At 42.4% G+C, this 1,153,433-nt stretch overlaps 7 protein-coding genes, 1 long non-coding RNA gene, 3 other non-coding genes and 2 pseudogenes across 26 annotated transcripts in view; 4 read left to right on the forward strand and 9 right to left on the reverse strand.

Moving 5' to 3' along the window:
* Positions 1 to 26,807: 26,807 nt before the first annotated feature.
* On the reverse strand, positions 26,808 to 29,641 carry LOC136315394 (uncharacterized). Of its 2 annotated transcripts, none has more exons than XR_010727491.1 (3): positions 29,040 to 29,641; positions 28,694 to 28,843; positions 26,808 to 27,991 (listed from the first exon to the last, which is right to left on the reverse strand). It is a non-coding gene; the product is annotated as an uncharacterized lncRNA (long non-coding RNA). The 2 variants fall into 2 exon arrangements; XR_010727490.1 differs by having other exon boundaries at positions 28,675 to 28,843.
* An 89,832-nt stretch (positions 29,642 to 119,473) lies between these two features.
* Positions 119,474 to 128,418, forward strand: MC2R (melanocortin 2 receptor). 2 transcript variants are annotated; one of them, XM_066246774.1, is made up of 3 exons: positions 119,493 to 119,518; positions 124,022 to 124,173; positions 125,853 to 128,418. In XM_066246774.1, exon 3 carries the CDS (start codon positions 125,969 to 125,971, stop codon positions 126,860 to 126,862), a length of 894 nt encoding a protein of 297 aa, XP_066102871.1. In that variant the 5' UTR covers positions 119,493 to 119,518; positions 124,022 to 124,173; positions 125,853 to 125,968; the 3' UTR covers positions 126,863 to 128,418. The 2 variants fall into 2 exon arrangements, with proteins under 2 accessions (XP_066102870.1, XP_066102871.1); XM_066246773.1 differs by lacking the exon at positions 124,022 to 124,173 and having other exon boundaries at positions 119,474 to 119,518.
* A 39,916-nt stretch (positions 128,419 to 168,334) lies between these two features.
* MC5R (melanocortin 5 receptor) lies at positions 168,335 to 169,315 on the reverse strand. The gene has a single exon (XM_066247044.1). It carries the CDS (start codon positions 169,313 to 169,315, stop codon positions 168,335 to 168,337), a length of 981 nt encoding a protein of 326 aa, XP_066103141.1.
* A 22,733-nt stretch (positions 169,316 to 192,048) lies between these two features.
* RNMT (RNA guanine-7 methyltransferase) lies at positions 192,049 to 221,541 on the reverse strand. 2 transcript variants are annotated; one of them, XM_066246175.1, is made up of 11 exons: positions 221,469 to 221,541; positions 217,986 to 218,438; positions 216,133 to 216,268; positions 212,603 to 212,728; positions 209,866 to 209,978; positions 208,157 to 208,338; positions 207,413 to 207,577; positions 203,687 to 203,804; positions 199,543 to 199,644; positions 197,812 to 197,845; positions 192,049 to 193,849 (listed from the first exon to the last, which is right to left on the reverse strand). In XM_066246175.1, the coding sequence occupies exons 2-11, from the start codon at positions 218,397 to 218,399 to the stop codon at positions 193,812 to 193,814; spliced, it is 1,428 nt and encodes a 475-aa protein (XP_066102272.1). In that variant the 5' UTR covers positions 218,400 to 218,438; positions 221,469 to 221,541; the 3' UTR covers positions 192,049 to 193,811. The 2 variants fall into 2 exon arrangements, with proteins under 2 accessions (XP_066102272.1, XP_066102273.1); XM_066246176.1 differs by having other exon boundaries at positions 216,133 to 216,261; positions 217,982 to 218,438.
* Positions 221,542 to 221,673: 132 nt separating this feature from the next.
* On the forward strand, positions 221,674 to 265,997 carry FAM210A (family with sequence similarity 210 member A). The gene is made up of 4 exons (XM_066246679.1): positions 221,674 to 221,877; positions 253,674 to 254,181; positions 260,342 to 260,453; positions 264,333 to 265,997. The coding sequence occupies exons 2-4, from the start codon at positions 253,706 to 253,708 to the stop codon at positions 264,564 to 264,566; spliced, it is 822 nt and encodes a 273-aa protein (XP_066102776.1). The 5' UTR covers positions 221,674 to 221,877; positions 253,674 to 253,705; the 3' UTR covers positions 264,567 to 265,997.
* Positions 265,998 to 309,893: 43,896 nt separating this feature from the next.
* LDLRAD4 (low density lipoprotein receptor class A domain containing 4) lies at positions 309,894 to 906,955 on the reverse strand. 8 transcript variants are annotated; one of them, XM_066246384.1, is made up of 8 exons: positions 905,985 to 906,111; positions 812,799 to 812,887; positions 689,417 to 689,523; positions 650,077 to 650,546; positions 551,540 to 551,680; positions 346,492 to 346,646; positions 318,672 to 318,785; positions 309,894 to 317,337 (listed from the first exon to the last, which is right to left on the reverse strand). In XM_066246384.1, the coding sequence occupies exons 4-8, from the start codon at positions 650,114 to 650,116 to the stop codon at positions 316,804 to 316,806; spliced, it is 984 nt and encodes a 327-aa protein (XP_066102481.1). In that variant the 5' UTR covers positions 650,117 to 650,546; positions 689,417 to 689,523; positions 812,799 to 812,887; positions 905,985 to 906,111; the 3' UTR covers positions 309,894 to 316,803. The 8 variants fall into 8 exon arrangements, with proteins under 8 accessions (XP_066102481.1, XP_066102480.1, XP_066102482.1 ...); XM_066246383.1 differs by lacking the exon at positions 689,417 to 689,523; XM_066246385.1 differs by lacking the exons at positions 689,417 to 689,523; positions 905,985 to 906,111 and adding an exon at positions 905,641 to 905,843.
* LOC136315614 (autophagy protein 5 pseudogene) lies at positions 322,565 to 323,105 on the forward strand (annotated as a pseudogene).
* On the reverse strand, positions 483,389 to 483,495 carry LOC136315778 (U6 spliceosomal RNA). The gene has a single exon (XR_010727567.1). It is a non-coding gene; the product is annotated as a U6 spliceosomal RNA (small nuclear RNA).
* On the forward strand, positions 716,540 to 716,666 carry LOC136315816 (small nucleolar RNA SNORA69). Its single transcript, XR_010727595.1, has one exon. It is a non-coding gene; the product is annotated as a small nucleolar RNA SNORA69 (small nucleolar RNA).
* On the reverse strand, positions 821,778 to 821,853 carry TRNAT-AGU (transfer RNA threonine (anticodon AGU)). The gene has a single exon. It is a non-coding gene; the product is annotated as a tRNA-Thr (tRNA).
* Positions 906,956 to 969,708: 62,753 nt separating the features above from the next.
* On the reverse strand, positions 969,709 to 1,131,477 carry CEP192 (centrosomal protein 192). Of its 5 annotated transcripts, XM_066246798.1 has the most exons (47): positions 1,131,257 to 1,131,477; positions 1,122,007 to 1,122,098; positions 1,121,831 to 1,121,895; positions 1,121,574 to 1,121,741; positions 1,117,166 to 1,117,294; positions 1,110,683 to 1,110,846; positions 1,107,458 to 1,107,507; positions 1,101,578 to 1,101,695; positions 1,098,445 to 1,098,593; positions 1,097,228 to 1,097,372; positions 1,095,856 to 1,095,992; positions 1,075,437 to 1,075,767; positions 1,072,735 to 1,072,878; positions 1,064,016 to 1,064,080; positions 1,063,027 to 1,063,236; positions 1,061,851 to 1,061,977; positions 1,060,527 to 1,060,657; positions 1,052,265 to 1,053,087; positions 1,052,051 to 1,052,174; positions 1,043,570 to 1,043,741; positions 1,039,139 to 1,040,069; positions 1,038,114 to 1,038,262; positions 1,036,492 to 1,036,722; positions 1,027,984 to 1,028,109; positions 1,027,659 to 1,027,814; positions 1,027,471 to 1,027,534; positions 1,026,672 to 1,026,811; positions 1,026,480 to 1,026,572; positions 1,025,438 to 1,025,556; positions 1,024,485 to 1,024,661; positions 1,018,532 to 1,018,622; positions 1,018,192 to 1,018,368; positions 1,016,415 to 1,016,675; positions 1,016,059 to 1,016,174; positions 1,011,765 to 1,011,877; positions 998,312 to 998,462; positions 995,040 to 995,215; positions 993,618 to 993,741; positions 989,174 to 989,279; positions 988,549 to 988,756; positions 986,143 to 986,222; positions 985,033 to 985,128; positions 982,103 to 982,222; positions 981,532 to 981,656; positions 978,665 to 978,794; positions 977,789 to 977,847; positions 969,709 to 970,144 (listed from the first exon to the last, which is right to left on the reverse strand). In XM_066246798.1, exons 3-47 carry the CDS (start codon positions 1,121,857 to 1,121,859, stop codon positions 970,006 to 970,008), a joined length of 7,674 nt encoding a protein of 2,557 aa, XP_066102895.1. In that variant the 5' UTR covers positions 1,121,860 to 1,121,895; positions 1,122,007 to 1,122,098; positions 1,131,257 to 1,131,477; the 3' UTR covers positions 969,709 to 970,005. The 5 variants fall into 5 exon arrangements, with proteins under 5 accessions (XP_066102895.1, XP_066102894.1, XP_066102896.1 ...); XM_066246797.1 differs by lacking the exon at positions 1,122,007 to 1,122,098 and having other exon boundaries at positions 1,110,683 to 1,110,858; positions 1,131,346 to 1,131,477; XM_066246799.1 differs by lacking the exons at positions 1,121,831 to 1,121,895; positions 1,122,007 to 1,122,098 and having other exon boundaries at positions 1,110,683 to 1,110,858; positions 1,131,346 to 1,131,477.
* On the reverse strand, positions 1,073,809 to 1,075,277 carry LOC136315615 (reticulocalbin-2 pseudogene; annotated as a pseudogene).
* A 6,368-nt stretch (positions 1,131,478 to 1,137,845) lies between the features above and the next one.
* The window catches only part of SEH1L (SEH1 like nucleoporin), a 35,229-nt gene continuing 19,641 nt past the window's right edge, over positions 1,137,846 to 1,153,433 (reverse strand). Inside the window, exons 5-10 of one of the 2 annotated variants that reach the window (XM_066246806.1) lie at positions 1,151,049 to 1,151,147; positions 1,148,071 to 1,148,211; positions 1,145,328 to 1,145,485; positions 1,141,928 to 1,142,078; positions 1,138,622 to 1,138,699; positions 1,137,846 to 1,138,566 (exon numbers count right to left, since the gene is read on the reverse strand). In XM_066246806.1, coding sequence (XP_066102903.1) covers positions 1,138,437 to 1,138,566; positions 1,138,622 to 1,138,699; positions 1,141,928 to 1,142,078; positions 1,145,328 to 1,145,485; positions 1,148,071 to 1,148,211; positions 1,151,049 to 1,151,147 — 757 coding nt within the window. In that variant the 3' untranslated portion in view covers positions 1,137,846 to 1,138,436. Of the gene's footprint in view, positions 1,138,567 to 1,138,621; positions 1,138,700 to 1,139,321; positions 1,140,680 to 1,141,927; positions 1,142,079 to 1,145,327; positions 1,145,486 to 1,148,070; positions 1,148,212 to 1,151,048; positions 1,151,148 to 1,153,433 lie in introns of those variants that run through there. The other variant, XM_066246804.1, reaches the window with a different exon arrangement.

Raw genomic sequence — 1,153,433 nt, forward strand, 5'->3', positions numbered from 1 at the left:
ATTGGCTGTGAGAGAGGATAAGAGAGAAGGGGAAGAGAAGCAGATGGTATAGCTTCTCATGTGTGCCTTGACCTGGGATCCAACTTGGGACATCCACATGCTAGGCCAACGCTCTGTACACTAAGCCAACTGGCAAGGGCCAAGATCTTTATGTATAAGGCTTTGAGTCACTGTCCAGTGTCCTTTTATTCCAACCTGAAAGACTCCGTTCATGTCGAGCATGTCTAGCAGTAAAGACCTTCTTAGCTTTGGTTTATCTAGGAATGGCTTAATTTCTTGCTCATTTTTTGAAGGACAGTTTTGCCAGATATAGAATTCATGGTTGACATATTCTTTTCTTTTTATACTTTGAATACATCAACCTGCTGCCATTGGGCCTCCAAAGTTTATAATGAAAAATCTGCTAAGATCACATTGGGATAAATATGATGAAGGCTATCTTTCTTTCAAGAAGATCATTAACAAGAGTCAGCAGAGCTCCAGCCTCCAAAGACTTCCATAAAATTTAGAGTATGAGGGCCTTGCATGACACCAGTATGGTAAAATTGTTCCCCTTGATTGACTCAGCAGAAACATTCTTCTTAGTCTCAGAGCATGTTAGCAGGGAGACATGTTTGATTATTTACAGAACCATAGCTGCATGACAGAGAAAGAGGCCTGAGGAGAATTCTGCCAGTTAGTATATGTTGTACAGTATTGCCACCAGGAGAGCAATGTTCATAGGAACTTGAAAGTAGGTGTGCTTTTTGGTGGTGAGATAAGTAGAAAAAGTACAGACTTCGACCTCAGCAATGAGTTTGTCAGCCACCAGCTGAACACCTATGTGGCAGCCCCACTTGATGTCACCCAGAGCTCTTCCAGGGCCAGAACTGCAACAGCTCCACAGTGGATTTGGGAAGCCTGGGAGTTGTTCTGTATTTCATGGTCCCTGGATCCCTGCCTCCCTATCAAGGGAGAGGACTGCTAGGAGCTATGGGAACGGATGCTAAGCGGACACTACCATGCTTTTTTTTTCTTATCATTTGAATGTGGAAACCTTGAATTCAATGGCCCTTGATCCCAGCAACAAGAAACTTTAGAGGAAATAAAGAGGGACCTGAGGATAAACATGGGCCCGGAGGACAAACTCAGACCTTACAGTGAGCCATCCTGTGATGAAAAGGACCCTCAGGTGACAGAGATGATAATATCTATGGACTTTGAGTAGGAATACATCCAGGACTCATTAACTTGCAGGAGATGTGAGAGTGTGATGGTCATATACCTGATCCTGAGATCCAAGAAACCCAAGATAGAGGGCCACACCATCATAGTAAGGGCTTCTCCTCCCATGACCCAAACAGCTGCAGTTCTTCGCCAACCCTCAAGTTTCAGTCAGAAGTCTGCACACCCACTGAAACAGCTGTAGTGAGCCTCCTCTTTCCATCTGCATATGCAAGGCCAAAAATCAGTGGCCTGGGGACCAGCAGTCAGGGAAGAAGGCCAAAGAGCTTACCAGTCCCCCACACAACACGGAGTCAAGGACCACCATCCCCAGCCTAAACTCCTAGCATAACTTTGGAGCCTCCCCTTCCCCCACAATAGCAAGAGCAGTAGCAGTAGTGGAGCCCCAAAGGGAATCAACTGTCCTCGGGCTGTGTCCCACAATGGAAACACGCTCTGTGCTAGGCAGCCTAATGGTGTGACCTGAGTCTTTCCTTCTGGCCGCAGCCAGGACTAGTTTTGGGTAACAGGGAAGTTCTTGAACTTATACCCTAAGACACCTCTACTTTAGGTCGCCCAGCAAGAACCAGCATGAGAAGTGGAAAATGAATGGGGGAGGGAGGTGCGAGGTTGGGCGGGGAAAGGGGGCAGCCTGGAGGCATTGTAAGGTGGCCCCTGCAGAACTGGCTGAGTACATGGTCTGTCCAGTGAGGAAAAGAAGAGAATCAAGAACAAATTCTAGTGTTTGTACAGCAGTACTTTTTACTGAGGCGGAGAAGATGGAGAAGAAACAGGATTGGAGGGAGAAAGCCAGGAGTCCACTTTGAGACCTAGTAAGTCTAACACAGTGGTCCCCGACCTTTTTTGGGCCACGGAGCGGTTTAATGTCAGAAAATATTTTCAGGGACCGGCCTTTAGGGTGGGATGGATAAATGTATCACGTGACTGAGACAAGCGTCAAGAATGAGTCTTAGAAGGATGTAACAGAGGGAATCTGGTCATTTTTTAAAAATAAAACATCGTTCAGACTTAAACATAAATAAAATGGAAATTATGTAAGTTATTTATTCTTTCTCTGCATACTGGTACCAAATGGCCCACGGACCAGTACCGGTCTGTGGCCCGGGGGGCTGGCGACCACTGGTCTAACAGACTTCTTTAGAAAGCACCAGCATACTTCTCCACGGTGCCAAAATTCCTTCAAAACATTATTTTTAAGCAATATAGTATTTATTGTATAGTACATCCTGATTGTCTTTACAGTTTTCTTATTGATAGTTAATTTGTGTTGCTTCCAGTTTTTGGTAATATACATAACACAGCAGTGAACATTTTGTACATAAATCTTTGTCAGCATTTCTGATGATTTTCGTCCTATAAATTCCCAGAAGTAGAATTGCTAGATAAAAAGGTATAAACATCTTACATCTTTTTCATATGCCAAAGGAAGTCCCAGAAAAATGGTAACTAGGAGTGCTGGTCCCATTTTCTCCTCACCACCCTGACTAATGCAAGTTTTTTGAATCCTTCATCAGATTTGGAAAATAAGGTGTTAGTCTAGAATCAGGGGTCCCCAAACTTTTTACACAGGGGGACAGTTCACTGTCCCTCAGACCGTTGGAGGGCCGCCACATACAGTGCTCCTCTCACTGACCACCAGTGAAAGAGGTGCCCCTTCCGGAAGTGCGGTGGGGGCCGGATAAATGGCCTCAGGGGGCCGCATGCGGCCCGCGGGGCCGTAGTTTGGGGACGCCTGGTAGTTGCAGTGCCCAGGGAGGTCTGATTAATGGTCCATAGAGGAAGAGGATCCTCTCCAGGGGTTTAGATGTAGCTTCACTGAACTGTAAATGTTTCCTTCCTGCAACATTGTCTCCGGACGAATGTAGAACTGTGCTTATGTTACCTTCCTGCTGGGGTTTGGAGCCTCCTCCTGAGGCCCTCCCATTCCCATTAGATGCTTTGCTATTATTCTCCCATTTCCCTCCTCTTGCCTTTGCTGGCCAGAGGGCCTCAGAGTTAGTAGTGGATTTCCACCAGTAATTTGCCAGCAAGTCTAATAATAAGCACTCACTGGCCCATGATTTTCAGCTGGTTCCTGAATTATGAACTACTTCATGCAATGTATCTGATGGACAGTCTCTCATAAAACATGAACTTGGGGTAAGGAATGGTAAGACTGTGGGAGGGAAACATTAAGGGGGGTGTGGCAGAGATGTCTAGTTGGCTCCCAGTGGCCTTGTCCACTTCTCAGAGCAACTAAATACCTGAGTTTTAATGCGGCACAAGACTACAGAACTTCCCAACCTCCTGAAGCTAGGTTGGTTGTGTGAGCTCTCCCTCCAGGTTGGGAGGGAAAGCAGTTTGTGTGACTGCTAGAATATTGCCTAGGAGGGGGACGCAGGCCCTTTCCACTTCTCCCTCTGTCCTGCTTCTAGGAGTGGAAACTCTGAAGCTACGCCCTGGCTCATGTCCATCCAGGACGAGGGCAGTTCCACTGGAGACAGAGCACTGAGGAAGAGCAGCTTCCTGGAGCAGCTCCGATAGATTAGCCTGGACTGTCTGCCTCCAGACCCAAATGTGAGAGAGATGCAAACTTCTCTGTGCCTGCCACTCTCACAGGGGGCCTCTGTTACAGCGGCTAAACTCTGCCCTAACCAGGATGGCAGTCTTCAAGGGGACTTCTCTGCATGATCCTCTTGGGTCAGGCTGCTCTAAGAACCATAGCTGTCTGGACTGTTCAGTCCTCCGTTCCATTTGGTGACAGCCAAGCTCAGCTGCAGCCTACTCCCCTCTGCAGGTGCTTCTCTGGAAGTTTAATGTGTGAAGATTGATGCTCCCAGCTAAGTTAATCTGGAACTAACATCTACCGGGGACGTCATCTTGGTCTTCCTCCCACACTTCTGCAGCCCTCACGCGTTCCTAAACAGGTAGCTGCTTTTGAAATATGCTGTGCTGTTTCTTTCCCTGATAATATCAACAGATTCTGATTAAATAACTCAGGGAACAGGCCATCTCCTGGGTGCTGTAACTTGATTACTGCTGGAAAGGTGACTTTGGAACTGACAAGTTTCCTGCTAAACCAATAACTTTAAAAGCTTAAGTTGGAAAGCCAGCCAATTCTATTTACCGTATGAAGGCAGAAAGTGGGACTTGGTCAAGTATTGTCTCCTCACTAGGAGAAGACAGATATTTAGGACTTCCCAGGTGTCAGGTATAGTCTATATAATTTTTATATGTCTCCCACCCTTATAGGAACTGCCACTTTATGGTGGGGGAAAAAAAAACCTGTAATATATATTTAGTGAGAGGAAGGAAGACAGAGACAGACTCCCACATGTGCCCCAACTGGAATCCACCTAGCAAGCCCACTAGGGGGCGATGCTCTGCACATCTGGGGCTTTGTTCCGTTGCTCAGCAACTGAGCTTTTCTTAGTGCCAGAGGCAGTGGCTCCATGGAGCAATCCTAAGTGCCTGGTGCTTTCCTTGAACCAATTGAACCATGAATATGGGAGAGGAAGAGAGAGAAAGAAGGGGGAGGGGTGGAGAAGCAGATGGGAGCTTCTCCTATGTGCCCTGACCAGGAATGGGACTCCCCAGACATCCAATGCCAGGCAGACGCTCTACCACTGAGCCAAACGGCCAGGGCCTGCAGGTTACTTTTATGTTTGGGTTTGAACATAAATGGGTTTGAACATGCTTGGATAATATAAAACTGATTTTTGTGACTTAGATAATATTAACTATGCATTCGGAGTTAGTGAACAGATATGAGTGAGAATTCTGTGACATTAAAAGGGTAGGAAAAGGATCTTGGTCCTCTTTCAAATTTTAGGTGCGGGTACAGCAACAGAGTCAACTAGAAAGACAAAGTGGTAGACTGTTTGTGAAACTGGACTGGAGAGAACTCACAAAGAACCTTAGGTTTGAATAAACTTCCAAGGGGAGTGGAGTATTAAAACAGGGAAGATGGAAGGCATGTGAGGCAGGCATGTGGGTGACCATTCACTGGAGCAGGGAGTAGATCCAAGCAGTGCAGTTAGGCAGAAAGACGGTAGCTAATGCTAATGAACTGTATACTTCAAATGGTTAAAGTGAAAAATTTATATCTATTTTCCACAATTAAAAAAAAGACTTTGGCCTGACCTGTGGTGGCGCAGTGGATAAAGCGTCAACCTGGAAATGCTGAGGTCGCCGGTTCGAAACCCTGGGCTTGCCTGGTCAAGGTACATATGGGAGTTGATGCTTCCAGCTCCTCCCCCCCTTCTCTCTCCCTCTCCTCTCTAAAATGAATAAAAAAGAAAGAAAAGAAAAAAAAAAGACTTTGGTAGCATATGATTATATATATATATAATCATATATATATATATATATATATATATATATATAATCTTATAGCTTAGAATGTAAAATTATTAAGCCAAACAAAGGAATGAGTTACCCATACATGCTAAAACATGGATGAACTTGAAAAACATGGTAAGTGTAAACAGCCAGATATAAAGGCCCCATACTGTATGATTCCATTTACATGGAATATTCAGAACAGGCAAATCCATTGACTCAGCACACTGGCGAAAGTTTCACCAGCACTGGGCTTCTTTCTGCGGTAAAGAAAATATTCTGAAATTAGTGATGATGGTGGCACAACCTGTGAATAGACTGAACTGTACATTTGTAAAATGGTGCTTTTTATGGCATGTAAATTAGATTTCATTTTTTTTTAAATTGTGTAATAAATACATTTTTTTAAAAAAAGAACACAGAAAGCATGTATTTCCCTGGGTATTTGGTTCCCACTCTATTAGCCTCTGTAGACATAAACAAAGACTGCCCACATGAGAACAAACACTGTATTCGGAGCTTGTTATGTAGCAAGGGGGTCAGCCACCAGCACTGGCTTTGGGCAGAGACTCAAAGGCAAGGAGAGGAGCGGGAAAGCTTTGTGGTTAAAATGAAAGGAAAGAACCTCCTGCCCCTTGGCTGAGATGGGGGGAGCCACAGGCCACCGACTGAAAGTAGCCGTCTTAGCTGGTTGTTTGGGGGGAACATATTTGGCTTTCCCCTGTTTAGATTCAAGTCAAAAGGGGGGGGGGAGGGATTGTGGGTCAAGACCTTCCTGGTTGGAAGGAGTGGGCCCCTCGCTCCCAGATGGATTTAAATTTTTCCAGCGACCAAAACCCCTCCATTGTCATTTGCAGTCAGTAGACTATTCTTTACAGCAGGGGTCCCCAAACTTTTTACACAGGGGGCCAGTTCACTGTCCCTCAGACCATTGGAGGGCCGGACTATAAAAAAAACTATGAACAAATCCCTATGCACACTGCACATATCTTATTTTAAAGTAAAAAAAAGGGGGGGGGAACAAATACAATATTTAAAATAAAGAACAAGTAAATTTAAATCAACAAACTGACCAGTATTTCAATGGAAACTATGCTCCTCTCACTGACCACCAATGAAAGAGGTGCCCCTTCCGGAAGTGCGGCAGGGGCCGGATAAATGGCCTCAGGGGGCCGCATACAGCCGGCGGGCCGTAGTTTGGGGACCCCTGCTTTTTGGAAACCTTATTCAATGCTTTTATAAAAACAGTTACAGTTAAATGCAATCAATGGTAGTAGTTAGAATAAAGAGTAAAAACAAAGGTCATTTTTATTACTATAAACCTTACGAGTTCTTACTCGGCTATTCTTCAACCTGTAATGAACCTGAAATTTATTTTAAAAAATTCTCAAGTTGTGTTTTCCCACCTCCACCACTGTCTTGCCATGTGGCCCACCTTCTGGGAGCAGCTGCCCTGTGACACCCAGCGACAGGGGCAAACCTCAGCGGGAAAGGTCGGGATGCAAGCAGGCTAAGGTCCCTGCAGCTGCAGCGGTGGCCACTGGTCGTGTTTCTGGGGTTACGGCGGGTGTCCTCTGCATCCACCTTCGAGTGAAGAGGCCGCTCCTTGTCGATGGATTGGTTCTTACAATTCCCTGGAAGCACCCTCTACAGCAGTGCTGGTCAACCTGGTTCCCACCGCCCACCAGTGGGCGTTCCAGCTTTCATGGTGGGCGGTAGTGGAGCAACCAAAGTATAAATAAAAAGATAGATTTAACCATAGTAAGTTGTTTTATAAAGATTTATTCTGCCAAACTTAGTGAAAATCCGACATAAAGTACTTGGTAATTATTATTATATGCTTTAACTTGCTGTAACTCTGCTTTATAAATTTTATAAAGTAAAGTTACTTCCCTACTTTATAAATCACCATTACTGTGGAACCAGTGGGCAGTTAGAAAATTTTACTACTAACAGATACAAAAGTGGGCGGTAGGTATAACAAGATTGTCTATACCCCTGCTCTACAGCCTACCGCCACGCGGGCTGCAGAAGGGCGCTCGGCCACCTACACGTCTGTGGATTAGAGTGCGGTGGTCCCGGGAGGGCACTCCCCTGCAGGAGGAACCCATAGACACCCAAGCCCGTGAGGGAGGCCTCCTCCTGACAGTTTGCTGCTGCGGAACCGGCCTCGCTACCGCCCCTGAACTCAGACTGAGTTCAAAGCCAGACCACCTCCGGGCGGTTTGCCAGAGAGCCCGGGAATAGAAGACAGCCGCCACAAGGCAGCAAACGAGGGTCGACCCGAGGCCGGAGGGCCTCTCCGGGAAGAAGACGGAAGCCCTGGGTGCCTTGCGCCGGGTCTCTGGGAATGGAGGACATGCTGATGTCCTGGCACAGGGTAGCCCCTGCGCGCCACCTGGAACTCACACCTGACTCCGCAGTCAGACCCACCCTGCAACACCCGTGGCGGAGGCGGAGGCGGAGGCAGGCTCGCATCGGACACCAGAGATGGTAGAGGAACTAACTGCACCCAGTAAAGCGTGGGGAAGGTCCCCTTTATTGGAGACTCGCAGAGACAGAGGAGCGAATAAACAAAGGAAAACTGTGTTTTGTAGTGGAGGGCAAGGGATTAGGAAAACCACCTGTAGGTGAAACAGCTGTGTTAGGCTTGCTCGCTTGCGCTTTGCATGATTAGTGCGTGAGCACATGGCAGAGTCACGTGTGTATGGCCTATGTAAGACCATGGGTACTGACACTCAGGGAGATTGCAGATGGCTGACTGCCTGCCACTGTGAGAGGCCCTTTTTGCTATTTGTTTGCCTGAGATCTGTTTTCTCTGCCTGTTTGCTCCATTGCCATTTAGGAGACTTTATTAAGCCGGAATGGCCCAAAGCTTTCTTGCTCCACAGTTTCTCTACTGTCTGGGAAATTCCAATGTAGACCTGCCTGGCCTCTGCACTGGCATTACAGCGCCCCTCACAGTGGCCACTGAGAGAGTCAGGTAATCCCCAGGTGGTCAACAGAGTGATCTGGGAGAATCGCCAGGAGGGAAAGCACCTATGACTTTTCATAGAGACTCACACATGGCTTTCTGCCATGTGCTCACGCACTAATAGTGCAGAGTGCTAGCAGGAGGGAAACCAGTGAGCAAGCCTCACACAGCTGTTTCCCCTACATATTTGAATTACTTAATTCAATTAAGTTTGGCATTAAGATAAAGATTGGTTGACACAGATGTTTGAGGAGTATTGTCAATGTACTGGAGATTCTCCTGGCAGTTGGGGTCAGAGAAGAAATAAAACAATAATGTTGTATAACAAGGCTTAATTAACTCCATGGTATGCATTTCCTTTAAGTAAATTTTGTATATTAACATATCCCTTGTGAGCAGCAGAAGCCAAAGCTGCCTTATTTTTTTTTCTTTTTTCTTTTCCCCTTTCTTTTTAATTTGACTCTGGGAAAGGAGAATTCTCCCTGTGTCTTTTAGACCACAGGGGATGGTTTGAGAATTCATGACTGATAGGTCTAAGAATTGTAGACAAGACTCAACTCTCATGACTTCTCTGTCTTTCCTCAGATCTGCCTGTGTAGAGTATAGACTGTCTCTGAGAGAGAATATAGAGGAGAACAGGTGGCAGCTGAGTTCTTAACAATGCATCTCCGGGTGGCCAGGGCCTGTCGCTTTCTGCTGAACTAACAGCCCGGTTTCCAGTGGACAGAAAGGTGCCCTGACTTGACAGAGCCATTGTGGGGGAAACAGCTGTGTTAGGCTTGCTCACTGGTTTCCTGGCTGCAGGCACTTTGCATTATTAATGCATGAGCACATGGCAGCGCCACATGTGTGTCTCTATGTAAGGTTATGGGTGCTTTTCCTTGGGGGCAATTCTACAAGATCACTCTCCCATCACTGCGAGGTGTGGTTCGCTGATTCCCTCAGCTGCCACCATGAGAGGCAGTATTCCTGATCCCTTGCCTTCCACTGTGAAAAGAAGTTTTTCTTTGCTTATTTGCTCGCTTGCTTCTGCGAGCCTCCAATAAAGAGGTAACGGCCCAACCCTTTGTGACTCTAGTTCCTCTACTGTCTGCCCAAATTCAATGTGAACCTGCCTGGCCTCGGCCACTGGCAGTGCAGACCATATAACTGTATGTAGGAGGCACACAGGGCTCAGAACTCTAGTCCTGTCATTCCACATCTCTGAGGATCTTGGAGGTTAGATTGGTGCTGAAATACTCTCTTTCCCAACATTTATTTACACTAAGGTGACCCGAAACTCCACAAACTCCTGTGAAGCCCATGCTTGCAAAGAGAGAATATTAGAGGTTGTATTTTTTTTTAACCTTTGTCCTTGATGGGAAAGTAATTTACTCGTTAACAAGGTCTGTGGCTGTAGTGAACTTACGTGATGGACACAGGTGGGAGAGATCAGAAAGAGGAGATGCTCAAGGTTTGGTTGGAGAGGCAGGTGGGTCAGTAGGTGAGCTCAGTCAGCCCAGGGCCACAGGGGTGGCAAGGGCTGTGCAGGATGAGGGAGCTGGAGAAAGAGAAGCACTTCTATAGGATAGCGTTGGTCATCCAGCACAGAATCAGTTTTGCTTTTTTTTTTTTTTTTTTAATTTTTTCTTAAAATACAATTGAACATTTTAAAAACTCCAAAAATCTTTGTTCCAATCTACACACTTTTCACTTTACAAATAGCCTTTGTTCGGAAAATGAAGGCAAGCTAGAAAGAGTATTATTAATTATGTAGCATATTGAGAAGAAATGTAATAGTAAAATTAGAAAAGAGCAGTGTGGGGCAGCTGTGTAAGGCTTGCTCACTGGTGTACCAGCTGCAAGCACTCTGCTTGATTGGTGCGTGGGCACGTGTCAAAGGCATGTATGCATAGCCTGTATAAGGCTATGGGTGCTTGCGCTCAAGAGAGATTGGGAATCACGGATGCGCAGATTCCCTGCCCGCCACTGTGAGTGGCCATTTTGCTGTTTGTTTGCCTGAGAAGTGGTTTCCCTGCCTGTGTGCTTGTCCGCCCTTGTGAGACTTGATTAAATGGAATGGCCCAACCCTTTCCGGTTCTGCAGTTTTTCCATCATCTGCCTGAATCCATTGTGAACCTGCCTGGCCTCAGCCACCAGCTTTATAAGTCGCTACATAAAAAAACAAGCGGTTGAACCCATCAAAAGGCTTTTATTACTTTGTGAGCAAGAAGACAGGATGAAGCTATGGGAGAGACCATGATAATTAAAGCTGTGAGGTCCCAGAGGAAACAGGAGGAAAAGGGAGACCTTCTCCTAATGCAAGGGTCAGATCTGAACTGTCCTTCAGTCCCATGTCCCCAGGACCCCCTGGCTTGTGAAACTATACCTGTCTGTCATTGTAGCTGGTAACGATGCCTGATTTGTGTTGAGACGGGTGGCAGCTGTTTTGTAGACCTCTTCAGTTATGCAGAACGGTGGTCATTGCATCAAGCTTCTCTGACACTAATGGATAATGTACCAGTAGCTTTTATTTATTGGGTTCTGCTATGTAAGAAGCACTTAGCCTATTAATTCATTTAGCCACTCAATATTATCAAGAGGTTATTAAACCATTTCATACATGATAATTGTGAGGTTCATTATGAGGAATAATTTGCCCACAGAGGATAAGTAGCAGATTGTGGATATTGATTACTGTGAGGGACTAGTTGTGAGCTAGAGCTGGTGGCGCTTGCACAGCAGCTATGCCAAGGGACATGACACAGAAACGGGAGCGCATGCGCTGTTGTTTCCACAGTTATATAACCTGCTGTTTTATTTATAGTTTACTTCAATAGGAGAAGGAGGTGCATGCACAAATCCTTTTACAATATATAAAACTGGCCTTAAAAAATAAAGGGCACAACAACTTCTATAACCTTCTCTCTCCCTATGTCAGCTCCACATACATTCTTTTCTCTCAGCACCACCCCTCCCAAGGGGCCCCAGGACCCCGAAAAGTGGCACAGCAAGCAGGATAGGCAGGATGGGGTGAGCAGTGCTGGGGAACGCCCCATGGAGATGCAGCCCCACGTGGAGCACGAGGAGAGATCGCCCCCAAGCTCGTTAGCACATCTGGTACCAGGGTGCCTACTAAACTGGCACTGCCAGTGGGCTGAAACATAGTCCGTCCCTGGCCAAATGGGATCCAGAGAGCTTCCGGGCAATTGGAGCCGAACGTCTCAGCAGCCCACAGAGAAGGGGTGGGCTGGGTGGCTTAGCTACAGCACCAGGAAAAGACTTGAAGCTGCGCCCGGACAGTGTGAAAATGCACCACCAAGGTCAGTCTTTCTTGGTATGAGCGAGTGAGAAGCTGCAGCTGCGAGATGGAAAGGGGAGGGCCCTGAAAATTAACCTGCGTCAGCTGTGGCATGATTTACTGGTGGCAGCCAAGGCCGTTTGGGACAATGCGGGGAATATGCTGGAGCAGCAATTTCTTCTTTGGCACAAGGTGGCAAAGTCCATGAAATGCAAGAGGCAAGCCCGCTCTGGCTAATTATCTACCTCACTGGTGGTGGTGCGGGCGGGGGGTGTGTGTGTGGAGAACAGAGATCTCATATTGAACTGACCATTTATCCCCCCCCCCCCTGCAATGTCCAGCATATTCCAGCCTTGCTGGACCCAAAATACATTCTGGGGGGTGGATGTGCTGCCCAGACTAGCTGTAAACATCACCCAGAAAAAAATTCTGCTTACAGGTACGAATAGTAAAAACGGTGGACAACCAAAAGCTAAACAAAGTCACCCCGCCTCTATATGCTGCTGTCACGGACATCACTAAGCTGATGGATCAGTTGTCGGTGAAACTGGGCCAATACCACTATATAGTTAACTAATACTTTCTTTTCTATTGACACGGATACTACTAGTCAAAAGCAGTTTGCCTTTACATGGGAAGGTCGACAACAGGCATTTCAAGCATTGCCATAAAAACAGCTGCATAGCTCCACCCTGTGTCAGGTCCTGGTGGCCCAAAACATGGCCACATGAAACCACCCTGAAACGGTACCATTGTTCCATTACATTAATAACAGGATACTAACCTTTGATTATTTTACAAATCTCAAAATGACAGCCCAAGGTCAAGAGGCCCTGACGGGCGGGAGGGTGGGCTGTCCACAAAGACAAGGTCCAGGGATCTGGTTATTCTATCAAGTTCGTTAAGTGTTGTTTGGTTGGCCAAAACAAAGGTTATGCCTAAAACGGTAATTAACAAAATTCAAACATACCCCCGACCAAAACCTGTCAAACAGTTGCAGACCCATGTAGGCCTGCTAGGGTTCTGGCAAATCATCATACCGCACTTGACCTTGTTGGCCAAACCATTGTATTGGTTAACTAAAAAGGGTAAGCTCTAGAACTGTACCCCCAAAACAAAACATGCTTCAGTGCCACCAAAGGGTGGTGGCACAAGCCCAGACATTATGGGTACTAGCCTACCATTCCTACTGACGGTTCAAGCCCTTCAATAGAAGACTGGATAAAGAAGATGTGGCACATATACACTATGGAATACTACTCAGCCATAAGAAATGATGACATCAGATCATTTACAGCAAAATGGTGGGATCTTGATACCATTATACGGAGTGAAATAAGTAAATCAGAAAAAAACAAGAACTACATGATTCCATACATTGGTGGAACATAAAAACGAGACTAAGAGACATGGACAAGAGTGTGGTGGTTACCAGGGATGGGGGGAGGGAGGACGCAGGAGGGAAGGAGGGAGAGAGTTAGGGGGAGGGGGAGGGGCACAGAGAACTAGATAGAGGGTGACGGAGGACAATCTGACTCTGGGCGAGGGGTATGCAACATAATTTTATGACAAGATAACCTAGACATGTTTTCTTTGAATATATGTACCCTGATTTATTAATGTCATCCCATTAACATTAATAAAAATTTATTTAAAAAAATAAAAAAAAATAAAACAGGGTTCAGCTGGGTCTTTAACAAAAACAGGGGAGTCAAAAAATACCCGTTGGCTTTTGGTCCCAAAGGTAAAAGGGAGCCGCTGTGCGGTGTTCCCTTGTTAAAAAGCAGTTAACAATGACGCCCGCTGCCTTGCTGACCTGGGGAAGCATCACAGGACCCCAGCCAGTCACAGTACAGACCGTGTATCCTGTCAAAGGCCGCCTCTGTTCCTGGGCTACGCACCCCTGATGTGGGGTAGTGCAGACTCCCACCTTGACCAAGTGGGGTACGGATTTTAAACAGTGGCCCAGTTCTCATCTAGTCCCCTGATGCAGGAGCTGCACTCCTTGTTGGGACCAATACGATTTATAACAAAAAAAACCCACAAAAAATAGAACCAGTCCTAAATAAAATACGCAAAAGTCCATAACAAAAAAACAACAACAAAAAAAGAGCCACCTTCCCCTGCAAAAACAATATACAGATAGCGCCTATAAGGGACAGCCACCAACATGGACGGCTGCTGCCTTGCTGCCTCAAACAGAGACCTTTGGGGTTGAGACAGATACAGGCCAATCCAATCAATGGGCCAATCCAGTCAATGGGCCAAGCCACAAACAGTATGACTGATCCTAACAGAAAAAAATAACTGGACATCTTCATATCTACACAATCACCTGGACTGTATACTGTGGCCTAACTCTGTGGTTGCCCTGTTGGGCTGCTCATAACTGGCTTATTGGGCACTGCCCTCTGTAAAAAAAAAAAAAAATATATATATATATATATATATATATATATATATATATATATATGTATATCTCAAAACCTGTAAAAATATGGCTTACAAAAAGGAGCCATGATTTACCTAAACATAAACCTGCATAGGCCCCTAATAGTACTATAGTACTATAAATGCCTTGGCATGGGTCTGAGCGACAGTGTAGACCCCAGGGCCAGCCATGATCACTATGTGGTTACATAAAAAACCAAAACATGTGGGGACTCATACAATGGCCTTGTTATGCAATGCTGGGGACTAACTGTGCCCTGGACACAGGCCAAAAAGGCCTTGAGACAGTGCCCATGGTGTGCACAACAATACCCATAAAAAAGATGTCTGGCTACCACCCCAGATCAAATACCTAAAAAAAAAAAAAGCCATCACAATCATGACAGGTAAATTACATAGGCCTCATGCCAAAAAACAAGAAGTCCAATATGTCTTCACAACAGTAAATACTGCCATCAGCTTAAAATATGCCTATCTTGTAGCCAGGACTAATCAGAAACACACCACACAGGCTTTGGAGGGCCTTTCAGTGGCCTACGGCTGCCCACTAGCAGTTGCTAGTGGCCAAGGGGCTCCTTTTACTGGGTAAACTACCCAGAGATGGGCTAAAAACAATGACATACACTGACAGTTAAATGTACCGTATCGCCCTCAAGCTGCCAACATAATTAAATGCTTCAACAAACTGTTAAAAACAAAACAAAAAAACTAAAAACACTGGTGCCCTCAAAAAAAATGGTAAAAGCAGCAGCTTCCCATCACGGTGTGGCTGCTCCATAAGCAGCCTTGCCAAACAGAAAAAAAGCCCTCAAAAAAAGACAATTCATTGCCTTAAGTTAACCCCTTCTAAATCCACAAACCTACGTACACAAATACAGGATGGAGCCTTAGTGCTAACAGCTCCATCCACGGTGACCCCAAGACAAAAAATAAAATAAAACTGGCCATAAAAACTAAAAAACAAAAAGGTCTCCATAAATAGCGTTACTAAAACCTTAAAAAGCAGGCCTAAAGAAAGACAACCCTCATTCCCTGGCTTGCCAAGTGGCCGGTAAAGGTACAAACAACTTTGCCTCCCACAGCTCCCTTTTCCCTTCTGAGAGGCATGGTTACCATAAACTGTGTCCTTATACACAGTGACTCTTAATAAGGACCCCCTTCCCCAACTACAGGTGTATAAGTCTGGAATCACCAACCAGGAGGCTGTTCAGTCCCCGCCACCATTCCCTCACAGGATGAGAAGGTGGCTTGCATTCTCCCTGAGGAAAAGAACTTGGCCTAGGATGGTTTCACTTCCTGCTCTGTCATATCATCCAGGTTGACTGCTGGCAACAGTTTCATGTCTTGGGCCCACACTTTTACACGAGTACATCAGGTGTCCCGTTGCTAAATTTACACCAAAATGCCTTCAAAAATGACAAAAAGTCTTCCTTAACGTATCGTCCCTGCCTTCCGCCAAAACTGGACTAAGTTACACGCCTGAAACGCCTACCACACGAGTTCGGAGTAAAACACACGTCAGCAAACTATTGAAACACTTCTCCAAAACTCTCGCCACAATAAGCTGCCCTTGCTAAAAAATAAATAAATAAATAAATAAATAAATAAATAAATAAATAAATAAATAAAAAATAAAAAAAAATAAAACCTGTATATTATAACAGTTAGGGGTGACAAACATTTATATAAAACTTTTACAGGTAGCCCCCTTTTACATAAAACAACACAGTAACAGTCTGCCCAGCCATACCATGGACTGCCTGCCCATAAACTTGTGTGCCAACCTGACAGTGTCTCCCACCACTAACCACTGGTGGGATCAGAAAAAGCTTCTAAATACAAAGCCTACAAATTTTCTGCCAACACATAGGTTATGAGTCTGTGGCAGATATGGCTGGCCCTATCTGCTGACTCACTAAACTGGCCACTATAATTGGGGTCACCTGTTTATCTATAACAAAATGGTACAAACATTGCCACAAAAAAACCCTAAAATTGGGACCGTGTGTATCACCACTGACATAAAAAATAATAATAAATAAGTAAATAAATAAATAAAAAGCTGCCTAGTAGTTTTACCCTCTGACTTTCTTTTTTTTTTTAATTTAAATCTTTTTTTTCTTTTTTTCTTTATTCATTTTTAGAGAGGAGAGAGAGAGAGAGAAAGACAGAGAGGGAGAGAGAGACAGAGAGAGAGAAGGGGGGAGGAGCTGGAAGCATCAACTCCCATATTTGCCTTGACCAGGCAAGCCCAGGGTTTCAAACCGGCGACCTCAGCATTTCCAGGTCAATGCGTTATCCACTGCGCCACCACAGGTCAGGCTGACTTTCTTTATACCAGAGGATAACACTATTAATATAAAACTACAAGTTAAGACAGCCCAACAAGTAGCCCAAGCCTTAAATGTCACTCACCACTCCCTGAGTCTGCTCCTTAATAAAACGACCCAAATACAAAAGGCAGTCTTATAAAACCACATGGCCTTAAACTTACCAACACACAAAATGGTACGTGTGCTCTTATACATATAAACTACTACATCTATATCCCCGACAATCAACAACGAATCCAAAAGACTTTACAAGAAATAAATACTAAACTATCAGCTATCCAGGCCCTGTCAGAAGACCCTCTCTCCCACTGGTGAGAAAGCCTGAAAACGTCCTAAAAATGTACCTTACTTATTTTAATAAATATAACAGGGAAACTAATAATAGTCTGTTGTTCCCTCTACTACTGTTGTGGCCTCTGGGCCCAAGGAAATGCCCTTTAAAAAAAAAGGCCAGGCGACGCCTGACCTGTGGTGGCGCAGTGGATAAAGCGTCTACCTGGAACGCTGAGGTCGCTGGTTCAAAACCCTGGGCTTGCCTGGTCAAGGCACATATGGGAGTTGATGCTTCCTGCTCCTCCCTCCCCCTTCTCTCTCTCTCTCTCTCTCTCTCTCTCCTCTCTAAAAATTAATAAAAGAAAAAAATTAAAAAAAAAAAACAAGTGCAAAAAAAGGCCAGGCGAGAGTGAGGGTCTAGCTGTGAGCTAGAGCCCTTCACGCTTGCTGTGCAGTAGCTGCGCCAGAAAGGACACCACCCAGAAATGGGAGCGCATGCGCTGCTGCTCCCACAGTTATATAACCTGCTGTCTTAGCTTGGTTTACTTCAGTGATGAGCAATCTTTTTTTTTTTTTTTTGCGTATTTTTCCGAAGCCAGAAACAGGGAGGCAGTCAGACAGACTCTAGCATGCGCCTGACCGGGATCCATCCGGCATGCCCACCAGGGGGCGATGCTCTGCCCATCTGGGGCATCGCTCTGTTGCACCCAGAGCCATTCTAGCGCCCTAGGCAGAGGCCATGGAGCCATCCCCAGCGCCCGGGCCATCTTTGCTCCAATGGAGCCTCGGCTGCGGGAGGGGAAGAGAGAGACAGAGAGGAAGGAGAGGGGGAGGGGTGGAGAAGCAGATGGGTGCTTCTCCTGTGTGCCCTGGCCAGGAATCAAACCTAGGACTACTGCACGCCAGGCCGACGCTCCACCACTGAGCCAACTGGCCAGGGCCGCAACTTGCAGAATTTCAAGACAGCATCTGGGCTCAGGTGTTAGTCGACTTGAGGTCCAAGCTTGAGAATTGCCCGATGGGCAATCTTTTGAGCTTGGTGTGTCAAAATTCGCCAAAAAAACAAGCATAACTAGGATGGTGTGTCACTTCGAGAAAAAAAAACCCATAATTTCATGATATTTATAGTTTAAATAACAAAAATGTATAATTGTAATATATAACTGTATTTAATAAACCAAAAACTAATTATTTAACTTACCTGCTTAGTGACTTCTTTGTTCATCTGTCAGTCGGTTTTTTTTGTTGGTCTTGATATTATTTAACTTGTGTGGGGTGCCCTGAACTAAGATAAGTGAGGGGGAGGGGGAATTCTTTAACTAACCTGCCTACTAGTGACTTTTTTGTTGCTGAATTTCATTGGCTAAATCTTTCATTGAAGGTTGGTATTTTGTACACTTCAAGCCCAAGCAAGCGCTACTAACTTCCATTTGTCAATCTGTTTCTTTTGTTGGTTTTGATATTATTTAATGCTGAGAATAAGATCTCACAAAAGTACGTAGAGGGAAAAATTGGGAGTAAAGCCATTGCTATATTTTTCAGGGTGCTAAAAGTGTTTGGTAATTGGTTCCAGGCACTCCAAATTTCCTGTTCGTAGTGGCACTCCTCTTGATTCTCCAAGCGACACCTTTCCAGATTCTCAAGCTTGGACCTCAAGTCGACTAACACCTGAGCCCAGATGCTGTCTTGAAATTCTGCAAGTTGCGGCCCTGGCCAGTTGGCTCAGTGGTAGAGCGTCAGCCTGGCGTGCAGGAGTCCTGGGTTCGACTCCCGGCCAGGGCACACAGGAGAAGTGCTCATCTGCTTCTCCACTCCTCCCTTTCTCCTTCCTCTCTGTCTCTCTTTTCCCCTCCTGCAGCCAAGGCTTCATTGGAGCAAAGTTGGCTTGGGCGCTGAGGATGGCTCTATGGCCTCTGCCTCAAGCGCTAGAATGGCTCTGGTTGCAACAGAGCGATGCCCCGGATGGGCAAAGCATCGCCCCCTGGTAGGCATGCCGGGTGGATCCCGGTCGGGCGCATGCGGAAGTCTGTCTGACTGCCTCCCCATTTCCGACTTCGGAAAAATACAAAAATAAATAAATTCTGCAAGTTGCATCGTATGTAAATTAAGGTGGCTGCCGCTATTTCTAATGGCGGTAAATGGCACCCATAGCATAGGCTCTTACCTCTCCCAGCCTCCCCCTCACTTATCTCAGTAATGATGGTCAATTAGAAATCCACAACACCCCAGAACAGTAGATTGGATGATGGTTGCTGTGGTTATGTGGCTGCTGGTAATGGTGATCACAGGGCCCCCAGAGATGCGTCCCCCGAGGCATTCTGCTGCTCCCTGCTCCGCCTGCCGGAAGTGAGGTCAAAGATCCCCTAACGGCCTAACCGGAAGTCCCAGAACTAGATGCTCTGTGCCGGAGTTCTGTTGTTTTGGCCTACAGACCTCCGGCACAGAGTGTCTACACTACAGCAAATGTTTTATCCTCGGCTACTGCACCTGGCCATGCAGGAGCCGAGGATGAAACGTCCTTCTTGGCATGCGGCCCCACACTTCTCTGGTATGTGGCTGCATGTGGCTGCGTGTCATCAAAAATGGCTACGTTGGCCCTGGCCGGTTGGCTCAGCAGTAGAGCGTCGGCCTGGCGTGCGGGGGACCCGGGTTCGATTCCCAGCCAGGGTACATAGGAGAAGCGCCCATTTGCTTCTCCCCCCCCCTCCTTCCTCTCTGTCTCTCTCTTCCCCTCCCGCAGCCAAGGCTCCATTGGAGCAAAGATGGTCCGGGCACTGGGGATGGCTCCTTGGCCTCTGCCCCAAGCGCTAGAGTGGCTCTGGTCAAGGCAGAGCGATGCCCCGGAGGGGCAGAGCATCGCCCCCTGATGGGCAGAGCATCGCCCCTGGTGGGCGTGCCAGGTGGATCCCGGTTGGGCGCATGTGGGAGTCTGTCTGACTGTCTCTCCCCGTTTCCAGCTTCAGAAAAATACAAAAAATAAAAATGGCTACGCGTGTCAATGCTGACACACGTCATAGGTTCGCCATCACGGATTTACTTCAACAGGAGGAGGAAGTACATGCGCAAGTCCTCCTATACTATATAAAACTGGCCTTAAAAAGTAAAATACACAACTTCTATAGCACCCCCCCGCCCAAAGGGCACCCAAACCCTGACAATTGCCTTGTGATTAGTGTGTAGATTTAATTAAAATTAGTAAGGAGCAGAGTTTATTTCTGAATTCTAAATTATATATTTTGTAACAACCAGTCTGGAATCAGAGTTAACATCCTGTCATGAAATATTTAGGTTACTTTATACCACACCTCATGTGATGTTTCTTTACAATGAAGCTACTGTGTGTGCCCTCAGAGTGTGCAAAGCTCTGTGATGCATCTGACAGGTTTATGCCAGACAGTCCAGAGAAGGATTTGACTGGACCTCGAGCAGGATTTGAGCTTTTGGATTCACATAGCATCCTTCTCCCAATGCAATAATCATTGACCATTGCCTCTAGACATTCTTAGGGACGGTGCAGCCTGAACTAGAATTTCCACCATATTTTTAGGAATCAGTGACCACAAGGATATGGCTACAGCATTCACCCCAAAAGAGGGGGATCTTCTGGACACACCCAGAAAGAAGCTGTATAGAGATGTGCTGTGAAAGAATGTCAGTCATCTGGTCTCTATGGGTGGGACTCACTTTCATTTACTTAATCAATAATTACCCTAAATGGCTTCCTCATATTTCATATCCCCCTCTGCTCTGACTCGTATGTACTCATATTGCATTTATATCTACCCAAAATGAGTGTGTTTACTTATTACTTACTTCCATCTATTTGTCATCCCACAAAGTTGTAGACTTCCTGACCACAATTTTGTGTCTTTCTTGCTCCTCCATGTGTCACACCCAGAACAGTGCCAGGCACTCACTGCCTGCATGCAGTAAGTAGATGAATAAATGCCTTAAATATTTACTAAACAACTATACTGTTCTGCCAACCATAGTGGGACTTGACACAGTCGTAGAATTCATAAGGTTCTGATTGAGCTTAGTTATTTATTTTTATATTTTTAGAAAATCCAGTTCAATTACTATGGAAACTATTGATTCATGCTGTTTGAAAAAAAAAAAAAATCAAAGCTTACTGCAGTCTGTCTCTGACCTGGGACATGAGCATCAGCAAACAGTTCTTTAATGTCTCTGAGCTCAAGGTCAGTGTTCTTCCTGCTCTCCTAAAAAGTCATCAGGGGCCCTGGCCGGTTGGCTCAGTGGTAGAGCATCAGCCTGGCGTGCGGAAGTCCCGGGTTCGATTCCCGGCCAGGGCACACAGGAGAAGCGCCCATCTGCTTCTCCACCCCTCCCCCTCTCCTTCCTCTCTGTCTCTCTCTTCCCCTCCCGCAGCCAAGGTTCCATTGGAGCAAAGATGGCCCGGGCGCTGGGGATGGCTCCATGGCTTCTGCCTCAGGCGCTAGAGTGGCTCTGGTCGCAACAGAGCGATGCCCCGAATGGGCAGAGCATCGCCCCCTGGTGGGTGTGCCGGGTGGATCCCGGCCGGGTGCATGCGGGAGTCTGTCTGACTGCCTCCCTGTTTCCAACTTCAGAAAATACAAAAAAAAAAAAAAAATGTCATCAGGGTTTCCAGTGCACCTGATATTTTTCCCCGTGTTGTCTGTTACTATCCACCTTGTTCTTCCTCCTGCCTCGGACTTGAAGATCATGCACAAAACTCAAAATCCATCTATTTTGTTTCACAAATAGATTTTAAGCTCTACAACTCAGATGAGATTTTTCCAGCTGAATCCAGGAGAAGAGATTAGAAGGGAAGGAGGAAGATTTCTCAGAGTCCAGATGGGCCCAGGTTCATGTGAGACAGTGTGGGGAAAATGCCTGATCAGTGAAAGAACAGGACCAGGTAATGTCAACAGCAGACTTCCTTGAAGGAATGATTTTTCCACCATCTTGTAAGATCATTGTGGAAATATCCCTCCGACAGTGTCGCAATTCTTTAAACATATAAATTGGTATTCATCTAATCTACACATTCTTTGACCTCAGAGAAAAAGATCTGTTATTACTGGAGTGAAACACACACATTTTACTTATGTTTCGGTCCCTCCTTTCTGTTGATTTTCTGTCTTAATCTATCCAACATCCCATCATCATTTACCCTTAAAATTTTATCTCATGGTTAATGGTTTAGAATGTGTTTCTAATTGGTGGTATGGTCTTCCATTATGCTTCTTTTTTCTGTTAAAGGTCAATATTTGAAACAAAATGACAGGTGCCTTACAAGGATTTGCAACAATTTTCTTCCCTTAGCTGTTTCCCTTATCATTTTTTTCTGGAATCAAAGGTGAACTTAAAAACACAAAATAATATCCACACAGGATATGTTCAGAAAGAATCCTTTTCTCTGCGTGTCAGTGGTAAATTTTATGGGAATCGACTCTGGTCATCCACATTAGAGGTCTGGTTATGGGATAAATTAGAAATTCAGAACAATCAACTGAATAAAAATAGAGTTGAATATAAGCACAGTCTCATCAGAAAAACTTAAATAGTGAATTTGGGGATAAAGATGGCCTGAAGTCAAAGTGTAACATGAGATTCTACAAAATGGTATTCTGTGTAACCATAGCTCACATATGTAGTATCTAATACATAAAGAAGACCTAACACTTAAAAGAAAACTGTGCAGGTAGGAGGCTACAGATAGAAATGCAGGGAAGTAACATTTCATGTGAATGCAACTGATAGGGGTAGACTTTAAGTAGAGATTCACCAAAGGAACAATCTAGAATACATATGCAGAGAAATGAATGAATGAATGAATGAGTATACGTGAGCATTCCTTTAATAGCCTCTCCTTTCTTTGCCAGGAACAGAAATTTCACATTGAAGAGCAGCCCATTGGATATAATGAATATGAGAAGATTTCACACACATTCAACTTTGACTGGACATGTATTGACTCACACAAAAGAGAAGCCCTATATTTGCAATCAGTATTGAAGAGCTTGCTGTCGTTATCCATCATTTAATCAACTTAAAATAATTCATACTGGAGAGAAACCGCATGAATATCATGTATGTGGGAAAGCATTCAATCAAAGCTATGACTTTAGGTAGCATGAGAGATTTTGCAATGGAAAGAATCCCTGTAAATGTTTATGCACATCAGAGACCTCATACAAAGGGGAAACCTGGTATGTAGTACAGCCTTTAACCAGAGCTCCCACCTTTATTAAACACCAGAGAATGCAGAGTCAGAAACCTGTGTCAATGAGGTGGAATGTTCAGCCAAAAATTTTCCCCTTTAAGCACCCAGAGAACTCAGGGGAAGGGAAAACTTAGCCCTGTCATTGCAACAGGACCTTCAGCTGGAGCTCCAGCCTTCACATGCACAGGAATTCAGAGTGGGCATCGTCTTTGAAACAGTAAAGAAGGCAGGACAAAGTTTGGGAGGACCCTCTTGGGGTACATCAGATAATTTACACTGTAAAAAAAAGTCCAATAAAATAAATGTTGAAATACTATTATTCATGAGCAACAATTGTAGGACACGGGAGGATTCACACTGAACAAAAATACTCTAGGTGGAATGAATGAAGGAAATTCTTTAGTAATCTCTCGTTCCTTAGTGAACATGAAAGTCCTCACTGAAAGAGTTGCCAATTCTAAAGTCAAAGTGGAAAATCCTTCACCTGGCATTCACATCAGACTATGCATACTGGGAAAATACTTTATAAAGAACATTTAGCATGCAATTGAGACAAGAATTCGGACTTTTGCCAAATGTCTTATTATAATATGTAACATAAAGGCATAGAATGGTGAAGTGTTTTGAGAAATGGTGAATGTAGTATTTGGTAACAAGCAACAAGAAATGAAGTAAACTCCTTTCAATAGATAAGTATTTGCAAATATGTAGGCACTACAGACCGTGTGTTTTTCAAAGCCATGAAACATTATGTTGAGTAATAGGGGTCAGTTTTTCTTTAATACTCTGTCACGGTTGATCAGTTAGTCACTCTCAATCTTTATGAAATTGTAAACGTTATTACAAATACTAGGCTATCAGAGGATAACTCTGAATGTTAACCGAGAAATGGAGATTACAGAATGCTGTGTAATAACTGTTATGTTAGTGTTCCACTATATATGCATGAAACCAGGATGAATGGCAACAAGAATAAACAAACACATGCTTTGTGATTAAAGTCTGATTTTTTTTTTTTTTTTTGTATTTTTCTGAAGCCGGAAACGGGGAGAGACAGTCAGACAGACTCCCGCATGCGCCCGACCGGGATCCACCCGGCACGCCCACCAGGGGCGACGCTCTGCCCCTCCGGGGGGTCGCTCTGCCGCGACCAGAGCCACTCTAGCGCCTGGGGCAGAGGCCAAGGAGCCATCCCCAGCGCCCGGGCCATGTTTGCTCCAATGGAGCCTTGGCTGTGGGAGGGGAAGAGAGAGACAGAGAGGAAGGAGGGGGGGAGGGGATGGAGAAGCAAATGGGCGCTTCTCCTATGTGCCCTGGCCAGGAATCGAACCCGGGTCCCCCACACGCCAGGCCGACGCTCTACCGCTGAGCCAACCAGCCAGGGCTAAAGTCTAATGTTTTATTAATTCTATTACTTGCAAATTTTCATTTAATGCCTTATCCCATAATTTATAAGAGAATGAAAAATCAATTTAATCTTTAACAAGGGAGCTAGACCTAGAGAACTATGGGTACCTGGGCAGAAAAATCCCTGGAATCCAGAGCCAGGTATTGGTTCATTGCCAGTGGCCAAGGGCTGCTTTTTAACCAAGAATAAACAAACCGCTCAGAGACTAAGATGGCAGAAGGTCGCTGTAGACATTGGGAGAGTCCCACTTTTAGACTGTGGTAGAACAGCAAGAGCTACATACACTTAATTCATGTCAACACAAAGCACTGCCCCTTTAAGATCTATTTTATAAGTGAATCCTTCAAAGATCCACCCTATGTTCTGGCTGAATGGTCCTAAAAGAACTGGGAGAAAGATCATCATAAAGAGAATGTTTAGTTTGTTAGTTAGACTTACTTGCAAGGCTAGTCAGGGGGCAGGTAGGAGCTGCAATGTGAGTTCTGGCCTTTCTTCCGGTCAATTGCTTTTCCCTTGTTGGCTAAAGCATTCATTATAAACCTGAAGTTCATTGATGTTGAATAGGTTAAAGGATGGTTTTCAAGAGGTCTATACAATACATGATTCTGACTGTGTATAAGGCACATGATGTTCACACACACACACACACACACACACACACACGAGAGTCTATAGCGTCCATCTGCTCCTTTAGGGAAAATGTGACTCATAGGAGTCAATGGCATACATGTACTATGCAGAAGAATCATCTAAATTACTTTATTAATTTTCTGTAGAAATGACAGCCAGGCAAGTTTTGGACTAAGAGAGAGCAATTCTGTAGAGATGCATGAAATAAGAAATTTTCCAGGAAAAATTATGTCAAGTAGAAGGTGCAAAAGTCTTAAGACAGAAAGGACTCAGTTCCAGGAATTGACTGTAGGCCATTATAACACAAGCACAGTGAATTCAGCAAACTGGTCACCATGCTCTGCAGAGGTCAAAAAGAGCATAATGGTGGCAGGTATGAAATGTGGACAAGTTTAAGATATACTTCCTGTCAGCCTGAGGTTGCTATGAGGGGAAACAGATTGTCAAAAGTAACTTCTAGAACACAGTGAGAGGTTGGTCATAAGAGCCACTATCCGATATGTAGAGACCCCAGGAGTACAAGACATGGAATCATTCAAAGATTCCCTGTGGATGTTTGATTTGGAAGCTTTGAGTCTTTGGTGTGGCGAGGTCAGGGAACAGTTGAGTAGACAAACTCCTGTGTATAGAACAATCTCAGGCCCGTTACTAGTAGAGAGACTCATTGTACATTAAATTGGATCCCCTTGCCTTACAGTCCCAAACCTCTATCATGGTGGATATTTTATCATAGGCATCTACAATCCCCTCTTATATTTGTTTACAGAAAATGTTACTGCATTGTTTTAGAAACCCTTGGCTCTAAAAAATTTGTTCAGATAGAGCAAATTCCATTTGTAAGATCTTCTGAATAACTAGATATGGCTCAGTCAAAACTGAAGGCTCAAAAAGCTATGCCTCTTCCTTCATTGTCATTATCAGTGTCCATCTGCTCAGGCCAGAATCTGCAGGGATTGGGGGAGAATGAGCCCAGGTGAGGGGCCCAAACAGGCATTTCATCTACTCTACCTTCCCACAGCTCTAGATCATATGGGTGTCATTTCAGGCAAGGGCAGCCCCTGGCCTGAGAACCCAATATCTTTACAACCCATCTTGAAGGCATTGTTTCCTCTGCCAGAAAAATCCAGTCTTTCAAGGCATGTTGCATCAATGCCTAAATGCCTAAGGTTATTTCAATGACTGGCTGATAAACGGCAAAAGTTCAAAATGACTCAGAATTCTGGTAACATAAGTAACTTCTAGTCAGATATTTTTTGTGTGTGTTGGGAAAAGATTTTCAGATTTATCTATTTTCACCAAAAGAATAAATTGTATTTTATCATTAAATATTTGTCTACAATTTAATATCCAAGTATTTATTATATAAGGTCTACCAGAAAGTTCTGTCCATTTCTATCACAACAAGTTTCGACACGTAAGCACATATTTGGCTCATATGTGCCTATTTTTATCACTTAATGTATACATACTGACGTAGCAAATTAACTAAAACAAAGTTGATTCACGTTAGTCTTATGTGTGAAGCGATAGTGTACCCATGGCTACTGATAAAGTTCATTTACGCCACTGTATTGTATATGAATTTCAACAAGGAAGAAATGCTACAGAAGCATGTAGAAATTTATTGAAAGTGTTTGATTAAGGTACAGTTTCTGATAGGACATGCAGAAGATGGTTCGAAAAATTCGAAACAGGTGATTTCGACCTTTCTGATAAGCCATGTTCTGGGCGACCATCTTTGATTGATAATGTTGTTAAGACCATGTTGGAGCAAGATCCTTTTCTGACAACATCAGAGATCGCAGAAAGGCTTCATTCAGCTCAGCAAACCATTTTGGACCATATTCGGAAGATAGGATTGGTGTGGAAATATATTATTTAATAAAGTTTATTGACAGTAAGAAAAATTTGTATTTTGTTTTATTCCAAAAACAGAACTTTCCGGTAGACCTTATATTTATAAATAGACTAGTGTTCTTCAAACTCAGTTGGAGTTATAAATTTACAGTGCTAGTACAGCAAATAGTATCTCACTAATAATAGTAACTGCACTTAAATTGTGACACGGGTGGTGACACAGGCTCTTGGGTTTTCTGGCTAAAAAAAATGTCACATCAAAAAAAGTTGCCTGCAGCCCTGGCCGGTTGGCTCAGTGGATAGAGCATCGAACAGCACGCAGACCCCCAGGTTCAATTCCCATTCAGAGCACACAGGAGAGGCAACCATCTGCTTCTACCTCTCCCACTCCAGTTTCTCTCTCTCTCTCTCTCTTTCCCTTCCCCTTTTGCAGCCATGGCTCATTAATTCTAGCACTTTCCAAGCCCCTGTCTCAGGTGCTAAAAATAGCTCGGTTAGAGGGGACCCCCAGACCGGGTTGCCAGGTGTATCCCCATAGGACACATGTGGCAGGCAGTCTGTCTCTGTATCTCCCCTACTTTCACTTAAAAATAAAAAAAGTTGCCTGCAATCAGTGCATGAAAACATGACTGCTCCTTAATTAGACTGACTGGAACACATAAATTCACTTTCTTTTTAAATAATGTAAAACTTAGAAATAAACCTAACTCTCTCTTAGATCTTCTACGGAGTACTGCAAGGTGGTCCCTTTAAAAAGCCATTATTTTCTCATGACTATAAACTTCTCCCCTGTTGGAGTGGATGCTTCTTCAACATAACATGGTGTACCTATCTGTAGAAAAGTTGTCTGCAGGATTTGCTTATGACTTTCCAACTTGGAAGTTGAATGTTTCAAGCTTAGTTCATTAAATCATCCACCTTCATTTGATTCAATCCAGATTTTCAGGTCAAATTTCCCACTTCAGGTTAAGTTAGGTTGCTGTTAACTCTCCTTGGGAAATGACATCAGGTAACAAGTTTCAAAGGATAGGACCTGAGGAATATCAACAATATGAATAAGATGAGTGAATACAATCAAGAGGAAATTATACTGGTTCAATTTCTTTAAATGTCTCTATTATTCTATAATATCTTTATCAGAGATGTTTATATGTATTATAGATTTCTCAGTTGACTGGCTCTGAACTCCTAACTTAAATAAAATGTAATAGATTATATTCTTAATAGAATTTTAATATGGTTTGATTCTTTTTTAAAAGAATATTTTTAATTTATTAGTTTGACATGGTTCACCAAACCATACAGGTTTCAAGTGTACAACTCAGTACAACACCATCTACACACCACATCGTTATTTGATTCTTACATAGAATTCTATTAGATTCCCTAGACAAATCTCACTAGCACATCTTGAAAGTAAGCCCTTGATCCTTGCTAAATTTTGCTTGCGCACAGATGGCCAAGGTGAAGGAGCCAAACACCAGAAAATGCAAATTCAAAGTCTACAGACAAGATCCAAAGGAGTTTAGATCCTAAGTAGCCTACACTTAGGGCGTTTCTCCAGAATGTAAGCATCCCAACAACCATCCCTTGGAAGAATCAAGGACCATTTCAGGCTGCGTTCTGATCTCTCTCCTGACCAGCAAACACTGTCAAAGTCAAAAGAGATGTCCCCAAATCAAAGTGCAAGCTAAATAATTTTAGTTTCAGACATACCATTTTGAGGCGCGAATACCTAGCAGTTTTTACAGCTGATGCCAATACAGATGGGTGTTGTATTTCAGTTACACTGAATTGTGATTATTTCTTAGATGAAAACAGGCAGCAGGTGGATTCTTCTCCCCAGTACAGTAATAACTGCACATTTTGTGTCTCCGCGTTTATTCTAACCAAGATGATTGAGAGTGATAAAAACTAGTTAGTTTCACCTTTACTCAAAAGAGGTTTATTTTAAGTGGCAAAATTCACTAAAAATACTACTCTAGAGCAGATGTTGGCAAACTTTCTAAAAAGTTCCAAAGACGAAATAATTTAGACTTTGCGTTAATCTCTGTTGTAGTTACTCAATTTAGTACTTGCACCTGGAAGAGCAGCTGGCGCCGCCGCCCCCTGGCCCGGAGCTGCTCCAGGTCCCAGGCGCGCAGGGGAAGCCGCGGAGCCAGGAGGACCGCGGGCCGCACTGGCGATTCCTCGTCCTTGCTTCCCAGTAGCTGGGCTCAGCCCCAGCGCCGGAGCGAAGAGCACCCGCTTCCACTACTTGGCACTGCAGCGGCCGCGTCCTCCTCCGCTCGCCGCGTCCTCCTCCGCTCGCCGCCTCCGCCCCCGCGCAGCCGTGGAGCCGAGAAATTTGACCTGAAAATCTGGATTGAATCAAAGGAAGGTGGATGATTTAATGAACTACGCTTGAAACATTCAACCTCCAAGTTGGAAAGTCCTAAACCGCGGAGGAGCAGAAATGGCCGAGAAGGGTCAGCCCGCAGAGAAAAGGAGCGCGCGTTGCGGCGCTATTCCAGCTGCTGCTTCTGCTCCAGGAGTTGTCCTAGAGGCGGTCTCTTCCTCCAATGACGGACGCCTAAGCCGGGGCTGGCTGATCGTCCGGGCTCGGACCTCACATGTGGTGACTCTGTCCTCACCGCCACTCAGACGACCCCGGGGCGGACAGCACCTTTTCCGGGGGCCTCCAAAGGGCACAGGCCAACCTGACACATTTATGGACCCATGTGAGGGCAGGTGAGGGGGAGGGAGGAGCCCAGGCTGACTCAGGATCAGACTTGCACAGTTGGCTGAGACAGCAGCAGGCGCTGGGGCAGGGAACACCAAGGAACAAAAGGAGGGCAAGAACCTGTGCGGGTCTAACCAAGGGTCCCCAAACTTTTTACACAGGGGGCCAGTTCACTGTCCCTCAGACCGTTGGAGGGCCAGACTATAAAAAAACTATGAATAAATCCCTATGCACACTGTATGTATCTTATTTTAAAGTAAAAAACAAAATAGGAATACAATATTTAAAATAAAGAAAAAGTAAATTTAAATCAACAAACTGACCAGTATTTCAACGGGAACTAAAAATAAGACAGCCCCGGTCATTTGGGGGTAAATTAATATAAGACAGGGCTTTATAATAGGGGAAACATGGTGTGTAGTAATGTGGGGGCAGACTTTTGTGCAAAGGGAGGTTATAGGGGCCATTATGTTGTTGTACATTTGGGGGAGTATGGGGGCCATTGTACTGTGTAGTAATGGTTATAGCGCTTTGCCTTCCTACTTCTGCTGTTATTTCACACTGCTTCCGGTGATGTGGGGCGCCACAGCCGCAGACCGGATGTGCGTCATATGCACTTCCGGGGTGGTGAGGCGTGAGTCCTGCGTCTCCGGAAGTAGTAGTATACCTGAGCTACGCAGCGTTTTGGGGTGCCGCCAGATACAGTGCTCCTCTCACTGACCACCAATGAAAGAGATGCCCCTTCCGGAAGTGCGGAGGGGGTAGATAAATGGCCTCAGGGTGCCGCATCCGGCCTGAGGGCGTAGTTTGGGGACCCCTGGTCTAGAGTGTAAGGGAGAAGAGGGAAGGGCCCAGCACTGAGCTTTCAACAACTCCGACACTCAAAGTCCAGGAAGGGAAGGATGAGCCCACAAAGGGATAATGAGCAGCCAGAAGGGCTGGAGGAAATGAGAGACAGTTGGTTATTCCTCTGAAGCCAGGCAAGACTTCGGAAGTAAGAGAGGCATACGCCCCACTTTGGGCCCCCAGAAACTGGGATCCTGTCCCTTCCTGAAAGGTGCGGAAGCGATGAGTGTTCTCTGGCTCCCATCCTACAACTCTGCTCTGGCACACCGGGTGGTGCGGAAGGCTTCTCTCCCAGGCTCTCTGTCTCCTAACCTTCCATCCAAGACAGGGCCCAGGTCTCCTCTACTCTGCAATCCAAATCCCTGAAGTTAATCGTTAAATGACGCAGCATGCAAAATATCTTTTTGAAATTTAGACCAGTAGTCCCCATAAATGTGTTTAGTCCTACTTCGAATATCATGTGCCTCTGCTGGGCATCATCAGCTTCTGGAGTCCGCCTCAGAGCTTTCCTCTTCCACAGCGGGGCCCCTGCAGCACCAGGTGGGATGGGAAAGTGTTTTCACCAGGTCCTTGGCATCGTCGCTGCCAGAATGCTAAGGACAGTTGGGCAGGTTTTCCATATGATTCCTGGACTGGTCTCCGGCCCCAACGTGGAAAATTCCCAGGAGTTACAGAGGCACGGCTTTCTAGAGCCGCCTGCGTGATTCCCCCAGCTCCCGCGAGGATTTAGAACATTCTTCGGGCTAAAACCGGCGTGGATTATAAAACGGAAACTAAAAGTACTGGCACAAAAATATGAATGAATAGTTTTTATTCTATAATCTTGAATGGAGAAGGTCCTTCTAAAGCATACAAAGCCCAGAAGCCATAAGGGAAATGACTGATATATGTGACCAAATAAAAGTTAACCGAATTCTGTCTGCACATACAACACAGGTGTGGGGAACATTGGTGAAAATCCATGCGTGGTTATATGATTATTTATTTCAGCATTACTTATCATAATAACAAAAAGTGTAAAGGAGGATAATTCATGGCCATTTACTAAATTAAGTTCCAGTACAATGCAATACTGTTGTTTTTTAAATGAGGTAAATGTTGTGAACCCCGAAATACAAACAGAAACATACAAGAAGGGATCCTGGAGCAAGCTGGGCTCAAATTTAAAACAAACAAACCCAACATAAAAACCCTCAAAAGTAAATAAATAAACCCGCCTAGGAGCTATTTCTGTTCAGTGGCCTCTCACACAAACTGCACTTCACTGAGAAGCCTCTGTGCTAACTGCCTGCCTGCACTGTTTCTGCCATCTGAGACAGCCTTTATGAAGGAGGTTCCCAGAGTCCTATTTCAACCAATAGGACTGAGGCTTTTCCCATTCTGACCAATCAGAGTGGCTCTATTCTGACCAATCAGGGACCAGAGGCAAGGACTTCTATTTATACAAGCAGCTTCCCTCCGCTGGGGAGTGCATTTTCCACCAAAGATTGGTGGCGTGTTTTCCTGGCTATAGCTGATTCGGAGTGGACAAAACGAACTTGGTGCACAGCTGCCTAGCTGATGAGAGACTTGGCCCTGGAGGGGTCTCCCATCATGCTGTTTACACAGCTGCACTGTAGCACTAGTGAGGTGTTCAACAGCAATGCTATTTTCACAGCCATGCTGTACTACCTTTGAGCTGCTTGCTCTCAATAAAGTAACCTTCATTGCACCCCAAATTAGGGGTTCCTGTTGATGTTGAGTTGGCGCCAGTGACCATCAGTTGACAATGTTGATGATGAACTGTTCAATGATAAAATAATTTGTAGAACTTCCTTTGGTGTAAAAAAAAAAAGTAGATGTATTTATTTTTAAAACTATGTGGGCTGGAGAAGGAACTAGAAAAGCTACAGTGATTTCAAAAAATAACAAAGTCATCCCTAATATAACACTTATAAAGACATGTGATGTTGTTGGCAAACAAACCCACTGAAAAGTGGAACAGGACACCAGAACAGCTGTGCCCAAGCCCAGTAAGAGGAAGATGTATATATAATTTCTTAGAAAACATTATAAGATTTCTTTACAGTGGATTTTTCAAGTCTGGTTTCCACTGTGTATTTTACTTTAACATAGGTTATTGTCACTACAGCAGGCCAAAGTGCTCTGGGTCACTGGTCTGGATGCGGATTATTCCTGGGTAAATTCTCGAGGAGTTAAGTGCCTTGACAGTAAGTGTGCCACAGCGCACGCTTTCCTCTGCAGAGAGTAGTGCGGACGCCTCAGGAGCACAACCCCTTTGGGAAAGGACACACTGTGTTGCTGTGGGATGAGAAAGGGTCAGGAATGGGGACTCTGCACTGAGTCTGCACTGCGTCCCCGTCCCCACCTTCCTCTTCAGAAAAGCTGTGGCAGGGTGGAAGCAGAAGAAACACGCACAGTTTTTTTTCTGATTTGTTTTTGCTCTGGTGTGAAAGGACCCAAGGGCTTGTGAAGGGGACAGCGGAGTTGGTTGGGTGGGAGGGTACTGAAAACGTAAAAGAAGAGGATCTTGAGCACAGAGAAGCAGGGGAGAATGTGGTGCTCTACCCTCCCCCATGAAAGTCCTGGAGGAGGAGGAGAGAGGAGGGTGTGGGTCCCCCAGAAAGGACCTGGCCTAGGCTTTCTGGCTGTGCTGATAAGAGCAACTGCTGGACTCTGAACAGCTTCACAGAAGATTCTGCTCATTCCAGTGAGGTGCAGGCGCAGTGCAGTGTCTTCATTCCTGAAGAGAACACCCCTTCTCATCCCACAGCAACACAGTGTGTTCTCTCCCAAAGGGGTTGTGCTCCTGAGGCATCCTCACTCTTCTCTCTGCAGAAGAAAGTGTGCGCTGTGGCACACTTACTGTCAAGGCACGTAACTCCTCAGAATTTACCCAGGAATAATCCGCATCCGGACTAGAGACGCAGAGCACTTTGGCCTGCTGTAGTGACAATAACCTATGTTAAAGTAAAATACACAGTGGAAACCAGACTTGAAAATGCCCTGAGCAAACAACACCATCAAAGCCACAGAGGCAAAATGAAACATAGCTTATTTCATCAACATAAGTGAAATTTAGGCTTTCTTTTGAAATGCCTCTGATAAACATAAAAGAATTTAAGTCATCTTCCTAAAAATAGTACAAAGTAATCACTTTTAACCTACCCCCTGCTTTCTGAGAAGTCTCATTGGAAAAAGTAATCATTGTCAAGATTAAATAACTTCCTCATTTTGACTTTAGAAGCCATCCTGTAGCATCATGGCCCTGAGCTTCATATCGGTTTTGGGCTTAACAGCTCCCAGTTCTCAAACTGTTTTTTTTGGTTTTTTTTACAGAGACAGAGAGAGAGTCAGAGAGAGGGATAGACAGGGACAGACAGACAGGAACGGAGAGATGAGAAGCATCAATCATTCGTTTTTCATTGCGCATTATAACACCTTAGTTGTTCATTGACTGCTTTCTCATATGTGCCTTGACCGCGGCCTTCAGCAGACCAAGTAACCCCTTTCTTGAGCCAGTGACCTTGGGTCCAGGCTGGTGAGCTTTTTGCTCAAACCAGATGAGCCTGCGCTCAAGCTGGCAACCTCGGGGTCTCAAACTTGGGTCCTTCCGCATCCCAGTTCGACGCTCTATCCACTGCGCCACCGCCTGGCCAGACTCAAACTGTTCTTATATACACAATACATTTTTATTAATTATTATTTTATTGATCTGGTGGTTTTAATTTTGCTGTTTCTGTAGTTTTGACAAAAGGCAACACAGTATTCTGTTAATTTGCAGGCTAGATTCTTAAGGAGGATCTGAGATTCTTCTATAAACATTTACATTTTTAACACCCAAATAAACTCTCTTTTTTTTTTTTTTTGCCTCTAGAAGATTCTGAGGTCTGCCTTCCTCAGTAACATGTAGTTTATCAACATTTTATTAGAGAGCTCAGGAAGGATGCTGACCTCAGGATCTAGTTTTTATACAAGGATGATGGGAGATGACTCCAAATGGTTGCTGTACCCATGTTCCTCCATAATAATCTTCCAAAGGTTTTTTTGTTTGTTTGTTTTTTCCAGAAGAGCCCAGTGCTTGCCACTCACTGTCGATATTTTGCTTTGACCTTTGTTACCCACTCTAGTTGTTACACTAGTTTTCCAATGGCTGCCATAACAAAGTACTACAAACCGAGTGGCTTAAAATGACAGAAATTAATTTATTTACAGCTCTGGAGGCCAGAAGTTTGAAATCAAGGTGTCGGCAGGGCCAAGCTCCTTCCCAAGGTTCTAAGGAAGAATCTGTTCCGTGCCCCTCTTCTTCTTTCTGGAGGTTGCTGACAATCCTTGGCTTACAGATCTATCATACCAATCTCTGCCTCTGTACTCACATGGTCTTCTTCCTGTGGTTCCGTCTCTGTGTTTGGATTTTCCTGTTCTCTTAAGACACTAGTCATTGGATTAGTGCCCATTCTAATCTCTTACGACTTAACTTGATTACATCTGTAAAGAAAACCAATTTCCAATAAGGTCACATTCAACACATACTAGGGACTTATTTCATAAATAGAAATTTTATATCTTTCTCCATTTTTATTCATGTTTCCTTAGAATATTAGAATACCATCCCTTTAATTTTTTCTTTTTCCTTTTTGACATTTTTTTGAGTACTATCTGTCATTTAAAAAATAATTTTTTCTTCTTCTTTTCCAAGTGAGAGGAAGGGAGAGAGAGAGACACTTCTGCATGTGCCCCAACCAGGATTCACCCGGCAACCAACCCCCGTCTGGGGCTGATGCTCTGCTCATCTGGGGCCATGCTTGCAACCAAGCTATTTTCAGCACCTGAGATGGAGAGACCTCTCTGCTTTAGAAGGTATTTAAATACACAGTGACTGATTATACACAGAATGTAATGGAAAGTCCATAGTTTAAAACCACACTTACTGGAAAAACATGCAAGAATGGATATAGAATTAATTATAGAGGTGTAGAGAACTTTCACAGAGAAAAATAACACCTTAAATGAATAACCTATAAAAACACACAAATAACTAAATCACACAAGTTTTCCATTTCTTCCTTGAAATCTTGTGAAGCAATACAACATATGGGGTGGTCAAAAAGTAATAAATAGGACTCAGAAGATCCCTCTTCTATTTGCTAATGATGTACCTTGTGTGAGTTCTCTATAAAGAAGCAAAGTAAATTTTTCCTTGAGACCCTGGCTGGGTTGCTCAGTGGATAGAGCATTGGCCCGGCATCCAGACGTCCCAGGTTCAATCCCCAGTTAAAGCAAACATGAGAAGTGACCATCTGCTCCTCTCCCCCTCCCCCTTCTCTCTTTCTTCCTCTCTCATAGCCAGTGGCTCAGTTGGTTCAAATATCATCCCCAGGTGCTAAGGATGGCTTGGTTGATTTGAACATTGGCCCCAGATGGGTTGCTGGGTGGATCCCGGTCAGGGCACATGCGGGAGTCTGTCTGTCTCCCCTCCTCTCACTTAAAAACAAACAAAAATAACCCCCCAAAACTATTCATTGATTCAAAAATTTATAAAATACCCATTAATCTCCCCATTTTTTTACACAGGTATTTTCAGGATACAAAAATAAACATCAAAGAACCCTGTTTCTCAGAAGTGTACATCCACTTGAGCGGATATGACAGTTAACTAAATGAAACACAGAAAAAGATACAAAATTATAAGATAACAAGGGAAATTATGGATGAAGATATAGTGATTTTATTGTAATTAACTATTCTTATTAAACATCAGCTCTGTTAAATCTATAAATAGGGTTACTAGAAACTCTTTATAATTCTGTCTGATTTATCACTGTGTAAAAGCAGTGTTCCCTCAATACTTTCTTACATTAATGTGTGTTTAGCTCACTAGATGGCATCTTTTCTCTTTCAGAATCAGAAAATTGAAAGCCAATTTTTATTTGCAAAAATAATACGCTGTTAAATTTAATTTTCTAAATAAAATTAAAAAATAATAAAGGATTACTTTTGAAAATAATGGCAATAAAACAGACTGGTTTTTAGTTTCTTCTTTAACTATAAAGCACCAGAATTTGTGCATTTATGTATATTTTCCTTGTAAGAAATCAGCTTGAAAAAATATATCCTGTAGACCTTAGAAGCTGCAATTATTTTCCAAAACTTTAGAATTTCTAAAAATTTCCTTCAGAGGCTGTTTGAGAATCATACAGAAATGTTTCATTATAGACATATTTATAACACATTTTTTTTGCTATTATCTTTTACATTGTTTTTCAAATAAAGTTTTTTGAACTTTAAGTGGTATATTGCAAAATACAAATTTTCAGTGACACAGTCATATAGGTTCCCATGATGAATTACTTTTATTTAAAGAGAAACAGAAAATAAAAAGAACATATCAAATTAGAGAAGGTGGATTGACAACATGAAGTAGTGGGGAAAACATGACATTTCGGAACAAATGAATCCCAGGACAAATTGTGATGTGACTTTGGGTAGTTTTTTAACTGACATGTGCTTTACTTCTCTCATCTTTAAAACAGTGATGCTAATTCTAGCAAATAGCTATGGCTCCTTTTTTATTTAATTGAGTTTATTCAGGTGACATTTGTTCACAAAATTATATAGGTTTCCTCTCTCTTCCCCTCCCGCAGCAAGGCTCCATTGGAGCAAAGTTGGCCCGGGCGCTGAGGATGGCTCTGTGGCCTCTGCCTCAGGTGCTAGAGTGGCTCTGGTTGCAACAGAGCAACGCCCCGGATGGGCAGAGCATCGCCCCCTGGTGGGCGTGCCTGGTGGATCCCGGTCAGGTGCATGCAGGAGTCTGTCTGACTGCCTACCTGTTTCCAACTTCAGAAAAATACAAAAAAAACCTCACAAAACTATATAGGTTTCAAGTGTACAACTTAATAAAACATCATCTGCACATGGCCCCAAGCAAAGTCTCTTTCCCCACCCTGCCCACCTTCACCTACCCTAGCCGCCTTGCCCTCTGGCTATCCCCACACTGTTTTCTGTGTTTATGTGTTATGTATATAAGTTTTTTAGTTAATCTATTCAGTTTCTTTCATCCAGCCTCCCAATCCCCCACTCTGACAGCTGTCAATCTTTTCCATGTATCCATGCCTCTGTTTCTATTTTGTTCACCGGTTTGTTTTGTTTATTAGGTGCCACATATATAAGTGAGATTATGTGGGATTTGTTTTTCTCTGACTGACTTATTTCACTTTAGCTGTGAATTCGTGAAGTGACTAGTGGAGGCCTCCACTGTGAAAGAAGTAAGGATTTGTGACTATTCAAAACAATCAACAAGTTTATTTAAAGATAAAGGACATCACATTTTATCTCTTCCTCCAACTACTCTTCTGCTTCCAAGGCCACTGTTAGACTCAACCATAATTCTCTGTTGCCTCATTTATATATATCACACCTGCTCAGCAAAATTCTGAGGTTCATGATGGCAGAATCTATTGCCTGAATTATTTTTTAAAACATTTCATGTGCTTTTATTTTTTTTAATTATTTTTATTTATTTATTCATTTTAGAGAAGAGAGAGAGAGAGAGAAGGGGAGGAGGAGCAGGAAGCATCAACTTCCATATGTGCCTTGACTGGGCAAGCCCAGAATTTTGAACCAGGGATCTCAGCATTCCAGGTCAACATTTGATCCACTGTGCCACCACAGGTCAGGCTGAATTATTTTTGTTTTGAACAATATTCTATAAATATTGCTGCTTCTCATTTCACATTTATTAATAAGAATTAAGTGATTTAGTTTTTGTCTTTTTTTCTTAGGCATGCTATATGTCAATTTTTTCAGCTATTTATCTATCTATCCACCTATCACATCTATCTATCATCTATCTATCTATGTATCTATCTATCTATCTATCTATCAAAGTTACATGTCACATTTATTGACTCAGAACAAGCTCATGGAAGTCTTAAGTTACAAAATTAGCCATTTGAATTATTCACCTAGATTCTGATTGATTAGACAAAGTAGAAGAATCTCAGATGCAATCTTCAAGTAAATAAAATGTAAAATGTCATGTTATATATTTAACCAACATTTTAGATGATTTGTGGAAAGCTACATGAAAGTTCTTCTATTATTATAAATTTCCTCTATTATTAACGATATCTGTTTAAAAAATTTATGATTAGCTATATTCCTACAAAAAGAAAAAAAATTCAGACCCAGATGGCTTCACAGGAGGAATCTATAAAACATTAAAAGAAAAAATAAGGCCCTGGCCATTTGACTCAGTGGTAGAGCGTTGGCCTGGCATGTGGAAGTCCTGGGTTTGATTCCTAGTCAGGGCACATAGGAGAAACACCCATCTGCTTCTCCACCCCCACCCCCTCCTTCCTCTCTGTCTCTCTCTTCCACTCTCTCAGCCAAGGCTCCATTGGAGCAAAGTTGGCCCAGGCACTGAGGACGGCTCCATGGCCTCTGCCTCAGGTGCTAGAATGGCTCCAATTGCAGCGAGCAACTCCCCAGAGGGGCTGAGAATTGCATGCTGGGTGGATCCCGGTCGGGCGCATGCGGGAGTCTGTCTGACTGCCTCCCCACTTCTTATTTCAGATAAATACAAAAACCAAAAAAAAAGAAGAAATAACACCAATCTTAACAGAAACTTTCATAATATAAAAATAAACTTTTCCAACACTTTTCATGTCAGCCTATATCAAAATCTGTCAAGAATATCAAAAATAAATAAAACTACACACCAATATCTCCCACACACAAAAATCCTAACAAAATTTAGCAAATCATATTTATTGATCCATTTATCTACCTATCATCTATCTATCTAATCTATATTCAACTACACAGTTTACATTAATTATCTCGCGGAGTCTTTACACAATTCTATACAATGAGTATTACTGTTAAGCTCCATTTTGTACATGAGGACACTAAGAGCCAAAGAACTTAGGTGGTCAAAATTAATATCACTAGTATAAATTAGAGGCAGGATTTGAATCCAGAGCAACCTAAATACTGATTCTGGGCTCTGAGGCACTGACCACACTGCCACCAAATCAGCTAGAAATAACTTTTATTTTCTAACCATAACTCTACCCTAAACTTTTTTTTTTTTTTTGCTACAGAGAGAGAGAGAGAGAGAGAGAGAGAGAGAGACAAAGGGACAGTTAGGGGCAGACAGACAGGAAGGGAGAGAGATGAGAAGCATCAAGTGTTCATTGTGCCACCTTAGTTGTTCATTCTATTTTTTTTATTTTTTTTATTTTTTTTGTATTTTTCTGAAGCTGGAAACAGGGAGAGACAGTCAGACAGACTCCCACATGCGCCCGACCGGGATCCACCCAGCATGCCCACCAGGGGTGACGTTCTGCCCCCCAGGGGGCAATGCTCTGCCCCTCTGGGGCATCGCTCTGCCGCGACCAGAGCCACTCTAGCGCCTGGGGCAGAGGCCAAGGAGCCATCCCCAGCGCCCGGGCCATCTTTGCTCCAATGGAGCCTTGGCTGCGGGAGGGGAAGAGAGAGACAGAGAGGAAGGAGGGGGTGGGGGTGGAGAAGCAAATGGGCGCTTCTCCTATGTGCCCTGGCCGGGAATCGAACCCGGGTCCCCCGCACGCCAGGCCGATGCTCTAGCACTGAGCCAACCGGCCAGGGCTAGTTGTTCATTCTAACCTAAACCTTAATTTTAATTCCATGCCTTAACCCAGTGGTGGGATTCAAATAATTTAACAACTGGGTTTCTTCTTTAATGACCATTTTAAGTATAAAAAAACCAATATTCTGAAAGGTAGTTTGTTATTTTATGCATTTAATACTTAAATAAGAACAATAAAAGAGGTACACAAAACTAGACTGTGTTATAAGAGAGAGTTTTAAAATATTAAATAATACCTGACAAATAACAATAGAACTGTTAAGATATTTCTATATTACTTCTTGACTGGCGTCTTCACTTCCTCCCAAAGTAACAAACGTGATGAAATTAAAATGTAGTATTTCATCAAAGGTATAATGAATTTTATGAAATGAATAAATAAATATCACAAGCATAGTTACATCAAATTTTTTTCACCTATGAACAGAATGAACATTACTAAGTGCACTTAGAATATACTGTTGCGCTCAGCGGTAGAGCGTCGGCCTAGCGTGCGGAGGACCTGGGTTCGATTCCCGGCCAGGGCACACAGGAGAAGCGCCCATTTGCTTCTCCACCCCTCCGCCGCGCTTTCCTCTCTGTCTCTCTCTTCCTCTCCCGCAGCCAAGGCTCCATTGGAGCAGAGATGGCCCGGGCGCTGGGGATGGCTCTGTGGCCTCTGCCTCAGGCGCTAGAGTGGCTCTGGTCGCAATATGGCGACGCCCAGGATGGGCAGAGCATCGCCCCCTGGTGGGCAGAGCGTCGCCCCTGGTGGGCGTGCCGGGTGGATCCCGGTCGGGCGCATGCGGGAGTCTGTCTGACTGTCTCTCCCCGTTTCCAGCTTCAGAAAAATGAAAAAATGAAAAAAAAAAAAAAAAAAGAATATACTGTTGCGCTGATGAACATTAAAAAAGAGTAAAAAATGTGATTTCCACATAGGGTGGCTTCCCAGATGCCCACCTTAGGGAGAACCCTGATTACAAGTGCCATTTTAACAAAACCCGTTTGCTGAACTCAACAAAATATTAGGTATTGGTTCTGCCTAACTGGTGCGAACTGGCCGAATCCCACCACTGGTCCTGTTCCTTGCGTTAACCCTATATGTAACACTAACTCTAACTATAGACCAAGCTCCGCACTAATCATAACACTAAACCTAACTCTAGCAAACCGGAACCCTCACCCTGTTTCTAATCATAAACCTCGACCTGGCCCTGGCACTTACACTAACACTAAACCTAACCCTAGCCCTAACATTATATCAGACTCTAAACCTCACAATAACCCTAGCCATAGCTTTATCCCTAACCCTAAACCTAACCCTCAACCTAGCCCTAGATTTAGCCCAAGCCCTAAACCTAATCCTAGCCTCAGCAGTAGCCCTACTCTGTAAAAATGGCGCCTACTGTTACCATCAACGTAAATTAACCTAAAAGAAATCCTACAAGGCAGAGCGTCAATTATGAAGCATAACTCTTATTAAATATAACTACAGGATATTTATCCTTATTTATTCTGCAATGAATAAAATAAACTTAACATAATTAAGTAGTCACTTGTAAACATTGTACACCATTATTCAGTGAGTGCATGTATGTACGGAATAATTTTTAATTTTATTATTATTATTATTATTATTATTATTGAATTTATTGGGATGACATGGCTTGCTAAACCATACAGGTTTCAAGTGTATAACTACATATAACACCATCTACATACTGCATCATGCACCCTCTGCCCCAAGCAAGAGATTACAGGTCACTTTTTAAATAACTTGATACAGTAATTTTCAAATAATGTTCTGAGGTGAACCAGGGGTACCGAACACATGACTCAGGCTTAGAAAAAAGCAGATTTGGGTTGCCTGGAGATGGAGACTTCCCCTTATTATGAACTCCTGCCCAACTTCAGCTAGAATGCCTCCATTTTTACCCATTTTTGTAAACTGTTCTCCTTTAAACACTTTGCTTTCTAAAGTTATTTTCTTGTCCAAAAAAGGGTTTATAACTATCAGTCTAGGCTAGCACAAGACTCCAAGCATCAGTATTATTTTACAAAAAAGAAAATGCTGGCTAGAGGACTCTGGGAAAATGGCACAGTAGGAAGGCCCAGGAATCTGTCCCCACACCTAGACAGTGGTACTAGCAGGATCCGTCAGATGTAACTATTTTGAGACTTTGGAGTTAATTGAAAGCTTGAAACTTTCAGGAGAAGGTTTGGAGAATAAGTTGTGATGAATTTTTTCTCAATTTCAGCTGTCAACACTGTAGCAGATAGACACCCATCTCCTATCCCCAGCTCTGGAGCAGACGTGTGTGCACGTGTTCTTAGAACAGCTTGCACACAGCTTTCTGGAACCCGTGGGCAAAAGGACCCTGACTTCTGAATATAAGGAATCTGTGCTCTGATGGCTGATTGCTACTTCTGATCGCAGAGGTCACAGAGGCCTGCAGTCTCTGTCCTCGCATGGATGCAGGCCTTTTCCCTCAGCTGGAAGCACTTCCAGGGGATTTAAAGGGCTGGGACCCTTTTTCTCCACACATACCTCTTCTCTTTTTCCTCTTTTGGGGGCCAGACACAAAAGACCACGGCATTTCAAAAACAGTTGCATAAAAACTGCATTTCAAACAACTGAGAAAATTAGAAAGTGACCCCGCATGCCCAAGAAAAAAATCCAGAAAAGACCCAAAAAAACCTTAAGTTTACAAGTCAGGCGGATCCTTGGCTCAGCCTACAATAACCAATAAAATAAAATAAAAATAAGAAACAAAAACAATAACAAGACACAGCAAGTCTCAAGGAAGTGAGAAGACTCCGATTTACAGAATTATCACATAATTAGATTTAAATATCCTGTTTTCAACAAAAAATTACAGGGCATACAAATAAACAGAAAGTAGGATTCATTCAAAAGAAAAAAAAAAACCCAAATCAACAGAGATGGGGCCAGGATCTCGAAAGCCGAGGAGGACTCCACCGTTAGGGGTCAGTGGGAGCACTGCAGCTGTGGCTCCACCTGTGGGGAACCCCTACCTGCCACTCCACCCACTGAGGAGGTCCAGAGGGACCTCAGGGCAGAAGCAGACACTCAGCACCTTTCCTTGGTGGCATCAGCTGTCCCTCAGGCCCGGTGGCCTGGTGAGCCCTAAGAGGCTGGGCTCACAGATGGACTGCAGCCCCCAAATACCCAGGACTCGGTGGGATACACTTTGGTTACAAGTGCCCTGATGGCTGATAGTTTCTGGGCACCCTGGCTGCAGAGGAAGTCAGAGGAGCCCCAGCCCCAGCTGAGATTGGCCTTATTGGGCTCAGATGGAACACTAGGCTGGTGGCCCCACCACAATGCTGGCCTGGAGTCCTCACAGGCCCTCCACCGCAAAAGGGGCTAGAATTGCAGCTGGCCACTGGAAGGCTGAGTCAGAGGGGTACCGTTTGCCTGTACAAAGAGGGGCTTTGGCCTCTGGGCTACAGTGTCCTCGGAGATGACACTGGGGATGGTGACACATGGCCTGTGGTTCCATAGTGACTTTAAGGAAACAGAAGAACAACTATGACAAAAAGGCAGAAGAAATGGCGAGACATGTGGCACCAGCCTGCATGTGTCATCTCTCGTAAGAACTTATCAAACTGTCCTTTGCATTTGGAAATACCTGTTCCTGAACATGAAATCCTTCCACCTGGAAGGCACAGTGCAGTAGGTGGCAAAATCAGCAAAAGCCATTTGGAAATTTCAGGAGAGCAATGGATAGTAGAACTTAACTTGTCAGAGCATGCTCACAGAAGAGCACAGACTAGTAAACAAGGGATATTTTATTTTATTTTATTTTTTTCCTTTATGTATTTTTCTGAAGCTGGAAACGGGGAGGCAGTCAGACAGACTCCCGCATGCGCCGGACTGGGATCCACCTGGCATGCCCACCAGGGGGCGATGCTCTGCCCATCTGGGGCATCGCTCTGTTGCAACCAGAGCCATTCTAGCGCCTGAGGCAGAGGCCATAGAGCCATCCCCAGCACCCTGGCCAACTTTGCTCCAATGGAGCCTTGGCTGCAGGAGGGGAAGAGAGAGACAGAGAGGAAGGAGAGGGGGAGGGGTGGAGAAGCAGATGGGCGCTTCTCCTGTGAGCCCTGGCCAGGAATTGAACCCGGGCCTCCTGCACACCAGGCCAACGCTCTACCACTGAACCAACTGGCCAGAGCCAAGGGATATTTTATTTATGAGGTTAACTCCATTTCCCCACCTGCAACACAAGAAGGGTAACGGCACCATCTCCTAGGACTGTTGCGAGGATGAACACGGATCACAGCTCCTGGCACATGTAACGGTGGTAAACAAGGAGGCTTCAGGAGTGCTCCACCCAAGGGCAGGTTACAAGAGAGGCCACTGTCTGTAGAGAATTTAAAAACAATAACAAAACTTAACCGAAGCCAGTCTGTTTTTCATTAGTGCCATGTACAATAACATACCCCTGGCCATGAGGACAGTCTGTTCCCAGGGCGGACACCTCCTTTCTTACGCCAGAGGCACTGCTAACAGCACTCTTAAAAGTAAAGAGACACGAAATTTGGACTTATAAAGTAGAAGATATCCCAAAAAAGACAAAGTGTACTTCTTTAACAGGTTCTAAACTGCAAGGTAAAAATGTATAGTTTATCTTCAAAAAAGTCAGTAGATATAAAATAAATGGAGATAAGACCATAGAATTTACTGTCAGTAACAAATGAGCTTTTCATGCACCCCTACGATAACCTGACCCAGCCCCCCCAGAATTCTAGAAAGAGCTAACACACTCTGCCAAAACGGGGAGAAGAAACTGGAGTTGCTGGAGACAGGGATAGAGGCCCTTATGAGGAGTGAAGCCGGGAGGGTGGAGGTGAGGGGCAGGCTGTCATTCTTCTTTGAAGGAGCAGAAAATGGTAACTTTTCTTTCTTCTTTTTCCTGTGTAATAGAGTGAGTGATAATTTAGTCTATAGGAATTGTTGGCAGCATTATTTTCAGGACATATTATATATATTTTTGCCATTAATTGAAAACTTCTTTTACATTGTTAGCAGTTACTGGGTTCAAGGAGACCAGTACTCTATAGTTTTGTAATATATTTAGAAGGAAATCAGTATTAAGTTGCTAATATTTAGAATGTTTGTTTTAGATATTGAGACATAAGTGCATGATTCCATGATGAGTATGCTATAGGTATGAAAGATTTCTTTCATAACCATTCTCCTTTGCTTCCTTACTGCTTCTTAGAAAACTGATTTCCCCATAGCTCTGGGTCTTTTCTTTGTTGTGAATCATTTCTTGCCTCTTTGGACATAACTGATAAGGATGTACACCAGGGTCCCCAAACTTTTTACATAGGGGGCCAGTTCTCTGTCCCTCAGACCGTTGGAGAGCCGGAGTATAAAAAAAAAACTATGAACAAATCCCTGTGCACACTGCACATATCTTATTTTTAAGTAAAAAACAAAACGGGAACAAATACAATATTTAAAATAAAGAACAAGTAAATTTAAATCAACAAACTGACCAGTATTTCAATGGGAACTATGCTCCTCTCACTGACTACCAATGAAACAGGTGCCCCTTCCGGAAGTGCGGTGGGGGCCAGATAAATGGCCTCAGGGGGCCACATGTGGCCCGCGGGCCGTAGTTTGGGGACCCCTGGTGTACACGAAACCCCACAGATACCAGGCTGGGTTCTAGGCCTGAAGAAGTTTAGTAAGTGAAATAGCAGAACTGCAGTTGGGACAGCCATTGCCTCCCCTAGGCATGCTCAGGCAGGGAAGCTGGCCCCTTGGCGTGCCCCTCAGAGTGGAGTGGGAGGGAGATGCAGAGAGAGCAGAGCAGAGGGAACCGTTTGGAGAGAATTGGAACACTTTCCGGTTCCTGCTCTGTTGAGCTCCTCCTTGGCTTCCTGTCCTTCAGTTTTGTGAGATAAGTATGTTTCTTTTCAACCAACACCCTGGTTTTTCCTTCAGCTAACTTGACTTGGTTTGTGATTTTTGGTGGAGAGGGGATGAGCTAGGAGAAGATGTGGGAAAACAAATGATCCTAGGACAATGAAGAGTTTGCTTCACACTGATGCTAAGAGTAGCCAGATCATGTTCGAGTCCGCTGCTTTCCTGGTCCAGCACTGCAATCCTATGTGAGCCTCACATGTGAACCAGTGTGTGTATTTACAGGTTGTAGGGGATGAGCATGGAACGTGCATTTACTCTCCCTATAAACACTGCAAAAATGAAATGACGAGTTGCATATAAAAGCCATTCCCAGAACCACCCAGGACAAAACTGGCACTAAGAAAGCAACAGAATTTGCTGTGGTTACATATCTACACAGGGACCTCATGGGATCTTGAAGGCAAGGGTGACAGCGACTCACTGAATACCTGGTCCAGCACAGCCGCACATCAGGGCAGAAGCCTGAGCCGCGCGCCGGAGCCAGGCCAGGATTACAAGGCCCCGTGCTTTATGCTTTGTGGCAGAATTGCGTGGAGGTTTCAGGATTCCTGGGAGAGAGGTACAAGCTGCCCCACACCCAAAGGTGGGAAACGGATGCTCAGGAACCTTAGAGCTGCGGCTCCTTGCTGACTAGCACAGAGGTATCGTGGGATTTTAGCCACTGTTACATCCATTCCGGTGCCTGAATATCCACCGTGCCTGAACACGGCTCATGACTTCAAGTCAAGCCTGATTCCACAACACAGAATCAAACAATGTGCTCTTCCAAGCTCAGACTTACTCTGTCATAAGTATGAAGTAAAAAGCATGGTCACATGACTCACCGAAGATGCAAGCACTTGCTTTCCATGAGAGGTTTGCATAATTTATAATCTTAGGCACCCTTAGACTGAAAAGTAAAGAGCAGAGAGGATGGCAGCTGTTCTACATAGGAAGGCTCAGTGGACTTTCAGGTCCAATGTCATCGAAGCCATCAACTTGACCTTTTGAAATACTCTACAACAGTATCAATAAGAAGAGGTTCTTTGCTTACTGTCATGAACCAATGTAAAGACAATATCTTCTTGGATTACCTAGAGACACCTTCCAACCAGCAAATCTAAGTAGACATGGGGGTGCATGTGTCTTTATGTACCAATGTTTTTGAGTTTTTTGGTAGATACCCAGTAGAGGAATTGTTGGGTTACATGGTCGTTCAATTCTTAATTTTTTGAGGAACAGTCTTCCATAATGGCTGTATGAGTTTATATTCCCAGTGGCAGTGAATGAAGGTTCCTTTTTCTCCACAGTCTCTCCAACACTGGTCATTACCTGCCTTGTTGATAATAGCCAATCTAACAGGTGCGAGGTGGTATCTCATTGTGGTTTTGCTTTGCATTTCTCTAATAGCTAGTGAAGATGAGCATCTTACACATATCTATTTATTATTTTTATGCCTTCATAAGAGAAGTGTTTGTTTAGGTCCTTTCCCAAGTTTTTAATTGGATTGTTTGCTGGTTTGTTCTTAAATTTTGTGAGTTCTTAATATATTTTGAATATTAATTCCTTGTCAGACCAGTTGTTTGTGAACATCAACTCCCACTTAGTTAGCTGTTTTGCTGTCAGTTTCTTTTGCTGTGCATATGCTATTTAGTTTGATATAGTCCCATTCATTTACTTTTGCTTTTTACTTCCCTTGCCTTTGAAATTAAATTCATAAAAGGTTCTCTACTGTCAAGGTCCATAAGTTTAGTACTTATGTTTTCTTTTATGTAATTTACTGTTTTATATTTTATATTTTTGTCTTTGTCTCCTTTCAAATTAATTTTTATGAATAAGGACAAATTATAATCAACTTTCATTCTTTTGCATGTAGCTTTCCATTTTTCCAACACCATTTATTAAAGAGGATTTCTTTTCTCCATGTGTGTTTTTGTCTCCTTTGTTAAAGATTATTAGTTTATATATATTTGGTTTTACTTCTGGGCTCTAGATTCTGTTCTGCTGGTGTGTTTGTCTTTTCTTGCTAATACCATGCTGCTTTTGTTTGTTTGTTTGTATTTTTCTAAAGTGAGAAGTGGAGAGGCAGAGAGAAAGACTCCCACATGTGCCCAACTAGGATCTACCTGGCAAGCCCACTAGGGGGAATGCTCTGCCTATCTGGGGGGTTGCTCTGTTGTAACCGGAACCATTCTAGTACCTGAGGAGGAGGCCATGGAGCCATCCTCTGCGCCCTGGGCCAACTTTGCTCCAATGGAGCCTTGGCTGCAGGAGGAGAAGAGAGAGAGAGAGAAAGAAAAGAGGGGGGGAAGGGTGGAGAAGCAGATGGGCACTTCTTCTGTGTGCCCTGGCTCAGAGTCAAACCTGGGACATCCACATGCTGGGCCAATGTTCTACCACTGAGCCAACTGGCCAGGGCCTGCCAGGGCATGCTGTTTTGATTATCATGGTTCTATAGCAGAGGTCAGGAACCTTTTTGGCTGAGAGAGCCATGAACGCCACATATTTTAAAATGTAATTCCATGAGAGCCATACAACGACCCATGTACGTTATGCATTATCCAATAAAAATTTAATGTTGTCCTGGACGACAGCTGTGATTAGCTCCAGCCACCCGCAACCATGAACATGAGTGGTAGGAAATGAATGAATTGTAATACATGAGAATGTTTTATATTTTTAACATTATTTTTTTATTAAAGATCTGTCTGTGAACCAGATGCAGCCATCAAAAGAGCCACATCTAGCTCACGAGCCGTAAGTTCCCAACCCCTGTTCTATAGTATAATTTGAAGTCAGGTACTGTGATACCTCTGGCTTCATTTTCTTTTCCTCAGGATTGCTTTGACTATTAGGGTCTTTTATGATTCAATAAAATCTGGTGATTTTTTTTATGTTCTATTTCTTTAAAAAGTGACACTGGGATTTTGATGGGGATTGCATTAAATTTGTGTATTGTTTTTGGTAATATGGCCATTTTAAGTATGTTGACTCTTTAATCCATGAACATAAGATATTTTTCCACTTTATTGTGTCTCTTTCAATTTCTTTTAATAATGATTTGTACACATTGAGTATAATATTGGTTGATGGCTTTCATATGTGGCCTTTATTATGTTGAGGTACTTTTTTCTGTAACCGTTTTATTGAGTGTTTTAAATATAAATGAATGCTCTATCTTATCAAATACCTTTTCTGCATCTATTGATAGGATCATATGATTTTTGTCCGTTGTTTTTTTTTGATGTGGTATATTACACTGATCAATTTGGGTATGTTGAACAATCTTTGTGCTCCGGGAATGAATACCACTTGATCATGAAGTATTAATTTTATTTTTAGAAAATTAAATTGAATGTAGTGACACTGACCAATAAGAGTACATAGGTTTCAGATAAACATCTGTATAGCATTTGAACTATTGACTGTGTTATGTACCCAACACCCAAAGTCAAATTACTTTCTGTCACCGTATACTTGTCCCTATTTAATTCCCTCTCTCACACCCCTCCTCCTATACCCCCTCTTTCTGGTAACCAGTTCACTTTTATCTATGTACATGAGTCTCAGTTTTATATCCCACTTATGTGTAAAATGCATATAGTTCTTAACTTGTTCTGATTTACTTATTTCACTCAGTATAATGTTCTCAAAATCTATCCGTGTTGTCATAAATGAAAATATGCAGTGGTGTAATTAAAAAAATTTAACAACCAGTTCTCTGCTCTAATGACTGTTTTAAGTATACAAAAGTGATATACTAAAGGGTAGTTTATTATTTCATGCATTTAATGCTTAAATAAAAACAATGAAAGAGGTACACAAAACTAGATTATCTTATAAGAAAGTTTTAAAATATTAAAGAAATATATTAATGTAACATACATTTTCACATTTTATTGATACTAAATGAAATTTCTAGGCTGAATTAATACATGACATAAGACTATATAGATTAAATGTGATAGAATAATATGTACAATAGACTTGTTTGTAGGAACACTCAAAGATGACGACAGAGTAGGCAGACGTTCCAACTGCCACCTCCCAGGACAAACTGGATTACAACTTAATTTAAGAACAAACATCTTGAAAAACCAACTTTGGACTAAACGAAGAGGAGTCTATAACCACGGATCACAGAGGAAGCCACACCCGGACTGGGAGGAGGGGATGAGACATGGAAAGGGCTGCCCCACTCAAGGAGCAAGTGGTAACTGAGGGTCTCGAGGGACTCTCACTGCAGGGAGGATCGCCCTGAGAGGAGTGGGTCCTCAGCCCCAGGCATAGAGCCCCAGAGCCTAGAAGAGGCGCCCAGACAGCATTTGGCAGTGAAAAGTGCTGGGTTTCTGTCTGTGAGAAAGAGACGGAGTTCTCTAAGATGCAGGCTCCATCTTAAAGGACCCATGCAAAAAATCTTGTTGACAGCCACTTCCCTGGGGCTCCGGTTGTGGGAGAGCTGAGAGGGCTGGCGTTGCTTGGGGAAAGGGTAAGTTGGAAGCCAAGGGAGAGACACTGTGGGAGATGGCCACTGGAACCTCTGTGCTGAGGCATTCTCCAGTACTGCAGTCAGCATCTTACTTGGGTAGAACAGTCCCCTCTGGGTGGCACTAGCCAGGGAAGAAGCAACAGCTCCACCCTTGGCCTTGGAAGTCTCTCTCTTACTCCAGTCATGGCGACTGGGTCATGCTGAGAAGCCAGGAGGCAGGGGCACATCAGTGACTCAGTTTTCTGTTATTGACGCCGGAGCTTCTGATAAGAAGGCATGACAATTGCACAGTCAATACATGTTAGAAAATGCCTACTTGGGGTCATTCTTTTCAGTCATTTTTCTCGGTCATGCATGATTCCAGGGACACTGCTTGGATTTCCTTCTGGGAGCTGGAAATCTCAGCATGCCACCCTGAAGCACAGGACAGTCAAAAAGGGAAGCACTTCATTTTGTTCATTGCTTCATATGCCAGTTGTTAAATTATTTAAAAATCTAAATAGGCATATATAATGGAATTATTTAATAAAAAACATTAAAATAAGTTTATTGCTAAATATTTAAACAACAAAATGTCTCAAATAATTATAGAAAACACTAAATTTGTATAATAACATTAAAACTGAAAACCATTTGAAAAAACCCTGTTTTATGTTTATTCCCCTCAGTTTTAATCACTGCTGTCTTGCTTTTGCTATTATTCTGAAGTCAGAAGTTTATGTGGTCAGTGCTGGTGTTTGTCAAATGCTTTTATGCTATCTAGAAAAAATTAACTAATGTTTTGTTTCTTCTCACATAAAATAGTGATGGATTTATTTGCCTTTGTTTAATTATAATAACAAAACATCATTTATTTATTTATTTATTTATTTAAAGGAGAGGAGAGTGCTTTTTCATATAAATACAATTAGAAACCTTATATAATAGTTTATAGTCAGATTTGGGCAGATAGTTAGCTCTCCAGTAAATCAAGTACCAACCGTATGCCTGATACAATCACAATTTTAGTCTTCTTTATGCATTTTTTCAGAACTGAGTCTAGGAGAATTTAGATTCTGAAGGACATAATGATTGTCAATACAAAAAGATTTTATAGCAAGTGTCCATAATATTTATAAATATTAGTTATATTAGTATTAAGTGTATTAGATAGTATATGATTTATATAATATATGCTATTAAACAATATAAGACTACTATTATTTTAAACTATTGTTAATAACCTAAATAAATTATAATAATATTACATGCTTTTGGACCAAATTTAAAACCTCATTTTATTTAATCTCACCAGAGTTTTTGACAAACTGCTGAATTTTTTGTTTTATTCCATTCAGTTAAAACTAAATGAGTTTGCTTCTTTAATGCTATGAAACTATTTTAAGTCAGTCCTAAATTTTCTTACAAATTCAAAAGCCACACCAGTACAAACATTTCCTTTGCAATTGAGTTGATGGTTATAATACCAGTGAATACATAGAATTAAAGAGTTTGGACACCAAAGGAACTGTAATAGATGCTCAAACATGGCATGTGATATAATCATTACACTGGTGTCACAGAAGACCAGGTCATGGTGTAGAATCCCAATGGTGTAAATATTAAATATGTACTTTATGATAATACATATTTTTTATATTTATTATAACAAATAAGCAGAAATAGTCATGTATAAATATACATGGAAAGACAGTTGAGTATTTATCTCTGCATGATAAATTTATAGATTTTCTTTCCACTTTTGTTTATTTCAGTTTTCTAATTTTTGTACATGATAGACATCATACATTTAAGAAAAATAGCGTTTTGACATATCTAATATTTTGATTATTTTAAACTTTTATTAATTATTTTTATAAAAGTGAAAAATGTTATGAAAATCTTATCACAGCATATGATTTAAGTATAAAACATTAAAAATGTAATTTATTACAAAGATACATTTAAAAGAAACACACATGCCAAGAGATAAACTTTCTGTTGCTCTTCTGAATACCCACTAAAACTCCCTCTTTACTAACATTGTCAGGCCTCAGAAGGTGAGATGACCAGCCCAGCGCAGGCTGGTGTGACTATGAAAGTGAGTGTGACACTGAGGACCTGGAGCAGGCCACCCCAATCCACAACACATCATGTTTTAGATGCATTCATTCTAATGTTTAGCTGCAAAAATGCAGTAGAGATGTAAGTGCAGGAAAATTCTCTTTTCTGTTGTGAGTTTTCCTGTAGAGTGTGGGGGTTTTGCAACCATCAGAAGAGGGATGGAATGTACTTGTGAAAACGTCTCAAAGGACTATTTAAAACAAGCTTCTTACTGCCAGTTCCTACTATACTGAGTAAAGTTATGTACCTTAGAGATCATTTCCAAATGCCTATTTTTAACACCAACATGAAGAAATCTCTTAGAAGAACTCTATGTGCTCTCATAATTTTTTAAAAGTGGTTTGTTTGTTTTTTATAAAATTCTTGTTAAAAAAACAATCCCTGTCTTCTTCTCCTGAGTTTATTCTATGCTCTCACTACCCTGCTCAGAACACCTCTGACACAAGATAATGTGGGAGAGTTTTCTTATCAAGCAATTCTCTGTGGCACAGCTGGGTGACGTGTCCACTGGGATATAGCATTAGATTCCACAGGCTAAGGGCTCCTCACAAGACTGCTTCCCACTTCAGATTCCAGTCGCAAGTACTGGGTCCTCAGGTTACCCACCGCTTCTGTCTAACATGGCGACAGATCAAAGGTTCCCACAATTCCCTCCACTGGTTCAATTAATTTGCTCAAGTGGCTAACAGAACCCAGGGAAACACTTGCTTATGTTGACCAGTTTATTATATAATAGTGGATATGATAAAGGATACAGATGAACAGCCAGAAAAAGATATACATAAGACAAGGTTTAGGAAGATGGCAAGTACAGGGGTTCCTGCTTCTGTAGAGTTGGGGGTGCATCATCGTCCTGGCATGTGGATGCATTCACCAACCTGGAAGATCTCCAAACCCCATACCACTGGGATTTTTATAAAGGCTTTCTCACATAAGCACAATCAGTTGTTAACTCCATTTTCAGACACCCCCCCTACCCTGCTTCTCTATAGGTTAAAGGGTGGGGCTGAAAGTTCCAAACTTCTACCCAGGAGCCATCCAGGACCCTACCCAGAGTCACCTCATTAAAGCAAAAGATGCTCCTGGTGCTCTTATCACTTAGAAATTTACAAAGGTTTTAGGAGCTCTGTTTCAGGGACTAGGGACAAAGACCAAATCTATATTTCTTTTAAAAATCACAATATCACAATGCTACAGTTACTTATAAACAGGTCTGTGTCCATATGCCAATTTCTCTCCAGCATCAAGTCAGTTCTTGACACCTAGCAGGAATTCCAGTGTTTGAGGAAGGAAGGCAAGAAGAGGAAAAGATAGCTCTCAAGTTTGGGAAATCTGGACAACACCAGAATATGGGTATTCATGTCACTGAATGGGCAGTGTGTTCAAAAGCCTACAGTTTCAAGGTTACTTGGCAATTTTATAGGATAAACCAGAGCCAGACAGCCATATCCATGATAATAGAGAGGGGCTTTGTGTTCTTATTAGTTCTTTTATAAAAGTGAAGTAAATGGAAAACACATCATCTTCAAACACTAGATGAATTAGTAAGAAGGCAACACAAACCCATAGGAAATGCTTCTCTTTATAAGATCAAGTGTCACTTTTTTTTAAGTAAGAGGCGAGGAGGCAGGGAGGCAGAGAGACAGACTCTGTCATGCACCCTGACTGGGATTCCCCAGGCAAGTCTCATACAGGCCAATGCTCTGCCCATTTGGGGCCGCTGCTCTGTTGCTCAGCAACTGAGCTATTTCAGCACTAGAGGTGAGGCCATGGAGCTATCCTCAGCACCTGGAGCCAAATTGGTCAAACCATTCAAGCCATGACTGCAGGAAGAAAGGAGAGAAAGAAAAAGAGGGGGGGGGGAGTATAGAAGCAGATGGTCACTTCTCCTCTGTGTCCTGACCAGGAATTGAACTCAGGACTTCCACACACTGGGATGCTATTCTACTGCTGAGCCAACTGGCGAGGGCCAACTGTCATTTTTAAAAGTTTAGCTGCAAATACCCCCAAGACCTGATTTAAATGTATTTGGACCCCAAGAATAAAGGAGCTAACCAAAGATTTATTTAAGTTACTGATTAAGGTAAAAAAAAGACTTATTTAAATTGAAAATGATGAGGAATATAATAAAAACCAGGATGAGTATTTCCAAAATATTCTAATTTCTTAGTATAATCTTAAATATCAGAAGAAGTATAAAGATTCCAAGATGGCAACAGAGTAGGCAAAAGTTCCAACTGCTACCTCCCAGGACCAAATTGGATTACAACTTAATTTAAAAACAATCATCTTGAAAAACCAAATTTGGTCTAAAGGAAGAGGAAGCTATAACCAAGGATCACAGAAGAAGTCACACCGAGACTGGTAGGAAGGGCGGAGACGCAGAGAGGGCTGCCCCATTCCCAGGACCGAGTGGCGGATGAGGGTCTGGAGGGACTTTCACTGTGGGAAGGGTTTCCCTGATAGGCGTGGGTCCTCAGCACGAGGACGGAGATCCAGCCTAGAGCCTTAGAGCCTAGAAGAGGTGCCTAGACAGCATTTGGCAGTAAAAAGAGCCAGCGTTCTGTCTGCAAGAAAAAGACTGAGCTCTCAGAGACGCAGGCTCAGTCTTAAAGCCCAGAGAAGAAAATTTCATTCACAGCCACTTACCCAGGGCTCTGGAGGAGGGAGAACTGAGAGGAATGGAGTTGCATGAGGAGAATGTAAAGTTGGAAGCCCAGGGAGAGACACTGCGGGGGACAGGCACTGGAAACCCTGTGCTGAGTCATTCTCCAATACTGCAGTTGCCATCTTTCTTGGGCAAAGCATCGCCCCTGTGCAGTATCAGCCAGGGGCAAAAGGGGAAAGCAACTTCTCTGCACTCAGGAGCCTTTCCTACCCCAGTCATGGCTACAGGTTGTTCTGAGAGGCCAGGAAACAGGGGGTGTATCAGTGACTCATTTTTCTGGTGTTGAGACTGGAGCTGCCCCCACCCCATGCTCCTAAGTCTAAGACTGGTGCTTTCAACTCATAGGAGACTCAGTTGAAACTGTCTAGAGCAGGGGTCGGGAACCTATGGCTTGCAAGCCAGATGTGGCTCTTTTGATGGCTGCATCTGCCTTGCAGACAAATCTTTAATAAAAAAAATAATGTTAAAAATATAAAACATTCTCATGGATTACAATCCATTCATTTCCTACTGCTCATGTTCATGGTTGCAGGTGGCTGGAGCCAATCACAGCTGTCCTCCAGGACAACACCAAATTTTTATTAGATAATGTGTAACGTACATGGGTCATTGTATGGCTCTCACTGAATTACATTTTAAAACGTGTGGCATTCATGGCTCTCTCAGCCAAAAAGTTTCCCGACCCCTGGTCTAGAGAGTGGACCAACTTCATCTTTGGGTTTCAGAAACCACACCCACCAGACTCCCAGGGCCACACCCTACTGAGGTCTGTGAAAAAAGTCTGGACAGATTGACACCTGGGGCCAAGGGGCAGAGCCACACCTACCACCTTTCCTAATCCCTGAATTGCTTCAGGTGCTACATTCTAGCAGAGGTTTTTCAGTGGTCAAGCCCAATAAGCACCCAGCAGACAGAGGCTGCAGGAGGTGGGACTCAGGAAAACTTGCAACTTAAAGCAGAACTGCCCAAAGACCCAGTGTGGGTAAAAGCCAGCCTAGGACTGCAGCTTGGAATTTTCATGTACACCTGGGCCCAGCAGAGGCAGCCACAAACTCTGGATTGCTTACAGCTCCAAGAAGGTTGCTGAGGGCCAATCACAGGCAGTATCTCTCTGTGGTCTGAACCAGATTCCTGTTAGGGAGGCCCAGGGCTGGCTCATCTAGAGGTCAGCTTCAGAAATCATTGGTTCAGGACCTAACAACCCTTGATAGAGTGGTATCCTAAGTAAAGGCTCCTCACACCTGGCTCAGCTGAGGTGAGATCCACGCTCTGTGATCAGCACTGGCACAGTGGCTCATGTGCATTGGATAGGGTGGAGCTCCACAGTCAGCTGGCCTGGGCACTGAACATCCTGCCCTGCTAGGCTAGATTCCGAAGGGAGAAGGGAGAGAGGCTTGGAGCATGGAAATTTAACTTGTGGTTCCCTGTGAGTCTCTTGTTAGAACTTGTCGAGGTATCCAGTCACCTTTATCACCTCTACAGGAGGCACAGTCAGCCCCGGGAGAAGACTCTCTCAGTCTTCCTCCCTGAGACCAGGGTCTCAACAGCTGAAAGAACTTCTGCAGAGTGGAATGTTGGTCACATTTGGTCTCAACCTGCTGCTCACCTTGCTGGGGAGAAATAAAATTTGAATATCCAGCAGTGACTGAGGGATTAAGCTCTGGAGTAGGGGCCACATTCCCCATACTGAGCTCCTGACCAAGAGACTCCTGAAGTAGGGGGTCCCACTAATGTTGTATTCCCAACCTCAGCTGCCCTAACCCACCAAGCATGTAACCTGTAGAGGGTTGGGTGGGTGAGGCCAGTCTGAGCCTACACTACAGTCTTACTACAGAAGACTGTGGGAAGACTAGGCAGCTACAAGAGGAGGTGGAGCCCCTAAAAAGTGGAGACAAATCTAACAGAGCTTGGGGATTTTAAGAAGCTGCTGTCATTCTAAGCAAGAGGAAGCTGATTCTTATACACAAGTTGGTCCCTGCCACACTACACAGGCACAGAAAACACAAACAGCAAAAAAGGCTGTAGCTGCAGACAGGTAGCCCACAGCAGGTTATAAACAACAGCTGATGCCAACCCAAGGAGATCTAGAGCCAACACAACTAGTAGAGGATGGCAGACAGCACCAACCCTAGACTCAGCTACCTATACAAGCAGCAAGCCCTAAAGAGGAGTCTAGCAGGCACCAGACACTGTGGAGAGTAAATATGCCCAATAGAACAGACATTGCAGTGTGTAATACACATGATGAAGGTTGACCCTTAGGATCAGCCAGCCTGAAGAAATAACAGTAGCCATGAAAGAACCAACTGAATTCAATACTCACATGCAACAAGAGGAAAAATAGTACCCTCAAGAAGCATTCCTACAGCAATCAAAACAGGTGGCCTGGAGGTCAGTACCACCAAGCCCATATTCCTCATAAAGACAGCACAAAAAATTCAAAGTCAGACAACACCACACTGACAAAATGAGCAGACAGAGAAATGCAACTCAAATGAATCAACAAGAGAAATTCCCAGAAAAAGAACTGAATAAGATGGAAGTAACCAAATTACCAGATGCACAGTTTAAAATAATAAATTTTAGGATGCTCAAGGATCTTATAGCAACAATGGATGGTCAGAATAAATACCTAAATAAAGAGATAGCAAGCAAAGAAAGAAGACTTTGAAATCATTAAAAACAACCAGTGAGAAATGACAAATACAATATCAGAAATGAAGGTGGCAGTAGAAGGAATCACCAGCAGGCTGGATGAAGCAGAGGTTCACATCAGAAATTTAGAGGACAGGATAAATTAAAACACAAAAGCAGAGCAGCAAAAAGAAAGAGGCACAAAAAGAATGAGGAAATTCTAAGAGACCTCTGTGACAACATGAAGAGAAATAACATCTGCATTACAGGAGTTGCTGAGGGAGAAGAGAATGAACAAGGCATAGAGAACCTGTTTGAAAAAATTATAGCTGAAAACTTCCCTAAATTGATGAAGGAAAATGTCACACAAGTTCAAGAAGCACAGAGTCTCATTAAAGAGGAACCCAAAGAGGCCTACACCAAGACACATCATAATTAAAATGCCAAAGAGACAAAAAATAATAATAATAAAAGCTACAAGAGAAAAGCAGTTAATTACCTACAGAGGAACACCATAAGGATAACATTTGACTTCTCTACAGAAACATTTGAGGCCAGAAGGGATTGGCAAGAAATATTTAAAGTGATGCAAAACAAGAACCTACAATGAAGACTTCTTTATCCAGCAAGTCTATTGTTTAAAATTGAAGGAGAAATAAAAAACTTCCCAGACCAAAAAAAACCCCCACAAAACTCAAGGAATTCATTATAACTAAACCAGTACTGAAAAAAATGTTCAGGGGCCTGCTATAAAAAAAACAAAGGAAATAAAAAGAAATAGAGAAAAAAAAGAAATGTAGATTTAAAGGAAAAAATGGCAATAAATAAGAACATGTCAAAAATAACCTTAAATCTAAATTGATTAAATGCTTCAATCAAAAGACATGGGGTAGCTGCATGGATAAGAAAACAAGACCCATGCATATACTGTCTACAAGAGACCCACTTCAGAACAAAAGATACAGATAGACTGAAAGTGAAAGGATGGAAAAAATTATTTCACAGAAATGGAAATTTAAAAAAAAGCTGGGGTAGCAATACTTGTATCTGACAAAATAGCCTTTAAAGAAAAGCTATAATAAGGGATAAAGGTCACTACATAATAATAAAGGGAGCAATGCAACAGAAGGATATAACCATTATAAATATTTATGCACCTAATATAGGAGGCAAAGGGATGGTAATGGAGAAAAAGGGAGTGGGGGCAGAGGGAATTATATTGAGTGGGACACTTGAATCCAAGTTAACACAATAAATTAAAATTAATTTTAAAAAAGTATAAAAATTGATATTCAACCACCTATCTTTTCACTGTGATATTTGCTAGAATAACTAATATATTTTTATTTTATATAATCAGTTATAGCCTTTAGTTAACTCAGGACAAAGCCCCAATTGCTAACTTTTTCATATTATCCATGATCTTTTCACCCCTCACTTATATTTTTATTCTCCCCCTGTGCTCAGCATCCTGGCTCACCTCACTGAACTTAGCAGATTGCAACCATTGACTCTCATGGGCGAGTATACTAAACACTTCATTTTGATTTAGGTAAAATCATAAATTTGGGCCCCTTTACTCCCCTTACTCTCCCACTCAAATAAGCCCTAACATTGCTTCAGATAAAAACCTTCTTGTTTTTGCAGACCACCTAACAGAGTCTGGTTACACATGCTCACCACAAATTTAAGTAAAACTTAAAATATATTCACTAAAAAAATTAAATTAGCCCTGGCCAGTTGGCTCAGTGGTAGAGCATCGGCCTGGCGTGCAGGGGACCCGGGTTCGATTCCCGGCCAGGGCACATAGGAGAAGCGCCCATTTGCTTCTCCACCCCCCCTCCTTCCTCTCTGTCTCTCTCTTCCCCTCCCGCAGCCAAGGCTCCATTGGAGCAAAGATGGCCCGGGCGCTGGGGATGGCTCCTTGGCCTCTGCCCCAGGCGCTAGAGTGGCTCTGGTTGGACAGAGCGACGCCCCGGAGGGGCAGAGCATCGTCCCCTGGTGGGCAGAGCGTCGCCCCTGGTGGGCGTGCCGGGTGGATCCCGGTCGGGCGCATGCGGGAGTCTGTCTGACTGTCTCTCCCCGTTTCCAGCTTCAGAAAAAGAAAAAAAAATTATACCTCAACCTTAGAAGTATTAATATATACTTATTTTATTTTGGCAAAGGGATAGTATTATTATAGCCTTTCACTAAAGCATTTATAGTAAAGGAAAAGTTCAGATTCCAAACCCGGTGGATTCCTTTCACATTTTTCTTTCTACTAAATTATAAAATCCTGATTTAAATTACAGATGATCAACAATACCATCAAGTGTTTTGCAGCTGTGGTAGGTTGTAGAGGGTGTTTCCATGCAACTTGGACCCCAAAGCCACAGAAATTTCTGACTGAAAGAAAATTTGTTTTTTGTTTGTTCTTTTGTTTGTTTTTGTGACAGAGACAGAGAGAAAGAGAGACAAAGAGAGAGGGACAGACACACAGGAAGGGAGAGAGATGATAAGTATCAATTCTTCATTGCGACACCTTAGTTGTTCATTGATTGCTTTCTCATATGTATGCTTTCTCATATAGACCAGGGACTACAATAGACCAAATGACTCTTTGCTAAGCCAGCAACCTTGGGTTCAAGCTGGTGAGCTCAAACTAGATCAGCCCACACTCAATCCGGCGACCTTAGAGTTTCAAACCTGGGTCCTCTGCATCCCAGTCCAATGCTCTATCCACTGTGTGAAAGGCAATTTGTTTTTCAGATGCTAACTCCATGAGCATACTGTCTTCAAAGGCTCTTTATTTCAATGTGAAGATAGGAGCTTTTGGTTAAAATATACTGACAGTGCAGAATCTTTTCTGTTGCCAAAAGCACACATAAAGTTGTTACATACAACTTTATGGTAATTTCTCTATCATAATCATTGTCTTTTTGTAGCATCAATTAGTAGCAGCAATGTAAGATTATTTTGCCCCAAGTAAGTCATGGTCACGCTCTTCCCTAAAATACTGAAACTAAACTTTTCAAAGTGCCTATTAACTACTTGTACATAAGAGTCTGCAGTTGAAAACAGAAGCAATTGTGAATGTCTGAGTAGGGGAGAGCAATAAGGAGATGAGTGGCAATGCCTGTACGAGCATTCAATGCAGGCTCAGTATTGGTATCTTTGGGTATAAAAGAGAGTCTATAGCAATCGTCAGAGAAAGGCAAGTCTGGATGCCAATTACGGGCAAAACCCAAGAAATATTGCACAGCATACATTTGAAGGTAGAATCCATAGGGATTGTCAATGGTCCTAGAACTCAGGCCTGGTTCTGCATCTCCACCCTTCCTACCAGCCTTGATGTGGCTTCTTTATATCCTTGGTTTTAGGACTTCTGTTCAACTAAGTTTCAGGTGGTTATGAATAATATTGTTCTGTAGTTGAGCTGTAATTCTGATGTGGTTGTAAAATAATTCAAGTACTGCGTTTACCTATGCCTCCATCTTGACTGGAAGCCTGAGTTTATTCTGTAGCACAGAAATGCATGTGTGTGAAATTAATTCAATTATAATATATTACTACTACTACAGCTAGGAGAGAAGACTAAAGCAGAAACACTATGACAGAGAAATGAAAAAAGTGATCATGATTAATAAAAGAGTAATTGCTTCAATTACTTAGGTACAGCTATATAAATATATATACTCATGTATGTGCCTTTGATATCCATGTATATGCAAAATAATTTTTCTTATTCTTTTACTTCTAACCAATAACCAGTGTTCAAGAGAGACAGAATCTCAAATTCTTCAATTCATGAATCAGACCCTTATCGTCACCACAGATTCTAGGGGAACGTCCCCGTGGGAGAATCTGCCTAACTGAGAAGAACAAGCTACAAGGCTCCTTTCTCCTCTCTGCCTTAAGGTATAAAATAAAGCCAACTGAACAGCTTCCTAGGCCCCTTTGCATTAAGCCCGCTCTGAAACTTGTCCCCAGGTATCCTAGCGCTCTGAGGTAAGCAGTACATGGGAAAAAGATGAAGAAACAAGCCAGTGTACCCTGAGGCCACAGAGCTGGCCTAAACTTCTTATTTAATCTGATCTTCCTGCTGGTCCCTCTCACAATCTAGCTAGGATTTTTATTTATTCCTCAGCAATAGTTAACCCCAAGTTTTACCAAAGACCAGGGAAAACAAAAGACTGACAAGAGAAGCAATCAAATGAGAGTGATCACGTTAAAGAGGTGCTTAGCACAGTTTGGCTTTCCCTGGTGGAGCAGGTGCGCCGATACTGCTTGTCCTGATTTTCATCGAAGCACCTCTTCTCTGGGAGTGGAGTGGAGCAGGGGTAGCTAACTTCCCCCACTGATTAGAGTGGGCCACTGACGTCTGCCTATTTTAAAGAAGTCTATAAATTGTACATATGAAGATGTATAATGGCTAGATCAATTAGAACCGTCTCACATTATAGATAGAAAAAAAAGGAAGGGAGGAAGGGAAGAAAGGGAGGGAAGAAAGGGAGGGAGGAAGAGGAAAGGATGGAAGGAGAGAGGAAGAGCCTAAAAGAGATAACCTCCAAAAAGCCCATGCCTTCAAAGCCTGCTACACAGTTGACCTCAATCTAAGAGTCAGCCACAGGGTCCCTGGGAGACTTAAGTGTCAAGTATGATTGCACAGAAAATAATTCAGTGTGCCGCGTTCTAGTGGTGATTAGACACACTATCAAGGAGGATTCACCCCCAGAAGTAGTGGAATCCTCACTGAGTGGGAACTAGTGAGAAGCCATCTCACATGTGGTGAGTCAAAGCATTAGCTATGAGAAAGTCAAGAGGGAAGGGATTGGAAAGGGCCAGGGTTGGAGGGCAGTCTTATGCAAGCACAGTAATAAAGGAGTAGGAATCCCCTTGAAGGGATGAAGTGACCTTTGGAGGCTGCGGTAGAAGTAAAGGATGCTGCTAAAGGTGAGCGTTATGGACACCAAGATAGTGGCAACAAGGAATCAGAAGACAGACCAGGAAGAAAAGGGGTCCTGTAAGTAGAGGAATTGTTCTTCACTGTGTCAGCAGTAAAGGGTGCTCTCTAAATAAGAATCCAAGCCACCACCTGAATGCCTTTCCACCACCTCCTTACTTACAAGATCAGTAGCTATTTGGGTGGGTGAGACTGGGTTTAAAGTCTAGGTGGGCAGTATTAACATATCAGGCATTCAGGTGATTAATACGTGCTTTTGAAAGAGGCAAAGACTGACTTTTTTTCTTTTAGATTCATAGATAAACAATGATATTTCTGGGCAGTGTGACTTTAGACTTGTCTCTCACATTTCATTCACCCATCTATGAAGTAAAATTTACAATGTCTCATAGGCCAGCAATGATATTTAAAGTGTAGCCTGTCACACAGGCCTCAGAGACACATGGAACTGAAGCAAGAAATCACACAGGGTCTTCACCCTCATAAATAAATTGCATGCACTTATCACTGCTATTACATGAGAAACACATGAGTGATTTTATTCTCCCAAATTTGCAAATTTGGGACAGAAGTCACTTTCAGCATATAGAAACTTGATATTTTATAGTAATAATGAGTAATATTCCAAATTTCACCTCAGCCACTGGCAGAATTTGATTTTTTTTTAACTTCAATAAGGAAATGGAACAGGGGTCAGTGGCATGCACCCCACTTTTTTCCTGATTTCCTTTTATTCTGTATGACTTTTTACTAAAAAATGATGTTGAAACAGAAGAAATGGGAGCTAAGACAGAGTGTATGTACAGGGAAGTGACGGTAAAGACCTATCTTCTCCGTTGTGACCTGATTTCCATATCTGCTCTGGGGCAGGTCTCAGCACTGTCTACTCTCACCCGGGGACAGGTACTGAGGCACTTCCTCAGTAACTGAAATGTCCTGAGTGTCGGGTTCCCCACCCCCTACTTCAGGGGCATCACCGGAGTTCTACCATTTAAAATAAGAAGTGTTCTCACAGTTCAATCTTTAATGGGCTCGGCAGTTTCTCAAGCAGAAACATGGATCCCAATACACCACTTATATCCGAAACACCATCTCAGGCCCATCAACCTAGACCCCTCAGTTTGGCATTTAAACTATTCCCTTACATCTCACTGACTATATTTTTGCACCTGTCTAAAATGCATTTTGTCATGTAGGTGGTCCTCTCCACCTTCCAAAAAGGTAGGGAAGAGAGTAATGTTCTCCATCTTACTCTGCCCACCCCAGTTTGCTTAGTTTTCTAGAAGACTGCTTCTTTCCCCCACTGACTCTTCCGTCTCCATCAAAAGAACACAAGTCTAACCTTTAAATTTAGGCAGAATTGTGTAACTGACTCAGCAGAACATTTGGAATGCTTAACAACACTCCAGGTCACTGAAGAAGGGGAATTTCTAATTAGAATTCAAAGAGTCTCAGGGAAAAGGTAAGCTTTGCTTCGTTGGATGGTACATGAGACACAAGGAGAGCACCTGACCAGGACCACCAGAAACTAGGGAGAGCAGAGCAGCCAATGTGCTCCAGAGAAGCGATGCTCACTCAGTTAGCAGAGGGCTGCAGACCCTGCTGCGCTTCCAGATGTTCTGCACCACTGGGAGGGATGCTGCCTCTCCGTGATGACACTTATCAGGAAACCAGGCCAAGTATCCTGTTCCCTGCACCCTCAAATCCCACCCAGATCAGCTCTCAGTCACCCACTTTTCCTTTCTCAACCAGAATGAACCTTGTCCCCTCACCCAGGACAAGGTGGTCTGTGTCCTTCTCTACTCTCCTGTTGTTGAGACAGTTTACTTCAAAGTGCTCTTCTTCTTCTATGGTCTTCTCACTTGTATTTTCAAGGGACTCCTCATCATTCAATAAATTTCATCTTTGTCAAAGCAAAAGCATTGCCTTTCAAAACTTTCTTTGCTGATCTGGACTTTAAAAGCCTATTTTGAACACTGGGCTCCTGAAGAATGATGATGGGACTATAGGCAGCAGACAGAAAACATAGCAGCAAAATGAGCTCTGAAGTGTCCCACTTGTGGCTAATCTTGGTCAGTTGTTCTTACTTTGAGTGACTGGGCATTTCACATTTACCACAGTTGGAGATGGAACTCAACACGGAGCGAGATAAACACTGACAATATCAAAGGTGGGAAAGAGGGAAGAGAACTGGACAAGAACAAGAATGCAAGCCAAGATGGAGAAGAATAAAGATCAAGTGAGGATGTTTGCTGCTCCGCAGTGCAGAGAGGTGAAGAAAATCTATCTGCATGCCTGGTCCAGTTACCATGATGCTTTTTATAAAAAGTGTCTGACTTCACACCAAAAATATAAAATTAATAAGTATGATAACACTACATACCTGTAATGGCACAAACACTGTAGAATTTCACATGTACTTTCTTTTCCAAACTTCTAGTTAATATTATACTTTTTTTTTAGAAGTTAAATTTAATGGGGTGATGTTGATCAATAAGATTACATTTGAACTGCTGATTGCACTGTGTGCCAATCATCCAAAGTCAAATTATTTTTTGTCACCATATATCTGTCCCTCTTTATTCCCTTCCCCCTCCCTCTGTTAACCACTTTACTTTTATCTACGTCCATGAGTTACAGGTTTGTATCTCACCTATGTGTGAAATCATATAGTTCTTAGTGTTTTTTTTCTTTTTAATTTTTACTAATATTAATTTATTGTGTTAGCATGGATTCAAGTTAACCCCATCCCCATGTCCCCCGTTTACACCCCCTTTGCTCCCCTCACCCTCTCTCCCCCCTTCCCTCTGGGATTTGCTGTCCTGTTATCTGTATCTCTGTGTTATGTGTATATAATTTCACTGATCCCTTCACCTTCTCTGATCCCATCCCTTCCTCCCCCTTCCCTCTGACAACTGTCCCTCTGCTCCCGGTGACCCCACCTCTGCCTCTATTTCTCATTCCTTAGTTCACTTTTTCATTAGATTCCACACATAAGTAAGATATGATATTTGTCTTTCTCTGCCTGGCTTATTTCACTTAGCTTAATAATCTCCAGGTCCATCCATGCTGTTGCAAAAGGAAAGATTTCCTTCTTTTTCATGGCCACATAGTATTCCATTGTGTATATGTACCACAGCTTTTTAATCCACTCATCCACTGATGGACACTTGGCTATTGTAAACAATGCTGTAATAAACATGGAAATGCATACATTCTTTTAAATCAGTGTTTTGGAATTCTTAGGGTATATTCCTAAAAGTGAGATAGCTGGGTCAAAAGGCAGTTCCACTTTTAATTATTTGAGGAAACCCCATACAATTCTCCACAGTAGCTGCACAAGTCTGCATGTGGGAGTCTGTTTGACTGCCTCCCCGTTTCCAGCTTCGGGGAAAAAAAATTAAAAATATATATATATATACACACAAAGACAGGTAATCTCTGCTAGGTAAACTTTCTGGATTGTGGTATTGATTATGGGTGAATTTAGATTCTTCCTTCATTTTTATTAATATTTTTCAAGTTTGTTATAATAAATATATTTTGGTAATAAGAGAAAGCCATACAAGCTACTTCAAGAGAAGCATGAATGCAGCCACTGACCTCTGAGCAGGGCAAGTGGCAGGGGGCTGTGGGAAGTGAGCTTTGGGGTTTTTTGTTTTGTTTTGTATTTTTCTGAAGTTGGAAACAGGGAGGCAGTCAGACAGACTCCCGCATGAGCCCGACCGGGATCCACCCAGCATGCCCACCAGAGGGCAATGCTCTGCCCATCTGGGGCATTGCTCTGTTGCAACCAGGGCCATTCTAGCGCCTGAGGCAGAAGCCACAGAGCCATCCTCAGTGCCCGGGCTAACTTTGCTCCAGTGGAGCCTTGGCTGTGGGAGGGGAAGAGAGAGACAGAGAGGAAGGAGATGGGGAGAGGTGGAGAAGCAGATGGGTGCTTCTCCTGTGTGCCCTGGCCAGGAATCAAACCCAGGACTCCTGCATGCTAGGCCAACGCTCTATCACTGAGCCAATCAGCCAGGGCCTGCTTTTTAGGTTTTTGAGCCCAGGAATCAGACTTGCCTCAGCTTGTATCTTGGTTCTTGGTCAGTCATTTTCTATCTCTGTGATCTTGGCCAAGTTACTATATGCCCCAAGTCTCAATTTTGTCATCTGGAAAACAAGGAAAGTAGTCATACTTCCTCAGTCTTGTTATGAGGAGTAAATGCATGAATTAAAGACATAAAGGGCACAGGGTGGGCACAGGGGAAGGCTGCTTCCCACCCCCTTCTGACCACATGCAAAAAAAAGTGGAGTTTCCACTGGGAGTGATTAGGTCACTGTGGATCCTGGGGTATGTGGAAGTAAAAACAGGCCATGAGATATGGGGAAGATCCAGAGGACCAGAACCCAACGGACACTCGCTGCCCAATTAGAGAACTAATAATTACCTCTACTCATTCACTGGGATTATTGAGGATGGCTCTGTGCCCTTACATATGTGCTAATACACACATTATTTCATGCAATTCTCCATACCGCTCTATGCGACAGCAGTATTGTCATCTCTCTTGTAGAAATAAGGAAACCAAGTCTCCAAACTTTTTACACAGGGGGCCAGTTCACTGTCCCTCAGACCATTGGAGGGCTGCCAAATACAGTGCTCCTCTCACTGACCACCAATGAAAGAGGTGCCCCTTCCAGAAGTGCAGTGGGGGCTGGATAAATGGCCTCAGGGGGCCGCATTGCGGCCCGCGGGCCGTAGTTTGGGGATGCCTGGGTTAGACAGATATACTCTGTCCAACATCACCCACATAGGAAGGGCTAGCTCTAAGATTTTCATTTTTTTGTGCAATTCAGACCCAGCTGTTGTATTTTTATAAGCACCCCCATTTCTAAATGGATAAGACACATCTAACACATGCACACCTTAATTCAGGTTTGGGAACCTGTGAGAAGTAGTGGCCTCCTACTTAATAAACCGGCAGGTCGTTAGCATCTACCCACAGCTCTTTGTCGGTAGAGTGGCGCCTGAACTCATTTTTCAGAAGAAACGTATTATGAGTGATGTGTTTCCTCATCCTAACTTCCTGATACAAGGAAATTCCACTTACCAATATTATAAGTCTCCACTGTTAAGAAAGGATATACTTCACTACTTGTATTAGTTTCCTATTGCTGATGTAACAAATTACCACAAATTTATTCTCTTACAATTCTGGAAATCAGAAGTCCTCTCAAGTGCTAGTCAGCTGTTGTCAGCTGGCCTGCATTCCTCCCGGAGTCTTTGGAGGAGAGTCTGTCCTTCGCTTTTCTAGCTTCGGAAGGTTGTCACTGTCCCTGACTGTGGCCCCAGTCAGCTATCCCATCATTCACAATATGCTTTTGTCCTCACACTTTCTTCTCTGAGTCTGACCCTCCTGCTTCCCACTTTAACTTCTGAGGACTTTTGTAATTACACTTCACCACACAAAAGAATCTAGGAGAGTTTTCCCCTCCCAAGACCCTTAATTCAGTCACACCTTTGAAAAGTCTCTTTTGCCATGTAAGAAACACGTTCACGGGGTATGAGGATTAGGATGTGGACATCTTTGGGGAGCATTTTTCTGCTAACCATATTATTCTTTCTGCAAAATTTGAAAGAAAGTTATTTTACACAATTAGAAAATTTCTTCACAATAGTGAAAAATATAATCAACTAGTGAAATATGAGGTACAGATAAGAAAAATAGAGTGATCAATGTGGATCACAACAAGCAGAATAATGTTTTTCTAATTTTTACCGGAAAGGAAGGAACAAGAAGAGGACTCTACTCGGATCACTCCCTCTCAGAGAAGTTTGACGGAGGAGGAGGTAGAAAGGATAGGTGGGGTCTGCACAGCTTGAGACGATCAAGGAGAGAACTTGGGTGAATGCAGGTAGAGGAGGGCAACTAGTCTTTTTTTTTTTTTTTCTGAAGCTGTAAACGGGGAGAGACAGTCAGACAGACTCCCACATGCGCCCCACCGGGATCCACCCGGCACGCCTACCAGGGGGCGACGCTCTGCCCACCAGGGGGCGATGCTCTGCCCCTTCAGAGCTTCGCTCTGCCGAGACCAGAGCCACTCTAGCGCCTGGGGCAGAGGCCAAGGAGCCATCCCCAGCGCCCGGGCCATCTTTGCTCCAATGGAGCCTCGGCTGCAGGAGGGGAAGAGAGAGACAGAGAGGAAGGAGGGGAGGGGGGTGGAGAAGCAAATGGGCGCTTCTCCTATGTGCCCTGGCCGGGAATCGAACCCGGGTCCCCCGCACGCCAGGCCGACGCTCTACCGTTGAGCCAACCGGCCAGGGCTGCAACTAGTCTTCTTGAAGGGTTTCTGCAGGAGGAGATCAAGACACTAGGATTTCTGGGCGGGATTGGCAGTATGTAGCTGTGGACATGGGTTATCCCGAAGCGCTAAGGCTTCTCGTTTCAGTTACTTATGCAAGTGCCCTGCCTTCTTAACATCCAGTCTCACCTTGATTTCTTCATTTAGTTGATTCAAAACAAAAAGAAAAAGCAGCAAAATGGTGTGGACCACAGAGGGATATCAGGACCACTAGGGTCATGGAGAAAGACTCATAAATGCAAAAGCTTTTAAGTTAAGAATGGTAAAGCCTATTTTCATTTTTATTTTCTCATGCTTTCATTTTTTTTGCAGATGATCATTGTAATTAGACAAGCTCATTTCTTCCACTCTTTTTTATCTTCTAGCCAAGGGTCCCCAACTTTTTACACAGGGAGCCAGTTCACTGTCCCTCAGACCATTGGAGGGCCGCCACATACAGTGCTCCTCTCACTGACCACCAATGAAAGAGGTGCCCCTTCCGGAAGTGCGGTGGGGGCGGGATAAATGGCCTCAGGGTAGATTTTTAGCAAGTATTAATTTTGCAAGTAAAATTCTATAATTAAGTATATATTAAAAGACACAGTGGTCCAAATATTTTAATAGTTTCCCAAGTCATTAAATCAAGGAGGACATTATTACTGAAATTAAAATGGACTTGGTTACTTTATTTTCTGTATGTGTACTGAATAGCAAGAAGTATGGTCTGATACTGGTTATCCACCATAAGCTTCCTAGTCAGTAGTACAATATTCAGAATATCATCACCTAGTATGTATTTAAAAACACACACATGCACGCACATACATATTTATACTCCTTTAGGGAGATAACTACAAGCAATGTCAGATTCTGAAAAAATGAGTCCCAGACTTGTTCAAGATACATTCAACACTGAAGGAACATTTCTTCAGGCTGATGAGGCAGTCTTCATGATCAGATCATATCTCCATAAAGATCTGTGAAGCCAGCCTCGAATCTCCATGCTTGCCAGCCAAGGATCACGAAGAAAACACCAAGTTGGGTCACTAATCCTTGTTCCTTGCTGCATCACAGTTGGCCACATACCATGGAGACAATAAGGCTTTCAGGAGAGGCTGGCAGGTCATGCTGTGATAGAGTTCAGGCTCGTCTCGGTTATTGGAAGAGTTAAGGAAGCGTGGTTACTTTCTGGGTCAGTTCTACAAGCGGGCATCTTCATGTTGCTTCTCCAGAAGCAAGAGAAGCACAGTAGGGCTACAGGTGTAACGGGTAAAGAGGAAGCAGTTGTCAGGTAGCTGGATGAGGAAGACATTTGATAAAATTTGTGATCTGTGACTTGCATGTGTTTTTATTTTTGTCCACATATGATTGCGTAATGCTCTTAATTTTTACTCACTTTCTAACGGTCACTGAGTGAATTCGTCTGATTTTGGTGTTCTAGCAAATTGTTTATGTTCAATGGGAACACACCATGGCCTAGCCCTTCGAGCCAGACCAGCCCCTGGTTTATGGCAGTCCTGGAGTGTTTTCTTTCTCGGGATCTGGAACTGGAGTTGTATGCTGGGACATAGTAGCGTAGGGAAAACAGACCTCTGACCCCCTTCATCTCTCCAGCTGTAGTTCCATCCTGCTCTGAGTGGAATCATATGCATGCAGGGAATAGCGCAGCGTATAGGTCCAAACTCCATCTCTACCTCCTGTTGTTATATCAGGCACAGTCCCTGCTCAGAATAACAGACCCAAGCGAGAGGACTGACCCAAAGGCCCATGCAGGCCCTAAACCCACGTTTCAACCAACGTTATTTTCTGTGACGACTGTATGTGGTTTCCAGATGGACTTGATGAGCATGGGTCTGAGGTTGAAGAACCTGCTGCTACTCAGCCCGGCTCATGCATTTTTCAGGTATAGAGCAAGTTACTCACACTCTCTTATAAGCCACAGGTTTTTCAGAAACAAGATATAAGAACAATAATAGCACTTAACGATGAGTTGTTCCATGAATTGAATGAAAACAAATATTTTATATATTTTCTAATATAATTTATTTTTCCATTAGAATTGCTTTTATTTTCATTATTAAATTAAATATTCTAAAAAGCATTCTAGTGACTGGGATGATTTCCAGAGGCCTCAAAATCCAGCTTAGATGTGGAAATCAGCTGGTTTAAGCATAGTGTTTTTCTTTCTACTGCTATTAAAAGAGGGTTTTTTTTCGCACTTAAAAAGCAACGTTCTATTACTGTTTAGGAATATTTCTGTGGCTAACCCTTTATTCCATAAAGACAAGACTGTGGCCTGACCAGGCTGTGGCGCAATAGATAGAGTGTCGGACTGGGATGCCGAGGACCCAGGTTCGAGACCCCGAGGTTGCCAGCTTGAGCGCGGGCTCATCTGGTTTGAGCAAAGCTCACCAGCTTGGATCCAAAGTCACTAGGTCGAGCAAGGGGTTACTTGGTCTGTTGAAGGCCCATGGTCAACGTACATATGAGAAAGCAATCAATGAACAACTAAGGTGTTGCAACACGCAACGAAAAACTAATGATTGATGCTTCTCATCTCTCTCCACTCCTGTCTGTCTGTCCCTCTCTCTGACTCTCTCTCTGTCTCTGTTAAAAAAAAAAAAAGATTATGTGCAGAATTACCAAAGGCTATATGCCAAGACACGTATGATCTCACCATTTTGTGGACTATAAGAGGCAAATGAGGGTGGAGGAGGAGAAGTAGGTGCTCTGGCCAAGAGGCACAGGGTCCTGGCATCTGCCATAGGTTTGTTTCCTGAAAAACAGGTTTGTCTATACACCAGGAGCTGCTTTTCTATCACAATCTCATCCTGTTATCTCATTCTATTTAGGCCAAGGGACACCATTCAGGGATCCATCGCGACCTGGCGATCATTCATTGCTCCAGTTTACTTTTGCTCAGTCTATTTCATTCCTAGATGTCTAATATTACTTGTCAGTACATTATAACAAGAGAAAAATATTAGTAAGAACTAGTAAAAGAAAAAATATCTAACAGCTTGATCATATCAGAATGCTAGCTCACACCAACCCGCTGCGACCAGCCTCTCCGGGCACAGGCCCACTGTGAACACAGTCTCCACCTCTCCTCGGCCCTCTCATGCTCGCCCAGGAGGGGGCGCAGCAACACTGGTCAGCGAACTGACCCGACCTCACGTACAGGTCTGACTGCTTCGTGGAGACTGTAGACACCAAATCCTTCTGAGTGTGTCATTGTCTAATTCTCATTTCTCAGCTCTAAAACTGCTTTTAGTGTGACTAAATCAGTGCTGCCTCGCCCCCTGCAGGCGAGCCGCAGCAATGTTCCATCCCCAGAAAATCAGCCTGACTATCCGGGAAGAGCCGGAAGCGCCTGAGAGAGTCCTCTGGGTCCGCCCTCCCGGCCGCTCTAACAGCTGGGGCGACACAGTGGACATACCCAAAGCTCTTCTCAGCATGATTGAGTTTATCTCATTTTAACAATCATAGTTAAAAATGGTAAACCAAGTGGTGAAAAACAAGACTTAAAGAAGTTGCACAGTTTGCCCAGATCTTTGACTTCAAATCCTGCACCCATTTCCAGAAAGAACGTCTGCAGTTGTGTCACCGTACGATGCGGAGAGAAAGCACTCCGAGTTCACCTCTACTCCTCTCGTCTTATTATGAGAGAGTGAAGAAAGTAAACAATTTTACAGTCTCCAGCCCATCAGCGTTCCTGCACCAGCGCCAGCGATGTAGCAGGGTGGGAAGGAAGCACTGCCCTCCCATCGAATGCTCCTCAGTCACCGCCAGTGCCCTGGGGAATCCATGCAGGAAGGTCTAGGGAAGGCCATCCCGGTTATAGTACCCTGCACTATTGCAAAGAATTTCCAAAAGCTGATTAAATGTTTGGCTATGAAAATAAGAGTCTGTCTAATAGCTAATATCTGCACTGAAATGCTTATTTAAATTAAGCACACCCTTCTTTCCTCAGTACTTGCCTTTCAGTTTGTCAGGACAGCCTGTTTTCTAACTTAATGAAGTTGCACCATCTTAATGTTTTTCCTTGAACACCCTTAGGGTTTTTTTTTCTCAGAAATATGATTATTAGCTTTTTCCACTGAACTTTGTCTGCATGTCGAAAGAAAGCAATATTTGCAACATTGCTGTCTAAAAAAAAACCACAATAAAAAAACCCACTGTTTGAAAGGCCAGGCTCTGCTGCTAAAACCCAGCAGCGTTTAATGACAATCATCAATTGGTTATTCATGTTTAATAACCACTTATTCAGTGGCCCATTACCATATGTAGCAACAGACATGAAACATTCAGAAAACTATCAATCCCATGTTAGATTTTGCCATTCTGTGACATTCTAAGAGGAGATTGCCATAACAGATAAGACTAGCAATATCACTTGTCTCATTACTTAGAAAGTAATGTGCTGTGAATATGCAATGCTGGATTGAAAGACCATACGAATATCTGTTTTTTGAGAATATTCATTAATTGACTGATGATTCTGTTACAGCAGCGGTTCTCAACCTGTGGGTCGCGACCCCAGCGGGGTCGCCTAAAGCCATCGGAAAATACATAATGCATATCAGGTATTTACATTTCAAATCATAACTGTAGCAAAATTACAGTTATGAAGTAGCCACCAAAATTATTTTTTGGTTTGGGGTCACCGCAACATGAGGAACTGTACTGCGGGGTCACGGCATTAGAAAGGTTGAGAACCACTGTGTTATGGGATATTGGATGGACAGATCAAGTCACAGAAAATTCTAGAATACTTAAAATTCATTTCCAAAATATTAGTAAGGGATTTTTCCAGTTGCCTCATGGAGGTTTATGAAAAATGGTTTTCAAAATTGTAGTAATAACTATTTTAACCTTTCTAATAAAAAAACAATATATCATTTTCAACATGAAAAGTTAAATTCATCAGAGAAAGGTAGAAAATAATGGCAGAAGGAATTTTCCAGGACTTTGTAATTATATCTATCTGGCATCTTAACAAGAAAAAATTATTTGTACTGAGAGTTTTCCAGGGTAAAGTTGAATTTTCAATATTTTCTGAGCCCTTTGAATGTTAAAGCCCTATGTTTTTCTATAGACTGAATAGTTCAACTGGAGCACTTTTTCTACTTCCATGGGAAAAATTCTCTCCTGTCACTTAAACAGATATATTCTTTTATGCAAAGAGAAACAGTAACCACTCAATTGCATATCAGAGCTGGAAAGCTATTTCTAAAGCATCTAGCTTATTGGTTATCAATCTATATGTGGCTTTCGTTATCTGAGGGATACACTACATTCTTGTCACATGCATATACCATGTTGAGAACCATGCCACTAGAAATGAGGTGCCTTCTAGCTTAGACCAGTGGCATTTCCAAATAGCCACAAAGCACAAGCAACCTAGTATGGACACAGGAGTCCACAAGGCCCAAGCAGGGTAAAGAGAGTGTCCATGCAGCTCAATGCCAGGTGTCAAAGCCAGAGCCAGGGTGGGTGTCAGAACCTCAGCAAGGTATGCAGAGCATCCATGTGGGAGACTGAAGACTGAATTGGAATGCTGATACCCACATGAGGTGAAGGGGCATCTGAAAGACAGAGTACATAGTATCACAGCTCAAAGGTGACAGGGAGAGCACTCACTTCAGGAGCAATGACCACCCACGTCAATGAGCACACCTAGCACCCACGTCTTGGTTTCTAAATGTCATTTTCTGCTAAGCAGAGTTGGGGTACTTAAAAGAAATAGCTGATTCTAGTCCTGAGGTAAGAGATTCAAAATGAATCTGGAACATTGTGTGATGCAAGAAACTAAGTGCTAAAAATAAAAAGAAAGTATGAAAAGAAAAGGAAAGAAAATGATAAGAATATTTCAAAAGGACATAAAAGTTAGCTTGACAGGGCTCCCACCATCTAAATCTGGGAAGTTGAGCATTGAACTAAGTAATGACAGTAATGGATTATTACTCACTGAATAAAATAGGAGTCTATGAGCCTATAATATTATAAGTAAATAAATGAATAACAGAGAGGATAAAGCTTTGAGTTGAATGCTAATAAAGGTCAAAGGAATGAATTTGATAATTCAAGAAATACCAAAGGATGCTAAACTTAGTGGATGAAATTTGCTGAAGAATGATATATTTGCAGCATCTCGTCATTCTTCCTCTGCACTTCCTGTCAATATGTATTAATTACAAAGGGGGAAAGAGTAGCTAGTGTGAAGAAGGCTGGCAGACATTGTCTTAATGAAGTGATCAGAAGACCCATGACCAGTAATGGAACATGCGACTCCTGATAAGAATGGCATACAATACCAGGCGTCCCCAAACTACGGCCCGCGGGCCGCAATGTGGCCCCCTGAGGCCATTTATCCAGCCCCCACTGCACTTCTGGAAGGGGCACCTCTTTCATTGGTGGTCAGTGAGAGGATCACTGTATTTGGCAGCCCTCCAATGGTCTGAGGGATAGTGAACTGGCCCCCTGTGTAAAAAGTTTGGAGACCTCTGCATAGACATATCACTTCTGGTAGATTCTTACTGAAAATGCATGATCTAAATTTAAGGACATTTCAGACAAACTGAAATTAAGAATACTCTTTTAAAGAACTGTCTTGAACTTCAAAAGTGACAAGTCACAATTGTCAAGAGAAGGCCAGCAGTGTAGGGAATGGTCTTGCTGTTATCAACCTCAACTCCTAGTGCCATGCACAAAGCTTCTTGTTCCTTTGGATGCTTATGCTGATGTGCAGTGGGCCAAGTCCCCGTGTGAGGAAGAGGGGAAGTCCTAGTCTGGAAGGTAAAAACAGTGATGCCTCAGTTTTCAGCAATAATCTCTCTGAAAACAATCGGCGAAATTCGAACCAATGAAAACCAAGGCAATTATTTCCATATGAATCAATGTAAATCCAATTACTGTCCACAGTAATCATTTACATGTATTGATAATTGTAGTATTAGCACTCACAGTCAATTAAAAGAAAAGCCCCAAAACACTAGAAAGCAATGGAATTGTTTGGCTAGACGCGCGGGGTGATGCTCACACAACAAGAAACAATGCCACACTGAGCAGGAGAACTCGTGGGTCACCCTTTGTTCTTGCAAAATTAACAGCAAGGTCACGTGGGCACACCAACAAAATCTGAGACAAATTTTTTGTGGAAAAAGTCGAGGAAAACTGAAACTGATAATAACCAAAGTCAACAAAAACCGAGGCATCACTGTACTGGCTCACATGAAACAGATTGCCAAAAGAGCAAAGGTGTGGACTTAGCCTCCCAGTTAGCTGGCCCAGGAACTCTCCATCCCTTTCGCTCTATCTCATTTCTACTCCCTCTGCCTTTTGCTTCATTTTCTAAAGTATGTTGTACACATTCAACTAGAACCCTTGCCACAGAGAGCTAAAAGTATAGATTTAAACTTGGAGAATGGGAGGATCCTTTTCACCAGTGCAATTAGGAAAACCCCAGGAAAGATTATGAATAGCTCAGGCTATGTCAAAGAACACATAAATTTTAAAAATAAGTGTGCCTGTGTTTTTTATTTTTCATTTATTTTTTAAATTTTGTATATTTTTCATTGTTTTCCATTTTTATTTTTATTTTTTAGCTGTTTTTATTAAAGTTCTTAATAATATCACTCTCAGATGCTATCAAGGAAGAAATTAGATACCGTGACTGCACAAGACAGAGGTGTAGTTGAGAAAGAAAAAAAAATCTCCAGAAAGCAATTTCAGTCACATGGAAACCTTGGAATTAAATGATAAAAAATTCAAAATTAAAGTCCTGAAAACACTCAATAAGATGCAAGAACACAGATAGGCAATTTAATGAGCTCAGAAAACAAATTAATGAACAAAATGATTATTTCACCAAGGATTTTATAACTTTAAAATCAGAGGTTAAGAACTCAGTACATGCACTGGAAAATGAGGTAGCAAGTTTAGCTAAAAGAACAGGTCAGATAAAGGAGAGAATTAGTGACATTGACAACAGGCAAGTAGAGACACTAAAGAGAGAATAAAAAGACTCGTGATTTTTTTTTAAGAAAAATGTGAGAGATCTAAGAGAATTGTATGACTCCATCAGAAAGAGCAATATAAGAATAATGGGTATATCTTAAGAAGAAAGGGAGAAGAAAATGGAGAGCTATTCAAACAAATAATTGATGAGAACATCCAAGGCTATGGAGTTAAATCCTTAAATCCAAAAAGCAACAGAACACCTAGTTACCTCAACCCAAACAGGCATTCTCCAAGGCACATTGTAATAAAACTGTCAAAAATCAGTGTCAAAAAAGAATCCTCAAGACAGCTAAAGAAAAGAAGAACATAACATATAAAGAAGTCCATCAGGTTATCATCAGACTTCTCAACAGAAACTCTAAAAGCCAGAAGAGAGTAAACAAACATTCAAAGTACTGAAAGAAAGGAATTATGAGCCAAGATTACTATAGCCACAAAAGTAATCCTTCAAATTTGAAAAAGAAATAAAACATTTCCAGACATACAAAAGCTAGGGAATTTATCACCAGAAAACCTCCCCTTCCAGAAATACTCAGAGGTTTTTCTACCAGATACAGAGAAAAAAAACAACAACACAAATGACAAGTAAAGGATCCAACAAGTTTACAATATAAACAAGGATAATCTTTGACAGAAAAAATATCAAAAGGGAGAGGATAAAGGTCTGAAGTAGCAAAGGAAGATGGAGTGCAGAAGCACTCATATGACAAAGGACTCTTGTATATATGAAACGCTTTTCTCAATAACCTAATAGCAACAATCAACAAAAAACCAATACTGAAACACATAACTTAAAAAAAAAAAAAGAGGACATCAGAGAAATGGCAGCATGAGAGATACTCCTGATCTCTCCCCTTGAAATTTCAACAAATTTGACAACTGTACCCAGAGTAAAAACTCCAGGTCTTCCTGAAATATACACACACCAGATGCACAAAGGTATAATTTGTTGAGAAGGTGGGCCAAAAATAGAATCTGCTCATGGAGAAAAAATATTGGAGGACAGAGTTTTTCTCTTTCCTCACTGATCTCAGGGAGGGAAGCACTTTTGGGGTGGGTACTGTTTCAGAGTGGGGAGAAGTGTAGAGACTGAGGGGCAGAGGGGAAGGAGCTGAATTAAGGTGGGCACACAACTGGGAGCAGGAATACAGAACATGGCCAATCCTGGCGTCTGCCTGCCTTGCCGGGCTACATCTGCAATTGCAGGTGCTGGACGCACAGATAGCATGTGGTGGACTCCTAAGATCCACTTGTGAACAGCCCATGGATACTGCCCCTGGAGTGCTGAGGTGTGCTTAATCTGCCTGTGGCCTATGGAGTTTGAATTTGGCCTGTGTGGTGTCAGGGAGATATGCTTGATTTGTGATCTGCACCCCCCCACACACCCACCCTGCTTGGAAGCTCAGGTGCTGACTCACAGCCTGCAGCCCCTGCCATGCCCAGGGCTGTGCTTTCAGTGGTATCAAAGGAAAAACCTGGCTGCATCTCCCCCAGCCTCCAAAGTTCCACATTGTTCCCCTTGCTGTGCGAACAGTGGTGGTAGTGGATCCCACACAAATGAATCTCCAGGTCACTATCTCCTATGAGAGGCAGAGATGCCAAATGTTTGAACCTCTGCTCTGTTGGGACACAGAGAGAGGTGCCAGGAGACCTGAAACTTCCATTGTTAGAACCATAAAATTGCAAAGCCCTAACAAAAAGCCCCTCCTACCAACATGACTGAAGTACTGTCTACACCAATAAGACAGTGATGCCTCAGCAGAATTCCACACCAGAATCTCACAGAGGCAAAACTTATAGTGCAGCACCACCTGCCAGAAAAAGAAAAAAGTTACCTCTCAAAACTGGAAAAAAATACTGTACCTTTTTTTTTGGCCTTTTCTCATTTTTTTTTCTTATTTCTCTTTTTCCTATTTTAACTTCATTATCCTTAGTTGTTATACTTTTTATTCTTGTTTTTTTGTGAGGGTTTCATTTCTGACACTATCTCTTTTATTTGTTTTTTTTCTCTCTTCCCTTTTCTTCTCCTTTTTTTCTTTTTTATTCTCATCTAAATGTCATTTTTTATCAAAATATTATATTTTAGACTTATACTTTCTTGTGGCATTTTGCTTGTTTTTTACTTCATTTTTTCTCTCTTTCTTCTCCTTGTTCTCTGTAGTTTTTATTCTACTTATCACTATTTATAGAATTTTTATTTTCCACTGTATTTTTAAAATTTTTATTCATTTTAGTAAAATCTTGTTAGGGTTATTAACAATACCATTCTCAAATGCCATCAAGAAAAAAGAATTAAAATATGATGGATGCACAAGACAGAGCCATAGCTCAGATAGATGATGAAAAATCTCCAGAAAAAAAAATCTCAATTACATGGAAACCTTGGAGGTAAACAACAAAAAATTCAAAATTAAAGCTCTAAAAATACTTAATGAGATACAAAATATAATGAACAAAAAGAGTACTTCACCAAGAAAATTAAATCTATAAAAAAGAATGAAAAATAGATGAAAAACTCAATACAAGAACTGAAAAATGAGGCAATAAGCTTAGGTAATAGAACAGGCCATATGGAAGAAGAATTAACAAAATTGAAGACAAGTAACTAGAGATACTACAAAGAGAAGAAGAGAGAGTCTCACAAATTTTAAAAAATGAAAAAGCCCTACAAGAATTCTCTGACTCCATAAGAAAGAGCAATATAAGAATAATGGGTATATCAGAAGAAAAGGAGAGTAAAAAGAATGGAAAACATATTCAAACAAAAAATTGAGAACTTCCCTAGCCTATAGAAAGAGTTAGAGCCTTGAATCCAAGAAATAAACAGAACACCAAGTTATCTCAAACAAAACATCATAATAAAATCATCACACATCAAGGCACATCATAATAAAATTATCACAAATCAATGACAAAGAGAGAATCCTCAAGGAAGCTAGGGAAAAGAAGAATATGACATGTAAAGGAAGGTATATTAGACTATCACTAGATTTCTCAGCAGAAACACTACAAGCCAAAAGAGAGTGGACCCCAACATTTAAAGTACTGAAAGAGAGGAACTATCAGCCAAGAATACTATATTCATCAAAGCTATTCTTTAAATATAAAGAGGAAATAAAAACATTTACAGTCATAGAGCAGCTGACAGAATTTATCACCAGAAAACTTCCACTACAGGAAATACTAAAGGGGTTATCTTACCAGATACAAAGAACAGAACAAAACTATAAGTAAAAGCTCCAACAAGACCACAATAAAAATAAGGATAATCTGTGACAATGACATATACAGGGGGATAGGACAAAGATCAGCAATAGCAAAAGAAGATGGAATGCAGAAGCACTCATGAGATAATGGATTCTAATAAATATGATAATTCTTTAAAATAACTTAATGGTAACCACCTGTAAAAATGTGACTGCTGAAACACATAGCTTATAAAAAGAAGAAACAGAAGAAAGAAGTATGCAGTAACACCAAACAAAAACAAATGACAGAAAAACAAAAACTAAGAACCAAACAAGACACAGAGCTATCAGAGAGCAATACATAAATTGGCAATAGGAAACCCTCAAGTATCAATAATTACATTAAATGTAAATAGATTGAGTTCACCAATAAAAAGACAGAGAGTAGCAGATTGGATCAAAAAGAAAAGCACAACTGTATGTTGCCTTCAAGAGACACATCTAAGCTACAAGGGTAAAAACAAATTCAAAGTGAAAGTTTGGAAAACAATACTCCAAGCAAATAACATCCAAAAAAAAAAAAAAAAAAAAAAAGCAGGTGTAGTCATACTCATATCTGACAGTGCTGACTACAAGACAACAAAGGTAACCAGATAAAAAGATGGACATTTCATAATGATAAAGGGGACATTGTATCAAGAAAATATAACATTTCTTAATATATACACACTAAACCAGGTAGCACCAAAATATATAAGACATCTACTAACTGATATAAAAATAGAAACTGACAAAAAGACATTCATATTTGGAGATCTCAATATGCCATTGATGATTCTACATCATTCATCCAAACAGAAAATCAATAAAGAAACATCAGCCTTAAATGAAACAGTAGAACAAATGGATATAATAGACATTTACATGACATTTTATCCCAGAACATCAGAGTATACATTTTTCTTTAGTGTACATAAAACATCCTCAAGAACAGACCATATGTTGGGCACAAAGCTAACATCAATTAATTTAGAAAGATTGAAATTATACCAAGCATATTCTCTGACCATAAGGTTTTGAAACTAGAATTCAATTGCAAAGAAGAAGTAAACACACCCATAAAAATGTGAAAATTAAACAACATACTTCTAAAAAATGGCTGTGTCAAAAAAGAAATAAAAGCAGAGATCAATAGATATATACAGACAAACAAAAATGACAACAAAACAGATCAAAATCTCTGGGATGTAGTAAGCAATAATAAGAGGAAAGTTCATATCATTACAGGCTTATGTCAAAAAACAAGAGACAGCATAAGTAAACAACTTAATATCACATCTTAAGGAACTAGAAAAAGAAGAACAAAGGCAACCCAAAACCAACAGAAAAGGAAATAATAATAAAGCAGAAATAAATGAAATCGAGAACAGAAAAACTATAGAAAAAATTAATGGAACAAAGAGACAGTTCTTTGAAAAGATCAACAAAGTTGAGAAACCCTTAGCAAGAATCCTAAGAAAAAAAGATAAAGGACTCATATAAATAAAATTCAAAATGAAAGAGAAGAAATTACCACAGATACCATAGACATACAAAGGATCATTATAGAATATTATGAAAAACTATATGCCACAAAATTCAACAATCTAAAAGAAATGGATAAATTCCTAGAACTATACAATCTTTCTAGACTGAATCACAAAGAAGTGAAAAGCCTAAATAGACACATAATCAGGGAGGAAATAGAAACAACTGTCAAAAACCTCCCTCAAAATATAAACCCAGGGCCAGACAGCTACACTAGTGAATTCTACCAAACATTCAAAGCAGATTTGGTTCCTATCCTTCTCAAAGTCTTCCAAAATATTGAAGAGAAAGCAATACTCCCAAGCACATTTTATGAAGCCAACATAACCTTCATACCAAAACCTGGCAAGGACAATACAAAAAAACTACAGACCAATATCTCTAATGAATACAGATGCAAAAATCCTGAACAAAATATTAGCAAATTAAATACAATAACACATTAAAAAATAATACATCATAATCAAGTGGAATTCATCCCTGAAGCACAAGGATGGTTCAACATACATAAAACAATTAACATAATACATCATATCAAAAAAACCCCACAAAAATCATGTGATCCTATCAATAGATGCAGAAAAGGCATTTGATAAAATATATCATTTTTATGTTTAAAACACTCCATAAAATGGGTATAAAAATACCTCAAAATAATAAAAGCCATATGTTACAAACTATCAGCTAACATCATACTAAATGGTAAAAAAACTGAAAGCTTTTTCTCTAAAATTAGGAACAATAAAAGGCCGCTCACTCTCTCCACTCCTATTCAACATAGTGCTAGAAGTTCCAGTCAGAGCAATCAGACAAGAGAAAGAAATAAAAGGCATTTATATTGAAAAAGAAGAAGTAAAGGCTTCACTCTTTGCAGATAACAGGATCCTGTATATAGAAAACTCCAAAGGCTCCACAGAAAGACTGTTAGAAACAATAAACCAATACAGTAAGGTCACAGGATAAAGAATTAATGCACAGATGTCTATTGCTTTCATATATGCCAACAATAAAACTTCAGAAAATGAGCTCAAAAAATAATTACTTTTACAGTTGCAACAAAAAATAAAATACCTAGGAATAAACTTAACATAAAATGTAAAGTGGCCCTGTCTGGTTAGCTCAATGGTAGAGCGTCGGCCTGGCGTGCGGGAGTCCTGGGTTCGATTCCTGGCCAGGGCACACAGGAGAAGAGTCCATCTGCTTCTCCACCCCTCCCCCTCTCCTTCCTCTCTGTCTCTTTCTTCCCCTCCCACAGCCGAGGCTCCATTGGAGCAAAGTTTGCCCGGGCACTGAGGATGGCTCTGTGGCCTCTGCCTCAGGCGCCAGAATGGCTCTGATTGCGGCAAAGCGACGCCCCAGATGGGCAGAGCATCGCCCCCTGGTGGGCATGCTGGGTGGATCCCAGTTGGGCGCATGCAGGAGTCTGTCTGACTGCCTCTCCGTTTCCAGCTTCAGAAAAATACTAAAAAAAAAAATAAAAAAAAAAAAAAAAAAAAAAAAGGGTTTAAAGTACTTATATACTGAAAACTACAAAATATTATTTTAAAAAATCAAAAAAGACATAATGAAATGGAAAAATATTCTATGTTCTTGGATAGAAAAAATAAATATAGTTAAATGGCCATATTACCCAAAGCAATACACAAATTTAATGCAATTTCCATCAAAATTCCAATGATATTTTAAAAAAATGGAAAAAAAAGACATCAGGTTTGTATGGAACCCTAAAAAATCCTGAATAACCAAAGTAATCCTGAAAAAAAAAACCCAAAGCTGGAGACATTACAATATCAAACTTCAATTTATACTACAGAGTCATGATAATCAAAACAGTGTAGTATTGGCAGAAAAATAAGACAGACCAATGGAATAGAATCAAAAGCCCAAAAATAAAACCACATATATATGGTCAAATCATCTTTGATGAAGAAGCCAAAAACACACAATGAGTGAAATAAGTAAATCAGAAAAAAACAAGAACTACATGATTCCATATGTTGGTGGAACATAAAAATGAGACTAAGAGACATGGACAAGAGTGTGGTGGTTACCAGGGGTGGGGGAGGGAGGACGCAGGAGGGAGGGAGGGAGAGAGTTAGGGGGAGGGGGAGGGACACAAAGAAAAATAGATAGAGGGTGACAGAGGACAATCTGACTCTGGGCGAGGGGTATGCAACATAATTTAATGACAAGATAACCTAGACATATTTTCTTTGAATATATGTACCCTGATTTATTAATGTCATCCCATTAACATTAATAAAAATTTATTTTTTTAAAAAAAGTGCAGTTTTAGTTTATGTGTCTACAGTGCCTGCATCCCTTCCTCCCTTCCTCCTCCTCTGCCATTTACCTCCGTTAGCCGCACTCGTCTGTTTCCAAGGTAAGAATACAGTACTAAATAACACTTTTATTTTATTTTATGTATTTTGTTATGCATTGGTAAAGTAGACATTTGTGTTTTCTAATTAAAAATATGTCTGTTTTCATAATTTAGGATGGTTTGGGGATGTTTCACAGGGCTGGAATGGATTAAATCTATTTCAGTTATTTTAAATGGGAGAAATTTGTTTGATACACGAGTTGACCGACTTACAAGCTCGGTTACAGAACTAATTAAACTCGTATCTCGAGGTACCACTGTACTGCTCTTACGTCACATATTACTCCTTAGAACTGAACAGGCTTGTTTTAAAAAGCTTAAAAACCTGTAATAAAGTACAGAGTTTGTGAAGAGTAGCGGTACTCTGCTTAATGCTCAAAATGGTGTGCGCAGAGGTAAAGCAAGTATTATTAAATATAAATATAATTGTTACCAACACAAATCGAACCTTTCTTTCAATAAAAAAGCTAGTCCAACCTGACCTGTGGTGGCGCAGTGGATAAAGCGTTGACCTGGAAATGCTGAGGTCGCCAGTTCAAAACCCTGGGCTTGCCTGGTCAAGGCACATATGGGAGTTGATGCTTCCAGCTCCTCCCCCCTTCTCTCTCTCTGTCTCTCCCTCTCCTCTCTAAAATGAATAAAAAAGAGTGGCCTTCTTGCTAAAAAAAAAAAAAAAAAAAAAAGCTAGTCCAATAGACAGTCTTATTCTATAAAGATATACCACTCTCAAATCACAGTGAAAGAACTTGAATAATTTACCTATTTTTTCTATTTTATGACTTAGAGATACCTCACCGAAAACTGGTATCGAACATAACAAAATGACATTTGTAGAATGTAATATTGTAGTGACTGTACTGAAAATGATTGTTACAAACTCTTTGAGTATTAAATGGTTATATCCTAATTACTGTGTTTCCCCATTTATAAGATGCATCTTTTTTCAATAGTGTTAGGGTTTAAAACCTGGGTGCATTTTATGCAGTGGCTGTAGGTATTTTTACATGCATCTCTCGCTCTTTTGTGCTTGTAGTCTTTGTGCTCATTGCTTAATGATGAATAAAACCTGAGTTCAATAACTTTATGTAATACATTATTCCTGAGTCAAATTATCGTTTAATTATAAAGAGAAATAAGATCACAAAAAGAGCTTGAGAAAGATTTGTCCACAGGTTGGAGTGCCAGGAAGAACTAAAAGTAAAATATTGTATGAAAATTCAATAGACAGAAAATGATTTGTTTTGGGGTGATAGGCACACAACATAATCAACAATTCAAATGCTATAGAAATGTTTATCTGAAACTTATGCACTTATATTGACCAATATCACCACGTTAAATTTAATTTTCTAAACAAAAAAATATTTAAAAACTCAATAGAAATAAATTTGTGCAACTCAATGCAAATTAATGTGCAGGTGTAGATGACACATCTTCTAAGAATGTAAATTTTATCAAAATTTACTCCAATAAAAATAGAGTTTTAAAATGAACAGTATCCATAGAAAAAATATTTATCAGTTTTCTCACACACAAGGAAACACCGAGTTGAAATAGTTCAAGAAGAAACTTTTACTAATTGATAAACTAATGCAAGATAAATTATTCAAGAGTTTGAAAGTAGCCAATCTTTTCAGTGCTTTTTTTTTTTTTTTTTTTTTTTTGTATTTATCTGAAGCTAGAAACCGGGAGAGACAGACAGACTCCCGCATGCGCCCGACTGGGATCCACCTGGCACGCCCACCAGGGGGCGACGCTCTGCCCACCAGTGGGCGATGCTCTGCCCCTCCGGGGCGTCACTCTGCCCCGACCAGAGCCACTCTAGTGCCTGGGGCAGAGGCCAAGGAGCCATCCCCAGCGCCCGGGCCATCTTTGCTCCAATGGAGCCTCGGCTGCAGGAGGGGAAGAGAGAGACAGAGAGGAAGGAGAGGGGGAGGGGTGGAGAAGCAGATGGGCGCTTCTCCTGTGTGCCCTGGCCGGGAATCGAACCCGGGACCCCTGCACGCCAGGCCGATGCTCTACCACTGAGCCAACCAGCCAGGGCCTCAATGCTTTTAATAAAGAGTATAGAGGGTAAAACGAGAACTTTGTTTAGATGGAGCCATATAGAACAATAGAGACAAAATTGACACATGAATATAAATGTAACAATATTAATTATTAAAAGCCATTGAGTCAACACATTAAGGTAGTATATCATGATCATTATACTTTATTTCAGAAGTGCAAATGGGATTCAGCTTTAGGAAATCCATTAATAAAGTGTCATATTAATGGAATTTGAAATGTCATGTGATCATTTTCACCAATGCAACAATGATATTGGCAGAATTCTACAAAAATTTAAAAAGTCAATCAATAAAGATTTATTGTAGCCTGACCAGGCAGTGGCGCAGTGGAAAAGGGCATCGGACTGGGACACAGAGGACCCTGAGGTTGCCAGCTTGAGCACAGGCTCATCTGGTTTGAGCAAGGCGCACAAGCTTGAGCCCAAGGATGCTGGCTTGAGCAAGGGGTCACTCAGTCTGCAGTAGCACTCCAGTCAAGGCACATATGAGAAAGCAATCAATGAACAACTAAGATGCTGCAACAAAGAATTGATGCTTCTCATCTCTCTCCCTTCCTGTCTGTCCCTATCAGTCCCTCTCTCTGTCTTTCTCTGTCTCTGTCACACACACAAAAAATAAATTTGTATAAATTAAAAATAATGCCACTGTGTGCTGTTATCAAGATGTCAATGATCCTCTAATCAACTTATAAATTGAGTTTGACCCCAGAGATACTATCTGGTTGTTCTCTCAAGACAGAAATGTTATTGGGATGAAGAATAAACAAAAATATCCATGAAAAGTATGTAAAGGAAAAGATAGTGAACTCTACGACAATATATTATAAAGAATCAAAAATTAAAATTGTGTAGTGTTGATTCATGAATAGACTGAGAGACCAATGGAATACAAAATTCAAAAACAGAATATGACATAAATGGAAATTTACTATACAAAAAAAAAAAAAGCAGTGGTTAAAAAGCCGATGTGATTTATTGGAGACTATGCCCATAAATCTAAGCTTTTGTCTCACCATGTGTTTGCTCCCAGCAGGGCTCATGTTTTCACACGTGTGGAGAGGACATGTAACAGTTGAGCAAGAGCAGCTTTGGCTATTGAGTGATCTATGAGATCGCTGCTGGCTCAATACATATTGTAACATGTTCTCAGGGCCCACATGTAGTTCTCTGGTGAGCTGAGATGTTACTGCAGGCAGTAGGGCTTTATTACCCCCTTTCTCTGTTTGGGAGCTTTGGGGTCAGCCACATGTTTTTCCAGTAATTCCATCAGATGACTTGCCTGATGCAGGACTATGGAGGTACTGTTCCCCAACCCCAGGCAGTAAGAGTCTGTGAATAGTCCAGAAAGGGACCAATTGTGTGGGGACATGGGGCCAGCCCACTCCAAAGTGGGAGACTCTTAACTATACCCCAAACCAGCACAGGCAGAAGGCACCACACTCATTTAGAAAAAAAACAACATATATATTTGGAAATAATAAACATTCCTGGTTATAAGAAACAGACACAATCTTCTTCAGAGGATATGCCAAAATAAAAACTAATAGATGTTTTCTGCATAGTTCTGAGAAATTTTCCTCCAAAGAAGAAATAAAAGCATGAAGGATTTCCCCTCTGGGATAAAGCCACTAAAATATATATATATATATATATATATATATATATATATATATATATATATATATATATATATATATATATATGCCTCATCCACTTTCTGAATTTACATCTTGGAGGAGCTGTCCCTTTGGTAGCAGAAACTGGGTCCTCTTGATCACAGTGTTTCTGTATTCCTCTATCCAGGGATGTTGCAGTCACCTCTAGGGTGGGAGTTCCCCAGTCACACATCTTCTGCTCAATGCTTCTCTGCTTTCAGTCTCTTGGGCTTTCTTTTCCTAGCTATTTGGGGCCTGAAACTTTAGGTCTTAGGGATCCAGCTACTTCTAGCTGCCCCTCCTTGCCTCCATGTGGGACCCCGATTGCTTTTTATTTGTAATGTTCATTGTTTCATATAATGTTCACTGAACATGTATCATAGAAAGAATGCTGCTTCTCAGCATGTACAGAGAGGATCTAGAACAGAAGAATCAAGTATCCAGTGTAGTTGGGAGCTCTTATTTAAGCTTCATCCACCTGGAGTTCCTGGGGCTAGAAGATACTGAAGAGGCAGGAGCTGCAACTAGACACCGCCTCTATCCAATCTAAAAACAAGTTTGAATTCAAAACTCACTGAGGAAATATTTCAACCCCAAAATTATCATTGTCTGCAATAACATTATAAGACTCCCTTAGAGAAAAGGGATGGTGTTGGCTAAAGTCACATGCTTGAAAATCAAATCTGTGAACCTTGATGTGCATCCGGTAAAATAAAGTAATATTTTTGTCTCATTCCATGTTACAGGCTGTACCATTTGGCCTAACACTTTCAGAATCTATTTCCATATGCATCACCTGGGTTTACACCAATATAAATTAATGAAAAGTTTTAGTGCTGTTGATGTGTAAGCTATTGCCTCCTTTATCAGACTTTGTTGCCCTTACACTTTTAAAGCATAATAAAATTTGATCCTTATTCCGGGACTACTAGCAGGAAGGCAACGGGTGGATGAAGTGGACCTTGACTAGATTAGACATCCACTTACGGTGCAGCTGGCTTGGATCACATTATTTGATAGTCTTCAAGCAAATCTCAGACATAAGAACAGGCTTCTTCATTGACATGGAAATAACTCAGAGGTTCAAGAGTCTTGGCTTCATTTGAGTTCAACAACATACAGGAGCATACAGAAAAATTACCCCTGTGTCTCTTGAATTCTGAGACACTGGTCTCACCTGATTGTCCCTCTAAACCTATCCCCCTGTTTGCACAGGTTCTCTTCTTCCTTGGCATTTCAGCCAAATTTCTCTTTCAACCACACCAGTGATATTATTCATGAGCATAACAGATGTTGAAAATTGTCTTTCGTTTTCAGATTAGTAGTTTCCAAGATACATGGATTAGTTAGAAATGTGATATAGGTACCCCGATTCCCCTTATATGATCCAAATAGCCTATATACTTCAAAATCATGTCCTTGGTTTAAATGTTATAGATTCTGTGTCCTAGCCACTGACCTGAGGAAGCTGTTAACTGATTCTATCTGGAAGGTTGGTTGAATCTCACCACTGTAATGCTGGAGCAGCATCAGCTGAAACTACCACGGGTTGCTGAGGACAGGAAGCTGGGACTTCATTGAGCAAACAGAAGAGGTTATAACCAGTATTATACCTGCTTGCTTGTGTATTTATGTATCTCAGAATTTGGTCTGAAATTTGCTTTCATTGTAACATAATATCTGACTGTGGGGTTTAAAATGTGTATACTAGAAAAGGTAGGCTTCCCTGTAGTTTTCATCCAAATCAGGATGCTTTTTGATAAAGTAGACTCAACTGTTTTTTTGAATGTTTTAATTTTAATTTATTGTGTTAACATGGATTCAAGTGTCCCACTAGATACAACTCCCTCAAACCGACCCCTTTGTCCCCCATTATCCCCCTTTCATCCCCTCCCCCTAACTTTCTCCCCCCTTCCCTCTAGAATTTGCTGTCCTGTTATCTGTATCTATGTATTATGTATATATATAATTTCACTAATCCCTTCACCTTTTCTGATCCCATTCTATCATCCTCCTTTCCTCTGACTGCTGTCCCTCTGGTCTCTGTGACCACACCTCTGCCTCTATTTTGTTCCTCAGTTCACTTTATTCATTAGATTCCACATATAAGTGAGATCATATAGTATTTGTTTTCTCTGGCTTATTTCACTTACCATAATAATCCCCAGATCTATCCATGCCATCGCAAAAGGTAAGATTTCCTTCTTTTTCACAGCCACATAGTATTCCATCGTGTATATGCACCACAGCTTTTAAATCCACTCACATCCACTAACGGATACTTGGGCTGTTTCCAGATTTTGGCTATTGTAAACAATGCTACAATAAACATGGGGGTGCATTTCTTCTTTTGAATCTGTAATTTGGTATTCTTAGGATATATTCCTAAAGGTGGGACAGCTGGGTCAAAGGCAGTTCCATTTTTACTTTAATGAGAAAAAATTCCATTCTGTTTTCCACACTGCCTGCCCAAGTCTGCATTCCCACAGCAGTGCAGAAGGGTTCCCTTTTCTCCACATCCTCACCAGCACTTACGTGTGTTGATTTGTTAATGAGCGCCATTCTGATAGGTGTGAACTGGCATCTCATTGTGGTTTTAATTTGCATTTTTCTGATGATTAGTGATGTTGAACATTTTTTCATATGCCTATTGGCCATCTGTATGTCTTCTTTGGAGAAGCGCCTATTCAGTTCTTTGGCCCATTTTTTAATTAGATTGTTTACCTTCTTGGTGTTGAGTTTTAGAAGTTCTTTTTAATTTTGGTTATTAACCCCTTATCAGACATATTGGTGAATGTTTTCCCATTGTGTGGGTTGTATTTTTATTTTGTTCATGGTGTCTTTTGCTGTGCAAAAGCTTTTTAGTTTGATATGGTATCATTTGTTTATTCTGTCCTTTATTTCACTTGTCTGTGGAGATAAATTGGCAAAAATATTGCTAAAAAAGACATCAAAGAATTTGCTGCCTATGTTTTCTTCCAAGATATTTACAATTTCACAACTTACATTTAAGTCTTTTATCTATTTTGAGTTTATTTTTGTAAATGGTGTAAGTTGGTGGTTTATTTTTATTTTTATTTTATTTTTTGATGTACCTGTCCAGTTTTCCCAATACCATTTATTAAAGAGACTATCTTTACTCCACTGTATGCTCTTACCTTCTATGTCAAATATCAATTGACCATAAAGGTGTGGGTTTATTTCTGGGTTCTCTATTCTGTTCCATTAATCTGTATGACTGTTCTTGTGTCAGTACCAAGCTGTTTTGATTACTTTGGCCTTGTACTATAACTTGATATCAGGAAATGTGATATTTCCAACTTTATTCTTCATTTTCAAGACTGCTGAGGTTATTCATGTTCTTTTTAGGTTCCATGTAAATTTTTGGAATATTTGTTTTATATCTTTGAAGTATGCCATTTGTATTTTAATAGGAATTGCATTGATTTTATAGATTTCTCTGGATAATATAGACATTTTAATGATGTTTATTCTTCCTATCCACGACCATGGTATATGCTTCCACTTGTTTGTATCTTCCTTGATTTTTTTTTATCAATGTTTTATAATTTTCCGAGTACAGCTCTTTAACCTCCTTGGTTAAATTCACTCCTAGATACTTTATTTTTTTTGTTGTTGCAATAGTGTAGGGGATTGTTTCCTTAATTTCTCTTTCAGACAGTTTATTCTTGGTGTATAAAATTGCCACTGATTTCTGAATATTAATTTTATATCCTGCCACCTTGTTGAATTTATTTATCAGATCTAGTAGGGTTTTTTTTACTGAGAGTTAAGGGTTTTCTATGTACAGTATCACGTCATCAGAAAATAATGATAGTTTTAGTTCTTCTTTTTTAATTTGGATGCCTTTTATTTCTTCTTCTTTTCTGATTGATGTGGCTATGACCTGCAGAACTATGTTGAATAAGAGTAGTGAAAGAAGGCACCCCTGCCTTTTTCTTGATTTCAAGGGGAAACCTTTTAATTTTGTCTGTTTAGTATGATGTTGGCTGTGTATTTTTCATAGGTGGCCTTTATTATGTTGAGGTATATTTCCTGTTTTCCAATTTGCTGAGAGTTTTTATCATAAACAAGTGCTGGATTTTATCAAGTACTTTTTCTTTATCTATTGATATGATCACGTGATTTTTATTCTTCCTTTTGTTTATGTGATGAATCACATTGATTCATCTGTGAATATTTTACAAGCCTTGCCTCCCTCGAATAAATCCTACTTAATCATGACTTTTTTAATGCATTGCTGGATTTGGTTTGCTAATATTTTGTTAAAAATTTTAGCATCTATGTTCATCAGGAATATTAGTCTATAGTTTTTTTTTCTTTGTAGTGTCTTTACCTAGTTTTGGAATGAGAATAATGCTTGCCTCATAAAAGGAACTTGGAAGTCTTCCCTCCTCTTGAATTTTTTGAAATAACTTGAGGATAGGTGTTAGATCTTCTTTGAATACTTGGTAAAATTCATTTGTGAAACCATCCAGTCCATGACTTTTGTTTGTTGGGAGGTTTTTGATAACTGTTTCAATTTCATTTGTTGTAATTTGTCTGTTTAGGTTTTCTGATTCTTCCATATTGATTCTTGGAAGATTGTATTATATATTTCTAGGAATTTATCCATTTTACTTAGGTTGTCCAATTTTTTGGCATATGGATCTTCATAGTATTTTCTTACAATATTTTGTATTTCTGCAGTGTCAGTTGTTACTTCTCCATTTTCATTATTAATTTTATTTATTTGAGTCCTCTCTTTTCTTGATGAGTCTGATTAAAAGTTTTACAATCTTGTTTACCTTTTCAAAGAGCCTACTATTGGTTTCATTGATCTTTTGTATTGCTTTTTTTAGCCTCTATGTCACTTATTTTCATGCTATCTTTATTATTTCCTTCCTTCTACTTCCTCTGGGCTTTATTTATTGTTCTTTTTCTAGTTCTTTTAGATGCAAGGTTAAGCTGTTTGAGTTTTTTTCTTGCTTCTTAAGGTATGCTTGTAATGCTATCAACTTACCTCTCAGGACTGCTTTTGCTGTGTCCCATAAATTTTGAGTTGTTCTATGTTCATTGTTTTGTTTCAAGAAAATTTTTTATTTCTTCCTCAATCTCGTTAACTCATTCATTATTTAATAAGGTGCTATATAGCCTCCAAGTGTTTGATTGTTTTTCAATTTTTCTATTGTAGTTGATTTCTAGTTTCATGCCATCATGATCAGAGAAGATGCTCGATATGATTTCAATCTTCTTAAATTTATGGAGACTTGTTTTGTGTCTTAACATGTGGTCTAACCTAGAGACTGTACCATGGACACTTGAAAAGAATGTATATTTTGCTGCTTTGGGGTGAAATGTTCTGAAGGTGTCAATTAAATCCTGTTGATCTAGTGTGTCATTTAAGGCCACTGTTTCTTTGTTAATTTTTTGTCTGAAGGATCTATCCATTAATGATAGTGGGGTATTAAAATACCCTATAATTATAGTATTACTGTTGATCTCATCCATTATGTCCATCAAAATCTGTTTTATATATTTAGGTGCTCCTATATTGGATGCATAAATATTTACAATGGTTATATATTCCTCTTGCATTGCTTCTTTTATCATTATGTAGTAACCTTTTTTATCCCTTACTATAGCCTTTGTTTTAAAGTCTATTTTTTTAGATATAAGAATTGCTACCCCAGCTTTTTTTAAATTTCCATTTCCATGAAATATTTTTTCATCCCTTCACTTTCAGTCTATGTGTATCTTTTGTCTGAGGTGGGTCACTTGTAGACAGCATATGTACAGGTCCTATTTTCTTTTCTATGCAACTACTCTGTGTCTTTTGATTGGAGCATTTAATCCATTTACATTTAAGGTTATTATTGTCATGTAGTTGTTTATTGCCATTTTATTCTTGGAATCTATAATCCTCTTCTTTTCCTTTTTTTTTTTTTTTTTTTGCTTTTTTTACTATGGGCCTTTTAACATTTCTTGCAGTACTGGTTTTGTTGTAATTAACTCCTTAAGTTTTTTTGTTTTGTTTTTTTGTCTGAGAAGCTTTTTATTTCTCCTTCAATTTTATTTTATTTTATTTTTAAGATTTTTATTCATTTTAGAGAAGGGGAGAAAGAGAGAGGGAGAGAGAGAAGAGGGAGAGAAGGGGGAAGAGCAGGAAGCATCAACTTCCATATGTGCCTTGGTCAAGCCCAGGGTTTCAAACTGGTGACCTCAGCATTCCAGGTCAATGCTTTATCCACTGCGCAACCACAGGTCAGGCCTCTCCTTCAATTTTAAATAATAGCCTTGCTGGATGAAGAAATTTTGGTTGTAGGTTCTTGTTTTGTATCATTTTGGATATTTTTTGCCAATCCTTCTGGCCTCAAGGGTTTCTGTTGAGAAGTCTGATGTCATCCTTATGGGAGCTCCTCTGTAGGTAATTAACTGCTTTTCTCTTGCAGCTTTTGGTATTCTTTCTTTGTCTACTAACTTTGGCACTTTAATTATAATGTGTCTTGGTGTAGGCCTCCTTGGGTTCCTCTTTAATGGAACTCTCTGTATTTCTTAAACTTTTATGATTTTTTTCCCTCATAAATTTAGGGAAATTTTCAGCTATGATTTCTTCAAACAGGTTCTCTATTCCTTGTTCATTCTCTTCTTCTTCAGTAACTGTAAGATCGGTGGATAGAGGGATGGTCACGTGGGGAACCCAGGCCCGCGAACTTTGGCTAAGACTGCCCACAATCAAGCCCGCCAAAGGAAGCTTCCCAGGAACCATTTGGAAAGAAGCGATCGTCTGCCAGCCAGTGAAATTTCACCACGTCATGTTAGTTCCACTTCCCTAGAAGGACCCCTTTAAATATCTCCCACGCGGTTTAATCCGTGCAACTTCTCTGGCCTCCATCTTTCTTCGGGGCCAGGGAACCTTGCCGGGTGGGATGCGTGCTCTGTACTCAATAAAGCCATTTACTTATTCCACACTTTGCGGCTCCGGCCCATTCCTTCCTTCTCGGCAGGGAAAAATACTTTACAGTAACCCTTATGATGTAGATGTTGTTTCTTTTTATATTGTCATAGAGGTGTCTTAGAGTTTCTTCAGTCTCTTTGAACCTCTATTCTTTTTTGCTTTGCTTCCATATTTTCATTTATCTTGTTTTATAAATTTCTGATTCAATCCTCTGCTCCATCTAGCCTGCTGTTGGTTCCTTCTAGTGAAGTTTTTATTTTGGATATTGTATTTGTCATTTCTGACTGGATTTTTTATTTATGATTTTAATGTCCTTTTTGATGCTTGCTATCTCTTTATATAGGTGCTCATTATGTCCATCCATTGTTGCTATAAGATCCTTGAGCATCCTAATAATCATTATTTTAAACTCTGCATCTGGTAGTTTAGTTACTTCCATCTCATTCAGTTTTTTTTCTGGGGATTTCTGTTGATTCATTTGGGTCGCATTTCTGTCTGCCCATATTGTTTGTTTATTAGGTAGTGCTGTCTGACGTTGAAATTTCTGTGGTGTCTTTATGAAGAAGATGAGCTCAGCGGTACTGACCTCCAGGCCATCTGTTTTTTCTTTTTCTAAGAATGCTTCTTGAGGTTACAATTTTTCCTCTTGCTGCATATGACTATCAAATGCAGTTGGTCCTTTCATGAGTATCATTATCCCTTCAGGCTGGCTGGCTCTAAGGTCAACCTTGATCGTGTGTATTACACATCGTGCAATGTCATTTCTGTTGTGCATATTATTCTTCACAGTGTCTAGCACCTGCTAGACTGCAACTTTGGGCATACTGCTTGTGTAAATAGCTAAGTCTAGGGTTGGTGCTGTGTGCCACCCACTACCAGTTTTGTTGGTTCTAGATCTTCTTGGGTTGGCATCAGCTGTTGTTTATATTCTACTGTGGGCTACCTGTCTGCAGCTACTGTACTTTTTGCTATTTGTGTCTGTGTTTTCTGTGTGGGAGGGCCAATCTTTGTATAATGATCAGCTTCCTTCTGCTTAGAGATGACAACAGCTTCTTAAAAGCCCCAGGCTCTGTAAGATTTGTCTCCACTTTTCAGCAGCTCCTCCTCCTCTTGCAGCTGTCTGGTCTTCCCACAGAGTCTTCTGTAGTAAGACTGTTTTGTGGGTTCAGACTAGCCTCACCCAAACAACCCCTCTACAGGTTGCATGCTTGGTGGGTTCGGGCAGCTGAGGTTGTGAACACAACATGTGGGACCCCCTACTTCAGGGTTCTCTTGGTTAGGATCTCAGTACAGGGAATGTGGCCTCTACTCCAGAGCTCAATCCCTCAGCCACTGCCAGATACCCAAATTTTATTTTTCCCCAACAAGGTGAGCTGCAGGTTTAGACCACATGTGGCTAACAGTCTCTTCTGCAGAAGTTCTTTCAGCTGGTGAGATCCTGGTATTAGGGAGGAAGACTGAGAGTGTAGTCTCCTGGGGCTGATTGTGCCCCCCTGCAGGTAACTAGTCCCTCAACCAGATCCAGCAATAAGTTCACAGGGACCCACACATTATATGTCCATGCTCCAAGCCTCTCCCTCTTCCCCTTGTGGAATCTAACCCAGAAGGACAGGATATTCAGTGCCTAGGCCAGCTGACTGTGAAGCTCCACCTTATCCAATGCACATGAGGTGCTATGCCAGCACTGATTACAGAGAGTAGAATTTGCCTCAGCTGGGCCAGATGTGAAAAGCCTCTCCTTAGGGTACCTCTCTAGCAATTTTTGTTATGTTTTGAACCAATGCTTTCTGCAGCTGGCCCCTGGATGTGTCAGCCCTGGGTCTCCCTGGAAAAAACCTGGCACATACCAGTAGGAGACACTGCCTGTGACTGGCCCTCAGCAACCTTCTTGGAGCTACAAGCAATCCAGAGTTTGTGGCTGCCTCTGCTGGGCCCAGCTGTATATAGAAATACCAAGCTGCACTCTTAGGCTGGCTTTTACCCATACTGGTCCTGGGGGAATGACTGCTTAAAAGGCCAAGTTTTCCTGAGTCCTGCCTCCTGCAGCCTCTGTCTTCTGGCTACTTGTTGGGCTCAGCCACAGGAAAAACCTCTGCTAGAGTTTAGCGCCTGCAGCAATTCAGGGATTAGAAAGCATGGTGGATGTGGCTCTGCCCCTTGGTCCCAAATGTCAGTCTGTCCAGACTATTTTCACAGATTTCAGTACAATATGGTCCCAGAAGTCCAGTAGGTATGGCCTCTGAGATTCAGAGGTGTGGTCTGCCTGAAATTTGGACAGTTTCTACTGAGTCTCCCATGAGGTGGAAGCACCAATCTTAGAGTCAGGAGCATGTGTAGAAAGCTCTGGTCTCAACACCAGAAAACTGAGTCACTCATGCACCCCTTGCTTCCTGGCCTCTGAGATTGATCTGTTGCCATGACTGGGATAGGATAGACTCCCGAGGGATGAGCTGTTCCTTTTCCCCAGGCTGATGCCACACAGAGGGGATGCTTCACCCAAGAAAGATGGTGACTGCAGTATTGAAGAATTACTCAGCACAGGGGTTCTGGTGGCCATTTCACACAGTGTTTCTCCTTGGGCCTCCAACTTTACACTCTCCTCATGCAACTCCAGTCCTCTCAGCTCTCCCTCCACCGGAGCACCAGGTAAGTGATTGTAAACAAGATTTTCTGTGTGGGCCTTTTAGAAGGAGTTTACATCTCTAAGAGCTCAGTCTCTTTTTCACAGACAGAAACTCTGCTCTTTTTGCTATTGGGGCAAATGCTGTCTGGGCTCCTCTTCTAGGTGCTGGGGCTCTGGGCCTGGGGCTGAGCACCTGTATCTTTCAGGGAGACCCTCCCCATTCTGAGAGTCCTTCTGGACCCTCCACCACCACTCACTCCAGGAAGTGCGGCAGCCCTTTCCATGACTCTGCCCTTTCTACCAGTCTCAGTGTGGCTTCTTCTGTGATTCTTGGTTATAGACTCCTCTTTCTTTTGTCCACAAGTCAATTGTTTTTGATACCAAGTTGCTAGCATAGTATAAGCAAGGTATCAAAAAGATTGACAGTGAACACACTTTATGAACGTGTTACTTAGAAGGGGAAACGAACAAACTCGGGAAGACTGCAAAATCAGCAATTTAGTCTCCCAATAAAACAAAATGCCATTTCAGGATAACCTTTCTCATCATCACCAAAATCTCTGCAGCCAGTCCCACTTCTCTTGTGATAAGTGGTGAGGAAGGAGTGCCTGTGGAGTTCAAATAATACTGACTCATATGTGGGACAATGCTGCCACAAGAGCATAATGGTGACATCTGGCCTGGAGAAGGAGTTGGTCAGCTCTGATTTCCAAAGATCTGCATACAGCCTTAGGGAGGGTCCTGTTCATAATAAATCAGATCAGAAAAGATCCCAAGCTTTCTACTTAAACTTTCCATTTGACTTGGAAATAAAATGTGTGCCATTTCAGTAATGTCTAGAACTAATAATCCAGAGAGTTCTCAGGAGCAGTTATATCTATTTGACATTTCTTCTGTACTATTAGTCAATAAGATTAGATTTTATTTCTCAAATTAGTTTTTGTTTAATTGAGGACAAACTAACATGCTTTCTGATTTTTTACATTTCTCCACAGCATTTAAAATATAATAGGTGCTCAAAAATATTTATAAATTAACCAATTAACTGATAGATTATTCTCAGTCAGGTGTGAGCAATTTGCCAGCTGCAAGGCATTCCAGCATCAGAGAAAAAGTCCTTATGTTGAGGGAGGAAGGGCTCAAAGGGCTGACTGAGTTAGTTTAAAAAGTAACAAACCACAGCTGTGCAGCCCTTTTATCAGCTCCCTGAAATAACTTGCAACACATGGGGGGGGGGGGAACAGGATATATGAAAAGTAAAAAACAAATGGTTCAAACCTCTTCTCATACCCTCTCCCCTCCTGGTGACATGAAAGTCACATAGGGCTGCAGAGAAAGAAGTAAAAGAAATCAGGCAACTTTCACATGTCAGCTAAAGCTGTAAAGGTATATGAGACTCAGAAAAGCAAACTTCAAGGAGCTCATGACTTGGGGCCTATTAGGCTACATGGCTAATAAATTCTTTTCCTCCAGCACACTGTCTGAGTGTCTTTGTCCTCCAGGAGTCACCCTTTGTTCCTGCAACAATGTCAGGAGGTCCAAGGTACACGCCAGCTTCTTGGATGTCTCTTGATTAAAAGGAAAGCAGTTATTTAAGCCCCTTTAACACTTCCGTCCCAGACTGCATAGATGATCCTTTCTTGGCTTTCAAGAAGAGCTGAGACAAGTTTGAGAGTTTGAAAAAGACTATTCAGGCTTAGAAAGAAAAAAGCAAACAGACGCTTGAAGTTACCGGCGATTACATACTTAGGTTCTCCAGGTCTGTTTCACTCTGGCCGAGGCTTTCAGTAATCCCTGCCACAGAGGGTTTTCCAGCGTGTCTAGACTCCTGAAGTTCAGAATGAACAGATGAGACCAAAAGAGATAGGAGTTCCCTGTCACATCTAAGCCTAAACTCCTCTCTACTGATAAGGCCATAGATGTGCCCTTTGCCTTCAACAAGACAACAAAATCAGAATCCAACCTAATGTGCCTGAGGGATCTACAAGGTATACTGCACAGTGTGGCAGACAGTTCTTTTCATTGCCAGAAAGTTTGCTTCTGTCACCCTGGTGAGGGAAAATAGAAAATACATGCTAAGCCTTTCATTAAGGTACTGAGTTGTCACTTGACTTTTTGCATTTGTCAGCTTTGAGTAGAACAGTACAACAACAGAAATGTTTTAAAGTCTTGTAGAAACCAAAGAACATGCAAAGCATAAAGTCCTCAAAGTTCATGATAAGATTATAGTAATCAGTAGAAAGTAATCCTGCTAGATATCATATGCAGTACAGGTGGTCAAAGAAATCCTCCAGAGAAGACTTAGAAACAATGTTCCTAGGAATCCTTTGGCCAAATTTCCCTTAGGTTTGAGATCCACTAATCTTCATCTTATGATTGATATTTTTCTTCCCTAGAGAGAAAGCAAATAGAATTAGCTAATTGTGTCTGGTCATTGTTAAAGCAGGTGTTACTAAGATCTAGATGAGCCTTTCACAAAAAATAGACATGTAATTCTTTTTTTTTTTTTGTATTTATTTTTAATGGGGTGACATCAGTAAATCAAGATACATATATTCAAAGATAACATGTCCAGGTTATCTTAAAGTTCAATTATGTTGCATACCCATCACCCAAAGTCAGATTGTCCTGTCACCCTCTATCTAGTTCTCTTTGTGCCCCTCCCCCTCCCCCTTCCCTCTCCCTCTCCCCCCTCCCCCCGTAACCACCACACTCTTATCAATGTCTCTTAGTCTCACTTTTATGTCCCATCTACGTATGGAAAAATGCAGTTCCTGGTTTTTTCTGATTTACTTATTTCACTCCGTATAATGTTGTCAAGATCCCACCATTTTGCTATAAATGATCCAATGTCATCATTTCTTATGGCTGAGTAGTATTCCATAGTGTATATGTGCCACATCTTCTTTATCCAGTCATCTATTGATGGGCTTTTTGGTTGTTTCCATGTCCGGGCCACTGTGAACAATGCTGCAATGAACATGGGGCTGCATGTTAGACATGTAATTCTTACCAAGTTTCTATAAGAAACCTGGTTGCATCCTGACACTGGCCAGTTTGTTGTTTGATGTTATTAGAAAACAAATAAAGTAAGGTTGCATCTCATTAGAACTAAATACAGACAACATTTTCTCCCCAAGGGAGATTTTAAAAATGATCAAAGCAGCTTATTTTATTTTTTAAACAGATATTTGTTTTAGCTAAAATTACTGTGTTCACTCCTCCAAAGGAGAAGATGTTGATTTCTTCCTAAATATCTAAAGAGAAGAAGGAGGAGAAGGAAGAAGAAGGAGGGGGAAAATTGTCAACAAGCAGAAAACTAAAACATATTGTATCAATATGTGAATGGTGTTCAGGGCACAGAGCAAAGGAGAATAAAAGAAAAGGTGGACTGACCAATCTGGGTGTCTTGTTCTGAAATCTCAGTTCCATTGCTTAATTTTAAAAGGTTGGTTCCAAAGTGTCCTTCACAGAGGATTGGATAAAAAGATGTGATGCATATATACAATGGAATACTACTCAGTCATAAGGAATGATGACATAGTGCCATTTACAACAACATAAATAGACCTTGAGGACATTATACTGAGTGAAGTAAGTAAATCAAATAAAGCTAAGAACTATGGGATTTCATACATAGGTGGAATATAAAACTGAGACTCATGGACATAGATAAAAGTGAAGTAGTTAACAGGAGGAGGGAGGTGTGGGGAAGGGGGTGGGGGAAAGGCAGTAAAAAGGGACAAATATACAATGATAGTAACTAATTTGACTTTGGGTAATGGGTATACAATATAATCAACAATTCAAATGCTGTACTCTTATTGATCAATGTCACCCTGTTAAATTTAATTTTCTAAATAAAATTTTTAAAAATTTGAAAGGTTGGTTCTTTTCCAATAAAGCCATTTCTAACTTAGATAAGTGCGTTCAAAGGTCCTAAGTGCAAAAACCCATTAATAAGGTGGTAGGACAATGGCAGAGAATTTCAGAGAAAGCATCAGAAAATTGTGTTGGAGAGGGAAAGCATACCAATAAGGAGACCCGTCTGCCTTCCTTCACCTGAGCTACCTGATACTTCACACAAGATTGAGTACTAGACTTTGTCACATGGAAAAATGGGTGAAGGACTAGCAATCGTTGAATCATTATTGTTTTCTGTCAATTATACTTACTAATATAAACTATGATAAGGTTTTCTATTCATTTGCTAGGGCTGTCATAATAAAATACTACATACTGGGTGAATTAAACAGAAATAAATTCCTTCATAGTTCTGGAAGCTTAAAGTCCAAGATCAAGACATTGGCAGGTTTGATTCTCTCTGAGGCTTCTCTCCTTGGCTTACAGATGGGCCCTTGGTCTGTGTTGTCTGTGTCCCAATCTCCTTTTTTTATACAGACACCAGTAATATTGGGATAGGACCCAGCCATATAACCTTTTCTCCTTAAAGATACTATCTCCAAATGCAGTCACATTTTGCAGTTTTAGGGTTAACATTTCAATATATGAGTTTATGGAGACACAATTCAACTCATACCAGATTTCCTATATTATGTTTTGGATGTGATAAGACATAATGGGAATAAGGGAGTGGAGGAAGAGAAGTGGCAATATGCAGGCTAAATATGACAGCAAGATCTAAAGAAAATAATAACCTAGGCAATATTTAAATCTACAGAATGACTGTGGATATCAGAACCTGGAAGATCCATCCAAGTTGTAAATGTCACTGTCATCATTTCTTTTTTTTTTTCTTTGTGGCAGAGACAGAGAGAGTCAGAAAGAGGGACAGATAGGGACAGACAGACAGAAAGGGAGAAAGATGAGAAACATCAATTCTTCATTGTGGTTCCTTAGTTGTCTGTTGATTGATTTCTCATATGTGCCTTGACCAGGGGGCTACAGCAGACCAAGTGACCCCTTGCTCAAGCCAGCAACCTTGGGCTCAAGCTTGTGAGCCTTGCTCAAACCCAATAAGCCTGCACTCAAGCTGGTGACTTCAGGGTCTCAAACCCGGGTCCTCTACATCCCAGTCTGATGCTCTATCCACTGCGCCACCGCCTGGTCAGGCACTATGTCATCTTTTCTTCTGACTGAGTAGTATTCCATTGTATATATGTACCATTTCTTCTTTATCCAATCCTCTATCAAGGTACATTTTGGTTGTTTCCATGTCTTGGCTACTGTGAATAATGCTATGATGAACATGGGGGTGCATGTGCCTTTACTTACCAATATTTTTTAAGTTTGGGGGGTAGATACCCAGTGGAAGTTTTGCTGGGTCATGTGGCAGTTCTGTTCTTAATTTTTTGAGGAACCACCACACTTTCTTCCATAATGATTGTACTAATTTGCATTCCCACCAACAGTGAACAAGGATTCCTTTTTCTCCACAGCCTCTCCAACACTTCTTATTACTTGTCTTATTTCTAATAGCCAATCTAATAGGTGTGAGGTGGTATCTCATTGTAGTTTTGATTTGCATTTCTCAAATAGCTAATGAAGATGAGCATCTTTTTATATATCTGTTGGCCATTTATATTTTTTCTTAGGAGAACTGTCTGTTCAATTCCTCTCCCATTTTTAATTGGATTGTTTGCTTGTTCACTGCTGAGTTTTGTGAGTTTTTTTTAAATATATTTTGGATATTAACCCTTATTGGAGCTGTTTGCAAATATCATCTCTCACTCAGCTGCCTATTTGTTTTGTTTCAGTTTCTTTGCTATGCATATACTCTGGTTTTTCTTCAGATCGCATAAATCTTTTGCCTTTTACTTTGCTGTGCAGAGCTTTTTTGTTTGCTATAGTGTCATTTTTTTTTTTTTTTGCCTTTACTTCCCTTGCCTTTGGGGTCAAATTCATGAATTGTTCTCTACAGCCAAGGTCCATGACTTCAATACCTATGTTTTGTTTTATGTAATTTATTGTTTTAAATCCTTTATTTAGGTCTTTGATCCATTTTGAATTAATTTTTGTGCAAGGGGACACACTATAGTCAAGTTTTATTCTTTTGCATGTGTCTTTCCAATTTTCCCAGCACCATTTACTAAAGAGGTTTTCATTTTCCCATTGTGTGTTTTTGGCTCCTTTGTTGAAGATTATTTGTCCATATATCAATATATGTAGTTTTATTTCTGAGGTCTTGATTCTGTTCCATTGGTCTGTATGTCTGTTTTTCTGCCAATACCATGCTGTTTTGATTATCATGGCTCTGTAGTATAATTTGAAGTTAGGTAGCTTTTGCATCTATATTCACAAGAGATGTTGGTCTGTAGTTTTCTTTTTTTGTGTGTTGTCCTTTCCAGGTTTTGGTATCAGGGAGATGTTGGCCTCAATAAATGTGTTAGGAAGTATTGCTTCTTCTTCTATTTTTTGGAAGACTTTGAAAAAAATAGGTACCAAATCTTCTTTGAATGTTTGGTGGAATTCACTAGTGTAACCATCTGGTTCTGGACTTTTGTTTTGGGAAAGTTTTTGATGGCTGTTTCTATTTCCTTCCTGCTTATGGGTCTATTAGGTTTTCTAGTACTTTGTGACTCAATCTAAGAAATTTGTATAGGTCTAGAAATTTATCATTTCTTCTAGGTTGTTGAATTTGGTGGCATATAATCATTCCTCATATTCTATCATGATCCTTTATTTATTTATGATATCTGTGGTGGTTTCCCCTTCCCTTTTAGATTTTATTTATGAGTCTTTTTTTTTTTCTTAGTGAGTCTAGCCAGGGCTTTGTCAATTTTCTTGATTTTTTTCAAAGAACCAGCTCTTTGTTGTATAAATTTTCTTTATAGTTTTTTGTTCTCTGTTTTATTTAGTTCTGCTTTAATTTTTACTCTTTTCTTTCTTCTGCTGACTTCAGATTGCCTTTGCTCTTTTTTTTTTCCTAGTTCTTTAAGATGTGATGTTAGTTTGATTACATGGGATTTCTCTTGTGTTTTTTTATATAAACCTGTAATTATATAAACTTTCCTCTTACTACTGCATTTGCTATATCCCAGAAGTTTTAATATGTAGTGTTCTGTAGAAATATGCTATGAAAATATGCAGAGTTAGGTAAACAATCAGAGACAGTGAGGTTCCGTAGGGTGAAAGCCCTGAGCAGATGAGAGTCCAGGGGCTTCTCTGACCCTGTGCTAGAAACAGAAAAACATCAAGATAAGATTCAGCAAAAGAGAATTGTGTAGGCTCTCAGAACAGAGATTAAAAGTTAGCATGTTCCTTGTCCTTTACTTCACCCCTGAAATTTTCTGCTGTCTGCTTCCTTGAGTTATTTGTACTGGCTAATAAATATCTGAGTAATGTTGGGGATGGGGCTTCAGTCTTTCACTCTGCTGACTGGGGCTGTTGGCTCCCCTCAGAACATTCCATCTGGTCTCCAAATAGTTTCTTTTTACCACAACAAGTGGTGCCCCAGTGTGAAGAACCAGACAGAATAATCTCCCAAAGCCTGGCAAAGGAAAAGGATATCTACTCATTCCATTTGGTAAGAGACACAGCAGCATGATAATAGTGCTTGAATGCTTGCTGCGGAGGTCACCATTAGGGATCAAGCCAGGGGATTTTCCTTTCCCTTCATCTCTCCTTTATCATGGCAAATTCCCTTTCCCCTGAACAGTTGAGTCTCAAATTACAGGTATGGGAACTCCTCAGAGCTGCAAGGTGTCAGATTGGAATTTAATTGCCCTCTTACTCACAGATATGATCTGATAACAATGTGCTTGGTATCCAAAGGAGAAAAGTTCAGATTTAGAAGATTGGAAAAGCACTTTTACCAAGGGAATGGTTGAAGCAATCAGTACAGGATATGAAGTGACCCCTTGTGATTGGAAAAAGCTTGTAGAAACTGTTCTCACCACATAACCCAAACCCCAGATCAGCCGTCCCTCTAGATATTTCACCAACCCTAACCAGCAGGAAGTAGCTACAGAAGACAAGACATTTGCCCCTTTTTCTTAAACAACAAAAGGCGAGAATGTTAGATTTGGTTCCAGGGCTCCTTTAAACCCAGAACCCCTTTAAAAACTCAAATACTCTTTGAAAAAATAAATAACTAAGGATAATTTTAAGAAGAAGAAAAAACTAAGTCATTTAAATATCTTAGAGCCTTTTTCTAGAAACCTGAACACTACTGTAATCCTGAGAACAACAGGAGAATTAATGGAGAAGTCTTAATGGGAGAAGTCATGCCAGGACCTCTATGGTAAAAAAAAAAAAAAAAAAAAAAAAGACACTTTTAAAATCCAAGCAGCTCATTAGCCCATCCTCCTCTCTGCTTTTTGATCATCCTGGAAGGTTGCCAAGGACCAATAAAAAATTATTGACTTCTCTGCAATTAATAATACTGTAAAATATAAAATTATGCCAAAATGTTTTAACCAGGTGGTCTAGTAAAGCATTTGATATCACTACTAGTTTAAATTTGATTGTCTTTTGAAGTTCTTAACAAAAAATATGTGTTGTCCCTAGGTTTACAAAAGGTTCCTGTTATCTCTGATCTGTCTTCTAAAATATAAGTTTGTTTGCCTGGAAAGAACCTGTTTCTAAAGGTCATAAAATATGTTCATAAAAATATCAATCTAAAATTGCTAATTACTGCCTGACCAGGCAGTGGCACAGTGGATAGAGCATTGAACAGGGACATAAAGAACCCAGATTTGAAACCCTGAAGTCACCAGCTTGAGTATGGGCTCACCAGCTTGAGTGTGGGGTCACTAACTTGAGCATAGGATCATAAACATGACTCCATGGTCACTGACTTGAGCCCAAAGGTCACAGCCTTGAAGCCAAGGTTGCTGGCTTGAACTCAAGGTCACTAGCTTAAGCAAGGGGTCACTCACTCTGCTGAAGCCCCCCTGGTCAAGGCACATATGAGAAAGCAATCAATGAACAAGTAAGGAGCTACAATGAAGAATTGATTCTTCTCATCCCTGTCCCTTCTGCCTGTCTGTCCCTAACTGTCCCTCTTTCTGTCTCTCTCTGTCTCTGTCTATACTTGCCTTTTACCTTCCACTGAAAATGTAACCATTTTACTCTCTGTTAATCATTAGTAAAACAAAAAAGGGGTGTGTGTAAGAATATACTATGAAAATATGCAAAGTTAGATAAACAACACTGGGGAACAAAATTTTTGTTGCATCCACAAAAACACTTGTTCTTACCTAATTCAAGTGTGCTGATCTCAAATCGGACAGTTTTTCTCTGTAAGAGACAGTTATTTTGCAATTCTAGATTTTAGGTTTTCATCTTATTGTAAAATTTTCAACATTTAGTATAACATAATGAAGTAGAATGTCTTCTTGGACATCATCTTTGTGAAAATATAATAATTTGTATAATGCAGTAAATACACTAATACAGTAAAAGATATGATTGCATCAGAATCTGTCTACAATTTTGAAATAGAACATATTAAAACATTTATTTTAATCATAAAATTTGTGTAAAACTTATTTAAATTCTATTCAGACAAAAATTTGCATTTGTAGCTCTTGCATTTGTGTACTTGTTGAGGACAATCTCGTTTGATGCTCCAGCAGTAGTTTGCTCATCACTAACAGCTCCAAGATTTTTGGGAAACTTAACAAGGTGACTGTTCAATAAGTGAATCTTAACGCTCATGTTACATCCAATGTCGCAGAAAGCCAACAGCATCCTTTGAACCTGAAGTTCATAGTTTTCTGCTTTTTTGTTGCCAAGGAAGTTCTTTGTAACTGCCACAAAAGACTGCCATATTGCTTTCTCCTCCTTATTCATCTTTCTGGAAAATTCTTCGTCACATATGAGGGTTCAAATTTGAGGTCCATCGAATATACCTGCTTTTATCTTCTTGAAAGACAAGGCAGGAAAAGTAGAAATAATATGTTGAAAGCATTCACTTTCTCTATTCAAAGTCTGAACAAACTGCTTCACTAAGCCAAGTTTGATATGAAGTGGAGGAAAAATGATCCTGTCTCAATTAACTACAGGTTCATTCACAATATTTTGCATCCCTACTTCCAGAGCTTCACGTTTTGGCCACTCCTTCTGGGTTCAGGTAACTCAGAGTTCTGTTTGCTTCTTGGATTTGAGGATCCAACTCTTTCCATAGGCTTGGGATGCTCTCATCAACTATTTTGTTTGAATAGGCTCTCTATTTCCTCCTCCCTCTCTTTTTCTTTGATATACTCATTATTCTTATATTGCTCTATCTTATAGAGTCAGAGAATTTTTGTAGAGCTCAATCATTGCTTATAAATTTGTGATTCTCTCTCTTCTCTTCTCTGTATCACCTTTAGTTGACTGTATTCAATGTCACTGATTCTCTCCTCAATCTGGCTAGTTCCATTCATGTATTGAGTTCTTCATCTATGTTTGATTCTTTTTTAAAGTTTCAATCTCCTTGGTGAAGTACTCATTTTGTTTATTAATTTGAATTTTGAGCTCATTAAATTGCTTATCAGTGTTTTTTTCACATCTCATTGTATATTTTCAGAATTCAGTTTTGAATTCTTAACCATTTAACTTCAAGTTTTCCATGTGATTGAAATTGCTTTCTGGAGATTTTTTACTTTCTTTCTGAATTACATCTCTTTCTTATGTAGCCATGATTTTCATTTTCTTCTTCTTTGATAGCATTTGAAAGTACTATTGTTAATCTGACAAAAATAAATAAATAAAAATATCTTATTTTTTGCTCCATAAGATGCACTCCCCCCCCAAAAAAAAAATAAACAGAGGAGAAAATGATCATGCATCTTACGGAGTAAAAAATATAGTGTTTTATTAAATATTTTAACACACCATTTGGGTCAGAATATTTTTTATTTTTCTCCTTAAAACCCTAGGTGTGTCTTATGGTCAGGTGCATCTTATGGAGTGAAAAACACGGTAAGTAATACAATAAAAAAATAGAAAATTTAAAATAATAAAAAATGAGAAAGATCACAAAAAACCTCAGGCTTTCTAGAGAAAAATGGTCTCAAAGTGTTCCATGAGTTTGCTTCATTGTTTGATAGTTTGATTATTGGTTAAGTTCAAAACAAAACCAAATGTTGAAATGTGCATTACTTCTGAAATTTTTTAGTGGTCCCTAACTTAAAACTTATATTCTTATTTTTTGAGAATTCAGGCCAACCACTGAAACCAAATTTTTAATGACATCACAAACAAGGATGTCATATTAGTAATTGATGTTAACATTTTTATTTTAATTTTCTTCTATGAAGTTAAATGTTTTTAAATAAACTTATTAATAGCAAAATAAAAATAAATTTATGACAAAATTTTTATTTTTTAATAAAATGTTGAACTATTGTTTAGATCCTTTGCCCCCTATTCATGACATTCCAGATAAATATTGTGTTGTTACAGTCCGCCGAATCCTAACTTGATAAGAAGAGTCTATCAATTTGCTTTGCTTTAACTATTCCTCCCCTGTGAAGTTAAGATGAAATCCCCTCTAAACTCCATTCACTACATTCTATCTTCTTTATAACATCCTTGTCTACTGACTGTCTTAAAATTATGAGTGTTTTCTAAATAGTGTGAACTTGAATCATGATTTGCTTATAGAATGCTCATTTGGCTAAACTGAATATTTTAAACACAATTTAGCCTGGATTTTGTCAATTTGAGTCCTTCTCTGTTCATTTTAGGATGAATTCGGAAATAAGAAAGGCTTCATCCTTGAAATAATCACAAGGAGGAGCCATAGCCCTTAGGTGTTAGCAGCTAACAGCAATTTTTGTTTGGTTGGTTTTTTTGTTTTTTTGTTTGGTTTTTCTTTCTGTTTTTTTGTTTGTTTGTTTTTACAGAGACAGAGAGAGTCAGAGAGAGGGATAGATAGGGACAGACAGGAACGGAGAGATGAGAAGCATCAATCATCAGTTTTTCGTTGTGACACCTTAGTTGTTCATTGATTGCTTTCACATATGTGCCTTGACCGTGGGACTTCAGCAAACTGAGTAACCCCTTGCTCTAGCCAAAGACCTTGGGTTTAAGCTGGTGAGCTTTGCTCAAGCCAGATGAGCCCGCGCTCAAGCTGGGGACCTCGGGGTCTCAAACCTGGGTCCTCTGCGTCCCAGTCAGACGCTCTATCCACTGCGCCACCGCTTGATCAGGCGGCAATTTTTGGAGGTACAACTTTCTTGGAATTCTCAGTCTTGTCTACCCACATTGCATAAGCCAATTTATAAAATCTCTTGCAGTGGTTGTGTCATTTTCTCTCACCTACAACAAATAGCTGTTTAATTTTTTGTCCATGACTTAATTATTAATAACAGTAAGTTAATAATTATAAAAGCTTATATTTATTATTTACCATCTTCCAAATATTATTCTTATATGGATTATATTCAAGCTGCATCACAAGGCTAAAAGCTGAATACATGGATTCTCCACACTCATCAGATGAGAACCCTGAGGTTCAGAGAGATGTGGGAGCCCTGACCACAGATGTGGGCGCACACCCTCCCCCTGTGCACACTGCCTCCCTGGGGGCTGCTGTAGCACAGAACTGTGGGAAAGCAGACCAGTCACTGAGTATGGCTTCTGTTCCAAGTGGCCCAAGGGTGAAAACAAATCTTTTTACCACCCCAAACTGTATGTAGGCCAATAACTTCTCTTTTGCACACATTTTAGCTTTTCTCATACTCTCCAAAAACCCAAACAAAGAAACAAAGCGGGAACACTAACAAAGCAAGTCACTGAGAGAACAAAAATTACTAGTACAGATAGATAGATGGATAGATAGTTAGATAGATCCACTGATAATTGGTAATGTTAAAGGGAGTACAAAGATAAATTTGCCAGCAGTCCCCACCACAATTTCCTCAAACTTTTTAAAATTCCCTAAAAAATTAATATTATTGGATAAATATTAAATCTGAATAATTAGCAAATGTTTAATCTAATAGGCATGGGAAAGTATAACTTTCATTCTAATTAGTGTCAAAATAGTGTAAGAAAATACTATGGGTATAATGTCCTCAGATTTTTCTGAAACCACCAATTCAATCTGAGGTTTGCAGCATGCTGTTACACACAGGCTAACCTAGGAGCTCTAGGACAGTGGTCCCCAGCCCCTGGGCCACGGACCGGTACTGGTTTGTGGACCATTTGGTATTGGTCCACAGAGAAAGAATAAATAACTTACATTATTTCCGTTTTATTTATATTTAAGTCTGAACGATGTTTTATTTTTAAAAAATGACCAGATTCCCTGTTACATCCGTCTAAGACTCACTATTGACGTTTGTCTCGGTCACGTGATACATTTATCCATCCCACCCTAAAGGCCGGTCCGTGAAAATATTTTCTGACATTAAACCAGTCCATGGCTCAAAAGAGGTTGGGGACCACTGCTCTAGGACTTCCAGGAGAATTTGGTTTTTATTTTCCTAAAGCTTTCAGATCCTGAGGAATGTAGCATAAGAAGGTCCTAAGAGGAGATAGTAGCACACTGTGCTGCCCTCTCCTCCTTCTTGAAAATCCATTTTCTATGAGGAATCCTGTGCAGTGAAGAGAAGGGGCTCCGAAGTCTTCCCAGATGGTTCTGCCTGCAGGTCTTGATCTACAGTTTGAGGATAAGTATCTCTATTTCTATAAAATAATGAAAACTAGGCAATCAAAGAAGACACAAAATATCAGCTAAATGAATTATAACCTCAAAAGATCTTCATTCAGACATATTCATAAGAAAAGCAAGCTATAAGTCATGTGATACGAAGAAGTCTCAGCTGTCAGTTTCAGCCTAGTGTCAATATGGAAGAAGTAACAGAACTTAAGACATTTGCCAGAGTACTGTGTTTCCCCATGATCTTTTTATCAGAATCCACGAAACCATTTTTTTAAATACCTATTCCATGAAGCTCACTTCAAATCGCATAAACCATAATCTCTTGGCAAACCTGCTCTTTTGACAAGTTCCCCAGGTTACACTTTGAGACACTAAACCACTGGTAATGACTTGCTGTCTTCTACCAACAGCACGATGGGCATCCTCCGGTGAAAAGGAGAAGCACCCAAAGTCCTGTGCTCTGATTAGTGGTTATTCTTCTTGGTATAGCTACATCTTGCCTTCTCAGAGCAGGTCCTGGAACAGCCTGGAAATCTTCAAGAATAAAACTTCATAAATATGTTCCTGTTGTATAACCCTAGATTGCTTCACCCTAGAAGTAGTGCACACTCAGCCACAGTGTCAGTGACTCTTAGTCCCCTAAGGCCGTATGTCCTTTACTGACTGACTAGCATAATGGGGGACAGTCTCAGCAGAGCACAGCCTCTTCTGTTTCTGGCTTTCAGCCTCGGCATTCAGGAGACCCAACAATGGTGGATACTTAGCCAGCCTTTACTTTGTCATGTTCTAAAATGCAAGTATCTAAAAATTAAGTATAAACAATTCTCCCTTAACAAGCCACTCATAAGAACCCATGAAGGAAAAGCCTTATCCCTAAAACTTACCCCAACGAGACAGCTCTCTTTAAGCCCCTAACTGGAGAAAAGCAACACCATTGGTGCTACTGGTGATACTAGGAGGCGACTATAATTCAGCCTCTCTACTCTAATTTTTAATGTATTTATTTATGTATTTATTATCAAGTTTTTTAATTTATTGTGTTAAAATAGATTCAGGTGTCCACTCAGTATAGCACCCTCACCCCCAACAACATGCTCCCATTACACCCCTTTGCCCCCTTCCTCCTGACTCCCTTCCCCCCTTCCCTCTAGGATTAGCTGTCCTGTTATCTGTACCTATGTATTATGTATATATAATTTCACTAATCCCTTCACCTTCTCTGATTCTGTCCCCTCATCCCCCTTTCCCTCTGACAGCTGTCCCTCTGCTCCCTGTGACCCTGCCTCTGCCTCTATTCCGTTCCTCAGTTCACTTTGTTCATTAGATTCCCACATATAAGTGAGATCATACAATTTTTTTTCTTTCTCTGCCTGGCTGATTTCACTTAGCATAATAATCTCCAGGTCCATCCATGAAAAAGAGGTAAGATTTCCTTCTTTTTCAAGGCTACATAGTATTCCATCATGTATATGTACCACATATTTTTTATTCATTCATCCACTGGTGTACACTTTGGGTTGTTTCCATATCTTGGCTACTGTAAACAATCCTGCAATAAACACGGGGGTGTATATCTTCTTTTGAATTAATGTTTTAGGATTCTTAGAATATATTCCTAAAAGTGGGATAGCTGAGTCATAAGGCAGTTCTATTTTTAATTTTTTGAGAAAACACCATACTGTTTTCCACAGTGGCTGCACCAGTCTGCATTCCCACCAGCAGTGCAGGAGGGTTCCCTTTACTCCACACCCTCACCAGTACTTATTGTGTGTTGATTTGTAATGAGCGCCATTCTGACAGGTGTGAGGTGATATCTCATATTTGTTTTAATTTGCATTTCTCTAATGATTAGTGATACTGAACATTTTTTCATATGTCTATTGGCCATCTCTAAGTTCTCTTTGGAGAAGTGTCTCTTCAGTTCTTTTGCCCATTTTTTTAATTGAATTGTTTACCTTCCTGGTGTTGAGTTTTAGAAGTTCTTTATAAATTTTGGTTAACAGCTTATCAAACATATTGGTGAATATGTTCTCCCATTGTGTGGGTTGTCTTTTTATTTTGTTAATGGTGTATTTTCTGTGCAAAAATTTCTTAAGTTGATATAGTTCCATTTATTTATCTTGTCCTTTATTTCACTTGCCCATAGAGATATATCAGCAAAAATACTGCTCTGAGAGATATCAGAGAGTTTACTGCCTGTTTTTCTTCCAAGATATTTATGGTTTTGCAACTTACACTTAAGTGTCTTATCCATTTTGAGTTTATTTTCGTGAATGGTGTAAGTTGGTGGTCTAGTTTCATTTTTTGCATGTACCTGTCCAATTTTCCCAACACCATTTATTAAAGAGACTGTCTTTACTCCACTGTATGCTCTTACCTCCTTTGTCAAAAATCAATTGACCATAAAGGTGTGGGTTTATTTCTGGGTTTTCTGTTCTGTTCTATTGATCTCTATGCCTGTTCTTGTGCCAGTACCAGGCTGTTTTGATTACTTTGACCTTGTAGTATAACTTGATATCCGGAAGTGTGATACCTCCCACTTTGTTCTTCATTTTCAAGACTGCTGAGGCTATTCGTGTTCTTTTTTGGTTCTATATAAATTTTTGGAATATTTGTTCTATATCTTTGAAGTATCCATTGTTATTTTAATAGGAATTGCATTGATTTTATTGATTGCTTTGGGTAATATAGACATTTTAATGATGTTTATTCTTCCTATCCATGAACACGGGATATGTTTCCATTTGTTTGTATCTTCCTTGATTTCCTTTAACAATGTTTTATAATTTTCCGAGTTCAAGTCTTTAACCTCTTTGGTTAAATTTACTTCTAGGTACTTTATTTTTTGTTGTTGTTGCAAGTGAAGGGGTTGTTTCCTTAATTTCTCTTTTAGACAGTTCATTGTTGGTGTATAAAAATGCCACTGATTTCTGAATATTGATTTTATATCCTGCCACCTTGCTGAATTCATTTATAAGGTCTAGTAGTTTTTTGACTGCTTTAAGAATGTTTCTTGAGAGTTCTGCTTACCCTCCTGTTGTACGTAAGTCTTGAATGCTGTTGGCCATTTTGTGGTGGTTAACACTTCAGGCTGGCTGGTTTCAGGAGTCAACATTGATCATGTGTATTAGATACTATGCAGTGTCTGTCCTCTGGAGCGTAGTTATTCTCAGCAGGGTCTGGTGCCTGCTGGACTCTTTTGGGCATTGAGCTTGTATGGCTACTTGAGTCTAGCATTTGTGCAGTCTGCAACCCTCTACTGGTTGTATTGGTTCCGGGTTTTCTTGGGTGGGGTTCATGTATAGGTTGATGTCAGACATTGTTTATATCCCACTGTGGGCCATTTGTTTGTGGCTACCACTCTGTTTACTGTTTGTGTCTGTATTTTTTTTGTGCCTGGGTGTGTGTGGGAAATGCCAACCTTTGTATAAGGATCAACGTAGTCCTACTTAGAGATGACAGCAGCTCCATTAAAGGGCCAAGTTTCTTAAGATTTGCCTTCACTTTTCAGCTGCTCTACCTCCTCTTACAGCTGCCTGGTCTTCCCAAAGGGTCTTCTATAGAAAGACTGTAGGTTAGACTCAGACTGGCCTCACCCCACCAACCTATCCACAGGTTGCAAGCATGGTGGGTTAGAGCAACTGAGGTCAAGGGGACAACATTAGTGAGACACTCTACTTAGGACTTCTCTTGGTCTGGAGCTCAGTGCATGAAAAAAAGATTCAGAGCTTAAAACCCTAAGCCATTGCTAGATACTCTAATAGTATTTCTCTCCAGAGAGGTGAATAGGAGGTTCAGGTTGGGTGGGGCTGACTGTCCCCTCTGAAGAAGTTTTTCATCTGAGGAGCCCTGGTCTCAGGCAGAAAGATTGAGAGAGTTTTCCACTGTGGCTGCTTGTGATCCTTGCCCCATGAGGTGACTAAGCCCTTTGACCAATTCCAACAATAGGCTCCAAGGAAGTCACACTTTGAATGCCTGAGCTCTGAGCCTCTCTCTCTTTCCCCTATAGAACTTAGCCCAGCAGGACAGAGTAGCTAGGACTTGGGCTGGCTGACTGTGAGGCTCTATTTCATCCAATGAGAATGTACAACTGTGCACGTGCTGACCATAGAAAGTGGAATTTACCTCAGTTTGGTTTGTTGTCTTCCAAGCTCTCCCTTTGGATATGCTGCTAGTAATACTCATTGAATTCTTCTCTGATGTCTGTAGCTGGCTACTGGATGTGTTGGTTCTAGGCCTCTTAAGAGCAAACCTGTTGTAGACCAGTGTAAGACAGTACCTATGACTGGCCCTCAGCAAACCTTCTTAGAGCTATAAGCAATCTAGAGTTTGTGGCTGCCAGTGTTGGACTTAGTTGCACATGAAAGACCAAGCTGCACACTTGGACTGGCTCTGACCAACACCGGGGCTAGAGGCAAGTCAGCAGAAGACCCAAGTTTGCCTGAGAACAGCCTCCTGCTGCCTTTGTCCACTGGCTATTTGTTAGGTTTGGCCCCTGAAACAACCTCTAGTACAGTGTAGAGGTTGTGGCTAATCAGGCATCAGGAATGGTGGTGGGTGTGGTTCCCAACCCAGGACCCAAGTGTTGATCTGTCCTGAATTTTTTCACAGACCTCAGTAGAGTCTAACTTGTCCAGTGGTGGTAGTTTCTAAGACCCAGAAATTTGGTCTGCCCACGGTCTGGACATTTTCTACTGAATCTTTCATGAGGCAGAAGGATCAGTCATATTCTCAAGAAAGTTTGAGGTAAAGCTTCAACCTCAATGCCAGAAAACTGAGTCATCATCACCCCCTGAGTCTTTTCCACCCCCTGTTTTCTGGCCAAGGCTGTTTACTTCTCAGCAGTGCCCAATCTCCATTGAGTGGGGCAAGAGAGATTCTTCAGGGTAGGGTAGTTGCTTTCCTCCAGGCTGATGCTGCACAAAGAGGACTGCTTCACCCAAGAAAGATGGCAACTGTAAGGTATTTTCCTTGCCTAGGAAGAAAGAAGGGCATAGCCACCAAGTGTGGAAGAACAAAAGCTTCATTTAGTAGAGCACTTCCCGGATGAGGTTCTCTGGTCTGCAATACAGGGGCCAGAGAAGCCGCGCCGCCTCCCCTGTTTGGGGGTAATTTATAGCATCAGTAGGGTGGTCAGGTTGATATGACGTGGCAAAATTTCATTGGCTGACAGATGGTCATTCTTTTTCAAAGGGCTCCTGGGAAGTTTTTTTTTGGTGTGCAAGGGTGTGGGCGGTTCCAGCCAAAGTTCCCAGGCCTGGTTCCCCACGTGACCTTCCCCCATTGCCAACCGACCTCACAGCAGATTCTGGTGGCTGTCCCCCACTCGGTATGGGATTCAGCTGGTTTGCACTGGATCAGCAGAACTGATACCTACTTTTTTGTTGAGTTTGGTGATCTGGTTGTTTAAATGGCACTTATAATCTGGGTTCTCTATAAGGTGAGAGCCTGGGCAGCTGCCCAATATGGAAATCACAAATTTAAATTCCTTACTCTTTTTTAACATTCATCTGTGCAACAGCATATTCTAAGCACCTGTAGTAATGTTCATTCCATCCATAAGTGAAAAAAAATTGCAAGTGAGGATGTCAGTCAAGAAGCAGTATGGAAATACCTTAAATAACAGTTTTATTGATTTTTGTCAAGTATTAATATTTTTTCACTAATATTTTAAAACTCACAATCTAGTTTTGTGTACCTCTTTTATTGTTCTTATTTAAGTATTAAATGCATGAAATAATAAACTACCTTTCAGAATATTGTTTTTTTATACTTCAAACAGTCATTAGGGCAGAGAACCAGTTGTTAATTTATTTGAATCCCACCACTGCTCCCACCCTGTCTCTCCCTAATGCTGCCAATTCCACACGCTCTTCATGTGACTCTAGCCCTTCTAGCTCTTCCTCCACTGGAGCCCAGGGTAAGTGGCTGTGAACAAGATTTCATGCATTGGCTTTTTAAAAAGATGCCTGCCTCTCTGAGATTTCCTGTCTCTCATGCAGACAGAAACTTCACCTCTTTTTACTGCCACATGCTATGCCGACCCCTCTTCCAGGCTCTGGTGCTCCAGGCTGGAGCATCTGGCCTGAGGCTTAGGACCCACACCTCTCAGGGGAACCCTCCCTGCAGCAGAGATATCCCTCTGGCAACTCAGCTGTTGCTCACACGTGGAAGTGGGTGCCTCTCCTTTCTTCTCTCTGCACTTTCTACCAATCTTGATGTGGCTTTTTCTGTAAATCCTTGGTTATAGACTCCTCTTCATCTAGTCCTGAGTTGGTTTTTCAAGATAATTGTTCTTAAATTTAGTTATAATCTCAGGTTTGTACTGGGTGGAACATCCATCTACCTACTCTGTCACCATCTTGTGTGGACAGAAAAGGCCACATGCTAAGCCTGACAAGCTCAAGGAAAGCCTGCATGGTGGCCTTACAGACTCTGGGACCTAAAGTAAACACACAGGATGGTCTGAAATGAAAACTTTCTAATTAAAATCGGTTCATGGTGGGTAGTCATGTCCTAGGGAAGTATTTTTCTCTAACAAAGGTCAATGCTTACCTTAATTGAGCCTGTCTGTTGCTTTTGCATCTGCAATAACATACCTGATAACATACCTTTGCAATGTAAGAGTAATCATCTTTTCCTGCCTGCCTCAGGGTGCAGCCAGCCCACCAGAGCAGAAACCACATTGATTGTTAACTGTTAACTATCTCATACCTGCCTATGTAAAAGAAGTTTGAGTATATACACTTTTACTTTTTATCCAGTCCCAGAGATTTCCCAGTTTTGCTTTCTCCTGCCTCCTAATCTATCACCAATCAATTTTGTATAACCCCATTATGTCCTCCTTTTTTATTCTAATGTATAAAATAAGTGGTGAAACCGCTATTTTCTGGAGCATCTTCTCAAACCATTGAGGGTTTGCTTCCCTGCAACTGTTGACAGTTTGACTCAAATAAACTCATAAGAATTCTTAGAAGTTTGGACATTTCCTATGTGGACACTTGGATCCACTGCCCAGCTTTTATACACTGTTTCAACTGTGTGGCTTTTGTGGGGGCGAAGACCTATGGCATACCCTCAGCTGAGCCCTGGCGCATGCTGCCAGGCACACTGCCACTCACAAACAGTCCTAAGCCTGGGATGACCCTGAGCCCGGCAGTGCCCAGGGAGAACATGCTCTGCCTCAGGGACAAGCCAGAGGAAAGGGACTTCATAAAATTGCATTTCGCTGCCTGGGAAATCAAACTCAAACTTCTATTCTCAGCCTTTTCCAGACCACCCACATGTGAACATCTTTCAGCTTGGGGCTGGAGCTAATATTTTTAGAAATAGTTACTGGTTTGGAATCCACCCCAAAGCTCCAGTTCATCCTCAAACTTGGCCTCATGCCATACTTAGGCATTCAGGTTGATGTGCCTGATACTGATAGCCATTCCTCACATTTCTGTTTCCCAAGGCCACCTTGAGATAACTCTACCTCCCCATTCTCCTCACAAACACATGCGTGTACACATTCACATACACATACATACACGTACATATACATGTACACACATACATATCAGTCATTCCCGGCAGGCATTGCCAAACAGAAGACCAACAATATTGTGCCCTAAAACTATACACTTTTGCTTTGAATGATGAAAGTGTTGATGTTGGTTCAGAAAACTCAGGACATGAGGGTTTTCCTCTTGTTCTGACCTGTGCTCCATTAGCGGCCCTTGAACCCACATTTTCCTCTGTCTCACTGTTGTCTTGTGAAATATGGATAATAAGATTATTTACTTCTTCTTAATGAAATTAATGAATCAAATGCTTGCAAGATGTGTTTAAAAGTTTGTTGGAAATTTTAAAATAAATTCTTCCAAAACCATCTCCTCAAAACTCCAATTTATTAAATTTCTTAGTTTGAAATTAAACGCAAGTCTCCAATGATGCTAAGAAGGAACAAGGTCACAAGTGTGTGATCTGCCGTAGACATATCATAAACTTTGGAAACAACTCTGTTTAGCTCAACTCATGGAAATTATATCTGTTTCTTCATTTTCACATTAGCAGAAACATGCAGTCCACTTCATATGACATTTATTCAAGGTTATGATAACAAACTAACCGTCTCTCCCAATGATGCATCTGTTCCGGTCTCGCTGGCCCAAGGTCTATTCACTGACTTTTCTTTCAAACCTCATTCGTTCTCAGGCATTTCAGCCAGAAAGTTTCTTCTTCAAAACTGAAGGTAAGTACATTTTTTAGTATTTTCTTAGGTTCTTAAATGTTTGGGAATGATAAATAGAACAGTTAGAAACAAGTCTGAGAAAGGTTATATTCAGAATTCTTCCTAATAGCTTATCCTTTTCATCATAATTTTTCATTCTTCCTGAGGGAATATATCATTTTTATAATTGATTTATAACAATAAAATCTATTACTTGTTTTTCTAATTAAATCAACCTTCCCTGTTAATGTATTTATTTGCTTGTTTATATTCTTAGCCTTTATATTATCATCAAGCTCTACTGAAGGGTTATGACCGGGTTTTCCCTAATGGAAATAGGGGTGAAAAAATTATGCTTCTTTGGCCTTGCATAAGAGTCGCTCTTTTAAAAAGCATGACAGTTTTGCTATCATGGCACTCAGAAAAGCTGGTATACAGGTGGCTTCTTGAAATTCTGCCAACAGGATATGCATGTAGATTATTTGTGATTCCGGGCGATGTACACTCTCTCTGCCTTTCTTGTCCATCTATAGTTCTCTGACTTCCCTGGCGGCAACACAGAGTATAGTATAAATAAGAATTAAAAGCATGTCCATTATCACAAACTCCTTCAAAGTGTTTATCACTTAGAAAGCCGTGCAGCCTCTGCAGAGTTGAGACATTCACTCTTTGGTTCTGTCATGGAAGACATAAATTCTTTAGGATAAAGGTCCCACTCTTTTCATAAAAACAGCTAGTCGTTACATTTTCATTTCCCTAGGCTGCCTTGAGATAATCCTACCACACTTTCTCCTCCCAAACATAAGCATGTACACACATACACATGTACACATACATGCATATACATGTACACACATACACATATATGCACACACACGAAGTCCTAAAGGTATAGGAATGGCAAGACCCTGAGAAAGATTGGGAAGAGGCGAGCTCCCTTCAGCGCACTCTGAGCAGAAGTGCAGAAGGTGGTGACAAGCTGTGGTTGCTCATTCATGTATTTATCAAAAATGTCCACTGGCTACTTCATGCCAGGCCTTGCTGCAAGCCCCAGCCAGAGTGCCAGCTGCCCGCCTCTAGGAGCACTAGGGGACAAACAGACAGCCACAGCATCCTGTATCTCTCATGGCAGAGTAAGTGTTTTGCTTCAACTGAGCTTTCACTGCCTCAAAGAAACTTAGGATAGTTCAGTGTAAAAAAATTTAAGGCATTTTATTATTTATCTTGTTCATTTTTCTAGCTATGCTTCCCATCTGAACTTAATGGCTAACTAACCTTTACTAAGATTTTTTTTTTTCAGTGTAAGCAGCACTTATTTTGCACTGATTGTGCAAATATTGCAATGGCCAGGTTCTCTGCTAGGCATCAAGCATACGGAGATGGCAAGGACAGTTCTCATCCTAAATAACTCAGAATCCATTCATGAGGGAAGACCATGTGCTTTTCTGTGAATAAGGCCATCAGAGAAAGAAAGACAAATAGTATAGAGGAGCACAGATGGGGAGCCCTTTCATTCTCCTTTGAGAAAGGGGAGGCCATTTAAGAACATCTGCACAATGACAAGAATGCGTGTGTTGATCATGAAAAGGTGATGAAAGTGGGGAAGGGACATTACGTGGCCATCATACCACCATGACAAGAAAGAGCAGAATGAGGCTGCCTCATACTCCAAAATACTAGGTCAGTTCAAGGTCCCTTATTATTGATGCTAGACAGAATTTAAAATAGGGCGTGCATTGAATTCAGAAGAGCCATTATTTATTACTAATGAGCACTGCCACATGAATAGCCACACTGTAGAGGCAGACATGCTTCTATTCAGTAACATCAAGAAATTGGCTTTAGCTGGTGAAGGTAATTCAGTGCTAGCAAAGACTGTTGGGATAGCTCAGGATCAGTAAGTGAAACAGAAATTTATCTATTTTCTCCTTGCCTTTTCTTTCAACAGAATACTGATTATCCACAAGTCTTATTATGATGCTATTTTATTTCATTTTATTTAGCACAAAAACAGCCTTAGAGTCAGTAGCAGCTAGTCCCCAGGATCTCCCACCACTCGTGCCCAAACTAGCACGCCCCTTACATTCCCATGTGCTTGGGGGAGGGGAAGCAGAACCAGCACCTAGTCAGACTGCCTCATGGACTGAAATTCTGCTGCTTCCACTTATGCCAGCTTTCAGGGCCTGTTTGGAAAAAGGAGAAAGCATGGGCCTTGGAACAAAGCACATTTAGCAGCTGAATACCTTGAGCAAGCTATTTAACCTCTCTGAGCCTCAGTTTTCTCTTCTATAAAATTGGTAGGTTAGCAGAAATTAGGAATAATATCCCTTATATTTGATTAGAGCATTGAAAGAGAATACCTTGGGCTGCACATCCTCCCTGACCTCTAACTCAAAGACCACTGTAAGAGAAGCCATGGCAAAACCAAATTGTCTTTATTTTTTTTTTTCTGTATTTTTCTGAAGCCGGAAACGGGGAGAGACAGTCAGACAGACTCCCGCATGCGCCCGACCAGGATCCACCCAGCACGCCCACCAGGGGGCGATGCTCTGCCCACCAGGGGTGATGCTCTGCCCCTCCGGGACATTGCTCTGTTGCAACCAGAGCCACTCTAGCGCCTGGGGCAGAGGCCGAGGAGCCATCCCCAGCGCCCGGGCCATCTTTGCTCCAATGGAGCCTCGGCTGCGGGAGGGGAAGAGAGAGACAGAGAGGAAGGAGAGGGGGAGGGATGGAGAAGCAGATGGGCGCTTCTCCTGTGTGCCCTGGCCGGGAATCGAACCCGGGACTTCTGCACGCCAGGCCGACACTCTACCACTGAGCCAACCGGCCAGGGCCCCAAATTGTCTTTAAAGTGAACTTTAGAATGCAATGATGCCTTGGCAACTTCTTTTCATCTGTTAGAATATTAATTAAACTTGCTAAACACACATTGGGGTCCTACACAGTAGACAATGAGTTACCTGCAGTAGGCAAGCCACCATGTAGCAGCCATGACTCATTATCAAGTCACCATAACATTACCTGTTCTTTCTCAGGTGTGTGTCTTATCTCCTCAGTTAGATTTTGGTGGCCACTATGCTGTTTCCTATCTTTTTTATTCCCAACCACATATAACCTAAAGTTGTATCCTAAAAGGTGTTTTTTAAAAGCCAATTTTTTAATGCAATTACTTGGATTAAAGCCAAAAGATCCTAAAGCTTTCCTCCCTCCTAATCCTTCCATAAACCCACTCATGCCATGTCCCTTGGGTAACAACCGCCCTGTTAGCTAACAGCCCTTCATCCCCTGGAACTGAGACCCACTGTAGACTATACAAAGGCAGTGACCCCTAGTTCTTCAACACTCCAGAGCAAGGTCCAGAGACCACAAGCTGCCCAACATGCTCATAATGGCCCTGGGGTCCCGTTAGGCTGGGGTTAGCTCACTTCCCAAAGGTAGTGAGTGATACCTGAAGCCAGGTGAGGCGAAGAAAGCATTGAGTCAACCATCCAAAGATATAAAGTAAGTTTAAAATTCTTCATCTGGAAAAGGAAAGCAGTTGTTCACTATTGTTTTATTTAATGACATTTGTTCAGCTCACTGAACCAGTCAAAAACTATTTCATGTTTTTGCAAAAGAAAGACGATTTGGATCTATTTCAGGGATGGGAATCAAAACAGAACTGTTTAGTGAAGAATCTAATATTCATTTTTAAGGTATACTACGACACATTTATTCAATTAAAAAAAGTGTCCTTCAATAGAGGATTGGATAAAGAAGATGTGGTACATATATACAATGGAATACTACTCAGCCATAAAAAATGATGACATGGTGACATTTACAACAACATGGACAGACATTGAGGACATTATGCTAAGTGAAATAAGTAAATCAGAAAAAGCTAAGAACCACATGCTTTCACACATAGGGGGATATAAAAATGAGACTAATGAACATAAATAAAAGTAAAATGGTTACCAGGGGGAGGGTGTTGTAGGTGGGGAGGGGAGTAAAGAAGGACAAATATATGGTGATTGAAAATGATTTGACTTTGGCTCATGGGCAAATAACACAATGAACAGTTCAAATGTTATAGAAATGTTTACCTGAAACTTGTGTACACTGATTGATCAATGTCACCCTATTAAGTTTAATTTTATAAATAAAATTTTTAAAAGCTCTAAGAAAGGAGCTTTGAGCCCCAGAAAAGCCACAAAAAAGAATGAACTCCTACTGTTTGCAACAGTATAAATGAATCTAGAGCAGGGGTCTCAAACTCACAGCCCGCAGGCCGCATGCGGCCCGCCGAACAATTTTGTGCGGCCTGCAGACTAATCCACGAAGTTCAAAATATTTTGGATAAAATTAAGTAAGCCTAGGGGCCTACTTGTATTTTTTATTTCTCTAGCATCCTAGCTAGATATTAGCTTAGTTAACAGCAGTTGTGATGCAAACTACAGTTTCTGGTCGTTTTGTGACACTGAGTAAACTGCATGTACGATTGTGCTTGTTGTACTGATTTTTTTTTGTTTTCAACTGCAGTGAGAAAAGTGTTGTGTAACAGTTGCCTTTTGTAGACCTAGTGCGGGCCGCCGAACGGCTGTGATCTTGCTCTGCGGCCCACATGCTGAGTTGAGTTTGAGACCCCTGATCTAGAGGGTGGCGGCTAAGTGAAGTAAGATAGTCACAGAAAGGCAAGTACAGTATGATCTCACTTATATGTGGAATCTAAACAAGCTAAACAAACAAAACGAAAACTGACAGGTGCAGGGAACAGACTGATGGTTGTCAGAGGGGAGGTGGGTTGGAGGACTGGATGAAAAAGGTAAAGGGATCAAGAAATATAAATTGGTAATTTCAAAATAGTCACAGGGATGTAAAGTACAGCATAGAAATAGAGTCAATAACATTGTAATAACTGTGTATGCTGTCAGATGTGTACTTGAAATATCAGGGGGAACACTTCATAAAAGTATATAATTGTCCGACCACTATGCTCTACTCCTGAAACTAATACAAAATAATATTGAATGTAAACAGTAATTGAAAAAATTAAAAAATATATAAAGTGACGTCAGAGAAATGGCGGCATAAGAGATACATACTCCCGATCTCTCCCCTTGAAATTTCAACAAATTCTACAACTATATGCAGAGAATAAACCCCAGCTGAACCTTAAAAGTACACATACCAGGTAGACAACGGTTTGATTGTGCGAGAAGGCGAGCCAAAGATAAAATCTGCTCACGGAAGAAAAAAAAGCCAGAGGACTGAGTTTTTCTATTTCCTCAGAGACCTGAGGGACGGAGGCACCGTTAGCACGGGCTTTGTCTCAGAACCGGGAGAGGAGAGTCTGGCAGGGGTCGTCAAACTTTTTATAAAAATCGCCCACTTTTGCAGTGCTCGTCAACCTGGTCCATACCACGCTGGGACCAGGTTGACCAGCACTGCAAAAGTGGGCAAAGGGTAATGTTTATTTTTATCTCCGGCCTCAAAATTCCAGTCAAGATTTGTCACAGAGCTGGTAGGATGAACGTCCAGTAAATTATTTTATTTAAATTACTTCACCATTATATTTCATTGAGGTTATAAAGCTCAGCGGTAGAGCGTCGGCCTGGCGTGCGGGGAACCCGGGTTCGATTCCTGGCCAGGGCACATAGGAGAAGCGCCCATTTGCTTCTCCACCCCCACCCCCTCCTTCCTCTCTGTCTCTCTCTTCCCCTCCCGCAGCCAAGGCTACATTGGAGCAAAGATGGCCCAGGCGCTGGGGATGGCTCCTTGGCCTCTGCCCCAGGCGCTAGAGTGGCTCTGGTTGTGGCAGAGCGACGCCCAGAGGGGCAGAGCATCGCCCCCTGGTGGGCAGAGCATCGCCCCTGGTGGGCGTGCCGGGTGGATCCCGGTCGGGCGCATGCGGGAGTCTGTCTGACTGTCTCTCCCCGTTTCCAGCTTCAGAAAAATACAAAAAAAAAAAAAAATTAACATGACCTTACCAGGCGGTGGTGCAGTGGATAGAGTGTAGGACTGGGATGCGGAGGACCCAGGTTTGAGACCTCCAGGTCTCCACCTTGAGCGCGGGCTCATCTGGCTTGAGCAGGCTCACCAGCTTGGACCCAAGGTCACTGGCTCGAGCAAGGGGTTACTCGGTCTGCTGCAGGCCCACAGTCAAGGCACATATGAGAAAGCAATCAATGAACAACTTAAGGTGTCACAACAAAAAACTAATGATTGATGCTTCTCATCTCTGTCTGTTCCTGTCTGTCTGTCTGTCCCTATCTATCACTCTCTCTGACTTTTTCTCTATCTCTGTAAAAAAAAAAAATTAACATGGCTTGTTTTTATTTTGCAACTGATATTTCTACATATTCTTTCTTAGGTGATCGTGTGATTTTACCTCAGACCTTCCGTACAAAGAAAAAAAGACTGAAGAATCAGTCACGTTTTAATTTGTCAAGACCAAGTAAATCACTATCGTAACCACAAGAAGGAGAAATGAAGCACATAATCAATCTATATGAAAAAATCAATGATACAGCAAGAAATAATTCAGACTGTCCTCATGTGGTTTTGCCAGAAGAGATATTTTTTACAATATCCATCATCGGTGTTTTGGAGAATCTGACTGTCCTTCTCGCTGTGATCAAGAATAAAAATCTCCAGGCACCCATGTACTTTTTTATTTGCAGCTTGGCCATTTCTGATATGTTGGGAAGCCTGTATAAGATCTTGGAAAATATTCTGATTATGTTCAGAAACATGGGTTATCTCAAACCTCGTGGCAATTTTGAAACCACAGCAGATGACATCATTGACTCCCTGTTCATTCTTTCCCTACTTGGCTCCATTTTCAGCCTGTCTGTGATTGCTGCTGACCGCTACATCACAATTTTCCATGCTTTGCAGTACCACAGCATTGTGACCATGCGCCGTGCCATTATTGTCCTGATAGTCATCTGGACGTGCTGCACGTGCAGTGGCATCACCATAGTGATCTTCTCCCATCACATTCCCACAGTGGTCACCTTTACATCATTGTTCCCTCTGATGTTGGTTTTCATCCTGTGTCTCTATGTGCACATGTTTTTGCTGGCCCATTATCACGCTAGGAAGATCTCAACACTTCCCAGAGCCAACATGAAAGGAGCCATCACATTGACCATCTTGCTTGGGGTCTTCATTTTCTGTTGGGCCCCATTCGTCCTTCATGTCCTCTTAATGACATTCTGCCCAAATAACCCTTACTGTATCTGTTACATGTCCCTCTTCCAGGTGAATGGCATGTTGATCATGTGCAATGCAGTCATTGATCCCTTTATATATGCCTTTCGAAGCCCAGAGCTCAGGGAAGCATTCAAAAAAATGATCTTCCGCAGCAGGTACCAGTAGAATTATTGGTTCCTGATTTTAGGAACCATGATGATACTATTGTCAAGTGATAGAATACTATGACATACCAACAAATATTAATGCTCCTAACTGTTATCGTAGGTAGGTATATATTAATTTAAAAAAAGGGAGCAAAGGCATTCAGACATTATTAAGCATAATAAACTAGGGAGCTGAATCAGATAATAAACCTGCTTCACTAAGAAGTTGCACAATTCATAGGCTCCCTAGGGGACCTCTGCATCCTTTGCCCTTGGGACCTAATCCCCAAAGCCAGCAGAAAGGATCATTGCTGGTCTCTGCTGGGGAAGGAATAAAAATAGTAGTCCTTGGCCGGTTGGCTCAGTGGTAGAGTGTCGGCCCGGCATGTGGAAGTCTCAGGTTCAATTCCCAATCAGGGCACACAGGAGAAGCACCCATCTATTTCTCCACCCCCACTTTTCTCCTCCCCTCCTGCAGCCATGGCTCAAATAGAGCAAGTTGACCCCAGGCACTGATGCTGAGGATGGCTCTATGGCCTCCACCTCAGGTGCTAAAAAAAAAAAAAAAAAGAAAGAAAAAAGAAAATTGTTCCTGTTGCAACAAGTTGCAAGGACCCCAGATGGGTAGAGCATTGCCCCCTAGTGGGCTTGCTGGGTAGATCAGGCACACACAGGAGTCTGTCTCTGCTGGGTACATGCCCAGTAAAAACAAGATGGTGCAGGGGGAGGTAAACACATGTGCAGCAGGAACTAAGATGGCAGTCATAAGGGGCGGAGCCTAGTCTTGGAAAAGGATAATTGGATAAGGGGCGCAGAACCTCAGATGAACTAGGAAATAGTTTGGTTAAGGGAAGAACCCAAGGGCAAGCCCAGAAAAATTGGGAAATCGGTTAGTTTGAAAAAGTGCCTGCTCCTTCCCAAGCCCAGGATAATATAATCAAGTGGTTTTCAACTACCAGTCTGCCAGGAATTTTGTGCACATCTGCAAGTTAACCACCCTGATGTTGCATGAAGATTATAGAGTCTATAATAATTGAGTCTATAATCTTCATACAACATAAGAGTAGTTAACTCTTTCATGGATGGGCATAGAATTTCTGGCAGACAGCCAATGCTCTGTGGACTGGTGGTTGAAAACCACTGATATAATTCAAGCTTAACAAACTTTTCTCTAGGTGGCTCTTTCTCTCTCTCTCTCTCTCTCTGACTCCCTCTCTCTTTCTGTAACACATGCTCACCACATGCACTCACGCATTCTCTCTCCATAACAGCTTTATGGGCCTAGCAGCCGCCTGGGCTATAAGCACTGACTCCAAGACAGGCTCAAAGCACAAGCCTGGGCACAGCACCTGGAGAAGCACAGCTGGGAACAGACTGAGCTAGCAGAATGGGGACAAAGACTAACCTGGACTAAATCTTGGCATAGTAGAGAATCGCTGAACACTGGCCTTTCTCCTGGGCTTGATGAAAACAAGGTTGGACTCCCCACCCCACCCCCCATGGAGGAAGATAAGACACTGGGAACCTGGAGGCAGGCCTTTGATTTTGCTTCTACAATAAATCTTATCATTACAATTTGTCTTCCCATGTGTGGTCCCTGGAATACTTTCTTTGTGACTCCATGAAAGAGCCCCATTTCCACCAGCAACACAACTGTCCTTTCCTTCCCTGGTGTGCATGAGGATTATCCTTCTTATTAGTATTCATAATAGTTTGGTTCTATGGGAACAGTCTTGCTGCTGTACTCCTTTTATAACTAGAAAGATAAAATAATGTACTAAAAAGGAAGACAGAATACAAGGGATATACAGAAATACAAATTTGAGAACTTTGGGCTAAGGGAAAAACTTGTTCTTCTATAGATATCTAGCAAACCTATTACTGAAGTGACCTTTCTAGGCTGGAGGCCACTGTAACTGATTTCTAGAAGGTAAAGTATCAGGGTCCTCAGTGCTCAGAATTACTGGTGAAAAATAAATATGGTTTTCTCCTCTACCTTCACATGTAATTCAAACAAAGACAGTGTTGAAGTGCATTCGTTTGAATAAGGAAGACCAGCAAGCCTCAGATTTTCCCCATAATTGTTACTTTAATTCTTCTATGAAAACACCAAATTTTAAAATTGCTTTGCTAATACCATAAGCATATTTTCAGTTTTGTTGATGATCTAGCCTTGAGTCATACCGCTGAGCATGTTAGTAAAAACAGGAAGTACTATAGTTGATTTGATGTCCTCTTTAGTGCAGAAATATACTACTTCTGTGCCCTTTCTAATAAAAATGGAGAGAAATTTCCTCTCCTTTCTCTCATTTCTCCATTGCTATGGTATGAATGTTTCTCCTCCCACCCCCAAAATCCACACATGATGAAATCTTACTCCTGAAAGATGTTAGTATTAGGAGGTGGGGCCTTTGGGAATACTTAGGTCATGAGGGTGGAGCCCTCATGAATGGGATTAGTGCCCTTATAAAAAAGGTCACAGCAACATCCCTTACTATTTCTGCCATGTGAGTACAGTGAGAGAAAGCACCAGCTAGGAGCCGGGAAAAGGAACCTCACCCCACCATGCTGCACCCCACCTTCCAGCCTCCGTAACTGTGAGAAATAAATTTCTGATGTTCATAAGCAATCCAGTCAGTTGCATTTTATTGTAGCATCCAGAACACACACATATTCATGAACAGACATCAGTAATGCAATAAAAATCCCACTCCTTCAACCACACATTCACTGGGCTGTGGTAGAACAGAGGCTGAGAGGGCAGTAAAGGAGCACCCCCAGACCATTTGATTAAGACCTACTGAGAAGCATAAGCAAATCAATAAAGAATCTTGAAAAACTGTAGTCAATGTTGCCTAGAATGTGGAGACATACAGTAATATCAACAACAATAATGCCTACCTATTACCAAACAGTTACAACAAGCCAGGTAGTATTCTGAGCTTTGCATAGATTACTTCTCACAACAGCCTTAAGACTAAGTACTATTACTATCATCATTTTTTTTTAGGTGAATAAACTGAAGTTCAGAGATACTAAGTGATTTCAGTGGCAGCGGACTCTAACGTAGTTCTTTTGATCCCTGCCTCCTGGTATTTGGCATTTCTGCGTAACCCCTCCCTGCCTTTTGAATGTGGGTAGACTGTGACTTGTTTCTAATTCACAGAATATGGCAAATGGGGTGGAATGTCGTTCTCATAATTATATAACATTATATAAAATACCATCTTGCTAAGGGATTTTTTAGAGGAACTCTGCTTACTGGCTTGATAAAGTAAGTAGACGTTCTGGGAAATCCATGTGGCGAGGAATGACAGGCAGCCTCTAGTTCCTGGGCAAACAATGCAGGATCTCAGCCCTGAATGCTGCTGACAGCCGCGTGAGTCTGGAAGCAGACCCTGAGCATCAGATGACAGGACAGTCCACCCCACACCTTGACTGCAGCCTTGTGAGATCCTGAGCAGAGGATCTAGATAAACTATGCCCCATTATGATCCATGGAAACTATGAGATAGCATACATGTGCTGTTTCAAGCCTCTAAGTTTGTGGAAATTTGTTATGCAATCATGGAAAACTAATACACCTACCCAAATCAAGTTAGTGAGTGGCAGAGTTAAGACTCAACTCCAGGCTGCAGAGTGTCCCCAAAGTCCACGACAGAATGACTATTCATTTTGTTTCATTCCATGTCAGGATAGGCAAGCAGGGCCCCCAAGTTAAGAATATTGGGGGCCCTGCTTTCCCAACTAAGCACTTAGTTCCTAATATAGGAGTGTCACTCAGAGAGAAGGGCACCATTGTCCCCACCCTAAATCCAAAGCTCTTGATCAGAGATGTTGCCTGAAAGGGGAAGCAGGCCATAATACAAACAGCTCCTAATACCTACTCAAAGTAACTGACTTCATTTTCAACAGAGTGTAGAAAAGTCCCAGCACTCTCAGCACTCTCAAGAACAGAAGAGATCTGGGCAAAAGTCAGTTGTGAAAAGAACAATAGATTTATTAAAAATACAGACAGATCTATAAGCTATGCAGTTTGCTGAGAAAAAGAGAGAGCAGTGAGGGCCTTCCTGTGGTCAGAACACATCTCAATCACTTACTCAAGAACTATCCCAAATTTGGTCCTGGCAGTTGGCTCAGTGGTAGAGGGTCAGCCCAGCATGTGGAAGTCCCAGGTTCGATTCCCAGTCAGGGCACACAGGAGAAGCTCCCATCTGCTTCTCCACCCCCTTCTCATTTCTCTCTCTGTCTTTTTCTCTCTCTTCTCTTCCCCTCCTGCAGCCATGGCTCAATTGGAGGGAGTTGGCCCAGGGCGCTCAGGCACTAAATAAATGGCTCTGGTTGCAACAGATCAAGGGCCTCAGGTGGGCAGAGCATTGCCTTCTAGTGGGCTTGCCAGGTGGATCCCAGTCAGGGGGCATGTAGGAGACGTCTCTGTCTCTCCTCCTCTCACTAAATAAAAAATGAAAGAAAGAAAGAAAGAAAGAAAGAAAGAAAGAAAGAAAGAAAGAAAGAAAGGAGAGAGAAAGAATGAATGAAAGAAAGAATTATCCCAAATTTAATTAGTCTTTGGAGCCCAACTTTGATTAGCTTTTGGATCATTTTATGCCCCAGGACATTGTTGAAAACAATAAAGAGTCAGTCAGAAATTAGGGGAGTATAATATCTGGGTATGGTCAGGGAAGGAGCAGTCAAATACACTGTCAGTCATTCCCTGGTGATTATAAGCAAGGTCAAGTCTGTACCCCCTGAGGAGAACATCAGAGACATAATACTACAAAGTGGAGTGGCAGGGGTGGGGGGTAAACCTCACTAAAATAATTCAGCCAGTCACCAAACAAGTAAAGAAGCAACTAAGATAGCAAACCTCAGAAGGGGAAAGGGACCAGTTCCCAGAGTACTACATTGTATTATCTAAAATATCCAGTTTTCAACAAAAACTACACGACATGCAAAGAAACAGAAAATATAATCTATATACCGGGAAGGGGGTGGGGGGGAAGCTGGCAACAGAACTGCCTGTGAGAGCCAACCAGATGTCAAACTTAGTAAAGATATCAAAGTAGAAGTTACAAATATGTTCAAAAAATTAAACACAGAAATCAAGGGAGTGCTTAATGAAGAAAGGGATAGGTAAATTTCAGTAAGAAATCCCAGTGGCATTTTTAATTACCTATTATTCTCCAGTCCCCACCTTGCCAGTGGTCATGAAAATGGTTCCAGGATCTTGTTCTCAAAAAATTGGGGTTGCGTTTTTGACTACTCTGGTGGTTCCCTGAGGAAATAGCACAGAAGCTGGCCTTTGTTTAATGTTCCTCAATCTGGCATGAGGTCCCAGAAGGTATCTAATAAAACATGTAAAGACAGCCTGACCTGTGGTGGCGCAGTGGATAAAGTGTCGACCTGGAAATGCTGAGGTCGCCGGTTCGAAACCCTGGGCTTGCCTGGTCAAGGCACATATGGGAGTTGATGCTTCCTGCTCCTCCCCCCTTCTCTCTCTATCTCTCTCCTCTCTCTCTCTCTCCCTCTCTCTCTCCTTTCTAAAATGAATAAATAAAATTAAAATAAAAAAATTTTTAAAAAAAGATGGAAGTAATCCTCAAAAAAAAAAAAAAAATGTAAAGACAGAGTTACTATGGAGAGCCACTATGTGCTATATCCATAGCCACCACAGTTGAGGGATGGAGAATGGGACAAGCAGCAGACAGACCTAAAATCCTGTGAAAGAGGATGCGAAGAAGGAAGATTTTGGGTAAATAAGGGCTTTCAGGGGCACCATGTACACCAGAGAATCTGGAGTGCAACATGCATATTCATGGTTCAAAAATGACCTGAGAGGACCCTAAACTTATACTTCTGACTGACCCTTGGGCACAGCACAAACAAAAACTAAAAGCTAACGCAAAGTTTAAACAATCTGACTCAATGTTAAAAGAGTGTCCCAGCTCAGAGCCAATCTGTAAAGATCGGAAATGTTTTTCTTTTTTCCTCCTGTATTTAAGGAAATTTCTGTTGGGTCACTGGCTGAACATAGATAAAGGAACAGAAACATCAGTGACTGCACCCAAAACAAACACAGTCTTTATAAAAATTGTTTGGAAAAAAATCACTAAACAAGTGGATGGCTGTAGCCCTCAATAGTAAACAATACAAAACTCTTGGGAGGGGAGAGAATCTGATTTTCAGAGTTACCACATTATAGTACTTAAAGTGTCCAATTTTCGACAAAATAAATGTAAGGCATATGAAGAAATAGGAAAGTATGGCCCATTCACAGGGAAAAAGGAAATGGATAGAAACACTCCCTAAGGAAGTCCAGACATTGAACTTACAAGACAAAAACTTTAAATCAACTGTCCTAAATGTGTTCAAAGTGCTAAAAAAAAAAAAAACAACCATGGATAAAGAAGTAAGGGAAACCATGAAAATAATGTGTATGAAATGTATATTTAAAAAATATATGAAAGGAGGGGAAGAGAGAGACAGAGAGGAAGGAGAGGGGGACGGGTGGAGAAGCAGATGGGCCCCTCCCACAGCCGAGGCTCCATTGGAGCAAGAGATGGCCCAGGCGCTGGGGATAGCTCCTTGGCCTCTGCCTCAGGCGCTAGAATGGCTCTGGTCGCAACAGAGCGAAGCAACGCCCCGGATGGGCAGAGCATCGCCCCCTGGTGGGCGTGCCGGGTGAATCCCGGTGGGGCACATGCGGGAGTCTGTCTGACTACCTCCCCGTTTCCAGCTTCAGAAAAATACAAAAAAATAAATAAAAAAAATATATATATATGAAAGGAGATTTAAAAAGAGAGTAAATTAAAATTCTGGAGCTGAAAAGCACAATATTAGAAATGAAAATTTTATTAGAGAGGGATTCAAAAGCATATTTGAGAAGACAAAAGGAATACTCATCAAATGTGAAAACAAGACAAAATTATCCAGTCTGAGGAGCAAAAATTAATTAATTAATTAATTACAGAAGAAGAACAGAGCTTAAGGGATCTGTGGGACATCATCAAGTATATCAACATATGCATTATGGAGTCCCAGAAGGAAAAGACAGAGAGAAATGGCAAAAAGCATACTTGAAGAAATACAGGCAAAAAACTTCCCAAATAATATAAAATACATGAGCCTAACATCTAAGTTCATCAAACTTCAAGTAGAATAAATTCGAAGACATTCACTATGAGACACATTATAATCAAAGGGAGAATCTTGAAACCAACGTGAGAAAAAGGACTTGTCATTCTCTGACCTATTTTAAATGCTGATAGAAGAAGAAACTGTCAACTAGGAATTCTAAATCCAGCAAGATTTGTTTTTTCTTTTTGTATTTTTCTGAAGCTGGAAACGGGGAGGCAGTAAGACAGACTCCCGCATGCGCCCGACCGGAATCCACCCGGCACGCCCACCAGGGGGCGATGCTCTGCCCATCTGGGGTGTTGCTCTGTTGCGACCAAAGCCACTCTAGCGCCAGCAAGATTAACATTTGAAAAATCACTAGGATGGCTAGAGTCAGATGTCAGATAATAACAAGTGTTGAGGAGGATGTGGAGAAACCAAAACCCTCATTCTGCTGGTGAAAATGGGAAGTGCTGAAGCCTCCTTAGTGAATAATCTGGCTGTTCTTCAAATGGTTATAAAATTACCATATGATCCAGAAATTCCTCTCCTAGGTATATCTCCCAAAGAACTGAAAACACATGACCTCACAAAACATGTACACAATGGCATCCTATTGACAAACTATTATACATCAAAACTCCACGTCTAGCCCTGTGAACCACGTTACAATCCTAGTTAGTATCTATAGACCCCCATCTCCTTAAGATGGGATAAGAATAGGAAATTATGAAAGTCTTGCCCTTGTCCTAGAGTTTAAAGTATGACTCTCAAAATTTAAACTATTTTATTTTTTTAATTGCTATTTATTGGTCTTAGAGAAAGAAAGAAAGAAAGAAAGAAAGAAAGAAAGAGAGAGAGAGAGAGAGAGAGAGAGAAAGAAAGAAAGAAAGAAAGAAAGAAAGAAAGAAAGAAAGAAAGAAAGAAAGAAAAATCGGTTTGTTGTTCCACTTATTTATGAATTCATTGGTTGATTCTTATATGTGCCCTGAGCAGGGATAGAACTTTGCTCTATCAGAATGATGCTCTAGCCAATTGAGCTACCTGGCCAGGGCTAAAATGTAGACTATTTTTAAGACAAATACCTCATACCATTTGTTTGTTTTAATGTTATTTTTAAGGGGGTAAAAAAAAAAACCCACAACACACTGTGAAGAGTCTTTCCCACCAAGTTTCCACTCCCTCTGCATTCCCCATGGGCAATGATATTCATTTATTTCTTGTATATTTTTCCAGACTCTATTTCTGCACATAATAAGAAAATACAGATATGTATTCTTATTTTATCCTATTTTTACACAAAATATATTCTTCACCTTGTTTTTTGTTTGTTTGTTTGTTTTTTTACTTCCCAATCTGTCTTAGGGATCTTTCTACATTAATATGTATACATAGAAAATGTCACTCTTTTGTACAGTGGCATAATATCCTATTGTACAATGGGCCATCATTTCTTTAACCAATACCCTATTACTGGCTATTTAAACAAAAGATTTGAACAGTCTATATGCATCCAATGCAAATGACTCCTAAGCATATGAAAAGATGCATATTTTGATAAGAGAAACGCAAATTATAAGTATTTAATGAAACCATTTTTTGTCTACCAGACACTCAATAATCCAAAGGTTTGTTAACACACTTTGTTGATGAAGATATGGGGAAACTGACCCACCTATATATTTTGGGGAGATGTGTAAGCTGGTACAATCCTTAAAAAGCAAAATATGCAATAGTTATAGATATAAAAATTACAAATACACACACTCTTTAATGTAACATTCCACTTCTAGGAATTCATCCTACATACATAACTGTACAGAGGTAAACTAACATATGTAAATGTGAACTAACATATGTAAATGTTACTGATATAACATAGACTGTAACAGCAAAAGACTGGAAACAAGTCAAATATCTATTCTGTGATTTCTGATGCTTATCTAACCATTAGTTTAATTAATCTTTAAAAATGTTGAGTGAGGGTTGGGAACATAGGTTACTTCTTCTTCATTTAGCCTTGGGTTAACGAATAACAAATGAGCAGATATATTGACTGACTTCTCACCCTGGATGCAGAATAAACAGATGTGCCCATAGCTTAGATGTAGAGGGAAAAGTATAGAAAGGAACCTGAGATGGCCCTAGATCTGACTTGAGTTACAGAGAGAGCATATAGGGATGGGCAAACAGAAAAGAAGTGTGTTGAGTGTCAGGTGCCCAACAAACAGTGTAGAGATGAAATAGGCACTTGGCGTTTTGAGTGGGGAGCACCGGTGAGGCAGGAGCAGGACTGAGCTGGGAGTCAAGAGTGGAGTGAAGGCACATAGTGAAGTTGCACAAGGGCAGAGGCAGATTTCACAGCAGGCATACCAGGTGTACGCCCACGCCTTGGGCCCCGATTTCTGAAGGGCCCCACAAAACCCCAACTTTACACTTTTTTTCTAATGACACCAAGTTTGGTTTCATATGTGCAATTTTAACATTAATAGTACATAATATTTTTTATTTATTTAAAAATATGGTTAAGGCCCTGGCTGGTTGGCTCAGTGGTAGAACATTGGCCTGGCGTGTGGAAATCCCAGGTTCGATTCCTGGTCAGGGCACACAGGAGAAGCACCCATCTGCTTCTCTACCCCTCCCCCTCTCCTTCCTCACTATCTGTCTCTTCCCCTCCTGCAGCCAAGGCTCCACTGAAGCAAAGCTGGCCTGAGCACTGAGGACGGCTCCATGGCCTCCACCTCAGGTGCTAGAATGTCTCCGGCCGCAATGGAGCAATGCCCCAGATGGGCAGAGCATCACCCCCTAGTGGGCATGCTGGGTGAATCCCGGTCAGGCACATGTGGAAGTCTGTCTGACTGCATCCCTGCTTCTCATTTCAGAAAAAATGCAATAAAAAAATAAAAATATATATATATATATAATATATATATAACCATATATATAAATATGTGTGTGTGTGTGTGTGTGTGTGTATGGTTAACATATGTATTTTTATTTTCCCTATCTCTCTTTTTTTTAAGGGGCCCAATATTTTGGTTGAGGTACCCAGGGCCTCAACCAACCTTAATCACCCTCTGATCAGGGGGCATTTTGTAGAGAGCAGGGCATGAAAACTGAGCTTGGAAAACTGTTAAATCCACAGAAAGGTTCCCAAAGCTGCATGTGTTTGGGCTGCTGGTGAGAGCTGATCTGTGCCGAAGCATCAGAATCCCTCTCCTGGGCTCTGTCTTAACACTTCTTATGCCACTGTGTCATGAGATGAATGACAGAAAGTGTTCCCTCAGCATTTGCCTTTAATCTGAGTCTCCACGAGAGCCTTGTGCCAGGGCTGGAGTAATTCTGGGTGCTACTCCATTTTCTCTGCTCACCTTAATTTCCTCTTTCTCTCAGATTCTTATGAACAAAACATTTCTCCTTCTCCTTCAACTCAAAAGAGAAGTCCTCAAGAATAAGAAATAATGAAAAATGCCATATTGCCAGAAATTCCCCAGCCCACCTCCACAAGGAGCCTAATTTTGGGTTCAGCTCTGATGTGTTGCTGTCTGTGTGTTAAATGTTCCTCTGTAGGGAATACAGCACACTACACTGCCCTGTCGCAGCCATCCCCAAACATCATGAGGGACACGGAGCACAGAGCATCGTTTCATTGACAGCAACAACACAATAAATCAACCCTTTACTCATTTTACAGGAAGAATTGTGGTGCGGTAGAGAAATGTACTTAGCTCAGGGCAGGAAACCGGGATTCTTTCTCTAACGATGAATCTTCAGTAACTGCATACTCTTTGGTAATTCCTTCACTTTACATGTACTTGCTGGGTTTGAAGAGGCCAGTGGTTTTAAAAATTCCAGCAGAAGGTGCCCAGGGCTGTCAGCCCCATCTACGACACTGTGGACAAGCCTAGGGTATTTCTTCCAAGAAGCAGGTAAACTGATCTCATTTGCACAAGGGCCACTTAACTATGTCTTGCCTGAATAGTCAGGTTTTTTATTCTTCCCATGAAGATCTCTGTTGTGGGTGTTGATAGTCCTATTTTCTGCTGCTTTGTTTAATATATAGTGTTTCCTTTATTCCTCCTACATCAATGCCCCACTCATATTTCAGGCTGGGACCTACTCCTAATTTAGAGCTCTCTTTCCCCCTTTTGCCAACTTCTATTATAAATCTACCTTTGCCACCCAGCTTAGTGTATTCCAAGGTTCTCTTTACCAAGCCACAGTCACAGAGCTCCAGGGAAAAGCAACCTGGTCTCATCTCTCCAGGCAGAGGAGAACAGAAGCTCCATATCCACACATGCTGCAGATGGCTTTTCTAGTCTACCTGAATCATTACCAGCTAGAAGCAGTGGTCATTGGGACTTGGACCTGAGCTGCAAAGTATAGAATTGTGACAACAATTCCAGTGCCATGCGGACTTTTCCTGGATGTGGACTTTTCCTGGACTCCTGCTCCTTGTGACAGCTCCTAACAGACTGAACTGGGGTTGGGTTGCATTTTTCAGGGATTTGGAATGGTGTTGGTGCCAACTTGGACTTGGTGAACATGTTAAGGACACTACTCTTTTATGGATTCTTGCTGTATTGGCCAAGAGTTTGCTTAAAGGCTTTAATCACTGTAAAAAAAAATAGAAGACTAGATAAAGAATATGAGGCACATATAAAAAAAAATTCCAGCAGAGTCCTCTAAGCCCCTAGGAACTAGAAAATGATAACACCCTGAGAAGGAGGGGCTTAGACTCACCACTTCCCAACCTCATTCAGAAGGCTTTCCCCTAACTGACTGCTACTAAAAGCCATTTGGTCTGTGTGATCAATGAGATCCTTCCAGTTCTAAAAGTTCAGATTAATCTTTTTTTTAAATATTCTTAGGAATAATAACCATGATTTTTAATACAAGCAAGAAGTCCAATACATTTGACAGCTACAGTAGAAACCAGTAGAGAGAAAATGAAAAGCTTCCCATGCACATTTAAGTCAGTGTGTTCACCTCTCATGTTTTGCTCTTTTGCTTCAAGCAGAGTCTAAGTATAGAAAAAAGGCAACGGCTCTTACAACGATAATACAAGAAAAGCGTCGTCTGGCCACACTGCAGCCTCTAGCCTCAGGTGTTTACCTGATAGGAATTACACTGGCCTTTCCTACACAAAATTCATGGATAAAAAAAAGTGCCTGGATCAGCAAAAATTAAGGCAGAGCATCCCAGAGGTCAGCTGTGGGCACTGCGCACAAGTACAGACCCCTCCCACAGCCTTCTACCTGGCAGGCAGGTGCACAGACAGGCTATATGAAAAAAACACCACTTATGTGGCCATTCTTTTCTTCTCAATTACATGCTGCCCTAAAGGTTCAAAACTAATGGTGATGCCCCACCAACAGAAAGTAAAGCCTGTGGATATTGTGTCCGGTTTTCCAGGGCCCAACACCAAAAACACCCAGCAGAGCTTTATTGATTTTCAGGAGAAACATCACAAATAGTGCGTCCCCGGCACCAGGCTCATACCGACTGGACACACAGACCACACGATAGTCCAGTAGGTGAGCAAGGTGAATTTCATTGAGAGCATGTCTAATTCTGACTTTTATTTAAAAAAGAGAACAGCAGTGAGGTATAATTTCAGAAGCAGGTCATTTTAATTTTCTTCTTTTGGGTTCAAATTATCTGAACTGAATTTCAAAGGGGACACATTAACATGGTTCAACTAATTACTGTAAATTCATTCAAAAAAAGCATTTCTTATTTCTCTCTTCACAAAAGTATTCTGAATACAGTGAAGCTAAATTTGAGACCTCTGGAAGAATGCATGTATTCATTTACTCAGTGCTTGTAGGCACACAGATGTAAGAAAATATGCATTAACGAAAACAATGAGTAAATATTGTGGAACACAATGTATCCCCCCCAAAATGGACTTATTTAAGCACCATTTTGGAAAAGATATTCCTACCTAATCCACTGAGTTGAGGCACTGGGCATTTAGTGAATCTACCATGCTCAAACACTTGAACATTCTTCATTTCTTCACCAATGTTTTTAAATATTTAATATTTTAAGAGATATAAGACATGACAAGTAATATCAGATGCATTTCTAGTAAATATGTGGTTACTTATCAACTTCTCTTCTTCAGGATATTGGTGAAAATCTTAGGAGTATCTTGCATGCCATTACTCTGCTCCTACCCTCAACTTTCTTTCTGCACCTGCAATGTCTTCTGCTCCACAATGGATACATCAGATAAGCCACACCTTTGCATCACAACTGATATTATGCACAGAGATGGCATTTTCTTTTCCCTCTGCAACTATTTAAAGTACAGTCTTAAAAATTCAGAGACCTCTATGTCAATTACATGGATTTCTACTATTTCTATAGCTCAAATTATTTCCAGTAGTTTTGCCAAATAAAGATTTCATCTTTATTGGTAAAATGCTAGTGATACAATCCCTTTTAAAGAAATAAACTCTGCCAAATGCTCCTACCAAGTTCCTTCCTTCAATGAATGTCTGAAACCTACAACAAAATACAGTGTGTCAGTAAAGTCATGGTGCACTTTTGACCGGTCACAGGAAAGCAACAAAAGACAATAGAAATGTGAAATCTGCACCAAATAAAAGGAAAACCCTCCCAGTTTCTGTAGGATGATGTGGCAGCATGTGTGCATGTGCAGATGATGACGTAACACCGTGTATACAGCGGAGCAGCCCACGGCCATGCCAGTCGAGATGTGGACGGTACAGAGGAAAGTTCAGTGTGTTCTGTGGCTTGCTAAATTTGAATCCTTGACCAAAGTGCAACGTGAATATCGGCGCATTTATAACGAAGTGCCACCACATAGGAATAACATTACTCGGTGGGATAAGCAGTTGAGGGAAACCGGCAGTTTGGTGGAGAAACCCCATTCTGGTAGGCCATCAGTCAGTGACGAGTCTGTAGAGGCTATACGGGATAGCTACCTAAGGAGCCCTAAAAAATCTGTGTGTGAGCTCACATCGAATTGCACTGAATAGGTATGAAACTGGGAGTTTTCCTTTTATTTGGTGCAGATTTCACATTTCTATCATCTTTTGTTGCTTTCCTGTGACCGGTCAAAAGTGCACCATGACTTTACAGACACCCTGTAGTATTTTGGGATTTAGTGGTTTCATATAAAATACTTCAAAGGGAAAATGCAATGGTACAAATAATTCAAAATTGTACATATTTCTATTTGACTTTGAAATATGTTGTACAGTTTTATTCCAAAATTAACCTAGTTGCTGCCTTAACTAGTTTGGTGCTGAGGCTAAATTAAATTTTATTCCTTGAGCATAAAAAAGCCCTTTCATTTTTTGTTCTGTATACATATACACAGACTCAGTTTCCCTCTCTGAGTGTGACCATATTGAAAAAACATTTTTTACAAATGATAGTTTCTTTGCATAGAAACACAAATGAGATAAAATTAAATCCTTCTGACCATGGGTCTTATTTAATCTGGTGTTGACTTCTTTTTATTTAATATTTTTATTAAATGTTTCAAACCTATAGTATAGAAAACACATAATACATCTATGTTATCCAGTTTTATGAAATTATAACTTTTGTCTATGTCTGTTTCATATATTTAAAGAAAATAAAACATTACAGATAGACTGAAGGTCTATAGAACTCCTTGTTGCTCCATTCTCCTCTCCCAGAGCCACCCACCAAAGGTCTTGCATTGCATAACTTCAGGAAGTGTCATTCATATTGTATGGGATGGGAATACCATTGTAAATGAAGTCATGTGAATAGTACTCCTTGAAGTAGTAAGAGATAGTGCAACTCTTAATCCTATTAGCATTCTTGTATCTGTATGACTGACCATACATGATATTGTTTTGCATTTTTTAAATTTTATATCAGTGCTAACATACTGGATATATTTATCTATAACCTTTTTTTTCTCCTGTTCTTGGTAATTTTCCACATTGATATCAATAGCAGTAGTTCATTCATTTCTCCACTGTACATTATTCCATTGTATGAATACAACATAATTTGTCTTCTCTCTTGTTTGATATTCAGGTTGTCTCAGATTGCTTACCATTATGAACAAAGCTTCTATGAACATTCTTATATATGTCTGCTTGTGGACATGTTGAAGACTTTCTCCACAGCATGTCTACACTACGAGCATCCTTCAAATTCACTAGTAAATGCACACTTATCTTTCAAAATTATTGTGCCAATTTACAATTCAACCACCAATGGATAGAAATTCCTGTTTGCCTGTATCCTCACCAACTGATGATATCCTCAGACTTTTGTCAATTTAATGTATCCAGTGTCTGTCCCTGGTGACTAATGAGGCTGAATAGATTCTCATGTTTGTTAATCATTTGTATTTCATAAAATCTTGATGATATTTAGTTTTTATCACTTGTTTTTGGACTCTGGGATTTTCTATGTATACATTAAGAATATTTGCAAATATACCCTTATTCTTTTTCTACTCACTGCTTTTCCTAAAATTTCCAGTACAATGGTGAAAAGAAGCAATGATTGAAGGATTCCATATATTTTTCAAACTGTAATTGGAACGCATTTTAGAATTTACCATATTTCCCCATGTATAAGATACACATTTTTAAAAAAATTTGGGGTCTAAAAACTGGATGCAAATTATACAGTGGTAGTAGATCTTTTTACTTGCATTTCCTGCTTTTTCATGCAGATGAGAAAAATGTATGAATTTTATGATGAATAATACTTGAGTTCAATAACTTTATGTAATATATTTTTTTGCAAACATTGGACCCCAAAATTAATGTATGTCTTATACATGGGAGCATCTTATACATGGGGAAATACAATATATGCAAGATAATACTTCTCAATTAATCAGACATTGCCAAATACCCACTAAAAAAATAAAATCTCGAAATCCTCTGTTGAAGGCCTGGCAGATTGACTCAGTGGTAGAGCATCAGCCCAGCGTGTGAATGTCCCAGGCTCGATTTCTGGTCAGGGTACACAGGAGAAATGCCCATCTGCTTCTTCACCCCTCTCCCTCATGCTTCTTTCTCTCTCTCTCTTCCCCTCCTACAGCCATGGCTCAACTAAGGTGACTTGACCCCGGACCTGAGGATGGCTCCCAGGCCTCCACTTCAGGTGCTGAGAAGGGCTCGGTTGTTGAGCAACAGAGCAATGCTCCATATGGGCACAGCATCACCCACTAGTGGGTTTGCCAGGTAGATCCCAGTTGGGGTGTATGCATGAGTCTGTCTCTCTGCCTCCCCTTCTCTCATTGATTAAAAAAAAAAGGCTTTGCTGAACAAACAGATGGATAGCAATATGCTTGATAAAGTGGCAGGATAGTTTATTAGTCTAAAAAATAATGCACCTGAGTGTATAAATGCTGGGGAAAAGATATCATCGATAGACTATCACATACCATTGTAAGTCTTAATTGTTTTCTGGGTGTTATTAACCATGCTTCTTCAACAGTCACCTGATATAATGTGCAGGTGTAACTCAGGTGAGCAGTGTGGCTTCCAAGGTTATGTTTTTCATATTTGTTTCTAGATAGAATCCAATACTGACACCTAGTTAGTGTCTACATCTGGCAACAGAACTAGCATTCCAGCATTAAAAAGAAAAAAAAGAAAAAAGGAAAAAGAAATGAAAGGCAGGGAAGGGAAGGAAAAGGGAAAAGAAAAGGGAAAGGAAAAGTAAAGGGAAAGAAAATAAAGTAAGGGAAAGAAAAGGAAAAGAAAGGAAAGAAAGGAAAAGAAAAGAAAGGAAAAGAAGGCAAAGTGAGAAGAGAAAAACAAATGAGATAGAAAATAGCAATAATATAAATTCAACCATATAAATACATTGACCCTTGAACAATGTGGAGGTTAAGGCTACTGACTCCCCACCATGCAGTGAAAAATCTGAGTGTAGTTAAATTTTGGATCCTTGAAAATTTAATTACTAATAGATTATTGTTGACTGGACACTTACATAAGCAGTTAGTTACACATATTTTGTATGTTATATGTATTACATACTATATATAGTCTTACAATAAAATAAGCCAAGGAAATAAATTGTTAAGAAATGCATAAGGGCCTGACCTGTGGTGGTGCAGTGGATAAAGCGTCAACCTGGAAATGCTGAGGTTGCCGGTTCGAAACCCTGGGCTTGCCTGGTCAAGGCACATATGGGAGTTGATGCTTCCAGCTCCTCCCCCCTTCTCTCTCTCTGTCTCTCTCTCCTCTCTCTCTTTCTCTGTCTCTTTCTCTCCCTCTCTCTCTCCTCTCTAAAAATGAATAAATAAAATAAAATAAATACATCAAAAAAAAGAAATGCTTAAGGAAGTAAACATTTACAATATTGTATGTATTTATGGAAAAAAATTATATATAACTGGAACTGCACATTTTAAACCCATGTTGTACAAAGGTCAACTGGAATCTAAACAATTTAATAAAATAGCTGAAGTTATTAAATTGGATAGAAAAGTACAACCCAACTATATGGTTTAAGTATAAAGACATAGATGGGTTGACAGTAAAATAATAGGAATAAATATTTTATGAAGCATGAATCAATAAAAACAATGGAGTGGCTACATTAGTTTTACAAAGTTGAAACCAAAACAAAAAAATATTACTCAGGATTCCAAGATGGTGACAGACTAGGCAGATGTTCCAACTGCCGCCTCCTAGGACCAAATTGGATTACAACTTAATTTAAGAACAATCATCTTGAAAAACCAGCTTTGGACTAAACTAAGAGGAGTCTATAACCAAGGATCACAGGAGAAGCCACACCCAGAATGGTAGGAAGGGCAGAGAAGTGGAAATGGCTGCCCTGCTCCCAGGAGTGAGCAGTGGCTGAAGGTTCAGAGGGTCTCTCACTGCGGGGAGGTTAGCCCTGAGATGTGTGGGTCTAATTCCCAGGCCAAGAGCCCCAGCCTAGAGCTCCAGAGCCTAGAAGAAGTGTCCACACAGCATTTGGAGGTATAAAGAGCTGAGTTTCTGTCTGTGAGAAAGAGATGGAGCTCCTGGAGACACAGGCTCTATCTTAAAGGAACAGCACAGAAAATCTTGTTCACAGCCACTTATCTGGAGATCTGATGGAAAGAGAGCTGAGAGAACTAGAGTTGCATGAAAAGAGTATATAGTTGAAGGCCTGGGGAGAGACAATGTGGATGATGGTCACCAGAAACCCTGTTCTGAGTCATTCTCCAATACCACAGTCGCCATCTTTCTTGGTTGGAGCAGTCCCCTCTAAGCAGCATCAGCCTGGGGAAAAGCAACTGCTCCAGCCTCAGGAGTCTCTCCTGTTCCAGTCATGGAGACTGGGTCATTCTGAGAATCCAGAGAGAGGTGGCACATCAGTGACTCAGTTTTGTGGTATTGAATTTAGAGCTTTCCATCACGTGCCCCTGAATCTAACACTGGTGATTCCGCCCTAAAGAAGACTCAGTAGAAACTGTTCAGAGTGCAGGCAAACCACAACTCCAGGTCTCAGAGGCCACATTCATTGGACTCCTGAGGCCACACCTACCAGACTCCTGGTGGCCACACCCTACTGAGGTTTATGAAAAAAGTCTGGACACACTGACACCTGGGGCCAAGGGGCAGAGCTATACCCACCACCCTTCCTAATCCTTAAATTGCCACAGGTTCTAGACTCTACCAGAGGTTTTTTTCAGTGGCTGAGCCCACAGGCAGCCAGCAGACAGAGGCTGCAAGAGGCTGAACCCAGGGAACTTTGGCTATTTAAGTGGACCCTCCCCCAAACCGAGTGTGGGTAAAAACTAGTTTAGGTGTGCAGATTGGTATTTTCATGAGCACTTGGACCCAGCAGAAGCAGCCTCAAACTCTGAATTGCTCGTAGCTCCAAGAAGGTTGCTGAGGGACAGTCACAGGCAGTATCTCCTACTGGTCTGCGCTGGATTCCTGCCAGGGACATGCAGGGCTGGCACATCAGTGGCCAGCTGTGGATAGCATCGGTAAAGTGAAGTGAGTTCCATTCTCTGTGATCAGAGCTGTCACAGCGACTCATGTGCATTAGACCTAATACAGCTTCCCAGTCAGCCAGCTTGTGTGCTGGACATCCTACCTTGCTGGGCTAGATTTTATAGGGGGAAAGGAGAGAGGCTTGGAGCATGGACATTTAAAGTGTGAGTCCCTGTGAGCCTATTATTCAATCTGGATGAGGGGCTTAGCCACTTTCTGGGAAGGCACAGTTAGCCTCAGGAGAGGACTCTCTCAGTCTTCCTCCCTGAGACCAGGGTCTCATCAGTTCTAAGAACTTCTGTAGAGGGGAATGTTGGCCTCACTCAATCTAAACCTGCTGATAACCTTGTTGGGGAGAAATAAAATGTGAGTATCCAGCAGTAGTTGAGGGATTAGGCTTTGCAGTAGAGACCACATTCCTTGTACTAAATTTCTGGCCAAGAGACCCCTAAATTGGAGGGTCCCACTAACATTGTATTTCCAAACTCAGCTGCCCTAACCCAAAAAGCTTGCAACCTATATAAGGGTTGGATAGGTGAGGCCAGTCTGAGCCCACACTACAATCTTTCTGCAGAAGACTCTGTGGGATGACCAGGTAGCTTCAAGAGGAGGTTGAGCTGCTGAAAAGTAGAGGCAAATCTTACAGAGCTTGGGGCTTTTATGGAGCTGCTGTCATCTCTAAGCAGGAGGAAGCTGATCTTCATACACAGGTTCCCCCCCCCACACTAATCAGGTACTGAAAATGCAGACACAAACAGCAAAAAGAGCAGTAGCTGCAGACAGGTGGCCCACAGCAGGTTACAAATAACAGCTGATGCCAACCCAAAAAGATCTAAAACCAACACAGCTGATAGTGGGTGGCAGAAATCACCAATCTTAGATGCAGCTAGTTACACAAGCAGCATACTCAAAGGAGGAGTCTAGCAGGCATCAGACACTGTAAAGAATAAATACACCCAAAAGGACAGACACGGCACAGTGTGTAATACATATGACCAAGGTTGACCCTTAGAGCCAGCTGGCTAAAACAATAACTGTACTCACAAAAGGACCGACTGTATTCAATACTCCCAGACAATAGAAGGGAAGATAGCACCCTCAAGAAGCATTCCTCATATAAGGAAAACAGGTAGCCTGGAGGTCAGTACCACCAAGGCCATCTCCCACATAAAGACACCACAAGAAGTTCAAAGTCAGACAGCACTACATAATACACAGACAAAATAGGCAGACAAAGGAATGCTACCCAAATGAATCAACAAACGAGATCCTCAGAAAAAGAACTATGGTAAGTAAAATGGAAGTAACCAAACCAACAGATACAGAGTTTAAAATAATGATTTTTAGGATGCTCAAGGATCTTAGAGCAACAATGGATGAACATAATGAGTACCTAAATAAAGTGATAACAAACATCAAAAAGGATATTGAAATCATAAAAAAAAAACCCATTCAGAAATGACAAATACAATATCATAAATGAAGACTTCACTAGCAGGCTGGATGGAGCAGAGGATCAAATCAGTGATTTAAAAGATAAGATAAACATAAGCACAGAAGAAGAGCAGCAAAATAAAAAGAGTCACAAAAAGACTGAGGAAACTCTAAGAGACCGTTGTGACAACATGAAAAGGAACAAAATCCACATTATAGGGATTCCTGAAGGAAAAGAGAATGAACAAGGGATAGAGAATCTGTTTGAAGCAATTATAACTAAATTTCCCTAAATTAATGAAGGTAAAAGTCACCCAAGTTCAAAAAGCACAGAAAGTCCCATTAAAGAGGAATTGAAAGAGGTCTACGCAAAGACACACCATAATTAAAATGCCAAAGTTAAGAGACAAAGAAAGAATACTAAAAGCAACAAGAGAAAAGCACTTAATTACCTACAGGGGAGCCCCCATAAAGATAACATTTGACTTCCCAACTGAAACACTTGAGGCCAGAAGGGATTGGCAAGAAATATTCAAAGTGATGCAAAATAAGAACCTACAACCAAGACTACTTTATCCAGAGAGGCGATGGTTTAAAATTGAAGGAGAAATGATAAGCTTCCAAGAAGAAAAAAATAAACTCAAAGAATCCATTACAGCCAAACCTGTACTACAAGAAATGTTCATGGGCCTGGTGTAAAAAGAGCAAAAAAAAAAAAAAAAAAGAAATCGAGAAAAACAGGATTGTAGATTCAAAGAATAAAATGAAAATAAATAAATACATATCAATAATAACCTTAAATGTAAATGATGTAAGTGCTCCAATCAGAAGACATAGGGTAGCTGCATTAATATGAAAACAGGATCCATACATATGCTGTCCACAAGAGACCTACCTCAGAACAAAAGATACACACAGACTAAAAGTGAAGAGATGGAAAAACGTGTTTCATGCAAATGGAAATGAAAAAAAATGCTGGGGTAGCAATACTTATATCTGACAAAATAGACTTTAAAGCAGATGCTTTATTAAGGGATAAACAAGGTCACTACATAATGATAAAGGGAGCAATCCAACAGTAGGATATAACCATTGTAAATATTTATGTACCTAATATAGGAGCACCTAAATATATAAAGCAGATTTTGATGGACATAAAGGACGAGATTGATAGCAATACTATAATAGTAGGGGATTTTAATACCCCACTAACATCAATGAATAGATCCTTCGGACAGAAAATTAACAAAGAAACAGTGGCCTTAAATGACACACTAGATCAACTGGATTTAATATATATCTTCAGAACATTTCACCCCAAAGCAGCAGAATATACATTCTTTTCAAGTGCTCATGGTACGTTCTCTAGGATAAACCACATGTCAGGACACAAAACAAGTCTCAATAAATTTAAGAAGATTAAAATCATGTCAAGCATCTTCTCTGATCACAATAGCATGAAACTAGAAATCAACTACAATAAGAAAACTGAAAAACATTCAAACACTTGGAGGCTAAATAGCATGTTATTAAACAATGAATGGGTTGACAATGAGATCAAGGAAGGAATGAAAAATTTCCTTGAAACATATGGAAACGAACATCCAACAACTCAAAATCTATGGGACACAGCAAAAGCAGTCCTGAGAGGGAAGTTCATAGCACTACAGGCATACCTTAAGAAGCTAGAAAAAGCTCAAATCAACAAGTTAACCCTGAATGTAAAAGATCTAGAAAAAGAACATCAAATAAAGCCCAGCAGAAGTAGAAGAAAGGAAATAATAAAGATCAGAGTGGAAATAAATGACATAGAGGCTAAAAAAAAGAAATACAAACGATCAATGAAACCAAGAGCTGGTTCTTTGAAAAGGTTAACAAGATCGAAGAACCTTTAACCAGACTCATCAAGAAAAAAAAATGAATAAAATTAGAAATAAAAGTGGAGGAAAAAAAGTGGAGAAATAACAACTGACACCACAGAAATAGGAAGGACTGTAAGAAAATATTATGAAAATCTATATGCCAAAAAATTGGATAACCTAAGTGAAATGGATAAATTCCTAGAATCATACAATCTTCCAAAACTCAATCAGAAAGAATCATAAAACCTAAACAGACCTATTATAACAAATGAAATTGAAACAGTTATTTAAAAACTCCCAGCAAACAAATGGCCTGGACCAATGGCTACACAAGCAAATTTTACCAAATATTCAAAGAAAAACTAACACCTATCCATCTCAAGTTTTTCAAAAAATTCAAGAGAAGGGAAAACTTTCCTTTTATGAGACAAGCATTATCATCATTCCAAAACCAGGTAAAGACATTACAAAGAATAAAAGCTATATACCAATATCCCTGATGAACATAGATGTTAAAATTTTCAACAGAATATTAGCAAACCGAGTCCAGCAATACATTATAAAAGTGATATATCATGACCAAGTGAGATTTACTTCAGGGAGGCAAGGCCAGTATAATACTTTTAAATCAATGAATGTGATTCATCACATAAACAAAAGGAAGAATAAAAATCACATGACTATATCAAAAGATGCAGACAAAGCATTTGATAAAATCTAGCACCCATTTATGATCAAAACTCTCAGCAAAGTGGGAATACAGGGAACATACCTCAACATAATAAAGGCCATCTATAACAAACCAATAGCCAACATCATATTCAACAGGCAAAAATGAAAAGCAATCTCCTTAATTTAATTCAAGAAAAAGGCTGAAGTGCTCCCTTTCACTACTCAAATTCAACATAGTTCTGGACATCTTAGCCACAGCAATCAGACAAAAAGAAGAAATAAAAGGCATCCAAACTGGAAAAGAAGAAGTAAAACTATCATTATCTGCTGATGAATTGATACTATATGTAGAATACCCTAAAATCTCAGTCAAAAAACTACTAGACCTGATAAATGAATTTGGCAAGGTGGCAGGATATAAAATTAATATTCTGAAATCAGTGCCATTTTATACACCAACAATAAACTGTCTGAAAGAGAAATTAAGGAAACAATCCTCTTCACTGTTGCAATAAATAAATAAATAAATAATGTACCTAAGAGTAAATTTAACCAAGGAAGTAAAAGACTTCTACTCAGAAAATTATAAAACATTGAAAAAAGAAATCAAGGAAGATACAAACAAGTAGAAGCATATACCATGTTCATGAATAGGAAGAATAAACATCATTATAATGTCGATATTACCCAAAGCAATCTATAGATTTAACACTATCCCTATTCAAACATCAATGCCATACTTCAAAGATATGGAACAAATATTCCAAAAATTTATATGAAACCAAAAGAGAACACAAATAGCCTCAGCAATCTTGAAAATGAAGAATAAAGTGGAAGGTATCACACTTCCTGATACCAAGTTATACTACAAGGCTATTGAACTCAAAACAACTTAGTACTGGCATAAAAACAGGTATTCAGATCAATGAAACAGAACAGAGAACCCAGAAATAAACCCACAATAATGGTCAATTAATATTTGACAAAGGAGGTAAGAGCATACAATGGATAAAGACAGTCTCTTTAGTAAATGGTGTTGGGAAAATTGGACAGGTACATGGAAAAAAATGAAACTACACCACCAACTTACACCATTCACAAAAATAAACTCAAAATGGATAAAAGACTTAAATGTAAGTCATGAAACCCTAAACATCTTGGGAAAAAATATAAGCAGTTCCATTTTGCTAAGTGAAATAAGCCAGACAGAGGAAGAAAAATATCATATGATCTCACATATATGTGGAATCTAATGAACAAAGTGAACTAGAAATGGAATAGAGGCAGAGGCGGGGACACAGGGACCAGAGAGACAGCAGTCAGAGGGAAGGGGAGGAGAGGATGGGATCAGAGAAGGTGAAAGGAATAGTGAAACTATATATACATAACACAGAGATACAGATAACAGGACAGCAAATCCTGGAGGGGAAGGGGGCAAAAGGGTATTAAAAAGGACACAGAAGTGGGGGGTGAGGGAGTTATATGCAGTGGGACACATAAATCCATGTAAACAGAAGAAATTAAAAATTAATAAAAATTTAAAAAGAAACATAAGCAGTAAACTCTTCGATATCTCTCATAGCAATATTTTTTCCAATTTATCTCCATGGGCAAGTGAAATAAAGGATAAAATAAACAAATGGGACTATATCAAACTAAAAAGCTTTTGCATAGCAAAAGACACCATGAACAAAATAAAAAGACAACACACACAATGGGAGAACATATTTGCCAATACATCTGATTAAGGGATTAATAACCAAAATTTATAAAGAACTTCTAAAACTCAACACCAGGAAGGTAAACAATACAATTAAAAAATGGGTAAAGAACCTGAATAGACACTTCTTCAAAGAGGACCAACAGATGGTCAATAGGCATATAAAAAAATGTTCAACATCACTAATTATCAGAGAAGAGTAAATTAAAACCATGATGAGATACCACCTCACACCTGTCAGAATGGTGCTCATTAACAAATCACACAATAAGTGCTGGCAAGGATGTGGAGAAAGGGGAACCCTCCCGCACTGCTGGTGGGAATGCAGACTGGTGCAGCCTCTGTGGAAAACAGTATGGAGATTCCTTAAAAAATTAAAAATGGGACTGCCATTTGACCCAGCTATCCCACATTTAGGAATATACCCTAAGAACACCAAATCACTGATTTAAAATAAGATATTCATTCTTGTGTTTATTGCAGCATTGTTTACAATAGCCAAGACCTGGAAACAGCTGAAGTGTCTATCAGTGGACGACTGGACTAAATAGCTGTGGTACATATATACAATAGAATACTACACGGCTGTGAAAAAGAAGGAAATCTTACCTTTTGCAATGTGATGGATGGACCTGGAGATTATTATGCTAAGTGAAGTAAGTCAGGCAGATAAAAATATAATATGATCTCACTTATATGTGGAATCTAATGAACAAAGTGAAGTGAGGAACAGAATAGAGGCAGAGGCGGGGTCACAGGGACCAGCTGTCAGAGCAAATGGAGATAAGGGTATAGGATCAGGGAAGATAAAGGGATTAGTGAAACTATAAATACATAACACAGAGATACAAATAACAGGACAGCAAATCCCATAGGGAAGAGAGGATGGAGTTAGGGGTAGGGGGGCAGAAAGGGCATAACGGGGTACATGGGGATGGAGCATGCGGGTGTTAGATTGAGTGGAGTACTTGAATCCAAGTTAACATAATAAATTAAAATTAATAAAAATTAAAATAAAATAACTTTAAATATATATTATTCAGAATAAGGAGGATCAAGTTATCAAGAAGATATAACAATTCTAAATGCATATGCACCTAACAATAAAGTTTCAAAATTCAGAAGCAAAAATTGATAGAACTGAAGAGAAATAGACAAATACAAAAATAAATTTCTTTCTCAGTAAATGATTGGATTAAAATGGAAGAGTTCTGTGAAATCTCAGAATGCAATGAAAAACATTTATGTTTTTCTCGGGAAATGAAACCAGTACCTGAACTGGATAAAATACTTAGTCACAGATATTCTTGAATGTCATATAATCTCTGTGGTATTTAGATTTTCAAGAAAGGCAAAACCAGTAAAACACTTTTTTTTTTTTTTTGTATTTCTCTGAAGCTGGAAACAGGGAGAGACAGTCAGACAGACTCCCACATGCGCCCGACGGGGATCCACCCGGCACGCCCACCAGGGGCGATGCTCTGCCCACCAGGGGGCGAGGCTCTGCTCCTCCGGGGCACCACTCCGCAGCGACCAGAGCCACTTCAGCGCCTGGGGCAGAGGCCAAGGAGCCATCCTCAGCGCCCGGGCCATCCCCGCTCCAATGGAGCCCCGGCTGCGGGAGGGGAAGAGAGAGACAGAGAGGAAGGGGGGGGGGGGGGCGGAGAAGCAAATGGGCGCCTCTCCTATGAGCCCTGGCCAGGAATCGAACCCGGGTCCCCCGCACGCCAGGCCGACGCTCTACCGCTGAGCCAACCTGCCAGGGCCCAGTAAAACACTTTTAACTACAATTTTTTAGTACTGTCAATTACATAAGAAACACTTATTCTTAAAATATTTAGGCTTGGGACATAATAGTGAAACTAAGAGACATTGATAAGAGTGTGGTGGTTACGGGGGGAATGGGAGAGGGATAGGGGGTGGGGAGGGGCACAAAGAAAACAAGATAGAAGGTGACAGAGGACAATCTGACTTTGGGTGGTGGGTATGCAACATAATTGAACGACAAGATAACCTGGACTTGTTATCTTTGAATATATGTATCCTGATTTATTGATGTCACCCCATTAAAAAAATAAAATTAAAAAAATATATATTTAGGCTTTTTTTTACTAATATAACTGTGCTTTTTCTCAATATTATTTTTGTAACATTGGATCATTTCATAGCAAAATCAAAGAAAACAAACCTTTCATTATTATAGCAATATCATGAAGAATTTGACACCAAAACTTTTCTAAAACTTAATTCAATCACTAAGGAAAATATGATTGTTAAAAAAGATATGAGAAATAATTTGATTAAACGTGTCAATTTTTTCTATCATGTTTTATTTTAAAAGTTATAGAGAAAAAAACAACAAAATAAAATTATATTTTGTCATTATCTTTGGAGAGGAAAAATCCTGTTTATTTTCCCTTCCACCTACTGAGATCCCTGTAGTAGAAAATAATTCCTCCCCATAAGAAATGTAATTTGACAAATTAAAAAAACAACTGTTTTCAAAGCTTCTACTGATTGTGTGATTCAAAGTGTTTCCTTCCAGGACAGATAGCAAAATTATTTACAAAATTATTATAATGATCTGTTTTGTTATTTGTTGTTTATGTTTGAATTTTTTTAAAAAAGCATAATTCAGGAAAAAAAAGGTTTAGCAAAAGAAAGCTAATATGATCTGCACAATAAAGTTAATACCATTTTGAGTTTTCCAGCAGCTCTGCATGGCAGTTATGAGAAAAATTTCAGGACTGGGAGTTTAAGAGTGGAGCTCAAGAAATCATAACAATCTGGTAACTACTGAAGACCCATGACATGGAGCAGGGGTCCCCAAACTTTTTACACAGGGGGCCAGTTCACTGTCCCTCAGACCGTTGGAGGGCTGGACTATAAAAAAAACTATGAACAAATCCCTATGCACACTGCACATATCTTATTTTAAAGTAAAAAAACCCAACAAAATGGGAACAAATACAATATTTAAAATAAAGAACACGTAAATTTAAATCAACAAACTGACCAGTATTTCAAAGTGGGGTTCCACAGCCGCAGACCGGATGTGTGTCATATGACGCGCTTCCAGAGCCTTGACGCGTGTGTCCCGCGTCACCGGAAGTAGTACTGTACGTGAGCAACGCCACGCTTTGCGGAGCCGCCACAAACAGTACTCCAGGAGCACAGGATGCATCCACATCCTGTGCTCCTCTCACTGACCACCAATGAAAGAGTTGCCCCTTCCGGAAGTGCGGCGGGGGGGCCTGATAAATGGCCTCAGGGGGCCGCAGTTTGGGGACACCTGACATGGAAGAATGGAAGATGACACTGGTGGATTTTTATTTAAATCTGATCAACCAAGAGGAGCTGCAACTGATGGTGCCTGGAGCATGCTCAGGACAGAAGTGGTGCCAATGGAAAGGCTTCTCAAGGCCCTGCTCGTATAGAAAAATGCTTTACATTTGAAGTCATTCTGAAAATTCAGTGCCTCATCAGGTCTGGAGACACCAAAAGCACCACAATTAGTAGCATCACTATGTGAATGAGGGCTAAACAGGTGATCCAGTTGGTGGTCTTAAATCTACAATCCAGAAGGAATATAAAGATGCAGAAGAGGAATAGAAAGGTATTGGAGATTCTAATGTCAGCTTGGGGAACAATGCATTTATTAGCGCAAACATTAAATGGAAAGAAAACTCATCTTAATGGTAAAGAAACAACATGTTTGTATATTTGAAAGAAAAATAGACCTTACATCAACAATATTACGCCTTACATTACCAAAATTATCATCACCATCACCATTTATATTGTAGTCAATATTCTTATTTAAAATGACTATTCTTGGCCCTGGCCAATTGGCTGAGTGGTAGAGCGTCCGCCTGGCGTGCAGAAGTCCCAGGTTCGATTCCCGGCCAGGGCACACAGGAGATGCGCCCATCTGCTTCTCCACCCCTCCCCCTCTCCTTCCTCTCTGTTTCTCTCTTCCCCTCCCGCAGCCAAGGCTCCATTGGAGCAAAGATGGCCCGGGCGCTGAGGATGGCTCTGTGGCCTCTGCCTCAGGCGCTAGAGTGGCTCTGGTCACAGCATAGCGAAGCCCAGGATGGGCAGAGCATCGCCCCCTGGTGGGCAGAGCAGTGCCCCTGGTGGGCGTGCCGGGTGGATCCCGGTCGGGCGCATGCGGGAGTCTGTCTGTCTCTCCCTGTTTCCAGCTTCAGAAAAATACAAAAAATAATAATAATAATGATAATAAAATTAAAATAAATAAATAAATAAAACGACTATTCTTTACCTACTCAGCCATAAGAAATGATATCGATCATTTACAACAACATGGATGGACCTTGATAACATTATATGGAGTGAAATAAGTAAATCAGAAAAATCTAAGAACTATATAATTCCATTCATAGGTGGAACATCAAAATGAGACTCAGAGACATGGACAAGAGTGTGGTGGTTATAGGGAGGGGCACAGAGAAAACCAATAGAAGGTAACGAAAGACAATTTGACTTTGGGTGATGGGTATGCAACATAATCAAATGTCAAAATAACCTGGAGATGTTTTCTCTGAACCTATGTACCCTGATTGATCAATGTCACCCCATTAAAATTAATAAAAAAATAAATAAAATTAAAAAAATAAAATGACTATTTTTTATAAATTCCTTTTTAAAAGAAATTATAGCAAACCAAATCCTTAGTAGAAAGAGGGGAAGTCAGAAATTTCTTTTTTAACATTTTTTATTTTGAAATTAAATTTAATGGGGTAACATTGATCAATAAGAGTACATAGATTTCAGATGAAAATCTCTATAGCATTTGAACTGTTGATTACATTGTGTGGCCATCACCCAAAGTCAAATCATTTCCCATCACCATATATTTGTTTCTCTTCACTCCCCTCTCTCCAAGTCTGAAAAATTTCTTTTTATAACAAAGATGGCCAAGAAAGTTAGAGACTCTGTATGCACTTTCTAGTAGAGTCTTATTCTACTGCAGGGGGTAAAACTTCTCAGCCCAAATAATCGAGAAAAGCTTTTGCACACATCAGCTTTACATTAGTGCTACTTTGGTGAATAAAGTAAAGAGATTCTGGCCATAGTACAGAGAAACAGAACTAGTGAGGAAGGCTGGAGAAGTCCGTAATGGCCAGAGATCTAAAAGGCAGCCATCAGAAGTAATCTCTGGAAATCCTGAGAAAGGTTGTAATGTGTTGGTCTTTCAACAGGATGTGGGATGTGAAATTAGTGCTGTCTTATTAAATATTGAAAGAAGGATGATCTCCCAAAGCTGGAAAAACACAACTTACAAGAACATAAATCTTATTGGAAAAAATTCTCTGCAAAGTTCATTGAAATTTAATATAATATGGTAGTTGCAAAACCAAATATTTATTTAATATTTTTGCTTTAAATATAAGTGCCTTTTTCAGTCATGTGCTCTTCTTAATTTTTCGTTTCATGTGATCTATGTGGAAAGAGCTTGTGAAAAAAAATTATTATATCAAATTTTAAAAATCAAAGTAATATTTGCTTTTTAACCCTGACCACTAGGAGACTAATGGTTATTGCTCAAAATTCTCAAATGATCCTCAAACCAGTCACCATTCTCAGGCTTCTTACCCTAGCAACATCCTAACACATCTAATTCTCGGCAAAACTTAAGAAAGAAATAAACCCTTTGGCAAAATTTAACCATAGTTGCTAAGATTCCTTATAGCTAAATTCCTTATGGTAAATAAAAGACTATGTAAAAAAAAAAAAAAAAGCATTCCTAGTCATTTTCTTCAGAATTTTACATCTGAGAAAATAAGCCCAGAATTCCAGGGACCACAGTCACCTGTTAACTAAAAAGGTGAATAATTCCAAGAAAACCTGGACTCCTAACTTATTTTGCGATTTTATAAAAAATACGTTTTTTCCAAGATTTTTCCTAAGAATGATAGTGTCTATCTGCAAAGCCCACTGAAGTCCTTACTTTGCTGGCACAGTCCATCAATGCGAAGTATCACTATAAATTATAATCACTATAAATAAAGCAGCTCATAACTCAGTAGCAACAAGTCAGGAAATTTAATACAATATTGTAGTTGCAAAACCAAAATACTTATTTAATTTTTTGATATTCAAATTTACCACAAAAGCCTCATAATTCTATGTTTCCTTTTCTCTGTCTTTCTTTTTTCTTTCTGACCTGTTAATGGCCTTCAAGTCTTAATGGTTTTCACACACATGCCTCTAGTTTACTTAGCCCAAGGACAATCATCAGGTAGACTCTTCTAAGTACATGAGGGCATCTGGATGAGTTTCAATCATAGTCCACTTGGGAGTGGTAATAGTCTTTGGTTGCCTGGAGGAAGCAAAGAACTTGTGCTTGCAACAACTTTGCTATAAATTTGATACACTTTATCACCCAGAGTTAATTTCTTCCAGCAAATGGCTGGCTGCAGCTCAAATGTTCAGAAATTTGCTTATTTTCCATAATTGGGACTCCAGCCACTAGTCATCAACAAATTCAAGCAAGTTTTTAACATGTCTTTAAAAATTCATTTCAAGAAAAGAAAAAGGAAAATCAATTGTAGAGTGACCTAATAACAACAATAACAAAAAGGCTCATCTTGAAAATTGACAAATATATTTTCTCAAGTTACCTTACATAAAGTTGCGAATTGCAGAATTTATAATCATAGCTGTGTTCATCCTAAAGATTTTGTATATATTCAGTGAAAAACTAGCTGAACAACAGACTTCTATTTTATATTCTTAAAGAGTAGGCAAAATCTTATACTATTAAAGAAATTAATGTGCATAGAGAAATCAATAAAATTCTTTTTAATTAAGAGAAAGAAATTAACTCTTTTTACCTGATGTTTTCATTGAAGAATGTTCTCTCCTTTTGAATCTGGGTTTGTGACTGCTCCAAGCTCCAACCAATAGACTATGGCAGACACTTCTGAGGCTAAATGTGTAAGATTCAACTTCTACCTGGTTCACTTTTTGTAGAAACATTCATTCTTGGAACAAGGCCCAAACCAGCCGACAGAGGGAGGCCTGCATGAAGAGGTACTGAATTCCCCAGCTGACAGCCAGCATCAAACACCAAAAGGGGGGTGAACCGGTCTGCCGATGACTCCAAACCAGCCATCCAGCCTGCCCAAACATCGTGAAGCAGAGACAAAGCCATCCTTGCTATTCCCCTTCACCCAAATTCCTGACCCATATAGTTGGTGAACATGATAAACGATCAGTTTCCACCACTAAGCTTGGGAATAATTTGTTATGCTACTACAGAAACAATAATAGGAATGAGAAAGGAGCTATCATTAAGAAGGATGCCAAGAGCCCATGTGCTGCTGAAGCCAGAGAAGAAGGGTATCACAGTGAAGAAGGAGTCTCTGCAGGACACGAAGCTGAATAAAGGCAAGGAGGGTGACAGTTAGGGACAAGTCTTTGGGCTTTGCAACTAGTGGAAATCTGGTTTGATTCTTGGTCAGGGCACACAGGAGAAGTGACCAACTGCTTTTCCACCCCTCCCGCTCCCCCTTCTCTTTCTTTCACTCCTGCAGCCATGGCTCCATTGGTTTGAGCACATGCTCCAGGCGCTAATAATGGCTCTGGGGAGCCTCCACTCAGGTGCTAAAAACAGCTCGGTTGCCAGCATGGCTCCAGATGGGCAGAGCATTGACCCCAGACAGGGGTTGCTGGGTGGATCCAAGTCAGGATGCATGCAGGAGTCTGTCTCTCTAGCTCCCCTTTTCTCACTTGGAAAAAAGAGAAAAGAAAAATAAATATAATAAATAAATAAATAATAGATAGATAGATAGATAGATAGATAGATAGATGATAGAACAGTGAAAATAAGGGCAAGTCAATGGAAGATTATAAACAGAGGTAGACATTGGGAAGAAGTCAATGACAAAAGTGAAGTAGTGTATCAGGAGCAAGGGAGGAGCGCAGAGGCAAAGGATAGTGCAAAGGACAAGATCAATCAGAGGGGAGGGAAGGTTAGACAAAGACAAGATCAGTCTTAAAAAGTAAAAAACATTTGAGACTAGAAAATAAGAAAAAAATTAGTAAAGAGTAAAAATTTGAGACAAATAAAAGTCAAAATTTTTATTTAAGTAGCCTTTTGCCCTTTAGTAAAATAAGAGAAACTTATCTAAATGGCTAAAAAAAAAAAGGGAGTGAATGCTTGAGGATTGTGTATAATTTGTTTCCTTCCTATCCTCACTGTTTAATTTACCAAAAAACTATTAGAAACAATAAACCAATACAAGAAAGTCACAGGATACAAAATCAATATACAAAAGTCTATTGCTTTTCTATAAGCAAATGATAAAACTTCAGAAAATTAACGTTAAAAAAACAATTCTTTTAACAATTGCAACCAAAAAATAAAATAAAATATCTAAGAATAAACTTAACAAAGGATGTGAAGAACCTATATACTGAAAGCTACAAAATATTATTAAAAGAAATGGAAAAAAACACAATGAAATAAAAAAATATTTCATGTTTATGAATTGGAAGACTCAACATAGTTAAAATGGCCATATTTCCCAAAACAATATACAAATTTAATGCAGTCTCCATCAAAATCTCAATGTCATTTTTAAAAGAAAGAGAACAAAAAATTATCAGGTTTATCTGAAACCACAAGAAACCCCCAAATAGCCAAAGCAATCCTGAGGAAAAGAAATGAAGCTGGAGGTATCACACTACCTGACTTCAAATTATATTATAGCCTGACCAGGTGGTGGCGCAGTGGATAGAGCGTCGGACTGGGATGTGGAAGGACCCAGGTTCGAGACCCCGAGGTCGCCAGCTTGAGCTTGGGCTCATCTGGCTTGAGCAAAAAAACTCACCAGCTTGGACCCAAGGTCTCTGGCTCCAGCAAGGGGTTACTCGGTCTGCTGAAGGCCCGCGGTCAAGGCACATATGAGAAAGCAATCAATGAACAACTAAGAAGTCACAACGCACAACGAGAAACTAATGATTGATGCTTCTCATCTCTCTCTCCGTTCCTGTCTGTCTGTCCCTGTCTATCTCTGCCTATGTAAAATAATAATAATAATAATAATTATAGAATCACGATAATTAAAACAGCATGGTATTGGCAGAGAAATAAACATACAGACCAATGGAACAGAATCAAGAGTTGAGAAATAAAATCACAAATATATGGACAAGTCATCTTTGACAAAAGAACCAAAAACACACAATGAAGAAAAGAAAGCCTCTTCAATAAATAGTGCTGGGAAAACTGGAAAGCCACGTGTAAAAGAATGAAACTTGACTACAGTTTGTCCCCATGCACAAAAATTAATTCAAAATGGATCAAAGACCTAAATATAAGATCTGAAACAATAAATTACATAGAACAAAACATAAGTACTAAGCTCATGGACCTTGGTCGTAGAAAACAATTTATGAACTTGACCCAAAGGCAAGAGAAGTAGAGGCAAAAATAAATGAATAGCACTATATCAAACTACAAAGCTTCTACACAGCAAAAGAAACAACAAAACAAATAGGAAACCAACTAAATGGGAGATGATATTTTCAAACAATAGCTTTGATAAGGGGTTAATATTCAAAATATGTAAAGAACTCACAAAGCTCAGCAACAAACAAGCAAACAATCCAATTAAAAAATGGGGAGAGGACCTGAACAGACACTTCTCCCAAAAGGACATACAAATAGCCAATAGATATATAAAAAGATGCTCATCTTCACTAGCTATTAGAGAAATGCAAATCAAAACTACAATGAGATGCCACCTCACACCTGTTAGATTAGCTATTATCAACAACACAGATAATTGTTGAAGAGACTGTGGAGAAAAAGGAACCCTTATTCACTGCTGGTGGGAATATAAAGTAGTACAACCATTATGGAAGAAAGTACGGTGGTTCCTTAAAAATTTAAGAATAGGATTACCATATGACCAAGCAATCCCTCTACTGAGTATCTATCCCAAAAACTCAAAAACAGTGGTATGTAAAGACCACTCCATGTTTTTCGCAGCATTATTCACAGTGGCCAAGACATAGAAACAACCAAAATGTGCCTCGATAGAGGATTAGAAAAAGAAGATGTGGTAGATATATATATACAATGAAATGCTACTAAACCATAAGAAATGATGACATAGTGACATTTACAACATGGATGGACTTTGAGAACATTATACTGAGTGAAATAAATAAATCAGTAAGAGCTAAGAAGTATATGATTTCACACATAGGTGTGATATAAAATTGAGATTCGTGGACGTAGATAAGAGTGAAGTGGTTACCAGGGAGAGAGGGATAAGGGGAGGGATAGGGAGAAGGGTATAAAGAGGGACAAATATAAGATGACAGAAAATGATTTGATTTTGGGTGTGGATATACAACATAATAAATAGTTCAAATGCTATAGAAATGTTTACCTGAAATTTATATACTTTTATCAATGTCTCCCTGTTCAAGTTCATTTTCTAAATAAAATTTTTTTAAATGGAAAAAATATAATTTACTGTTCTAATATTTTTTCATTCCTTCTGAAAAATACTAAAAGAAAAGGCTACCTTAAAATGAATCATCTGATAGAGAATCAAGTTATCACTAGTGATTTTTCAGAATGCTCACTTTTGGGCCCCTGTTGAGTCATAAAATATTTTATTTCTTTTTTTTTTTTTTTTTTTTGTATTTTTCTGAAGCTGGAAATGGGGAGAGACAGTCAGACAGACTCCCGCATGCGCCCGACCACCCGGCACGCCCACCAGGGGCAACGCTCTGCCCACCAGGGGGCGATGCTCTGCCCCTCCGGGGCTTCGCTCTGCCGCTACCAGAGCCACTCTAGCGCCTGGGGCAGAGGCCAAGGAGCCATCCCCAGCGCCCGGGCCATCTTTGCTCCAATGGAGCCTTGGCTGCGGGAGGGGAAGAGAGAGACAGAGAGGAAGGGGGGGGTGGGGGTGGAAAAGCAAATGGGCGCTTCTCCTATGTGCCCTGGCAGGGAATTGAACCCGGGTCCGCCGCACGCCAGGCCGATGCTCTACCGCTGAGCCAACCGGCCAGGGCAAATATTTTATTTCTTAGAGATATATTTCCTCTAAATCAGGGGTCTCAAACTCGCGGCCCGCCGAACAATTTTGTGAGGCCCGCAGACTAATCCACGAAGTTCAAAATATTTTGGATAAAATTAAGTAAGCCTAGGGGCCTACTTGTATTTTTCATTTCTCTAGCATCCTAGCTAGATATTAGCTTAGTTAACAGCAGTTGTGATGCGAACTACAGTTTCTGGTCGTTTTGTGACACTGAGTAAACTGCATGTACGATTGTGCTTGTTGTACTGATTTTTTTTTGTTTTCAACTGCAGTGAGAAAAGTGTTGCGTAACAGTTGCCTTTTGTAGACCTAGTGCGGCCCGCCGAACGGCTGTGATCTTGCTCTGCGGCCCACATGCTGAGTTGAGTTTGAGACCCCTGTTCTAGATATATGGTAGGATTAGATTTCTCTGGCTCATTTTGATATTAGACCATGGGACTTACTTTGACAAAAGAATTCTATAAAATAGAAATTCACATGCAAGTATGTGTTAGGATAGGGCTTCCATTATCTTGGGTTCCTGAATAACTACAATTAGATTCCCTGCTACTTTATGTGAACCATGTAACGTGATGGAAAAATAAAATTTTGTTATGTTAATACATTGAGTCATTGGAGCTGTTTGTTTCTATAAGATGATGCTGTTTATCAAAGTGGGATCCTTGGACCAATGGCATCTGAGACCTTATTTAAAATGCAAACTCTCGCCTGATCAAGTGGTAGCGTAGTGGATAGAGCGTCAGACTGGGATGCAGAGAACCCAGGTTTGAGACCCCGAGGTCGCCAGCTTGAGTGTGGGCTCATCTGGTTTGAGCAAGGCTCGCCAGCTTGAGCCCAAGGTCGCTGGCACAAACAAGGGGTCACTCAGTCTGCTGTAGCGCTCCAGTCAAGGCACACATGAGAAAGCAATCAATGAACTAAGGTGTTGCAATGAAGAATTGATGCTTCTCATCTCTTTTCCTTCTTGTCTGTCTGTCTCTATCTGTCCCTCTCTGACTCTCTCTGTCTTTGTCAGAAAATAAAATAAAACAAATAAAATGCAAACTCTCAGCTCCTGCTCCAGACCCATCAAATCTAAACCCACATTTTAACAAGTTCTCTTCATGTTTCATATCTTCACTAGTACAGAAATTGCTACTTAAAAGTGGCTTGATCTGAATTTAAAAAGTAGGTACACAAAGAGCAGGGAAAGATGGCGATGCATGTGACGTGGTGAAAACGCAGTAAGCCTGAATCATGGAGACTGCACATAATCGAATGGGGAAGGTCTGAAAACAGGACATGAGTAGTGTGTGTTGGTGACTATGGGCTGTATTTAATGAAATACTACAAGGAAGTGATGAACTAAGGAAATAATTGAAGGCAAGCAGGAATGAAAGGGATTCAAATGGTAGAACAACAATATGAATGCAGTTAGCACCACTGAGCTATAAACTGAAAACTGTTAAGATGGTAAATATATGTTATATGCATTTTACCACAATTTAAAACACAAGCAAACAAATAAATAAATAGTATATTTTACTATTCCATTTGAGACCAAATATTTTTTTAAATTTTGTTTTCAAGAAAATCCAGACTCAAGGACTTCAGCATGAGATAAGACGAGACAGGTCTTCTCAACCCGATAAGTAAAAGATGAAATTTAAAAAGTTAAATGGCATAATCTAATTAAAACTCAGGCTTGACACCAGGATCAAATCAACGGGACAGCTTTCATCATCATCGCAAATCCTCTGAGTAGATTAAGGAAGCTGTTTCAGGATAAATATCAAAAAGGATGTGGTAAGACCCTGGCCGGTTGGCTCAGTGGTAGAGTGTCGACCTGGCGTGCAGGAGTCCTGGGTTTGATTCCCGGCCAGGGCACACAGGAGAAACGCTCATCTGCTTCTCCACCCCTCCCCCTCTCCTTCCTCTCTGTCTCTCTCTTCCCCTCCTGCAGCCGGGGCTCCATTGGAGCAAAATTGCCCCGGGCGCTGAGGATGGCTCTATGGCCTCTGCCTCAGGCGCTAGAGTGGCTCTGTTGCAACAGAGCAATGCCCCAGAAGGGCAGAACATCGCCCCCTGGTGGGCATGCCGGGTGGATCCCGGTCTGGCGCATGCGGGAGTCTGTCTGACTGCCTCCCCGTTTCCAACTTCAGAAAAATACAAAAAAAAAAAAAGGATGTGGTAAAAGGATCGAGGAATTTTTTCAATTGGAACAAAGGGCTCTGGGAAAAGAAACTAAAAGCATGACTCTCCTTCACAGCCTACTAGCCTCCAAGTATACATCAATAGGATGAGAGGAAGAAAAAGTCATAAGAGCAAGAAAGGAGAAAGAGCCAGCAAGCCTAGGAGACAAGCACAGATCTGCACTGTCCGATGCGTTCGCACCAGCCACAGGTGTTGTTGAGTCCTGCAAGTGCAATGCTCTGCCTCTCGCTCTTCTGTGTCTGAATTGGAGAGTCTGTGGGGTCCTTTGTCCCACCATCATTTCTTAGCTTGGGGAAAGGTATCAGGTGACTTGTCCTTTCAGTATCTTGGTCTCCAGCTCAAGAGGAGTCACATCTAAACCTGATGTAGAGATGATCTGGGAGACTTTTCAAAGTTATACTTTCATCCAAAACTCGGATATGCATCCCATAGTCACCAATGAAAACTGCCATTACAGACATGAGGTTTACCATAGCCCTCATTTTATAACAGGTATAGGCTATGTTCATAAATTCACATTTATATGTAGCATCTTGAACTGTAGACAGTGTTTCCACATATCTTAAAATATTCATGACTTGAAATATATAATTTGTCCCAAAAGCTCTTTGATGAAAGAAAGTATTTAATGGCCACTGCTGCTAGCCCCATACTGAGTAAAGCCATATCCCAAAATACTCACTTGTTTACTAAGAGACAGACTTTAAAACAATATATAATGTCAAGTGTATAATTTTATTTTATTTTTAGGAGTTAAATCATTTTGAACTGAGAAATGGTCATCATTAAGGCAATAAATATTGTCAGGGAAACTTCATCATAATTCACCGATGAATGTCCTTTCTTATCTTGCAGCAGCTGCTGACAAATTGGCAGGAACACCAAACGCACTCTGGATATTACACATTATAATGATCGATTCAAAGGTTGGTCTGGTTCTTTCATTTTATTAACCATTTCTTTGAACACATGTTGTTATACCAAATGAAGTTCCTACAGAAGCAGAAAGGGTTAGTACACAATGCCATACCGTATTTGACAATTATATGGCTTCTTTGTTTACGGAACTTTGTGTTAGGGTCCAGGGCTTGCCTCATTGACAGATATTTACTGAATCGCTATATTATATGTATTCCTTCCAATTGAAGACACATCTGAATACTTGGGTTATTTCTGCTCTGTTTATATAGAGATTCAAAGACATTTGAGCATTTCCTTAAAGACTTTTATAGAAAAGGTCACACTTTGTCTGAAGACATGAAACCCCCCAGAACAGAGAGTTAGCACCTCCATGCAGATGGCGCCAACTGGGAGCCACACGGGCTGGAGTTTGGTCACAAAGTGTTGGAACCTTGTGATCTCCCTGAGCACTCAGGGCTGCTAGGCAGCAGAGAGGGTATACAATTATTATTGTTATTTATTTAGAAAATGGAATTTAACAGGATGTTTAGTAACAATAGCAAATATCAGTTCAGTGTCTTTTCTGTACCAGAAAGTACTGCAGGCAACAAAGCCACAGAGATGAACAGGACAGCAGGGAGGCTGGCTTTCATGAGACATCCCATGTAAACACGGACTGTGGTTTCCCATCATAATTACACAGAGACCGTTGACTTCTCATTCATGCGCGCGCATGCAGCACACTGTGCTAAAGGGAACAGGAAACCTTTAAAAGGCTCGCTGACCCTTTATAACTCATTTGCTGACAACCTGCTAACTTGCCATTTTCCAAAGATTTGGATGTCTTATGCACTTTCCTGTTCATGCCAGCACCATATTTTTTTTTTCTGAATTCTGAGCTGCCAGTGGTACGGGTAACATCTATAAATTATTTATGTCCTATGCCAGGAAGTTCATCTGCTCCAACAGGCTTCTGAGTTCATCATTAAATGACCCCAGTAACCCACTGTTTTATTTATACTTCTCCTTCACTGGAAACAGTATAGACATGAATATTCACAATGAAAGAGAAGTCATTAACACCAAAAATAGCAGAATGGAATACGAAACCTCTAAAGACCAAGCACTTCACTTCAGATGAGAACGGTCACACAGCTGCTCTGTAACAGAGCAGGCCTCCTGCTTGCCGGACTACTGCTCGCACCACTGTCCTCTGCATCAGCCCCTAGTATTCTCCTCATCTGCATCATTTATTTAAAATAAACAGCCGATGCCTATGGAGCTTGACTAGTTTTCAAGGTGTTCTCACATTTTCTCATGCAGTTCTTATGACCCATCCTGTGAGGTCAGCACAGATAGGGAACCTGAAATGAGATGATGAGGACAACATCACCTGTTAATAAGAGTCGGAACCTGAAATCAGATTTTTGACCTCCATTCTACATTGGAGGAAGATTGGACTCCCTGGTTTAGAGATGGGTACCTGGCCTTCTCGGGTTGCTGGAGTCAGATTGTGATGTGCAAAGTATACAGTGACAGGGTGTCATTCTCAAAGACAGACCTAGTCTGAGAATTTCAAAAATAGCTGGGCTATGGGCATGTGCTACAGTGGGAAAGGGGAGTGTTAGAGTGGGGGGAAATGGGGCCTCTCAGAACCCATGACATGTTCCCAAAACACTCATCTGGAAACCCTGAATGGAGCAAGAATAAGACAGTAAGGAGAATCACAGAAACCTGAACATCACATGACGTCAAGTTTGTAGATGAGTTCTCTTATATATGAGTAAGAGCAAAAACCTGACTGACAAATATAATTAAGAAAGTTTCATCCTTGGGTCAATTATGGACACAAGTCATAAAACCAAAAGTTCAAGAAAGAAAGGGCTGTAGAGACATCCCATAACAACTACACAGGACATTTCAAGTGGAAAGAATTTGACCATTGTATTCTGCCTACAGAACAGTTTCTGGGGAGAGAAAGCAATCACACATGATGCAGATATTCACAAGTTGTTGTTGTTTACATTATGCTTAGACCTGCATCTGCATCCAGGATGTTTCTTTTTTCTTTTTTTTTTTTCCTGAGCACACACTTACTAGATGGAAGATGTATGGGAGCACGACAAAAAGTAGTAAGAAAGTGAGACAATGATACATTGTCACTGACCATTCCTAAAACGGATAAGTGGCATGTTTACATCTGACCCAACAACCACCACAGGCAAAAGGAGGAGGAGAAGGAGGAAGAGAAGGAGGAGAAGAAAAAGAGGAGGAAGAAGAGGAAGAGAAGAAGGAGGAGGAGGAGGAGGAGGAGGAAGAGGAGAAGGAGGAAAAGGAGAAGAAGAAGGAAGAGGAGGAAGAGGAGGAGAAGAAGAAAAGAAGAAGGAGAAGGAGGAGGAGGAAGAGGAGGAGGAGGAGGAAGAAGAGGAATAATAATAATAATAATAATTTGATTTTGAGTTATCTTGCTCGCGCCTGACATTATCATAAGGTAAAGGAAGGAGAAAGAAAAGCTGCAGAGAACACTTTTGTTTAATACCTGCTAGGGAACCTATAGGGTATTCTGAAGCCATGGCAACAAATAATCTCTTTAAAGGTCTTCCGCATCTCTTGACTGCGGAAGGCATATATCAGAGGATCAATTACAGAATTGCACATGATGAGTATGAGGTACATATTGAAGTGAGACATAAAGCAAGAACAGTAGAGATTCTGAGGGCAAGAGATCATCAAAATGAGATGAAGGAAGAACGGAGCCCAGCACACAATGAAAATGCCCAACAGCATGGTCAGGGTGATGGCACCTTTCATGCTGGTCCTCTGCCGCACAGAACTACGTCCAGGCAGAGCTGCTATCTTCTTGACATGAGTTCGTGCCAGGAGGAACATGTGTATATACAGAGACACCATGAGGAACAACATGGTGAAGAACATGGAGATGAGGCAAATGATGACGTAAGTGGATTCGTAGTAAATGATGAAAACAATGCCACAGCTTGTGCAAAAGGTCCAGATGCATGCAATAATCACCCCAGAACGCTTCACTGTCACGATGTGGTGGTAGCGCAGGGCGTAAAAGATAGTGACATACCTATCCACTGCAATGGCCAGCAGACTGCACATGGAAGCCACCACAGAAATGCAGATCATGGAGTCGAAAACATTGTCAATGTGTCGCACAAAGGCATCTGCTATCACCAGGTACTTATTATTTATTAAGTATATGGTAATGGTCTCCCAGGCGTTGGACATGCTCACCAGCATGTCAGCTACTGCTAAACTACACACGAAGAAATACATGGGAGAGTGCAAGTTCTTGTTCTTTACTATGGCACTTATGACCAAGATGTTCTCCAAGAGGCTGATGAGACCCAAAATCAAAAACACCTCCACAGCGATGCCCATGCCTTCTTCACAAGGCGAGGATTTGTTCTTGACATTTGGTCCTGAAAGGTTGCCCTCTGTAGCATTCAGGTTAAGATCCAAGAAACAGAGGTGAAATGAGGAATTCATTGCTCCTCTTCTTGGCAGCAAATTTACTGCAAAACAGGTTTTCGTTTAGGATTCAGAGAGATTAACAGTCTAACAAAGAGCACAACAGCAAGCTGGAAGCAAGTATAACCTGAGAATAGGAATGAATGGACTCAGAGCGTTCACTGACACTAGAATGCTATGTATTAGAATATACTACATCCTGCCTTGTGCCGGGATCCCTGCAATAGAGTCCCTTCAACACGCAGGTTTAGAATTTTCACCAGCCTTCTGGTCCTCCTTCCCTTAGTCTCCCACTCTTTCACGGAATTCTTAATAGACGGACCATACAACTCAATGTGCCTGAGGCACTTTCAGTTTTTATGCTTGTTGTCCTGGTACCCAAGATCACTCTCAAAAGTGTTCCCAACTCACAGCCTACAAAACCCCTTCCCGCCTCCCGATTTTCACATCCCTAAGGCTGCAATGCATTTTCCTCAGGTGATCTTGATTTCTGAAGAATATACAGGCGCAGTTCTCTTAAGAGAGACAGATGTCTTTTTTTTTTTTTTTTTTGTAATCTAATATTTCAAATAAATCTAAACGCCATGACTTGTTGGTATTAATAACATTTTTAAGACAACTTATTAGATAAGGGTAGTAACATTATGCTTATACAAATATTTATAGTATTCATTCCTAGGATGGCAGAACAATCTTTTTTAATTTTTCAATTACAGTTTACATTCAATATTATTTTCTATTAGTTTCATGTATACAGCATAGTGGTTAGACAGTCATCTACTTTACAAAGGAGTCCCTCAGATATTTCAAGTAAGATAGATGTCTTCTTAACATTTGTCTTGACACTTCTAAAATCCACTAGGATTCAGTCTCCACAGTTATAATTAAAATTGTAACCAAGGTGATTCATTAATTTGGATATAATCATAAATAAAAAGTTATTTTCAATTCATAAACTTAGTTGCACGTACATGTTAAAATTGAGACACACAGCTCTTTTTCCCCTCAATAAATATTTTCCTTGACTTCCACAGTTGTAACTCCAGAAAGTCTGATTGATAGTGTTATAAGTTCCACATAAGCTGGTAGGAAGAAACAAGGGATTTAAATTTACCAGGAACTACAGCAAGATCACTCCTCTGTTGCCCAATTTCTCTCCCTTGATTTATTTATATTCAAAAACCTTTTTGCCCTCCAAACTCAGCACATCTGGAGAGCGAATTTCTGTTATCATTCTCATCATCAGTAAGTTCTTGCTGAAATGTAATCATTTGTCATTTTGTCTAGTTCTATCTCAACGACAGTGATCAATTATATTATCACACCCTATCAAGCTGTTTAAATATTCAAGTAGCTCTCCTCCGCTGGTTGGTTAGGCATGATTTGCATTCCTTTCAAGGCGATTTTAAGTAAATAGAAAGCATGGCTATTTACCAGTGCTCTCCCCTTGTGCCTCTTCTGCACAGCAGCCCGTGGGCCCTTCGCTCTGGACACTGGCTCAGCCCGGACGCCTGGCACTCACAGGCTGGGACCGCTGCCCGGAGCTAATTGCCATCACCCTAGGACGGGGCTTCTCGAACAGCGCAAAGGCACCTGGCGTCTGTCCGTCGCACCCGCGCCTTTATGCGGCCTCGCGGCCCCGCCCCCACGCTGGGGTCCCTGGACCTGGAGTGGCCGTTGCGCGCCGGGGACTTGCTGTCCTCAGCAGCGGGCCTGAAGCACCACCTCGCGGTCAGAGTCGCGGAGGACGACTCTTGGTTCCCAGGCCTACGTGGCTCTGGCTGCGGGCCTTTGGAGCTCATTGGGGACACCTGCTTAGAACAACGTTCTTCCGTTTACGGGAAATCCTTCCCCAACTGTGCGTTCAAATGTGTTTTCTAGATGGCTTTTCTTTTTTATTTTGCTTTTCTCTTCCTCTTATGCACTGATTAAAATGCTGCTAGATCATGTGACAGCTCAATTTCTCCCATCCCTCTGTCAGTCCGTCTCTCCAAATGGTCTCCAATGGGCCTGACCTGTGGTGGCGCAGTGGATAAAGCGTCAACCTGGAAACGCTGAGGTTGCCGGTTCAAAACCCTGGGCTTGCCTGATCAAGGCACATATGGGAGTTGATGCTTCCTGCTCCAACCCCCCCTCCCCTCTCTATAGTGAATAAATAAAATCTAAAAAAAAAAAATGGTCCCCAATGGTGCCCTGAGAAAGCAGAGCCAGGAACCCTGGCTGTGACCTTGATTCACACTCCTGCCAGTTCAGACTTTAACTCTTTGTTGGGCAAATGAGTTTGTAAAATTTGTATTTTTTGAGTTTGCTCACTTTTATTGTTACAAAATGGTGCTGGGCAATGCCAGGTATATGTGGTCTGTGAAATTGCAAATTACCTCCCTGCTTAGGAGGGGCCATTGTTTTGCTCATGTTTGCTGGAGGAGAGGTTTTCACACCAGAAAGTTTTGGAGAGCAGGAAAAGAGGCAGAAAAAAGCGATATTTTTGCAGAGATAGAGCAGAGAGAATGCAGAGTGCTGAAGAAGCCAGTTTGTGCAGAGAGAGAGAAGGTGTGCAGATGGGGAACCAGAGCTGAGGGACTTTGGGAGCTTGTGGGGGACTTTGATTCTAGGAGGAATCAGAGAAGATTCTCCTGGTTGTGGAACCGGAGAATGTGTCAGTTGCTTTGGGAGCCCTGAGTGAAAGGGAAGTGTTTTCCCTGTGTGTTGCTTGTTGGACGGTGTGAGAGTTTAATAAAGGAATGGCCCACTATTCCTTGGCTCCACTGTTTCTACCGTCTGTCCGAATTCAATGAGAACCTGCATGTGAAGGGCCGCAACTACTGGCCATACACCCCTCCACAAGAACTGTGTCTGCCATACTAGGTCTAACGCTTCCAACATGCTTTTGTTATTCAAGCGAAAAGAGAAAAGAGACTTTACTCTGACCAGATATTCTAGCTTTTGGCAGTAGTTTCTAGACCTCCCATTTCTTTGGTCCCTAAAACACTGACCTGCAGCCCTTCAAAGGATCTTTATGACACAACAAAGAAGAAAGACTTGCCCAAGTGACTGCGGGACAAACCCAGGCCAGAAATGCACGGGGCTTCTCTCCTATAACAAACCTGAACAGACAAGGCTTCAGTCTGGAAGGTCCAGTGTCACTGGTGTCCTATTGCCATGCTGAGAGCTGCAGGCAGCACGCTGTCAAGAGATTTCTCATGCTGAGAACAGAGCTGTGTGCTTGCAAAGCACTGGCTGACAAAAACGAAGTTTCAAGCATTCCTTATTTGTTCCTCCTTTCCAGCATCAGTCTTGAGAGCATCCTACCTGACCTCACACCTTTCAGAGGCAGCTTCCTTCCGGTGACTGAGCCTTGAGAGCATCCTACCTGACATCACACCTTCCCAGAGGCAGCTTCCTTCCGGTGACTGAGTCTTGAGTGCATCCTACATGACCTCACACCTTCCCAGAGGCAGCTTCCTTCCGGGGACTGAGCCTTGAGTGCATCCTACATGACCTCACACCTTCCCAGAGGCAGCTTCCTTCCGGGGACTGAGCCTTGAGTGCATCCTACATGACCTCACACCTTCCCAGAGGCAGCTTGCTCCTGGTGACTGAGCCTTGAGTGCATCCTACATGACCTCACACCTTCCCAGAGGCAGCTTGCTCCTGGTGACTGAGCCTTGAGTGCATCCTACATGACATCACACCTTCCCAGAGGCAGCTTCCTTCCGGGGACTGAGCCTTGAGTGCATCCTACATGACCTCACACCTTCCCAGAGGCAGCTTGCTCCTGGTGACTGAGCCTTGAGTGCATCCTACATGACCTCACACCTTCCCAGAGACAGCTTGCTCCTGGTAACTGAGCCTTGAGAGCATCCTACCTGACCTCACACCTTCCCAGAGGCAGCTTGCTCCTGGTAACTGAGCCTTGAGAGCATCCTACATGACCTCACACCTTCCCAGAGACAGCTTCCTTCCGGGGACTGAGCCTTGAGCACATCCTACACGACCTCACACCTTCCCAGAGGCAGCTTGCTCCTGGTAACTGAGCCAGGCAGAGTGTAAAGGCAGAGCCCATTTTGAGAGGACTCTGCAAAAGACCCTGGTTTCCCAGTAAAGTGGTAAAAGTGGAGACTTCTTTAATAATTATTAAAGATAATTAATTGTCCAGACTTCATAGCACAGCTGCCTTTGAGGCTGGTCAGACAGTGCACCTCTCTAAGCCCTATCTATTATACAAATGCTATTGTGAATTACCCTCTTCATCTTTACAGAAACCCTAGGAAATGGGTCTTTTCATTGTTCCCATTTCATAAAGGAGGAAACACGTGGAGAGGATACATAGCAGACCCATGGTCCAATGCTCAAAAGCAGCACAGGTGTGGCTTGAACCCTGGCAGCCCAACTCAGAGCCCAAGCACATGGCCAGCATGTTGCTGCCTCTCCAAAGAGCCCTGGTAGTCATCATGTTTATTCTTTTAAAATGCTGCTGTGTTTGATTTCCAGTTTCCTTGCCTTGGTATGTTTTTATCAGATTTTGGTATTTAGATTACCTTTACTTTGTTAAATGGGGATACATTTAAATTATTTTTCTATTTTGAAACCAGCTTTCAGTGTGTGGGGATTTCTATTTCTTGCAGGACAATAATTAAATCAAGGTCACTAGTGCTAAGAGAATACAGACTAAGCTCTTCAATTGTCTCTGTCACTAGAAACTTTCTGCCTCCTAAATAGCATCCTAGGAACACTGCTTAACACACACATCAGGTATTCCATGAGCCACTGAATCTCACATCATGGATACTCTTCTTCTCAATGAAAAGGCAGAGTAGCCATGCATGCAGTAAGCCACATGTTTTACTTTGTTTCATTGTTTAAGGAATGACAACAGACAGAGGTGGATTAAGGTCAGTTGAGGCCCCGGGCACAGAAGAAAATATTGCGCCCCTTAAAAAAAAAGAGAGACCGAAAATAAAAATACATGTTAACCATATTTTTAAATAAATAAAAAACATTATGTACTATTAATGTTAAAATTGCACATATGAAACTAAATTTGGTGTCATTAGAAAAAATATAAAGTTGGGGTTTTGCAGGGCCCTTCAGAAGTTGGGCCCAGGGCAATCCCATCTAGGCTGATGCTTGAGTAGCAAACTATTTTTAGTACCTGAGGCTCACACCCTCAGACCAACCTAGCTATCCTCAGCACCCAGGGTCATGCTCTAACCAATCAAGACCCTGGCTGTGGGAGGGGAGGAGAGAAGGGGGACAGAAGCAGACAGTTGCTTCTCCTATGCGACCTGACCAGGAGTTGAACCCAGGACTCAAACCTACAACATTCATACACTGACAACACTCTATCCACTGAGCCACCAGACAGGCTGAAGGAGTTTTATTATTTATTTATTTAGAAAATTAAATTTAATGGGGTGACATTAATCAATAAGAGTACATAGGTTTCAGGCAAACATCTCTAAAGTATTTGAATTTATTTCTTGGTGGTAGCTACCAAAAAAAGATATACTCTTTCTCTTCTACTAAGTATCATTTAAAGCCTTATATAAGGTCCTCGTGGTTGCAAACCCTAACTCTCACCCCAAGAATAGCCAGTCTTAGGATGTACCAACACTGTGAAAACAAAGCCTAATGGTCAGAAAACCAGGATCTGATTGATGTTGACCCGCAAAGTCCAGCTCTTCTTCAAGTCTGACTTTTTCTGTACTTTTCAGTCATGTAAGTTCGTATCTTCCCTTCACCAGATAATCAAGTTTATTTTGGCTTTCTTTTATTTGCAGTTGAAAAGAGTCTGCAGTTTTTAAAATTTGACTTTCTCTTGATTATCCTATTGTAACACAACTTCAGAGTACATCTGCATTCTTACATACCAATGCATGAATTCTCTATGTTTTGACAAATACCCTGACTGGTTCACCAGTAGAGCCATACAAACTGTTCTATGGAAAAAAATTTTTTCTTTACATCAAGAATACTTTGGTATTCCAGTTGGCTCGTTGGCTATGCTTCCAGCCAACCAACAGGCCTATTGGTCCATGCAGACTCTTTCTTTATCATGAACTACCAGAAAGTTCATTTTTACATTTGTAGTCAGGGACATACTGTACTTTTTACAATAGTCTCTGAGTCCTTAACAACCTGAACAGCTTTTAAGTTAAATAGCTTTCACTCCTTTCTCATTTTATATCATGACTACATTGTAAGAATACTAATTTAAATTATTAGCACTTAAATCCAGCACTTTTCATTTTATCACTACACATTCCTTTCCTAAATTTAGCAACAAATTTACTCAAGATATTGAGTAAATATCTTGAGTAATTCCAAAATTACAAAATTCCACTTTGTAAAAAAAAAAAAAATTGGGAAATAGATTAGCAGACATTTGGTCTTATCCAAAATGTCCACAGAGGCATTTGAACCAAACCAAAAGGTGCTTGATATTTGGTTCTGTCCAAAACATCCACTGAGATATTTGATCTACACCAACTCACCTAATCCCATGAGCAGTTATCAGCTAGGCAACCTAAGTGACAGGATTAAAGGGTTATAATTATATTTTTTTTTGAGAGAGAGATGAGAAACATCAACTTGTAGTTGCATCATTTTAATTGTTCATTGTTTTATATATGCCTTGACTGGGGAGGATAAAGCCAAGCCAGTGACCCCTGGCTCAAGCCAGTGGCCTTGGGCTCAAGCCAGCGACCTTGGGCTTCAAGCTACTGACCGCTGGGCTCAAATCAGCAAACTTGGGGTCATACTGATGATCCTGTTCTAAAGCCGGTGACTCTGCGCTCAAGCTGGTAAACCTATGCTCAAGCCAGCAACCTTGGGGTCTGAACCTGGAACCTCAGCATCCCAGGTTGAGGCTCTATCCACTGCGCCACTACTAGTCAGGCAAGAGACAGAGGGTTATTATTAACAGTATAGCCCAACACAATTATTGAACCAATAAAACATGATAGTATTTTTTGATGTATTCATCCTGCAAACCAAAAGTAGAAATAAATGTAATGAGCAGTTTGAACCCAAGTACATTTTAAAAATGTGAAAGTTTGGGACAGGGCCAAATTTCAAAGACATTTTAGCATGGACCAAGTGTCTTCATGGATGTTTTGGATGAGACCAAATATCCTATAAGGGGGAAAATACATGCCACACATCTGTCTAAGAGTAACATCCTTTTTTCTAGACCATTTTAAAATCAGTCCCCCAAAACAACTCTCCCCTGGAGAAAGGAATGGCCACCCCAGTCCCGAGCCTGAATGATCTGCCATCCTCAAGAAGTACAATCAAATAAATCCTACTTATTTCCTATTCATTTATTGTCCTATTCATTTATTTCCTATTCATAATGCTACATAATAAACTGTGCTAAAATGAAGAAGCTTAAAATAAAAATATTCTCATGCTCATTTCAACTGCAACCCATCTAGGTTACACTAAAACTCGGGCTTCTAAACTCCAGAGTGGTGGTTATTTCAGCTCTGCTCAGACTTTTCGCCTGTTGCTACCAAGCCAGTGACCCCTGGCTCAAGCCAGTGACCTTGGGCTCAAGCCAGCGACCTTGGGCTTCAAGCTAGTGACCGCTGGGCTCAAATCAGCGACCTTGGGGTCATACTGATGATCCTGAGCTGATAACTGCTCATGGGATAGTGAATAGCATCTTCCTATTTCATTCTCGGGTTCAAGATGAAAAGACAATGGTGATCTGAGGTATATTCTTTTGCCAGACTGTTTTTTTCTAGGAGTTTTATGGTTTCACAACTTACATTTAGGTATTTAATCCATTTTCAGCATATTCTTGTATACAGTGTTAAGTTGGTGTTCGTTTCATTTTTTTGCATGTACCTGTCCAATTTTTCCAACACCATTTATTGAAGAGACTGTCTTTACTCCATTGTATTCTCTTGCATCCTTTGTCAAATATTAATTGACCATAAAGGTGTGGGTTTATTTCTGGGGTCTCTATTCTGTCCCATTAATCAATATGCCTGTTCATGTGCCACTACCATACTGTTTTGCTTTTTTTTTTTTTTTTAGAGACAGAGAGAGAGTCGGAGAAAGGGATAGATAGAGACAGACAGACAGGAATGGAGAGAGATGAGAAGCATCAATCATTAGTTTTTTGTTGCGACTCCTTAGACGTTCATTTATTGTTTTCTCATATGTGCCTTGACCGTAGGGCCACAGCAGACCAAGTAACCTCTTGCTCGAGCCAGCGACCTTGGGTCCAAGCTGGTGAGCTTTGCTCAAACCAGATGAGCTCATGCTTAAGCTGGCGACCTCAGGGTCTCGAACCTGGGTCCTCCAACTTTGTTATTCTTTTGCAAGATTGCTCAGGCGATTCAGGTTCCTTTTTGGTTACATATAAATTTTTGGAATATTTTTTCTAGATCTGTGGGATATGCTATTGATATTTTAATAAGAATTGCATTGCCCTGGCTGGTTGGCTCAGTGGTAGAGCATCAGCTCAGCATGTGGGTGTCCTGGCTTTGATTCCTGGTCAGGGCACACAGGAGAAGCACCCACTTTCTTCTCCACCACTCCCCTCTCCCATCTCTCTCTCTTTTCCCCTCCTGCAGCCATGGCTTGACTGGAGCAAGTTGGCCCCGGGCACTGAGGATGGCGCCGTGGCCTCCACCTCAGGTGCTAAGAAGAGCTTGGTCACTGAGCAAGAGCAATGCCCCAGATGGGCAGAACACCACCCTCTAGTGCAGGGATCGGGAACCTTTTTGGCTGAGAGAGCCATAAACACCACATATTTTAATATGTAACTCCATGAGAGCCATACAATGACCCGTGTACATTATGCATTATCCAATAAAAATTTGGTGTTGTCCCGGAAGACAGCTGTGATTGGCTCCAGCCACTTGCAACCATGAACATGAGCGGTAGGAAATGAATAGATTGTAATACATGAGAATGTTTTATATTTTTAAAGTTTTTTTTTTAATTAAAGATTTGTCTATGAGCCAGATGCAGCCATCAAAATAGCCACATCTGGCTCGCGAGCCATAGGTTCCTGACCCCTGCTCTAGTGGGCTTGCTGGGTGGATCCCGGTTTTGGCACATGCGGAAGTCATGTGGGACACTCTGTCTCCCCGCCTCTTACTGAATAAAAAAATAATGCATTGAATCTGTAGATTGCTTTGGGTAGTATGAACATTTAAATAATGTTAATTATTCCTATCCATGAACACAATATATGCTTCAACTTATTTTTACCTTCCTCAATTTCTTTCTTCAATATCTTATTATTCCAGGTAAAACATTTTAATGTTTTACCTTCCTGAGTTGAATTTATTCCTAGAGTCTCATTATGTTTGTTGCAATAGCAAATGGAATTTTCTTAGTTTTTTATTTTTAAAAATTTATTGCATTTACATAGATTCTAGTGTCTCCCCAAATGCATCCCTCCTCTCCCGTATTCCCCTCACATCTCCCTTCCCTCCCTCCCAACAGCTCCCCCCCTTCCTTTCAGGTTTAATTCCATTCCTCAGTTTACATTGTTCCTTGGATTCCTCAAATGAGTGAGGTCATATGATATTTTTTTCTCTGCCTGGCTCATTTCATTTAACATGATAGTTTTCAGGTCCATCCATGTTATTGCAAAAGGTAATATTTCCTTCTTTTTCATGGCCCCATAGTATTCCATTGTATATATATGTACCACTGCTTTTTAATCCACTCATCCACTGATGGGCACTTGGGTTGTTTCCAGATCTTCACTATTGTGAACAATGCTGCCATAAACATGGGGTTGAATTTCTTTTTTTGAGTCAGTGATATGGTGTTCTTGGGATATATTCCTAAAAGTGGGAGGGCTGGGTCAAAAAGCAGTTCCATTTTTAATTTCTTAAAGAATCTCCATACTGTTTACCACAGTGGCTGCACCAGTCTGCATTCCCACCAGCAGTGCAGGAGGGTTCCCTTTTTTCCACATCCTCATCAGCACCTATCATGTGTTGTTTTGTTAATGAGCACCATTCTGACTGCTGTGAGGTGATATCTCATTGTAGTTTTAATTAGCATTTCTCTAATGATTAGTGATGTTGAACATTTTTTCATCTATTGGCCATCTGTATGTCCTCTTTGGAGAAGTGTCCATTTCTTTTGCCCATTTTTTGATTGGACTGTTTGTCTTCCAGATGTTGAGTTTTACAAGTTCTTTATAAATTTTGGTTATTAACCCCTTATCAGATGCATTGTCAAATATGTTCTCCCATTGTGTGGCTTGTCTTTTTATTCTGTTCATATTGTCTTTAGCTGTGTAAAAGCTTTTTAGTTTGATATAGTCCCATTTGTTTATCCTTTTATTTCACTTGCCCGTGGAGATAAATCAGCAAATATATTGCTGCGATAGATGTCGGTGAGCTTACTGCCTATGTTTTCTTCTAATATGCTTATGGTTTCATGACTTATATTTAAGTACTTTATCCATTTTGAGTTTATTTTTGTGAATCGTGTAAGTTAGTGGTCTAGTTTCATTTTTTTGCAGGTAGCTGTCCAATTTTCCCAACACCATTTGTTAAAGAGACTGTCTCTACTCTACTGTATGTTCTTACCTCCTTTGTCAAATATCAATTGTCCATATAGGTGTGGGTTTATTTCTGGGTTCTCTGTTCTGTTCCATTGATCTATATGCCTGTTTTTATTAAGTGGCGCAGTGAATAGAGCATTGGACTGGGATTCAGAGGACCCAGGTTTGAAACCTTGAGGTAGCCAGCTTGAGTGTGGGCTGATCCAGCTTGAGTATCAGTTCACTGGCTTCAGTGTGGGATCATAGACATAACCCCATGGTCACTGGCTTGAGACCAAAGGTCACTGGTTTGAAGCTCAAGGTCACTGGCTTGAGCAAGGGGTCATTCAGTCTGCTGTAGGCCCCCCCCATCAAGGCACATATAAAATAGCAATCAGAAAATAACTGAGGAGCTGCAACAAATTGATGCTTCTCATATCTCTCCCTTCCTATCTGCCCCTATCTGTCTCTCTCTCTGTCTCTGTCACAAAAAAATTAATGACAAAGAATCTTCAAGGCAGCTAAAAAAGAAGAAAATGGCAGATAAAGGAAGGCCAATCATTGGAACTCTTAGCTGAAACCCTACAAGCTAGAAGAGAGAAACCCTACTAATTTTCAAACTACTAAAAGAGAGGAATTACCAACCAAGAATACTATACCCATCAAAATAATCCTTTAAATGCAAAGGAAAAATAAATACTTATTGAGAAATACAAAAGGGAATTTAGCACCAGAAAGCTCCCACTGCAGGAAATACTCAAGGGGGTTAGGCAATTAGATACAAAGAACAAAACAAGACAAAACTACAAGTAAAAGCCCCAACAAGTTTACAACACAAACAAGGATAATCTGTGACAACAATAACATAAAAGGGGAAAGAACAAAGTTCTAAAATAGCAAAAGAGGATGGAGTGCAGAAGCACTCATAAGACAAAGGACTCTTGTATATATAAAACATTTTTTCTTAATAACCTAATGGTAACAACCCATGAAAAATCTACTACTGAAACACATAGCTTAAAGAAAGAGAGAGAGAGAGAAGTATGGAATAGTACTAGCAAACAAAAATAACTGACAGAAACACAAAAGAGAAGAACCAAAGGAGACACAGAGCTACCAGAAAACAAAACATAAAATAGCTATAAGAAATGCTATGTCAATAATTACCCTAAATGTAAATGAACTGAACTCACCAATAAAGATTCACTGAGAAGCCGATCAAAAAACAAAACCCAACCACATGCTTCCTTCGAAGACACATCTAACCTGCACAGACAAAAGTACACTTACAGTGAAAGATTGGACTGATTTTTCAAACAAATAATACCCAAAGGAAAGCAGGAATACCCATACTTACATCTGACAATACCAATTTCAAGACAACAAAGAAAACGAGAGACAAAGATGAACATTTTATAATGATAAGGGGACACTACATCAAGAAGACAGAACACTTCTTAATATATATGCACCAAATCAGGGGGCACCAAAATATATAAAACTACTAACAGAAATAAAAGGAGAAACAGACAAAAATACAGTCATAGTTGGAGATGTCAATAGTCCATTGACAGTTCTAGATAGATCATCCAAACAGAATCAATACAAAATATTGGCCTTAAATGATAAACTAGACCAAATTGACATACTTGACATTTATAGAACTTTTCATCCCAGAACTTCATATTATACGTTTTTCTCCAGTGCATATGGAACATTCTTGAGTATGAAACATATGTTGGGCCACAAAACTAGCCTCAACGAATTCAAGAAGATTGAAATTATACAAAGCATATTCTCTGATCATAATGTTCTAAAATTAGAATTCAATTGCAAAAAGGAAATAAGGAAACCCACAAAAAATGTGCAAATTAAACAACATACTTCTATAGATGATTGGACCAAAAAAGAAATAAAAGCAGAGATCAAAAGATATATACAGAAAAATTATAATGACATGACATAACAAAACTTGGATGCAGAGAAAGCAATAATAAAAAAAATTTATATCATTATAGGTCTATCTTAAGAAACAAAAGAGATCCCAAGTAGACAACCTAACATTATATTGTAAAGAACTAGAAAAAAAAGAACAAAGGCAACTCAGAGTCAGGAGAAAAAGGGAAATAAAAATTAGAGCAGAACTAAGTGAAATAAAGAATGAAAACAATTAAAAAATATGGCCTGGCAGAGAGCTCAGTTGGTTGGGGCATCTGAAAGTGTAGAAGATGCCAATTTGATCCACGGTCAGAGCACATACAGGATCATCATTCCTGTCTCTCTCGTCCTCTTTCTCTCTCAAGAAAATCAATCAACACCACAGATAAAAATTAAAAAAAATTACTACAGCAAAGAGCTGGTTCTTTAAAATAATCATTAAAATTGACAAACCTCTGGCTAGACCACTAAGGAAAAAGAGAAATGACTTGTATAAACAAAACTGGAAATGAAAGGAGATTGTACCATAGACATCACAGATATAGAATCATACCAGAATACTATGAAAGACTATATGCTACTAAATTAAACAATCTAGAACATAATCAGTAAGTTCCTAGAACTACAGAATCTACTTAGACTGAGTCAGAAAAAAGTGGAAAATCTAAATAGATTGATAAACAATGAGGAAATAGAAACAACTATCAAAAATCTCCCCAAAAATAAAAGTCCAGGATCAGATAACTTCACTAGTGAATTCTACCAAACATTTAAAGAAGATTTGGTACCTATCATTCTCAAAGTCTTCCAAAATATTGAAGAAAAGGCAATATTTCCTAACACATTTTATAAGGCCAACATAACTCTGATACCAACATCTGGCAAGGATAACACAAAAAAAGAAAACTACAGACCAATACCTCTAATACAGATGCAAAAATACTAAACAAAATACTAGCAAATCAAATACACAATACATAAAATAATACATCATGAACAAGTGAAATTTATTCCAGGAGCACAAGGATAGTTCAACATATGCAAATTGATCAATGTAATACACCATATCAACAAAACAAAGGACAAAAATCAAATGATCTTATCAATAGATGAAGAAAAGGCATCCAGTAAGATACAACATTCTTTTATGTTTAGAACACTCAATAAAATGAGTATAAAAGAAAAGTACCTCAACATAAAAAAAGGCCATGTATGACAAACTCTCGGCCAATATCATACTAAATGATGAAATACTGAAGGGTTTTCCATGAAAATAAGAAACAAGATACAAATGCCCACTTTCACTGCTCTTATTCAATATAGTTTTGGAAGTCTTAGCCACAGCAATCAGGCAAGAAAAAGAAGTAAAAGGCATATTGGGAAAGAAGTAAATGTATCATTTTGTGCTGATGACATAATTCTGTGTATAGAAACCCCTTAAGATTCCACCAAAGAGAGCTATTAGAAACACAAATACAGTCAAGTTGCAGAATACAAAAAAATGAATATTAAAAAGTCTACCACTTGCCCTGGCCGGTTGGCTCAGCGGTAGAGTGTCGGCCTAGCGTGCGGAGGACCCGGGTTCGATTACTGGCCAGGGCACACAGGAGAAGCGCCCATCTGCTTCTCCACCCCTCCGCCGCGCTTTCCTCTCTGTCTCTCTCTTCCCCTCCCGCAGCTAAGGCTCCATTGGAGCAAAGATGGCCCGGGCGCTGGGGATGGCTCTGTGGCCTCTGCCCCAGGCGCTAGAGTGGCTCTGGTTGCAACATGGCGACGCCCAGGATGGGCAGAGCATCGCCCCCTGGTGGGCAGAGCGTCGCCCCTGGTGGGCGTGCCAGGTGAATCCCGGTCGGGCGCATGCGGGAGTCTGTCTGACTGTCTCTCCCCGTTTCTAGCTTCAGAAAAATGAAAAAAAAAAAGTCTACCACTTTGCTATATGCCAACAATAAAATCCGAAAAAATGAACTGAAAAATTTTAAAAATTTCCTTTACAAAAAAATACAAAAAAACCCTAGGAATAAATTTAACAAAGAATATGAAGGACTTATATACTGAAAACCACAAAGCATTATTTAAAAAAAATTATGTAAAGACAATGAAATGGAACGATATCTTATGTGGATTGGAAGATCGATCAACTCAGTTAAAGTGGCCATATTACTCAAAGCAATGTACAGATTTAATGCAAAACTCATTAAAATCCCAGTCATTTTTTAAAGATATAAAGTTATATTTATATAGAACTATAAAAAACCCTGAATAGCCAAAGCAATCCTGAGAAAAAAGAGTGAAGGTAGAGGTATCACACTACCTGACTTCAAATTATACTATAGATCCATGATCATCAAAGTAGCATGGTATTGGCAGAAAAATAGCCCAATGGAACAGAATCAAGAGCCCAGAAATAAAACCACATATATATGGGCAAATACCTCTGAAAGGAGCCAAAAACACAGAATGGAGAAAAAAAAGCCTCTTCAATAAATGGTGCTGAGAATATTAAAAAGCCATACGCGAAAGAATGAAACTTGACTACAGTTTGATCCCATGCACAAAAAATAATTCAAAATGGATCAAAGACCTAAATATTATATCTGAAACAATATATTACATAGAAAAAAACATAGGTACACTAAACTTATGGACCATGGCTATAGAGAACATTTTATGAATCAAACTGCAAAGGCAAGGGAAGTAAAGGCAAAAATAAACAAATGGGACTATATTAAGCTAAAAAGCTTCTGCACAGAAAAAAATAATTTAAAAAGGCAGCCCACCAAATGGGAGTTGATACAAACAGCTCTGACAATGGATTAATACACAAACTATATAAAGGACTCACAAAGTGCAACAAAAAATAAACAATCAAAATTAAAAATGGGGAGAGGACCTAAACAGACACTTTTCTCATGAAGACATAAAAAGAAATAGACATATGAATAGATGCTCATCTTCACTAGCTATTCAAGAAATACGAATCAGAACTACAATGAGATACCTCCTCACACCTGCTAGATTGGCGGCTATCAACAAGACAGGTAATAACCAGTGTTAGAGAGGCTGTGGAGAAAATGAATCCTCATTCACAGCTGGTAGAAATGTAAACTGGAAGACAGTATGGTGGTTCCTCAAAAAATTAAGAATAGAGATATCACATGATCCAGCAATCCCTATACTGGGAATCTACCTAAAATACTCAAAAACATTGGTACACAAAGACACATGCACCTCCATGTTCATTGTAGCATTATTACAATGGCCAAGACATGGAAACAACCAAAGTATCCCTTAATAGAAGATTGAATAAAGAAGATGTGTGTTGTAGGCCCTGGCCGGTTGGCCCAGTGGTAGAGCATCGGCCTGGCGTTCAGAAGTCCCGGGTTTGATTCCTAGCCAGGGTGGAGAAGCACCCATCTGCTTCTCCACCCCTCCATCTGCTTCTCCACCCCTCCCCCTCTCCTTCTCCATCCCTCCCCTTCTCCTTCCTCTCTGTCTCTCTCCCCCTCCAGCAGCCAAGGCTCCATTGGAGCAAAGTTGGCTCGGGCGCTGAGGATGGCTCTGTGGCCTCTGCCTCAGGCTCTAGAATGGCTCTGGTTGCAACAGAGTGACGCCCCAGATGGGCAGAGCATCGCCCCCTGGTGGGCGTGCCGGGTAGAACCCGGTCGGGCGCATGCGGGAGTCTGACTGCCTCCCCGTTTCCAACTTCAGAAAAATACACACACAAAAAAAGATGTGTACTGTAGATGTATACAATGGAATACTACAAGCCATAAAAAATGATACATGGTCATTTACGACAACATGGATGGGTTTTGAGATTATACTAAGTGAAATAAGTAAAACAGAAAAAGCAAATAACTATATGATTTCACACACAGGTGGGATATAATACTGAGAGTCATGGACATGGACAAAAGTACTGTTTATAAGTCTGCAGTAATTGGGCAAAATGTTTTTCAAATTAAGCCTAGAATATGAAAGGTATAGCAAATGGCAGCTCCATTCTTTATGGAGGGCCCTGTGTGGTAAACACACTCTTCTGTAGACTTTCCTATTGGCATTCCTGTTGTGGAGGGGACATTTAAAGACAACCACCCTTCAGAGATGTTAACTTGAGGCAAAACTGGTTCACACTGGTTTGTCAAAACCGATACCTAATGTTTTGTTGAGTTCGGCAAACTGGTTGTTAAAATGGCACCTGTAACCAGGGTTTCTGCTAAGGTGGGCCACCTGGGCAGCCGTCCAATATGGAAATTGCAAATTTACATTCCTGACCTTTTTTTAACATTCATCTGCACAACAGCGTATTCTAAGTGCCTGTAATAATATTCATTACATCCATAGGTAAAAAAAAATTGTCAGTGAGGATGCCAATCAAGAAGCAAGGTGGAAGCTGACCTGTGGTGGTGCAGTGGATAAAGCGTCGACCTTGGAACGCTGAGGTCGCCAGTTCGAAACCCTGTACTTGTCTGGTCAAGGCACATATGGGAGTTGACGCTTCCTGTTCCTCCCCACTTTCCCCTTTTCCTCCCCCCACTCTTCTCTAAAATGAATAAATAAATTTTAAAAAAAGCAATATGAAATATCTTAAATAATAGTTTTATTGTTTGTCAGGTACTATTTAATGTTTTTTCATCAATATTTTAAAACATTTTTATAACAATCTAGTTTTGTGTACCTCTATTATTGTTCTTATTTAAGTATTAAATGCATGAAATAATAAACAACCTTTTGGTATAATTTTTTTTTTTACCTTAAAATGGTCATTAGGGCAGAGAACCGGTTGTTAAATTATTTGAATCCCACCACTGAAACTAGATCACCTTCTTACACCATACTCAAGAATAAACTCAAAATGGATTAAAGATTTAAATGTTGGACTCAAAACCATAAAGATTGTGGAAAAAAACACAGGCAGTAGAATCTTGGACATTTCTAGTAGCAACATTTTTTTTCTGATATAGCTCCTAAGGATAGGGAAACAAAAGAAAAAATAAACAAATGGGACTATATCAAACCAAAAAGATTTTGCACAGCAAAGGAAACCATCAACAAAATTAAAAGACAACCCACTAAATGGGAGAACATATTCACTGATGCATCTGATAAGGGATTAATAACCAAAATTTATTTAAAAACTTATAAAACTCAACACCAGAAAAAGAAACAATCCAATTAAAAAATGGACAAAGAATCTGAATAGACACTTTTCTAAAGAGAACATACAGATGGCCAATAGATATGAAAAGATGCTCAATGTCACTGATAATCAAAAAAATGCAAATTAAAACCACAATGAAACATCACCTGACACTGGTCAGAATTGTTATCATCAATAAATCAACAAAACACTAGTGTTGGTGAGGGTGGGGAGAAAAGGGAACCCTTGTGCACTGTTGATGGAAATGCAGACTGGTACAGCCACCATGGACAAGTATGCAATTACCTCTACAAAAATTACAACGCAACTGCCTTTTGCCCCAGTGACCCCACATTTAGGAACATATTCTAAGAATCCCCAAACACTAATTGAAAAGAACATATGCATCCTTATGCTCATTGTAGCACTATTTTTATTTTTTTGCGAGACAGACAGGAAGGGAGAGAGATGAGAAGCATCAACTTGAAGTTGAGTTGCTTTACTTACTTGTTCACTGATGGTTTCTCATATGTGCCTTGACTGAGGTTCTCCAGCTGAACCAGTGACCCCTTATTCAAGCCACTGATGTTGGGCTTAGAAGCCAGCAACCTTTGGCCTCAACCCAGCGACTACGGGAACATGTTGATGATCCCACGTTCAAGTTGGTGAGCCTGCATTAAAGCCCAAAGAGCCCACCCTCAAGTGGGGACCTTAGGGTTTTGAACCTGGGTCCTCTGCATCCCAGTCCGATGCTCTATCTACTGTGCCTCCACTAGTCAGGCCGCAGCATTATTTACAATAGTCAAGAGTGTCAAGATCTGGAAACTGCCAGGTGCCCGTCAGTAAATGAGTGGATAAAAAAGCTGTGGTACATTTATATAATGGAATATTACACATCCATAAAAATGAAGAAAATCTTACCTTCTACACAGCATTGATGGACCCGAAGATCATTATGCTCAGTGAAATAAGCCAGTCAGAGGAAGACAAGTACCATACGATTTCACACATGTGGAATCTAATGGACAAAAGGAACTAACAAGCAAAACAGAGACAGACCCATATAGAGAGAGCAAACTGACAGCTGTTGGGGGTTGCGGGTGGTGTTTGGGTGAGGGGATGTTGGGACTGAGCAAAAAAAGACAAAAAAGAAAAAACTCACGGACATGAACAACAATGTGGTGAGTGCCAGGGGAAGTGGGGGAGGTGGGAGAAGTTATGGGGGGATAATGGTGATGGATAAAGACTTGAATTGGAGGGGTAAACACACAATGCAGTGTAGAGATGTGTTGTTAAATTGAGCATCTGAAACCTGTATGTCATCCAGTGTCACCCCAACAAATTCAATTGAAAATATAATAAAATAAAAAACACCAGTAAGTCTACATGAAACGTACTCAATCTTATTAGTAATGAACATCAAGTCACACTGAAATAATGCCTGCTAGAAAAAATGGAAAAGAATGACACCATCAAGTGTTAGCAAAACTGTAGGACAAATGGAACTTGGGACAATGGTTTCGCAGTAAAGCTGAAAATATTGTATGTACTGCGACCCTGCAATTCCACTCTTAGGCAGAACTGTGTACCAAAATTCATGTACAAGAATATTCAAGCAGTACTATTAATAATTGTTCCCAAACTGGGAATGAAGCAAACATCCATCAAATAAATATGTGGTTTATTCATGCAGTGGAATACTAAAGAGCCATGAATCAAACCATGAACAATTATATGCAAAAAAACCCCCACAAAATGTTGAGCAAATAAATACAAAAGAATACAAACTGATCTATTTGCATAATGTCCCCAGCCAGACAAAAATAATCTAGACTCTTGGAAATTAGGATAGTGCCTGCCCAGGCAGTGACGCTGTGGATAGAGCATTGGACTGGGATGCAGATAACCCCGGTTCGAAACCCCAAGGTTGCCAGCTTGAGAACAGGCTCATCTGCTTTGAGCAAAGCTCACCAGCTTGAGCCCAAGGTCGCTGGCTTGAGCAAGAGGTCACTCAGTCTACTGGAGTCCCCCGGTCAAGGCACATATGAGAAAGCAATCAATGAACTAAGGTGCTGCAACAAAGAATTGATGCTTCTCATCTCTCTCCCCTTCTCCCTGTCCCTATCTCTCTTTGTCATAAAAAAATAAAATTGGATAGTGGTTATCCTTGGGGAGGTAGTAACTGAAAGGGAGCGTGAGGGTGGCTCCCAGGGTGCTGGTAACATTGTTTGATGATCTGGGCTAAGGTGGTATTTCATGTTTCATTTGTGAAAAATCAATTACACTTCAATAAAAAGTTAAAATTACTGATATTTGCCTCAGCTTGTATAATCAACTGCAGAAATGATTTTCTTTTGGACTCTTGCTTTGGCTACACTCTCTCACACTTGCACTCTCAACTCCCGGCACTTTCAATGAGGGCAGGAAGAGAAGCACCCCCCACCATACACTCTAATCTACATCTGCTACAGGTCTGGTTGCTGAAGGAGGTCTACCAAAATATGAAAGCAAGCCTCTCTTTTTGCCTGATTATACTCCTTCCCTTCTTCCTCTAGTAGCCAGATGTCCTCCTGCTCTCTCTGCCCCAAAGCTTTACTCAAGAGTAAATGCTCCTCTCAGGGAACATTTAAATAAGTATCTAAGTTTTGCATAAATAGGATGGAGTGTTCCAATAGTTAGCATTTCAAGTTTTAGGTAGTGGATGGGCAAGGAGTCATCTGAGCCTTGTTAACACCGCTGGAGGAACAGAACATGCAACTGAAACATAAACCTGATTGAGGGATGTGGAATATTCAAATCTCGGCTCTGCCTTGGGCAAGTTTGTATCCTGTGCCTCAGTTTCCTCATTAAAATAATTATCGCTATCTTTACCTCATACAGTTGTTACAAGAATCAAAATGAATTACATACAAAAGTTGGAAAATATGATTGACAGGAGCTTAATGTGAGCTGTCAACTTGATTACATCCAAGTTATGCTGTCCCCAAGGAAGCAGGGCCGGGGAATTCAGGGCGCAGAGGGCTGCGGGACTAAGCCCAAGTCTCCCATGAGGGCTGAGGCGAGTACTCCCAGTGTCCCATGCTTGCCTGGCATCGCAGGTAAAAGCAGGCACCTGTGCTTCAGGCTATGGAGGCAGAGGAGGAACTGAGGACACAGGGTAGAGGAGTTGGTTGTCCCAGCCCCATTTACACTTGCTAAAGAAGTCTACCACCAAATAAACAAGTATAGCACCCACTGTACGTATTGCCTTAAAAAAAACAAAACAGGAATGATGCTTTGTTAGAAAGTAGAAAATAAAGAAACTTCTTATGAGGTGTGGCATTTGATATATTGTATAATAGTAGTTAAGGAGGTGATGACATTAAATACTTATGCTTCCTAGTTGACCAAAGAGCCAGTAGATGTCACAGGAATTTAGGTATTTTTTTATACAGCCTAGTTCTTGGATCTGATCTCTATTTTGAAAACCCAGAGACCTTGTCAGTGATTGGCTCGTGGTACATACAAAGAGGTAAACAGCAAAAAGTCATTTTATGAACAGTGAAAAATGTTCTATTAAATATTCACTAGAATATTCACACTGGCATTTTATCCCTGAAGGTAGACAGAGCCAAATGTTCACTAGAAGGACACTTGAAGACATATCAAAATAACATAATGGAGGCCCTGGCCGGTTGGCTCAGTGGTAGAGTGTCAGCCTGGCATGCAGGAGTCCCGGGTTCCATTCCCGGCCAGGGCACACAGGAGAAGCGCCCATCTGTTTCTCCACCCCTCCTCTCCTTCCTCTCTGTCTCTCTCTCTTCCCCTCCCGCAGCCAAGGCTCCACTGGAGCAAAGTTGGCCCGAGCGCTGAGGATGGCTCTGTGGCCTCTGCCTCAGGTGCTAGAATGGCTCTGGTTGCAGCAGAGCGATGCCCTGGATGGGCAGAGCATCGCCACCTGGTGGGCATGCCGGGTGGATCGTGGTTGGGCGCATGCGGGAGTCTGTCTGCCTCCCCGTTCCCAGCTTCAGAAAAATACAAAAAAGGAAAACAAAAACAAAAACAAAACATAATGGCAATATGCTAATAAAGGCTAAAGAATGAATTTCCAGAAGAGCTAACAGAACCAGAGAACTGGAGATCTGATAGCTGACGCCTTTTCTGCCTAATGATGATCAGCACTGCACCCTGCCTCAAAGACTGTCTCACTTTGTACACCTCTGCTCTAATGCCCTTAAAGCTATTAACATAAATTTAGACAATATTTCCAACTTTGGGGGGGGGGGGGCTAGGAAACTGTACTGATAATTACAAGGATTAGTTAACAGAAGTCTCTAATCAATGCCTTCTCTCCCTGAAAGCAAATTTCTTCGGGGAGTCACTAGAATCTGCAGTGATTACCCAGAGGCTACCTACTGTCCATAGGTTAGAATTCCACCACTTTGAATGCAGCTGGAATTGGTCAGTTCCTCTCCCAGAAACATTCAATATTCAACTATGACCTTACCTTTAGCATATTCTAGGACCAAAGAATGCAATTTGAGCATTTCCAGTTGTACCACAATACAGCCATGTCCCCAGAGCAATCCTTCTGATCTCTGGCTGTGTTCTGTCCACAAATGGCTGATTCGATACTCATTTTTACTTTCATCCTGAGGACCAACTGAATAGCAGGTCTGGGAGTACTGCAGTCATCCCATGAACCACTTACATCTCTGACGTTTCGGGGGAAAGCATGCCCTTCCCTTTCCAACAGTTACAAGTCTTGAACAGAAAATCACCAAATGTTCAGATTACAGGGGTGTGTATGTGTGTGTGTGCAGGGGGCGGAGGTCCTACCAGCTTCGGCCTTGTTGATGGCAGTCCGGGGCCACCTTTTCCTAACAGTTCTTGAGTCACTGCCCAGACACTGCGAGGTTGCAGCAAGAGACACTGGGGAGCGGAGGGAAGCGCAGAGGAGGCAATGAGGCTGTAGCTAAGCTCAAGGGCAAGGGTAACTTCTGAATCCACGTTCTTGGGTGACTGCGCCTCTCCTGCATTTACGACAGTGTGCTCAGACCTTGGAGACCAGCTCCATCCATTCAGGAGCTGCTTTGTATTACCGACAATTACTCCATTCTTTGGGGAACTCATCTTTTCCCCAAATTATCCATGGAGTAGAAAGAGCAGAAGGAGGCTAAAAATGTTTTATTATTTACTCAGAATTAATTAAGACCATTAAATGAAAACAGTGATAGAAATAATAAGGAAGCTTTTCATGTTTTACTGAACTTTCACAATACTTTCTGGTACTTCCTCCAGAAATAAAATAAACCTGGATTTGTAATATACTGCTCACAAAAATTAGGGAATATTTCAAAATAAATAAGAAGCACTAAAATCTGTGCTAATTTTTGCGAGCAGTGTACTAAGAGCTCACTATCTTTGTGTCCTCAGCACCATTACAGAAACCTTAGCTAGCTAACGGCAGCTGCCAAAAAAAAAGTACTGTCATTTATTTCCCCAAATGACTTATGACTACCACTACTGAGGCAAAAAGAATTAATTTTGTATGCTGGTAACAGTGTAGAAATTGACAGATTGCAGAAGAAACAGAAATTATGTAATCCATGTTTCTTGCTAGAAGATTTGCTACTCCAACACCAAGAACGACATATACGAAAAAACTGAGAACTACATCTTTTAAACAAGTACTCAGGATAATTACAGAAATTGTCTTTGTAAACATGCTTTATGGAACTTATTTTTAGAAGAATATGCAATAATTACTCTGCTTTGACTTTAAGTTTTTTACTACATCTACAAATTGGCCATTTTTCTAAACAGTGACTGTAAGGACAACAGTTCACCTAGCAGTCAGCTTTGGAAGAGTAGGCAAACAAGAAGCCAGGGATGACGGTAACAGTTTTTAAATGGCAAACACAAATTCTGACTGGTGATGAGACACTGGAGCCTACTACGCAAAGTACAACACCGCAACTGAGAAAAAGCAAGCCGGGCCGAAGGGAGTAATGGATCTACAGCACCAGTAACCTAGATCTCACATGAGGAGAATTAATCTTCAGTCTTTCGGCTGGTTTCTCCAGTCACATCCTATGACTGCAGGTCCCTATCTAAATCTGAGGATAATGTGCGACAGGTTTACATGGAAGAGGCTCTCATTATATCTTGAGAAAAAACAACTATGGCATTTCTGTTCAATGGAGAAAGGTAAATCTAATTGCACTCTTGATACCTAGAAACATTAATTGGTAGGGTAAGAAATTCTTCAGAGAAATCCCCAAAATAAAAGGCAATTCTATGCTGGCATCCAAAATAGTCTCTCCAGTTCTAGAATTGCATCCTGTTAATAAGCAAATAAAGTAGGTACTATCTATAACAAAATGAAATAACTGGCAAAAATTCTAGGTTTACTATAATGGTCATCTCAAATTTAGTTTCAAACTTACAACTTTAGCAATAGATATTGAACATTTACATTCAATTGTACAGAAATATAATCCATTTAATCTTGAAAAACACTATATAATTAAACTATGGAAATGAGAGCACACACCTGCAAACCAGCACACTCCCTCAGCAATCCTGCAACTGTAATAAATTCAATACTGTAAACAGACTGAACAAATCAGATAACTGTGGAAAGAGTTCGGCAGCTTTAACAAGTCATAGTATAATTTTTATGAGCTAAGAGAGTAGAGGCAAATGAAATTCTTAGAACATTAAAAATAGATTTTTAAAGACAAAGGTCCCAACTCATTCTTATACACACATATACACACAAGTTCATCTGTCACAGACAGCAAATACTGAATGTATACACTGAAGATTACAGCAGCATCCTGTACATTGAGAATAATTAAACAAACAGAAAGTTGTCAAATCTAAGGTGGGTCATATAAATCTGTTAAGATGGAACACAGCCATTCTGGTTCTCACTGCTGCTTCTCAAATGCAAAAACCAAGTAAATACCTAAAAAGAAAATAAATAAAAGTTAGAGTTTGGTTTCTCATATCTCAAGAGTAAACAAAACAATATCAATTCTATTCATAATTTGGTGAAAATTCTTAAGCCTTCAAGCAGCTTTTTTTGATAAAAAAAAATCCCATTATTTCTAAGAATTTCTCAATTATTTTGAGTCATGTAAGCACAAATGGGATTTTATACAATGTATACTTGAAAACAAGTGTCTACTTACAGTAACACTTACTGACATCACAACTCCTGAAAAAACTAATTCAACAGCTCTAAAAAATCTTTCCTTGGTCGGCTGGCTCAGTGGTAGAGCCTTGGCCTGGCATGTGGATGCCTCAGGTTCAATTCCTGGTCAGGGCACATAGGAGAAGCACCCATCTGCTTCTCCACCCCTCCCTCTTGCTTCTCTCTTTCTTCCCGCAGCCATGGCTCCATTCGAGTGATTTGGCTCCAGGTGCTGAGAATGGCTGCACGGTCTCTGCCTCAGACACTAAGAAGAGCTTGGTTGCTGACCAATGGAGTAAAGCCCCACATGGGCAGAGCATCACCCCCTAGTGGGTTGGCCAGGTGCATCATGGTTGGGGCATATGTGGGAGTCTGTCTCTGCCTCCTCTACCCTCACTAAATTAAGAAAAAAAGTAAACCAATTCAACAGCTCTAAAAATGTCTCTAAGAACAATTAAAGATAAAAAAATTTAAGAGTATAAAAGCAAAGAAAATTAAAACTAATAAATCTTATAACCTTTTTTTTTACTCAGAGCAAGATGGGTAGAATAAGTTCTCTATTCAGAAAAAAGTTTTTAAGAATTATAAGGAATATATATAACAGACATGTTAAAATTCCAATGATTGAATTGTTGTGTTGTAAGGCCTGGTAAGGAAAGTGAGCCAAAAGCTACTATCATGATAAGTAACCTTGGAGATGTTCATCTGACCCCAACAGTGATACTCCTCCTTGAATCAAGCCCCAAAGGTACGCACTTCTGCTTTTGATGTTTTCACTCAAACACATCTAGATGCAGCTAAGGTTCTCTATTCTGAATCATACTGAAATTCAAACCTCCAACATCTTCTAATAAAAGACTAATATATTTTATGGTAAGAAAATAATTGAAAAGATGACATCCTCAAAACATCACAAGGAAATGTTCAGGGTGTGTGTGTACCAGGACATTCATTCAACTAGTTGTAACAGGCTGCAAACCTTGGAGTCCTTGCTCCTGAGTTAATGTTTGAACAGGGAACAGATGAAGGATGGTAGACCATTCAACAGCCTACTGATCCTTCAGCTTTTTGCCCTTCCAACCCAGCTGTACAGGAGAACCATCACACCAGTTTTTCCAAACACTACTCTGTCCTGTAATTCTCTACTCCTTATCTGCTGGTTCCCCAATATTTTTTAGGAGCACTGATACATGGCTGGTAATATAAACAGGTGAACAGAAAACTGGCAAGATAACCATCATCATTGTAGATTTTTCTAGCAGATTTTTTTTTTTTTATTTATTCATTTTAGAGAGGAGAGATAGAGGGAGATAGAGAGACAAAGAGAGAGAAAGACAGAGGGGAGGAGCTGGAAGCATCAACTCCCATATGTGCCTTGACCAGGCAAGCCCAGGGTTTCAAACCGGCGACCTCAGCATTTCCAGGTCGACGCTTTATCCACTGCACCACCACAGGTCAGGCCTTTTCTAGCAGATTAAGAAGCAAAATAGTCTAAATCTTCATAAGAGATTTAGAACAGACCAGCAATACTTAACCTTACTGCACTTCCAAGGGTGCAGTGCACAACTGTGCCCAACCCACCCCAAAACATCAATGACCACTGCAAATAACCCAGAAGTCCTGTCCTTCCCTCATCAAGGGTCATTTAAAACCACTAAGATGCCATGTTGAATTTCAGAGTAGCAATTAGTAGCTTTCCTTTCCAAATCAAACATTCTGAAAGTCTCACTCATATAAAAACGCCTCTTGCCTGTGGTGGCGCACTGGACAAAGCATTGACCTGAAACACTGAGGTCACTGGTTCGAAACCCTGCGCTTGTCTGGTCAAGACACACATGGGAGTTGATGCTTCCTGCTCCTCCCCTCCCCTTTCTTCTATCTAAAATGAATAAATATTTTTTAAAAATGCCTCTTGGCCCAGGCATTTCAACTGGGATTTAAAGAAAACAAATCTTAAACCACTTCTAAAAGCAACTCAGCAACAATTCTCTCCTTTCTTTGAACAATTAAAGCACCGTCGAGAGGAGCAACAGTGTGAGAATGCAAGCTCAATGATTAAACCAGCAAGAGTTCAAAATCTAACTTTGTACATTTGTTAGACTGTGACACTAGGCAAGAGACTGTCCAGCCCACAAAGCCCCCTCACCCCCCAGTTTAGAAAAGTGTACCTTATCAAAAAGCTGAGTGATCCTCGCTGCAATTTGGCCACTGCTCCTTTCATATTGTTTTTTACACCTCTAAGCCATCTCCTCCTCAACTGACTGAGGCAATCTAATTCATTAGTATGGTATCACTAAAGTCTACAATTACATAAAAATACAACTATAAGCTACAGCCATCACATCATCACGGCCTTAGACCAAAGCTGTCTGCCCTCACACTGCACTCTGGGACTGGTGGCATACCTAAGATAGCTATCCCATCCCCAGTTTGGGGAAAGTAACAAAACATGTTGGTCTATGCACATATCTCAAGTGCCAAAGATTATATAAGTCTCAACCACAGCTTCCAGTCCCATGTCTACCAAGGATACCAATACTCTGAGACAAGCTCAAAACGCTGGCCCATCTGTCCTCTTTCCTTCTCCTCTCTATCCAACTAAGCAAGTCCTGAGCAATTTTTCGTCTAGGCTTCCATGAGGCCGTGGTTACGAGTATGCAACACTTGGATTAGCTCTGTGACCTTAGCCAAGTTATTTAACTGCTTTCTCACCTGTGAAAAAGTAGATATAAATAGTAGCCTACTCATAAAGTTGTAAGAATTGAATTACAACATATGAAAAGCTTAAAATAATGCCTGGGCACATGTTAAACACTTGATAATATCAAGTATTATTATTTCTCAGGTTTCACAAGTTGTCATTAACCTCTCTTTCACCTATTTTTCCCATTATAGTAAATTTAGCTTTAGAACTGTTTACCCAGCTAGTGTGTTTACTCCTGTCTGTTTCTTCCATTAGATAGTATATTTATGGAAGGGAGAGTGTATAACTTTACTTTTTTATTGCTTAAAGCCCTTTCATAAAACTTTACATAAGTCAGTACTCAATGTTTATCAAATGGATTGTCTCTGATTACTACTTGTATCTTCAACATTATCAACAAGTATTTAAATGAACAGTGAGAAGTACCTTCTAAGTCCATAGGGCAACCACACAAGTATGTTGCCATTATCCTAACAGTGAGGCTCTGGGACCTGACTTCCTCAGCATCCATTTGCTGAAAAACCACAGGACTCTCCGATTTGCCAGGCCTCTGACTTCTCTTCCACGACAGTATCTCACTCTAGACTGTCTCCATACAGGCTGCTGTGCCCACTCTTCTAAAATATCTGCTCAGTGCTCCTTCACTAACTGTTCTAATACTTATTATGCCTTCACAGTCAACATCTGAATGCCAGAATCAAACAAAATACATAGAAGTGTTCTATAAGTCAAATCTTTCAATAGAAATCTGAGGTAAAAACATCAAAAACAGATGGCTATGTAGTTAATGAGTTTAAGAAAGTTATTGGAAGTTTATGTTAAGCAACATTCTGCAGATATTTTTCTCTGGGCACTAAACAGCTGTGCAAAAAAGGGGAAATAGGCCATATACAGGAATTGTGTAGAAATATAATACATACACACACACACCCTAATATGTTTGAGAAAAAGTCTACAATTTTCAGATTTTAATGATCACTTTGAAACAATCTTTGAAAATGTCAGTAAATCTACACTGATGAATACTTACTTGTAGCTTCCCATTCTGATTTACTTAAGGTTCCCTAAAATTACAAAAAAAAGGGAAAAAAAAAGAAAATTTCAGATTGAATATGGAAGTACAGTTGACTCTTAAACACTACAGGTTCGACTGCATGGGTCCAGTTACTTATATATGGATCTCTTCAATAAATACTGTAAGTTTATCTTCCTTATGATTTTAATAACTTTTCCTTTCTTCTAGCCTATTTTATATAATACATATAACATGCAAAATATGTGTTAATTAACTGTTTATGTTATCAGTAAGGCTTTGATCAATATAGGCTATTGGTAGTTAAACCTGGGAGGAATTAAATTATACATAGATTGGACTGTGCAAGGGGTTGGTGCCCCTGACTCCCGTGATGTTCAAGGGTCAACGGTGTATACATATAGATAGATATAGATATATTAGATATATGCATTTATTTTTCAATAATGGGCTGAGGAATCCAAACAACTCTATCTTTGCTATAAATATGCATACAAATTACTGTAAATATCACTGTGATCTAAACACATAAATCAATGAGATTAACCCATAATACCATCATAACTTTTTTGCCCTCCTACCAAATTCTCTAAACACTGATTCTCAACTAAAGGTAAGTTTGTGTTGTGTAAAGAGGGTATTTGTGTGTGAGTGTGTGTTAACTGGAAAAAGCCTCTATCTGCCTGACCAAGAGGTAGCACAGTGGATAGAACATCAGACTGGGACGCAGAGGACCCAAGTTCGAAACCCCGAGGTTGCTGGCTTGAGCATGGGGTCATGACCCCAAGGTCACTGGCTTGAGCAAGGGGTCACTCACTCTACTGTAGCCCCTGGTCAAGGCACATATGAGAAAGCAATCATTGAACAATTAAGGTATTGCAACAAATAATTGATGCTTCTTATCTCTCTCCCTTCCAGTCTGTCTATCCCTATCTGTCCCTCTCTTTGACTCTGTCTCTGTCAACAACAACAAAATTTTTTTTTAAAGTGTCTATCTTACACATTTACTTGGGGGGGAAAAATGCTTATCTCAACACATCAAATAGCCCTGTAGGAAGGAATAAAATTTTTGTGTTTTCACAAAGGAACTACAAAATAAAGTACATATTATGCAAAGAAAGTGAATTATATTTAGAATAGTAATCAAAATATTAAAAAACATTTTGATATAGTAACACAATACTAGTAAGATATAGTGGCAATTCTAGTAACTAGTATATTTAAAAGAAATGATGAATATAAACAAATTTTAAAATGTCAGCAGAAATGTGCTATGCAAATATGTGTAATTTCTATTAATAACAAAGTCATGGCTACTGATAATACCACTGTGGTATTTGGTGCATTCAAAGTAATGTAAACTTCCATGTAGAAGTCAGTAAAAATGAAAATGTAATTTTTCACCATCTAAGTTTATGAGCTGCCCAATTTTATCTATGGAATACCACGGGTTAGTAGATTAAGATATGCTGATATAGCAAGGACACCCAAACCAGCCTATAAATTTTTCCTCATCTTTACTGCTTCATATATAGATAGCACTCTATTCTCAATACATTAAAGTATATTTTATTCTATATTCTATGGTTATAAAATATCATAGCTTAGGGGAAACGGACTAACATGTATCTGATTTGTAACCAGTGAACCCTAATCCTGTTAAACAGCAAATAATTTCCTAAACTTTTTTCATTTTTTAATATAATATGTTGAAAAATGTAAACTTACCAAAGGTAACCTTACTTGACTGTTCTTCATGTACTGTTTTGCATGTTCATAGTCGTCCACCCTTTCCGAGGCGAGTCTGGAATTCTCATTTGCAGGATATGGCTAGGGAAGCAAGTGAAACTCCTGGTGAAGATAGCACACTAAAATTTACAATTTAGAATTAAAAATACTAAATCACTGAAATAAATAATTAATACAATAATCCCTAAGTATTACTTCAGAAAGACAAACTACATATACTTGTGAAATGGGAAAAACCAAACAAAAACGGGTGGCATCTTCTAACACAACAGCTGTTATGGTGAATTTTGATCATACTCTTAGACTATTTAAAGCTGGACTAAACTGCATCATTTAATCACCACCAAGACCATGCAGCAACAAGCATTTGCATCAACCTGACTCTCAAAGCCTTTTTCTAACAGAAAAACACAAAGCTGAAGGTATTACCAAAGGAGCTAAATAGTAATTTGAGCATTGTCTCTCTTTAATAGCCATGGAAGGCATGAACAGCAACTATAAATAATACAAATGAAAAACAAGTCAAAGAGAACCGTGTGAGTTTAAGAAAATGAGGATAATAAGCCAGCCTCCAAAATACAGGCACTCATCACATTTCCCTAAGAATTTGTGAGAGCGCACGCGCGCGCGCACACACACACACACACACGGCTGTTTTTAAGGGTATGCTGGCCAAATGTTTATTCAAATTACCTCAAGCAATATTTATAATCCATTTTAACTAATTTCTCTTTATACTATGAAAATAGTGCTTTGTAAGTACATGTAAATCAATACATAAATTACATAGAATATTTAACATAAGCATCACCTACTGTATAAAAGTTATATACTCTTTATAATTTCTTTGTTTTTTTACAACAAAGCAGCTGGCAAGGAGCAACTTCAGACCTAGATCTCCCTGACACATTTTTAAGAAAATGATCCAGGAATGTCTACTTTGCTATCGTTTTTTTTCTTTTTTTCTATAAATATCCCACTGAACATTAGAAAGTTAGCTATTTGCTGTTCAAAAAATATTTAGCCTTTTGTACTTCCATGTTATTACCATTAGCAATTTTACCCTTTATCGCATCTTAACACAAGATATAAGAAACATTGCTTGTGATTACTAACTTCTTTTGAACCTTCAATCCTGCATCGTGTGATTTTTAACACATAACAAACTTCAAAATTTTAATTTGAATATGTGCCAAACTATTCTGTTGAAAATTTTTTCTTCAGAAAAAACTGATCAGCATAAAAAGGACTCTTCCATGTGATTACCTGTCTGTCAACAAACTCCCATTATTTTGAAAGATCAAACAACATGATTATAAAGCTGCAAAAAATGGTTGTTTTTCTAAATTTGCTAAAATGTATTATGTCCTATTAAGTGTCTCTCTCAAAGCAGTCATCTTTCAAGAACTGTTGCCAGCAGAGATAAAAGAAAACAGGTGCCAGGACTTTCCAGCTCTAGTTCCTTCACTCACGTCCTTCTTCCTTCCACCTGCTGCCCTGCTCCAGGAGAGCAAAGCAGTTCTACTGGTTCCGCTGTCGGAACTCTGGGCCAGCTGAAAGCTGGCAGCTTTAGGAAAGGACTTTTTATAGCAAACGTTAGAAAACAGATCCATTTTAAATCTGATCTGGATTAAAGCAATAGCATCCTGACTGCTCTTTCTGCCTCCGGTCTCAACATCCCTCCAAATCATCCTTCACACTGCTGCCTGAGTCATGTCCTCACTCGTTTGGTCATGTCCTCTCCTACTCCAAGTCCTTTACAAGCCTGCAAAAGTGACTTGGTAGTAAAGAAAGAAACTAAAGGACTTTTCAAACTGCACACTATTACTATTCATAGGTCATACCCTCAAGCACAGTAATGGGAGAGAAGAAAGCCTGGAGACCTACTGTGCTGAGAAATACTGAGTTATTAGTACTTCCTTACACATTATCTGCTCTCTCATGTTTCTCTGCCTTAACTCTTAGTCTTTTTTCTCAAAAGGTGCATTCTTATATATTCACCGCACTTGATGATTTCTTCATTACTGTAATTCTCACATTATACTGAATTATCTGCTTATATGTTTATCTCCATAATATACCATAAGATCCTTAAAGGGGACCATTATCCCATATTGCACTGTCTCCATATATTTTTGAATAAAATCATTCATTCCACAAATCAATTCATTTCCCACATGCAAAGAGAAAGTATAAATAACTCATCACTGTCCATGCAAAGCACCGTAAAGATGATATACTAAATGCATATATGCATATATGTGGTGATCTATGCATACACTTTTCCTATACTTTTCTCCTCTCCCTCCAAACAAAGAAAACAAGCCTCTCCTCCTAATATAAGGCAAATTCAAACATTCCTAATTCTAAAATATAAGAAATATAACCAAAGAACATTTCAATTACTGGTTTTAAAGACAATTTAGGATTTGCTTTCTTTTTTTAATTTTTTTTACATTTTATGTATCCATTTTAGAAAGGGAGGGAGGGCAGAAAGAGAGGAGAGGGAGCGGGAAAGGGAGAGGGAGAGGGAGGAGCAAGAAGCGTAACACCGTATGTGCCGAGTTTTGAACCGGCAACCTCAGCATTCCAGGTTGACACTTTATGCACTGCACTACCATAGGTCATAATTTAGGATTTAAAGGTGACCCTCCCACTCAAAATCAGAGACGACAGGAAGGAATGTAACTACAACAGGAGACTTTTGATGAAATATCTATAAAAACTAAAGAAAATCTGAATGTTAACAGCCATGAAGCCATGTGACCTCAAATAAGCCATTTGTCATTTCTGAGCCTTAGGCTGCCCACTTAAAAATAGAAAAAGTGGCTGCTTTGCCTACTTCTGGGGTAATTATGAGGGTAAATAAGAGTATGCTTAGGCCCTGGCCGGTTGGCTCAGTGGTAGAGCGTCAGCCCAGCATGTACTGGGTTTGATTTCCAGCCAGGGCACACAAGAGAAGCGCCAATCTGCTTCTCTACCCTTCCTCCTCTCCTTTCTCTCTGTCTCTCTCTTCCCCTCCCACAGCCATGGCTCCATTGGAGCAAAGCTGGCCTGGGCACTGAGAATGGCTCCATGGCCTCTGCCTCAGGCACGAGAATGGCTCCGGTTGCAAGGGAGCAACAGCCCAGATGGTCAGAGCATCGCCCCCTAGTGGGCATGTTGGGTGGATCCTGGTCGTGGGCACATGTGGGAGTCTGTCTCTCTGCCTTCCCTCTTCTCACTTCAGAAAAATACAAAAAAAATTAAAAATACAAAAAAAAGAGTATGCTTAAAATACTTTTAAAATATGCTAAACTGAACAAACACTCTAAATAAGCTTAATGACTATTTTGTTAATATGACTGCTGATCAATTAGAAAAATGCTCCCTGTCAATTTTAGATCTATCCAATTAAATACTGATAAAATATATAAGAAAAACTAATTAATTAGTGGTTGGACACTGTTGAAAACTAGTGTAGATACCCTGACTACTGCATTAGAGGAAGCAGAGAAGAGTCTGGGAGTTAAAGGATCAATAAAGTTTAAAAGATTGGAATTTTGCTAGACAGTTACAAAGAACAAACTTATACATGATATGAGCTTGTCTTGGACCCTGGACAGGTAGATTTTAAATTACTGATGTCACCAAAGGGCATTACTGTAAAGAAATTCTCAACGGGGTTGAGTCAGAGTCTTGGGAGACATTTGGCAGTGTCTGGAGACACTTTCGCCTGTCACATCTGGGGAAAGAGGTGCTACTGGCATTCAGTGATCACAGGCCAGGGACGCTGCTGAACATCCTACAGTGCACAGCATAGCCCCCATGGCACAGACTTCTCCAGTCCAAATGCCAACAGTCCTGAGGTTGAGAAATCTTATTTTTGAAGTACTGTATAGAAAGTAAAATTTGGTGACAGCATCACTCCTTCATTTATTCACTAAGTATTTACTAAGCACCCGCCCTAGGAAGTCTCTGTACCAAGCTCAGTCCTAGGTGCTGAAGAGCCTAGAGTAGTTACAAATAATCCACAATAATTTACATCAGTATTAAGCGTTTACATGGCCTTGAACAGAATCTTAGAAGCAGCCAAACAAGTTTACTACAATCTGAAATTTTTATGCCTTTTCTAAATACTTACCTCCAAGGCTTGCATTCGTTTTAACAGCATTTTATTCTCATTGTTCTTAATCTTTTCTTCATAGAATTCCAGAAATGTTTTTCTGTAGACTAGTTTCATATTATACTTCTTCACCATCCTGATCAAAAAAAGATTACTTAATGAAAAGCCTAAAATATCTGTAATTCCTCAATAGCTCACTGTTACACAAAAGTGCCATCTTCCGGACCTTAACTAAAAAAGCTACCACATGTACTTCAAATATCACAATAAAATAATGCAAAATGAATGATGAGCAACATACCACTAACACTGCCTATAAGAAAATATACCTTCTAAATCTCAATGGGTTACCGGGGGCTCTGTTAATGTAACAACTGGGCCAGGGAGTAAAATGCAAGGCTGGGAGATGGGAATCATGAGCTACAAGGAACACTTTTCTATAGAATCCATTTTATTTAACTTTATACTTCACAGCAGTACTAAAAACAGCTGCCAACTTCCTTATAATTTTCTTCCTCTCACCTGACCTGTGGTGATGCAGTGGACAGAGCATCAGCTTGGAATGCTGAGGTCACTGGCTCAAAACCCCAGGCCTGCCTGGTCAAAGCACACAAGAGAAACAACTACTAAAATGTTTCCTGCTGCTCCCCAACCCCCATCTCTCTGCCTCTCTCCTGTCATTAAAGTCAATACAGACAACCTTTAAATATGTGTACATATTCTTCCTTTGAGTCCTGTGACAAGATAAACTATTACTATTTCTCCTACAGCGTGGGCTGCTTCTTCAGTTTGTTTCATAGGTTTCTTTAACCCAACTTCTAAATTGTAAGGTTCTATAAAGTTTGGCTCAGAGCCTTTACTCCTCTAATTTTACCCAGCATGCCAACAGCTATCTGTGCTGAGCCCTCTCTTCTGTCCCACTGGTTTATTCCACTGATTATCAGAACTCTCCACCAGGGATCCTGTGGCACAGGTTTCTCCAGCTTCCCATATCCAAAGCTGAACTCACTGGACCGTTCCTCTGCCAGCCTTTGCTATTTCAGTAAATTTTGTATCATGATTTTTGCTAGCTTAAACGATTCATGCTAGAAATCCTGGGAGGCCTCCATGCCATCGCCCTCTGTCCACTGCCCACTGCATTCAACATGCCACCGCATCCTCTCAATTAAACTTACAATGTATTTTAGTGGCTTTCGTTCAGTATCTTAAACTAGCCAAGCTCTTTCCCACTTTGGGTCCTTCGTATCTACTGTCCCTTGTGCCTGGAAGATTCCTTGTTTCCAGTCTTTAACTGGCCAACTCATACTCATCCTTTAGATTTTGACTTAAATATCACTTCTTCACAGATGGCTTCCTTGAATCCTCAACTACATTAGGTCTACCTGTTATACTTTCTTTTTTCACTGCACTTACCAAAGTGTGTAATTATGTATCTGTAGACAACCAAAGGGAGCCTAGGGATGATTCTAGGGAGAAAACCCTGAGGGCTTATGAGGTGACAGTTGAGGGACAGGACGAAAGAAAACATATGAGGGCACTGGCTTTCATGTGTTAAAGACATATGTAAGGGACTGTAATTTAAATTAGCCCTCCTTAGAAAAACATGAGTAAAGACTAAAATCTATTCTACTCCAGGCAGTTCCTTTTCTACCATAAATTCTCCAAAATAAGCCTTAGAAATGAAACTGAGTTTTATAACTAAGAAATATAATTACAGCCTGACCAGGCAGTGGCGCAGTAAATAGAGCATCGAACTGAGATGCGGAGGACCCAGGTTCGAAACCCCGAGGTCGCCAGCTTGAGCACAGGCTCATCTGGTTTGAGCAAAAGCTCACCAGCTTGGACCCAAGGTCGCTGGCTTGAGCAAGGGGTCACTCTGTCTGCTATAGCCCCCTGGTCAAGGCACATATGAGAAAGTAATCAATGAGAAACTAAGGTGCCGCAACAAAGGATTGATGCTTCTCATCTCTCCCTTCCGGTCCGTCTGTCCCCATCTGACCCTCTCTCTGTCTCTGTCACAAAAAAAAAAAAAAAAAAAAAAAAAAAAAAAAAATATATATATATATATATATATATATATATATAATTACAAATAACTGAAACTCAATTTGACCAATTTAATAGTTTTGCCACATAAAAGCTAGTTATATTTTTGTTCTGTTTCGTCATGAAATGGCAAGAAGACACCTCAGAAATCCCTATGCATTGGAATCTGTCTCATCAAATAAATAGCTGTTTCGATAAATCATTAAACAAACACTGAAATTAAAGTGATGACTTGTGACTTTATAGGTCTATCCTCATTAGAAAGTTGAAAAGATTACTAGTACTTGCTTAGCACTAAAAAAAAAATAAATCACCAACTTTGTTAACCAAAAACATCAAGTTAACATATTAAACATATGAAACAATACACTAAAAATATTTAATTTCTTATATTATAAAGCTTAAGAGCAGTAACATTTCCTAAAGGTTTACTACTTTGAAGAAAAATGTGACTTAAATTTTTAATGTCAGTTTATATTTATAAATTGTACATACTATTTTTCTTATGTTTAGTCACATTCTACTTTACTTTCTTGTGTTATATAAAAATTATACATATTGTAAAGCTCCTAAAAATCCTATATCCCCAATTTACCAGCTGACTGAGACACAATTCACACAATCATCAACTAAAAGTAAGCAAACAGTAAAGCTCTTTCTTTTCCCTTCAGTTAAAAAGAAGACTTTTGTTTTAAAAAGTAGGAAATAAAGATTGGTCAACTGTGACATGGCCCACATTTAAGTTGATTCTTCTACCCTCCCTATCAAGGAAAGTGCCAAGACCAAGGTACTCATAAGGCCTTGAACCTGCCTGACCAAGTCTGGGACCCCACTGTCCCCTTGTCTGTGGAGTCCTCAGGACTCTTAGGAAGTCAGGGGCATGAACGAACACATTCTGGTATCGTGATTTTATTATCAATACTGACTAGAGACACAGGTGATTTCAGAGCTACACTGAAATGTAAAACGACTTTTACTACCCATCCCTGTCAAAAAAGGAATCATATGGTATTTCCAAGTAGCAGTTATTTCAAAAAATCTTTTGCGACCCTGGCCGGTTGGCTCAGAGGCAGAGCGTTGGCCTGGTGTGCAGGAGTCCCAGGTTCGATCCCCGGCCAGGGCACACAGGAGAGGCGCCCATCTGCTTCTCCACCCCTCCCCCTCTCCTTCCTCTCTGTTGTCTCTTCCCCTCCCGCAGCCAAGGCTCCACTGGAACAAAGTTGGCCCGGGTGCTGAGGATGGCTCTGTGGCCTCTGCCTCAGGTGCTAGAATGGCTCTGATTGCAGCAGAGGTTTGCCCCAGATGGGCAGAGCATCGCCCCCTGGTGGGCGTGCCGGGTGGATCCCGATCAGGTGCATGCGGGAGTCTGTCTGACTGCCTTCCCGTTTCCAACTTCAGGAAAAAAAAATCTTTTGCTATTTGTAATGTCAGGTATTTTTTTGCCACAAGCTAAATGTAATAGGCTTCCTTTCTTACCTACAGTATAATAAAATAATTCCAGGAATAAAACAACCTAAGTAACGCTGTGAGAGACCTACAGTATTAACCCTAGATTTGAGATTTTTTTTTTAACAAGGCTGTATTTTTTCTTTGGGTCCCCTCTAAAGTAAGAAATGCCCAGAAATACAGATTTCCCTGCCTTTTTCCCTCTCTAACGGCAAAAATTCTGTAGTAGTAACAGATTAATGACATTCTTACTCATTTAGCAATGGAAAATAGACCAGGAATTCAGGAACATCCACAACACCTTCCAAGTTGAAGTCATATTTGCAGCCAAATAATGGATAATCTCCCTTCTTCTGAAATTTCACAGTATATATTTCATTTCCAAATGATTCAGTTTCTGAAGCTTCAAGGCGTCTTCTATAATGGTTTTCCCCAAATCAAAATAAAAAAGATTAAAACTGTCATTAGCTCAGATTATGCATGCGAAAAAAAAATACATGATGCAACTTTAAAAAGACGACTGATTAGCTTTTTAATAGACTGTAAACTACTTTTAAGAAACAATATACTAAAAGATCACTAACAATCACACTAATAATAAAATTAGGCTGGAGAGTAGGGTTCTCTACCTTGATGATTGGCTAATTCACTGTGTCTTAAAATCTGATCTGTAGCTTATCTAGCACTACAACCTCTGGCTCGGTCTAACATCAGCCTCCAACCTACACACTGAAATTTAAAATGGTAAACATTGAAATTTATACATTAAAGTGATGACTTGTGACTTTATATGTCTTAAAATGTTTAAAGGTTCACCTATAAATCTGTCTTTTGAACTTAAATTCTAAGTATTTACTCAAATACATTATGAAAATGTTTAGCCCTTGTAAGGTCAATATAACATGTTTTATAAAAACCCTCTGATAAACACTGCGATTTTAAAATAAGCTTAATACTAAGTTCGTTGTAAACCACAGTGTATTTGAAAGTACTTACATCAGTTCAAAGCTATTGGGAGTGGTACCAATAAAATAGCCTCCAGGGCTAAGTCTCTCGCAAGCATTTCTGAGCATCATGTCAGCCTGCTCATAGGACTCAAATGAGTAATGACAGACAAACTGACAACTGCAGATGTCAAACTGCATTTTGGGGTCACGAAATTTGTCAATCAAAAGTTCCTAAAAGAAATTAAAATGAGTAAATATTTTAAAAGTACAACATAAAAATTTTTTAGTAAATTGATAAGGAGCCCTGGCCAGTTGGCTCAGTGGTAGAGCGTCAGCCCGGCATGTGGAAGTCCCGGGTTCAATTACCAGCCAGGGCACACAAGAGAAGCACCCATCTGCTTCTCTACCCTTCCCCTTCTCTTTTTTCTCTCTCTTTTCTCTCTTCCCCTCCCACAGCCAAAGCTCCAATGGAGCAAAGTTGACCCGGGCCTTGTGGATGGCTCCATGGCCTCCACCTCAGGCACTAGAATTGCTCCAGTTGCAACGGAGCAATGGCCCAGATGGGCAGAGCACTGCCCCCCTAGTGGGCATTTCAGGTGGATCCTGGTCCTGGCCGGGCGCATGCAGGAGTCTGTCTCTCTGCCTCCCCACTTCTCACTTCAGAAAAATACAAAAAAAGTAATTTGGTAAGGACACTAAGTTCTGTCTGATTCTGACTGAGAGCCAGATTCACCTGTCGGCTTGCTATTACAGTATAAGACCAAATGAGAGCTCCTGCCCAAATGGAAATACAAGTCATCCACAGCCTCTGCCCTGGTTGCATAAAATGTCTATGTATTCAAGAAATAAATCAGTTTAACGAGGGGAATAAATAAAAAAGTAAATAGTAGACATGCCCTCCAACCAACCAACCCTTTCCTTATTATAACAGGAGAAATCAATGAAATCATTCTTCCATTCTTGTTCAACAGAATCTGATTCCCATTTTCATAGTAATTTTAAAAAACTAGAAATTCTGAAATCTGTTAAAAATGTATCAATCAAGTATGACATGAAGGAGTTGATCCTTTCTCTTGGCTTTACTTAAAAGCTCAAGTAAAATGCTCCATTTCCAATGCAAAGAGGTGTGTTGAATCTCCTTTTAAACAATAACCTGGGTTAAAAAAAACCCACAAAGCTGGCCTTAGGGACATTTAAAAGAAAATACCCCAATCTTTTTAAAGGTTTCCAATATTCCAGCAGTATACTACCACTTTCCCTCTCACTTTCAAAACTGCTAACGTGTAGAACTAACGGTATTTCTGATCACTTAATCAGCTAACAAGTCAAGGAACATGAAGTTCAAGGTCAAACTTTCACCATTCAAGTGTCTCTGTAGTTCTTAAATTTCATAGCTGTTAAGTAATTCAGAAATAGATAAAAGGTGAAAAAAAAAAACCCAAACTATAATGTTGGGAAACTACCTTCATACAGCAGTACAAGGTGAACAATATAAATTCAGTTCTATTTCAAACACTGGAAAATAAATCTTGTCCAAATGTTAAAGCAGCAAGTGATTTCAAAAGTTCAAATTATTAAAAGCAAAAAATTCACAGTACTCAGTGATTTTATCATGACAGTTTCTAACTGAAACTGAAAACGCATAGTAAAATTTTTAATGTTTCAAAGCACATTTTAAAAGCGGTGATTTTTAAAACCAACCACTTACCCAGACTAAATATATAAAAATAAATTGCCAAATTTGAAGAAATCCCATACCTTTGAACAATCAGCTGTTATAAATTCTGCATTGAAAAGATATTCACTATCTCGACGATTTTTCATATCCTCATACCTCTGCTGACACTGTTTCACAGAAACATCAGCAATATCTGGAAGGGGGAAGAGGTGCTAGAAACTGTCAACAAAGACCCACAGAGATAACAAAATGTAAAGCAAAGACGGCACAACTCTAGACAATAATCGCAATGGATAAATTTTCCCATGAAATCTAGCTTTACTATAAGCAAAAAGGTTCTATTTTCTTCAAAACAAAAGAGAAGTCTTTGTTTCAATGTAAATGTCCTATTCTTTTTCAAAGACAGTAGAAGCTTTCTAAATAGGTATCTTCAACAGAAAAATTCTATGATTTTTAAATGCTTATTCAAAGTTAAAAGCAAGAAGTTTAGATTCCAATTTGAGTTATAAAACCTAACATTAAACTCCCAGTTTTGGGAATATCAAATTTATATTTTCTTAATAAAGTGTTATTTGCCCTTTCCCTTATATGTTGAGATTTGCACTGATAGAGCAAAAGCAATAGTGGGTAAAATGATGGCACCTTATCATGACTACAAGCTAGTGGCACCAAATGGTACTGGTGACACTGATATTCTTCACCACCACAAAACTAGCATGGGAAAAAAAAAAGTTTCATTTAAGAATATCCTTGATAAAGCAGTAAAAACTAATTTTATTAAATCTTGGATCTTAAATACATCTTTTTAATATGCTATGTGATACAATGGAAAGAAACAAAATCTCTATGCTATGTAACAATGTTTGAACAGGACTGGTGTAACTGCACTGTGAGCTGTTCTGGTCCCTTTTTTCAGAGAAAATTGTTTTCAGTTGGAAGAATCACTGACAGACAAACTGGGTATTCAGATGTCGTAATATGGCAGACATTTTCTTAAAAATACACAGAGTGAGCCTGTCACTTAAAGAAAAACAATGAACATATTTTTTTTAACCAATGATAAAATTTGATATTTCAAGTGAAAATTACAATTCTGAAAAACTTAGATCTACCACCATTGGCTGGGCAACTTGCCATTACTTTTCTGATTGGTGGTGATAATTAAATGCAGTTTTTTTATGTCAACACAAAAAAATCCACATAACTTTAGTGAATTTATTTTCCAAATATTACAAAATCTCATGGGACAAAAGAGCCATTCAAAATGAAAGACAGACCAATGGAATTAAGTGTAACATTATGAAAAGTTCATTAATATGGTCTCAGATTATATACTGTACCAGGCGTCCCCAAACTACGGCCCGCGGGCCGCATGCAGCCCCCTGAGGCCATTTATCCGGCCCCCCACCGCACTTCTGGAAGGGGCACCTCTTTCATTGGTGGTCAGTGAGAGGAGCACTGTATGTGGCAGCCCTCCAACGGTCTGAGGGACAGTGAACTGGCCTTCTGTGTAAAAAGTTTGGGGACCCCTGCGCGACTTGTCAAGTTCTGATGTAGTATCAAAGATGAATATCCTCATTTATCTGAAAAAGCTATTAAAATATTCCTTTATTTCACAACTACTGATCAAATAACAAATCACAACATACTGAATGTAGAAATGGGTGTGATAATCCAGTTGTCTCTTATTATTCCAGACTCTAAAGGAATTTGCAAAAATAGTTTTAAAATGCCAGTCTTCTCACTAAATTTTATTTTTAATGGATTAAAAATACTTTCAAAATTCATTTTAATTTCTATAATAACATGCACAAAAGCTTTCTGGGGTCCTCAAGCATTTTTAAGAGTGTATAGTAGTCATAAAAGCAAAAAATTTGAGTAGTACCAATTTAGGCAATACTTCACAGGCGGTGCTGTGCTTCCTACTGCTCATCACACTGGGAAGAACAAGACACCTGTTCCACTTCAGTGTGAAGACTGACCAGTGGGTTCAGGTGATTCATTCATTCAATTAAGTTTCTCTCAACTTCACCTAATAACTTTAACATTTTTCTATGATTATTGCTTAGGTTTATTATTTCATCAAGGTGGAAAAATTGTGATTTTCATTATTCCTCCTGCATTTATTCATTATGATTTTTCAAAAAAGAGGACTTTCCCTTTTCAACCATTTGGTTACGGTACATTTAAATATGATTCATATAGATTAGGGAACATAAATAATCTATGCCTCCCTATTTAAGAATTTCAGAATAGTGAGTTTCACAACAACCTTTTAAGGGTGAACAATAAAACATTTTTCCTTTAGTTGATGAGTTTCAATCCACTGTAATCACTATTCTCTTTGATATGAAACTGTCCTCTTTTCCAGTTTGTCCTTTAGACATGAGTCCACTCATCGCTGACTGCTTCCTTCCTTTTAGGTGTTTTTCAATCCCCAGTCCATGGACGAGTTTGCTAGAAATTTGGGGCCCACGAACGGTTAACCATCCTGATGGGTGTACAAAGATTACAGACCTAATGATTTTAGCTTGTTTATGCTCAAGGTGATTTCTGCCTTAGTGGTCCCTGAAATAATTCTATTTTTACCAGTCCCCAAGTGTAAAAAGGTTGAAAACCACTGTTCTAGACTGATTAACCAGCAAAACACCATCAGTAAAAAGTTTCATGTCTTAGTTTAAAAACACCCATTGCATGCATAGCCCCAGATATCTTGAAAATATTTATATTTTAGTGTCATTTTGATGGGACCCATCTTCTTTTTCATTTTCCTAACTAAACACAAGTTACTCGTTTCCACAGCATTATTTTTCTTACCAGTACAAACTAGCTTGTTAATTCTTCCCTTTTTCCACTTGAGCAAATCTCCACCTTTACCACATCCCAGGTCCAAAACAGTAATGGCATGTTTTTTTTTCTGTCGTAATTTTTCTAAAAATTCCCCTAAAACAAAGAAATGTCATAATAACTCCATTTTCACTATAACATAAACAATATCTCCAAATAACCTATTAACTTCTGCCTGATGTATAATATGAACTTTTATATTTTATTTATACTATATTGATGTAACTCATAACTTGGCAAACATCTCAAAATGACTAAGCTAATTAACTTAACCCTATATGAGTAAAAATAAAAAACATGTATCTAGTATTTTAGAAATTAAGATAAATTTTTAAATGTTACTTTCAGAATCTGATTCAACATTAAATAGCAGACATTTTAAATTCTTAAATCCTAATTATAATATAAGACTCAGTAATTGTTCAAAAGAGAAAAACTAATCATTCAAAATTTTTTAGTTTTCCCTTTTCAAAAGTAAGCTTATATACACCTAAAGTAATTTAAAAATTATGAAATAAGATATCAGGCTTACCACCAAAAAATATATATATGCTGCTCACAAAAACTAGGGGATATTTCAAAGTGATTATGAAGTGATAAAACATCCCCTAATTTTTGTGAGCCATATATATACAAGAACTAGTCAAAAACTATACATACCTCTTCATTTTACTACCAACAGAATTCTTAAACACTCTGAAGTAAAAACGGAATCTTCCATCTCAATCTACCATATCACATTAGTATCCAACAAATAATATCAGTAGGTCCTCATATATCAATAGCCAGATGCTTCAAATACCACTTACAGGCATTTTAATATTCTTAGATAATTGGCATATTTGGCAATTCTAAAACTTGACAACACTACTGCATCCTAGATCCACTTATCTTTATCATTCTGAATTTAACACTTTCTATTTCATGTGTTTATTATTTTTGATTGCTAGCACATTCTGTACAAATGTTTCTGCCCTGCACTGCCCATATGATCTTAGAGAAATTTCAGCAGAAGTGCAAGTGTGCCATACTTAACCCTGTGCTATCAATCAAAAAAATAGGCCCTGGCTGGTTGGCTCAGTGGTAGAGCATTGGCCTGGCATGAAGAAGTCCCGGGTTCGATTCCCGGCCAGGGCACACAGGAGAAGCACCCATCTGCTTCTCTACCCCTCCCCCTCTCCTTCCTCTCCGTCCCTCTCTTCCCCTCCCGCAGCGAGGCTCCATTGGAGCAAAGATGGCCCGGGCGCTGGGGATGGCTCCTTGGCCTCTGCCCCAGGCGCTAGAGTGGCTCTGGTCGCAACAGAGCGACGCCCCGGAGGGGCAGAGCATCGCCCCCTGGTGGGCAGAGCGTCGCCCCCTGGTGGGCGTGCTGGGTGGATCCCGGTTGGGTGCATGCGGGAGTCTGACTGCCTCCCCATTTCCAACTTCAGAAAAATATTTTTAAAAAAACAAAAAAAAAAAGAAAATGGATGTTTGCCTGACCAGGTGGTGATGCAGTGAATAAAGCATCAGTCTGGGACACTAAGGACCCAGGTTCAAAACCCTGAGGTCGCTGGCTCAGCTGGAGCCCTCGCCCCCCTCCCTGCCCTGTGGTCAAGGCACATATGAAAAAGCAATCAAAAGTGAACTAAGGTGCCGCAACTATGAGTTGGTGCTTCTCATCTCTCTGCCTTCCTCTCTTTGTCTGTCTGTCTCTCTCTTAAAAAAAAAAAAAAAAAGATGTTGAGAAGAGAAAGGAAAAAGCCAGAGGTTGTTTGGCATAGACCACAAGACTGCACTGGGACCAGAAAGACAGGTTCAGATGGCAAAGCACCCACTGAGAGAGTTGCTGAGGCAGCTGAAGAAGGAAAATAATATGAATACAGTGAGATAAATTTTTGCTACATCTGACTTGTCTTTTTATGAATAAATACATGAATAAATGACACATCATTAAAAAATACCCAATGATAAGTTATCTGCATCATTGGATCGGAATAAGAAAAGAAAATATAAATTAGGACAAAGTTACGATTACTTTAAATGTATAGGCTGCGCCTGACCAGGTGGTGGTGCAGTGGATAGAGTGTCAGACTGAGAAACAGAGAACCCAGGTTCGAAACCCTGAGGTCACTGGCTTGAGCACGGGCTCACCAGCTTGAGTGTGGGATTGCCGGCTTGAGCATGGGATCATAGACATGAACCCATGGGCAGTGGCTTGAGCCCAAAGGTCACTGGATGGAAGCCCAAGGTCGCTGGCTTGAGCCCAAGGTCACTGGCTTGAAAAAGTCACTCACTCTTCTGAAGTTGTCGTGTCACATCCCCATCTCCCCACCCCCACCCCCTTGTGTCAAGGCACATATGAGAAAGCAATCAATGAACAACTAAGGAGACTAAGAAGCTGCCACGAAGAAGTGATGCTTTTTTATCTCTTTCCCTTCCTGTCTGTCTGCCCTGATCTATCTCTCTGTGTCTGTCAGACACACACACAAGTACAAGCTATAAGTAACATTTAAAAAAAAAATAAAGACAAAAGAAAGCTGAAACTAAATTACCCTAGCTGACAACTGGCAGAATCAAATAAATATCTATAAATAATAAAACATGAATATTAAAAAAAATGATAGAAAATATTGCAATGTGTCTGAAAAAAAATGAATCTAGTTTCCACTCCTAATACTTCTCAGAATGTCTAATTTACCTTTAAAAGTTAGTAAATCATCATCAAACCTTAGTAAGAAGTATCCATAACTAGGCACTTTCCTTCCAGTGTAATGAGGAATGTATTTTCCTAAAACTGGCTTTAAAAAAACAAAAAACCTTACTGTGAAAAACTTTGAGATACACTGTCTTTTAAAAATTCTAAACTTATGTAATAATCTACTTGATGTACTAGATATACAAAGCAATGACTATATCCTGAATCACATTTCCTCCACGAACTTCCATTTTAATTGCAAAGATGAGCTTCCATAGATAACATGGCTGGATCCAAAAAGTTGAATGTCTTCATTAATCCTAAACATAACTTTTATTTTCTCCTCGAAGATCATAAAGAAAAGTAAGTACAATGAACAATCAACAAACATATGATCTTTACCAACTCATTAAAGGCCTTGAAATAAAAAATCGTGATATTGCCAATTTCCTTAACTGAATGTTTAATCCAACAATGTCATTGCTCCAAAACTATTAGAGTAAAATAGCATTACTTAATAGCATCACCTGTAAGTATAAAAGGAACATACTACCTTTTGAAAGTCTGGTTAACTTTTCAACTTACTACCCATTAAACATTCATTAATATCTTATATAGTCAACCAAAATTAAACATAAAAAAGAATTTATCTCAAAGCTCTATTATTAGTTTTAGCTCCAGTTTTACTAAGCCAACATTTGATAATTAAATGAACAGGAATTAAAGATCTAACAACTTGATGTATGATTTACCCTTTAGGGAGAAAAATGAGACATAAACTGAAATATAAAATTCCAAACTAGAAATAAAAAAACAATCATACCAATGAGGACGCTTTTCATCCAATTATTAAAGTTTCTTAAGTAAAAAATACGACTTTGGCTCCGCTTCTCCAAACCAACTTCCTGAAGTTCATTGTAGTGGGCCGCCACTGTTGAGCTATGTCCTTCTTCTAAGTTCTGAAAATAAAATAGAACACAATAAAGATTAGAATATGGCAAAAATAAACCTACAAGAGCATCTGACCTATATAAGGATAAAATACTACCCAAATTGGTAAATTTTATAAACAGTGGCATTAACCACAGAAATCCCAATAATTATATTAGACATAAGACTTGTTTCCCTGTTCCCTATTTTTAAAAACAACTCTTGACTTAAAATTTTCATTTTGCCTTTTCTTCAGTATAATTCTGGTATCAATGTTAATAATAAAACAAGTACTCTTCCAGAGACCTGATTTATTTAAGTCAATAAATGCCAGTCAGTGAATGGGGTTCCTACAAGAAAAGAAAATACAAATAAGTTGTATTTATTATACAATTATAAAATATTTGTAACTGTTAAATAAAATCATACACACAAAGGGATTAGAACTCAACAGGCTATGTTCAATGTCAATGATTCCTACTATTACTTGCTGTTAATGTAATTCAACTTTTCCAATTTGTGCTCCCGACTTAAGGCCCTGAGCATTCTGCAAAATTCCCATGGTAGGCAAGGGGCTTCAGAACACTTCATGGTCAACCAATGAGGTTTACCTTTTATCTATTTTACATATCAGGTTTAAGTTTAAGATTTTCACTTGAGAAAAGGGTTCTCTTGCCAGTAAAAGTTTGAAAACTACATTTATAATACAAGCTCCCTCTGTTGGAAGAATTAACATTCCACTAATGACAAATGCTTGGCCTATCTGCACTTTCCTCTGCACCGCTGATGGCAGAATTTTACTCATTCATTGAAGCTCTTTCCTTCCAAATCCAGATTCTGCCTAGATTCCTTCACTATTAATGTATTCCCAGATAGAAATGACTTGCTACTCTTTGATCTACACAGGGGGTCTTCGGGTTCCAACACAGTTCCATTCCTACAACAGTGAGGTGACCCGAACTGTGGTGTAAGTGGAACCACACCCTAGCCTAAGTCACTTGTATCCTAACAGTTTTAGAATGATAATCTAGAACATAAAAACAGACATGCCCATTACTGCATATTCTTCCGCCACGTGCAACCAAAATGGTTCGCCCATGTCCGTAAATATAAATATTTATATGTACAACACTAACGTCTCAATTTTTTAAAGTTTTTATGGGAGTGAGCATTGTAAACTCAAGATGTCCTATGTTGAGACATGATGTCATAACTGGAGGACCCTCTGTGGTATCCCTGCTGACTATCGGGCTTTTGAATCCACTTAGCTAAAATTGTATGTAAAGACCCAAACAAGAAGCTGAAACAATAGAGTTAAAGGAATTATATTTATATTAAGAAAGGAATGTAAAGCTGGGTATGATTTTGAAATTTATCATTTTAAGTGGTAATCTCAACTATTTCAGATACAAAATGAACACCTAATAAAAAATGAAAAAAGGTAAATCATCTGGACCTCATATTCTTATCTTTTTATAAAACACTAAGAAAAAGCAACTATAAAAACTAGCTTTCAAGTTCCTAGACAAATAAGAGTTCTGATAACCTAAAAAATGCTCATCAGCAGAAGTTTTACCTAAATAAAAACAATTAAAATACAAAAGTTAAAAGCTTACATATCTTAACACAATAAAAAGGAACATTCTGAAGTTAAGATTATGTAAAAACTAGTATTATTTCAAAACTGCTCTCCATTTCAATTTGACTTATTCCTTATGAATGAAAGAAAATACACATTCAACTTACTTTTTGCTTTTCAGGAACATCCTCAAGTTCTATTTTCCTCTTTTTCTGAGTACCATCTCCAGGAGAAGGTTCATCTTTGGGAAAATCATCAGTTTCTATTTTTCTTTTCCTTGAAATGTCTTCATCATTGCCAGATCCTTTTTCTTCTGGGACAAGTTCAACATCATCAAGTTTTCTTTTCTTGGATGGAGTGTCTTCCTCACAAATGGAACTCTCTTTTACAAGATTATCCATTTTTCTCTTGTTTGGAGTGGCTACTTGCCCACAGGTAGGAGACTTTTCAAAGAGACCAGTCCCAGGAGTGGTTGTGTTCTCATTAACACTGAATGAAGATTCTGCTTCTGAATCTATTAATGCTTTTACTACTTCAAGAGAGATCTTTTCACATTCCTCTGCTTTTGTTAAACTTTCCATTTTTTGATTGCTTAAATAGATGGTAAAACTTCATGAACACTGAAATGGCAAAAATATGATATAATTTATAAACACTTTAAACAAATTTAACCAGAAACTAACGATTTAATTTCAGTGATCAACTAGGAGATTAAGAAAATCTCATGAGTCTGACCAGGCGGTGGCGCAGTGGACTGAGCATTGGACTGAGACGCAGGGGAGCCAGGTTTGAAACCCCGAGGTCGCCAGCTTGTTTGAGCATGTCTCACCAGCTTGAGCTCAAGGTCGCTGGCTGGAGCAAAGAATCACTCGGTCTGCTATAGTCCCCTGGTCAAGGCACATATGAGAAAGCAACCAGTGAACAACTAAGGTGCCGCTACAAAGAATTGATGCTTCTCATCTCTCTCCCTTCCTGTCTGTCTGTTCCTATCTGTCCCACTCTCTGTCTCTGTCACAAAAGAAAGAGACTCTCATGAAAACAATGTTAATATTAATATAAATTTCTGAATATGCTAATTGGGAGTACTAATTATAATCCCCAAACATTTCTACAATCTTACCCATAAAAGTCACTATTGGCATTAAAACTGACAAATGAAGTGGAGGCATACAAGTTCCTTTTCTATTCTGATCCTTACCCTACTGCCTTGGTTCCTAAATTGTGTGCTGGGCACTATAACAAACTCATACAGGCACAGCAGGACAGCCTAAATTTTAAGGGAAGCATAGTGAGATCTGATACCTAGATGATATCACAGATATAGCTTCAAGTAGAGCACAGTTTCAGCTAAGTACACTGTACCATATCCCTTTCAATGACATCATAACTTTGCAAAGCCGAAATTTTTGTGGCACTAAAGAAAATCAGTTAAACAGGAAATGAAATTGGTGATGTCGAATGTTATTTCAAAGCTTGAGAAGTGGTACAGTACCTAAAAGGTGAACAGATTCCATTAGTAAGTACTCGTGGTTAACTAAGAGTTAAATATTTTTCTTTTCAGTTTGTGTATTATTTTTTAAAACAACGTTAGGATATAAATACTTAAATTATTTAGACTAAACTAATTATGAGTGGTATTATATTTCTTTTTGCTTAGAGACACTGAGGGGGTAAAAACAGACACACTTAAGGCACCAGGAACAAGAGAAGTCTGGGAACCTACAGTTGACTTCTGATATCCTTATTTGGTAATAGATGCCAGAAATAGGTAAAAAGTGAAGAGAGTGGCTTTGGACAAGAAGTTTCAAGACTCAGTTTGCAACTTAATTAACCATTAAGTCTTTCAAATGTTCTTATGCCTAATGGGATTGGGAGGGAAATAGGTGAACTATCTATTGCAGTGGTCCCCAACCCACGGGCCGCAGACCAGTCCGTGGGCCATTTGGTACCGATCCGCAGAGAAAGAATAAATAACTTACATTATTTCCGTTTTATTTATATTTAAGTCTGAACGATGTTTTATTTTTAAAAAATGACCAGATTCCCTATGTTACATCCGTCTAAGACTCACTCTTGACGCTTGTCTCGATCACGTGATACATTTATCCGTCCCACCCTAAAGGCCGGTCCATGAAAATATTTTCTGACATTAAACCGGTCCGTGGCCCAAAAAAAGTTGGGGACCACTGATCTATTGGACAGGAATTGTTATGGTGATCTATTTACTGTCACTAAACAAATTTACTGAGCTCCTACTACCGAGGAGCTCAAGGAGGTACTGTGTGAATGAGTATTCAAGAAGCTCACAGCTTATATTCCACCCTTAAAACGAGAGGCTGTATTATTCAAAACAAATGGAGAAGGGAGAAGAAGTCCAAAACTCAGCGATACTAAGTAAATTCAGAACCTGAAAGTTATGAAGGGAAAGTGGGAGCGTTTTGAGTAAAGAAATTTCTGAATATGCTAATGTGGGCGTATTAACAAGAAATAAAGTTGCTTAAGGGAATGGGTAAAAACAAGTCACTATTCACTGGGAACGGTTTCAAGGGATATGAACTTTCACTGCCCAAGGTTTGAGGTAACAAAATATTTATACTAAGACGTTTCAAAATATAAGGAGCCAAATCAGAGGGAGGAAAATTCACCCGGAAAATAATTTTCAGAATGACTCCTTAAAATGATTGTCTAGTAAAACTAGCCTCCAAATTATCAAATCCTTATCTTCTCTCTGTCATTTATTCCCTAAAAGGAACAGAAATAGGTCTTAAATAGAAATAAAACTGTGATTATCAACTTTAGCCGTAATTAATCCCTGAATTTAGTACTGTGAATAGGTGTGGAGTTTTATTTACATACGCAACTCTACTGGCCTGGATGAGATGGCATAAAAGCAATTCGGTCAAAATAAATGACAAAGAATTCCAAACGATGGCACAAGTTAGGTAAGCATGTTTGAAACCGAGTGTCAGAGTGGAAGAATGAATAAATTCCAAATCCAAGAGAGCTAGCTGCCTGGAAGAAAGAGCTACGGGAAAAGAGGCAAGCGACGTCGTTTTGGATATGCAATCAATGACCGGACAGACATGTCCACCTGGAATCCCAGTCCCCTCGGAGGCCGGAAGTCTCTGTCATCTCAGCTCCTCCGGGAGCGACCGAGCGGAGCGCTAGGAAAAGCTCTCCGTCCCCACCTGCTAGCTAGACCGGGTCAATTCGAGGGCCCGAGAAGACGCGACAAGGCGAGAAGGAACATTTTCAGCCAAGTTCACCCTCTTCCGTCATTGACGCGGCCTAGCCCTGAACCAAACCGGCTCAGGTTTCTCGTTCGCAGCTCAAAACATTCAGACGCTTCCTCCCATCTGACACCCCGCGCCCGGCCCGACCCCACAGCAGCCCCGAGGCGCGGCTTTGGGCTTCCCCCGACCCCGACGCGCAGGGTCAGCAGGAGCAGCAGCGCCCGCCGACTCCCACAGATATTGCCCATGTTGTTCCGCGCTGAGGTCACAATACAGCCCTCGAGAAGCGCACGGAAGACGCAAGGCAATAGAGCGAGCCCACGTCAGGGGTCGGGGTGCCCCCTCCTCCTCCTCGAAGCCCGCGGAGGCCCCAAAGACAAAGACAGGAAGGGCCGCGGTACCAGCGCCCACACTCACCGACACAGAAGCCCACGGTTCTGTTTGCGGAGGTGGCGTGCCGCAACACGCATGTGTACATACGCCACTTCCGGGGGGGGGGGAGGTACGCGGTCACGTGACGTCACTCTCGGCGGGTAGCGGAGCGTCGCGTGAAGTGCGCGCCGAAACTACGAGTCCCGTCGTGCTGCGCGCAGCGGCGTGCTGAGGGACGTGCCCAGCGGGCTCGGGCAGTCGCGAGCACGTTGTTAGTGGGCGCGGCCGGCTGGGCTGAGGGTGGTGGGAGGCGAGTGTCCGCCTGTGCCCTGCGGGTTCCAGCACCCTGCTCCACGCTCGGACTGGTCACTCTGTAGAGTGACATCGCCGTGGCATCTGAGCAGCTGTCCGGCTTGTGCGGCCGGAAACGGTGGCGGCCTCCACGTCCTGAAAGGTAGCCTGGGCCCCAAACCTCTAAGGGCAGCGGGAGAGGTGGAGAGGGCACCTTCAGCCGTGGAGCGGTGGGGAGCAGCCCCGGGGCGCGAACCCGCCCCCTGCCCGGCGTGCGCGGCTCCTCCGGCTGGGGCAGCGATCCGCCTGCGGGCGGGAGTCCGCACCCTGCCCGCCCACCGCCCCCGGCGGCCGGGAGAGGTCACTCCCGCCCTTCTCTGTCGGGCAGTGTGCTGGCCAGTCTTGCCTTTACGGTTGTGTGTTTTAGCTCTCTGCTCTGTAACCCCTCGCCTCCTGCTCTCCCTATCTCGTGCTCGGCGTTGTCGCCGGGCAGCCGCGTCTCTCCCGCTCCGGGACTTGCGCTGCACCCCTCCGCCGTGCGGGAAGCCGGGCCGGGCCCCCGTCCCGGGACGCGTTCTCGGCTGTTTACATTGTGGAAAAGGGGCAGCCCGAACCCGTCCTTGAGGAAAGCCTCCTGGGGTAGTGTCCTGCGGTCTGAACTTTGGAATGGGATGGTGGGGGAGACACTTTCTTTGTCCGTCCCCCTGATTTCCACTGGAGAGTCGAAGGCATCTCCGGTACTGAAACTGGAAAGCTCCATCGTTGAGGGCTTGGAGTTTGAGACTGGGGTCAAAACTGCACCCGTGGACTAAGATAATTGATGTGTGTACGTATTACCTTTGTTGCGCCTTAGCATCTCCCCACCTTAAGGGTGATCAGATTTACAATCCATCTTGAATTATTCTCTGCTAAAATCGATCCCTTTGAAAACAGCTTTGGAAATGTGTTTGACCGGCCTTTTTGCTTGTCAGTAGGGCTGTTAGAGTTAGGACGCCGACGTTCGCAGTGTGCGCTTCCTTCCAGTCGCTTCTAAATTGTGGGCGTTAACTTGCTGATGATGTTGACCCCTTATAAACTTTGGACCAAGAATGAATGAGGCCTATTTTTAACAAACGAGGATGAGCCCTCAATGTTAGATGACTGCACTTGTATTTTTATTCAGTGAGCTAGATTGAGAATTAACTCGAATTTATGTGTATTGGCAGCTGCAAACATATAGGTCTTAAAGATGAACATACTATATATTTACACACCCAGGCGTTAGAAATAGGCAATTACATAGTCCCTATTTGCTAGTTCTGATACTCAAGTTTCTTGAGATAATTGCAGTTGTAATTTTAAAGAAAATGAGTCAAAATTTTTTAAAGAAATTTTCTCGTTACATTGAAAGCCTCTTACTATGTGTTTATGCAGACTGCACCATGGATTGATGTTGTATATGAAATATACAGAGGTCACATTTGTAGTTTTTATCAAACTTAACTGGAAGCCCTGTTTTTGTGTGTAGAGTAGAAAAACTCTTGAAAGTAGTAATAATGGAGGGAGTAAATGAACCAGATAAAAATGTTTTAGAATTTACTACTGGAGTTATTTTTTCTATAACTACATGTGTAGTATCAGGTTTTCTGAAAATTGAGTTAAAATGAGCATAGCTAATACATTTTAGTACCTTCTATGTGCTACATTAAGTGCTTGACACATGTGAACTCTTTTCATTGTTACATAATCCCATGTTATGATTTTTTTTGTGTGTTGTAGATGAAGGTTAAAGCATTTGGCCATGGTCATGTATCTGGGAATTAGTGGAACTAGGATTTGGACCCAGGCAGTCTAGCTCTGGAGACTCTATGCTAATAATGAAACAGTGCCTGCCAGAAGCCAAGCTCAGAACTGGAGGTTGGCTGACACATAGTAGATTTTCAGAAAATGTGTTTATACTTCTTAATGCTTGGGTTATTGTGTTAAGGGGAAAAAAGTTGGATAAGGATATCTTGCTAGAATGTGAGATCTACCAAGAAAGGATAATTTTGTCCATCGATTTAAGCCAGGTGCTTATTGAGTGAATGAATTGACAAGAAAGGTTTTTAAAAATCAGTGTTTTAAAAAAGGTCAGATGAATATGTCAACCCAATTATAAGATTTGTTTATGTGCTCTTTTGATTATGTGGCCCATTATTCACCCCCTTACACCACCTGGTTTGGATTTCTCCTGTTCAGATTACATTTTATCGTTGAGAGAAGATGAAAAGGCAACTTGTAAGTTTTCTGGTCAGAGTAAGGGCAAGCAACAGATTGAATAGATACCATCTCTCAATTTAAGTCATTAGGTCTCAAAGTGACACTCTGACTTGCAATTTTTTTTTTTGAAACAGACAGAAAGAGGGACAGATAGGGACAGACCGACAGAAAGGGAGATGAGAAGCATGAATTCTTTGTTGAAACACTTTAGTTCAGCGGTTCTCAACCTGTGGGTCACGACCCACAGGTTGAGAACCGCTGCTTTAGTTGTTCATTGATTACTTTCTCGTGCCGGGGGGGGGGCAGCAGAGCGAGTGAGCCTGGGTTCAAGCCAGTGACCATGGGGTCATGTCTACGATCCTATGCTCAAGCCAGCGATCCACGCTCAAGCCGGACAAGCCCATACTCAAGCCGTACAATGTTCCTTGGGGTTTCGAACCTGGGTCCTCTGCATCCCAGTCCGACGCTCTATGCTCTGCTCCACCACCTGGTCAGGCTGACTTGCAATTTTAGTGTGATTTCTGATATAGAGTTGAATATCATGTTTTTAAAACATAAAACAGTTTTAAAAATGAAGATACAATGTTATGGTTTCCTAAGAATGATGTTCTTGGAGGTAGAAAGGAAAAGTGGTTTATGGAAGGTTTGTTTCTCCATTCTTTTGGAGGATGGACTGTCCTCTCACTGGTCCATTCACAGAGTGCCTTTACTAGAATTTTACTACCTATTTAGAGCACATAAAATATTTTTATTTAAAAGGTTGAAAGTAAGATTGGTGATGAATATCTAAGTTTATTGTGTGTAGTAATTCGTTTTATATGTTAACTAAGCTATACTACCTAGTTTTTAAATCAAACTCTGGTGTTTTGAAGATGCAGTTAACACCTACAATTAATTGACTTTAATAAAGGAGATTACCCCCAATAATGTGGGTGGATCTTATCAAATCAATTAAAGGCCTAAATTTCAATTTGAAGTGTCTTGAAAAAATTCTTCCTCAAAACTGCAGCATCGGCCTGACCTGTGATGGCGCATTGGATCAGGCATTGACCTGGAACGCTGAGGTCTTTGGTTCAAAACCCTGGGCTTGCCTGATCAGGGCACATAGGGGAGTTGATGCTTCCTCCTCCACCCCCCCTTCTCTCTCTCTCTCTCTCTCTCTCTCTCTCTCTGTCTTCTCTAAAATGAATAAATAATTTTTTAAATAAAGACCACTCTTTAAAAAAGAACACAAAAAACTGCAGCATCTATTTCTGCCTGTGTTTCTAGCCTTCGTATCTGCCCTTCACATTTCAGCGTTGCCAGCCCCAAAAGTGTGTGAGCCAGTTCCTTAACCCTTTGAGTAGTATGAACGTTCGTGAACGTCCTCGTACCTCCTGACCATCCAGAGTACGAGCGTAACAAAAAATTTTATATTAAAAATGTGTAAGGCAACATTAAAAAAAAGCAAATGTATGTTCTTCTTGTTTCCATAAATTGGTTATCAAACAAACATGATTTTAAGTTAATAAAACTGTAACTGGAGCTAATCTCATTTTTTGAAAAAGAACTCACTCCCGGGGGTCAGTGAGCATGAAAAAAACTATCTATCTATCTATCTATATTGCTCACAAAAATTAGGAGATATTTTATAGTTTCATATCCCCTAATTTTTGTGAGCAGTATATTTAATAACAATAGATTTCTAATAGAAATATCTATTTATCTAAAGAGAGATAGCTCGATATATTTTCTCCTTTGGTTCTGTCTACCTGGAGAATTCTTTCTGATTCAGATTTTATACCATGTTTATATTTGATAACAATAGAGTGGTTCTAGGGGAACAGAATCTTAAGAATGAGTTGTCTGAATTAGTTATGGTGTTCGTGGAATTGGTTCCTGAGTCTGATTAGATTTAAGGGCACTAAAGGGTATTTCCAGTGGTAAAGAGGGCACTGATAGTTCAGGGTGTGGTCTAGCAATAGAGATACACAAAATATCACCATTGGATACTCCTACTTAAAAACTTAAGAAAGACAGGGTTCTAGATGATCATGTATCTGATGACTTAAAACAGTTCTGTCAAATTAACAAATCTAATGAGACTGGCTGGTTGCTCCTAACTGTGCTGGAAAAAGTGAGGAAAGAAAAGGACAAGCTCAGGTCTTCAAACCCCTACATAATTAACTTGACAGTTTCTGTGTCTGCTTTAAAGAAATTCTTCTCTCCTATAGCTGCAGAGCTGAGATTGCTGAAAACCAAAGAGCCAAATTACAGTGCAAAATGAATCCCCAATCACAAAGGGTGTCTGCTGTTAAAATGAGGGCATTGATTAGAAAGGAATGAGAACCCAAAAAATATATAGGGGTACTGAGCCCCTAAATTTTTATTAGTCTTTTTGTCACCTGTTTGAGGAAAGTAATCTGCTTTGCCTGCAGAAGCTGTAATGGCCTTTCCAGAGGTAATTTGCCTTGTAAATATTGCTGATTCTCCTCTAGAACTGCCCTTGCTTTTAGACCTGTAACTAGAGTCAAATCTCAGCAGGCCGCCAAGGATAAGCTACAAAGTGTGACCCGTGAAAAGGTGCTAAACTCTTAAAAAATTGACTTTTTAAAAAATTTACACAGAAATCTGGGGAATATATGTGGGAATGGGTATTAAGAGTGTGGTGTAGGTCAGGTCAGGTCAAATGTATTGATACAGAACCACCAAGCAGAGATTCTAGCTTTAGTGTTATAGCTTGAGGGCTTAGAAAGGGCTCTAATAGTTTGATTGTTTGGCTGAAACATGGGACAAAAGGTGACCTATGCTAAATAAAATGAATTAAGGTACCAGGCCTCCCTTGGTACGCTGTAGAGGAAAGGATCTAAAGGCTTAGGGAGTGGGATGGTAGAGTGCATTGATCATATAAGACCTGCTCACTCACCTTTGGGAAGTCCAGAGAAGATACCCTTCACCATGTGCTGTGACCAGCACAGCCAGTAATCCCAGGTCCTGAGTGGGAATGGCGCGGAATTAAGAAAATAGGCTTAAAGAAATAAAGGATGGGGTCGGGAGGGCTCTGCAATTGCTGCTGGCAAGAAGAGAGGGCTCCACATAACAGCCTTTTGCAACCTAATCAGGCAAGTGAGGTGGGGGGCTGGGCAGACTGTCAGTTTACAGCCAATTCCCCGCACCCCTGTCCCCCTAAAATCTAAACTGCAAAAACCCTGTTGGCTTTTCGGTCCCCAACATATCCCCTTTTCTATTTTTTAACTTTATGTGCTGTGATTCACACTCATCTATTCCCATGTTCTGATATGGAGGCAGACTGGAAAAATATAAAATAAACACAAAATTAAAATAGCCAATGCTGACAGATGCCAAGCCTTTTAGATTATCAAGCAAATTCTTAGCTAATACAGCAGGATCTAAAATAAAATCGTTGCAGTTTTGAATGTCCTTAACATGTTAATGTAATTTCACCAAGTCCATGTTGACACCATCACTGCTCTACATTATTTGTAAATGTACCTAACCCCACTTCAGTCAGAACTGCCCCAAGGAGCAGAAGTCACACACATTAAGGAAAAGTCCACAGGTACTGGAATTGTTGTCACATTTCCACACTCTGCAGCTAGCGTCCAAATCCCAATGACCTCTGCTTCTAGCACATTAAGTTTTTGTCTCAAGCTTAATGTCAATACTGGATTTCTGGCAATGATTCAGGTAGACTGGAAGGGCCATCTGCAGCATGTATAGAGATGGAGCTTCTGTTTTCTTTAACCTGGAGAGTTGAAACCAGGGGGCCTTTTCCTGGTATTCACTATACTGGGGAATTCGTAACAGAAGTAGGCAAAAAGAAGAGAGATAGAGGTTCTAAATTTGGAGTAGGTCCCGGCCTAAAATAGGCATGGGACATTGAGGCAGGAGGAGAAAAGAGTGTGTAAAGGAGACACTATGTATTAAACAAAGAGTGTGTAAAGGAGACACTATGTATTAAACAAGGCAGCGGATCCGTGGCAAATGGGGAGGAAAATAAGACCATCAACACCCACAACAGAGATCTTCAAGGGATGAGCAGAACCCGAATATTCAGGCAAGGCAGAGTAAATGGCCCTCGTGTCTATAAGAAATGAAATCAGCTTACCCACTACTTGGATGATTACCCTAGGCTCAACGGTGTCATGAGATGGGGCCGATGGCCCTGGGCACCGTCAGTCTTCAGTGGCAATTCCCAGCAGGCTGGGCAAGGTTAGGTCAGAGGTGGCTGGAACAGGGCTGGAAGAGACTGAACCCTCCCTTGGAGGAGCGAGGGGACAGCCTACCTTCCACTGTCCCTTTTTCCAGAAGGGCATGATCCTGGCGGGGGCTGAGAAGCCAGGCAGACTTTAACCCAGTGACCTTCCTTTCCACTTTTGAAGCAGGGCCCTGGTGGAGTTCTTTGAGGTCCCTTAGGGACGTTGGAGCCTTTAAGGACGTATGCCAAGAGCTAGTATTTTGCCTGATCTCTTTGGGCTCTGTCTGCCTTTTTCCTGTTCCTCTCGGTCATTATAGACCTTAAAAGCCATGCTCAGAAGATCTCATTGAGGGGTTTAAGGATCCTCCTTTACCTATATAAACTTTTTTCCGTATATCTGGAGCTTTTTAGAAAAAGACAGGACAGTGTTATCAGCTGGATCAAATGAAGGAGGGGAGGGGAGGAATTTGCAGGAGAAAAAGATTTGGAGTGTGCTAAGAGAATTTGATTGATGGAACAGGTTTGACAGAGAAAGGGATAAAAGCATAGTAAAATAAGCCTTATACAATTGCTCTTGTGAAGTGAGTCTCTCATCCTGGCTCATGGTGTCTTACAAATGTTCAGGAGCCCACCAGGGAGCCTCAGGAGACCTAGGAAACACACACACATATCCTCAGCCCCATAGGAGAACAAGGTCTGGCCCTTGCCAGATTCCTGTGAGCGGGTCCCTCCATCGCGCTTCAGGGAAGGCTTTCCCTGTGGGATTCCAGAGTCTCGGCTGCTGAATGATCCTGAACATCAGCATTCAAAAATTTTTTAAAGTAAAAAGTGTGATAAAGATTTGCAGGAGTTCCAGGATATGACTCCCCCTTTTTTATTTTTATATTTGACCTTTAAGCATTTGCTGGGCACACTTTATAATGCCTTGACCTGATGATTGTAAGGAAATACCTGTCCTCAGGTTAATTGTAAAAGTCTGACAAAATATAGTAAATGCTTTTCTAAGTAACACTAATATTTTTCAAAACATTTCTATTCCATTAATTAACAGGCAATCTAGAGAGCACATTAAGGCTGAAAAAAATCCAGTGTGACTTTAGTTATCTTCCCATTGTAAAACAAAAAACCTTACACCTTTGTTAGGCAAATCCACCCTGCCCCAAGCCTTGCAGCTTGCAGCTCAGCAACTGCTTTTTGAGTGAGTAACCAATGTTGCTTAGCAATAACATGCATCAGCTCAACCAAAGCAATAAGTCTTCAGGATTCACATTCCATTCTATTAAAATTTAAATGAGCGTGCCTTATAAGTTCCAATTTTAAAAAATGTGAGGATGAAATCATTTTATTTTTTTAATATTAGAGCCGGCATTATAATTTTTGCATGCAAGAACTTAATTCAGGCCTTTAGAATTAGACGAACCAGACAAACCAGAGAGAAACCCGGGATTTCAGAGCACAATCAGATTAGAAAGATGCCTGCCTGATCTTAGGGCATTTTTTGACAGAGGGAATAAACAACGGATCAGACTAATCAAAACTTTCTCGAGAAAAATCTCAGGTGGCCTCATGAAAATTTTGTATAGTCAGATCCAATAGGCGTCCCCTGCCCTAATTTCCAGGCAAGGAATAAGAAAAAAACAAAATGATAGTTCAGAGGGTTGTAGCTAAAACACTCAAGAAAATTAGACAATAAGAAAAGCTGTAACTTTCCTAACACCGAGTCTCCCATCCATTCTCATATTCCAATAGCTGCTGCAACTGGCAGTTCAGATTGATTATGCTGAGATTTCTCTACCTCAATTTTAGCTGAGCGGCAAACTTAGTTGACAGGGGTAGGGAAGGCTCCATTGTCTGTTTCCCTGATTCACCTGCCCTTCGGCAATATACTTAGATTTACAATCATTCGCCCAATGTTTCCCTCTCCTACAGCATGGGCAGAGGTCCAGAGCTTTAGGAGCTGCCTGCCCTTGAGGGAGAGGCCGAGACTGACATCTGGGGAGAGCAGGGCAATTTCTAGCAAAATATCCCAAACCCCCACATTGGAAACAAGATCTACAGGCAGAAGTACTTCCCTGACCTTCCTTCTTTTGTTTGTTCTGCCTTTTATCAAAATATTGTCCTGGAAGCCTCCCCTGAAACACTGAGGCAATAGCCAGACCTTGCATATATGAAGGCCCAATATCAGCACATATTCTGATGTAATCCCCTCTGTCTCAAGCCTGATCTAAAGCTTGTTGGAGCGGGAATCTCCAAAGGTCTGAGACAAAGATCCTGGGAGCAACCCAATAAGCATAAGAAAGAGCAGAGGGCTGAGGATGCTCAAAGGTTAAGGTGGCCACAGCCGCGACGTCCTCATAATCTCCCGAATCATCCTCAAACTCCAAGGTTTTCTCATATTTACATCCCTCTAGCTCACTCTGATCAAGCAACATCTTCTCCTCAAATGAAAACATTTGTACAAAAAGAAAAAGGTCCCTCACTTTTGACCCTAACTGTCCCATAGTTTATTAGTCCCGATTGTACTCTCCCCCCAAACTCTACTCAAAAATTTTACTTACTGCGTTCACTTGGGGAGTTCCGTCACCTGCCTTTAGTTTCAGGGGTCCCCAAACTTTTTACACAGAGGGCCAGTTCACTGTCCCTTAGACCACTGGAGGGCCGCCACATACAGTGCTCCTCTCACTGACCACCAATGAAAGAGGTGGCCCTTCCGGAAGTGCGGTGGGGGGCCGGATAAATGGCCTCAGGGGGCTGCATGCAGCCCGCAGGCCGTAGTTTGGGGACGCCTGGAGTTTTTCCTTTCTCAGGAGCCTGCTTGGGCGCCACTTGCCGCCAACCAGTGCAGCTAGTAATTCCAGGTCCTGGGTGAGAATGGTGCGGAATTAAGAAAATAGGCTTAAAAAATAAAGGATGGGGTCGGGAGGGCTCTGCAATTGCTGCTGGCAAGAAGAGAACGCGCTCCATGACTGCTTCCTGCTTTCTTTATAGGGCAAAGGGAGGCCATTAGCAAATCAGAGATCTTTGATCACATTTCCAAGGCAACCCAAGAATTTTATGAAGTGTAGAAAACTCCCATCATACATAACATCTTAACTTCACACAAAACAAAGGGTAGAAGAAACTTGCCTCCAGTCTTTCCAGGGAACATGGGGGTAGGATGAGTATAAACAATGCAGCACCGCAGCTTAACAGCCTTTTGCAACCTAATCAGGCAAGTGAGGTAGGGGGTTGGGCAGACTGTCGGCTTACAGCTAGTACCCCATACCTCTGTTGCCCTAAAATCTAAACTACAAAAACCCTGTTGGCTTTTCAGCCCCCAACAACCATGGTTTTGAGAAGTATTGCTAATCCTATCCCTACTGTGTGCTGTGTTCAGCACAGTTCTGTGTTCAGTACTTTTCTTCTCAGTGACAGCACTGTGGATTTTGCTTCAGGGCACTGAACTGTTTCTGTTCTGTGTTCCTATTCAGGGCCTCTACAGAGAGACACGATCTGATGTATATTAGATACATATCTGTATTACTGTGTGTGTGTGTATGATATGTAATTTGTATATTTTGTATACAAATTATATGTATATGTATACAAATTACATATCATATATTTTATCACCAGCTGAAGGTGTAATATAAAAGGCTTGAGGAGATTGGGAAAGGTCTGGAATGGTCATTCAGAGGAGTGGGAGAGGAAGCCAATCAGGAACCATCATGGGTTGTCACGTAGCATTCAGAGCCGTTGCAAGATAAGGGTGATGTACTATCAATATATGCTGATTCTAAATTTACTCATTTATGGTTTCTGTTAGCTGTGCTGATGTAGTTGTGGGAAAAAATAGTTGGAGTGGCTCAAGATTAGATTTTGTGGGTTGATATTGCAGAAAGACAAAGGAGTACTTCAAATTACACACTGTAGAATCTAGAGTGGATAAAAACTTCAGAGTGAAATCAGGAGTTATTAGATTTGAAGGAAAAGGGGTGGGGTGAGGGAGAGCAGGTTCCTGGAACTAGAGTAAGGAGTGGTGGCTGGAAGTAGGAAAGGGTAGAGAGTGAGGTAAAATAGTTTCAGGATTTCAGTTGTGGAACTATATCCAATGGTTTCAAGGTCAAAGACATGACCAGTGCAGTGACTTGCTAAAGAAGAGAGGATTTTTATGGGTCATCCAAATAGAATAATAGAAGTTTAGATGAAACAAGAATATGAGCTTGGTTTGACCAGCTCAGTAGATGAGAAGATGAAGAAGGGGAATTAGAACTATTGATACGACATCCTGAGTGCTAGATGTTTACCATACTTTATCTTATTTACTCATCACAAATACCATAGTATGAAAGTATGAGGGGAAAAACTAAGTAAAGTAATGCCAGAAGGAATTGGAACTCAGAACTTTCTGATAGCAAAGGCTGTATTCTTCCAGTCACAATGGGATAGCACCTGCCAGAGCTGAAAAGGTGCAAGTGGAACCGTGTGGAGTCTGGGTCAGTGTTACTTTTACAGATCACTACAGAAGTCTGTACAGATCACAGGCTTGCCTTATAGAGCTTAGACTCTCTGAAAAGAGAGAAAGATGTAAACATTTTGTGTACGTTGATATATTTATAAAGTAATTTTGGAAAAATCATTGATTTTCTTTACAAGTAACACATTTCACATTTAAGGCTGCTCTGGAATCAGTGACTGAAATTCCTTGGGGATTCACTAGAGGGCAAAATCGGTCCTTTTATGAAGAGTAGGGATATAACTATGGCTCCATCATTACCACAACTTGTTTATGTACCTCAGTTATGTTATTAGAAAGCTCAAACGCAGAATAGCTTGAAGATGGCTTATATAATAGAGATTAAATTGAATCTATCAAGTACATTAGAGATCAGTAAAGTAACAGCCCAGAAAATGCTATACTTATATGATGCTTTTACTTTTTCTAAGCAGCAAATTAAATTTGATTGAAAATAGCAGTCAAGGTGTGATAGAAAAGATTGAAATGAATAAATTAAAATATTAATCTGTTGAAAGGAGGAAAACTTCCTTCTATTTATGATAATTGAGAGAGTTTGTATAATTAGAGGCAATTCTTTTCTTCACTTATCCCTTTTATTAAGTTTCTACCAGATGAGTTCTACATTCACCCCTTGCTCATATCTGTACTTCAGGTTAAGGCTATACTAAGTGTCAGTTGTATATGTCAAGGCCCCAGTACACTTTTTTAAAAACTTAGAGATATACTACATAGTATTCCCATATTATGCCCCCTCCCATTCTGTTTCCCGTATTATTATGGTTTCTTGTATTAGTATGGTACATTGTTAGAATTGACCAACCAATGTTGATACATTAATATTAACTCTTTGTTTTATACGATTTTTTTTTTATTATTAAGTGAGAGGTGGGGAGGCAGAGACAGACAACTCAATGCGCCCCAACTGGGATCCACCTGGCAAGCCCAGTACCAGGCGATGCTCTACCCATTTGGGCCCTTCTCCATTACTCAGCAACCAAGTTATTTTAGAGCCTGAGGCAAGGCCATGGAGCCATCCTCAGTGCCTGGGGCCAACTTTGCTCAAACCATTGGAGCCATGACTTCTAGAGGGGATAAGGGGAAGGGAGAAGGGTGGAGAAGCAGATGTTCACTTATCTGTATGCCCTGACCAGGAATCAAACCCAAAACTTCCACACACCTGGCCAATGCTCTACCACTGAGCAATGTGCCCAAGCCACCACTGATCTTTTACTGTGTGTCTAGTTTTGCCCTTTTCAGAATGTCATATAGTTGGAATTGTACAGCCTTTTCAGACTGATTTCTTTCACTTAGCACCATGCATTTAAAATTCCTTGTCTTCTCATGGCTTGACAGCTCATTTCTTTTTATTATTAAATAATAATTCTGTTGTATGGAGGTACCCCAGTTTGCTTATCCATTCACATATTAATAGGTACTTCTTGATTGCTTCCAGTTTTTGGCAATTTTGAATAAAGCTACTATAAGCAATTGTGTGCACATTTTTCTGTGGACATAACTTTTCAACTCATTTGAGTAAGCAACTAGGAGTGCTGTTGATGGATAGGATGGTAAGCCTATGTTTAGCTTTGTACGAAACTGCTAGACTGTCTTCCAGAGTGACCATACCATTTTGCATTCCCACCAGCAATGATTGAGAGTTCCTGCTGCTCCACATCCTCCCAGCGTTTGGTGTTATCAGTGTTTTGGATACTAGTTATTTTAAATGGTGTGTAATGATACCTCCTTGTTTCAGTTTGCAACTCTCTAGTGAAATATGATGTTTGAGCATCCTTTTTTTTTAACTGAGATATAATTAACATTATGTAAGTTCCAGTTATAGTTATATAACATAACAATTGTATATTTGTATATATGTGGAATGTTCAGCCCAATAAGTCTAGCTTAACATGCATCACCACATGTAGTTACAATTTTTTTCTTGGATGAGAACTTCTAAGGTTTCTTTTCTTAACTTTCAAATATACAATATAGTATTATTAACTATAGTCCACATGCTATACATTACATCCCTGTGACTTATCTACTTTATAACTGGAAGTTTTTACCTTTTATGCCCATTTTGCCCCCCACCCTACCTCTGGCAACCACCAGTCTGTTCTCTGTATTTTTGAATCTGGGATGTTGTGGGTGTTCTTTTGTTTTAAGATTCCACATAACAGTGAAATCATTTAGTGTTTGTCTTTTTCTGTCTGACCTGTTTCACTTAGCATAATGCTGTCCAGGTCCATTCATGTTGTTGCAAGTAGCAAGATTTTTGTATGTTTATTGCAAGATTATTGTCTGTATGTATATATACACACAGACACACAAACACCCATATATATTTAATTTTTTGAGGAACCTCCGTACTATTTCTCATACTGGTACACCAGTTTGCATTTCTACTAGTAGTGCACAAGGGTTTCTTTTTCTCCATGTCCATGCCAATACTAGTTATTTTTTCTCTTTTTGGTAATAGCCATTCTAATAGGTGTAGGGTGATTTGAGCATTTCTTAAGATGCTTATTTGCCGCCTCTGTATCTTCTTTAGTGAAGTGTCCAGATCTTTAGCCCATTTCTTTTTGTTGAGTTTAAGGAGTTCTTTGTATATTTTAGATACAAGTGTTTTATCTAATATGTGTTTTGCAAATATTTCCTCCCAGTGTGTGATTTGTCTTTTAATTCTCTTAACAGTGTCTCTCATAGAGCAGAAGTTTTTAATATTAATGAAGTACAACTTACCATTTTTTCTTTCATGAGTTATAGTTTTGGTGGTATATGTGAAAAGTCATTGCCAAATCCAAGGTCACATAGAGTTTCTTCCATGTTTCCTTTTAGAAATTGTATAGTTTTGCTTTTTACATTCAGGCCTATGATCCATTTTGAGTCAAGTCTTGTGAAAGGTGTAAGATCTGTATCTAGGTTCTCTTTTCCTTTTGTATGTAGACATCTGGTTGTTCTAGCCAATGTGTTGGAAAGACTATCCTTTCTCCATTGAATTGCTTTAGCTTCTTTGTCAACGAGCAGTTGACTTTATATGTGTATATATATTTTTCTGGACTGTATTCTGTTCCACTAACAGTATGTCTTTTCCTGTCTTTCCATTTATTTAGATCTGATTTCTTTCATTAGAGTTTTATAGTTTTCCTCATATAGGTCTTGTACATACTTATTAGATTTATACCTTAGTTCTTTTTGGGGAGGTACTTTTATAAGTAGTATTGTTTTCACTTTAAATTCCTATATTTCATTGCTAGTAATTGATTTTTATAGTATCAGGTCTACCGGAAAGTTCTGTCCATTTCTGTCACAAGTTTCGACACGTAAGCACATGTTTATTTGGTGCATGTGTGCCTCTCTATTTTATCACTTAATGTATACATACTGACAGCAAATTAACTAAAAGTTGATTCACGTTAGTCTTATGTGTGAAGCGATAGTGTACCCATGGCTACTGATAAAGTTCATTTATGCCACTGTAATTTTTACAAATTTCAACAAGGAAGAAATGCTACAGAAGCATGTAGAAATTTATTGAAAGTGTTTGGTGAAGGTACAGTTTCTGATAGGACATGCAGAAGATGGTTCGAAAAATTCGAAACAGGTGACTTTGACCTTTCTGATAAGCCACGTTCTGGGCGACCATCTTTGATCGATGATAATGTTGTTAAGACCATGTTGGAGCAAGATCCTTTTCTGACAACATCGGAGATTGCACAAAGGCTTAATTCAGCTCAGCAAACCATTTTGGATCATATTCGGAAGATAGGATTGGTGTGGAAATATTCAAGATGGGTGCCACATGAATTAAGTCAGAAGAATTTGGATGATCGAGTTGTCATATGCACATCTCTGCTTGCTCAGAACAAAATCAAGCCCTTCTTGAACCGGATGATAACTGGGGATGAAGAGTAGATTACCTACGAAAACATCGTAAGGAAAAGGGCGTATTGTAAACCCAGAAAACCTAGCCCTTCCACCTCTAAACCAAATTTGACTCTGAATAAGAGAATGTTGTGTATATGGTGGGACATTCAAGGACCAATACATTATGAGCTTTTAAAACCGAATGAAAAGCTCAATTCGGAAAAGTATTGTCAGCAACTGGATAATTTAAAGACAGCAGTCCAAAAAAAGAGGCCGGCAATGTTCAATAGGAAGAACATCATACTGCATCATGATAATGCCAGGCCACATGCTGCTTTGGGGACTCGTCAAAAAATTGGAGAACTAGGCTGGGAAATTCTGTCACATCCACCATATTCCCCGGACTTAGCACCCTCCGACTATCACTTGTTTTTGTCCTTACAAAATTTTTTGAAGGGCAAAAAATTCAAAAATGAAGAGGATATCAAACAAGCACTGGTTCAATTTTTCGCATCAAAAGATAAAACATTTTTCAAAAATGGGATATACAAATTGCCCTCACGCTGGCAAGAAATCATTAATAATAATGGCAATTATATTATTTAATAAAGTTTATTGACGGTAAGAAAAATTTGTAGTTTGTTTTATTCCAAAAACGGACAGAACTTTCCAGTAGACTGTATATATTGACTTTGTATCCTGTAACTTTGCTATATTTGCTTATTGGCTTCAGGACTCTTTTTTGTAGATTCTTTGGAATATTCTACATAGACGGTCATGACATCTGCAAATAAAGACAGTTTTATTCTTTCTTTACAAGCTATATGATTTTTTAATTTGTATTGCACTGGCTAGGAGTTGCAGTATAATGTTGAATAGGAGTGGTTAGAGAGTACATCCTTGCCTTGTACCTGCCTAGTCTTAAGAGGAAAGTGTACCATTAAGTGTCAGATTAGCTATAAATCTGTTGTAGATGTTCTGCATCAGGTTGAAGAAATTCCCCTGTACTCTTAGTTTGCTGAGAGTTTTTAAAATCATAAATAGGAATTGGATTTTGTCAAATACTTTGGCTCCATCAATTCAGATGATCATATGATTTTTCTTTAGCTTTTTATGATTGATTTTCAAATATTGTATAAACCACTCTTCCTACCTGGATTAAATCCCACTTGGTTGGGGTATATAATTATTTTTAAACATTGTTGGGTTGAGCCTGACCAGGCGGTGGCGCAGTGGATAGAGCGTCAGACTGGGATGCGGAAGACCCAGGTTCAAGACCCCAAGGTTGCCAGCTTGAGCATGGGCTCATCTGGTTTGAGCAAAAATTCACCAGCTTGGACCCAAGGTCGCTGGCTCAAGCAAGGGGTTACTCGGTCTGCTGAAGACCCATGGTCAAGGCACAGATGAGAAAGCAATCAATGAACAACTAAGGTGTCGCAATGCGCAACGAAAAACTAATAATTGATGCTTCTCATCTCTCCGTTCCTGTCTGTCCCTGTCTATCCCTCACTCTGACTCTCTCTCTGTCTCTGTAAAAAATAAAATAAAATAAAATAAAATAAAATAAAATAAAGAGTTTTAAACATTGTTGGGTTGGGTTTGCTAATATTTTATTGAGGATTTTTACATCTATGTTCATGCTATGTATTGGTTTATAGACTTGTTTCTTGAATATTTTTATCTGGTTCTAATATTAAGGTAATGCTGGCCTCATAGAATAAGTTATGACGTCTTCCTTCTGTTTTCTGGAAGACATTGTAGAGAATTGATAGTATTTATTATCCCTTTGCTAGAACTCATCAGTGAATATCTGGGCTTGATGCATGCTTGCTTGCTTTTTTTTTTTTTGAAATGAGTATTATTGATTAAATTTCTTTAATGGAAAAGGGCTATTCAGGTCATCTGTTTCTTCTTGTATTTGGTAGTTTATGTTTTTTAAATAATTTAGTATATTTCATCTAAGTTACCACATTTGTTAGCATAGAGTTGTTTATAGTATATCTTTATTTATACCTTTATTACTTTTTAATTGTCTATGGGCCCAGTTGTCATGACTCCTGTTTCATTTCTGATATCAGTAATGTGTGTTTTCTTTCTTGGTTAGCCTGGCTAGAGATTTATCAATTTAGTTAGGTTTCAAAGAACCAGATTTTGTTTTTGTTGTATTTTCTAATGTTTTTTATTTTAATTTCATTGAATGTGGTCTGATTTTTTTTCCTGCTTCCTTTAGGTTTTTATTGCTTTTTAATTTTTTTCTAGTTTTCTGAGGTGGAAGCTTTACTTACTGAGTTTAGAGCATTTTTCTTTTCTAATATGTGTATTCAGGGTTATAAATTTTCCTGTAAACACTGCTTAGCTATAGACCACAAAATTTGATCAAGTGCATTGCCATTTTCATTTACTTCAAAATATTTTAAAATTTCTTTTTAGACTTCTTTGACCTGTGGATTATTTAGAATTATGTTGTTTAATTTCAAGATATTTAGGGGTTTTTCAGCTATCTTTTGTCAATGATTTCTAGTTTAATTCCATTATAATCTGAGAGCATACATTGCATGATTTCTATTCTTTTAAATGTTGGGTATATTTTATGGCCCAGAATGTGGTCTGTTTTGTTGAATGCTATATAATCTTGGATAGAATGTATATTTTGCTGTTGCTCGATGGGGTATTCTATAAATGTCAGGTCAAGTTGATTCAGAGTGTTGTTTAATTCAACTGTATCCTCATTGATTTTGTGTTTGCTTGATCTATCAAGTACTGACAGAGGAGTATTGAAGTCTCCTATCTCTCCTTTCATTTCTCTCAATTTTTGCCTTAGGTATTTTGACCATCTCTGTTAGATGTATATATGTTTAAGATTGTTTTCTTTACATTATCATCACATTCTTATTATGAAATACTCCTCTTTTTCTGGTAATCAAGGAATTTCTGAGATCTGCTTTGTCTGAAGTTAATATAGCTACTCCAGCTTTTCCTTTTTTTCTGATTTGTATTAATGTGATATATCTTTCTCCATTTCTTGTAACTTATATCTGAGTCTGTATTTAATATGGGTGTTTTTTAGAGAACAAATATACGTGGCCTTACTTTTTAAATTCACTCTGGTAGGGTTTTAATTGGCATATTTAGATCATTTACTGTTAAGGTTCTTGGTAGATTTTTGGATTAATATCGCGGTGTTTGTAAATGCCTTTATTCATATTTGTCCTTGGTCTTCCCCTTCTTTTAGCCATCTGGTTTTAGTTGAGAATTTTGTGACTCTATTTTATTTTCTCTGTTTATCAATTGTCCTTTTAAAATAAATATTTCAGTAGTTTTCCTAGAGTTTATAATATATATTTTTATTTAATCGAAGTCCACTTTTAAATAACACTGTTCTACTTCCTGTGTAGCTGCAAGTACCTTATCTTAGTTTTCTCAGTTCCTCCTTCCTGTTAATTGTGACAACAGTCTTTTATTTTACTTATTCATATGCTATTAATCACTTAATTCATTGTTACTATTACTTTACAGAGACAGAGAGAGAGTCAGAGAGAGGGATAAACAGGGACAGACAGACAGGAACAGAGAGATGAGAAGCATCAATCATTAGTTTTTCATTGAGCATTGCAACACCTTAATTGTTCATTAATTGCTTTCTCATATGTGCCTTGACCGTGAGCCTTCAGCAGACCAAGTAACCCCTTGCTCAAGCCAGCAACCTTGGGCTCAAGCTGGTGAGCTTTTGCTCAAACCAGATGAGCCCGTGCTCAAGCTGGCGACCTCAGGGTCTCGAACCTGGGTCTTCCACATCCCAGTCTGACGCTCTATCCACTGTGCCACCGCCTAGTCAGGCATCATTGTTACTATTACTTTAAATAGTTATCTATTAAGTCAATTAAGAATACAAAAGATTTTTTAATTTACCTTTATTAATTTCTTCTTTCTTTATGTAGATCCTAGTTCCTGTATTATTTCCTTCTTGAAAGGGTAGTCTATTGGCAATGAATTCCCTCAATTTTTTTTTGTTTGATAAAGTATTTATCTACCACTTTTGATGGAGAATTTTGCTGCAAGACTTCTAGTTTGATGGATTTTATTTATACTTTAATTATTCACTTCATTCTCTTTCTTGCCTGGTTTCTGATAAGAAGTTGTTTCTCTTATCCTTGACCCCCCCTCTAGGTAAGGTAGTTTATTCTCCCTTTGGTTTCTTTTAAGATTTTTTTTTTGCCCTTGGATTTTGTTTTATGAAGCTTGAATGTCATATGCCTAGATATGGATTTTAGATATTTATCCTGTTTGGTGTTCTCTAAACTTCCAGGACCCGGGTTTTGTTATTTGTTAGTAGTTTTGGGAAATTCTCAAACTTCATATTGCTTCAAATATTTCTTCTGCTTTTTCTCCTTCTGGCATTTCTACTGTGTGTATGTTATACTTTGAAATTGTCCCATAGTACTTGGATAGTTTCTGTTTGAGTTGAGCTGGGGTCTTTTTTTCTCTTTGCATTCCAGTTTGGGATGTTCCTGTTGAAACTCCTTTCAGGCTCACTGATTCTTTCCTTGGCTCTGTCAAGTCTGAGTCTGCCATGAATCTTTTATTAAAGACATTCTTCATTTCTGTTACAGTGTTTTTGCTTTGTAGCATTTCTTTCTGATTCTTTCTTAGAATTTCCATTCTGCTTACATTGCATATTGTTTTACTTTTTCTGTTTGAGCTTTTAACATACATGGTGGGGTTGTTAGTATGGAAAACAATATAATAATTAATACATAATAATATAAAAATAATATAAAAATAAACTGTTTCACATACTAATAACTATAAGCCTACTTTTGCTCTACCCTGTACTTAGAATTAGGTACCATTAATCATATTTCAGCCACTTACAGTGTCAAAGGCTTTAATGACATAATTCTAAAATTCAAACAGGTAGCCACAACAGCAGTGTATGTAATCCTTACTTTATTTGGGTCCAGTGATATATTTCATCATCTATTTCCATAACTTGAATCAATAAGCAATTTAGAGCACTGCCCCCCATGTATAGGTATGAAAATTTCTTGCTGCTAGGGCAGAAAAACAACAGGTAACTTTTGTGTAAGAAATAACCTACATCTCATAATTATGAAATTTATTACTGAAATGATTGCGTTTCATTGGAAGAAATTTAAGATTAAATTGTTCATCACTCTGGGTTCTCCAGCTGTTTCAGAAAAATTGTAGGGACCTGTTAGTTCACAATTTCTTTAGGTCTGCTCATCCATCTGTCCAGATGTTCCTGGCTTGATCTGGCTAGGGCTTATGGGGAATGGCACCTCTATCATTGACAAATAACCAAACACTTTTATCCTTGATTGTAAAGGTGAGCGAGTAGCGAAATTCGGAAGTGGAAGCTGCCTGTTCGCTAAGGCCATTGTGCACAAGTGCTGTCTGTGAAACAAGATAATTCTTACCTTGCTTTGGTTTCTGTTATACCTGGAATCTAGTCGTTCTAGAATATTTATGCTACCACTCAGTTTGTACCTGCCCTCTGCTTTTACTTGCACTCAGCTGAAGTAGGTTTGTTTCTTGGAATCTATTGAGCCTTATTTCATATGTCATCAGTATTGTGATGTTTACCTTCGGAAGTCTAGAGCTTCTTTGTCAAATATGGTAGCACTTACCCATATATTGCTATTTTAATTTAAATAATTCAATTCTGATTTAATTTTAATTTTTTAATTTAAAACTTAATACTCATTTTTTGGGCCTTATGTTTCTTTAGGAAACTTTTACCATGTTTCTTGATCTACTCAAAATTGGCACTTTTTCTTCTAAAAGTGGCTGTATAGCTTTGTGACTCAGCATGGGCCTGGGAACAAACTGGGTTCGAACCCCAGCTCCTACATTCACCAGTTGGACATTGGGCAAATTATGTTCTCTGTCTGTGCTTCAGTGTTATCAAATATAAAATGTTGACAATACAGGAGGGTCTGAGACTGCAGCAGAGTAAGTGGAAGCTACACTCACCTCCTTTCAGGACCAAACTGGAATTACAACTTAAACACAAAGCAGTCAACCTGAATAACTAACTGAAGACCAGCTGAAGAGAAGTCTTACTACCAAGAATTTACACATCGAGACTGGTAGGACGTGTGGACACACAGAAAGGGCTGGCCCCTCCCACAGGTGGTATCTGAGATTCCAGAGGTTTATCTCAGCTGCAAAGGTTCCCTCTGAGGAACGTGGGGTCTCAACCCCACACCAGGCTCCCCAGGACAGAGCATGAGAGCCAAGAAGAGGCACTCACATAACACCTGGTTGTGAAAATCAGCCGGTATTCTGTCTGCCAGGGATATTTTAAAGGCCAACACAAAATCTTGTTCACATCCATTCACCCAGGGCTCCAGTGGAGTGAGGGTGGAGCAGCCTAGAGTCTTGTGACAAATAACCAAACACTGACTCTGGAGAGAGACCTGAGGGGACAGCTGCAGGGACCCCCTGTGCTGAGTCACTCTACTGCACTGCCGATAACATCTTTCTTGGTTGAGGGTCACCCCTTCTTAGGACATCAGCCTGGGGGAATGCAGTAGCCTCACCCTCTGGGCTCCCTGTCGTCCCACCCTGCCGAGCTCACACCCTGCTGAGGAGTCAGCGCCTGGATTGGGTGTAAGGTCTGGGCAGACTCAGCGGATGTCAGTGACTAACTAGTCATGGCCAACATACGGCCCGCAGGCTGGATTCGGCCCGCGTAATAAGTTTATGCGACCCGCAATTAAATTTTTAATATTCTTTGCACGACGCACTGTGGAAATGAAATAAGTGGTACTTTTAAATCATTATACATAAACTACGATATCTTCAGTAATCTTCAGCTCAACTTATATTTGTGAACAAACTTTTTCTTTAATGAATCTAAATAAAAGTACAAGATCAAGATTGAATGATTTACATTTGGAGGCTCTGTTAAGAATACGGTATAGAGCCAGATATTAAAAAAATAATAGGCGATGCAAAGCGCCTCAACACGTTACATTAGTTTTTTTTGTTAATTTGTTGTACTAAATTACTTACATTTATTTATAAACAAGTTACTTAATAAAATTTTGTTTACTTAAACGAATCATTTTTGTATTTAACATTTTTTAATTTTAGTATTTCGTCTGGCTTGTGAATAAAGTTTTCTTTCTAATCTGGCCTGGGGGCAAAAACTGTTGGCCGCACCTGGACTAACCTGTCTGGCTTTAGGATGGGGCCATTCGCCTACTTTCCCATGAACCAGACTGGCACCTCCATCTCTCTTGACTCTCAGCAACCCTGCCTTGTTGAGATCCAGCTCCTGGCAGATTTTGGGACAGACTGAGTTGTGTGGTTCTAGAACAGCTGGAATTTTCCCCTTACACACTCAACCAGTGCAAAGCCTTCTTTTCACACAGCCAAATTTGGTCTTTTAGGGCCTGATGACTGGCTACACCATAATAATTCTCTGAGACCCCACTCTACCACAATGGTATGCAAACATCAGCAGGTGGCAGCTGGACCTGGTAGACCTGATGACTATAGCTAAGTGCTTTCAGACCCAGCACTGGCACCGAGTTTAAACTTTATTAATCTAGTGAACACACTCACCCTTACCTGGTGAATCACTGAGAACCTGTCTCATGCAATTCGTGTGCTACTGGAGGCTCTTTCAGTAACTGAGGCTAACAGGCTCGGTTATAGGCTCAGGAAGACTGAGGCAGGCACAGGTGTATCTCAGAGTTCCTTGGGACTTTTGTTGACTGGCCCCAGGCCTGGTGCTGGTAAAAGCCAGCTTTGGTGCACAGCTTGATTCTTCCCACATACACCCAGGCCTAACAGAGGGAGCCACAGACTGTGGCTTGCTTTGTAGCTGTAAATGGGTTGCCCAGGGCCAGAGTTTCCTCCAGGAGTCCCTCAAACCAGTACACCCAGTGACCAGCTTCAGACAACATCACAGCAGGATCCAGTTAGCTTCACAAGTGGCATTTCCAAAGGGAGATTACAGCAGGCACTATAAACCTTGTTCTGGTAACTTTCATTTTCTGTGGTCAACACATACACAGCAGCTCATACAATGTGGTCAGAGTTGATTCTCACAGTCAGCCAGCCCAATGGTTGGACTCATGCACAAATGGGCCAATATCAATCAAGACTCAGTTACAACAGGAAGGCCCAAATAACCTACACAATGGTCATTCCTAGAGCACCCAGCACAGGTAGTTGAAGAGACTGCACCATGGATTCCCATAGGACACATACTCTATAAGGCTATTCTGCAAAGACTGGGAGTCAGAGCAGACCTACCTAATACATATAAAAGAACACAGGAGGCAGCTGAAATGGTAAGACAAAGAAACAGGCTCTGAATGAAAGAAGAAGAGAAATCTCTAGAGAAAGAGCTAAATGAAGGCAAGCATTTTATAAGATATAGAATTCAGAAAAATGGTTATAAGGATACTCAAGGAACTTAGAACTACAAAGAAGTTAGTGAGGCCCTGGCCGGTTGGCTCAGCGGTAGAGCGTCGGCCTGGCGTGCGTGGGACCCGGGTTCAATTCCCGGCCAGGGCACATAGGAGAAGCGCCCATTTGCTTCTCCATCTCCCCCTCCTTCCTCTCTGTCTCTCTCTTCCCCTCCCGCAGCCAAGGCTCCATTGGAGCAGGGATGGCCCGGGCGCTGGGGATGGCTCCTTGGCCTCTGCCCCAGGCTCTAGAGTGGCTCTGGTTGCGGCAGAGCGACACCCCAGAGGGGCAGAGCATCACCCCCTGGTGGGCAGAGCGTCGCCCCTGGTGGGCGTGCCAGGTGGATCCCGGTCGGGCGCATGCAGGAGTCTGTCTGACTGCTTCTCCCCGTTTCCAGCTTCAGAAAAATACACACACACACAAAAAAAGAAGTTAGTGAGAACATGAAAAAGGACATAGAAGTTATAAAAAAGAACCAGTTAGAAATGAAGAATACAGTATCTGAAAAGATTACACTAGAAGAAATAAACAATAGGTTGGATGAAGCAGAGGATCGAATCTTCTGTTTGGAAGACAAGAAAAAAACCAATCAGCAGCAAAAAGAGAAAAGAATTTAAAAGAATGATGATAGTTTAAGGCAGAGGTCCCCAACCTTTTTTGGGCCACAGACCGGTTTAATGTCAGAAAATATTTTCACGGACTGTCTTTTAGGGTGGGACAGATAAATGTATCATGTGACCAAGACAAGTGTCAAGAGTGAGTCTTAGACGGATGTAACAGAAGGAATCTGGTCATTTTTAAAATATAAAACATCGTTCAGACTTAAATATAAATAAAACAGAAATAATGTAAGATATTTATTCTTTCTATGCGGACCAGTACCAAATGGCCCACGGACCGGTACTGGTCTGGGGGGGTGGGGGGCCACTGGTTTAAGGGATTTGGGGGACAACATTAAACAAACCAACATCTGCATCATTAGTGGTATCAGAAGGAAAAGCGAGTAAGCAAAGGATCAATTACCTATTTGAATTAATAATGACAAAAAACACCCCTAACTTGGTGAAGGAAAGTGACACATAAGCCCAGGAAGTGTAGAGAGTCGCAAACTAGATGAACCCAAAGAGGCCAACACCAAGACATAATTAAAGTGGCAAAGGTTCAAGACAAAGAATCTTAAAAGCAGCAAGAGAAAGACAGTTACCTCCAAGGGAGCTCCCATAAGATGGTCAGATTTCTTAACAGAAATATTTCAGGCCAGAAGAGATTGGCATGAAATATTCAAAGAGATAAGCAAGGACCTACAACTGGCTGATCCAGCAAGGCTATTATTTAAAATTGAAGGAGACAAAGAGCTTCACAGACAAGAAAACGCTTACGGAGTTTGCTACCTCCACAGAAGTATTACAAGAAAATTTAAGGGGCTTGCTCTAAAAAAAAAAGAGGGAGAAGAAAAGAAAGGAAGGAAGGGAAGGAGGAGGAAGAAGAGAAGTAATAATTATAAAGAATAAAGCAGCAATAAATCTATACCTATCAGTAATCACTTTAAATGTAAAAGACTTAACTGCCCCAATGAAAGACGTGGGGTAGGTGAATGGATAAGAAAACATGATCCTTTTATATGTTGTCCATAAGAGACCCACATCAGAATGAGAAATGCACATAGAATAAATTAAAAGGGTAGAAAAAGTTATTTTGTCCAAATGGAAATGAAAACAAATCTGGAGCAACAATACTTATATCTGACAAAATAGACTTTAAAACAAAGACTATATATAGTAAGAGACAAAGAAGGTCACTACATAATGATAGAACAGTCCAACAAGAAAATATAACCCTTGTAAACATTTATGCACTCAACGTAGGAACAGCTAAATATATAAAGTAAGTCTTGATGGTCAATGGAGAGAGATCAATAGTAATACACTCATGGTAGGGGACTTTAACACTCTATTGACATCAATAGATAGATCTTCCAGACAGAAAATCAACAAGAAAACTGACATTAAATGACACACTAGATCAGATAGATTTAATCGATAGCTTCAGAGCATTTCACCCCTAGGCAGCAGAATATACATTCTTTTCAAGTGTATATGGAACAGTTTCTAGGATAGACCACATGTTAGAACACAAAAAAAAAGTCTCAGTAAATTTAGGAAGATTGAAATTATATCAGGCATCTTCTCTGACCATAATGGTATGAAACAAGAAATCAATTACAGGGGGAAAAATGGAGAACACAAAAGACATGAAGATAACATCACCTGTAACTAAACAATGAATAAGTTAACAATGAGATCAAGGAAGAAATCAAAAGATATCGTGAAACAAATGAAAATGAGAACACAACAGCCCAAAATCTATGGGACACAGTGAAAGCAATCCTAAAAGGGAAATGTATAGCATTATAGGCCTATTTCAAGAAACAAGAAAAATCTCAAACAATCTATTCACTTAAAGAACTTTTTTTTTTTTTTAAGTCCAAGATAGACTTTTTTTTTTTTTTTTTCCATTTTTCTGAAGCTGGAAACAGGGAGAGACAGTCAGACAGACTCCCGCATGCACCCGACCGGGATCCACCCGGCACGCCCACCAGGGGCGACGCTCTGCCCACCAGGGGGCGATGCTCTGCCCATCCTGGGCGTCGCCATGTTGCAACCAGAGCCACTCTAGCGCCTGGGGCAGAGGCCACAGAGCCATCCCCAGCGCCCGGGCCATCTTTGCTCCAATGGAGCCTTAGCTGCGGGAGGGGAAGAGAGAGACAGAAAGGGAAAGCGCGGCGGAGGGGTGGAGAAGCAAATGGGCGCTTCTCCTGTGTGCCCTGGCCGGGAATCGAACCCGGGTCCTCCGCACGCTAGGCCGACGCTCTACCGCTGAGCCAACTGGCCAGGGCCTTAAAGAACTTTAAAAAGTACAATAAACAAAGTCCAGTGTGAGTAGAAGAACTAGAAAAGAAGGTAAAGGACCCAAATAAATAAAATCAGAAATGAAAGAGAAGTTATAATTGACACCAAAGAAATACAAAGGATTAAAAGAAAATATTATGAACAACTGTATGCCAACAATTGGACAATCTGGAAAAATGGATAAATTCCTATAAGCATGTACTCTCTAAAACTGAATCAGCAAGAATTAAAGAATCTGAATAGACAGATTACAACTAGTGAAATTGAAGTGGTAATCAAAAAACTTTCACCAAACAAAAGTCCTAGATCAGGTGATTTTACAGTTGAATTTTACCAAACTTTCAAAGATGAGCTAACACCTCTCCTCAAACTATTCCAAAAAAATTTAAGAGGAAGGAAGGCTCTCCGGCTCATTTTACGAGGCCAGCATTATCCTAATTTCAAAACCAGGTAAAGATATTACAAAGAAAGAAAATTATAGGCCAATATCCCTAATGAGCATAGATGTAAAAGTCCTCAATAAAATATTAGCAAACTGGACCCAGCGATACATTAAAAAGATCATACACTATGATCAAGTGGGATTTATTCTGGGATGCAAGGATGGTATGTATGATAACTGTAAATCAATAAATGTGATAAACCAAATAAACAAAAGGAAAGATAAAAATCACACAATCATATAAATAGGCGCAGGAAATACATTTGACAAAATCCAGCACCAATATAAAATAAAAACCCTCAACAAAGTGGGAATAGAGGGAGTATATCTCAACAAAATAAGGCTATGTATCACAGACCCTTAGCCAACATCATACTCAACAGGCAAAACCTAGAAGCATTTCTCTTAAGATCGGGACCAAGACAGGGATGCCCACCTTTACAACTCTTATTCAACATTGTACTGGAAGTCTTAGCCACAGTCAATCAGACAAGACGAAGAAATAAAAAGGCATTCAAATATTCAAATTGGAAAGTAAAACTGTAATTATTTGCAGATGACATGGTACTCTATATATAGAACCCTTAAGGTTCCACCAAAAAAATTACTAGAACTGACAAATGAATTTAGGAAAGTAGCAGGACATAAAACAAATATGTAGAAATCAGTGGCATTTTTTCAGCAATAATGAACTATCAGAAAGGGAAACAAAGAAATCAATTCCATTTAAAGTTTCATCAAATAAAATCAAATACCTAGAAAAAAATGAACCAGGAATGTAAAAAACTGTTATTAGAAAATTATGCCTGACCTGTGGTGGCGGAGTGGATAAAGCATCAACCTGGAACGCTGAGGTCGCTGATTTGAAACCCTGGGCTTGCCTGGTCAAGGCACATAGGGGAGTTGATGCTTCTTCCTGCTTCCCCCCTTCTCTCTCTCTGTCCTCTCTAAAATGAATAAATTTAAAATATCAAAAAAAAATTTTTTTCTGATCTAGCTCGTTGGGCAAGGGAAACAAAAAATACACACAAAGGGACTACATCAAACTAAAAAGTTTTTGCATAGGAAAGGAAGCCATCAACAAAATGAAAAAACACACTAAATGAGAGAAGATATTTGCCAATGATACATCTCATTTGGAGTTAATATCCAAAATTTATAAAGAACTTATAAAACTCAACACCAAAAAATTAATCCAATTAAAACTGGCCAAAGCACCTGAACAGTCATGTTTCCAAAAGAATGTATGGCCAGTAGACATGAAAAGGTGCTCAACATCACTAATCATCAAAGAAATGCAAATTAAAACCACAAAGAGATACCACTTCGCACTTGTTAGAGTGGCTGTCATCAGTAAATGAACAGACAAGTGTTGGCGAGGATGTGGAGAAAAGGGAACCCCCATGCACTGCTGGTGGGAATGTAGGTTGGTGCGGCCACTGTGGAAAGCAGTGTGGAGTTATTTCAAATAATTAAAAATGGAACTGCCTTATGACTCAGCAATTCTACTTCTGGGAAATACATCTGCAGAAACATGAAACTTAATTTCAAAGAATATATGCACCCCTCTATTATTGTAGTGTTATTTTAAAAAGGAAATCTTACCTTTTGCTTCATGTATAGACCTGGATAATATTACGTGAAATAAGCCAACCAGAGAAAGACAAAAAGATAAATACCATGTGATTTCACTTATATGTGGAATCTAATGAAGAAAATAAAGTAAAAATTAAAGTAGAAACAACAAACTCATAGATACAGAGAACAGCTGTATCTGACAGCTGTCAAAGTGGAGAAGGTTGTAGGGGTGGATGCAAATGGTGAAGGGAGTAAGCAAAAATAAAACTTCTCATAGACAAGCCACAGTTATGGTGACTTACAGGGGAAGGGTAGTTGGGGAGCAGGTGGGAGAGGGTAAATGGTGATGTCAAGAAAACTGACCGAGTGGTGAACACACAATACAATATACAGATGATGTGTTAATAGAATTGTACTCCTGGAATCAGTATAATTTTATTAACTAACGTCACCACAGTAAATTCAATAACAAATAAGTAAATAAAATGTTGACAGTAGTTTCTCCTGCATAGGGTTGCTATGAGAGTAATGTGGATTACACCTAAAGTGTTTACAAAGCCCCTGTCACATGTTATCATTATGGTGATGATGGATGATACCTTGCCACCATGCTGCCTCTGGTACTGGAGCAAGTTGCTGTGCCTGGAGAAATGATATGTTTTGTCATTTTGATCTGGCTACAGGCCTTTCTGATTTATTAGGTCTAGATGGAGACCAGTAATGTGCCTTTTTCAAACCATCTCTACTCCCCTGCAACATCCCTGACCCTATGATTTTGATTCATATCGTTTTGGAAGCTGCAGCCCAAAGGTTTCTCTGGAAACAGATGTAAATACTAGCCCAAGTGATAATACAGGGGTGACCCGGAAGACACTATGCTAAGTGAAAGAAGCCACAAAAGATCACATACTGTGATTCTGTTTATATAAAATGTACAGAATAGACAAATATAAAAAGACAGAAAGTAGATTAGTGTTTGCCTGGTGCTGGGAGGGTAAGGGAATGCTGAATAACTGCTAACTGATGTGGGGTTTCTTTTGGGGATGATGAAGTTTCTAAACAGATCATGGTAATAGTTGCAAAACTGTGCATATACTAAAAATCAGTGACTTGTACACCTTAAAGGTGTGAATATATGTATAGTATAGTATAGTAAAGTATAGTACAGTATAGTTTAGTATAGTATAGTGTGGTACAGTATAGTATAGTACAGTACTGTATAGTACAGTATAGTATAGTATAGTACTGTATAGTACAGTATAGTATAGTATATAGTATACTATAGTGTAGTATAGTACAGTATAGTATAGTATAGTATAGTATAGTACAGTATAGTATAGTACAGTACAGGATATATATGTTCTTAAAAATAGGCAACAAGTAGCAAGTACGAAAAGAAAGTTTGCAAATGTGAGGAGGTAGCTGGGGAAACCAGGAGAAAGGGTGCAAACTGGAAGCTTGGAAAGAGGCCCTATGTTTTGTTTGCTTTAATCCTTTTTTTTATTATTTTATATACACTCACAAATACATAAAAATCTAGTTGTCTGAAAGTTAGACTTCCATGGGTTTCAATTCCTGGAAGGCTGTCCTGTAAAGGAAATACATTTAAAAGAAAAATTTTTTGCATTCAGAAAACACCTACGCTAAAGCCATAGATAGGAATCATTAAAAAATAATAGTGCTAGAGAAAAGCTTCAAGATAAATTCAACTAAATTAGAAACCAAAAACTCGTGATAAAAAAAAATTTTTTTTGCGTGAAATAGGAGCTAAACCTTATATTTGAAAATTTTTAGGTAATAATTCCAACTGAGCTAATTTTTAGAATACAAAACCAGTTGGTGTTTCCCCCCTTGGCATAGCCAAAGCATAAACTTATATATAAAAATAAGGATATGATAAACTTTGTGGAAGAATACAATAATATATTCTTTTTTTAAAAAATTTTTTATTTATTCATTTTTAGAGAGGAGAGCGAGAGAGGGAGAGAGAGAAACAGAGAGAAAGAAGGGGGGAGGAGCTGGAAGCATCAACTCCCATATGTGCCTTGACCAGGCAAGCCCAGGGTTTCGAACAGGCGACCTCACCATTTCCAGGTCGACACTTTATGGTCGCCACCACAGGTCAGGCATAATATATTCTTTACTCAATGTTTGACTTTCAGAACAAACAATTGTTTTGTAGGAATAATTAAGGGCTTAAACATTCTTTACCTATGGCCTTTTTAAGTCATTTAATATATATATAAATCATTCTTTATTTGAAGCACCTATCTATCCCCGTAGCCTTTCTCCTTGGTTCAGATTATGATTTGACATTGACTTTGCTTTTGATTGTAGCAATTTCCAGTATCACCTTTAAAGGCTTCCTGGGAGCTTGTTTTGAGAGATTTGCAATTTCATTTCGTAACATTTTTGCAATGTGTCTTTGGATTATCTGTGAGAGCCTGATAGGAATTGATGTTAACTATTAATTAGGGTTGGATGAGTTAGGGAATTAATTTTATATAAGGGACAATACATTAGTGGGTGGTTTTATATGATAACAGTCAACTTTGCACCCAGATAACAAATATTCATGCAAAATGGAGTAGAGTAGCTGTGTATATTGGAGTGCTGATTTACTGGGATGCTAACTTAGGTCTTGCAGGCTTACTTAGTATACAATTTAAAAAGTAAGATTATCTATTCTCAGTGTATTAGAAGTAATAAATTAGCAGGTGTGGGATGGGGATAGAGATTATGGATCAGGTGGTACTGCCTGATGCTGAGTGAAGGGAACTGACTTGCTATAAAGTAATACATACTATAATTCTATTTTACCAATGGGGACACCTGTATCTGGAAAAGCCAAGTCATTTGCTCCAAATCAGGGGTCTCCAAACTTTTTACACAGGGGGCCAGTTCACTGTCCCTCACACCATTGGAGGGCTGCCAAATACAGTGGTCCTCTCACTGACCACCAATGAAAGAGGTGCCCCTTCCAGAAGTGCAGTGGGTGCTGGATAAATGGCCTCAGGGGGCCACATTGCAGCCCGCGGGCCGTAGTTTGGGGATGCCTGCTCCAAATAATACCTCTGTTAACTCAGTTGGGTCCATCTTACTCCAAAGTTCATGTTGTTTTAAAATTACATTGTAACTTTTTCTGACAAAAAGTTATAGATATCTGGAAAAGTTCATCTCTCTTCTCACCAGCCAGTGACATGTGATTTACGTTTTATATAATTTAGTCTAAAGGCATTATAGAAGAATGGTACTGATATTAACTATTTATTAGACCTTAACATTTGCAATAACTAACACTTATACGATGCTTGTTAATTTACAAAAGCACTTTTACATCAGAAGTTTCATGTAATTCCTGTAGCAATCTGTGAAGTAGTCATTTTGCTAGTGGACTTGGGGTTGGTATCTAAGAAAGAATCACGTGAAATTATGTCCCCAAGACATTAAGGCCCACGTCTTTTGCTTCCAGAATTTAAGACTTTTTTCCATTATATTATATCACTTCCTTGTAGAGTAACAGAGCCCTAAAAATACTCATTTTGTAGTAATAAAATAGCCTGAAACATTATTCTCTTTGTCTGCTAGACTCATTTACTATTCGTATTTAAATGATGTGTTCTTATGAGATTTTAAAAATGCGTTATGTTACAACTGTATAAGCTTATTATTTCATGGATTTCGTAGCAATATCTATCCTTTCACTTCCTAATCATTATTTATTTTAAGTGGATTAGTTTAATGGAAATTTATATAATCTAATTTTGTAATCTGTTCTCTGTAGAAACTGAAATCCATTTATCACCATTCTTCAAAATGCAATGGAATGTATCAAGGACTGTATTCCAACTGGCACATAGGACGTATGTGGAGCCACATAAAGCTGCTCTTTTTGGACACTGTCAATATGTAAAGGGACCATTACTTTTGTATGAAGCTGAATCCAGAGTGGTTTTGGTACAGGGCCCTCAAAAACAGTGGCTGCACTTACCTGCTGCCCAGTGTACGGCCAAGGAAAGGAAGCCATGCAGTGCTTCCTCACTCCAGCGGGGGGTCCTTCCTCAGAAACCGTGGGAGCAACATACTTCCTCCAGCAGGGTTCTGTCCTCCAGTGCCACATCTCCGGGAACGCCTTCAGAAAAGAAGGAAGAACCTGATCCTTTACAAGACAAATCTATTAGTCTTTATCAACGATTTAAGAAAACATTTAGACAATATGGAAAAGTTTTGATTCCAGTGCATCTAATAACTTCTGGTGTTTGGTTTGGAACATTTTATTATGCAGCCATAAAGTAAGTTTCTGCTTGTTGAGCACCTTTCCCTGTTTTATCAGAATGTTACTCTTCATGTTAATCTTCTTAATTATACTAGTGAAATACTTGGTTTTTTAAATGCTTTAATATCTAATTAATAGAGAATGACTACTTTTCATAACTTTCGCATTTTCATATAGCTAACTAACATTTGCTTACTGTGTACAGCAAGCATTGCTAAATTTTGTAACTGTATTATCTCATTTAATCCTTATAGTAATCATACGAAGCAAGTAGTGCAATTATTTCCATTTTATTAATGAGAAAACAGATTAAGAATAAGTCAAAATAACTGAGCTTTTTTCAGACTAACTCAGAGTTTGACCACAGCTCATGCTTTTCATCACTGCTCATCTATCAACATTTAGGATAGCACAGACATACAGTCATACTGTAGAAATTTGGCAGCACCGTGAGTTCTGCACTCATGTTTCTTACACTGTTCTGAAGTGTAAGAAGATACCTATTATTTTTCCTTGTGAATGATTTTGGGGGGAAATTATATATTTTTGCTAAAGCCTGGTTAATATCTGTTATAGATACAAAATTGAACAAATTACTGTCTTATATTTTAATGTTACTTTTTTTGACACTTGATAATTGTCAACATCATATCGTTTATTCTGATCAGAAGTTAATTCATTGTACACTTGAAGTCTGGTGTTAAGAGACACCTCATGTAAGGTGATCTTACCACAATAAAATAAACTTTTTTCAAAAAAATGAATTTTGGCCTGACCAGGCTGTGGTGCAGTAGATAGAGCATCGGACTGGGATGCGAAGGACCCAGGTTCAAACCTCAAGGTCCCCGGCTTGAGCATGGGATCACCAGCTTGAGCACAGGGTCACTGGCTTGAGCAAGGGGTCACTCGCTTTGCTGCAGCCCCCCCCCCTTCAAGGTACATATGAGAAAGCAATCAATAAACAACTAAGAAGCCGCAGAGAAGAATTGATGCTTCTCATCTCTCTCCCTTTCTGTCTGTCTGTCCCTATCTGTCTCTTTCTCTGTCACAAAAATTAAAAAGTGAATTTTGTAGGCCTAGCCTGCTGATACTGTAAAACATAGAATTTCTTAATGTTCCTTTCTTGTTAATACTGTTCCTTTCTTTTAAGGTAAGTTATATTATTAACACTGTTTTAGGAGCAGGAGTACACACAGACCCAATGATTTTCAGTTTGTTTCTGCCTCTAGCAGAATCCAGTGGGTACCAGCCTGTGCCTGCTCCTTTGAATCTGCCGTGTGGGCTTTTCTTGTCCTGGTCTGGATGTGACCAAGCCCAGTAGGCTCCTTGTCCTGAGGACCATGAGACAGCACAATGTAGATGACATTTTAGTAAACTCTCCTAACGGGATTAGAATTATTTTAGACTTTCTAAAAGTCCACCAATTTTCAGTGTTTGGTTATATTTCTTAGCTTGATAGTAAAGAATTAATAAAATGTAATTTCATATATGAATCTCACTCCTTGAAAAAAGCTTATTATTTACTAAATTAAAAGATGATAAAGTTAAGATTGTACTTATTCTTGGAAACCTGGGATTAGAGATGTTTCTTTTTTAAAATAAATTTTTCTTTTTTTTTTTTTTTTTTTTTTTTTTTAGTGAGAGAAGGGGAGACAGAAACAGACTCCTGCATGCACCCTGACCGGGACCCACCCGGTACCCCCGTCCAGGGCCAGTGCTCAAATCTACCAAACTACCCTCAGGGCCCAGGGCTACTGCTTGAACCAATTGAGCTACTGGCTGCGGGAGGAGAAGAGAGAGAGAAAGGAGAAGGGGAGGGGTAGAGAAACAGATGGGTGCTTCTCCTGTGTGCCCTGGCCAAACCCGGGACATCACATGCCAGGCTGACAATCTATCCACTGAACAACTGACCATGGCCTTAAACAACTATCTATATATATATATATACACACACACACACACACACACATACACATATATATATGTTATTGTTTTTTTGTTTTTTGGGGGGTTTTTTAGAGAGACAAAAAGAGGGAGAGAGAGACAGAAACATCAGTCTGTCCCTGTATGTGCCCTGCCAGGCATCAAATCCACCACCTTTGTGTATCGGGACAGTGCTAACCAACCCAGCTATCGGGCCAGGGCTAGAGATGTTCCTTTACAAAATTTCTAAAAGGATTTTTTTTCCTTATGTGTAATTGATGCTGTTTCGTTTCTCTATATCTTTCTCTCTGTTGTTTTTGCTATTTAATTATATCTTTATTATGTATTATTGTCTTTAAGAATTGTTTTTCCTTCACAGAAGGTTCTTGTATGTACATTTATAGAATTCTTTCTTGGATTATTAATGACATTTTCTGGACATGTATTATTTTTATAGAAGTCTTAAAAACTGCCCTTAGTTTATTAGCAGAGCATAAAATTATATACCATTTTGCATAAAAGTTACTATAGATAGTTTTTTATACATAATGGTTTTCTACATATTAAGTTTCCTTTTTTGAGCCATTCAGGATTTTTATGATTCAGTATTGTGGAAAATGATATGAGTGATATTTGTTTCTTCTGCCTTCCTTAGGTTGTCATTAGTAAGCATTCAGTCCCCTGGCTTTAGAGGGAGAAATCTAAGCTTTTAATTAATTGAACATGAGAGTCTCATTTGGACTATTATAAAGAGTACTTTTGTTCCCTTTATTTTTCCTTCTTTAGTTAAAAAGTCAGACCCCAGATAACCTGGTGATACTAATTATTCTTAAGATTTTTTTCAGCCTGACCAGGCAGTGGTGCAGTGGATAGAGCATCGAACTGGGATGCGTAGGACCCAGGTTCGAGACCCCGAGGTCACCAGCTTGAGCACGGGCTCATCTGGTTTGAGCAAAGCTCACCAGCTTGCACCCCAGGCCACTGGCTCGAGCAAGGGGTTACTCGGTCTGCTGAAGGCCCACGGTCAAGGCACATATGAGAAAGCAATCAATGAGCAACTAAGGTGTTGCAAGGAAAAACTAATGATTGATGCTTCTCATCTCTCTGTTCCTGTCTGTCCCTGTCTCTCCCTCTCTCTGACTCTCTCTCTGTAAAAACAAAAAAAAAATTTTTTTCTTTTTTTTCAGTGCTATCTGGTACCTGGGGCAGTTGTGACATTCTGCCATTCCCTGTGGCATACACTTTTCTTAGCTTTTCCTTCCTCCCTTTTTTCTGCAGAATGTTTTTAAGTGTGGTGATAAGACCATCCATTTTAAAATCACATCTCTTCTCCTTCAGAACTTGTCTTTTGGCTGTTTGCCAGTATGCAGATTGAGTTGCCAGACCCACCAGCACTGCCCAGCTTTACTACTGGTCCACTTCTGTTTTAGCATCTCAGCTAAAAATTTGTCTTTTATATGATGTATTACCTCCCAGAGCAATCCTTAATACTTTCATTGAATCCTTCCTACTTCAGAGGTTGAAAGTTGATTTGTTCTAAGTGAAGATCTTATCGCAAGTAATACTTAATAAGGTTTTAGAATATGTTTGAATGGCAGTGTATCTTTCATTGTGAGATGATTTTATTGTACAATTGGAGTTGATTATATTAAATATGGCTTTTTTTTTATTTAACTGACAAGAGGCTGGCTTTATTTTATTTAGTTTTAGCTAGAAAAGGTTCTCTAGCAACTATTATTTCCTTGTTGCCTACTTACTATTAAAAAAGAAGAAATAGTTTGTAACTTGAAGGGTGGGCATTAAAAGTCACACTGCATTTCTGACCAGTGTTTGTTTTAGTCACTGACAACTAACCTACTCCCTTGCTAGTCACCATAAAGCAACGTGCTTTAACTAAATCTTAATTTAGTTAACTCAGTGGGCAAGATCTCCGGCTTTTGAAACATTTTATTTCTAAATTGCGCATGCTAATAGATTTTATTTTAAACTAAGTTTTGTTGTCACTTCTGCCTGGCAGAAACTTGCAGTTATATTTTGTCTCTAACCAGAAGCCCTCTCTTTGGCCAGCTGGCTCTGTGATGTCGGTTTTGGCCCTCTGTTTAGATGCCTCGTGTTTTGGGTCTGAAGTTCCTAAAACTACAGATCTGCTCTCAGGCAAAATCCTGACTGATTTCTACTGCACTTTATCCAGACTGTGAATGTGCCTTTGCCCTTGCGTGGCACAAAGCTGGCAGTTTGTGAAACATTTTTGTCAGGCTGTGGGAAATTCAGAGTAAAAAGTGGCAAAAAATAGATATTATTAGTTAAATCAAATCCTCATTAATACTGCATATTTAGCAATTCCAAAGAAAATAAAAGTTTTTTTTTAAAGTCAAGCGAACAAATTAGTATGTTAGAAATAAGTGGAACCAGGTGCTTTATTTTACAAAGGATACTTATGCAAAGTGTCTGAGTTAACTGTGTTTGCTCTTTATGATAATTTTTCTTTAATCACCCAGTTTTACCTTATATTTGGCCAAATGTTTGTCTTTTTTTCCCCTTCATGATTGCTGTTAAATATGTAGGTTTTACATACTGAGCTTAGTCAACTAAGAAATGATTAATGAAATAGTTTTATAATTGTATTGGTACTGAAAGATAATTAGTATGTTGTGGTAAATTTACAGTCTTGCTTTAATAGAATTCTTTCTAAAAAAAAAGTTTTTAAAGGAACTGATAGTGGAGATAGAAGAAAGCAGATTGGATTTGTAATTGCTGTTTTCCTTGAAGTCTTTAAAGATTACTCCAGTTATCTGGTTTCATCTTATACATGATAGGTAATTTTCTTTGATGATATACAGCCATATCTATTGAGTAATCACTGGTTTCTTAGTACTTGGTGAAATCACAGAGAGGGACACCTTTCCCTAGTTAGTCAAATTATTTTTTAATATTAAAAATAAATTAGGAGTTTGCCACTACCATAATAATAGTGGATCCAGGCAGCTTCTTTCTGAATTAGAAAGAGAAAGAATATGTGTACAGTGGAACCATCTGTGGACCCCACCTTCAACAAGAATCAGACTTACATCAGTGAGGGAAAAGACTGACACATGGCTCCTGTTCATGTACCGAAATGAACTGTGCAGAATCAACTGTGCAGTTTTCCTGTTGGAAAATATTTAGCCAGAATCTAATCATGAAAAAGCAATCAGACAAATCCACATTGAGGGATAGTCGACTGTGCAGTGGCCTGAAAGCTTAAAGATCTCAGTGTCAATAAGACATGCTACCTCCCTTTTCTCAACAAAGATGTTCCGGGGAGCATTTCTAGAGAAAAGGAGACTGGAGAGACAGGACAGCATAGCGTTATCGGGCCAATTCAGGAAATTTTAATACTAATATTTTATTAGCTACCTACTATTGCATATGTTAAATTTTCTGAGTATGATAATTATGTTTATGGAGGAGAATCACAGGACAAGAACCTTGTTCTGATTTAGAGGGGAAGGGTCACAGTATCTGCAAAAGTACATGGTGAGAACACACGAGTGAGTGCGTGCATCTGAGCATGTGCCAATGTAATAAATGTTGATAATCAGGAAAACTACAAATAAATTGGGCTCAATGGCACTTTCTGTGCCTTCTCTCCCTCCCTTCAAATATTTGTTACAATTTATGGTAATTTTCTTCACCTGCCTATAAAGTCTGTTAATATATAGTATAGAAGCATCCTTTTAGAATACTTGAAATTTTCACCAAACCCATAGAATCATTTATTCTTTGCATAGTAATGCAATAAGTGATGTTATGTTCCTTGCTTTCACAATAATAGTATAGTTTGACGTGTAATATTAGAGATAAAAATCTTAGGTCTTGAAGTTTGAGTTGGAACAGCCTGAGGAAGTGGTGTTTAGTTGAGGAAACTAAGATCAGGTAAATGATTCAGATCCTTTTCTCTTAGATTACTTAAGGTATTAATTTTGGTCTAATAAAAAATGCTTCTGTTTTTCTGAATATGCTAAGTAGGGATGTCTACATATAGACGCAGCGTTGTACTCAGCAAGCTATAACATGGCATTGGTGTTTGGGTAGATGTTGCTCTTTAGACTGAGGGTAAGTAACTGATAAAGTAGAACTGACTTTTAAACAAAATTTGGTTTTGATGTTTTCAGATAATCTTTTGAAACTATCCCTAGAAATTTGTTTGTGTGTGTATATGTACATATATATAAATACATAGAGATATAAATTACTTTCTGTTTCTTTCTTAGAGGAGTGAATGTCATTCCTTTTCTAGAACTGATTGGGTTACCTGACAGCATAGTAGACATTCTGAAAAATTCCCAGAGTGGAAATGCACTAACAGCATATGCCTTGTTTAAGGTAGGTACTATTATAAATAGATTACTCCTCATACTTAATCAATGATCTGCTCAGTTCCCCAGAAAACTCATTGTTAGCACCCAATAGTTCTCTTTTGTTACTTAAAATATTGTATCTCTTACATGTCTAATAATTAAAGTTTAAAAAAATTTAAGTGTAAATAATAGTTCATCTTTTTTTTTTTTTTTTTTTTGTATTTTTCTGAAGCTGGAAACGGGGAGAGACAGTCAGACAGACTCCCGCATGCCCGGCACGCCCACCAGGGGCGACGCTCTGCCCACCAGGGGGCGATGCTCTGCCCCTCCAGGGCGTCGCTCTGCCACGACCAGAGCCACTCTAGTGCCTGGGGCAGAGGCCAAGGAGCCATCCCCAGCGCCCAGGCCATCTTTGCTCCAATGGAGCCTTGGCTGCAGGAGGGGAAGAGAGAGACAGAGAGGAAGGAGGGGGTGGGGGTGGAGAAGCAAATGGGCGCTTCTCCTATGTGCCCTGGCCGGGAATCGAACCCGGTTCCCCCGCATGCCAGGCCAATGCTCTACCGCTGAGCCAACCGGCCAGGGCAATAGTTCATCTTTTTAATAAGTAAAATAGTAGTTTAATTCAAGTTTTTTGAAGTGATAACCCTTAGACTTAGTTGTTAGATGTCATGTATGTTTATAACTTTTCGGGATTTTAACAGTGACGTCTTCGTAAACAGTGTCTGCAGCTGTAGGACTTTGTTTCAGAAGAGGAGACTCACTGTAAACTGTGGAATTTAGCCGTATTAATCTCACTTTTCTCAGTTGACAATTAATGATAAGGTTCTTGGGTTCTTTCATCCTAAGAAAGAAAATAGGTAGAAAGCACTTGGAAACTAAATGTTATTTTACTTTTATTGTATAAAAATACTTAGAATTATAGTAACACTCAGAACTGAAGTTGCTTTCTGCTGTCATCCTCATTAGAATCCTCGGAGAGCTTGGGAAAGTTCTTGTATTATCATTTGACTAGCAGGCTAAGCTTGATTGCTGAGTTTTTCAACATTGCAACATTAAATTCATAAATTATCTAGTTTATAATTATAGTGCATATAGTTTAACCTTAACAAATCAGACTGTTGGCTGATGAACCGTATTCTGCACTGGAACTGCTCCCTGCCCTGTGCCCCCGTGTGTGTGGCACTGCCCCCGTGTGTGTGGCACCGCCATAGTTCTGTCACGGCCTCCGTGCTGCTTTCACTGGCTGATGTTTGCTTTTGTAATTTGATTATGAGTGCCTAGGAATTCAGAATCATGTGTTTTTTCTCTCTGTGTTTTCAGTGTGCCTGGCATTATGCTTTGTAGGCAATTCAGTGCTCAGTGCATATTTGCTGGGTTGGGATTAAAACATGAAATTCCATGTAGGGAGATTAGTGTTAGCAGTGTTTCTTCTTACTCGTCATTCCTGTGCAAGGTGGGAAGGATGGAGGGGGTTCTCCTGGGGATTTGCTGTAACCCCCCATTTCTCAAGTAGACCAACCAACATTGCACTTACTGCTTTGATAAGGCAAAGTCCTACGGAGTTGTGGCAGAGATGAATAAACCTGTGAGCATGGCCTTGGGTCCTTGGCTAGGACACACTCATAACCCACTTGCATTATCCTTGAAATGCACCATTGTTTCAGTTTATAAAAATCTGTTGAGCCCCTACTATGTGCCAAGTGCCAATTTTAGGTACTGGGAATACTGTAATTTTACTAAAATGGTGCAAAATACCTGCCCTTGTGGAATTTATATTCTAACATTGGGAGGCAGTTGGAGAGACAAAGAAGGGAAAATGAAAACACACGCACACAGTGCGTTTCGATGATGGTAAGTTCTAAGAAGAAACAAACCAGTGATGGGGATGTGACTGTGTTGTTGCTTTGGTGTTTGTTTTTCAGAAGGAAGGTTGCAAGAAGGTGAGAGTTAATCAGGCAGCTGTGTGGGAGAACAGTGTTCCAAGCAGGGGAACCCCAAGTACAGAGTCCTAGGCTACAGGATAGCTGGAGTATGTGAGGGCACAGGAGGAACCAGCGGAGCCAGACCAAGTTCGCAGGGCCACCGGCAAAATAGTGGCCGCATCAGGGCAGCCTGACAGGCTGTTGGGAGCACTCTGACTTTTACTGAGGGTCAGATGGCAAGTCTCCTGAGCAATTTGGAGCATCGACTTAACAAGATCTTAAGCTGCTACATTGTACACAGTCTTACAGAGCAAGGGTAGAATCCTATCTGCCTGCCAGGAGGTCATTGCAGTGGTCTGAGAGCTGGTAGTGGGCAGGACCAGGTGGTAGCAGGAGAGGCAGAAAGAAGTAGGTAGATTCTGGACATATTTTGGAAGTACCGAACAGTTTGGGGGCCTGAGCAACTAAAGGATATAGTTGCCACTTCCTGAGGTGCAGGCAACTTTGAGAGGAGCAGGTTTTGGGTAGGACCATTGAGCATCAAGAGGTCAGTTTTGAACAGATGAGATTTTGAGATCCTGTTAGACATACAGGTGGAAACGAGTAGGTGGTTGTATACAGTGGTACCTTGAGATACGAATTTAATTCATTCTGTAACCGAGCTCGTAAGTCAGTCAACTCGTATATCAAACTGCCGATACTGGACCCATGCGCCAACACGCCAACTAGCGGCAGCTTCCCAAATCGTGACTCATATCTCGGAATTTCGCTCGGATCTCGAACAAAAATACGGACCGAGTCGCAGCTCGTGGCTTAAAAACAAAATTCGTATGTTGGTTTGTTCGTATCTCAAGGTACCACTGTATACCGAATTTAGGGAAAAGGCTAAGTCTAGAAATCTAAATTTAAGAATCAATATACAGATGGCACTACAGACTTAAAAATGTACAAAACCGCCAAGGGAATGAGGTAGGTGGAGAAAAGAAGGGGTCTAGGCACTGATTGCTGTCCCACTGTAGCCAGAGGTAGGCGGCATGCGGGCGAGGGGAAGGATGACTGGAAAGGGGCAGCGCTGAGACAGAAGGAAGCCAGGGAAGTCGGGGCCTGGCAGCCGACGGGAACGAGAACGTGCGCTGAAGAGCTGCCTCGAGTGCTCTCGGCGTTCAGGGAACTCGGCTTGATGTGCGGAGCCGTTTTCGTGGAGGCGGAGGGGTAGAAGCTTAGAGAGACTTGGTTCAAGAGAAAATGAAGAGGGAAATTCTTTCAAAAACTTGTGGTACCAATACACCTACTACAGTTAGGACTCTGACTTTTAATACAAACCCCTCAATGTGATGCAGACTGCTTTTCCAGTTCTTTGGCCAGTTTGTCTGCTATTTAGTTCTGGCTAAATCTCTCATCAGAGTTAAACCTGTGCATGTCTGCAACATACGTACCATTTACCACTTTGCCTCACGGAGGTTCTGTTTGGGATTCCAGACCCAGGGCAGATTGTAATGAGGGAGGAGCCTAAGTCCTGGAAATGTCAAAGGAAAGAGATTTGGAAGCGAAACTAAGTTCAGTAAAGAAACATTTGGCCCATGCTTGCCTCTCACTGTCTAAAGTAGTTTGGTTCTGGTTTAGTTCTAGATAGTGTCTGTGGGTAGACAGGGTTTCAAGCAAAATAGAAAGCTGTGCGCCTTCGTTATTGGAAGTCGTCCCAAGTCCTCTGATTTCCCAGTGAGTCCTCACCACCGCCAGGTTCACTAGCACGTGGTCATAGACTTTAGTGCTGCCACTAAGAATATTCTGTAATCCTGGGTCAGCATCTGAGTAACAAATATATATGAAATGATTTTACAGAAGCATGCCTTGTCAGGAGGGAGAATCATATAGAATGAAACTTGATTAGCCTTGTGAAGCAATAAAGTGATTTCAGATTGTTTTTCCTGTGAAGATATTGGTAGTCAGGTGTCATCTGCCTGTTTGCTTTTTCCCTTCAGATTGCAACACCTGCCCGATACACTGTGACTTTGGCGGGAACCTCCTTCACTGTGAAGTATTTGCGTAGTCATGGCTACATGTCAACACCGCCTCCGGTTAAGGAGTATCTGCAGGACAGGATGGAAGAAACAAAAGAGCTTCTCACAGAGAAAATGGAAGAAACGAAAGACAGACTCACTGAAAAATTACAAGAAACCAAAGGAAAAGTTTCTTTCAAAAAAAAAGTAGAATAGGGTGCCTTAAATAACGTTATAAACAATTTCTGCACTTTAACCCTTTAGAGACTAGGGACACACATACATGCTCCTGATTATATTCTTGGTTAGTTACCTGAATGTGCAAGTTCTCTGAGGGTTAAAGAACCAAGATAACCTTTTTAATGTTAAATGTCACTAGAAAAATCAGTGTTTTTTGAAAAGAAAAAAATGAACCCAGTATAAGAATTTCATATCAGTGGCAGCATTGAGCAGCAGTTAATGTCTCGTAGGCAGAGCTCTGCCATGGTCTTCAGACTCATACTTGCTTTATGCTTCGTTGCGGCTCTAATTTAGGCAGATGAGGCAGCTGACTTCTTGAATCCCTGATGTGACCCTAGATAGGAAGTTAAGATTGGGTCTTCATCTTGATGTTATACATTGATGTTTTAACTAGATTCACTTCCCAATGTGGAGACATAAACTATTCTCATCAAAACTGCCCGTGAATAAGAGAATATTTAGTGTTCCTATAAAAAGTGTATGACAGTTACATACCAGTTAAAATACAGAATACATATGAAGAAAGTTGAATAAAAATTGAGCATAAATGTAAATAAGATGTATTGGTTATATGTAAATGAAAAAAATTGACCATTTAAAAATAATTTTTACCTGAAGCTTGTCACAATCAAATTTTTTAAAGCAAATATATATATATGTCCATAGTACCTTTTTACTTAGAACATAAAACTACTGTGAATTGTTTATGTCCTCTTAAACTAATTTTTCAGAGGAAAAGTGAAAATAATTATACCTTATGTATATTGTTGAAATCAGACTTTTTAAAGCAGCGACTCAAGTTTGTGGTTCTCAAGAAAATATAAATTTAGAAGGATGGAAAATGGCACCAGGCTATCTGGAGCTGACTCAGTCTCCCTGCCCTGGGGCAGGTCTGTGTCTCCGCAAGCCAGGAGATGGAGCTGACTCAGTCTCCCTGCCCTGGGGCGGGTCTGCGTCTCCGCAAGCCAGGAGATGGAGCTGACTCAGTCTCCCTGCCCTGGGGCGGGTCTGCGTCTCCGCAAGCCAGGAGATGGAGCTGACTCAGTCTCCCTGCCCTGGGGCGGGTCTGTGTTTCCGCAAGCCAGGAGATGGAGCTGACTCAGTCTCCCTGCCCTGGGGCGGGTCTGCGTCTCCGCAAGCCAGGAGATGGAGCTGACTCAGTCTCCCTGCCCTGGGGCGGGTCTGCGTCTCCGCAAGCCAGGAGATGGAGCTGACTCAGTCTCCCTGCCCTGGGGCGGGTCTGCGTCTCAGCAAGCCAGGTCTTTCCTATTGTCTTTGTTCCAGAATTCATGCTGATCTCATTACAGAATAAATTTTGAAGTTGTAGCTGCTGCTTTTTACCTGGTATTGAATCCTTGCTTGAGCCTTTTACTTGAATTTTTTTATAGTAAAGCTATCATTAAATTATCTTCTTGGAATGAAATTCAGTCATTATCGGATATGAAAGTTGCCATGATTGTGTGGATGTGTTCAAGGCTGTCTGTGTATTTCTTTTGGTTTTAACTGTTGTTTACTTCAGTTCTAACCTTTGAATTGATATTGGAAGAGGGAATGGCTTCTTTTGGATTCTCAGAGGGACCGCCAGAAACAATTCTGCAAGAATCGCTGCTGTTTGTCGGAATTTTTGTATCTAATATTTAGTTTGGCCAAATTTAGAGAATACTTTAAAGTGAAAAAAGTGTTTACATTTGATACTTATAATTATTATATTGGAACACTTCTTAAATAAATATGCTGTGGTTGGAATCTTGTGTGGATAGGGCAGAGTAGTGAGGGAAATAATTCAAATTTTTCAGATATTATATGCTAAAATATTAAAGAATTGTTTATTCTCATTTTTTTAACCACTGAGTCTGTGCCTGTTTTAAAATCTTGTAGTATTATATGAAAAGAAAGAAATGAACCCAGTATAAGAATTTCACATCAATATCAGCATTAAGCAGTGGTTAATGTCTTATAAGTCAGAGGTCTGCCATGGTCAGGATTTTCTTTCACTGTGTACACTGCACAAGACATATTTTCCAATGGGAATAAATTGTGGGTTCTCAGAAGTCACTAATAATCCTGAGCCATCTTTTGTTCAGTTCATTTGCATTTTATTGCCATCCATTTTTATAATCATGTTGCATTTATTCAGTTATAGAAAGTGAAATGCTGATGGGTGCTTTGAAATTCTCTAGTAGAGTATTCTCTGAAGATGTGAATTTATTTTGACATTATTTGGCATCAGAAATATTTGTGGCACGTCAAATGCAATTACTAGCATATTGCTAACCTAGTCCTTTACACATTGCAGAGCAGTAGTTTTATTGCTAGCTTTACCCACTGGCCAGATAAGTTTCCATTGAACGAATATAAAAAACATTTTACATAAATGTTGAAGGCATACTTTAAAATTAAATACCCATTGCATTTTGAAGTTATTACATGTTCTTATAAGCTAATACCTTTTTAAACTATGATATTTTGTAAAACACTGTCATGAAGTGGAACTAAACAAAGCTGGCAGAAAGAAAGTCTTTGTATCTTACTCTGTTCTCTGGATTGAGTGGTTGATAAATCCTGAATGAATTAAATAGTCCACAGTTAATCAGGTAAACACTACTTTCTTTGTCCATATACATGTTGAGAGATATTGGTCGGCAGGATCAACACCTTTATATATATAGTTACACTGCACAATGGAAACTGGCTTCTTTATTTCCTCTCCAGTATGCCAATTTGTCTTTTCTATTTCACAAGAGGAAGCATCATGGATAGTTGAAATAATTTGAACTTCTATCCTTCCAAATCAATAATAAAACGTCACCTTTTCTTCAGAAAGCTATTTCACCTCTCTTAAGTGTAGATACTTCATCTTTCAAACATTTTGACAAGCCTCTATTTATTCAAATTGTTCTGCAAACTCTTTGTTTTATATAGTAATAAAGTTTCTGCAATTGAAACGTTATTGTAATAGTTTTGTTGGTATATGTGATGCCCCAATTCCAGATATGGCAGAAGTAGTGACAAATAGAGTCATTCTGTTTTTTTCCTTCACCTGTGTAAATTTCCTTATTGCAAATATACCCAGTCTTGCTCTCACGTACCATTCTTACAAGTGAACCATGTTTAATAATTTTAGCTGGGTTGTAAGTTTGAAATAGAAGACATCCCCTCCAGGAAATCATGCCTTCATCTAATGATAATTCTCACATAAGTTTATCTATTGTTTGAAATTTACTAATAAAGTGGTTGAGTACGGATTAAATTTTAAATAGCCTGGATGAACATTTAGTCATGTTTGCATTGTCATTGAAATGCCAATAATTCTAGGTTTGTTCAAAAACAATTTCGACTCATTTTCTGAGGAAATATTGGAACAGCTAGAACTGGATTTGTAGACCAATATTCTTTCCAAGTATCCTTTCGTGTATGCCCCATTAGCACTGTAAGTCCTAAAAAAATTTTCATATCTGTTGTAGTAACAGGAGACCATTTTATTGCTTTTGAAGTTTTGTGCTTTCCCAAATTTTGGTTATAATATATGTTCAATTGATGATAAAATTGTCCAAACAGATTGTTGTCAAAAATCAAGTTGGTGACTTCAGTGATGTTCTTAGATGGGATAACTGTAACCCCAGAATTACCTTCACATTTTCCCATTAGGTCAGAAGTCTTCTTTCAACCAATCATTATCTCGGCAACCAAGAGGCAAATTCATGTGTGGGATTGTTCAAATTTTCAGGTTCAGAATCACTTGAAATTACAGTATTTTTTGCCTTTTTGAAGGAATAACTATATCACTAACCCTGTCAAAGCTTTCATCAATTTCACTTGAAATTTGGAATATCTGATAAATTGTCAGCAAACATATCCAGAATTTTATCATGTTCTTCATCACTATCCATGGTTACTGAGCACTTTAAAAATATCAAATTGATCTTAAAAAGTTATTTTTATTGCTAACAACAAGAGACTAATCACTTTTAATTCCTTTTGTAGCTTTTAACTTCAGCGAATGTGTTTTCTGTTACACTGTTTCTCTCTAAATTACAACAATGAAGGGCCAAGGATTATTATGATCCATCTGCAATGTGTTAAGGAAAGCTACTGATAGCTTAAGAGGGGACTCCTGTGATTTGTTGTATGAAATTAAATTGTTAAGCTATATACAGAATACATAAATATAGTTTGCAATATATACAATAAAGCCCATTTCATTTACAGTAAACCTTATCTTTTGGAAAATTGGCCCATAACTTCTGTGAGCAAGGCACAGTGGCTCCCCCTGCATGTCTTTTTAAGTACCATATTTTCACATGTATAAGATCTACCTTTTTCTCAAAAAGCTTGGGGTCAAAAAACCATGTGTCTTATATAGTGGTTGTAGTTTCTTTTACTTACATTTCCTGCTTTTCTGCACTTGTTTTTGTTCTCATTGTTGACAGTGATTTGTCCTCAGACATAGATGAAGACAAGCTAATGGATGGGAGTCCTGACAGTGATGAGGAGTTGTATGAATTTTATGATGAATAAAACTTGACTTCAATAACTTTATGTAATAAATTTTTTCTTTAATTTCAAGCCCCCAAATTAAGGTACGTCTTATACATGGAAGTGTCTAATACATGGGAGTGTCTTATACATGGGGAAATACGGTAGGGTGTGTTGACAAGGGAAAGAGGCTAAGACTGAGATTTAACTTATGTAAACTGGATGAAAAGAGTTTGCTCATCAATTTAACAATTGAAGTAAAAAGATTAGGTAAGAGATGTAGTTTATTCAAGAATAATAACAAAGACAACCTTTAAAAGTACCAAAAACGTGTCCTCTACTGAAACCTTTTATGTACAAGAAGTACTATTTACAGATTTTAACGATGGAGAAAAAGAATATATACCTTGAGATTACCTCCCTCCCAGTAGTGAAAATAGTAAAATTATGCCTTCAAATATAATCTTCAGTTTATTTTTACAGAATCTCCCACCCACCCCCATTTATTTACAAATGAAAGATACTACTGTAGTCCTGTATGCTCCAGGATGAAATGAGTTATTGGCTGTTTTATTTAGATGATTTTAGAAGAAAATTCCAGGAATTTAAAAAATCTTAATACAGATGATGTCAGAGTAATGGCGGCATGAGAGAGACCCCTGATTTCTCCCCTTGAACTTTCAACAAATTGAAAAGCTATAACAGCAGAGCAACCCCAGGTGGGCTGGCAGGTGCACCTGAAAGATCCACGCACCAAATGGACTAAAGGTGGGAAAGGTTGAAAAGGGGGCAGAAGATAAGCCACACTTGCAGTCAGCTCTGGAGAAGAGGGAGGCCTGGACTATCCAGGTTTTCATCTGCTGGGAAAACCTGGAGTGACTGTGTTTGTTTGTTTTTCCCTTCCAGGGCTCTGGATAGGAAGGAAGCTTGGACTGTTTTGTCTGCAGGGGCTCTGGAGAAGGGAGAAGCCTGGACTGTGGGTTTTTCTCTGCCAGGGCTCTGGCAAGGGGAGAAGCCCAGGGTGACGGGATCTCCTTCTGTCAGGAAAAGCAGTGAGATTGAAGGACAAAGGGGGAGATAATAAAGCAGCAGCAGAAACAGGTCATGGCCAGTGTTCCCATGCTCTGGCCATAGCCCACACAGCAGAGAGAGAAAGCCAAAGTGCATCCCCGCCGCCCAGCATCTCAGATCTCACTTTCCTCACCTTGCAGGGTACAGAGGCAGGCAGAAACAGAAACCACAGCTAACGCCAGAGCCACTCTCTCCCCTGAAGGACATACGTGGTCCGTGTCTGGTCCCCTGGTCTGTTAAGACATGGGGAAGAGCACCCAGAGGCCTGAGATCACCGTTACTAAGGCCATAAGCCCTCATATGTCCCACCTACCAAAACGACTTTAGCACCACCTACATCATTGCAACAGCAACATCTCAGCAGAGGTCAGCCCATGAATTTCACAGAGCTAAAATGTATAACACTGCCAACTACTGGGGGGGAAAAAACTCAATTTTTTTTCCTTCTTTTGAATTTTATTTAATTGTAAAATTTTGTATTCTTACATTTATGTAGGTGTTTTCTTTCTTATTTTTTGGGTTTTTTTTGAGGTTTTTCTTATAAATTTTTAATATTTTTATTGTATTTTTCATTTTTTTAGAGTTCTCATAGTTGTTTTTTGTTAGAGTTCTTAACAGTACCACTTAAATAACATCAAGGAAGAAGAACTCTACTATGATGACTACAGAAGAAAGATACAGTTCAGAAAGAAAATGAAAAATCTCCAGAAAGCAAGCTCAATCACATGGAAACCTTGGGGTTAAATGATAAGAGTATTCAAAATTGAAGTTCTGAAAATACAAAATGAGATGCGAAGAAACACTGATAGCAATTTAATGAGTTCAAAAAAACAAATTAATGAACTAATGGCATACTTCAACAAGGAGACTGAAACTTTAAAAACAGCTGAAGAACTAAATACATGAATTAAACACTGAGGTAGGAAGTTTAGCTAATAGAACAGGCCAGAAAGAGGAGAGACTAATTGACATCAAAGACAGGCAACTAGAGATGCTACAGAAAGAAGAAAAAGACTCAAAAATTAAAAAAAAAAAAAAAGCTCTACAAGAATTGCCTTACTCTATCATAAAGAGCAATATAAAAATGGGTATATCGGGCCCTGGCCAGTTGGCTCAGTGGTAGAGCATTGGCCTGGCATGTGGGGGTCCCGGGTTTGATTTCTGGCCAGGGCACACAGGAGAGGCACCCATCTGCTTCTCCACCCCTCCCCCTCTCCTTCCTCTGTCTCTCTCTTCCCCTCCCGCAGCCGAGGCTCCATTGGAGCAAAGTTTGCCCGGGCACTGAGGATGGCTCTGTGGCCTCTGCCTCAGGTGCTAGAATGGCTCTGATTGCAGCAGAGCGACGCCCCAGATGAGCAGAGCATCGCCCCCTGGTGGGCATGCCGGGTGGGTCCCAGTCGGGCTCATGCAGGAGTCTGTCTGACTGCCTCCCCGTTTCCAACCTCAGGAAAAAGAAAAAGAATGGGTATATCGGAAGAAGAAGAGAAGGAGAAGGGGAGGGAGAGCCTATTCAAATAAATAATGAATGAGAACTTCCCAAGCCTGTGGAAAGAGCCTCGAATCCAAGAAGCAAACAGAACACCAAGTTACCTCAACCCAAACAGACCTTCTCCAAGGCACATTATAATAAAATTGTCAAAAATCAATGACAAATAAAGAATCCTCAAGGTAGCTGGGGAAAAGAACATAACCTATAAAAGAAGGCTCATTAGGTTGTCAGACTTCTCAGCAGAAACTCTACAAGCTAGAAGAGAGTGGGTCCAAACATTCAAATACTGAAAGAATTACCAGCCAAGAATACTCTATCCATCGAAGTTATCCTTTTATATGAAGAAGTGAAAAATTTTGCAGAAATGCAGAAACTGAAGGAATTGATCACCAGAAAACCTCCACTGCAGAAAATGCTCAAGGGCGTTGTTTCACCAGATACAAGGAACAAAACAAATCAAAACTACAAGTAAAAGCTCCAACAAAGTCACAATAAAAACAAGAATATTCTGTGAAAATACCATAAATAGAGGATAAAAATCTGCAGTAGCAAAGGAGGATAGAGTGCAGAAGCACTCATAAGACAAAGGAATCTTGTACATGCAACAATGTTTCTCTTAATAACCTAATGGTAACCACCCATGAAAAATCCACTACTGAAACCTGTAGCTTAAAAAAAGAAGAAACGGGGCCCTGGCCGGTTGGCTCAGTGGTAGAGCGTCAGCCTGGCGTGCAGAAGTCCCGGGTTCGATTCCCGGCCAGGGCACACAAGAGAAGCGCCCATCTGCTTCTCCACCCCTCCCCCTCTCCTTCCTCTCTGTCTCTCTCTTCCCCTCCTGCAGCCGAGGCTCCATTGGAGCAAAGATGGCCCGGGCACTGGGGATGGTTCCTTGGCCTCTGCCCCAGGCGCTAGAGTGGCTCTGGTTGCAACAGAGCGATGCTCCAGAGGGGCAGAGCATCGCCCCCTGGTGGGCAGAGCATCGCCCCTGGTGGGCATGCCGGGTGGATCCTGGTCGGGCGCATGTGGGAGTCTCTCTGTCTCTCCCCGTTTCCAGCTTCAGAAAAATACAAAATAAAGAAGAAACGGGAAAGAAGTATGGAATACCACCAAACATAAACAACCAACAGAAACAAAAAAAGAACCAAAGGAGACATAGAGCTACCACAAAATAAAACAAAATAGCTATAAGAAATCCTCAAGCGCCAATAATTACCCTAAATGTAAATGGACTGAATTCACCAATAAAGATTCACAGAGTAGCAGATTGAATCCAAAAGCAAAACCCCACAATATGCTGCCTTCAAGAGACACATCTAAGTTGCAAGGACAAAAGTAGACATAGAGAGATTGGAAAATGATTCTCCAAGCAAATAATATCCAGAGAAAGTAGGTATAGCCATACTCATATTTGACAATGCTGACTTCAAGACAACAAAGGTTACCCAGAGACAAAGATGGGTATTTCATAATGATAAAGGGGACATTGTATCAAGAAGACATAACACTTCTTAATATATATGCACTGAATTAGGGATCACCAAAATATATAAAATATCTACTAACTGATCTAAAAATAGAAGCAGACAAAACCAAAGTCATACTTGGAGAAGTCAACACAATTGATGGCTTTACATAGATCATCCAAACAGAAAATCAATAAAGAAATATTGACCTTAAATGACACATGTCATGAAATGGATATAATAGACATTTACAGGACATTTCATCCAAAACTTCAGATAATACATTATTCTCCAGTGTGCATGGAATAGTCTTAAGGATAGACCATATGTTGGACCACAAAACTAACATAAAAAAATCAGGATGGTTGAAATTATACCAAACGTATTATCTGACCATAAGGCTTTGAAATTAAAATTCAACTGTAAAAAGCAGGAGTCCCCAAACTACAGCCCGCAGGCCGCACGCGGCCCCCTGAGGCCATTTATCCAGCCCCGCTGCACTTCTGGAAGGGGCACCTCTTTTATTGGTGGTCAGTGAGTACTCCTGGAATACTGTATGTGGCAAGGCCGCAAAGCCAAAAGCAGGCCCATAGTTCCCATTGAAATACTGGTCAGTTTGTTGATTTAAATTTACTTGTTCTTTATTTTAAATATTGTATTTGTTCCCGTTTTGTTTTTTTTACTTTAAAGTAAGATATGTGCAGTGTGCATAGGGATTTGCTCATAGTTTTTTTTATAGTCCGGCCCTGCAACAGTCCGAGGGTCAGTGAACTGGCCCCCTGTGTAAAAAGTTTGGGGACCCCTGGTAAAAAGGAAGTAAAGAAACCAAAAAAAATTTGGAAATAAACAACATACTTCTAAAAAGTTATTGGGTTAAAGAAAAAATAAAAGATCAAAAGATACAAATGAGAATGACAGCACTACATATCAAAGTTTCTAGGATGCAGTGAAAGCAGTAATAAGGGTGAAGTTTATATCATTATAGGCTTATATCAAGAAACAAGAGAGATCCCAAGTAAACAACCTAACATCACATCTTAAAGAACTAAATAAAGAAGAACAAAGGCAACCCAAATTCAGCAGAAAAAAGGAAATGGTAAAAATTAGAACAGAACTAAATGAAAAAGAGAACAAAACACTATAAAACAATTCACACAACAAAGAGATGTTTCTTTGAAAAGATGAATAAAATTGACAAAACCCTGGCTAGACTCACTAAAGAAAAAAAGGACTGACATAAACAAAATTCAAAATGTAACAGGAGAAAGAAATTACCACAGACATCATATCTTTACAAAAGATCATACTAAAACAGAAGATTATATGCCACCAAATTTAAAAATCTAGAAGAAATGGACAATTTTCTAGAACTATACAATCTTCCAAATGACTCATAAAGAAGTGGAAAACCTAAATAGACCCATAAGCAGGGAAGAAATAGAAACATCAAAAGCATCCCCCCCCCAAAAAAAAATTCCAGAACCTGAATGGCAACACTAGTGAATTTGACCAAACATTGAAAGATTTAGTAGCTATCCTTCTTAAAGACTTCCAAAAAATAGAAGAAGCGATACTCCCTAACATATTTTATAAGGCCAAATAACCCTGACACCAAAACCTGGCAAGGACAACACACACAAAAAACACAGATCAATATCCCTACTGAATACATCAGAAATCCTAAACAAAATACACTGCTCACGAAAATTAGGGGATCAGGGAACATGCAGATACTCTATCTTTCAGCCTTTTGTATAGTGCATTTTCACCAAGGAAATAAAGGTTGGTTTTGCATCTCATTTGCATAATTGAATAACTTTCTTTGACTTGTCTGCTTTTCTGATGTTCTTGTTTAATAAAAAAAATCAAATGCTTTTTTTTTTATCGCTTCATATTCATTTTGAAATATCCTCTAATTTTTGTGAGCAGTATATTTACAAAGAACAGCTTTGATAAGGGGTTAATATCCAAAATATGTAAACTCAAAGCTCAGCAACAAGCAAACAATCTAATTTAAAAATGGGGAGAGGACCTGAACTGACACTTCTCCCAAGAAGACAAACAAATGGCCAATAGATATATGAAAAAATGCTCATCTTCACTAGCTATTAGGGGAATGCAAATCAAAACTACAATGAGATACCACCTCTCACCTGTTAGATTAGCTATTATCAACAAGACAGGTAATAACAAGAGTTGGAGAGGCTGTGGAGAAAAAGAAACCCTCATCCACTGTTGATAGGAATGTAAAGTAGTACAACCATTATGGAAGAAAGTATGGTGGTTACTCAAAGAATTAAGACTAAACTAACATGACCAGTGGTGGGATAATAATTTAACAATCAGTTCTCTGCCCTAATGACCGTTTTAAGTGTAAGAAAGGTATACAAAGGGTATTTTATTATTTCATGTATTTAATACTTAAATAAGAACAATAAAAGAGGAACACAAAACTAGATTGTTATAAGAAAGAGTTTTAAAATATTAATGAAAAAATATTAAATAATACCTGACAAAAAACAATAAAGTTGTCACCCCCCAGTTGTTTGACACTTTTTCTCCTTATATGTTAGTTTACTAAAGTAACAAATGTGAGGGAATTAAAATGTAGTATTTCATCAAAAGTATAATGAGTTTTATGATATGAACAAATACTACAAGCACAGTTCTTTCACATTTTTCCACTTATGTACAGAATGAACATTACTATGAGCACTTAGAATAAGCTGTTCCACAGATGAACATTTTAAAAAAGAGTAACGAATATAAATATGTGATTTTCACATTGGGAGGCTGCCCAGGCACCCACCTTAGAACCCTGATTACAAGTGCCATTTTAACAACCCGTTCTCCAAACTGAACAAAAGATTAGGTATTGGCTCTGCTGAACGGTGTGAGTTGGCTGAATCCCACCACTGAAGATGACCCACCAATCCCTCTGCTGGGTATCTACCCCCAAAACTCAAAAAACACTGATAGGTAAAGACACATGCACCCCCATGTTCATCGCAGCATTGTTCACAGTGGCCAACACATGGAAACAATGAAGTGCCCTCCAACAGAGGATTGGATAAAGAAGATGTGGTACATATATACAATGGAATACTACTCAGCCATAAGAAATGATGGCATAGTGACATTTACAACAACATGGATGGACCTTGAGAACATTATTATACTGTGTGAAACAAATAAATCAGAAAATGCTAGGAACTATATGATTTCACACATAGGTGGGATATAAAACTGAGATGTATGGACATAGATAAAAGTGAAGCTGTTACCAATATAAGGGTGGGAGGAGGGGGGAAGGGAGTAAAGAGGGAAAAATACACGGTGATGGAAAATGTGTCTTTGGGTGATGGGTACGCACATAATCAACAGTTCAAATGTTTTAGAAATGTTTACCTGAAACCTATGTACTCTTATTGATAGTGTCACCCTGTTAAATTTAATTTTCAATTAAAATTTAAAAAGTAAAGGATCTTAATAGTTTGTGCAGAAGAGGTGTTTGAAGAAAAGAAGCAGGCTGTACATTAGACTCATGTAGCTTTTCCCTGTGTTCTTTCCAGGATTTCTTAACCAGTTCAGACACTGTAACAGGGCCACTGAAGAATCTGGTGATGATAATGAAATGGAAAGAAGGTTAAGGCAGAAAATGTGAGTGTCCGTTTCCTGGCATTTTTGAAATGATATTGTTACAAAATATATGTGTGAGATACACATATATATTAAAGAGTTCTTTCTGAAAAACACTTGTTTGCATGGTAATGTTAGACGTATTATTTCTGAGGGCTACCTTTACTTTCTGTTAAATGGGGACCTTCATTTACTTCAGATTTTCAAAACTGAGTCTTCATAAGGCCTAAACTAAAGCAGATTAAATGTTACCGAAGTCGATTGGAAGTATCTTTCAGCATTAAAATCTTACTACCTAACTTGGCTTTTTCTGTGACGTGGTCAACAATGCATCAGATTACATTAGCCTAGATGCCCAGGTAGCATAGGAGGATCCCTGTAGAAAAGTGTGGACCTCTCCACCACCTTTGAATTTAACCACCTGCACCAGCATCTGTAGAACCAGAGGTAAGTACTTTTAATTATTCATTGTAAAGCCAGTGGCCTCCACGTGGGCAGCGCCATCTTTAACAAAGTGAGCAGGTCTTACATTGTGCCAAAGAGGAGCACATGGCAATGGCAGTCAGCATTTCCATCTCTGCTCTGGAGAGCATGATAGCGTTCAACCCTATGTCCCAAAATCGCAGACCTACCAGGGCCGTAGTAGGTGCTGCTTCCAGCTGGGCTTTCACCTTCTGGAGACTGCGAATTGCAACTCCAGCCCGATTCTCCTCATCCTCCAAAGAGGAACTGAAAACACCAGCTCCGGCTGCCGGGCTCGAGCCCCGGGCCGCTGCCGCCTTCTGCTCTGCAGACCTTGCAGCTCCGGACCCAGCCTCAGCCTCAGCCTCAGCCTCAGCCTCAGCCTCAGCTCCGGCCTCCTGCCGCTGCTGGCTCTCCACAACATCCAGGGCAATCTGCAACTCACGAACCTGTGATTCCTCCTCCAGCAGCTGCTCCATTTCCAGGTGAATCTCGCAAACCTGGTTGGCCTCCTCCTCCAGCGCTTCCTCCAGCTCCAGGGTCAGCATCTTTTACTTCCGCGTTTGCTCCAGGTCCTTCCACTGCTCGGTTGGCAGGTCCCGGGCAGCCTCTTCCACAGAGCTCTCGGTTTCCTCACGCATGGGTGTCAAAGTCAGCCAGCCTACGGTCCCCAAAAGGACAGCCATGGGGAACCATAACACTAGCCAGTCCTCTACTCCACCACTCAAAGGTGGTGGTGGCTCCTTGCCGATCTGTTCGAATCCTGCCACAGACTATGCCAAATGTGTAGCCAGCAGCCAAGGCCACCATCATAGCAGCCGCCTGGCCCATGCAGGTTCACATTGGATTCGGACAGTCGGTAAAGAAACAACGGAGCCAAAAACTGGTGGGCCATCACCTTTAATCCTAGCTTGCACCCAGCGGGCAAATAAAAACACACACTGGGCTCCAAAACCCACTCACATTCAGTGCTCACAAAGCTACTGACTTATCTGAGTTTCCTAGAATCAAAGGTTTCTAGCTCACCAGCCTTATTCACCTCTGTTCCCCATCTCCTTCCTTCTCTCTGCACAAACTGGCTTTTCCTTCAGTACTCTGCCATCTTAGCTGCTTCTCCTGGCCTCCTCCACGTGGCCTCTCTCTGCTCTCCTCTAATATTCATCTCAGGAACCAAGAGAGCAAGCTCCTGTTCTGCCCCCATTTTATAGTGTAGAAATTAAAACCTTTAATCCAATATACAAAATAGGGACGTCTCTAATACAAGTCACTTATCAGAGACATGATGGGATTGTACCACCCCACATCAAAAAGGGTGGAAAAGGCTTAATCCCAAAACCAAGCCCCAGGCTGCAAGGATTCTGCCTGCCCACAGCCCGCCCCCAACACAAATTAATATCACCTGGGTGACGGCCTCCACGTGGGCAGCGCCATCTTTAACAAAGTGAGCATAATATATTTTATCTGCCCAACATTCATCCTGCAAATATTAATTTTCTATTAGTCCATGTTATATAGTACCAAGTTAGTATTAACTGGGATTCCAAAAGATTCTGCATCATCTACCTGAAGGTACATTAGACTCAAGACTTCATTCACCTTTCCTTAGACCCGTGATGGCGAGCCTATGACACACATGTCAGCACTGACACCGTAGCCGTTTTCAATGACACACGGCCACATGCGGCCACATACCAGAGAAGTGTGGGGCTGCATGCCAAGAAGGACGTTTCAGGCGCTGGCCAGTTGGCTCAGTGGTAGAGCGTCGGCCTGGCATGCAGGAATCTCGGGTTCGATTCCCGGCCAGGGCACACAGGAGAAGCACCCATCTGCTTCTCCACCCCTCCCCCTCTCCTTCCTCTCTGTCTCTCTCTTCCCCTCCCGCAGCCGAGGCTCCATTGGAGCAAAGATGGCCCGGGCGCTGAGGATGGCTCTATGGCCTCTGCCTCAGGCGCTAGAATGGCTCTGGATGCAACAGAGACACCCTGGATGGGCAGAGCATCGCCCCCTGGTGGGTGTGCCGGGTGGATCCCGGTCGGGTGCATGTGGGAGTCTGTCTGACTGCCTCCCCATTTCCAGCTTCAGAAAAATGCAAAAAAAAAAAAGAAGGACGTTTCACCCTCGGCAGGAGCCAATGATAAGACATTTGCTGTAGTGTAAACACTCTGTGCTGGAGGTCTGTAGGCCAAAACAACAGAACTCCGGCACAGAGCGTCTGGTTCTGGGACTTCCGGTTAGGCCCTAGGGGTCCTTGACCTCACTTCCGGCAGGCGGAGCAGGGAGCAGCGGAATGCCTCGGAGGACGCATCTCTGGGGCCCTGTGATCGCCATTACCAGCAACCACATAACCATAGCAACCATCATCCAATCTACTGTTCTGGGGTGTCGTGGATTTCTAATTGACCATCATTACTGAGATAAGTGAGGGGGAGGCTGGGAGAGGCGAGGGCCTGTGCTACAGGTGCCGTTTCCCGCCATTAGAAATAGCGGCAGCCATCTTAATTTACATAAGATGCAACTTGCAGATTTTAAGACAGCATCTGGGCTCAGGTGTTTGTCGACTTGAGGTCAAAGCTTGAGAATCTGGAAAGGTGCTGCTTGGAGAATCAAGAGGTGTGCCACTACAAACAGGAAATTTGGAGTGCCTGGAACCGATTACCAGACACTTTTAGCACCCTGAAAAATAGAGCAATGGCTTTACTCACAACTTTTCCCTCTACGTACTTTTGTGAGACCTTATTCTCAGCGTTAAATAATATCAAAACCAACAAAAGAAACAGATTGACAGATGAAGTTAGTAGCACTTGCTTGGGCTTGAAGTATACAAAATACCAACCTTCAATTGAACATTTAGCCAGTGAAATTCAGCAACAAAAAAGTCACTAATAGGCAGGTTAAAGAATTACCCCTCCCCCTCACTTATCTTAGTTCACGACACCCCACACAAGTTAAATAATATCAAGACCAACAAAAGAAACCGACTGACAGATGAACAAAGAAGTCACTAAACAGGTAAGTTAAATAATTAGTTTTTTGTTTATTAAATACAGTTATATATTACAATTATACATTTTGTTATTTAAACTATAAATATCACAAAATTATGGGGTTTTTTTCTCGAAGTGACACACCACCCGAGTTATGCTTGGTTTTCTGGCGAATTTTGACACACCAAGCTCAAAAGATTTCCCACCACTGCCTTAGACACTTGAATGATCTAGAAGAGTGGTTTTTGACCTTTTTAACCTTGGAGACTGGCAAAAATAGAATTATTTCAGGGACTGCTAAGACAGATATCACTCTGAGCATAAATGAATTCAACTAAGATCACTAGGTCTATAATCTTCATACAACATCAGGGTGGTTAATTCTTTTGTGGACTGGCCTGGAATTTCTGGCAGATCAGTCTGCACACCAGTGGTTGAAAAGCACTAGTCTAGAGCAGAGGTCCCCAACCCCTGGGCCGTGGACCGGTACCAGTCTGTGGGCCATTTGGTACCAGTCCGCAGAGAAAGAATAAATAACTGATATTATTTCCGTTTTATTTATATTTAAGTCTGAACGATGTTTTATTTTTAAAAAAATGACCAGATTCCCTCTGTTACATCCATCTAAGACACTCACTTTTGACTCTTGTCTCGGTCACGTGATACATTTATCCGTCCCACCCTAAAGGCCGGTCCATAAAAATATTTTCTGACATTAAACCGGTCCGTGGCCCAAAAAAGGTTGGGGACCACTGGTCTAGAGTACCCACTCATTCCTAGAATTTGTCAGCCCTGTATTTTGTCCTGGCCTTCTGATGGTTGAAAGATCTTTCTTCTGAACTTTGAGCTTGTAACTCAGTTGAGAAGTGCTAAATCAGGCCTATTGGATATATTTTTTCCCTTTGTGAGATTTTCCTATGAGACTTTTGTGTCAAGTTGGCTTATTTTAAATAGACAAAACAAGTTTTTGATCATCTTGCTTCTTCAGGGTTAGGCTTTGAAAATCAAGCTGTATTCTTCCCTATGCATCACTGACAGTAACCAACAATAATAATTACAGATCATGATTATCTTGTGGCATTTATTTGCCTATTTTGATAAAAATTATCTTCTTAGTAGAAAGAATGCACCTTGATTTCAGCAACCTTCAGGGCAGAGTATAAAGCCTCTCTATTCTGATCACTTGATTGGACAGCCATCATGGGGAGGTACACAGGCCAGCCAAGTCAGTGTCAGGCTGTGTAGCTCCCGTTTACAGATAAGAGTGCTTGCAGAGAATAGGACAGGGTTCAGGAACCTATGGCTCGCGAGCCAGATGTGGCTCTTTTGATGGCTGCATCTGGCTCGCAGACAAATCTTTAATAAAAAATAATGATAACGTTAAAAATATAAAACATTCTCACATATTACAATCCATTCATTTCCTACCACTCATGTTCATGGTTGCGGGTGGCTGGAGCCAATCACAGCTGTCCTCCGGGACAACACCACATTTTTACTGGATAATGCGTAACGTACATGGGTCGTTGTATGGCTCTCACGGAATTACATTTTAAAATATGTGGCGTTCATGGCTCTCTCAGCCAGAAAGGTTCCCGCCCCCTGGAATAGGTTGAGGTAGAAAACATTTGCTCGTTGTGTTTTCTGTGGGACAGCATGGTCCCCGAGAGCAGAAGCCCTAGGGTGGCTGAAAGGTGTCCTGCATGCTGCCAAGGTGAAAGTACAGTCTCGTTCTGCCCCAAAATGAGGATTGCAAAGAACCTTTTAAACTTTCCTTCTCCCTCCCTCCGTCCAGCATTTTTCTGTTTTAAATTTTGACCAATTGAAATGTTAGGAAACTCTCTGAAGTGAGACAGATACAGGCAAGTTTGCAAATGAGCAGGCCTGGCTTTCTGTGTGGTGACACTCCCGTCCTCCCTCTCTGTCTCTGGGGGAGGTGCCACATGGCCCGTTCGTCATGAGAGTGGGACAGGAAACCTGCAGTTGTTCCCTGGCTTTTTAGTACATGTTGAAAATCAACCTTTCATTCTGTTGAGATAGTAACAAATTTACTTTAAGCAGATGACATGAAATCATGGCAACTCTTTAATCCTCCCTTATACCAGTTAGACTCCTGGAATGAAAAAAAAACAGCAGCAGCATTTTCTCTATACACACAGATACCTCAGTTATTACTTCGTATGTGCTTCTAGATTTGAGATTCTGTAATGATTGAACTATATATTTTGAGTATGTTTTGTTGAATTTAAGTCAGTATTTTCTTTGGACGCAGCACGGTGACTTAATTGTCACGGTTGTTTTACTTTACTAAGAATAGCAGAGACTTCGGTTCTCTCTTATGCTTGGAGTGCCAAAAGCAAGGTCTGTAAGTCCTCACCTGCCGGCAGCCGCTCTGGTGCCCTTCAGCTCTGTCTGCAGATAAAATTACAGGGCTCGGTTGCCATGGCGCTCCATCAACATGCGCTTTTTATTTCCCTGTTGGAGAAGATGCAGGATACGCTGGGTGGAATTGGCATTCCTCACAGAAATAAGGTAATAAGTAAAGGACAAGTCTTAGTTTCTCAAAAAAGCTAAAAATACTGCCTAACACTTCAGTTCCTAAAACCTAATAATGTGACTTTGTTGAGAAATCTAGGCCATTTAGTAACTGCATTATTTTGGAAGCATTTTATTTATTTATTTATTTATATTTTTCTGAAGTTGGAAACGGGGAGGTAGTCAGACAGACTCCCACATGTGCCCGACTGGGACCCACCCAGCATGCCCAACAGGGGCTGATGCTCCGCCCATCTGGGGCATCGCTCCGCAGCAACTAGAGCCATTCTAGTGCCTGAGGCAGAGGCCACGGAGCCATCCTCAGCGCCCGGGCCAACCTTGCTCCAATGGAGCCTTGACTGCGGGAGGGGAAGAAAGAGACAGAGTGGAAGGAGAGGGGGAGGGGTGGAGAAGCAAATGGGCGCTTCTCCTGTGTGCCCTGGCCAGGAATCGAACCCGGGACTACCACTGAGCCAACCAGCCAGGGCCTGGAAGCATTTTAGATTAATAGGAGTTTTGAGTCAAACGCCAGGCTTATAGCGATTTTATATAGAATTTTGTCTTTAGTGGGTCACCTTAGGAACCCAAAGCTGCTGTTCTCCCTGGAGAAGGAGGCACAGGAGAGCTGACTCTGAAGGCTGAGTCTCCCTGCCAGTGAAGGCGTCTCCTCTAGTCCAGGCACTAAGGTGAAGCAAGACCACGCTTCAGCATTTTTGAAATTCTTTGTATTTTTTGGAGCTAAAGCCAATTTATGAATATTCCTTGATCTCTTTCCTACTGGTGCCTTTCATCTTTAGGCTTTTGGCTTAATTTTTCTTTCATTCTTTTAGATTTTATTCCCATCACCTTTTTCTTTAAAATGATAGAAGGAGGTGAGAATAGCTGTTCTTTTCCCTCATTTATGATCACAGGAAAGAGGCATTCATTCATTTCTCTCCTGCTCCCACCTCCTTTTCCTCTCAGACTGCAAGATGGGGAAGGCTCACCGTGGCCAGCTCTGTGCTAGCGTCTTGTTACTGTCTAGTCTGACCTTGGCAAAGCAGTTAGTAGCTCGGATTGTGACAGTCTCGACATACATTTTGAGTTTAAGACACTCACTCCCATAAAAAATAAATTGAGACGTGTTTCCGCTCACCCCGTCAGTGTTATACTTATGAGCTACATGAGAGAACTAGCTTGGATGCGCACGGCAGAAGAACTGCATTCCCCCGTGAATAAGACACACATTTTTTCAAAAAATGTGGGGTCTAAAAACTGGGTGCGTCTTGTACAGTGGTTGTAGATATTTTACTTGCATTTCCCGCTTTTTCACGCTTGTTTTTTGCACTCATTGTTGAAGATAGTGATTCGTCATCAGACACAGATGAGGACAAGCTAATGGATGGGAGTTTTGATGTTTTGACAGTGATGAGGAGTTGTATGAATTTTATGATGAATAAAACTTGAGTTCAATAACTTTACGTAATACTTTCTTTTTCTTTCAAATTTCAAGCCCCAAACTTAAGGTGTGTCTTATACATGAGAGCGTCTTATACATAGGGAAATACAATATGTCCTTTTCCTTTTTCTGTGGCTTCGTTGTGTTTTCATGTTCTAGATTATGATTTTACAATTGTATTAAGATAGGTAGGTGACTTAGACTAGGGTGTGTTTCGACTTACACCACAATTTGGGTCACGTCTCTGTCGTAGGCACAGAACCGTGGCGTAACCCAAGGACCCCCTGTGTTTTCAAACACTTAAATATATGTTTGAGAGCAAGTAATCTGAACTTCAGTAATTAGATCTAGTCTTTGTGTATCTGCACATGTTTAATATTTCATATATTCAAAGAGGACTTGACCTCAGGAAATACCATGTTGCCTTCTTGTTAAAAGTGGTTGGCTTTTTCCTATTGTCCCTGAGTGGAGGGTCATGAGGTGTGAGTCTGTATTTGTGGCATACTTGGAGCCAGCTCAGATTAGAATTTTCCATTTACTTGGGGCCCAGCCCTGGAATATCTGAAGTGATCAGAAGCTGGCATTGGTGGAAAATTTTAGCATTGAGAAGTTAAGTATTTGCCTAAGAATTTTAGTTTTCTTTAAAGGACCGAGGTTGGCTTCTCTTAATCCCATGAAAATGAAACTTGAAACAGTGACACTTCACACTCCCTGTGACCATCTCCGCAGTACCATGAAGTGGTAGAGAAAGCTGTGTTCTGCAGAGTCTTGTTGCTACATGGGCTCTGTGCAGGGGACAGTGTCTATTGGACCTGATAGGCTAAAGTTTGCTGTGCTGCATTTGCCTGTGTCACTCGCACGTGGGTATCACGCATACACACTTCACAATTACACAGCGAGGGTGGAGAACTCAATATGCCTCTATCGTGGGCAGCAGCCCCTCCCTCTGAACGCAGAGGCCCAGATGGCTGCAACATCTTACCTCTCCCTTCCTTTAGCTGTGCTTAGCTGACACGCAGCAGCAGAACTAGCAGGCAATGAGAGAAATGTCAGCGTTGAGAAAAGAAGAACGTTTATGTTTAGAGCAGGTTGATGGTAAGGCAGGAGCCCGAGTGCCTGCGGCTAGTATTCCAGAAGAGAGTGGTGGTGCTAATGTTACCAAGGAGACGCGAAGAACGTGGCATGAGTTCTCATGTGAAAAGGCACGGGTGCCCTGAAGTGCAAAGTCCCAGCACTTGGAGCCTGAGGCTCACCCAGGGTCTACTTCCGGTCTAAACTGGGGAAGTGAAGAGAATGCTAAGTAACAGTGCTCAAACAAACATTTAAAACTATTTCTTCTCCCTTTGGAATTTTTTTTTCTTTTTCTTTTTCTTTTTTTTAACTAAGGCTGTAAGAAACACTAACACACACCCCTTTCCCCGCAATATGGTTCGATTAACTAAAAATTATGTGTATGTCTAGAATACATGGGAAAATAAACAGATGTGTTTTACTTAAAACCTATGGGAAAGAAGTTTCGGGCCTGCTGATTTAGTCTTCATCTTGATGTCAGGTACTCCAAGCCCACATGGTACTAGGCTAGATAGAGCATTAAACTGGTGCCTGTGTCTTTCACTGGCACTGGAAATGGCCATAGTTAGTGTATAAAGCATTCTAGGGCAAAGTGCTGTTTGTAAGTCTGCAGTAATTGGGCAAAATGTTTCTTAAATTAAGCCTAGAATATGAAAGGTACAGCAAACAAATGGCAGCTCCATTCTTTATGGAGGGCCCTGTGTGGCAAACACACCCTTCTCCAGACTTCCTATGGGCGTTCCTGTTGTGCAGGGGACACTTAAAGACAACCACCCTTCAGGGATGTTAACTTGAGGCAACGCCAGTAGTGGGATGCAGCTGGTTTGCACCGGTTCAGCAGAACTGATACCTAATTTTTTGTTGAGTTTGGTGAACTGGTTGTTAAAATGGCAGTTGTAATCAGGGTTCTCTCAAAGGTGGGCACCTGGACAGCCGCTTAATGTGGAAATCACAAATTTACATTCCTTACTCTTTTTTAATGTTCACCTGAGCAACAGCATATTCTAAGCTTCCATAGTAATGTCCATTCCATCCTATAGGTGAAAAAAAATTGCAAGTGAGGACACCAATCAAGAAGCAATACGGCCCTGGCCGGTTGGCTCAGCGGTAGAGCGTCGGCCTAGCGTGCGGAGGACCCGGGTTCGATTACCGGCCAGGGCACACAGGAGAAGCGCCCATTTGCTTCTCCACCCCTCCGCCGCACTTTCCTCTCTGTCTCTCTCTTCCCCTCCCGCAGCCAAGGCTCCATTGGAGCAAAGATGGCCCGGGCGCTGGGGATGGCTCTGTGGCCTCTGCCTCAGGCGCTAGAGTGGCTCTGGTCGCAACATGGTGACGCCCAGGATGGGCAGAGCATCACCCCCTGGTGGGCAGAGCATTGCCCCTGCTGGGCGTGCCGGGTGGATCCCAGTCGGGCGCATGCGGGAGTCTGTCTGACTGTCTCTGTTTCCAGCTTCAGAAAAATGAAAAAAAAAAAAAAAAAAAAAAAAAAAGAAGCAATACGGAAATATCTTAAATAACAGTTTTATTGTTTTTTATCAGGTATTATTTAATATTTTTTCATTAATATTTTAAAACCCTTCATCTAGTTTTCTGTACCTCTTTTATTGTTCTTATTTAAATATTAAATGCATGAAATAATAAACTACCTTTCGGTATATTGTTTTTTTATACTTAAAATGGTCATTAGGGCAAAGAATTAGTTGTTAAATTATTTGAATCCCACCACTGGGCAACGCTAATGTTTGAACTACCCAGGTTTGTGGTGAATCTGACAGAAGTGGGACAGATGCTAAATCACCTCTGAGTCCCGTGCCAAAGTCGGCATGACTAATGGGGCTCTTGTTCAGGCAGCAGCTCACGGAGGAGAACACGCTGGCGTAGGGGGAGGCCCTCCCCAGCACAGTGGAGAGACCCAGTGTTTGTCCTTTGGTTTCAAAGCATGCTTACTCTGTCTGCCAGGGCATTTGGTGCTTACAGATGCCAGATAACAAGAGCAACAGTACAACTGTATAGATGCAAACGGCTTTGTAAAGAGGTTAAGTTATACAAAAGCTACTGCACACAACGGTCAGTATATATGAATGCTTCCTGCTAAGGCCATTCAAGTCCTGTATTTCAGTCACCACGGTGCTGTGTTCAAAGGATTAATTAAAACTTTCTTTTGCACTAGCTGGTGATCAGAAGCTACATAAGGTTACTTATGCTAAGAGCCTTCTTGCTTCATTCCCTATGGTTTTGTATACATATTGTAGAATCAAATTGTGTATATGTGTTATATTGGAACCAAAAGAAACAGATATTTGCCACACAATTAAGTAGTCAAATTAATGCATCTTTATTACAAAAAGCCGGTGACCAACGAGTGGACTAATGTCCTAAAGAAACTTGTGGCCCCGAGTTGATTCTTCTAGATCTGGATCTGGGTCCTGAGTAGTTAGTGGGTTATACTGTCTTCTGATAATCATAAGCTTGACAGAGTTTCTGTGATTCTGAATAAATTTAGTTATGAAGTTTATGAGACAGGGTCCTCCAAATAAGCCTACCAGAATTAAAGTAAGGGGACCTGTGGCTGCTGACAGAAGGGTGGTGAGCCATGGGGACCAGTTGAACATACGCTGGAACCAATGTTGGGATTGTTCTAAGATTCTTTTTCTGCTTCCTATATTATTTCTAACTAGGGAGAGATTTTCTTGGATTAATCCAGTATTATTAGCATAAAAACAATTTTCCCCTAAGGCGGCATGCATAAAGTCCTCCCTATTGAAAAAAAAAGAAGATCTAAACCTCATCTATTTTGGAGAACCATTTCAGCTAAAGAATCTAAAATATTGCTAGACTTACGACCTATGCAACTTACGACCATTCGACTTTACGACCACAATCACTAGCCACGACTGCTCCACGTCTGGCAGTGCGAGCATTGTCCAGCTGGGCATACGACAGTGTACGCCCAGCTTCCGGCAGCACTACCATCTCCGCGTGTACCATTTCAACTGTTATTATCCTAGACTCGGTACAGCAATTTGGTTTTGTGTCTTGGATATTTTTCACCAAACCCCTCCCAAGATGTCTACCAAGAAGAAATTGTCTTTGCAAATATTAAACCAGTTGTATTGGTAATGCAGTGTTTTACTTAAACCCGACAAATGTAAAAATAAGAAACAAATGGTGTAGAGATGATACAAATGGCATAAAATAACAAAGAAAATTATGATATATAACAATAATGAAAGAAAATTATGATAAAATATGACTTAAAGATTTTTATAACATCATTTCACAGTACTGTACATACAGCCTACTCAACTTACGACCAAATTGTGTTGACAGGTCTGTTGGAACCAGTTGTGGTCCTAAGTCGAGCACTAGCTGTACTTGTTTGTTTAGTTGGGAAATTGATCTTTCAAGGTGACCAGGGTCTGCATTCACTTGGCTAGTAAGCGCTTCTATATGAATCTCCCCTTTGATTATAGCAGCTGTTCCTATGGCTGCAGACCCTGCCAGCCCTAACCCTACTAATATGGGGACCAAAATTGAGGCCCTTTTGTAATTATCAATAGTAGAAATAGTTTTGCAACCCTAGTGGGAGCAAAATACTATCCTGCATTTATGCCGTTGCAATTAAGTTTTCCTGAACCTGGGCAGATAAGAATCCTAATCTCTGTAAGGCTTTTCCTGCTGATATAGTTCCACAGCCCCGGTTTCTATCTCCTATGTAGTGGCTGAGTACATACGAGTCCCCACTTGGAATAGCCTCTTTAAACAGACTACAGAGATCAGTATTTATAGTGACACCTGCCCAACCCCGAGTGAATAGAGTTGACAAGGACTTCCCCGTTCTTCCACTCTGGAGTTCATAGATGCTTTTTGGTGGGGGTCTATGGGGGACCCTTGGCAGGTTATGAAAATGACTACTACGAGCGCAAGAGAAAAGGGAGGCATGAAAGTCTTAGCTTTAACATGTTTGGCGTCGTTTTGACTTTCCATTCTGGATCAGCTGGCTTGAGCTGGGAGGGGTGGATCCATGCAGGTATTCCTTCTACCTTCACGGAGGTTGGAGTGGTCAGGGTGACGGTGTAGGGTCCATTCCAGGCAGGAGTCAGTCCCTCCTTGATAAACTTCTTGATGAACCCCAGGTTGGAAAGGATGAACGGCATCAGAGCTGGGTGAAAGTTGAGTCCCCCAGACTTATTTATGAACGAGTGCCTGAGTGGACGGTAGAACCGGTAAGGACTTAAGTAGTGAAGCGTTGTGGATTTCGGCAGAAATTCGTCATGGAGTTTAAGGAGAAGGGGGGTTGCCCTACCAATACAATTTCATATGGGGTGAATCCTGCTCAGTAGAGGGAGCATCTGGCTTTTGACAGAGCCAGAGGGAGCAGGCTGGCCCAGTTTTCACCGGTTTCTAGAATGAATTTAGTTAAAATTTCTTTTAAGGTTCAGTTCATTCTTTCTACTTGCCCTGAGCGTTTGGGTTCATAGGCACAGTATAATTTCTAATTGATATTTAAAACCTCACCTATTAGTTGAGAAATTTTAGAAACAAAAGCGGGTCTATTATCAGAACCTATAGCTAGAGGCAAACCAAACCGGGGTATAATTTCACGTAAGACTTCTTAATAATTGTGACGGCAGTCTCTTTTCTAGTAGGAAAGGCCCCTACGCAGCCGGAGAAGGTATCTACAAAAACTGAGAGGTAACGAGACCCTGCTGCCGGGGGCTGGACCTCAGTGAAATCTGCTTCCCAGGGCTCTGCTGGCATTGCTCCTCTAGCCCGTATACCTGAGGAAGAAGGGTTTGTTTTTCTTGTCTAGCACTTACCTCAGCATACGTTAGACATTTAGATACTAGACTGTCTCCTATAGAGTCTAATTTGGGTAAACAGGAAGTTTTCCTCAACAGTTCAGCTAACTTAGTGTACCCAAGGTGCGGAGCCTGGTGGAGCTGGTTCCTTATCATTCTTCCGAGGGCCTCAGGCAGGAATGGTCTCCCGTCTGGGAGGATCAGCCATCCCTCGGAGTTGAAATGTGCTCCTTTTTCTGCTGCCAAGGCTTGGTCCTCCTCGGTGTACTCTGGGGTAGTAGGGAGCTGGGGGTCTGGAACAACCAATAGGATGTCAGGGGGCCCTACTGGTTTTAGGGCTGCCTCTTCGGCAGCAGCTGCTCGGTTTCCTTGGGCTTCGAGGGAGTTTCCCTCTGGTGCCCTGGACAGGGAATGAGGGCCACTGCTCTCAGTAGCCACATGGCCTCGAGTAGAGCTAAGACTTTTGTTTCTTTTCCTGCAGATGTCAGTAGGCCTCTCTCGTTGTGTATGGCCGCACGGATGTGTGCGGTGGCAAAAGCACACCTGCTGTCTGTTTTGGATCCGAAAAATCAACAGGGTATTTTGCAGTTTGGATTTTGAGGACAGAGCTGACTGTAAGCTGACAGTCTGCCCAACCCCTCTTCTCACCTGCCCGATTGAGTTGCAAGAGGCTGTGCTTCTGTACTCGTCCTGTCCGCCCATGTGCCCTGGAAGGACTGGAAGTTAGTGACTTCTTTGTGTAAAGTTAAGATGGTGGGGGTTTTTCTGCACCTGGTGGTTTTCTTGTGTTGCCTTGGAAATGTGATTGATTTACTAATGGCCCACCCACCTTGCCCAGTAAATAAAGGGTGTCTTTCTGGGGGCAGCCATGTTTTGCAGCTCAGCTAAGGCGAAAAGTTACTGCTGGCTGAGGCTGTGAAAATCCTCCCAAAACCCATCTTATATATGTCTTGAAGTCTTTGTCTATTTTTCATTAATTCATACCGTTCTTGCACGGGACCATGGAATAGACTCCTCCCGTGTGTCGCGACAGCTGTCCATATAAATGTTCACAGCCTTCCCTTTCGCCCACCTCACGGTCTGTGTAAGTGTGATGAGCTCAGCCCGTTGAGCTGATGTTCCATGGGGTAAAGCTTGAGCCCAAATAGTCAGCTCCAGGGTGACTCCCCGCTGCACCCACATGCCGAACTCCATCCTGCATGAAGCTACTGCCGTCTGTAAAGAGCTGCCCATCCAGCTTGGTCAGAGGAACATCAGTTAGGCCAGGGCGGGCTGACTAGCTGAGAAAGAGTTCCTGCCTAAGGGTGAGCTTTATCAGCTTCTCCAACCAACATTGCAGTGGCTGCTACTGCCCGTAAGCAAGAGGGCCAGCCTGATGCAACCGGGTCAAGCCTTTCTGAGACGCAAGCTACCGGCCTATGCCAAGGTCCTAGGGTCTGAGTCAGAACCCCTTCTGCAATTGCTTTTGCTTCATACACAAACAAATGGAACGGCTGTGATATCTGGCAGGGCTAAAGCAGGGCAGAGACAAGGGCTTGTTTTAACTGCTCAAAAGTTTGCTCCTCTGTATCAGTCTAGGTTCGGGCCTGAGTTCCCCTGTGGCTCCTAGGGGCTGATGGGAGCGGAGCCCTGGTCCCACCAGTCCTCCTGTAAGAAGAACTTCTGAGTAAGACTGTCCCTGTGGCTGCTTATCTTCCCCTTTTGGGGGCACTCATTCCTCCAGTGTTCTTCCTCTCCGCAATATGCACATTGATTTTTACCTAATTTTGGTCTTTCTCCTTTTTTATTATTCCTAATACTTTTGCTAACTTTTTTTTTTTTCTTCTCAGTGGGAATATATTACTGAAAACTTTTTGTGCTATTTCAACTAATTGTGATAGGTTCATTCTGAGAAAGCCTTCTAATTCTTGTAGTTTCTTCCTAATGTTTGGGGCTGACTGAGACACAGAAGCTAAGTTGATTGCCCTGGCATTTTCGGGAGCATCTGGGACTATAGGCGTGTATACCCTGTAGGCCTCTTGTAGTCTCTCTAAGTAGGCTGCAGGTGACTCCTGTGGTCCCTGTATTGTCTCTGAGAGCTTAGGTAAATTTATTGGCTTCCTCGCTGCCCCCCTTACGCCTGCTAGCAGAAAACGATAAAAAGTGTCCAGGGAGGCTATTCCCCCAGTCGTATTTGGGTCCCATCGGGGTCTAATGGAAGGAAAAATTTCTTCCATATGCTCTCGGTTTTCCTCCAACGAGCCCCTCTGGTTCCAACCACGACTTTCCTTGCCTCAGCCCTAATTCTTTCTCTTTCTCAGAGGTGAACAAGGTGACTAGGAGTTGCTGACAGTCGTCCCAAGTGGGATGATGAGTATGGAAAACAGACTCGAGGAGCCCAATCAGGGCTTGTGGCTTCTCAGAAAATGGGGGGTTTTGAGTTCTCCAATTATATAGGTCGCTTGAGGAAAAGGAGACTGTAAAGCCAGCAACCAGGGCCACCATCACAGCAGCCTGGCCCATGCAGGTTCGCATTGGATTCGGACAGTCTGTAAAGAAACAATGGAGCCAAAAACTGGTGGGCCATCATCTTTAATCCTAGCTTGCACCTGGCGAGCAAGTAAAAACACACACTGGGCTCCAAAACCCACTCACATTCAGTGCTCACAAAGCTACTGACTTATCCGAGTTTCCTAGAATCAAAGGTTTCTAGCTCACCAGACTTATTCACCTCTGTTCCCCATCTCCTTCCTTCTCCCTGTACAAACTCTGCACTAACTCTCTTCTCACTCAGCACTCCGCCATCTTGGCTGCTTCTGACCTCCTCCACGTGGCCTTTCTCTGCTTTGCTCTCTGCTCTGCTCTCTAATGCTAATCTCAGGAACCAAGAGAGCAAGCTCCCGTTCTGCCTCCATTTTATAGTGTTGAAATCCAAACCTTTAATCCAATATACAAAATAGAGAAGTCTCTAATACAAAGTCACTTATCAGAGACATGATGGGATTGTACCACTCCACATCAAAACGGGTGGGAAAGGCTTAATCCCAAAACCAAGCCCCAGGCTACAAGGATTCTGCCTGCCCACAGCCCGCCCCCAACACAAATTAATATCACCTGGGCGACGGCCTCCACGTGGACAGCGCCATCTTTAACAAAGTGAGCAAAATCTATTTTATCTGCCCAACAAACCACCCCTATGCTCACTTTACTACCCACAATCTACATCACCGGCATCCCTGTGCAAGGAAATTAGGCACATTACACAAATTACAACAGCAGAAATCATACAGTTTCAACAATTACAAAGGTACACTTCACCAGTCTGAGCACAGCCCAAAGCGCAAAATGTCCTCAGCCTTCTTTCTAGCCATGCGAAAAGCTTCCCGGGGCAGGGGAGTGCTTCCAGCAAAGCCACCCCCCACCCCCATCAAGGTATTTCACATTGTCCAAAATCCGTAATCTGTAAGTCCATCCAACAAAGGAGTCAGTGCCCACTCCAGTCGTAGTCCAGGAAATCAGTCCACGCACATGGGGCGTCAGCCACCCCCCCCTCATTCCTGCTGTCCTGGCAGGTCCTACACTGTCGCAAAGAGGGGCACATGGCAATGGCAGTCAGCATTTCCATCTCTGCTCCAGAGATGGTGTTCAGCCCTATGTCCCAAAATCGCAGACCTACCAGGGCCGTAGTAGGTGCTGCTTCCAGCTGGGCTTTCACCTTCTGGAGACTGTGGATTGCAACTCCAGCCCGATTCTCCTCATCCTCCAAAGAGGAACTGAAAACACCAGCTCCCACTGCCAGGCTCAAGCCCCGGGCTGCCGCCGCCTTCTGCTCCGCAGACCTTGCAGCTCCAGACCCAGCCTCAGCCTCAGCCTCAGCCTCAGCTCCGGCTTCCTGCCGCTGCTGGCTCTCCACAACATCCAGGGCAATCTGCAACTCACGAACCTGTGAATCCTCCTCCAGCAGCTGCTCCATTTCCAGGCGAATCTCGCAAACCTGGTCAGGCTCCTCCTCCTCCAGCTCCAGGGTCAGCATCTGTTTCTCCCACGTTTGCTCCAGCTCCTTCCGCTGCTCGGTTGGCAGGTCCCGGGCAGCCTCTTCCACAGAGCTCTCGGTTTCCTCACGCATGGCTATAAAAGTCAGCCAGCCTACGGTCCCCAAAAGGACAGCCATGGGGAACCATAACAGCAGCCAGTCCTCTACTCCACCGCTCAAAGGTGGTGGTGGTGGCTCCATACTGAACTGTATCGAATCCTGCCTCAGACTATGCCAAATGTAAGGCCAGGAGCCACCATCGTGGCCATTCACATGCAGGTTCGCATTGGATTCGGACAGTCAGTAAAGAAACAACGGAGCCAAAAACTGGTGGGCCATCATCTTTAATCCTAGCTTGCACTTGTCGGGCAAGTAAAAACACACACTGGGCCCCAAAACCCACTCACATTCAGTGCTCACAAAGCTACTGACTTATCCGAGTTTCCTAGAATCAAAGGTTTCTAGCTCACCAGACTTATTCACCTCTGTTCCCCATCTCCTTCCTTCTCCCTGAACAAACTCTGCACTAACTCTCTTCTCACTCAGCACTCCGCCATCTTGGCTGCTTCTCCTGACCTCCTCCACGTGGCCTTTCTCTGCTTTGCTCTCTGCTCTGCTCTCTAATGCTAATCTCAGGAACCAAGAGAGCAAGCTCCCGTTCTGCCTCCATTTTATAGTGTTGAAATCCAAACCTTTAATCCAATATACAAAATAGAGAAGTCTCTAATACAAAGTCACTTATCAGAGACATGATGGGATTGTACCACTCCACATCAAAACGGGTGGGAAAGGCTTAATCCCAAAACCAAGCCCCAGGCTACAAGGATTCTGCCTGCCCACAGCCCGCCCCCAACACAAATTAATATCACCTGGGCGACGGCCTCCACGTGGGTGGCGCCATCTTTAACAAAGTGAGCATAATATATTTTATCTGCCCAACAGAGACATACACCATGAAGGGCGCCCCCCCCCCTTGGCAACCCATCAACAGGCGGGGCTTCCCTCAGGGGTAAAGTGGGTTCAGAAGAGGCAGCGTTCCCCAAGTCCTCCTTTTGGGTTTGGCTCTGGGTATGAAGTGGTGAAAAAGTGGCCTCTTGTTTATTCCCTGGAGCCAATTCAGAGGAGGTAGGTGGGGCTGTGGCTGGGGAGTGGTAAGGGGCTGGTAGCCTGGATTCCTCCGAGGTGGTTTGCAAAACACGAAGCTATTTGGGAATGCAAATGTCTCTGGCTGACCGTGCTACTAATACCTTTTGTCCTGATCACATGGCTCAGCCCTTGAGCCAAGAAGGAGGGTTCTTTACTAGAGCATTCCGCTAGTCAATATAGGGGAACTATTCAGGGTGCCGGGATTCCCAGGGAAGGTGGCAGACACCAGGAGCTGCGTGAGTAGCCACCATTCCAAGCCATGGAGCGCAAGTGAGCATGGAGTGGGTCCAGCCGACCCAGGACAACATGGAGGTGGCACCGCCCTGGCCGCTGCTTGAGCTCTGCTGCAGCCCAGCCCCCACCACAGGTAAGTGTGCCCGGTCTGTAGGGACAGTGGCCTAGGCGCCCAGGAGGCCCGGTGATAATATTCCAAACTTCCCGCACTTTCCACAGGTCTAGAGATCCTTGACTGGGCCAATCTACCTCGAAGTTGGCCACTTTAATTCACAGAGAGTTTTCAATGTACCTTTAGACAATTTTATACCATAATCATCAGAAAATCCCAACTTAAAATTCTTTTTTTTTTTTTTTTTGTATTTTTCTGAAGTTGGAAACCGAGAGGCAGTCAGATGGACTCCCGCATGCGCCTGACCGGGATCCACCCGGCATGTCCACCAGGGGGCAATGCTCTGCCCATCTGAGGTGTTGCTCTGTTGCAACCAGAGCCATTCTAGCACCTGAGGCAGAGGCCACAGAGCCATCCTCAGTGCCGGGGTGAACTTTGCTCCAATGGAGCCTTGGCTGCGGGAGGGGAAGAGAGAGACAGAGAGGAAGGAGAGGGGGAGGGGTGGAGAAGCAGATGGGCGCTTCTCCTGTGTGCCCTGGCTGGGAATTGAACCCGGGACTCCTGCACGCCAGGCCGATGCTCTACCACTGAGCCAACCGGCAAGGACCTAACGTAAAATTCTTAAGCATGCACTGAAGGGGGAGTCTGTGGAGTAGTAGAACCTCCACCCATCGTAAAACAGAAGGTCACAATAGCTATGGATAGCAGGAGGAGTGGCATCAAAATCCGTGGCGATGTCCAGTGACCAATGAAGAAGGAGTCCCTTGCTGGACTCTGTCCTATAGGGAAAACAGAGTAAGGACAAACAAGGGTTGGGCTCCTCTTAGAAAGGGACTACAAAGATGCCTGCCTGGCTACATCCCTTGTGAAAACTGAGGCACCTCTTAGCATTGGCAAGTCAGTATAAAACCCCAACTGAGATTAGGCTATGCCTAATACTGCCCTGAGCCATATGAGGTTGCCATGGAACCCGCAGGATAGGGCCCACTCAGACTCCCTAGCTTATGCTGTTGAGCCACAAACTGGAAACTCAGGTGCAGGCACCTTGAGAGCCTCTCACACACATCATTCACTCAGGGGTTTTTGGTGTAGAGACAGAATAACAAAGCAAAAGTGAAGAATGAGGTCTTGGCAGGAGCTAAGTTGGAGAGGGATCCTTGAAAATAAAGGTCCTCAGTCCAGTGAAGAATGCAGAAGGGAGATCCCAAAGAGGGACCAAACCAGGAGATGTCCTCTAGGATAGTTTGTAAAAATGAACAAAAGCAACAAAACAAGTAGAGGGTAAACATAGAAAGCGAAACAAAACAGGTCCTGGGAAGCCCAAGGTGGGACTTAATTCAGTCCCTGCCAATGTCTTCCTGAGACCATGACAAACTCCCCATTAACATCTTAGCCTTGAGGAGCCTACTGTGCAGGTCTGATGGCATCTAATCCCCAGCCACAATAGTTTCAAATTGACTAGTCACTGACAAATTGCTCTACTCACCTCCAGAGGATCTTCTAATGGCTCCAAATGGGTTGATAGGCATGCTGGTTGTCCCTGTGCTGACTGTCGGTCCACAGAAACACCAGTGGGGCCCTGGAACATCTAAGGGGTCACATCCCTTATGGGTTGTCTGTTCCTTGGCAGTCCACTGGGGAGGCCATCCACCTGTGGCAGAACCAAATGTGTCCAGAAGACATGATCTCCCTGGGGCCTCCAAATGTTATATCAGAACAGTGAGAAACAGACATCTGCCACACAATTAAGTAATCAAATTAAGGAGTCTTTATTACAAAAAGCCGGTGATGAACAAGTGGACTAATGTCCTAAAGAAACTTGCCGTCTGGGGTCAGCTTTTTTCTTTTTTTTTTTGCATTTTTTTTTTTTTTTTCTGAAGCTGGAAACAGGGAGAGACAGTCAAGACAGACTCCCGCATGCGCCCGACCAGGATCCACCTGGCACGCCCACCAGGGGCGATGCTCTGCCCATCCTGGGCGTCGCCATGTTGCGACCAGAGCCACTCTAGCACCTGAGGCAGAGGCCACAGAGCCATCCCCAGCGCCTGGGCCATCTTTGCTCCAATGGAGCCTTGGCTGCGGGAGGGGAAGAGAGAGACAGAGAGGAAGGCGCGGCGGAGGGGTGGAGAAGCAAATGGGCGCTTCTCCTGTGTGCCCTGGCCGGGAATCGAACCCGGGTCCTCCGCACGCTAGGCCGACGCTCTACCGCTGAGCCAACCGGCCAGGGCCTGGGGTCAGCTTTTAAAGACAAAATTACATGCTGGTTGAGATATGGGGAGAAGGGGGAGCCTTGCGAAGCATGGTACAAAAGCAATAAAACAAGCTTATTAATCTTGCTAACAAGCTCATTAAATATTACTGACTTTTTACAATGTTTGTCTATAGGAACAATTTAGGGAGAAACATCTGGAGTTTTATGACCCTATATACATTCCTATACATATCTGCAATCTTGCAAACCAAGCTCTGAGGCCAGGGTTAGAGATCTTTTAGAAAAAGCAAGTTCTGGGGTTACTTTAGAGTTCAAGATAGTAGTCAGAAGCTACATAAAGTTACTTATGCTAAGAGCCTCCTTGCTTCATATGCACCACAGCTTTTTTATCCACTGGTCCACTGACAGACACTTGGGCTGTTTCCAGATCTTGGCTATTGTAAACAATACTGCAATAAGCATGGAGGTGCATATCTTTTTTTTGAATTAGTATTTTGGGATTCTTAGGATATATTCCTAAAATTAGGATAGCTGGGTCAAAAGGCAGTTTCATTTTTAATTTTTTGAGGAAACTCCCTACCTTTTTCCACAGTGGCTGCACAAGTCCGCATTCCCACCAGCAGTACAGGAGGGTTCCCTTTTCTCCACATACTCACCAGCCCTTGTTGTGTGTTGATTTGTTAATGAGCACCATTCTGACAGGTGTGAGGTTATATCTCATTTTGGTTTTAATTTGCATTTCTCTGATGATTAGTGAACATTTTTTCATCTGTGTATTGGCCATCTGCATGTCCTCTTTGGAGAAGTATCTATTCAGTTCCTTTGCCCATTTTTTAATTGAATTGTGTATGTTGGTCAAATAAGTTTGTGAATATGATCTATATGTTTGCTCACTTTGGGTGTGGTAGACAGGCTGTAAGCTAGCAAAGCCATTATAGGCTAAGGCTTAGTCTTAAAACTAAGCCTTTCCCTCCTTTCTAATATTAAGGTCTTCTCAAAACTAAGCTTTTCCCCTCACCCTTGACTGTTGCATGATAGGGGGTGGTGCACTCTTATGAGGAATCCCATTTATGCTTCAGACAAGTGGCTTTGTATCACAGACTTCTTTATTTGTATATTGGCTTAAAGGCTTTAATTTTCTACACTATAAAATGAGACAGACTAGGGCAGTGGTTGGCAAACTCATTAGTCAACAGAGCCAAATATGAACAGTACAATGATTGAAATTTCTTTTGAGAGCCAAATTTTTTAAACTTAAACTATATAGGTAGGTAATCAAGGGGCCAACGAGCCACATGTGGCTCATGAGCTGCAGTTTGCTGACCAGTGGACTAGGGGCTTTCTCTCTCGGTTCCTGCCATCAGCATTGCAGAGGCCTCCCTGATCCCTTGCCCTCTATGGGCTTCTCTTGTGGCTTGCCTGTCTTGGTGAGAAACCAATGGACAGAATGGCCCACCATCCTCCGACTCTGCCATTTCTTTATCGTCTGCCCAAGTTCAATGAGAACCTGCACGTGAATGGCCACGATGGTGGCCCCTGGCCATGCAGTGTTCCTTTCTGGTGTTGAATTTTGGAAGGTTTTTTTTTATAAATTTGGGTTATTGTAAGGCCAGTGGCCATTGCTGTGGCCATGCAGATGCAGGTACACATTGGATTTGGGCAGATGGTAAGGGAACTACGGAGCCAGAAATGGTGGGCTATTCTGTTTATTAAAGTCTCGTAACAGTGGATGAGCAAACAGGCAGGGAAGACTGCTTCCATTTCTCTCAGAGCTCCCAAGCCCGACTCACCTCTCTGGACTTACTGGACTCATTCTCCAGACTTACCCAGACTCACAGGCCCCCACCAGCCTCAGCACTCTCTAGCAAAACATGCTGGGAGAAAATACCCCTTTTCTGGCAAACAATAGCAAATGGCAAATAATCATCCTTCCCCATGGAGCCAGGCAATCCACAATTTGCAATCTGCTGCCCTGAAGGCAAGTACCTGCAGCCTTTCACAGACACCACACACACACACACACACACACACACACACACGGCACTGCCTCACACCGATGCAAAATACAAGGAGCAAACCTAAACACACTTGTTTACCCAACATTCCACCCCTTTGGGATTGCTTGCTTCAAAATCTCCACCACAGGTATCCCTGTCTGAGGAAGGAGGTACATTACATAAACAGACTACAGCAACAGCACAAGTTATACAGTTGCAACAATCACAAAGGTGCCCTTCACAATATCTCCCTGAGCACTCTGCTCAAGGTGTAAACTGAAGGCCTATCCCTAGCCCCATACACCATGGTAGGTGGGAGGGCTTCAGGGTTGTGTCCATGGAAACCTTAAAGTGTCCTTGGTGTGTTTCTCCAACTGGATGAAAAGCTTTCCGGTGCAGGAGGGCCCCCACCAGAGCTGCCCACCCCCCTTTCAGGGTCTCTCATACAGTCCAAAAGCAGCATGTCCATTCAACAAAGGAGCCAGTGCCCCTTCTGGTCATAGTCCAAGAGTCCATTACACTGCTCAATGACCAGTCCACAATAGATAGACCAGCTGTCTGTGGAAATTACAAGCTAAAGGTCCATCACAGGCAACTAGGTTCACATGGGCCTCAGGCTTCCCCCTCATCTCTGCCATCACAGCAGCTCTGAAGATGCTGTCCCAAGGAGGAGTGTGTGGCAACGGTGGCCAACTCCTCTCTCTCTGCTCCAGAGAGGATGATGCCATTCACCCCTGTGTCCCACAATCGCAGCAACTCTACCGGGGGCTCAGTAGGTACTCTTTGCTGCTGGGTTTTCGTCTTCTGGAGCATGTGGATGGCAGCTTCAGCCTGAGCCTCCTCACCCTCAGAAGAGGAGCTGGAAATGCCCGCACCCATCGATTCAGAGCCACTCCACTGGAACAGCTCCATTTGGCTGCCAGCTCTTGGCCTGAAACTGAACCTACCTGGTTCCTCCAACAACTGCCACTACCAACGTGCAACTTCCAGGGCAAACTGTGACACACAAACCCGTTCAGCCTCCTTTTCCAGAGACCATTCCAGCTCCAGGTGCCATACCTGGAGTTCTCAGAACTGCAGCTCTTTCTCTTGTGACCATTCTAGCTCGTGTTGCCACTGCTCAGTTTGCAGATCCTGGGCAGCTTCTTGCAGAGAGCTCTTGGTTTCCTCTCTCAGGGCTGTAAAAAGAAGCCAGCCTACAGTGCCCAAAAGAAGTGCCAAGGGGAAGCATACTCTGGGGAGCAACGACCACTCCCCCACCCCACTCCTCAAGGGTGTCTGTGGCTCCATACCAATCTGGTACAAATTCTGCTGGCTGTGCAAATGTAAGGCCTGTGGCCATTGCCGTGGCCATGCAGAAGCAGGTTCATATTAGAGATTTAGGAAGACGGTAAAGGAACTGTAGAGCCAGAAAATGGTGAGCCATTTTATTTATTAAAGTCTCATAATGGTGGATAAGCAAACAGGCAGGAAGACTGCTTCCATTTCTCTCAGGGATCCCAAGCCCGACTCACCTCTCTGTACTTACTGGACTCATTCTCCAGACTTACCCAGACTCACAGGCCCCCACCAGCCTCAGCACTCTCTAGCAAAACACGCTGGGAGAAAATACCCCTTTGCTGGCAAACAATAGCAAACAATCATCCCTCCCCCACGGAGCTAGGCAATCTGCAATTTGCAATCTGCAGCTCTGAGGGCAAGTACCTGCAGCCTTTCACAGACACCACACACACACACACACACACACACACACACACACACACACCATTGCCCCACACCAATGCAAAATAAAAGTGAGCAAACCTAAACACACTTGTTAACCCCTTATCACATATTGGTGAATATGTCCTCCCATTGTGTGAGTTGTCTTTTTATTTTGTTAATGGTGTCTTTTGCTGTGCAAAAGCTTTTTAACTTGATATAGTCCCATTTGTTTATTTTGTCCGTCATTTCACTTACCTGTGGAGGTAAATCAGCAAAAATATTGCTATGAGGAATATTGGAGAGTTTACTACCTATGTTTTCTTCCAAAATGTTTATGGTTCGTGACTTATATTTAAGTGTTTTATTCATTTTTAGTTTATTTTTGTGAATGGTGTAAGTTGATGGTCTAGTTTCATTTTTTTTGCAAGTATTTGTCCAATTTTCCCAGCACCATTTATTAAAAAGACTATCTTTATACTCCATTGTATACTCTTGCCTCTTTTCTCAAATAACAATTGACCGTAAAGGCATGGGTTTATTTCTGGGTTCTCTGTTCTCTTCCATTGATATGTTTTCCTGTTCTTATGCCAGTACCAAGCTGTTTTGAGTACAATGGCCTTGTAGTATAACTTGATATCAGGAAGTGTGATACCTCCCACTTTATTCTTCATTTTCAAGTATGCTGAGGCTATTTGAAGGGGGGGTTGGCTCCATATAAATTTTTAGAATATTTGTTCTATATCTTTGAAGTATGCCACTGGTATTTTAATAGGAATTGCATTGAATCTATAGATTGCTTTGGGTAGTATAAACATTTTAATGTTTATTTCTCCTATCTATGAACATGATATATGTTTCCACTTGTTTGGATCTTCCTTGATTTCTTTTTTTCAATGTCTTATAATTTTCTGAGTACAAGTATTTTACCTCCTTGGTTAAATTTATTCCTAGGTATTTTATTTTTTATTGTTGCAATAGTGAAGGGGATTGTTACCTTAATTTCTCTTTTTGACAGTTTATTGTTGGTGTATAAAAATGTCACTGATTTCTTAATATTAATTTTATGTCCTGCTACCTTGACAAATTCATTTATCAGGTGTAGTAGTTTTCTGACTGAGACTTTAGGGTTTTCTATATATAGTATCATGTCATCAGCAAATAATGATCATTTTACTTCTTCTTTTCAATTTGAATGCCTTTTATTTCTTCTTGTCTGATTACTGTGATGAGGACTTTCAGAACTATGTTGAATAAGAGTGGTGAAAGGGGGCACTTCTGTCTTGTTTCTGATCTTAAGAGGATTGCTTTTAATTTTTGCCCATTGAGTATGATGTTGGCTGTGGGTTTGTCAGAGATGGCCTTTATTATGTTAGGTATGTTCCCTGTATTCCCACTTTGCTGAGAGTTTTGATCATAAATCAGTGCTGGATTTTATCAGATGCTTTTTCTGCATCTATTGATGTAATCATGTGATTTTTATCCTACATTTTGTTTATGTGATCAATCACATTTCTGATTGTGAATACTGTACCAGTATTGCCTCCCTAGAATAAATCATACTTGATCATGATGTATGACTTTTTTAACGTGTTACTGGATCTGGTTGGCTCATGTTTTGGTGACGATTTTCGCATCTAAGTTCATTAGGGATATTGGCCTATGGTTTTCTTTCTTTGTAGTGTCTTTACCTGCTTTTGGAACGAGGATAATGCTTGCCTCATAAAATGAACTTGGAAATCTTCCCTCCTCTTGAATTTTTTGGAATAGCTTGAGAAGGATAGGTGTTAGTTCTTCTTTGAATGTTTGGTAAAATTTGCCTGTGAAGCCTTCTGGTCCAGGATGTTTGTTTGCTGGCAGTTTTTTTTATAACTGTTACCATATCATTTGTTGTAATTGGTCACTTTAGGTTTTCTGTTTCTTCCATATTGAGTTTTGGAAGATTGTATGTTTCTAGGAATTTGTCCATTTCACCTAGGTTGTTCAATTTTTTGGCATATAGATCTTCATACCATGTTTCCCTGAAAATAAGACAGTGTCTTATATTAATTTTAGCTCCTAAACACTGGCGAGGTCTTATTTTCAGGAGATGTCTTATTTTTCCATGAACAAAAATTCACATTTATTGTTGAACAAAAAAAAATCAACATTTATCAATATACTGTAGTCATGTCATCACAAACATCAGCATAACCAGCCAAACTCTGAATTCCATCAAGAATTTCTTGTGACTCTATTTCCATAAACAACAATCTACTCTGTTTCCCTGAACATAAGACAGTGTCTTATATTAATTTTTGCTCCTAAAGATGCGGTAGGTCTTATTTTTAGGGGAGACCTTATATTTCTAAGCTTGAAAAAAATTGCACTAGGTCTTATATTCTAAGGATGTCTTATTTTTGGGGAAATGGTAGTATTTTCATACAATCCTAAGTTGTTACTTCTCCACTTTCATTTCTAATTTTATTTGGATCCTCTCTCTTTTTTCCTTGATGAGTCTGGTTAAAGGTTTGTCAATCTTGTTTATCTTTTCAAAGAACCAGCTCTTGGTTTCATTGATACCTGTATTCTGTATTTTTTTTAGCCTCTATGTCATTTATTTCCACTCTGATCACTATTACTTCCTTCCTTCTACTTCCTCTGGGCTTTATTTATTGTTCTTTTTCTAGTTCTTTTAGATGTGGGGTTGTTTATTTGAACTTTTTCTTGCTTCTTAAGGTATGCCTATAATGCTACAAACTTCCCTTTATTTTTTTTCTTTTTTTTTTTTTCTGTATCCCTCCGAAGCCGGAAACGGGGAGAGACAGTCAGACAGACTCCCGCATGCGCCCGACCGGGATCCACCCGGCACGCCCACCAGGGGGTGACGCTCTGCCCACCAGGGGGCGATACTCTGCCCCTCCGGGGCGTCGCTCTGTTGCGACCAGAGCCACTCCAGCGCCTGGGGCAGAGGCTGAGGAGCCATCCCCAGCGCCCGGGCCATCTTTGCTCCAGTGGAGCCTGGGCTGCGGGAGGGGAAGAGAGAGAAAGGAGACGGGGAGGGGTGGAGAAGCAGATGGGTGCTTCTCCTGTGTGCCCTGGCCGGGAATCGAACCCGGGACCTCTGCACGCCAGGCCAACGCTCTACCACTGAGCCAACCGGCCAGGGCCCAAACTTCCCTTTCAAGACTGCTTTTGGTGTGTTCCATAGATTTTGAGTGCTGTATGTTCATTTTCATGTTTCAAGGAAAATTTTGATTTCTTCCTTTATCTCATTGTTAACTCATTCATTATTTAATAACATGCTATTTAGCCTCCAAGTGTTTGAGTGTTTTTCAGTTTTTCTGTAGTAGTTGATTTCTAGTTTCATGCCATTGATGCTTGATCAGAGAAAATGCTTGATATGATTTGAATCTTCTTAAATTTATCAAGACTTGTTTTGTGTTCTAACATGTGGTCTATACTAGAGAATGTACCATGAGCACTTGAAAAGAATGTATATTCTGCTGCTTTGGGGTGAAATGTTCTGAAGATACCATTTAATTCCAGTTGATCTAGTGCAGTGGTAGTCAACCTGGTCCCTACCGCCCACGAGTGGGCATTCCAGCTTTCATGGAGCAACCAAAGTATAAATAAAAAGATAGATTTAACTATGTAAATTGTTTTATAAAGATTTATTCTGCCAAACTTAGCGAAAATCTGACATAAAGTACTTGGTAAGTAATTATAATTATATGCTTTAACTTGTTGTAACTCTGCTTTATAAATTTTATAAAGTAAATTTACTTCCCTACTTTATAATCACCATTACTGTGGAACTGGTGGGCAGTTAGAAAATTTTACTACTAACAGAGATACAAAAGTGGGTGGTAGGTATAAAAAGGTTGACTACCCCTGATCTAGTGTGTCATTTAAGGTTGCAATTTCTTTGTTAATTTTCTGTCTGCAGGATCTATCCATTGATTTTAGTGGGGTATTAAAATCCCCTATTATAGTATTGCTGTTGACCTTGCTCTTTATAGTCCATCAAAATCTGCTTTATATATTTAGGTGCTCCTATATTAGGCACATAGATATATACAATGATTATATCCTCCTGTTGAATTGCTCCCTTTATCATAATGTAGTGACCTTCTTTATCCCTCACTACAGCCTTTGTTTTAAAGGCTATTTTGTCAGATATAAGTATTGCTACCCCAGATTTTCATTTCCATTTTCATAAGATACTTTTTATATTCCTTCACTTTCAGTCTATGTGTATCTTTTGTTCTGAAGCGGGTCTCGTGTAGACAGCATATGTATGGGTTCTGTTTTCTTATCAATGCAGCTACGCTATGTCTTTTGATTGGAGCATTTAATCCATTTACATTTAACGTTATTATTGATATGTACTTATTTATTGCCATTTTATTTTTTAAACCTACAATCCTCTTTCTCTCTATTTCTTTTTTCCTTTGCTCTTTTTACAGCAGGCACCTTAACATTTCTTGCAGTATTGCTTTGGTTGTAATGAATTCCTTGAGTTTTTTGTTTGGGAAGCTTTTTATTTCCCCTTCAATTTTAAATGATAGCCTCGTTGGATAAAGTAGTCTTGGTTGTACGTTCTTGTTTTGCATCACTTTGAATATTTCTTGCCAATCCCTTCTGGCCTCAAGTGTTTCTGTTGAGAAATCATATGTCATCCTCATTAGGGCTCCTCTGTAGGTAATTAACTGCTTTTCTCTTGCAGCTTTTAGGATTCTTTTTTTTTGTCTCTTAACTTTGGTACTTTAAAAATAATGTGTCTTGGTGTAGGCTTCTTTGGGTTTCTTTTTAATGGAACTCTCTGTGTTTCTTGAACTTGTATGACTTTTTCCTTCATCAATTTAGGGAAATTTTTAGTCATGATGTCTTTAAACACTTTCTCTATCTCTTGTTCATTCTCTTCTCCTTCAAGAACCTCTATGATGAGGATGATGTTTCCCTTCATGTTGTCACAGAGATTTCTTAGTTTCCTCAGTTTTTTTGAGTCTCTTTTGTTTCTGATACTCTGCTTCTGTGCTTTCATTTATCTTGTCCTCTAAATTGCAGATTCAATCCTCTGCTTCATCCAGGCTGCTCATGATTCCTCTTGTGCAGTCTTCATTTTTTATATTGTATTTGTCATTTGTTTTTTTTTTGTTTGTTTTGTTTTGTTGTTTTACAGAGTCAGAGAGAGGGATAGATAGGGACAGACAGACAGGAACGAAGAGAGATGAGAAGCATCAATCATTAGTTTTTTGTTGAGACACCTTAGTTGTTCATTGATTGCTTTCTCATATGTGCCTTGACCGTGGGCCTTCAGCAGACCGAGTAACCCCTTGCTCAAGCCAGCGACCTTGGGTCCAAGCTGGTGAGCTTTTGCTCAAACCAGATGAGCCGGTGCTCAAGCTGGTGACCTTGGGGTCTCGAACCTGGGTCCTCTGCATCCTAGTCCGACACTCTATCCACTGCGCCACTGCCTGGTCAGGCTCATTCGTTTTTTTAAAATTATTTCAGTGTCCTTTTTGGTGCATGATATCTCTTTGTTTAAGTTTTTATTGTGACCATTGTTGCTCTAATATCCTTGAGCATCCCAAAAATCATTAATTTAAATTGTGTCTAGTAGTTTGGTTACTTCCATTTCAGTTAGTTCTCTTTCTGAGGATATCTCTTGTTGATTCATTTGGCTCATATTTCTTTGTCTGATCATTTTGTTTGTGTATTAGATAGTGCTGACTTTACATTTTTCTGATATCTTTATGAAGAAGATGGGTTCGGTGGTTCTGACCTCCAGACCACCTAATTTCCTTGCTCTAGGAATTCTTCTTGAGGGTAGTATTTACCTTCCTGTTGTATGTGAGTATTGAATGCAGTTGGTCCTTTCTTGGGTAGGATTATCCCTTCAGGCTAGGTGGTTCTAAGGGTTAACCTTGATAATGTGTATTAGACACTGTGCAGTGTCTGTTCTGTCAAGTATATTTATTCTCCACAGGGTCTGGTGCCTGCTGGACTTCTCTTTTGGGTGTGCTGCTTGTGTAGCTATCTGAGTCTAGCACTGGTGCTGTCTGCTACCCACTACTTGGTTGTATTGGTTCTAAATCTTCTTGGGTTGCCATCAGCGGTAGTTTGTAACCTGCCATGGGCTACCTGTCTGAAGCTACTTCTGTTCACTGTTTGTCTGCATTTTCTGTGTCTGGGTAGCATGGGAGGGGCCAACCTGTATATAAGAATCAGTTTCTTCCTGCTTAGAGATTAGAGCAGTTCTGTAAAAGCTCTAAGCTTCATAAGATTTGCCTCTACTTTTCAGCTGTTTCACCTCTTCTTAAAGCTGCTTGGTCTTCCCACATAGTCTTCGGTAGAAAGCCTAGTGTGGGCTCAGACTGGCCTCACCCAACCAACCCCTCTACAGGTTGCAAGCTTGGTGGGTTAGAGCATCTGAAGTTGGGGATACAACATTAGTGGGACTCCTTACTTCAGAGGTTTCTTAGTCAGGAGTTTGGTATGGGGAAGGTGGCCCCTACTCCAGAGCCTAATCTATTAGCCAATGCTGGACACTCAAATTTTATTTCTCCCCAGCGAGGCGAGCAGCAGGTTCAGATTGAGTGGGGCTATGCAGAAGTTCTTAGAACTGGTGAGACCCTGGTCTCAGGGAGGAAGACTGAGAGACTCCTTCCCTGGGGTTGACTGTGCCTGCTCTCCCCCCCAGAAAGTAGCTAATCCCCTTGACCAGACCCAACAATAGGCTTGCAGGGACCCACACTTTAAATGCCCATGCTTTCTCTCTTCCCCTGGGAACCTTGCCCAGCAGGACAGGATATCCAGCACCCAGGCTGGCTGACTGTGAAGTTCTACCATGTCCAATGCACATGAGCCGCTGTGCTGGTGCTGATCACAGATAGTGGAACTCGCCTCAGCCAGGCCAGGTGTGAGGAACCTTTTCTTGGACACACCAGCAGCAAGGGCTGTTAGATCCTGAACTGATGCTGCTCTCTGCATGTGCTGGCCCTGGGCCTCCCTGGAGGGAACCCAGCACAGACCAGTGGAGGATACTGTGACTGGCCCTCAGCAACCTTCTTGGAGCTACATGCAACTCAGAGTTTGTGGAGAGTTTTTGGCTACCTCTGTCGGGCCCAGGTGCTCATGGAAATACTAACACATGCACGTAGGCTGGCTTTTACCCACACTGGCCTGGGGGAAGGTCTGCTTAAAAGGACAAGGTTCCCTGAGTCCCACCTTCTGTAGCCTCTGTCTGTTGGCTGCTTTTTGGGCTCAGCCACTGAAAACACCTCTGGTAGAGTCTAGAGCCTGGGGCTATTCAGAGATTAGGAAGGGTGGTGGGTGTGGCTCAGCCTGTCAGCCCCAAGTATCAGTTTGTCCAGACTTTTTTCATAGCCCTCAGTAGGGTGTGGCCTCTGAGACCCAGAGATGTGGTCTGTCTGCAGTTGAAACAGGTTCTACTGAACCTCCCATAAGGCAGAAGCACCAGTCATAGACTTGAGAGAGTATTGGGGAGGGGAAATGTCAGCGGCAGGGGGAAGCTCTGGCCTTATCACCAGAAAACTGAGTCACTAATGAGCCCCCTGCTTTCTGGCTGACTTCTCAGAATGGCTCAGTTTCCATTGGCTGGGGCAGGAGAGAGTCCCGAGGGGGGGCAGTTGCTTTCCCCCAGGCTGATGCCTCCAGAGGAGACTGCTCCACCCGAGAAAGATGGTGACTGCGGTATTGGAGAATGACTCAGCACGGGGGCTCCGGTGGCCATCCCCCATGTCTCTTCCACAAACTTCACACTCTCTTCACACAACTCTGTTCCTCTCAGCCCTCCCTCTGCAGGAGTCCTGGGAAGTGGCTGTGGTTGAGATTTTCTAAGAGCTCCATCTCTTTCTTGCAGATAGAAACTCTGGCTCTTTTCACTGCCAAATGCTGTGTGACTGCCTCTTCTAGGCTCTGGGGCTCTAGGCTGGGGTGTCATCCTGGGGCTCAGGACCCACACCTCTCAAAGTGAACCTCCCTGCAGTGAGAGTCCCTTAGACCCTCAGCCCTGCTTGCTCCTGGGAGCGAGTCAGCTCTTTCTGGGACTCCACCCTTCCTACCAGCCTGGGGTGTGGCTTCTTCTGTGATCCTTGGTTATAGACTCCTCTTTGTTTAGTCCAAAGTTGGTTTATCAAGATGACTGTTCTTAAAATAAGTTGTAATCCAATTTGGTCCTGGGAGGTGGCAGTTGAAATGTCCATCTAATCCATCACCATGTTGACCAGAGTTGTTTATAGCAGAATATAATGATTAAAAAATAAAAAAAAAATCAGAATGAATAAAAACTGAATGGGAAGGTTAACTAGGGGACCATAGAAGTGTTTTTCTGAGATGGGTTTTAAAACACCTGTAGTTTTCTCCCACACACATGTGCTTTGCTTTTGAAAAATTAAAAAACAATCCAGGAGACATGTATATCACTGATTATTTTTAATAATTTTGTGCTATGGTTTGACCACAGCATTAAGAACAAGCAGAAAAAGCTGATTTTATAACTTTAACAGCACTTAGAGCAACATCTTTCTTTAAAAGTAATGCAATTACAGACCTTAGGTCTAACAACTACATCACCAACGCTCAGTTAAAAAGAGGCAGATACACAAGAGTTGGGAATCTTTTTTGTATATAACTGGGAATTATGTTGAAACGTAAGCACAAATGGCTGTTAAAGACTTTAATGACATCTGATTATCATAGCTTACATAATCAAGTACTGAAAAGTTCAAGTACAGCTATACTTTTTAGTAGGCTGCTTTATAATAATTAAATGAACTAAATGCTGTGAATAGTATTACATATTTTTAAACAACTTTAAACTAGACAATTATACAATTAGAATATGCGAGTTTGAAAGCCATGAAATGCAAAATAGGAATATACCAATAAGCACATTAAAATGAACCAGTAACATCAACAATAAAGTTTAAGCCTTGGTTAGTTCTAGGAAAAGAAAGTAATGGTGGTAACAGAATTCAGTACCTCCGAGTCCTGAACGTTCTCTGATGACACCCACACTCAACGGTTCTCCCAAGAGATTGAACCTGGAGGGTGGGAGTGTTCCTGATGGTAATGAGCCTCTGATCTTAATGCTGGGCCATGGGGGAGCCCTGTAGTATACAATGGGCAGACAGTGGAGGCTGCACAGGACAGAGAACACACAGAATAATGATCTTTTCGTGGCCCTTTCAAACAGATAATACAAGAAGGGCTGACGTTTAGTTCATTCTGCATTAAGAACTGCATTGTAGAAGTGTTTTCAGTTTAAGGATAACTGGTAATATTTTGTTTGTTGAAGGGTAAGGGTATGATCCTATTGAAATTTTCAAGATCAGAACATATACCACTGAGCAAATAAAAGCCATATTTTATCAGAATTCATATACTCTTGTGACAGAAAGCACTGGAAATACAGATCAAATGGGTAAAATTTCACTGACGGCCTTTGTGGACAATGCTGGAAAGGATGCTCACACCCACGATTCAACAGAGGTTAGGTGAGCATGATCTAGGATTTTCTTTTTTCATAGTAGAATATTTGAAGATAAATGCAGAGGTCACAGTCAGACACTAAAAACTGAGCTGGATGTAGACACTGTAAGAGAGGTGTGACAGTCGCAACTGGAAACGTTATCCTTAACCGGTGACAAACCTAGTTTGATTTTTGAGTCAAGATCAGCATGAGACACCGAAAGGAAGAGATGAAAGAGTCTTCACTTGGCTGCTGATAGCTAATTCTCTGCTAATGAGAACCCAGAACCCAGAACCCAGACATAGCAAGGCGTTTGTTTGAAGAATGGGGTCTCCTCAAGTGGATTCATTTTTCCTGAGGTATTCTTCTACTCTAATTTCATTGGCTCCACAGCTTCAATTTGTCAAAGCAAAAGCCAGAGAGAGACTTGGGACACAGAGGGTCCTAACTGTCTCTGTACTGAACACAGCCCTTGACTGCAGGCCGATTTACTCTGCATGTAAGTTTTGCAATGTTAACAAAAATGTGCACTTTCTCTGGGGTCTGACATCTTCATTATTCTACATGACGTAATGATTTTTCAGAAAACAATTGAAAAATCAACATTTCTTTTCTCACTATAACTAATACTGGTTCAACTGAGCATTAAAAGAGATTAAAAGAAGAAACATCTAGAGGCAACCAAAAAGCTACAAAATTTTATAACATTTTTTTTTAAGTGTTTTCACAGCAGAGATGCAGCTCTCAATCGCTACACACTTGCTGGTCATAAACTGTGGCTTGCTTGTTCAGACTTCTTTCCCTTGTGTTATAATATTGATATTTAATAGGAAAATAAACTACATAGACTTTTATCTATGTGCATCCATTTGCAAATTTCCTTACAAAAGAGGACAAAGCACATAGGCATTCACAAATTCTATGCCATTTCTGTTAAAATTGGTATCTATACATTATATTACAGTATTAACAATGTCTGTTCTACCCATTGGGTAGGATATGTGCATAATATATTCAAGTTATATACAGCACCTTACAAATAAAAACATAAGAAAAGACAGACAACTGAAGAAGCACCATTGTAAGTGAGGCACAACGAAGATGGGAGCACAGAGTGCGGGGTGGGGGGAAGGGGGGCTCGGTTCTCGCGTCTGCTGAAAGCAGAACCGGAGACACACGTTACTTAAAAGCTACCGACATGCAGAGCTCCCTGCGGTGCTGTGGGGCTTACAAGATGCATGGGTCGAGCGGCGAAAATCTCTAAGGCCCACCACAGCACACTTACCAAGCACACACCGAGGAAGGAAAGAAGGGATGAAAGGAAGACGGCTTTCTCAGCAAGGAATCCCACTCACACCCCAGCTTCCAAATGCAGCCAATTCGAAAAGCAACAGCAGCAGCAGCAGCAAATGACTGTCTAACCCAGGCAGAAATGATAAACTTGAACTAGGCAAAAAACACGGCGCTTTCGGTAGTAACATAACCTCGGCTGAAATGTACATTATCTCAAGGCAGGAGAGGACTTTCCATCCCCATCCGCCTCTCTGATCTCTGGCAGCTGGTTGCATGGCCCCTCGTTGAAATCCATACAAGTTAGTGAGCCCCAAGGCTGCCGAGACAAACGCGTGTGACCTGCGGTGATAGCAGCTTCTCAATCTGTGACTGGGGTGCCCCTGTAGACTCAGCGTTCCTCACGCTGCAGGGGCAGACTCGCCCACTCGTTACCTGATCGGGTTTTTGTCTAAATCTGCCTGGGGCCGTGGTGGCCCGGGGAAGGTAGGCAGAACACGAGCCTGCGTCCCTGCTCTCCAGCTAAGGTTGGGGAGGTTGAGGGACAGCGGTCACTGCACTGACGCTCGGTGCCAAGCCCTGGCACGTCTGTTTTTAGTGACTTAGACCAAGTTAAAATGTTAACAAAAACCAAGGGTCTTTCCCAGGTTGTTTTCCTTCATACACTGCTGAGCTTTCGAAGCTTTAAGAAGAATGAATGGCGTGCCAGTTAACATGCAGTGAATGTTGCCGTCCTAAGTAGCAGACCTCAACGAGTGGCCGCCAGCGCAGCAGACAAGGCAGGGTGGCTTGGAGCATGCAGAAGCCTCATGTGGCCACAGCATGGATGGATATTCTTCTGAGGGCTGGGGGTGGACGGGTGGACCTCTGTGCTATGGACCAGTGTCTGAAGGCCATTGGGCCAGCACTCTTCCTAGAAAGGACTTCCTTGAGAGATGAGCAATGGATGGAAGACACAGGCTCACCCGTCAGGATGTAACTGCTTGTTCTGAGCAGAAGGCAGGAATTTGAGTGCATGCTTCTGCATAAGAGAAGCTTTCTGAAAGTAACTGTTTGTTGACACCTCCTCATTCTTATGGAGATAGAAGTGAAGAAGATCAGAAGGAGATATTTAGAAGCCCCAGACGCACTCATCTGTGTCCCACACCCTGATGCCCGTGTTAGAAAGCCACCAGTTTACTGTTGGCCCGTTTCTTCCCCTGTAAGTTTAGTGGATAGAAGCGTATCCTCATGACAGATCTGTGCAAGTTTTACGTCTTAGTCTCTGCTACCTTGAAGGGTCTTGCGGATTGTGTCTGTGTGTACACATTAAGGGGAGGGCAGAGGGGATGCCTGTCAAGCTTCTTTAACACTGAATTTTGGTCAGAAAGACAAACAATAGTTTAAGCTTTTAAATGCATAATTTGTTTAGCAAAATCTTTTTTGTACTAAAGACTGCTTCAGTTTCTGAAGAACACCAGATTTTCTGAAAAAGCAGATATATGCCTAAAGACTGTGTTCCTATAGATGGGACTCAACATGTGTTCAGTTTTTCTGCTCCTAGAAGTCCCAGGGACAATGGGCAAGTCACAGAGGGATGCAGAGAGGATCAGTTCCCATCAACTGTTCTTTTGAACAATGCAATTTCTTTGTTTTAACACTCCACTGAAACAATCACCCTATGATTGATCACCTAAATTAGTGCTTTCTACACTGGGCTAGGGGCTTTCTAAGCTCACAGGCTTCTCGAACATCACACCCCACTGCACAAGTCGCCTCTTACTGTCACTCCTCTTTGCATACCAGGCCAGCCAGGAGGCGATGTGGTATGGACAGGTCGGGCACAACCTTCAAAAGAGCAAGTGATCAAAATCACCTTTTCCCTGTGTCAAAGGGAAATTGACTATTAATTCAATTTATGACCTTGGCTTTTAAACAGGGGCCTAGCCTCAAGACCATTCAAGTCATGATTTCATATGTCTCTGTCTTTAAATAACTATTTACCTTAATGGGTAATTCTCTAGAGTGGCTGAATGGGAGAAGCCTCTCTTTTGAAGACTAATTAAAATTACTTGAACTAAATCACTGTTTTGCCAATACTGTGGGCATCCGCAAAACATCCATAATACTCGCAAAGTGACTGAGAGCTGACGAGTTTCTGACCTTCGTTCGTTCTTGCAGCAGGTAGGAAAGTTAAGGGCTGTAAAACCACTCTGAGTTAGTTACAGGGTGGGTTCACTCCCTGTACAAAAATTGCAGGCAGGGTTTGGGATGATATCATTATCTAACCTTGTCATTTTTCATCTGAGGGGAAACCTGACCAATAATCTGCCCTCAAACCTCCACCAGTGGGGTCCTGTCTGGGCCGGTGCTCCCTAGTGTTCATGTGACAGGGTGCGACAAGTCTTCATGCCCCAAAGGTTGCCAGCTTCCTTCAAGCGCAGGCTGTGCTCCAGGTAATGAGCTGAGCAGTCCAGAGGCTGGCCCGGGGACAGGGCTCCGGGCCTCTGCCCAATGTTGGAATTGCCACGGCAGCTCCCAGCATACACACTTCCACACAGAGTCTGGGGTAGGGGTGACAGCTGTTGCTACCTTTCGTCCCTCTCTTCCTAAGAGTTTGAATAGTTCTGTGGCTATTACTGGGTGAAATGAAAAAAATCTAAGGAAGAGTCCAATCCTTAAAACAGAACAAAACCCAGACACCTACCAACCGACCGAGAAAAGCAGCAGAAAGGAGCAGAGAGCAGCAGGCAGGATGCGTGGTCAGAACAGTCTCTCCTGTTCCCAGCCAGCAGCACAAGGTCACTTCACCGACAGACTGTCACCGAGACCCAGGGACAGACTCAGGCACACGTGTTATTCAGCTTTAAAACTGCAGAGATCAGAGTCACCGAGTCATCATTCAAACCCATTTTGTTCCACGCAGAGGCCAGAGGGGCCTCACCTGTGCAAAGCAGGCCGGTCGCTACAGACAAGCCGTCCCTTGGCATGGCAGAGGCTGAACTTATTGGCTGGTGCTATTGTAAAAACCAGATGCTTATTTCCAAGCAAGTTATTGTATATAATAAATGTTTGTAAATATCAGGAATATTAAAACAAACAATATTGAAAATTAGTTTCTCGTTGCACTTTAAATGCATGTTGTGCTTTTTATCCTGTGCTTTTAAAGTCGTTCCCGGCCCAGCACTGTTTTGTGAATGACTGTCCAGTTCTGGCCACCACTGCAAAGGCTGAGTGAACTCCCAGAGAAATGTAGGTTTGGAGCACTGCATTCCCCCAAGAATGCTCTGCCAATACTAGTGAAGTGCAATGGCCAATTATGCTCAGCAATGTGGGATTCTTTGGCCAGTGCCTGGGGTTTCCTATGCATAAGGAGGCCACTGCCAGCACCACTCACATACCAAGGCTGGGCAGGCTCCCTGGGAGTGACCACTGAGCCTCGCGAGCACTGACCAGCTGTCCGTGACTGAACTGAACTGTCTAGGAAAGGAGAGCGACAACAGAATACACTGAGAACTCACATATTTCAACAGTATTAAAAATAACCACCTTGCATTGAAACAATTTATTGCATAAAATAATGTATGTATCTGAGTATACTTCATGCTACAGTGAAAAGAATCTAAATGATTGGAAGGACTCACTGCTGGAGGAAGAGGGCGGCGGCACGACCCCGGATGTGTGAGTGCACGGCGGCTTCAGTTTCCAAGACACAGGCAGCCTCAGGCTAGCAGAAGAACTCCGCGAGTCAGAGGTGCCGAAGCTGAGTATTTCCTACCTTCCGTCCCAAAGTCTCCCAATGCTTCAGTGATGCACTGCTATCTGACGCCAAGTCTTCCAGTCAGAACGACTTTCTGGTTTATCTAAGTTGGCAGGTTAGACTACAGCCCCAAACCTCTTTTCTTGCACCGATTACGGGGAGCACTCCAGGGTATCCCTTGGGCCTACTAATCATCCACAGGTGAAAAAACATACAGAACGTCACATAAAACAGTTCCCTCATATATATTTTAAACATTAAGATAGTGCAACTTTTAAGAACACATCATCATAGCAACACATAGTAACTCCTTGCATTCATCTGACTTCTCCACTTTATACCTTGGCACAAAAAAACAGGAATTTTGAATCATATTTTTAAAACAAAATAAAAGTTCTACACCTTGGGAGAAAAAGCAAACTGGACAATTCTTCCCCATGATAATGTATAATAATAATGCTTCCTTCTTTATTAATTATAAAATGGGCCATTTTGGCCTCTTTCTCAGCAGTCTCTTTTCATAATTAAATAAATCAAATACCTCTGGGTTTTATTTCCTATCTTCAAAGCATCCCTTTCTCCGTGTTCCCATGCCCACCCTTTGCCAAAACCATCCCCCCTCCCGACACCTCCCCCCCCAAATAAACACTGTTTATGGTCAGACCGGATGGAAGTTTGTATTATTTCAGTCTAGTTTCCATGCACTTCCCCTGAAAGGAATCAGAAAGAAAGACAACACGTGCCCATTTGGTTTTACTTAGTTGTAGCAGGTAAAACTGAATGGCACTGTGCCGGCACGGAAGATCATGCAATCCTCCTCCCTCCTCCGTTTCTTTCTCTCAGCCCACGTGCATGCTGGGGATCAGACAAGACTGCTCGGCTTCGGGTCCTTGCTCTGGACCGGCACCGCGGTGCTGCCCAGGCCGTCCTGCTGGAACGGCGGGGGCCTGCTCCCTCTGTGTGCGCTGCTGTGCTGGTGATGAAAGAAAGAGGCTCCTGGGTAGTGGCCCATCACCTCGCTGTACGTCGGTGGTGGCCCCTCCATCCTCCCGTTGCTGCTGCAGGTGCTGGCACTTATGCCCGAATTGCTGCTGGGTGGGCACGGGCCCCCACTGTACACAGAAATGTCTATCAAATCGCTGTCAAATATGGTCCGGTTGGGCGGGGCCCTCACAGATTCTCGGTTGAGTTCCATCTGCTGTTCGGGGTCCCTGAGCTGCAGGGCGCAGGGCCCCTGGTACGGAGGCGGCTCCTCCCCATCAGACAGGGAGATGGTGGGGGGAAGGTCGATCTCGTGCTGCACGTAAGGGTAGGTGGGCTGGAAGCGGCTGAACCGGTCCCTCTGGATAAAGGACGGGGCGGGAAACCTGTCCCTAGATCGAGGGGCGTACATGATCTGCAAGGAAAAGAGGAGAGGCTTGCAGGCATTCTTGCCATAATAACAACCACAACCGTGATGGTATCAAGAAATCACACTGGGTCTGTGTTCTCACCTGCCTGAAACCTTACCCCCTCCAACAGAACAGAAAAAGGTTGTGCCAGGAAAAAAATACAGTTTTCTTATACTCATGAGTTTGACCACTCACCTTGTCAAACTAGAGTTGATCCGAGTTGGTTCAACAGTGGAGAACTGTGGTTGACTGAAAATTTGGATTTAAATGGGAGTTATTGTGTATGTTATGTACAAGTTTGCCACTGAGTCAAGTGGATACCACAGTCACTTCCCGAGAGCAGTCAAGAGTCACCTAGTAGACGAGTGCCCTGCATATGAGGCTGGTCCTGCTCACCCGTGGCCTGGTCTGGCTGCCACGCCTTCCCAGATACAGTGAGAGGACAGGCCTGCCTGCTCTCTCAGCCCCCTTCCCGCCCTCCTGCCTAGGGTTCAGTAGACTGAGGAGAGGCTCGGTTTCCACGGTAAATATAAGTTGTCACTTCACACGATGGTACTTAGAACAGCTGCACTGGCTCAATTTATGAATTATTTATAGGAGCTTGTTTGCCCTATCAAGTACTTAGAAAAAAATACGGAACAAGTGACTTCTTTTTCTCTCTGGTTTCTAAACCTTTCCTGCTACTTCTTTCTAGAAAAAAAGTTTCCTTTTGTTATTTTTAGTAACTGATATGGAACATGTTTTATATTTCAAAGTAAACATGGTTATAGATTTTTTTAAAAAGTGAATTCTTACACAATCCTCTCATTTATTATTCCACTGTCCATTCATTGGCTTTTTTCCATACCATATTTTTAACTTAAAGACAAAAAACTATGTTATTTTTTAAGTCATAATATTAAATTTGGGGATGTGGAAATGAGTCATGCTATATTTATAAACTGTGCCCACTTCTGCCAAGCCTCTTCATTAGCAGCCTGTGGGATCATGGACAGATCAGTGACCCTTAGCCTGTTTTCTGTGGGAGCTGCAGACTAGCACAGACCATCTCCAGGAGAGGATAAAGAGCCCCTCCCCGGCTGGTCCGATGGTAGTGGGTTATTAGAACTTATTAACTTAGTGTCACTAAAAAAGCCCCTCCCCCACTTTTAAAAACAAAGTTATAAAAGTTATAGGCATATGCCTTCATCTAAATGTTATTTCTTACTCTATGTGGCCATACACTGAACTTTTCCACCATTCTGTTGTCATGGTTTACTTCCCTCCTCCGTGCCCTACGCACAGCGGGTTCAGCAGCCACCTGAAGCCACCCATCCTCCTCCCTTGTCCAGCCCCTTACCTCTGAGGCACCTGGCCGAGGACCGGAGCTGTCGGAAGGCCACAAACGTCCTTCCTGGAAAGGCGTGGGAGGGGGGAACACCACAAGAATATCGTTAGTTTCGTGTGGCAGCACCTAAACTCAAGGAACCACATTCCTCTTTAACAGCAGCAGATCTGTTTAAGTCACAGAGCAACAAAGAACTGATTGTTTTTGTTTTTTAAATACCAAACATCTAAAAGGAGAATTGTGAATTGTGACCATCAGGAAAAGTTAGAAATGTTAGGTTTCTTCCAGATTTGAAATAGACTACATTTGAAATTAAACAGCTTTCAAACTAGACACATGTGTTTGAAATATATTCCAAATGCCACCCAACCCTGTTGTCACTACCTAGATGTGGGTGGAGTCTGGGTGAAAGTGCTTATGCAAATGTGCAGCATCACCACCGGAGGCCCAGGGCCATCTGAGGCCCTCCTCAGCCAAGGCTCCGACTCCACAGCGGAAAGAAGAGCATGCCCAGCCACACTGGTTGACTTTCAAACTGAAAACAGTTTCCAAAGCCTGACTGTCCTTCGAGAGTTTTCTAGTCAATTTATTCTTCAGTCTTGTACTCCCAAGATAGATATAACTTGACATCTAGTTGTTTAACATCTATTGTCATAAAGGTTTGGTCAGGCCGGCAAGGTGACAGGTGAACAGTAGGCATTATCAGGGTCATTTGTAACATCATAAACTTGTTTGCCAAGCACTTAATTATTTTTCCCTTTTGAGCCTAAATTGGTGGCTACTAGCAAAGGTTTGTTGGGCTATGAGCTGAAGGCCTATTCTTGTAATAAAGAGAGGAACTATGGGGGAGTGGCCAGATGTCTATTTTTGGATTCTCAGGAATATTCACACATCATCTTGTGCAATCATTTAGTCTCCTGAGAACCTATAAGTGCCCCAAAACAGATCTGTGAGGTAAGACACCCCAAATCTCTCTTGCTTTCCTTTGTAGGCAGCATCTAGTAAAAAAAACACACCTCATTAAGACATCAGAGTGTATGTCCGGTACATTTGATCCAAAGATACCCGCAAGACATCGTGGACTCAGCAGCAGACATATCAACAGACTTGGCAGAGTGGAGACTAAGTCTGGGTTAAGGTTTGACTATAAAAGTATGCAATGGTCCATTACAGCTCTGGCCTGGCGACAGGGGACAGACCTAACTGCATCTAATGAAGGTGCCGGTCCACACCCACAGACAGTCCTGCCTGGGTGGAAGCAGCATGCACAGAGCTCGTGTTCCTACTGACCAAACTGGCATCCTGGGTTTTCTCACATTGAAAATGGCATAAAAACTCATCCTTGGATGTTGCTAAGACTCATAATTCTCTCGCTGGCCGGTTGGCTCAGTGGTAGAGCGTCGGCCTGGCGTGTGGAAGTCCCGGGTTCGATTCCCGGCCAGGGCACACAGGAGAGGCGCCCATCTGCTTCTTCACCCCTCCCCCTCTCCTTCCTCTCTGTCTCTCTCTTCCCCTCCCGCAGCCAAGGCTCCACTGGAGCAAGGATGGCCCGGGCGCTGGGGATGGCTCCTTGGCCTCTGCCCCAGGCGCTAGAGTGGCTCTGGTTGTGAAAGAGCGACGCCCCAGATGGGCAGAGCATTGCTCCCTGGGTGGATCCCGGTCGGGCGCATGCGGAAGTCTGTCTGACTGCCTCCCCGTTTCCAGCTTCAGAAAAATACAAAAAAAAAAAAAAAAAAAAGACTCATAATTCTGCCCTAGCTTCCTCCTCCTTCCTTCAGATGGTGCCTGGTACCGCACAGGATGACAGCACGTGACCCAGCAGTAGGGGGTGGCACATTTTCTGAAAATGGCAATAACTGTCCTCAATGACCTTATTCTCCTAGAAAGGAGCAAAACTGAAAAAAAGCCTAAAGAGATGAAGCCTTGTGCACACTCAATCTTACCTTTTTCCAAATGCACATCCCACTCCTTCTCACTAAGCTCATTCGGCACCTCTGGCCCCCCTCTCGCCCAGCATCCCAGCTGTCCCGCTTCCTCTCTTGGGGACCTCAGGAATATTACCCGTCTGGTTCATACTCTGCCGGCTCTGTCCACACTGCCTGCTCTTTGGGGCAAGAGGGCTCTAACTCTGAATTTTGATTAAAAGCCGGCGTTCCTGAGAGCCCTGATGGGGGCCCCTCTCCACTGACTGCCGCCTCCCTGGGCCACCTCATTCCCTGCACAGCTTACAGGGCCACCCTCACAGGCATGTGTCTATCTCTGACCCCACCTTCTTGTATGAGCTCCAGACACGTCTGACCATGAGAGCCTCCTGGATTCCAACAGACTCCTAAAATTGGGCGTGTCTAAAGTGGAACTCATTGGCTTCTCCCCCAAACCGCTCATTCCTTTGAACGGCTGTGGTCTCATCAACTCACCACCTTCCTTCACCCTATTCCATTTCCCTCTGTTGCCATCAGATTTCAATAATGATGTATTTATTCACTGACAGTTGCCCTCCCCCCCCCCCAGAATTTATTCACCTTTATAGGACACTGATTTTTCAGGTCTTTCACCATGTGATTCACAGGAGTCATCAAAACTATATAAGATGTTAACTGACAGAACTGCTTAATGCCAACAGCCCAGAAAGCGGCCAGTCCAGTTGTGTGCCCAGCGCTGATATGCAAAGAATCCAGACATAGAACATGACCAGAATTCTAGAAAGGCTGGTTCCGGGTCATCTTGCTGCAAACAGAATTGCTTCGCACTGGCACCCCTGTCACAGCCTGCTCTGGTGGCCCACGCTGCCCATTGCCAGATGGCCCTCATTAGCACACTGCTGCAGGATCCTGCTGATTCCTGCTTGCCTAAATGAGACGGAGTCCTTTGACTATGGTCTCCTGCAAGGAGCAGCCCTGTAATGTCTGCGAGCCTGTAAGCAGAATTCAAAGACATGAGTCCTCTTGTCTAGACCTGTCAGTTTCTTCATCTCCAAATGCTAGTGACGACATTTTCAGGGACAAGGTTCACTGAACTGCTGACATCTACACTCAAATGGCTACATTTCTGCATCCTCATTATGGAATCAATTTTTATCTCAACAGTGAAGGTTCTAATGTTCTTGGCTAATGTTGGTATTGTTGCATTGCATTTTACTCAGAATAAGCTGTGAAACAAGACTGTAATTGAAGTAGTTCACAAAATTTTGAGCAATAGGAACAACATTTTGCTAAGGTTTTTTACACAGGTTTAAATTCATTCCCTCTCTTAAAGCTGTTTTCTTATGAAAATACTAAGTACAAGGAAGGGAAGCATCCACCATCCACTCGTTCGTTACTTCACTATACTTCTACTGAGTACTGTACTTCCTGGCAACGGGCTCAATGCTTTTCCATTGCAACATGTGAGATGGACCCTGGCCGATTGGCTCAGTGGTAGAGCGTCGGCCTGGTGTGCGGGAGTCCTGGGTTCAGTTCTCGGCCAGGACACACAGGAGAAGTGCCCATCTGCTTCTCCACCCCTCCCCCTCTCCTTCCTCTCTGTCTCTCTCTTCCCCTCCCACAGCCAAGGCTCCACTGGAGCAAAGTTGGCCCGGGCGCTGAGGATGGCTCTGTGGCCTCTGCCTCAGGCGCTAGAATGGCTCTGATTGTGGTAGAGCGACGTCCCAGATGGGCAGAGCATCGCCCCCTGGTGGGCATGCCGGGTGGATCCCGGGGCGCATGCAGGAGTCTGTCTGACTGCCTCCCTGTTTCCAACCTCAGAAAAATACAAAAACAAAAACATGTGAGATGATGTGCACACATAACCTAACAGGCACTGTGCCACACCTTCCCTGCAGGACGCTTGAGGATGAGCCAGTGCTTCTGTCTGAGTTTGGTTGAAAAAGAACTTAGCCTATGTGTACTGCTTTAAACACTGGAAGAATGACAGATGACAAAGATGTGCTTCGAGATACGGGGTTTGGAGAAATTCCGACCTACTTCACCCTATATCAGGATGAAATAAATGATCAGAAGGCAGAACCATATTATTTGCTTTTTGCCAAGAGTAAGTTATTTGACGTTGGTAACTGATGAAATGAAAAGGCACTTTCAGAAGTTTATGAGACATTAGTGAGATACAGTTTGACTATGAGGGCACACCACTGAAATGGCATCATACCCACTCGATTTGCTATTTGATCTTCTTGCATCAAGTTCAGCTTTTCCATGGAACATCACAGTACATTTTAAGGGTTTTCCAGGAAAAGGCTGTCAGCACTGTCCATCTAAGGATACAGTTGGAGCTCATTTTATCTCTCATGTGAAAGAAGCTTATGTTTCAAAGTGCAAAAGTCAAGTAGTCCATGACATGGAGAGAAGAGATCACAAGCAGCTCTGGGCGGGGTTACATAATGACAGCCACGCATTTGGCTCTGTGACCCCCTTGTCCTCAGCGATGATAAGCGCAACGAACATTTTGTAACACTAGATAATCGAAAGAGGGCCAAGAAAAGTGAAAATAAAGCAAAGAAAGAAAAAGTGACAATCTGGAAGTGAAGTTTGAATAGAACGTACTAGGATTATAGATGACATAACTGACTATGAGAATGTGACCCCTCGCTGTCTGAGAGAGTCTCCATAGCAGCATCAGGAAATCGGTGAAGGTGAACGTTGCCACATGAATGGGGAATGTGGTTGTGATAAAAAGGATGAAGTTATCCCAGAGGAAGTGATGCTGGCAAAAAATTCATTTAAAGGGACAGAGATACTTCATGATAGCGAAAGTGCAAATGATAGTATGTTAAAAATTGATCCAGACTTGGAGGCGTATGACAGTTCACCATGGCTTATGAAAGATACTTGCTTCTAAGTTAAATGTCAAGGAAGCAAGTACTATTCAAACATGCTGAAGTTATTTTTAAACAAATAAATAAAACACTTTAACTAAAAAAATGTAATTTTAATCATTTAAAAGTGTTCAGTTCTGTGCCATTAAGTACATTCATATTGTCATGCAACTATTACCACCATCGACTCCAGAACTTTTCCATTTTCCCAAACTGAAACGCTATACTCATTAAACCACTAAACACTAACTCCCAACCCTTTCTCCCCTCAGCCCCTGGTAACCACACCCTATGCGCTCTGTCTCCATGAATTTGACTGTTCTAGGCACCTCATGTAAATGGAATATATATAAAAATATATATATATATTTTTTTGTGGATACATTTAATATTATGTCCTTATTTCATTTTAGCATTATGTCTTTAAGGTTCATGCATTTAATTAAAATAAAAGATTCATCCATGTTGTAGCATCCCCTTTTAAGGTGAAATAATATTCCATTGTAGGAATATACCATTTTAATTTTTTATTTATTTATTTATTTTTTCATTTTTCTGAAGCTGGAAACAGGGAGAGACAGTCAGACAGACTCCCGCATGCGCCCTACCGGGATCCACCCGGCACGCCCATCAGGGGCGACGCTCTGCTCACCAGGGGGCGATGCTCTGCCCATCCTGGGCATCGCCATGTTGCGACCAGAGCCACTCCAGCGCCTGGGGCAGAGGCCACAGAGCCATCCCCAGCGCCTGGGCCATCTTTGCTCCAATGGAGCCTTGGCTGCGGGAGGGGAAGAGAGAGACAGAGAGGAAAGCGCAGCGGAGGGGTGGAGAAGCAAATGGGCGCTTCTCCTGTGTGCCCTGGCCGGGAATCGAACCCGGGTCCTCCGCACGCTAGGCCAAGGAATATACCATTTTAAAAATTCATTCATTTATTGATGAATGGTTTGTTTCCTTTTGGGTTATTGTGCTTAATGCTGCTATGAAGGGGAATATGTAAATATCTCTTTGAGTCTCTACTTTAAATTCTTTTGGGTATATACTCAAGTGAAATTGCTGGATCATATGGTAATTTTATGTTTAATTTTTTTATTTAGAAATTTAATTTAATGAGGTGACATCAGAAAGAGTACATAGCTTTCAGGGAAACATTTCTATAGTGTTTGAACTGTTGATTGCATTGTGTGCCCATCACCCAAAATCAAATCATCTTCTATCACTGTATATTTCTCCCTCTTAACTTCCCTTTCCCTGACACCCTCTCCCCCTGGAAACCACTTCACTTTTATCTATGTCCATGAGTCTCAGTTTTATATCCCACGTATGTGTAAAATAATATAGTTCTTAGCTTTTTCTGATTTACTTATTTCACTTAGTAGAATGTTCTCAAGATCCATATATGTCGCTGTAAATGGCAGTATGTCCTAATTTCTTATGGCTGAGTAGTATTCCATTGTAGATATGTACCACATCTTCTTTATCCAACCCTCTACTGAGGGACACTTTGTTTCCATGTCTTGGCCACTGTGAATAATGCTGCAATGAACATGGTGGTGCATGTGTCTTTGTGTTGCAATGTTTTCAAGTTTTTTGGGTAAATACCCAGTAGGGGGGTTGGTAGGTCATACAGTAATTCTATTCTTAATTTTTTGAGGAACCACCATACTGTCTTCCATAGTGGTTGTACTACTTTACATTCCCACCAACAGTGAATAAGGGTTCCTTTTTCTCCACAGCCTCTCCAACACTTGTTATTACCTGTCTTGCTGATAATGGTCCATCTAACAGGTATGAGGTGGTATCTCATTGTAGTTTTGATTTGCATTTCTCTAATAGCTAATGAAGAAGAGCATCTTTTCATATATCTATTTATTGTTTGTATGTTTTCAAAAGAGAAATGTCTGTTTAGGTCCTTTCCCTATTTTTTAATTGAATTGCTTGCTTATTTGTTGCTGAGCTTTATGAGTTCTTTATATTTTTTGGATATTAAACCCTGTCAGAGCTGTTTGTGAATATCAACTCCCACTGGTTGGCAGTCTGTTTGTTTTGTTGTTGGGTTCTTTTGCTGTGCAAAAGCTTTTAAGTTTGATATAGTCCCATACATTTATTGTTGCCTTTACTTCCCTTGCCTTTGGGGTCAAATTCATAAATTGTTCTCTATGGCCAAGGTCCATAAGTTTAGTGCATATGCTTTCTTCTATGTAATTTATTGTTTCAGATCTTATATTTAGATCATGAATCCATTTTGAATTAATTTTTGTGCATGGGGACTAATTATAGTCAAGTTTTATTCTTTTTCATGTGGCTTTCCAATTTCCCCAGCACCATTTATTGAAGGGGTTTTCTTTTCTCCATTGTGACTTTTTGGCTCCTTTGTCAAAGATTATCTGTCCATACATATGTGGGTTTTTTTTTCTGGGTTCTTGATTCTGTTCTATTGGTCTATGTGTCTGTTTTTCTACCAATACCATGCTGTTTTGATTATCGTGGCTCTGTAGTATAATTTGAAGTCAGATAGTGGCTTTATTCTCTTTTCTCAAGATTGTTCTGATTGTTCAAGGTTTTTTTACGGTTATGGTGATATTTTGTTTTATTTCACCACAAATTGGTGATTTTTTTGTTTTATTTCTTTAAAGAATGACATTGGGAGTTTAATGGGTATTGTATTAAATTTGTGTCTTGGTTTGGAGAATATAGGTCATTTTAACTATGTTGATTCTTCCACTTCATGAACACAGAATATTTTTCCATTTCATTGGGTCTTTTTCAATTTCTTTCAGTAATGCTTTGTAGTTTTCAGTGTATATGTCCTTCACAGCCTTTGTTAAGTTTATTTTTAGGTATTTCATTTTATTTTTTGTTGCAATTGTAAAAGAAATTGTTTTTTTTAATTCATTTACTGAAGTTTCATCGTTGGCATATAGGAGAGCAGTAGACTTTCATATACTGATTTTTGTATCCTAAAACTTTACTGTATTTGTTTATTGTTTCTAACAGTTTTCCAGTGGAATCCCTGGGGTTTTCTATATGTAGGATTATGTCATCTGTGTATAGTGATACCTTTACTTCATCTTTCTGGAAATGAATGCTTTTTATTTCCTTCTCTTGCCTGATTGCTCTGGCTAAAACTTCCAGGACTATATTGAGTAAGAGTGGAGAGAGTGGGCAACCTTGTCTCATTCCTGATTTTAGTGGAAAAGCCTTCAGTTTTTTACCATTTAGTATGATATTGGCTAATGGTTTGTCATAAAAGTCCTTTATTATGTTGAGGTACTTTCCTTCTAGACCCATTTCATTGAATGTTTTAAACATAAAGGGTTGTATCTTACTGAATGTCTTTTCTGCATCTATTGATAGAATCATATTGTTTTTGTACTTTGTTTTGTTGATATGGTATATTATGTTGATAGATTTACTTATGTTGAACCTTCCTTGCACTTCTGGAATGAATCTCACTTGATTGTGATGTATTATTATTATTATTTTTTCTTTTTTCTCTTTTCCAAAGCTGGAAACGAGGAGAGACAGTCAGACAGACTCCCGCATGCGCCTGACCGGGATCCACCTGGCACGCCCGCCCCTTCGGGGCGTCGCTCTGCCACGACCAGAGCCACTCTAGCACCTGGGGCAGAGGCCAAGGAGCCATCCCCAGCGCCCGGGCCATCCTGGCTCCAATGGAGCCCTGGCTGCGGGAGAGGAAGAAAGAGACAGAGAGGAAGGAGGGGGGGGTGGAGAAGCAAATGGGCACTTCTCCTATGTGCCCTGGCTGGGAATTGAACCCGGGTCCCCTGCACGCCAGGCCGACGCTCCACCGCTGAGCCAACCAGCCAGGGTTGATGTATTTTTTTTTAATGTGTTGTTGTATTTGATTTGCTAGTATTTTGTCTAGGATTTTTGCATCTATTAGACATTGGTCTGTAGTTTTCTTTTTCTGTGTTGTCCTTGGCAGTTTTTGCTGTCAGGGTTATGTTGGCCTCATAAAATGTGTTAAGGAGCCTGATTGGGTGGTTGCACAGTGGATAGAGCATCGGACTGGGATGCGGAAGACCCAGGTTCAAGACCCAAGGTCGCCAGCTTGAGCGAGGGCTCATCTGGTTTGAGCAAAAGGCTCACCAGCTTGAGCCCTAGGTTGCTGGCTTGAGCAAGGGGTTACTCAGTCTGCTGAAGGCCCACAGTCAAGGCACGTATGAGAAAGCAATCAATGAACAATTAAGGTGTTGTAACGTGCAGTGAAAAACTAATGATTGATGCTTCTCATCTCTCCTTTCCTGTCTGTCTATCCCTCACTCTGACTCTCTCTCTGTAAAAAAAAAAAAAAAAAAAAATTTGTTAAGGAGTATTGCTTCTTCTATTTTTGTAAGACTTTGAGAAGGATAGGAACCAGATCTTCTTGGAATGTTTGGTAGAATTCACTAATGTAGCCAACTGGTCCTGTACTTTTATTTGGGGGGAGGGTTTTGATAGTTTTTTCTATTACCTCCCTTATTGGTCTATCTAGGTTTTCCACTTTTTTGTGACTCAGTTTAGGAGATGGTATTGTTCTAGGAACTTATCCTTTTCTTCTAGATTGTTGAATTTGGTGGCATATAATCTTTCATGGTATTCTACAATAATCCTTTGTATATCTATGAGGTTTGTGGTGATTTCTCCTCTTTCTTTTAGGATTTTGCTTATATAAGTTCTCTTTTTTCCTTAGTGAATCTCACCAGGGGTTTGTCAATTTTATTAATCTTTTCAAAGAACTGGCTTTTTGTTCTATTAATTTTCTTTTTGTTCTCTATTCCATTTAGTTCCACTCTAACTTTTACTATTTTCTTCCTTCTGCTGACTTTGGGTTGCCTTTGTTCTTCATTTTCTAGTTTTTTAAGATGTGATGTTAGGCTGTTTACTTGGGATCTCTCTTGTTTCTTGAGATAGACCTGTAGTAATATAAATTTTCTTTTTATTATTGCTTTTGATGCATCCCAGAAGTTTTCATATGTCATGCTGTCATCCTCATTTGTCTGTATGTATCTTTTTTTTGTTTGTTTGTTTGTTTGTTTTTTCCATTTTTCTGAAGGTGGAAACAGGGAGAGACAGTCAAACAGACTCCCACATGCGCCCGACCGGGATCCACCCGGCACGCCCACCAGGGGGCGATGCTCTGCCCATCCTGGGCGTCACCATGTTGCGACCAGAGCCACTCTAGCGCCTGAGGCAGAGGCCACAGAGCCATCCCCAGCGCCCGGGCCATCTTTGCTCCAATGGAGCCTTGGCTGCGGGAGGGGAAGAGAGAGACAGAGAGGAAAGCGCGGCGGAGGGGTGGAGAAGCAAATGGGCGCTTCTCCTGTGTGCCCTGGCCGGGAATCGAACCCGGGTCCTCCGCACGCTAGGCCAACGCTCTACCGCTGAGCCAACCGGCCAGGGCCTGTATGTATCTTTTAATCTCTGCTTTTATTTCTCCTTTGACCCAAACACTTCTTAGAAGTATGTTAATTTCACATTTTTGTGAGTTTCTTTACTTAACTTTTTTCAGTGTGAGAAAGCAAGAGAGTAAAGAGAGAGGGATAGACATACAGGAAGGGAGAGAGATGTGAAGCATCAATACTTCATTGCAGCACCTTAGTTGTTCATTGATCGCTTTTTCATATGTGCCTTGACCAGGAGGCTCCAGCCAAGCCTGTGACCTCTAGCTCAAGTCAACAACCTTCGACTCAAACCAGTGACCTTTGGGCTCAAGCCAGTGACCTTTGGGTCATGTCTATGAACCCATGTTCAAGCTCGTGATCCCACATTCAAGCCAGATGAGCCAGTGCTCAAGTCAGCAACCTTGGGGTTTCAAACCTGGGTCCTCAGCATCCCAGGTTGATGGTCTATCCACTGCACCACCACCTAGTCAGGCGGTTTCTTTCCTTTCTTGCCTTTGAATTCTAATTTCAGAGCATGATGATAAGAGAATATTGTTGATAAAATTTCAATTGTCTTGAATTTGTTGAAGCTAGTTTTGTGCCCCAACACATGGTCTATACTTGAGAATGTTCCATCCAAACTAGAAAAGTATGTATAATCTGATGTTCTGGGGTGAAATGATTTGTAAATGTCTAGTGTATCCTTTTGGGCTAGTGTGTCATTTTTTTAAAAATTTATTTTTATTTATTTATTTATTTATTTATTTTTTCATTTTTCTGAAGCTGGAAACAGGGAGAGACAGTCAGACAGACTCCCGCATGCGCCCGACCGGGATCCACCCGGCACGCCCACCAGGGGCGATGCTCTGCCCACCAGGGGGTGATGCTCTGCCCATCCTGGGCGTCACCATGTTGCGACCAGAGCCACTCTAGCGCCTGAGGCAGAGGCCACAGAGCCATCCCCAACGCCCGGGCCATCTTTGCTCCATTGGAGCCTTGGCTGCAGGAGGGGAAGAGAGAGACAGAGAGGAAAGTGTGGCGGAGGGGTGGAGAAGCAAATGGGCGCTTCTCCTGTGTGCCCTGGCCGGGAATCGAACCCGGGTCCCCCACATGCCAGGCCGACGCTCTACCGCTGAGCCAACCGGCCAGGACCTGCTAGTGTGTCATTTAACTGATAACTTCTTTATTGATTTTGTTTGGGTGCTCTATCTAAAGCCATCAATGATGTGTTGGTATCTCTAAGTATGATTGTGTTTTTGTCTGCTTCTATTTTTAAATTAGTTTGTAGATGTCTTATATATTTTGGTGCTCCCTGATTTAGTGCATATATAGTAAGAAGTGTTATGTATTCTTGATATAATGTCCCCTTGATCATTATGAAATGTCCACCTTCGTCTCTTGTTACCTTTGTTGTCTTGAAGTCAACATTGTCAGCTATAAGTGTGGCTACAACTGCTTTTCTCTGGGTATTATTTGCTTGGAGAATCATTTTCCAACCTTCTGTTTTAAATCTACTTTTGTCTGTGCAGTTTAGATGTGTTTCCTGAAGGCAGTATATGGTTGGGTTTTGCTTTTTATTGCAATATGCTACTCTGTGACTCTTCATTGGTAAGTTTAGTCCATTTCATTTAGGGTAATTATTGATGCATAAGGATTTCCTATAGCTATTTTATATTTTGTTTTCTGGTAGCCCTGTGTCTCCTTTGGTTCTGTCAATTGTTTTTGTTTTGTTGTATTCCATACTTGTTTTCAGCTTCCTCTTTTTTTATGCTATGTATTTCATTTTCTCCCCCATGCATTGTTACTATTAGGTTATTAAGAAAAACATTTTTATATATATGAGTCCTTCATCTTATGAGTGCTTCTACACTCCATTGTCCTTTGCTACTACAGATCTTTGTCTTCTTCCCTTTTATGTTATTGTCACAGATTATCCTTATTTTTATTGTGACCTGTTGGAGCTTTTACTTGTAGTTTTAATTTGTTTTGTTTTGTGTGTGTGTGTGTCTGGTCCAATAACCTCTTAGAGCATTTCCTGTAGTGGGAGTTTTCTGGTGATAAATTTCCTCAGCTTCTGTATGTCTGCAAAAGTTTCTACTTCTCCTTCATATTTGAAAGATAACTTTGATGGATCTAGTATTCTTGGCTATTAATTCCTCTCTTTCAGTACTTTGAATGTTTGGGTCTGCTCTCTTCTGGCTTGTAGAGTTTCTGCTGAGAAGTCTGATGATAACCTAATGGGACTTCCTTTATGTTATGTTCTCCTTTTCCCTAGCTGCCTTGAGGATTCTTTGTCATTGATTTTTTACTATTTTATTACAACGTGCTTTGGAGAAGGCCTGTTTGTGTTAAGATAACTGAATTCATGAATCTAACTCTTTACACAGGCTTGGTAAGTTCTCATTATTTGTTTCAATAGGCTCTCCATTCCCTTTACCTTCTCTTCTTCTTCTAATATGCCCATTATTCTTATAGTGCTCTTCCTGATGTAGTCAGAAATTCTAATAGAGCTTTCTAATTTTTTAAAAATTCTTGAGTCTCAGCCCACATTAGTTGGCTCAGTGGTACAGTATCGACTTGATTCCTAGTCAGGACACACAGGAGAATTAACCATCTGCTTCTCCAACCCTTCCCCTCCTCCTTTTCTCTATCTCTCTTCTCCTCCTGCAGCATGGCTTGAATGGTCGAGCAAGTTGGCCCTGGAAGCTGAGGATAGCTTCATGGCCTCGCCTTAGGTGCTAAAATAGCTCGGTTGCTAAGCAATGGAGCAGCAGCCCCAGATGGGCAGAGCATAGTTCAGTAGGGGGCTTGCTGGGTAAATCCGGATCGGAGCACCTGCAGGAGTCTGTCTCTATGCTTCCCTGCCTCTTACTTAAAAAAAAGTTCTTGAGCTTCCCTCTCCTCTTCCCTCTGTATCATCTCTAGTAGCCTGTCCTTGACGTCGCTGATTCTCTCCACTATCTGGCACGTTCTATTATACTACTCACAAAAATTGAGGATATTTCAAAATGAATATGAAGTAATAAAAAAAAAGCATTTGATTTTTTATTATTAAACAAGAACATCAGAAAAGCAAACGACAAGTAAAAGAAAGTTGTCCAATGATGCAAATGAGATGCAAAACCAACTTTTATTTCATTGGTGAAAATGCACTATACAAAAGGCTGAAAGTACTGGAGTATCTGCACATTCCCTGATCCCCTAATTTTTGTGAGCAGGTAGTTAAACTTGCTACCTCAGTATTCAATTCATGTTGAGTTCTTCATCTCTGTTTATACAGTTTCAACCTCCTTGGTGAAGTATTCGTTTTCTTTTCTCAGCTCCTTAAATTGCCTAGCATTGTTTTCTTGTAACTCTTTGATTTTTTTCAGTACTTCAATACTGAACTATCAATTAACTCCAAGGTATCCATGTGTTTAAAGTAGCTTTCTGGAGATTTTCAATTTTCTTCCTGAACTGCATCTCTTTTTTTGTATAGTCTTGATATTTATTTTTTTCTGCCTTGATGGCATTTGAGAGTGGTATTATTAAGATATCAAACACAAAACAGTAACATAAAATAAAAATAAAAGATAAAAATTCAAATTAATTAAAAAAATAAAAGACAAAAGAGAAAAAGAATGAAAACTAAAAACAGTCCCAAACAAATAGAAAAAGGAGAGGTTTTTCTATTATTTCATAGTAGATGGTGCTGGATTACAAGTATTAGTTAGCTCTGTGAAATTCCCTGGCTGACCTCCACTGAGAAGCTGCTGTCGTGATGATGGAGGTGGGGCTGCAATCACAATAATGTGTGGGGTGTGCTGTGAGGTTTACGGCTTTAGCAATGGCAACCTCAGGCCTTCGTATGCTCCTCCTCCCTGTGTCTCAACAGACTAGCGAATAAGACATAGAGCACTTCTGATCTTCAGGGGAAATAGTGGCCCTGTAGAACTTGCTGTGGGGTACGTCTCTGCCATTCTCCATAAGCATGAGGGGAGAGAGATGGGAACTGGAAGTCTGGGGGACACACATTATATATCTTTGTTTTTGTCTAGAGGGCAGGCTGCCAGAAGCCCGTCGGAACACCGGCAGTGACCCCTTGCTCTGTCACCACTTTGGTTCAGTGTCTCTCCAAATGCTCCCCAATCTCCACTCCTCCCAGCTGAAGAAGGCCCAGTAACTCTGTGTTTCTCCCCCTTCCTGAGCCCTGGCAGACAAAAACCCAGACAAACCAGGTTTATCCTCTCTCCGGAGCCCTATCATCAGCGTTTCTTATCCTGATGTAAGTTTTAAACTCCAAATGCCCAAGGTCCAGGAGCTCCAATGTCAGAGGGCAAGAGAATAGAATGTCCCACTTCAAGAAGAAAAAGATTTGCCTTCCTCCAACTTTTTGTTTTATTTAGGTCCTTGAGGAGCTGGAAGATGCACATCTACATTGGTGAGGGCAGAATTTCTTTATTCATACTACTGAGTCAAATATTAATCTCTTCTGGAATTACTCTCACGGGAACATCCAGAAATAATGTTTAATCAGCCATCTGGGTATTGCTTAGCACAGTCATGCTGACATATAAAATTAGCCATCACAATGAGAGATACTGAGCTCTTCCCATATGCTTATTGGCCATTTGTGTATCTTCTTTGGAAAAATGTCTATTCAAATCCTTTGCCTATTATCTTGTTGTTAAGTTGTAGGAGTTCTTTTTTTTTTTTTTTTTTTTTTTAATTCAGTGAGAGGAGGGGAGGCAGAGAGACAGACTCCTATATGTACCACAACCAGGATCCATCTGGCAAGCCCACTAGGGGGCGATGCTCTGCCCATCTGTTGCTGAGTGACAGAGCTCTTCTAGTGTCTGAGGCAGAGACCACGGAGCTGGGGCCAACTCACTCCAATTGAGCCATGGCTGCAGGAGGAGAAGTGAGAGAGTGAGAGAAGCAAGAGGGGGAGGAGTAGAGAGGCAGATAGGCTCTTCTCCTATGTGTCCTGACCAGGACTAGAACCCAGGACATTCACACACCAGGCTGATGTTTTACCACTGAGACACTGGCCAGGGCCAGGAGTTCTTTGCATATTCTGAATATTAACACTTATCAGATACATGATTTGCAAATATTTTCTCCCATTATATGAGTTCCCTTTCACACTCTTTTTTTTTTCTTTTTCTCTTTTTTTCTCTGATGAGAAGCATCAATCATTAGTTTTTCATTGCGTGTTGCAACACCTTAGTTGTTCATTGATTGCTTTCTCATATGTGCCTTGACAACGGTCCTTCAGCAGACCGAGTAACCCCTTGCTCAAGCCAGTGACCTTGGGTCCAAGCTGGTGAGCTTTTGCTCAAACCAGATAAGCCTGCACTCAAGCTGGCGACCTCGGGGTCTCGAGCTTGAGTCTTCCGCATCCCAATCCGACGCTCTATCCACTGCGCCACCACTTGGTCAGGCCCCTTTCACACTCTTGATAGTGTACTTTGACAAACCAACATTTTTAATTTCTAAAGGCCAGTTTTATATTCTTTTTCTGCTGTACTTCTGGTGTCATATCCAAGAAATCCTTCCCAAAACCAATGTCATGAAGTTTTCTCACCAGTTTTCTTTAAGAGTTTTATAGTTTTAGTTTTTACATTTAGGTTTTTGATCCATATGGAGTTATTTTATATATATATATATATGGTATAAAATATTTTGCATGTCGATATCCAGTTTTAACAGTTTTGAAAATACTGTCCTTTCTCTTTGAATGGTCTTGGCACCATTGTCAAAAGTCATTTGATGCTGAGGTCGCCGGTTTGAAACCCTGGGGCTTGCCTGGTCAAGGTACATATGGGAGTCGATGCTTCCAGCTCCTCCCCCTTCTCTCTCTGTCTCTCTCTCCACTCTGTCTCTCTCTCTCCTCTCTAAAATAAATAAATTAATAATAATAAAAAAAAAGGCAAATGTATCTTCTTTTAAAAAAAAAAAAGTCATTTGACCATTGTAAAGCCAGCAGCCAGGGCCACCATCAGAGCAGCCTTCTGGCAGGTTCACATTGGATTCGGACAGTCGGTAAAGAAACAACGGAGCCACAAACTGGTGGGCCATAGTCTTTAATCCTAGCTTGCACCCAGCAAGCAAGTAAAAACACACACTGGGCTCCAAAACCCACTCACATTCAGTGCTCACAAAGCCACTGACTTATCCGAGTTTCCTAGAATCAAAGGTTTCTAGCTCACCAGACTTATTCACCTCAGTTCCCCATCTCCTTCCTTCTCCCAGATACAAACTCTACACAAACTGGCATCTCACTCAGCACTCCGCCATCTTGGCTGCTTCTCCTGGCCTCCTCCACGTGGCCTCCTTCTGCTCTCTGCTCTGCTCTCTCCTCTAATGATAATCTCAGGAACCAAGAGCGCAAACTCTCCTTCTGCCCCCATTTTATATTGTAGCTTCACAACCTCTAATCCAATATACAAAATAGGGAAGTCTCTAATACAAAGTCACTTCTCTGAGGCATGATTGGATTGTACCAGCCCACATCAAAAAGGGTGGGAAAGGCTTAATCCCAAAACCAAGCCCCAGGCTACAAGGATTCTCAACACACATTAATATCACCTGGGCAACAGCCTCCTCGTGGGCAGCGTAATCTTTAACAAAGTGAGCATAATACATTTTATCTGCCCAACAACCATATATGGGAAAGTTTGTTGCTGGGCTCTATTCTATTCCATTGGTTTACATGTCTCTTTATGTTAATACTGTAATGTTTGTTATTGTAGTTTAGTGGTAAGTTTTGAAACCAGAAAGTGTGAGATGTCCAACTTTGTTATTCTTTTCCAATATTATTTTGGCTATTTGGGAATGGGGGTTCCTTGAGATAGCTCATGAACTTTAGGTTGGACTTTTCTATTTCTGCAAGAAACATTGAGATTTTGATAGGGATTGCACTAAATCTGTGTTCTTTGTTTGTTGGAATCTTTAGGTTTCCTTCATATAAGATCATGTCATCTGTGAACAGAGATAACTTCTCCTTTATAGTTGGAATGCCTTTTTTTTTTTCCTTAATTGTTCTGGCTAAAACTTCCGATAAATACTATGTTGAAAAGAAGTGGTTAAAGCATGTCTCCTTGTCCTTTTCCTGATCTTAGAGGAATAGCTTTCCGTACTTCACCATTGAGTACAAGGTTAACTGTGGGCTTTCCATAGATGCCTTTCTTATGTTGTGATAATTTCCATCTATCCTTGTTTGATGGATGTTTTTATCATGAAAAAGTACTGAATTATGTTAAATACTTTTTCTGTATGATGAGATGATCATGTATTTTTCCCCTTTGTTTTGTTAATTGGTGTATTACACTGATTTTCATATGTAAAACCATCCTTGCATTACAAAAATAAACTCCACTTGGTCATGGTATGTAACCCTTTTAGTATGTTGCCAAATTCAGTTTGCTAGTATTTTGTTGAGGATTTCTACATAATACTCATAAGAAATAATGGTGTTTTGTTTCTTTGTTTTTTCCTGTTGTGTTTTTGTCTGGCTTTGGTATTAGAGTAAAAATGCTGGCTTCACAGAATGAATGAGAAACTGTTCCTTTCTCTTCGTTTTTTGGAATGAGTTTGAAAACTATTGGTGTCAATTCTTTGTTAAGTGTTTGGTAGAACTCATCAGTGAAGCCATCTGGTCTAGGGATTTTCCTTGGGAGATTTTCAAAGATTGAGTCATTCTACTTACTAGTTACAGGATCTATTCAGATTTTCGGTTTCTTCAAGATTCAGTCTCACTAGAGTGTATTTCTAGGAATCTGTCCATTTCATCTAGGCTATTATATTTGTTGATAACTAACTGTTCATAGTACTCTTTTATAATCTTTCTTATTTCTATATCTCTTGGATCTTTTTCCACCCAAAAGATAGGTTGATATTGTTTTTTAGATTTTTTTTATTTATTCATTTTTGGAAAGAGAGAGAGAGAGAGACAGACAGATAGACAGACTATGAGGTGGAGCAGGAAGCATCAACTCCCATATGTGCCTTGACCAAGCAAGCCCAGGGTTTCGAACCAGCAACTTCAGCATTCCAGGTGGATGCTCTATCCACTGTGCCACCACAGGTCAGGCCAAGATATGTTGATATTGTTAAATGAGAGTAAATGTCATAGTTATGACTGTGATTTACTGGCACTCCCGCTGTGAGCTGTGGTTGAAGCCTGCTGCCTTGGTTCATGTGCACTGTGACCATGTGTGAGGCCATTCTCATACCCTGAACCTTCTTGGCTTTGTGTATTGCACTAAACTCTCCTTACCACATGCCAGGGACCACAGGATCATCAGGTTTGGGGACTGAAAACATCTAATACAACATTTTCCAAACTGTGAGTTGCAACCTCACAGAAAGCTAGAAAATCCACTTAAGTGGGTCACAGCCAGCATTTGAAAAAATGAAACAATAGAAAATATCATTGTCTGTAAATATTGTTTGGTGAAACCTTTGTCTTAATATAAGTATTGTGGATTGTGGTATCAAATGTATTTCTTACTGTTCTTCATAGTCAAAAACAATCTGAAAGTCTCTGATTTAAGCCAATAATTCCTCATTTTAGATAGGATGACACTGAGGCCCCCTTGGGAACATTACTCACTAGAGGTAAGATAGTCTATTTGTGGTAAAGCAAGGCCATTGGTGGGTAATTTGGCTTCTACTCAAGGGTTCCTCTCAATGAATAAATGTATTGTATGGCCTCAAATATTTGGAAATATATATTTCTTCCTGTCCAAGGGTAAGAATTTCAAAGCATAGGTAAGACTGATCTTTGGATATTCAGCAACACCTTTACCTTCTGATAAAAATAAATTTTCTTTCTTCCCTTTTCTCATGGAACCTCTCTACCATCCAAATGCTTCAGCATTACTACCTTTCCCACCCTAGATGGCAGTAACAGTTTACATGTAAAGGCAGTGCCTCTAGATATCAATCACCATGTTCTCTCCAGCATTTCCCCTTCTATTACTCCTTGGGAATCCATCATCAGACTTCTCAAGACTTAATATTTCCCTCCCAACTCTACTCAATTTAGGGCATGTCCCTTAAGAGAAAGATAAATCATTCAGGAAGGCATGTTGGGAAGAAAGGAAAAGAAATCCTTTCTATGTCCAGAATAGTATACTAGATCAGGGAGGTCTGTAAGCCTGGAGGAACAAGCAGAAAAGGAGTTAGGGCTTGGTGCTAAAGGAGAGTGAGCAGTGGGACTGCATGAGAGACCAGCCTGGGAAACAGAGAGCTCAGGGCAACAAGGAAATCGGGAACTGTCACACTATGTCCACCTAATATCAGTGGTCGGCAAACTCATTAGTCAGCAAAGCCAATATCAACAGTACAACGACTGGAATTTCTTTTGAGAGCCAAATTTTTTAAACTTAAACTATATAGGTAGGTACACTTTTGTTAACTTAATTAGGGTACTCCTAAGCTGGCCTTTGCTAAACACTCAAGGGGCCAAAGAGCCGCATGTGGCTCGCGAGTCGCGGTTTGTTGACCAAGGGCCTAGGTGGGCACAGTCACCTCCTTAGGGTGCGAGAGGAAGCTCAGATACAGGGCAAATGCTTTCCCCAAGGTCAAGAAGCTGGTAGGGAATTAACACAGGGCCAGAACCTGGCTTCCTTCCTTGGCATCTCTGACAGCTCTGGGGAGTCCTCTAACAAGTACCACTCAGAATTAGAGTAATTTAGAACACTTTCCCCCCCCTCAAAATAGACCACACCAACTTTCAAGGGCTAAGTAAAATCAAACAAAAGAAACCAACTACATCATTAGATTATTAATGCTAATACCTATTTAAAAGATTATTAAAGTTCTTTGGTTTACAAAATTTTTCATTACTTTTATTTAAAAATCTAATTTTAGCACATTTTGGTCACGATATAAAACCATGTTCAAATGAGTTACCTTGGGAGTCTACAGATACTCAGAACATTATTGGAATTGTCTTGAACATTAGTTTATGTGAGTTGAGGATAGTTTTAGTTGTAAAAACAATACATTAATTCATTCTTACCATACAAATTTTAACAACACAGACCAGACTCCCTTTGGCCACCTCTTCCCATCCTGGCTCCTCCCCAGAGGGAGCCGTCAGTTTCTCTGTGGGTCCTTCCTGACCTTTCTCTACAATATCAGTTTGTAACTCAAACAACATCATTTTTACTAATTGAGTCATACTTGGCTGTGCACCAACACTGTATCATTTAACTTGATCAGTCTCACATCATTCATAAAATTTAACTCCAAATAGATTTTGGTTGGTACCAAAAATCAAATCAACCCTCAAAGAACAAATAAGAAAAAGGAACACCTGCCATTATCAGATAGAATTAAAAAAAAAAAAAAAAATCCCTGAAAATTTTCCAAAACATGAACTGCAAGCTTTGAAGGTAATTTCAAAACTGTTGTGAGCAATGCCGGCCTAAGCAGGACCGTCTGCCCTACTCTCGGTGCTTTAAAGACGACTCTTGACTACTGGAAAGCCCTGTCACTCCTGTTCAGATGAGAATCTGCTGTGTAACTGACGGCCCAGCGCCCTTATCCAGTTTTTGCCAGCAACATGGCCTCCTGCTTCTCATACTGGAAGGGGACACTCTCATTTTGAAGCCGTGAAAATGATCAACCTTTTCATTTTCCATTGGAAACACTAAAGCGTAAAACTTTTTCAATGACCAGTCTGGCAGCCTGACTGCGCGAATACACTCTTAGCGCGAGAAACAGCGTGGCTGATGGTAGGAAGCCGTGCTTGGAGCTGGCAGTAGCAGCTGACCTGTCCCTTGGAGTCCCCTCAACCTCTGGAAATGCATTTAGGTGGCTCATGAAATAACGGAGAATTGTGACTGCACACGGTTGACAACAAATGTTCGGGTCTTATGTTGCAGCAAGAATCTGCCTCACCCACAGGCAAACTGTCCCCTGCCGCCTTTCATCCCACCGGACGCCACATGAAGCCTGTGGCGCTCTTCTCCTCAGTCCGGAATGTCAGAGACATACCTACGATCAATGCATCTTCAGCCCTTTAGTTCCCTGCGTGGTACCTTACTGGATGAAAATAGCTCATTTCTATCATCCTAGAAATGCTTTTATAAATTCAGATGAAGTAGGTAGAAATATGAAAAGGCAGGTGCACAGTGGTCTAGCTCTTCAGAAACAGCGGCAATGAACTGGATGCGTGGTGACTCCCCCGCCCTGTGCCCTTCACTGGACCTCAGGGTACAGCCTGGGGGCTCCTCAGGCTCTGTGAGCTCTGAGCTCAGTGTGATGGGTTCCTGTCCCGCTTCTTAGAGGTGACCAGAACTGCCCGTCCTTAGGCCAACCCTGGTCCCAAGGCCAACAGAAAGGAGCCCGCAGCCTACTCTGGCCACAGACTCAGCCACAGAGAGGAGGGCCCTACCCTGGGGTGATTACTGGCAGCAGGGGCCGGGAGGAACACAAGGGCCGGGCACAGGAAATGCCATACTCCGTGGGCTCAGACACAGTGGGTTAAGCGCCTAACCTCATGGAAATGATCTTTATATCCACAAGGAAATTCTCTCCATTTTTATGGAAATCAGTGGCGCCCAATCTTTTGTTTTCACCCTTTTGGTAAAAGCACGAGTACAGAATAATATTTTCTCTAAAAACAAGCCACAAAGAAAGATGGAACCGCAGCCAGAAGGTGGGCACCAGCCCGTCCCGAGTGGTCGCTCCTCTGCAGCCCCAGGCTGGGGGTGCAGGAAGAAGTCGAGGCCAGTGTGTGATCTGCTGACTGTTCCGGAAAAGATGTACATTCCAATATTGATGTGAAATCTCAAGTTTTACAAGCTCATTCGAGTTTTGTCAAAACACCCTGTGAAGCAACCACATACACTGGCCACACTCCAGGCTAGGTCTGCAGCTTCTGTAGAGAGGGTCTCAGGGCCCTTTGGATCTAAGGAACTCAAGTTTCTGTACCAACACAGCTGGCATCTTAGTCTTCATCCTTCTTCCCAACAGCTGGGGGGAAGCCATGGCTCCTTCCCTGCCCCCACCCCCGGCCCAGACTAGGGTAGCCCTGGTTGCATCAAGAGCCAGCCTGATGATTTCTCCACAGGGAGGCCCAGGCATCCACATTTTCACCATGATTTAAACCTTGCAGCAGTTAGTAATGAAGCAATACCTGATGTCACTCCTTTTGTTAATTTTTAATTGAAATTGCTGTTTTTATAGGTCAAAATAGTTGAATATCCACTGTTTCATACGGCTCAAACTAAGTAAAATGTTCCCATTTCTCTGCCACTCCTTGGTAAATGGCCACATGGGACTTGCCCAGGACCCACCAAGCCCTGGGCTGTCCAGGCAGGCTGGCTGGCACCCCCAGGCTGGGCTGCAGAGCATCCGAGAAGGCTGCTCAGGCCTTTGCCAACTCTGGCAAGAAAGGCGCCAGCGACGCGTGTACACCCCCCCGCCCCCGGGCTGTGTCTGGAATATTTATGTCCCTTGTATTGTTTTCCTGTTACTTGGCAGTCTAAGGTAGTGAAAAGACATCTAGACAGTCTCAAAACTCTGCAATCACATAAACCAGGCTCGAAAAAAATAAGCCAAGGCTACCTCAGAAAGGACACATCGAGTTTCTATCACAAACCCACTCACTGCTGTTTGCTGTGATTGACAGGATTCACTTTTTCTGTAATCGGACTTTCATTTTCATTCAGAGATGGCTGCTTCCACTAACTTCAGAGCTGGTCTGCCCCATCCGCTGGCCTCCCTTGGAGCAGTTTCTCAGAGACACCGGGGGGTGAAGGCTGACGGGCCTCAGCCAATGCAACTCCCTCTGTTCCTGCCTTGGCCAGAGGGGACCTGGCACAGGAAGTGTGTTCTTCCTTCAGGCGCTGTTGGAGTTAGCCAGAGAGGAAACTGAGGAGAGGCTGGGGCGTGAGGAGGAGAGGGCATGGGAAAGTCAGGGTGAGGGCTCTGCTCTCACTGAGGAAGGTGCCTCTGACTGTACCAAGAAAACCTTCCCGAATCAGGATGAGCCTGGCGCTTGGCCCAAAGGGGCAACTGGTCCACCCATCATTTCCCAGAAGGAGACTTTCTCTGAAAACTGGGGTTATTCAGAGTTACTAAGGTCTTCTTGACCTTAGCCTGGCTTTTCCGTTTGGGTTTGTGGAAAACCCACGAGCGAGGAGAGGGCAGCTGAGCTGGGGTGGGGAAGTCCACTCAACCAAATCCTAACCCCTGCATGTTCAGCAAGCCTCTTTCTCAGGAACAAACCCAACTCTTGTCCTTTATTTCTCCATCTTGGCTATCAAGTCTTCCGGCAGAAATATATTAAAATAAAATTTAACCAACGGTGTTAAACCAAATTACCTAGAAGTTGATAAATTAGATGCCCAACCCTTTTCACACCAGTCTAAAATAAATATATACCTTCTACTAACATGCTTAGGGAGACCGCAAATAGTTCTAGAACAAATGGGCCCAAAGGGCCCTAGAAGTAAGTGGGTCCCAGCAATGCACAGGCTCACTCACCGGGACCCTGGTGGTGGTGCCCACACCCACAAGCTGCCAACCAGCTGAGCCCCACCACTGAGGCTCTTGGGAAGGCAGGATTTAGATACTGACAAAGTGAAAGGCGCTTCAGGAGCACTGAGGTACTTGGACAACAGAGATGAAACCACACGGACAGCAACAACCGCAAACCTTCATCTTTACCAATCACTTTTGCTGCAAGGAGTGCAAATCTGCACTGTGCCAGGGCGGGTCCCGAGGCCACCACTGCGTGCTTTGTGAGTAAGAGCGGGGCCTTCCCCCTACACTGTCACCGTCCAGCCATGCCCCTGCCTAGCTCCTTCTGAGCCCCTTAGGACAGGAGGCTGCTTGGCACAGGACATCACCATGGGACACTGTGGAACAGCCATCGCTGGGGGGGGGGGGGGAGGACTGTCCCCAAGGCAGAATCCCAGACTAGGACCCTCTGAACATGCAGTGTCTCTGAGGACCCCAACGCTCTCCGTTGAACTGCTGGGAAGTGTGGCATTCAACACTTGAAAGACAGGGATTCCCTATCACAGCACAACTGGCTCTGGGGTCAGACCACTCTGTGGTGGGGGCTGACCTGTGCGGGGGGTGTGTGTGTGTGTTAGAGCATCCCTGTAGCAACTCTCCGTTGAGCTGACCAACAAAGAGTCTTCTGACATTGACAAATGTCCCCTAGAGGTGAAAACCACCCCTGGTTGGAAATCATGAGTGTAAATGAATCAGATAGCTTTCCTAGGGGGGTCCTCAGGTTACAACAGTCTCAACATACAACATTTTGAGTTTACAATGCTTATTCCCATAAAAACTTGGAAAAATTGAGACATTGAGTGTTTTGGCTTACACTGTTAGCATCACACTTACGGACTACAGGGGCGAACTAGTATGGTTGTGCGTGTCGGAAGGATACGCAGTAACACGTACAGTATATTATGCCCTTTTCCTTTTTCTGTGGCTTAGTTGTGTTTTTATGCTCTAGATCAGTGGTTCCCAACCCCTGGGGCCATGGACCGGCACCGGTCCGTGGGCCATTTGGTACTAGTCCGCAGAGAAAGAATAAATAACTGACATTATTTCCGTTTTATTTATATATACTTAAGTCTGAACGATGTTTTATTTTTAAAAAAACGACCAGATTCCTTCTGTTACATCCATCTAAGACTCACTCTTGACACTTGTCTTGGTCACGTGATACATTTATCCATCCCACCCTAAAGGCCGGTCCGTGAAAATATTTTCTGACATTAAACCGGTCCGTGGCCCGAAAAAGGTTGAAGACCACTGCTCTAGATTATGATTTTACCACTGTGTTAGGACAGGTAAGTGACTTAGGCTAGGGTGTGTTTTGACTTACACCAAAATTCGAATTACGTCACTGTGATAGGAATGGAACTGTGTCATAACCCGAGGACCCCCTGTACTGTATGTATTATGGAAACTGGCATTTCTTCAAGAAGTTTTAGAAAGGACATGTAGGTGACTGGGAGGCAGGAAGCCTGGCGAGGAAGCACGTTCGTATCAGGCGGGCTGCACACGAACGACGGTGCAGCACAATGTTACCTAGAGCTCCGCCCCCGGGAGAGAAGTCAGGTTTTCTCCTTACCCTCTGTCCTCCGTGCTTGGACTATAAACTAGGCTAATGGTCCCAGTCATGAGGTGGAGCTACAGCCGGGACTAGCCTGTTTCTGTCCCTGTGTCGAAATACAAACTGAGTTTATGAAACGTCGAACAGAGCCCACTGCTAAGCAGTGTAAGATGTACATTCCCATTTTACGGAAAAGGACAGTCCCAGCCCTGAGAAGCAACAACACCTGTAATGAGCTCTCAGGGGCCAAACCTTCAAGCGCTAGTTAACGAATGAGACATGGCCAGTGACGGAGATGTCCACAGACACAATCTCAGCACTGACTGTCTCCACTTGCCGTAAGCGGGCAGCCCTGAAGGAACCTCTGCAAGTCACTTAATTACTTTCTCGGGTTTGAGAATAGGAGGCCCTGCTACCCATCAGCCCTGGAGCAGGGAGGACACAGGCGAAGTGCTGTCCCTGTGGAGGGCTCCAGGGGGACCCACTTCCCAATGAAATAGAACACATGCCCCAAGGGAAAACACTTGAGTTTTTCTATTTTTTTCTCTTTGTAAAGCTGTCTTCCTGTTTCCCCTCTTTGTTGGTCCTTATATCATACTATACAGTGTGACTAGCTGTGTGCCTGTCCCGTCACCTGACTGGGCAGGGAGCTCCCAGTCAGGGGACAGAGGCCAGTGAGTAGACACTAAGGCAACAACGAATGGGAACAGTGAGAGGAGGCATGGGTAGGTCTGCATCGAGGAGTAGAGATAGGAGCTGCCTTACCGTCCACGACAGGGCAAATCAGGTGGGAGGAAGATCCCAGAAGCCAATCTGAGGGAGGCCGGCGGGCGGGCGGGGGGGGGGGGGGGGATCAGGCCAGACACTGGAAAAGCAGCTTGAGCAGCGACTCCCAGCACTGTGGGGCTCGGAGCAGAAAGTATAAGACGAGGAAAGATGAGGAACTTGGACGAATCGGTGGCAGGTACTCCCTGGAAACGTGATGATGACAACGAGTGGGACAGTTTTGCTTATTTCTTCGGGGGGGGGGGGGTCGGCCTTTATAGTCCTGCATTAAGGCTGAGGCAAAGTGATGACAGCTGATTCTTTTACAGTTCTGAAACTGCCGCCGTGTCCTCTCTATTAAAACTCAGAAGACTGACATGAATTTTGTGTTCAGAACTTCAGAAGAATTAGCTCCCTCTTTCAGGTAACAGAGCTGCTTTTCTATAAGCGGGCTGGAGGACCCCGGTGTCCAGTGAGTCTGGACCCCGGGCGGCAGCCTGCTAGGACAACAGAGGGGAAGCCATCCTGGTGTGATGAAAGCCACGTGAACAAGGCTGCGGGGGGCTTGTGGATGAACTGGGGACCCAGGGAAGTGGAGGAAGGGGACAGCAGACGACAAGAGAAAGCAAGAGGGGACAGCGGTCCTTGTCAGAACTGACCCCACAGCTATCATGGCATGCTGTCTCGTCTCTGTGCCTCTGATGGTGGCACATAGAAGCCCTGTCCCTTCTCCCCCTTGCCACGCTACAGACACGGCACGCTTGGCCAGCCCCGAGTCCCACCCACAGGGAGAACAGAACTGAGGGTTAAGTGAACAACCCTGCAGCCCCAACAAAGCAGGGCTCTGACCTCCGAAGGGGCGCTGGGCTGGGAGGGCTGCACCCAGCAGGACGGCTGCACCCCCACACTCGTGACGGTCTCCCGAAGGCAGGCGGTCACCAGTCACCCTGGTCCTGACACACACTCAGAGGCTGAGTACTACGGGGGAATGCTGCCTCCTTTGCCCTCCACCAAAACCAAGAATTTACAGGCGCCTAAATCCACCATTCCCAAGCCTTTCACTGAAAGCCACCAGAATCACAGATTATAAAACTAGCTCAGCAGAGAAAGTTCTAGCAGCCCTTGGTCTACCAGGTGGAGAGAGATCCCAGAGCAGCTTAACTGACTATCAGTGTTTTACTTTCCAGAGGAAGAGGTGGCTCAGAAGTAGCTAGAATCCTTGAGATGCCAACCTGCAGAGCCTTCCTAGGGGCCGCTCTGTAAGCGCCAACAGGGCCCAGCCTGCGCTGTCAGGGAGGAGGCCGGGCCCGGTGTCCACCGCCGCTCCGCAGAGCCTTACCGGCGCAGATCGCGAGCCCCGTGCACTAGGGGCAGCCTTCTCCAGAACAGCACGGATGGACCTCCCAGGTGTGATGGGTGTAAAAGAAGGCAGACCCCTACTGTGCAACTCTACTGTTACAAAGTTCACAGGCAGGTGAGGGAAAGCAGCTCTCTGTGCTTACAGCCGTCCAGGCCGTTGCTGTCTCCAGCCCAGCGGGCCTGGAACGGGGCCCAGCACGTTTCTGGCGGCTGCTCCTGTCACTTTGCTGACTGGGTGCTGGCTACTACACAGGTGTGCTCAATTTGTGAGAATTCACTGATGCACATGCTTGTCTGAAAGTGTATGAACCTCCACTAGAGAGTCTGCAGGGTTTCTGAACTGTGGTGGGCTGACAGGAGAGGCCGTCCTGCTTCGCGGCGCTCCGGGCCCCCAGCGGCACCCCGGCAGCTGTCCAGAGGCCTGGGCGGCACACTTACCTGCTGCAGCCTGTCCTCTCGCCTCCTGCTCTGACTCGGGCGGTTGATGAAAGACCGCGTGGATACTTTGTAGTGATTCAGCAGGCAGACAATGACCACAACCATCACTGTTACCACCACAACGATGATGATGATCTGGGCGAACTCCAGCTCGGCTGCGATGTAAGAGGAGACCGTGTTACCACCCTCTGCACCGCCGTCCCCTCGGCCACCATGTGCCCCTCTGCACTGCCGCCCTCTTAGATCTCCACACCCCAGCTCCTCGGGGCCCTCTGACCAGGACAGCCACCGGGCATGGAAGGCCTCTGGCATGAATCTGGTCCTCACAAGAACCTCTGGAGAGAGAGACTGTTTTTCCCCAGGTCTGCTACCCAGCCAATGCCAGACTTTGACATTCGGATAACATTTAAATAGAGGGAGACGCAGGCATGGGCTCACGTTCTGGCAGACCTGTGGCACTCAGCTTAACCTTGGTGCTCAGACAAACCTTGTCTTTGCAATTCTATAATGAGAAGAGCCTTAGGAACATGTATTCCATGGGCCCTACAAGACCCCCAGAGCCGCTGTGCTGTAACTGACACTATTCCACACACGAACGAAACTCAGACACAAGCCCAGGCTGCCTGCCGCAGGCTGCCTGCCGCACGCCGGCCCCTTCCGACGGGCAGGCAAGCTGTGAGGGCCACCTCTGGGCTTAGGAAAAGCTTTCCATCACCTCGACTCTGTCCTGCCAGATGACATCCTCCCCACCCCTGCAGGGGAGTTAAGACAGTCTCTCAGAACTGAAGCTTTTCTCCCGGCGTAACCTCTCTAGGAAAACTAAACCCCTCTTCATAGTTGAGTCAAGTTTCCCAAAGCATATCCACAAAGAATCCACACAGCACACTGAACAAAAAGTGCATGTTGATAAAAAGCTCCGACCTCCTCTCCTCAAAGCCACTGCCTTCGGACGCAATGTAGCAAATACATCTCCACTGTCTCCAATCCCGCCCCATGCTCGGTGGGCAGTCAGGGCGCCGCTGGGCTTCTCACATGGCCATTACAAGAGGTGTTCTAGATTCCGTTACCATACACTTCACACAAGCACAGCGTCATGGAGCCACTTCCGGAATAAACAGGCATGGGGTTGCCAATAAGGGGCCGCTGATTCAAGCCCTTTGGTTTGGCAGGAGGAAGCAGAGGCTCAGTGCTCAAGGTCAGGTCTAGAACCCAGACTCTCTGCTTTCTGGCTTCCAGCGCATGGTTCTGCTGAGTGCTGGCCGCCTGTTGTCCTCTGAGTCTGCCCACACACTGGAGGGAAGTGACTGCGCAGGGCCATCAGTTTAAAGGGTGAGAGGCCCAGGAAGAGGGTGAGAATAGTGCACAGCTTTTGTTGTGAGGTGGATAGGGAGGTGTGGGGTATAATTAAGGGCAAGAGGAAGAGGGAGAGTGCTCTCAAGTTGTGCTATTGCCTCAAACTTGCAGCACATCCACGCATGCACACTCACATGGACATGAACACAGCAAGACACACACAACTGTGTGCATGCATGCACATGCACACAAAACACATGTGGACAGACAAGTATACGTATGGGCATGATGCATTCATGTAGACATATACACACATGTCTACAAACACACATGCACACTTGCACATGTACACACAATGCACATGCTAGTGGGGAAGCATCATCTCTCAGCACAGGGCTCTCACTGGGGATGACGCACAAGGGGAGTGGGTGGCACCTTCGCCCGTATCTTCAGCTGTGTGCTTCCACCATCATGCCCTGGGAACAGAGGGGCAGGGCCTGGGATGGGGGCAGAGGAAGGGTCTACCTGAGTCCCACCACACCTTGTCCTGTAGCACTGTCCTTCACTCCTGTCCTGGGCCCCACACAGCCAAGGGGCCAAGACTTCCCCTGTGCTCTCCTGAGGGCTGGCTGCCCTCGGCACTGGGTCTGTACGGCTGATCTAGAGGTGTGCCTTGGAGAATGGAAAGCTGGCTGTGAGGAAACGGAACTGCTGAGCCCCGTGCAGTGAGCAGTGGAGGCCAGGTAGGCTTGTGGGTGCACACCCAGCTGGCAGTGAAGGGGCAGATACCAGCAGGCACTGCTGGCTGAGACTGGTGGTCAGCGAGACCCAGGGGGCTCCCTATGGCCCCTTCAGTGTTAGTGTTCTGGATACTTCTGATGTCTAGTGGCTGATTGGCAAGGCCTCCAGAGGGCCTGGGTGCCCAGATCATCCCCAAGGACTTAAGCATCTACTTCCTGTGAGGAGGAAGCCCCAGGGAGCCACCACATTCATGTATATATATCCAGACCTCTCCCAGGGACCATCGGGAATCTCCTGGAAAAGGCTGGAATTTCTCCCAACCATCGGGAATAGGCTAGGAACTCTGCCTTTGGGGTACAGATATAAATGTGACCTCATTTATCCTCACAGGCTGTGGGAGGTGGACAGGCTTGTTAACTCGGAAACACTGTCCTCATGACTCTGCCTCTGCACATTACATTTCTACGTCCAGAACACCCTGTGTCTTCCAGCGCCACGTCACACTGTGCTTGTGTGAAGCTTTCCTGGACATGTGGTTGGATCCCTGTCTTCACGCTGATAGGAGATGCTGACGGTACTTTTTCAGTCTGTCCCTTACAACAAACCATTATCAGAAACCGACTTTTCTTTATTTTGTATTTTTGCTGTCAGACACGGGATGGTGTCTGGCAGGTAGCTAAGTGACTTCATCACTCAGAGAGTAATCAATGGGGCACACCTATCGAGGCCAAGATCTCTTCTGGAACACCTGGCTCCGCCTGCACCCGTGTGCTGACAGGACAGAGGCCTGCGCTGGCCTGAGAGCACAGGAGTGCCGCTCAGCGGAGCAGTGAGGATCCGGGCACAGGGGTGTGCTACCAACCCAAGGACCGCCACCCAGTGAAGAGCAACCGCTGACCTGCGCAGGGCGTTAACTCTGCTGAGGTCAAGGTGGCCAACGGAGCATTAAGACTGAACCCAAAATAATGCCTTGTTTTTACCAACCTTCATTTCATTTTGTGAATGAACAGCAAATTGCCATTCAGGTTAAACCATGCTCAGAAATGGCCACATGCTTTTGTTTCTCAAGAACACTTCCTTGCTTTATAGCCATCAAAAGAGAGGGCAGTGAGAACTACAGTGGAGGATCCCACACAAAGTCTTCATGGGTTAATTCTTCACTCCGAGAGTGTCTTTCTAGGTCATCTTCTCCTGAATATGAAAAGCTGTGCAGATAGTGATTTATACTACAGCAATCCAGTTATAAATATATTTTCATAATTTTATGGACATAATTTGGGTATACTTGTGTTTCTTTTGAAAAGGATTTTTATTATAAAGATGACCTTTAAAATTTAAACAACATAGAAGGAAATAGTGTGCGATGTGAAAGATCCCCTCGATGGCCTGGAGCACGCCCTGAGCCTCATCCAAACCCCTGCTGTTCTGGGGGTGGGGGCACAGCCCACCCACTGTGTATCTCTGTGCCTTTGCCTATGGAATAAGGGCTTTCTTCTTATTAATGAATGGAATCACTGTACAAACATATTGTTCTAGTCTTTTTCACTTAACGTATCACAGACATCTTAAAACAAGAATATATACGTATAAACCAACCTCACTCTTTATGGTGGCTATCTATTTCAGAATACGAATATACTAGAACTTATAGTTTCCAAGTAATGAATGTTTAGGTGTTTTATTTCTGTTTTTCTATTATGACCCTTGGAGCCATATATATGTGTGTGTGTGTGTGTGTATATATATATATAGTGTGTGTGTGTGTGTGTGTGTATATATATATAGTGTGTGTGTGTGTGTGTGTGTATATATATATAGTGTGTGTGTGTGTGTTTGTGCATCACTATCAATGTGTGTGTTGACCCACAGTTGTAAGTACCCAGTAGGAAAGATTCCTAAGATTGAAATTTCTGGGTCACGAATATATCCTTTTAAAACTGATGGCTACCAAGACTGTGCCTTATGAAAAGGCCCCTGTCAAGGAGAGGGCACCCTCTTCCACAATTTCATCAACAACGAACACTCACTCTTCATTTGTGCTAATCTGATGGGCAAAAATATGTATCTTGTTTTAATTTATATTTACCGAATTACTAGTAATTTTACATCCTGGTAATTTATATTTGTCTTTTTCATAATATTAGTTTATTTGTAGTTTTCTCATTTCTTTCTTTCTCATTAATTTGTAAGCAATCTTTACATAATAGGACGATAAATCTTTGTTACATGTGGTGCAAATATATTTTCCCCAGTCTTTACTTCTTTAAACTTTGCTATGAGTTTCTCTATAAAAAAATATATAAATTTTTTTGTCATCAAATACTGTCTCTTTTCCTTTATCGATTCTAAGCTTCTTGTTTGATTAGAAAAGTCTTCTCCATCTCCACTAGTCTAAGGATATTTTTCTTCTAAGATTTTTGTAGCGTGTATTTTTATGTTTAGATCTGCAGTCGGTCTGGATTTGATCTGTCTTGGTCTGAGTCAGCAGATAGAACATTTAATATTGTCTGAAAGGCATGAATCTTCTTACCTCATATCATACTAAAAAGTTCGCTGAAAGCAAGGGTAAGAACGATCTCAGCTATGGGAACAGTGTATGGCAGTGGTCCCCAACCCCTGGGCCGCAGACCGGTACCGGTCCGTGGGCCATTTGGTACCGGTTCGCAGAAAAAGAATAAATAACTTACATTATTTTCGTTTTATTTATATTTAAGTCTGAACGATGTTTTATTTTAAGAAATGCCCAGATTCCCTCTGTTACATCCGTCTAAGACTCACTCTTGAGGCTTGTCTCGGTCACGTACATTTATCTGTCCCACCCTAAAGGCCGGTCCGTGAAAATATTTTCTGCCATTAAACCGGTCCGTGGCCCAAAAAAGGTTGGGGACCCCTGCTGTATAGCATCCCCACCACCCTTCTGTGCCTGGGGACTACTTGCTCTTAGGCTGTGCTTAGTCAGCTTTCCTGTCAACATGCGGGGCCGACCAGGCCCTGCCCTGACCCTGGAGGCCCGACCCACACCCGCTGTGCTCAGACCTGCTGTGCTTCCTTCCTGGGCTCTGCCCTCCTGATCTGCTCAGACCCACAGCTCAGGATTCTTCTATACTCCATACTCTTAGAAGTTACCGACTGCTCTCAGGGAGCTTTGTTTGTGTGATGCCCACCGGTACTTAAAATTAAAACGGAAAATTTTTAATATTTATTCACTAAAAAGAAACTCATTACATATCAACATATAGAACACTTAATAAAAATAACTATATTTCTCAAAACAAAAAAAAAATGTAGCGATAAGAGTGGTGCTTCTTTACACTTTACCCTGCTTTAGGGTCCGTCTTCCCAGAAGGCAGCTGCGTTCGCCTCTCTGCCTCACTTCCCATCTGCTGTGACACGCTGCATTGGTTGGGGTATATGAAAAAGATCTGGCCTCAGTGACCACCTGGGAGGGTCTTGGGGACCTTCTAGAACCTTTGGCCATACTTGGAGAACTGACGACAGGCATTCTAGGACAAACACTAGCAGCCTGGACTTCCTGGGGATGTTCTAGATGCCAGGACTTGAGATGTGGTCAGAGTAGCTCCAGCGTCATGGTCCTGAGTTCTCATGCATGAGTACAGTCCCGGCAGGTGTGCCTGCGACACAGGGGATACGTGCTGACCCTAGGGGTTCATGGGCGTTTGAAGTGTGAAACTTGCCTGAGGCAGGGTGAGGGCACAGGCTGGCAGGACAGGGTCCCCAGGGCATCACTCATGGAGGCAAGCTGTGAAGCCCCACTGGCCACCCTGGGTGACAGAAACCTAATCATAGCTTGAGCTACTATAGCCTTTGGACTAGGGTGACAGGCAGGTCCTCCTATAGGAATTGGCCAGGGTCCCAAAGGCCTCTGTCCTAACAACCCAGTCCTAATCAGGTGCAGGAGCTACAGCAAGTGCAGCAGCAGCAGCAAGTTGGCCCCTGGAAGCATGTCAGGGTCACCTGTGGTGCTCCCGGGAGCCCCCAACATCAGGGACCCATGAGACACTGTAAAGGCACTGGGTGTGGAGCCCCCGCAGAGCCGGGCAGTCCCTGTCAAATGTGCAGCAGGCTTCTGCTTTGAAGTCTGGGCAAAACCACTCAACGAAAACAGACGTTTTTCTTTAACCCTAACAACTGGAAAATATGAAGCTTTTATTCTCTTTGGGGCTACAAATACTTTCCCAAGAGGGGTCCAGAGGGTCCTCAGAGTGAGAATTCGAGTGAACAGAGAGAGGACTCTGGGAAAGAAGCCTGCTGACTTCCAGACCCCAGAGGCCTGTGCTACCAATAAGCTCTCCCTTCAAGATCCCTATTCAAGCTCATGAGCAGGAATGCCCGCAATTCCCATACCTGGCCTCCCTCTCTCACTTCAAACAGGAACATTCTACTAAAAACCATTGTAAAGAGCAAATTAAGTTACTACCAGCCCAGGGTAAGCCTCGCAGCCTGGATGGCAGATGAGAAGGATGGGAGGGTGGGTGGGGCAGGGCTGGGGCTCACAAACCCAGGTGGCCAGGCCTCCACCACTCTCTCCACACACCCTGTAAGAACCGTGATGGGGGGTTCCTGTCTCCCCTTTCGTGATTCCTGAATCTTCCCTCATTGTCCCTCCACCCAGGCTTTGGGACTGCTCGGAGCAGTCAGGGCCTCTGAAGTGTCCCGTCAGCGCCCGACTTGACTCTGTTGCCAAAGGCCTGCCTTCACATCTTCTCAAGAAAATAACTTTCACAGAACAAGCAAAAGAAATTTGTATTAAAAAGACCCCCAACAACCCTGCATTCCCACTTCTAAATATGAGTATCAGATGAATTTCAGCATACCTTTCCTCAAAGGGTCCCTTTTCAAGATTTCTGTGCTCCTGATCTTGCCCACACACACTTTCAGGGCTCCCGGGGACCTCCCCCAGCAATTCCCTGTCCTGGTCCCTCAGGACTCTGGCAGGCGAAGCCCCCTCCACATCCTGCTGGAAACACCTTCCCTCTATGGTGGCCGTGCCTGGCCCAGTTTCCCCAAGCTTCACACACATCCGTGTCTCCCCTCCTTGCTCTTCATTCACTTCTCTTCCATGTGCTCCAAGCTTGGGGGGCCCAGGGTACAAAGGCTGTGCGCGGGGCAGCAGAGGGTGCAGCAAGGCCTGTTACCCCACCTTGGGGACTCTTTGGACAGGGACTGAAGAGGCATATTTATGAGGCAGATGCATGCGCACTACTGCTCCGGAGAAGCCATGCACCCCACCCTGTGGAGCAGCAGCCGTCAGCACTCAGAGGTGAGGCAGATGCCAGCTGACACTGGGCCAACACATGGCCTTGCTGCCCCTCTCTGTCCCGGTCTGCCCACGCCTGGCCCTACAAGATGTGTCCATTTCATGTTATAGGGGGCAGGTTATGTGCAAGGGCGCAGAGAACTCGGGGTACATAGAAAGGAAAAATGCTAAGAACCTCTCCCTTCAACACCCTATTCAAGCTTTAGTTCAGAGGACAGGAGGGGAAGGGCAGACCAAGAAGAGAGTGAATTCCAGAAGAACTATTAAAACACATGTTTTAAAAAAAACCTTAAGAAATGGTAGAGTTCTGAGAAAATAACCAGGATACTTTAGGGTTTCCAAAATCTCATGTGCCAAATAGGGATTTTTAAATACTGCCCACTAGTCAGTTTTCCTTGATTTCAACAGTTTCGGATGTTGACAGGACAAGGCCAAAAAGCAGGCCACGCAAGGAGAGAATTTTAGGCCAAAGTCAAATTATCACACGCCCCCTCTTCTCATGGGGCTACGCAGCTCATGACGTAGTGGATGAGTCGCAGGCGTTGTCAAACTTTTTATAAAAAGTGCCCACATTTGCAGTGCTCGCCAACCTGGTCCCTCCCGCCCACTACTGGGCGTTTCAGCTTTCATGGTGGGTGGTAGCGGGGCAACCAGAGGACGCTGCGATTGGCCCACCATGAAAGCTGGATCGCCCACTAGTGGGCGTGAGGGACCAGGTTGACCAGCACTGCAAAAGTGGGCGGTTTTTATAAAAAGTTGGACGCCTGAGTCAGTGCAATGGGAACACCGGACATTTTATAATAAATCCAGCCTGAAATTTGCAGGAAGGCATCCCAGCACTTTATTACTGTGAAACAGGGACAGTGATGACCTCGATGATGGCATCGCTGTGTTTTTATAGCAACATCTCCAAGAAATTCCAAGATGCACAGCGGAGAACTACAGAGACAGAAGAGACGGTGTGAGGTCTGTTCCCTGGTTCAATGAAGAGCTGAACTGACTCATACTAGACGCATGAGTATCTGTGCTATTTTGAAAGAACTCTGGGGAAGTGCAGTTCTACTTCCTTCGTTTCCTAATATAATACTAATTTATATTTGTGGTATGGTGAACACCATCTTCCATTTAGTCTTTCCTTCATTAATATAGCATCCTTCATGAAGTCCTCATTTCTAAATGTTTAATTACTTTAAAGCTCCAGATATACAATTGATGCCCTTTCTGACCCTGTACGGGGGAGATTCTGAGCCTCTCATTGGCCCCATCCCTCCATCAGATCAAGTCAGCGCCTGGCAGCATGCGGGAAGGTTGTGATGCAGAACACAAAGCCACCGTTGAAAGGGCTGAAGGCTTTCCACAAATCCCTGCTCACCACCCCGAATGGCTCCTCCCCCACCCGAACCAATGGCAGCAGGACCTCCTCCTCAGTACCCCAGTGCTAGAACCTGCTGGGAACACCAGGGCCCGCTGAGCTCCAGGCAGCCCCTTTCCCGGAGCGCTCTCCTCCTCCTCACCATGGCTCGGGCACAGTGAACGGGAGTCTGCATTTCCTGCCTCTCTGTCTTCCTGAACAGAGGTGGGTGTGGCGAGAAGATGACAGCCTTGGGGTGTCTTATCCTTTCTTTATGGCTCTGTGATACTATTAAAGTGCTGAATGCCCTAGGGCTGCTATAGTCTTACCCAAACCCTGTAGAGACTGGGCGGTGGGGGCAGAGAGCAGAGGCGGGCGAGAGCAGAGTCAGGATCTACATCGACCACAACTGCCTCAAGTGTGTGAACGCTTAGTACAAAAAGACTCTTGGAGACCTTAATGGTTAAATGAAAATTCACACCCATGAAACACCATGGTTGATAGGGTGCGTGTGAGCGCGGGGAGATTCAGTCCGTGTTATAAGAATAACTTCACAGCCTGAAGTTCAGAAGGCAGAACAGGAAGAGCTATAAAAGATCTTATTATATACAGGGTGGGGCAAAAGTAGGTGTCCAGTTGTGAGTACACGAAAGAGTTCATCCTTGTAGTGGTAGTTATTAATTCTTGTATGATTTTCCATGTGAACAACTGTATACCTACTTTTGGCAGCATTACCTCCAACTGTATAACTCCCCCCCCTATATTTTGAGCTTTCTTTCTCTTGGGGTGGGGTGGCTACTCCGACCTGTCTCGCAAGTAGAACCACAGAAGGGGAAATGGACCCCACAGACTTGGCACCACTCCCAGCTTCATTTTCCCTTAGAAGCTCTTTTCCTAACTCCCTGAAGGGCTCACTACCACGGGGCACTACCATGAGTGCCTCTGAACCCTGTCACAGCACTTGTCATCATCTCGTTAGTGCCCGTTTCCTGGTCTTCCTCCCTCATGGACTGAGCCCTTGCAAGTAGGCAGTACCCTCAGAGGCAGCATGAGCCCGGCATAGAGCCGGTGTCCGTTACAGAAACTGATGAGGAAATCCCTGGAGGGAAGGGGCCCAACTACTTATCCTGCTTTGAACAGTGTCCACTATAGAACCATATTCCACCAAACATTTACCAGTAACTTCAGTGATGAAGTTTTGCAGAAGGTTTTCATGTTCTGTAATAGTTATTCAACTATTTCTACTTATTGTCGGCAGTGTGAGCTGTCACTGGAAAGAGCCTCATGGCTACTGCAGGTTACCTGTTTATAGAGCCCTATTTATAATCATATACTTATATAAAATGTTTAGCATGACAATAACCGTGGAAGGTGAGACTCATAATCTGTAGGAGGTGAGCTGAAAGCAGACCACAGTCAAATGGCACGGGCCCTCTGGGGCGTGAGGTCAGGGCACACCTGCCACCCCCAGGCTGAGGCAGGTGCCTTGGATGGCTCTGGCAAGTAGTCAGAGACAATTAGACTAATTATGTAGTTCCTAGAACGCAGATACTGTATGATCATACAGAGAGAAGAACATCTTTTCAATTTACTAAGACCTGAGCACACAGCCAATACAACTTCTCACCATGCATTTTAGAGTCTAGAGCAGTGGTAGTCAACCTGGTCCCTTCTGCCCACTAGTGGGCGTTCCAGCTTTCATGGTGGGCAGTAGTGGAGCAACCAAAGTATAAATAAAAAGATAGATTTAACTATAGTAAGTTGTTTTATAAAGATTTATTCTGCCAAACTTAGCAAAAATCCGACATAAAGTACTTGGTAAGTAATCATTATTATATGCTTGAACTTGCTGTAACTCTGCTTTATAAATTTTATAAAGTAAAGTTACTTCCCTACTTTATAAATCACCATTACTGTGGAACCGGTGGGCGGTTAGAAAATTTTACTACTAACAGATACAAAAGTGGGCGGTAGGTATAAAAAGGTTAACTACCCCTGGTTTAGAGCTTTACGATCTCTTCAGAAAGAAATATAGCTAAATACGTTCTAGTCAAAGATAAGTGGCAGAATTTTCTGAAAACACAGCAGAGTAGTAAGAGTAGCTATGAGCCTTTTAAGAATCTATCCCTCTGCATGCTATACATGGAAAAAGACACACATCAGACCTTGACTCCTTCTATCTGAGTCATTTAAAACCCACCCTCACCCCACCCCACGTTATTAAAATAGAAAAGGGTATCAGAAAAAAAATACAGATGCCTAAGTAACTGTCTTGTTCACAGTCCAGGGCAGTGGTCTGTGAGTGCTCCCTGGCCAGCAGCTTTGCTTGGTTCTCTCTGTCTCCTGCTCAGAGTCCCAGTTCTCTTTCTGACATCTGCTGTTACTGCACTGGTGGCCCGAGAAACTGCCCAGTGAACTACCCGCATTCTGAGAAACACAGCTTTTCTTTAAAATGCTGTTTTCAGTGATTCAGGGTGAAAAACGGTACCCATAAGTCACAGAATATCCAGGGGGTGGTGTTAGCCTCACTTACAGAGCATTTGAGAACCCCACACTCAAAAGCCACAAACCTATCTATTTATGTATAACATCTCCAACACAAACAAAATTATTACAGACAAGAAAAAAGTAAAAAGCCTAGAATATATCTTCCTAAAGAGAGGCCGGTCCTGAGTGTTCTGGGAGCTGACAGGCCCCTCTCAGGAAACAGAGACTTCTTAGTTTTCTCAACTCTATCCTTAGACGAAATTCCAGGAACAATCACAACAAACCCCAGAGAGCAGGGACTGCCCACAGCTGGCCTTTGGACGTGTACCTTTTGTCAAGAGCAGATCTTTCAATGGGGCCTCCTTCTGTGTGTTGTTGTTCAGGTGGTCACTGGACATAATCGAGGCTTTTTGCAAGGGGGAGTCCAACTTTGATGCTGACCCCCCGCCCCCCAGTTCAAAGTATCCCTTCAGCCTCAAGCAATCTCCTCTCCAGGCAGCTCAGAGGTGTAGTTATAGCTAGCATGGTGTGTGTGTGTGTGTGTGTGTGTGTGTGTGTGTGTGTGTGTTTCTGTCTGTCTCTCTTTCTACTGTATCAGCGGGCCCTGCCCAGGTGCTAGACTTGAACGCTGTGGTTGCGACCACAGACTGTGGCCAATTATCAACTGCCATCCACAGAAACCAGGAGCTCTGCGGCGGGAAGCCAGTGGTGTCAGAGAACAGATAATAAGGCCAAGGTCTGAAATCCCGAGAGCGTCTGAACGCCTAGTGTTTTATACAGCAGCACAGCCAATAATTAGTCTGCGTTTCTTGTGTCTGGCCTCCCACGGGTCATGTCACACACACGGAGGAGCGGAATGCTGCGAGACAGACCTTGTTCTATTCCATTCAATAATCTTTTTCACAGGCAAGTATCAGACCAGCAAGGGAGAAAGGGGACATCTGTAACTCTCCACACAGCATTTCCTCCCACAAGTCCTGCTAGAAGCTGCCAGGTTGAAGGAGTAGAAAGGCAGAGCTCACCGAGGCAGCGCACGGCACGGCACGTGTGCACAGGCAGGACGCTCGGCCACTCCGCTTCTCTGCCGGGGATCCAGCTGCAAGAGCGCGTCCACGCTCAGACGGCTTTCCTCACACCAGCAGCCAAGCTGTGGGCTGTCCTCTGGGTCCCTCTCTCTGCAAAGTCTAACTGATGGGAGCAGTTAAGCAGAGCTAAGCTCTGCTCTGGCGACTGGCACAGTCATAGCCACAGCAGGAAACACAGCTTCTCTCCCTCTCTTCCCTGCCAGCTCTTCCCCTTGCCCCGTCTTCTCTCCTTCTTCTCTTTCTCTCTCCCTCCCTCCAGCCCTCCCCCACTCGTTCTTCCTTGTCATCATTATTTCTCAATGCATGGGAACGCAATGTACCCCAGAGAATCCTATAAAATCAGGACTCTCAATCTTACTCTGCAGTTTTAGTTTACAAGGTTCAGAAATTACAGAAAACAATCTCAGGTAATGAGAAAAGGCAATTCAAATACTAAAGCAGAGACAGATCCCAGGAGGGCGCTTTGTCCTGGTTCATTTTGTGCAAGCACAGTCTCTTCTCCCCCGAGGAGGTCTGCAGTTTCTTTCATATGTATATAAAACATCTCCGGTGCATTCTGATACCCTGGGGCTGTGGAGAGAGACTGAAGAGAAAGCGAGCGTCTTCATGCACTAGACAGAAAAAGTCAGCGCGTGGCCTCAGTGAAAAGGGCAGCACGCCACAGTGATATTGCAAATAACCCCAGACACCAGCACCGCTCCGTGCTCAGAATAGCCTTTGTTTTCCCTTATTTAGGGTGAATAGCAATGATGCGGTTCATAACAATAGTTTTGGCTGCAGGAGGAGTTGTCAAAGCAAAACTAAACTGTTGGTTACTACCAGCATTAGAAACAAGAACAGTTACATCAGCAGCTGGTGGCTGCTGTCTGCACTAACAGTCCCCTGGGGCCAAGGAGAGCGTCTGGGCTTGATGTCACCTCTGGGTCCTCAGGCTGGCCAGAAACTGTTCTAGTTACTAGGGGATTGGCGGGGGAGGGGAGGTGGGAAGAACAAAAGAATCATCAAGAAGATTTTTCAGAGATTTCGAGTGAATCAAGAGATGGGAATTTCAGCAGGAAAATGAACAGTTGTATACATTTGCATGTGCCAATCAAGACAGACACATTTTTTTCTTGAGCAATTTCCACATTTAAAATGTAACTTCCTTCTCTTATGTTGCGTTTCCCCCAGATTTCTTCTAAATCACACAGCTAGGTGAATGAAGAGGGCAAGGCTCCAGTGACGGGCTGGAATGTGGTCACTCAGCTCAGGGAATCCCCTTCAGAGAACAGCCAGCTGCAGAAAGTACAGAGACTGCTCCTACTTCCAGCTGGACCTCCTGGCTTTTCCTTGGCCCCTGCAGCCCTCGGGCCCTTGCCCTCCGGGATGGCAGTGTCTGGTCAGTTTAGTTGCAATGATAGGATACACTGTGAAGTCAGGTTCTTCAAGAGGAACATTCCCAAGATTGCATATGACTGTCATTATAAGAAAACAGCTGTTAGGCTTGCTCGCTTGCACTTTGCCTGATTATAGTGCCTGAGCACGAGGCGGCGCCACGTATATAGTCTATGTAAGGCCACTGGCGATTCCCCTCAGGGCAGATGGTCCATCTGCCACTACGAGGTGCAGATCGCTTGCCCCCCACTGTGAGGGGCCATTTTTCTGTTCTCTAGCCTGCTGTGGTGAGAAGAGGTTTTCCCCTGCCTGTTTGCTTGTCCACTGTTGTGACTCTAATAAACAGGAAGGACCCTATGCTTTTCAGCTCCGCAGTTCCTCTACCGTCTGCCTGAATCCACCATGAACCTGCCTGGCCTTGGCCACCGGCATTACGGTCACGCAGGTCTATTTTTTGAAAGTTTGGACTTAAAAAATCTATTCTGTCAGCCCTGGCTGGTTTGCTCAGTGGTAGAGCGTCGGCCTGGCGTGCGGAAGTCCCGGGTTCGATTCCCGGCCAGGGCACACAGGAGAAGCGCCCATCTGCTTCTCCAACCGCCCCCTCCTTCCTCTCTGTCTCTCTCTTCCCCTCCCGCAGCCGAGGCTCCATTGGAGCAAAGATGGCCCGGGCGCTGGGGATGGCTCCTTGGCCTCTGCCCCAGGCGCTAGAGTGGCTCTGGTCGCAACAGAGCGATGCCCCGGAGGGGCAGAGCATCGCCCCCTGGTGGGCAGAGCGTTGCCCCTGGTAGGCGTGCCGGGTGGATCCCGGTCGGGCGCATGCGGGAGTCTGTCTGACTGTCTCTCCCCGTTTCCAGCTTCAGAAAAAAAAAAAAATCTATTCTGTCACTCACTTAATAGAGATATTAGTGTTTTAACATGTGGCAAATAGTCCTCTTTGGGGACTATTATTTAAAATACATATTTCATGTATCAAAACAATCAACTTGTTTTTCATTTGAAATGGCTGCGGAGTATTCCACTCTGCCTGAACACACTTATTTTGTTTGGCTGGCTTCCTTATCAACTGGGCAGTTGGGTTCTGAAAAATCAATCTTAATTAAGCTCCTTGTTCATTCTGTTTAATCATTCTCAGTGTCTAATCTGTTTTTAAGAATCACTTTAAAAGCCTTTGACTTTATGAATGACTGTTTATTTTCAAAACATCACCCAGCCCTTGTGCTGGGCGGGCGTACGTTCCTGCAGATGTGAGCGGACTCCGGGCGGAGGGCGCATCCGTCAGAGCGTACCGGGCTGTGTGTGACATGTGTTTGCCAGGCTGTTCATCGTTAACTCGGCACTGCACCATCTCTCTGCATTCACTGCAGGGCTGTGGGGCGAGGTCTCCCAGTGGCCGTTTTAGTTTGTTCCTCTTCCCTTTTAAGCACCAGCCTGAAGCAGATGCTTCCAGAGGAAAACATAAGATAAACATTTTTTTTTCCTTTTTATTGAACTTATTGGGGTGATACTGGTTAACAAAATTCTACAGGTTTCAGGCGACCAATGCTACAAACACAGCATCTGTACACTATACTGTGTGTTCACCCCCCTCCCCAAGTCAAGTCTCCTTCCATCACGATTTATCCCGCAGTACCCTCCTCTGCTGCCTCCTAAACATCTTCTAGCTGGCCCCAAAGATATGTGAGTCGCTGGGGCTTTTTTTTTTTTAATTAAAAAAAAAAATTTTTTTTTCATTTTTCCAAAGCTGGAAACGGGGAGGCAGTCAGACAGACTCCCGCATGTGCCCGACCGGGATCCACACGACATGCCCACCAGGGGGTGATGCTCTGCCCATCTGGGGCGTCGCTCTGCCACAATCAGAGCCATTCTAGCACCTGAGGCAGAGGCCACAGAGCCATCCTCAGTGCCCGGACCAACTTTGCTCCAATGGAGCCTTGGCTGCAGGAGGGGAAGAGAGAGACAGAGAGGAAGGAGAGGGGGAGGGATGGAGAAGCAGATGGGCAGTTAGTTCTCCTGTGTGCCCTGGCCGGAAATTGAACCCAGGACTCCTGCACGCCAGGCCAACGCTCTACTGCTGAGCCAACTGGCCAGGGCCCGCTGGGGCTTTTTAAATGGCAGGTGCCAATCTCTCTCCTCCCCGAGTTCAGAGGAAACGGCAGCCCTCACGGCAGAAAGCTGTGGGAAGAAACAGGGCTGCTGAAGCAAACACAGGAGTAGGAAAATGTGAAGAACACTTGCACTCAAGAACTCTTTCCTCCCTCCTTCTCTTTAAATACACATCTTTAAAATGAGCATTCTGATGGGTGAGTTTACCAATGTAAGTTTTTTGTGTAGCTAATAACACGTCCCCAAGCTGTGTGAGGCTCCCCGTGTAGGGCGCGGGCCTTGCAGATGGTACAGGAGATCTAAGACAGACATTTTCACAAGGGTCTGTTGACAGCACCAAGGACCCGAAGAGCCTCTGCCTTAACAAGCTCACTCTGTCAACATCTTCAAGGTTTCCTGTATAAAGGTCTCCGTTCATTAATTTAGCTGATAAATATTTACTAAGCGGTTACAGTCTTTAGGAGGAAATATACATATTAGACCTTCAATGTGATCTGACAGACGAGCATTTACTGTGGAGCTGAACTTGTCTCAGCTTCCGTCTGTAGGTAGTTGCTTATGTAAGGAACTGAACAAGCTCTGAGAATTGGCTCCCAGCCAAGACCTGAATATGACAAGCTGAGGTGGCTGGAAACACCTGTGTCAAGGGCAGGGAGTTTAGCTCAGAGGCTGCTCAGAGCTCAATAGCTTTGGAAAAAATCTCTGGGTGGTCCAGGGGTACTCTGCTCTACCAGGATCTTTCTCTGCCACATACAACCTGGGTGGGTTAGCACCCAGCTGGGTCCAATCCGCTGACAAACACAATGGATGCTCAGTCATGCCCTGCTGTCTGTCCACTCCACACCCATTCTCCCCACCTTCCATGGGTATCCCATTCACAATAGAAATGTTCACAGATACAGATCGTTTGGAGAGTTGGGAATAACTTTACAATGGTTACACAGTATACACCGAGCATGTAAAAACATTTATACACTGTTAAGTTCTAGATACTCGTGAGCACTGTAGTGTATCTTTTATCTTCACACCACCCTGTGAGATACTTTTTCTTACTTCCACCTTATGGAGAAGGGAGCTGGACTCTCAGAGAGGGTCTTTTGTCCAAGGTCAAATGGCTGTTAAGCGGCAGGCTGGGAGTCTGAACCCTGGGCAGTCTGACTTACCCTCTCATCCCCACCATCCTGCTCAGTGAGCAGTGCACTCAGAACTACCTGACAATCAACAAACTAAAGTTGCTGGAAACTAACCAAAGGATGTCAGTCGATTCATATTGACTTATCTGGATAATTTAGCCTGATTGCCGGATTCCTTTTGGGCACTAACTTGCAAATACATGTTAAAGATTCTGTATCTTCCATGTTGCCAGAGGCTCTTAGAGAGCCATTTTATATGTCTCCTCTGCCTGTGAATGTGACCCCTCTTAAGAATCGATAGCCCTGTCCATTACAGATTCTTACTCTTTGAGGTTTATAACTATACTGTAGAATTCTTCTCCACAGAACTTGCCATATAAAAATTAAGCTCTGGAATTTGGCCTTTAGAAAACACAGCAGTGTATTTTAAATAAGGTTGCTATGCTTAAAGTCATGAATGAGGATTTTAAAAGAACACACACTTTGTGTTAAGCATACTTAAAACACAGTAACAGCTTGTTGATATTTGTGGACATTAGCCTATAGCATAGAACAATGCACTAATGTATTCTCGGCACTTAAGGATTTTCTGTAGAACCACGAACGCTCTGCAGGTGGTCCAACCACAGTGGTTGGCACCCCGTCATGTTGTAGAAATGTCAGCAAATACAAAACGGGAGACCTAACGGAGCTAGCAGGCTAAGGTGGATTAAAAGTTTATTAAATAAATTAGTTTAAATAGCCTTGAAATAGGTTCCTAATATGCAACAATAATCCCTGTTATTAACAGAACTGAAGTTTACCTTACGCATCATCTATGCCACTACAGTGTTTTTTCCTTTAATGAAAAAAAATAATTATGTATTATTCTGCGTTTATGGCAATTTTAATTTTCATTATGGCTAAGTAATACGTGGGTTATATACCTTTTAAAAGTGCAGCTACTCTTTTCAGCTGTAACTCACCAGTGGCTGAGGCCAGGCAGGCTCACATTGGATTCGGGCAGACGGTAGAGGAACGGCGGGAGCCAGAAAGTGTTGGGCCATTCCGTTTATTAGATTCTCACAATGGCGGCGAGCAAACAGGCAGGGGAAACCTCTTCACCTGGTGGCAGGTGAGCGATCAGGAACACGGCCCCTTCTGGTGGCAGGCAAGGGATCCACCCTGGGGAAGTACTCTTAGCCTGACATAGACAACACACACGTGGCTCTGCCAGGTGCTCATGCACTCATCATGCAAAGTGCAGGAGAGCAAGCCTAACACAGCTGTTTTCCCTAATATAAGCCCCAGAAGAAAATGAAAGGCAGTATAAGGTTCTTATAGTCACTAAATTCAGGAGCCAGCTAGACCTCAGTTAGGGAGCCAGTTCTGCTATCTGTCTGTCTGTCTCAGCTTCAGCGAAACCCCTGCTTCCTCCTCTTTAAAATGAGGCTAAGAATACCTATATCATAGCGTGATTGAGAGGATACAGTAAGATAGCACGTAACACTTGCTCCTCCGAGTGTGGTCTAAGGACCAGCAGCAGCACCGTCCGGGAGTGGCTAGGAATGCAGGACCTTGGTGCTGGGCCAGGCCCAGCCCTGCCAACCCAGAGGTTGCCTTTGAACAGAGTCCCAGCTGGTTTATCCGCACTTCAAAGCTTCTTCCGAACCTTTGGTTTAATCCAAACTCCTGATTTGGATTAAATGAGCAAACTGGGGCTCAGAGAATTTATGTCTTTTGCACACCACACAGAGGAAATGGGACTGAAACCCAGGTCTCCAGTTTTGAGCCAAAGTAATTGCTCCTCAACAATGACTTTAAGAAATGGTCCTCAACATGGACGTGTTTGTGAGCACATGTGTGTGAGGTCATAATGCTGCCCTCCTGGGCTGAGGGCAGGGCCCAGTACCACGCAGGCCAGGTGTTCCGAGCTGTCTTCTGACCTGTCCCAATGGGCTGTAACTGATCCTCCACCCCCTTCAGGAGAAGCAGTAGGGCTTGGCGGTGCTGTCAGGGCTCATCAGAACGGCACAGCCAACCAGCTTATGTTAACAGAGGCTCTGTTGTCGGAATACAATTTCTAGGATAGTTGGCATGCCTTATATAACCTCCAGAAGTCCTTCAGGGATTCTGGATACCACACGCTGAGGAGGAATTCTAATTTTACCTTTGGGGAAATGCTCAAATGCCATGAGTAGACTCTCCCTAAAGAGAGAATGATGAGTCTGCCTTTGGCCCCGGCACTGAAACGGCCCGGTTCTCTCCTTCCTCTCTGACCTCCCTGCTGCCTGAGACCAGAGTCCTGGAGAGTCTGGGGAACAGCTTCCCCTTCTTGTTGTATGTGTGTGATCTGCCGGTGGTCAGCTGCTGGCACCCTGAACTGTTCTCGCTGTCAACAAGGCTATTTGACGGCGCCTTCATTAAACCGACATATCACCACCAAGGGGTGGTAGAAATGATCTACTCTGTGCACTTTAATTTCAGCTGAAATAGACACACATCCTCTATGTAAATTACACTAAATCTTTTTTTTTTTTTTTAAGTTAGAAGAGGGGAGACTGTAAGACAGATTCCCACATGCATGCTGAATGGATCCACCTGGCAACCCTGTCTGTCTGAGGCCGATGCTTAATCAACCAAGATACTATTTAGTACCTGAGGCTGATGCGCTTGGACCAACCGAGCTATCCTGCGCCCAAGGCTACGCTCAAACCAACCAAGCTGTCCCTCAGTGCCCGAGGCCAACACTTGAACCAATCAAACCACTGGCTGTGGGAGGGGAAGAGGAAGAAAAAGAGGAAAGAGAAGGGGAGAGAAGCAGATGGTTGCTTCTCTTGTGTGCCCTGACCAGGTATGACGTCCACACACCAGGCCGACACTCTATCCACTGAGCCAAATGGACAGGGCTCATGCTAAATATTTTCATATTTAATATATTCAATATGGTTATTCAGAAAAATATTTTATTTTGCTTTTCCAATATATTACACTTCTTGATTTCATCCAAAACCTGGAAGTCTGAAGAACCATCACAAGTTACCCTATTTCTGGATAGATCACAAAAAAATGAGGCTCAGATGTTTCTAACTCGGATCCCAGATACTACTGTCCTGTTCTAGTTCCCAGTTCTTAAGCCCTTAAACACTTTGAGTGCCCTCTGGGAGATGTAAACCCACTTACATTAGCACTATAGTTCAGGTGAACATTGTGCACTTTTGTACACAGACAGTATACGGCACACAGGTGGCATCCATGCTGGGTGTGTGTTCTTGCTAAAACTAAACATCCCTGTGGTCATCACTCTTGAGGATTCTAAGACAGTGGTCCCTTTGCAGTCACATGCCTTTCCTGGGTGATCTGACCATGGGGTAAGGGTCACACTATCATCTCTGAGTGCCTCTTTGTCTTGCTTACATATTCCAGGGTGTGTCCGGCTAGTTCTGAGACCTTTAGATTCCTGCCTTTCCCCAAAGCATTCCTTTCTTCATAAGCTGAGGTAGAGTAACAGCACATCCCAAGGTATTATCAGTGCAGCAGAGTGTATGCTTAGGCAAGCACTAGAAAAACCAAAGGCCAGAAATCTAAATTAATTCAAAAGTCTACATAACCATACTCTCTCTTCTTCTTTGGCACTTGAAGACTAGTCTAGTACGTATATGCTTTAAACACAAGAATCACTGCTCTCTCGTACTGGATGGCCTTTGAAAATGTGAGGTGAACTCACCCCACTTATGTCAGTTTTTAGAGCTGAGCACTCACTATGTGCCTCCTACTGTGAGGGGACAAGAGATACAGAGAAAACCAGAAGCCGTCCTTGTCTATTATGTCTCTAGTCCATTCCCTGAGCAGGAGCTGGTGAAACAGACCCAGGGGCGCAGCACAGAGTGGGAAGAACAAATGAGTAAGTGAATGGGGGTCCTGTCAGAGCAAACAGAGGGGACACTCAACCCAAATAATAATATCACAATAGCTAACACTTTCTAGTGCTTACTACGTGCCAGGTGGTATTCCAGAGCATATTACTCATTGAATTAAGCCTTACAAGTGTCATAGGAGATGAGTACCAGTTATTATCCCAGTCTTACAGATGAGGAAACTGAGGCACAGAGAGTTTATGTGACTTGTCCAACGTCACACCAGCTAGTTAGTGGCAATGCCAGAACTTGAACCAGGTAATCTCACTCCAGAATCTACTAACCACTAATCAGGCTCATTGTAAATGAGGTAGGTTCAAGGATGACCCTGAGCCAAATCCAATTTTTAGAAGAACTCTGACCTATAGAATGGGGCAAAAGTCGGTTTATAGTTATTTGTATGGAAAATAATACAATAATTAATAAATAATAACTCAAGAATAAACTGTGCTTTGCATAGTCACAACTGTAAACCTACTTTTGCCCCACCCTGTATAAGCCCCACTTAGAAGATTCAAAAAATGAATTACTTCTCTGAGACCAGGGCTCTTGGAAAGACTAGAAGTGCACAGAGACCATTTTACCTCCACCACCTGAGAATCAAGACTTCAGTCTCAGGGAAGACACTGTTGGAAGTTTATGTTAAACTGAACTTGTTTACTGGAAAATTAAGGCTATTGCCTTTAATAATTTTCTTTTACTTTGGCTCTGAGAAAATGAAGCAGCTGGCTCTATACTGATAGTATAAAAGGGTAAATAAAATTAAAAGTATATATTTATTTTAGAAAACCAGACTTTTCAAAAAAAAAATGGATCCTTCCTTTTTTGTTTCTATTTCTAATTTATTGTGTCCATAACACCTTCTTTCCTTTAAGACTCCAAATGTACTCTTCATTTAGGGATTCATTGAAACCTATTCTAATACTAAACATTACAATGTGCCTGAGGAAAATTTTCAGTTTAATATCATCTTGTTCATCTTTGAATGGAAAGAGTATTGAAACAAAAAGATAATTCTTAAATACACTACGATGTCAGATTTCTTGGTTTAAATGAGGAATCATCCTACATAGGCAATGAAATCAGCACACAGAAACACAAAGAATTTGGTGCACATATGAGGCCCCTGATTTACCAGAGATAATGAAGAGCAATTGGCCTTTATGACGACATCTTGCCACCATGAGACAGGCAGAAACCAAACTGGTTAGGAGAGCAGGCACCCACTGCTCAAAAACCCTGAGAATGCCTTTGATGTGGATAAGGAGAAATGTGGCTTTGTTTGGATTAACAGTGGCCTTAATCAAGTCTGTTACTCTCATCGTCAATAAACACCCAAATTAGGAAAGCAATAAAACACAACACAATAGGATGTCCATAATACAAACCTTGAAACTTTCTATAGAAAGAATGTTTTTTTCTGGTGGAAACTCACTTAATCTTGGTTACACAAATAAAACTAAATTTTAAAAAATGTAAAGGGCCAGAAATGGTAATATTATAAATGTTTTACAATTGTTTTCCTGTAATGTACCTTACAAAAAGCTTTGTGAAAATTACCTATTACCATTTAGTCCTCTGAGAGGCAGCTATAGCCTTAGAAAATGGATTACTTAAACAATAAGACTTAAAAATTGAAATCAGTCCTTGACTCCTGGGCTGCAGAATGGATGCTGTGTTAGCAGGCATGAGAACTACATTAATCTCCTTGTACGTCTTCTTCAGAACTCCTGGGTGTCCAGGGGCGTTATCAATGAGCAGTAATACTTTGAAAGGGATCTATTTTTCTAAGCAGAAATTTTCAACAGTGGGCTTAAAATATTCAGTAAACTACATCATCTAGGCCAGAGGTCTCAAACTCGCGGCCTCCGGCCGCATGCGGCCCGCCCACCAATTTTGTGCGGCCAGCAGACTGGCCCGCAGATTAATCCACGAAGTTTGATTAGTCTGCAGGCCGCACAAAATTGGTGGGCGGGCCGCATGGCAACGAGTTTGAGATCCCTGATCTAGGCTTTGTTGTTCCATTTATAGAGGACAGGTAGAGTAGATTTAGCATAATTGTTAAGGGCCCTAGGATTTCCAGGATGCTAATTAATGGGCATCGGCTTCCACTTAAAGTCGCCAGCTGCATTAGCCCCTAAAAAGAGAGCCAGCCTGTCCTTTTAAGCTTTGAAGGCAGGCATCGACTTTTCATCTCTAGCTATAAAAGTGCTAGATGGCATCTTCTTCTAATATAAAGTTGTTTCATCTACATGGAAAATCCGTTGTTTAGTGTAGCCATCTTCATTAATCTTCTTTGCTAATCTTCTGGATAACTTGCTGCAGCTACTATATACCAGCACTTGCTGCTTCACCTTGTACTTTATGTTACAGCTTCATGGACCAAGCTCTGCTATCTTTCAGCTTTTCTTCTGCAGCTTCCTCACCTCTCTTAGCCTTCACAGAATTGAAGAGAGTCAGGGACTTGCTCTGAATTGAGCTTTGGCTTAACTGAATGTTGTGGCTGGTTTGATCTTCTATCAAGACCATTAAAAACTTTCTCCAGATCTGCAATAGGCTGTTTTATTTTCTTATCATTTGTGTATTCACTGGAGTAGCACTTTTAATTTCCTTCAAGAACTTTTCATTTCCATTCACAACTTGGCTAACTGGTACAAGAGGCCTAGTTATGGACCTACCTCAGCTTTGACATGCGTTCCTCTCTGAGCTTGATCATTTCTAGCTTTAAAGCGAGAGCTGTGCTACTTTCCCTTTCATTTGAACACTCACAGACCACTGTAAAGTTATTCACTGGCCTAATTTCAATATCACTGTGTTCCAGGGAATAGGAAAGCCCAAGCAGAAGGAGAGAGACTGGAGAATAACTGGTCAGTGGAGCAGTGAGAACACATACAACATCTATTGATTAAGTCCACTGTCATATGCGCATGGTTTGTGGCACCCCCAAACAATTACAATTGTTATATCACAGATCAGCATAAGATAATAATGGAAAGGTTTGAAATATTGGGAAAATTACCATAATGTGACACAGAAGCATGAAGTGAGCAAATGCTGTTGGAAAAAGTGGTGCCAGTATATTTGCGTAACCCAGGGTTGCCACAACCCTTCAATTCACAGTACCTGCGAAGTGCAATTAAGTGAAGGGCAAGAAAGTGAGTTGTGTCTATAGTGTGTTTGAAATTGAACACATTTACAATAGAATATGGAAGATTTACTTCCAGAGTTGTGGGGAAAAGAGCTCCGTGGACACACTTCCTAGGAAAAAAAAAATCATTAAAAAAAAAAAACACTTTTACACATTTAGCCCCATATTCATTGCAGCTTTGTTCACTGTGGCCAAGACATGGAAACAACCAAAAAGCCCTTCAATAGAAGACTGGATAAAGAAGATGTGGCACATATACACTATGGAATACTACTCAGCCATAAGAAATGATGACATCAGATCATTTACAACAAAATGGTGGAATCAGCTGATTGTAAGTACATCCTGAGCTTTCAACATGTCTGCAGGTTTGGTGGCTAGAGAGAGAGCTCGTCCTAAACCAGGATCAAACAAGACAGACCCATGATGGGTCAGATGGTTTGCAGAAATTACAAATGATGTAGATTTCAAGATGAAGTCAGTGAGGACTGTGCTGGCTGGAAGGGTGGGTGCTACAGGAACATGTACATTTCGAACACAAATTCAGAACATATAGGAGGGGCCTGTCCGCATGTGTGATGCTTTAGAGTTAGGCTCATTTTGATTTCCTCCTACACACAAGGGGACTCTCAACTCTCTCCCGGTCTCCTACTCTCTCAGTCCCTGACTGGTGTCTTTCTTCATTCACTGCACGCTTGAGCCTGCAGGATGGGGCCAGCGCCCCGCGCAGTTAGCTCCCTTCGGTCCTTCTGTCCACTTCCTCTGCCCACCACTGCCACGGCACCCCAATGACCTCCCCTGGACCTGCCTTACTTCTCAAGGCGCCTTGCGCTAAACCCCTCTGAACTCCTCTTCTCCCTTCTCTGAGTGTCTTCTCTCCTTTGACTTTCCCTCTTTCTAGCTTCACTACAGAAAGTCTGATCAATACCGGCAATCCAAGGCTGGTTATGCCTGTGGCGACCCTGGGTGTGGGGATGCCACGTGGGGAAAGACAAACGGGTGAGGCTGGAAGCAGCTGTGGATTCTGCTCGGGGACCGGACTACCATCCGCCCCTGCCCGCGACCCTGACTCGACCTTCCGGACCTCTGCAGTCTGTGTGAGGGCACAGCAGCAGTGCCACAAACCCTCAAACAAACAAACAAACAAACAAACGTCTACCAAGGACTGACAAGCGAGAGTGAACATCCTAAGTCTTGCAGGATGAGGCCGAGCATGTCATGGGGTCCGAGCTCCACTACACACAGGACAGACGCAGGCAGAGGAGCGCAGCCTGGGGCGGCATCGCACTGCTATTTCACTGCCTCCCTTCCGCCACAGATTGTTCTCAACAACCAGAGAGAGATTCTGGAGACGGGAGCTAACAGCAAGAGAAAAAGATGGCCGAGTGATGAGTGATTCAGCGGGGCCTCCGGAGTGCACGCATAGCTGAATGTGGACACAGCAACATAAAAATCAATGTTGCTGGACTCTGGGGTTAGGGAAACTTTTCTTCTGAAATTGGGCCAAGATAGTCCAAGGAACCAGTGGTGATCACACATTCCTTGTGCGGAGACTGTTGACAGCACAGAACAATTCAGTCCTAAGGATACAGAGGCAGTAGGTCTAAGAAACGTTTCCGGAACTGGAGCTGCTCACGGGAAACACCCGGTTAGCCTGCTGCAGACCGACCGCGGGGAGAACACGCGCCTCTTGTTCCTCACGCGGTGAGGTAACGACCACCTTACACTTTCCTAAAACAATTCTAGGGAAAAGGAGGAAACTAAAATTTAAAAAAAGAACACATTATTTTGATAATATATTTGAGAATATATTCCTTATTGCAGTTCCATTTGCGAATTTATTTTGACATTCTATTGAAAAAGGATGGTAATCTAAACATTTCTAGAAAATGGAGAAAACAATAGGTAGGTTTATTTTTCCAGCTTCCAAACATTATTTTATAGCTATAAAATCCCTGTTTAAAATATACGGCTCCGATTGGGTAAGTCAGAGCAGAGAAGCTTGAAAGGACATTCAGAGGGGGAAGACTAAAGAAACCCCTCCAGGGGGGGAGAGAAGGCACGAGGGCGTCCCCAAACACAGCGATGTCACCTCTAGAGGAACTGTCACTAGTGGTTTAACCTCAAGAAGGGGTGAGTCTGTCTTCTCACAGTATGTTCGTAAAGCGTCTCAGTTTCAGTGGGGTGGGGAGATGATGAAATTACTCCTGTGACAATATTATTTCACAGATGAGTGATGTTGGATCATGTCCTCTTTGGGAACCTAGAAACTGCAATCTATATAAAACGACTTTCTGGATTCCAGACGTAAGATGCTCCCTGAGTCTAAGATAAATAAATTATTAATAACGACCAGCCATCTGATGTACATAAAAGACAGCCAAGATCAGTCAGCTATGATTACTTAAATGTATTTTGGGACTAAATTTTTAAGGTCTAAAGTGACCCCATTTTCTTTGTAGACACTGTAAAGCTAAAGAAATGTACAATGGATTTAATATGAGGAAACAGAATTACGAATGAGATTGAGCTCAATCATAAATAACAGTTCTTAAATATTGGCGAAAAATAACCACACTATGTACCCAGCCTGGGCACTGGCCCTAGAAGGGATCCAGGGACCCGGGAATCTGTACAAAGATCTAGCTATTCCAGAGACAGCTTACTCTGCACAGCCTCCCCATCTCCAGGAGATGGGAAGAGGTCTGGTAACGAAAGGCAAAAGTACCTGGAGGTGTTTAGCTCCCTGTGTCTTGAACCATGCCAGCCCATTAAACTCAGTACAGACTGGTGAGTTCGCAGGTCCTCAGCTGATCCCCACCGGCAGGCTGAAGGCGAACGTAGCTGATGGATGATGAACAGTGGCTGCCCTCAATGCAGGCCAGGACTGTGTGTCTCTCCTATTTCCTGAAGCTAGCACAGTGCCTGGTATCTGGTAAGTACTCAGTAAATACTTGCAACCTATTATGAGCATGAGACCATCTAGCATGAATAGAATTCTTGAGTATGATGCCCAGAGCGGTGCTCCCCACAGTGTGGTTCTTGGGCCAGAGGCATCTTGACCAGCCTCACCTGGGAGCCTGTGAGAAACACACATTTCTTAGGCCCACCTCAGACCCACTGAATCAGAAACTCCAGGCGTGGGACCAACAGTCGGGTTTTATGGAGTCCCCTAGGAGACTAACACACGCCAGAGTTTGAGAGCTGCTGACCTAGGGAAGTTGTGGCATTTCAAGAGTGAAACTCTCCAAGGAGAGAATGAATCCACAGACCGTTTTGACATGACCAGCTGCCCAGACACTTTGCCTTCCCTAGGTCCCTCATTCTCACGACCCTGGACCTGCAGTCCCTTTTGTCTTTTGGAGAAGATGCAACATCACAGGGCACATGCACATACAGGTCCACCCTAATGTTTTTAGGCATCCAGGCTGTTTCAAGGTTGACTTGTCTGAAAGTTAGATCCTTGAGTATTTTAGAGTGTGTTTGCAAGTACACACGTATGTGTATATGAGTGTACAGGTGTGTTGTAAATATGTATGGAATTAGAAAGTATACACTATCTTCAACTGACCCATTCTAAAAACAAAACAAAAACTCTATGATAAGAAATAATTTTTTTGAAAAGAACTCTTGTACAATCACAACCTTGTCACATGAACTACAATTTCCAACGAGACTCTCTGGGAACACAGCCTTGGGGAAGCCCTCACCAACATAAGACAGCCTATTTTCCTAACTAGGGCCTCTTTATTTCAGTTATTTTTTTAGCAGTCTATTACTGTATTTAAAATTAATAATGTGACTGAATCAATTTCTTCTCCCTTTAACATCTCTCACTTCTGCTCATTTCAAATGAAGGTCTAATTTTTTCAAGAATCTCACTGACCATATTAAACATAGGTCATTCTGTGTTTTGAATTTCTTCCTTAAATTCCATTTTGATTCAGCATTCATTTTCATCTACAATGGATGATGTAGAATTTAGAGCTATATTAATGAAAATAAATAAAAAAAATACTACTGAGCCAAAATATCTTGTTTTATTTAGCAATTAAATGTAATGGGGTAACATTGATCAATAAGAGAACATAGGTTTCAGGTAAACATTTCTATAGAATTTGGACGGTAGACTGTGTTGTGTGCCCATCGCCCAAAGTCAAATCATTTTCTGTCACCATATATTTGTCCCTCTTTATTCCCCTTCCCCTGGTAACCACTTCACTTTTGTCTAGGTTCAAGTCGCAGTTTTATATCCCACCTATGTGTGAAATCATACAGTTCTTAGTTTTTCCTGATTTACTTATTTCACTCAGTATAATGTTCTCAAGGTCCAATCTCTTAATGATTGAAAGACGACTGTACTTCTGATCACACTGAACCCCCCTCTGCTTTCCCCCTTGCCTGTTTTTGTTTTTTTTTTTTTTCATTTTTCTGAAGCTGGAAACAGGGAGAGACAGTCAGACAGACTCCCACATGCGCCCGACCGGGATCCACCCGGCACGCCCACCAGGGGCGGTGCTCTTCCCCCCAGGGGGCGATGCTCTGCCCATCCTGGGCGTCGCCATATTGCGACCAGAGCCACTCTAGCGCCTGAGGCAGAGGCCACAGAGCCATCCCCAGCGCCCGGGCCATCTTTGCTCCAATGGAGCCTCGGCTGCGGGAGGGGAAGAGAGAGACAGAGAGGAAAGCGCGGCGGAGGGGTGGAGAAGCAAATGGGCGCTTCTCCTGTGTGCCCTGGCCAGGAATCGAACCCGGGTCCTCCGCACGCTAGGCCGACGCTCTACCGCTGAGCCAACCGGCCAGGGCCCCCTTGCCTGTTATTTTGGCTGAGGGAATGAAGTTCCTCATTACATCATTTCAAAACCAGCATGGACGTCACAGAAAAACTGAGGTCAGGAGGGCATTTCGGTGCTAGAGGAAGGAAGGATAAATAATGCATGGGGGGAAAAAGCTTTCTACTTTCAGTCCTCATGCTTATATTTTAGTTAAAGCAACTGGCCAGTTCTTCTTTAGTAATGACTCTAATACATGTCATAATATTGTCATTAGACTGTGACTGTTATATAGTTTTTCATTCTGTCACCTCTGAAGGATATAAAAAGCAACTGTTTAGTATTTACACCCTAGGAAGTGAAGCTCTAAAGTCCCAGGCTTCTATCTCACACTGTCAAACTCCTAATGCGTGACAGAGAACTTTTTAAGAAAGTAACCTCTTTCTCATCTGAAGTCATACTGTAAACTTTCTACTTAACATCTTCAGGGTTTAGAACACTGAAATGAAATAGAAAAGCCTTTTTCTACATTCTAGGTTGGAAAAAAGAATTCTTAGCTGATGTTAGTTATCTCCTCTCTTTTTACTTTGCATTGTCTGTTTTGCCTGAGCTCAAATGATAGTCTTGATACTGTATACTTACAGAGGTCAGACAAGTCCATAAGAAATGAGAAACTGGGAGCCCTGGCTGGTTGGCTCAGCTGTAGAGCGTCGGCCTAGCGTGCGGAGGACCCGAGTTCGATTCCTGGCCAGGGCACACAGGAGAAGCGCCCATTTGCTTCTCCACCCCTCCCCCTCTCCTTCCTCTCTGTCTCTCTCTTCCCCTCCCGCAGTCAAGGCTCCATTGGAGCGGGGATGACCCGGGCGCTGGGGATGGCTCTGTGGCCTCTGCCTCAGGCGCTGGAGTGGCTCTGATCGCAACATGGCGACGCCCAGGATGGGCAGAGCATCGCCCCCTGGTGGGCAGAGCATCGCCCCTGGTGGGCGTGCCGGGTGGATCCCGGTTGGGCGCATGCGGGAGTCTGTCTGACTGTCTCTCCCTGTTTCCAGCTTCAGAAAAAAGAAAAAAAAAAAAAGAAATGAGAAACTACTTAGTATCTAGGCAAGGGGTGAGAGAAGGGGAGAGAAGGGGAGACTGTGCGTCTGCACGCCCATGTCTCAGGGCTCTAGGGCTTCTCCTAACAGTGGGCAGCTGCTCTCACAAGCTGACTTCTCTTGCCCTGTAGAAGAAAGACAAAATACTAACTGTGACTCAGAACCCTTCTCAGCTCGTTTTCTTTACTAAGCACCTCTTCCTGACAGTAATTTCAGCCTCCAGGACTTTGCCACACTTTCAACTTTCATTCACTTTAACTCATCAGCTTTTTGGGTATTAGCTAGTTTGTGCATTACAAAAGGTATGCGATCTGCTTCTTTAAGGGAAGGAGCAGTGGAAATGTGAGGGTCTGATGCACAAGTTCCTTCATGAAGAAGTCATTTTGTAGACATCAGCTACCTTTCAGTTTCCCTATTTGATTGGTCTCCCTGGCTTGTTTCAATGCTAAGAAATTTTTCTTTTCTATTTTCTTTTAAATTTTATTTAGAAAATTAACTTTAACAGGGTGACATTGATCCATGAGAGTACATAGGTTTCGGGTAAACGTTTCTATTGTATTTGAACTGTTGATTATGTTGTATGCCCATCACCCAAAGTCAAATCATTTTCCGTCACCTCACAGTTGTTCCTCTTTCCACCCCTCCCCCTCCCCCTAGTACTCACTTCCCTTTTATCTATGTCCGTGAGACTCAGGTTTATATCCTGTTACTCCCCAAACTTGAAAACATGGGCACGTAAAGACACAGGCAGCCCCGTGTTCATCGCAGCATTGTTCACGGTGCCCAAGACCTGGAAACGGCCCAAGCTGGGATATTTTTCATCCAGCACAGAACTTACTACTCTGTAATGTCCTACCAGGATCCTGCAATCTCCACATAATCGAACTCCAGCCTGTGCTAAGTGACAGATATTTTGGTTGGCGGAGCAGTTGTGCTTACATTTGGAGAGAACCTGGGAGCGCAGTTGTCTGCATCCGTAAGATTCATCACTAAAATGAAATGTTTTAATCTTCCTAATGGGCGTCCGAGGGGCAGGGAAACCACATGTGCTTTTGAATGATAATCTCCTGGCAGAGGAAGTCTGTACAGAGGCTTAATCAAATCTGGGGCAGAAGTTATGTTGCCAAAATGACTAATCATCAAAATGACCCTTCTTTCTCCTTTGTGCATTAATAAGTACGGGCGTCTTTCAGCTGGAGCGAGCTGCTAATCCCTGCGGTCAAGCGTAATCCACTGCTTCTCCCCTCTCTTCCAACTGACAGTAAAGGCTTAGAAAGACTCCCCCTTCCCTTAAAAACAAAATCCAGAAGGCACTGTTACTTACCACCAAAGATACATATTGATGCAGCTTACAGCACTTAGGCCATAATAAAGGGAGCTGGTAACAAATTCGTTCCTGATGCGTTACAAATGAACCTCATTACAAACCCCTGCTAAAGCTGAAGTATTGACTAGACAGGTAGCTGTGAGGTGCTCAGGCTGTTGGGTGCTATGGAAATCCCATCCTGTGCCTATGACCATTGGCAACAGAGCCAGACAGGCTTGAGGCTCATTCTTATTCTAGCCAGGGACGCGGCCTCGTCTGCACTTGGCTTGTCACTGAAAGGCTGCCATATGTGTCAGCTCAGACGGGTAGGATAAGCTCTGTCCTCGTTATCTAATATTTCACCAGGCAGCAGAACCGAAGGATAAGGACAATCTAAATGCCCACATGGTCAGAAAAGCTTGAGTGCCATCAGGCCCAGCACAAAGCCTGAACCCGAACCAGAGAAGGTTTACAGCAGAAGTTAATCATGTCATTTGGAAGGAGAGCTCGGAGGGACTTAGGCAAACAATGATGATTTATCTTGGTTACACAGTGAATCAGGAGACAGACCCTACGACGGGTGCTGCCGTGTTATCCCAGACACGCTTTTTACTTTCTTCCCCACAACACACTAGTAACTTAAATTTCATCTAAAGTAGACAGGATTGAAAGAAGGGCATATATGTAGCCTGTTGGTCCAGAGTTAACGAGGCATGGGTATGAGGAGAGATCCCTTTGCCGCCATCCCTCTGCTTGGCTGCCCAGTGTCCCATCCAGTCATGGACCCTCCGTGAGTGAGCAGCACAGTGATCGCCACAGAGAAGAACAGGGCGGTTCCTGTTCTCTGAGAACCTGGACTGGCTGGGGAAGGGGGAGGGCAGAAACCGAGAGTTAAAACCAACTGGCAAGGACTGTAATACAGATACTACAGCCCACAGTGGGGAAAGATAGAGAAAGTACCTAGCAAGGGGGAAGAAGAGCTGAGCAGGCTTCCTGGAGGCGGTGACCATTCATTTGATGTTAAGGTAGAAATAACATGTAGCCAGCCCTGGCCGGTTGGCTCAGCGGTAGAGCGTCGGCCTAGCGTGCGGAGGACCCGGGTTCGATTCCTGGCCAGGGCACACAGGAGAAGCGCCCATTTGCTTCTCCACCCCTCCGCCGCGCCTTCCTCTCTGTCTCTCTCTTCCCCTCCCGCAGCCAAGGCTCCATTGGAGCAAAGATGGCCCGGGCGCTGGGGATGGCTCTGTGGCCTCTGCCTCAGGCGCTGGAGTGGCTCTGATCACAACATGGCGACGCCCAGGATGGGCAGAGCATCGCCCCTTGGTGGGCAGAGCGTCGCCCCATGGTGGGCGTGCCGGGTGGATCCCGGTTGGGCGCATGCGGGAGTCTGTCTGACTGTCTCTCCCCGTTTCCAGCTTCAGAAAAATGCAAAAAAAAAAAAAAAAAAAAAGGAAAAAAAACATGTAGCCAGATGAAACAGGGAGGGGAGAAGGATATAGGATCCAAAGGGAGAGACTACTATGAAACAAGGGCTTAGAGATGACAAAAAGCATGGCACGTCTGGGGCAATTGTCAGCAGGGCGATGCGGCCAGGGCATTATGACAAAAAGGCTAGAGGGTGAATGTAGACTCCGGAACCCGTGGGGTGTGGGATTCAACTTGGGCATCAGATCAACTGAGGTCTGTGGAACATGGGCTCTGGAGGAAAGGGATTAAAGGACAACAGGAAATGGGTTTTAATATCTACAGCGATACCGAAGGGAAGAAGAGATGAAGCATGAGCCACACAAGTAGAGTGGGCAGACTGTGGAAATGCACAGGAAGTGCAATGATAGCATTCAGACAGGAAGGAGCAGGTAGCAAAAAGGATTCCCACATGTCAGACAGTGGCACAGAATGGTCACAAGTACAATTCTCTCGAAGCATAACATTTACTAAGCTCAACAATACACCAGAATTGTAGAACTGAAAGGAGGCCCCAAAGAAAGCCAAAAGCGAAGCTAGAAAACCTTGCAAAAGGCATTACAGCAAGGCCAAGAGGTAGCAGTACTTAGCCTCCGGTGTGACCTGTTTAAGGACTTCTGTGACAGCTGAGCCTATACCCACAACAATTCAAGCAGTCCTTGGCAGATGATGGGTACCCCAAAACTACCCACTAAGTGAATGAGTAAATTAAAACCACATCAGTGAGCAAACCATCTAGCTTTTTACTCTGTGTCTCTTTGGGCAAATGGCGGTGTTTTTCAAAATCTCATTTCACAGTTGAAAGTGACAAGAATAATGTGTCCCCCTAAATATCTTGGGAGCCAAACTACTTTCTTTGTTTTTGTAACTCAAATAAAACATTATTTTTGCAACTTACTTAGGTTCCCAAGCCTATGTTTTCTAGAACTACTAATTAGATTCTAGGCATCTGAAAAGCAGTGCGTGGGCTACGTCCTTCCCAGAGGGCTCAGCAGAGAAAGGCACTCCCCAAATACCCGGAGATCAGGAGGTCAGGCCCAGTCCTGCAATAGGAGCTTGGTATCCTTAAATCGGTTGGCCATAATTTCTGCACCTTACATAGCAAGGGTAGGCAAACTATATTTCCTCTACCTATTTCTTAGAGTTGTTTAAAAAAGTAAAATCATACGAAAGAAACACTTAGAGTTCTTAAATTACATTTATTTATATGATTCAATGATATCACAAAAGCAACTAGTTTTTGGATAGCAACTAGCTTGCTCTGGTTAGTTAGTAAACCTTAAAATAAGAGCTAGAACTCACAGTCTTACAGTACAGATAAAATAAACTAAAAAAAAAAAATTCTAAAAAAACGAAAGAATTCCTGGGCAGCGAAATGTATTAAGGTTTGATTAGATGAGTGTTGAGATGAAGTGAGGCCACGTGGGTTCGAAGCCCAGCGGTGGGGCTGGTGAGGACACGGGCCCAGGTCTGTGCCTGTTGCCAACCATGCAAGCGTTTGGCCCAGTGGGTACAGGGCATTGAAACCAACATGCTGCCAAATGCCTCATCACACCCATTCCCAGGAGCCAAAGGGGCAAATGGAAGAGTTGCATACATTAACCCGAGAGCCTGAGCTACTTCCCCAGCTCAGCTAGGCTAAGTTCTAAGTCAGGGGTCCCCAAACCTTTTACACAGGGGGCCAGTTCACTGTCCCTCAGACCGTTGGAGGGCCAAACTAAAAAAAAACAAAACTGTGAACAAATCCCTATGCACACTGCACATATCTTATTTTAAAGTAAAAAAACAAAATGAGAAGAAATACAATATTTAAAATAAAGAACAAGTAAATTTAAATCAATAAACTGACCAGTATTTCAATGGGAACTATGCTTCTCTCACTGACCACCAATGAAAGAGGTGCCCCTTCTGGAAGTGCAGCGGGGAGTGGGGGTGGATAAATGACCTCTGGGGGCTACATGCAGCCCGCAGGCCATAGTTTGGGGACCCCTGTCCTAAATGCTAAGTGCTGACCTTGGGATGAGTCCCGGGGAGAGAATAACACTGGCTCTGAAATGGACGCTCCCCTCCAGCAAATTCACATTCAGAGGGTGGGCTAGATGTCATTCTTTGTGCAAGTACCATGCACTGCGCAGAATGCTCATTCAGGGCTCCGCACGGTGCCCAGCACAGCACAGAACTGCTACGGAGACAGATTTATTCCTGCCCCCTCTCTTGCCAATAGCTGCTGCCCTTTAGGCAGCTCACAAGTGAATGGAACTGACATCTGCTGGGTGCTTTCGTGCCACATATTGTGCCAACTGCTTTCTGCTTTTCCCCTTTGCTTTCATTAGAAATCACTATGCCCATTTTCTATAGAGGGAGATATTGAGGCTGAGCAAAATGTCACTTGACTAAAGATGAATGGCTAGCAAATGACAGTGACTTTAACACTCAAAGGCTATGCTCATTTCAGGGTGAAATAAACCATGGAAAGACATATGCATTTTTCAAAAAGTTCTAAAATGCTATGGCCTGCCCCCTGCATACACCACACACACACACGTTCACATATGCATGCATGCATGTGCACACAGCACACATGCATGTGTACTCATGCACACAGGCTTGGGAAGCATGTCAGCCGAGCTCACAGTGCTCAGGTACCAGCAGAACAGTGAGTCCTCAGCCTCTCCTTACTCACACACCCACCGAGACGGGCTTGCAATTTATATATATTTTTATTTTTTTGGTATTTTTCTGAAGTTGGAAACGGGGAGGCAGTCAGACAGACTCCCACATGCGCCCGACCGGGATCCACCCGGCATGCCCACCAGGGGGCGATGCTCTGCCCATCTGGGGTGTTGCTCTGTTGCATCCAGAGCCATTCTAGCGCCTGAGGCAGAGGCCATAGAGCCATCCTCAGCGCCCGGGCCAACTTTGCTCCAATGGAGCCTTGGCTGCGGGAAGGGAAGAGAGAGACAGAGAGGAAGGAGAGGGGGAGGGGTGGAGAAGCAGATGGGCGCTTCTCCTGTGTGCCCTGGCCGGGAGTCGAACCCAGGACTCCTGCACGCCAGGCCGACACTCTACCACTGAGCCAACCGGCCAGGGTCTACAATTTATATTTTTAACCACTGGATAAGGGTTTGGGAGCCAATAGAAACCACAGGACTAAAATGACCAGGTTCAAATTACTGATAAAACTTTAGAAAAGGATGAATAGAAAATGAGTGGTAGACAAAACAGAGGCTGATACTAAGATGTAATTTTTTTTGTTTGTTTTTTTTTTGTTTTTTGCATTTTTTCTGAAGCTGGAAACAGGGAGAGACAGTCAGACAGACTCCCGCATGCGCCCAACCGGGATCCACCCGGCACGCCCACCATGGGGCGAGGCTCTGCCCACCAGGGGGCGATGCTCTGCCCATCCTGGGCGTCGCCATGTTGCGACCAGAGCCACTCTAGCGCCTGAGGCATAGGCCACAGAGCCATCCCCAGCGCCCGGGCCATCTCTGCTCCAATGGAGCCTCGGCTGCGGGAGGGGAATAGAGAGACAGAGAGGAAAGCGCGGCGGAGGGGTGGAGAAGCAAATGGGCGCTTCTCCTGTGTGCCCTGGCCGGGAATCGAACCCGGGTCCTCTGCACGCTAGGCCGACGCTCTACCGCTGAGCCAACCGGCCAGGGCAAGATGTAATTTTTATAGCTGGATGATCTCTGGTTTCTTTTATAACTGCCTGAGTCCCTCTTCCATGTTCCCTAAGAGAAGGCTCCGAAGAATTTAGAAAAGTCTACCCAGAGAAGCCAGAATGAAGGTAGCTCAGCTGTTTGAAATATGCTAGACTATTCCAGACAGTTGACTAGGGAGACAGAAAAAGAGAGACAAGCCTCTGTAAAAACTGCATTACAAGGTAAACAAACCAGAGGAAATGAATTACACAGAGCACAGATTCAGGTGTTGACCAATTGAAAACCCAATAATTATCCAATTTCAGAACTAAAAGTTATATTATTTTAAAATGTGAACTTGTTACAATTAAGTGATGCTGCTCTTCTCTTTGGTAAAGGCTTCCTTAAAAGACAGCTATAGCCTGACCAGGCAGTGTATGGTGGATAGAGTGTCAGACTGAGACTCAGAGGACCCAGGTTCGCGACCCTGAGGTTGCTGGCTTGAGTGCGGGCTCATCTAGTTTGAGCGCAGGCTCACTAGCTCGAGCCCAAGGTCGCTGGCTTGAGCAAGGGGTTACTCACTCTGCTGCAGCACCCCGGTCAAGGCACATATGAGAAAGCAATCAATGAACAAGCAATCACTGAACAACTAAGATGCTGCAACAAAGAATTGATGCTTCTCATTTCTCTCCCTTCCTATCTGTCCATCCCTATCTGTCCCTCTCTCTGATTTCTCTCTCTGTCCCTATAAAATAAAATAAAATAAAATAAAAAGACAGCTATAGTTCAAAGACATTTTAATGATGTTATAAACCAGGAAAATACAAAATCCTTAGTGACCATTATTAGGTCCAGAACCCCACCTCTGGACAAGGCCATGACTCAGTCAACCAGGAGCAGAGGTGACTGGTGGTCAGTGAGGGAAGAAGAAAAGGGAGGTGTGAGGTAGGGAGGTGTGAGGTAGGGAGGTGTGAGGTAGGTAGGAAGGAGAGAAGGAGAAGAAAGAAGAAAGGAAGAGGAGGAAGCAGGAAGGAGGAGGAGGAGGAGAATGAGGAGGAGGAGGAGAATGAGGAGGAGCAGGAGAAGGAGGAAGGGGGAAGAGGAGAAAATAATAGAAATGTTGGTCTGGCAGGTCACAGGTGAGACTAGACAGTCATTCTCATATACTAGGACAAATAGAGTCCCTGATTAATCTAATTTAAGGGAAAATTTCAAGGTGTTCCACAGAAATATGAATCGTTAACATTAGAAAATGTAATAGTAAAGTGATCATTTATCAGAAAGATGATGTAACCAATTACTTTATTTTTAAAAAAGAGGTATCTATTGAGTTTGCAGCAAGTGCTTTTAACTGAAAATCCATGGATGGGCTTCAGGGGTGTGTAAACCCCATAATTATACATAGAACTTGGTATATTTGCATTCTTCTAAAATGAGGGTTGTTGGCTTGCATCACATTGTCAAAAGTTAAGAACCACTGGTTATTAGAGACTGAATCTCCTCTCCACTTCTCTCACTCCACAAAAAGGAAGTAGAAAGGCACTGACCTCCCTCTCCTTACTCCCAGTCCAGCCTCATTTGGGTGTGGAAGGCGTGTGCGGTCTCTATTTAAAGACACAACTTGTAGCTCAGTTTAGAGATAATAGAAAAGCCCAGCCAAGATTGAAGAGCAAGTAAAAAAGTTCAGGATAAAACTGCTACGTCATTAGTGCTTTTTCACCTTGAAAACAAGTCTGTTTTCAGGTAACGTGACTTTGTTTTCTTAAGAAGTACACTTCACACAGCCGATTTATGTTAGAATTAGCCTACAGCAGATCAATTTGAGACTGAGAATGCAGCTGGTAGTTTTCCTTATTAAGGTTCCATTTATTCGTTAAAAGAATATTTCTGTAATGTTAAGGATATTACACACAGAAGCTTCCCTCTTCTCTCACTTTTTCTCTTTCCCTCACTATCACCAAGGATGAATTCTATGTTAGTTTTCTGAAAATAGTAACATCTCCATTTCTTATGTTTTCCCTTAGGATTCTTCTCAAAAGTTGTTCTTTTTTCTAATTATAATCAACAGAATCCCTAACTATGAAATCTGAGAGGGGTAAAAAGACCTGCTAAGAAGGGGTCCTGATGGATAACCGGGCTCAAATAATAATAAAAAAAAGCAACCCAGCGTAGCAGCCATTCTGTACAGGGGCTTCTCACACAAACTGTACAGCACTGAGGAGCCTATACCTGCCTGAACTGTTTAAGTGTCATCTGAGACAGCCTTATAAAGAGTTCCTGGGATTCTATTTCAACCAATAGGACTGAGGCTTTCCTCATCCAATCAGAGCAGCTCTATTCTAACAGTACCTTCTGAACCAATCAAACTGCAAGGATTTGGAATTCTCATTCGCATGAGGAGAGATCGCTCAGGGATGGGGGCAGGGACTCCGGTCAGTATAAGCCAGCTCCCCTCTGGCTCGGAGAGCGTCCTTTCCCTTTCCATGGAAGACAGAACCCTGCCTCCATAGCTGAGCTGAAACGCTGAAGATGTCTTGGCAGAGCAGGCCAGAGCAGAGCAGAGTGGACCAGGGAGGAGCGAGGTAGAGCAGAGCAGAGCTGTGTAGCCCTAGAGGGGATGAGACGCAGGGCCGCCTGGCCCACAGCTGTTCTGCAGCAGGGCCATATCACAGTTTGAGCTGTTCTGCACTGAAAGTTTCCTTCTTCACTGCACTGTTGGTGTTGAATTGGTGCTAAGGACCACTGGTTGACACAACTCACTCTGCCCACATTTCTAGTATCACCGCACTGGCCTCAAGTGAGCAAAGGTTTGTCACTGGCAGCTCTAGGCATTCCCCAGCCACCTGCAAACCAATTTCAATACAAGCCACTCTCTGAGACTCTCAGTACTATAATCTCAGTTCAAAAAAGCTGGCCAATATGACTTTTTTGCCCATTATACAACCAGTGAAGTATTAGTCTAATTTCCCAAACTAATTAAATTTCTTCCCAGTCAATGCAAACATGGAACAGCATGCCCAAGAGTTTACTCTCCCATTATGAACCCTGTTTGTGTTTACCATCACATCTGCCTTAAATCACATGGCTTGGAATGTGCAGAAACATGAAGACAAATCTCATGAAAATTCAGATACAGTGGTACCTTGAGATACAAACAGACCAACATACAAATTTTTTAAGATACGAACTGCGACTCAGTTCGTAGTTTTGTTTGAGATCTGAGCAAAATTCTGAGATACGAGTCGTGATACCGGAAGCTGCCGCTAGTTGGCGCATTGGCACACGGGTCCAGTATCGGCAGTTTGATATAAGAGTTGACTGACTTACAAGCTCGGTTACAGAACGAATTAAATTCGTATCTCAAGGTACCACTGTACTTATAAAAAAGCTAAGCCACAAAGCAAAGAAAAAATATTCTACCAGAAAATTAAACACAGAACTTACTAGATAAGTGTCAAGTCAATATATACGATATTTTAAAAATTTATGCTAAGGATTCCTTTCCACAGAAAGCTAGGTATCATTTTTCTTAATGTCATTTTTTCTTCAAAGCAACCAAATCAGCAGGTTTCCCTAAGCAGTGCTCATGGCCAGCCACCCTGAGGGTCTCTCTCCCAACACTCCACTGTCAACATACCTCACTTAACACTCTACCTTCTCCTGTCACTAGACATCCTCCTACTATGGCCTTCAATCATGATTTAACTCATTATGTGTCTTTGTTCTCTCACCCAACAAATCTGGAAGTTCTGAGCTCAAAGGGCTTACTAGGGTGTCATGAACAGCAGATCACCCAATCTGCTAAGTGAAGGGAGGATGAAAATATGATTAAATAACCCAGGATGGCATTTATCATCTAGCTCATAAGCTTAGTTACAACAATTTTTAATTCCAATGAGAAAGGTTTAAAATCAGAGCTCTCAGGACATGATTTGGTGAACATTCAATGAGGGGCTATGAAGTAGGCAAGAAATTGAGCGAGGAACCTACTCTCTTAACACTTGCAATAACTTTAAGGAAACAATATATTTTCCCAAAGACTTTCTTCATAATAACCCTCCCTTCAAACTTTTCCTTTGTATTTGTTTTGTTTTTGTTTTATTGCTGTTGTTGTTTTTTAGTATAAGTGGTGACTCACCTGGAGAAGGAAAACCTGGGATGACAGACCACCTCTTCCTTCAAAAAGAGCTTTGTGCTCTAAGCATGCAAGAGACAAAAAGGGAGGGGACTCCCATACAAATATCCGCATCAGAAACACAAATTTCAGATTCCGAATTCTTGCCTTTTGGCTGCTGCCTGCACTCTGGCAGAACCTGATTCAGGAGAAGCACGCAGATCTTTGTTTCTAAGACTTCACAATCATTTGTAAGGAAATTCTGAGAATACTTGCCACAGTGAGAACTCCTTCTAAATTGTGAAATTTCAGAGAGGCAAGGGTGGTCTGGGCAGTGAGCACAGCCACTGCCAGAGTTCTACCAGCGTCAAAGCTCAGGACTCTAAAGCAGCAAGGTGTCAGGAAGAGCCCCTGCAATTCTGCAACGCACTGTATGGTATATGTTTTTAGAGGGCTTAGGTACCAGGTGCTGAGGGTACAAAGGTGAACATGACATAGTTTCTGCCCCAAAGGAGCTAATGCGTGGTGAAGATGTCCAGGTGTGCGAATCCCAATGTGACTGCAGTCTGGATAGCACACTGTCGGTGGTAAAGGGGGCGGTTCCTCTGCTGGGCTGAGGACAGAGCCAGAGAAGTGCTGTTGTGGCTGGCTTAGCCGAGCCACATTCTGCTTTTTCCCCTATTAGACTTTCTAATAATACAGTAATAATCAAGTAACAGGTAAACATGAGTGATAGAACAGCCATTATTAAGTTTGATAACAGATGTGCTTCTGCAAATCTGATCATTTTAAAGCCTTCTTTCTCAATTATCAAAGAAGATAAGTGAGCATTTGGAATGACTGAGTGTTAATAGACTTCTACTAGGTGGTCAAGGAATTAGCTTACTTCAGTGTCTTCATTGACAATGTCCATCTGAGGCTATGCATGAAGCCTCCAGAGCTCAAACTGGTTATGGGTACCAGACTGGAAAAAATGCAACCTCTCTTTTAAGAAGTTACTGACGAGAAAAGAGTGAAACTGGGAGATGAGATGGAGCATCTCAACCATTAAATATTTGGCTTCTCTTCCTTTCAGAAAATCTAAAGCTGTGGCCTTTCATCAACCAAGGGTGTTCTAAACTTGATGTCAGTCTCTTCACGGTTGGCTTCAATTATTTCTACCACAATTATTACCCTCCTCCCCATTCTAACAGGAAATGAATTCAATCCAAAGCTTGTTTGCTTACAACATATGTTTTGTCAGCTTATTCAGTTTTTTTCTTTTTTTTTTTTTTTTTGACAGAGACAGAGTCAGAGAGAGGGACAGACAGACAGGAAGGGAGAGAGATGAGAAGCATCAATTCTTTGTTGTGGCATCTTAGTTGCTCATTGATTGCTTGTTCATTGATTGCTTTCTCATATGTGCCTTGATCAGGGTGCTGCAACAGAGCGAGTGACCCTTTGCTCAAGTCAGAGACCTTGGCTTCAAGCCAGTGACCTTTGAGCTCAAGCCAGTGACCTTGGGTCATGTCTATGATCCCACATTCAAGCCAATGACCCCATGCTCAAGCCAGATGAGTCCGCGCTCAAGCCAGCAACTTCGGGGTTTTGAACCTGGGTCTTCCGAGTCCCAGTCTGATGCTCTATCGATTGTGCCACTGCCTGGTCAGGATGTCAGCCTATTCCTATGTCAACATCTCACTTTAGCCCAGCATACTACTAGGATTTCTAAAATAAATAAATAAAGAGAGGAAAACCTTACAGGAAAATCACTGTGAAACAAACCTTACGAAGCAACGACTCCTTCCCAAATGCACACTGCTCTTCAAGGCGTCCCATGGCCAGTGTCCCGTGCAGAAAGGAGCAGTTCTACCCACACAAAGCAAGCACATGTATGTCCCGGACTTCCCTGGGAACTTGTAAGTCTAATTTGTCTTGTACTCTTTGTGATCCTACTATTAGTAGAGAAAACTGCAAGTCATTCAGCTAGAATTCTCACCAGTGGAACTGTTGAAAAATTCTCTGTTCTATGAGGGTCCACATAAAAATGATCACTTCTGGATGAACAATGAATGGTTCAATGAGCTACTCTAAAACACCACCTGACATTTACCAGGATTCAGTAGCTGCAATTTAACGAAACAATGGTGCTCTCTGGGCATTGGGAGATATTACCAAGAGGCACGAGTTAGAAAACCTAAGACCACTCTGAGCACATCTACTTTTTCCTACCGATTGTTCCTTTTCTGCTTTCTGTCTGGGGTTTCTTGCTTTATGTGCATTAAAGCACACCAAAAGATACAGGGAGCCCCTTGAAAAGTACTGAAGGATCCCTGAATCTTCTAAGGCAAACACAAAAATGAGTAAAAAGGCTGAAGGGCTCTTGGAGTCTCCTTCCATTCCAAGCCCAGGTCCACAAGCACTGTCATCTGGATTCACATGGAGTTGGGGAGCTGAAGGAATTCATAGTACTCTTCAGCAGTTTCAGAATGACAGTGGTTGAGAAGGTAGCCAAGGTGAGGGCCTGTGATGGGGATGGTTCCTTAAGTTATTTAACATCACCCATCAAGAAACCTACACTTTTAAATCTACTCTACAATCCCTCCCCCTCCCCAAACAATATGAGGGCTGTTCTAAAAAATGAATCCATATATGCTTCACCCACATTAGTAATGATTAATGAAGTAGTTTATGAATAATCGCTCTACTTTTTTGTTCAGAATTCTGAGCAATACTGGCATGTAAATGGCATCAAGAAACCTTGAACTGCCAGAAACAATCCTCTACAATTTTAGAAGGACACATTTTCTCTGACCCCGATACAGATCATGCCCAGGTCTTTACATCATTGGTTACCAGCAACAGCAGTGGGCATGGAAGAGGTGTGGCTTCCCAAAAAATGCTTCTCAAGTTTAGCAGCTTGATTCTGGTAAAGATCAGCTGTTTTGCTTCACTCATGCACAACAAAGAAAACAAATAAATAAAAATAAATAGTTCCTTATTTTTCCATGGGAAATTTAATACAATTCAATCAAATTGTCGGTATAGTCATCAGTTAGTATCAAAAGGGATATTAATTCAAAATAAAGCTAATCATTAGTACAATAAACTTTTTTAAAGAATAGTTCTTCCTTGAAAGATAGAAAAGAGATTCCTTTTAAAATAAGGTAAATATACAGAGAGTCCAACTTAGGAAACAGATTGATTTCCAAAGTTCAATTATAACTGACTTATCGTACAACTAGATAATCATTTTATCCTATGGAAACAAGAATACAATGATTTGTGCCCTTGATGACTCAGCTCTGTTGCTGAGCTAAGGTTTTAGTACTGAGCCTGAGCCCATAAGCCTGCAGGAGGCTGGATGGCTGGGGCGGGCGGAGAGCTGGGGAGGAGCTTCTGGGGCTGAGCAGAATGAGGTGAAGACTTCAGTGGCAAGGAGGAGGGAAGAGGACGCTTCTCCAGTTTCTACTCTGTGCCAGGCTTCTTACACGTAAGACATCATCTAAGAAGAGCATCTCAAACACAATATAGCTCCTAACATCAGGTTGTTATGACAGCTTCCCATACCTTCTTATAATGTTTTTCTTAGATTATGCATTTATTTCTCTTAATCCACTGAAATCGATTCATTCATAAACATGTATGTACTGAGTGCCCATGAAGAAAATTAGATTGAGTAGAGCAGGGGTCCCCAAACTATGGCCCGTGGGCCGCATGCGGCCCCCTGAGGCCATTTATCCGGCCCCCGCTGCACTTCCGGAAGGGGCACCTCTTTCATTGGTGGTCAGTGAGAGGAGCACATTGACCATTTCATTAGCCAAAAGCAGGCCCATAGTTCCCATTCAAATACTGGTCAGTTTGTTGATTTAAATTTATTGTTCTTTATTTTAATATTGTATTTGTTCCCATTGTGTTTTTTTACTTTAAAATAAGATATGTGCAGTGTGCATAGGGATATGTTCATAGTTTTTTTTATAGTCCAGCCCTTCAGTGGTCTGAGGGACAGTGAGCTGACCCCCTGTGTACAAAGTTTGGGGACCCCGGAGTAGAGGACGCAGAGTGAGTGGAGCTCACCTAGGTCCTTATGGAGGCCTTTTCACGCGCCCTTTCAGGACAACCGTGCAGACTAGGCATACTTATGTTGACTGCATAGATGAGCTTAACGAAGCTGTAAACTTAAAAAGCTTGACTAAGGTAAAAGGAAGTTAGATCTAAAAACTAGAACCAACTGGCCTCCAAACAAATGCTTTGTCTCCTACAAACTGTGAACCCTAAATCATAATTAAGGTCACATATCCTAATGTGGCAGGAACTTCTCTGGCTTTAGTTCCTCCTCTTCAGCAAGATGAGGCTTTGCCTAGCCTCTCTTGCAGCTAGGTGTGGCCAAATGATGACCTTCTGGCCATATGATCTTTATAGATGTGTTGTGTGATTTCTGGGAAGGAGGTGTATATCATTTTGAACCTCTGCTCTTCCTCCACAGTCCAGCCCTCAATGTGGATATCATGGGTGGAGTTCCTAGACCACAGATAAACCTCAAAGTAGCAGCTATATGCTGTGAGGGTAAAGCCAAAAGAGAAAAGACTCTGGGTCCCCAAGGATTTAACGGAACCATTACAAGCCTCATACTACCTTTTTCCAGAGCTGTTTTTAATGTAAGGGAAAAAATGCTTGTGCTTTTAAGGCATCATAGTCAGATGTCTGTAACTCACAATTCCTAATGGTTACAACTAATGTAATAGCAAACACACAGTGTATAAGTGTATTAAACAACTATATTCTTTTTTTTTAGTGCATGTGCACTTGTGTGCGAGAGAGAGACAGAGAGAGAAAGAGACAGACAGACAGACACGAACAGACAGATAGGAAGGGAGAGATGAGAGACATCAACTTGTAGTTGTGGTACTTTAGTTGTTCATTGCTTCTCATATGTGCCTTGACTGGGTGCTCCAGCTGAGCCGTGACCCCTTGCTCAAGCCAGCGACCTTGGGCTTCAAGCCAGCGACCACGGGGGCATGTCTATGATCCCACGCTCAAGCTAGCGACCCTGCATTCAAGCTGGTGAGCCCACACTCAAGCCAGATGAGCCTGAGCTCAAGCAGCGACCTTGGAGTTTTGAACCCGGGTTTTCAGCGTCCCAGGTGGAAGCTCTATTCACTGCGCCACCACCTGATCAGTCCATTTTCTTTAAAAAAAATTTTTTTTATTGAATTTATTGGGTGAGACTGGTTAGTAAAACTGTACACATTTTAAGCGTACCGTTCTATACTACATCCCCTGTATGTTGTATTGTGTGTTCACCACCCAAAGCCAGTCTCCTTCTGCTGCCATTATTCCCTCTACAGTCTCCTATCTCCCCGCCCTGCTCTCCCTCGGGCAATCCCAACACTGCTGTCTGTGTCTCTAGGGGTTTTTCTGTTTCGCTTAATTCCTTCAACTATTTCACCAAGCCCACCAATACCCCTCCCCTCTGACGGCTGTCCGTCTGTTCTCCACCCAGGAGTCTATTTCCATTTTGTTAGTTTATTTTGTTTATTAGATTCCAACATATCAGTGAAATCATGTGGTCCTTGTCTTTCTCTGCCTGGCTTATTTCACTTAGTGTAATGCTCTCTAGGTCCATCCATGCTGTCACAAAAGGAAAGATTTCCTTCCTTTTTATGGTTGAGTGGTATTCCACTGTGTAAATGTATCACAGCTTTTTTATCCGCTCATCTACTGACGGACACTTGGGCTGTTTCCCGATCCTGGCTATTGTAAAGAACACTGGAGTTAGCGAGCCTAGGGGTGCATGTATTCTTTTCAATAAGCCAAAATACTTTCAAGCTAGGGTTGAAAAGCAGTAGTTATCATTGTGTTATTTTTCCTTTAAAATAAACAAATACTTTAATGTCTTTGGCAAAAAGTTCCACAGTTCCATTTTTTAAAGAGAGAACTTTCTCTATCAAACCGACATACCAATTAGGAACAGTAAGATGCCCACAAAGCGGCAGAGCAGGTTCATTTGCATTCAGGAGAACGAGAAAAGGGAGCCGAGAGAAAACTCTCAGTTTGGTGCTAGTAGTCTCAAATCTTCAGAGAATTTCAATGCCGAGAAAAATGATTTTTTTAAAGCTGTAAACAGTTGGAGAGTTTTTATTTTTATTTAGGCAGTTGGGTCTTCTGCAGAGGAGTAAATTCCTCAAGACCTCTGCAGTGACAGAGGAAGGCCATGTTTCTGCGAGCCCCAGGGGACAGCCGGGCACACACACGGCTGGGCACACAGCTCCGCACCCAGGGGACGGCCGGGCACACAGCTCCGCACCCAGGGGACGGCCGGGCACGCGGCTCCGCACCCAGGGGACGGCCGGGCACGTGGCTCCGCACCCAGGGGACGGCCGGGCACACAGCTCCACGCCAGTAACCGAGAGGAGAAACACGAGCTATAAGAGCTCCTGGGCGAACACTCGGGCACAGGTGAAAATGCCTCGGGTCTGCTGTCTGTACACCTCTGCAGGAATGTCACACAATCCAGATACCTTTGAATCAGGAATATACAAGATACATACTTTTCTTTCTGAAGGGTATTTGCCTCAGCCACTTCCACGAAGGATTGTTGTACCCACGGGAGTTCACATCATGGCTTAAGACAGTGAGGCTAGAGGAAATGTGAATGTCGAACACAGTAACTCAAGAGAAGAAGGTCAGTGAGTCGGAAACAGGAGCAGCTCTGAGCAGCCTCGGTAGCTCCCCCCCACCCACCCAAAGCGTGGCCAGCCTGGCCCGTCCCCATCAGCTGTGACACTGGGCAAGGCACGTAAGCCCGCTGGGCTTCAGAGCTCTGGTCAGGGCAGTGAGTGCAGCCACGTTCTCTGTGGAGGGGTACAGACCAAACCCCGCATAGCACTCATCAAACAGCAGGTGTCAATAAATCTGTTATTTTCCACCTTCCATGACACTTCCATATGCTATAGGGCAGATGTTTATAAATAAACAAAACAAATGAATACATATTTTCACTCCTCCTTTTTTGAGGGGACGCCTCATGTGTCAAGGTCAGTTTAAAGTCATAAAACCATAGTATAACACCACCTTCAGTATTTTCATTGGGCCAAGACACACCTGTTGTCATTGAATACACAGTAAGCGCATCAGGCACACTGTTCTATTAGAAACAGAAGAAGAAAGCCAAGCAGAAGTCATTTCTGGGGTAGGTGGACTCAAGCAGTCGAGTTCCACTCCAGTGTTCTACCGACGTTCAAGGGACAGGGAAGCAGCAGCCAGGGACACCTGGTTCACCTTGCTCAATGACCTTCCCTACGATTTCTTCTTCACTGACTGCAGGTCGCTGCCTGAGGCCTTTCAGTCTTATCATGAATTCCTACGGAACAGATGTGACTGGTAAAAGCCCCCCCTCCCCCAATTTAGACACCTGTCCACTTCTACTAGACGTCACACTCCCGGAAGCAAGGCTGTGTGTGCAGGTGTAGTTCCGTGTTCCCACGAGGAGACAGTGCCTGTACCCGGGAAGTCTGCAGGCCAGGTGTGTTGCGTGTCTGAGCTGCTGGCTGGCACCGCAGGGCAGCGCCTGAGCTCTGCTCTGATGCCGCGCAGAACATCCCTGGAGCCTGCAGGGCCACATCTGCTCAAAAGGTGAAGCCTTCCCTCAGAGACAAAGACAGACCATTGAAGGCTCCATCCAAAATGTGTGACCCCCCACAAGTAAACAGGAGCTCTGTCCTAAGCGTTATAAAAATACAAAAGACTACAATTTCTCCACTTCACACAAAAATAAGGTTTAGGTCCAGAATTCTGCTATAAATGAGTACGACTACTTCTCTGCCTCGGCTGAGAAGTGTTCTGCTCGCTGTATGAACCCCAGTATCATCCCTTTTGTTTGTTGACAAGGGAGAGCGGGAGGGGAGAAAGGAATGAGTGTTTCAGTGCAGCTGGGCTGGCTCCCTCCCGGGCCCGAGACCCAGTGCCAGCATGGCCCAGCTGGGAGGGGCAGCTCGTGCCAATGTCACGACCCCATTACCACAAGAGGCTGCTACTTCCTGCGCTGGTGCGTCTGGGATCTGCAGTCCCCTCTGTCCAGCGCCCTGGAGGGCTGCCAGGCTGTTCTCAGAGTAGCGTTGGCGGGCCCTGACTCAGCTCCGTGCTGGGGACGGCTCTGTTCCTGTCTGCTGCCTGGGCCTCTAGCCGTACAAATGCCTGTCAGAGAGGGCATCTAAGATCACGGAAGACTCATCAGTAATGGCTCTGGCCCCAACTCTGCATACCCTTTGCCACCCCTCTATTATAGACAACCGTAGACTTAAAACGCAGTGCATTATTATTTTACAAAAACTCTGAGATATAACTAGCTCGGGATACTTTATGTTTTACCCTTTTTAGGAGTGACAGTCCTAAAAAGCCTATTTCTTTGGTGGTATGGCTTTGTTTACATCGCTGCTCTGAGCTCCATTCATGATGACCCGAGATTTCATTACCTTTATTTTTCAGAAAAGAGTACGCCCTATGTTCTAAAACAGCAACGTCAGCATGACAGGCAGGCAATGATTTTCACTGTCCGTTCCCAGTGGCTGAGTCTCTCTTTCAATGTGCCTTTTTCCTTTTCTATTTTGGGGAAGAGAAGGGCAGTATGGGCAAAACACAGAAAGTAAGAATTCTTCAGAAGAGTGAGGGGAGTCAAGCCTAAAGAGCAACATACACCCTGAACACTGAATGACCCCACAAGCTACAGGGAAATGAGCAAGGCGGCAGTGGAGGGCCATTGTTGTCATGAAGGAAAAGTGGTTCCAGGCCAACTTCCAAGTCAGAAGAGGGAAGAGACAGCAGGAGCAGAGGAAGGTCATTGGGCCCCGTGGTGTGTCTTGCCTGCTGTGGCTGAACACTCCCTGAGTTAGTCCCCACAGAAGTTTGGGGTTTGGGGATTTTCTTTCTTTTTCTTTTCTTTTTTTTTTATTTTTATAAAATGTAATAATCTAGACGAACTGTTTACATTCTCAAAAACACAAACATCAGGGAGAGTAGGGTGGGGATAAGGTGCTCAGTACACGGATCATACAGGTCTGAGCAGACAGGGAAGATAATGCACCCCAACCCTCCAGGGCTGGCCTGCTCGGCAGAGGCGGCCAGGGTGGCCGCTGGCCTCCGGCTGCAACTGGGGAGTAAAAATTGCCAGGGATGTGCAATTTGCCTTCAGACATAACTTATTCTTGCTTCTGACAAGGACTACTTGAATAATAACCATTCTTCAATCCGGAATACTACTACTACATTTGGTGGGGTGGGACAAAATTTCTGTAACTACCAACAAAAAAAATCATAAAAAGGGGAGGAATCCGGCAGTTTGCAAATGGTCCAGCTATAACCTGGCTATCAGTGGTTAAAGCAGAGCTCAGAAAATCATTAAAGGGTCTTTAAAGGCCATCTGTTTGAAGATCTGTGAGAACTAGGATCTGTCTTGTGGCTTTCCGATCTCCCATGGGGCCAGGTATTTGACAAGTATTTAAGTATTTATTGACGTATGAGAACTACAGATGCTTCTGTTTAACAGCACTAGTAGCGAGGACCATCAATCTCTATTGACCTGCTAAGATTACGACCCTAAGGGCATTCTATAAGTAAGCTCTGTAGCCTATATTTCTTTTGCTGAGTTGAAGAAAGTAATGTGGAAAAGCCACAGAATGTTCATTCTTTTTTATAGACTTAAGAATCCCTAAATGCAAAAAATAGCTCCTTTATGCCACAGTATCTAGAAGGCCATTTTTGTGTGGACAGATTTTGAGAGTCAGGACACTAGTCACTCATCAGTAAATCTTTAAGTCGGTTTACCGTCCAATGATACAGAATCCACCCTCTCCTCCTACTGGCAATCACAGGATTAATCAGGTGTTGTAAACACGCTCACGTTACTAAAAAGAATCATTAGTTATCCCTAAAACAAAGATACCTGTCATCTTCAGTGATAAAAATGTTTTATTGAAAAAGATGAGCGACAGGAACCAGTAACCCTTCAGGTACGCCTACGTAAAACCATCAGGTCTGTCACCAGAGAGTCAGAAATGGGAAGTGGGGGGTTAAGTTTCTCGGTTTCCTAACGGAGAACTGTATAATGACACGTGATCAAGTAAAGCCAGTCTCAGTATGGAGGTGACGGTGGGCCTGCGTCCCCCCTTTCTTTCTCAGCCTGGTCTGTTTTCAGTCTGCGCAGAGGAAACTCGGCAGCTGGACGTGCAGTCACGCAGGAGGGCGCAGCCTGGGAGTGTGGAGACTCGGGAGGGGAGCAAACGCCAGCTCGGAGCTCACAGATCTTATAAGTTCATCAGTGTCCTATCAAATAGCCTTTGCTGAATTTTTATTGACAGTTATTGCAAAGTTAATTTGAAAAGGAAAGGAGCTATTAAGAGGGTGGAGAAATGGGAAAGACTCGGATTTAACTGGTTCGGGTCAGCAGAGGTAGCTGAAAGTCACGTCTCCAGATGGTCAGTCTGGGTCCTCGGGGTCAAGGAGGATGACATTCATGATGTCCCTCTAACACAGTGTATTTAACTGGTTCGGGTCAGCAGAGGTAGCTGAAAGTCACGTCTCCAGATGGTCAGTCTGGGTCCTCGGGGTCAAGGAGGATGACATTCATGATGTCCCTCTAACGCACTGTATTTAACTGATTCGGGTCAGCAGAGGTAGCTGAAAGTCACATCTCCAGATGGTCAGTCTGGGTCCTTGGGGTCAAGGAGGATGACATTCATGATGTCCCTTTAACGCACTGTATTTAACTGATTCGGGTCAGCAGAGGTAGCTGAAAGTCACATCTCCAGATGGTCAGTCTGGGTCCTCGGGGTCAAGGAGGATGACATTCATGATGTCCCTCTAACACAGTGTACATTGACATTTACTCTCACAACACTCTACATCTATCAAAAAGGGAGTATAATTATCACCTTTTTACAAATGAAGACATGGAAGCTTAGAGACATTAAACAACTTGCCTGAGGGCGCATATCTTAAAAAGTGACAAAGCCATGATTTTGTATTCTGAATCGCCTTAACCCCCCAGCTCTTCTTCTTCTTTTTTTTTCTTTCTTTTTTTTGTATTTTTCTGAAGCTGGAAACGGGGAGGCAGTCAGACAGACTCCCGCATGTGCCCGACCGGGATCCACCCGGCACGCCCACCAGGGGGCGATGCTCTGCCCATCTGGGGCGTCGCTCTGTTGCGACCAGAGCCACTCTAGCGCCTGGGGCAGAGGCCAAGGAGCCATCCCCAGCACCCGGGCCATCTTTTGCTCCAATGGAGCCTCGCTGTGGGAGGGGAAGAGAGAGACAGAGAGGAAGGAGAGGGGGAGGAGTGGAGAAGCAGATGGGCGCTTCTCCTGTGTGCCCTGGCCGGGAATCAAACCTGGGACTTCCGCACGCCAGGCCGACGCTCTACCACTGAGCCAACCGGCCAGGGTAACCCCACAGCTCTTAATCACTTCGCAATGCCAGAGGTGAGGGAGGTTTCTGAGGGCAGGTGGTTGAGTAAAATTAAGAAGCTATATGGCCCTTATTGGGTATTTTACACTTTCTACATTTTTCTTCCTTCCTGTTACTCATTGTATATCATTGGTTTTTAAGTTTTCTCTAGTATAAATAAAACAATGATTTTATGATTCCTGGAGGATCTGACAACCAGGAAAACTTTTAGGTTCAACTTTTCCAAAATTAATGTCAGCTTCACAGTGTGTCCTCCACAGGCCGTGACACTGTCACAAACAAATGCATGTTCTAGTGTCTGCTCTCTCACCAGGCCCGAGAAACTCAAGATGCCCCATCAAACAAGAGTCAGTCTCAGTCTGTGTGTTTGCGAATGGATGTCATCACACTTGAATTCTCTGATCATGTTTCTTGAACTGTAACAAGACACCACTCATGATGATCAAGTGCACTTCCAGCAGATGACTCCTCTACTCATCAAGTATCTCAGCTGTCGTGTTTAATCACTTGGCAGAAACCATTTATTTTCTCATATTCTTCTCTTTCTTAAAAAATCTTTTAATTATCTCATTTACTCCAAAATAAAATGGTGCTCAAAAGTTTAATTACAAGTGAAAAATCTTTTTTTTTAAATTCAGTGAGAGGATGGAAGGCAGAGGCAGACTCCTGCATGCGCCCCAACTAGGATCCACCCAGCAAACACACTAGGGGGTGATACTCTGCCCATCTGGGGCTTTGCTCCATTGCTCAGCAACTGAGCTTTTCTTAGCGCCTGAGGTGGAGGCCATAGAGCCATCCTCAGTGCCTGGGCCAACTCCCTCCAATTGAGCCATGGCTGCAGAAAGGGAATACAGAAAGAGAGAGAGAGAGAGAGAGGCAAGAGGGGTAAGAGGAGGTATGGAGAAGTAGATGGGCGCTTCTCCTGTGTACCTTGACTGGGAATTGAACCCAGGACATCCACATGCCAGGCAGACACTCTACTATTGAACCAGCCTGCCAGGGCCAAGTGCAAAATCTTAAGGCGTGGTAAAGTGTGCATCTATTTCTCATTGAGAAATTTTCAAAATTCCAAATTCTATGACCTGAGGAAAATAACTGGATGATAGTCTAAGAAAAGGGTAAAAGACAATAAGATATATGAACAGGAGCCTATTTTAAAAAGGAACAAACAAAACTACTTATATATTGTCCTCCCAAATAATTTTACCTATTAACAATCAGGTTAAAAATTTAGAAATCTTTTGACCTTTCTAACACAGAACCCGAAGAACGGCTACACTGTAGAGCTCCTAATATCTACCGGGACAGTAAGGTCTGGAAATGGTCCTGTGACAAGATCATAAGCTGTTTTACACGTGAGAAAATAGACACGGAGCTCTGAAGAGACTTTTCCTAAGGTCACCCAGGCATGTGGTAAATGTGGGACTAAATTCATAATTTTCTGTTATTCTACACGGACTTAAAGTTTCCTTCTGTTGAGAGCCACAGTTATGGGCACCAACACTTGCCCACTGTGGGTAACTGACCACAGCTCTGCTTTCTGTTTCCTATATTCTTGTCAACCATTCCAACAACAGCAACTGCTTCTTGAATACTCAATGATGAAATGAGTCTTCTTTAATTATTATTCTTAAAATAAAAGGTTGAGGTTGAAAGAGGAAGATAGATCTCATTAAGACCTTTTCATAGACTAAGAGGATGAACTCTCTGCTTTCTTATTTTCTGGAAAAAGATTAAATTAAAAAATCATAGATAAGAAGAAACATTTTTGGTTTCAAGATATTTTTTTTTCCCCTAGATGAGAGGAGAGAAGATAGTGAGACTGACACCCGCATGCACCCTGACCAGGATCCACCTGGCAACCCCATCTGGGGCCAATGCCAGAGTACTGACCTATTTTTACCACCTGAGGCTGATGTGCTTGGACCAACTGAGCTATCCTCAGAGCCTGGGCCACACTCAAACCAATGGAGCCACTGGTTGCATGAGGGGAAGAGGGTGAGAAGGGGGGAGAAGCAGATGATAGCTTCTCTTGTGTGCCCTCACTGGGGATTAAACCTGGGACACCCATACGCTAGGCTGATGCTCTACCACCCATACGCTAGGCTGATGCTTAAGATTTTTACGTCAGCAACTCAGAATCCTACTGGTTCACCTGAAATGCAAGTCCTTGGGGCCCTTTGGAAGAGTTGTGAGTTCCACCTCTTCCCACTGGCACAGAGACTATAATACTTAATGTTTAGATCCCTTCTAGGGCTGGGCCAAACAGTAGTTACAGCCAGGTTGGTAAGAACCCAGAATTCCTGGGCTCTGAGATTGTGCCAGGTTACTTATGACTTCCAAATATTTGCTCAGAGGGCACAGAGAAAAAGTCAGAAGAGCAGCCAGACAGACTCTTCATGACTTAGGTTGTCAACATCCTTTCCTTCAGCGGTCTCACCTCTAGTATTTTGGGGGACGTGGCTGGCTTATGACAATAGACACAAAAGCAAAGGGACAGTCTTACAATCACTTCATTTACTGAGGGCTTCAGTTCCCTGAAAATAATACCCTGGTTCTTCTATTTGTTTTGAATAACATGAATTTATAAACAAAACAAACTGAGGACTTATACTCTTTCTGCTAGTAGTAAATCTAAAAGCTAAAAATCACTCAAGATACTTGAAAACTATTAGACAAAAGAACTGGGCTAGAAATTCCTTGTTAGGCTTTAACACTCAATTTGATAGACTATTCAATGGAAGACTGAGCCTCTCCCAGACAGAAGATTTGATGGCTTCTGGTGAGAGGGCATTAGGGCAGTGCCCAGATACATGCAGCAATCATGCAAGCCATATAGTCTCTGACCTAGAAGAGGCCTCACAGATCTCTAGCCGACTCCTCTGATGGGGAAGTTAAGGCCAGGAGAAGGGAAGTGATTTAGGTAAGGTCACTGAAAAAGTAAATCACGGAGCTGCTACCAAACTCCCATTTCTTGACTCTCAAGCAGTATGATAATGGTCTTTAGACTTTGAGCAAATAAAAGATAGGTTATATGTACATCTATACATATACACATACATATATATGCACACAAACATATATTTAGAAATTCCAAAGACAAATAGAGGCTAATAATTGTGTTGCATTTTTGTGTGTGTATGAATTGGGTTTTATTATTTTTATTTTATTTTATTATTTTTTTTTAGATTTTATTTATTTTAGAGAGAGGAGACACAGAGAGAGAGAGAGACAGAGAGATAGAGAAAAGGGAGGGAGGAGCAGAAAGCATCAATTCCCATATGTGCCTTGACCAGGCAAGCCTGGGATTTCGAACCGGCAACCTCAGCGTTCCAGGTCGATGCTTTACCCACTGCGCCACTGCAGGTCAGGCGATTGGGTTTTATACGTAATTAACAATTATGAAAATAACTTGGCTTAAGTATCTAGATATTTTCCATGAATGCTATTTCAAGGTAGGTAGGTGCCGCTTTCCAGGTCTCTGTCATTCATTTACTCATTTACTCATTCACTCATTCATTCAGTGTCTAAGAAGATGCATCAAAAATGTAGCTAGTAACACTTCAGAGACCATTGTGATGAAATAGCTATGCAGATGTTGTTCGAATCACCTATGAGGCATTGAAATATCTTTTTGCTATTAATTAGTCAACAATTTGAAGAAAAATAAAAGTAGGAATTCTTTCCTTACAGAGAGACCTTTACAGCCTGGTGATTCACAATCTAGACTCATCGATTAGTTTTATTAATTTTACATTGTTCTTGCAGATAGCGGATGCTACTGCATTCTGGAGTAATAGCAGTGATATAACACTGAAGTTCCTGAAAATTAGTAAGCCATCGCTGAGGAAAAAGATATCAACCAGCTAGTTCACGTACTTCACAATCTTATGATTCTCCAAGCTCACAGGATGGCCAGTGGACGCCTTTCTCTTTACCATGTTGGGGAAAGGGGTAGTCACTTTTGGGAAAATTAGAGGTATATACTTATTAAATAAGTTAAATCACACTAGGATGTTTATTCTTTTAAAAAGAATTTTAACTGATTTTTTTATGGAAAGAGGAAAGGGAAAAGAGACAGAGAGAGAGAGAGAGAGAGAGACATCGTTTTGTTCCACTTATTTATGCATTCATTAGTTGTCTCTTGTATGTACCCTGACCAGGGCTTGAACCTGTAACCTTGATGTATGGGGAAGACATTCTAACCAACTGTGTTATGTAGCCAGGGCCATGTTTATTCTTAATTATACCTATTAATAGAAAATAACATTGGCATAAATATTCTTTGGGAATTAATGTATTAATACTGAAATAATTTTCTTAGTTAAAATGTATTTAACTAATATCAAAATTATTTTGCATTTCTCAGCAAACACTAACTGATATGAAAGATTATCCAGAAACATAAAGTCCCTGTGGGAATCCTTCAGCTAGCCAATGAAAACTTATGACTGAAGCCCTACATGCACCTATCCTATCAGAAATAAAAATGTGCCACTCATATACCAGTGCCGCCCATTATTCACGTTTTGCCTACATAGATAATAGCTTGTCCTTTTATTGCTATTCTACTGCTTTATGAGTAAGTCGAGTTGCTTATGGCCAAAGTATGGGGTGCAGAACAGTATCTTCCATGAATGTTCCCGTACACATTGCCTTGACAACCTGGCTTGGTGGTCAAAAAAGCCTGGGAGAGAATCGAAGAATTAAGTCCTGAACAGGGACCTCTGTGTGCTCGACCTTACGGCTGGTCTCCCAGGGATGTCTTTCCGTTTTTCAGAATGTATTTGCTTATTTTCTTCTGCCAGAGTGACACCTACTGGAAAGTATGCATGAATGCAGCCCATTCCTGTGGCCGAGTGCCACATTCTCCCTGGTCTATTTTTGTACAAGGATAAGAATGTCAACCAGCTTGGATAAACGTACAAGTTGTGTGATGTGAAGATAAATTTGGCAATGGTTGCCTAGGAACTGCAAACAGTGCAATCAATATCCAGTTTCCCAGAGCACTCTGCTCTAACACCTTTTAAAGCGCCAATCAGTTTGGAAAACGTGTGAACTTTGCTTATATCTTGAAAAAATGATTACATTTAGTTGTAGTTTAATAACATTTATTTGTTTGCTGTTTGTTTATTTATTTATTTGTTTTAGTGAGGGGAGAGAGAAAGACACACATACACAGAGAGAGAGAGAGAGAGAGAGAGAGAGAGAGGGAGGAGGAGCAGGAAGCATCGACTTCCATATGTGCCTTGACCAGACAAGCCTGGAGTTTCAACCAGCAGCCTCTGCATTCCAGGTCGATGCCTTATCCAATGCACTACCACAGGTCAGGCCTGATACATTTTTATAATTCAAATTCAAAGTAGAAATAATAAAACTGATTATCAAGAATTAGGGTACAATGGTGTCTGTTGTCTGAATGCTTCAGCTATTGAATGAAAGTAATGATCATGACAATGATGACCTTGATGGTGATGATGTCAAAAATGATGGCTAACACTCACATAGTCATTATCACATGTAAGATGCTAAGATAAGTGTCATTTCTTGACTTGTTTCTTAACAACGTCTGGTCTCCCTATAAAAATTTTTGTCTAAAGGAAACCACCTTTAGGTACTAGTGTTTGATAAGGGCAAGTCTAGATTAAGATCTTTCTCAAAGTTTAGGCAAAGTCTAATATTTGCTTATTATTTTCTTAAGTCTGATGAAGGATCTGAAACACCCATGATTTTAATCACAACACACTGATAATACTTGTATTTCATAGAGCACTAATCACCTTTTAGAGGGTGATTCCCTTTAAACAAGGGGGGGGGGAGAGTGACTGATAGTGGAGAAACCTGACAAATGTGACTTCTGACTGGTGATAAAGACCAACATCAACAGCCCTAAGTCATGGTGACTATATGTACCCTTGACCCGATGTACAAATACTAGGAGCCAATCAGCAACAACTGATCCTCCATCTTGGGGTTTTTCAGATATATTCCAACTTTCCCTATTGGCATGTCTTTCTTTACCAGCTGAAATTCCTTTTTCTTCAAATGGATCCCCTACCTCTAAAAAGTTACTCATACTTTAAAGGCCAGGGTTACATGCTCTCTCCACAAAGCTGTCCTTGCTCTTTAAGTCAGAAGTTATTTTTCTCTTCTTCATCTATGTGGCTATCTGATACAGGCTCATAATTCCTCTTATTATAAAAAGTTTGTCTGGGTTCAGGCATAGGCAAAGCACCATGCCTTATTCTCCTAATGCATCCACTTTAACCCTCACATGATTAACAAGATTTATAAACTGCTGATAATCATGTGTCTTCACTGGATTGTAAGCAGCCTGAAAGCACAATTTACACCTACCTAATTTCTTTCAACTCAAATTTTCTCTTTCCAGTGAGGCCTGTAGCCTCCTAATGATATGTACCCATTTTAATAATGACCCATTAAAAGAATGTGTCCTCTAAAAGTGTTCCCTGATATCTGGAAATTAAAATCAATAGTCTCATATACTCAAAGTGACCATAAATAACTTATATTTAAATTGTTTTCAGGCCCTGGCTGATGGCTTGGCTCAGTGGATAGAGTGTTGGCCAAGCATATGAATATCCAAGGTTCAAACCCCAGTCAGGGCACACAGAAAAAGCAACCATCTGCTTCTCCTCCATCCCCTTCCCCTTTCTCTCCCTCTTCCCTTTCTGCAGCTAGTTGCTCAATTGGTTCAAACATGGTCCAGGGTGCTGAGGATAGCTCAGCTAGTACAAGCACATCAGCCTCAGGTGCTAAAAATAGTCTGGTACTCAAGCATTGGCCCCAGACAGGGGTTGCCAGGTGGATTCTGGATGGGCACATGTGGGAGTCTGCCGCACTATCTCCCCTCCTCTCACATAAATTGTTTCTAGACATAAATTCTGGAAAACAACATACACTAATGCTAAGAAACATGGGTTTTATTTACCCAATTTATAAGTATGCAAATTATGTCTCAGTGACTAACTATTATAGAAGGGCAGGAATGCATTCCAAAATGATCATTTGCCCCATGCTAGATAGATAATAAATCTAAAGCTTAATATAAATTTGCATCCTTTCTATAATAAAGAAGCCACAAGGAAAACACCGACGAAGAGATTAATTCACACACAAAAGACTACTTAGAAAATAATACAACTCCTAAACAAGCTCTAAGTAATAATATAAGCCCCAATTTTACTCCATCTATTAAATAAGATAATTTAATTATATATTCTATGAACTTTCAATTTGTAATTTTGTCTTTGTCTAATTATAGTTGAGTGTCTTTGAGGCATACTTGGCTTACTTACTAGGACAGACCATGTAATTTTCAACTCAGGAACCAACTGATCTACATTTCTTTGTACCCTGAGGTAATGACTGCTTATAGTTTTCTGTCTTCTAGACCATTGCAAATGAAAATTATAATCTGAAAATCAACAATTTATTTAATATTATGTCCCAAAACAAAGAGAACTCAAGGTGTTTCATGAAAGGTAATCTAGCTGAATAATTTCTAAAAATAGAAAGAGAGAGAAGGCAAACTGACTAATTGCATTGTACTTAAAATTTTGTATCCCAAACTAATTCAGAAAGGTAGTGTTCAAATAAAATGACTACTGTATGTAATCATCTTACAACTTACAATTAAAAGAAAAATTAACTGAAGTCCAGAGTGTATTTATATTTCCTTACTTCTTTTACATAATGTTATTTTTATGTTTCAGGATCCTACCTACGATACCACATTACATTTAGTCATCGTTACTCCTTAAACTCCCCTTGGCTGTGACAGTTTCTCAGACTTTCCTTGTTTTTAATGACCTTGACAATTTTGAGGAAAACTGTTAAAGCATTTTTCAGAATTCCTCTTGATTGTGATTTGTCTCATTTCCCCCCCCCCCTCATAATTAAGGTAATATGTTTTGGGGAGGAAGACCACAAAGGCATAATGCCATTTTTGTCATATCATAGCAAAAGTATACACTATCAGTGTGACTCCTCACTGTTGATGTTAGCCTTGATGAACTGGCTGTGGAAGTGTCTGCCATGTTTCTCTACTATATAAATTACTCCCGTCTACGGCCAGACCATCCTGAACGCGCCCGATCTCGTCTGATCTCGGAAGGTCTAACTTACTCCCCTGCTCCTCGATACTACACATTTGAAAGGCAGTCATTATGCAGAACCCACACCTAAAGAGAGAGGAGATATGCTCCCCCTCCTTCTTAGATATTTATATAAACTACTGACTACCTTTTGAAAATACGCACAAGTATAAATTATTAAAATTTAAATTCTTATAGTGTTCCTGAATATTAGTTATCCCTAAAGGAAATAGTTACTGTAAAGGGAAATAGTTACTGTACCAAAAAAATTAAGTAGATTTATTTGAAAGTATTTTTGTACTCTTGAGTATTTGGTGTCTAGACATTCATGTGTAGATTTGGCATCTACAAGTTCCACACATTACCCTTTCCAGATAGACCTGACCATATAAAGGTGAAATATTAAAAAAAAAAAGGTCCCATCTAAAGCCATATTTAAATTAAATGAATGAAATAGAACTACCAAAATATACAACTCCAAATATGGACTTTCTGACTTAGAAAAACACAAAAACAACTAATCAGTCTTTACCTTCTTAGTTCTATTTATTACTATGGGTTAATTATGGATTTGGGCTATAATTTGTAATACTTTCATAACAAAATTGTGTCTAATTCACCCAACTGACATTGAGCAAACAGCTAGGATACAAAACACTTATAATGCTTTTACTGCCTATGAATCATTCATCAATCTATTGATTCAATAACCATTTACTTATGGAGTGCCTACTGTGTGGCAGGTGGCAGGGAAGCAGAGAAAAACAAGGTAATCATATTATGTATTCAAGCACAAGATGGATAACAAATGGGATAATGAGATTAAACTCTAATTATGAGACTATAATAATTAGAAGATATAAAACATACTAAGAGGTAAAAAATGGTCTGGAAAAGGCAAGATTGCCCATTCTCATCACTGTTATTCAACATAACACTAGAAGTCTCACCCAGAGCAACCAGGCAAGAGAAAAAATAAAAAGAATCCAAACTGGGAATGAAAAAGTAAAATTGTCACTTTCTGCAAACAACACGATTCTTTATATAGAAACACCTAAAGATCCCACTAAAAAACTATTAGAAACAAAAAAAAAAGTTGCAGGATACACAATCAATGTACAAAAATCCATTGTGTTCCTATATATTTATAATAAAATACAATTCCTTCTGCAATTGCAACAAAAATAACAAAATATTAAGAAATAAACTTAAAAAAGGATATGAAGAGCCTATACATTTAAAACTATAAGACCTTTTTTTTAATTGAAGAAGACACAAAAAAATTAGAAAGATATTTTGTGTTCATAGATTGGAAGAATCAACATAGTTAAAATGGCCATGTTACCTAAGGCAATATACAGATGTAATAAAGTCTCCATCACATTCCCAATGGCATTTCCTTAAAGAAATAGAACAAAAAAATAATCAGATTTGCATGGAACCACAAAAGACCCCCAAAAGCCAAAGCAATCCTAAGAAAGAGAAAGAACAAACCCAAAGATATCATACTCTCTTACTTCAAATTATATTACAAAGCAACAATAATCAAAACAGACACACAAACCAATAGAACATAATTGAGAACTAGAAATAAATCCACATATACAGAGCCAAAAACATACAATAAAAAAAAAGAAAGCTTCTTTAATAAATGGTACTAGAAAAATCGGAAAGCCACATGTAAAGAATGAAAGTAGACTGTTATTTGTCACCATACAAAAAAATTATTTTAAAATGGATCAATGATCTAAATAAAAGACATGAAACAATAAATTACATAGAAGAAAACATAAGTACTGAACTTATGGCCTTGGTCCAAGAGAGGATTTTATGAATTTGACCTCAAAGGCAAGGGAAGGAAAAAAAGAAAAATAATAATAAAATAGAAAAGAATGAGACTATATCAAACTGAAAGCTTCTGAACAGCAAAAGAAGTTGTCAACAAAACAAAAAGGCAACCAGCCAAATGGACAAAGATATTTATAAACAACACCTCTGATAAGGGATCCAAAATATATAAAGAACACATACACCTCAACAACAAAAAAACCCAAACAATCCAATCTAATAACGGGCAGAGGATCTAACCGGCAATTCTCCCAAGAAGACATACAAACGACCAACAAATATTTGAAAAGATGCTCAACTTCACCAGCTTTTAGGGAAATACAAGTCAAAACTACAATGAGATACCACCTCACACCTGTTAGATTGGCTGTTATCAACAAGACAGGTAACAACAAGTGTTGGAGAGGCTGTGGAGAAAAAGGAACCCTCATGCATTGTACAGCCACTATGTAAAGCAGTATGGAGGCTCCTCATAAAATTAAGAAGAAAGTTACCATATGACTCAGCAACAGCTTCTTTGGATATCCACCTGAAAACTCTGAAAATGTTTATTCCTAAAAGTATATGTACCTTCTGTTCATTGCAGCATTATTCAAAGTGGACAAGACATGGGAACACTTGAAGCATCTTTTGAGAGCTGATTGGATAAAGAAGTGGTACATGTATCTCAGAGAAGATCACTCAGCCATAAAGAGAGATGAAATACTGTCATCTGCAACATGGGTGGGTCTTGAAGGTATCATGCTAAGTGAAACAAGTCAGAAAAAGTCAAGAACCACGTAATTTCACTCATACATGGGATATAAAACTGAAAACAACAAATGAACAAAAAGAACCCAAACAAAAACTCACAGACACAGACGACAATATGGCGGTTACCACAGTAAAGGGGTGTGGAGAAGTAGTGAAGAATAAAGGGAGTCTAATGTATGCTGACAAAAGGAGATTTGACTTTGAGTCGTAAACACACAATGCAATAGACAAATGTACATTTGAAACCTGTATACTTTTATTAACCAATGTCACCCCAATAAATTTAATTAAAAATATTAATAATTTTTTTTAAAAAAAGAGTGAAAACTGGTATAGGCAGAGACACCTAGACAGAGAGAGCCTTGGACAGTGAGACTTATTCAGTAATTCACAGTACAAACGACAACCTCAGTGAAGAAATATCAGTGACGTTCACAGAAGGGAACAGATCAGCTAATGTAACTTGTTCCCGGGTATTAGACTGCACTCCTGAAGCCAGCCAGGATTGCCTCCTGTATGAACACCAAAGGAGGAAACACACTCAACACACACACATACCACGGCACGCTGGTGGCGGCCCAGGCCACGGTGTTTATGTGAAGGACAGACATTACTATCAGCAATAGAAATACAGATGAGCTATTGCATCAGACCTGTCAAGATCTAGATAATAAAAGTATCAGAAAACTAAAGATTAATTAAGTTCCATGGCTCTTAATGGGAAACACCTCCTGTTCTTGGCATGCCTCAGGGAAGATGTTTCAACTTCTGAAGAATGCAAATAATCATTTTAGAAGAAAAATCCTTCTAATTTAGGGTTTTATAACTCTGTAATTTAATTTGTTTTAAGAGGTACTTTGCAGACATATTTGAAGAATAGCATTCTTTAAAATCTCATCTCACATGTTCAGACACTTTTCTGTCACTCTAACCAGTGTCTAGACACCCAAATTAAGTACTGTAAGCCCAGCAGCAACCAAAATGATCCTTGTACCTTAGATACTGTGTACACAAGGTCACAAACACGTAAGTGTACAGATATTTTCAACATGCACCAAACAGGAGACCTTTATTTGTGGACAAAAATATTGATGTTGCTAGGTGATACTGAACAAATCACTAACTGTAAGTCTTTTCAATTTATTTTCCTCTATTTCCCACTTATAAACTTTTTTTTTAATTTATAAACAATTTTAATACTCTTCCAGGTCTACATATATTTAGACTCAACCATAACATCATGTCTACTAAAAATGTAACAAAATACTAAGCTATTACCATTTTTCAAATTTTTCCTTAAGACTATATCAAAGGTCAAACATAATACAGCAAATGAACCAAATAAAATGACTATGGTTAGTTTTAGCCTAACTCTAAATCCTTCTTTAGCAGAGCAGACTTTCCATTTTTCCTAACGAGACAGAAGTAACACCAGACAAAGACAATTCAAGGCAACCGCAGACCGACGCTGGGTGAATAGCGCACACATGTTCCTCCTGCCGCAGCCAGTAAAGAGTGAGACTGCTTATTGTAGGCTCCGTCACCGTCCCCCTGCCTTTTAAAAGTGGGACACAGCAGGGAAAGGAGGATAGAAAGCAAAAGTGCCCTACAAGCCACAGTGACAATCAGCCCCTAATGGTTAGGGAGAAAGGGGAGAAAGATGAGCAGCTGCCACCAACCAAAGGCCCAAACCAGACTGCGCAGAGCCAGGGCGAGAGGCAGAGGGAAGGAAGCGAGTTAGAGCTAGGGCGGCATCAGGACTCCACAGGGGGCTACAGGAATCGGGAAGGTATTTCAAAGATGAGGAAACTAAGAGTCAGAGGTAGTGCAGGATACCTCCAAATTCATGTGAGGAAGGAAGACAAGGACACATCAGATGTAAGCACAGTGGAAAAGGGGAACAACGTCCAACATGCCTTCAGCCGCTCTGGGATTCCACGACAACAGCATCTTTCCCCAGCAAGAGGCAATGCGGTGTGAGAGCAAAGGGCTGGCGGATCATCAGAGCCGTGGGTTCTCGGCCTGGCTAGCCAATGGTGGGCAGGACTGGGACGCTCACATGGCCTCTCTGCCTCCCCCTGCATATCTCCCCACTTCCCAAGTCCAAGTCACCGCGAGTCTGGGTCCTCCCCATCTGCTCTGTGAGTGGTTTCTTCCTTCTCCCCACTCTCCCCCTCAGCTGTGCCTTCTACCTCAGCCAGGTGCTCTGTGATGCTGGCCTGCTCCCTCACTGAACAGCATTTCCCCATTTCCACAGAGTCTCAGCTACTTCTAATCTACCTCTATGTTTCTTCTGTCTCTCTCCCTCTCCCTGCAAGTCAGAGTCTTCGGGCCACCTTGCTCTCAGCTCTATCACACATGCTCTCTGATGGCTAAGGCTTCAGCCACCTTGCAGGATTCACCCTTCCCACTTGTGTCCGTATGTGATTCTGGTCCAGGAGAATCCAAACATGTTTGTACACAGACGGAACATGAAGTGACTCTAGAGGAAAATCCAATAGGAACGCTAAATCAGCGCATCTTTATAAGATGGCCCTAGACTGGGCAAGACACCCAATGTTCCTCCATCAGACAGGCCCTGACACTGCTTACAGGGGATGAAAGACCCTGTGTTGTTTGAAATCACTGGAGGGAAAGTAAAAAATTGGGTCCTGCTAAGAATTTTAGGAAGTGGTGGTGGTGGCATTCAGAGACACATGGACGCCCGCTGGCAAGGCCACTGGAAGATTGGAGGTGCTAAACCCCCACCATCTCATAAGCTAGCAGGGATCCCCAAACTTTTTACACAGGGGGCCAGTTCACTGTCCCTTAGACCATTGGAGGGCCACCACATACAGTGCTCCTCTCACTGACCACCAATGAAAGAGGTGCCCCTTCCGGAAGTGTGGCGGGGGGAGGAGGAGCGGATAAATGGCCTCAGGGGGCTACATGTGGCCCCGGGCCGTAGTTTGGGGACGCCTGAGAGGTCTGGTCTCTGGGCGTGAATGGAGAAGAACACACGTCCGCAACTGCACACTGCTGCAGGAAGGCTGTGGTGGGGGACGAGGGCCGTGTGGCCAGAGGGTCCTGGTCCAGGACGGCAGCATCTGTGCACATCAGAGGGAGTCTGATGGAGGCAAAGAATGGAACATTGCAGATCAGAAATCTGCAGTGGCAGGACACTGAGGAAGACTCAGGCTGACACAGGGGTCAAGAGCTAGGCTCTCGATACCATTTTTTATGGGACTCAGGTTCTTGCCCTTACAGAATTCTCCAGAACACTCCTGGATTTGGGCAGCCACCTGTCAGCAGGACCCCATTGGTGTATTTTGGCTTGCATCTCGATGTAGTCAGCTCCTGGCTCCCCAACGTCTCCTGACCTAATGGTGACGTAAATTCTTGTACAGTCACTACTATTCGAGCACATTACAGACGGTGCTCGGCGCACTCAGTCTTTGCAGGCACCTCAGTCCAGCTGGCCCGAGCCATCATGCCTCGCTCCTTCCTATCACTGTTGTCATGACACTTTCCTTTCTTACTTTCATAGTACACTTTCTCAACATACTGGACCCCAGGCCCTTTCTACACCTGTGTCTGACCTTTGATTTATTCCAAATCCTTTGTCGTTCCCAATATTAAATATCTCCACAGACCCATTATGGGTTCCAAATTTTGTTTTCATTCATCACAGTTTGCAAACACCAATCAGGTGAAGATTTTTCCTCGTGCTAGTTTTCCCTTTATTACCGAAATAAATTCTGTGGATGAGACCATTTTTCTATTACTTTTGAAGTGAGTTTCTGCTCACATCTCTGTATTTTTTCTACTCTTCAGAACTACTAGATCACTCTGTTGGAAGCTTATTTCTGGTACTCCTCATTCTTAATCTATAGTAAACTGTTTTCACATCTTACGTTAAGTAGATAATAAGCCCATTAAATGGGGCCTGATTTCTTTTTGTGTATATGGTCAACACCTCCAAAAAAAAAAAAAAAAAAAAAGAAAGAAAGAAAGAAAGAAAGAAAGAAAGAAAGAAAGAAAGAAACCCACAGGTTTGCTGAATGAAAACATGGTAGCTGGATTATGGCCATAGTTCAGAATAATCCATGGAGTAGGTAAAATCATCTCCATTTTATAGAATAAATGCAGCTCCCAATGATTAAGAAACTGCCCAAGTCCCACTGGCTTTTAAAGTGGCAGTGTCTGAATGTGAACCTAGTTCTTTTATTTTTTTATTTTTTATTAATTTTAATGGGGTGACATTGAAAATTCAGGGTACATATGTTCAGAGAAAACATCTCCAGATTATTTTGACATTTGATTATGTTGCATACCCCTCACCCAAAGTCATGGAACCTAGTTCTTGATTACTCTACTGCTGGCTTCATCAGAAAAACCAAGAGAGCAAGAATTTACCGTTGGAAAGTATGAAATTCCACAGTCAAAAACCAGAGCACCCTACGCAGCCGGCACTGTGCCCGCAGCACAGCATGGTCCAGGGCTAATTTTAACTTTTTCCCCATTCTTACTAAGTTTCCTCGCTCTTGTCCCCTACAGGAATTTCAAATCCTCTTCTTTAGTGGCCACAGACGTTTTATGTTTCACCTTTACGGCATATACACCCAAGTTTCCTTTCTTTGAATCCAGGGGTGGACAAAAGAAGGTTTACCGTCATGAGTATGTAAAATGCAGAGTTTATTCTTGTATTATTATTTATTAATTATTGTATTAATTATTTGTATTTCAACTGTACACCTACTTTTCTCACCTCGGTATGTAAAAACAAAATTCCTTATTTGTTCTCCAGTTTAAATGCCTCAGTAAGTAAATACATTTTTTTTTTAATTAATTTTACTAGGGTGACATCAATAAATCAGGGTACATATGTTCAAAGAAAACATGTCCAGGTTATCTTGTCAATCAATTATGTTGCTTACCCATCACCCAAAGTCAGATTGTCCTCTGTCACCTTCTATCTAGTTTTTTTGTGCCCCTCCACCTCCCCCTTTCCCTCTCCCTCTCCCCCCACCCCCCGTAACCACCACATTCTTATCAATGTCTCTTAGTCTCACTTTTATATCCCACCTACGTATGGAATAATGCAGTTCCTGTTTTTTTCTGATTTACTTAAGTGAATACATTTTTAACAGAACCATGTGGTTTTCTGAATCCTACTACAGAAGCCCCTGCTCTTCAACCTCCTGACCAGAAGTGTCCCCAGCGCCTTCCGGAGCGCAACTCAGCCTGTGACCCAGGGGCTGTCCTGCTCAGTGTTGCTTCCTTGACCGTGTAACTTTCACTGGTTCTGAAGAAGGAAGACAGCTGTCCTCGTTATGGTTCTAGCCTAAACAAAACTCCAATTTCTTATTACCAATGTTTAATGAAATCAACAGGGCATTAAAAACTGCCAGCAGGAAGCTGAGCAAATTAGATGCTTCTATGATGCCTCCCTGGGTGCCTGCATGCAAATATTTCTCATCTTTATACAGCTTTTCTGAAACATCACAGTAGTATTCCAACCAGGCACCTTCCCCCCCCCCTTAATTTGTAAGGTGCATACCAGGATCTATTTCTGACAAAAGTGAAACTCAACTAAGTAGCTGCTTGCTTTGGGGTGCTGGGAATTTAAAAGTTGCTTTAGAACTAACGAAACAATTAAGAGAGCCTCAGCCTGAGATAGTAAAGTGGAAGCGATCAGTATTCATTACATTATGCCGTCTAGTATTTAAGTACCTAGTAAAGTGGACCCGCATGGTTAGACACTGACTGGTTTTCTAACAAGCTGAACGCATTGTTCTTACTCCCAGGTAGCTTGTGCAGGAGGTTAATTTTTCAGACAGTTCTAGCTTTCAAAGAAACCCAGAATCTGCAAACCCAAGTGTAAGGTATAAGGAGCCATGTGCTCTGAATGACTGGTTACTCAAGTAAATGATGCAATGCTGCCTGTTGCCTTCTTCTCTATCACAAAACAATGACGCAGCTGAAACACAGTCAGCAGCAGAACAAAGGGAGACGTGTCACTCTTACAGGCATAAGTGTAAATGCTAGCACCTGGGCTCTGGTAATCCTATCTCCCATCCATCAACTTCAAGGCGGCAGAAAAAATTACAACAGCTGCACAGCTTTACCTCACCAACCAGAATTTCAAATGTTATTTTTGAAGTGGCCTAAATTCAAGAGAGGGGAAGGCCGCCATCAAGGAGAATTTAGTAAGTTCACTCACTCTCCCCACAGCGATTTCGCAACCTGGCTGGAGCCGCTGGCCCCGCTGCCTCACCTCCCCGTTGAAGCCACCACCAGCAAGTTGGAGCCGCACTCCCTGTCTGTGCCTTCGTGCAGCCAGGGGAGCAATGTGGTGGGGGTGGGCACCCCTCGACAGCATCAATTAAGTCAGCGGTTCTCAACCTGTGGGTCGCGACCCCAACGGGGTCGCCTAAAGCCATCGGAAAATACATAATGCATATCAGGTATTTACATTCCGAATCATAACTGTAGCAAAATTACAGTTATGAAGTAGCCACCAAAATTATTTTTTTGGTTTGGGGTCACCGCAACATGAGGAACTGTATTGCGGGGTCACGGCATTAGAAAGGTTGAGAACCACTGAATTAAGTGCCTACCACACTGACTTACACACCACAGTGAGCAAACGGCAAAGGTTTATCACTTTTGCCAAGCAAATCCACCAACGTCCTTCAGTTACAACAAACTGCAGTGGGGTTTGTGGGGTTAAAAAAAAATCGCCCTCTTCAGTCATTGAAGATGGCTGTTTGTTCCACTGTTAAACAAATCGCTCTCAGAGCAACACCCAATAATTAGAGGCAGGAGAGTAAGCCTGGAATGTTCCTCTGCAGAGGTTTCCTCGCTGGCTTCCTTTCCCTCACCCTGTGGTTTTCCACCTGAGGCATCAGGAACACCAGACGAAGGTAGACTGCACCCACCTATCCATCTGTGCACAGACACCTATTTCTCTGCCTCAGCAGCTGTTCGCTTTCACAGGTACAGCGCTGTGTGCGCCCCCAAGGGAACGGCAGAGGCTGACCTATGAGTTCTTAATCATGAAAGGACTCCCACCACCAAAGCCAACGCTCTCATTTCACAAGTGTGGGCACAGAAGGGAAGCCATAGGGTTGTAATCTGACAGTTACAGAAACTACATTACCACCCTATCCTCCCGTATTGCTACTAAATAATTCCATCTAAACCTGGGGTCTAAGATAACTCCAGTACTTTGACTCACCTTTTGGGTTCTTCGTAACCCCAATCTTGCTCAATTGGCTTTCCCTGCCTTTCAAGGAATGTTTTAGGGGTATTACCTCTTAATGACTCAACCCCACTAAGACCTGAACCAAACAGGCACACACTGTCTTGGTGTAGTAAATTAGTATTCTTCACTCCCTCACGCCTCCTATCTCTTTCCTGCCCCACCCTGCCCCGTGACTCATTTGCACCAACAAACACCACTACTCATGGAAGTCACATAAAAGAGCAACCAAAGTTACTTCTGGTACTAACCACAGCACTTCATAAAAGAAAAAGCCATGAATGAGTCCCAACAAGAATAAGACAACAATATTATATAGAACAATTCTCTTTGGGCGCTAGGATAGGTAGAGCTGATGAGGAAGTCCTAAATCCATGAACGTTAACATTTAATCAAATTCATAGTTTCCCATACTTCAACTAAGAATTCAACCTGAATTTTGGTTCCGAAAGGATTCACTTACTTATAGTGTAAATCAGGGGTCCCCAAACTGCGGCCCCCTGAGGCCATTTATCCGGCCCCCGCTGCACTTCCGGAAGGGGCACCTCTTTAATTGGTGGTCAGTGAGAGGAGCATAGTTCCCATCGAAATACTGGTCAGTTTGTTGGTTTAAATTTACTTGTTCTTTATTTTAAATATTGTATTTGTTCCTTTTTTGTTTTTTTACTTTAAAATAAGATATGTGCAGTATGCATAGGGATTTGTTCATAGTTTTTTTATAGTCCGACCCTCCAATGGTCTGAGGGACAGTGAACTGGCCCCCTGTGTAAAAAGTTTGGGGACCCCTGGTGTAAATGGTATGTAAATAGTTTTATACTGTACCATTGAGGAAATAATGACAAGAACAAAGTCTGTACATGTGATGTGGAACCTATGAATACAGAGTGCCAACTGTATTTCCAGAAGCCACTCAAGGTAAGTCAATCTCTGGGCCTCCAACTGGGCTGATTTCACAGTTTTCTGTCTCCTGAAAACACATTTCTGCACATAATTTTCTTTTTGGGTCTGTAACTGTATTAAGCTCAAGGCTCAATACCTTCCAGCCTCAAATACCTTCCCTGCTTAGGAGATGGGAAGGAAAGCATGGCTTCTGCAGTTTACGGTGTCCAAGGACACTTGTTTACCTATTAACACTTTCAGCAGTGGTAACTCCATGGTACTCTTAAAAAGTCCCTGGCCCTCTACAGCGTCTGGTCGGGAAAGAACAATCCCAGGAACACAAGCTCTGGGCCAAGCCATGCCTAGGGCAATAATATCATTTTCACTAGTTTCCCATTGTCTCTCTGAATATTACTTTTGAAAAGCAGCTTGGTTCCATAGCAGGCCCAGGAATATAGACATTTAGTGTCAGGACTCAGTGTTTGTGACTGCTAGGCTCAGTTCCATGGGTGACTGACACTGTGTGTGTGTGTGCGTGTGTGGGTATGCACGCGTGCCCACGCACATGTGTGGTGTGCAAAGGGGGTGGGCCTTGTCCTGGTGCTCTTGGGTCCCTACTTCACATCAGAGCCTGCTTACATTTCCTTAATTAACCCTCCCAGTAACCCTGCTTTAGGCAGTTGTTAGGTCCTTGTTAAAGAAACTGTGGCTTAGAAAGGTTAACTGACTTCCCCAAGGACACAAAGCCAGTAAGGACAGAATTTGTATTTGAACTAGAGTCTGGCTGATGCAATAGGTTGCCTCTCACTCACCAACAACCTTCAAGTGACTCCAACAATCTAGCTCTAAGGCCTAATATAAGATAGACCAAAAGGATCAATGCACAAAGATAATTTATAAATGCTTATCAAGAGATGGAATGCTAATTTTAACAATAATGCCACAGTGCAAATTCTTCCCAACTAAAAAACATCTTAGCTCTGACTGGTTGGCTCAGTGGAGAGTGTTGGCCTAGTGTATGGATGTCCTATGTTCGATTGCTGGTCAGGGCACACAGGAGAAGCACCCATCTGCTTCTCCACCTCTCCCCCTCTCACTTCTCTCTCTCTCTTCTTCTCCTACATCCATAGCTTGACTGGATCGAGTTGGCCCTGGGTCCTGAGAATGGCTCCACGGCCTCCACCTCTAGCGCTAAGAAGAGCTCGGTTGATGAGCAATAAAGCAACACCCCAGACAGACAGAGCATCGCCCCCCTAGTGGGCTTGCTAGGCGGATCCCGGTTGGGGCACATACGGGAGTCTGTTCCTGCTTCCCCTCCTCTCACTGAATTAAAAAAAAAAAGGAAAAGAAAACCCGTCTTGTTCTGACCTCTTAGAAGGTCAGACCTTTCAGACCCTGAAATTACAGGGGGTCCTTGAGTTACGACACAGTTCCATTCCTGTGACAGTGACGTAATCTGAATTTTGGTATAAGTCTTAACATATCCTAGCCTAAATCACCTACCTATCCTAACACAGTTGTAAAATCAAAATCTAGAACATAAAAACACAACTAAGTCACAGAACAAGGACAAGGACATCATATACCATACTGTACAGCAGGGGTCTCAAACTCGCGGCTGTGCGGCCCGCCCACCAATTTTGTGCGGCCCGCATTCTAATCAAACTTCGTGGATTAGTCTGCGGCCGCACAAAATTGGTGGGCGGGCCGCATGCGACCCGCGGGCCGCGAGTTTGAGACCCCTGCTGTACACTGTATGTATATTCTTATGCTGCACGCAACCAAACTAGTTTGCCCACATTGTCTGTAAGTATGATGCTAATGGCATAAGCTGAAACACTCACGTCTCAAATTTTTTTAGTGTTTCTGGGAGTGAGCGTCATAAACTCGAAACATCGTATGTTGAGACTGTTGTAACCTGAGGACCCCTGTATACATGTCCATGTCCTTTGTCGTTCACCAGCACACCGTTCAGTAAACAGAGCACTACTGCATGTGCTCCATGAGCTTGGGAGCACAATGAACAAAACCGTAAGGAAAAGAGACTGATGGTCTCAAAATCCAGATGGCTCCACACCTAGGGAGTCCACAGCAGCTGGAAGTGTCCTAGCAGAAGAAGGCAGAGGTGGGGTGAAGTGATTTTAGGAACAGGTGCTTAAGACCTTCAGCTCCAGCAGGACTTCCACGGGTCGTCAATCTTTTTATAAAAACCGCCCACTTTTGCAGTGCTGGTCAACCTGGTCCCTACCGCCCACTAGTAGGCGTTCCAGCTTTCATGGTGGGTGGTAGCAGAGCAACCAAACAGCGCCGCGATTGGCCCACTATGAAAGCTGGACCGCCTACTAGTGGGCGGTACGGACCAGGCTGACCAGCACTGCAAAAGTGGGCGGTTTTTATAAAAAGATTGATGATTGTGCTTGTCCCAAGAAGGCACAGGTTCACTGCTCATCTATGCACTGTTACCCACACCTGACAAGGGAGGGCTGAGATTCATTGAAAGGGCTGAGTCTGAAGAACCACATCCAATAAACCCTTCAGAAACATACACAGGTGATCCCTAAGCTGTCTTTCCGTGAGCACCCCTGCTAATGCAACAGAGATGCGCCTGGTGTGGCATTGGGCCTCTGTGCCCATCACACCGGGTAATCACCTGCAAAAGGCAGCGAATGCAGACTGCGTCTACCTCATTTGTTAGGAGAGGTGATTCTCCCTCAATACCTGGGCAACCAGGTAACAAGGTGATAGAAAAGGAAAACACCAGGAAGGACTCAGAAGGGAGAGACAGGCAAAGAGGAGGCCCCCTCTGTCCCTGGGAACTCGGACACACCAGGAGCCCTTTCTCTTTGTAAACATGGAGAGCCAGCAACTCCAGCAAACCTGTGCTTGAAATAGCCGTGGGGACAGGGAGACAAACTCAACGGGGAGGATTTGTTTAAAACCGCCAAAGACTCAAGAAAAGATAACCTAAGAAGCAGAGGGGAGTCCTGCGTTTCTGGAGCAGCATCTCTGCTCCTGCCATTCCTGAGGGCTGCCACAAAGAGGGTGGGCGGCAAGCCTGCCCTCCCGCGAGGGGCTGACAAGAAGGGAGGGACACCGGAACCGGAACAAGGGGACAGTGTGCACGGCGCCGCCACAGGAACCCCCGCGAGACGCAGAGAAGGCAGTGGGTTCCTCCAGAGGCGAAGGCTTCATCAAGGAGGGCACGCTGATCCAATCGGAGTAGAAAAGGTTCACGGGGGAAGAGGAAGGAGTGTGAGCACAGGCACGGAGATGCGAGTGGGCCCGCAGTCCCGGGAAACACTGTGCAGGAAGTGGTCAAACGTGGAGGAAGAGGGAGATGATGGGAGATGGTGACCCTGTGCTTCCGGGTTATATAACAGCCACATACTTACTGAGCGGCAGGCCTTGTCCCAGAGTGGATGGAAATAACTTCTTCACAAAACATACTGAACTGACACAACTCTAAATTTAAACCACCTACTGAGTCCCCAACGCAAACTACACAACATCAGCTCCATGAATAGAACTTTATTACTCTTACAAATACAATGTGAGTTCAAAATTAGTTCTTTTCATATACTATATTCGTTGTATTAAACATCTCATACCAGAGGGAGTCCGAAGGAATCCACACTCGACAGGCGGAGAGAGCATTTCCAAGCACTGTAACCATGGTGTCGCATCACAAGGCATCTCAATAGCTAGTAATATTCAATCAGTATTAACCAGAAATACACAGGCTGCGGAACACCACAATTTCTGGGTAAGAAAGACCAGTTCTAATCTCACCAAGCTCAAGTCTCACAAGGGAACCGGGGAATCCCACCACATGAAAAACTACCATTCATGTTTTGGTGGCTATTCTTCCTTATACCTCTGAACCCCTGCCCCCCCCCCACACACACAGTATGCATGTCACTCTTACAGAAGAGAGCAAAGGGTCTCGCTGCATTTTTTCCCCGGAGGTGAAACATCGAGGTGAAACATGGAGGCCTCCATGCACCTGAACCCTCAAGTTTCTGACAGTACTCACAGACAACCTTGTGCTCGAGGGGCCCTGCTCTGGCCCTCCTTAGTCCCACACGGAGGTGTCAGCAGACCCGAGGGGACCAGAGTGGGCAAACCTCCCCACAATCCCAGGAGTAAGAGTAGTACAAACAACGCTGTGTAGACACCAAGAGTCTTTCATCTTCAAAACTGCTAGGAGCAGACACTGATTATCTATGTATCTCACACCAGGCCTTCCTCCTGACATACCATAACTAAGAACATGTGTGAAGTGTCTTTCAAATTACCTTTCCTACTGCTCATTATAATCTGAAGTGATTTACAATGTTTCTACGAATCATCCTGGATAGACTATTTTCTTTAATTCCTACAAGTAGCTATTGATGCAGACTAATAAATAACCACTGAGGAACCCTACTGAGCCCTCTAAAAAGGCTGTAAATATATCTAGCAACCCCCCAACATAAACACATCTCTAGCTCCCAACTAGGAAAAAATGTCTTTCAGACATATTCGTTATTAATATAGCCGAATAACAACAACAAAAAGGTTTTATAGGACACATTTGAAAAGCCTATTTCTTCCAGAAAAAGAAACACCAGTCTCGCACTTCCTGTTTCCCTTACTCTGGCCCTTAACAAATGCAGACAGTTGCAAACATTAGTCCTGTTATACAGATTGACTTTAATGTCTATTTATTTTAGATACAAATCTACTTTGCTTTAGAAATAAAACAAAGAATTACAGTAGGAAGTTCTCAATTTCTTGGCCCATGTCTCTTAATCAACTTCTTTTTAATTTGTATTTTTAACAGAAGACAAATACAAATAAACCAGAAAGTAATTATACAAAAACTAAGAAAACAAAACCAAGCAAAACCAAGCCTGTTTTACCTAACCTGCATTGACAACTTGTCATGTAATTTTCAACTCAGTTTCTTACTTATTTCCTTGTTCTTGGGCCAGAAGCATGTTGCTGCCTAACAGTCAGTCTGCCCACACCCCCCAGGAATGCCAGGGCCTCTAGAGCTGCCCCGGTGGGCCCAGCCATGGTTTACAGGGGTCCAGTGACCCCTAGCTAGCCCAGGACATAGCCTCCTGGCCCCTTATCAAAATCATTTGTCTGCCACCTACGCATATTACTCCCCTCTGGCATGACACTGGTTATACTTCCTCTTCATGTACTGGAGGTTTCCTACTTGAAACAAGACTAATATCTAATAGCTCTCCATCTGTTGCAGGTACTTACGTCAGGATGCAATTACGCAAATATCAATCCTTATTTTAGGCCCATAAATTTCTGATGTACATTCTCTCCTACAAAAAGACACAGCCATCATGATACCTAATTCATTTGTTATTCCAATTTGTACGAAGAAGAGAAAGGAAACCTCACAATAATGGTGAAAAACAAAATAAGAAGTGGTAGGGAAGGGAAGGATAGATTGTCCTCAAGAGGTGAGAAGAATGTACAAAATAATCTGTTTGCTTATCTGCAGCACACCACACACAAGAGCTTTCTAGAGCGAAGGACACGAAGTTAAAAAGAGCTTCCATCTGTTTTTCTTGTTGGTGAAACTTGAGCTTGACCTCAAGTTCTGGTTTCTCTCTCGAACAGCTCTATTTCTATGCCAATAAAACAAAATGAAATTGAACTAGATCTAGTGCCTGGGAAATTGCTCTTCTAAATTCCTCCTTCAGCTAGTCAGTGTTCCCACAAGCACCCGCTGCCCCGCAGTGTGGGGACACAGGGCTCATCAGTCAGATGCTGCACACACCCCCACCCCCCGCCGCCTTGCTACACCCAAACTCTGGGGAGGCCTCAGAGCAAGTGCTGCTGGGAAGGCATCAGACCATTTCCCAGCTCTCACTGCTCCACCAAGCCAGTAAGAGCAATCACTCCACGATGAGAAAAAGAGAACTTGGCAGAAAACACTTGTGTTCTATTTTGCTTTTTTCCTTTGTAATGAAGGGAGGACAGTTAAAGTCAAAATCAAAAGTTACACCAGCCCTGGCCAGTTAGCTCAGTGGTAGAGAGTCAGCTTGGCGTGCAGGAGTCCCGGGTTTGATTCCCGGCCAGGGCACACAGGAGAGGCGCCCATTTGCTTCTCCACCCCTCCCCCTCTCCTTCCTCTCTGTGTCTCTCTTCCCCTCCGGCAGCCAAGGCTCCATTGGAGCAAAGTTGGCCCGGGCGCTGAGGATGGCTCTGTGGCCTCTGCCTCAGGCGCTAGAATGGCTCTGATTGCGGCAGAGCGATGCTCTGGATGGGCAGAGCATCACCCCCTGGTGGGTGTGCCATGTGGATCCTGGTTGGGCGCATGCGGGAGTCTGTCTGACTGCCTCCCCGTTTCCAACTTCAGAATAATACAAAAAAAAAAAAAAAAGTTACACCAGCCCTGGCCAGTTAGCTCAGTCTGTTGGAGCTTCCAAAACACCAAGGCTGTAGGTCTGACCCCCAGTCAGGGCACTACGGAGAGTGAGCAAAGAACACACAACTAAGTGGAGCAACAAATGAATGCTCCATTTCCCCTTCCTCTGGAAGGGAGAAAGGGCTCTCTTTCTCCCTTCCTCTGTCTCCCTAAAATCAATCAATAAAATTTTTTTTTTTAAGTTACACCAAAGATAAACCGCATTTCTCATTAAGAACCAAAGAGGTACAAAAATGCTTCAAACTCTCTCCTATGGACAGTTAATAAATAGTTTAGTCATCATTCCTTCAAAGGATTCATTAAGTAGATAAACCCTAGAGCAGGGGTCCCCAAACTATGGCCCACAGGCCGCATGCAGCCCCCTGAGGCCATTTATCTGGCCCCCGCCGCACTTCCAGAAGGGGCACCTCTTTCATTGGTGGTCAGTGAGAGGAGCATAGTTCCCATTGAGATACTGGTCAGTTTGTTGATTTAAATTTACTTGTTCTTTATTTTAAATATTGTATTTGTTCTCGTTTTGATTTTTTACTTTAAAATATGTACAGTGTGCATAAGGATTTGTTCATAGTTTTTTTTATAGTCCGGCCCTCCAACGGTCTGAGGGACAGTGAATTGGCCCCCTGTGTAAAAAGTTTGGGGACCCCTGCCCTAGAGCCTTGAATACTAACCAGAGTCAAGCAATCCCCCAAAAGGCTTTTCACAGTGACAGTAAAAGAATCATAGAAAGCCCTGGCCGGACAGCTCGGTTGGTTAGAGCGCTGTCCCGAAGCACCCGGGTTGCTGGTTTGATCCCCGGTCAGGGCACTTACAGGAACAGATTGATGCTCCTGTCTCTCTCTCTCTCTCTTCCTCTTTTTAAAATCAATAAAATAAACATTAAAAAAAGTCATAGAAAGAAATCACAAATTTAAATGATACCCTTCATATTCTAAAAAACCTATGATGTAAAGCTGCTTTTTGCTGCCATTTATACTGTACTGTCCCACTCTTTTTTTTTTTTTTTTTTTTTACAGAGACAGAGAGAGAGTCAGAGAGAGGGATAGACAGGGACAGACAGACAGGAAGGGAGAGAGATGAGAAGCATCAATCATCAGTTTTTCGTTGTGGCACTTTAATTGTTCACTGATTGCTTTCTCATATGTGCCTTGACTGTGGGCCTTCAGCAGACCGAGTAACCCCTTGCTTGAGCCAGTGACCTTGGGTCCAAGCTGATGAGCTTTGCTCAAACCAGATGAGCCTGCGCTCAAGCTGGTGACCTCGGGGTCTCGAACCTGGGTCCTCCGCATCCCAATCCAATGCTCTATCCACTGCACCACCACCTCGTCAGGCTGTACTGCCCCAGTCTTTAAAATTATTCTTTAATGGTGTTTTGTCATATGCAGAATAATCCATATATATTAATTTGCTTTGAGATAAATACAATAGTATTCTTATCCCTATTCCACAGGTAAGGAAATCAGGATTAATAAAATGATCAAGGCTGTACGCATTATATTGTTCCATACCTAGATTGCAACAATCAGGAGACCTGAATTTTGGCTGTAACTCGGTCGCTGATGAACTTGGTGTGTATCACACTATGATCAAATAATAATCAGTTTCCAGGAAATTTCTTACTCTCCATTTTTAATAAAACACTTTTCATTTTTCTTTATACTCTACCTAATCCTTTAACCACCTTTCCTAAATAAAAACTTCAAGTAAATTGATTGAAATGGTATACAATACAAATAGTAAGCATAAGAAAGCCAAAATGGAAACATTATATAATATTTATATAATGGATTTCATGACAAAGAGTATCATCAAAGATAAAAAAGAAACATCTTACTATGCCAAAAGGGTCAATTTATCAGGACATAATGATCATAAATGTCTATGTACCTGGAAACAGAGCATCAAAATACATACAGCAAAAGTGGACAGAATCAAAGGGAGAAATAGACAATTCCAACTATCACTATTAAAAATTTTAACCCTCTCCCTCTCAGCATTGCTAAAACAACTTGACGGTCTATCAACAAACTTCTTCTATAAAGAACAAGGCAGCAAATATTGCAGGCTTTATGGAACATAGAGTCTTTGTCAGAACTATTTAATTCTGCTTTGGTAGCACAAAAGAAGCCAACATACAATAATACTTTATTTATAAAACTACGCAGTGGGATAGATTTAGTCCACAAACTGTATTTTGCCAAACCCTAAACTAATAATAACTATATAAAAAATGCAAAAATACAAAAGATCTGAAAAACATTACTAACTATCAGGACTTTAAGACATTATACTTAATAATGGCATAATAAATATTATTTTCAAATATATATGGCAAGAACGTAAGCTAGGCCTTAAAACAAGTAGTAATTTATTATAAAGACTGATACCATTCAAATTATACTATCTGACCACAATGGATTTAAATTAGAAATTAACAATATTAGGATAATATTTGACAATTAAAAAATCCATTCTTAACTAATCCATGGATCAAAAAAGAGATCATGAAAGAAGTTTGAAGATATTTTGAAAAGAGTAATAATAAAAATAAAATATTTTAAAATTTGTAGGATACAGCTAAAGCAGTACTTAGAGAGATGTCTATAGATTTAAATGCTTTTATTAGAAAAGAAGATATAGTCAACAATAAACTCTCATTTTAAGAAATTATATAAAGAGGGTCAAGCTAAATCAAAAGTAAGTAAACGGATATAAAGAATACAAGTCAATGAAATAAAAAACAGAACAGTAATAGAAAAAATAATTTTTAAAAAGTTGGTTATTTGACAAGATTAATAAAACTATGTCTCAAGCTAGACTGGTCAAGAAGAAAAGAGAGAAGACACAAATCACTAATATCGGGAATAACAGAGGAATACCTTATAGGCCCTACAAATATTAAGAGGATAATAAAAATGTTATGCACAAATTTGTGCCAATAAATTTGACAACTTAGATGAAATAGGCAAATTTCTTAAAAGACATATGAATTCAAAAATGAAGCGAGAAATAAAAAAATTAAGAGCCCTACATCAATTAAATAATTTGAATATATAATTAAAGCAATTTATTTCTTTCTCTCTGCCCCCATCCCATATCTCTCTCTTTCTAGGCCCCCAGATGGCTTCTCTGATGAATTCTATCAAATATTTTAGGAACAAATAATACTAACCACACACATATTATTCCAGAAAATAGATGAGGAGGGATCATTTCTCATCTCATTTAATGAAGCTGATGCAACAAAACCAGACAAAGACAACACAAACACGGAAAATGACAGGCCACTGCCTCTCATAAACACAGATGCAAAAAACACTTGACAAAATTTTAAGAAATAGAATCCAACAAATATATCATGGCTAAGCGCGATTTATCCTAAGAATAGAAGGCTGGTGTAACATCTGAAGAATCAATGTAATTAATCATATTTATAGAATAATTTTTTAAAAACTAATGAGCATTTCAATAGATATAAAGTATTTGGTAAATTTCAACAGCCACTCATGATAAAAACTTCCAGCAAAGCAAGAATAAAAGAGGACTTCCTCAACCTGATTAAAAGCATCTAGAAAAAAACATACAGCTAGCCTGACCAGGCAGTGGTGCAGTGGATAGAGCATTGGATTGGGATGCAGAGGACCTAGGTTCGAAAACTGAGGTTGCTGGCTTAAGCATGGGCTCATGCAGCTTGAGCACGGGTTCGCTGGCTTGAGCATGGGATCATAGCATGATCGCTTGCTTGAGCCCAAAGGTCACTGGCTTGAAGCCCAAGGTCGCTGGCTTGAGCAAGGGGTCACTCGCTCTGCGGTAGCTCCCCCGGTCAAGGCACATATGAGAAAGCAATCAGTGAACAACTAAGGTGCCGCAAGAAGAACTGGTGCTTCTCATCTCTCTTCCTGTCTGTCTGTCCCTATCTGTCCCTCTCTTTGACTCTGTCTCTGTCAAACAAAACAAAACAAAACATACAGCTAATATTATACTCAGTCGTGAAAGGCTCAGTGCTTTCTACCTAAGATTAGGAACAGAGCAAAGATGCTTTTTTACCGCTTTTGTTCACCACTGCACTGAAGGTATGGCCAGTGCAAAAAGGCAAATAAAAGAAATGAAAAGCATATGGGTTAGAAAAAGGAATAAAACAGTCTCTCTGCGCTGATGATATGACTTTGTCCAGAGAAAACGTCAGAGAATCCACAAAAGAGCTGCCCAAACAAATTAATGAACTTAGCAAGGTCACAGTACATGAGGTCAATATAGAAAGGCTTCCTGTGCCCTGGCTGGTGGCACAGTGAATAGCATCAGCCTGGAGTGCCAAGGTTCCTGGTTCGAGCCTGGGGTTGCTGGCTTGATCCCGAGGGCACCAGCTTGATCCCCACGGTTGCCAGCTCGATCGCCGAGGTTGCCAGCTCGACCCCTGAGGTCGCAGGTTGGAGCCACAGTCAGGACACATATGAGAAGCAGTCAGAAGCACGGCTAAGTGGAACAACAATGGTACTTCTTCCCCAATTAATCTTGAAATGCAGTCAATTACAGTTAAGATCCTAACATGCTTTTTGAACACATTGACAAACTAAATTGAAAATTTATATGGAAAAGAAAAGGACTTAAACCCAAAAGAAATATTGTAAAGGATAAGTTGGAGGACTTATACTACCTAATTTCAAGAGTTCTTATAAAACTACAGTAATCAATCAGATTACTGTATTAGTATAAGGAATGATATATTAATTCAACAGAACTGAGTGTCCAAAAAATAGACCCATCCTTATATGGCCCACTGAGTTTCAACAAAGGGCTCATGGAATTTCAACTGGGAAAAGATGGCCTTTTCACCAAATGGTACTGGAACAACTTATCTCTACAGCAAAAAAAAAAAAAAAAAAGGTGAATTTGACTCTTATCTTACACCATACGCAAAAATTAACTTGATAGGAATCATGTGACTAAACATAAGAGCTAAAACTATTAAATTATAAAAGAAAACATAGGTGAAAATCTTTGTGACATTACTTAGGCAAACATTTCTCAAATAGGGCACATAAACCACAATCTATATAAACAAATTATAAAATGGACTTAATAAAAATTAAACTTTGCTCTTCAAAACAGAGCTAAGAAAACAAAACGCAAGCCACAGACTAAGAGAAAATATTTGTAAAATTCCTATATCAGAGAAGTTTATATACAGGGGTGGGCAAAAGTGGATTTACAGTTGTAATACAAATAAATAATACAATACTTAAAAACCAATAAAACAGTATGGCATTAATTTTTAAATTAAACACATACTTACTATACAACCTGGCAAGTCAACTCTTGGCTATTTACAAAAAGCAATAAAATATATGTCCACATAAAACTTGTATGAGGATATTTAAAGGAGCATTCGTCATAAAGCCTTCAAACTGGAAACAATTTAAATATCCATCAACTGATAAAAGAACAAACACATCACAGTGTAGCTGTGCCACGGAACATTACTCAGCAATAAAAAGGAAGAAAATAATACATATCACCACATGGATGAAGGATGTTGTGTGGGGTTTTTTTTACCCTCATAAAGTGCCTGGTCAGAACTAACGATCAGATTCCAGCCTAACCGTCTGAAAATTCTGCAACAGCATTTTTGCTATTTGCTCAAGAGAAATTATAAAGCTTTCTAGACCTCTATCTTAAAGTATTCTCTGTTTCAAGATATGTTCTCCCAAATTGTCAAAGAATATAAGCAAACTTTCTCATTAATTTAGTTGAAAATTATAAATGACATTCCTCTTTTCAAAAAGAAGTTTCTGACTTGCAGGGAGATTTATCCACTCACTCCATTAAAAATTTAAACAGCTTTCTGAAAATAAAATATGACACATGTAGAGAATCACCAAGAAACCTAAACACCACACACACACCCAGACTGTGTAGTGAGCCAATCACCTGCTAATTTCAAAAAGTGTTGATATGTTCATGCGGATGCTACAGTAAAGAAAGAGTTATTAAAGTGCAGATAAGAAATGCCTTGAAATAATCATCTGTAAAATCTAAAGAAGGCAGAAAAAACATACAAGAGTCTCAGGGGCAGAAATGAGAAGGATGTGGCTGGTTCTAACAATCCACAGGAAACACACAGGAAGGCAGCTTGGAGAGCCAAGGGACACACCTGCCGTTATTCCACAGAATGTAACAGAAATACAGACAAGAAGGCAAACAGCTCCACAGCCCATTCAAAGGAAATTCACTTTAAAACTTCTTTTTACATTAGTGCATTTCATACAGGTTTCACAGCACCGTTCTGGTTTGGCTTTTGTCGTGTAAGAGAGTCATGCAAGTTTTCCCAGACTTTTACAGTTCAGTGAAAGGCATATTCTGTTCAAGAGAGAAACTTAGAAGTCTCTTTAATTCCCCAAGTAGAACACTATTCACCTGTTGAGATGAGTCATTAAAATCAATTCAGAAAAAGCCCATCCATCCATCCATCCTTCTAGCTATAGATATAGATTTTTTTAAAAAGTCTCTGTCAAGGCCCTGGCTGGTTGGCTCAGTGGTAGAACATCGGCCTGGCATGCAGGAGTCCCAGGTTCGATTCCCGGCCAGGGCACATAGGAGAAGCACCCACCTGCTTCTCCACCCCTCCCCCTCTCCTTCCTCTCTGTCTCTCTCTTCCCCTCCTGCAGCCAAGGCTCCATTGGAGCAGCGTTTGCCCGGGCGCTGAGGATGGCTCTATGGCCTCTGCCTCAGGCGCTAGAATGGCTCTGGTTGCAGCAGAGCAACATCCCAGATGGGCAGAGCATCGCCCCCTGGTGGGGGTGCTGTGTGGATCCCAGTTGGGCGCATGCAGGAGTCTGTCTGATTGCCTCCCCGTTTCGAACTTCAGAAAAATACAAAAAAAAAAAAAAAAGTCTCTGTCATACACACATGTTCAGATAAATGAAATACTACTTTATGGTAAGAATCACAATCATTTCCAAAATATCAGTGGTAATGAGTAAATGGGAGACTAGTCATTAAAAAAAATAATAATATGTAAATCAAACCCAGATATTTAAAACCAAATTCTCAATAAGCATAGTGGAAAATGCTCTAGTTTGTGCACAGAATATAAAAAATTGAGATCATGAGCTGGATGTAAATCCTTAGCTGTTTCAACTCTTCGCAGTCTGCCTTTTCTCCGTAAGATGCTCTAACAGGGGTCCCCAAACTTTTTACACAGGGGCCAGTTCACTGTCCCTCAGACCGTTGGAGGGCCGCCACATACAGTGCTCCTCTCACTGACCACCAATGAAAGAGGTGCCCCTTCAGGAAGTGCTGTGGGGGCCGGATAAATGGCCTCAGGGGGCCGTATGCGGCCTGCCGGCTGTAGTTTGGGGACACCTGCTACAATCACAGGATCTCCTAACTGCAATGTTATTTTCTTTATTTCTCCTTTCTTAATTTTTCAAAGTAAGTAATGGAAAATTCAACAGTCAAATGTTTGACAACAGTTGGGGAATAGAAATATATCAAAGTGAATGAATTATTAGTCTGAAAAATCAATTATAGCAAGAAAAATCTCTCTATGCAGATGAATGCATACCATGTATTCAGGTAGGGGCCCCTCTGGCTGAGAGTAAACTGAAATCTATGCCTACAACAAAGAATGTTATGAGGAGTGAGGATTCCATCTTGACACATAACAGGTGTTCAGAAAATACGATGGATGAATTGATGAAAAATATTCAAATAGAAATAGATGAATAAATAACTGTTATTAACCAAACCAAGAAAAATACGGCACTATTCATGGTCAAGGAGGCTTATTTCCACTTAAGTTGTTTTGCTTTCCAGCCAGCGAACTATACACTGTGTCTCTAGGCTCCTGGCTGAGGGTCCTTCCACTACCCCTGCCCAGGAGAGGCACTTAGCCCTGGCTTTGGAGCCTGGCGGACCGAGGGCCCAGAGCCACGTCTGCCATTACACAATAGGAAACACAAGGTGAAGAAGGCTCGTGCTCTAGGGACTAGGCATCCGAAACATTTGACAAGCACTACCAATGCTGAAATTCTAAAGATGAACATGCCTCAGCTTTGCCAAGTCTGATGACGGCTGATTCTTCTTCGTGTATATCAAACCACAGAGAAAGTGATAAACACCAAAGGATTGGGAGGTGAGATTAGACTAGTTACCAAGGTGGCCTGGTTGCCCGGATTGTTTAATTCCTTAGACAGATACCTTATCCGATGCCATTCACCCACCTCTCTTTGCACTTCTGCAGGTAATACAGAAAACAGCAATTTTGCATCAATATTTCCTTTTTTTCCCCCCAACTACGCAGTCCAAGAAGTAGTAATTTGGCCTGGCCTGTTTGAAAATAAACTCAGATCATCCAAATCATAGTAATTGACAGAATTATTTTATAATCAGCAATTTAATGTACATTTAGTCCCAACACAATACTACAACAGAAGTGTTGGCCTCAAGTTTGAATTTAGAGTCATAGATTTCAGAGAGGGAAAAGGAATGTATAATCCAAAAGTCTGCTGTGCTGGTGCCTTCTCATCACTCTTCAGTATTTGAATTAAATCGTGTGAACCCTCCCATTCTGCCCTCCCCACGATTTTAACAACCCCCAGGCATTTATGTTCTCGGGGTCTGAGTTATTGTTTCCACTGAGCTCTCCACCCCCTGCCCTGCTCTCGGTACCATCACCCAGCACTGCACGTGCCCCTGCTCTTCACTCCCCAGAGTCACAGCGCGAAAACCCAGGCTGCACTATGCCTAAATCCGGGGCAATGGAGGGCGTGGGTGCAAGCATCGAACAGCCGATCCAGGCAATCCCACCAGCAGAGATTCTGATGAGCCCTCCTCCTGCATATCCCTGCCCTCTCTCCTCAAGGACCCTTCCTCCACTTTCTCCATCTATCCTGAACCCCTCACACAGTTCGACTGTCAGAACAACTCTAAACTTCCCTAAGGAGAGAGATCCAGCTCTTTCTCTATCTTCGGATTATGACAAGGGGTCAGAGAATAAAACCTTCGCCTTTCATACTTCATACAGGAGGCCCATCACGTTTCTACCCTGAAGAGATCTTTGAGTTCCAGGAGTTCTGCCTCCTCCTGAAGCACAAGACAGCCAACCAGAACAACTTTTGTTCTTCATACCACATGACTTTTCTCCACTAAATTTTTTTTTTTTTTTTTGAAGCTGGAAACGGGGAGAGACAGTCAGACTCCCGCATGCGCCTGACCGGGATCCACCCGGCACGCCCACCAGGGGCGACGCTCTGCCCACCAGGGGGTGATGCTCGCCCCCCCCCCCCCCCCGGCGCCGCTCCGCCGAGACCAGAGCCACTCCAGCGCCTGGGGCAGAGGCCAAGGAGCCATCCCCAGTGCCCGGGCCATCCTCACTCCAATGGAGCCTTGGCTGTGGGAGGGGAAGAGAGAGACAGAGAGGAAGGAGGGGGAGTGGGGGTGGAGAAGCAAATGGGCGCCCCCCCCATGCGTCCTGGCCAGGAATCAAACCCGGGTTCCCCACACGCCAGGCTGACGCTCCACCGCTGAGCCAACCGGCCAGGGCCTTCTCCATATATTTTTTTTATCATAAAGTATGCTTATTAAGCCAGAAGACTGATTGCACAAGTAGGATACATATCTGTAGGGTCAGTACTTCTAGTCTTTGTGTTGAAGGAACATCAAACACGAGACCATATCCTGACTTGCAGCTGGTGCCATCCCTTCCTAACCCTTGGCTGCCTCCAAGACGGGGTTGGTCCTGAGCCTAAGGCAGGACCTGGAGTTAAGAAGCAGCATCTTGTGGGTCTGTACAGTGCAGGAGCAGTGGGTACATGCACTGTGCCTGAAAGCACAGCAGCGTAGTCAGCAGGCAACATTAATGAGCACTATTGTGTTAACTGTATTCCAAACCCAAACTTTTTGCACGGGAGAGTTTCAATGAAGCAATTTCAGGACATAGACTTACTGCCTGGGACCACCCCTATCCACATGGCTATATCTGGGACTTCTGTCTGTGTCACTCACCAAATACTTTGCCCCAACAAATGTTTCTTATACACCTACTTCTTCCTCCCTATCTGACTGTGAGCGTCCAGAGGGCAGGACTTAGAGCTTTTACTGAGGTGCACTTGTAGCTCTGCAGAGTCCCTGCACGTAACACACGTTGCCAAACTGTAGGAGCCTGTGTTTTTTCTATTAGGGCAATGAGAACTCTGATTCAGACCACCGCACCTGATGGTGTTTCACACCATGTAAGCCAGCAGACTCAGCTTAGCTGCCTATCTCTCCTGAAGATCGTTCTTGGGTCATCAAAAGATTGGGAGGTAAGATTAGACTAGTTACCAAGGTCCCCTGGTTGCCCGGATTGTTTAATTCCTTAGACAGATACCTTATCCGATGCCATTCACCCACCTCTCTTTGCACTTCTTCAGGTAACAGAGAAAACAGCAATTTTGTGTCAATATTTCCTACAGATTGCTCATACTGTATCAGGCATCCCCAAACTACGGCCGGCGGGCCGCATGTAGCCGCCTGAGGCCATTTATCCGGCCCCCTGCAGCACTTCTGGAAGGAGCACCTCTTTCATTGGTGGTCACTGAGAGGAGCACTGTATGTGGCGGCGCTCCAACGGTCTGAGGGACAGTGAACTGGACCCCTGTGTAAAAAGTTTGGGGACCCCTGCGTGTAGATGTTACTAAAAATGTTATTTATTTTAGCCAGGATATTCTTGGAATTGTGCTAGAAGGACGCTTTGCCTAAGAACGTGAAACAGTACTAGAATCCTGTTCTTCCCTAAGAACATATTGGCTATTTCATAGTCTACTCTAAGACTGTTCATTAAATGGCTAAAGGCTTCGGTTACAATTCCTTTTAAAGAGTGATAGCTTTTAGACCCAAAGATTGTTTTTCTTCTGGGAGGAAAACAGAGGGAGATGTATTCCCTCCTATTGCTCCTTTTCAAGTCTGTAGTTACACACTACATTTCAATACTTATATTGATTTTGTGGGGCAGCTGTGTTAGGCTTGTTCGTTGGTGTATCCGCTGCAAGCATTTTGATTGATTAGTGCGTAAGCATGTGGCAGTGCTACCTGTGTATGGCCTATATCAGGCTACGGGGGCTGGCGCTCAGGGGATTACAGATGGCGGATTGCCTGCCCGCCACTGTGAGGGGCCATTCTTGCTGTTTGTTTGCCTGGAAGGCGGTTTCCCTGCCTGTGCGATTGTCTGCTGTTGTGAGACTTTATTAAACGGTTAAGAAAATTAGACTCATCTACATGAAGTCCTTTAAGGCAGTGGTCCCCAACCTTTTTTGGGCCACAGACCAGTTTAATGTCAGAAAATATTTTCACAGACTGGCCTTTTAGGGTGGGACGCATAAATGTATCATGTGACCAAGACAAGCATCAAGAGTGAGTCTTAGACGGATGTAACAGAAGGAATCGTCATTTTTTCAAAAAATAAAACACCGTTCAGACTTAAATATAAATAAAACGGAAATAATGTAAGTTATTTATTCTTTCTCTACGGACCGGTACCAAATGGTCTGTGGCCCAGGGATTGGGGACCACTGCTTTAAGGGGTTACCTTACTTCATTGCCCAAGCTCCTTATAAGTATGTTATTATAAAGAACTGGTAAATTATAGGGCCTTCAGAGTACACTTTTGGTTAAGAAGTACTCTTTGTTTTCAAATGGACACATAATTTCTATAATCTTTTTCCTTGGGTATCATTACTTAAGTGCATCTGTAGCTAGGTGCACATTCCGTTTTACCTAGTAAATTCCAGGTATGTTTTAACCTTCAAGCTTTTCTAGGCACCAGTATCTATTTTGTACAAAGCACTTGGTTATAAAATAATCCTTAGAACAACTTGGAGGTAGTGAAAATAAAAAAAGAATTAATATGAATTGGTGAAACCACAGAATTCTTACCAGAGATAATATGAAATGAGGTAGTAGGCATTTTTATGTCTGCTAACTTTTGGAAGACATTAAGTCCTTTTTAGAAGAGGCCACGACCCCCTTGAGGAAGTTAATAAAAAAAAAAAAAAAAAAAAGGAAATCCCAAAGCTACAAGGGAGGCTCTGACCAGGACTCCCTCTGGCAGAGCAAGGAGAATACCGCACATGGACTCCACGTATTTCTGGAACTAGGTGATGAGGGGTTCAACTTTTGCCAGTGCAGTGAGTGAGATCCCCAGACTTGCCTTTTGCTGGAAACAAACTAAAGTCCTGGATAAAATTAAATAAATAATCTTTAAATTAGAAGAAAGCAAGCAACTCTCAAAAGCCCAAAGCTAAGTGAAAGCGGTCACTTAGAGAGTCAATGAGCACTGAAGGTTTTCACCTGCAGAGTATTTGCCAAGGTGGTGAATTTAAGTTTCCATTGTCACGGCTCCTGCAGCACAGTAGACAGGAGACAAAACCCAGGGCAATTCCACCATGGGGTCTAATAAGGGACACGCTGCTGGGTAATGCTGGGTCTCTGGAGAATCACACCCTCGGTATAATGGTGAACTAGAAATGAATCCACGGAGCTCCGGTGGCACAATCGGTGAGCGCACGGTATTTATACAGAAATGAATCCTCCTCGCGTCCATCTTAACCCAACGGCCGGCAAGGAAGAAAATTACTCGTCAAGTATATGAGAAAGCAATCTCCTATGAGAATTTATAACTATAAGCTTACCCTTAGGCAGGTTTATAACCTAAAATCATATGCTCTGGGTGAGGCCACTATTCAAACCAATAAAGCTGAGTGTGTGACAAGACACACACTAGTGGGTATAAATGCATGAAGTTCCTGAAGGAACCAACCTTTATTCCAGGCCTTTGGAATTCCCATACATATGTACATAGTTATAAGAAAAGCTCATAGATAAAAAAAAAATAAAACAAAAGTACCATGAGTGAGAGCCAGCAGAAGCACAAAATGTTGAGTAAAATTTGCAAAAACTTTAGATATGGAAAATATCAGTACGTACAGAAAATGAAATTGGCCCTGGCCGGTTGGCTCAGCGGTAGAGCATCGGCCTAGCGTGCGGAGGACCCGGGTTCGATTCCCGGCCAGGGCACACAGGAGAAGCGCCCATTTGCTTCTCCACCCCTCCGCCGCGCTTTCCTCTCTGTCTCTCTCTTCCCCTCCCGCAGCCAAGGCTCCATTGGAGCAGAGATGGCCCGGGCGCTGGGGATGGCTCTGTGGCCTCTGCCTCAGGCGCTAGAGTGGCTCTGGTCGCAACATGGTGACGCCCAGGATGGGCAGAGCATCGCCCCCTGGTGGGCAGAGCATCGCCCCTGGTGGGCAGAGCATCGCCCCTGGTGGGCGTGCCGGGTGGATCCCGGTCGGGCGCATGCGGGAGTCTGTCTGACTGTCTCTCCCTGTTTCCAGCTTCAGAAAAATGAAAAAAAAAAAAAAAAAAAAAAAAGAAAATGAAATTGAATATGTTTACTATGCTTAAAGACAGAAGGGATGGGAAATTCTGTATAAGGAGCCAGACACAACTTTTTTTTTTTTTTTTTCTGAAGCTGGAAATGGGGAGGCAGTCAGACAGACTCCCGCATGCGCCCGACCGGGACCCACCCGGCACGCCCACCAGGGGTCGATGCTCTGCCCATCTGGGGGCGATGCTCTGCCCATCCGGGGCGTCACTCTGTCGCGACCAGAGCCACTCTAGCGCCTGGGGCAGAGGCCAAGGAGCCATCCCCAGCGCCCAGGCCATCCCCTGCTCCAATGGAGCCTCGGCTGCAGGAGGGGAAGAGAGAGACAGAGAGGAAGGAGAGGGGGAGGGGTGGAGAAGCAGATGGGCGCCTCTCTGTGTGCCCTGGCCGGGAATCGAACCCGGGACCTCCGCACGCCAGGCCGACACTCCACCACTGAGCCAACCAGCCAGGGCCACAAGACACAATTTTTAATAATGACCAATCTAATCTGAGTTAGAACCAATAAAACTCCTAATATGAAAAATATAATAATCTAAAAGTTATTGGATAGGTTTAATAATATATTAGACCAGCGGTCCTCAAACTTTTTATACAGGGGGCCAGTTCACTGTCCCTCAGACCATTGGAGGACCGCCACATACAGTGCTCCTCTCACTGACCACCAGTGAAAGAGGTGCCCCTTCCAAAGTGCGGTGGGGGGCTGGATAAATGGCCTCAGGGGGCCGCATGCTGCCCGTGGGATGTAGTTTGGGGACACCTACACAGATAAGGAGTGAATTAATGACTAGAAGGAATTATCCAGAATGTAGCACAGAAAAACAAAGAGATGGGAAATACAAAAAAAGATAAGAGACATAGAAGATAAGAGTCAGAAGGATTAACACACAACTAATCCTAAGGAAAGGAGAAAGATAATAAAGCAGAGACAATATTTAAAAAGGTAATGGCTGAGAATTTTCCAGAACTATTGAAAGACACCAATTCACAGATCTGAAGACCTCACAAAATATAGAGAAAACAGTGAAAGGAGTTGAGAAGGAAATGAGAGAAGAAAGAGGAGGTAGAGAAAGACAAAAAGAGACAAAGAAATCCATGTGTAGATGTACTACAGGGAGAAGAGAATGTCATATACAAAGACCTTAAAAATAGCCAGAGAGAAAAATTGTACCACCTTTGGGGCCCCAAGAACTGTAAACAATACTTTCTTTCCAGGAGCCCCATGCATGCCTCCAAGTCTGTACTTCTAATGTAGAAGACAGATATTCACCTGCCACCTCCCAAAACACGGCGACTTGCACCTTAGCGATAGTCATTAGAGACGTTATTAGAATGGTAAAGAAAACACCACCAGTAGATTATGTAACTCTCAAGCAACTGTGGCGCACTCTCCAAAATGAAGCTACTATTGGCTATTCAGGGGGCTTCTTGGAGGAATGATTGACATGTTATTGTCAATCATTTTTGTTTTAAGTGTATCCTGCAGACAGTTGACATCCAACAAGTGGAGTCACCCAATTAGAAAAAGTGGGGGGAAAATTGTCCCTGAACTTAGAGATGAATGGTTCCTTGGCTTTGGAAGGCATTCAGGTCAGCCACTGAGCAAAGTTTGGTGTGGGTAACAGACTTTACCCTGGACTCCCATGGGCCATGGTGGTCTGAGCAATCACTGATGCACCCTGCTATACCCGGATGAAGGCCTGGACCAATTGGGAAGGTGAACAGAGAAATGTAATGAAAAGCCATCTGACTTTCTCAGGTAGACTTTGATGATTTATGAAATTTCTTCAGCTGGCTCGTCTGGGACACTAAGGAGCAAGATTTAGGTCAGTACCACTGGTCTCATTCTCTTGGAGTTCTGCTAATAACAGTCTTTTTATGTCTAGACAAATATTAACTAAATTTATTATAATGATCATTTTGCAATAAATACACATATTAAATCATTATGTTGTACACCTAAAACCAATATGTTTTTTCCTGTCTCTATCTATGAATTCTTTTTTCTTTTCTTTTTAAAACCATTTTTATTATTAGTTAAATGTTGTATGAGACAAATTGAATAAATTTGGTCCCAGTTTTTGTCATAATCAATAGAATGGCATGTTTGTGGGAAAATATGCCAGGAACCATATTGATGTAGAAACAAGAAGTGGAATGACTGGAAGAGAATTCTTCGTGGGTCTGCTGTGGTTCTGTACATCTTGTGAACAGAGCAGTGGCTTGTCTTTGTTCCGGATTATCATTGGAGATGTGTGTATAGTAAACAGCCTTGGAAAATAAAGACATTTCTCTCTGGAACAATGAGCAAGTTTGTTTATTTTAATAGTTTACTCCAGACCAAAGAACAGACATTATCTACTGCTCATTATAAAAGATTTGGATTCTTTCAATTCAAGGTTAATCTAATTAAGAAATTAAGAAAATAGTCCTGTTGTGTGTGCAGGCATTCATCTGGGAACCATCTGCACCCCAGGGTGGTTGGGGAAAAGAAATTTCATAAAAAAATATGCTGATGCTCATGCTGTTTGTTATTCTGCGGGTAATAATGTCCTTTGTCTCTAACCTGGGAATTTCATGTCTTCTGTCGGCATTCACAAATTGGCAGGCTAAATCGTTAGCTTGAGAGTATGAGAGAACTTTAGACCCTTCACAGATCTTGACTCAAGCCAAAAGAAAAATGGGCAAGAATACCTTAAGAGGCAATTCACAGAAAAAAATCAGAATAATCTATAAACATATCAGGTAGATGCAGATTAAAGCTCTCATAAAATGTTATTTCACACTCAACAGTCTGATAGAAACTGAATGGTTTCACATATCAAATACTGGTGAGGACAGTAAGAAACTTAACAATCGTAATGAGAGTAGAAGTTGGCACCATCAATTCGAAAACAATTGACCTTCTAGTACAACTGAAGATATACCTATACCATGAACCCGAAATATCATTCATCAGTAGATAGACTAGTGAAATCTCTTGCATACATGCATCAAAAGACCTGAATAAAAAATTTTGTCAGTACAGTTTGCAATAACTAAATCCTTAAGCAACTCAATTGTCCATATGAGAGTATACATTTTTACTTTGTGGTATATTTACATAGTAGAATACTATACACACAGAAATATAAATAGATATCATAAATATTTTTAAAAATATAGCAAACTACAGAGGAATGCAGATATGATTCATCATATAAAGTTTAAAAGAAAACTCATTCTTTAAGAGCATACACATGTGAGGAGCTCTATACAGAAAAGCAAAGAAATATAAATCAATAATAAACTGTCAGAAAGAAAAATTAAGAAAACAGTCCTGCCTGACCAGGTGGTGGCACAGTGGATAGAATGTGGGACTGGGATGCGGAGGACCCAGGTTTGAGACCCCGAGGTCGCCAGCTTGAGCGCAGGCTCATCTGGTTTGAGCAAAAAGCTCACCAGCTTGGACCCAAGGTCGCTGGCTCGAGCAAGGGGTTACTTGGTCTGCTGAAGGCCTGCGGTCAAGGTACGTATGAGAAAGCAATCAATGAACAACTAAGGTGTCACAACAAAAAACTGATTATTGATGCTTCTTATCTCTCTTCATTCCTGTCTGTCTGTCCCTATCTGTCCCTCTCTCTGACTCTCTCTCTGTCCCTGTAAAAAAAAAAGTCCCATTTACAATTGCATCAAAAAGAATAAAATACCTAGGAATAAATTTAACCAAGGAAGTAAAAGACCTGTATTGGGGAAACCATAAGACATTGCTGTAAGAAACTAAAACTACAAATAAGTGGAAATATACGTACTATGCTCACGGATTGGAACCATTAACATCATTAAAATGTCCTTACTACACAGAGCAATCTGTAGATTCAATGTAATGCTTATCAAAATACCAACACATGTACAAGGGAATATTACTCAGCAAAAAAAAAGGATTAAATCTTGCCATTTTTGATAATATGGGCAAACCTAGTGGCTATTATGTTTAAGTGAAATGAGACAGAGAAAGAGAAATACCATATGAGTTCATGTATATTTGAAATCTAAAAAACAAAATAAACCAATGACTAAAACAGAAACAAACATAAAGAACAAACTGATGGCTGCCAGATGGGTGTGGGTGGGGCAGGGGTGAAAAAAGTGAGAGTGCTTAAGAAGAACAAACTGCCAGTTATAAAAATAGTCACTTGCCTGACCAGGCAGTGGCGCAGTGGATAGAGTGTCGGATTGGGATGCAGAGGATCCAGGTTCGAGACCCCAAAGTCCCCAGCTTGAGCGCAGGCTCATCTGGTTTGAGCAGAGTTCACCAGCTTGGATACAAGGTCACTGGCTTGGGCAGAGGGTTGCTCAGTCTGCTGAAGGCTCACGGTCAGGGCACATATGGGAAAGCAATCAATGAACAACTAAGGTGTCGCAACAAAAAAAAAACACTAAAGATTGATGCTTCTCATCTCTCTCTGTTCCTGTCTGTCTGTCCCTATCTGACTCTCTCTCTGTCTCTGTAAAAAAAAAAACAACAACAAAAAATGGTCACTCAGATGTAAAGTACAGCATAGGAAATACAGTCAATAATACTGTAATAACTATATATGGTGTCCGAGGGACACTAGACTTATCAGGGTGATCAATCCATAAGGTATAGAAATGTCTCATCACTATGTTATACACCTTAAACCAATATAACATAGTTTGTCAGTATAACTGAAAAATAAATGGGAAGAAAAAGACAAGAAACGTTAGTCACAAATTCTGGGTAGTGGTCACCGCTGAGGAGCGGGAAACAGGCAAGCTCAGAAATGTAGCACATGCAACACTCACTCTCCGGCTCGTGCTCAGCGACAGGAACCTGAATGTCCACCAAACTGGAATGTTTCTTAACACGTCACACATACAAATGTTATGAATATTCACTGTAAGAAACCATTTTTAAAGGCAGGCTGGCTGCCTGAGGAGCACAGGCTGACAGGACAACCAGGCCACCGTCCTTCAAAGCAGGTGCCATTCGGGAGCATTGCTGAGGGCTTTCCACCCAGCGGGCTGCCACATTCCCAAGTAACAAATTCAAACTCACTTTATATAACCTCATCCAAAAAGTGCAAAACTTTCTCAGATTAAAGTACACTGATGTTCTGAGACACTGACCTCCGAATCGAAAGTAGTGTCCATGTCAAGGGCTGCTCTGTTGGTTCCCAGGAACGGCTGGCATGTAGAACGCCACCCAAGCCATGAAGGGCCTGACTATGTGGCCGAGGTCCGTGCGGAGCTCCTGTCACAGAGAGACTGTCTGTTTGCATCCTCAGGGTGCTACATGATCTCGTCTGGGCCTCAGCCTCACAGGAAGAGGAGCTCACCGGGTCAGCCTGTGCCTCTTCAGCATATGAAACTGAGGTGACAAGTGAACAAAGATGGGCATGCTCTCCGCAGCACAGAGGTCTAGAACTTTCTGTAAAAAGCGAGATAGCCTTCCTAACGTCATTATAAGACATTCCTGATTTCATTGCTGTAGGGAATCTTAATTTAATTTAATTTTTTTATTTATTCATTTTTAGAGAGAGGGAGAGAGAGGAGAGAGAGACAGAGAGAGAGAAGGGGGGAGGAGCTGGAAGCATCAACTCCCATATGTGCCTTGACCAGGCAAGCCCAGGGTTTCGAACCGGCGACCTCAGCATTTCCAGGTCGATGCTTTATCCACTGCGCCACCACAGGTCAGGCCACTGTAGGGAATCTTATTAGAACTTTGTTATGGTAACGTGTACTTGCAACATCCTCAATTTTTCTATTTTCAGTTTTGGGGACAGGGAAGAAGGAAGAGATGTAAATAAATCTTGATATAGGGCCCCAGGCCCATAATTCTCTTTTTTTCCCCTCACATTTAGACACTTTTAGAAATCACAACATTTCAACTTGCTTAGGAAACATTCTCCATAAAATGCAAACAAATACCTCAAGTAGTAGTGATCTACATATCATTTAGAACTGATTTTAGCCCTCGAGATCTTGTATCAATGCTGATTTTTTTTAGGTCCTAAAAAAGAGAAAATAAAGTGAAACCTCTGCTAAGTGATGGGAATTAAAATCTTAATTTGTAAGTCTACTGAAATTACTTCAAGAGGTTGGTAAAACAAGAAGGAACCTTCCATTAATGTTGTGCATTAGCAGTACAGGAATTGTACTTTTCTGAAAATTTGCCTCAATGTCTGTTCAATGGCTTGATTTATCTAACAATTTCAAATTTATTATCTTGGATTCCATTTGCTTTCAGTTTTTTAAGGACAACTGTCCTATAACCACAAGGCTTCTAGGACTAAGTCAACTTTCACAGCTCCATTCAAACTGAAACGCACGAGCAGCCACCGCTTCTAGGACCAGAACCCTGTTCGTTTCCTGTGCTGTGCTACACGGCTAGATGCTTTACAAAATCAAAGTCAGAACTACTCACATCTCCTTCTCTCGTGTCCACAGGCAGCCCCTCAAGGAGTCTGGTTTATTTAGACAGGTATAAATTACAGAGGCAAGCTCTCATGAAATGGGAGAGTACACGCCAGGGTTCTGTGAAGGCAGGGCCATCTCCACCATGCAGAATTATTTACACTGTGTCCCATCACTTATGTTCTTTCTCTAGCAACAGCTGACCCCCTTAACATTCATGTAATTTAATTGTTAAATATTTAAAAATAGCAAGAAAGTTCATGAATAGAAAAGTTGTCCACCCACTAAAACATCTTCAATGTTTAGCCCAAAGTGGTGCAGAGCTGGTAGTGTATTGGCTAAACCACCCTTCAAGTACAGCACAGAGCCAAGTTAAATTCTGCTGCTTAGAAGAGCCTTTTCATTCTGTTCATTTATAAGCGCTGAGATGACACCACTGAGCAGACACATTGATCTGGAACCCTCACCTGCCCACTGGGACATGAGAAGAGGCTATGGCAGAAACACAGGGCTGGTTTGCATCTTGGGACTTATTCATGTGCTCAGAAGACCATCAGTCGGCACTGGTTAAATCTGATTCTGGAATGAGCACTGAGACACAGCTGCTCAAGGTAGAATTTAAAGTACTAGTGGGCTGACAACTTCTTTTAATGAACATGTACATAAACACCAATAGTGAGTCTGGACACAGTTGTAAGACTCTATGTAACAAGTAGTATTCTAGTTAGGGATACCGTAGGCATACCATTAGCTGCTGGGTCTCTGTTTTGGGCCGAGAATATTGGTTCATCTGTTGGCTAGGTCCACCTGACTCAAATATCTATGTCTTGACTCAAATATCTATGTTTAATTATATTAGAATGGGTTATTTAATTACGAAGGGAGGAAGAAAATGAAATCAATATTAATTCAATATCTATTATATACTGTGCTAGGTGATTTACTTGCTTTCATTTCATTCCCACAATAATTCCATGAAATCAGTTTATTATCTCATTGTACAGATAAGGAAACTGAGGTTAAAAGTTAACTCTTGCAAGGTCAAAGGAGTCAGGATTTAACCCTGGACTTCAGCACTCCAAAGGTGCTATGGATTCTTTGAAAATAGGTAGGTCCATATTGTGGAATGAGAACTATAGACAATTTACCAGCAGTAAATGTAAGAGTTAGTATATGCAACACACTACAGATAAAGTACAATAGTAATTTCCTGTCTCCCCACCTTCCCATTGTAAAGTGGGAAAAGATTAATCAGAGGGCAGGTAAGAGACAACTCTGCTTGAGACTGTTTGAATTATGCTTTTTTCATTGTCCCAGCTGCCTGCAGTTATTCAAAATGACAGGCTGCGAGCCTTATACCCGAAAAGGCCTTTATTACCTTCTGCCAAGAACTCCCCATTTGTCTGTCTGCAATTTCTCCAAGTTCTGACTTAATGCAGTCTTCATCAGCTGGACTTCTAAACTTTCCTATATATTGCAAACTTAAAAGGATAGGCTTAATGTGTGCCTGGGAGGATCCACCTTTTACTCTTATATTAGTCTGCTGAGTGTTTTATAAATAACCTCTAATGTGCTCCAGTGAAATCAAAGTCCAACTTATCTTCAAGGCTTAGGGCCCTGGTATTTTCTACATGACGAGAGAACTCAGCAAAAGCTCTTGAAGTTCACAGAAAACCGAGATGTCATGACCTGATGAGCAAGAAAGATGAGAGGCGAAGGTCTGTGATGACCCACCCAGGAGCTACCCACCAGCTGAAGTACTTTAGTGCCTTCCCCCCTCCTCCCAAGAAACATCCGAAGCTCGTGAAGTCTGAGCTTTCCCTAATGAAAGAAGGGAAAGAAGTATGTAATTTAATTACTTTTAACTATTTAAGTCTAGCAAAAACTGTTCATGAAGAAAAAAATTTGCTCACCTATAAAACCATCTCGTGTTTATCTCACCATAGTAATGTGGAAAATGTGACTGTCCACTGCTGTCTGAATGCTTGCTGAAGCATTAGGCAAGGCGGATTCCAGAAACTGGAAGTGGGAAGAGGCAGAATACTAGGAAAAATCAATCTCCAATTTCTCAAGTTAAATGTAGTAGTCAAAGCTATTCAAGGAAGAATGGATCCAGGCAATTTAACGTAGGAACTATAGACCGCATGAAATTAGTCAATGAACCTAACGAAATTACCATGTGAATAACACAAGCAGAAAATCTATCATAATACACTTTCAAAGACATCAACATTTGAAAGGAACCCAGCACCCAAAATGGTAAGCACCCAACCATTTCCACTCTAGAAACTCACATTAAGTGTCTTACAAAACCTGTGTAGGATATGTAGGATGTTCCTGTTTTAGAATATTTTCTTACAGAGCTGCCCATAGGAAGCAAGGTCATTGATGATTAAGTGGCTATTAATTACATAGGAATATAAAAAGAACAGTCATATATTGTGACGTTGGAGGACATTTCTTCTTTGAGTCAGTTATTTCATGCCACAAAAGATGTGCAGCTGACAGGGTTAAAAAATGGTATAGCTAAAATATAGCCACACTTCCTCATTAAGCCTGTAGCTACCCTGGAAGCTCAATGTTAGAGACAACCATCAAAAGGAAAAAGGGACATTGCATTAAAAACAGAACACTATGGCTTGCCTTCCAACTCATCTTAGGTAAACACAATACCTGTTAGAAGAAAATTCAAAGAACTTTCGTGATAAGCAATATTGTTCTAAACTTAATTTCTATGCAGAGATGTTCTCAGTTAGATGCAGAAGCAGTCAGAGTAATGTGCACTGATGTTTCACCTCCTGGCAGAACCTGGAACATCTTTCTGGGTCCAGCCTCTTTGATCCCTCTAACTGTGGAGATGGAGAGACTCTCTCCAGGCACTGGATGTGACCCTCACACGTTGCTGAAACTAGTCATAATATGTCAGGAAAGCTAACCAGATTGTCTCAGACTTTCCTCATATGTCTTTTTCCACCCTTTAATCATCTCTGTGTCTTTCTTTGGAACTCTCTCCAAAGCGTCCCCAGATCATAGAATCAAATGGTTTCAGAGCTGGAAGAGACATGATCAAGGAAGGTCATTTGACTTTTATAGAAGAGAAAACTGAGCTCCAAAGAGGCAGAAATTCTCCCAGATGCTTATTGCTACAGTTTTTTAAAAAAAATTTTTATTATGGCGATATGCACATAACATCAAATTTAGCATCTTACCCACTTTTGAAGCACACAGTTAAGTGGTATTAGGTACGTACAGTCACATTATTGTGCAACCATCATCACCATCCAGCTCCAGAACTCATTTCATCTTGCACGACAGCAGCTCTACACCCAGCACACTCCCCATTCTCCCCCACCCCCACTCTCTGGCAACCACCATTCTACTTTGTGTCTATGAATTGTACTACTCTAGGTACCTTATATGAGTGGAATATTTAGCTTAATTCCCTGAGCATAATGTCCTCAAGGTTCATCTATGTTGTAGCATGGGTCAGAATTCCTTTCCTTTGTAAAAAAAAAAAAAAAAAAAAAAAGTTATTTTCCAATTATAGTTGATGTACAATATTATATTAGTTTCAGGTGTACAACTAGTGGTTAGATGCTTATATACCTTACGAAGTATTCACCCTAATGACTCTAATACCCTTTTGACACCATAAATAATTATGACTATATTATTGACTGTATTTCCTATGCTGTGTACTTTACATCCCCATAGACTATTCTGTTACTAGCAATTTGTACTTCTTAATCTCTTCAGCTTTTTCACCCAGTTCCCCAACCTCCTCCCATCTGGCAACCATCAATTGTTCTTTTTACTGATTTTATGATGCAGTTTTAACTAGAAATAATGCGTTCCAATTCCTATAACATATTACCTGTTCTGTTCAAGATTAAATGTATCAACAAAGAACAAAAATCATATGATCCTATTAATAGATGCAGAAAAGGCATTTGATAAGATACAACATCCTTTTATGTTTAAAACATTCAATAATATGGTTAAGAAGGATAGTACCTCAACATAATAAAGGGCATATATGACAGACCCTAAGCCATATCATACTCAAAGGAGAAAAACTGAAGGCTTTTCCTTTAAAATCAGGAACAAGATAAGGATGCCCACTCTCTCCACTCTTATTCAACATAGTTCTGGATGTCTTAGCCAGAGCAATCGGGCAAGAGAAATAAATAAAAGGCATCCACATTGGGAAAGAAGTAAAGTTATCTCTTTTTTGCAGATGACATGATCCTGTATATAAAAACCCCCAAAGACTCCACAGAAAAACTATTAGAAATAATAAACCAATACAGTAAAGTCACAGGATACAAAATCAGCATACAAAAGTTATTTTCCTATATGCCAACAATGAAACTTCAGAAAATGAATTGAAAAAAAATTTTTTTTTACAATTGCAACAAAAAGAATAAAGTACTTAGGAATAAACTTAACAAAGGATGTGAAGGACCTATATACTGAAAACTACAAAGCATTATTAAAAGAAATTGAAAAAGATACAACAAAATGAAAAAATATGCCATGTTCATGGATCAGAACAATCAACATGGTTAAAATGGCCATATTTCCCAAAGCAATACACAAATTTAAGTCAATCCCCATTAAAATCCCAATGAACTATATGATTTCACAGTTAGGTCATATATAAAAATGAGACTACTGGACATAGACAAAAGAGAAGTGTTTACCAGAAGGAAGAAATGGGGATGAGGGGAGTAAAGAGGGCCAAATAAAAGATGGCAGAAAACGATTTGACTTTGGGTGATAGGCACACAACACAGTCAACAGTTCAAATGCTATAGAGATGTTCACCTGAAACTTATGTATTCTTACTGATCAATGTCACCCAATTAAACTTAATTTCAAATTTAAAAAAATCTCAGTCATTTTTTTAAAAGAAATAGAACAAAAAAAAATCACCAGATTTGTATGAAACCATAAAAACAAACAAAAAACTCAAATAGCCAAAGCAGTGCTGAGAAAAAAGAATGAATCTTAGAGGTATCACACTACCTGACTTCAATACATACATACCATAGAGCCATGATAATCAAAACAGCATGGTATTGGCAGAAAAACAGACACACAGACCAATGGAACAGAATCAAGAGCCCAAAATAAAACCACAATATAAATGAACAAGTAATCTTTGACAAAGGAGCCAAAAACACACAATGGAGAAAAGAAAGCCTCTTTAATAAATCCTGCTGGGAAAACTGGAAAGCACAATAAAGAATAAAACTTGTTTACAGTTTGTCCCCATGCACAAAAATTAATTCAAAATGAACCAAAGACCTAAATATAAGATTTGAAATAATAAATTACATAGAAGAAAACATAGGTACTAAACTCAAGGACCTTGGTTGTAGAGAACATTTTATGAATTAGATCCCAAAGGCAAGGGAAGAAAAGGCAAAAATAAATGAATGGGATAAGTGATTAATATTCAAAATATATGAAGAATTCACAAAGCTCAGTGACAAGGAAGCAAACAACCCAATTAAAAAATGGGGAGAGGATCTGGACAGGCACTGCTCCCATAAAGACATATAAATGGCTAAAAAATATATGAAAAGATGCTCATCTTCACTAGCTATTCAAGAAATGAAAATCAAACTACAATGTAATAACCACCTCATACCTGTTAGATTGGCTTTTATAAAAAAGACAGGTAATAACAAGTGTTGGAGAGGCTGTGGAGAAAAAGGAACCCTCATTCACTGTTGGTGAGAATGTAAAGTAGTACAACCATTATGAAAGAAAGTATGGTGGTTCCTCAAAAAATTAAGAATAGAACTGCCATATAACCCAGCAATCCCTCCAGTGGGTATCTGCCCCCAAAACAAAAACATTGGTGCGTAAAAACACATGTAGCCCCATATTCATTGCAGCTTTGTTCACAGTGGCCAAGACATGGAAACAATCATCAAAGTGTCCCCCAATAGAGAATTAAATAAAGAAGATGTAGTACATATATACAATGGAATAATAGTCATAGAAATGATGACATATTGCCATTTATGACATCATGGAGGGACCTTGAGAACATTATTCTAAGTGAAATACCGTATTTTTTGCTCCGTAAGACGTACTTATTTCCCCCCAAAAGTGGAGGGTAAAATGCCCGTGTGTCTTATGGAGCAAAAAGTATGGTATTTTATTAAATATTTTAACATATCATTTGGTTCAGAATATTTTTTTTCTTATTTTCCTCCTTAAAACCCTAGCTGTGTCTTATGGTCAGGTGCGTCTTATGGAGCGAAAAATATGGTAAGTAAATCAGAAAAAACTAAGAACTATATGGTTTCCCATATAGGTGGGATATAACACTGAGACTCATGGACATATATAAAAGTGAAGTGGTTACTTAGGGAGGGAGGTGAGGGGGAGGGGAGTAAAGAGGAACAAACATACGGTGATGGAAAATGATTTGACTTTGCGTGATGGGCACACAACGCAATCAAGAGTTCAAATGCTAGAGAGATGTTTATGCACTTTTATTGATCAATGCCACCTCATTAAATTTAATTTCTAAAATAAATAAATAAAAAGGATTAAATATATACAGGTTGTCCTTGTATACAATTCAAATATGAAAAAAAAATTGTTTCCCATAGTTTAGTTAAGTAATACCATCCTCAACACAGCATGGTTCGGATTTCAGTTATCAGACTAAATATATTAACTGTAATTGCATAAAGTCCAAGCTCTACAGCTCGCTCTTTGGTCCACAAATAACTATGTAAAGAACAGAGGAGACACCATGATCAGTGCCCAATGACATCGCTTCTTTCAAAATCTGCTGGTGATTGGTCACCAGCTGTCACCACACAGACAGCACACCATGAGGTTGTGCGGTGCCCTGTCTCCTGAGAGGTACACATACAAGAAGAGGGAACCAGCCATCACCAGAGATAAAATAAAATGAAGAGTAACATTGCTGGCAGTGAAATTTGAATTGACCCTAAATGGAGGTATAAAAGAAATAGCTGATGGTGGGAATGGTGGCCTGCTGCTGGTTGATACTCCTGACCCGCAGCCAGAGAAACGCAGAAGGCGAGCCCGTCGACATAAAAGGCGGAAAGCGGCTGTGACAGGAAGGACGAAGCTGTCCCAGAGGAAATGGTGCCAGTAAAGAAACTTACATTAAAGAAACTCTCAGAGATATTTCACAACATTGAAAGCATGAAGGACAAAATGTTGGAAGCTGATCCAAACTAAGAAAGGGGTGTGACAATTTCTTACGGCCTGGGAGAAACGCTTGCTATGTGTCAGGGGTCACAGGGCAAGCAGACAGCGAGCATGCTGAAACTACTCTGTCTGTAAGTTTTACTCAGAAACAAAACACTTCAATTCTCAACGTTGCTCATGTTTTTTTTTATTACAGTGTGTTAAATAAATATTAGTTTTACTATTTTTGTTATTTGCCTAAAGATTTGTAACTGATTATATATATGAGAGTTTTTCATGTTTTGGCAAATAAATGTTTAAAGGTCAGGGAAGAATTGTAATTTTTGCCATGATTAGTGGGGCTCACCTAAAATAATCTCCTTTTTACTGTTGGTAGAAGCTAACTAAAACTTAGGTTATGGGTGATCAGTTCTTACCACCTAGGGGAATTAAGAGACATAACTACACTTCCTTAATTAGAAGCAACCACCACATCGTGGATTCCCCACAGTGGACCAGGGATCGTGCTGTAGACCATCATCACAACACCATGAGACAGAGATTAAGTGACTTGTCCAAGGCACCTGGCAGAGCTGGAACCCAGAGCTGGTTCTCCAGACTCCAAGTCACCCTCTCTGTCCACCCTTTCACAGCCCGCCCGGGTCCTCTGGTGGGAAGGATGGCAACGCTTATGAAGGATGGCTATTCCTATGTCAGAACCCATCATAAACAGCAATGGCAAGTGCCGGGGGCATCTTTTTAGCAATGTCGGCACGGGGTTATTAACCAATAGCCAGACCAATCATAATTCACACTCCTGCCTCTCACAGAACAACAAAATGTGTATTCTATTTTACGTATTTATTTTTGAGTATGCAACATTTAAAGACAATTGATACTCTTCTTTAAGGCCATGGTCTTTCCTTTCTCACCTGCTACCAATGTATAGCCTATGATGCCCTCTCGGAATAAAGAACTTCACTTCAGAACGGGCCTCATTCCAAATGCACATGTTTTGTTTGCCTGCGTCCTCTCTAGCACCCCGAAGCTCACATCTCCCACACCTGCAATCCTTTTGTTGCATACTGAGCTGTTGCAAATTGAATCCATAGGTCTCTTTCACAGCAAGGAAGCCCACAGTTCCTGTTTTTCATCTTATTTCCTTTTTATATCTATTTCTCTGATTTTAAAAAAGAAAAATCCAGATTTTAAAGTCTCAGCTCCCATGTAGAGTCTTGTGGCCATTTACTTAGGAGAGGGAGGTCACAAGTCCCATCCGTTCCGGGACATGGCGACAGGGAAATGTGGCCCGTTGGAAACAGTGGCAGGCTGCCAACTATCTGCAGAAAAGGATTTTCAAAGGCTGCACAGATAAAAATATTGCTAGGGCACAAAGTGATGCATTTTTCAAGGATATCATTTATAATAGTATTTAGGGACTTTTTCCATGTAACCGAGGGGAAAAATATCATGGAGTAAAATAAGTAAAAGACAAAACAAAATAAAACCCTCAATATCAATCTCTACTTTCAGATATATAAATTAACAAACATTTTATCACACGTCATCAGTTTATAGTAGCCATACATAAACCATAAAGGACAGAATTAAATGCACAGTTAAAACCTAAAATTCCATGTAATACCATCAGCACTTCAAGTTCACATTAATACAAGCAAATAATCCTGACTTGTATAACAATCTCTGCTGTCACCCTTCATTCTCAAGCATTTCTTCCCCCTAGTTCTTTCTGTTACAGTAGATCTTTGCTGCATCCGTTAACTTACAACAACCATCTGGACATAAAGTTCCTGAAAGGTAGAAAGAAATCCATCTCCCAAATGGTCAGCTGTCTGATGAGGCTAGATCTCAGCCTATCAACATGGGGCTGCTCCGTGGATGAGCACAGTACTGTGCTAATTCCCAGAGAGCTGTGAAAAAGTCAAAATCCACCCCCAATCACCAAGAAGATCTGCTTCATAGGCAGATCACCTTCAAAGGCTGGACCCAAACCATCTTTCCAGTGCAAGTCCCTATTTAGTGTCATACCTCTGGATTCTGGGTAATCATGGTCCAAGCTGGCTGAGAGTATGCAAGAGGCAGAGCAACAGGGCTTGGCCATTCATTCTGCCACCAGCAGGAAGCTATGTTATCTTTTCCCCTAAATAGTTTTTTCCTTCTGTCCACAAAGAATGAAGAATTCACTGGACAGCCACATTGTGTACTTGTATACAAAATGCACCTCGAGACAGTCCTAAGAGTTCGTTAACAATCAAGGTCAACACAAAGGCTGTTCAGCTCTAGGAAGGAATTTTAGAAGATGTGACATCAAGTGATAAAAGTACATTGCTTTAGTAGGAACAGCACAAAACATATGTGATTAAAACTTTGAATCAAGAGCTAAAGAAAACATAAGGTGAGCTGGTAGTCTCAGGAGCAGATGGAGCGGTTTTACATACCTTATTTGGAAAACTTATGGAAGGAATAGATGATTACTTTAGTGATAATTCAAAGCCTTCTCAATATTTTTAGTAGTACCCAAAGATTTTCCTTTCTAACCCAGATTTATCTATTGTACCCATCCAAAACCTCTAATCCGTGTACAGTACTAATTTTAAAGAGGTTTGAGCTCAGTAGAACAAAAGGATTTTAAGTATTACATTTTCTTAAGGTTAGAAGTATCAAAAACACGTTTTTAGTACAATTTCAAATGTTTTAAGATATTACTTGAGTTGCTAAAAATCTTGAAACAAAACTTCCTTCACTATGGATTGCTCTTTGTTTTTATTGTGACTTAAACGAAGTTAAACAGAAACACAAACCTGTTTCATTCATTTGTCCTTGATTCTTACAAAAAGAGAGAGGCACGTGTGCATGAGAATGTGAGGATATTTGTGCAAGTGTGCAAACGTGTGCCTCTCTCTCTCTCTCTCTCTCTCTCTCACACACACACACACACACACACACACACACACACACACACGGACTTCACTTTTCCTCCTCTAAATTCTAACCTTTCAGGTCTCTGTGTATATAAATACCTTCCCACCTGGCTGGCACACCTTTTCACAATGTGCCCTTTAACATTAAAAAAAAAATCAATACAGTTTGAAAACAGACAATGACAATCCCATGGAGAGCTAGAGAGAGAAAGGAACTAAGGTCAAGACCCAGACAGAGAGACAGAGAGAGACACACTCAGTGGCCTTGCTTCCAACCAGGTCTGAGACTCTGCAGCTAATCAGGCAGGTAGGTATTCAGCTCTTCACTCTGTAGACTGACTGGCTTAGCATCAAAATCGGCTGTCTGCCCAGGAGGATGAGGTAATGTCTAGGTTTAATGCCAAAATCCCTCTTAACTGGCAGGACACATCGGGTAAATATTTCTACTGTAGGAGACCACATTCATTTGATGCTGCTGCCAGTTTTATTGTTGTTATCATGCTCATTAATATTCATAGTTAGCCATCATACTTGTTTAAAGAATGAAAATGGGAAAGGAAGGGTTTTTTCAGCAAACCTGGGCGGAAAAGAGTCAGCCTGCTGCTCCACTCCGTCCCCCGCCCCTCCCTAACAAGGACAGCCGCAGCCCTGACCTCCTGCAATCCCTCTCACACAGGCGACACAGAGGCCCTTCCCCCTGCAGCCACCTCCTCCGATGCAGGGGGATCTGGGACCATCGGGACTAACCCCCATTTCACCCTGTCAGTGAGAATGGGTGAAAAAGGGTGTGGCAGGTAGGGCGTGAAGCCCACTTCAAGCTATCTTAACACTTGTATTATTTGGAAATGTAGTAGATTGTCAATGGTTTCTTCTCTCTTTGAAAAAAAAGCAAAAATTCTAAATTTCCTATACCACTGATACTGATTTTGGATGACCTTTATTTTTAAGAGCTCACAAATATGGGCACCATAATGCTAATACGCCATCTCATAACTTGTTCCTAGAAGTCCGGGTGGGTACGGTCAACAAGATGCACTCATGTGGAAGCACACTTTCTTACAGAAACACACACAGAAATGCTCAAGGCTTCTTTAATTTAAATATTCTCTGTTACTGGAATGAGGCCTCTGACATCAGCCTTATTCAGTTAAAAAGATGGGACTTTTACTCTGGGAGTTAGCAACTGCATGTCAAATTTGACATGGGTTCATGAAAGACCACCTACAAGGGACAATCAATCTTTCACCAATCTTATTTCCATCCCCAAAGTGGTGGGAATAATGCTTCCTTCCTATAGAGGGCAAGAAAGCATGATGCCAAGGCAAGGTCCCTCCCCCCACCAAAGGCATTATAAGGACAATATTATGTTTGAACAACATGATAGAACATCTGAGACCTGGAGAGAGAGAGAGAGAGAGAGAGAGAGACACACACACACACACACACACACACCCCTCTGCACTCTGACCTCACCTCCATCATTACATCACCCACAGAAAGGGAAAGCCCTGGCAAATGGAGTCAGAGGACATCTCCTCAAATGTGCCAAGGAGAAAAAAGAAACAGAGAGAAGCTATTTCTGTGTTTTATTGGGGCCAGTGCAACACTAAGATCTTATACACAACTTTTTTCTTTTTTTGGGGGGGGGGACAGAGACACAGAGAGAGAGACAGATAGGGACAGATAGGATGGGAGAGAGATGAGAAGCATCAATTCTTTGTTGCGCACCTTAGTTTCTCATTGATTGCTTTCTCCTATGGCAGCGGTTCTTAACCTGTGGGTCGCGACCCCGGCAGGGGTTGAACGATCAAAACACAGGGGTCGCCTAAAGCCATCGGAATTCCTATGGTCTACAGCAGACTGAGTGACCCCTTGCTCAAGCCAGTGACCTTGGGCTCAAGTTGGTGAGCCTTGCTCAAACCAAATGAGCCCGCGCTCAAGTTGGCGACCTCAGAGTTTCAAACCTGTGTCCTCCACATCCCGGTCTGATGTTCTATTCACTGCGCCACCACCTGGTCAGGCTACGCCGTGACTCTTAAGGAGGTTACCTGAATATTTTTTAAAACAATCAAAATCCTCCATTAATAAAGAGTTTCAAGTTATTCTTAACATTTCCAAATTTCAGAGCCTTGGAAATGTCTATATCTGATATGTGCTTCTAGGTGGAAAACCAAAATTATCTGTGAATCAGGAAGATTGTAGATGGGAACTGTAGATGGGGGTGGACAGGAAATAAGAAACTGGTGATGTCTTTTATTGTCAGAATGAAAACCTGACTCCTTCCCAACAATAATATAGGGAAGAGTTGAGAGTGAAAAAGGGGATGGTGGAGGTTTTCCTCAGCTGGGGAAGGTGTGTGGTCAGAATTCCTTCAATATCATTCTCACTTTGGCTTCTTCCCATTGTGATACAAGAAAATTAAGGCTTCCCAAATGATATTATGACATGAAAGCCACTTGCACCTTATTTGAATCTTAGTGAACTATTTTTGAAAAATGGACAGGATGTGGCCCTGGCCGGTTGGCTCAGCGGTAGAGCATTGGGCCGGTGTGTGGAAGTCCTGGGTTTGAGTCCCAGTTGGGGTACAGAGAAGAAGCGACCATCAGCTTCTACATCCCTCCCTCTACCTCTGTCTTTCTCTCTCTGTCTCTCTCGCTTGCTCACTGTTTCTCTCTCTCCCGCTCTCCTGTAGCTATGGCTCAAATAAGCAAGTTGGCCCCAGGCACTGAGGATGGCTCCATGGCCTCCACCTCAGGTGCTAAAATTGCTCAGTTGCTGAGCAATGGAGCAGTGGCCCCAGATGGGCAGAACATCAGCACCAGATGGGGGTTGCCTGATGGATCCCAGTCAGGGTACACGTGGGAGTCTGTCTATCTGCCTCCTTGCCTCTCAGTTGATAAAAAAGAAGAAGAAGAAGAAAGACAGGATGGAAGAACCTAGAGGGAATTATGCTAAGTAAAATAAGCCACTCAAAGACAAGTACCACATAACCTTACTTATGTGTTGTAAGGCCGGTGGCTGTGGCAAGGCAGGTTCACAATGGATTTGGGCAGATGGTAGAGGAACGGCGGAGCCAGAAAGCGTTGGGCGATTCCCGTTCATTAGATTCTCACAATGGCGGGCAAGCAAACAGGCAGGGGAAACCTCTTCTTACACTGGTGGGCAAGCCATCCACCAAATGGCCCTTCACGGTGACAGATCAGTGATCCGCAAAAACTGTCCTGAGTGGAAGTACCTGTAGCCTTGCATGGACTACACACACATGGCTCTGCCACGTGCTCACGAACTCATCATGCAAAGTGCAAGCAGCAAGACCAACACTGCTGTTTTCTCAACATGTGTGGAATCTAATGAAAAAAATAAACTAACAAACAAAATAAAAACAAACTCACAGATACAGAGAAAATACTGACAGCTGTCAGAGGGGAGGGGGGTTGGGGGCTGGGTGAAAAAGGTGAAGGGATTAAGCAAAGAAAAACACCTCATAGACAACAGTGTGGCGGTTACAAGAGTATAAGGGGAGGTGGACGGAGGTAGAGGAGGGTAAAGGAGGCATAAATGGTGACAAGATGAGACTTGACTTGGGGTGGCGAACACACAATACAGTGTACAGAGGGTGTGTTATAGAACCGTATACCTGAAACCTATCCAATTTTATTACAATGCCACCCCAACCAATTCAATTGAAAAATAATAAATTTTAAAAATGGAAATAATCAAGAAAGGTTAAAAATGTACAGTAGTCACTCTTTCAAAACTGCTATAAGGACCTTTTCGTACACTGTAAAAAAAGAAGCTAAATTAAACTCCTGAGGAAAGCTGTACTTAGACTGGAGAATGTGCATTATGAGTCGGGCAACAAGCTGGATGGAAATTACTAATAAGTTGAACATTAAGGTTTTAAAACCCATTAATTCATCTTACTGCATTTCCTGAATACGTGCACGTTTTATGTGTTGTTCAACTGATTAAAACACAATTTTATTATATCAGTTTTTTGACATTAAATTTTAACTTATATTAGTTTCAGGAGTATACACCATGGTCTCAGACAACCACATCATCTACAAAGCGATCTCCTGATATTTCAAGTAATCACCTGGCACCCCACACAGTTATTACAATATTATCGACTATGCTCTCTACGCTGTACTTTATATCCATCCCCATGACCATTCTATGATTACCAATCTGTACTTCTTAATACCTTCACCTTTTCCATCCGGGCCCCTCTCCTCTGGCAACCATCACTTTGTGCACCTGAGTTTATTTCTGTTCTTTTTATTTTGTTATTTAGATTCCATATACAAGTAAAGTTCATATGGTATTTGTCTTTCTCTGACTCATTTCACTTAGCATAATACTCTCTAGGTCACAGATGGTACAATTTCTTTCTTTTTTACGGCTGAGTAATAATTCTATTGTATACATGGTGGGCAAAAGTAGGTTTACAGTTGTGAGTACTTGAAAAACAGAGCCTATTATTGTATTATTGATTTCTATTACAACTGTAGACCTACTTTTGCCAACTGCTGTATATAAACCACTGTTTTTTATACATTTACCTATTGATGGACGCCTACCTAGTTTGCTTCCCTATCTTGGCTATTGTAAATAATGCTGCAATGAACATAAGGATGCATATATCTTTTTTAATTAGTGTTTTGAGTTTCCTCAGATATATACCCAGAAGTGAAATTGCTAGGTCATAAAGCAGTTCCATTTTAAAATTTCTGAGGAGACTCCATGCTGTCTTCTGTATTGCTGCACCAATCTGCATTCCCATCAACAATGCACAAGGGTTCCCTGTTCTCTACATCCTCACCAACATTTGTTATTTGTTGATTTATTGATGAGAGCCATTCTGACAGGTGTGAGTTTATCTCATTGTGGTTTTAATTTGCATTTCTCTGATGATTAGTGATATTTAGCATCTTTTCATATGTCTATTGGCCATTTGTATGTCATATTTGGAGAAATGTCTATTCACTCCATCCATTTTTTAATTAAATTGTTTGGGTTTTTTTTGATGTTGAGTTGTATGAGTTCTTTATAAATTTTGGATATTAACACCTTACAGAATGTATTGCTATTAAATAACTTCTTCCACTCAGTAGATTGGTTTTTCATTTTGTTGATGGTTTCCTTTACTCTGTAAATCATTTTTTAGTTTGATGTAGTCCCATTTGTTTTTCTTGCCTGAGGAGCTAGTAGAATGTCAGAGTTACTGTATATATCATCTTATAGGAGTTTTATTGTTCAGATTTCACATTCAAGTCTTTAATCCATTTTGAGTTTATTACTGTATATGGTATAAGAAAATGGTCTATATTCATTTTTTTGTATGTATCTTTCCAGTTTTCTCAACAGCATTTATTAAAGAGACTGTCTTTACACATTGTATTTCTTGCTTCCCTTGTCAAATGTTAATTGACCATAAAGGCGTGGGTATATTTCTGGTTTCTCTATTCTCTTCCATTGATCTCTATGTCTGCTTTTACGGCAGTACCATGTTGTTTTGATGACTACAGCTTTGAGTATAATTTGATATCAGTAGCATAATACATCCAACTTTGTTCTTTCTCAAGATTGTTGCGGCTATATAGGATCTTCAATGATTCCATATAAATTTTTAGATGATTTGTTCTAGTTCTGTGGAAAATGTCATTGGTATTTTGACAGGGATTGCACTGATTCTATAGATAGCTTTGGGTAATGTGGACATTTTAAAGATGCTAATCCTTCCCATCAGTGAGCACAGTATATGCTTCCATTTATTTGTATCTTCTTCAATTTCTTTCCTTACTGTTTATAATTTTCTTAATATGGGTCATTTACTTCCTTGGTTGGATTTATTCCTATGTATTTCACTTTTCTGATGCAATTGTAAATAAGATTGTTTTCTTAGTTTCTCTTTCTGCTAGTTCATTACTGATGTATAAAATACAATTGATTCTAGATATTTATTTCGTATCTTGCTACTTTACTGAATTCATTTATCAGTTCTAGTAGTTTTTATGGTGGATCTTTAGGGTTCTCTATATACAGTATCATGCCATCTGCAAATAATGACAGTTTCATTTCTTCCTTTCCAATATGAAAGTCTTCTGTATCTTCCTGCCTGAATGCTGTGGCTGGGACTTCCGATACTATGTTAAATAAGAGCGGTGAAAGTGGATATCCCTGTCCTGTTCCTGATTTTAACAAAGACGTTTTCAGTTTTTGTCCATTGAGTATAATGTTGGCTATGGGTTTGTCATATATAGCCTTTATTATGTTGAAGTATGTTCCTTCTGTTTCCACTATGTTCAGAGTTTTTATCATAAATGGGTGCTGGAGTTTATCAACTGCTTTTTCTGCATCTATTGATATGATCAGGTGGTTTTTTATCCTTCATTTTATTTATGTGTCGTATCACAGTAATTGATTTGTGTATATTGTACCAACCTTGCATCCCAAGGATAAATCCCATTTGATAATGATGTATGATCTTTTTAATGTATTGCTGAATTTGATTTGCTAATATTATTTTGGGGATCTTTCATCTATGTTCATCACAGTTATTTGTCTATATTTTCTTTCCTTCTGTAATGTCTTTACCTGACTTAGAAATTAGGAAAATGCTGGCCTCATATAATGAATTTGAGTGTCTTCCTTCCTCCTGAATTTCTTTGGACTAGTTGAGGAGAATTTATTTTTTGAATGTTTGGTAAAATTCACCTATGAAGCAGTCCAGTCCAGAACTTTTGTTTGTTGGGAGTTTTTCTCATTATTGCTTCATTTTGTTGGTTGTAATAGTTCTGTTCAGATTTTCTGTTTCTTCTTAATTCAGTCTTGAAATATTATATCTCTAGGAATTTATCCATTTTTCCAGGTTATCCAATTAGTTGGCATATAATTGCTTATATACACTTCTTATAATTCTTTGTATTTCTGTAGTGTCAGTTGTTTCTTTTCCTCTTTCATACCTGATTTTATTTATTTAGATTTTCTCTATTTTTTTCTTGATAAATGCGGTTGAAGGTTTATTAATCTTTTCTTTTTTTTGAGGGAGATAGACAGACAAACAGGAACAGATAGACATGAAGGGAGAGAGATGAGAAGCATAAACTCATAGCTGTGATACCTTAGTTGTTCATTGATTGCTTCCTCCTATATGCCTTGCCCAGGGGGCTCTAGCAGACACAGTGACCCTTTGCTCAAGCCAGCAGTCTTGGGCTCAAGCCAGCAACCTTTAGGCTCAAGCCAGTGACAATGGGGTCATCTCTATGATCCCACATTCAAGCTGGTGACACCACACTCAAGCCAGATAAGTCAACGCTCAAGGTGGCAACCGTGGGGTTTTGAACTTGGGCCCTTAGCATCCACTGTGCCACCACTTGGTCAGGCAAAGGTTTATTAATCTTGTTTATTTTTTCAAAGAATCAGCTCTTGGTTTCATTGATTTTTATTTGTATTTTTAATTTTTACTTTCAAAACTTTTTGGTATTTTTTAAGATTCTATTTTGTTTATTTCCATGCTGACCTTTATTATTTCTTTCGGTCTACTCTCTGGAATTTGTTCTTTTTCTAGTTCCTTTAGGTAAAAGGTTAGATTGCTTAAGATTTTTATGTTTCTTAAGGGAGTCCTGTATTGCTATGAATTTCTCTCTTAGGACAGCTTTTGCTGTGCCAAATAATGCTGCGTTGTTGTGTTTTCTTTTCGTTTCAAGGTATCTTTTGGTTTCTTCCTTGATCTCAATGTTAACCCATTCATTGTTTAGTAACATGTTACTTAGCTCCCATGTGTTTGTGAGTTTTTCAGTTTGTTTCCTGTGATTGATTTCTACTTTCATACCATTGTGGTTGAAATATGTGCTTCATATGATTTCAATTTTCTCAAATTTATTTACTTTTCTCTCTCACCCCAAACCCCATGTCCCCCATTATATCAACTTAGCCCCCTCCCCTCTGCGCCCTCCCCCTTTCCCGCTAGGATTTGCTGTCCTGACATCTGTATCTATGTCTTATATATATATAATTTCACTAATCCCTTCACCTTCTCTGATCCCATTCCTCATTGACCTTCCCTCTGTCAGCTGTCCCTCTGCTCCCTGTGACCCTGCCTCTGCCTCTAATTTGTTCCTCAGTTCACTTTGTTCATTAGATTCCACACATATGTGAGATCATATGATATTTGTCTTTCTCTGCCTGTCTTATTTCACTTAGCACAATAATCTCTAGGTCCATCCATGCCATGGCAAAAGGTAAGATTTCCTTCTTTTTCATGGCTACATAGTATTCCATTGTGTATAAGCACCACAGCTTTTTAATCCACTCATCCACTGATGGACTGTTTCCAGATCTTGGCTATTGTAAACAATGCTGTAATAAACATGAGAATGCATATCTTCTTTTGAATCAGTGATTTGTTATTCTTAAGATATATTCCTACAAGTGGGATAGCTGGGTGAAAAGGCAGTTCCATTCTCAAATTTTTTGAGGAAACCCCATACAGTTCTCCACAGTGGCTGCACAAGTCTGCATTCCCACCAGCAGTGCAGAAGGGTTCTGACAGGTGTGAGGTGGTATCTCATTGTGGTTTTAATTTACATTTCTCTGATGATTAGTGACGTTGAACATTTTTTTCATATGCCTACTGGCCATTTGTATGTCCTCTTTGAAGAAGTGACTATTCAGTTCTTTTGCCCATTATTTAATTGGATTGTTTACCGTCTTGGTGTTGAGTTTTAGAAGTCCTTTATAAATTTTGGTTATTACCCCTTATCAGACATATTGAACAAATATGTACTCCCATGTGTGGGTTGTATTTTTATTTTGTTCATGATGTCTTTTGCTATGCAAGAGATTTTTAGTTTGATATAGACCCATTTGTTCATCCTGTCATTTATTTCACTTGCCAGTGGAGATAAATCAGCAAATATATTGCTACGAGAGACATCAGAGAGTTTACTGCCTATGTTTCCTTCCAAGATGTTTATCGTTTCACGACTTACATTTAAGTCTTTTATCCATTTTGAGTTTATTTTTCTGAATGGTGTAAGTTGGAAGTCTAATTTCATTTTTTTGCATGTACCTGTCCAATTTTCCCAACACCATTTATTAAAGTGACTATCTTTTTTTTTTCAAAAAGCTCCTTTTATTTTCTACTCGAGATCATATTCAATAATAACCTGATATTATGTGCAATTGTGCGTCCATTTATTATTATTTTTTTTATAATTTTATTTTTTTAATGGGGTGACATCAATAAATCAGGATACATATATTCAAAGATAACAAGTCCAGGTTATCTTGTCGTTCAATTATGTTGCATACCCACCACCCAAAGTCAGATTGTCCTCTGTCACCTTCTATCTTGTTTTCTTTGTGCCCCTCCCACCCCCTATCCCTCTCCCATTCCCCCCTCCCCCCCGTAACCACCACACTCTTATCAATGTCTCTTAGTTTCACTATTATGTCCCACCTACGTATGGAATAATACAGTTCCTGTTTTTTTCTGATTTACTTATTTCGCTTCGTATCATGTTATCAAGATCCCACCATTTTGCTGTAAATGTTCCGATGTCATCATTTCTTATGGCTGAGTAGTATTCCATAGTGTATATGTGCCACATCTTCTTTATCCAGTCATCTATTGATGGGCTTTTTGGTTGTTTCCATGTCCTGGCCACTGTGAACAATGCTGCAATAAACATGGGGCTGCATGTGTCTTTACGTATCAATGTTTCTGAGTTTTTGGGATATATACTCAGTAGAGGGATTGCTGGGTCATAAGGTAGTTCTATTTTCAGTTTTTGAGGAACCACCATACTTTCTTCCATAATGGTTGTACTACTTTACATTCCCACCAACAGTGTATGAGGGTTCCTTTTTTTTTTTTTTTTTTTTTTTTTATAATTTTATTTTTTTAATGGGGTGACATCAATAAATCAGGATACATATATTCAAAGATAACAAGTCCAGGTTATCTTGTCGTTCAATTATGTTGCATACCCACCACCCAAAGTCAGATTGTCCTCTGTCACCTTCTATCTTGTTTTCTTTGTGCCCCTCCCACCCCCTATCCCTCTCCCATTCCCCCCTCCCCCCCGTAACCACCACACTCTTATCAATGTCTCTTAGTTTCACTATTATGTGAGGGTTCCTTTTTTAAAGAGACTATCTTTACTCCACTGTATGCTCTTACCTCCTTTGTCAAATATCAATTGACCACAAAGGCATAGGTTTATTTCTGGGTTTTCTGTTCTGTTCCATTGATCTGTGTGCCTCTTCTTATGCCAGCACCAAGCTGTTTAGAGTACAATGGCCTTGTAGTATAACTTGATGTCAGGAAGTGTGATACCTCCCACACTATTCTTCATTTTCAAGATTGCTGAGGCTATTCGTGTTCTTTTTTAGTTCCACATAAAATTTTGGAATATGTGTTCTATATCTTTGAAGTATATTATTGGTATTTTAATAGAAATTACATTGAATTTATAGATTGTTTTAGATAATATAAACATTTTAATGATGTTTATTCTTCCTATCCATAAACACAGTATATGCTTCCACATTTTTGTATCTTCCTTGATTTCTTTTTTCAATGTTTTATAATTTTCCAAGTACAAGTTCTTTACCTCCTTGTTCAAATTTACTCCTAGGTATATTTTTGTTGCAATAGTGAAGGGAATTATTTCCTTAACTTCTCTTTCAGACAGTTTATTGTTAGTGTATAAAAATGCCATTAATTTCTGATTAATTTTATATCGTGCCGCCTTGCCAAATTAATTGATCAGGTGTAGTAGTTTTTTGACTGAGACTTTAAGGTTTTCTATGTACAGTATCATGTCATCAGCAAATAATGATAGTTTTACTTCTTCTTTTCAAGTTTGGATGCCTTTTATTTCTTCTTCTTGTCTGATTGCTGTGGCTAGGACTTCCAGAACTATGTTGAATAAGAGTGGTGAAAGGGGTCACCCCTGTCTTGTTCCTGATCTTAAGGGGATTGATTTTCATTTTTGCCCATTGAGTATGATCTTGGCTGTGGGTTTGTCATAGATGGCCTTTATCATGTTCCCTGTATTCCCACTTTGCTGAGAGTTTTCATCATCAATGAGTGCTGGATTTTATCAAATGCTTTTTCTCTGCATCTATTGATATTATCATGTGATTTTTCTCCTTCCTTTTGTTTATGTGATGAATCACATTGATTGACTTGCAAACATTATACCATCCTTGCCCACCAGAATAAATCACACTTGATAATGATGTATGATTTTTTCATATATTGCTGGATCTGGTTTGCTAATATTTCATTGAGAATTTTAGCATCTAAGTTCATCAGGGATACAGGCCTATAGATTTCTTTCTTCGTCGTGCATTTATCTGGTTTTGGAATAAGGATAATGCTTATTTCTTAGAAGGAGCTTGGAAGTCATCCCTCCTCTTAAATTTTTTGAAATAGCTTGAGAAGGATAGGTGTTAGTTTTTTGAATACTTGGTAAAATTCACCGGTGAAGACATCTAGTCCAGGACTTTGTTTGCTCGGAGTTTTTTGATAACTGGTTCAATTTCATTTGTTGTAATTGGTCTATTTAGGTTTTCTGATTTTTCCAGATTGAGTTTTGGAAGATTATATGTTTCTAGGAATTTATCCATTTCACCTAGGTTGTCCAATTTGTTGGCATACAGATCTTCATAGTATTTTCTTACAATCCTTTGTATTTCAGTGATGTCCATTGTTGCTTCTCCACTTTCATTTCTAATTTTAATTATTTGAGTCCTCTCTTTCTTTTTCTTGATGAGTCTGGTTCAAGATTCATCAATCTTGTTTACCTTATCAAAAAACCAGCTCTTGGTTTCACTGATCTCCTGTATCATTTTTTAAGTCTCTATGTCATTTATTTCCACTTTGATCTTTATTATTTCCTTACTTCTACTTCCTCTGGGCTTTATTTCTTGTTCTTTTTCTAGATCTTTTAGATGTCCTTGATCTCATTTTTAACCCATTCATTATTCAATAACATGCTATTTAGCCTCCAAGTGTTTGAATGTTTTTTAGTTTTTCTATTGCAGTTGATTTCTAGTTTCAAACCACTGTGATCAGAGAAGATGCTTTATATGATTTTAATCTTTTTAAATTTATTGAGACTTGTTTTGTGTCCTAACATGTGGTCTATCCTAGAGAATATACGATGAGCACTTGAAAAGAATGTATATTCTGCTGCTTTGGGGTGAAAATTTCTAAAGATATCTATTATATCCAGTTGATCTAGTGCCTTATATACAGTCATTTAAGGCTGCTGTATCTTTATTAATTTTCTGTCTGGAGGATCTATCCATTGATGTTAGTGGGGTATTAAAATCCCCTTCTAGGCCCTGGCTGGTTGGCTCAGTGGTAGAGCGTCGGCCTGGCGTGCGGGGGACCCGGGTTCGATTCCCGGCCAGGGCACATAGGAGAAGCGCCCATTTGCTTCTCCACCCCCCCTTCCTCTCTGTCTCTCTCTTCCCCTCCCGCAGCCGAGGCTCCATTGGAACAAAGATGGCCTGGGCGCTGGGGATGGCTCCTTGGCCTCTGCCCCAGGCACTAGAGTGCCTCTGGTCGTGGCAGAGCGACGTCCCGGAGGGGCAGAGCATCGCCCCCTGATGGGCAGAGCATCGCCCCCTGATGGGCAGAGCGTGGCCTCTGGTGGGTGTGCCGGGTGGATCCCGGTCAGGCGCATGCGGGAGTCTGTCTGACTGTCTCTCCCCATTTCCAGCTTCAGAAAAATACAAAAAAAAATAATAATAATAATAAAAATCCCCTTCTATTATAGTATTGCTATTGATCTCGCACTTTATGTCCATCAAAATCTGCTTTATATATTTAGATGCTCCTACATTAGGCGAATAGATATTTGCAATAGTTATATGCTCCTGATAGATTGCTCCCTTAATCGTTATGTAGTGACCTTCTTTATCCCTTGCTATAGCTTCTGTTTTAAAGGCTATTTTGTCATATATAAGTATTGGTACCCCAGCTTTGTTTTCATTTCCATTTGTATGAAATACTTTTTTCCATCACTTCACATTTAGTCAATGTGTATCTTTTCTTCTGAGGTATGTCTCTTGTGGACAGCATATGTACAGGTCTTGTTTTCTTATCCATGCAGCTACCCTATGTCTTTTGATTGGAGCATTTAATCTATTTACATTTAAGGTTATTATTGATATGTAGTTGTTTATTGTCATTTTATTCTTTAAATGTACAATCCTCTTTTTCTCAATTTCCTTTTTTCCTTTTGCCCTTTTTACAGCAGGCCCCTTAACATTTATTACAGTACTGGTATGGTTGCAATGAATTCTTTGAGGTTCCCCCCCCCCGGGAAGCTTATCATTTCTCCTTCAATTTTAAACAATAGCCTTGCTGGATAAAGAAATCTTGGTCGTAGGTTCTTGCTTTGCATCACTTTGAATATTTCTTCCCAGTCCCTTCTGTCCTCACGTGTTTCTGTTGAGAAATTGGATGTCATCCTTATTGGGGGCTCCTTGGTAGGGAATGAACTACTTTTCTTTTGCAGTGCTTAGTTTTCTGTCTTTGTCTCTTAAATTTGGCACTTTAATTATGATGTGTCTTGGTGTAAGCCTCTTTGGGTTCCTCTTTAATGGGACTCTCTGTGCTTCTTCAACTTGTGTGACTTTTTGCTTCATCAATATAGGGAAATTCTCAGCTAAGATTTCTTCAAACAGATTCTCTATCCCTTGTTTATTTTCTTCTCCTTAAGGAACCCCTATGATACGGATGTTGTTTCTCTTCATGTTGTCATAGAGGTCTCTTAGAGTTTCCTCAGTCTTTGTGAGCTTCTTCTCTTTTTGCGCTCTGCTTCTGTGCTTTCGTTTATCTTGTGCTCTAAATCACTGATTCGATCCTCTGCTTCATCTAGTCTGCTGTTGATTCCTTCTAGTGCAGTCTTCATTTCTGAAATTGTATTTGTCATTTCTGACTGGTTCTTTTTTATGATTTCAATGTCCTTTTTGATGCTTGCTATCTCTTTGTTTAGGTACTCATTATGTCCATCTAAGATCCTTGAACATCCTAAAAATCATTATTTTAAACTTTGCATCTGTTAGTTTGTTACTTCCATTTCATTTAGTTCTTTTTATGGGGTTTTCTCTTGTGACTCATTTAGGTTACAAATCTCTGTCTACCCATTTTGTCTGTGTATTAGGTAGCACTGAGTTTGACAGTTTTATCGTGTCTTTATGAGGAAGATGGGTTCGATGGTACTGACCTACAAGCCATCTGTTTTCATTCTTCTAGGAATGCTTCTTGAGGGTAATATTTTCCCCTCTTTTTCTATATGACCATTAAATGCAGTTGGTCCTTTTGTGGTACTATTATCCCTTCAGGTTGGTTGGTTCTAAGGGTCAACCTTGATCATGTGTATTACACACTGTGCAATGTTTGTCCTGTTTGGCATATTTATTCTCCACAATGTATGGTGCCTGCTAGAATCCTCCTTTGGGAGTGCTGCTTATGTAGCTAGCTGCATCTAGGATTGATTCTGTCTGACAGCCACTACCCCTTGTGCTGGGTCTAGATCTTGGGTTGTTTGTAACTCACTGTGGGCTTCCTATCTGCAGCTACTGCTCTTTTTGCTGTTTGTGTCTGCATTTTCTGTGCCTGGGTAGTGTGGGAGGGGCCTACCTTTGTATAAGGATCTGGTTCCTCCTGCTCAGAGATGACAGCAGCTCCATAAAAGCCCCAAGCTCCGTAAGATTTGTCTCCACTTTTCAGCTCCTCCTCCTCCTCCTCCTCTTGCAGCTGCCTGGTCTTCCCACAGAGTCTTCTTTAGAAAGACTGTAGTGCGGGCTCAGACTAGCCTCACCCAACCAACTCCTGTACAGGTTACACACTTGGTGGGTTAGGGCAGCTGAGGTTGAGAATAGAATATTAGTGGGACCCCCTACTTCAGGGGTCTCTTGATCAGGAACTCAGTATAGGGAATGCGGCCCCTACTCCAGAGCTTTATCCCTCATCCACTGCTAGATACTCAAATTATATTTCTTTCCAACAAGGTGAGCAGCAAGTTCAGATCGAGTGTGGCTGACAGTCCCCTCTGCAGAAGTCCTTACAGCTGGTGAGACCCTGGTCTCAGGGAGGAAGACTGAGACAGTCATCTCCTGGGGGTGACTATGCTCCCCCAGAAGGTAGCTAAGCCTCTTGACCAGATCCAACAATAGGCTCACAGGGACCCACATGTTAAATGTCCATGTTCCAAACCTCTCCCCTACCCTCCTGCCGAATCTACCCCAGCAGGGCAATATATCCAGCACCCAGGGCAGCTGACTGTGAAGCTCTACCTTGTCCAATGCCCATGAGTCACTGTGCTGGTGTTGATCACAGAGAATGGAACTCACCTCAGCAGGGCCAGGTGTGAGGAGCCCTTCCTTAGGACACCACTCTAGCAAGAGTTGTTAGGTTTCGCACCAATGCTCTTTGCAGCTGGCTACTGGATGTGCCAGCCCTGGGCCTCCCTGGCAGGAACCAGGCACAGACCAGTGGAAGACACTGCCTGTGACTGGCCCTCAGTAACCTTCTTGGAGCCACAAGCAATCCAGAGTTTGTAGCTGCCTCTGCTGGGCCCAGGTGCTCATGGAAATACCAAGCTGCACACCTAGGCTGGCTTTTACCCACTCTAGGCCTGGGGGAAGGTCTTCTTAAAAGGCCAAGGTTCCCTCAGTCTGACCTCCTGCAGCCTCTGTCTGCTGCCTGTTGGGCTTGGCCACTGACAAAAACCTGTGGTAGAGTCTAGAGCCTGTGCAATTCAGTGATTAGGAAGTTGGTGGGTGTGGCTTCACCCCTCAGCCCCAAGTGTCAGAGTGTCCAGACTTTTTTCACAGACCTCAGTAGGGTGTGGTCCTAGAAGTCTGGTAGGCATGGCCTCTGACATTCAGACGTGTGGTCTGCTGTACTCTGGACATTTTCTACTGAGTCTCCCGTGAGGCGGAATGAACAGTCCTAGACTCAGAAGCATGTAGGGGATAGCTTCGGCCTCAACACCAGAAAACTGAGTCACTGATGTGCCCCCTGCTTCCTGGCCTCTCAGAATGACCCTGTCTCCATGACTGGGGTAGGAGAGACTCCCAAGGGCAGAGCAGTTGCTTTTCCCCAGGCTGGTGCTGCTCAGAGGGACCTGCTCCACCCAAGAAAGATGGCAATTGCAATGTTGGAGAATGACTCAGCATAGGGACTCCAGTGGCTGTCCCCCACAGTGTCTCTCCTTGGGCCTATAACTCTACACTCTCCTCATGCAACACTATTCATCTCAGCTCTCCCTCCACCAGAGCCCTGGCCTAGTGGACGTGAACAAGATTTTCTGCACGGGCCCTTTAAGACAAAGCCTGCCTCTCCGAGAGTTCCATCTCTTTCTCGCAGACAGAAACCCTGCTCTTTTCACCTCCAAATGCTGTGTGGGCTGTAGGCTGAGGCCCTGGGCCTGGGGCTGAGTACCTACAACTTTCAGGGTGACCCTCCCCGCAGTGAGAGTCCCTTTGGATCCTCGACCGTCGCTCGCTCCTGGGAGCAGGGCAGCCCTTTCCGTGTCTCCGTCCTTCCTACCGGTCTGTTTGGCTTCTTCTGTGATCCTTGGTTATAGAGTCCTCTTTGTTTAGTCCAAAGTTGGTTTTTGAAGACAATTATTCTTAAATTAAGTCCAAGGTTGGTTTTTCCAGATGATTGTTGGTAAATTAAGTTCTAATACAATTTGATCCTGGAAGGTGGCAGTTGGGACATCTGCCTACTTCTGTGCCAGGGCAAATAAATGTGTGAGCATGACATTTTATACAACGTGGTTTTAATATGGCTTACACTAATCAATGGGTTAGACACAGACCTCAAATTACACTCTTTCCCTCCTACCTCTCAACCCCTGTATTAACATCAACCATAGGAGAGTTTGACTTTAATACCAAAACCAAGAGTCAAATTTCCATGATGTCCTTCTCTCTGAAACCATCAAATATTCTGACCCAGTTCAGTGCCAATTCTTGAGTCTCTCTAGCTCTAAACACTCTGAATTTAACTGGATACTTTAAAGGTTGAATTCTGATCTCTTCTGCTCGTCACCTCTACTGGGAACATGGCTTAACTTACACAGGAAAGATTTAGGTCAGATGAAAAGACAGAATTAATAGTCAACAAAAGACTTGTTAAACATTAGACTGTGCTACTGACTCCGGAAACCTCATCCCCTGAAAATCTTTTAATAGAATTGAGAGGATGAGGGGGTCATCTGATTGACCCCAACTTCAATCAAGACCCCACAAAAATTATTCTAGGCAGTGAGGCTGCCTTATTTTTAAGGTATGTTTTTTTTTCTTTTTCTAGAGGATCAGATCACACAATCTTCCTTAAAAATCTACTGTAGTTTCTGAAAGTTTTCAGAGACCAGCGTAGACTAGAGAGCCTGGGGTTTGTGGCAGAATTAAAAGAGGGACCTTAAAAGGCATAAGTAGGAAGGAAAAATCAACGTGAAAAAAAATCCACAGAGAGGCCAGCAGACAATCTGAAGTGAGTAAGAAGATGAACAAAGATCTTCGAATTTGCTTAATTTTGTAAAATAATAGTGCTTATGATTTTTCCATGTGATCTATGTGGGGCATGTAATCCCTATGAGTTTCTGCTATCATTCAGTACGAAATGAACCACTTAATTGCCTAAAGAAAGTGGACTGGACCCAATGACTTCAGAGGTCCTTTCTTGTTCTAGAATTTGTCATTTTATTAACCTATACCTGACCCATCTTAACTACTCTAAAGATTATTGACCTAATTCTGAGAAACAGCGAAAGAAAGATTTAAGGATCCCTGATGTTCGCCTTTCATTGTTACTAAGCACATCATTAGTAACGATCCTCTTTGAAGAGCACCATCTCATCCGTACTTCAGGGAAGGAGAAAAATACACCTCTGTATTTCCTCTAAAAGAGAAATAAATGGACTCGCTGCAAGTGACAGCACCAATGCTGTTTCTTAGGTTTATGTATAGAAAACATTTGTTGAGGAAAGGCAGACTTAGAGAAATAGATGAGATACATATACAATTCCATTTGTCAGTAAAATTGTAAGCTCTCAGATTTGTCAGCTAACGAACAAAAGAGATTTGTGTTCAAGTCCTTTCTCAATTCCAGACCTCTCTCCCCACCCCTCTGACACTGGAATTGAAACTGTTCCCCAATTTACAAAAAAAAAAAAAAAAAATGAGGCCATTAGACCAAATGATTTCTGATTTCACTTCTATGATGAAACTCTATATTTATTGATGTAGATTGGAATTTTAATAGTCTTTCCTTAGAAACCCACCACATAAAGCCTTCTGAATAGTCCCATACATTTACATAAAAGGCCATTTTCTCAGACAGTGATTTACTCACTGTGAAAACTTGGGGAAGTTGGAAATCTTTCCTCGATGCCAAATAAGACCTTAAGAGCTACTGTGACTGCCATACCAGGAGGCCTGGGGCACTGGAGTTTAGTTAAAAAGGATTGAGTTGTATCTTAAACTAAATATTAGTCTGTTAGGTTCACTCTCGCTATGGTAACAACAAGAAAAAGACCTGTGCAGAGAGAAAACGTCGTATTACAAATGATTTTTTACAAGACTTGTTTACCAATCATTTAGTAATTCACTGATAATCTTATATCCTGGGAGGCAATAGGGGAACGCCCAAACTTCTTACAGTTTACACATTCAAGTTCCCACTATAAATGTCATTTATTTCATGTATATTATCTATAGTATAGGCAGACTGTGAATATACGTAAGAAAAGTATATTTTACCTGTGTTATAAAACAGACACAGCCCTGAGAGAAGTCCTTAAGACAGAATTTGTTTCAGTGGGCAACTGCATTATGAACTCATTAAGAAAAAACTCTAACCCCCTCCCCCCGACCCCCGAAAAAAAAAAAGCCTTTATATACTTCAGTAACTAAGCTCCTCAACTGAGGGCCAGGCTGGAAATGAATCACATTAAGAGCTTTCTATTCTTTTTAACGGAAGCCCCTTAATGTAGAAGTTAGATGAAGATTTTATTTCCTCTTCCAGTGAATATCTGCTTGTGTGTCAGACAAGCCAAAAGCTACCACAGTTGAAATATAGTGAGTGTCAACATTTAATCTGTCTCCTCCTTTTCCATTTGAAACCACAATGCATCATCTCAGCCTGATTAACAACAATCATCCCACTCCTTCCCTCCTACTAACTCCAGCTCTTTTTATTGCCGGGCAATGTTTGCAGTCAGCTGTCCTCGAAACATGGGAAGATGGCCTGCTGGTGACCACTGCTGACGGGCCTTGGCCCCAGAGTCCAGGATGGCAGCTGCTCTGTCTGGGGCACAGGCCTGCCTCATACGGCAGGGCACCCCCACAGCCTTCTCAGGAGGCCGGGGCCCCTTGAGTTGCCTTGCACACAGACAGAAGGAATGAGGGAGGCCCAATCTTTTTCCTAAAGACCACGGTGAGTTGTGGCCGTGGCTTTACCCTGGCCTCTCTTTGCCTATTCCATGTATGCTTTTTCTTTAAACTACCAAGGGCCAGCTGTGCACAGTGTCAACGAACTGCTCTGCTCTGAGCCCTGCACTGGGATTTCCTGGTTCATCATGCAGAAAACCACAGAATCTTGGCCTTCCTCAGTTTCTTGCTTAAAGGAAAAAAGCTCTTATGTTACAGGCCAGGCAGATTGTTCTATGATTTAATGAAAGGATACCATTCAAATATTGGAAAATATTTCCAAAGCAGTCAAAGATATTCCTAGCTAAGAATTTCCTTTTCAGAATACCAGGGACTCAAAGCCCAAAGCAGTAGAGGGCACACAGTTTTAAAAAAAGGAAAATGATTTGTTTTTTACATAAATTAATTTTAGTGATTAATACTTCCAAGATCTAACTTTCTCTCCTAATTTCTTCTGTTCCAAAAAGCTGACAACGTAGTGTAACAAAAATGCAAAAAGACACTTGATGACAATTTACACGGAACTGCACTGTTGTGCAAAACAAACAAACGAACGAAATGATTCAAGCACTGGAAAGGAAGACTAGCGTGTCCGGACTGGCCTTCAGAGGAAGGGCATGCAGATCCCAGCACCGGCGGACTCACGGAAGATAGTTTTTCAATTGTTTGAAAGACATTTATTGGTTGTGGGCAACATGTCAAGGTAGGGGTTATATTTTAGGATCTCCTTCTATTTACCCCATGCATTTGCGAGGGGAAAGACTTGCTAGGAGAGAGATCTCCCTTACTCAGAGACAGCAGGCGTAGGGGAGCCATGGGGGTGGAAGAAATGGAGAGGTAATGCTGTGGCCAGACCTGGCACTCCCATGGGGACCACAAGGCCTGGGTACTTCTGCATTGGCAAGAGGGCTCAGTCTTCAGGGGAGAAGCAAGAACCCTGCAAGGCATCTTACAGTTTTAGGATTCTGGACACGCGCCCAGCTTAGATGTGAATCAGGCAGGCTCTGTGCAGAGGGGCCCATGAGAGGGTCATTTCACTGCACTTGGTTAAGATCTTCCTGGAGTAGATCTAAGGTCCTGGCTACCTTCCTGGAGGTTGTCCCAGTCTGCAAGACCCTTACAACAGGGCAAGGTCAGACAGTCAGAGGACTGTCCCATTGAGCCAAAGGAGGCGTTTATTAAGCAGCTGCTGCTTCTTGACAGATTATGAGCAAATGAATAGAAGCAAGCTGGCTCTGGGACCCAGAAGGAAGGGATACTCACTTTTGTTATACTTAAGTAAAACAGACATTCTGCATGATTTTTACCATTACAACAAGGCCAAAGAAATAAGCAAAATCCTAGGCAGCAAAAGGGTGCCACTTGTGGCCCAGGCAACTTGGAACTAGAGGAAAGCTTCTCAAAAAGGCAAGAGTCTGTGCTGAGCCTACGAACCCGGGGGAGAAGCACTGGATTTCACCTTCCTGAATGACTTCCTGGGTCACTAACAATTCTGACAGCAGGCCATTTGCATATACACCCCTGTATTTCTGAGTACTCATGGTGTCACTTTTTGGTCCCAAGCCCTTCCTGGCCATTCAAGGAATATAAACATGACCTGTTTCTGGCCAGACTTTCTCTATGTGGGTCTAGAGACTAGAGCAGCTGTATTTTCAACTCCTCCGAGGTGTTTGTGTATTTTTATTAGATCTGCTGTGGACCAACAATGAATGGCAGCAAAAACACATGCAAGTGACGTAAATCATCCATATCGTATAAATCAAATCCACAAAATACAGTGTTACAGTGCTAGAGAAGTAGCCATAAACTGATGGACACACATCTCCCGCTCCCTCAGTGCTTACTGCCTCTTTAGGAATCTCTTCAAGGTCAGTGATCTAATAGCAGCAGCATGCAGAGCTCTGCTGTGACAAGACAGTGACCTTTACGCTGTCTCCTAGGGACGAGCACTGCGTTGAGAAAGAACAGATCTGTTTTCCTTGGCCTTTAGTTCTAGGTCTTATTCCTTACCTATAAAATGGGTATGAAATTCACCTTTGGGCCATTTGACATTAACTTCATTACTGCATATATATATATATATTTATGCAAAGTTAATATATATAAACATCCTTGCTATACTTTATACTTAAGTGTTTCTTTTGTGACAAAATCAAATGCTGGCATCTTAACAATGGGTTACTAACTTACACTTACTAACACTACAAATCGTTAAAGGAAAAAGACACAAATTAGACTCAATGGTACCAGCTCCTATCAGAGAAAGTATCATAAAAAGCATTAAGTCAAATTTATTCATTTAACTTTAAATGTGTCTGTCTTAGAGCATCTCTCCGAAAGTCTCTGTCTTTAATTAAGCTGACATGCACACAAAGATCTGTAAACTATGATGGACAAACTCAGCGACAGCCGGTGAGCACTGGCCACCAGAGCTTATCAGCTACAGACAGAAAACAAGTCTTGGAAGATTTTAATTATCCCAGTTGCCTTACAGGTGGACATTTATCATAAATTACTTAGCAAACATCACCGTCTCTATGTAGCACATCTCCACCCCTTGCCATTGACCACAGAGGATTCTGCACGGTAGGTAGCAGGTTGAATGGAGTGCACCACCTCTCCCATAAAAGTGGGTCTAACTGGCAGCAGGGTGACCCTCTTTCCCATGAAGAGGAATAGAGATGTTCCGGCTACCTGCTGTGACCAACTGAATCCCTTTTGCAGCTCAGGTATACACTCTGCTGCCAATTTTTGACCTCTGAAAAATTTAGAATAGAGTGACCCAGAATAGAGTCATAGAACACTGTCACTAGAGAGAGGAGGCAAAATATCTAACGGAGGGTGGCACAAGAGGCTTCAGTCTGCCTCTCCCTGCCTTGTGGCAAGGACTGTGGCCCCTGGCACAGCCAATATCGGGTAAATCCTTCACTGTAAAGAGAACCAAAACCCATTACTTCATATACTCTGAGGAGACAAACTCTCACACACGAAGAAAAGTACCTCCGTTCACTACATTCCAGAATAGGGCCTCTTCCGATGCCGCCTGAGCCTGCCCCACACTGAGGCTCTCTCCTTGGGGCCAGGACCACTTGGGACCTGGAAGGCCAGATACTCTGCAGTGACTAAGGCCACACTTGTCAGGGAGACAGCTGGAAGTTTACTTTTTGCTTTTAATATTCTTTTTTTTTTTCTTTCCTTTCTGGAAAGCATTCTAAAAAAATTCCCCTAGCAACTTCTATAAATCGGAAAATGAGATAGGCGTAAGAGGGGTTTGGGCTGTAACTTCTAAATTTTTTATTAAGGTATAATATACATATAGAAAAGCAAACATATATCACAAGCTACAGTTTTCAGAAATTGAATATATCCATTGACATTTTGGAATGTAACATTTTGAAATAAAAATATCACAAAAAGATACATGAAGTGAAAAAATGTTCTATTTCAATATAATTCACCTCTTATCATTCCGTAATAGTCAGTAAAAACAAAACAATACAAAACAAAAAACACTTATAAACAAAGCCTAAGGGAATATAATCACAAGACCCCATTTGGTCAAAGTAAGTCACTTGGGGTACATTAGTTTTATATCCCCTAATGGTGAGTCCCTGACTGTCAGCACTTAGGGCAGACGGTGTGTCCCTACACAAGTTCCTGGTCTCTGAAAAACTAATGGCAGCTTTCTGATCATTATGGAGGTTGAGGATTAGCATTCACTTCACTTGGCCACATCTCTACGTGGAAAAGACCTGGACTTTATTCACTCTTATATTGAGTTATTTACAGAAGGAAGAGCTATATGTAACTTTTATTCACCTTTTAGCCATTTTTCTTTATGCCTGGCATGCAATTCCTTCCTCTCCTCTTCTATTCCAGATTTCTATAAGTCAGTCATGTTAAAAGAAGTAGAAAGACCCAAATGGTACTTTAATGCAGCGAAGATCTTCAACAACGGAGATGTGACTCCAACCCACACATGGAAAAGGGTTGTGGCTAGGTATGGCGCAGTGACACGCCTGTGTGTATGAGGAAGCCTTCGCAAGGGAGCCTCCGGCATGCCTTGCTGCTCTGGGAACTTACTACGTACTTTGACTTACAAGTCCTAACACGTATTTTCAACCTGTATCTCTGCCGTGGATATAATAGAGCACCAGGGTTCCCATGTGGGTGTTTGCATGTGAGCATGTCCCTGTTCTGTATGCATCTATAGAGTAAGAGACACAGAACACCAGATCAACAATATACCAACGTGTTCTTACGTGGTGAAAAGAAAGAAAGATTTTGTTACACTAAAAACACCTGAGGCGAACATCAGTCTGAGGCCTCCAGAGGCCTTAGTCCCTCCTAAGTCTGTAGGAAGTGCTCAACAATGACTGTGTAGGCTGGTTAACAGAAGTCACGGCAAGGCAGTGCTCACACGACCTGTTACCTCAGAAATGCACCTGGAAGAGTAGCGGGAGGAAAGACGATACAGATTTTAAGCCCCCACAGCACTCAGGTCACATTTCAAGCTTGCTCCTTTCCCCGCCAAACAGCTGGGTATAGAAGGCACAGTGGGTGTTAAAGGAGGTCCCAGCTCTTTTAGAGGGGATCCTGTTCCCACTTATCCCTAGATACTCTCACGACCGGGGCACGATGTAAGGGCAAGGGCTCAAGAGCAGACACTTGATGCCGGAACAATGGTATGCAAGGCCCGGTGACAGATGGCGAGGCCAGGGGAATGAGCAGGGCAAAGCTGCCTCTGGAAGTCCCTGGCAGTCTGGGAAGAGAGAGGGCAGGCATGGAGTAAGGCAGGTACACTGGACCCAAGCTGTGAGTGGCTTATTTTCTGTAAAGTAGCCAACGTTGTCTTTTAAAATGCCCAGTTCACTCATGTTTTGTTTTGTTTTGTTTGGGGCCCGAAGACCAGCACTTGAGTAAAATTTAAATTCCTCAGCAATACCCAGGCCTCTGAACCCCTTACTGATGGCGCTCCAGCCACTCTGGCCTCCAGCTGTCTCTCCAACGCCAGCATGCTCCTGCTGTTCCCTGTGCCGTCATGCTCTTCCATGACATGGCCGTGTGGGTTCTCCCGCACTTGATTCAGCTCTCTGTGCAAATGTTACATTCTCACAGGCCTTCGCTTCCACCTGCTGCCACCACTCTCCGTCTCTGCCCCTGTTTCGCTCTTCTCCAGGCACCTGCAATCACCTGACAGCACACTGCATTTTACTGTTCAGCTCTGGTCTCCAGGAAGGTCGGGGCTTTGTGTATTTAGTGTTTGTTTTATCTTCAATGTTGAAGATATACCAAGACTCAATGATATTTTCTGGATAAATTAAAGAAAAAAACTAACAAATGAATTGATTAATGAAAGCAGGCAGCACCTGGATGTTAAAAACCCTACAGTGAGCCAGAGCAATGGCCACAGCAGCAAGAAACAAAGCTGAGGCCATGACCACCGCCTCGCAAATATTTCAGCACTTCCGCCCAAGTTGAGCAGGACGGCCCCTCACCAGGCCAGCGGGGCCAGCTGTCTTCCTGTGGTGCCCTTTCCCATTATTGCCACGTGCCAACGTGGCGTTGCAAGAAGGCACGGAGGCTCCCTGAACTGACATATCTTTGTACTTCTTTCTAATCATATCCCCAGTCACACTGCAAGGGCCTGAGAGGTCCTTCGGCTCGCATGTCCACTTGCGGGCATCCCACAAGAGGAGAAGCAGGTGAATGATCCGGTCAGCTATGGACTAGGCTACCGCTGAGGACAGTGTGCCTTTTTATTATGCTTCCTGGAGAAAAGGGCCAAATTCTTTAAGTTTCCTGATTATGGTTAGGGAATGGAAAAAAAAAAAATGATCCTCATAGAAATTTTTACTAAGGAAAAAAGAACTCTATTTAAAAAAGAATTACAAACATTTAAATGATAAAGAATGTATTACAGCAGTGTTTTCAACCACCAGTCTGCCAGAAATTTCTTGTCAAACTGCTGTATTACAGGGAATCAACAGTAGAGTAGATGAAGAAGATGATCGAATCAGAGATTTGAAAGATAAGGAAGTAGAAAACACCTAATCAGAACAGCAAAAAATTTTTTAAAAAATCCAATTAATGAGAATAGTAGAAGGAACCTCTGGGACAACCTCAGGTGTAGCAACATTCTCTTCATGAGGGTGCTAGAAGGAGAAGAGAGAGAGCAAGGAACGGCAAACCTATGTAAAAAAAATAATGGTGGAAAATTTTCCTACCTGGTGAAGGAAACAGACTTGTATGTACAAGTCCAGGAAGTGAAGAGTCCAAATAAGATGGACCCAAAGAGGTCCACACCAAGATACATCATAATTAAAATGCACAAGGTTAAACGCAAAGAGAGAATCTTAAAAGCAGCAAGAGAAAAGCAGTTAGTTACCTACAAGGGAGCTCCCCTAAGACTGTCAGCTTTCTCAACGGAAACTTGGAGGCGAGAAGTGAGTGTCAAGAAATAGTGATGAAAAGCAAGTACCTACAACCAAGTTTACTGTAGCCAGCAAAATTATCATTTATAATTGAAGGACATATAAAGCATTTCCCAGACAAGAAAAAGCTGGCCCTAGCCAGTTGGCCCAGTGGTAGAGAACTGGCCTGGCATGTAGATGTCCTGGGTTTGATTCCTAGTCAGGGCACACAGAAGAAGCAACCATCTGCTTTACCATTCATACCCCACCTCTCTCTGTCTGTCTGTCTCTCTCTCTCTTTCCCTTCCCCTCCCACAGCCATGGCTTCATTGGTTTGAGTGCATTGGCCCGGGTCTAAGGATGGCTCTGTGGAGCCTCTACCTCAGGTGCTAAAAATACCACGGTTGAGAGCATGTCCCCAGATGGGCAGATCATCAGCCCCAGATGGGGGGTGGATCCCAGACAGGGCACATGTGGGAGTCTATCTCTCTATCTCTCTTCCTCTCACTTGGAAAAGAAGAAAAAGGAAAAAAAAAAGAAAAAAGAAAAAACTAAAGGAGTCCAGCACCACCAAATCAGTTTTACACGAAATGTTAAAGGGTCTTCTTTAAGAAAAAAGAAGAAAAAATAAAGATAAAAAATATGAACAATAAAATGGCAATAAATACATATCTATCAACAGTTGAATATAAACAATTAAATCTGAAAAACAACATAAAGCAGAATGGGGGTCGCAGAGATGGGTGGAAAAGGCGAGGAGATTAAGAAGTACAAACTTGTTACAGAATACTCATGGGGATGAATGTCAAGTACAGCATAGGGCATATAGTCAGTAGTGTTCTAATAGCTGTGCACGGTGCCAGATGGGTATGAGACTTACCAGGATGATCACTTAGTAAGTTATATAATATCTAATCAACGGTTTGTACACATAAAACTAAAAAAGTAAAACTTAGAGCATATAAATATACCATAATTTCTAAATGAAAAAATTGTCAAAGCGGTAAAAAGAAAAAGTAAAAATTAGTTGTTAATAGAACAGTCATGGGGAACGCAGTCAATAATATTATTATAACTATGTATGTGTCAGGAGGGGTACTAGATTGACTGGGCGATCACTCAGTAAGTTATACAATGTCTAATCACTGGTTGTACACCTGAAACTAACATATTTTGTGTCAACTGTCATTGAAAAATAAAATATTATTTAAAGTTAAAATAGTAATAATAATATTTTTGAACTTGGTGCCTCACAATAGTTGGCTATGGACTTTTGTATGTTAATTTTGTATCCTGCGACCTTACTGTATTGGTTTATTGTTTCTAATAATCTTTTTGTGGAGTCCTTCGGGTTTTCGATGTATAGGATCATATCATCAGCAAAAAGTGATAGCTTTACTTCTTCTTTTCCGATATGGATGCCTTTTATTTCTTTGTCTTGTCTGATTGCTCTGGCCAGAACTTCTAGCACCACGTTGAATAAGAGTGGAGAGAGTAGACAACCCTGTCTTGTTCCTGATTTAAGGTAGAAAGTCCTCAGTTTTATGCCGTTTAATAGGATGTTGGCTGATGGTTTATCATATATGGCCTTTATCATGTTGAGATATTTTCCTTCTATACCCATTTTGTTGAGAGTCTTAAACATAAAATTGTGTTGTATTTTATCAAAAGCCTTTTCTGCATCTATTGATAAGATCATGTGGTTTTTGTTCTTTGTTTTGTTGATATGGTGTATTATGTTAACCGTTTTGTGTATGTTGAACCATCCTTGAGATTCTGGGATGAATCCCACTTGATCATGATGTATTATTTTTTTAATATGTTGTTGTATTCAGTTTGCCAGTATTTTGTTTAGTATTTTAGCATCTGTATTCATTAGAGATATTGGTCTGTAGTTTTCTTTCTTTGTGCCATCCTTGCCAGGTTTTGGTATGAGGGTTATGTTGGCCTCATAAAATGTGTTTGGAAGTATTGCTTCTTCTTCAATTTTTTGGAAGACTTTGAGTAGAATAGGAACCAAGTCTTCTTTGAATGTTTGATAGAATTCACTAGTATAACCGTCTGGGCCTGGACTTTTATTTTTGGGGAGATTTTTAATAGTTTTTTCTATTTCCTCCCTGCTGATTGGTCTGTTTAGGCTTTCTGCTTCTTCATGACTCAGTCTAGGAAGGTTGTATTGTTCTAGGAATTTATCCATTTCTTCTAGATTGTTGTATTTGGTGGCATATAATTTTTCATAGTATTCTACAATAATTCTTTGTATTTCTATGATGTCTGTGGTGATCTCTCCTCTTTCATTTTGGATTTTATTTATTTGAGTCCTGTGTCTTTTTTCCTTGGTGAGTCTTGCCAAGGGTTTGTCAATTTTGTTGATCTTTTCAAAGAACCAGCTCCTTGTTTTATTGATTTTTTCTATAGTTTTTCTGTTCTCTATTTCATTTATTTCTGCTCTGATTTTTATTATCTCCTTTCTTCGGCTGGTTTTGGGTTGTCTTTGTTCTTCTTTTTCTAGTTCCTTAAGGTGTGAAGTTAAGTGGTTTACTTCGGCTCTCTCTTGTTTGTTCATATAGGCCTGAAGTGATATGAACTTTCCTCTTATTACTGCTTTTGCTGCATCCCAGAGATTCTGATATGTCGTATTTTCATTTTCATTTGTCTGTATATATCTTTTGATTTCTGCACTTATTTCTTCTTTGACCCATTCATTTTTTAGAAGTATGTTGTTTAGTTTCCACATTTTTGTGGGTTTTCCCCCTCTTTTTTGCAGTTGAATTCTAGTTTCAAGGCTTTATGATCAGAAAATATGCTTGGTACAATTTCAATTTTTCTAAATTTGCTGATATTGTCTTTGTGGCCCAACATATGGTCAATTCTTGAGAATGTTCCATGTACACTAGAGAAAAATGTATACTCTGTCGCTTTGGGATGAAGTGTCCTGTAGATGTCTATCATATCCAGGTGTTCTAGTATTTCGTTTAAGGCCACTATATCTTTATTGATTCTCTGTTTGGATGACCGATCTAGAACCGTCAGCGGTGTATTGAGGTCTCCAAGTATGATTGTATTTTTGTTAGTTTTTGTTTTAAGGTCAATAAGTAGCTGTCTTATATATTTTGGTGCTCCTTGGTTTGGTGCATATATATTAAGGATTGTTATGTCTTCTTGATTCAACTTCCCCTTAATCATTATGAAATGACCATTTTTGTCTCTGAGTACTTTTTCTGTCTTGTAGTCAGCATTATTTGATATGAGTATTGCTACGCCTGCTTTTTTTTGGGTGTTGTTTGCTTGGAGTATTGTTTTCCAGCCTTTCACTTTGAATTTGTTTTTATCCTTGTTGCTTAGATGTGTTTCTTGTAGGCAGCATATAGTTGGATTTTCTTTTTTAATCCATTCTGCTACTCTGTGTCTTTTTATTGGTAAGTTTAATCCATTTACATTTAGTGTAATTATTGACACTTGTGGGTTCCCTACTGCCATTTTATAAATTGCTTTCTGTTAGTTTTGTATCTAGTTTGATTCTTCTCTTTTGTTTTTCTATCATTTGTTTTTGTTTGTTTGTGTTCCATACTTCTTTCCTCTGTTGCTACCTTTTTTAAGTCAAGTGTTTTTGTGGTGGTTTTTTTAAGGGTGGTTACCATTAAGTAATGAAAAGGGTACCTACCATATTCATTGTAGTACCCTATCTTATAAGTATTTCTGCACTTCATCATCCTTTGCTACTGTTAATCTCCATCCTCTCCCCCCTTTTTTTCCTTTGTTGTCACAGTTTAAGTTTGGTTTTATTGTGTTCTTGGTGGAGCTGTTACTTGTGGTGTTGTTTTCTTTTGTTCTTTGAATCTGGTTGGAAAACCCCCTTTAGTATTTCCTGGAGTGGGGGCTTTCTGTTGATAAATTCTCTCATCTTTTCTGTATTTGTGAATGTTTTTATATCTCCTTCATACTTGAAGGATAGCTTTGATGGGTATAGTATTCTTGGCTGAAAGTTCCTCTCTTTCAGGGCTTTAAATATTGGGGTCCACTCTCTTCTAGCTTGTAGAGTTTCTGCTGAGAAATCTAAAAATATGGAACGCTTCACGAATTTGCGTGTCATCCTTGCGCAGGGGCCATGCTAATCTTCTCTGTATCGTTCCAATTTTAGTATATGTGCTGCCGAAGCGAGCACACCTCACAATAGTTGGTGACTACTATGCCCCAATGGGTTAAGCGGTAAAAAAAAAAAATTCAAATGACTGATAAACATACGAAAAAGTCACTTAGTCATCTAGGAAACACAAGTCAGAGGCCCAGTGTTCCATATGCTGTCCACCCACCAGAAATGGCCGAATGAAGGGGCCTGACCATCCAGGCGCTGGACTGTGTGCGAAGCAAACAGATCTCCTAACCCTGCCGATCAGAGTGAAAACGGGACGCCAGCTGCTCCCAGCAATGTCACGCCTACATTTTTAACAAAACGCAGCCCACGGGAGTCCAGTGAGTGGCTGGCTGAGTCTGCTGCTTTTTTTGTTTGTTTGTTTGTTTAGATGAAATTAATATTAATACAAAAGGAATCATTTTTATAATACTACATTTTTAATTTAGAAATTAAATTTAAAGAGGTGACATTGATCAATAAGAGGATGTAGGTTTCAGGTGAATATTTAAAAATAAGTAAACCATTCAGCGGCATTTAGCAGAGATGTGTTCAATGTGTAAAAAACTACAGAGAGCTTCTGATACAGGTGCTTTTTCTAAAGTCTGTATTAATTCAATTAAATTTTTAAATATGGAAAGATAACATATAACGAGATTTCTTTTCCTGCTTCCACTCCTTAAAAGAACATCTGTGTTGTAAACAGAGGAGGTGTGAGCGGCGCTCTCTCTGCGTCCTTTCTTCTTTCTGCCTGGCAGAACGAGCTTTGGTTGCTTCTCCAGTCACCCCTGGTCTGCAGGGGACACACTGCAAGGCCCTTTCTGAATGCCTAAAGCTGAGGACAGGACCCGACGACCCTAATCAACTTCCTCAGCTATGCCAGAAACCTGGCAGCAGCGTTTCCATCAGCAGATGCAGCCTTTCCGGTAACTTGGATAGTTTCCGGCCCAAACTCATGCCTGAATCTGTGCAGCCATCCCTCATGCGTAGTAAAGGGTGTGGGTGTGCTGTAATTGCTTACAGGGACCCCGTTGCTGGCACACAACCTGTCGCCGTCGGCTGAAACATATTTTCTGTCCATGTCTTCCACCCACAAATGTAAATGCCCTTTGCACCTTAACTAAGCACTTATCATGCACGCTACCTTTTACAGAACTAGAACGAATTTATTTTTCCTTTGTCACAACTTCAGGGATAGGAGTTTCCTTCTTACCATAGGTTTTAGCAACCTCAGCTGGATTTTTTTTTTCTTCCCTTATTAAGTTGAGAACTTCCACATTTTCACTTAAAGGAAGTAGCTTGCAGGTTTTCTTGAAATATCCAAATTGCCAGCATTGCTACTCTTGATTTTGGGGTCAATATTACATAAAATAAGACTTAAACACAAGCATTGTGTGACAAGACAACAATTGATCTGATAACTGGGGATGGCCACCTAGTGACTTAACAGGCAGCGAGCTTATAAGAATGAATACACTGGACAAAGGGTTAATTCCTATCCCAGGCAGAATGGAGCTGGAAGGTTCAACACATCATTGTAAATACTCAGAACACTGGGCAGTTTAAAATTTATGAATTGTTTATTTCTGGAATTTTACATTTACTATTTTTGGATCATGGTTGGCCATGGATAACTGAAACTGCAGAAAGCAAAACCATGAGAAAAGGGAGACCGTGACATACATGATCAGACCTCTTCTCCTGAATGACTTGGGGGTGTGCTGTGCGTGTGACTAACCCATAAGTAACCTTTCCAAATTCACCTTGCATTTGTTTTCACAATTAGCCAAGCCAGTCCTTTCTAATTCTATGGGAAAATGACATGGTTTTAAGTCAGCAAGAGGAAGAGTCATAAAGAAGAAATGATAAGCAAAATAAACGTGTAGCACAATTATTCTGCATGTGAAAATTCCCTACAATCTCCCACATCCCAGGGACCTACTCGCCGGCAATGTGCATATGCTTCCACGCCTGGCCCTCCCCGCGCTCGGGGCCCGGGGGGAAATAACGGTGTGTATTTAGTAACTATTTCTTCATTAGATGGTTTCTGAAGCCTCATCCGATTAGTGTTTAGAGGGCAGAAAATGGGGTTGAAATTCTGTTTCTAGGATTGCTTCTTAGTTCTTAATATTTCCAAGTGGCTGATGCAACCCAGAACTACGGGTAATTAGCAATAATCCAAAGCTAGTTCAGCAGAGGCCGCTTCCGGGTTATCATGAAACAAACCCAGAGAAGAAAAGGGGAAAGGCCCCTTTGAAAGCAGTTAATAAGGCTTTATTTTCAGCCATAGCGGCTACTTCCTGTTCTTATCTTTCATGGTGATATTATTGTACTTACTTATTCTGATGCTTTAACATAAAAATTGTATCATGTGGGACTCAGGACTATGTGACGTATGAAAAAAGTATTAAGTAACTGAAATTGAAGCCCCGAAGCATAACAGCAGTGAGAACCCAGACAGCAGGCAGGTGAGCCGGGGCCACACGCTGAGCCAGGTTAGCACCCAGAGAAGAGCTTTGGCCACCACGCACAAAACATACCCCTGTCACACACCCACCGGAGTCCCCGAGACCCTGGAGCAGCCTGGTCACCTGTGTGGCCGTGCTTTCCTGGCCAGGACTGCTGCGCTGACTTCCAGCTCAGCCCTTTCTGACTCCCAAGTCCACGTCCTCACTGCCTACCAAGGCAAGATGCCCACAGAACAATAATGGAGATGAGCAAAGTGAGCCCCCCTGAGGAAGGGAGGCTATGCTCTCAATGCACAGTGGAAGTGTTTCCATGGACCCCTGGGAGCAGACCCAGGAGCTGCTAGACAAATGGTGCTAAGTGAGTGAGCCTAGAGTGAGAAATGGACCCAAGGTGCCAGCCAGGCCCTTCATCTGCCCTGAGCAGACTGGCTGTCAAAAGCTCTCGGAGACAGCTCTCAGAAGAGCCCGAGGCTTTGACCATTCAGGAGGAGATGAGGAATGGTGCCCTATGGTAAGCTTTGTCACCTGCTCCTAAGCCGATTCAGACGCTGAGATGAGACCTCATTGTGCCCGGGACACAGGTCCGCTGCAGCAACATTCACTGTCTGTTTTCATGACTTTTCCTAGTAGCCTATAAGCTTCCCTCAAAACATTGATACGTAAAGACACATGCAGCCCCATGTTCACTGCAGAATTATTCACAGTGGCCAAGACATGGAAACAACCAAAAAGCCCTTCAATAGAAGACTGGATAAAGAAGATGTGACACATATACACTATGGAATACTACTCAGCCATAAGAAATGAAGACATCGAATCATTTACAACAAAATGGTGGGATCTTGATAACATTATACGGAGTGAAATAAGTAAATCAGAAAAAAAACAAGAACTGCATGATTCCATATGTAGATGAGACATAAAAACGAGACTAAGAGACATTGACAAGAGTGTGGTGGTTACCGGGGGTGGAGGGGGCGCGGGAGGGAAGGAGGGAGAGGGGAAGGGGAGGGGGAGGGGCACAAAGAAAACTAGATAGAGGATGACAGAGGACAATCTGACTTTGGGTGATGGGTATGCAACATAACTGAATGACAAGATAACCTGGACATGTTTTCTTTGAACATATGTACCCTGATTTATTGATATCACCCCATTAAAATTAATAAAAATTAAATAAATAAAAAAATATTTGAAAAAAAAGAGAAGGGTTTGCCTTTTCATCTTTGGATGCCTCAAACCTAGCAAAGTCCTAGCAGATAATAGGTGCTCAGTAAATACTGGCTGAATATGTGTTATAGAATCTGTATTTCTCCACATATGTAACTGGTGTCACTGCAGATCACGCTCTTTGGGTACTGTGCCTTTCCAAAATTATCCGAAAGAGCAGCAGAAGTAAAAATTATATTCTAATTTTTTAGAATGGTCCTCTATCATAAGTGTTAAAATATATACAATAATACTGCTGTGTCCAAGGGGGAGCTTTAGCCTGAGTTAAACTTTGTATAACTATCAAGGATATTTAGATCCACCACCAAAACATGCAAATCCATATCAGATTACCTGACACTCCTTTGAAAACTTCAAGATGGTACAGTCACCTGTGTTGGATAGTGCCCTAGAGACTCTCTCCCCGGGTGGGGTTGGTGGGGGGGGGGCGACTCACACCTCTTTTAATTCTAATGAGAGAAAAAATTCTTGAGAATGTTCATCAATGAGGTAGAGAGTGTTTTTTTATTTCTGACCTTTTGTCCTCCTAATCACTGGCCCTCCTGTTCCTCTTAGCTGCCTGCGAAATCTAGCATCTCCCAGCCAAGGCCCCACCAACACCCACTGGGAGAGGGAGCGAGAGGGTAAGGCAAAGCCACCACCAGGTTGGGCTCCCTCTTGGACACATCCTAACTGCTGTAGGCAAGATTGTTTTCCTATCCGGCCAGAAGCTGACCCTTCCCCACCGAACTGGCTGAGTGGATGCCCATGCAGTCTGGATGACGTCCCGGCACAGAAGGGCCACTCAGTAAACACCTGCTGAGCTGGTGTGAAAGATGTGATTGGGTGTGAGCACTCCGGGTCTTGTCCTGGCTGAAAAGAGCAGGGGCACAACGCACACCTCTGCTGACCCCTTTCCCTGTGTGTGAGGTGGGAGAGGAGACTGATTATAAAGTGTAGCGGGATAACCTGTTGACTATCAAAACAAGGGACTGTGTCACTCCACTGTCCCTCTGCAGGTTGGGACTCTCACTGTGAATTCCTTTCCTGGAATGGAGCAAGAGAATTCAGCTCTCAGGCTTGGCCTATATCAGAGCCTGCCAGACCAGGTTGGGGAGTTGGTGGGGGAGGGACACAGGACAGCAGGAGACAAAGCCAGCACTCTGCAGCTGGAAAGCAGGCCCACAGGTGAGAACAGAGACATCCTTGCAGAACTGGAGGAGAGGGCTTCGAATGGGCCAGGCGTGAGCACTGAGGAGGCAAGACCTGGGTAAGGGCCTGTCCCTACAAATCTCCTGTCTCAGTGGCTTGAGCAAGTGGCTCCGTTTTTCTGAGTCCTAGTTTACTCACTGGTAAAATGGAGACAAAAACATCCATTCTCACACAGACTAGGAAAGTTAAATGAGAAATATACACAGTGCCCAGCATTTAGCAAATGCCCAACAAACACGTCTCAGCCCCTCTTCACAACGACCAGGCCGGGAAAGCGGACCAGAGGCGCAGGGCACACAGGCCCTCAACCCCCACCCGTGGGAGGCGTGCTCAAACCAGCGCTCTCTTCTGCTTCAGTGGATGCAGTCACATGCTTCAGAGATGTCTTCAAATGGTCCCCAGGTCCAGGGGCCTATCTGGGCGGGGGCAGGGTAGGTGCTTTATAAAGGTTTCAGCAGCAAACATAAAGACCAGACTTGGGGACAAGGAGCTTCAAGGGTAGAAAACTCAGTTCTTGGCATACCAGGCAAAGCTCAGAGCCTCGGAACTCAGGAGACATCCAGTAAGTGCAGCCCTGGGTCAGGGCAGGCCTGGCGGATGCTGAGCCTGGGAGACTGTGGCTCAGCATGGACTCTCCGGGTTCGAGGCCAGAGACGGAGCGCAGGCAAAGGTTCAGTGACCTTCGGGCATTTCCAGGGTACGAGGGTCCCAGGCTGCAGGCCCTCCGGGGATGCTGCTTTTCTCCTGTCTGAGGGATGAGGTTTCTGTTTCAGGCTCTCAGCTCTCTGTGGAAATAATTCTTGTTTTCCACAAACCAGCATTTCTAACTCATCCTTCTGTTTTCACCTACTAACACAGGGGTCCCCAAACTTTTTACACAGGGGGCCAGTTCACTGTCCCTCAGACCGCTGGAGGGCCGGACTATAAAAAAAAACTATGAACAAATCCCTATGCACACTGCACATATCTTATTTTAAAGTAAAAAAAAAAAAAAAAAAAAGGAACAAATACAATATTTAAGATAAAGAACAAGTAAATTTAAATCAACAAACTGACCAGTATTTCAATGGGAACTATGCTCCTCTCACTGACCACCAATGAAAGAGGTGCCCCTTCCGGAAGTGCAGCGGGGGCCGAATAAACAGCCTCAAGGGGCTGCATGCGGCCCGCGGGCCGTAGTTTGGGGACCCCTGTACTAACATAACGTAACAGAGGAAAGATGCCATGAAGCATCGAAAAGGAGGCGAAAGGAAGCCTGGCTGCTGACAAGCTGCACGGCCGCAGGCAAGTTGCTTGTCAGTCAAACTGAGTCATGGCTAGGCGCCCCAGCAGGGTTCCTCCCTCCTACACGCTCACATCACAGAGACTGAACTGGTCCGTGAGAGGTGACTGCTTCGTCGACTGACTGCTTTGAACCCCTCTCTCTCTTCCTGAGATGTCTTTCTCGGCAACCACCTGATCACCACCTGGGCTCAGCAGCCTTCCCAGGCTCATCACCCTGACCATTTTCTCCAGCAGAGAAGCTGAAGGGGAGAGGGAGAGGGGAGATGGAAAAAGGGGAATGCAGGGGCACGAAACACTGATTTATAAGAAAATCAGATCTGCCTGACCAGGCGGTGGCGCAGTGGATAGAATGTCGGACTGAAATGCCGAGGACCCAGGTTCGTGACCCTGAGGTCGCCAGCTTGAATGCGGGCTCATCTGGCTTGAGCTAAAGCTCACCAGCTTGCACCCAAGGTTGCTGGCTTGAGCAAGGGGTTACTCGGTCTGCTGAAGGCCCGTGGTCAAGGCACATATGAGAAAGCAATCAATAAACAACTAAGGTGTCGCAACGAGAAACTGATGATTGATGCTTCTCATCTCTCTCCGTTCCTGTCTGTCTGTCCCTATCTATCCCTCTCTCTGACTCTCTCTCTGTCCCTGTAAAAGGAAGGAAGGAAGGAAGGAAGGAAGGAAGGAAGGAAGGAGGGAGGGAGGGAGGGAGGGAGGGAGGGAGGGAGGGAGGGAGGGAGGGAAGGGAGGGAAGGGAGGAAGGAAGGGAGGGAGGGAGGGAGGGAGGGAGGGAGGGAGGGAGGAAGGAAGGAAGGAAGGAAGGAAGGAAGGAAGGAAGGAAGGAAGGAAGGAAGGAAGGAAGGAAGGAAAATCAGATCCATTTTGACCCTTGGTCACTCCTGCACTCTCTGCCTGTCTCCCCCTCAAGTACGCTAGGGAGCATCCCCTGGCATTTTCCAGATTTAATCTAGAACAAAGGCTGAAGGCACGTGATGGGCAGATCATGTGCTAAATCGTTAGCAGAGCTGTAGGTCAGATTTTCCAAGTCAAGGGGTTGTTCTTTCTCTTCTGGAGACGGGCACCTCTTACGTGCTGCTCCAAGTGGGGTGGCAGGGTTAAGAAACAGCCCTAATGAGGGTGGGTGAGGGCAGCAGAGGTGCTTTCCCATCCAGCCTGCCCTGAACAAGGGTATTCCTGGGGTGTGTGTGGGGGGTGGGGGTGGGGGGGGGGTGGGGTTATAAAAGAAAATTAGATCATTCTGGATAAAAACTGTGAGCAATTGAAAAATCTGTATGCTTTGAATTCTGTATCTTTCATGGGTCCCCAGGGTTATTACAAGAGAACTCAAAGACAACCCCAGAGTTGTACAGAATGCTTCACCAGCCACAGCCCCAATCAACATTCTTCATTTCCCTTCACCTTTCGGGCACTGGGAGCGAGACAGACAGTATTCCATCCAATGGCCCATCCCAGCCACCACCTGGTGTCCAGCAGGTATCACCCACTTAACGTGGCCAAACCCAAACCACTCATTCCCACAGCGCCCACGTCTCAGTCGATGACAACTGCAACCTTCCATGAGCTCAGGCCCCCAGCCTTGAAGTCCTCTTGTCTCTTATCGCTCTCAAATCCAAACATCTGATCCATCGGATCCACAGCAAACCCGGTGACTCAGATCCAAGCTGTACCTGCTACTTCTCAGCCCTTCGCAGATACCACCCTGTCAGTCCACACCACCGCACCATCTCTCACTGGGATGATCTCAGAGCTCCCGCTCTGACCCTCAGACAGTCTATTCTCACTGTAGCAGCCAGTTGGGTCTTTTATAGCAGTGGTCCCCAACCTTTTTTGGGCCACGGACTGGTTTAATGTCAGAAAATATTTTCACGGACCGGCCTTTAGGGTGGGACGGATAAATGAATCATGTGACCGAGACAAGCGTCAAGAGTGAGTCTTAGACGGATGGAACAGAGGGAATCTGGTCATTTTTTTAAAAATAAAACATCGTTCAGACTTAAATATAAATAAAACGGAAATAATGTAAGTTATTTATTCTTTCTCTGCGGACCGGTACCAAATGGCCCACAGACCGGTACCGGTCCGCTGCCCGGGGGTTGGGGACCACTGTTTTATAGCACAGGTCATATCATGTTGCATCTCTGTTCAGAGCCTTCTAGAGCCTCCCAATTTCAGAGTGAATCTCCTTTCAGTGGTCTGTAAAGCCCTACATAATGTGGCCCTTCCCTCTTCCATGAAGTAACTTCTTTGATTTTCCTCAACTACATCAGGCAGATTCTGCCCCAGGGCCTTTGCACTAGACAATCCTTTTCCTCTAGGTCTGTACAGCTTACATTGCAAATCATTACACTATTTGCATGATGACCCACTTCCATGGGTCATCACACAAATGTCTCATCCTCAGCAAGGCCTTCCCTGACCACCTATTTAGAAATAGAACCCCTGACATTTTTTTTATTCAGTGAGAGGAGGGGAGGCAGAGACAGACTACTGTATGTGCCCCAAATAGGATCCACCTGGCAAGCCCCCTACAGGGCAATGCTCTGCCCATCTGGGGCATTGCTCCATTGCTCAGAAACCAAGCTCTTCTTAGAACCTGAGGTGGAGGCCATGGAGCCATTCTTAGCACCTGGGGCCAACTTGCTCCAATTGAGCCCTGGCTGCAGGAGGAAAAGAGAGAGAGAGAGAGAGAGAGAGAGAGAAAGAAAGAGAGAGAGAAGCGAGAGGGGGAGGGGTGGAGAAGCATATGGGTGCTTTTCCTGTGTGCCTTGACCGTGATCATACCTGGGACATCCACACGCTGGGCTGACACTCTACCATTGAGTCAATTGGCCAGGGCAGCCCTGACACTTCTGATCTCCATTCTTTCCTTTCTTTTTCTCCAAAGTACTCATTACCTTCTTCTAATGCATCTAATGCATTTAATTAGTCAATTTAGTGTATTGGCCCTCTCCCTGCACAAAAATATGAGCTCCTTGAGAGCAAGTACTGTCTGTGTTGTTCACAGTGCCTGGCACATAGTACATGCTCAATATTTGTTGAATGAATGAACAAACGAATGAATTGCATTTTCACCAGAAGTCTACACACAGGGCTCACTTGCTATTATAGTGAGTATAGACTTCCATATAGCTCCCCAGTCCAAACTTTCAACTCGCGGGGAAAATCTAGAGTTCAAGATTCATCATCATCACAAAACTGATATTTAATTGGCTTTCTTTTCACAGTCTCTTTACAACTCTTTCACTGTAGAAAAACTCACTCTATTCCCTCCTTCTGGTCCTGTCCATTCCTTATTCTATCAATCAGCCCCCATCATCAGCCATCCCTTTAATATGTGAACGCTTTGTAAGGAAAACACCGTTTGCTCTGATATGCAGACACACCTACAACTTTTTCAGAAAACAAGTAAGAAAGTTTGAAATAATACTTCAGAACAGTTCATCTTTACTCTGAGTGTAGACACAGACAGCGTGTGAGGATTGCAGGAGGGGAAGGGGGTGGGGGATGGAAGAGGGTAGAGGGCATGTACGGTGATGGAGGGAGACTTGACTTGGGGTGGTGAGCACACGATTCAATATCCAGATGATGTGTTATTAGAATTGTGTACCTGAAACCTAGATAATTTTATTAGCCACTGTCATCCCAATAAACTCAATAAAAACATTTATAAAAAGATATGCGGTGGGGATAGAGGTGGCAGGGTGGGGGGCGTGGTCCAACGGTGCATAACTATTTAAGGGTCTTTCAATATTTGTTATTGTTAGTCAGGTAAGTTTGGAAATATGATATATAGGTTTGCTCGCTTATAGTTTGCATTGGGTGTGGGGGACAGGCTGTAAGCAGGCAGGGAGGGTCGTTATAGCCTAAGGCTTAGTTTTAAGACTAAGCCTTTCCCACTCTAAGTGACTTTGTATCAGAGACTTCCTTGTTTGTATATTGAATTAAAGGTTTTGATTTCTACACTGTAAAATGGGGCAGAGGAGCCCATGCTGGAGGAGAGCAGAGAAAGGCCACATGGAGGAGAGGAGAAGCAGCCAAGATGGCGGAGTGCTGAAGGAGAAGCCAGTTGGTGCAGAGAGAAGGAGATGGGGAACAGAGGTGAATAAGGCTGGTGAGGTACAAACCTTTGATTCTAGGAAACTTGGATAAGTCGGTGGCTTTGGGAGCCCTGAATGGAAAGGGAAGTGTTTTCCCAGTGTGTGTATTTCTTGTCCGCCGGGTGCAAGCTAGGATTACAGGTAATGGCCCACCAGTTCTTGGCTCTGTTGTATCATTACCATATGTCCGAATCTAATGTGAACCTGCACGGGCCAGGCAGCTGTGATGGTGGCCGTGGCTACTGGCCTTACATTATTAGCAACACCAAGTGCCCTGATTATTCTGATTTCAAAAGAAACTAAATCTGAAAGTACCCGGAAGACTGCAGCCTTTGCAATTAATTTCCATTTCATGATTTCAAAGGCAAAAGAGTATATTACTTGAAGGGCAGTTTGTTTTGTTCACCTGAAATTAGAAATAACAGTCACAATTGTTCTGAAGAGCTCTAAGCGGTTCCAGAAGGTGGGGAGAGTAATCTGGCCTTATGCAAATAGACACATTTCTGAAATGTAATTATAAAACATGTACCTCTGAAATAATAGATAATTCTTCCTTTCCCTTGATTTCCCATCCTTCTATTTGTTTTCTAAACCACAGGGCAAAAGACATCCTCTTACCTCCAGTCCCCACTCATTAACTCAGACTTCTCATTCATTCGTACCAGGACTGCCTCCATCTCCGCTCCAGGGGCCTCCAGCCCCCTTACCTTCTCCCCACAACTGCTCCTCACTTCACCAGGCTGCATATATTACTCCCCTGGGCCTCTGGGCTCAGCTCTCCTGCCCACAGAAACGGAGACGCATCCCTCCGCTTGCTGGGCACAGATGGACACTTCCATGACAAGGGTTGATCCCACACTAATTATCACTGCCCCGGACAAGATAAACATCGGTCACTCCAAGCTGCCCAATAAGCCCATCAGAAGCTGAGAAAATCCTCCCTTGGGATGACTGGCAGCTCAATTTTCCAAGCTATGAGAATATGCGAATCAACCGGCCTGGAGTGACAGCGCCTTGCAGTCCCCCGGACCCCACACGGCACGACACGCCTGGCCTCGCACCACCTGCCGTTCTGCTCTTTCCTCTTTGTGCAACCTCTGTGCTCAACTGGTGCTTCTGCTTTGAAGGAGGTGGAGAGAATGAAGATATTTGAATACTCATCAATAGTCCTTATCTGTTGCTGAGGGGGGTGGCAATTTCTTCCAAGCAAAAGAACTTACTTATAATCTCACTGCTGACAGGAATCCGTATTTGGGGGAAGCTGGAAGCATGGTGCTCATAAAAGATAATGACACAATCCAGGAGAGCTGCCTGAATGCATCCGCCATAGAACCTCGCCTGCCTGTGGCTGCGGGGCTGTGAGCGGCACCAGCTCCTCCTGAAACGCCCCACTCGGGCCCTTCTTTGCAGGCCCCCAGCCCCCACCGCAGCCCAGCTCCTCCCGTTGTTCCTGGACAGTGTTCCCTCTGAACTTGCTCACCCAGGCCACTTCTCTGCAGCCTCAGAGACCTCTCACTCTGCTTCCTACACCCACCCACCCACCGTGGCAAGCCTTCCCAGCCCCAGCCCCCTACCCCCCCACCACCTGCCCCCCATGGAGGCTCCGCCTGCCCCTCCCCATCTCCTCCCTTGAAGGCCTTCCTCCCATGTGCCACTCTCTCACCCACACACTCTGCTTGCCTGTCATGTCCCAGCTTAAATGTCATTTCTGCGGGGAGGCCTTTCCTGACCCTCAAAGTTGAAGCTCCTGATTCAGGACCCTCCATAATCACTTATCTAATTGTCCTCTTCCAATGGGTGGCAGGCTGTGGAGAACAGGGGACTCTGCCTACCTATCCTGAGACCAGCAAGTCCCTGTGCCCAGCACAGGACCTGGCTGAGGACAGGCAATTGGCAAACACTTGTTGAATGAACAAATAAGGAATGCTGGTGTCTGGGAAAGGTTCCTGGAAGAGTTCTGAGTGGTGCGGGTGGGCACTGTGGGGGCGGGAAGTGTGACCATAGGAGCCAAGCTCTGGATAGCTGTCATAGCTCGAGGGCCACTGGAACTCCTCCCAGTAGATGGGGACACATGCTGAATGCTGTCACATCATGTCCCCTAAGAAATCATGCCACCGCTATAGCACAGTCCATGTCAAGCCATCAGCCTCCATCGGCAGGAATCTCCTCCTGCGGGTTTGAGCTTGAATCTCCCATCTGCCCAAAGCAGTAGCGGAGTTAGGCGCTTGGAGGTAAGACAGGGCTGAGGTGCAGCAGAGGACACGTGTCCTCGTTGGCCGCTCTGCTGCCAGCCAGTCTCCTCACCGACACTTCTTCAGTCACGCCTCTTCCTGGCAGGTGTGTTCAGAAGAGGCAGAGAATCCACCTGAGACTGTAGGCTCTGCTGGATCCCGAATTTTTACTTAGATGACCACTCTCTTTCTTAGATGCTGACACCGGCCACGCCTCTCGTGGCCCAAATCTAATTTTAAAAGAATTCATCCATGTCATGAAGCTCTTTTCAGGATGTTTTTAATTAAGAGAGAAAAAAAAAGTGAAAATATTGAACATGAACACAATGGTGTCTTTCAAATATTTTTAGTAATTTTATCTAATTTTCTGTTACTATGTGATTTGCTCCTTTGCCAAAGTAATCAAAAAATTCCCAAATGAGAATAAGAAAGCCTAATTTGATTTTCTAAATTACAATTATAGTCATATGTCAGACTCATTTAAAATAGTTATCAATAACCACGGCGAGAATATCGAACACGGCATTCTATCTAACCTGAGATGCGGACACTACCAGAGAGCAGCTCCCTGTGTGAGGTGACACTGTGCCCCTGTGCAACCGTCAGCTGACCCAGAAGATGCAGCGACAAGAGTGAAATTGGTGCATATGTGTTTTAACTCAGTGGTCCTCAACCCCCGGGCCGTGGATCGGTACCGGGCCGCGGGCCATTTGGTACCGGTCCGTAGAGAAAGAATAAATAACTTATATTATTTACGTTTTATTTATATTTAAGTCTGCACAATGTTTTATTTTTAAAAAATGACCAGATTCCCTCTGTTATATCTGTCTAAGACTCACTCTTGATGCTTGTCTCAGGCATGTGATACATTTATCCGTCCCACCCTAAAGGCTGGTCCGTGAAAATATTTTTTGATATTAAACTGGTCCGTGGCCCAAAAATGATTGGGGACCACTGTTTTAACTGACTGTTTTAGCATGACTTATTTTAAAGGCAAAATAGCAATATAACGTCATCATGGGAGATTATCTTCCCTAAAATGAATAAACCAAAAAAGCATCTAGCTATACTTAAAGAAAAAAACTTTTAATTTTTGTGTAAGAACTTTGTTTTTTAAATCCTGAAAATATATTTTATGATGAACTCTACTCTTTAAGCAAGGAATTCGCCTGACCAGGCGATGGTGCAGTGGATAGAGCGTCGGACTGGGATGCAGAGGACCCAGGTTTGAGACCCCAAAGTCGCCAGCTTGAGCGCGGGCTCATCTGGTTTGAGCAAAGCTCACCAGCTTGGACCCAAGGTCGCTGGCTCGAGCAAGGGGTTACTCCATCTGCTGAAGGCCCGCGCTCAAGTCACATATGAGAAAGCAATCAATGAACAACTAAGGTGTTGCAACGAAAAGCTGATGATTAATGCTTCTCATCTCTCTTCACTCCTGTCTGTCTGTCCCTATCTATCCCTCTCTCTGACTCACTCTCTGTCTCTGTTAAAAAAAAAAAAAAAAAAAAAGAGATATTAAAAAAAAAAAGAAAGGAATCCAACTTGATTTCTACTAAGTTTCCTCACATCTCCTGTGACAGGTGCCTCTGCTTGTATCTGCCCGTCACACACCTGCTCTGTGCTCCTGCGCACCCTGTGGATCTGACACCAGCCCAGCAAAGCGCCATGACCCCGTGCTCAGGCCCTCACCTCTCCTTCCTTCCCCACGCCTGGCAGACCCCGTGGCCCCACCAGCGACATCTGACTCCAGTCCAAGCACAGCCTTCAAAGCTTGGGCATAGGAAGTAATAGTTCCTTTCCTTCCCCCCGAGGCCTGAGAGTCCATGTTTCTGTTTCTAAAAGGGAATAAGTTTAGATCACAGTAGAAGGTAAGACCTTTATAAAGAACTTTCCAGAATCTCAGGGATGGTGGGGGCCCCAGATGTCAGCAGGCAGGGACTTGGCTGATCTTGGTCGACCACTCAGACTCGCACTTATGAGCTACAGGCCCACATCACCAAGCACTTGTGTAGGGGATCCTTTTCCAGAAGCGTTTTAAAGGCACAAGCAGCTTCCCAGGGAAAGGGATTCATCACATCAGCGACTCCCAAGCTCGTCTTGCTGAAAACCTAATGTTCCGCTCAGGTTTTAAAGGGAACCACGGGCATGGCTCTTTTTAAAATGGTCCGCTCAATAAATATCTATCATCACTCCATCAAAGTAGCCCATTAACCTGCAGAATAATATTCCTTTGAAGCTGAGGCCTCGCAATGTCCTTTCCTACCAGTGCGCATTTACCCAACACACCCGCACTAGCCAGGCACTGGGCTAGGATCACAGCATGCCACGGACAGCAGGAATCAGACCGACCAGCAGAGAACTGGGCACGTAAGCCTGGACTGGCGCCACGCTTCACAGAGATAAACGGGAGCAAAGCCTGAAAGTGAGTGAGGGCACTATGCCAGGTGGGTGAGGGGAAGACAGCCCTCAGGAAGTGAGGTTCGAAGCAAGGAACTCAGGAGGTATCACAGGGGAATTAGGGTCCCTGGAAGTCAAGGGGGTGCTAGACTGCAAAAGGTCTTAGGTCTGGTAAGCAACGCAGAGCTGAGCAAGAATTGCAGGCACGGAATTCACAAAGCTGAATCTATGTTCCAAGCCAGAACTTTAGTTGATGCTCAAAATGAACTTAAAGAAAACAGATGCTGGGCACAGGCGACCATGCAGGGCAGCATAACTCCACTCTGAAGCGCGTCCTCATCAGCGAGTGATGGTGCTAAGGCGCAGACCACGATTCAGTAGGTTGGGGTGGTCTCCGAGCTTCTGAATTGTTAATCAGGCCCCAGATAATGCAAATTTTGTGGGTTCTCAGACAACACTGAGCCACCAGGGTCTTGGGGACAGAAAATGAGGGTTCTCAACGCTCAAGTCAGTGGAAAGGGGAGGTTCCGGTTCCTCTCGGGGTCCTGGTAACTCTTTTTGTTGCTCCTGCTCCTAACTAGACGACGTGGATCCAGAGCAGGGAGGAGGGGAAACGAAGGGCTGATGAACAGGTGGATGAAGAAAGCATGTCTTTGGCACCCTCACTTGACCTGAGGTGGGTCATCAGAGGCAGGGCCTGAGGAGAAGCTACCTTTCTCCTAACGAAAGGGGTGTGCCTGATGAATTTGTCCTGCAGCCCTGCTCCTGCACTAAACCAATCTGACCAATCTCCTTGACTGCCCATCCACACGAGCACGCGTCTCTTCTGCACCTTCTTTCTCCTTCCTAAATGTGCGTACAGCTCATCAAAAATAGCAGGAAACTGGGGGTCAGGAGAACAGCTCTAAGACATAAGTACCCTGATAGCCCCTGGCCTTATCATCTTGCTTTCTGGACCACAGTTCTTCTCAGCTATGAAAGAAGGCTGTTGGACTAGAAAATACCTACTGTCCTCTTTCCAAAATCCTGTAACTTGAGCTCCAGCCTCAGTCTTCCAAAGCTTTCCCCTTTGCTACTGAAGATCTACTCCAGGCCAGTCTATCTGCACAGAGTCAGGCTTTGTCCCAACTCTCGGCCTTCAGAAACTACTGAGAAAAAATCCAAGTTGTTCACAAAATGAAAACAGTTGGGACAGCTGTTTTCTAGAAGCACTACACTCACTTTCTATCTCCTTCGTTGGTTGTAAAGGTTGATGGTGGGCATGAGGAATTGCAGTCAGCTGATTTCTCAGGCAGGCTTGTATTTTCCAGCCAAGCGAACTTCTCTTTCAGCTGGTTTTAGTCATTAGTCCCATCAACACATACCTCTTCCTGGGAAGGTCAGTTCCTGGGAAGGTCAGTTCCTGGGAAGGTCAGACCCTGGGCCTCAGTTTTGCTCAGACTGAGGAAAGGAAGTCTAACACCACAGCTATCTTGCGGAAAGGCAAAAAGAAGCATAAAAAAAGTTCACCTCTTAGAAAAACGGCACAACCAGGGTTTCTAACTCCTGGTGTTCCTTTTTTTTATTCTTTACCTCAAAAAAATTCCACCAAATTATGAAAGTATTCATTAATATTACTTCAGTCTCCTAAAAAGCCTACTCCATTGTGGGGACAATATTGCAAAATGATCACCACAATAAGTCTAATTAACATTCATCACTACACAAAGTTATACTTTTTTTTTTCTTGTGATGAAATCTTTAAGATCTATTCCCAGCAACATTCACATATGCAAGACTATAGTCACTATGCTATCTGTACATTACATCCTAGGACGTGTTTATTTTATTTTGACCACTTCATCCTTTTCTCACAGGTAACTTTTCTTGATACACCAAGAAGAATAACACAAACATATGTTTAGTAAAGAATTTTTTTCTGATAAAAGGCATAATCTAATCTAAATTCCAGAGAGGAAGGGGCGTGGGGGTCGGCAGAAGAGGGGGACGAATGGTGATGGGGGAGACTTGATCTGGGGGGGTGAACACACAATGCGATATACAGATGATGTATTATAGAACAGTGCACCTGAAAACTGACTAATTTTATTAGCCAATATCACCCCAATAAATTCAATTAAAAAACACAAATCAAATGGCAAGTAAAGGTAAATAAATGAATGAATAAATGAATGAGTGAATAAATAGTATCCATACCACTCCATTCTCTTATTCATGTTTAAAACTATTAGGCCAGGCAAAAATTTGCAGAGAACCTTAACGAGGCCAGATGAACTCAAGCGCCAGCTGTCAGGAGGGTGATGTCAGTGAGGGAAGGGGGAATGAATGGGCTGGTGGAAGGGAACCCAGGGCATCCTCACCACGTCTACAAAAGACTTCCGGTCTCTGCGTGGAAGTACCAGTAGGGTCAAGGGGAACCAGGCGCTACGCCCCCACCACCATGGACCGCTAACAACGCAGGCCCAACGGCTACTACATCTTCTCATTTTTTGAAAGAGAAATTTGACCGGATTAGCATGAAGTTTCCAATGTTTTCTTAACTTTGGCAGTTTATTCATAACTTTAAAACACTGACAGACAGCAGTGTGTATGCCAAACCAAACACACGCCTGGACCAGATGTGGCCCGTCATTGCCGATTTGCAATCTCTCACACACAAAGCCCCCCACCCCGAGGAAAAGCACAGCCCCTGGTTGACAAGCAAGGCTCTCACTTGCCTCTGCATCGGGGTTAGTGCTGTTCCAGGTTAAAGGCCCTTCGCTGTCTGATTTCCCAGGTTAATCCAATGCAAGTCACCGTTAGCCTAACAAGCTCTCCATCCTGAGGAAACCGATCTCCCGCATCCCCATGAACATACCGTTTTCATTGCCATCTCTGTCCCTTTATTGAAGTTATTTTGTTCCCCTACAATGGCATCTCCTGTCCCTTCTTCGTGGAGTACAATAATATCCTACCTCTCTATACCATTTCCTTTGACTCCTCTGGTGAATGTCTCTTTTAGTATCATCACCACAGTTTAGTTTAGTATATAGTCATAAACTGCTGTTATTGTGAGTTAATTGTTTCATATTATTTGTTATTTCCTGAGGAGGCTGTGGGTTCTGGGGGAAGGGGCAAGGTCTTGTTGGCTATTCATAAGATCTCATTAAGAAGAGTAACAGGAGTCCACATACATTAATATATAAAGGCATCCGGGACACCAGCAACAAAACACTGCGTTCATTAATATAAAACAGAACATCCACTGCTAACTTGGCATTCCTTACCGTGGGAGGTGGAAGAGCGGGCCAGCCTAAATGGAAAAGGTCTGGTTAAGAAAAGCTGCAAAGCACCGAACTAAAAACAGCAAACCAACGTTGACAGCCTTGCATTTGTCAGTCTGTGCTATTTCCTCTGGAGTCAAGTCAGCTCTCCATTGGTCTAACTCTTTCTTGAGGACTTTCCAGAAGCCAGGAGGAGCCGTACCAGGCCCAGGAAAACTCAGGTCACAAAGGATAGTTCCCAGGAAACCATGGCATTGGTCTCTGTTCCATGAACCAACTTAACTCCAAACCAAACAGGACCAATGCTGTTTCCAATGACTTGACTCCAAGAGGAATCCTGAACCAACCCCACTGCCTGCAGTCCTTGGGTTATCCATTTTCCTAGATCAGCCTGAGTCTTCTATAATGGTCACCTTCGGTCAGACATACCCAGCTGGACCTCAGGACTCCAAGGTCCACCAAATTTTTTAATTTGTCTGGCTGGGGTATCGTGCTCAGTCAGAAACACCTCAGCTCTGGAAAAGTGCCCACAACAACAACTGGAGAAGCAGAGATGGCAGGGAACATGCTGCTCTTCCTCTCTCATCTAGGATCGTATATAGTTTGGGCAAGAGGAAGACAGATTTTAAAGTCTGCAGTTTAAAGCAAACAAAACTCACCTGGTGTCATTAGGCTATAATTAGGTTTTCTTTTTCTGTGAACTATATTCTGCCTTCAAGTGTTTCCAGGCGTCCCCAAACTATGGCCCGCAGGCCGCATGCAGCCCCCTGAAACCATTTATCCAGCCCCCGCCGCACTTTCGGAAGGGGCACCTCTTTCATTGGTGGTCAGTGAGAGGAGCACTGTATGTGGCGGCCCTCCAATGGTATGAGGGACAGTGAACTGGCCCCCTGTGTAAAAAGTTTGGGGAACCCTGGTTTAAACCCATCTGATCTGCTCAGGGGAGCTGGAGAGGGACGGGATTCACTGTATTCCTGTAAAGTATTTTCAGTTGAGAAGTTTAATTAACACTGACTTCTACAAACAAATGCTGCCCAGAGAATGATAATGACACACTGAGATTATGACTAAATTAAAAATTCACACTATCTTGTAAAGTTTGTAAAAGACAGGCAGGCATATACCTGGCCACAAAGTCTCCTTTACATATTACCAAAGAAGAGGTGAAATTTTGTTCATAAACGCCCACTGTGAACTATAACACCTGCCCTTTTTCATTCATCGAAAACAAAGATGTAATATATTTGTGGAGCAATATTATTCATGAGACGATATAAAATTTTGTAGTGCATTCACCGGGGACTTATGTGATTTGTAAATAAAATCATTTTGCTGCACCTGACCTTAAACGGTTTGTCCATAACCCTCCTGGCGATAAGAAGGCCAGCAGGTGCAAGTGGAGGTAAGAAGACAGATAGGACGGGGTAGATTACAGGGGTCCCCAAACTTTTTACACAGGGGGCCAGTTCACTGTCCCTCAGATCGTTGGAGGGCCACCACATACAGTGCTCCTCTCACTGACCACCAGTGAAAGAGGTGCCCCTTCCGGAAGTGCGGCAGGGGGCCGGATAAATGGCCTCAGGGGGCCGCATGTGGCCCGCGGGCCGTAATTTGGGGACGCCTGGGGCAGAAGAATGAACAGGACCAGGCGGCCCGTCAGGTGGATTTTTCATTAGCTTGAAGGAGGCCCAAATCCTGGGACTTGGCTCACAGCCCTGGCAGGGTCAGGATCCAGCAGACTCCTCAGTGCTGCTCCTTTGTTCCCATTCTAATGTGTTTCACAGCACAGAACAGAAGCTACATTGTTATGCTTCAGGAACATTTCATGAACCCCAAGTCTTTTATCTGAAACTGAAGCCTAAATGACTTCTTTTATTTGCGGAGCTTGCTGGCCAACCCCTTCAAGTGCTTAAATGGAAACAAGGAAGGCCAGGGCTGCCTATTTCCAGGTTTCCATGAGCCGCGCAGCGAAGTGCAGAGCACTGATCTGATGGCAGTGTTGGGACTTCAGGAGGCAGGTCCTTCCGAAGAGAGCAGGGTGCTGCGGGTGGACTGGCCACGTGGCGTGGCGCTGTCGGCAGACTGGAGCGCGTGAGGCCACACCCAATAATCATGTCTCTGCTTCACCCTCAGTCCTAGGAGGCTCCTGGTAGGTAAGCAGCTTTGATTTCTGCGGCTCGGACAAATTCATCCAAACTAAGCGTGTCTGCATAAAACCAAGCATCTAGTTCCTCTGAATCAAAATCCATACTCTTCGTGTTCTGGGTTTTCTTCTCCTGACTTGACCCTCTAAGATTTATGATCTTGGAACAATAGGGTATTAGGTATTGAGTACATTTCTTTTATAGCACCGAAGACTCCAAAAAGCCTTAGAAAATGAACAACACTGGAGCGTGGTCAGTGAGTGAATAGCATAAACCAGGAAAAGGTTTACCCGGAGGGGGCTGTGCAAACACGGCCAGAGGCGCCTGTTCTGCTCACGGCACCTTCTTCTCTCCAGGCGCCTCCTCCCTGAGGTGCCTCCTGCCTGTGCTGCCTCCAAGCCCTGCACTCCAGCAGGCTCTGCAGCGCCAGGCCACCGGCTCTCCACGTGCGGTCCCTTTGATGCTGTGGCAGCATCACCATTATCTGCAAACTCGTAAGAAATACAAACTCTCAGAACACGCCAGGTCTTCCGAATCTCGGGGATGGAGGGGTCTGACACACGAAACATTGCAGAACCACTGACTAAGCCTTTTCTTCCCTCCGTATCCTAATTAAAAAAGAAAAATGATGCTTGGTCCCCTCTAACAGTGATGATGATGACGCTTCCCGTAAGTGACCCGGGCTAGGCACCCCATGTCTCCAAAGCATTCCGTCCCTGTGAAGCACACACAGTGACGGACTACTTCCGCAGAGACCTGACCATCGCTCACTGTCACCGCACGCGGGGAGCCCGGAGCGGATCAAGGCTGTGAGGATTCTGACAGATGCCCACCTCTGCTGGGCTGCTCTGAGGCTTCAAAGGGCACCCTCAGACACAGGCCCACCAGAACACACCAGTCAGTCAGAAAGGCCACCAAGAACAGCCAATGGGGAAGGCCTCACCAGTCGCCAGGACTTACTGAGAGTGCTGCAAAAAAATTATGACATCATGAGGACTTTAGAAAAATATCTCCAATTGAGCCCTGGCTGGTTGGCTCAGCGGTAGAGCATCGAACTGGCGTGCGGGGGACCAGGGTTCAATTCCCGGCCAGGGCACATAGGAGAAGCGCCCATTTGCTTCTCCACCCCTCCTCCTTCCTCTCTGTCTCTCTCTTCCCCTCCCACAGCCAAGGCTCCATTGGAGCAAAGATGGCCCGGGCGCTGAGGATGGCTCCTTGGCCTCTGCCCCAGGCGCTAGAGTGGCTCTGGTCGCGGCAGAGCGACACCCCGGAAGGGCAGAGCATCGCCCCCTGGTGGGCAGAGCTTCTCCCCTGGTGGGCGTGCCGGGTGGATCCTGGTCAGCGCATGCAGGAGTCTGTCTGACTGTCTCTCCCCGTTTCCAGCTTCAGAAAAAAACAAAAAAAAAAAAAAAAAAAAAAAGAAAAATATCTCCAATTGTGTGAACAAGTTTCTTTAAGCAGGTCAGCTTAGACATGGAGAGGTGAGTGTGGCTGGAGACGCAGAGGCAAGAGGCAGAGGTGGATTAAAGTCGGTTGAGGCCCTGAACGCAGAAGAAAATATTGGGCCCCTTAAAAAAAAAAAAAGAGAGAGACAGGGAAAATAAAAAAAATACACGTTAACCATATTTTTAAATAAATAAAAAATATTATGTACTATTAATGTTAAAATTGCACATATGAAACCAAACTTGGTGTCATTAGAAAAAAGTGTAAAGCTGGGGTTTTGCGGGGCCCTTCAGGAGTCAGGGCCCAGGGGCACGCGCTCGGTGCGCCCGCCGTTAAATCCGCCTCTGAGAAGAAGGGGGCTATTATGATGGCCCTACATGTCATCAAGAGTGGGCACAGGGGGCACTCGGGTTGCCCAACATATTGAGGAGTAATGGAAGCTGAGGGCAGGACAGAGCACTGGCACGTGAGGCTAGTTCTTGTGAGCCATCAATGTGGGGAAGCAGGAAAGACGCCCTCTGCAGGCAGCTGTGTCGGGCTGGCTCACGGGGTTGCCAGCTGCAAGCACTTTGCCTGACCGGCACATGAGTGCGTGGCTGCGCTGTGTGTGTGGCCTGTGTAAGGCGATGGGTGCTTCTGCTTGAGAGAGATGGGGGATTGTGCATAGCAGGTTGCCTGCCCGCCCCTGCATGGGGCCATTTTGCTGCTGGTTAGCCTGAGAGGCTTTTTCCCCGTGCCTGTGTGCTTGTGCGCCCTTGTGAGACTTCATTAAACAGAATGGCTCAACGCTTTCTGGCTCCGTAGTTTCTCTACCATCTGCCCGAATCCAACGTGAACCTGCCTGGCCTCGGCCACCGGCATTCCACCCTCCACCCCAGGCTTCCTTCACCCTGCCCGTGGGTGAGAAGGTCAAGAAGCTGAGCCCCACCCACTTCAGCATGAGAAAGAGAAACTGCCACTACTGTAGATCAAACTATCTGTTTCTCAGAACATATTCCTAATATCAAAGCGTGTTCTTCAAAAGCAACACTGCACAGAATCACCATAGCACGGACAGATTGAAGACTGGTCCCAACTCCCTGAGAGTGACCCACTCATCTATTCACTCAACAAGTTTTCCAGAGCTCACACTATGTGCCAGGCAGGTGCAAGGTGGCTTCGTATATGTCTTACGAAGCTTAAGGTCCAGCGGTCCAGTATATACTGGTTTGCTCCAATACAAATTGGATCATGCACTGGGCTGGTGAGGGAGGGACTCGGCTGAAGAATGGGAACCTACATCTCACTCTAACATTTTTATTTCCTAATCATTCTTATACACACGTGCAAAATGCTGAAAAATATTTCTTCATGAACCTTTATACTTAAGGGTGAGGAAATACCTAATTTGCTATTTATGATTTTGGAGAAAGCTAGGAGACTCTACAGACATTTGTGCAGCCTCATATTTCGAGATTTGCAAAATTCCCTCTGGATATCAAGGATCTATTGAATTCTTATCATATATAGTTATAACACTGAGAGTTTATCACCTAATCTCTTCTCATACCCAGATCTGTGAGACATTCGTCTGGAGTAGGAGAAATTAAACTCAACATTATTCTATTCCAAAGAATTCCATTACTTTTTTTACATTTGTGGTAGGACATATATAATAAATGTTGCCATTTTAAGTATACAATTCGATCGTGTTGATTACATTCACACTATTAACACATGCACCACCATGTGTTTCCAATTCTCCTTCACTTAAAACAGAAGCTCTGTAACCAGCAAGCAGTAAGCCTTCATTCTCTCTTCCCTCCAGCTCCTGGCAAACTCTAATTTACTTTCTGTCTCTATAAATTTGCCTATTCTGGATATAAGCGGAATTATACAATAATCATTTTATGCCTTGCCGATTTCACTTAACATAACGTTTTTCAAGGTTCATCCACATTGCAGCCTATACAAGAACTTTATTCTTTGCCACGCTGAATAATACTCCATTGTACAGATATACCACATTTGATTATCGGTGCATTCGTCCAGGCATTTGGAGTGTTTCACCTTTTGGCTGTTGTGAATAATGCCACAATGAACATCAGTGTACAAATATATATTTGAGTTCCTGTTTTCAACTTTGGGGGTATATACCCAGGAATGAAATTGCTAGGCCCTATGGTAATTCTACATCTGGCTTTTGAGGAACTGTTGAACTGTTTTCCACAGCAGCCGTACCATTTTATAGTCACACCAAGGATGCACAAGCCTTCCAGTTTCTCCACATCCCTCCCAGGGCTTGCTGCTTTCTGGTTTTTGTTTATAGCCCCTGTACTAGGTGGAAGCTTACTGCAGTTTCCATTGGCATTTCCCTAGTAACTAAGTACGCTGAGCATCTTCTCATATGCTTTTTGGCCACCTGCATCTCCTCTTTGGAAAAATGTCTGTTCAAGTCCTCTGCCCATTTTCTTTCTTGATATTTTATTTATTTAAAAAGTTTTTCCAGTTTGCTATAACTGGCATAAGCACTGTATAAATTTAAGCTGTACAGCATAATGATTTGACTTACACACCAATTTAACAACCATCTCAGAGAGATACAAAAAGAAAGAGAAAGGAATGTTTTGCCCTTATGATAAGAACTCTTGGGGTCTACTCTCCTAATAATTTTCTTCTGTGCCAGACAGCAGTGTTTGCTATAGTCAACATGCTGTACATTAACATCCTTAGTACTATTTATCTTGTAACTGGAAGTTTGGATGTTTTGACCACATTCACACCTTCAGCTAATTCTCCCTTCCACCCACCACTTCTAGTACCCACAAATCTAATCTCTTTTTCTATAAGATATTTTTTCTTTTACACATTTTTAATTTTTTTACAGAGACAGAGAGAGTCAGAGAGAGGGATAGACAGGGACAGACAGGAACGGAGAGATGAGAAGCATCAATCATTAGTTTTTTGTTGCAACACCTAGTTGTTCATTGATTGCTTTCTCATATGTGCCTTGACCGTGGGGCTTCAGCAGACCGAGTAACCCCTTGCTCGAGCCAGCGACCTTGGGCTCAAGCTGGTGAGCTTTGCTCAAACCAGATGAGCCCTCGCTCAAGCTGGTGACCTCGGGGTCTCGAACCTGGGTCTTCCACATCCCAGTCCGATGCTCTATCCACTGCGCCACCACCCGGTCAGGCATAAGATTTATTTTTCTTCAGATTCTACATATGACTGTGACCACACAGTACTTGTTTTCCTCTGTCTGACTTAGCTCACTTAACATAATGCCTTCAAGGTCCATTCACATGGTTGCAAATGGCAGGATTTCCTTCTTTTTTGTGGCTGAAAAATACTCCATTGTGTGTGAGTGTCTGTGTGCATCGCATTTCCTTTACCCACTCATTCGCTGATGGACACTTCAGTTGTTTTCTCTCCATGACTCGACTACTGTGAACAATGCTGCTAATGAACACTAGGGGACAGATAGCTCTTCAACACAGCGTCTTCATTTCCTTCAGATACACTGCCAGAAAAACTGAGAGGTCATATGGTAGCTCTATGTTTAACTTTTTGGGGAACTTCTGCGCTCTTTCATAGTGACTGTACCAATTTACAGTCTCACCAACAGTGAACAATAGTTCCCTTTTCTCCACATTTTTGCTAGCATTTGTTATTTCCTGTCTTTTTGATGGCCATTCTTATAGGAGTAAGATGATATCTCACTGTGGTTTTGATTCACATTCCCTTATGATTAATGATGCCGAGCACATTTTCATGTACCTGTGGCCATTAGTATATCTTTTTCGGGAAAAAAAAGTCCATTCAGGTCCTTGACACATTTTTAAATTGGATTATTTGGGGGGGGTTTTGCTACCTAGTTGTATTTCTTTATATATTTTGGATGTTAATCCCTTATCAGACAAATAATTTGCAAATATTTTCCCCCATTCCACAGGCTGTCTTTTCATTTTATATCTTTTGCCATATTTTGCACATTTTTAAATTGGGTTGTTTAGTTTTAGGAGTATTGTCTGGGTAGCAAACCTTTATGAGATAGATGATTTACAAATATTTTCTCCCTTCTACTGTATGTCTCTTCACTTTCATGATAATATCTTTGGATGCACAAAGTTTTTAATTTTGATGAAGACAAATTTATCTGTTTCTTTCTTTTGCTGCTTACAGTTTTGGTATTATATCTCAGAATACATGGCTAAATCCAAGGTCATGAAAATTTGTTGGTGTTTTGATTCTAAGAGTTTTAGCTTTTATGGTTAGGTAATTGATCCATTTTGAGTTAATTTTTGTATCCTGTGTGAGGCAGAGTTGCAACTTCATTCTTTGGAAATTCAGTTGTCCCAGCACCATTTGTTGAAACAAGTATTCTTTCCCTATTGAATGGACTTGGCACCCTTGTCAAAAATTAGTTGGGCACAGATGCATGAGTGTATGTTTCTGGTCTAGCCTATTCCTATGGTCTCTATGTCTATCTTTATGTCAGCATCTCTATTCTGATTACTGTAGCTTTATAAGTTTTGAAATTGGGAAGTGTTTTCTTCAAGATTATTTTGGTGGTTTAGGACCCTTTACAATTCTACATAAATTTGAGAATCAGCTTTTACATATTTGCAAAAAATAAAAAAAGAAACACAAAAAATAACCTGTTGGAATTCTGACAGGGGTTACATTGAATCTGTAGATCATTTTGGGTACTATTGACATTTTCGCAAAATTAAGTCATCCTACCGATGAATATGCGATGTCTTTCCACTGATTTAAGGTCTTTAAATTTTTTTCAGCAATGTTTTGTAGTTTACAATGTGTGCGTCTTTCCTTCTTGGTTAAATTTATTTGTAGGTATTTTACTGTTTTAGATGCTATTCTAAACAGAAATACATTCTTAATTTTCTTTTTAGATTGTTCATTGCACATATATAGAAACACAATTAATTTCTCTGTGTTCAACTTCTTCCCTGCAACTTTGCTGAATTTGTTTATTAGCTCCAGTAGCTTTCTCGTAGATTCTCTGGGATTTTCTACACATTGGGTCATGTCATCTGCAAATAGAGATAGTTTTATTTTTCTTTGCAGTTTGGATGCCTATCATTTCTTTTCTAATTGCTCTGGCTAGAAGTTCCAGTACAATATTGAATAGCAATGGTGAGAGGAAGGAGCCCTTCTTGGTCCTGATCTTAGGGGGAAGTGTTTTCAGTCTTTCCCCACTGAATGTGGTGTTAACTGTGGGTTTTTCATGAATGCCCTTTACTTGGCTGAGGAAGTCCCTTTTTATTTCTATATTATTTTATGTTTATTTTCCGCATGAAAGGATGCTAAATTCTGTCCAATGCCTCTCTTTGTGTCTATTGAGATGAGCATGTGGTTTCTCCCCTTTATTCTATTGCTGTGGCATATTAAATTGTGAGTTTCTTATGTTGAACTACAATTCTAATATTTTAAAAAGATAATTAATTGCAAAATATCTATTACTATACGAAAACTATACTCTGGGAATCATTTAAAATATTAGCTCATTATTTCATTCAACATATATTGACTGCACTCACGGGCACTGTGTTCAGTACTGCGAGTACTTCACATTCGTGAACTCAGCACACATATAACCCTCCTAGAGGACCATTCTTAGAGGAGAGACAGACAAAAAGCAAAACCAGTAAGACACAGAGTACGTTCATCAGTGACAAGTGACAAAAAAAATCAAAAAAGGGAGAAGAGGGTATGAAAAGGGTGTGATTTTAGATACAGAGGCCTAACTTGCAGCATTATAGTTTACACACATGTCCATAAATAAGCATTACTTTAGAAATTAAAAAACAAACAAACACTTTTAGTGAAGAGGAAGAAACTGCCTGAATGAATGACTGTGTTTCCCACGACAATCCTTTGTGGAGCCACCCTCTCTATGGGGAAATCTCATTTCCATTTGGCTCCAGGTCCTCCACCAACAGATACTGGCCCTGATGCCAAACGGAATGTGGTTCTAGGTGTTGTGAGCTGATGAGGGCACGGATAGTATGAAATATTCCCCTCCTGAACCAGAATGAGGTTGTAGGGTCCATCAAGTAGTGAATGAGTAGTACCCCCAAATGAAATGTTTCAACATACCCAGCCTCTCCGATCTCCATCCCTTCAATTCATGTTTGACAGTTGAAAGTATTCAGGATTGTGCATTTGTCTGTAACTACTATAAACTAATTTCCTGCTGGTGAATGACTCTTTAAAAAGTTATAAAAGGTTAAATTGCTTTTTCATTTCTGACTCCAGCGTGTTAACCGAATTTGAACACATTCCATCTGACCTTCGGAATAAGGAAAATACCCAGCATGAGAACGAGAAGTGGGTGTGCTGTTTCATTAGCTGACTCGAATGTGAAAGCAGCAACTGAACACCACTTTACTAAGTCATAGGAATAAACAGAATATATCTCCATATTTTTAAAGCCAGATATGATGCAGGTTAAGCATTACCTCATTTGTGTGTGTGTGTGTGTGTGTGTGTGTGTGTGTGTGTGTGAAAGCGACAGAGAGAGTCAGAGAGAGCGACAGACAGACAGGAAGGAAGAAAGAGGAGAAGCATCAATTCTTCATGCGGCACCTTAGTTGTTCATTGACTGCTTTCTCATATGTGCCTTGACCGGGGCCTTCAGCAGACCGAGTAACCCCTTCCTTGAGCCAGTGACCTTGGGCTCAAGCTGGCGAGCCTTGCTCAAACCAGATGAGCCTGCGCTCAAACCGGTAACCTCGGGGTCTCAAACCCGGGTCCTCCGCATCCCAGTCTGACACTCTCTATCCACTGCACCACCATCTGGTCAGAAAAGCATTACCTCATTTAAATGACAAAATAGCAATAGTAATATCTTATTAATATCTAAGTATACTTTTAATATCAAGCTTCCTAGAACAGACCATCATTTGAGTGTCTATCCGGAGGCTGCCATATTGGCCAGAGCGGTGCTTCTTTCAGCCCCACTCAACTCCCTTGCCTTCCCGCTGTCACAGCAGAGAAGATGCCCTGCGCAAGCAGCGGGAACCCTGTGCCGCCTAGTCTTGTGCCCGGGCCAGCCAAGTAGCGCGGCACCACAAGGGGCAGATGCACATGAATATGGAGCACAGAGCCTCATTTTCTCTTCAGTCTATCAAGCCATGAATTTCCTCACCCAGTTCTGTCCTAAAACCCTGGGGGTGGAGAGCTGAAGGGGAGGAGGGTTCATAAGCCCCACCTCCAGGGATGTGACACACAAAACAGCCAGGCTCAGTTGGCCCCCAAGGGTATTTCTGAATGCAATGGTTCCATCTTCCTATACCCAGGTATGCTTCCTGGCAGGAGGTGCTAGACACACAATGACCTAAAAATTATCCCCCGTGGAAGTTAATCTTGATGCTCTGTCATTCATTTATGTAAAGAAAAAGGAAGACTGGCTGTGAAATTTGAACTTAAAGGCAACAGATATAACCAGATATTTAATAAGGAAAACGAAAACATGAAATGAGATCACTGGTTGGCCTGAGCTAAGATAAATGCCGGGGAATAAAAATATACAATGTCTAATTTTATTTATCAGATTAGAACAATTTCTATAGAAAATTGCTATTTTTTTTTTTTTGCTCACCAACATAGTTTAAGGCAATGTAAACATATCCTTATTAAGACTGTACCCAGATACATCTCTGCTGACCTATTAACCATAGTTTCAAATTATAAAAATCATAATACAAAATGTGGCCAAACAGCTAGATGGAGTGTTTCCAGCAATATGGAAAAACAGTTGTGTTTATACAGAGATTTGTCTTTCAAATTGAGAGATCTCCAGAGCTCCATTTGTACTTGAAAGGCTTGTCTTTTTGTTACCCAGTAAATAGCTCATTCATATTCTACAAAGAAAACCCTCTAAATTGGGAGAAATAGCCATATTTAACATTAGGTAGGGAAATGTTGCTGAAGCTTTAAAAAAAAAGTCTATTTCCCCCAATTTCTTGGACTGGATTAAAGCTTGTCTTTATAATTTAAAATAGCCTCTGTATTTTTCCACATATGAGAGACAGAAATTTCATGAAAGACTGAGAAGTATTATCCATAAATGCAGAAATTACGCCAGAGAACAAGAAACACATTTTTTAAAAAGACATCTAGGGTCCTTTCATTCTGGAACACATTTCTTAGCTGCTCCATTTCCTCCAGAAATGGAAGAGTGATTGTCGAGATGATTTCACAGGCAGGGCGCAGCAGCTGGCCCACACACCAGGGCCACCTTTCCGAAGGCACAGAGAATCCTGGGATGACCAAACTGTGACCTGCGCTTAACTCTTCAGCATTAAGAAGAAACATCAGAATTGTGTGGGTAGAGTACACACTGTATGATGTAAATTAAAGCCTCCGCGAGGCACAATATATGTTGGTCAGCTCCCTATCTCAAAAAAAGATAATTTGGGAGATGTGACTGTGTTAAGAACTGTTTTCAAGTCTGTTTGAAGATAAAAATAACAGGATGGAGCTACCACAGTAACAAGCCACAAAGACAACGCGCCCCATTCCTCACCAGCCACGTGGTCCACGGGACGGACTGAAAGCCTTGCTGTTCCAAACCCCAGGCTGGAGTGGGGAGAGTGCGGACAACGGGAAGGGGGCCGTGGCAAGGAGCTCATCCCTGCAGAGCAGCAAAGGAGAAAGGAGCCGTCTTAGGAGGTAAGTGGGGTGGGGAAAAGGAGAGGACCGGAGAGTCTGGCCCTGCCTGTCAAAGTCCAGGGGTGATGTGGCCACACCCAGGAAGAAGTTAGCACTCACACAGCAGCCCCTGCCTCCCCCCCCACCCCCCAGTGCACACACACATAATGCCTGAATTCTGTGCAGGATCATCAGGGAATCATCAATTGCTTCACAGAAACTCTTACAGTCCTGGGTCCCTAGAGTCAGCAATGGGAAAAATGCTCCACCACCCTTTATGCTTCTGAGAAGGCCTGGAATTGCCTGTCATCTGTCCACTAAGAGCCCAGGGAAAGCTCCCATGGCGACCCCGCCCAAAGAGTCCGGACCTCCCTCTGACACCTTCTCGCAGGAGTGCCCTTACACTCTCTGGGTCTAGGCGGCGAGCCATTCCCCAGAAGGTCAGATGCCTCTGGCTCCTTCATTATAGACAAGTTCCTGGATGGGACTTTGCTTGGGGTCTTTGCATTTCTGGGCAGCATCCTTTACTGTCCCTGCTCTGCCCCTGAGAGCCTCCACAACTGAGCCTGCCCTGGTCCTCCGGACCGGCTCTCTGCTGCACGAGGACCCGCCTTCCTCAGAGAGATTTTCAAGACTTGGGTACAAAGACTTTTGTGTTTAGTTAAGTGAAGACATATCCTCATAATATACCTCCCAAATTTCTTTTTATAATTATTAAAATCAGTTCCAAGATCTGACTACTTATAAAAAACTGAATGTCACAGTCCTACGTAAAATTCAGCTTACCTTACACCAAACTTGGCAACCTCTCCTGAAAATCAACCCCCTTCCTGACAGACTGATGTGACGAATTACATCTTCCCTCGAATTACAGGTGAAGGCTTCCCCTGGCCTCTCCCCACCCCAGCTCCACAGCTCAGTGGTCATTCGGTCTAGCTCGAGAGCACAGTAGTCCTCCCTTACCGACTCTTTCCTTTTCCACGGTTCCAGTTACCCGCAGTCACGGCCTAAAAATATTAAATGTGAAGTTCCGGAAATAAACAACTCATACGTTTTAAATCTCACATTGTTCTGAGTAGCACGATGAACTCTCTTGTTCTCCTGGTCCAGCCCACCCAGACCTGGGAGGCGGATCATCCCTCTGTCCAGCACATCCATGCTGGACACACGACCTCCCTGTTAGTCATTCGCTAGCCATCTTAGTTATCAGAGCAGGGAGAGAGACCACACTCACGTACCTTTTATTACAGTCATTGTTATCATTGTTCTGTTTTACTACTTGTTGTTAATCTTATACTGTGCCTACTTTATCAATTAAACTTCATCACAGGCATGTATGTATAAGAATACGCATAGCACATACAGGGTTCGGTGCTATCTGAAGTTTCAGGCATCCATGGGGGGTATTGAATGAATTTCCCTCAGAGAAGGGGGATTACTGAATTCACACTGAGCCCTGGCTTCCTCGATCCAGTGCCACGATCCAGTGCAGACCTATCTGACACCCGGCATGTGTTATTTCCACAGCTGACGATCCGTCTGCTTTGGGGAAGGTGAAGCATTCACAAGCCTTAGTTGTTTTATTGCCGTCTTTGTTGCCCTCATGGTATACATGCAGTATCAGTCCACTGCTTAACAACTTTCTGTAGTTTCCACAGGATGAAGCTTGACCACATTAACTCATTACACAGTTGACCCCAAACTCCTTCTACAGAATAATTTACTTTCCCATGAGAACCTTCCACTCTCTTTCAGTAAAGTTAGTGTCACTGCCCCCCAAGCCTTTTAGGCTCTTTTTGGCTTTTGTTCATAATGTCCCCCTACTCTTCCTTGGTGTTCTCCACAACTCTCCAGATCTTCTCTATCCTCTTCAAGTAACCTTACCCCAGACACCAGCTCTGGCTCTTCCCATTGTCTGTCAGAGTCCAGCGCTCATGGATGTATTATCTGCTCACCTGACAGATGCCCACGGAGCACCTCTGTGGGCAGGCACTGTGACCCCATGGAGACAGTCAGCTTCCTGCTCCCGGCATTTGCAAAGACAATAAACCAGCCCGTTCCAATATGGCATGGTAGGGCGCCTTTATCACCCATCACGCTGGATAAAGGTGTTGATGCCATCAATGGGGGCTGAGTGAGGTTCGAGTGTCACACATAGAGCAAGCTGCAGAGGACTTTTCTAGCGCAGTGCTATCTGATCTAAGTGACCATAGAAAGAAACTATGAGAACAATTTTATTTATTTTTATCTCATTCTTTGGTAAATTTATAGTTTTGTGTTACCTTACAAAGTTTATAATAGTAAAGTATGTATCTATAATTCTCAAATAATTAAATACACATATAATGGGGATCATCTTCAAAATCTTAGACTGATAAGGAGCTCATGATCCAAAAAGTCAGAAGCTATGGATTCTCCACCTTAAATATTCTCATCACTAATTCTTTTTTGTTCCCTCTCAACAACATCTCTTCATAAGACAGCCAGAATTTTCTTTACTCAGCAAATCTATAGAGAATACCAAAAAAAGGGGGGACACGCGGCCTGACCTGTGGTGGCGCAGTGGATAAAGCGTCGACCTGGAAATGCTGAGGTCGCCGGTTCGAAACCCTGGGCTTGCCTGGTCAAGGCACATATGGGAGTTGATGCTTCCTGCTCCTCCCCCTGTTCTCTCTCTCTCTCTCTCTCTCTCTCTCCCCCCCCCACCCCTCTAATAAAAATGAATAAATAAGAATCTAAAAAAGTAAATAAATTTAAAAAAAGGGGGACACGCACATGGGACTAGTCATGTGATATGAGTCTACTTTAATGGACCGCACTAAATGACCAATGTAGAAGAAACAGTGTTAGCTAACTATTATCTTCAAAGATATCTCTATTCCTCCAAAGCACTGCATCCTTGCAGGGTACCTCCTTCTTGTATTTCTCTCCAAAGAAACCTATGAAGTTGTACAGCGAAATGCCAACCCCCTGAACTAGGGCTCAGGAGAGGCAGTTCCAGAGCCAGCTCTTGGCGGCACGCAGTGACACAGAGTGGGACCCAGGGCGTGGCCTCAGGCCGAAACCTAGGGCATAATCACTGACACGAAGAGGCTGGACGGAAACCTGTAGACTTGGAGCCAATGAACTGTACATATTCCTTGTATTTCACTGTCTGAGAAAATATAGGACTGGAAAATTCTTTCTTTTTATTTAAACAGTATCTTTCTATATGCAAACCATATGTATTAGTTCCCTACTGCTGCTATAACAAATGATCACCAAGTTAGTTTCTAGATTTAAAACACATATTCACATCCCTCAGTTCTGGAGGCCAGATGGACACAGTGCATCTCACTGAGTGGAAGTCCAGGTGGCAGCTGGGCTGCATTCTTCCCCAGAGGCTCCAGGAGTAATGTTTCTTCAACTTTTCCATCTTCGAGAAGCTGATCACATCCTTGGCTCAAAGTCTCTTCCTCTATCTTCAAAAGCAGTGATGACCGGTAGTGTCTCTTTCTCATCACACCTGCGTGACCCTTCTCCCACTGCCATATCTCTCTCTGACCTCAGCCAGGGAAAGTTCTCTGTGTTTGCAAGCCCATGTGTCTGGGTCTGCAGAATAGTCCAGGTCAGACTCAAGGTCCTGGACAGAAAGTTCTTTTTCTATCTAAGGTAACATGTTCACAGGTTCTGGGAATTAAGACATGGACATCTTTGGGGAGCCATTATTCTGTCTACCACACCTTATGTGTAATTAAGCAAAACAATGCAGTAAATGTTTCAATATGGATATATGTTTAATTTTCACTTAGCACACACACTCGCCAGCCTGGCCAAAAGTCTGGCCAACAAGGAAGCCCAGGATGATGCTTGTATAAATAACACATGCATAAGAAAGACCCATTCTCTGTCCTCAAGCCAAAGAAGAAAAGCAAAACCTTATAGCACACATAATAATAAATTGCACTTTTAATTTTATTTAAATTAAATAAATAAAGAGAAGGAGTGAGAGAAACATCAGTTTGTTGTTCTACTTATTTATGCAGTCACTGGTTGATTCTTCTATGTGCCCTGACCAGGGCTCACACCTGAAAATTTGGCTTTATTGGGACTTCAGTATCATCATGATGCTCTAATCATCTGAGCTATCTGACCAGGGCAATAAACAGCACTTTTAAAGTAATATACATTGCTAAATTTATTTTGCTAAATAAATATTTTAAAATTTTTCTTCTTCATTGCTAAATTTATTTTGCCCGAATAGCATTTTGAATCCCTCATCGTGCATTGTTACTGCAAATGTATAGGTTTGTTCCACTGTTACTGCCTTAGAATCAGTCACCAAGCTCCTCCATCACGCTCCCTCCTTCACGTTCTTGTCATGTGTTCTTGATCCCAGTGGGAGACTCAGCATTACGACACTTTTCCACAAGAAATGAATGGATTTCCAGCTCAGCCACTGAGAAAGGCAAAGATGTCATTAGAACATGTACTAACGATAGACATTATGGTGCTGAAATACAGTTTTCCAAAAATATTCATGAGTTTGTTAACTCAATCAACAAATATTTATTAAGTAGTAGTCATGTTTGTGGCACTCTGCAGGACAGAAAGATCTCTAAGATATGGTTTCCTGTAATGAAGGAGTCTCCACACCAGCGGGCCAGTGGGATAAGACTGAAATAAGTAAACCACGAAGGAGAAGCAGGGTGTCACGTGCTAACAGGACTGCACTGAGAGCTCTGCCTTACAGCAGCTGGCCCTAGGGACGCTCGAGCAGGGAGGCCTCAGAGCTGGGCAGGGCAGGACAGTGACAGGTGAGTCATCAGAGGTGAGAGAAAAGGCAAAGGAGGGGTAGAGTGATTACAGGTCACACTGGAAACCATAGAATTTTTAAGAAAACATGTATTTAAGGAAAAGCAGGTGGCAGAGTTCTGCCTACAATTTATTAAGATTCTTTAGCTTGAGACTGGGGCCCAAAGCTACATTGATAGTATACATTGGTTTATGTTTTCTCATTTCTATTTATAGGAATAGTTCCTAAAAGTAAATACATGTATATATAATTTATTTCTATGTCTGTGTGTACATATGAACGTTATGTCAAAATCAGCATGCACTAAGTGTCTACTATGTGGTAGGCTGTGTGCTGGACACTGAAGATTTAACATGAATAAAACATAGATTTACTCTGGAGGGATTAACTTATAATCTAGTAGAAGATGGGTAATGAAACAGAGTCCAACATGATATGGGTTAGAGGAGCACACACGGCGACAAAGGAGCATAATAAAAGAGAGAAAGGAAAGAAAACAGGCCCACCAAGAACCCCAGATAGGGCCCTGGCCGGTTGGCTCAGTGGTAGAGCGTTGGCCTGGTGTGCAGGAGTCCTGGGTTCGATTCCCGGCCAAGGCACACAGGAGAGGCGCCCATCTGCTTCTCCACCCCTCCCCCTCTCCTTCCTCTCTGTCTCTCTCTTCCCCTCCCGCAGCCAAGGCTCCATTGGAGCAAAATTGGCCTGGGCGCTGAGGATGGCTCTATGGCCTCTGCCTCAGGTGCTAGAATGGCTCTGGTTGCAACAAAGCAATGCCCCAGATGGGCAGAGCATTGCCCCCTGGTGGGCATGCCGGATGGTTTGTGGTTGGGCGCATGTGGGAGTCTGTCTGACTGCCTCCCAGTTTCCAACTTTAGAAAAATACAAAAAAAAAAAAAAAAAGAAAGAAAGAAAGAAAAGAAAAAACACAGAACCCCAAATGGCTCAGATACCATGAGGGTAGCTTTGCTGGCCTCCCTAGAATGGCTTACCCAAAGCTTCCCAGGGAAGAGAGTGGCCGCACTGTGCGGGAAGTGGTAGAGGAAACAACACTCCTAATAGCACGGCACACTCAGAAAAGGACATAGTGTGAGCGATGTAAGATTAATCCATTTCTAAAATCTAGTCTCCCCTTTTTAGGCAAAATTCATGCTTGCCCTTTTCTCCCCTACCACAGCTGGTCATTTTGGTAATTATTTATTCATACTCCAATCCAGACCACCAGATACATTTCCACCTGGACCTCTGACCTGTCTCCTAAGACTCTATGAGAAGATACACCTTGTTTCTTGCAAGATGTATTCTTACCACATCAATGCAACATGCAATCCTTCCCCCATGTGCTGGGAGCCAAACAAGAACACATTTGTTCTAACAGTGGAAAGAACTCATGAGACAACCGGTACTCTCATGAAGAACTGTTACACCTGCACATGGAGATCAGAAGAACCATGCACTGGAAGCAGTGATCTGCTGGGGCTCCGAGTAAAACAAAACCAGACTAACACACAAGCTTACTTCATAGAGATCTTTTCCTTCTTCCAAATCTTAAAAATATATAACTGTACTTTATCATTTATTCATATTAGCACTAACAATATGTTCACTGTACATTAAACCATCAAAAATGACACCAACAGCTTTGCAGATTTCATACAAAGACCAGTAATTGCATTTTGAGAAAATGAAAGTATTTTTTTTTTTACTGTGTAGGTATAAGTTACCTTTCAAGAAACACTCTTGTATGCATTATAATTTTAGTTTTCTTTTTCTTTCTTTCTTTCTTTTTTTTTTTTTTTTTTTAGAGGGGGATAGGACCGACAGGAAGGGACAGAAATAAGAAGCATCAACTCATAGTTGCAACACCTTAGTTGTTCATTCATTGCTTTCTCATATGTGCCTTGACCGGGGAGCTCCAGCCGAGCCAGTGACACCATGCTCAAATCGGTGACACTGCGCTCAAGCCGGATGAGCCCACGCTCAAGCCGGTGCCTGGGGTTTTGAACCTGGGACCTCAGTGTCCCAGGTCAATACTCTATCCACTGAGCCACCACTTGTCAGGTGTTCTCAAAATCTTTATTGAGTTGTGTGGCAGCCGCATACAATGTCTATAAAGACCCAAAAAGACAAAGGCCACAGCCCGCACAGGCAGGCAAGTGCAGCCAACTCCCAGGGTGAACTTCCTTCTGGGAGCCTGGGAGTTAGGTTAGGGAGCCACGGACTCGGGGCTGCGCCTGCCTGGAAATCTCTGGCTGCCCCTGAGATATCCTTTCACTCCCTGTGCCCTAATACCTCTACTAAACCCTTTGTTCCACGTTTCATTGACACAGCCCAAAGTACAGAGGGCAGATACCATTATCCAGTTTAAGAATAAACAAACAAAACAAGGCCCTGGCTGGTTGGCTCAGTGGTAGAACATCGGCCTGGCGTGTAGGAGTCCCGGGTTTGATTCCTGGCCAGAGCACACAGGAGAAGCACCCATCTGCTTCTCCACCCCTCTCCCTCTCCTTCCTCTCTGTCTCTCTCTTCCCCTCCCGCAGCCGAGGCTCCACTGGAGCAAAGTTGGCCTGGGTGCTGAGGATGGCTCCTTGGCCTCTGCCCCAGGTGCTAGAATGGCTCTGGTTGCAACAGAGCGATGCCCCAGATGGGCAGAGCATCGCCCCCTGGTGGGCATGCCGGGTGGATCCTGGTCGGGCACGTGCAGGAGTCTGTCTGACTGCCTCCCCATTTCCAACTTCAGAAAAATACAAAAAAAAAAAAAAAACAGAAAAAGAAGAAGAAAGAGTGAGAAGTAAAGGAGGCAGCTAGATGGTAATACAGAGGAAGAGAAGGGAAAGAAAGATATGGGAGTTTCCAAGTTTTACTCTTGTGTGGGAAGGTAGGAAGAAGAAAAGTATGTTTCAGAAAAATGTTCTTCCAAAATTACTATAACGATGGACTAAGAGAAACCTGAAAAGAGGGTGACTGTGGTTTTAATCAGAATCTATAATGAGTTTTCCACCACACAGCAAAGCACCTTATACAGTTTCCCCGAGTATGTATGTTAGTGCCTTGCCTGCAGGCAGGACTCCACAGCTCGGAAGCCTGCCGTGCAGAGGTGTCCAGAGGAGTATGCTCCTGCTATGTGTCCAGAGGTTGACAGAGCACGGTCCGTGAGACTGGTGGGAGCCACTTCTCTTTTCAAGTCCCTCCTGACACCTCCCCCACTGCTCTGTTCTCCAGGGCTGTCTTCTCCCCTCTCACGTGGGAAGAGGGTCCTGCCTCACGAGGGTAATCCTGATGTGTGCCTGAGCCGGCGGGCAGGTTGGGTTCTAGGTCAGGGCTAACCTGCCCGTGCAGGTGGACCTGACGGGGAAGCACGGAAATGCCCACAGGAGGTGTGGGGCGGCCAGAGGGGCGCACACTTACCACAGCCTCCCTTTAACAGTGAGATGCAGTCATTCCCGCCGGCTTTCCTCTTCTTCCTATCACAGAGCATGTTCCTCTCTCTCGGTCCACACGGTCAGGGGTACCACGTGTTAACACTCCTCTGCGGCCACTGCCCCGAGCGGGTCTGAACACAAGTGCAGGGGAGAGGGGCAGCCACGCTCCTGGACAGCTGACCTGGGAGCTGTGAGGAGCAGGGGAGGGCGGACACTCGCTCTGCTCCTGTGGCAGGGAGGCTGCCTCTCTACCCACTCTCATCCTCCTGTTGTGAGCATGTGCAAAGTGACTGAGCCAAACTCCTCTATGGAGAGTGAGGACCACGGGGCAGTGAGGAGGACGGACCTCACCCAGAGGGATGTTTAGGCTCTGGAAGAATGCTGAGAAGCGCCTGGTCAATTCTCTACATTCTCAAATCAGGAGCGGGTGTCACTGCAGGCCCCAGCCTCTTCTCACCATCGGTTCTAAGGGCCTCAGAGAGTGCAGGCAATGTGGCCCCGTGTCTGCGCTTGCTCATTCGCCATCTTCATCCTGGCTGCCTTCGGGTCATATTGTTTTATATTCAATTAACTGAACACAAAAAAATTATAAGACCTAGGTGCATAATAGGAGTGGTGTATTTATTCAGATACTAGAGAACAACTAAAACTGCTTTACATCTATTTATCAAGGGATTCTCCCATTCTTTTTATGCGTCCCTATTTACAATGACACCAAGCTATCAACACTAACCAGTAAGCTTTCTAGCTCAGATTAATGGCTGTCTTCAAAGCTTCTGCTATTGAATGCAGCCATTTCTCCTGTCATTAAGCAGACAGTAAGCGCATCTTCCGTTGCTTCCACTCTTCTGTCCTGGATTATAATTGAGAACTCTTCAAACTACCTTCTCTGCTATTTTTTACCAACTGACAGTGTAATGATCCATAGTTAGGTAAAATATGTAAGTTATACACAATGCCTGTTATGTTTATTTTTTCTGATCTGTTAAGAGTTTTTAAATTTCAATTTTAGTTTTAAAATATATTTGGACCCTAAAGCAGTGGTAGTCAACCTGGTCCCTACCACCCAATAGTGGGCGTTCCAGCTTTCATGGTGGGCTGTAGCAGAGCAACCAAAGCATAAAAAGATAGATTTAACTATAGTAAGTTGTTTTATAAATATTCATTCTGCCAAACTTAGCAAAAATCCGACATAAATTACTTGGTAAGTAATTATTATTATATGCTTTAACTTGCTGTAACTCTGCTTTACAAATTTTATAAAGTAAAGTTACTTCCCTACTTTATAAATCACCATGACTGTGGAACCAGTGGGTGGTTAGAAAATTTTACTACTAACAGAGATACAAAAGTGGGCGGTAGGTATAAAAAGGTTGACTACCCCTGCCCTAAAGCAATGAAGCGCAGCCATATCCCACGTGAGACAATGAATCGTAGCTGATTGGTTGATGTAGAGCTCCATTCTGTTGACAGCGAATTGCATGTATTCATTTCAGTTCTGCAGTTTTCCTATCATGGAGGAAGTACCATTTTTTCAGGATTCCAATGCTTGTGTAGGCCCTTGAAAAGCCGGAGACCTCAGGTTCCCTGCCTAAGTGCCCACTGGTAGGACAACCTGCCTGCTGAACCTGGGAGCCCCAGTCCTGGAGCCAGGATGATTCTGCATGCACGGTCGTCTGCCAAGCTTCTGCACCCTCCCGGGCAGCACCCACTTCTCCTCTCTGGTTCTTAGCTACTGCGCATGTGTGTACAGGAGTCCAGCATCAGTCACTTTACTGATGTAGATAAGGACCACCAAGTCTTACACAATTTGTACTGCTCAGCACAGTGACTGGTGCATACGAACCCGCTCAGCAAATACTGATTGAATATCTACTAAGCTCCATGCCCTGTTCTTGCTTTGGTGAACCTAGCAAAGAGTACATCAAGTAGGAGATCTAAATGGATGAAGGCAGAAATGATTGTGACCTATAGCAGCGGGCTCAGGATTGTACAGTCTCCAAGGCAACACAAAACATCCAAACACCAGCTTTTGTCATAGGAGCACAGTGCCTCCCTGCTGCTGGCGCCTTCTGGAGGGGGTCTGCTGTGCATCCGTCCGTCTGAGCCCTGAGTGCCCACCTCGCCTCTGCCAGCTGCGTGCACCTGCAGCTTAGGTGAACTGCCAATGTGGACCAGGCATTTCCTCCTGGCACCTGCCCTACAGAGACAGCCATCCTCCGATATGGGTAAGAACCACCAGCAGGTAGCCTATGGCTGTCTTGTCCATTTACTCTACGTATGTTTTTGACCTGATTGGCTTCTACAGAGTCAGAGCAAGCCAATAAGGGGTGGAGGATCGGAGGGTGTACCAAGGTATTAATAAGAGCGAAGACTATAAAGGGAATGGAAACATTTGTTAATATGAGCCAGGAAGAAAAACAAGACAACACCGCAAGCCAGAAATTCAAAAATCTATATATTTAAAATTAATATAATGCACTGAAATCATCCCTTTAAATCTGGTATGCTGGAATTCTTTTATGTATTTATATAGCATGTTTAGAACCTCTTCCTAGAGCTCAGAAACTCCATCTAGATAAACATTAAACACAACAGGATAAAATCTAATTTATTTTAATCAAATAGTCACATCCTCTCATTATCATTAACAGTGCTCCCCTGCGTGAGCGCAGCTCTCTGACCCTCTCTCTACCAGTCACACCAGCAGAGGAGCCTCCTCTACCACCAAGGGCCCAGAAAGGCGACAGCAGGCCCCTTTCGGAGAACAGCACTGCACTAGAGGAAGCCCACCAGCAGCCCTGGGAGAGGAGCCGCACCCTGGCAGCCGGCGGCCGCGTGGAATGAACATCTGCAGTGTAAACACGGCGCCCATTAGCTCCCGCAGCTTCTTAGCATATTTCTATGCTGCGATCGCAGCTCTGTTCCCATCAAGGTGCTACTAGGCGCCAGACTCTGGATTCACACACGGCGTCACTGTTGTCTCCGATGCACAGATTACAGGGCAAGACTGGCGGTGCGAGGTGAGAGGCAATGAGCAGGTTGACAGTGGGAAGCGCAGGCTGAGCACCTGGTACTCGGTAACCAGCAGATGGGCCAGTCACACAGAGGAGGTCCTAACTTTAGCGGGCACTGGTCGGCATTTTCTGCCGTTATGAAGACCTCTCTCAAGAGCCTGAAAATAATCACAGTATTTACAGAGAAACACTTTTGTTGGATAAATGTTGTGTTCAGTATTTATTATATTCAAGTTAATAACAGAAGTAAAATCACTGATTCAGATTTTTTTTTTTTTTTTAGCCACAAGGGACTCTAAGGACCAAACCTGCCTTCCTTGCTAGCTGGCAGAGAAAATCCAGGCTGGAGACACTGACTAACCAAGGTTATGGCACAGAGTAGCAGAGATGCTGGTTCTGCATTCTATTGTAACCTGTTCCTGTGAAACACAGTAACGCACAACTCCACCATCACCCATGACGAAAACAAGCTTCAGTACTGAGACCCAAAGAAAATATCATTAAGGGCCCTGCCCCTATGAATGCCGCAGTCAAGTTTCCATGTAACACTCCAACAGTTCCCAGCCACCTGACTTCCGTGATGCGTGCACATGAACACGTACCACAAGCACGTGAGCAGCGAGGCCAAACCAAGTCCATCATCATTTGTTCTCAGCAGAGACAGAGCTGGACCCTGTACTGTTACTCAGATACAATTCCTGCTGTCACTTAAATGTTACATTTACACACAAGACAATCCCATGACAGACATGCCCCCTCACACACACAGGCATGTATTACAGGGGGTGGGGGTAAGGGAACAAGGAGGGGTCTGTAAAAGAATACAAATGAACAGGTCTGAGGCTCTAATGTCCAACAAGGTGACTATAGCTAGCTGATAACGCTGCATTGTATACGTGCATTTGTTAAGAGAGAACTTAAATATTCTCACAAAAAACAGATAAACATGTGAGGTAATGAATGTGTTAATTAAATAGATGAGGGAATCCTTTCACAATGTATACATATATTAAATCTCCCCATGATGTACACTGTAAATATCTTACAATTTTTTTCGATTATACCTCAAGATAGCTGAAACTTTTTTAAAATCTAAAAGAAAGTTTTATTATGTATATACATAAAGCACAACTGAGATGTTGACTGTTATGACTAGGTTTTTCCTACATTTGTATTTCTTCAACTTCCCAGTCCAGAGCTGATTGGTGCTAGAAGACCCCAAGTACCCTCTACTGAAAAGAGCTGCCCCCTGTGGTAACCCGTGCCCTTCCTTCTCAGCTCAGGGACGATCTCCAAGTCTCCCAGGAAGAGTTTCCTCCCCTTCTCCACAATGAATCCCCTCTACCTCTGACAGACTTGCTCACAGGGCTCCCCTCTTCCTCTAGAACCCCCCAATGGCAGCTTCCCAGACATCCTAGTGCCCTGAAATAACCGCAGTCCCCTCCCCTGCCTGCCCCTCTTCCTTTCTGAGCAGGGAGAGCCTCTGAGGACCGCAGGGGCTGCGCCAGCTACAGCGATGAGAGCAGGCCTGCAGACACCCAACAGGGCGCCCCTCCAGGCTGGGCACACACACTACCTGTCCATTCGTTCATCTCCTGATCAGGCTTGCACATTGATTCCTCCAAATTATTTTTCTTTACACAATCTTAACAATTATCATAACAATATGACTATGTTCAAAAACTGTTGAAAAGATATCACTAGTAACAAACGTACTTGGGGGCTGCCCCTCTGAGAACCTTCCTAGTTATGTATCTGCGTCTCTGCCCTGATGGGGTGCAACCAACTTCTCCTCCAGGCCGCCTACGTGGTGCAGAAGGGTCCTTCCGGGGGACTCCCTTTAGCCTTTGCCTTTTCTTGTAACTGCCTTACCTGACAAGGTAGTAGGAAGCCATTATATAGTGGACAGAAAACTGGCCTAAGAGATAGGAAGTATTCATAACAGGGTCTCAGCCAATGAATCTTTTGTGACCTTGAAAAAGTTATTTACACTCTCCAAGTTCCTTTGACTCTAAAGTGCAATATAAAGCTGGGTGATTCTCAGGATCATGCATTGTATCATATCCTCACGCTCCCACTCCAAAGACGGCAACATCTTCTTTTAGGACAGAGAATCAGAACTATTTGCCTTAGATTCTTGGTTTTCTAGAAGCTGGCCCCAGCCTACCATTCTAGTAATACTCCTTAACTTCATCCCTTACTTCCAAGCAAGTTGGTTTATCATGACAATTCCTATAGAATACCTCTGTTCCCCATTCCTCCACTGTGCTCCCCGCTCCTCCTGACAAGCTACTCTGCAAAGTATGAGTTCTCCACAAGCCGACCCCATGATGAGGTCTGCCCCAGCACCAAGTTCAAAGGGATTTTCCCTGCTGTCACACACACTAGCACTGCAAATACTGTCCCAAACCATTATGAATCTTCTCAAGTGCACTGTTTTACCACTAGATGTAAAAAACTGGATTAGAGACCATATTCTGTGAATCCTACACCGAACTCCACGACCCTGGTACACTCCACACCACCCCCATCTTCCCTGTACACTATGTGCCACCACCATCCCACTGTGTGCACTCTGCACCTCCTGCATCCCCCTGTGCATTCTACACACCCCCACCCCGTACACTCCGCACCTCCCCCATCCCCCTGTACACTCCGCACCTCCCCATCCCCTGTGCACTCCGCACCTCCCCCATCCCCCTGTACACTCCGCACCTCCCCATCCCCCTGTACACTCCGCACCTCCCCCATCCCCCTGTACACTCCGCACCTCCCCCATCCCCCTGTTCACTCCGCACCTCCCCCATCCTCCTGTACACTCCGCACCTCCCCCATCCCCCTGTACACTCCGCACCTCCCCATCCCCCTGTACACTCCGCACCTCCCCCATCCCCCTGTACACTCCGCCCCTCCCCATCCCCCTGTACACTCCGCCCCTCCCCATCCCCCTGTACACTCCGCACCTCCCCCATCCTCCTGTACACTCCACACTACCCCACCCCGTACACTCCGCAACTCCCCATGCCCCAGTACACTCCACACTACCCCCACTCCGTACACTCCGCACCTCCCCACCCCCCTGTACACTCCACACTACCCCCACCCCGTACACTCCGCACCTCCCCATCCCCCTGTACACTCCGCACCTCCCCATCCCCCTGTACACTCCGCACCTCCCCCATCCTCCTGTACACTCCACACTACCCCACCCCGTACACTCCGCAACTCCCCATCCCCCTGTACACTCCGCACCTCCCCACCCCCCCTGTACACTCCACACTACCCCCACCCCGTACACTCCGCACCTCCCCATTCCCCTGTACACTCCGCACCTCCCCACCCCCCTGTACACTCCGCACCTCCCCCATCCTCCTGTACACTCCAAACTACCCCCACCTCGTACACTCCGCACCTCCCCCAGCCCCCTGTACACTCCACACCTCCCCCATCCCCCTGTACACTCCGCACCTCCCCACCCCCCTGTACACTCCGCACCTCCCCCATCCCCCTGTACACTCCACACCTCCCCCATCCTCCTGTACACTCCAAACTACCCCCACCTCGTACACTCCGCACCTCCCCCAGCCCCCTGTACACTCCACACCTCCCCCATCCCCCTGTACACTCCGCACCTCCCCACCCCCCTGTACACTCCGCACCTCCCCCATCCTCCTGTACACTCCACACTACCCCCACCCCGTACACTCTGCACCTCCCCATCCCCCTGTACACTCCGCACCTCCCCATCCCCCTGTACACTCCGCACCTCCCCCATCCTCCTGTACACTCTGCACCTCCCCATCCCCATGTACACTGCGCACTTCCCCCATCCCCCTGTACACTCCGCACCTCCCCCATCCCCCTGTACACTCCGTACCTCCCCCATCCCCCTGTACACTCCGCACCTCCCCATCCCCCTGTACACTCCGCACCTCCCCATCCCCCTGTACACTCCGCACCTCCCCCATCCCCCTGTACACTCCGCACCTCCCCCATCCCCCTGTACACTCCGCACATCCCCCATCCCCCTGTACACTCCGCACATCCCCATCCCCCTGTACACTCTGCACCTCCCCCATCCCCCTGTACACTCCGCACCTCCCCCATCCCCCTGTACACTCCGCACCTCCCCCACCCCGTATACTCCGCACCTCCCCATCCCCCTGTACACTCCGCACCTCCCCATCCCCCTGTACACTCCGCACCTCCCCCACCCCGTATACTCCGCACCTCCCCATCCCCCTGTACACTCCGCACCTCCCCATCCCCGTGTACACTCCGCACCTCCCCCACCCCGTATACTCCGCACCTCCCCATCCCCCTGTACACTCCGCACCTCCCCCACCCCGTATACTCCGCACCTCCCCATCCCCCTGTACACTCCGCACCTCCCCATCCCCCTGTACACTCCACACTACCCCCACCCCGTACACTCCGCACCTCCCCCATCCCCCTGTACACTCCACACCTCCCCCACCCCGTATACTCCGCACCTCCCCATCCCCCTGTACAATCCGCACCTCCCCCACCCCGTATACTCCGCACCTCCCCATCCCCCTGTACACTCCGCACCTCCCCATCCCCCTGTACACTCCACACTACCCCCACCCCGTACACTTCGCACCTCCCCATCCCCCTGTACACTCCACACTACCCCCACCCCGTACACTCCGCACCTCCCCCATCCCCCTGTACACTCCGCACCTCCCCCACCCCGTATACTCCGCACCTCCCCATCCCCCTGTACAATCCGCACCTCCCCCATCCCCCTGTACACTCCGCACCTCCCCCACCCCGTATACTCCGCACCTCCCCATCCCCCTGTACAATCCGCCCCTCCCCATCCCCCTGTACACTCCGCACCTCCCCCATCCTCCTGTACACTCCACACTACCCCACCCCGTACACTCCGCAACTCCCCATGCCCCAGTACACTCCACACTACCCCCACTCCGTACACTCCGCACCTCCCCACCCCCCTGTACACTCCACACTACCCCCACCCCGTACACTCCGCACCTCCCCATCCCCCTGTACACTCCGCACCTCCCCATCCCCCTGTACACTCCGCACCTCCCCCATCCTCCTGTACACTCCACACTACCCCACCCCGTACACTCCGCAACTCCCCATCCCCCTGTACACTCCGCACCTCCCCATCCCCGAACACTCCGCAACTCCCCATGCCCCAGTACACTCCACACTACCCCCACCCCGTACACTCCGCACCTCCCCACCCCCCTGTACACTCCACACTACCCCCACCCCGTACACTCCGCACCTCCCCATCCCCCTGTACACTCCGCACCTCCCCACCCCCCTGTACACTCCGCACCTCCCCCATCCCCCTGTACACTCCGCACCTCCCCCACCCCGTATACTCCGCACCTCCCCATCCCCCTGTACACTCCGCACCTCCCCATCCCCCTGTACACTCCGCACCTCCCCCACCCCGTATACTCCGCACCTCCCCATCCCCCTGTACACTCCGCACCTCCCCATCCCCGTGTACACTCCGCACCTCCCCCACCCCGTATACTCCGCACCTCCCCATCCCCCTGTACAATCCGCACCTCCCCCACCCCGTATACTCCGCACCTCCCCATCCCCCTGTACAATCCGCACCTCCCCATCCCCCTGTACACTCCACACTACCCCCACCCCGTACACTCCGCACCTCCCCCATCCCCCTGTACACTCCACACCTCCCCCCCCCCGTATACTCCGCACCTCCCCATCCCCCTGTACAATCCGCACCTCCCCCACCCCGTATACTCCGCACCTCCCCATCCCCCTGTACAATCCGCACCTCCCCATCCCCCTGTACACTCCACACTACCCCCACCCCGTACACTCCGCACCTCCCCATCCCCCTGTACACTCCACACTACCCCCACCCCGTACACTCCGCACCTCCCCCATCCCCCTGTACACTCCGCACCTCCCCCACCCCGTATACTCCGCACCTCCCCATCCCCCTGTACACTCCGCACCTCCCCATCCCCCTGTACACTCCACACTACCCCCACCCCGTACACTTCGCACCTCCCCATCCCCCTGTACACTCCACACTACCCCCACCCCGTACACTCCGCACCTCCCCCATCCCTCTGTACACTCCACACCTCCCCATCCCCCTGTACACTCCGCACCTCCCCCATCCCCCTGTACACTCCGCACCTCCCCATCCCCCTGTACACTCCGCACCTCCCCCATCCCCCTGTACACTCCGCACCTCCCCCATCCCCCTGTACACTCCGCACCTCCCCCATCCCCCTGTACACTCCGCACTACCCCCACCCCGTACACTCCACACCTCCCCACCCCCCTGTACACTCCACACTACCCCCACCCCGTACACTCCGCACTTCCCCATCCCCCTGTACACTCCACACTATCCCCACCCCGTACACTCCGCACCTCCCCCATCCCTCTGTACACTCCGCACCTCCCCATCCCCCTGTATACTCCGCACCTCCCCCATCCCCCTGTACACTCCGCACCTCCCCATCCCCCTGTACACTCCGCACCTCCCCATCCCCCTGTACACTCCGCACCTCCCCCATCCCCCTGTACACTCCGCACCTCCCCATCCCCTCTGTACACTCCGCACCTCCCCATCCCTCTGTACACTCCACACCTCCCCCATCCCCCTGTACACTCCGCACCTCCCCATCCCTCTGTACACTCCGCACCTCCCCCATCCCCCTGTACACTCCGCACCTCCCCCATCCCCCTGTACACTCCGCACTACCCCCACCCCGTACACTCTGCAACTCCTCATCCCCCCTGTACACTCCGCACCTCCCCATCCCCCTGTACACGCCGCACCTCCCCCATCCTCCTGTACACTCCGCACCTCCCCATCCCCCTGTACACTCCGCACCTCCCCCATCCCCCTGTACACTCCACACTATCCCCACCCCGTACACTCCGCACCTCCCCATCCCCCTGTACACTCCGCACCTCCCCATCCCCCTGTACACTCCATACTACCCCCACACCCGTACACTCCACACCACCCCCGGCCCCCTGTACACTTGGCACCGCCCCCCGCCCCTCCTACATTCGGCACCATCCCGTGCTCCTGTATACTCGGTACCACTGGCCTTTGACTGTCTTATGAAGGGTCAGCAGGATGCCTGGTAGCTCTGAGGGAGTGGATAGTTTCTACTTTTTAAGGTCAGATTGGCAAATTAAACTCGGTTTTATGACAAGCTCTTCCCACGGAAAAGACACACTCCACATTTCTATCTCCTAGGCATACTTAATAGGAAGGTGAGTCTCTCTAAGAGGTGTATTTTCCTTGGGCACTCTTCTATGGAAAATTATGTCAAGTCATAGACATGGATCCAAATCAAGTCAGAGAAGGCAAATAATTATCTTTGCCTGATTCAGCCACTCTCCCCCCTTCACCCAAGACAGGGAGAATTACCACTGGGTTTCAACCTGCTGCCTGCTTCAAACCCAGACTGACTAGAGAGGGAGCTGGTCTGAGCACACCCCTTGCTGCACCCTACCAGGAACAATACCTGGGACTTCCCCCCTGGGATCTAAGGAGGAAAAGGTCAAAAGTTCAGCTCAAATGCTGTTCTCTCCCATGTTTTAGAACATATGAGAAATGGAAGCCCAGAACCTCCACTAAAAATAAAGAGAAAAAAATAAAAAGGCAAAATAATCAGTCACCCGTTCCAGAACAGGTGTGTGCCAATGTGAGGACAGGGGCCTTTTCTCAAAGAAGAGGAACAAAGCTATATTTTCCCAGACAAGGCACATACATGAGCCGGCGAGTCACCCCATGAAACCCGTGGAGTCTCTGAAATAGGCAGATGCATGTTTTGCTCCTCTGATTATAAACGAGCAGAACCCAGAGGTACTGGTGGGGTCCCACCAAGTGCTCCTGCTTGCCTTCCAGACACAGAGGCTGTCAGCGGACGCTGGCATCCCATCCCCGTGTCACGCTTTCCTGCCACAAATGGATGTCTTTATAGGTTATCCAAAGGGTGGGAAAGTTTATGCCCTCCGTGTAAGGGTCTGACGGAGGCAGCAGGGAAAAGCAGACGCCTTTCTGGAAGACCACTTTAACTCCTGGATGAACTTAGTGATATTTCTAAGAACCATTTTGAAACAAGGACAGACCGGATCACTGCTAATGGCTTTGAGCACAAATTCTCTTTCTTTCCTGTCCAGGAAGCGTATACTTTAAGAATATTTTTCATCTTTGAATTTCTCTTTCCTTTCTGGGGAGGAAGAGCAAAAATGATCCACTTTTCCCTCTGCTGTGAGCTCTTAGGACATAACAAAAATGAGTGAAGGAATGAAAAAATGATTATTGCTAAGTTTAGGTTGCTGGGGTGTTTCTTTCCAATTTAAAACCCTATCTTGGTATCTCCAGCGAGACATGACTAAAAGAGGTATGAGCACAGATGGTTAATCCAGAAGCCTGACCCTCAGGGGGTCACCCCCACCTCTGCCGTGCAGATCCCATCACATGGCAGCTGAATTTCAGCTTTATTTTTGTGACTTCTCAAATATGGTCCTTTCCAAGCTTTACCATAGACCCTTTGAGTAATTTTTCTAAGGCAAACATTTGACTACTGACATCAAGCCTAATAATAAAGCCCCTCCCAACTGAGCTGTCTTGCTCAACTTGCCTTCCTCCATCATTTCATCCTCATGGCCACATCTCCTTCCCCTCCCCCACAGTGCATTAGGTTGTGAGTTTTCATATGTTGAAATTCACTACTTATGTGATGTAAACTCCACGCCTAGCACCACGGACATACTCAGTAAAACAACACCAGAATTGTCCCCACACCCCAGTGCAGCCAAGCAGGGTGCTGGGGAGAGTTATAGCTCCTTTCCTACAGCACCATTAGCAGAGCTGCTTGTGATGAGATCCAGCTTTGGGAAGTTCTCAGAGATTCATCAGAAATGAAAGCAAGCCAGATGAGACTCTAAAAAACGCTTCCTAATTAAGAGGCTAAACCCAAGAAAATGAACGGTCAGGACAGACAGTCTGGACTGGAGTCGTACCAGGTTCATCAATACACACAATTAATGCAGGTAACTGACAGTCTGTGCTCTTGTTTGAATGACACAAGAGGACTGTCCTCCTTTTCTGCTGTCTCTCTGGCCATTCAAGGGCCATGTCTGAATGAAATCATTTCAAAATCTGTGGTGGGATATACAGTTTAAATCAATAGTGTTACTGTACGGCAACTCTCCTTTCACATTCTCCCTCATGCCTAATATTAGTCAGGTTTGCACTAAAATTGATCAGTAACAGAGGGCGTTTTCTCGCAATACCCCTCACCCCAGGATCTAGCCTCCCCCCTGTTCAGGTTCCCCCAGGAAGCAGACCGCATTGATCTCTATCTGATTACTGGGGAGCCTTCCCTGACTTTCCCCAGTTACTTGAGCCGGCGTCTCATTTTGTGTCCTCTGAGACCACGACTTCGCTCAGGCAGAGAGCGTCTAGACAGTATTCATGACCCATTTGTCTGACACAGCCCAGCGGATGGCAAACTCTATTAGAACTGAAGCCATTTTTACCTCCTCTTCCTCCCATTCCTCTCTCCCTCTGCAAAACAGGAATCTGACACTGAAAATTACTATCATTGTTGCAATTCTCAAAATAGCACTGCCAGACTTTCATTAACATCCACCCTAGACTACTAAATATTTAAAGAAGTGGATAAATTTCATCTGAAGTGGGACAGCCCTGCACACATGAAAGCAGTAACAGAATCAAAATGTAAATCTAAGGGCCTTGGCTGGTTGGCTCAGCAGTGGAGCGTCAGCCCGGCATGTGGAAGTCCCAGGTTTGATTCCTGGTCAGGGCACACAGAAGAAGTGCCCATCTGCTTCTCCACCCTTCCCCCTCTGCTTTCTCTCCCGCAGTCAAGGCTCCATTGGAGCAAAGTTGGCCTGGGCAGTGAGGATGGCTCCACGGCCTCTGCCTCAGGCGCTACAATGGCTCTGGCCACAACGGAGGACGCCCCAGATGGGCAGAGCATCAGTCCCTGGTGGGGGTGCCGGGTGGATCCCCGTCGGGGGCATGCGGGAGTCTGTCTGACTGCCTCCCCGCTTCTAACTTTGGAAAAATACAAAAATAAAAAATGTAAATGTAAGAGGTTGTTTTTATCCGAGTAAATTTAGTGTCACAGCAGTAGGAAATGATGCCTAAGAGTTACTGAAACTTTCCCTGCATTTGTTCTCAGCCTTTGTTTACTTGAAAAGACAGAACTGCCTTTCAAGACACTACAAAGATTTTTATTGGTCAGAAAACCGGTTTTGTGAAACAAAGGCAGCAAACCAAAGGGGCCGGTGGGGGAGAGGCCTCCTCTTTGGCAGTGAAAGAGGGGGTGAGCCCTGCCAGGGCTGCCTCTGTGGCCTACCCCCTAAAATACACCCAGGTGGAAGCTTGTTGACAGACCACCTGCAGCCTGATCAGGCCCAGCCTACGACATGTCTCCTCCTCACATTGTCTGAAAACCATCTTGAATCATTTTCACACAAGTCAATAATTGTTTTGCCACAGACTCTTTTTTTTTTTAAGTTGAAAAGGGAGACAGGGAGTCCTATCAAAAGAATTCACACTGTTCAGCAGGACAGCTTGATTCATCAACAGCAGCCTAACTTCCAGCCTTGACCACGTTAGGCCAAAAGCAAGCAAATGCAATCTTCAGAGCCCAACAGCACAACACTCTGGAAGATCCTCGTCCCACCTTCCCAGTAGTCAGCGTCCTGAAGTACAATCTGCTAACTGCTGAAGAATCTAGGAAGCAGCAGGGGCCTGCCCATGCTTCGCTGGCCCAGCCGAAGGAGGATGAGGAGCTGCAGTGCTCAGGCAAGATCCAGTGGTAAATCAGGGGTCTAGGGCTAATAGCCGATGTCTGGCGAAGAAGGCCTCTTGGTGTTCACAGCAGCTAAATGGGGAGAGTAATGGCAGAAGCATATCTACTCTTGTCACTGAGTCTCACCAAGCTTGAGCCACACAATCTCTCAGGTCAGGTGTCCTCATACTCAGAGATGGAAGTGACTTCCACCAGGTCATTTAAGTAGTGCACAGTCCATGCACTATTGAAGAAGAAATTAAATAATTAATCAATTAGTAGAGGAAACCCAAGGGAACTCAACAAAACTAATGATCCCTCATACACTGGGGCTCTTGGGTTAATTTTTTGTCATACATTTGAAAATCCAAAATGAAACCAAGATTAACATCATCTGTGTATCAATAAAAATACTGTAGTAATAAAATTTTTGGTGTATTCATTTCTGTGAGCCTTTGTAATAACACAGTATTTGTTTGATGTCCACCTTCCCCCAAACTCTATAAACTCTTAAAATCTGATAAGCAAATCATTATCTTACACAAAAAACATCATGGAAATAAAAACAAAAACAAAACAAACACCTAGCAGCAAAAGCAAAACCACAGCCTGAGTTCCCAACTGCAGCATGTTCCAGCTGTGTGACCCTGAAAAAGTGACCTAAACTCTCTGAGCACTGTTTCCTATGAAAATTTCTAGGATGGTTTTGAAGGATAAATGAGATGATGCATATAAACAGCAAATGGCAGCATTCTGCCCACCTCATTCGCATCACAAGAAGCTCCAGGCTTTCAGGTAAAAGTGCCCCCCCCCTGGTTATCTGACCAGATACATAGAACAAAACAAAACAAAATTACAAGTAAAAGCTCCAACAAGATTAATCTGTGACTACAAAAACAAAAAAGGGGAGAGGACAATGATTAACAGTAGCAAAGGAGGATGGAATGCAGAAGCACTCATGAGATAATGTACCACAATGAATATGATCTATATCCTTTATATTACCTAATGGTAACCACCCCTGAGAAGAAAACCACTTCAGTAACACATGGCTTAAAAAAAGAAGAAACAGAGGAAAGAAGTACAGAATACAACCAAAGAAAAACAAATGACAGAAAAAAAAAGAAAAAAACCAAACAAGATACAGAGCTATCAGAAAGCTCTATATAAAATGGCAATAGGAAACCCTCAAGTGTCAATAATTACATTAAATGTAAATGGACTGAACTCACCAATAAAAAGACACAGAGCAGCAGAGTGGATCAAAAAAGAAAATTCAACTGTATGCTGCCTTCAAGAAACACATCTAAGCTACAAGGATAAAAACAAATTCAAAGTGCAAGGTTAGAAAATGATTCTCCAAGCAAATGACATCCAAAGAAAAGCAGATGTAGCCATAGTCATATCTAACAGGCTGACTACAAGACAGCAAAGGTCATTAGACACAAAGACGGTCATTTCATAATGATAAAGGGGACATTGAATCAAGAAGACATAACACTTCTTAATATATACACACCAAACCAAGGAGCACCAAAGTATATAAGACATCTACTAACTGCTCTAAAAATAAAAAACCGACAAAAATGCAATCATACTTGAAGACCTCAATACACTGCTGATGGCACTAGATCATTCATCCAAACAGAAAATCAATAAAGAAATATGTGCTTTAAATGAAACACTAGAGCAATTGGATATGATAGACATCTACAGGACATTTCATCCCAAAATGCCAGAGTATACATTTTTCTCTAGTGTAACAGAACATTCTCAAGAATTGACCATATGTTGGGCCACAAAACTAACATCAACAAATATAGAAAGACTAAAATTATACCAAGCATATTCTCTGACCATAAAGCTTTGAAACTAGAATTCATCTGCAAAAAAGAAGTAAACAAACCCATAAAAATGTGGAAATTAAACAACATACTTTTAAAAAATGACTGGGTCAAAGAAGAAATAAAAGCAGAGATCAAAAGATACATACAAACGAAAATGACAATACGACATATCAGCATCTCCGGGATTCAGCAAAAGAAGTAATAAGAGGAAAGTTCATATCACTACAGGCTTATATGAACAAACAAGAGAAAGCCCAAGTAAACAACTTAATATCACATCTTAAGAAACTAGAAAAAGAAGAACAAAGGCAACCCAAAACGAGCAAAAGAAAAGAAATAATAAAAATCGAGCAGAAATAAATAAAATAGAGAACAGAAAAACCATAGAAAAAAATCAATAAAACTAGGAGTAGGTTCTTTGAAAAGATCAACAAAAGTGACAAACCCTTGGCAAGACTCACTAAGGAAAAAAGAGAAAGGACTCATACAAACAAAATTCAAAATGAAAGAGAAATCACCACAGATACCATGGATATACAAAGAATTATCAAAAATACTGTGAAAAACTATATGCCACCAAATTTAACAATCTAGAAGAAATGGTTAAATTCCTAGAACAATAAAATCTTCCTAGACTGAGTCATGAAGAAGTAGATAGCCTAAGCAGACCCATAAGCAGGGAGGAAATAGAAACGACTATTAAAAACCTCCCAAAAAATAAAAGTCCAGGGCCAGATGGCTATACTAGTGAATTCTATCAAACATTCAAAGAAGATTTCGTTCCTATTCTGCTCAAAGTCTTCCAAAAAATTGAAGAAGAGGCAATACTTCCAAACATACTTTATGAGGCCAACATAACCCTCATACCAAAACCTGGCAAAGACAAAACAAAAAAAGAAAACTACAGACCAATATCTCTAATGAATACAGATGCTAAAATTCTAAACAAAAGACTAGCAAATCGAATACAACAACATATTAAAAAAATAATTCATCATGATCAAGTGGGATTCATCCTGGAATCACAAGGATGGTTCAACATACGTAAAACAGTTAACATAATACACCATATCAACAAAACAAAGAACAAAAACCATATAATCCTATCAATAGATGCAGAAAAGGCAATAGATAAAATACATTTTATGTTTAAAACACTCAACAAAATGGGTATAGAAGGAAAATATCTCAACATAATAAAGGCCATTTATGATTAACCATCAGCTAACATCATATTAAATCACAAAAACCTGAAGACTTTTCCTCTAAAATCATGAACAAGACAAGGCTGCCCACTCTCTCCATTCTTATTTAATGTAGTGCTGGAAGTTCTAGCCAGAGCAATCAGGCAAGGGAAAGAAATAAAAGGCATTCATATTGGGAAAGAAGAAGTAAAGGTTTCACTTTTTGCAGATGACATGATCCTGTATATAGAAAACCCCAAAGACTCCACAGAAAAGCTATTAGAAACAATAAACCAATACAGTAAGGTTGCAGGATACAAAATTAATATGCAGAAGTCTATTGCCTTCCTATAGGCCAACAATGAAACATCTGAAAATGAACTAAAAAAAATAATCCCTTTTACGGTTGCTACAACAACAACAAAAATACCTAGGAATAAACATAACAAAGAATGTAACAAACCTATATAATGAAAACTACAAAGCATTGTTAAGGGAAATCGAAAAAGATACAATGAAATGGAAAAAAACATTCCTTGTCCTTGGATAGGAAGAATAAATATAGTCAAAATGACCACATTACCCAAAACCATATACAAATTTAATGTAATTCCCATCAAAATTCCAATGTCAATTTTTAAAGAAATGAAACAAAATATCATCAAGTTTACATGGAACTATGAAAAAACCCTGAATAGCAAATGTAATCCTAAGGAAAAAGGATGAAGCTGGAGCCATTACAATACCTGACTTCAAATTATATTATAGAGCCACGATAATCAAAGCAGCATGGTATTGGCAGAAAAATAGACACTCAGACCAATGGAACAGAGTAGAGAGCCCAGAAATAAAACCACATATATATGGTCAAATCATATTTGATAAAGGGGCCAAAATCACACAATGGAGAAAAGAAAGCCTCTTTTATAAATGGTGCTGGGAAAACTGGAAAGCCACGTGCAGAAGAATGAAACTCGACTACAGTTTGTCCCCTTGTACCAAAATTAATTCAAAATGGATCAAAGACCTAAATATAAGATCTGAAACAATAAAGTACATAGAAGAAAACATAGGTACTAAACTCATGAACCTTGGCCATAAACAGCATTTTATGAATGTGACTCCAAAAGCAAAGGAAGTGGAGACAAAGATAAATGAATGGGACTACATCAGACTAAGAAGCTTTTGCACAGCAAGAGAAACTGACAACAAAACAGACAGCCAACTAAATGGGAGATGATATTTTCAAACAACAGCTCAGATAAGTGCCTAATATCCAAAATATACAAATAACTCACAAAACTCAATAACAAACAAGCAAACAATCCAATAAAAAAATGGGAAGAGGACATGAACAGACACTTCTACCAGAAGAAATACAAATGGCCAACAGATACATGAAAAGATGCTCATCTTCATTAGCTATTAGAGAATTGCAAATCAAAACTACAATGAGATACCACCTCATACCTGTGAGATTAGCTATCATCAACAAGACAGGTAATAACAAGTGTTGGAGAGGCTATGGAGAAAAAGGAACCCTCATTCACTGCTGGTGGGAATGTAAAGTAGTACAACCATTATGGAAGAAAGTATGGTGGTTCCCCAAAAAACTGAAAATAGAACTACCTTATGACCCAGCAATCCCTCTGCTGGGTATTTACCTCCAAAACTCAAAAACATTGGTACGTAGGGACACATGCAGCTCCATATTCACTGCAGCTTTGTTCACAATGGCCAAGACATGGAAACAACCAAAAACCCTTCAGTAGATGATTGGATAAAGAAGAAGTGGTACATATATACTATGGAATACTACTCAGCCATAAGAAATGATGACACCGGATCATTTACGACAACATGGATGGACCTTGATGACATTATACTAAGTGAAATAAGTAAATCAGACAAAACTACAAACTGTATGATTCCATACATAGGTGGGACACAAAATTGAGACTCATGGACAGAGATAAGAGTGTGGTGGTTACCAGGGGGAGGGGAAGGAGGAGGAAGGAGGGGGGTGGGGAGAGGAGGGGCATAAAGAAAACCAAATAAAAGGCGATGGAGGACATTTGACTTTGGGTGATGGGTATACAAAATAAAAGGCGATGGAGGACAATTTGACTTTGGGTGATGGGTATACAACATAATCAAATGTCAAAATGATCTGGAGATGTTTTCTCTGAATGTATGTACTCTAATTGATCAATGTCACCCTGTTAAAATTAATTGTCTAAAGAAAAATTTTTTAAAAAATTTGTTTTCAAAAGAAAAAAAGTGCACCCACTGGTAATATGAGAAAGGGAACAGTACTATCACTTCATCTTTGAATAAGGGATGATAGATACAAGAGAAATAGAAGTGGGGGAAAAAATTACAGTAGGTGAGCTTCTGATGTGTGCTTCCAGTTATTGAACATTCAAGAATAGTAACAGGTTAAGACTGGAGGGATTTGAGAGGTCTCCTAGGCAGCCTTCTCCCCAGCAGTGTTTCTGCTACTTGTCTGCTGAGCCTTCGCTGAGAAACACAAACAACTGCTCTGAAAGACACGACTGGGGTAACTGACAAGAGTTTCATATGGACTTTGTATTAGAAAATCCTACTGTCATGTTATATCTTCTGGCTTTTGGGAACTCTACTACAGTTACTGAAGAGAATGTCTTTCTTAGGAAATATACCCTGGAGTACTTTAAGGTACAGAGACATGATGTCTACAACTTACTCTGGACTGGTTCAGAAAAATTAAAATGCACATACGCAAAGACAATGATAGAAAGGATAAATTTTGTATCTTGAATAAAAGTTTGAAAATTATTACAAGATAAAATTTAAAAGACAGCAAACAAAGAAAAAGGGCTCTAAATGTGATACTATTTATTGAGCATTTACTACCTGTGAGGCATTATTCTAATTGCTTTATCTAAATTTTTATTAAGTCCTCAGAACAATCCTTTGAGGCAGATAACAAGATCATTGTCTTCATTTTACAAATGAGAAAACCAAGTCATGAAGAGGTTAAGCAACTTGTCTAAAGTCCCAGTCAGTATGTGGTGACTCAAGATTGAAGCTGATACTGTGCTTTGTAGTTTTAACAAATTGTAGGACAAATTTGGGGACCTAATCACAGTTTATAATTTGTTAACGACATTGAGCTCACAAGAAAATATTGTCTCCCAGTAGCAGTGTGAAACTCAGCATGCCGGGGATACACTGGCCTGGGATGGAGACCTGTCCTGGTAGAACTGGTCAGGTAACTGAAGCTCTACGTCACACCCACACTCAGACACACTCACACACACCACACACAGACACACTCACACACTCCAGTACACACACACTGTATGGCCTGCCAGGACACATTTCACCTTTCTCCAGGGCCTGCTATGAGCCAGCCCTTTAGATAATAAATAGACATGCAGAAGCCAAAGGTTTACTGTCTCTCAAGCTGCTGCTGCTAGATTTGTAAGCCTTGACGACAGCGACGTACAGTGAAAGTCTAGTATACTTTTGGTCACAGGGCACGAAACAAAATCTCTTTCATCCTCTGGCCACACTTGAGTTTTCTAAAATAATCAGCTCATCCATTCACTCAGCAAATATCTGCAGGGCTATGCACCATATACTATATATGTCACACAACACATGCTATCTATGCCATTTATCACATGCTACATATGCCATTATACTACATGCAATATATGCCATGTACTATATGCAATATATGCCATGCACTGTAGTAGGCATCAGGGCTACAGAGAAACTCTTACAGGCACTGTTCTCTTGAAGGCTATGCTTACAGCATGCTGGGAAGTAGGAAAGGATAGATTAATGGTTTTCAAGTCAATAAATATTTTTCAAGTGTCCATATGCACAGTTCATGCTATGTTAGGAGTGTCACGGCTTCCAAAGATGAAAGCACGGCTTCCAAAGATGAAAGCGCAGCTTCTGCCTTCAAAGAGCTTAATATCTAGTGGAAATAATACTTGTGCACGTGTAAAGATCAAGCAGAACAACCAACAACTTACAGGGAGCACAAAATGCTACAGGGTTCTAACTAGAAGAAATGATTTCTGGCAATGGGGAGAGGGGGTCGGGAAAAGTGACCAACTTAATGTGAATGACAGATGGTCAAAACACTAAGATGGAAAGCACCATAGGAGAAGCTGGTCTGAGGTGGAGGGAGGATGACTGGTTCAGCTTTGGTTACTCCGAGTCTGGGAGACATGCAAGAGGACTTAGAAGTAGCTGGATAAGTTGGGGGTAAGAATATGGGTATGATTTTGAAGCCAGGTGGTACCTGGAATTATCCGGGCAAGAGCAGGAAGTAGGAACTCTGAGCTGAGAGCGGCACCTCAGGGACGGAGAAGCTGCCACAGGGAAGGAACAGATGGAGGTGTTCAAAGAGAACAGTCAACTACAGATCATGTGTCCCCAAGGGAACAGAGAAGCTCATAAAGGGGACGATCAGCCTTATCAACTATAGAGAAAAGACTAGAAAAATAAATAAATGGGAAAATATCCACTGGATTTAGCAATGAACAAATGACCCAACAAGATCAGCGAGGAGAGAGCAGGGGTTAGTAAGAAGGGGTTCGAGGGAGGCGGCCAGGGTCAGAGGGTGTCGAGCCGTCTTCCCAATGCAGTAGGAGGCCAGCTGGCACTGGGCGGGAAAGGGACTGGGGGAGGAGGACAGTAGAGATGAGCAGGACAAGGCGAGGTGAGCGGGGCAGACCCGGACAAGTGCAAGGAAAGCAGGAGATGGCTCCAGCTGCAGGAACGCGAGGATTCTCAGGAGTGCTGTGGGCCCTGCCCCCGTGGAGGCCACACCAGCCTTGGTGCGGTGCCTGTTGGCAGCTGAGGGCATCTTGGAAGGAGCTGGAGTACAAAGTGCAGCCCTGGGTCCACAGGGCGGTACAGCAGGGGCGGCTGGCTTAGAGGCATGGGGCTGTAAAAAGGCACTTCAGGAAGTCAGAGGTAGATAGGTGACAACAAGGGACAGGAGGAAGCTGAAAGTGCATGAGAGGAAAAGGATCAATCAGGTAAGGTGAAGAGCAGGAATCATGAGATTCCTGGATGCCGAGGGACCACGGGATGGGGTCAAACCCTGCATTCCTGAAGTTTCAGCTCTTTGAAGTTAAGCAGGCCATCGGGAAACAGAGAATTCTGGCTAAGACCTGGGAGTTGGTCACCGAGGACATAGAGGGAATTTCTCAAAAGGTTGCAGTATATAGCAAATAGTATATATTAATTCATCAGTTCACAATGACACATAAAGAAAAACTCACTGGATACCTCTGAAAGGTGATAAGAAACTTTTTCAATATTAATAAAACTGATCCTATACGATATTTAGTTTGTGATAATCACATAGTTGATGGAGACTTTCTCTTTATAGAGTTATCTCCACTAATGAATAGAGCATTTGCTTACGACTATTTTTGCAACTCCTAACGATGGATGACAATCACATAAGAGGAAGACAACCAGACAGGACGTGCCTCCTGATGGAAGACAACAGCATCTACGAAGTCACTTTACACATACAACTTTCAAACCTGACTCTCCCCCAAAGCTCTAGACCTAGCAGCCATCAACTAACATGAATTATAGGAGACAGAGGAGCACATACAGTTACTGTATGGGAAAGCAGTCGGCAAGACCCAGACCATGGAAAATCTATGGAACACACAGTCCAGATCCTCCCACCAAAACATTACAAGAAATTATGTGTGTGGGTGGGTGGGGGGCTATAGAGTAAAATATTCTTTAGGTCACATTAATCTATCTTAAAGCAATGTTTCGAGCTTCTTTGGATCCTGGTTCAAACAGACAGTAAACAGAACAAAACAAAACTCACATTTATAAGACAATTGGAAAAATACAACTCTAACAGAATTTTTCATAATATTAGGGAATTACTGTTCATATTTACTGAAATAATAATTTTTTAAAAAAGGTCTGGTCTTTGTGAGGCCTTGTTATGAGCCTGGCTCAAAAACAAAACAAAAATAACAAAAATACCCAAATACTTGGTGCTAAATACATATAGATCTGCATGTCAATTATATCTGAATAAAAGTGAATGATTGAATAAACAAAAAAATACACTTGGGAGGTGGAGAGTTGATAGCCAAAAGTGAATATAGTGTCGTATGCCTCAACGCCTAAAAGTGACTGATGTCTTGAGGTAGGTAACAAGCAGGGTGCCAGTTCTGTTGGGGAAAAAAAATGAAGAAGGTGTGAAGAGCTGGTTTAAGAGAAAGACAGCTCAGATTTTAATAAGTGAAATTTTATCTTACTTGGTTGTTATTACCCTAAATGGCCATCACTAATCACCAGAGAAACACAATTTAAAATCACAAAGGGCTGTCACCTAATACCTGTCAGAATGCTATCATTAATAAATCAACAAACACTAAATGTTGCCAATGATGTGGAGAAAAGGGAACCCTCATGCATAGCTGGTGGGAATGCAGACTGGTACAGCCACTGTGGAGTGCAGTACAGACGTTCCTCAAAGAATGAAAAAACAGAACTACCAAGATTCTAACTTGAAAATATACATGCACCCTTATGTTCACTGCAGTGTTATTTACTCCAGCCAAGATATGGAAGCAACCCAAGTGTCCATCAATAAATGAGCAGAGTAAGAAGAGGTGGTACTCATATACAATGGAATATTACTCAGCCAGAAAAAGTGAAATCTTACCATTTGTAACAACATGGATGGCCCTAGAGGTCCATGCTAAGTGAAATAAATCAGTTAGACAAAGACAAATGCCATATGATTTCATGTGAAATCTAAGACAAAATAAACAAATAAAACAGGAACAGTCAGATACAGAGAAAAAAACTAATGATTGACAGATGGAAGAAGGGTTGTGGGTGGGGTGAAAAAATTGAAGGTATTAAGGAGTACAAGTTGGTAGTTACAAAATAGTCACAGGGGTATAAAGTACAGCATAGAAAATATAGTCAACAATACTGTAATAAACTATGTATGTTGCCAAGTAGGTACTAGAATTATTGTGGGGATCACTTTGTAAACTAATGTAAATGTCTAATCACTATGATGTACACCTGAAACTACTATAAAATAATAGTGAATGTCAACTGTAATTGAAAAATATTTAAAAAGAGATAAAGAAGCAACTTCCACCTCCAGTTAGGATTGAAAGCTCATCCACCCCCAATTTTCCCTGAATCAGAAATTCCACTGAAGTTGACAGTAAAAGTTGTTCTGATTGACTGCTGGCTTCATGTCAACTTTGGACTTAACTCTTATGGTCTGGTAGCTTGAATTCCATAGCAGTGATTGCTTATGGAAGGTGAGCTTTGCCAACACTTTCAAAGCACAGCTCTTTGCAAGGGTCCTCAATTATTACTTCTGGCAAGTCAAGGGATCTCTGCTCTTCCCCATCAAGATATGTTATAGGGGCTTTGAAAATGTAGTGTAACGGGAAACACTCAGCTTTGTAGGAATGGTGAGGCAGAGGGTTCGCTGGGTAAAAGGCTGGCAGCAGCAATGCCAGCATCACCCAGGGCAACAGGCAAGCTGTGATAGCTCTCCCCTAATCATGACAGAAAATGCCTTAGGCAGTCAGTCGCTTTTTAGGGACAAGGCTAAAAAATGTAGTATGACCTATACTGGCTTTTCTCTCTGGGCCCAACTCACCCTTCCAACTCTATCTCCTGCAATGTAGGTCTTCTCTAGCCTCAGGGCACCCGCCCTCATTCTCCCCACACCCAGGCTGTTCTTACACTGTCCTATCCATGACAGCCAGCACACCTCCTCCACAAAGCCACCATTGCTGGCCCAACAAGAATGTTTCTCTCGCGGGTCCTGAGCCACGACTTGCTGCAACGGCTTAGCACTGCACACCGAGTTCATTTCCAGTTATCTCTACAAGCATTTCTTTTAGTTCCCCAACTTGAGTCTCAGCACCTTGGTAACAGGATTTATGTTTTCCTTCAACCCCAGCACAATGCCTGACACAATAACCAAAGAAGACACTTAATTTTACTTTTGTAAATAAGAATTTTATTTGTGTGGTTTGCATTTTTAGTGCTCGGGAATATAATATTTTGATGAGCAAAAGAAAAGACATGAGAAAAGCTGGCTGTTTCAGCTGATAGCATTTTCTCTCTTCTGTAAAGAGATGAATCCAGCGAAGTTCTTTTGTTGTGAGATAATCAACACCAGCCCAGTCCTCCATGTCTGCACAAAACCCTTTGGGGCTCACGGCAAAATAAGCTAACCTCAGTCAGTGCTCACCCTGACCATAATTAGTAAAGAAGTAGAGAAGCAGGTGAAAACACTCAGCCTACATTCCAAAATCATTTTTGCAAGAGAAAAGATACTTACAGCTACTGTAAGGGCTTCCATTATCAGTAGTATTGCTGTCTTCACAAATGATAGTAACATTAGCTTTCTAACCTTAATTCATGCTAAATTTCAGCCAATATCAAATGAGAGAACAAGATGACCAGAACATATGAGCCATGGTGCATGCCCACAGCCAACAACATAGGCAGAAAACTGACTCTAGCTCATCTGGAAATCCAGGAGAGCCTGCCTAGTTTTATCCTATGTGCAATCAATCAAACAGCTGAACATTGAATGTTTCTTCTAGGTAGGAACAATGCAAACCAAGTGATAGAATCTTGTTCTCATATAGGAACAAGGAGGAAGCAGTACTTACTTTTCTGGAATGCAACATTTTATAGGCAAGAATTCCTATAATACTTCAAATTATCATGGCGGAAAGAAAGGTGAGCTTTATCCTGAGAGTCACCCTCCGTGAAGGGCATACTGTCCATCTGCTGGAGTTAACACGACAGATACATTAAAACCCACTTACAAATGGAGAGCCTCTAAGCCTCATTACACAGCCATTAATAGGAAGTAAAATATCTTTTGTTTACTTGTTTTCTTGCCCAACAGAGTATGGGGAAAAGAACATACTCTTTCAATATTAGATCACCCTCTGGCATCATCAAAGAGCAGAGAAGCTACAGCCTTTCCCAATGGCACCTGACCATAAAGAACAGACCAGCTAGAACAATCTCAGAGCAATCGTCTCAGGGTAACCAGTGGGCCTGGCTTCCTCTGGGGCTTGCGGAGAACCAGAGGAAAGCTAGTCCAGGGCAAGCCACCTTCAACTGGGAGGCCTTCCCCTGCGGACTGAATAAGTGGGAAACAGCCAGACCCACTGAGGATGAACTCACCTCTGGACACAGGGCAACTCCTGTTACATAAGAAAAATGGCTTTGGCATTAAGACAGAGGACACAGTACCTGCCCAAGAAATGGCCACACAATGAATGGGGATGATGTGATTATGTAGACTACTCTTTTGAAACATATTATTTCATTTAAATACTCAGAGAAACCTGATATGGTAGAAATTGTTCCCATTTCACAGATAGAAACTAAGCCTTAAAGGGTTCAATCACCTCCTTGAGCTGGAAACTGACCCCAAGTCAACCTGAAGCCACAGCCATAGTCCTGCCCTTTGTCATTGTCTCCTGGCTCTCTGTTCTTCTTTAAAGAGAGCACATCGCAAATATTCTGCCATTTTAGCTAGAAGGACACAACAAGCTCTATTTATATCTCAACATAGGGAGCAAGAGTTTGCCAACAGGATACTCAGATTCCTCTGTTAAGGCAAACTCTTGTAGCTAGCTGTCTGGGCAACGCTGAAACATCTACAGGTGTAACTGTTTCACCTGGCTCCTAAGCAAAATCAAATATTCACATTTATTAAAATAGGTGGAGCCTGACCTGTGGTGGCACAGTGGATAAAGCGTCGACCTGGAACGCTGAGGTCGCCAGTCTGAAACCCCAGGCTTGCTGGGTCAAGGCACATATGGGGAGTGGATGCTTCCTGCTCCTCCCCCTTTCTCTCTCTTTCTCTCCCCCTCCCCTCTCTAAAATGAATAAATAAATAAATAATAGATGGAAAAGATATCTCAAAATAGGCTTTTAGAACCAGGAAAGAACACTGCCAAGAAAGGGAGGATGGAAAGGAGGAGAAAAGGCTTCACTGTAAGAGGAGCACCACAGCGGAGGGGCCTGGAAACGAAGGAGAAGCGCATTCCGAACCCAGAGAGACAGCATGAAGGGCCCTCGGGCAGAGGGCACAAGGTCTGGTCTGTCTGCTTGCCACAGAGAACTCTCAAATCCAGTCAAGGTAACACTCACAGTCCCAATGGTCTCTCCAGAGCTTATCATGTATCTGTTTGCTGTTGCTCAGGTATAGAAAAACAAAGCAAGAAAATGACTTTACATTGCTCTTCTTCTAAGACCTCCTGGCTTGAGTCTAGCTGACCTATATATATCAAGATCTTAGAACAGGTACTAGCAACATTCTGTTCTAATTGCTTTATGTGGACCAGTCGACCTAATCCTCACAATACCCATTTTCATGTCATATTGTGCAGATAAGGCCACAGAGCTGCCTAACTACTGGGTCAGTGCCAGGGCCAGAGCCAGGACCCCAACCCAGCAGTCTGGCTGGAAGCAGGCAGGACAATCACTTCAGGATCCCGTTTTCTGCATCTGGGCAAAACGCATTATGCAAATTACAGTGTTGATGACCTCAAAGGCTATTGCATGAACCATCACCAGAGAAAACACATGAACCAAACACCAGGAAACACACGCCTAACTTCAAATTGTCTTCTGCAAGTAAAAGATGGGACTCTGAGAACACTCTAAGAAAATGCAAACTGACACAACAGAAAAACTTGAGGAAAACTATAGTACTATTAGACTCTTGAATTGAGCAGAAGTAAATAGCACGCTTGAAATTTGCTAGGCACAGTCATTTTTGAAGCTTTTCCCAATATAGAAATATAGTAAAAATAGAGAAAATTGTTTTTGAAAGCCTCTTCCGTTTCACATTACAGTATCAATATTTATGTAGACTACTTTTCATAACAAAAATTTTAAAGCTGAAATAAAAACAAATATAACTCCTCAAAACAAGGTCAGTAGAACAGGGGAGATGAGCTGAATGCTCCTGCAAGGGTCTCGGTAAGAAGACCCCGGGGTAGGAAGAGCCCAGCGCTGCAGCCCGTCCCCACAGCCCCACGCTCACCCCACAGGGCGCTGCGGCCCGTCCCCCCAGCCCCACGCTCACCCCACGGGGCACTGCGGCCCATCCCCCCAGCCCCACGCTCACCCCACAGGGCGCTGCGGCCGGTCCCCCCGGCCCCACGCTCACCCCACGGGGCGGGTCAGCCCGTCCCCCCAGCCCCACGCTCACCCCACAGGGCGCTGCGGCCCGTCCCCCCCGACCCCACGCTCACCCCACGGGGCGCTGCGGCCGGTCCCCCCAGCCCCACGCTCACCCCACGGGGCGGGTCAGCCCGTCCCCCCAGCCCCACGCTCACCCCACAGGGTGCTGCGGCCCATCCCCCCAGCCCCACGCTCACCCCACAGGGCGCTGCGGCCCGTCCCCCCCGGCCCCACGCTCACCCCAAGGGGCGGGTCAGCCCATCCCCCCAGCCCCACGCTCACCCCACAGGGCGCTGCGGCCCGTCCCCCCCCCCCCCGTCCCACGCTCACCCCACGGGGCGCTGCGGCCCGTCCCCCCGGCCCCACGCTCACCCCACGGGGCGCTGCGGCCCGTCCCCCCCCCCCGTCCCACGCTCACCCCACGGGGCGCTGCGGCCCATCCCCCCGGCCCCACACTCACCCCACGGGGCGCTGTGGCCCGTCCCCCCGGCCCCACGCTCACCCCACGGGGCGCTGCGGCCCGTCCCCCCGGCCCCACACTCACCCCACGGGGCGCTGCGGCCCGTCCCCCCCGGCCCCACGCTCACCCCACAGGGCGCTGCCCCAGCATCACTCTCGCGTCCTCACCCCATTTACTCAGCCCAGGGTAACCATAAGACACTTTTCCTCAGACAAGTTCAGCCATGTTTCAAAGCTGCCTTCATTTTCCTCTTCACAAAAACCGTGAGATCAAAAATCAGTGAATTTCAAACTCTAATTTCACCTTTTCAAGTTCAAGAATGCTCGAAGCCTCACCTTGGGACTCCCGCATGTAAACACCTCACCTAAGTTGCTTTCCATCCAGTACTGAACAGAAAAACACATGATCAGAACCTCTTTGACAAGTCCAATATAAAGTTTTCTATTTTATTTCAATTATAGCATTAATTACGGATTCTCCACATATCTTCCTTTGCTTATTTAGTATTACTTATTTAAAATTGCTTAAAATTACTCTTAAAAATTCTACAAAACTGATAGGAAGAAGACTAAGTCAATATTTTTTCTTGAAACCCACTCAGTGCTTCTAAGATAGAAAGCAAATACCTATTCCAAAGCACTGTGCTATTGCCATCTCTGAAAACAAAACACACTCCCACTTTCAGACGCACCATCTTTCTGTCAAAGAAACAAACAAAACAAAAAAAACCATCCTCCTGGTGAAAATGCAAATCTCTTCTCACCACCCTCCCGAAACCCTTCCCACCACAAGACCTTACCTCCTAACCATTTCAGAAACGCAAACTTGGTGATGCCAAGCTGAGTAGGAGGGACTTACAGTTGAAGATGCCCGGGGGTGGGTGTTCAGTCACCAGGAGACAGTTTTCTTCATCACTGTTGTCCCCACAGTCGTTCTGTTGGTTACAGACCAGTGAACCAAGATACAAGCATTTACCGCTGGTGCAGGTAAATTTGCATTCTGAAAAAGTACAGTGAAAAGCATGAAGTAATCAAAGCAAATTTGATACTTTTGAGTTATTTTTTTCTTCCCCATTTGCATTCCATGACAGTTTGGAAACTCAGCCTATCTGGAAAGCCTGGTAACCTGAAGTCAGAGAAAGGGGACCCTGGTAAGGACCTTCCTTCTCCAAAAAGCACAGGACAGTGTTCTAGGGGCACTCTGGGACCTGCCACACTATGGTACTTGCTCCACATCTCTTACCCACCAAATGAGGAACACAGGTGCTTCCTTCCCATGACCTGCCAGCAAAAGTCATAGCCATGGGGCTCTTATATTCCTTGTAAAGAATCTGTGGGGCGTCTTCTATGCCTCCAAGGTCAAGGAGCAAAATATGTAACTTCTCGGATGTTCATTCATCTCGAGCCTAAGAAAAACCAGGTTTCACACCAGGAAGGGGTAGTATTGACTTTATAACATAAAACATGGGGAAATACTATGTGTTCTCTGCTACCCAAGAAGCATCTGTGCCAAGGGCCATGTGAGTGACTTTTAAAGAATAAGGTGAAGCCCAACCCAAATTGCTGTAGGTCACACTGAACCTGAGATCCCTGAACTCTGAACAAATCAATATCTGAAAATGGAATTTACTTTTGTGAGACTTAAAAATAAATTTGTAAACTTAACACAATACTATCAATTAAAGCAACTAAGGATAAGGGAAGTTACACAGTTACACACATGTGGGCACATAAACATTTATATATAACTCACATCGAACATCTGTGAACTTTTTCCTAGGAGCACCCACAGAAGCTGACAGGTTTGCATGGTCCCAACTCAGTGGAGAGCCGGTAGAAAAAAATTCAGTGTCCCAAGACCCCCTACTGGCGCTGACTATCACAACCTCTTATTTTCTCCTCAGTTGTATCTGTCTAGGATATGGGTGGCAGGCCTGGATAAAGTACATGTTTCTTTTGACTCAAAAATTCTGTTACTCAAATAAAAGACTGGGCATCAGTACACCAATGCCTCCTCCAGCTCCACTAAAGGACACACGGGGCTGCAAAGAGAATAATCCTTTACTTGCTGTAGAGAGAAAGGACTTAAATCCTCAAAAGTATTTATTTCTATAGCCCAGTATGAAAGATTACAACTCTCCATTTGTTCACATTCTCTTAAAAGAGTGTACAAAGACAGCAACCGCAGCTCCTGACCTAGCTGAGAATGACAATGTGAACACAGCCCAAATGTACAGCCACAAGTTCATTGCTAGCTGCATCGCCAGGTAAAAAATTGATGAGTGTGACCCAGGCCATGTGGGAGGAGTGCTCTGAAGCCAAACTCTCTCTTCCCAGAAAGTGGAAAAGATGAAAATCTAGCTGGTTTGAAATTACATTTATGAAGTGAGGGGTTTTTTGTTTGTTTGATTGTTTATTTGTTTTTAACTTAATGGAATAAAAGGATGTCAAGGAAAGAATTTATCTTCCTTTCCAAAAGAACTCCAAAATTGAAGTTCTAATTAATACCAAACATAAAAAAAGGACATTAAGCCAAAAACAAGTCTTCCTGAAGTTGAAATGTTGATTGGAAAAAAGGAAATACTAACCTAAATTGAATCAACTCCAACTAAAAAAATAAATCATTGTGGTTTGAAAGGATCTCAGGACTGACCAGGTGGTAGTGCAGTGGATAGAGTGTCAGACTGGAACACAGAGGACCCCAGGTTCGAAACCCCAAAGTCGCTGGCTTGAGCACAGGCTCATCTGGTTTGAGCACAGTTCACCAGCTTGAACCCAAGGTCGCTGGCTTGAGCAAGGGGTCACTCAGTCTGCTGTAGCCAACCCCTCCCCCATCAAGGCACATATGAGAAAGCAATCAATGAACAACTAAGGTGCCGCAACGAAGAATTGATGCTTCTCATCTCTCTCCCTTCCTGTCTGTCTGATCATACCTGTCCTTCTCTCTGTCTCTTATGTTTCTGTCACACACACAGAAAAAGAAAAGGATTTCAGGTTAGACTACCATGTTCAAGTCCGTGTGGTACTTGAAACCAGTGGGGAAATGTAACCACATTCACACTTGACTAATTTCAACCTGTTCCAGAGAGACCCAGTCTAGACTAACAAAATATTTTTAAAGAAATGAATTATGGGATTCATTCATTCATATAACCAGTATTTTAGCCCCTTCTTTTTTTTTAATTTTTAGAAAATTAAATTTATCAAGGTAACATTGATCCACAAGAGTATACAGGTTTCAGGTAAACATTTCTATAGCATTTGAACAATGGATTATGCTGTGTATCCATCACTCAAAGTCAAATAAATCATTTTTGTCACCTTATATGTATCCCTCTTTAGACCCTTCCCCCACTCCCTCCCCTTCCTCTACGCCCCCCTGCCCCTGGTAACCACTGCACTCTTATCTATGTCCACGAGTCTCAGCTTTGCATCCCACCTATGTGTGAAATCTTACGGTTCTTAGCTTTTTCTGATTTACTTATTTCACTCAGTATAACGTTCTCAAGGTTCATCCCTGTTGTCGTAAATGACACTATGTCATCCTTTCTTGTTAGCCCCTTCTATGTTATGTGCCAGGTAGTGAGGCATGGCAGCGTGAAGGTGAAGGAGCAGCCCTCTTTAAAGGGCTGACAATATGAACTTGTTTTTAAAAAGGTGAGCAGTGAGTAATATTGGCTAACTCCTCCCAAGGACTAATTTTTCTGCTTTATATCCTTCACATCTAGAGTGCTGCCCAAAAACTTAACAGGCACTTGGTGAATCACATTATTTGTTGAATAAATTAATGATCTAATCAGAGCCTCATAAGAACCCTGTGAAGTAATTAGGGTAGATATTCTTTTTTTTTTTTTTTTTTTTTTTTAAAGAGAATTTTTTTTATTTTTTATTTATTTTTATTTATTTATTTTAGAGAGGAGAGAGAGAGAGGAGAGAGAGATGGAGGGAGGAGCTGGAAGCATCAACTCCCATATGTGCCTTGACCAGGCAAACCCAGGGTTTCGAACCGGCAACCTCAGCATTTCCAGGTCGACGCTTTATCCACTGCGCCACCACAGGTCAGGCAGGGTAGATATTCTTATTCCCATTTTATACATGAGAATATTAAGATGCAGAGATTAAGTAATCGTGCATGGCTCAAATGTTAATAAATGGCAAAATCCAGATGCATATCCGAATTTTCTGCCTCTCATCTCAGGCTCTCCCCATCGTTGCCTCTGTTTCCAAACCTGCTTTCATAAATGTCTAAGACTTATTTGTAATCAGAATGCCCATTAATGTAACAAAGTTCTCAACATAGTTTGTTTGGTATTTTTTTTTTCCGAAGCAGGAAACGGGGGGGGGGGGCAGTCAGACAGACTCCCGCATGCGCCCGACCGGGATCCACCCGGAATGCCCACCAGGGGGCGATGCTTTGCCCCTCTGGGGCGTCACTCTGCTGCATCCAGAGCCATTCTAGCGCCTGAGGCAGAGGCCACAGAGCCATCCCCAGTGCCCGGGGCCATCTTTCCTCCAATGGAGCCTCGCTGCAGGAGGGGAAGAGAGAGACAGAGAGGAAGGAGAGGGGGAGGGGTGGAGAAGCAAATGGGCGCCTCTCCTGTGTGCCCTGGCCGGGAATCGAACCCGGGACTCCTGCACGCCAGGCCGACGCTCTACCACTGAGCCAACCGGCCAGGGCCCATAGTTTGTTTTTATCAGTAGGCTTACCATTATTCAGGACATATTAAGAATGCTAATGCTACTGATGTGCTCAAAAAGCTTTTATTTCTTAGATAATGGAAATATCAAGCCCTGGCCAGTTGGCTCATTGGATAGAGCATCAGCCCAGCATGCGGACATCCCAGGTTCAATTCCTGGTCAGGGCACACATGAGAAGTGACCATCTGCTTCTCTTTCCCTCTCTCTCCCCACTCTCTCTCTTTTCCCCTTTTGCAACCAGTAGCTTGGTTGGTCTGAGCATCAGCCTTAGGTGCTGAGGATAGCTCATTTTATTTGAGTATCAGCCCCAGATGGGGGTTGCTGGATGAATCCTGGTTGGAGCACATGCGCGAGTCTGTCTCTATATCTCCTCTCCTCTCACTTAAAAAAAGAAAAAGAAAAAGAAATATCATCAACCCATTGAATTTCAAATACCTAAAATCTAAATGTTCTTAACCATGAGTCATTAGCTGAATATCAAACTAAAAGTATCTCCAACTACTAAATTGAAAATTTGAATCTACTGACTTCCTAATGTGATATAGAAAATTACTATAGATTAAGTGTTAAAGATTAATGCTAAAACTGGAATAAAATTGCAGACCAGAGTAAAAATGTCTATCCAACTTAACATAATAGGTGTCAACAGAGACAGGCTTCCAACTTGATCTGGACTCACACTGCAAGGCCATCTCCACCACATTTTGGTACCCAAAAGCCCAGTGTGTTAAGACAGTAGGAGATGGCCCTCTAATAATTGGGGTGTTGTAATATTTCAAGCAAACTAAGAGCCCTATATGAGAGGATCTAACTGTGTCTGCATTCTGGAATCACCTGGGCATCTTTCAACACTACAGGCTGCTGAGCTCCAGCCCAGGCCATAGCTCTCACTAGCCTGAGGTGTGGCCTGGGCAGTGGGGATTTCTAGAGTTCCTTAGAAGACTCTGAGGGCAGCCAAGATGGAAAACCACTACCTAGTGAGAAGTACCTAACTCATGTATACCAAGCCCTCTCTTTAGCTAACAGTACTTTATTGAAATGTTTAGCTAGTATTTGCTAATTTACTAAGAAAAAACAAAACAAAATAGAAAATAATCTCTTAAAATAGATGTCAGATATTTTGAAGATTCCCACATATAGGACCTGGTTGCTACAGCTCTATATAGACCAGGGGTCTCAAACTCAACTCAGCATGTGGGCCGCAGAGCAAGATCACAGCCGTTTGGCAGGCCGCACTAGGTCTACAAAAGGCAACTGTTACGCAACACTTTTCAGTGTCACAAAACGACCAGAAACTGTAGTTCACATCACAACTGCTGTTAACTAAGCTAATATCTAGCTAGGATGCTAGAGAAATGAAAAATACAAGTAGGCCCCTAGGCTTACTTAATTTTATCCAAAATATTTTGAACTTCGTGGATTAGTCTGCAGGCCGCGAGTTTGAGACCCCTGATATAGACAAAAGCAAAATGAGCAATCTCAGTGGCCTGTGGCACAATATCAAATATGAGTAACTGTAATCTAAGGAAGCAATCAAAGAGAAATTGTAACAGAAAAATTTTAAAGAAATGATGGCAAATTTTTTTCCAATTTTTTTTTTTCAATGGGATATTTCAAACACTTGGGGACTTCAAAATTACATTTTGACACACTAGAGTGAGGAAACATCATCAATGAAGTAAAACACAAGTCAGAGAAAGAAGACAGAATAAAAAATGTTTTCTTATTATATTTTGTTCATTATTTGTGGAACTTGCTGAGTATTTTCTGCCAAGTCAGAAGGTGAAAGAAATCAAAGGTTGTTAAATATTGGAAACATTTTGGCTACAAATTCATGGTGATTTCAGATGTATAATATTGGGATAAAATACAGAATGAACTGTATTTCCTTCCATTTTTTTTCCTTTAAGTCAGGACTTTTTAAAAAATTGATTTTGGAGAGAGAGGAAGGGAGAGAGACAGAAACATTGATGGATCTGCTCCCATATGTGCCCTGACCAGGGATTGAACCCACAACCTTTGTGGATCAGGGCGATGCTCCAACCACTGAGCATTCCGGGACTTTTTAAATAAAATAACTGGGATTTCCTTCTGCCATAATTCTCTATATGATAGCTATGAAAAAATATCTTGAATCAACAATAGATTTCTGAATCACTTTATACATTCTTTTAGCAACTTTCAAGTGCTTTTTAACTAATATAATTTTGATTCTATCAAGGGGATTAAGTTTGGTCTCTGAGATGCAGATTTGTTCTCCTGTAAGTCAAGGTTGAGCACTTCCAAATAAAAGTGAAATAGCATATTTCCCCGTGTATAAGATGCACATTTTTTCCCAAAAATTTTGGTCTAAAAACTGAGTGCATCTTATACAGTGGTTGTAGATTTTTTTACTTGCGTTTCCCACTTTTTCGCGCTTGTTTTTGCTCTCATTGTTAAAAACAGGGATTTGTCATCAGACACAGATGAGGGCAAGCTAATGGATGAAATTTTTGACAATGATAAGAAGTTGTATGAATTTTATGATGAATAAAACTTGAGTTCAATAACGTTATGTAATACATTTATTTTTTCCAAATTTTGGGCCCCAAAATTAAGAAGCATCTTATGCATGGGGAAATATGGTAGTTCCCAAGGGGTGGGGGGGAAAAGGGTGGGGGAGGGGAGTAAAGAGAGGCAAATATAAGGTGACAGAAAATGATTTGACTTTGGGTGATCGAGGTATAAAACATAATCAACAGTTCAAATGCTATAGAAACGTTTCCCTGAAACCTATGTATTTTTATTGATCAACGTCACCCTGTTAAATTTAAATTTCTAAATAAAAGAAAAAAAAGAAGTAGATCTTAAATGTTCTCACCACACACACAAAAATAGTAATTAGGTGGCATGATGCAGGTTTTAGCTAAAGTTATGGTAGTCTTCATTTTATAATACGTAAGTGTATCAAATCAACATGTACACCTTAAACTTCCACAATGTTATCCATCAATTATATCACAGTAAAGCTGGGAGCGGGAAGAGCCTACAAACAGTTGTTCTCAATTTTTCCTACACTCTTTTTAAAGCCTTAGTTTTCACAGATATGATCTCAGCAACAAAATAAAGACCTGTATAGAACATTATATCACAACTGTAAAATCAGCCCTTTTTGTGAATTGGCAATGTAGACTACCGTAGCTATTTTTGTTAAAATTCATATAGCAACATCGATTCATTCAGCTCACACTTCTATCATTCACAAACCTGAAAATTGAGATTCTGGCTCCAACATTTTTGACATTAAAACCTAGAACCTGCTCTCAGTAATGCACTTATGTTGTAAATAACAAAGAAATTAAACAGCCATTTTAGCAATCATAAGTAAAGAATTAATAGGTTTCTAAAATTAAGATAAATTTTACTATAACCAAAGTTAATGTACATTTCTTAGTGTAGAAATGACATTTTCTTTTTTTCCTTTTCTTTCTTTCCTCCTTCCTTCCTTCCTTCCTTCCTTCACCCCCCTCCTTCCCTTCCCCCCTCCCTCCCTCCCTCTCTCTCTCTCTCTCTCTCTCTCTTTCCTTCTTTCTTTCTTTCTTTCATTCAGGGAAAGGCATGAGAGACAGACAGAGAGACAGGAACATCAAGCTGTTCCCGTATGTGCCCTGACTGGGGATCAAATTGGCAACCTTTGAGCTTCAGGATGACGTTCCAACCAATTGAACTATCCAGCCAGGGTTTAATATTTTTATTGAATGATTGATTTTTAGAGAGACGGAGAGAGAAAAGGAGAGAGAGGGGAGGGGGAAGGGAAGCAGTCATTTGTTGTTCCTCTTAGTTGTGCATTTACTGGTTGCTTCCCATGTGTGCCCTGACTGGGGATCGAACCCGCAACCTCGATGTTGAGGGAAGACACTCAAAACTGACTGAGCTACCAGGGCAACAACAATATTTTCACTGATTTATATTTACATTGCCTACTCGCCTGCAAGGTACAAGATTACCTATCATAAAAGTAAAGTTCAATAGCCCTGGCTGGTGGCTTAATGGGTAGAGCATTGGCCCGGTGTGTGGACATCCAGGGTTTGATCCCTACTGAGGGCACACATGAGAAGTGACCATCTGGTTCTCCCTCCTCTCCCTCTGCCTTCTCTTCCTCTTCCCCTCTGGCAGCCAGTGGCTTGACTGGTTTGAGGGTGGCCAGAAGGTGGCCACAGGAGTGCATCAGCCTCAAGACTAAAAATAGCTCAGTACTCCAGCATCCACCCCGTCCGAGGCTGCCAGGTGGATCCCAGTCAGGGTGCATGTGGGAATCTGTCTCACTATCTCCTCTCCTCTCGCTTGAAAAAAAAAAAGTTCAATAAAAACTGAAAACTGATTAAACCACAAAAAAAAAAACATGAACCTAGAAATGCAGGGAAAAGGAAAGAAACATTGTGACTGAAGAGAATTTAATAACTGGCTACTAAACCAAACTCCAAACAAATGAACTGCCACGGAGACAGAAAACTAGAGGCTGGGTGGCGAGCCCTCACCGGCCGAGAGTGGTGACATTCCAAATAATCAGAAACAGACTTTCTCTTGATTTGCAGAATTAAAAGGATCTGTCACTCTTTTTATTAAAGGGTGCTGTACAATAATATGGAGGCCATCTTAGAAACCAATTTTATCAAAAAAAGAAAAAGGGCTCCCATATTATCAATATTTTCTGTATCAGCCTTCAGTGAGGTTGGAATATGGAGCAGTTTCTATAAAAGGAGCCAGAATTACAGCATGCAGAAAGTGGTGATTTAGGCAAATTAGGAAGATAAGGCTTTGAGAATCTTCAGAAATGAAAAAGTAATACTTAAAACTATTCTTCTCGAATGTCAGCTTTTGACAGGAGGTGAATGGCGTAAGGATGATATATACACATTCTCCTACAAAAATTTTCAATGTAAGACATACATTTTGAGTAACCTGTAAAACATTTAATATTTCCTATATTATCAACATTGATCTCCTTAGAAATCTGAGGAGAGACCCACAGACATTGTGTGTGGCCCACCGAACATCACATTAGCAATCTGAGCACATGCTGAGTCACACTTACAGACCCTGTATCACTAATGACATTGTCCCCTCACTCAGAGAGGAGGCTGAATTTCCTGGTCATAAATTTGGAAAAAAAGGGGAATTTAATTTCAAGGTTTATATTCTGTGTAATGAATTAAGTTACCCCACAAGCATTTAATCAAAGAATAATCTTAAGTGGTGCTATGAAAGAATACTTGTCCTTCAGAAAGATGAATGTGACATGAGAGAAGGATACTTTCTCATATAATAAGATCAACATAGAAGAGCCTCCCATTGAAGATAGTAATAAAAATTTTAAAAACTCAATCCATTTTACGATATGGTTTATAGCTCCCACTGCGGTGCTGATTTGGGTTCTGAAAAGATGTTAATGTGTCTGAAATTCTCTGAGAACCATAAATAAAAAGTGTGTTCTTCAAAGTCCAAGGTACTTACAGACTGTAGACTTCTAGTGCTAAAATTACCCTTTAGAGCAACTTAAGAAACTACCCAGCTTTCATTAGAACACCGTCATTTTAAAAGTCAGTCAAGTCCTTTAGGACTCTGATTAGAAAATAACCCTATTTCTTTACTAGGTTTAAAACCAAGGAATGAATAAATTTGTTTCTGTCTTTCTATATGTAAAACTGTGAGCAGGTATTCTTCTTACCTTCTTAGAACATTACTGAAAGCCAGCAGGTAAGAACCACCTTAAAACACTGTGAGGAACAAAAAAGGGGCTATCAACATATGCCCTGAACGTGGGAAAATAGTTTAAAGGATACGGACCAAAATATAAACAGTGACTACCACTGGGAGCTGGGGTCCATAGACACTTGTAAGTTTCTCGGGAAATTTATGTATGATTTTATATCGGGAAATATATAAAGCCTATTTTAAAAGGAAAAGACATTGTGAAACCAAATGTTTGTAGAATCATAAAGCCATCACAATCCTAATAAAGAACCCAATTCCCTACAGCATGACCCAAAAAGAAATCTAGACACACAGCTCCAACCCCACAAAGATAATTACTATTTAAAGTATATTTCATTCATGAAATACATTGAGTATCTACCACAGTGTGGAGCGGCAGTAACAGCAGGGAAATGGGCTGCCAGTATCTGACTAACTGCGTAAGGGGAGGTGGGGGGAGGCCCACCCTGAGTTCAGGTCAGTCCTGTGAAGCCTCACAGGCTACTACAAAGAAAACAGCTTTTACTCTTAGTAAGGCCTGGCCCTGGCTGGTTGGCTCAGTGGTAGAGCATAGGCCTGGCGTGCAGGAGTCCCGGGTTCGATTCCTGGCCAGGGCACACAGGAGAAGTGCCCATCTGCTTCTCCACCCTTCCCCCTCTCCTTCCTCTCTGTCTCTCTTTCCCTCCCGCAGCCAAGGCTCCATTGGAGCAAAGTTGGCCCGGGCACTGAGAATGGCTCTGTGGCCTCTGCCTCAGGCACTAGAATGGCTCTGATTGTGGCAGAGCGACACCCCAGATGGGCAGAGCATCACCCCCTGGTGGGCATGCCAGGTGGATCCCGGTTGGGCACATGTGGGAGTCTGTCTGAGTGCCTCCCCGTTTCCAGCTTCAGAAAAATATAAATAAATAAATAAATAAATAAATAAATAAATAAATAAATAAAAAAGACCTAAAGCACTAAAAGATTCTCAGCCCAAGAATTAATACTTGGACATTTTTTTAAAAAGTGTATGGATAGGCTGGGATCTAGCTGGTGACAATTAGATGTTCCAATTACTTCCTCCCAGGACCAAACTGGAGTTACAACTAAATTTAAGAACAATCGTCATGAAGAAACAACTCGGGACTAAATGAAGAGGAGTCTCATAACCGAGGACTCACAGAAGCCACATCAAGACTGGTGGGAAGGGCAGACACATGCAAACGGCTGCACCCGCTCCCACAGGCAGCAGCTGAGGGTCCAAAGGGACATCACAGCTGAGATGAGTTAGCCCTGAGACGTGTGGGTCCCAAGCCCCAAGCCAGGTATCCCAGCCCAAAGCACCAGGGCCTGGAAGAGGTGCCCACATAGCAGGGAAAAGAGGCGAGGTTTCTGGCTGTGAGATGCAGGCACCCTCTGAAGGGCCAATGCAGAAAATCTTGTTCACAGACCCTTATCCTGGGCTCTGGAGAAGGGAAGGCTGAGAGGACTGGAGATGGGAGAGAAAAATACGAGATCACGCGAGATAGGCAGCCCTGGGAAGAGACATGGTGAGGGAAGAGCCATCACAGGCCCCTGTGCGGAGTCATTCTCCGATGCTGCAGTCACCATCTCTCAGGGGTGGAGCAGTCCCCTCCATGAGACACAGCCTGGGGAAGAGCAACTGCTGCACCCGCAGAAATCCCTCTTGCCCCACGCTACGGAGATCAGGGCCTGTGAGATGTAAGCAGCCTTGGCCAGAAGGCAGAGGGCTCAAAAGATTCCGGAGGTGACAGTGACTCGGCTGTCTGGCATTGAGGCCAGAGCGATTCCCCTCACTTTTCTGAAAATATGACTAGTGCTTCTGCCCCATGAGAGATTCAGAACAGACTTCCTGGACTGTTGGCAGACCAAATCCCTGGGTTTCAGAAGCCACATCCACTGGACTCCTAGTGGCCACGCCCTACTGGGATCTGAGAAAAAATTCAGGACAGACAGACAACTGGGGCCAGGGGTGGGAGCCACCTTTCCTAATCCCTGATTAAGCCCCATCCTCTACACTCTACCAGAGGTTTTTTCAACAGCCGAGACTAACAAGCTGGCAACTGACAGAAGCAGCAGGAAGCAGTTCTCGTGAACCTTGGGTATTCGCTGACTTGCTCCCAGGCCCAATTATGGTAAAAGCCAGCCTAGGTGTACAACTTGGTTCTTCCATGTGCACCTAAGCCTAGCAGAGACAGCCATAAACTCTGGATCACTTATAGCTCCAAAAAGGTTGCTGAGGACTAGTCAATGGCAGTCTGACACTGGTCTGTGCCAGGTTCCCTCCTAAGAGGCCCAGAACCAACACCTCCCATGGTCAGCTCCAGACAGCATTGGAGGAAGATCCAACCAGCAATACTAGCAGCCTCTGAAAAGGGAGAGCTCTGAGACACCAAACCCAACAGACCTAAATTCTTTTTTTTTTTTTGCATTTTTTCTGAAGCTGGAAACAGGGAGAGACAGTCAGACAGACTCCCTCATGCGCCCGACCGGGATCCACCCGGCACGCCCACCAGGGGGCGACGCTCTGCCCACCAGGGGGCGATGCTCTGCCCATCCTGGGCGTCGCCATGTTGCGACCCTCCTGGGTGTCGCCATGTTGTGACCAGAGCCACTCTAGCGCCTGGGGCAGAGGCCACAGAGCCATCCCCAGCGCCCGGGCCATCTTTGCTCCAATGGAGCCTTGGCTGCAGGAGGGGAAGAGAGAGACAGAGAGGAAGGCGCGGCGGAGGGGTGGAGAAGCAAATGGGCGCTTCTCCTATGTGCCCTGGCCGGGAATCGAACCCGGGTCCTCCACACGCTAGGCCGACGCTCTACCGCTGAGCCAACCGGCCAGGGCCCTAAATTCTGCTTTCTGTAATCAGCACCTGCACAGCAGCTTGAATGCATTGAACAGTGTAGAGCTTCACTGTCAACTGGCCCAAGTCCTGGATACCCTGCCCTGCTGGGAGAAATTCCACAGGGTGAAAGGCAAGAGGCTTAAAGCTTAGACATCCAAAGTGTGAGTTCCGTGGAGCCTATTGTTGGGACCGGTCAAGCGCTTAGCCACCTCCTGGGGGATTGGCCACAGTCAACCCCAGTGGAAGGCTCTCTCAATCTTCCTCCCTGAGACCTGGGGCTCCCCAGCTGATAGAACTTCTACATAAGAGGCTGTTGGCTCCATACAACCTGCACCTACTGCTCACCTCTCTAGGGAGAAACAGAATTGGAGTATCCAACAGTGGTTGAGGAATTAGAATCTGGAACAGGAGTACCACTTTCCCTGTACTGAGCTCCTGACCAAGAGGGGGTCCCACTAATGTTGTCATCCCAACCTCAGTTGTCTTAACCCACCAAGCTTGCAATCCGTGAAGGGGTTGGTGGGAGGAGGTCAGTCTGAACCCACACTACAGTCTTTCTACAGAAGATTCTGCTTCAGAAGGAGGTGGAACAGTTGAAAAGTGGCGGCAAATATTAAGGAACTGGGGCCCTTTTATGGAGCTGCTCTCAGCTCTAAGCAGGAGAAAGCTGATTTTTATACACAGTTTGGCACCTCCTACACACAACTAAGCATAGAAAATGCAGACACAAACAGTGAACAGAGTGGTAGTTCCAGACAGGTAGCCACAGTGAGTTACAAAATATGTCTGACATTAACCCGTAACCAAACCCCACCCAAGAGGACTCAGACCAACACAACCAGCAATGGGTTGCAAACAAAACCAGCGCTAAGTTCAACTAACCACACAAATGACACACACAAAGTGGAGTCCTGCAGACACCAGACCCTGCCGAGAATAACTATACCCCAGATGAAAAACACTGCACAGTGTCAAATACACATAATAAAGGCTGACTGTTAGAGCCAGTCAGACTAAAGGGTTACTTTCAAGCATGAAAAGGCCAAACCATTCAAGACTCACAACAGGAGAGTAACTATAACCCACAAGAAAGATTCCTAGAGCAAGGAGCTCGGGTGGCCTAAAGGTCAGTACCACTGAGCTTACCTTCCTCATAAAGACATCAAAATGAATTTGGCAATCAGAACAGAGCTACCCGATACACAGACAAAATGAACACAAAGATATATAACCCAAATTAATCGTAAGAGAAATCTCTAAAAAAAAACAATTAAATGAAATGCAAGTAACCAAACTACCAGATGCGGAGTTTAAAATAATGGTTATTAGGATGCTCAAGAATCTTAGAGTAAAAATGGATGATCACAATGAGAGCTTAAACAAAGAGATAACAAGCACCAAAAAGGATATTGAGATCATAAAAAAGAACCAGTCAGAAATTACAAATACAGTATCTGAAATGAAGACTGAACTATTATAGAAGAAATCAACAGCAGTCTGGATGAAGTAGAGCATTGGATCAGCAATTTAGAGGACAAGATAAACAAGCACAGAAGCAGAACAGCAAAAAGAAAAGAGGCTCAAAAAGGCTTAGGAAACTCTAAGAGACCTCTGTGACAACATGAAGAGAAACAATATCTGCATCATAGAGGTTCCTGAAGGAGATAAGAATGAATAGAAATAAAGAACTTGTTTAAAGAAATTATAGCTGAAAAATTTCCTAACCTGATGAAGGAAAAAGTCACATCAGTTCAAGAAGCACAAAAAGTCCCATTAAATATGAACCCAGAGAGGCCCACACCAGGACACATCATAATTAAAGTGCCAAAGAGAAGACACAAAGAAAGAATCCTAAAACCTGCAAGAGAAAAGCAGTTAATTACCTACAGAGGAGTCCCCATAAGGATGACATCTGACCTCTCAAGAGAAATACCTCAGGCCAGAGGGACTGGCAAGAAATGTTCAAAGTGATACAAAACAAAAACCTACAACCAAGACTACTACCCAACAAGGCTATCATGTAAAATTGAAGAAGAAAAAAAGAGCTTCCCAGACAAAAGACAAAAAAAAAGAAAAAAGCCTAAAAGGAATTCATTATTACTAAACCAGTACTGCAAGAAGTGTTAAAGGGCCTGCTATAAGAAGAGAAAAGAGCCTGACCTGTGGTGGCGCAGTGGATAAAGCATCGATCTGGAAATGCTGAGGTCGCTGGTTTGAAACCCTGGGCTTGCCTGGTCAAGGCACATATGGGAGTTGATGCTTCCTGCTCCTCCCCCCTTCTCTCTCTCTGTCTCTCCTCTCTCTCTCTCTCTCTCTCTCTCTCTCCCTCTCCTCTCTAAAATGAATAAATAAAAATAATTAAAAAAAAGAAGAGAAAAGAAAAAAATCGAGATAAAAGGATTATATGTTTAAAGAATAAATAAGTTTATATCAACAATTCCCTTAAATGTAAATGGATTAAATGCTCCAATCAAAAGACATAGAGTAGTTGAATAGATAAAAAAAAACAAAAACAAAAAAACAGGACCTATAGATATGCTATCTAAAAGATACATATAGACTGAAAGTAAAAGAATGAAAAAAATATTCCATGCAAATGGAAACAAACAAAGAAACTGGGGTAGCACTATTTATATCTGACAAAATAGTCTTTAAAACAAAGGCTATATTAAGATACAAAGAAGGTCACTACATAATGATAACGGGAGCAATCGAACAAGAGAATATAACCACTGTAAATATTTATGCACTCAATATAGGAGCACCTAAAAATATAAGGCAGATTTTGATGGACTTAAAGGGTAAGATTGACAGCAATACAGTAATAATAAAGCATTTCAACAGCCCACTGACATCAATGGATAGATCCTCCAGACAGAAAATTAACAAGGAAACAGTGGCCTTAAATGAAACACTAGATCAACTGGACTTAATTGATATCTTCAGAACATTTATTTCACCTGAAAGCAGCAGAATATACATTCTTTTCAAGTGCTCATAGTACATTTTCTAGGATAGGCCACGTTAGGACACAAAATAAGTCTCAATAAATTTAATAAGATTGAAATCACATTAAGAATATTCTGTGACCACAGTTGCATGAAACTAGAGATCAGCTAATATAGAAAAAATAAAAAGCATTCAAACACTTGGAGGCTAAATAGTATATTATGAAATAACAATGGGTTAACAATGAGACCAATGAAGAGATAAAACAAAATTTTGAAACTAATGAAAATGAACATACAACAGCTCAAAATCTATGGACAAAGCAAAAGCAGTCCTGAGAGGGAAGTTCATAGTATTACAGGCATACCTTAAGAAGCAAGATAAATCTCAAATATACACTATAACTCTACACCTAAAATAACTAGAAAAACAACAACAAACAAAGCCCAGAGGAAATAGAAGGAAAGAAATAATAAAGATCAGAGCAGAAATAAATGACATAGAGGCCAAAAAACAATACAAAAGATCAATAAAACCAAGAGCTGGTTCTTTCAAAAGATAAACAAGATTGACAAAACTTTAACCAGACTCATTAAGAATAAAAGAGAGAGGACCCAAATAAAATCAGAAATGAAAGAGGAGAAATGACTGACATTACAGAAATGCAAAGGATTGTAAGAAAATATTCTGAAAAATTATATGCCCCCTAAAATGGACAACCTAGGAGAAATAGATAAATTCCTATAAACATATAATCTTCCAAAACTAAATCTGGAAGAATTAGAAAACCTGAGCAGACTAATTACAACTAGTGAAATTCAAGCAGTAATCAAAAAACTCTGAACAAGCGAAGTATTGTAGAGGACAGCTTCACACGTGAATTTTACCAAACATTAAAAGAACTAACAACTATCCTTATCAAACTATTCAAAAAAATTCAAAAGGAGAAAAGATTTGCAAGCTCATTTTATGAGTCGTGCATTATCCTAATTCCAAAATCAGGTTAAGACACTACAAAGAAAGAAAACTAAAGGTCAATATCCCTGATGAACATAGATGCTAAAATTTTCAACCAAATATTACCAAACCAGATCTAGCAATACATTAAAAAGATACATACACCATGATCAACTGGGATTTATTCTAGGGAGGCAAGTCTGATACAATATTCACAAATCAATAAATGTGATACATCATACAAACAAAAAGAGATAAAAATCATGTGATCATATCAATAGATGCAAAAAAAGCATTTGATAAAATCCAGCACCCATTTATGATCAAAACTCTCAGCAAAGTAGGAATACAGGAAACATACCACAACATGATAAAGGCCATCTATGACAAACCAACAGACATCATACTCAATGGGCAAAAATTAAAAGCAATCCCCTTAAGATCAGGAACAAAACAGAGGTGCCCCCTATTACCACTTATTCAACACAGTACTGGAAGTCCTAGCCACAGCAATCAGACAAGAAGAAGAAATAAAAGATATCCAAACTGGAAAGAAGTAAAACTGTCATTATCTGCTGATTACATGATACTATACATAGAAAACCCTAAAGTCTCAGCAAGAAAATACTAGAACTGATCGATGAATTCGGCGCGGTGGCAGGATATAAAATTAGTATTCAGAAATCAGTGGCATTTTTATACACCAATAACAAACCGTCAGAAAGAGAAATTGAGGAAACTATCCCATTTACTATCACAACAACAACAACAACAAAAATTAAGTACCTAGAAATAAAATTAACCACGTAGCTAAAAGACATGTACTCAGAAAATTAAAAGACATTGAAAAAAGAAACTGAGAAGGATACAACCAAGTGGAAACATATACCATGCTCATGAACAGGAAAAATTAGCATCATTAAATTTCTATGCTACCCAAAGCAATCCATAGATTCAATGCAATTCCTACTAAAATACCAATAGCATATTTCACAAATCTAAAACAAATATTCCAAAAATTTATATGCAACCAAAAAAGAATCTGAATAGTTATAGCCATCTTAAAAATGAAGAACAAAGTGGGAGGTATCAAACTCCCGATATCAAGTAATCAAAAGGCCACAAGGTCACAGTAATCAAAACAGCTTGGTACTGGCTGGAAGAGGCATACAGATCAATGGAACAGAACAGAGAGCACAGAAATAAACCCACACCTTTATGGTCAATTAATATTTAACAGAGGAGGCAAGAGAATACAGTGAAGAGTCTCTTTAATAAATGTTGTTGGCCAGTCAGAATGGTTCTCATCAACAAAACAACACATGATAGGTGCTGGCGAGGATGTGGAGAAAAGGGAACCCTCCTGCACTGCTGGTGGGAATGCAGACTGGTGCAGCCTCTGTGGAAAACAGTATGGAGATTCCTCAAAAAATTGAAAATCGAACTGCCTTTTGACCCAGCTATCCCACTTTTAGGAATATACCCCAAGAACACCATAGAACTGTTCCAGAAGGAGAAATGCACCCCCATGTTTATGGCAGCATTGTTCACAATAGTGAAGATCTGGAAACAGCCCAAGTGTCCGTCAGAGGACGTGTGGATTAAAAAGCTTTGGTACATATATACTATGGAATACTACTCAGCCATAAGAAATGATGACATCGGATCATTTACAATAACATGGATGGACCTTGATAACATTATACGGAGTGAAATAAGTAAACCAGAAAAAACTAAGAACTATATAAACCCATACATAGATGGGACATAAAAATGAGACTCAGAGACATGGACAAGAATGTGATGGTAATGGAAGTGGGGGGTGGGGGGTGGGGAGGGGGTGAGGAAGGAGAGAAACGGAGTGGGGGAAGGGGAGGGGCACAAAGAACACCAGATAGAAGGTGACAGAAGACAATTTGACTTTGGGTGAGGGGTATGCAGCATAATCAGATGTCAAAATAATCTGGAGATGTTTTCTCGAAACATATGTACCCTGATTTATCAATGTCACTGCATTAAAATTAATAAAAATAAGATAAAAAATGAAAAATAAAAAATAAAAAATAAATGTTGTTGGGAAAACTGAACAGGTATATGTAAGAAAACCAGATCACCAATTTACACCATTCACAAAAATAAACTCAAAGTGAAAAAAAGACTTAAATATAACTTGTGAAAGTATAAGAGTCCTAGAAGAAAACAGGCAGTAGATTCTTAGGCATCTCTCGAAGCGATATTTTTGCCAATGTATATCCTTGGTCAAGAGAAATAAAGAACAAAATAAACCAATGGGGCTACATCAAACTAAAACTTTTTTGCACAGCAAAAGACATCATTAACAAAATAAAAAGACAGCCCACTCTATGGTAGAACATATTCGCTGATATATTTGATAAGAGGTTATTAATAAAAATTTATAAAGAACTTGTAAAACTCAACACCAGGAAGGTAAAGAACCCAATTAAAAAATGGGCAGAGGAACTAAATAGACACTTCTCCAAAAAGGACATACAGATGGCCAATAGGCATATGAAAAAATGTTCAATGTCACTAACCATCAGAGAAATGCAAATTAAAACCACAATGAAACAAGTACCTCACACCTGTCAGAATGGCGCTCATTAACAAATCACACAATAAGTGCTGACAAAGGTATGAAAAAAAGAACTCTCCTGCACTGCTGGTGGGAATGCAGACTGGTGCAGCCACTGTGGAAAACAGTATGGAGTTTCCTCAAAAAATTAAAAATGGAACTGTCTTATGGTCCTGCTATCCCACTTCCAGAAATATATCTTAAGAATCCCAAAACACTAGTTCAAAAGAAGATACGCACCCCCATTTTTAAAAATTTATTTATTTATTTTATTCATTTTAATGGGGTGACATTGATAAATCAGGGTACATATGTTCAGAGAAAACATCTCAGATTACTTTGACATTTGATTATGTTGCATACCCCTCACCCAAAGTCAAATTGTCTTCCGTCAACTTCTATCTGGTTTTCTCTGTGCACCCCCATTTTTATTGCAGCATTGTTTATCTGGAAACAGCCCAAGTGCTCATCAGTGGACGAGTAGATAAAAAGGCTGTGGTACACTTACACAATGGAATACCGCACAGCTGTAGAAAAGAAGGATACCTTACCTTTTGCAACCCCATGGATAGACCTAGAGATACCACACTAAGTGAAATAAGACAGGCAGAGAAAGACAAATACCATAGGACCTTATTTATATGTAGGATCTAACAGACACAATCAACTGAAGAACAAGACAGAAACAGTGGTCGGGTCACAGGGAACAGAAGGACAGCTGTCAGAGGGAAGTAAGAGGGGACTGGTACAAAGAAGGTGAAGGGATTAGCCAAAAACATATATACATAACATATATACAGACAACTGGGTAGCAATAGCCAGAGGGAAAGGGGGAGGGGTGAGAGGATATAGAAGGGGAAGGGGGGGCAAAGAGAATTTGCATGGGGCATGGGGGGCACAACGCAGTGTGTAGAGGGTGTTATCTTGAGTGGGACACTTGAAACCATGTCAGCAAAATAAATTAAAAAATTTTAAAGTGTGTATGTGTGTATCTGTAAGGTCAGGTGAATGGTTTATACAGAGGAAAAAACACCCACATAACTAGAACATGGATCACAGTACAGAAAGACACACCGAGACGTGGGGAAATGAGGCATTCCTGGGATGTTCTAACTTTTATTTTATTTTATTTATATATATATTTTAGCGAGAGACAAGACAGGAAGGAAGAGAGATGAGAAGCATCAACTCGTTGTTGTGGCACTTCCGTCGTTCATTGATTGCTTCTCATATGTGCCTTGACTGGGGGCTCTAGCTGAGCCAGTGACCCCTTGCTCAAGCCAGTGACCTTGGACTTCAAGCCAGTGACCATGGGGTCATGTCTATGATCCCATGCTCAAATCTGCGACCTCAGGGTTTCAAACCTGGGACTTCAGTGTCCAAGGTCAATGCTCTATCCACTGCCATCACCACCGGTCAGGGCTAACTTTCATTTGAACAGTATGCCTCTCTCTGTGATGTGAAAATAAGACTAAAGGGCTAGGCACCCAGTCATGAAGGACCTTGTATGCCTTGCTGAGGACTGTTAATGGCTCTCAATCTATAAGTTTTAAATAAATGTATTTGAATGTAATGGTAACCAGATGGTACTGAGTATTTAATATACATTCATCAAGACTAACCTTGCATCACCTTCTGTGAGTTTGCTCCACAGCATAAGCAGTATAAATCAGAAAACTCAATAAGAGTTTTAAATTATCTACTAAAGATATCCTTTCCATGAGCATGTGAGGTAAACAGGATATGAGGACCATAAATGAATGCACAGGTGTTTTATAGCACCCAAAGTGGGGGCCACTGCAGTGAAAAGACCACATTTTAAGAGAACTTTCTATTTTGTCCTCCTTATCTCTTAACTATTCTCTCAGTTTTCATTTTCCTGCACATCTGGACAATTTTTCAGATACAATTAATATACACTACAATAATTTTCAATTTAATTCCCTTTACTCCTGCTAAATTCTTTATCAATTTTTGAAATCTCAACCATTATAGTTTTCATTTTAAAAAGTTTATTTCATTTGATATTGTGGTGTTTAATTTTATATATCAATTGACCAGGCTACAGTGTCTAATTTTTTTGGTCAAAACTAGTCTAGATGTTGCTGTAAAAATATCTGTGCCTGCAACTAACATCTACAACCAGTTGACTGTGTGTTAAGCAGATTACCCTGGGAAACATGGGTGGGCCTCAGCCAATCAGTGGAAGGTCTTAATAGTACAGTCAGGTTTCTTGAAGAAGGAGGAATTCTACTTAAGACTACAATATAAAAATCCTGCCTGAGTGTCTAGCCTGCCAACCTGTTCTATAATTTTTTTTTTTTTGTATTTTTCTGAAGCTGGAAACAGGGAGAGACAGTCAGACAGACTCCTGCATGCGCCCGACCGAGATCCACGCGGCACGCCCACCAGGGGTGACGCTCTGCCCACCAGGGGGCGATGCTCTGCCCCTCCGGGGCGTCGCTCTGCCGTGACCAGAGCCACTCTAGCGCCTGGGGCAGAGGCCAAGGAGCCATCCCCAGCGCCCGGGCCATCTTTGCTTCAATGGAGCCTTGGCTGCGGGAGGGGAAGAGAGAGACAGAGAGGAAGGGGGGGTGGAGAAGCAAATGGGCGCTTCTCCTATGTGCCCTGGCCGGGAATTGAACCCGGGTCCCCCGCACGCCAGGCCGACGCTCTACCGCTGAGCCAACCGGCCAGGGCCACCTGTTCTATAATTTAAAAACCTGAAAGCCTCTGCAAGCATGTGAGCCAATTCCTTAAAATAAATGTTAACGAGTATGTTATTCAGTTGATGATAGAGATAGATGATAGAGAGATAGATAAATTGATCATCTCTCTATGGGTAGAAAGGTATATAAAATATCTAGCTATATAGAGATATTCGTGCGTGCAGATAGATAGACCCTATTGGTTCTGTTCTCTAGAGCAGTGGACCCCAACCTTTTTTGGGCCACAGACCAGTTTAATGTCAGAAAACATTTTCACGGACCAGCCTTTAGGGTGGGACGGATAAATGCAAAAAATAAAATTATGAGACTGGCATAAAAACTGTGGTATTTTTAAATATAATTGTCGAACTTACGAGACAAGCATCAAGAGTGAGTCTTAGACGGATGTAACAGAGGGAATCTGGTCATTTTTAAAAAATAAAACATCATTCAGACTTAAATATAAATAAAACGGAAATAATGTAAGTTATTTATTCTTTCTCTGCGGACCAGTACCAAATGGCCCACGGACAGGTTTTGGTCCGTGGCCCGGGGATTGGGGAGCACTGCTCTAGAGAACCCTAACTGAGTTATCAAATGTCTTGACATTTCTATAATTTCTTATTCATTATTTTTTATTTTATTTTATTTTTTTCTTTTTCAATTATGCTTAATATATAACATCAGTTTATACAAAATGCTATTTAGATATTTATATAATTTTCAAAGTGACCATTCAAATAAGTCTAGTACTTCTCTGACACCACACATAGTTATTAACATCCCTTGACTGTTTTTATACCTGGCAATTTGTACATCTTAAAATCACTTCCCTTTTTTCACCCATCCCCCAAATCCCTCGTCTCAACTGACAACCATCAATTTGTTCTCTGTATCTATTAGTTTGTTTCTGTTTGTTTGTACATTTATTTTGTTTTTAGATTCCACATGGTATTTTTTGTTCTGTCTTTTTCATTTAGCATAATATCCTCTAGGTCCATCCATGTTGACACAAATGGCAAAATTTCACTCTTTTTTATAGCTGTGTCATATTGTATTGTATATCTGTACCACATCTCTCTAATTCATTTCTCTATCATGGACACTTAGGTTGCTTCCACATCTTAGCTATTGTAAGTAATGCTTCAATGAAAATAAGAATGCATGTATCTTTTCCAGTTAGTGTTTTGATTTCTTTGGATACATTACTCAGGAATGAAGTATGTGGTAGCTTAACTTTTTTTTTTGAGAAACTTCCATTCTGGGAAAACAGAATGGAGGTTCACCAATTTACAATCCTACTAGCAGTGCATGGGGTTCCCTTTTCTTCATATCCTTAACAACACTTGTTTTTCATTAATTTATTGACAGTAGCCATTCTGACAGGTATGACATAATACCTCATTGTGGTTTTAATTTTCATTTCCCTGATGATTAGTGATGTTCAATGACTTCATATGTCTATTAACCATTTGTATGTTTTCTTTGGAGAAATGCCTATTCAGGTCCTCTGCCCATTTTTTTAATTGAATTATTCATATATTTGGTATTAAGATGTATGAGTTCATTATATATTTGAATATTAACCTCTTATCTGGTATCAGATAAATGAATATCAGAAGTGAATGTTTTCTCCCACTCAGTAGGTTGCCTTTTCATTCTTGTTGATGGTTTTCTTTCTTTTGTTCCCCTTGCCTGAGGAGATTTGTGAAAAAAAAATATTACTAGGAGCAATGTTAGAAAGTTTACTGCTTTTGTTTTCTTCTGCAAGTTTGATGGTTTCAAGTCTTATATTTAAGTCTTGAATATATTTTATATATTTAAGAGTTTATTCTTGTATATGGTATAAGAAAGTGATTCATGGCCCTGGTCAGTTGGCTCAGTGAATAGAGCTTTGACCCGGTGCATGGATGTCCAGGGTTCAATTCCAGGTCAGGGCACACAGGAGAAGCAACCACCTGCTTCTGCCTCCCCTCCCCCTTACTTCCCTCTTCCCCTCCCCCAGCCAGTGGCTTGATTGGTTAAAGCATGGCCCTGGGCACTAAGGATAGTGCAGTTGATTCGAGCATCGGCCCCAGATGGTGATTGCCAGGTGGATCCTGTTTGGGGCACATGTGGGAGTCTTTCTTACTAGGATTATTATCTTGGCTCTCTATTAATCTATGTGTTTCTTTTTTACTGCAGTATCATGAGGGTTTGATAACTGTAGCTCTGTAGTACAGGCAGTCCCTGTGTTACAAATGAAATGAGTTATGTAGGTTTGTTCTTAAGTTGAATTAGAATTAGAATAAGGTACATTTATCTATTAAATGCAACTTAGACAGATGTTTGTCTTAACATAGAACTTATTTTTACCTTTTCATGCATATAAATACTTAAAACATTTTCAAACCTACAAAATCCAACTCGGTTGTAACCCAGGGACTGCCTGTATAGTTTGATAACAGGTTGCCTGATATTTCCAACTTCGTTCTTTCTCAAGATTGCTGGGCTTATTCACGATATTTTTGATTCTATACAATTTTTTCAAATTGCTTTTTCTAACTCTGTGAAAAAATGCCATTGATATTTTGATAGGGACTGCATTTAACCTATAGACTGCTTTGGGTAATATGGACATTTTAACTACTTTATTTCCTCTTATCCAAAAGCATAGTATTTGCTTCCATTTATTTATGTCTTCTTCAATTTTTTTTGCTCCAATATCTCAGTTTGCTGAGTATAGGTCTTTTCCCTTCTTGGTTAAATTTATTCTTATGTATTTTATTATTTCAATTCTATTGTAAATGAGATTGTTTTATTAATTTCTCTTTCTGATAGTTCATTATTTCTGTATAAAAATGCAACTGATTTCTGAATATTTATTTTGTATCCTGCTACTTTACCAAATTCATTCATCAGTTCTAATATTTTTCTCTCTTTTTTTTTTTTTGATGGAATCTTTAGGGTTCTCTATATATGTCATGCCATCAGCAAATAATGACTGTTTTATTTTTTCCTTTCCAATTTAGATGCCTTTTATTTCTTCCTCTTATTCGATTGCTAGGGCTTGGACTTTCAATGGATTGGATATATTGTATAAGAATGATGAAAGTGAACATTCCTGTCCTGTTCTTGATCTTAAAGCTTTCCTTCACTGAGTATGATGTTAACTGTGGGTTTGTCATATATGGCCATTATGTTGACATATGTTCTTTCTATCCCCACTCTGTTGGCAATTTTTATCATGAATGGATGTTGAACTTTATCAAATGCTTTTCCTACATCTATTGATACGATCATATGATTTTTACCCTTCATTTTGTTTAAGTAGTGCATCATGTTAATTGATTTGCAGATAGTGGACTAATTTTGCAACAAGAGAACAAATGAATCGTAGTGTATAATCATTTTAATTTATAGCTGAATTTTCATGTATTTCATGTACTGTTGAATTCAGTATGCCAAGATTTTGTTGAGAATTTCTGCATCTATGTCCATCAAGAATATTGGCCTATAAATTCCTTTTTTCTTTTTTAAAAAATATATAGTGTGTCTGGTATTACAGTAATGCTGGCCTGGTAAAATGAGTTTGGGAACCTTCCCTCCTCTTCAATTTTTTGGACAAGTTTGAGAAGGATAGGTATTAATTCTTCTTTGACTACTTGGTAAAATTCACTTGTGAAGCCATCTGGTCTAGTGCATTTGTATGTTGAGAGTTTTTGAAAAACTGATTCAATTTTGTTAGCAGTTATCAATCTGTTCAGATTTTCTGCTTCTTCCTGAATTTGCCTTAGAAGATTGTATGTTTCTAGGAATTCATCTATTTCTTCCAGGTTGTCCAATTTGTTGGCATATAATTAGTTACAGTATTTCATTATAGTCCTTTGTATTTTTGTTTTTTCAATTGTCAGTTCTCTTTCATTTCCAATTCTACGTATTTGGGTCCTTTCACTTATTTTCTTTATTATTCTGGCTAAAGTTTTATCAATTTTATCTTTTCAAAGAACCAGCTCTTTGTTACACTGATCATTTCTATTGAATTTTCTATTATGTTTATTTCCACTTTGACTTTCATTATTTCTGTCCTTCTACTCACTTCAGTTTTACTTTTTATTTTTCTAGTTCCTTTAGGAAGGATAGATTGCTGGTTTGAGATTTTCTTATTTTTTGTATTACTATGAACTCCACTCTATGGCTGCTTTGACTCTGTCCATCAGGTTTTTTGGGGTCATTGTCTTTTCATTTTCATATGTCCCAAGGTAACTTGATTTCTTCCTTGATCTCATTGTTGACCCATACATTGTTTAGAAGCACTGTTATTTAGCCTCCATGTGTTTGTGTGTTTTTCCATTTTATTCCTGTAATTCATTACTGGTTTCATACCATTATGATCAAAGAAGATACTTGGTATGATTGTAATATTGTTAAATTTATTGTGACTTGTTTTGTGGCCAACCATGTGGCCTATGCTGGGAAATGTTCCATGTGCACTTGAGAAAATGTATATTCTGTTGCTTTGTGTGAGATGCACTAAAAATATCAGTTAAATGCATATGCTCTATGCATCATTTAAGGCCATTGTTTCCGCGGTAATTTTATGTCTGGGTGTTAAATCAACGGATGGAGCACTAAAGTCCCGTACTATGACTGTATTGCTGTCAAACTCTCTCTTTGTGTCTGTCAACACTTCTTTATATATTTAGGGGCTGCAATGTTAAGTGCACAGATATTTACAAGAGCTTTGCCTTTGTGGATTGATCCCTTTATTGTTATTAAATGCCCTTATTTGTCTCTTATTAAAGCCCTTGTTTTAAAACCTATCTTTTCTGATGTAAGTATTGCTACCACTGTTTTTTTTCATTCCATTTGCATGAAAACATCTTTTTCCAATCCTTTACTTTCCGTTTGCATATGTCTTTCAAACTGAAAAGGGTCTCCTTTAGACAACATACATAGGAGTCTTGTTGTCTTATCCTTACAGCTGCCCTATGTCTTTTGATTGAAGCATTTAATGCATTTACATTTAAAGTAATTATTGGTTAAGTATGTAGTCGATTTCCATTTCATTGTTTTCTAATTATTTTTGTAATTCTCCATTCTTATTGTTTTGCTCTCTTATATGTTCATGGTTTTCTATACTGTTATTTTTGGATTCCTTTTTCTTCATTTCTTATAGATTTTTGGTTTGTGGTTACCACGTGCTTCCTATATACCAAACTATACAGCAGTCTATTTGAAGTTGATGGTTGCACAAAAGCAAATACATTCTAGAATCACTACAATTTTATTCACCCCCTCCAAGTATATGGTTTTGTCATTTTTTACTTTTCTCATGTGTATGTTTGTATATATCCCTTAATTTATTGTTAATAATTACACATACCGTGCCTGTTATGCCTTTTAACCTTGGTTTTAGCTTTATAATTTGTTGACCCACTGCTTTTGTTATGTGTTTGCCTTTGTCAGTGAGATATTTTTTTCTTTCCTATACTGTCTTATTCAAGTTTTTTTGTTTGTTTGTTTTTGTTTTTTGTATTTTTCTGAAGCTGGAAACGGGGAAGCAGTCAGACAGACTCCCGCATGAGCCCGACCGGGATCCACCTGGCATGCCCACCAGGGGGCGATGCTCTGCCCATCCGGGGAGTCGCTCTGTCGCAACCAGAGCCACTCTAGCGCCTGGGGCAGAGGCCAAGGAGCCATCCCCAGCGCCCGGGCCATCTTTGCTCCAATGGAGCCTTGGCTGCGGGAGGGGAAGAGAGAGACAGAGAGGAAGGAGAGGGCAAGGGGTGGAGAAGCAGATGGGCGTTTCTCCTGTGTGCCCTGGCCGGGAATCGAGCCTGGGACTTCCGCACGCCAGGCCGACGCTCTACCACTGAGCCAACCGGCCAGGGCCTTATTCAAGTTTTTGATCCTTCCAAAGAAGTACCTGTAACATTTCTTACAATATTGGTTCAGTGGTAATGATCTCATTTAATATTTTCTTGTCTAGAAAACTCTCCTTTGATTCTAAGTGACAAAATTGCTGGATAGAGTGGTCTTGATTGTAGGTTCTTGCTTTTCATCACTTTAACTATTTTGCACCCATCCCTTCTTGATGGAAAAGTTTCTGTTGAGAAATCAAATGACAGTCTTATGGGAATGAAACTGCATTTCTCTTGCTACTTTAAAGATTCTCTCTCTGTCTTTTACTTTTGCCATTTTAATTATGATATGTCTTGGTGTGAGTCTCTTTGGGTTCATTTTGTTTTTGACTGTCTGTGCTTCCTAGACTTCTATGTCTATTTCCTTCACCAGGTTAGAAAAGCTTTCAGTCATTATATCTTCAAACAAATTTTCAATCCCTTGCTCTCTCTCTCTCTCTGTTCTCCTCCTAGCACACCCATGATATGAATGTTGGTATGCTTGAAACTGTCCCAGAGGTACCTTACATTATCCTCAGTTTCTACATTCATTTTCTTTTTGATGTTCCAATTGGGTGTTTTCCTCTACCTTGTCTTCCAGTTCACTAATTTGATCCTCTGTTTCATCTAATCTACTGTTGATTGCCTCTAATCTATTCTTAATTGAAGTTATTGTATTCTTCATTTCTGACTGGTTCTTTTTTATACTTTCTATTTTTGTTTTTATGTTTTCTATCTTTGTATTCTCACTGAGTTCATCTATTCTTCCCCTCAGTTCATTGAGCATCTTTATATCCAGTGTTTTGTACTGGTAAATTGCTTGTCTTCATCTCAGTTAGTTCTTTTTCTAGAGTCCTGTACTGTTCTTTCATTTAGGACAGGTATCTTTGTCTACTAATTTTAGCTGACTCCATGTATTTGTTCCTATGCATTAGATAGGTCTGTATATCTCCTGGTCATGGCAGAGTAGCCTAATATAATAGGTGTCATGTGGATCCTAGTGGTGCACTGTCCTTAGTCACCTCAGCTAGATGCTCCAGGAGTGTTCCTTATGTGTGTTGTATGTGACCTCTTGTTGTAGTTGAGCCTTGATTGTTGTTGGCACATCAGTGAGTGGGACTGACTATCAGGCTGACTGGCTTTGATTACAGCAGATATACTGTTATGTGGAAGCTGACCTCACAGAGTGGGATTTACATATGTGGATCTCTGGTGCTTGTTGATTCTGCCCTTTAGGTCTGTCATTTGAGGGGCTTGTTGGATATTTCCCTGTTATAATCTAAAGTTGTCCACTGGGCTGTGTTTGTTCTGGGGCCTCATGGAGGAATTCTGGTGAAGACCCTGGTAGGAGCTAAAAAGTCATCAGCAATTGGTTGCCACCTGTGCTGGGCTTGCAAGCACCTGCAAAAGGCTAGGCTCTAAACAAGACCAGCAGCCACTAATGCCAGGATTGGGGCTGCTTAGCCAGAGGTATGGGTCAGAACAATGCCAGCCAGTGCCTGTTTGAGGGTCACTCGCTCTGCTGTAGCCCCCTGGTCAAATATGAGAAAGCAATCAATGAACAACTAAGGAGTTGCAATGAAGAATTGACACTTCTCATCTCTCTCCTTTCCTGTCTGTCCTTCTCTCTGTCTCTGTCAAAAAAAAAAAAAAAAAAAAAAAAGGTGTCTGCCAGCACTTCTGTCCCCAAAGAGATTTTAGAAAATTATTTAGCACAAGCAGAGAAAGGCCACTGTATGGAAAAGCCACTAGAAGGGGTCTGGGCTAGTTGAGCAAGTATGATGGGGTGGGCTCTCAGAATCACCTGGCTGGGGTGAACGGTATTAGCCACATTATAATAGAGAGCTCAGATTTGGTGCCTGCATTAGCCTGCCCACTACATGGGGGAAGGACTTAGAAAAAAAAATCAATGGTGTCTGTCAGTTGTCTGACCAGGCAGTGGATAGAGTGTCAAACTGGGACACAGAGGACCCAGGTTCGAAACCCTGAGGTCACCGGCTTGAGCGCGGGATTGCTGGCTTGAGCCCAAGGTTGCTGGCCTGAGCAAGGGTCACTCGCTCTGCTGTAGCCCCCTGGTCAAAGATAATATGAGAAAGCAATCAATGAACAACTAAGGAGTTGCAATGAAGAATTGGCACTTCTCATTTCTCTCTCTTCCTGTCTGTCCCTCTCTCTGTCTCTATAAAAAAAAAAAGGTGTCTGCCAGCACTTCTGTCCCCAAAGAGAGCTGCCCTGACCCCTGGTGCTGCAGCCCTTGCCTTGAAGTTAGTCAGTTCAGTTCCTCCTCATATGTCCCACGTGCTTTTCAAGCTGCTTTTCCTGCATTGGAGCTCTAAGTGAGTGAGTTTGTGAATGAGTAATTCTGTGTATTGGCCTTTTAAGAGGATCACCTGGGAATCCAGCAGCCCTCCATCTCACTGAGTCACAATCTCCACTGGTATTTACAGCCAGGTGTTACAGGTATTTCTCTCTCCTGCACTGAAGCCCTGGACTAAAGAGCCTGGTGTGGGACTTAGACTCCCCCTCACTCCTCAGGGTTACCTCAACAGCTGTGATATCCCTCCTATTTCTTAACCATCACACTATGGGAATGGGACCTGCCCCTTCTGTGTCTACACCCCTCCTACCATTCTCAACATGGCTTTTTCTTTATATCTTTAGTTACAGGAATCATGTTCAGATAGTTTTCAGATGGTTCTCCATGATGACAGTTCTTTTCTTTAGCTATAATTCTGATGTGGTCATGGAAGAAGACAAGCACAGCATTCACCTATTCTGTCGTCTTGATTACAAGTAGAAAGGATGGCATTTATCCTCAGGTATTGTAACGTCTTAGCCTTGGGGCTCTTCTCTCCAAGTCCTTTCTTCTCTCTACATTCATTCATTCCAGAGTCCTACACCTCTCTGGGCAAAGAGCATGACCCCAGGTGTCAAAGAGAGAAGTAGATTCTCCACTGTCCTCAGACTCAGGAAACTTGCATCTCTTCCAGCTCTTAAACTAAAAACTAAATTGTGTTTAACCTCAGGCAAGAATTTTAACTTCTAGATTTCTAGATTCCTTCCTGGTAAATAAGATCCCTGAATTACACCATCAGTTTCAAATCTTTCCTCTGAAAAACCTAGGCGTTTCTTTCCCTTGGGCTTCAGAGTTTTTAGTAGGAGATTGTGGTGGGGGTGGTGTCAGTAACAGAATCCTGACAGGTCTGCTAAGATCTGCATACAGATTAGGCTTTCTTCTGAGATTTCATTGGGAAAAAAAATGTCTTACATTCTAGTAAGTCCTCTTAGTTCTTACAATTCATGATCCTATAAAACTTTTTAAAAAGGAATTTTAAAGAATGAAATTCCACTTTAGCCCTTTGGTAATTCTGTTGCACACTTTTTTTGGGGGGGAGGGACAGAGAGGGACAGATAAAGATAGACAGGACGAGAGAGAGATGAGAAACATCAAAATTTTTTTTTTCGTTATAGCACTTTAGTTGTTCATTGATTGCTTTCTTTTATGTGTCTTGACTATGGGGCTACAGCAGACTGAGTAACCCCTTGGGTCAAGCCAGTGACCTTGGGTCCAAGCTGGTGAGCTTTGCTCAAACCAGATGAGCCCGTGCTCAAGTTGATGACCTCAGGGTCTCGAACCTGGGTCCTCCACATCCCAGTCTGATGCTCTATCCATTGCGCCACCGCCTGGTCAGGCCTGTTGCACACTCTTGATTATTCTAATGATTATCTAAATGACAGGTGATTTTGTAACTTTCTAAGTTCTGGACATTTTGATGAATATTGATTATCAATACCACTTCTTTGGAATCTTTCACATCAGCTACAAATATGCTATAGTTTACCCCATTTTTATTTATTTATTTTCATTTTAAAATTAATTATGATCATTCAATTAGAGTTGACATGAAGCATTATATTAGATTCAAGTGTTGAACAGAGTGATTAGACATTTATATAACTTTACAAAGTGATGACACCAATAAGCCTAGTGCCCATCTGACACCATCTACAGTTATCATAACATTACTGACTATATTCCTTATGCTGTTTTACATCCCCATGACTATTCTGCAACCACCAGTTTGTAGTTATTTGTACTTGGTAATCTCCATGCCCCCTCCCATCTGGCAACTTTCAGTCTGTTCTCTGTATCTATGAGTCTCTTTGTTTTGCTTGTTCATTTATTTTGTTTTTCATATTCAATTATTGATAGATATCTACTTATTACCATTTTCTTGTTCATATTCTTATCTTTTTTTCATCTTCTTAAAGAAGATCCTTTACCATTTATTATAACACTGGTTTGGTAGTAATGAAGTCCTTTAGCTTTTTCTTGTCTTGGAAGCTTTTTCTGTCCTTGCATTCTAAATGATAGCTTTGCTGGTTAGGGTAATATTGGTTATAGGTCCTTGCTTTTCATCGCTGAATAGTTCTTGCCAATCCTTTCTGGCCTGCTAAGTTTCTGTTAAGAAATCAGCTGACAATCTTACGGGAGCTCCCTTGTAGATAACTAACTGCTTTTCCCTTGCTACTTTCAAGAGTCTCCATCTTTTATCCTTTGCCATTTTAACTATGACAGACCTTGATGTGGGCCTCTTTGGGTTCATCTTGCTTGGAACTCTGCACTTCCTGGACTTGTATGTCTATTTCCTTCACCAGGTTAGGAACGTTTTCTGTCATTATTTTTTCAAATAAGCTTTCAATTCCTTGCTCTCTCTCCTCTCCTTCTGGCACCCCCATGATGCGAATGTTGGTATGCTGAAAGTTTTCCAAGTTCTCCTTATGCTATCCTCATTTTTATGCATTTTTTTTAATTTTCCTGTCCTGATTGTTTTTTGGTTTTTTTTTTTTTTTTTGCTTCCGTATATTCCAGGCTGCTGATTTGATTCTCAGCTTCATCTACTGAACTGTAGATTCCCTTTAACTTATTCTTAATTCCAGTGAGTGTACACTTCATTTTTGACTGGCCTTTTTTTTATTCCACTGAGGTTGTCAGTTAGTTCCCTGAGCATCTTTATGTGCAGTGTTTCCAACCTTGCCTCTACTAGGTTGCTTGTCACCATTTTGTTTACTTCTTTTTCTGGAGTTTTGTTCTGTTCTGTCATTTGGAACATGTTTCTTTGTCTCCTCATGTTGGCAGCCTGCCTGCGTTTGTTTTTAGAGGTGCTACATACACAGACTTGGTAGAGTGGCCTAATGTAGCAGGTGTCCTGTAGGGTCCAAGGGCACAGCCTCCCCAATCACTCAAACTAAGCACTCAAGGTGCACCCCCCACGTGGTTTGTGTACACCCTCCTCTTGTAGTTGAGCCTTGACTGTTGTTGGCACATCAATGGAAGGGATATGCCCGCAGGCCGATCAGCTGCCAGGCTGACTGTGATCACTGACCACTGACCACAGACTTCTGACTACTGTATAGAATCAGCTGTGCAGGGGCCCAGCCCCACAGAGTAGGACTTACTTCAGCAGGGTTCTGGCACCCTCTGAGTTAGCCCCTTGAATGTGTCGCTTTTCGAGATGAGTGGGTGGTGATGCTTCCACATGGTCTGAAGCTGTCCACTAGGTACACTGGCTCTAGGGTCTCCTGGGAGGTGCAGGCCAAGGTCAGCTGCCACCTATGTTCTTCCTGGTGCCACCCAGCATAGCTACAAAGCAATCTGCAGATGACTGCTACTTGTGCTGAGCTTGGAGGGGGCCAGGCAAGACTAAGCTGCAAACCAAAGCTGGATGATGCTAGTGCTGGGGTTGGGGCCACTTAGCAAGAGGTACAAGATACATGGTATGCGGTAGCCAGGTATTTCTAGTTTCAGAGGTTTTAGGAAAATCTGAAGCATGAGCCAAAATGGGCCATTCATATGGAAAAGCCACTGGAAACAGCTTGGGTGGGCCCGAAAGTTGAGTGTGGTGGGCCTCAGGAAATCATCAAGGTGGGGCAAACAATGTGAGCCAGGCAGATGGAGACTCACATATGTACCTGCCTGCTGGTGCACCATCAAGAGAACAATGGCTTCTGCCTGCGTTTCTGTCTAGAACAAAGTTTCTCCATCCCCAGCTCTCATCCTGCTGCCAGGCAATTCAGCTCCTCCCAGTAGGTCTCTGGTGCCTTTCCCCTGCTGCCCCAGTGCTGGAGCTCAGAGGGAGTGAGTCTGGCTGAGTCTATGCAAGGGCCCTACAACGAACTACCTAGGACTCCTGCAGCTCTCCATTTCAATCAGCCATATTCCCAGCTGGTGTTTAAAGACGAAATTATGGAGACTTCTCTTCTCAGCATTGGAACCCTGGGCTGGGGGGCCTGGTGTGGGGGTGGGACCGCTTGCTCTCCAGGGGGACCTCTGCAGCTGAGATATCCCCCAATTTTTATGCACTACACATGGGTGTAAGTGTGGGTGTGGATTTTGAACCAGCCTCTTCCAAGTTTCTGCCCCTCCTATCAGTTTCAGTGTGGCCTCTTCTTCAATTCTCTAGTGCAGGACTTCCATGTAGTCCGATTTCAGGCAGTTCTGAATGATATTTGTCCTGTCGTTCAGTGTAACTTTGATGTGGTTGTGGGAAGAGAGGAGTATTGATTGCATTTACGTATGCCACCATCTTGCCCAGAAGTCTAACTTCCCCACTTTAAAAAGAAAAATGCTCTTGGCCCCATTCCCCATTTCTCTGCTTCCACAGCTTCGTGCCTCCAGTTTGCAATTCTCCCCTAAACAAATTCCGGCCAGGACTCGGAATTCTCCCCTAAACAAATCCTGGTCAGGACTCAGTCCCCATCCCTGCACCAAAGCTGCTTGTCTGAGTCCCTAACGGCCCCCAGTGCAAACTCCAGTGTGGGCACCATAGGCCTCATCTTACTAGACTGCTTCAGACACCACATTCATTCAATGTTTGTTAAGTAAATCAATGAACAGAAGTAGGAGGTTCTTATAGGAACCACAATTAACTACTGATATCCTTTGAATGAAGAAAATTTTCTTTAACTGAGCAAATATTCTCACTAGATTAAAAAAAAAAGGATAGACAATTCAGATGTATTATTAGCATATTACATAAGATGTTTAAGACAAAGAAGTAGTTAAAATTCTTAGCCAAAATAGTTTTTTAATTACCTGTGGTCTTCATGTATAGGGCCCTGGCGGGTTGGCTCAGTGGTAGAGCATTGGCCTGGCGTGTAGGAGTCCCGAGTTCGATTCCCGGCCAGGGCACACAGGAGAAGTGCCCATCTGCTTCTCCACCCTTCCCCCTCTCCTTCCTCTCTGTCTCTCTCTTCCCCTCCCGTAGCCAAGGCTCCATTGGAGCAAAGTTGGCCCGGGCGCTGAGGATGGCTCTGTGGCCTCTGCCTCAGGCGCTAGAATGGCTCTGGTTGCAACAGAGCAACGCCCCAGATGGGCAGATCATCGCCCCCTGGTGGGTGTGCCGGGTGGATCCCGGTCGGGTGCATGCGGGAGTCTGTCTGACTGCCTCCTCATTTCCAACTTCAGAAAAATACAAAAAAAAAAAAAAAAAAAAAAGAATCATGTATAGGCTTCAATGTTTGATTCCTAAATCTCAATGATCTCTCTCAATACAGCTGCCCATGTGTTTTAGGGAGAAACCCCATGGTCTGGAAAAAGCCTTGGACTGTGTATTCAGGGAACAGCCAGATCCTTCCCTCACAGCTTCCACCACCTTAGGAACTGGGTATGGACACAAATGTCTTTTAATGTCTGCAAACAAGCTTGGGAGCTGAGGAGTAAGGCAGGTATTCACCAATTCATGCTGTTGCCGATTCAAACTTGTCCTGACGTGGATCATAGCTAGTTATTTTTGTTTTCAGTTTGGGGGAACACTGCCTCACTTTTTTTTTGCCTTGAGCCTTCCATGGCTGTCTGCTTGGGATCCTCCAACTGTCACACATCCTTTATGAAGTGCCCCTTCTTGAAAATGTTTGTCTTCTGAGACCTCTATAAAAATCAAACCTCAAAGTTTCACAGGGAGCCAGCTACATAAACTCCTTGTCTCCTTTAGCCAACCCACACTAGAATTTTGAGATGGTACTGTTATACTTTTTTAATGGATATACGCCTGCTCTACTGCAAAGAGAGTATTGCTTGCCCCAAACAAGGAAGGACTGCTACCTTTCCTTTTGTTTTATTTCCCCATTGGCTCTTTAGAAGCCTTTTTTTGTCCCCTCAAATTTCCACCTTAAGCCTTATTCAGCCCTAGTATCATCCAGTGGCTTATAGCCTCACCATTCACACCCTCGAACACAGTGACATATCCAGACAAGTCTCAAAGCTCCCTCGAATGCAGTGCCATATCCAGACAAGTCTCAAAGCTCCCTCACAACTCAGATGGACCAAGAGACACCCTGGGATGTTGGTAGACAGAGCTGTCTCTTATTCTTACAGGGAGAGCTTCAGATACTTAAAATTATGGTCCTTGATTCCACAACCAATCAAATCCGAGGCCAAGGATCAATGTGAGTAAAAAGCCATTGACATGCATCCCTTCCAATGTCATCCTTCAGATGGAGGAAGCATAGGGGAGCCTTCTAGGTTATCAATAGGAGGCTCCTGATGATCTGGGACCAATCCTGTCTTGGGAAAGAGAGATGTAGGACACTCTAGCCCTGCACTCCACTTCCGTTCATGGTTACTGCTTTACTAGAGAAAACAACATATTTCTGACAATGTAGGCCAGGATAGAATCTCAAGTTCCACAAGAACAAAAAAAATTTTTTTGCCCCAAACAAAAGAAATTCTTCATAAAGAATTTCTTTATAGTACCATGGGCTAATTAAGAATTTCCTGCCCTGGCCAGATAGCTCAGTTGGTTAGAGCATCGTCCCGAAGCACAGAGGTTGTGGGTTCAATCCCTGGTCTGGGCACATACAGGAACAGATCAATGTTCCTGTCTCTCTCTCTCCCTCCCTTCATTATAATCAATAAATAAATTAAAAAAAAAAAAAAAGAATTTCCTGAATTCCTTTGTCTATCTCCCCAGTAACTTAAAAGAAACTATTTCTCATGGACTTAAGAGACTTCAAAACACTCTGATTAAAAAGTAGGACCAGGGTCGCCTGACCTGTGGTGGTGGCACAGTGGATCAAGCATTGACCTGGAACACTGAGGTCGCTGGTTCAAAACCCTGGGCTTGCCCAGTCAAGGCACATATGGGAGTTGATGCTTCCTGCTCTTCCCCCCTTCTCTCTCTCTTTCTCTCTCTCTCTCTTTCTCTCTCTCCCTCTCCTCTAAAATGAATAAATTTTTTTTTTAAAGTAGGACCAGGGTCTTAAAACCCATCCTCCTAAATGAAGCAATGGTTGATAAAATTCTTACCTTCTGAAATGAACAACTAATCTTTCAGCTTAATTCTTCCCCAGCACACCCCCAGTTGGGAACTTGCTTGTGTGTGGTGGGACCTGATGACCCAGCACTGGGGGGCAAATGACCACAACAAAAAACTCACACTGGTCTGCATTCAAGCCCTTAATGCTCCTGCGGCAGCGAGCCCCATTGTATCTTGTTCTGTCATTAATGGAGATGGAAGCAGCTGGTGCAAATGAAATAACTACCTACAGCCTCAAACATGGCTCGGGTATTACTCTCTGAATTCCAATCGGACTTATTCATCCACAGACTGGAAGGAATAAATATTCTCAGTGCACATGGAGTTGAGTCTTAATTCTACTTCACAACAAATAAAGGGGTTTTTTTAGTGTTATTTCTGTAAACAAACAGCAATAATAATTAACAGAGACAAATATAGCACAGAAGCTGAGTCCTAAAACACACACTAAAAACAAATTTATAAAAAATACAAACCAAAGTAATTTTTCTTTATATTCAAGTGTAACAAAGAACTCTATATTTAAAATGTAACCCTTCAAACCCATGTCCAAAACTCCCCATCTACATTCCTTGCTTTCGTTTTTCTATAGCACTTAATTTCTAATAAGTCATAAAGTTAACTTTTTGTTTTGTTTACTGCCTCCTACCACCGAATTGTGTTTCCCTAATGCAAGGAATTTTTTTTTTTGTATTTTTCTGAAACCGGAAATGGGGAGAGACAGTCAGACAGACTCCCGCATGCGCCCCACCGGGATCCACCGGGCACGCCCACCAGGGGGGCGCTTTGCCCACCAGGGGGCGATGCTCTGTCCCTCCGGGGCGTCGCTCTGTTGCGACCAGAGCCACTCTAGCGCCTGGGGCAGAGGTCAAGGAGCCATCCCCAGTGCCCGGGCCATCTTTGCTCCAATGGAGCCTCGCTGCGGGAGGGGAAGAGAGAGACGGAGAGGAAGGAGAGGGGGAGGGGTGGAGAAGCAGATGGGCACTTCTCCTGTGTGCCCTGGCCGGGAATCGAACCCAGGACCTCTGCACGCCAGGCCGACACTCTACCACTGAGCCAACCAGCCAGGGCCTAATGCAAGGAATTTTTATGGTATTGTTTCTTTCCTGAGGCCTAGAATAATACCTGACATGTACTAGGTTCTCAAAAAGTATTCACTAAAGACAAGTTTATTCTATAAAATAAATTGTCTTTTCCAAATCATAAATGTTATGTCACTCTTCTATTTTATTTTTTAAGAAATTTTTTTTAGATATTTTTTATTTATTCATTTTTATTAGAGAAATAGAGAAGAGAATGAGAGAGAGAGAGAGAGAGAGAGAAAAGAGATAGAACAGGGGGAGGAACAGAAAGTATCAACTCCCATATGTGCCTTGACCAGGCAAGTCCAGGGTTTCAAACCCACAACCTCAGCATTCCAGGCTGACACTTTATCCACTGCACCATCACAGGTCAGGCACTCTTCTACTTGAAATACTTCAATATATTTCCATCAACAACAGAACACAGTCCCTATTACTGTATATCCCCATGTATAAGACTCACATTAATTTGGGGGCCTGAAATTTGAAAAATAATGTATTACATAAAGTTATTGAACTCAAGTTTTATTCATCATAAAATTCATACAACTCTCATCACTGTCAAATGCAAGTAAAAAAATCTACAACCACTGTGTAAGACTTACGCAGTTTTAGACCCCAAATTTTTTGGAAAAATGTGTGCATCTTATACATGGGGAAATACGGTAGCTAGGCACATTAAGACCCTTCTTCCTAGTGTGGTCCTGACCACCTTGCCAACCTCATTTCCAGCTCCTCTATGCATCACCCCCTTATTCACCGAAACACGAGGCTATTCTCAAGCACACAGGGCTTGACATCCCTGTGTCTCGACACACACTACTTCTCCTGTCTAGAATACCTTGCCCTCCCTGACCTGACAAATGCCTACTGACCTTTCAGCATAAAAAAAAGTACTATGTGTGTGAAGCCTTTCCCATCTTTATTTCCATCCACAATTAAATACTGCTGCCGCTATGTTCCCATGGCAACCTGTGCATCCCTCCAGTACAGCACTTGCCACGTCACTGTCATTATTTGTCTGTCTGTCTGTCTGTCTGTCTCGACCACCGGTGAGACTTCTTGAGCTCGGAACACATCACATCTTTGTATGCCCATTGTCTGGTATAGTAGGTGATTAATAATTGTTTCCAGTGAAATTGAATCAAAAGCCCTGGCAGGAGGGAAGGATAGAAGTGCAGCTTGGGGTTCGGTTTTGTTTCTTTCACTTGCAAATGAAGGCTACGCTTTCGCCACACACTGTTTCCACATGCACAAGCGAAAGAGAAAGATGCAAAAGAACAGTACATGCTTCACTACGCCGGCTTTACATGGAACCAGAGGGCCCCAATTTCTCTTTGTTAAGCTATTCAAGCTGAGTAAATCATACAAACTAGTATCTACTACCTGGCCAAATTAGGAGGCAAAAGCTCTAGAAGAGAACTTAAGTGTATATTTTTTTTTCTCACATAGAGAAAAGTATACACAGAAACTATAAAATGTTGATGATCACTGATTTCCTATGAGACAAATGAGACATGAGCAGGAACTGCCTGAACAGGTGCACACACCGGAAACAGCTACCAAGGGTTTCCGGAGATAACTTAGAACAGTATGTCAGCAAAATGGAACACAGACAAAAGAGTGAGTGAATGCCAGTGCCCATGGAAGCAGCTGAGTCACAGCTGAATGAGACATGTAGTCAACGGGGCTTTTCCTAAGTCTTCTTAAGATCAGAAACTTTTTCCCCAAAGGCCAAAGATTGTCTGAGTTCTGGACGAGTGGTGATTCGCTGTGCTTACACCAATAGTAATGAGATAAAATAAAGACTTCTGGACATCAGTAGCATTTGTTTATCAGTCCCAGTTAGCAGGTGAAAGTATGCCCATCCAGTGAAACTGCTGGGACCAGCCATGGGTCTTGCTCAACTCCCCAGGCTGCTGCTAACCACTCCAAAGCCCCTCCTTTCCCAGTGCCATTTTTTACCTTCTGGTTAGTGAAGACCATGTCACCAGGGTTGAGCTGCAAGAACCTAAAGCCCACAGTCACGCACAAGCGAATCAAAAGGGAAATCTGAACCTGCTCTGTGTAGACAACTGTACATATCAACACGCTCTTCTGGCGCCTGCTCTGTGTAGACAACTGCACACATCAGCACGCTCTTCTGATGCCTGCTCTGTGTAGACAACTGTACATATCAACACGCTCTTCTGGTGCCTGCTCTGTGTAGACAACTGCACACATCAGCACGCTCTTCTGGTGCCTGCTCTGTGTAGACAACTGCACACATCAACACGCTCTTCTGATGCCTGCTCTGCGTAGACAACTGCACACATCAGCACGCTCTTCTGGCGCCTGCTCTGCGTAGACAACTGCACACATCAGCACGCTCTTCTGGCACCTGCTCTGTGTAGACAACTGCACACATCAGCATGCTCTTCTGGCGCCTGCTCTGTGTAGACAACTGCACACATCAGCACGCTCTTCTGGTGCCTGCTGTGTAGACAACTGCACACATCAACACGCTCTTCTGGCGCCTGCTCTGTGTAGACAACTGCACACATCAGCACGCTCTTCTGGCGCCTGCTCTGTGTAGACAACTGCACACATCAGCACGCTCTTCTGGTGCCTGCTCTGTGTAGACAACTGCACACATCAGCACGCTCTTCTGGTGCCTGCTGTGTAGACAACTGTACACATCAGCACGCTCTTCTGGCGCCTGCTCTGTGTAGACAACTGCACACATCAACATGTTCTTCTGGTGCCTGGCTTGTGAAGACAGGAGAAGAGAGGAAATGGATCTGCTCCTAGAGACAGACCACCAAGCCCAGCTTCTTTTATATTTTTGTTTTTAACGAACACACCTGCAGCCGTGTACAATGCCTCTCTTTATTTGCAAATGGCCATGAGTAAGGACTTACTGGGCTAGAAAGACAGAATATTTCTTTGGATCTTATAACTTGAAGGGCTCAAGCTGTTTCTAACTGGTTCTGCTCCCCTCACCATCCATGATGTGAGCTCCATGGAGCCACGTGCTGAAGTACTTTTCCATGATAATGAACGTTCAATGAATAAAGGAATGAAGAAAACGATGGAATGAAATAAGGAAATACCAGTACATATTGGCAAAAAGTTGCTACTAATTCAGATGGATGCTACTAATAGAGATGGATGAGGAATGTGTCAATTCCAACAGAAATTAGAATTTATTCGGTCTACAACTACATGGGTCAGCCGTTCTCTTGGAACCTACTGCTTACCCTGTTGCCTGGACCCCAGATCAAAGCTGTTTCAAGCCATCAGCACGTGTGGAGGACACCAGTATAGGGGGACAGGCATGGCCTGAGGCTGCAGGTGCAGTCCCTGGCCCATGCCCACCAACAGGCTTGCTCACTGTGCTCTGTGCAATGTGCTCTGTCTGAAGCTGACCCAGCTTGTGTAAATATCTGTATTTCTGCTTGCCCTAAAGGACCCAAGGTATCTTGAATTCTATAAGCCAAGGAACTTTATGAACCAGGGAAACTCCAGGACAGAGGGTGGCAGCCTCTCAGAGGGTCTATGAACCAGAGGGAGGCAGTGATGAGAAGCAGCTGGTGGCAGGAGCCTCTCCTTCCGCAAAGGAAAGAACTCCATCCTCAGTGACAGATGGTCCAGAAGACACACAGAACCCTAAAGACTCCTGTGTGGGCAGGAGGCTTGATTGGGTAGAATGGATGTGGGTTTTCTCAGGCAGGCAATGCTCACCCTGGGCACAAACAAATACCTGTGCTGGCTTCTCCATCGTTTTGGACAAGTCGTAGCTTTCTAGTCTTCAACTTCCCTTTGGACTAACCAATTATGCTGAGTGAAATAAGTCAGCCGGAAAGACAGATGCCCTAGGATCCCACTCATATGTGGAATATAAAGAACAAATATTGTAAAGGAACAAGCAGAAGAGAAACAGACTGATAGGTACAAAGAACAGATGATGGCTGCCAGAGGGGAGGAGAGTTGAGACTGGGTAAAAGAGGAAAAGGGATTAAGAGCACAATTTGGTGGATACAGAATAGTCTCGGGGATGTCAAGTACCCCACAGGAAATGCAGTCATAATATTGTGGTAACTACGTGTCATGCCAGGTCAGTACTAGAAATATTGCGAAAACACTTCCTAAGGCATAAGGCTCTCTAAACAGTATGCTGTAGTCCTGAAACTCATAAAAAAAAATAATACTGAACGTAAACTGTAATTAAAAAACCAAACGTCGAGATGACGTCAGAGTAATGGCGGGGTAGGAAGCGATACCGATAAATTTCCCCCAAAACTCAACAAGATCTTCAACCAGAAACAGAAAAACCTATACTTGGAGCTTCCAGATGCTTCGCAATACACCCAAAGGTATGATTGAGTGAAAAATTGGCTAAATATATAACCAAACCCCGAAGGAAATAGGGAGTAAGAAATGCTCCGCCTTCCTCACTAACCTAAACAGGGCGGCTTTCTCTGGTAACTGTGAATATAGAAACTGAGGCGGGCAAAGGGGGTGAATAGATCCAGGCCGCGACACAAACGGCCGAACCAGGCTGTGGCACGGTGATCCAAGCCGAGGAAAATCTGATCCTGTGGCAACCCGTGCAATACAAGCTAACTCTCGCGCCAAACCCAAACAAAGAAAGACAAGCGGAGCGGCCATTTTACCCGGTCTCCTGGTCGGTGCGCAGTTAGTGGGTGAGAGATTTCTTCCTAGGCCCTGAGAGTGGGTGCCCGTGTTGCCCCACGGAGAGGCAGGGTCAGAGGCCTTTCTGTGGGCCGAGGGCAGAGTCTCTGGGCAGCCCCAGCGCCCTGGGAAAGCCACGCACGGGAGGGAGCGAGAACTAATTCCAACGGTGGAGATTTTCCATGCTGGAGGGTGTTTCATTCAGAGGGAAACGCGGCCGGCCTCATATCCTGGTTTGCGCGCGCAGATAAGGAGTGAGCGATTCCTCCGAGTGCCTCGGCAGTGCGTGCCCCTGTTTTCGTACAGTGGGGCAGAGTCAGGGGCCTTTGTGTGGGCCAAAGCGGAATCTCCGGCCGCCCCAGCGCCTTGCAAAAGCCGCGCACGGGGACGGGGACGGAGCGAGACTCAATTCCAACGCTGCAACTTTTCCCTGCGGTTGGGGGTTTCACTCAGAGCGTGAGACTGCTGGCCGGATATCCTGGTCGCAGTGAGTGAGAGTTTCCTCCAAGCGCCCCGGAAGTGGGCGCCCGCTCGTGTTACCGGACAGAGTGGCAGAGCCAGAGGTCTTTGAGTGGGCGGAAAGCCCGCCTGATTATGCTAGCAACTCTGACTGACTGAGCCTTACCCAGAGCCCTGTGCTGAGTGGAAATAGAGTGGGGAGTTGCCAGCTCTTTGAGCCTCTTACTATCCAGGCAGAGGCAGCAGCAACCCCATAGCTGGATTATCAGGCTACTAATTGAGGAAGGAAAGACTAAAAGAAAGGCTCCAGGAACACAGACTCTCTCACTGTCGGAGCCTATAAATGCTAATGAGCCTCGACTGCCAACGAGACTAAAGCACAATACATGACATTGCCATAGAGACTTATCAACTGCAAACCTCTACCTGAGCGTGCCAAAGGGGCAGAACCCGGGGTACAGAGTCACCGACCAGGAAGAGGGAGAGAAAAGAAAAAGCAAGAAGATAACCTCTCAAAATCAAGAATAATCTGCAGACTTTATAACCTATCCCATTTTATTATATTTGTTCGTTTGTTTCTCTTATCTTCATTCTTTTTTTTTTTTTTTTTGCATTTTTGCATTTTTCTGAAGCTGGAAACAGGGAGAAACAGTCAGACAGACTCCCGCATGCGCCCGACCGGGATCCACCCGGCACGCCCACCATGGGGCGATGCTCTGCCCATCCTGGGCGTCGCCATGTTGCGACCAGAGCCACTCTAGCACCTGAGGCAGAGGCCACAGAGCCATCCCCAGCACCCGGGCCATCTTTGCTCCAATGGAGCCTTGGCTGCGGGAGGGGAAGAGAGAGACAGAGAGGAAGGTGCGGCGGAGGGGTGGAGAAGCAAATGGGCGCTTCTCCTGTGTGCCCTGGCCGGGAATTCTTATCTTCATTCTTGATACTTTTTTTTCCTCCGCCAATTTGGCCGATTAACTCTCTACCGGTCTTACTCTCTCCTCTCCTTGAACTACACTACCCATAAGTGTTACATCTCCCATTATCTTTTCTCTTCTCTTCCTTTCTCTCTATGAGGGTTGCACTCCAAAACCCTTAAATCTCTCTCTCTCTCTCCTTTCTTTTTTCTTCTTTTAGTGGTTCCCTCTTTTTTTCTCTCTCTCTCTTTCTTTTCTCCCTCTATATTAGTTTCTTCCTTTCTCCTTTACATCTCCTCTCATTCAAACCTCAATAACAAACAAATTATCTTATCTGGGACTCAAACTTATGTTTGTGGCATTTTGGGGGGTTTTTACTTCACCTTTTTAACTCACTAGCAGTGCTCCCATCCCTGGCTCTCCATATTATTTAGTTCTTGTTCCACTAAATACAATAGTAATTTTTTAATTTGTCCCCCCATTTTTCCGTTTTCCTCTTATTCCTCTCATCATAACTCTTAGACAACCAACACCTAAAAGCAAATCATTTTATTCTTGACCCAAATTTTTTCCTTATTTGCTTTTTGTGGGTCCATACGCTCTTTTTTTTTCTTTTTTCTTTTTTTTTTCTTTTTTTTTTTTTGCCCCTTTATTACTTTTCCCCAATTCAGGCCCTCCATTACAGGCATTGTTTGTGATAATTCACAGTCCACCACAAGATTTTCTCAAGAAAGAGGGGAGAGGAGAGGAGAGGAAAAAAGGAGGGGGGGGAATAATTTCCTTTTTTTTTAATTTTTATTTTATTTTATTTTTCTTTATTTCAATATTAATTTTTTTAAAAAAAACAACTCTTTTCGATTTTTTATTTTTTTTAACTTTATATTCTTTATTAAATCTCATTAATACTATCAACAAAACCACCCTCAGATGCCATTAAAGAAGAGAAAATCGAATATCATGGATACAAAAGAAAGAGAGGTAACACAGCTAGATGAGGAAAAATCTATGGAGAAAAAATTTAATATATTGGAAACCTTGGAGCTAAATGACAGAGAATTCAAGATAGAAATCCTAAAAATCCTCCGAGATATACAAGAAAACACAGAAAGGCAATTTAGGGAGCTCAGAAAACAACTCAATGAACACAAAGAATATATGTCCAAGGAAATTGAAACTATAAAAACAAATCAAACAGAAATGAAAAACTCAATTCACGAGCTGAAAAACGAAGTAACAAGCTTAGCTAATAGAACAGGTCAGATAGAAGAGAGGATTAGTGAAATAGAAGACAAGCAACTTGAGGCACAACAGAGAGAAGAAGAAAGAGACTCAAAAATTAAAAAAAATGAGATAGCCCTACAAGAATTATCTGACTCCATCAAAAAGAATAACATAAGAATAATAGGTATATCAGAGGGAGAAGAGAGAGAAAATGGAATGGAGAACATACTCAAACAAGTAATAGATGAGAACTTCCCAAGCCTGTGGAAAGAACTAAAGCCTCAAGTTCAAGAAGCAAACAGAACTCCAAGTTTTCTTAACCCCAACAAACCTACTCCAAGGCATATCATAATGAAATTGACACAAACCAACAGCAAAGAAAAAATTCTCAAGGCAGCCAGGGAAAAGAAGAATACAATATATAAAGGAAGGCCCATTAGATTATCATCAGATTTCTCAGCAGAAACTCTACAAGCTAGAAGAGAGTGGACCCCAATATTTAAAGTCCTGAAAGAGAGGAACTTTCAGCCACGAATACTATACCCATCAAAGCTATCCTTCAAATATGAAGGAGAAATAAAAACATTCACAGATACAGAAAAGATGAGGGAATTTATCATCAGAAAACCCCCACTCCAGGAATTACTAAAGGGGGTTCTCCAATCAGATACAAAGAACAAAAAAAAAACAGAGCCACACGTAAAAGCTCCAAGAAGAACACAATAAAACCAAATTTAAACTGTGACAACAACAAAAAGAAAGAGGGGGAGAAGATGGAGATTAACAGTAGCAAAGGATGATGGAGTGCAAAAGTACTCACAAAATAGTTCGCTACAATGAACAGGGTAGGGACCCTTTTCATTACTCAAAGGTAACCACCATTGAAAAAACCACCACAGAAGCACATGAGATAAAAAAGATAGCAACAGAGGAAAGATGTATGGAATACAACCAAATAAAAACAAAAGATAGAAAAACGAAAGAGAAGGATCAAACAAGACACAAAACTAACAGAAAGCAAAATATAAAATGGCAATAGGGAACTCACAAGTATCAATAATTACACTAATTGTAAACGGATTAAACTCACCAATAAAAAGGCACAGAGTAGCAGAATGGATTAAAAAAGAAAATCCAACTGTATGCTGCCTACAGGAAACTCATCTAAGTAACAAGGATAAAAACAAATTCAAAGTGAAAGGCTGGAAAACAAAACTCCAAGCAAATAACATCCAAAAAAAAGCAGGTGTAGCAATACTCATATCGGATAATGCTGACTACAAGACAGGAAAAGTACTCAGAGACAAAAATGGCCATTTCATAATGGCTAAGGGGACACTGAATCAAGAAGACATAACAATTCTTAATATATATGCACCAAACCAAGGAGCACCAAAATATATAAGACAGCTACTTATTGATCTTAAAACAAAAACTGACAAAAATACAATCATACTTGGAGACCTCAATACACCGCTGACGGCTCTAGATCGGTCATCCAAACAGAGAATCAACAAAGACATAGTGGCCTTAAACAAAACACTAGAGCACCTGGATATGATAGACATCTACAGGACATTTCATCCCAAAGTGACTGAGTATACATTTTTCTCCAGTGTACATGGATCATTCTCAAGAATTGACCATATGTTGGGCCACAAAAACAACATCAGCAAATTCAGAAAAATTGAAGTAGTACCAAGCATATTTTCTGATCATAAAGCCTTGAAACTAGAATTCAACTGTAAAAAAGAGGGAAAAAATCCCACAAAAATGTGGAAACTAAACAACATACTTTTAAAAAATGAATGGGTCAAAGAAGAAATAAGTGCAGAGATCAAAAGATATATACAGACTAATGAAAATGACAATACGACATATCAGAATCTATGGGATGCAGCAAAAGCAGTGATAAGAGGGAAGTTCATATCGCTTCAGGCATATATGAACAAACAAGAGAGAGCCCAAGTGAACCACTTAACTTCCCACCTTAAGGAACTAGAAAAAGAAGAACAAAGACAACCCAAAACCAGCCGAAGAAAGGAGATAATAAAAATCAGAGCAGAAATAAATGAATTAGAGAACAGAAAAACTATAGAAAAAATTAATAGAACAAGGAGCTGGTTCTTTGAAAAGATCAACAAAATTGACAAACCCTTGGCAAGACTTACCAAGGAAAAAAGAGAAAGAACTCATATAAACAAAATCCAAAATGAAAGAGGAGAAATCACCACGGACACCGTAGATATACAAAGAATTATTGTAGAATACTATGAAAAACTTTATGCCACTAAATTCAACAACCTAGAAGAAATGGATAAATTCCTAGAAAAATACAACCTTCCTAGACTGAGTCAAGAAGAAGCAGAAAGCCTAAACAGACCTATCAGTAGAGAAGAAATAGAAAAAACCATTAAAAACCTCCCCAAAAATAAAAGTCCAGGCCCTGACGGCTATACCAGCGAATTTTATCAAACATTCAAAGAAGACTTGGTTCCTATTCTACTCAAAGTCTTCCAAAAAATTGAAGAAGAAGCAATACTTCCAAACACATTTTATGAGGCCAACATAACCCTCATACCAAAACCAGGCAAGGATGGCACAAAAAAACAAAACTACAGACCAATATCTCTAATGAATACAGATGCTAAAATACTAAACAAAATACTAGCAAATCGAATACAGCAACATATTAAAAAAATAATACATCATGATCAAGTGGGATTCATCCCAGAATCTCAAGGATGGTTCAACATACGTAAAACGGTTAATGTAATACACCATATCAACAAAACAAAGAACAAAAACCACATGATCTTATCAATAGACGCAGAAAAGGCTTTCGATAAAATACAACACAATTTTATGTTAAAGACTCTCAACAAAATGGGTATAGAAGGAAAATAATCTCAACATGATAAAGGCCATATATGATAAACCATCAGCTAACATCATATTAAATGGCACTAAACTGAAGGCTTTCCCCCTTAAATCAGGAACAAGACAGGGTTGTCCACTCTCTCCACTCTTATTTAATGTGGTACTAGAGGTTCTAGCCAGAGCAATCAGACAAGACAAAGAAATAAAAGGCATCCATATCGGAAAAGAAGAAGGTATCACTTTTTGCAGATGATATGATCCTATACATTGAAAACCCCAAAGAATCCACAAAAAGACTACTAGAAACAATAAGCCAATACAGTAAGGTCGCAGGATACAAAATTAACATACAGAAGTCAATAGCCTTTCTATATGCCAACAATGAAACAACTGAGAAGGAACTCAAAAGAATAATCCCCTTCACGATTGCAACAAAAAAAATAAAATACTTAGGAATAAACATAACAAAGAATGTAAAGGACTTATATAATGAAAACTATAAACCATTGTTAAGGGAAATCAAAAAAGATATAATGAGATGGAAGAATATACCTTGTTCTTGGCTAGGAAGAATAAATATAATCAAGATGGCAATATTACCCAAAGCAATATACAAATTTAATGCAATTCCCATCAAACTTCCAATGACATTTTTTAAAGAAATAGAGCAAAAAATCATCAGATTTATATGGAACTATAAAAAACCCCGAATAGCCAAAGCAATCCTAAAGAAAAAGAATGAAGCTGGGGGCATTACAATACCTGACTTCAAACTCTATTATAGGGCCACGACAATCAAAACAGCATGGTATTGGCAGAAAAATAGACACTCAGACCAATGGAACAGAATAGAAAGTCCAGAAATAAAACCACATATATATAGTCAAATAATTTTTGATAAAGGGGCCAACAACACACAATGGAGAAAAGAAAGCCTCTTCAATAAATGGTGCTGGGAAAACTGGAAAGCCACATGCAAAAGAATGAAACTGGACTACAGTCTCTCCCCCTGTACAAAAATTAACTCAAAATGGATCAAAGATCTAAACATAAGACCTGAAACAATTAAGTACATAGAAGAAGACATAGGTACTCAACTCATGGACCTGGGTTTTAAAGAGCATTTTATGAATTTGACTCCAATGGCAAGAGAAGTGAAGGCAAAAATTAATGAATGGGACATCAGACTAAGAAGTTTTTGCTCAGCAAGAGAAACTGATAACAAAATAAACAGAAAGCCAACTAAATGGGAAATGATTTTTTCAAACAACAGCTCAGATAAGGGCCTAATATCCAAAATATACAAAGAACTCATAAAACTCAACAACAAACAAACAATCCAATAAAAAAATGGGAAGAGGATATGAATAGACACTTCTCCCAGGAAGAAATACAAATGGCCAACAGATATATGAAAAGATGCTCATCTTCTTTAGTTATTAGAGAAATGCAAATCAAAACTGCAATGAGATACCACCTCACACCTGTTCAATTAGCTGTTATTAGCAAGTCAGGTAATAGCAAATATTGGAGAGGCTGTGGAGAAAAAGGAACCCTCATACACTGTTGGTGGGAATGTAAAGTAGTACAACCATTATGGAAGAAAGTATGGTGCTTCCTCAAAAAACTGAAAATAGAACTACCTTATGACCCAGCAATCCCTCTACTGGGTATATATCCCAAAAACTCAGAAACATTGATACGTAAAGACACATGCAGCCCCATGTTTATTGCAGCATTGTTCACAGTGGCCAGGACATGGAAACAACCAAAAAGCCCATCAATAGATGACTGGATAAAGAAGATGTGGCACATATACACTATGGAATACTACTCAGCCATAAGAAATGATGACATCGGAACATTTACAGCAAAATGGTGGGATCTTGATAACATGATACGAAGCGAAATAAGTAAATCAGAAAAAAACAGGAACTGTATTATTCCATACGTAGGTGGGACATAATAGTGAAACTAAGAGACATTGATAAGAGTGTGGTGGTTACGGGGGGGGGAGGGGGGAATGGGAGAGGGATAGGGGGTGGGGAAGGGCACAAAGAAAACAAGATAGAAGGTGACAGAGGACAATCTGACTTTGGGTGGTGGGTATGCAACATAATTGAACGACAAGATAACCTGGACTTGTTATCTTTGAATATATGTATCCTGATTTATTGATGTCACCCCATTAAAAAAATAAAATTATTAATAAAAAAAACCAAAAAAAAAAAAAAACCAAACGTCACCTTGCTAACCTTACTCTCACCAGACATCACATGCCTTCCACTTTTACTTTCCTCATCCCCACGGTTATTTATTCAATCACTTAGCATTTGGTCAGTAACCATTACACAGCAGGTGCTGCGTGAAAGATTCTTGCACATTACCTGAGAGGAAGCCGAGGCTCAGAAGGCTTCACTGGGCAGTCTGTCACCTGGGGGAGAGCCGGAAACGGTTCCTCACTGGCTCGCTCTCCCTAGGCGGGCACTGTATCCCTTGGCCCACACCACGCTGCGCTGTGGGTGCGAGGCGGAGGGGCAGGAAGGGGAACCTCCTGTGGCAACGGTGGGGACAGAGCTGCAGCACCTGTAGACCAGAGGAGAGCAGTGCAGAGCCCAGGCTGGCTACTGGAATTCTCCACACCTTCCCTGCCTCTTGCAGGGCACGACTGATCCGGACACAGTGTCAAGATGTACTCAAAGACCTTCACACATGGGCCTAGAATAGGGGTCCCCAAACTTTTTACACAGGAGGCCAGTTCACTGTCCCTCAGACCGTTGGAGGGCCGGACTATAAAAAAAAACTATGAACAAATCCCTATGCACACTGCACATATCTTATTTTAAAGTAAAAAAACAAAACGGGAACAAATACAATATTTACAATAAAGAAAAGTAAATTTAAATCAACAAACTGACCAGTATTTCAATGGGAACTATGGGCCTGCTTTTGGCTAATGAGATGGTCAATGTGCTCCTCTCACTGACCACCAATGAAAGAGGTGCTCCTTCCGGAAGTGCGGCGGGGGCCAGATAAATGGCCTCAGGGGGCCGCATGTGGCTTGCAGGCCGTAGTTTGGGGACCCCTGGCCTAGAAGCTCATGCCCACAAACGCCCTCCCACCACGGCAATGATCTCAAAGTCAACCTGAATATCCATCCTCAGTGACAGATGGCCCAGAATTAAAAAGTCAGTCTGTGGTAGTAAACGCCAGGAGATATTCTCTGCTCCTTTTCATACTCGGCTATTACTCTTGTTTAGTGGCTCTGGTATGCTTTTCTCTATGTAATGTAGAAGAATGCTATTTAGAGAAGCTTCCTCATCCCATCACTGACTGTGGTCAGCTGTTCGAATGAGAGCATCCTGCTCACTTCAGTCTCCTCCGGGCTGCACTAAGACCCTTGGGGCACTTGGGACACACAGGACTGAGGTGCCTTCTAGCAGCAGGGAATGTAACTAACATTTTTTTTTTCCCTGTGGTGTCCAAACCATTCTACAGCGAGCACTCCACAGCTAGGCACCGCCCCTGGCAAGTTCCGGAAAGGCAAGTCAGACTGACCAGGGCCCGCTGTGTTCTCTCAGCCACGCAGGGAAGCTCCCCACGTGGGCTCCAAAACCTTGGTAACATGTCACTTTGACATCTTTAGCAGAATTTTCCATGAAGGCCTGTGTTCTTTACTTTGGTGAAGAATTTAAGATGCCAAAAAGACATCTCATGTTCTGCTAGGTTGTGTCCCCCATTCTTCAAAAAACGTTCTCAGTGTTGTAGGCATCACGCCAATTATAAATTTAATTCTTAACATTCCTCCTGGGATAGATGCTGTTGTCTGGATCTACAACCTGCAACCCATTAAAAATCACAAAGTGTTAGCCAATTAACAAGGGACAAACGGCTGTTTCTCCTTGTGCAGGTGCATGCGGAATCTCTCCATTCACTGTGCTCAGACACATAGTGTATGCAGCCTTTCGACCCCCCAGTAAGGTCTGCACACAGGAGGCTGGTGTGGACATGTGGGTAGGAGTGCGTTCCAGTTTTCCACCAGCTGAGAGCATGGGCCACCAGGGCTAGAAGAAACCCCCAGAAATCACATATTCACACTGCCTCGTTTTGGGGAGGAGAAGAGCTACAACATGATGGGACTACAATTTGACTGCCTGGGCTCAATTCCTGGTGTGGTCATTGTATGATCTCGGGCAAATTACTAAACCTCTCTGGGTCGCAGGTTGTAGATCCAGACAACAGCATCTATCCCAGGAGGAATGTTAAGAATTAAATTTATAATTGGCGTTAAGAACTCCAAAGAATCTCAGATATATAATCTTAGATCTGAAAATAAGTTTGGGCTAAACCATGAGTCAAAGCCGGCTTAATGACTTTCTAGCTAACTGCTTTCCCACTTGAATCATCACTTATATTGTACAATCAAGACATCATCAAATGCAATAACTTTTGTTTTCACTTAAATAAAATTTCTATTTATTTGTTTTGAGACCCAACTGTACAAAGAGCCTAAAGATGGCAGAGCTGAGCTGAGAGCCCCTGAAGGAGGGAGCTGTGTGTGATGGGCTCTGGCCCAATGCCGGCCCGTGAATAAAAATATCTTCTTCCAAAACAAAACTATTGTCTGGCAGGCAGTACCTGCAAACCATAGCTCAAAAGGTTTGTTCATTTGTTTCTATTCAAAACTTTGAACTTGGCAACCAAAGGCAGTTTGAGTACCTGCAATGTACAAAAGTACAGGTTATTCAGAAGTTGATCATATTAGACCCGAGGGCTGTCAATAGGAGCAAGTTCCTGTGATAAAATAATAAAGACCCAGAACCCATAGATAAAGCTGGGGACAGAGAAAGCAGAAAAGAGATCTAGGGCACTGATGAAAGATGCAGCTATACCCGCCCCTTAGGCAGGAAGAATGATCTGGAAGAGGCCCAGCTTGGGTGAGGTTCAATGGCATGAACTTCCACATCCCAGATGGAGACTCAGACAGGAACATAGGAGCTTGTGGGTCACTGGAAGCAAATGAGGCTCCCAATCAAGATGGCAATGAACTAGCCCCTAAAGCAGCGGTTCTCAACCTGTGGGTCGCGACCCCGGCGGGGGTCGAACGACCAAAACACAGGGGGCGCCTAAAGCCAGCGGAAAATTTTCAGGGGTGGCAGTCCTGGCATAGACCCCGTGCCCAAGGAACCTGCTCACAGCACCCTGAGTGTCCACCATGGCCAGGGCTGGGCTGGGAGGTGAAAAAGAGACTAGCTGGGAAGAGGCCACAAAGGGAGAGTGGAACTAGCCTAGGAGGGTCTCCCTGTTGCTCCAGGGCTCAGTGTGGGCACAGGACTCTTGAACATCCAGAAAGCCAAGACTCCAGGATCATTGATGCTTAAACAAAAGGCGAGCTGCAGAATTGAGATAGCCTTTCATTTCTGAGGTCTCTCTTCCTCAGTGGATGAGTGTTACCTAGCAACACAGACCTGTGGCCCAGAGGTGTCAGGATTGGGCATGTTATAAAATGTATATTAAAGAAGGCAGATAAAAAGGAACACACACAAAAAAATTACCTACAATAAGTTAATTGAAAAAGGAATCCTGACATCTCCAGGCTACTGTAATGGGGACATGAATTAATGTGGTTTGAAATCTGCCAAAATATTAAATGATTTGCAAATAAACAGATGTGTTTAAGCTACTACACCAAAGTAAAAAAAAAATTGTTTAGTTTTCTTTAGCACCTTACTTTGCTTTAAACTTTTGTACAAAGTTTATGAATTATGGCAGGTAAACCTGAGAGAGAAGGAATCAATTCATGCAAACACATTTCTTAATATACTTTTCCTCATTTTCTGATGACTCTTGTCCTAGGCCTATCCCTGCCCCACTGAGATGTGGACGATGATCTCAAGCTACAATCTATTCCTTATTAGAATGATCTGCCCTCATTTTTCTAACGTAACAACTGATTTCAGAGGCAGTGTATCACAGTGGTTAAGTATGAACACCACTGCCAGAGCAAGTGAATTTAAGGTATGGTTCCACTACTTACTGGCTGTGCAGCCTTGGGCAAGTCATAACCTCTCTGTGCCTCAGTTCTGTTACCTATAAAAAGGAGACTGAAGGCCCTGGCCAGTTGGCTCAGTGGTAGAGCGTTGGCCTGGCGTGCAGGAGTCCAGGGTTCGATTCCCGGCCAGGGCACACAGGAGAGGTGCCCATCTGCTTCTCCGCCCCTCCTCCTCTCCTTTCTCTCTGTCTCCCTCTTCCCTCCCGCAGCCGAGGCTCCATTGGAGCAAAGTTGGCCCGGGCACTGAGGATGGTTCTGTGGCCTCTACCTCAGGCACTAGAGTGGCTCTGGTTGCAACAGAGTGACACCCTGGATGGGTACAGCATCGCCTCCTGGTGGGCATGCCGGGTGGATCCCGGTCAGGCGCATGCGGGAGTCTGTCTGACTGCCTCCCCGTTTCTGGCTTTGGAAAAATACAAAAAAAAAAAAAGAGAGAGAGACTGAAATCATCCCTATCTCATGAGGTTGCTATGAGAATGAACTCAAATAACATAAATGAAAGCGCTAAGAACAGTGAGTGGCATAGAGAATGCCATGGCAATGTGTGTCACAGTTATTAATGATCCCTTCCAGTAAAAAAAAGTTTCCCTTTATTATAAATCTCGTGTTGTTCATATTTGCAACAATAACATCCAGGATAACTTTTTTGGTACAGAAAATAACACTTTTGCATATAGAAAATAAATTTTTGTTGAAGAAATGAGTGCATGAATGAATTCTTATTTCACTAGGTATAGGCACAAATGTTTTAAGGCATCAGTATTACACCAAAAAAATACAAGCATCTGAGGTAGACACAAACCTTTCCTTAGGCTGTTACATACAAAATCAACACAGCAGTTTTCTGATGAGGTCTGTTTTCATTATTTATCTCTACAGCATGGAGTGATAATGACCTCATGCATCCAGTGGGGTAATAACCCCACGAATGAAAGTGGAACCACAAACCACTAAAAACAAAGTGACTGTTATTGCTGAAAAGCCAACCGTAAACAAAACCAGAATTTCCAATGGCGACGGTGCCAGGACACTCCCGTTCCCACAGCCTGATGAAAGGGAAGGAGCCGAAGAGGCCTGGGCCTGCTGCACATCCTGCCTGGCACACCCCGCGGTCATGAGCACTCACACTGGTAACGGGGCAAGGGGCGCCACGTGCGCCATCCAATGTACGCTTCACAGCAAACCCATAAGAGGTGACACTGGGCACAGTTGGGCTCACTTTTCCAAGGGAAAAAGAGGATGATTTGCCACAGTTCAGAATAGTCAGGGTGTAACTTGGCAAAGATTCACACCCAGGGGTGTTACTATAAACAATCTTGGCCCTAATTTGCATACCTGAAAAAAAAAATGAGGAAACTAAATAGAAAGTTTTTTAAGACCATTAAAGTTAAACTATCAGCGGCATAGGCTTTTTAATTATGTTTCACTGGACAATCATGGTTTTCCGTGTCTTAGATCATGGCCCTGCTTCCCAAACTGCTTGCCCTCCTGCTCTGAGTCTTTTTCCTTTATCTCTGCTTCAACCCCAAAGCTTCCATTATCACAAAGAACCAAAGCCCTCACCAGACTCTGTGTCATACATGAAAATTTGGTGGATCCTCCTTTATCCATCCGACCTGCAAGTCACTGAGTGATTAATGCCAGCGTAGAGCCAAACACCACAGACCCCACAGTGGGCAAAGTGCCATGGAGAGGAGCCAGGAGCCACACAGCCCTACCCACCAACGTTCTGTCCTGGAAGGCTCTCCTCTGGGACTAAAATAAAGATTCAGGAAGGACCCACAGGGATGGCAAGCACCACTTCCTGGCAGACAAGCCTGCCCCACGCACCCCCCCTTGCCCCGACTGATGGGGCAGCAGATGGGGCAGCTGGCAGTCCTTGTCACCAGGCCACAGCCTTGGAGAATTCGACTCCAGTGTGAATAATGATACAAAAAACTCCAAAGTGTTGCCAAGGCCTGTCCTGGGGGTGAGGTTTGCCCCTCTGATAAGCCAGAGGGGTTGTCCACTTCATACATTAACCCCTGAGGTTGTGTCAACAAGGCAGCTCCCCTCAATAGCCTCAGTATCTCCCAGCCGGGAGCACAACCAGCTCCCTCAGAGAGCAGAGTCCTGACCACAGAGGACACACACCTGCCCCAACAAGACTTCCCTCAGTCCCCATCCTCAGCAGAGCAGTGTTGGGACCTTAGAACAGACTTATCAACAACCCAGGCACACCACATGCGGGAGACAGAAATGCACAAACCCCATTTGTTGGGAAGGAAATCACCTGGTGAAAGGTCATCCACACCTGACCAGGCGGTGGCACAGTGGATAGAGCGTCGGACTGGGATGCGGAGGACCCAGGTTCAAGACCCCGAGGTCGCCAGCTTGGGCGTGGGCTCATCTGGTTTGAGCAAAGCTCACCAGCTTGAGCCCAAGGTTGCTGGTTCGAGCAAGGGGTTACTCGGTCTGCTGAAGGCCCGCGGTCAGGGCACATATGAGAAAGCAATCAATGAACAACTAAGGTATTGCAATGAAAAACTGATAATTGATGCTTCTCATCTCTCTCCGTTCCTGTCTGTCTGTCCCTGTCTATCCCTCTCTCTGACTCTCTGTCTCTGTAAAAAAAGGGAAAAAAAAAGGTCATCCTCTAGTCCAGTGGTCAGAAAACTCATTAGTCAACAGAGCCAAATATCAACAGTACAACGATTGAAATTTCGTTTGAGAGCTAAATTTTTTAAACTGAAACTATATAGGTAGGTACATTCCTTATCGAGGTAGCGCCCGCTCATGGTATTTTATGGAAGAGCCTCACTCAAGGAGCCAAAGAGCTGCATGTGGCTCGCGAGCTGCAGTTTGCCAACCAGGAGTCTAGTCCATTACCCATATTGCTAAACAAATGCAAATGACAGATCATTTTCAGGCTATAAGAGACTGTGTGTTCCGGAAATGTCAATAATCTCATAGCTGAGGAGTAAACCAGCACTTTGGGACTTCTTGCAAGGATGTCCCCAAAACCTCATCTTGAGTTTGAGCTGCAGATGAAGTTCCATTATCTATGCTCATGAGTGAAAACAGAGGCAAGCGTGATCCCCCGAAGAACTGTTTACACAGACTTCACAAAGAGTTTCTGTACTTTCTGCATAAAGATGAGCCTGGTGTTCAGAGAGTTTACTTTGTGGTGGATAATGAAGCTCATCTCACAAGGGCTGCACTGTCAAGGGACTGAGGCTGGCGGGCTCCCTCCTGCTCTGAGCCTCAGACGCTGCAAGCTGAAGACAGGCCAGGTGGGCGTCTGAGCCAGCCTCCTGGCTCCCCGACCCCCCTCCCCGACCCTGGCCTGAGAAGATAATGAGGCCTTTTGCTTTTACGCCCCTCATGCTGGGCTGCCGCAAACACAAATACGCAAAAGTAAGAAATGTGAACTGTGTCAGCGGGGGACTGCATCATTTTCTCCAGCCAATCAGATAATTATGAAATTGATACATGGATTCACTCAGTGAAATCCCAGTTCCACAGCCTGGCCCCAGACACGCTCCAGGATCCGAGTCTTGCTTACACTCTGGCCTCCAAGTAGCAACGGCAATCGTGATGCTGACTGCAGGAGGAGCTGAACTCGCACCATTCATGCACTGTCTCATCTAACCCAGTGAGACCGCTGTCAGTCACTCCACCCTACAGAGTGAAAACAGGCTCCAAGAAGTGGCAGGGATGTTTCTCAAGCCTGGTGCGCCCCAAAGTCTATCGTTTGCCCTTTCAGCCAGGAGACCCACTTTCTAAAGGCAGCCACTCCCACCTGTCAGTCTTTGCATTTCTTTTGTGCCTAGCACAAAACTCAGCACAAGGCAGGCCTCCAACAAGGATTCGTAAAACGAAGGGTAGCTGGCCACAGAATTCATGCATGCTTTGAGAAGGTGTGTCTGGAATAAACTACCAGAAGAAATATTATCCACATATTTAATTACCACAAACAAGGAAACTTGGATATGGCTAGAAATATTAACACTCTCTAAAACTATTGTTTTCCCCAATGATTGCATATGTCAACTGTATTCTTTCATTGAAAGATGATATCAGATTTCTTGGAAACACTAAGTAATGTAAATTATTACACAGCAACTTTAGTGAACACCGGACATCCAGTAAAGTTTGTTAACTGACTAAATGATTGACTAGAATCCCTGACTTCTAGAGATATAATTTCTGTAAACAAGCAGAGACACTATCCCTTTTTCCAAATCATATTTCACCATGCTATTTTCTGTAAAAGATGTTGTTCTTGGAAGATTACAAATACCAGGGCACAGACCTGAGGACTCAAATGATCACACGACAGTAAGGTTAAAAGGAGAAATTTAGTTTACAAAGAACTTGATGCACAGTTTGGACTCTGGAAATATCAAGGGGAACACTTTGTAAAGTATATGATTGTCTGAACACTATGCTATACACCTGAAACTAATACAAATAATATTAAATATAAACTGCAATTGAAAAAAAATTTTTTTTAGGTGAGAGAAGGGGAGATAGTGAGGCAGACTCCAGCATGCGCCCCAACTGGGATCTACCTGGCTACCCCCGTCTGGGGCCAATGCTCAAATCAACCAAGATATCCTCAGCACCTGAGGCTGATATGCTCCAACAGAGCTATCCTCAGCTCCTGGTGTCACGCTCAAACCAACTGAGCGACTGGCTGTGGGAGGCGAAGAGGGAGAGGAAGGAGAGAGGGATGGTAGAGAAGAAGATGGTCACTTCTCCTGTGTGCCCTGACCCAGCAATCGAACCTGGGACGTCCATACACTGGGCTGACACTCTATCCACTGAGCCACTGGCCAGGGCCAAAAAAGATTTTAAAACAACAAATAAAATACACTGATACAAACTCCTGTAAAAGCATTCATTTATTTCGTCCAAATTTTCTATCAGCTTAACCGCAGAATAGCTGAGATTTACAGTCAACCAATTGCATTTCATTGAGTAGTGGACATTTATCATTCCAATGTATATAATTAAGTAAACAATGAAACTTTTTGTTGAGGGAATTTTCTATTTTAGGGGTCCTGTGGGAAAGAGAGCTCCTTCACAACAAACAACATGAATGCAGATATCAGCCTAGGTTCGGGGGGGGGGGGGGGAGCACGTGACCTTAGCTCAGCAAACCAAGGCACTGTCCCAGACTTCCCCAGGAGTTCGTGGTGTGAGACAGAACAGTCAGAAGGAATCCTTCTTCTGGTTTCTGTTGTTGCACCCTGCCATCGTATATGCCACAAAAAGGAAGCAGCACTTCCAGGAAGTGGAAAAGGAGAGAAATCAGTACAGGGGGTCCTAAAATATACCCTAGCCTAAGTCACTTACCTATCCTAACACAGTTTTAAAATCATAATCTAGAACATAAAAACACAACTAAGCCACAGAAAAAGATAAAGGACATAAATATATTGTACTACTGTAACAGAAAAAAATGACCAAAAGATTAATGTAAAAAAAAATCCCTTACCTTTATTTCTATGTTTGGCTTGCTCACTGGACGGGGTATTGCAAGGTGGGAGACAGTGACCTATTGGGAAGAAGAAGCTGGAAGTCAGGAGAACCTGCAGAAGGTGCTGGAGACACTGGGTCAGGTGAATCAGGATTGCCTAAGGAACATACAGGAGACGCTGGACATCATTCTACCTGTACTACAGGCATTTCATCTCGAGAAGCAGCTGATGTAGAGGGTACAGGATCTGTTGCAGGCCTCTCTACCTTCTTAAAGAATTGTTCCAGGGCCCTGGCCGGTTGGCTCAGTAGTAGAGCGTCGGCCTGGCGTGTGGAGGAACCGGGTTCGATTCCTGGCCAGGGCACACAGGAGAAGTGCCCATTTGCTTCTCCATCCCCTCCTTCCTTCCTCTCTGTCTCTCTCTTCCCCTCCTGCAGCCAAGGCTCCATTGGAGCAAAGATGGCCCGGGCGCTGAGGATGGCTCCGTGGCCTCTGCCCCAGGCGCTAGAGTGGCTCTGGTCGCAGCAAAGCAACGCCCCCTGGTGGGCAGAGCGTCGCCCCTGGTGGGCGTGCCGGGTGGATCCCGGTCGGGCGCATGCGGGAGTCTGTCTGACTGTCTCTCCCCGTTTCCAGCTTCAGAAAAATACAAAAAAAAAAAAAAAAAAGAATTGTTCCAGGCTAGTCTGGAACTAGTTTACCCATGCAGTCCATAAGTATGATGCTAAAGGTGTAAACTGAAACACGTCTGGGTTTTTTAAAGTTTTTATGGGAGTGAGCATCATAAACTCAAAATGTTGTATGTTGATACTGTCGTAACCTGAGGACCCCCTGTAATTCTTCATTTGATTAGCTCAGTCCGTAGATGATAAAAATTTCAGAGGCTGCTGAGAGTCAAGTGATCAACCATATGATCATGACGCTCAGTTCATTTGTTCATTTACTGGGTCGCTACTAGCTGCCAGGTTGCTGTTCTACAGACTAGGGCTACAAGAACAAGGAAAACAAAACCCATGCCCTCAAAGAACTCATAATCTAAAGGTGAAAATAGGTAAATAAATCATCTTCTCACAACCACAATTACTTAATTAGCTAAGTCTGCTTGACCTGCTGACATGGAAGCCCATAAAGTCAGTCACCCTGTGTGTCCTTTCACTGCTATCTTTCCAGTGCCTCAAGTACCAGCCATAATAGGCAATCAAGATCAGATGAATTGGCCTGACCTGTGGTGGCGCAGTGGACAAAGCGTCGACCTGGAAATGCTGAGGTCGCCGGTTTGAAACCCTGGGCTTGCCTGGTCAAGGCACATATGGGAGTTGATGCTTCCTGCTCCTCCCCCTTCTCTCTCTCTCTCTCCCCTCTCTCTAAAAATCAATAAATAAAATATTTTTAAAAAGATTGGATGAATGAATGAATAAATTTAATTTGTTCAAACAGAAATACCATGTTTGTTACAACAGAGAAATATATTTAGAAAAGAGTGTCCATTGGAAATATATGCTGACCTAAGTTCCAAAGATAAACAGAAATTTCTCAGGGAGAGAAAAAAGGTGAGGATGCTTGAAAGGCAGGAAACGACTGAGCAGAGGCCTGGCATAAAAGACATGCCATGCCCTGGGAAGAGCAGGTAGTATGACAGTGCTATTGTGCAGCATATGAATGGGGAAGAGGCAGGCAGTGCAGTAACTGAGGCAAAGTCATATCACTGAACTACTGCTATCAAGGAGTTTGGGAGCTTCCCTGAGCAAACATCAACTTAAGAACTGAATGCATACCACTGGGTAGTTTTATAATTGGAAATTTTGACAAAAATAACCTATGTATTGGCTTACAATGGTACCTAAAATATCTGCTCTTTTATATGAAGCCATTATGTTTTTAGAAGGTCCCTATATTAAAAAAATCTAAATATTTTATCTGAAGTAGTAATGTGTTAGTTTACAGCAAATAGTTCTTCAGGCATTTATTGAACACTTACTAAGGCCGTGATGGCGAACCTTTTTATAAAAACTGCCCACTTTTGCAGTGCTGGTCAACCTGGTCCCTCCCGCCCACTAGTGGGCGTTCCAGCTTTCATGGTCCATGGTAGCGGAACAACCAAACGGCCCAACCTGGAAGAACCAGGTTGACCAGCTCTGCAAAATTGGGCAGCTTTTATAAAAAGATTCGCCATCATGGTACTAAGGCAAAACCAAGAGATACTGGGGCTAAAGAGATGATTCTGCTCTTGAGGAATCTACAACTGATTTGTTTATCATAACTACCTGCCACCATCCATGCTGTCCACACGCCTCACAGACCCCAGTGGCAGGGCTGGCTGCTGCACTCAGAACCCACCTGCACCTGTGCTGAGTCACCACTTCCCACTGCCAAAATCATCCATTAAAATGAGCTAAACTTTTAGAAATAGAGCTTTCCGTTTTCCCATAAGATGACTCATCTGTTTTATGAATTTTTCTAGGCATCCAACCTGTTCAGTCTTACCTCATATTTTATTAGGCTAATCACAAGGCAAATCTCAGGAAGAGAAAACAATTTATATACAGTGTATTTCAAAGTCCAGTGTTAAGCAACATCTGTAAATTTGAACTCCCAAATGCTATGCTTCTAGCCATTAGTACAGAAGATCCAGCATGACTAGAAACAATGTAAGTATATAAGAGCAAACTGTATGTTAAGTAGATATATAAAAATCCATTATGGAGATATATTATCCCATATATATATATATGGGATATATATATACATATATATCCCATTTTATATATATATAAATCCATAATGGATTTTTTAAATTCTTGCTTTGAGATCAACTTAGACTTACAGAACACATACAAAAATACTACAGAGTTCCTATACATTCTTAACCCTTCCTCCCTTAGTGTTGTAACCTGACAACTAGAACAATTACTAAAACTAAGAAAGTAACACTGGTATGATACTATTTATTACAGATGTTATTTGGGTTTTACGAGTTTTTCTGTTCCAAGTTCCAATACAGAAGCCCTATTACATTTAGAATTCCTGTCTCCTTAATCTCCTTCATCTGTGACAGGTACTCAATGTTTCATTGTCTTTCAGGATCTTGACACTTGAAAATTACTGGTCAGGTATTTTTTAGCGTGTTCTTCTGTTTCAGTTCTATGGGAAGTTTTATCATATTGGACTAAGACTATGCCCCACAGGGAAGAATACCACAGAGGTGATGTTCCCTGCTCGCTGCATCACATCCAAGGGTACAAAATGTGGCTATTTCTTCCTGCTGATGTTGATCTTGAGCACTTGATGTCTGCCAGTTTTCTTTGCTGAAAAGTTATTATTTTCTCTTTGTAATTAATAAATATTATCTTAAGGGAGATACTTTGAGATCATTCAAGTATCTTGTTTCTCATCTTTTCACTGACTAGCACCTATTCAAAGATTTACCTCCTACAGCAATTGTTATTATGGTATTCCAATGGGAAATTGCTATTTTCCTCATTTCCTCTATGTGCATTAACTGACATATGCTTCCATAATGCTTTTTATTCTTGTAAACTGTCCCTAATGTAAGAATAAAATAGTTAATTTAGGAATGCTCATGTTGCAATATGTAATACAAAAACTTGAATACATTCTTGTCCTAAATGATAAAATACAGGTTGACGATAGTTTTAAAAATATAAGTTCCACCTAAGGTATAATAGGTTAATAGTTTGACCTATCAGTAGCTTAAAGTCTTTCTACGTATATGAGCAATAAATAAAAAGGAAGGTTATTTAATAATCCATAGGCAGAGTAACGACAAATGGCATGGTGTAGAATCACATAATCAAGGACAGATCCCTAAGAAGGCAATTAAGCATTTTACACAGTACCCTGAGGGCAACCTCACAAGCCCTCCCCTTCTCCAGGGAGCTGAGGCAATGGCCCTTCCTCCAGGGCTCTACCTCGCCACTCTACCAGGTAGAGTGTCTTGTCTGCATTATGAATGCAGCCCAGCTACTTTCCTGGGGGAGGAAAATGGTATTGTTATGTACAAAGTTGCAGCTGGACCCAGGCAGAATTAAGCACATCAAAGGCTAACCTATTTGGGGGTGGGGGGTTAGAGTGGGGTGCGACCAGGCAGAATCTCACAACTGCTTTGAATTCTCAGTGTGCTCAAAGAGCTTTGCTCCGAGCACACGCAGATGAATGTAATGATCACGTTCTACAGAGCGATTGTAAGCTAACTTTCACTGCTCAAAAAGGTAATACAGTACAAAATTTATTGAAACCCAGACAAACTAAAAACAAAAGAAGAAAGGGAATGAGGAGAAAAAAATAAAAAGAAAATGAAAACAGGGAGGTAGAGAAAAGAGGAAAAGACATCAGAGCCCCGGGAACCAGAAAGAAGCACTGCTCATTAATTATATACCTCCTATTGACCGGTTTTTCTTTGCATGTATTTTTATGACAAAAATGAAACTACTCTATTTCTCTAAATTTGCTATATTTAATTAAATCAAAGCTGACAATACTTGTAAGACACTATTTAATGTGTCAGTAAGAAAACAAAAGACAACACAAGCAATCTTAATTATAAGACAAGATCATATCCCAGTTTTAAAGGCATGGCAATGGGGTGGGGGGACGCTTCAGATAGAATAATTATGGCTTCTTAAATACTTCCTTCATTATTAAACATGCCTTCCCAGCATTATTTTTAATGGCTGTATATAGTCATACACACTGCCAAATCACCTCCAGAGAAATTCATTCATTCACTTATTCACTCAAGTCTTACGGAGCATGTACTTTGTTCTAACTGCTGGAGGTGGAATAATTGGCACAATGGAATCTAGTCCCTGCTTTCTGGGATTTGGGGAGACAGACAGCCATTAAGAACAACAACACATAACTATGTCATTAGGAACTACGGTAAGGGGTGTGAAGAAAAGGGGTATAAGGCACAGACAGGAAGCTCACCGTCCTGTCAACACCCAGGGTGCCCTTCTTGAACAGTGGCCAGCTGCATTCTTATATCTGAGCTTTGAACAGTCATCGCCACCAAAGGATGTCAAAACCTGGGACAGAGAGCAACCTTGGCACAGGTCAGAAGAGCCAGGTAATGCATGAAGTGACTGGAGGGAAAAGACACTTTGTCTTGCTCATCTTTACAACCAACCAGTGTTAATGCAATGCCTCAGGGCTGTAGATAGAGTTCTATAAATAAAGGGTAAAATTATTCAAGATAATATCATCATGCCCAATTAATCCATTGTGATGATGAAGGGGAAATGGCATTGTACAATAAACTAGATTATTCGTGTGTCTCTAATAACAAGTGAAAGTGAGAAAAGCTACGGAATAACATTCAGACTGGACTTTTGAGTGAAGCACCTCAAGGTAAGCAGGTGACCTCAAGCAGGAATGCACAGTAATATGTGTCTTTAAAACAAGTGTAAGAAAAGTCCACTGAGTTCTCTTCTACCTCACACTTACTCTCTAATTATCCAAATCACTCTGCAGAGGAAAAACAGTCAGAAGAAAGTCTTAAAATCTAAACCGCCATGTGCCTTGTTTATTACTCTATTCCACAGTAGTCAGACCATGTTAAATTTATGGAACACCCAAAAGAGCAGAGGCCAACAGTCCTGGCTTTAAATTGCCATTAATAAATAGCCATTTTATTTTATCGCTGAATCAGTGTCTGGTCTCCAGAGGTCAAGGACTTAAATTCACCTTCAGCGCCACGCCACATGATTCTTAGCACCCTGACAATCGTACCTCACCTCACAGACAGCTGGCCTCTGCAGGACACACACTTCACTTCACCCTGTAAGTGTGTAGAGGCCCCGGTCGTCTCCTGCGTCCTCCTGCCCAACACATGTAGGGACACTACCCTGAAGTCTTACTGGCCAGCAGGGACAAGATGCTGCCAAGTCTGAGTTGGCCTTGGCGCTGTGAGAAACTGTGTGTGCTCCACGAAATGAAAGGGACAAAAAGTACAGTATTCCCCTTAATGTATCACACTATCTTGGTCCTGTATGAGGCCAGATCCTCCAGTTTCTCTGTAACAAAGAAAATGCCTAGGTAGCATTGTTTATGTCATTTCTTGTTTACAAGTCATTGTCATTTCAGGAAGCCAAGCAAATTGCAAAAACCAGACCAAAGTACCCGAGTACCACCTTCCCAATAAAGGTGCATGATCTTTACCAGCTGGAAGTTCTCACAATCACTTGGGGGATTGGAAATACACCAGGTAACATCAGTCTGGAGGATTCATCACTAAGAATCCAGCACAGTTTGATCCAGAAGTCGCAGACATACCATGCTGAGAGGTGGCTATGTGGCTCTGTTAGACCACAGAATGAAATATGCTACAAAACTAGAAGTTACTTTATCAGCTGCCATAAAGGAATGTAAAACTGGTGCTTTGAAAGTTGCATAGTAAGAATGGTCACAAAACTAACTCAGTCTAAAGGAAAGAACGTGGAAGGAAGGCGCAAAGGGGGTGGGGGAGACAGGCTTAACTTGGGGAGGAACCATCTCATACAATGAAATGAATCCCCTCCTTCAGAGGAAAGAAAATGAGCTTCTGTCAGGAAAGGGTCCAGGAGTCCCTGTCACCCAGCCCCCACCCCAGCACCATCACACACCTTTCAAGTCAGTGAGAAGAGAGCGCTGTGGGTGCTGGAACAAGTGTGAAATGCTCTCCCAGTGGTGACAATGCTCAGATATCTACACATCAAAATTTTTCTCATTCAAAATAACTTTTGTGCTGACATACAAGACAGAAAAAAAGACTATGTGGCCAAGATCAAATTATTATGGTAATGTTCTTTAAAGAGTTGATAATGAGCTTGTTAGTTTATAGCCTACATTCTGAACAAGGTATGTTAAGAAGAGCATATGTACTAGTTAAGGAAATGGGTTTGAGTACAAATTCCAACTTTGCCATCGACAAGCTGTGCTGTATTGTCTCTTCAACTCTAAGTTGTTTCATGTTCAGAACAGGTTTAATACTTTGTCTTAAGGTTAGAGTGAAGATTAAATGAGATGCTTACAAATGAAGTGCTTAATACAATATCTGAGTCATTGTACACATATCATAAAATGCCACCTAATGCTGTCATATTTGTTGTTATACTCATTATCATTGTTACTACCTGTTCATCAAAAAACAAATTTGAAGCCACAGGTACGATTTGTGTGCCATATCCTTGGGAGTTCCCACTGCCTCAAGGAGCAGCAGTACCATCCTCGGGGAAGAAGGGCACCCAAGAGGCTATGTCATATGTACTCTTATATCAATGGCTTCAATAAATTTCTCTCACGTTGTATTTTTCTTTCACTACTTATAAAACCCATATATTAGATTTATAATTTCTGCATGCATTTCTGAAATATCAGACAACTGAAATGAGTATTAAAATGGGTCCTAGATTTGTATAAGTACTTTTAAAAAATCTAATCATAAATTTAAAATAACAAAAACAACTTTTGGGGGGAGATTTTGATTAGCAACAGCTGCCATGAAGAGAGTTAGTGTTCAAAAGGAAACAAGATTGCCACGAAGGAGGCAGATGTTCCAACTCACATATCCCGGAACCAAAGTGGATTACAACTTAATTTTGAGAACAGTCATCTTGAAAGATCAACTTTGGACTAAACTAAGAGGATTCTACAGCCAAGGACCACCAAAGAATCCACACTGAGACTGGTAGGAAAGGTGGAGATACGGAAAGGGCTGCCCCACTCCCGGGAGTGAGCGGTGGGGAGGAGTGCCCGGGGAGTTGTGGGTTGTGGGTCCTCAGCCCCAGAACTGGAGTCCCAGCCTAGAACCCTGGAGCCTGGAAGGGGCGAACAGACTCTATTTGGCTAAGAAAGGAGCCTAGATACTGTTTGAGAGAAGGAGACAGAACTCTCTGACCCAGGCTCTGTATTAAAGGGACCACACGGAGAGCCTCGCTCACAGCCACCTGCCCCGGGGCTCCGGGAAAGGGGAACGCTAGGAGTACTGGAGTTGCTAGAGAGAGTGTGGTCTCGGAGGCACAGAGGGAGACACTTTGAGGGATGGACACCCTAACCCCTGGGCTTAGTCACAACATAACTCTAAAGTGAACATTTTTCCTAGGAACATCAATACCAGCAATACTGGTGGGCGTGCCGGGTGGATCCCGGTCGGGTGCATGCAGGAGTCTGTCTGACTGTCTCTCCCCGTTTCCAGCTTCAGAAAAATACAAAAAAAATTAAAAAATAAAAAATAAAAAAGAAATATTCAAAGTGATGCAAAACAAGAACCTACAACCAAGACTATTTTATCCAGCAAGTCTATCATTTAAAATTGGAGGAGAAATAAAAAGCTTCCCAGACCAAAAAAAAAAAAAAAACCCTCAAGGAATTCACTACAACCAAACTAGTACTGCAGGAAATGTTAAGGTGCCTGCTTTAAAAAGAGCAAAGGGAAAAAATATCTAGAAAAACAGGATTGTAGATTTAAAGAACAAAATGGCAATAAATAAGTACCTATCAATAATAACCTTAAATGTAAATGGGTTAAACGCTCCAATCAGAAGACACAGAGTAGCTGCATAGATAAGAAAACAGAACCTGTACATATGCTGTCTATAAGAGACTCAGTTCAGAACAACAAATACACATAGACTAAAAGTGAAGGGATGGAAAAAAGTATTTCATGAAAATGGAAATTTAAAAAAGCAGGAGTAGTAATACTTACATCTCACAAAATAGACTTTAAAACAAAGCCTACATGAAGGGATAAAGGTCACTACATAATGATAAAGGAAGCAATCCAACAGGAGGATATAATCATTGTAAATATGTATATCTATGCACCTAAATATATAAAGCAGATATTGATGAAAATAAAAGGCAAGATCAACAGCAATGCTATACAGTAGGGGATTTTAATACCCAATTAACATCAATGGATAGATCCTCCAGACAGAAAATTAACAAAGAAATCGTAGTCTTACATGTCACACTAGATCAACTAGATTTAATTGATATCCTCAGAACCTTTCACCCCAAAGCAGCAGAATATATATTCTTTTCAAGTGTTCATGGTACATTATCTAGGATAGACCAAACGTTAGGACACAAAACAAGTCTCAGTAAATTGAAGAAGATTGAAATCATATCAAGCACCTTTTCTGATCTCAATGGCATGAAACTAGAAATCAACAACTATAGGAAAACCGAAAAACACTTAAACACTTGGAGGCTAAATATGTTATTAAATAACAAAGGGGTTAACAATGAAATCAAAAAAGAAATAGAAAAATTTCCTCGAAACAAATGAAAAGGAATGTACAACAACCCAAAATTGATGAAACACAGCAAAAACAGTCCTGAGAGGGAAGTTCATAGCCTTACAGGCATACCTTAAGAAGCAAGATAAAGCTAAAATAAAAAACTTAACCCTGCATCTAAAAGAACTAGAAAAAGAACAACAAATAAAGCCCAGAGGGATTGAAGGAAAGAAATAATAAAGATCAAAGGGGAAATAAATGACATAGAGGCTAAAAAACAATAGCAACAATAAAAGATTAATGAAAGCAAGAGCTGGTTCTTTGAAAAGGTAAACCAGATTGCCTAACCTTTAAACAGACTCATCAAGGAAAAAAGAGAGAGGACTGAAATGAATAAAATTAGAAATAAAAATGAAGAAGTAACAACTGACACAGCAGAAATACAAAAAATTGTAAGAAAATGCTATGAAGATCTATATGACAAAAAATTGGACAACCTTAGATGAAATGGATAAACTCCTAAAAGCATACAATCATCCAAAATTCTATCTGGAAGAATCAGAAAACCTAAAGAAACAGATTGCAACAAATGAAATTGAAACAGTTATCAAACACTCCCAACAAACTATAGTTCTGGGCTGGATAGCTTCAAAGGTGAATTTTTCTAAATATTCAAAGAAATTCTAACACCTATCTTTCTCAAGCTATTTTAAGAAATTGAAGAGGAGGGAAGACTCTCAAGCTTCTTTTATGAGACAAGCATTATCCTCATTCTCTAAAACCAGGTAAAGACACTACAAAGAAAGAAAACTATAGACCAGTATATCTCTGATGAACATAGATGCTAAAATTCTCACCAAAATATTCGCAAACCGGATCCAGCAATACATTAAAAAAGTCATACATTATGATCAACTGGGATTTATTTTGGGGAGGTAAGGCTGGTACAATATTTACAAATCAATCAATGTGATTCATCACATAAACAAAAGGAATGATAAAAATCACATGCTTATATCAATATATGCAGAAAAATAATTTAATAAAATCCAGCACCCATTTATGATCAAAACTCTCAGCAAAGTGGGAATACAGGGAACATACCTCAACACGATAAAGGCCATCTATGACAAACCAACAGCCAACATCATACTCAATGGGCAAAAATTAAATGCAATCCCTTAAGATCAGAAACAAGTCAAGGGTGTCCCCTTTCACCACGCTATTCAACATAGTTCTGGAAATCCTAGCCACAGCAATCAAACAAGAAAAAGAAATAAAAGGCATCCAAATTGGAAAAGAAGTGAAACTATCATTAATTGCTGATGACATGATACTGTACAGAGAAAACCTCAAAGTCTCAGTTAAAAAACTACTAGACCTGATAAATGATTTCAGCAAGGTGGCAGAATATAAAATTAATATTTGGAAATCAGTGGCACTTTATACACCAAAAATAAACTGTCTAAAAGAGAATTAAGGAAATAAATTAAGGAAATAATCCCCTTCACTATTGCAGCAAAAAAAATAAAGTTCCTAGGAGTAAATTTAACCAAGGAGGTTAAAGACTTGTACTAGGAAAATTATAAGACATTGAAAAAAAAATCAAGAAAAATATAAACTAGTGGAAGCATCTACTGTGTTCATGAAGAGGAAGAATAAATATCATTAAAATGTCTATAATACCCAAAGCAATCTATAAATAAATGCAATAATTTGTATTAAAATACCAATGGCATACTTCAAAGATAGAGAACAAATATTCCAAAAATTTATATGGAACCAAAAAAACAACATGAATAGCCTCAGGGATCTTGAAAATGAAGAATAAAGTGGGAGGTATCACACTTCCTGACATTAAGTTATCCTACAAGGCCATAGTAATCAAAACAGCTTGGTACTGGCATAAGAACAGGCATACAGATCAATGGAACTGAACAGAGAACCCCAAAATAAACCCATGCCTTTATGGTCAATTGATTTTTGACAAAGGAGGTAAGAGCACACAGTGGAGTAAAGACAATCTCTTTAATAAATGGTGCTGGGAAAATTGGACAGGTACATGCAAAAAAATGAAACTACACTACCAACTGACACCATTCTCAAAAATAAACTCAAAATGGATTAAACATTTAAATGTAAGTCACAAATCTATAAACATCTTGGAAGAAAACACAGGCAATAAACTCTCTGATCTCTCGTAGCAATATTTTTGCCGATTTATCTCCATGAGCAAGTGAAATATAGGACAAAATAAACAAATGGGACTACATCAAACTAAAAAGCTTTTGCACAGCAAAAGACACCATTAACAAAATAAAATGACAACCCACACATTGGAAGAATATATTCACCAATATGTCTGATAAGGGGTTAATAACCAAAATTTCTAAAGAATTTCTGTAACTCAACACCAGAAAGGTAAACAATCCAATTAAAAAATGGGCAAAAGAACTGAATAGACACTTCTCCAAAGAGGATATAGAGATGGTCAATAGGTATATGAAAAAAATGTTCAACATCATTAATCATCAGAGAAATGCAAATTAAACCACAATGAAATACCAGCTCATATCTGTCAAATGGTGCTCATTAATAAATCAACACACAATAAGTAAGTGCTGACGAGGGTGTGGAGGAAAGGGGACCCTCCTGCACTGCTGGTGGGAAAGTAGAATTTTGCAGCCACTGTGGAAAACAGTATGGCATTTCCTCAAAAGATTAAGAATGGAACTGCCTTTTGACCCAGCTATCCCACTTTAGGAATATAGCCTAAAAATAACAAATCACTGATTCAAAAGAAGATATTCATTTCCATGTTTATTGCAGCATTTTTTACAACAGCAAAGATCTGGAAACAGCCTAGTGTTGTTCATCAGTGAACATGTGGATTACAAAGCTGTGATACATATATACAATGGAGTACTACATGGCCATGAAAAAGGAGAAACTCTTACCTTTTGCGGTGGCATGGATGAACCTGGAAATTATTATGCTAAGTGAAATAAGCCAGGCGGAGAAAGACAAATATCATATGATCTCACTTATATGTGGAATCCAATGAACAAAGTGAACTGAGAAATGGAATAGAGGCAGAGGTAGGGTCACAGTGAGCAGAGGGACAGCTATCAGAGGGAAGGGGGATGAGCAGATGAGATCAGAGAAGGTGAGGGGATTAGTGAAATTATATATATATATATATATATATCACATAGATACAGATAACAGGACAGCAAATCCCAGACAGAAGGGAGAGGGTGGTAGAGGGAGGGGGCCAAAGGGTTGTAATGGGGCACATGGGGGTAGGGAGTGAGGAAGTTATATTGTGTGGGACACTTAAATCCACGTTAACACAATAAATTAAAAAATTTAAAAAAAGACATACATAGATTGAAAGTAAAGGGATGGACAAAGATATTTCATGAAAATGAAAACATAACAAAACATAAAACCAAACCAAACAAAAAAATTGGGGGTACCAGTTATAGCAGAAAAAAGATTTTAAAAGAAAAATTATAACAAAAAAACAAAGAAGGACCCAGCAATTCCACTTGCAGGTATCGAAAAGAAAAAGAAAAAGAAATAAAGGAAAAATACCTAAACACTACATTGAAAAGACTTATACATCCATATGCTCCTTGCAGCATTATTGCAACATTCTTTACAATAGCCAAGATTTGGAAAAAACCTAAGTATCCATCAATAGATGAATGGATAAAGAAGAACTGGTGCCTATATACAATAGAGGAATAAAGAAGGAATAAAATCTTGCCATCTGTAACAACACAGATATACATAGAGATGACCATGCTAAGTGAAATAAATCATACAGGAAAAGACAAATACCAGACGATTTCACTTACATGTGGAATCTAAACACAAGCAGAAAAGAAACACCTACAGATACAGAGAACATTCTGACAGTTGCCAGATGGGAGAGGGGTTGGGGAAATGGGTGAATACAGTGAAGGGATTTAGAAGTACAGATTGGCAGTTACCAAAGAGTCATAGGGATGTACAGTATAGCATAGGGATGATAGTCGATAATACTGTAATAATTATATATGGTGGCAGATGGCAACTATATTTATCAGAGTGATCACTTTGTCAGTTATAGAAATGTCTAATCATGGGGTTGTACACCTGAAACTAATGTAATATTGTACATCAACTGTAATTTAAAAGTTAAAAAACAATTTAAAAGTAAAAGTCATATCTAATGCTATCACTCAGAGGTAGCCAATATGAACATTTTGGTGCCTATACATCTAGACTGTCTTTGTTCTTTGAGTATAAAAATATAAAAGGATCATATTCTTCATATTGTTTTATGACCTACTTTCTTTCACCTAAAAATATATCATCAGCATTTCTCCAGGACATAAAGTACTCTTCTCAATCATCCTTTGAAATGTATTTATAATATTTAATCATAACAATGTATCGTTATTAATTAACCACTTGTTAAATAATAATAACCCAATAATAATAATAATAACCCAATAAGATGAACATCTTATTGCTATCTTTATAATTTTGATTATGCAAGCCAATGACTGAGCAATTCCTTCTCGTTTCCTAACCTCCACAAATTTAATAAGCATGCTTTTTACCATCTTTACCCAAGTTCTTGACAAAAGCCTTGAAAAACAAGGCTAAGTGTTTCTGATTGGTGGTATCCAATCATCAATGTTCTTTGGGATCACCTATTAGGAATTCAGATTATGAAATATAACCCCCAGTCATAACAAATATTTGTTGTTTCATTCATTCATATATGTTTACTAATTGCTGTCTATAAATAGCACTAACCTAGCAGCTATAATAATGTCTAAAAAGTGTTAGGAATACTTATACGAGTTAGAATTTTTATGACTATCACTAACATAAGTATACCCAGATATGGCATCTCAAAAGTTACAATGTTTTTCACTTTAAAAATCAGGAGACAGTAAAATTTTTCATAAATTTCTTTTTAATAAAAAATCTCTATAATGCCAAATAAATGTTTTGGAAACATATCTAGATTATAAAAATTGATCAAGTTACTGAAGATTCAAAACTTACAAATCAAGATTTAGCTATTGGGCAACCATCACTGCTAAGCAATGAGCTTCTGTAAATGGGATGTTAATAATAAAATTATGAATTCAGGTCACAGTAACGGGGTTCTGTAAATGGAGCAGTAGCTTTGATTTTAATAAAAGGGCAACAGGCTGTACCTGACTTCTTTGCAAAGAAGTGGTTATAAGCAAAAAGGAACCAAGAGCTGAAAGTCTCACAAGAAGAGCTGGAAGAGAGGGACAAAGGATAGTTTTGATTCATATCTTTTAAAAGGCTACATTTAACGCTGAAAATATCATGAAAAGTGATCAGATGTTCTCATGTTAAGTGAAAAGAGATAAAGTATAACAAGACTAAACACTGACTTGGCAAAACGCCACTGGTACTGATTCCCATCGCTATTTTATTATGCCGTTGTCCCAGATAAGGACAAACTACCCTTGGAAACCATGCTTGGAAAGTAAGTCCAGAAACCTAATGGAAATAAATTCCAAACTGAACTGGCGGTGGTGTCACTTGCCAGAGGGGCAACATTTGAAAGGATGCCTAACAACAAATAGCCTTGGTACTGGCGGAGGTGGGTCTGGTTTGGAAGAGACCCAGGGCCGAAAGCTGATCCTATCCTCCACATGTCTGGACCCAAAAGACAGCAACCTGCATTTGAGAGTCAAAGCTGGTGTGCCAAGACTGAGAAAATGTCTACGCTGTGTCCCACATCTTCAAATTCTACTGAGAAGCCAGGCTCTAGCATACCTGAGGAGCTCACATGTGAAGCGTCTTCTCTCCACTAGACCTGCCGGGTCCCTCTCATTTCTCAGTGACTAGCAGCGGAGTTTGCTTTGCTACCTGTAAAGCCAGTAGCTGTGGCCACCATCACAACCGCCTGGCCCGTGCAGCTTCGCATTGGATTTGGACAGACGGTAATGAAAGCATGGAGCCAAGAACTGGTGGGCCATCATCTTTATCCTAGCTTGCACCCGGCCGGCAAGAAATACACACAGTGGGAAAACACTTCCCTTTCCATTCAGGGCTCCCAAAGCCACTGACTTATCTGAGTTTTCCTAAGATCAAAGGTTTCTAACCTCACCAACCTTATTCACCTCTGTTTCCCATCTCCTTCTCTCTGCACAAACTCTGCATAAACTGGCTTCTCATTCAGCACTCCACCATCTTGGCTGCTTCTCTCCTCTACATGGCCTTTATCTGCTCTTCTCTCTGCATGGGCTCCTCCTCCTAGAGCATAATCATTCTTCCCCCAAACAACATGATCTCTCTTTTTTTAAAACCTTTTGGCGTGAAAGCCCTCCCCCAACACACATTAATACAATCATGCCCATCCCAAGCAAGAAGGGCAATTAATACTATCACCTGGGCGAAGGGCTTCCATGTGGGCAGCGCCATCTTTAACAAAGTGAGCATAATATATCTGCCCAACACTACCACATGCAGCTGTTTCTTTCAAGTCCTGTATCAACATGTCTGAATGATGTGCTTAGAAAGTGCCAGAAAAACGCAGAAACTGAAATTGAAGAGCTGACCTTGAATATATAACCCCTTCTAGTAGACTCTGGGAGATAGATCATTTTTAAAAGCAGTGATTCAAAACAAAACATAATTTAAGTGTACTAAATATATAGCAGACAGTGCCAATGAAAATTTATAAATACTTACATAGATTCTTCCTCCCTCTAGGGAGAACAGTGAGAATCAAAACAATGTCAAACAAAAGCACAGTGACCACCCATCTGCCCAGCCTCCTCTTGGGTCTGTGACCATCAGACGACTATCTGCTGTTCCTCAAACACCAACTTTGTCCCAAACCCAAGCCTTCTTCTGCCCAAAGCGCTCTTCCCTGTGTCTCCACATGCTCTCTCCCTCCCTGCTCCGGTAGAGGGGCCCTCCCAGACCATCCTATCAGCCACTCTCCTATCTTCTTCCCACTTTGTTTTCCAGGAGATTTGATTGTTATCTGCAAGTGCATGATATGCTTGTTCATTTCTTTATTATCTGTCTCCCTGGCCAACTTGTAAATTTCTTGAATGCAGGGGCTCTCTCTGCCTTGTTTAACACTGTATCCCCAGTACCTACCATAGTGCCTGATACAGGCAAAGTGTTCATTAAATATGTTACACGAATAAATGTAAGAGTGAGCCTCATGCCATGGATCCATAAATAAACCACATCCATTTCTTCATCATCCTCAAGTAAAAAGTAAGGTTCTTTCCTGGGAAGAGGGGTTTTAAAGACCATTTGAGAGAAGAGAAGTGCTTCCATACACATGCTCTCAACGTGATCAACTTACAAAACACATTTAGACACAGCTGGGTTTGTTACCACCCTGGTTCCTGGTTTGTTTCCAGCCGTGGGCTCCCATCATAAACTTTCTTTTTACCATCTCGGAGTGCCTCCTTCCCTGTTAGCATTTAGGAGTCTTCTCGCTCACATATGAACTGGGCTACATAAACAGTGGGACTGACCCGGTGCCAGTAAGTCTGGGCTCCACATTGAGTACCAGATACAGAGTCCCAGGTTCTTGGAGATGCAGCCCTACTCTTAACCCCTCTGGACTCGGACCCAAGCTCAAATTCCTGCTACTGGGAATGGAAATCCCTTAAGGCCTTCAGGATCAGGAAGGAACATACAGAGGTACATAAACACCCTCAGGGCTCGTTTTTTATATGCAGAAATAAAATCACCACATCTTATCTGCCTCCTCCTTTCTTCTTTCTCACACCGAAAGATAACTTAATTGGACAAACATAAGAAGGGGGCAAGCTGCCCTTAAGAAGCTGCAGACTGGCCCTGGCAGGTAGGCTCAGTGGTAGAGCATCAGCCTGGCGTGCAGGAGTCCCGGGTTCGATTCCCGGCCAGGGCACACAGGAGAAGCACCCATCTCCTTCTCCACCCCTCCCCCTCTCCTTCCTCTCTGTCTCTCTCTTCCCCTCCCGCAGCCAAGGCTCCATTGGAGCAAAGTTGGCCCGGGTGCTGAGGATGGCTCTGTGGCCTCTGCCTCAGGCGCTAGAATGGCTCTGGTTGCAACAGAGCGACGTCCCAGATGGGCATAGCATCTCCCCCTGGTGGGCACGTCGGGTGGATCCCGGTTGGGCATGACTGCCTCCCTATTTCCAATTTTAGAAAAATACAGAAAAGAAAAGGAAAAAAGAAGCTGCAGACTGCCATCCCAGCAAATGATGTAGTATTTTACTAAATGAAGTGTTTCCCTCTTTTGTAAGTCACTTGACCATTACATTCCAGTGCCTAGCCCAGTGCCTGGCATAAAATTCAATGAAGTCAATAGAGAACCAATGTTGATTGGCTCTCCAGACCCAAGAATGCTCTTTACATCAAACAAGACAAGAGGAAGAGTAACAGAAAATATGTGGAATCTAAAACTCTTTAGCAATGTGTATGTTACTATTATTACATGGCAGTCTTATAAGATATAGCAAAAACTCTATATAAAATACAAATATACAATAAAGATTTTTCGTTGTGCAGGAATTAATCTTCAGTAAATGTACTAGGAACAATTAATTATGTGAGAATATTAAATTCAACTTACAAAGGGTATCCAAGAGTTAGGGGTTTGTTATATTATTTAACAAATGAAGTAGAAAAACATATATTAATGAGTTTATACTATAACTTCCAATACTGTTGACATCGTTCAAAATCCTTTGGAATAGCTCTTCTGGAAATGTCCTCAGACCCCATGGACAAATGTGATGCCACATGTGGACTACCTTGATAGTGTGCTGAAGCTTTCAGAAGCATCAACATTTATTTTGGGGACAACTGTGTTAATGAGATGAGTCTATAATTAATAATTGCTTGTTGCCATAGAGTGGTGTTTTCAGTAACAATAGCAACCCTGAGATAACAATAATAACTATTTATTAAAAACTTACTGTGCCTGACCTGTGGTGGCGTAGTGGATAAAGCGTCAACCTGGAAATACTGAGGTTGCCGGTTCAAAACCCTGGGCTTGCCTGGTCAAGGCACACATGGGAGTTGATGCTTCCTGCTCCTCCCCCCTTCTCTCTCTCTCTCCTCTCTATAATGAATAAATAAAATCTTAAAAAAAAAAAAAAAAAAAAAAAAACTTACTGTATGTCTGGTAAGTGCTTTACCTGTATCAACTTATTTATTTTCTTAACAACCCTCTAAAGTACACATTATTATCATTATTCTCATGTTAGAGATGAGAAACGTGAGAAACAGAGAGGTTAAGTAACTCGCCCAATGCCACACAGGTTGTTAGAGCAGAGCCAAAATTTGAAACCAGGTAGTCTGGATCAGAGGTCATGTGTGTTTCCCATTTCTGTTCTATCTCTCTCTCTCTAGCACAATATATATAGGACCTTAAGACGACTGCTACTTAGAATATCGAGGGGCATCTAAAAATTTGATATCCAAGTATTTCAAACTATACAGATGCTCCTCGCCTTACATCCTAGTAAACCCACTGTAAACTGCAAATATCCTGCTGAAAACGTTTTCAATACACCTAACCTACTGAGCACCATAGCTTAGCCTAGCCTACCTTAAATGTGACTCTCTTAGCTACAGTGGAACAAAGTTATGCCACTGCCACTGCCTAGCTGCATGCAGTAGCAAGCTCTTGCAGATTGCTAGCCCAGGAAAAGGTAAAAAAAAAAAAAAAAACCTTCAAAGTAAGGTTTCTACTGAATGTGTTATCATTTCAGCACCATCATAAAACTGAAAAATTATTAAGTCAAACTATAGTAAGTTGGCAACCATCTACATTAGAATGCTTTAGTACATAAAATAATATGGTAATAGCATAAAACAGATACAGATCAATGGAAAGAAGAGCCCAGAAATAAACTCATAAGTAAATGGTCAGTCAGTTAATTTGTGACAGCAAAGCTAAAAATATACAATGGGAGAAAGTACAGTTTCTTCGATTAATGGTATTGGAAAAATTAGTATGTATTTTTTATAAATTCATTTTAGGGGGGGAAGAGAGAGAGAGAGAGAAAGGAGGAGGAGGAGCAAGAAGCATCAACTCCCATATGTGCCTTGACCAGACAAGTCCAGGATTTGGAACCAGCAACCTCAGCATTCCAGGTCGATGCTTTATCCAATGTGCCACCACAGGTCAGGTGGTGTTGGGAAAATAAGCTACATGGGAAAGAATAAAACTGAACCACTAACTATCACACATCATACACAATTCTTAACTCAAACTGGATTAAAGACTTGCACATAAGATCTGAAACCACAAAATTCCTAGAAAAAAATACAGGCAAAAAAAAAGCTCCTTGGCATAGATCTTGGTGATGTTATTTTTAATCTGACATCAAAAGCAAAATTATTTAAATAAATGGGACTACATCAAACTAAGAAGCTTCTGCACAGCAGAAGAAACCATCAACAAAATGAAAAACCAACCTACTGAATTGGAGAAAATATAGGCAAATCATATATCTGATGAGGGACTAATATCCAAAAATATATAAAAAAAACTCATACAACTCAATAACAAAAAAAAATCTGATTAAAAAATGAGCAGAAGATCTAAATAGACATTTTCCGAAGACATACAAATGGCTAACAGGTACATGGAAAGATGCACAGCATCATCGTCATAAGAGAAATGCAAATCAAAACCATAGTGAGTCATCTTCTCCCACCTGTTAGAAGGCAGTCATCAACAGACAAGAAATAACAGGTGTGGCTGAGGATGTGGAGAGAAGAAACTCTTGTGCACCGTTGGTGGGAATATAAAGTGGTACAGCCACTATAGAGATAGTATGGAGTTTCCTCCAACACTTAAAAATAGAACTACCATATGATACAGCAGTTTCACTTCTGAGATTATATCTGGAGGAAATAAAATAATTGCTGATGGATGAAGATTTGACTTGAGGTGGGGGGTAAACACACAATACAGTGTACAGAGATGCGTTGTAGAACTGGGCAACTGAAGCCTGTGTAATTATGCAAACCAGTGTCAGCCCAATAAGATTGAATTACTAAAATAAAAAACACTGGCCCTGGCCTGTTGGCTCAGTGGTAGAGCGTCGGCCTGGAGTGAAGGAGTCCCGGGTTTGATTGCTGGCCAGGGCACACAGGAGAGGCGCCCATCTCCTTCTCCACCCTTCCCCCTCTCCTTCCTCTCTGTCTCTCTCTTCCCCTCCCACAGCCAAGGCTCCACTGGAGCAAAGTTGGCCTGGGCACTGAGGATGGCTCCATGGCTTCTGCCTCAGGCGCTAGAATGGCTCTGGTTACAACAGAGCATCGCCCCCTGGTGGGCATGCCGGGTGGATCCAGGTCAGGCGCATGAGGGAGTCTGTCTGACTGCCTCCCCGTTTCCAACTTCAGAAAAATACAAAATAAATAAATAAATAAATAAAAATAAAAAAACACTACATTGATGAGACATCTGCACCTCCATGTTCACAGCAGCATTATTTACACTAGCCAAGTCAGGGAAAGAAAACAACCTAAGTGCCCCTCATCAACAGATGAATGTGATATATGTATATAGATAGATAGATAGATGATAGATAGATCGATAGATAGATAGATGATAGATAGATAGATAAAATAGTATTCAGCCCTAAAAACAATGAAATCTTGCCATTTGCCACAACATGGATGAACCTTTAGGATATTACGCTAAGTGAAATATCAGACAGAGAAAGACCAATACTGTATGATCTCTTACATGTGGAATGTTAATGAAAAAAAAAAAAGCTCACAGATATAGAGAAGAGATTGGTGGTTGCCGGAGGTGGGGGGGGGGGGTTGGTAGGAGGGATGAGTGAACTAGTTTCTTTTTCGCATTTTTTAGTTTAAACGAAAAGAGGAAGAAAAAAAATCACTTATTTCAGCTTCTTCATTTTAACAATAAAGAAATCGTTCTGAGATGTAAACTGACTTTCCAGATATTACAGAGAGAAAGAGGGAGAAAGATAGATTTGGTCTGACAGATTTTATGTCATTTCCCACTAAGAAATTACGGCAATGAACACTAGAATCGGGGGACGCTCCCTTTCGGCTGTGCTAATGTGGGCCTATCCAGACGTCCACTTCTGGGTGGGTGAGCTCTACCCTCAATACTACTAACATGTGTTTTCCTTCTTTCTTTTACTCTCTTCTTTCCTTTTCAAAGTATTCCTTTCACTATTTATCTATCTTTATTCTTTTTCTTAAAATTCCCTTTATTTCAGAGCCCAAAATGTTACGCTGATGGGAGAGATTTTAAAAGTTAGATGAGAGCTGAAGGTTGGTGCTGGAAGAGTTAAAGACAATTTGGGGTACACAACAACAACGCCCATGCCATTATCTTGTCAGTAGCTCTCACCCTTCCTTCTACGTTGGGAAATACAGTCATGCTTTCCATAATAGACATTTTCTGTCCACAAGGTTCATTTTCCTCATTGTAGGTAAATGATCTATATACATATTTAAAGTTTATTATTAGAAAAATATTATAAGAAGCTTAATAATACATATATCAGTGGGGTTTTTTTAGCTACAAACAATAGTAACAAATATTGCTAACTAAAGCAAGAAAGAAAGAGAAAGAGAGGGAGGGAGGGAGCTGGGGAAGTTTATTGGAAAGCTACCGAATGGCTCCCTGAACATGCAGGCCCAGGACAGCCAGGAACTCCGCATTCAGGTGATGCTCAATGGGAAGTCATGTGCCCCACCACCACCACCACCACCACCCCCGTTAGGAGCTGCCATCAGGTGATTCAGGTCTGCCTGCTTTCTAGCTCTGTGTGGTTCTGCTCATGATTCAAATTCCTAGCCAAGGTGGCCTGACCTGGGCTGGTTGAGCTTCTCTTTGGAGTCCTGTGACCAGCAGCTAATGAGAATCAAGGTGCCAGGGCACCTGGTCAGCTCCCCCAGAGCAATGGATGCTGGGAAGGAAACAGAAACAAGAGAAGTCCACACATTCTAATTATTGGCTGTACAACATGCATACATGGCTTTTCTTTCCACAGATACCATTTGAAAATATTTCAACTATAGCGTAAATATTTTTTAAAATGAAACAGTAAATAAACAAAAACTACCTCCAGACCCCCACAATGCCTGAACTCCACACGCCATGTTGTCTATAACGTTGCTGAACCCTCACTACTGACAATCACCACAAAAGCCTCTATTAAAGGATAATCACCCCTAGAGTGACCCTCTTAACCCGAAGCTATCATCAATAAGGGCTGACCCAGTGGGGACCCGTGGGGACCGGTGGGGAGGGCTGGTCTCAAAGCAGCAGAGCTGGCTCAGTTCTTCTCTCCAGACCTGAACGGACCGGTGTATCGTTTCCGGCACATGTGGCCACACACAGAAGGAACTCTCTTTATCTGTTCTGGACCAAGGAGTAGACTTTAGGAGTCCCCAGAGCTCAGGCCCAGGTAACACTGACCTATTGATGAGAAAACTCGTAATCCTCCAAGAAGGCAGCTGACGGAGGCGGGGGTTAAGTGGAGGGCCCGGAACCAAACGCGTGCACGTAGATGAGTCTGCACAGAGGCTCCCTGGTCATTTCAGAGCCTCCCCAAGGACAGCCTGGGCCGGGCCCGCACCAAACTCCTCTCCTGTTCCACTCTGACTCCTTATCTACGAAGGAGCACATTCAGTGGCGGCTGGGTCGTTCTCCTCTGGAGTCTTCAGTTACTCCCAGACCTGCGTTCCAGCCCGGATCTTGTCCTTCCTCTCCTTCTGGCCGAGGATGAGCTTCATTTCCTTCCAGTCACTCCACCCACTGCAGACCCTCTGCTGGGCTCAGAGGAGAGGAGCAGGACCCCGCCTGGCCCCAAAGGGCTCTCCTGGGCACCAGGACCTGTACCCTCACTCACCCATGAAGAGAGCAATGGCGTTGGCCCTCGCCACCCACTGACTGGGCACCCACTTTTCCCACTACTCTCTCTGTTTTTATCTAACACACATTCTCGGATCACCTGCTCCTGGTACCCTGCTTCACCCACCTTTCCCTTCAGCCCTTCCTCCCTTCTCCAACTTCTTTAGAAAGAGTTGTTCCCACTCCTGTCTGTGCCTCCTCACTGCTCATTCACACATCCACCTGACCACTCAGCCCACACCCTGACACCTCCCTGAACAGCCCCCTCACTCTGACCCACTCTGACCGTGCCCGCCACGTTGAGATTTTCCTTCACTGCTGATGTTCCGTGCTTCTCTGTCCTAAGCCTCTTTCTCCTTTCAGGCCATATTTCTTCTATCCGTAACCGCATTCCCTTCTCTTTTTTTTTTTTTGCATTTTTCTGAAGCTGGAAACGGGGAAGCAGTCAGACAGACTCCCGCATGCGCCCGACTGGGATCCACCCGGCACGCCCACCAGGGGGCGATGCTCTGCCCATCCGGGGCGTCGCTCTGTCACGACCAGAGCCACTCTAGTGCCTGAGGCAGAGGCCACAGAGCCATCCTCAGCGCCCGGGCCATCTTTTGCTCCAATGGAGCCTTGGCTGCGGGAGGGGAAGAGAGAGACAGAGAGGAAGGAGAGGGGGAGGGGTGGAGAAGCAGATTGGCGCTTCTCCTGTGTGCCCTGGCCAGGAATCAAACCCGGGACTTCTGCACGCGAGGCCGACGCTCTACCACGGAGCCAACCCACCAGGGCCACATTCCCTTCTCTTGGCCTCAATTATTACTCAATGAAAAAACAGCCCAGCTGCTTTTGGGCTGAGACACTGGACAATGACCCAAGATGGAGAAACAACCCTTAGCCTGAAGCCCCTGCAGGCCTCTGCACCCATGGCATAGACAGAGCCCCTTTAGAGAGGTGGGTGCCAGGCCCCACCTCTCCCCTGCTGGAGCTCTGAGCACAGTCTAGGAGCAGGTGAGCAGCAGACAGCGGACTCCTGGGGACTGAACCCAGTCTGGGGTCAGGCTTTACTGCCTCCAGTGCCCTGGAAATGGTCACAGTAAAGATAATCGTTCAGTCCCCTGTCTGGGTCATATCTCAGGCTGGCTACTTCCTGGGCTCACCCTTTCCAGTGCCCACATGTACTAGAAGCTCCACAAACACTACACGTGAAATAGATGAATGTGGTCACTCACTGGCCCAGCCTCATCGCCAGAGGTTTACACAGCGGTCACTGTTAGTGTTTACCATGAGTGAAACAGGTGGTGTCACTTAATTCTCCAATATGCAATTCCTCTGTGGAGATACTCTGGTATTTTGATAACTTCATTTGGCAATTATTTTCTTTTTAAGGAAGAAACACAAAGTCTGTCCCCACCCCACACACACACACATGAATATCAATCACAACTTGGTTTTGGGCATTGTTATTCCTTCTCCCAGAACACCAAGCTGAGCAAATCCCACAAAGCTGTCTGTCACCTCACAGCCACCTGAACTACACAGCAGATAAAAAGCGCACGCGGCTTTTGAAACAATGCTATCTTTGGCAAGAAAATAACATCACATCAGCTCAACTTATGCAACTTATTATCTGCAGGTTACTCCACTTTGGAGTAAAAACTAAATTTATGATATACATATCTTAACTCTTTTTTTGTTTTGTTTTAATCAACACAACCCTCTTTCCACTCCCTGAGTGCTGACAGGTGTTCATAAAGCTCTCAGCCATACTTCCCACTTGGAGCAACAGGGAGTAAGCTCTTAATGCTCAAAAGAAGAAGAGTGTGCCTTTGAGAGAGACAAGAAAAGCAGGTGAACCTTGCCCAGGACATCAAGGGGCAAGATGAAGAGAACTAGAAAAATACATGACCCTGAGCTGAGCATAATTTACAACCAAGCACAAACTTCCTTCTGCATGGTCGCTATCACCTCCCCTCTTTCAGGGACGCTACTGCCACAGGAGCTCTGATGGACCTAGACGGTGTTATGCTAAGCCACACAGTGGCTTGAAACTTTCAGTGGCCCTTCACTCACTTCCAGATCAATGCCCAACCCTCCCTCTGACTGCCCGCCCCCTCCACTTCCAAATCAATGCCCAACCCTCCCTCTGACTGCCTGCCCCCTCCACTTCCAAATCAATGCCCAACCCTCCCTCTGACTTCTCTCCCCCTCCACTTCCAAATCAATGCCCAACCCTCCCTCTGACTGCTCTCCCCCTCCACTTCCAAATCAATGCCCAACCCTCCCTCTGACTGCTCTCCCCCTCCACTTCCAAATCAATGCCCAACCCTCCCTCTGACTGCCCGCCCCCTCCACTTCCAAATCAATGCCCAACCCTCCCTCTGACTGCCCGCCCCCTCCACTTCCAAATCAATGCCCAACCCTCCCTCTGACTGCCCGCCCCCTCCACTTCCAAATCAACGCCCAACCCTCCCTCTGACTGCTCTCCCCCTCCACTTCCAAATCAATGCCCAACCCTCCCTCTGACTGCCCGCCCCCTCCACTTCCAAATCAATGCCCAACCCTCCCTCTGACTGCTCTCCCCCTCCACTTCCAAATCAATGCCCAACCCTCCCTCTGACTGCTCTCCCCCTCCACTTCCAAATCAATGCCCAACCCTCCCTCTGACTGCCCGCCCCCTCCACAAACCCCTGGTCCTGGAGCCACTGTGCCTGCGCTGTTTCTGCCCTAATTCCCCGGTCACTCCTCTGCCGGGAGCTCCCCGGGGCTGCGAGCAGCTCAGCCTTCCTACGCTGGCCTGGAGCCGACCTCCTGGGAGCCCCGGGAGCGCCTCATCAGTGCATTCCTCAGCACTCAGTGCATTCATTCCTCAGCACTCAGTGCATTCATTCCTCAGCACTCAGGACTCTCTGCTTCGTGTTGCAGCTACTCTGTCCACACGTGTCAGTTATCTCATCTAATGAAACAGGACACTAATGTTAGGAGAGTCTTCAGTGCTCCTCCCAGAGAAACAAGAGGGAGTGACTAACAACAGAGGGACAACCGGCACACAAACAACACTACAAAGGGCTTCAGGGAAGCCGGAAGAAGGCATTCAGCTGCGGCGTAACTGTAGATCACGACCTCTACTGATTTAAAAGAACAAAGTAGGATGAATTTTTCTTAAAAGTAGAAACTTATTCTTTCCCTTTCCTGGCCTCTTTTTGCCCAATTATTTTAAATTGGTTTCAGGAGTACAGCACAGTGGTTAGACATTTATGTAATTTATGAAGTGATCCCCCCAATAATTCTAGGACCCACCTGGCGCCATACATAGTTATTACAGTATCATTGACTATCTTCCCTGTGCTGTGTTTTACATCCCTGTGACTACTCTGTAACTGCCAATCTGTGCTTCTCACTCCCTTCACCATGTTCACCTACCCTCCACTCCCCCTCCCCTGCGAAACCATCCGGTTTGTTCTCTATGAGTCTGTTTCTGTTTTGTTTATTCACTTATTTTGTTTTTTAGATTCCACATGGAAGTGAAATCATATGGCATTTTTCTTCCTCTGACTTATTTCACTTAGAATAATACCCTCTAGGTCCACCCACATCACAAAAGAGAAGATTTCATTCTCTTTATGGCTGAGTAATATTCCATTGTATATAGCATGCAGCCATCTTCCTCAGCCATCATCTGTCAATCGGCAAAGTCTAGTGAGTTCCTATCATTCATCAATAAAACCTTCAGAAGCTTATGACTCGGCTTTCTCTCCCCTGTGCTCATGGCCAGGCACCTAATTCAATTCAGCAGTTCAACAACAGAAACATACTTATTTAGTGGATAATTTTGTTTATAAATCTTAAATTTTAAAAAAAACAACACTTTAATTGCAATTAGCATTTACTTGTATGTACGTGAGTTGGTCCAAGGCAGTTTGCTGAGAACTCTGGCAGACCTCCCCAAACCCTCAGGACCAAGCCCTGGGAGGCGGGGTCCCCCTGAGAAGCGGAGGCGGACACCCACTCGCACCACCACACAGTTGGTCAGTGGAAAGCTTGGGCTGGTCCAGTCACGATGTCAGCACCCTTCTATCATGCCATAGTGCCGTGGAGTTCACCTTCTCGTTACAGGAGTCTCACTGGCTGGAAAACCTCTATTGCTAAGAAAGCCATCTTCTCACACGGCAGTTGCCAAGACGGTGCAGAGCGAAGACTTGTTGCCACTATTCAGAGCCAGAAAAGAGTCACTCCTTTAGTCAGGACATCAGCCATAAAAGTACAGTGATCGGATATATAATTAATCATCCCAACTGGTACAATTTTGAGAGATGACAAGGGCTCTCAGTCATCTAACCATGATTTTTGATTTATTAACTCTTGTGTAACATTTTAAAATTAACACAGCACTTTCCATGTGCTTTTTTTTTAAATATGGCTCTCTACCACCACCTAGGAAAGTGGGCGTTCACACATCTCTGAGCTTGCAGATGATGATGCTTTCAGAGAAGGAGAAGGTTCGTGCAGAGCTGGCCAGACCCAGTGGTCGCGTGTCCACAGCTCCAGTGTGCCTTCGCCACTTGGGTCACTTTCCAAGGGCACAGTCTCTTGAGGGAACAGACACAGCGTTGGCAAGTGAACAGGAAAAGCGGGGGGGTGAGGGAAGGGCACACCTCAAGGCAGACAGAGCTCCAGCAGGACACCCTGGGACCACTAGGGAGAGAACAAGCAGGATGAGTTTCCCCGTGTTGACTTCTCCTGGGGTTTGTCAAATATGTTAGCCCAACATATTAATATTTAACATTAGAAAATACTTTTGACCAAACAACTACTCACCCCCCCCCAAAAAAAAAGGTAAAGTTGTTCAAAACATTAAACAGTACAACATTAGATCCTGTTCTTTGACTTCACACATCACAAACCCATAGAAGGGCAGGCCAGAGACAGAACTGTCAGATCCATCCATAACCCCCACTCCGATACGACCTATGTGTCCCAGCGCCTCAACACCAAAACAGTGTCAGCCCAGGCCACCACGGCTCCCGGCCCCACTCGCACCCGGTGAGTGTGCCACAGACGCGTGAAACAGAAGCAAAGGCAGGTGCAGCAGAGGCCCGGACCAGGCTGGAGAAGCCGCAACCAGGCGACCTGCCTCTGAGTGCTGTCCCACCACCAGGGCGCCAGGCACTTCACAGAGCAGCTCCTGGCCCCTCCAGCAGGGCCCGAATGCCACGAAGGGCCAGGGGCAGCCTCGAGCAGCACTGGCACGCAGGCACTCTATAGCTGTCACAGCTGTGTGGAGTGTGAGCCTGACTCCCTGTCTCAGGCAAAAAAAACCCTGCTGTCTACTCTAGATTAAATAACTTCCTCAAATTGTAAGGCTTAGATCAAAACCCATACGTTATGAGCCCAAATTCTCCTTCTTCTATATTTGCTGTGTCCTTGGTACAGACCAATAGCCCTGTGCAGGGATTGGGGGAGAGGACAGTGGTCTCCATGCTGCAGGTCCAACAGAACCTCTTCCCTGCACTCTGAGCTGCCGCCCAAGGTCCAAGCGCCCACTGGAGCAGAAACAAACAAGAGCAGGAGGCGGACAGATCTTTCTTCCATCTAGAATATCAGCTAATATATCCAAATAACTGAAATATTTTTGTTGTTCACTTTATGTTTTTTTTTTTTAAGGGGGAAAAATAGGACTTTGTAAGGAACAAGGTTTGTATTGAAAATATGCCGGATTTTTGAACAATCCAGGCCGCCCCGGGCTGCACACAACGGCAAGAAAGACGGTGCTCTGTGCTTCTTACTTCCAAACTGTCTGAGAGGCCGTCACAGCCGGACTCCCTGCTGTGCGGCCCAACTGAGCCCAAATGAAAGGAGGTACACAGGCCTGTAAGTCCATACAGTGGAAACCACTAATCGCACACAGGCTATGATGCTATCGTTTTTAAGTCTAAGAACGCCTCTACAGAGCAGGTTCTCTGGAGCATACGACTGTCCTGTGCATCTCCCCATGAACTAACCCAGCGTTGCGAGAGCAGCATTTGGACTGCAGGCCGCTGTGGATGCCGCGCTTCCTGACAAAGGCTGGCTCGCCACGGGCACAAGGCACAGTGCAGCTATTTGTGCTGACTCTGGAGACTACGGGTTCCAATCCCAGCTACTCATCTTGCCAGGGGTGTGACCTGACTTAACCTCAGGCCTCCGTTTCCTCATCTGTCAAAAAGGCTTCATTATAGCACCAATTCTGTAGAATTGTTTTGTGGCTTAAATGAGGTTATATGTATAGAAAGTTGATTAGAACACTGCTTGACAAATGGTAATACTCAGTTACTATCATTTACTCTCTCTAAATCCTCACCCTGAGAAGGTAAAAATAAGGCACCATATGCAGATATTCATTGTAGATTTAGTTAAAACTAGACAACAGCAGAAGGTAATCAGTGAAGGTTAAGGCTGGATGTTTAAGAAAAGAAAAGGGGCCCTGGCCAGTTGGCTCAGTGGTAGAGCGTCAGCCTGGCATGCAGAAGTCCCGGATTCGATTCCCGGCCAGGGCACCAGGGCACACAGGAGAAGCGCCCATTTGCTTCTCCACCCCCCCCTCCTTCCTCTCTGTCTCTCTCTTCCCCTCCTGCAGCCGAGGCTCCATTGGAGCAAAGATGGCCCGGGCGCTGGGGATGGCTCCTTGGCCTCTACCCCAGGCGCTGGAGTGGCTCTGGTCGCAACAGAGCAACGCCCCGGAGGGGCAGAGCATCGCCCCCTGGTGGGCAGAGCGTCGCCCCCTGGTGGGCGTGCCGGGTCGATCCTGGTCGGGCGCATGCGGGAGTCTGTCTGACTGTCTCTCCCCGTTTCCAGCTTCAGAAAAATAAAAAATAAAAAAAGAAAAGAAAAGAAAAGGAAAAGGAGCTAACAGCTTCAGTGGCCAAGGGAGTGGTGTGCAGAGCGAGCAGGACCAGTGCAGTTCACACACATCTGCCCTGGAAAGGGAGCTTCTTGGTATAGCGTCTCCTAGGTTCCGGCTCACAGAGCAGTGTCCCCACAACATGCTCTAGAACAGGAAGATGCAGGTAACATCCGGGGCCAGGTACACAGAGCAGCTAGAGTTCAAAGCTCAAGCACGGAAATTGAGTCTAAGAGTCCTTGGCCAAAGACGGTGCAGGAGACTCGGAAGGAGATGCCCATCGCCAGCTGCCAGAAGTCAGTGTGAGGCAGAAGTGAGGACACACAGGAACTCAAATGATAACACACAAAGGGACGTACGGAGCAGAAGGGGCACAGGGCCCTAAACCAGCAACAAGCCAGGCAGCCGCCGTACCGACACTTGGAGTAACAGCTACCTCTTCCACACGATGTTTCTGGAATGCTGCCCCTCCCCTTACAGGCTGGACACTCATAAGGTGGTCACAGCAGTCTCTCACCACTTACACGGCACCTCTTTTGTCAGTCTCCTTCCTTCTTTCTAGATCAACATGGTAGCTTGGGAGGCCGTGCATCAGCCCAAGTTACGACAAAACCTACAGTGATAAAAGAAACAGTGAGGTTCTAACCCCATCTCTCGTGCTGTGCACAGAACGCAGCCTCCCAGGATGTGCCGGCTCAAACTCCAACTTCACCCCTACCCCGCCCGAGGAAAACCAGATTCGGAAGCATGCCAGCGGAGGAGCTAGCCAGGATGCCAATCCACACTGACACAGAGCGCCAGCGTAGTACTGGGGTCCCCGAGCAACTTTACAAATATCAGGAGTTGGGGGAAACCATTTAGCACGTCCCTGTGCGTGAGCACCGTATGAGGCCGGAAGCAGTGCTACGATCAGTACTCTGTACAGAAGAAGGAAGTCCCAAGTACTAACTGACGGTTGTTAAACTGCCTCCGCGGGAAAGGGGCCGCTTACCGGCAGTGCCTCTGCTTTGCTCAGTGGGACCATGTGTTTCGAGCCCCCAGCACAGAAGCTGTTTGGACACCATCAGCCCACCCAAACTTGACCTCTCCTCCCAATGAGCACTGAACCAATAGGAAAGGAATCCCAGATCTTCAGCATGTCCAGCTGTGGGCACACCCACATAAACCAGCCCTGAAGCCAAACAAGCCCCTGCCCAGCCCCCAGACCTCCCCACGCGTCCTCCTGCCGCTCCTCTACCCCCCTCAGCCCCCCACCCAAACCCGAGCTCTTCCGATACGTTCAGCAGTACTAATTCTTTTCTCAAAATTTCTTGTTTTTATTGTGGTAAAATGTACCTAAATATAAAATTTACCATTTCAACCATTTTTAAGTGTAAAGTTTTGTGGCATTAAACACATGCACCTTGGCTGGGCGACTGTCACCACCACACTTCACTCCTGCTTTCATTCCTAAGCATTCTAAAAGCAGAACGACATCAAGATTGGTGAGCTTGTGCCAAAAGGTAGACCCGGAAAAAAGTCTGAATTTTCCAAGTTAGAACACAGACATTACTATCTCACAAACGCTTAATATGCAAGTTCAGTCTGCAGTTTCAATTTCCTCTCCCTCTCCGTCTGTGCCTCTCTCCCTGCCCCGGCTGCTGAGGGAAGAGCCTGTTTCCTGCTCTCTCACCCAAGCAGAGGAAGCTGAGTCGTGAGGCACCGGCTCCGGCTCTGGCTCCGGTTCCGGCTCCGGCTCCGGCTCCAGCACCGTCACAGGCAGGCTGTGCCTCAACCCTGGCGCTGCAGCCCGCTGATCAACATGGCCCTGAGCAGGCCCTCTCTGGGCCTACGCTGTCCCCTCCCAATAAACCGGGGACAGGGCCTGACCTGTGGTGGCGCAGTGGATAAAGCGTCGACCTGGAAATGCTGAGGTCGCCGGTTCGAAACCCTGGGCTTGCCTGGTCAAGGCACGTATGGGAGTTGATGCTTCCAGCTCCTCCCCCCTTCTCTCTCTCTGTCTCTCCCTCTCCTCTCTAAAACGAATAAACCAGGGACAGTATGCACACCTTCCAGGGCTGTCGCAAGAACCGAATGAAATCACATATGTAGAAACACCTGGCACAAGAAGACAATCTTTATTCCTTCTGTCAACTCCGTGAAATATCATTATCTGAAATCAATGGGAACACAATTCCAAACGTACAAGGAAAACACCCTTAATTTTCTGACATTTTATTACAAAGGAAAAAAATAAGTTTAGATGGAGACCAGCATGGTGTCTTATCTTCCTGCTGATGGTAAGGAGCCCCCGGCCTGCACACTGCCTCCTGGTATGTAGGAACACATACTGTTACCCTGCTTCTGGAAACAAGAGGAATCTTCCTTCCACTGACTTGTTAATGTTCTAGAACACCAAAGTCAGGTGAAAGGAAAAATGCCCCTGGTACCATACTATTCACCATTGTTAATGTCTGTAACGGAGCCACAAAGCGTCCCCCGCCCCCCCAAAGGTCAAGCATGCTTATTTCTGCATCCTTTTTCTCTGTTGTCATATTTGAACAATGTCCTGAAATAAGCAGATGCTAACCCATGACTCCACCTGGAGCCCACACAGGCAAACACTGTGACCTTGATGACTGTGGCGTCACTGCCCCCAAGGCCTCTAGAGAAGAAGCCAAGCAATATGACAGAGATCTCAATGAGAAGATAGGCCGGGGGCTACGCAGAAGTCCGCAGCCTCCCTGGTTCACGACCCCGGCTCGGACGCACCTGCTCAGCACCAGTTAACAGTGTGGCTCATGACGACCTCCAGATTGTGAGCACCAGGGAGAGGCATTTGCTTCAAACCCCAGGATAAGGAGTCTAGACTCTTTTGGGGAAGCAAAAAGAAGCCACAGGAAAGTTTTAGGGCATGAAAAAGTACAATCGAAGCTGCATTTTATTTTATTTATTCATTTTAGAGAGGAGAGAGAGAGAAGAGGGGAGGAGCTGGAAGCATCAACTCCCATATGTGCCTTGACCAGGCAAGCCCAGGGTTTCGAACCGGCGACCTCAGCATTTCCAGGTCAACGCTTTATCCACTGCGCCACCACAGGTCAGGCCAAAGCTGCATTTTAAAGAGCACTGGCAGCACGAGAGGGGGTTGGGAATGAAGGCAGGAATACAGACTGCATGATTCCAGTCTTTTCAGCCGCTGCGCTTCCCCTGCGTCAGGCGAGGGTTCCGCGTCCTGCGCTCAGTGAGAGCAGCCTGTCGGGAAACTGCCGCACCCACGCTGCGGGACAGGGACGCCTGGCAGCAGATGGGAGGACTGCATACTGCGGGCTGCTGTGGGGAGTGGCCCTCCAGGTTTTTTCTTTCTAAAAAGCCTTCAAGGCAAGGTCTTCTCTTTTGGGAAATGCTGCCAGCCACCTGCCTATCTGGGATTCACATTGAAGTCTCATACTAAACTCTGTGAAGTTCTACAGTAAAGAACCATTTAAATTTCTTCTTTCAGAATTTGGCTATAAATCCACCCCTTGCCCATTTAATTGAGAAACAGCCTTCACTATCCTCCCCGCAACTTTGGAAAGTGTGGGCTAAGGTTATCCATAGATGAGCCCGCGGTGCGGTCTTGAAGGAGAGTGATAAGCTGAAGGTCTGGGTGGTGAGAGGGGGACAACCCAAGATCCTTCGGGCTTTTCCAAGCCCTGGGTCAGTGCAGCCCCAGCACCCTCGGTAAGGCCCCCGCCACCCCATGCAGGGTCCCAGCACTCCGACCAGTGTGAACAATTCCATGGGGAAAAAAACAGGCAACCTAACCACTCAATTAAAGTGATTCTTTTTTATTTTATTAATGTCTAAGTAAACCTGGTCACCATCATCTCTAAAATAGATACCTCTTTCAGATACCTAAGAACTATTAAATCAGCTGTTACCCTTCCCCTCGATGAGTGAAATAACCATAATTTATTTAACGACTAGATCCGATTACTCTTTTCACAAGAAAGATTTGCAAATTCTACAGGAGTTTAGTTCGTTTACCTAGTCATCCAATGTTAAATGTTTTTCTAACATTGAATGAAGTGATTCAGAGAACCTAGTAAGATAGTGCAAAACCTTTACAGCATGTGAGTGTGGCGCTGGGGGCCGAGAGCGGTTAGGACCTCACACCGGCACCTCCTCTAGGACACACACCGCGATAACCCAGGCAGGGAGCTTTCCGAGCCGTGCAGAGTGCGGGGGGCCTCAGCCAGATTCCCCATCACTACTAGGACGCTTCAGCGCAAGATTGACTGACATCCTGGAAGGAGACCCACTTCTATCTGCCCGGAGGCACCGGGGTTTGTTTTTACAACAGCCTTATCTTGCTGGAGTCTGTCTAGCTACATCATCACCTCAGTGCACTACAGCCACGCAGAAAGACGGACTGAAAGAATAAAACAGTCAACTTAGGGCGCTTGAGTTTCCCTTTGCCCAAATGAAATATATATTAGCACTGTCGTCATAACTGTGGCACTCGGGTGGCCCTTGTCAACACAGTGTGCTCCACAAGCATAGTTCATCTCATGACAGCCAGCAGGACAGCCCCACCCCCCAGCTGGACGGCAGGGACCTGCAGTCGGAGAAACTGAGCTCACTGCCCTCTCAGACGCTGGACCAAAAGGTCTCCCGGAAATTCAACCAGAGACCTTGACAAAGTTCACGTCTTTGGATGTAATAATTCTGTTTCCGGTCGTTCATCCTAAGGTCATACAGAAGAGCTTTTCGCACAAAGGTGTCCATCAAAGCAATATTCATCAGGGGAAAAGCTGTCAAAAGCTTCAATATCCAACAATTAGGGCACTATTTTAGAGTTTAAGTACACACACATACATAAAAGAATAATTATGAAGCAATTTATATTTAAAAGAAAATGCTCATAATGTAATGTTGAAAAGGGAATGATGATCAGGTTATAACACGGAATATATATTATGAACACAGTTCCGTAGGAAAACTTTGCACAGGAAAAATCCTGAGAGGGCGTAAGCCGAAGTGTTGATAGTGGAAAGCTTCCCAGGGCTAGACTCTGTCTGGGTAATTATTGTTCTCTTTCAGACTTTTATGTGCTTTCCAAATTTTCTTACAATGAGCAGATATTGCTTATAAAGGGGAAATTTTAACTTTTTTGTTATAATATAGCATCTAAATGATTTAAATCGTTTCTAAATTACATGCTCTGAGAAAATTAAAAACAATGCATAGATTCCTCTATGAAACAACTAACACAAGAAAATCCTAACTCAGAAGTTGAATTTGCAGTGTGTGCCACGTGAGTATATGCCTATATTCACACAGGAAGCAAGCCTCAGGAGGGAACCGCTAACCACACAGGTGGGCCGGCAGTGTCGTGAGGAGCGGGGCCTTCCAAGCTCCCACCACGGCGATTTCATGCACTCCAGACACAACTACACACAGGTCTCCCAGCCTTCCCCCCATGCCGGGCTGCAGCCCCTACGTCCTTATTAAATAGGAATCTGGAACACCTCCCACCATGAGCACAGAAACATAAGACAAGTTTTTTTTAAGTGAAGGTATGGTTAGCTATATAGTGACTTTTGTCTTGCCCTAAAACAAGATTTAAAGCCGAGGAAAAATGCCTTAACCCCTTCATAATTTAAGCTAGAGAATCAGCAAAATCAGTCTATCTTTGAATTCCAACAAGTAAAACATCAACATCTACAGTTGCCCTGGGATAAGAAAAGACTACAGTCAGAACACACAGGACAGCCAACCAGGCAGGGGGTGGGCACCAGCCCCACCTCTGTCTAAGGCTACAGTTTCAGCTAGCCGCTCGGGCAGGGACGGAGGGTCAGCTTCACCCTACATCCTAAGTCACTTTTATCAACTACGTGAGCAACGAAAGATGAGAAGCGCAGGCAGAGAATAAAGATGCCTCCGGGGAAGGCAGGTACTTACAACGCCTGTATTTTTTACCCCTGGTTGTTTCCTAGAAATACCGGGGAGCTGAGGCCGCTGTCCCACAGGTCCTGTGCCCAGCTTCGACAACTGACGTTCAACCCTTGACAGTTTCCTTAAGAAGGGGCAGATCACTTAATTCAGTTATCCTTCTTGCAGGAATAGGAAGAGACAGTTTTTCTCTTCTCGAGAAAGGACTCTCCCATCCATCCCTCGCCTCTAATCCCCGCCCTGTACAGGGCTAGCTCTCAGTGCTTCCCAGACTTTTCAGTGCACGGAGCACCTGGCAATCTTGTTAGGGTGCCGGTCCTGATTTAGCAGGGCTAGGAGATGCAGAGCCCAGTGAAATCACAATCTCTGAGGGTGAGAGCCAGGCAGTGGGAGGGCTCTCCAGGTGACCTCCCATATGCAACTGAGGTCACATACAGAGCTAGAAGATTTGGAAAGGCCACCCAGCTCGATCTAGCTCCTGCTGAGTCTGAGTGCCCCAAACAGTAGCGCCAGCCCACAGACACTGCACCAGAGTCACTGTAAGGACTGGCCGAGGAAATAGGTACAGCACACAGTGAGTTTCTCATAAAATGTGAGCCATGGTCATTATTTTACTATGAGTGATAGTATGATTATTATTCAGCGAGGCTGATGCAATGGAGAAGGCCAAAATTGTAAGGAAAAAGGGTTCTTGGGGAAAATAGGACTTACAGGGAGATAAGAAAATATGAGTAGCTTCAAGAGCGTGTCCACACTAACCCGGCAGAGAGGAGGCTTCTCCTATACATGAGTGTGTAGGGGAGAGACACGGGGCCCTGTGCACAGCCCGTGGCAGAAGCAGCAATAGTCATAATAATAACCGCCATTCATTTGGGCCTTAATTAATATGCCAGGCACCATCCTAACCATTGCGAATTCTCCAGGCAGCACCTAGCGGTTTTCATTATTCAGAGCCTGCTGCCCTCAGGCCCCAGAATCAGGCCAGCCTGGGATCCAGATGGGCTGCAGGAGTCCCTTCTCTCGGGACAGAGGAGCTGCAGAGCCCCCGACGAGTGGTGGCGACTGGACATGATGTGTATGTATGACCCATGACAGACCAGGGCCACGCACAGAACAGTGAAGACAGTGTACCTAAAAACCGACCTGTGGGCTACTCTACATTTTTTTAAAATTTATCGATTTTTAGAGAGAAGAGAAAGAGGGAAGAAGCAGGAAGCATCGACTCATAGTGGTTGCTTCCTGTATGTGCCTTGACCCGGCAAGCCCAGGGTTTCGAACCAGCGACCTCAGCATTTCAGGTTGATGCTTTAGCCACTGCACCACCACAGGTCAGGCTGGGCAAGTCTATAGTTTGAACCATGCGCCATGCTTCCTCAGGTTCTCTTTGTCCCATCCTCTCTTCCTTCTCTTTTCTTGGAAGAACTGCTTCTAAGAGCTTCCCTCCTGCACCTCCTAGACCCCTCTCCTCCTGCCCGTATCTCCTGGAAAATGGGCAAAAAGAGTTTAAAGGTCAGCGCACCCGGACGCTTCACAGAGGTGTGTCATGTCACGGCCCCGCACGTCACCCTCTGCCCAAAGAGGGAGGTGGCATTCCACGAAGGAACGGCTCTTGTGACTGAAACAACAGAGGTGAATGCATTAAGGGAGACAGAAGGGCATGGTTTAGAGCCAGCCAGGTTGGAAGTTTAAAGGCTGTTGTGCCTTCGAATCTCCATCTGTGTAGCTGTTTCACTCAGGTTTCAATGGGCCCAACCACTTCGGGGGGTGCTTCCCAGCCTCTAGGACAGAGGCTCCCACGTGACAGATGCAGGTGCTGAGAGAGCTACAGAGTTTGCTCAGAGGTTGCTCAGAGCACAAGGAGCATAAAGGACTGGCCAGGTGACCTGGCTTTACACTGTGACCATGTCAGGACACAGCCGAGGCCTGAAGAGGATGGGATCTGGTTTTTTTGCATTTCACATACATTGTCTCACTTTTCTCCAGAGCACATCGTGAGAGCTGCACTCCACCATCCTGGCTTACAAACGGGCGGAGAGGAAGATGGGCAGGAGCTCAGTGACTGTCTGGGTGCTGACCTCTGGCCGGTGGAGAAGGCAGAGTCCAACCGAAGCCGAGCAGCTCACAAACCTAAGCCGCAACCTCTTCGGGGCACGGCAGCAACCTGACCTGCTCTCCCCACCGAAGGTGAATAGCCACTGGTTTCTAGGACTCACAGGACCAGAGAACATGTCACTTCTTGTGATTATGCTACTACCTTTCCTAAAAAACCAAACAGAACAAGCAAATAAAAAAACCTCTTTTATATAAAAAGGTTTTCCCTGAATTCCAAGAGGTTCTGCAACTTCACAGCCCCCATTTTATAAACGAGGAGCCAGAGGCCCAGAGTAGGTGGCTTTCTGGGATGTTAAGCAAACCAAAGAACCAGGACCCCAAATCGAAAGCCCTGAGTCTCAGGCCATGGCTCTAGGGCACTAGCCAGACTAAGTAGCTCCCTGAAAAGTGTTCACATTGGCAGCCAGGGGGTAAGTCAATGTCAGGCAGTGATGTCAGGCTTCTCAGCGAGCTCCTTCATGAGAGAAGCATCCTCACCGCAAGATTAGTTCGGGAGAGTTGCACACACACCCCCAGCATTTGCACACAACTAAATCTGAGGAAGAGGACTACAGGTGGGAAGGGAGAGGACACTCATCAGCAATCATTTCATTCACTTGAAGTCTTCCCAGTCTGAAAAGAAAAACACAATCTCTACACACCACTCTGCCAGAGGCAGACTTCCTTAGAGAACAATGTCGTGGAAGATGCGGTGTATGCCCTATTACTCAACAAAAGCAGAATCGTAAAATGTCAAATGCTTTTCCAAATTCATATTTAGACAGAGGGAAGCATGCTACTATTTTGTCCAAATCAATCACTATTGCAGCCTGAGCCCCTTGACTCTGTGTGGCCTTCAATTCACCAACTGACTCTGTGTGTACATTCATTTCATACAGTTGTCTGGTATTTTATTATCTATCAACTAAGAGTCGAAATAAAGTTTCCATTTAAGTGTGGAGAGTTCTCACCTGTGAAAGCATTTGTGGCCTGAAAACCAGCTTCCTGCATACTGCTCCCCAGACAAGCCTGTGCTCCGACGCTTAAGCAGTCCTGTCCAGGGGAAACCTCCCGGGTGAGGCCTTAGGTCACTTCCATCGTAGCCTGTCAGAGTCCATTGCTTTGCCCCGTCCAGCTTTGGGTAGCATCGGATGCCCACCTGCCCTGCTCCCAGAGAGCAGGTGGCACCTGGGCCAGCCCCCAGTCCGGCAGTGTGTGCTCTTGGGGCACACAGTCACATCAGCCGTCCAGCCAGAGAGGGGAGGCCATGGTGAGCCCAGGCGAGGTGGAGCTGTCCCACGGAGACCTGCTTTCCCAGCTCAGAGCCAGGGCCTCCTCAGCGGCTGGATGCCAGCATCCTCCTCCACGGCCCTCGCGCGGCCACTTCCGGGAGCTCGCTGTGGTCTGATCTACTCTCCTCTGAGCTTCACCGCTCCCCTTGCTGAAATAAAAAAGAAAGAGGTCACTTTCTTGAAGACCTGTAGGGACATTAAGTTTAGTGGACCCACAGAGGCCAAAAGAAAAAAAAAAGAAAAAGCACATGATCACATTGGAAACACTGGGAGGCTCTGGAAGGCTCCAGGAGGCACTGGGACGCACTCTCCAAGAGGCACGGGGAGACTCTGGGAGGCACTGGGAGGTTCTAGGAGGCCCTGGGACGCACTGGGATGCACTCTCCAAGAGGCACAGGGAGACTCTGGGAGGCTCTGGGAGGCTCTGGGAGGCACTGGGAGGCACTGGGAGGTTCTAGGAGGCCCTGGGAGGCACTGGGAGGCCCTGGGAGGCATTGGGAGGCTCTGGGACGCACTCTCCAAGAGGCACAGGGAGACTCTGGGAGGCTCTGGGAGGCACTGGGAGGTTCTAGGAGGCCCTGGGAGGCACTGGGAGGCCCTGGGAGGCCCTGGGAGGCATTGGGAGGCTCTGGGACGCACTCTCCAAGAGGCACGGGGAGACTCTGGGAGGCTCTGGGAGGCACTGGGAGGTTCTAGGAGGCCCTGGGAGGCACTGGGAGGCTCTGTGAGTCACTGGGAGGCCCTGGGAGGCCCTGGGAGGCACTTTCCAAGAGGCACTGATAGACTCTGAGAGGCTCTGGGAGGCACTAGGAGGTTGTGGGAGGCACTGGGAGGCACCGGGAGGCTCTGTGAGGCACTGGGAGACACGGGAGGCACTGGGAGGCACTAGGAGGTTGTGGGAGGCACTGGGAGGCTCTGGGAGGCTCTGGGAGGCACTAGGAGGTTGTGGGAGGCACTGGGAGGCTCTGGGAGGCACTGGGACGCACTTTCCAAGAGGCACTGGGAGACTCTGGGAGGCACTAGGAGGTTCTGAGAGACTCCGGGAGGCTCTGTGAGTCTCTGTGAGTCTCTGTGAGGCACGGGATGCACTGGGAGGCACGGGAGGCACGGGAGGCACTGGAGGCACTGGGAGGCACCGGGAGAGCAGCTCAGCACCTCCTCCTGAGCACCTGTGAAGGGCCAAGACACGACAAATCCACACAGTGCTCACTGCTCCAAACCTGTCTGAGAACGGCCACAAAGGCCGCACAATCTCACACCGTCCTTCCCCAGGTCACTCGGGGTTCCCAGACACCCTGAAGAAGCCCATCTACCGAGCCCACTCCTGAGGTCTTAGAAATGGGGACCTCAGCTGGCCCACTAGGAGGGACTGGGGTTGAGACATTTTAAAAATGACTCTTAAGAGGGAAACAAGAGCTCATATTAATTTTTTTAAGAGTGGGAAAAAGCATATTTAATATACAAACTATTCCATCTATATTACATAATAATAACAACATTTTACAAAATACTTTAGGATAGTTCAATGTTGTTATATTTATATTACACAAGAAAGAATGTTAATAACAAAATGTCAGAAACCCAAAGGACCAGACTTTAAAACGGAGTCCAAATGCAAATCTCCAGTATTGAAGAAAAGGAACATTTTTTCCATTATTATCACTTCAAGCCAATTAATTTATAACCAATTTTTAGAAAATATAATCTTATCTTTTCACCATCAAACAAACAAAAACAGAATCTAAGAAAGCAGCACATATTAGAAAGAAACCCTCTTATTGCTGTACATATATATAAATATAAGGAAATAAAACAGAACACTACTAATAGAAACTACTTATAAGGAAGACTTAATGTATTAATGAAGTCTTTTAATTATTTTAAGAAATTCAATTCCATTGCCTTCATGCACCTGCAATATCAATCTCAGTATGAGTGCTTGAGTTTAATAAATAGGTAAAATTTTTATTTTAATTAGAAATAATTTATGTATATGGTAGTTTTGAAGTGCTTGAAAATATAAAAAAAAAGTTTTCACTGAGTTTAAATATTCCACATAAAATGACCAACACATACAATATCAGCATCTCAAAGTCCTGCACCAACTTCTAAAGTAAACTAATCACATGCAGGATAGTTATCAATTTCAGGACATGGAATTGCCAGTTAAAAACAAAAGCCTAACTAGCCTTAAAACCTTAATTTTCTTTGCCCTTTTCAATGATACTTTCAATGCACAGAAATGTTAGATTTTATTTGTTCTCTTTCTTTGAACTCAGAGACAAACTGAGTATGGTGAGATTTTTGTTGTTTTATTGTGGGGCTTTTGTTTACATTATTTTGTATCATTGAAAAAGGTATGCTACTTCATATTTTAAGAAATCAGGCCCTGGCCGGTTTGCTCAGTGGATAGAGTGTCGGCCCAAGGTTCCAGGTTCAATCCCTGGTCAGGACACACAGGAGAAGAAACCACCTTTTTATCTTCCCCTCCCTCTCCCCCTTCTCTCTCTCTTCCCCTCTCATAGCCAGTGCCTTGACCGGTTTGAGTGTCAGCCCTAAGCACAGAGGATAGCTCGGTTGGCTCAAACATCAGAACCAGACAGGGGTTGCCAGTTGGATCCCAGTCAGGGTACACGCAGGGGTCCATCTTGGAAGGAAGGAAAGGAAAGAAAAGGAAAAGGAAATGAAAAGGAAAAGCAAAGGAAAGGAAGGAGGGAGGAAGGAGAGAGAGAGATAAAGAAAAGAAAGAGAGAGAAAGGGAGAGAGAAGGAGGGAGGGAAAAGGGAGGGGGAGGGAAGAAGGGAAAGAAGGAAGGAAAGAGGGAAGGAAGTAGGGAGGGAGGGAAGAAGGAAGGGAGGGAGGGAAGGAGGTAGAGAGGGAGGGAAGAAGGAAGGGAGGGAAGGAGGTAGGGAGGGAGGGAAGAAGGAAGGGAGGGAAGGAGGAAGGGAGGGAGGGAAGGGAAATCAAGTTATTCTATATAATATTGCAAATGGCTATGGGAAAGATTGAGGCAGCTGTAGATAGATATAGAAGAAACAAGGTTTTTTTTCTTTGACTGCCATTATCGCACTCACCAATTCTTAGCTGCCTCTCCTGAAATAGAGGTGTGGCAACAGGGGTGAGACAGTTCATTCCGAGGTCTCAGGCGTGGTCTTGGAAAGGATTTTTAGAACATGATGTGTGTGGTTCCCAACAAAGGACAGAGGGACACAGTTGTGTTCTCTCATTAAAGGATAACTAGCATATTCCTACATATACTCTGAGTCTCCTTATATGCAATTTTCAAGTTAGAATGAAACTATAAAAGTTCTCAATGTTTCCTTTCCTGCTAACATCACAGACAAGATACACTTTCTAGGAATATATAAGAAAGAGGGGGAGGGCCTCCAGAACCTGGAGTCTCTTCTACTCAGAGAGGGACCCACGCATCCAGAACAGGGCCAGAAACACCGACATGCTCAGTAAGAAACTGTCAGATGACCCGACAGTCTGGGAATCAGACGTATGCTTTCACAGCTTAGTGACCGAGAGTCAGCACAGAGGCCGAGGAGCTGAGAGTGTCTTGTACACTTGTTGCTCTGTCTGCTGTCCTTCCTATCTCTCGTTCTCATGTGGCCCCTGCTCATGCTGCCACTCACTTTCCTCTTACTCAAACGAGCCTCCTCAGAGATGCCTCCCAGACCATCTCCTGGGCTGTACTCGCAGCTCAGTCACCGGGCTTCCCAGCACTTACCATAGTTGCGGCTGCGTGGAGGGGTCATGATTGCTCAGTGCCCACCTCTCGCGCTACACTTTAGGTGCCACCAGGACAAGGACAGTGACCAGCTGATAACCCGGTTCCCTCAGTACCTAAGACACTGCCTGACGCCTGACAGGCACTCAGTAAACACGTTTACTGACTGAATGGATGAAGGATGAATGGATGAAGGCCGCCGGTATTCAGAGGGGTACACAGAGAAGGGTGCAGCAAATACCTACAAACCCTGCCCCCAACAGAGAACTGACAAGCAGCAGTCCTGAGCTGCTCTGCCCCTGAGCCTGTGAACTGGCGAGAGCTTTTCCATCCACCCATCAGGTTAGGCTGAGACAGTGATGATGGGCAGTGATCCCACTGCACTCATACTTCACGGAACGTCCTGGCCAGTAAAGGCCCAGAGAGGTCATTGCTTTCAAGCCTTTCAATGCATGGAAAGCAAACTCTAACCCCAAAGAGGTTAAATAAGAGCCACAAAAGGTAGTGAGTGTGCAGGAGAGTCGGGACTCATCGCTGCGTGTCCCGCCCCTACACTGCCCTTCCCGTGCTAGTTCTGAATCTCAGGTCAGTCCCCAGACAGAAAAGCCTTCAAGCCCAGTAATAGCCAAAGAAAGAAAATCAAGGGGGGAAAAGAGAGAAAGACTAAAGAAAGAGGCAACTTACCAAGGCCACAGGGTCACAGACTAATCCTGAGCCACACATGCAAGAACCCCTCTACAGCGAGCAGGCTACCATCATCCTGTCGTCTACACGCACACAAGTGCACACTCACACACACACACACACACACACACTTTATACTGGGAAGGTGGGCAGGACTAACCAGGAAATAATTAATTCAATATTGCACTTGAAAAATGTCATTAAGTCCCTCCCATAACGGAGCAACAGTTACTAAGGAAATAGAGCACACTGAACGGAAAAACACCCCCACAGGAAGGGCCATTTAAAAAACACATGAATACTCACTAAACCTAACCAAATAAGTTGTGGAATATGTTTGCTTCACCACTTGTGCATAAAAGCCTTTACGAGACGCAGTCTTCCTAGGAATCACTGAGAGTGAAAACTTCACTGCTTCCATAGCTCAGAGGTTTCCTCAAAGCAACGCTGTAAAAACGGACACATGCAAGTCAGGAAACATCAGGGTGATACACTGGGCACAGGGGCCAGAACTCAGCAGGGACATGAAAAGAGCCTTTTTCAAAATCTAGTAACATTCAAAAAATTTGTAAAGAATAAACAGTGCGGTTTTATTTTTTTATTTCCTCTCACTGTTGAACAGACTGCTTCTAGGGCTGAGAGTCGGTTACCTAGGCGATGGCTCCACCGAGCAGCCCGAGAGGCTCCAGGCCCCAGACTCCTGAGTTGAGGCCCAGGCCTGTGTCTGACGGGCCTTCCACTGCTCTGCCCCCCAGAGAAGGCCCAGGGAGAAGGGAACACCGAGAGACAAACAGACAGTTCTAACCTGGACACATTGAGACGTTTGTAAAATTCAAAAACATAAAAATTAATACATCAGATAAAAGTTAAATGTTTAGGGGGGACAGGGAGGAGAGTAAAGGAGGACAAATATATATCCCACCTCTTTCTATGAGACTCATGGACATAGATAAAAGTGAAGTGGTTACCAGGGGGAGGGGGTGGGGAAGGGGGAGTAAAGAGGTCAAATATATGGTGACAGAAAATGATCTGACTTTGGGCGATGAGCACACAACACAATTAACAGTTCAAATGTTATAGAGATGTTCACCTGAAACCTATGTACTCTTATTGATAATGTCACCCCATTAAATTTAATTTCAAAATGAAAAAAATTAATACATTAAGACTTGTACTGTACTGCTTACCAAAAAAAAAAACAAAAAAAAAAAAAACTCAACTGTGGACTGGTTCATTTAAGTTCAAAGTGGCAACGACCAGATGTGTGAAAAGTTGGAAAAAGAAACCCAAGGATCTCTTTCCAAACAGAACTTGAATCAGGTGTCACCCTGGGAGAGGGACACACACTTCTCCACATGAATGTCTCTACCTCATGCACAGACAGTTTAGACCTTGGCAAGTGCCAGTCAGTCTCAAGATTTCCTAACAGCAATAAAGAACCTTAGGAAAGCACAGCCCTGCCTGCGGAGGGCACCGGGCGGAGGGCACTGGGCAGGGCCTTGCTCCTGGTTCTGAACCCAATTACAGGACTCCCGCAAGTCTTTCAGTTTGTCAGACTCCTGTTCCCCCATTTGCAAAGTGAGCTGAGTGTGCCCCTGTAGCACACTCAGGGTCCCCGATCTAGGGAGACGGGACAAATGTGCATGAAAAGGACAAGGCAGACAAGCATGGAAAATCTGCGATAAAAGTTAAGTCTGAGAACAAGTCAGAGGAATGGGCTGCCTGCAACCAGGGGGCTTGAGTTGCAGTGCTACAGATACATCAGGTTACTTTTAATTTCTGGGGTTCAGGGTGGAAAACAATTTGTATCTTTTAAAATGCAACCTCAAAGTCATCCTAGCCCTGGGTGGCTTGAAAGACTCCAGTTATTTAGATCACCATTTCAGGAAGCAAGTTAGAAGTCCAAAACACTTATCTCAAACACACACACAAACTACAAACAGGAAAAAGTGGCAATGATATCATATTGAAAATGTCACTCTGTCAAATATGACACCTGATAAACCCTAAAGGATCTATGATCTGAGGCTCTCTACTCATAACAAGTTGGAAAAAGTTTCCCCCCAAAATTATGAAGTAGGATATCTGTCCCTGGTGCATCAGTAAGTCTATAACTATCTTCTTATCCTATCTAGAAGCAAAGGGAGCAGTGAGGGGCCATCTGTCCCTCCCCTTCATTTGATGGAGGAGGAGAAGGAGGCTCAGGGAGGGGAGGGAACACACTGAAAGTGACGGGGGTCATGAAGGCTCTGCAGAGCTGAGACCAGAGGACGGTGGCGGTGTAGGCCCAAGCTCATCACTCTCCCGGACGTGCAAATCGGCCAAAGGAAGAAGCTGAGAAAGGGGTACAGTGTACAGCCGTACCAACCGCCAATGGGATCCGAGAATGCTGAGACTGTTTCCACTTTCCCAAACCCACACTGGACCGTGCCCACAACACCAGCATGCCCCAGGAAAAGGCACGGAGTCAGCGGCATGGCACAGGGTCGCCGTCCTCAGGTGGGTGTGCACCGCAGTCTTCCCGGGCTAGTCTGAGCACTTCCTGCCACCTCGCCGGTGCGTGTCGGCTGAGCAGAGGGCACCCGCGTGAGGAACCGCTCCTCTCCCCGCTTGGCATGGCAGGCTGGCCACACCGGGAGCTGGGCTCTGAGAGGCTCCGCACCTAGCTCTCATCCCCACCCCGGTTTTCTTCAGAGAAAGCCAGCGTGCAGTGGGCATGACAAGCAAAGAAAAGGCTAACAAGTGTGAGCAGAAAGGGAAGGGGGTTGTCATCTATCTCCTTGGTGAGAGTAGAGGAGAACTGGATTGACAAGCTAGTCATACAAAACAAGGTATATCTTCCTCACACACACCCTCCGCTGCCCTCATCACCCACCGATGCCCACTCTGCCAGTACCTGCACTCACGCTGCCCGGGTCAAGCCTCTCCCTGCCTCAGCTAACGGCAGCCTTCTGGTGGACAGCTGGGCCTTGCCCGTGACCTTCTCTGACCCCTGGCATTCACAACACCCCAGAAGCTGCCTCTTCTCATTCAGTGGTTCAACTATTTGTGGGGTCATTATTCTAGCCAGGCATTATTTTAGGTGCTGGGAAACAGCACTGAGCAAAACAAACCAAGCCTCTGTCCCCATGGTACCTCTCTCGTTTCTGCCTAGAGGTGTTTCCCAACAGAAACCTTTTCTTGTTAATCTTTGGATTCTTGGCATTGAGGACAGGGACCAGATTACAGCAGGTCCCCAATAAATGCTAGTTATACTTCAATGAATCACATCTGAGTTTAAGCTGAGTGATCTCATTGTTACCCTACGCCTCCATCCTATATCAGATGCACAAAAGTACCGAGGTCACGGGACACAAGGGGCTGCTGGCCACAGGACACTCAAAGCCTGGAGGGCACTCCACGTGAGAAGTACCGGCTGGCCGTCTGCAGCACAGGGAATCCACACCCTCTACCATTTAAAACGTGCTCAAATGAGAACTTTGCATACAAACAAGCCACAGGACAAAAGGCCAGGCTCTGAGTCAGACTACCGTGGACTTACCTCACTCTAGGCTACGCGTGATTTTGGCAGTTACTTAACCCCTATGAGCCTCAGTTTCTTCATCTGTAAAATGGAAGTAACAAGGGTATCTGCTTTATAGTACTACGGTGCACTTAATGAGAAAGCTTATATAAAATATTAGTCTCCAAAATGGTAAAGAAATAATAGTGAAGTGTGATTATAACACACTTCAGCAGGTGACTGATAATTTCTATCTCTGAGAATATTCCCCACTCACCCTCTTTCAGTTCCTATCTGACCTAACTGGACACAACATGTCATGTTATCTTGTAGTTTCTCAGCTGATTTGTCTCTTTCTTTCTTTTTTTTTTTTTTTTTTTGAAAGCTCTCAATAGATAAAAATCTGAGCTCAAAATCATTCCGTGTCAGTTAAAATTAATAACAGAGAGACACGGGAAAGGATATAAAATTAGAGAAAACATGTGGGTGAGGTATCTGGTACGAAATGTAGTCGAAAGAAAAATGACAAAAAAAGTACCTTCCCTTTTTAAAAGAAAAAGCAGCCCTTTGATATTCAATTTTTGTCATGTTTTCATATTGAAATATCAAATTTAAAAACCAACAATAGATAATAATAAATAAATTTAACCATTTTATATGCCCTTGACAGGAAATAATGGGGAGGGTCGTCCTTTTCCCATCCGAGAATGAAAATGCACAGAAGCCCTGGCCGGTTGGCTCAGTGGTGGGGCGTCGGCCTGGCATGCAGGAGTCCCGGGTTCGATTCCTGGCCAGGGCACACAGGAGAAGCGCCCATCTGCTTCTCCACCCCTCCCCCTCTCCTTCCTCTCTGTCTCTCTCTTCCCCTCCCTCAGCCAGGGCTCCATTGGAGCAAAGATGGCCCGGGCACTGAGGATGGCTCTGTGGCCTCTGCCTCAGGCGCTGGAATGGCTCTGATTGCGGCAGAGCGACGCCCTCCAGATGGGCAGAGCATCGCCCCCTGGTGGGCATGCTGGGTGGATCCCGGCCGGGCGCATGCGGGAGTCTGTCTGACTGCCTCCCCGTTTCCAACTTCAGAAAAATACAAAAAAAGAAAAAAAAAGAAAAAAAGAAAGTGCACAGAAGGAACACCTGCCAGCCCAGCGCTCCTCTACAGCAGAAGGTGTTGGAGCGGAAACACCAACCTTCTTAGAGCTAATACAAACTGATCCACAGTAAAACAGTCAATGCTCTTGATAGAAATGAACACCCTGGATAATTTCATCGCTTGCGTTAGTAAAGGTTTCCTAGCTGCCCCTTGTTTACAGAGCTCTAGCGCCAACTCCACATATGTGCCTCCTTCATCAAAACACACAGGGAATGCCTGAATGTTCACCAAGTAGTTTTGTCTTGTTTGCTCATATTCATTTTCTGAAAAATATATGCCTTTAGGAAAAAAAACTTTCCACTTTACATTTTTTTTTACAACTCAATACCCAGTTTCAGGTAGACAGTAGTGAACAGATATACGTCAATAATGTTTGTTTCCTGTGTTGTCCGAGACAGACATAAAAGGAGAGAGACACCTGACAGGCACCGAACACCTGGGCTACACAGCTCTGACAGTGGCCAGTGGAGCCCATCGCTAAATTCAGTGTACTGTGAATCACACACACGTGTGCACACGTATGCACACAAACACACGGGGTTTAGCAATGGTGCCCCGGCAGAAAGACCCCGTGCCATCTGAAGACACCCATTACAACACACTTTCGGAGAAGTACCGATTACCTGCGGAGATAGCAGGAGGTTCTGACCGTGTGCGGACCCATACCACATGCTCTTCGAACGCAAACTTCTGCTCAGCCGCTGTGCGGTTTCTCTCAGTTTAGGGAACCACAAGAAGCAGCAATGTATTGCACGTCATCCCAGGAAAATCGCCGAGTCTGTGACTGCCTTAGAGAACCCACGGGTTCTCCTCTGAGAGCTAAAGACATCATCTGAGATATACCAAACTGTGGAAACAGAACTCATTTAGCCTGTCAGTCAGGATGGTTGGAACAATGTAATCTAGTCACGGAAGTCTAAGACGGAACGTTTCAGCAGATGTCTGAAAAATATAATACAAAACAGTCCTGTCTGAGGCTGGCCCCAGAGCTGGGGTCGGCAGAAGCACCAGTCCAAGGGTGACAAACGCGTTCTGCGAGGTACAGTTACACACAATAATGAACGCTCCATCTGCAACAGGCTCCAGCACCCCGAGCCGTCTGCCAGGCGGGCCTGACTCCACATATATTAGGGAAACACTGATAGAGTTTCACATCTTCCTGGAAGGCTGGATGGGGCAGCGCCACGGAAGTGCATCTGTCCTGAAGAGCAGCTGTTGGAGGGGGCAGAGAATACAGGGCAAAGGCTGCCTGGCATTTACTAATGGGACTACATAAACCCTGTCCCTGTGTGCTCGGGAGGCCGCCAGCCGAGCAGAAAGAGTTCATTAGACCAATCTCTGCTGCCTTGGTAACAAAGGCTATGCATGTACTCTTCCACAGTAAAAGCAAACGAGTGCTGTGCATGGGGCGAAGCCGCACAGACAGGTCCTGCGTGTCCCGCCAGGCAGCCTGAGAGGGGCAGAAGCATGCCCTCCTGTGCGACAGCGCTGGCACCTGCAGAGCCCAGAGGGTTTGCCGGAAGCAGTCTGTTGTAGCACCTGCAGCAGGTGTCTGTGAGTCGCTGAGTGTGCTCTGCTTCAGGAGCGCTGATCAGTGGCTACGGAACCATCTCGTTCCGAACAGTGTTCTCGAGCCAGCACCAGAGTGAATCTGTCTTGCAGGTCCACTGTCACATCGGGACCAGAGCATGTCCGGGATGCCACCGAAGAAAACTGCGGGGCTCCAGCGACAGGAGGAAACTGTAACCATCAAATCTGGAACCCGAAGTCACTATTCACGTTCCCGTCACTTGCCAGAGTCAGCTACACAGATCTGTGAGGGCCTTTCATAATCTAAGTATGCCGCAGACCTCCTCAGCCTGACAGGAAACTTTCTCTGCATTTAAAATAGCATCTTCTTTTCAGATATTCCTCTTTCCCTCTCAAAGTTGATTCCTTATTTATTCCCTTCTCCCTGGAGTCGACAGGTAGGAACAAACTAATTCTAACCCAGCTCTACAGTAGAGCCCTAAGCAGGCTTCTTCACAGAGGCCCAGGGAAGGTAGGAGGAAGGGCGGGGGTGGGGGGACCTGAGAGAGGGCAAGAGGGTGGGAAGTGGTGAGGGCGGGGAGTGGGCGGGACAAGAGGGAGGGCAGGAAGGTGGGAAGTGATGAGGGCGGGGAGTGGGCGGGACAAGAGGGAGGGCAGGAGGGTGGGAAGTGGTGAGGGCGGGGAGTGGGCGGGACAAGAGGGAGGGCAGGAGGGTGGGAAGTAGTGAGGGCGGGGGAGTGGGCAGGACAAGAGGGAGAGCAAGAGGGTGGGAAGTGGTGAGGGCGGGGGAGTGGGCGGGACAAGAGGGAGGGCAGGAGGGTGGGAAGTGGTGAGGGTGGGGGAGTGGGCGGGACAAGAGGGAGGGCAAGAGGGTGGGAAGCAGTGAGGGTGGGGAGTGCGCAGGACAAGAGGGAGGGCAGGAGGGTGGGAAGTGGTGAGGGCGGGGGAGTGGGCGGGACAAGAGGGAGGGCAGGAGGGTGGGAAGTGGTGAGGGTGGGGGAGTGGGCGGGACAAGAGAGAGGGCAGGAGGGTGGGAAGTGGTGAGGGGGGGAGTGGGCGGGACAAGAGGGAGGGCAAGAGGGTGGGAAGTGGTGAGGGGGGGAGGGCAGGAGGGGAGGTGTGCAGAGGTGGGGGGCAGCTAGAGGGTTGGGGCACAGGAGGGAGGGTAGGGGGGGAAGGCTGGGGGAAGGCAGGTCCCATTAGGTGACAAACTATTGTAGCCAGGGACTGCGTAATCCCTCTAGGCTCTAACACAGATGCTCACTCCACAGAGGGCTGTGCTCAGAGGAGCCAGCACAGCTCTGGGGTCACATGGCTCAGAATGTCCGTTCTTCTAGGCAGTCCTCACACCCTCAGGCATCTGCACAACCTTTCTGAGCCCCAGTCTCTGCATCTGCAAGTGAGGCATTAGCATCGCTGTAAGACAGAGGTGGTGACTGAGAGAACACAGGCAGGGCACGCACATGCACCAGGACACCTCACAGGCCCGCCACCCATGGGGAGGTGGGAAGGAGGAGCCAGGAAGATGGGCAGGGATGACACTGTCGCCAGACCCTTGGGAGATGTGTGGACGGTGTGGTCAGTCAACCACTCTGTAAGAACAGTGGGAGAAAGAGGGGGGGGGGAAGGAAAGGAAAAGAAAAATACCTCATCTCAGTGGGACCCAGGGAACTCCACTCTGTGGTTGAACAAACCTGGGCCCAGGTTAGATCAGAATTAAATCTTCTCTTCTTCAAATAACTACTTCAACAGGTAAAAACCTTCACCTTTTCCTTACCACAAGCCCAAACCTGCCCATCTGCCGCGTATCTGCCCTGTCCCCGCCCGCCAGCCCCTCTCGCTCCGCTCGGCCTCCTTCCCACACCAGCCCGCAGAGACAGGCAGTGGTTACTGCACACCCACTAAACACGGAGGTGCCCAGGCCAGAGACATCGCTCCTATTGAAATAACTTATCTCCACTTCCTTTGAATAAAAACATGTTATTATATTCAATAAAATCATACAAGAAATGATAGATAAAGATGACATTTACATAACTTATACCAACACCTAGAAACGGCTTCCTGGAAGAAAAGAAAAGAATTCACATTTTCAAGTATATTTAAAGAGCTCCCTTTCTCTCCTCCTTGGCCACCCACCTCCCTCTACAGACGAGTCACGGCCACATTCCGAGCTGCATTGGTCCCGGGACTAGAAGTAAACTTGGGCAAAAGGGGTATTATTAGAGTGCGGACAAATGCTGTCATTGAGATTTAAAAGCAGTCTAGCTACTCTACTACCACCTCTTTCCCTTCTAGTTCCCATAGAAACAGACCTCAGATCGCCAAAAACAGGGTAAAGATAGCACCATGCCCAGTTCTGCTGCAATCTGTTTCCATGGGAACTGAAAGGGAAGGGAACGGAGGCTGGATAGCGAGACCGCCTGCAAAGCTGCATCCCCGTTAGCTAGAGAAGCAGGCAGGGCTGGTCTCGTGGCCAGGAGACCTCCGTGGGCTCTTCAGAAGTGACAGGCATGTCCCCTCTTGGATGGAGTCTCCGAGAAAGGGAAGTTCGTAGCAAAGTGGGAACAAGGTCAGCTGCAGACCTCCAGACACACACTCCGCAGGTGACCCACCTTCTGGGGCATCCTTTTACCAACCAGAGGGGATCTGCAGCTGTTATTTCTTGTATGACTTTACCAACCAGAGGTGACCCCTTTGACCAACTAGCTGGGCACCAGGATGACCCCAGACCTGGTGAATCCATATCTCAGGGGGCTGGGATCAAAATTCGGTAGTTTTTAATCACTCCAAAGGTGATTCTGATGCTTGGTCTTTCTGGGGACCCAATGCTCTAGACCAGTTTCCCGAAGTTTAAGGTGCTAGCAGATCCTGTGGGGACTGAGTGAGGTACAGATCCCAGTTCAGCTGGTCTGGAGCAGGGCCTGCGATTCCACAATTCTAACCCACTCCCAGGGGATTCTGATGCTGGTTCTTGGACCACATCTGAGTAGCAAGTATCTAGACTCCAGTGAACCTTCCAGAATCTAGAAACTTCTCCACAGACCAAAGACACAACCAACAGCTATTCCCACGGTAGCAATTTATTCCCCTCATCAGCCATTGGTCCACACCCACGCCTGACCTTTAAGGCAGGCACCGCTGGCATTAGCAGCTGACTTCTTCAAGCTTGACTTGAAGAAGTCAAGTCATGCTTCAATCACCCCCCACCCTCATTTTCTCTGCCTTGAGAGACCAGCTACATGGATAAGAAGGTACAGAATAGTCAAAAGTTATGTATAATCATTAGGGGACTGAAATGCAATTGTCTCCTCCAAATCTGAATTCCCTAAGTAAAGTAGTAAAGGCAAGTTCTGCAGAGTTGAGGATTAAACTAGTGGTGGCTAATATGTGAAATATTTAGAATATTTATAAATATAGATATGTTATCAAAGAAGAATATAACTGTCTACATGTCATTTTAAAAGAAATCAGAGAATTTTGAAAAACTCTACAATTATTTTAAGGAAATAACTCAGCTAGCCTTAAAACCCCTAGTCTAAAAGAAGATGCACAGAGTAAGTGTAGCATCCATATTTCAGCTAAAAGTATGCAAAGTAATACAAAAATAATGTTTATTTCTATACTGAACCACAAAACAGGGTTTTTTGGGTTTTTTTTTTTTTTGTATTTTTCTGAAGTTGGAAACGGGGAGGCAGTCAGACAGACTCCCGCATGTACCCGACCGGGATCCACCCGGCATGCCCACCAAGGGGCGATGCTCTGCTCATCTGAGGAGTCACTCTGTTGCAACCGGAGCCATTCTAGCACCTGAGGCAGAGGCCACAGAGCCATCCTCAGCGCCCGGGCAAACTTTGCTCCAATGGAGCCTTGGCTGTGGGAGGAGAAGAGAGAGACAGAGAGGAAGGAGAGGGGGTTGGGGTGGAGAAGCAGATGGATGCTTCTCCTGTGTGCCCAGGCTGGGAATCGAACCTGGGACTCCCGCATGCCAGGCTGACACTCTACCACTAAGCCAACCAGCCAGGGCTCACAAAACAGTTTTAAACTACATAAAATACCAGTGTGTGATTCAAAAACCAGTTACTGATACTCTGCTTTAACAAATCTCCAATTTGCTTCTATAGAAAAAGGGAGGTATTTCTGTTTGGTTTGTTTCATTAACTACATTCCGTATTTCCTTCTTAAAAAAGCATATCATAGATTAACCCTTGAAAGTTAAAATATGAGCAAAGAACTCAGCTTGAGAAATAATTTTGTGATTCTAAAAATGTAAAAGGGGGAATATCAATTCTGATTAGTCAGCACATAAGCAACAAAGAAAGTTCAACGTTCTGCAGCCCTGTCACTGCAGGCAGCCAAAGCAACCTCAGCACATGCAGTCTGCGACACACACTTCCATTCCCAATGAGGTAAAAAATATATATATATATAATATTTCTGAAGTGAGAGGAGGGGAAATAGTGAGACAGACTACTGCATGCGACCTGACTGGGATCCACCTGACAACTCCTGTCTTGGGCCGATGCTTGAGCCAACAAGGCTATTTTTAGTGCCTGAGGCTGACTGCTAGACCAACCAAACTATCCTCACCGCCCAGGGCCACGTTCCAACCAATCAACCCACTGGCTGCGGGAGGAGAAGAGGGAGAGAAGGTAGAGAGGGAGGGGAGAGAAGCAGATGGTTAATTCTCCTGTGTGCCCTGACTGGGAATTGAACCCAGGACATCCACATGCCAGGCTGACACTCTACCGCTGAGCCAACTGGCCAAGGTCTATATATCCATAATATTTATTTATACATGTGTGTATAATGTCACACACAAACTTTTAAAAAAATGAGTTATTTTTGAGTTTCAGGTGCTTTTTAGGTTCCCAAAGCACATGAGGCCGGAAAATATGAAGTCAAAAAAGAGGGAGTGTTAAGTTTTTTTTTTTAAAGACAGCAAACACACAGACGAAAAAATAACAAACAACTGCAGTAGAGGATGCAAAAGGGTGTGAGAAAAATAATCAGGCACAAATGCAGAGATTTGCTTAGACCCAGCTCCACTGAACTCTGTTAGTCTGTGCGACCCTCGCCCGACAATCAGTGTGGGTATTTGTGTGCACGTGTTTCCTTGTGTTTCCAGGAAGAAGCTACTGGGGCAGGGTCAGCGAGCTTCCTGCAAAAGGCCAGATGGTGAGTGGCTCTGCAGGGCATGAATTCTCTGTCCCCAATCCTCCATTCTGTCATTACAGCATGCAAGCAGCCACCAAGAACAACACATAAATGAATGAGTGTGATGTGTTCCAGCAAAACTTCATACAAACAAGTTCTAGCCAGAATATGGTCTAGGAGCCATAACATACCAACCACTGGACCAGACTACAAAAAGCCTATTTTGAAGGAAATGTCTTGTTCAACTTCCTTTCCACAGGTCCAGGAAAGACAAGTGCAAAAGGCTGTCTCACATCAGTGTTTGAGTCACCTCTGAGGAACCCTGGGTTCTCAATGCCCCATGTGTTCTAATATTTCCCACCAGGTGTATACCAGCTTTGCACAGCTGCTCCCCATGAACAGACAACATTCTTTGTTGTGTGCTGTTGTGTTCTCTGCATGTTTCTTACATTGTCTCCTTTACTAGATTTTAATAGTCCCAAGGGCAACACATTTTTATTTGCATTTTCCCTTGGAATGTGGCTTAGTGTTCCACAGAAGATACTGCTGACAAAAACATCCTCCCTCTCTCTCAAAAAGTAGGTAAAAACATGGCTACAGAAAAACAAAAGACCCCTATCTTTCCTATTAACCCCATCACACCTGCGACAGGAGGACGGTGTCCAGACCCACCCTACGAAAGCCAAGCCAAGTGTGTAACGGGCCTGTCCGCCAGTCCCTCCTGAAGGCTGGGGCTGGCCTCACCCAGCAGTCCCCAGCAACTGCACGTGAAAATAGCTAGTAATCCACAATGTATGAAGGATGATGAGCTAATCTCACTTCTTGCACTTGAACAGAACTGTGGAATTTGAAAATAGGAAATGCTCTCAGATATCATCCACTGACCCACGTAAGTAGAAATTAGGGCTGAGATACCACCACAAGTTATGCAGACCTGGGCCTAGAGCAGAATGTGAACCTGAGCTAAACCTAATGATCTCTTGAACATAATATAAAAGTCCCTTCTGTTTTAAGGAATCTTATAATGCACCTCCCTTCATAAATATAAAACATATGCATTAAGAGGTTTTGTTCTCTAACTGAACAGTTCATTGAACCTGGGTTCTGATACACTCACTCTGCCTAGTGTGCCTAATAGAAGTCACACTAGTAACTACTCAGTGTTGTGTTTTTTTTTTCTTCTTTTTCCAAGAGAGAAGAAGGGAGACGAAGAGACAGACTCCTGCATATACCCCAACTGGGATCCACCCAGCAAGCCCTGTCTAGGGCCAATGCTCTGCCCATCTGGGGCTGTGTTCTCAACCAAGCTATTTTTAGCACCTGAGGTGGAGGCTCCATGGAGCCATCCTCAACGCCCTGGGCTGATGCATTTGAACCAATCAAGCCATGACTGCAGGAGGAGAAGAGAGGACAAGAGAGAAGAGGAGGGATGGAGAAACAGATGGTTGCTTTTCCTGTGTGCCCTGTGTGCCATGACCAGGAATCAAACCCGAGACACATCCACACTTTGGGCCAACACTCTACAACTGAGCCAACCAGCCAGGGCAACTACTCGGTGTTTATACAGGAGAGAATGACAGCCCACAGTGATGCAACAGACAATATAAAGTTGTGGCATGGGATCCAGCCGCAGCAAACATGGCATGCCATGCCTCTGGGGACATTCCCAATCTTAGAGCACATGACACCATCCTGTGTCTCAGTGCACTGCACAGACCTCCGTCTCAGTGTCTCTGCAGACTGTTCCCAATCTTAGAGCACATGACACCATCCTGTATCTCCGTGCACTGCACAGACCTCCGTCTCAGTGTCTCTGCAGACTGTTCCCAATCTTAGAGCACATGACACCATCCTGTGTCTCCGTGCACTGCACAGACCTCCGTCTCAGTGTCTCTGCAGACTGTTCCCAATCTTAGAGCACATGACACCATCCTGTGTCTCAGTGCACTGCACACACCTCCGTCTCAGTGTCTCTGCAGACTGTTCCCAATCTCAGAGCACATGACACCATCCTGTGTCTCAGTGCACTGCACAGACCTCCGTCTCAGTGTCTCTGCAGACTGTTCCCAATCTTAGAGCACATGACACCATCCTGTGTCTCAGTGCACTGCACAGACCTCCGTCTCAGTGTCTCTGCAGACTGTTCCTAATCTTAGAGCACATGACGACATCCTGTGTCTCAGTGCACTGCACAGACCTCCGTCTCAGTGTCTCTGCAGACTGTTCCCAATCTTAGAGCACATGACACCATCCTGTGTCTCAGTGCACTGCACACACCTCCGTCTCAGTGTCTCTGCAGACTGTTCCCAATCTCAGAGCACATGACACCATCCTGTGTCTCAGTGCACTGCACAGAGCAGGGGTCTCCAAACTTTTTACACAGGGGGCCAGTTCACTGTCCCTCAGACCATTGGAGGGCTGCCAAATACAGTGGTCCTCTCACTGACCACCAATGAAAGAGGTGCCCCTTCCAGAAGTGCAGTGGGGGCTGGATAAATGGCCTCAGGGGGCCTCATTGCGGCCCGTGGGCCGTAGTTTGGGGACGCCTGGCACAGAGCTCAGTATCAGTGTCTCTGCAGACTGTTCCCATGAAGCGTCAGAACGGGAGGCACATGGGCAGCAGAGCTATCTCACTCCCAGAGAAGGGAAGCCTTCTCTGCAGCCACTGCTCCTTCCTCCTGCTGGGACCTGGTTTCTCAGGAACTAACCTCTCTGGAGTCACTAGCTTGGCCTGAAAACCTTGGAAGCATTCTACCTTTTCTCATTCTAATGAGACTAACAATTCTTAATGAGAAAAGGTAGAAGGATCAAACACCAGGAAGGAGGCATTGCCCACATATAAACACCAAAGAAGGCCTAATGTCACAGCAAAGGGTCAGCTCCATGCACCATTCCAGGCTGTTCTCTCCACCACTCTGGCAGAGACAGAAATGGGACAGGCGTTTCCTTCAGTGTCTGTATTACTGTGTGTAGTAAAATTTGCCTTATAGAGGTGATACCAACCCTAAACTGCATAGGGTCTGTGTAAACATTATACTGAGCATCAGCATAACAGGAATCGTTAGACAGACAGCACAGGCAACTCAAGGAAATAAAGGCAAAGTGAAAACTACTTTCCGGTGCTTTCACCTGGGGCTCACTGACAACAGTGTTTACCCCCAGCCCAGGTTCTCTATGACACACTACACAGCTGCACATGTCTACCCTTTGCCTCTTCCCCTCTGCGCTCTCCAACACATGAATGGAGGCCATAAGCGACAACCCTGTATCCAGCACTCCAAGCTCCTATAAGACAATGTTTTTTCAGACTTTGGGTTGTGACCCATTAGTGGGCTTTTTTTGGTATTTTTCTGAAGTGAGAAGCAGGGAGGCAGAGAGACAGACTCCCGCATGCACTCGACCGGGATCCACCCGGCATACCCACCAGGGGGCGATGCTCTGTCCATCTGGGGCGTCGCTCCGCTGCAATCGGAGCCATTCTAGTGCCTGAGACGAAGGCCATGGAGCCATCCTCAGTGCCCGGGCCAACTTTTTGATCCAATGGAGCCTTGGCTGTGGGAGGGGAAGAGAGAGATAGAGAGGAAGGAGAGGGGGAGGGTAGAGAAGCAGATGGGAGCTTCTCCTGTGTGTCCTGGCCGGGAATCGAACCTGGGACTTCCAAATGCCAGGCCGACACTCTACCACTGAGCCAGCAGGCCAGGGCCTAATGAATGTAATACTTTAAGAAAAAATAGAGAGGGAAAGAGAGTACACCTCAGGAAGTACTGGTAGGGGCTGTCTGAAGGAACTTCTACACAATGATGTACATATGGGTATTGGTATATGTGAACTGGGTCACAATGTAACATTTATTTTTTAGTGTGAATCATGGTCAGGATATAAAATTCACATCCTAATAAGCAACACTATGCTGTTAACACAGCTCATCAGCACAGCTCCTTGCATGAAAGACCCCTGGCAATCAGAAATTTAATCAGTGGCTGAGTATTCACAATGTCCATGCACTAACTATTCCACAGTAATGCCATTTATTCTAGTGACAAGAGCTAAATATCTCCCCAGAAGCCCGCACAGCCCCAAGCTTGCGCCCTGCTCTCGGGTAGCCGGCAGGGCCGGGGCCAGGGCCGGGGCGGGGGCGGGGCCAAGGCCAGGGCGGGGCCGGGGCGGGGCAGCAGCGCAGGCTGGAAGGGAGTATCTTCACAACCACCCGGCTGAAGATGAGGCAAAAAGACACAGAGGGGCAATCTGACTACATGGGCCATTCAGTGTTTACTGCCTGTCATCGAGGAAAGACATCTGAGAAAAGGATTTTTATCGGTAGAACAGGAAGGTCATGTTCAATAGTAACTAAGAAACAAATCAGAGCATTTCTCACAGGTCTGGGGGCACAGAAGCAGCTCTCTAAAATGCAAATCTGCTTAGACCGCTTCCCTGCTCAACATTCCCCCATGGCTGCCCACTGCCCCCAGGGTGTAGTTCAAACGCAGGAGCCGCTGTGGCCTTGGTCCAGCGGCCACCTCCTCTCAGTTCTCATCTACCACCCCCCAGTGTGGAGCCCGTGCTCCAGCGGTCCTGAGCATCCCGGAACCTACAACGCCCCTGCAAGTGACATCTCCCCTAAGACCCGGGCCTCAGGCCTCTCGGGGCTCCTTCACTGGCAGCCCTCTTGTACAGCACCTGTGACCCCAGCACATTCTTCACTTCTCTGTATCCCCCAAGCTGGGAGGATCCTTGAGGGCAAGAAATGCACCTCATTCCTGTAGGTCCAGCAGCAAATACAAGGCTCTGAGGTCACGGGCACTCCGTAACACTTAACAGAATGGACACAGACAAAGCTCACCCTCAGAAGGAGAGTGAACGGCCCCCCTCGTCTTCAGTCCACCATGCCCTGCCTGTGTGAGCCTAGCTTTAGCGTCTGGTTAAAGTATACTGCCCACAGCCAGCCGTGGCCCTCCTATTGTTCACCTCAGTGTCCAGCTCACCGCTGGACAAACAACTACACACTGACCAAGCTTCCTCTGGCAAAAAAGCAGTGTGACCTATATATAACCATTCCCTCTTTCTCCGATGGCCCACCTCCTCAGAAAGTCATAACACACACCAGCAGGGCGACTAGGAAAGAGAACAGACATCTCTAAGTTGGACAGATCACTCAGAGATAAGGACTTGAGCGAGTAAGAACTGTTAAAACGGGTAAACACATCTTTGTGATATACAAAGATTGTAAAGTTGTATACAAATGACATGTCTTCTGCATTACGCATTATATACATGGGCTATACATGAGTACATGTGTGTGTGTGTGTGGAGACAGATGTAGAGATAGAGCTAAAACACACCTCTCAATAATGATGAATTAACACAAGGCATTGGCGGACAAGTCACACATAAAAGGTTCATCTCAACAAATGCGCTCACAAAATCTAACAGATGACTGACTCTGCTTGTGAAGTTATAATAAACATTAGAAACTGAAGCTATGACGAATAACAAAGCCATTACTGAAAAAGAAAAACAAAAAAAACAACAAAAAAAAAACGAAACTTCTGTCTGGGAAGCGCCTGGTAACAATGTAACGTGACTCCACCCCGTCACTGTGCACCAACAGCATCACCTGCCCTACTGAGCCTGCCCTGATCCTGTTCCCAGGGTAACAGAAACTCATCACCTGCTCAGTAATACTGTTCACTCACCCGCATGGGCCACTGCCAAGAAGGGAAGGTGGCTCGTTTTTGAAGGGATTCAGAGGCATTAAAGGACAGAAGAGACTGGCTCCTGGTCCTGCCTCTGAAATTGGAGAACTTTCGAGCAAGAGAGTAAATCTCATCTTCTCAGTCCAGGATGGGGCAAGCCCACCCCTCTGGCCAGCCCACACCCACAAAGGAAACCCTGCCTGCTTTTTCCTTTGGACGAGGGAACAGTACTTCCCTATCAAAGGAGACAAGAAGGATGGGAGCTGCCCTGGTAGTTGGTACTGACAAACCCCTGGCACAAGTAAAAACTCATTAGTGCTTCTAATCCAATGTGTAAACTTGTTAGGGCCGGAAATGCTGCTCTCTGAGGGAGTCGGTTTGCCCTCGGAGACTCAGAGCACTTAGGAAATCTTATTAACCCCTCTCCCAGCTTTCACAAATCAAAGTAATTCAGATAAAAAGAAAAGGGGGTTGTTAAGGCTGGCACACGGCTGCATACACGTCTCCCATGCCACCAGCAGCATGGTCAGCAGGACTAAGGGCATCCCCGAACCTGAACCTCAGTGCTCCTCGCAAAACTCCCTCCGGTCCCGGTCCGGTTGGAGCGCCTGGCTCCCTGCCGTGTTTGCTAAGGACCTGTCCCTTTCCTGGGCAGGGACCCACACTGTGCAGGGCTCTCCCCTTGCTGCGTTCAGAAGCTCTGGCCCTTCCCAGCCCTCTTCCCTGGTGACGTGCCCCTGCCATCTCCCTCCAGGGGCTTCCACCCACAGACTCTCTTGAACCACTGAACTTCAAGCTATCAAATATTGCATCTTAAAGGAGACCACCCTGGGGTCATTTTTGTCAATTCTGATGGGCATTTCAAAATAACTGAAATGTATGTATATATTTCTTTGCAATGTATTATGTTTCCCATCTATTACGAGGCTGGTCTTTCCCCATAGTCAAGTAATTTTACCCATTTCTCCTTTACGAACAAGGAAGACCGGAGTCAGAAAGACTTTGCTGAAGGGTGCTCACACACAAGCTCTCCCAGTGGGAGGAGCATCTCTGGGCTGCACCAGCTGGCCCCTCCGGAGAAGCGGGCCAGGGCCACAGAGCCTCAGGACCTCCCAGCGCAAACTACTAACACAGTGTCCCTTCCCCTGCCTGTGGGGACTCTGGCCCTAAGGAACCCCGTGTGATCAGTCTATCGAAGCTCACAGCTGGACCAGCACCCCTGATAACAAACAATAAACAAGAATCACAACAAAACGAAGAAAGCCAAAAAGTCTGTCCTCTTCTCCCAACTAAAATAGTTCAGAAAGGAGGAAAGCATAAATAGGACATAAAAGAACCACAAAAGAGAGCCCTAGCACTTTGCTAGATGAACAAATTCAAGTTCAGAAGGGGGCAGGTGAGAGGGAATGGTGCTTAGCTGTGAGGAGCAAAGAGAACTCAGCTCGCTGAAGTGCTTCAGGCAGGTGCCATGAAGGCACCTAGAGAGTCACCTGGCACACGGGAGACTCTCCTCTCCTTGAACAGATGGACCCCAGATAGACAAGAGAGAGATAAAGTCAGAGTTGCTTTATGAGAAAAAACTGCTTCGTTCAATTTAAATATGACAGGTTCTGGTATCGACTGGACAATTAGTAACTGCAGCTCCTTCAACAGAACGTAGTCACAGCTGAGAGACTGTCCAGGCCAGGGGCACGCCGCTTCACGTGGCCAGACAGCTGCACGCGTCCCCCTCCTGCTGGCACCTGACATCCAGGTCTGTGCCCTCTCCAGGTCCCTCTCAATGTCTCCATTTTTCTTCCATTTCTTGTGTTGCTCCTTCCTCCTCAGCTCGCCCTCTAAGTGTTGGTGTCCCCAAAGTCCCATCATCAGGCTTCTCCTCTTTTTCTTCTAGAAACTCATCTATGTGATGATATCCCCAAATCTGTCACTTTGGCTCATAGCTCCAAATCCACTTCTTGGATAGCCCTTCTGGCATATACTAAAATGTACCCAACTTTAACACATCCAAAAGCAAAGGTTCCTCCCCGCTCGGTCTCTTCTTATATTCCCTGACTCAGTACAGAAGGTACAGTCATCTCAGCGCCTCGGGCTCCTCACCTGCACTCAGCCGCCTTCCCGCTGCCGACACCCTCCAGTCCCCTCTATTCACGTGACTACGGCTATATTTCCAGAACACTCTTCTGTCAGGGCTCCCCTGGATGGAAACTGACTGTGGTTCCCAATGCCTGTGGCGTAATGTGTAATACCTGAGCGTGACCGACTGAGCCCTTTACAGTCTGACCTCTCCAGATTACTGGTCTGTCCTCCACCCAGGTCCCTAGAACCAGTCACACCGGGCTTGCTGCCTGTCCTTAAACCCACCAGGTCCCTTCTTGTCTCAAGGAATGACCTACACAGGCCTAAGACCTCTTTCATTCTTTCTCTGACTGCTAGCCTCTGTATCCTGGAAAGTCCTTCCTGAGCTCTGTGTGCCTTCTCTGCACTGTACCCCCAGGCATCTGCACCCCCTAATACACAGTCCTCTTGGCTATCAACGTTCCCTGCCACACAATAGTTCTCAGAGTCTGCGCTGATCAAAAGCACCTGGGGATTTTATTTAGAACTAAGACTCCAAGCTCCGTCTCCGCAGTTGGGATGCGGTGGGGCTGAAGTGGGCGCTAATACCTTCCTTCATGTATCCAAAGGACTTCTGTGTGGAGAGCAATTAGGACAACTCTACAAGGCTCAGAACTACAACCACCGAGTGAAAAATATGGCTTCTACTCATTGACAGGAAACAAGTGTTGATAAGTACGAATCACGCAAAACTGAAATGAACCCCCTCGTGAAGCAGCAGGCTCATCATTGCAGTTGTTGGCGGAAGGCTGAATGCCCACAGGTTGAGGACACCACAGAGGGCTTCACCCATCACATAGGGTTGCATCAGATGGCCAAGAGATGCCCTCTCCCGCTGAGTGACTTTACAATCATAGTAATTATGCATGAATGAACCTTTCTTGAGTCTGGCTCGGAGTCCTGTTCTCGACAGTGATCTCGGGGACACACCCAAAAAGGATAAATGGTTCTCTTGGATACTAACCCTAAAGATCAGCCATGACCCAGATTCCCACAGAAGCTAGTTACAGACAGATGGTCAGGAGCCAAGGCCAGCATTCATTAACTTTGCCTTAAAAATGGTACTTGAATCTCAAGGGTCCTTAAAACTAAAAGCAAGGCACTATGAAGGTTTCTTTTATATTTGAGAGGAATTAGACTAAAGACAGAGTTCAGATATTAAAGATCAAACAACCCTCATTTTACTCAGAAGGATTTTTCCCCATGTTGAAGTTTTCAATATCAAATAAATATATTACAGACCCTGATCTCTAAGGGCTGATATTATAAGATGGTCAACCCAGAGGTAAAGAAATATTGATCTTCAAAAATCAAATACTTAATATAATTTAATTTTTATTTTTTATTTTTTTTAACCAAGGGGACAGACAGAGACAGACAGACAGGAAGGGAGAGAAATGAGATGCATCCATTTTTTGTTGCAGCTCCTTAGTTGTTTGTTGCTTTTTCATATGTGCCTTGAAGAGGGGAAACTACAGCAGAGCGAGTGACCCCTTGCTCAAGCCAGTGACCTTGGACTCAAGCCAGTGACCTTGGGCTTCAAGCCAGTGACCTCTGGGCTCAAGCCAGTGACCATGGGGTCATGTCTCTAATCTCATGCTCAAGCCGGCGACCCCATGCTCAAGCCGGCAGCCTCGGTGTTTCAAGCCTGGGTCCTCTGAGTCCCAGGCAACATTCCATCCACTACAGCACCACCTGGTCAGGCTCAAATATTTAACTTTAGCTGAACATACAATACTGATTTTTCCACAGAAGGACCTATGAAACATTCCATTACCTGTCTTTTTTTTTATTCATTTTAGAAAGAAGAGAGGGGGGAAGAGAGAGAGGAGAGAAAGAAGGGGGGAGGAGCAGGAAGCATCAACTCCCATATGTGCCTTGACCAGGCAAGCCCAGGGTTTCGAACCGGCGACCTCAGCATTTCCAGGTCGATCCATTATCTGTCTTTAGGAAGACAATATGAAAAAGAAACAATGCTCTGTTCTCTCCTTCAATTGAAAAGTAACTAGGGCCTGACCAGTGGTGGCACAGTGGATAGAGCATCGACCTGGGCAGCTGAGGTCCCAAGTTTGAAACCCCATGGTCTCTAGCTAGAGTGAGGGCTCATCTGGCTTAAGCACAGGCTCACCAGCTCGAGCATGGGATCACTGACACGATCCTGTGGTCAGTGGCTTGAGCACGGGATCACTAGCTCAGCCAGAGCCCCCCAGTCAAGGCACATATGAGAAGCAATCAATGAGCAACTGAAGTGCCGCAACTACAAGATGATGCTTCTCATCTCTCTCCCTTCCTGTCTCTTTCTCTCTAAAAACTAAAAGAAATTTATGTGAGAATACATAATTTAATGTGAACAGACATTTACTCTGAATTTCAAATAATCAAGTGTATTCATATGGTCAAAAAAATAATAAAACCCAGCTAGCGCATCTTTGTGATTTTGAGACAGGCAGCGCTATGAACAAATTGACTCCAACCTGATGGGCTTTTACAGGAAGAATATCCCAGTTCCAAATCAATTTAGTCTTATGACAGTTCTTGATGTCTAGATAGAAGCTTGGTGCTGCCAGAAAAGAAAACTGTCAATGGAGGGGATTCCTGTGCATAAGTGACAATGTTGATTTTCTTTTTAATGAGCAAAAGTGCTTTACAATGAATCCCATCATTCTCTACAGACCACTAAAAATATTACCGACACTCATTTCTACAATAGTGACTACAAAATTAAGAGCAGCTTGATTTCATGCTAGAATTATGTATTGTTTCCCACAGTCGAGTTTCCATTGTCAGGTGGCATTTATGAAGACATATGAGGGGAGCAAAATTTTCCATGTACCTACAAATTTAATAGAACTTCCCTTTTTTCCTAAAGGGAAACTGAGGTTTCTATTGAATTTATTGGGTTGACACTGGTTAACAAAATTACACAGGTTTCAGGTATAAAATTCTACAACACGCAATCTGTACACTGAGTTCACCACCCCAGGTCAAATCACCACCCATCACCATTTATTCCCCCATACTCTCTGCCGCCTCCCCAAAATCTCGCCTGCCCTGGCAATCACTGCAGTGATCTCTGTGTATTTGAGTTATTTCTCTTTTTTGTTCAATCACTCCGCACACCTCAAACCCCCACTGACAGCCATCAGCCTGCTATCTATGACTCTGTCTCTATTTTGCTTATTAGTTCATTTTGCTCATTAGATTCCACATATCAGAGAAATTTTATGGCACTTGTCTTTCTCTGACTTGATAATTTCACTTAGCATAATGCTCTCAAGGTCCATCTATGCTGTCACAAAGGGTAAGATTTCCTTCTTTTTTTCAGCTGAGTAGTATTCCATTGTGTAAATGTGTCACGGCTTTTTTATCCACTCATCTACTGACGGACACTTGGGCTGCTTCCAAATCTTGGCTACTTCAATGAACATAGAGGTGCATATATTGTTTAGAATTGTGTATCAGGCTTTTTCGGATATATTCACAGAAGTAGAATCACTGGGTCATAAGGTAGTCCCATATGTGCAGTACATGGAATTATTTAGAGACTTTTAATACTAATCGGCATCACAAAAAGTAGTGTCAAATCATATTACAATTTCACCTAAAAATGTGCTCCAGTGCTGTTAATTTGGCAATTAAAAATGTATCACACTTCTAAAAATGAGACTTACTATATAAAGATTCATAGTATCTATGAGACCACAACTAATATTCACTTTATTTTTATTATAATACTACTACTTTATTTTTATTACAATAAAAACTACATATTTTATCATGGAATAAGAATTACTATTAACATTGTCAGCTGTCACAAATACCACCTGAAAGCCAAGGTCATAAGCCAATACTAATTTGAAGACAACATGATAGTGAAAAATGCAAAACTGTCCTCAGAGCTGACTCTTAGACTCCTCTGACATGATACATAACAGGTTTTATTCTATTTAGACAAAACTGTTTCAGGTGCTGAGATAATTAAACCACATAGGAGCACTTGAGAAATCTGCAGTTTAATTTCTGCCCTCATTTTCTTTTGGTGCAGTCCTAATGACTTTCATTCAGGGTAGTAACTTGAAGACTGCCTACTCACTCCATTCACCATTCTCCTTATTCTAGGTTTTCTGCCAGCTAGCATTTTAACCTGACAAGTATGGAACATAAAACTGGCTAGATGTATGACTTTTCCCAAAAGATGAGTCAGGCGCTCATATCTCAAGCAAAGAAAAAAATAAGAGTGTTCCAATTAAGCTCTTCTCTAAGGCATAAAAGTATCCAACAAACTTTTATCTAGTAGTGATCCACCAACTTCTCATGAATTTTCATAATCGAAGTCAGAAGGAACCTTTCTGCCTTTAACACAAATAAACACTAAATCTCCTTCAAGAATCAATTTATGATGTTTATCATCTTTGCATTCCTCTTTTTACTTCTATTAAGTTGATTTCCATACTGTTAGTTCTATCAGGCTGTTTTCTGCTACTTTCACCTTTTGAATTTTCTAATTGTTTTATTCAATTGGTCTTCTAAGATGTGTTTATATTTACTAAAGTCCAGCTGGAAATGTCTGGATGCACACCTGAAGCAAGCAGACTGAAAACCAAAGGTCACCTGGGCTATGACTTGCCAAGGCAGTGGTTTCAGAATCAGACAACCACACTAGGTTGGCACTATTCCTAAATAGCTGCTCCGAATCATACCTTGATCTCCTCTATGTGTCAGTTTCCTCTACTTACTGATGTTGTTGGCATAACCCAAAGCTCCATGTGTAAGGTCTATTTGGACTGCAAAAGGCTTTGAATGATAAGGTCACTTAGAACAGTAAACTGACACAAATATAGAAAAGTAAAATTGTGACTCATATGCTGAAAAAACCAAGAAATGTTAGTACAAGCTGTGAGAAAATCAGACAAGAACTGATGCTTGACGTTCCTACATAAGCTGGAACAACACACAACTAGCCTGAACAGAAATGTTTGTGTATGAGGCAAAGTAACTATAATGAATTCCAAAGATGGCTTCTCCTCTTACACTTCTGCTCACATTTTATTCCAAGCATGTCTTTTGCCATCTACCTATCTCTGTGGGTAACAACCCCAAGTTTATGCTCCTCTTGCCAATTAAACCACAGTCAAACATGCCAACTATGTCAAAGCCCCTTGCTGACAGGAATCAGAACAGTCATGCCTGGCTCTGCCGTGACCCTGCTCTAACTAACAGGGACAAAACCCCATGGAGATCAACATGAGATGTAGCTAACATCATGCTAAGCCCTTAAGGGGAAACGTGCAACTCCTTTCTCATCCATCAAACTGTTGCAACAGGTCCTTCTGAGAAACGTCAGGGAGTCTTCACTCCAGCAAAATACCTAACATGGATGAGGGCACCAATGATATCAGCCAGACAACCCTCAAGAATACATGCCCTGGAGCCAAGGAAGGAACCCACAGGGAAAGGCCCAGAAAGGTGATGTCTTAAGCATCTACTAGTTGAGACAATATAAATCTGGCTTGGGGGCCTGGTGATGTTGGCTGTCTTCTCTGCGGGTTGTACTTAGAGCCATGAAACCACTGAAGTGCAATAAGAAGCTCACAGAACTTAAGGAAAGAAGCAGACACTCTTCTTCAACCCTAAATATATCTCCTTCACTAGAAATTATTACCAGAAAAGTTGACATATTATGCATACTAAAATGACAAAGGAGGAAGGAAGGGGAGGGGAGGGGAGGGGAGGGGAGGGGAGGGGAGGGGAGGGGAGGGGAGGGGAGGGGAGGGGAGGGGAGAAGGGATTAAAGAGGGATAAATATACAGTGACCAAAAATGATTTTACTTTGGGTGATGGGTATACAACATAATCAACAGTTCAAATGCCATAGAAACGTTTACCTGAAACCTATGTACTCTTATTGATCAATGTCACCCACCCTGTTAAGTTTAATTTTATAAATAAAATTAAATAAATAAAATTAAATGACAGAAGAAATGGGAACCTTACATTCAGAGGCATATTTTGAGTGAACAATGAAAGAGAAGCCCTGAGGCCACGTTGAGGCTCTTCTTGATGAAAAACAGTTTCCTGTCACTGGGTTGCTTTGGTGCTCAGCTTTAAACATATGCACTATCCCCACTCTCTCCTTTGACAACCCAATCTCTACAACACACATTCAATGTCCACATAGTTGGTGCAAACCTTACAGGCAATTCTTAACACAAAATTTGGTGAGGTTGTGATACTCATCTCTCATTCATGTGCTCCTCTTCTAGGAAGATAAGTACCAAGTTCTCCTCAAGGCCAGCAAAGGACACATTTGTACAATGCCCCTTACTTGCATGGTGAAAAGCAGTGCATGTCTGACCTTCTCTTTTAGTCAGTCTCCACTCCTGAGTGGCTTTGTGTGAGGTGTCCAACTGCCTTGCTCTAAATTGCCTTTTTTGCCTTTGGAATGATGATAATAGCAATTTCTTTTTTATAATTTTACCTTTATAATTACAAAGGTAATTTTAAATAAATGGTCAGTACATTTAGGGAAGAAATAGGAAAAATCCACATTATTTTACTAATGTTCTTTTCACAAATATTCATGGTCACTTTGTAAGTATAACCTGGAAATTTTATGACTTAAAAATTCTGAGTTTTTTTGTCATACTGGTTTAGTTTAGCACTGATATCTGTAATGGAGGTTGAAGGTCTAAACCGACAAAACAAATGATAGGATTGACAGCAATTAAATAAACTGGATTGTCACTAATATTGGTATTGTCCTTGCTTGGAACAACATAGTATTGTATATCTCCTTACCCAGGAATTACATTCACAAACATGGGTTCAATGTTTATATGCCATAAAATTATTTAATCCCTTCCTTGCTATTATTACATAGCAAATGGAACATTAGAGTTTGTGGGTAATAATATGACTTTGTTTTTAAACTGGCTTAAACAATTGCAAAGACAAGAAGCTCATTACTTGACAAGAAGTCTACCCCATGGTTGGGCAACTCCAACTGTTGGAAACTACCTTCCAAAACTGAAGCAGAATTTAGGTTCCCCGTACTTTGTAACAAAGACCCTTGCCTGGTCATCTTAAGAAGTGCCAAAACCCTACTGTTTTCTCCACTGAAGAGGAAGTCTTTTATTTTAAGGCCTTTGTCTTATAGCTATGGAGTCCTCTCCATCCTTTGGCTTTTTGATTGCTTTTCATGTGATGTCATGGTCAAATCATCAGCCATGAAAGCCCCTGCTCTGAGACAGCTCCAGTGTGTCAATGCCCACACGTTAGCATGAAACCAAACACTAAACAAATACAGCCCAATCAACATGGGCTTCCGTACACTGACTTGAACACTAGTTTTCTATGAACGAATGCAACCTGAAAATCCATCAGTAGTGTTTTGTTTTCAGCTGTCCCATATTTTTGAGGTACATCGCAGACTTGGATTCTGTTGTGTTTTGTTTTACTACTACCCCTTTCTCTATCCAGTCATTTTTACTTTCCTATCCTAAAATTACATACCTGAGTTTCAGAAACCAAATACAGGTCAGACCTTTATTTTTATCCATGTTAAATTTTGTTATATTTGTATTATGATATATTTACCATTTCCAACTAAGAATATAAGCCATCTGTCTTAGTCCATTCAGGCTGCTGTAACAAAAGTACTATAAACTCAGTGGCTTAGAAACAACAATTATTTCTCACAGTTCTGAAGGCTAAGAGTCTAAGATCAGGCGCTAGCATATCTGTGGTATATGGTAAGGGCCCACTTCCTCATAGATGGCCGTGCTCTCACTGTAACCTCCCATAGTGGAAAGAGTGACATAAATCTCCAGTGTCTCTCTTATTAAGGGAATTCACTTCATTCATGAAGGCTCTGCCTTCATAACCTAATCACCTCCCCAAATCCCCACTTTCTAAGACCATCACCTTGGGAGTTAGAATTTCAACATATGAATTTAGGGTGGGGCACAAATATTCAGACCTTACTACCATCCTTCTAAACTTCAATTACTGAAAAACTCTGAAGAGGACAGGGTTAGAATCTCTCCTCCTCTAAAACACTGTTTTCAGTAATCATAATTGAAGGTGGTAGTATTAGTATTTTTCATCTATTCTGTTGTAAATGTAAAATGAGATAAATCAAATTAGTAAGCATGAAATATTCTAATTCCATCACCCCTCAAGTCCTTGAGAAACAGAATTCTCATTGTGGAAAGAAAGAATATAATTGTAATATAGAAAAGGTTAGGTAAAAACCTAGTATTCCTGAAATTCTAAATTTGAATTAACTATATTAAGATGAATTCACAAGATATTTTAATTTGTAATATGTATAATGCCTAGCTCTATCCACAGGAAAGGCATAAAAATAACCTGGTATCAGTGAGCATCCCTAGTACTCAGATTATGCTCTTGAAATGCAATTTCCCAATAAAAGTAACTTGGGCTTTTCGGGGAAATGGCTGGTCCCAGGTCTAGTGCAGAAAATGTAAAAGATGAAGTTGGAATGTCTGTCATAATGTCATAAAAGACAGCAACAAAATCACCAAAAACTACTAGGGTTATGTTAAGAGAACTAAGCGGATAACTGCAAGAGGTTCTCATTGGTCAAGAATAGGACCATTTAAACTTCAATAATAATAATAATTGTAATGGATTGAAACCCATTTCTTTAAATCCATAAGCCCATAATTACATTTTAACAGCTAATCAGTTATCTTTACAATATGACAGGAAACGTGATGACTATATATATATATATATATATCAATTATGACGTGGAATAACATCAGACATCAGAGTACTGGTGGTATGAGAAATACCCATGATCTCTCTCCTTGGAATTACAACAAATTGAACAGTTATAACTTCGTAAAGAAGCCCCAGCTGGGCTTGAAGACTTGCCTGAAATATCTACGCATCTAACTGACTAAAGGTGGGAAGGGTAAAATAATGGGGGCAAGGGGAATAAGACTTGCTTATGCTCAGACTCTAGAGAGGAGAGAGGTCTAAACTGTCCCAGCTTTTCTATGCCAGGGTTACAGAGAGGAGAGAAACCTAAAGTGACTTGGTCTTCTCTTGCCAGGGGAAGCAGATAGTCTGGGGAGATTTGGTATAATACTGAACCATGGTGGCAGAGGCTGGGGTCATGGCCAGTGTTCCCACTGTCGGCCAGCAGCCTACACTATCAGAGACACAAAAATATAAAGTGCAGTCCCACAGCTTCCCAGTTCCCTCCTCTTGTGGGTATGGAGTGTGGTAGAGACATACCCAACAGCTAGTTCTACAGGAACACTCCTTCCCATGATGAAAAGAGGTGCTCTGTGTCTGGTATTCTGATCTATTGGGACACAGGGAGGAACACTAGAGGCCTGACATTGCCATTGATAAAGCTGCAAAACCCTCAATAAACACCACATGCATTTTGGAAATGCAGCCCCACCACAACCTTTGAGACAGCACCTTCTCAATAGAATTCAGCCTAGGATTTTACAGAGCTAAATTGTGTAATCCAGCCCCATTTACTGAAAAAAGAGAATAATAACTTGAAAATATTTTTTTCTTCTAATCTTTTGTTTTTCTTTAGTTTCTGTGTTTTGTTTGTTTTCTATTATTGGTATCTTTTTTTTTGGTTCTTGTTTTTGTGGGTTTTCTCTTTAATTTTTATTTTATTTTTAAATTAAGTTTTTATTTTTATATTTTTGTTGTTCACTTAATTTCTTAACAACATAACTCTCAAATGCCCTCAAGGCAGAAAAAATGGAATATCATTACTACTCAAGAAAGAGAAAAGAAAAAAAAAAGAGACACAATTCAGAGAGAAAATGAAAAATCTCTAGAAAGTAATCTCAATCATATGGAAACCCTGAAGTTAAATAACAGAGAATTCAAAATTCAAAATTGAACTATTGAAAATACTCAACAAGATGCAGCAAAACACCAAAAAGCAACTTAATGAACTCAGAAAACAGAACAAATACATCACCAAGGAGCCTGAAACTTTAAAAACAGAGATGAAGAACTTAATATATGAGTTGAAAAATTAGCTAGCAAGTTTAGTTAATAGAACAAGCCAGTTAGAGGAGAGAATCAGTGACATCAAAGACAGGTAATTAGAGATGATACAAAGAAAAGAAGAGACAGTCAAGAATTTTTAAAAAATGAGACAGCTCAAAGAATTCTCTGACTCATCAGAAAGAGCAATATAAGAATAATGGGTATTTTAAAAGAAGAGGAGAGGGAGAAGGGTAAGAAGAGTCTATTCAAAAAAAAAATCAACAATAAAAGAATCCTCAAGGCAGCTGGAAAAAAGAACTCAACAAATAAAGGAAGGCCCATCAGGTTATCATCAGACTTTTCAGCACAAATTCTACAATCCAGAAGAGAGAAGACCCAAACTTTCAAAGTACTGAAAGGAGAAATACCAGCCATGAATATTATATTCATCAAAGTTATCCTTCAAATATGAAGGAGAAATAAAAACTTTTGTGGATGTACAGAAGCTGACAGAATTTATCACCAGAAACCCCCACTGCAGAAAATACTCAAAGGGGTTATTCTACCAGATACAAAGAACAAGACAACATAAAACTACAAGTAAAGGCTCTAAAAAGGTTACAATATAAACAAGGATAACCTGTGGCAACAATAACATAAAAGAAGAGAGGATAAAGATCTATAGTAGCAAAGGAGGATGGAGTGCAGAAGCACTTGAGAAAAAAAAACTCTTATATATATGAAACTTTTTTCTCAATAACCTAATGGTAATCACCCATGATAAAACTGAAATATTTATACATAGTTTTAAAAGACAGGAAATAGAGGTAAGAAGCATAAAATACTTGTACTACCAAACACAACTGACAGAAACACAAAAGAAAATAACCAAGGGAGATACAGAACTACCAGAAAACAAAATATAAAATGGCTACAGAATATTCTCATATATCAATAATTACCTTAAATGTGTAAGGAATGAACTCACCAATAAAGATGCATAGAGTACCAGATTGCATCAAAAAGCAAAACCCAACCATATGCTGCCTTCAGGAGACAAATATAAGCTGTAGGGACAAAAGTAGACTCAAAGTGAAAGGTTGGAAAACAATCCTCCAAGCAAATAATACACAAATAAAAACAGGTGTAGCCATACTTATATCTGACACTACGAAATTCAAGACAACTAAGGTAACAAGAGATAAATATAGACATTTTATAATGATAAACAGGACACTGTATCAAGAAGACATAACACTTCTTAATATATATGCACCGAATCAGGGAGCACCAAAATATATGAGGCATCTACTAATGCATCAAAAATTATAAAAAGACAAAAATGCATTTATACTTGTAGATCTCAATATACCATTGATGACTTTAGTTAGATCATCCAAACAGAAAATCAATAGAGAAATATCAGCCTTAAATGACACACTAGACTTAAAGTACACAATAGACATTTACAGAACATTTCATCCCAGAACATCAGATTATACAATTTTTTTCCACTCTGCATGGAACATTCTCAAGGATAGACCATATGTTGGGCCACAAAACTATCATTAACAAATTCAAGAAGGCTAAAATTATACCAAACATATTCTCTGATCATAAGGCTTTGAAATTAGAATTCAACTGCAAAAGCTAGTAAAAAAAAAGCCCACAAAAATATGGAAATTAAACAACATACTTCTAAAAAATGACTGGGTCAAAGAGAAAATAAAAGCAGGAATCAAAAGATATATACAGACAAACAAGAATGATAATATATCAAAAGGTCTGACCTGACCTGTGGTGGTGCAGTGGATATAGTGTTGACCTGGAATGCTGAGGTCACTGGTTTGAAATACCAGGCTTCCCCAGTCAGGGCACATACAAGAAGCGACTACTACAAGTTGATGCTTCCTGCTCCTGCACTTCACATTTCTTTCTCTCTCTCTCTCCTCTCTCTCTAAAATCAATAAATAAAACTTTAAAAATATATATTTTAAAAAACTTCTGGGATGCAACAAAAGCAATAATAAGAGGGAAGTTTATATCATTACAGCTTATATCAATAAACAAGACAAATTGCAAGTAAACAACCTAACATCACATCTTAAAGAACTAGAAAAAGAAAAACAAAGGCAACCCAAAGTCAGCAAAAGAAAGTAAAAATTACAGAACTAAATAAAATAGAAAATATATAACAAAGAACTGGTTCTTTGAAAAGATCAATAAAATTGACAAACCCCTGGCTAGACTCACTGAAAAATAAAGAAAAAGAACTTACATAAACAAAATCCAAAATGGAAGAGAAGAAATTACCACAGACATCATAGATATACAAGGGATCAAAGTAGAATACTATGAAAGATTATATGTCACCAAATTCAACAATCTAGAAGGAATGGGTAAGTTCCTGGAACTATACAATCTTCCTAGCCTGAGTCACAAAAAAGTGAAAAACCTAAACAGACCTATAAGCAGGAAGGAAATAAAAACTACTTTCAAAAACCTCCCTAAAAATAAACATCCAGATGGCTACACTAGTCAATTCTACCAAACATTCAAAGAAGACATTGTACCTATCCTTCTCAAAGTCTTCCAAAACCTAGAGGAAGAAGCAATACTCCTTAACACATTTTAATGAGGACAATAAAACCTACATACCAAAACCTGGCAAGGAAAACACAAAAAAAGAAAACTACAGACCAGTATCTCTAAGAAATACAGATGCAAAAATTCAAAATAAAATAAAGTATAAAATAAAATAATACTAGCAAATCAAGTACAACAATACATTAAAAATAATAAAACATCATAATCAAATGGGATTCACTCCAGGAGCACAAGGATGGTTCAATATACATTAAGTAGATCAATGAATAATACACCACATCAACAAAACAAAGGACAAAAATCATATGATCCTATCAATAGACAGCAGAAAAGGCATTTAATAAGCTACAACATCCATTCATGTTTAAAACACTCAATAAAATGGGTATAGAAGGAAAGTACCTCAACACAATAAAGGCCATATATGACAAATCATCAGCTAATATCACACTAAATGGTGAGAAAATGAAGGCTTTTCCTCTAAAATCAGGAACAAGACAAGGCTGCCCATTCTTTTCACTTTTATTCTACATAGTACTGGAAGTGCTAGCCAGAGCAATCAGGCAAGAGAAAGAAATAAAAGGCATCCATATGGGGAAAAAAAGTTAAGGTATCACTTTTTGCAGATGACATCACCTTGTCTCTAAAAAACCCCAAAGATTCCACTGAAAAACTATTAGAAATAATAAATAAATACAGTAAAGTCACGGGATATAAAATCAATAAACAAAAGTCTATTGCTTTCCTATATGCCAACAATAAAACTTCAAAAAATGAACTGAAATAAAAATTCTTTTTACAATTACAACCAAAGAAATAAAATACTTAGAAATAAATTTAACAAAGGAGCTGAAGGACCTATATACTGAAAACTACAAAACATTATTGCAGAAAATTGAAAAAGACACAATGAAATGGAAAAATATTCCATGTTCATGGATTAGAAGAATCAACATAGTTAAAATGGCCATATTATCCAAAGCAATATACAGACTTAATCCAATGTCAGTTTTTAAAGACTAGAAGAAAAAAAAACAACTCATTAGATTTGTATGGAACCATATAGGACCCAAAATAGCCAAAGCAATCCTGAGAAAAAAAGAATGGAGCTAGAGGTATCACACTACCTGACTTCAAGTTATACTATAGAGCCAATATAATCAAAAAGCATGGTATTGGCAGAAAAACAGATATAGAGACCAATGGAACAGAATAGAGAGCCCAGAAATAAAGCCACAAATATACGGATAAATCATCTTTGACAAAGGACTCTAAAACACACAATGGGGAAAAGAAAAAACTCTTCAATAAATGATGCTGGGAAAATTAGAAAGCCACATGCAAAAAATGAAACTTGACTACAGTTTGTCCCCCTGCACAATAATTAATTCAAAATGGATCAAAGACCTAAATATAAGATCCAAAACAATAAATTACATAGAAGAAAACATAAGTGGTAAAGTCATGGACCTTGGTCATAGAGAACCATATTATAAAATTGATCCCAAAAGCAAGGAAAGTGAAGGTAATAATAAATGGGACTATATCAAACTAAAAAGCTTCTGCACAGCAAAAGAAATCAACAACAAAACAAAAAGACCACCAACCAAATTGGAGATGATATTCACAAACAATAATTCTGATGGGGAGTTAATATCCAAAATATATAAAGAACACACAAAGCTTAGCAACAAACAAGTGAACAATCCAATTAAAAAATGGAGAAAGGACCTGAACAGACACTTCTCCCCAGAGGACACACAAATGTCTAACAGATATATGAAAAGATGCTCTTCTTCACTAGCTATTAAAGAAATGCAAATCAAAACTACAGTGAGATAGATACCACCTCATACCTCTTAGATTGGCTGTTATCAACAAGACAGGTAATAACAAGTATTGGAGAGGCTGTGGAGAAAAAAGAACCCTCATTTACTGCTGGTGGGAATGTAAACTGGTATAGCCATTATGGAAGACAGTATGGTGATTATTCAAAAAATTAAAAATAGAATTACCATATGAACCAGCAATCCCTTTACTGGGTATCTAACCCAAAAAGTACTTGAAAATATTGGTACACAAAGACACATGCACTTCTATGCTCATCTCAGCATTATTCATGGTGCCCGAGACATGGAAACAAGCAAATTGTCCCTCAATAGAGGACTAGATAAAGATGTGACACATATATACAATGAAATACTACTCAGTCATAAAAAATGATGACATAGTGACATCTACGACAACATGGATGGACCTTGAGAACATTATACTGAGTGAAGTAAGTAAATCAGAAAAAGCTAAGAACTGTATGATTTCACACATAGGTGCAATATAAAAATGAGACTCATGGATATGGATAAAAGTGAAGTTGTTACCTAGGGGCGAGGTGAAGGGGAGGGAAGTAAAAATGGACAAATATATGGTGACAAAAAATGATTTGACTTTTGGTGATGGGCACACCATGCTATCAACAATTCAAATGCTACAGAGATGTTCACCTAAAAAGTATGTATTCTTATTGATCAATGTCACCCCATTAAATTTAATTTCAAAATTAAAATTAAAATTAAAAACAAATCAAGCATTTATATGAACTGTACCACCAGGTAACTAGATGGCAGATAAGGTGAAGTATCACCTTATAAAAATCCTCCAGACATTAAAAAAAAATGGATATAAAAAAAGACATAAAAAAGATAGACAAACATACATTCCATGATTCCCAATGAAAGAACACAACACATGTCCTAAACTTGTCAAAGAGACCTAAATCTGATCAAAGTTCTGAAGACAACTATCAATTTAGAGTAGTCACAGAGAGGATCACAGAGAACAGAAAAACATGGCAAACTCACCAGGACTATGCAAGTAGCAAAATCCAGAGTGAAGGAAACTGTAGGTCAGTGTGTTCCAGGTCTTTAACAAAGAAACTTCAAGGAAAACAAAGGGACAGACGGAGAGCCTGTAAATTAAAAGAAACTTAAAAATACATTGTTATTTTTAATTTGGAAAGATTATATCCATAGATTAAACTTCAATGAGAAAAAAATCAAAGAAATATCAGGAAATCATTATTATAAAAGTCAAGATAGAGGTTACTTTTGGATATTGCTGACACTGGAGATGTTATTGGGGCAAAATATCCACCCTAAATTGTCATAGAACTCAATGAAGGTTTACAGCATATCTATCATTATCTAACAATATGCACCCCAGCTTCCTAATGGCAACTGAACTGTACACTGAGGAAGATTAGCAAAATCCTCTGGAAAATTATTTTAAAACATATTTTACAAGTTTCCTTTATCCATTAACAGATTCTGGGATGAAAATACCAGCTGAATACTCTTGGATCACACCATCCAGAAGCATCAGATGGTCATTTACTGAATTTCCCCAAGTATAAGATGCTCCCATGTATAGACACACCTTAACTTTGGGGCTGAAATTTGATTAAAAATGTGTTATATTTATATAAAGTTATTGAACTCCAGTTTTACTCATCATAAAATTCATACAACTCCTCATTACTGTCAAAACTCCCATCCATTAGCTTGTCCTCATCTGTATCTGATGATGAATCACTGTCTTCAACAATGAGCACACAAACAAGCACAAAAAAAGCGGGAAATGAAAGTAAAAAAATCTACAACCATTGTATAAGACACACCCAGTTTTTAGATACCAAATTTTTTGAAAAGGGGTGCATCTAATATATGGGGAAATACGGTACCTGCCCCATCCTGAAGAAGGATGGTACTTAAGTACAGGCTCAGTTCTATTTGCACTTTTATTTAATGGAACTGTAAATCAGTTCAGACTGTCACTAGTTCTCTACATCTTCCCATTACTCAAATAAATGTGATTTCTAAATCATAGCACTCTACGTAAAAACTAAAAAGTGTACACCCTACAGCAGTGAGAGAACACTCCTGATTTACGTTCATTCCATCTGTTTGCTCCAAAATCAAACAAAAATTCATACCATTTCTAAGATCACGTTCCCTTTTTGTGAAAAAAAAATGTTGCAGCTAAATCAGCACAATAAAAATTTCAAGATAATAAATTTTGCTGTAATAAAATGACAATTTCATGTTGCATTTTCCAAAACAGTTCAATAAGTTAAACTTTAAATGTTTTTAGCCCTTTGAGTTAAGCCACTGATGTATTAATTAGGCAAAAAAGAATATTACCTGGAAAAGTGATGTCAGCAAGACAGCAGACTAAGAGACTCCAGGCCCTCATTCATCCACAGAAATATTAAAAAAATAATTCAGACTAGGTACATTAACTTTACAGCTGTCAAGCAAAGTCCCAATCAAAAAGCCACATTCAAAACAGTAGGAAATTTCATGGCAAACACTTGCCCCAACCTCTTCCCAACATGCTGTGACCTTTATCTGGAAGAGGTAGCAGCCCGGTTCCCAGTTCCCTCCCTTAAAACAGAGAAAGCAAAGCAGACCTAATGTGCAAAGTTCTAACTTTTCTGGGACTTGGTCTCTAAGGGATTGGTCTCTGTGTCACCTAACTCAGAGCTGAAATAGCAAAAAAGCAACAGATTTTGGAACTAAGGCTAGAGAAAACCCCAGGAAAGAGGAAACTTCAGTAAAAGCCACAAGGGGACTGACTACAAGACCCACAAAAATTTTGGCAAGAGATTACAAAAGAATAATACAACAGAACATGTAAGGCCAGGAGAAAAAGCCAAGGTGAGACACTTAGGAAATTAAGGCATTTAAAAGCAGCCATGTATATATGGGAAAGTCAAAAAGCACACACAAAGCACAGGCAAGACATATTCAGAAAAGGCCTGAGAAGACATTAGGCTTTCCTAGCTGGTTCAAAACAAAGCTCAAAACACATCCAACTAATCAGTGAAGATATTCCCTAGTAAGTAGTCATTCTGAAAATACAGGATAAAGTAGCTATGCCTTTTTTAAAATGCATAATTTTTTACAGAAAGCACAGGCAGCCAAAAACAGTAGGCATTCTATGTACTGTATGTCAATTATATCTCCACAAAATGGGTAGCAGAAAACCATGGCTCATTCAAAGGAAGAAAATAAAGTGGCACAAACTGTTCCTAAAGATATGTTGGTATCAAATATACCAGACAAAAATATTTAACATTAAGTACTTTAAATATGCTCAAAGAGCTAAAGAAAAACATAAACACGTACAGGGAATCAGAAAAACTATATGTCAACAAAATGAGAATATCAACAAAGAAACAGAAATTGTGAAGTAGAACCAAAAAGAAGTCCTGAAACTGACAAACACAATAACTGAATTGAAAATTTCACCAAAGGGGTTTAATAACAGACTCCAACAGGCAGAAGAAAGAATCAGAGAACTTGAAGACCTGTGATTTGAAATTCTTGATTTTGAGAAGCAAAAGGAAAAAAATTTAAGAAAAGTGAACAGAGCATAAAGAACTTATGTCAGACCAACTAGTAGAACATTTATTACTCATTAAGGGAATCCCAGAAAAAGGAGAAGGGCAGAGATTTAAAGAAATAATAGCCAATACTCTAGTTGCTCTTCAGATCGCATAAATCTGTCACCTTTTAAAAATATAATAGCCAAAAATTTCCCAAGTTTGAGAAAAGACATAGACCCACAACTCCAAATAGGATAAATACAAATAGACTGGAACACATTACATTCAAACTGCAGAAAGACAAAGAACTGTGAGGGCAGTATGAGAAAAGCAACCTATCACATACAACAGATCCTCAATAATATTATCAGTGGCTTTCTCAGCAGAAACCTAGCAAGCCAAATGCAACAATAAATTTAAAATGCCAAAATGGGACCCTATCTATCCCTCTCTCTGACTCTCTGTCTCTGTCAAAATAAATAAAATAAAATAAAATGCCAAAAGGGGTGAAGAAATGCCAACTGAGAATTCTATAACTGCCTAAATTGTCTTAGGAAAATTTAAGATACTCATTCCTAGGTAAACAACAGCTAATGTAATTCACTATCACTAGATCTGCCCTACAAGAAATGCTAATGGAAGTGCATCAAGCTGAAAAAAAAGGATACTAGACAGCTCAAAGCCATAGAAAAGTACAAAGTTTTCCATTAAAGGTCAAATATTAAAACAAGTAATATTGTAATTTTGTTTTGCAACCCCACTTTTTATTTTCCTATAGAACTTTAAAGACAAATGCATAAAAATAATTATAAATCTATGTTAATGAGTACACAATATACAAAAGTATGTATAATTAGCAGTATCAAGAACATGAAGTGGGGAGCAGAGATACAAAGAAGTGGAATATACATACATGCAATTGAAGTTAAATTGCTATTTAAAATAGATTGTTATAACTTTAGGATAATATATCTAATCCTCAAAGGACCAATTAAAAAAAAAGTTTCTAAAATATACTCCAAAGTAAACGAGAAAGGAGTTAAAACATGTCACTACCAAAAAAAATCAACTAACAAAACTGTAATGGAGGAAATAATGAACAAAAATGCTATAAGACAAATAGAAAACAAATAAAACAAAATAGCAAAAAATAAGTCCCCCCATCATAAGTAAATTAAACACACCAATCAACAGACAAAGGTTGGTAGAGTTTGGATTTTGTAAGAAAGTCCAACTCTATTCCATCTACAAAAGACTCACTTTGGATCTAGGAATAAAAATAGGTTGAAAAGATGGAAATAAATATTCCATGCAAATACTAATAAAAAAAGAGTAGGAATGGCTCCATTAAGTCAAAAACTTTATAAGAGACACAAAAATGATTGGAGATAAATGAAATAAAGACTAGAGAAATATAAGAGAAAATCAATTAAACCAAGAGTGGGTTCTTCAAAAAGATCAACTATTTGAAAATATTAAAGATGAGAGAACCCTCCCTAACTCATTCTATGAATCCAGAATTACTCTAATACCAAAGCTATACAAAGACACTATAAGAAAATAAAACTACAGAAAATAAAACTACAGACCAATAATCCCATATGAACATTAATACAAAAATTCTTAACAAGATACTAGGAAAACAAATTCAACAGCATATTAACAGGATTATACAACATGGTGAAATATAATTTATAGCTTGAATACAAGGGTAATTTGACATATAAAACTCAATCAGTGTAATACAACACATTAACAAATGATAAAAAAATTTAAAAAGCACATGGTCATCTCAACTAACGTAGAAAAAAAATCACTTGATAAAAGTCAACACCCATTCATGATAAAAACACTCAACAAATTAGAAATAGAGAAAAACACCACAACATTATAAAGGCCATTTGTGAAAAACTCAAAGCTAATATCATATTCAATGGTGAAAGACTGAAAGCTTTTCCTCTAATATTGGGAACAGGACAACTTTCACCACTTTCATTCAATATAGTACTAAAAGTCCTAGCCAGAGCAATTTGGCATGAAAAAGAAATAAAAGGCATCCAAATTGAAAAAGAATTAAAATTATCTTTATTCACAAATGGCATAACCCCATATGTGAGAAAATCCTAAAGATTCCACACAAATACAGTAAAGTTGCAGAATAAAAAAACTCAACTCAAAAATACCTATACACTAAAAATGAACAATATGGAAAAGAAATTAAGAAAACAATTCCACTTAAAATAGCACCAAAGGAATAAAATATTTAGAAATAAACTTAAGTGCATGAAATATTTATATGCTAAAGACAAAAAACACTGCTGAAATTAAAGATATCAATAAATAAAAAGACATCCAATGTTCATAAGTTAGAAGACAGTATTTTTAAGAAGATTTAATATTGTTAAGATATCAATACTATACAGTAATTCCATGGATTCAGTGCAAGCCCTATCAAAATTTCAATGATTTTTGCTCAGACCATCCAATGGGCAAAGAACAATCTTTTCCAAAAATGGACTGAGAAAACTAAATATCCATATGCAAAAGGATAAAATTGAATCTTTCTTTAATACCATATATAAAAATTAACTCAAAATAAATTAAACTTAAATGTAGCTAAAACTATAAAACTCTTAAAAGAAAAAACATAGGGAGAAGTCTCATGACATTGAATTCAACAGTCATTTGTTAAATGTGACACCCAAAACACAGATGACAAAAATAATAATAAATTGGACTTCATCAAAATTTAAAATTTGTACATCAAAGGACATTATCAAGAGAGTGAAAAGCTGATGCACAGTATTAGAGAAAACATTTCAGATAACATACAGGATAACATATTGATATTCAAAAAATATAAAGAACCTACAACCCAAAAACAAAAAATCAAACAAACTGAATAAATTATAGGAAAAGGACTTAAATAGATATTTCTACAAAGAAGATATACAAATAACCAATAAGCACAAGAGAAGATGTTCAACATCACAAATCATTAGGAAAATGCAAATCATAACCACAATGAGATACCACTTCACACCCATTAGATTGACTATTACCAAAAAGAAAGGAAAGAAAAAAGGAGAAGGGGAGAGGATGGGGAGAAAAATAAAAGACAGAAAATAAGAGTTGGCAAGGACATGGAGAAATATAAACACTTATGCATTGCAGATGGAAATGAAGAATGGTACAGCAGCTGTGAGAGACAACATGGCAATTCCTCAAGGAAATTGAACAGAGAATTACCATATACTCAATTAATTCTACTTCTGAGTATATGTGTACATGTGAACAGATATGTGTACACCAATGTTCATGGAGGCATTAGTCGTAGTAACCAAAAGGTGGAAACATCCCAAGTGTCCTTCAGCTGATCATCAACAGATAAACAAAATGAGGTATACACACATAATATGGGATTTTATTCAACCTTTAAAAAGAAAGGAATTCTGACATTTGGTACAACTTTGATGGATGAATCTTAAAAACATCATGCCAAGTAAAATAAGCCAGACACAAAAGGAAAATACCATAGATTCCAATCATATGAAGTACCTAAAGTAGTTAAATTCATAGGAACAAAGTAGAATGGTGGTTTCTATCAGGGCAGGGGAGGAAAAAATGGGGACCTAATGTTTAATATAACAAAGTTTCAGTTTGAAAAGAAGAAAAAGTTCTGGAGATGGATAGTGTGATTAGTTGACAAACACTATAAATGTACTTAATGTCATGGAACTCTACAATCAAAAATGGTTAAAATGGTAAATTTTATTATGTATATTTAACTAAAATATTAAAAAGTTAAAATACCATATTAACAAATCTCTAACTCTAGAAAATAGAATTGAGTGATTTTTATTTCCTTTTAAATTATTTATTTTTATTTTGAAAGTGTTTTCATAATCTTTTATTACCATCTTAATAATAAAAGAAAAATTTTATTATTTTTTTATAATAAATTTTTATTAATGGTAATGGGATGACATTAATAAATCAGGGTACATATATTCAAAGAAAACATGTCTAGGTTATTTTGTCATTAAATTATGTTGCAAACCCCTCGCCCAAAGTCAGATTGTCTTCCGCCACCCTCTATCTAGTTCTCTGTGCCCCTCCCCCTCCCCCTAACTCTCTCCCTCCCTCCCTCCCATGTCCTCCCTCCCCCCACCCTTGGTAACCACCACACTCTTGTCCATGTCTCTTAGACTCATTTTTATGTTCCACCAATGTATGGAATCATGTAGTTCTTGTTTTTTTCTGATTTACTTATTTCACTCCTTATAATGTTATCAAGATCCCACCATTTTGCTGTAAATGATCTGATGTCATCATTTCTTATGGCTGAGTAGTATTCCATAGTGTATATGTGCCACATCTTCTTTATCCAGTCTTCTATTGAAGGGCTTTTTGGTTGTTTCCATGTCTTGGCCACTGTGAACAGTGCTGCAATGAACATGGGGCTACATGTGTCTTCACGTATCAATGTTTCTGAGGTTTTGGGGTATATACCCAGTAGAGAGATTGCTGGGTCATAAGGTAGTTCTATTTGCAGTTTTTTGAGGAACCACCATACTTTCCTCCATAATGGTTGTACTACTTTATTTACAGTCCCACCAACAGTGAATGAGGGTTCCTTTTTCTCCACAGCCTCTCCAACATTTGCTATTACCCGTCTTGTTGATAATAGCTAATCTAACAGGAGTGAGGTGGTATCTCATTGTAGTTTTGATTTGCATTTCTCTAATAACTAATGAAGCTGAGCATCTTTTCATATATCTGTTGGCCATTTGTATCTCTTCCTGGGAGAAGTGTCTGTTCATGTCCTCTTCCCATTTTTTTATTGGATTGTTTGTTTGTTTGTTGTTGAGTTTTATGAGTTCTTTGTAAATTTTGGATATTAGGCCCTTATCTGAGCTGTCGTTTGTAAATATCATTTCCCATTTAGTTGGCTGTCTGTTTATTTTGATATCAGTTTCTCTTGCTGAGCAAAAACTTTTAATTCTGATGTAGTCCCATTCATTTATCTTTGCCTTCACTTCTCTTGCCATTGGAGTCAAGTTCATAAAATGTTCTTTAAAACCCAGGTCCATGATTTTAGTACCTATGTCTTCTTCTATGTACTTTATTGTTTCAGGTCTTATATTTAGGTCTTTGATCCATTTTGAATTAATTTTAGTACACGGGGACAGGCTGTAGTCGAGTTTCATTCTTTTGCATGTGGCTTTCCAGTTTTCCCAACACCATTTGTTGAAGAGGCTTTCTTTTCTCCATTGTGTGTTGTTGGCCCCTTTATCAAAGATTATTTGACCATATATATGTGGTTTTATTTCTGGGCTTTCTATTCTGTTCCATTGGTCTGAGTGTCTATTTTTCTGCCAATACCATGCTGTTTTGATTATCGTGGCCCTATAATATAGTTTAAAGTCAGGTATTGTAATGCCCCCAGCTTCATTCTTTTTCCTTAGGATTGTTTTGGCTATTCGGGGTTTTTTATAGTTCCATATAAATCTGATGATTTTTTGTTCCATTTCTTTAAAAAATCTCATAGGGATTTTGATGGGAATTGCATTAAATTTGTATATTGCTTTGGGTAATATGGCCATTTTGATTATATTTATTCGTCCTATCCAAGAACAAGGAATATTTTTCCATCTCATTGTATCTTTTTCGATTTCCCTTAACAATGCTTTGTAATTTTCATTATATAGGTCCTTTACGTTCTTTGTTATGTTTATTCCTAGGTATTTTATTTTTTTTGTTGCAATCGTGAAGGGGATTATTTTTTTGAGTTCGTTTTCTAATATTTCATTGTTGGCATATAGAAAGGCTATGGACTTTTGTATGTTAATTTTGTATCCTGCGACCTTACTGTATTGGTTTATTGTTTCTAATAATCTTTTTGTGGAGTCCTTCGGGTTTTCGATGTATAGGATCATATCATCAGCAAAAAGTGATACCTTTACTTCTTCTTTTCTGATATGGATGCCTTTTATTTCTTTGTCTTGTCTGATTGCTCTGGCCAGAACTTCTAGCACCACGTTAAATAAGAGTGGAGAGAGTGGACAACCCTGTCTTGTTCCTGATTTAAGGTAGAAAGTCCTCAGTTTTATGCCGTTTAATAGGATGTTGGCTGATGGTTTATCATATATGGCCTTTATCATGTTGAGATATTTTCCTTCTATACCCATTTTGTTGAGAGTCTTAAACATAAAATTGTGTTGTATTTTATCAAAAGCCTTTTCTGCATCTATTGATAAGATCATGTGGATTTTGTTCTTTGTTTTGTTGATATGGTGTATTACGTTAACCGTTTTGCGTATGTTGAAACATCCTTGAGATTCTGGGATGAATCCCACTTGATCATGATGTATTATTTTTTTAATATGTTGTTGTATTCGGTTTGCCAGTATTTTGTTTAGTATTTTAGCATCTGTATTCATTAGAGATATTGGTCTGTAGTTTTCTTTCTTTGTGCCATCCTTGCCAGGTTTTGGTATGAGGGTTATGTTGGCCTCATAGAATGTGTTTGGAAGTATTGCTTCTTCTTCAATTTTTTGGAAGACTTTGAGTAGAATAGGAACCAAGTCTTCTTTGAATGTTTGATAGAATTCATTAGTATAACCGTCTGGGCCTGGACTTTTATTTTTGGGGAGGTTTTTAATAGTTTTTTCTATTTCCTCCCTGCTGATTGGTCTGTTTAGGCTTTCTGCTTCTTCATGACTCAGTCTAGGAAGGTTGTATTGTTCTAGGAATTTATCCATTTCTTCTAGATTGTTGTATTTGGTGGCATATAATTTTTCATAGTATTCTACAATAATTCTTTGTATATCTATGATGTCTGTGGTGATCTCTCCTCTTTCATTTTGGATTTTATTTATTTGAGTCCTGTGCCTTTTTTCCTTGGTGAGTCTTGCCAAGGGTTTGTCAATTTTGTTGATCTTTTCAAAGAACCAGCTCCTTGTTTTATTGATTTTTTCTATAGTTTTTCTGTTCTCTATTTCATTTATTTCTGCTCTGATTTTTATTATCTCCTTTCTTTGGCTGGTTTTGGGTCGTCTTTGTTCTTCTTTTTCTAGTTCCTTAAGGTGTGAAGTTAAGTGGTTTACTTCGGCTCTCTCTTGTTTGTTCATATACGCCTGAAGTGATATGAGCTTTCCTCTTATTACTGCTTTTGCTGCATCCCAGAGATTCTGATATGTCGTATTTTCATTTTCATTTGTCTGTATATATTTTTTGATCTCTGCGCTTATTTCTTCTTTGACCCATTCATTTTTTAGAAGTATGTTGTTTAGTTTCCACATTTTTGTGGGTTTTCCCCCCTCTTTTTTGCAGTTGAATTCTAGTTTCAAGGCTTTATGATCAGAAAATATGCTTGGTACAATTTCAATTTTTCTAAATTTGCTGATATTGTCTTTGTGGCCCAACATATGGTCAATTCTTGAGAATGTTCCATGTACACTAGAGAAAAATGTATACTCTGTCGCTTTGGGATGAAGTGTCCTGTAGATGTCTATCATATCCAGGTGCTCTAGTATTTTGTTTAAGGCCACTATGTCTTTGTTGATTCTCTGTTTGGATGACCGATCTAGAGCCGTCAGCGGTGTATTGAGGTCTCCAAGTATGATTGTATTTTTGTTAGTTTTTGTTTTAAGGTCAATAAGTAGCTGTCTTATATATTTTGGTGCTCCTTGGTTTGGTGCATATATATTAAGGATTGTTATGTCTTCTTGATTCAACTTCCCCTTAATCATTATGAAATGACCATTTTTGTCTCTGAGTACTTTTTCTGTCTTGTAGTCAGCATTATTAGATATGAGAATTGCTACACCTGCCTTTTTTTGGGTGTTGTTTGCTTGGAGTATTGTTTTCCAGCCTTTCACTTTGAATTTGTTTTTATCCTTGTTGCTTAGATGTGTTTCCTGTAGGCAGCATATAGTTGGATTTTCTTTTTTAATCCATTCTGCTACTCTGTGTCTTTTTATTGGTAAGTTTAATCCATTTACATTTAGTGTAATTATTGACACTTGTGGGTTCCCTACTGCCATTTTATAAATTGCTTTCTGTTAGTTTTGTATCTAGTTTGATTCTTCTCTTTTGTTTTTCTATCATTTGTTTTTGTTTGTTTGTGTTCCATACTTCTTTCCTCTGTTGCTACCTTTTTTAAGTCCAGTGTTTTTGTGGTGGTTTTTTCAAGGGTGGTTACCATTAAGTAATGAAAAGGGTACCTACCATATTCATTGTAGTACCCTATCTTATAAGTATTTCTGCACTTCATCGTCCTTTGCTACTGTTAATCTCCATCCTCGCCCCCCTTTTTTTCCTTTGTTGTCACAGTTTAAGTTTGGTTTTATTGTGTTCTTGGTGGAGCTGTTACTTGTGGTGTTGTTTTCTTTTGTTCTTTGAATCTGGTTGGAAAACCCCCTTTAGTATTTCCTGGAGTGGGGGCTTTCTGTTGATAAATTCTCTCATCTTTTCTGTATTTGTGAATGTTTTTATATCTCCTTCATACTTGAAGGATAGCTTTGATGGGTATAGTATTCTTGGCTGAAAGTTCCTCTCTTTCAGGGCTTTAAATATTGGGGTCCACTATCTTCTAGCTTGTAGAGTTTCTGCTGAGAAATCTGATGATAATCTAATAGGCCTTCCTTATTATGTTGTACTCTTCTTTTCCCTGGCTGCCTTGAGAATTTGTTCTTTGTCATTGGTTTGTGTCATCTTTATTATGATGTGCCTTGGAGTGGGTTTGTTGGGGTTAAGAAAACTCGGTGTTCTGTTTGCTTCTTGAATTTGAGGCTTTAGTTCTTTCCACAGGCTTGGGAAGTTCTCATCTATTATTTGTTTGAGTATATTCTCCATTCCATTTTCTTTCTCTTTTCCCTCTGATATACCTATTATTCTTATGTTATTCTTTCTGATGGAGTCAGACAATTCCTGTAGGGCTTTCTCGTTTTTTATTATTTTTGAGTCTCTTTCTTCTTCTCTCTGTTGTGCCTCAAGTTGTTTGTCTTCTATTTCACTAATCCTATCTTCAATCTGGGCTGTTCTGTTAGCTAAGCATGTTACCTCGTTTTTCAGCTTGTGAATTGAGTTTTTCATTTCTGTTTGATTTGTTTTTATAGTTTCAATTTCCTTGGTAATATATTCTTTGTGTTCATTGAGTTGTTTTCTGATCTCCCTATATTGCCTTTCTGTGTTTTCTTGTATATCTCTGAGTATTTTTAAGATTTCTATTTTAAATTCTCTGTCATTTAGCTCCAAGGCTTCCAATATGTTAAGTCTTTTCTCCATAGATTTTTCCACATCTATTTGTGTTACCTCTCTTTCTTTTGTATCCATAATATTCGATTTCCTCTTTCTTATCGGCATCTGAGGGTGGTCTTGTTGATAGCACTAATTAGAATTAATAATGAGTAAAAAGTAAAAAAAAAAAAAGGTAAAACACCCCACAAAAAAAAACAGTAATAATTTATTATTTCCCCCTTTCTTTCTTTCTTCTCTTTCCCTCCTCTTCCCTCCTCAGGGAAATATTGTGCCTATAATGGAGGGCCTGATTTGGGGTGAAGAGTTCAAGGGGCAAAAAAAGGGAGTAGGGACCTACTAAACGCAAAAAAAAAAAAAAAAAGGAAGAAAATCTTAGACAAGCATAAGATGATTTGCTTGTAAGTGATGGTCAACTAAGAGAAATAATGAGAGGGATAAGAGGGAACCAGAAAAAAGGAACAAAAAAGAATAATAAAGAAGAAAAAAAATAAAAATAATAAGTAAAAATCTGTTGTATTAAGTGGAGCGAAGATTAAATACAATGGAGACCTTGGGTTGGGAGGACCCAAAATGCCACAAAAATAAATAAACAAGAAAAAAAATAAAAACAAAAGCAAAAAAGAGAAATAAAGCCAAAAAAAAGCCTTGAGTCCCAAATTAACTAATTTGTTCGTGATTGAGGATTATATGGGAGGAAAGTAAAATGAGAAAAGAAAAAATGAATAGAAAGGAAAAAATAAGAAAAAGAGAAAAACGAAGGAAGAAATAAAATAGGAAGAGAAAAAAACAAAATAAAGCAAGACAAAAAAAAAAACAAAAGAGGAGAGAGTGAGAGTTAAGTGTTTTGGAGTATAACCTTAAAGGAGGGTGAGGATGAAGAAGAGAAATAAAGTGCAACACTCATGGGTAGTGTAGTTCAAGAAAGGGGAAGCATAAGATGGGCAGAGAATAGAAGGACCGAGGTGGAGGAAATAAAGGCAATAAGATAGAAGAAACAAACAACAACAAAAAAAAAATTAGTGGATCAAGTTGTAAAGTCTGTGGATTTTTCTTGATTTTGAGAGGTTAACTTCTTCCTTTTTCTTTTCTCTCCCTCTTCCTGGTCGGTGACTCTGTAACCCAGGCTCTGCCCCTGTGTCACACTTAGGTAGGGATTGCAGTTGATGGGATTCTATGGCAATGTCATATAATTGGCTTTAGTCTTGTTGGTAGTCAAGGCTTGTTGGCGTTTGCAGGGTCCAACGATGAGAGAGTTTGCTTTCCTGGAGTCTCTCTCCTAGTCCCCCCTTTCTGAATTAGCAGCCTGGTGATCCAGCTATAAGGCTGCAACTGCTTCTGCCTGGGGAGTAAGAGGCTCAAAGAGCTGGGAAATCCCCACTCTATCCCCACTCAGTGCAAGGCTTTGGGAAAGGCTCTGACAGTCAGGGCCTCCAGTTTAATCAGGCGGGGGTGGGAGTCAATTGTTGTCAAGGTGACTGTTCAGCGCCTATCATTTAGTTGGACCTCTCAACCCAGGCTTTCCACACTTTGTAGCCTGTTTTTGCAGGGAAGAAGAGGCACTAGTCTCTGCTTGCAACTAGTGTAGTATAGATCTTATTATCTGCCAAGTCCTTCTTGTTAGCGTTTATCCCTGAATATGGAGGCTCTATCAATCAGAAGTTGCCCCCGCCCCTTTAGCGAGAGGCACTAAAAAATATCACGCCTCTTGTCTTGGATCGCTAAACTGAGAGAGATCTTATCAATTAGAACCGAGGGTGCGCAGATTTCATGGGTTAAGCTAGTTTCAGTGATTGGGTCGCAGCTGTGCTTCCGAAGGTATTTTAGGCTGCCTGCGCGCGCCCCTCCCCCAACGCTTGATTGTTAGCTTGAATGGCTGGGTGAGGTGCCCCGCCCACGGAGAGAATCTCCCAAGCCTCACCCGCTGGCCCTGCCGCTGGCGGCTGGATTGCACCAGGCTCAGGATAATGGAGCACCCTGGGTGTGCGGGCCAGTAGGGCGCTCTGGGCGCGTGGAATGCCCAAGGCACGCGCGCGAATGGGGTGCTCTGGGCACCGGTGACTGGCGACTCTCACTCGCAGTGTGCGGGCCGCTGGTCCCAACCGGACCAGGCGCGTGCGCGGCTGCTCGCGGCGGCGGCTCGCAGCTCCCAAGTGTGGGTTGACTCACCACAGGCGCACTTCCTCGCGGCTTGAATGAACGTCCCTGCGGTAAATTCCTCCACACCCTTGTCTCTCAGATTCAAGTGATAACAGTCCTTTCGCTATCAGTTTGTGTGGAACTCCGGAATGCTCCGAGGATAAATTTTTCTGTTTCTAGTTGATAAATTTGTTGTGATTTAGGGGAGAGCTGTCGGACGCGCTGCTCACGGCGCCATTTCCGTGACGTCACTCTCCATTTTATTATTTTAAAAGAAAGAATATCAGCATTACATTCCGTTACTGTATTTTTCTGGCCGTTTATAGTTTATGTTTTTATGCAAATTTTTTACCTTTACATATGAAAAAAAAACACAGATGGACATCCAAGATGGCGGTGGAGTAGGTGGAGGCTACACTCACCTCCTCCTAGGACCAAACTGGAATTACAACTAAATTTAAAAATAATCATCCTGAGCCCTGGCCGGTTGGCTCAGCAGTAGAGCATCGGCCTGGCGTGCGGGGGACCCGGGTTCAATTCCCGGCCAGGGCACATAGGAGAAGCATCCATTTGCTTCTCCACCCCCCCCCCTCCTTCCTCTCTCTCTCTTCCCCTCCCGCAGCGAGGCTCCATTGGAGCAAAGATGGCCCGGGCGCTGGGGATGGCTCCTTGGCCTCTGCCCCAGGCGCTAGAGTGGCTCTGGTTGCGGCGGAGCGACGCCCCGGAGGGGCAGAGCATCGCCCCCTGGTGGGCAGAGCGTTGCCCCTGGTGGGCGTGCCGGGTGGATCCCGGTCGGGCGCATGCGGGAGTCTGTCTGTCTCTCCCCGTTTCCAGCTTCAGAAAAAATACAAAAAAAAAAAAAAAATCATCCTGGATAACCAAGTGAAGACTCACTGAAGAGGAGTCTTATAACTAAGGACTCAGAAGAAGCCGCATCATGACTAATAGGACGGGGAAACAAAAGGGCTGGCCCAGCTCCTATGGAGGGCAACTGAGGTTTTGAAGGGATATCTCAGCTACAGGGGGTGGGAGTGTGGCAGAATTTTCCCCTGACAAGCATGGGGCCTAAACCCCAAACTGAGCTCCCCAGACCAGAGCACCAGAGCCAGAAGAGGTGCCCAAATAACATCCAGCTGTGAAAAGCAGTGGAGTTTCTGTCCATCAGAGAAAGACAGCTAGAGATGTAGGCACCCTTTAAAAAGGCTAATGCACAAAATTTTCATTCTCCGTCACTCACCCAGGATCTTGTGGAGGGAGGGCAAAGCAGACTACAGACAAGTGAGGGGAGTCTGGGATTTGTGGCTCTGGGGACCCCTGTGTTGAATCGTTCTCCAATACTGTAGACACCATCTTTCTTGGGTAGAGTAGATCACTCCCTTCCCTGTGGCATCAGCCTGGGAAAAGGAACTGTCCCATCCCCTAGACTCCTTCTCACCACACATAGCAGAGATTAGGACCTGCTGAGAAGTCCATTGCCTTGACCAGGGTGTAGTGGTCTGGACAGACTAAGATAGTGTCAGTGACTCAGTTTTCTGGCTTTGAGGCAGAGGCCATTCACCCCACTTTCTGTGAACCTAACTGATGCTTCCCCCTCATGAAAGATTCAACAGAACCACCCTCCTGGCTTCCACCAGACCCATCCTCTAGGCCAGAGGACCCCAAACTACGGCCCGCGGGCCACATGCGGCCCCCTGAGGCCATTTATCTGGCCCCCGCTGCACTTCCAGAAGGGGCACCTCTTTCATTGGTGGTCAATGAAAGGAGCACATTAGCCAAAAGCAGGCCCATAGTTCCCATTGAAATACTGGTCAGTTTCTTGATTTAAATTTACTTGTTCTTTATTTTAAGTATTGTATTTGTTCCCATTTTGTTTTTTTACTTTAAAATAAGATATGTGCAGTGTGCATAGGGATTTGTTCATAGTTTTTTTTATATTCCGGCCCTCCAATGGTCTGAGGGACAGTGAACTGACCCCCTGTGTAAAACATTTGGGGACCCCTGCTCTAGGTTCTAGAGACCCCACCTGCCCAACTGCTAGTGGCTCTGCCACTGAATCCAGGACAGAGTCCAGTGGCTCTTTGGTGAGAGCCACACTCACCACCTTCCCTTAAGTCTGACTGGCACCTTCCCCTCATGGGAGATCCAGTAGCCCCATCTTCCTGACTCCACCAGAGGCCGTTTCAGTGTCTGAGCCTAAAAAGCAGCCAGCAAGCAGACGCAACTGGAAGTGGATCTCAAGGTGCCTTGGGACTTTCGCTGACCTGCCCCCAGGACCAGTGCTGGTAAAAGTCAGCTTTGGTGCACAGCTTGGTCCTCCCTGTGCACATCCAAGCCCAGCAGAGGCAGCCACAAATCATGGGTTGCTTGTAGGTCCTAACCGGTTGCCAAAAGCCAGGTACAGACAGCACTTGACATTGGCTGGCACCACAGTTGCTCCCACAAGACCCAGACCAAACACATCCAGAAGCCAGATTCAGACAACATCAGAACAGGATCCAATAAGCATCACATGCAGCATATTCAAAGGGAGGGCTTGGTGGGCACCAAATCCAGCTGAGATGAATTCTACTTAATGTGGTGGGCACCAGCACAGCAGTTTGCATACTATTGTCAGAATTTAGCCTCAGTCAGCCAGCCTGGTGGTCAATCCCATGCAAAAATGGACTAATAGCAGCCAAGATTCAATTATAACATGAGGTCCACATAACCCATACAAGGGACATTCCTGGAGCATCCAGCTCAGGTAATCAAAGAGACTGTGCCACTGAATCCCACAGGACAGCTACTGCAAGTCCACCCCACAAGGACTGGGAGTTATAGCAAATTTATCTAATACACAGAAACAAATAAAAAGCAGCAGTCAAAATGGGAAGAAAGCTTGACCTGTGGTGGCGCAGTGGATAAAGCATCAACCTGGAAATGCTGAGGTTGCCAGTTCGAAACCCTGGGCTTGCCTGGTCAAGGCACATATGGGAGTTGATGCTTCCAGCTCCTCCCCCCTTCTCTCTCTCTGTCTCTCCCTCTGCTCTCTAAAATGAATAAATTAAAAAATTTTTTTAAATGGGAAGAAAAAGAAACAGGCCCCAAATGAAAGAACAGGATAACTCTCCAAAAAAACAGATAAATGAAATGGAGGACAGCAACTTATCAGATATAGAGTTCAAAGTCATGGACATAAGGATGCTCAAGGAAACTAGTAAGAATTATAACAGCATGAATAAATATATAGAAATAATAAAAAAGAATTACTCATAAATGAAGAATGCAATATCTGACATCAAGAATACACCAGAAGGACCTGATCTTTGGTGGCACAGTGGGTAAAGCATCGACCTGGAACATTGAGGTTGCCCGTTCAAAATCCTGGGCTTGCCTGGCCAAGGCACATATGGGAGTTGATGCTTCCTTCTCTCCCTCTCCTCCTCCTCTCTCTCTCTTTCTCCCCCCCCCTTCTCTCTAAAATGAATAAAGTCTTAAAAATTGCATTTGCTTTAAAAAATAAAATAATACACTAGGGGGAATGGAAAGTAGGTTGGATGAAGCAGAGCATCAAATCAGTGACTTGAAAAACAAGGTAGAAAATAACACCCAATCAGAGCAACAAAAACAGAAGAAAGAAAGAAAGAAAGAAAGAAAGAAAGAAAGAAAGAAAGAAAGAAAGAAAGAAAGAGAGAGAGAGAAAGAGAGGAAGGAAGGAAGGAAGGAAGGAAGGAAGGAAGGAAGGAAGGAAGGAAGGAAGGAAGGAAGGGAGGAAGGAAATGAAGGAAAAAATTTAAAAGAATGGGGATAGTTTAAGGGATCTTTGGATCAACATGAAGTATAAAAACATTTGTATCATACTGGTACAAGAAGGAGAAGAGAGTGAGCAAGGGATTGAGAACCTATTTAAAGAAATAATGACCAAAACTTCCCTAACCTGGTGAAGGAAAAAGACATACAAGTCTAAAAAGCACACAGAGTCCCAAACAGGATGGACCCAAAGAGGCCCACACCAAGACACACCATAATTAAAATGAAAAAGGTTAAAGGCAAAGAAAGAATCTTAAAAGACACAAAAGAAAGACAGTTACCTTCAAAGGAGCTCCCATAAGACTGTCACCTGATTTCTCAACAGAAACATTTTAAGCCAGAAGGGATTGGCATGAAACATTCAAAGTGATGAAGAGATCTACAACCAAGACTACCCAATAAGGATATATTATAAAATTGAAAAAGAAATAAAGATCTTCCCAGACAAGAAAAAGCTAAAGGAAACTGTTACCACCACAGCAGTTTTACAAGAAATGTTAAAGGGCCTGCTTTAAGTTGAAAAAGAAGAAGGAAGGAAGGAAGGAAGGGAAGAAGGAAGGAAGGAAGAAAAGAAGGAAAGAAGGAGGAAGGGAGGGAAGGATGGATGGAAGGAAGGAAGGGAGGGAGGGAGGGAGGAAGGGACGGAGGGACGGAGGAAGAAAGAAAGGAAACATGGTTAAAAAACTAAAATGTCAATAAATATGTAGCTATCAATAATTACTTTAAATGCAAATGGCCTAACTGCTACAATCAAAAGACACAGGGTAGCTGAATGGATAAAAAAGCAACACCCATATGCATGCTATCTACAAGCAACCCACCTTAGAACAAAAGATACAGACTGAAAATAAAGGGATGGAAAAGATATTTCATACAAATGGAAATTAAAGGACACAAAGAGTAATGGATACACAAAGAAACAGATTTCAAAAGATGACATGTTCACCATATTACACATCAATTTTTGAAAAGCCTTCATTTTAATCAGCAAATGTTATTTACAAGCTGCAATGGAAAATAATTCCTGATATACAGGAAATAAAATTATCAAATGCCTCCCTCTTCCCTACCAAAATACGCTGATATGTCACTGGTATTATAAATTAAGCATAAACAAAATTTTTAACTAAATTATGAATGCTTCAAAAAAAAATGTGTCCTTTCCTTCATCCAACCCAAAACAGACACATACAAAAACACACAGAAAACCCCCAAGACTCACCATTGTCTTCTTCAGAAAAAACAAAGTCAATGGAAATTATCATTAGAAAATAACATCATCTTTCCTATCTATTCTCCACCCTGAGCTGAGTCTCCCACAAATCTACACAGCTAAAAATAAACAAACAAAAAAAACATACAAGTCAGAATTGTGTACAGAACACATACGTACAGACAACTAAGTTTGATCATACAATTAGCCTTATTTTTTATACAGAGAAGCAACCATCAATAATTTCTGAAAACTAAACTGTTCTTTGCCAAATGAAGAACATGGCACACTTCCGATCTATTTTTACCAGAACCTTATCTTTACAGAGTAAACATATGTGTGAGAGTAACCTTTACACTCTCAGAAACATTCACAAACAAATCCACCAATAATGTATTCAAGAAGGGCACAGAAATGTGCAGGGCTAAGGATCCTGCCAGTCAACAGCAGCAGTCTCTGATTTTAAATATTTGAACACATTTCTTAATGAGTCAAGTTCTAAAAAGAAAAAGTTAAGGAAAAATAGAAAAAAAAATGGTACATGACATAAAAACATCATCACGTTCAGAACAGTTGCAAGAAAGACAGTAGATAAAACAAAGCCTTATCTACCTATAGTCTCCTTTTTAGATCAAAGAAGGAAGGAAAAAATAGAAGAAGAAGAAAGGAAAGAGGAGAGGTAGTGAGGGAAGGAAGGAAGAAAGTTGAAGCTGTAGAAGATCATGAAGTTCTTAATAATCCACTAAATGAAGGTGCAAAAATTTTCCAAAAGCATCACTTGTTATTTAGATGTATCTACCTCTATAAGGAATATCCAATGAAAGCAACAAGATTCCTTTTACTATACAACTACGCTTCTGTGACTATAATTCAGTCCTGAAGAGACGCCATGGCATAGTGAGCATAAGTTTTTAAACTTAGTTTTGAATCCTTACTCTGCCTGTTGCTGAGTGACAATAATTAAATTATTTAACCTTTGTGAAACTACTTTTCTTATCCAAAATAACAAATACAACTTTTTCCTTCTCCTCCGGATATCAAACAAACACAAAAGAACAATGAAAAAAGTTGTATGGAACTTTCAAACTCCATTTTCTATGCAACTAGGAGACAGAGACAGTCCATAAAGTACAAACTAACCTGTAAAAACTAAGAGGCAACAAAGATTGGGCAGAAATTGCATAGGGGAAAGCAAAGAAGAAAGACACGGAGAAACGAAAGGATTTAGGGTTGGAAGATCCCATGCACCACAAACAAAAACATTCTGGAACATGAAGATCACATCCTGAAGAACACAAGCTATATCCCATGGCAGAAGAAAGGAAGTAGCAGAAGACCTCCAGGTTTGAACCTATCGACATAGGTTCAAAAAATCAGAAGAGGCCTGACCTGTGGTGGCGCAGTGGATAAAGTGTCGACCTGGAAATGCTGAGGTTGCTGGTTCGAAACCCTGGGCTTGCCTGGTCAAGGCACATATGGGAGTTGATGCTTCCAGCTCCTCCCCACCTTCTCTCTCTGTCTCTCTCTCTCCCTTTCTCTCTCTCCTCTCTAAAAAATGAATAAATAAAATTTAAAAAAAAAATCAGAAAAGATGAGACTGTTCAAAAAATCTCAGAGCTGGAGAAAAAAATCTCAGAGCTGGTAAAAGAAAACTCATGGATGAGCCATATTGGTAGGAAACAGCCCTATCTCTGATCCCGCAGATGTGGAGGGAGACACTGGAATGTGCAGTCTGGAAAGAGACACTGGAAGCTTCCTCATAACTTTCACAAAAAGCTCGCTTGGGAAACCCAACTCACTCAACAATGAGTTTTTAAAAAGGAATTGTAAAAGCAATCTAAAAAATACTCTATGAAAAAAATGTAAAAGAGACCAAGAATACCCCCCGGAAAATTGCCATTGGACAGATAAAGCTGTGACCAAATATTTTGCCATAAAATGTTAAAACTTTAAAAGGCAACCATTTCTATGAAAACAAAGGGGGAGGGGAAAAGACCACAAAATACAAACGTAAGAATTCAAAATAGAAATGGTAAGAATCCAGAGGAGATAGATAAAAAACATGACCTGGAAAAAAATCAGAAAAAAACTTAGGTAAAAGAACTCACAGAAATTAAGATGACTTTCAAATGAGCACAAGACAGAAAAGATATTGCAGAAAACTAAGGGCTGGTGGGTAGCAAATACAGTGTGTCCATAAAGTCATGGTGCACTTTTGACTGGTCACAGGAAAGCAACAGAAGACGATAGAAATGTGAAATCTGCACCAAATCAAAGGAAAACCCTCCTAGTTTCTGTAGGATGATGTGGCAGCATGGGCTGCATGTGCAGATGATGAGTAACACCGTATATACAGCGGAGCAGCCCACAGCCATGCCAGTCGAGATGTGGACGGTACAGAGGAAAGTTCAGTGTGTTCTGTGGCTTGCTAAATTCAAATCCATGACCAAAGTGCAACGTGAATATCGGTGCGTTTATAACAAAGTGCCACCACATAGGAATAACATTACTCGGTGGGATAAGCAGTTGAAGGAAACCGGCAGTTTGGTGGAGAAACCCCGTTCTGGTAGGCCATCAGTCAAGTGACAAGTCTGTAGAGGCTATACGGGATAGCAACCTAAGGAGCCCTAAAATATCTGTGTGTGAGCCCACATCGAACTGCACTGAATAGGTATGAAACTGGGAGAATTTTCCTTTTTTTTGGTGCAGATTTCACATTTCTATCGTCTTTTGTTGCTTTCCTGTGACCGGTCAAAAGTGCACCATAACTTTATGAACACACTGTAGAAGGCCAAGTAAATGAAACTGAACTAAAGTAAGGCTTGTGAAGGGCTAGGGAGAAAAAAATAATAGAATGGCAAATGATATTTGACAGGCACAATTAAAATATTTAAATATAAGAACAAACTAGGTAAATGAACAAATATTTCAAGACATTATCCAAAAATATTTTACTAAATATATGAAAGACCTGTCCTATATAATGAAAGGACACACAGAGCATGCCAGGTGACAAGGAAACCTATCCTGAATGGTCAATAACCAGGCATATCCTAGTAAGAGTGGACTTACTAAACTCGGACTTTGAAAATAAGTAACAACTCTTTTGGGGGTAACTGGGGGAAAAGAAAAATAAATTCACTGATCAGAGGTAAATGCATTAATCTGCCTCTATATTTCTTCAAAATGATTCCCAATACAATTAATCAGCCAATATTCAGAATACTTAAAATATATAAGCAAATAAAGCTTAGGCCAAGGATTTCATGCAAAGGCCAAAAAAAAAAAAAAAGAAAAGAAAACTGAATTCATTTCACTGCAACACTAGGCTTAAAAAAATTATGAAAGTGATATGCCAAATATAAATTTTATAATGTGTGACAATGCAAGAGCGGAGGAAGTAGAGAAGAGCAATAAACGAAAATGGGTGATAGGCAATGTCACTGACTGCCTAGCGGCTGAAAATCAAGAGATATCAGTCGAATGTGATGCCAAAAAGTAATAGACATATAAGAATATCTCTAATATGAAAATAAACACTAAAAAAATACTATAATTGACTAACATCAAATATAGGAAGAGACACTCGGTTGAGTGAGGAAGATGATATGCTAACCATCCTTCCTCTTTGCATAAGCTTCTCTCTTAACAAAAGAGCAGAGCAAAGATATACATAAAGTTATAATCCAACAAATTACTACTACAAAAAATACAAACAACTGTAATTATTGAAAGTAAAAGAACCTAGCCTGACTGGGTGGTGGTGCAGTGGATAGAGCATCAGACTGGGACGCTGAGGACCCAGGTTCAAGACCTTGAGGTCACCAGCTTGAGAGCGGGCTCATCTGGGTTCAGCAAGGCTCACCATCTTGAGCTCAAGGTTGGTGGCTTGAGCAAAGGGTCACTCGGTCTGCTGTAGCCCCCCGGTCAAGGCACATATGAGAAAGCAATCAATGAACAACTAAGGTGCTGCAACGAAGAATCGATGCTTCTTATCTCTCTCCCTTCCTGTCTGTCTGTCCTTATCTATCACTCTCTCTGTCTCTCTCTATCTCAATCACACACACAAAAAAAGAAAGTAAAACAACCTAAATATAAGAACTGGAACAATAAATAACACAGAATAAAACATAGGTGCTAAACTTATGCGCTTTGGCAGTAGAAAACATTTTATGAATTTGACACCAAAGACAAAGATAGTAAGGGCAATAAAAAATGAATGGGACTATATCAAAATAAAAAGCTTCTGCACAGCAAAAGAAACCAATAACAGAACAAAAAAGCAGCCAACCAAATGGGAGATGTCATTCACAAATAATAGCTCTGATAAGAGGTTAGTACCCAAAATATATAAATAATCCAGAAGGCTCAGCAACAAACAAGCAAACAATACTTTTAAAAAATGGAGAGAGGACCTGAACAGACACTTCTCTCATAAAGACATACAAACAACAAATAAATATATAAAAAGATGCTCATCTTCACTAGCTATTTGAGAAATGCAAATCAAAACTATAATGATATACCACTTTACACCTGTAAGATTGGTTGTTATCAATAAGACAGGTAATAAAAAATGTTGGAGAGGCTGTGGAGAAAAAGGAACTCTCATTTACTGCTGGTAGGAATATAAACTGGTACAGCCATCATGGAAGAAAGTCTGGTAATTCCTCAAAAAATTAAGAATAGGATTACCGGGATTCCAAGATGGCGATGGAGTAGGTAGACATTACAACTGCCACCTCCCAGGACCAAACTGGATTACAACTTAATTTAAGAACAATCATCTTGAAAAACCAACTTGGGACTAAACTAAGAGGAGTCTATAACTAAGGATCAAAGAAAAAAGCCACATCCAAACTGGTAGAAAGGGTAGAGATGCAGAGAGGACTGCCCCGCTCCCAGAAGCAAGTGGCAGCTAAGGTTCTAGAGGGACTTTCAATGCGGGGAGGGTTGTCCTGAGAGGTGTGGGATCTCAGCCCCAGGCCCAGAGCCCCAGCCTAGACCACCAGAGCCTAGAAGAAGCACCCTCACATCATTTGGAGGTGAAAAGAGCCAGGTTTCTATTTGCAAATAAGAGATGGAGATCTCAGAGATGCAGGCTCTGTCTTAAAGAGTTTGTGCAAAAAATCTTGTTCATAGCCACTTACACAGGACTCCGGTGGAGGAAGAACTAAGAGGACTAGACTTGCATGAGGGGAGTGTAAAGCTGGAGGCCTAGGGAGAGACACTATGGGGAACAGCCACGAGAACCCCTGTGCTGAGTCATTCTCCAATACTACAGTCGCCATCTTTCTTGGGTTGAGAAGTCCCCTCTGAGTGGCATCAGCTTGGGGAAAAGCAACTGCTCCACCCTTGGGAGTTTCTCCTGCTCCAGCCATGGCGACTGGGTCATTCTCTGAAGCCAGGAAGTAAGGGGTACATCAGTGACTCAGTTTTGTGGAGTTGAGGCCAGAGCTTTCCCCCACACGTTCCTGAGTCTAAGACTGATCATTTTACCTGACGCGAGACTCAGGAGAAATTCTCTGAAGTGTGATCAGACCACAACTCTGGGTCTCAGAGGCCAAACCCACAGGATTCCTGGGGACACACATTACTAAGGTCAGCGAAAAAAGGGACAACATACTGACACCTGGGGACAAGGGGCAGAGCCACACACACCACCCTTCTTAATCCCTCAACTGCTGTGGCTCTAGATTCTACTAGAGGTTTTGTCAGTGGCTGAGCCCAATAAGCGGCCAGCACACAGAGGCTACAGAAGGTGGGACTCAGGAAAAAGGAAAAAGACTCTTGTTCTTTTAAGCGGACCTTCCCCCAGGCCCAGGGTGGGTAAAAGCCAGCCTAGACGTGCAGCTTGGTATTTCCATGTGCATCTGGGCCCAGCAGAGGCAGCCACAAACTCTTGATTGATTGTACCTCCAAGAAGGTTGCTGAGGGCCAGTCACGGACTGTGTCTCCCAGTGGTCTGCACCAGGTTCCTACCAGGGAGGCCCAGGACAGGCACATCCAGTGGCCAGCTGTGGAAAGCATTGGTTCAGGACCTAACAACCCTTGCTAGAGTGGTATGCTAAGGAAAAGCTCCTCACACCAGGTCAACCTGAGGCAAATTCCACTCTCTGTATTCAACACCAGTACAGCAGCTCATGGGCATTAGTTAGAGGCGAGCTTCACAGTCAGCTTGCCTGGGTGCTGCATATCCTACACTGCTGGGCTAGATTCCATTAGGGGGAGAGGGAGTGGCCTGGAGCATGGATATTTAAAGCATGGGTCCCGGTGAGCATATTGTTGGATCTGCTTAGCCACTTTCTGGGGGGGCACAGTCAGCCCCAGGGCAGGACTCTCTCAGTCTTCCTCCCTGAGACCATGGTCTCACCAGCTGTAAGAACTTCTGCAGAACAGACTGGGGACCCCACTCGATTTGAACCTATTGTTCACCTAGTTGGGGAGAAACGAAATTTAAGTATCCAGCACTGGCTGAGGGATTAAGCTTTGGAGTACAGGCCACATTCCCAATATTGAGCTATTGACCAACAGATTCCTGAAGTAGGACATGCCACTAAAGTTGCATTCCCAATATCCACCACCCTAACCCAACAAGCTTGCAACCTATAAAGGGGTTGAATGGGAGAGGCCAGCCTGGGCTCACACTTCAGTATTTCTACAAAAGACTCTGTGGAAAAACAGAGCACCTGCAAGAGGAGGTGGAGTAGCTAGAATGTGGAGGCAAATCTTACAGAGCTTGGGGCTTTTACGGAGCTGCTGTCATCTCTAAGCAGGAGGAAGCTGATCCTTATACACAGGTTGGGCCCTATCACAGTACCCAGGCACAAAAAAGGCAAACACAAACAGCAAAAAGTGCAGTAGCTACAGACAAGTAGCAGACAGTGGGTTAAAAACAACAGCTGACACCAACCCAAGAAGATATAGAACCAACACAAGTGGTAGTGGGTGGCAGAGAGCATCAAACATAGACTCAGATAGCTACGCAAGAAGCAAGCCCAAAGAAGGAGTCTAGCAGGCACCAGACACTGTAGAGAATAAATACACCCAACATGACAGATATTACACAGTATGTAATATACATGATCAAGGTTGATCCTTATAGCCAGCCACTCTGAAGAGATAACTGTACCCATGAAAGGACCAACTGCATTCAATATTCAAATACAACATGAGGGAAAACAGTACCCTCAAGAAGCATTCCTACCTCACACCAGTCAGAATGGCGCTTATCAACAAAACAACACAGAATAAGTGCTGGCGAGGATGTGGAGAAAAGGGAACCCTCCTGCACTGCTGGTGGGAATGCAGACTGGTGCAGCCACTGTGAAAAACAGTATGGAGATTCCTCAAAAAACTGAAAATCGAACTGCCTTTTGACCCAGCTATCCCACTTTTAGGAATATACCCCAAGGACACCATAGAACGGCTCGAAAAGGAGAAATGCACCCCCATGTTTGTGGCAGCATTGTTCACAATAGCGAAGATCTGGAAACAACCCAAGTGTCCATCAGAGGACGAGTGGATTAAAAAGCTTTGGTACATATATACTATGGAATACTACTCAGCCATAAGAATGATGACATCGGAAAAGATAAATGAAAGCACAGAAGAAAAGCAGCAAAAAGAAAAGACTGAGGAAATTCTAAGACACATTTTGACAACATGAAGAGAAACAACATCCACATCATAGGGATTTCTGAAGGAGAAGAAAATAAACAAGGGATAGAAAACCTGTTTGAAGAAATCTTAGCTGAAAATTTTCCTAAATGGATAAAGAAAAAAGTCATACAAGTTTAAGAAGCACAGAGAGTCCCATTAAAAAGGAACCCAAGGAGGTCTACACCAAAACACATCATAATTAAATAGCCAAAGTGAAGAGACAAAGAAAGAACACTAAAAGCTACAAGAGCAAAGCAGTTACTTACCTACAGAGGAGCCTCTATAAAGATGACATCTGACTTCTCAACAGAAACACTTGAGGCCAGAAGACATTGGCAAGAAATAGTCAAAGTGATGCAAAACAAGAACCTAAAACAAAGACTTCTTTATCCAGCAAGGCTACTGTTGAAAATTGAAGGGGAAATAATAAGCTTCCAAAAAATAAAATAAAACTCAGGGAATTCATTACAACAAAATCAGTACTGCAAGAAATGTTAAGGAACCTGCTATAAAAAGAACAGAGGAAAAAATAAAAAATTAAGATAAAGAGGACTATACATTGTGTGGAAGTACTGTCATTTATCCTACTGAAAGAAAACCGTGTTCATTTTTGATTTTGCCTTAATGCAGGTAAAATCATGGCAGGCTAACATGGACAATTAGGTTAAAAAAAAAAGAAGACTATACATTCAAAGAGTAAAATGGCAATGAGTAAGAACATGTCAGTAATAACCTTAAATGTAAATGGATTAAATGCCCAATCAAAAGACACAGGGTAGCTGCGTAGATAAGAAAACAGGACCCATATATATGCTGTCTACAAGAGACCCACCTCAGAACAAAAGATACACATAGACAAAAAGGAAAGAGATAGAAAAAAGTAATTCACACAAATGGAAATGGAAAAAAAAGCTGGGGTAGCAATACTTGTATCTGACAAAATAGACTTTAAAACAAAGATTACAGGAAGGCATAAAGAAGGTCACTACATAACGATAAAGGGAGCAATCCAACAGGAGGTTATAACCATTGTAAATATTTATTTGCCTAATATATGAGCACCTAAATATATAAATCAGATTTTGATGGACATAAAGGGCGCAATCAACAGCAATACTATAATAGTAGGGGATTTTAATACACCACTAACATCAATGGTCAGATCTACCAGACAGAAAATTAACAAAGAAACAGTGGCATTAAATGACACATTAGATCGACTGGATTTTAATAGATATCTTCAGAACCTTTCACCTGAAAGCAGCAGAATATACATTCCTTTCAAGTACTTATGGTACCTTCTCTAGGAGAGACCACATGTTAGGATGCAAAACAAATATCAGTAAATTTAAGAAGATTGATATCATATCAAGCATCTTCTCTGATCACAATGGCATGAAACTAGAAATCAACAGCTATAAAAAAAACTGAAAAACAATCAAATTCTTGGGAGGCTAAGTAGCATGTTATTAAACAACAAAAGGGTTAACAATGAGATTAAGGAATAAAATATTTATTTGAAACAAATAAAAATGAACATACAACAACTCAAAATTTATGGAACGCAGCAAAAGCAATCCTGAAAGAGAAGTTCATAGCATTACAGGCATACCTTAAGAAGCAAGTAAAAGCTCAAATAACCTAATCCTGCATATAAAAGAACTAGAAAAAGAACAAATAAAGCCCAGAGGAATTGAAGGAAGGAAATATTAAAAATCAAAGTGGAAATAAATGACATAGAGGCTAAAAAACAATACAAAAGGTTAATGAAACCAAGAGCTGGTTCTTTGAAAAGGTGAACAAGATTTATAAACCTTTAGCCAGACTAATCAAGAAATAAAAGAGAGAGGCCTCAAATAAATACAATTAGAAATAAAACTGGAGAACTAACAACTGACACCACAGAAATACAAAAGATTGTAAGAAAATACTATGAAGATCTATATGTCAAAATATTGAACAACCTAGGTAAAATGGATAAATTCCTGGAAAAATACAATCTTCCAAAACTCAATCTGGAAGAATCAGAAAAGCTAAAAAGACCGATTACAACAAATGAAATTAAAATAGTTATCACACAAATCCCAGCAAACAAAAGTCCTGGGCTGGATTGCTTCACAGGTGAATTTTACCAAATATTCAAAGAAGTACTAACACCTATCGTTCTCAAGCTATTTCAAAAATTCAAGAGTAGAGAAGACTTCCAAGCTCCTTTTATTATGCAAGCATTATCCTCAATCCAAAACCAGGTAAAGACACTACAAAAAAAGAAAACTATAGGTCAATATCCCTGATGAACATAGAAGCTAATATTCTCAACAAAATATTAGCAAACTGGATACAGCAATATATTAAAAAAGTCATACATCATGATCAAGTGGGATTTATTCCAGGGAGGCAAGACTGGTAAAGTATTCACAAATCAATTAATGTGATTCATCACATAAACAAAAGGAAGGATTAAAATCACATGATTATATCAATAAATGCAGAAAAGGCATTTGATAAAATCCAGCACCCATTTATGATAAAACTCTCAGCAAAGTGGGAATACAGGGAACATACCTCAACATGATAAAGGCCATCTATGACAAACCCACAGCCAACATCATACTCAATGGGCAAAAATTAAAAGCAATCCCCTTAAGAGCAGGAACAAGGCAGAGGTGCCCCTTTTCACCACTCTTATTCAACATAGTTCTGTAAGTCCTAGCCACTGCAATCAGACAAGAAAAAATAAAAGGCATTCAAATTGGAAATGAAGAAGTAAAACTATCATTATTTTCTGATGACATGATACTATACATAGACAATCCTAAAGCCTCAGTCAAAAAACTACTAGATCTGATAAATGAATTCGCCAAGGTGGCAGAATATAAAATATTCATGTCAGTGGCATTTTTATACATCAACAATAAACTGTCTGAAAGAGAAATTAAGAAACAATCCCCTTCACTATTGCAACAACAAAAGAATAAAGTACCCAGGAGTAAATCTAACCAAGGAGGTAAAAAACTTGTACTTGGAAAATTATAAGACATTGAAAAAAGAGATCAGGGATGATACAAAACAAGTAGAAGCATATACCATGTTCATGAATAGGAAGAATAAACATCATTAAAATGTCTATAATACCCAAAGCAATCTATAGATTCAATGCAACTCCTATTAAATTATCAATGGCATACCTCGAAGATATAGAAAAAATATTCCAAATATTTATATAAAACCAAAAAAGGACAGAAATAGCCTTAGCAAACTTGAAAACAAAGAATAAAGAGGGAGGTATCATACTTTCTGATATCAAGTTATACTACAAGGTCATTTAATCAAAACAGCTTGGTACTGGCATAATAACAGGCATATAGATCAATGGAACAAAACGGAGAACCCAGAAATAAACTCACACCTTTATTGTCAATTGATATTTGACAAAGGAGGCAAGAGCATACAATGGAGTAAAGACAGTCTCTTTAATAAATGGTGTTGGGAAAATTGGAGAGGTACGTGCAAAAAAATGAAACTAGAACACAAACATACACCATTCATAAAAATAAACTCAAAATAGATAAAAGACTTAAATGTAAGTCATGAAACCATAAACATCTTGGAAGAAATGAAATTGAATAACGATTTGAAATAAAGAAACTAAATCAATAATTTACACCATTGCAGGATAAATTCCAAACGGATAAAAGATTCAAGTTAAAAAAAAAGCCCTAAAGTAATAGAAAAACACATGGAAAAACTCCTTTATAACTTCAGAAGCCCCTCCTATTACTCTAAATCCAGAAGCCACAAAAAGAAAGATTTGACTGATATATTAGACTACATGAAATGAGAAACTTATACTTGGAAGGGGGAAAATATAAGTAAAGTAAAAAAACAGGGAGTAAATTTATCATTCACGTCACAGCAAAATGATTAACCCCCTTATTATATAAAGAGCTTCTAGAGATCAATAAGATGGCCAGTGATATTACAGAAAAAATATGAAAAGACAAGTAAGCAAAAAAAAAATACAAATGACTCATAAATATATATGTGAAAAGATATTCAATCTCACTCATAATAAAAAATACAACTTAAAATAATTCTCCTTCCAGTCAAGATAGCAGTGCAGGTATACTGGGCACTCAGAACCACCCACAACCACATCAAAATTACAGCTGAGCGGCCCTGGCCGGTTGGCTCAGCGGTGGAGCGTCGGCCTGGCGTGCGGAGGACCCGGGTTCGATTCCCGGCCAGGGCACACAGGAGAAGCGTCCATTTGCTTCTCCACCCCTCCGCCGCGCTTTCCTCTCTGTCTCTCTCTTCCCCTCCCGCAGCCGAGGCTCCATTGGAGCAAAGATGGCCCGGGCGCTGGGGATGGCTCTGTGGCCTCTGCCTCAGGCGCTAGAGTGGCTCTGGTCGCAACATGGCGACCCCCAGGATGGGCAGAGCACCCCCTCCTGGTGGGCAGAGCGTCGCCCCATGGTGGGCAGAGCGTTGCCCCATGGTGGGCATGCCGGGTGGATCCCGGTCGGGCGCATGCAGGAGTCTGTCTGACTGTCTCTCCCTGTTTCCAGCTTCAGAAAAATGAAAAAAAAAAAAATTACAGCTGAGCTACAGAACAACCATTATTTAGAACCACCTGAAATCTACCTGAACAGAAGTCCTATTACTAAGGACATAAAGAAGAAGGCAATAAAACTGGAGGAGCAGAGACACGGAAAGAACTGGCTGCACACCCACATGTGGCAGTTAAAAATTAGGAGACATATATCTGCTGCAGAGGTCACCTTGAGAAGACAAGGGTCCCCAAGTCCCCACCAGGTTCCCACCAATCAAGGGTTCTAGTGACAGAGAACCCTTAATTGATATTAAGCATGACTAATATGATTGATTATAGTAACAGAGAAGTCCCTATGATTTCTGGCTGTAAAAACCAGCAGAGATTGTGGCTGAGTGGGTCTGAGGCTTCTAGAGTCCCAGGCAGTACTCTTAAAGGGCCCCAAGGAACTTAATTGGACTCACTCACTCTGAGCTCCAGGTCTGAGGAAGCAGCTTGAAAGACACCTGTGACATATGGGAGGAAATGAATTATATGGCATCAAGGCAAGTGCTGCAGGGGCAGCTTTCCCCAGATACAAGTGTTGGCAGAGGTCACTGTTCCTTTGCTGAGCCCACTCCCAGAAGAACCAGCAGGTGGGTGCCACATTTGAGTCTCCAGCAATGTTACACTGTTTGCCTCACCTTGGTGATTCCCTAAGACCCCATCTGACCCAACTTGTGTGCCCACCGAAGTCCTCTATAGTGACTTTTCCATAGAAACAATCTGTCTTGGCTCATGCTGCCAACTTTCCTAAAATCTATAAAACAAGCAGCATCTCACCTCTGAGTACCCTTTATTTATTGCTAAGTGGTCCCAGGCCTGGCACTAGCAGCAGCCAGCCTGGTTCACATCTTGGCCTCTCCTGGGCACCTTCCAAGCTTAGCACAAGTAACAGCCATCTACAAAGTGCCCTGTAGCTCATGCCAAGTGGCCCCAGGGAGGGCACAAACAGCAGGTGACCTTGGCCTGTACCCCCTGAGAAGCCCCAGAGCCAGTACATACAGGAGCTTCAGACCACACTGAAGCATCATTCAACCATCACTACCAATAATACACCCAAAGGGTGGACTCAGTGGGTACCTGAGCCTGCTGCAGTGAGTTCCGCTCTGTGGAATGGCCCCTGCACAGCAGATCCTCCATGGTGATCCTTATAGCCAATCAGCCTGGGGATAAATCCCTCCCAATGACATTCCAACAGCAATCAAGGCTCAACTACAATAGGAAGGTGTACACAGCCTACATAAAAAGGCACACCTGAAGCATCCAGTTTGAGTGACTGGGCAGGGTACACCACTGAACCCCACAGTACACCTACCTCAATAAGGCCATTCAACCAAGACCAGGAAATGTAGCAGCGCTACCTATTATACAGCAGCAAACAGAGGGAGGCAGTCAAAATCGAGAGCCAAAAAATATGTCCCAAATAAAAAAACAAACAAAACTCCAGAAAATAACTAAACAAAATGGCAATAAATAATCTACCAGCTGCAGAGTTGAAAATATTGGCTATAAAGATGCCCAATGATTTTAGGAGAACAGTAGAGGAACTGAGTGAGAACTTCAACAAAGAGATAAGAAACATGAAAATAGAGATAGAAAACAAAATATAACTAGTCACAAATGAAGAATATACTAACTGAAGTGAAGAATACATTATAGGTAATCAAGAGTACAGTAGACAAAGAATCAAATCAGTGACTTGGAAGATAAGGAAGCAAAAACCACCCAATTAGAGCAGCAAATGAAAAAAGAATAAAAATTAATGAGGATGGGGTAAGGAGCCTCTGGGACAACTTCAAGCACACCAACATTCACATTATGGGGGTACCGGAAAGAGAGAACAGGAAATTGAAAACCTATCTGAAAAAAAAAAATAATGACAGAAAACTTCCCTAACTTGGTGAAGGAAATAGACAATACAATTTCAGGAAAAATGAAAATACCCAAATAAGATGAACTCAAAGAGGCCCATACCAAGATGTATCATAATTAAAATGTCAAAGGCTAAACACAAAGAGAGAATCTTAAAAGCAGCAAAAGAAAGGGAGCTGCCATAAAACTGTCAGCTGATTTCTCAATAAAAACTCTGCAGGCCAAAAGGGATCAGCAAGAGATATTCAGTGATGAAAATGAAGGATCTGCAACCAAGACTACTCTACCCAGCAAATCTATCATTACAGGGGTCCCCAAACTTTTTACACAAGGGGCCAGTTCACTGTCCCTCAGACGGTTGGAGGGCCGCCACATACAGTGCTCTTCTCACTGACCACCAATGAAAGAGGTGCCCCTCTGGAAGTGCAGCTGGGGGCCGGATAAATGGCCTCAGGGGGCCACATGTGGCCCGCGGGCCATAGTTTGGGGATGCCTGAAATGAAAGTACAGCAAGAGCTTCCTAGGCAAGAAAAACCTAAAGGAGTTCACCATCAAACCAATATTATAAAAAATGTTAAAGGGACTTCTTAAAGAAGAAAAATAAAAGATCAAAAATATGAATGATAAAATGGCAATAAGTACATATCTACCAACAATTACTTTAAGTGCAAACAAGTAAATGTTCCAATTAAAAGACATACAATGGTTGATGAATAACAAAACAAGACCTTTACATATGCTGTCTATAAGAGACTCACTTCAGATCAAAAGACACACAAATTGAAAGTAAAGAAATAGAAAAGAAATTTCATGAAAATGAAAATAAATAAAAAAGTTGGGATATCAATACTTATACCAGAAAAAAAAGACTTTAAAACAAAGGCTCTAACAACAGACAAAGTAGGACCCAGCAACTCCACTTCTGGGTATTTATCCAAAGAAACAAAAACCACTAAATTTAAAAAACATATACATCCATATGTCCATTGCAGTACTATTTACAATAGCCAAGATATGAAAGCAACCTAAGTGTGCATCAATAGAAGAGTGGAAGAGAAGTGATAAAGCATATACATAATGGGCCCTGGCCAGGTGGCTCAGTGATAGAGCATCAGCCTGGCATGTGGAAGTCCCAGGTTTGATTCCCAGTCAGAACACACAGAAGCGATCACCTGCTTCTCCATCCCTCCCCGTTCTCCTTTTCGTTCCCCTCCCGCAGTCATGACTCAAATGGTTTAAGTGAGTTGGCCTGGGTCACTGAGAATGGCTCCATGGCCTCTCCTCAGGTGCTAAAATAAAATAGCTCAGTTGTTGAGCAACAGAGCAGCGGCCCCAGATGGGCAGAGCATCTTCCAGTAGGGAGCTTGCCGGGTGGATATTGGTTGGGGTGTACGCAGGAGTCTGTCTCTCTGCCTCTCTGCCTCTCAATAAAAAAAAAAAAAGCATATATGTAATGGAATATTACTCAGCCATAAAAAAGAATAACTTGAGAGTATTTTGGTGAGTAAAATAAGTCAGACAGAGAAAAGCAAATGCCATATTTCACTGATATGTAGAATCAAAAAAAGCAAAATAAAAAAGTCAAGCAGAACATAAACAGACTAAGAGACACAGAGAACATTTTGATGGGTGCCAGCTTTGGGGGGGGGGTAAAGATGGTGAAGGGATTAGACATGCATATAGGCGTTACAGAATAATCATGGAGGTGTCAAGTACAGCAAAGAGAATATAATCAATAATTTATAGTAACTATATATAGTGTCAGGTGGGTACTAGATTTATCAAAGTGATCACTTTGTAACTTTATACAATAAAGTCTAATCATGGGGTTGTACACATGAAACTAATATAATATTGTGTGTCAACTGCAATTTAAAAATAAAAAAGTATTTTAAAACATAACTCTCTTACATTGTTTTACCTAGTAGACTGAGAAAAATCCTTTATAAATTGATAACATACTCTGTTGGCAAAGATGTGGAAAAATAGGACACTAGTATATTACTAATGATCGTGTAAACTGGTACTACCCTAAGGAAAAGCAATAATATATTGTATTTTGAGTAATAACTACTCAGAATAAAAAACACATATTCTCTTCTTTCACTATAAATGACATACAATATTATATCAGTTTCATGTATACAATGTAATGATTCTACATTTATGCACCTTACGATGTGATCATCATAATAGGTCTAGTAACCATTTGTTACCATACAAAGCTGTTATGATATTTTTGACTATGTTCCCTGTGCTGCACATTATATCCCCATGTTTTATGTATTTTAAAGTTTGTACCTCTTGGTCCCTTCCACCTCTTTCAGCATTAACTGCCATACACCTCCCCTCTGGCAACCATTAGTTTGTTCTCTGTATCCATGAGTCCGGGAATTTTTTATCTTTTGTTTTGTTTCTAGATTCCAATATAAGAAATTAAGAGTTTTTGTCTTTCTTTGACCTATTTCACTTAGCATAATACCTCCCAGGTATATCCATGTTGTCACAAATGCCAACATTTCATTCATTTATATTGCTGATTAATATTCTACTGTGTGAATAGATGTGTGTGTGTATATATATGCCACATCTTTATCCATCAGTCTATCAATAAATGTCTAGATTGCTTCCATAAAAATGCATATATGCTCTTAATCCAGCAACTCCACTCTTAGAACTTACTCTGTAAATGTGTGTTCACACGAAGGAAAACATGTATATATAAGGTTATCCATTTAACATCGTCACTTACAATATCAAATGACCAGATACAAAGAGATGTTTCTCTATGTATATGGAATTGAGTAAATAAACTCTGATATATCCATTCAACCCAGTCAGTACTTTAAAGCTATAAAAAAAGAATGAGGCCACTCTCTACTAACTGAGCTATGAAAATTTTCAAGATAAACTGTTAAGTGAAATAAAACAAGGTATATAACAGCATGTACAGAATCTACAACTTGAGCATAAAATAAAAATATATTTTATATTTGATTTTATATGCCTAAAATTTTAGGAAGTGTACATGAGAAAATAAAAAAAATGGATACATATTGGGAAGTGGGAAAACTTGATGAATGGGGAATAGGGATTGGAAGGAAATTTTTTTTTTTTTTTATTTTAACTGTTTTTTACTTTTTTTTTTTTTTTTTTTTTATAAATTTTTATTAATGGTAATGGGATGACATTAATAAATCAGGGTACATATATTCAAAGAAAACATGTCTAGGTTATTTTGTCATCAAATTATGTTGCAAACCCCTCGCCCAAAGTCAGATTGTCCTCCGTCACCCTCTATCTAGTTCTCTGTGCCCCTCCCCCTCCCCCTAACTCTCTCCCTCCCTCCCTCCCATGTCCTCCCTGCCCCCCCACCCTTGGTAACCACCACACTCTTGTCCATGTCTCTTAGTCTCATTTTTATGTTCCACCAATGTATGGAATCATGTAGTTCTTGTTTTTTTCTGATTTGCTTATTTCACTCCTTATAATGTTATCAAGATCCCACCATTTTGCTGTAAATGATCCGATGTCATCATTTCTTATGGCTGAGTAGTATTCCATAGTGTATATGTGCCACATCTTCTTTATCCAGTCTTCTATTGAAGGGCTTTTTGGTTGTTTCCATGTCTTGGCCACTGTGAACAGTGCTGCAATGAACATGGGGCTACATGTGTCTTCACGTATCAATGTTTCTGAGGTTTTGGGGTATATACCCAGTAGAGGGATTGCTGGGTCATAAGGTAGTTCTATTTGCAGTTTTTTGAGGAACCACCATACTTTCCTCCATAATGGTTGTACTACTTTACAGTCCCACCAACAGTGAATGAGGGTTCCTTTTTCTCCACAGCCTCTCCAACATTTGCTATTACCCGTCTTGTTGATAATAGCTAATCTAACAGGAGTGAGGTGGTATCTCATTGTAGTTTTGATTTGCATTTCTCTAATAACTAATGAAGCTGAGCATCTTTTCATATATCTGTTGGCCATTTGTATCTCTTCCTGGGAGAAGTGTCTGTTCATGTCCTCTTCCCATTTTTTTATTGGATTGTTTGTTTGTTTGTTGTTGAGTTTTATGAGTTCTTTGTAAATTTTGGATATTAGGCCCTTATCTGAGCTGTCGTTTGAAAATATCAGTTCCCATATAGTTGGCTGTCTGTTTATTTTGATATCAGTTTCTCTTGCTGAGCAAAAACTTTTAATTCTGATGTAGTCCCATTCATTTATCTTTGCCTTCACTTCTCTTGCCATTGGAGTCAAGTTCATAAAATGTTCTTTAAAACCCAGGTCCATGAGTTTAGTACCTATGTCTTCTTCTATGTACTTTATTGTTTCAGGTCTTATATTTAGGTCTTTGATTCATTTTGAATTAATTTTAGTACACGGGGACAGGCTGTAGTCGAGTTTCATTCTTTTGCATGTGGCTTTCCAGTTTTCCCAACACCATTTGTTGAAGAGGCTTTCTTTTCTCCATTGTGTGTTGTTGGCCCCTTTATCAAAGATTATTTGACCATATATATGTGGTTTTATTTCTGGGCTTTCTATTCTGTTCCATTGGTCTGAGTGTCTATTTTTTTGCCAATACCATGCTGTTTTGATTATCGTGGCCCTATAATATAGTTTAAAGTCAGGTATTGTAATGCCCCCAGCTTCATTCTTTTTCCTTAGGATTGTTTTGGCAATTCGGGGTTTTTTATAGTTCCATATAAATCTGATGATTTTTTGCTCCATTTCTTTAAAAAATCTCATAGGGATTTTGATGGGAATTGCATTAAATTTGTATATTGCTTTGGGTAATATGGCCATTTTGATTATATTTATTCTTCCTATCCAAGAACAAGGAATATTTTTCCATCTCATTGTATCTTTTTCGATTTCCCTTAACAATGCTTTGTAATTTTCATTATATAGGTCCTTTACGTTCTTTGTTATGTTTATTCCTAGGTATTTTATTTTTTTTGTTGCAATCGTGAAGGGGATTATTTTTTTGAGTTCGTTTTCTAATATTTCATTGTTGGCATATAGAAAGGCTATGGACTTTTGTATGTTAATTTTGTATCCTGCGACCTTACTGTATTGGTTTATTGTTTCTAATAATCTTTTTGTGGAGTCCTTCAGGTTTTCGATGTATAGGATCATATCATCAGCAAAAAGTGATAGCTTTACTTCTTCTTTTCCGATATGGATGCCTTTTATTTCTTTGTCTTGTCTGATTGCTCTGGCCAGAACTTCTAGCACCACGTTGAATAAGAGTGGAGAGAGTGGACAACCCTGTCTTGTTCCTGATTTAAGGTAGAAAGTCCTCAGTTTTATGCCGTTTAATAGGATGTTGGCTGATGGTTTATCATATATGGCCTTTATCATGTTGAGATATTTTCCTTCTATACCCATTTTGTTGAGAGTCTTAAACATAAAATTGTGTTGTATTTTATCAAAAGCCTTTTCTGCATCTATTGATAAGATCATGTGGTTTTTGTTCTTTGTTTTGTTGATATGGTGTATTACGTTAACCGTTTTGTGTATGTTGAACCATCCTTGAGATTCTGGGATGAATCCCACTTGATCATGATGTATTATTTTTTTAATATGTTGTTGTATTCGGTTTGCCAGTATTTTGTTTAGTATTTTAGCATCTGTATTCATTAGAGATATTGGTCTGTAGTTTTCTTTCTTTGTGCCATCCTTGCCAGGTTTTGGTATGAGGGTTATGTTGGCCTCATAAAATGTGTATGGAAGTATTGCTTCTTCTTCAATTTTTTGGAAGACTTTGAGTAGAATAGGAACCAAGTCTTCTTTGAATGTTTGATAGAATTCACTAGTATAACCGTCTGGGCCTGGACTTTTATTTTTGGGGAGATTTTTAATAGTTTTTTCTATTTCCTCCCTGCTGATTGGTCTGTTTAGGCTTTCTGCTTCTTCATGACTCAGTCTAGGAAGGTTGTATTGTTCTAGGAATTTATCCATTTCTTCTAGATTGTTGTATTTGGTGGCATATAATTTTTCATAGTATTCTACAATAATTCTTTGTATTTCTATGATGTCTGTGGTGATCTCTCCTCTTTCATTTTGGATTTTATTTATTTGAGTCCTGTGTCTTTTTTCCTTGGTGAGTCTTGCCAAGGGTTTGTCAATTTTGTTAATCTTTTCAAAGAACCAGCTCCTTGTTTTATTGATTTTTTCTATAGTTTTTCTGTTCTCTATTTCATTTATTTCTGCTCTGATTTTTATTATCTCCTTTCTTCGGCTGGTTTTGGGTTGTCTTTGTTCTTCTTTTTCTAGTTCCTTAAGGTGTGAAGTTAAGTGGTTTACTTTGGCTCTCTCTTGTTTGTTCATATAGGCCTGAAGTGATATGAACTTTCCTCTTATTACTGCTTTTGCTGCATCCCAGAGATTCTGATATGTCGTATTTTCATTTTCATTAGTCTGTATATATCTTTTGATTTCTGCACTTATTTCTTCTTTGACCCATTCATTTTTTAGAAGTATGTTGTTTAGTTTCCACATTTTTGTGGGTTTTTCCCCCTCTTTTTTGCAGTTGAATTCTAGTTTCAAGGCTTTATGATCAGAAAATAGGCTTGGTACAATTTCAATTTTTCTAAATTTGCTGATATTGTCTTTGTGGCCCAACATATGGTCAATTCTTGAGAATGTTCCATGTACACTAGAGAAAAATGTATACTCTGTCGCTTTGGGATGAAGTGTCCTGTAGATGTCTATCATATCCAGGTGTTCTAGTATTTCGTTTAAGGCCACTATATCTTTATTGATTCTCTGTTTGGATGACCGATCTAGAGCCGTCAGCGGTGTATTGAGGTCTCCAAGTATGATTGTATTTTTGTTAGTTTTTGTTTTAAGGTCAATAAGTAGCTGTCTTATATATTTTGGTGCTCCTTGGTTTGGTGCATATATATTAAGGATTGTTATGTCTTCTTGATTCAACTTCCCCTTAATCATTATGAAATGACCATTTTTGTCTCTGAGTACTTTTTCTGTCTTGTAGTCAGCATTATTAGATATGAGTATTGCTACACCTGCTTTTTTTTGGGTGTTGTTTGCTTGGAGTATTGTTTTCCAGCCTTTCACTTTGAATTTGTTTTTATCCTTGTTGCTTAGATGTGTTTCTTGTAGGCAGCATATAGTTGGATTTTCTTTTTTAATCCATTCTGCTACTCTGTGTCTTTTTATTGGTAAGTTTAATCCATTTACATTTAGTGTAATTATTGACACTTGTGGGTTCCCTACTGTCATTTTATAAATTGCTTTCTGTTAGTTTTGTATCTAGTTTGATTCTTCTCTTTTGTTTTTCTATCATTTGTTTTTGTTTGTTTGTGTTCCATACTTCTTTCCTCTGTTGCTACCTTTTTTAAGTCAAGTGTTTTTGTGGTGGTTTTTTTAAGGGTGGTTACCATTAAGTAATGAAAAGGGTACCTACCATATTCATTGTAGTACCCTATCTTATAAGTATTTCTGCACTTCATCATCCTTTGCTACTGTTAATCTCCATCCTCTCCCCCCTTTTTTTCCTTTGTTGTCACAGTTTAAGTTTGGTTTTATTGTGTTCTTGGTGGAGCTGTTACTTGTGGTGTTGTTTTCTTTTGTTCTTTGAATCTGGTTGGAAAACCCCCCTTAGTATTTCCTGGAGTGGGGGCTTTCTGTTGATAAATTCTCTCATCTTTTCTGTATTTGTGAATGTTTTTATATTTCCTTCATACTTGAAGGATAGCTTTGATGGGTATAGTATTCTTGGCTGAAAGTTTCTCTCTTTCAGGGCTTTAAATATTGGGGTCCACTCTCTTCTAGCTTGTAGAGTTTCTGCTGAGAAATCTGATGATAATCTAATAGGCCTTCCTTTATATGTTGTACTCTTCTTTTCCCTGGCTGCCTTGAGAATTTTTTCTTTGTCATTGGTTTGTGTCATCTTTATTATGATGTGCCTTGGAGTGGGTTTGTTGGGGTTAAGAAAACTTGGTGTTCTGTTTGCTTCTTGAATTTGAGGCTTTAGTTCCTTGCACAGGCTTGGGAAGTTCTCGTCTATTATTTGTTTGAGTATATTCTCCATTCCATTTTCTTTCTCTTCTCCCTCTGATATACCTATTATTCTTATGTTATTCTTTCTGATGGAGTCAGACAATTCCTGTAGGGCTTTCTCGTTTTTTATTATTTTTGAGTCTCTTTCTTCTTCTCTCTGTTGTGCCTCAAGTTGTTTGTCTTCTATTTCACTAATCCTATCTTCAATCTGGGCTGTTCTGTTAGCTAAGCTTGTTACCTCGTTTTTCAGCTCGTGAATTGAGTTTTTCATTTCTGTTTGATTTGTTTTTATAGTTTCAATTTTCTTGGTAATATATTCTTTGTGTTCATTGAGTTGTTTTCTGATCTCCCTATATTGCCTTTCTGTGTTTTCTTGTATATCTCTGAGTATTTTTAAGATTTCTATTTTAAATTCTCTGTCATTTAGCTCCAAGGCTTCCAATATGTTAAGTCTTTTCTCCATAGATTTTTCCACATCTATTTGTGTTACCTCTCTTTCTTTTGTATCCATAATATTCGATTTCCTCTTTCTTATCGGCATCTGAGGGTGGTCTTATTGATAGCACGCAGGCGCACTCCCTGGCGGCTTGAATGAGCGTCGCTGCGGTAGCTTCCTCCACACCCTCGTCTCTCAGATTCAAGTGATAACAGTCCTTTTGCTTTCAGTTTGTGTGGAACTCCGGAATGCTCCGAGGATAAATTTTTCTGTTTCTAGTTGATAAATTTGTTGTGATTTAGGGGAGAGCTGTCGGACTCACTTCTCACGGCGCCATTTCCGTGACGTCCAGATCAGGAAATTTTTTTAATTAATATCTTCTTTATGCTTTTGAGCCCTCTAACTAAAAAGCATATTCAAAAAGCTTAAGTTAAAATAAACACAAGATAGTCCATATAGTTGTAAGTATCATATTAAATAGCCTAGTTCTTAATACCAAGTAGATACTCAATAAATTTTAAGTCCCCCACTTCAACAGAATAAGAAAACCATCACCAAGCATTAGCAATGACAGCCCGAAAGCAAAGCAAGAGGGCTGTGAGACTCTACCCTCAACAACCCCACATGTGGAGTTCAGTGAGGCTGGTCAGGAGAAAAACACCTCTGTCTCTCCAAGTCCAGGCTCCTTAAGTCTCTAGGCCAGGGGTCCCCAAACTTTTTATACAGGGGGCCAGTTCACTGTTGCTCAGACAGTTGGAAGACCGGACTATAAAAAAAAACTATGAACAAATCCCTATGCACATTGCACATATCTTATTTTAAAGTAAAAAAAAACAAAACGGGAACAAATACAATATTTAAAATAAAGAACAAGTGGCCCTGGCCGGTTGGCTCAGCGGTAGAGCGTCGGCCTGGCGTGCGGGGGACACGGGTTCGATTCCCGGCCAGGGCACATAGGAGTAGTGCCCATTTGCTTCTCCACCCCCCCCTTCCTCTCTCTCTCTTCCCCTCCCGCAGCCAAGGCTCCATTGGAGCAAAGATGGCCCGGGCACTGGGGATGGCTCCTTGGCCTCTGCCCCAGGCGCTAGAGTGGCTCTGGTTGCGGCAGAGCGACGCCCCGGAGGGCAGAGCATCGCCCCCTGGTGGGCAGAGCTTCGCCCCTGGTGGGCGTGCCAGGTGGATCCCGGTCGGGCGCATGCGGGAGTCTGTCTGACTGTCTCTCCCTGTTTCCAGCTTCAGAAAAAATAATAATAAAATAAAGAACAAGTAAATTTAAATCAACAAACTGACCAGTATTTCAATGGGAACTATGCTCCTCTCACTGACCACCAATGAAAGAGGTGCCCCTTCTGGAAGTGCGGTGGGGGCCGGATAAATGGCCTCAGGGGGCCGCATGTGGGAGGTAGTTTGGGGACCCCTGCTATAGGCCATTTCAGAGATCTGGTTTCTAGTGTCTCCAGGTTCACATATTTCATTAGCCATTTCCTTTCTCTTTAAAATGAGCTCTGTTCCCCTATCCTTAAAAAGAAATTTTCCTTTACCCTGCTGGTCCATCTAGTACCACTTCCCTCTGAAGCCAAAATCTTTAATTAAAAGAAAAAAAAGATATGCACCATAGTATATCTCCACTTTCTCTCCACCTCCCTCTTCCAACTTCCTTGAAAGATTTGCTTGACACTGTGCTTTTCAACAATGACTTCTTTCTTGCCATTTTGATGTTTTTGTTCTTGGCCAGTCCATATCCAATTCCAATCTTTCTTCATGGTGATGCTGCTGCCTGTTCACTCCTCAAAACTGCTTCCTTAATCTCAAGAGCACCCTATTCTTTGGTGCTACAAGTACTTATTATCGATTAAAGGCTAGATACTGTGCTAGAATTAGCTTACACAGCTGTGGTGAGAATTCATGGGTTAAGACCTACAAATCGCTTAGAAAAATGTCTTGATCACATGATTATGATTACTGTCACCATCCTTTGTTTAAAAAACAATGTGATAACCAACCAGAAGCTCGGGGAGTTGAAGGTTTGCACTGGAGTCATCAGCCCACAAACAGGAGATGCAGAAAAGCACCAGCATATGACCAGGGTACCAACTAGTAAGATTAAATGTATGAGGAATATCCCCATTCCCCATAAATAAAATGTCAATCAGATGTCAAGAAAATGAGAATCAGATGCCAAAGAAGTGCTTTATTAATAATAGTAATAATGATAATAATAATAATACAGTATCTACCTTTACTGAAGCATTTGTTGTGTTACACTTTGATAAACACTTTAATATATTCTCACCTTATCACAAAAAAACCTTGTGAGCTACATATGATTAATCCCAATTTTGCAGATGAGAAAATTGAGGTTTGCTCCAAAGCAAATGGCAGTTTCAGGATGAGTGAGTGCTCGAAGTGTCCTTCAGATTTGCCAGTATGAAGGTCATTGTGAAAGCAATTCCCGTGAAGTGAAAAGAGAGAGGCTAAATTTCACAGGTAGACATTAAACATCCTTTAAAGTAGGTGAACGGTCGATAGAAGGACAAACTGGTCAACAGGGTGAGGGGATGAATTGGTGTTGGTTGTTGGTTTGGGGTCTGAGTTTCCACTGGGTTGGGATGGGTTGAGTGAAGCTCTGATTAGAGCACCTCATAAACTCATGTACTCTCCAGGTCTTCCTTCTCTCTAAGTCTTATATTCAGTCCTCTTTGCTGGCTCAAAGCTCTGCAATCGCCTGGCCTGTGCTGGTGCAGTGGATAAAGCATCAACCTGGAATACTGAGGTAGCCAGTTCAAAACCCTGGTTTGCCCGATCGAGGCACATATGACAAACAATCAATGAACAACTAAAGTAAAGCAACTATGAGTTGATACTTCTCACTCCCCACCCCTTTCTCTGTAAAATCAATAAACAGAATCTTTAAAAAAAAAAAAACCACTCTGCCATCAACCTTCCACAGATATCCACACTTAGGACTTCAAGTCTCACTTTGCATGACAGAGAATCAAGGTTCTAAACCTTTGGCTACATCCCAAGCAAGCCCTTCCCAATGCCTAGAAGGATATGTCCAACCTAGAAAAGCCACCATCACCTCAAAGTCAAAATGCGCACACTTGAAGCCATTATCTAAACTGAGAGATCTGCCCCTTCTCCCTCTTTACTATTTCTACCACTATTCTTAAAGAATACTTACTAAGCAAATCATTTCAGAATCTTGTCCAAAAAATAAATACCTGTACCCAATGTGGTTAATGGAGCTAAATAATTCTTTCCTTACCGAACTTCATTCTTTCCTTCTTTATCATCAATGTTAACAAAAGAACAATACCTATATGAAAGGTTAATAAAATATCCCCAAATAGTCACTGGAAACCCATATGCCCTATATACATTTAACATCATTCCCAAGAAAACTGACTCTATATGCTGAATTTTACATGGCATCAGAAACAGAATCTTTTTCTTTTTTTTTTTGTATTTTTCTGAAGTTGGAAATGGGGAGGCAATCAGACAGACTCCCGCATGCGCCTGACCGGGATCCACCTGGCATGTCCACCAGGGGGGCAATGCTCTGCCCATCTGGGGCATCGCACTGTTGCAACCAGAGCCATTCTAGCGCCTGAGGCAGAGGCCATAGAGCCATCCTCAGCACCCGGGCCAACTTTACTCCAATGGAGCCTTGGCTGCGGGAGAGGAAGAGAGAGACAGAGAGGAAGGAGAGGGGGAGGGATGGAGAAGCAGATGGGCGCCTCTCCTGTGTGCCCTGGCCGGGATTCGAACCCGGGACTCCAGCACGCCAGGCCGACGCTCTACCACTGAGCCATCTGGCCAGGGCCAGAATCTTCTTTTTTTTGTTGTTGATTCACGATCAAGAATAAATTCCATTTATACAACTAAAATAAAATCAAATATTCATCTTAATATATCCATCACAGTCTGAATGTTACAATTTACAACAGAATATATTATCAGAAGTTTCTGCTTGTGGTGAATATTAATTTTTCTTATGAAATTTATTAAAGTACCTAAAGGATGTTTAAGTGGTAAAAGCACCTCCAGACTAAATCTTAGGAAAGGCATACAATTCAGACCCTTTAAAATGCATATACAAATCACCCATGACAAAACCAACAAGAAAAACTGAGATGAAGTTAGCTTAACGAAACAGGTCTAATAACACCGTGCTTGGGTGTTAAGCATATTGGAGTACTGGAGTATGAAGCAGAAGGAAATCAGTGATATTGACCCTGTCTCTATTTAAAATGTTAATATTTTGTTCATCATGAACTTCTGTCATAATTTTGATTTTTTAATATTCTTTTTCTTGGCTATTGAGGGGTCTGCTTGCAGTGCCTCTCTAAATTTGGTGACTATCCTTTAGTCGTGGCCCTGTGAGTTGATGGCCTGATTTGGTGGGTGGAGCGGGAGCAGAGTACTAACATATTTACTCTCTATTTTTCACTTAGGACACAAAAATGATCTAGTTATCCAGCTCCTGCATAAAATCCATCACTCATTTAAAACCCATTCTCTCCTAATTGTTAGCCTTGCCATTTATGTAGCACAAGTTCTCACTTTGAGGAGATTATGAAAAAAAAAAGAAACATCACCTGTGAAAACAAGCACGCAAAGAACATGTGGGCAGAACAATAAAAAAAAATGTATAAAGATATATCTCTCGAAAGAACATTTTCTAAAGAACAAAAGCAAAGCTTTCTCTGAGGAGCCTGAAGAAAAGCAGCTCTCGTTCTCCTGCTCCCCTTCCTTGCTTCCTGCGCAGACCACGCACCACACTTCACAAACACGGGGTCCTGAGCTGTTCTGCTGAGTCTAAACCCGGACTCTCGGAGACGCAGGCTTCACGGGACGGAGTGCGCAGCACCCACAATCCCAGTTGGGTGGTATGAATGTTGAGTGCAAAAGGAAGTGAGAGCTATTTCTGAAATCAGGTTTGAAGTAAAATTCTTTTTATTTAAAAAAAAAATCAAAAAGAAAAATATCATTTTTCACAGAGAGTAATTGTCAAATGATATAAGTGAATGGCAATGCAACAATGAATCTGACTGGATCGTCTGATGTTCTTCTTAGGATAAAGCTTTCTATGCTGTGAATTAATCATTTTTTATATTTTCTGTTTCACTAAGAAGAAAAAAAGCACAGCTAGACTAGGTTGTTGTGTTTTATTTTTTAATTCTAAATGTTACTATATTGGATTTCACTGCTTTTTTCCACAAATAGAGATTTTAAGTTTTTATGTTTACTCTTAATACATTAATTTTAGAAGAAGAGATGCCAGTATAAATATCCAAACCTGACAGCTACAAAATTGTATGGAAAAGACCAGAAAACAGAGGACACAAAAAGATTAATTTAGAACTATAAACAACTGTTTAAGATGTGAAGGAGAGCCTGACCAGGTGGAGGCGCAGTGGACAGAGCATCGAACTAGGAGGCCGAGGACCCAGCTTCGAAACCCCGAGGTCACCAGCTTGAGCGTAGAATCATAGACATGACCTCATGGTCACTGGCTTGAGCCCAAAGGTCACTGGCTTGAGCAAGGGGTCACTTGAGGGCAAACAGAGGTAAACAGAGGGAGGATAGAGAAGGAGACTTGACTCAGGGTGGTGAATACACTGTGCAATGTACAGATGATGTGTTAGAAAATTATACACCTGACACCCAGATACTTTTCTTAACCACTGTCACCTACAAATTCCATGAAAGTTTTTTTTAAAAACTTACAGTCAACCTGACCAGGCGGTGGCACAGAGGACAGAGAGTTGGAGTGGGATGCAGAGGACCCAGGTTCAAAACCCCGAGGTCACCAGCTTGAGCGTGGGATTGTATACATGACCCCACGGTTGCTGGCTTGAACCCAAGGTCGCTGGCTTGAGCAAGGGGTCACTCGCTCTGCTGCAGCCCCCCTCCCCCCATCAAGGCACATGTAAGAAAGCAATCAATAAACAACTGAGGTGCCACAATGAAGAACTGATGCTTCTCATCTCTCTCTCCCTTCCTGCCTGTCTGTCCCTATCTGGCCCTCTGTCTCAAAAAAATAAATAAGTAAATCACAGTCACAGGCCTAGGAACATGTTCTGGAAACGTCTGCCTCTACATCTGAAATCACAGAGCAGTAACTTTCAGAAGGAAACTGGAGAAGGAGCCAAATGATGAACAGATTTCTGTGGTGAGAAGCAGTTCCTAAGTATGTATGTAGAGGTGCAGGAGTAGAAAATAAACCACTTCTTCAATAAACAGCCTGTCTGCTAAGCCAGGTGAGAAATAGGAAGCTAAATCTCTCCAAACTCAAAGGATACTCTGGATGAAAATTAAGTACCCTCTGTTAGCTGATTTTGTAAACATGGAGAAAGAGCAGGAAATGGAAGGCCGCTATGAAACGAAGCTGTAAAATCAACTATCTCAAATTATTTGATTTCAGATATGGGCTCATTTTGGCTCACTAAAACATTCCACCAGTTTGCTATCTCCAATTTACTTTCCTGCACTAATTTATTACTAATCATTTCACCCACGTGTGCAGGCAAGGCTTAGTATGTCCGGCAAAAGAGAGTGGCCACACCCTGGAGGATGCCATCTAGGAGGGAACCCGCAACTGCCCCTGTTGGGCTTTGTAATGTGTTCTTGAATTCCATGTGAACATGGCCCACCTGATGCTGTGGGCACTCACAATGTCAGAGGAAATACCGAATCAAGGAACGTCTTCATTCACAACGTCAGAGGAAATACCGAGTCAAGGAACATCTTCAAATAAAGAATTAGCCTACTTCTAACCTTTCCCACCACGCCATGTTACCAGCGGGAAGCAGTATTTTTCAAGCCTTCACTGAGCTTATCTGGTGAGAATTACAAAAACAGATTTTTCACCTCCACATAAAGAAGGTTTCCAAAATTAGACCTCTCCAGAAACAGAATTATGCCAACTTCTTTGGTGAGTTCTCTGATACTGAAAGACTTCCAGCCCAGTCAGGATAACCACTTATGAGAGGAAATTCATTCATCCACAGGAAACCAACCAAAAACCTCGGGAGTTCTGATCCCCCTACAATCCTAGGAGGAAAGCAGCAGACTCGAAGGAGTTGTTTTTTTTTTATCTCTTCCCTAGAAGATGCATTTTCAATGTTTTCATTTAAAGGGCTCCCTCCCAGCTAGAGGTAGCAAAGCAGTAAAAACAAAGATGAGGCAAGAGTTTATGTCAACACAGGACTTCGTAGCACATTCCTCCTAATTAATACCAACTTGAGAACAGGATGGGCAAAGTCAGGGATGCAGCTAGGAAATCTGAAAATGAAAACTACCCAAGTTTCTAATGAGATATGCAATAAAATTCCTTATCTTAACAGGCCTTAACACTGAAACCAGACTCTAACAGGTTTTTCTCCTCCTGGTTTTTTGCTGTTGTTTTGGGGGTGTTTTGTTTGTTTGTTTGTTTGTTTGGTTGGTTGGTTGGTTGGATGGCTAGAAAGTTGATTGGTTGGTTGGCTAGTAAGTTGATTGGTTGGTTGGTTGGTTGGATGGTTGGCTGGTTGGTTGGATGGCTAGTAAGTTGGTTGGTTGGTTGGTTGGTTGGTTGGTTGGTTGGTTGGTTGGATGGCTAGTAAGTTGGTTGGTTGGTTGGATGGTTGGTTGGATGGTTGGTTGGTTGGCTAGTAAGTTGGTTGGTTGGTTGGATGGTTGGCTGGTTGGTTGGATGGCTAGTAAGTTGGTTGGTTGGTTGGCTGGTTGGTTGGATGGTTAGTAAGTTGGTTGGATGGCTAGTAAGTTGGTTGGTTGGTTGGTTGGTTTTCCAGGAAGGGCTGCCTTTCAGGAAGAAGCAGCAGGCCTCCCCACAGTACCCAGGAGACCAGGAGAGTAAGCCAAATCAGACTGGTCTCAGAGGTTTATGCAGGGACAGTAAGCCAACAAAGGAACCCCAACTAACCCTGCCAGGTAGCTGAAACCAAGATTTGACCCTAGCCTGGTCCTCTCGGAAGTAAGGGGTGCCAGTGCTTGGCTGGGCACCTAGATCTCACCCAGTAAGACCCTGCCAACTTGGAATTCCTTTATACTTCCTATCACCTTTCCCATTCCTTATGTTAGATGACTTATTGTGTTTCCCCATGCATAAGATGTACCCTTTTTTGAAAAATTTGGGGTCTAAAAACTGGGTGTGTCTTACACAGTCATTGTAGATTTTTTTTACTTGCATTTCCTGCTTTTTTGTGCTTGTTTTTGCACTCACTGTTGTAGATTTTTTTTTACTTGCATTTCCCACTTTTTCACACTGTTGTCTTTGCGCTCATTGTTTCACACTTGTTACCGGTATATTACACTAGGTTACGTTTTGCCACATTCTGCCCAGAAATGGCTCAGAAAAGATTTTCGGACAGTGCTGAATTCAAGTTAAAAGTGATCCAGTTTGCAAAAGTGAATGGAAATTGTGCTGCTGAACGTAAGTTTTATCCTCCTCTAACTGAAAAATCAATCCGAGACTGGCTATAGGAAGAAGAAACCCTACTGAAAACGCCACAGCCAAAGAAGGCTATGAGAGGCAAGTCAGCAAAATAGCCTGATTTAGAGAGGGAATTGAAGACATGGATTGAAGAGCAAAGGGCAACTGGAATTCCTGTGTCCACAAAGATGGTTCAGCATGAGGCAAGAAGAATTGCTGATGAAAAGGAAGTTACTGATTAAGTTACTGATTTCAGAGGAGGACACAATTGGTGCTTCAGGTTCGTAAAACAGAATGGACTAAGCATGCGTACATGCACCAGACTTGCCCAAACGATGCCTGAAAGCTATGAGCAGAAGGTCCTTGAATTTCATTGTTTTGTCATTCAAAGTCAGAAGACACATCAGTTTGAGTTGGGACAGATTACAAATACACGTATGGACAAAGTCTCCCTTCAATTTTTTTGTCCCTAGTAACAGAACTGTTGATAAGAAGGGGGTGAAACTATAACTGAAGACAAGTAGACATGAAAAGAGCCATTATACAGTTTTTCTAGCTTGTTGTGTTGATGGAACCAAGCTGCCTCCTAAGCTGATTTTCAAACTCAAAACAATGCCAAAAGAAGACATTCCTCGAGGAATGACTGTCCACATTCATGACAAGGGTTGGATGGATCAGGATGGGATGAAGATCTGGTTCGGAGAAGGAGACCAGGTGGGTTCTTATGCAAACCTGCCTTATTGGTGCTTGATCAGTTCAGGGCACACATAACAAAAACACAAAGAAAATTACTACAGAGCAAAAAAAAAACTTGCCGTCATACCTGGAGGTTTGACATCTCAGCTCCAACTATTTGATGTCAGCATTAACAAACCCTTTAAAGCTGTCATGAGAGATGAATGGAACCAATGGATGAAGTCTTCTGGAGACAATTTGACACTGGCAAGAAGAGTGAAGAAACCAACTATAAGAGAAGTTTGTAGCTTTGGCTGAAAAGATCCTGGGATAATATCAAGATTGAGATGGTTGTCAAGTCATTTAAGAAGTGTAGCATTTCAAATGCCATAGATGGAACTCAGGATGAGGTAATATATGAAGACTGTGATTTGCCATCAGACACAGATGATTACAAGCTCATGGATGAGAGGTTGTTTTTTTTATTATTATTTATTCATTTTAGAAAGGAGAGAGAGAGGGAGAGGAGAGAGACAGAGAAAGACAAAGAGAGAAGGGGAGGGAGGAGCAGGAAGCATCAACTCCCATATGTGCCTTGACCAGGCAAGCCCAGGGTTTCGAACCAGTGACCTCAGCATTTCCAGGTCGACGCTTTATCCACTGCGCCACCACAGGTCAGGCCTCATGGATAAGAGTTTTGACAGTGATGAGGAGTTGTATGAACTTTATGATGAATAAAACTTGAGTTCAATAACTTATATAATACATTTTGTTCCTCAAATTTCAGGCCCCAAAATTAAGGTGCGTCTTATACATGGGGAGTACAATAGTTCCAAGATGGTCTAATCAAGGCAATAAATATGTATAGTTTTTCCTTAGCATTATCATTTAAATTTGTTCTAAGTCTAATTCAGGGAGACTGATCTGAGCTTTATCACCAGTCTCCTCATCTGGCAGCTGAATAAATAAAATTTTTCTCTAAGAAAACCTGTTGCTTCAGGCTTTGGCTTCTTTGTGTACCACGGGCATCAGACTCATCAGAAAGTTGAGTTCAGTGCTATGATCAGACTTTGTTTGGTAACATCATCAGAAAGTTGAAATCTCAGGGTAGCATAAGAAGTAATTATTATTCTCAGCCATACATTGTTTCTGTTTGGTTCAGTTTTTCATCTCCTCTTCCATTTGGAGGAATAGATCAAGATCTTTTATTTATAAAATTATTATTTTAAAAATAATAAAATGTCCCTGGCTGGTTTGCTCAGTGATAGAGCGTAGGTCTGGCACATGTAAGTCCTAGGTTCGATTCCCGGTCAAGGCACACAGGAGGAGCACCCATCTGCTTCTCCATCCCTCCCCCTCTTGCTTCTCTCTTTCTCAATCTCTCTCTCTCCTCCCCTCCTGCCACCATGGCTCAATTAGAGCAAGTTGGCCCCAGGCACTGAGGATGGCACCATGGCCTCCGCCTCAGAGGCTAAAAATGACTCCCGTTGCAACAGAGTAAGGGCCCCAGATGGGCAGAGCATCGCCCCCTAGTGGGCTTACTAGGTGGATCTCCACTGGGGCTCATGCAGGGGGGCTCTGCCTCCCCTCCTCTCACTAAAAATAATAATAATAAAAATGTCAACATAGTGATTTTCTGGAATGCCTCTTGACCTGAGCATTACACATACCAGTTTAGAGTCTGAAGCCAATCATGTCCTGAAATATACATATTAGAAGTCACTTCATTCATAATTTCAGTCTCTTAAGTGCCCTCTTCTTTTTTTGGCTATAGCTACAGAACAATTATAGTATTTGCTTATTATTTTTCCATAAATCAGATCACTTCTTCACTAAAAATACATTTATTTCTTGTCTCCAGACCTAGTGGTGCCCATTCTGACCAGCTCCAGGCTCAAGTCCTACATGAATCACTCTGCTCTGCTGGGCATAGAGGTATTCCTGAACACCAAAAACACATCTTTTGGGAAGCAGCTTCTATAGAGAAGGACTTCAAGGACAGGGCTTTTGACCATGAGCACCTGAAAAAGTGTATCTCTGAGTCCACAAGGGAAGGCAAGTTCTTCCAGTTGCATCCTTAAAATTTGCTGCACAATCAGCAGAGAAGCGGTGGCTGCTGGATTTGCCTTGGAGCTGAGATCTGCACCAAACCATCCTCACATCCTCACTGACCCCAAACCCAGAGGTGATTATTAAAGGTCTTGGCCACCATACAAAAAAAAAAATCTATCCCTGCCATAAATAGAAAGCCAGTATCACTGGTCATAAATTAGAAGCAATTCTAAAACTAAGTATCAGTGAGAAAATAATCCAGTAACATTAAGAAGAAACATTTAAACTAAACATTAATAGGTATCTCAAATGAATAATGAACTTGGTTTATGCAAGGAGAGAGTTCAATTTCCAGCCTTTTACTATTTTTAGCCAGAGAAACACAGACAGACAGACAGGAAGGGAGAGAGGTATCAACTGACAGTTGTGGCATCTTAGTTGTTCATCAGCAACAATCATTTTTTAAATATCCAGAGTGACCATCTTTATCAATTAAATGAAGTATCTAGTTCAGTTGCATTTTACGTAATTCTTATTTATGTCTGAGTAAAAACTGACCAGGTTGCTATTCGTTTGTCTCATCTGTTTTGTTTCTTTAGCTCTCCTCTCTTACTTTATTTGGATTATTCAAGTACTTTTTTTTTTATTCAAGTACTTTTTATCACTTTCATTTCTCTTCTATCACCAAGTTAATTATACATGATTATTTTACTGATTACTATAGAGATTACAACATACACTCTTAACTCATTAGAGTCCAACATAAATTAGTACACAGAGTATCCAACTTAATGGTGTTTTGACTTGCAATTTTTCGACTTTACAATGGTGCCAAAGTGATATCAGTCAGTAGAACCCAGACATCAAATTTTAATTTTTGATCTTTTCTCAAGCTAGTGATGTGGCACGATACTTTCTCATCTGCTGGGCAGTGGCTGTGAGCACAACTCTAAAAAGCCACATGTCAGGAGGGTAAACAATCAATGCTGTACAGTGAACTATGTTCTCAGCATTTTTTGGATACTGTGTTCTGTGTTTCCAGCTCCCGTCATGTCTGCAAAATGCTCGTCTGTGTTTCCTGCTTCTGGTGAGAACAAGAGGAGGAAGGAGGCAATTACTCTTTAAATGAAACTCAAGATAACTGTCCAACTGTAAGCAATGTAAGTGTTCTTAGCACGTTTAAGGTAAGCCAGGCTAAGCTATGATGTTCAGTATGTTAGGTGTATTAAAAGCATGGCCAACTTACAGTATTTTCAACTTACAATGGATTCATCAGGACAAACCCATCATAAGTGAGAAAGCATCTGTACTTCAACCACTTCTCTTAACAATGTCAGTGCCTTAACTCCACTCCCACTTTTTATACTATTATCATGTATCTTAATTCTATATAATATTATACCCCACAAGATATTGTTGTTATTATTCTATGGTAAATAATCATATAGAATTATACACATATTACTGTTCTTGTTGCTCTTCAATTCCTTCAATTCCATGCTTCCATCTGAGACCATTTTTCCTTCAGCCTAAAAAATTCTCTTTAGTATTTTCTTTTTTTTTTTTTTTTTTGTAACAGAGAGAGAGGAACAGATAGGGACAGACAGATAGGAAGGAAGAGATAAGAAGCATCAATTCTTTGTTGCAGCACCTTGGTTGTTCATTGATTGCCTTCTCATATGTGCCTTGATAAATGAAAATAAATGTACTTTAAAAAGACTCAAATGAAAATGCCACACATGGAAAATACAATAAATGAAATAAATTTGATAGCAGATCATTTATCAAATTCTCTACTTTCTTGACAGCTCTTTCAAAATCCATATCTAATTATTCCAATATCTGGGTCACCTGTTGCTGTTTTCATCATTAGTTTTACTCATTATTTCTTTTAATCATTTGGCACTATTTCTTGGCATGCCTGTTGATTTTTCATTGAATGCCAGATATTGTGACTCAAGAGCTAATGAGAGTATCTGAGGTTCTGGCTTATTTTTGTTTTGTTTTGTTTTGGTTTTGTTTTTTTGTTTGTTTGGTTGGTTTTTTTGACAGGCAGTTAGAGTAGGAACAGATCACTGTAATCCACTCTGACTTAAACTTGGTCAAAGCTGAGTTTCAGATGTTTGTGAAACCTATCCTATTTCAAGTTTACTCCTATTCCTAGGGTAGAGGTCACACCCAAAACAGAAGTCTAAGGTGCTTACCAGGGTTCTTTCTCCTTTGCAAATTCTGGCCTCCAATTTTTCTTTCCCTAGATCCCTAACACTGCCAGCTTTGCCACCAAGCCCTTAAAAAATCTCTTTCTCTTCACCTCTTAGCCTCTGAGATGTTAACATTTCAGCAAAGACCTTGAAAAGAACAGCAGTACAGATGGTGCAGATGACCAGGCTCCTCTTTCTATTCTTTCCCTTCTCCCCAAGATCCTGATCCTTTAAATCCTCACCGCCCTACAGCTTTCACTCCAAGTTTGGTCACCACAGCACCAGAAGACTGTCAACAGCTCCGTTAATGGTTCCAGCTTCTTGAAAAAAACTTAATTTGGTTTCTTTGCATATCTACCCCAGACCTCTTATAAACCAGCAAATACTTCAAGGGGGGAAAGCATACTAAAATGTTGCTTTGATCAGTATGCTTCCCTTCTCTTCAGTACCCTGATCCCTGGAGTACCTGTCTAGTTTTTCTAGATCAGGGGTCGGGAACCTTTTTGGCTGAGAGAGCCATAAACACCACATATTTTAAAATGTAATTCTGTGAGAGCCATACAATGACCCGTGTATATTATGTATTATCCAATAAAAATTTGGTGTTGTTCCGGAGGACAGCTGTTATTGGCTCCAGCCACCCGCAACCGTGAACATTAGTGGTGGGAAATGAATAAATTGTAATACATGAGAATGTTTTATATTTTTAACATTATTATTTTTTTAATTTAATTTAATTTTTTTTTGTAGCAGAGACAGAGAGTCAGAGAGAGGAACAGATAGAGACAAACAGGAAGGGAGAGAGATGAGAAACATCAATTCTTTGTTGCAGTTCCTTAGTTGTTCATTGATTGATTTCTCATATGTGCCTTGACTGGGAGGCTACAGCAGACCAAGTGACCCCTTGCTCTGGCCAGAGACTTTAGGTTCAAGCTGGTGAGCCTTACTCAAACCCGATGAGCCTGAGCTCAAGCTGGTGACCTCGGGGTCTCGAACCTGGGTCCTCCGCGTCCCAGTCCAACGATTTATCCACTGTGCCACCACCTGGTCAGGCGTTATTATTTTTTTTATTAAAGATTTGTCTGCGAGCCAGATGCAGCCATCAAAAGAGCCACATCTGGCTTGCGAGCCATAGGTTCCCAACCCCTGTTCTAGATCATATTGTGGGGATGTTGTTCTATGAGCTATTCTGTTTTTACCAAAAACAGAAATCCTTCTGTGGTAAATTAAATTATTGCTTTCATCTTCGGAACTCTGTCCTATCGAGATATCATCTCTCTTCTGTTAGAAACTGTGCTGAAAGCCTTTTAAAAGGCACTTATATGGTTTTAAAAGAATCCAGATAAGCAGCATCCAATTATTCCAAATATCCATCAGAATTCTGGCCCCCAACATACACTTTCTTTCTGCTCCCATGGCAACTCTGAATATTTCCCGGGCTTTGACTGACTTGGATTTTCCAGCACCCACTGCTAGGTTCATCTCTACACATGACAGCCCACATCTGGTAGAGCCCATTTTGGCTTATGGGGAAGTCTTCCTTCTTGGCCTCCCTGTTCCATATTCCTAGTCTCTATGCCACAAAATCAGACCATAACATAAAATTCAACTTCACCTACCTCCACAAATCTGCCTGTACTCTTTACCCAACTCAAGCACCATCCACTGTTTGCATTCTAAGCTTTGAGACCCTTCTCCCCTTTCTCAGGTCTCATCTGTAAACTCTGACAGTAAACAGGCATTCACCTTTAGAGAAGAAAGCCCGATAATCCAGCTGTTTTGTGCTATTCTACAGTATCAATAGTAATGCTATAGGCTAAGAATGCCTGAGGTCTAAACTACATGTGGCAATCCTTCACAGAAATTTCCTGGACCTGAGCCAATGTTGGGGCTACACCAGACCTTGTGGTTCTTTTTGCAAGATCTACCTAAGCAAAAAACTTTGTTCTTCAAGGAACTTTGAAGAACAAGATTTATTACTCAAAGTTCCTGCAGGGTCCATGAAATGCTTGAGGGCCACAAAGCAAAGCCTCAGGCAGGGAGAGAGAGGGAGGGAACACAGACCTGGGGTCTACCTTTACTAGGGAACAGGCTAAGGTGTTAAGATTCTGTGGGTTCCCACAGAAAGGCAATATAGGGAGATCAGAAAACAACTCAATGAACACAAAGAATATATTACCAAGGAAATTGAAACTATAAAAACAAATCAAACAGAAATGAAAAACTCAATTCACGAGCTGAAAAACGAGGTAACAAGCTTAGCTAACAGAACAGCCCAGATTGAAGATAGGATTAGTGAAATAGAAGACAAACAACTTGAGGCACAACAGAGAGAAGAAGAAAGAGACTCAAAAATAATAAAAAACGAGAAAGCCCTACAGGAATTGTCTGACTCCATCAGAAAGAATAACATAAGAATAATAGGTATATCAGAGGGAGAAGAGAAAGAAAATGGAATGGAGAATATACTCAAACAAATAATAGATGAGAACTTCCCAAGCCTGTGGAAGGAACTAAAGCCTCAAATTCAAGAAGCAAACAGAACACCAAGTTTTCTTAACCCCAACAAACCCACTCCAAGGCACATCATAATAAAGATGACACAAACCAATGACAAAGAAAAAATTCTCAAGGCAGCCAGGGAAAAGAAGAGTACAACATATAAAGGAAGGCCTATTAGATTATCATCAGATTTCTCAGCAGAAACTCTACAAGCTAGAAGAGAGTGGACCCCAATATTTAAAGCCCTGAAAGAGAGGAACTTTCAGCCAAGAATACTATACCCATCAAAGCTATCCTTCAAGTATGAAGGAGATATAAAAACATTCACAAATACAGAAAAGATGAGAGAATTTATCAACAGAAAGCCCCCACTCCAGGAAATACTAAAGGGGGTTCTCCAACCAGATTCAAAGAACAAAAGAAAACAACACCACAAGTAACAGCTCCACCAAGAACACAATAAAACCAAACTTAAACTGTGACAACAAAGGAAAAAAAGGGGGGAGAGGATGGAGATTAACAGTAGCAAAGGATGATGAAGTGCAGAAATACTTATAAGATAGGGTACTACAATGAATATGGTAGGTACCCTTTTCATTACTTAATGGTAACCACCCTTAAAAAAACCACCACAAAAACACTGGACTTAAAAAAGGTAGCAACAGAGGAAAGAAGTATGGAACACAAACAAACAAAAACAAATGATAGAAAAACAAAAGAGAAGAATCAAACTAGATACAAAACTAACAGAAAGCAATTTATAAAATGGCAGTAGGGAACCCACAAGTGTCAATAATTACACTAAATGTAAATGGATTAAACTTACCAATAAAAAGACACAGAGTAGCAGAATGGATTAAAAAAGAAAATCCAACTATATGCTGCCTACAAGAAACACATCTAAGCAACAAGGATAAAAACAAATTCAAAGTGAAAGGCTGGAAAACAATACTCCAAGCAAACAACACCCAAAAAAAAGCAGGCGTAGCAATACTCATATCGGATAATGCTGACTACAAGACAGAAAAAGTACTCAGAGACAAAAATGGTCATTTCATAATGATTAAGGGGAAGTTGAATCAAGAATACATAACAATCCTTAATATATATGCACCAAACCAAGGAGCACCAAAATATATAAGACAGCTACTTATTGACCTTAAAACAAAAACTAACAAAAATACAATCATACTTGGAGACCTCAATACACCGCTGACGGCTCTAGATCGGTCATCCAAACAGAGAATCAATAAAGATATAGTGGCCTTAAACGAAATAGTAGAACACCTGGATACGATAGACATCTACAGGACACTTCATCCCAAAGCAACACAGTATACATTTTTCTCTAGTGTACATGGAACATTCTCAAGAATTGACCATATGTTGGGCCACAAAGACAATATCAGCAAATTTAGAAAAATTGAAATTGTACCAAGCATATTTTCTGATCATAAAGCCTTGAAACTAGAATTCAACTGCAAAAAAGAGGGGGAAAAACCCACAAAAATGTGGAAACTAAACAACATACTTCTAAAAAATGAATGGGTCAAAGAAGAAATAAGCGCAGAGATCAAAAGATATATACAGAGAAATGAAAATGAAAATACGACATATCAGAATCTCTGGGATGCAGCAAAAGCAGTAATAAGAGGAAAGTTCATATCACTTCAGGCCTATATGAACAAACAAGAGAGAGCCGAAGTAAACCACTTAACTTCACACCTTAAGGAACTAGAAAAAGAAGAACAAAGACAACCCAAAACCAGCCGAAGAAAGGAGATAATAAAAATCAGAGCAGAAATAAATGAAATAGAGAACAGAAAAACTATAGAAAAAATCAATAAAACAAGGAGCTGGTTCTTTGAAAAGATCAACAAAATTGACAAACCCTTGGCAAGACTCACCAAGGAAAAAAGACACAGGGCTCAAATAAATAAAATCCAAAATGAAAGAGGAGAGATCACCACAGACATCATAGATATACAAAGAATTATTGTAGAATACTATGAAAAATTATATGCCACCAAATACAACAATCTAGAAGAAATGGATAAATTCCTAGAACAATACAACCTTCCTAGACTGAGTCATGAAGAAGCAGAAAGCCTAAACAGACCAATCAGCAGGGAGGAAATAGAAAAAACTATTAAAAATCTCCCCAAAAATAAAAGTCCAGGCCCAGACGGTTATACTAGTGAATTCTATCAAACATTCAAAGAAGACTTGGTTCCTATTCTACTCAAAGTCTTCCAAAAAATTGAAGAAGAAGCAATACTTCCAAACACATTTTATGAGGCCAACATAACCCTCATACCAAAACCTGGCAAGGATGGCACAAAGAAAGAAAACTACAGACCAATATCTCTAATGAATACAGATGCTAAAATACTAAACAAAATACTGGCAAACCGAATACAACAACATATTAAAAAAATAATACATCATGATCAAGTGGGATTCATCCCAGAATCTCAAGGATGGTTCAACATACGCAAAACGGTTAACGTAATACACCATATCAACAAAACAAAGAACAAAAACCACATGATCTTATCAATAGATGCAGAAAAGGCTTTTGATAAAATACAACACAATTTTATGTTTAAGACTCTCAACAAAATGGGTATAGAAGGAAAATATCTCAACATGATAAAGGCCATATATGATAAACCATCAGCCAACATCCTATTAAATGGCATAAAACTGAGGACTTTCTACCTTAAATCAGGAACAAGACAGGGTTGTCCACTCTCTCCACTCTTATTCAACGTGGTGCTAGAAGTTCTGGCCAGAGCAATCAGACAAGACAAAGAAATAAAAGGCATCCATATCGGAAAAGAAGAAGTAAAGCTATCACTTTTTGCTGATGATATGATCCTATACATCGAAAACCCGAAGGACTCCACAAAAAGATTATTAGAAACAATAAACCAATACAGTAAGGTCGCAGGATACAAAATTAACATACAAAAGTTCATAGCCTTTCTATATGCCAACAATGAAATATTAGAAAACGAACTCAAAAAAATAATCTCCTTCACGATTGCAACAAAAAAAATAAAATACCTAGGAATAAACATAACAAAGAACGTAAAGGACCTATATAATGAAAATTACAAAGCATTGTTAAGGGAAATCGAAAAAGATACAATGAGATGGAAAAATATTCCTTGTTCTTGGATAGGAAGAATAAATATAATCAAAATGGCCATATTACCCAAAGCAATATACAAATTTAATGCAATTCCCATCAAAATCCCTATGAGATTTTTTAAAGAAATGGAACAAAAAATCATCAGATTTATATGGAACTATAAAAAACCCTGAATAGCCAAAACAATCCTAAGGAAAAAGAATGAAGCTGGGGGCATTACAATACCTGACTTTAAACTATATTATAGGGCCACGATAATCAAAACAGCATGGTATTGGCAAAAAAATAGACACTCAGACCAATGGAACAGAATAGAAAGCCCAGAAATAAAACCACATATATATGGTCAAATAATCTTTGATAAAGGGGCCAACAACACACAATGGAGAAAAGAAAGCCTCTTCAACAAATGGTGTTGGGAAAACTGGAAAGCCACATGCAAAAGAATGAAACTCGACTACAGCCTGTCCCCGTGTACTAAAATTAATTCAAAATGGATCAAAGACCTAAATATAAGACCTGAAACAATAAAGTACATAGAAGAAGACATAGGTACTAAAATCATGGACCTGGGTTTTAAAGAACATTTTATGAACTTGACTCCAATGGCAAGAGAAGTGAAGGCAAAGATAAATGAATGGGACTACATCAGAATTAAAAGTTTTTGCTCAGCAAGAGAAACTGATATCAAAATAAACAGACAGCCAACTATATGGGAACTGATATTTTCAAACGACAGCTCAGATAAGGGCCTAATATCCAAAATTTACAAAGAACTCATAAAAATCAACAACAAACAAACAAACAATCCAATAAAAAAATGGGAAGAGGACATGAACAGACACTTCTCCCAGGAAGAGATACAAATGGCCAACAGATATATGAAAAGATGCTCAGCTTCATTAGTTATTAGAGAAATGCAAATCAAAACTACAATGAGATACCACCTCACTCCTGTTAGATTAGCTATTATCAACAAGACGGGTAATAGCAAATGTTGGAGAGGCTGTGGAGAAAAAGGAACCCTCATTCACTGTTGGTGGGACTGTAAAGTAGTACAACCATTATGGAGGAAAGTATGGTGGTTCCTCAAAAAACTACAAATAGAACTACCTTATGACCCAGCAATCCCTCTACTGGGTATATACCCCAAAACCTCAGAAACATTGATACGTGAAGACACATGTAGCCCCATGTTCATTGCAGCACTGTTCACAGTGGCCAAGACATGGAAACAACCAAAAAGCCCTTCAATAGAAGACTGGATAAAGAAGATGTGGCACATATACACTATGGAATACTACTCAGCCATAAGAAATGATGACATCAGATCATTTACAGCAAAATGGTGGGATCTTGATAACATTATAAGGAGTGAAATAAGCAAGTCAGAAAAAAACAAGAACTACTTGATTCCATACATTGGTGGAACATAAAAATGAGACTAAGAGACATGGACAAGACTGTGGTGGTTACCAAGGGTGGGGGGGGAGGGAGGACATGGGAGGGAGGGAGGGAGAGAGTTAGGGGGAGGGGGAGGGGCACAGAGAACTAGATAGAGGGTGACGGAGGACAATCTGACTTTGGGCGAGGGGTTTGCAACATAATTTGATGACAAAATAACCTAGACATGTTTTCTTTGAATATATGTACCCTGATTTATTAATGTCATCCCATTACCATTAATAAAAATTTATTAAAAAAAAAAAAAAGATTCTGTGGGTTCCCTCTTTATTGGCAAACTTAAAACATAAGAGTGGGAATTAGGGAGTGGAAAGGGAGAAGTAGGGTCACTCAAGTGGTCAGTTATCTAGGTTAGTGGTTCCCAACTCCCAGGCCGCGGACCGGTACCGGTCCACAGAGAAAGAATAAATAACTTACATTATTTCCGTTTTATTTATATTTAAGTCTGAACAATGACCAGATTCCCTCTGTTACATCCGTCTAAGACTTACTCTTGACGCTTGTCTTGGTCACGTGGTACATTTATCCGTCCCACCCTAAAGGCCGGTCCATGAAAATATTTTCTGACATTAAACCGGTCCGTGGCCCAAAAAAGGTTGGGGAACACTGCTCTAGGTGACGCAGGGGTGACCTGGTTCCTTACCTAGTTTGATTGCGAATAGCTCTGTCTTAAAGCTGGCATATGTTTATTTGGGATGGATGTCTTTGAAATGGATACCTGAGCAATCAAAACTTAAATACCAGGGTTTTAACTTAAATGAACTTACACTACAAGTTCATTCCCAAAGCAAACCACCTCTCACAGCAGCAAAATATCTAAGCCCCCTAGAAGAGATACGGCAGAATGCATTCAGTTACGTGTATAACAATTTGCTGCTTTATAGATTTTCCACATTAAAATTTTAATTCAAAAATGGCTTCACTACACAGCTCTTTCAGGTTTTGGGGTTAGTTACCTGTCCTCTGCCACCAAGAAAAAGAAACACTCAAACAAGTAGGATATAACAAAAACACAAACTAATTTAAAATATATATTAACTATAAACTGAAAAAGTCACTAAGTCTTCCCCTCCAAAAAAAAAAAAAAATCATGATATATCCCAAAGCCAGGTAAAAAATAACCTTGTATTTTCCCCTATTATATAAAAATAAATGTATTTATACTTTTTTCTTAACAAAAAGAGCATTTTTGAGCACGGAAAATATATAATTTTATACTTTATACAATATAATTCATAGTTATTCTTATTAAATAACACTGACTCTAGCGCCAGTATCATTTAACATGCAAAAATATTTTAACCTATATATCACATGGCTACTGTGCTAAGATTTTCCAAATTTTTCCCCTTTGATATCTAACAGGAGGATTATATACCCTTTTAAAATAAATACAGAGTGAGTTAACCCTTCTTCCCTTCTTTTTTTTTTTTTTTTTTTTTTCCAAGGCTGGACTTTTCCCATGTAGCCCACCTGGGCTCTTCTCATAAACTTGGCCAGAAGCTAAGGCTGACAGGGTGAGCAGAAAGGGCACATACCAGGCAACCCCTTGAGCACTATGGCATCCTCTGCTATGGCAGAAATACACACACAGAGATAATCTAAAGGACTAATTTCATCCCTAAAGCCCAAAGGCTCAAGGTAGCTTTTGGTCCTCAATGCCACATAGCTGTCTGGGGACAAAGGCCCTCCTTTGTCAGAGGAACTGCTAAGAGTCGCTAGAACATGCTGTTAACCTTCCTAGGGTGCTGGTGGTTGGCTGCCTCAGCTGTCAGATCTACAGGCCCCTTTATCACACTGGCTACATTTGGAAGGCTGCACTATAACCCAGGATCCCTGCAGGTAGGTCATAGGGAAACAAGACTCTTTAAGCAAAGATGACTCTCAAGCAAGAGTCCTCCCAAGCTTGCTGCAGTATAAAGGAAGTAGAATAATATAAGCTCGCTGAGGGTCTTCTTTGCATAGGTTCCTAGAACTGACCTTTCTCCAGCTGCTTTCAGGACCTCTCTCTCCCAATCTCTATGGTAATGCTGGGGCCTCTCACTAATGTGAAATTAAGCAGACATCGTCACCATCTTACTTGTCTATGTAATACACGAAGGTCCTCCTCTATGTGCACAGAAATCCCTCAGCTGGTGGGAGAGCCCTCTCTTGTCAGAAAGGTGAATTCACTTAAAGATACAGTACTGTATAGCATGAAAAAAAAACTATCACAGATGAGGGTTTTGTTTGTGGTTAACTTAGCTCTTCAATCAAAGGTACCTTTAAAACAGATTCGGGATACAACCAGTATTTTTAGAAGGTGCTATGGGTTGAGGTTTAGGTAAAAGGAGAGAAAACTCATTGCTCCAGAGACCACGAGCTAAATTTAACAAGAAAGAAAATGTGACAATGGACTACGATAGCACCTACGTTGCTTCCTCGCATAACAGCACCTGTGGACAGCCAGATGCTTGAAAAGATTTAATGAAAGGCCAGAAATTTCTCTGGATTCTGAACTCTCTAGAAAATGTCTTTCTAGTCAACAAAGTTACGCTCAGCTGTTGTCACCATTTTTGTCACTTTGAACACATCTTTCAGTTTCTTGATCTATGAAATGACAGTTTTTGAGAACAACGTCCCCAAGGCCTTGACAACCTCTACATTCCACAGACAGTAGACACAACGGCCGGCTGACACCCTTGGTACTTGAGGCCATTGCCTCCGTGGTGAATGAATCCATGACCTTCTGCCTAAGAGGAGATGTGTGTTCCAGAAGATTTCCAAAGGAAAACAAAAACTACCCATTGATAAGGTCAAGCCGTAGAGAGAAATCTGGAAGGTGGAAGCCACTAGACTACTTTATAGGCCAGATAACTGAAGGCTGAGTGGCTAGCCAAATACCAAAAGACCATCTGAGAGTCATTCAGAGTCTCCTAATAGCCGTATCATTAAATTAACACCATCTCCAAAGACACGGCAAGGAAGAAGGTCTTTACAGCTTAGACACCACCTACCGGAGAAGGCAGATATAGCCCCAATCCTACAGTGCTTAGAGAGCAAAGGACACAGACATCCCAAGGGAAGATTAGTTGAGGGGTGGGGCATAGACGACAGAATTTTTTTATGGATTTTCTGGTTCCTAGTCATACATGGCACAGGACAAAGGGAAGGAACTGAAACTGAGTATGAACCCAACTCCCTTCCATCAAGCTGAGAAAGCTTCTGACAAGAAAAATGTCTCAGAACTGAGGGCTAAAGAGATCAAGACTTTCCAAGGGACTTCTTAATAACTCCTCCCTCTGTCTACTGCCTCTCTTACCCAAGTCTAGGACCCCAGGAAATGTGTGCATGTGTTTGGGATATTAGGGGAGCAGAATATTTCCTCTTTATACGCCTCTAAGCACGGCCTCTCCTTCCCCACGGACTCCACGGCACAGAGCCCCATGTTCCACTGCTCCTGACCATTGTTTCCCTTGCTGATGAACCCACTGTGCCACACAAGCTAGTGCACACACCTGACTGCAAAGCTGGCTGCACACAGCACTGACAGGGGAGTTACACGGAACCCAGGGAGTCACAATCTGCTGTTCTGAAGGCGAGATGCCTCACTAGTGTCTCTTATGGCCTGGATGGAACCACACAGCCGCACAAGAGAAAACAGGTGAAGCTTTCTTCTTCCAAGCTAGTGAGTTGAGATTTGCAAAGCACACCAAGGAAGGGAAGCGGCTGTGCTGCTATAAGAAAAGTCAGTCTATGTGCACCACTTAGCAAAGGGCCAAATCCTCCTGACAGGTATTTAAACAACTGGTCTGACATCATCAGCAAAACATGCACCACTCACTTGTCATGTAGAACTGTCATTAGAGCAGTTCCCAAACGGACTGGGTCAGCGGGAACTATTGTCTAGTTCTGGTTCATGACACTTTTAACAAATGTGTGGATTTTTATGTTAATTTTGAAAATACAGCTATTCTTATTGCTTATAAACATGAACATAAGAGTAACAGCAAGATCACATAAGTGCTAAAATTAAGAGACCACTTTTAAATAAATTATTTGAAACAGTTTAACAATAGAAAAACAATTACAACTTTTTCAGAGAACTCTAGCCCTTTGCTACCTCTAGTTCTTTCTTTTTATCTTATTTTTCAATTGCTTTTAACATTCAGTGTTATTTTATATTAGTCTCAGGTGTATAGCATAGTGATCAGAGAGATCCCCCCAATATTTCAAGTACCCACCTGACACCATACACAGTTACTACAATATTACAGACTGGATTCCCTAGGCTGTACTTTATATCCCCGTGACTATTGTTTCACTGCCAATTCGCACTTCCTAATCCAAGCCCCAGTCCCTTCCCCTCCGGCACCCAGCAGTTTGTTCTCTGTAGCTACGGCTCTGTTTCTGTTCTGTTTATTTTGAGTTTTAGATTCCACATATAAGTCAGTAATATGTATTTGTCTTTCTCTGTCCGACTTACTTGATGACCTCTAGGTCCACCCATCCTGTCACAAATGACAGCATTTTATTCTTTTTATGGCCAGGTAGTGTGTGTGTGTGTGTGTGTGTGTGTGTGTGTGTGTGTGTATTTACCAGATCTTCTTTATCCACTCATCTACTGATGGACATTTGGGTTGCTTCCACATCTTGGCTATTATAAATAATGCTGCTCATTGTGGTTTTAGTTTGCATTTCCCTAATGATTGGTGACATTGAGCATCTTGTCCTACCTGTGTCTGTTGGCCATCCGTATGTCCTCTTTGCCTAAGTGTCTATTCAGGTCCTCTTCCCATTTTATAATACAGTGTTTGTTTAGGGAGGTTTTGAGTTATATGAGTTATTTATAAATTTTAGATATTAACCCCTTAATGAATGTATTATTGGCAAGTATCTTCTCCCATTCAGTAGGTTTTCTTTTTTTTTTTAAATATTGATGTTCAACTTATTTTTTTTAATTATTTATTTATTTATTCATTCATTTTAGAGGATTGAGAGAGAGAGAGAGAGAGAGAGAGAGAGAGAGAGAGAGAGAGAAGGGGGGGAGGAGCAGGAAGCATCAACTCCCATATGTGCCTTGACCGGGACAGCCCAAGGTTTTGAACTGCTGACCTCAGCGTCCCAGGTTGGTGCTTGATCCACTGCGCCACCACAGGTCAGGCCAGTAGGTTGATTTTCATTATTGATGGTTTGCTTTGCTATGTTAAAAACTTTTAAGTTTGGCCCTGGCCGGTTGGCTCCGTGGTGGAGCATCGACCTGGCGTGAAGAAGTCCCGGGTTCGATTCCCGGCCAGGGCACACAAGAGAGGCACCCATCTGCTTCTCCACCCCTCCCCCTCTCCTTCCTCTCTGTCTCTTCTCTTCCCCTCCCGCAGCCAAGGCTCCATTGGAGCAGAGATGGCCCGGGCACTGGGGATGGCTCCTTGGCCTCTGCCCCAGGCACTAGAGTGGCTCTGGTCGCCGCACAGCGATGCCCCAGAGGGGCAGAGCATCGCCCCCTGGTGGGCAGAGCGTCGCCCCTGGTGGGCGTGCCGGGTGGATCCCGGTCGGGCGCATGCAGGAGTCTGTCTGACTGTCTCTCCCCATTTCCAGCTTCAGAAAAATACAAAAAAAAAAAACCTTTTAAGTTTGAAGTCCCATTTGTTTCTTTTTTTCTCTTGGTTCCCTTGCCCAATGAGATGCATCAGAAGAAAATATTGCTAAGAGAAATGTCAAAGAGTTTAATGCCTATGCTTTCTTCTAGGACTTTAATGGTTTCAAGTTTTACATTTAAGTCTCTAATCCATATTGACTTTATTCTTGTATATGGTGTAAAAAGGTGGTCTAGTTTCTTTTATGATGTATCTGTCCAATCTTCTTAATACCATTTATTGAATAGTCCTTACCCCATTGTTATGTTCTTGCCTCCTTAGTAATATATTATATTGCCCATATAGAAGTCGGTTTAATTCTGAGCTCTCTTTTCTATTTCATTGATCTATGTGTCTTTTTCTATTCCAGTACCATGCTATTTTGATCCCTGTAGCTTTTGTAGTATAGTTTGATATCAAGTAGTCTGATACCTTCCAACATTATACTCCTTTCTCAAGGTTGCTGTAGCTATTTGGGGTCTTTTTTGGTTCCATATAATGTTTGGATTATTTATTCTAGTTCTGTGAAAAATGACATTAGTTTTTTAATAGAAATTGCATTAAATCTATAGCTTGCTTTCAATATTATAAACATTTTAATAAGGTTATATCTTCCTATTCATGAGCATAGTATATGCTTCGATTTATTTGTAGCTTCAGTTTTTTTCTTTAATGTCTTAAAATTTTCCAAGTACAGGTCCATTATCTCCTACATTAAATTTATTCCTAGGTATTTGCCTCACTTTTTTATGTAATTATAAATAAATTTCTATTCTTAATTTCTCTGATATTTCATTATTGGTGTATAAAAATGCAACCAATTTGTCGGCCAAATAAGTTCGTAAATATGATATATATGTTTGCTCGCTTATACTTTGCATTGAGTGTGGGAGACAGGCTATAAGCCTGCAAAGTCATTATAGCCTAAGGCTTAGTTTTAAGACTAAGCCTTTCCCGCCCTTTTATTTTTTTATTTTATTTTTTTGTTATTTAAAATTTGTATTGTAATTTCTTTTTTTGTTACATTTAAAATGTCTTTATTTATTTATATGATAAATAATGCCCCCTATTAAAAGACAATGACACTGGTCTTTTAATTCGTCAAGCTTAGTTAGAAAATTCACGTGTTTCTTTTTTATATCATATGTTAACATGATATAGGATGCGGAATGCAAAAATCAATTTTAATAGGCATTATTAAATAATGTCACACATATGCAGAATCTTAGAAAAATGGTTAAAAGTAGTGATGAATGTTAAATGTGGACACATGAATATTCCATATACACCAGTGAACTTAACAAATCAGTGAAAACATATCTTTTGTTAAGTTCCCGCCCTTTTAATACTAAGTTCTTTTTAAAACTAAGCTTTTTCCCACACCCTTGACCGTTGCATGATGTGGGGTGTTGCACTCTTATGAGGAATCCCATTTATGCCCCAGATAAGTGACTCTGTATCAGAGACTTCCTTATTTGTATATTGGCTTAAAGGTTTTGACTTCTACACTATAAAATGGGACAGACCAGGGGCTTTCTTTCTCTGGGTTTCTGAAATTAACATTGCAGAGGAGAGGCAGCTAAGATGGCAGAGTGCTGAAGGAGAAGCCAGTCTGTGCAGTTTGTGCAGAGAGAAGGAGATGGGGAACAGAGGTGCATAAGGCTGGTGAGGTAGAAACTTTTGATTCTAGGAAACTCCGATAAGTCAGTGGCTTTGGGAGCCCTGAATGGAATGGGAAGTGTTTTCCCACTGTGTGTATTTCCTGCCTGCTGAGTGCAAGCTAGGATTAAAGCTAATGGCCCACCAGTTCTTGACTCCATTGTTTTGTTACCGTCTATCCGAATCTAATGCGAATCTGCACAGGCCAGGCGGCTGTGATGGTGGCTGTGGCTACTGGTTTTACAGACACCAAGTCCAGATGAATTTTGAAGAGTTTTATTAAAGGAGGAGATTTATTAAATATGCTGACCGCATATAGCTTACATGGGGCAATGTGAAAGGCCCAAATCATGTGTGTGCAAAATATTTTAGAGGCTGTTTATATACCCTCGATCACACATGGGCGGGGGAGAGCGTGAATCAAGAAGAAACAGAAAATCTAAACAGAATGATAAAAACCAACAAAAATATAGCAGTAATGAAGAAAACTCCCAACAAACAAACATTCTGGACTGGATAGCTTCACAGGTGAATTTTACCAAACTTTCGAGAAGAATTAACATCTCCTTGTCTCAAATATTTTTTTTTAAATTCAAGAGGAGGGAAGACTCCCAAGCTCATTTTACATTGGCAGCATTATCTTAACTCCAAAACCAGATAGAGACATTATAAACATAAAAAAATATAGGCCAATATCTAGAAGTCAATTGTGATTAACATAGATGCAAAAGTCTTCAACAAAACAGTAGCAAACCAAGTGTAGCAATACCTTAAAAAGATCATACACCATGACCAAATTGGACTTGTTCCTGGGAAGCAAGGTTGATGCAATATCTGAAAATTAATTAATGTAATACACCACACAAATAAGATGAAGGATAAAAGCCACATGATTATCAACAGATACAGGAAAAACATTTGATAAAATCCAGCACCCATTTATGATTGAACACTCTAAGCAAAGTGAGAATAAATGGAACATACCTCAACATAATAAAGGCCATATATGACAAACCCACAGCCAACATCATACTCAATGGGAAAAAACTAAAAGTGTTTTCCATAAGATCAGAAACAAGACAGGCATATCCACTTTCACTGCTCTTATTTAACATGGTATCGAAGTCCCATCCACAGCACTCAGGCAAGAAGACATAGAAGGCTTTCATATTGGAAAGGAAGAAGTTAAACTTATTATTTGCAGATGACATGGTACTGTATATAGAGAATCCTAAAGATTCCACCAAAAACTACTAGCCTGATAAATGAATTTAGAAAAGTAGCAGGATATAAAAGTAATATTCATAAATCATGTAAAGCCAGTAGCTACGGCCACAATCACAGCTGCCTGGCCCATGCAGGTTCACATTTGATTCAGACAGACGGTAATGAAACAATGGAGCCAAGAACTGGTGGACTATCATCTTTATCCTAGCTTGCACCCGGCGGGCAAGAAATACACACAGTGGGAAAACACTTCCCTTTCCATTCAGGGCTCCCAAAGCCACTGACTCATCCAAGTTTCCTAGAATCAAAGGTTTCTACCTCACCAGCCTTATTCACCTCTGTTCCCCATCTCCTTCTCTCTGCACAAACTGCACAGACTGACTTCTCCTTCAGCACTCTGCCATCTTAGCTGCCTCTTCTCTGCAATGTTAATTTCAGGAACCCAGAGAAAGAAAGCCCCTGGTCTGTCCCATTTTATAGTGTAGAAGTCAAAACCTTTAAGCCAATATACAAATAAGGAAGTCTCTGATACAGAGTCACTTATCTGAGGCATAAATGGGATTCCTCATAAGAGTGCACCACCCCACATCATGCATCAGTCAAGGGTGTGGGGGAAAGCTTAGTTTTGAAAAGAACTTAGTATTAAAAGGGCGAGAAAGGCTTAGTCTTAGTACCTAAAAACCCACCTCCACCTACCAGTTGCTCATTTGGCTCAGCCACTGAAAGAGCCTCAGGTGTTACACAAGTTACATGAGGCAGATTCTGAGGGAATCACTAAGTAAAGGGAAGTGATATTCACCAAGTTACTACAGATTCAAATTTGGTGTCGGCGTGGGTCTGAGAACACTAAGCAGAAGTCTCAGGGTTTTTACCAAGGCCAGCTGCCAGCTTCCTAGGTCCTGCAGACTTCTGTGGTGAGGTGAGCCTTCAGGGAGTTGTCAGGATGGAGCCAGTATGGTTCATCAAGCTAAAGAAGATTAATATTTGTCTGTGTGGCAGGAAGGCTCAGCACAGGAATGGTGGCACCACTGGGCACATAGAAAGACAGCCCTCATCCTAAAGCTACACAACTCAGCCTGTCCCTGCATATCTCCAGCATTCCTGGATCCTGCCTGGAACTCCCCAAGAGTTTCTTTTTTAAAAAAATACTGCAACACCAGCCCAGCTGGCCACTGCCAACAGAGGCTACCACTGTGGGTGAGCTGGGCTCAAGGAGTCACCGAGTTGGAGCAGTTTCTCAGTCCAGTGCCATAATGAGGGGGAGCTCCCCACACAAGAACAGCGACACTGTTCGGGCCTGTGAGGGAAACGGCACTTGCCACACAACTCAGTCTGTCCCTGTGTGTCTCTGGCAAGCCCTGAGCTTGCCCAGAATTCCTCATTTTTATTTTTTTAAGAAAGACTGAAATGCAGGCCCAGGCTGGTTGCCACTGGCAGAGCGTACAGCTGTGTGTGAGTTGGGTAAAGCAGGGTCTCTGAGAGACATCAGGATGAGGCTATGTAGCTCCCTAGGCTAAAGCCTTGTGGAGGAGTGCTGGAGCCAGGAAAAATGGCATGTGGTTAGCATCTGAGGGACTCAGCTCAAGGACATTGGCAGCTGTCCCTAGTCTAGACCTTTCCACAAAGCCACACAATTCCGTCTCTCCCTATATGACTCGGGCATCTTCTGAGCCACCATCCCTCTGCTGGAGCCCAGGGTGTGTGCCTGTGAGAAAGATTTGATGCCCTGTCCCTTTAATATGGTACCTGGATTTCCAGCAGCCTTACATTTCACCTGGGCAAACAGAATTCCCACCTGATTTTCACAGCCAGATGTTATGTGGGCTCCTCTTCCTGGCACTGGTGCTCTGGGCTAGGGAGCCAGGTGTGGGGTTGAGACCCCCTCATAACTTCAGGGGAACATCTGTAGCTGAGAGATCCCTCCCATTTCTTAACTGCCACATGTGGGTTTGTGACCTGCCCCTTCCGGTCTTCAGCCCTCCTACCATTCTTGATGTGGCATCTTCATATCCTTAGTTATAGAACTTCTGTTTAGCTAGTCTCCAGATGGTTATTATCCAAGTTGTTTGTTCTATATTTAGTTGTAATTTTTATGAGGTCAGGGGAAAAGATGAGTGCAGCTTCCACCTTCTCCACTATCTTGGTCTCTACTACTGCATCTAATTCTTCCCATCCAAGTACTAACCAGGCCCGACCCTGCTTAGCTTCCGAGATCAGACGAGATCGGGCGCATTCAGGGTGGCATGGCCGTAGACTGCATCTAATTCTTAAAACACTCCATTTAGTCAGGTCAAAATAGTCTCTGTCATTAAAGTGTCCTTTCTGATCTTCTCTTGGCAAACTGAGAAATCCCAAGCCGTTAGGAAATAAGCCAAAACCATCATAAATCATACCAAGCTATTTCCCCTGAAGCCCCACTGATTTCCAAATTCATTACCAAAGTGACTTGAAGATATTGCTTCTTTGCTGACAATTTGAAAACAGACTTTGTAGTGAATCTCTTCAGGAGCTATGACTAAAGCATGAGCAGCTAAGACCAGTGAAAATATATTTTTCGGTCACATCTAATTCACAGTAAAATATAATGATTTCTCCTGCTTCCCTCCCTTCTAAAACATAAAAACTGCAGCAACAACAACAACAACAAAACAAACAAAAAACGATTTTCCTTAACCCAAGCCCTGAAATATCATCTCCCTCAAAGCAGGAGAAGGGCAGGCCACCCCCACACATGGTTGGTTAGCAAACAAGGCCCTGGGAACTCTCATGAGGAAAAGGCGGAAACAGGCAGAAACTGTCACTCTCTACCAAGTCCTTACACATTAGAAAAGGAGGGGAAAAAAAAGCCAACAAAGAAAACAGCTGTGAACAGTTAAAAAACAGTACATCAACAGGTGCAAAATGTTCTTGTTCAAATGAAATGCACACCCGAGTGCCAAGGAGACTAACTTTGTGTTCCCACTGCAAGGAAGGCTGCGGGGGCACGTGTCCTTTAAACAACTGTGTACCACAGAGAAATCAAGTTCACCACTGAGAGAAAAACCACCGAAACACGCACTTTTTTGCCACAGGAAAAAACCGTTCGAGGGTATGCCCAAATGATACCTGCGGCCCGTGTCTGCCCCCTATCACCATGTGACCAGGGCGGGGGACTCTGCGCTGCCTGCTGGCTGCCTACTGGGCAGAAAGCTGACTCTGGCCGCAGAAGAGGTGCCATCCTAACCCAGACAGGTTGGCTGCGCATCACGTGGTTATGGACACAGGGCTCTGCACAAGGAAGAATTCAAAAAGCTGTGCAAACTTGGGCTTTCTTCCAAAGACTAGAGACAACAGAATATGGATAAAATAACAGACCCCTACTGATCGCCCCAACATGCTATGAAGCATGTGGCCCTCTTTAGCCCTTGTTCATTGGAAGTCCTTACGTATGTACATTAAGCCCCAAAGGTGAATGAAAAGCAAACCAATAATACCTCCTGTTAACAAAGTAAAAAGATCGAAGGTAAAGAAGAAAAATGGAAAAAACCCACACACACAAATAGAACCTTGTGTTATTTTCACATTCTTTTGTTACCATCTTTTTCAATTCTAGTCTTAAACACTCAAAAAACATTTTGTAAGACATATAATGCAACTAAGGCTTAGAAAGAGTTTTTCCCTGTAGTTTTATAACTATTTAAAATATCTTACTCGTAGAACTGTAAGAAAAAATTATGCAGTATTATCTTTAACCTTGAACTCATTTATTAACGGTGCTTTCCTATAGTTCCTTTCAGTCTATAGCTATGACTATAAATTTTTATTTTCCAGGTTAGCCATGGGCAGCCTGGATGACTCAGGTTTTTTCCAAAGCAACCTGAAGATCTAGGACTCCTTCTGGTCAGACCGAGGGAAAGGAGTCCTAGTACCTGTGGAGGGGAACAGGCAGGTGCCCTCAGCACATTTGATGCTTCTGAGAGGTCAAGGAAGGTGGGGAGTGAAGGATGCCCATTGGATTTGGAAATTAGGAGGACATTGGAGAGCTTTCAGAAGTTTGGCTGTAGGATGAAAAGTGAACATCTTGCTCAGTTTCAGAAGTTTCTTCCCCACAGGCATTGTTGAACAGAAAGGCTGACCCATGGGAGACTTGTTCATTCTGTGCTGTGTTAGCTACTCCACAAACTGTCACAAGGTGGTTGTCAGATCTGCCAGCGTGATATATAATTCCCATCCTCCAACCAGTTGCTAAACAGGAAGTTTTAAAAGTTATTTTCTGGTGGGGGGGGAGGGGATAATTACCCTTCTTTGTGACTGAAGCAGTGTGGCCTTCATCCTGCAGGTCCACCTTCTCCCGAGAATTCCATCACTGACCTTAAAACTACTGACAAAATGATCATGTGACCACTTTGCAATGCTTCGGGACAGAGAATAGAGCTAGATCAGTGGCCAACATGATCGTGTTTGTGGTCTGCAGACGGGCATCGATCACTTCTTTCGTCTGAGCGCCCTGAGAGGAGACGCTGGCAGGCTGCTGGGCTTGCAGGGCAGAGAAAGAGCAGGACGTTGTTTGCTCTGATAAAGAGAAGAAAGCAGAGCCCGCTCCATTGCCACAGAGCACTTCCGTTCTTTCCTGGCCATGACTTTACTAGATTTGCTTACAGTGTTTACCATTCCCTTGTTCATTCAACATTAACCCAGCTAACATTTTTTTGACCCCTTGTGATATGTACAGTGTGGAGATAGACACAGTCCTTAGTGACCAGAGCGGCCACTGGCTCCGGTGACGGTGACCAGTAAGTTCCTCCTGAGGGCAGGGTCGGGGACGCAGGCTCCTTGGCCGACTCGGCACTCTTCCCCTGGACTCCTCTCAGTCTGGTCCTGACCACAGTCCCTCCTCACGGGGTCTCAGGGGTTTGGGTGCTTCATTTGTCCTTTCCATCTGGAACAGCAGCGTCCAGATGGAGTTTGACCTTCAGCTCTGTTTTGTTTCCTCCACTGAGCCCCTAAAATTTGCTGCTGCCTAGGGTGTTCCCCTCAGCAGAATTGCCCATCTGAGTTTTACTGACTTGACCTAAATTTGCTCACCAGTGGAAAAGCGCTCAGTAAAAGTTAGCGGGAAGAGGGGAGGAAGAGGAAAAGATAATAGAAGAGGATAAATCACAGGCCTGCTCATCTACTCCTGTGTACCTAGCAACCACGCAACCAAAACTTAGCCGCGGGCAGAACTGAGTCGTGGCTGTCCTGTGGGAGGAATCCAAGGCTCAACACTGAGAATTCACCTTCATTTGTGTTGTCACTGGAGTTGCTTAAAGGACATACAGTGAAAACAGCCTCGGATAACAGACAAGCCACAGGATAACGGCCTTTCCTTAGTTGACAAAAATAACGCCAGTGTCAGCTGGTAACAGCTCCAGCAAGGAATAGCTCAGTTCTCAAAAAAAATCGTTTTTCAGAAGGGCGAGCAAGGGACCCTATGTTTTTCAGTCTTAAAAATAGTCATCCCAAAGTCCCTCTCTCTTGTCATTCCCTGTGTCTTTCAGACTCCACTCTCAGCCCACCTCCCAAGTCACAAAAAATGCCAATGCCACAGAGATGGATCATATACTATATCTTATTTTAAATGATCATGGTCTACCAGGCGTCCCCAAACTACAGCCCACGGGCCGCAGGCGGCCCCCTGAGGGCGTTTATCTGGCCCCCGCCGCACTTCCGGAAGGGGCACCTCTTTCATTGGTGGTCGGTGAGAGGAGCGCTGTATGTGGTGGCCCTCCAACGGTCTGAGGGACAGTGAACTGGCCCCCTGTGTAAAAAGTCTGGGGACCCCTGGAAGCAAACAGTTTTCTGACTGACCCTAATTTGTTTTTTATAAGTCTTTAATATTGTTCTTAACCTTTTTTAAAGGTCTTTAATGTCTTTAATATATGATTATTAAGAATACTGTGGAGCCCTTGGGAGAGGGGATGCTGCGTCCTATAGGACTCCTCCTCGCAAACCAGCCCCCGAGTCCTCAGTGGTCTCACACAGAGGAAAGAGAATTGTAAGTAACAAACTTAAACGGTTTGGCACCTCTGAATTACTTGCAGGAGTAATTGGACCTGAAATGCATAGAAAACAACCTATCTGGAATATGATTCATTGGTCAAATCCTCATCCAACTCATGAATTCCCAAGGCTGCTTGATGGGTGTTTGTCACCGGCCCTGAGATACTCCAGACTAGAGTAATACTTAAAGCCATACCCTCCTTCCCAGAAAAGCCCAACGTCCCCCAGGACAGTCCAGGGTCCACGCCAGGGTGTGCACAGAGGGCAAGGCCAGGTCACACCCAGGCCCCAGGCCCCAGGGCCAAGGGCAGCCCTCTGACCAGTCTAATCCACCCCCTTCATTTTTACTTTGGATGGAAATTACAACCTCTTTCCAGGTATGGAAAATGGCAAAATGTAGTTAAGTATATCTCAGCATTTCAAATAAAGTCAGGAAGAGAGGACAGGAGCAAAATACATGAAACAAAGAGTAAATATAATTTAAGTAACCTGTGTTACTTTAGGTTTTGGAAACAGAATCTGTAAGACCAGTTAGTCCTAAACAACAGTGTGGTTCTACAGCCCTGACTCCAAATGCAGAAATCACAAAAGGAAAGACTGATAAATATAACCAGATAAACATCAAAAACAGCCTGGCAAAAAAGTTAAAAGGCAAATCACAGAAACTCAGAAACAGTATTTGCAAGCTTTAACACAAAGTCTACTTTCCTAATACATAAAGTACTCCTAGGCCTCCATGAGAGAAAAAAAGTGCAGTGATCCACAAATGGCTCTTATAATCATAGGAAAGATGTACAACTTCGCTCATAACAATAATAAATATAAGTTAAAACTACATTTAGATGCCACTTTCTACCTATAATGTTGGTAAACTCCCAAAATGTGGTAACACGATCTAGCGCGGAGGATGTGGTGAGACAGGGACCCGCACCCACGGCTGATGACGTGTACAATGGACAACCCCAGGGAGGGCAGCCTGGCAATGCCAACCTGTAACGAAGTGAAATAGAATATGTTCTTGCTGTACTTTGTATGAGTAAAATTTGAAAATCAAATATTCATCAATAGAAGATTGGTTCACTAAATCATGGTACATCTATTAAATGACACACCAGACAGCTGGGGACAACAGGGCAGGGGAGGACCGGGGAGGGCAAGGGAGGGCGAGGGAAAGGCAGGGGAGGGCAGGGGAGGGGAGGGGAGGACCGGGGAGGGCAAGGGAGGGCAGGGGAAAGGCAGGGGAGGGCAGGGGAGGGGAGGGCAGGGCAGGGGAAAGGCAGGGGAGGATCGGGGAGGGCAAGGGAGGGCAGGGGAAAGGCAGGGGAGGATCGGGGAGGGCAAGGGAGGGCAGGGGAAAGGCAGGGGAGGGCAGGGGAGGGCAAGGGAGGGCAGGAGAAAGGCAGGGGAGGATCGGGGAGGGCAGGGGAGGGGAGGGGAGGGCAGGGGAGGGCAGGGGAGGGTAAGGGAGGGCAGGGGAAAGGCAGGGGAGGATCGGGGAGGGCAGGGGAGGGGAGGGCAGGGGAGGGTAAGGGAGGGCAGGGGAAAGGCAGGGGAGGACTGGGGAGGGCAAGGGAGAGCAGGGGAAAGGCAGGGGAGGACCGGGGAGGGCAAGGGAGGGTAGGGGAAAGGCAGGGGAGGATCGGGGAGGGCAAGGGAGGGCAGGAGAAAGGCAGGGGAGGACCGGGGAGGGCAAGGGAGGGTAGGGGAAAGGCAGGGGAGGATCGGGGAGGGCAAGGGAGGGCAGGAGAAAGGCAGGGGAGGATCGGGGAGGGCAGGGGAGGGTAGGGGAGGGCAGGGGAGGGTAAGGGAGGGCAGGGGAAAGGCAGGGGAGGATCGGGGAGGGCAGGGGAGGGTAGGGGAGGGTAGGGGAGGGTAAGGGAGGGCAGGGGAAAGGCAGGGGAGGATCGGGGAGTGCAGGGGAGGGGAGGGGAGGGGAGGGTAAGGGAGGGCAGGGGAAAGGCAGGGGAGGACCGAGGAGGGCAAGGGAGGGCAGGGGAAAGGCAGGGGAGGGCAGCGGAGGGTAAGGGAGGACCGGGGAGGGCAAGGGAGGACGGGGAGGGCAGGGGAGGGCAGGGGAAAGGAAGGGGAGGGGAGGGGAGGGGAGGGGAGGGGAGGGGAGGGGAGGGGAGGGGAGGGGAGGACCGGGGAAAGGCAGGAGGAGAAAGGAAGCTTTCTATGGGCTGATATGGAAGAAACTCCAAGTCATATTAATATAAAAGACAAGGGGCAGGAAAATGGGTATGACACCTTTTGGATAAACAGAGAGTGGTGATGGTTAATATCTTTTCAAATGTGTTTATAAATGCGTAAGGAAATTATAGAAAGATATCTAAGAAACTTATAATAGTGATTATGGCAGTGGTTCTCAAAGTGTGTGCCAGGGCGCACTGGTGTACCCTAGAAGATTTCCAGGTGCGCCCCCTGGTATTCCAGAGAAATATGTGCCTGTTGGGGGCCAAAAAACCAACAGGGTATTTTGGAGTTTAAATTTTGGGGGAACAGAGGTGTGGGGAATTGGCTGTAAGCTGACAGTCTGCCCAACCCCCACACCTCACTTGCTTGATTAGGTTGTAAAAGGCTGTTAAACTGTGGTGCTGGATTGTTTACACTACCCTCCATGTTCTCCAGAAAGACTGGAGGCAAGTTTCTTCTATCCTTTGTTTGGTATAAAGTTAAGATTTGCTAATAGCCTCACTTTGCCAGATAAATAAAGCAAGATGCAGTTTTGGGGTGCACTTTGTTCTTGCCAGCAGCAATTACAGAGCCCTCCCAACCCCGTACTTTCTTAATTCTGTGTATTTTCTTAATTCTGCACCGCTCCCACTCAGGACTTGAAATTACTAGCTGCGCTGGTTCGTGGCATGTGTCCAGATATAAAAATAAATATAGTTACTCTATTATACTATTTCATTACGTAAATACTGCTCTTTTTGTTAACACATTATTATTATATTTATTATTAACCCATCATTATATTATTTTTAGATAAATACACCCAAATAAAATGGATAGATTTCTCAAAAAGAAGCGTGATATTGAAGAATCCAATTCTGGAAATGAGCAAAGATTAAGTGCAAGTAAGAAAGCAAAATCGCGGCCTGCTCACAAATATATATATATATAGTGAAAGTTATTTAAGCTTTGGTTTCACTTGGACCTGAAGTGAAGATAATCCTTTACCGCTATGTTCAGTATGTGGGTGTAAAAATGGCAAATGAATCATTGCTTCCTAGTAGATAGAGTAAACATTTTAAAACTATACACTCTAATTTACAAGATAAATCTGTAAGTTTTTTCAAGAGATTGTCTGAACAGCAAACAGGAGTGGCAAATTCTTTTAAAAGTATAATGACTGTCTGATAAAGCTCAAATCGCTTCTTATCAAGTCTCAGAACTGATAGCAAAAAATATGAAAGCTCAGACTTTAGGTGAGTCACTTATTTTGCCTGCATGCAAAAAAAATGGTCATGACAATGGAGGAAATGAAGCAACAATGAAAATAAGCAAGATTCCTCTGTCCAATGATACAGTTCACAGGCATATTATAGAAATGTCTTCTGATATCGAGAAAAATGTATGCAGTAATAATAAGCTTCAGTATTCAAATTTTGCATTGCAAGTTGATGAGTCAACAGATATTATATTACCAACACGGCACAACTCTTAGCATTCATCCATTTTATTAATGAAGATCAAATAGTAAATCAGTTTCTTTTTTGCAAAGAATTAGCTGTGTCTACAAAAGGTGAAGATGATTTTAACATTTTTAATAACTATCTTGATAAATGGCAGTTAGCATAGAAGTCATGTGTAGTCATTTGTACAGATGGCGCCCCTTCCCTGGTAGGCTGTGTTAAGGATCTTACATCTTTTGTAGAAAAACAAAATGAGGATGTTATCGTAACTCACTGCTTTCTTCATAGGGAGGCCTTGATGGCAAAAACATTGGGAGAAAAATTAAGGGAAGTTTTAGATCAAGTTGTTCAGATGGTAAACTTTATTAAAACAAGACCTGTCAAATCCCGTTTATTTGAAAAGCTTTATATCAATATGGATTCACAACACAGATGGCTGCTTCTACACACTGAGATGAGGTAGCTGTCAAGGGGAAGAACACCCATGTATAGGAGCTAGGACAAGAAATTGCGTTTTTTGAAGAGATGGAACAGTTACATTTTTGTAACCTCCTTCGGGCAAATTCTGGATTGCCAGGTTACAGTATTTGGCCGATATATTTCAGCAGCTCAATATTTTGAATACTAGCATGCAAGGGAAAGAAGAAAATATTCTCACATCTACTGACAGAATGAAAGCGCTTCAGAGAAAACTACAGATTTGGAAAAGAAAAAGCTGTTAGAGGTAATTTGGAAATGTTTCCTTTGGTAAATAACACTTGCATAAATGAAACACTTCCAATAATAGTTGAACATTTAATAAGTTTAGAAGAAAAACTGGGTTCTTGTTTTCCATCACTTAACACTGAACAATACGATTGGATTGGAAACCCATTCATGGAAGCGTCAAGTGATTTTGGTTTAACATTAACAGAAGAAGAAGAACTGGCAGCTATATCCACTGATCGTGGATTGATGATTAAACATAAGGAATTGTCTCTTGAAGCCTTTTGGATTTCTATAAAAGAAGAATATGTGGCAATATCTAAAAAGCTTTGAATATTTTACTACAATTTTCAACATCCTATTTATGTGAATAAACATCCTATTTACTCAACACAATTAAGAGTAAAAAGAGAGGAATTCTTCAATGTATTGATGAGGAAATGAGAGTTTGCCTTTCAAATATATGCCCAAATCGCTAGGACACATCAGGCTCATGTTTCTCATAAACATAAGAATGAAAAACAACATATTCGCACTGGGACCTGCCGAATTTACTAAATCTTACTAAGAATGTATCTATCTATATATATATATAAAAGGATAACTTTTTTGTCTTTTTTTATTTTTAACCCCTCTTTTTTACAAATTCTAAAAAGCATAACTCAAAAAATGTAACAAAAAATGTTTTTTAATGTCAGAATAAATTTAATTTTGTTGTATTTATTTTGTTTACTTACCATAAAAGCACACTTGGAATTTATATTTTTTTCTTTAATATTTGACTTAATTATTATAACATATTTTTCAGAAATTTGTATATAGTGTACCTACAATTATTTGTAGGATTTTAAATGCGCCTCGACTTCAAAAAGTTTGAGAACCACTGGATTATGGGGACAAGATCAGAGACAGAATAGAAAGAAGTAGACTTTTAAATAAATACCTTTTGATATAGATTTTTTTTATTGAACAATGTGATGATGTTACCTGATCAAAAAAATAAAACAATAATAGTAGTTATTTAATCATGACATGATAGCCGTCTTTCATACCGGATTCCAAATGAGCATCAGAAGCCTGAGTCCACCTTCCTTACACGATTCTTCTGTGTCCTACACTGTCTACCCTCCCATCCTCAAGGGACCTTGACTATGCCCTCCCTCAGTCTGTTTCTCAAGTCTTTCTATGACAAGGAGTTTCAGAAAGTTATTCTTAAACATCAGAATTTGAAACTCAAACAGGAGGAATCTATTTGCGTAAGCCTGTACTAGGTAATCTCAAAAATGCTGAAAGCTCTTGGGTCAATCAAATGAGAAGAGCTGGTTGATCTCCTTACGCAGGGGGAACCTGAAAGACAATCGATCACCTTCCCTAGCCTCTCCCTCTGCACTTTACTAGGTGGTCTGACCCACAGCCTCCACTGAACTGGGTCTCCGGAGATATCGCAGGTCCAATGCCTTAGACCAGTGGTCCCCAACCCCCAGGCTGCGGACCGGTACCAGTCCGTGGGCAATTTGGTACCGGTCCGCAGAGAAAGAATAACTTACATTATTTCCGTTTTATTTATACTTAAGTCTGAACGATGTTTTATTTGTAAAAAATGACCAGATTCCCTCTGTTACATCCGTCTAAGACTCACTCTTGACGCTTGTCTTGTAAGACAATTATATTTAAAAATACCACAGTTTTTACACCGGTCGCATAATTTTATTTTGTGCATTGATCCGTCTCACCTGAGAGGCCAGTCCGTGAAAATATTTTCTGACATTAAACCAGTCCGTGGCTCAAAAAAGGTTGGGGACCACTGCCTTAGACAACATCGAGCAAGACTGGAACTGAGCATGGGACATCACAACCACCCACAGGCCCCGGTGCCAAAGCCTCTGTGACGGATGGAGGGCCGGGACACACCCCTGCCCTGCACAGGACTGTACTCAGTCCTTCCAGCTGGTTATCTTTACCCGAGGATTTTCAGAAATGACTTTCTCTAGTCTGCACTGCCTAACAAACTGCACCATCTAACAACACTTCAGGCCATCGTTGTCGTATGACTCCTTGGCCTCTGACAATTTAAGCTAGTTCTTATCATATCTTACGAAGCAGTTACAACCACTTTAATTATCTATTAGAATCTTGTGCTCATCTATCTAATCTCTTTTATCAAGAGAGCCATGGAACACAAGTGCTTCCCATTCACAAGAGTTTTATTTTGTTTGGGGTGGTTTTGTGTGTGTGTGTGTGTGTGTGTGTGTGTGTGTGTGTGTGTGTGTGTGTTTTAAGTTTCCTCCTCTTTTGTAGCCTTTAGCAAGTGAGTAGCAAGAGAATTAGTTTCGAAAGATTAAGCTCATGCATAAAAATCACTCCTTTTTTCATTTGTCCAAAGCTGAGTCTTCAGAGAGTCAAGTCAATCTACCACCCCGCAGTGGACAAGAGAAGACACACGGATAACCCCGAGTCAGCCAGCCCAGCTCCGAGGCCCTCGCAGCGTGCAGTCCTCAGGTGACATCCTACCCACCTCACGCCTTTACTGTCGGCAACTCCAAGGTCAGCTGAGCAGCCAGAGAAAGACAGCCCCACATTGCTGGAGAAATGTAGAAAATTCTCCATTATGTATTACAAACTACCCCCGATAAATCTTTCTAAAGAGAAGGAACCGAAAGCTCTCCTTGGGACCCAGGCCAAGTTCTCGTTTTACACCAGCAGCAGGTCTTCACATTCAACAGAAACAGTCACTGTGTGTTTCCCTCTGCAGCTGGAGAGCAAGCGGCAAGCCCCGCCAGGGACTGCGGGGCCTCCAGGAGCCTGCTCCCGCCAGGGACTGCAGGGGCCTCCAGGAGCCTGCCCACCACAGCAAGCAGCAAGGCCCCTCCAGGGACTGCGGGGCCTCCAGGAGCCTGCCCACCAGAGCAAGCGGCAAGGCCCGCCAGGGACTGCAGGGGCCTCCAGGAGCCTACCCACCAGAGCAAGCGGCAAGCCCCGCCAGGGACTGCGGGGCCTCCAGGAGCCTGCTCCCGCCAGGGACTGCAGGGGCCTCCAGGAGCCTGCCCACCACAGCAAGCGGCAAGGCCCCACCAGGGACTGTGGGGGCCTCCAGGAGCCTGTCCACCACAGCAAGCGGCAAGGCCCCGCCAGGGACTGCAGGGGCCTCCAGGAGCCTGTCCACCACAGCAAGCGGCAAGGCCCCGCCAGGGACTGCGGGGGCCTCCAGGAGCCTGCCCACCACAGCAAGCGGCAAGGCCCGCCAGGGACTGCGGGGGCCTCCAGGAGCCTGCTCCCGCCAGGGACTGCGGGGGCCTCCAGGAGCCTGCTCCCACCAGGGACTGCGGGGGCCTCCAGGAGCCTGCTCCCGCCAGGGACTGCGGGGGCCTCCAGGAGCCTGCCCACCACAGCAAGGCCCCACCAGGGACTGCGGGGGCCTCCAGGAGCCTGCCCACCACAGCAAGCCCTGCCAGGGACTGCGGGGGCCTCCAGGAGCCTGCCCACCACAGCAAGCGGCAAGGCCCCACCAGGGACTGCGGGGGCCTCCAGGAGCCTGCCCACCACAGCAAGCGGCAAGGCCCCACCAGGGACTGCGGGGGCCTCCAGGAGCCTGCCCACCAGGCACAGGAACCACTGCAAACACTCCCCTTTCCTTCCAGCAGTGTCAACTCCCACAGGGCGCTCCTCCTCCCTGGACAGCCGTAAATATGCAGATCAAACGGAGCAGAGTCTCCTGTGAATAACACTAGGACAGGTGAGCAATGGGAGCCTCCTTAACCTCCCCCAAAGCCACCATTTTCCTCAGGCAGCATCAGTCCTTCCTGTTAGAGAAGCAGTTGCTTCTAACAGTTTTCTTGGAAACTAAATACCATCCTAGCAAGCTGTTGCTCTCTCTACAGAGCTGCTGAAAACGAATAATTGAGCTGCAAATACCAGGTTTGGCAAACTTTTGACTACAGAAAACCATTACTCTCATGACAGCACTTTAGAGGTCTCGACAAAGCATATTTCCAAAATGAAATAAACCCAGTCTCCCAAACTGGGCTGCACTGGAGCAAGGAAACCACCAGCCAGAGACAGCGATGAATTGCAAGTGGCATGCTAGTTGCCAGTCTGCACCCGGAAATAGCTGAAGACTGCAGGATTTTACTGTTTAAGTAACTACAGCCTTCGTTCTAGGGTTAGGCAAAAGCATTAGAATGATTCAAACGCTTCAGCTTCTAGCATAATCATATTTATATGTACTTCTCTGGAAGGGAGAGTTGGTGGCGAGAAACTGGGGGCACAGCACGGGTCCCCAGAGATGGCAGCGGGTAGCTTGGGAAGAGCTGACCAGCAATGACCACCCACTGGAATCACCAATCCCACCCACTGTGGCTGATGGATGGGGGACACTCCTGCTTGCCCTGTTAGAGGTGCCCATCTTAAACCCTTAGAAGAAAGAAAGGTGACAGGACACTCAGTCCCTACACAGTATCCTTTAGCACCTTTACTTACTCCATCGTAGGTGAATGACCAGCAGCAATCCAGAGTTTTACAGAGCTCACATTAGGATCCTGACTTCAGAAAACTTACAATCGGCCAGAGAGAACAACAGGAAAAAGCGCCTGAGCATGACAGAAGCGTGGCCATTTCATGTCACTGCCCTCAGACCTCTGAGGACAGGACGGACACCACTCTCTGCATGTGAGAGTTCAGCTCAAAAGACAGATCTCTCCCCCAAGGTTCCTGTTTGTGCCGTGGACAGAGGGCCTGGCCTCTAACATTTAATTTCAGAATTTGAAACTTGAGCTGTATGTTGGAACTAACTCACACACATAAACACACACATCCTAAACCTCAACCTTCTTTCACCTTATTACCCCTCTAAACAGATCCCATCCTCCCATGCTGGCTCTCAGGTTCTAGATTGTTCTAGCAGGAAGTCTCCTTCAATTTCATCTGTCCCCCAGCAAAAGTTCCTCCAGGTGTAATAGAGCTGTAAGAAACAAGAGTTCCTGGGTCAAATAAGTTGAGCACATTCTGGGTTTAACAACACTAAGGTTTTCTTTACTGCAGAACTTCTCGGGGTCTCTGATATGCCAAAAATACATTAAGCATCTCCAAGAAAGGGATGTAACAGGCGCATTTATAACCTCAGCTGACTAGGGAATCTTTTTTGTTAGCTTCCCGCGACCAACATTCCGCTGACACACACTGGCGCAGGCTCTGGGCCCGCCTCCTCCTTCCGCTCTTGGGCAACCATTGGCTGAGCACCTGCTGCAGCTAGGAACATGTCGGTGCTGAGGATATAAACATGAAAAAGACACACATTCCTTCAGGTACTCATCACTGAGGACTGAGACTCAGAGGTGAACTGCTTAAAGTCATTTAGCTGGTTGCCAACTGGTTTCAGAGCTGAACTATGTATCAATACTTGCCAGGTACCAGTTCCCCACACTTTCTTACTTCCCACTCCCCATCTCTGATCATAAGAGGTATTCAACCTTAGAAATGGAACATCAGATAGAGGTCTCCAGACAGAAGAGCTGGAACAGCTAAGATCCCTCATTAAAACAAAACATGAGCCTGACCTTTGGTAGAGCAGTGGATAGAGCATCAACCCAGAATGCTAAAGTCCCTGGTTCAAAACCCTGAGGTTGCCAGCTTGAGTGTGGAGTCACTGGCTTGAGCCCAAAGGTTGCTGGCTTGAGCCCAAGGTCACTGGCTTGAGCCCAAAGGTTGCTGGCTTGAGCCCAAGGTCACTGGCTTGAGCAAGGGGTCACTAACTCAGCTGGAGCCCTCAGGTCAAAGCACGTAAGAAAAATAATCATTGAACAACTAAAAGTGCCACAACTACGAGTTGATGCTTCTCATCTCTCCTTTCTCTCTCTCAGCAATAATAAAAATGATGCATTCCCTTGGTCCACTTGAACAACCCTGTGTAATGTTAATGCAACCAAGGAACCCTTGGGTAAGGTGGTTGATAATATACAGATGAAATAAAGGTATCCAATGCCCTCATCCTGCGGTCACTCACGTTTTCATCTCATGGCCAGTTCTCACATACCCACCGTAATGCCGGTGGCCGAGGTCAGGCAGGTTCGCATTGAACTCGGGCAGACGGTAGAGCAGCTGCGGAGCTGGGAAGCATCAGGCCATTACCCGTTTATCGGAGGCTCGCAAAGAAAGACAAGCGAATAAACAAAGGAAAACTTGCTTTTCGCGGTGGGGGCCAAGGGATCAGGAACACCACCGCGCACAGTGGCAGCTGAGGGAATCAGCGAACAGTACCGCGCACCGGCGGGGGAGAATTCTGAGAGAAGCAGCACGGAGGGAAAGCACCCTTAGCTTTTCATAGAGACGCACATGGCTTTCTGCCCCGTGCTCACGCACTGATCGTGCAAAGTGCTTGCAGCCGGGAAACCAGCGAGCAAGCCTAACACAGATATTTTCCCCACATTCCACCCCTTTAGGGTTGCTTGCCTCACAATCTACACGACAGGTATCTTCCGCGATGTCCCTGTGTGAGGAGTGACAGAAGCAGTGCTGACTACAGCAACAGAATTACAAAGGCACAAGCTACGGGCAAAATGAGCGAGTGGTCAGCGGCACCAAGAGAGGGAAACCTTTCCCTTCTGGTAGAATACAGGCCCGAGTTCTGTCCGCAGACAGCACAGTAGCTGGTACCAGAGGCCACCCCGGGTGGGCATGCCAAACCTTATTGGCCTGCACACCAGGATCTGCTGGTTCTATGTGTAATAAAATGGGAGAACTCATTATTGGCCATAAGGAAATTACAAAGGATCCTTCATAGTGCTGTCCCCCTGAGCACTCAAGGATAATACACCTCTACCTTAGGCGGCCAGGTGCTGGTTGCCCAAGGAGTTAACTGGAGGCTCACTTCTAGACTCTTACCCCATGGTGCCAACAAGGCCACCCATTGCAGATGGGGGGGGCCTGTAGAGTCCAGGGCCAAGTCCATTCAGGCTATTGGCCTTTAAGGAGGGCTGTGGGGGTAGACAAGAGCATGTTGCCCTGCCGTCCAAAGCCCAGCTTGAGTACAGTGTCCTTGTGCGTATCTGCAGCTGGATGGAAGCAGCTGCCCAGTGCAGCAGGGCCTCCACCTGAGCTGGGCTCTTCCTGTTGAGGTCTCTCATTCAAAATCCGGAGTACCATCCACAAGCGGCGTGTCTATCCAGTAAGGGAGCTGGTGCCCCATCTTGTCACAGTCCCTGCTTTAAGAGTGCATTATTCCACTCAATGATACCAGCAACCTGTGAGGGTAGGGAACATGGTACTTCCAGTCCACCCCCAGGTATTGAGCCCATTGCTTCACCACACAATCAGTGAAATGGGTACCGCTGTCACTCTCAAGAACCAGCAGCCACCCACAGGCAGCACTCAGGCAGTCCAGACCCTGTATGACTGCCCTCTGGTCTGGATTACACGTGGGGTAAGCAGCGGCAGTATCTATGAACCAGGTGACTGCATACTGGTACCCATTTGACTTGGTAAAGGTGCAGTGATGTCTATCTGCCTCTGTGTCAGTGGAACATGACCTCTCTGGATCTGTCCAGGTGCTGCCAGTTGTCTCCACGGGTTCTCCTTGGAACACACTGCACATTGATCGTAAACTGCAAGTACCTCTGCATAGGACACAGGCAAGTCCCATGCCTGAATGGTAGCCCATATAGTTTTCTGTCCCACATGGAGCAGATGCCAGTGGAGCCACTGTGCCACATCACCAGCGGTCTCCAACCATCCCACCCTCGCCAAGGTGTCTGCCTCATCATTCCCAGGATGGGCTAGAGGGGCATGCCCTGTGACATGGTATACTGCCACCTGCTTCTGGTGTCCTTTTTCCCATAAATCCTGTCACATGGCACCTGACCCTATAGCAGATGGTACATTACCATCCACTGGTTAACGTGCCAAGTAGCAATCCAAAGGGTCAGTCCACAACAGACAGCCCAGCTGTTGGTGCAAATCACGAGAGGTGAAGGTTCATTGTGGAAAACTAGACATAGAGCTCTTAATTCCGCCCATTGGCTGCTTTGGCCCACACCTGTGTCCATCCAAATAGTCTCGGTGGCCGGATGGAAGGCTATGGCCATCCACTTGGTAGGTTGGCCCCTGCTAGAACCACCAGTATACCAGGCATCCTCGGGGATAGGTATCCGCCCCTCTGGTAGGGACTGACTTCAGTTCTGCCTCCTGAACCCCAACTGCACCTGACTCTAGGGTTGCATAGGTGACTGGACCCAAGACTTCCTGCAGTTCTTCCCTCAATGAGCTGGTGCTAAGAGCATAGCATTGTTGTGTTGGTCCTGGCCAGTTGGCTCTGGGCTCTGTGGCAGACCATTGGCTCAGTATGTGGATGTCCTGGGTTTGATTCCCAGTCAGGGCACACAGGAGAAGCAATCAACTGCTTCTCCTTCTCCACCCCTCCCCCTTCCCTCTCTCTCTCTCTCTCTCTCTCTCTCTCTCTCCTCTCTCTCTCCTGAAGCCATGGCTCAATTGGGTGATTTGGTCCCAGGTGCTGAGGATGGGTCCAATGGCCTCCCCCTCAGGCGCTAAGAAGAGCTCCATTGCTCAGCAATGGAGCAATGCCTCAGATAGGCAGAGCATCACCCCCTAGTGGGCTTGCCAGGTGAATCCCGGTCAGGGCGCATGCAGGAGTCTGTCTCTCTGCCTCCCCTCCTCTCACTGAATAAAAAAAATAAGTAAACAAGAGAACACTGTTGTTGCAAGCTTGAACCCCACTTGGCCAGGGTGGAGATTTGGGCTGTACCACTACGTGGTTTGCTTGCCCAATCTCTCACCCATCCTGCAACAAGGTGTGTTGTCCTGACCATAACTGGAGTTGTGGTCCTAATACTCTCAGTGGCTAGGAGGGCGGCATACATAGCTGCCAACAGTTTCTCCACTACTGAGTAATGGACTTCAGCACCTTTCCATAGTTGGAACCAAAACCTAGTAGGTTGCCATAAGCGCTCTGTCCATTACCATAGGCTCCATCCAAACCCCTCAGAGGTTACACAGATATCAAGCTCACAGGGCCTGGTGGGATCAAACACATTCAAGGCCTGTGCCACCTTGACAGCTCTCTTAGCTGCTGCAAAAGCACCTTGTGCCTGCTCCGTCCAATCCCAGCGAACACCTTTCCAAATAAGGTTATTTAAGAGGTGCAATAACTGAGCCAAATGGGAGTATGAATGCTCACCAATAATCCAATAGACCTAGGAATTCCTGTAACTGTTTTACTGTAGTGGGCATGGGGAACACTTGGATCTTATCTATAACTACAACAGGGATAACTTTTGTCTTACTTGACCAGACAACTTCCAAGAACTTAACAGATAACCCAGGTCCTTGTAATTTGCCCTCATTGACCGCCCAGCCACACACTTTCAAATGGGATAGCAGGGTAAAGACTGCTCACTCCAATTCTGGAAGAAAGTCACTGGTTAGCATGATATCGTCAGTATGATGGTACATATGAACCACCTCTGGTTTTTTCCATTTAGCCTGGTCACCAGCCACCAGCCCATGACACAAAGAGGAGCTATGCAAATAGCCCTGTGGTAATAATACTGTATAGGTCCATTGTTTCCCTTCCCAACTGAAGGCAAATTGGTCTTGACTCTCTGCAGCTATACAGGGTGTCCTTGTGTTACAAAAGTCTCAATATATGATGTTTATAGTTTACGACACTCACTCCCATAAAAACAAAAAAATTGAGATGTGAGTGTTTCGGCTTATGCCGTTAGCATCGTACTTACAGATACATGGGCAAACTAGTTTGGCTGCGTGCAGAGGAAGAATTCGCCGTGACACAGCATATGAGTGAGGGAGTTGGCGTTCCCCAGTATGCTTACCTATGCCGTTTTGAACTGTTAAAAGTGCAAATGTTATGTTTGTGTTGCTTTGTTTGGCGACTATTTGGCCCTTAACATAGCTCCTAAATAAAAATTAGAGTCTTCAGATGGCCGTGCTTCGGAGAAGAGGAAAGCCTTTTTCTGTGGCTTAGTTGTGTTTTTATATTCTAGATTATGATTTAACAACTGTGTTAGGATAGGTAAGTGACTTAGGCTAGGGTGTGTTTCGACTTACACCAAAATTCAGGTTACGTCACTGTCATAGGAACCAAACTGTGTTGTAACACAAGGACACCCTGTATCAACAGAGAAAAAGGCATTAGTCAAATCTGCCACAAAGTGGTATGTCCCCAACTCATGGCTTAGCTGATCCATCAGGTTAGCTACTGAGGGAACAGCAGCGTGCAAAGGGGGAACAACTTTATTAAGTTCTCTGTAATCTACTGTCATCCACCAGGTTCCGTCTGGTTTGTGCACAGGCAATACTGGGGAGTTGTAAGGGCTGTGTGTGGGCTAAATGATCTCCAACTTTTCTAGTTCAAGGATCATCCCTGTGATTTCTTCATAATCACCTAGCAGGCAGTACTGCTTTATGCTAGTCATGTGCCAGGGTACGGGTAATTGCAAAGGGGAATGTGCTACATGTCCCTGCAACACTGCCTTCACAATCTGGAACTGCAGGTGGAGCTCCCTGGTTGTGGTTTCCAACCACAGTCCTTGCAAGACATCTACCCCCAAAATATATTCAGGAATAGGAGATACATATACCTTATATGGCTTAGGAGGCAGTCTTCCTATCCCCAGTGGAATAGTTATTGGCTTCACTGGAATAGTTTGGCCCCCATAACCATCAATGGCCACTGGAGTCCCAGCAAACTGCTCTAAGTTCCATAGAGAAGAAGACACTCTGCACCTGTATCCACCAAGGCCAACACCCATTGTACATCAGAAGGGGACCAATGGATTGCCAATTCCACATGGGGCTTCCAGTCCCCACCTGTCCCTGTTAGACGGGCCCCTCAGCCTTCCACCTGTTCAAACCAGGACAAAAAGTCTTGGGGATCCTCCTCTCCCTCAGCTGTCTCCATCATATAATCTTATAACTGTGCCACTCAACCACTAACCACGTTTTATTGGTAGCTGCTGAGGCCATTCTTTTCAATGGCTGGAACCTCTGTTCTGGTTTAACCTGCCACCAAAGCTCCAAAAAAAAACTTATTAGATTTGCCATCTAATTTCTCCCTATCTTCCCTAGCTGCAATCAAATCTATCCACATCTGTGTTCAGGTAACCGTTTCTCTTGTTAGTTGGGGAGGCAGCATGGGCAGCAGCCCTCACAGCTTTATAATTACATGCTGCCTCCACCTCACCCAAATCTGCCACCATCTGTGTAACTGTGTTGATGGGCTGCCCCACATAGAGGCTCAACATAGCCACTAGTGACCCAAAAAGGGCTGACAGGGCACTACAGAGAATAAGGTCCCTCATCCCTGCCATAAACACTTCCTCATCTGGCCCACGGGACCTCAGGTTGAAAGCATCTTCATATCTAATTCCTGAAGGACCTGCTGCAGCTCAGTATACGATTGCCACCAACTCACTGCCCCTGGCAAGTCTCCAGCATTCTGCCAGACTACAAATGGCAGTCATCACCCATTCTAATAGGGTACAGTTTTCTGGGTGTCATGGCAGTTCTGAAGATGCTGCCTCAGTGAAGAGTGCATAGTAATTGTGGCCAATTTCTCCATCTCTGTTCTGGAGAGCAAGAAGCTACCCACCCGCTATGTCCCACAACAGCAACAACCAGGCTGCCAGGGGCTCGGTAGGTCTCTGCCTGAATTTTGCCCCTAACTCCATCAGCTCTGTCTGACTGTAGGGCTGGACCACAGAGTGCTCCACTATCTGCATAGGGGGTTGTGCCTGCTCCTGAAGCACTCTTGGCTGCTGGGTTTTTACCTCCTGGGAGACTACTGGTTAGGAACTGAGTCTGCAGACAGCAGTTTCAGCCCAAACCTCCCCCTCAGAAGAGGAAGAGTTGGAAATGCCTGCTCCCGCTGACTCGGAGCCACTCCACCAGCACAAATGAAGCTCCTTCTTCAGCAACCACTTTAGCTCTGTGGCTGCTAGCTCTTGGCCTGAAGCTGAAGCCCGAGCTCTTGAACCAGCAGTTATTTCTCTAAAAACTGTTGCTGTCAACGTTCAGTTTCCAGGGCAAATTGCAGCTTGTGAACCCTCAATTCCTTCTCCAGAGACTATTCCAGCTCCGGGCACCGTGGGTGCTCAGCCTGCATTCCACACTGCAACTCTCGAAAGGAGCTGGCCTCCTTCTCTAGCATTCATTCCAGTTCAAACCATTGTTGGTTCTCAACCTGTAGCCTGAACTGCAGTTTTCGAATCTGCAACTCTTCCTCCAGGGACTGTTTCAGCTCACGCTGCTGTCGGCCTTCAGTCTGCAGCTCATCCTGGAGCTTTTGACCTCACACAGCCTCTCACACAGAGCTCTCAGTTTCTTCTCGCAGGGCTGTAAAAAACACCCAGCCCGCATCTCCCAGAAGGACGGTCACAGGGAACCACATGCTGGAGAACAACAACCCCTCCTCCATCCCACCCTTCAAGGGTGTTGGCGGCTCCCCAACGATCTGATCCTAATCCTGGCCAGAATGCCAGATGTAATGCTGGTGGTCGCGGCCAGGCAGGTTCGCACTGAATTCGGGCAAGCAGTAGAGGAACTGCAGAGCAGAAAGCACTGGGCCATTACTCATTTATTGGAGGCTTATAGAGATGGGTGAGCAAATAAACAAAGGAAAACTGCTTTTCATAGGGAAGGGGAAAGGATCAGGAAAACCGCCCCTCACAGGGGCAGCTGAGGGACTCAGGGAACTGCACCTCGCAGTTGCAGGAAAGCAATCTGGGAGAATCACCACCGAGGAAAAGCACCCATAGGTTTTCATAGAGACACACACGTGGCTTTCTGCCACGTGCCCATGCACTAATCGTGCAACGTGCTTGCAGCCGAGAAACCAGTGAGCAATCCTAACACAGTTGTTCTCCACATACCCACCCAAAACATAAGCAGAGATGGTTCCAGACATCTCCCCTGGGACAGGCCTAATAGGGCAGCTGCCCTCAGGAAGCAGCAACACTGGCTAGGATGGGCAACAGTTCCCACACCACAGCACTCCCTTGGGACAGGTATCATGGCTGACTCCAAAGATGTCATGCCCTTAGAACAGAAGGCCGCCAGAGCAGAGCTTGACTCTCTCATTCCTGTGCCTCCCCAAGAGGGCTCAGATCCCCACCATAACCATCTGTCCTGCATCAGAGGTTGGTCAGGCAAGGGTGGGTGGAGTATGGGAAAAGAAGCCGCAGTCTCCCCTCTGCACCCTCAACAAGCCCCACCTGTAAGAAAGCAACTGCTGGGCCTTAAAACCATGCCTCTCCAGAGATGAGCGCAGTCCTGAACCCACGACTGGGAAGAGCAGAACTCCTCAGGAGCCAAGACTGGTCAGGCACTGGTAGAGCCAGATGGGCTGTGACAAGCTGTTCCTATTTCTAGTATGTTCTCTTAAGTGCAGGCATTCTCTCTTGAGATAGAGCCAACCACTTAATCATGAGAGTCTGCTCGGCATAGGTACCAAGTGAATGCAGGTGCCGCTTTTCAACACACCCTCTTCTGAAGGGAGTAACATCCCCCAGGAGCATGGGGTATTGGGCTTTTTATTTCTATACTCATACATGGGGACCCTAAAATACCCTTCCCCACCAGTGCAGACATTACCAACAGCATCTGTATGGAGATCACAAGTCTGAATGTCTCCCTGAAATTCACTCGTTATTGTCATGACAGTCTGGTCTCCCCACTAAAAATAAAAGTTGTATCACAGAGGGCTTTAATCACAAATCCAGGACTGACTCTAACGTGCTCTGCTCCCATCACTGCCTCTGAAGCTGGAGGTTGGGGGAGGGGTGTTACCCACTTAATGTGATGCTGGGAGGAAGAGGCAGGTGTTCCAAAAATAAAACTCTACAGAAAGATTCAAAAATGCCTTTTTCTTTGAAATATCAAAAAGGCACCTCATAAACTTGAAAACCTCCGCTACTTCTATTAAAATCAGTTACCGTCCTGAGAGTCTGGCCCAGCATTTACCTTCAGTTGTGCACATGCCTCTGTCCACAGCAGTGGGTGCAGCTGATCATGAAGGTCGTTTTGCTGTTCCTACACCAACTCGGGCCCGTTTATAAAAATAAGCTTCACCTTTTTTTAACTACAAATGTCACTGAAAATGCCAATGTGCTTCATAAATCATTGCTACAAGCATTCTGTCCTAAAACTTTAGAGGGAATGACAACAAAAGCACCCCATGATGCTTCCCCTAGAATTTCAAGAATGGAATTATTCGGGACAAACCCACTCATTCAGATTATCTGTAACTTACCAACTTCTGCTTCCCCAGGGTGTGACAATAGGCCCTGCTGATATTACTCCCTGTCTGAGCCTCGGAACATTTCAACTTCAAGCGGGGTGAATTTACACTGGACTATGGCATCTCAAGTGCTCAGCAGCAAGTCCTGTCAATGCCAGCCTGACCCCAGGAGCTGTGCCTTGCAGCTGTTCTGACCAAAGTGCATTTTTATCCAAGCTCCTTGGTCCCTTACACCAGTGGTCCCCAACCTTTTCTGGGCCGCGGACCGGTTTAATGTCATAAAATATTCTCATGGACCGGCCTTTAGGGTAGGAGGATAAATGTATCACGTGACAGAGACAAGCGTCAAGAGTGAGTCTTAGACAGATGTAACAGAGGGAATCTAGTCATTTTTTTTTTTTTGTATTTTTCTGAAGCTGGAAACGGGGAAAGACAGACAGACTCCCGCATGCGCCCGACCGGGATCCACCCGGCACGCCCACCAGGGGCGATGCTCTGCCCACCAGGGGGCGATGCTCTGCCCCTCCGGGGCGTCACTCTGCTGCGACCAGAGCCACTCTAGCGCCTGGGGCAGAGGCCACCAGAGCCACTCTAGCGCCTGGGGCAGAGGCCAAGGAGCCATCCCCAGCACCCGGGCCATCTTTGCTCCAATGGAGCCTTGGCTGCGGGAGGGGAAGAGAGAGACAGAGAGAAAGGAGGGGGGGGTGGAGAAGCAAATGGGCGCTTCTTCTATGTGCCCTGGCCGGGAATCGAACCCGGGTCCCCCACACGCCAGGCCGATGCTCTACCGCTGAGCCAACCAGCCAGGGCCAATCTAGTCATTTTTTAAAAATAAAACATTGTTCAGACTTAAATATAAATAAAATGGAAATAGTGTAAGTTATTTATTCTTTCTCTGCGGACGGGTACTAAATGGCCCACAGACCAGTACCGGTCTGCGGCCCGGGGGTTGGGGACTACTGCCTTACACCTGTGAATTTCAAACAGATGCTATAGAATGCCAGCTTCCCACTCATAGATCCTAGAGATCCCTGCTGTTTTTAAAAAGCTAACTGGCCCCTTCTTGCACTACCTCACCTAGGACCACAGCTCTGCCCCTGAACAGTGGCAGAGTGCTTGACCCTAAAGAGCCTCCTGGCTCCTCATGTCCCCATGGTTATGCTGGACCTCTCATACTATGGGGCCCCTGTGTGGCCCACTATATGCCTGCTCCAGGCAGCCCTCCTCGTCAGCACCTATAAACAGGCATGGCCCCACTCTATTACCAGTGATAGTGCAGATCCTGGCCTCAGTCCAAATGCCTTCTGGTGGGAAGGATCAATGAAAGGGCCATCCGTCGTCTTACACACAAAAGATAGGCCTGGTACAGACTTCATATTAGACTTGAAATTTGGGCACTTGAAATCATGGCTCCAGAGTTCAAGAAAGTTTTATCAAATGTTTCAATAACTAAAACAGGCACTTCCCTTCAGTCTTGTCCCTGTGTTTACCTGGGAGCTCCCTGAAGAAAGGGTTGAGCTGTCCCAGCACTCCGCAGGACATCAGAGAAAGGGCTGTGTGACATCTATGAGGCTAAAAAACACAAAGGGCACCCTCTCTCTTTCCCCTCCTCCTGTGGGCAGCAAAGCAAAGGCCCGCCAAGACGTATGGCCCCTCAGGGCCCCAGGCTCCCTCGGTTCCAACACCCCCTCCTCTGAGCATTCTCCACAAGCGCATGGAGACGCCTCTTATCAAAGAGGTTGGTAATTTCCTTTCAGATCATGCAGCAAAATGAAAAACACATGTCCACGAGACAAAATTAAGCAGTGCATGATGTACTGTTAAAGGCCACAAAAGGCCACACACTCCCTGTATAATATCTCCCTCAAATCTACTCAAGTCCTGTGTGAGCTGAAGGTATCATCTCATTTTACAGAAGAAAAAACTGGGATACAGAGGAGGGAAGGAACCGCCCAGGCCACCGAACTGGTCAATAGATGCCCGAAAACCAAGCCCAGGGCCGTCCACCTCCAAAGATCACGAACTTTTCACCAAGCCATGTGATTAAGACTCTGTAGAAGCACATATTTTAAACATTTTTAACATTAAAAGACTAAAATAAAACACATAGAAAATCAAATAGGGGTTGTGTGAAAATAATGAAACCATGGGTTACTTTTGCCCTTTGTTTTTAAATAATAAAATGCTGTTTATATAGCAGAACTTCATGTGTATCAGGGAGAGAGTACTTTCTATTAGTTCTATTATAACTTAAGGAAAAAAAATGGGGCCTATCAGTCACCAGTGCCATTCACAGACCAGCACATGGGAGATAAAGACCCTCCCCCTCACACGGCCATGGGGCTGATCCTGGTCACTTCTGGGCCACAGTATGGAATTGCTGGAAGAAGCTTTTCCAGAGCTCCCTTTCCCTACTTTATATGAGCTTACATTTAAGAATTCCAAAAGTTTCATTTTGAGATCACCTCTTACTGAATGAGGTCGTCTACTCCTCTGGTCATGGCAGAACGCCATGCCACCCGCGTGGGGACAGCCCGACAGAACACAAGGCGCTCTAGACTGGAAAGGCAGGAGGGTTGGTTCTGCTCCCCTCTCTACAACTGGCTGACAATTTGGTCCGGCAAGTCACTCAACCTCTCCAGGCTTTAAACAATGCAAAAGAAGGACTCAAAGATCCATATGGTTACTTGAGTTCCAAAACTCCAATTTTTTTATTTCTGCCTTTGTCAGTGTACAGGTCTTAATCTCTCATACAAACATCAAATGAAACTCTTCGTACGATCACTAAAAGCGCATGTATCAAAATAGGTGGGAGACCTCACACCTGTTCGATTAGCTGTTATTAGCAAGTCAGGTAATAGCAAATGTTGGAGAGGCTGTGGAGAAAAAGGAACCCTCATACACTGTTGGTGGGAATGTAAAGTAGTACAACCATTATGGAAGAAAGTATGGTGGTTCCTCAAAAAACTGAAAATAGAACTACCTTATGACCCAGCAATCCCTCTACTGGGTATATATCCCCAAAACTCAGAAACATTGATACGTAAAGACACATGCAGCCCCATGTTTATTGCAGCATTGTTCACAGTGGCCAGGACATGGAAACAACCAAAAAGCCCATCAATAGATGACTGGATAAAGAAGATGTGGCACATATACACTATGGAATACTACTCAGCCATAAGAAATGATGACATCGGAACATTTACAGCAAAATGGTGGGATCTTGATAACATGATACGAAGCGAAATAAGTAAATCAGAAAAAAACAGGAACTGTATTATTCCATACGTAGGTGGGACATAAAAGTGAAACTAAGAGACATTGATAAGAGTGTGGTGGTTACGGGGGGGAGGGGGGAATGGGAGAGGGATAGGGGGTGGGGAGGGGCACAAAGAAAACAAGATAGAAGGTGACAGAGGACAATCTGACTTTGGGTGGTGGGTATGCAACATAATTGAAAGACAAGATAACCTGGACTTGTTATCTTTGAATATATGTATCCTGATTTATTGATGTCAACCCATTAAAAAAATAAAATTATAAAATAAAATTAAAAAAAAAAAAATAGGTGGGAGACAGGCTGTAAGCTGACAAAGTCCTTGCAGCCCTCCCTCACCTTCCTGGCTTGATTGAGTTGCTAAAGGCAATCTATAAATATATTCCCTTCCTCTTTTCCTTTGTGCGAGGAACTGCTAGTTAAGATGTTATGCATGACTCTGTATCTGAGACTTCCTTGCTGAAGTTCCTGGTAAAAAACAAGCTGCAAACAGCTTTGTTCTCTGTATTATAAAATAACGGTGGGTGCCTGGGCTTTTGTTAGGTCCTCAGCCTATAGAAGACCTCCTGATCTCATCCCTTGTCTCTCTGTGTTTATTTCTTCATCCCCCACCATTCTCACTAAGGACTGGACTTGGTTCATGACAAAAATATACAATATAGTTCACTTCTATTGGAGAAGTCTTACAGCCTCATAGGAATATGTGTATTTAAAGTGGCTATGCCCCTTGTTCCAGGTATTTAAGAACATGATTACCTTCCTACTTGGGTCACCAGACCAGTACCACTGTAAATCACTAAGTATACAATACTAACATTTCAAAACAATCCTTAAAAATATTTTATACATTCTACTGCCTGACCAGGTGGTGGCACAGTGGATAGAGCATAGGACTGGGATGCGGAGGACCCAGGTTCGAGACCCCGAGGTCGCCAGCTTGAGCGCAGGCTCATCTGGTTTGAGCAAAGCTCTCCAGCTTGGACCCAAGGTCACTGGCTTGAGCAAGGGGTTACTCAGTCTACTGAAGGACCACGGTCAAGGCACATATGAGAAAGCAATCAATGAACAATTAAGGTATCACAATGAAAAATTGATGATTGATGCTTCCTTCTTCTACAGGTTAAGCTTTGTACAAGCCATTTGGATATGTGAAGTTATGCTTAATGTTACTAGTAGTCCTGGATGATGTCACAACTACAGGCTGACCTGTGGGGTGATACTGAAGAAGCCCTGTGCCCACACCCAGGCTTCCAAATGCAGGAGCCACTGCTTTTCCCTGGCTCAGGGTCAGGCACAGCGATCTCCACATGCATGGCTTGATGGCGGAGTAAGTCTACAGAAGGAATCCTACAAAAGAATTTACTTTCAGGTTTCCCAATCAGGAGGCCCATCGCAGCCTTCCAGGGTGCTGGGCACATTATGCAAGGTTACACATGTTGGTATGTTGCAGGTAAGCCCCTGTATGAGGGAAAATTCCAAGCAAGAGAGTAAAGTAAATATTTTGAGCTTCTACAAAGTCCAAATGCCAACAGGGGCCTCACTATTGTTGATATATGTTTGTTTAGGCAACTTACATTAGAAAAGGTGTTGGTTTAATTATTCAGTTGCAAACAAAGATTCCATAACTCATTTCTTTCAGGGCATGAAGAGTTTAGCTACAAATTAAATGTTTGACTTCCCTTGTATTTGACGACTACAAAATATTTACACACATTCCTAAAATCCAAACCGCTCTTTCTTCTTGACATTTTGTAGGGACTAATGAACAAATCAGATGGAATTCACTTTTATATCCATTGTTAGTACCGTTTCTCAACTCTTCTATTAACAATCTCTCATATATCCCATTTAAGACCAAACTAAAAAGATAGATTTTTTTTACTATTCTATTGGCACCCAAACAAGAACGAAGGATATCCTAACATCAATTATGATGTAAAAAGTGTACAACCAGAATTTTCCTAGCAACCATTAAAACTACCATTTCGAAAGGCCTTCCAACATCCTCACCCACACCCTCCCATGCGTAACAGGGTCTGAAAGCAGCACAGACGCAGTTAAGAGCTCTCACTTCAAGGCGCTGCTGACCTCCGGTGAGTCACTTAACCTCTGTGACTTCTATTTCCTCATCTGTAATTGAGGTTTTTGAATATATATATAATAGCTTTGGTTCCTCTCAGTTCTAAAAAAAATTATATAATTTGATCTTCTATTAATAACAGCTGTACACACAGACCTCATCCTTCTCATGACAAAAATCTCTTGAAATGTATTCAGATTGAAGGACTCAAGCCATTGTACAAACACACTATCCTAATTATCTCTTATTTAAGCCATTTCTGGTCAGGTCCTTCTGATCTGTTCCCAGACTATAGCATCAAGTGATGGTCAGCTTGACCATCATCAGCCCTTTAAAACAGGTAGAAACTAGCGTTTAACATGTACATTTCTTAGCTTACTTTATAGACTTAAAATTAAATAGCCATTAATTAAAAGAACTACTTGTACAAATATGTCATCCCAACCTCTCAAATAATTTACCATGAATTTATAGAGAGCTACCACTTGTACCAAAGGACTCTTCCAGTCCACAAACCTGTGAGCCTGACTCCTCTAAGCGCCCTAAAGAAGACAGGCCTACCTCAGACAGGGCCATTAACATCAGATTTTCTGGGACTAAAAGCAAGGTAAAGTGCAATATTAAAAAAAAAAAAAAGTTTAAAGGTAAATTTTAAAAGTAGCTTCAAAGATATTCAGCAGAGGTGACTGCGACTAATGAAGTAATACTGACACCTGAAAATCCACGTGCAATGTGAAAAAGAAGAGTGAAGGCGACATTCGTCCAAGACGTCTTTCTTTCTCAGTGAGGCAGTCAGACTTTGCGAATGGAAAGGTATCCTCAAGTTATGACTTAATTCAAAACTGAACCATAAATAACTGCTACCATGTTTCTTCTGGGATGCCAAGTGCTGGTGTAATCCAGTCTCCCAGTCCAGCCAGCTCCCTTGTATATCATTTGCATACATTTGCACAGCGTATACAGGAGTAGGTGTTCTCTTCATGCATCTAAATTTAACTGAATAACTTCAGTATGGTTCAGAGATGGTAGAGGGGAAAGAGAGGCCGTAAAATAATCATCGTCAAACCAGCACACACTAACACAGGAGATCAGCTACAGTTTGTCTATGTGGTAAAAGCTTCTCAGCAGCAATCTGGAAATGTCTCCTCTCCCTTTATCCGCTCTACTAAATGAATATGTCCACAGAAAGATCCACCTTCCAAAAATAAAAATAGATTTAATTCCACAGAGGCTACAGAAAGGATATAAAACAGAATTACGAGGAATGCTGACCCAAGCTCCAATGCTTCAAAGAATGTTGAAAAATCTGTAACTTTGTCAAGATCTAAGCCAGTGACTTCAAGTTTGTGTTTTCATCATGTGTCTGCCTAAAAGTGAAGAAGTCAACATTGCATTAGAGTCGACGTCGACCCGGCGTGTGGAAGTCCTGGGTTCGATTCCCGGTCAGGGCACACAGGAGAAGTGCCCATCTGCTTCTCCACCACTTCCTCCCCCCTCACTTCTCTCTATCTATCTCTTTCTCGCTCTCTCTTCTCCTCCTCTCCTACAGCCATGGCTCAATGGAGCAAGTTGGCCCTGGGCACTGAGGATGGCTCCATGGCCTCCACCTCAGATGCTTAAAAAAATGGCTCCGATTGCAATGGAGCAAGGGCCCCAGATAGGCAAAGCATTGCCTCCTAGTGGGCTTGTGGCTTCAATTTCTTCACCTGAAGGCACAATTTTTAAAGGTTTTCAACATCTGCATTAAATTATAATTGAAGTAGAACTGTGCATGAGAAAACTTACCCCAATAGTGTCCTCTCTCTTTTCTCAAAATGGAGATGTACCACTTCATTTGATATTGTGAAGGGTTATCCCTAAGCATGAAGACTGAAGACTGCCCAGAATATTTCTAAATACTAAAAATATTTCATAACTCAAGTGACCCTGACCTATAGTCATCTCAAACTACTTGATCATCTGAATTAGCTGGAGAAAACAACCGGAATAGAGTATAGCTCACAGAATCACAAATATTCACAAACACACCCAGGAATAATGTCAGCAGCCAACCCACAAATAATACATATGCATATCATTGTTACAATTTTCCATACGCTTTTGAAACACTTAAGACAATAAACCAAGGTCTTCATAAATGCTTTATCAAATAGCAACCAAATAGCTCCGGCCAGGACCCCGAATCCCACAGTGCTTCCTTGTCACTTACACAAGGTCTGAATAAATAAAAAACACCCAATAGCCCTGGCCAGTTGGCTCAGTGGTAGAGCATTGGCCTGGCATGCAGGAGTCCCGGGTTCCATTCCAGACCAGGGCACACAGGAGAAGCGCCTATCTGCTTCCCCACCTCTCTCCCTCTCCTTCCTCTCTGTCTCTCTCTTCCCTTCCTGCAGCCAAGGCTCCATGGCTGATGATGGCTCCATGGCCTCTGCCTCAGGCACTAGAATGGCCCTGGTTGCAACAGAGCAACGCCCCAGATGGGCAGAGCATTGCCCCCTGGTGGGCGTGCCGGGTGGATTCCAGTCGGGTGCATGCGGGAGTCTGTCTGACTGCCTCCCTGTTTCTAGCTTCAGAAAAAAAAAAAAAAAAACCACCCAATATCTAGCACTTCTTTTTGGTAGCCTAGAAGAAAACATTTTGTTTTATTCGAACATCTTCCAAAACTTCATCTGGTTGGCTCAAAAAGTAGCCTGAGCTAGATCTGAGGGCAATATTTCCCTGGTAATCAGACAACTTCTGATGGGACACTCGGTCTATCTCAAGCACAAAACATACAACTTTCCAAAAATAATTATAAGCCTAAGATTGCAGAAAAAAATTACATTGGTCATAATATGGCACATTTTATTCCTCAGAAACATTGCTTTGATAAAATTCAGAAGACCTTAAAGACAAATCACTTTTGTATTGAATGTCACCCTCAATGCTTCTAAGAATCTTAAGGTCTTAGTTGTCACAGTATGGAATGAGCCGCCGCAGTTCAGACTAGACTCGTCTGCAGCATCTGCTGTGAGAGAAAGAAGGGTGTAGCCTGTGCTGAGGGGAAAGAGACACAAGGGCCCCAGAGACCTGAGTCAGGTTCCTGCTGTTTCGTTCAAATGCTCAGTGACCAGGAGCAAATCGCTACCACTGTCTAACCCCGAGCTTCTCCAACTCCACAATTCAATTCATAAAAGGTTTTTGCCAAAACTAGTGTGTATTTTATGGTTTCAAACAACAAGCACTCAATAATTATTTACTGAATAAATAAATGAACAAATGATTGAATGAGTGAATAAAAAAATAAAAACTGAAATAAACCCACGCCTTTATGGTCAATTGAGATTTGAAAAAGGAGGTAAGAGCACACAATGGAGTAAAGATAATCTCTTTAATATTGTAAATGGTGTTGGAAAAATTGGAGAGGTACATGCAAAAAAATGAAACTAGACCACCAACTTACAACATTCACAAAAATAAACTCAAAATAGAAAAAAGACTTAAATGTAAGTTATGAAACTATAAACATCTTAAAAGAAAACACAGGCAAGTAAACTCTCTGATATCTCTCATAGCAATATTTTTGCTGATTTATCTCCACGGGCAAGTGAAGTAAAGGACAAAATAAACAAATGGGACTATATTAAACTAAAAAGCTTTTGCATAGCAAAAGACACTATTAACAAAATTCAAAGACAACCCACACAATGGGAGAACATATTCGCCAACAAGTCTGATAAGGAGTTAATAACCAAAATTTATAAAGAACTTCTAAAACTCAACACTAGGAAGGTAAACAATCCAATTTAAAAATGGGCAAAGGAACTGCATAGACGCTTCTCTAAAGAGGACATACAGATGGTTCATAGGCATACGAAAACATGTTCAACATCACTATTCATCAGAGAAATGCAAATTAAAACCACAATGCAATATCACCTCACACTAGTCAGAATGGCGCTCATTAACAAAACAACACACAGTAAGTGCTGGCGAGGATGTGGAGAAAAGGGAACCCTCCTGCACTGCTGGTGGGAATGCAGACTGAAGATTACTCAAAAAATTAAAAATGGAACTGCCTTTTGATCCAGTCATCCCTCTTTTAGGAGTATGTTCTAAGAATACTAAATCACTGATTCAAAGACAATATAAACCCCCATGTTTACTGCAGCATTGTTTACAATAGCCAGGGTCTGGAAGCAGCCCATTCAAGTGTACATCAGTGGACAAGTGGATTAAAAAGCTGTGGTACATTTACAGAATGGCATACTACGTGGCTGTGAAAAAGAAGGAAATCTTACCTTTTGCAATGGCATGGAGGGACCTGGAGATTATTGTGCTAAGTGAAATAAGCCAGGCAGAGAAAGACAAATATCATATCATCTCACTTATATGTGGAATCTAATGAATAAAGTGAACTGAGGAACGGAATAGAGGCAGAAGTAGGGTCACAGGGACCAGAGGGACAGCTGTCAGAGGGAAGGGGGGTGAGGGGATGGGATCAGAGAAGGTGAGGGGATTAGTAAATTATATACACATAACACAGAGATACAGATCACAGGACAGCAAATCCCAGAGGGAAGAGAGGGAGGAAGCTAGGGGAAGGGGGACAAAAGGGGTGTAATGGGGGGCACATGGTTGGGGGTGAGGGTGTTACATTGAGTGGGACACTTGAATCCATGTTAGCACAATAAATTAAAATTAATTTAAAAAAGAAAAAAGTCAAAAATAAATAAAAACTAATTTTGTGTTTGGATGCCCCTGCTGGTGGCAGGGAGGGCTCTGCTGCTGCTCAGATCACTCACCACTGTGTTTTCTGGAGAAGAAAGACTGAGCCTCGGCTGAACAGGTAAAGGTGTCAGCAAGCACAGACCGGCCGCGGGGAGGAGGACACGTGTGGCGACTACACCACTCCTCAAACACAGTCTCTTGACCAGGGGTCCCCAAACTTTTTACACAGGGGGCCAGTTCACTGTCCCTCAGACCGTTGGAGGGCCACCACATACAATGCTCCTCTCACTGACCACCAATGAAAGAGATGCCCCTTCCGGCAGTGCGGTGGTGGAGGGCCAGATAAATGGCCTCAGGGGGCTGCATGCGGCCCGCGGGCCGTAGTTTGGGGACGCCTGCTCTTGACAGTCCATTTTAGGTTTTTTTAGGTTTTCTTGCCTGTTAACTGAGAAACTACCTCAGAGTTTAGTTAGTCTCATGGAATTAAAATCCTTGTAGATCACAGCAGCTCTGGATCCAGCCCCTGTGTGGGCTGACCTTCCCTCAGAAAGCCGTGGTGCAGAGCAAGGGCGGGGTATTTGGTCACTGGTCCTGGAAATGATGACCCTTACGTAGACTGTATCCTATTATATTTTTATAGGCCCACCTTAGAAGCAAAGGTTTCAGATAAACCAGCTATGATTTAATTTAAGAATAAAAGACTTTTTCATTTTTCTGTATGTTCTAACTTCTTAGAATATACCCAATGCCTGACTTTTAATTAGTGCGATACCTTACTAAGTGTTTTGCTGCTGACCACTAATGAGCAGTAGGCCACACATCCAATGGTGGACAACAGAACTCTCAAGACCCACTGATTTTGCTTATCAAAGAAAATATGCACATACCAGTACAGGAATAAGGCATAAAACGGTGCCTAAAACAAGCCCAAATACGTTTTTTTAAAAGAACACCTGCCTGGGCCCTGGCCGGTTGGCTCAGCGGTAGAGCGTCGGCCTAGCGTGCGGAGGACCCGGGTTCGATTCCCGGCCAGGGCACACAGGAGAAGCACCTATTTGCTTCTCCACCCCTTCACCGCGCCTTCCTCTCTGTCTCTCTCTTCCCCTCCCGCAGCCAAGGCTCCATTGGAGCAAAGATGGCCCGGGCGCTGGGGATGGCTCTGTGGCCTCTGCCCCAGGCGCTAGAGTGGCTCTGGTTGCAACATGGCGACGCCCAGGATGGGCAGAGCATCGCCCCCTGGTGGGCAGAGCATCGCCCCTGGTGGGCGTGCCGGGTGGATCCCGGTCGGGCGCATGCGGGAGTCTGTCTGACTGTCTCTCCCTGTTTCCAGCTTCAGAAAAATGCAAAAAAATAAATAAATAAAATAAAATAAAATAAAAGAACACCTGCCTGTAGAATAAATAAAGAAAAGGAGAAAACTGAAGAAAGTAAATAAATAGAACTTTAAACAGCTATCAATTCTTCTGGCCAAACAAAAATTGGATAGTGTTCTAATGGCTTCAGGAATATTTTATCCAGAGTAAGTTAGCTATTAAGGTTAAGATTGTAGAAGAATTCTTATGATATAAACAAAACCAGATTAACAAAGAGGATGCCTTTACAAAATCTGAAACAGACTGTAATAGTCAGGGCTCTCCAGAGTAACAGAACTAATAGGAGAGAGAGAGAGAGAGAGATTATAAGAAATTGGCACATACAATTACGGAGGCTGAGAAGCCCCATGATCTGCATCCGCAAGCTGCAAATCAGGAAAGTCAGAGTTATAATTCCAGTTTGAGTCCAAAGTCCTGAGAACCAGAGGAGCCAATGGTGCAAATCCCAATCAAAGGGCAGGAGACCAATGTCACAGCTGCAGCAGGCACACAGGAAGCAATGGGGGCAAATTCACCCACCTTGTGTTCTATGCAGACCTTGAGTGGATTACATGATGGTCACCACAGTATAGGGAGAAAACTATACCAAGTCCACCAACTCAAATGCTAAGCTAGTCCGGAAACACACTCACAGACACACACACAGATGTTCATCTGGGCACCCCGCAGCCAACTCAGATTGACACAAAGAATTAATCATCACACTGACTACTAGCTAAACATTGTAGGCATCCAAAGTAGTAAAGCTTTTCTATGAAAAACCATAAGACAGAAAGGAATTCCCTTTTTCTTTCTCCTCAAGGATCATGGGACAAAGGTCCCTGATAATCCTGGGGAAACAAAGTAATCCAGTCCGATGATATTCAGCAGAAGGAATGATGCCCCCACCAGCAAAGAGGAAGCTTCAGCTGTCAGGGCCCTGCTTGCTCCATCAACTGTCCTAAGGACTGAAGGTCTTCTCCAGTGGCGTAGTCCTACCCAGCCTCTGAGCCCACACCTCCCAGTGCAGGAGAACTACACAACTAGATCTGGGGAAGCTACACACATGGGTGGGGAGTCAGTCTTCCTGTCCTGACCCAAACACACAGAGTGTGACAGTGGTTTCCCCACAGACTGGTATACCTCTCATGTGACCCCTCGATATCCACATGGAAGGCTGAGATAGAGTGTGGCTCTTCTTTAAGTGGGAGGAAGCCTATTCTTGAACATAACTCTTCACCCCTAGAAGCTCAAGCACCCAACTTAAGCAAGGAAGAGCGTGCAGCTGGGGGTCTGCAATCCAGCTGTTACTGTCTCCATAACTCTGACTCTCCATGGCAGCCCCCATGGTTCAGGACTGGCCACAGCTGGGTCTACAGGCGAGCAGAGAACTCTACCACAGGAACAGATAGGCCCTGGATGATTGTACCAATAATCTATCTTTTTTTTCCCAATAATCTATCTTTTACTTTGCAAATTTTTTATTTTATTTTTAATTATAGATTATATTCAATATTATTTTGTATTCATTTCAGGTGTACAGCTAGTGGTTAGATGATCGTATACCTCACCAAGTGCCACCCCCCTCCCGTGATATTTCCAGGACCCGACTAGTACTATAAATAGTTATTACAATGTTATTGACAATATTCCCTATGCTGTACTTTACATCCGCGTCATTATTCTATGACTACCAATTTGTACTTCTTACCTTCACCTTTTTCACTCAGCTCACCAAACCTCTTCTACCCTGGCAAACATCAATCTGTTCTATCTATGATTCTGTACTTTGCAAAATTTTATCATGAACAACTAGCCATTCTTAACCACAATCCTATATATACTTTCTCCACTAAAAACTAAAGTTCATAAAAACTAAAGTCAATTTTTTTAATCAACTGCAAATTAAAAGCATAACACTCCTGAAGGTTTAAAGTTAAGTGCTTAGACCATTAACCAACTAAAAGTACTAAATCTTACTTTTATTTACACAATTATGAGTCCTTGAACAGTTCAATGTGTTGCAATCTACACTACTCTTTTAATCCTTTCTAACGGTATAAGAGTTATCACAAATACTATCATATGCCTCACATAATCTCTCATTCAGTTTATCCATCTTTACAGTAAGGACAAATAAGAAGATAAATATCATGTGATTTAAGTCCCTGAAGAGTAAACCATTATATATATTTTGAAACTGAACTATTTGACTTTTAGAACTCGGGATAATATAACACAAGCTCAGAGTACACTCAGAACTACTACTAAGCAGGTCTAGTGTTGGAACCCTTCAAGTAATGTGTGAAATACCAAGCAGTAGAGCAGTGGTTCTCAACCTTTCTAACGCCGTGACCCCGCAATACAGTTCCTCATGTTGCGGTGACCCCAAACCAAAAAATAATTTTGGTGGCTACTTCATAACTGTAATTTTACTACAGTTATGATTCGGAATGTAAATACCTGATATGCATTATGTGTTTTCCGATGGCTTTAGGCGACCCCGCCGGGGCCGCTGCAGTAGAGCATTCTGAATTGTTGCAGAGCCCGAGTTCCTTACAAAGTCCAGTTGGGTCTCTAAAAGCCCCTAATTGCCAAAATGTCCAAAAGCTTGGGCGCTGCTGTTTCCACTGTTTTAGTTCTTCCGCCAAAGCCCCGTTCCTGTTTATTTTTCTTCTAGGTGGTATTTTAAATTCTACTAAGTAAGACAATTATATCAGTAGTTATATATCATTACTGCTTTGTCACTGTCACTAAAGGAAAGAAGGTATGAGCAATTGCCAAGGTTGGTAGGATTGTTATTATGACCCTTGATTCACCTGGTAGCAACGGTTTTTAAAGCATTTTTCATTTGTAGTCACAATATTATGCTAATTCTTTTATAGATTCTTTTTTAAAGTTTATTAAAATGGTATTAATTGAACAATGTTTTAGTGTGAAATAGCCAAAGTTGTAAATCTGGCCCTATCGTCAATTAAATTTTCCTTTGCTATAAACTTGAGATAGTTTTAGTGTAATGAACTCTAATTTAAATGGCCAAAGTCTTTCAACTTCAGTAGATCGTATGCTTTAAACAGATATGGAATAGATAGACTTTTATTGGTGTAATTTGGCCTAACATAATGGAAGATGATTAAAAAGAGATCATTTCACTTCAGTCATTTGAAATTGAGGTTGGGGCATTTTATTCTGGGTTATAGTCTATTAACATTTAGTTGAAGCACTGTAACACTGCTGTGTTTTATCAATTAAAAAAACATAAAGCACAATTAGAATGGCTACAGAAGTGTATCTTCAGTTCAAAATGTGACAGGAATCTAAATTATTAATTATTCCCATTCCACCTTCTTTGTGGAATAGAGTAATTACTTTGGAGATAATAATAACCATACCTAGTTATTTACCTGATGGCTTCTAGGTCTATATTACATTTTCTATAAACTCCAAAAACAAATGATTAAACTAAAATGAGCAATGCAGGTACATTCTGCCTTAATACCTTTGACTCCTTTGATTAATAGTTTTTGTTTGTTTGTTTTTTTGTATTTTTCTGAAGTTGGAAACGGGGAGGCAGTCAGACAGACTCCCGCATGCACCCGACCAGGATCCACCCAGCATGCCCACCAGGGAGCAATGCTCTGCCCATCTGAGGCGTTGCTCTGTTGCAACCAGGGCCATTCTAGCACCTGAGGCAGAGGCCATGGAGCCATCTTCAGCACCTGGGCCAACTTTGCTCCAATGGAGCCTTGGCTGTGGGAGGGGAAGAGAGAGACAAGAGGAAGGAGAGGGGGAGGGGTGGAGAAGCAGATGGGCGCTTCTCCTGTGTGCCCTGGCTGGGAATCAAACCCGGGACTCCTGCATGCCAGGCCGACGCTCTACCATTGAGCCAACCGGCCAGTTTTTAACATTTTTCTCTGCATTAAACCAATATCATCAGTATTTCTTTAACTGATCTTCTATTTATTATTCTCAATGCAGGAAGTTTAAATTACTAGCAATTTCTCTGAAATAAATATTCAATCATATTATTTAAATTTAGACTAAGTTCGTTCTTCATGTTTCTCCACTCATACAAAATAAATTCCATCCAAAATCAGAATAGTAATAAGAAGAATGTGGGAGCCTCCTCTAAAATGTGGAGCAAATGACAGAGAAAATATCTGCGCATACTGCACGAAGTCAAATCAGCAGGCCAGGGCAGGAGACAAGAATGTAATAAGTGTGCACAAGCCAAGAGTAGATTATTCATCCAAAAGATGTCTTCCACCACCTCACCTACCTTCCAAACCGAAGCAAGAATTCATTTTTCATATCTCTATAGCAGGTCTAACCTAGGAGCTCTAGAATATAAGACCCATTTTATCCTTATCTTTGATCATGTATTAATAAAGTAATAGCCATTAAAATGCATTTGTGAAAGATTAATTACAAAGCTTTTGAGTGTTCCCAGTTTCTCATGGCAGAATATCAACAGTGAAATCTTTCCAACTGCATTTTGAGATGGGGCAAAATTCTTTTTTTCCCAGCTTTACTGAGAGAGAATTGACAAATGGGGTGAAATTCTTAACAGTTCTTATGAGTAGTTAGAGGAAGAAGGCAGGATATTAGGTCAGGGAATTTTGAAACCAGGAGTACACTAGCCAAAATCATGCCAATTGAAGGCTGACTATAATACACACTATTTGGGGCAATTTTTTAGATGGTATATACAAGAGTGAATGCGAATTGCAACAGGCCTAGGGTATCCAGGCATAGTCAGGAAATACCCTGGATAATGGATATACCAACGGGGAAAATCTCTAAGGCTGTACTGATGAGTTAAAAGGATACACACAGCACTACAAAATATTAAAGCTTAACAACTGTTTTCTGACAACTCGTGAGACATAGACAAAAATTTCACAAGAGAATAGATCACCATTATAAGACAGTTATATATTTGCGGCTTTCACGCCCTTTTCGGAGGCCTGCTCTCTTCTTTGCTCTGTATCTTTGAAATCGTCTTGCCATATGCTAATGATCGCCAAGTCTTCATCTTGTTGTCACAAGCTCTTCCAGCCTGAGACACTATCTATATAGTAACTGTTCGTGGAAGTCCTAGGCTTGTCAGTCAAGGAGTCTCATCCTGCGTGAGCTCCAGCTCCTATGCTGCCTATCTCAGCTCATACCATCATCTCACTTACCCAAGACTAAATCCCAAAGCCATTTCGGAAGCCACATTTGCTCAATGTACAGGCCCCAGGCCTCTCTGCTGCAGGCCCCCTTCTGTCACTGCTGCCTCGTTCAGGCCTTTGCGCCTCTGCCCTGGAAGAGCCTCCTCATTGCTCTTTCTGGCTGATCTCAGCTTCTGTCTCCCCTCCATTCACTCCAACCCATGGCCAGCAGGCTCAACTTCTATACATATCTAATGACATCTTCCCTGAAAAGCACAGAAATGGTGCTCCCTACTTTACAGGATAATCTATCTACACACAGCATTCAAATACTTTATGGTCTGGCTCCAACCTTCTTATCTAACCTTATCTTCATCTGTTGCCTTCCTTCCCACATACCCTACATCTCAACTGTTTTGCTATTCCCCCTAACACACCGCTGGTTTTCTCACACCTATGCAATTGTGTGAGTCCTCCTCTGTGCTCAGAATGGTTTCTCTTTACATTTGCCACCTGGCAAACTACAGCTCATGCTTTAAAGACCCATTTCAAATGTCACTACCTGGTGAGTGTATCCACAAACCTTCCCACACAGGTGTACACAAATACTTCTGGTCTGAATCCCCCAGCACCTGTGCTAAGTGTATGATACTACAGACTATGACCATACATACTTGTGGGTCTTCTCCACCAGATCATGAGTCCCTTTATAAGACAGAACCCGCCTGACTAGGCGGTGGCGCAGTGGATAGAGTGTCAGACTAGGATGTGAAAGACCCAGGTTCGAGACCCTGAGTCGCCAGCTTGAGCGCGGGCTCATCAGGCTTGAGCAAAAAGCTCACCAGCTTAGACCCAAGGTCACTAGCTCGAGCAAGGGGTTACTCGGTCTGCTGAAGGCCCGTGGTCAAGGCACGTCTGAGAAAGCGATCAATGAACAACTAAGGTATCGCAACAAAAAACTGATGATTGATGCTTCTCATCTCTCTTTGTTCCTGTCTGTCTGTCTGTCTCTCTCTCTCTCTCTCTCTCTCTGTCTCTGTTAAAAAAAAAAAAAAGTATCTCTATAAGACAGAACCTGTTTCATCTTTATGCTCAAGTCCACTGTGGAGTGCCCAGCACATAGCTGGAACTCTGCATATGTATGTTAAAAATAAATTTAAGACCCTGGCCGGTTGGCTCAGCGGTAGAGCGTCGGCCTGGCATAAAGAAGTCCCGGGTTCGATTCCTGGCCAGGGCACACAGGAGAAGCGCCCATCTGCTTCTCCACCCCTCCCCCTCTCCTTCCTCTCTGTCTCTCTCTTCTCCTCCCGCAGCGAGGCTCCATTGGAGCAAAGGTGGCCTGGGCACTGGGGATGGCTCCTTGGCCTCTGCCCCAGGCTCTAGAGTGGCTCTGGTCACGGCAGAGCGACACCCCGGAGGGGCAGAGCATCGCCCCCTGGTGGGCAGAGCGTCGCCCCTGGTGGGCGTGCTGGGTGGATCCCGGTCGGGCGCATGCGGGAGTTTGTCTGACTGTCTCTCCCCGTTTCCAGCTTCAGAGAAATACAAAAAATAAATAAATAAATAGATAGATAAATAGATAAATAAATAAATAAATAAATTTAAGGCCCTGGTCAGCTGGCTCAGTGGATAGAGCGCCAGCCTGGCGTGCGGACATCCCAGGTTCGATCCCCAGTCAGGGCACACAGGAGAAGAGACCGTGTACTTCTCTTCCCCTCTGTCTCCCCCTTCTCTCTCTCTTCCCCTCTCACAGCCAGTTCCTTGTGTGGTTCGAGCCTCGGCCTAGGCATGGAGGATAGCTCAGTTGATTCAAGCATTGGTCCCAGACAGGGGCTGCCAGGTGGATTTCAGTCGGGGTGCATGGAGGAGGAGTCTGTCTATCTCCCCTCTTCTCACTTAAAAAATATTAAAAAATAAAAGTAAATAAATTTAAAATAAATAAATAAATTTTATCAAATACAGCTGGTTGTCAGCCTTATTTTTCCACTGCTCCTCTGCCAACAACAGCTGCTTTGTCTTGGCGACTTACAAATATCTCCACACACTTTTAAAAGCCAAGGTTTGCCCAGATAGAGACATGCTTCTCTATACTCACATATTAGTTGTATTTCTTGATCGGATGGCACATTTCACGCACTACAGACCAAGGAGGCACAGCTGGCAGGCGCCCCTGCCCTTATAAGCTGCCACACTACGCAGAAGGCACCGCAATGACTTGATTCCATAACCTTAACGTGAAAGCCTTCCTACTGCATATGTTAGTTTTAAGACATTCCCATAAAAATATGAAGAATTCTGATCATAAATAGTGTAAAGGTCACATTATTTATGTGACCTTATTTATTTATAATTAAAGGGTCACAATTTTTTTTGTTGTTTTGTTTTATAAATAAATTTTTATTAATTTTAATGGGGTGACATCAATAAATCAGGGTACATATATTCAAAGAAAACATGTCCAGGTTATCTTGTCATTCCATTCTGTTGCATACTCATCACCCAAAGTCAGATTGTCTTCCGTCACCTTCTATCTAGTTTTCTTTGTGCCCCTCCCCCTCCCCCTCTCCTCCTTCCCTCCTTCCCTCCCCCCGCACCCCATAACCACCACCTCTTAGTCTCGTTTTTATGTCCCACCAATGTATGGAATCCTGCAGTTCTTGTTTTTTTCTGATTTACTTATTTCACTCTGTATTATGTTATCAAGATCCCACCATTTTGTTGTAAATGATCCGATGTCATCATTTCTTATGGCTGAATAGTATACCATGGTGTATATGTGCCACATCTTCTTTATCCAGTCTTCTATTATTTTTTTTTTACAGTGATTAAAGCCTTTAAGCAAACTCTTGGCCAATACAGCAAGAATCCATAAAAGAGTAGTGTCCTTAACAAGTTCACCAAGTCCAAGTTGGCACTATCACCATGCCAAATCCCTGAAAGGGTCAGAATTTTATATTTTCTAATTTTCGAGAAAAATAAGTCTGACCAGAAACATTCCCATTTTTCTATTTCTTCCCGTTTCCTGTCAGTCTCCCCTACCAGCAGCCCTGACGACACAAGAGCAGCCTGCGGGCCGAGTGGGCTCCCGGAGGCCGGGGACTTGGGCCTAGCTGGCGTCTGGTCTAGAACCACGCCTCCCTCTGAAAGGTGCACCGGGAGCTTGCTAGCCCCTAATGATATTCATTCCCTCTACAGGAAAGCACAGCTCTCAGTTCTGCTCTGTTTCTTCCCTTTAATTAGTTCACACTTGTAAATCTTGTCATTTCAAGTAGATCACCTCCACACTTGAGTATACCTTTCTTTTGAATTCCTAATGGTGTCTAGTTGAGAGTATGCTTTAGAAGAATAAGTTTGGGGAGCTTAATTTTTTTTTTTTTTTAAAGTAAGAGCTTGACCTGCGGTGGCGCAGTGGATAAAGCGTTGATCTGGAAACACTGAGGTCACCAGTTCGAAACCCTGGGCTTGCCTGGTCAAGGCACATATGGGAGTTGATGCTTCCTGCTCCTCCCCCCTTCTCTCTCTCTCCTCTCTAAAATGAATAAATAAAAAATATTTTTTTAAAAAAAGGAAGATAACCAAAAGAACTGAAAGCAGGGACTCTGAGAGACACCCGGACACCCATGTTCACAGTAACATCGCTCACAATAGCCAAACAGTGGAAGCAAGCCAAGTGCCCATTGATAGGCAAGTGGATAAACAAAATGTGGTCTAGCCATACAATAAAATATTATTCATTCTTAAAAGGAAGGAAATTCTGCCACATGCTACAGCATGGATAAACCTTGAGGACATTATGCTCAAGTGAAATAAGCCAGCCACAAAAAGATGAATACTGTATGACGCCCCTTATCTGAGGCAGCTAGAGACAGAAAGGAGAATAGTGGTCACCAGGGGTTGGGGTGGGGGGACGCAGAGTTAGGGTTCAATGGGTAGAGGGTTTGAGTTTTTAAGATAAAAAATAGTTCTGGGGGTGGATGACGGTGAGAGTTGTACAACAATGTGAACACAGTCAGTTAATGCCACTGAACTGTACACTTCAAAATGGTTCATACATACTGTCTTCCATATAGCAGCTGTACCCCCACCAGTAGTACACAAGGCTTCTGAACTCTTCATATTAGGTATAGTTTACCACGATTGTTTTTTTAAAAAAGGAGAAACAGAATGCTTGAGAACCAATGAAAAGTAAAGACCTAAGTAACTAGCTGAAGTATCACAACATGAAGTGGTAGCAAGTTCTTTGACGAGGACTCAAAAGAACCCTTATAAACAACACTTCCCAAACCCACACAGACCTCTGAAACAACTTGAACTTAAAATGATTCAAAAATCCCAGTGCACTTTCTCATTTCATGAAATGAATGGGGGTAGAGAGACGTGGAGAATGAGGTGCTGGATGTGGGGCATGCCAGACTGACTCCACAGGAAGAGGAACTCCCTGCCCAGTCACTGGGCTGGTCAGTGCAGCTCAACCCAAGTTTAGAGATGAAGAAAGCCAAACGCATCCTCGCTCTTGAAATAGAAGAGCAGGTAAAATATTCAGTCAGAACAGAACCTGCATAATAGGTAGCAGCTTTGCAACTTGTAGAAAGTACACGTGCACAGACCCCAGCACGGTGATTTCCAGAGGGAAAGGGGTGGGCAGTAAAGAGGGTCAAGGGAGGAGAGACAGTGACGGAGGTAGCTCTGACTCGGGGTGGGAAACCCACACTACAATATGCAGATGATGTCTTACAGAACTGAACACCTGAAGCCTATGTAATTCTATTAACCAATGTCAGCCCGATAAATTCAATTTAAAAAAAGTAAATGGAGGCTAAGGTTGCAGAGTGTTTTAGAATGAGTCCTCCATGCCCTGATGGCCCATCGCCAGAGCACTGCCTTCCACTCTGCCCTGGGAGCCAGAGAAATGGCTGTCATAACTGACAAGCCCAACAGCACCAGCTACATCTATGGACTCAACGGGGAAACTTCTGTTCCTCGATGGAACCCACAGCCCAGGCGGCCTGAGCCCCACTCCTGACCTGTCCCGGGCACTCTTTCCTACATGACCACTCAGCGTTATCATGCTCTGTGCTTGTAGATTATCTGTACACTGACTCCGCAATCCCATCTCCTAACTGGGACTGGCGCATCCAAGGGAAGGCAGGAAGTTGCGGCGCTGCTGCGCAGGCCGACGGCAACAGTGTGCTGGGAAAGTTCGAAGAAAGCACTCGCTGCCCGGCTTTTCCTCCACTGGACAAGCACGTCCCTGGCTTCACTATCATAATGCCCAGGTGCAGAAAAATACGGAGAACCATGGCAAAGGGGATCCCCAGGGAAAGAAGTGAAAAACTGCTTATTAAATTGCAGGCTGGGCCCTGGCCGGTTGGCTCAGTGGTAGAGCGTCGGCCTGGCGTGCGGGGGACCCGGGTTCGATTCCCGGCCAGGGCACATAGGAGAAGCGCCCATTTGCTTCTCCACCCCCCACCCCCTCCTTCCTCTCTGTCTCTCTCTTCCCCTCCCGCAGGCAAGGCTCCATTGGAGCAAAGATGGCCCGGGCGCTGGGGATGGCTCCTTGGCCTCTGCCCCAGGCGCTAGAGTGGCTCTGGTCGCAGCAGAGCGACGCCCCGGAGAGGCAGAGCATCGCCCCCTGGTGGGCAAAGCGTTGCCCCTGGTGGGCGTGCCGGGTGGATCCCGGTAGGGCGCATGCGGGAGTCTGTCTGACTGTCTCTCCCCGTTTCCAGCTTCAGAAAAATACAAAAAATAAATAAATAAATCAATTGCAGGCTGGAGCCCCACAGACTCGGATATCCCGTGTGCAGCGGACTCCTCTCCCATGTCGTGAGCTTGCAAAGTTAAGCAAGCATCACCAAGCAACCTTCAGTAGGAATCTTCCCCAACTCAGAAGCGAGTATTATATGAAGTTCCAGAGGAAAGCCTACAAAGAAAAACCCCAGTAGAAACCTTCAGGAGTCCCCTTCATGTTGTCAGATTGCACCGTTTATTCCTGGCTCCGTCTCTGCTGTCTGCCTGTCCTCCTCAATCCTGCCCATGTCTCCCTCTGCCCAATTCATTACGTTTCCAAAACGACTTTCCAAGGTGAATGTACTTCACATCTCACGCTCTACTGCAAACACTCAACTTTGTTGGAGGTCAAAGCCTTATTGAGAATCCCATTAAATCCCTGGCTTTCTCTGTAGAAACAGGCACAATTTCAAGGAATTCACAAATCTCCTGGGTCCTCGAGGGGTTAAAAACTTCTGTCCCAGTGGCCTCCTTCCATTTCCTTTTCTGCACTGAATTTGAGAAACACTTGGCAACCTACCTCTATTTGTAAGAATTATGTAACTATAACAAATTTTAAGAATCCAGAAGGACTCCTTCTGAACGGGTGGCCCATCCACCACACTGATATCAAGACTCTAAGAGGAGGGATCTCAGATAGACTCAAAGAGACACTGCCAGTCTGACACCCAGCAGCCCTGAAGGGCACCTCCCACTCCCAGTGACTGCCCTCACACATGTACCAAATGCGACTTCGTGGGGACCGCTGAGACTCCGTCTGCTACAGCTGGCATCAGTTGCCACAGGCAAGTCACCACAAAAATCTGACCTTGGAAAGCACATTTTACACTTGAGTGCTGTTCATCCGGGTGACACCAAGCGGGGAGCAGGGAGGCAGGAAGACAGACAGAGACAGTGCCAGGGCAGGCTGCCAGGCACTGCCCCCCACAGGCTGCAGAGGCTGCCTCGCCCACACAGAGCGACTCCGCCCACAAAGCCAAATTTCTGAGCTGCTGCTGAGAAGCCCATAAAAAGCGATGCTATTTCTAAGCTCCCGCACCATGGAAAGATACACACGCCACCAAGCAACCCACAATCTCTGGAAATTTTATTTTTATACTCTTCCCCACGCCCCTCTCCCAAGCCTCCCCCACAAAGTTTTTAGGTGGAAAATTTGTTAGCTTTTTAGCAGTCTGACACTACCATGCTAGGCACCCACTGGTGAAGCTGCTAGCATGTTTGGTTTTAAAGAGAAAAGTAAAGGTGTTTTTCTAATACAAATCTGAATGTCTACTTAATAAGAAAATAATATGTATAATCTAATAATAGAAGAACAGATCCAACAAATAGCAGAGGAAAAATCCCAAGTTCCAAGGCCACAGACAGAAATGACAGAGGTAATGAGTTTCTCTTCCCAGCCTCTGAAAGTGGTATTCCTGCCCTGGCTGACTGGCTCGGTTTGTTAGAGCCTTGTCTGGAAGCAGAGGTTGCCAGCTGGTCTGAGTCCTGGGCAGGGCACATACAGAAACAGATCTCGCTCTCCCTTCTTCTCTCTCTAAAATCAATTCATAACAAATTTTGGATAAAGTAAATGAATAAATAAATAAAAATAGAAGCGGTATTCCTGCCTGCTGGCCTTCCCTTTTGCACTGCTGTTTTCCCCTAATTCAAACTTGGCTCACAGGATCCCTGGTGCCCTTGCTGAGTTTCAATTATTTACAGTGCACTCTTAACCTTGAAGCTGAAGAACGAGGGAAAGCGACGAGCAGGAGCTCCGACCTGAGTCCCCTGATGCTGCGTAGACATGGGGTAGGCTGGAGGAAGGGCCTGGATAAGACCTGGAAAGCCCTTCTGGTTGGTTCTCAGAAGCCAAGGAGGAACCTAAAACTATGCTCTGTCCCAGAAGCCCACCCACTGGGAACCTTGGCTCTACCTCCCTGATGAAAACCTGCAAGGCTAGAGGAGCACCGACCTCCAACTGCCCCACTTCCCCAACAGACAGGAAGTCTTAGTACAGCCTCTGAATGACCTTAACCTAACGGTGAGACAGAGTGTAAATCCTCCTTCATGTCAGGGAATCCCCAGCACAACACGGTCATTTATTTACACCATAGCTCTCAATGTTTTTGTTTGATTTCATGTTCATGGTTTAATCTATTTCACTGTACACTACACCAAGGACACCTCCAGAGAAAACAAGCATTACTCTATTTACCAGAGTAGACATCAGGGGCCTAACACAAGGTTACCCTTCCCCCAGCACTACTGATCCTCTTTGATTTACCTTAAAAGTTTAAATTTAGCACAAGGATGCATTACTTACATCTAAAGTTATTTGTTCATTGCTGGAGCATCTCCCCACTGGGGCCACATGTCTAATGCTAGAAGCTTTTCAAATGACTCCCTGGTCCTCACCATCCAGTTCAGATCCCTTAAAGACTGAAGAAAACCAACAGAGAAGTGGGATTTCCCCCACCTAAACCTTTCTTATCTGTGCTGAGAGCCAACCAGATCTAAGTCCGAGATCTCGTTCTCTCCTGAAGAGGACAGAAAATGGAGCACAAGTTTGAAGAATGATTTCTTCACTTACATCCAGCTGAGTCCCCAGCACCAGCACACCACCATGCCTGGCTCTAGCAAGTAAGCTCCTCAGCAACCCTCCTCAGTCCCGAAAGAGGACAGAGAGATCTGTGCCTCTAGGCTCTCTCTTCCTCTAACCATGTCAGCACACAGTCCCGAGGGAAGAGCCAGCATTTGGATGCAAAAATCATCACTGACATGCACTGAGCTCCTACTGTGCATTAAACGCTGAATTAAGCATCTTCACAAAATTTCACAAGATAAATATTATCCCATTTAAAGATGAGAAGGGTTGAGACTCACAGAGGGTGAGACTTGCCATGGGTAACACGGTGCACGATGACAGTGGCAAGGACAGAACCTGAGCCGACCTTACACATGTCACGCGACACGGCAAAAGGCACACACGTCACTGGACTTATCAAGGAGGCTGAAGTTTTAAAATACATGTAGTAACAACCTAAATGTGGGGACCCAGCCCATTTTAAAAGCAACTCTTAAAAATCCAGTTACACTAAGACAGGCGCATTCTGTAGTTAATGCAAAACTCCAGACCTCGTCGGGCCTTCCCTCCCAGCCAAGCAAACACGGCACCGGGACCTGCCGCCTGTCTGTCTTATCAGCACTTAGGAACATCTCACGGTCCAGCTGTGAGCTTTAAGGGCCAGGACTTTACAAGTAACAAAGCAAATCTCAAGCCCGAGATGGTCCACTCTAAGAACCTATCTTAGACACGCAAAAGTTCTTGTGACACCTCAGAATCCCAGCATGAGCTTGAGAATGACCGGAGACGCACGAGCGACATGCAGCTTTGCAGACGGAGGTCTGTCTTTCGCTGCTCTGAATTCAGAGGGAGCAAAGGAGCTTCGTATTTAAAACCCATACGCAGTAATACAGTCAAGAAAAAGTTTTCCATTACCAATTTTGAAAGTTGCTTAAAATAACTGACAGAAGGCAGTAACCCCATATATGGGGGGGAATTGGAAACTTACATAATTTGCAAGAATTATTCCTACTTTTATTGAAATTTTGTACATCAAGCCACCCAGTCTCCTTAGGGGCACAGTCCACTGATATCCTCAGTAAAATTCCGCTTAAAGACAGTTTTCGTTTTTGGTGGGAAAAGTCAAAAAGGACTGCATCTGAGATGATGAAAGAGAAATTAAACCATATATCTGGCCCTGTTAAAGATGAGTTGCCACCGCCACTTGGAGCTGGTGGTGGGTGTGCCAAATTATAGAAGAAAAATAGCCCAACGCAGCCACACTCAGCAAGTCAGGGAAGACAAGGGATTCTCAAACATCATGCTGCCCTGTTGAGTAATAAAGAATCACGAATGAGAAGTATTTCCTCAGGCATTAAACATCTATGAGACACACAGCCTGAACGCTCCCCCTAAAAGCTGACTGTCCACCCTGAGAGAGCCCATTGAATGGGCTCTGAGTTGACAGCTATCTGGTAGTGAAATCCATGCCGGAATTACACACACTCAGCAATACAGAGGAACTATACCCACACAGGTTCAAAGTGTGGTTTGTCACACACTGTGTACTTCTTAGCACCTCCAATTTTAGGAAGGTTCCAAATGGTGGAAAGTCCATTTACATTCACGTTTCTATGAGACTCAATGAGGAAGCACATTAAATCCCTCCCGAATCTCCAACTGCCTCATCTGTTTCCAACTAGCACAGACAAAAAGGCTAAATGAGCCTCCAGAAGGGATAATCATCAATTCATTTCATTTGACAAAAGTGTTTTTGAATTCCTGTGTACCAGGAAGTGTTTTAGGCCCTAAAGATAAAAAGAAAAGTGAGCGGGTGGGGGAGGCCAACTCTTGACCTTACAGAGCTCACATTCTAGTAAAAAAATTGGCCTAAATAATGAGTTATACTTGGCACATTAAAAATTTAGGAAAAAAGCTACACTTCATATTTTATAAACTTTCTTCCTTTCCTGAAGACTCATCTGTTTCTTCAGCCGAAGCTCTCCGCAGCCTGGCACTTGAGCAGGACAGGAATCGCTAAAATCACTGACACAACAGAGGCACAGAGGCATGAAGAGGCCGTCCCAGGTGACGAGCTGGTGGCGGGCAGGCTGAGGGGAGCAGGGTGCCCCTGGCACCCTCGCTGACTACCCCCGCTGGGGCTGGCTCCGATTCAGGCTTGGAGTCGGAGGATGTCCGGAGATGACCGAAACACCGAAGTGTCACCTACGCTTCTATATCCTTACAGAAACCCCAAGGCCCGGGCCGCTTACACCCCACCCTCCAAAAAGAAACACACAGGCACACAACAGAAACCCAAATGCAGTAAATCAGGAAGTCAGCCCCCTTCACTGTGGCACTACTCATACAAAGAAAAACCTGCTCACTTGATGTCACCGTGGCTGAGAGAGAAAGAAACTGACATTTACGCAGTGTGCGCTATATGCCGACTGCTGTTTTAAGGATGGTGGCTCACTTACTTCTTGTGGCAACCACATTATTACCCTCAGTTTATAAAGTAAGAAACCAAGCAAGGCCCTGGCCGGTTGGCTCAGCGGTGGAGCGTCGGCCTGGCGTGCGGGGGACCCGGGTTCGATTCCCGGCCAGGGCACATAGGAGAAGCGCCCATTTGCTTCTCCACCCCCCCTTCCTCTCTGTCTCTCTCTTCCCCTCCCGCAGCCAAGGCTCCATTGGAGCAAAGATGGCCCAGGCGCTGGGGATGGCTCTGTGGCCTCTGCCCCAGGCGCTAGAGTGGCTCTGGTCGCGGCAGAGCGACGCCCCGGAGGGGCAGAGCATCGCCCCCTGGTGGGCAGAGCGTTGCCCCTGGTGGGCGTGCCGGGTGGATCACGGTCGGGCGCATGCGGGAGTTTGTCTGACTGTCTCTTCCCGTTTCCAGCTTCAGAAAAATAAAAAAAAAAAAAAAAAAAAAAAGAAAGAAACCAAGCAAAACAAAGAATTTAGAACAAGAAATAAAGAATCTCTTTCTCACAGATCTTAAACATTCTTAAGTATCTGGGCATTAAATATTAAATGCTCAGGCTGAGCAGTTCAACTTATACAAGTTGAATAGCAAAGTTATTCTTCTTCAGGTATTTTAGTAAATCCAGAAATATTTATTTTATATATACTCACAGCCCGTTGTGAATATACTAGTGCATTAAACAAAAAAGTCATATATAATCTGATATCATGCAACTTTCCTCCTATTAGAAAAAAACTAAATTAGTAGTTTTCACACCTAGAAGTCGGTATAACTTTCTTGAGAAGAACACCATCTCAGAATGGTTAGTGCTGTGACAAGCTCTGCTTCACAAACATTATCAAAAAGAAGAGTCTAAATTCTACTCACCTGTTACGCTGTATGAATGCCGACGCCCGTTCTTGAAATGGTCTTACAAGAGAGAGCAGTTTGATGTTACAAATGTAGAGCTTGAACTGCTAAAAGGAAAAATAAAAAATTTCAGTGAGCTATTTCCTGCGTTCACTTAACACACCATCCCCTTCCCTAAGTGCCAAAAAATATTTGACAACTATCGCAATTAAAGTCACAAATATATACAAAAATGGATAAAATAAGCATATAAAAATAAGCAACAAATAATAAAGAAAAGGAAGAGGGAATAAGTAAAAACTCTGGGGTAAGGAATGCGACTGAACAGGGCACAAGATCTCCCTGCCGGCTCTCTATGGACACGGGGGCACCGAGTCCTTCTCTTTCAGTCAAAGGGTCCACACTCGTTCCTCCAAACACACAGGCCTTTTCGTCAGTAAAGGGACACAGACAAATAATGGACAATATCCTTATTGGATTCATCGTTTTTTAAAATCATACACATGCTAATTATGCTTGTGAAAAGACCATCATCTTTCTTAACAATACAAATTAGCCTGCGACCACACACCCACACACCCACCCTTAACCGCAAAGAGGGCAGGCCCAGCCGCACCTTTTTCTTCCCATGAAGTTCTTGTTCAGTTCTGTGGGAGCAGCACCAACCCCACTTAATGCAACCCTAGCGAGGGTGATAACACCCATGATTCTGTCCCCAAGGCTGTCTTCACACCTGCCCTCCTCCCAGCTGGTAGAACATCCTCTCTTTAATCCTCCAGACTCTGTCCACTTCCAGGTCGCACAATCTGTCACCAGCATACTCATCCCAACTTGATGAGTACACTGTGTGTGCATCAAGCCATCCCGGGTCACACGAGGTGACCGCCTTACAAAGCAGTTTCAGGTAAACTCAGTCAGCTCTGCCTCAGATACCACAAACACCGCTCAGCACCCAGCCTGCCAATGTGTAGGATTATACTCCTGTCCAAGGTTGAATAAGCCACCATCTGTCTAGCTTGTGTGCTGCAGTGTACTTTCCAGGAGACTTGTTCCTCAAAGTGGGCTTCTGCCATATGTCACTCCTGAGTGATCAGCCAATGCTAAGACATCCAGATAAACAAAATGACTGTGTCTAGCCAGAGGAGACTGCGAGATTCCTATAGAGGTCTGCCCCAAATACATGAGCCAAACACCTACCTGTTTTTATGTAACTCCTTCCTGTCATGACTCACCCCTCCCGTTTTCTACCTACTAGAGCAGGGGTCCCCAAACTACGGTCCCCTGAGGCCATTTATCCGGCCCCCGCCGCACTTCCGGAAGGGGCACCTCTTTCATTGGTGGTCAGTGAGAGGAGCATAGTTCCCATTGAAATACTGGTCAGTTTCTTGATTTAAATTTACTTGTTCTTTATTTTAAATATTGTATTTGTTCTCATTTTGTTTTTTTACTTTAAAATAAGATATGTGCAGTGTGCACAGGGATTTGTTCATAGTTTTTTTTATAGTCCGGCCCTCCAATGGTCTGAGGGACAGTGAACTGGCCCCCTGTGTAAAAAGTTTGGGGACCCCTGTACTAGAGGAAGAAACAATCCACTTCTGGTTTTCCAGAGGATACATTTTCTTCCTTGATGGGAGTGCTCTCATCAGTCTCCCCAGGATTTGAATGCTCACATTGCTTGGGAACAGAGGTCAGAGGAATCGCCAGAAATGCATTGTGGTGGGCAGAATTCCGAGGTGAATTCTGCCCCCGACCGGTCACACCTCTGTATGAACCCCTCCCTTGAGTGCAGGCAGAATCTGAGACTTGCTTCTAACCAACAGAACATGGCAAAGGAAGACGATGCCAAGTTACACCAGGTAAGACTCCAACTCAGTAGAATAGGGAGTGAAAGACTCACTTTCTGGCTTTAAAGAAGAGAGCTGCCTCGTGGTGGTGACAGAGCTGCTGAGGGGGACACCTAGCAAGGACCTGCAGGGGCCTCTAAGGGCTGAGAGCAAGCCCCCAGCTGGAAACAGGGACATAGTCTCACAACGACAAAAAAAAGTTCTGCTAACAAACTTGACTAAGCTTAGAAGTGGAATCTTCCCCATTCACACCTTCAAAGGAAACAGGGCTGGGCCACTACCTGACTGCAGCCTTCTGAGAGCTGAGCTGAGAGCCAGTTCAACGGCGCTCAGGCTCCCAACCCACAGAAACTGTAAGATAACAGGTGGGAGTCAGTTCAAGGTACGAAGTGTACAGTAATTTGTTGTGCAGCAATAGAAAACAAATTTAATTTAGTAATTAATTAACTATGGGGATACACAAACTATACATGTATTAAATGCACACACAATTATACATCAGAATAGCCCTCTCTACCTGCCTCATCCACCCATAAGTGAAGATTCACTTATCCTACTTGACCACGAGCAACTTATGGGCGAGAACCACATCACCACCCCCTGGCATCCCCAAGATACTGCAGAGTCTGTGGCACAGAGGAGGCCCTTCACATTTTAAAAAAATAATCCTAATTAAAAGAATTATGATTTGTCAATCTCTAGTTACTGTAGCCAGGCCAAGGGAATGGGACTCACACAAGCCTTCAGAGCAGAGACAGGGGTCACCAAACTTTTTACACAGGGGGCCAGTTCACTGTCCCTCAGACCGTTGGAGGGCCACCACATACAGTGCTCCTCTCACTGACCACCAATGAAAGAGGTGCCCCTTCCAGAAGTGCAACGGGGGGGGGGGGGAATAAATGGCCTCAGGGGGCCGCCTGCGGCCCGCGGGCCATAGTTTGGGAACGCCTGGTTAGAACTTCAAAATTAATTTCAAAATAGGTGGGAGACAAAGCCTCATGCCGACGCCTAAATGGCAAATTCCTAGTTTTCAGTACTGGTTATTCCATTTTACCTGTGAACCTGAGTGTGTGCTCAGAAATGTTCTCACGGGGATGGCGGAAGACCTGACTGGAGGGAGGGGAGATGAATGCACAATGCAGTGTTCAGATGATGGGTTGTAGAATTGTGCACCTGGAACCTGTATAATTTTATTAACAGGTGTCACTCCAATAAATTCAATAAATTTGTTTAAATAAAATACTTAGCATTAAAAAAGGCATGTTGCTTAGTAGTTTTCTTTTTGCCAGAAATCCTTGCCACTTCTCTAGCATTTGGCTATCGATCTAACAGCTGAGAGGTAAAAACAAAAAAAAATTCCTAAGAAATTTCTCAAAGATTTTGTGACTCGTCCTTAAGTTTCCATTGATATCAGTAATTCATTCCCAATCAAAACATAAAAGCCTGTACAGGTCAAATAACCGAATTCTAATTCTAAAACAAAATGCTAATCCAATTCCCTGACAAACCTATTGCAAAAGTTCTTTAAGATTTTATTTATTTTTAAACTGTTCATTTTTAACTCTTTAGAGCAAGATTTTATTTAATCTCTGTTTAAAATAAAAGTTGAATATATTGTTTCTGCTCTCCTTAAGAGATGAATTGCTGCTTCTCATTACAGAAAAGGTTGTGACTAAGGTTGTATTCATTTTAGATTTTGAAAGACCTGGTTTACTAAAGGGGCTATTTTAAAATATTCAAACCAGTTAAGTTACATAAGAGAATACAAAATAAAAGCATCATCATTCATTACAGAAACTTATATTCAGCACCCTATTAAATACTCCCGCTCCCTCATAAATCACTCGGTAAACCAGAGCCTTATCTCCAGGGTCCCTCATCCCGGGTGCTCCATCTCTCAAGCAGCAGTTCTCACACTCGAGCCAAGAAAAACTAAAAACACCAGCTCCATGACATACAAGGCAGAGAATTTCCATAAACTCACCCCTTTCTGTCAGCATAATTTTGACTCTCTTGGGCCCATCTCTACGTGTGAAAATAGCCAATGGCCCACAGCAGGGCACTGGGGGGTCCCTGAGACCCTCCCTATGCAGAGGACGAAACAGACCCAGATGATAGACTCTACCCAGTTGTTCACCCTTAGTTCTAGTCAGTGCGTGTTCTTTCCATGTCTTACGAAACAGCTCAGCACAAACTCCAGTGCCTCAGAAGAAGAGGACTGAGTATTAATGTTGTGTCCCCGCAAAGGAAATTAAGCCTTCAGAAGAACGGGTCACTTGAGAGGAAGGCGCTGAAGAGAGTTAATTAGCACAGGCAATCACAGAAGGTGCAGGCAGGGTTCCCCTCAGGCACAGCACACCCCGCTGCTCAGAGCGTTTGCAGAACCTACACATGGCTTTCCGAAGTGACAAAGTATGGTCCTGTGGGGCTAAGGGTCTCACTACCCACAAACCAGCCCCTCAACGACACGCTGCCAGCAGCTCACACAGCATCGTCAGCTCGGTGGCTGCAGTTTAGGACCCGTGAACCGGCGGAGGCAGAGCAAGCACAGGCAGAGCGCAGGAACCCGAGGAGTCACACGCGGCAAGGACCTCTCTCACACGCACCAAGGACGTGATACCTGGACGGCAGAAGACTGAACCACCAGGAGGGAAGTGAGGCACACTTCTTCTTAATCTTCACAACGTTCTCACTTTCTCCTTCAGGCAAAGGAGGGCGTGTGTCCCCGACAAAGGCTGAGAGAGGAACCGGGCCCTAGGTTTCCTTCCTTTCTCTGAAACAAAACTGGCACTGGCAGGCGACCTGGTCCTGTGAAGTGGTGCCATTTAACACGCAGTGACCCCTGGAGACAAGAGGAGAGAGCCGCTTCAAGGAAATCATAAACTGGGACAGGGAAACACACGAAGAAGTAGGTAATGTACTTCGGTGTTACAAAAAAGAAATAAAGGGAAGAAAAAGAGGTCTCCTTCCAGAACCATTTTTGCTTTACGACATTTCTCAGAAATGTTGAGGCGTGCCTTAAGAATGGAGCCAGGCACAGTAACGTGCAGGGACTTCATGTCAGGTACATTTTCAAGACACAAAATGCATGTTTGCATTCATCTAACCCATAAATGCTAAAAGGTTTGTTGTGATTCTTTCTCTCGTGAAGCTGAATTATTTCAGAGTAAGCTAATGCCAAGAAATACCAGCCACAGGTGTGTCTTCGTGGCCCAAGTCCTCAGCACAAGGATCTGCTTTCCCACTTGCTGGACTGCTGAGGGTCCCACAGGAAGCCATGCCACCAGCACTGCAGAGCCCAGGCTGACAGGCAAGCCACCAGCCCTGGAGTGGCCACACAGAAGGTCCAGCCATCAGGAAACAGCCAAGGGCTTGACAAGTTGTTTCGTAACAAAGCATCAGAAACCATTTCATTGGCGCCCTTCAAAATCGAGGAGACGGATTTCCTCCCAACAGACAGGCAGCCAGACTTGAGGACGGAGAGGGATCCCGGAGCCAGAGGCTGTCTATCGGCTGTCTCACTTACTTCTAGCAGAGTTTTCTGTTCCCAAAATAGAAATGAAAGACCTCTTCAAAGCAGATGCATTGTTTCCTGGGAAGAAATAAGGCATGGCAACAGCCACGCCCACAAACAATCTCTTCTGTAGCACAAAGAACCAGCCAAGAGGCCTTTCCTGGGGTCCAACTGAAGTGATTAGCTTCTTCAAAGACTTGGTCCCCAAAAGTCCCTTGGGAGGCACACCTAAAGGACAAAGGCAGTCCAGATGGACTCGCACACACACCTCCTCTAGTCCAACACAAGACAGAAACGGCCTCCCAGGTCTGAACTGACAAGACAGCAGGGTGGCCAGAGACTTTCAGAGAAAAGTCCCCGTTCCAGGCCCTTCCTGCCTGGCCTCCCCCTGCCACCAAGGAACAGTTTCAGTCAAAGCAAAACAGACCGTCATCTGTCTAAAGCTAAACACCAGACAGGTTTCCTGTCTTCCTTGCTGGTTTGGTTTGAGTTCTTCAGGCCGCACAGTATGGAGGTTCCGTCTCCTAAGCCAGTTGTCCCCAACCCCCAGGCCGCGGACCGGTACCAGTCCGCAGACAAGAATAAATAACTTACATTATTTCCGTTTTATTTATATTTAAGTCTGAACGGTGTTTTATTTTTAAAAAATGACCTCTGTTACATCCGTCTAAGACTCACTCTTGACGCTTGTCTCGGTCATGTGATACATTTATCTTGTCCCACCCTAAAGGCTGGTCCGTGAAAATATTTTCTGACATTAAACTGGTCCATGGCCCAAGAAAGCTTGGGGACCACTGTCCCAAGCTTAATAAAGGCCAGAGCCATCTATGAGGAAAGCAGGACAGGGCCACTCAGAGAAGGCGGTGCTGGGGAGCAGCTCCCGGCCAGCACGGCGGCCGGGCCTCCTGGAGAACACGACACAGCACACAGAAGCGCACGCACACACACACACACAGCCTCCTGGAGAACACGACACAGCACACAGAAGCACACACACACACACACAGCCTCCTGGAGAACACGACACAGCACACAGAAGCGCACGCACACACACACACACAGCCTCCTGGAGAACACGACACAGCACACAGAAGCGCACGCACACACACACACACAGCCTCCTGGAGAACACGACACAGCACGCAGAAGCGCACGCACACACACACACACAGCCTCCTGGAGAACACGACACAGCACGCAGAAGCGCACGCGCGCGCACACACACAGCCTCCTGGAGAACACGACACAGCACGCAGAAGTGCACACGCACACACACACACACACACACACACAGCCTCCCGGAGAACACGACACAGCACGCAGAAGCGCGCACACACACACACACACACACACAGCCTCCTGGAGAACACGACACATGGAGAACACGACACAGCACGCAGAAGTGCGCGTGCACGCACACACACACACACACAGCCTCCTGGAGAACACGACACAGCACGCAGAAGCGCACACGCACACGCACACACACACACACACACAGCACACGCTGAGGGGCAGTGGAAACCTGAGGATGGATGCCTCAGGATCGCAGGAGGAAGAAGCAAATGTTTCATAGCATAAAGGGCGGGCAGTTTTTTTTTAACAAAGCTAGAAAGAGCACCTTGAGAAAATAACAAAAAGGGGATGATTTCTATTAAGGGGTATTCAAGTTTAACAGTAAAAAGTTTCCTAGTTATTTCCAAACTCAAGGGGAAAAAGACCAGATTGACACCTCCACTGAAGGTCACAAAGTACTCGAAAGGGATGAAAAACTTGACAATTACTGGAAGAGATCAAGATCCCTGTTTCGCTCCTCAAGCAAGCAGTGCTGACTCATTTCCCAAGCATCCTGGAAGGGGTTCTCAGGGTCAAAGTATGCTCTTTAAAGCACAAAGCACACGTCCAAATGGACGTGTTACCATAGCTGCGAGGAGCCAACCAGAAACAAATACTCAGTCACTGTGACATGTCCATGAGCATGTCACCTGGGGCATTGTGAGAGGCAGAGCCACAGACACAGCCTGCCCGGGGTTCAAATCCAAATCCGCCACTTACTGCCCACAAGACCCCAAGCAAATCACTGATGCTGAACTCGGCCACTAACAAATGAAGATAAGGTTATCCATCTGCAGGTCATCACAGAGAGTAAGAGAAACAATAGGGGCCTCAGTATTTTACTGTAAATACTAATATACCTGTAGTCACACGATATAAAGACCACCATTGCTTCTGATCAGAGAAAACTGACCGCTGATACATGTGACCCATTCCCGAAGTACCTACTCCCAAAAAGTCCCCCGGGGTTTCCACAACCTCCATGCAACTGTTCACTCGGTCCCCTCAGCGTTCCTGGGGTCTTCTGTACATTTCCAGGTCTCCCCCACGAGAATACCAACGCCCGGGCACAGGCCTCATAGTTTCGGGGTCTTTTATACAACTATATATGCACGTCCACATCTGGCATTTCCCAGAATAGCAGCCTCCAGGGGAACACTCGAACCACATGCCCACCTTTCACATCTTACAAGAGGTGAAGTGTCTTGACCTAATCACACAGGTGCATCAACTTCCAGGGAGCAGAGCTCTGGGACTCTCTCTCTCTCTCTCTCTCATCTCCCTCACCATGAAACTTGCTCTGCCCCTGGCCTCCACTTATCACAGTGCCCACCTTGTAAGACAGAACATTTGCCACTGCCATTACAAACATCCTAATCACCTGCATACCTACCACCCAGCCCTGGGCCACGGGGCCTCAACATGCCCATCAAAGAGTAAGGCAGGCTTGCTCTAAGAAATAGCCTCACACATCTAGGATTCTGAGCTCCAGTATCCCCTGCTCTTTTTGACTTCCTGTTTGGACACTTAATTATGATGAGAAGAAATCAAATAAATAAACATGCTACGGCATCTTGGGCGTTCATTTCTAGGTAGTAATAGTAATAACAGTAACAATAAAGCCAATTTTCATTTAATATTTGCTCAGTGCCCAGCCTCCCACTGGATGTACGTTATCTCATTTAATCATCACAGCAACCTTATGTGGGGGTCATCAGTATTCTCAGCTGACAGGTAAGAAAAGCAGAGTCTAGAGAACCTTGGTCTCTTGTCCAGGGTGACACAGCTCTTAAGAGACACAGTTAGGATCTGAACCCTACTCCATACCTACAAGCAGAGCCACACAGCAATAAAAAAACAAATGGTTATAATAAGAAACAAAGAATAGCCAAGGTATCAAAAACTGAAAATGCTTTGTTCTTGGGAATTCCTTTACAATTCCTTTGAAAATTTTTGTCATATTATTTTCTTTTTTTTTCTTTGCATTTTTTTTTTTGCATTTTTCTGAAGCTGGAAACAGGGAGAGACAGTCAGACAGACTCCCGCATGCACCCGACCGGGATCCACCCAGCACGCCCACCATGGGGCGACGCTCTGCCCACCAGGGGGCGATGCTCTGCCCATCCTGGGGGTCGCCATGTTGCGACCAGAGCCACTCTAGCGCCTGAGGCAGAGGCCACAGAGCCATCCCCAGCGCCCGGGCCATCTTTGCTCCAATGGAGCCTTGGCTGCGGGAGGGGAAGAGAGAGACAGAGAGGAAAGCGCGGCGGAGGGGTGGAGAAGCAAATGGGCGCTTCTCCTGTGTGCCCTGGCCGGGAATCGAACCCGGGTCCTCCGCACACTAGGCCGACGCTCTACCACTGAGCCAACCGGCCAGGGCATGATATTATTTTCAAGTACAGATTTCATTATTCCATTTGGAAACAGCAGCAAGTCATTTACCAATAAGAAGATTTCTTCCAGACCCTTTCGATCTTCTCCACGAACCCTCCACAGGCAGATGTGAGCGTGAGTGCTACGGAACCTCACCGGCAGACGACAGTCCTGACCCCCGTCCTGACCCCCAAGACGGGACCTCTCCGGAGCCACAGCAGACTCAGTCTCAGGTCCGTGAGGCAGTAATGTTCCTGAAGACCCATTATGTCCCAAGTTTTCTACCATAGACCATCAGAAAATAAATAGGACCTGAGTTGTTATTTCTCTGGAAACCTAAAATTGAGTATGGGAAACAGGAAAAACATCGATAACTCTGTGCTGTTATAATAAATATCGAGATTGGTTTTCATAAACCAAAGAAGAAATTGTCCCCAATATTTTATTGACTTCTATTAATTTTTTTTTTTTTTTGTATTTTTCTGAAGCTGGAAACGGGGAGAGACAGTCAGACAGACTCCCGCATGCGCCTGACCGGGATCCACCCGGCACGCCCACCAGGGGGCGATGCTCTGCCCACCAGGGGGCGATGCTCTGCCCCTCCGGGGCGTCGCTCTGCCACGACCAGAGCCACTCTGGCGCCTGGGGCAGAGGCCAAGGAGCCATCCCCAGCGCCCGGGCCATCCTTGCTCCAATAGAGCCTTGGCTGAGGGAGGGGAAGAGAGAGACAGAGAGGAACGAGGGGGGGGGTGGAGAAGCAAATGGGCGCTTCTCCTATGTGCCCTGGCCGGGAATCAAACCCGGGTCCCCCGCACGCCAGGCCAACGCTCTACCGCTGAGCCAACCGGCCAGGGCCGACTTCTATTAATATTTAACATTAAATATAGGCCCAACTGTCCATTTCTATAAGGAACTCTAATAGAGCTGTTTCTGTGAGCTGAATCCCTAGTACTGCGGTGGAGCAAACGCTAACTGCCAGGAAGAGACTAGAAAAGTCACCGTGTCCTGCACGGTGAAAAGAAGAACCTGAAGTAAGTCACAGTTCACACTCAGACTCGTCCAACCATGCGATCCACTGGTAGGATGTTACGAGTGCCCGCTGAGTGCCAGAAACGATCACAGCGGGTGCATCAGCAAACACGCCGATAAACTTACTCGACGGGTAGATGAAGCAGTTTGCTCAGAAGTGGGAAGTGCTGTGTAGACATGGAAGAATATAGCAGAACAGGGGAAAAACAGAGCAGGTCACGGGAAGCGGTGCTGGAGAAGGCTCCCGGTGGAGGCAGTGTCAGAGCCAAGGCTGGAAGGAGGAGGCACGGGGGTAGACACACGGCCAAAGGAGAGCGTTCCACTGAGAGGTCCAGGAACAAGGAAGCAGGGTGGCCAGACTAAGCGAACGAGGGCCAACGTATCAGGAGACGAGGGAAGACAGGCCACAGGAATCTCACGGGCTTGTCGGCAATTGTCAGGGCTTGGCTTCTACTCAAGAGAAAGGAGGCGCTATGGAATAGGCACACGTTTACCCAACAAGGATCTACCAGATGCCAAGGCCACCTCTAGACGCTGAAGACACACGAAGCGGAAGGAGGTTGTGAGGAGGCAAAAACTGGACCTTCAACCTTGAACGGTACCTGAGTTATTGAGAGTCTTCTCCAAGCCTCAGGTGGGAACCTGGAAGTGAGCGCCCTGTGAGCTCAAAGGATGCCTCCCGATTCCTCCCTTACACACAGATACCGAACATTTACCACGATAACGCCAGAGAGACAGAAGATTCCAAAGTTGTCTAAATTAGCAGTAAAAAATCAAATTAAGTTCAAAATCATTTTAGTTTTGACTATTTTTCATTGGATAACTACAACGGTTTAAAAATCATAATACCCAGTATTTAGAATTTCCAAGACCGCAATGGAGCAGGCAGATGTTCCAACTGCCACCTCCCAGAACCAAGTTAGATTACAACTTAAGAACAATCATCTTGAAAACCCCACTTTGCACTAAACGAAGGGGTCTATCACCAAGGATCACAGAAGCCACAACGAGACTGGCAGGAAAGGTGAACACCAGGAAAGGGCTGCCCCCCTACCAGGAGCGAGCAGCTGAGGGTCCGGAGGGACTCTCACTGCGGGGGGGGGGGGGGGGGGGTTTGCCCTGAGTGGGGAAGTCCTAAACCCCAGGCCCAGCACCCCAGCCTAGAGCCCCAGAGCCTGGAAGAGGTGCCCACACAGCATCTGGCGGTGAAGAGAACCAAGGTTTCTGTCTGCAAGAAAGAGACAGAGCTCTCGGAGATGCAGCTCCATCTTAAAGAGCCAGCATAGAAAATCTCGTTCACAGCCACTTACCCGGGGCTCTTGTGGGGGAGGGCTGAGGGGACTAGAGCTATGTGAAGAGAGTGTGAAGCTGGTGGCCCAGGGAAATACGCCATGGGGGACAGCCGCAGGAACACCTGTGCTGAGTCATTCTCCAATACCATGGGCATCATCTTCTTGGGCACAGCAGTTCCCGCTCAGTGACATCAGCCTGGGGAAAAGCCACTGCCCAGAGCTCGGGATTCTCTCCTGCTCCACACACGGAGACGGGGTTTCTCTGAGAAGCCAGGAAGCAAGAGGCACATCAGTGACTCCGTTTTCTGACCTTGAGGCCGGAGCTTTCTCTCACATGCTCTCAAGTCTGACTGGTGCTTCCGCCCCACGGGAGACTCAGTAGAAACTGTCTAGTCTGTGGGCAGACCACACCTCTGGGACTCAGGGGCTACACTTAAGGACTCCTGGGGCCTCACCCTACTGAGGTCTGTGATAAAAGTCTGGACAGACTGACACCTGGAGTCAAGGAGTGGAGCCACACCCGCCCCCTTTCCAAATCCCTGAATTGCCGCAGGCTCGAGATTCTACCACAGGTTTTTCAACTGGCTGAGCCCAACAAGCATCCAGCAGACAGAGGCTGCAGGAAGTTGGACTCAGGGACCTTTGGCCTTTTAAGCGGACCTTCCCCCAGGTCCAGAGTGGGTAAAAGTCAGCCTAGGCATGTAGCTTGGTATTTGCATGTGTTCCTGGGCCCCACAGACACAGCCACAAACTCCGGATGGCTTGTAGCTCCACGAAGGTTGCTGAGGGCCGGTCATGGAGAGTGTCTCCCCCTGGTCTGCACCGGGCTCCCTCCAGGGAGGCCCAGGGCTGGCACAGCCAATGGCCAGCTGCGAAGAGCATCGGTTCAGAACCTAACAACCCTTGCTAGTTGGGTATCCTAAAGAAGAATGCCTCAAACCTGCCCCAGCTGAGGCGAGTTCCGCTCTCTGTGATCAGCACAAGCACAGCAGCTCACGCACATTGAACAGGGTGGAACGTCAAAGTCAGCCGGCCCGGGTGCTGGATATTCTACGCCACTGGGCTAGGTTCTACAGGGGAGAGGGAGAGAGGCATGAAGCATGAATATTTAATCTGTGGGTCTCCGCAAGCCTATTGTTGGGTCTGGAAGAGGGGCTAAGCCACTTTCTGGGGGGGGCACAGTCAGCCCCAGGAGAGGACTCTCTCAGTCTTCCTTCCTGAGACAGGGGTCCTCAGCTTGAAGAACTTCTGCAGAGGGAAATGTCAGCCCCACTTAACCTGAATGTACTGGTCACCTTGCTGGGGAGAAATAAAATTTGAGTATCTAGCAGTGGCTGCGGGATTAGGCCCTGGAGTAGGGGCCACTTTTGCCAGTATTGAGCTCATGATGAAGAGAGCCCTGAAGTCCAAGGTGCAAAGAACATTGTATCCCCAACCTCTGCTGCTCTAACCCACTAAGATTGCAACCTGTAGAGGGGTTGGTTGGGTGAAGCCATTCTGGGCCCACACTATAGTCCTTCTACAGAAAACTCTGTGGAGCTAGAAGAGGAGGTGGAGCACTGAAAGGTGGAGGCAAATCTTATAGAGCTTGGGGCTTTTACAGAGCTGCTGTAATAAATAAGACAAAAGCTGCATGAATAAGACAAAAAGACCCATATATATGCTGTCTACAAGAGACCCACCTAAGAACAAAAGATACATAGACGGAAAGTAAAGAAATAGAAAAAAATATTTCATGCAAACAAAAATGAAAAAAAGAAAAAGCTAGAGCAGCAATACTTAAATCTGACAAAATAGTCTTTAAAACAAAGGCTATAGTAAGGGACAAAGGAGGTCATTACATAATGATAAAGGGATCAATCCAACAAGATGATATTACCATTGTAAATATTTATGCACCCAATATAAGAGCACTTAAATATATAGAGCAGATTTTGATGAACATAAAGGGTAAGATCAACAGCAATACTATAATAATAGGGGATTTTAGTACCCCACTGACAACAATGGATGGATCCTCCTAGACAGAAAATTAACAAAGAAATAGCATCCTTAAATGGCACACTAGATCAACTGGATTTAATTGATACCTTCAGAACATTTCACCCCAAAGCTGCAAAATATACATTCTTTTCAAGTGCTCATGGCACATTTTCTAGAATAAACCACATGTTAAGACACAAAATAAGTTTAAATAAATTTAAGAAGACTAAAATCATAACAAGCATCTTCTCAAACCACAGTGGCATGAAACTAGAAATCAACTACAATAGAAAAATAGAAAACATTCAAACACTTGGAGGCTAAACAGCATGTTATTAATAACGAATGGATTAACAATGAGATCAAAGAATAAATCAAAAATTTCCTTGAAACAAATAAAAATGAACATACAACAACTCAAAATCTATGGGACACAGCTAAAGCAGTCCCGAGAAGGAAGTTCACAGCATTACAGGCATACCTTAAGAAGCAACAAAAAGCTCAAATAAACTAACTAAGCCAGCACCTAAAAGAAGTAGAAAAAGAAAAACAAAGAAAGCTCAGAGAAAGAAGAAATGAAATAAAAATAAATGACATAGGGGCTGAAAAAAGAAAAAAGAAAATCAATAAAACGAAGAGCTGGTTCTTTGAAAAGGTAAACAAGATTGATGAACCTTTAACCAGACTCATAGAGAAAAAAAGAAAGAGGACCCAAATAAGTAAAATTACAAAAGTACAGCAATAACAACTGACACTGCAGAAACACAAAGGATTGTAAGAAAATACTATTAAGATCTATATGCCAAAAAATTAGACAACCTAGGTAAACTGGATAAATTCCTAAAAACATACAATCTTCCAAATCTGAATCTGGAAAAATCAGAAAACCTAAGCAAACCAATGTAATTAAAACAGTTATCGCCCTGGCCGGTTGGCTCAGCGGTAGAGCGTCGGCCTAGCGTGCGGAGGACCCGGGTTCGATTCCCGGCCAGGGCACACAGGAGAAGCGCCCATTTGCTTCTCCACCCCTCCGCCGCGCTTTCCTCTCTGTCTCTCTCTTCCCCTCCCGCAGCCAAGGCTCCATTGGAGCAAAGATGGCCCGGGCGCTGGGTATGGCTCTGTGGCCTCTACCTCAGGCGCTAGAGTGGCTCTGGTCGCAACATGGCGACGCCCAGGATGGGCAGAGCATCGCCCCCTGCTGGGCAGAGCGTCGCCCCTGGTGGGCGTGCCGGGTGGATCCCGGTCGGGCGCATGCGGGAGTCTGTCTGACTGTCTCTCCCCGTTTCCAGCTTCAGAAAAATGAAAAAAAAAAAAAAAACAAAACAGTTATCAAAAAACTCCCAGCAAACAAAAGTCCTGAACTAGATGGCTTCACAAGTGAATTTTACCAAACATTCAAAGAAGAACTAACACCTAACCTTCTCAAGCTATTCCAAAAAATTCAAGAGAAAGGAAGACTTCCAAACTCATTTTATGAGGCAAGCATTATCCTCATTCCAAAACCAGGTAAAGACACTTAAAAAACACACACACAAAAAAAAACTATAGGCCAATCATCCCTGATGAACATAGATGCTAAAATTCACAACAAAATATTAGCAAACCGGATCCAGTAATACATTAAAAGAATCGTACATTATGATCAAGTGGGATTTATTCCAGGGAGGCAAGGCTGGTACAATATTCACAAATCAATAAGTGTGATTCATCATATAAACTAAAGAAAGGATAAAAGTCACATGATTATATCTATAGATGCAAAAAAAATAATTTGATAAAATCCTGTACCCATTTATGATTAAAACTCTGGGTAAAGTGAGAATACAGGGAACAAACCTCAACATAATAGGCCATATAGAACAAACCAACAGCCAACATTATACTCAATGGGTAAAAATTACAAGCAATCCAATCCCCTTAAGATCAGGATCAAGATGGGTGCCCCCTTTCACTACTCTTATTCAACATAGTTCTGGAATCCTAGCCACAGCAATCAGACAAGAAGAAGAAATAAAAGACATCCAAATTGGAAAAGAAGAAGTAAACCTATCATTATTTGCAGATGATATGATACTGTATATAGAAAGCCCTAAAGTCTCAGTCAAATAACTACTGGACCTGATCAATGAATTTGTCAACGGTTGCAGCATATAAAATTAATATTCACAAATCAGTGGCATTTTTATACACCAACAATAAACTGTCAGAAAGAGAAATTAAGGAAATAATCCCCTTCACTACTGCAGAAAAATAATAATAAAGGACCTAGGAATAAATTTAACCAAGGAGGTAAAAGACTTGTACTCGGAAAATTATAAGACATTGAAAAAAGAAATCAAGGAAGATAGAAATAAGTGGAAATATATATCGTGTTCATGGATAGGAAGAATAAACATTACTTAAATGTCTATACTACCCTAAGCTATCTATAAATTCAGTGCAATTAATATTAAAATACCAATGGCATACTTCAAAGATATAGAATAAATATTCCAAAAACTTATATGGAACCAAAAACAAACCTGAATAGACTCAGCAATCTTAAATAGAAAGAATAAAGTGAGAGGTATCTCAGTTCCTGATATCAAGTTATAATACAAGGTCATTATAATCAAAACAGCTTGGAACTGGCATAAGAACAGGCATACAGATCAATGAAACAGAACAGAGAAACCATAAATAAACCCACACCTTTATGATATTTGACAAAGGAAGCAAGAGTGTACAATGAAGTAGAGACAGTCTCTTCAACAAATGGTGTTGGGAAAATTGGACCAGTATGTGCAAGAAAATGAAACTAAACCACCAACTTACTCTATTCACAAGAATAAACTCAAAATGAATAAAAGGCTTAAATATAAGTCACAAAACCATAAACATCTTGGAAGAAAACATAGGCAGTGAATAAACTTTCCGGTATCTCTTGTAGTAATATTTTTGCTGATGTATCTCTACACGCTAGTGAAATAAAGGACAAAATACACAAATGGGACTCTATTAAACTGAAAGCTTTTGCACAGAAAAAGACACCATTAACAAAATTAAAAGACAACCCACACAATGGGAGAACATATTTACCAATATGTCTGCTTAGGGGTTAATAACCAAAATTTATAAAGAACTTCCAAAACTCAACACCAAGAAAGTCAACAATCCAATTAAAAAATGGGCAAAGGAACTGAATAAATACTTATCCAAAGAGAACAAACAGATGGACAACAGGCATATAAAAAAATGTTCAATATCACTACTCATCAGAGAAATGTAAATTAAAACAAGAATGAGATACTACCTCACACCTGTCAGAATGGCGCTCATTAACAAATCAACACACAGTAAGTGCTGGAGAGAGTGTGGAGAAAAGAGAACCCTCCTGCACTGCTGGTGGGAATGCAGACTTGTGCAGCCATTCTGGAAAACAGTACGGCGTTTCCTCAAAAAATTAAAAATAGAACTGCCGTTTGACCTAGCTATCCCACTTTTAGAAATATGTCCTAAAAATACCAAAACACTGATTCAAAAGAAAATATGCACCCCCATATTTATGGCAGCATTGTTTACAGTGGCCAAGATCTGGAAACAGCACAAGTGTCTGTCACTGGACAAGTGGATTAAAAAGCAGTGGTACATATACACAATGCAATACTACATGGCCATGAAAAAGAAGGAAATCTTACCTTTTGTGATGGCATGGATGGACCTGGAGATAATTATGCTAAGTGAAATATACCAGGCAGTAAAAAACAAATATCCTATCATCTCACTTATATGTGGAATCTAATGAACAAGGTGAACTGAGGAATGGAATAGAGGCAGAGGCTGGGTCATAGGGAGCAGAGGGACAGCAGTCAGAGGGAAGGGGGATGAAGGGATGGGATCAGAGAAGGTGAAGGGATTAGTGAAATTATATACACATAACACATAGATACAGATCACAGGACAGCAAATCCCAGGAGGAAGGGGAGAGGGAGTTAAGAGGAGGGGACAAAGAGGGTGTAATGGGGTGCATGTGATTGGAGGGGTGAAGGGGTTATATTGAGTGGAATGCTTGAATCCATGTTAACACAATAAATTTAAATTTTTAATAAAAAAATAAAATAAAAATCAGAACACCCTATTTCCCAATATTTTTGAATGGTAAAATGTTTGCTATTCATCAATATCTAGAAACGTATTTGTCATTTGATAAATTGAGCCAATAATAAACATCTATTTGGAAGTAACATATACTATTGTACAAACTTGGATACACTAAAAGCAATCTATGCTATGTCAAATGGATTTATTAGGCTTCCAGCAGGCTGGAAAGCATATACTAATAATGAAACCATCATTTTAAAAAATGTCCATCTAGGCCCTGGCTGGTTAGCTCAGTCTGTTAAGAGCATCACCCCAAAGCAACAAGGTTGTGGATTCGATTCCCGGTCAGGGCACAACACAGGAAACATCCAATGAATGCACAACTAAGTGGAACAACAAATGAGTGTTTCCCTTCCCCTTTCTGTCCCTTCCTCTCTCTGTCTCTCTAAAAGTCAATCAATATATTTTTAAAAAATTAAGCCCTGACTGGATAGCTTGGTTGACTGGAGCATCTTCCCAGAGTGTGGAGGTTGCTGGTTCGATTCCCCAGTCAGGGCACATATAGGAGTAACTCAATGTTCCTGTCTCTCTCTCCCTTGCCTCTCACAAAAAATAAAAAATAAAATGTCCATCTACCTCTTTTATTTGAAAGGAACACAGATACTCCAAATAGTCCCATATTAACTGGTCATTTTCATCTTTTTTTTTTTTTTTTTAGAGAGAGAGAGAGAGAGAGAGAGAAAAGCACTCATTTGTTGTCCCACTCAGGTGTGCATTCATTGGTCACTTCCCATATGTGCCTGTTGGATAAACAAATGTCTTTTAAGTTTGCTCACTTGTACTGGGGCAGCGCCATGTGTGTGTAGTCTACAGAAGGCTGCGGGTGCTTGCCCTCAGGAAGTAGATTTCAAATTGAGGATTGCCTTCCTGCTTGGAAGGGGCAATTATTTGCTATTGTTTTACTGTTTTCTGGAGAAGGGGTGTTTTTCCCCAGCCTGTTTTGGCTGGGGAATCCAAAGAGAGAGAAAGAGAAAGACAAAGAGAGAGAGAGAGAGAGAGCAGAGAGAGTCCGGAGGGTGAGTCCAGAAAACGAGTCCAGGTTGTGGAACCGGAAACCCAATCAGGGCTCGGGAGCCCTGATATCTGCCCGGCCTGTTTGACTGGGAAGTTCTGAGACTGGTGGGGGCCTGAGATGAGAGGAAGGGAAGCCGTCTTCCCTGCCATTACAAGACTTTAATAAACAGAATGGCCCACCATTTTCTGGCTCCACAGTTCCTTTACTATCTGCCCGAATCCAATAAGAACCTGCATCTGCATGGCCATGGTAGCAGCTATTGGCCTTACAGGACCCTGACTGGGGATCAAACCAGCAACTTTGGTGTCTCAGGACAACAAAGATATATACATTTATACTACTTCATTAGAGGTCAAGTTCAGAACACAATGTCTGATTGTAAAGACTATTAACCAATTGCTTATATTCCATTATGTCCCAATTTTTATTATTTATTAATTACCTCACTACTCCATATTTTCTAAGAATAATGACTTTATACCATTCTTAGAATTTTATACAATTCTTAGAATGAGATCATCAAAAAATAAGTATTGGAGTTGAAATTCTACCCATTTGGAAGCCATTATTAACCAACCAAAGTCTGGACATGCCATTCTTCCTGTTAACTGAATTAATCAGGGTAAAAAAAATCCCAGAGAGGCAAACCCTATACCAGTGTAGCCTTCTCTTATCTGAAGTTGTGCAGTCTTTCCACATTCTTACAGGTTTCACTCAACTAAGAAGCATAGAACACTGTAAACTGATTTACTAGTTTCTATCCTTACTGCCAAGTTTCTACTTCTGAAAAACCAATTTCAATTAAAAAAAAAAAAAAACGGTAAAACTAACCTTCTAATTCTTCACATAGTCCAATTTACCTAGAATGTAGGGTAAGAAGTTAGAAGAAAGAAAATCAATCCTTGGCAATTAATGCAAATGTTAACTTACTGCCTTTTTAAAAGTGCTTCATTGTCTCAGAATCATTTCCTCCTCTGAGTTCTGGTTTTTAAAACATGGACACTGCCAAACAATGATCTTGTTATAAGCCAAAGTTTCGTTAATGTTAAGGAATTTACAACCTTTTAGCTAAAGGAGTTCTCATGAAAATCCTTCCAAACCGCTAATTTTGTTAAGAATTTTTACAGATTTACAATATAATACTGCGTAACTTCTAAACCTTTCAGGGTTGTACTTTGTGCGTTATTAGACTTTAAGAAAGCAGTACAGTCTAAAATTAATGGCATAGGAAGGACAAAGGAAAGCAAAAAGGGGAAAGGCATGAAGTGACTTCAGTGCAGCCAGACCTTACACAGAGAAATAAAGCTGCGAGCACAGTATGCTCCAGCTGCTCAGTACCACATGATAGAGTCATTTTGAAAGCATAGCACTTTGCAGCCACTGCCATTAAAATATCTCCCTTCCTTGATGTCTTCAACAGTAAACTCAGATATGCATATAGAGACCAATAAGCACCATGTTTTCGGATTCTCCAATGAAATTAAGTCCCAATTAGACAGAATCCAAACAGCTGAGTAATTCAAATAACCGGAATTTTTGTGAAAAGAAAAAGGATGACAACCACAAGGCCTTAATAAACAATATGACTGGCCAACCTCCCAACTACAATGGCTGCCTTGGAGCAGGATGGCGAGGGAAGCGGAAAAGAACTCAAGCCAAGAGAGGAAAGCAAGAAGGGGACCAAATGGGACAGACGGGGGGGTGAAAAAAGGAAACTGAGACACAGGAAAATGAATGGACTGAAAGGCAAAGAGTCAGCACTGTCTGAATTCCATCAACAGAAATACAAACTATTCTGCCATGTGGTAATGAAAATAAAGGAAATCAGTATAACACTGTGGTCTCAGCCTTAGGAAAATCTCCTCAGTGCACATCTTGGAAAATATAAGAATACAAAAAGCTTGGTGAAAGAACACACTGGTCTGCACCTTACTTAAATCAAAGCTCAGAAAAAACAGTTACTGACAATCTATGTTAGTTCTTATCACAAGGCAGGCTGTTTCCACGAGCCCCAGGAAATCCACAGAACACTGTTTATGTGTGGGTGGCCCTATCATACCAGTCCAAGTGAGGATCCAGTACCTCCCCCGACTTCAACCTTCTGAGGAAGCAAAGGATGAGAAGGAGCAAGTGGAAAGCTGAGGGCATACCACATCTGAAATGAGGTTTGGCCCTGGTCAGTTAGCTCAGTGGTAGAGCGTCGGTCTGGTGTGTGGATATCCCAGGTTTGATTCCTGGTCAGGGCAAACAGGAGAAGCGACCATCTGCTTCTTCACTCCTGCCTCCACTCAATCTCCCTCCTCCACAGCCATGGCTCAAATGGCTCAAGCAAGTTGGCCCAGGGCACTGAGGATGGCTCCATGGCCTCTGCATCAGGTGCTAAAAATAGTTCAGTTGCTGAGTAATGGAGCAGTGCCCCAGATGGGCAGAGCACTGCCCCACAGGGGGCTTCCTGGATGGATCCCGGTTGGAGCGCATGCAGAGTCTTGTCCCTCTGCCTCCTCTGCTCTCACTTAATTTTAAAAATAAAAAAGAATTGGGGTTTGTTCATCTCAAGCTATACAGCAGTGGGAGCTGGACCTAAGTGAAAACCTGGTCCTCTCAGGCAGGTGCATATGCACAGGTTGTTTTTAGAAAGTGAATTATCATACACAGGCTATCCTCCTGGGAAACATCACAGTCCTGAGGAAACTGTCCCCATTCTTCTCCAATCCCACCACAATGTGACAGGTGGAGCTGGTGCTGCTGGTTTCAAATAAAGAAGACAGGCCACTCTTATAACAATTGTTAATCCTGCAGGCCTGTGCACACACACAAGACACACACATGCACACACAACTCTAGGGGCTGGAAATAGACTTCAAAAGTACCAAGAAGTGTATGACTCTGCATGACCTTGTGAAGAAAATGTTTCTAATACATTTAATCATTTGGCCCTTCCAAGTGAAAGCACATTTTGCAAATATAGGTATAACTGAAGACTGCTCTACATTTTGGGGGGGTATATATTTACTTTTGTTTATTTTAATTAAAAATTTTAATTTATTTTGTTAACATGTTTCAAGTGCCCACTCAATAACACCCTCAACCCCTAACAACATGCCCCCCATTTCACCCCCTTTGCCCCGCCTCCTCCAACCTCCTTCCCCCTTACCCTCTGAAACTCGCTACTCTGTTATCTGTATCTATATGTTATATATATATAATTTGGCTAATCCCTTTACCTTCCTTGATCCTGTCCCCCTCATCCCATTTCCCTCTGACAGCTGTCCTTTTGTTTATTGTGGCCCTGCCTCTGTCTGTATTTTGTTTCTCAGTCCATTGTGTTCATTAGATTCCACATATAAGTGAGACCCTATGTTATTTGTTTTTTATCCACTCATCCACTGATGGACACTTGGGCTGTTTCTAGACCTTGGCTATTGGCTATTGTAAACAATGCTTCAATAAACATAAAGTTGCATATCTCTGTTTGAATTAGTGTTTTGGAATTCTCAGAGGACATATTCCTAAAGGTACGACAGCTGGGCCAAAGGCAGTTCCATTAATTTTTGAGAAAACGCCATGCTGTTTTCCAAAGTGGCTATACAAGTCTGCATTCCCACCAGCAGAGCAAGAGGGTTCCCTTTTCTCCACATCCTCATCAGCACTTGTACATTGATTTGTTAATGAGCATTATTCTAATAGATGTAAGGTGGTATCTCTTTATGGTTTTAATTTGCATTTCTCTGACGAGTCATGATGTTGAACATTTTTTCATATGCTTATTGGCCATGAAATGTCATCTTTGGAGAAGTATCTATTTAGTTCCTTTGCCCATTTTTTAACTGAATTGTTTACCTTCCTGGTGTTGAGTTCTAAAAATTCTTTATTATTATTATTATTATTTTTGTATTTTTCTGAAGTTGGAAACAGGGAGGCAGTCAGACAGACTCCAGCATGCACCCAACCGTGATCCACCCAGCATGCCCACTAGGGGGCGATGCTCTGCCCATCTGGGGCGTTGCTCTGTTGCAACCAGAGCCATTCTAGCGCCTGAGGCAGAGGCCATAGAGCCATCCTCAGCACCCGGGCCAACCCTGCTCCAATGGAACCTTGGCTGCGGGAGGGGAAGAGAGAGACAGAGAGGAAGGATAGGGGGAGGGGTGGAGAAGCAGATGGGCGCTTCTCCTGTGTGCCCTGGCTGGGAATTAAACCTGGGACTACTCCTACATGCCAGGCCGACGCTCTACCACTGAGCCAACCGGCCAGGGCCGGGACATGTCTTCATATACTTTTCTGAATCTTGAACCATACAGATAAATTCCAGTTGCTTGCATCTTGGTTTTGAGAATCACCTGAAGTTTGGAACCTAAACTCGTATGCACATAAAATACAGAGGAATAAACAACTATTTAAAGTAGTTACCTCAGAACACTGGGGAGTAAATGAGGGCTGGGAATTTTTATTTTCTGATACATACTTCTATAATGTCTGGATTTTTACTAATGAGCTTTGCTTTTATAATCAGAAAAAAATGTATTAAAAATACAGAGGCCATAGAGCCATTCTCAGTGCCCAGGCCAACTTTGCTCCAATGGAGCCTCGGCTGCGGGAGGGGAAGAGAGAGACAGAGAGGAAGGAGACGGGAAGGGGTAGAGCAGATGGGCGCTTCTCCTGTGTGCCCTGGCCGGGAATGAACCCAGGACTCCTACACGCCAGGCCAACGCTCTACCACTGAGCCAACTGGCCAGAGCCTATTATTTTGATTAAATAAAATTCTTTATTAAATCCTTATCAGACATACCAGCAAGTATGTTATCCCACTGAGTGGGTTGTCATTTTTATTTTGTTAACAGTGTCTTTTGCTGTACAAAAGCTTTTTAGTTTGATGTAGTCCCATTTGTTTATTTTGTCCTCTATTTCCTTTGCCTGTGGAGATACTGGCAAAAATATTGTTACAAGAGATACCAGGAAGTTTACTGCTTATGTTTTCTTCCAAGATTTTTATGGTTTCACGACTTACATTTCTATGTTTTATGCATTTTGAGTTTGTTTTTGTGAATAGCATAAATTGGTGGTCTATCTTCATTTTTTTTGCATGTACCTATCCAATTTTTCCAACACCACTTATTAAAGAGACTGTCTTTACTCCATTGTAATCTCTTGCCTCCTTTGTCAAATATCAATTGACCGTAAAAAGATGGTTTATTCATGGTTTCTCTGTTCTGTTTCATAGATGTGTATGCCTGTTCTTATGCCAGTGCCAAGCTGTATTGATTACAATAGTCTTGTAGCATAGCTTTATATTAGGAAATGTGATGCCACTCGCTTTGTTCCTCATTTTCAAGATTGGTGAGTCTACTCAAGTTCTTTTTTGGTTCCATATAAATTTTTGGAATATTTGTTCTTGATCTGTGAAGTATGCCATTAGTATTTTAATAGAAACTGCATTCAATCTATAGATTGCTTTGCATAGTATGAATATTTTAATGTTAATTCTTCCTATCCATGAACATAGTATATGCTTCCACTTAGTGTATCTTCCTCGATTTCTTTTCTCAATGTCTTATAATTTTCTGAGGACAAGTCTTTTACCTCCTTGGTTATATTTATTCCTACTTTATTTATGTTGTTGTTGTGCAATAGTGAAAAGGATTGTTTCCTTGATTTCTCTGACAGTTTATTATTGGTGTATAAAAATGCCACTGATTTCTAAATATTAATTTTATATTCTATCACCTTGCCAAATTCATTTATCAGATCTAGTAGCTTTTTGGCTGAGACTTTAGGATTTTCTATGTACAGTTTCATGTCATCAGCGAATAATGACAGTTTTACTTCTTATCCAATTTGGATGCTACCTTTATTTCTTCTTATCTGATTGTGGTGGCTAGGACTTCCAGAACTCTGTTGAACAGGAGTGATGAAAGTGGGCACCCCTGTCTTGTTCCTGATCTTAAGGAGACTGCTTTTAGTTTTTGTCCATTGAGTAAGATGTTGGCCATCAGTTTGTCATATATGACCTTTGTTATGTTGAGGTATGTTCCCTGTATTCTCACTTTACCCAGAGTTTTGATTATAAATGGGTGCTGGATTTTATCAAATGCTTTTTCTGCATGTATTGATATGATCATATGATTCTTATCTTACATTTTATGTGATGAGTCACATTTACTGATTTGCAAATATTGTACCTTGCCTCCCCAGAATAAGTCCCACGTGATCATGATGTATGATCTTTTTAATGTATTGCTTGATCCACTTTGCAAACTTTAGCATCTATATTAATCAGGGATATTGGCCTATACCAGTGGTCTGTAAACTCATTAGTCAACAGAGCCAAATATCAACAGTACAATTATTGAAATTTCTTTTGAGAGCCATATTTTTTAAGCTTAAAACTATATAGGTAGGTATATTCCTTATTGAGGTAGCATGCACACATGGTATTTTGTGGAAGAGCCACACTCAAGGGGCCAAAGAGCCGCATGTGGCTCATGAGCCACAGTTTGCCAACCACTGGCCTATACTTTTTTCTTTGTAATGTTTTACCTGGTTTTGAAATTAAAATAATTCTTGCCTCATAAAATGAGCTTGGAAGTCTTCCCTCCACTTGAATTTTTTGCAATAGCTTGTGAAAGATAGGTGTTAGTTCTTCTTTGAATGTTTAGTAACATTCGCCTGTAAGGCTGCCCTGTCCAGGACTTTTGTTTGGTGGAAGTTTTTTTATAACAGTTTCAATTTCATTGGTTGTAATTGGTCTGCTTAGCTTTTCTGATTTTTCCAGATTCAGATTTAGAAGATTGTATGTTTCTAGGAATTTATTCATTTTACCTAGGTTGTCCAATATTCCTTTGTTTTTCTGTGATATCAGTTGTTACTTCTCCTCTTTCATTTCTAACTTTACTTATTTAGATCCTTTCTCCATTTTTCTTGATGAGTCTGGTGAAGGTTTGCAAATCTTGTTTACCATTTCAGAGAATCAGCTCTTAGATTCATTTGATGTTTTGTATTATTGTTTTAGCCTCTATGTTATTTATTTCTGCTGTGATCTTTATTAACTCCTTCTTCCTACTTCCTCTGGGCTTTATTTGTTGTTCTTTTTCTAATTCTTCTAGGTACAGGGTTAAATAGTTTATTTGAGCTTTTTCTTGCTTCTTAAAGTATGCCTGTAATGCTATACAGTTCCCTCTCTGGACTGTTTTCACTGTGTCCATAGATTTGGGGTTGTTGTATGTTCATTTTCACTTGTTTCAAGAAAACTTTTTATTTCTTCCTTGATCTCCTTTTTAATCCATTTGTTCTTTAATAACATGCAATTTAGCCTTCAAGTGTTCAAATGTTTTTCAGTTTTTCTATTGTAGTTGATTTCTAGTTTTATGCCACTGTGGTTTGAGAAGATTATTATTATGATTTCAATCTTCTTAAATTTATTGAGACTTGTTTTGTGTTCTAACAGGGGGTTTATCCTAAAAAATGTACCATGAACATTTGAAAAGAATATATATTCTTCTGCTCTGGGGTAAAATGTTCTGAAGATAATTAAATTCAGTTGATCTAGTGTGTCACTTAAGGCTGCCGTTTCTTTGTTATTTTTCTGCCTGGAGAATCTATCCACTGATGTCAGTGGGGTATTAAATTTCCCTACTATTAAGAGTATTGCTGTTGACCTCACCTTTTATTTTCATCAAAATCTGCTTTATATATATATAGGTGCTCCTATATTTACAGTGGTAATATCATCTTGTTGGATTGATCCCTTTATCATTATACAGTGTGTCCGTAAAGTCATGGTGCACTTTCGACCGGTCACAGGAAAGCAACAAAAGATGATAGAAATGTGAAATCTGCACCAAATAAAAGAAAAACCCTCCCAGTTTCTGTAGGATGATGTGGCAGTATGTGCACATGCGCAGATGATGACATAACACCATGTATATGCAGCGGAGCAGCCCACGGCCATGCCAGTCGAGATGTGGACGGTACAGAGGAAAGTTCAGTGTGTTCTGTGGCTCGCTAAATTTGAACCCGTGACCAAAATGCAACGTGAATATCGGCGCGTTTATAACAAAGCACCACCACATAGGAATAACATTACTCGGTGGGATAAGCAGTTGAAGGCAACCAGCAGTTTGGTGGAGAAACCCCGTTCTGGTAGGCCATCAGTCAGTGAGTGACGAGTCTGTAGAGGCTATACGGGATAGCTACCTAAGGAGCCCTAAAAAATCTGTGTGTGAGCCCACATCAAACTGCACTGAATAGGTATGAAACTGGGAGAGTTTTCACATTTCTGTTGTCTTTTGTTGCTTTCCTGTGACTGGTCAAAAGTGCACCATGACTTTACGGACACACTGTCTAGTGACCTCCTTTTGTCCCTTACCTTTGGGGTTTTGTTGTTGTTATTGTTTTTGTTGTTGTTGTTGTTTACTATTGCCTTTGTTTTAAAGGCTATTTTGTTAGATATAAGTGTTGCTACCCCAGCTTTTTTTTTTCCATTTCCATTTGCATAAAATATTTTTTCCATCTCTTCACTTTCAGTCCATGTTTATCTTTTGTTCTGAGGTGGGTCTCTTGTGGATAGCACATATATGGGTTTTTTGTCTTATTCATGCAGCTACCCTATGTCTTTTGATTGGAACATTTAATCTATTTACATTTAAGTTTATTACTGATATATACTTTTTTTTTTTTTTACAGAGGCAGAGATAGACAGGGACAGACAGACAGGAACGGAGAGAGATGAGAAGCATCAATCATTAGTTTTTCGTTGCGCATTGCGACTTCTTAGTTGTTCATTGATTGCTTTCTTATATGTGCCTTGACCGCGGGCCTTCAGCAGACCGAGTAACCCCTTGCTGGAGCCAGCGACCTTGGGTCCAAGCTGGTGAGCTTTTTGCTCAAACCAGATGAGCCCGCGCTCAAGCTGGCGACCTCGGGGTCTCGTACCTGGGTCCTTCCGCATCCCAGTCCAACGCTCTACCCACTGCACCACCACCTGGTCAGGCGATATATACTTATTTATTGTCATTTTATTCTTTGGACCTACAGTCCTCTTTCTCTCAATTTGTTTTTTCCTTTGCTCTTTTTATAGCAGGTCCTTTCTTTCAGTACTGGTTTGGTCATAATGAACTCCTTGAGCCGTGTGTGTGTGTGTGTGTGTGTGTGTGTGTGTGTGTGTGTGTCTCTCTAGAAGGCTCTTTATTTCTCCTTCAATTTTAAATGATGGCTTTGCTGGATAACAGTGTTGATTGTGGGTTCTTGTTTTGCATCACTTTCAATATTTCTTGCCAATCCCTTCTGGCCTAAAGTGTTTCTGTGGAGAGTATATACAGATGTCACCCTTATGAGGGCTCCTCTGTAGGTAATTAATTGCTTTCCTCTTGCAGCTTTTAGTATTCTTTCTTTGTCTCTTAACTTTGGCATTTTAAATATGTGTCTTGGTGTAGGACTCCTTGGGTTCAACTTTAATGAGACTCCCTGTGCTTCTTAAACTTGTGTGACATTTTCCTTCATCAGTTTAAAAAAGTTTTCAGCTATGTTTTCTTCAAGCAAGTTCTCTATTTTTTTGTTGGTTCACTTCTCCTTCAGGAACCCCTATGATGTGGGTGCTGTTTCTCTTCATGTTGACACAGAGCTCTGTAGAGTTTCCTCAGAGCCTCTTTTCTTTTTGCTCCTCTGCTTCTGTGTTTACATTTATTCTATCTTCTATACCACTGATTCAATCCTCCACTTCATCCAGCCTGTTTATTCCTTCTAGTGCAGTCTTCATTTCTGATATTGTATTTGTCATTTCTGAATGGTTCTTTTTTGTTATTTCAATACCCTTTTTAATGCTTACTTTCTTTTTGTTTCTCATTGTGATCATCCATTGTTGCTCTAAGATCCTTGAACATCCTAATAACCTTTATTTTAAACTCTACATGGTAGTTTGGTTACTTCAACTTCATTTAGTTCTTTTTCTAGAGATTTCTCGTTGGTTCATTTGGGTTATACTTCTTTGCCCATTTTCTCTGTGTATGAGGTAGTTCTGCTCTGCCTTTCAAATTTGTTGCAGTGTCTTTATGAGGAAAATGGGCTCAGTGGTAGTGACCTCCAGGCCACCTGAGCTCCTTGTTCTAGGAATACTTCTTAAGGACTATATTCACCATCCTGATGTATGAGTCTTGAATGCCATTGGTACAATCATGGGTGTAGTTATCCCTCCAGGCTGGCTGGCTCTAACAGTCAACCCTAATCACATATATTAGATGCTGTGCAGTGTCTGTCCTGTTGGGCATATATATTCTCTGCAGTGTCTTGTGTCTGCTGGACTGTTCCTTTCAGTGTACTGCTGGTGTAGCTAGCTGAGTCTATCATTGGTGCGGTCAGCCACCCACTATTGGTTCTGTTGGGTCTGGATGTTCTTGGGCAGAGTTTGGGTATCAGGTGGCATAAGCAGTTGTTTGTAACCCAATGTGGGCTACCTGCCTTGAGCTATTGCTCTGTTCACTGTTTGTGTCCACTTTTTCTGTGCCTGGGTAGTACTGGAGTGGCCAACCTGTGTATAATGATCAGCTTCCTCCTGCTTAGAGGTGAGAACAGCTCCGTAAAAGGACCCAAGCTCTATAAGATTTACCTCCAATTTTCAGCTGCTCCACCTCTTGCAGCTGCCTGGTCTTCCCATAGAGCCTTCTGTAGTGTGGGCTCAGACTGGCTTCACCTCACCAATCCCTCTGCGGGTTGTGAGCTTGGTGATTAGGGCAACTGAGGTTGGGGATATGTTAGTGGGACCCCCTACTTCAGGGGTCTCTTGGTCAGAAGCTCAGTACAGGGAAAGTGGTCCCTACTCCAGAGCCTAATCCCTTACACACTGCTGGATACTCCAATTCCATTTCTCCCCAGTGAGGTGAGCAGCGGGTTTAGATTGGGTGGGGTCAAAGGTCCTCACTTCAGAAATTCTTCTAGCTGGGGAGCTGCTGATCTCAGGGAGGAAGACCGAGAGAGTCCTCTACTGGGAATGACTGTGCCCCCTCCCAGTAAGTGGCAACACTCCTTGGCCTGTCTCAAAAATAGGCTCCTGGGAACCCATACCTTGAATGTAAGTGCTTCAAGCCTCTTTGGAACCTAGTCCAGCAGGGAAGGATACCTGGGACCTGGGCCAGCTGACTGTGAAGCTTCACCCTGTCCTATGCATGCATGAGCTGCTGTGCAGGTGCTGATCACAGAAAGCAGAGCTCACTCCAGTGGAGTCCAGTATCCAACAAGCCCTACCCTTCGGCCACACCACCAGCAAGGGTCGTTAGGTCCTAAACCAATGCTCTCCACAGTTGTGCTGGCCCTGGGACTCCCTGGAGGGAACCTGGTACAGAACAGTGCAGGACACATCCCATGACTGGCCCTCAGCAACCTCTTGAAGCTGCAAGCAATCCAGAGTTTGTGGGTGCCTCTGCTGGGCCCAGGTCCATATGGAAATACCAACCACACACCTAGGCTGGATTTACCCACACTGGGCCTGGGGGAAGTTTCGCAAAAGGCTAATGTTCCCCGACCCCTGCCTCCTACAGCCTCTGTCTGCTGACTGCTTGTTGGGCTCGGCCACTGAAAGAAACCTCTGGCAGGGGTCTTCAAACTTTTTATAAAAACCACCCACTTTTGCAGTGCTGGTCAACCTGGTCCCTACCGCGCAACCAAACAGCGCTGCGATTGGCCCACCATGAAAGCTGGACTGCCGTAGGGACCAGGTTGACCAGCACTGCAAAAGTAGGCAGTTTTTATAAAAAGTTTGACAACCCCTGGAAAGTCTGTGGCAATTCAGGGATTACTCCAGACAGTTTCTACTGATTCTCCTGTGAGACAGAAGCACCAATCATAGACTTGGGAGTGTACAGGAAAAGCTCTGGCCTCAAGGCGAGAAAACTGAGTCACTGATGCGCCCCATTTCCTGGCGTCTCAGAACAGCCCAGTCTCCATAGGGTGGGTCAAGAGAGATTACTACGGATGGGGCAGTTTCTTTCCCCCAGGCTGATGCCACATGGAGAGGACTGTTCCTCCCAAGAAAGATGGTGACTGCAGTATTGGAGAATGTCTCAGCACAGAGGTTCCGGTGGTCATCTCCCAGTGTCTCTTCCTAGGCCTCCAACTTCACACTCTCCTCACGCAACTCTAGTCCTCTGATCCCTCCCTACCCCAGAGACCTGGGTAAGTGGCTGTGAATGAGATTTTCTGCGCTGGCCCTTTAAGACAGAGCCTATGTCTCCGACAGCTCCATCTCTTTCTCGTAGACAGAAACCTCAGCTCTTTTCATCGCCAAATGCTGTGGGTGCCTCTTCTAGGCTCTTGGGCTCTAAGGCTAGGGTGCTGGTCTGGAGCTTAGGTCCCTCCTCTCTCAGGATGAATCTCCCGCAGTTAGAGTCCCTCCAGACCCTTGGCCACAGCCCGCTCCTGGACGTGGGGCAACCCTTTCCACATCTCTACCCTTCCTACCAGTCTCGGTGTTGCTGCTGTGACTCCTTGGTTATGGGCTTCTCTTCACTTAGTCCAAAATTGGTTTTTCAGGATGATTGTTCTTAAGTTTAGTTGTAATCCAAATTAGTCCTGGGAGGTGGTAGTTGGGATGTCTGTCTACTACTCTATTGCCATTTTGGAATTGGTTGCTCTACAATTTTAGAATCATCTTCACAGTTCAGAACTGCAGTCTGAGAATCTCTTTACCAGCCTCCACCTTGTCACAAATACCCTGTTGATTATAGCGAAGACCTAGGCAGAACTCAGAAAATGATGTTGTAACAGAGAGATTCCATGTGAAAGTGAATCTATCCTTCAGTAAACATAGAAGGTTTTCAATCTCATTGGAAGATAAAAATCACAATTTTTAGTATTGCTCTTACTCAAACTCTATTCATTTTAACTCTACACAAAGTCAATGATTTTCCAACCTTTGAGGTTGTGATCAAAACTATAGCTAATGCCTTGAAGGCAACTCCAAGGTGTGAAGTGAGGACAGAAATTCAGGGATGTGACCAGGATTTTGGCGCTGGGCTCCCTGTAAAGCAGCTCCCTTCCCTCCATTGCAGAAGTTGTCGCCACTGCCATCCCCATATGAAAGCCACTTCAGCAGCTTTTCTTTGGTCTAAGATGACCATTTTGCCAGTTAAAAAGTAACTCACTCTCAGCCGTGCCCAGAATTCCAGAACTGGAGAAGGCAGCCATCACACACTTTCACAATTCTCCCCAACTCTGGACACAGAAGCATCATAGAAGAAAGAACAGAAAAAGCACATCCCTGAGTCTGGTGCATTCCCAAATGTGTGGCATGCACCCATCTCCAAGACTATTCCTGCAGACACCAGCATTGAACCCAGGGCACCGGGCTGTGTGCAGGAAGAATACAGCATGTGCCCTGCCCTCAAGGAGTTAGTTGGGTCTATTCATGAGAATTCAGCCGAGTAGCAGAATGATTGAACTATTTGCAGCAAAATGGCCTTTTCTGTTTCTGGGTCCAAAAATGGGGGTGGGTCTGGATAAATGTTACTCGCCCACAGAACAACTACAAAAAAGAGCCCGGCATTCTTATTGAACACTCTCCCTCCCAGACACCATCTCAGCTCCCCTGAGTCAGAGTGTTCTGGGGTGGGGTCTGGGAGTCTGGATGTTTAACAAGCTCCTCAAGTAATTCCTAATATATCAACATTCGAAAAACACTGACATGTGTGAGGGAGAGAGGAGGCTTCACGTGCAGAGGCTGCAGGGAAGAGCTGGACATGCAGACAGAGGGCAGGCCGAGAGGCTCCCCGGAGGACAGCAGGGTTGGAGCAGCTGAGCACGGGCTCTCCAGGACAAGCAGGGGGGAGGGGCACTCCCACCTCCAGTGACTTCAGCAGACTCTGACAAGCACTTGATTCAGGAGTAGAACACCAATAACAAGGAAAGGGTGTGGTGGGTGAGTGACGTCCTGGGGTACACACTCAACCCTCAAATGACTGACATGAGCTTTCCTACCTTTCTTGGTGAGTCAGGGCTCAAGTGAGATTTAATTGCTCTAGAAAAATCAAGAGATGTGGCATGCCTTGCTCCCGAGTGCCACAGAACAATTCACTCCTGTTAACATACTTCAACGAGCGAAGATGAGCTCAGAAACACCTCTCTGACCGACATCCATATTGCACTAATGAAGGAGGGTGGCATTCCGGGCACGGGCATGGGAATGGGCCTGGGTCCGTTCTAGAGAAACAGGGTGAAATGGGGAACAGTGGGAGAGGGGGGTGGAGACAGAGACCCAGACCAGGCCGCTGTGACCCTGTGGCCACACAGGCGAGTCCACCCTTTACCTTAGGAACCTCAGCTGTGTGGGTGAGGTTCACCGGAGGGGCGGCTCTCAGAGGGGGTCCCGGGCCAGGAGCATCTGCATCCCCTGGGAGCGTGTGAGAAATGCAGAGTCTCAGGTTCCACTACACACCAACCAAATCAGAGGAGCCCTCCAGCTGATTATGATGCCCACTGAAGGCTGACCCCCTCTGCCCTAAACTAAAGCACGGGAAGGACATGTGAGATTGGGAGAGAAAAATCAGAGGTGAGAGACAGAGCAATCTGTCCAGAGGCTACTGCAAAAGCTCAGAAATGCTGAGACTCTAAGGCAGTAACTACAGGTAGGAATGAAGAGTCATGTGAGCCCCGGCCAGTTGGCTCAGTGGTAGAGCGGGGCCCAGCATGTGGATGTCCCAGATTCAATTCCCAGTCAGGGTACACAAGAGAGGTGCCCATCTGCTTCTCCACCCCTCCCCCTTTCATCTCTCCCCCTTTCTCTCTCTCTCCCTCTCCTGCAGCCATGGCTAGATTGGAGTAAATAGGCCCTGGGTGCTGAGGATGGCTCCATGGCCTCTGCCTCAAGCACTGGGACAGGCTCATTTGCTGAGCAATGGAGCAATGACTCAGATAGGCTGAGCATCATCCCCTAGTGGGCTTGCTGGGTGGATCTCAGTTGGGGAGCATGCAGGAGTCTGTCTGCTTTCCCTCCTCTCACTTAATAGATAGATAGATAGATAGATAGATAGATAGATAGATAGATGATAGATAGATAGAAAGAAAAGAAAAGGCATGTGAAAAAATACTCAGAAGTAAAATCACTGGACATGGTGATATGCAGATCAGATACGCAGAGAAGATGGAGAGGGGCCAGAACAGGTCTGGTTCCTGGTAACCAGCTTTAAATCAGGTAAAAGAAAAGAGAGCTTTTACACCATTGTACAGATAAATTTGCCAACGTCTGCCTCAACCCTGAAACACTCAAGTCTGCTTACAAGCCACCCTGGAATTTTCCAAACTCAGGAAGGTTATATTATAAATGTTTTAAAACAGCCCAGTTGTGAAATACATCCATTTGCTTGCTTCAGATACATTCTTCAACTGCATTTTTCCAGCCATGCATCTGGAAAAGCTTTAAGAAACAAAAATTAATCCAGATTCAACATCTTGGGGAAAAGGGAAAGGCTATAGAGAAATTCACACAATCCAAAGCACAGCCATTTGCAAAGAAAAAGTATTATACAATGCTCAGCACCCATCACAATTCCGAACAGAAAGGAAACACAGTACAGTGTCTAATATAAAACAGATGTCTAAGTTTTCTCTGCCCAACAATATTATTTACCTAAGTTATGGGGCTTGGAATATTTTTTTAAGTCCATTCTTAATTAGCTATACTCATAGAGGAATGTTGTGCAACTGAATGATAGCAAATATGTCAAAAATGATTTGTTTCTGGCTTTATAGAATGTTCTTATACTTACCGTGAAATACGAGTGTGTTTAATGTTCTGGATATTCCCTTTTAAAAAGCAGCAGGGTGCACTTGGAGGATGTGACCCCAGGCGCCGGGAAGCCATCCAGCTCTCTGGGCCGGCCTTGCCTGGCTTAGCGCAGAGCAGCCAGGCCTCCCTCACAGGCCGGCCAGGGCCATTAGCAGCCACTTTCCTCCCCAGCAGCCCCCACTCTTCCAAATGGCAGCCAACTGACCAACAGCAGTGCAGCAGGGCCCACAAGGGCAGGAATGGGGTCTGAGCCGGCGCAGGCGGGACAGAAGTCGTGCAGCCTTCCTGACTCGATCCCAGCGCACTACAGACTCCTCCCATGCCTCCCCAACTTACTCCACAACTGTATTCCAGTTTCCCCCAGACTTCTCAGGTCATGCTGACTGTGATTTATTAAGTGAGAGAAGGTAACTACTATGGGAGAAACTGAAGTTCAGCTGGACCTTAGTACTCATCTTCAGGTCGAGAGGCAGTGTAGTCACATGGACCTGGGTCCTCATGGTCACAGCAAACACTTGGGCTAGGCCAGCCATGTATTAAGTGCTTAACATTCTTAACTCAGAAAACCTTTATAAGGACTCCATGAAGTGGGCAATACTGCTACCAACATCTTCCTATTAGAGATGCGGGAAATGAGGCACAGGAAAGTCAAGTGAATCATCCAAGGTCACTCAGCTGGGAAGGGGCAGAGCTGGGATGTGAACCAGCGAGTGGAGGGAAGTGCCACCACGAGCCACTGCCTCTCTTGGGGCCACTCCGGCCTGGGTGAGCCTCGGTCTCTTCCCTCGGTGCTCTCGCGGGCTTCTCCGGGCCGCTGAGAGATCTGCTAGCATGCAGACAGGAAGACTGACACACAGCCCTCAGGAGTGCACACCAAGGGCAGTGTCAGGTTCAATCCACGCCGGTCTCCCCATCCCCATATTGTCACCCCCATCTCTTCACACCCTCTGTACTCTCTCCAGGCCAGTTGCATGTGCAGTCGTGCATCCATGGTCCCCTCCACTGTCTCCTTCCTAAGGTGCACAGCACAGGTTCTGTGCACAGGCGTGGACTGTCACCGTGGCCAGAGAAGCCATAGCTCCTGGGACGTCTTCAGCATGGATGAGGTCTTTACAAACAGGGTAGGAACCCTGTACTTTCTAACAACATTTTCTGTTCCTGCCCATGAGATTAACTTATAGGTGGGCTTCTCACTAGTCCTGTGGACCCAATCACAGTTGCCTTTAGGGTACAGCTGCCGAAACAATCCCCCCAAAAGTTCTGACGGTCTGAGGTTGAAGTGTGATACCAACAGCGAGGATTTTTAGCCCATAAATTGAACAGAACTGGGATTTGTACAAATATTGGCTAAATTCTACCCTGTCCTAGGCAGAGCATTTTCTCTAAATTATCTTTCTATAAATGAAGAGTCTCAGAATGCTCTAATAACAGTTCACCAGGAGCCAGGAATCCAAGTCCTTGGCTGAGAAACCACATTCTGTCTTGGTAAACAATACAGAGAAAACCTATCATCTAGTAAGCAGACTAGCAAGAACCCACGGGTCTGTCTTTCCACCAGTAAATGGAATGTTGGGGCAGAGGTCTACTGTTCACTGGAGCCAGAACTAAGTGCCCCAGGACCGTGGCCTCACTAGCCTGCTGCACTGAGACAGGGCCTCCTAGCTGGGCTCCGGACAGCACGCCTGCCACCATCTGGTGAGCACACCCTTCTCTGAAATAAGAACACAGAGGAGCCGTCAACCTGCCAGAGGAGGAACGGTGGAAGCAAGCTGGGCCACGGGACCTGGAGAGAGGAGGGTCAAACGGGGCCTTAGGGTGTCTTCAAATATCTGCAGGCCGGCATGGAAGAAAAGCAAACCCCTGCTCTGAACCACAGGCCAGAGGAGGCTGTGGGAGGCACACTTCAACCCAGTCTAGGGGGGTTTCCATTGCTGCACTGTCCTCAAAATAGGCTGCATTCAATAATAACAAGGTCACCAGCCTTAGAAAAGTTCAAACTAAGGGTTCTGAACCCTTTGATGACTCTTTTTAGTCAAGTAACATAACAGAGGGAATTCAAGGGCAGATGAGTGCAGGTGACCATTCATGTCTATGAGCCAGAGGGCCAAAACAGACAAGGTAAGTTCTAGAAAGACATCTGCAAGGAGGGAAAGAAACAGTGAGAGGAAGAATAGCAACAGCAAATAACACAGCACAGAGAAGGAAATAATTGGCTGAGTCAAAGAAATGCTACACTTTAGAATCCTGTCATTTCCCACTAATTGTCATACGCACCCATTCGCTCCAAACATGACCAAATTTGGCCAAGTTCATGCAAAATCAGTACTACCCAGGTATTTGCCAAAGCAGATTAGGGAAAAAAATTGCAAAACCCTTTAATATACTTAAGTTGGTTATGACAGTACATAAAATTTTAAGTACATAAAAGACAACTTTATCCAGGCAGTTGAAGGCAAAGAAAGGCTTCAGAGCGCTCAGCAGGGCTGCTGAGAAGCTGGAGAAGATACCGAGCTCACAGACATCAAGGGGGCAGTCCGTGAGGAGACACGTCCAGTGCTGCGTCGGTGCTGCGGTCAGAAAGAAGCCCAAGGCAGCAGGGAGTCATTTCCGGAGCTGCTGCACGTGGGCCGGCACACGGGCCACTCAACTGACATCGAAAATTAGTAGTTCACAGCAATGATCTTCAATAAAAAGCAGTATCTGCCTGACCTGTGGTGGCGCAGTGGATAAAGCGTCGACCTGGAAATGCTGAGGTCGCCGGTTCGAAACCCTGGGCTTGCCTGGTCAAGGCACATATGGGAGTTGATGCTTCCAGCTCCTCCTCCCTTCTCTCTCTCTGTCTCTCTCCTCTCTAAAAATGAATAAATAAAATTAAAAAAAAAAATTAAAAAAAAAAAAAAGCAGTATCTGCTCTTAGGAAATTCTTTGAAAATAAATTACAGCCTTTTCTTTTTTTATATAGCCTTTTCTCTTTAAGGGGAAGAGAATGAATGCCCTTTGAGTTTTGTGAGTAGCATAAATAGACAGACTGACAGATACATAGATAGATGGGCCAACTGACCGAGAGACAGAGCAGCACGTAAAAAGATGCTTGATAGGGATGATAGGTAGGACTAGATACAGATGATAAGTATGTAAATAGGTAGACAGACAGAATAGATAGGGAAGGAGATAGATAGATAGATAGATAGATAGATAGATAGATAGATAATAGATAGACACATAGATACACAGATAGACAGGAAAAATATGATCGATAAGCAGATTGACAGAAATAGATACAAATAATAAAGATAAGATTAGATAGATAGATAAAATCAGAAAACAAGCTAAAGAGACCAGTGGAAGAAAACGAATCAAACCATGTAACAATGTCCGATATACATGTAATAGAACAGTCTAAGCTTTTTGGTTCCTTTTACTTAACACCTCTCTAAGAGCTACTGCTGTGGGACATTTTAATATTTTTAATATGAAGACTCATTTTACCCAAAAGTCAATTAGAAATTAGGAGGTATGCAATTTGCCCTTCACTTTGGAGAGAGTGTAAAGTTGTCAAGTGCTCTAGGAAAGCAACAGCCTCCAAAGACATTTTTCTTCAGCAACACGCTGTCACCCTGAATTGGGCATAAATGACAGACTGTGACCTACCCTGGGGACTCACTGGTCTGCCACAACACTGGGCCCGGAAGTTGACATGGCAGCAACACCTATCTAGTGTTTACACCTATCTGGGTTTAAACTGAGTCCTCTGTAGAGAGCATTTTCTGGGCAGATTTTGTTTTACAGAGGTTAAAAGGCCAGCTGTTTTGCCCTCGTCCTTTCTCCGCCTCATTTGAACATTAGCAGTAATCTAGTTAAGGACAGAGAAAGTATGTATCAGGAGAGACCGAACCACAGCCTTAATAATAAGCTAGAAAGAAATACTGGCCTAAAGACTGAATTGATGAACAATAAATTTATCAATTGCAGAAGAAAGAAAGGACAATTGGTGAAAAAGAGTTTTAACCTTCAGTACTCAGGTGATAAGATTATTCCATTCCCTGAACTTTGCTCTAGTCATTTTTAAAGACTTCTTTAAAGAAACTTAAATTTCAAAGTCATGCAAGCAAAATTTAAGTAAACATCCGAATTTCTTGACTATAAAATATTTAAGAAAATGTATCCCATATCCAGTTTTTGCACCATTGTCCCCAGTGGGTATTTTATTAGCAGATTTCATTTTAATGCTAACAGAAAAAAGGATTTCATATAATTCACTAATGAAGACAAATCAGGAGGTTAGAAAAGAAACCCCCTCCCACCCACTCACAGCTATGCTGTTACACAGTCAAGCAAAGCATTCTAGGAGCCCAGGAGAGAAGGGGGACTACTTATGGAGAAGGAGTCTGTCCGCCTGGACCTCGGCAGCTTGTGATTATCTGTCTTGGTTGGAAAAAAACAAATTTGGGACAATGAAATTGCTTTTCTGAAGATTAAGTGAACAAATGAAAAAGGAATAGAAACAGACACTGGAGATCTGGTAGGTTCTCAAACACTACCTGGCCAAGGCATGCGTTCTCATCTTAACCCTCTCTTGCCCACCTGTCAGATCCGTCACCAACTCTAAAGCAGGTTTCCCACCCTCAGCAGTGACGGACACCTGGGGCTAGACAAGTCTCTGCTGTACGGGCTATCCTGTGCAGTGTTGGTTGTTTAACCCCATCCCTGGCCTCTGTTCATTAGATACCACTGGTACCCCACCTTCCCAACCCTCGTTGTGACAACTAAAAAGGTCTCCAAACATTGTCAAGTGTCCTCTAGAAACTAAATTGCCTCCATTTCGAAATCATTGCTATAAAGGGTCCAGACCCATTAAAATATATCCCACATGATTGTTTAGTTTCTCACAATTCATAAGGCCACAGGCTGTACTCTGAACCCTACACAGCTCAGGCAGATATAGGCCATTAGCACACAGTGGATGGGGTGGGACAGACGGGTCAGGGCAGATCCACCATTACTAGTGGGGAAAAAAACTGCATGCCTTGTCTCACCAATGAGCTAACAGCACCACCCTTGAGTCTGACAAACATCATAAAAGGACACACGTTGAATTTCTCTCTATCCTAGCCATCAAAAGAATAGCCAAATCTCTAGCTTATGCCTTAATATGGAGCTTCTAATGATCATTATAAGAAAAAAGATTTTCAAAACAGAACTTTTCCACAGGAACCAGGCCATTTTCACTCTTTCTAATTCAATGTATCGATTTAAAAACCAGACCCACAGCTTGACCCTTCCTAGGCTGGGACCATGAGGCCATATACATCCTCCAGATTCCGCCATTGCTACTCGATTTAAAGGTGGCACATTTTAACTGGAAATGATTGCGACAGCTCATGTACAGCTCTGAATACAAACCATTGTCAGAGGAGGTATTAACAAATTTGTGCTTACGTTCTCACACAATTTTCTCATCATTCTGACAAGAGAAATGTTTAAGGAAAATGCAACAAACAGTTCTGAGCTCTCTAGGCAATGTTTTCCAAATAAGTGCACCCCATACATCAAACAGCTCTTTGAGTTCAGCGATATGAATTTCCTTCCATCCTAGCAGGTGCACCTGCAACACTGGTGCCCAGACACCTGGGCTTCCCGCACCCCATTCACTCCACCCTCACTTTTGACCCTCTCCTTAGAAAAAATAAGGCTCTCTGTTGCATGCCAAGACACATGCAGCTCACCAGGGGTCCCACTTTCAAAAGGCTCTCTGAGAAAGCATCTAAGAGGTGCCAGACTGCTGGAGATGCTGTTGGCAGTGATCTGTAACTTGACCCTGTTCACAGCAGCTCCAAAGACCTGCTGGCATTCATCCGATTTGAACCTAGCTCCCCAATGAAATGCTGACCCTGAAGCAAGAAGGCTTCAGAAATGCTTAACATTGTTCTCAGTACTTCTCAAACTTCGAGGTGCACGAATCCTCTGGGGATCTCGTTAAAGGCAGGTTCCAATTTGTGGATGAGAGTGAGGCTGAGAGTCTGCATTTCTAACCAGCCTCACAGGAGGGTAAAACTCGGATAACAGCGCCAGGAAAGGAACCCTAATATAAAAGAGAAGCCATGTCTACTCCTAACAGAGAGGACCCACCTCACAAATGGAAAGATGTTTTTAGGAGAAGAAAACAGATTTATATTCACCCGAACTTCCTGCCTCCACATTTAGGGCAGTTCATGAATCGGAGTCCTATCAACATATATAATCACTGTTCTATTTTCTGATAGAATAATAGAGCATTAAAACCTTGTGTGTGCACAGCACCCTTTCCCCTGTGGGATCAAATACCAGTACTTTAAATTGAATCTTTCTTGCAAAGAAAATTCCATTTGATTCCCGGTCAACGATAAACAGCCATAATATCCTAAATAAGTGGTAAGCCGTCTCCTAAAAGGTTAGAAAGCACAAAGGTAAGACAGAAACAAGGTAACAACAAAGAAGAGTAATAAAAGTTGACCAAACTACTAATACTAATAATAAGTTTTCTCCTCACAATAAAAAACGATGATGAACACTGTCCCTTCCCTAATCTTCCCCACCCTAATAAAATACAGCTCCAATTGCTCAGGCAAAAACTTTGAAGGCCTCTTGCCTTTCTCAGCCCTCAGCAAAGCCTCCCATCTCCACCTTCCAGTTCCTGATTCGTTCTCTCCACCGGCCTGAGAACCATTATGGACAGAGACTTGATAGTGCAACTGCCCCCTCTACTGTCACCCTCCTTCCCCCCGCGTTACCACAGTCATGGAACTAAGCCAAGACACTGCTCTGCTCCCAGCCTTTCTCCAGAGCCTTATGGGACTACATACATCTGCACACGCACACATACACCTGGCCTATGCCTCGCTTCCCCCCTTGCTCCTCTCCAGCTGCATGGCTTTGAATACTCTAGGCAAGCTCTTGCCTCAGTGCCTTTGCACAGCATTCCCTCTGCCTAGAAATCTCCCCAATATCCACATGGGTCACAACCTTGGAGTCCCTACTCAGATATCACCTGACTGACAAGGCCTTCCCTGGCCCCTACACAAGGAACCCTACCTTTTTGTTAATAGGGGACCCTTTTAGATTAAAATAACTTTTTGTTCTTCTAAAGGTCTTATATTTTTTTCATGCTTGTTACTTGTGGTCATTTTGCTTGGTGAAGCTCACTCTAGTTCAGACCAGGACCACATCGAGTTCTAGCACAGTCACGGAGGATGCATCTGTGAGGGCAAACACTTCAGCTGGAGTTTCAGGCCCAGCTAGGCCCCGGACCAGCTGAGCCACTTCAAAGCAGCTCTTGCCCAGTCTGTGCTCAGCCTTCTTCATCTGCGCGGCCAAGTGGAAACTCGAGTGGCTTCACAAAGTCTACAAGATCCCACAGAGTCTCAGAAGAGAAAACCCTTAGCCGACTGTGGGACCCTGCTGCCCCACACCCCCTCCAGGCTGTCCCCCCCGCCTGCACCGTGAGAACCGGTCCCCAGTCAGCTCTGCCTGCAGCCTGCCTGGGAAACAGGATCCTCTCTCCCGTGTGCTCACCTCGGGGGCTCTCCCCAGGGCCAGGTCTACATGTGCACAGGATTGCTTGATGACTGTGCCCTCCCCACTCACAGCCAGCTCCTGTGCTGGTGAGTGAGCAGCTGAGGGTCATCAGAAACCCAGTCTCATGGGCAGCGACACCGGCGTAGAATGGGCAAGCACTGCCCTGTGCCCACTCAAGAGCACTTGCGCTTATTTCTACAAAAATAAAATATGCTTGATTCTGATCATTAGGGCTTTAAGAGAATAGCAAAAGACTATTCAGAATTCCAGGTTTTTCTGTTTTCACTGAATACATTCCTTCTCTGTCTGTTCCTCTCCCTCTTATTTATTTTTGCAGAATTTACAAGCTAACAGACACGGTAACTCCCATTACAAATCAACCTCCATTAACACCATGTGTCATAATCAGTCCCAAAATGAACCTTGCCTGCTTGTATTAAGTTAGTCAAAAGAAAGACTTATTATCCATCCTAATGCTAGTCTACACTATAGGACTAAACATGCCTTGGGGGCTGTAATACTGGTGGCTGAGGCCGGGCAGGTTCACATTGGATTCGGGCAGATGGTAGAAAAACTGCAGAGCCAGAAAGGGCTGGGCCATTCCGTCTAATAGTCTCACAAGCAGACAAGCACACAGGCAGGGAAACTGCCTCTCGGGCAAACAAACAGCAAAATGGCCCCTCACGGTGGCAGGCAGGCAATCTGCGCCTCTGCAATCCCCATCTCTCTCGAACGCAAGCACCCATAGTCTGACATAGGCCACACACACGTGGCGCAGCCATGCACTCATGTGCCGATCAGGCAAAGTGTTGTTTGCAGCTGGTAACCCCGTGAGCCAGCCTAACACAGCTGCCCCACATTCCACCCCTTTAGGGTTGCTGGCTTCACAATCTACATGACATCAAATAGAGACTACAGCAACAACAAAAGTTACACAATAATTACAAAGGTGTCCTTTACAATGTCTCCCTGAGCACTCTGCCCAAGGGGCAAACTGGAGGCCCTTCTCTAGCCCCTACTCCACGGTGGGTGGGAGGGCCCATATAGTCCAGGGCTGTGTCCATGGAAACCTTAAAGTGCCCTGGTGCATCTCTCCAATTGGGCGAGAGCTTCCTGGTGCAGGAGGTCATCCACCAGAGCTGCCTCCCCCCATCAGGGTCTCTCAAAGTACTGTCCACAAGCAACATGTCCATCCATCAAGGGAGCTGGTGTCCAAGAGTCAGTCCATGATAGCCCAGCTGTCTGCAAATCGCCAAGGTAAAAGTTCATGACAGGCAACTAACCATACAGCTCTTTAGTAACAGACCTCAGCACCTTTCCATAGTGTGCTGTCCATTGCCACAAACCCCATCCAAACCCCTCAACAAGCTCCCAAGGGGCCTGATGGAGTCCAACACATTCAAGGCCTGTGTCGCCTTAACAGTTCTCTTTGCTGATGCTGTAAAAAAAGCACTTTTACCTTCTAATGCCAACACCTGCTGCACATTAGAAGGGGACCAGTGGATAGCCAGTTCCACGTGTAGCCTCTGGTCCCCGCCCATCCCTGTTAGCCGGGCCCCTTGCCCTTCCCCCCATTCAAACCGGGACAACGGGTCTTGGGGATCCTGTAACCTGAATGCCAGCCATTTTCCTGGCAGATGTCGGGGCCACCTGCTTCCCCTGCTTTCTCAGCGGCTAGAACCTCTGTTCTGACTCAAGCTGCCACCAAAGCTCCAAGAAGACTTTATTAGGCTTGCCATCTAATTTCTATCTGCCCCAGCTGCAATCAAATCTACCCACATCTGTGTTCGGGTAACTTTCACAGGCCTGTTTCTCTGGTTGGGGGGTGGGGGCAGCACGGGCGGCAGCCCTCACAGCCTTACAATCCATCTCTGTTCTGGAGAGCATGATGCCATCCATCCCTATGTCCCCCAGCTGCACAAAGCAGGCTGACAGGGGCTCAGTGTGTTTCTGCCTGAATTTCACCCCCAACTCCAGCAGGTCTGCCCGGGTGTAGGGCCGGACCACAGAGTGCTCCACTACCTGGGGAGGAGGCTGTGGCTGCCCCTGAGGGACTCTTGGATGATGGGTCTTTACTTTCTTTGCGACCACCAGCCGGGCTCCGAGTCTGCAGACAGCAGTTTCAGCCTGAGCCTCCCCCTCTGCAGACAGCAGTTTCAGCCTGAGCCTCCCCCTCAGAAGAGTCCGAAACGCCTGCTCCCGCCGACTCAGAGCCGCTTCACCAGCAGGAATACAGCACCGTCTTCCACACCCACTTCAGTTCCTGCTGCTGCTGGCTCTCAGCCGGAAGCTGACTCTCAAGCTCCTGAACTCACAGTTCTTTCTCCAACAGCCATCACTGCCCATGTTCAGCTTCCAGGGCAAACTGCAACTCACGAACTCATGACTCTTTGTCCAGAGACCACTCCAGTTCCAGGCGCCACTGGTATTCAGCCAGCACCTAACGCTGCAATTCTCGGACCCGGTCACCTCCTTCTCCAGCGCTCACTCCAGGTCACACGGTCGTCGTTGGTGCTCGGTATGCAGCTCATCCTGGAGCTTTCAACCTCACTCAGCTTCTCACAAAGATCTCTTGGTGTCTTCTCATAGGATTATAAAAAGCACCCAGCCCATGGTCCCCACCAGGAGAGCCCCCGGGAACAGCCACTCCTCTATTCCACCCCGCAAGGGTGTCAGCAGCTCCATACCAATCTGCTCCGAACCCTGCCCACTAAGCCAGATGTCCAGAGACCACTGGCGAGCAAGCCTAACACAGCTGCCCCATAGGGGCAGAATAGGGGAGAAGAAAAAAATGATTTTTAAAATATTACTCTTATAAGATTGATATTAAATCTCTATAAAGATATGGAATCAAGGCCCTTGCTGGTTAGCTTGGTTAGGTGGAGCGTCGTCCCAAAACACCAAGACTGCAGGTTCAATCCCCGGTCAGGGCATTACAGAAAGTAACCAGCGAATGTACAACTAAGTGCAGCAACAAATGAATGTTTCTCTCTGTGTGTCTTTCTCCCTCTCTCTCTCTCTCCCTTTCTCTTCTGTCTCTAAAATCAATCAATAAAAAAAAATGGAGTCAATGCCACACTCAGTAAACAGTCTAAGCACGCTCGTGCAGAAAGGGCAGAAGCAGATGGAAATGTCTCCAGCCTCTGCTCCCCTCACGATGACTGCACGCGGTCACTTGGAGGCTCTGGCTCCCGCTGTTTCCCCAGGACCACAGCTCTCTTATGTCCTCAGCAGCTGCAGATGTCTGTCTGACACTTCTCTGTCTCCCTCCTCTTTCCCCTGGGGCAGGAGTCCAGACCACTCCTCAAGCCCAGCCTGGCCAGCGAGCCCCAAGATCACTCAGCTCGGACTTGGGAGCAGGCGCGGGGAGAGGCGGTGTGCCAAGAGTGAGCAGCCTGGCCCCTGAATCCTCTGACCGCCCCAGCTGCCACACCAGCACGTGTTTGTCTCATGCCATCTGTTCCATGACGCTCTGTGGTGCGGGCAGTGGTTTGGAAAACGAGCAAGACACCAAGACACAAAATAAACAGAAGTAAAGCCTAACAAGATGATATGTCTACTCCAAGGTGGGCAGCAGTGGGTTTACAGTTATGAGTATGTGAAACACAGAGTTTAGTCTTCTGTTATTATTTATTATTAATTATTGTATTATTTTCCATATGAAAAACTGTAAACCCACTTTTGCCCTACCCTGTACACCAGGAATAAAAATCACCGCTCTGCAGACGGTGCGGAGTCAGACATCCTTGTGCAGACAAGACGGTCCATGGGGAGGAAGATGGCGCAAGAGGCTGATATTGAGCATTTCACATAAGGCTTTCTTGTCAAATCAGCCCGTGGCATCGTAGTTGCTCACAACAGCTCCTCCACATTTTTCAAACAGTCTTCATTAATACAGAATTCAGACATTTGCCACATACATTACAGTAGGGGTCCCCAAACTACGGCCCATGGGCCACATGCGGCCCCCTAAGGCCATTTATCCGCTCCCACCGCACTTCTGGAAGGGGCGCCTCTTTCATTGGTGGTCAGCGAGAGGAGCATAGTTCCCATTGAAATACTGGTCAGTTTGTTGATTTAAATTTACTTGTTCTTTATTTTAAATATTGTATTTGTTCCCGTTTTGTTTTTTTACTTTAAAATAAGATATGTGCAGTGTGCATAGGGATTTGTTCATAGTTTTTTTATAGTCTGGCCCTCCAACGGTCTGAGGGACAGTGAACTGGCCCCCTGTGTAAAAAGTTTGGGGACCCCCATCAAAGCTATCCTTCAAGTATGAAGGAGATATAAAAACATTCACAAATACAGAAAAGATGAGAGAATTTATCAACAGAAAGCCCCCACTCCAGGAAATACTAAAGGGGGTTTTCCAACCAGATTCAAAGAACAAAAGAAAACAACGCCACAAGTAACAGCTCCACCAAGAACACAATAAAACCAAACTTAAACTGTGACAACAAAGGAAAAAAAGGGGGGAGAGGATGGAGATTAACAGTAGCAAAGGACGATGAAGTGCAGAAATACTTATAAGATAGGGTACTACAATGAATATGGTAGGTACTCTTTTCATTACTTAATGGTAACCACCCTTGAAAAAAACCACCACAAAAACACTTGACTTAAAAAAGGTAGCAACAGAGGAAAGAAGTATGGAACACAAACAAACAAAAACAAATGATAGAAAAACAAAAGAGAAGAATCAAACTAGATACAAAACTAACAGAAAGCAATTTATAAAATGGCAGTAGGGAACCCACAAGTGTCAATAATTACATTAAATGTAAATGGATTAAACTTACCAATAAAAAGACACAGAGTAGCAGAATGGATTAAAAAAGAAAATCCAACTGTATGCTGCCTACAAGAAACACATCTAAGCAACAAGGATAAAAACAAATTCAAAGTGAAAGGCTGGAAAACAATACTCCAAGCAAACAACACCCAAAAAAAAGCAGGTGTAGCAATACTCATATCTAATAATGCTGACTACAAGACAGAAAAAGTACTCAGAGACAAAAATGGTCATTTCATAATGATTAAGGGGAAGTTGAATCAAGAAGACATAACAATCCTTAATATATATGCACCAAACCAAGGAGCACCAAAATATATAAGACAGCTACTAACTGACCTTAAAACAAAAACTAACAAAAATACAATCATACTTGGAGACCTCAATACACCGCTGACGGCTCTAGATCGGTCATCCAAACAGAGAATCAATAAAGATATAGTGGCCTTAAACGAAATACTAGAACACCTGGATATGATAGACATCTACAGGACACTTCATCCCAAAGCAACAGAGTATACATTTTTCTCTAGTGTACATGGAACATTCTCAAGAATTGACCATATGTTGGGCCACAAAGACAATATCAGCAAATTTAGAAAAATTGAAATTGTACCAAGCATATTTTCTGATCATAAAGCCTTGAAACTAGAATTCAACTGCAAAAAAGAGGGGGAAAAACCCACAAAAATGTGGAAACTAAACAACATACTTTTAAAAAATGAATGGGTCAAAGAAGAAATAAGCGCAGAGATCAAAAGATATATACAGACAAATGAAAATGAAAATACGACATATCAGAATCTCTGGGATGCAGCAAAAGCAGTAATAAGAGGAAAGTTCATATCACTTCAGGCCTGTATGAACAAACAAGAGAGAGCCGAAGTAAACTACTTAACTTCACACCTTAAGGAACTAGAAAAAGAAGAACAAAGACAACCCAAAACCAGCCGAAGAAAGGAGATAATAAAAATCAGAGCAGAAATAAATTAAATAGAGAACAGAAAAACTATAGAAAAAATCAATAAAACAAGAAGCTGGTTCTTTGAAAAGATCAACAAAATTGACAAACCCTTGGCAAGACTCACCAAGGAAAAAAGGCACAGGACTCAAATAAATAAAATCCAAAATGAAAGAGGAGAGATCACCACAGACATCATAGATATACAAAGAATTATTGTAGAATACTATGAAAAACTTTATGCCACTAAATTCAACAACCTAGAAGAAATGGATAAATTCCTAGAACAATACAACCTTCCTAGACTGAGTCATGAAGAAGCAGAAAGCCTAAACAGATCAATCAGCAGGGAGGAAATAGAAAAAACTATTAAAAACCTCCCCAAAAATAAAAGTCCAGGCCCAGACGGTTATACTAGTGAATTTTATCAAACATTCAAAGAAGACTTGGTTCCTATTCTACTCAAAGTCTTCCAAAAAATTGAAGAAGAAGCAATACTTCCAAACACATTTTATGAGGCCAACATAACCCTCATACCAAAACCTGGCAAGGATGGCACAAAGAAAGAAAACTACAGACCAATATCTCTAATGAATACAGATGCTAAAATACTAAACAAAATACTGGCAAACCGATTACAACAACATATTAAAAAAATAATACATCATGATCAAGTGGGATTCATCCCAGAATCTCAAGGATGGTTCAACATACGCAAAACGGTTAACGTAATACACCATATCAACAAAACAAAGAACAAAAACCACATGATCTTATCAATAGATGCAGAAAAGGCTTTTGATAAAATACAACACAATTTTATGTTTAAGACTCTCAACAAAATGGGTATAGAAGGAAAATATCTCAACATGATAAAGGCCATATATGATAAACCATCAGCCAACATCCTATTAAACGGCATAAAACTGAGGACTTTCTACCTTAAATCAGGAACAAGACAGGGTTGTCCACTCTCTCCACTCTTATTTAACTAGAAGTTAATAAGAACTCCACTCTTATTTAACTAGAAGTGGTGCTAGAAGTTCTGGCCAGAGCAATCAGACAAGACAAAGAAATAAAAGGCATCCATATCGGAAAAGAAGAAGTAAAGGTATCACTTTTTGCTGATGATATGATCCTATACATCGAAAACCCGAAGGACTCCACAAAAAGATTATTAGAAACAATAAACCAATACAGTAAGGTCGCAAGATACAAAATTAACATACAAAAGTCCATAGCCTTTCTATATGCCAACAATGAAATATTAGAAAACGAACTCAAAAAAATAATCCCCTTCACGATTGCAACAAAAAAAATAAAATACCTAGGAATAAACATAACAAAGAATGTAAAGGACCTATATAATGAAAATTACAAAGCATTGTTAAGGGAAATCGAAAAAGATACAATGAGATGGAAAAATATTCCTTGTTCTTGGATAGGAAGAATAAATATAATCAAAATGGCCATATTACCCAAAGCAATATATAAATTTAATGCAATTCCCATCAAAATCCCTATGAGATTTTTTAAAGAAATGGAACAAAAAATCATCAGATTTATATGGAACTATAAAAAACCCCGAATAGCCAAAACAATCCTAAGGAAAAAGAATGAAGCTGGGGGCATTACAATTCCTGACTTTAAACTATATTATAGGGCCAGATGACGTCAGAGTAATGGCGGAGTAGGAAGCGATACCGATAAATCTCCCCCAAAACTCAACAAGATCTTCAACCAGAAACAGAAAAACCTATACTTGGAGCCTCCAGATGCTTCACAATACACCCGAAGGTATGGTCGAGTGAAAAATTGGCTAAATATATAACCAAATCCTGAAGGAAATAGGGAGTAAGAAATGCTCCGCCTTCCTCACTAACTTAAACAGGGCGGCTTTCTCTGGTAACTGTGAATATAGAAACTGAGGCGGGCAAAGGGGGTGAATACATCCAGGCCGCGCACAAAAGGCCGAACCAGGCTGTGGCACGGAGATCCTAGCGGAGGAAAAACTGTTCCTGTGGCAAGCCGGGCAATACAAGCTAACACTCGCGCCAAACCCAAACAAAGAAAGACAAGCGGGGCAGCCATTTTACCCGTTCTCCTGGTTGGTGCGCAGTTAGTGGGCGAGAGATCTCTTCCTAAGCCCCAGAAGTGGGTGTCCGTGTTGCCCCACAGAGAGGCAGGGTCAGAGGTCTTTCTGTGGGCCGAAAGCAGAGTCTCTGGGCAGCCCCAGCGCCCTGGGAAAGCCGCGCACGGGAGGGAGCGAGAACTAATTCCAACGGTGGAAATTTTCCGTGCTGGTGAGGGTTTCACTCAGGGAAACGCGGCCGGCCTCATATCCTGGTGTGCGCGCACAGATAGGTAGTGAGCGATTCCTCCGAGTGCCTCGGCAGTGCGCGCCCGTGTTATCGCACAGAGGGGCAGAGTCAGGGGCCTTTGTGTGGGCAAAAGCGGAATCTCGAGCCGCCCCAGCGCCTTGCAAAAGCCGCGCACGGGGATGGAGCGAGACTCAATTCCAACGCTGCAACTTTTCCCTGCGGTTGGGGGTTTCACTCAGAGCGTGAGACTACTGGCCGGATATCCTGGTCTGCGCACGCAGATAGTGAATGAGAGTTTCCTCCAAGCACCCCAGAAGTGGGTGCCAGCCTGTGTTACCGGACAGAGTGGCAGAGCCAGAGGTCTTTGAGTGGGCGGAAAGCCCGCCTGATTATGCTAGCAGCTCTGACTGACTGAGCCTTACCCAGAGCCCTGTGCTGAGTGGAAATAGAGTGGGGAGTTGCCAGCTCTTTGAACCTCTTACTATCCAGGCAGAGGCAGCAACAACCCCATAGCTGGATTATCAGGCTACTAATTGAGGAAGGAAAGACTAGGAGAAAGGCTCCAGGAACACGGACTCTCTCACTGTCGGAGCCTATGAAAGCTAATGAGCCTTGACTCCCAACGAGACTAAAGCACAATACATGACATTGCCATAGAGACTTATCAACTGCAAACATCTACCTGAGCGTGCCAAAGGGGCAGAACCTGGGGTACAGAGTCACCGACCAGGAAGAGGGAGAGAAAAGAAAAAACAAGAAGATAACCTCTCAAAATCAAGAATAATCTGCAGACTTTATAACCTATCCCATTTTATTATATTTGTTCGTTTGTTTCTCTTATCTTCATTCTTGATACTTTTTTTCCTCCTCCAATTTGGCCGATTAACTCTCTGCCAGTCTTACTCTCTCCTCTCCTTGAACTACACTACCCATAAGTGTTACATCTCCCAATATCTTTTTTCTCCTCTTCCTTTCTCTCTATGAGGGTTGCACTCCAAAACCCTTAACTCTCTCTCTCTCCTTTCTTTTTTCTTCTTTTACTGGTTCCCTCTTTTTCTCTCTCTCTCTTTTTCTTTTCTCCCTCTATATTAGTTTCTTCCTTTCTCCTTTACATCTCCTCTCATTCAAACCTCAATAACAAACAAATTATCTTATCTGGGACTCACACTTATGTTTGTGGCATTTTGGGGGTTTTTTACTTCACCTTTTTAACTCACTAGCAGTGCTCCCATCCCTGGCTCTCCATTTTATCTAGTTCTTGTTCCACTAAATACAATAGTATTTTTTTAATTTGTCCCCCCATTTTTCTGTTCTCTTATTCCTCTCATCATAACTCTTAGACAACACCAACACCTAAAAGCAAATCATTTTATTCTTGACCCAAATTTTTTCCTTATTTGCTTTTTGTGGGTCCATACCGCCCCCCCCCTTTTTTTTTCCTTTTTTTTTTTTTTTTTTTTTTTTTTTTTTGCCCCTTTATTACTATTCCCCAATTCAGGACCTCCATCACAGGCATTGTTTGTTAAAATTCACAGTTCACCACAAGATTTTCTCAAGAAAAAGGGGAGAGGAGAGGAAAAAAGGAGGGGGGGAATAATTTCCTTTTTTTAAAAATTATTATTTTATTTTTCTTTATTTCATTATTAATTTTTTTTAAAAAAAAAAAAACAACTCTTTTTGATTTTTTATTTTTTTTAACTTTTTATTCTTTATTAAATCTCATTAATACTATCAACAAAACCACCCTCAGATGCCATTAAGGAAGAGAAAATCAAATATCATGGATACAAAAGAAAGAGAGGTAACACAGCTAGATGAGGAAAAATCTATGGAGAAAAAATTTAATATATTGGAAACCTTGGAGCTAAATGACAGAGAATTCAAGATAGAAATCCTAAAAATCCTCCGAGATATACAAGAAAACACAGAAAGGCAATTTAGGGAGCTCAGAAAACAACTCAATGAACACAAAGAATATATGTCCAAAGAAATTGAAACTATAAAAACAAATCAAACAGAGATGAAAAACTCAATTCACGAGCTGAAAAACGAAGTAACAAGCTTAGCTAATAGAACAGGTCAGATAGAAGAGAGGATTAGTGAAATAGAAGACAAGCAACTTGAGGCACAACAGAGAGAAGAAAGAGACTCAAAAATTAAAAAAAATGAGATAGCCCTACAAGAATTATCTGACTCCATCAAAAAGAATAACATAAGAATAATAGGTATATCAGAGGGAGAAGAGAGAGAAAATGGAGTGGAGAACATACTCAAACAAATAATAGATGAGAACTTCCCAAGCCTGTGGAAAGAACTAAAGCCTCAAATTCAAGAAGCAAACAGAACACCGAGTTTTCTTAACCCCAACAAACCTACTCCAAGGCATATCATAATGAAATTGACACAAACCAACAGCAAAGAAAAAATTCTCAAGGCAGCCAGGGAAAAGAAGAATACAACATATAAAGGAAGGCCCATTAGATTATCATCAGATTTCTCAGCAGAAACTCTACAAGCTAGAAGAGAGTGGACCCCAATATTTAAAGTCCTGAAAGAGAGAAACTTTCAGCCACGAATACTATACCCATCAAAGCTACCCTTCAAATATGAAGGAGAAATAAAAACATTCACAGATACAGAAAAGATGAGGGAATTTATCATCAGAAAACCCCCACTCCAGGAATTACTAAAGGGGGTTCTCCAATCAGATACAAAGAACAAAAAAAAAACAGAGCCACAAGTAAAAGCTCCAAGAAGAACACAATAAAACCAAATTTAAACTGTGACAACAACAAAAAGAAAGAGGGGGAGAAGATGGAGATTAACAGTAGCAAAGGACGATGGAGTGCAAAAGTACTCACAAAATAGTTTGCTACAATGAACAGGGTAGGGACCCTTTTCATTACTCAAAGGTAACCACCATTGAAAAAACCACCACAGAAGCACATGAGATAAAAAAGATAGCAACAGAGGAAAGATGTATGGAATACAACCAAATAAAAACAAAAGATAGAAAAACAAAAGAGAAGGATCAAACAAGACACAAAACTAACAGAAAGCAAGATATAAAATGGCAATAGGGAACTCACAAGTATCAATAATTACACTAAATGTAAACGGATTAAACTCACCAATAAAAAGGCACAGAGTAGCAGAATGGATTAAAAAGAAAATCCAACTATATGCTGCCTACAGGAAACTCATCTAAGTAACAAGGATAAAAACAAATTCAAAGTGAAAGGCTGGAAAACAATACTCCAAGCAAATAACATCCAAAAAAAAGCAGGTGTAGCAATACTCATATCGGATAATGCTGACTACAAGACAGGAAAAGTACTCAGAGATAAAAATGGCCATTTCATAATGGCTAAGGGGACACTGAATCAAGAAGACATAACAATTCTTAATATATATGCACCAAACCAAGGAGCACCAAAATATATAAGACAGCTACTTATTGACCTTAAAACAAAAACTGACAAAAATACAATCATACTTGGAGACCTCAATACACCGCTGACGGCTCTAGATCGGTCATCCAAACAGAGAATCAACAAAGACATAGTGGCCTTAAACAAAACACTAGAGCACCTGGATATGATAGACATCTACAGGACACTTCATCCCAAAGCGACAGAGTATACATTTTTCTCTAGTGTACATGGAACATTCTCAAGAATTGACCATATGTTGGGCCACAAAAACAACATCAGCAAATTCAGAAAAATTGAAGTTGTACCAAGCATATTTTCTGATCATAAAGCCTTGAAACTAGAATTCAACTGCAAAAAAGAGGAAAAAAATCCCACAAAAATGTGGAAACTAAACAACATACTTTTAAAAAATGAATGGGTCAAAGAAGAAATAAGTGCAGAGATCAAAAGATTTATACAGACTAATGAAAATGAAAATACGACATATCAGAATCTCTGGGATGCAGCAAAAGCAGTAATAAGAGGAAAGTTCATATCACTTCAGGCCTATATGAACAAACAAGAGAGAGCCCAAGTGAACCACTTAACTTCCCACCTTAAGGAACTAGAAAAAGAAGAACAAAGACAACCCAAAACCAGCCGAAGAAAGGAGATAATAAAATCAGAGCAGAAATAAATGAATTAGAGAACAGAAAAACTATAGAAAAAATTAATAGAACAAGGAGCTGGTTCTTTGAAAAGATCAATAAAATTGACAAACCCTTGGCAAGACTTACCAAGGAAAAAAGAGAAAGAACTCATATAAACAAAATCCAAAATGAAAGAGGAGAAATCACCACGGACACCGTAGATATACAAAGAATTATTGTAGAATACTATGAAAAACTTTATGCCACTAAATTCAACAACCTAGAAGAAATGGATAAATTCCTAGAACAATACAAACTTCCTAGACTGAGTCAAGAAGAAGCAGAAAGCCTAAACAGACCTATCAGTAGAGAAGAAATAGAAAAAACCATTAAAAACCTCCCCAAAAATAAAAGTCCAGGCCCTGACGGCTATACCAGCGAATTTTATCAAACATTCAAAGAAGACTTGGTTCCTATTCTACTCAAAGTCTTCCAAAAAATTGAAGAAGAAGCAATACTTCCAAACACATTTTATGAGGCCAACATAACCCTCATACCAAAACCTGGCAAGGATGGCACAAAGAAAGAAAACTACAGACCAATATCTCTAATGAATACAGATGCTAAAATACTAAACAAAATACTGGCAAACCGAATACAACAACATATTAAAAAAATAATACATCATGATCAAGTGGGATTCATCCCAGAATCTCAAGGATGGTTCAACATACGTAAAACGGTTAACGTAATACACCATATCAACAAAACAAAGAACAAAAACCACATGATCTTATCAATAGATGCAGAAAAGGCTTTTGATAAAATACAACACAATTTTATGTTTAAGACTCTCAACAAAATGGGTATAGAAGGAAAATATCTCAACATGATAAAGGCCATATATGATAAACCATCAGCTAACATCATATTAAATGGCACTAAACTGAAGGCTTTCCCCCTTAAATCAGGAACAAGACAGGGTTGTCCACTCTCTCCACTCTTATTTAATGTGGTACTAGAGGTTCTAACCAGAGCAATCAGACAAGACAAAGAAATAAAAGGCATCCATATCGGAAAAGAAGAAGTAAAGGTATCACTTTTTGCAGATGATATGATCCTATACATCGAAAACCCCAAAGAATCCACAAAAAGACTACTAGAAACAATAAGCCAATACAGTAAGGTCGCAGGATACAAAATTAACATCCAGAAGTCAATAGCCTTTCTATATGCCAACAATGAAACAACTGAGAAGGAACTCAAAAGAATAATCCCCTTCACGATTGCAACAAAAAAAATAAAATACTTAGGAATAAACATAACAAAGAATGTAAAGGACTTATATAATGAAAACTATAAACCATTGTTAAGGGAAATTGAAAAAGATATAATGAGATGGAAGAATATACCTTGTTCTTGGTTAGGAAGAATAAATATAATCAAGATGGCTATATTACCCAAAGCAATATATAAATTCAATGCAATTCCCATCAAACTTCCAATGACGTTTTTTAAAGAAATAGAGCAAAAAATCATCAGATTTATATGGAACTATAAAAAACCCCCGAATAGCCAAAGCAATCCTAAAGAAAAAGAATGAAGCTGGGGGCATTACAATACCTGACTTCAAACTCTATTATAGGGCCACGACAATCAAAACAGCATGGTATTGGCAGAAAAATAGACACTCAGACCAATGAAACAGAATAGAAAGTCCAGAAATAAAACCACATATATATAGTCAAATAATTTTTGATAAAGGGGCCAACAACACACAATGGAGAAAAGAAAGCCTCTTCAATAAATGGTGCTGGGAAAACTGGAAAGCCACATGCAAAAGAATGAAACTGGACTACAGTTTGTCCCCCTGTACTAAAATTAACTCAAAATGGATCAAAGATCTAAACATCAGACCTGAAACAATTAAGTACATAGAAGAAGACATAGGTACTCAACTCATGGACCTGGGTTTTAAGAGCATTTTATGAATTTGACTCCAATGGCAAGAGAAGTGAAGGCAAAAATTAATGAATGGGACTACATCAGACTAAGAAGTTTTTGCTCAGCAAGAGAAACTGATAACAAAATAAACAGAAAGCCAACTAAATGGGAAATGATATTTTCAAACAACAGCTCAGATAAGGGCCTAATATCCAAAATATACAAAGAACTCATAAAACTCAACAACAAACAAACAAACAATCCCATAAAAAAATGGGAAGAGGATATGAACAGACACTTCTCCCAGGAAGAAATACAAATGGCCAACAGATATATGAAAAGATGCTCATCTTCTTTAGCTATTAGAGAAATGCAAATCAAAACAGCAATGAGATACCACCTCACACCTGTTCGATTAGCTATTATTAGCAAGACAGGTAATAGCAAATGTTGGAGAGGCTGTGGAGAAAAAGGAACCCTCATACACTGTTGGTGGGAATGTAAAGTAGTACAACCATTATGGAAGAAAGTATGGTGGTTCCTCAAAAAACTGAAAATAGAACTACCTTATGACCCAGCAATCCCTCTACTGGGTATATACCCCCAAAACTCAGAAACATTGATACGTAAAGACACATGCAGCCCCATGTTTATTGCAGCATTGTTCACAGTGGCCAGGACATGGAAACAACCAAAAAGCCCATCAATAGATGACTGGATAAAGAAGATGTGGCACATATACACTATGGAATACTACTCAGCCATAAGAAATGATGACATCGGAACATTTACAGCAAAATGGTGGGATCTAGATAACATGATACGAAGCGAAATAAGTAAATCAGAAAAAAAACAGGAACTGCATTATTCCATACGTAGGTGGGACATAAAAGTGAAACTAAGAGACATTGATAAGAGTGTGGTGGTTACGGGGGGGGAGGGGGGAATGGGAGAGGGAAAGGGGGAGGGGGAGGGGCACAAAGAAAACAAGATAGAAGGTGACAGAGGACAATCTGACTTTGGGTGACGGGTATGCATCATAATTGAACGACAAGATACCCTGGTCTTGTTATCTTTGAATATATGTATCCTGATTTATTGATGTCACCCCATTAAAAAAATAAAATTAATTTAAAAAAAAAAAAAAAAGAGATGAATAGACACTTCTCCAAAGAGGATGTACAGATGGCCAATAGGCATATGAAAAAATGTTCAACATCACTAATCATTAGAGAAATGCAAATTAAAACCACAATGAGATATCACCTCACACCAGTAAGAATGGCGCTCAACAACAAAACAAACCAGAGTAAGTGCTGGTGAGAATGTGAAGAAAAGGGAACCCTCCTGCACTGCTGGTGGGAATGCAGACTGGTGCAGCCACTGTGGAAAACAATATGGAGATTCCTCAAAAAATTAAAAATCAAACTGCCTTTTGACCCAGCCATCCCACTTTTAGGAATATACCACTTTTAGGAATATACCCCAAGAATATCACAGCACAGTTTGAAAAGGAGAAATGCACCCCCATGTTTATGGCAGCATTGTTTACAATAGCCAAGACCTGGAAACAGCCCAAGTGTCTGTCAGAGGACGAGTGGATTAAAAAGCTTTGGTACATATACACAATGGAATACTATGGCGCCATGAAAAAAAAGAAAATATTTTTTGCGACAACATGGGTGGAACTGGAAACTATAATGTTAAGTGAAATAAGTCAGGCAGAGAAAGAAAAATATCATATGACCTCACTCATATGAGGAATCCGACGAACAATATAAGAGCAGAATAGAGACAGAGGCGGGATCAAAGAATCCAGAAGGAAAGTGGACAGAGGGAAAGGGAATGATAGGGTATAGGATGATGGGATGAGAGCAGAAAAGCAAATCCTGGAGGGGAGGGAGGAGGGCTTTACGGGGAGGGAGAGAGGTGGGATATACTGGGGAACACGGGTGACATTAGAATCTATGTAAACACAATAAATTAATAAAATAAAATAAAAACCCAAAAATAAAAAAATAAAAAATAAACTATATTATAGGGCCACAATAATCAAAACAGCATGGTATTGGCAGAAAAATAGACGCTCAGACCAATGGAACAGAATAGAAAGCCCAGAAATAAAACCACATATATATGGTCAAATAATCTTTGATAAAGGGGCCAACAACATACAATGGAGAAAAGAAAGCCTCTTCAACAAATGGTGTTGGGAAAACTGGAAAGCCACATGCAAAAGAATGAAACTCGACTATAGCCTGTCCCCGTGTACTAAAATTAATTCAAAATGGATCAAAGACCTAAATATAAGACCTGAAACAATAAAGTACATAGAAGAAGACATAGGTACTAAAATCATGGACCTGGGTTTTAAAGAACATTTTATGAACTTGACTCCAATGGCAAGAGAAGTGAAGGCAAAGATAAATGAATGGGACTACATCAGAATTAAAAGTTTTTGCTCAGCAAGAGAAACTGATATAAAAATAAACAGACAGCCAACTAAATGGGAAATGATATTTTCAAACAACAGCTCAGATAAGGGCCTAATATCCAAAATTTACAAAGAACTCATAAAAATCAACAACAAACAAACAAACAATCCAATAAAAAAATGGGAAGAGGACATGAACAGACACTTCTCCCAGGAAGAGATACAAATGGCCAACAGATATATGAAAAGATGCTCAGCTTCATTAGTTATTAGAGAAATGCAAATCAAAACTACAATGAGATACCACCTCACTCCTGTTAGATTAGCTATTATCAACAAGACGGGTAATAGCAAATGTTGGAGAGGCTGTGGAGAAAAAGGAACCCTCATTCACTGTTGGTGGCACTGTAAAGTAGTACAACCATTATGGAGGAAAGTATGGTGGTTCCTCAAAAAACTGCAAATAGAACTACCTTATGATCCAGCAATCCCTCTACTGGGTATATACCCCAAAACCTCAGAAACATTGATACGTGAAGACACATGTAGCCCCATGTTCATTGCAGCACTGTTCACAGTGGCCAAGACATGGAAACAACCAAAAAGCCCGTCAATAGAAGACTGGATAAAGAAGATGTGGCACATATACACTATGGAATACTACTCAGCCATAAGAAATGATGACATCAGATCATTTACAGCAAAATGGTGGGATCTTGATAACATTATAAGGAGTGAAATAAGTAAATCAGAAAAAAAACAAGAACTACATGATTCCATACATTGGTGGAACATAAAAAATGAGACTAAGAGACATGGACAAGAGTGTGGTGGTTACCAGGGGTGGGGGGAGGGAGGACATGGGAGGGAGGGAGGGAGAGAGTTAGGGGGAGGGGGAGGGGCACAGAGAACTAGATAGAGGGTGGCGGAGGACAATCTGACTTTGGGCGAGGGGTACGCAACATAATTTAATGACAAAATAACCTAGACATGTTTCTTTGAATATATGTACCCTGATTTATTAATGTCATCCCATTACCATTAATAAAAATTTATTAAAAAAAAAAAAAAAAAGTTTGGGGACCCCTGCGTTACAGTCATCTCTGGGAATCCACCCTGTTAAGTGTAGGCCAACGGACCCGTACAAGGATACCATGTGAAAACACAGAGATACAATGCCACATTTTTATATGACAGGGACACAAAAAAATGCATTACTATCTACCTGCCATTAATTCCTAGTTCTTGAGAAGACCTTCTCACCCGTATCTATGGCTGTCCCGGGGCCTAATGCCGCTCTGCTCTGCGGGTCCACCAAGTTCCAACGGAGTGGCTGCAGTTCCAACTCTGTCACTGGTCTTGGGTTTCTCTTTGTAAGTGAACAGTAGCAATGACCACTGGAAGTATATCACGTGTGTGCCAGAGGCCAGTCACCTGGTTAGACAGAGGGTGGAGGAGGCCTTCCCCTGGGTCCCTCGCACCTGGCAGCACCTGGCCCGTTTGCACAGCAAGTAATTGTTAAATGAATGAATGTGTATTTGCATTTGAGCTTCAGCAATGACATCAATTTTTCATTAAGAACTTCATTTACAGCAAGCAGAGTTCTTTCAGTATGAGCAGATATTCAAACACATACTGTTTCTCACTGGAAGACTCAAGTCCCCCTCAGACAGTCATATTTCTGTGGAACCACAAACAACATGCTTTTTAGTTTGCCTTGTTTAGTCACCAGGCTTGAGTTCTCATGATAAGTCACTAACTTGCTTTGAAGACCAGTAAGAAAGGCTTCTTAAGGCCTTCTCTAGTAGCAGACCACAAGGTCAGGAATTCCACATTTGGATTAAACAATTATTCTTCAAAACATCATCTCCTGAAAGTGCAAAGGGCCCCAACAAGTCAACAATGAAAATACTAACAGCTATTAGCACCTTGGTGTGAAGGAGCTTAGCAGTTAAGCCCACTATTCATTAAGCACACTATTACCAAATAATACTTAATTGGGATAAAGACTATGACTGGGCACCAGTTATAACTAGAAAAAGCTACAAGAAAGACAACTCTGCCAGGAGAAATAGTACATTTGAAGCAAAGGAGTAATTCTTTAACCTTTGCCATCCAACGGCAAGCTAAGAGTCCAGGGCACCTAGGGAAGGTGGTGTATGAAAGGCAGATGTTCTCCTGAGACTGCGCACTTCAGTCTGGCTCCTACAAGCACATATTCTCCAGAGAGGGGCAGTTATGTGGAGTTGGAGAGGTTTTCTGAACCAATGGGTCACAGTGAATAATAAACATAATGAGAACTGAAGAAGAAAGGCTCTGAATTGTGTGTGCCAACAAATCCTATTGCATATCCCTTGCATTTGGAGCATTTTTATTGAAAACGGTGGCAGAAAGCAGGGAAAAGATCAAATCCAATTCTCGTCTAAAGGTGTTTTAATAGCAGCTCCAGAGCATTAGGAAGGGACCACATGACAACACACAAGAAACATGCAACCAAGCTTTGTATACACACGTGCGCGGAGTACTGCCAAGGGTCACGATACTTATAGTTAAGACCAATTCATTCTAAAGGAGATGAGAATTGTTAGGGACAAGTGAGACTAGCCGTGTTGATCACCGTTGAGAATGTTATTCGCTATACTGTTCTTTACTTTTTTTCCAGTTTGAGATTTTACCATAACAAAAGTTTTAAAATAAAATTGTTTAAGGAATAAAAAAGGGCAGTGGTTAGTACAACATGGCATACTGGATTTGATCCAGAAATAGAAAAAGGTCGTCAATAGAAAAACCGGTGAGCTCCAAATCAAGTCTGTGATTTTCGTTAGTTTTTTTATCTATGATGAAATTATCATAATGTTAACGTCCTAAGTGTGCCGTGGTTGGGTAAGATGTTAATACCGGCACTACGAGGAGATATCAGGGGTTCAGTTCCAGACCACCACAATAAAGTGAGTGTCCCAATAAAGCAAGCCCTAATCGTTTTATTACTGGGGGGCTTTGCCTTCAATGAGTGGAAATGCATCTGTCAATGCAATGAAGTGAAGCACTCTAAAACGAGGTCTGCCTGTGACAGGGGAAGTGGAGGAAGGGCTCGTGAGAACCACCAAAGACAATGATCTTTGTAACTTCTCCTAATCCACAATTATTTCAAAATAATTGAGGGAAACTTAAAAAAACAAAAGCAGTAGCTTCATGATAGAAAGAGGAAGGATATAGATTCTAAAATCCTACATTCTGAAAACATAACCCATAGCACTTACTACCTCCTAAAAATAGCCAGGATGGAGCCGAGAGAACTGCCGGTGAGAGTGCATGTGTTTCTCATTACACCGAGGGACCCATCACTGTGTCTGTGGGCAATGACTACGTGCACGTATGCTGTGAGGAAAAACACTTTACGTGCTTATAGATAAAAAGCATCACAGACTTTCAGGAACAAAACTAAATTTATTGTGGTTTGTTTTTTTTAAGAGAGAGAGGAAGGAGGAGAGGAGGAGAAACACGAATTTGTTGCCCCGCTTATTTCTGCATTCACTGACTCTCGCACGTGCCTTGACCTGGGATCAAACCAGCAATCCTGGCACATTCAGACGACACTCTACTCAACTGAGCTACCCAGCCAGGGCCAAAACTTAGCTGTGAAAGTCTTGAGTTATTGATCACTTGTAATCTATCTGCAAGACTGTTTAACCCTGAAGTTATTACGTGCAAATGCTCTCTTTTCTAAGTGTAACTCGGAGGATGTCAGGAGTGCAGGCCACCAGTTCCTGCAAATAAACTGGCTAAATGTTGTAACAGGAGAAGACAGCATCGGACACAGCTCACTTCACAGTTCCTCTCTGGAGGCCAGTTTTCCAAGGCACTGAGAAACGAGGAATTCTATCACTGTGGATCACGTTTCTTTACAGACCCTACCCACTCTCACACCTACCCCAGCCAATAAGCAGCAGACCAACCACCCAGCAATGGCTGTGACTCTGCATTTTATATTATGCAGGGGCCAGCTGAAGGGAAGCAATTGAAAGCCCATTAGTAATAAGTTGCTCTCCCTCTCCTCAGCATCAATGAAGCTCTTTACAGAAACCTGACCATGGATTTGTCAGTGATTTAGGCAAGGCATGTCCCAAACTCAGGGTTGCAGAAATACACCAAATGCATATCACCAAGTGCCAGACAGCTGAGGTGCTCAGGGCCACGACCTATGGGCACAGTCAGACCTCAATCTGGGCAAGCACAGAAGAAGTGTGACACCTGGACCTGTGCAGGCTGCCAGCACAGCCCCCTAGGAGCTCTCAGTGAGTGCTTTACGGTGATTTCAGACAATACGGGTTACAGGAATTTATCATTGTTCGTGCGCTTTAATTTAGCCTCTAAAAATACAAAGACCCAACCTTCATGCCAATCTTTGTTCACACATTGAATCCATTTTTAACAATGCATTTTTAATTTGCTCTTGAGCACCTACTTATACATCTGCCAGTGTCTGCCTTGCGATTCCAGGCAGAGACCCACACTCTGTAGAAAAGAGTAGTTGACAACGCCAGTGTTCTGAGCCCTGAGCCCCACAGTGTTGGACATATGCCCAGAACTCCACACACCCTGTCCCTTAGTCCCACCAGGCCACCGGCAAGGAGATACAGAAGTCAGCGAGGAAGAGAGGTACAGAATCCTCCTATCTGAGCAGAACTGTAAGGCAGTGGTCCCCAACTTTTTTTGGGCCACGGACCGATTTAATATCAGAAAATATTTTCACGGACCGGCCTTTAGGGTGGGACGGATAAATGTATCACATGACCAAGACAAGCGTCAAGAGTGAGTCTTAGACGGATGTAACAGAGGGAATCTGATCATTTTTTAAAAATAAAACATCGTTCAGACTTAAATATAAATAAAACGGAAATAATGTAAGTTATTTATTCTTTCTCTGTGGACCGGTACCAAATGGCCCACGGACCGGCACCAGTCCGCGGCACAGGGGTTAGGGACCACTGCTGTAAGGGCCTTTGTTCACTCCCTCCCAACACAGGGCCAGGAGCTGCCACCTGTACATCATCTGGGAAACTCTGCTTCTCTTTGTCCCTCTTGAAGCAAAAACCATCATCCTGTCTGTTCCTGTCTTGTTTAGAGAAACTCTGCTGTCCACACAGAGCCAGGGTCCAGGATACGAACTTGAGGGACAGAGCTCACTCTTTCCTGCCCTCGGGCACATCACTCAACCTCTCCTAGTCTTAAGTTTCCACATGTGGAAAGAGAAAAACAACAATATCTATATAGTAAGCATTTGACAAATCTTACATGCATGTTCATTAGAAATAGTAGTATATTCTGCAAAAATAAACTCAGCAAAAATTTCAGGCAGCCCCCCAAACTGACATCACTTAAATCCAATGTATAAATATATAAAAAACTCTCTGCTCATCGCCCTGGTCGGGTAGCTCAGTTGGTTGGAGCATTGTCTCCATATGCCAAAGTTGCAGGTTCTATTCCCAGTTAGGACACATGCAGGAATCAACCAAAGAATGCACGGATAGTTGGGGCAGCAAGGCAAGGTTTCTCCCTCTCTCTCTCTCTCTCTCTCTCTTGCTCACTCTCTCTTGTTCTCTCTCTCCCTATCTCTCTCTCTCTCTCAAATTGATAAATAGGGGGAAAAAACTATAAAAAGAAAAAACCTCTCCCCTCACTTCCCTGTCTCAGCTCAAATCTGTCCCACTATCCCTGGGATTTAGTGAGAACTGACTGACAGGGAGGCTGGGGTGGGATCAAGTGCCCCACCCCCACCCCGTGTGGTTTGCACACAGCACAGTCAGCCCTTCCTCGGGTTCTGGACTGGCGGGAGGACACACACGGTGCTCTTCCAAGTCCGGGGACGCATGATCCCGATGTGTACCATTCACTCTCAAAATCGTTTCTTGACATTTTCCCCTTATAGCACTCAGTCAGGCACAGCTCTGCTTATGGGAACCCTCGCCTCCACCACATGTCCCCTGAACTGAGACAGATGACAGTTCTCTCCAAGAATCTCGTATGCATAAATAATCCCACCCAAAGTGATAAGGTCCACAGGACAGTTAATTCATGTGCTTTCGTTTGTTTCTTCCAAAGTGCCTAACAAAATTGGTAATGAGGCATATATGATATAATGCCGGTGGCCGAGACCAGGCAAGTCCACAGCGGATTCAGGCAGACTAGAAGGACGCGCGGAGCCAGAAAGTGATGGGCCATTCATTCCCATTTATTGGAGGCTTACAATGATGTATGAGCAAACAGGCAGGGAAAATCGCTTCTCAGAGCAGCAGGTGAATGAACAGGATATGGGTGCCTCACAGTGGTGAGCACGCAATGCGCAATCCACCCCGAGGGCAAGCATCCATGGCCTTACATAGACCGTACACACCAATCGGGCAAAGTACAAGCAAACAAGCCTAACACAGCTGTTTTCCCAGCATGTGATATATGCTTTCTGAATCTTTATTAAAATTAACTTAAAATGAGTGTTCCCACATGTCCACGAGGATAGAAAGTTCAAACCATAGAGTCAATCCAGAAGCTGTGCTAGAAATTCAAACTTCAAACATTCAAACATAGAACTTGCTGTGTGCGTGTGCAAGTTATATATATGAATGAGGATATGAGTGAGTGTGGGTGTGTGTGTCAGGAAGACAGGAGGAGAGACCTAATTTTTTTTGTATTTTTCTGAAGTGAGAAGCGAGGAGGCAGACAAACAGACTCCCACATGTACCCGATCGGAATCCACCCAGCATGCCCACTAGGGCAGGGGTCCCCAAACTTTTTACACAGGGAGCCAGTTCACTGTCCCTCAGACCACTGGAGGGCCGGACTATAAAAAAAACTATGAACAAATCACTATGCACACTGCACATATCTTATTTTAAAGTAAAAAAACAAAATGGAATACAATATTTAAAATAAAGAACAAGTAAATTTAAATCAACAAACTGACCAGTATTTCAATGGGAACTATACTCCTCTCACTGACCACCAATGAAAGAGGTGCCCCTTCCGGAAGTACGGCAGGAGCCAGATAAATGGCCTCAGGGGGCCACATGCGGCCCGCAGGCCGTAGTTTGGGGACCCCTGCACTAGGGGGTGATGCTCTGCCTATCTGGGCTGTTGCTCCATTGCAACTGGAGCTATTCTAGCACCTGAGGCAGAGGTCACAGAGCCATCCTCAGCACCCGGACCAACTCCACTCCAATGGAGCCTTGGCTGCAGGAGAGGAAGAGAGAGATAGAGAGAAAAGAGAGGGGGAAGGGTGGAGAAGCAGATGGGCGCCTCTCCTATGTGCCCTTGCCGGGAATCGAACCCAGGACTTCCACATGCTGGGCCGATGCTCTACCGCTGAGCCAACCGGCCAGGGTCGAGACCTAAACTTTCATTGTCAACACTTGCAGGTGTAAATGTAAGTAATTATATTAACCACAATATACTCCATATGAATCAATAAATAATTTTTAAAGATCTCAAAAGTTAATTAGTAATTATAATTAAAAAAAGAGGCATACATAGCGAATATAGAATATTACGGGGCCTTTACCCTACCATTAATATAATTTATGACTGGCAATTAAATTAAGTAAGTGACAGACAGATAGGCGAGTAGAATGGGTGGGTCGATGGATGGACGGATGGACCCTGATGTAAAGTTCAAGTGCTGTCTCTACATTTTGTCTCATTTTTCCTCCTTGCAGTTTGAAAGGCATTCTTTTTTTTTTTTTAACAATTTTATTTATTGATTTTACAGAGAGAAGGGAGGGAGCAAGAATTATCGACTCATAGTTGCTTTACTTTAGTTGTTCACTGCTTGTTTGTTGCTTCTTGTATGTGCCTTGACCCGACAAGCCCAGGGATTTGAACCCCTGACCTCTGCACTCCAGGTCTCTCAGCCACAGGGCATGCTGAGAGATATTCTTGTGCCCACTGTACGGAAGTTAGTAAGTGCTCGAGGTTAAGAGTCAGAAGTGGCAGAGGCCAGGGGACAGCTCCAGTGGGGCCCTGCACCCCCACACCACACAGGGCTCATGGCAAGATGGCCTTACCCTTTTAGGAAGTCAAGTTGTAAAGTGCCCTCAGAGAAAACAGGGCCTGGTTGGGAAATTAAGATCAGTTGGGGCAGACACAAAGACTCGAGTGCTTCCAGCATAAAAGATGGCACACAGACTGACCAACAGGAAATGCAGAATTGAGGGCTGTGGGAACAAAAGGCAACAGAGTAGAAGGCGCTACGGGGGGAGCCAACAGCTTCCCTGACGAGCAGAGGAGCCATTGCTGTCCCGGGAAGCAGGACTACATGAGATGACAGCGATAATGTGGAGCTAACAAGGGCTCTAATGGTTTAACAGCTGACATTAAGTCAGGGCAAGTGGGGTCAGAGCAAAGAGGAAGGCCAAACAAAACTGTGAAGATGAGATCAAAATAAACTACTTGAAAGTTACTTTTATTAAAGTTAATAAAATAATACACCATTTGCATTTAGTTCTTATTTCTTTTTCTAAATATTATAGAAACTACAAAGTATTCCATGATTATATTTTTAAAATAAAATATTATTAATCATTGTAATATTGTTATGAAAAATCTATTTCTATAGTAAAAACAGTTAAGTGCTCGAAGGTAGTTTTTCTTTTCTTTTTTTTTTTGACAGAGACAGAGAGAGAGTCAAAGAGAGGAATAGATAGGCACAGACAGACAGGAAGGGAGAGAGATGAGAAGCATCGATTCTTCATTGAGGCCCTTTAGTTGTTCAGTGATTGCTTTCTCATACGTGCCCTGACTGTGGGCCTTCAGCAGACCGAGTAACCCCTTGCTCAAGCCAGCAACCTTGGGCTCAAGCTGGTGGGCTTTACTCAAACCAGATGAACGCACGCTCAAGCTGGCGACCTCAGGGTCTTGAACCTGGGTCCTCTGTGTCCCAGTCCAATGCTCTATCCAATGCGCCACCACCTGGTCAGGCTCGAAGGTAGTTTTTCTATATCTGAGTAAAGTCTAGAAGCTCTGGACAATTAGGTGTCACTATTCACCTGAGCATAGCCCCAGGCATGTACCAAAATACAAGCAGAAACCTAAGGACCTCTTTAGAGCACATCCTACACCCTTAACCACTTACAGTGGTCTTTCATCTATCGTCTATCACAGGGGTTAGGTTCAAGAATGCCCCTGAGATAGGCAATAATCTGCAAAGTAGTGACCTTATATTTATTTTATTATTTATATATACTTTAAGGCTTTATGAACCCTCCCCACACTCTTATAAACCTTTCCCACAGTTACTAACCTTTCCCACACTTATTTTGCTTATTTTACTGCAAAAATAATTAAAATAATAAATATACAAAAATACCTATAATACCGCAAAATCCCGTGATATAGCTAAAAATCTGTAATACAAAATTATTTGTATACAATTTTAAAATCCATGATACAGTGAGATCGCAAAAAGTGAACCACAATATGGCGAGGGACTGCTGTAATTGTAAAAGAAATATAAATTGGTGTTGGGGTGACTTTAAATTTATCTCTCTTGGGTAAAACTTGAAACACTAAAATTCTAAATGGAAATGTTTCTATGGACTTTCCTCGACACTTGTAAATAAAAGATTCTAGTAAGTCAATATGTCTGAAGCACTTGACTTCAAGTGCTTCAAGTAAATAAAGCTATGTTCAAACTCATATTTCCTTTTTCCTAAAAATCCTCAATCTCTTATTATTTCTTAACATTATATGTGTTTTTGGTGCTGTCTTTAAATCACTTCTGGAAGGAAGCTGGGCATGCATAAAGAAGTAAACAGTGTGCAACTGGTGCACCAGCAATGAGTCTGCGATCTCCTGTGGGGTCAAGTCTCTGGTTGAGATACCGGTCTGAGTTCCTCTCAAACATGATGAAACTAGACCCTGGGTCTGAGCCTGTTCCCACAGCAGAAAGTGACAGGCGACAGGAGCCATGCCATACGTCATAACAAGGTCATCCTGTCTCCTGCAAGTGGCAGAAGGTACCAATGTAACAGTCATCCATTAGTCCAGAGACCTCGCCTACTCTGACCTCTGTGGAACCTGAGTCTCTGAGATGTGAACCTTTATTTGTTTAATTAGAGTAAAACACAAAAACACACCAGACAATGGGGTAGCTGTCTTTATAACCTCAACTTCCAGGAAGAGCAGTTTCGATGCAGGATATCCTTAGTACTGCCTGGTGAGGTGAGCATGCAGAGGCTCCAGGTGAGGTGACCGGGGGCAGGGGTGGAGGAGCAGCCTCCTGCTATTGCAGAGAGGGCACTTTGCAGCATCACTTCGGGGGACACCAACATTGGAAGGGCCACCCCTGCATCGTTCCGTTGGTCAGTCAGGGTACAGAGCGGTAAGGCTGGCTCACCATCAAGGTCCACAGAGAGCACCTCTTGGCAAGAAGGTCTCAGGGGTGAATCCGGGCTGCTTCCCCTGCTCCTCTGGCCCCTGGGCACACACAGCCCCGCCCCGCCGAAGCTGACCGCCAAGGCTGTGTCTATCTCCAGGAGACAGCTCCGTCTGTCTCAGCTCACAAATCTTAACTTTTTTTCTAAGTATTGATGATGAATGTTAGAATTGCAAAAGAGCCTCTGTGATGTTGAATCTGAAAAATATTCTGGCTGAGCTGCATATGTAGACAATGACAGGAAATGATGCAGAAGGCACTCTGGCCAGTATTAAACTTTAGAGACCTGTAGATCCTCCTAAACTAGCACAGTGCCAGGTAAGAGGCCCAACAAGACGCAAATGAAGAAGTAGGGGACCAAGTCTGCCAAAGCAGGGCCGACTCTTTAGGCAAAAAGCATGAGACTAGACCACAGGTTGCCATTATCCCCAATGCTGTTGTGTCTCATCTATCCATTCCCCCCAATCACAGAAGACCTACTACGTACCAGGCCCTATGTTGAGCACTGGAATATAAAAGCATATAGGACAGACCTCAACGGCTCAGAGTGCATGGTCTGTGGGGAAGGCAGGCGTGACATGCACGCACAATGCACGCAAACGCAAGTGCTATACTCAAACAGAGGACGCACTGGGGAGAAAGGGGACCTGCCTACCAGGGTGCTGACCTGTCCTTGGAGAGCCTCATGGGAAGAGGGCAGGTGAAGTAGCACCTCCCAATCCCAATCCAGGAACCCAGGGAAAGCCGAGGGTGCAGGGAGTGAAGGCATGGGCATGCCGAGGGGGAGGGGAAGGGCCCGGGAGCTGAGCCTGCAGCTCCCAATGCCTGCAGCACCAGGAGCTGAGCTTGCAGCCAGCTGGACCACATGAGGCTGGGACATCCCAGCTGCTCCATTTGTAAATGGCCCTGTGACTCTTTCCAAATCACCCTGACCGTGTATGTGACCCGTCTCCATCACTGAAATAGCTCTGGGTTGTGTCTTTTAAAGCCCTGCCCTCTTTAACTATTGAGCGGTGAGTTTCTACGTGCAAGGCTGTCTGAAACACAGCAACGCCAAAGAAATACTGACATGCTTATGAACTCCCTTCGCTGGCCATACAGGAGCAGCCCCCAAAACTAGCATCGGGGAGAAATGCAGTGCCATCCCCCGCAAACATCCGCAGTGCAGCTCCAGAGCCAGTCACAGCCAGCCCTGGGAGGAACAGCTGCAGTCACAGCCACAGCCTTTCTGGTAACGAAGCTGGTGCAGCCCCAGGGCAGCGGAGCACCTGGAGGCCCCCCAGCCAGGGACGCAGGCCACCCAGGAGAGTAAGGCGTCCACATCCTGCCCCCTCTCCCACTGCTCCAGTCCAGGATTTAAAGGGTAAAGAATGCAGTGTGAAAAGAGAGCACAGCCCGTCTGAGACGAATGTCCCTCAATGGGTGGACGGCCTGGATGGACGGCCGAAACCTCTTTGTCAAACCACTACTTTCATTCGCTGTAAGACTGTACAATCATTAATACCTGTAATTCATCCTAACTAATAAAAATTCATACTAGTTAATTCACAAGCTAATTAGAATTTAAAAGGGCGCTAGTGCCATTCAAGCCAGCTCATTTAGGAGCTATTGAAATTCTTATACAAGAGGTAGGTAAAAAGGGAGAACTGAGTCTGTTTAGACTTCTAAGTGGTCCCTTCAATACCCTTTGTCCCCTCGAATCATGTAGCTCAGTGGGCTAATCTCATTGGATTAGTTGCATTAACATTTCCAGCATCCTTTCCCTCCCTGTCGGCGCCCCACCGGGGAGCTGGGTCCCAGGACATAATGCTCTGTCCAAACCGCGGTGACAAGCAGCGATCTTCATGCTCACACTCCCTACAGAAGCTGCCACATGGGCTCTGCTGGCGGGGGGGGGGGGGGGGGGGGGGGCGGGGGCGCATGGGGCTAATGGGTTGTGGGTCGGATGTACCCATGGTGGCCTTCACTGAGTAGTCTGACAGCCACCTGCTCCCAACACAGGAGCAGTCACCAGTCCTGTGGCGCCCGCTGGGTGCTGGCACCACCCCGGGCGTCACCGCGTTTAGTTTCTCCAGGACAGTGCCCATTTCAGCAGAGACTGGAACCCAGGTCAGTGGGTTATCTACTGGCATATCTCTCTTGCTCACTCTTTTCTCTTAACTAACCAGCAACTTTCGGAATGACCACGATGTCTGACCCAGGGCAGTCAAGCAAGAGTGTCCACTGAAGGAATGGATCCCGAGTTTCTTGGGAGACAATGCTACGCGGGAGCAGAGCTAGGAACAAGAGTCCATATTTCCTGAATGTCTTCCAACTGTTTTTTCATTAAGCAGAATCACCCTAGCTCCACTTGGCCATGAGGCTAAGAGTGAAATGATCACCTTTCCCTCCAAGGCAAACAAATTGGCACGCCAGCCAGTCATTGTTCAGGAGCCCATCAATCATAGCAACCTTCCTCGTACCAGGCATCTAAACTGGAAACTGTAGGTGGTAACAGGCCATCCGCAGTGGCTGCATGAAGTCACATGCTATCAAGTAACCGGAGAAAGTGGGCAGGACACTCAGTGACCGAGGTCAGGACATGGGAACGATGCACCTTACAAGAGTTTAGTCCTCTGTTTCACAAAGCAGAAACTGCACCATCTTATCTGACTGTCACAATAACTCCATGAGAGGAAAAGTATTGCCACACCCCCATTTTCCAGGGGAGGGAACCAGAACTCAGACTGGCCCAAGATCATACTCTCAAAATGAGAGTAAGAATAGCACCAGCATGGGTAGCCGTCCAGGCCCCTGCCAGGGGTCAGAGAACAGCTGGCTGCCAGGCATCCCCACGCCAGGCTCTGCGCCACTCCGGTAGCCCTGGAAGCCCTCCAGCGACGGCCAGAGGCCCACGAAGAGAAAGCGTACTGCTTTTCCTGTCACTTTGTTTCATTCTCCATTAAATATAAAACTGTACGTCATTTGCGGGTGTCACATTCCCCACCATGACCCCAGTACAGAATGTTATAACCTTATCTCTAATTGAGAGGGGACCACATTGGCTCAAAGCAAGTACGTGATGGGAAGGAGACAAAGGATTCGAGGGGCAAAGCAAAGGGAAATAAAAACAGTGCCTCTGAAAGAGATGTCAGCACTTCTGCAAAAAAAAAAAAATTAACTCCAACTGTGATCAAAGTATGATGCTGTGCAACCTGTTCAGAAAACACCTCCACTGCCCCGGAGAAGATGGAAACCCTTCAGGCTGCAGGGAGGGCACCGAGTCCCACAGGTGACGACAGGATCAGAGCCGTCAGGCGCTCTAATGCAGTTCAGAATTGTATTCCTGCTATTAGATCAAAGCTAAATGGTGATGGGGGGGGGGGGTCGAGATTCTGTACGTAATTGTTTCCACATCTAATGAGGAACTCGGCTGTGCGCAGGACTGCCGGGCTCCGCTCAGGACCACGTGCCGCCAGATGGAACCGCTCCCTGTAGAGGGTAAACCTTACCATCCCCATAGCAACTCCATCCGTGCTTCCAAAATGCTTCAAAACAAGACATCGTCAAATTGTTTTCCACAATTTTTCAGAAACTGACTTTTCATTCCACACCTTAAGGAAATCAAAAATTGGGAGTGTTCTCGGTATAAAAAGAATCATTGGAAGAAATACTGAAAAGATGAAAAGATAGAGGATTTTTACATCACCCGTAGTTGCCACACTGGAGACATCTATTTTTAGCGGCCTAATACAGTTTCTCCAGCCTGTTTTCTGGGTGGAGATGTGTGTGCCTATTTTGTCCAAACTAAGGATTCCTAATTCAGGCAAACGTTGGAGCTCAGCCCTGGAGAAAGCCCAGCCAACCTGGGATGGGCTTGTGCCATCACTGGTCAGGGCAGGACTGCAGATGTATCCTCGGATGGGAGGCTGAAGAAAAACCTGCAGCCCTGGCTGGTTGGTTCAGCGGTAGAGCGTCAGCCTGGCGTGCGGGGGGACCCGGGTTCGATTCCCGGCCAGGGCACATAGGAGAAGCGCCCATTTGCTTCTCCACCCCCACCCCCTCCTTCCTCTCTGTCTCTCTCTTCCCCTCCCGCAGCCAAGGCTCCATTGGAGCGGGGATGGCCCGGGCGCTGGGGATGGCTCCTTGGCCTCTGCCCCAGGCGCTAGAGTGGCTCTGTGGTCGCGGCTGAGCGAAGCCCCAGAGGGGCAGAGCATCGCCCCCTGGTGGGCAGAGCCTCGCCCCTGGTGGGCGTGCCGGGTGGATCCCGGTCGGGCGCATGCGGGAGTCTGTCTGTCTCTTCCCCGTTTTCAGCTTCAGAAAAATACAAAAGAAAAGAAAAGAAAAACCTGCAAAGGAAGACCCTGACCCATCCAAAGCTGACCTCCTCATCCACGAACTAGGCTAGCCCATAAAGTTCTATCACAAGCAGACTAAAAACTACTAGTAGAAGTGAATTTCTGTCTTACCGCTACTTGGAATGTCTTACTCAGGTATTTCCCCTGTCCCAAGGGGTACTTATCCTTGTGGATTTTAAATCCAAGACAAAAAAAAGTGAAACTCAAGAAGACATATCTAATACCAGAATAAAAGCACAGTCAGATGTCTAGAAGATGAGTCAGACTTCCAAGTAACTATCAAACTGTCTTCTGTGAAAAGATGGAAAAAAAGATCACAGACTATAATTTTCTCTACTTTGAACTTTTCCTGATATCAAGAAAAGAAGAAAATAGTTTATGGGAACCAAGATTGTAACAGACAAACCTTATCTAAACAGAAAACATCTACCTATAAGGATTTTAATAAAAATCAATAAATCTGACAACCTTTTATACTTTGATAAATTTGCTTGAAACATATAAATAATATCTTATTCATCCATGATTTATTTAGCCAGCAAGTTAAATTTGGGAGAGGAGAGAGAGAGGGCAAAATTGGTCTGGAAGATGATTGCTTCTCCTGGCTCGTAGTAGGTAGTTTATTTGGGGGAGAAATTAAATAAAACGTTAGTGTGAGAAGAAAATCCTAAGACGACAAGGGGGTGGGGACGATGATGGCACTGATGTCACTGAGATGTGTCTGCCTTCTGTTCACCCCTTTCTCTTCTGTAGCTGCACTAGAGCCTTGCCAAGAGGATGTTCTATTTGCACTTGGTCTGGCCTGACCAGAGATAACGAAGGTGAGTGCCCAGCACCCACACCTGCCCCACCCAGGCTTCAGGTAGGAGGAGGAAGCAAGATGGCGCTCCCCGAGTCTGGAGCCTGCACATGCCACGCCGCCCACCATCCTCTGCAGACTGGGGGCCCGTGCTGCCTGCATGCTGGCATGCGGCTGTGGTCCCTGGCCTGCATGCCTACCTCCTGCACTTACTCTCCTGCGGACAAGTAACAACCAGCACTGCGGAGCAGCCAGAGAAAAGCAGGGATGGCCTCCCTCGGAGAGATACCTGACTTGACCGAGGCCTGGATGAAGGGAGGGGACAGATATGTGTTTCCCAAGGTGGGGGGGGTGTCCAGCAGAGCAGTTATAAAGGCCCTGTGGGGAGGAGCGGGGCAGTGAGGAGCCACTTCCCCAGGGAGAGGGGGGACTCCCCTCTGCCTGGCAGAGAAGCAGCACACCCACTGGAGCAGCTGGGCTGGCTGCACGCTGGGAGGAGAGCCACCAGGCACAAGGCTCCAGCGTGAGCCCAGAGAAGGGACACACTGCGCTGCCTGTGGCGGTGACAGGACAAGTGACCGGATATGGGGCAGAGTCTGAAGATGTACACACCAGGTTTGTTGGTGGACACAGTGGGCTACAGAAAAAGAAGAGAGTCAGCGAGAGCTCCACGTCGTGTGGTCTGAATCACGGGCAGAGGGGGTGCTGCTACTGAGATAGGACAGCAAGGGGAAGACATGGAGGAGCTAAGGGACTTGTGGGGCAGGTGTGGGGCGGTCCGGGGATGACCACTGGGCAGTGGAGATGCTCCTCGGTGGTCAGATAGGAGTCTGGAGTTCAGAGTTCAGAGGCAAGGTCCTCTATAACAAATATATTACCAATTTCAATACATGCAACAGAATTCTGCCCCTGAGCTTTCCAGATGTGGGTAGAAGGTGCTTGGTCCGCTGAAGGTCAGCTCTGAGACCGACCTTGCCCCATTGGTCACTTTGCTTGACACACCAACTCCAATGTAGGGGGACCGAGTACCCAGACACAGCTTGCCTAGGGAAGGTTGTCCATAAAACTGTACCGGAGACTGTGACAAACGGGGTATTTCAACTAGAAGGGCGCTTGGTTCTTTAGCCAGTTCTCAAAAAGTGGCCATCAGATTCTTTGCTGGGCTCTGCTTGCGTTACCCTCTGTCAACTCGAAGAACAAGCCAGAAGGAACCGCTGACACCTGGCCGCCTTCTCTCCACAGTGAAGAAGCAAGGCTGTGAACAGATCACAGGAGCACACTGCTGTCCAGCAGCAGAGGGTACGTTCGAATTGGTACAAAAGCCAAGTCACTTTCTAACCTCAAAAAGAGTGTGTCTCATCAGCACTGCGCCCAGGGCAGACGCCCTCCTCTGAGGTGGGGCCGCATTAGGACAAGCTCTCCACCTAACTCCCTGCTGCGGCTATTTAGTCCTTATTGATCACACACACTAATGACCCGAGGAGTCCAGAAACCACTTCATCTGCCGCCTAAACTACTAAGCAATACTAAGCCCTTGTGAGTGGCGTCCAAAGCTGGAAGAGCCAGCAGACACTCAGCCTCTGTCTCCACGGCCAGCTTAGGATGCAGAGGCTGTTTCCGCCCGTGCACTGACTAGGGTGTCCCCGTGTGGTTCCGGGGAGCAGGACTCAAGGCAGCATTCCTGAGTGTGTGGAGGAGAAAGCAGAAAACTGCAGAGCAAGGGTGACAGACGTGAATGACTTCCACTTGGAATGAAGGGGTCAGAACACCTGGCACACACAGCAAGGACACAGAGCTGAGTACAAAAGTGCAGAGCTGAACGGGAAAGGGAAAGGCAGCTGCCAGAGGCAGGGGCGTGGCCCAGCAAGGCAGCCAGACGCCCACCTGGGCTGAGGCCGCAGCGCAGTGAGGGTAACCCAACTCGGAATGAAACTGCTCTGCCAGAGGGGGGAGACCACTCAAGGTATCTTGCACCCACAGCTGAACCGATACCATGACAAGCCAAAACCAGCCTGGGAAAAAGAGAGCACAGGCCTCCCGTGCAAAGGCCCACAGCACGCAGGAAGAGGTGTGCTGGCCAACCCCCACCCTTCCCAACAGGCAACATTTCAGCTTCGCCAGAACCGACAGTGGCTTTTTAACTGCCACAGAGGGCTCACCAGCAAACCTGCCTTTAAGACAGAGCTGCCGCGTCCACCCCAGCCTGCCCCCCACTCTCCGTGTTAGCTACGTATCTGTCCTGCACATCCACTGGAAAAGGATCTCACCGCTTAGCTGTATTTGATTTTTAGTGCTTTATCCCAGCCTCTCAAACTTGTGTCGACTGGGCACCTGGCTGGTTAGCAAGATGCAAAACCTTGCTCCCAGCAAACTTTAGAAAATATCCTGCTATATGGCATGGACAACAACAGGGTATCTTGTTCCAATTAGGTTTCACACATTAAAATAAACTCTGATCTGCCTGACCAGGTGGTGGTGCAGTGGATAGAGTGTCGGACTGGGATGCAGAGGACCCAGGTTCAAAACCCTGAGGTCGCTGGCCTGAGCGCGGGCTCATCTGATTTGAGCAAGGCTCACCAGCTTGAGCCCAAGGTCTCTGGCTTGAGCAAGGGGTCACTTAGTCTGCTGTAGGCCCCCGCCAGCTCCCCTCACCACTCCCCCCCAATCAAGGCACCTATGAGAAAGCAATCAATGAACTAAGGTGCTACAACGAAGAACTGATGCTTCTCATCTCTCTCCCTTCCTGTCTGTCTGTCCCTGTCTGTCCCTCTCTCTGTCTCTCTGTCTCTGTCACAAAAAATAAAATAAAATAAATAAACTCTGATCTGAATTCCACATTCAGCTAATAGACACATTAGAGAAGAATATGGAATAAATCCATCGATTATACAAGTATACTTCTATGTACATTTCATTAATTATTAGATGTTATCTCTGAAAAACTTCAAAAAGTTACAAATGTTCTGCAAATAGAAGGCATTATTATTACCATGTGAAAGTGATAAACCTGGCTTCCTGGGCTGGGCTGCATGGAGTACAAACTTGAAGCATTTTGTGAAAGATGAACAAATACTGAACATTCAAGAACTACAGTCAAGACAGTCTCCAGTGCAAACAATTATGAAAGTAGATAGAAAGCAGGTGCCCCAACAGGCTTGTTCTTCTTTACCATCACTGGCTGGTGCTTTGGTTTTCAGCAAAGATAGGAAGAAACACTCCACAGCAGAAGGAGTCTTGCCCACCCTAACCCGAGGCCATGATGCAAAAAGAACAATACCCCAGCTCTAACCAGGGCCACCTGTGGTACGCTAACATTCACCAAACAAACCTCCCCGTTCCCCTTCCCCACTCCACGCCATCATCCATGCCCTCAGCAAGCCGTCCTCCTTCAGTCTTGGCCCACCTACCATCCAAGACACTTGCCAACTGCAATTTTTTTTTTTCATAAATCCTGTCTTGAAACCTCTCGCCCTTCCACACATGCCCAGTAGGGCCCCCTTCCTCCAACACCATCAGCAGTGAGTTCCCTCCTACCCCCCCTGCAGGCTGCCGCAGGGACTAACACAGGGGTCTCAAACTCAACTCAGCATGTGGGCCGCAGAGCAAGATCACAGCTGTTAGGCGGGCCGCACTAGGTGTACAAAAGGCAACTGTTACGCAACACTTTTCTCACTGCAGTTGAAAACAAAAAAAATCAGTACAAGCACAATCGTACATGCAGTTTACTCAGTGTCACAAAACGACCAGAAACTGTAGTTCGCATCACAACTGCTGTTAACTAAGCTAATATCTAGCTAGGATGCTAGAGAAATGAAAAATACAAGTAGGCCCCTAGGCTTACTTAATTTTATCCAAAATATTTTGAACTTCGTGCATTAGTCTGCAAGCCGCACAAAATTGTTCCGCGGGCCGCATGCGGCCCGTGGGCCGCGAGTTTGAGACCCCTGGACTAACACCACGGATGTGATCTGACACACAGCTCTTGCTAAGAAGTACAATCTGTGAAGGCAGGAGAGCCAGTGCTCACTAGCCCCTGCAGCCCTCTCGCCATATTAACTGAACTGCACCGTTCGTATAGATGGGGGTGGCTCCGGTAACTGTGACCCTGCTCAGAGCATGAATGAACAATCTCAACTTCTTCATAGCTGTTTCTCTGGGTCCATGAAGCAGTCCTATTAGCACTTTGTATAACCTAAACCAGAGTCACCCCCCACCCCACACAACTGGGTCAGAATCCACTCTAGCCATGCCCGAACGGCCTGGGAACTCAGAAAAAAGGAGCCTGGGAAAGTCAGGGTGGCAAAGTGGCAAAATACAAAACATGGATTTTGAGTTGGTGGCACTTACACACCAAGAAATAATTCAGAATTTTCTTCACCATGCTCAACCCTGGGCTAGGCACAGTTAGTGCTGTAAATCTCAGGAATTATACGCATCACTAAGACCTATGAAATAATCAGCTCCCTCCTCGCCCTTAGGGCTGTTCCCTCTCACCCCTTCTCTGATCACGTTTCCACTGACCACCAGTAGTCCCCCAATATTTTGAAGCATATACTCCTATGAGCAAAAAGTGTGAGCACATACACAGGGTCGTGTATGTTTATTTATAAATCACATACATGTATTAGAGTAATAGGGCACTGTACATTTATACACAGAAGTTTGAAGCTCTAGAATGTGCCTTCCAAACCCCAGTGCACACGGCTCTCTGAGGCTCTGACAGAGAGCACCTTTTCCTGCTCGTCCACCCAGCAAAACTCTGTCCTTTCGCCAAGTCTCAGCCCAAAGTCAGTCTCTCCTGAGCTCTCCCTTGACTGAGCAGAGTAGACCGGAAGCCTCCTAGCTCCCCAGCCCTTTATAGCTCCCCAGTGAGGACGCCACCCTGTGCAGCAGCTGTGTGGGGATGGAGCCCGTGCCCACACACTCAAGGGCTTCATGAGAAGGTGGAACGGAGGAAAAAGGAAAGGCAGGGACGAGTGAAGCCATAAGAGCTCGCCACCCTACCGGCCCAGAGGCCTCGCTCGCCATGTACAAAGCCTTCTCTGACTAACAGCTTGAATGCTGTTTCCCAGCCCTTAACTGGAGACTTCGTTGTAAACCGCTGCCTTTATTTTCTGGCTGCTTCCTGTGCATGCAGTCTATCTTCTCCTTGAGTCTCCAGGTCCCCAGAGGGCAGGAGCCGTGTCTCCACACCACCAGGCTGGGCAGGTTCTTCACAGACACTTATTTGAATTAATAATAGCTGCCATTTGTTGAGCACTCACCATAGTAGTTCACTGGACTTCTCCCAGCTGGTGTGCATACACAATATCTCATTTAATCCTCTTCAAAACCTAAGAGGTGGGCAAATAGTTGTTTTAAAGCAGGGCAAACTGACCTTCCAAAGTCAAAAAGCCTCCCTGGGACATGGCTGGACAAGAACCCAGAAGATACAACTCGGAGTGGCAGACAGAAAAAAATTAAAAAACCTTATGGCAAAACCTTCCTCAAAACCAGGAGATAACACATCTGTTCAGCTCCTTCCCCACACAGCGGACTCAAAGCTGCTGCAGGCGCCCCCTCCCAGGCCTGGCGCTTCTTGGGGGTGGGGGGAGATACAGTGGAGACAGCCTGCTCCACTGTAGATGGCCAGAACAGGAGCCATTCCCCAGGCATAGAAATGTGCCCCAGTTTCTAAATCCCAATATATAAACCAGGTTACAACACTGAGGGAGGAAGTATTCACATTACAAAGTAATGCACTAAGAGTTCCATTAAATTACAAATGCTCTCACTCGATTTAATGTTCAACTTTATTTATTGGAAAACAAATATCATGATGTCTCTGGGCTAAATTTACTATATAAATTATATACTTATAACTGTATATATACACTACCTGTTTATTGTTTTTACATTACTCTTCAGATAAGAAAATTTCATCCCAGAACCACTAGAAATAAAAGATTTTGAATCTCATATTTAAACACAAATAGGATGAAAACTAAGTTCTGTTAGGATGCAATATTTATCCCTATAGCTAAAGTAGCAGAGAAACAAACGTTCAGTTGAACCCTTCAACTGTAAACATCACCTCCACCCTTGAAACCATGCAAGCATTATGTCCGAAATGGCCCTCTGTCTGTACTAGAAAAGCATTCTAGCATTTCATCATTCTGCTGAAGGAGCAAGCTGAATCCAGTAAGGTCAAATTAAACATAAGTCTGTCAGTCCTGCACACATCAGCCAACAGCAAACAGGGGAAAAGGACTATTTTTCAATCACCCAAAGTACACTGAGCAAATGTTCCAGAAACCTATTTGACAACAATAGCACATACCTCCCCTGGCAACTTCCCACCCAACCCAGCAAGGAACCCTGCACAAGCTTCTTCCCTGAAGACACTGCCCAACGCCTGGTGGTCAGGCCGCCTACGTGGCCACCAGCTGGCCCTCCCATCCACTGCTGATGCTCTACACCAGGGGTCAGGAACCTTTCTGGCTGAGAGAGCTATGAACGCCACATATTTTAAAATGTAGTTCCGTGAGAGCCATACAACGACCCATGTATGTTATGCATTATCCAATAAAAATTTGGTGTTGTCCCAGAGGACAGCTGAGATTGGCTCCAGCCACCTGCAACCATGAACATGAGCAGTAGGAAGTGAATGGATTGTAATACATGAGAATGTTTTATATTTTTAACGTTATTTTTTTTTATTAAAGATTTGTCTGCGAGCTAGATGTAGCCATCAAAAGAGCCACATCTGGCTTGCGAGCCATAGCTTCCCGACCCCTGCTCTACACACTCCATCTCCAAGTCCTTGGACTACGGGCACCACCAGCCGTGGAGCAAGTAAGTGAGCACCCGGAATGCAGTGTGTGGTAGACTATCCGGCCAGGAGTGGAGGAGACATGGGCCAAATGACAAATGCCTACGTGAAGCTCCCCACATCTGTGCCTTGGGAGCAGGGACTCATTCACCTGCGCAAGAGGAGAGAACAGTGCCCACCAGGGCCCAAGGACGCCGCACACTGCTCACCAGGCCATGCCACAGACAGTGCACACTTCCAGCATGCACCCCTGAGCATCCACACTTGCTGAACCAATTGATACGTGGAGGTGCATGTAAATAGAACAAGCTAATTGGGACTAGCCCCAAGGATGCAGGTGTTGTCTTTCCCGACAACCAGCGTTGTAAATGGACTCTCCTCTAACCAGTCCCAACCTTTCAATTGAAAACACTGCCTTTGAAGAACACAAAACTGACTTACCTTTAGCTAACGGCAACCCACTAAAACGAGTTTTCCTTCCTCTCACGCTTCAGAAGCAAACAGCTCAGGAGGCGAGACACTGTTAATAGCTGCCTGTGACTCCAAGAGGGCTTAGGCCTTGGCCAGAAGCAGAAAACTCTGCCAAACTTGTAGAGCGGAGGACTGAGGTACAGGCAGCAGAGGGCACCAACGTGAAGTGCCGAGTATCAACCAACCATCGAGTGAAACAACAGGGGAATGAGTTCTGTGCTGCCATCCTTGGGTACAACGCTAGGTAAAAGTTCCCTCTCACAAACTGGACATTCGAATAGAGAAAACTGACTGAATACGATGTCACACTGCTCTTTCAGCAGCTGGCTGCTGAATCCACTCCCTCTCCTGCCCTCATTCCTCCATTGTGAGTCCGAGATACCCCTCCCAGGCAGGGTTACGATAGTGCAGAAAGACCACGTGCAGTCCCCAAACATAAAACCCTGTCATTTTACTCAAAAATATATTAGACTGTTTATGTCCTTAACCTACCTGAGTAGAATTTAAATTTAAAATAACACAAAGGTTGCAGGAGGGAAGGGGGGTGGTGGGAGGGGAGTAGGGTGAGGGGGATAAATGGAGACAGAGGAGAACTTGACCTGGGGTGGTGAACACACAATGCAATATACAGATGACACGCTATAGAACTGTACACCTGAAACCCGTACAATTTTATTCATCCATGTCACCCCAATAAATTCAATAAACCTTTTTAATGAAAAAAAATAAGTAATGTAAAAACAGCACAAAGGTCTTCTCCCTCCTGATGAGATCATCCACTATGTCATTGCATTTTCCCACAACAAAACTCTAGCAAACAGCAAAACTCTTTTCACCTGTGACCCAGATGATATAAACCAAGATTTTTATACCAAAAAAAAAAAAAATGGGAAGGAAAACTTAACATTGTATCATTTTATTGCCAAATATGCAAAGATTTTTTTTTTCATAACATTCAGCACTGGCACGGGTGCGGTCCCCTCCCCATGTGCGTGCAAAGTGCGCCATCCTTTCTGAAAAGCAACCTGGTGACACTTTTTGGAGGGAGCTCTAAAACAGGGGTCCCCAAACTACGGCCCCGCGGGCTGCATGCGGCCCCCTGAGGCCATTTATTCGGCCCCACCGCACTTCCGGAAGGGGCACTTCTTTCATTGGTGGTCAGTGAGAGAAGCAAAGTTCCCATTGAAATACTGGTCAGTTTGTTGATTTAAATTTATTTGTTCTTTATTTTAAATATTGTATTTGTTCCCGTTTTGTTTTGTTTTTTACTTTCAAATAAGATATGTGCAGTGTGCATAGGGATTTGTTCATAGTTTTTTTTATAGTCCGGCCCTCCAACGGTCTGAGGGACAGTGAACTGGCCCCCTGTGTAAAAAGTTTGGGGACCCCTGCTCTAAAAGTTCTTCCACCCTCTAACTTTCCTCTTAGGATTCTATCCAAAGGACATCATCAAAATATTCAATGTAGTATTATTCATAATAGAGAAAACTGGTAACCACTGCCATGTCCCAAAACAGGTTTTTGAAAATAACAATTTAACGATTGGGTTATATATTATAATCATCTGAAGTGATATTTTTGGAGAATATTTAAGTTACATGAAAAATTTTTTATGATGAAATGCTAAATTTTAAAAAAGTACAGGGTGGAGCAAAAGTAGGTTTACAGTTGTGGGTAAGCAAAGCACAATTTATTAACTGTTAATTGTTGGTCAAATAAGTTTGTAAATATGATATATAGGTTTGCTCGCTTATAGTTTGCATTGGGTGTGGGGGACAAGCTGTAAGCAGGCAGGGTTGTTATACCCTAAGGCTTAGTTTTAAGACTAAGCCTTTCCCACCCTAAGTGACTTTGTACCAGAGACTTCCTTGTTTGTATATTGGATTAAAGGTTTTGATTTCTACACTATAAAATGGGGCAGATCAGAAGCTTGCGCACTCTCTCTCTCTCTCTCTGTTCCTGAGATTAGCATCAGAGAGAGAGTAGAGAAAGGCCATGTGGAGGAGAGGAGAAGCAGCCAAGATTGTGGAGTGCTGAAGGAGAAGCCAGTTTGTGCAGAGTTTGTGCAGAGAGAAGGAGATGGGGAACAGAGGTGAATAAGGCTGGTGAGGTACAAACCTTTGATTCTAGGAAACTTGGATAAGTTAGTGGCTTTGGGAGCCCTGAATGGAAAGGGAAGTGTTTTCCCACTATGTGTATTACTTGCCCACCAGGTGCAAGCTAGGATTAAAGCTGATGGCCCACCAGTTCTTGGCTCCGTTGTTTCATTACCGTCTGTTCGAATTAAATGTGAACCTGCACGGGCCAGGCGGCTGTGATGGTGGCTGTGGATACTGGCTTTACATTAATATTGTATTCTTTTCCATACAAACAAGTGTAAGCCTACTTTTGCCCCACCCTATATGTAGCGTCTTTGCATGACTTTATAATTAAACAATAAATACAACTGGAAAGAATCTGCTAACCTGTTAACAGAGGTCATCTTTAAAGGTAGTGAACCATTGCTACCTTTAGTCATTTCTATTTTCTTTGTTTCATATTTTCCTAATTATCTGCAGTAAGTACATAATGGGGGGGGGGGGGTTCACAGACAGTATAAGTAACACTGGGATCAACCAAGCCTAAAAGACTCCATGAAATAAAAAGTCAGGTTTGGATTGAAAGGGGCAAAGCAATGGCTAGCAGCGTGTCCCCTCCACCCAGGTGGTGAGTGGTCCCTGAACTATGCCCTGCCTCAGGCAGCTCCCTGACTGGCTGCTAGTGTCCTCTCCCAGACAGGCTTCCTCGTGGGTGCTGGGGACCAGGCTGCGGCCTGACAGGAGAATGCAGATGCTCAGCGCTCTGGAAATGGGACGGACAGAGCACAGACCAGAAAGGGAACTTGCAGAGACCTGCTTCACCTCAACTGCAAAGAGGAGAGTGCTTGTCCAACCCCATCCCAGGGGACTCTAAGGATCAAATGTGATCAAGGCTCAGAAATCCCCACAATGTGTGGGCCCAGTAACAGATACTTATGCAAAGGACCACACTGTTGTAAAGTACCGTACGCCAGACGCTGAAAAGTACCGTACCTCACTTCTGCGGGTTTACGTAGAGACAACAAGTCCAGATGAATTTTGAAAGGTTTTATTAAAGGAGGAGATTTATTAAATATGCCGGCCGCATATGGCTGACATAGGGCATTTGCAGACCCAAATCATGTGCGCCAAGTACATCTCAGGGGCTGGTTATATACCCTTGATCACACACAGGCTGGGGGGAGCATGACATCATGGCACAAGCTGACATTTGTTTAGGGGATATACAAAAACATTAAGACTTTCAAGGCAACACAATCAAAGACATTTACAATCTTTCAGGGTTCATCTTCCCTCCTTTGCCTAGAGGTATGTTACCCTCAAGATTCCAGGAAGGGCCTGACCAGGCAGTGGCGCAGTGAATAAATAGAGCATCGGACTGGGATGTGGAGGACCCAGGTTCGAGACCCCGAGGTTGCCAGCTTGAGGCGCAGGCTCATCTGGTCTGAGCAAAAGCCCACCAGCTTGAACCCAAGGTCACTGGCTCCAGCAAGGGGTTACTCAGTCAGCTGAAGGCCCACGGTCAAGGCACATATGAGAAAGCAATCAATGAACAACTAAGGCGTTGCAACACACAATGAAAAACTAATGAATGATGCTTCTCATCTCTCTCCATTCCTGTCTGTCCCTGTCTATCCATCTCTCTGACTCACTCTCTGTCTCTGTAAAAAATAAATAAATAAATAATTTTTAAAAAAAAATAAAGATTCCAGGAACGGAATCAATGTAGGGTGGTATGTAAATTCTGTCTCCCATTGTAAGAGAAGAAGTTTCTCAGTTAACTTTTATTTTAGTTTTGAAACTAAACAACCCGTTGTCCTTGCAAGCCAGAAATTTCTACATTCTTCTCCCTCCGCTCCCCAAAGGAAGGGTGGGACAAGAAAGCCTGACCTTTCCTCCTAGAACGTCAATATTAATTTTGCAGCTTTTTGGTACCTCACTACAACAGCATCCTAGCACTGGCTGAGCTCAGAGGCCCTGACAGGCCCCATCCAGCCCCAGCCCTGCCGCCCCGGATGGTCTGTCAAGAGCGGAAAAGCCGCCCTGCCAGACCAAATGAATCCGCATCTCCTTGGCACGCACTGTAGGTTCCAGAATCTCAAACACCGGGGTTTATCCAAGATAAACAATATTTCACAAGAAGTACATGTCGGAAAAAAATAAAAGAAGAAGTACATGTTGACATGTGCGGCTAGAAAGGGGCAAAGCAATGGGCTCCCGCCCCCCACCATAGAGCAAAATAGAGAGAGTTTTAAAGATGATTATTTTCTCATGTTTTTTCCCAAATGTGAGAAGCAAAGGGAAAACAAAAATTGTAGCTTCCAAGCACTAGGACGAACTGGATCCCTTGGAGTGAACCAACAAGTGGGAGAGCCTTGTCCAGAGCAGCCTCGTGCCCAGACCCACAGAGGCCTCAGTTCACCAGCCAGAAAACAGGCTCTGATGCTCTGCCACTAGAGAAGACTGCCGGCAGTGGTCAGAAAACAGGCTCTGATGCTCTGCCACCAGAGAAGACTGCCGGCAGTGGTCAGAAAACAGGCTCTGGCCCTGGCCGGTTGGCTCAGCGGTAGAGCGTCGGCCTAGCGTGCGGAGGACCCGGGTTTCGATTCCCGGCCAGGGCACACAGGAGAAGCGCCCATTTGCTTCTCCACACCTCCGCCGCGCTTTCCTGTCTCTCTCTTCCCCTCCCGCAGCCAAGGCTCCATTGGAGCAAAGATGGCCCGGGCGCTGGGGATGGCTCTGTGGCCTCTTCCTCAGGCACTAGACTAGGCTCTGGTCGCAACATGGCGACGCCCAGGATGGGCAGAGCATCGCCCCCTGGTGGGCAGAGCGTCGCCCCTGGTGGGCGTGCCGGGTGGATCCCGGTCGGGCGCATGCGGGAGTCTGTCTGACTGTCTCTCCCTGTTTCCAGCTTCAGAAAAGTGAAAAAAAAAAAAAAAAATTAAAAAAAAAAAAAAAAAAAAAAGAAAACAGGCTCTGATGCTCTGCCACCAGAGAAGACTGCCGGCAGTGGTCTGCAAGGAACCTGCTGAGCACTACCTTTCTTTCAAGGAACTCGAAGCTCAGGGTGGCCAAACAAAGCCAATGGCCCAATTATCAAACCGAGGGTCTCGCCACAGACAAAACAGGCAGAGAGCAGAAGTTTGCAGGAAGAATGAGAAAGGGAAGTGAGGGGAGTATTAACCAGAGCCGCAGCAGCCAAGGCAGGAAGAAGGACAGAGCTCTCAGGCTGGATAGTCACCGGGAACTGTATGGGGACAAGGAGAAAAATGGCACTGTCTCCTCCACCCAGGTGGTAAGCTGTCACTGAGGAAGAGGTTCTGACCCTTGCAGCACCTCAAGCACCTCCAGAGTCCAAGCCCAGACCCCAGGGAGAGACTGCTTGGGCTGTGTCAAATTCCACCCTTATTTACAAGAGGTGTGACTTTGGGCAAAGAGCTTCCTGTTGCCTTCCAGCAAACTGGGGGTAGCAGCAGTACCTAAATCACAAGGCTGCTGTGAAGATTAAGTCAGTTAACCTGCTGTGTGTGTGTGCGGCCCTACGTACAGCCTGGCACACGGTCAGTGACATGCAGGTGTTTGGAACCACTGCTAGTATTCTCCAAGTGCAGGGCGCGGGGGGGGGGGGGGGAATCACCTCCTGCCCAGACCACGGGTGACTCAACACTGGGCTGACTGAACGCTGGAAGAGTGCAAAGGGACCCAGACAGGGTTTAGGGTCTCTATTTGACAGCAGGTCAGACACTGCCTTCAGAGAGCGAAAGTCACTCTCAGCTCTCTATATTCCCATTGGGCTGAGAGCTGCCCCTCCAAAGGCTCAGGTAAAAACAGAGCTCCAGGAGCTGCAAGGCTGCTCTGCCAGGCTGTTAAGTCAACCAAGACCACAGCACAGGGGGGAGGGGGAGCCAGAGGTCCCGGAGCCCATTTGAAAGCAGCCTGCATTCAAGCTATGAGTTCTCCACTCCTGCCTTCCAAAAGCAGTGAGATTTTACTATGGAAATTCCCTCCCCAACTCCTGAGGTCACCGACAAGGAACATACTCCCTCACCATGCCTTCACCAGGGGCTAGGAGTCCAGCCCATTTCTGGAGAATGGTGGCCCTGCACAGAAACCAACAGGGCACAGCAACAAACCTGCCAGTCTGCAACCCCTGAAGCAAGGTGTCCACACAGCTACACAGAAGGTCCTTGCCACATCTCATGTGGAAGAACGGCTGGCCAGGGGTGGATGGAATGGATCCTTTTTGCAAACTGGACAGAACAATCATACTGTGAATAGAAATTCTAGCTGCATTTCAGGATCATGTGGATGAGGGCACACAGATGTTGCTCACGCCCACCCAATTCCTGGTCCTAACGTCACTCGAGTAATCCAGGCCCTGCATCCTATCTGCAAAGAGAAGAACGAGTCATTTGGCAGGGGCCCAATTTCGGAGGTGGCTTTGTAATATGAGCAGTGTGTCCGCTAACAACTAGAGCAAGACCATTAAGTTCATTACACCTGTCACTCTGCCAGCTGACTATCCAAATTACCACAGATGAAAGTACATTATGCCCAAGGAGTGCCACCCAGCCCCCTCCCAGGGCGGGCAGCACCACACTTATCTCAGACAATTTGTTCTCAATGTCTGCACCTGCAGAAAGAATGCAACCCTAAACAGCTTGAAACTTGGCTCTGAGAAACCTTAGGGCTTAAGCAGGTCCATATAGGAACCAAGGTTAGTTTCTTGGAACAGGTCCCTCCGAGAAAGATTCGGTGCCACGTCCGCTGGTGAGGAAGGTGGGAGAGAAGGGAGAGGAGAAAGGGGCAAGGCAAGAGGACAAATCTACCAGCAAAACTAAAGACCCTGGGCTGCTACAGGGATTCTGCTGCCCTGAAGCACTGCCAGAAATAAAAGCTACAGACACACCCTTTTCATTTCCCAACCAAGTCACAGAACTGCAGGCAGGAGGCAGAGGCCTTCCCTGCAGCTGCACAGCCAACAGGCTCCCTGGGTGCTCACAGCGGCCGGCGGCGGCTGCAGAGCACGTTTGCAGTGCAAGCGTGTTGCAGACAGCGGTAATTTATTTATCCCTGTCATGTAACATTAGCAATCTGTCTGGAGCTTGGCAAGCACCAACTTGCACTGTCATATAAACTGTCTGACAAACTTAAAGTTTCATAAATGCTTCTCTTTTCCAGCAGACAATAAAGCATCATTAAAAAAAGTTATCTTCTTTTCTGTTCCTTTTCTTTCTTCCTCTTCCAAAGGTGGGGAGGAGGGGGGAGGAAGGAAAGAAAGAAAACTAACAACAAAAGAACCCGTGCCAACAGATATGATCCCTCAGCAGGATTCTTAACCTGGAAAGTCTCTCTAACATTTTTCCAATGCCAAGTAAATGAGTAAATAAATGGACAGGGTAGGGGGATGTGGTGAGGGTCATCCATGAGGGGGGTGCAGAGCAAAATCTGCAAAATAAAAGTACGGTCATTAAGAATTAATAAAGGGTGTGGACATCAGTCCCCCACCCCCTCCGCGCACGGGGATTTGAGCCAGACATTCTGCATCCTCATTAAGTGATGTCTGGCAGGCTGCCGGAGTTTTAGTGGGTTCTGGGAATGCCAATATATTAACCAGAGGACTTTCTGCATACCCTTTAGAGTTTTTATTCTAGAAAAGTCAACCATTTGGCACCGGGTAGCCTTATTTTTGTCCAGGAAAGCTCTCAGCTGCCAATCAAGGGAGAAATTATAGCTATGTTCCTCGTAATTTCCAAGACCTATCTGGAACACAAGCTTGGTGGAAAGAAAAGTTCTCACAAAAAAAGCTGAAAAGGCCAAAGTACCACTTTAGTGGGAATTCAAAGAAAAGCAATCCATACTTAATTCATATGGACCTGAGACAGCACAGACATTATGTTCAAGTCCTCCTATGATAGTGAAACAAACAATATTAATTGGAAATATAATCCCAATATTTCTATAGCAATTAATAGTACAGGTACTTGGCTTAACAATGAAGCAAATAATGCCATAAAAAAAAAAAACTTCCTAAAACATGGCAGGTCTTATGGCCTAAATTTTCATATAGTAAGCAGAAGCTTTACATTCCTATTTTAAAATTTAAGATTCACCTTCTATGCACACCCATAATATAGGTCAAGGTGTAATTCTAGACTCTCAAATCCCACGTAGGCAGAAAGTCATTCTGACATCAGATAATAATGGCTTCCAGGCAAGTTTCTGAGACCTACAAAAAGGAAAGACAGAATGGAAGGAGGGAGGAAAGGGCAATTTGGGACTACGCAGCTATTTTGCTATGGTTCACATTTAATAGCCATGTGCCTATAAAAGGGATGTTAAACATTTCTAAAAATTTTTGGGTTAACATGGAATGATCTTTCAGAGCTATCGCTCTTTGAGTTGAGTTTTCTTTCTTCCCTAGTAACTCTCACCCAAAAGGACAGACAGACACATCGTGGAGACTCCGTAAGCCTAGATTCAGAAGAAAGACGAGAAGAAATGTGGTGAGGGCTGCCAGAAAGATCTAACCAGTCACAGCTGCAAGTGTCCCTGCCCCGAGTCCTGAGAATGCTTGGCTTTTACATGATGACACGGAGCAGTCACCTCCTGCCCAGACCACGGGTGACTCAACACTGGGCTGACTGAACACTGGAAGAGTAGAGTGCAAAGGGACCCAGACAGGGTAGGGTCTCTATTTGACAGCAGGCCAGACACTGCCTTCAGAGAGCGAAAGTCACTCTCAGCTCCCTATATTCCCATCGGGCTGGGAGCTGCCCCTCCAGAGGCTCAGGTAAAAAACAGAGTTCCAGGAGCTGCAAGGCTGCTCTGCCAGGCTGTTAAGTCAACCAAGACCACAGCAAAGTCCCAAATTGTAAACACCTCTGTAGACAGTTCCTTGCTCTCAGTGCGCCAGGCAAGAAAACTATTCTTAGAACACCATCAGCAGTTGGGGGAAAATAAATATTTGTCTACATACCTATAGGGGTGGACTTTGAATCCAACAAATTGGCACAAAATTCCTTAATAAGTAGCTGACACTGACTGGATTCCTCTGCAGGATTATGGTCATGCAAACCAAGCCCCTACGAGTATTCAAGAGACAGCCCCAAAGCCCCACTGGGATAGTCCTTTCCATTATGAAATACAAACTTACGAGCCTGGCCTGTTGACTCAGCAGTAGAGTGTCAGCCCGGAGTGTGGAAGTCCTGGGATCGATTCCCAGCCAGGGCGCATAGGAAAGGCACTCATCTGCTTCTCCGCCCTTCCCCCCTCTCCTTTCTCTCTATCTCTCTCTTCCCCTCCCACAGCCAAGGCTCCATTGGAGCCAGGTTGGCCTGAGCACTGAGGATGGCTGCATGGCCTCTGCCTCAGGTGCTAGAATGGTTCTGGTTGCAACAGAGCAATGGCCCAGATAGGAAGAGCATCGCCCCCTAGTGGGCATGCTAGGAGGATCCCCGTTCGGGCACATACGGGAGGCTGTCTGCTTCCCTGCTCCTCACTTCAGAAAAATACAAAAAAATAAAATAAAAGTTAAAACTAAAAAAATACAAACACACAAACTAGAACCATGGCCAATGAGGGCAAATTCTTCCAAGGGCAATAGCAGAATGTTAGCAAATTAGAGGAGTATTTTTTAAAACAAGGAAAGGATGTAGCTACAACACCATCACAACAAATAATCCCTTACTGGCATTTACAGTCTGGCACTTAATTCCTAACAGTGTGTTCAAATGTCAATAGTAACATGAAGCTCTCAGAAGAATTAAGCTTTCAAATATCATAAGGAATTTACCCCCATATTTTAAAATGCACTGCTATGCAATGATCATCAAATGGCACTCAAGGGTTGATAGAAAACCAAATATTATAATTCAATAAATGTGCATGGATATCTGATCTACTCAGTTTTCTACATAATGACTCAAATTTGACATTATGATCCTTTACTGAACATAAATGATATGTTCCAAGAATTCTGCAGAGTTCAAAGGCAAACGTACTGATGACAATAAATTCAATATAAATAGCAGAAAAGACTAAATACTCATATGCAAAATGCAGAACATGACTTGATGCAATGGCAGCTTCTAAGTGCAGACTCTACAGGATGTTTCTTGCAGTTCACTACTCAGTCCTGAAGCTCCAAAGAAGCTATCAGTGGAAGAATACCTTCCTTGGTTAGCCCAACTAGAGGAAAGGACCATTTTAAAGGGAAGTTTCCCAGCCCTATTCCTGAGGTAAGGCACCAACCTCCATGACAGCCACACTATCCATATATTTTTAAGAGCCAAAATGGTTCACCACTTCTACCCACCTCCACTGCAAGAAACTAATTAACAGTAGCTCTCTAAGTCAACACTCTGTACATCTTATCTTATCTTACCTCACATCCCACAATGCCCAGCACACAGTAAATCACCAACAAATATCACAATCTTAACGAACATTCAGAAAGCAGCACTGAACTATAGGTGAAGGGGTCCAGTAACAAGAGGTTGCCAACATAACGAGACAGCGACACAGAGGAAGAGAAAAGAAGCCAATCAAAATTATCCAATTCTGCCTAATTAAAAGACTGAGGAAAACAAAAATTAAGCTAGTTTCTGTGTCTACTGCCACTCAGCAATCATTCCTAAGCCTGGGTAAGAGCAGCGAGGAAGCCCTACTTGCTTTCAAGAGTTTCTTGCAGTGCAGAGCAGTGCTATATGCCCTGCCAACAAGCCCACGAAACAGGACACTGACCCCTGCGCCTTCTCCAGGTGCCACCACCCACCACGCGTCCACGTCGTCCTCCTGAAAATCTCTGCCTCAGTGGGAAGCCTTCTCCTTTTCCAATTTAAAGGGGGGGGGGGTTGTTTTAAAACAAATAAATGCCCTCTCCGCTACCATGGGTAATTAACCTGAACAGAGCCAATTTACAGGGTGCGCCTCCAACCCCACCATGGGCGGCCCACCGGACAGGGGTCCGGGGGAAGCCTCCTCACCGCTCTGCAGGCTGACCCCACAACAAAGGCAAATGCGGGGCCCGGGCTGGGTGCTCGTCGCTTCCTGTTTATTCCACCGTGAGGGTCAAAGAGAAATTCAACACACTCCTGCTTCCTCCAGAGCTCGGAGACCCAACCTAAGTGTAACAGCAGCCGCCGAGACAATCGACTTCCCAGCCAATGCCGGGAGCTACAGGCGGCCCGCCGACCGACGTCAACGCGCGAGGGGAAACCGGGACAGACGCCGGGTGAGCCAGGTCCTCCGGTTTGCCGGCGCGGGACGCAGGATGCGGGGTGCTGGGCGCGGGGCTGCGGGACGCCGGCCTGCCAGCATAGGGTCCAGAGTACTGCCCGCTCCCGCTCCCCTCCCCTTTCCACAAACTCCCCTGCAAGGCCGTGCACGGTCTTCCCGCTCCCCTCTGACCTCCAAGTCCGCCCACTGAGAGGCCCCAGGGAGCCAAGACTTCAGTTTGACCGGCCACCCCCACCTCACCCCGGCCTCCCAACGGCGTAGAAGTAAGTCCTGCAACGCAGAACAACACACGCTGGGGCTCCGGGAAATAGAAAACCGGGTGGGGGTCGGCCGTCTACCTTCAGCAAAGCACACCCGCCAAGGCGGCGGGTCGCTCACCCAACAGCCACCGCCGGACAAGCGACCGGGATGCCCGCGGTGCCCACCGGAGACACTGCCTCGCAGACCTCGCTCCCTCGTCTCCGAGGCACTCGCCAGGGTGCGGAGGATGCCCGGTGCTGGGCCGACCCTCGGCCCCCGCCGACGGTACAAGGTTGCGGACGTCCCGTTCCCGGAGCGTCCTGTCCCCGCGTCCCCGCCACCCTGTGCCCCCCCGCCCCGCCCCCCCACACAACAGCCCTCAGCCCAGCCCCGAACTTAGGCCAGACGCCACGACCACGGCAGCACCTCGGTGCACACTCACCTGCGGCCGCCCCTCCGGAGTGGGGCTGAGGACCGCCCGCAGTGCGGCTCGCCCGGCCGCGGGCCCTTCCGGCTGCGGGGGAGGGGCGCGGGGTGCGAGGCCGCCGCGGCGCGGGGCACGGTGCGCCCGGTCTCTTTAAGAACCCAGGACGCTACACCCGGACCTTCCCCGCGCTCCCCGCCCCCTGTTCACTTTCTCAGGGACTCGCAGCCTGTCTGGCGGCGGTGGCGGCGACGACCCTTTGCAGGGGATCCCAGGCCGGCCGCGGTGGCGCGCGAGAGGGGCTGGGCCAGCCGCACTCGCCGGCTGGTGCCACCCGGCCCGGCCCGCAGCCTCTGGGCAGGGGGTAGAAGGGAGACGAGGCTACGACCGCCGAGGGAGGTGTCCCGCCTCCCTCCGCCGGAGGGGGAAGTCTCTCTCCTCCCGCCGCCGCGGCAGCCGTCTGTCTCCAGCCGTAACTGTGCTCGCGGAGGCTGTGTCTGTCTCCAACTCCGCGTCTCTCCTCCCTCCCCATCCCCCTCCGCGGTGGGGACCCGGCGGGCGGCCAGACCACTGGGGCCGGCGGTGCTGACGGGGTGGGCCGGCCCCGACCCCGAGTGCACAGACCGCACCGACCTCTGCAGGCTGCGGGCACGGAGCAGGGAGCGTACGGGTGCCAAGGCCGCGGGACCCCAGGGCTCCGTGGGGCCGACCGGCTGCGCACGCGGCAGCGGGCTCGGGCCTCGCGGAGCGCGCGCCCACCGCCGGCCGGACGGGGAACTCCAAGTGCCGAGAAATGGCAGGCTGTGGCGCCGGGAGGAGCCGGCTCGCGGATGCCGGCTAGGGGCTGTCTCGAGAGGGCAGATCTGCGTGTTCCGTGCACCAGTTACCTCGCGGGCTGCGTGAGCCCGGGACGGCATGACTTAAGGGACCAGCCCGGAGATGCACAGGAGGGCTATGGGAAGGACATTTAGAATAGGACGGGTGAATCCCCGGTGAGCCAGCCTAACCCCCACGTAGTCACCCTTTAGGATCTCCTCCCTTTATAAGGTAAATGGTTCCAGAATGAAAATTCAGTTGGATTCATCTCGCTACGACTCTGTCTTCTTGAAGGACCTACATTTCTCTTCTTCTGAAGGCCGTTTAGGACTGGAACTCGATGTGAGTGCTGGCAGCATGCATTTTTGTTCTACAGAAGTGGTAGCACTGACATCAGCCACACTCTAACCGTGTTTGATAGGGGTTTGGTTACTGCCACAGCATATGGGCATTTTAACCCAATTTTATTACAGTCACCAAAATTAGACAATTCCTCTCTGCCAAAATATACTAATTTGGGGTTTCAAGCAGGGTCTAACAGAGGTGCAGCTAATTAAAAAGGTAACAATCTTCAACTTGTGCCCCCCCCAAGATGACCAGCTCATACTTCCAAAATATCAGAAAAGAATCTTTTGAAATCTATGATTAACTTGTCAGTAACTTTTTAGTTGGTGAAATGTTGACTTAATTCAGCTCTCCTCAACTATCACAGTAATTGTTGCAGAGAATTTGATCAATGCTCATGTGTAATATAACTGCCACTTATTGAGAGCAATGCGCCGGCCAAGCCCTGCACTAAGTACACCGATTTTTTTAATTAATCCTCACAATAACTGTGGCAGCTGTAAGTTTCCCGTTTTACAGAGGAGAAAGTTGAGGTGATGAAAGATTCATAAACTTGTCCCCACACCACAAAGATGGGTGTAAAATGCCTAACTGGCTGCATATAAAGCAGGACGTTGAACCATACTGCCACCTACCTACAGCTTTGACACCCAGTTCAGTTCAGCTCAGCCCAGCAACAATTCACAGCATCTACTCTATGCCAGACACTGCCAGTGGAGTGAAGAATGCCCAGGTCCTAGGCTAATAGAGGCATTTAGACTAGTGGGACAACTTTGAATCTGACTACTAGGGCAAACTTTTTAAAATGAGCAGTGAGTTGATAAGTTTTTGTTTGTTTGTTTTGTATTTTTCTGAAGTTGGAAACGGGGAGGCAGTCAGACTCCCGCATGCACCCGACCGGGATCCACCCGGCACAACAACCAGGGGGCAATGCTCTGCGGTAATCAGAGCCATTCTAGCACCTGAGGCAGAGGCCACAGAGCCATCCTTAGTGCCCGGGCCAACTTTGCTCCAATGGAACCTTGGCTGCGGGAGGGGAAGAGAGAGAGAGAGAGAGGAAGGAGAGGGGAAAGGGGTGGAGAAGCAGATGGGTGCTTCTCCTGTGTGCCCTGGCCGGGAATCGAACCTGAGACTCCTGCACACCAGGCCAACGCTCTACCACTGAGCCAACCGGCCAGGGCCGAGTTGATAAGTTTTTAATACAGGTTATCTGAACCAGACAGGCATATACGAACTTAGTTTATATTTAATGTGTGCGGGTGCATGCCACACTAAATAGCAGCTCACATGCTATGGAGTTAGATAAGCTATGTTCTTGCCCTCTTGAGCTTGAAAGAGAAATGACATTTTTGTTCTCAACTAGAAACTGCCCAGGGACAAGGAAGAAAAAAAATGGTTTTTCCAAAATCACAAAACAATTTCTTCTCTATATCACTTGTGCATGTAATTTAACCTTTTAATTGAGAGCTGAATTTTAAAATCTTAACCTCAATTTTACCATGTATAATGAATCTTACTTAGTTAATCTTACATTTCCTTTTCTTGTTGTCTTCACTGGTTTATAACTAGAAACTGCATGTCTCTATTTCTATTTCTAGAAAATAGTTATAGAAGGAACCTCTCCCAGCATTTTCCACTGTTTCCCTGTATTTGTTTCCCATTTCAGCCATTGCCGTCCATACCCCTCCAAACACATGCATGCACACACCTACACACACCCTCCTTATAGCAATGGGAGAGTTGAAGACATTTATTTATATGTTTGCTCTCTGTAAATTCAAAACAATTATATGTCAGCTTTACCCTGATAATTAGTCATCTATCCCAGTCAGTCTAAGGGCCCAGACTGAAGCCCAGACAAGCAGGACTTTGTTTGCTCAGAAGAGTGAAAAATAGCCTGACCAGGCAGTGGCGCAGTGGATAGAGCATCGGACTGGGATGCGGAGGACCCAAGTTCGAGACCCCGAGGTTGCCAGCTTGAGTGCGGGTTCATCTGGTTTGAGCAAAGCTCACCAGCTTGGACCCAAGGTTGCTGGCTCGAGCAAGGGGTTACTTGGTCTGCTGAAGGCCCGCGGTCAAGGCACATATGAGAAAGCAATCAATGAACAACTAAGGTGTCGCAGCAAAAAACTAATGATTGATGCTTCTCATTTCTCTCTGTTTCTGTCTGTCCCTGTCTATCCCTCCCTCTGACTCTCTCTCTTAAAAAAAAAAAAAAAGAAGAGTGAAGAATGTGTATATCCCAATACACAGAACTGTTCCTGACACTCAATAAGGATGCAAGAGATATTTAGAGAATGAACAGAATCTAATGTTAGGATAGACAGGTAAAAAATATCACTAACTTGGATGGAAATCAACTGGAATTGGTTTCAAGGAGTAGGACGTGAGAAAAATTCTTTCTCAGTATGAATCCATTGCAGTTTACCTAGTGTCATTTTATCCTGACCATGCTTAGTTAATAAGAAAAGGTTAATCGCCTAAGTGTGGTAGGAAAGTAGACAGACATGAGCAGAGCAACAACTAAAGGCCAGGCAGAAAAGGGTACCGGGGCAGGAAGCAACAGTCAAAACTGGGAAAACAAGAGCCTGGGCCCCGTGAGGTTTAGATCCCCTGATTTCATATTGCTGATCATGCAGTGCGGGCTGTCCCCTGACATGTGCTAGTCATGCAGGTTAGACCCCCTAAGCAGGGGAGTGAACAAGGAGAAAATAGCCTTTAAGCATTAAGCCCCCAGGACAATGAGATTCTGACCTGTATCAAATGCATTTAGACCTTAATTGTGTTTCAACTCCCAGCCCAGAAAGCGAAGCCACAGCTGACTTCAGGACCAGTTAATGACTCCCTGGTGCCGACCAATCAGTGGAGACCACAACCCTAAAAGGACACAACTGGGAAGCTGATGAATATTCCATTAATCTTCCCCTGGGACCTCCCTTAAACTCTCCCCTTTTAAAAGACGTTAGGAGGAAGAAACAGGGAGCTCTGCCATCCAAGAGCAGCAGTGCCTTCCTCCTCCTCCTCTTCGTCTTCTTCTTCTTACCCCCAGCCACTTGATCCTTGCCTCTCTCTTTCTCAACTCTAAGGGACCTCACAAGACGTACAGCCAGGGGAATAACGGGCGGCAGCAGCTCCTCCCTGGCTAACCTGAACCTGTCTCCAAAGCCCCCTTCACTCTGACTCCTCCTGCATGGCCAATACATTCTTGCTTTGCTTGCTTCAGTCTCTTGAGTGAATTCTTTCCTTCAAGAAGACAAGAATCAAGGTCTCATGATTTCACTGGTAACATAAAGAGATAATACTAGAAAGGACAAATATGAGCAAATGTTGAAAAAAAAGAAAAAGTCCTGAGGACTGCGACTGACCACAAGATGAATGTGTATCAGAGAATATAAATCTGTTATGTGGATCTCATGCATAACACTTAGATGAAACTTCAGCTGTCCAAAAACGATCCTTCCTACTCTTTGTACCTTTTAATTTAAATAAGAAATGGAAAGGAGGAAATGATCAAGAGAAGCTCACATTAAGTGGTTCTGCTGGAGAAACAAGACCCTCAGTGTGGATAAATACAGAGGACAGAATCAATGCGCTAGCTAAGCTCCAGGAGAGAAAGATCTGTCCCACATGCCTTGAAGATGTCACGGGCACATTTCATCCTGTTCCTCTGCGCGATAGACTGTCTCAGTGTTCAGTCTGTAAACTGGAGATAATCATTCCTGTAACACGGAATCTGTTGTGAGGTAGGCCATATCCCCGTCTATATACATATAACCTTTCTGGGATCCACAAACCACACTCCTCCTCCTATGAATTTCAGTTTGAAATCACAAGAGACAGAAAGGAAAATGTTTTTATCAAGCAACTTCTGCTCTCAGCCTCGCTACAATACCCTCCTTGGGAAAACAAAACCAAACCCACAGTATCTGCTCTTTCTTTGGAGGAAAAATACAGCAAGAAATGATTGCCTCAAAGGTTATTCATCCAGACACATTTATGTATTGTATCTATACTTAGGTTAACAAAAGCGATGGAACAGTTCCTGAGCAATGACACATTATTTTCAAGTGATTTACAAATATTACAGTATAATGAAGTCTCTGCAGTCTGTTAAGGCCACAGTGGTTCACAACTTTTCTGCCTCTTCTGGTTCCCAGTGCCCCTGCCCGGGTTAACCCACACCCTGGCAGATCATTTCAGAGCTCTTGAGTCTGAACTTTGAGTCTCTCTCTCTCTCTCTCTCTCTCTCTCTCTCTCTGCTGCACTGACCAGCAGCCAAGTGTAAAGGAGTCTCTCTAACCTCACCCCATTCCATTGCTTTCCAACGCATGGACCAGCCAGCTCCCTACTAGGGTATAAAACTGTCAATAAGTTAAGTATTCAGGACAGTACCTTGCTGAGACCAGCTCGGCATGGGTGTGCATGAAAGGAAGGCACTGCAGGACTTAAGAAAAAACACACATAAGACACAACATAGAGAAAAGATGGGTCCAGGGGACTCCCAGCCTCTAGGACTGAGAGCCCAGATCTCTGCAGCCTCATCATATTTATTTGTCTTTGCTCATCAAGCAAATTAGCAGAACCAGGATCATATTAGTCTACAATGGATTCAGGTGCAGAGAAGGATGATTAACTAATAGCTGTCAGGTATGCAGGAAAAGGCTCTAGACCAGGGGTCAGGAAGCTTTTTGGCTGAGAGAGCCATGAACGCCACATATTTTAAAATGTAATTCCGTGAGAGCCATACAATGACCCATGTACTTTACGCATTATCCAATAAAAATTTGGTGTTGTCCCGGAGGACAGCTGTGATTGGGCTCCAGCCACCTGCAACCATGAACCTGAGCGGTAGGAAATGAATGGATTGTAATACATGAGAATGTTTTATATTTTTAACATTATTTTTTTTTATTAAAGATTTGTCTGTGAGCCAGATGCAGCCATCAAAAGAGCCACATCTGGCTCACGAGCCATAGGTTCCCGACCCCTGCTCTAGGGATCAGCTGCTTCCTTTAAACAAACTTATCCGTGTTTGCCGGGGCAGCGTGCTGCCCCCACAGGACTTGGCATTCCAAAGCCCCCCTCTGCACCAAAGACTTGTCTCAGGACAATAGTATAATTCCCGGCCATTTTCCTACAGTACCTGGTCCAAAATGTACTCAATAAGTCCTAGCTTCCTTCAGTCCTTTTCTCTTTCTTACCAGCTGGGACAAGCTCTCTGGTGTCAATTTAGCCACACTGGATCTGTGCTTCTCAGGATTCCTTTTCTGTGCGGTTCCAGGTTAGGGATGTTACATGAGAAAGTCATGAGTAATATGGAAAGAGGAAGTCATCAGTGGCTAGTCCTCTGCTGGAGATAATGGGGCACCAGGCACTGTGAAGCCTGCACACATCCCTGACCTCCTGTTCCCTTGTGCCCTTGTCCAGAATCAGGTTGGGGCATGTGTAGCCCCCTTTGGCAATGGACACTAGCCTCTTCCACAAGTGGAAGGAACAAAAGACAGACACTGTTTGTTTGACTTTATGGGCTCCAGGTCTCCCCTCTGCATATCTGCCCTTGCTCTCCTCTGCTTCATGGCTAGTTTTCTACCCTGCCTGCCTGACCCACTAGACCCGGACTCAGCGGCCTTCCACAAGCTTCTCACTATTGCCTACAATAAACTCTGCTTCCATGTCACTTGCAAAGGTTCTGCTTTTCTGATAGAAATCTGACTGACTCAGAATCAGACACCTGCATATCTCCTTACTTTTAGCTGGATGTTTGTAGGAAACATAACCCCCTCAATCTAGCTTGCTTTAAGGAAAGGCATTCCATAAAAAAAAAAAACCAAAAAAAAACAAAAACCCAGGCAAACTACTTGAAAAAATTGCTTGGCAAAAGAAGATACTAAATAGCCAGTATTCACATGAAAAGGCACTCAACTCATTAGGGAAATGTAACTTAAAACCATAATGAAATAGCACATCCCCTGGAATAGCAAAAAATTAAAAAGACTGACAATTCCAAATGCTCACAAAGCTGTGAAACAGCTGGAACTTATATACCCAGCAATTCCACTCCCCAGTGGACAGAGAAATGAGCGCAGATGTTGGCCAAAGTGTAAGTACTAGCATGTTCATATCAGTTTATTCATCAATATTAAAAAACAAACAAACAAAAACAAATTGTGACCTGCCCAAGTGGTGGCGCAGTAGATATAGATCAGCCTGGGACTCTGAGGACCCAGGTTCAAAACCCTGAGGTCACCACCTTGAGTGTGGGCTCATCCAGCTTGAGTGCAGGCTCGCCAGGTTGAGCATGGGGTCACTTGCTTGAGCATGGAATTTTAGACACGATCCCATGGTCACTGGCTTAAACCCAAAGTTCACTGGCTTGAAGCTCAAGGTCACTGGCTTGAGCCCATGGTTGCTGGCATGAGTGTAGGCTCTCCAGCTTGAGCTCAGGGTCTCTGGCTTGAGCATGGGATCATAGACACAATCTCATGGTTGCTGGCTTGAAGCCCAAATGTTGCTGGCTTGAGCCCAAGGTTGCTGGCTTGAGCAAGGGGTCACTGGCTTGGCTAGAGCCCACCAGTCAAGGCACATTTGAGAACCAATCAATGAATAACTAAAGTGCCACAACTATGAGTTGATGCTTCTCATCTCTCTCCCTTCCTGTCTGTCTGTCCTTGTATCTCTCTCTCTCCCCCCCCACCTCATTAAAACAACAACAAAAAAAACTGTTAACAATCCAAATGCCCATCAATGGATAAAGAATAAGTTGTGGTATACTCATATAATGGAAGACTATACAGCAGTTTAAAGAATTTTAAACTGCAGGCACATGCAACATGGATAAACATCACAGAAGCTTATTTAAATGTCAAAAGATAAGTACAAAAATAATAATGTATGGTTTTATTTAAGTCAACTTTCAAAATAGGAGAAGCGAATTGATAGTGATAAAACTTAGAACAGTGGTTAACTCTTGGTGATATCAGGTAAGAAAGAGGCAAAAGAGAACTTTGTGGGGAGTAGGAAATGTTCTATATTTTGACATGGGGTGTTACAGGGTGTATGAATACATTAAAATTCATTATTTGTACACTTAAAATCAACAGACAATGTTATACATGAAAATGGAGAAGTTTGAAGGGGGGGTATGTTGGATGTAGGAAGGCTTTTGCAAAGTGAAATCACTCAGCAGTATGGATGCCTCTCTCAGACCGGGAGCAACAGAGAGGAACGATGCCAACTCTGCTACCCCCAGAACCTCACAGTCTTCCTCTGCCACACAGAAGGTCTCAGCTCAGTTCTGAGTGAATGCCTGACTGGTTCTGAAGAAGACCTGAGGTGCATTCACCCCCAAGACATGCTCACACAGGCATGAAGACGAGAGCCTGGACCCTCCAGGACATTTCCATCAATGAAGCGATGCCCCTTGGAAACTGCCCTCGAGGTACCTTAAAACCGAGTCACCTGGTGAGCTGGGGGCACACAGTGGGAACTGACGTCTGGATTCTGGACTTCACCGGTAGGGGTTCTCTGCTCTGTCCAGTTCAGGCCACAAGACTCAAGGACCAGACATTCTGTTGAATTTAATTTGAATTCTATGTTGGCTGTCAGATAACATTGGTTAAATTAAATACTTGAAGTATAAAGTGCTACATGAATATAGGCAGACCTCGTTTTATTCTGCTTCACTTTATTGCATTTTACAAATGTTGCTTTTTTTTTTTCTTTACAAATTAAAGGCAAGACTTCCCCCACCAGCAAAAAGATTACAACTCGCTTTACTGCAATAACTCACTTTATTGAAATGGTCTGGAACCAAAACCACAATATCTCTTATTGCTGATATATAAATATATGAGTATATATGGGGTGGGGCAAAAGTGGGTTTACAGTTATGAGTATGCAAAACAGCATTTATTCATGTATTATTTATTAATTACTGTATTACTTTCCAAATGAACAACTGTAAACCACTTTTACCCCACCCTGTATATACTGACATAGGTATATATATTAACATTGCTATTATTAGGATCACACCCATAACACACACGCACACACACACATACACACACACCTTCTGAATCTACACATCTATATACCATCTTCAGTATATTTTTCCTGAAATGCCATCCAGTGGTGGGATTCAAATAAGTTAACAACTTGTCCCCTGCCCTAATGATCACTTTAAGTATAAAAAGAGATACACTGAAAGGTGGTTTATTATTTCATGCATTTAATACTTAAATAAGAATAAAAGAGGTACACAAAACTAGATTATGTTATAAAAAAGTTTTAAAATATTATTGAAAAAATATGAAATAATACCTGACAAAAAAAACAATAAAACTGGTATTTAAGATATTTCCATATTGCTTGCAATTATAAATATTTTCACCTGTGGACAAAATGAATATAACTACAGGCACTTAGAATATGCTGTTGCACAGATGAACGTTAAAAAAGAGTAAGAGGCCCTGGCCGGTTGGTTCAGCAGTGGAGTGTCGGCCTGGCATGCGGGGGACCCGGGTTCGATTTCCGGCCAGGGCACATAGGAGAGGCGCCCATTTGCTTCTCCACCCTCCCCCTCCTTCCTCTCTGTCTCTCTCTTCCTCTCCCGCAGCCAAGGCTCCATTGGAGCAAGGATGGCCCGGGCGCTGGGGATGGCTCCTTGGCCTCTGCCCCAGGCACTAGAGTGGCTCTGGTTGTGGTGAAGCAACGCCCTGGAGGGGCAGGGCATCACCCCCTGGTGGGCAGAGCGTAGCCCCTGGTGGGCGTGCCGGGTGGATCCCGGTCGGGCGCATGCGGGAGTCTGTCTGTCTCTCCCCGTTTCCAGCTTCAGAAAAATACAAACAAAAAAAAAGAGTAAGAAATGTAAATTTGTGATTTCCACATTGGGCGGCTGCCCAGGTGCCCACCTTAGGGAGAACCCTGACGACAAGTGCCATTTTAACAACTGGTTCGCCGAACTCAACAACAAATTAAGTATCGGTTCTGCCAGCTGATTCTGTGAACTGGCTGAATCCCACCACTAATGCCATCTTATCCTTTTAATTATGTAAGGAGTATGAATCCCAAGCATACCCAGATGTGCAATAATTACAGCTTTATTTTCTATAACTCGGTGTAATGTCTGACCCTAAGCTTCCATTCTGCAGAGCTGGTGAGAAATTTAACCTCAGTCCTTGAAGATGCACTCTTCACAAATATCGGCACCATTCTGGGGCGTTTGGAAACACCAAGGCAGGGGCCACTCGTGTGTTTCTGCTGTGATGTCTATCGTGACCATTCACGTGGCCACCTAAGATGCAGAGCCTTACCACTGCCTGTCGCTCGGGTGCAGGAGTCCTTCTTGTGGCTGCCTATGATTCCATTTGCTTAGCCTTTTTCTAGAACCCACCACCTCCCTGAAGGCCCTTTCAGGAAGTAGGTCTAGGAGCCCTTGCTCTTGACCCACAGATACCTCAGTATTTTCTGCAGAGGAAAACCTTTCCCTCTCCTGATTCTAGAAGCACTGTGTCTTCATCTGCAAATTCTTTCTTATTTTCCTCTCCCAGGTAACGCCCAAGCTCTCCTAGAGGCCTAGGATTTTACAAATCATAAGCCAGAAAAACTCACAGGTTACCCTATTTTTAGTCACTCCATAGGCCTTGCTAATCCATTGAAGTACAAGGCAAGTTACATTCTTAAATGGAGGAAAAAGGAAAGAGGAAATATGAGGATATGTTTGTTAAATAAATGGGTGGGCAGAATTCTCAGATGACCCCAAATGACCGTCACTCACATCCAGTGCCACTTTGAGAGTGGGTGGAATCTATGAACAGGATAAGATTGTACCTCTGGGATTGGGTTACATTATACTTGAAGAGAGGAATGTTGTCCAGGTTGCCGGACCTAATCACATGAGCCCTTAAAAAGGAGGCTTCTCTGGCTAGTGACAGAAGAGTAAGGCAAAAATTCAAAGGGTGAAGGCCATTTCAAGTGAGGGAGGGTCTCCCATGCTGCCACTAAAGATGGCCACTTGGTAAGGGATGCTGGCTAGCCCCAGGAGCTGACATTCCCCTCCCCCTGCTGACAGCTGGCCAGGAAGTGGGCCCTCAGGCCAACAGCTGGAGGAGGGGAATTGTGCTGTAAGCACATGAGTTTGGACGAGGATACGGAGCCTCAGATAAGACCCTAGCTCTCCACAACTGACCTTTGTCTGCAGCCTCAGATGAGCCCCTGAGCAGAGAACCAACTACACCATGCATCCAATTATGACCAGATCCCTGTGAACGGGTGTTGTTTTAAGTCACTAGGTTTGTAGTAATGTGTTAGTTGTTGTTTGAAGTCACTAGGTTTGTGGTAATGTGTTAGTTAACAACTGAAAACTAATGAAACAAGTTAAAATTTAAAAATACTGTCCAGGCCCTGGCCGGTTGGCTCAGTGGTAGAGCGTCGGCCTGGCGTGCGGAAGTACCGGGTTCGATTCCCGGCCAGGGCACACAGGAGAAGCGCCCATTTGCTTCTCCACCACCCCCCTCTCCTTCCTCTCTGTCTCTCTCTTCCCCTCCCGCAGCCAAGGCTCCATTGGAGCAAAGATGGCCCGGGCGCTGGGGATGGCTCCTTGGCCTCTGCCCCAGGCGCTGGAGTGGCTCTGGTTGCAACAGAGCGACGCCCCGGAGGGGCCGAGCATCGCCCCCTGGTGGGCAGAGCGTCACCCCTGGTGGGCGTGCCGGGTGGATCCCAGTTGGGCGCATGTGGGAGTCTGTCTGACTGTTTCTCCCCGTTTCCAGCTTCAGAAAAATACCAAAAATAAATAAATAAATAAAAAATAAAAATAAAAATACTGTCCAACTCAATAGTTTTGTCCACCTGGTTTATTTAGATTGCATGCCCCCCGCCAATAATCATTTTGTAAAAGGAAGAGAAGCATGGTTTAAGGGGCCAAGTTTGTAGCCCACCAGTCTCTGAAGATACTGAGCAGGCTCCTCGGATGGCCTGTCCAGTATCTTTAGAACCCCAGAACACTTCTCCTAAGGGACAGAACCGGATTCAGATGTTCTGGGAAGTAAAAGGCTGACGCAGAAAGCAGTATTTAGAAATTTTACCATTCCATCTAAGACCCTTGTGGTGAAAAGGAGAAAACTAAGTATCAGGTAACCCAGTTCTGCTGTGAGCTAGCTGTGCAAACCAGGGCCAGTTACCCTACCTCTCTGAGCCACACATCTCGTCTAGAAGGTGAGAGACAAAGACTAAATGATCTCAAAGACCACTTAAGGACCTTTCCTGTTTCATTCACCAAGTACTCTATGAGGTCCTACTATATGCCAGGCTCTGAGCCAAGGCACTGCGAATACGGCTATGAATCAAAGTCTGTACTGTCACTGGGCTCAAATTTCTCACGAGTATCTGACAGTCAGCACAGGAGAAAGAGGACTCCCACTTATAAAACAGGCTGTTTTAGGCTGCCGTGGTCACCCTGGCTTTATCCTGTCTTTGCAGCTGAAATCTGTGAGTGGGTCCACCCACCCTCATGGCCATAAAATTCTCACTCACCAAAAATGCAGGAACCCAAACAGCCAAGTGAGATTTGAAAGAACAAGAGCTGTGAGGAATGGCAAAAACTCCAACTCATTCTATTTAGGCATTTTGGGCAAAAGCTCCCTTCAATTCGCTTGGCCACTGAAGTGATAAAAAAAAACATTAAGAATTAAGGCGGTAGAGCGTCGGCCTGGCATGCGGGGGACCCAGGTACAATTCCCGGCCAGGGCGCATAGGGGAAGTGCCCATTTGCTTCTCCACCACCCCCCCTCCTCTCTGTCTCTCTCTTCCCCTCCCGCAGCCGAGGCTCCATTGGAGCAAAGATGGCCCGGGCGCTGGGATGGCTCCTTGGCCTCTGCCCCAGGTGCTAGAGTGGCTCTGGTCGCGGCAGAGCAATGCCCCGGAGGGGCAGAGCATCGCCCCCTGGTGAGCAGAGCATAGCCCCTGGTGGGCGTGCCGGGTGGATCCCGGTGGGGCGCATGCGGGAGTCTGTCTGACTGTCTCTCCTGGTTTCCAACTTCAGAAAAAAAAAAAAAAGAATTAAGGCCAACCCTTGATTAGGCCAAAATTGTCAAGCAGGCAACTTACTTTCTGCCAGCTGCCAACTAATCTCAACTCAAGAAAGAGCCTTTTTATAGGATTTCAGAATATCTAGGGAAGCTCCCTGAAGAGTAAACCAGTCTCATAAAATCTCTCTACCACATTGTTGCCAAATGGTTTTCCAACTCTCATTGAACTCACTGCCTCCTGTGGACTTGGCTGAGTTTTAGAAAGCTGGGTCTTACACCGAGCTGAGACCTGGGTCCAAGCAGGCTTCTTCCCATCGCCTAGCTCACCTATCCCATGTGCCGAAGAGGCCACCGTCCCCTTGCACATGACTCCTATCTGAGGGCAGCTTTCTTGCCACACCTTCCTTCCCCAAGCCAGACAGCGTGGTTCTTTCAAGCATTTCTCATGTGCTGTGCTGAGACCCCTCTGGCTGCTCTCCTCCAGACATCCCCGGCTGACGGCTCCTCTCCTTAGAGTCTGATGCTTAAGACCCAGCACGGTGTCATACATGGTTTTCACCAATTAAATCATGTTGGTCACCTTCCTGGACACAGAATTTTAATTAGTGAAAACTGATACTGTACTCATTCATTTCAGCCGCCTATCATAAATAGCACACAACTAAGTATGTAAAACCCCAAAGACCTTTTTCAAGGGTTATGAATTTCATGGTTGGATGCAGGTCTGAAGACACATCTTTAATGGAAATGTCACATTTTTGCCTGACCAGGCAGTGGCGTCAGACTGGGATGTGGAGGACCCAGGTTTGAGACCCCGGGTCACCAGCTTGAGCATGGGCTCATCTGGTTTGAGCAAAGCTCACCAGCTTGGACCCAAGGTCGCTGACTTGAGCAAGGAGTTACTCGGTCTGCTGAAGGCCCGCGGTCAAGGCACATATGAGAAAGCAATCAATGAAAAACTAAGGCGTCACAACGAAAAAACTGAAGATTGATGCTTCTCATCTCTCTCCGTTCCTGTCTGTCTGTCCCTATCTATACCTCTCTCTGACTCTCTCTCTGTCTCTGTAAAGAAAAAAAAGAAAAGAAAAGGTCACATTTCTGTCTGCCTGCCTGTCTCCCTTCATGCCATGCTTCCACTCGGCTGTCTCAGTTGGGTCTGATTCTCAGTGGGGGCCTCTCCACAGGGCACCCATGACCCCCGTTGCTTTAGCCTCCCACTCTACCAGCAGCTTAGCACTCTCAGTGAAAGAGGGCACACTTTCCAAGGTCCTGGGAGAACTCTGACCTGGGCTGACCTTTCAGGCATCAAGAAGCTGAAAGGAAAGGTGGTTTGGGATAAAGCCCTGTTTCTGTAATCACAGGGTGAGCGGCTACCATTCCCAACCCATCCGAAAACTAGTCTTCGTCCTGGAAATATTCAGGACAGAGTGAGCTATGGGCTGCCAGATTGATATTTCAATGGCCAAAAGTGTATTGTTTTTAGTATATTAAGTTATCCGTGGGAAATCAAAGTAGACATCAAAAATTCTGGTAGTAGTCTTTGTTGTAAATAGGCCAATTATTTGAAAATAATTCTGAGCCTACTGCCACTTACTGAGCACATATGAGCACACAGGCACCTTGCTAAGAAACTGCATATTTATTTCATCCTTAAAAGTAAAACTTAGGCCCTGGCCAGTTGGCTCAGCGGTAGAGTGTCGGCCTAGCGTGTGGAGGACCTGGGTTCGATTCCCGGCCAGGGCACACAGGAGAAGCGCCCATTTGCTTCTCCACCCCTCTGCCACGCTTTCCTCTCTGTCTCTCTCTTCCCCTCCCGCAGCCAAGGCTCCATTGGAGCAAAGATGGCCCGGGCGCTGGGGATGGCTCTGTGGCCTCTGCCTCAGGTGCTAGAGTGGCTCTGGTCGCAACATGGCGACGCCCAGGATGGGCAGAGCATCGCCCCCTGGTGGGCAGAGCCTCGCCCCATGGTGGGCGTGCCGGGTGGATCCCAGTCCGGTGCATACGGGAGTCTGTCTGACTGTCTCTCCCTGTTTCCAGCTTCAGAAAAATGAAAAAAAAAAAAAAAAAAGGAAAACTTAGGACTCATGTATATTAAATGATATGCCCCAGTCATACAACCATTACACCTGGGAGTCTGACTTCAGAGCCAGTATCTTACTGTCACATTTTCACGCCTCGAAACCCACAGTGGGCCACCCTAGCCTAATACTGCGATGTCACTTGTTCCCCTACACATGTCACATAATGTTATCAAGTGAAAACCATTTGAAACTGCTGATGAAACCACTCGTGCTGTTTTACTATCAGCCACTCACCGTGAGCGGGGTCGAACTCCTCGCGTGGCAGGGACAAGAGCACACTCTTCTGGACAGCGTCATTCCAGGGTCCGACCCTCAACGTCGGGTCTCACTTGAACTCCATTCTTTTAAAAGGTACAAATTGTAAGATTTCACATAAAAATGTAAAATGTTTGTTTCTCCTGAAATATGGTAAGACCTAGCTTTGCAGCCCCACATTCCCAGGCAACAGGGCTGGCTTTGACAGTGGCTGCCTGCAGGTGAGCTGTGGCTGGGAGTCCTCATGCAAACGCCTGCCCCATTTAAATGAGGAGTGATGTGCCTGACCAGGTGGTGGCGCAGTGGATAGAGTGTCGGACTGGGATGCAGAGGACCCAGGTTCGAGACCCCCGAGGTCGCCAGCTTGAGAGCGGGCTCATCTGGTTTGAGCAAAAGCCCACCAGCTTGAACCCAAGGTCGCTGGCTCGAGCAAGGGGTTACTCAGTCTGCTGAAGGCCCGCGGTCAAGGCACATATGAGAAAGCAATCAATGAACAACTAAGGTGTTGCAACGCGCAACGACAAACTAATGATTGATACTTCTCATCTCTCTCCATTAAAAAAAAAATGAGGAGTGATATGACATGACTAGGTTTTTTATTTTGTTTGTTTGTTTGTTTGTTTTCAAGTTTAAAAGTTCTCCCTGGCTGGATTATGGACTTAGTTCGGATGGTAGCTCATTCAAAATCCAATTGCTTCTCCCCACCCGCCACCGACCAAGTTCAGTACAAACCTCCACCTCTCTCCTGGACAATCACAACAACCCCCAACCCTCCTGCTTCTACCCTCCCTCCAGGGTCTATTCTCACAGGCAACCTGAACGATACATTTAAGGCATGACAAGACTGGCTCTGACGCTTCCCGTGGCTCGCATCCAAAGTCCCTTCCAGGGTCTGTGGAGTCCCTGAGCCCTGCCTACCCCACTGGCCTCACCTCCTACATTCTCCCCTCCTGCTCTGTGCTCCGGGCACATACTCATGTAAAAAATAATGCACACGGAGCCACTTTAAAATGAAGTCGGAGCTGCCATCCTAGAGGAACTAACGGCCTTGCATACCTATGCCTCAAATAATTGGAATGTTAAAACTGGGCAAAATAACCTTTGGATTGAACCTAAAGCAATATTGTGTCTCAAACAGCTATTTGCAAAGATAACAAGAAAGAAGATACCATGACTCCCAGACTGATGATTACCAGACTGAAAATTAAAAGCATTGTTTAAAATTAACATCGCTAACATCACTATGTTAGTTTATCTGCACCAACAAAAATAAATTTTCTCCTTCCCTGTCTCATAAATACCCCTTGTCTGTGTCTCCTAATTGGAACACAATTTGGACTTTTGCCTGAATCAGTACTTCCCAAACAGCTGTTCTTCTTCTTCTTCTTTTTTTTTTTAATATCAAATAAATACTTGTTGCCTCTCCTCCCTGCTCCCTGCGCCTGCTGTTCCAGCCTCCAGCACTCTCCCGTCCTGGGACGCAGCTGGTGCGCTCCTTCCCTGTCCCAGCTCTCTGCTCAGAAGTTATCTTGGTCCTCCTGCCAACTGAGATCAACAACTGAGATCAAACAGCACCCCACACCGTACTGTCTTCCACCACCTTCTTCTGTTTTATTTTTCACACAGGACCACCATCACCTGATACAGAAACATCTGTTTGTTGTCAGTCTCTGTACTCGGCAAAATCCACAACCTGAGCTTGCTGCTGTGGCCTAGGAAGCCTGCGCCGTCACAGCCCATGGGGCTGCAGAGGAACGGCTCAGAGAAGCCCCATAGAAGAATGCTACCCGGGGCTAGGTGTGAGGACATGGAGCTGTGGCCAAGGGGCTGGGGATGAAGGGGAGCAAGGAGGACTGTGCGAGAGCTAAGCAGGGAGACAGGCCAGCACGCTGAGGACAGGGCTGCAGAGGCATCGGGTCGCCCTTCGGGTCTGTGACTTGCACAGCCAGACGAATGGTGGCACCGTTCCATCCAGAGGGTCACCAGGAGAGAAGCAGGCTGGAGGGGAAGGCCAGGATTGCACACTGGGTGGGAAGTACAAGCTCTCCGGATGCCGGAAGATGAACGTTCTGTGTTCACTCTGAGACCTTTCTGTTCAGAATCCAGGGGTGTGGGAACACATTGCGAGGAGAAGAGTCACACAGAGTAGTGATGCCCAGGACTTGGGCCAGTATCTCTCTCCCCTGTGTCGGACAGCGGCTATCAGCAAAAGACGGAGAGCACTAACCACAGGCATGCGGCACACCCAGTGAGCCTCTGACTGCAGGCTGCTGGACTCAGAGGAGGAGGAGGAGGATGCTTAGAAGTCCCCACCCCTGGCAACCAACTGGCCCACTGCTACAACTGTGTCCTTTAATAAAGAAAGCTTTTTCTTCTTAAAATTGGGGGGACAAGGGTTTTCTGACAGAAAACAATTAAAATCTCTGTCTAATGCAACTTGATGGGCAGTGCGATGATGTTTGTAAAGTGTTATAAAAGTAAAGAAGACAAGGGTCCTCAGATGGCAGGACAGATTAATGGAGGCAGTGATGTCTGGCTGCCCAGGAAATCTAGACGCTTCTAGAAAATTCAGCACAGTGGATGGATACCCCCTCACACAGTCCTGAGGATTTGTTACTCTAGATGTAAAAATCAGGTTAAAAATAGAAAGAAAACATTGGCCCACGTGAAAGACTAAACACAGAAGAAATTGCAGGAATGGGTGTCAGACCAACCCCCACCCCAGTGAAGCCAAGGACCCTGTAACTAGGGACTTGCCTACAGTATAAAATAGCTGAGAGGCCTCCTCGATAAGGAGGGGAGGAGCAGGGATGCTGAAAAAAAGCTTTACATTTTGGGGGGCTGAATTCGTCCCATAGACCAGAAAAGAGAAACCAATTACAAGAAAATTTCATTCTGATGGCCACTCTGGTTGAATATTATCACTGTTGACTATAAGTAATTCTATTTTAGTATGTGTCAGTTAAACCTTCTGCTTTTTTTTTTTTTAACCTTCGGCTTTTATAGACAGCATATCTTCTGCCGATGAGCTATTATTTGAAGCTGTGTAACTGGTGTAAATGTGTTATAATTCATTGAGCTTTAAAAAGTGGCTTTGAGGGTCTCAAGGTCTTGGAAATAGCTGTTGGCTTGGAAAAAAGCAACTTCAAAAGTTATTGAAAAGGCTTGATTGCACAAAGGTCCTCTATATTTACATTGGAGGAAGTAATTTTTTAAAAAAATGTATGTGTGTTTAAAAATAAAATTTTAATTTTAGGCCCTGGCCGGTTGGCTCAATGGTAGAACGTCAGCCTGGTGTGCAAGAGTCCCAGGCTTGATTCCTGGCCAGGGCACACAGGAGAAGCACCCATTTACTTCTCCACCCCTCCCCCTCTCCTTCCTCTCTGTCTCTCTCTTCCTCTCCCGCAGACAAGGCTCCATTGGAGCAAAGTTGGCCTGGGTGCTGAGGATGGCTCCAAGGCCTCTGCCTCAGCCGCTAGAATGGCTCTGGTCGCAACAGAGCAACACTCCAGATGGGCAGAGCATCGCCCCCTGGTGGGCATGCCGGGTGGATCCCGGTCGGGCGCATGCGGGAGTCTGTCTGACTGCCTCGCCTCCCCGTTTCCAACTTCAGAAACATATAAATAAATAAATAAATAAATAAATAAATAAATAAATAAAATTTTAAAATTATGTTAGTATCAGGACAAAATCAAGAATGGCTCAAAGTTAGAGTTGAGTGAGAAACATTAGTATGAGCTTATAAAGGGATGGTCACTAAAAGGAACACTGGGCAGTCCCTGAGCTCCCCTTACCCATCTGCAGCCCGTACTATAGAGAGTCCCAAGGCCTAGATCTCAGTAGCTATTATTCTTACCCACAAATAAGGGTCAGACATTCTTGGAAAATCACTGAGTCCACGTTGAGGAATTGGAAAATTAAGATGTGCCCAGGACATCTTGTGGTTGTCAGAGAATGTTTTCTAAAATATTTGAGATATTGCACCTGGCCTGTGGTAGTGCAGTGGGTGGATCTTTGACCTGGAATGCTGAGGTCACTGGTTCAAAACCCTGGGCTTGCCTGGTCAAGGCACATACAACAATCAATGAACAACTAAAGTGAATCAACCATGGGTTGATTCTTCTCATTCCCCACCCCTTTCTGTAAAACAATAAATAAATAAAATGTTTGAAATATTGCTAAATATCGAAGGACTCTCACTGGTCAGTCTGCGTTGTTTTATGTATCGAAAAGAAGGTACATGGCCCTGGCCGGTTGGCTCAGTGGTAGAGCGTCAGCCTGGCATGCACGAGTCCTAGGTTCAATTCCCGTCCAGGGCACACAGGAGAAGCACCCATCTGCTTCTCCACTCCTTCCCCTCTCCTTCCTCTCTCTCTCTTCCCCTCCTGCAGCCAAGGCTCCATTGGAGCAAAGATGGCCCGGGCACTGGGGATGGCTCCATGGCCTCTGCCTCAGGTGCTAGAGTGGCTCTGGTAGCAACGGAGTGACTCCCTAGTGGGTGTGCCAGGTGGATCCCAGTCGGGCGCATGTGGGAATCTGTCTGACTGCCTCCCTGTTTCCACCTTCAGAAAAATACAAAATAAATAAATTAATTAATTAAATGAAATTTAAAAAAAGATGCTCCACTGCTGGCTATAAATATGAAGGAAGGAGTCATGAGTTAAGAAATTTAGGCAGCTTCTAGAAGCTAGCAAAGGCAAGGAAACAGATTCTCTCCTGGACAGTCGAGAAGGAATACAGCCTTGCTGACTCATTTTGTACTTCTGACCTCCAAAACTATAAGAGAATAAATTTGTGTTGTTTTAAGTCACCAAATTTGTTACAAATTTGCTCTTTATAGAAGCAATAGTGAACTAATATACCTGTAGTATACAAAGAAAAGCTAGACAGTGTGGTTAACATGGAGAAAGTGTGGAGGTGAGTAGCACAGGATATGAGATGAAGTTAGAGAAGCAATAGGGGCCAAATGGGTTAGGGCCCTATAGACAATGGCCAAGATTTTGGCTTTTGATGTAAAAGAACCACTGGCGGGTACAGAACAGAGGAATAAAATTATTTAACTTATTTAATAAAAGAATTACCCACTGCTAAGAATAAGCAAGAGGATACCAGGTAAGAGATTAATAAGGGTGACTATGGGCATACTCAAATCTGTGCATCCATGAGAAGCCAACACCAAAGGTTTAACATAACAAGGAGAAATAGACTTCACTTGAGTAATCCAGCCATTCGGGAAACAAATAAACAAATAACAAGTGGGAGAGTAGTACCCAGAGATGCTACAATATTTTACCTAAAATGTCTGCTTTTTCATAAAAATATGAAACATGCAAAGAAACAGAAAAGTATGACCTGTACACAGGGGGAAAAAGCAGAACAAAAACTTCCAATTAAAAAGAAAACTAAAGGAACCATGTTTTAAAGAAGTAAAAACTGTCATATTAAATAAAGCATATCAATAAAGAGATAGAAATAATTAAAATGACTGAATTAAATATAACAGGGGTCCCCAAACTTTTTACACAGGGGGCCAGTTCACTGTCCCTCAGAACGTTGGAGGGCCGGACTATAAAAAAAACTATGTTTTGGTTTTTTTTTTGTATTTTTTCTGAAGCTGGAAACGGGGAGAGACAGTCAGACAGACTCCCGCATGCACCCGACCGGGATCCACCCGGCACGCCCACCATGGGGCGATGCTCTGCCCACCAGGGGGCGATGCTCTGCCCCTCCGGGGCGTCGCTCTGCTGTGACCAGAGCCACTCTAGCGCCTGGGGCAGAGGCCAAGGAGCCATCCCCAGTGCCCGGGCCATCTTTGCTCCAATGAAGCCTTGGCTGCGGGAGGGGAAGAGAGAGACAGAGAGGAAGGAGAGGGTGGGGTGGAGAAGCAAATGGGGGCTTCTCCTATGTGCCCTGGCCGGGAATCGAACCCGGGTCCCCTGCACGCCAGGCCGACGCTCTACTGCTGAGCCAACCGGCCAGGGCCTAAAAAAAACTATGAACAAATCCCTATGCACACTGCACATATCTTATTTTAAAGTAAAAAAACAAAGCGGGAACAAATGCAATATTTAAAATAAAGAACAAGTAAATTTAAATCAACAAACTGACCAGTATTTCAATGGAAACTATGGGCCTGCTTTTGGCTAATGAGATGGTCAATGTCCGGTTCCATATTTGTCACTGCTAGCCGTAACAAGTGATATGACACACTTCCGGAGCCCTGACGCGTGCGTCCTGCGTCACCGGAAGTAGTACTGTACGTGAGCGACACCGCGCTTTGTGGCACTGCCACATACAGTACTCCAGGAGCATAGGATGTGGATGCATCTTGTGCTCCTCTCACTGACCACCAATGAAAGAGGTGCCCCTTCCAGAAGTGCCGCGGGGGCTGGATAAGTTGCCTCAGGGGGCCGCATTGGGCCCGCAGGCTGTAGTTTGGGGACCCCTGGCTTACAGTGTGCTGCATGCCATTCTAAGCCCTTTACATGTACATATTGTCTCATGTGACCCACCCAAAAACGCTGAGATAGGTGCTTTCTTCCTTTGTATAGATAAGAAATGGAGGCACAGAGGTGTTACGTACTTTGACCAAATTTAAACTGCTAGGAAGTGAGAGGCCATATGTGAACCCCGGCAGAGGGATAAGAGGGTTAGAATTTTCAACCCACCCACTGACCTCTGGGAATGTGCAGGGCCTGAGATTAAGCTCTATAAAAGCTCCTCTGCAAGGACGTTTGGTGAGTTTCCGGGTGGGTTGATGTTTTGGAAGAGCAGCACACCACAGTTCCACAGTGACAGAGTGAACTGCACTTGAGACCCTTCTGGACCTCACACTATGTACCTCTCCCTCTGGCTGCTCATCTGTATCACTTATAATGTGCTTCATAATAAACTGTTTACTATAAATTAAGTCTTCCTCTGAGTTCTGTGAGCCACTCTAGCAAATTAATCAATCTCAAGAAGGGAGTCATGGCAACCCCCGATGACAGCCAGTTAGTCACAAGCACAGATGATAATTTGGACTTGAAATTGGTATCTAAGGGGCAGTCTTGTGGGACTGAGTCCTTAACCTGTGGCATCTGATGTTAACTCCAGGTAGACAATGTCAGAATTGAGTTAAATTTATGGGACAACCAGTCAGTGTCTGGTGAAAATTGGAGAATTACTTGGTGGTGTTGGAAAACACATTAGACTCTCAAACCTTAGCTTTTCACCGAGAAACAATGGTCAGCCAGTGCCTGCCATCTAGGACTGCTGTGCAAAACCACTGGAAACTAGTTGGTATTATTATCTGTAAAGCCAGTAGCCATGGCCACCATCACAGCCACCTGGCCCATGCAGGTTCACATTTGATTCAGTCATGAAACAACGGAGCTAAGAACTTGTGAGCCATCATCTTTATCCTAGCTTGCACCTGGTGGGCAAGAAATATATACAGTAGGAAAACACTTCCCTTTCCACTCAGGGCTCCCAAAGCCACTGACTTATCCAAGTTTTCTAGAATCAAAGTTTCTTACCTCACCAGCCTTTTTCACCTCTGTTCCCCATCTCCTTCTCTCTGTACAAACTGGCTTCTCCTTCAGCACTCTGCCATCTTGGCTGCTTCTCCTCTCCTCCATGGGGCCTTTCTCTGCTCTCCTATCTCTGCTCTCTTCTCTAATGCTAATCTCAGGAACCAAGAGAGAGCAAGCTCCCGGTCTGCTCCCCCCCCCCTTTATTTTGTATTTTTCTGAAGCTGGAAATGGGAAGGCAGTCAGACAGACTCCCGCACGCGCCCGACCGGGATCCACCCGGCACGCCCACCAGGAAGCAATGCTCTGCCCATCTAGGGCTTTGCTCTGTTGCAACCAGAGCCACTCTAGCACCTGAGGCAGAGGCCATGGAGCCATCCCCAGCGCCCAGGCCATCCTTGCTCCAATGGAGCCTTGGCTGCGGGAAGGGAAGAGAGAGACAGAGAAGAAGAGGGGGAGGGGTGGAGGGGGACGGATGGGCGCCTCTCCTGTGTGCCCTGGCCGGGAATCAAACCTGGGACTTCTGCATGCCAGGCCAACGCTCTATCACTGAGCCAACCAGCCAGGGCTTGCCCCATTTTATAGTGTAGAAATCAAAACCTTTAATCCAATATACAAACAAGGAAGTCTCTGATACAAAGTCACTTAGGGTGGGAAAGCCTTAGTCTTAAAGCTAAGCCTTAGGGTATAACAACCCTGCCTGCCTACAGCCTGTCCCCCACACCCAATGCAAACTATAAGTGAGCAACATATATATCATATTTACAAACTTATTTGACCAACATTATCTCTTTTTTTAATAACAGCTTTATTGAGATATAATTCACATACTATACAATGCACCCATTTAAAGTGTATAATTCATTGGTTTTTTACTATATTCACAGAGTTGACCCACAGTCATTTTTTGAACAATTCCATCATATCCTTTGGCTATCACTCTCCCTTCCTTCCTGAGACCTAGGCAACCACAATTGTGTATACATGTCTACATGTATATATTTGCCTATTTGAGCATTTCATACAAATTGAATCATATAATACAGTATGTGGTCTTTTACATCTGGCTTCTTTTACTTAGCATACTACTTTTAAAGGTTTATCCACACTGTAGCATGTATAAGTACTTTATTTCTTTTAGCTGCTGAATAATTTTCTACTGCATGGAGATACCATATTTTATTTATCCACTCATCAGTTGATAAACATTTGGTGCTTGCACCTTTTGGCTATCATAAATAATGCTGTTATGATCATTTGTGTACAAGTTTTTGTGTGGACATATTTTCATTCTCTTGGATATATACCTAGGAGTAGAATTGCTGGGCCACATGGTAACTCTAAGCTTAAGTTTTTGAGGAACTTCCAGACTGCTTCCCAAAGCATCTGCACCATTTACATGCCGTCCCGTAGTGTACAAGAGTCTTAATTTTTTCACATCCTCACCAACACTTATTGTCATAGCCATTTGGGTGGGTGTGGAGTAGTATCTTGTAGTACTCCTGCTGGGAACTAGCAGTGTTGATGGAAGAAACCTACTCAAGACACAAACTTATGTCAAGAGGGAGAGGGGGAGGCCTGACAAGGGAGGCAAAGAAGACCTCCTGAATCTCCTTCTCCCTTTGTGATAAGGTACCAAGGAACTGTAAAACTTAGTATTAGCAATACCATTTTAAAGAGGAAAAGTCAGGCTTCTTACTCATTCCTTTCTGTAGAGAATGGAAAGAGAAGAATACACAAGCTTCCTGGTTTACAAGGACAACTGGGTCACCTAGGCTTAGTTCAGCTAATTCCTAGAATTCTCTGAAAGGGTGTGTGGGGCCACTTGCCGCACAGAGCAAAGAAGATAGAATTTATCTAAAAACCTTAGAAAACAATGTTGATGTACCTTAATCAAGAATTCCTATACTCGGACTCACCCTAAAGTCATGAGAGTAACGTATACCTCTAGACAAAGGGATCATGAGCCCCTCCTTACCCACCCCAACCGGTATGTGATTAGGTCTATAAAATCAGCCACAGAACTGTAGGGACTCTCTACATGATTTGGGATTGTGCCCCGTGTAGCTAGCCGGCTAATTAATAAACTCCTCAAAAATGGACTCGGTGTCTCTATGTAACCCGCAGATTAAAGTACAGCACTTTACAACATTTGGAGGCTCATCTGGGATACCAGTGTTCCGCGTCACCGGGTAGAGGCACCCGGACCGGCTGGCCTCTCCAGAACATTGCCTGACCCCGCTGGGTCTCTAGGAGGTGCGCCCCTGAGACGTTCCAGGGCTCCAGTTCTCCTGTGGGTCTCGGACTACTTCTCGGCAGGCACCCCTAGCCTCTAAAGTTCAACAATTTGACAGAGAAATAAAGGAGTGTAAATTCTGGCCTCCGGAGGTAAGTAAGGCAAATGTTTTGCTTTACTGAATTCTAGCTTTCTGTCTGTTTTGAATTCTAGCTTTTCTGTTTGTGACTACTCAATTTGAAACTATTGCGGCGGAGGGTCAGACATGATCAAACTTACGCAATAGGCTCTCCAGGACCAAGACGTTGGTGGAGAGTTAGGTTCTGCCTCGGACTTTTCTGGGACACATTTGTTTGTGCTCTCAGGATAGACAGTTAGTGGGGACATCTGTTTGTGCTCTCAGAAGACATTAGTGGGGACTAAGTCCTGCCTCGGACTTCCAGGACACATTGGTTTGTGCTCTCAGGGAAGACAGTTAGTGAGGACTGAGTTAGTCCTGCCTCGGACTTCCAGGACACATTGGTTTGTGCTCTCAGGGAAGACAGTTAGTGAGGACTGAGTTAATCAGTCCTGCCTCGGACTTCCAGGGACACTTTGTGCTGTCTGTCCATGTTGAGATCTTACTCTTTGCTTTTATTGTTTCTGTCTGAAAACCCCTGAGTGATTGGTGTGTGAATGGGGATCTCTGGTGCTGCACCTGAGTTTCCAGTTTGTGGCTCCACAGTGAACAACAACAGAGTCCGAGTGGGCTACACCTGCGGTTCTGTGGCAATCCTCATACGGCTTAGGGTGGTATCAGACATTCTCTGAGCGCAGTTGGGGCTTTATACCGACCCACCCATGCTAAGAGGTGCCTAAGTTCCTATGAGGGACACAGCCAGGCGAGCACCTGAGAGGCTCCTGACAGGGCACCCCCTTCCCTTGTTCGTTAAACTGTTGAAAAGTCAAGTGTAAATGTAAATGGTAAATTGTCTGTTCTGAAATTTCTCTTTGTTCATCAGAGAAATCTCTCATGACATTTTCTGGTTCGACCCACCTTCCTCGGACTAGCTAGATCTCTTTTCTTGGATCCAAGACCTCTAGTTTCAAGGCTCTCTGTCTGACTTTTCCCCAGAGGAAATTGCCTTTTCTGTTAGCTCCTATCTCTCTTCTTGTGTGAGGCACTTAGCCTTAAAGAGGCAATTTCAATTGAAAATTTCTGGCTTAAAACCAGAGGGCAAAAGTGAAGGTGAATTCGTAAATGTAATGACTTGTCTCCCTCCACTGGTGTGTGAGAAGTTGTGGGAAAGAGAATGAGTGCGGAATGAATGAGACTGACAGTAGGAGAGGGTTCTGACTCTCTCCCACAGGGCCAAAGCTAGTGTTGGGTCCCTTCCAAATTTCCCCTGCCCTTCCCCAATTCCTTTGTGTGGCATAATTATTGTCTGAGGTGGGAGGCATGAGGTTCACAGGGGAAACCCACTGCTTTAGCCATGATGGTCAAGAATTGTGAAAAAAAAAAGGTTCTCAGGGAATTGTGGGGTTACTATGTCCCCAGGGAAATTGAGGACCTCATGTGAACTAGAATAGCCCAGCGGGGCCAGATGGCTATACTAGTGAATTTTACCAAACATTCAAAGAAGATTTGGTTTCTATCCTTCTCAAAGTCTTCCAAAAAATTGAAGAAGAAGCAATACTTCCAAACACATTTTATGAGGCCAACATAACCATCATACCAACACCTGGTAAGGACAACACACACAGAAAAAAAGAAAACTACAGACCAATATCTCTAATGAATACAGATGCAAAAATCCTAAACAAAATACTAGCAAATCGAATACAACACATTAAAAAAATAATTCATCATGATCAAGTGGGATTCATCCCAGAAATGCAAGGATGCTTCAACATACATGAAATGATTAATGTAATACACCATGCCAACAAAAGAAAGAGCAAAAATGATATGATTCTATCAATAGATGCAGAAAAGGCATTTGAAAAAATACAACATTATTTTATGTTTAAAACACTCAACAAAATGGGTATAGAAAGAAAATATCTCAACATACTAAAGGCCATCTATGACAAGCCATCAACTAACATCATGCTAAATGGTAAAAAACTAAAAACTTTTTCTCTAAAATCAGGAACAAGACAAGGTTGCCCACTCTCTCCACTCCTATTCAACATAGTGCTGGAAGTTCTAGCCCAGTGGTTCTCAACCTGTGGGTCACGACTCCAGCGGGGTCGCCTAAAGCCATCGGAAAATACAGAATACATATTAGGTATTTACATTCCGAATCATAACTGTAGCAAAATTACAGTTATGAAGTAGCCACCAAAATTATTTTTTGGTTTGGGGTCACCGCAACATGAGGAACTATATTGCAGGGTCACGGCATTAGAAAGGTTGAGAACCACTGTTCTAGCCAGAGCAATAAGAGAAAAAAAAAGGCATTCATATCGGTAAAGAAGAATTAAAGGTTTCACTTTTTGCATATATGATCCTGTATGTAGAAAACCCCAAAGACTTCACAGAAAGGCTATTAGAAACAATAAACCAATACGAAAAGGTCCCAGGATACAAAATTAATATACAGAAATCTATTCCTTTCTTATATGCCAACAATAAAACTTCAGAAAATGAACTAAGAAAAAAAATCTTTTTAACAATGTAACAACAAAATACCTAGGAATAAATATAACAAAGAATGTAAAGGACCTATATACTGAAAACTATAAAGCATTATCAAAGGAAACTGAAAAAGACAATGAAATGAAAAATATTCCTTGTTCTTGGTTAAGAAGAATGAATATCATTAAAATGGCCATATTACCCAAAGCAATATACAAATTTAATGCAATTCCCATCAAAATTTCAATGTCTTTTTTTTTTTTGTATTTTTCTGAAGTTGGAAATGGGGAGGCAGTCAGACAGACTCCTGCATGCGCCTGACAGGGATCCACCTGGCATGCCCACCAGAGGGCGATGCTCTGCCCATCTGGGGCATCACTCTGCTGCAACCAGAGCCATTCTAGTGCCTGAGGCAGAGGCCACAGAGCCATCCTCAGCGCCCAGGCAAACTTTGCTCCAATGGAGCCTTGGTTGCAGGAGGGTAATAGAGAGACAGAGAGGAAGGAGAGGGGGAGGGGTGGAGAAGCAGATGGGCGCTTCTCCTGTGTGCCCTGGCCAGGAATCAGACCGGGATTCCTGCACTCCAGGCCGACGCTCTACCCCTGAGCCAACCGGCCAGGGCCTCAATGTCATATTTTTAAGAAATGGAAGAATAAGTCATCAGGTTTGTGTGGAACCATAAAACACCTCAAATAACCAAAGTTATCCTTAAAGAGAAAAACAGCCTGATCAGGCAGTGGCGCAGTGGATAGAGCGTCAGACTGGGATGCAGAGGACACAGGTACAAGACCCTGAGGTCGCCAGCTTGAGCGCGGGCTCATCTGGTTTGAGCAAAAGCCCATCAGCTTGAACCCAGGATCGCTGGCTCCAGCAAGGGGTTACTCAGTCTGCTGAAGTCCCACGGTCAAGGCACATATGAGAAAGCAATCAATGAACAACTAAGGTGTTGCAATGCGCAATGAAAAACTAATGATTGATGCTTCTCATCTCTCTTCGTCCCTGTATGTCTGTCCCTGTCTATCACTCTCTCTGACTCTCTCTCTGTCTCTGTAAAAAATAAATAAATAAATAAAATTTAAAAAACAACAAAAAACAAACAAACAAAGCTGGCAGCATTACAATACCTGACTTCAAATTATGCTACAGAACCATGATAATCAAAACAGCATAGTACTGGCCCTGGCCGGTTGGCTCAGTGGTAGAGCGTCGGCCTGGCGTGCAGAAGTCCCGGGTTCGATTCCCGGCCATGGCACACAGGAGAAGCGCCATCTGCTTCTCCACCCCTCTCCCTCTCCTTCCTCTCTGTCTCTCTCTTCCCCTCCCGCAGCCAAGGCTCCATTGGAGCAAAGAAGGCCCGGGCGCTGGGGATGGCTCCTTGGCCTCTGCCCCAGGCGCTAGAGTGGCTCTGGTCACAACAGAGAGATGCCCCCGAAGGGGCAGAGCATCGTCCCCTGGTGGGCAGAGCGTCGCCCCTGGTGGGCGTGCCAGGTGGATCCTGGTCGGGCACATGCGGGAGTCTGTCTGACTGTCTCTCCCCATTTCTAGCTTCGGAAAAATACAAAACAAACAAACAAACAAAAAAAACCCCAGCACAGTACTGGCAGAAAAACAGACGCACAGACCAATGGAATGTGGACAAGTCCTGCCGGGGGTGAGGATGATGGAGACGCAAAGACCCAACTCCAGGGACCAGGTTCAGTGACGCAGATCCACTTTATCCAGGAAATAAGCTAGCTTATATACATGGGTTCAGCCAATAGGATGTTACAGTGTGTCCTTCATAGCCAATGGCTGAAAAGATCAGGGAGCTGCGTGATTGGCGCTAAGTCACTTCCTTATAGTGGCAAGCTTCCTTCCTGGGTATGCCCAGGAGGCTTCTGGGAGCTGGACTATTCTCACAGCATTGCATCAGCTACAGCTGCTAAGAACGTGCTCTGCACTCCACCCACAATGGAACAGAATAGAAAGCCCAGAAATAAAACCACAAATATATGGTCAAATCATCTTTGATAAAGGAGTCAAAAACACACAATAGAAAAAAGAAATCCTGTTCAATAAATGATGCTGGGAAAATTGGAAAGCCACATGCAAAAAAATGAAACAACTATAGTTTGTCTCCTTGTACAAAAATTAATTCAAAATGGATCAAAGACCTAAATATAAGATCTGAAAGAATAAATTACATAAAAGAAAACATAGGTACTAAACTCATGGACCTTGGCCGTGGAGAACATTTTATGAATTTGACCCCAAAGTCAAGGGAAGGAAAGGCAAAGATAATGAACGGAACTACATGAAACTAAGAAGCTTCTGCACAGCAAAAGAAACTGACAACAAAACAAATAGACAGCCAACTAAATGGGTGATGATATTTTTAAACAACAGCTTAGAACGGAGCTAATATCCAAAATACATAAAGAATGCACAAAACTCAGCAACAAACAAGCAAACAATCCAATTAAAAAATGGGAAGAGGACATGAATAGACACTTCTCCCAGGAAGAAATACAAATGACCAACAGATATATGAAAAGACGCTCATCTTGACTGACCTGTGGTGGCGCAGTGGATAAAGCGTCAACCTGGAACGCTGAGGTCGCAGGTTCAAAACCCTGGGCTTGCCTGGTCAAGGCACATATGGGAGTTGATGCTTCCTGCTCCTTCCTCCCCCTTCTCTCTCTCTCTCTCACTCTCTCTCTTCACTCTAAAAAAAATTAATAAAAGAAAAATTAAAAAAAAAGACGCTCATCTTCACAAGCTATTAGAAAAATGCAAATCAAAACTACAATGAGATACCACCTCACACCTGTTAAATTAGCTATTATCCACAAGACAGATAATAAGTGCTAGAGAGGCTGTAGAGAAAAAGAAACCCTCATTCACTGTTGGTTTGAATATAAATTACTACAACAATTATGGAAGAAAGTATGGTGGGTCTTCAAAAAATTAAGAATAGAACTACCATATGACCCAGCAATCCCTCTACTGAGTATATACCCCCAAAACTCAAAAACTTTGGTACATAAAGACACATGCACCCCCGTGTTCATCACAGCATTGTTCACAGAGGCCAAGACATGGAAACAACCAAAATGCCCTTTAATAGACCATTGGATAAAGAAGATGTGGTACATATATACAATGGAATACTACTCAGCCATAAGAAACGATGACATAGTATCATTTACGACAACATGGATGGACCTTAATAACATTATACTGAGTGAAATAAGTAAACCAGAAAAAGCTAAGAAGTGTATGATTCCATATATAGGTGGGACACAAAATTGAGACTCACGGACATAGGTAAGAGTGCAGTGGTTACCAGGGGGAGGGCAAGGGAGGAGAGGCGGGAGGTGGGGGAGAAGAGGAGCATAAAGAGAAACAAATATAGGGTGATGGAGGATGATTTAACTTTGGGTGATGGGTATACAGCATAATCGACTGTCCAAATAATGTGGAGATGTTTTCTCTAAATCTATGTGCTCTGGTTGACCAATGTCACCCTGTTAAATTTAATTGTCTAAATAAAAAAAATTAAAAAGTAATTTTTGTGTGGTATTAAGCCATTACTTAATAGTTAGGTTTTTTATGAATTGATTTTTTAAACTTTAATTTAATATTGATTTATGATCATGTAAAACATTCACATGATTTTAAAGTCAAATACACAAAATGAGGTGTGTTCAGATTAGTACTTCTGTTTTTTATGTCCTCCTTCACCTCACAAATGATGATTTTCAATTAGTTTCTTACTGCTGCATAACAAATCACCACAAACTTAGTGGCTTAAAACAACACCCACTGATGACACCTACAACACCCACACAGTGTTGTAGGTGTGAAGTTCTGAAGCACATGGCCAGGTTCTCTGCTCGAGTTCTCGGGAGGCTGAAATCAAGCTGTGGGCCGAGCTGTACTCTTATTTGGAGCTCAGCTGGCCTTTTCAAGCTCATTCACTTGGTAGCATTTATTCATTGCTGGCTGTCACAGAGAGTCACTGTCACCTCCATAGAGGCCTCTCTCAGCTTCTTACCAGGGCGCGTCGTAACTGCTTGCTTCTGCTTAGGCCAAGAGATACACATCTCTCTGACTTCTTTTTCTGCAACTCGCTGGAGAAAAGATGGATTTTAAAGGACTCATCTGATTAGGCCTCTCTTTTGTCATGCAACCTAACAATCACAGGAGTGACATCGGATTATTCCAGGCATGTACACAGAGGGTGGTTATTGTGGGGATTACTTTAGGATCCAGGCTGTCATCTCCCCTCTCTCAGATAAAATGTATAATATAATATACATTATAAATGTATAATATAATTACATTCAGAACTTGCTGTCCCTACCTAACAATATTTTCTACAAGTAATCCCAACTAAGTACGTAGAAATACTTTCTTATCCTTTGTTATTGTTTCCCTTCTACTTTATTCTCTTTTAAAATTTTACATAGGCCCTGGCAGGTTGGCTCAGTAGTAGAGCATCAGCCCAGCATGTGGAAGTCCTGGGTTCATTTCCTGGTCAGGACACACAGGAGAAACGTGTATGTGTCCTGACCAGGCCCTGCTTCTCCCCCCCCACTTTTTTCCCCTTCTCTCTCTCTCTCTCTTTTCCCCTCCTGCAGCCATCACTCTATTGATTCAAGCACATTGGCACCAGACACTGAGGCTCTGTGGAGCCTCTGCCTCAGGCACTAAAAATAGCTTGGTTGCAAGCATGACCTCATTGGTCAGAACATTGGCCCCAGACAGGGGTTGCTGGGTGGATCCTAGTTGGGGCACATGTGGAAGTCTTGTCTCTCTATCTCCCATCCTCTTACTAGGAAAAAATAATAATAAAATAAGTAAAATAAAATAAAATGCAATAGTAAAATTTTACATAAAGGCTTTGGCCAGATAGCTCCATTGGTTAGACTAGCAGTGATTTTCAACCTTTTTTTTTTCATGGCATAAACACACACTAATTACTAAGGTCAGTGCCCCTGACTAAATACAACCATTTTCATCTCATGGCACAAATAAATTAGTTACTAAGGAAGAAGAGGTCAGGGCCCCTTTTTCTTTAGTAATTAGTTTATGAGTGCGTGAGAAACAAAGGTTGAAAATCACCGGACTAGAGCATCATCCCAAAGCACAAAGGTTGCTGGTTTGGTCTCCAATCAGGGCACAAACAGAGATAGATCAATGTTATTGTGTCTTTCTCCCTTCTTCTCTCTCCGAAATCAATAAATAAAAAATTTTAAAATAAAATAAAATTTTACATAAGGTAAAAGTCATGCTTTTTGTTGTACAGTTCTACGCACTTAAACAGATGCGCGCTGTCATGTGACCACCAGCACAGTCAGGATCCCTCTATCCCCAGGCCCTCCTGCTGCCTGCTTTGTCCCAGTAATTTTCCCTAATCCATAAAGTCTTTCAAATGGAATCATACAACAGGCAGCTTTTAAGTATGGCCTTTTTTTTTCACTTAGCGCACTGCATTTAAAATTTATTCATGTTTCTTGTACATATCAGTTTATTTTTACTGTTGAGTAGTATTCCAGCACAAGTGTTTATCTATTTACCAGTTGAAAGATATTTGGGTTAGTTCCAGTTTTTGGTTATTATTAATTAGGCTGCTGTAAAAATTCATATAAAGGTTTCTGCAGAAACATAAATTTTCATTTCTCTTGATTGAATACTTAGGAATGGGATTGCTGGTTATACAGTAGGTACCTATGTAATCTTATAAGAAACTGCCAAACTGTCTCCTAAATCAGTGGTCCCCAACCCTCGGGCCGTGGACCGGTACCGGTCCGTGGGCCATTTGGTACCAGTCCGCAGAGAAAGAATAAATAATTTACATTATTTCCGTTTATTTATATTTAAGTCTGAACGGTGTTTTATTTTTTAAAAATGACCAGATTCCCTCTGTTACATCCGTCTAAGACTCACTCTTGACACTTGTCTCAGTCACGTGATACATTTATCCGTCCCACCCTAAAGGCCGGTCCGTGAAAATATTTTCTGACATTAGACTGGTCCGTGGCCCAAAATAGGTTGGGGACCACTATCCTAAATGACTGCCACTTTTGCATTCCCTCCAACAGTAAGTGAGAGTTTGTTTTTTCACACTTTAATCAGCACTTGATATTATTAGGTGTTTTGTGTGTGTGTGTGTGTGTGTGTGTGTGTGTATTTTTCTGAAGCTGGAAACGGGGAGAGACAGTCAGACAGACGCCCGCATGCGCCCCACCGGGATCCACCAGGCACGCCCACCAGGGGGCGATGCTCTGCCCCTCCGGGGCATGGCTCTGTTGCGACCAGAGCCACCCTAGTGCCTGGGGCAGAGGCCGAGGAGCCATCCCCAGCGCCCGGGCCATCTTTGCTCCAATGGAGCCTCGCTGCGGGAGGGGAAGAGAGAGACAGAGAGGAAGGAGAGGGGGAGGGGTGGAGAAGCAGATGGGCGCTTCTCCTGTGTGTCCTGGCCGGGAATCGAACCCGGGACCTCTGCACGCCAGGCCAACATTCCACCACTGAGCCAACCGGCCAGGGCCAATATTATTAGGTTTTTGTTCTTATTATTTTTTAAGCCATTCTAATAAATGTAGAGTGATACCTCATTGTGGTTTTGTCTTTCTTTTCTTCTTCTTATTTTTTTAAATAAATTTAAGGATTCTGACCATTTCAAGGTCCAAAAGATACCTTTCTTTCAGGACAGAAGACAGACTCACTCCCTAGAAGAGTGGACAGCATTGGGACGGGGCAGATGGGCTGACACAAAGGCGTTCCCAGCCAGGTGCACCAGACAGGGCACAGAGGGCCCAAACAGCAGTTGCAGGCTTGGGGACTGTCCTCGGATGTGGGAGGCAGACTCTCCAGGAGCCCCACTTCCTGTCTCTCCCCAGCCAACTCCCACAAAACAAACTAATGGGCAGAACCAAAACAGAACAGGACACACCCGAAGGGGCGGAACCTAACGGAGGGCCCTCCGGAGATGGCTTTCCAAAAGCAAGGTATTCGTGAAATGGGGGCTACCCTTTCGGGGGTGCAGTGTCCTAGGTATATTCATCGCCTAGGGGGAAGTACTATGAGGAGGTCTAGTTTTCAGACGAGAAAACTGAAGCACAAAGCAGAAAGGCTCCAAGGTCTGGTCAGATGGGCCTTGAACCCAGCAAAGCCGGCAGCTGCGCCTGCTCCTGTCCCTCGACCCCCACTCCGCCCCCTACCTCTGCAGGTGGTGCACAGATGAGCCACCTGGAGAGACTTGGGGATGAGACTGAGGGTGGAGATGGGTTTTGAGGAGAGAGGAAGAAAAGAGTAAAAGGCAGAGATTTCATTGGAGGATGAATGGCAAGGAGAAAGGAGCGGACCAGGGTTGGGTACATTAGCCAAGGTGTGGGTGCGGGAGGGGGCATCAACCCTCTGTTTCCCACCAAAGCTTCTGTCTTCAGGAATGACCTCCACACCGACCCTTAACCCTGGACCAGTTTGAGAAAGACGCTGGTGAGGGAGCTGCTTCCCTCATGACCAGGACACAGAGCTGTCCTGATGCCCAGCAACCTCTTCAAAACCTAGATCCCTGAGCTCAGAGAATCATTTTGTTCCTAACACTTTAGCTTGCGTGACATCCGCAATTAAGATGGAATTTTAGGCCCTGGCCGGTTGGCTCAGCGGTAGAGCGTCGGCCTGGCGTGCGGGGGACCTGGGTTCGATTCCCGGCCAGGGCACTGGCCGGGCACTGGGGATGGCTCCTTGGCCTCTGCCCCAGGCACTAGAGTGGCTCTGGTCGCGGCAGAGCGACGCCCTGGAGGGGCAGAGCATCGCCCCCTGGTGGGCAGAGCGTCGCCCCATGGTGGGCGTGCCGGGTGGATCCCGGTCGGGCGCATGCGGGAGTCTGTCTGACTGTCTCTCCCTGTTTCCAGCTTCAGAAAAATACAAAAAAAAAAAAAAAGATGGAATTTTATAGTACTTATAATTTTACATTAATAATTAATGAAATGGAAAAAGATCCATGAAAACCTATAGTAGTAAATGAAAAAAAAGCATGGGACACAATGGCATCCAAATGATAATTTATTTTAATAAGATTAATTATATAATAATAATAAATGAATAGACCCCAAAAGTTTAAGAATAGTTATGCCTGAGAGGTAGGTTATGTGAGAATCTCTTTTGTTTATTTAAGTATATTCTAAATTTCTAGATTAGTTATGTAATTTCCTATACGTGAAAAATAAAGAATATGGGTGTTTATTTAAAAATAAAGACTTACTGTGGCAATCATTTCTCAATATATACAAATATTGAATCATTATGTTGTAAGCCTGAAACTAATATAATGTTATATATAAATTATATCTCAGTAAAAAAATCCCTAATATTAAAAATTATTAACAATTGTGCACCTGAAACCTATATAATTTTGTTAACCAGTGTCATCCCAATAAATTCAATAGAAAGAAAAAATGATTAATAAAAAGATTGAATTTCATACTTTTGGCTAAAATGTAAAATAAACAAGGTATTATCCTTTTACCCCTTCTTTAAAAATTTAAAGTGTGCATGTGTGTGGAGGGGGAAGTGTGTGTAATTCTGGGACGGGGTGAAGACGTGTTCCTCTCACTCTCCCTCCATCCGCTCCCCTCCCAAGCAGACTGCAATCGTTCTCTTCTCTCTCCACCTGCAGAAGCTGTTCCGTCCCCTTCCTTGTCCACTCAGGACTCTTCCAGCTGTCGCCTGCCTTCCCCTCACCTCTGACTTAGCACTGAGGGGGGGGGGAATGGTTCCGCAGAGGACACCTCTGCCTCTGCTTTGGAATTCCTGCAGCTCGGACTTTGTGCTGACTCTGTACTTTCTGTATGAAAATAGGCTCCCAAGGGGCCAGGCCTCTGGGTCATGTGCAGTGAGGCAGTAGTGAGAATTCACAGGATGGATTTGGAGGCAGGAGCTCTTGCCAAAGACTAAGTGGTTTATTGTATGTAGTATTTTCTCTTTGCCTGTATACTGTCTCATGTGTGGTGTTTCAGAATCCACAGGACAGATAGGCAGGAGGATGCAAGGGCATCACTTAATTCTCTTTGTGACAAGACACAAGACACTTCAAGGCAGAAATTCAGGGCACCCTTGGCCCTGGCCAGCTGATATAGCTTCAGCCCGGCGTGCGAAAGTTCTGGGTTTGATCCTCAGTCAGGGCATGCAGGAGAAGCAACCATCTGCTTCTCTAACTCCTCCTCTCCCCCTTCTCTCCCTCTCCTGCAGCCAGTGACTTGATTGGATCAACCTGGGTTCTCTGATGCTGAGGATAGCTCGGTTAGTCCCAAGCATGTCAGCCTCAGGTGCTAAAAATAGCTTGATTGATTGGAGCATTGGCAACAGGGTTTGCTGTATGAATTCCAGTTGGAGCACATGTGGGAGTCTGTCTCACTATCTCCCCTCCCCTCACTTAAAAAACAAAAAAGAGTCTTGACCTGTGGTGGCACAGTGGATAAAGCGTCAACCTGGAAACGCTGAGGTTACCGGTTTAGAACCCTGGGCTTGCCTGATAGGGGCACATATGGGAGTTGATGCTTCCTGCTCCTCCCACTTCTTTCTCTCTCTCTCTCTCCCCTCTAATGAATAAATAAAATATTTTTTTAAAAATTAAAAAAAGAAAAAGAAACAGCCTCAGGGCACCTGACCCCTGGGTTATGGCGAGAGGCTCTGGGGGTGCTGGTCTCAGGGTCCCCTGGGTGTTTTTAGAACAGGGAGTGGAAGCAGACTGGACTGCTTGAATGTGCTCAGAAGAGGCCACTTCAGTGAGAAAAGCTGCCCCTCCTATCTGAGCACCCCTTGAAGATTAAATAAGACCCCTGTTGTTTTTTTGTCTAGAGACCTGTGGGAGCATTAAAGCTTATAGAGCTCACAGATGGTTTGTAGGATGCTTACATGACCTCACTGAGTCTGTGTGTGGTTTTGAAGCTCACATGGGGCTAGTCACCAGCAACTTTAGAGATGTCAACTCTAAAATTAAAACAAAGAAATTCTGAAGGACTGATAACAGATTGAAGTGAAAATGTAAGACTTGGAATTTGTCAGCCTTCAGTGTGTCCAAAGGTGCAATTTATGATGTTTAAAACAGCCAGCAGAGCACTATTGTGTGCCTAGTCTTCAGTGCAGCTTTGCTCAGTGGCCAGGTTTGCCTCCTCCTTCCCCACAGCGAACAGCTTTAGAGAAGGAAGAAACCTGTGTCCAAATGCCTCCTCCTGGACCTGCGGCCCAGACTGGCCTGTAAGTCGAGAGGCCATGGAGGCACTGTCCTTCACTCCTGTCCCTTCCAAGGCCTGTCCCTGTGTGGAAACAGTCCTATTGCCCATCACAATAGAAAATTCTTGTCTAAGGAAGATGCTATTGGGAAGAGCTTTTATATCGAAAAGTTTTGGCACCTTTCTGTGGCTATTTTTTTTTTTAATGTGAGGCAGGGAGGCAGAGACAGACTCCTGCATGCGCCCTCACCAGAATCCACCCGACAAGCCCACTAGGGGGTGATGCTCTGCCCATCTGGGGCCACTGCTGCATGGCTCACAACTGAGCCATTTTAGTGCCTCAGTTAGAGGCAGGCCATGAAGCTATCATCAGCACCTGGAGCCAACTCACTCAAACCAGTTGAGCCATGGCTGTGGGAGAGGAAGAGAGAGAGAGACAAAAGGGGGAGGGGTAGAGAAGCAGATGGTCACTTCTCCTGTGTGCCCTGACTGGGAATTGAACCCAGGACTTCCACACACCGGGTTGAACCGTGGAGTCCACCAGCCAGGACCGTGGCTAATCTTAAACCAGAGAAAAGCTTGTTTTTCCCCAAGGTGCTGACTGCAGACTTTATCTGTATTCTTTCCCTTTTCCTTTCTCCTATTCTCTCCCATGTGGCTGGGTTTCCTTTTGATCAAAGTGAAGAATAACAATAGAGTGATGCACTTAAAGCTGCACAGATCACCTCCTCATACAAAGAGGGACATGTGTGTCCCCAAAGCTGCCCTAGTAGTGTGACTCAGGTGCTCCCGGTCCACTCTCTGGGATTGTGTCGCCTGTTTGTTCAAACATCGCAAGGACTGGATTTAAACTTTTCACAATTGCACATGTAAATGGTTTTACCGCAAATGGTTATCTTGTGTTCACAACACAAACTGAGCATTTGAATAGTTATTGTAAGCACATAGCATTTGTCAGAGAACACAGCATACGAAGATCTCTTAGCACAATTATCTTGTTCTAGCTTTAAACTTCAGCTGTCACTTCTTTCACTGCTCGTGTGAGAAAGAAAAGTCTCTCTTTATTTAACTCTCTTTTCCCTTGAATGCAATTACCACCTCATTCATGTCTCTCTGTGGCCACCTAATCTTGCCAATTATGCTGGTGACAGTGCCACAAAACCATGACTGACATACCTGACAGCTCTGGGTGGTGACAGAACAGTCATAAAGGGACAGCCTCTGTGGATGTGTCCCCACCACTGGCCTCTGTGAAATATTGGGGAAGGGAACGGCTCTGGGCACTACAACCCCTTCCAGCCAGAGGGGTCCCTTGCTTTTAACTCGATAGCCTGGTGGCCCTAAAGAGCAAGGGCTCCTGAACTCTCACCTCTCTAATTCGTCCCCTGTTGCCTCAATGCAACACATCTGCACTTGTATTCCATTACTCACTGGCACAACAAAGCAGAAGGGTCTGAGACTCAGCTTCTATGGGGCCTAGGCCCATCCTGCCTTCTACAGGCCCTCCCTGAGTTCCACCCTCCCCAACACACATTGCTGCAGCCAAGTGCCCAGGTGCACATCTTGTTAAGGGACCTTGTGTGCAGGGTTCCCGTGTGCGGGGAGCCCGTGTGCAGGGACCCCAGGGGCAGTGACTCCATGTGCATAGGCAGAGTCCCCATGTTCAGGGTCCCCATGTTAGAAGGAAGCAGATACACTAAACTGTAACTTGTGCTGAGCCCTATAAAGAGCCTCTGTGCTCTCAGTCTGTCCCCAGCCTCATTCTGGTGCTTTGAGTTGGTTATATTCTCTGACATTCCATCTTTTCCCCCACTTTTCCTTTTCAGACTACAGAAATAATACAGTGTAGAGCCAGTAGCCACAGCCACCATCACAGCCGCCTGGCCCGTGCAGGTTCGCATTTGATTCAAGTAGACGGTAATGAAACAACAGAGCCAAGAATTGGTGGGCCATCATCTTTAATCCTAGCCTGCACCCGAGCAAGAAATACACACAGTGGGAAAACACTTCCCTTTCCATTCAGGGCTCCCAAAGCCACTGACTTATCCAAGTTTCCTAGAATCAAAGTTTCCTACCTCACCAGCTTTATTCACCTCGGTTCCCCATCTCCTTCTCTCTTCACAAACTCTGCACAAACTGGCTTCTCCTTCAGCACTCCTCCATCTTGGCTGCCTCTCCTCTCCTCCATGTGGCCTTTCTCTGATCTCCTCTCCTTGCTCTCCTAGAATGTAATCACTCTTCCCCAGAACACTGTGATCTCTCCTTTTAAAAGCAGCCCTCCCCTAACACACAGTAATATAATCACGCCCATCCCAAGCAAGAAGAGCAACTAATATTATCACCTGGGCAACGGGCTTCCACATGGGCAACGCCATCTTTAACAAAGTGAGCATAATATATTTTATCTGCCCAACATATAGTTATTATTTTAAAAATATCTGTCTTCCTATGAGGGGGGCAAGGGAGGCGTTGAGGGGAATATGGGGAAGGGGGGATGCATTCAGGGCGACACTAGAATCTATGTAAACACAATAAATTAAAATCAATTAAAAAAATCTGCCTTCCCATAATGCAACTTGTTTATCACCATGGAGCATTATTTCCAAATGTTCTTCTCTGGATATTTACAAACATCCAGCTCTAATGCTAGTGCTGGTCTTACAGAAAAGGATTGCACCTACACATCCTGTTTCACAATTTACTTTTTCTTAATTTTATCTTGGCCATTTTTGCATAATTTGTTTGTTTTTTGTTTGTTTGTTTGTTTTGTATTTTTCTGAAGCTGGAAACGGGGAGAGACAGTCAGACAGACTCCTGCATGCGCCCGACCAGGATCCACCCGGCACGCCCACCAGGGGGCTACGCTCTGCCCACCAGGGAGTGATGTTCTGCCCCTCCGGGGCATCGCTCTGTTGCGACCAGAGCCACTCCAGCGCCTGGGGCAGAGGCCAAGGAGCCATCCCCAGCACCCGGACCATCTTTGCTCCAATGGAGCCTTGGCTGCGGGAGGGGAAGAGAGAGACAGAGAGGAAGGAGAGGGGGAGGGGTGGAGAAGCAGATGGGTGCTTCTCCTGTGTGCCCTGGCCGGGAATCGAACCCGGGACTTCTGCATGCCAGGCCGACGCTCTACCACTGAGCCAACCGGCCAGGGCTAATTTATGTTTTTAATAACTGGTTTCTACTCAGTTTTAGAAGTAGCTCATACTTGGACTCCAGGGAAAACAGTCCAAATTCCCCCCAAATCAAAGCCCCTCCTCACTGGCCAGAGCGGTCACTGTGGTCTGTGCCTCTGCAGGTCTGTCCATTGCCCTCACCCTGAGTGCCCAGGAAACAGCAGCTTTATTCACGCCCAAAGATGTAAATGGCTAGAAATGTGCAAACCTCTTAGTGGCCTTAAGTTTGACATTAAAATAAAAGAAAGGGGAAAACCAAGCTTGTAATGCAGCGAAGCGCCCAGAGCACCCTCAGCAAGGCATGCTTCCAATTTCACTTTCCCAAAACAGGGCAGGTTCGGGCAAGCAGAACTCTCAAACGCTCTAGAGTTTTCTCTCTCATCAGAGGCTCTCCAGGTTGACTGGCCCAGAGGAAACCTAGCCACCCCACTCTCAGAGCCTCCATTTCCTCCTTGAGAGCACCGAATTGGAACACACTTGTACAGCCAGTGGCTTTCACTGTGGTCATGCAGGTTCTCACTGGATTTGAGCAGACGGTAAAGGAACTGTGGAGCAAGAAGATAGTGCACCATTCTATTTATTCAAGTCTCCTAACGGCAGACGAGCAAACAGGCAGGGAAGACGGCTTCCCTCTCTCCCATCTCAGGACCCCACCAGTCTCAGCACTTCCCAAACAGGCCCGGCGGTTATCAGGGTTCCCAAGTCCCAACTCCATCTCCAGTTCCACAACCCTTGACTCATTCTCCAGAATCACCCTTGGGACTCTTTCTCTGCACTCTCTGTCTCTCCCTCTCTCTTTCTCTGTACTCTCTGTCTCTCTGTCTCTTTCCTCTCTCTTTCTCTGCACTTTCTGTCTCTGTCTCTCTGTATTCTCCAGCAATGCAGGCTGGGGAATGGAGTGCTGAGGCTGGTGGGGGTCTGTGAGGCTGGTGGGGGTCTGTGAGTCCGGTTGTCTGGAATGCAGAGGGGCTTGAGAGCCCGTTGTTAAGAGGCTTTAATAAACGGAATGGCCCACCATTTTCTGGCTCCACAGTTCCTTTGCCATCTGCCGGAATCCAGTGGGAACCTGCATCTGCATGACCATGGCGACGGCTACTGGCCTTACAACACTCCACGAGCAAAGCGGGAAGCCGCTGTGGAGCATGAAGCCGCTCACGTCTTCTGCTGCTGGGGGGGCGGGGTCTACATGCTGGTCCCTGGGGAAGTCCCCGCCTAGGGTGCCTGTGAGAATACAGAAGGGTCTCCAACAAAGTTTCTTCAGAAGGAAACACTGACCTAGAATTTTACTAGGAGGTGTCATTTCAAAAGCCTTCCGAGAAAGATTATATCAACAGGCAACATTTGGTTGCCCAATAAATTGGCTCAAATACCTTAATTAATAAGTGATATGTTCCATTAGGTTGACTGAATGTTGACACAAAAAGTGATGTTCAGATCTAAAAGTCTTTTACTAAAACAATTTGTTATGTTTAACTTTAAAATGTATCTGTTACAAAAATAGTTGATACTTAAACATGGTGGAAAATCAAGTGCAGTGTAAAGCAAGCACTGCCGCTCCGCCCCCGCCGCGGTCCCCTGGCTCTGGATGGACAGCTGTTGTTACAGGCACTGCTGCCAGGGGGCGTCACATGCAGGCAAGCAGGGCGACGGGTTTTCCACACAATGTTTTTGAGAAGATGTGTGAGCTGACTCATGCAGGATCCTCACAGGGTGTTAGCTATTATGTAGTAACAGTAGGAAGACTAGGTTGGCAACTCCACGTGGTCCAGGGCATCATACTTTGCCCTGCCATTCTCCCTGGTCTTTCTGTCCACATATTCGTCAGTATTTAGTCACAGATAGCTGCCATTGCTCCGGGTCTCATGTGACAGCCTCCAAAGACCAAAGGGAAGGAGGGGTCCTCTCCTCAGAGGGTGTCTCTTTAGAACTTGGGTACAGGGGGTGCTAGGAAAGTCAGCGAATAGCACACTTGACCTTCTTTGCTAGAGTCAGACCTGGTGGGAAGTGGGTAGGCAGGACGTGCACGGTGAACTCTGCTCCTAGAACTTAAAGCCACTGTACACCTTAAACCAGACACCATTTTTCAAATAAAGAGCGGAAAAAGTAAAAGTTTGCTAGCACACTGTTTTGGCTAAGATGTATAAAAATAGGCACTCTTCATAACTCTCTGGCAAGAGTAAAAGCTTGTGCAGCCACTGCAGAAAGCAATTGGCAGTTTCCATCTAAATTAAAACTGCTCATACCCTTTGACTCCGCTATTTTAGTATTTTATTCTACAGATATCCTTGAACATATGTAAAATGACATATGCATATGGACCATCTGAATATCACTGTTTGTAATAGGAAAGACCGAAATAGCCGATATGTCTATCAAATAAAGATTGTTAATAATGGCGCAGCCATACAAAGACAGACCATGAGACCATTAATGAGAATGAAGGAGTTTTATATGTTCTGATACACAATAATTTCCAGGCATATTTTTAAGTTCAAAAAAATATAGTAGCCCTGGCCGGTTGGCTCAGCGGTAGAGCGTCGGCCTAGCGTGCGGAGGACCCGGGTTTGATTCCCGGCCAGGACACACAGGAGAAGCGCCTATTTGCTTCTCCACCCCTCCGCCGCACCTTCCTCTCTGTCTCTCTCTTCCCCTCCCGCAGCCAAGGCTCCATTGGAGCAAAAGATGGCCCGGGCACTGGGGATGGCTCTGTGGCCTCTGCCCCAGGCGCTAGAGTGGCTCTGGTCGCAACATGGCGACACCCAGGATGGGCAGAGCATCGCCCCCTGGTGGGCAGAGCGTAGCCCCCTGGTGGGCGTGCCGGGTGGATCCCGGTCGGGCGCATGCGGGAGTCTGTCTGACTGTCTCTCCCTGTTTCCAGCTTCAGAAAAATGAAAAAATAAAAAAAAATAAAAAAAAAATAAAAAAAATAAATATAGTAAATATTGTATGTGCTTTAAATATCAAATATATAATTATATAAAATTAAAATTATTCATAACACTTTTATATCATTTATGTGGCAGACACACTGTTCTAAGCACTTTACAAATATGTATTCATTTAATTTTCACAAAAAAACCTATAAAATGAATGATGTTATTATCCTTATTATAAAGGTGAGAAAAATGAACCACAGATCAAATCTGCTCAAGGTTACAGAACTAGTTAATGGGGGACAGTGGGATTTGAACCTCGACAGTCTGGCTCGTTTTCAGCTCTGACACACACACACACACACACACACACCCAGAAAAGGGTCAAGAAATTGGTTTCTGCCAGTCAGAGAAAGACAGTACCATATGATTTCACTATATGTGGAATCCAATGAACAAAAAGAACTAACAAGGAAAATAGAGACAGACTCCTAGATAGAGAGCAGGCTGACAGCTGGAAAAAACTCCTGGACATAGACAGCAGGGTGGTGATTGCCAGGCGTCGGGGCGGGGAGGTAGAGGACAGTATAGGGAAGTAGAGGACAGACACGGTGATGAACAAAGACTGGATGGGGTGGTGTACAGATGGTGTGTTAGAATTATGCACCTGAAACCTGTGTAATTTAGTTAACCGGTGTCACCCCAATACATTCAATGAAAAATAACTGGCTTCTAAAGAGAGTCGTTCATGGCTAGTGAACAGGGCTGAGAGGGACACTTTACTCTAAACATTTTGTATTTTATAACTTATATGTGACTTATTCAAAAGAGTACCTGTCACAGTATATTTGGCTGTTGTTCCACACTCTTCATGCCTTCCTGTAATGAACAGAATTACACCCCACACGGTCTAGGACCCTCGTGTGGGATTTACTGTGGGAATGCTCTGGTCCGTGAAATGAGTAGAAGTGACATGGACTAGTTCCAGGCCAGGGCCTGAAGAGTCAGGGCACATGTCTGTGCACCCTTCTACATCCTGCTTGCCCCATGAGGAGAACATGAGCTGGTGCCTGCTGGCCAGGATAAGGGGAAAGGCAGGAGCTACTGAACTGGCTCCACAGAGGGCGGACCCCCCTCCCAGTCTGTCTCACCCACTTCACAGTGAGAGAGACGATGTGTGACTGATCACCGAGATGAGGTTATTGGAGAGCTGATGACATACGCGTCACTTTAAAATGAAAAAATTATTTGTATTGCCTTTCTATTAATTGTCCATGTCTTTTGCTTATTTTTCTATTACCGTTTTTTCTTATAATATCTAAAGACCCTTTACATAAGTATTGCAGATTTCTTGCCAGTCACTTTGTCATTTGACTATTGGTTACGCTTTCCACCCAGAAAATTGTAACTTGTGTGTGGTTGAATGTATCAGTCTTCCTCATATAAGACCAGTTTTTGTTTAATAATTAAAAATTATTAACTAAAATTGTTTTTCCATATTTTCTTCTGGAACTTTTAGAGTTTCATTTTTAACATATGATTTATATGGAAGATATTTTGAGGTAAACCATCTGTTCCCCACTGATACCGCTTACACCTACTAAATCTCTGTATGTATTTGGATGTTTCTGGAATCTGCTCGGTTTCAATGATCTTTTCCTATGCCGGTCTCACCCCGGCTATTTTCACTCCTGCTGGTAGGATTTGAAATGGCCAGCGAATCACACTGCCAGCTTCTTACCACAAGTTTCCACTGACAGATGGAGAATGAAACACGAGCTTCCTTGTTGCTATGTTGCTTCTTAACACTTCCTCTCCTGAATGACAGGGTAGATCGGTCCCAGTGGCTCAGTGACCTTGGCAGAAGGGGAGTGGGAGTCCTCAGGACTTGATCACTTGATGAGAGAAAGTCCAGAACTATTTCTCATTGGGGAGGGTGAGGGTGGAGGTATGTCTCCCTCTACCCCCAACTCATCTCTCCGCACCTCTCCCTCACCTCAGGACATGAACAGCTGAAGCCTTAGAATCACTTTATACCTCGCAGAGCCTGACCAGGCAGTGGCACAGTGGATAAAGCATTGAACTGGGATGCAGAGGACCCAGGTTCAAAACCCCGAGGTTGCCAGCTTGAGCACAGGCTCATCTGGCTTGAGCGCAGGGTCCCCAGCTTGCTGGCGGGATCCACAAGACCCATGGTCACTGTCTTGAGCCCAAGATCGCTGGCTTGAGCCCAATGTCACTAGCTTGAGCAAGGGGGCACTCAGTCTGCTGTAGCCCCCTGGTCAAGGCACATATGAGAAAGCAATCAATGAACAACTAAGGAGCCGCAATGAAGAATTGATGTTTCTCATCTCTCTCCCTTCCTGTCTGTCTGTCCCTATCTGTTCCTCTCTCTGTTGCACACACACACAAAAATACCTTGTAGATATTATTATCGGAGAAGCATTAAATACAGAGATCAGTGTAGGGAGAATTTACAGATGTAGTTATTGGATCTTTTCCTCTAAAAGTAGGTCCTACTATAATGCAAAATAAATTTCCTAACAAACCTCTTATTCACAAACTAAAATTAGGCTCATGGGAAGAGCAGTATTTGGGGCCAACTACTTAAAATCTGAACAACTTTGTAACTAGAGCAGTAATAGTAATTGTTAACACCAATCCGCATAAAACTTTAGCACAGTTAAAAGTATAATGTATAAAAATGTAGGATTGTATCTTTTAAAAAAAAGAGGCTAGAATGATAGCTGTCTCTAGGTTTGAGACAAGAGCAAAAAAAAAGGCTGGGTGGAGAGCCAGTTGTAGGCTCAACCCAAAACACAGCAACGCCAGGGAAGACAGTCTGGGCTTCCGCCGTGTCCAGAGAACTCCCAGTACAAGTGGCCGGGCGCAGTGGAGCCACCAGTGTGGGGCAGCAAAGCATTAGTTGGTTCTTGGGGGAAACGCTCTGTGAGCAGAGTGCTCTTTGTGCGATGCTGCCGCCACCTGTGGTCTTCACCAGTCACGCATTGTCTGACTCGTGTTACAGAAAAACACACCACGGTGAAGCAGGCGCAAGTTCTTCCTACTGCTCAAGTCTCTCTCTGTACCCTAGTGTGACTTTAAAGTTTTCTTCGTATACATTTTACACATTTCTTTATACGTTTATTCCTACATGTTTTATTTTCTCTTCCATTATATTTTCTGGCTGCCCGATCTGTATACCTGTTTTGTGCCTACTCATATTACTAAATTTTCCTACTGTTTATCATTTTTAAAGGAAATTCCTTTGGAATCCCATATCATCAATTAATCTCTACCCCTTGTCCACCTGCACCGGTGCCATCAGATGACAGATGTGGCATGACCCTGGCCTGACTCTAGTGCGCCTCCGTTTGCACAATTTGCTTTTGGCCTGGATATATGACTATGTTAAACAAGGGTCTGTCCATTTCAGTGTTGTTGTATTATCCACCTACGCTTGATATTTCCATTGAAATATTAAGACAGAAGCTTCGGTGCTGCTATGCCATTCATCCAGTGTATATGAAAATATACCAAGAGCATCTGCACTCACGCGCTGGGGCTTCAGAGGTAAACCAGGAGCCTGGCTCCTATCCTCATGGCATTTCTAGCTGAATATATGGAACTGACACTCAGCAGGAAATTGTTCACTGCAGTCACCCATTAGTTGGATGGGGCCATCTTCCCTGAGGACTTGGAAGGCTGGTCGGAATGAAAGGTCTCCTATAGGGAGTGTCCCCCTGAAAGGGGGAGGTGTTAGGAGCTCATTCCCAGGGGATGGACATGCTGCAGAAGAGCAAGTGGGGGAAACCAGGTTGGAGAGAAGGAAACACCAGAATAGCTGGCCCCAGCAGCACAGAGGGAAGGCGTCTCTGGACATTTTGGTGAAGACAGTTTCACAGAAACTGTTGCTGCAGAATCGGCTTCAGACTGAAGACACAAGCACCATGCCAACAGAGGTGGCCTCTGCAAACTGTGACGGAGCCAAGTCTGGCGTCTGGTGCCCTCCCTCACCTCTCAGCATTCCTACATCCACTTTCTTTGTATCTCTTTTCTTTTTTTTTAGTGAGGGAGAGAGAGAGAAAGGAAGGGAGAGAGAGTAGAAGCATCAACTTGAAGTTGCATCACTTTAGTTGTTCAGTGATTGCTAGTCATATGTGCCTTGACCTGGGGGGAGGTGTAGTGGGGGCTCTAGCTGAGCCAGTGACCCCTTGATCAAGCCAGTGACCTTTGGGCTCAAGCTAGGGACCATGAGGTCATGTCTATGATCCCACACTCAAGCTGGCAACCTCAGGGTTTTGAACCTGGGTCCTCACTGTACCAAGTCAATGCTCTATCCACTGGGCCACCACCTGGTCAGGCTTTTTATCAACTCTTTTTTTTTTAAGTGAGAGGAGGGGAGATAGTGAGACAGACTCCCACATGTGTCCCAACTGGGATCCACTTGACAATCCCCATCTGGGGCCAATACTCAAATCAACCGAGCTATTTTTAGCACCTAAGGCCAACACTCAGACCAACAAGCTATCCTCAATGCCTAAGGCTAACCCTCAGATCAACTGAGCCACTGGCTGTGGGAGGGGGGAGAGGGAAAGGAGGAGAGGGAGCAGGACAGAAGTAGATGGTCGCTCCTCCTGCGTGCCCTGACCAGGGATTGAACCAGGGAGATCCACATGCTGGGCGAATGCCCTATCCATTGAGCCAACCAGCCAGGGCCCTTACATCCACTCTTGATGCATCTAAAAGATGTCTGTTTTGAGTTCACTTAGATCAGCAGTTCTCAACCTGTGGGTCGCGACCCCGGCGGGGATTGAATGACCAAAACACAGGGGTCACCTAAAGTCGCAACCCACAGGTTGAGAACCGCTGCTTAGATAATGAGAGTGTTCCATGCCCTGTCTCAAAGTTTGTCAGGGATCAAATCTCGGGTAGAGTGAAGTATAAAAGACATTTTCTCATGCTGATTCTACAGAAGGGCAATTTTGTGGGCCAACGAATATGTAAGGAGAATCTGGCTGAACAAGTGGTGTGGAGCTCCTGGCCTCACCTGAACATACCAAGAAGACTGCCTTCTGGTTCTATGTCAACCCAGCTCATAGAATTCAACACACAGTCACTTCCATGTGTCCACACAGTATGTATCTTTTGGGGTAGGCACTGGATATAAGAAAAATAAAAATTGTAAGAATTCTGAGGAAATTATTACCAATTGCATTTTTACTTACCTAGCTCCTCCTTTACCTCAACAGCACCCACTTCCAATCCCAGTGTTGCTCAGCAGTCCGCTGTCAGATGGGTGCTCCTGTTAGGGCTGGTGGTCCACTGGTGTGCTGACACCCACACCAGCCCCCTCCTGTCTAAACAGGCGGAGCTCACAAGGGACCAGAGACTGGTAACATTGACTTCATCCTGTTTCCTTTGGTGCTCAATAAGCTCTGAATGCTTATAATCATTTAAATTAATGTGTATTAAAAACTTATTTATGGGTACTGAACACACAATACAGTCTATTGATGATGTACTGTGGGATGGTACACTTGAAATCTGTATAATTTTGTTAACCTGTGTCACCCCAATAAATTCAATAAAAAGGAAAAATAAATAGATAAATAACTTATTTACTTATTTATAAGATTCTTTGTTCTGGTATGCCTAGATCTTTACCAGGGCATGAAATTAAAATTTTAAAGATGAAGAAAAACAGGAAGTGTCCATTTTATTAAAGATTAAAAGAGAGCTTTTAAATCACAAAGAGACCAATAGTTGTTGGTTTGTCTCTGGTCTTCATATGTACAGTGGTACCTTGAGATGCGAATTTAATTTGTTCTGTAACCAAGCTCGTAAGTCAGTCAACTCGTATATCAAATTGCCGATACTGGACCCATGCGCAAACACGCCAACTAGCGGCAGCTTCCCAAATCACAACTCGTATCTCTGAATTTTGCTCAGATCTCGAACAAATATACGGACTGAGTCACAGCTCATATCTTAAAAAATTCATGTTGGTCTGTTTATATCTCAAGGTACCACTGTAATTATTTACCAGTGCAGCTGATTTATAAAAGCTTGTTAAATTTGCAGTGCAGTTATTATTCATTAAGCATACCTGCACAAATTACCACACACTTAGTGGCTTAAACAACAAGCATTTATTTATGATTTTATCGTATCTGTGGGTCAGAAATCTGGGCACAGCTTAGCTGGATCCTGTGGTTTGGGATCTCCAGAGGCTGCAATCAAGTTGTTGGCCAGGACTGGGGTCTCATCTGAAGGCTTGACCGGGGAAAACTCCACTTTCAAGCTCATTTAAGTGGGGGTGGAAGGAGTCACTCCTTTTTAGCCTGCTGGACTAGCTCCTCAGTTCCCAGGCAGCTGCTGGCCAGGGGCCGCCCTTGAGGTTCACTGCATGGCCCTCAACAAGATGGCAGCTTGCTTCATTTAAGCCAGCAAGGGACAGTGAGTAAGTCAGACTTGTAATCAAATCACAGAAGTGACATTTTAATCAACACTGAGCTATTAGAAGCAAGTTACTCAAGTAGAGGGGATCATACAGGACCATGAATAATATGAGGTAGAGATCATCATGGGCCATCTTAGAAACACCCTCCATGTTCCTCACTCTAATAATACTTATATACAAAGAAACTATTTTTGAATGTCACAGCTCTTAATATTTTAAAAATTATCTGTTCATTCTCTTATCCAAACTAAGGTAATATCGAAAGTGGCATAAATACACAAAAACTAGTGAACCAACTATTCTTTTTTATTTTTTTTAATAAAAACATCTTATTGATCTTAATTTATCATGTTTACACAGATTCTACTGTTGTCCTGAATTCATTCCCCCCTCTCCCATATTCCCTTCAACATCTCCCTTGCCCCCATCCCCACAGCACCCTCCCCCCTTCCCTTCAAGATTATCCCATCCTATCATCCCCTTTCCCTCTGTCCTCTTTTCCTCAGGTCCCTTTGATCCCTCCTCTGTCTAAATTCTGTTCCTCAGTTCACATTGTTCATTGGATTCCTCAAATGAGTGAGGTCATATGATATTTTTCTTTCTCTGACTGGCTTATTTCACTTAACATAATAGTTTCCAGGTCCATCCATGTTGTCGCAAAAGGTAGATTTCCTTCTTTTTCATGGCCCCACAGTATTCTATTGTGTATATGTACCAGAACTTTTTAATCCACTTGTCCACTGATGGACACTTGGGCTGTTTCCAGATCTTTGCTATTGTGAACAATGCTGCCATAAACATGGGGGTGCTTTTCTTCTTTTGAATCAGTGATATGGGGTTCTTCAAATATATCCCTAAAAGAGGGATGGCTGGGTCAAAAGGCAATTCCACTTTTAATTTTTTGAGGAATCTCCATACTGTATTCCACAGTGGCTGCACCAGTCTGCATTCCTACCAGCAGTGCAAGAGGGTTCCCTTTTCTCCACATCCTCGCCAGTATTTATTATGTGTTATTTTGTTAATGAGTGTCATTCTGACTGGGGTGAGGTGATATCTCATTGTGGTTTTAATTTGCATTTCTCTGATGATTAGTGATGTTGAACATTTTTTTATCTGCCTATTGGCCATCTGTATGTCCTCTTTGGAGAAGTGTCTATCCAAGGGTCCCCAAACTTTTTACACAGAGGGCCAGTTCACTGTCCCTCAGACCATTGGAGGGCCACCACATACAGTGCTCCTCTCACTGACCACCAATGAAAGAGGTGGCCCTTCCGGAAGTGCGGTGGGAGGCCAGATAAATGGCCTCAGGGGGCTGCATGCGGCCCGCGGGCCGTAGTTTGGGGACGCCTGGTTTCTTTCGCCCATTTTTTGATTGGATTGTTTGTCTTCCTGGTATTAAGTTTTACAAGTTCTTTATAAATTTTAGTTATTAACCCCTTATCAGATGTATTGTCGAATATGTTCTCCCATTCATTGTGTGGTTTCTCTTTTATTTTGTACATATTCTCTTTAGTTGTGCAAAAGCTTTTTAGTTTGATATAGTCCCATTTGTTTATCCTTTTATTTCACTTGCTCATGGAGATCAACTAGCAAATATATTGCTGCAAGAGATGTCGGAGAGCTTACTGCCTATGTTTTCTTCTTAGATGCTGTTTCATGACTTACATTTAAGTCTTCTATCCGTTTTGAGTTTATTTTTGTGAATGGCGTAAGTTGGTGTTCTAGTTTCATTTTTTTGCAGGTAGCAGTCCAATTTTCCCAACACCATTTGTTAAAGAGGCTGTCTTTACTCCATTGTGTGCTCTTACCTCCTTTGTCAAATATCAATTGTCCATAAAGGTGTGGGTTTATTTCTGGGTTCTCTGTTCTTTTCCATTGATCTATATGCTTGTTCTTATGCCAGTACCAAGCTGTTTTGAGTACAATGGCCTTGTAGTTTAACTTGATATCAGGAACTGTGAAACCACCCACTTTATTCTTCTTTTTCAAGATTGCTGAGGCTATTCATGTTCTTTTTTGGTTTCATATAAATTTTTGGAATGTGTACCTTTGAAGTATGTCATTGGTATTTTAATTGGTATTGCACTGAATTTTTTGGGTAATTGCTTTGGGTAATATAGACATTTTAATGATGTTTATTCTTCCTGTCCATGAACACGGTATATACTTCCACTTGTTTGTATCTTCCTTCATTACTTTTATCAATGTTTTATAATTTTTGGAGTATAACTCTTTAATTTCTTTGGTTAAATTTACTCCTAGGTACTTTATTATTTTTTTGTAGCAATAGTGAAGAGGATTGTTTCCTTAATTTCTCTTTCTGACAGTTCATTGTTGGCATATAAAAATGCCTCTGATTTCTGAATATTAATTTTATATCCTGCCACCTTGCTGAATTCATTTATCAGGTCCAGTAGTTCTTTGACTGAGACTTTAGGGTTTTCTATATACAGTATCATATCATCAGCAAATAATGATAGTTTTACATCTTCTTTTCCAATTTGGATGCCTTTATTTCTTCTTCTTGTCTGATTGCTGTGGTTAGGACTTCCAGAACTATGTTGAATAAGAATGGTGAAAGGGGGCACCCCACCTTGTTCCTGATCTTAAAGAGATTGCTTTTAATTTTTGCCCATTGAGTATGATGTTCACTGGGGGTTTGTCATAGATGGCCTTTATCATATTGAGGATGTTCCCCGTATTCCCACCTTGCTGAGAGTTCTTTTTTTTATCATAAATGGGTGCTGGATTTTATCAAATGCTTTTCTGCATCTATTAAAATTATCATGTGGTTATTTCTTCTTGCTTTTATGTGATGAATCACATTGATTGATTGGCAAATATTGTACCTGCCTTGCCTCCCCAGAATAAATCCCACTTGATCATGATGTATGATATTTTTTCCATGTATCCTGGATCTGGTTTGCTAATATTTTGTTGAGAATTTTAGCATCTAAATTAACCAGGGATATTGGCCTATAATTTTCTTTCTTTTTGTTGTATTTGCCTGGTTTTGGAATCAGAATTTTGCTCACCTTATAAAAGGAGCTTGGAAGTCTTCCCTCCTCTTGAATTTTTTGAAATAGCTTGAGAAGGATAGGAGTTAGTTCTTCTTTGAATATTTGGTAGAATTCGCCTGTGAAGCCATCTGGCCCAGGGCTTTTGTTTGTTGGGAGTTTTTTGATAACTATTTCGATCTCATTTGTTGTAATCAGTCTATTTAGGTTTTCTGTATCTTCCAGATCAAATTTTGAAAGATTATATGTTTCAAGGAATTTGTCCATTTCACCTAGGTTGTCTATTTGGTGTACAGTTCTTTATAGTATTTTCTTACAATTCTTTGTATTTCTGTTGTGTCAGTTGTTATTTCTCCACTCTCATTTCTAATTTTACTTATTTGAGTCCTCTCTCTTTTTTTCTTGGTGAGTCTGGTTAAAGGTTTATTGATTTTGTTTACCTTTTCAGAGAACCAGCTCTTGGTTTCACTGATCCTCTGTAATGATTTTTAGTCTCTATGTCATTTTTTTCATCTTTGATCTTTATTATTTCCTTCCTTCTAATACCTGTGGGCTTTACTTGCTGTTCTTTTCTCTAGTTCTTTTAGATGCAGGGTTGTTTATTTGAGCTTTTTCTAGCTTTTTGAGGTATGCCTGTAATACTATGAACTTCCCTCTCATGACTGCTTTTGCTGTGTCCTATAAATTTTGAGTTGTTGAATGCTTGTTTTCATTCATTTCTAGGAATATTTTTATTTCTTCTTTGATATCACTGTTAACCCATTTGTTATTTAATATCATGCTATTTAGTTTTCATATGTTTGAGTATTTTTCAGTTTTTCTGTTGTAGTTGATTTCTAGTTTCCTGCTGTTGTGATCGGAGATGCTTGATATGATTTCAATCTTCTTAAATTTGTTGAGACCCCTTTTGTGCCGTAACATGTGGTCTATCCTAGAGAATGTACCATGAGCACTTGAAAAGAATGTATATTCTGCTGCTTTTGGGTGAAAGGTTCTGAAGATATTTATTAAATTTAGTTGATCTAGTGCAGTGTTTGGCAAACTGCAGCTCGCGAGCCACATGCTGCTGTTTGTCCCTTGAGTGTGGCTCTTCCACAAAATAATACATGTGGATGCTACCTCGATAAAAAAATGTACCTACCTATATAGTTTAAGTTTAAAAAATCTGGCTCTCAAAAGAAATTTCAATCATTGTACTGTTGATATTTGGCTGTTAACTAATGAATTTGCTGACTACTGATCTAGTGTGTCCTTTAAGTCTACTGTTTCTTTCTTAATTTTCTTTCTTGAGGATTCATCTAGTGATGTTAGTGGGGTATTGAAATCCCCTACTATTAAAGTATTGCTGTTGATCTCGCCTTTATGTCCATCAAAGTCTGCTTTATATATTTAGGTGCTCCTCTATTAGGTGCAGATATTTATAATGGTTATATCTTCCTGTTGTATTGCTCCCTTTATCATTATGTAGTGACCTTCTTTATCCCTTACTATAGTCTTTGTTTTAAAGTCTATTTTGTCAGATATAAGTATTGCTAACCCAGCTTTTTTTAAATTTACATTTGCATGAAATATTTTTTTCCAACCTTTTACTTTCAGTCTATGTGTATCTTTTGTTTTGAGGTGTGTCTCTTGTAGACAGCATATAAATGGGTCCTGTTTTCTTATCCACGAAGCTGCACTATGTATTTGGATTGGATCATTTAATCCATTTACATTTAAGGTTATTATTGATATGTAGTTGTTTATTGCAATTTTATTCTTTAAACCTACATTCTTCTTTTACTATATTCCCCCCTTTGTTCTGTTTACAACAGACCCCTTAACATTTCTTGTAGCATTTGTTTGGTTGTAATGAATTCCTTGAGGGTTTTGTTTTTCTTTTTGTTTTTTTTTTTTTGGTCTGGGAGCTTTTTATTTCTCCTTCAATTTTAAATGATAGCCTTGCTGGATAAAGAAGTCTTGTTTGTAGGCTCTTGTTCTGCATTACTTTGAATATTTCTTGCCATTCCCTTCTATCTCAAGTGTTTCTGTTGAAAACTTGGATGTCATCCTTATGGGGCCTCCTTTGTAGATGACTGGACTTTTTTCTCTTGCTGCTTTTAGTATTTTTTCTTTATCTCTTAGCTTTGGTATTTTAATTATGATGTGTCTTGGTGTAAGTTTCTTTGAGTTTATCTTTAATGGAATTCTCTGTTCTTCTTGAACTTGTGAGTTTTTCCTGCATCAATTTAGAGAAGTTTTCAGCTATGATTTCTTCAAACAGGCTCTCTATCCCTTGTTCTTTCTCTTGTTCTTCAGGAAACCCTATGATGCAGATGTTGTTTCTCTTTATGTTGTCACAGAGCTCTCTTATTTTCCTCAGACTTTTTAAGACTCTTTTCTTTTTGCTGCTCTGCTTCTGTGCTTTTACCTTGTCAATCGCTGATTCAATTCTCTGCTTCATCCAGCCTACTTTTAATTCCTTCTAGTGTAGTCTTCATTTCTGATATGGTATTTGTCATATCTGACTGGTTCTTCTTTATTATTTCAATGTCCTTATTGATGCTTGTTACCTCTTCATTTAGGTGCTCCTTGTGTCCATCGATTGTTGCTCTAAGATCTTTAAGCATTCTAATAATCATTATTTTAAACTCTGCATCCAGTAGTTTGGTTATTTCCATCTCACTCAGTTGTTTTTCTAGGGATTTCTCTTGTTGATTCATTTGGATTGCATTTGTCTATGTATGCACTCCTCGTTTGGGTGTGTTGTTTGTGAAGCTAACTAAGTCTAGGGTTGGTATTGTCTGCCTCCAATTTTCAGTTGTGTTATTCCTAGGTCTTCTGGGGTTAGCATCAGCTGTTGTTTGTAATCCACTGTGGGCTACTTCTCTGCTATCACTGTTCTTTGTGCTGTTTTGTGTTGGTTTTTTCTAGGTCTTAGCTGGTATGAGGAACCCTTCCTTAAGCTTCCACTCTAACAAGGGTTGTTAGGTCCTGAACTGGTGCTTTCCGTATCTGGCCACTGAATGTGTCTGCCCTGGACCTCCCTGTCTGGGGCCTGGTGCAGGTCAGTGGGGGTCACTGCCTATGACTGCCTCTTATCAACCTTTTTGGAGCTACAGATGATCCAGATCTTGTGGCTGCCTCTGCTGGGCCCAGGTGCCATTGTAAATATTAGCTGCACTTTTAGGCTTGCTTTTATCTAGACTTAGCCTGGGGGAAGTTCCTTTAAAAGTTCAAGTTCCTCTGAACTTTTCTGTTGCCTCTTTTTGCTGGCTACGTGTTGGGCTCAGTACTGTAATTCAGTGATTAGGTACAGTATTTTTTTAATTATTTTTATTTATTCATTTTAGAGGAGACAGAGAGAGAGAGAGAGAGAGAGAGAGAGAGAGAGAAGCGGAAGGAGCAGGAAGCATCAACTCCCATATGTGCCTTGACCAGGCAAGCCCAGGGTTTTGAACCAGCAACCTCAGCATTCCAGGTCGATACTTGATCCATTGCACCACCACAGGTCAGGCTAGGTACAGTATTGGATGTGGCCTGCCTCTTAGCCTCAGGTGTCATTCTATCCAGACTTTTTATTTATTTAATTTGAAGTTGTTTTTTTCTTTTTCAGCACTCAGTAGGGTGTAGTCACAGGGGTCCAGTGGGTGTGGTCCCTGTGCACTCATTATGTGTTCTGTCCACTGGCCCATTGCTGCTACTGCTGCCTGGGTCATTTGGGCTCAGGTGCTTCTGGCGCCAGTCCGCCTCCACATCCATCAAGGCCTCCGCTGCCCTGGGTGGGCTTGCGTGCACCCACCTGCGCCCCTTTGGACGACTTCCAAGGCCACCCTAGCCTCTGGTATCAATGAGGATGAGCATGCACTGGGAGCAAGTTTGAACACAGGCTTGGGCCTCCACAGCATCTGCCATGGCTTCCACCTCAGCAGGTGGGCCTGCACATGCCCGCTTCCACAGCTGCCTCGGCCTCTGCTGCTGCAAGGGCAGGTCTGCATTGTCGGGGGGTTTGTGCACTGGCTCAGACCTCAACAGCTGCTGCTCAAGCTGGTGACCTCGCAGTTTCGAACCTGGGTCCTCCACATCCCAGTCCGATGCTCTATCCACTGGGCCACTGCCTGGTCAGGCCCACTGTGTGTATTTCTTGCCCACCAGGTGCAAGCTAGGATTAAAGCTAATGGCCCACCAGTTCTTGGCTCCGTTGTTTCATTACCGTCTATCTAAATCAAATGCGAACCTGCATGGGTCAGATGGCTGTGATGGTGGCCGTGGCTACTGGCTTTACAGCTGAGAAGTGCTGTTTTGCTTGTAGGGGCCTGTGAGTCTGGGTGAGTCCTGAGGGAGAAAGGGAAGTGGTCTTCCCTGCCTGTTTCCTCATCCGCCTTTACAAGACTTTAATAAACGGAATGGCCCACCATTTTCTGGCTCCACAGTTCCTTTATCATCATCTGCCTGAATCCAATGAGAACCTGCATGGCCACAGTGGCCACTGGTCATACACCCAGTGTATGGGTAAAAGCCAACCTAGGTGTGTGGCTTGGTATTTCCATGTGGACCTGGACCCAGCAGAGGCAGTCACAAACTCTGGATTGCTTGTAGTTCTAAGAAGGTTGCTGAAGGCCAGTGACAGGCAATGTCCCCCACTGGTCTGCACCGGGTTTTTCCAGAGAGGCCCGGGGCTGGCATATCCAGCGGCCAGCTGTGGAGAGCATTGGTTTAGGATCGACCCTTGTTGGCAGCATGTCCTAAGGAAGGGCTCATCACACCGTGCCCAGATGAGGCAAGCTACACTTTCTATGATCAGCACCAGCACAGCAACACGTGTGTATTGGGCAGCATGGAGCTTCACAGTCAGCTGGCCTGGTCCTAGATATCCTGCCTTGCTGGGCTAGGTTCCACAGAGGAAGGGAGAGAGGCTTGGAGCATGGATGTGTATGGTCCCGGTACAAGCTAGAGCCATTGGCACCTACACAGTACCTATGCCAGTGATGGGCAATCTTTTGAGCTTGGTGTATCAAACTTCGCCAAAAAACCAGGCATAACACTGGTGGTATGTCACTTCGAGAAAAAATTCATAATTTTGCAATATTTATAGTTTAAATAACAAAAATGTATAATGTAATTATAATGTAATATATAACTGTATTTAATAAACCAAAAACTAATTATTTAACTTACCTGCTTAGTGACTTTTGTTCACCTGTCAGTTGGTTTCTTTTGTTGGTCTTGATATCATTTAACTTGTATGGGGTGCTGTGAACTAAGATAAGTGAGGGGGACGGGGAATTCTTTAACTAACCTGCCTATTAGTGACATTTTTGTTGCTGAATTTCACTGGCTAAATCTTCAATTGAAGGTTGGTATTTTGTACACTTCAAACCAAGCAAGCACTACTAACTTCATCTGTCAATCTGTTTCTTTTGTTGGTTTTGATATTATTTAACGCTGAGAATAAGGTCTCACAAAAGTACGTGGAGGGAAAAATTGTGAATAAAGCCATTGCTTTATTTTTTCAGGGTGCTAAAAATGTCTGGTAATTGGTTCCAGGCACTCCTCTTGATTCTCTAAGCGGTTCCTTTCCCGATTCTCAAGTTTTGACCTCAAGTTGACAAACACCTGAGCCCAGATGCTGTCTTGAAATTCTACAAGTTTCATCTTATGTAAATTAAGATGGCTGCGCTATTTCTAGTAGCAGGAAATGGCACCCATAGCACAGGCCTTTGCCTCTCCCAGCCTCCTCCTCACTTATCTCAGTAACGATGGTCAATTAGAAATCCACGACACCCCAGAACAGTAGATTGGATGATGATGGTTGCTGTGGTTATGTGGTTGCTGGTAATGGTGATCACAGGGCCCCCAGAGATGCATCCCCCGGGGCATTCCACTGCTCCCTGCTCCACCACCGGAAGTGAGGTCAAAGATCCCCTAACGGCCTAACTGGAAGTCTCAGAACTAGACGTTGTGCTGGAGTTCTGTTGTTTTGGCCTATAGATCTCCGGCACAGAGTGTCTACACTATAGCAAATGTCCTTCTCAGCATGTGGCCCCATACTTCTCTGGTATGCGGCCGCGTGTTATCGAAAATGGTTACGCATGTCAGTGCTGACACGAGTGTCATAGGTTCGCCATCATGGACTTATGCCAAAGGACATGACCCAGAAGTAGGAGTGCATGCAGTGCTGCCCCCACAGTTATATAACCTGCTGCCTTTTCTAGAGCTGATTCAGCAGGAGGAGGAGGCGCATGCACGAATCCTCCTGGACTGTATAAAAACTGGCCTTGAACAATAAAGTGTGCTGCAGCTTTGTTGCCTTTTGTCCTCGATGTCAGCTGCGTATGCATTCTTGTCCCTTGGTATCACACCTCCCAAGGAGTTCCTGGATCCCGACAGTGGCACAGCGAGCAGGGTAGGTAAGATGAGGTGAGTGGTACTAGTGGACTCCCCGCCCCTATGGAGGAGCAGCCCCAGGTGGAGTAGGCGAAGAGGTGGCCCCGTTCTCCTTGTGGTACCCAGTAGCAGCGTACCTGATGAACTGGACGCTGCCAGTGGACTGGGACACAGTATCCCCCGCAGGATGAGGTCCGGAGAACTCTGGACCAATTGGAGCCGAATATCCTGGCAGCCCACCAAGAACGGCCAGGCCCGGTAGCTTGGCTGCAGCCGCTATAGCACACGGAAAAAGACTTAGAGCAGCGCCTGGGCAACGTGGAAGTGTGCTGCCAGGGCCAGCCCTCCCAGGTGTGAGGGAGCAAGAGGCCACACCCACAAACCAGGAATGGGAGGGCCAGTACCATGAAAGGAAGTGCCGCCTGAAGCAAGGGACTGGGACTGAGCACATGCCCCTGAAGATCAACAGGCACCAGCTGTGGAGCGATTTGCTGGCAGCAAGATGCATTAAAGCAAAATGACATTCTGCTTTCATTGTGGAGGCAGCTGTCTCCGGAGCAGTAGTTCTTATTTTTGCCAAAAGATGGCAGCAAAGTCTGTAAAATCTAGGCGAGGGGACTGGCTCTGGCTATTTGCCTGACTGGGGGGAGGCCAAGGGCCCCAAGAAACAGGGGTCCTGGGGGACAGGAGGCTTCACGTTGAAATAACCATTTATTGGTCCTCCCGCAATGTCCAACACGTTCTGGACTTGATGGACACAGGTGCAGACTCTTCTTTTGTTTTTTGGCAAACCAGACCTGTTCTGGGGACCCTTGGCGACCATAGAGGGCTATGGGGGACACTAGATACAGATCCGCAAGACAACAGTGACGGTGGGGATTGGCAGACTGTCTCCTAGGGCATACAAGGTTTATATAGCCCCTATTACCAAATACATCCTGGACATGGATGCACTAGCCTGGCTGGCTGTGAGCACCACCCAGGGAGAATTCAGAAATAAACCCATGCCTTTATGGTCAATTAATATTTGACAAAGGAGGCAATAATATACAATAGAGTAAAGACAGTCTCTTTAATAAATGATGTTGGGAAAATTGGATAGGCACATGAAAAAATAAATAAAGCTAGACCATCAATTTACACCATTCACAAAAATAAACTCAAAATGGATAAAAGACTTAAATGTAAGTCGTGAAACCATAAAAATCTTGGAAGAAAAATCTTGGCAGTAAAGTCTCCAATATCTCTCACAGTAATTAATTTGTCGACACAGCTCCACAGGCAAGTGAAATAAAGGACAAAACAAACAAATGGAACTATAGCAAACTAAAAGGTTTTTGCAAAGCAAAAAAAACCATTAACAAAATAAAAAGACAACCCACACTATGGGAGAACATATTTGCCAATATATCTGATAAAGGGTTAATAAACCAAAATTTATAAAAACTCTTAAAACTCGCCTGATCTGTGGTGGTGCAGTGGATAGTGTCAACCTGGGAACGCTGAAGTCGCCAGTTCAAAACCCTGGGCTTGCCTGGTCAAAGCACGTATGAGAGTTGATTCTTTCTGCTCCTCTCCCTTCTCTCTCTCTCTCTCTGTGTCTCTCTCTAAAAAAACAGAATGAAGTTAAAAATAAAATAAAATATATCTTAAAAAAATAAAAATAAAAAACTCTAAAACTCAGCATCAGGAAGTTAAAGAACCCAATTAAAAACTGGGCAAAGGAACTGAATAGAAACTTCTCCGAAGAGGACATATAAGCATATGAAAAAATGTTCAACATCACTAATCATCAGAGAAATGCAAAAAAACACAATTAGATAGCATCTCACACCTTTCAGAATGGCTGTTTAACAAATCAACACCGAAGTGCTGGCAAGTGTGGAGAAAAGGGAACCCTCCTGCACTGCTGGTGGGAATGCAGATTGGTGCAGCCTCTGTGGAAAACAGTATGGAGATTCCTCAAAAAATTAAAAATGGAACTGCCATTTGACCCACCTATCCCACTTTTAGGAATATATGCTAAGAATCCCAAAACACAGACTCAAAAGAAGAAATGCACCCCCATGTTTATTGCAGCATTGTTTACAATAGCCAAAATCTGGAAACAGCCCTAATGTCCGTCAGTGGACGAGTGTATTAAAAAGCTGTGGTACATATACACACAATGAAATACCATGCAGCCATAAAGAAGGAAATCTTACCTTTTGCAATGGCATGGATGGACCTGGAGATTATTATGCTAAGTGAAATAAATGAGGCAGAGAAAAACAAATATATGATCTCTCTTACATATGGAATCTAATGGACATGGAGATCTGAGGAACAGAATAGAGGCAGAGGCGGGGACACAGGGATCAGAGGGACAGCTGTCAGAGGGGAGGGGGATGAAGGGATGAGATAAGAGGTAAAAGGAATTGTGAAATTATAAATACATAACACAGAGATACAGATAACAGGATAGCAAACCCCAGAGGGAAGGGGGGAGGGAGTCCGGGGGAGAAGGGGAAAGGGGGTGTAATGGTGGGCATGTTGTTGGGGGGTGAGATGTTATATTGAGTGGGACACTTGAATTCATGTTAACACAATAAATTTAAATTTTTAATTAAAAATAATGTTAAAAAACATGAAGGCACCTCAACTGATGTACAATATTTAGAATTGGAGGACAGTATTAGTGAAACCAACTCTGAGTTTTCACCAATTGTGTTTCTAAGCAAAAGAAAAATGAGGTGGAAGAGAAAAAAGAATTTTTCTATCTCAAGCTCACAATCATTGGTTTTAAACTGCTACTGGGTATAAGTCATCTAGGCAGGGATTTACCAATGCCGTCGTGGTCTTCCTGCTCCATCAATAATATCCCACTGTGATCACCCCAACCTCAGCACACAAAGCTCACAATCTGGGATTGGTACTCCAAAGGCGACGCTGCTAGTTGAGGCTCAGACATCTTTATCAGGAGACTTACTAATAATGGTTAAGAAGCTATTAATAATCGTATCCCTCCTGGGTAAATCTAGGTAACCATGTCACCTTCTCTACCTCACCCGTCCCACAGCTCAAGATATCACAAAAGAGCTTTTCTGTCTGCTCAGTGACTCACCGCTCTGACCTCACTGCTATCTGCAGAGCCTCTCCCTTTTAATTTATTGCTTTTAGAAAGACAAAAAGAAATGGAGGAGGAGAGGGAGGGAGGGAGGGAGGGAGAGAGAGAGAGAGAGAGAGAGAGAACGGAAAGGAGGGAGGGAGAGAAAGAAAGAGAGAGGGAAAGGGAAGGAGGGAGAGAGGCATTCATTCGTTGTTCCACTTAGTTGTGCATTCACTGGTGGCTTCCCGTATGTGCCGACCCCAGCATTGAACCAGCAATCTTGGTGCTTCAGGACGACGCTCTGACAGGGATAACCAGCCAGGGCTGCAGAGGCCCCTTCTAGGGCCAGATTATGGAGTTGTCTCATCTGGATTTATTTACAATAAATGCTATCTTAAAATACATCAACCTCTCCAATGTATTTACATAGAATATAAAGATTTTTCCCACTCTGGAAGAAAACAATTTCATTAAAAGTAAACTCTCCTTTCTCTGGGCAATTAGCTGAAGGACAGAAGAAAGGAGAAGGAATTTGTCAGGGGAAAGGAAACTATGTAATGGAAGAGAAAAATCACAGAACAGACCCAGGCGCTTGAAAATACAAATAAAGGAATGTTCTGATTTCTGTATGACATCATATAAAAAAGACAAGTTCAGTGAAAACAACTTTATTTCTGGACATACCACATTAAAATATAAGCCATATTTATTCAGAATATCATAATCAATGCAAAAATAGAACCCTCTTCTCCCCTGTACAAATAAAGAATAATACCGAAGGCTAGAACATGGTATTTTAGTCAGGTCTTCAGTATTAGAGTCTCAAAACAATAACTACTGTTTACATATCTGACTTATCCTACAAAATATATACAAAAGAATTGCAGTGTACAAAAATGAAGAAATTACCAAAATATAATTTATGCCATTTACTTTACACAAAATATAGTTAATATTTTTCAAAAGCTTCACCAATTAGTCGAATAGCTACACTCTTGCCTTCATCTGTTTGAGTAATAAGCAAAGCTTCAAATCTGCCCACAGACTTGGGTCTGAACCGCACAGGCATGTTGATGTAATGCTGGGCTCTGCAAAGAGAAGGGAAAATGTCAGCAGCCTGATGCTAAGGCAGCAAACAAGTCACCGGCCCCAGGTAAGCACAGTGCCTGGCTGAGAGCTCAGGTTTTTTGATGGAAGAACCTAGTCTAGTTACACCCAACCTAAACTTATTTCCCATTTCTTTGATGTTATTATTTAATACAAATGTGGCGCAAAGGAAAGACAGATCTAAACTCTGCATGTGTATCTTGGCTAACCAATCAGAACAGGAAGAGGAAAGCAGGGTGGGTTCTGACCCGTGATGCATGGGGCTTCACAATCCTTCTGCAAAAGCCTGTCCACCTAGACAGGAGAGGCGCACCCTACACATCCTGACCTCCACCTCGGAGGAACAGAAACTGTCACACGCCCAGCATTAACAGGACTGGATAGCTTTTGCTCCAAAATTCATATGAAACTCTTATTAAAAACCTTCTTGAAAGATTATTTCGGAGGGAACTGAGGCAGGTAAGGAGTGCCCTATGTTTAAATGTAGTACACTGGCAGGTTTGTTTCTGTTCATAAAGTTAGATCCCAAGAGCTTCAAACAAACACATTTATTCTCATGGTGAATGTGACTATGTACACTTGATCACAGCCCGTGATGTTATCTACTTTTAGTCAACCATTTTTAGGTGAAAACTTCTAGCTTTTAGCCCTCCCCCAGAGGGGAGGTGCTGCATCCCATTAGTCTCACCTCAGAGCTACATGATTCGAAGTTCAGCAATCAGGACTGATACATGCTTTTGTTTCCAATGGCTAGAAATTTAGGAAATAGTTTAAGTATTCCAAAGCCCTTTTCCTAAATGTAGCTGATAATCAGACAAAAACTTATAGTATGTGTGTCCATATATATTTAAAGTCTTGGTTATTTTCTCCAAATGAATTAATACCTTATTTCCCCCAAGTCAAAACTAATGTACCTTTAAAAAAAATAGTACCTAGTCCATGGCATTGACAAACTACAATTTTCTCTTTCACGTTATCATTTTAATTCTCAGAATAATGTTGTACAATATGCCACCTTACATAGACAAAAGAGAAGTGGTTGCCAAGGGAGGGGGTGGGAGAAGGGGAGTTAAGGGGACAAGTACATGGTGACAGAAAATGATTTGACTTTGGGTGATGGGCACACAATGCAATGAACGGTTCAAATGCTATAGAAATGTTCACCTGAAACCTATGTATTGTTATGGACAAATGTCACGCCATTAAATTTAGTTTCTACAATAATTAATTAATTCTCCAGACAGAAGAGGCCAAGAGTGCATGCATGTCAAGATTTGTATGTCCTTTACCAGTGTGTGATGGTCAGGGGACAGGGATGGTGGAGGAGGGTACAGAGGTGTAAGTGATGAACAAAGACTTGACTTGGGCTGGTAACTATACAATACAGTGTACAGAGATGTTTTGTAGCATTGGGCTCCTGAAACTTGAATAATTTTGTTAACAAGTGTCACCTCAATAAATTCAATTACTTAAAAAAAAGTTTGCTAACTTAAGAGGCTTTAAAATTTATGAATTACTAAAAGTAATTATCCAAAATAAATTTCTGGAAGATACCATTATTAACAAATTTCAAAATGGAATAAAAAACTTCTATATACAACTAAGGAAGTTTTTGAAAAACATTATGATGCACATCTATCATCTACTTGAGATTTACACATACTTTGAATAAAGTGAAGTGCAATTTTAATAAGAACCATGAAGTGGAATACAGCTATAGAACACTACCAGTAAGATGGACATTTTAAAAAAGTCATCTTGTACTATTATTAAAAACTGCTTTAATCTCTGTCTGTCTACACACAAAAGGTAATAATAGTAAAGTATGCTGAACCCAGTGGAGTGGTCTAGTTCAAAATCTTTTGCTAGCTAATGACTAATTTTATAGCAAAGCACACAAAAGCATGGACACATCAGGCAAGCAAAGAGGCCCTCATGGAAGTACACTCTAAACTGCCTGGTTCACTACATGCTCCCACAGACATTTAAAGGGCTTATCAGAAACTATAAATTACATAAACCATAATTCTTTTTAATTTAAAAGGAATACTTTACGTAGGAAAAACCTAACACACTAGCATAGCCAACGTACCATCATTATCCAAGAAAAACATTGAAGAGTAACAAATCGCTGGTTCCTGTGTGTGAGTGAAAAGTACCAACAGCTCAACTACAGTGTTGTTCCCTGCCTGTAACTTTGTGAGAACTGTCCTTCCCTCTCAGATCACAGGGCAGGGTCTGTCAGCTCGGAGGCTGCGGACGACCAGGACCCAGGATGTGGTGTGCACGGAGACCTAGCCACAGGGGAGGAGAAACACAGGAGTTCTCACTTCTCAACAGATAGAGACTTGAATACAAGAGGTTAACAGAATGATTCTTTTCAGGGCTAAGGGGAAACATGAACAAACTCTTCTCAAAAAGATGTGAAGGGGACGGGCACCTGTGTAAAGAATAGTTCACATGCTATGGACATGTACCCTTGAAATTTCTGGGACCCTATGGACCAATGTCACCTTGTTAAATTTAATTTCTAAATTAAAATAATAAAATAGAGCCCAAAACAAAACATTTACAAAATACTTAATGCTTCCTTTTCCTTTCTTTGTAATCCATCACTAAGTGGGTTAAACACCCCAGCATATATCCATGCTCATACACCTCTGCATCAGCCAAAACCCGTGGGACTTCTGGAGGGAAACCCCTGCCTCCTCATGCTGCAGTCCAAGTACATCCCACAAGGTAAGTGCTGCTTCTGTGTGTCAATCCTGACTCAGCACGTCTGAGCCTACTGAAAGCAGCCCCCTCGGGCCCCACAACAGCGTTGGGAAAGGTACGTCTCTGTAAGGCCATTATTACCTCATGTGCCCTACAAAGGACTCACGTCACATTATTACTTTGAAGTGGACAGTTAAGGTCACAGAGCAGTGTTCTAATAAAAAACAATGTAATTAATGAAAGGCAGGGAATTGTTTCTCAAGATTTTCAGAAGAGATTTTATTTCATCTGTCAAAACAAGCTAATTGCTGCTCTCAACTAGCAGTTATATTTCATGAGCCTTTGTCCAAAGTCAAAGTGTCTAAAATTTGGGACATACACAAGAACACTCAACACATGTAATAAGAACAGCATCCACTATTTTAGTTTTGTGGTAAAAATTCTCAAGTGAGATTCTTCTCCAAAACTGAAAGTCATTCTTATGTATAAAGAAACTAACTTTTCTACCTTCCTTTATGTAAAATTTAAGCCTATGGATGCATCAAGAAACAAGTTTTCTATAACCTACAACTTACTTCATTTGGTTAAACATATCCGAGTTAGTACTTTACACATAAGATTTTCTTATTCTTATCAAATTTATATTGAGTTGCTGCTGAAATTTGTAACATTACATATTTATCTGAAGTTCTATAATGACAGTTAATATGGATGAAAACCTGGAAACTCATCGTGCTCAGAATAAACAGCTGCCACTAATGAAGCCTAAAATTATTTATCTTCAAAGCATAATATTTAAAAATATTTTAAAGTAATATGTTCAAAGGGTATAAAACAAACAATATGTGTCTTGTGGTGCTACTTTAAATGCTAGCTTAAGTAAATTGCTCCAATTTTGCTGAAATTAAGAATATTTTCTCATGTTTCCAAATTCTTTAAAAAAAAATCTTTCCCACTGATTTGAGAGAATGAGAAAGGAAGAGAAAGAGGAAGAAAGAGAGGAAGAAGGTGGGAAGTAGAGGAGAGAGAGGGAGATGGAAGGAAAGGAAGACAGGGAGACAGGAAAGAGGAGGGAGAGGGGAATGAGGAGCAGAGGGGGAAGGGGAAGGGGAAGGAGAAGGGGAGAGGGAAGAGGAGGGAGAGGGGGAAAGGGAGGGAGAGGGGGAAGGGGAGGGAGAGGGGGAAGGGGAGGGAGAGGGGGAAGGGGAGGGAGAGAGAAGCATCAACTTGTGATTCCACCCAGTTGTGCATTCATTGGTCACTTGTACGTGCCCTGACAGGGGATTGAAACGGTAACCTTAGCACACTGGGATGCTCAATCCACTGAGCCACCCTGCCAAGGTCTGTTTCAGGTCATGTTTAGATCCTATTAACATGACCTAGGTTTAAAAAAAAAGCTTAAAATTTTCTAGCACTGGAATGGTAATGTTAAGTCAACAATTTCAACTCTTTAAAAATGTCTACTTTCCTATGGCTAGCAATGAACACATGTCACATTTCAAAATTGTTTTTAAAAAAATAAGTTGAAGCTGGCCCTGGTGGCTTGAGTGAGTTGGCCCCAGATGCTAAAGATGGCTCAGTGGACTCCATCTCAGGCGCTAAAAACAGCTCAGTTGTTGAACAACGCCCTAGATGGGCAGAGCACTGCCCCATAGGGGGCCTGCTGGGTGGATCCCAGTCAGTGTGCATGCAGGGAGTCTGTCTCTGCCTCCCCTCAATTAATTAAATAAATACTGAAACTAAGCAAAATGCCAACTCATTTATAAAAATTGAGTTTCTCATTAAAAATTTTTCATCATATCTATAAGACTGAAGTCAGGACGAACATGAAAAAGAGGAAGAGCAGTGGTAGCAGCTCCTTCTATTGAGATAATTATTAAATCTAGAAAAAAACACTGGTTTGTTAAAATTTTTAGGTGACAAAAAAATAAAGATGCCTAATATGAAAATAATTTGACATTTTAATTGCCAAAATTATACCCAATTTTGCGTAATGTCAGTATTCTACGAATTCATAATACCTCAGGGACAACTACCGTAACTATAGGAGCACTGCCACGCCCAGTTCTCCCGACAGCCCTCTCACTCATTCCTTCTTGGTCCTACACTCCACGTTAGGAACAGACTCTGCTGCTTGGAACACTTACAATGGAATAAGTTTAGGTTCTTTTTTGCAAATTAAGCAAAGAATATAACATCAAAAGAGAATTTAAAACCATGATGTATTCAATGATAAAAGTTGGAAAATAAATGTTTAACTCCAGGTGTTTTGACTATTTCTTCCTCTAGCCCAGGCGTAGTCAACCTTTTTATACCTACGCCCACTTTTGTACCTCTGTTAGTAGTAAAATTTTCTAACCACCCACCAGTTTCACAGTAATAGTGATTTATAAATTAGGGAAGTAACTTTACTTTATAAAATTTATAAAGCAGAGTTACAGCAAGTTAAAGCATATAATAATAATTACTTATCAAGTACTTTATGTCGGATTTTCGCTAAGTTTGGCAGAATAAATCTTTATAAAACAACTTACTATAGTTAAATCTATTTTTTTATTTATACTTTGGTTGCTCCGCTACCACCCACCATGAAAGCAGGAATGCCCACTAGTGGGCGGTAGGAACCAGGTTGACTACCACTGCTTTAGCCTTAAGATAATAGTGACATAACAGCTTAACGCCTGTTTTAAATAACGTTTCTTTACCAAAACTATAAATGAGCTGAATGCTCATCTTTTTTTTTTTTTTAAAAGGAGGTACAAGGTTGTTCAAGGAAATGCAAAGAAAAAGAACTGTAGGATTTCCTAAAACTTTTTAAAGCTTCAGAAAAAAAACAAAACCCCACCATCTTTTTATATAAGAACTCCTTGAAACAAAAATCTGAAGCCCTCCAGGAAGTTCTGCCAGGTGTGTGCTAGTTTACACAGAAGGACTCCACCCACTATACTTTGTGTTTTGAAATACACAAACTGCATAAAGCTGGTTTAAGATCAGGAATGTGAACCAGACAGAGAATAAAGGGAAGCTGAATTAATAATGCAATTATGATGTAGTTCAAACTCAGATAATAAAAGTGTTCAGGATTGATCATTTACTCAGTATCTATTTGTACTCAGATACTAAAAAGTTACAATTAGGAATTTAAATGATTTATTTTTAAATAAACTAATTGCTTCTACAGTTACGTCACTATGTATTTAACTGTACGAACCCATTATAATACACTAGTATAACATTACTGATCTTGAACCAGTCAAGGTAAACAAACCTTCAATAACTGAAGGGGCCCAGAGACTTCTGGGAAAAAGAACTCTGTCAGAGCAGAGAAGCTTTCCAGCTTCTCTTGGGTTTAGTAGTCTTTTAAAATTTGGCCTTTCTCTTCTACACAGTTACTGAAAGGATTAAATGGGAAAGCACCAATAGGAAACCATGAGCTTATATCAAAATCTCTGGAGTTAGTCTTGCCAGATCCTGCCACTACGGCCAACTTAAAGAAGGACTTTATTAATGATGCAGACGATACCATCGTCATGACCGGGAACTAACACTCACACATCTCTATGTACTCCTCTTACAATTATATGCTATCAGGAGCACTATCATCTCCACTTTACCAGTTAGGAAACTGAGGCTTAGAGAAATTAAGTCTATGATAATTTTGGAGATGTATTCATCGTTGAATTTGCAGTTTGCCTCCCGGAGAGGCAAAGGAAGTACTTATCTTCAAGTACATCAAGAGCATGTCTTATAGCACCTAGGTTGGGGAAGGGGTGGTGAGAGATGAAAAAATGGAAAGAAAAGATAAGAGATGAGGGAAATGGGCCTCGCAAGTCCAGTGCCCAGATGTCCATATAAGACATCCTGTCCTAGAGCACAGCACTGTGGGCTTAGTAACCTAGTAAAGACAGTCCCAGAATGTTTGCTGAGTGTTCTGAGCGTTCAAGAAATGTAACATGTTTTGGGGAGAGTCTTCTCATGCTATAATGAAAGATCTTATAATTAAGTGATTTAATTAAAGGTGAAGAAAAAATTACTCTTCAGTATCAAGTCCAATAAAACTTAACAGGGACAAACAAGTTTCATATTACAACTTAAATGAACTTCAAGTGGAAAAAAAAAACTTTGCAAGAACAATAAGAAAAGGAGGACCTGCCTGACCTGTGGTGGCGCAGTGGATAAAGCGTTGACCTGGAAATGCTGAGGTCACCGGTTCGAAACCCTGGGCTTGCCTGGTCAAGGCACATATGGGAGTTGATGCTTCCAGCTCCTCCCCCCTTCTCTCTCTCTGTCTCTTTCTCCTCTCTCTCTCTCTCTCTCTCTCTCTCCCCCTCTCCTCTCTAAAAATGAATAAATAAAATTAAAAAAGGATAAAAAAAAAAACTTTCACTTGCCAGAATTCACTCTCTAAAAAAACTATTGAAAAAAAAAAAAAAAAAAAAAAAAGAAAAGGAGGACCTGATTTAAGAATAATATAGGGTATTTGAAGAATGACAAATGAAAAATACCCTAATGCAAGTTTCCCTAATTAATCTTGAAAATTAAGTTTTGTCCAAATTAGTGAAAATTTAACCCCCTGATTCTCAGCATAGTGAATGAAGCGGGAATTATTCTAAAGTTAATCACAAAATAATTAAGGTTCTATGTATTTATGTAGCTGGCACAATACTGGGTGACAGAAATCATACGTGAACTTTGGGTTGCTACACCTTCAAGTACACTAGTGGTCAGTCATGAAATGTCTTCTCTTCTCCAATTTAAGAAGACCCACGTGTTCACTGCTCTGTGGTGCTGGTGAGGAAGATGAGGAGCTGCGACAGAGGGAGCCTCACATATCCTGACTCCCAAGAGAAGTCCTGATGTTCCAAAAACAAATTCCTAAATGAGAACATTTTGATTTAGGATAAACTCACCTCAAAGAATATTTTGAATGCTTGATGTAAAAGGGCTCTCTGGGACTTAAAAACTTCAGCTGCAATTTAACAGGAAACACTTTATGAAGTGATGCAAGTTCGGTATTTGAACATATATCTACATTTTAAAATTTAAGATAGCCAGAGAATTAGGTAGTACAATAAATGCTCATAAAAACACATAAAAGAAAATTTTAATACGCACTTACTTTAGTTTTGACTAGAGTAAACGTTATGCAGAAGTAAGTTGGTCTGATAGTACAGAACAAAGAGGAAAAATAAAAAATATAAAAAACAAGTGCTAGTTTTGATTTTTAGGAAAGGGTCGTGAACTTTCCATGAGTTTCTTTTCAAATATGGTATTTAAGGCATTAAAAAAACTAACTCATGGCCCTGGCTGGTTGGCTCAGCGGTAGAGCGTCGGCCTGGTGTGCGGGGGACCTGGGTTCGATTCCCGGCCAGGGCACATAGGAGAAGCGCCTATTTGCTTCTCCACCCCCACCTCCTCCTTCCTCTCTGTCTCTCTCTTCCCCTCCCGCAGCTAAGGCTCCATTGGAGCAAAGATGGCCCGGGCGCTGGGGATGGCTCCTTGGCCTCTGCCCCAGGCGCTAGAGTGGCTCTGGTCTCGGCAGAGTGACGCCCCGGAGGGGCAGAGCATCGCCCCCTGGTGGGTGTGCTGGGTGGATCCCGGTCGGGCGCATGCGGGAGTCTGACTGTCTCTCCCCGTTTCCAGCTTCAGGAAAAAAAAAACAAAAAACTAACTCATTATTACAACTTAAAAATCTACAACATAAGCTTTTAATTATTAGCAAAATGTTTATCAAATAGTTGAATACATTTACTTTTCTAAAACCCACTGTAGTACTTCCAACTTACCGAGTGTGTAATAAAAGATTTATTTCGCAAATTGACTTTTAACGTCCTTGATTCCCCAACTCTAGTTGGTGGAAACCGATACACATCTTCTGGGGCATAAACTCCACGGTGGGTCAAGTCAAGCTGTCTGCTTTGGAAACAGTTTCAAAGTCATCTATTTAAAATCATAGTAATTTCAACTATTTAGATATATTAAATAATGAAGTAATGCTTTAATTTGTTTTCCCCTACAACTCACTTAAGAAATAGTTTTGTAAGGGCCATTTCACTAAGTTGTCTAAAGATAAAACGCTGGCAGCAGGAGCCCTCTTAGAGAGTGCCGAGTTCGCCAGGATGGCAGCACCGCCTCTGCCCTCTCACTAACGCCGACTCTCCACTCACTGCAAACCCAGTTTTCAAGGCGGTCCTTTCACCTTAGTTGTTTCACTGCCTACGCACAGTGCAGTGCACTGATCACCTTCATTTTCTCCAGGAACGGACTAGCCTGCGAGCATGACACAGCTCTGCCTCTTGGTAACATGTGGCAGCAGGGACCACTTCCTCGCCTGGCTTCCAAACTCCACGCTGCTGACTTTCATTTCCCTGGCCACTTGTCAGTCTGTGCGGGCTCATCTCTACTCCCTCGACTCCAAGGCTCTGTCCCACGAGGCTCGCCCTGGACATCCTTACCTGCTCACACGACACACTCCTAGTAATCCCATCTCAGGATCCAGAGACCTCACATTTATGTGACTCCCAGATTTGTTTCTCAGCTCAGACTGAGCATCTGAGCACCATATGCAATCACCTCACAATTACCACCTACGGCTCCACAAATACAGAATAAGCTGGTGATCTTTCTCCTCAAACCTGATTCTCCATCTTATTTCCTGTCCAGGGGAACAGTACCTGGGAGTTGCCCTTGACCCCCTTCTTCCTCATGCCCCTGATCCAATTCATCACTGAGTCCCTCAAATTTCCTTCCTATAAATCTCAAGTATCCATTGCCCATCATCTTCCTTGACACATCTTGGCCCTGAACTGCCAAACACCCTCTGACTGGTTTCACCATAGGTACTCTTGCCTCCTTCTAACTGGTCCACTTCTAGCCAGAAGGACTTCTCTGTAATATGCGAACCCGATCATGGCATCAACAGTTTCCAGCAGTTTTCCAGACAACCGCTGAAGCACAAGGCCCTGAGTGGTCTGCACTCTGCCCCTCACCCTCTCTAGACTCACCTCACCTCACATCACCCTCTCTGCTCTGCTCTAGGCCCGTGGGCTGCTTTCGTTCCATAAGAGCCGACCATCCCCATCATCCTGGTCACGCACCTAGGTCCTTTCCACTCATTCTCAACTTAAAGGTCCCATTGTAGGGAGGTTCCTTCCACATATGGTTTTCCACATTTCCATTTATTTCCTTCCTGTCCTTTCCACAGGCTGGAATCAAGCTTGTTAGTGTGATTACTTGTGATGTGGCTCCTCCTCCACAAGGGGGAGTCAGTGGAGGCAAGGACACAGGCATTTTGCATATGTCTTACTGCCACTGCCCAGAATACAGTGAGCAGGAGATGAGCGGATGAGTACTGGGCATAGCGTGTGATGAGTACACATGCTCTTTAAATTTTAAAGCACTCTGATTTCTTACAAAGTGCATTATGTACTGCTAATAGAAATAAATGACATTTATATTGAATTCAGCAGATATTTAACATTCTTACAATCATCTTCCTCCAGAACTTAGACCTAAATATTAATTAATTAAAGATTATTAGAAATATTTCATTAGATAAAATACTTAAATATACTGCTCACAAAAATTAGGGGATATTTCAAAATGAATATAAAGCTATAAAATATCCCCGAATTTTTTGAGCAGTATATTATCATTAAAGTTGTATAAGTTGCTCGTATAAAATACACTTTCATAGATTAAAAAAAAACACCTTTTAAGAATGTAAAATGGCATACCACTTTATAAAAAGTACTCTGCAGTTTATTTAAAAGTTAAATGTATGCTTGTCATATGACCCAGCAATTCTACTCTTAGGTACTTATACCCACCCACTAAAAATAAAAAACTATGTTTAGCCCTGACCGGTTGGCTCAGTGGTAGAGCGTTGGCCTGGCGTGCAGGAGTCCTGGGTTCGATTCCTGGCCAGGGCACACAGGAGAAGCGCCCATCTGCTTCTCCACCCCCCCCCTTCTTTTCTGTCTCTCTCTTCCCCTCCCGCAGCCAAGGCTCCATTGGAGCAAAGTTGGCCCGGGTGCTGAGCATGGCTCCATGGCCTCTGTCTCAGGCGCTAGAATGGCTCTGGTTGCAACAGAGCATTGCCCCCTAGTGGGATTGGCTGATGGATCCTGGTCAGATGCATGCAGGAGTCTGTCTGCCTCCCTCTCACTCCAGAAAAATAATAAATAAAAAAGTATGTCCGCAAAAATACACACACAATAATGTTCATGGCACCTTCATTCATAATGGCTTCGAATTAGAAGCCACCCAAATATCAACAGGTAAATAAATTATAATAAGCTCACAGAATGAAAAACTAAACAATAAAAAAGAAAACTATAGATATACTCATCAACATGAATGAATCCCCAAAAATATGTTAAGTGAAAGAAGCCATATGGAAAGAGTATACATGCATATGAACAAAGCTACCCTATGGCAATAGACTAGAACAGAACAAACCCTGGGGTGAGGGCGAGGGCTGACTGCAAAGGGACACGGCAGAACGGGCTAGGGGGCAGACAAACAGCCTTTACCTTCACTGGAGTGGTAGTGACACACGTCAACATATAGGCAGGGTCAGTGAACACTTTACTGAATAAATTACATCTCAAGTACTGAAGAAAAGTTTTTAGGAATGATAAAAGCAACATACCTAGGTATGAGGGCAGAAGCTTCTTCTGATACAGCTTGTCTTTGAGGCTTAACTAAATTATCTATTTTAATAAGAGTATTTGTAGAAATGCATGAATTTTCAAGCTCTTTTTCTGCTTTGACACTCTGTATATATATATATATATATAAAAAATCACATGGTTGGAGAGAAGAAAAATAGTTTAGGAAAATACATTTACCTTTTTGAATTCTACTATTTCCTTCACAATTTTTTAAAAGAAGATGTATGATTTTTAAATTCTCTAAATCACAAACCCTACACTTTCCACTGTTCAGTTTCTTAAACACACACACACACACACACACACACACACACACACACACACTCTTATGTAATCAAGTCAAACACAGACTTCATAAAGCCAAACCCAGACCTCAAACATGCCAATCAATAAAGATAAATGAGAAAATTAAGCTAGGCTATACAGCAGAATTAATGAAATTAAAATACCAGGAAAATATTCTGCATTTTCAGGCCAGTTTTTCATGTCAGATTCACTTGGTGTTTTAACCCACACACACAATTTATTTAAATTTAGTGTAATACTCACTTGTCCACAGAGTTGAAATCTCAAGGTATGCTTCATATGAGGCTCTTTAAGGGGGTGACATTCAACATCCCAAAACTGGGCATAATCCCCTTTATCTCTGGGCAAAAATGTGATGGAGACCTACAAAACAACACACCCCAGAAAGAAGTTTGGACACCGAACCTTACACATATGTAGCTAGATTACCAATTCAAAATGGTGGTATGAACAATTAAAGGAAAAAATATTTTTGCATTGACTAGTTTAGCCACTAATTAAAAAATAATTTGGACAATCCTATTTTTATTGGGCTAGCTAATGCAAAAAATTCTACAGCTGTCAAATTTAAGATCTAAATGAGGACAGTCCACCTGCAGACACATAATCCAGTCCTTCAATGCAATTCTTTTTTTTTTTTTTTACAGAGAGAGAGACAGATAGATAGGGACAGACAGACAGGAATAGAGAGAGATGAGAAGCATCAATGATCAGTTTTTCCTTGCAACACCTTAGTTGTTCATTGATTGCTTTCTCATATGTGCCTTGACCGCGGGGCTACAGCAGACCGAGTAACCCCTCGCTCGAGCCAGCGACCTTGGGCTCAAGCTGGTGAACTTTGCTCAAGCCAGATGAGCCCGCACTCAAGCTGGCGACCTCAGAGTCTCAAACCTGGGTCTTCTGCATCCCAGTCTGACACTCTATCCACTGCGCCAATGCCTGGTCAGGCAGGAAGTTGTAATATTCAAAAACAGTATTTTATAAAGTTTACCAGTTGTTAAAAGCTTTCTTTATCCAAGAATTCAGTGTTAAAAATACTGACTACTAGTTAGGGTGACAATCAGAATTTGAGCCTGGATTTAACATGAAAACACTTAAAGTGACCTAATTTCCGTTACTATTGTGTAGCCAGCAAGTCGCAGAGATTGTAGGCAAAGGTAGAATACTGCTGAGGAGACGAGAGCATCAAGAGTAGAAGTTACACTGTTGTTTTTTTTTGTTTGTTTGTTTTTTCATTTTTCTGAAGCTGGAAACAGGGAGAGACAGTCAGACAGACTTCCACATGCGCCCGACCGGGATCCACCCGGCACGCCCACCAGGGGGCGATGCTCTGCCCACCAGGGGGCGATGCTCTGCCCATCCTGGGCGTCGCCATGTTGCGACCAGAGCCACTCTAGCGCCTGAGGCAGAGGCCAAGGAGCCATCACCAGCGCCCGGGTCATCTTTGCTCCAATGGAGCCTTGGCTGCGGGAGGGGAAGAGAGAGACAGAGAGGAAAGCGCGGCGGAGGGGTGGAGAAGCAAATGGGCGCTTCTCCTGTGTGCCCTGGCCGGGAATCGAACCCGGGTCCTCCGCACGCTAGGCCGACGCTCTACGGAGTTACACTGTTAAAGATGACAGGGACACTGAGAACAGGAAAGAAACCAACCATGTCCTAGATGATGAAAATACACATTTTACCAGGGACTATCTGGTCAGTACCATGTTATTAGTCAAATTTTACTTAAGACTTCCTTCCAACAACAAAAATTAAAAAGGAAAGAAAACCTAGTATTACTTCACATTACACTGAAGGAACATAATGGAAACTGTAACATTCATCAGCTCATTTAATCCCATATCAAACTGACCAATGTTTCAAAAAATTGTGTAATCCTTTAGTCTAAGAATTAGGTTGTAACTAACTTTCCCCTACTATTAGTATTATTTTCCGTGACAGAAAGACGAGGACAGACAGACAGCAAGGGAGAGAGATGATTAACTCATAGTTTTGTCACTTTTGTTGTTCACTGACTGCTTCTCATACGTGCCTTGACTGGGGGACTGAAGCTAGTCAGTGACTCATTGCTCAAGCCAGTGACCTTGGGTTCAGGCCAGTGACCTTCAGCTTCAAGCCAGTGACCCTTGGGCTCAAGCCAGCAACCTTGGGATCATGTTAATGATCCCACGGCTCAAGCTGGCAACCCTGCACTCAAGCTCGTGAGCCTGTACTCAAGCTGGATGAGTCCACACTCAAGCTGGTGACTTTGGGTGTTTGAACTGCCCCACCACCAGTCAGGCTAAAACACTATTATTTATATGTATCAGTAATTGAGCTATTTGGTAATACTTCTCAAAATGGTTCCAGAAAGGTGTGCCTTGCTCCCCCCACCCCACCTTAAATGAAGAAATCAGACCTAGAATTCACTTGACAAATGTGATTTGACAATATACAAGGGTTTGGGCCAGTGAAGAAAACAAAAATCATGGAGGTTACACTTCTATGATAAGTACTGTGTGAAAAGAAATTCCTGGGAGACAATTTAGTCTTGCACCCTCATTTTTCTTTACTTACAGCTTTGCTGATATATAATTCATATACTCTACAGTTTACCCATCTCAACTACTTTGTTAGTGTATCTCTAGAACTATGCGACCATGACCACAAAATTACGGTATTTCCCCATGTAGAAGACACACCATTCCCAGAAAATTTGGGGTCTAAAAACTGAGTGTACCTTATACAGTGGTTGTAGATTTTTTTTTACTTGCATTTCCTGGTTTTTCACGCTTGATGAGGATTTGTATGAATTTTATGATGAATAAAACTTGAATTCAATAACTTTATGTAATACTTTTTTTTCTCCAAATTTTGGGCCCCCAAATTAAGGTGTCTCTTATACATGAGAGCGTCTTATACATAGGGAAATGTGGTACTGTCTGGATAAGAGCTGTTGAAGCATGCTCTAAGTCCTAGCAGCCTGCAGCCACTGAAGTGCTCATATCACAGCGTACATCAGTCACAGCACTAAGTATGGTGCTTTGGTTTGTTGTTTATAGAGAGCAAGACATTCTGCTGCAGGAAGCAACCCACTGCCTGTGCTGAGCCTCTTCTCCTGGGAGCCTGGCTGTGAACAGCACTGGTCTAGGCAAGGCAAACTACTCTCTGGCTATAAAAACAATGTCAAAACTCACCTTTTGGATTCCATGGCTTTCCATTATTCCAGAAATAGGAGAACATCTGAATGCTGCATAGGTAGCTCTAAAAACATCTCCACTTTCATCAACTCCCTGCAAAATAATCATTTAAACAATCAAATGAAAAAATGTAAAAGTTAATGGAACAATTCTGAGTGACACCCTTAACCTGTGTGGTTATCGAGGACACACAAACCCATCTTGTTGTGGACAAGGAGAACTCAACGACACTGTCGTCAGAGGAGGGTGCTGTCAGACTCGCCCCCACACCACCTCACACAACTGTCCTCCCTATGTCAGCAGCCAGTCCTCCCTGCCTACCGTGATCTTTAGAATGCTGTTCATGTTTAAGGACTTCCTTTTCTAAAGCAGATTCTGAAGAACCTGCTGAATGTGCATTTAATACCCTATGCAATCCCAGTTTATTTCTCTTCAGTAGGTACAGCATTATCTTTTGCACACATTTTGTCAATATTATGGTGCACAACTGTTACCCTCACACAAAATATACTGCTCACAAAAATTAGAGGATATTTCAAAATGAATATGAAGCTATAAAAAAATCCCTTAATTTCTGTGAGCCGTATACATGCCAAAAAGGCCATGGTGTTCTAAACAACACACATGACAACACATTCAATTCAGGCAGTGCCCTCCTGCAGTGTACAGTATGCCAACACTCAACAGCAAAGAGCATTCAGTTCTCTCTCCTGCACTAGCTCCCACTGGTGGAATGCATGCGACAGTACTCAGAAAATGGGTGAGAAAAATGTGCCTGTATGTGCACACACATACAATGCTCTATTCTATCACAGCCTTTTTATATATTTTTCAAAGTAAAGTTATTTCAGATAAAAATCAGGGCTGTAGGAGACAGCATTAAATGGAGCAAGAACATATTTTTAGAGTGATTCTCTAATTTGACTCTCAAAACCACTGTGAAAAAGACTGGGCAGGTATTAGCCCAACCTTTAGAGAAAATCAAATAAATGAATTAGTGGAACAAAAATCCAATAATCTCGACCTATATTCATAATTCAATTTTTAAAACACCCTACCTAGAGTTTAAACGTGGAAATAAATATACTCGCAGCAATTATTACTGACCTTGACATAAGGTGGAGCCAAGGATGACAGATACCATTTCACTTCTGTGTTACCGTGATTCTCAAGCTCCAAATAATTTCCTATAAGGAACACATGTATAACAACTCAGACTCTTGGAGAGCTAAGTAAACAAGCAGATTACTGTGATAATCACTGTGGTTACCTCATCATAGAGAAGAAATGCCATCACTAGATCCCTAGAGGAGTCTAATAGGAACAACAGGATTTTCTAACAAAATCACATCTGACAGGATCCTATTTTGGATTTAATCAAAGTGCAAAGCAAAGCTATCAAAAGGCTTAATTTTAAGCAAGGGAACAGTAAGGTGACTTATATTTTTAGGAAATGACTGGCTGCTGTGGAGAAGAGACTGCCAGGGGGCCCGAGGGAAAGGAGCCCGGTGAGAGGTCCCGGCAGTTCGGCTGAGGGATGGCACGGGAGGTGCCTGCATCAGGCTTGACCCGTGGCAACGGTAGGAAAAGCGGGGGGTCAGATGTGGGATTTATTTTGAAGACAGACTGCAAAGGACTAGCTAGTGGACTGGACAGAGAGGCAGGGAGGGGAAAGAGAGCAACTTCCAGGAATTGGGCTCAACCAAACGGGCAGACAGTGGTGCCGCTTACTGACTGATATAGGTGAGGCTGAAGCAGCAGAAGGTTTTGTGGGTAAAATAAGAGTTGTTTCTGTCAGATGCTCATGCAGAAGCTGAGCAGATGCTTGCTGTGCACATCTGGGGCCTCGGGAGAGCAGAGAGAAGAAAAGGAACACAGGCATGTCCAGGAAGAAGAGTCAGCAGCAGAACCTGAGAAGGGGTGTGGGAAGCAAAGGAAAACCAAGAGGGCTTCCAAGGAAGAGTGGGTGACAATGTTGAGAGATCAAATTAATAGACACCTAAGAGACCCGGATTTGGCGATGTGCTGCTTTTCAGTGACCTGGATAGCGGCGGGTTCAGAGCACGTTGGTGGTAGCAACTAACGGGTCTGAGGAAGGTGAGGCGGGAGCATAATTATTTCAATAGGAAGGAGTGTTGAGGAAGCCACGCTGCAGCAAGGCTGAGGAAGGCACTGCTTCCACAGGAGGAAGTAGAGTGCACTGTGTGCTGACGGAAATGTGTCAGCAAAGAGGGAAAGACTGCTGACACAGGAGAGAGAGTGCCGGAGGAAGTCCCTGAAAGGGCGGGAAGAGATGGGCCTAGGTTCCAAGCAAAAGAGTTCATCTGTGACGGAGCCAGAAGCCTTTCCTTTAGCCTGATGGCTTCTGTATTTTCAGTGACGTGTGAGGCAAAGTAAAGAGTTGGAAAGTGTGAGAGCAGGAGTGGGGAGGATGGGGAGTAGGAGCTTTAAGAAAGGAACTGCTAAAAACTCTTAGAGCTGGGTAAAGGACACATACTAAAAAGAGCTGGGAGAGATCCTAGTGTTGTTGATCTGAGAGCTGAGCTCAGTCAGTCAGTCAGAATGGTTTTCTTCAGGAATGTTCTGCTGCTTAGGAAGAGACATGGGGTAGGTAGACAGCTGGTTTTCACGAGGGCTGGGATATTGCCAGACAGAAATGTAGAGGGTAGAGGACACTAGGCAGTTAAGAATGCAAAGCAGCAATTACAATGACAGAACACAGAGTTCAAGAAGGGTTAGCAGAGAAGTGGGATGTGAATGCGGGGAGTGGGGAAGGCAGTCTGGTCAGCAGCCCAGAGGTCTGAACGAGGTCAGAGAACTGCTGTTGCCTCCTACAGGAAGTGATCTGGAAAGACAGAAACGTGACGGTCAGGAAGGGACAGGCTTGAGACTGAGAGTGAAAATACGGTATAGCTCTTGGTCACGACAAAATCCAAGAGGGGACCTTAAGAGTAGGAAACTGAGCTTGTGTGGAAGACAAAACCAGTGAAAGAGGCCAGGAGACAGAGGGCCAAGTGACAGATGGTCTCAAATTCCTTCTAATAGGTCTCACATACAATCCTAGTCCTTCAGACTGAGCCCAGAGAGGAGACACACACACACACTCTCTCTCTCTCTCTCTCTCTCTGTCTCTCTCTCGCTCGCAAAGACACAACAAAAAGTGACGAAGATGCCAGGCTCTACCAATTTCCTTTCTTCTTTAGCTATTAACCAACTGATTAGAATTCGATCCAAAGATCTAGTGAGAGTAGGGGAAGGATGGTTCTGAGCCAACAAAATGTAAGACTCCTGGAATACATAGCTTTGTTAAACACCTAGATTTAAATTTACAATTTTTAAGTTTCTCCAAATCCATCTCATCATTGAAATAACTGCCAATAACTACTTGATTCTGGCCTAAAATAAGGAGGTAATATTTGTACTTATCACTAACATATAATTAACCCGGAAAAAAGAGTATTACACTCAATATATCAGTAGGCATTTGAATTGAATAATCCTTAGAGACAGTACCTGAAGTTTCACCAGGTTCTGTTGGAGGAAAAGAAACAGTCTTAGTTCTTATCTCAACTTTTGTGGAAGGTGGTCTTTTCATTGGTTTTACCAGATAACTAGTTAAAGGCTCAGTAACTGAAGAAAACATTTCAAATTGGCTGGAAGCCAAACGAGTGAGAAGTCCTTTTTGAGTCAAGTCTTCTCGAATTTGAACACGCACAATTTTCTGAAAGGAGCCAAATACAGGGACAAGACACAAATGTAGCTACAATTTTTAAAGAATTCCTATTATTAAGTCATGATAGCAAAAAGAAATACAATACAAAACACTGATGAATTTAGAAATTAAAGCTTATTCAGATTTCAAAGCAAATCTTTGACTTTATCCCTTGTCTCAAACTCCCTTTTTTCAAAGCAGATTTTGCAAATCAATGGCTTCTCGGTCCCCCTCCATTTCTGCCCCCATCCAGGAGAGTCATGCAGATCACTAATAGAAAATCTCCACCCTAAATGCTGTATTTAAATAAGTCTAGTTAGACTATAAGACAAGACACCCTCCTCTGATTTCTGAAAGGATTACATTTCAGATACAATACAAATTATAGTAAGAGAAATGCTTCTCCAAAAAAAATTTAAAAAGTACCTTTTGTCCATCGTCACAGTGTATATAGATTAAACCACTCCATGGGAACATTGAGGGTTTTGTGGATGAGGAGGAATTCGGACTCACAAGAATTTGTAGCTTACTCCTTAAAAAAAGAATTTAATAATGAAAACCAAGAATGTCCTATACTTTAATAGCAATAACCACAGCAGTTATAAATACTGTCCTATCAATAACCAATCATTTCCTTATTGCTCAGAAAGAGTAGATAATGGAGATGAGCTCCCATACACACTGGAGTTTGCATCAACCCCAACTCAGAGGCTAATAAGTAACTAAGTAGCAAGAACCCATGAACCCAAGAGCAATCTCCTATGGAAATAGTCCATACCATAGAAATACCATTTGAAAAGCAATTCCAAATTAAAATTTCTAAAGCAGAAGACCAATACAAAAAAGCTCTGATTTACTTGGTAATGAAGAATAATACTGGTCCTGGCCAGCTGGCTCAGCGGTAGAGCATCGGCCCAGTGTGTAGAGGTCCCGGGTTGAATTCCTGGTCAGGGCACACATGAGAAGCGACCAGCGACCATCTGCTTCTCTATCCCTCACCCTCCCCTTCTCTCTTTCTCTCTCTCTCTATCCCTTCCACAGCCATGGCTCAAATGGTTTGACCAAGTCAGCACCAGACACCGAGGATGACTCCATGGCCTCGCCTCAGATGCTGAAATAGCTCAGTTGTCGAGTAACGGAGGAACTGCACCAGCTGGGCAGAGCATCGCCCTGTAAGGGCCTTGCTGGGTGGACTCTGGCCAAGGCGTATGCAGGAGTCTGTCTCTCTGCCTCCTTGCCTCTCAATTAAAAAAAAAAAAAGGAATGATACTGAAACAGTACAAAGAAGCATGACAGATGTGGAGAATACTGAAAGAAAAGGAAGATGAAAAATGAATGAAGACTGCTTCTTTTTTTTCAGTTGCTAAAATTTTCTGTGTTCATTGTTCTCTTCAAGAGCAATAGCATGTCAAAGAAGACTTAAATATGATGATATAGTCAGATTTGTGACTTATAAACAATCCTCTGTTACAAAAACTCTTTCAGTACACACGTCAAAAATGACAGAGAAAGCTTGGCCTGTGGTGGCAAACTGGACAGAGCATTGACCTGGAACACTGAAGTCGCCAGTTGGAAACACTGGGCTTGCCTGGTCAAGGCAGATACAACAAGCAAGCAATGAACTAAAGTGAAGCAACTATAAGCTGATACTTCTCACTAGTTCTTTTCCCCCCAACCCTCTATGCAGAATCAATAAGTAAAATCTTTGGGGGGAAAAATGGCAGAGAAAAAAATATTATTTTCTATTGCTAATAGCTAAACACATGGGACAATGGAAAAAGTTGTTTATAAACAACCTGTCCTGGCCTGGGCTGGTAGATCAGTTGACACAGGGTCGCCCTGGCATATAAACATCCCAGGTTCAATCCTGATCATGGCACACAGGAGAAGTGACCATATGCTTCCCCCCCTCACCCATTTCCTCTTCTTCCCCTCTTCCTCTCCCGGAGCCAGTGGCTTGATTGATTCAAGTGTGGCCCTGAGTGCTGAGGATAACTCCGTTGAAGAACATCAGCCTCAGGCAGTTGAAATAGCCTGATACTTGACCATTGGCCCAAGATGGGGCTGCCAGGTGGATCCTGGTTGGAGCACATGAGTGAGTCTGCCTCACTACCTATCCAGATCTTACCTAAAAATAAAAACCCCACAATAATCAAAACAGCATGGCATTGGCAGAATAAAAGTGACATACAGATCAATGGAACAGAATCGAAAGCCCAGAAATAAAGCCACATATATATGGACAAATAATCTTAGAAAAAGGAGCCAAAAACACACAATGGAGAAAAGAAAGCCTCTTCAATAAATGATGCTGGGAAAATTGGAAAGCTACACGCAAAAGAATGAAACTTGACTACACTTTGGCCCCCTGTACAAAAATTACTTCAAAATGAATCAGACCTAAATATAAGATCTGAAACAATAAATTACATAAAAGTAAACATAAGTACTAAACTCATGGACCTTGGCCACAGAGAACAATTTATGAATTTGACCCCAAAGACAAGGGAAGTAAAGGCAAAAATAAATGAATGGGACTATATCAAACTAAAAAGTTTCTGCACAGCAAAAGAAACTGACAAGAAAACAAATAGGCAGTCAACTAAATGAGAGATGATATTTGTAAACAACAGCTCTGATAAGGGGTTAATATCCAAAATAAATAAAGAACTCACAGAGCTCAGCAATAAACAAGTAAACAAACCAATTAAAATATGGGGAGAGGACCTGAATAGATACTTCTCCCAAGAAGACATACAAATGGCCAACAAATATGATATATGAAAGGATGTATATCTTCACTAGCTATTAGAGAAATGCAAATCAAAACTACAATGAGATACCACCTTACCCTCTGTTAGATTGGCTGTTATCAACAAGACAGATAATAACAAGTGTTGAAGATATTGTGGAGACAAAGAAACTTTCATTCACTGCTGGTGGGAATGTAAATTAATACAACTATTATGGAAGAAAGCATGGTGGTTCCTCAAAAAAGAATAGCCTGACCAGGGGGTGGCTCCGTGGATACAGTGTTGGGCTGGGATGTGGAGGACTCAGGTTTGAAACCCGGAGGTCATCACTGGCTTGAGCGAGGGTTCATCTGGCTTGAGTGCAGGGTTGCTGGCTTGATCATAGTCAGTGATCATGCCCAAAGGTTGCTGGCTTGAAGCCCAAGATCACAAGATTGAGCAAGGGGTCACTTGCTCTGCTGGAGTCCCCTGGTCAAAGCACGCATGTGAAAGCAATCAATGAACAACTAAAGTGCTGCAACAAAGAATTGATGCTTCTCATCTCTCTTCCTTCCTGCTGGTCTGTCCCTCTCTCTGTCTCTGTCTCTCTTGCTTAAAGGAAAAAAAAAATGAAGTGGTTACCAGGGAGAGGGGGATGTGAAGGTGAGGGGGGGAAGGTATAAAGAGGGACAAATATACAGGGATGGAAAATGACTTGACTTCGCATGATGGGTATACAACATAACCAACAGTTCCAATAATATAGAAACCTTTACCTGAGACCAGTGTTACTGTTATTGACCAATGTCACCCTGTTAAATTTAATTTTCTAAATAAAAAAAAACAAAAACAAAAAAAACACCTGTCCTATCATTTCCCTATATTTTCTTTTTTTTGAGGTGGGGTTGAAAAAGATAGAGAGAGAGAAAGGGACAGATAGGGACAAACAGGAAGAGAGAGAGATGAGAAGCATCAATTCTTCATTGCAGCTCCTTAGTTGTTCACGGACTGCTTTCTCATATGTGCCTTGATGGGGGTGGAGGGGGTGGCGCTACAGCAGAGCAAGTGAACCTTTGCTCAAGCCAATGACCTTGGGCTCAAGCCAGCAACCTTGGGCTTCAAACGAGTGACCTTCAGGCTCAAGCCAGTGACCATGGGGTCATGTCTATGATCCCACGCTCAAGCTGGCAACCCCTCGCTCAAGCTGATGAGCCCTCACTCAAGCAGGTGACTCTGGGGTTTCGAATCTAGATTCTCTGTGTCCCAGTCTGAAGTTATCCACTGCGCCACTGCCTGGTCAGGTTTTTTCCCTACATTTTCAACCATTAATTAGTAAATGTTAAATTGACTGCTTTGGTCCTAGCAATGTTTCTCTGGAATGCCTCTAACCATACTTTACACCTCAGGTCTTACTCAATTAACTCCTAAAATGCATACTACATCATTTTGCAAAAGTAAATAAACTTCATGCTGTTCTTCTGCAAAGCTGCTATTCCTAAATATGCGGTGACTTCCAAGTGTGAATGTGCTGTGAGGAAGCCGCAGAGCTGTGGCCTTACTTCCATCAACAGTAAAGCTGCACACAGAGGGCCGCTGCGTATCATTAGGCCCACAAAGACTTCCTTCCAACTTAGAATATTCTTTGCAGAAAATGGCAAAATAGGTTTATAATTCTGACATATTAAGTTAGGAAGCTTTGTCTATAAAATGCACATTAAATAAGAACAGCAGAGTAAGTGAGCAAAATCCAAGGTAATAAAAGGCAGAACCATTTGGGTGTTGGTGACCATCACCCTTCATCATAGGCCTCCTAGTATCCCTTGCTTTGTAATTCTGTAGTCAGAGCAATATGTCAGAAAACATTCTGGTGTCTTTTACTCCAGGGACTCTTTCCCATCTCACATGCCTTTCTTGACCGTGTTAGGTTATATACCACATTTGGCTACGGTCATGGCTTTACTCCACTAAGCAGTGTGAGTCCTGAACTCAATATAAGTTCCACAGAACCACACATGGTGCACTGTACAGAGTCGGCATGTGGCAAAGTTCTACTGAATAAATTATATTATCTGATCCTTAAAAAGTTACCATGCCAGTATCTGAAAAACATACTTAGAAGACAGAGAAGGCATACTTACTTTGGCTGGATAAATCCATGTTGTGGTGTTACTGTAAGGCAATGTGCTGGCCAGTACAGCTCAAATTTCAGTATCCTAAGAGAATTATTTAAAATCTGGAAGCGTCTAGTTTTTGCCAAATCACCTATTATATCAAAAAAATAAATGTTGTTAACATTTAACATTAGTGAAAAAGACATAAATTGTAAAAATAAATTTTAAATAACTACACTACTAAAACAGTTTATTTTGCTTTCTCAATTGCCCAGTTACAGGAATTTCAAATCCCTGTTAAAGCAAAACCATCTATCTGTTTACTCTTAGAAACTACAGAGATACTGAACAAAGGTAGAGAGAAAAAAATCTAGATTGTTACCACCTGGTCTTATCTTGGGTACATAGAAAAATACCACTGTTATTCTTACCCTGAACCAACTATGTCAATGTTAAGGGTAAAAAAAAGGCCAAGTGCCACCTGACAGAGCATCGGCCTGGGATTCTGAGGACCCCGGTTCAAAACCCCGAGGTCGCCAGCTTGAGTGCAGGTTCACCAGCTTGAATGCAGTGTCACTGGCTTAAGAGTAGGATCATAGACATGACCCCATGGTCGCTGGCTTGAGCAAGGGGTCACTCCTCTGCTGGACCTGCCCCCACCATCAAGGCACATATGAGAAAGCAATCAGTTAACTAAGGTGCTACAACAAAAAATTGATGCTTCTTGTCTCTCTCCCTTCCAGTCTGTCTGTCTCCACCCCTGCTGAAAAAGCAAAACTAAACAAAACAAACAAACAAAAGGCCAAGTGCTGGCCCTGGCTGGTTGACTTGGGTAGAATGTCGGTCCAGTGTATGGATGTCCTGAACTTGATTCCTGGTCAGAGTACAAAGTAAGAGATACCATCTGTTTCTTCCCTCCTCCCTCTCCCTCTCCCTCTTCTTTCTCTCGTCCCCTCTGCAGCCAGTGGCTCGATGGGTTCCAGCATTGCCCCGGGTGCTGAGGATAGCTCAGTTGGTCTGAGAGTCAGCCTCAGGAGCTAAAAACAGCTTGATTGATGCAAGCATCAGCCCCAGATGGGGTTGCTGAATGAATCCTGGTTGGGGTGCATGTAGGAGTCTATCTCCCCTCCTCTCACTTGGGGGGAGGGGAGGAGGCCAAGTGCCACATGTGTTCTTTGGGGCAGAGGATGTGGCGGAAGGAACAGATCATAGGTCATAGGTGGCTTTGCCGTACAGGGAACTGGGAAGTGGGAACTTGGACTGAGGGTCATGGCCCTGTGTTAGAATGATGCTGAGGTCGAGTCTTAGTAGATGAGAGGAGGACCTTTGCAAGTCATTGGTCATGTGCATAAAGTTCACATATATATTCCAGATGAGCCATAGGTACAAACAAGTGCAGACCTGGGTCTCAAGAGTTCATTTCGGTTGGGTTGTTGCTGACATACTCACAAGTAGAAGGGGCTACCAAAATCAAGTGTTCAGGTTGGACAGTCCACAATTCTTCAGAGGATGACTCATCCTGAGGTGGGTGAACAACTTGTGAAAGTGGAAAACTCTGAGGATCTTTAACTGGTAAAACATCCAAAGAAACATTGCAACCATGTTTTCCAAGACTGTCAGATTCACTACAGAAAGAAAGGAAAAAAAAAAACAAATTAAAAGTGATAGAAAGCCAGATTGTTGCAAATTAAAAGTGACGGAAAGCCAGATTATCTTTATATTCTTCATAAATTTAAAAACGTTTAGATGAAAGTTCAATGCATACTGTGCATTTTTCAGCGAATAAAAATCCTTCATTGTCTATTCTTAATGTATAAAAAATACCGTGTAAGTCAAATACTATTATACAAATTTTTACTTAGAATACTCAATGATTTAAATTCTTCCTGCCTTGACTTTTGCAGGCCATATGAAGTCTCTTATAAGGGTTTACTGGAAAATTATCCAGTATTAAGAATTTAAAAACAAAACAAAACTCTTAATGTATTTATAACTGGTTTCATGATGCACACACACACACACACACACACACACTATCCTGAGGAAAATACCAAAGTAAAAAAATGCTAATAAAGTTTAGAAAGCTTTTAATTAAATGTTGAAATAGCATTTTCAAATAAGCTTTAGATTACAAAAAACTGTAATTCAAATAATTTTATATAACCACAAAAGCACATGACTTAATTGAAGTTCAACTGTGCAAAATCTGAATTCTCCTATCCTATAGTAAAACATCTTTAGGTCCACACAGCAGACGGAAATCCCTTTCTTTACCTTTATCCATTGTCCACCCACCCCCACTCCTTTTCAAAGCAGACCTCTATTGACTCAGGGGCATAATGAAGGCACCTGCCAAAAGTCAGAAATAATTTTAAAAAATTAAAAAGTTTATTCTTGGCTTTTTAGCTTCCAAAGAACCAGTTCCTCACAATAAGTGATTTTCAATATAATGTTTAATTATGTAACTATCTTTAATTCTTTCTTTGATTGAATATCTTAGAAGAAAATTAACATTATAATGATGGGGTAAACAAAGCAAGCTGACAGGAGCTAGAGGTACTGGGGTAACGGAGGTGGGTGGGTGTGAGTCAGCAGTGAGCTTAGCTGGTGGCGCTGGGATTTGCAGGGAACTTTCAGGCAGTATGAGTTGGCAACACTGAGATCAAGGAGACAGTTCATGTAATGAGCAGACTGGTTGAAAACAAAAGGATTGAGTAAAATGTAAACATAGTGTGGACAATATGACCAGGATTCTCAGTATTAGAGAAAAAAGGTAGAATTAGGGAAAGGAAAACAGGAAAACACTGTGTTATGTTATATTAGACTTGGAAGTATCAGTGTAAACTCACAGTTCCAACATATTTATAGACAGATAAGGATGCATGTGGATTTATATGTAAATGTATTATTTCCTATGTTTGTCCACTGAGAGAGCCCAGAAGTAATGACATCTCAAAATCAACAGCATACCTATTACCCATATCCTGGTTTCAATATCGTTCTCTACTTAAAGAAAGCAGGACTTTTAAGAGAAGTCCCAGCTAGTCTAGGGCCTGGACAGCGAAAACATAACATGAGCCTAAAATATCCTGTTGTGCCACCGAATAAGAAGGTGCTCAAAGAATGATGTGGGCATATCAAAAAAATCAAGGAGCCTGACCTGTGGTGGCGCAGTGAGTGGATAAAGCGTCAACCTGGAAATACTGAGGTTGCCAGTTCAAAACCCTGGGCTTGCCTGGTCAAGGCACATATGGGAGTTGATGCTTCCTGCTCCTCCCCCCCCCCTATAATAAATAAATAAATCTTAAAAAAAAAATTTAAAAAAAATCAAGGAGCCAAATTAAGGACCACATAATAACAGTAAAGGATTAATACTGAACCCATGAGTTCATCTCAAGTGAATAAATAAGTAAAAGAGGAAAAGTATATCTCTTCGTCATACTGGAAAGATAACTAATAAATGTAGGAAAATGAAATTGGAAAATCACCATTTGGTGTCCCTGGCCAGTTGGCTCAGTGGTAGAGCACCGGCCTGGCATGCAGGAGTCCCAGGTTCAATTCCCGGCCAGGGCACACAGGAGAAGTGCCATCTGCTTCTCCACCCCTCCCCGTCTCCTTCCTCTCTGTCTCTCTCTTCCCCTCCTGCAGCCGAGGCTCCATTGGAGCAAAGTTAGCCTGGGCACTGAGGATGGCTCCGTGGCCTCTGCCTCAGGCGCTAGAGTGGCTCTGGATACAACAGAGCATCGCCCCCTGGTGGGCATGCCGGGTGGATCCCAGTCGGGCGCATGCAGGAGTCTGACTGCCTTCCTGTTTCCGGCTTCAGAGAAAAAAAAAAAAAAAAACACAAAGAGGAAGGGGAAAGAGACAGCTTCTGTTTATTTATTTAATTATTAAGGACATTATTGGGGAACTGGAAAAATTTGAATGGAATCTGTGGACTAGATGGTAGTACTGACTGTTTGAATATTACTGTCCTAATTTTGATGGATTTACCATGGCTATGTAAGAGAGCTGTTGTGTTTCGAAGAAACTTAGGGCTAGCTGGTCATCATGCCTACAACTTACCCTTAAATGGTTCAGAAAAAATGTTATGTATACATAAAGAATAAGGTAAATGTGGTAAAATGTTAACAACTGAGGAATCTCAATGCAGGTAGTATATGGGAGTTCTCCGAACAGTTTTTTGTTTTTGTATTTTTCTGAAGCTGGAAATGGGGAGAGACAGACAGACTCCCGCATGCGCCCGACCGGGATCCACCCAGCACGCCCACCAGGGGCAACACTCTGCCCACCAGGGGGCGATGCTCTGCCCCTCCGGGGAGTTGCTCTGTCGCGACCAGAGCCACTCTAGCGCCTGGGGCAGAGGCCAAGGAGCCATCCCCAGCGCCCGGGGCCATCTTTGCTCCAATAGAGCCTCGGCTGCGGGGAGGGGAAGAGAGAGACAGAGAGGAAGAAGAGGGGGAGGGGTGGAGAAGCAGATGGGCGCTTTTCCTGTGTGCCCTGGCCGGGAATTGAACCCGGGACTTCTGCACGCCAGGCCGACGCTCTACCACTGAGCCAACCGGCCAGGGCCCTCTGAACAATTTTTTAACTTTTCCATAAATTTGGAATTATTTCAACTAAAACCAAAATAATAATAATAATAATAAAGTACAGAAGAAAGACCAAGTAATGAATCAAGTAATCTTGAAAACTGTTGACAGATGTTTTCTTTGTTTTACCTTTTAGATTCTAAGTTAGCATTGGAAGAAGACTGAAGAAATTTTCTGCTAGAAATGGAATCTCTGAATTCCCCAATTACTGAAAGTATAATTTTCTGCATGTTTCCATAAAAGAGTTGAACATCTTTAGGCTGTTGGGGAAGATCATACACTGAAACAGAAATAATGTTTGAAATACATGAATCCACATAATCACATCACAAAATACCAGATAAGTTTATATATATTTTCCAGCCACAAAATATTATTGCTAGATTGGGAGTAGGTAACATTTTGATTTTTAGTACTGCTGACAAGCATCAAATCATAGGCAATTCAGTATCAATCATGCTCCAGCCTTGGATTTGAACCACAACCTTGCTAATCATTAGCTCTGTAACCTTTGGCAACTTAACCTTTCTAAGCTTTAATCTCAAGTATAATATGGAATCACAATCTATCTCAGGGGTTGTTGTAAACATTAAAATATGAACATTTTTAAAGTTATACGTGACACAAACATTTATATAAAGCTTGCTGTGGGCTAGGCACTGTTCTATTTCCTTTTCATGTGTATTAACCTAGTTGTTTCCACAACTCATGGAGATAGGTATTATCTCCACATCAAAGATGAGGAATCTGAAGCACAGAAGTTAAGAGTACCCAATTAAATAAGTGACAGTCTCGCAGAAGTTTAAGCAAATCAAGTAACTAGCAATATTGATATAATATTGTAGATTAATAAAATAGTGCTAGAGTTGAACATCTCCTAGATTAGTCCACCAGAATTTATAAATACAATAAATTTTATAGAACATATCTGTATTCTATATATAAATTAGGTGTTCATTATATTTTTAAAACATGGAAATTAAAAAAAACACAGGAAGTGTAAACCGAAATTTGTAATAACTAAGACAGCTGATTATGAAAGTTGAAATCTACTGTGAAAATGTTTGCCACTAATTACATATTTTACAGAAGTGAGATTATAAATTCTTATAATAGTAATATACTCAAACAAATGTTATTGAAAATAATCATTTACAAAGTAAAACTGCAGCTGTCATAGGTAATGTTTCCTCTCTTCATCTGGATGATAAATATATATACCATCTTGAGCAATCCAATATTCCTTGAGGTAGAATCTGGTGTTCCAAAGACCCCCCCGAAGTCCCAACTCAACCCCGTCTTAGATGGATGATCTTGGCATGTTATTTATCATTTGGCTGGATTTATAAACATGACCTTCAATTTAACACATTTATTGAAATTTTGTACATGAGGCTCCCTTTCCCAGGAACATCCTTCCCCATTTGTTTCTTCAAGATTCCTCAAAAGTATCCCTGGCAGGTTAGCTCAGTGGTAGAGCGTCGACCTGGCATGCAGGAGTCCCGGGTTCAATTCCCAGCCAGGGCACACAGAAGAAGCGCCCATCTGCTTCCCCACCCCTCCCCCTCTCCTTCCTCTCTGTCTCTCTCTTCCCCTCCCGCAGCCGAGGCTCCACTGGAGCAAAGTTGGCCTGGGCGCTGAGGATGGCTCTATGGCCTCTGCCTCAGGTGCTAGAATGGCCCTGGTTGCAACAGAGTAATGCCCAGATGGGCAGAGCATCGCCCCCTGGTGGGCATGCTGGGTGGATCCTGGTCGGGCACATGCGGGAGTCTGTCTGACTGCCTCCCCGTTTCCAACTTCAGAAAAATACAAAAAAAAAAAAAAAAAAAAAAAAAAAGATTCCTCAAAAGTCACCCCATTCTACATGGGGTAACCTTCTTCTGTGCTCTCCCAGATTCCTAAACACAACTCTGCCACAGCACTTTTCATACTGTACCTTAATCATCTGTCCCCCTAAGCCTGTAAGCCTCTAAAGAGCAAGCACTCCATCTTTTACTTCTATAGACTGCACCCTATACTCTCCATAGATGTCCAGTCAACCAATGAATGAAATGTTGCTGAATCATGAAACTATGCCAAGCTCTGAACCACTACAAACTCAGGATATCTACTTTCAATCAGTCTTCACTGTTGTTACAATATGTAACTAAATGTTTGTGTGCCAAATAAATAGTACAGTTCAGTTTAACTCTTTCAGTGGGATCTTCCTTAGAAGGAAGAAATAAGGAAAGGTGAAGCTCAGGGGAGCTGAAGTTGCAGAGATGGGTCTTGAATTGAGTTTCAACTCCAAATCCAAGGTTCTTTCCATACTCTACTCCCTTAGACACTGTTCACAAGACCCACTTCAAATATTTTCATTAATTTTAACTAACCCTTGTTACTGCATTTCCTCTGAGCAGACGTTTTAGACTCCTAATTACTGAAAAGATTACAGACTACTCTAGATTAGCTCTACACAGATATAACTATCCTTCTTCCTTTATCGTATTTCAGAAGCTATATATAGTTCATCATTGAAAAAATAAAGACAAAAATAGGGCAGGGAGCACTATCAACTGAAATTCTTCCAACAACATAATCACTGTTAATATTTTGATGTGTATACTCTTGCAACTTTACCTATGTAACTGTATAAATGCACTATATTATTTTTATACCAACATGGGATCTTACTATGCAAACTTTTAAAATAATTTTTATCAATAAATCGCTTTCCATGTTATTAATATGAAATCACATCATTGTTTCAATAGCTTCAAAATATTATACTATATAATTAACACCATACTGGCCTAACCAGGTGGTGGCACAGTGGATAGAGCGTAGGACTAGGACGCAGAGGACCCAGGTTCGAAACCCTGGGGTCGCCAGCTTGAGCGTGGGGTTGCTGGCTTGAATATGGGATTATAGACATGAACCCATGGTCGCTGGGTTGGGTCCAAAGGTCACTGGCTTAAAGTCCAAAGTTGCTGGCTTGAGCAAGAGGTCACTCACTCTGTTGTAGCCCCCCAGTCAAGGCACATATGAGAAAGCAGTCAATGAACAACAGAGGTGCCACATGAATAGTTGATGCTTCTCATCTCTCTCCCTTCCTGTCTGTCTGTCCCTATCTTTCCCTCTCTGTCTCTATGTCTCTGTCACAAAAAACAAAAAACCCATAAATCCTGTACTCATGGGCATTTATGTCATTTCAAATTTCTTGCTATCATTAACAATACCACGTTGAAAATCTGTACATCTTTACACAATTTGTACGTCTAAATACATATCTTTTTTTTTTTTTTTTACAGAAACAGAGAGATAGTCAGAAAGAGGGATAGGGACAGACAGACAGGATAGGGAGAGAGATGACAAGCATCAATCATTAGTTTTTCGTTGCGACACCTTAGTGTTGTTACTGCATTTCCTCTGAGCAGAGGTTTTAGACTCCTAATTACTGAAAAGATTAGGATTGGTTTCTCATATGTGCCTTGACCACAGGCCTTCAGCAGACTGAGTGACGCCTTGTTCAAGCCAGCAACCTTGGGTCTAAGCTGGTGAGCCTTGCTCAAGCCAGATGAGCCCACGCTTAAGCTGGTGACCTTAGGGGTCTTGAACCTGGGTCCTCCACATCCCAGTCCGATGCTCTATCCACTGCGCCACCACCTGATCAGGCTGAATACGTATCTTTTGTATCAGTAATAAACACCATTAAATCCTTGAATAGTGGGATGACGTCAGAGTAATGACAGCAGGAGAGATACTCTTGATCTCTCCCCTTGAAATTTCAACTAATTGAACATCTACAACACAGTGAAAGAATGCCAGATGGGCTTGCAGACTTGTCTGAAAAGATCCGCTCACTGAATTGACTAAAGGTGGGAAAGGTTGAGAAGGAGGGTGGAAGATGACACACATGTGTGGTTGGCTCTAGAGAGGAGAAGAACCCAGCTTGACTGGGTTTTTGTATACTGGAGCTCCAGAGAGAGGAGAAACTGAGAGTGACTGTGTCGTCTCCTGCCAGGAGGAATGGAGAGATAGGGGGGCAGTTGGAAAGATACTAAAACAAAGTGGCAGCAGAATGAGGGGTCACTGCCAGTATTCCCATGGCCTGCCAACTGCTGCACTTGACACAGAGACAGAGAAAAACAAATCGTGATCGTCCAAACTCTCAGATCCCGCCTACTTCCCCTTGAAGGGTACAGAGAGTAGAAGAGACATACCCCACAGCTAGTGCTCAAGGGCCACTCTTTCTCCTAAAGACCAGAGGTGCTCTGTGACTGGTCCACTGATCTGTTGAAACATAGGGAGAAGTACCTGGAGGCCTGAGATCCCTATTACTAAAGCTGTCAAGTCATAAACTGTCACAACAGACCCCACTCATATCATGACTACAGTGCCCCCTCCATCATCACAGAGGAGGTCACCCAGGATTTTCAGAGCTAAATCTTGTAATCCAGCATCACCTACTAGAAGAAACTAAATACAGAAAAACCTTTGGGAAGAGCAACAATTTTTTTCTTTTGAATTCTATTTTATTTATTATTTATTTTTAATTTTTTTGTGACTTGTTTTTATTATTGTTTTTTGAGATTTTTTCTTTTACTTTTTAAAGTTTTTCTATTTTTATTCCTGTTGTATTTTTATTTTTTCTTGTAGTTGTTTTTTGTTTGATTTCTTAACAATACCACTGTCCAATGCCATAACAGAAGAAGAAAACTGCTACCATGGCTACTCAAGAAAGAGATGCAGTTCAGAAAAAAAGAAAAATATCTCCAGAAAGCAATTATCAATCACATGGAAATTTTGTAGTTAAATGATACAGAATTCAAAATTAAAGTTCTAAAAGTACTCAGCAAGATGTGATAAGTTAAGGAACTCAGAAAAAAATTAATAAACAAAACGAGCATGTCACCAAGGAGACTGAAACTTTAAAAACAGAGATAAAGCCCTGGCCGGTTGGCTCAGTGGTAGAGCGTCGGCCTAGCGTGTGGAGGACCCGGGTTCGATTCCCGGCCAGGGCACACAGGAGAAGCGCCCATTTGCTTCTCCACCCCTCCGCCGCACTTTCCTCTCTGTCTCTCTCTTCCCCTCCTGCAGCCAAGGCTCCATTGGAGCAAAGATGGCCCGGGTGCTGGGGATGGCTCTGTGGCCTCTGCCTCAGGCGCTAGAGTGGCTCTGGTCGCAACATGGCAACGCCCAGGATGGGCAGAGCATCGCCCCCTGGTGGGCAGAGCATCGCCCCTGGTGGGCAGAGCATCGCCCCTGGTGGGCGTGCCGGGTGGATCCCGGTCGGGTGCATGTGGGAGTCTGTCTGACTGTCTCTCCCTGTTTCCAACTTCAGAAAAATGAAAAAACAAACAAACAAACAAAAAAAACAGATAAAGAACTCAATACATGGGCCCTGGCCGGTTGGCTCAGCGGCAGAGCGTCGGCCTGGCATGCGGGGGACCCGGGTTCAATTCCCGGCCAGGGCACATAGGAGAAGCGCCCATTTGCTTCTCCACCCCCACCCCCTCCTTCCTCTCTGTCTCTCTCTTCCCCTCCCACAGCCAAGGCTCCATTGGAGCAAAGATGGCCCGGGCGCTAGGGATGGCTCCTTGGCCTCTGCCCCAGGAGCTAGAGTGGCTCTGGTTGCGGCAGAGCGACGCCCCGGAGGGGCAGAGCATCGCCCCTTTGTGGGCAGAGCATCGCCCCTGGTGGGCGTGCTGGGTGGATCCCGGTAGGGCGCATGCGGGAGTATGTCTGACTGTCTCTCCCCGTTTCCAGCTTCAGAAAAATACAAAAAAAAACAAAAACAAAAACAAAAACAAAAAACCTCAATACATGAATAGAAAAATGAGGTAGCAAGTTTAGCTAATAGAATAGGCCAGCTAGAGGAGAGAATCAGTGACATCGAAGACAGGCAACTAGAGATGCCACAGAAAGAGAATCACAAATAAAACAAAATGGTAAAGCTCTATGAAAACTGTCTGACTCCATCAGATAGAGCAATGTAAGAATAATGAGGGCCCAGGCCAGTTGACTTAGTGGTAGAGTGTCAGCCAGGTGTGTGGATGTCTCAGGTTTGATTCTGGTTAGGGGAGATAGGAGAAGTGTTTCTCCATCTTTCCCCCTTCCCATCTCTTTCTCTGCCTCTCTCTTCCCCTTACACAGCCATGGTTCGACTGGTTCGAGCACATTGGCCCTGGGCAATGAGGATGGCTCTGTGAAGCCTCTGCCTCAGGTGCTAAAAATAGCTTGATTATAAGCATGGCCCCAGATGGGGAGAGCATAAGCCCCAGAAGGGGTTGCCAGGTGAATCCTGGTTGGAGCACATGTGGGTGTCTGTCTCTATCTCCCCTCCTCTCTCTTGGAAAAAGAGGACCAAAAAAATTGTGAATAATGGGGTAAATCAGAAGAGGAAGAGAGGAAGAATGGAGAACCTCTTCAAACAAATAATTGATGAGAGTTTCCAAAGCCTATGAAAAGAGTTAGATCCTTAAATCCAAGAAGCAAGCAGAACACTTAGTTACCTCAACTGAAACAGACCTTTTGCAAGGCACACTATAATAAAAATGTCAAAATTCAATAACAAAGAAAGAACCCTCAAGGCAGCTAGGGAAAAGAAAAACATAATATATAAAGTAAAGCCCATTAGGGCTTTAGATTGTCAGACTTCTCAGTAGAAATTCTATAAGCCAGTGACCCCAAACATTTAAAGTATTGAAAGAGAGAAATAAGCAGCCAATAACAGTATACCCATCAAAGCTATCCCTCAAATATAATGGAGAAATAAAAACTTTTCCAGACATAGAGAAGCTGAGGGAATTAATTAATCACCAGAAAACCCTCATTTCAGGAAATACTTAACTCTACTGAATATGAAGAACAAAACTACAGGTAAAAGCTCCAACAAGGTTACAATTTAAGCAAGGATAATCTATGACAACAAAAACGTAAAGGGGAGAAGATAATGGTCTGCAGTGGTAAAGAAGGATGGATTGCTCAGGACATGTATATAGAAAAACTTTTCTCTTAATAAAGAGTGATAAAAAAAATAACCTAATGGTAATCACCCACAAACCAAAACTGAAACACACAGTTTTAAAAAAGAACACAGGGAAAAGACGTAGGGAATATGACCACGCAAAAACAACAGACAGAAACACAAAAGAGAAGAACCAAAGGAGAATTACAACTACCAGAAAACAAAACATAAAATGGCTATAGGAAATCCTTAAGCATCAATAATTACACTAAATGAAAATGGACTGAATTGACCATAAAGAACACAGAGTAGCTGACTGAATAAAAAAACCAAACCAAACCACATGCTGCCTTCAAAAAACACATCTAAGCTGCAAGGACAAAAGTAGACACAAAGTGAAAGGCTGGAAAATGATTCTCCAAGAAAATAATACCCAAAGAAAAGCAGGTATAGCCATACTCAGATCTGAAAATGCTGATTTCAAGACAACAAAGATAAAAAAGTCAAAGATGGACATTTCGTAATGATAAAGGGGACACTAAGTCAAAAAGACATAACGCTTCTCAATATATATGCACTGAATCAGGGAGCACCAAAATATATGACATCTTCTAACAGACCCTCCCCCAAAAAAGAAAAGAAACAGACAAAAACAAAATCATACTTGAATAACTCAACACACCATTGACAACTTTATACAGATCATCCAAAAAAAATCAATAAAGAGATATTGGCCTTAAGAGACACACCAGGCCAAATGGACATAATAGACATTTATAGAACATTTCATCTTAGGACATCAAATTATACATTTTCCCCATGGTACATGGAACATTCGCAAAGATAAACCATATGTTGGGCCACAAAACTAACCTCAACAAATTCATGAAGATTAAAATTATACCAAGCAAATTCTCTGACCATAAGGTTCTGATAGAATTACACTCCAATAAGGAAGTAAAGAAATCCACAAAAAATAAACAATATACTTCTAAAAAATGAATAGGTCAAAGAAGAAATAAAAGCAGAGATCAAAAGATATACACAGAAAAACAAGAAAGACTACACAACATAAAATTTCTAGGATGCAGTGAAAGCAGAAATAAAAGAGTTTATATCATTACAGGCTTATACTGAGAATCAAGAGAGATCCCAAGTAAATAACCTAACATCACTTCTGAAAGAACGAGAAAAAGAAGAACAAAGGCAGCCCAAGGTAAGCAGAAGAAAGGAAGTAGTAAAAATTAGAACAGAACTAAATGCAATAGAAAAAAAAAACTGTAGAAAAAATTAATACAACAAAGAGGTAGTTCTTTGAAAAGACCATAAAATTGACAAACCCCTGGCTAAACTCACTAAGGAAAAAAGAAATGACTCATATACACAAAATCCAAAATGAAAGAGGAGAAATTACCAGATACCACAGATATACAAAGGATCATACTAGAGTATTATGAAAGATTATATGCCACCAAATTCAACAATCTAGATGAAACTGATAAGTTCCTAGAACTATACAATCTTTCTAGACTGAATCATAAAGAACTGAAAAACTTAAAGCCATAAGCAGAAAGGAAATAGAAACAACTATCAAAAGCCTCCCCAAAAATAAAAGTTCAGGACCAAATGGCTACACTAGTAAATTCTACCAAACATTTAAAGAAGGGTTGGTACCTGCCCTTCTCAAAGTCTTCCAAATAATCAAAGAGGCAATAATACTTCCTAACACATTTTGTGAGGCCAACATAACCCTGATACCAAAACCTGGCAAAGACAACACACAAAGAAAAGAAAACTACAGAACAATATCTTTAATGAACATAGATGCAAAAATCCTAAACAAAATACTAGTAAGTACAACAATACATTTAAAAAATAATAAATCACCATCAAGTGGGAATCATTCCAGGAGCACAAGGATAGTTCAACATATGCAAATCAATCAAAGTAATACACCACACATCAACAAAACAAAGGACAAAATCATATAATCCTATCAATAGATGCAGAAAAGTCATTTGATAAGATACAACATCCCTTCATGCTTAAAACACTCAATAAAATGAGTATAGAAAGAAACTACCTCAACATTATAAAGGCCATATATGACCAACCATCAGCCAATATCATACTAAACTAGGGGTCTCAAACTCAACTCAGCATGTGGGCCGCAGAGCAAGATCACAGCCATTTGGCGGGCCGCACTAGGTGTACAAAAGGCAACTGTTACGCAACACTTTTCTCACTGCAGTTGAAAACAAAAAAAAATCAGTACAACAAGCACAATCGTACATGCAGTTTACTCAGTGTCACAAAACGACCAGAAACTGTAGTTCGCATCACAACTGCTGTTAACTAAGCTAATATCTAGCTAGGATGCTAGAGAAATGAAAAATACAAGTAGGCCCCTAGGCTTACTTAATTTTATCCAAAATATTTTGAACTTCGTGGATTAGTCTGCGGGCCGCATGCGGCCCGCGGGCCGCGAGTTTGAGACCCCTGTACTAAACTGTGAAAAACTGAAGGCTTTTCCTCTGAAATTAGGAACAAGACAAGGTTGCCAACTCTCTCCACTCTTATTCAATACAATACTGGAAATCCTAGCCAGAGCAATCAGGCAAGAGAAAGAAATAAAAGGCATCCATATTCAAAAAGAAGAAGTAAAGGCATCACTTTATGCAGATGACATGCTCCAGTATATAGAAAAGCCCAAAGACTCCACCGAAATACTATTAGTAACAATAAATTAATATAGTAGTCACAGGGTACAAAATTAATATACAAAAGTCTACTGCTTTCTTATACACCAACAATGAAACTTCAGAAACTGAACTCAAAAATGAACTCAAAAAATAATTCCTTTTACAATTGCAACAAAAAATACCTAGGAATAAACTTTTAAAAAAAGATTTTATTTATTCATTTTAGAGAGGAGAGAGAGCAAAAGAAAGGGGAGGGGGGCAAGAAGCATCAATTCCCTAATATGCCTTGACCAGGCAAGCCCAGGGTCTTGAATCAGCAACCTCAGCCAGTTGACGATTTATCCACTGCACCACCACAGACAGGTAAGGCAGGAATAAACTTAAAGGATGTGTAGGACCTATATACTGAAAACTGCAAAGCATTATTGAAATAAATTGAAAAAGACACAATGAAATGGAAAAATATTCTATGTTCATGGATGAAAGAATCAACATAGTTAAAATGACCATATTGCCCAAAGCAATACACAAATTTAATGCAATCCCCATTAAAATCCCAGTGTCATTTTTTAAAGTAATAGATGGAACAAAAAATCACCAATTTGTATGGAACCATAAAAAACCTCAAAGAGCCAAATCAATCCTGACAAAAAAGAATGGAGCTTGAAGTTACACTATAGAGCAGGGGTCACAAACTACAGCCCCGCAGGCCACATGCGGCCCCTTGAGGCCATTTATCCAGCCCCTGCCGCACTTCTGGAAGGGCCACCTCTTTCATTGGTGGTCAGTGAGAGGATGCATCCTGCAGTACTGTTTGTGGCGGTGCCACAAAGTGCGGCGTCGCTCACATACAGTACTACAGGATGCAAGCCTCACGGCTCCCGAAGCCCGTCATATGACACACATCCGGTCTGTGGCTGCGGCGCCCCACATCACCGGAAGCAGTGTGAAATAACAGCAGAAGTAGGAAGAAAGGCAAAGCACTATAACCATTACTACACAGTACAATGGTCCCCATACTCCCCCAAATGTACAACAACATAATGGCCCCTATAACCTCCCTTTGCCCAAAAGTCTCCCCCCACATTACTACACACCATGTTTCCCCCATTATAAAACCCTGTCTTATATTAATTTTACCCCCAAAAGACGGGGGCTGCCTTATTTTTAGTTCCCATTGAAATACTGGTCAGTTTGTTGATTTAAATTTACTTGTTCTTTATTTTAAATATTGTATTTGTTCCCGTTTTGTTTTTTTACTTTAAAATAAGGTATGTGCAGTGTGCATAGGGATTTGTTCATAGTATTTTTTATAGTCCGGCCTTCCAACAGTCTGAGGGACAGTGAACTAGCCCCCTTTGTAAAAAGTTTGGGGACCCCTGCTATAGAGCCACAATAATCAAACAGCACAGTATTGGCAGACAAACAGACTAATTGAATAGAACTGATAGCTCAAAAATAAAGCCACATATTTATGGACAAATTATCTTTGACAAAGGAGCCAAAAGCACACAATGTAGAAAAGAAAGCTTCTTTAATAAATGATGCCTATAAAATTGAAAAGCCGGATGTAAAAGAATGAAACTTGACTACAGTTTGTCCCCCTGCACAAAAATTAATTCAAAATGGATCAAAGACCTAAATTAAGACCTGAAACAATTACATAAAAAAACCATAGGTACTAAACTTGTGGACCTTGACCATAAAGAACATTTTACGAATTTGACCCCAAAGGCAAGGGACATAAAGCCAAAAGTAAATGAATGGGACTAGCCTGACTGGCGCTGGTGAAGTGAATAGAACACTGACCTGGGATGCAGAGGTCCCAGGTTCGAAACCCTGAGGCTGCCTGCTTCAGTGCAGACTCACCAGCTTGTGAGCATGTCTACTGGCCTGTGGGATCATGGACTTGATCCATGGTCACTGGCTTGAGCCTAAGGTCGCTGGGTTGAAACCCAAAGGTTGCTGGCTTGAGACCAAGGTCACTGGCTTCCTGCACACACACCCCCATCAAGGCACATATGAGAAGCAATCAATGAACAACTAAAGTGCCACAACTGTAAGTTTATGCTTCTCTCCCTGTGTGTCTGTCTGTCTGTCTCTCACAAAATAAGAATAAAAAATATAAATGAGTGGAACTATATTAAACTAAAAACCTTCTGCACAGCATAAGGAACTGACAACAAAATAAAGGGCAGCCAACCAAATGGGAGATATTTACAAACATAAGTTGTGATAAGGGGTTAATATCTAAAGTATATAAAGAACTCACAAAGCTGAACAATAAACAAGCAAACAATCCAATTAAAAAATTGGAAGAGGACCTGAATAGACACTTCTCCCAAGAAAACATACAAATGGCTAACAGGTACATGAAAAGATTCTCATCTTCACCAACTATTAGATAAATGCAAATCAAAACTACAATGAGATACCACCTCATACCTGTTAGATTGGCTGTTATTAACAAGATTGATAATAACAAGTGTTGGAGAGGTTGTGGACTAAACAGAAACCTCAAATAACTACTGCTGGGAGTGTAAAGGAACAGCTATTATGTAAGACAGTATGGCGGTTCCTCAAAAAAAATTAAGAATAGAATTATCATATAACCTAGTAATCCCTTTATTGGGTATCTACCCCCAAATCTCGAAAACACTGGTACGCAAGAACACATGCACCATGTTCATCGCAGCATTATTCGTAGTGGCCAGGACATGGAAAATATCAAAGTGTCTCTCGATAGAGAACTGGATAAAGAAGAAGTGGTACCTAAATGGAATACTAGTCAGCTGTATGAAGTAATGACATACTGCCATTTATGACAACATGGATGAAATTTGAGAACATTTTACTAAGTGAAATAAATAAATCAGGAAAAGCTAAGAACTATGTGATTTCACACACAGACGGGATATAAAAACGATACTCATGAACACAGATAAAAGTGAAGTGGTTATAGGAGGGGTAGTAAAAAGGGACACATATACAGTGATGGAAAATGATTTGACTTTGAGTGATAGGGATACAACACAATCAACAGTTCAAATGCTATAGAGATGTTCACCTGAAACCTATGGACTCTTGTTGATCAATGTTATGCCATTAAATTTAATTTCTAAATTATTTTTTAAGTGTTAAAAAATTCTTTAATTGTATCAAACAGAGCTAAACATCTAAGTTAGAGTCACTGCATCACTAGATTTTGCCACGATCACATCCTCCAAAATTATACAACAGGCACAAAAGTACAGAAATCTCAAAATGATCATAAGTTTGTAACAATTAAATCTTAAATAGTAATTAAATAGTTTAATAACCATTTTTCTCCTCCTGTTTAAAAGTCTACCCACAGAATAGGTGCAATAATATATTAAAGACATCTAACATTTACACTATATGGATAAGAAATTAGATATTATTGGCCCTGGACAGTTAGCTAAGCAGTAGAGTGAGTGGAAATATCAGGTTCGATCTCCAGTCAGGGCACACAGAAGAAGCGACCACCTGCTTCTCCACCTCCACTTCTCTCTTTCCTCCTCCCACAGCCATAGCTCAAATGGCTTGAGCAAGTTGGCCGCAGGCTATGAGTATGTCTCCATGGCCTCCAACTCAGGCACTAAATTAGCTTGGTTGCCGAGCATCATCCCCTACTAGTGAGCTTGCTAAGTGGATCCTGGCCAGGGTGCATGCGAGAGTCTATCTAACTGCCTCCCGCCTCTCATCCTCTCACTTATTATATATTATTATTATTCTCACTTTACAGAGAACACTGAACCTCAGTGACATAGTCTAAGTAATATAGTGGAACTGTGGCTCAAACACAGCATGACACTATAAGCAAATTAATGCTCTTCCTGCTTATTACATCACTGGATCTAGATATTATTACAAATGACTCAGGACATTTAAGACATGTTGAAATTCTTACCTTCAGTTACTAGTAGCTCATCTTGAAATGCTTCAGCAAAATCAATGTTCCGAAACACACTGTGCTCTGGAAGTATCTGTTCTAGAATCCCTGGTTCATGCAGCACAGCTCTGCTAGGAGAAATTTTTATTCAAAAGTGGTTTTACATATAAAATGATGTTATTTTTTTAGTGTATTTCACAAATCCAACTAATAGCATCATACATTATTACATACATCTCAAGTCTTAAATCGTAATAAGTAATATAAAAAAGAAAATAGGTTTTGGAAGTTCTCTTAAAAGTTACAGTAGTCCAGGCCTGACCTGTGGTGGCGCAGTGGATAAAGCGTCGACCTGGAAATGCTGAGGTTGCCGGTTTGAAACCCTGGGCTTGCCTGGTCAAGGCACATATGGGAGTTGATGCTTCCAGCTCCTCCCCCCCTTCTCTCTCTCTGTCTCTCCTCTCTGTCTCTCCCTCTCCTCTCTAAAATGAATAAGTAAAAAAAAATTTAAAAAAAAAGTTACAGTAGTCCAACCATCAGTTTCAGTGCAATATATTTTTTTCTTTGTGACAGAGAGAGACAGAGAAAGGGGCAGATAGGGACAAACAGACAGAAAGGGAGAGAGGTGAGAAGCATCAACTCTTTGTTGCAGCACCTTAGTTGTTCGTTGATTGCTCTCTCGTATATGCCTTGATGGGGGGGGGGAACGCTACAGCAGACCGAGTGACCCCTTGCTTAAGCTAGCAACCTTCGGTTCAAGCAGGTGAGCTGTGCTAAAACGAGATGAGCCCACGCTCAAGCCGGCAACGTTGGGGTTTTGAACCTGGGTCCTCTGTGTCCCAGTCCAATGCTCTATCCATTTGCCACCGTCTGGTCAGGCCAGTTCAATATTGACATCAGAACAAGAACTCCCTAATACAAAAGTAGAAACAAGAATAGGATTAGATTCTTTTCAGGTCTTATACTTTTATATTGTGATTATTTGGTGACAGAAATTTGCCTCAGGAAAAAAAGACTATGTCAAGAAAATAATACAAGCCTGACCAGGCGGTGGTGTAGCAAATAGAGCATCGGATGTCTTGTGATGTCTTATTTGAATCATTTTCTTTCTATTGTGTGTGTGTGTGTGTGTGTGTGTGTGTGTGTGTGTGTGTGACAGAGAGAGGGACAGATAGGAACAGATGGACAGGAATGGAGAAATGAAAAGCATCAATTTAAATTACCACATAACTATATTTACCTCGCCTCTTTCAGAGAATCTTTTTTTTCCCTGAAGTGAGAAGTGGGGGAGGCAGACAGACTCCCGCATGTGCCTGACTGGTATCCACCTGGCATGCTCACCAGGGGGTGATGCTCTGCCCATCTGAGGCGTTGCTATGCTGTGACCGGAGCCATCCTCAATGCCTGAGGCAGAGGCCATAGAGCCATCCTCAGCACCCAGGCCACCTTTGCTCCAATGGAGCCTTGGCTGTAGGAGGGGAAGAGAGAGAGAGAGAGAGAGAGAGAGAGAGAGAGAGAGAGAAGGGTGGAGAAGCAGATGGGCGCTTCTCCTATGTGCCCTGACCGGGAATCGAATCTGAGACTTCCACACCCTGGGCTGATACTCTACTGCTGAGCCAACCAGCCAGGGCCAGAGAATCTTTAATACATAATAGTGAAATATAAATTTCTCTGTAATACTCAGATGTTTACAAACAAAAGAAATTTCATTACTCTAAATCTTTGGCAAACTGGAGTTCTAAAACAATTCCTTGATTTCTATATTTGAGTGGTGAGAAAGTAAAAAAAAAATCTGGTAATCTAATTTTTCCAAATGTTAGTTTTTACCTCTAAAATAACTGAGAAAAAAAACTAGGCTCAAAGCTGAGTTCTTTTTTCTTTTTTACAGAGACAGAGTCAGAGATAGGGATAGATACGGACAGACAGACAGGAATGGAGAGAGATGAGAAGCATCAATCATCAGTTTTTCGTTGCGACACCTTGGTTGTTCATTGATTGCTTTCTCATATGTGCCTTGACTGGGGTGCTACAGCAGACCAAGTAATCCCTTGCTCAAGCCAGCAACCTTGGATCCAAGCTGGTGAGCTTTGCTCAAACCAGATGAGCCCGCGCTCAAGCTGGCAACCTCGGGATCTCGAACCTGGGTCCTCCGCATCCCAGTCCGACGCTCTATCCACTGCACCACCACCTGGACAGGCAAAGCTGAGTTCTTTAAGTTGAGTAGAGCTGGGTCTGCTGTAACATCATGTGGCGACTTACCACTATTCTCTCTCTTTTTAAATATTCTAATAATCCTCAACAGATTAAAAATAAATTTTTTCTATATTATGCACCAGAATAAAGCACAGCAGAGCACAAGGGTTAGAACAACGAAAGACTGGAATATGCATATACCCTCCACTACTGGGAGTTAATGATTTCCTGCTAACATATTAAGCATCTTGAACTTCACACATTTTATCTTTAGCTTTCTAGGATAGAAATTTTATAATATAAAAACTCTGAATTCAGTATGCAAGAATATAAGTTACCTATGTACCTATATACCTAAAGTTGACAAAATTTCAGCACATTAAACTATATTTAAACTAGATGTACCGCCATCCTTCGCCATAACATGGTTCACATTTTGTGGTCTCACTGTAGAGCGAATTTTTAAATTATGTATATCTTATTTTGTATCGTGAATTTTTCACTATATCGCAGGATTTTGAGTTACACAGGTATTTTTATATATTTATTAGTTTAATTATTTTTGCGGTAAAATAAGCATTTTCTAGCCTAAAAAACTGAAAATATAAAAAATATTAATTAAAACATATTAGTATTCACTGGTTAGTACTCATATAGAATTGACTATGTTGTTAAAATTACACAGGTTTAAAAGTGTAGAAAGTGTTTAAGAGCATAGGAAGTGTTTATAAGAGTGTGGGGAAAGTTAATAACAGTGTGGGAAAGGTTTATAAGAGTGTGAGGTTTATAAAGCCTTTAAAAGATATATAAGTAATAAAGTAAATATAAGGTCACTACTTCACAGATTTTTGCCTATCGCAGGGGGTTCTGGAACCTAAACCCCGTGAAGGATGAGGGACCACTGTACAATTTTCTAGAAGCACATCCTGTAATTAACTAGGTAAGTTAAACATTCTACACACTTCTAAAATTCTTTACACATAATTCATAACATTCTCAGAAATAGTCCAAATACTTTTAGTAGTTCTTAAACCTTATCTGAAATTGATCTACTATCACTACAAAAATGGTCCTATTATAAAGTCTGACACTCTTATTTATATATTTACTTTTATTATGTGAGAGGTGGGAAGGCAGAGACAGCCCCGACAAGCGCCCCAACAAGCCTACTAGGGATCCACCCGGCAAGCTCACTAGGAGGTAATGCTCTGCTCATCTGGGGCCAATGCTCCTCTGCTTACAACTGAGGCTTTTAGTACCTGAGGTGGAGGCCATGGAGCCATCCTCAGTGCCCAGGGCTAACTCGCTCAAACAGCTTGAGCCAGGGCTGCGGGTGGTAAAGGAGAGAAAAAGAGAAGGGGGGGGGAGAAAGGGTAGAGAAGATGGTCACTTCTCCTGTATGCCCTGACCTAAACCAAACCTGGGACATCCACACTCTGGGCTGATGTTCTAACACTGAGCCTTCAGGTCAAGAACAGAGGCTCTTATCTGAGTAATGGAGAAGAGGCACAATACAAGTGTTTAGAAAAGAATGCACCTTGTGAATACAGATGAGTTTTCTACAGGCGTTTCTTTTTAGAAGCTACACAAATTTTACCAAGATTTTTTATCTAACAGTTCACTAACAAGTAGTGAAACATTTTCTTTTTTGTTGTTGTTTATTTTCAGTGAGAGGAGGGGAGGCTGAGACATATTTCCTCATGTGCCAAGACAGGGATTCACATGGCAAGCCCACTAGGGGGCAATGCTCTGCCTATCTGGGGTGTTGCTCCATTGCTCAGCAACCAAGCTCTTCTTAGAGCCTGAGGTGGAGGCCATGGAACCATCCTCAGCACCTGGGGCCAACTCGCTCTAATTGAGCCATAGCTGCAGGAGGGGAATAGAGAGAGAAAGAAGCAAGAGGGGAGGGAGTGGAGAAGTAGATGGGTACTTCTCCCATGTGCTCAGCCTGGGAATCAAACCGGGACTTCCACATGCTAGACCGAAACTCCACCACTGAGCAAACTGACCAGGGTCAGTAGTGAAACATTTTCTATAAATTCTAAATCCCAAACCATTTTGTAAGCTTTCATTATTTCTAATGAACAGTTTCCAATACTATCTAAGATAAGTAACCCACCTTCGATACTGCTGTCTTGAAATTTCATCTCCACCAAAGAAGTATACAGTTGATAGTTCTGCTGTGGTTTTGTAATTGCTATCTCTGTCTGATGGATTATATATTATAGTAACATCCTGATGCCAAGAAAAAATAATCAAACTGAACATTAAATTTTTTTGAGGAAGTTATTTCATTCTTAATAAACTGTCATATGAGCCAACAGCCAGTATAGACATAAATGGATATGTATAGCATTTCTAAGAAGTACCTCTACTCCTACATACATTTTGCATTTTTTAGGTTTTGACATAAAATATACAATTATTAACCTAAAAATGAATTTATACTTTTAGCACAGAGACTTTTATACTTACTTCTTGTGTTTTTTCCTTGAGCACAAATTTATCTGGAAATATCCTTAATACTTTAGGATCCAGAATAACTTTTTTCTGAAAATCCTTAAAACCTACAGCTTTAACAAAAGCTGCCCGAGAGCCAGTGTTACGAACAGAAAAAACAATTCTACTTTCTTTGCCAGGTATTAAGTCGTTCACTGTTACCATGTAATTATCAGATACTTTTTTAACATCTTCCAAAATAAGATTACTTGTTCCACCATATCCAGACAAAGGTATCTGAAAGCACAGAAAACATATAGATACAAAATTATTTTTATGTAAGCAGAAAGAAGATTAGATTATGGAGAGAGAAGAAAATACATATACTGGATTTAAAACAACTAAAAGTATTATTCTTTATGTACTTTGGGTAGTAGTTAACTTACTTTCAGTCAGCATTATATTAAAGACTCTGTCTTAAGAGAAAAAGATACTAAAGAGCTGCAAAAATTATTTTCCTCTCAATATACTAAGAATAATTACTTCATTGTTATAAAAGCCAAGCTTAAATAATAAAGTAAAAGATTAGTATACATATGCTTGCTTAGAAGTATTTACAGTCAAACATTGATGTTTGTAATTTACTATAAAATGCATTTTTTTTAAATTGAGAGGCAGGGAGGCAGGCAGACAGTTTCCTGCATGCGCCCCAACTGGGATCTATTCGGCAAGCCCCCTACCAGGAGATGCTCTGCCCATCTGGGGCTGCTGCTCCATTGCTCGGCAAGTAAGCTATTTAGCACTTAAGGTGAGACCATGGAGCCATCTCAGCATCTGGGGCCAACTTGCTCGAAGCATTCAAACCATTGTTGTGGGAAGGGGAGAGAGAGATAGAGACAGAAGGGGGGAGAAGAAGATGGTCACTTCTCCTGTGTACCCTGACCAGGAATTGAACCCAGGACTTCCACATGCTGGGCTGACGCTTTACCACTGAGCCAAGTGGCCAGGGCTGTCAATAGATATTATTAATTGAATGAATAAAATTTACTTATAAACACAATATCTTAAACAGTTTGATCTGTATTTGCCAAAAAATGTGTTCCTGAAAAGCTAGGTATATTTCAAAATTCTCCAACTGAAATGAACTTAAAAGTATTACAAATTACTTAGAGAAATACTATGGTGGCTGCTTTTAAAACATGACAATTCTAAAAATATATAATTATTCCCTAATTTGTAAATCTAGACAATTACATTTTTTAATTATTATATATTTATTGATTTCAGAGAGGGGAGAAAGGGAGACAGGGAGAGACAGAGGAACTGAAGGAGGGAGAAAAGAAGAGAGAGAGAGAAAAACATCAATTTTTGGTTGTTCCACTTATTTATGCATTCATTGATTGATTCTTGTACATGCCCTGACCGAGGATCAAACCCACAATGTTGGTATGTATATATATTGTATTGGGCAATGCTCTAACCAGTGGTTTTCAACAGCCAGTCTGCCAGAAATTTTGTGCCAGTTCACAAGAATTAACCATCCAGATGTGTTATATGAACATTATACAGGACTACATCAGGTGGTTAACTCTTTTGCAGACTGGCATAAAATTTCTGGCAGACTAGTATGGGTCCACAGACCAGTGGTTGAAAACCTCTGCTCTAACCAAATGAGCTACCCTGGCAAGGTCTCAGCAATCACCTATTTTGATTTATAAAAAGCAGAGTATATATAGTTTATTAATATTAAATCAATAGCTAAAATGTGTCATAAATTCCATGGCAGAAAAAAAGAATAATAAACTTATCTTACCATGAACTTAATACCTGACTGTGATTGAATTCCAAGTTGTTTAATTTCTAGTTTAGCCAACATACATGATAATCGAGTAGGTGAAAATAATACAAAGATGTTAATGTCTTCTTTTGGACCAATTCTGATCTCACAGTTACTGGTTAATCGCTCTTCTGAACCAAAAGTGTGCTGAAGCTACAATTTAAAAATAATCACTGCATAAAACATAATACCACAGCACAAATACAACATACTGTTAACACAAAGTCTACAAAGACAGCACGAAATGACCTGCATAGTTAAGTGCTGTGGATTCAGACAGAACATAAAACAGAACAAAACCAAGTACTCTACAAACCTGAAAGCAGTCCTGATCTTGTCCTCTAATTAGCAGTCGTAAGTGCTGGACTGTAGATGTAGAATTATTTCTTAAAGCTAGCTTCTGAAGCCTAAAAACAAACATTTTAAATGTGGTTTTCCTCCATGGGCATGACTACAAGTATAAAAAACAAAGTCAACTGCAATGTTTAGAGATGACTGATTGTACATTATGCCATTTTAGCAGCCTGTTAATTCACAGACCTAGAACTCTACATTTCTGAAAACATATGCTGAAAACTCATCTTACTGGAGAAGATTTCTGGTTCAATCTGTCTTTTATTACAGGTCCTTAGCTGCCCTTATTATCTATACATTAAGTATAAGTATTATCTGTCTTATAACACATTAGTCAATAAAAATCCAGATTAACAAATTCATTAAGTCAATACAAGCTTGGCTCAAATATTGAGCTTTAAAGTAAACAAGGGGTCCTAGGCACATTGCCCCGATTTTTCACTCTATGAAGCTCATTTGTACAAAGTAGTTCTTTAAACAAACACTGAATGAACCTTACTTTCAAAAAGTTACAATGCAAGTAGAATGGACACATGAGTAGCAGTTAGCTGGTCCTTCAATCTCTGAAAGTATATGAACTTTATATTAGAGTAAATATCTACTTTTCTCAAATTTTAAAGGTGGCACAGTGGATAGGCCTTAGACTGGGACGCAAAGGACCCAGGTTTAAACCCCTGAGGTAGCTAGCTAGAGCACGGGCTTGTCCGGCTTGCGTGGGGTCGCTGGCTTGAGTGTGGGATCATAGACATGACCCCATGGTCTCTGGCTTGAGCATGATAGGAAATAAATTTGCTGATTTATCTCCATGGGCAAGTGAAATAAAAGACAGGATAAACAAATGGGACTATATCAAACTAAAAGGCTTCTGCACAGCTAAATACAATATGAAAAAAATAAAAAGACAAACCACACAATGGAAGAACATATTTGACAATATATCTGATAAGGGGTTAATAACCAAAATTTATAAAGAACTTGTAAAACTCAACACCAGAAAGATAAACAATCCAATCAAAAAATGGGCAAAAGAAATGAATAGACACTTCTCCAAAGAGGACATATGCCAATAGGCATATGAAAAAATGTTCAACATCACTAATCATTAGAGAAATGCAAATTAAAACTACAATGAGATATCACCTCACACCAGTCAGAATGGCGCTCATCAACAAAACAACCCAGAATAAGTGCTGGCGAGGATGTGAGAAAAGGGAACCCTCCTGTACTGCCGGTGGGAATGCAGACTGGTGCAGCCACTGTGGAAAACAGTATGGAGATTCCTCAAAAAATTAAAAATGAAACTGCCTTTTGACCCAGCTATCCCACTTTTAGGAATATATCCTAAGAACACCATATCAGATTCAAAAAAAGAAATGCACCCCCTTGTTTATGGCAGCATTGTTCACAATAGTGAAGATCTGGAAACAGCCCAAGTGTCCGTCAGTGGATGAGTGGATTAAAAAGCTGTGGTACATACAATATATACTATGGAATACTGTGGGGCCATGAAAAAGAAGGAAATCTTATCTTTTGCGACAACATAGATTGACCTGAAAACTATTATGTTGAGTTTAGAAATAAGCCAGGCAGAGAAAGAAAAATAACATGTGACCTCACTCCTTTGAGGAATCCAATGAACATTGTGAATTGAGGAACAGAATGGAGACAGAGGAGGGATCAAAGTACCAGAGGGAAAGTGGACAGAGGGAAAGGGGATGAGAGGATGAGATCAGAGAAGGGAAAAGAAATTGGTGAAATTATATATACATAACACAGCATTAAAGAGAGCAGAAAAGCAATTCCTGGAGAGAGGGGGGAGGGTTTTGGGGGGAGGTGGACAAGGGGGATGTTGAAGGAACACAGGGGTGGGGGGATATATTCAGTGGGACACTTGAATCTATGTAAACAGTAAATTTAAATTTAAAAAAAGGAACTATACAAAATAAAAAGGGTTAACACCTTTATTAAATAAATATTCCACACAAAAAAGAAAAATATGAACATCCTAACAAATAGCTAACGTACTGTTAAGCAAACTCATGAGTAAATAGAATGAATGAATATATAAAAAAACATATAGAAAAATACATAACTTTTAGAAATCTAAAAATATCAAGTTGAAATGAAATAGCACTTGGACCACTCTATCCATAGAAAACATAATTTTAATTTATTAATTATCATTCCTGTTTACAACTGAGGCAAAACTCATTAACTACATGAGAAAGAATACTGTCCCCCGAATTATATAGTATTAATTGTTCCTTCATACTATGGAAGAAGAGCTCTTTAAATGAAGGCAGGGCATGGAGTGTGCAAGTACCACACAGGGAAAGCACCCAGTAGGGCATCATCATTTCCTAGTTTGTTTGAGTCCTCTCTCAGCAATTACTGAGTCACAGCCTCCATCTGCCTCCTAGGATATTTCATAGCAGAAAAGAAAATATTAGGTCCTGCCTGATTGGTGGTAACGCAGTGGATAGAGCAGGGGTCCCCAAACTTTTTACACAGGGGGCCAGTTCACTGTCCCTCAGACCGTTGGAGGGCTGGACTATAAAAAGAACTATGAACAAATCCCTATGCACACTGCACGTATCTTATTTTAAAGTAAAAAAACAAAAAAGTAGTACTGTATGTGAGCGACACCGCGCTTTGCGGCACCACCACATACAGTACTCCAGTGACCACCAATGAAAGAGGTGCCCCTTCCGGAAGTGCAGTGGGGACCGCATGTGGCCCATGGGCTGTAGTTTGGGACCCCTGGGATAGAGGTCAACCTGAGACACTAATGTCCCAGGGTCAAAACCACGCGGTTGCTGTCTTGAGCGCAGGCTTGCTACCTTGAGCAAAGGGTCACTGGCTTGGCTTGAGGCCCCAAGGTCAAGGCATGTATGAGAAGCAATCAATGAACAACTAAAGTGCTACAACTACAAGTTGATGCTCCTCGTCTCTCTATCAATAATAATAATAATAATAATAATATAATAATAATAATATTTCCTAAGCAAACAAATTTTCTTTATCACGAACTTTGCTGCACCATCCTTATAGAGGAGTAGCAGGAGCTATTTGTGAAAGAATAATTATTGTTCTGTGCAGGCCACCAAGGCAGGGTGAGGAGAACTAAAGAAACACAAATCCGTAATTTAGCTAGGCACTACACTAAATACATCCATTAATGTGTTTAATGTCCATTTAATGCTTTGCAATTGTCATGTTCACAAACCTACTTTTAGCCATCCATGTGTACCATCAATTGAGGTAGAACTATTCTCACAGGACTGGCAAGCTCCTCCAGGCTGAGGTAAGGCATCTAACCCACTTACTGTAAACAGGGGACACAATAGACTTTTTGGGTCACTTCCATGCACCAGCATATGACTTATACATCTGTTAGATCAGGAAAAACAATGAATGTCCATGAGGAAATGAAGTCAGGTAAAGGAGAGCCGAAGGCCCTTCACGCAGGAAAAGGCTAAGGAAAAATGCTGCTGACAAGCCAAAAGCACTTACAAAACACTGTCCCTATTTTCGACTTAACTAACGTAATTTCCAATTTTAAAAAGGTTTGGCACACGTTAATTTTGTTTTAGATGTGTTGTAGGTGAGATTTCAAGATGGTATGGTATCTGAGAAGCAACTGAATTTTAGGAATCATCTCTACCATGTTAATCATTTATTACAAATTTTATCACAATGCAGGAATTTCTATCAGGAGCATAAGGATGTCCATGGCTCTTCATGAGCTTTCTTCTGCCTTTGGCTTAATGGACAAGAGCAGTTATAGGATAAGTGCTATGACTGCTAAAGCATACTGAAGGTCATTTTCTCTTTTTAACTTGGACATGAATGGCTGAGCTGAACAGCTTAATAATTTTGGCCATATTACACAACTATTAAAGGCCTCAGTCAACTATTTGTACAAGCACTGGAGTAGATCACAAATTGATGTCTTGAGAACATTTCTGGCATATAAATACTGTTTAGGTTCAAATGCACAGAACAAGAAAAACCTTCCCTTATAGGGACACATTCTTGTCCAGTCCTTCCCTTCAATATAAATGTCAAGCCTGATTGATTCCCTCTTAACTGGCTGCAAAGAGCATGTGATACAGATAACCAACGACTGAAGAGGGCAGTGTACCTCACACTCACTGCCATTCAGGACTTTAAAAAGTCTATAGCCGAGAGAAATCTTTAGAGTGCTGCTTAAAGAACACACACATAGTCTACATATTCTTCTAAAGCCTAAGCTATCTAAAAATCAAAGCACCACATGCTTCAGGCCTCAGAGAATGCCTTCACTTGGGTGTTTGGGTGTGTCATGCCTAGTTAGACTGGAGCACCTCAAAGGGGAGCACCCTGATGGAATAGTTACTATGAAATTGTTTTTCCTTGAGATGTACTATATTATACAAATTTCTCTGTAAAAGGACCCCTGAAAGAAAAATCTCTCTGAAGTCTGTATCAGGAATGACTACACTCTCTCCCATAGTTAGTGGTTTGTTCTGAACCTCTGAATACTGAGACTCCTGTCAGAACCAAGCCCAAATCCTGCATCAAGGCCAGTGCACAGGGTCTCCCACTGAGACCTTTATGAGGACTGTCTCATTTTCCCACACAAGTCATTTCTCTTCACTGTTTTTATCTCAATGTGTCTCTTTGAAAGCTGCTTTTGGAACAAGACAAGGTGCATATGGGCTACATGAGTGATTAAGCAGAGGTGTGAATGCTATATAAAGAAGGGACTTTCCATTAGATCCTATTTGCATTGACAAACTATAATTTTTTTAATGATTTTTAATTTTTATTTATTTATTTATTTTTTACAGAGACAGAGAGTGAGTCAGAGAGAAGGATAGACAGGGACAGACAGACAGGAACGGAGAGAGATGAGAAGCATCAATCATTAGTTTTTCATTGCGCGTTGCAACACCTTAGTTGTTCATTGGTTGCTTTCTCATATGTGCCTTGACTGCGAGCCTTCAGCAGACAGAGTAACCCCTTGCTGGAGCCAGCGACCCTGGGTCCAAGCTGGTGGGCTTTTGCTCAAACAAGATGAGCCCGCGCTCAAGCTGGCGACCTCGGGGTCTCGAACCTGGGTCCTCTGCATCCCAGTCCGATGCTCTATCCACTGCGCCACCGCCTGCTCAGGCGACAAACTATAATTTTAAAAAAGTAATTTCTTCACACCTGTAGTAGAAATCCATCCAGAACCTTAACTGTTAGGTACCATGAACAGAAATGTACAGGTAAAACATCTAGGCTAAACACAGAAGTATAAAATATGAAAGAGTAAACATTTATGTTTAATAATTACCTAGGATGTTAAATAGAAATTTTACCGATAAGAAAATATAACTATGTTGCTAAGCTTATGAAGAGAAAAATATTATACATACTATATATTATGTTAATTAATTTTATTAACTCAGTTATCCATAATGTATAATCAATAAAAACATAAAAATAAAATTAGAGATATAACTCACCTTAACCTATAACAGAATGTATCTGCTCTATTAGAGACTCCTAATAACCTTTACTTTACAAAACAAAGTATTCACCAACTAGTTTATAAATTCCTTAAACAGAATGCAATGTCTCTGATTCTTTTCTTCCTACCTTTTCATAGTACTCTCCAAAGAAGGAACACAGATACTCTTCATTATCTAAATTTGTAAATCAGCAAAGAATTCACCAAAAATCAAAAGAAAATTGAAACCTATTTTTTTTTAGATTATATTTAAAAACAGGTGAAAATTTGAATTTTCTTCATGATAGGAAGATTAAGGAATATAAGAGATTTATCCATTCTAAAAATATTAACATGGTCATAACTAACACAGCAGAGAATAACATCAGGCGATAAGAGCAAAATCTCAGCACTGAGAGGCTGCTATGTGCATACTCACTGTGTTCTACCAAGAGGGACACCACCCCAAGCCAAAAACTGCTTGTTGGATAAAACTGATGGAAGATCTGAGCAGCAAGATCCAGGTGCCAGAGGTTTATTTACTGAAGAAATTACTTCACCTTTTAACACTACTTCATACTGTGGTCCAAATGGCTGCACAAATATTTTCAAGATCCTAATGAAGAAAACCATTGAAGTTGAATGTCGAGCATTTATTTCTCTTGGTAACTATTTCCTACATGTCTCCTTTGTCCAAGAGATTGAGCTGGGTGCTGAGGATACAATGCCCTTCCCACCACGAGAGGAGACTGCAGATGAGGACAGAAGCTGTCACACTGCTATCTACTAGGTAGGAAAGAAGTTCAGAGGGCTACAGGAATACTAGTAAATACTATTTTTAGGGATTTGGGGAGAGTTGAGGAACGCTTCCCAGATGAAAGTGCTAACTCAGTGAAGTTGAGGGCAAGTGCTACAGACTAAGCTCTTTAAGGAGTTCTGTAATCCAGGCAGTAGGCAGGTCATGTGAATCAGGACAGCATGGTACACTAGGTTTATTAAGCAGGGTCAAATACTAATGGTAATGGTGTTCTGACCATGGTACAGTGATATTCACTCATTCATGACTTTGGTGCCAAAAAGCCACAGGCCCAGAGAAGGGGTGGAGAAAACTAACAACAGACAAGGTCAGCCAATGGCTTCCTTGGAAAGAGAAAACGTTCATGAGAAACATCAAGAGTTACATTCCATTATTTACTTTTGTTAAAATATACTTGGAAATGGGGCTTTTAAAATTTTCTGATCAGCTGGTTTTAAAAGAAATTTTCAGTAATCCCAAGAAACTCTGAGGCTAAGTGAAAGAGGTAAAACAAAGCTATCATAATAGGTGAGGTAAAACAGGTACTCTATCATTCAGGCTGAAAAGACTTGTTTTCATAAATACTTTCATATTACCTTTCCTCGCAGGCTTTGGGATCCTTTGGAGTAAATGAAATGATAACTTCATGTTCTTCTCCAGGTTTAAGGAATAGAGTCTCTGGAACCACTGAAAAGTGACTTCCTTGATCTGGAATCTAAATATTTATACAATTAAAACCAAATGCCCACTTCTGCAAATATGGCTTTACCTCAGCTACTCTTCTTGTGACACGTTTCTTTTCCTCTTCCTTCTTATCTATCACTGTCCCACCTTGTCTTATTATCTTAAAATGATATTTCTTTTCCCTTCTTCTACCGCAAACTTTATCTTCTACCCTATCCCTAATTTCTGGTCACTAATACTCTACCCTCATACTCAACCATGTGTCTCAGAGGTAATGTCTGTATGTAGATCACTCTCTTTCAATTCTACCTAGCCAAAACAGAATAAAAATTTTTCAGAAATTAATCAAGAACTTGGTTCCTCTATGTAAAATATTAGATGTTAATGTGCCTTATCATCTATTTTATACTAGAATAACACTCAGCTTTTAAAGCACTCGCAAAGATTCTTCCATTTGATCTCTACAGCAGTCTCACCAGGGAGGGAGCAGATAACCTTTAAGAATATGAGAAGAGGCCCTGGCCCGTTGGCTCAGTGGTAGAGCGTCGACCTGGCATGCAGGAGTCCCGGGCTCGATTCCCGGCCAGGGCACACAGGAGAAGCGCCCATCTGCTTCTCCACCCCTCCCCCTCTCCTTCCTCTCTGTCTCTCTCTTCCCCTCCCACAGCTGAGGCTCCACTGGAGCAAAGTTGGCTCGGGTGCTGAGGATGGCTCCATGGCCTCTGCCTCAGGCGCTAGAATGGCTCTGGTCACAAAGGAGGAACGCCCCAGATGGGCAGAGCATAGCCCCCTGGTGGGCATGCCAGGTGGATCCTGGTCGGGTGCATGCAGGAGTCTGTCTGACTGCCTCCCCGTTTCCAACTTCAGAAAAATACAAAAAAAAAAAGAGTGTGAGAAGACACAGTCTCATAGTCTCAGGAAATACTATGTCATAGCACGGATACAAATTCATACCTTTATATCTAAGGAAACGTCAATATTCCCAGCATTTTTCAAAGGTAAGTGCTGTTTGGTTGAGGAAGCCACACTGGTAAACAAATGTATAGTCTAGAGGATGGGGTAAAACAGGTATTTTAAAAAATTGCCACAATTAGAATGAAATCAACCTGAACATAGAATAATGGCAAAGAGAAGAGTTTAGAATACCTGTAAGTCTTTTGGAGCGTGTATCCTAGCTATTCCTGTTCTTGCTCGAAGACTAATACTTTTAATGACTGGTGTAGGGTTTGGGCTATCAACTTCTACATCAACTCTTGCCAAGAATTCTTCTGCTGACTCTAGAATCTCTATAAAAGTTCATTCTTTTAGTTTAGACATCAGAGTTATTTAATTCTAAATTACATAAGTGGTCAAACACTATGCCCTCAGGTATCACAAGAAACCTTAAAAACAAGACTAAGAGACATGGACAAGAGTATGATGGTTGGGGGGACAGGGGAGGAGGGAGAGGGGGAGGGGAGAGGAAAGGGCACAAAGAAAACTAGATAGACGGTAACGGAGGTCAATCTGACTTTGGGTGATGGGTATGCAACATAATTGAATGACAAGATAACCTGGACATGTTTTCTTTGAATATATGTACCCTGATTTATTGATGTCACCCCATTAAGATTAATAAAAATTTATTTATTAAAAAAAAGAATTTTTTTAACGAACAAAGAGAAATAGAGGTGAAGGAGAGAAAGAAGAAAAAGAAAAATGTCCAATTGGTAGATATAATAAAATCAATGAACAGAAAAGATCCTATAAAGTTTTTAGTGCTACTTGCTTAAGTTAACCACAATTACAAGGATTTGACCCAAAATAGCATACTCTCTGCTCATTTTTAAAACAACATAAAATATCTGATAAATTACTCAAAGCATTCATATTTACTGACAAAGGAGACAAGCCTCAACCTTATAACTTATTTAGGTACAGAGTAAAGCAAAAGTAAACATGATACCTGAAGAAGTGATCTGTTTCTTTGGACTATGGAAAAGAACCCAAATTATCAAAAACTCTGGGTCCTGTAAAATAAAAAAATTAAATGAATATCAGCAATTAAGATTAGAAGCTTAATGAAAGAAAAGTAGTTTAAAAACTCCACTTCCTTTGTAATCATAAACCAGTTCTTGGACCCATCCAGCTTACCTGTCCATCATCGCTGGCAGGCATCACGTGAGTGATCACAGAAGGAGCTGCTAGCTGGGCAAGTGCTTCAGCGTACGGAGTCGTGTACGGAGCCACTTTCGCAGAAGCGCAGACAGGCTCCTTGGAAAACGTGAAGCAGCGCCAGGCTATGGCATTCTGTTCAGTAGCGCAAGAATTTGTTTCAGTAAAGCCAATAGTTGGTAAAATGTTAAACTTAAAAAAAAAATTACTTTTGTAAAGAAAAGTTAACCAAGAATGATATTAGCAGTGTCTAAAATTCAGAATCAATGTGCTGCGTGTAAAGTTTCTTGCTTTTAGTACTTACAGCATTAATAATAAGTCTGATCGGCACAATGGCATGTGTCTTGTTTATCAGTTTTAACGGGAGAGCTTTCCAGCCTCCATAAATCACATCACCAAAATCAAGAGCATCCTTCTTCTCTGTTTCTACCTAATGATGAAAAAAAGGGACTGATTTATACAAAGCAATATATGAACAAATATCACAGCCTGTGTTCTTATCGCTGCTCATTCAGCCCCAAGAGTCAATATTAAAGGCAAACTTACCTAAGTTTCTCCAGGCTATTTTACAACTGCAATTTCTAAAAACAAATAAATGTTAAATCCTTTCTTTGAGGTAGTCTATGTACTCATAATTTTATAGAACAAAGCCACATCTTAGGTGCTGTTGCTCTGAAAAGACTATTAGATCTTAACACAAACTGACAATTTCATAAAAAATAAAAGCCTCTCTTTAATAAATTCTTTTATTATAATGTTGACTTCTCAATTTTCTTCAAACATATGTTGGCATTTTTATATTATAAACTTCTGGCAAAATGTTTAAAATGAAATCAAAACAGACATACCAGAAATTTAAAATGAATGCCTATCATCTTGACAGACTGACTTCTTTCAACAAGGGAGACCAATCTAACACAGAGCCTTCACACCCACACACGTTTAAGTGCTAAGTAATATTTAATACACACAAAAGACTGCTCTTTGTCTCTAACTTCTTTCACTTAGCAATACATTCTAGGTCCACCCGAGCTGCTGCAAAAGGTCAGATTTCATTCTTTTTTTTTTAGTGATAGAGACAGATAGGGACAAACAGGAAGGGAAAGAGATGAGAAGCATCAATTCTTTGTTCTGGCACCTTGGTTGTTCATTGATTGCTTTCTCATATGTGCCTTGACTGGGGTGGGGGCCTCCAGCTGAGCAGTGACCCCTTGCTCAAGACAGTGATCTTGGGCTCAAGCCCGCGACCTTGGGCTTCAAGCCAGCAACCTTTGGGTTCAAGCTATGATCCCACACTCAAGTCAGTGACTGTGCCCTCAAGCTGGTGAGCCTGCGCTCAAGTCGGGGTTTTGAACCTGGGTCCTTTGCACCCCATGCTGACTTATTCTTTTTTATAGTCAAGTAGTAGTTCATTGTGTAAATGTAGCACAGCTTTTTTTATCCATTCATCTACTGATGGGAACGTGGGATGCTTCCATATCTTGGCTATTGTAAATAATACTGCAATGAACATAAGGGTACATATTTCTTTTTTTATTTATTCATTTTTAGAGAGGAGAGAGGAAGAGAGAGAGACAGAGAGAGAGAGGAGAGAGAGACAGGAGGGAGGAGCTGGAAGCATCAACTCCCATATGTGCCTTGACCAGGCAAGCCCAGGGTTTTGAACTGGCGACCTCAGCTTTTCCAGGTTGACGTTTTATCCACTGCGCCACCACAGGTCAGGCAAGAGTACATATTTCTTTATCAAATTAGAGCAAAAACAAAACAAAACAAAAAACAAAACAGAAACAGACTCACAGATACCAAGAAGAGACTGACAGCTGTCAGAGGGTAGGGCGTTTGGGAGACTGGGTGAAAAAGGTGAAGGGAGTAAGAAGTACAAATTGGTAGTTACAGAACGGTCATAGAGCTGTGAATTACAGTGTAGGGAATACAGTAAATAATATACTCATAACTATGTATGGCCAGGTGGGTACTCAAAACATCTGGGGACCACTCTATAAAGTACTGCAGATGATTTTCTAACCTCTATTCTGTACATCTGAAACTAAGACGGACAATATTTACTGTAACCTGTAATTTAAAAAGTAAAACATAAAAAACACACGTATTTTAAAGACTGGTAAATTGGAGCTAAATTCACAGTGGCCCATGAAGGTGTGGGGTGGGCTCACCTCCAAGGTAGTTAGTTGAGCACAAAAGATACCTTCCTGAGAGTAAGATAGGACCTTGAGCTTATTGCTGGCAGAGTGAGCCTAGAATGGAATTTGAACTCCATGCACAAGGTACAGAAATTCAAAGAAATGTCCTCTTTATGAAAACTGAAAAAATTCTGCGTACATATCCAAAGAGACAATAGGGAAATGTGTCCAGGGATAAGTGGGCATTGCAAAACCATTCGCACGACAGTGAAACCCTAAGCCTTTGCCATACCAGGTATGGGAGCTCCAGGCTGAAGGTCACACCTTTACTGCTCTCATGCAAAGTGCTCTCCAGGGACACACTGGAAAGCCAAGACACATGGGATTTGTATAACTAAAAGCATGCTCTACAAATGTGAACTCTCATTAAAATCTTTAAAATATCGGCCCTGGCCGGTTGGCTCAGTGGTAGAGCGTTGGCCTGGCGTGCGGGGGACCCAGGTTTGATTCCCGGCCAGGGCACATAGGAGAAGCGCCCATTTGCTTCTCCACCCCCACCCCCTCCTTCCTCTCTGTCTCTCTCTTCCCCTCCTGCAGCCAAGGCTCCATTGGAGCAAAGATGGCCCGGGTGCTGGGGATGGCTCCTTGGCCTCTGCCCCAGGCGCTAGAGTGGCTCTGGTCGCGGTAGAGCGACGCCCCGGAGGGGCAGAGCATCGCCCCTGGTGGGCGTGTCGGGTGGATCCCGGTCGGGCGCATGCGGGAGTCTGTCTGACTGTCTCTCCCCGTTTCCAGCTTCAGAAAAATACAAAAAATAAAAAAAATCTTTAAAATATCAATTATAATTAGATACCACATGAAAAAAATAATCAGAAGAATTATCACTCAAAGGACAAGAAATAACGTCAAATAATCAGAGTTCATAAAGTAGGAAAAAAACCAGAAGGATCCAAGAAGCGATGGTGAATAAAAAAAGAAGAAAAAGAATAAATAGCTTTATCTGTTAAAAATTTTTTAATGTTGGGGTTTAAAAACCATATGGAACTATAAAATATTTTGTCAAAGACAATATGGAAGAAAAAGATCAGCATTAAAATGACTCAAGCTTCTTGTGTTGTTTGAGAATAAATAGAACACAGCACTTGATTAATTTCACTGAAGTAACCAATTTAAAAAGGGGTATGGGGAATAGAAATGTGAAACTTCCAAATTAATGCAGATGCTAAAGAAGGATGAAAAATTTAATCCATCTAGTGGGAGTCAGTAAAGGTAGAAAATGACCCAGAATTTTTAAAGAGATATTATGACAAAATAGAGGTCAAAGAATGAAAAATAAAGAGATGGAAATAGATAATACTCCAGCAAATTACTAAACAAAAGAAAAGATGACATACACTATTACCACTGGACAAAACAGACTTTAAGACAATAGGTATAAAGAGAATCAGTACTTAAAAAGAAATCATTTCACTTAGAGGATAAAATGATCCTGAGCCTAAACACATGCAACAATAGAGCTGCAGAATATTCAAGACAAAAATCAACAGAATTATACAGAGAAAGTGACACATCCACAATCACTTCCTTAGAGGTCAAAGGACTAAGCAAACAGAAATATTAGAAATAATACAAAACATGTAGCTATAGAGTTACAAACAAGAGCTAAGAACCACATAAAAGAACTCTGCCCCTAAGAGAAAGAAGAGCCATTCTTTTTAAGGACACAAGAAACATTAACAAAAACTGAACACAGAATACCAAATCTCTTTCCCCTCTCCCTCTCTAACCCACATTCACCACAAAGTTGGGAGGAGATGGGAAGAGATAGAAGGCAGCTGAAATAAATACTCTTAGGAAATAGAAAATGTACTTTAAAATGCACAACGATCCAACTTCCCAAAGAGAAGATCCAGAAAGTCTTGTTGGCCAACTTTTTTTTTTTTTTTTTTTGGTATTTTTCTGAAGCTGGAAACGGGGAGGCAGTCAGACAGACTCCCGCATGTGCCCGACCGGGATCCACCCGGCATGCCCACCAGAGGGCGATGCTCTGCCCACCAGGGGCGATGCTCTGCCCCTCCAGGGCGTTGCTCTGTCGCCTGGGGCAGAGGCCAAGGAGCCATCCCCAGCGCCCGGGCCATCTTTTGCTCCAATGGAGCCTTGGCTGCGGGAGGGGAAGAGAGAGAGAGAGAGGAAGAAGAGGGGGAGGGGTAGAGAAGTAGATGGGTGCCTCTCCTGTGTGTCCTGGCTGGGAATCGAACCTGGGACTTCCGCACACCAGGTCGACGCTCTACCACAGAGCCAACCGGCCAGGGCCTTGTTGGCCAACTTTAATACACAAATCTTTAGCAATGTGCATCAAATACCTAACTGACTATATTCACCAGTGTTGGTACATATACATGAAATACGCTAATACAGTATTATTACTGTATTAAAATCATTGCATATTAATTTTGAAATACTGGCCCTGGCCATTGGCTCAGTAGATAAATATCAGCCTGGCATATGGATGTCCTGGGTTCAAGTCAGGGCACACAGGAGAACTGACCATCCGCTTCTCTCCTCTCATTCACCTCTTCTCTCCCTCTTCCCTTCCCACAACAAGTAGCTGGGTTGATTCAAGCATCGGCCCTAGACAGGTTGCTGGATTAATCCCAGTTGGGGCACATGCGGGAGTCTACCTCACTATCTCCTGTCCTCTCACCTAAAAAAAAAGAAAAACAAAAGGAAACAACTGTACTCAAACACAGACTGTCAACACTAGTGACTTCTTTATCACTAGAGATACTTTCTGAGCTGTCTTCATGAGTCCAGAATGCTTAGTCTGTATGTGCTTCCAAACTGATACTATGGCTGTTTTTAAATCTGTATGCAATGCCATCACTGAAAGGTATTCCAAGTCGGGAACACTCACTCATAAAACACAGTGTAGTTGCTTTTGGAGATAAATAATCCCCAAAATATATCCCCACCTATCCACTTACTGCATTGTTTCTTTTTTTTTTTTTAATTCAGTGAAAGGAGGGGAGGCAGAGATAGATTCCCACACACGCCCCAAATGGGATACACCGGTAAGCCCACTAGGGGGAGATGCCCATCTGGGGTGTCGTTTCATTGGTCAGCAACCGAGCTTTTCCTAGCAACTGAAGCTGAGGCCATGAAGCCACCCTCAGCGTCCAGGGCCAACTTACTCCAATCGAGCCATGGCTGCAGGAGCGGGAGAGAGAGAGAGAAAGAGAGAGAAGAGTGGGAGGTGTGGAGAAGCACATGGGCACTTCTCCTGTGTTCCCTGCCCAGGAATCAAGCCCAGCACATCCACATGCTGGCCACTGCTCTACACCTGGGGCAACCGGCCAGGCCCTGCATTGCTTCTAAAAGTGGTATTTACAAAACTAACATCCAACGTTTTAAACCACCTGGAATAATCACCAAGTCTGGTTAAATTTCTTAGTCTCTGTTATTTTTCTTTTTAAAAAAGTATGTAAGTGACTTTTCAGAATGCCCTAAATACCCGCTGAAGAAAAGCAGGCTAACACATTACCCTCAAGCAATGAATTTGAAGCAACTTTTCCTTCTTTTCTGAGGGATGCCTTTTTGGTGGAGGTAAAACCAACCTTGTTTTGTATTTAAAATAGAGGGTCTTACCTGACTGTGTTATATTTAAAATTTCAGTCCAAGTTAAAAAAATAAAAAAAGCAAAAAAAAAGACTTGAAAACAAGAGCCAAGGAATAGGAGAAAATAAACAAAGTGTAATTATTAGCAAAGACTTATACTCCACAATATAAAGAAACATCTACAAAAATTAGTAGACGTTCGCCTGACCAGGCAGTGGCACAGTGGACAGAACATCAAACTAGGACCCAGAGGACCCAGGTTTGAATCCCAAAGGTTGCTGGGATAAGCATGGGCTTATCTGGCCTGAGCGTGGGATCATAAACATGACCCCATGATCTCTGGCTTAAGCTCAAAGGTCGCTGGCTTGAAAAAAGGGTCACTCGTTCTGCTGTACCCCTCCCCCCAGTCAAGGCACATATGAGAAAGCAATCAATGAACAACTGAGAAAACTAAGGAGCCACAATGTAGAACTGATGTTTCTCATCTCTCTCCCTTCCTGTCTGTCCCTATGTGTCCCTCTCTCTGTCCCCCCCCCGCAAAAAAAATTAGTAGACATTCAAAACAACAGAAAAATGGGCAAGAAATATAAACAGGCAATTCAGAGAAGGAAAACTAGAATATGTAACAAACAAAATGATGCTCAACATCATTAGTAATCCAAGTACGTAAACTAAAACAATATTTGACATCCAAGAAGTAAGCAAACTTTACATTAACAGTAACAAATGTTAGCAAAAATAGAAACTCTCATATATTTCTTCTGCAAATATAAATTAGCAATTTACTAGTATCTAGCTAAAATAAAAGCACATATACTATCAAATATGATGTTTGTGGTAGGGACCTGGACATCCTTTATCAAGTTAAGAAAGCAATGCAACAGTTTTTACAGATACAGCCTCTGTACAGAATTCCTGTGCTATCTCTCATAAGGAATACAGTTCCCTAGTCAAATCCTGGTGGTCCTTCATGGCCCAATTATTCCTCTAAATTCTACGTCTGCAAGAATGCTTTCACTGTTTACCAAGCTAATAATGTATGCTGGACTCAAAGCCCAGACCACACCTCAGACCAATGAAATCATAATCCAGAGGGTAGATAAGACGCAGACATCAGTCTTTTTTTTTTTTTTTTTTCATTTTTCTGAAGCTGGAAACAGGGAGAGACAGTCAGACAGACTCCCGCATGCGCCCGACCGGGATCCACCCGGCACGCCCACTAGGGGCGCCGCTCTGCCCACCAGGGGGCGATGCTCTGCCCATCCTGGGCGTCACCATGTTGCGACCAGAGCCACTCTAGCGCCTGGGGCAGAGGCCACAGAGCCATCCCCAGCGCCCGGGCCATCTTTGCTCCAATGGAGCCTTGGCTGCGGGAGGGGAAGAGAGAGACAGAGAGGAAAGTGCGGCGGAGGGGTGGAGAAGCAAATGGGCGCTTCTCCTGTGTGCCCTGGCCGGGAATCGAACCTGGGTCCTCCGCACGCTAGGCCGACGCTCTACCGCTGAGCCAACCGGCCAGGGCGACATCAGTCATTTTTGAAGATCATCAGGAGATTCCAATGAGCAGACCAATTTGGGAATCACTGCCTTTCGCTACTATAGCTTATGTGAGCCACTTAACAAATGACAGCTTTAAATATTGCTTAGTTGTGATTTTTCATTCTGCTACAAAAATGTAAGCTGTTTAAGGGTGGGTTCAGAAGTTTAGCATAGTAGAATGTATTGAAATGCAGAAAATTAAGAAATGCAGAAAATTAATGACACTGGTTCTCGGTGGGGGTAATTTGGTAATGTCTGCAGGCATTTTTGCTTGTCACAACTGAGGAAAAGGAGGACCAGAGATGTTGCTAAAAATCTAACAATGCACAAGATAACCCCCCACCCCCAACACAGAATTATCCATCCCAAAATGTCAACACTACCAAAGCTGAAAAACCCAGCCCAAGAGAATGACAAGCATTGCAGAGATGATTTTGTGTAAATACAAAATCATAAAGATAACACAAAAATAAAGATAACAGTTTATGAAAACTACAAACTCTACTTCCTCCTTTAAGTCCTAGAAAATAGATTTTGAAGCTAAGTTTTTACGCATTCTCCCTGGGAAAAGGTAAGGAAAGGCATACACACTGTGAAAAGAAATGCTGAACAATCCTCATCAGCTTCCTTGGAAAGCTACCTTTTCCCTCACTCCCTACACCCCACAGCTAAACAGAATCACAGTTTTAGCCTATGAAACAAGTTAACTTTAGAAGGAGCTCACTAACACCTGTAAAGTGTGGTTGAACAAACATGTCAGACTGAAGTCACATATAAGAATCCACTAATTTTTAATTATCATGTAGAGCTGTTCTGCTTTTCCTTTGTTTCGTACCCTCCTCATCTCATCTTCCCACTTCCGTAAGATATTCTGATTTCATTCACAATCACTTAAGACCAGACACCTTTGTACAGCTTTGTTTGTGCACTAAGGCTGCAATTTTTTATCATCTGGTGAGACTTAAAAATGACTGAAACTCTGCCATTCCTCCCCTGGCCCCCATTCTGATTCAGTTGGTCTGAGTGGGACTCAGGGTGTTCTTAAAACCCCAATGGTATTCCAATGTGCAGCCAAGGTTGAGAGCCACGTCTTCTTAAACAGGCATATAATACAGTAAGTGCTTCACTATCCCAACTAGCGAGGCCTTATTTCTTTCATTCCCAGAAGACAGATAACTACAGAAGAGCACCTTTTTTACCTAACAAATAATCTTCAGGTATAGAAAATAAAGAAGAATACAACATGGCATTTTCTTAAGTGAATAGCAAATTCTAAAATGAAAATAAGTTGGAAAATAAGGATTAATGCTATACTTTTGCTTTAAAAACGACTCGGCATGTATATCTGTTTCTGTAAAACAACAAAAATTTTGGAATAAGATATTAAGAACCACTGTTTAGCAGGAAATTAACTTTGTGGCACATTTATTCACAAATTCTTTTTCCCCAAATATTACTTTTAAGGTTAAACAGACTTCATGAAAATGGCAGGTATAAAAAAAGACCTGTTTACAACTAGTTACCTCAATCACAGGAGTCTCGGCAATAGCGGTGAGAATGACTCTGCTTGCCAAGGCTTCTGCTTGGACTATTGTCTCAGCATCTGCTGTAAATGGCCAAGAAGCAACACTGAATATATATCTGAAAATCCCAGGATTGGACGGTATGAAAAGTACTTTTATGTCTTCTGCAGTATGAGGTCTTATGATGACTTTATTCTTGAAAACTAAACAGGGATATGCTAAAATATCCACCTTAAAAAAACAAAAAGAGACACATGGTTTCTTAAAAATTGGCTTCACATTGAAAATCAAGTAGAATCAACTAGTTTTTTAAGGTCCCTTTTCCTATTCACTTGAGCTACCAAATTTAGACATTTATTACCTCTCCAAAAAATCCAAGTCTTATAACTAATTATCTGTAAAATACAACCAAACTTATGAAGACAGGCTGAATTTATGGCCCCTAGACTATGTTAAACCAAACACAGCTATTGATACCCACACTATCCTTGAAAAGGATACACTTTACAGCCCTCCACATGGCCCCAGGACCTAATTCTGGTGTAATGCAGGATAGTCACTCATCTCTTTAATATTCCCCGTTAGGCTTCCAAGTCTAATTATGATTCACTCCAAACCGTCCCTTCTCAACATAATGGAGATCTTTTCTGCTCCCACTTGCAGAGACAACACTATTTCCTACATTTCCCTGAGAGAAGGCCTCCAGTCTCACCTGCTTCTACCCTCAACCCTCTCCTTCAAACACCTACCTTTCATCTAGCCTTAGGATATGAATGTAGCTGTCGCAAAATCAGGACGGTCTAGAACAGGAGCTGCTGTCCTTATTTCCTACCCTTCCTACTCCCTGACATTCAAATGGTCATTGCAATCATAAAAGCAGATTAGATTCTAGAACTGTAGCAGCTGTTATTGATCACATGAGACCATGATTATAAAAGGTAACGTTAAAACTGCATTTCCAGTTATCTCATAAGACCATGTAAGAATATAATCTGACAAATTAGTCAAAAAGACTACTTACTAAAATAGTGTAGGCCCCAAGATTAACTTGTTTTATTGATAAATGACAGTAACTTATAGTCAATCACATTTAACAAAACCAGAAATTCAAGAGCTTTCAGGGGGTTAAATAACAACACTAAAGGATATCCACATGATTTTATAAATAACTAACGGAGTATAATGATTAATAAATAAACAGTAACACGGGCAGAAAGATGAGAAGCAGATTCAGATTTCACCTCTTACACTAGAAGTACTACAACAAAAGAGGGACCAAAAACAATACCATTTGCCTGACCTGCAGTGGCGCAGGGGGTAAAAGTGTTGACCTGGAACCCTGAGGTCACTGGTTCAAAACCCCAGGCTTGCCTGGTCAAGGCATATATAGAAGTTGATGCTTTCTGCTCCTCCCCCTTCTCTCTCTCTCTAAAAAAATGAATAAATAAAATCTAAAAAAAAAATCCCATTTGATGATTCTGTGCATGGTGTAAGGGGAGGGACAGTATGAAAGGAAATACTACTTCCTAGTATGAAAGGAAGTACTACTTATGCAAAGGAGAAAGCCAGCACTAATCATAATGCAATTGCCTTGTCAAAGAGAAAGATAATAAAAGACTCACCTTGTCACCATTAATGCTAACACTGAGAACCTCGATGCTGACCTGCAGCCAGCGGGTAGTAGGATTCAGTACACTAAGGTAGGTTTGTGAAGCAATACCAACACAGCAAGCATGAGGAAACTTCAATTCCTCAGGTACTCTTACACACCCTGTGTAAAGATAGAGCAGAGTCAAAATTCCAAGTTATACCAAATACTTGATTAAATGCACAACTAGTTAAATTGCGATTTTTATAGAAGACTTCTTTATACCCAGAGCTATGGTGTAAAGCGCCCCAGATCTTTAGGCATCCTTGATACTATATAAGCCTCAGCAAAGGCTGGGCAACAATTTTTTCCTGCTGAATCCAGTCAAGGAATAAGAACAATTAAAACTGGTTAAACTCACAATTTATAGCTAATCAACACTTAGATATTACTACTAATCTCTTCCTTCTTTCTCCCACATATATAAGCCACTGCCTAATCTAATAAGAAATGACAGAGGCTCTAACTTGGATTTTTACCATGACCAGTCTTTTCTCTGTCCTTACGCAGTTACTCCAGAATTTCCTTGAAGACAGCACTCTAGAAGCTGCGTATCCTGGGTCAGAAAAAGCAGTGACCATCCACAAGAGCATCAGGGCGCAATTCATCTACTACAGACAGGAGTGCCAGGGTGTATCTCTCATTACCACAACAGTAACCCACCAAGACTTAAAAGCTGGATGGAGATTCACTCCTTCAGAAGAGACTCTAAACTGGACATTTGCCAGTTGAAAGAAAAGAAACACAAGTGCACAACACAACAGAGACAGGAAGACAAAGGTATTGGGAGTTTCCCCTGCATCAGTTTTCATGTTTTTCTAAGGCCACTTAAGGGACCTTTGCCCAGAAATATGTATAGTCTGTGTTCCAAAATCAGGACAAAGGAAAAAAATTAAAAGAAATTCAGGCCTATCATATCTCCTTGAAACAATCTCATTTGAGAAAACTCAGTTTTAAATTGTAGCAAGCAACAACAGGCGATAACAAAAAGCATCTCACCAAATCCTGACATCATTCCTGAATCCCATGGTTCAATTCCACAACTTGCGCCAACAGACCGCACAGGAAAAGCTTTTGCTGTAGTTAGAATATTCTGATGTCTGGTATTAGAATATGGGTTACAAAGGGAAGAGGCCCCCATCAATTCAGAGTTGATATTCTGTCCTAGACAAATATCCATGGCCACAGCATTCTGCACATGCTCTCCCGTGACAGCAGGGTAAGAACAGTTTCCTGCAAGCCCACAGACTGTGGTGGTACTACCAGCGTAACACTGCGGCAAAGCAACATTTCCAGTGGCAGGTAGTGTTCCCAAATACTGCTGGGCAAAGGGAGCTATGGTCAAAGACTGTTGAGTCAAGAGTCTAGGAACTGAGGCAGGCACGCTCTGCATCTCGGGAGCAGAGTCATATACTACAGAGCTGGGAACAGGAGCACACTGGTTTCCAGAGGCTGTCTGATGAGAAACCTGGCCACTCGATGCACTGTTGGTAGTTGATGTATCTTCAGAAGCTGCCGTCTCACTTTCGTTCACAGATGACTGCAGTGGCACAGAGAGGCGTAGCATGGCTGTCATACCTGGGTGCTTGAGCCCTGACTTGCTCAGATGAGCCAGGCTGATCTGGTCTAATTCACTGGAGTTTGTAGTCAAACCTTCCTCAGTGGTTTCTGAAAGTTCTCCACTTTTGGAAGAAAGAGCTGTACTAAATCTCAGGTTAGATTTTATATCTTCAGGTTTGCTACCAAGAGAAGTTGTGTCAGTCACTTTTTCTGAATCTGACTTTTTCTGGATAATATACGATAATGCTCCTTTGCCTTTACTTTGAAATAGACCTTTTTCTCTCAACTTTTCCACAGCCTGTTCCTCTGATAAAACTGGACTGGTTCGAATAATTGTGGTGCTCAACTCACTGATGATATCATTCTGAGTCTGACAAAAAAATGTTTAAAATTAATTCATAGATTATTATAAATTCAAATAATATAATAGAGATCTGGAAAAACATTGGTTTACACACAAAAACAGTTTTGCAATTGTAAAATGCAGGATTAAGTTAGAAAAATGTTGCATTCATCATTTTTTGGAAATAATTATGAGGAGTCTAAAGAGAAGGTATACACCAATTATATTTCTGAAAAAATTTACATAAAAGACAAGAGACAACTAATTCTGTAAAAATTTAGGGAATTTCCCCCTCTAAACTGTACAAGAAAAATCTAAGTAAATCAATAAAAAGGAAATGAGGGGTAGGATGAGAAAGCTTTAAAGTGACATCAACATGAGGTTAGGAACCAAAGCACACCCGGCTCAAGGGCTCTTCCACTTGATTATTTGTCCATATTCCTATAAGGTTTAAAAATGCTAATTTTGGCCCTGGCCGGTTAGCTGGTAGAGTGTCAGATGGCATGTGGAACTCCTTGGTTTGATTCCCAGTCAGGGCACACAGGGAAGCAATCACCCATTTCTCCTCCCTGTCCTCCCGCCTTCTCTCTTCTCTTCCCACAGCCATGGCTCGAATGGTTTGAGCGAGTTGGCCCTGGGCACTGAGGATGGCTCCATGGCCTCCCCTTAAGCACTATAGCTTGGCTGCTCAGCAAGAGCCCCAGATGGACAGAACATCGCCGGGTATGGGGCTTGCCGAGTGAGTCCCGGTTAGGGCATACGTGAGAGTCTGGCTCTTTGTCTCTGTGCCTCTCACTTCATAAAAATAAAAAATAAAATAAAAAGAAAGAAAACGCTAATTTTTTTTAAGTGAGAGGAGAGGAGATAGAGAGACAAGACTCCTGCATTCACCCTGACCAGGATCCACTTAGCAACCGAAGTCTGGGGCTGACACTTGAACCAATTGAGCCACTGGCTGCATGAAGGGAAGAGAGGAGGAGGAGAGGGAAGAGGAGAGAAGCAGATGGTTGCTTCTCATATGTGCTCTGACTGGGGATTGAATCCAGGATTTCCATATGCTGGGCCAACGCTTCCACTGAGCCAACCAGCAAGGGTCAAAACGCTAATTTTTATGAGCACCAAAGTCTTTTCCAATATCTATTCTAAACCATTGTGGGTTTGTTTTCTTAAGTATGAAGTAATAGACATAGTCAATGTTCACACAGTCATTTCTTCATAATATATCACCTTAGGGGTGACATCTGTAAACATTACACACAAATTAAGATGCACTTAACCCTCACTGATTATTTTTGATATTTGGTTTGAAAATTTATTCTGGACCAAAGCTTTAGAAACACAGACATTGAGAAACAAATTATTTGCCAATTATCCATCCATCCACTCATCAGTCTGTAAAAATAACAAGAACCAATATGTATTCGGTAGTAAATTCTTTCTTTTTTTTTTTTTTTTTTTTTTTTTTATACAAAGACAGAGGGAGTCAGAGAGAGGGATAGATAGGGACAGACAGACAGGAACGGAGAGAGATAAGAAGTATCAATCATCAGTTTTTCATTGAGACACCTTAGTTGTTCATTGATTGCTTTCTCATATGTGCCTTGACCTTGGGGCTACAGCAGACCAAGTAACCCCTTGCTCAAGCCAGCAACGTTGGGTCCAGGCTGGTGAGCTTTGCTCAAACCAGATGAGCCCGCGCTCAAGCTGGCAACCTCGGGGTCTTGAACCTGAGTCCTCTGCATCCCAGTCCAATGCTCTAGCCACTGTGCCACCGCCTGGTTAGGCAGTAGTAAATTCTTGATGCCAAGCCCTGTCACAACATCCCTGTCCCTGCTTACATATGAAGAACAGGCTTGGGGAGAGTGTATCCATCTGACAGTAGCAGAGAAGAGGCCACCTGACTCCCTAATTCAGCTCTTAACCACTATGCTAAGAACAGAGACACAAAATCTAAAAGCATCTAAAAAACAGCTTTCAATGAAATGGTGTACTGGCTTGTCCAACATGATGTCATATTTAGTGGATATATTTATCAATAGCTTGGTGGAAGAGGCCTGTATGTATTGCAAACTCACAACAGTCATATCAGCTCATAAAAGTGCTGAATACTGTCACATTCACAAAACACATGCTGACACGTAAATCTCTCAGGTCCGCTTCTCTTCCATCCTCACAGTCACTACCTTAATTCGAACCTGCACTGTCTCTCACCTGACTGACTATAGCAGCCTTGTGTCAGTCCTCCTGGTTCTCATCTTTCCCCTATCAATGCCTCCTCCAAAATGCTACTGCAATGAGCTTTGAAAACATCAACACAGATCCTGTCAGTGTTCTGCTTAAGAACCTTCAAACTCACAAATTTCACATCTAAGACTCCTCTTGGTTTGGCCTCTTCTCTTTTTCCCAAGTACATGACTCACTGCAGCCATTCCAAACTTCTTGGGAGTCCCTAAAATGCAGTCTATTTACAATTCCATGCCTTTCCCATTGGTTTGTCTGCTTCTTTCCTAATTCCAAGCAGTTCTGAAAAATATGGCTTTAATACATTACTAGTCCTCCCACTGATACCCTAATCTTATTGTTAGTTACCTACTTCTGCATATCATAGCATAGGTCTATCACAGTGCATTTCGTTACACAGTACTGTCCTGCACATGTCCTCTATCAGACTGAGAGCTTTTTTTTTTGTTTATATCCAAAGTGAGAAGTGGTGGGGAGGCAGACAGACAAACTACTGCATGCACAAAACCGGGATCCATCTGGCAAGCCCACCAGGGGGTGATGCTCAGTCCCTCTGCGCATTGCTTCGCTACAATAGAAACCATTCTAGCACCTGAGGCAAAGGCCATGGAGCGATTCTAAGCTCTCGGGCCAACTTTGCTCCCATAGAGCCTTGGCTGCGGGAAGGGAAGAGAGAGAGAGGGAGAAAGAAGAGGGAGAACAGTGGAGAAACAGATGGGTGTTTCTCCTGTCTGCCCTGACCGGGAATCGAACCTGGGATTTCCACAAGCCGGGCTGACACTCTACCGCTGAGCCAACTGGCCAGGGCTAGACTAAGAACTTTTTGAGGGCAGATACTAAAATATTTGTACCTCTAGCCTGACCTGTGGTGGCGCAGTGGATAAAGCGTCGAACTGGAAATGCTGAGGTCGCCGGTTTGAAACCCTGGGCTTGCCTGGTCGAGGCACATATGGGAGTTGATGCTTCCAGCTCCTCCCCACCTTCTCTCTCTGTCTCTCATCTCTCTCTCTCTGTCTCTCCCTCTCCTCTCTAAAAAAATGAATAAATAAAAAAATAAAATCTTAAAATATTTGTACCTCTAGTGCCTACCCAGTATGAGCAGCTGTTTAAATCTTCTCTCTCTGCACCTCCTCCCTCCATCTCTTCCTTCCATGCTATCCACCCTCCCCTTTTCAAGATAAAATGGCAACGTTAAGTATATAGGCCAGAACTTCAGTCTGAGCCCTACATGAGTAACACTTTAGACCCAGAAGCCTTACTAAAGAAACAATAACAGCGCTTCCCACCTTGTGGCCCTCAAGGCCATGATCTGAGGCCATGGTGGGACAGGTGCTCTCTTGCTCAGAAACGTAAGTCAGCCTGCTCAAACTAGCCTGTGGACATATCAGCTGAGACAACTCACTCTCACCGGGGGGCTTCTGATGATGAGCTGCCGGGCCAAAAGGTTCTAAAGCACACCTGAAAGAGAGAACACCTTGTGATTGCAGTTGTCCATTCTGTAGGAAAAGCCAATCCTGCTTTACTTACCATCTTGTTAATCTAGTCTCTGCTCCAGCGGCAATGTATAGGAGGCGGCAAAAGTAGCTTTATAGTTGTGAGTACACAAAACAGTTTATTCTTGTATTGAAATATATTCATTTCTGTAATATTTGTATTACATCTATAAACCTAATTTTGACCACCCTTATATAATAACTCAACTAGATTCACTTCCTTTACCCTTCATCACCTAAAATTGTAAATTATGTATATATATGTATGTATGTGTGTGTGTGTGTGTGTGTGTGTATATATATATATATATATAATATCTTATAAACATCTTTCTTAGCCAGAGGATAGTATTATTAGGCAGCATGGCTTAAGAGTTTCATTGTGTGTTTGTCATAATTTCTATTGCCTAGTTGCTCTTTTAGCAAAATCTTTATAACTAGGGTTTTTTTTCCTTACGATAAATTTGCAGGTATAGAATGTCTGAGTCAAAGGGATTTTTATATGCATTGCTGAATTGCTCAGCCAAATGTACCGCTTTATATTCCTCTCAGTAGGTTAAGACTTTCTATTCCCTTGCAGTTATCTACATGATTATTTTTTGTAATCTTTGCTCTTTGAAGGCAGAAATTTTTAATGATCTGCTCTTCATTGCTCTATATCAGGTATTCAGTAAATTTTTACTGAATGAATAATTGTCATGTGACTATATGAATTTTTTTTTAATTCATTTTAGGGGGGGAGAGAGAGAGAGAGAAAGAGAGAAATAGAGGGAGAAGGAGGAGGAGCAGGAAGCATCAACTCCCATATGTGCCTTGAACAGGCAAGCCAGGGTTTTGAACCGGCAACCTCAGTGTTTCCACGTTGACGCTTTATCCACTGCGTCACCACAGGTCAGGCTGTATATGAAATTTATTAATGAAAATGCTATGATATAACAATTTTCTTTTGCAGTAGCTAACAAATAATTCATTCAGTAAAAATATATATACAAGGCCAGCCCAGTTTGATTCAAAGAGAGGGGAAACAAAATGCAATTCCTGAGAGGTGCCTAAGTCACACTAAATAAGATATATTGTCCCAGTAGCCATCTTTTTATTTATTCGTTTTTTAGAGAGGAGAGAGAGAAAGGGAAAGAGAGACAGAGAGAGAAGGTGGGGAGGAGCTGGAAGCATCAACTCCCATATGAGCCTTGACCAGGCAAGCCCAGGGTTTCGAACCGGCGACCTCAGCATTTCCAGTTCGACGCTTTATCCACTGCGCCACCACAGGTCAGGCTCAGTAGCCATCTTTGAAAACAGTGTTGCACCCACTGAACAGCCTTTAATTTGACTAAAATGACCCCATCATTTTTTGCAAAGTTCAGACTACTCAGTTGTGCAGTGGACACAGAGAGAATCCTATTTTGAATTTAGATTTAGAAAAAGCTCTGAATCAAGACACTATTGACAAGATGATACTAATTGGTGAATTTCTAACCAATGGAGACAAAATATTAACCAAACTGTTTCAGGTCTATTTTAGCCACTGCATGGTATGGGACTTTTGTTTATTTCAAAATTTTTAATTTTATTGTATCTATTGCCCCTTATGTGCCTTACAGACAAGATAACCTGAAGTTTCCTATATGCACATACATACATGCACACGTATTTATACAGATGCCATGGCATGGCATGAAAAACATTCTGGGTTACTAGTAATGTGTTGTATTATTACTCTGGCTCCTTTAATTGAAAAGAACAAATGCACTCAGGTTACATAACCACAAGTATTGAGAAGTGAACTGTAAGAACATATAGAAAGAAAAGGAGAGAAATTTCAGTTGAGACATCAGATTTCAAAGGAATCTGAAAATTGCAAGTGCTGACCACAGAGAGACTCTAAGGTAGTTCTGAAATTAGAAACTCTAAATCAGCTTGGTGACACTTTGGAAATGAGCTAGAAGATGGAAAACCAGCGAGCAGGGATGCTAATGAGCAGCAAAACTTATCAGATAAAGGCCCTGGCCGGTTAGCTCAGTGGTAGAGCGTCAGCCTGGCGTGCGGGAGTCCCGGATTTGATTCCCAACCAGGGCACACAGGAGAGGCGCCCATCTGCTTCTCCACCCCTCCCCCTCTCCTTCCTCTCTGTGTCTCTCTTCCCCTCCCGCAGCCGAGGCTCCACTGGAGCAAAGTTTGCCGGGGCGCTGAGGATGGCTCTGTGGCCTCTGCCTCAGGCTCTAGAATGGCTCTGATTGCAGCAGAGCAACGCCCCATATGGGCAGAGCATAGCCCCCTGGTGGGCATGCCAGGTGGATCTCAGTCGGGCGCATGCGGGAGTCTGTCTGACTGCCTCCCCATTTCCAACCTCAGAAAAATACAAAAAAAAACCCCACAAAACTTATCAGATAAAGTATACTCACTAAAAATAATGTTGCCATTAACAGATAAAAATTCTGACCAATATTTCACCATGAATATAAAAAAAAACAATAAAATATGAGCTGGTAGAAAACAGAATCAAATCCTTTTAACACAATAAAAAGTACAAGGATTGCCTGACCAGGCAGTGGCGCAGTGGATGGAACATTGAACTGGGACGCAGAGGACCCAGGTTCGAGATCCCGAGGTTGCCAGCTTGAGCTCAAGGTCGCTGGCTTGAGCAAGGGGTCACTCAGTCTGCTGTAGCCCTCCCCCCCATCAAGGCACATAAGAGAAAGCAACCAATAAACAACTAAGGTGCCACAACGAACTGATGCTTCTCATTTCCCTCCCATCCTGTCTGTCAGTCCCATATCTGTCCCTCTCTCTGTCTCTGTCACACACACAAAAAAAAGTGGAAAGGGAAAAAGGAAAGAACATGAAAGTAAGTTCATTAATTGTCTCATTGGTAATAAATGGTATGGGTTGAGATGTATTCCCCCCAAAAGATATGTTGAAGTCCAAATCCCCAGTGCCCCAGAATGTGACTTTATTTGGAAGTAGGGTCATTGCATATTTAATTAGTTAAGATGAGGTCATAATAGAGTAGGCTGGGCCCTTAGCCCAGTATGAATGATTTCCTTATAAGATGAAAGAAATTTGGACACTAGCAAGACAGGTATGTGATTACAGAGGCAATGGTTAGAGTGATGCTTTACAAGCCAATAAAAACCTAAGGCTATCATAAGCTCAAAGAGGTGAGTAAGGATCCTCCCCTAAACCCTTCAAAGAGAACTTGATCCTAGACACCTAGCCTACACATACAACAATAAATTTGTCATTTTAAACCACCCAGATTTTTTGTACTTAACTATGGCAGCCACTGGCAAACTAATACAGTCGGGAATCAAAGAATATCACTTAAAAGCTAGCAAAGCAAGCCTTCGAAATAGAAGTATCTTTATTAACCATACAAAGATAAACATTAGATAATTTTATAGGCAAATACTAGTAGAGAGGAAGGAGAAAACCTACTGGATGAGAAAGTATAACGATCTTCAAATTTGGTTAGGATAGATGACTTCTAATGTCCTTTAAAATATGAAATAAACTTATTTAAGAAGTAGTTGTATATATGAAAAACTTTCAAAATGAGGCATCTAGGAGCTATTGAAACAGGAAAGAATTAAGCTCCTCACACTTAACTCGGGATTACTCCATACCATTTCAGAGGAACATGCAAAACTTCAATGGGAACTGGGAAAAACAACTGGTAACTGAAATAAAATATAATTTCAATTTTTCAAAATATTAAATAAACATTTTTCATAATTTCACTGTTTAGGTAAATTTTTGTTTATTAAAAATATTTCAGTATAGCCTGACCTGTGGTGGCGCAGTGGATAAAGCGTCAACCTGGAAATGCTGAGGTCGCCAGTTCGAAACCCTGGGCTTGTCTGGTCAAGGCACATATGGGAGTTGATGCTTCCAGCTCCTCCCCTGCTTCTCTCTCTCTGTCTCTCCTCTCTCTCTCTCCCTCTGTCTCTCCCTCTCCTCTCCAAAATAAATTAAAAAAAAAAAAAGTAAAAAAAAAAAAATATTTCAGTATAGAAACAAAAGAGCCTTTAAAAAGAACAAAAAATTCATAAATACTTTTTATTTTTCTGGAGTGAGAAGTGGGGAGGCAGACAGACAGACTCCCACATGCACCCAACTGGGATCCACCTGGCAAGCCCACTAGGGGGTGATCATCCGCCCATCTGGGAGTTGCTCTGTTGCAACCTGAGCCATTCTAGCACCTGAGGAGGAGGCCACAGATCCATATTCAGTGCCTGGGGCCAACTTTTGCTCCAATGAAGCCTTGGCTGCAGGAGGGGAAGAGAGAGATAGAAAGAAGAGGGGGAAGGCTGGGGAATCAGATGGGAGCTTCTCCTGTGTGCCCTGGCTGGAATCGAACCTGGTACTTCCACACACTGGGCTGACGCTCTACCACCAAGCCAACCGGCCAGGACCTAAACTTTTTTTCTTTAAGTGAGAGGAAGGAAGACAGAGAGACAGACTCCAGCATGCACCCTGATGAGGATCCACCTGGCAAGCCCCCTATTGGCAATGCTCTGACCATCTGGGGCCATGCTCATCAACTGAGCTATTTTTAGCAGCTGAGGCAGAGGCTCCAATGAGCCATCCTCACCACCCAGGGTCAATTTGCTCTAATCAATTAAGCCATGGCAGCAGGAGAAGAAGGGGAAAAGAGAGAGGTGGAGGGGGAAGGAGCGGTGGAGAAGCAGATGGTCGCTTCTCCTGTGTGTCCTGACCGGGAATTGAACCTAGGACTTCTACATGCTGGGCAGACACTCTACCATTGAGCCAACTGGCCAGGCCCAATTAACTTTCTATATGGCAGAAAATACAATAAAAAACTTTTAAAAACTAAGAACTTTTAAAAACTTATATCACAAGTAAAAATTTGTTCTCGCCTAGTACTTCACGCACTCCTAGAAATGGACATAGAAAGACTAACAGTCCATGAGAAAAACAGGCAACAAACATGATAACTATTATATAGGAAAAATATATAAATATAAAAGAGATGCTTGTCTGACCAGGCAGTGGCACACTGGATAGAGCATTGGACTGAGACACGGAGGACCCAGGTTCAAAACTCTGAGGTCGCTGGCTTGAGCACAGGGCCAATGGCTTGAGCATGGGATCATTAACATGACCCCATGGTCATTGGCTTGAGCCCAAAGGTTGCTGGTTTGAGCAAGGGGTCACTTGCTCTGCTATACTCCCCCCCCCCCCCCGTCAAGGCACATCTGAGAAAGTAATAATAAACAACTAAGAAGCTGCAATGAAGAATTGAGATGAGCCTGACCAGGTGGTGGCGCAGTGGATACAGCGTCGGACTGGGATGCGGAAGATCCAAGTTCGAGACCCCGAGGTTGCCAGCTTAAGCGCGGGCTCATCTGGTTTGAGCAAAAGCTCACCGGCTTGAGCCCAAGGCTGCTGGCTCGAGCAAGGGGTTACTCAGTCTGCTTAAGGCCCGCAGTCAAGGCACATATGAGAAAGCAATCAATGAACAACTAAGGTGTTGCAACGCGCAACGAAAAACTAATGATTGATGCTTCTCATCTCTCTGATCCTGTCTGTCTGTCCCTGTCTATCCCTCTCTCTGAGTCTCTCTCTCTGTCTCTAAAAAAAAAAAAAAAAAAATTTAAAAAAAAAAAAAAAAAAAAAAGAATTGAGATGAGATGCTTCTCATCTCTCCCTTTCTGTCTGTCTCTATCTGTCCCTCTCTCTGACTCTCTCTGTCAAAAAAAAATGCTTATCACACATAAAAATTATGAATTAAAGTTATATTGAAATACTACTTATTTTCACCTATCAGATTTTCTTTTTTTTTTTTCTTTTGTATTTTTCTGAAGTTGGAAACGGGGAGGCAGTCAGACAGACTCCCGCATGTGCCCGACCGGGATCCACCCAGCACGCCCACCAGGGGGCGATGCTCTGCCCATCTGGGGCGTCGCTCTGTTGCAACCAGAGCCATTCTAGCGCCTGAGGCAGAGGACACAGAGCCATCCTCAGCGCCCGCGCCAACTTTGCTCCAATAGAGCCTTGGCTGCGGGAGGGGAATAGAGAGACAGAGAGGAAGGAGAGGGGGAGGGGTGGAGAAGCAGATGGACGCTTCTCCTGTGTGCCCTGGCTGAGAATCGAACCTGGGATTCCTGCACGCCACGCTGATGCTCTACCAATGAGCCAACCAGCCAGGGCCACCTATCAGATTTTCAACAATCAAAAAACTTGATAAAGCCCTGGCCGGTTGGCTCAGCGGTAGAGCGTCGGCCTAGCGTGCGGAGGACCCGGGTTCGATTCCCGGCCAGGGCACACAGGAGAAGCGCCCATTTGCTTCTCCACCCCTCCGCCGCGCTTTCCTCTCTGTCTTTCTCTTCCCCTCCCGCAGCCAAGGCTCCATTGGAGCAAAGATGGCTCGGGCGCTGGGGATGGCTCTGTGGCCTCTGCCTCAGGCGCTAGAGTGGCTCTGGTCGCCAACATGGCGACGCCCCAGAGGGGCAGAGCATCGCCCCCTGGTGGGCAGAGCGTCGCCCCATGGTGGGCAGAGCGTCGCCCCATGGTGGGCGTGCCGGGTGGATCCCGGTCGGGCGCATGCGGGAGTCTGTCTGACTGTCTCTCCCTGTTTCCAGCTTCAGAAAAAATGGAAAAAAAAAAAAAAAAAAAAACTTGATAAATAATCTGTTAGTAAGGCTATGGTAAAACAGACCCTCTATTGGAAACTTAATTTAATGCAATCTCTATTAGGGGTTCTACTAATTTAAATATGAACACAAATGTACATATACTCACTGACCCAACAAACATTTCCAGAAATTTATCCTCTTGATATATTTTCACATGTCCAAAATGACTAGAATACAGATAAGGCTGTAATAAATAACTGTGTATAGCAAAAATTAAGTGTGTGAAGGACCTTAAGTCAAGCATAAAAGGGGAAGATAAAATATGTATATATTCATATTTGCTTATAAATATATAAAGAAACCCCAAAAGAATACCTAAGAAACTAACAGCAGTCCTCTCGTGAGGGGACTAGGGACCTAAGCAAATGAGAACAGCATAATGGAAGGAAGAATGCCCACACGCATATGTGTACCCATGGATACACATGTAATACATTTGATAAAGCAATGCATTTACAATGTTCAAAAATTATATACACATACACACAGACATATTCCTATATATGTGCCTAATTTTTGAATGATGTTTACTTACCGCTTTTTCAAAAAATTAAATTTTAAAATGTTCTTATAACTTAAAGGTTATCTAAAATCTGTGACATAAAATTCTTATTCTCTCTTTATGTTTACTATTATTATTATTTTTTTTTGTATTTTTCCGAAGTTAGAAGCAGGGATGCAGTCAGACAGACTCCCACATGTGCCCAACCAGGACCCACCAGGCATGCCCACCAGGGGGCAATTCTGTGCCCATCTGGGGCATTGCTCCTTTGAGGCCTAAGCTATTCTAGCACCTGAGGTAGAGGCCATGGAGTGGTTCTCAGTGCCTATGGCCAACTTTGCTCCAATAGAGCCCTGGCTGTGGGAAAAGAAGAGAGAGAGAGAGAAGGAGAGGAGGAAGGGTGGAGAAGCAGATGGGTGCTTCTCCTGTGTGCCCTGACCGGGAATCAAACCCAGGACTTCCACACACCGGGCTGATGCTCTACCGCTTAGCCAACTGGCCAAGGCCTCTTATTCTCTCTTTAAAAAGCATTTACCAATCTTACTGGTATGAAATATGCAAATATTATGTTAGACTAAAAATCCAAAATTACGTTATTTAAAATGCTGATAAGAAAACAATGAGACTGACACTCTCATCACACGGAGAAAGTAAGGGAGCAAGTCTTTAAGAACTCTTCTAGAAATCATTTGCTAATAGGAGAGCCTTCAAATATTCCCAACCTGGTAATTTCACTTCTAGATTATCTATCCTAAGGAAATCAGTCAAAAACACAGAAAAAAAAAATGAGCAAATTAATTCATCTCAACATCACTAAAATGGCAGAAACAGTATAGTAAGTCTTCACCTGCATCCATCAGAGGCATGTAAATAACTGCAGGTTCATTACACAATCTGTAACATTACTAATTTTCTTTTAAAAACAGGGCATTATTATAGTAAGTAAAAAAAAATAAGAGGATAAAAATCTGCACAAAAAAATGGCTTGAATGAAATTAATAAAATATGTATAATGGTTACGTTGCAATGAACCTATAATTTTCTTACGTACACTTTTTTCCAACCTTCTTGTACTAAGCATGTATTTTTAATACTAAAAAACTGGTAAGCACTTACCCTGACAAACTTGTTCCAGAAATTTCACTAGGAGAAGAATGACTCAGCGGAGAAGTTGAAGGTCTGAAGCTGTCCTGGTCATCTTCTGAAATATGTCCATCAAGCTCAGAAGGATTTTTCAAATCTATCAAAAAGGTGTGATTTCTAATGAGAACAGGAAGAAAAAAAAAACACTCTGCATAATTTTGTGAATGTTAATTATTCTAATACTTACCAACATTTTCAGGTGACATTAAGAAATGTTTTCCAAATGTCACATGCTTTTCACTGCTACTTGTTTCACTAACATACTCATTTTGCCTCTGATTTTCTCTACTATTTTGCATTTCCTCACACTCTTCTGACAGCCAAAGGGATGCTATCCTGGGGCTCTTTCCTAATGAATAACTATTAGATGTTGGAATGGATACTGAGGTAATTTTTTCCCTGTTACTAGTATCTGGTAATTTGTTAGTGGAACATGTCTTCACATCAACTAGTGCACTCTCGCTCTCTCTTACATTTGTAAGAACTGAATGTGAAGATGTTCTAAATGGTTCTGGGTTTTTGCTCTCTCCATTTTCACCATAAAAAACAGCTGCTGTATCCTCTTCTGGTTCCCTTACACTTGGGCTAGTAGCACCTAAGTCTGCTGTGTGGGTGTCTTGTGCAGTCCGTTCTCTTGGCAAAGATAAATCCCAAACAGCAGACACACCAGGTCCTGAAATGTTTTCCAGTCCACCTTCGCATCTACTAACTTCTGTTTTTTTAAGGTATTTCTCCATATCAAATGCATTGGATCCAGTGCTTTTTTCTAAATCATTAGCTAAGAAACGAAACACAATGGGAGAGTCATTTTGTTTACCATCTTCCTGAAGGGTCTTCTCTCTGGTTTTATTTGAAAGTGCCTTGATCATGGCAGCAAGTTGGGAAGGATCAGTACTCACTGATGCATTTGCAATAGCGGAAGCAATGGTGCTTATCCTAAGCACAGAATCGCCACCATCAGGTAGCTTGCTTTTGTATCTTTGGGGTTTGCGCTTCATGAAGAAGGTGTCCTAGAAATGAGAAAATTTACATCAGATAAATTTACCTCATGTCCATAGATGGGTACATATTAGTTTGATCTTTATTCATATATGCTACACAAGATTTAAGAGAAGCAAGAAATTAATAGTATAACAATAATTAAATATCCTAAAGAAATAAAATAGCTGTTATCAACTTGAATTGTTGAGTACTGGGTTACTTATATAATCAGATTATCAATTGTTAAAAAGTAATATTCAAGGGTAAAAGAGATGCACAAACTGAATCAGATGATAATTTGAAACCAAAACATCAAAATAATAAGATTGAGAAGCCACTGTGCCATTGTGACTGCCAAGTATAGTTCTCAGTAATTTCATTAAATTGTTAGATTTATAGGCAAGACATATATAGGAATCACAGGTAACAAACTAAATGGAACCAAAGTAAACTTATATAATGTTCAAAAATGCAAGTTAAGACTTCTGCCTTCAGCCTGAACAGGCAGTGGTGCAGTGGATAGAGCGTCGGACTGGGATGCAGAAGACCCAGTTTCGAAACCCCGAGGTCACCAACTTGAGCACAGGCTCATCTGGTTTGAGCAAAGCTCGCCAGCTTGGACCCAAGGGTGCTGGCTCGAGCAAGCGGTTACTCGGTCTGCTGAAGGCCCATGGTCAAGGCACATATCAGCAATCAATGAACAACTAAGGTGTTGCAACGAAAAACTGATGATTGATGCTTCTCATCTCTCCCCGTTCCTGTCTGTCTGTCCCTATTTATCCCTCTCTCTGACTCTTTGTCTCTATAAATAAAAAAATAAAATTTTAAAAAAAGACTTCTGCCCTGGCCGGTTGGCTCAGTGGTAGAGTGTCAGCCTGGCGTGCGGAAGTCCCGGGTTCGATTCCCGGCCAGGGCACACAGGAGAGGCGCCCATCTGCCTCCCCACCCCTCCCCCTCTCTTCCTCTCTGTCTTTCTCTTCCCCTCCCACAGCCAAGGCTCCATTGGAGCAAAAGATGGCCCGGGCACTGGGGATGGCTCCTTGGCCTCTGCCCCAGGCACTAGAATGGCTCTGGTCGCAACAGAGCGACACCCCAGATGGGCAGAGCATCACCCCCTGGTGGGTGGGCTGGGTGGATCCTGGTTGGGCACAAGCAGGAGTCTGTCTGACTGCCTCCCCGTTTCCAAATTCAGAAAAAAAAAAAGGACTTCTGCCTCCAGTAATAGCAGACGAAGTAATATAAACCAATTCTTGCTAAGAGCAATTAGAACTGCAGAGCATATCCAAAGACATCCCTTAAAAGGCACTGGAGAGCTTAAAAAATGAATAAAAAACTATGAGACTGAAACTCAAGAGAAGAGGTGAACCCCATCAATGGAGATGCTTTTCCCTAGGGGATCTGCTGCTCCAAGAAGAGGCAGCTGATTAAACTTCCAGAAGCTAAGCAAAGCTATTCTCATGGGAGTTAGGGTATAAAATCTCAGTTCACAATCCGCCAATTATGGCAAGTGGTGGCCCTGGTAAACATCATACTTTAGGACGAGACCACAAAGGGCTACCCTAGGATTAAAGGTTAACCAAAATTAGACTGGCCCTCCTAAGAAATGAGATTCAGCTCTAATCAACTCAATCTCAGAAAACTGGATTGAAGTGATCTGACAATGATAGTTCTTTACTTCCATTTAGAAGCAAACATAAATACTGTCTGGAAGATACTATCTCCCATGACCTCCAATTATTTCATCAACTTTTCCTGTAAAAGTTGCCCCTCAATCAATGAAGGACACATGATGTTGCAAAATAATGTGGCCCAAATTCAAGAGAAACAGACCTGTGGGGAATCCAGAAAATAGTCATCAGAATCCAAAACACATCTACACCTAAAATAAACATCTAAGACATAAAATCTAAAACATAATTAAGGAAGTAAAAGACAACACTGAGATTCTAGTGGAGGACTAGAAATTATAAAGACATAACTAAATATAAATTCTTTAATTGAAAAACTCCGGGCCTGACTTGTGGTGGCGCAGTGGATAAAGCCCTCGATTTGGAACGCTGAGGTTACCAGTTCGAAACCCTGGGCTTGCCTGGTCAAGGCACATATGGGAGTTGATGCTTCTGTTCTTCTCTCTCTCTCTCTCTCTTTCTCGTCTCTAAAATGAATAAAGTCTTTGAAGAAAAAAAAATACTGTAACAAATTAAGAAATCAATAGATAGGCTTAACAGTGAACTGGACACAACTGAAAGAGACTTGAAAGAGAAATCTGAAGAAAATATCCAGAATGAACCATGAAAGAGAAAGTTAATGGAATATGCACAAAAGAACAAAAAGATAGTGATAGAAAAAAGAAATACTCTGAGGAAGTTCAACCAAGTTGTAACTGAACTCACAAATGGAACAACAGTTGTATTTAAAAGAGATAGTGCCAGAGAATTTTCTGAAATTTATGAAAGTCAACAACACAAGAGTTAAGAAGGCCTATGAATCCTAAGCAGGATAAAACAAAGCATATCTAAGCACACTGTAGTAAAACAGACAGAAAACAAAGAGAAACATTTTAATAGTCAGAGGTAAGATATATTACTTTAATGAAGTTAACAATATCAACAGCAAACTTTTAAAGTGAAATGATATAAAATAATATATTCAAATTGCTCAAGTTGCTTCTCACCTGAAAGTCTATACTAAAGAATATACATCAAAAATGAAGGTGAAATAAAGATATTTTTAGAGCAACAAAAATAGAATCATCAGCAGCAGACCCTTACTAAAAGAAATTATAAGAGCATTATGTAGCAAAAGAAAAATCTCAGATGGAAAGTCAGAAAGGCACAGTGGTTGTAATAAATGTAATTACCATCATCATCAAAATGGTTTATGAGGCTCATAAAATATAAAATAACAGTAGTTTATAATACTAGAAGAGAGTAAAAATAAATGCTTTCTGATCTCTGTAATGTCAAGAAAGAGGTAAAAAAAATAAAAAAAAACCCACCCCAATTTTTATTGAATATTAATTAAGTCAAGAAAACAAGTTGAGCCTGACCAGGTGGTGGCACAGTGGATAGAGCGTCAGACTGGGATGCAGAAGGACCCGGGTTCGAGACCTCGAGGTTACCAGCTTGAGCGCAGGCTCATGTGGCTTGAGCAAAAAAAAAAAGCTCACCAGCTTGGACCCAAGGTCGCTGGCTCCAGCAAGGGGTTACTCAGTCTGCTGAAGGCCCGCGGTCAAGGCACATATGAGAAAGCAATCAATGAACAACTAAGAAGTCGCAACACGCAACGAAAAACTAATGATTGATGCTTCTCATCTCTCTCCGTTCCTGTCTGTCTGTCCCTGTCTATCTCTGCCTATGTAAAAAAAAAAGAAAAAGAAAAAAGAAAACAAGTTGTTCTCTCTTGGGTGATCACTAAAAGAACAGGAAAAGACATGTAATTACCAAATTAGAGGGAGAAACTTGGAATAATATAAAATACTTAATTCAGAAAAAATTAAAAATCCCACCCAAAAACAAAGTCTAGATGAAACAGAAAGAAAGTGAATAAAGGGAGCATATCCAAACCCCCATATACTGGCAATTCCATTAAATATAAGTGAAAAAGACTGTGGAGCAGGTTGAAAAATAAAACCCAACTCCTTGTTCTTGTAAGAGCAACAGCTAAGACATAAGGACATAGAAAGGCTGGAAATATAGAAAGATACAACTTGCAAACACCAACTACAGAAAGCTCCTGTTAACTACATTAACATCACACAAAACTTAAGGCATAAAGCATAATTAGAGACAAAGGGCGTTGTGCACCATAATAAAAAGTCTAGTTCACCAGAAGAAGAGAACAATTCTAATTTGTATGTGCCTAAAAAGATAGCCTCGAAATTTTTTTCAGTTCTACTGAGAAACAACTGACATTCATCAAGATTAAGATGTACAACATGATGGTCTGACTTGCACATATTATTAAATGGTTCCCACAATAGATTAACATCCTTCATCTCATATAGATAAAATAAAGGGAAAAGAAAGAAACATTTCTCCTTTGTGATGAGAATGCTTAGTAGCTATCTCTTAAGAACTACTTAATACAGTAGGGAACTGTAACACAATGGTAAGCATTTATGTATCTAACCAATCTAATATAGAAAGGGTACAATCAATACAGTATAACGGAAAATAATTGTACACCTGTGTAGGACACTTGCCCTGAATGGAGCTTGCAAGCCTAGAAGTTGCTCTGGATAAAGGACAAGGACATTACTGTACACTACTACAGACTTTATAAACACTGTAGACTTAAACAACACTAAATTTATAAAAATATATATATTTTTTTCTTTATAATAAATTAATCTTAGCTTACGCTAACTTTTTACTCTATAAACTTATTCTTTGAAATTTTTCAACTCTTTTGTAGTAATACTTAGCTTAAAACATTGTATAGCCATACAAAATATTTTTTGTACTTTTTAAATTTTGCTAAAAACGAAGACACAAACATGTCGTCAGCCTAGGCCCAGACATGGTCAGGCTCATCAATATCACTGTCCTCCACCTCCACATCTTGTCCCACTGTAAGGTCTACAGGGCAGTAAGGAGCATAAAGCTGTCATCTCCTATGATACCAATGCCTTCTTCTGGAATACCACTGGGAAGGCCCTGCCTGAGGCTCTTCTTGAGGTGTCAGTCTTCTCAGAAATGTGTCGCTGGTGGTTTGCTTGGTTTGTTCCTTCTCTCCATCAGATCTGCTTTTAAGCAGATAATGCACCACAATCATTCTTTTATTAATGAAAACCTTTTGCTGTTGGGGGTCCATGTTTTCAACCCTTTTTGTATTTCTTTTTCTTTTTTTTGAGAGAGAGGAAGGAGAAGGTGGGAGGAGAGAGGGAGGGAGGGAGGGAAGGAGAGAGGGAGGGAGGAAAGAAGGGAAAAAGACCAATGGAGACAGGAACTGGAGAGGAAGAGAGAGAGGGAGGAGAGAGAAGTATCAACTCGTAGTTGCTCCACTTTAGTTGTTCATTGATTCCTTCTCATTCATATGTGCCTTCACGGAGGGGGGGGCTTAAGCCAAGCCAGTGACCTCTTGCTCAAGCTAGTACCCCCCCCACATTCAAGTCAATGAGCCCACACCCAAGTTGGTGATACCAGGGCTCTGAACCTGTGACTTCAACATCCCAGACTGATGCTCTACCCACTGCGCCACCACCAGTCAGGTTTAGCCTTTTTTTGTGTGTGCCCTTACCAGGGAACCAAACTCGCAACCTTGGAGTATTGGGACAACACTCTAACTAACTCAGTAACCCAGCCATGGCCATGTTTTCAATCTTTATAAGGAACTTGTTGAAGTCTTTAAAAGCTTCTGTTAAACCTTTCACTGTGCATCTTCTTGGGGGTTCTTCTTTTTCTTTTACTTCGGTTTTCTTTACTCTTGCTTCTTTCTTCAGCTACACATTGCTGTTCCTCTCCCAACTCCTCTTTAGTCAGTTCTCAGGAACCACCTCTAGGAGCTCCTCAGTGCCCTCCTCATCCACAACCAGGTTAAAGTTGTTTGCCATCTCAACCACAGCTACATCCTCATTCTTGGAAAAACCTTTCAAATTCTTGGATGAACCTCTTCAGTGTCTTCTTCCAAATGCCATTGATACTCTTCTTGGTGACACTACATGAAGCCCAATCAAGGTTCCTGATGTTGTAAGGCTTCCAAAATTGCATCAGTGACTTCCTCAGTTGTAGCAATAGCCTCAGCAAAGGACCTTCCTCATGTAGGAGGCCTTAAAAGCTTCTATAACTCCTCGGTCCATTAGTTGAATCAGAGGGGTAGTGTTTGGAGAGAAAAACATTACTTTGATATTGGGATGAAGAACAAGGATGATCCCGTGTCTATGATCCCATGCTCAAGCTGGCAAACCCGCACTCAACCAGGTGAGCCCACTCTCAAGCTGGATGAGCCCACACGCAAGCTGACAAGCTCAGCTTTTGAGCCTGGGTCCTCAGCGTCCCAGGTCAACACTCTCCACTGTGCCACTACCTGGTCAGGCATCACTTCTCTTCAATATAGTTCCAAGATGCAGTCAAGTAAAGCAAGACAAGAAAATGAAGGTACAAGAATTAGAAAGGAATAAAACTGCTATTCTCAGATTCTATAACTACATATATTGAAAAATCCAAAGAATCTACAGACATTAGAGTTAATAGTAAATTTAGAACAGTTGCTGAATATAAGGTGAGTATATCTTAAAAATGCATTTCTGTTTAGCTACAACAAATGGAAAATGAAGTTTCAAGGAAAATAATATTAAAATAGTGTTTTAATATCTTAAGAAGAAATTAATCAAAAAGTGTACAAAAGTCTTTACATAAAAAGATCATAAAACCCAGAGAGAAATTAAAACCTATATGGGAAGATGTATAATTTTCATGGACTAGAAGATTCAATATTATAAAGATGTCAATTTTACTGTTCTATAGATTAAATGCAATCCCAACTAAAAGCCCAACAGGGTTGCTGGTTGGTTGGTTTGTGGAAAGTGACAATTTGATTTTAAAATATATACAGGAAAGACAATATATATATACATATATATATATATATATATATATATAAATTCAAAGGGCCAAAAACAGCCAAGATACCTTTAAAGAAACATGAGAAGTTATCCTATTAAATATCAAACCTTATTATAAAGCTATGATATTTTAAAATGTCACATCGACATAGACATAAGACAGATCCCAATGTCCATCAACAGTAGAATGTATATTAAGTGAAAAACATTCATATAACAGAATACTACAGAGTAATGAAAATAACCTTCTATTATAAGAGTTGCATCTAGTAAACTTAAGTGCAAAACAAACAAAAAGTACATGCTACATAATTTCTTGTATATAAAGTTCTAAAACAGATAAAATTAATATAGTGCTGAGGTCAGACAGGAGAAAGTAATGTTTTAGAGTAGCAAAAACAAACAAAACTCCCCAAAAAAGGTTTCTAAGCCTGACCTGTGATGGTGCAGCGGATTAAGTGTAGACTTGAGGTCTCCTGTTTGAATCCCCAGGCTCACCCCATCAAGGCACATACAAACAGCAACTACTAGGAGTTGATGCTTCCTGCTCCTCTCCCTCCTTTCTCTCTCTCTCTCTCTCTCTCTACTCTTTCTAAAATCAATGAATAAAATCTAAAAAAAAATGGTTTCCAAGCTGTTGGCAATTCTCTTTCTTGACCTGGGGTGTGCACGGGTACACAAGTTGTGATAACTCACTGAACTCAAGTTTGTTTTTATACAGTCTTCCTTTTATATATTGATATAAATGTTTTGAAAATTTTAAATGACACATAATAAAACTGAATCCAGAAAAAATTGCCAACCATGTTATATATTGCATATATTTTTCTCACGTGACTCTATCTTGATCTTAGAGAAGAACTGACATGGTTTTAGCTCTCCTTTATAAAAGGCTTAGGATACCTCTGTTTTGCCTTTATTGGCAGTTAATGTCACATCATTTTCATCCACTTGAGGAAGAGTCTCCAGTTCTTCAGCCTGAAGTGTAACTGATCCTTCACTTAGTTGTGCCTTGGATTGTTCATTTAAATCTCCTGTAGGAAATAAACAATGTTCAATTTATAGCTAGCTATACAATATCTCACAGAAACAATCTGCAGGATAAGGACCACTCAACATAATTGTCAAAGATGAAATCTTTTATCCCAAATCATCATCCTCACAGAAACTGAATAAATTCTGCAAAGTCTAACTTGTGAAAGAAACTGTAGTGGATTTTAATTTCTTCCTTGCAAATACTGACAAACTCATTTAATAGTTTTCAGCTTTAAACATTTCACAAATACACAATAAGCTGAATTAAAAATGATTACTTCTTTACAAAAGCAGAAACTCAAGTAATTAATTATACATGTATAACTTCTTTATTCTACTCCCCCTTATAGAATACATGCCCTTTAAGGACTGTAGCTTATCCTGTACCATTTTATGTGATATGTAGCACCACACATTATACTAGCAAAAAGTAGCTGTTTGCTCATTGTACATTCAACAAAAATGTTTGATTTTAAATATTTATCATGTTATACTATCAAAGTCTAAATCTCAAAATACCTTTCATTAAAGTCTACCTAAATAGTAAATATAATAGTTAATTCATTAACCCAGTGTTTCATAGGAAGTTAACTAGTTCATTTGAATAAATTATATAATATTTTGTTTACCTTGAGTTACAAACATATGTATTTGTGCATTTTGGATGATTTGTTTCCAATTTAGATTTAAAAGGCAATGTGGGACTATATAAAATCAAATCTATAGTAATGAAAAATTCTAGGTAGTTTATACATTTTCATTCATTAAGAACATAAGTGCAGGCCCTGGATGGTTGGCTCAGTGGTAGAACATTGACCTGGCATGTGGAAGTCCTAGGTTAGATTCTCAGCCAGGGCACACAGGAGAAGCAACCGTCTTCTTCTCTTTCCTTCTCTCTCCCTCTTCTCTCTGCCTCTCTTCCCCTCCCGCAGCCATGGCTTGACTGATCTGGGAGCATTGGCTCCAAGCGCTGAGGAGGGCTCCATGGAGCCTCCACCTCAGGTGATAAAAATAGCTCTGCTGCAAACATCAGCCTCAGATGGGGGCTGCTAGGTGGATCTTGGTGGGGGTGCATGCAGTCTGTCTCTCTATTTCCCCTCCTCTCACTTAAATTAAAAAAACAAAAATCACAAGCATTTTATTTATGTGTAAAAAGAAGAGCTACTAAAAATTCCTTCATTTCATCCATTACCTGCAAATAGATCACGGTTAAGATGAGCCATTTCTTTTTCCAAATCACTTCGTGATAAATCGGATTTTCTTATTAAAGCAACGGGTTCTCTCTTCTCTGGTGATCTAATAAAATAACCAAATGATGGCTAAAAAATAAATATGAAAATTATTTCCTTAATTTTCAACTGATTTGAGAAATTCTACACTATTTTATCTACTGTAGGTAGGAATCTAGTTGAATGATTTCAACAAAATAATTTTTTTTACTTAAGTTACTAGAGATGAACTTTAAAAGTCCAAATGGAGACCTTTTATTTCTTAACTGCTAGCTATCTTTAATCATCAGAACTAATACTGTCAAATAACTTGCCCTAAAACAGGGGTCTCAAACTCAACTCAGCATGTGGGCCGCAGAGCAAGATCACAGCCGTTCGGCGGGCTGCACTAGGTCTACAAAAGGCAACTGTTATGCAACACTTTTCTCACTGCAGTTGAAAACAAAAAAAAATCAGTACAACAAGCACAATCGTACATGCAGTTTACTGCGGGCCACGAGTTTGAGATCCCTGCCCTAAAATATCCAAATTAAAACCCAGAAACAGCACATTGTTCCTTCGGCAGTTATAACTGAGCACCTAAGTGTCAGACACTGTTAATAAATATCAGTGACACAGCACAATCAAATGTCAAAATAATCTAGAGATGTTTTCTTTCAACATATGTACCCTGATTTATCAATGTCACTGCATTAAATTTAATAAATAAATTTTTAAAAATAAATAAATAAATATCAGTGACATATCAGTGAGAAAAAAGATAAAATTTCCTGCCTTTCTGGAACTCACCAAATATAAGGGTATTTTATACAACAAATACAAAAATCTGTATTAAGATTAGATATCTTCCTACTAATTTGGATAAAAGTTTCAGAAAGGTTTAATATGTTCAAGAAGCTTTGCTAAAGGGCAGGAAATTCCCACTTGTATTTTCTTACAAAACTTTCAAATAATAGACCTAAAACATTAATTCATTAAATGCACTCAGGTTCTTACTATCAACTCTAAGCTTTTATCCACTATTCTAACATGCGTTTATTCTATCTCTGCTTTAAAGACATTATGCTCTAGGTACACACGATCATAACATTCAAAATATAATGGTCAATTTAACCCCTTCCAGCACATATCATACTTACTCTTTTCACACTGTAACCACCACCAAGGCAACCAAGAGCGTCAGATCTTTGAGCAAAGAACTCTCCTAAAGACAGACGTAAATAACTGGCATCATCTTTGTCCAAATCTGATGTGGTAAGTGATTTCCTCAACAAATTGTAATTAATTGAAGTTCCCCAGGAAGTATCCCCTAGTGCAACTAAAGTGTTCTGAGTATCCATATTTTCTTCCTAGGAAGAAAGTTATTATTTCATTTTATTTCTCCAGCAAGCCTTATTTTTGTTCTTCTCATATTCAAAAATAAAAAAACTTAACTAAGAAAATTTAAACATTTAAATTTTTTTAAAATTTAGACAAATTCAAGGTTAAGCAGCTAATACAGGTAATGAAGTCAAAAAGAAAAGAAATTCATTTTTTCAGTTGCGTTGTAATATGCATTATTTTAATATATTGCTTAATCAAACACTAATTTTCATTCACATAAATATTTTTTTAAGATTTTGTTTATTCATTTTAGAGAGGGGAGAGAGAGAAGAGAGAGATGGGAGAGAGAAGGGAGAGAGAAGGGAGGAGGAGGAGGAGCAGGAAGCATCAACTCCCATATGTGCCTTGACCAGGCAAGCCCAGGGTTCCAAACTGGCGACCCCAGCGTTTCAGGTCAACGCTCTATCCACTGAGCCACCACAGGTCAGGCTCATATTAATTTTTAGAAAGGAGCATAGTTTCAATAAAAATAAATAGCATTGCCTCATTTTAAAATATGGTTAAAAACTATGGAACTATCTTTGAAGACTATTAAGGTAATTTTAAGCAAATTATTTCAGTATGCCAGTTATTTTTCAATTAATAATTTAAAATGTAAAGAAAAAAGCAGAAATTATCTAAAAATGAGAAAAGCAAGATAAAATGCTATACTAACTATATAGTACATCTATTCAGATAGAAATAAAAAATTTGCCACTAAATACAGAAAAAATTCTACTTTGGTTAATGCCAATAAAATACAAACCTGCATAAATTGATGCTCTTTATTGAATTCTTCTTCATCTTGTGCAATCAAATCCAATGCTTCAGCTTAAAAAGAATAGGTATATTAAATTATAGTAATGCCAATTAAATGTTAGCATATAAATAAAACTTAGCTAGTTAGGAAAAAAATACAAAAGATAAAAATTTTTTAAAAGTATATGAAAGCTTGTATCACAAAACTGGTGCATCTGCATTAAGCATAGTCTACAGTTCTCAAACTTTTGGTAATAAACACCCTATCAGTTACTAACATGCCCTAACTCACTACAGGGGCTTTAATGTAAGCTTTTTGTTGCCTTATTTTTTTTGGTCTTCCCCCTCCCCCTATTTTTGTATTTTTTTATTTTCCTATTTTTGTATTTTTTTTAATTGAATTCAGAGAAAGAAAGGGGGAGAGAGGGAGACTTTTTGTATGTGCCCCGGCCAGGGATTGAACCAGCAACCTCTACATTGCAGGATGATGCTCCAACCAAATGAGCCAGCCAGCCAGGGCTGTAAGCTTTTTGTGTTTAAAAGATTCATAGTAGCCTGACCAGGTGGTGGCGCAGCGGATAGAGCGTCGGACTGGGATGCGGAAGGACCCAGGTTCAAGACCCCGAGGTCGCCAGCTTGAGCGCGGGCTCATCTGGCTTGAGCAAAGAGCTCACCAGCTTAGACTCAAGGTCGCTGGCTCCAGCAAGGGGTTACTCAGTCTGCTGAAGGCCCACGGTCAAGGCACATGTGAGAAAGCAATCAATGAACAACTAAGAAGTCGCAACACGCAAGGAGAAACTGATGATTGATGCTTCTCATCTCTCTCTGTTCCTGTCTGTCTGTCCCTGTCTATCTCTGCCTCTGTAAAAAATAAAATAAAATAAAAGATTCATAGTAAGTTTAGCTTTAAAAATTTGGCACACTAGAATTAAGGTACTCACTCATGAATAGCCCTGGGATTTCATCTGGAACCAACAGACTGACGAGTCATTCTGTAACCTCATCGTGAAGATGTCTGGTGGGGTGCCCACTATCTGTTTGCCCATAATTGTCCCAGTTTTAGAAAGGAGAAATCCTACATCTCAGCAAACCCCACAGCCCGAGCAAACAGAGACCAGCAGTCACTGGTGTCTGTCCCCAAAGTTCCTATCAGCACTTCAGTTCACCTTAGGAAAATGAGTGGGCCTGAAACAAAATCTAAGCCAAGGCTACAAATTAAAATGCCTTAGAGGATAGGAGTGAATGGACACAGGTCCAGGTATAACAGTAGGGAAGGGAATGGTGAGACAGTGGCAAACTAGAAAGCACATGATCCTGCTCAAGTCATCAGAATGAAAAAGAATTTTAAACATGTTGGCTAAATCAGAAGTCTTCAGGCTAGATTCTAGACTGCCTGTCTGTTGTCTAATCCAGGCCTTTGCCTAGTACTTCAGAATAGTAGCAGAAAAGGGAAGGCAAACAGCAACCCTGTAACGATAGTCTACTTGTGGCCCAACAGGAGTAATGTTTCCCATTCTCATGGGTCCAACAAGGACTAATCAGATCCAAACTGTACTTTTGGAAACCCTCACAGTCTAACATCAACATCCTGAGACAAAATGAGAATAGATACGGGAGAATATTTCCTGTTAGGAAAAGTAGAGCACCAGAGATAGATCAGGATTCTGACTTGTTAGTGCTGGTTCTTTACCTTTCTTTTATTTTTGTGACAGAGAGAGGGACAGATAGGGGCAGATAGACAGGAAGAGAGATGAGAAGCATCACTTCTTCGCAGCAGCACCTTAGTTATTCTCTGATTGCTTTCTCATATGTGCCTTGACCAGGTGCCTACAGCAGACAGAATGGCCCCTTGCTCAAGCCAGAGACCTTGGGTTTAAGCTGGTAAGCTGTGCTCAAACCAGATGAGCCTGCACTCAAACCAGCGACCTCTGGGTTTTAAACCAGCGACCTCTGGGTTTTAAACCTGGGTCCTCTATGTCCCAGTCCGATGCTTTATCCACTGTGTCACCGCCTGGTCAGGCCACCTCTTTTATATTATATAAACACATTCTAACCTAGAGGTATGAATGAGCATCAGTAGAACCATGAAGCTCCTGAAAACAGATGCTAAATAGTATCTTCCACTTAAAGTTTTCTATGAAGATTCTCTGTGGAGTCCCATTAAGTTAAAAACCACTATCCCAATATAAGAACGTATCAACCAAATCAATCTAATATCCAAGAGAAAGGAAGTAGGAAATCAGCCCATCAGGAAGGCAGCCCAAAACCTATATAATCTTATTCATGAATGTCACCTCAATATATTTAATTTAAAAAAATAAAATTTAAAAAGATAAAAAAGAAGGTAACTCAGAAAACCTAATTTATTTCAATGAATAAATATCAGGTTTTTAAACCATTAAGTAAATAGCTCTGACTGCTATTTATTATACTCCTAAGCACTTTTCCTCTCTGAAATTCTTTAGTTAAACATCTAACAGTAATGGCCCTGGCCGGTTGGCTCAGTGGTAGAGCATCGGCCTGGCATTTGCAAGTCCTAGGTTCGATTTCCAGCTAGGGCACACAGGAAAAGCGTCCATCTGCTTCTCCACCCTTCCTACTCTCCCTTCTATCTCTCTCTTCCTCTCCAGCAGCCAAGGCTCCATTGGAGCAAAGTTAGCCTGTGCTCTGAGGACGGCTCCAATGGCGTCTTCCCTCAGGCGCTAGAATGGCTCTGGTTGCAAGGAAGCCAACGACCCAGGTGGAGCCTGGTCGAGTGCATGCGTGAGTCTTTCTCTCTGCCTCCCTGCTTCTCACTGCAGAAAAAGAAAAAAAAAAAAAAGATCTACAGTAATGTTGTTACCTTCTATGCTCATCAGAAATTACTCACAAATTATGAGTAAGCAGAACTTCATTTTTTATCAGTCTATGCCCAATTGTTTGCCAATCTAAAACAACAATCCTTTCAATGTCACCTGAATGCTCCAGCTGTTAAATTTTAAAGCAACCCTTATGTCCCACTCCTCTACCCTCACCCAGTGTTTAAATGTAAGGCCATAAACAGACGTAATGAAGTAGCACCGATATATGGAAGTACTGGAGGGCAAAAATGGGGAAGAGTAGCCTGACCAGGCAGTGGGGCAGTTGATAGAGCGCCGGACTGGGATGCAGAGGACCTAGGTTAGAGACCCCAAGGTCACCAGCTTGAGGGCGGGTTCCTCTGGTTTCAGCAAAAGCTCACCAGCTTGGACTCAAGGTCGCTGGCTCTAGCAAGGGGTCACTCAGTCTGCTGAAGGCCCGCGGTCAAGGCACATATGAGAAAGCAATCAATGAACAACTAAGGTCTCGCAACGAAAAAAAAAACTGATGATTGATGCTTCTCATCTCTCTCCATTCCTGCCTGTCCCTGTCTATCCCTCTCTCTCTCTCTCTCTCTCTCTCTGTCCCTGTAAAAAAAAAGGAGGAGAGTAGTATTTCAAGTAAATTCTCTGAAAAAGTTTGTGAAGTAGGTAAGTTTTCATTTAAAATGAATTAGACGTTATAAAAATTATGCCTTTGGTCCAGTCTTCCTTTTGTGATTATCTCTTCTTACAGTTTCAAAATTCCCTTCCCCATTTCCATTCTTTCCCCCCTTTCATTCATATGCTCCCTGGCCCAGATTCCCTTGATCTAGTTCCTCCTTTCTCTCCTTCCATCAAATTTAATCGTTTTCCACTCATTTTCTCCATCTCCTCACCACCCATGCTAATCATCACACAAGTACGGTTTCATTAAATTCCTCCATTATCTATTTATTTTTCCTTTAACATAACACACACTGTTCAAAATTCAAAAGGTGCAAGCAAATCCATAAAGACTTTTTAAGTTAACCAGAACACTTCTATGTGTTTTGGAATAAACATTGGGCTGTCCCTCCTGTAGCCCTGATGTACCTTACACCTCCCGAAGCAACCAGCGTCTAAAGTCCCTCTGAAACTCTTGCTTTTTGAATCTATTTGACCTTTCAGTTCAAGTACGTAGAGATTCCTGCAGTTCGTTTCTTTAAATCTCTTCACTGTATGCATTTACAAATACGTGTGTGTTCTCCCCTCTTCCACCGTTGTACACAAACACTAGAATATTTTATATGCTTTCCGATGCCTGGGATTTTAAATAATTTATTTTGGTAATCATTCTCTAGCAGTACCTAAGAAGCTCCTTTACCTTTTTTTATAGACACAGGGAATTTCCTTGTATGGACGTATGCGCCACATGATCAGGCCCCCATTTTGCACATCCATGTTGCTTCCAACCCTTTGTTATTATAAACAATGTACGAGAAATACACTGCACACACATCCATACCAATTATGCAAGTGTATCTGAAGAATAAATCCCCAGGAGAACTGCCTGGTTAAAGAATATGTACATATGTAATTGTTATAGATGTTGCAATATTGCCAAGCCTAGAGGCATTGTCTATAAATGTGCTAGCACACCTATTTCCCTCACATTCTTACGAACATAGTTTTATTACCAAACTTTTGGACCACTCCCATAAAATAACAGAAAAATACTATCACATGTTGGGTTCTCTCTACATCTTTTCAAAAGTAAAAATGAACTTTTTTTGCATGTTTAACAACCCTTTTCATTTCCTTTCCTATTACATAATTGTCTTGTTTACATCCTTCGCTCCTTTGCCAATTCTAAAGTGAATAGTAATAGTTGGTCTTTATCTCATTGTTTATTAGAACTATTAATATATTAGGGAAATGGGCCCTTAATCTGTAATATAAATTAAAAATATTTTTTCTCAATTTGATTACTAATTTTTAAAAACTTTTAATCAAAGCATAATATACCTATGAAAAGTATATGGAAGTGTACAACTCAATGGATTTTCACAATCTTAACATGTCGGAAGTCACATCAACACCCAGATCAAGAAACAAAACACTAATGTGATGGCAACGGAGGTGTTGGGTGGGGGGATGGGGGAGGGGGCGAGGAAGGAGAGAGGGGGTGGGGGAGGGGAGGGGCACAAAGAAAACCAGATAGAAGGTGACAGAAGACAATTTGACTTTGGGTGAGGGGTATACAGCACAATCAAATGTCAAAATAGGCCCTGGCCGGTTGGCTCAGCGGTAGAGCATCGGCCTGGCGTGCGGGGGACCTGGGTTCGATTCCCAGCCAGGGCACATAGGAGAAGCGCCCATTTGCTTCTCCACCCCCCCCTCCTCCTTCCTATCTGTCTCTCTCTTCCCCTCCCGCAGCCAAGGCTCCATTGGAGCAAAGATGGCCCGGGCGCTGGGGATGACTCCTTGGCCTCTGCCTCAGGCGCTAGAGTGGCTCTGGTCGTGGCAGAGTGATGCCCCGGAGGGGCAGAGCATCGCCCCTGGCGGGCGTGCCGGGTGGATCCCGGTTGGGCGCATGCGGGAGTCTGACTGTCTCTCCCCGTTTCCAGCTTCAGAAAAATACAAAAAAAAAAAAAAAGTCAAAATAATCTGGAGATGTTTTCTCTCAACATATGTACCCTGATTTATCAATGTCACTGCATTAAATTTAAAAAAAAAAAAAAAAAAAACACTAACAGCATCTAAAAGACCCCTCAAGCTTCCTTCCCATCATTACATGCCTGTCCCCAGGTAATCACTACCCTTGCTTCTTACTTCACAGAATAAGGCATGTCTGAACTGTACACAAATATTATCGTATAAGGATGTATTTTTGTGTGTTTGTGACAGAGACAGATGGACAGGAAGGGAGAGAGATAAGAATCATAAATTTTTGTTGCGGCATCTTAGTTGTTCATTGATTGCTTTCTCATTCATGCCTTGACCACGGGGGCTACAGCAGAGCGAGTGACCCCTTGCTCAAGCCAATGACCTTTAGGCTCAAGCCAGCAACCATGGGGTCATGTCTATGATCCCAAGCTCAAGCCAGCAACCCTGTGCTCAAGCTGGTGACCTTGGGGTTTCAAACCTGGGTCTTCTACATCCCAGTCCGATGCTCTAGCCACTGCGCCATGTCCTGGTCAGGCAGGATGTACTCTTCATTGGCCCTATTTTATTCAACATACTGTATTTTTGAAATTCATCCATGTTGCTACAAATGGCTACACACATTCCTTCCCATTGCTATACAGCATTCAACAGTATAAATAAACACAATCTATCCCATTGTCAATGGGAATTTCACGGTTTCTAGTGTAGAGCTAATATATCCAGTGCTGATGTAAACATTTTAGTCTGTCTTTTGGTGAATATACATACATCAAATACTGGGTCAGAAAGTGTATAAAGTTCATCTTCACAAGATGATATTGCCAAACAAGTTTCCAAAATGGTTGTATCAATTTACACTGCCACCAGCAACATCTAGGAATTCCATGACCATTGGTTTAAGTGAGGTCAATATCCACTGTCCATTGTGTACCCTCTTGTCCTTCCTAAATCAAGATACTACTGCGTAAGCTCTAATTGTAACTTAACCACTAATTTCCGACTCATATTTCCAAATAACAAATATTCCCAGGCCAAACCACAATCATCCAAAATTCTAAAATTTCTTCTGACTTTTCCTATCTTACTAGTGTTGGTATTTTCTCAAGTAACAGATCACAAACCTTAATCTTTTCTTGACTCAACTAAGCAGTCACAAAATCCTAACATTCTATCTCCATGCCTTTCATTAGCTACCTTCTTTTCACTCACAGTGACACCAAGATTTTTATAACATCCTAAGATATCTCCCGCTCAGCTGCCCTCACTACCAGAAGACTTGCAGAACAAGCTGGACAAGCAAATCTTCAGTGGTTCCCTTTTGCCTACCAAACAAGACTCAAATCTTTGGCAGGGTAGTCAAAGCTCTTATCCCCCCCCAGCCCTACTGCCCCCTCTTCATCTTCTCATTTCCTCCTGCCCCCCCCTTCTAATTTACCATTCTCAGAACATGCAGATACTTTCTCACTTCCTTCTCTTTCAATGAATTTTCCATCCATTTGGGATTTCTCATGCCTCCATATACACTGCTCACAAAAATTAAGGGATATTTTATTGCTTCATATTCATTTTGAAATATTCCCTAATTTTTGTGAGTATATTTACCTGCTGAAACGACCTCAAAAGCCATCTATGTGAAATCCTTGTTACTCACTTAAGCAAAACTTATCTCTCCTCTAAATTCCAAAACATTTGGTTTGTGTTTCTTATGGTGTTAACTGTTGTTTTGTATTCTTATCCCCCTCCCTTTTTTTTTACAGAACAGAGAGAGAGTCAGAGAGAGGGATAGACAGGGACAGGCAGACAGGAACAGAGAGAGATGAGAAGCATCAATCATCAGTTTTTCATTGCAACACCTTAGTTGTTCATTGATTGCTTTCTCATATGTGCCCTGACTGCGGGCCTTCAGCAGACCGAGTAACCCCTTGATCGAGCCAGCAACCTTGGGTCCAAGCTGGTGAGCTTCTGCTCAAGCCAGATGAGCCCGCGCTCAAGCTGGCGACCTCGGGGTCTCGAACCTGGGTCTTCCCAGCCTGACGCTCTATCCACTGCACCACCGCCTGGTCAGGCCCTGTTTTCTTTCTTTTTTTTTTTTTTTATTCTTATCCCTCTTAGCTGACAGAAAGTTTCTTAAGAACTGGAAAAAATACCTTATCTTTGTACTTCCACATCATCAGATGTTTAAGTTTAAGAGTTCAGTATAAGAAGCAGTTAGAATAATATTTCTCTGGCACCTTCTGAGCATATTAAAAATAAGAGTGGGCTTGCCAGACTGCTGCTGGCCTTCCTCATCCCCAGTCCAGAGGTGCACAGGGACTGGAAGCCCCAGCAGCACTGCACCATCTTCACAGACTAACACAGAATGCATGCAGCATTCTGCAGACCTGTTCCAGCTTTTGTTTCACTGACAGAGACTCTTCCAACCAACAAACCTCATTTATGTTCCTAATATGTTCATCCTTTGAGAATTATTTTTATCAGCACTTATCTTCCATCATTTCTAACACATTTCTTAGCTTTTACTCCAAAATGGATTGACTTTTGTTGAGTGCTCATTTATATGAATATTTCTTTTGTTCAAGACAATTTTAAAAAGTAAGAGAGTAGCCTGACCAGGTAGGTGGTGGTGCCCTGGACAGAGCGTCAGACTTGGACACGGACGACCCAGGTTCGAAACCCCCAAGGTCATCGGCTTGACTGCAGGCTCACCAGCTTGAACAAGGGGTCATTGGCACTGAGTGCGGGATCATAGACATGAACCCATGGTTGCTGGCTTACAGTTGTTGGCTTGAGTCCAAGGTCGCTGGCTTGAGCAAGGGGTCACTCGCTGTACTGTAGCCCCCCAGTCAAGGCACATGTTAGAAAGCAATCAATGAACTAAAATGCCGCAACAAAGAATTGATGCTTCTCATCTCTCTCCCTTCCTGTCTGTCTGTCCCTATATGTCCCTCTCTCTCTGACTCTGTCTGTTAAAAAAGAATAAAATAAAAAAATAAAAAGAAAGTAAAGCTTAAGGTGCCTTCCAATTCTGCAATATAGAGGTTCTAAATTGAAGTAAGAGTGCTGGTCTGATTCACTATCCTTGCGTCAAGGGCTCAGATCACTCTGCAAAAATTAGCACTAAGTCAAGCCTTTGTTTCTATAAAAACAAGTGAAGAGCTAAGTATTGTATATTCCAGAAGGGATTTTATGTGACCAACCATCACAACACTATCAGAAAACAATGAAAATAGTACAATAAAGTGGTTATCAATATACACTTACAACCAGTTCTGAAGCCTTCATTCATCTCATCAGTTAGAGGCATATTTAAACCTTGTTCTTCATTAAAAGATGTATAATAGGCAAGGTCAGTGACCCATCTACCTTCTTCATTTTGATAAACCACACTCTGTGGTAGATCAGTTTCTAAAAAACAAAATTCCAAAATAACCCAATGACACCTACAAGTAAAACAGTATTTTTAAATAATTTTATTTAGTTGCCTTATCTTAGTTATCAACAGTACTAAGATCTGCCTAAAACTAATTAGAAAAAGGAAGATCCAAATATTTCTCCCAAAGTATTTCTCTTATGGTGGATAAGCCAGCCTTAATTATAGTAAGTGTCTCTAATAAAAAATTAGGGAAAAAGAAAAAGATTTAGAAAGGTATATTTCTACCAGATCTGTACATAAACATACACTTTTATATTATTATTTATTTACAGTGAAATTTTTTTATCTAGATTAGCCAGCTGAATCCAGTGTATTTATTTTTTAAAGATAGGACATTTCATTTTTAATAATTCAAAAAAGAGTACTAGACAATGTCAAAGTCCATGCACAATAAAGTTACAGCTACACAATAAATATAATTACTATCCATACATGTGCAAAGTATAAAGTATAAATTGTATCTATTTCATACAATAAAACCCTTTATAGAAACCATTTTAAAATTAAGCAGAAGTTTTCAACTTATATATGAGTTGTAAGTCTTTCTTCAGGATCCTTTAAAGGTTTAAAAAAATGCTAAATTAAAAAAAAGTCCTTCAGTCAGTGATAGCCAGTCACATATTCCTTTAGTATTGTTCAGGCATCTCTAAAAGCTTCCATTTTGTCAAGTATAGAAATAGAACGTAAAATATTCCACAATACAGTACTAAACAGATGGGATATTTAGGAAAGACTATTTTTTAATGTACTTTGAAATATCAGGGTTTTCTCCTAAAAAGCCAAAATTATCATCTATGTTAAGATGCATTTGACTGTGGTAAGACTTCAGAGTGGAAAATAACCTCATCAATGTTTTATTACAAAAGCAATGCTGGTAACAAATTATAAAAGGAGCCAAAACTCTACAGATATACCCAGGGATTAAATCTATGACAAGAATATTCATCCCGAAGCTGTTGGACATCATCTGTGGCTTCACTGGTAAGAAATAAGCTGTTTCTCCACAATCTCTGCCTCCGAGAGCTTTGGGCAATGCCCTGATTATTGGATACTACCCACAATAACAGCTCTTGAGGATCACACCTATCATTGGTATCTTTGTAATAATCATTTAGGAATCTATCTTTCTCAACATGTATCCACACTCCAGATCTTCATTTGCTGGATCCCGCCAGTAGACACCAAGAAATTCTTCCAAACTGACAAATCCATCGCCATTTTTGTTATATTCTTCTAAAGCCACTTGAATGACAAATTCTGTCATATAATCAACTTCTTCAAGATCCTCATAAGCAATAAATTCTTTAAGATTTAAACCAGGACCGAAAACCTTGTTAGCTTTTTCAAATCACTTCTTAAATGAAGCTGCCTCAAAGACTTCTGCATCATCCAGAGCTGTGTTCTCATCAAAGTCAATCACACAATCATACATCTGAATGCTGTATTCATCTTGACACACTTCCATTACAGTTTTTATTACAGTCAACAAACTATTGTTTTACTGCTTGCATAGCACAATATTTAAAAGACAACTGAATCCAGAAACTGAGTTCACTTTCAGTGATAAAACCATCTAAGTCCAACTCAATTTCCTTTATGATTGACTTCAGTCTTTTGTGTTGTTCTTCAGGGAGAAGTTTACCATATTTGTCAACTTCTTCCTGACTGCCCAGTAATTCCATGCAGCCATAGTCTGTGTAGTTCTCGCCCTGCGTGTCCCCAGCACCTAGCCACCATGGTGGACATCAGCAGCAACAGCAGCTCCAGTACCCCTGGCCGTAGGCCTCGGGCTTGGCTACATCCTGCAAGTCCCTGTGGACACAGGGCAAGCAACAGGGGGCTGGGTGGGTGGGAGGAGTTGGGTGGAGCACTCACTCAGTAGCGCAAAGCCACTCCTCAGGTCCAGAAGCTCCTAGCTGGAAGCAGTATAGATTATCCGAATTTTGTTGGCAACGGCCATATTCAGGAGTCAGTTAATCATGTGCCTTCTTCTCCACATCAGTCCTGATCAGGGTGTCGACTCTGGCTACATCAACGTCATCAAGCTTCTTGACAGCCTGCTTGCTCTGGTGCTTGTCAGCCTTGATAGCCACAAAGAACCTAAGTGTATTATTCCCTTCTATCTTCTGCATGGCTGACCTGGTAGTCATGGGAATTTGATGATGGCACAGTGGTCATGCTTGTTTCTCCTGGAAGTACTCTTCCCAGTATATTTGGCCCGCCTTCTGATCCACAGTGTCTTGGGCTATCAAAAGGTGGGTAACATGTGGAACTTCATTTATTTTGACTGTGGACAACTTTTAGCACTGTTTCCATTGCCTCCAAAGCCTTTGGGAGGGGCAGCTGATTTCTTCTTTGCTTTCGGTGCCATATTCAATTTAAAGATACCATTTTTAAATTCATAAAACACTTAAGTATTAAAATACAAAAGATTAGGCAAGTTCCACTTAGAAATATATTGTATTAAAAATGTATAAACATTTTATATATATATACACTTTACTTTTATTAAAAAAATAAGCCCACTTACGGTCTTTACTCTTTTCAACGGATTCGTAACATTCATATGTTTGCTTTTCACCAGTTGGTGACTGAAGAGTATCAGTGGAATTAATTCTGTTGTCATTAACAGGCTTCAAAGACGCTATGTTCAGATTTTTTTGAATGGACACTTCAGAAATCTCAATGTCTGAATCTAATACCAAATGCTTATTTTGATGATAAGACTCTGCCTCCAGCTTTAAAGAATTCGTCAAGTCAAAACCACCTTTATTGACATTTGTGTCATGAAAATAAACAGGGTTAAGTTTCACATCAGCAGCCCTGATAGTCTTCACCAGAACTTCTCCACCGGTGCTCTCCTTTAAAAAGCAATAAAGAGTAATAAGTAAGTTTTGTTTTTCATAACTCATTACAAATATGGGAAAAAATTATATAGTTAACATAAAATGTTTATTATATAAAAGAACAGACTATACAGTATTCACTATATTCTTCTAGATTATGTAAGACTCATGTTAAGCAATTAACAGAAACCAAAAGTCATAAGGTGGACATGGCAACCATACATCAACAGATTCAGGTAACAAAAGTAGGTTCAGCATGTACATTATATTACAGAATGTTAGAAATGTCAATTTAACTTTTATCATTACCAATAAAAGTCTCTACAGGATGGTAAGCCCATTAGTGTAACCAGCCTCATGAAATTAATATGAGTAAAAGCCCTTAAAAGCATGGATATTAACATCTTTTAATAGGAGTAAAATAGTAAATGCTACAACTGTCCCTGAGGAATCCAATGACAACTGCACCAGACACAGCAAATTAAAAGTCAGTGCCTCAAAGCCACATTCTCCAACATACTTTCCCAAATGACATTTTTTATTCTTTCCTATAATAACAGCTACTTGAAAAGGGGCGCAAGTGCCTATAACATTGTTCTTAGAAATTCGGCTATGAATAAAGTTCCAACGACCCCTATAACAGCAGTCATTTCTGTTACAAAATGCATGACAAAAATAGCTCAGTCAGCAAAGTTTTTAAAGTTAGAACTAAAACCAAGTAGGTCTATATAACAGAAAAGATATTTACTTTGAACCTGGATGATTTTCTAACAGAAGTTATACAAAATAATAAACTTACAGCTCTATCTTATATCAGAATAAAATCCTTATGATGTAGCCTGACCAGGTGGTGGCACAGTGGATAGAGAGTCAGACTGAGACGTGGAGAACACAGGTTTGAGTCCCCGAGGTTGCCAGCTTGAGCACGGGCTCATCTGGTTTGGGCAAGGCTCACCAGCTTGACAGCAGGAGTCACTGGCTTGAGCAAGGGGTCACTCGATCTGCTGTAGCCCCCCGGTCAAGGCACACATGAGAAAGCAATCAATGGGCAACTAAGGTGCCGCAATGAAGAACTGATGCTTCTCATCCCTCTCCCTTCTTGTCCGTCTGTCCCTATCTATCCCTCTGTCTCTGTCACACACAAAAAAATTCCATATGACTTAAAAGACTTAGATATAAAACTACAAGAGAAAATACAGATGGATAATTTTGTATTCATCAGTAAATAACATCTTCTAAGTGTTAACAGTCGGAGTTAAAATGTGTCTCCCAAAAAAGACATGCCTGAATATTAACTGAAGATACCTGTAGATTGTGACCTTACTTGGAAACAAGGTCTTTGCAAACATAACTAAGATAAGTGTCTTGAGATGAGATCCTTCTGGATTTAGGATGGGTCTTAAAACCAACAGTGTAGAGATAACCCTTGAACAACACAGTTGGAAATGCACAAGTCTGTGAATGTTTTTCAACAAATACATAGCGCTACATATCCCTGAGTTTCATTCATATCCCTGGATTCAACCAACCACAGGCTAAAAACAGCATTTTTGATCCACAGTTGAGAATCTATGAATGTAAAGGGCTGACGGTATGAATTGCCAAGTGTTATTTTATAAAAGGGACTTAAGCATCTGTAGATTTTTATACCCATGCAGGTCTGGAACCAATTGCCTGCAGATACCAAAGGACAGTTAAGTTTTAGGGGAGTCGAAAGTTATACAAGGGTTCTGACTTGTATAAGTCAGATTATAATGTAGGGGGGAGTTGGCAACCCACCCCTGCATTGTTCAAGGGTTAAGGAAAGGGACACAGGGGAAAAGCCACATGAAGACGAAAGTAGACATTGGAGTAAGGCTGCCACAGCTAAGTAACACCAGGTCAGCACTTTGGTTTCAGACTTTTGGTCTCCAAAACTATGAGAATAAAAATTTGTTGTTTTAAGCTGGAAAATTTTTTGGTTATTTGTACCAGCAGCCCTGAAAAACGAATCCAAACACTAAAGTCTAAAATGCAGAAAGATCAGCTTAGGGAAGACAATGTGAAAACACAGGGAAAAGACAGTCCCCTACAAGCCAAGGGAAGAAGTCTAAGGAGAAACCAACCCTGCCAAAATCTTGATCCTGGAGTTCTCTAGAACTGTAATAATAAATTTCTGTTGTTTTGAGCCAAATAAATAAAATTTAAAAGGATCAAAATATCTCAATATAGAAAGCTTATAAAAACTGTTAAAATATGACTATCCTAATAGAAAAAAAAGAAAAAGGAGACAAATTCCATTTAAAACCAGAAAACTATTCTCACATATAATACGAGCAAAGATTAAAAAGAACCAGAATGAAGGAAACTAGCTCTACTCAATAAAGGGACTTAAAACAATAGAATAAAGAATCCAGTCAGGGGATGACAGCCTCAGAAATTGTACTTTTGAATGAAGTGTGCTTGGCTGAGAAACCAGTGAGGCGAAGCTACCACCCATGGCACAGTGACTGAAAACCTCCAAGAAGGACCACCACCCAGGCAGAACAATCAGACAGCCACTCCCTCTCCCCACAGGAAGGGCACCACACCACTGGTGGGAAACTTGTACTAAGTCATTTGTAGATGGCCTGCTCTAGATAGAATGCGGTTTTCTATAAAGCAAAGCAACTCTACTGCTGTGATCTAATAAAAGTCAGCCCTAGATACTAGGTTTGTTAAAAAAATGAGTAACAACAAAACAGAGGAATGCAGTTTCTCTGACAGTTTTTAAACCCAAACATAACTAGGTCTTGGTTTACACTTTGAAAGTTTATCTCTCAGTAAAACTTAATTAGTAAATGTGAGAAGAAAAATAGTGAAAGCACTCCCGAGGTCTCTTAGAAGGTGAGGGTTATAGGATGAGGCAATGAAAGTACAGTTGATACTTAAACATGGGTATTAGGGGCACTGACCCCCACATAGTCAAAAATCACCATATAACTATTGAATGTCCCAAAACTTAATGACAGTATGAAGTTAAAAATCAATGAAAAAAAAAAAGAAATGAAGTATCTACAAAATATATCAATTAAACAATATACTTTTAAAAAATCAACGGGTCAGCCTGACGAGATGGTGGCACAGTGGATAGAGCATCGGACTGGGATGTGAAAGGACCCAGGTTCGAGACCCCAAGGTTGCCAACTTGAGCACAGGCTCATCTGGTTTGAGCAAAAGCTCACCAGCTTGGACCCAAGGTCGCTGGCTTGCGCAAGGGGTTACTCGGTCTCCTGAAGGCCCACGGTCAAGGCACATATGAGAAAGCAATTAATGAACAACTAAGGTGTTGCAACGAAAAACTAATGATTGATGCTTCTCATCTCTCTTCGTTCCTGTCTGTTCCTATCTATCCCTCTCTCTCTGTAAAAAAGAAAAATAAATAAATAAAATAAATGTTTAAAAAAATAAATAAAAAATCAACGGGTCAAATAAAAACTGCAAAATAATTTTAAAATATCGTATACTTAGATGAATTAAAACCAAAACATAACATACCTAAACTAACTGGATGCAGTGAATACAGTGCTCTTAGGGAATTTTATAGTTGTTAATGCCTATATTAAAAAGAGCCAAATCAATAATCTAACTTTATACTTTAAGAAGCTAATAAAGAGCAAACCAAATTCAGAGCTATCAAAGGAAGAAAATAATAAAGACTGAAGTACAGATAAACAAAAAAGAGAATAGAAAAGCAGAGAAAAATCAATGAAGTCAAAAGTTGGTTCTGTGAGGTCCGCAAAAATTAAGCTAGCAAAGAGAGGAGATGCAAATAATTTAAGCCAGAAAGGAAAAGTGAAACATTACTACCAACCTCACAGATAAAAGGGACTATAATACGAGATTATTAATAAATGTAGGCCAACAAATTAGATAACCTAGAAGAAAACAACAGATTCCTTGAACACCCAAAATCACCTAAAATGACTAAAAAGTAAATAGAAAAATCTCAACAGAACACGGGAGATGGAATCAGTAATCAAATACCTCCCAACAAAAAAACCTCCTAGGCCCTGGCCGGTTGGCTCAGTGGTAGAGCGTCGGCCTGGCGTGCGGAAGTCCTGGGTTCGATTCCCGGCCAGGGCACACAGGAGAGGCGCCCATCTACTTCTCCACCCCTCCCCCCCCTTCCTCTCTGTCTCTCTCTTCCTGTCCCACAGCCAAGGCTCCATTGGAGCAAAAGATGGCCCGGGCGCTGGGGATGGCTCCTTGGCCTCTGCCCCAGGCGCTAGAGTGGTCCTGGTCGTGACAAAGCGACGCCCTGGATGGGCAGAGCATCGCCCCCTGGTGGGCGTGCCGGGTGAATCCCGGTCAGGCGCATGCGGGAGTCTGTCTGACTGCCTCCCCGTTTCCAGCTTCAGAAAAATGCAAAAAACCTCCTAGACCTGGTGTCTTCACCAGTGAATTCTACCAAATGTCTAAAAAAGAATTAACATTAAAATTTCGAAAGGGCCTGACCAGGCGGTGGCGCAGTGGATAGAGCATCGGACTAGGATGCGGAGGACTCAGGTCAGAGACCCGAGGTTGCCAGCTTGAGCAAGGGCTCATCTGGCTTGAGCAAATACCAGCTTGGACCCAAGGTCGCTGGCTTGAGCAAGAGGTTACTTGGTCTGCTGTGGCCCCACAGTCAGAACACATATGAGAAAGCAATCAATGAACAACTAAGGTGCCACAACAAAAAATTAATGATTGATGCTTCTAATCTCTCTCCATTCCTGTCTGTCTGTCCCTATCTATCCCTGTCTCTCTCTCTCTCTGTCTCAGTAAAAAAACAAACAAACAAACAAAAACAAACTTTGAAAGGCTTTCAAAAAATTGGACAGGAAGGAGCACTTCCCTAATTCATTATGTAAGACCACAGTTAATCTGTTATTAAAGCCAGAGAGATCACAAGAAAATTACAGACCAATATTCCTTAGAGATATAAATGACAGAATCCTCACAATATTAGAATCAAATCCAACAGCATATGAAAAAGGTTATTCATCAAAACCAACTAGAAGCCTGACCAGGCGGAGGTGCAGTGGATAGAGCGTAGGACTGGGATGCAGAAGACCCAGGTTCGAGACCCCGAGTTCGCCAGCTTGAGAAGAGGGCTCATCTGGTTTGAGCAAAAGCTCACCAGCTTGAGCCCAAGGTCGCTGGCTCAAGCAAGGGGTTACTCGGTCTGCTGAAGGCCCACGGTCAAGGCACATATGAGAAAGCAATCAATGAACAATTAAGGTGTTGCAACGTGCAACGAAAAACTATAGATTGATGTTTCTCATCTCTCTCCATTCCTGTCTGTCTGTCCCTGTCTATCCCTCTCTCTGACTCTGTCTCTGTAAAACAAAAAACAAAAAAAAACCCAACTAGGATATATCCAAGAATGCAGGGGTGGTTCAACATAAAATCAATCCATGTAAAAACATTTTAATAGAACAATGAAGAAAAAACACAGAATCATTTTAACTGATCAACATCCTTTTACAACAAAAACTCAGAAAGCTAGGAACAGAGGAAAAATTCCTGAACTTGATAAAAAAAGATTTTTCTCATTTTTCGTTTATTTATTTATTTTAGTGAGGCAGGGGAGGTGTGGCAGAGGTGGGAGAGGAGCAGGAAGCATCAACTCCCATATGTGCCTTGACCAGGCAAGCCCAGGGTTTCAAACCAGAGACCTCAGCATTCCAGGTTGATGCTTTATCCACTGCGCCACCACAGGTCAGGCGAAAAGGTATTTTTTTTAAAAAACCCACAGCTAGCATCATACTCAATATGGTTAAAGATTGAAAGCTCTCCATCTACAAAAATGCCTGCTTTCACCACTGCTATTCAACTGTGGACTAGAAGTTGTAGCCAGAGCTATTAGAGATCAAAACAAATAAAAAAAATTGAAAGGAAAACTGGATATCCACCTATAAAAAATGAAGTTGGGTCCTAACCTTACACCATAAATGAAAACTGACTCAAAATGATCAGTGACCTAAATGTGAAAGCTATTGTAAAAAAAAGAAAAAAGAAAAACAACTCCTAGAAGAAAACAGGAAAATCTTCATGAATTGAATTTGACAAAAATTTCATGAATATGACACCAAAAGCATAGAAACAAAAAGGAAACATGGATTCCACTACATCAAAATTAAGGACTTTTGGGTATCAAAAGATATTACCAAGAAATAAAGAGACAACTTACAGATGGCAGAAAGTATTTACAAAGCATCTATCTGATTGGGATTAACATACAGATAATATGAAGAATTTCTACATCTCAACAACAACAAAACAACCCAATTAAAAAATAGTTTAAGGGGCCCTGGCTGGTTGGCTCAGTGGTAGAGCGTCGGCCTGGCGTGTAGAAGTACCGGGTTCGATTCCCGGCCAGGGCACACAGGAGAAGCGCCCATTTGCTTCTCCACTCTTCCCCCTCTCTCCTTCCTCTCTGTCTCTCTCTTCCTCTCCCGCAGCAAAGGCTCCATTGCAGCAAAGATGGCCCGGGCACTGGGGATGGCTCCTTGGCCTCTGCCCCAAGCGGCTAGAGTGGCTCCGGTTGCGACAGAGCAACGCCCCGGAGGGCAGAGCATCGCCCCCTGGTGGGCAGAGCGTCGCCCCCTGGTGGGCGTGCCGGGTGGATCCCGGTCGGGCGCATGCGGGAGTCTGTCTGACTGTCTCTCCAGGTTTCTAGCTTCAGAAAAATACACACACACAAAAAAAAATAGTTTAAGGACTTAAACATTTCTCCAGAGATAAACAAATGTCAAATAAGCATATGAAAAGATGCTCAACATCATTAGTCATTAGGAAAATGCAAATCCAAACAAGAGAACATTTCACATTCATTAGGATGGCTATAATCAAAAAGGGAAAAAATAAGTGTTGAACAGGATGCAGAGAAACTAGAACCCTTATGTACTGCTAGTGAAATGCAAAATGGTATAGCTGCTATGGAAAACAGTATGGCAGGAAGGACCAGAACAGATATTTGAACACCAGTGTTCATAGCTACATTATTCACAATAACCAAAAGGTAGAAACAACTTGAGTGGCCATTGACAAATGTATAAACAAAATGTGGCAGATACATACAGTAGAATATTCACACATTAAAAGGAATCAAATTCTGATATTACCTACAACATGAATGAACTCCGAAAACATGACAAACAATGCATAGTTCCACTTAGAGGAGGTATATAAAACAGGAAAATTTATAGAGACAGAAAGTAGAACAGAGGTTACACAGATCTTGGGGGGAAAGAAGAAGTTATTCTTTAATAAGTACAGTTTTTGATAGGGAATATTAAAAAAGTTTTAGGTATTTGTGGGTGTAAATATGTTCATTATTTTGACTATGGTTATGGCTTTATAAGAATATTCACATCTGGCCTGACCAGGCAGTGGTGCAGTGGATAGAGCGCCAAACTGGGATGCGGAGAACCCGGGTTCGAGACCCCAAGGTCACCAACTTGAGCGCAGGCTCATCTGGTTTGAGCAAAGCTCACCAACTTGGACCCAAGGTTGCTGGCTTGAGCAAAGGGTTACTCAGTCTGCTGTAGCCCCACGGTCAAGGCACATATGAAAAAGCATTCAATGAACAACTAAAGTGTCGCAATGCGCAACGGAAAACTAATGATTGATGCTTCTCATCTCTCCGTTCCTGTCTGTCTGTCCCTGTCTATCCCTCTCATTGACTCTCTCTGTCTCTGTAAAAAAATAAAAATCTTTAAAAAAAAAAAAAAAAGAATATTCACATCTGCTTGACCTCTTAAAGGTCCTGTGAAGGGACTTATTCAGCCTCATTGTTCTAATCCTCACCACTGGAGCAGCAGCTCAAAAGGCACCAGGGACAAATGGGGAGAGTGAATTCTCTGGCTCTAGGATGAAGGCTGGAGGGGCCACTATATCCCATACAGAAGTGCTGGCAGAGGCCATTTTTCCTTTGCTGAGGTCTCCCCCAACAGAGCCAGCAGGCAGGAACCAAAGTTGAATCTCCATCAACAGGGCTCATAATGTTTGTCCCACCCCAGGGAATCCCCTGAGGACCTGCCCCACCCAATTTGCAGGCCCATCCAAGTCATTTCTAGTGGCTAATTCACACAAATGACCTGTCTTGGCTCATGATTCAGACTTTCCTAAAATCTCTTAAAGGATCATAAATGCTAAACAAGGAGCATCTGGCCTCATTGTACCCCATTCCTCTTGCTAAGTGGCCCCAGCCCTGGCACTAGCATCAGCTGGCGTTGGTTAAAGGCTTGGTACCTCCAAGCCCAGTACAGGTAGGAGCCATCTGCAGACCTTGGTCTAGATTTCCCAGGAAGCTCCAGAGCCAGTGCACCCAGTAGACAGCTTCTGACCACACTGAAGCACCACCCAACTCCATGAGCAAAACACTCCAGGGGCATACTCACTGGGTACCACAGCCCAGCTGAAGCACGTTTTGCTCCATGGAATCAGCCTCAACACAGCATATTCTCCACAGTGGCCAACTGGCTTGGAGGGAAATCCCTTCTCTTGATATGCCAATAGCAATCAAGGTTCAATTACAACAGGACAGTGCACAGAGCCCAAACAGCGGGTGCACGTGAAGTAGCCAAGTCAGGTGACCAGGAAGACTATACCACTGAGCCCCACAGGACACCTACTACATAAAGCCACTCTACCAAAATCAAAAGATATAGCAGCTCTATTTAATACACAGAAATAAACACAGGGAGGCTGCTAAAATGAGGAGACAAAGAAACTCCCAGATAACAGAACAGAACAAAACTTCAGAGAAAGAACTAAACAAAATGGAGACCAGCAATCTATCAGACAGAGTTCAAAACACTAGTTATAAGAATGCTCAATGAACTTAGGGGAAATACAAACTTAGTGAGAACTTCAACAGAGACAGAAAATATAAAAAAGAATCATGCAGGCTTCAAGATTACAATAACTAAAATGAAGAATTCATTACAAGGGGGTGAGGTGAAGGAAGGCACGGGGATAAATGATTCATGGACTAAGACTTGACTTGGGGGGGTGAACATACAATATGGTGTACAAAGAAGTGTTGTAGACCTGGGCACCTGAAACCTGTATGATTTTCTTAACCAGTGTCACCCCAATAAATTCAATTTAAAATGAAAAAGAATGAATTACAGTGAATCAGCAGTAAAGTAGATGAAGCAGAGGATCAAATAAAAAATTTGGAAGCTAAGGAAGCAGAAAACACCCAATCAGAGCAGAAAAGAAAAGAATCCAACAAAATAAGAATACCTAAGGGGCCTCTGGGACAACTTCAAGTGTACCAACAATCACATCATGGGGCTGCAGAAACGAAAACAATTGGTGCACGTGAAGAAGCCAACTCAAGTGGCTACTCAGGACAGAGAAACAAAAAAATGAAAATCTATTTGAAAAAGTAATGATAGAGTGACGTCACGGAAATGGCGCCGTGAGCAGCGCGTCCGACAGCTCTCCCCTAAATCACAACAAATTTATCAACTAGAAACAGAAAAATTTATCCTCGGAGCATTTCGGAGTTCCACACAAACTGATAGCGAAAGGACTGTTATCACTTGAATCTGAGAGACGAGGGTGTGGAGGAATCTACCGCAGCGACGTTCATTCAAGCCGCGAGGAAGTGTGCCTGTGGTGAGTCAGCCCACATTTGGGAGCCGCCAGCCGCCGCGGCTGCGCGCCGGTCCGGTTGGGCACCGCTAACGTTCCCAGCGGCCCGCACACAGTGAGTGAGAGTCGCCAGCCACTGGTGCCCGGAGCACCCCATTCTCGCGCGTGCCCTGGGCATTCCACGCGCCCAGAGCGCCCTACTGGCCCGCACACCCAGGTGCTCCATTATCCTGCGCCTGGTGCGATCCAGCCGCCAGCGGCAGGGTGAGCGGGAGAGGCTTGGGAGATTCTCTCCGTGGGCGGGGCACCTCACCCAGCCATTCGAGCTAACAATCAAGCGTTGGGGGAGGGGCGCGCGCAGGCAGCCTAAAATACCTTTGGAAGCACAGCTGCGACCCAATCACTGAAATTAGCTTAACCCATGAAATCTGCGCACCCTCGGTTCTAATTGATAAGATCTCTCTCAGTTCAGCGATCCAAGACAAGAGGCGTGATATTTTTTAGTGCCTCTCGCTAAAGGGGCGGGGGCAACTTCTGATTGATAGAGCCTCCATATTCAGGGATAAACGCTAACAAGAAGGACTTGGCAGATAATAAGATCTATACTACACTAGTCGTAAGCAGAGACTAGTGCCTCTTCTTCCCTGCAAAAACAGGCTACAAAGTGTGGAAAGCCTGGGTTGAGAGGTCCAACTAAATGATAGGCGCTGAACAGTCACCTTGACAACAATTGACTCCCACCCCCGCCTGATTAAACTGGAGGCTCTGACTGTCAGAGCCTTTCCCAAAGCTTTGCACGGAGTGGGGATAGAGTGGGGATTTCCCAGCTCTTTGAGCCTCTTACTCCCCAGGCAGAAGCAGTTGCAGCCTTATAGCTGGATCACCAGGCTGCTAATTCAGAAAGGGGGGACTAGGAGAGAGAATCCAGGAAAGCAAACTCTCTCATCGTTGGACCCTGCAAATGCCAACAAGCCGTGACTAAAGCCAATTATATGACATTGCCATAGAATCCCATCAACTGCAATCCCTACCTAAGTGTGACACAGGGGCAGAGCCTGGGGTACAGAGTCACCGACCAGGAAGAGGGAGATAAAAGAAAAAGGAAGAAGTTAACCTCTCAAAATCAAGAAAAATCCACAGACTTTACAACTTGATCCACTAATTTTTTTGTTGTTGTTGTTTGTTTCTTCTGTCTTATTGCCTTTATTTCCTCCACATCGGTCCTTCTATTCTCTGCCCATCTTATGCTTCCCCTTTCTTGAACTACACTACCCATGAGTGTTGCATTTTATTTCTCTTCTTCATCCTCACCCTCCTTTAAGGTTATACTCCAAAACACTTAACTCTCACTCTCTCCTCTTTTGTTTTTTGTTTTTTTTTTATTTTGTTTTTTTCTCTTCCTATTTTATTTCTTCCTTCGTTTTTCTCTTTTTCTTATTTTTTCCTTTCTATTCGTTTTTTCTTTTCTCATTTTACTTTCCTCCCATATAATCCTCAATCACGAACAAATTAGTTAATTTGGGACTCAAGGCTTTTTTTTTGGCTTTATTTCTCTGTTTTCCTTTTGTTTTTATTTTTTTTCTTGTTTGTTTATTTTTGTGGCATTTTGGGTCCTCCCAACCCAAGGTCTCCATTGTATTTAATCTTCGCTCCACTTAATACAACAGATTTTTACTTATTATTTTTATTTTTTTCTTCTTTATTATTCTTTTTTGTTCCTTTTTTCTGGTTCCCTCTTATCCCTCTCATTATTTCTCTTAGTTGACCATCACTTACAAGCAAATCATCTTATGCTTGTCTAAGATTTTCTTCCTTTTTTTTTTTTTGCATTTAGTAGGTCCCTACTCCCTTTTTTTGCCCCTTGAACTCTTCACCCCAAATCAGGCCCTCCATTATAGGCACGATATTTCCCTGAGGAGGGAAGAGGAGGGAAAGAGAAGAAAGAAAAAAGGGGGAAATAATAAATTATTACTGTTTTTTTGGGGGGGTGTTTTACCTTTTTTTTTTTCTTTTTTTTTTCTTTTTTTATTTTTTTACTTTTTACTCATTATTCTAATTAGTGCTATCAACAAGACCACCCTCAGATGCCGATAAGAAAGAGGAAATCGAATATTATGGAAACAAAAGAAAGAGAGGTAACACAAATAGATGTGGAAAAATCTATGGAGAAAAGACTTAACATATTGGAAGCCTTGGAGCTAAATGACAGAGAATTTAAAATAGAAATCTTAAAAATACTCAGAGACATACAAGAAAACACAGAAAGGCAATATAGGGAGATCAGAAAACAACTCAATGAACACAAAGAATATATTACCAAGGAAATTGAAACTATAAAAACAAATCAAACAGAAATGAAAAACTCAATTCACGAGCTGAAAAACGAGGTAACAAGCTTAGCTAACAGAACAGCCCAGATTGAAGATAGGATTAGTGAAATAGAAGACAAACAACTTGAGGCACAACAGAGAGAAGAAGAAAGAGACTCAAAAATAATAAAAAACGAGAAAGCCCTACAGGAATTGTCTGACTCCATCAGAAAGAATAACATAAGAATAATAGGTATATCAGAGGGAGAAGAGAAAGAAAATGGAATGGAGAATATACTCAAACAAATAATAGACGAGAACTTCCCAAGCCTGTGGAAAGAACTAAAGCCTCAAATTCAAGAAGCAAACAGAACACCGAGTTTTCTTAACCCCAACAAACCCACTCCAAGGCACATCATAATAAAGATGACACAAACCAATGACAAAGAAAAAATTCTCAAGGCAGCAAGGGAAAAGAAGAGTACAACATATAAAGGAAGGCCTATTAGATTATCATCAGATTTCTCAGCAGAAACTCTACAAGGTAGAAGAGAGTGGACCCCAATATTTAAAGCCCTGAAAGAGAGGAACTTTCAGCCAAGAATACTATACCCATCAAAGCTATCCTTCAAGTATGAAGGAGATATAAAAACATTCACAAATACAGAAAAGATGAGAGAATTTATCAACAGAAAGCCCCCACTCCAGGAAATATTAAAGGGGGTTTTCCAAACAGATTCAAAGAACAAAAGAAAACAACACCACAAGTAACAGCTCCACCAAGAACACAATAAAACCAAACTTAAACTGTGACAACAAAGGAAAAAAAGGGGGGAGAGGATGGAGATTAACAGTAGCAAAGGACGATGAAGTGCAGAAATACTCATAAGATAGGGTACTACAATGAATATGGTAGGTACCCTTTTCATTACTTAATGGTAACCACCCTTAAAAAAACCACCACAAAAACACTAGACTTAAAAAAGGTAGCAACAGAGGAAAGAAGTATGGAACACAAACAAACAAAAACAAATGATAGAAAAACAAAAGAGAAGAATCAAACTAGATACAAAACTAACAGAAAGCAATTTATAAAATGGCAGTAGGGAACCCACAAGTGTCAATAATTACACTAAATGTAAATGGATTAAACTTACCAATAAAAAGACACAGAGTAGCAGAATGGATTAAAAAAGAAAATCCAACTATATGCTGCCGACAAGAAACACATCTAAGCAACAAGGATAAAAATAAATTCAAAGTGAAAGGCTGGAAAACAATACTCCAAGCAAACAACACCCAAAAAAAGGCAGGTGTAGCAATTCTCATATCTAATAATGCTGACTACAAGACAGAAAAAGTACTCAGAGACAAAAATGGTCATTTCATAATGATTAAGGGGAAGTTGAATCAAGAAGACATAACAATCCTTAATATATATGCACCAAACCAAGGAGCACCAAAATATATAAGACAGCTACTTATTGACCTTAAAACAAAAACTAACAAAAATACAATCATACTTGGAGACCTCAATACACCGCTGACGGCTCTAGATCGGTCATCCAAACAGAGAATCAACAAAGACATAGTGGCCTTAAACAAAATACTAGAACACCTGGATATGATAGACATCTACAGGACACTTCATCCCAAAGCGACAGAGTATACATTTTTCTCTAGTGTACATGGAACATTCTCAAGAATTGACCATATGTTGGGCCACAAAGACAATATCAGCAAATTTAGAAAAATTGAAATTGTACCAAGCATATTTTCTGATCATAAAGCCTTGAAACTAGGCCTGACCTGTGGTGGCGCAGTGCATAAAGCGTCGACCTGGAAATGCTGAGGTCGCCGGTTCGAAACCCTGGGCTTGCCTGGTCAAGGCACATATGGGAGTTGATGCTTCCAGCTCCTCCCCACCTTCTCTCTCTCTCTCCTCTCTCTCTCTCTCTCCCTTTCTCCTCTTTAAAAAAAAAATGAATAAAAAATAAACAAATCTTTAAAAAAAAAAAAAAAAGCCTTGAAACTAGAATTCAACTGCAAAAAAGAGGGGGGAAAACCCACAAAAATGTGGAAACTAAACAACATACTTCTAAAAAATGAATGGGTCAAAGAAGAAATAAGCGCAGAGATCAAAAGATATATACAGACAAATGAAAATGAAAATACGACATATCAGAATCTCTGGGATGCAGCAAAAGCAGTAATACGAGGAGAGCTCATATCACTTCAAGCCTATATGAACAAACAAGAGAGAGCCGAAGTAAACCACTTAACTTCACACCTTAAGGAACTAGAAAAAGAAGAACAAAGACAACCCAAAACCAGCCAAAGAAAGGAGATAATAAAAATCAGAGCAGAAATAAATGAAATAGAGAACAGAAAAACTATAGAAAAAATCAATAAAACAAAGAGCTGGTTCTTTGAAAAGATCAACAAAATTGACAAACCCTTGGCAAGACTCACCAAGGAAAAAAGGCACAGGACTCAAATAAATAAAATCCAAAATGAAAGAGGAGAGATCACCACAGACATCATAGATATACAAAGAATTATTGTAGAATACTATGAAAAATTATATGCCACCAAATACAATAATCTAGAAGAAATGGATAAATTCCTAGAACAATACAACCTTCCTAGACTGAGTCATGAAGAGGCAGAAAGCCTAAACAGACCAATCAGCAGGGAGGAAATAGAAAAAACTATTAAAAACCTCCCCAAAAATAAAAGTCCAGGCCCAGACGGTTATACTAATGAATTCTATCAAACATTCAAAGAAGACTTGGTTCCTATTCTACTCAAAGTCTTCCAAAAAATTGAAGAAGAAGCAATACTTCCAAACACATTTTATGAGGCCAACATAACCCTCATATCAAAACCTGGCAAGGATGGCACAAAGAAAGAAAACTACAGACCAATATCTCTAATGAATACAGATGCTAAAATACGAAACAAAATACTGGCAAACCGAATACAACAACATATTAAAAAAATAATACATCATGATCAAGTGGGATTCATCCCAGAATCTCAAGGATGGTTCAACATACGCAAAACGGTTAACGTAATACACCATATCAACAAAACAAAGAACAAAAACCACATGATCTTATCAATAGATGCAGAAAAGGCTTTTGATAAAATACAACACAATTTTATGTTTAAGACTCTCAACAACATGGGTATAGAAGGAAAATATCTCAACATGATAAAGGCCATATATGATAAACCATCAGCCAACATCCTATTAAATGGCATAAAACTGAGGACTTTCTACCTTAAATCAGGAACAAGACAGGGTTGTCCACTCTCTCCACTCTTATTTAACGTGGTGCTAGAAGTTCTGGCCAGAGCAATCAGACAAGACAAAGAAATAAAAGGCATCCATATCGGAAAAGAAGAAGTAAAGCTATCACTTTTTGCTGATGATATGATCCTATACATCGAAAACCCGAAGGACTCCACAAAAAGATTATTAGAAACAATAAACCAATACAGTAAGGTCGCAGGATACAAAATTAACATACAAAAGTTCATAGCCTTTCTATATGCCAACAATGAAATATTAGAAAACGAACTCAAAAAAATAATCCCCTTCACGATTGCAACAAAAAAAATAAAATACCTAGGAATAAACATAACAAAGAACGTAAAGGACCTATATAATGAAAATTACAAAGCATTGTTAAGGGAAATCGAAAAAGATACAATGAGATGGAAAAATATTCCTTGTTCTTGGATAGGAAGAATAAATATAATCAAAATGGCCATATTACCCAAAGCAATATACAAATTTAATGCAATTCCCATCAAAATCCCTATGAGATTTTTTAAAGAAATGGAACAAAAAATCCTCAGATTTATATGGAACTATAAAAAAACCCCAATAGCCAAAACAATCCTAAGGAAAAAGAATGAATCTGGGGGCATTACAATACCTGACTTTAAACTATATTATAGGGCCACGATAATCAAAACAGTATGGTATTGGCAGAAAAATAGACACTCAGACCAATGGAACAGAATAGAAAGCCCAGAAATAAAACCACATATATATGGTCAAATAATCTTTGATAAAGGGGCCAACAACACACAATGGAGAAAAGAAAGCCTCTTCAACAAATGGTGTTGGGAAAACTGGAAAGCCACATGCAAAAGAATGAAACTCGACTACAGCCTGTCCCCGTGTACTAAAATTAATTCAAAATGGATCAAAGATCTAAATATAAGACCTGAAACAATAAAGTACATAGAAGAAGACATAGGTACTAAAATCATGGACCTGGGTTTTAAAGAACATTTTATGAACTTGACTCCAATGGCAAGAGAAGTGAAGGCAAAGATAAATGAATGGGACTACATCAGAATAAAAAGTTTTTGCTCAGCAAGAGAAACTGATATAAAAATAAACAGACAGCCAACTAAATGGGAAATGATATTTTCAAACAACAGCTCTGATAAGGGCCTAATATCCAAAATTTACAAAGAACTCATAAAACTCAACAACAAACAAACAATCCAATTAAAAAATGGGAAGAGGTCATGAACAGACACTTCTCCCAGGAAGAGATACAAATGGCCAACAGATATATGAAAAGATGCTCAGCTTCATTAGTTATTAGAGAAATGCAAATCAAAACTACAATGAGATACCACCTCACTCCTGTTAGATTAGCTATTATCAACAAGACGGGTAATAGCAAATGTTGGAGAGGCTGTGGAGAAAAAGGAACCCTCATTCACTGTTGGTGGGACTGTAAAGTAGTACAACCATTATGGAGGAAAGTATGGTGGTTCCTCAAAAAACTGCAAATAGAACTACCTTATGACCCAGCAATCCCTCTACTGGGTATATACCCCAAAACCTCAGAAACATTGATACGTAAAGACACATGTAGCCCCATGTTCATTGCAGCACTGTTCACAGTGGCCAAGACATGGAAACAACCAAAAAGCCCTTCAATAGAAGACTGGATAAAGAAGATGTGGCACATATACACTATGGAATACTACTCAGCCATAAGAAATGATGACATCAGATCATTTACAGCAAAATGGTGGGATCTTGATAACATTATAAGGAGTGAAATAAGTAAATCAGAAAAAAACAAGAACTACATGATTCCATACATTGGTGGAACATAAAAATGAGACTAAGAGACATGGACAAGAGTGTGGTGGTTACCAAGGGTGGGGGGAGGGAGGACATGGGAGGGAGGGAGGGAGAGAGTTAGGGGAAGGGGGAGGGGCACAGAGAACTAGATAGAGGGTGGCGGAGGACAATCTGACTTTGGGCGAGGGGTTTGCAACATAATTTAATGACAAAATAACCTAGACATGTTTTCTTTGAATATATGTACCCTGATTTATTAATGTCATCCCATTACCATTAATAAAAATTTATTATAAAAAAATATATATATATAAAAAAAAAGAAAAAGAAAAAGTAATGATAGAAAATTTCCCAAACCTGGTGAAGGAAACAGACATGCAAGTCCAGGAAGCACATCCAGTCACAAAAAAGATAAACCCAAAGAGTTCCACACCAAAACATACCTTAATTAAAATGACAAAGGCTAAAGACAGAGAGAGAATATTAAAAGAAGCAAGAGAAAAGCAGTTAGTTACCTACAAGGTAGCTCCCACAAGACAACTGTCAGCTGATTTCTCAACAGGAACTTTCAGGTCAGAAGGGATTGGCAAGAAATATACAAAGTGATGAAAAGAAAAGACCTACAACCAAGATTACTCTATCCAGCAAAGCTATCACTTACAATCGAAGGACAGAACTTCCCAGATAAGAAAAAGATAATTCTTCAGCACCAAACCTGTATTACAAGATATGTTAGAATCTACAAATAAATAAATAAATAAATAAATAAATAAATAAATAGGAAAAACAGAAAAGCCCTGGTCAGATGGCTCAGTTGGTTGCACTATTGTCCCAAAGCACAGAGGTTGCCAGTTAGATTCCCAGTCAGGGCACATACAGGAACAGATCACTGTTCCTGTCTCTCTCTCTCTCTCTCTCACTAAAATCAATCAATAAAATTAATTTTTAAAAAGGATCAAAAGTATGAATAATATAATGGAAATAAATACATATCTATCAATAATTCCTTTAAATGCAAATAGATTAAATGCTCCAACCAAAAGACACAGAGTGGGCCCTGGCCGGTTAGCTCAGTGGTAGAGCGTCAGCCTGGCATATGAAAGTCCCAGAATTGATTCCCGGTCAGGACACACAGGAGAAGCGCCCATCTGCTTCGGCACCCTCTCCCTCTTCTTTCTTTCTATCTCTGTCTTCCTTGTCCACAGCCAAGGATCCTTTGCAGCAAAGTTGGCCTGGGTGCTGAGGATGGCTCCATGGCTGCCCTCTCACACGCTAGAATGGCTCTGGTTGCAATAGAGCAACGCCCCAGATGGCCAGAGCATCGCTCCCTAGTGGGTGTGCCAGGTGGATCCTGGGGAGTCTGTCTCTCTGCCTCCCCACTTCTCACTTCAGAAAAAGTAAAAAAAAAGACACAGGGTGGCTGAATGGATGAGAAAACAAACCCATACATATGCTGCCTACAGGATACTCACTTCAGATCAAAAGGCCCACACAGACTGAAAGTGAAGAGATAGAAAAAGATATTTCATAAAAATGGAAATGAAAAAAAAAAAGCTGGGGTAGCAATACTTACAGCAGACAAAATAGACTTTAAAACAAAGGCTGTGCCCTGGCTGGTTGGCTCAGCGGTAGAGCGTTGGCCTAGCGAGCGTAGGACCCGGGTTCGATTCCCGGCCAGGGCACACAGGAGAAGTGCCCATTTGCTTCTCCACCCCTCCGCCGCGCTTTCCTCTCTGTCTCTCTCTTCCCCTCCCGCAGCCAAGGCTCCATTGGAGCAAAGATGGCCCGGGCGCTGGGGATGGCTCTGTGGCCTCTGCCCCAGGCGCTAGAGTGGCTCTGGTCGCAACATGGCGACGCCCAGGATGGGCAGAGCATCGCCCCCTGGTGGGCAGAGCGTCGCCCCTGGTGGGCGTGCCGGGTGGATCCCGGTCGGGCGCATGCGGGAGTCTGTCTGACTGTCTCTCCCTGTTTCCAGCTTCAGAAAAATGAAAAAAAAAAAAAAACAAAGGCTGTAACAAGTTACAAAGACAGACCCAGCAACTCCACTTCTGGGTATTTATTTGAAGAAATGTAAAACACTAATTTGAAAAGACATATGTATCCACATGTTCACAGTAGCATTATTTACAATAGCCAAGATATAGAAACAACCTCACTGCCCATCAATAGACAAATGGGTAAAGAAGTACCTACATACAACGGAATATTACTCTGCCATAAAAAAGAATGAAATCTTACCATGTGCAATGTTAATGGACTTAGAGGGTATCATGCTGAGTGAATCAAGTCAAACACAGAAAGACAAATGCCATATAATTTCACTTACATGCAGACTCAAAAGGACAAAATAAATGAACAAACAAAACAGCAATCAGACTCATAGATACTGAGAACATTTTTGACTATTGCCTGAGTGGAGGAATTTTGGAAGGCGGGGTGAAAAAGGTGAATGGATTAAAAAGCACATATTGGTAGTTACAAATTACTATATTTCCCCATTTATAAGAGTCCCATGTATAAGATGCACCTTAATTTTGGGGCCTAAAATTTGAAAAAAAATGTATTACATAAGTTATTAAACTCAATTTTATTCATCGTAAAATTCATACAACTCATGAGCTTTTCCTCATCTGTGTCTGATGACAAATCACTGTCTTCATTCATACATTGCCTCATCCTCAGTTCCATCTATAGCATTTGAAATACCACACTTCTTAAATGAAAATCTACAACCACTGTATAAGACACACCCAGTTTTTAGACCTCAAATTGTTCGAAAAACAGCACATCTTATACATGGGGAAATACGGTAGTTACAGGTATATCAAGTACAGCATAGGGAACATAGTCAACAATATTGTCGTAAGTATAAATGGTACTAGATGGGTACTAGATTTATCAGGATGAACACTACTAAGTTGTATAAATGTATAATCAGTGGATTGTACACCTGAAATATATCATACATCAATTGTAATTGTAAAATAAAAAATTATTTAATACAAATGCTATCATTCAAAGACTATTTTTTCACAGAAAATTTAAAAATGCAAATAAACTTACTGTGTCGCAATGTAGAACAATACCCTTCAAACTTTCTGCCCTTTCTTTTTCTTTTTCAATTCTCAAGTTCTTAGAGAAAAATGGCAACACACCATCTACTACATTCCTTCTACTATGTCCATTACCTACAGAATTACCTAAAAATATAAGAAAAGTTATGAAGCAATGTCAAAGTTTCAGTAATTGAATAACTGTTTTTTGCTGTTCAAATTATTTTATTTATTTATTTATTTTGCATTTTCCTGAAGTGCAAAGCAGGGAGGCAGAAAGACTCTCGCTTGCACCCACACAGGATCCACCTGGCAAGCCCACTAGGGGGCGATGCTCTACCCATCTGGAGCATTGCTCATGTTGCAACTATAGCTATTCCAGCGCCATAGAGTCATCCTCGGTGCACAGGCCAACTTTGCTCCAATGGAGCCTTGGCTGTGAGAGGGGAAGAGATAGAGAGAGAGAGAGAGAAAAAGGAGAGGGGGGGTGGAGAAGCGGATGGGCACTTCTCCTTTGTGGCCCGGAATCAAACCTGGGACTTCCACATGCCAGGCTGACGCTCTACCACTGAGCCAACCGGCCAGGGCCAAATTATCTTATTAAACTTAATATTAGCATTCATATGACAAATATAGCAATTTGCATACAGGAGAAAATAACCAACAATTTAAGGCAACAATAAATGTGCCAAACTGCTACCATACAGAGAATATCTAATTCTCAAGCATCTAAAAGAGTACAATCTTTGTAATACACAACCAAGAAATCCAGACTACAGTATTTTTGTTGTTTTTTACTATAGTATTTCTAGTAATATCAGTGTCCTCATATATTTAAGCTCTTTTTTGCACGCTCTCCCTCTTGGGAGCATGTCTGTAAGTGTCCCGTGTCCCGTCCCCCCCCCTTGAATACCTTTGCCTTTCTTTCTCCTAAGCTCCAGGGATCCTTCTTCTGCCTCTGTAATGTGTTCCCTGAGCCTACACAGTCAAGCTGGCTCACTTTAATACCTCCGTAACTTTCTAAACTTTCTCTTATAATTTTGAGGGGAAAAGTCTTCTGAAAAGTTTTAGACTTTCAAGATTTGAAGGAAGGCCTGGCCAGGTAACTCAGTGGATAAGGCATCATCCTGGCATACTGAGAGCACAGGTTCAATCAATGAGTACACAACTAAATGGGACTAAGTGGAACAACAAGTTGATGCTTCTCTCTACCCCTTTCACCTACTCTCTCCCTTCCTTTCTCTCTCTCAATGGAATTTTTTTTTTTTTACTTAAAAAAAGACGAGGAGATACTTGCTAAATCATATCAAAGAAATGAGTATTTTTGCACAAATGCAAAGTCACGTAGAATTTAGGAACAAAGCAATCATATCAATACTTACGGGTCCCAGGTAGACAAACATCACTGCCCTCCTCAGACTCTCTGTGGGCCGTTTCAGAATCTCCTGAAGTGCATGCGCCATGGGAAACCAGAGAGCTGTTATTTTCTGACTGAGATTTATAGTTTAAATTCCCATTGTCATTTGCCTGTTGAAAGAGTATCTTAGCTTTACAAATTTTTTAAATTAAAAACAAACATTTTGAGGGGTAAGATATCGGGAGTACAGAATGTCTGCTTTATAGAAGGATTCCAGGTAGTTAATGTAAAAGGAATGGGACAAAGGAATCACCCCCAATAAAACTGTTTTTCAGAGGCCTCAACAATGATACTAAATGATACTAAATCCAGTTCATGAGAGGCTGCTCAGGAATCAGAATGCTCACGTGGCCCTAAGGTACATCCCACAGACTACTTACTGACAACAGAGAAGGAAAGAAAGGCACCTTCACAAGGAGCTATCTGCCTGACACGTTAACCAAGCTAATCACACACAGCATCACCAATAATGGGACAAATAGTCTCCTGAGTGATGCAATGAGAGCTACACATGACCCACGTTTAATCTTAAACTGTTCATGAGAAAAATGTTTAATCTGAATTCTTGCCAAAGGGAAAAATGGGGTAATTTTACAAAACAGGTCTAGATTTTACAAAACAGACTGACATGACAGAACAACTCCAAAATCAAAGAGAATGAATAAAGAAACATGACAATCAAATGCAAATGTAAACTTTGGTTAAATCTGAACCAAAACAATAAAAATAAAGGACATTTTGGAGGCAACTGGGTAAATCTGGATGTGAACCTGTACACTAATTTAAACTGTGTCAAAGTTAGATAACAGAACTAAAAATATGTAGAAAAATGTTCTTATTCACAGGAAATAAATACTGAAATATTAGGTTGAACTGTCATATCTGAAAGTTACTTTCAAATGATTCAAGAATAAAGTGTTTATAGAGGAACAAAGAAAATGCAAAGATGGCAAAATATCCTGATGTGGAATATACAGACGTTTAGTGTACTATTCTTTTAATTTTTCTGTAGGTGATGAAGAAAGGTAAGAAAAAGCAGGAAATGTGTTTCTCATCAGTTCATTCTGGGGAAAAATAGTCTAGAGAAAACCAAAAGCTTAAGTTTTATGTTAACATCCAAAGATACCAGTAAGTAATTTTCTAATGTCAAATTTCTGAAGAACCTTAACAACTGGAACATACCTGACTGGGATCACCTACAGGTAACTTAAAATCTTTTTCTGGGGGTTCCTGTCCTTCCAGGTCTTCATATATCATTCCTGGAATTGCCAGTTGCTCAAAATAAGCCTCCAAATGATCATCATAAAACTCTTCATCATCAATATCATCATCTATTAGTAAAGGAAGAAAAATAGAACAGGTTTTAAAGTAGTGACTAAACCATAATTTGATCAAAAGGTTGAGAAGACATATGGGTCAATGCCCTATGCAATTCTGCATAACATTTGAGGTGAAAAAACTTAAAATTTCAGTCTATAAATCATTATGAGCATTCCAATACAAACTAAATATTTAACTCTTTGATAGGACAGCACAGAAATGCTATATACTATGAATATAAGTCAGGGTGTAATAAACGTGGCATTAACGATCAGTAGAAAAAAGACAGGTTATTCAGAAAATAAAGTAGCAAATGAGTAACTATCAAAAGATTTCCTCAAAAAATTAAAAATGAAAAAAAAAATTAAAAATGGAACTGCCTTTTGACCCAGCAATCCTACTTCTGGGAATATATCTTAAGAATCCTGATACACTAATTAAAAGAATATACACACCTGCCTGACCAGGCGGAGGCGCAGTGGATAGAGTGTCAGACTGGGATGCAGAAGGACCCAGGTTCGAGACCCCGAGGTCGCCAGCTTGAGCGCAGGCTCATCTGGCTTGAGCTAAAAGCTCACTAGCTTGGACCCAAGGTCACTGGCTCCAGCAAGGAGTCACTCGGTCTGCTGAGGCCCCCGGTCAAGGCACATATGAGAAAGCAATCAATGAACAACTAAGGTGTCGCAACAAAAAACTGATAATTGATGCTTCTCATCTCTCTCCATTCCTATCTGTCTATCCCTATCTATCCCTCTCTCTGACTCTCTCTCTGTCCCTGTAAAAAAAAAAAAAATATATATATATATATATATACACACACCTCTATGTTCACTATAGTGTTACTTATAATACTCAAGATCTGGAAACAGGTCAAATGCCATCCATAGATGAGTGGATAAAAAAGCTGTGGTATACACAGAGGAATACTACTATTTTTCTATTAAAAATAAAAGAAATCTTCTCATTGGCAACAGCATGGATGGACCTAGAGAGTATTATGCTAAGTGAAATATGCCAGTCAGAAAGACAAATATGACATAATCATACTTATATGTAGAATCTAATGAACAAATTAAACCAACACACAAAACAGAAACAGAGACATGAATACACGGGACATACTGACAGCTGTCAGAAGGAAGGGGAGTTGGGGGACTGGATAAGAGAAAATGAAAAGATTAGACAAAAAAATATATGTATATAATAGACACAGACAATAGACAATAGGGTGATGATAACCAGAGGGAAGAGGGAAGAGGGATGGGGAGTAGGTGGAAGGGGAGGAAAATGGGAACAGAAAGAAACTTTGCTTGGAACAATGGGTACCCAATACAGTGTGCCGATGGTTTAATGAGTTGCACACCTGAAAACTATACCCCAATAAATTCAATATTTTTTTAAAAAAAGGATAGAAATGCCCATTATAAAAGTAAAAAATTCTAGGTGAACTAATAATTAAGTGTAAAATGAAACCTCAAATAATATCTGATCTTGAGGAAGGAGGAATTAAGGAAAAATAATATAACAAAGTTAAACACTAACAGGTATGATTAAAAATATTCAACCTCTACAAAAACCAGAAAGTTAGAAATAAACAAATAAAACTGCACTGGCAGGGATTTTTCTTTTCCTCTGGAAGTAAATTTTTAATGTTTTAACAATCGGCCTGACAGAGGCCAAACAAAACTAGAACACTAATCACTAGTAATGGTATTGTAAGTCAGTACTGCCTTTACAGGTGGATAATTTTGCAATCAATACTAAGCTCCCTTAAAATACTCATAACTGCCTGACTAGGTGATGGTGCAGTGGATGAAGTGTCAGCCTGAGTCTCTGAGGAGCCGGGTTTGAAACCTTGAGGTCACTGCTTGCGAACGGGCCCATCTGGCTTGAGCACAGGGTTGTTGGCTTGAGAGTGGGAGCATACACATGACACCATGGTCACTGGCTTAACCAAGGGGTCACTAGCTCAGCTGGAGGCTCCAGGTCAAGGCACATATGAGAAAGCAATCAATGAACAACTAAAGTGTTACAACTATAATTTGATGCTTATCTCTCTCCCTTCCTGTCTGCCCCTGTCTATCTCTCTCTCTCACACATACACACAAAAAAATACTCGTAACTTCTGCCTTCTTTTATCTCCAAGACTCTAGCATACTAAAACAAAGAACTGTATAAATTCAGGTAAAAAATTCATCTACAGTTCCATCATCGAAAAATATCTAAAATAACTTTAGCAACAAATTCTGTCCTGAATTTAGTTTCTATTTATCCCACTCAGTCCATTAGCCTGGCCTTCAAAGCTATAAATAATCTGATCCCTGCTTATTTTTCTGGATTATTCCCCAATTTAGACTCCTACAAAAGTTGTAAACCTGCCACACAAAATCATTGGCTGTTCTCCAAACAGATGGCCTCCTACCATCATCAAAACAGGGCCTTTTCCTGTAGTTGTTCCTGCTTACTGAAATGTACTTCCCTTACCATATCTACATTAAGGCCTATCACAGGCCTTTTCAAGAAAGGAGAAACTATATCCTCCTTCAGTAAAGCTTCAGATACTTCCTCAATCAGAATTAATTTGTTACCCTCCCATGATTCCTGCATAATTTATACTGTTGAGAAACACATAATACACTTGGATGTTTAGCTGTGCATATCTTTTCTTACTTTGCAGGTCTTTTAGGAGGAGAAGCTAAATATTTCATGGTTCCTCTAATTTCTTAACATAGTGATTTATACTGAGTGGAACCTGGGGTTACTACTTTGTGCCCTTGATACTAAACTCAGGGATAAGCATAATCATAGCAGGATTGATACACAGAAATATTTTTAAAATTCCATCACTAAACAGAAGTGGCCATTTGAGAGCTGACAGGGAAGGAAGTAAAGGAGAAGGCAAAGAAAGCTGACATAAGAACTACTGCAACCAAGAAGCCGAAAGTCATGGAGTGGCAAGGTAAGAACTAGGAAAACACAAATTCCTTTACAGTACCAGAAGAATCATCCAAACTTGTCAGTGACATAAGTTTCTCATTTTCTATTAAACTAGTATGGCTTAATTCATTGCTTGGATTCTTGTCTTCAAAACGTTTTCCAGCATCAGCAACAATCTATAAGAAATAAAATGCATGTAAGAAGAGCACATTCACTGCTTTGAAGACCGTAATACAGGCTGCAAGAAGGACTGCCACTGTGCTCAGTACTTGTAATTCAGTTTAGGCAATGAAGGCCTAGTTGTTTTATATACGTTAATAACTTTCTTCCTATCCCAGTGCCTCCTCCCTCCCTGGAATCACCCAATAAGACATCCTTAAATTCTAATATCTCTTGACAGGAGACCTAGAAATATAGTCAGTATACTAATGCATAACTGAATTTGAAAAACACAGGCTTGCAATAGGAAGTGAAATAAATCACAAAGTTGGATTCAGCAACCTACAATAGAACAATCAATTGCAACCTACAATAGAACAATCAATTCCCTGCTCCTCAACCCAGAGACCATCTTACTCTAAAGACACTTAGAACCAGAATAAAATGTAACATTTCTTACTTAGTGTCAGTTTTATTTCACAATATTATATATTAAACAATACCACCTTAAAAATTAGATTGCAAAATGCACACTAATTTTTAATATTAAAACATGGGCTCTCTTTCAAAAAACAGGTGGGGGACTCAATGCAACTGCACACTTGTACAGGACAGTGCTACTTTGTGCTCATATGTAGAGGGCACCAGGGACTACTGTTGTGGAATATAAGCTGAGTGTTGAAATTTTTGATACTAAAAAATTAAGGAAAAAGCTTACGAGAGGGGATTCTAAGATGGCAACAGAGTAGGCAGATATTCCAATTGTCACTCCCAGAACCAAATTGGATTACAAATTAATTTAAGAACAATCATTTTGAAAAATCAACTTTGGACTAAATGGAGTCTAAAACCAAGGATCACAGAAGACACAAGGAGACTGGTAGGAAAGGCAGAGACGCGGAAAGACTGCCCTGCTCCCAGGAGCGAGCTACGCAGGACTCTCATTGCAGGGAAGTTCACCCTGAGTGCGAAAGGTCCTAAGCCCCAGGCCCGACACCCTAGCCTAGAGCCTCAGAGCCTAGAAGAGGCAGTCACACAGCATTTGGCAGTGAAAAAAAGCTGGGGGTTCTGTCTGCAACAAAGAGATGGAGCTTTTGGAAATGCAGGCACTGTCTTAAAGGGTCAGCGCAGAAAAAAAAAAATCTTGTTCACAGCCACTTACCTGGGGCTTCAGGGGGAAGGAGGGATGAGAGGACTAGAGTTGCGTAAAGAGAGCGCAAAGTTGGAGGACCAGGGAAAGACATTGTCGGAAATAGCCACCTGAACCTTGATGCTGAGTCATTCTTCAATATCGCAGTCACCATCTTTCTTAGGTAGAGCAGCCCCCTCCCTGCAGCATCAGCCTGGGGGAAAGCAACTACCCCACCTTCGGGAATCCTTCCTACCCATTCTATGGAGCCTGGGCAATTCTAAGAAATTAGCCAGGAAGCAGGGAACATGTCAGCGGCTCAGTTTTCTGGCATTAAGCCAGACCTCCCTCCCACACACATATTCCTAAGTCTATGACTGTGCTTCTGCCTCATGGGAGACTCAGTAGAAACTGTCCAGAATGTGGACTGTGGGCACACCACACTTTTGGGTCTCAGAGGACACACCCATCATACTACTGGGGCCACACCCTACTGAGGTCTTTGATAAAAGTCTGGACAGACTGACACCTGGAGCCAAGAGGCAGAGACGCACTGACCACCCTTCCAAATCCCTGAATTGCCACAGGCTTGGGATTCTACCAGAGGTCTTTCAGTGGCCAAGCCCAACAAGCAGTCAGCAGAGAGAGGCTGCAGGAGGATGGACACAGGGAACTTTGGCCTTTTAAGCGACCTTGCCCAAGGCCCAGTATGGGTAAAAGCCAGCATAGGTGTGCAGCTTGGTATTTTCATGGGTACCTGGACCCAACAGACACAGCCATAAACTCTGGATTGCTTGTAGCTCCAAGAAGGTTGCTGAGGGTTATTCACGGGCAGTGTCTCCCACTGGTCTGCACTGGGCTCCCTCCAGGAAGGCCCAGGGTTGGAACATCCAGTGGCCAGCTGCGAAGAGCATCGGTTCAGAACCTAACAACCCTTGCTAGTTGGGTATCCTAAGGAAGGGCTCCTCACACCTAGCCCAGGTGAAGTGAGTTCAGCTGGCACTGGCACACCAGCTCGTGTGCATTGGATATGGTGGAACTTCACAGCCAGTTGGCCCATGTACTGGTACCCTGCCCCGCTGGTCTAGGTTCCACAGGGGAAAGGGAGAGAGGCTTGGAGCAAGGACAATTAAAGTACGGGTCCCTGCAAGCCTTCTGTTGGGTTTGGTTGAGGGGCTTAGCCACTCTCTGGGGTGGCAGTCAGCCTGAGGAGAGGGCTCTCTCAGTCTTCCTTTCTGAGACCAGTGGCTTACCAGCCAGAAGAACTTCTGCTGAAGGGACTGTCAACCATACTCAATCTGAACCTGTTGCTCATATTGTTAGGGAGAAATAAAATTTGAGTATTCTGGCCCTGGCCGGTTGGCTCAGCGGTAGAGCGTCAGCCTGGCGTGCGGGGGACCCGGGTTCGATTCCCGGCCAGGGCACATAGGAAAAGCACCCATTTGCTTCTCCATCCCCCCCCCCCTTCCTCTCTCTCTCTTTCCCTCCCGCAGCCAAGGCTCCATTGGAGCAAAGATGGCCCGGGCGCTGGGGATGGCTCCTTGGCCTCTGCCCCAGGCGCTAAAGTGGCTCTGGTCATGGCAGAGCATCGCCCCCTGGTGGGCAGAGCGTCGCCCCTGGTGGGCGTGCCGAGTGGATTCCGGTCGGGCGCATGCGGGAGTCTGTCTGACTGTCTCTCCCCGTTTCCAGCTTCAGAAAACGAAAAAAATAAAAAAATAAAAAATAAAAGAAGATATACATTCCCATGTTTATTGTAGCATTGTTCACAATAGTGAAGATCTGGAAACAGCCCCAATGTCCATCAGTGGATGAGTGGATTAAAAAGTCGTGGTACATATATACAATGGAACACCACACAGCTGTGCAAAAGAAGGTAATCTTACCTTTTGCGACAGCATGGATGGACCTGGAGATTATTATGCTAAGTGAAATAAGCCGAGCAAAGAGAAATGTGAGATCATATGATATGTGGAATCTAATGAACAAAGTAAACTGAGGAATGAAACAGAGGCAGAGGTGGCATTACAGTGAGCAGAGGGACAGCTGTAAAAAGAAAGGGGGGCCTGACCTGTGGTGGCACAGTGGATAAAGCATCGACCTGGAAATGCTGAGGTTGCTGGTTCGAAACCCTGGGCTTGCCTGGTCAAGGCACATATGGGAGTTGATGCTTCCTGCTCCTCCCCCTTCTCTCTCTCTGTCTCCTCTCTCTCTCTCTCTCTCTCTCTCTCTCTCTCTTCTAAAATGAATAAATAAAATAAAAAAAATAAAAAATAAATAAATAAAAAATAAAAATAAAAAAAAAAGAAAGGGGAATGAGGGGATGGGATCAGAGAAGGTGAAGGGATTAGTGATGTTATATATATTACATAACACATATATACAGATAACAGGACAGAGGGAAGGGGAAGAGCGAAGTAGGGGAAGGGGCAAATGGGGGTTTGTGTTTAGGGGGTTAGGGTGTTACATTGAGTGGAACACTTGAAACCATACTAACACAATAAATTAGAAAAAAAATCTTTATGAGAAATAACATTATATAAACCACCTCTGACTTTTGGGTTATGGATGCTATTGAGAAATCCATCCACAGTGCCATGCTTGGTGCCTTATCTAGGCCAACTGAACCAGAAAGACCCTGAAAAACATCCTTATTCTGCTAACGTGCTACAGTTCTTATAGTTTACGTGATGAGACCTACCAAAACATACTTCCTTCCAAGGCTTGGCCACCAAGACAGTCAAAGCTAACTCAGTCCAATGCAGCTGAAGCTCCCTCTGGTTATTTAATACACTTATTTTCCTCCTGCTCTCACTTCTTCCTCTGCTCTTCATCAATTGTCTCTTCTATATCTGCTTTGCTATTTTCCAGTTTCATGGTCCCTCTCTTTTATTATCAATGATTTCTAATGATTTTAGGAAGTCAACTTTTCAACTGAAAATAAATTACCTATTGAAGGGAAAAGTTCAATTTAAACCTTTAGAAACCATCTTTTCTAAATGTTCAAATAAATTATACTTTCTGACTCAATTTCAATTTGACTACACCTGCACTTCCTATAGAAAAAGCACCTCTCACATTCAAAGTTATTAGTGGTTTCATACAGGGAGCAAGCTATGGAAGCAAGGGCCAGCAAACATTCTCTCTACTGGGTCAGATAGTAAATACTTCAGGTCTTGCCAGCATACTGTCTGTCACAACTTCTCAAATCAGCTGTCATAACCATAATCAGTACAGAAACAAATGAACATGGTTGTGTTCCATGTTCAAAATAGGTAGCGTATTGCATTTGAACAATAAGCTACAGTTTGCCAATCCCTGGCATAGGGAAATAACTCTTACTTTCAACCCTTTTGCAATCATTCTATAAAAACTATCTTAAAAAGACTTACAAAAGTAAAACAAATACTATGGAATACTACTCAGCCATAAGAAATGATGACATCGGATCATTTACAATAACATGGATGGACCTTGATAACATTATACGGAGTGAAGTAAGTAAATCAGAAAAAAAAAAAACTGAGATGAATCCATACATAGAAGGGACATAAAAATGAGACTCAGAGACATGAACAAGAATGTGATGGCAACAGGGGCGGAGGGTTGGGGGAGGGGGGTGGGGTGAAGAAGGAGAGAGGGGTTAGGGGAGGGGAGGGGCACAAAGAAAACCAGATAGAAGGTGACAGAAGACAATTTAACTTTGCGGGAGGGGTATACAGCACAAATGTCAAAATAATCTAGAAATATTTTCTCTCAACATATGTACCCTGATTTATCAATGTCACTGCATTAAATTTAATAAAAAAATAAAAAATAAAAAAATAAAAAAAAAAGTAAAACAAAAATTGCATCTCCTTTTTATGTTTTTAAAAGTAATTAGTTTACATTTTTTAAATAAGTCTCATAAATACTATAGGCCTAAAATCCCAGTTCACTGTTTATGTTTATACTGTTTACCTCTTCAAGACCACTTCCTTTGAGGAGCTTATGTATTTTTACTTCATAAGGTGCTGGTGGTGTTGACAGTCACATTCCTCCGTCTGTGCACATAGACACTGACGTACATGTACACATACACAGAGACACACACACACAGAAGTGAACCAAGGTCCACCTCATAAATCAGTGTTTTATCTTGACACACCGTTTGGTTCAGTGATTTACACAGAGAAGACATATGACCCAACATAGTTCATGACAGTTGTCCTGTTTCTTTGCTTTTCAGTTTTAATTTACCCCATAGAAAAATCACTCTCTTCTTTTTTGATCACAAATGTTAAGAGTTATCAGCTTGGGTGACCTATAATTGAAAATAGTGTCCCTCTCATTCAACAAATTATTAACTATGTACCAGGCACTCAAGATACACTAAACAAAACAAAGAGAAGCTGTTACCCTCATGTAGCCAACATTCTAGAAGGAACCAAAACAAAATGAAGTAGAGCAAAGCAGCAGCCAGTTCTAATAACACAAGAAACCAAGGAATACACAGCCTCTGGACCAGTACGGTACTACTCTTACCTTGGAGTTTTGCTCTTTACAAGTATAAGACTTCTATTATCAGTACTACTTAGCACTTATATACATGAAATAGGAACATTCACTCTCTTAATAATTCTAGAAATTGTTAACACAGATATAAAAGATTACCTTGTTCTCATTATTCGTCCATGATCGTAAACAAAAATCAATAGATGAGTCTATTTAAGGAAACAGAAACAAAAACTGAAACCCAGTTATTTTTATCAACTAAATACCCAATATCTAAAAATAGCAAATTAATGAACTAAAATATTTTTCCCTTTAAATAGAACACAGCACTTTTAAATGATGCTCTGAAACCCATCATTGGTCAGTTAAAAAATTATTAGAATATCACCCTGGCCAGTTAAGAGTGTCATCCCAAAACACCAAGGTTCCAGGTTCAATCCTTGGTCATGACACATATGAAAAGCAACCAATGAATGAACTAAGTGGAACAACAAATGAATGCCTCTCTCACTCCCCCCACCATCTTTCTAAAATCATAAATAAAAAGACTGAAAAAATTTACTAAAATGGGAAGCATAAAAATATACACATGCCCCAAACACTTGAATATTAACCTAATCAACCTTTACAGCTAGCATCTGCTGCCTGACCCGTGGTAGTGCAGTGGATAAAGCACTGACCTGGAATGCTGAGGTCGCAGGTTCAAAAGCCCAGGCTTGCCTGGTCAAGGCACATATGAGAAACAACTAGGAGCTGACGCTTCCCACTATTCCCATCCCCTAACCCCAATGCCTTTCTCTCTCTCTTAAAAAAAAAAAAAAATCAATAAAATCTTAAAAAAACCAAACCCTATGACATCGGATCACTTATAGCGGAATGGTGGAGTCTTGGTAGCATTGTGCGGGGGTGAAATAAGCGAATCAGAAAAAAACAGGAACTGCAGGATTCCATACATTGGTGGGACATAAAGGCGAGACTAAGAGGCATGAACAGGAGTGTGGTGGCTATGGGGGGTGGGGGGAGGGAAGGAGGGAGAGGGGGAGGGGGAGGAGTACAGAGAGAACTGGATGGAGGGTGGCGGAGGACGATCTCTATTCGGGTGGTGGGTATGCAACAGAACTAGATGACAAGATAACCTGGAAATGTTTTCTTTGAATGTATGTACCCTGATTTATTGATGTCACCCCATTAAAATAAAAATTTATTTATTAAATAAATAAATAAATAAAAACCCTAGCATCTGCTTTAGAGAGGACATCCAAGATAAACAAGAAAATGACACCCTTGAGTAAGCAAATATGTAGAATCCAAATACTGGGGCAATCTACAGGGTTACTAACCTAGCCTATCTCAACAAGTACTGTCTTAAGAGACACAACAAATGTACCATTAACAAATAATCTTTCTTGGACTAAAATTCAAGCAAGCCGAGATAATCAGTATATTGAATATAGACTAGAGTACTATACAATAATAAAAGGATTAAGTTTGTTAGTGGTCTTAATAGCACTGTGGTCATGTAAGACAGTGTCAGTAGTGAAATATGTACGAAATGTCTGAAATTTTTAAATAACAGGAAGAAAAGTAATAAAAAACCAAACGAGATGAATCTTACACTAACTGAAACTGTGGGATAGGTACATGGAAAGTTTCATAAAATTACCCTCTGGAAGTGTAAAATTCAGTGGTTTTTAGTATAGTCACAAGGTTATACAACCATATTCACTCCAGTTCCAAAAGTTCCAGAAAAAACACTGTACCCATTAGCAGTTACTCCCCATTCTGCCTTATCCCCAGGCCCTAGCACCACTAATCTACATTCTGTCTCCATTCATTTGCCTATCATGTATCTACAGATTAACCCAGGGGTAGTCAACCTTTTTATACCTACCGCCCACTTTTGTATCTCTGTTAGTAGTAAAATTTTCTAACCGCCCACCGGTTCCACAGTAATGGTGATTTATAAAGTAGGGAAGTAATTTTACTTTATAAATTTTATAAAGCAGAGTTACAGCAAGTTAAAGGATATAATAATTACCTACCAAGTACTTTATGTCGATTTTCACTAAATTTGGCAGAATAAATCTTTATAAAACAACTTCCTATAGTTAAATCTATCTTTTTATTTATACTTTGGTTGCTCCGCTACCGCCCACCACGAAAGCTTGAACGCCAACTAGTGGGCAGTAGGGACCAGGTTGACTATCACTGGATTAACCTATAAACAGAATTGTATGATATAATATGTGGCTCTTTGTGTCCATCTTCTTTTATTTAACATGTTTCCAATATTCATCCATATTAGAGCTGTAATATTTCACTCCTTTTTATGGCTAAATACTACTCCACTGTATGGACATACACTACATTTTGTTTATGCATTCATCAGTTAATGTAAAAGATGCACTGTATTAGAAATAGCTTCTTTGTCTTGAACATAAAGTGTGCTGTGGCTATAAGATAGCATGTTTTCCAAAGGAAAGAATATTTCAGCTTAATCAATAAAGAAAATTAAGAGATTAAGAGATATTTCCCTATAAATGACTATAAATATGTAAATGTATATTAATAAGTAAGTGTCAAACCAAAACATTTTCAGTTTCATTAAGAAATAATTTCTTGCCCTGGCCAGTTGGCTCAGTGGTAGAGCATTGGCTTGACGTGTAGATGTCCTGGGTTAGAAATAAATGGGCCTGACCAGGCAGTGGCGCAGTGGATAGAGCATCAGACTGAGATATGGAGGACCCAGGTTCAAGACCCTGAGGTCACCAGCTTGAGCACAGGTGCATCTCTGGCTTGAGCAAAGCTCACCAGCTTGGACCCAAAGTCACTGGCTAGAGCAAGGGGTTACTCAGTCTGCTGAAGGCCCGCGGTCAAGGCACATATGAGAAAGAAATCAATGAACAACTAAGGTGTCGCAATGAAAACCTGATAGTTGATGCTTCTCATCTCTCTCCGTTCCTGTCTGTCTGTCCCTATCTATCCCTCTCTCTGACTCTCTGTCTCTGTAAAAAATAAATAAATAAATAAATGAATGTCCAACTACGATAATACCTATCTAGGGCACACGGCTGAAATGACCATCTGCTTCTCTACCCTTCCCCTGCCCCCCACTTCTTCCCCTCCTGTATTGATGGCTTGATTGGTTTGAGCATATCAGCCTCGGGGTGCTAACAGTGGCTCCATGGAGGTCCTGCCTTGGGCGCTAAAAATAGCTTGGTTGGGAGCATGGCCCCAGATGGGAAGAGCATCGGCCCCAGACAGAGGTTGCAGGGTGGACCTCAGTCATGGCACATGGGGGAATCAGTCTCTGTATCTCCCCTCCCCTCATCACTTAGAAAAGAAGAAAAAAAAGAGAAGGAAGAATTTCTTATACTTTAGTACCTTGTACTCGTTCCAGTGGTAAAATCCTAACACCAGGATCTTGACTCTGAAAGGATTCTGCAGGTTTAGCCTCCTCTTCTTTGGTTTTCTCTGGATCACTGGGAAAGCCTGACTCTTTGAGGTCAGCATCTGACAAATGCTGACTTTCTTTATGGTTCTTTCTCCTAGAGACAGAACTTTTATTAGGGAACAGAATGATTATAAAATGTTAGTTGCCTTAAGTGAATCTATAAAATATCCATTAATCAAAAAGAAAAAATACGTTGAAAAGAAACATTTCTGGTATCAGCCAGAAACAACAACTGGTAACACTGTGGGTACTCCTAGGGACTGCATCATCATTTTGGGACCGGTGATGGCCAATCTACCAAAATCAATTATCTTACTGCTACTGTGCCTCTCAAGTGATAAAATTAGGATGTTTTCCTTTACCAAATATCTCTGAATCTATCACATCTAGAGGAAAATGTCAGCTTTCTAGCAACATGACTTAAAAGATACTAGTATAGTTGCCAAATAGCTAATTTTCTGAACTACTAAATGCTTTGTAAAAGTTTTCCTGTTTGCCCCTGCACTGTTCTTGTCCCCATCTTTCTGCCTCTGTTGTTTTATGTGTGGATGAAAACATTTTTCTCCCAATCTGCTGTGAAAGCTCTTGGGTCGGGCAGCTCCTAGCCACTTCGCCAGCAGGAGAAAGTGTAGGGATGGAGCTGCAGGAAAAAGCCACGAATGCAACCAATTTATCACATGACCAACTAATACCTAGGACCAGCTTAGATTTGTCAGGATAGATGAGAAGAAAATAGCCCTTCCAGATATTCCAAATTCTAACCCTTTTGTGCCTAAGGCAGCTCCACAACTCTAATTTACTTCCCAGTTCCTCCACTTCTTTACTGGGGTTGCAACACGTAATAAGCCATCAGCTTAATCCCAAGGTGCATTCATAGGCAGATATATGAAATTTTCACCCCATCACACAGAAGCTGATAAAAGAAGGGGCAGGGGTAGGTGGAAAGACTATAAATGGATGCAAAGTAATGTGGTAGAGAAGACAAAAGAAAAAGAAGTAAAGGCAGCAAGATGGTGACACAAATAAATAAAAAACAAGTCAGGCCTGACCAGGTGGTGGTGCAGTGGACAGAGCGTCGGACTGGGATGCGGAGGACCCAGATTCGAGACCTCAAGGTTGCCAGCTTGAGCGCGGGCTCATCTGGTTTGAGCAAAAGCTCACCAGCTTGGACCCAAGGTCGCTGGCTCGAGCAAGGGGTTACTCAGTCTGCTGAAAGCGCACGTTCAAGGTGCATATGACAAAGCAATCAATGAACAACTAAGGTGTCGTAATGAAAAACTGATAATTGATGCTTCTCATCTCTCTCCGTTTCTGTCTGTCCCTATCTATCCCTCTCTGACTCTCGCTCTCTCTGTTCAAAGAAAAAAGAAAAAGAAAAACAAGTTAGGACATTTGGTTAATTTTCATATTTTAAAGCCCTCCCTTGAGAAAAGCATGTGGTGTGCGCATTAGAACTTTAAAATAACAGAGACAGTTCATCACGACCAACTCTCAAATCTAATTTCCTCAAACCTATAGCTATCTCTTGTTTTTATTAGCCCATCAAAATTTCTCAAATTAAGTCATAAGCTTCCAGTAAAAATGTCAAAGCAATTTCGAGGCGTCCATTAAAATGCCAGTAAGGCCCTGGCCGGGAAGCTCAGATGGTTAGAGCATTGTCTGGACGAGCCAAGGTTGTAGATTCAAACCCTGGTCAGGAAACATAGAAGAATCCATCAATGAGTGCATAAATAAATGGAAAACAAATTAATGTTTCTCTATCTCTTTCTCTCCATCCCTCTCTCTCTAAAATCAACTTTAAAAAAATTATAATGACAGTTAAGGGCAGCTAGCTTTAAGTGAAGCACTCTGGACAGGAGCCATCAATCCTAGCCCAACTTTACCTCTTGTTCTGCAATCTGAAAAGCAGATGGAAGAAGCAGGAAAAAAGGAAGTCATAGTCCAGAATAAGAACAAAGGTCCCAGAAGCAGAAGACAAATCTGCCTGGAAGAACCAAAGTAATGTTTCCTGAGTCCAGCTGGAAAGAGGGCAGGAGGCAAGAGCAAGACAGGAGGCTGATGAAAGTGTGTCGGGTAACCATGTTCCTCAACCCGGACCAGTGTCAATGTGACACCGAACCCCTGGGAAGAATACTCTTCTTCAGAAAGGTATACGAAACACCTGTGCAAAATGAAGCTATGATGGTCACAGCAGCCCAGAATGAAGTATTAAACACCTAGCATGAACTTAAGACACCATCCTACTCCTCAATCCCTAATGTTCACCCTAGGAGGAAACTGACCAGGAGTGCCGCCCCACTCTCATGGACACCTAATGAAAACAATATCTGGACACCCAAGAGTTGGGGATGTCCACACTAGCAACCTAGAAGACAGCCACAAATCAGATACATTTGGAGAAAGAGAAACTCAAGAGATTAAAAAATAAACATGGCCTGACCAGGCAGTGGCACAGTGGATAGAGTGCTGGACTGGGATGCAGAAGGGCCCAGGTTCGAGACCCCCGAGGTCGCCAGCTTGAGCGCGGGCTCATCTGGCTTGAGCGAAGCTCACCAGCTTGGACTCAGGGTCGCTGGCTTAAGCAAGGGGTTACTTGGTCTGCTGAAGGCCCACGGTCAAGGCACATATGAGAAAGCAATCAATGAACAACTAAGGAGTCGCAACAAAAAATGATGATTGATGCTTCTCATCTCTCTCTGTTCCTATCTGTCTGTCCCCATCTGTCCCTCTCTCTTGACTCTCTCTCTGTCTCTGTAAAAAAAACACACAAAAAAAAACAACAAAAAAAACCGAATAAAATCCGTTACTTTAAAAATAAATAAATAAAAATAAACATGGACAAACTAAACAACCCCACAGACAAGGGATAATTTAAAAAAACTTTGAAAAATCTCGCCTGTGCCTGACCTGTGGTGGCGCAGTGGGATAAAGCATTGACCTGGAAGTGCTGAGGTCGCCGGTTCAAAACCCTGAGCTTGCCTGGTCAAGGCACATATGGGAGTTGATGCTTCCAGCTCCTCCCTCCCTTCTCTCTCTCTGTCTCTCCCTCTCCTCTCTAAAATGAATAAATAAATAAAAAATAAAAAAAATAAAAAAATCTCGCCTGACCTGTGGTGGCGTAGGGGATAAAGCGTCAACCTGGAAATGCTGAGGTTTGCCGGTTCGAAACCCTGGGCTTGCCTGGTCAAGGCACATATGGAAGTCGATGCTTCCAGCTCCTCCCCCCTTCTCTCTCTCTGTCTCTCTCTCCCTCTCCTCTCTACAAATGAATAAATAAATAAAAAATCCCACTGTCCACACACACACACACACAAAAAAAAAAACTTTGAAAAATCTCAATTAGAATCCTCAGAAATATTCAAATAGCCACTACCTAAACAAAAAAGGTAGCCACTATAATAACAAGAGACCATTTAGAAAAAAAAACCTCTCGGCCCTGGCCAGTTGGCTCAGCGGTAGAGCATTGGCCTGGCGTGCAGGAGTCCCGGGTTAGATATCCCGGCCAGGGCACACAGGAGAAGCGCCCATCTGCTTCTCCACCCCCCCCTTCCTCTCTGTCTCTCTCTTCCCCTCCCACAGCCGAGGCTCCATTGGAGCAAAGTTGGCCCGGGCGCTGGGGATGGCTTTGTGGCCTCTGCCTCAGGCGCTTGAATGGCTCTGGTTGCGACAGAGCGATGCCCCAGAGGGGCAGAACATCGCCCCCTGGTGGGCATGCCGGGTGGATCCCAGTCGGGCGCATGCAGGAGTCTGTCTGACTGTCTCTCCCCATTTCCAGCTTCAGGAAAAAAAAAAAAGAAAAGAAAACCCCAAAGATTCCACCAAAAAATTATTAGAAACATAAGCAAACACAGTCAAGTCGCAAGATACAAAAATCAATATACAGAAGTCTACTGCTTTCCTACATGCAACAATGAAACTTCAGAAAATGAAATCAAAATTATAAAAGGTCCTTTTACAATTGCAAAAAAAAAATTAAAATGCCTAGGAATAAACAACAAAGCATGTAAAGTACCTATATACTAAAAATTACAAAGCAATGTTGAAAGTAATGAAAAAGACACAATGAAATGGAAAAATATTCAAGTTCATGGGTCAGAAGAATCAATATAATTAATATGGGCATATTACCCAAAGCAATATACAAATTTAATGCAATCCCCATTAAAATCTCAATGACACTTTTTTTAAAAATAGAATAAAAAAATCACCAGATTTATATGAAACCATAAAAGACCCTAAGCAGCCAAAACAATCCTAAGAAAATAAGAATGAAGCTAGCCTGACCAAGCTGTGGCACAGTGAATAGAGCACTGGACTGGGATGCAGAGAACCCAGGTTCGAAACCCTGAGGTTGCCAGCTTGAGTTCAGGGTCACTAGCTTGAGTGTGGGATCATAAACATGACCCCATGGGTCACTAGCTTGAGCCCAAGGTCACTGGCTTGAGCAAGGGGTCACTCACTCTGGTGTAGCCCCACCCCCACCCCAATCAAGGCACATATGAGAAAGCAATCAATGAACAACTAAGGAGCTGCAATGAAGAATCAATGCTTCTCATCTCATCTCTCTCCCTTCCTCTCTTGCTAAAAAAACAATTCAGTAATAATAATAATCTATGAGTTGTGGAAAATGTATGTATAAATAAAAAAGCTTATTAAATTTTTAACAGCAATATCCCAATAACCTAAATGCCTAACATGGTACAGCTGTTAACATTATCACATAAATCTATATTGTAACTGAAAGGATAAGCACAATGTATCATTTTTCATAAGGTTATAAACAGTTTAATCCTACTTTGTAAAAAATATATATATACACACACATATAAGTTACATAGAAATTAGTCTGAAAAACTTTTTAAAAATTAGTCTGGAAGACTAAGTAAAAATGTAATTAATGACTGCTTGTTAGTAGAATTTTAGACTTTATTGTCTTCCTCATCATTTTCTATTTTTTCAGTGAGCATATGTTAGTATTGGAATCAGAAAAAGTGTTTTAAAAGACTTAAGAGTGTTTGTGATTAATATACGGTCTACAGGAAAGTTCTGTCCGTTTTTGGAATAAAACAAAATACAAATTTTTCTTACCGTCAATAAACTTTATTAAATAATATAATTGCATTATTAATGATTTCTTGCCAGCGTGAGGGTAATTTGTATATCCCATTTTTGAAAAATGTTTTATCTTTTGATGCGAAAAACTGAACCAGTGCTTGTTTGATATCTTCATTTTTGAATTTTTTGCCCTTCAAATAATTTTGTAAGGACTAAAACAAGTGATAGTCGGAGGGTGCTAAGTCCGGGGAATATGATGGATGCGACAGAATTCCCCAGCCTAGTTCTGCAATTTTTTGAGGAGTCCCCAAAGCAGCATATGGCCTGGCATTATCATGATGCAGTATGATGTTCTTCCTATTGAACATCGCCGGCCTCTTTTCTTGGACTGCTGTTTTTAAATTATCCAGTTGCTGACAATACTTCTCCGAATTGAGCTTTTCGTTTGGTTTTAAAAGCTCATAATGTATTGGTCCTCGAATGTCCCACCATATACACAACATTCTTTTATTCAGAGTCAAATTTGGTTTAGAGGTGGAAGGGCTAGGTTTTCCGGGTTCACAATATGCCCTTTTCCTTATGATGTTTTCGTAGGTAATCCACTTTTCATCCCCAGTTATCATCTGGTTCAAGAAGGGCTCGATTTTGTTCCGAGCAAGCAGAGATGTGCACATGACGACTCAATCATCCAAATTCTTCTGACTTAATTCATGTGGCACCCATCTTGAATATTTCCACACCAATCCTATCTTCCGAATATGGTCCGAAATGGTTTGCTGAGCTGAATTAAGCCTTTCTGCAATCTCCGATGTTGTCAGAAAAGGATCTTGCTCCAACATGGTCTTAACAACATCGTCATCGATCAAAGACGGTCACCCAGAACGTGGTTTATCAGAAAGGTCGAAATCACCTGTTTTGAATTTTTCGAACCATCTTCTGCAGGTCCTATCAGAAACTGTACCTTCACCAAATACTTTCAATAAATTTCTACATGCTTCTGTAGCATTTCTTCCTTGTTGAAATTTGTAAAAATTACAGTGGCGTAAATGAACTTTATCAGTAGCCATGGGTACACTATCGCTTCACACATAAGATTAACGTGAATCAACTTTGTTTTAGTTAATTTGCTACGTCAGTATGTACACATTAAGTGATAAAAATAGGCACACATGCACCAAATAAACATATGCTTACTTGTCGAAACTTGTTGTGATAGAAACGGACAGAACTTTCCGGTAGACCTGATATAAAGAAAGATTGGGATGAGAAGAAAGTGAGACACACAATCACACTGTTGTTTTCCACAAGACTAAGAACACCTCTAATAAAGTAGAAGCAAAATCCAGGTACAAACTTACTCATCATCATCCTGGAAATTGAGCTGTAACTTCTCTCTTGGTTCAGCTTCACTCTGGCTACTGGAAGATGTTTCAGCTGGAACTGAAAACCTCCCTTCTGCTAAATAAGATGCCTGGATATCGGGAAACCTACACACAAAAATACCTGTTTTTAACTGTTAATAACTAAATTATGTACATTCAAAATTTACCATGACAGGCCTTCATGATTGTAAAACCAACCACTAGGTGAGATTCAACTGGAAGCCAATGTTCAAAACCTTCATCCTATGTGCAAAGCTAAAAGAGTGTTACAGAATTAATCTACCTCTTCATTCCAAAGTAAAGGTGATGCTCTTTACCAAATGTTAGGTTGGGAGGACGGAAAAGTGGTTTAAGCATGGGCTTATTTAAGCATGGGTAAACAGTACACATCATATTTAGAGAAATGACTAAAATTACCAACCACCATTAAGGGTGAACTAATAATACAAAGCCAAAACACTGTGGACAGAAAAAATAACACTGGGGAACAATTTTTTTTTTTCATTTTCTGTTGCATGAGGTTTTAGAACTGTTTCTATATATTTCTGCATGGCTGATTCCAAATCTGAAATCCATTTTGTGGTGCATGCTCTAGTTTTTATGCAATTTTAATTTCTTTTTGTTACATACAGTTAATGGCATGCATTGGTTTGGTATTTTTGTGGATTTTTGTTTGTTTTTTACAGAGACAAAGAGAGAGTCAGAGAGAGGGATAGATAGGAACAGACAGGAACGGAGAGATAAGAACCATCAATCATCAGTTTTTTGTTCTCATACCTTAGTTGTTCATTGATTGCTCTCTCATATGTGCCTTGACTGTGGGCCTTCAGCAGACCGAGTAACCCCTTACTCGAGCAGTGACCTTGGGTCCAAGCTGGTGAGCTTTGCTCAGAGCCCGTGCTCAAGCTGGCGACCTCGGGGTCTTGAACCTAGGTCCTCAGCATCCCAGTCCGAAGCTTTATCCACTGCACCACAGCCTGGTCAGGCCATGCATTGGTTTTTAAATTAGAGTTAAAGGGCAACAACTCTTGGATTGAACATAACCACAGGCAATTAATGTTTTACAAACATCACTTTTACATAATTGTAGTTCTTTTTAAATGTAAAAAATTATTATCTGATAAAAACACCCTTCTTGTTTTAAGATTAATCATGGTTTCTTCGAGTAGGCGTAAATGTAAGAATAGTCCTGACACCTTCTATTATATGTGTGGCTGTTACACACTTCAACATCAAAGTCGCAATACTTCATCATTTGTGACACGTGCATATATTGCCTATTTTCAAGTTCCCCTTGGCGATTAAGACAAGAATTGGGCTCCTCATATTGTGTGTCATAACTGTGAGAATGCTTTGTGACTGGACAAAAGGAAAACACAAAAGAATAACTTTTGGTATTCCCATGGTTTGGCGTGAACCTAAGGACCAAAGCAGTGACTATTATTTCTGTCTGATCCATACAAAGGGCATCAGCAAGAAAAAACGGCATATGATCGCATATCCTAATATTCCTTCAGCAATATGACCTATCCCACACTCTGAGACACTCCCGGTTTTCAATGATTTTATTTCTTCTAAGGATGAAGAAAATGAACATGATGATCAAATGTATTGTGATAAGATGCATGAGGAAATGGTTGTAGAATCTGAAGGGTCTTCTTCTGATGCCAAGCAGTCATTAACCCCTCAGCAGTTTAGCCAACCCGAATTGAATGACTTAGTAAGAGATTTGGGCCTATCAAAGAAAGCAGCTGAGTTATTAGCCTCCAGGATTTAAGAAAAGAGTGGCCCTGGCCGGTTGGCTCAGCGGTAGAGTGTCGGCCTAGCGTGCGGAGGACCCGGGTTCGATTCCCGGCCAGGGCACACAGGAGAAGCGCCCATTTGCTTCTCCACCCCTCCGCCGCGCTTTCCCTCTTTGTCTCTCTCTTCCACTCCTGCAGCCAAGGCTCCATTGGAGCAAAGACGGCCCGGGCACTGGGGATGGCTCTGTGGCCTCTGCCCCAGGCGCTAGAGTGGCTCTGGTCGCAACATGGCGACGCCCAGGATAGGCAGAGCATCGCCCCCTGGTGGGCAGAGCGTCGCCCCTGGTGGGCGTGCCGGGAGGATCCCGGTCAGGCGCATGCGGGAGTCTGTCTGACTGTCTCTCCCTGTTTCCAGCTTCAGAAAAATGAAAAAAAAAAAAAAAAAAAAAAAAAAAAAAGAAAAGAGTGTACTTCACTGGTCAGCTAAAGTATCCCATTTCAGGAAGTGTGAACAAATTTTTGTGGACTTTTTTTCCGAAGACATTTTGTTTACTGTCATGATATCAGTAGTCTTCTCAGCCAGCTAGGTGTTACCACTTACAGTCCAACAGAATGGCGGCTATTTCTTGACAGCTCTAAACGGAGTCTGAAATGTGTTCTCCTACACAATGGTAATGTTTATGAGGCAGTTCCAACTAGTTATTCAACTCATCTGCGAGAAGATTATAAGACATAAAAATTGTCCTCGACTTTCTGAAGTATGAGGGGCATAACTGGATCATCTGTGTGGATCTTAAAATGGTAAGTTTCCTACTAGGACAACAGAGAGGTTTCACAAAGTATCCTTGCTTTTTGTGTTTGTGGGACAGTCAAGCTCGAGAGAAACACTGGACACAGAAGGAGTGGCTGAAACATGAAGCTCTGGAAGTAGGGATGCAAAATATTGTGAATGAATCTGTAGTTAATCGAGACAGGATCATTTTTCCCCCACTTCACATCAAACTTGACTTAATGAAACAGTTTGTTCAGGCTTTGAATAGAGAAAGTGAATGCTTTCAACATATTATTTCTGCTTTTCCTGCCTTGTCTTTCGAGAAGATAAAAGCAGGTGTATTCAATGAACCTCAAATTCAAACCCTCATACTTGACGAAGAATTTGCCAGGAAGATGAATAAGGAGGAGAAAGCAGCATGGCAGTCTTTTGTGGCAGTTACAAAGAACTTCCTTAGCAACAAAAAAGCAGAAAACTATGAACTTCTGGTTCAAAGGATGCTGTTGGCTTTCTGCGACATTGGATGTAACATGAGCATTAAGATTCACTTCTTAGCCTGACCAGGCGGTAGCGCAGTGGACAGAGCGTCGGACTGGGATGTGGAAGGACCCAGGTTCAAGACCCCAAGGTCACCGCTTGAGCAAAAGCTCACCAGCTGGGACCCAAGGTCACTGGCTCGAGTGAGCGGTTACTCTGCTAAAGGCCCGAAGTCAAGACACATATGAGAGAGCAATCAATGAACAACTAAGGTGTCGCAACAAAAAACTGATGATTGATGCTTCTTATCTCTCTCCGTTCCTGTCTGTCTGTCTCTATCTGACTCTCTGTCTCTGGGAAAAAAAAAAAGATTCACTTCCTGAACAGTCACCTTGATAAGTTTCCCGAAAATCTTGGAGCTGTTAGTGATGAGCAGACTACTGCTGGAGTATCAAACGAGATTGTCCTCAACAAGTACACAAACACAAGAGCTACAAATGCAAATTTTGGCCTGAATAGAATTTAAATAAGTTTTGCGTGAATTTTATGATTAAAATAAGTGTTTTAATATGTTCTATTTCGAAATTGTAGACAAATTCTGATGCAATCATATCTTTTAGTGCAGTGGTCCCCAACCTTTTTTGGGCCACTGACCGGTTTAATGTCAGAAAGTATTTTCACAGACCGGCCTTTAGGGTGGGATGGATAAATGTATCACGTGACCAAGACAAGCATCAAGAGTGAGTCTTAGACGGATGTAAGAGAGGGAATCTGGTCATTTTTTAAAAATAAAACATCGTTCAGACTTAAATATAAATAAAACGGAAATAATGTAAGTTATTTATTCTTTCTCTGCAGACCGGTACTGCTCCGTGGCCCGGGGGGTTGGGGACCACTGTTTTAGTGTATTAGTGTATTTTTACTGCATTATATAAATTATTATATTTTCACAAAGATGATGCCCAAGACATTCTACTTCATTATGTTAAACTAAATGTTGAATATTTTACAATAAGATGAAAACCTAAAATCTTGAACTGCAAAAAAACTGTAGCTTACAGAGAAAAACTAATATCAGATTTGAGATCAGCACACTTGAATTAGGTAAGAACAAGTGTTTTTCGGAAAAAAATTTTGTTCCCCAGTGTAATTAGTAGACCAAAGGTCACTGGTACTCAATTCCAAACCCACCCACCTGCCACTGATAAGGCAATGTAATAGGAAAAGAGACAATAAGTTCTATCTTTTTTCCATATTAATTTTACATATATGGGGCCACCTCCCACAGATAAAGCAAAAGCTGAAGCTTGACTAAGAAATTTTACAGAAGTATAAGTATATTGTGTAGGCTTTAAAGACCAAAGAAAAAAACATCTGTTCAAACATTTCTTACCTATCATCAGTGCGAGATGTATTTCTAGCAAGTGTTGAAGCAGCAACAGGTAAGCCAAGATTTGAAGAAAGTGTGACGCTTTCCAAAATCCCGCTATTACCAAGTAATGAATTGGTTAAGAAGCTTGGAAATGACTCTTCAGCTATACCTCGAAAATCTTCCATCTCACTGCAACAATAAAAGATTCCAAAAATCAAACACTTTTTAAAGTATTATTGTACAAGTCTCATAAATCGTAGAAAACTGATGTATCTTACCAAAAAATCCTATTTTTGGAACAGCACATTTTAAGTAATTCTCAGACTACTTTGCTGCTTTATATCTGAGAATATAAAAAATCAAACTCTTATAATTAACATAATAATGAGATACACCAAGGCTTAACTTATTCTTGGATTGCTATAGCAAAAAATATGAATGACCACAAACTGACCCAGTAAAGAAGCAAAGCAGGAACGATGCTGATGGCACTCAGAGAGGATCTTCAGAATTACTTAAGAGCTTGCTCACCAGTGGGTACCCATTCTAAATGCAATGAGAAAAAAAGAACTAGCAAAATCTAGCTCCCAATGTCAGAAATTATAATTAAGGAAATAAATGGTTTAAAAAGTGAGTCTACCATGAATGAATGAATGAATGAATGAATGAATGAATGAAAGAGAAAGAAAGAAAGAAAGAAAGAAAGAAAGAAAGAAAGAAAGAAAGAAAGAAAGAAAGAAAGAAAAAAAGTGAATCCACTAAAAAAAAATTTCAAATTGGCCCTGGCCGGTTGGCTCAGTGGTAGAGTGTCGGCCTGGCGTGCAGAAGTCCTGGGTTCGATTCCCGGCTATGGCACACAGGAGAAGCGCCCATTTGCCTCTCCACCCCTCCCCCTCTCCTTCCTCTCTGTCTCTCTCTTCCCCTCCCGCAGCCGAGGCTCCATTGGAGCAAAGATGGCCCGGGCGCTGGGGATGGCCCCTTGGCCTCTGCCCTAGGCGCTAGAGTGGCTCTGGTAGCGGCAGAGCGATGCCCCGGAGGGGCAGAGCATCGCCCCCTGGTGGGCAGAGCATCGCCCCTGGTGGGCATGCTGGGTGAAACCCGGTCGGGCGCATGCGGGAGTCTGACTGTCTCTCCTGGTTTCTAGCTTCAGAAAAATACAAAAAATAATAATAATAAATAAATAAATAAATAAAATTTCAAGTTAAAGTATACATGGCACATGGTAAAAGTGGTATACAAAGGACTAAGTCTGGAAATCAATGGCAAAGAATCTGTACTACTGATAGAGAACCTCCAGTCCATATTCACCAGTGCTTCAAATGACACTGATCCCAGTACTCAGGAGATGTTACTCGATCTCAAAAATATTTCAGTGCTTTTCATGTAAGGGTTGTGTGGAATTCAGTAAAGAAAATCATTACATTAGGAAAGGCTCAAAAAATGAGAGGACACTGGAATTCTACCTTGAAGATGAGGGGGCCTTTAATGACAACAAATAAACATGAGTAAAGGTGGAAGATTAAGATTTATCACATACCACCTGACCAGGTGGTGGCACAGTGGACAGTGTCGGACTGGGATGTGGAGGACCCAGATTCAAAACCCCAAGGTCGCCAACTTGAGCACAGGCTCATCTAGTTTGAGCAAGGCTCACCAGCTGTCGCCCAAAAGTTACTGGCTTGAGCAAGAAGTCACTGGGTCTGCTGTAGTCCCTCAGTCAAGGCACATAGGAGAAAGCAATCAATGAACAACTAAGATGCCACAACGAAAAACTGCTTTTCATATCTCTCCCTTCCTGTCTGTCTGTCCATCTGTCTGTCCCTCTCTCTGTCACAAAGGGAAAAAAAAGTTTTATCACTACCATAACTCATCTTTCCTCATTTTACAAATAAACAAATTCAGGCACTAATTTTTTTTTTAATTTTTATTTATTTTAGTGAGGAGAAAGTGAAAGAGAGAGAGAGAAGGTGGGGAGGAGCAGGAAGCATCAACTCCCATATGTGCCTTGACCAGGCAGGCCCAGGTTTTGAACCGGCGACCTCAGCATTCTAGGCCGACACTTTACCCAGTGAGCCAGTTTAGTGTCAGGCTCAGACACTAAATTTAACTAAAATTTACCCAAGATTGTACAATTAGTATGATTCAACCTGGGCCTGACTCTCAAATCCACTCTACTTACTAATTGTGTGTGGTGGCAATAGCAAGTCCATCTGTGTATCTTGGCAAAGCATGTATGAAATAACATGGTAAATGAAACCATACCGCCAGATCCTAAAAGCCTTAAGTGGTGTAAGTGTTAGGAAGTCTGGCCTGTAATCTGCAACCGAGTCAAGGACTGATCTCAACCTACAGTAAAGGAAGGGTGAGGCGTTCAGATCTGAAAGGGTATTCAAAGAGCTACTGCAATTGGTAAGATGGACAAACATGAAGGACTGTGCTAGGGTCAATGACAAATGCACTTAAGTATCTATTTTTGGTAGTACATACTAATTTAATCACAAAGTAGAAAAGGTTTTAAGACCATTAAAGAGCTCTAAAACTTATCTGATTATGGATGAAGTGCCCGTGCTCCTGTCAGAAGCCCACCTCTCCACTGTGCATTTGATCCAAAACCCCCTCACTAATGCAATGACAATCACTTAACAATTGGCTCTTCTCTTAAACATTATCTATGTTCCCTTCACCTCATATTCCTCCAAAAAAGAATCACTACTGGTCATGTGGTTCCACTCTCATCATCTTCTGAACCCACTCCAAGCTGGCTTTTATCCCACCAATTCACCGAAATGCTTGTCCACATCACCACTAATATCCATGTTGCCAAAGCCCATAATCCCATGGTCAATTTTCAGCCCTCAACTTCTTTAACCTAACAGTTTGGGATTCATACTTCTTCCTTGTAGAAATACTTTCTTCACTTGGTTTCCAAGACACAACTGCCTGGATTCTCCAACTTCACCGGATGCTTCTTTTCCTTTGGCTGGATCCTCCTTATCTCCTGGACCTCTACACAGTGGAGACGTGAATCTCCACTTGCTCCTGAATCTCTTCCATCTACCCACTCTCTCTGGTGACTGCCCTCAGTTTCAAAGTTTTAAATGCCATATGCAATTATATCTCCAACCTGGGCCTCTCCCCTTATTCTCAGATTCTCAATTCCCTACTTCGCATTTTCACTTAGCTATCTATCTAACAGGCACCTAAACCTGGATCTTGATTCCATTTCATTCTAACCCCCTCAAGAAAAGCCTGCTCTTCAATCTTCACCACAGAGAAAAAGGCAACTCCATTCTCTAGTTGCTCAGCCCAAAAACTTTAATTGTTACTGACTCCTCTCCCACTCACATGCCCCCTATATACAATCCCTAAATAAATGACAATGGCTATACTCTAACAATATAACCAGAATCTACCATTTCTCACTATTTCCACTGCTGCCACCTTGGTCAAGCCAGCATCACCTCCTACGTAGATACTCACTTTAATAGCCTGTCTCCATGCCTCCACCCTTCCTCCCCCAGTCTATTCTCCACACACACTAAAGGCATCCCTGTAAGGTAAGTCAAATAGTCACTCCTGAGGCTCAAAACCCTCCACTGGTTTCCGAACTAACTAGAGTAATGCTAGTCCTTATAATGACCAACATGGACTGAATCATCTCTGACCTTGTCTCCTAATTACTTTTCTCCCTTCCAACCACCCTAACCTCCCTCTAGTCACCAAAACACACTAAGGCACCTGCCTCAGAGCCTTAAGCTTTGCTCTTACCTCTGTCCAGCACAATGATACCCAAGATCGTCTCACATCTTGCTCCTTCACTTTCTTCACATCTTTGTGTAAATGTCTACTTAACTGTCAGGTCTTTCCTCAAATACCTATATAGCCCCAGCCAGAGAGCCCAGTTGGTTAGAACAGCAACCCAAAGCACAGAGGTTGCCAATTTGACCCCTGGTCAGGGCACATACAGGAACAGACTGATGTTTCTGTCTCTCTCTCACTCTCTTCCTTCCTCTCTCTCTAAAATCAATAAAATAAACATTTAAAAAGAAAATACCTATATAGTCTAAGATGGCTTATCTTATCTCTCTGCCCTGTCCTCATTTATTCTGAAGTATTCAGCATTAGCTGGCATGCTATTCAAAAGAATGTTTACAGTTGTTCATATGGAAAATAATACAAGTAATATCTAATAATACAAGAATAAACTGTTTTGCATACTCACAACTGTAAACATACTTTTGCCCCACCTTGTATAATTCACCTGTTTATTTCCCCCATATTAGAATGTAAGGCCCATGAAAGCAGGGAGTCAGTCTGCTTTACGGTTGAATTCCTATCCAGAGTAGTACCTTGCACATAGTAGCCTCTCAATAAAGTTATTAAATGAATGTTTTCAATCTATATCAATACACAGAAAATTTACCACCAACCGTCATATAAATAACCTCCTTTCAGATCATGCCCCAGCATTTTCCTCCCTGCAATATTTCTATTTCCTCTTCTCGATTACTATAAATATGCTCAAAATTCTCCCATCTTTTATTTACACTTCCTGCTACCAACTCTCACCTTCCCTTCATAGCTAAGTCTTAGAAAAATCTAAAATGACTACTGCTACACCGCTTCCTTTATGTTTGGGATACCCAGGATTATGACCTCAGATTTTATGTCTGTAATGCCAGTGGCCGAGGCCATGGCCAGGCAGATTCACATTGGATTTGGGCAGACAATAGAAAAACTGCAGAGCTGGAAAAGTGTTGGGCCATTCCATTTAACAAAGTCTCACAACAGCAGACAAGCACACAGGCAGGGGAAATCACCTCTCAGGCAAACAAATGGCGAAATGACCCCTCACAGTGGCGGGCAGGCAATCCGTGCATCTGCAGTCCCCAATCTCTCATCTCTCTTGAGGGTAAGCACCTATACCTTATAAAGACTATGCATATGTGCCTCTGCCACATGCTAATGCACTAATCAGGCAAAGTATTTGCAGCTGGAAACCCCACAAGCAAGCCTAACACAGCTGCCCCATAATGTCCTGTAACGCAGTGGTCCCCAACCCCCCGGCCGCGGATCGGTACCGGTCCACAGAGAAAGAATAAATGACTTACATTATTTCCGTTTTATTTATATTTAAGTCTGAACGATGATTTATTTTTAAAAAATGATCAGATTCCCTCTGTTACAATCGTCTAAGACTCACTCTTGACGCTTGTCTCGGTCACGTGATACATTTATCGGTCCCACCCTAAAGGCCGGTCTGTGAAAATATTTTCTGACATTAAACCGGTCCGTAGCCCAAAAAAGGTTGGGGACCACTGCTGTAACGTATATCCTAAACACTAGGGATCTCAAACTCGAATGCCTTCACGCATAAATACTGCCAAGTTAAAAGGACTCTAAGAACTCAGATCAACTGGAAAATACAGGTCCCACCTTAACCCATTTAAATTCAATAAAAGGGCACATACAGAAATTAAACGAAGGAATGCATAAATAAGTCAAACAACAAACGAATTGATGCTTCTCTCCCCCACCCCTACTACCTTCCTCTCTATCTAAAAATCCATTAATAAATTATTTTTAAAGTGAGATGCAAATATTTTTTAATAAATTCCGTAAAAATACTATTGCCAAACAAAACATATCTACTGGTGGAGCCCATTCCTAAGGGCAAAACATATCCAAAACACACCCTTAAACAATCTACATCTTTCTGTCTCTGCTACTCCCACCCTACCCTACTGAAAAGCCTCCTAGCCAGTCTACATGCTATTCTTGCCAGCTACAATTAATTCCCCACTCAGCAATCAAAGGAACCATTAAATATAAATCAGGTAACATACTCCTACTGCAAATTGCAGTGAGCCACCTTCTACCCCGCTAGGCTCCCTCACCACCAGGCGTCCCCAAACTACGGCCCGGGGGCCGCATGCAGCCCCGAGGCCATTTATCCGGCCCCCTGCCGCACTTCCGGAAAGGCCACCTCTTTCATTGGTGGTCAGTGAGAGGAGCACTGTATGTGGCGGCCCTCCAACGGTCTGAGGGACAGTGAACTGGCCCTCTGTGTAAAAAGTTTGGGGACCCCTGTTAGACTTTCCTGTTCCTTTAATACCCAAGCCCATGGATGGAGCCTATAATACTCTTCTAGATCTCTGGACAGCTAATCCCTAGCTGACATTCACCTCAATTTAAATGTCACATTCTAAGAGAGATGATCCCCTATCATTAAGTCAAATGTAGCCCCCCAGTCTGTCACAGGGGTAGGGAACTTTTTTGGCTGAGAGAGCCATGAACGCCACATATTTTAAAATGTAATTCTGTGAGAGCCATACAACAACCCATGTACCTTACGCATTATCCAATAAAAATTTGGTGTTGTCCCGGAGGATAGCTGTGATTGGCTCCAGCCACCAGCAACCATGAACATGAGTGGTAGGAAATGAATGGATTGTAATACATGAAAATGTTTTATTTTATTTATTTTTTTTTTTTCATTTTTCTGAAGCTGGAAACAGGGAGAGACAGACAGACTCCCGCATGCGCCCGACCGGGATCCACCCGGCCCGCCCACCAGGGGCGGTGCTCTGCCCCCCAGGGGGCGATGCTCTGCCCATCCTGGGCATCGCCATATTGCGACCAGAGCCACTCTAGCACCTGAGGCAGAGGCCACAGAGCCATGCCCAGCGCCCGGGCCATCTCTGCTCCAATGGAGCCTTGGCTGCGGGAGGGGAAGAGAGAGACAGAGAGGAAAGCGCGGCGGAGGGGTGGAGAAGCAAATGGGCGCTTCTCCTGTGTGCCCTGGCCGGGAATCGAACCCGGGTCCTCCGCACGCTAGGCCGACGCTCTACCGCTGAGCCAACCGGCCAGGGCCAAATGTTTTAATTTTTAACGTTATTTTTTTTCTTTTTTATTTATTCATTTTAGAGAGGAGAGGGAGACAGAGAGAGAGAGGAGAGACAGAGAGAGAGAAGGGAGGAACTGGAAGCATCATCTCCCATATGTGCCTTGACCAGGCAAGCCCAGGGTTTCGAACCGGCGACCTCACCATTTCCAGGTCGACGCTTTATCCACTGAGCCACCACAGGTCAGGCCAACGTTATTATTTTTTTTATTAAAGATTTGTGTGCAAGACAGATGCAGCCATCAAAAGAGCCACATCTGGCTCACGAGCCATAGGTTCCCGAGACCTGTCCTAGAATATCAATATTAATTTTTCAGCTTTTTGGTACCTTACATTATAATACAATGTTAAGTGCGTGGACAGAGGTTTGCTACCTGGGCAAGGGTAGTAACACAACCCACAGATTCCTCAAGATGTAATCTAAAACCTAGTCTCTCATTTCCAGAAAGGAGTACAGTGGTTCTACAGCATCCCTAGACACACATATTCCTAAAGCTTTCCTAGAAGGGAAACTTCCCTAACTTCCCTGTGTACTGCATTACCCACCCTCCTCCATCACCTGATATGAAGTCAGTATCACGTTATCTTTCCTTTAACTACTTGAACTAAGTAGCCATCTATTGGGCAAACAAGTTCTTTACAAATGTTTTTAGGTTTGTGCGCTTGTGCTGGGGCAGCACCATGTGTGTATCATCTATGGAAGCTGCAAGTAATTGCCCTTAGGGTGGCAGGTTGCAAATTGCAATTGCCTGCCTCCATGGGTAGGGAGGACTGTTTGCTATATTTGCCACGGAGGGGGTATTTGTCCTGCCTGTTTGGCTGGGGAGTGCTGAGGCTGGCGGGGGCAGCCTGTGAGTCTGGGTAAGTCTGGAGTGCTGAAGGGCTTGGGAGCCCTGAGAGAAAGGGAAGCGGTCTATCCTGCATGTTTGCTTTTCCCCTGTTAGGAAACTTTAACAGAACAGTCCACCGTTTTCTGGCTCCACAGTTCCTTTACCATTTACCCAAATCCAATGAGAACCGATCACTGGCCCCGGCACCGGCCATTGGCCCTACACCATCTTTTGATGTTTCTATTTCCTTGAATCTGCAACCTCAAAATTCTGCATTTCGCCTGACCTGTGGTGGCGCAGTGGATAAAGCGTCGACCTGGAAATGCTGAGGTCGCCGGTTCGAAACCCTGGGCTTGCCTGGTCAAGGCACATATGGGAGTTGATGCTTCCAGCTCCTCCTCCCTTCTCTCTCTCTCTGTCTCTCTCCTCTCTAAAAATGAATAAATAAAATTAAAAAAAAAAAAAAAAAATTCTGCATTTCATTGCTTTAATTGTATTTCTGAATTTATAAAATATCATTTACTGTGGCCCACAAGTGCATGGCTATGTGTATAATTAAACACATTTATAAGTATATCCTGTGGAAAAAAGACATAGTCAAATTTTCTCAGTATTCATTCACTTTTGGCATTTAAGATATCTTATAATTAGGTAGGTATTTATTATATTAATTTATATATTATTATATTACTTTTTGCAAACTTTGCCCACAAAACTGAAATTCAGAGAAAAAGCTGATCTTGGAGCAGTAAATACTCCACTCAACCTCAAAATGGCAACAGCAAATGTTAATACTGTCTGTCGTAACAACTGTCCTCCAAGCAAATGCCTCGAAAGGGACCTCATGTTTTACTAGACAAAGTCTGAAATTAAGAGAAAAGCAAAAGTAGACTGATATTAAACATTGTCTTATTTTACGTTTTTTTATTTTTATTTTTTTATTTATTCATTTTTAGAGAGGAGAGACAGAGAGGGAGAGAGAGGAAGAAAGAGAGAAGGGAGAGGAGCTGGAAGCATCAACTCCCATATGTGCCTTGACCAGGCAAGCCCAGGGTTTCAAACCGGCGACCTCAGCATTTCCAGGTCGATGCTTTATCCACTGCGCCACCACAGGTCAGGCTATTTTACGGTTTTTTTTTTTTTGTTTTTTTTTTTTACACAGAGGCAGAGATAGACAGGGACAGACAGACAGGAACAGAGAGAGATGAGAAGCATCAATCATCAGTTTCTCGTTGCGCGTTGCGACTTCTTAGTTGTTCATTGATTGCTTTCTCACACGTGCCTTGACCGCGGGCCTTCAGCAGACCGAGTAACCCCCTGCTGGAGCCAGTGACCTTGGGTCCAAGCCGGCGAGCTCTTTGCTCAAGCCAGATGAGCCCGCGCGCGACCTCTGGGGTCTCGAACCTGGGTACTTACGCATCCCAGTCCGACGCTCTATCCACTGCGCCACCGCCTGGTCAGGCTATTTTACGTTTTTTAAAATAAAGAAATGAGATACAAGAAAGGTAAGAGGTAAATGTGAATGGCGCGGAGCAAAAACCACAACAGAAGTGAGTAACGGGTGGCAGTGCAGACCCCTTCGCATTTAGTTAACGTGACTTCCCGGTCCGTTTCAAACAAAACGAAGGCACAAAATCGCGACGCACGCGAAGCCAGAGCCGCGGGTCGGCAGCACGCTGTGCAATCCGACTCCAGAGCAAGTGCAGAACGGGTGTGTCGCTCACGAGCTGGAAGTCACCAGGTGTAAAGAAGACAAAAAACAAGATCCCCCCACCCCCAAATCAAAGCCCGTTTCTTTCAAAGCCGCTCTCTTAGGCTTGGCTAAGAGCCTCAGAGACGGAGGCAGCCGATTAAACTCACTGAGCCGAATGCACTGTGGCGGTCCTGCCGGTGCAATGGCTGAACGGAGCGCGGCGGCCCACAGCCCCAAGCCCCCACCCCGTCCCGCCCCCTCCCTAACCGTCACTGACTCGCCGGCCCGCCGCCAGACGCCCGCCGCCAGTGGCTCTGCCTGTCTTTCGTCGAACCACACGGCAAAAAACGGGAGGTTGCTCCTCACCGAGCCCGCGATTCCTGCTTCGGGAGGCCAGATCTCCGCAGAAGGCTCGAGGAAGAGTGGTCCTGGTGGCACTATAAACGCGCGTGCGCATACCCTCCGCACCTGGGCCACCCGAGCCGGCCAAGCGGGCCGTACCGCGCGCCCCTCGGATTTACGTCTGTTCGCGGCACGAGTGGAAGGCCGGGAACTCAGGGGCGGCTTTGGATTGGAGGACGCCAAGGGACGGGGCGGGCACGAGCCCGATGATTGGGCGGGCAGGGCGCGCCCTGGATTTGAAGCCGGGAAGCAGCAGTTCTGCAGCGCCGGAGGAGGAGCTTAGCACTGCCTGGGACACGCGGAAGGGGGCCCCCCCTGCCGGAACTCAAACCAGAGCGCGGTGTTGAGAGCCTTGGACGACTTGATAGTGATGCGTATCTAATTCAGTTTGGGACGCCAAAACACCGTCACCCGCCTTTTACGCAGAAATACTTCTGATGAACAAATTGCTATGGAAAATTTTAACTCCTCACTGACAGCAAGTTTAATAACTGCTTTGCAAGATTTTTTTTATTTTTCTGAAGCTGGAAACGGGGAGAGACAGTCAGACTCCCGCATGCGCCCGACCGGGATCCACCCGGCACGCCCACCAGGGGCGACGCTCTGCCCACCAGGGGGCGATGCTCTGCCCCTCCGGGGCGTCGCTCTGTTGCGACCAGAGCCACTCTAGCGCCTGGGGCAGAGGCCAAGGAGCCATCCCCAGCGCCCAGGGCCATCTTTGCTCCAATGGATCCCGGCTGCAGGAGGGGAAGAGAGAGACAGAGAGGAGGGGGGGGGGGAGAGAAGCAAATGGGCGCCTCTCCTATGTGCCCTGGCCGGGAATCGAACCCGGGTGCCCCGCACGTCAGGCCAACGCTCTACCGCTGAGCCAACCAGCCACGGCCTGCAAGATGTTTTTATGCCCCTTGTTTCCTGCTTTTTTTTTAGCTTCTGTACCCCTGCTTCTAGCTTACAGTTACCCCCTGTTTCCTGCTTGTGGACCAAACCATCTCCATAATTTATGACCATTAACCTGTTTACTCAGGACCCTTCAAAGAATCTATAGATAAACCCCAAATTCTGTAAGCTCGGGGTTCAGATCTTTGGGTATTAACCTGTCTAGTCCTGCTAGCGTAGTAAACTGGTTCTCTCTGCCATCCCAAGTGCCGCTTGGTCTTCCCTCAGGTAAGATATTCTGCAACAAAATCACCTTGGTACTACCCAAGTTCAATATTGTTCCTTGTGCATACTAGAGCAGATGCAGACCTCGTCTACCCATCCCCATTTGGCAGATGCAGAAATGTCATGGTTTGCCTTACTTTAGCCATGGTTAAAATCCTGTTGCAGTAATATAAGGTTATAGTAATTAAATATATAAAAATATAGAAAAATATGGAAGATATATAAAAGCAATTAAGATATATTAAAATCAATTAAGGAAATTAAAGTTATGCCATTTGGATAGGAATTAATACAGTGTGTACAAATATGATAAACAGACCCTGACTTTCCAGCAGGGCCGTTAAGTGTGTGTGTGTGTGAAGTTATACATAGATAAGAAGTGGCATGATGCCATAACTCTGTAAGTTGGCATAACAAGAAGGTTCCCTACAAATACCTTAAAAGTGGCTTGATGTAACATTTCAGTAGATTAACATAAAAAGGGCTTAAGGGCTTCCTGGCCCTGGCCGGTTGGCTCAGTGGTAGAGCATCGGCCTGGCATGCAGGAGTCTCGGGTTCGATTCCCGGCCGGCCAGGCCACACACGAGAAGCGCCCATCTGCTTCTCCACCCCTCCCCCTCTCCTTCCTCTCTGTCTCTCTCTTCCTCTCCCACAGCCAAGGCTCCACTGGAGCAAAGTTGGCCCGGGCTCTGAGGATGGCTCCATGGCCTCTGCTTCAGGCGCTAGAATGGCTCTGGTTGCAACAGGGCGTCGCCCCCTGATGGGCGTGCCAGGTGGATCCTGGTCCAACGCATGTGGGAACCTGTCTGACTGCCTCCCAGTTTCCAACTTCAGAAAAATACAGGGGGGGGGGGGCTTCCTGCAAGGAGTTCCCAAAAAGGTGGTTTGAGGTGATAATCTTGTAGATTGACACCTGTTAGAAGGCATAGGCCAAAGTACTAAAGCTAAGGGGGCCCCCTGCTGCGGTAGTCGCCCAGACTCCAAAGTTCACGTGGACTATCTCCACGCCACTCTGACCAAAAATAGCTGAGAGGAGCATGCTGACGGGGGCCCTCTTAAGCTGTACCCAGGTACTCCAAAAGGATTTGTGAGTAATAAACTGCCTGCGTGATTCTTGCAACTAACGTGTGTGGTCGTGTCTTTCCTCCTGTGGCAGTTGGTGTCAGTACTGATAAGTAGAATCCTCATAGCCGCCTCAAAAGTAGTCTGGAAGAGGCTGCCAGCCCTGCTAAGCAGGAGTGTCCCACTGCACTGGGAAGTTGAATCCGGGACACCTGATCGTCGTAGAGCTTGTCTACTGGGACAAACCTCCAATTAGGAAATCATTCCTCGGATTCCAAACTTCATGATAGTTCACTACATCTAATGGCCTCTTAGTGATGGAGTAAGGTTGGCCTGGTGTGGAAAGGGGTGAAATAGACACAATTCATCCCTGATTAACCCCCTCTACATATTCGTAATCTCCTCAGGCCACAAATGACACCTGCTCAAACTATATAGGCTGATAGGGTTGCAGGTGGGGGCCATGACCCCCTCCTCCTTTAAGTAGATGAAGGGACACTAAAAAACTGGATATTCCAAATCATCTCCCCCCCCCCCCAAGACATCCGAATGACTCACCTCGGTGTGGAGGGTCCCCTAGCTTACTTATGGTTAATCCTTTTTTCTGTAAGGACTTCCAGCCCCCACCCTCAAATCCCCTATTTAACCGGTTAGAGAACCGGTTGCTGACCCCCACCTTAGGAGTCAGCCCGGCAGATGACCACCTAAATCAGCGGTTCTCAACCTGTGGGTCGCGACCCTGGCGGGGGTTGAACGACCAAAACACAGGGGTGGCCTAAAGCCATCTATCCTTTGTTTGGTGTAAAGTTAAGATGATATATATGGTGGGGGTTTTGGATTGATGATTAAACATAAGGAATTGTCTCTTGAAGCCTTTTGGATTTCTATAAAAGAATATGTAGCAGTATCTAAAAAAGCTTTGAACATTTTACTATAATTTTTAACATCCTATTTATGTGAATTAGGATTTTCTACCCTCAACACAATTAAAAGTAAAAAGAGAAATTCTTCAATGTATTGATGAGAAAATGAGTTTGCCTTTCAAATATATGCCCAAACATTGAAAAAAATCACTAGGACATATCAGACTCATGTTTCTAATAAACACAAGATTGAAAAAACACATTCACGCCAGGACCTGCCGAATTTACTAAATCTTACTAAGAATGTATCTATATATAAAAAAAGATAACATTTTTGTTCTTTTATTTTTAACCCTTTTACGAATTCTAAAAAGCATAACTCAAAAAATGTAACAAAAATGTTTTCTAAAGTCAGAATAAATTTAATTTTGTTGTATTTATTTCATTTAATTACCATAAAAGCATGCTTGGACTTTTTTTCAATATATAATTTAATTATTATAACATATCTCTCAGAAATTTGTATATAGTGCACCTACAATTATTTGCAGGATTTCATTTATTTATTTTTTATTTTATTTTATTTTTATTTTTTTGTATTTTTCTGAAGCTGGAAACGGGGAGACAGACTCCTGCATGCACCAGACCGGGATACACCGGCACGCCCACCAGGGGGCGATGCTCTGCCCATCCGGGGCGTTGCTCTGTTGCGACCAGAGCCACTCTAGCGCCTGAGGCAGAGGCCATAGAGCCATCCCCAGCGCCGGGGCCATCTTTGCTCCAATGGAGCCTCAGCTGCAGGAGGGGAAGAGAGACAGAGAGGAAAGAGAGGGGGAGGGGTGGCGAAGCAGATGGGCCCTGTGTGCCCTGGCTGGAAAATCAAACCCGGGTCTTCATTTGCAGGATTTTAAATGCACCCCGATTTCAAAAAATTTAAGAACCACTGCCTTACACATTGAGGAGAGCTTGCAAGAGCCACTCCACCAATAATGTCTTTAGGTAATTAGAAATGACGCCTATCCAGTTAAGGCAGAATTCTCCCAGATCTCCCCTTTATCAACTGCTTTAAATGGTAACATTTCAGCTTCAAATATCTAGAGCCTTTTACAAAGTGACAAGGTATGATTCCAGATTAATCTCCCACTAGCTCCCCAAATAAACCTTACTCTCTCATTCTGGTTGTCTGAACACACCCTTGTCCTCTTTTACCTCCTAGGCCAGGGGTCGGGAAACTATGGCTCGTGAGCCAGATGTAGCTCTTTTGATGGCTGCATCTGGCTCACAGACAAATCTTTAATAAAAAAAATGTACCCCACCCTGGCCGGTTGGCTCAGCAGTGGAGCGTCGGCCTAGCATGCGGAGGACCCGGGTTTGATTTCCGGCCAGGGCACACAGGAGAAGCGCCCATTTGCTTCTCCACCCCTCCGCCGCGCTTTCCTCTCTGTCTCTCTCTTCCCCTCCCGCAGCCAAGGCTCCATTGGAGCAAAGATGGCCCAGGTGCTTGGCATGGCTCTGTGGCCTCTGCCTCAGGCGCTAGAGTGGCTCTAGTCGCAACATGGCAACGCCCAGGATGGGCGGAGCATCGCCCCCTGGTGGGCAGAGCATCGCCCCTGGTGGGCGTGCCAGGTGGATCCCAGTGGGGCGCATGCGGGAGTCTGTCTCTCCCTGTTTCCAGCTTCAGAAAAATGGGGGGAAAAAATGCACCCCATTAAAAAAATAAAATTTAAAAAAAATGTTAAAAATATAAAACATTCACATGTATTATATATAACACCACTGTCCTAGAGGTTAACATTACAAGGGATAAACAGCTAATAAAATAAATTTTATTAATTTTAATTTTATGCAGTGGTCCCTAACCCCGGAGCCCCGGACCGGTACCGGTCTGTGGGCCATTTGGTACTGGTCCGCAGAGAAAGAATAAATAACTTACATTATTTCCATTTTATTTACATTTAACTCTGAACGATGTTTTATTTTTAAAAAATGACCAGATTCCTTGTTACATCCGTCTAAGACTCACTCTTGAAGCTTGTCTCAGTCACATGATACATTTATCCATCCCACCATAAAAGCTGGTCCATGAAAATATTTTGACATTAAACCGGTCCGTGGCCCAAAAAAGGTTGGGGACCACTGCTTTAGGGGTATGACACAATTAATAGAAAAGGTGTCTTTGAAAATTAGATTGTAAATTATAATATATTGTTATAACTATTATATCATCTATGTGTGATTAACTGATAGACACATTTAAAGTGCTATACTGGCCCTGGCCGGTTGGCTCAGTGGTAGAGCGTCGGCCTGGCATGCAGGAGTCCCAGGTTCGATTCCCGGCCAGGGCACACAGGAGAGGCGCCCATTTGCTTCTCCACCCCTTCCCCTCTCCTTCCTCTCTGTTTCTCTCTTCCCCTCCTGTAGCGAGGCTCCACTGGAGCAAAGATGGCCCGGGCGCTGGGGATGGCTCCGTGGCCTCTGCCTTAAGCGCTAGAATGGCTCTGGATGCAACAGAGCGACGCCCCAGAGGAGCAGAGCATCACCCCCTGGTGGGCATGCCGGGTGGATCCCGGTCGGGCGCATGCGGGAGTCTGTCTGCCTCCCCGTTTCCAGCTTCGGAAAAATGAAAAATGAAAAAAATAATTTTAAAAAATAATAATAATAAAGTGCTGTACAAAGTACATCTTTCTCTAGTCCTGAACAAAGTTAGATCCTTCACAATTCCTGAGAAAACTGAATCAAAAAGAATATTACTAGTCCCATAGTTTTAATCATTTCCCATAATTAATATCAATATATTAATTTTAAATTTATTAGTTCTTAAATTTTATAAGAATTTAAAAAATAATCAAACCCCTAAAACCTACATAATTTTGTTAACTAATGTCACCCTAATATTAATAAAAATAAAATACATAAAATATTAAAAGAAAATGTCTCATTAGATTGAAAGTCAACAATTGTCAGTTTTATATGTTAGTTTACATAACGTTTTACTAAACGTTTATTTACTGATTTTACCAAGAGAGTAGAAAGAGAAACAGGAACGTTCATCTATTCCTGTATGTACCCTGACTAGTGTTCGAACTGGCAACCTCTACCTTTGGAATGAAGCTCTACCAAATGACCTATCTGGCCAGGGCTATACTGACTTTCTACCTTGTACATAAATGCCATACTGACTTTCTACCTTTTAAATAAATGCCACACCCTTTTAAATAAATGTCACACCCATCTCTTAATTTTTGGTTATTTGGATTATATGTTTTTAGCAACATAATATTTTAAAGAGATACAAGCTTTGCCAACTATCAAGTAGAACACATACTATTTTTATAAAGCAACAGATTTGTAAATTTTAAAATGTATTTTATTAAATATTCTACTCAAAGAATAGTTACAAAAGCATTTAACAGCAAAAACAAGTATGCAAGTAGTAAAACCTGGTTAAAAAAAAAAAAGAAAAAACAAAAAACCAAACAGACCAAACAGTCCATATTATGTTTTGCTGCTTTATACATAGGAATGATTTATTTTACAAAGTGGTCAGTTTCAAGTTTAGCCTATAAAATCAAAAATACACTTCTTAATGTGCCTCAGAGCAGAGTGAACTTAACAATATGCTTTCACATTAAGCAGTACGATGAATCGTAAGAAACTAAACACAGTGATAACAGTTCAAAATAAAATTTACAGAACAGGCACTTTCAAGTCAGCTACTGGGTGTAACTCTCAGTTAAATGTTATTGTATCTCAATCCATCAAAGGTTATCAACGAATGAATAAAACGTTCCTCTGATGCAGAATCGCAAACATGTTTAGGTTCCAAACACTGTGTTCTGGTTGTAATACATGCAAGACAAACCCTAAATTAGAAGAATCTCAAAAGAAAAATGAAGGAAAACAAAAAGCAGCCAGGAATGACAGCATCTACAAGCACTCAAATAAGGCCTTAAGTGTTAAGTCAGTATTTTAAACTCCTTCATTCTCAGGTAAGGGATTAAGAGGCCAAGACAAAGATAGTCTGCAACGGTGATGATACTGGAGGTTGACAGTGTCAGCCTCACAAGAGTGCTCTACCAGACGAGGAGGAAGGGGAGGGTGGAGGAGAAGGAGAAGGGGGTGAAGGGAGAGGTTGAGGGGGTGGTGGCAGAAGGGGAGGAGGAGGAAAAAGCTGGGTAGAACTGGACCATCTGGATCCAGCCCGTGGGGAATCCAGGAGGGGGAAAAAATACCTGAAACAATGAAGACAGGAACAAAACACAAAAACAAAAACAAAAAAAAAAAGAAAAGAGAAAAGTAGTAAATATAAAAGGAACCAAAGAGGATAAAACACATGCTGGAAAAAATAAGCTTTAGTATATGCCAAAACTAACGGAGTATGACAGCAAAAATCAAGACCCTTATTCAAATTAAGTATAGAAACTTGAAAGAAAAAACTAAAAAGTTTTGAACTTAAAATGTTTTTAAAAATGATCAGCATGAATGTTACAAAACAACTTTATAATTTAAAACATTTTCTAGCTTCTCAGGAACACTTAATGGTATCCTATAAATTTACAATCTATTAAGCTTTTTTAAAATTTTAAGCAATGTTTCATTTGTAGTAGCAGCACACAGTTTTCCAATGCAAACATGATACTGAAAACCAATTCAAATATACTTTCTTTAAGTATGGCCAGCTATTGCAACATACTTTCAAAGAAATACAAACTTTGAATATTCTTATATTTTTCTGCAAAACCTTAGAATAGTTCAAAATTCTGATTAACTTAAAAGGGTTCAAAAAATATGTCCTATTGTTTTTATTCTGCAATTTTATAACTTAGCTATAATACTTAGGCATTTTAGCAAAAATTTATAGCTTTGTCGTCAAGGTCACAGTACTACAGGATATAGTGGAATTTCTGTGGAAGTGAATGTGCATGCATAATTTAAGAAAAACTTTAACTGTTTCCCTTATTTATTTATTCATTCATTTATTTAAATTTAGTGAGAGGAGGAGAGGCAGAGACAGACTCCCGCATGCGCCCAGACCACCTCAGAAGCCCACCAGGGAGTGATGCTCTGGCTCATCTGGGGCCCTTGCTCCGTCGCAACAGGAGCCACTTTTAGTGCCTGAGGCAGAGGCCATGGAGCCATCCTTAGTGCCCAGAGCCAACTCGCTGTAATGAAGCAGTGGCTGCAGGACGGGAGGAGAAGAGAGAGAAGCGAGAAGGGAACAGGTGGAGAAGCAGATGGGCACACTTCTCCTGTGTACCCTGACAGGGAATCGAACCTGGGACATTCACACGCCACATGATGGTATACAACTGAGCAAACTGGCCAGGGGAATTCTCTTATTTTGACTTAAAAGAAATTTACCATGGAATAACACCACAGAAATATACAAACACATATTAGAAACATTTATCCCTTTAGTGACTATTAATCAAAAACTTACAAAGGTGTTTTTATTTTACTACCAAATTATAAATGAAAAAATACCAAATGTTTAATTTGGCTACAAACTGTACTGTTTACTTTCACTTTACTACTACTTCTTCCCTTTTTTACTAATATTTTTAAAATATTAAAAAGAAATGACAGAGCTGTACTAAATATCATATATAAACCAATTCTATAAAAGCAAAATTATCACACAAAACAATCTTTATGAAAAGTATTTATTCAATCTTCAAATTAAAATTATAAAAATTCATCATTTTAGGTATTTTAGAAAACAAAAGAAATAAGGCTATATTCTCCAAATGGAATGGAGTAATACTTTCCCTCTTCCCAACTACTTGTAAGAATGGTAAAAAGAAATAAGGCTATATTCTCCAAATGGAATAGAGTGATACTTTCCCTCTTCCCAACTACTTGTAAGAATGGTAATATTCCTTTTCATTTTAAAGCCCATGCTAGTTTCATGAACATTTCAAAAAATTGTTTTGGAGATAATAATTCAACAAAAAGTCTCTCCATTTATATTTCAAAAGTTTTGAATAGTGTCAGTAAACTGGCTAATACAAAAAATAATAATAATATATACTGTATTTTTAAAAGCCTTTTGGATTGCGTTTAGTAGTAAGCAGGCTGCTGGTGGTGCATCTTGGGAGAGGTCAGATGGCACTGGGGAAGGGAAAAAGGAGCTCACTTTCCATTCCTGTGTGCATGCAACAAGCAGCAAAACAGCAAAGTTACTCCGGTTAGCTGGTACTCAGCTGTGCTTTCTGTTAAAGGACACAATACAAATGGAGAAGGGAAAATGCATCACAGATCTAACACACGTGGTTAACAACACAATACAATACAGATCAAAACTTCAAAGCTCTTTACAAAAGAAAATATGCAGTGCAGGCAAGGACCAAAACCTAGATCTTGCTTTTTAAAAAATTAACACTAGTATCGTTTGCTTAATGGAATCAATCATCTTTAAAATCTGGTATCTTCTATATTAACTTGAAATTGTCTTCATGCAAATACTTAAACCTCAAAATCAAATAACACAACTTTGTTATAAAAATATAACAATATAAAAATAGTTGAGAAAATTTAAAATACAATTCTCTTATTTAAGCTGACAACAGGATAACTACAGGACTGTTAGTTAAGGCTGTGTGCTTTGAGGTTTCCTAAATGTTCTAGATTATTCACAAAGGCATAGTAAAGTAATTTTACCATACAAATTCACATATTTAAAATTTGTAAATAAAAACAGTATGACTCTTTAGATCACATCAAACATTTTTTATTAAAAATCTAAAATGTGCCTGACCAGGCAGTGGCACAGTGGATAGAGCGTCAAACTGGGATGCGGAAGACCCAGGTTCGAGACCCCGAGGTCGCCAGCTTGAGCACAGGCTCATCTGGTTTGAGAAAAGCTCACCAGCTTGGACCCAAGGTTGCTGGCTCAAGCAAGAGGTTACTCAGACTGCTGAAGGCCCACGGTCAAGGCACATATGAGAAAGCAATCAATGAACAACTAAGGTGTTGCAACGAAAAACTGATGATTGATGCTTCTCATCTCTCTCCATTCCTGTCTGTCCCTAACTATCCCTCTCTCTGACACTCTCTCTCTGTCTCTGAAAAAAAAAAAAAAGAAAAGAAAAAGAAAAAGAAATGTAGCCATTCTGGTGGGTGTGTTACAAAAATTTCAGTTTGACCCAATTCAACAGCTACCCTGCCAGCACTACAAACACACCAGTAATCTAGGATTCAAGTCCTTGGTATTATCTCGTATTTCCTCTCTATCTAAATTTCAGAACATAATTCAGTTTGCATGGCTTCATGACCTACCTATAAACGTTATGCCTAAGTAAGACAAATACAAAGCTAACTGAGAATTTTTTTTTAGTGTCACAATTATGGGGTGAATTTCTTCATTCAGCCTTAAAATCCATGAAATAACACACCTTTAGTATGGCTATCAGAATGACTTCAAAAAGAAAATAATTTCTACTTTTCATAAAACAGCCTACCTGCCAGCAGATGATCCATTGAATGAATTTTGAAGACTTGGGATGTTTGAACCTAGGGAAGGATTTGAGTTTCCCTGCTGAGAACTCCCATTGACAGGGCTCCCATTACCTTTCAAAATACCAGTACACTTCCAATTGTCCATATAATTAGCTGAAAGAAAAATGATCAAATACATTAACATGACTAAAACTTATTATATTCAAGAGCATAAATCTATGTTCATGTCCTTAAATTACAACTAAAACAATAAGTGTCCAACATGATACATTTCTCTTAAATGTTAAGGACATTTTTAAATATAAAACATACTTTAATTTTAAGAATTATTTAATTTTTTCATTCTTAAAAGAATTACTAATTTAAAACATAAAGCTTTTTGTCTGACCAGGCAGTGGCACAGTGTATATAGCAACAGTCTGGGATGCAGAGGTCCCAGGTTTGAAACTTCAAGGTCACAGGCCTGAGCATGAACTCCCCAGCTTGAGCACCAGTTCCTACACATGACCCCAAGGTCTCTCTGGCACTAGAGACACTGAGCCCAAGGAAACCTGAATTAGGGAGCCTGCTGGGGTGGAGATGGGTGGTCTCACAAAAGCCCAGAGGCTGGAAAGGGCACCAATGCCTGTGAAATCAAAATTACACTGAAGAAAGGAAAGTCTGGCCTGACCAGGCAGTGGCACAGTGGATAGAGCGTCAGACTGGGATGTGGAGGACCCAGGTTCAAAATCCCGAGGTCACCAGCTTGAGCGTGGGCTCATCTGGTTTGAGCAAGGCTCACCAGCTTGAGCCCAAGGTTGCTGGCTCGAGCAAGGAGTCACTTAGTCTGCTATAGCCCCCCCATCAAAGCACATTTGAGAAATCAATCAATGGACAACTAAGGAACTGCAATGAGGAGTTGATGTTTCTCATCTCTCTCCTTTCCTGTCTGTCCCTATCTGTCCCTCTCTCTGACTCTCTCTGCCAAAAAAAAAAAGAAAAAAGAAAAAAGAAAGGGAAGTCTGGGTTGCTTCTACCACAGCCTAAAACTGACTTAGCCAAACTTCATTTTGGAAAACAATAACTGCTCAGGGTAAATGAACTACCCTATAATTTTGGATCGAAGGTATGGGAAACCACTGACTACTGGTGCACAAAACCAAGGACACCTCTGCCCAGTGGATTAACAACGAGCAAAAGTACAGACCACACTATAGCAACCACAGTGTCCACCAACCAGACAGTCTCTCTCAGCATGACATTTGTAAGAAACTTTTAGAATCAGTGGCTCCCAAATTCTTGAATTTGTAGGAGTTACAGAGAAGTGAGGGACATACCGGACTTTCTCCTGTTTATAGTTGGTTGGCTAAAGCAACTCTAGTAAATAAGAGATGATGCTAGTCCTACCCTGAGTTTGCACAAGTTATACACATACCAAACAGTACCTTGGAGATACTGCATATGCTGTTACAGGTTTTTTAGTTTTAAAAGTTGGTTTGTTCCACAATAGAAACTTAAAAATGAATTTTTTTTATAATTGAGAGGTGGGGAGGCAGAGCAACAGACTCCTGTATGTGCTCCACCCAGCAAGCCCCCTACCCAGCAACGCTCTGCCCATCTGGGGCCGTTGCTCCATTGCTATTTTAGCCATGGAGCCATCCTCAGCACCTGAGGCCAACTTGCGCTAACCCAAGGGTAGTCAACCTTTTTATACCTACCGCCCACTTTTGTATCTCTGTTAGTAGTAAAATTTTCTAACCGCCCAACGGTTCCACAGTAATGGTGATTTATAAAGTAGGGAAGTAACTTTACTTTATAAAATTTATAAAGCAGAGTTACAGCAAGTTCAAGCATATAATAATAATCACCAAGTACTTTATGTCAGATTTTCGCTGTTTAGCAGAATAAATCTTTATAAAACAACTTACTATAGTTAAATCTATCTTTTTATTATACTTTGGTTGGAACGCCCACTAGTGGGCGGTAGGGACCAGGTTAACTACCACTACTCTAACCAATCAAGCCATAGCTGCAAGAGAGGAAGAGAGGAAAACAGAGAGAAAGAGAGGAAGAGAGAGAAGGAAGAGGGGGAGGGGCAGAGAAGCAGATGGTGACTTCTCCTGTTACCCTGACCAGGAATCGAATCTGGGACATCCACATGTGGGGCCGATGCTCTACCACTGAGCCAACTGCCCAGGACTTAAAAATCAATTCAATTCATCATTAACTAGGAATTAGGAAAACTGATAAAGGTTAAAAATAACAAATTAATATTGGACCTAATTTATTTATTTTGTTTGTATTTTTCTGAAGCTGGAAATGGGGAGGCAGCCAGACAGACTCCCGCATGCGCCGGACCAGGATCCACCCGGCACGCCCACCAGGGAGTGATGCTCTGGCCATCTGGGGTGTCGCTCTGTCACGACCAGAGCCACTCTAGCGCCTGGGGCAGAGGCCAAGGAGCCATCCCCAGCGCCTGGGCCATCTTTTGCTCCAATGGAGCCTCGGCTGCGGGAGGGGAAGAGAGAGACAAAGAGAAAGGAGAGGGGGAGGGGTGGAGAAGCAGATGGGCGCCTCTCCTGTGTGCCCTGGCCAGGAATCGAACCCGGGACTTCCGCATGCCAGGCCGACGCTCTACCACTTAGCCAACCGGCCAGGGCTGTATTGGACCTAATTTAAAAGTAGCTGTGTGGCCTGACCTGTGGTGGCGCAGTGGATAAAGCGTCGACCTGGAAATGCTGAGGTCGCCAGTTCAAAACCCTGGGCTTGCCTGGTCAAGGCATATATGGGAGTTGATGCTTCCTGCTCCTCCCCCTTCTCTCTCTCTGTCTCTCTCTTCTCTCCCTCTCTCTCTCCTTTCTAAAATGAATAAATAAATAAAATAAATAAATAAATAAAATTAAAAAAAAAAAAAAAAAAGTAGCTGTGTGGCCCTGGCTGGTTGGCTCAGTGGTAGAGCGTCGGCCTGGCGTGCAGGGGACCAGGGTTCGATTCCTGGCCAGGGCATATAGAAGCGCCCATTTGCTTCTCCACCGCCCCCCTTCTTCCTTTCTGTCTCTCTCTTCCCCTCCCGCAGCCAAGGCTCCATTGGAGCAATGATGGCCCAGGCGCTGGGGATGGCTCCTTGGCCTCTGCCCCAGGCGCTAGAGTGGCTCTGGTTGCAGCAGAGCGACACCCCGGATGGGCAGAGCATCGCCCCCTGGTGGGCAGAGCTTGGCCCCTGGTGGGCGTGCCAGGTGGATCCCGGTCGGGCGCATGAGGGAGTCTGTCTGTCTCTCCCGTTTCCAGCTTCAGAAAAATACAAAAAAAAAAAAAAAAGTAGCTGTGCAAAGGTATTTTTCTTTAAAATATTTAGAGTTTACATTTCTAAGTAAAAATTCTAAAGCAGCAATATAAGACAGTAATTGTTCAGTGAAATCTTACCTTTCCATAATCTTACACAGCCATCATCACCTGATGATGCTAGCACTGTTCCTGTTATATTCCAACTCACTCGCCAAACCTGAGAGTTATGATTATCAAATTGAGCCACTATATGAATCTCAAATTTTGTTGGCCCACCAGAGGATGTAAGTTCTTTCCTGTTAACAAAAAAATTTTCCTGAGGAATTGAGATAAAGTTTTCACACACATACACACCACCTATCTAAACAAAAAGATATAAGTGGTCTTACCTAGTTACCATATCATTGTATAGTTATATACATATGTATACCCCCGACCCCCTTAGCTCATTGGAACTGTTGTCACATTTAATTGACTCCCAGTACCTGGTGTGACCCTACCACATGGAAGACAATGAGTGACTATTTCATGGAAGAAAGATAGAACAAAAGAGTATTTTATTCCCCCAAAGTAGAAGAATAAAATAGATAATATTTATTTATTTTAAAAGAAAAGTAATAAAAAGAGAAGAATAGAAAGAGGGAAGGAAGAAGGAAATGGAAAAGAAAAAAACGACTGAAACTCAAAATTCCAAAATTAAAGCTAAAAGATTATTCACCAGAATTTCTCAGTGCTAATTTCATTTTCCCTTGGACTGCCACCTCTCATTCATTCAAATATTTATAGAGGATCGATTTTACTCAGAGGATCTAATTCATGTTAGCAATCCGCCTGAATACAACATTAAGAAACTATATGGTCTACAGGAAAGTTCTGTACGTTTTTGGAATAAAACAAAATACAAATTTTTCTTACCGTCAATAAACTTTATTAAATAATATAATTGCCATTATTATTGATTTCTTGCCAGCTTGAGGGCAATATGTATATCCCATTTTTGAAAAATGTTTTATCTTTTGATGCGAAAAATTGAACCAGTGCTTGTTTGATATCTTCTTCATTTTTGAATTTTTTGCCCTTCAAAAAATTTTGTAAGGACAAAAACAAGTGATAGACAGAGGGTGCTAAGTCCGGGGAATATGGTGGATGTGACAGAATTTCCCAGCCTAGTTCTGCAATTTTTTGAGGAGTCCCCAAAGCAGCATATGGCCTGGCATTATCATGATGCAGTATGATGTTCTTCCTATTGAACATCGCCGGCCTCTTTTCTTGGACTGCTGTCTTTAAATTATCCAGTTGCTGACAATACTTCTCCGAATTGAGCTTTTCGTTTGGTTTTAAAAGCTCATAATGTATTGGTCCTCGAATGTCCCATCACATACACAACATTCTCTTATTCAGAGTCAAATTTGGTTTAGAGGTGGAAGGGCTAGATTTTCCGGGTTCACAATATGCCCTTTTCCTTATGATGTTTTCGTAGGTAATCCACTTTTCATCCCCAGTTATCATCTGGTTCAAGAAGGGCTTGACTGCCAGACCTGTGGTGGCACAGTGGATAAAGTGTTGACCTGGAAATGCTGAGGTCGCCAGTTCAAAACCCTGGGCTTGCCTGGTCAAGGCACATATGGGAGTTGATGCTTCCAGCTCCTCCCCCCCTTCTGTCTCTCCTCTGTCTCTCCCTCTCCTCCCTAAAATAAATTTTTTAAAAAAGTTTGTTTTTTTAAAAAAAAAGAAGGGCTTGATTTTGTTCCAAGCAAGCAGAGATGTGCATGTGACAACTTCATCATCCAAATTCTTCTGACTTAATTCATGTGGCACCCATCTTGAATATTTCCACACCAATCCTATCTTCCGAATATGGTCCGAAAGGGTTTGCTGAGCTGAATTAAGCCTTTCTGCGATCTCCGATGTTGTCAGGAAAGGATCTTGCTCCAACATGGTCTTAACAACTTCGTCATCGATGAAAGATGGTTGCCCAGAATGTGGTTTATCAGAAAGGTCGAAATCACCTGTTTCGAATTTTTCAAACCATCTTCTGCATGTCCTATCAGAAATTGTACCTTCACCAAATACTTTCAATAAATTTCTACATGCTTCTGTAGCATTTCTTCCATGTTGAAATTCATAAAAATTACAGTGGCGTAAATGAACTGTATCAGTAGCCATGGGTACACTATTGCTTCACACATAAGATTAACGTGAATCAACTTTTAGTTAATTTGCTACGTCAGTATGTATACATTAAGTGATAAAAAGAGGCACATATGTACCAAATAAACATGTGCTTACGTATCGAAACTCGTTGTGATAGAAACGAACAGAACTTTCCGGTAGAGCTGATATAAATCTCTTTACTCAATTCTCCATCCCCTCAAATCATATATTTACAGATCAAATGTTCATTAAAGAATCCATTCTTCAGGCCCTGGCCAGTTAGCTCAGTGGTAGAGCGTCGGCCTGGCGTGCGGGAATCCTGGGTTCGATTCCTGGCCAAGGCACACAGGAGAAGCACCCATTTGCTTCTCCACCCCTCCCCCTCTCCTTCCTCTCTGTCTCTCTCTTCCCCTCCCGCAGCCAAGGCTCCATTGGAGCAAAGTTGGCCCGGGAGCTGGGGGTGGCTCTGTGGCCTCTGCCTCAGGCACTAGAATGGCTCTGATTGCAGCACAGCGACACCCCAGATGGGCAGAGCATCGCCCCCTGGTGGGTGTGCCGGGTGGATCCCGGTCGGGCGCATGCGGGAGTCTGTCTGACTGCCTCCCCGTTTCCAACTTCAGAAAAATACAGAATCCATTCTTCAGATCATAGTTGCCTCTTTCCTCCACAAATGAAAATAATCAGGAATTAAGAATACTTTCAAATTAGTAATGTTTTGAAAACTTACCTCACAGGCTTTAATGTAAAAATTCTCACATCTTTTGTTGCTATGGCTAAAATGTGGTATGACCTTCCCAGGTTTGGAGCAAAAGCAATATCGTGGACAGGATCAGTAACTGTCATAAGGGTTTCAGCTTTTGCGTATTTCCTAACAAACAAACAATTTATATTAAAAATTCCAGAAATAAAAATTTTAAATATCCACATGTTGACATACCTCAATTTTTTTTATATTGCTTACAATGAAGTAATGGTTACCTCTGCAGTATATATGTAGTATGTATATCCAAGTCTTTAGCTGTGAGAACTGCGAATGTGACCTGTGGTGGCGCAGTGGATAAAGCGTCAACATGGAAACGCTGAGGTTGCCGCTTCAAAACCCTGGGCTTGCCTGGTCAAGGCACATGTGGGAGTTGATGCTTCCTGCTCCCCCCTCTCCCCTCTCTATAATGAATAAATAAAATCTTTAAACTCAAAAAAAAAAAAAAAAACCCATTAAAAAAGGATCTAGGGATGAGAACATCTCCTGGATCTAGGGTATGCCCTGAATCTAATGTTGAGTGTCCTTGTACAAGACAGAAAAATGGAAAAGAAGAGACACAGAGAAGACTGACATGTGATGAAAGAGGCAGAGACTGGAGTTAGCTGTCACACACCAAGGAACTCCTGCAGCCACCAGAAGCTTGAAGAGTCAGAAAGGAGTTTAGAAGAAGCACAGCCCTGGCCACACTTTGATTTCAGACTTCTGGCCTCCAGAAAGGTAAGAATAAATTTGTTTTAAACCAGCACTTTGTAGTGATTTGTTACTGCAGCTCCAGGAAACATATAACCTCCCAGGTTTTCTTCTGCTGACTTTTTAAGCTTAGCTTAAAACTGTAACAAATTTCGATTTATCAGCTATTATCTTTCTTTATTAAATACATTTTATTGATTTGAGAGAGGGGGAGGGGGGAAGGTTGGGGAGGAGCAGGAAGCATCAACTCGTAGTTGTTTCCTGTATGTGCCTTGACCAGGGCTTCAAACCCGCAACCTCAGTGTTACAGCTCGATGCTCCATCCACTGAGCCATTACAGGTCAGGCTATTAGTATCTTTTAAAAGAAAAGGATAATTGAATTTCCTAATATTTCAGTATAAATAAAAGAAGTAAAGCTGATCAACAATAGAAACTGAGTTTTTTAGTAGTGATAAAGGAAGTTATACCACTCCACTTCATCCTTACAAGTTCGCTTTTTATCTGCAGAGAAGTGTGCTAATTTAGTAGGCACTAGCCACACATGCCTAATGAAAATGAAAAAATTCAGTTTCCAGATGCACAGCCACATTTCAAGTTTGCATTGCCACACATGGCTAATGGCCACTGCATCAAATGTTAGATAGCAACCATTCCCACCCTCACAGCAAGTTCTACTGGACAGCACCACTAAAAAGAGAGCCTCTCTGAAAAAACCAAGAATCAAGAAAGGTAGAAGGCAGGTATAAGAGCCCCTTAAAACCCCTAAAAAGTAATAACATTCTGAATTGCCAAGCCTATAGGAATTATAATAGTTTTTCTCTTCTACTTCTGACCCCATGCAATATCTGACTACTGGACCTAAGAATTTTCTCTAGCACATCCAAGCCCAGCCAATCACCTGATGGTTGTTGCTCTTTTCTCCTGTAAGACTCTGAGTACACCTCTGACACAATTTTTTTTTTTAACAGAGAGAGAGAGAGAAAGAGAGAATGAGTCAGAGATGGATAGACAGGGACAGACAGACAGGAACGGAGATGAGAAGCATCAATCATTAGTTTTTAATTGCGCACTGCGACACCTTAGTTGTTCATTGATTGCTTTCTCATATGTGCCTTGACCGTGGGCCTTCAGCAGACCGAGTAACCCCTTGCTCGAGCCAGCGATCTTGGGTCCAAGCTGGTGAGCGTTTTTGCTCAAACCAGATGAGCCCGTGCTCAAGCTGGCGACCTCAGGGTCTCGAACCTTGGTCCTCTGCATCCCAGTCCAATGCTCTATCCACTGCGCCACCACCTGGTCAGGCCTCTGACACAATTTTTATGGTTCTCAGAGGTATTATAGATATCTCAACATGACCAAAATTAAAATTTTCTTCACATGCTGTTACATTCTACTCAAACCTGACCTATTTCCAGAATACCTTATCTCAAGAAATTGCTACTACCCATTGAACTATTAAACCAGACCTTGGAAATTATTTCCCCTTCTTCTTTACCTTTATCCAGTCAATTACCAGATCCTACTGATACCAACTCTTTAATTATTCTCAAAATGTCCACTTTTCTATGTCCCCATTACCATTACTCTATTTCAAAGCCACTATAATCTCCCACCTGGACTATAATAACAGTATCGTATCCCTAATCTACTCATGTTCCTTCCAAAATACTCTACACACCTATAGAAGAATTAAACTATCATTTGATCCTGTTATTCCCCAACTTAAAAATCTTTCAATGGCTTCATATGACCCTTAAGATAAAATCGAAACATTGAACATGAGGTCTGGAGGATATAAGCTTTACATATTTCTTATCACACTTTTTTGCCTATGTTCCAACCATAGTAAAAAATATTTTGGCTCTCTTGTTCATGGACCTTATCACATGCAGTTTTCTCCACCTAGAATGTGTTGCCCTCTTTGGCTAAATCTTCATCCTATAGGTTTGCTTTAGGGTGAACCTTCCTTGCCTCCTCCCCCTGGTAATAAACTCTTAACATCCTGATTATCCTAGTTTATAAAATTCAACACTATTTTTTATCATTTTTGTTTGTTTTCCCTGCAAGTGGGTTCAGACTGAGAAATCAATTACCTTGTCCTCCATATTATTCAATTTTATATTATCATTGTCTATCACAGAACATGAAATATAAGAAATCAGTAAATAAGTAACACACAATTCAGTTAATAAATAAATAACATTTAAAAGATTAAATGCAATTTGGAACAATACTTAAACCAAGCAGTACTGACCTGGTGTTTTCATTATATTCAAAAATCTGAACTTTGGCCATTGCATTTGGACTGCTGTCATCACTTCCTACAGCTATCATGGGGGAATGAGCACGAGAGCTAGAAATAGAAAGTAAAAATACTTCATGAGATTAAATTATTATATTTAATTCAGAGAATTAAAAAACTGGCATCAAGCAGTTCTACAACCTACAAGTCAGCAAGACTGTGATTAAATCCCTGCCATACATTGAACACAGCAACACCTGGGAAGTGTGTGTGTCCTTGAGAATGCTTGGCATGGGGACTGAGGATATCATCCTGTTGCACTGTCATTACCATATTTTATTACAGCTGAGAAAGAAAATACTGTATTTCCCCATGTATAAGACATACCATTTTCCCAAAAAATTTGGGGTCTAAAAACTGGATGCATCTTGCCTGACCAGGTGGTGGCGCAGTGGATAGAGCGTCGGACTGGAATGAGGAAGGACCCAGGTTCGAGACCCCAAGGTCGCCAGCTTGAGCGCGGGCTCATCTGGCTTGAGCAAAGAGCTCACCAGCTTGGACCCAAGGTCGCTGGCTCCAGCAGGGGGTTACTCGTTCTGCTGAAGGCCCACGGTCAAGGCACATGAGAGAAAGCAATCAATGAACAACTAAGAAGTCGCAACGAGAAACTGATGATTGATGCTTCTCATCTCTCTCCGTTCCTGTCTGTCTGTCCCTGTCTATCTCTGCCTCTGTAAAAAAAAAACAAAAAAAACTGGATGCATCTTATACAGTGGTTGTAGTTTTTTTACTTGCATTTCCTGCTTTTTCGCGCTTGTTTTTGCACTCGTTGTTGAAGACAGTGATTTGTCATCAGACACATATGAGGACAAGCTAATGGATGGGAGTTTTGACAGTGATGAGGAGTTGTATGAATTTTATGATAAATAAAACTTGAGTTCAATAGCTTTATATAATTTTTTTTTCAAATTTCGGGCCCCAAAATTATCAATAATTTGCGTCATATATATGGGAGCATCTTATACATGGGGAAATATGGTAGCTCTTTTCCCAAAAGAAAAGGTTTCAAGCAGTCAACAGATTTAAAAAACAAAAACTAAAACACAAGGTCTTCAAAATTTTCCTCCTGAAAAATCAGGTCATGAACTATGGAATGAAAAAACCCTATGGTGACCAAATTCACAACAAAAATATTTTAAGTACTTCGTGCATAAAGAAGACCCTCAGGAAGGCATGCTTCCCATATATCATTCTCTTCTCTAGACTCATTTTAAAGGGGGAAAAAAATAAGCAAAGAGAGAATGAACACTTCTGAACTCTAGGCTAAAGGATTTATTTCTATTTAATTAAATATCTAATTACCTAGACATTGATTTCCTTTGCCTCCCTCATCAAGATTAAGTAATATCTCTATAAACATGACACCCTGTTTAACCTTTGAGCGTGGTATTGTGATCGCCAACTCATAAAGCTGAAAACAAATGTGGTAATGGAAAGAAAAAGGTTTAGTTCTTTATTATTAAAATCTCCTGATAACGGATCAAGTCACCTAATATAAGAAAAATACCAGGTAAACTGCAAGTTCTATAGTAGTAAAATTACAAGTTATTTATAATAATTCTTGACCACTCAAAAAGATGTAAATTCTAAAGTAATTTTTATATCTCACACTCTCTTTTTAAATGTTCTACAAATATAACTTTTTCTTTTTAACAATGTTAAATATTTGAGCAAACGCCAAAAGTACATTTACAATAACATATTCTTACATTACTAAAAATATATTTTAAAGTATTTTTAAATCAAATTATAAAACACTTGGAAAACAAATGAATTGGGGTTCCCCTCATTTGTACATCCAGAAATATTATGTTCACATCTAGACTGTGAGAAGAAGTGAGAAGACTCAAGAAGTGAGAAGAACCACCCAGCTCTCTGTATATAGTAAAGGAGTCGACAGCCCCTTCTCCCCCTCTTAAGGTTCCATGGAAATGATGAAAGAGTAACACTACAACAGTGCTAGAAATCAGAGTATGCCATCAGAAATCAAGAAATCTGAAAGCACTCTAAGACAGAAAGCAGGAGGTGAGACAGAAAATGCAAAGGGGAAGAGTCCATGCCACTATCAGTAAGGAGGAAATTCCAGAAGCTCCAATCTTCAACAAATACAAAGGACAGGAATGGGTTATGGGGCAATCAGGAAGTGATTCATTTACAGAACTGTAATCAGAAGAACCCTAAGGCTGGCAGCTAAGTCTGCTCCAGGCTAAAGTATGAGCAGGGATCCTAGAGAGATGATTTGGAACATAAACTTGAAATATAGTAGCAGTACTCCATATCTGGCAGGGAGGGGAACAAGAAGGAACAAAATACATTCAAGTGCTGCATCCCCCATGT

Source organism: Saccopteryx bilineata, chromosome 11, assembly GCF_036850765.1.
Source record: "Saccopteryx bilineata isolate mSacBil1 chromosome 11, mSacBil1_pri_phased_curated, whole genome shotgun sequence".
NCBI classification, from domain to species: domain Eukaryota; kingdom Metazoa; phylum Chordata; class Mammalia; order Chiroptera; family Emballonuridae; genus Saccopteryx; species Saccopteryx bilineata.

What these genes read in the sequence shown, in the direction of transcription:
- MC2R (XM_066246773.1), top strand. Translation starts at nt 125,969, where the DNA reads ATGAAGCACATAATCAATCTATATGAAAAAATCAATGATACAGCAAGA.
- MC5R (XM_066247044.1), bottom strand. Translation starts at nt 169,315, where the DNA reads ATGAATTCCTCATTTCACCTCTGTTTCTTGGATCTTAACCTGAATGCT.
- RNMT (XM_066246175.1), bottom strand. Translation starts at nt 218,399, where the DNA reads ATGGAAAGTTTAACAAAAGCAGAGGAATGTGAAAAGATCTCTCTTGAA. An exon ending in CCCAATAGCTTTGAACTGAT is followed by an intron (nt 207,578 to 208,156) that starts GTAAGTACTTTC and finishes AAACCATTATAG; the next exon opens with AAGACGCCTTGAAGCTTCAG. An exon ending in TATTTTCCATTGCTAAATGA is followed by an intron (nt 203,805 to 207,412) that starts GTAAGAATGTCA and finishes TTTTTTGATCAG; the next exon opens with GATGGTGAAGAAGTATAATA.
- FAM210A (XM_066246679.1), top strand. Translation starts at nt 253,706, where the DNA reads ATGCAATGGAATGTATCAAGGACTGTATTCCAACTGGCACATAGGACG. An exon ending in TTTTATTATGCAGCCATAAA is followed by an intron (nt 254,182 to 260,341) that starts GTAAGTTTCTGC and finishes TTTCTTTCTTAG; the next exon opens with AGGAGTGAATGTCATTCCTT. An exon ending in CAGCATATGCCTTGTTTAAG is followed by an intron (nt 260,454 to 264,332) that starts GTAGGTACTATT and finishes TTTTCCCTTCAG; the next exon opens with ATTGCAACACCTGCCCGATA.
- LDLRAD4 (XM_066246383.1), bottom strand. Translation starts at nt 650,116, where the DNA reads ATGCAGGAAGCTGGTTTTCAGGCCACAAATGCTTTCACAG. An exon ending in GGCCACAAATGCTTTCACAG is followed by an intron (nt 551,681 to 650,076) that starts GTGAGAACTCTC and finishes GTACTTTTTCAG; the next exon opens with AATGCAAATTTACCTGCACC. An exon ending in CTCGGCCAGGTGCCTCAGAG is followed by an intron (nt 317,338 to 318,671) that starts GTAAGGGGCTGG and finishes TTTTCCTTGCAG; the next exon opens with ATCATGTACGCCCCTCGATC.
- CEP192 (XM_066246797.1), bottom strand. Translation starts at nt 1,121,859, where the DNA reads ATGTGCTGTTCCAAAAATAGGATTTTTTG. An exon ending in ACCACTGGAACGAGTACAAG is followed by an intron (nt 1,107,508 to 1,110,682) that starts GTACTAAAGTAT and finishes TTCCTTAAATAG; the next exon opens with ACTCATCTATTGATTTTTGT. An exon ending in ACGTTTCCTTAGATATAAAG is followed by an intron (nt 1,025,557 to 1,026,479) that starts GTATGAATTTGT and finishes ATAAATATTTAG; the next exon opens with ATTCCAGATCAAGGAAGTCA.